Here is a 1,109,296-nt window from a genome sequence, read left to right as displayed (position 1 = left end):
TTTTCTCTTTTGCAGCTTGAAAGGATTAAAATAACTCGCTAGTTTTTTTTTTTTTTTTGAGAAGGAGTTTCGCACTTGTTGCCCAGGCTGGAGCGCAATGGTGGCGCTATCTCGGCTCACCGCAACCTCCGCCTCCCGGGTTCGAGCGATTCTCCTGCCTCAGCCTCTCGAGTAGCTGGGATTACAGGCATGCGCCACCACGCCCGGCTAATTTTGTATTTTTAGTAGAGACGGGGTTTCTCCATGTTGGTCAGGCTGGTCTCGAACTCCCGACCTCAGGTGATCCGCCCGCCTCGGCCTTCCGAGGTGCCTGGGATTACAGGCGTGAGCCACCGCGCCCGACTTTTATGATATTCAAATGCATGGTTGCTTTTCTCTGGGATTAACGGGGCACAAAGGAGAACAGTGACCGGATGCTCTACGGGACAGGCGCGGTAGTTTCTGGTTACTGTTGTGACGGTAGATCAAGTGTTACTACCCCTATGTTAGAAACGAGAGAACTGAGGCCTGGAGGAGCAGCAGCAGCAGCGTTCTGGTCGAGCTTAATAGTTTATGAAATCCATAACTTCTATTGTCTTCCCTTTGACTTGTCCAAATCCCACAGTCAGTAGAAAAGGCAGAGCAGGGTTTGAATGAATTCTACATTAAGCGGCTTTGGGGGCACCAAATGCCAGTGAAGGCACATTGGGGAAATTGGAACACACTGTCCAAAATGATCACCATTGCTACTGCTATTTGGTCTTAGATCATCTTCTTTTCGTCTTTTCCTTTAACACTCGCCTGGAAGACTTTTTGGCTGAGTCTGAAAGATAAACAGGCAATGAGAAAATGTTCTAAAAATAGACTCCCTGGCCCTTGGCCCAGGGTACTTTCATTTTCAAGTTTCTACTGCTGCTCAAATTCTTTCCTTACGTAAGAGGTTATGGCAGAGTTTTGGGGGCCAGTATGTGTGTTGGAGGTGGTGGGGGTGATCTGGGGAAACAGTCTTGAAAGAGCTGTGTATTTCCAAAATGTCTACAAGTTGGCCCGGTGGGTTACTCTCACCCTCCGCAAAGCAGGTGGGGGAAATTTCTGTGAAGTAAGAGCGCTGGGCTGAGCTTTGTAATCCTTGGGCTAAGAGTTCAGCGTTGTGCTGGAATGCCAAGGTTAGTGCTTGAATGCCCTCTGGGATTGTCATCCTGTCTGCAAAGTTGTTTCAGCAATTTCTAACCAGCCATGTATATTTATATAAGGAATATTTATTATATTTGTTTTGCTTTTAACCTGATGATTTCACCTTCTGTGTTCTGATTGGTTCCTGTCTGTTCTAAGGTCCACCATTCTACCTGGCATGTAAGTCGTTCATGAACTGGCCTCTACTTATCTCACCAGCCTCATATCTCACTCTGTGTCCCACACAAAACTCCTTGCAGTTCTTGGAACCTGTGCTTCTCAGAACGTGATATGCTCTTTGATATACTGTTTGCATGTATGCTTTTTCTCTCCCCTTGGATATTCATATGTACTCTACTTTCTGCCTGCCACAGCCACCCCACCTCCTCCTCCAAACTGTCACCCCAGTGCACATACATGTTATTTTGCCCGACTAATTGTATGCTCAGTCTTCCTGTCTCAGAACAGGCAGCTACTCCTTCAGGAAGTCTTCCTTGAACCCCTATGTCTGGATTGGACACCCCTCCTGTGTCATTTCTACAGAATACTGTGCTAACTCTAGAAATGTTTTTTAAAAGGTAGGAAACTACAAAGGTTCAACTTATGGGAACTTGAGGAGTCAAGAAGTCAGGGAACTCCTGCTTTGAACAGTGAAAGGCTGAATAAAATATATCAACGACGGAAGGGAAGAAAGGGGGTCTCCAGGTGTGAGATAGGTCAAGGGAACTCAAAAGCATGACATGAATATAAGCCCAAATGGCTAAGGACCAGGGGTGAGTACCCACTCAGGGATTGGGGTTAGTATCTAGTCAGGCCTTGAGTTCTATAAAGACAGGGATCTGGACTTGAGATCCCTGCCTAAGGCTGGAACCCTGGAAAGGCTGCCCTGTAGTAACAGGAGGATAGTAAAAAGCCCTCTTCCCATTGGCTCAGGGTCATGGGAAGGAAGCTTGTGTTTATCTGGGCCGTGGAAGAATTTTTAAATGTCTTCTATAGAAATGAAAACCCCTAGCCTGCCTATACTATGCATAGGTGTGAGCTCCCAATTTATACTACCCATGTGCTGAGGGAATCCTAATGTCAAGAAAAAACACAAAAAACCTGTTTCAAAGTGGTGAATCCCCTTGGCCCTGTCAGAAGCAAATGTAAAATTCGGTTGTTTATCCTGGTCCCTAGCAGAATAAACAACTCCCATTGAAGTTACAATAAGAAATTAAAATGTTTCGTGATAAGAAATTAAAATAGTCTTTATATTATTTTAATTATATTATTTTAATTTCTTAAAATTAAGAATTATTGATAATCATTAAGCTTATAATAAAAAATTAAAAATACTAGGAAATGAACCACATGAGGATGTGAACTGGTAAATGTAATAAACAGGAAAACTAGCCACTTAAGTATCTGAGAAAATAGAACAATTTGAAAAAGAGTATAAAATAGTTATGGTCAAAATACAGAGATAAAATGATAGGACATGGGACTATGAAAAAAGAACAGGTAAATTTGAAAAAGTACAGCTGTAATATATAGAAATAAAAAGTTTAGTCATTTACATTTAAAAAACTTCAATGACTGAAATTCTTTTTTATTAAGGCAGTTAGTAATATATCAATCAAAAATCTAATAAAAATAGCTCATTGAAAAGGGGAAAGAAAAGTAATATATTAATCTCCTTTATAAATATATAAATTATTTCAGAAATTTAAAATAATATATTAACAAATAGAATTCCAGCAGCACACCAAAGAATATTATATCATTAATAGATCAAAAGAGAAAAACGGAAAGATCATCACCATATATGCTGAAAAGCCATCAGATAAAATTTGGCATTGACATATAAACAAACCCTCTGTAACATGGTAAAAACAAAGGGTAAAGTTCAGCCCCCAAATCAGTGTTATGCTTAATGGGGAAATACTAGAAATCTTCTAAAGTCAGTGCAGGATATGAATGTCCTCCTTCACCCCTATTCTTTTTAAAAATTATCAATTAGGAATATGTTTGGCTGCAGGTAATGGAATACCAGACTAATTTTTATAGTGTCTAAGACTATAAAAGGCTTAAACAAATAAGGATTTGTTTTTCTCACATCAGAAGCTTGTATATAGGTGGCTATTTTGGGTCAGTGTCTTGATAGTTTCAGGGCTGATCAAAGGATATGTGCATTTACTATTTTGATATATATTACAAAATTGCCCTCCAAAGAGATCTCACCAATTGGAACTATTTCCCATAGTATGACGATTGCCTTTTTCTCTACATTGTTGTCAACATTGGCTATTTTCTATTATAACTTTAATTTAGTCTGCTTCTTTTTGTAGGTGAAGAAAAACCCTGATCTCAATGTTTTGATTTGCATTTTTTAAATTATGAGTGAGGCTGAACAGAACATCATTATTGGCCACCTTTATGTGTTTATGTGTGAAGACTCTGTTACAACATCCCCCAGTTTTCTATTGGCTTGTTTATGTGTATACATGTGTGTGTGAAAGTAGATGGAATTTTCTTCATGATCATTTAAGTGCTAGATGAGGCTTCACATTCCATAGTGAAAGGTGACTTGTCAGCTGGGTGTGGTGGCTCCTGTCTGTAATCCCAGCACTTTGGGAGGCCAAGGTGGGTGGATCACATGAGGTCAGTTTTAGACCAACCTGGCCAATATGGCGAAGCCCTGTCTATACAAAAAAAAAAATACAAAAATTAGCCAGGAATGGTGGTGTGTTCCTGTAATTCCAGCTACTCGGGAGGCTGAGGCACGAGAATCACTTGAACCTGGGAGGTGGAGGTTGCAGCGACCCGAGATCGTGCCACTGCACTCCAGCCTGGGTGAGGGAGTGAGACCCTGTCTCAAAAAAAAAAAAAAAGAAAGTCACTTGTGACAAAGTCTGAACCAACTGCAGGGCAGCTTCACACCACATCTCATGGTCAGGAGCACTGGAAATTTTTTAAAGATTAAATACACAGGGACAGATTTCCTGTTCACCCCTATCTGTGGTTATTCCAGTATATGGAATAAAATGCATGACAATGGGAGAGACAGGAAGCCTATGCTAGTCATTAACCATCTGATGGAGGGGAAAAAAGGGCACTTCCCTTGATTTGGTCAATTTCCCACTACCCTGAATTCAACTTCACATGGAATTTCACAAGATAATAGCAAGTTAATTTACAGGATGTTTCACAGAACAGGCTGCTTTGCTGAGACCTCAGAGGTGTCAGTTGAACAAGACGAATGATTTGCTTTTGGCTATTTCATTCCTCAAGGTCAGTGCTGGTCATGTCCCTCCTCTGGGAATGTCGGAGCCCACAGGGCCTTTAGAGATTATTTACTGACAAAGATTAAGTCCAGAGAAGTTAGGTCACATACTCAAGGTCACATTGGTGGTTAGTGAGAGAATAATAATAGTTAAAACTTGTGCCATGTGCTAGGTACTACTCAAGCATTTTATACCTACCAACTCATTTAATCCTCATATCAACTCATGTGGTAGGAATCATTAGATTCTAGAAAACCTATGTTTTTCAAAGATTTTTGAAAATACATTTTATTTCACAACCCAGTATACTCACACATACAAGTGCATTATAATTCAAAGACAGTTTCCTTAAAAACAATTGTTATGTTTAATGAATGTGATACACACTGTTAAGTTCCCTTTTCTTTTTACTCTTCCTATGTTACCCTCTTTTGAAAAAAATGCAGGCCACAACTTATTAAATGAGTCAAGATCCAAAGTTTGAAGAAAATGCTTATTTATTTATTTAATTTGAGCTGGAGTCTCACTTTGTTGCTCAGGCGGGAGTGACGGTCGGCTTCACTGCAGCCTCAACCTCCCAGGGTCAATCAATTCTCCTGTCTCAGCCTTCCAAGTAGCTGGGACTACAAGTGTGTGCCACCATACCTGGCTAATTTTTCTATATTTTGCAGAGATAGGGTCTCACTATGTTGCCCAGTCTGGTCTCAAACTCCTGGGCTCAAGTGATCCTCCTCCCTCGGCCTCCCAAAGTGCTGGGATTACAGGAGTGGGTCACTATGCTTGGCTAGAAAATATTTCTTTAAACTACTCCTCTAACTCACATCTCTGTTTTGAAAACTGTTATTGGTTTATGTATGTTAATTTTCCATCTACATACGCCACTTGGCTTGGGAAAGAACTGTCAGATGATTTCCATCCAACCTATTTCTGGTCAGTAGATATTCATTGCTCTCCTTGTAGTTAATGTCTAAAGATGGTACCCTTGCCTTTGACACAAATCATTATGCTGTAACCTTAGGAATACCTTAATTCACTTATTCATTCATCCATCCATTCATTCAACAAATATTTCAGCACCTAATCTATGCCAGGCATTGTCTAAATCAGGAGTTGGCAAACTATGGCTGTCAGGCCCAATCCAGAGTGCCACCTGCTTCTATAAATACAATTATATTGGCTCAGCCATGCCCATTCATTTATGTGTTGTCTGTGGCTGCTCTGGGGCTATAACAGCACAGTTGAGTAGCTGCCACAGAGACTACGTGGCCCGTGAAGCCCAAAATATTTCTTTTTTTCCTACCTGTCCTCAGGAAAGTTCTATTTTTTTTCTACCTCAAAATATTTCTTAATGTGGTCTTTTATAGAAAAACGTTGCAAACCTTGGTGCTAGATTCTAAAGTACAATGGTATCTTAGACTGGTCTCTACTGTCCTAGAGGTTTAAATTGTCCTGCTTAATTTAAAAAGGTTTGAGGCTTTTTGCCTCCCTTGCGTTGCCTCAAAAAGCACCTGTTCCCAGTGAATGCTCAGCAGGCATTTGCTTCTACTAAAATTATTCAGTAGGTCTTGCAGCAGGTATTGGCAAGAAAGCAACATACCTAACAGGTAGAAAAGAGGCATGGTGGCTCACGCCTGTAATCCCAGCACTTTGGGAGGCCAAGGTGGGTGGATCACCTGAGGTCAAGAGTTTAAGACCAACTTGGTTAACATAGTCAAACCCTGTCTCTACTAAAAATACAAAAATTAGCCGGGCATGGTGGCACATGCCCATAGTCCCAGCTACTTGGGAGGCTGAGGCAGGAGAATGCCTTGAACCCTCAAGGAGGAGGTTACAGTGATCCGAGATCACACCATTGCACTCCAGCCTGGGCGACAGAGTGAGACTCTGTCTCAAAAAAAAAAAAAAAAAAAAAAAGCTTATTCCTTTAACATAGCAGATTTCATTTTGTAGATGCCTATCCTTGTTGCCTATGAGAGTTCAGTAGTCAACTTTGAGTACTGATTGTGTGTCCTACCTTGTGGGTAAGAAAAAAAAGACATAGTTCTCTGGTATTTACATTGAGGATAAGAAAAAAATGAGATAAATGCATTTTATTGTAATCCTTACTACCTGTACTTCTGTTTGGGACCTTGGTGTGTACTTGGAAATAATTTTAACTACTATAGAATGTTAAATGTTCGTGTACTGATACCTTTCACCTTTCTTTAGTCACTAATCACTCCCAAGAGTAATTGCTGTGTGTGTGAGTTTATAAGTTAATTGTATTTTGCATTCATTCATCAAACTTTTTACTTCTAGTGTCTCCTATGGGGCAGCACCATAGATGTATTAAAGAAAAGACTGGTCCTCCCAGTCTGGTGGGGAGACATAGAAGTGAACACACAATGATAATGCAGTGAATTGACAGAAGATGCTTAGTCTTTCCAGCAGCACAGAGGAGAGGTACTTAACTGGATAAGATTTTTTGGATGAGGCAACACTGAGCTGACACTTGAAAGAGCTAACTGGACAAATAAGGAGTCATTGGATTTTCCAGAAAAGGGATCAGCATTTGTAAAGTCTAGAGGTGTTTGAAAATAGAGACTTTCAGGGGATAGTAGATATAAAAGCATTGGCCCATCATCAAAGGTATTTTGTGCTTTGGTTTTTAAAATTTTTTAAATGTATTCAATGTGTTCATCTGTTTGTATTGCTATAAAGGAATATCTGAGACTGGGTACTTTATAAAGGAGAGAGGTTGATTTTGGCTCACGGTTCTGCAGGCTGTGCAGGAAACATGGTTCTGGCAACTGCTTCTGGTGAGGGCCTCAGGAAGCTTGCAGCCATGGTGGGAGGTGAAGTGTGAGCTGGTGTGTCACATGGCAAGAGAGGAAGCAAGAGTGAGAGAAAGGATGTGCCTGACTCCTTTAAACAAACGGATCTCACGTGAACTGTTAGAGTGAGAACTCACTCATTACCTCTGCACCAAGCCATTCATGAGGGATCTGCCCCCCATGACCCGAACGCCTGAGGCAGAAACATTGGAAGTCACGTATCAACATGAGATTTGGAGGGGTCAAAGCATCCAGACCATATCATTCACTTATTTACTTTTGTTTGTTTGTTTGTTTTTGAGACAGGGTCTTGCTCTGTCACCTAGGCTGGAGCGCAGTGACATAATCATAGCTCACTGTAACCTCAAACTCCTGGGATCCAGTGATCCTCCCTCCTCAGCCTCCTGAGTAGCTAGGACTATAGGTGTGCAACACCATGCCCAGCTCATTAAAAAAATTTTTTTTTGTTTAGACACCAGGTCTTGTTATATTGTTCAGGCTACTTATTTACCCACTCATTTATTTATTTATTATTAATGGGAATAGGTTGTATGGAGCCATTTAGTCTTTTTTTTTTTTTTTTTTTTGAGACCAAGTCTCACTCTGTCGCCCAGGCTGGAGTGCAGTGGTGCGATCTTGGCTCACTGCAACCTCCGCCTCCTGGGTTCAAGTGATTCTCCTGCCTCAGCCTCCTGAGTAGCTAGGATTACAGGGGCCCGCCACCACATCTGGCTAATTTTTGTATTTCTAGTAGAGACAGGATTTCACCATGTTGGCCAGGCTGGTCTCGAACTCTTGACCTCAAGTGATCTGCTTGCCTCAGCCTCCCAAAGTGCTGGTGTTACAGGAGTGAGCCATCGCACTTGACCCACTTAAGCTTTTTAACCAATCTGGTCCACTGGTTGACTTGTGCACGTCCTTACCAGTCCTGAGTAGGACATCAAACTGCAACCTTGGTGTCTTGGGCAAGAAGCACCAACTGAATGATCTAGCCTAACCAGTCATACCCAAAAGTAATCGGTGTGGGAGAAGAGAGCAGCTGCTTTTAAGCCAATAAAATTCAAGGCAGGTAAGATGACTGGGTAGTTATGACACTGTTGTCTCCTTCTCCTGGTAAAAATGCTTACCCGCTGTGGCTGCTCCCTCAGTGCTTCTACCTGGCGCCTGACCTTTCAGTCTTCCTAATAAGTCTGCCTGAACTTCGTTGCCTCCTCAGGTGTCACGAGGGGAGTTTGTCTGGAGCCCCTTTGGGAGCTGATGTCAAATGCTCAACAAATGTTCTGTTAAGTTAGTGCTGCAGTAGGCTGGAAAAGGAGAAGATTAAAGGAATAAAATATGCCCCGAACAGTTTTGGAGAAGACTAGCCAGTGGTGACTCTGCTCTGTCATCTAAGGTGACCATATGGTTGGCTGATAAATGTTAACAATTTTCTGTAACACGTGGGCTTTTAATCTTCCTGACAGTCTGGAGGAAAAATGTTAGATATGATGACAGGCACAGTTTTTACCATGTCGTTAAGGGCCCCAAATGTAGTTTTTAGATTCCATAGATACTAAATCCAGCAATGCCACAAGAATGCCTGTGCAAACAGGATCTGTGTTGATGCAGGCTTTAAAATTTTTTTTTATTTTTGATATATACAAAGAAAACTCACTTCATCTAGCTTAAACAAATAAGGTTACTTTGTTAGGTGGATACAAAGTATCTAGCAGAATCCAAGAGAGCAGGTGTTGCTGGGTCTCTCAAGGGACCTGCCACCAGGTTCCCACAGGGCATCAGCCACCAAGGAAGAAGCTCCCTCCCTCATCTTTCGCTTCCTGTTTTTGGTCTGTGGATTCCCCTCATTTATTTGCTTTATTCTTCCCTCCATACAGCCTGCCTTTCTCTGCCTCTCCTGGGCTTCACATGCTCAGTTCCAGACCTGAGCAATGATTGACTTGCTCTTGATCCCTGTTATAAATTCCCAGGGAAAATAATAGAACTGGCTTCATGTGGGTCAGGTCTCCACCTTGACCCATCAGCTGTGGCCCTGGGGAGGTAGATAGGGTGGCCTAGAGCATCATGGCTTCAGAGAAGGATGTAATTCTGGGTGGGAGTTAATAATCTCAGAGGAGATTGTGAATGATACAGACACCCCCAAAATAGCCTCTGGGACCTCTCTGATCTATTACAGAGGTAGATTTCTGTTAGGGCACAATTGCTTTGCATTACAGGCTAGGAATTTACATGTAGGCCTGCAAGTCAGTGTTTCTGCTTTTTTGGAGGTTTACTTCATATCTTCACTGGGTACTATAGAAGAGGTGAACACTGGGTATATAATACTGTTCTTATTACTGTGTTACAGCACACAACTGAGAAGTTCTAAGAGGCAATTCTATCCAGGTTTAAATAAGGAGCTTTGCAGAGGTAGTATATCTTATGATCATGTATTTGAGATATCTGGCAGAACAAATGGGTGTGTTCTTGACTGTCCCTAGTCCTTGAGTTTGGAGGCACTCCTCTGCTATCCTTCCAAGGCTCTCTGCTATTCATCCATGCCCTCTTATCAACTTTAGTGTCCACAAGTACCTGATAGGGACCTCACCCCGCCTAAAGCAGGATTTTTGGATTCTTGCCTTGGTTTCTGCCCAGTGCTGTTCCCCAGACGTGAGATTCTTTTAACTTCCTTCCATGTCTCTAACTCATACATATCATTTAAGGTCAAGTTCAAGAGCCATGTCTACCATGTACCTTTCTTTAAGATGTCGTGGTTCACTGGGCTTCCTTACTTTAGAACTCATTCAATAGTGATTCACTGAACAGTTATTTATACAGCAGAGTGATGGCTGGTTATGTTAGTTCGCTAGGGCTGTTATAACAAAATACCACAGACTGGGTGGCTTAAAAAACAAAAATTGAGGCCAGGTGCGGTGGCTCACACCTGTAATCCCAGCACTTTGGGAGGCTATGGCGGAAGGATCACTTGAGGTCAGGAGTTTGAGACCAGCCTGGCTAATATGTTGAAACCCTGTCTCTACCAAAAATATAAAAAATTAGCTGGGTGTGGTGGTGTGCACCTGTAGTCCCAGCTACTCTGGAGGCTGAGGCAAGAGAATCGCTTGAACCCGGGAGGCAGAGGTTGCAGTGAGCTGAGATTGTGCCACTGCACTCCAGCCTGGGCAACAGAGTGAGATTCCGTCTCAAACCCCTCCCCACCGAAACAAAACAAAACAAACAAAAAAATTGATTTCCTCACAGTTATGGAGGTTAGAAGTCCAAGATCAAAGTGTCAGCAGGTTTGAATTCTTCTGAAGCCCGTCTCTTTGTTGTTTAGATAGCCTCCTTTTCACTGCCATTCCTCTGTGTGCACACATCACGTACCTCGTGTCTCTTTGTTTGACCAATTTTCCTCTTCTTGTGAGGATACCAGTCTGATTGGCTTTATTTTAACTTAATCACCTCTTTAAAGGCTCTATCTCCAAATACCATCACATTCCGAAGTAGGGGGCATCTGGACATTAACGTATGAATTTTGGAGGGACACAATTCAGCCCCTAACACCAGTGGAGACAGCGGTGAAGAAGACGTGCATCATCTTAGTGCTCCTGTAGTTTGATGGTGTGGTAGGGAACACAGGTATTAAGCAATCATTTACATGACTAGGCCATTAGTTACCATTGTGGGATGACGCAAGAAGTAGAATACACAATGCTGGAAAAGGTAGTCTGGGGAAGTGAGACTGAAGGTAATCTGAAGAAGTGAGATCTGAAAGAAGGTTGGATGGGAGCCAGCCAGCTGAAGAGAGAAAGAGAGAGAGTCAAGTATTCCAGACAGGAAGATCAGCATTTGTGAATTCCAGGCAATGGGAAAGAGCATGGCTACCCAGGGAATTGAAAGAACCAGTGTAACAAGGAGTGAGTGATGGGAGCTAGCACCAGAAAGTCGAAAGGGCGAGATTACACAGGACCTTATTTACTGACATCCTCATTTCAGTGCTTACTATATCCTGTCTTAGACTGTTGTCAGAAAATCTTTTAGGGGGAGTGTTGGTGTGCACGTTTTGCTTCTCCTTATGCTCCTCGAGGGAGAAGATCCTGTCTTCAACTCCTTTTGTATTCTCTCTCCACAGTGTGCAACATAGGGCTGGACATATAGTAGGTGCTCAAGAAATAAATTAAGTGGATATAATGAGAAATGAGATGAATAGAAGCACTCGTTTGTCTAAATTAGGGGCTGACGCGATCTTGTTGGGTGTGTTTCTCCTAGAGGCTCTGAAAGGTGAGGACTTTTGGTACTATAATGCCACCTAGTGATTCTTCTTATTACAACAACACAGGGGAGCAGGGTGGAGACTAGTCTTCTGTAATCCAGAAAATCGGAAATCAAACATTTTGTTTAATCAGCATAAATTGATTTGTCCAACCACCCATCCTTTCATCCATTCATCCATTCATCCATCTGCGTTGATGCCCCCTGCATCTCTTTCCTATGAGCTGAACATGTCACGCGCCTTTCTACCTCCTTGTGGTTCTTTGATTGCTCATATTTGAGTCTTTTTGTCCTCCTGTAAGTAAGGTCTCAGATATCAGTATCTAGATTCTCTGAGCTCCCGTTGTGCTTTCTGTTAAAATGGCATATACTAAATGATACCATCATATTGCGTTAGAATTAACTGTAGATGTTCCCTTCTGTCTTTCCCCAATACAGATTGTGAATGCAAAGGGCAGTGACTCTGCCTTAGTCACCTTGGTCCTTCCTGTGGGCAGCCTTGTGGCTACCATGCAGTAAGTTCTTTAAAAAATTTTTTACTGGATTGAACTGCTGTCACCTATGCAGGCCACCTACTTATGAAATCTCTTTTAGGAGATCCCTTGGACATGGGAAGACACACAGCCCTGCACTTGACATCAGTGCAACTTATGGGTGACCAGGGCCCTCTAGGTCTTTATTTTTGTTATATACTTTCAGAAATGTTATGGAGTTTCTCTGGATCATGGCAATCCCACAAACCGATGGTCCCAATGTGTAATCAGGTTTTCTGTGAACACACAAAGCAGCCTGAGCTGGGTTGCCTGTCCCATTTCAAGCTCATTTCTATTAGCTTGGCTTACAGTGTGGTTCAGCCTGCCTCTCCAGTTCATCTGCCACCTCTGCAGCAACCTCCATGCACATTATGACTCAGCCACGTTTCCCTCTTTTTGTCCATCAGATATGCAGTGTCAGGTCATGAATGAGATGTCACTGCACAGTTGTCAATTTTCCTTGAATTAATTCATCAATCCAACACAGTTCTCATAAACTTGACAAACTTACTCTAAAAATTATAAGGGAGGATAAAGGTCCACGGATAGACAAAGCAATCTTGACACAGAAGAATTTGGAATGGGGAACTTGCCCTTCAAGCGTGATGACTAACTGAAAAATCCACAGTGATAAAACCTTGTGGTACTGACACATGAACAAACCAGAGAGCTCAGAACATACTCATGTCTATTTGGAAACTTCCCCAAACCAATTTGGAAAGAATGGATTGTTTGACATGGGTTGTTGGAAAATTTGCTCACTCCATGGAGAAAAATATAGTTAGATCCCTATCTCACACCATATGGGAAGGATAACTCCAGATGGATTAGATAACTGAATGTAAAAAAGTAAAACTATGAAGCTAATAGATAGAAAAAAATGATGGGAGAATACCTTTATGACCTTGGGGTTAAGGAGGTCTAAATAATACCAAAAAACTATATAAAAAATATAGGGAAAAAAAGAGCTAAAGAGCCACAGTATCAAAATTAAGGACTATTGTTCCCTTAAGGACATAAAGGCAGAGTTTCTAGTTTTCTAAAGCAGATTGATGTCCAGGCTTCTCAAAGATATCTGTAAATCAAAAGAAGAAAAAGAAAAAAAGATCAATAGAAAAATAGGCAAAGATACTGAAAAGGCAGTTCACAGAAGGGAATCTCAAGTAGCCCATGAATGTATAAAGAAATGGTCAAAAAATTCACTAGTAGTTAGAGAAGTGAAAATGAAAGCAAAAAATGTGCTTACATTACTTTCATCATATGGACAGAAATTAGAAAATTAGCTAATTAGATGAGTCAATATTTGCAAAGCACTTACAATAGTATCTGGCATTTACTAAACACTTTATGAGTGTTTAATAAAAAAGACCTACCACGTTCTGGGAGGGGTGGATGGAAGTGTTGGATGGAAACCCCACACTGGAGTGCAGCTTAGGGCAGTAACTCTGGTACACAATCTTAAAGTGCTTGGTAAGTACCCAGGGCTTGTACTAGGCTATTGGGCATCGTTGTGCTTTTGGAAAACTGTTCATCTGGCCAGATGACTTTGAAAATATCACACCCTCTAGATAGTTACAGGCTTCTAGGTTCATGACTTGGCTGGGGTACAGAGATTTTGTGAGAATAAAAAGTGCACACCTTCCTCCAGTAGGGCACATGGCATGGGAAAGAGAGTAGAGACTGTTTTTCAGCCTCCATTGCCCCATGGCTGGATGTGTTTGTGCAGGACGCAGCTGCATAAGCAAATGTCCCTATGCATCCCTATAACTTTAACAATCTTACTCTTTGGCATATATTTCAGAGGAATTTGCACAGAGGTCCATTAGGGACCACGGACAAGGACGATCATGATTGTATTACTTGATGTATTGGAGAATTAGAGGCGGCCTTGTTACCTAACACCTGGGGAATGGAAGTGAAGTGTGGTAGATGCCCCTTATGAAACGCTGTGCAGTACTCAGAAGCAATGAACTAGGATATGCTTGCCAATCGCAACGAGGACAGATGCTTCAAAAGAATATTGAGTGAAAAAAGTAGAAAATAAGATAATCTCCGAAGTCCAGTAGCATTATTTAAACATTTTAAAAAAATATACTGATAAAAATTTTGTACGTGTCCCAAAAATACATATGGAAGCACAGTAGCATGAATGCCTATGGGGTTGAGGATAGGGGTTGGGAGTAGGGATGGGGATAAAGGAGGAAAATAAAACCAGAGAGGAGTCTTACACACTTCATGAACCAAGGAGTATAATTATTTCAACTATTTGTACCTGAAGTCCAGAAAGAGTGGAGGCAGAGGGGAGAGAAGAGGGCGAAGAAACGGTTTTGGGAGAGGGGTCCCAGAAGAGAGGTTTTCGCGATGTGGCGCTACATAAGTTTTTCCAGGATGCCTTAAGCTCTGCACCCTATTTTTCTCATCACTAATATTAGATTAAACCCTTTGAAGACAGCGTCTGTGGTTTCTCTACTTCAGCTTTCCCTCCGTGTCTTTCACACAGTAGCTGTTTTACAAGAGTTGAACTGACTGGAAGTGAGATTATTCCTCGTTGTCTCAGAAGGCAGAGGGTAGCCCCCTGTCCTTTCCTCATCCGGAATCTTCTGGTCCACATTTCCTTCCAAGCGTTAGTCCTCGGTTCTCCATGCTTGGCTCCCTAGTGTCACCCACCGTCCTTTCTGGGTGGCCTCTTCCAGTTCGCCCTCTTCTTTCTCCTGGGTGTCTCCATCTGCCCACACCGTGGGACTCCTCCCAGCCTCTCAGGGCACCGCCCCCTCATTTCCTTGGCTTCGCCCCATTGGGGAGATATTTGCATATTTCTCTGAGGAACCCTGCCCAGGTGCCAGCCTCAGAAGCTCCTCCCCTTTCGAATTCCCGCTAGCGCCCCTAGAGGGCGTGTCGGTTGCCAGGCGACGGGACGACGCGCCGAGCGCGGGTTTCCGCTCGGGGCGGGTGATAGAGACAGCGCGTCGCGCCTTTAGCTTCTTTCCCAGACTCCGGCCCAGCTCCTGCGATCTCCACAGCAGCCTCTGAGGCCGCCCCCAGAGAGCATCAGGATGGCTGAGGTCAGGAGTCAGCGCCCCTCTGTCGCCTTTCCCTTGACCCCTCCCCATTGTCCCTCTGCTACTGACGATTGTCACAAACGGTGATTCCAATATACCCCCCCATCAACATCTTATCCCCCTGCACCCTCACTCACTCCTCCGCCTTTCTCCGTTGGCTCTGGCCCCTTTACCTCCTGTTTCTCCTTCATTTGTGTGGACACCCCCCTATCCCCACTGTGGCATTGGCGCTATGCTAAGTGCGGTAGGAAATTAATGAATTCTGAAATCCACACGTGACATGCACCCAGCCCTAGATTTTTAGTCATGGAGTGATACCATAAGGGAGGCTCACACAGAAATATTGGAGGTGTCTTATCTCACAGGGGAAACCTGGAAGAAAGCTTCACAGATGACTGTTGTCATCCCAATCAACGGCCCTTGTCCACCTGTCACACCTTGATTTCCTAACATATGATCACCTGCTGTTACACATCTTCATTAAGGCTCTTCTGCCCATCACCACTGCCCTGTGTGTTCATTGACTCTTGTGTTAACATCTCGTATCACCCCACCACTCCCCCATATTACAATACACCCCATTTTCAGCCTCTCCAATGAGGGGTTGTTTCTGCAACCCTTCAGTGACTCCCTGCCTGCCCCTTAGCCCCCTCATTTATAACCTCAAGAGCCTCGGGTCCCTGTCATAACTTGCCATTCACAGTCCCCATCCACTATGGCCCTACCCAAATCCTTCACGGCCCCATCAGAGCCCTTCCCCCATCACCCATCCCACGGTCTGTTCCAGCCAGGACCAGCTGCATGATTTGCAAGGCCTGATGCAAAGTGAAAACACAAAGTCTCTTCAAAAATTGCAAAGAATTTTAAGACAGAACAGCAGAGCATTCACCCAAGAATGGGGCCTTTCTGAGCAAAGGGCCCTGTGCAAATGACACGTTTTCACTCCCATGAAGCCAGCCCAAGCCCCATCTTCTTTCAGCACCATCATGCTCCACATCCCCCCACCCCGTTCTAGTTACTTCCTTGCTTCCTCTGCACCATTCACATCACCTCATCATTGCTTTTCCTCCATCTCTAGTCTAGCTTTATAAATTCCGTCTTCCTGTGGTCAACACCCCCTTCCTTTCCTTTTGATACAATCTCTTTCATATCATCCATCTTCCTCACTCCTGGGCTCCATCACTCTCATGTCTCTCTGACATCCATGCTGCTGTGGCCACATCACTTCTCCCCATTACCCATAGTCATTTGTATCTCTTTCTTCCCATTTCCTTTCTTGTTCCTTCTAGTTCTTCATTGTCCCATTATTGCTTTTGAGTGTTTTCTCCTCTTTTCTCCCACTAGTCATCTTTGTTTATTTCATTCTTCATTCCCCATAGGGAAGCCCCAGCCTCCCAGAGGCACCACCCCCTCATTTCCTTGGCTCTGCCCTATTCAGGATATATTTGCATATTTCTCTGAGGAACCCTGCCCAGTTGCTGGCCTCAGAAGCTGCTTCACTATTACGAATTAGTTATTTCCATATCCCTCTTTCTGTTACTCCTCTCGTTTCTTCCTTTCTTCTACTTTTCTTCTTACTTGACCTCAGCCAACTTTCTCGATTCTGCTTTCACAATTCTCTATTTCCCCTCTGGCCTCATCTTATATTGCAGTTCTCTTTTCCTTTTTCCTTTTCCTTCTCCCCACTAATTGATATTCCCAGTACTTAGGACAGGACAGTACCTGGCACATAGCGAACAATCAGTGAATAGGTGAAGAATAAAGAAATGCCACAGTTCCTTTCTGATCAGTTCATGTTGATTTCATGCTTCTGAAACAGATACCATTATATGCTATAATAGTGGAAATATCAACTGTTTATTGGCCAAAGCTGAGATTATTTTTCCTTTGCTTTTAAAAGTAATATACTTTTTAATGACAATAGGAACAAATCTCTTTTGTTCCTAAAAGTTTCTTTAAAACTTTTCCTTCTTTGGTGTTTTTCCATTCCTGTGCTAAGTGCCAGGTAAACAGGTAAAACTTGGACAGCTAACAAATCATTAGGCTGTTGATCAAGTGTTGACGTTAATACCATTTACAGGGATGGAACCAAGAACATTGTAGTGATAAATTTTTGTGTGTGCTTATGTTTAGCATCAACAAGGGAGAAGAACAGAACAGCAGCAACACCATATTTCCTTAATATGGTTTTTCCTCCTTTGTGGAATTACTACATTGTGGTCTTTGCAATAATCTGCTTTTAGGCAGGAAGAAAAACCCATGTGAATTTAAAATTAGTACTAAAGTTGTTATACAAAATGCTGTAGATATGCTTGTGACTCTACATTTATTTTAATTTACAAAGACTATTTTGCTTGCATGTCATCGTTAGAGATTTAATTAATAATACAAGTGTTTTCAAAAACCAAGAATACATAGATTTTCTCCATATTGGGCAAGACAGGCTTGTCAAAACAGAAGGTAAACTAGACTCCTTAAAATCTTCAGGGTGAATTGAAATTTTACTTTATTATTGGGACTAGAGATTGTTTCAGTTGGTTTCTTTTAGCAAGATAGTGTTGATGCCAAGGCCTTTTGTAGAGTAGAATATTAAAACATAATATTGCAAACGTAAGTAAGGCCTTTCAAGCCTTATGAGTCCTTTGCTCAAAAGTCTTGAGTGGTTCCCTGTGGCCTGCAGAATAATGCAATCCATACTCCTTTGAATGTAATTCAGTGTTTTTACTGTGTGTCCCTCACTCCCTAGCTAGTGTTTTGCTTCCTTCTCCTTGTCATACCTCTTATCCTTTTCTAAAATGTGCACAGACTTTTTTAAACTTTTCTTTTAGGTTCGGGGATAAATGTGCAGGTTTGTTATATAGGTTAATTGAATGTCACAAGGGTTTGTTGTACAGATTATTTCATCACCCAAGTAATAAGCATAGTACCTGATAGGTAATTTTTCAGTTCTTTACCCCCTCCCACCTTCCACCCTCAAGTAGGCCCCAGTGTCTATTCCCTTCTTTGTGTCCTCAGTGTTTAGCTCCCAGTTATAAGTGAGAACATGTGATATTTGGTATTCTGTTCCTGCATTAGTTAGGATAATGGCCTCTAGCTCCATCCATGTTGCTACAAATAATGTGATCTCATTCTTTTTTATGGCTGAGTAGTATTCCATGGTGTATATGTACCACATTTTTCCTTTTTTGTTTTGAGATGGAGTCTTACTCTGTTGCCCAGGCTGGAGTGCAGTGGAACGATCTTGGCTCACTGCAACCTCTTCCTCCCTGGTTGAAGCAATTCTCATGCCTCAGCCTCCTAAGTAGCTGGGATTACAGGTGCCCACCACCACACCCAGGTAATTTTTGTATTTTTAGTAGAGACGGGGTTTCACCATGTTGGCCAGGCTGGTCTTGAACTCCTGACCTCAGGTGATCCACCCGCCTCGGCCTCCCAAAGTGCTGGGATTACAGGTGTGAGCCACTGCGCCAGGCCTATGTACCACATTTTCTTTATCCAGTCTACTGTAGATGACATTTAAGTTGATTCTATGTCTTTGCTATTGTGGATAGTGCTGTGATGAGCATATGCATGCATGTGTCTGTATGGTAGAGTGATTTATATTCATTTGGGTATATACCCAATAATGGAATTGCTGGGTCAAGTGGTAATTCTAAGTTCTTTGAGAAATTGCCACACTGCTTTCTACAATGGCTGAACTAATTTACATTCCCACCAGCAGAGTATGTTCCCTTTTCTCTACAATCTTGCCAGCATCTGTTATTTTTTTTTACTTTTTAATGAAGCCATTCTGACTTGTGTGAGATGGTATCTCATTGTGGTTTTGATTTGCATTTCTCTAATGATTAGCTATGTTGAGCATTTTTTTATATGCTTGTTGTCTGCGTGTATGTCTTCTTTTGAAAAGTGTCTGTTTATATCCTTTGTCCACTTTTTAATGGGGATGTTTGTTTTTTGCTTGTTATTTTATTTAAGTCCCTTATAGATTCAGAATATTAGACCTTTGTCGGATGCAGTTTGCAAATGTTTTCTCCCATTTTGTAGGTTGTCTATTTACTCTGTTGACAGTTTTTTTTTTTTTTTTTTTGCTGTGCAGAAGCTCTTTAGTTTAAATAAGTCCCATTTGCCAATTTTTGTTTTTGTTGCAATTGCTTTTAGCATCTTCGTCATGAATCCTTGTCAGGGCCTATGTCCAGAATGATATTTCCTAGGTCATCTTCCAGGGTTTTTATAGTTTTAGGTTTTACATTTAAGTCTTTAATACATTTTGAATTGATTTTTGTATATGGTGTAAGGAAGGAGTCCAGTTTCAATCCTCTGCATATGGCTAGCCTATTATCCCAGCACCATTTATTGAATAGAGAATCCTTTTCCTGTTGCTTTTTTGTTCACTTTGTCAAGGATCAGATGGTTGTAGCTGTGCCGCATTATTTCTGGACTCTATTCTGTTCTGTTCATCCCTCTTATTCTTTAGCCAACTTGGATACTTGCTTGGCCCTGAGCTTTGCTCAGGCTTTGCCATCTGCTGGGAATGCCCCTTTTCTCCATATTCCCCTATGAAAATTCCACTCTTCCTTCTGGGCCTGCTCAAATGCCAATTATTTTCTGAGATTTTTTTCTTATTCTTGCTGCTGGGAATAATTCTCTTTCTGTGGGTTCATAGAGAACTTTGAATACATTTTATGATAGGGATCAAATTCTATGCTTTCATTAACTGCATTCATACCCCACCAGCAATTAAGTATAAATTCCCTGTGGATAAGCTCTTTATTCCTCATCTTGTGGATAAGCTGTTTATTCCCAATCCATCACAGAATTTATGTATGGCAGATGTTCAATAAATACTTACTCAATGAATGAATAAATATATTAACCATACCCATTCTTCATTATTATGTTGTAGCTAGCAAGAAGTAGGTGGATTTGTTTGCTACAGCAGCCATAACAAAGCACCACAAACTGGGTGGCTTACTCCAGTCTGAGCTCATCTTAACTTATTAAATGACTCTGTTCCAAATAAGGTCAGATTAGCAGGGTTAGGACTTCAAAATACCTTTTTGGGGGATACAATTCAAGCCCTAAAAGTAGAGAAATAAGAATTCTGATATAACTCACTCTTAGGTTCTCATCTAAGTAATAGCCAGACTTGCTTGAATTATATCTGTATGTCTGGGCTTATATTTTGAAATAATTTGTTGCCCATCTAACCATGGAAAGCAAATGTGGAAAAGTCCCATGAGTATTGCACAGGGGCATTTTAGGACACTGTGGGGCATGACCTAGCCTACGTTTCTAAGGGATAAAAATGATGGAATCTCTTTTGGGAGACAATTGCATATTTCAGGTGAGTTTCACTGCATATGTGATTTCATGATATCTATGCCAAGATCTTCCTATGTCTGGCCTCAGCACACTGTGGCCACCCCCGCTGCCCTTTGCAGTCTTAGGGGCAATAAGAAGCAGGGCCCAGTGAAAAGAGACCAGGGTTTGGAATAATCATAATAGCTCTGAAAATTCATTGAATCCCTACTATTTGCAGGCATTTGGCTAAGTGTTTAACATCAGTGATCTCATTTAATCTAATCCTTAGTAACATCATGTGGTGGGAACTACTATTATCCTAATGCATATATATTCTGCATATATATCCCAATGCATATATATATATGTAATGTGTATAAATGTATAATGTGTATGTGTGTATATATGTGTGTGTGTGTGTATATATATATAATATACATATACATATACACTCACACATGTATATGTACATAAGCATCAGGGTCTGAACGAGGAACTTTCCTATCATATAATCTTAATTTTTCTGCTTATCAGTGGCTTTACTTTTGCTCGTATGGAGGTGTTTCATTCAGAGGTAATAGCAGTAATTCCTTGACAGTAATGATGTAAATGTTGCATTGCCCTTTCCCATCCCTGCTTTTTTTCTATAGGAAAAGGGTGGAAAGCAAGTCCTGGAAGAATCTGCATTTGAAGAAATGGAAAGAGATTTTCAGGGAGTTCTCCGTGAACTTTCAGGAGACAAAAGTCTGGAAAAATTTCGGATTGAATATGAGAGGCTTCATGCTGTCATGAAGAAGTCTTATGACAATGAAAAGCGTCTGATGGCCAAATGCAGAGAGCTAAATGCAGAGATTGTAGTGAATTCCGCGAAGGTCGCCACTGCCCTTAAGCTCTCTCAGGACGATCAGACCACCATTGCATCCCTAAAGAAGGTCAGTGATCTTCTAGAAATGGAATGAACCTGAATTTAAAACATCATTCTCTCATTATATTGGCACCTCTAGGCTGGTAGTAAATGAGTTATTAGGTAAAAATTTACATGATTTTATATTCATTAAGCCTAAGGAATAATGTTCATTTTCAAAGAAAACAATTTTTTTAGCCTGGGTGAATCACATCATGCAGAAAATAATGGAGCATCTTACTTGCTTGGTTTCTGGGAAATAATGGGTTAGGAAAAAGATTTAGAGATAAGTAAATGCAATATTTGGAATCTCAATATGTCTTATTTGATGCATGATAAGTAATTTAATACCTCATGATGGTAGTTTAACTGTTAAAGATATTTTCATATTTCTGCTTTTTCTCCTGTTGTAGTAAAGATTGCCCTGAGAATTCCCAGATAGTAATTTTCATGACCTTTCTTCCTAGCACTCCTTTTCTTTCCTCTGAATCCTCCCAGTTCCTCATAATAGGAGAACAGAGATTCAGTCTGGGGATACTAAGGATGTATTGCTTTGTTTTACACTAGATTTTTTTCATCCTTAAGTGTGTTGCATTATTTTGAAGGTAAAATATAAATGTTCCTTGCTGACTCATGGTGATAAGAGGTTGAAACATAATTAAAACCCTAAATATGAGAAACAATTTATAAAATTTTTAGACAGCTGCCTTGATATCATGCAATTAGATACCACCCAGTTCAAATGAATTTCCAAGACCAGTACTAAATATGGATTATCAATTCTCTTAGAAACTACTCACTTTTAAGTGCTGTTTTAAAGTTTATTGTCATGTTCTTCTTCTCCTTGCTGAAAAACCAATATAAGAAGGCTTAAAGTCATTTTATAATGGAAAAAAACATTTTTCATTGTAAATGTAAAAACTGATGAAGGGCCGGGGGTGGTGGCTCATGCCTGTAATCCCAGCACTCTGGGAGGCTGAGGTGGGTGGATCACCTGAGGTCAGGAGACCAGCCTGGCCAACATGGTGAAACCCCGTCTCTACCAAAAATATAAAAATTAGCTGGGCGTGGTGGCATATGCCTGTAATCCCAGCTACTTGGGAGGCTGAGGCAGGAGCATCACTTGAACCAGGAGGTGGAGGTTGCAGTGAGCCAAGATTGTGCCACTGCACTCCAGCCTTGGCAACAGAGCAAGACTGCATCTCAAAAAACAAAACAAAATAAAACAAAAAACCCAAAACAAACAAACAAACAAAATCTGGAAATGGAGGTCATGAATGGATTAAAAATCTAATTGGTGAAGTTGATTTGGATAAAACTTTTGTAATCATTTTTTAATGTAAATATCTTTCATTTGTTTTGCCAAATATAACACATGTGGTTGCTACATAAGAAATATTCCACAAACTGACATTTTGCTTTGAATCACTGAATTATGTGCTATAGTTACCCAAGAGTAGTCTGTCTAATGTAATAGTGACCACGAATTTGTTACATTAAATACTCTCTTCCACCCATTTTATTCCTTGTCAATAAACAAGTGGAATATTTTAACCTAAAGCTTATAGGTTCTTATCTGTACAAAGGACCCACATTCTACTCGACAGAATTTTGCAAGAAAGTTAAGTGGTGGCCTAAAACTCAAAGCTGTTGTGTATTAGTTGGTCATCACATTGCATTAAAGAAATACCTGAGACTGGGTAATTTAGAAAGAAAAGAGACTTAATTGGTTCATGGTTCTGCAGGCTGTCCGGGAAGCATAACACTGGCATCTGCTCAGCTTCTTGGGAGGCCTCAGGAAACTTACAGTCATGGCAGAAGGCAAAGTGGAGCAGACACTTCACGTGGGCCAGAGCAGGAGCAAGAGAGGGAGGGGGGGAGGTGTCACACACTTTTTAAAAAAAACTTTTAAGTGCAGGGGTACATGTGCAGGATATACAGTTTTGTTCCATAGGTAAACGTGTGTCGTGGGGGTTTGTTGTACAGATTATTTAATCACCAGGTATTAAGCCTAGTATCCATTAGTTATTGTTTCCTTATCCTCTCCCTCCTCCTACTCTTCACCCTCTGAAAGGCCCCAGTGTGTGTTATTCTCCTCTATGTGTCCATGTGTTCTCATCATTTAGCTCCCATTTATAAGTGAGAACATGTGGTATTTGGTTGTCATTTCCTGTGTTAGTTTGCTAAGGATAATGGACTCTAGCTCCATCCATGTCCTTGCAAAGGACATGATCTTGTACTTTTTTATGGCTGCATAGTATTTCATGGTGTATACGTACTCTTTATCTAGTCTATCATTGATAAGCATTTGGGTTGATTCCATGTCTTTGCTATTGTCAGTAGCACTATGATGAACATATGCGTGCATCACACACTTTTAAATGACCAGATCTCGTGAGAACTCACTCACTATCACAAGGACAGTACCAAGAGGATGGTGCTAAACCATTCATGAGAAATCCACCCCCATGATTCAGTCACCTCCCACCAGGCCCCACCTCCAACACTGGGGATTACATTTCAATATGAGATTTGGGCAGGGACATACATCCAAATTATGTCATGTTGCAAAATTTACTGTGCTTTGCTCCTTTACTGGAACTGCTGTAATTCACTTTTAAGTATTTATGTCAATATTACACATTGCATTTTATAACAGTAAGGAAGCCAAAGCTGCATGGGTCATTGCCTCCATTCCCTGTTATGGGTTTTTTCCCATATGTAAGCATTTGATGAGAAGGCTTGGGCTTGAGTTTCTGCAAAATGGGAATTACCAAGGTTGTAGGGTACAATTAGGTAACAGTAAAGAACAGCATTGTGTGGATTGTTCTAAAGCTCACATTGCCACTAGGAGATCACTTGGGACCAGATGATAAAATATATTTTTTATTTACAAATCTTTCGAGAGGTTTAATTCAGTCTATCTATTTTATTTTATTTTATTTTATTTATTTATTTATTTATTTTTTTGAGACGGAGTCTTGCTCTGTCGCCCAGGCTGGAGTGCAGTGGCGCGATCTCGGCTCACTGCAAGCTCCGCCTCCCGGGTTCACGCCATTCTCCTGCCTCAGCCTCTCCGAGTAGCTGGGACTACAGGCGCCTGCCACCACGCCTGGCTAATTTTTTGTATTTTTAGTAGAGACGGGGTTTCACTGTGGTCTCGATCTCCTGACCTCGTGATCCGCCCACCTCGGCCTCCCAAAGTGCTGGGATTACAAGCGTGAGCCACCGTGCCCGGCCCAGTCTATCAATTTAAGGCTTGGATCTATGATCATTTCTCATGTGATAAAACTTATTTTTTTTCCTTTTAATATCTGGACTTGAAAAGCACATAAACTTTTATTTCTAATTTTGCAAACCTTGCAGTAAGTGAGCCTTGCAGCCACACTCAGCTACACAAGAAAAAATACCCTCTAGTAGTCTCTACTTTATTTTATTTTTATTTTTAATTTTTTTCAGACAGGGTCTTGCCCTGTCATCCAGGCTAGAGTGCAGTGGCATGATTGCAGCTCACTGCAGCCTCAAATTCCTGGGCTCAAGAGGTCTTCTTGCCTCAGCTCCTCGAGTAGCTGAGACTATAGGCCTGTACCACCACGTCCAGTCCAGTCTTCCTCTTTCAATGTGCTATTCACTGTTGACTAGCTCGCATTAAACAATTTAGTCAATGCACATTTATACAGCTACACTGTGGTCATGGTATTATTCTGTTTGCTAGTTTATCTTGCATCTAGAACCCAGTTCGGTCTTTCTCACTGATATTCTATGACCCATCTAGGAAATTGAAAAGGCCTGGAAGATGGTGGACTCAGCCTACGACAAAGAGCAGAAGGCCAAGGAGACGATTCTTGCTCTGAAAGAGGAGATAGTGAACCTGACCAAACTAGTGGAGCAAGGGTCTGGACTGTCAATGGACCAGGATAGCAAGTAAGTCATAGCCTTGTTGATGTATGTTAAACTTGCTTTTGCAGAGGCCTCCTTCAATAGACAGCCTGGGGCTTGCCAGTGTCTTCTTGAACATTCTCTGTGATATAAGACTCTTCTTTATTGGGTTCTCAGAGATTGTTTTCTGTCTGTTGCATTTTAAGTAATGTTCTTTTCTCCACACCTAAGAACTTCTAATTCGTGGTTATCTTAAACTTCTGCCTCCATAGGAATCAGTAGTATAGTTTCAAAATGAGTAAGATGTTAAGTTTATTTCTCTGCAATTTGTGTAGAATATAACTGGCTAATTTTCTGCCCAGAGTCCCAGCTTCTCCCACCTACTCCCCATAATCAGTCTCATCACCATCCCTCCCACCCTTCAGATTCTAGGCCAGAAAACAGAGCTGCTCTTCCCTCCTCCTGCTCCCCCGTCTCTTAAAGCCACTGCCTTGTTGACTTGGTCTTCTAAGCGTGGCCTTTCACTCCTTCTGGTCACCAGTGCTACTGCCTTGGTTCAGGCCTCCTATTCTCTGCCAGATTTGGCAGTAGCCTCCTAACTAGTCTCCCTGCCTACAGAAGACATGTCCTTCTTTATTCCATCATTGCTACCAAATTTAGGCTCCTAAAACACATGTGCACCTATCCCCATCATAAACACTTTCAATAGCTACCCATACCCAAAGGATAAAGCCCAGACTCTTGACTGTGTCAAGAGCCCTTTGAGAACCTGCCCCAGTCAGCCTCTCTAGCCTCGTGCCAGCCCATCGAGTTGCTCACACCTCCATGCCTTTGTACATGCTGCTTTCCATGCTCAGAATGCCTTTTCTTCCATTCTCCCCATGGTCAACTTTTATGTCTCCTTTAAGACCCATCTCAAACACTGTCTTAACTTCATCACCATCAGCATCACTGTTCCAACATCCTCTCCACATCCAGACTCCAATGACCACACAGAAAGTCACTATGTTTTCTGTTTCCGTAAGACCCAACATTTACCTCTAGTATGGCACTGATCAGATTACATTGAAAATTATTTGTTGATGTGCTTCTCTACTCATTAGGCTATGAACTCTGTGAAGGAAGACACCTTTATATCCCCTCCAGGAGCCCAGCACTGTGTGAGGCATGCAAAACATGGCATCAACGAATGAATCAGGAATGAACATACACTTCCTTGGGCAGCCAAGGAAATTAACCAAATCTAATGTTGCTTTTTCAGTTTCTTATGCTTTTTTGATGCATTGATCCAACATTGACAGATAGTCCTAAGTACAATGGTTGGGAGAGGGAATAGGAAATAAAAACAGAAAATGTGATGCCTGTAGTGTGGGATTTATCTTCTTGTTAAGGAAGTCAAGCATATTCAGAGCAACTACTGAAGAGGAATGCGAGGGAACTGATTCAGATACAAGGCATTTTTAACAAGCATTGGAAGAGGGTGAGGAGGAGAACTGAAGAAACAATCCAGCCCATAATTTATCTTTAACAGTGTGCCCAGGTGTAACTGTCTGTCTTCATAGTAACCTTCAAATTTAAGGTTTTATTTCTGGAGTAGAATTTGAGTGCAGGTTTAAAGTTTCCTTATTAAACATTTGTTACATCAAAGGTGTTGGTAAATATACTTTGTCAAATTCCTGTGTTTTGAGCAGTCGTTTGATGACTGTCAGCTGCAAGAGTCTGCAGTGCAAGTTCTCCTCTGCCTTCTCAGCTCCAAGAGCTGCCTTGCTCTACATTCATTCTGCTGCAGAGGTCGTATCAGACACTGAGCTTCCACTTACAAAGTGCTAATTCTGCAGGAAGTCATGCCAAATCATATGGAATGGCTTTGGAAATTTGGAGGTAACTGGTTTACAATTCAAATCAATGAATATTATCACATAACCTCCAAAAATGGGCATCATGAATGATTTTCCCAATTTTGTTCTTTGTAACATTTTATCTGGGCTGCATTCATTTGGGAGAAACTAATCTTTTTGGGTAAATGGATAGAAAACTAGCAATGCATATTATTTGGTTCTGTTTATGCTTTATTCTAGAGTTTATAGCTGTGATCATAGCCCTCCAGTGGATATATTAAACAAATAATTTCCAAAATTGACATCTGCTTAGGATTAATTACCAGAGTTGATAATAGCAATATAGTCTTATTGTAACAAATTCAAGTAATACAGAGGTGTGGAAAGTATCAACCCCCACAACTTTCCACCTTAAATTTCTCAGAGATAATCAGTGATATGTTTTTCTGGGCTTCTGTAAAAATGTCTGTAAAACACACACACACACACACACACACGCATGAATAGACATTGTATTTTCTTAAAAATAAAAAAATAAATTATACTATGCATGTTATCATTAGTACTTCTTTCCAGTTAACGTCTCACAATCTGATCCCATATCATGGCATAAAGATCTTTCTCTTTAATGCCTGAATAGTGTTGATCATTGACCTGACATCTTTCCCATGAAAACGAACTCAGAGAATGATATGAAGGACCCCTGAGCAGATGGCCATTTAGTCTGACTCCTGTGTTCTTCGTTTTTAGCATCCGAGATTTACTGAGGTTCAAAGAAGAAGTGACAAAGGAGAGAGACCAGCTCTTATCAGAAGTGGTAAAATTACGAGAATCCCTAGCTCAGACCACTGAACAGCAGCAGGAAACAGAGCGATCAAAAGAGGACGCTGAACACACCATCAGTCAGGTCTGCCATGGAGGGCAAGAAGAAGGAATATTTCCTTCCAGAGGATGTTTGTCCTTCCACAGTCTCTATTCCCATCTTGCTCCTTTCTCAAATTTACCCCCTTGCACCCAGATGAAACATCCTCAGTTCTTCTTGTTTCTTTAGTTTGTTCTCTTGAGAGGAGCTTTACTTGAGTTGAATGACTTGAATTGTTCTTTCTCTGCATTCTCTGTCTGAGAAGTCACTGAGGCAGGCACTCCCTACTTACAATTCTGGCTCAAAAAGATGATCCCCATGAAGGCCAGGGGGCCCAGCATCTGGGGGTGGTAGAAGTAGTTTCTTTGGCCCTTCTTATTTATTTATTTATTAGAAAGTCATTTAGCAGACTCCTTCTGAACACTTTTATATAAAGCCCGAAGTCAAATAGATCATACACAATGTGCAGTCCCCAAGAAAAAAACGAGACTTCTTTGAACATGAGATAGGAAAAAGGCTTTTCCTAGCATTTGGACATCAAGATAAACCTATAGTGCTCTCTTTAGCAATATCCAGGGTCATGTAAAACACAATTTTATACTTAGGGTTGCTAGCCACATTTTATTTAGTCCCTATTGATAGAGAATGGGATGAATTCTTTCCATGTTTAATGCCCCTAGAACTCTGAGCTTCCATATGTATTTGATTTTATACCACACTTTGTGGATTTGCTGCCCACCATCAGGGTAGTCATTTGATTTCAAGGCCCCAAGAAACAGTATAGAATATTCCTCAAAAATTTGAACACTGGGGCTCAAGTATGTCTGCCCTATAGGGGAAATGCTACTGCAAAGTGACTGCCCTGACAATCACAGACCTGAGAGAGGAGAAGGCTTGGTTCGCTGAGACCTGCCATGGTCAGGGCTCATCTCTTTCTCTCTTGTCCTTTCCACACCGTCTAGTTCCAACAAGAAATCCAGCAATGTCAGAACGAAGCTTCCCGGGAGCTCCGGAAGAAGGAAAAACTAGAGAAAGAGCTCAAGCAGATTCAGACAGACATGGACAGCAGGCAGACAGAAATAAAAGCCCTGCAGCAGTATGTGCAGAAGAGCAAGGAGGAGCTTCAGAAGCTGGAGCAGCAGCTGAAGGAGCAGAAGGTGAGTTGGGTGTGGGCCTTTGCAAAAAAGCAAGAAAAACCCAGAATGGCACCTTTATTCACCTTTTTGTGCATTTTGAATTCTCTTGGAAAGCAGTAAATTCCCTTCACTACTCGTGCTGATGATGTAAAACTTAGCACTGCAATTTGGTCTCTGAATGGCTCTTATGAGGTAGTTATGCCCCCCCTTTTAAATTTCCCAGCTCTAACAGGTTAATAAGTTTCTTTTTAACCTTCTGTTGATCTATACTACACATATAGAAAAGTGTATATGTCACGGGAGGGCAGCTTGATTAATTTTCACCACTCAACCGCATCTTGGTCACCTGCTCCCAGCCGGAGAAACAACATTACCAGCATCCCCAGAAGCCCTTTTGTGCTCCCTCTTAGTCCTTCTCCCCCTAAAATACCATTTCTATCCTGAATTCTAAGCAGAGTTTGGTTTTGCCTGTCTTTATACTTTACAGAAATAAAATATTACAGGATATATTCTTTGTGTCTAACTTCTGCTATATTCTGTTTGTGAGATACATTCATGTTGTTGCCATGTCGTTATAGACTTGTGATGCCCAATATGGTAACCCTTAGCAACAAGTGGCTATTTAAATTCAACTTCATTAAAATGAAATTAAATTAAAAATTCATTTCCTTGGTTGTACCAGTATCATTTCAAGTACTCAGTAGCCACAGGTGGCTAGTTGTTGCCATATTAGCACAGACAGAGAACATTTATATCACTGCAGAAAGCTCTATTGGACAGAGCTCAGTAGACCATGAGCTCTCATTGCTGTGCAGTATTCCACTGGGTGAGTATAACAATTTATTTTTAACAGTTTTATTTTTATTTTTATTTATTTATTTTTGAGATGAAGTCTCTCTGTCGCCCAGGCTGGAGCACAGTGGCATGATCTCAGCTCACTGCAACCTCCACCTCCTGGGTTGAAGCGATTCTCCTGCCTCGGTCTCCCGAGTAGCTGGAGTCCGCCACCATGCCTGGCTAATTTTTATATTTTTAGTAGAGACAGGGTGTCACCGTGTTGGCCAGGCTGGTCTCGAGCTCCTGATCTCAAGTAATCCAACTGTCTTGGCCTCCCAAGGTGCTAGGATTACAGGCATGAGCCACTGCACCCAGCCAACAGGTTTATTTTTAAGATATTTTCAAGTTTAGCAAACTATGGTCAATCTTTATGTATTTTTAATATGGTACTGTTTTTAACACTTCCTCTGTTATAGCAGTTTAAGGTGATACAAGTATTAGTAATTGTATTATGTTTTCTCTCATTTCTTAAAAAAGCAATTCATATAATTGAAAAGTCTTTTCTTAAATATGTTTTTCCTCAGGAAGCTTGTTTCCAAAGTATTGTCAAGCCATATAGCAGTTTTATACTCAAAAATAGATATAAGTATACTTTTTTTTGTCCGTTGCTCTATTAATTTTATATAAAGCCAGAAGTCAAATAGATAATTCACAACGTGCAGCCTCCAGCAGAAAAACATGAGACTTCTTTGAGCATGAAACATAAGAGAGAGGCTTTTGGACATCAGGATAAAAACTATCCTCCTATGAAACACAATTTCATTTTTAGCATAGCTGGTTACATTTTATTTAGTCCCTGTTGATGGAGAATTGGTTGGATTCTTTTCATCCTTAATTTTTGTGTGCATGGAAGTTATATTTTGGAGACATTACCTAAACTGTCTTTCTATTTTTATCCTGCAATTCATTTGCTATCCCTCCACCTCCTCAATATTTCCCCAATAGAAATGAGCCCCTAAGATATAATCCTTTGTTTTTATAAAACCATATCTGCTTAGGATAGCCAAGGCAGGGAAGAGGAAAATCTGGCTGACACTGCACTCAAGCAGATATAAATCACTTTGCTGCTGTTCCACGGTTTCGACTTAAGTTAGATTAAAAGAAAATTGTCTCTGTGTTGGTGTTAGTGAACAGTTCTGTTGACGAAAATGTTGTAGGCATGTTAATGCAGGATTTGCTTCTGAAGATGTAGCTTCCGAGCCCCACAGCTTATAAAATCCGTTTGAATCTCTAGCTCATTTGCAATGATTATAGCAATTGTTGCGTATGCGAAGCCTGCCAAATGGCAAACAGGCATTAAAATATTTATCCACCACCTGTGAACAAGACTTCCCAAGGCTCTCAGAAAAAAAATTATGCTCACTGTGTTATTCATTAGAAGGCATCATTTTCTTCAACCGTTTAACATTCATTATATTTGAGTGCATTAGTGCTTTCATCGGGAATAAAGAACAATTTCTACAAAGACAAAAAACTCAGGGTTGCTGTTATCTTCCCAGGAGGTTTGTGGGGCCCCCTGTGTGTATATCCAAGTATTGTAATCAGATTAAAAAGCATTAACCAGCTCATTCCATCCCTTTCAGATACTGAATGAGAGAGCTGCAAAGGAACTCGAGCAATTTCAGATGAGAAATGCTAAACTTCAGCAAGAGAATGAACAGCACAGTTTGGTCTGTGAGCAGCTATCCCAGGAAAACCAACAGAAGGCGTTGGAGCTCAAAGTAAACACCAAGTCACATGTCTGTTCTCTAGCTCTTTCTTCCTAACACAGGTTTGCCTTGGCAATTGGAGCCCTTGGTTGGATAGCCTGTGTTGGCTCTACTGAGTACCTTGACACATCAGAGGCAGGTGCAAGCCTATAGTGATTGCTTTAGGCCCGGAAGCAGAGTTTGATGACTTCCATTCTTGTAAAATTGCAAACCTGATTATTGATCATATGGTTATGCAAATGGTTTCCAAAGTGAGCTCAGATGTCTATCTCTGTAACTAGCTTTGCAAGAAACAAGTTGCTCAAATCTAGAAATCCATTCATACGTGTGAACAGCAAAAAATTCAGATTATAGTTACTACTTGTTGGAGAAGGTGGGATGGAATGGCTGGGAGAGAGACTGATACTACCTAGGGTTTACTTACAGGATTGTGGAATCATGATCTGCACTTCTGTCCAAGGTATATTTTGAGACAGATTTCCTATTCGTCTCCTTGCTCTCATTGAAGAGTGCTTGCAAATTAAGTTTAGATAACAGTTTATACTCTGATATATATTGTATGCCTACCTGCTTAACAGAGCAGTTTTATGTTTCTCACTTTAATTCTGAAAAAAATCCATATTCCCTACTCTGGTTATGTTAGAATACTGGATGTAAAAAGAGTGGCCTAGCAAGAATAATACACAGATTTGGGCAGAGAACCGTAACATTTTTGTATCACAATCTCTTTTGAGAATCTGGTGGTAATATACACATGCACACACTTATTTGCATATCTTACATCTTGTGTTGCATGCATCCCAGAAATAGGAGAGGTTTCCAGGATTTTTCTGAAGTCTAACTGTGGGGTCTGGATTAATAACTACTGAATTAGAACATCTTAGAACTGGAGAGCCCTTAACATTGACTAATTTGAACCCTATAGGGTCTGAGGGTCTGACGCTGAAAAACTTTTAAAACAGCCCAGAATGGGTAGACTTGAAACCATTCTTTTTGAGAATGCAATAAGTTAAAGAAGAGATGAGATGACTACTTAAGTCAAAATAATGTATTAGCCCCTAAGGTAAAATTAAAGGAAAAAGACTCATGCCATTAATTCTTTCCCTTGATAACATGAATGGGGCATTTTGAAAGATGGACTATTTCTGTTATCAGATCATGAGCCTAATGGGACTCAGCCTCTAGCAATAATCTGAGTTTAACATGAACAGCTAATTTCAGTCTCTTCATTGTTATGAGCTGAGATAATTGCTAACCTTTGTTTGCAAAAGAATCCCAGCTGCTTTTCCAGTCACTTCTAATGGCAAAATTTAAAAAAAGTGAATTTAATTAAAATTTCCAAAATCTGGAAAGCTTGAAGTCTTTAGACAAAAATCGGGTGCTTTTCTTTGCTAGGATTATTTTTGGGGACTGTTTGCCATTTTATAGACTGCCTATTCATACTATGAAATATCTGGTCCACTTATCCACATGCATACCTACAGACTAACATACTTTGAGGAAGGAGGACCCCTTCTCTAGTGTATATAATTGACCTACAATGGCCCAGTGAGTCCAAAAGAGTGTTTGAATATTTTATAGTGTGTTAATAACCATCTGAGAGAGATCACTTCATAAGTTCATGAAAATTGCTAATCAAATACTGTATACAAAATTCACATATTTTTGATACATACAACTTAGCGTTCTTATTTGATTCTACAGTTAAATGGTTCATTTTCATGCTGCTGATAAAGACATACCCAAGACTGGGCAATTTACAAAAGAGATTTAAATGGACTTACAGTTCCACATGGCTGGGGAGGCCTCACAATCATGGTGGAAGGCAAGGAGGAACAAATCACATCTTATGTGGGTGGCAGCAGGCAAAGGGAGAGAACTTGTGTAGGGGAACTCCTCTTTTTAAAACCATTAGATCTCATGAGATTTAGTTTATATCATGAGAATAGCATGGGAAAGACCTGCCCCCATGATTCAATTACCTCCCATCAGGTTCCTCCCACAACACATGGGAATTCAAGATGAGATTTGGGTGGGAACACAGCAAAACCGTTTCAGATGGTAATTTGAAACAAAATTTTTCAGTCTTTTTATTTGTAGTTTATAAAAATATAAAACATAACCACATATTTTACTCAGTGGACAGTTTTTCAATTTCTCTCAAAACCAAATTGTGTGTGCTTGATTTAATCTCACAGAACAACTTTAAAATGCCATGGGAAGAATTTCCTTTTATTGGTTCTGAGTTTACCATCATCCAGTTCCCGGCTCTTCATTTACAAAGTGTCTCATTAATTCTTTCTCACTAATTACAGGCCAAAGAGGAAGAAGTCCATCAAATGCACCTTGACATCGGGAAGCTCAACAAAATCAGAGAACAAATCCATAAGAAATTGCACCACACTGAAGATCAAAAGGCGGAAGTCGAACAGCACAAAGAAACCCTAAAAAATCAGATTGTGGGATTAGAGAGAGGTAAACCATTTTGTGCTTTTATTCATTTAGAAACATTTTATTGGTGACTGATGTTATCTTGTAACCCAGGGCTCCATGTTTACAAACACAACCCATGCCAAATGAAATCAGTAAAACAACACTCACACTGGTAAACAGTCAATATGGCGTGAGGTGGGGGACATCATTTTGAACACCTTAAACTCTTACCTTAAACAATTCTTCCGCAGGTTCCATTGGCAAAAATGACAATCCAGCCTGAAGTATTGCTCAGTATTTGTCCATGGAGTAAATAGCATCTAAACTCTTATGTCTGAGGTTCACATGACCTGCTTTAGTTCTTCTTTTCCACAGAAGATAGTGGATATCATTAGAATGAATATCCTTCATTAGCAGTATCTGGGACAATATTGCACTAAGAATCAGTGGAACAAAATGAATGGCTTCTAACATCTTCTCTCTGTCAGTACTTTGCCATGTGATGAACCCCTGTCTTACTCAGTTATAACCGACCTGTGAAGGGAAAATTTAAGTGCCACAGGGAGGTACAGAGAAATCAGTAAGGACACAAACCCTGGAGTCAGAGCTGCCTGGGTTTAGATCCCATCTCCCCACATCTGGTGGTTGGGGGTGAAATAAGTGAACACAGAGCACTTGTGGGCACTGCCTGGCACACACAGTAAGTGCTAATTACATTCCATCCATCATCATCCATATATATTCTTGTTTTCTGAATAAAAAATATAATTAAAATACAGTATACTTGTCAAATTTGGTGCAGCAGAAACAGCTCTGAACTTGGAGACAAAGAACCTGGGTATGAATTCTGACTCCACTGAAGTATGTGAGACAGGAACATCTGTGTCCCGTTGACTTTACCCAGGTGGCTGTAATTTGTCAATCACTAAATGAGACAACATACATAAAAGCACAAAAGCATACATTCCTCACTAAAAGGTACAATCTAAATCTCTGGATAGAATTATTAGAAATATTTGTCACTAGTGAGACTCTTGTCTGAAAAAAAAAAATTAAGGCAGAGTGTGGTGTCTCATGCCTGTAATCTCAGCACTTTAGGAGGCTGAGGCAGGCAGATCACCTGAGGTCAGGAGTTCAAGATCAGCCTGGCCAACATGGTAAAACCCTGTCTCTACTAAAAATACAAAAATTAGCTGGGCATGGTAGCGGGTGCCTGTAATCCCAGCTACTTGGGAGGCTGAGGCAGGAGAATCGCTTGAACCTGGGAGGCGGAGGTTGCAGTGAGCTGAGATTGTGCCACTGCACTCCAGCCTGGGTGACAGAGTGAGACTCTGTTTCAAAAAATAAAAAAGAAAAAGAGAGAGAGAGAAAAAAGAAATATTTATCACTTAGGTCTTTGTAGATATTTTTCCTTCTAAGACGTCAAGAAAGAATGTTTTATTGAGATGCAGTTGCAGCTTATCTCAGCAGTTTCTCTGTTCATCCATTCAATAAATCAAACCCAGACTATGGGCAGGCATTATTCTAGGTGCTGGGTGCATGGAGGACTCTGCCCTCAGGATACCTACAGTCTAGTGTGAGTTTTCAATCTAATACTTTCTGTGACAGAAATGAAGAAAAATGGAACTTTAAGAGCATTTTTTGTAACTGGCTGATTATCAAAACACTTCCATATTTAAATTTCTATGTTTTTGTTTGCAATAGTTCTAAGCTTTGGAAAAAAAAGTTTTACCCATTTGGCGTTGAGCCCAACCCTTCATCCTTAAATCATGTATACAAAGTTATCATTCTCTCTCTTTTGACTACTTTATAGGTATCATCAATATCATTATTTCTTCTTAGGGATCACGTCCTTTTGATGTGTTCAACCAAAAAGTGGCACTGGGCATAACGGTTAGAAGCATGGGTCTCTCTCCTACATGTTATGATTTTCTACCACAGAAACCAAGAAATAAACTGAAAAACTACCAGAACTAACAAGAAAGGTTAATAGAGTTCAGTAGGGTGGCAGGTTATAAAATAAATATGTAGATATCAATAGCTTTTTTTCATACCAAAAAAATCAGAGTATATAATGGAAAAAATTCTCCTCACAATAGCAACTAAAGTAATAAAATATCTGTGAATAAAGTTACGAAGATATCTGCAAGATCTATATATTAAAAAAGCCACAAAATTCTATTGAGGGATATAAAGGAAGACTTGAAAGATGGAGAGATATATCAAGTTCCTGGATGAGGAAACTCAATAGGATAAAAATATAAATCTGTCCAAGTTAATTTATACATTTAATTTTTCCAAAAAAATTTCAGTGAGTTGGGACCTGGCATGGTGGCTTACACCTATAATCCCAGCACTTTGGGAGGCTGAGACAGAAGGATCACTTAAGGCTAGGGGTTCAAGGCCAGTCACTTAAGGCTAGGGGTTCAAGGCCAGTCTAGGCAATATATTGAGATAGTATCTCTTCAAAAAAAAAATTGCCAGGTGTGGTGGCATGCTCCTGCACACCTGTAGTGGCACATGCCTATAGTCCCAGCTACTTGGGAGGCTGAGGCAGGAGGATCACTTGAGTCCAGGAGGTCAAGGTTGCAGTGAGCTATGATTGCACATACTGCACTCCAGCCTGGGTGACAGAGCAAGTCTCTTTAAAATTCAGTAAGTTATGTTGTATGGGACTCAAAAATTGATTCTAGAGTTTCTCCAGAATAACAAACATATGAAAATAGAAATGAAATAGAATAGAAATGAAATAGAATTGAAAATTGAAATGAAATCTGGGAAATAAGGGAAGATTTGCCTTCCTAGATGTTTAAATGTATAAATCTTCAATAATCAAATTGTATAGTGATGATGTCCAGATAAACAGATCAATGAAAATGATTGGAAAGGCCAGAAAAGACTCTAGCTTATCATCTAAGGTAAGGTGTTGTTTCATACCAGTGTGCGGTATGGATTATTAAGAAAATAATGGCATGACAATAAGCTTCTGTTTTTGGGGAAAAAGTCAATACCAAATGTTGAAACCATAAAGCCAAGATTGAGAGATTAAATGAAATAAAAGTTAAAATTTTCTATATTCTGTATTCTCTATAAATGAAGGCAAATCGACTAAAAGAATGTCAGAGCTCTTTATTATATGTAAAGGGCTTCTTTTAAAAATCCACAAAATGGTCGGGAGTGGTGGCTCATGCCTATAATCCCAGCACTTTAGGAGGCTTTGGTGCGTGGATTGCTTGAGCCCAGGAGTCTGAGACCAGCCTGGGCAATATGGCAAAACCCCATCTCTACCAGAAGAAAAAAAGAAAGAAAGATAAAAATTAGCTGGGCATGGTGGCACACGCCTGTAGTCCCAATACTCAGGGGGCTGAGAGGCAGAGCTTGCAGTGAGCTGTAGTTGCACCACTGCACTCCAGCCTGGGTGACAGAGCAAGACCCTGTCTCAGAAAAAAAAAAAAAAAAATCCAGAAAGGATAAACATATTATGAGAGAAATTGGCAAACGGCAAATTGGGCAATTTGAAAAACAGAAATACAAATAAATCATCATTAAACATGAAGAAGTAGTAAACTTCACTACTAAGCAAAGAAATGCAAATTAAATACTGACATATTGGTTTTTAAACATCTATCAGACTGTCAAAGATCAAAGAGAATGATGATATCCAGCGGTGGTTTGGGTGTGGATTTAAATTGCTATTAATTTTCTAGAGAGAAATTTGGCAGTAGGAGAGAAATGTCTTTTAAAAATCCCCTTTGATCCAGGACTTCCTCTTCTACACGAAAAATATGAATAAGAACTTTCACAGGATTATTGCTTATAACTGCAAAAAAAAAAAAAAAAGAAAAAGAAGCAACTTAAATGTTAAAATGAGGGATTGGCTAAATAAATTATGTATTTTCACACAGCGAAAAACCATGGAGTTATTAAAAATTCGGATGCTGATGCACATTTATAGTATGGAAAGGCATTCTGTGCTTGTTAATTATAAAAGCAAGCTACAAAATAGTATACTATGTGTACAATGACCTTCTGTCTTGGGGGAAAAACTCAACACCAAATGTTGAAACCATAAAACCAAGATTGAGAGATTAAACATAAAAATTAAAAGTAAAAATTTTCTATATTCTGTATTCTCTATACAGAATATAGAGTGTACTATATACTTAGTGTACTATGATTCCCTTTTGGGGTGTATGTTTATTTACAAATATATATATAAATATATATATTTATAAATATATAAAAAATATATATTTATAAATATATATAAATATATTTATATACACACGTATATTTACATAAGAATAAGCTGGGAAAAAGACATATTAAAATACTAAGTAGATTCTGGTTGATTTAAATTTTTTCACTTCCGTTTATCTGAATTTCTAATTTCGTTCTGTATTTCTATTTACTTGTGTAATAAAAAACATGTAAAAACAGCAAGGGGCCAGGTGCAGTAGCTCATGCCTGTCTGTAATCCCAGCAGTTTGGGAGGTTGAGACAGGCAGATCACCTGAGATCGGGAGTTCGAGACCAGCCTGGCCAACATGGTGAAACCCAGTGTTGTCGAAATAATCAAACTCTGTAAAATATTTTAAGAGATTTATTCTGGGGCACATGTGACTGACAATGGCCCGTAACACAGACCTCAGGAGGTCCTGAGAACATGTGCCCAAAGTGGTCGGGGTACAGCTTGGTTTTATATATTTTAGAAAGGCACGAGACATCAATCAAATACATTTAAGAAATACATTGGTTTGGTTCAGAAAAGCAGGACAATTCAAACCGGGGGGTGGGCGGGGTGGGGGGGCTTCCATGCTATAGGTAAATTTAAACATTTTCTGATTGACAGTTGGTTGAGTTTATCTGAAGACCTGGGATCAATAGAAAGGAAATGCTCAGGTTTAGATAAACGATTGTGGAGACCAAGTTTTATTGTGCAGAGGAAGCTCTCAGATAGCAGACTTCAGAGACAGCAGGTTATAAAATGTTTCTTATTGGACCTAAAAGGGGACCTGGCTTTTTGTTGATTATCTCCTGGATCTGGAAAGGAAGGAAGGGAAAAGGGGATTCTCTATAGAATGTGGATTTTTCCCACAAGAGACTTTGCAGGGCAATTTCAAGGTATGGCAAGGAAATACATTTTGGGGTTAAATATTTCGATTTTCTTCCTTGTTATGCCAGAGTCAGATTGGAAAGTAAGTCACGATATACAGGGTTAAATAAAACCCATCAGATGAGAATTTATGTTTTGTAGGGCATGACTCCCCAGACCTCTTAGATAGGAATTTGGGCAAGATAAAAATAATCAGAGCTAGTCCTCACCTGTCTCTACTAAAAATACAAAAAATAATTAGCCGGGCATAGTGGTGCTGCACCTGTAGTCCCAGCTGCTCGAGAGGCTGAGGCAGGAAAATCCCTTGAACCTGGGAGGTGGAGGTTGCAGAGCTGAGATTGCACCACTGCACTCCAGCCTGGGCGACAGAGCAAAGCTCCGTCTCAAAAAAAAAAAAAAAAAGGAAAAAGAGCAAGGACATTTTGGCGTTATAGAAATCTTAGCCCTGTCACCTGTTGGCTTCAGACTTTTGGCAAATGGATTAATCTCTGCAAGCCTCAGTTTCCATCTCTTTAGTGAGAGAGGGAGACCTACCTCACTTGGTTATACCAAAGATCACATACACTCGGCTAATAGTAGTTTTATAGCTAGAGACAAACATGTAAAGCAGTTTTTGTATCACTTCGGCTTTTGTAGATTCTCTTAGGTCGACTCTACATTTATTATTATTTTTTCTCCCTGGGGACTTAGAGGTGGAGGCTTCAAAGAAACAAGCAGAACTTGATAGAAAGGCAATGGACGAGCTTCTGAGAGAAAGGGACATACTAAACAAGGTGAGTGTGTTACAGTCACACTGGTAAATAAATGTCTTTCTTCAGCACTGTAATATCTGGCTATAACCAGTTGGATGGGAAAAGAAAACTCCGAGGCAAACAAAAGTGGATTAGAATATATAATAGTGCTTAATTTTCCTCTAAGCAGCTGCCTACAGTCTACCATTCACTGGCCATGAATTGCAATTGCATTATCACCTGAGAACACAAAAAGACTTTGGAGAATTAGCATATAAGCCAGGAGGGGATTTCAGGGTGTTTTGTGGATTCTGTTTTCATTGCTGGTGTGCTATTTGGCATCCTAAGCAGTTGATCAACACCTCTGAATTTAATATCTATAATCGACAACTTGCTAATCCAAAAATTACAAGTGAGTGCTAATTGAATTTTAACTCTGAGGTGTTAGGTGTAGGAATGGCAGGGCTAAGCTTTCTTCCACCTTTTCAGGGTTGCTGTAGGTTTCGGTTTTTGTTTTCTGTCCTTATCTTGTCTGACCTTCCAGCTCAGTGTGGTCCAAAGCTAAGGGAGGGGTTATGGCAGCTTGAAGGCAGAGCTCTGAAGATTCTCCATTAAATGTAGGACCCCTCCTTTTTCCTATCCCACTTCCTGAAGAGTTTTTCCATTGAAAGTCACTTTTAGGAGATTAACTACAGGGATTTAGGGTAAATTTTCCTGCTCAAGGATTTCTTCCAGGAAGGAAGAAGCCACAGGCCAGGTGTGGATGGCTGGGGGTTTGTGGGGGATGGTGGCAGGGTGCTTCTACAACAGCCGCGGCCAAGACAGTTTCATCTCATTAAAGCAGAAACGGTCTACATTTGTTCATTCTGACTTTCATTATTTCTTTAGGTTTCCCAGAATTGAACGAATGTTGACAAAATACACTATACTTTAGCCTAAAATAGACTGTTCAGGGAATCTCAGGAACTGATAGATTAGATCTTCACATGTTAAGCACTTTTAAAGAAAATCATTGAAGTGTTTTTATTCCTTGGACAATCTTGGAAATTGCTTTTTTATCCTATACATTTGTACATATAAACAATAATGTTGAATTTAGATTTTTAAATTTATATTCAACACACATTTAATCTGTTTATATTTTATATGTACTAATAAACAACCAATAGGTTTTCTGCCATGATAAGACATGTAGTGCAATAGTAATTTTACATTTATTTGTTGATTTGATTAATGTCAATTCTTCCTTTAGGGCGGGGTCTACTTTTGTATTTTTTATTTCCTGGCCTTTGTATTCTTAGTGCCTAGCACAGCACCCGACTCTGCAGGTATGCAATGAACTTCAACTGATAATACATTCTTTCCTCATTAACTCAGTTGAAATGCCACCTTCATCCAAAGAATGAGTGACATGGTTTTGACAGGTAGCAACATGAATATATTTTGATTCTTTTAGTGTCATGTGGAAGTGGCTTTATCTTTTATAGAACAAATGTTTAACCCAATACTTGAAAAAAAAGTTGACCTTTTCTGTTTTCTACATTGTCACCCAACCAACATTTAATAGGCATTTTACCTGAGTATTGTCCAGCAGTTTTCAGACCTATCTGCAGTTCTGTGTTGGTTAGAGATTTGAGAAGGAACTCTAAAGTGCCTCATGGAACTCAAGGATACAGCTGGGCCTCAGGAACCCGTTGGAAACTGGCCTGGCATTCTTGGGATGAAAGCATCTCTCTCTGCCAGTTGACTTCCTGCTGAGTTTTTGCTCCATTCTTCTTTCAGTGAAGATTGTCACTGTCTCTTTCTGTTTTCCAGTCCATATGACAAAAAATGGCTGTCACCAATAGCTCCCAAGGTTATATCTTCTACTGAGTCGCAAAAATCTAAAGGCCCTATTTCAAAAGTCCTGGGGAAGTGTCATTTGATCCATTCAGTTGCGGTTAAAGAGGTGAACCCTTTTGCATGAGCATGGCTGCCAGATTGCACTGCTACTTACTCTGTGTTTCAGGGGAACTTGGGCAGCCAACCCAAGGTGTTTCCTTTTTCAGCATCAGAAATCTCCAGTGCAGCTTAAAAAAAAAAAAAAAAAAAAAAAAAAAAAGGAGGTGCCTGGGTCCTATCCCAGACCCACTGAATCAGAAACTTTGGAGTTGGAACACGAGCATCTGTATTTTTAAAAAAAACTGGGTTAATTGTTTTTGTTGTGGTTAAATACACACAACACAAAATTTACCATTAGTGACATTTAGTACATTCACAATGTTGGGCAACCGTCACCACAATCTAGTTTCACAATCTCGTCCCCCCAGAAGAAACCCTGTACCTATTCAGCAGCCACTCTCTATCCCCCCCTCCTCCCACCCCTGGCAACTACGAATCTGCTTTCAGTTTTTATGGATCTGACTGTCCTGGATATTTATATAAATGGGATCATACACTATGTGAACTTTAGTGTCTGGCATGTTTCATTCAGAACAGTGTTTTCAAAGTTCATCCATTGTTGTAGCATGCATCGGTACTTCATTCCTTTTTATGGCTGAAGGCTATTCCACTGTGTGGATATACTATATTTTGCTTATCTGTTTATCAGTTGATGAACATTTGGGTTGTGTCTATCTTTTGGCTTTTGTGAATTATTTTACTATAAATACTCATGTACAAGTTTTTGCTTTCATTTGTTTTGGGTATATATCCAGGAGTGAAATGATTGGGTCATATGTTAATTCTAGGTATCTGCGTTTTTATTAAGCTGCTTTTTATCTTCCTTTGTAATCAAAGCCCATGTTATATGATTAGGTTCAGTTCTAACCTCATGAGATAAAGGCTAGAACTAGACTAGAGGTTAAAGGCATGGACTCTGGGGTTAGCCAGCCATAGATACACATCTTTGCTCTGCCACTTCCCCGTTGTATGAACTTGTGGGCAAGTAGCTTAACTCTTCAGTCTCAGTTTCCTACCTCTAAAATGGGGCAATATGGTGCCCATTTCTTAGGGACATCGTGGTTGCTTAGTGTATTTATATGTGTGTTTAAAGTGCCTTGTGCAAAATTAGCATAACAAACTCTTAATAAGCTGTAGAGAACATGATCATTTTTATTCATCCAAAAGACAAGCTATGTAATTATGCTAGAGATGAGGCAGAGGGTAAACTTAACCCCAAATCCTCAAACATTATGAGTAATGGGACTGCTTTGTGCCTTTATTTTTAGAACATGCTTAAGGCGGTCAATGCGACCCAGAAGCAGACAGACTTGGTAAAGCTCCATGAACAAGCCAAGAGGAACCTGGAGGGAGAAATCCAGAACTACAAAGATGAGGCTCAGAAGCAGAGAAAGATCATCTTTCATCTGGAAAAGGAGCGTGACCGGTACATCAGCCAAGCCAGTGACCTTACGCAAAAGGTAGCTGCTCAGTGATGCTGTGGGTGGAGCAGAGGCACGTTCCTTCCTCCGCATTTCTGATGGTCACAAACTGTTGCAAAGAGAATTTATTCAGATTTCTGCTTGTAATTTGTGTGAAGATTTGGGAGGAATGATGTGGACGAAATATAAGCTGTTTCCGAGCTGATCCTGGGCCACATTGTGAAAAGGACAATGTTTATGCTCGGTGCTCTCTCATTTCTACTTTCCAGGGCCCTCTTCCAACTTCTGGGTTCTCCCTCTTCTCTGTTGCCCTGCTGTGCAGCATCCCTGGGCTGGCACCAGGGCTGCCAGCATCATCTCTCAACTCTCCAGTCTCTGCACCCACCCACCATCTGTCACTGAAACTTTTGTCTCCTCAGGGAAAGGACTCCAACTTGATGTTAGGAGAAAAGCATCTAATTAAATGACCACAAGTTAAGATGTGAGTGACTACTGCATCTGCTAGGTGTGTCAATATTCAAAGAACATTTTTTATTCTAAAACGATTGTGAACTCCTGCAATCTCAGCACTTGGGAAGCTGAGGCAGGATGATTGCTTGAGGCTGGGAGCTCACAAGCAGCCTGGGCAACATGTCGAGACCCTGTCTCTACCAACATAAAATAAAATACAATAAAAAGGAAAAAAACTATTGTGAGCTGGGCGCGATGGCTCACATCTGTAATCCCAGCACTCTGGGAGGCCAAAGGCGGGTGGATAGCTTGAGGCCAGGAGTTTGAGACTAGCCTGGACAGCATGGTGAAACCCTGTCTCTACAAAAAATACAAAAATTAGTCAGGCATGGTGGTGTGCTCCTATGGTCCCAACTACTTGGAGGGCTGAGGTGGGAGGAACGCTTGAGGCCGGGAGGTGGAGGCTACAGTGAGCTGTGGTTGCAGCACTGCACTCCAGCCTGGGCAACAGAGTGAGACCCTGTCTCAAAACAAACAAACAAACAAACAAACAAACAAACAAACACCAATGGAGGAAATCCACACATTGGGGAGCTGAGTTCTAGATCTCTGCTTCTTATAAACTGTTTAGGAGAGGGAAGGCTCGAGGATATATGTCTCCAAGAATGGCTTTGGAGATTTGGATTTCATTTTAGTCAGCTGTCTTAGTGCATTGCCTGCATTAAGCATGAGTGGTTAAAATAGTACTCTCTTTAATGCATTCATAGATGGCACAGAGCAGTGGTCTAGGAATGGGGTGAGAGGCTGGGAAATGGAGAAAAGTTTTAGTTATGAGGCTGATAAGAAAGTTTGGGAGAAAAGGCTTATTTAATCACCCTTTCTCCCCCTAGCAAGATGTGATCTATTATGCAAGGTAAGCCCTCTCTTCCATCTCCTCAATGAAATTCAGGTTACATTCTGTAGTGCTTACCAATGCTCCTGCATGCTTAAATTTTTTTTTTTTTTGGAGTGAAATGTCAAAGAAGGTGACAAGGGGACAGCCAATATTTGTATTACAGAAATAAAGTGGGAAACAAGCTTTACTAATAGGAAGTCAGCTTCTTCCCACTTAGACTAAATCAATGCCTTGCAGACGCTTTGGGAAGGGCCACTGGAGGAGCGCAGTGCCTTGGCTTTGTCTAACTCTGCAGGACAGTGATCCCCAATGGATTCTCACACCCCTAATTGGGAGCCATTGGAGCAGAGCATATTTCTCTTCTGACTTAACCATCTTAGAAGCTCCGGCGATTGATTTACTGACTCTGAGGACTCGTTGTCAGTTTAGGCCCTGGTATTATCGAGCTTGGACTTGCACGTTAGCTTCTGTATTCATCAGTTTACACTGCACAAATAACCTTCAAACCTTAGTGGTTCGCAGCAATAAAGATCTATGTTTTGCTCATATAACTGGCCTTTGCAGGTCAGCTGCATCCCTGCTTTTTGTCCTCTTCTTTCCAGGCTGACTCTGTCAGGATGCCCTGGCCTCTGGACAAAGGGAAATGGTGAAACAGTGGACCCTCAGGGTGCTTCCGAGCCTCTGCTGACAAGGGAAGGGCACAGATCCTACCCACTCATATTCCACTGGCCAAGCAAGTCACAGGGCTGTGCCGGACATCCTAGGCAGGAGTGTGGTCCTCCTTAGGGAAGGGCCCTGTAGGGTGAGGCAGCAAATACATTTGAACATAAAATGTCATCTGTTGCAGCCTCCAGTTTCTTCTTCCTGATAAGCAATTTCTCTCCATTCCGAGGTGCCATCACACCACCATCAGAGCTAACTCTTAAAAATTCCAGTGTGGTTTTATTATTACTCTGGATATAAACCTCTGTCACCTCTCCCTGGGGCAGGGCTTCCTAACACTTTTCACATCACAGCATATGTAAAAAATTACATGTTGATATGGTTTAGCTCTGTGTCTCCACCCAAATCTCGTCTTGAATTGTAATCCCCATATGTCGAGGGAGGGAGGTGATTGGATCATGGAGGAGTTTTCCCCAAGCTGTTCTCCTGATGGTGAGTGAGTTCTCATGTGAACTGTTGGTTTTATAAGTGTTTAGAAGTTCCTCCTTCATTCTTTTCTTTCCTGGTGACTTGTGAAGAAGATGCCTGCTTCCCCATCCACCATGATTGTAAGTTTCCTGAGGCTTCCCTAGCCAGTGGAACTGGGAGTCAATTAAACCTCTTTTCTTTATGAATTACCCAGTCACAGGGAAGTTTTTTGTAGCAGTATGAAAATGTACTAATACACATGTCAGTGGCACATGGGAATAAGGAGATGAGGCTGTTTAGGGCTGGAGGAACCAATCCAGGGATGCCAGCTGCCCAGGTCCCACCTGGCCATCCTGTGGGTATAGTAAAATCAATATTTTAGCACATATCTGAAACCCATGCAAGGCACAGCAGTTGGGATACTCTGCATTAATGGGATAGAGTCCAAGCTCTTTGTTCTCTGTGGAAAGTTCTGTACTTTCTCTGCATGGCATATTCCTATTCACCCTTCAAGACCTAACTCAAATGCTCAGTTCAAGCTTCCTCTGATTCCTTATGGGCAGAGCTTGTCACTTCGTACTTTTATGGATTTGTTAATGTCTCTGGAATGATGATTATCAACCTATAGTGTAATTATTTATTTGCATATTTGTTTTATCCACTTTATAGTGAGTTTTGGGGGCAAGGACTTTATTTCATTCATTTCTTTATTTCTAGCATCCTGGCACATGAGAGACACCAAAAAAGTATTTGTTAAACAAATGGATAGATGATAAGTGGTAAAAAGAATGCTGCCACTGATTTTAATATACAATTGTATATTTTTCTTGGCTTCCTTGTAAAAGAGAGATTCGGATACCAAGTTTTGTTGTTAATTGTTTTCACAAGTTCTGATATTTAACCGCGCATAATGTCTTACCTGAATAATTTAAACACAAGTTCTTAAAATATTGCCTATCACCCACAATTTTTCTGTGTCTTGCTTAACCCCTGTCAGCATATATCAGTTGCTATGCAACTTGTGCATCTCTGGACTTCTTAAGGAGATGTATGTCTCTTTGTCCCCTTCTCATATTTCTTTCTTTCTTTACTGTCCAACACACACACACACACACACACACACTCATTCTCACAAACAAAAAGCTCCCTTATGTGCGTTCTATTTGTATGGTATTGAGAAATAATATCAAAGGCTGGGGAAGATGTCATGAAACTGACATTTTCATCTACTTCTAAAGTGAGTATACATTGTTCCAAGTTTATCTTTTTGACCCAGAATTTTCCTTTTTAAGAAAAAACTGAATCTAATGAAAAATAAGAAATGGAGAGATTTATAGGAAAGAATATTTTTTCAAAACATAATTTATAATAATTAGAACTAGGAATCAGCCCCCCCCAAGGTTAAATAAATCATGTTACATTTATTTGACATAGTGTTATGTAGCTGTTAAAATCATGTGTTTGCAAATTATTTTTAAAGATGGGAATATGTTTCTAATATGAATCTGAGAAAGACAATGCAAAATTATTTGTAGAGTTTGTCTCCAGTTTTGTCTGTGTGCATACAAAAAGGACTGGAGACATACCTAATTTGGCTCCTCCAATGTCACTAAAGAATATTAGAAATTGGGAGGTGGACTGGGACTTGGCATGTCACTGTGTTTCTTGCTGTTGATTTGAAAGTAGATCTGCCACCACCCTAGGGTACTAAGAGTTGGGCAAAGGTAAACCCCTTCACCTTAATGGCATTGTTCTTAGGTTGTGGTAAATCCTGTCTTGCTCAAGAATGAATAAAGAAAAATGCAGCCTAATGGAGCCTATGGGAAAACATGCCTGAGAACCAAAGAAAGAGAATGGCTTCTAGAAGCCCCAAGGTAAAGGTCTGGCTCTGAAAATGCTTCTATGGCAAGAACTTTAGGTTGAACCCTTTGAAATTGCCTTTTTGTGGTAAATAAGAAACAATTGACTATCAGCAATTTCATAAGGTTCTTAACCTAATAGAAGAAAATGCAGAGAAAAGGTTTGGCTCCCTTCAAAGAGTGTAAGTATGTAAAACCTGGTGCCAAGTTTCCCCTTGTGGGAGGAACAGTCTTTGTTTAGCAAAATACCTTGATATTTGCCTTGGTTTGAAAGGTGAGGCTCCATGAACCAGAGTGAAACAGTCATGTGAGAAAAGTAACAGGAAGTGGGAAAGGAGGAGTGGGTGGTGAGCAGGAAATGGGGAGTAGATGGGGAAGAATGGGAGAGGAGGGCACACAACGTCAGCATCAAGGCAGTAGGCTGGGCGCTGCTGGAAGTGAGGAGTTCCCTGAGACAGGAATGATGGAGGAATTGCAGAAAACAGTGATGTCCAATATTTGATGTTAAGTTCCTCAAACCTCCGGTGGCAAATCTGCTACATCAACCCTGCATTGTGATTGCACTTTGGAGGCACAGGCGTGGGGTGGTGAGGATGTGAGGTGACACATCCCAGAAAAAGGACAGTATGTGCAAGAGACAAGATGCACCTGAGAATCTAGAATGCTATGGCAACAGCAAACCAGAGCCACAGCCAGTAGAAGAAATGCAATTCCTCCAAGAATTCATGGAGATATTAGAGGGTTCGGGGGCTTCGCAGCACACGGATGGAAAGTCTAGATTTGTTGTTGTTGTAAAGGACAAGGTGACCCCAGTAGAATACAGGACTATCACCTGAGTTATAAATCCAACATGGTGTTACGTCTAGGAAAAAGCAAAGATGAAATAAAAAGGAAGAGTTGGACAAAATAAGGATCAATTGTATAAAAACTAAAAAAAAAAAAAAAAAAAAGGCAGATTTAAAATCCACACCAAAGTTAGTAAAGAACAGAATTGATTGTTGTGGAAAATGGAATCAGGCCAGGTGTGGTGGCTCATGCCTGTAATCTTAGCACTTTGGGAGGCTGAGGCAGGAGGATCCCTTGAGGCCAGGAGTTCAAGACCACCCTGGGCAACATGGGAGACCTGGTCTCTACAAAAATGATCATAGAGAAGATAAGAGAGAAGAGGGCAGAGAATAGAAACCAGCCTGCAGATAGTTGGTTTCTGATTATGGAAATGAGCCGCTAGTCAAGGATGTAGTGGGAAAATATTTTCTGGAGATGAAGAAAGAACTGTACAGGCTGACCATGTTCCAGGCAAAATCAGTGACAGGAGACTCTCATAGACTTGCCCTAGGGGAAAGTGCTTTTGTGTATGTGTTTCATCTACAATAATGGAGAAAAATTCTCTGTGAGAATTTAGGCAAGAAGAAAAAGCAGATAGATGCCTAGTTACTTGTTTTTGTTTTAATAGGAAAATGAGTGGAAGGAACCATATTAACATATTAATAGTGGTTATCTTTGGGTGATAAGGATACAAATTGTTTTAATTTGTTCCTTTTTTGCTTTTGCTTTTTCTTTTTTTCTTTTCTTTTCTTTTCCTTTCTTTTTTTTTTTTTTTAGCTATTCTAAAATGGATGGGCTGGGCATGGTGGCTCATGCCTGTAATCCCAACACTTTGGGAGGCTGAGGTGGGTGGATCACCTGAGGTCAGGAGTTCAAGTCCAGCCTGGCCAACATGGTGAAACGTTGTTTCTACCAAAAATACAAAAATTAGCTGGGTGTGGTGGTGGGCACCTGTAATCCCAGCTACTTGGGAGGCTGAGGCAGGCGAATCGCTTGAACCTGGGAGGTGAGGTTGCAGTGAGCTGAGATCACGCCATTGCACTCCAGCTTGGGTGACAAGAGTGAAATACCATCTCAAAAATAAATAAATGAATAAATAAATAAATAAAAGAAAAAGTAAAATGGATATGTATTATTTTAGTATCCTGATTTAAAAAATAAACACTATTAATAACCTTGCCTTTCCTTCGGGGACCAAATAAAATTCCACCTTTCCCAAGAAGCTTTATTAAAAGTGATCTCTAATTCCTCTGTACTTGGCTCCCCTCTGGCAGTTGAGGAGGACTGTGTGCACGTAACTGTTATTTACATATGTCTGCCTCATTCTACACACTGGCTTCTTGGGGGTGACCCTTATTCAATTTTGAGTTCTTCATATTACTTATTTACTAAGTAAATACTCAAATATTTTTTGAACTAAGAATGAATGGAAAGCATAATTGGACATCTGAGTTAGCTAGTCAGAGGCTCACTTTTAAGTATCTGTGTCAAGTTATTTTCTAATAATATATTTACTTATGACAATCGGTCTGCCCTTCCTTTAAATTCATGTGAAACATGTTACCATGATGGACGATTTTATGTGAATTATCATTGGCATTTTTAGCTGTAAGTGACTTCCAGGTCTGGTCTCTTCCTTCTGAGCTGCAAAACAGAATCAACATTTGCCTTCTTGTTCTTTCTTGCTTAGAGAAAGAAAAGTGAACTCGAAGATGCTAAACTCCTACATTATATTGTATTCATTTAGCTTGGCATTTGCCAGTGAGAAAGAAGATCCGCTTTTGTGCCTGAACTGGATGGCTCAGAATCCCAAACCTTTTCCTATGTGTTTATCTCTGTCAACACTTGCAATAATAATAGTGCATGATAAATAGCCACAACATCTCAGTGGGATACAAAAACAAGCACTTATTTCTTATTCACACACCTGCAGTCGACAGAGGTTCAGCTGACCTAACCTGGGCTTGCCTGGACTTGGCTCTGGGATGTGGGTTGGGCTCAGTTCTGGACCACGTATTTCTTATCCTCCACGTGCATGTTCCTCTCATGGGGGAAGGAAGGAGAACAAGAGACAAAACCACGCATACAGGCACATTTCGTGTCTCTCTACTTGTCTAATATTCTGACCTCCCATTGGCTATAGCGAGTCACATGGCCAAGGCTAACATCAACAGCAAGGGAAATGCACTTCTCTCTTTAGGTTGTGGGACAAGGGGAGAGAGTGAACATTTGTTAAACCGTAAGATAATCTACCCCAGGATTACAGCAGTTTTTATCCTCATGATTTTCCTTTGCTGCCCTCTAAATTTCACTATTCAGATAAATTGAGAGGCATGAGAAATGGCATGGTAAGTTGTGGTCTACCATATTTCCTGCTTTCTGAACTTTTACATGTTCTAGGTAAAACCATTCCTAGTAAATTATTAAATCTGCTGAACATTTTTCACATGATGCACTTGCCTCATTTTAAGATCTCCCTCTTTTTTCATTTCAAATATTAAACTTCTGGCAGTCACCTCCCAGACATTTTATAAGCCCAAAAACATTCTTTTGCAACAAATCCCTAACAACAAATTTCCTAGCTCTTTGCTCATTTGCCTATAACAGTGTCAAGCAAAGCTCTTTGGGACAGAGGTTCCAGGAAATGAATAATAATGTGCTTTCAAGGACTTCATGCAAGCAAAGAAACCAAAAATTGATTAAAGAAATATTGTCCACTAGATAGATAGCTCCATAATGAAATAAAGCTCCTGTTTCGTTGATGTTAATTTGAATTTTATACAGAGCCTCTGTAATTGGGTAGAATCATGGAGAGAGGAATCAAGGGAACACAAATTATAAGCTTTTTCTATAATAATAAAAGAAGCATACTTCATATCATTACTTTTCCTGCAGAGTAGGATTTGATTCGGAGGAAAATCGAATTAACTTTTTAAAGTACTAGTATTATGTAATGTGACATAGTATAAACTATCATAATAATTTGTTAACATTTATTAAATGATTAAATTACTATATGCTAAGTACTTATATGCTGGCACAGACGTATATTCTCTCACTTAAATCCTCATAATAGCCCTGTGAGATAGATATTATTATATCCCCCATTCATAATATAATATGTTATACAAATGAATCAAAGCCATAGATATGCCTCTCTAAACTCAAGATAGAGGGTAACAATAACAAGGCAAGAAAAATAGGGAAGACTCAACATTTCACAGGCCGGGGCGCATAGTTGTTTTCTATTTTTGCAGAGTGAGTTTTTCAGTTTCATTATGAAGGTAAAAGCATTGTCAGCATTCAAACCATTGACATCAAGTCTGAAAAACTTATTTGAGAAGTTTATTGTACTGATAATTCATCAAATTTACGTTAAGGGGTTCCAAATGCAATGACCTACTTTCTAATCCCACCTTGGTCTATGTGATGTTTTGGCTTTGTTGCAGTTTTCCTGTATGCATTATTGATTTCTATCTCACTCTTATTTCTATTGGCAGGTTGTTTTAACAGCAAAAGAAAAGGTAGGAGTAGGTTATAAACTGAGGCTGTACTTTTGTCGCGCACTGTAAGCATTTTCTGGACTCCCCTGAAGCCTAGGAGTGCCAGGAGCAGCAATTCTCTGGCTGTAATAAAACTTTCTATATTTGGATGTGATTTATCTTATGAGTTGGTTTGAGGTATCTCAAAGTGTATATTAATTAAGCTCCAGCCCCACAGCTGGCAGCCTGTGTCTTTGATATACCACTTCTAAGGGGGGCAGCTTGCTGACAAGAGGTTTGGCTACTACTTAACACCCATATACTTTATGAATTTTCAGGATTTGAACTTCTGCATGACTTTGGCCTGAATGATTTCCATAAAAATAAACCGAGTCCCAACACTTAGAAATACATTGCTTGTAAATTGTCTTTTCCGTTCGTTTCAATATTTGTTAATTCCTTTTATCTTTTTGGTATCCTGATGGGTTCTTATTACTCCAGCTTCAAGAATCCAGAAGCAAGTTTGTGACTTTTGTGCATGTTGTCTGCAGAAAGACAGACCATGCTAGTTGGATGCTCAAGAAAGAAATGCCCCTGGCTACCTCCTTTCTCTGTGGCATTATTCTCCCTGTGCAAAGAATTATTCTTGTTCTAGCATCTCTGAAAGTGACTGAACAAACAATTTTTTTCCTTTCTCTAACGTGCTTCTTGATATTCTGAATGCTGATGATGCTGTTCAAAGTATTTTCAATCTATTAAGCATTAACTTTTCAGTCTTAGATTCTCCCATAACACTTGGTGCATATCTCAGTTTACTGGTTATATCCATTCCTTGATTATCCATTCTATGGTGAAGTCACTCCCTACAAGTGAACTTGAGGGTAGGGAACGTGTCTTATTCTTCTTTCTATCATGCGTGCTTTTACAGTGCCTGCCATAGATAGGTCTTCAGTACCTGTTCATGGAGAGAATGAATAAATGGGGAGTGAATGAATGAGTGAACAGAAATGTACTCTGTTCACGTTATGAAACCAACAGAAACCTTGAGATTAAAAAAGAACTAAAAAGAGATATAAGCCTAGCTCACTTGGGAAAATGCATGCAGAATCCTAAATGAAATTCCAGCAAACCAAATTCAACAGTACATTAAAAGAATCATCCAGTATGACCAAAGAGGGTTTATCCTGAAGCTGCAAGGATAGTTTTCTATTAAGAAAGCTATTGCTGGTGGTGTGGAAATGTAAAGTGTTACAGCCATTTTGGAAAGCAATCTAGCAATATCTATTAAAGTTGAAAATATATATGTCTTTTGAGCCAGCTATTCCACTCCTGGGAATGCATCCTACAGAAGTAAAAGCACAAGTGCATGAGAATACACATACAAAAATGTTTCCTGTAGCATGGTTCAGAGTGGCAAAAAAGTGGAAACAAAGTTAATGCCCATCAGTGGAGAAGAATTAAATTATGATGGCACACCCATGCTGTAGGATATTATGCAACCTTTAAAGAGAATGAATTAGAGTGATGATTTCTACAAGGTATTATTCGATGATAAAAAGGAAAGTGCGTAAGAGTAATTATAAGATCCCATTTGGCTAAAAAGTAAAAACAAACCCCAAAAAGCAAAACAGAAAACAAACAAATCTGTGTAGTTGTCTATTTACTCATTGAATAACTTTGTAAATATTACTTATTTTGATCTGTTTCCTTCTTTGTAAAATTGGGGGCATTAATAGTACATATCTTAGAGGATTTTTGAGAGATTAAAGGAGCGAATACATGTAAAATATCAGGTACATAGAAAGTAACTGATGAATATTAGCTATTATTATTAGGTTGTAGACCTGAATAGAATATGCAGAATCCAATGAAAAATATGGAAGAATACATAGTAGATTGTTAACCTAGTTTTGTTTCATGTAGAAGAGGGGCTGATGTTGAAGGGAGAAAGAAAGTTCAAGTAAATAAGGAAAATAAATGTATATTTCACAATTATGAATTTATTTTAAATTATGGCACATGGAACTATATATAAAGAAATTAAAATATTTTTAAAAGGAAAAATCTGTTACTAGGTTTATCAAATCAATTGACCCGATAAGAACGAATAGTACAAAATTATATACATTGAAAGACATTCACTAAAATGCAATCCCATCCCTCCTTAAGCACCTGTAAAAAATTTTTGAAAGGTGCTTATTTAAATATATAAAGGATAAATATTTAAAATAATAGCCATCGTTAACTCTGATAGGGAAAGAATAGAACCGGACTTCTCATTTATGTATTTTCTGGGATGGTAATTCTGCAAGTGGAAAAAACAGATTCTTGTAAGTGCAATAATTTGGGAACATGTTGCTCACAAGTAGCCCACACCTGAGTCATGGTGAATATCAGGATGGCAGAAGTCTAAGAGGTCCTTTTCCACCTTTCGTTCTAGGTAAACTGTCACTTCCTCAGAGATGTGGGCCCAGAGACATGGCCCTGTTTCCTCATATGTGTCCCCTTTTCCTCCATGCTCTGTTACATTGTTCTGTGTCCTCCCATTGCAACCATTAATTAAGGGAACACCAAGAAACACAGCGAAATTTTCTTAAGAATTTTCTCCTTATGTGCTCTAGCTGTTATTTACATGGTAGTTTCCTTGATTTAATCAAATTTCTTCGTGAAAATTTTTCTTCTTAAGGACTTTTTAAAGAAGTTTACCTTTAAAAAAGCAACTTCTGTGGACATTGCAGCAGAGAGTCATGATGACGTCATTGCTACTGTGTGCATGGCTTGTTGAGAGGTATTGACACATGGTGGAATTTCAGGTGCTGGTTTTTCATACTTGCAAAAATGAGGCAGTAGTTCTTGCATCCCATCTTTTCTGGAAGTATTTTGTGCACAATAGAATGCATTTTTACGGAGTGCTTTTCAGTTCCCCTGATGGAGTGAGTTTAACATTGGCAAGATAGCATTATGATTGCTATCAAAGTTCAAAGACCGTTTTTCTTTCTCGTGGTTAATTTTATAGGCAGCCAGTGTGGCCAAACAGCTGGGTTATCTCTTATCTTTCTTAGTGCTTTGTGTTAAGACCTGTTTAAGCCTTTTTTTGGGGGTAGGGTGGTCAGGAGAGGTTTTCAGAATTGAAAGAATTTCTTCTCTTTTTTTTTTCTTTCTTGTGATCACAAAATAACTGCGTAAAGCTTTATACTTGAGCAGAACTCTAGTATAGATAAAATGTATGTTTGCTCCTAGTCAGTTGGACTGAATTTCTGTGTTGTACAGCAGTGATTATAGCCACTGTCAGATTTTCTGATTACTGGCATCTCTACCAGCCACCCTTAGATAAAAAACTCCGTTTGTCCTGAACCAATAAGCACAGATGGGCTATTTAACCACATTCATATACTTCTTTCTCCTCCAGGTCCTTATGAACATGGAAGACATAAAAGTTCGTGAAATGCAGATTTTCGACTACAGGAAAAAAATAGCTGAATCAGAGATTAAATTAAAACAGCAACAGAACCTATATGAAGCTGTGAGATCAGACAGGAATCTGTATAGCAAAAATCTGGTTGAGGCTCAGGTAAATAATATATTTATGTCCTTACGTTTTGATTTATTTTCACCCTGCATTTAAAACAGTTTCTGTTATCCTAATGGCAGAATTTAGAATAGATTAAAAAAAAAACTCATGGAATTCACCTGAAAAGATCAATTTACGCAAAACTATCAGGTTATTTGAAATGGAAATGACACATCTTAATAGGATGTGGAGACCATGGTCCTACTTTTAATTATTATGTAGAATTACTATTCTCGTCTTTCTACTTTTTTTCTTTTTTGAGACGGAGTCTTGCTCTGTCATCCAGGTTGGTGTGCAGTGACGCGATCTTGGCTCACTGCAACCTCTGCCTCCCAGGTTCAAGTGATTCTCCTGCCTCGGTTTCTTGAATAGCTGGGATTACAGGTGCACGCCACCATGCCTGGCTAATTTTTGTATTTTTAGTAGAGACAGGGTTTTCACCATGTTGGCCAGGCTGGTCTCGAACTCCTGACCTCAAGCGATCCACCTGCCTTGGCCTCCCAAAGTGCTGAGATTACAGGCATGAGCCACTGTGCCCGGCTCTCTTTCTAATTTTTAAAACTGCTAATAGCTACCATGATTCAGAGGGCAGCAGCATACTCTTTTGAATTCCAGAGCTTCACTTCAAAATCTTTTAGTTATATGTTTGCTGTGCTTCCAATTCCTTTCGTAAAAGAAGGAATAAGGTGGTGTGTGTGTGTGTGATGTTCATTATGCATATTTTGTGTGTATCTCATGAGAATATTTTGAGAGTTAGTACTGTAAAGTATTTTGAGGTTGATGGGCACTAGAGACAAAGGAATAGCCTAGTTGTAATTGATCAAGAGACCATTGTTTTGAGAGAGCGTCCCTTAAAAGCTCTTAAATATATATTGAACTTCCATAGGGACGATGATGTCTAATTCACTTTCAAACATTTCCCCTTTCATTTTGTTAGGACGAAATAACAGAAATGAAGAGAAAGTTAAAGATTATGACCCATCAGGTAGATGAGCTGAAAGAAGAAATCTCTGCCAAAGAGTCCGCGCTTGTGAAGCTGCACCTGGAACAGCAGCGAATAGAAAAGGAAAAGGAAACATTGAAGGTACTGACCTCATAGTAAAAGCAAAGGTCCAACAGTTTATCAGCTCACTTAGGCAGCCTCCAGTCTCACTGAAGGCAGCAAGGGGCAGGGAGAACAACCACGCCTGCCTGTGGTCACAGTTGCTAGTTACCCAAACCAAGCACACAAGGCACCAGGAGGATGAGCTTTACCACCTCTAGGTCAGGGCTCCTTACAGGTAGTGCTGCTAGGTAGAATGGGGGAAGGGAGCAGTGGAGATGCACACACACCCCTTTCATTTATGCGAGCTATCATACATCAGTGGGAGAGAACCTAGCAGGTCGGCAGTGCCCAGAAGTCCTTGAACTTACAAGCTCGCTACAATCCCTCTGCATTCACAACCAAGTACAACTATTGTGCTCACACCCAACCCTCCCAAACTCCTCCCTGGGCCTTCTATAAGGTGATGCTTTGTACCTCTGTTTTTTACTTTGTGTGCATGTGACTTTTCTATCTGCAGTCTTATCAACTGGGTGTTAGAGCTCTGTTATCACTTGGTTTACCCTTGACCAGGTTTGTAGTTCACTTTACCTCTGTGGGTGTAAGAACTTTGCAGCTGCTCTTCCAGGGATCATCTCTGTCTTCATATATCTTACTAAGACATATCCTTTAAAATCTACTAATTTAGGATATTCTATGTCTACTAACATAAGGACCCTTTCCAAGAATACAAAGCAAATAATTATGCCATTTTAAATCCTCTAACCAAATATGTTTTACTATACACACCACTAAACCTAATGTATTTTTCTTTTTCCTATCCAATCCAATAGATTTCCCTTCCAATCCATTTGACCAAGGATTAAAAAAGGAACTTCTAAGGAAATAATGCCACTTTTGTTATGAAAATATATGTGCAGAATACTCATGGGTGCTTAAGAGCCACTTGCAGAAACGGTTTACAACAAATTAGAGACTGGGGACCTTGTTTCTGCACATATTAGCTTTCAAAGATAGTCACTGTCTTGAAAATTTTTATCCAGTGTTGGGCAGGTTCAATGCCATATTTTCTAGATTCTAAGATACCATAGTTTGAAATAGGCACTCTCAATTTAATAATGAGTTTTGTCAAGTTAATGATAGGTTTTCATGGAAATAGAATTACTACATTAAATTAACTTAAAGCTCATTTTATTTGAGAAAGATTAAACTGTAACGAAAGTGCATGTACAAAAAAGATATTGTAACTGATATATTTACCTGTCTGAGACATTCATCTCCCCCACTCTAGCTTATGATAGAAAAATAATAGAAGATTCTGCATTTTTTTATATATAGAGAAATATACATATATTTTCCAAAACTGGAAAATGTTCTGCATCTTTGCCTATATACTCCTTGTTTGAAACCAGAGTTTTATAGAAAACGGTTTGTTCCACTGTGGAGCTTGTAGTGGGATAGGGTTTATTTATTGCTGAATGAATCGGAAGAAACTTATTTTAAACATTGCTTCACCCATGAGCATTATGGACCATGTTAGCAATGCTCAATGTAATCCATTTGGTGCATCATCTCTTTCCCTTTAAAGGATGGTGTTGGGTCTCATCTCTTACTTTCCCTAGTAATGCTCTATTCAAAAGATTAATTATTACTCCATAATGGGGTCCAAGTTGGAACTAATGTCTTTCTACAAAATCCTGCTTTAGAACAAGTGTCCTATACAAAATATCAATTATTCCTAATTCCTCAGAGTTTGACTTTAGCTAATATTTGTTTCATTTATGGCCTCTGCCATCAGGTGTCTACATAAAGCTCCAAAGAAGCATCATAATACAATAAAATACAGGGCAATAAAGTCCTGTATCATTTGGACCTGGGCCAGCAGATTTGGCAGCTGGTGAACATGAAGGATGATTAAAAGGCTTCTGCTCCAGAGACTGCTCCAAATGGAGAATCCCAGGTCTGGATGGCTTTGGATCATCGATTATAGGAAGATGATTGCTTTGGACTTACTGTGGAACTGGGATGCCCTTTCTCCCAGCATTTCCAATTAAGGCAACAATGAGGAGCAGAGAGAGAGGCCTGCCTGATTTATTATTTGAGGCTATCCAAGGGTGACTTGCAATGGTGCTCCGACTGGATAATGTTGGCCTATCATTAAGCCTGTTTGACATTCTCCAGAAAAATATGACAGCTCAAATGTTGAGTTTTAGCCTTTTGACTTTTTTAGCCTAAGAATGAATCACATTTCACACAGGTCCCTGGATTTCATGCATCTGAAGTCTGCCAACCAAAACCCTGAGGGAAAGGGCAGATTTTCTAGTAACTTCGCTTCAAGAGACATTTATCTTATTATTGCGAGTTGTACGAAGCTACGCAGGTACATAATCCCTCCCGGAGGCGCAAGCCCTTGCCTGCTAGGTAGCCTGTGAGATACCCTTGGACAGGACAATCCAATTTACGACTTTTCCAAGCCGATAGGCAAACGACTGTCTTTAGTAGGTCATCCTCATCTTCATTCATCCCCTTCAGCAGACAAATCTTGTCCTTCCCTGTTTCTTTTACTATTTTTGTTGCTACCAGGCTCCACTGATGCCTGAGGATCCTGTACACTGTCAGCACATTATGGTTATGACAGGATGTCAATAGTTCTCTGTAGATGTTGCTGTGTCTGCATGCATCTGCCCATTGTGTCCTAGGCTTGTTTCATCAGCACTGAAGGAACCATCTCATTTGGAGTGTCTGCCTTCCAGTCCTAACAAGCCCCTGATTCTGTCTTGTCTCTTTCCAATCATCCTACATGTATCTGACAGCACTTTGATTCTTGGTCAATAACTCAGCAGCAAATTCTCTGTGTCCAGAGCTCAGCACCACATTAGGGCCTGGCTTCAGGGCACCATATTCTTTTACTTAGTGGACTCTGTAGCCTGCCATGGAAAGGGAGCTGTTATCCATGAGAGAGAGAGAGAGAGAGAGAGAGAAAGAAAGAGAGACACAGCCTAATTATTCTCATGGCTAGAAGACTTCAGGTGGTACTATTTGTTTTGCTAGATTTAAACAGATGATTTCTATGAAACTCGTGTTGAGATCATGTATGAATGGGAGAAATTCTACAAGTATGACTCTTGAGATATGATTTATGCCCATAGCCAAATCTGGTTACAGATAATCCATAATGCCTATTGCAAAATTGTATAATTGTGGAAGCAGTGAGTAAAGGCTGTGTCCTGCCATCTCATTACAACTTTATACCACCAGTAACACTTGGATAGGTGCAGAAACCTCAGGTCCCACCTAGGGCGTTGCATGATGAGCTTTTGAATGCATAGTGGTTGTTGCCATCCTTCCTGGGTGAGATGGCTCAGATTTATAACTGCTAAATGCATTAGACCCAAGGTATTTTGTTGATGTTAACATTTTCTGCCAACGTCTAATGCCACATTTTGTTTACAGCCCATAAATTTATGACATAAGGAGACCACTCAGAATTTTGATATATTATGAAAAAAGTACCCAGCAATGCCAAATGCACGAGTGGTTTTACATTTCAGACAGATACTTTTACACACTGTTGATTGCATTTTAATATAACAGGGGTTTCATTTTGTTCTGCTGATGGATTCTGATCAGCTCTTGGCACTTAAGAACAGGGAAGTGAATGTTGCACATCTGGGAAAATAAAAGTTTTATTAAAGAAAGCATGAGCCAAACAGGTATTTTATTGCTGTCTTTGCTGCCACCTTAAATGATTATAGAAACAGAAGGGCTGGTTCTTTGCTCTCTTTCCTAACAGACAATCCCCCCAAGTGGTATATACTAGATGAGATCTTTTCTCAGTAAGTATTTCCTTTTGCTTATCCCTAGACCAAAACATATTTCATGAATGAACAAACAAAATGTCATAAAAGAAACCCTTGGTTTTATAGTACCTGGTTGCATTCAGTTTGTGACATTACACATCTGTTACGAGGTACACAGTATCTTTTACTGTTTGGATAAGTCTGAGGTGTAGAATTAATGACTTTTGGTTTTCATGGGGCAGAGACAGACCGTAACTAAAGTTGGGTTGGTTCAAAGGCACTTAAAAGTATGGGGTTTCCATCATCTTGGTGTCATTTCTGGGTAGGCGGGGGTCCAAATACTGACTTGAAGGAAAAAATTATTACTCTTTTACTGACATTTGCCAATTTGCAAGCCATTGACAACATGAAACCTTAATATTATCTTGTCATCTCCATTGTGATTCCAGCATGGGGGAAAGCAGAGCTCTTCCTCCTCATTTGCTTCTTCTTGTTCTGACCTGGTCTGTGATATCTGTCATCCATCCCAGTGGGGCATGGAACCTCTCAAAGGCATATTCTTCTTTCCTGTAGCGTATGTAGCTTTGGTTCCCCCACTGCATGCCCTATATAGTGCATGGCACACAAGGCCTTTCCCTGTCTGGCTTAGCTGTTTGTGAGACTTACCTCCAGCTATTCCCTACCTAACTCTCTAATTCAGCCATATTGGCTGTTTCACTGCCTGGTGAACACACCAGTTACTTTTTAGTTTGCATGCCTTTATTCCCACAAGCCTGACTGTTGAATGCCCTGCTCTCACAACACATACCCCTCCATGTTGGCAATATCTGTCAACTGCCAGTGACATGACTGGTTCTTCCCTCTAAACCCCAGGCAGAAATATAAACTCCTTTATGTGTACACGCATGTCCTTTTCACATAGGTAGATAGCATTTTCACACTTGTTGGTTATTCATCATCTTCAATGGATGGAAAATCCCTCAAGTCTTGCTTATCTTCTATATTTAATTTGGAACTCTTGGGTGGTGACAGTAGAAGGAGCATAGGCTTTGGAATCAAAAGATCTGGGTTGGAATCTCAATCTGCTATTTAATAGCTCCATGACCTTGGGCAAGTTATTTGCTTTTGTCTCTATAACTGCATTAAATGGAGATAGGGGTAGCCACACAAATGCCTAGTATCATGTCTGGGATATGGTAGGTCACAAACAAACTTGTGGAATAGAAGTGAATGTGTGCTTTGATGAGACAAATTGTCCTGCTGAAACTTAACAGTCCATAGCACCCTTTCTCCATAATTCCTATGATTTTCGTATAAACTTAGGGGCCAGATTCAGGTCTGAGCTCTCTGAGAAAGCATCCCTGTTATCCCCAGTCTAATGATGACTTTTTGTTTGACCTCCCCTAATATCAATTCACTGTCTGTGTGATAATCAAGACGCTGAAAAATTATTGTCTGGACTTCTTAATATTTGCATAATATTTGTCTATCTTATCCTCTCATTGGGGTTGGAAGTGCCATAGAAGTAGGATCTACAGGGTGTTTTACAAGATAGACAGTTATTATCTTTGACTAGTTTAATTTTGCTTATGAAGGGCTTTACCTTTGCAGTTCATGTGCTGGTGGTGTTAGGGCCATTACAGGAGCTGGTACACACAGAGGCCTCCCCTGTCCTCACCCCCACATCCTGCTCTGCACTATTCTTATTCTCCTGGTGTTTAGCTCGTAAGAGATGAAGTGCTGCTGAATACCAATGAAGCCCTTGCTACACATATATAGAAAAATGATAGAAATCCCTCAAGGGCACAACTCAGAATAAACATGATGACTGTAATGTGCATTGCTATTTCTTTATGAGTGTGCGTGTGTGTGTGTGTGTGTTGTAAGCTTGTTTTGCTTGTGAGAGTGATCAAACTGTGTTAAATGAAACATCAGAGGAAAGAGTAAGAAGCACAACTGTACATCTGAATCCGGGCCCTGTCGTCCTGGTTTGTGCTGTAACGAATTGAAATTTGCCTGTATCTTCCACTCTTTGTCAGGCTGAGCTGCAGAAGCTGAGACAACAAGCCCTGGAGACCAAACACTTTATTGAAAAGCAAGAAGCTGAAGAGAGAAAACTCCTGCGAATAATTGCCGAGGCTGACGGGGAGAGGTTGAGACAGAAGAAGGAATTAGACCAGGTAGAGCACCTCCTTGTCAGACTTGCAGACCTTGTCAACAGACACGAGTATTTAATTCCACCCTTCGAAACTTCCTTCCTCTCCAAGCTTTGCCAACCAGCCCTATTGAAAGAACAGCAGCAGAGACCCATCTCGTGTTGATTAATTATGAAATATTCACTCCTTTATTTGACTTATGAGCACTTCCCATGTCTTAGTCACTCCTCTAGGCACTAGGGACACGTTGGCCACCAAGACAATAAGGTTCATCCTCAAGGAGCTTGCATTCTAGTATAATACAGTTGCTCACATATAATTGCAATTAATAATTACATGATTTGATCTTGACTGGGTGTTCATATGTATGTGTAAGATATGCCTCCCTCAAACCTTATCACAATGTCGGCACATTACCCATCCAACATGAAAAAAATGAAAAACAATTTGGGAGATAGAAACCCAAATGCATAATTTGGGGGTTAGAAATTTAACTACTCTGAGGGACCTGGCAGAGAGAAGTTGGCCAGTGCAAGACAGAAGGAAGTAGTGGAACTTGGCAAGAGCTAGCCCACCAGGAAGTCATTCAGATTTGAACATTTATAAATATAATGGATTTGGAAATAAACAAAACGATACACACATGGGCTACGGATTATTAAATAATTGGACTATTATTATTATTTTTGAGACAGAGTCTCTCTCTGTCACCCAGGCTGGAGTGTGGTGGCACCATCTTGGCTCACTACAACCTTCTCCTCCCAGGCTCCAGTGATCCTCCCACCTCAGCCTCCCGAGTAGCTGGGACTACAGACATGTGCCACTGCACCTGGCTAATTTTTATATTTTTAGTAGAGATGGGGTTTCACCATGTTGGCCAGGCTGGTCGCGAACTCCTGGCCTCAAGTGATCTGCCCGCCTTGGCCTCCCAAAGTGCTGGGATTACATGCATGAGCCACTGTACCCAGTCTTGGACTATTATTATTAATATTATTAAGGATTATCTGTTGTATGATGTTTTCAAAAACTCTAATGGGAGGGGTCCAGCTCTTTCCAGTGCCCAGCCCATGTGGTGCCCAGTACATGTGGGCATTCGATAGATACTCATTGAATGAATGGTGCTGCCACAACGAAAAGCTAAGTCTTCTCCTTCCCTGGTGACTATGCCCCTCCCTACCTTCCTAGGTCATCAGCGAGAGAGATATCCTGGGGTCTCAGCTTGTTCGGCGCAATGACGAGTTAGCTTTGCTCTATGAGAAGATCAAGATCCAACAGTCTGTGCTGAATAAAGGGGAGAGCCAGTACAACCAGAGGTTGGAGGACATGAGAATCCTCAGACTTGAGATCAAGAAGCTTCGCCGGGAAAAGGGGATTCTTGCCAGGAGTGTGGCTAATGTTGAAGAACTCAGGTAATAGATAATAGAACTCAGGGCTGAGGGCACAGCGCAACATGGGGAGCTCCTAAAATCACTTCGTAGTCATGCTAGTTGCTCATTGAAGATCTTTATTGAGTTGTACAAAATGAAGTTTACAGGATGAAATTATTAATGAATAATAAGAACAGCTTTTCCATAACATCTCCATTGTGCCCATGCTGTGTCAGAAAAATGAACCAGCTTCCTTTCAGGGGGGGTAGGGCGAGTGCAAAAAGGTTTTTAAAAAACTGTATTCTGGATTTTACAAAAGAATTTTCAAGGAAATTAGGTACAATTCAGAAATTTTTTCCCCCAATGAGCTTTCTTGAATTTCTTTAATAAGTCAGTATGCAAGAGAGGGAGCATCAATATTGAAATTTAATCTGGTAACATTTGCACATCTTTTTCTTGGAATTATATACAGGAAGAAAAGAGGTGGAAAATATAATTTTATCACTACTTGAAAACTTTGTTTCCTTAGAAGGCGGCCAAATTTTATATCTCACTTTTGATTTATCTCCTGCAGCTTTCACTTTAGCTTAGTGCACCTTCTTCTTTCTTTAAATCTTGCATTACACAAGATCTATTTTCCCTTTGGGAAAACGTCACCATGTTTTATATAGGCAATTGCAGGAAACCAAATAAGAGTTCTGGTATTTTCTCAGTAGCTATCCTTATTCCCCACAGACTTTTAGATGAACAGTATCCTTGACCATCTTGGAATAAGGACATGGTTTGGATCTGCTTCTCAAATCAATTGGGTTAGAAGATAGTTTGGATATTTAAATGCAATGAATATATTCAGGAATAGCGAGGTTGCCACTATCAAGGATAGATCAATACTTTTTCTTTTTTTTTTCTTTTGGAGTTGCTTGTATTTCAGATGATGAAAGTAGTACAAATTCATTGTAGAAAATGTGAGAAATGCAGAAAAAATATAAAGAAGGGATTAGAAAATCACTCATAACTTTACTACCCAGAGATACCACCATTGACATTTTGGAGACAAATGGGTTCATTCTAAGTAGCTATTGAATAGTCTCCAAACCATCACTAAACTTGTCAGCCATGAGTTATTTTTATTACATACACAAAGGACCAAATTTTATCCATTCCCATTCAGTATTGCTAGTTTGTTGATAATATATTTTATTTTTCTTTTCAATGGGAAGACAACTTAATAAAGGTTGGAGGCAAGCTAGTATGAATTCCAATCTGTCTTGCTACCTACAAGCTGTGTGACCTTGGGCAAGTCACTGAACTTCCCTGAGCTTTGGACTTGTAGTCACAATTAAACAGGAAAACAAATCAATGTGCCTAGGACAGAGTCAGTACAAAGCAGGCCGTCAAATACAGTAGCTAATATTTCTGCCCTCCCCTTCTGATGACATTCTAGAAAATTGAAGTCTTAAAAATATGCTTTTAATTCTAAGCAGCTTGCTCTGAGCGCCCTGTTGAGTGAACATCATGCAGTTAATTCTAATGGTTTGTCTTGCTAATGAGGGGAAGTTGTATTATTGGTTTAAATGAAGCGATTAAGTAAAAGAGATGGCTTAGTATTAGTAATCTGCACCCCTGCTGCAGGCGAGGACAGATAATAATATTCTTATTGCCCGTGTCGATGCAAGTGCTTGCTTCTTCTCTGCCTCCTAACATCTCATTCGATAGGGCGACAGCCAGCTCGCAACACTGAGGATGGCTGTCGCATATTACCTATCAACTAGAGATTTCTGAAGATTTCAGCGGTGTGTTTCAGCCAGAGCTAGTTATTCAGGACTTTTTCAGCCATCTGTGTAGTTGTGGAACTCAAGATAAAATCTCATCACAACTTCTAACTTGGATTTCTCAATCCGGGCTGCGTGTGACAATTGCCAAGACGTATGAAGCCGGGGACCCATGCTAGACCATTAAACAGAATCCCTCTAAGGTTTGGGTCCAGGAGAAGAGGTAGTTTTCAAAGCTCCCCAGGGGATTTCAATGTGTAGTGAGGGTAGAGATGTATGCCCTAACTAGTGTTAGGTTATCACCTGAGCCTCAATATATTGCTGTCAGGTGCTGAGTTTGTGGACTGTAGCCTGTTCACTTATTACCACTATAGAGACATTCAGAAACATTAAAGAGTGTATTGAAACTGTCATAATTCACTTCTGAAATGGTTTGACTCTGTGTCCCCACCCACATCTCACCTTGAATTGTAATAATCCCCACGTGTCATGGGTGGGATCCAGGTGGAGATAATTGAACCATAGGGGTAGTTTCCCCCCATACTGTTCTCGTTGTAGTGATGTAGTGAATAAGTCTCATGATATCTGATAGTTTTTATATATGGGAGTTCCCCTAGAGAAGCTCTCTTGCCTGCCACAATGTAAGATGTTCCTTTGCTCTCCCTTTGTCTTCCTCCATGATTGTGAGGCCTCCCCAGCCATGTGGAACTGTGAGTCCATTAAACCTTTTTCCTTTATAAATTACCCAGTCTTGGGTATGTCTTTATTAGCAGTGTGAGAAAAGACTAATACAATCCCCCTGCCCTTTGTTCTTTTTGTATATTATTGAGTATCCAGAATCATGACTCTGACTCTGAAGCCCTGGCACTTTTTTTTTTTTTTTTTTGAAATCTTCTTGCAGAGCTCAAGAATTGATATCATCTTGCCCAGATTTAGGAGGCTGGTCCCAGTGTTCACAATATTCTCCCTAATTCCAACTTTTTATATAAGACATAGTGTGTATGCAACCAATTAAAGATAGATAGGATATTCAAACGGGTGGATAATTCTTTGTAAATTCAAGTTTGTCTTATTCAGACAGGAGTTTTTTCACATGCAAAGAGAATTATTGAAGGAGAGGACACGCTGCCGAGCCCTGGAGGAGGAGCTGGAGAATCCCCTGAATGTGCACAGATGGAGGAAGCTCGAGGTAACATCTGGCAGCATGTTCTCCCCATCCCCAAATCTCTCCTCCTATCCCACGCGAAGCTTCTAACCTAAAGCACAACGCAAAGCGAGGTTTTATTTAATGCTATGCAAATTGTCACCTAAAATGTAAGGCTGGATCTGATGTAAATTGAGTTCTCTCAGAACCAGATGGTTCATTTGGGTTTTGTTTTAAAAGTCTTGCACAAAATCCTTTCTACCTAAAGAAAGCCCAGTGAAAGCTGTGAACCTGCCTCACCAATTGACATTTATTTTTCTGGCTTGGGTAGGTTTTGGTTAACCAGTTATCCTAAGGCTGCCTGTTAGTCTTGGATGTTCATGGCGTTTAATGATATTGGTCACCAGCACCTCCACCATCTTTCACTTGATCCTTGCATCCTTTTATTACTTACAGAAAATACAGTTTTGTGAACTGCCCTCTTTTTGAAAGCATTGCGTTAGCCAAGCCCTTTCTCTTAGAATCTGGGGACACAGCTAAAGTCCCATTGGTAGGGGATGGATAATCAACTTCATATTTAATTTTATTCTATGACTTTCTGATAGTCATTACCACCAGCACTGAAAATAATGGTTAAAGACAAACTCTGCTTATTCAAGAGAAAGCCATCTCTTCAGTTGTAGCTAGCAGTGTGGATGCCAAAAGGCCCTTCAACTAAATGAATGATCAGGGTATTGGGAGATGTAAGTATGTCATATAAGATAAAGCAGGGCAGGTATAAGAAAGAAAATCAGCCAGGGAGATTTTTGTTTTTCTTTTTTTTTTTTTTTTTTGAGATGGAGTCTCACTCTGTCGCCCAGGCTGGAGTGCAGTGGCACGATCTCGGCTCACTGCAAGCTCTGCCTCCCTGGTTCACGCCATTCTCCTGCGTCAGTCTCCCGAGTAGCTGGGACTACAGGCGTCCGCCACCGTGCCTGGCTAATTTCTTGTATTTTTAGTAGAGACGGGGTTTCACCGTGGTCTCGATCTCCTGACCCGGTGATCTGCCTGCCTCGGCCTCCCAAAGTGCTGGGATTACAAGCGTGAGCCACCGTGCCTGGCCTTTGTTTTTCATTTTAATTTTTTTTCTTTAAGAATGGAAAGGACAATATGTATTTTACATAGGGACCTTTAAAAGAGGAAAAAATAAAAATTCCTTTATTTTTGTTTTTAATTTATATTTTTTCCTTGTAAGAAAGAAAATCAGCCAGGTAGATTCTTGTTTTCCATTTTTATTTTTTCCTTATAATGAAGAAAGCATTAAGGATAATGCATTATAAATTGTTATGTAAACATGAGGCCTGAATTTTAACAGCATCCAACCCTGCCAGGTGAATGTGTGCCACATCTAGTCCCAATAGATGGATATCAGTTGGCACTGCTTAGTATTTCTTAAGCAAAGTCAGAGTCAATAGCATCTCTCTTTTTCTTTTCTCTTTTGGACCCTCATTCCTTCCTCTTCAAATGCCAAGAGTGGTGTAGTTTACTAACCCAATAGTAATATGGATATATCTGCAGAAGTGGAGATGAAGATTTTAAATTCATTTACTGTCACATTAGTTTATTCCATGTGTTTTCATGCAGATCTTTAAAGTTTCCAATTCCACATCAATTTTTATTAGAAAATAGAGACTCTGGGAGGCAGTTGAAAATATTTAGCTGTTAGATTAATTCAAAATGTCAGTACAGTTGAAAGTGAAGCCTTGGCTCAAAGTGTAGAGGACAAATTACCAATTTATAACTGTATATCTTGTTTGAATTGTACACAACTAGTGAAGGAACATCAAAGCTTTGTGGATTGATAATTCCATTTCAGAGCTAAATGCCATGGTAGTGTTCTGCTGCCAATAATTAGCAGAAGTCCACATCCTGGAAGCCGTCCCCATCATAGACTGCAATGAACCTTCCTGTTGACAATTACCGAAGGAGAATCCTAAGGCTGAGTGAATTAAGGAGCCCTGCCTCATTCCATTCAAGAATTCTAGGGGCTGGGCACAGTGGCTCACACCTGTAATCCCAGCACTTTGGGAGGCCAAGGTGGGAGGATTGCCTGAGCCCAGGAGTTGGATACCAGCCTGGGCAGCCTAGTGAGACCCTGTCTTTACAAAAAAATTAACCAGGTGTGGTGGCACGTGCCTGTGGTCCCAGCTACTTGGAGACTGAGGCGGGAGGATTGCTTGATCCCCCAGAGTTCGAGGCTGCAGTGAGCCATGATCGCATCACTGCACTCCAGCCTGGGCAACAGAGTGAGACCCTGTCTCAAGCAACAACAACAACAAAAAGAATTCTGGAAAATTAAGTAAACAGAGGAGATGGTAGGGTAAGCCTCAGAGCATAGGAATTGAGAACTGTGCCTTTGGAGCTTGGCATATTTGGGCTTGATTCCAGCTCTGAGCCTTGCCAGTCTGGGTAAATGACTTAGTTTCTCCCAGCCTCAGTTGTCCTGTCAGTATAAAAGGAAAAGACATACTGTCTCCTAGGGCTGTCCTGCAGCTAAAGTATAATGTTGTATAAAAAGCACTTAGCATAGTATCTGGATGGTGGCAAAGAATCATTTATTGAGCATAGTAGCTACCATTATTGTTATTCCCACTGGTGGAATAAACATATTTACTTTGTATTTATATAATAACTAATGCCATAGATAAAACATTAGGAAAACTGCAGCCTGCTTTTTTGGGGACAGGAATTTATGATTAGCTCATCTATTATACTTTATTTTTGGTTCTAATCCTCTCTGTATTAGGTCTGCAGGTTTGCAATAGATTTTAATAAGACGATGTGCATTTTACATAGAGACCTCAGTGCTTCGAAGCTGATGATAACTCAGCTGCTATTGTTGTTCCCCTTGGACAGGCCAGCGACCCCGATGCATATGAGCTGATACAGAAAATTCACATCCTGCAGAAGCGTCTCATCAGCAAGACTGAAGAGGTGGTTGAAAAAGAGCTGCTCCTACAGGTAGCATTTTTGTTTTCTGTACTCATTGTACAAGTGGATTGCCTTAGCACCACCATCTCCAGGACTACGTTCTTAGAATTAGTCAGTTATTTGGCAGCATTGCATGTCCTGTATTTAACTGTAGATGGCAACAGTGACTCACACATAAAGAACAAACACAGCCTGATTAATTGGTCTTTTATGTTGCGATCACTGATATTTCAAGAATTCTGGAAAATTAAGTTCAAGGCTAGACTTACCGCAGTGGGTAATGTAAGCAACCCCCACCCCACTTCTCTACAGTTTTATTTATCAGATTCTTTTAAACCTTTTTCTTCATATCTTCATATAATGCAAAATGCTGTGATTTTGATTTTGAAAATAAGCTTTCTCATAGAGCACAAATGATCTGTTCACATGAAGATTTGTGTGAGTGAAATGGAAGAAGAGATTTTTTTTTTTGAGGATTTTATGCAGTAAATTGTTCTGTAGCAATTAGGCCTGTATCTTTGCAAGGGCCAGCTGTCATCATCATCACCATCTTCCTCAACGCCATCATCATCATCGTCATCACTTACTGCATGCCAGATATGCTGGTGGCTTTACCTACTTGGTCCCATTTCCTCTTTGCAGTTCAGGAAGCGGGTGTAGTCATCCCCAGCTGATGGCTGAGGAAGTCAGGGCCCACGAGTTTAGTGTGGATAAGAATGTCAGCTCTTGAAGTTAGATGGCTTGGTTTGGAATACTGCCAGTTGCTATGTCAGTTTAACTTCATTGCACCTGATGTTCTTAGTCTGTATTATGGGACAATAACAGAACCTGTGAAAATGGATATTGTGAGGATTGAAAGAGTTTAGTATTATACATGATAACACGGTGTCTAATAAATATTAGCAATTATTCATGTTACTTTGGATTCCAAAACCCAAAATTAATTAATTAATTAATTTTTTGAGACAGTCTTGCTCTGTTGCCCAGGCTGGAGTGCAGTGACACCATCTCGGTTCACTGCAGCCTCTGCCTCCCAGGTTCAAGTGATTCTCCTGCCTCAGCCTCCCAAGTAGCTGGGATTACAGGTGTGTGCCATCATGCCTGGCTAATTTTTGTATTTTTAGTAGAGATGGGGTTTCACCACGTTGGCCAGGATGGTCTCAAACTCCTGACCCAAAGTATCTGCCTGCCTTGGCCTCCCAAAGTGCTGGGATTATAGGCGTGAGCCACTGTGCCCAGCCCCAAAGCCCATAATTTTAATCACTAGGTTAATATTAGTAGGAGTAGGAGCTTCTATATATGAGTAAGGGGCATTTGCTCCTTCTGTTTTACAGTCTACCTTAAGAAAGATATTTACCCTAAAGTTGGGTATACAGTAAATAGCCTTCCAGAATGTCATGACACTGAACGGCCAACAAGGATTTTCCTCTTCTCTTGTAGATTACTGTGTGGTTGAGGGAGTAGACTTTGGAGTCCAGAAAGATTTGGTCTTAAATCAGTTTCAATCTTTGATCATTTCATGACTTTAAGAGAATTACATACGTTGTACAAATCTCAGTTTTCCCATCTGTAAAATGAGGATAATAATACCTGTTTTTTGTAATGGGAGGAGGATACTCCAATCAGAGTACATAGTTTGGATGTCTTGTAAGGATAACCAATTAGTACGTGGCACTGGGTTTTGACAGTCCAGAGTTTGCTGTGGTTCCACTGATGCTGGCCACAAGTCATTTCCCAAGTCTGTGCAGCTGGTAAGTGCTAGGGTGGGACGTGGTCCAGGCAGTCACTCCAGAGCTCACGCTTTCTACTACTTCACTACCTTGTCTGTTCTGTTATCACCACTTTGTTAGTTTTAAAAAGAACCAAATCTTATGTTTGCCAAGCATCTGTATTATAAGTTTGTTTTATATTTCATGGACTGCTCTAACTTTATTATTTCCTTCCCTCTATATACTCTGGGTTTACTGGGTTCTTCTACCTTTTTAAGGTTAATGCTCAGCTAATTGATGTTCAGTCTTCTCTTCTAATATAATTATTTCAGTTATAAAATGTCTTTTGAATAATTTATTTAGGGTTGGGTGCAGTGGATCACGCCTATAATCCCAGCGTGTTGGGAGGCCAAGGGGGGTGGATTGCTTGAGCCCAGGAGTTCGAGACCAGCCTAGATAATATGGCAAAACCTTATCTCTACAAAGAATACAAATATTAGCCCGGCGTGGGGGCGTGCACGTTTAGTCCCAGCTACTCAGGAGGCTGAGGTGGGAGAATTGCTTGAGCCCATGAATTCGAGGCTGTAGTGAGCTGTGATTGTGCCACTGCACTTCAGCCTAGGTGACAGTGTGAGACCCCGTCTCATAAAAAAAAAATTATTTAGTTCCTTTCCACAGGTTTTGATATGGGGAATTTTCATTTAGTCCTAAATGTAGTATATTTTCAGAATTACCTCTCCTTTGACAGTAAGTCTTAAAAAATATTCACTATTTCTCCTAATAATAATTAGGGGATATTTTATGATATTTTAGGATAATTAAAAGTGTATTTTAAATTTTCCAAATATGTATGTATTTAAGTTATCTTTTACTTACTGATTCCTCACTTTTCTGCATTGTGGTCTGTATTATACAGATTCTTTGGAATTTGTTGAACTTGATTTGTGACCAACTAAGTGGTCAGTTTTTATACCTGACGCCTGCTGTTTGAAAAAGATTCATACTCTCTAAATGCTCTGGGTTCGGTGTTCTCTATTTGTTCATTAGATCAACCTTGTTAATTGTATTGTCCACATCTGTACTTTTCCTAATTTTCTGTCTGCCTAATCACTGAAAAAAGTTTGGAGATTTGTCTTATTTTTCCTTCTCTCTGACTTTTTTTGCTTTAAGAACATTTTAGATCATGATAAGGTGAGTATAAGATTACAATTTTTGGGGCTGGGCGCGGTGGCTCACGCCTGTAATCCCAGCACTTTGGGAGGCCGAGACGGGCGGATCACGAGGTCAGGAGATCAAGACCATCCTGGCTAACACGGTGAAACCCCCGTCTCTACTAAAAATACAAAAAAAAAAATTAGCCGGGCGCGGTGGCAGGCGCCTGTAGTCCCAGCTACTCGGGAGGCTGAGGCAGGAGAATGGCGTGAACCCAGGAGGCGGAGCTTGCAGTGAGCCGAGATTGCGCCACTGCACTCCAGCCTGGGCGACAGAGCACGACTCAGTCTCAAAAAAAAAAAAAAAAAAAATTACAATTTTTATTTCTTCTTGTTTGAATTGCTCCTTTTGTATTATGTAAGAACCCTCATAATAATATTTTTACTTACAAATTTGCCTAATATTAACATAGCTCAATCGGCTGGATTTTGAAAAGTAGTTTTCCTATATTTTTACTTTTAAACTTTTGATGTCTTTGTACTTTAGGAAAATTTCTTGTAATTGAAAAAATCTTATCTTTGTCTTTGTGTTTAGTTTATTTATTGATAATTTTAGGCTTATTTCTACCTTCTTATTTTCCCTGATTTTTTGTATTGCTCAAAAAAATTCTATCAGACTGAGTTTTCTTTATGTTCTGTTTTCCCGTTTACCAGTCTTCCCACTAACCATTGCTACCTATTCCCTTTTTACAGTTTTTCTTTCACTCAACAGTTACCACCACTCAGTGTAATATTCTCTCTCTGTCTCTGATTCCCTTAAGTACATTATCTTAATTCTTTGTTTTTCTCTTTCATAGATTCCCTTAAAAATTCACCATGCATAGTTGACATCAAATCTAAAGTCTAAAGTTGATCAATATCTTTCTCCTTCTTACAAACAGTGTAAGGGTTTGGAATGCTTTAACCGCAGCTACCCTGCTGTTTCCAAAATCAGCCATCACCACTTTTATGTTATAGAGTCAATTTATTAAGATTTACCAAGATGTTTACCAGTTCTTTTGTTTTCTATTTCTACATATCTCCAATTCCTTGCTTCTGGGTTCTGTCTCTTCTTTTTTGAAGTATATCCTTTCATAGTTCTTTAACCAATAGATTTTTCAATGGTTAATACTCTCTTTTGCTTGTCTAAAAATGTTTTTAATTTGGCCTTATTTGTAAATGATTAACTTGAAATCTTATTTCTATTAGCACTTTGAAGATGTTGGTCCTTTGTGTCCCCAGCTTCCAGTGATGTGACTGAGAAGTCTGCTGTACGTCTAATTGTTTCTGCTCCTTTTTAGGTGACCTGCCTTTTCTTCTGTTTGATAGTTAGATCTTCTCTTTGCCTTTGAGGTTTCAGAGTTTCAGCACAACACATTTGGGTATTAATTTAGTTTTGCTTACTATGTTCAGAACACACTCCATTTCCTGAATCTGAGGGTTCCTGTGTCTTCGAATAGTCTCTTCTTTAGTGTCTTTATTCACTCCTCCTGGAACTCTTATTAGAAGTACGTTAAGTTTTCTTATTCTTTTTTCCTATTTACTGACCTAGTTGATGTTTTTCTTCTCTTTAACTCTTTGTTACATTTTCTTAGCTTTATCTTTATTTATTTATTTATTCATTTATTTATTTTTTGAGATGGAGTCTCACTCTGTCACCCAGGCTGGAGTGCAGTGGTGCAATCTTGGCTCACTGCAACCTCCGCTTCCCAGGTTCAAGCGATTCTCCTGCCTCAGCCTCCTGAGTAGCTGGGATTACAGGCACCCACCACAAAGCCCAGCTAATTTTTGTATTTTTAGTAGAGACGGGGTTTCATCATGTTGGCCAGGCTGGTCTCGAACTCCTGACTTCAAGTGATCTACTGGCCTCAGCCTCCCAAAGTGTTAATCTTAATCTTGTTCACCAATTCTTTCAGTGTGCTTATCTGCTAATAGTCAATCCACTGAGATTTTATTTTCAATTATTTTATTTTTATTTTATAGAGATTCTTTTTCACATATGCCTAGTTTTTGTTGGTAGTTTTGTGATCTTTTCTCATGTTTTACATCCTCCCTTTATGTCCCCAATTAATTCAAAGATTTATTTTATAGTCAATCTCAGTGTTCTATTATTGAAGTTCTCGAGGGGTTTTCCTGTTTGTTGTGACTGCTGACTTTCACTCATGGTGGATTTTTCCTTTTGTGTTTTGTGATTCTGGATTGTGAACTCATTTTCAGAAAGCCTTTATTTGGGGACTCGGGAATGGTTCAGGTTAAGGGTATGTCCATTCATTTGTTTCTGCCAGGTGCCTTAGAAGATATCACTTGCTTAGAACAATTTTTTTAATGTTAAATTCTCACCTTGGGCTTCTTGGACTATTTGGCTAACATATACTAGAACCTCAAACTCTTGTGACAGAAGATCAATGGATACAAATTCTTAGGGAAGCAACTTTTTTTTTCCCCCCACCCAGAGCCCAGGAGAGATAGTTAGGTTTCCTTGTGGTCTTCCTGTCCCAGTGGGTAGGTTTGTATCTATTGTATCTTTTTGCCAAGGGTGAAACTTTTAAAAGTCACTAACTTTATGTTGAGGAATCTTAGTACTAACACCCACTTCACACAGGGCCAGCACCTTATCCTTTGCCTTCTTGTGGCCACTAAAATCCAGGCCCTTTGTTCAGCTATCCCTCAGGGGATAGCTGCAATATATATCTGTTCACTGTTCTAACATGCAGTTCACGCTTTGATTTTGACACTTGCACAAACTAATTGAAAACTCTGTTTCATGATTAAAACTCATGCTGAATTGTTTTACTTAGCATGTCTAATGCTTTGTGGACATTAGTTTTCATGTTATTTAGTCTGACATATTGCCATAAACAGAAATCTCTTATTTGCTTGACTCACTAGTTTCTTCATCCATAAGTTGGGGACAATAATAGTACCCATAGAATTGTGTTAGTACACATAAAAGTTTAATAGAATTCTTAGTTCTCATTAACAATGTTATTAATAATACTATTATTAATATCATTAATTACCAACACGGTTTTTGCAGGCCTCCAAAGTTTAATGTCCTGTCTCAATCCCTTTTAATCAATTCCTTATTTAGTGTTTGGAATGGTTGGGCTGCCCTGTGCCTGCTGTAATTTTTCTCAGCAGCTTGCATAACCCCAGACAACAAGCCTTGTTATCTTGCTGAAGCCCCAAGTGTTCCACAGGATTTGATAGTTTCTCAATTTCATCTTTTAAAATTAAAATATTAGAGAAGTTCTTTGTACTCACGATAGAACATTTTGCAATTAGGAAGACTTTGGGTTGAATTCTTCTGAGTATCACAGCAATTTTTAAATAACTGTTTAATCTGTTACATGGTGATAGAGAGACCCCATCATTTCCAAGCAGCACGTATGATGGGAGCCTATGTTCAAGCCCCACTCGCCTGTGAACTCTTTGAGGAGGGGCGCTTCCCAGTTCTCTCTAATCCCAGTGCCTGATACAGTACTGGGCACACGGATGCTCATTATAGATGGACTGGCTGTCTGCCTGGGCAACTCCTGCCCACCCTTTAGGTCTTAGCTTAAATATTTTTTCCTTAGGAAAGCCCCTTTTTCTAGGTTAGGTGTCTTGATACAAGTTCCCATAACTTGACTTCTTCCTTATACCACTCATCACACTTGTAATTAATGAAATAGTTGTAATTAATATGTAATGGCTCTTTCCTGTTAGACTATAAGCTTTGCAAAGGAGTTCTGGTGTCTGTCTTGTTGATCATCACCTCCCTAATTTCTCATCCACAAATATTTGTCTAGCAACTTATTAAAAGTTGGAAGAATTGTGGTCCTTCAGAAAGTGGTATGTTGCACAGTCATTTAAGTTCTGTCTTCGAGCTCTGAGAGGTGGCCTTTGCATTTTTTATTGACTTCTGACTTTGCAGGAGTCTGGAATTTACTGTGGGTTTATGGATCTATAAACTTGATACAACCTGTCAGTGTCCTTTTTGTTTGTGGAGGCAGGCTGATTCATGTGGGTCTGTCAAAGTTCTTCCCTTGCTTGGGATTAACATGAAAATGGTTCTTGAGACTAACTTTATAGCTTCAGTGGTACGATGGAGAAGTCTGTATTCTTACCAGAATTGGAATCTAAGGTATGGATGGGAAGGATTTCTTTTCTTCTGCTCACCAAGCTACTCTCCCCTTCAGAGAAGCAGGGGCAATGGAAACGTACCTGAAGCGTGCCTCCTGGTGGCCTCTCCTTGCTGTTGTTGCTTCATTTGTTCCTCATCTCATCTGAATCCTTCAGGATTAATGACTTCTTTTTTCTTTAAAGGCATCTGTGGGATGAGGCAGGCATATATGCCTTGAGTAACTGCTATCCATTACCTGGGTATCATTACATCATCATCATCATCATATCATCATCATCAAGATGGCATTTCTAATAATGGGCATAAGGCATGATAGCATTGGAGTAGGAAGCTCTAACCTCTTGCTAGAGGCACTTAAAACATGATGAACACTCAGAGCTACTCAAATTGTTTCTTCCAAATGCTTAAATATGGGGTAACAAGTTCATATGCACTTACCCTCAGAGCCAGGCATGTAACAAGAAAAGAGTGAGGTGGATTTTGCATGTCATGATCAGAAACAGCAACTGGTAGGTGCCTCATAGTCAGAGGCCAAAGGGAGTGGTGGGGATTGGAGCACATGGTGGGCTATGGGCCCCAGTCCTAGGAAGCATCCCTAGGAAGCAGCTAATCCCACCCCAGCTAATGGCAGGCTGATACTGTCAAATCTTTAATTTTTAAAGAGCTGGAAATGCAGATTTTTATGTTCAATACACTGAGTTTTAAACATTGACAGTCTTAAAAACACTGTATGGGACTCCCAGAAACAAGTTTGCCAACCACCCTTGGCCCACAAGTGGATAGTTTACAACCTCTAGCTTCAAGGCTTGGGGCAGAAGGAGATGTAAAGAAACAGCAGCCACACAATCGGCTTTACTAGTTTTGATTTCTTTAATCTTGTTCTTTGTTGTGATTCCTTGATAGACGTGCAGAGCCCAAGAATCAAAAGGGAAAGAGGGAGGGAGGAGAAGATTCAGGCTGTAGGTGCTATGCAGCAGCAATCAGAGGTGAGCAAGGCTGTGTTCTTCTAAGGATGTGAACAGAGAGGCAGAGAAGAAGGGGCTGTGTTCTGTGGGGCAGGGTGGGTGGGCTTCAAGGAATATGGGCTTTCTTAAGATGCCTTTTGTCTTGCCACTAATAACTCTTAATTTAATTTAATTTAATTTAATTTTAATTTTAATTTTTATTTTTTTTTGAGACGGAGTCTTGCTCTGTCACCCAGGCTGGAGTGCAGGGGCGCAATCTCAGCTCACTGCAAGCTCCGCCTCCTGGGTTCACGCCATTCTCCTGCCTCAGCCTCCCGAGTAGCTGGGACTACAGGCGCCTGCCACCGCGCCCGGCTAATCTTTTTGTATTTTTTAGTAGAGATGGGGTTTCACTGAATTTTATTTTATAAACTCTTCTAAAACAGAAAAGGTCTTCTCTGAATTGTTAAAAAGACTAAGGGTAGTCTCTGAACACTCCCCATCCCTGTGAATGGGCAGCAGGAATACCTTGTGTTGCCCGCCTGCCCACCGCAGTCACTGAGCGCCCGGAATTTCGGGGTCAATGACACAGACCTCGTCCCAGCCTTGAAGGACCTCTTAGCTCTGCAACCACAGAGCAGTGTGCCAAGGGCTGTGATACTGTGCAAGATGCTATGGGACTCTAAGCAAGGCTCTGGAGTGGGTAGGTGTCTCAGCGTGGGTCTCTTCAAATCAGACACTGAGACACAGATTTGGGGTCTGGGCATTTGGGATGCAGTTGCAGGAAGCTGGAGTCGGGGAGCAGGAAAGTGAGATGGGGAGGGAGGAAAAGCCAGTGGGTGGAGGGGGAGGGAGCAGGTCACCCCATGGGTGTTTGAGCTCTAGTCCCACTGGGATTCCTCTGAGGAACCACACAGGAAAGAGGGTAAAATTGTCCATCAGAGGAAAGAGGACTGGGCATTTGTTCAGTGACTGCCATTCCACACTGGTTGAGAGTTGCCCTGGGGATATTGAGCTGCTTCCAAAGGCAGACTGAGGGGGAGCCCTGGCCTGAGGCAGAAACGCTGACACCCATGCACCTGAGGTAGAAGCTGCTAGAGCATTCTGGTAACTATGGGCCCTCCCAGTGCACCAGGCATGTCAGCTCAAAATCACGAAATTTAGGATGGGCTGTGAGGAGGAGGCTCAGGGCACCAAAAATACCTGCTACATGAGATCAGGTCTCCTGGCAGGTCCTGGGGACTACCAACCAGGTAGATCCCTTTACTCACTCAGTGATTCACCTAAGGTATGCATTGCCAATCTGACTTTAGAAAAGGAGGGGCATTTTCCCAACCAAGTTCCCATTAGGCCTTCCTCTATTCTACCCATCTGCTGCCATTTCTGTTACCTGCCAGGAACCAGATGACATGATCATACTGTATGTAGTTCACACCCTGAGTGTGTTCTAATGACAGCTATCCTTTGAGTGCTTACTGTATGCCAGGCACCATGCTTTCCCTATGCACAGGCAGCAGTGCATGGTGGTAAGTACCCAGTGGCTGTTAGCTTGCCAGATGGTGGGGATGAAATGATGCGTGGTCTACCTGGGACTCATTTTGGGGAAAGGAAACAAACTTGACCTCCTAGACTGATAGAACTGGATCATCTTGCCCAGAAAATTTTATTAAAATGATGAGAATACTGAGGCATTTTCCCTTAATGTGTGGAAGTAGTGATGTATTACTAGAAGGGTTAATTACGTTAGGGGGGTTTTGATGAGTGGAAGCACACTACCTAATGAACAGTGACACTGAAATGGTTCAGGTGAAAAAACTACCTTGGTGGAGTTCAGGTTCGTGTTGCTTTAGGAAATTGTCACATGCATTCTTTTACATGCACCTAGAGGCCTAGGTAATGGGCATATCCCTCAGATAAAGAAATCATGAACTGAACTGGAAATCACTGCTTCTTTGCTGGCATCTGAGCCCTGCCCTTTCGAGGTGAACTTTCTCTATAATTTAATTTTATGACTGACTGGATGGAAGTCTGGTTTATTTAACTGTAAAATGGCTTGAATGATAGGAGGGTTTGAATGGATCTGCATGAGTTATTAGCTGTGCAGAGGGAACAAACCTCATATAGCTCATTTTTAGATAATTCTTTCATAAGGGCTTTCAATTTTCTTGATCTCCTCATTATCTTACGTTTGTTTAATGTTTACACCGTGTTAAACATTGCTCTAAATGCTTGTATAGGTATTATCTCATTTAATTGTCACAACAACCCCAGAAGAGCACACCAGTCCCCTTTACAGACAAGGGAACATGTAGGCCAGGAAGGCTGAGTCTTTCTACCAGCGCCACATAATGGGTACCTGGTGGAGCACTGAGTCTTATCTTAGAATTCTGCCTCCAAAGGCTCTTCCACAACATGTGGTGTAAGAACACTGTCGTCATTGAATTTATCATGTATAGATTGCCTTGGTCATTCATGGAGAATATTCACCTTTCTCACTGCATCTCGAGCCTTGCTACTCCAAGCATGGACTCCAGTGGCACTGGCATCTCTGAGAGCTCTTTAGAAATGCAGGATCCCTGGACCCCCTGAGGCTTAATGAATCAGAATCTGCATTTTAAGCAGATCCCCAGGGATTCAGGTTACTGGTTCAATCTGAGAAACACTCATGCGCTAGAAGTTGGTTTCTTTATGGTAGATCTTCATGCTTCAGAGCAACAGCTGTGGTGCTGGTGGGCCCATGATGGAACCCCACACCTCCTGGCGACCAGGCACGTGGCCTGGCCTTGTAGCTTAACCTTCCTATGCTTTGCTCTCCTCTGAAATATGGAGCTCATCATTTTATTAGCATCCTTTGGTTACTGTAAAGATTAAGGGAAAGAATGACATAAAGCACTTAGCACAATGCTTGAGATTTGGCCAGTGCTCAAGAAATACCATTATTTGTAGTTTGGAGGAGGATAACTTCACCCTCTGGCCCTGGCTCTTAAACTGCAGGGACTGATAATATCTCGGAGTAATCAGACAACTGAATGCATCCAGAATTTGAGGGATGTTTTAGCATCCCACAAACTCTTGAAGGCTATTGACGTTCGTATGAAAGTCTAGAGTGTTTCTTTGTTGACAAGAGACATGACAATCCTTGGTCCTGTTTGATGGTAGCACAGACAGATTTGGTGGAAGCTGCAGAGAATTTTGAAGAGTAGAGGGAAATGGCAGTCACAGCTCACATCGATTGAATGCTGAGTACATTCAATACTCAATGTACTCTGTGCTGCCCTGTGCTGAGCATTTGCTTTCACTGCAGCCACTGGAAGCCCAGATGAGGCTAATGCTGCTGTTGTTTCATTTCACAGAGAAGGGAACTGAACTTGTTCAAGAGTTCACAGAGGAAGGAAAACAAAGCTTGCCCAAGAGCTTGTGGTTAAGAAATATCAGAGCTGCAATGATAAACCAGGTTTGGGTAAACTATGGCCCACAGTGGGCTGTATCTGGCCTACCACCTGTTTTTGTATGGCCTGCACCAAGAATGGTGTTTATATACTTAAGTGATTAGAAAAAAATCACAAGAATAATATCTCAAGACATATAAAATTGTGATGAAGTTTGAATTTCAGTGTCCATAAATAAAGTTTTATTGGCACACAGCCAGGCTCATTCATTCATGGAACATCACAGTTGCTTCTGTGCTACAGCAGCACAGTTGAATTGTTGTGAAGGTACTGAATGGCTCACAAAGCTGGCATTGGTTACTGCCAGGCTCTTTACAGAAAGCATTTGCTGACCCCTCTTAGAAACCTTAGTCATTGGAGGCCGGGTGCGGTGGCTCATGCCTGTAATCCCAGCACTTTGGGAGGCCGAGGCAGGCGGATCACGAGATCGGGAGATCGAGACCATCCTGGCTAACATGGTGAAACCCCATCTCTACTAAAAATACAAAAAATTAGCCGGGCATGTTGGCAGGTGCCTGTAGTCCCAGCTACTCGGGAGGCTGAGGCAGGAGAATGGAGTGAACCCGGGAGGCGGAGCTTGCAGTGAGCCGAGATAGAGCCACTGCAGTCCGGCCTGGGCGAAAGAGTGAGACTCCGCATCAAAACAAAACAAAACAAAACAAACAAACAAAAAAACCTTAGTTATTGGAATCGAGAACAGAGCCCCTCACCACTATTCTTTAGTGCCTCCCAAAAGAGCCACTGAACATTCCATTACCATGACTTCTTTGTTCCCCCACTTCAGATTCCAAAGTAATTATTCAATTATTAAGGAACTGCTTTAAGATCTGGAAGGCAGAATTCTAATAGCGTGGCCCAGTTGCTGGTAGTGTAGCCTACACTAAACGTAATTCTAGCCTGCTTTATTAGTGGATAACTCAGTGGTCATCCTCCCCAAAGCTGGGCTGAAATAGTTGAAGATGCTCCCTTACTAGATGATGGTGTGGGACCGAGAGGTACAGTGTAAGATGAAACCATTGAACAGAAGCCTGTCTGTGGATTTTTGCTCTGTTCTAAAATCAAGGGGTAGAAGAATAAGATGCGAGGGGGAAAATAGCTTCTGCAGAGCCTTGATGCTCTCATTGAAGGACACTTAAAATGCTGGGAATGGTTGAGGAGGCTGTGTCCCCATCGTGCTCCTGGGGCCTGCTTCTCAGCTGCCACTTCTTTCTGGGGTTTCTGGGAATGCCTGCTTTCCTGCACATGCTTCTGTGTGCCAGGGAGGTTGGAAGGAGCAATTGGAGGCAGGCTGTTCAGAAAACAGAATGCCAATGCTAGCATAGATGTCCTCCCTGTAGCTGTCTGCGGGGCACCATATGCCTCTACCTACTTGGTTTGTCCAAGACAGCCTGAGTATGAACGTTCTCGGAGGGTGGGTTCAGGTCACACTGCTCATGATCCTGTAACACTCCAGCAACACTTAACCTCTGATGGGCACATTTTCAAAGTGCTTTCCAGGCATTGTATCTTAGTGGTTCCCAAATGCTGATCTGAGGGCCAGGAGAAACAATATGGTCCCAAATGCAATATTCATTGGTCTGTAACAAAATGAGCACAGTAAGAACTGTGTAGCATAAAGCTAATTTTACTTCTCTATTTTAGGGACTGTTCTTTTATCTGTGTCCTTTTTTTTTTTTTACTTCTGAAAATTCCTTTTTTGAGATGACATTCTCTTATTGTTTGTGTGTTCCTCTCCTTTATGAGATGATGGTAAGAGGCATGATGATTTTCTGTTAGTCAAGAGCATGGATCCTGTGTATGTGGTGACTTCGTTGCTTTGTTAGACAGCGATAATCATGCCTATCTCCTAGAGTTATTGGGGAGATTATATTAACATATATAAAACATTTAGAATAGTCCCTGGCACATAGGAAACACTACATTGTCACCTAAGATTCTTTCTTTTTGGTTTTCATGTTAAAAATTTAGCATAAGAAGAAGTTGGCAAGACTATGATGGTACCTCCAAGATTTTGGAGGAAATATATAGGTCCAAGAAATCAAAAATCTAGGAACTGGTACTTTCTGTCTTAATCTTTGCAATAACCCTGTTTTGCAGATCAGGAAACTAAAGCTCAGATAGGTTTATGGGCCCTCAGAAAGTGTAAGAAAAAGGAAAATAGTGCAGGATTGTCTAAGACTCTGGTCTCCCTTAAGGGAACAGACTTTTAATATGCAGATGTTTGGGGACTTTTTTTTTACGATTGTGTTCAGCTTCATTAAGGTGAACAAGTTTCTCAACGTGTGTCCTTTCAAACTTGCCTAGGTGTACTTAATGTACTCAATTATCAAATGCCTTCTCATATTCCCTCTCAGTAGTTCTCTCTAAATGTGCCAGGAATAACTTCCATAGCATTAGAGTACTGCAAGCATTAGGAGTTTCTTAAAAGAGATTGGCGCTAGTAAGCTCGATTAGGCAGATAGAGTTTAAAAACCGGTTTATACCTTAAACTGTAAGTACCTTAAACACTTGTAATTTCAGCCAACCTGAGGAGAGACACCGATGACTGCTGGAGTCCACATCTTCAATTTGGTTAGCAAAGGTCTTTTTCATGTTATGTATTTTGAAACAAGTGGTTTTTCTACCTATCAGATACTATGCTTATTACTTGGGAGATGAAATAATCTGTATATGAAACTTTGATGACATACAATCTACCTATATAACAAAGGTGCCCATGTACTCCTACAACTAAAATAAAAGTTAAAAAAAGAAAAAAAGAGTGGTTTTCAAAAGGGGTATCTTGATTGACTTCCTTCTGTACCCTTCCATTTTCTTTTTCTCTTTTTAAACATTTTTTTATATTTGATTTTTTTTTTTTTTTTTTTTTGAGGCAAGGTCTCACTCTGGTGTTCAGGCTGGAGTGCAGTGGCATGATCACAGCTCACTGCAGCCTCAAGTTCCTGGGCTCAGGTGATCCTCCCACCTCAGCCTCCTGAGTAGCTGGGACTATAGTCTTGTGCCCCCACACCTGGCTAATTTTTTTGTGTTTAGTAGAGATGGGTTTTTGCTGTGTTGCTCAGGCTGGTCTTGAACTCCTGGGCTCAAGTGATCCACTAATCTTGGCCTCCCAAAGTGCTGGGATCACACGCATGAGCCACCGCGCCTGGCTTCCTCCCTTCCATTTTCATCTCAATTTTAGGAATTAGGATTGAGACATTTTAAACTGTCAGAAGTCCATGAAATAGCAGATCTGACTGCAGAGGTTCAATTAATAAAGGGGTGATGAATATTAAGTGAGTAGTAGATATGGAACCTCAGCACTCATCATGTAGAAGCACACACCTTCTACACCTATGACAAGAAATGAATTTCTGTCCAACTTTCCACCTGTTTTACTAGCCCCCTCCTAAGACTCCTTTTCCCTTCCAGCTGCTCTCCGCTCTCCCATGAATGGAAAAGGAGGCATTGCTCATCTGGTTGGTCGCAGCCTGAGACTTGAGCCACAAAGTGCTGATGGCCCAGGCCATTATGTGCTATATATCCCCTGCCTATGTGCTGAAACTCTCTTGCTCTCCTAGCCTGGGCAAGACCCACTATGTCCATCGTCCATTCCAACTCCTCTAAATCTTCGACTGGGTGGGTAAACCTTATTGGGTCTGCTCTTTCTGGCCATCTAAGATTCAAGGAAGAGAGAATAGGTCTCCTGGTACAGAAAATTCCCAGCTCAGTAGACTAAAGAAGGCTTACACAGGGTGGTATCCATAGTGATTAGGGGATATGACTCTTGAGCAAATCAGGTTCATGAGTCCAAGCTCACTCATATTGCTGTGTGGCCCAGAGGAACTTACTTAATTTCTCTAAGCCTCAGGTTTTGATTAGGAAGGTATAGGTAATAGTACTGACTATCACATAAGGTTTTCATGTAAATTAAACAAGATCATCTTTATCAAGCACATAGCTCAAGGATTGCACTTAATAAATGTTAGCTGTTGTTACCATGGTATTGTACTTTAGACTTAAATTTTAGTCCGGGTGTGGTGGCTCACGCCCATAATCCCAGCACTTTGGGAGGCCGAGGTGGGTGGATCACCTGAGGTCAGGAGTTCAAGACCAGCCTGGCCAACATGATGAAACCCCATCTCTACTAAAAATACAAAAAATGAGCCAGGTGCGGTGGCACGCACCTGTAGTCCCAGCTACTGGGGAGGCTGAGGCACGAGAATTGCTTGAAGGTTGCAGTGAGTCGAGATCACTCCATTGCACTCCAGCCTGGGTGACAGAGTGAGACTCCATCTCAAAAAATAGGATAAAATAAAATAAAATAAAAATTCTAGAAGAGCCTCTAAAATACATAGTAGCTTATAAATGACATAGCTTAACTCGGCATTTCATATGTGAACTCACTTTCAGGAATCATTGCATAGACCCATCCATTCTTAGAGCAGTCTGTCACTTTCCTGCCGTGGTGTCTGACCCTTTAGTTACTGTGCCCATGAGTTAGGCCTCTGTGATAGCCTGAGTATCTATTAGCTTTTTTCTGTATAATAAAGCACTCCACAACTTCATGGCTTAGAACAATAATCATTTATTAGGTGGCGATTCTGTCAGTTGGCAATTTGGGCTGGGCTCAGCTGGCTTGTTTTTCTGTTGGGCTCGCCTGGGCTCACATGTGCTTTTTCAGCCAGCGGATGGATTGGCCCAAAGCTGGTTCATCTGGGTGGGATCATTCACATGTACAGTGGTTGGTGCTGGCAGTTGGCGAGAGGGAAGGAGTGACTGAACCACTGTCTCCACCAGCCTAGCCCAGGCTTATTCTCATGGTAATAGCCTTAGAGTTTCCAAGGCAGCAAGAAAGGGTAAGCCTCAATATGCAAGTACTTTTTGGGTCTCCATTTGTGTCATACTTACCAATGTCCCATTAGCCAAAGCAAGTCACATGGCCAAGCGCAGAGTAAATGTGGGAGAGGACTACCCAGGATCGTAGTTACAAGTGGCTCTTGTTCAACACCGTACCACAGTCTCCTTTCTTTGGGGAGATTGAGTGGAGATACTTTGCATTTAATCATCAAGTGGTACAAGATTTCTTAAGTTTTATTTTAATTGACACATAATAATTGTACTAAGATTTCTTTTTTTAATGCTTTGTTGGATATGGTACTTTAATATGCCGGCATCTGGTCGCTACCCTTGGATTTTATTGCTGACATGTTTTTCTTTCCTTTAATCTTTTATTCCCTTTATTTAGGAAATTATAGTTTGCTGTAGGACATAGTTCTTTTTATAGGAGAAACAGCTGTGATGTCATAACTGAGTACATTTCCTTAGCGATATGCATTTATTCCCATGCATTTGGAAACATGAACCACCATCCATTTGTTCATTTTTATTTTAGTCTCTGACTTCATATTGAATCAGAGCAAATATGTGAACCAAAAATATATTAGTTGATAAATTGTCTTTAAAAAATGTAACATTTACTATTTTCTTTTGATATTTATAGTTATTGAGCTGTAAGAGGTAAGGGAGTGTTTAAAAATATTTTCTTCTATTATAAAGGTCAGTTTGAATTAAGTTGCATAAAACCAAGCGAGATGCAGAATAATATGTTTCTAGTATCAGAAACAATTCAAGCTTTTTATAAGAGTGGTGCTTAAACAGGAGGTTTTTTTTTTTTTTTTTTTTAGAAACAAATAACAATAACATGGCCAGTAACTGAAAAAGGAAATAAGTAGATTACTTAGAGTCCAAATGAAACATTTTCAATAAAGAATTTCTCAGTGGAACATTTAGGTTGTTATTGAATCTGTATACAATTATATCTTACTCCCTAAACAAAACAGATTTTCAGTGATGAATGTTTTTGGACAGCAGCAAGATTCAATTCAGTTTATTTCAAGATGAGGATTTATTTGTGAAATTAGAAGAAAATAGTTGCCAACAAGGACCCGGGGGAGTCCTATCTATTTTTAGCTCCTCTGTTGGTGTTTTACCCAGAAATATCTTAGAAACGGAGGTGCTTCTTACAAGGATGAGAAAAATTGCAGGTGGAGGAGAAATTAATTTGTATTTATAGTCCAAACACCTACATGAATCCTTAATCTGCTTTTTTATGATTTTACGGGAATTTATAGAATCATTTAGATTGGAAGAAATCTCCAGTGGGTCATCAAGTTCCCTCTCCTTATAATGGCAGTGCTGATTTTATTATTTTAAAGCAGCTCTGATAGATGGGTGTCAAGTCTGGCTCATGTTTCATGCATTAAAATATGTATATTCCCTACTCTGCATGTATTTAATGTGTAGGAAACAGCCTGGGAGCTGCCTATATGCCTGGGAGTCCTTTTGTGAGTTCTTGACACACAGTCTTCTCTGGAGCTGGTGCCAAATCTGTAGCATATTAAGTGTGTTATGTTGATATCATCAGACTCAGTTTGCTTTTGGCTTCTGACAGTTTGGAACACTTTCCTCCAATGTGTGTAGCGGCCAGTGTACTGTCTGTTCTGAGATGATAATAGATCATTCCCTCTTACATCCTTTTGTCCTGCGCACCTCCAGAGAACTGCCTTCCCCTAAATTAAGACAGCCTGCTTGGAAGACTATGAACCAAAAAGCATTTTGGGGTATCTATGATATCTATAGAAGTTTGTAAGACACAAAGGAATAGGACATGGTCCTTACCTGCAAGAAATTTATGATCTATTTGAGAAGATTTCTGAGTATTTTGGGGAAGAAATGAGACTGATCTCCGTGAGCAGTGTATGAAAATCCAGACCATTACTTTACGGTTCCATTCAGTGAACAATACACAATGACACCTAAACACGTCATTCTGGATACTGACAATAAGAGTGCCTAATTATACAGTAGAGCCACTGTCTGGGGCGGTATATAATGAGATGTTGTTGTTTAAAACTGCTGTGCATACCAAAAGAATAAGAGCAGCGGTGATGTGTAAGAACTGGCTTCCTCAAGGACAAAGAGGACATGTTTGGACTGGGCCTTGAGGTGTTAAAATGACTCATCCAGTTATTGCCTAAAAACATACATTAAGGCAGGATGGCACAGTGGCTAAGAGCTGAGACCTATTTTGAGTCCTGGTCTTACCAATGACTACCTCTGACCTTGGGCAAATAACTAACCCTCTCAAAGCCCCAGTGACTCCAGCTGTAAGGCAGCGAGAGGAACAGCACCTGATTCATAGGGTTGCTGTGCTCATTAGATGAGCTAACTGATTTAAACTGCCTAGGATAGAGCTAGACACAGGGTAAGAAGAAGAGTAACTACATATGATGGTGGTGGTGTTGGTGTAGAAAAGGCCCATGGAAGCACATGGGCAGAATAATGGAATGCTTTTGAAGAGGGTACATTTGGAAACAAATGAAAAGGGCATTTCAGGCTGAGGAGATGAAGAGTCAATGTTCTGAGGCAGAGGTGAGCACATCTGGGGTGTGGGGATGTGGTTGAGGAGCAGGAAGATATAGCTGGCTATTTTGTTTTGGAGGGTACCTTTAGATATATTTGGTGGGACCAATTATATGTCTTAGAGACCAAGCATTGGCATTACACTAGCTCCAGGAGACAACTATGCACTCTAATAGTGACAATGACTGCAACTCCCATAGCCGCAGCTAACAGGTCTTGACTGCCTATTATTTTACTGTGTGTCCAATCCTTTATGTTATGGATGTTCAATCCTTTATATTATGTATGTTATCCTTATAAGAATTTTTAAGTATTAGACCAGTTTTACAAATGAGGAAGCTGATGCTCACAGTGATCAAGTAACACGGCTAAGGTCACACAGTATCGCGTGGCAGAGCGGGGGCCCAAACCTGTGCAGTCTGTGGTGAGAAGTGACTCCTGTGTCCTAGCTGAGGGTGGTTGGCTGTCCAGGCCTACAGTCTGCAGGACATTAGCTGTTCAAGAGTGTGACTCAGTAAAAGTGACAAGGAAGAAGACTGAGGCCAGAGACTGGGGCTAAAGGAGCAGATAAGGAGCAGCTGTGATTTGGGCCCGAGGTACTGAGGATGTTCATAAGGGACAGGCCCTGGGGAGGAGGAGAAAGCAGCAAATCTGTGAGATCTTAAAACGACCAACATAGGCTGGGCACTGGCTCATGCCTATAATCCCAGCACTTTGGGAGGCCGAGGTGGTGGATTGCTTGAGCTCAGGAGTTTGACACCAGCCTGGGCAACATGGCAAAACCCTGTTTCTATAAAAAATACAAAAATTGGCTGGATGTGGCGGTGCTCACCTGTAGTCCCAGCTACTTGGGAGGCTGAGATGGGAGGATCACCTGATCACCCTTGACCAGAGGTCGAAGCTGCAGTGAGCTGTGATGGTTTCAGTGCACTCCAGTCTGGGCAACAGAGTGAGACCTGTCTGAAAAATAAAACAAAACAAAAAAGACCAGCATAGGGGACTTAGAAATTGAATCCCTGTGAAGTCAAGGGAGGAGAGTCAAAGGTGGCTTTCGGTCTTTCCTCCTGGTCAGTGATAACTCCAAGGTTGACAAAACCAATTCGCTGCCTTGGGGACCATTCACCATACCACACCCGTCTTCCCACACATCCTTCCCCCTCCCCCCTTCCGTCATCCTCTCTCCCTCCCCACTCCCCCCAACTATCCAGGCTGAAGCTTGGACCTTAAGACTCCTTAAACTTTGATGAACCCAGGCTGAAAACAAAACAAAACAAAAAACAAAACAGGGAAAGAAAATCCATGTTACAAAAGGCTGCAAATTTTTTTTTTTTAAATCACAGGAACACTTGAGACTCCAGTAATCCTTTCGTTCCCTTTCACTCTTCCAGATTGTGCCTCTGATAGAGACTGGCAGTTATGAAGAAAGACATTTTCACCCCATTACATGTTACAGTTGGTTATTGCCGGCATGTTGAGAGCTATTGATTTTTTGCATACTTGTTTGTATCCAACCTATCATACTAAATAGCTTCTCAGTTAATTTTCTGGGGTTTCTAGGTATGTAATCATACCTTGTTTAAGAAGTGATTATTTTCCTCTTCCTTTCCAATGATCATTCAATTTGTTTTCATTTCCTCACTTATTGCTTTGTTTACAGTATCCGTTATTTTAAAAAATTAGTGGGAATAATGGAAATGATGTTGGGTTTTTAGAAACCTGAGAGGTTAACAGCAGAGTGAATGGCCACGAAGCCACTGCAGAGGAAGCTTGCTGTTACAATGCCCAAGGAGATTAAAATGAAGGAAATTAAAATAGTCACAAGAGAAAATTGACTGGCTTTGTTATTGTAGACAGGTACAAAAGATGACTTTCAGGCCTTAAGTCCAAAGTCGGTGGTCTAATTGACAGTCATTAGGAACTTGGCTGGGTTATTAATAGAATTTGAAGTTTATTTCAATCTATTCATCTGAAAAAAGGTGAGAGGATGGAAATTAATTAGAATTCTCAGTTTATAAAAGCAGTTCCAAGAATATGGATACAAAATAAATTAGCAGGTATATTAATTTTCTTCAATATTGCCATGGTCTGACTCTTAATCTAGCGAGAGGCAAAAATGTCACAGAATAATGACAATTTATAAATTTTTTTTTCTAGTTGACAAAGCAATTTTACATATATTGTCTCATTCGGTCTTCAACAACTCTGTGAGATGGATGTTGATGGAAGGATCTAACATTTGTCTGACAAGTTATATTTCACAAAGCACTTCTACCCACAGCACCTCATTTAGTGCTCACACTGATTAATCTCTAACACACACAACGTTTACCTGACTGTGGTTCTCTAATATAGATTTTCTTTTCTGTCTCTGAAAATGAAATTTCCCACAGAGAATGTGCACCCATGCCTTGTCTGTGCTCTAAACCTCTCTTCATTTTTCAAAATTCTGTTCAGCTAGAACATTATCTTTACCCCTTCCCCAGAAGCACAGAGGTGGAGTAGGGAGAGGCTGAGGAGGGAGGACCCAGCCAGGTGGCCCTTGGCTGGTGTATATAGATGTGGGGTGTGACGAAGCTCCCTCAGCAACATCGAGGGTTATGGAAACTTTGGCGTGACCTTATCATCTTCAGCTTTTTCCTGAAGTGGGGATCGTAGAGAAACTGGCTGTTGTGTGAGAGTGGGTAGTGTGCTGTTGAGGGGATGACATTTCCTATGTAAACACAGGTAAGCACATGGAGAGGCTCTGTATTCCTTGCTTAGACAAAACCACCTTTCTGGATTTTAGGAGAAGGAAGGGCAAAGCTCATTTGGTTGTTTGCAGGATCTGGCAGTGGACTGTGTCTGATTTTGCAGTGGAACTCAAAGGGCGGTATCACACAGGCCAAGGGAGGAGGGAACTTCCAGGAGGGAGCAGGTCATCACTGTCAGCATCTGCCAGGAGAAGTATAATCGAGGGAAGTATGTGCCTATAGGGAAGTCGCTCACCGGTGCCCTGTGAGAGTCCTGTTCTGGGAAGTTGTTGGGGATGGAAGTCTGGCAGCCAAGGGCCCCAAAGGGAAGAGATGTGAGACAATGGGGACAGCAGACTTGGGTTACTTGTAGGAGACATTTGACTATGAAACGTTGGAGGGAAAAAATGTAAAAACACACATGTAAAACACAAATACATTCTTGTAAAAGATTCAAACAATTTAGAAACACAGAATAAGCCATGCAAGACCTCTGTTCCTTTTTGTCTCAGCCCTACTCCCTGAGTCTAATGGAGTGATGCGTGCTCTTCTGGTCCTTGGTAAACATTTTAAAGAGAGGGATGGGATGACAGGCATGAGTGCAAGTTGCAAGCCCAGGAAAGAGAGACAAAGGTCAAGATAGGAATGCATGTTTGTGGATGTGCCTGGGGATAGTATGTGTGGTTTCATGTGCATGGGTTCGTGTCTGCATATGTTGATTCACATGCACACACCAGGCAAGAGGATGAAGGCTACCAGCTCTTCATGTGAGATGGACAGGAAGGCGGAGAGAGTTCAGGTAGCACTGATGTCTTACGATGGAGGTTGGGGTCACTTAAGGTATCTTCTGTCTGCTTAGATCAGGCCATCTGCTGAGCAGGTATGCTGGAGGTGAGACTGGGATCCCAAAGACAGGTCTGAAGAGGCTGCTGGAGGAGACACTGTCCAGGTGTTCACAAGAAATGGACATGAGAATTGCTGAGCAGAGAAAAGGAAAGGATCAAGGCATAGAGGATCCATTGATTTTGCTGAATTTGTAGCAGCTCCATTCTGTACAGTTCTGCATTGCCCTCCAGCAGCACTGTGTGGCCAGGGAGCTGAGTGATGGGCTCCACAGTAGGAGAGTGGTAGTGCTGGGAGTGTGCGTGGCAGTTGTTGCAGAGGCTGGGGATGAGGGGGTGGCAGGTGCTGTGGGCGGCACTCAGAAGCATTTGACTCTGCAGTTGAGGAAGAGGAGGGAGAGCAATGAAATCAAGCAGAGGCTAACGTGCTGGTGCAGTGGGAGTGTTGAGTGGGGTCCTGGTGGCGAGGGCAGAGAGTAAAGGAGTGAACGAGCCTGCATTCAGACGGGGAGACCATGGAGCTTGAGCATTTCAAAGCCAGCTCTTAAATTAGACATTCATATTCAACTAGCCGTGGAATTTCGGGGGTAATACGTCAGCCAGATAAAAGCAAAAAAGCATGCCAGTGTCTACTGTGGCATATCAGCTCCTGTCCCCCAAATTTGCTTATCGAAATTTCCTTGTTAAGGATCCCTTAGTAAGCGTCACTTCTGAAATTGATGTGTATTTGGAGAAGCCTCAATTCCTCTTTGATATTGAATATTACAGTGGCTCTCTGATTTGTGAATTCTTTCATTCTGCAAGGTCTCACCCAACTTCGCTTTCTCTTAAGTAAAAAACAACTCAAGGTACACGTTTATACCATCCGTCACTTTTATTTTTATAAAAACTGATCTTTTCATCTGTTGAGCTACTACCTATCCGGGTTGACTCTTGGGCTAGGCATAGAATCACTACACTTTTGCATTTGAGGCTCCAGGCCTTGGCTGGCTTGGACAGGACACAAATGTAAAATCTTTTTTTTTCCCACAGCCTTTCCTCTTTTGCCTGCTCTGAGGGTTCTGGCTCTCTCACTGACAGCCCCTCCTCCCACTCAGGGAGGGGTCTGCCCCTGCAGAGTCATTCCCTTGGCTTTTCAGGTACATAATCAGAATAGCAGTGAGGGGTGGATAGATGGGCAACACATGAAAGGAGCTATTCTAGAGCTTTTGAAGTCAAGAGTGTGAGGGTGGCTGCACGTGGTGAGGGAAGGGGGGTTTTAAGTACTGATGTGGATAATGTATCCCTTTCACAATAGTTGAAAGACACGAATGATGTACTTAAGTTAGCCTGAAGTTACTTGTTGGTCGCTTTCTTTGCCCATGATAGCTCTCTGTGACTGCACCACATGCGTCTTAGTGTCAATGGGGCTATACTAGAATCATCACTTTCCAGTCAAGAGTAGACAGCATTAAAAAGGGAGCAGCCCCAGGACCACTAAAATCACACAGGCTGATCCAGTGATAGTCCACGGGGCAACAGAAACACTAGAAGCCTGACAACAAAAGGTTGTTTTCTTATGGTTTTGCTTTTCACATTACCTTCTCACCTACAGTCTTCTTTTGGAAATGAATCTTCTTTCTAATACAGAACTTAATACACAATTTTCCACTTCCCTAAAATTTTATTAAGTGCTTTATGGAACAATTTGCATGAGGTCTAATTTTCCAAGTTGTCGGCTGTGCAGCGTAATGACCTCATACTTTTTCATCTAGTTTCATGCCATTATTTATATAAAGAGATGATTGGTTTGCATTCAAATTAGGCATATGTGAAACTGGACACATTTTTGCATCTAAAAAACACCATTGTTGCTCTATTTCAGTGCTGTCCACTAAAAAATAATGTGAGCCATATGTGTGATTTTAAATTTTCTAGTAGCCACAATAAGAAAATGTAAAAATAATCAGGTAAAATTAATTTTAATAACGTTGTTTAGCACAATTTATGCAAAATAATATCACTTCAACATGAAATGAATTTATTAATGTGATATTTTATGGTTTTTTATACTAAGTTTACACTATCTGCCATGTATTAACACTTGAAGCAAATATCAATTCAGACTACATTTCAAGTGTTTGATAGCCACGGGTGGCTAGTGGCTACCACACTGATGAGCACAGTTCTGTTTCATGGTCATGATTAGTTGGGTACCGGTTTGGCTACTAGGTTCTTTCTGATTTACTGAGTGTATTTGATATAATCTGAATGAGGGCACTACTGGGAGTGGCAGAGAGTTGTTTAGTCAGTTACATTAATCATTCATTCATTCTTCTTTTCATTCACACACTCATTCAACAAACACTGAGTACCAGGTCTTACGCTTATTCTAGGGATACAAAAAGACACAGGAACAGTTCTTATATTTGACAAAGGCAATGTCTAGTGGAAGAGAGAAGCATGTAAAGAAGTAACTATAACTACAGCACAGTATAATAAAGTACATACGAGAAACATGGACATAGTGTTATGGGATTTATATTTGGAAAAATTAGAGTTCTATTTCTTATCATACACTAAATTTTAAAAACTTCCTAAAAGTTCTAGAATAAACTATAAATAGATTTCTACATATTCTTGAGAGTGGGAAAAATTACCCCCGCTTTTTTTCCCAAGTTTTAGATAAAATGTTAATGCAGGAAAGTAGAGTAAAATAGAACACAACCAGTCTCTATTCACCCAAAATAGTAAATATTAATGTTTTGTCACATTTGTTTCAGATTTTTTAAAAAATGAAGTGAATAGATTTTCAGACTAGATGAAAACTTCGTGTCCCTTCAAAGTCCCATTTCTTTTCTGCCGTTTCCAGAGGCAACTACTGTCATTAATTTGATGTGTATTCCTTCAGTATATTTTTGTGCTTTTACTGCAAATAGATACATTTACAATGTGTAAAATTACTTGGTACATTTTACATTTATACACATGGTATAACACTGAATGCATTATTATTCATTTTCCTTCTTTTTTCCACAGTCAATGTTATATTTTTGAGACCTGTCCTTGATACACATCAAAGATAAAAGTAATTCCATTGTATATCTATTCTATAGCCATTTTTTAAAGATGATGAACATTTAGGTTTTTTTCTTTCAAATTTTCACTATTGCAAAAGCATTTCAGGGGCATTCCTGTACAAGTTTCCTGTACACATACATGAGCATCTCTCTAGGGTGTGTATCTACAAGTAGAGGAAGTATAATACCAAAGGCAGAAATCATAAAGGAAAAGAGTGATAACTTTGTCTACACAAGAAGTTTAAAACATCACCAGAATAGTAAAAAGCATTTCAAAGGTGGAAAGAAAAAACTAGGAATAACATTTGTAACAAATATGGCAGAGAAAGTTCACTATCCTTAATATATAAAGAGTTTTCACAAATCAATTTGAAAAAGATATCAGTGAATAAATTGGTAGAGATAATAAGCAAACAGTTTACAAAGGAAGAAATATGAATCAGTAGTGAACATGCAAAAATAAGGTAACCTTATTAGTAATCAAAAGAGTGAAAATTAAAATAATAATTATCTTTCCTTTTGGCCTATCAGACCAGCAAAGACAAGAAAAGAATGATGATACTCAGTGTTAAAATGTGGGTGTAATAGGCACTTTTTTTTTTTTTTTGAGATGGAGTCTCGCTCTTTCACCAGGCTAGAGTGCCATGGTGCGATCTTGGCTCACTACAATCTCCGCCTCATGGGTTCAAACAATTCTCCTGCCTCAGCCTCCTGAGTAGCTGGGACTACAGGCACATGACACCATGCCCAGCTAATTTTTGTATTTTTAGTAGAGATGGGGTTTTACCGTGTTGGCCAGGATGGTCTTGATCTCCTGACCTTGTGATCTGCCTGCCTTGGCCTCCAAAACTGTTGGGATTATAGGCGTGAGCCACTGCACCTGGCCAGTCGGCACTTTTATATACTGTGGGTAGAGTTTAAATGGATGTAAACTTTCTAGAGGAGAATATGGTAGTATGTATTAAAGGCTTTATAATATAAAAACTTTGACTCAGAAATTCTACTTGAAGGATTAATCCAGAGAAAATAAGTCAGAATTTTGTGTCAATATGTCTGTGATGAGGATGTTTCTTGTAGTGTTATTTATGCTATAAGGTTAAAGATGGCTTTGCCTAAACCAGTGAAGAATATGACTAAATCAACCCAAGTTTAAAAAAACCTAACTTTAACACTAAAGATGCAGTTAATTTTTTTTTTTGAGACAGGGACTCATTCCATCACCCAGGTTGGAGTGCATTGGTAAAATCATAGCTCACTGCAGCTCCAAACTTCTGGGCTCAAGCCATCCACCTGCCTCAGCCTCTTGAGTAGCTACAATTATAGGCATGTGCCACAGCATGTGCATAATTTTTGAATTTTTTGTAGAATCTTGCTGTGTTGTCCAGGTTGGTCTTGAATTCCTGGCCTTAAGAGATCCTCCCACCTTAGCCTCCCAGAGCACTGGCATCACCAGCAAGACGCAGTTAATTTGAAGAAATTAGAAAGGCCTCCCAGGAGAAGTTACTTTGATCATCAGGGTCTTGAAGGATGGGAATGTGTTTGCCAAGGGTTGGAGGTGGAAATAGGGGAAGGGCATTCTGCAAAAATAAGTGGCCAGTACCAAGGCAAGAAGCCTCAGGAGAACCTGCTCAGATCAGGGAGTGACAGTGATTTTGTGTGATGGCATATAGGGGACATGAAGAGGAGCAGAGTCAGGATGGAGTCCTCTCTGATCTGAGCCCATCCCATGATGTCATGATCCAGCCATTGCTTGGAGGCTTTTTAGGATTTCATCACAAATTTCAAATTACTTGGGGTTATTTCAACTTGAGTTTAATTCCATCAGAATATTTCTTGTTTTCAAATTTTAATTTAGCGTACTCTTCCAAAGAATGTTCCAAGTAAGTAAGATTTTGCTGAGTGGCCTTTCATTGCTACATTGCATGTTTTAACAAGTTACTTGCTTAAGATCCTTTCCTTATGCAGCTGTTATTGTCAATGTACAGTTACACGGCTGCTCTGTTCTCTCCAGAACCCTCACTCCCTTGGCTGTCCCTCTGGTTTGGCAGGTGACTTCAAATAGTTTGCTTTGCAAACTATTTGAAGAAGCCAAGAGTGTGTGGCTCTAGGCTTAGAGTCACACTGGCCTGGGTAGGAATCCTAATTCCGTAATTTTAAATGTGTGATCCTGGGCAAATTACTTAGCCTCACTCAGCCTCTGTTTCCTCATCTGTGAAATGGAGTTGATATGTGAGGACCACATGGATAATGTCTATAAAGTGGTTTTCAGAGCTTGTAGTATGTGCTAAATAAATGTTAGCTATTATTATAATTACTATTTTATGGATAACTGGATTCCTTCTGACTTCTCTTATTAATCCCCAGGGGATTATTTATAGTATAGGCCTAATTAGCTATTTATGGTTCTAGAACTTCTCTTGTGTTTCCTACCTAAGTGGTATGTTGTCGAGAGGAAGCTGAGAATTCACTGTCTAGGCTATCTCTTGATCCCAGGCTTCAATAAGCAAAGTGTAGGAGGCCTCAGGTCTCCTTCTAAGTTAGCCAGTTTATACAGGGTCTGAGGAATGAGCCCTTTTAGGACCACAGACTGTGGGTTCGAATGGCACATGCCATGAAGTTATCTATCTGTGGAATCCCAACATTCATGCAGCCTGGTTCATCCCACCCTTGAGCAAATCACCAAGAAGCAGGGATTCGAGAGAGAGAGAGAGTCAGGGAGGGAAACTCATGGATTCAGCCAGGTGACCTTTGGAGATGAAGCCTCCAAGCATTTGGAAAGTGATAGACCATTACTGGTGATGAAATCCCAGCGGGCCCTTCTTTTCAGAAGTGTCCCTTCTCTGATTCTTGTGATATCACTTGTAACTGTCAAGAATTGCTCTTATCACAATATCCTGTTGAGTCACTTGTCTGCCTCTCCCATTAGACTCTAAATTCCTTGAGAGCCGCACAGTCTCTAGGAAGGAGCATGGTCTTTTGGAATTGAGTCTTCTACATAGCTCTAGGACTTGTGACCTTGGTCACGTTACTTGTTTCCTCATCTGCAAAATGAAGATACTTACTGATTTATAGACTTATTATAAGGATCGGATATAATTTATGAAAAATGACTGGCATATAATAGTTGGTTAGTAAATGGTAACTGGTGACTATGAGAACAACCATGATACCAGCGATGATGATGCCAGAGTAGCATTGTGCCTGATGTGTCTGTCCATCAGCACGTGTTTTGTGGATAGATGGCTGGATGAATGAATGGTCAAATAAATTCATGTTTAAATAGATGAGTAAACAGGCCGGACGTGGTGGCTCATGCCTGTAATCTCAGCACTTTGGGAGGCCAAGGCGGGCAGATCATTTGAGGTCAGGAGTTCAAGACCAGCCCGGCCAGCATGGCAAAACCCCATCTCTACGAAAAACACAAAAATATTAGCCGAGCATGGTGGTGTGTGCCTGTAGTTCCAGCTACTTGGGAGGCTGAGGCGGGAGGATCTCTTGAACCCGGGAGGTGGAGGTTGTAGTGAGCCGAGATTGCACCACAGCACTCCAGCCTGGGTGACAGAGTGAGACCCTGTCTCTGAAATAAGTAAATAGATGAGTTAACAATTCCAACAGACTGCAACCCTTGTCCTTTTTAGCCTCAACCACATTTGATGGCATCAGACACACTCACATTTGCCTCCTCTCTCATCTTTTAGGGCTCAGAAGTTTGCTGATTCTCCTCCCTTGTTGACTCTTCTTTCTCTCTTCTTTCTTGGCCTTTTTTCATTTCTCCTATTCCCTAGATGTTAACCATTCTCCAGAGCATATTCTTGAACATTGCTTTTACTGCTTTCACCCTCAAGGATTTCATTCTTTATTAAGACTTCAATTATCACCGTTACGTAGATAAAGTCGAGATGTCTTATATAGACTCTTCTGCATTCTGGGCTTATATTTCTTAAAACTTGTTTGTCAAAAAGGATGCCCTGTTGACGCTTTAAAATTGAATTTACCATCTTCTGCCTGAAGCCTGCTCCTTCCCTGGCATGGGTATGCACATTAATGGTGTGGCAGCTTTTCCAGGCTCCCAGAGGCTTGACGTGCCAGAGTCATTTCCGACTCCTCCCACCCATGTTCCAGTCAGTCGCTGATCATGTAATTCCATCTCCATATGCTCTTGCATCTGCTTCCAACTTTCCCCCCAGGCACTATCCTGATTCAGGTCCTCTCTATGATCTTAAGCCAGTTCTCTGAAGTGGAACACTTAAACACTGAGTACTGTAAGAAATATTAGAATTTCCACACATATGTGCATTTTAATCTCAATCTTTGAAACGTTCTGTTTTATATATGTTTTATAATGTAAATTATTTATTAGAGTAGTGTATGTATATACGATACAATAGAATAACATTTTTATTACTAGAACAATAATCTATTATACACCAAGAAGCCCTCAGTAGCTTCTGTGTTAGGCTGTTCTTGCATTGCTATGAAGAAATACCCTAGACTGGGTAATTTATAAAGACAAGAGTTTTAAGTGGCTCATGGTTCTGCAGACTGTCCAGGAAGCACGGCGCTGGCATCTACTCAGCTTCTGGTGAGGCCTCAGTGAGTTTTTCTCATGGTGGAAGGTGAAGCGGGAGTAGGCACTGCACATAATGAAAGCAGGAACAGGAGAGAGTGGGAGGGAAGGTGCCACACACCTAAACAACCAGATCTCACTAGTACTCATTCTTGCAAGGACAGCACCAAGCCATGAGGGATCCACCACCAAGACCCAAGCACCTCCCACCAGGACCCACCTCCAGTACTGGGGATTACATTTCAATGTGAGATTGGGTCAGGGACAAATATCCAAACTATATCAGCTTCCAACTGCCTATCATATTGAAAACAAACTCACCTGCCTGTCATTCAAGGCATATATAGTACCTCCTTTCTAGGCTGGTAAGGCAGTCCCTGGTGTAGAGTCCCTTGCACATGCTGCAGGCTGTAGCCAAATTGAACTACTTACTGGATGCTTTTAAGCTCTCACTTCTTCACCTTTATGACTTTGATTGTATTGTTCTCTTCTCTTACTCTCCATCTGCTATAAGTAATATGCATAGTGGTTAAGAACAAGGAGATTATATATATCCATTTCTATCTCAGTCATTGAAATGTTCTGTTTCATATAAGTTCAAATCTTGGCTCTGACACTTTCTAGTTGTTTTATTTGGGCAAGTCACTGACACTTCTGAACCTCAGCTTCCTCATCTGGAAAATAGGGATAACAACAATCAGCTCACAGGTTTGTTGTGTGGAGTTATTAGGTAACACGTGTTGAGCTTAGCACCATGTCTGGCATATTCATAATATCTGACCTAAAAGTGAGAGCTGCTGCTACTGCTTCTATTACTCCTTTCCAGTATTTTTAGTCCAATTCTCTCAAATGTGAGATTGTGCAGGAAAGTAAAGGTTGTTGTAACATAAAAATATTAACAAATGAGCTTGCCATTTATGTGACTATTCCTTAGTCAGACATCCCTCCAGCATCATGTGACTAACCCCTGTCCATCCTGACATCATTGGTCTGATTTCAGTAGAATTGTTGAATATTTTTAATACCCAGCAGTACAATGCAAATACGATGCAAGACAACTGTAAAATAAAACTAAACTTTGCAAAAGATGTTAGATACCACGAAGTCAATGCAACTTCATGATATTAGAAAAGTGCTGGAATCATGTGCAAAGGCAATGATCTAAATTAGGATCCAGTGGAGAAAGAGAAAATTGAACAAGTATAAGTATAGGCACTTCAAAAAAGAATGTTTTAAATATCAAAGGATTAAGAGGGAATTTGGAAGAAATTAATGAAGCTTTTAAATATTACTGCTAACAGAAATATTTTAAAAATACTTGGTCAGAGTATTTAAATAAAATACAAAAAACATTAACCATAAAAGAAATATGTATAAATCTTGCTACATTAAAATTAAGAATATCTCTGCTCCCTAAGAGAAATCATAAAAGCACAAACTTTATATATCTTTCTATATCTAGAATATATAAATAATTACAAATCAGTAAAAAAAAATACTATATGTGAACAGGCATTTCTCAGAGGAGGAAACACAAATGGATAAACTTGGGGAGAAAATAACTCAACCTTATTTTATAAGGAGGGAAATGGAACATTTGATGGGACATATGATAACATTGAGATGCCATTTTACTGTTTCTAGAAGGACAAAAGTTAACATGTCTGTATTAGTTATCTATTGCTCCATTACAAATGACCATGAATTTCACAGCTTAAAACAACACACGTTATCTCGTAACTTCAGTGGGTCGGGAGTCTAGGTATGGTTTAACTGGGTCCTTTGCTTAGGAATGACTGACAACGCTCAGCAATGGCAAGTATGCAAATCAATGGGAATTTTTATAAAGCACTTTGGAAAATAATTTTCTATTACCTTATAAAATTGAGTGTTCATATAGCTTTAAGATGCAGCACTTCCACTCATAGGTCTATATCCTAGAAAGACTTGGACTTGTGAACTTGGGAACACACACAAGAATGTTCATAAAAACAAAACCCGGGAAATAACCCAAATACCCACTGACAGGTGAATGCAGAGATTGTGGAATTCTCACCCAGTGAAATATCAAATCAACTACATGAACAGAAACACACAATAACCATAAGATTTATGGTTCAATAAATCTTAGCACCATATTATTGAGGAAAACAAGCAAGCCAGAGAAAACTAGGTACACTCAGATATATTTTCATAAAGCTCGAAGCAAAACTAAGTAACAGATATGTGATAAAACTATATGGAAAAATCAAGGCAATTATGATAATAGGTTTCAGAATGGTGCTTACCTTGGATGATGGCTATAAGCACAGGGGTGGGTTGGGGAAGGGAGTACACAGTAGCTTCCTGGTAATGAGAATATTCTATTTCATAAGTTGGGTGATGGGTTTACCCTGAGCATCTATTACCATGCTTTATAGCTATATATGCTATGTATATTCTTTTGTATGATTGTTACATAATAAAAATTTAAGAAAATGTGCACTGTAGTAGTCAGATATATGAAATCAAATTATACTATAATATAATGTTGTCAGTTATGTCAAAAAACCCCAGTCATTTTAATTGGGGTTTACTGGTTATTTGTTAGTTCTAATGTAATGTGCTCATTATTACAATTAAAATGTAAAATTTGTTAATTATAAGACAAAAAACTTATGAGTATTAGATCAGTTTTTCAAAGAAAAAATCTCACTGAAACTTTTATTTTATTGTTTATTTTGAAAATTGGACACCATTTTATTTCATTTCATTTTGGGAGGCTGAAGTAGGAGGATTGCTTGAGCACAGGAGGTCAGGGCTGCAATGAGTTGTGATTGTGCGACTGCAATCCAGCCTGGATAACAGAGTGAGACTCTGTCTTAACAACAACAACATATTTTCAAAGAAAAATAGCAAAAGCCAATTGGAAACTTACTTATTCTTTAACTCCAATTTTCTTTAAACTTGGAAGTGACTTACTGATCTACTTTTATTTATATTTATTTGTTTTATTATATTATATTTTATCTTATTTTATTTTATTTTATTTTATTTTATTTTTTTTGAGTTGGAGTCTCACTCTGTCGCCCAGGCTGGAGTGCAGTGGCACGATCTCGGCTCACTGCAAGCTCCGCCTTCTGGGTTCATGCCATTCTCCTGCCTCAGCCTCCCGAGTAGCTGGGACTACAGGCACCTGCCACCACGCCTGGCTAATTTTTTGTATTTTTTTAGTAGAGACGGGGTTTCACCATGTTAGCCAGGATGGTCTCGATCTCCTGACCTCGTGATCTGCCCGCCTGGGCCTCTCAAAGTGCTGGGATTACAGGCATGAGCCACCGCGCCCGGCCACTGATTTACTATTTTAAACAACTCCTCTTCTTCCCCTTAAACATTTACCATCTACTCATGCTAACATCTCCAGAGGAGACTGCTCTAGCATGTATCTATAGGTCCTTGTTTAGCTCCTTTTACCAAAAAACACAAAACACCATTCTATTTTGCATCTGAGGGGCTCTATTCACCAAGAATAGGAAAAAAAAAAAATTCTTTGGAACAGCCAATTAAGTTGAATTTTAAAAAATATCCACATGAATGTGATTTGGTTGGGGCAAAAATCCATTCCTGTGTTCCCGGTAATCTGATACCCGTCCTTGAATCCTTGTAATTCATCCTCCCTATCCTAGCCAAGTTATGATTTGAATCCAATGATCTAGCTTCAAGGATTGAGCCCTCTCCAGTCCAAACATTTATAACCAGCAAAACCAAAGGAGAGGAGGCAACATGTAATTAGAAAAGGTTTCTAGGGAATGAGGAGTTATGTCTGTCATCTACTTAACAGATGTACATCAATAACTATCAAATTCCTCCAAATTTCTCCATGGTATTCAGACAAATTTTAGAAATTTAATCATCGTAGAGACAATGGATACTATTTAAGATGGATTAACTTCAAGTGGCTTTATCTATTCAATTTGTCCTTTGATAGTGAATACCTTTTCAGATCCACAAATAGTACTGCTACTTCTTCTCCCACCAAGATGCATCTGAAATATTTCCCTTTCCGTGGCCCACCAAACTGATATCATCTCCACTTTTGAACTTACCTACACATGCATAGTACTCCTAGCACCTCTTTGGGAACCTGGCATGACTGTTTTGTTTTATAATGACTTAGTTATTTGTTTTTCCATAACTGGATACTAAACTCTAGACCTTACTGATTATTTTTTGGTGGGGAGTGGACAGAGTTTCATTCTGTCACCCAGGCTGGAGTGCAGTGGAGCAATCTTGGCTCACTGCAACCTCCGCCTCCCGGGTTCAAGTGATTCTCCTGCCTCAGCCTCCCAAGTAGCTGGGATTACAGGCGCCTGCTACCATGCCCAGCTAATTTTTGTATTTTTTGTAGAGACGAGATTTCGCCATGTTGGCCAGGCTGGTCTCAAACTCCTGATCTCAAGTGATCTGCCTACCTCGGCCTCCCAAGGTGCTGGGATTACAGGCGTGAGCCACCACACCCGGCCGACCTTACTGATCTTTGTGTGAACCTAGAACAGTCATGAACATAGAGTTATTGCTAAATAAATACTTAGTTGACTTGAATTTCTCTGGACGTGTTTCATTACTGGCTTTAAGAAAGTCAACACTATCATGATTTTTAATATGTGCAAATTCTTCACATGCATTAAATTGCTAGGTAAGGTGCAAAGTTAAAGCAAGCAAACAGCCTTGGTAACAATGTTCAGGCTAGCCTAGAGAATTACATACTTTGTACCAGATTTTACATACATATATTTGCATTTTGGAAATAAAGTCCCTTGCAAAAAGATCTCTCAAGAAAGTTTGTATTGCTTACATCAGAAAGCACCAGAAGCATTTTTCCTATTGTTACAAAAATGGTGAAGGTTAGCGTATGCAAATTTCTCATATGCCTCATAAAACACTTACTCATCTACATCTAAAGCCAAGAACCACCGTGTAACCAACTAGTTCCCTGCTCATAAGGAACTCGGCTGTGTAATTCTGTTTCATCCCCAAATGCCAGCATTTCCTATCCTCTCCAGGGGGCTTTACTACTTCATGACATCATAAACAAGATGGGCCCGGAGTTCAGTTTAGCTGACATCTTCGTTATAAAGCCAATAAACAAGAAAGCCCCAAGGTATTAGGCATTATTTTTTCTTTTCTAAAGCTAGATAGAAATGTAATATGTTTACAGAGTTTCTAATTTATTTTTCTGCTAATGAAAACAGGCATTTCCGGATAAATTAGGCAGTGTTCTAGAGTTGCTTTTATATACAGAGGGAAGTAATTTTCCTTAGAATTTTAAATGTAGCTTTTGTCTTTTGTTAAGAATTATGGATGGTAGTGGGGGGATGGAAAAAGGACTGAAACCAAGCAAAGAGGCAAAAATGTATTGCCTTTTTTTTTCAATTCTGGTAAAGAGTTGTGTGTGCGATTAGGATTTCTGTGTTTAAGGAGGCTGCTTAAAAAGTCAGCACATTATTTAGTTGAGGAATGTAGTTTAAGAGTTATGCTTACGGCTGGGTGCAGTGGCTCATGCCTGTAATCCCAGCACTTTGGGAGGCTGAGGAGGGCAGTCATGAAGTCAGGAGTTCGAGACCAGTCTGACCAACATGGTGAAACCCTATCTGTACCGAAAATACAAAAATTAGCTGGGCGTGGTGGCACGCGCCTGTAATCCCAGCTACTCAGGAGGCTAAGGCAGGATAATCTCTTGAACCCGAGAGGCAGAGGTTGCAGTGAGCTGAGATCGGGCCATCGCACTCCAGAGTGAGACTCCATTTCAAAAAAAAAAGAAAAAAAAGTTATGCTTACATTTTTATATTTATGTGTATCAGTATGTACATGCACATACAGGTAGTCTTTTCAGAGCCAATTAATTTGAATACATTTGCAAGTCTTATGAATTAAAAAAAATGTTTGACACTACTTGAACTATCAGAAAACCTCTATAAAAATTTAAGAGATCAAGGCAAGGTGGTACCTCAAGTGATTTTCTGAGTTATACACAACATACATAATAAAAAAATATTGCTCAAAGTAATGGAACTCATAGCACCAGCTCAGTAAGGTGAATTATGCAAGCTCTGCTAACTGGAAGATGTTATTGAATGGTTTAATGAAGTAAAAGTTCTCAACACAAATATGTCTGTACCTGTATTGATGTATATTGGTAAAATACGATGGGCATAGTTTGCTGATCGTGTAATTGCAATCAATGAAATTATTAAGCTTCCTCAATAGAATGAGGAGAGCACAACAGTAGGTGCGAGTTATATAGAGAGAGATCCACCATGGTTCTGGCCTTAAAGGCTCAAAATTCAGTTGGAGAGAAATAATGGGTTTATAAAGATAAAACATTGTTGGTAGTAACGTGATGTCTGTTGACATTTTGAAAAAGAGATTTTCTGTATATTCTGCGAAGTAGCTTCTCTCAGAAGTAGTGGTTATTGAATAAAAAAAATCAACATTATCTTGAACCCATTGGGTAAGGCTGGAGTGAAGGCAAGACGTTATCTCTTTCCTTGGAGTTCTTGGCACTCAAGCATCTGAGTGGGTAGCTTTTGCCCTGGTAGGTGTAAATACGCATGTGTCTTTGGTCTGGAGGAAAGCTGCCTGTTTCGCTTGAGTCAGCTTGTTCACAGAGTGAGGCGATTCTTCCCAACTCTCACCGAAGCAAATTGATGACTCCAGGGTGAGCAGAATCAATGCACTGGCATTTGCCAAATACAGATTCAGATGAAAATGGAATAAATTAGTTCCTCTCAGTCAGTTATTGCTTCGTGTAGGCGAGCTGAGGAAGAAGGGATGCTGAGGTGCACATTGAATGTGAACTACCTTCTGTTTTCAGCTGAAGATATAAACAGATAGTGATTATAAAACTGTAGCTTGGTGGGGAAAGGAGTTCTGTGAGCAACTCAATTTCTCCCTCTGAATTGTACCTGGAGTAGCACTGACTCTTATTTGCATAGGCTGTTCAGAATATGTCTGGAATTTCCATTGTGAGGTTACAGACTGCCACCATGTAATAACAGCATTATTGGAAGCTAGTACTGTAATTAATTTCTTACTACTACACTCAGCTGATATTGACAATGAGATGTGCAATTACCCAGCATAACTTGACAGATTCTTCACAGCAAAGGAACTCATAATCACATCTGATGGCCTGTCCAATGGAGAGAACAGGATGTCTAGGAAGAGGCTATCATTTCAAGGATGGACATAGTATGGTTAGTGCTCTCAAGACATGCTTAGCCAAAGAGAAAGCTAGTCTTTTGGTATTAGTAGTTGAGCTTGATTCCAGTATAGCTGTTCATAAAATAAATAGTGAGGCATGCTACAAAGTGATATTGCTGTGCATCACCAGCAAACTCTGAATAAAAGAAATGCCAAACTGAAGAAGCAATCTTTTGTTGGTGGGGAAATAATATACTCTTTATGATTTTCTTAAGATGTTTCATTGACATATGATGCTTCTAACCAAGTGACAAATTAATTGACTAGATTTAAAGAGAAATGGATGTGGCTTAATGAAGAAGGACAGGATATGTATTATAAGGCAGCTGGTTCTGCCACTGCTGGCTTATGGAGACAATATACATTGGACAGCTAATGAGTCTCTGTTGCATAAGATAGTTCTCTTTATAATAGAATTGCATGCTTTGTCTCTAAATGAGGTTATTATATACACCATTGCACAATGTTTGAAGAGCTTGGTTGGCCCTTGTAGAGGGTTACGAGAGAAATAAATTGGAAGACAGTTGTACTGAAGACCTTCAATCCATCAAACATTTCATATTTGTCTAAATTACTAGCACGTTCTCCAAAAATATGAATCTGTATGCTACACAAGGCTAGAATGTTAATGCTGACCAGACTGCTTTATCAGACAGGTTTTCCACTGTAAGCATTGGCCAAAATTCACGCACAGTGAAGCCGGGCAATACACATTCCAACCACTGCCCCCATTCCCTTTGTCTCTGCTCTTCATGTATTCCACTCTCTTAGTCCCTGAAGTTTCATTTGTTATTTCTTCTACCCACCATGAACACACAGGGCTCACTTGCCCTGGGTTATTTAATTCTCAGAACTTTTTGACTTTGACTACCCAGACAGTTTTAGTGGTAATTCAGTTTCTTCACTTTTCTCCATACTTGTGGGCCCTCACAGTTCAGTTGCTCAGCTATTCTTTACAACAAATCCATTTCAATTAAGGTTTCAGCCTAGAAAGAAATACTAGGCTGGATGTGGTGGCTCAGGCCTGTAATCACAGCACTTTGGGAGGCTGAAGTGAGTGGATAAAATGAGCCCAGGAGTTGGAGACCAGCCTGGGCAACATAGTGAGACCCCACGTCTACAGAAAGTACAAAAATTAGCCAAGCATGGTGGTGCATACCTGTAGTCCCAGCTACTAGGGAGGCTGAGGTGAGAGGATTGCTAGAGTCCAGGAGGTCGAGGCTGCAGTGAGCTATGATTGCGCCACTGTACTCCAGCCTGGGTGACAGAATGAGACCCTGTCTCAAAAAAAAAAAAAAAAAAGAACAAAAAGGAAAGAAAAAAATATTGGAAGTGATGAAGAAGACAGGATAAATGACAACATCATTCACTCTGTGTCAGAAGACTGTGCTTTCTATGAGAGGACATGGCAGGACTTATTCAGATGGTGTAGATGGGGAGATGGAGGAGGTGAGTCATGCTCTTACCATCATTACTCTCTAATGTGGCTTTGAACCTGATTCCACTTTCTGGCTTGATTCTTCTATCCATGATATCATGTAGATGGAATTTTGTAGCTCAATTTTGCCCAAGTATTCTCAGGGTGATAACATGTCTTTGAGCTCCAGGGGAAGTTTTGCACAGGAAAGGTGATTCTTGGGGCATATCATCAGTAGGTGTTTGACTTACTAACGGACTATGGAGGCACCATTAATTCCTGCTGATGCTGAGATACTCACGTATGTGGTGAGGTGACAATATTTTGTTTCTTTCAAACTTTCTTCTCTGTGTCTCTCTCCTCTCAACCTACCAAGAGTAATTGAAGAGAATTACACCTGTGAAACATTTCAAGATGCTTGGAGTAAGATGGTCTTTTCAGTTTAAGACATTATTATATCCCAGATCAGATTGCTTTCTCTCTGTCATTGTGAGGTTCTTTCCTTTGCAAGTCTATCCGTACTCTGGTATAGAGGAAGGTGAGCTGAAAGAAATGGACAAAACTGTTTCATGGGCTTCTCCACATATTTATTACCCTCTCCAAATTGAATCTTGAAGCCTTGTCAGAAGTGTTATTTTCCCAACAGAGCAGGTGTTAAGTGTCTCTAGAAAATAAACTCACCTCCTGATATCTTTCTCATTGCTTGCTACATCCATTTACTGTGAAGATTATATTGTAAGGTGTGACAGGAGGTGTTGTACAGCAAGGGAAAATCATCACTTTGTAATTCGATTTGTTCAAGTTCTCTTTTTTTGCACGGGCTTTTGGATTTCCTTGTCATTTCTGGAATTATTTCTTAAATGGTGAGTATTGTTTTCATATGTTTTTCCCAGAGCTTATCCCATCCAAATACTTTTTAAGTTGCATACACTCTTCTATAAGTAGAGCTATGTTTTTGTAATGGAGTTTCAATAATTTGGCCAGGGAAAAGGAAAAACCAAAACAAATGGTAACAAAGACTAGTTAATGATTTTTCTTTCACCTGATTTTTTATGACTTTTATATTTTCTGCTAAAAATAGATTATTTGATAACAATACAAAGAATACTTAGCTGTAGGTAAAAATTAATATCCATTTGACTGAATGTTTCATTTAATGAGAGGGCTTGTGCTTACCACAATTATCTTAAGGAAATAAATGTGTACAGAGACTAATGAGTAGACACACTAGACTTTATCAATGTTTATTCAAATTATTGCAGTTTAGTGATATGGAAATCTAGAATTGAGATGCTTTAGAAATAAATCTTTGCTTGTATGTAATTTCTTTAGTTCAAGGGTCGGAAAACACTTTACTAGCAATTAAACTCCAGGATTCAAATGGGGATTTCACATTGTTTATTGTTTAAATAAAGTTACAGAATTATCATTTGCTTAGGGTTTCTAGAAAATCCTTTCTTTTAGGTCTACAAATGTGCATACGCAAGTTTCCCTGGATATTTACCTCTTCCCTCAAGACATTTTCAGATTTCTTTTCTTCCCATGCCATCATATTTCTTTTCTTTTTTTTTTCAGATGGGGCCTGGAGTGCAGTGGTGCATAGCCCATTGCTCCCTCCATCTCCTGGGCTCAAATGATCTTCTCACCTCAGCCTCCTAAGTAGCTGGGACTACAGGCATGTACCAAAATGTCTGGCTAATTTTTGTATTTTTCTTTTTTCTCTCTCTCTCTCTTTTTTTTTTAAATGGAACCAGGGTCTCACTGTGTTCTCCATGTTGGTCTTGAACTCCTGACCTCAAGCAACCCTCCTGCCTCGGCCTCCCAGTGTGCTGGGATCACAGGCATGAGCCACTGCACCAGGCTATTAGAGTTCTTGAAAAACTCTCTTTTTTACTTCTTCCTCCAACCAACTCCTCCAACCAGAGTCAGTCACTCCCTCTTTTTCCTAGCAAGATCTTCTATCCTGCCCTTGTCTCCCAGTCCTTGTGATCTTATGTTCAGGTAGAGAGGAACTTTCTCTTACTCATTGTCTTATTACTTGTATCCAAATGTTGCACATTCCCGGCCCTTCATAAGGATTGTTTCAATGCATGACTGAATGAATCTGTGAGTGAATGTGATCACTGTGGAGCTGTGAAGTAGCTTGGGCACCTCCCAAATTGTGCTGGCCATGCAGTGAAAGGCATTTTCCCTGTTTTGACGGGGCTGTTTATCTCTGCTCCTGGTTCTGCTCTCCACTAGGAAAAGGAGAAACACTACATGGAACTAAAGCACATTTTGGCCCGCCAGCCTGGACCTGAGGCTGCGGAACAGCTGAAGCTATACCGACGCACGCTGCATGACAAGAAGCAGCAGCTGAAAGTAAGTGGTAGCACCTGTTCCTTCCTGGTTCCAGGGCAGCCACACTCTGGGGAGCACACCTGGACAAGTCCACTGCCTCCACACAGTGAGCCAGTCTCTCAATGCCACAATCCTCTGAGGTCAGCTCTCTTAGAGCTCTAGTCTAGGATGAGCCAGCAGACCTCAGAGCTACCCTTCTCTTCCTGGACTATTAGACAGCACCATTCTCCATTTCCAGAAAGAGGCAGGTGAGCGAGAGAGGAAAAGATGATGACAACAAAATGGAAATGTGAGGACAGGGTTTGTATGGATGATCTTGAGATGATTTATTAGAGTACTTGAAGGGCAGGGAGGAGCAAAGGAAATATTTTAACACATTGACCAACTGAAGCAGACCACCGTGCCACGGTGGGTCCCTGGTATTCCATCCCATCTGAGATAAACATACACAGAAGAAGTCCAGCCACTGCCCAGCCCTGAGGGCCTTGCTTCCTGACCAGCTGTCAAATATGTAACCACGAAAGGGAAATAAAATCAGGCAAGATTTTTTGATAGTGTGATTCCCTTCTAAGTCACATAAGACCCTCAGTTGCAGAGATATGGAGTGTTTTGCTTTTACATGTGCCTTTTTAAAGTTTTCTCAAAAATTGTGCATGTTCACACTATATTTTGAGCTTCACCTTCTAAGCAAGTACTTAGATATTCTTGGCATATCGGGGAAGTTTTACACACACAGCCACAGGATGAAGCATGTGCCAGTTGAATTCTGGCACTTCCTGCCCAATGAGGGTAATAATCATTGACTTTCTGCCTGGGGTAAAATATATGCCACCCTACTAGTGTAGCTCTAACCCCTTCAAAAATAGGATATTGTAAAACTGTGTCCTTTTATTTTAAAAGGGCAAATGAAACAAGTCTAATTAGAGCATTAATTTGTAATTCGTCACTCTGAATGTTCATTTCACATGAGTATCTTGAGACATAATTTGAGTTTTGCATAGGACATAATCTTTCGATTATTTTGTTCCTTTAAACAATTGAATATTTTAAACAAAACAAATTATTTTCTTGTTTTCTCAGAGGTAGATATAGATTAGAAAAGCACAGAGCTGTCTTATTCACACAGAGCTCTGGGTGGCCTTCGAAGGTTCACAAGAGCCTTTTGTGAATTTAACCCTTTATCTCAGGAAATCCAGATTTTTTGCTCAAATGAAACGTGACCCCTCATGAAGAGGTTTAGAGGTGGTACTGAGCATGTCTGCCAGTTTGTCCTTGATACTTACCTACTCTTTTAGGAAAATCCACATTCATTGTTTAGAAGGAGGGTCTTTGTTTCTAAGAGTTTAACTATTGAGACGGGTTTTTTATTTTTCCAGCATGAAAATTACATTCTTTAGCCCATGATAACATAGTCAGAATCATTTTCACAGCAGTGAAGAAGAGTTCAGAAGCAGATGAACACTAAAAAGGCTAAGATCTCCCTTTTATGCAAATCTTTAAAGTAGCAAGCAAGAGGAAAAATAAGTCCAGCCTATTGCATGCCTGTTAGAACAATAGCCTTCCTTTTCTCTTTTTGGTTTTGGTGGGGAGCACACCCCAGCTTTGGCATGCACTGTGTCCTATGCAGATGAGTGAATTCCCGCTCTTCTTGTCCAGCCAAAGACCAGCAGCAGCTACTGAACACAGCAGTGGAAGGAGGCATATAGTCAGGCTTTGAAAAGTCCCAAAGAACACAGTAAAGAGGGATAGGCATTCAGCAGCATCACAAACCTGGAAAACACATAAATTGAATGCTTAGTTAGCAGTGATGGCAGGATGATTTCAGAATAATTTTTTGCATAATCCTCAGATGAATCACATGCTCTAGTGATGTTTTTCTTGAATACTTTCTTTTTTTTTAAAGGCTTTAAAAGCAATTTTAGACTGTGTGTCTGGGAGTTTTTCTGTCTCTGTTCATGATATTCCTTGAAGCACATTAGACCATTCATCTGTGAGCCTGTTCGAATGTTGTCTAATAGTTCTTCTTTTAAGTGGGGGAATGATATTTTATTTAAAGTTGCAACCTGATGATGCATCTTCAGCCCTCAGCCAGGTTTCTACTCAGATGTGGACCCTGAGCTGGTGGAAGCATGCAGATTAATTGTGAAACTTGGGCATTGTTTTGCACCTCTAGCTCCACTGTGGTAAATGGTAGCAGATTAAAAGATTTCTCAGAAAAGGATATTGTATCTTTTGTTAATGCTGCTTTATTTGCCATGTTAGGTTTTGTCTTCAGAACTGAGTATGTATGAAGTACAGAGCAAAGAATATAAATATGAGGTAGAGAAACTTACCGATGAGCTCCAGAATTTAAAGAAGAAATACCTCGCTCAGAAACGTAAAGAACAACTTCAAAAGTAAGAATTAGTCAAACGTCCTAATTTTGTTGTGCCTATTATCTGCACATAAGAAAATATTTGGTGAACAGTCACAGAGTTGCAAGTTTCACTGGGGTAAACTAAATCACAGGGTAAACAAATGACATTCTACAGGTCACTAACTAAGTTTGTATCAGAGCAAGATCAGTGTCTCATCTGATACTGAGTCCCCTCCTTGGGATTCTAACAGGGATCCATTAATATCTGCTCATTGGTGGACCTACCGTGGAGCAGAGGAAATGTAATACGACTTTCCCCCCACACTAGTCTATGGTTTGGAGATAACAATGTCATAACTATGTTTGCAAATGAGGTTCAAAATCAGCCTTGTACAGCATATTCACATTTAAAACCACAGGTGCTTTTGCTAAGGGACTGGGGCTTAGTAAAGCTGTTCTTTCTAATGATGCCCCTGTACCACTATAACTACTAGCAGTTCACCTGTGTTTTATTTATTTATCTATTTATTTATTTATTTTTGATTTTTTTTGTAGCAACAGGGTCTTGCTATGTTGCCCAGGCTGGTCTTGAACTCCTGGCCTCAAACAGTCCCCCTGCCTCAGCCTCCCAAAATGTTGAGATTACAGGGTGAGCCATAGTGTCCTGCCTGCCTAGGTTTTTAGATAGTTATTATCTCTGAACCATCTTCTGTGTCTAGTGACTGACTTCAGCATCTGCTGTGGAGAGTTGATGTGACCTATTCTTCTAGGAGATGATAATGAAGAGGTGAGGTTAACATTTTGGGTTTCAGGATGCTCCCATGTTGAAAAACAAAAGTTCTCTTCACATTGTTAGTATTATTTGCCTGATCCCAGGGTGAAAATGGGGGCCCAAATGAATCAGGTTTGAAACGAACTAGTTTTGAAACTTGGTTTGGCTGCGTGACATTGCCAAAATCATCCAGTTAATTTTGTAGTGACTCACATTATGGGCTGAAATTCATGCTTGGTACTTATCCACATGGACATTTCAGGGACATGGTGAAATATGGCTTGAGTGCATTTGCCTATGATTCGTTAGTAGCAAAGTTATATAAAGTAACTGGATGCAAATTCATTTGCCAGTAAAAGTCTGCCCTTCTTGTAAATCAGAACACTCCCCCGTTCCACATTTAGATGCCAGTTCCGTGGTAGAGTAAAATACTTCTATGATTTAGATAAGTCCATCTTAATGTGTAGGTCTACCAACTGTCTGTCTGGTTCAGAATCACTAGTGAGATTTATTAAACATGCAGGTTCCCAGGCCATATTTCCAGATACTTGGATTCAGCAGGCTCTGGAAACCTGCAATTTAATAAGCTTCTCAGGTGATTTTCATGCACAGTGAAGCTTCAGAACCACTAATATTAACAATGTAAATTAAATGAATGCTGGAGTGGAAACACTGTATTTTTCTTTTAGGATATCAAGGTTGTGCTCATAAAATGTCAACATGGTTAATTTGCACATGAAGCAGGTGTCTATTGTGCATCCTTATCAGTAAAACTCTTTTTTTTGAGACAGAGTCTTACTGTGTCACCCAGGCTGGAGAGCAGTGGCACCATCTTGCCTCACTCTGCCTCTGGGGTTCAAGCCATTCTCATGTCTCAGCCTCCCAAGTAGCTGGGATGACAAGCATGTGCCAACATGCCCAGCTAATTTTTTTTTTTTTTTTTGTATTTTTAGTAGAGACAGTGTTTTGTCATGTTGGCCAGGCTGGTCTCGAACTCCTGGCCCCAAGTGATCTGCTGGTTTTGGCCTCCCAAAGTGCTGGGATTACAAGCATGAGCCACTGTGCCCTGCCAGTAAAACATTTTTGAACTTGCAGATCCCCTCGTGTATATGCATATATCTTTTAAATAATTTTAAAATTTCAGAATAGTTTGATTTACCTGCAATGTATTTTAATTTATAAATTATATGCAGATACCATTGTCAGTTTGTAACTCTTAGTAAGGCATAATTTTTAAATTTTAAAGATAAAAGTATTAATAGATTTATTTATTAATAGATAAATAAAATAATAAGAAATAATAAATTAATAGAATAGAAATAAAAGAAAATAATCAATTAATAGAATTAATAGAATAATATCTTCTTTCTACCTACAATGGATCATCTCATTCATTTTCTAAAGTTCGTACACTCCATTTGGAGACCGATGGTCTAGTTTACACTGTTACAAACAGCTAGCTTGGCTGTTTATTATCTTTCTAGAGCTGATTAATTTTCTTGCCTTGACCCTGGGGTTTGGCCTAGTCTTCTTTGACATTACTGACTGCTAATCTTGCTCCCTCTCCTGCCCCAAAGTTTGATGGACACAGAGAGCATGAGCTGTCCAGATATTGGCTCAGCCCTTCTTGATGGGCCCATCCACTAGCACTGTGCTGCCCAGCCATGTGCCACTTGTGGCCAATTAGATTTAAACAAATTACTGTGAAATCAGTTCCTCAGTCTCACTAGTCACATTTCAAGTGCTTAATAGCCACATGTGGCTAGTGGCTGGTATAACAGAAAGTTCAATTGGGCAGTCTTAGAAAGTTCTAGAAAGCTCTAGAATCTTTGCCTTTACCTGTCCTCTTCTTGTCATTACACGCTTATTACTAGTAGCCACTCTGACTGAGTTAGGGTTCCATTGGTGGTTCCATCTACTTGGGGATCCATAAACTGGTAGAAGAGATTAGTTCATAGGAGAATAGCAAAAAAGATGCTGAAGAAAAAAATATGAAGAGGTAAGAACAAAAGTGCTGAGATGGTATAGACTGGAAGGAAGAAGGCTGAGGGAGTCATTATAATGGTCTATAAATACATTAAAAAGATAATATAAAGGAGACAGTATTCCCATTAGTCAGCTTAGACCAAGCCAGAAGCATTAAGCTTACGCTCCTTCAGAAAAAGAAAATTCAGGTTATTTAAGGCGAGAGAGGGCAGGGGGACGGGGAGTGCTGCTGCCTCTAACACCAGTCAAGAGCCAGACGAGTTGCCAAAGTACAGGAAAGAATTTGCTTTGCTAGATCCACTCAAGGCTAAAGCTTTTGTCCTATTTATGGAGAATAGTTTTTCACAATAATGAAATCAATTCTGCTGAGAGACAGATGGGTCGATTACCAATCCTCTACAGGTTCTCTCCCAATGGAATAATTTAGAATCTCTGTGGATGTTCTCTCCACATACGCCCTTTACAAAATAGCAACTCTTATCATTTTGTACCTTTTGCCTTCTTTTGTTTTTCTTAAACACCCCTCTGCTCACACTGTGATCCCAAACTGCACCTGCCCCTTCTCTTGACTACCCTACACCACATCCCCAGGCTGATCTACAGTCTGCAGTACCAGATTCTTTCCAAAAGACAGTTTGTTCCCCTAGGATGAGTCATTCATAATTGTCCAATCTAATTGGTTTTGGTCTTAGCAGTTTGCTTAATTTTTATCGTTTAACAGGGATTCCAAAGGTGTTTTCTTTAAGACCCCAACTATATGATAGATAACTTGTGTAGATCTAGGTTACTTCTGCAGGAAACATGAATATTAGTGTGTGTGTGTGTGTGTGTGTGTGTGTGTGTGTGTATTTAAAGGACATCTATATATAAGTTACATTGTTGATTTTAGGGCAGAATTCCCTCACCCATTGCCAAAAATACTATCTTATTTATCTTCCCCAGCTTTTCTTGTATCTTAAACTATTTCTAGTAATAATGGTTGCTTGTCTAGGGTTACAGGAAAATCTGTGTTTTATAAGTGTCCAAATTTGATGAAGATACCTTGTGTGTAGTAAATATTTATAAGTTTCTACCAGAACTTTGCAATATGAAAGTTGATAAATGATGAATTAGTCATTATAATTGAGCCAAGAAAAAGAGTCTTCTGACTGATCTTTGGAGCTAACAAATGTTTTATAAAACAGGAAGATGATTCCAAGTCAGAAGTCACCAAATACATAGTGTTTGAGTTATAAGGAGGTCTTCTGTTCATATTTAAATAAACATTAGGAGAGCATATTTTGCATTTAATTGTCTTGCCCTAATTTTATGTTTTATCGGTGAACACCTAATTAGATTTAAACAACTGCCTTGTCTAAAACCAGAAGCTGTAATCAAAGTAGTTTTCAATGGCTAACACACCCTAGGATCATCAAATGTCAAACTTAGACAAAAAGGATGTTAAGGAAGCTAACTTTCACCTCCTCTCTTACAGAAACAAGGACACAGCACCCATGGATAACACCTTCTTAATGGTCAAACCAAATGGCCCTGGTTTTACTGGGGGTGGATTTCCTCTCAGGTCAACCAAGATGAAGTTCTAACCTGAAGCTCCTGGCTGTTCCCAGTTGAACAACTCATGAAATCTGCTCTGGGACATTTTGGGGGAATCTCAAAGTCCTTGGATCATAGAATTGAGTGCTGAGAATCCAGGATGGAAAGAAATGCAAAACTATCATAGTCACATACATATAAGAGGGATGGTGTTTTGTCTGGTCCACGTTGATATTAACAAACCATAATTCTCTCTGTTGAGTTAGGCTGACCTATTGCATGAAGCAAATCTTTTTTGCTACCCCATTGATTGAAATGTACTAGACCTTAATTTCTTTATTACAGACATTGGTGTACTTGAAGGTTTTATATTTAAAAGTATTTTTGAAATGCAATGCATCCCCTCTCACCTTATTAACAAGAATCTATTTTAATTATTCCTTATTAACAAGTCATTGCATGAGATGAGAAAGAAGGACAAACTCTAAAGAATTTAAAAAGTGTTTTGAGAATGATTTCTATGTGGAATTTCTTTTCAGGCCTGGGGTAGGAAAATCTATTCCAAAGAGACACACTAATAAATACTTCATTATAAAAAATAAAAAAGAATCTTTGTAGAGATTTTGATCCTTGCTTTGGTAGAGTATGTAATTAAAGTTTAAAGCTACTGTGAGAAATGTTTAACAAGAGCATTTGATTCACAGGAACCGAAACCATGAAATGAGAGATTTGGGCTGGTCTTCTATCCTTTCTAGGCCTCTATCCTCCTCCTAGACTTGAGAACACTGTTATTTAGCACAGGCATCTGTTTGGCTCCCAGACTGCCAGTGTTTTGGGACATTGAATCCATTGTGATGTTTTGTGGTTGAAGCCACAATTATTGGGGCATCCATTCAAAGTTTTCTCATTAAGAGGTTTCATTCAGTTATATTGTATGAGGACACTCTGTCCATCTCTCTCACAATAACTTGACCTCTGTATTTAAAAAAAATTTTTTTTTAATTTTGAAATTTAATGTATTTTACTTATTTATTTATTTTTATTATTATACTTTAGGTTCTAGGGTACATGTGCACAATGTGCAGGTTTGTTACATATGTATCCATGTGCCATGTTGATTTCCTGCACCCATTAACTCGTCATTTAGCATTAGGTATATCTCCTAATGCTGTCCCTCCCCCCTCCCCCAACCCCACAACAGTCCCCGGAGTGTGATGTTCCCCTTCCTGTGTCCATGAGTTCTCATTGTTCAATTCCCACCTATGAGTGAGAACATGCGGTGTTTGATTTTTTGTCCTTGCGATAGTTTACTGAGAATGATGTTTTCCAGTTTCATCCATGTCCCTACAAAGGACGGGAACTCATCATTTTTTATGGCTGCATAGTATTCCATGGTGTATATGTGCCACATTTTCTTAATCCAGTCTATCATTGTTGGACATTTGGGTTGGTTCCAAGTCTTTGCTATTGTGAATAGTGCCACAATAAACATACGTGTGCATGTGTCTTTATAGCAGCATGATTTATAGTCCTTTGGGTATATACCCAGTAATGGGATGGCTGGGTCAGATGGTATTTCTAGTTCTAGATCCCTGAGGAATCGCCACACTGACTTCCACAATGGTTGAACTAGTTTACAGTCCCACCAACAGTGTAAAAGTGTTCCTATTTCTCCACATCCTCTCCAGCACCTGTTGTTTCCTGATTTTTTAATGATGGCCATTCCAACTGGTGTGAGATGGTATCTCACTGTGGTTTTGATTTGCATTTCTCTGATGGCCAGTGATGATGAGCATTTCTTCATGTGTTTTTTGGCTACATAAATGTCTTCTTTTGAGAAGTGTCTGTTCATGTCCTTTGCCCACTTTTTGATGGGGTTGTTTGTTTTTTTCTTGTAAATTTGTTTGAGTTCATTGTAGATTCTGGATATTAGCCTTTTGTCAGATGAGTAGGTTGCAAAAATTTTCTCCCATTCTGTAGGTTGCCTGTTCACTCTGATGGTAGTTTCTTTTGCTGTGCAGAAGCTCTTTAGTTTAATTAGATCCTATTTGTCAATTTTGGCTTTTGTTGCCATTGCTTTTGGTGTTTTAGACATGAAGTCCTTGCCCACGCTTAAAATTAAAAAATTTTTGAGGAGTAGCTCAGGGATGAACAAGCACAGTGTTAATGGATCATAACATTCCTTTTGTGCCAAGGGACCAAGATTTCCCTTGTGCAGAGCAGGAGTGTTAATGACCTGAGATGTTTGTTTAGAACACACACAGAAGTGGGACTTCAGAGGGACCTTCTGGATGTCCTGTGTCACCTTCAGTTCACTACGTGCCGGTCTCCACTCTTAAATGAGGTTCTCCAGAAGCAAAACAAAAACATTAATGTCAATGAAAGTGAAGTATTATGAAGTGATCTGAGGAAAACCAGTAAGAGGATGGTGAAGTAAGACAGGGAAGGGAAGGAGGCCGAGAAGGGTGCAATATTATGTCCAGTTCCATGATGGGAGACTTTGGCTCCATCTTGCAGGAGAGCTCTGGAGACAATGTAATCACATCTCAGAGTTGTCTCCAGGAGGAGTGAGGGGCTGGAATATATCTCCTATGCTGTCTGTCATTGGCCAAAGACTGCTCTGGGGTGAGCCCTCTGGTTCTCTGCCTGTAGGCAAAGCAGGCTTTGGCAGCTTGGTGGGAAGCCCTCAGACAGAGACCACAGGTGCTGACTCTTGGAGGTGAAAGTGGTTAAGGGCTCAGGGGGAAATGAGTTGGGCAGTGTCATCCTCTTCTTCTCCCAAATGGGCCCAGTGAGAGAACACTTACAGATGGAAAGCAACCTCCAGTGTAGCTGATAATGTTTTGAAAAGGGTGATCATCAGCTCTTTGGGCACCATACAGGGATATAGAGGATGGGACTGTACCCTAGAGAATTTACTAAGAGCATTTTAAACCTAAAAAAAGCACAATGGGGCCATTTCTGTTTTTGAAAATCACTGATGATATCTTTCCTCAGAGCCAACTATACTTTGGTTAGACAAAAGACTTTTGCAGGTAAGGTAAGGCAGTTATGACACATATACAACCCTGGAGATTTTCCCATCTATCCTGAGGCATTTCGAAGCATAGTCATAGCCCACTTTATTCTGAGTCCTTGGGTGGCTTCATGAGAGGTTCACTTCTATAGGGGAACGGAGTCTGATCTTTGATCTATCCCAGTACGGCAAAGACTCTGGAGACAGATTCTGGGTTCAAATCCTGGCGCATCATAACAACAGGTTGTTTTGAGGATTAAATGAGTTAATGCATGTAAGCTTAGGACAATGTCAGACACATAGTATTGTTCAGTAAACATCTGCCATTATTACTCTTACATAAGAGATACCAAATATTTTAGAATCAGAGAAGAAAAGTTGTTACATAATACTCGTCAACTGTAAAGGTGACTCTAATCCTCATTTAAAGGGTGAATGACACTAAAATGAAGCTGAATTTAGTAATGTGATATAAATAGAATATCTTGTAGAAATGCCACATTGCGTGCCTCATGAAAACTTCTGTATTTTTTTATAGTTGCCATCTGGGAACAAGTTGATCCTCCATCTTCAAAGTGAGAACTTTCAGCCTTCCTCTGTTCACAGGAGGGAAAGACCCTGGTGGTTTCTGGCTGCCTTCTCCTTCCTGTGTCTCTCCATGTAACAGAGCAGGGTGATCAGCAGCTGCTGATGACAGACGTCCCATGAGCCAAGGGGGAAGAGGGCCTTGGGAGCTGACATAGCAGCTCCATCAGACTCAGTATGCTTGTGTTCAGATGGAGGAGTAAATTAGGCTAGAAAAGGTGAAAGGTACTGTACTGCCTCTCATTTACTGCACGTCCTGACAGCCCAGGGTATTATAAGCAATAACTATTTAGGCACAGGTGTTACTACAGTAGCCGCAGCACAAAAATGAGCTGTTAAAAAACACTGAGATTTGCAAATCATTAAAGATAACTGTGAAGTCACAGTGGGCTGAGGTGCTTTTAAAATCACAAATTTGAGCTGCATTGTAAAGCAACATTAGTAGACGGTACAGTAGCATAATTTTACCCTGGGGTTTTCAGAGTTTCAGAAAGGAGTCCAGTTGCTAAACCATCCGTTGACTCCTGAAACCATCCGTTGACTCCCAGCTGGGCTGATGGGGAGCTGGTGCAGCTTCTCTGTTAATAGAGAGAGACATGATGAAGGGGACTCCCTGGTCATTATTTGCTGATCATAGCTTTTCAGTGACTATTCTTATACCTAGGTTTTTATTGTGCTTACCTCTAAAGAATTGCTCAGGGCAAAGGTTTGTTGCTGTGATGAGCCATACAGACGGTAGTAGTCTTGCTAGGAAGAGATAGCAACAACTCTGCTTGTCATGGGCTGTAATTTTGCTATAAAAATTTATCCAGGGCTGATAATTATCATTTGATTTCCTGACTTGCTCAGATAGATTCTGAAGTTTGACCTAGACCAAGACACCCATAGGAACATACTGTGTAATGCATTTTGAGCAGTATGGCATTTCAGAGCCTAGACAATTTGAGGAAATGATCTCTCTTTTAAAACATAATTATATGGACATCTTGTTGGGACAGGAGCAAAGGGAGGGCATTTTAAAATATTAAAATGGTAAAATAATTTAAAAATATGCCTCACTATTTTCTTTGTAGTAGACAGAAAATATTTTTATAGCATTATCCATTTTTACCTTCTAATTCAATGCTGTTTTAGTATACCATTTCTCATATCTATTATTTAAAAGTTCCATTAGGGTTTTTAGATTCATTAGAATTTTATAACAGTATAAAATGTGATTATCAACAGGGTACCATTTTTCTTCTTTATAATTAAAATAGATTTTTTCTTATTTTAAAATACGTGATTGTTACAGAATATTAACAAATACAGATAAGCAAAAGGAAGAAAAAGGACATCTATAATCCTACCATTCATTGATAACTATTGTTTTTCTGGGCTAACACTCATCTCATTCACATGAGTTGGCTGTGTCAATTGTTCAAACCTACCATTTATTCTGATTGGTCAATGCTTGTGCTTCCCATCATTAAATATTTTTAATATCACTTTGAAATATTACTGTTCTATACTTTTGAATGTATCTTTCTGGACCTTTAAGTGTATACTGCATAAATATATACGCATATATATATGTATATATATAGATAGATTTTCTTTTTAAAAATCAGCTTTATCAATATATAACCTACATATAAAAGTCACTTATTTTAAGTGTATAGTTTGGTAAGGTTTGACAAATGCATATATTCAAGTAATCACTGCCATAATCACCACCCCTCCAAAATGCCCTTATGCCACTTGGCAAGTCAATATCCCCAGCCATCAACTAGCCCAAGCAACCATGGGTCTGTTTTTTATTGTTATAGATTAGTTTTATCTTTCTTAGAATTTTATATAAATAGAATTATACTGTATGTACTCTTTTGTGCCTGGCTTTTATTTACATGTAGTACAATGTTTTTTGAGGTCCATCCATGTTGTTGTGTGATCAATAATTGCTTGATTTCTATTGTGGAGCAATATTCCATTGTATGCAAAAATACAATTGGTTTATTTTACCTGTTGATGGGAATTCAAGTTATTTCTAGTGTTTAGCTATTCTGAATAAAGTTGCTATGAACATTTACATACAGATCTCTATGTGGACATACATTATCATTTCTCTTGGGTAAATACCAAGGAATGGAATTGCTGGATCAAAGGATAATTGTATATTTAACTTGATAAGCAACTGCCAAACTGTTTGCCTGGTTGTACCATTTTTACATTCCTACTAACAATGAGTGTGGTCTCTAGTTGCTCCACATCCTTGTCAATATTGGTATTGCCAGTACTTTTTTAAGCCATTGTTTTGGATATATAGTGATACTTCATTATGGTTTATATTTGTATTTCCTGATGACTAACAATGTTGAGGATCTTTTCATGTAGCTTTGGCCATCAGTAAATCTTATTTTGTGAAGTGTCTTCAAATATTTAGCCCATTTTAAAATCATCTCATTAGGTTGTAAAAGTTATTTGTGTAGTCTGGATACAAAACCTTCGTCAGATACATGTATTGCAAATATTTTTGTTCAGTCTGTGGCTTACCTTTTCATTTTCTTTTAATTATTATTTTTAGTTCTGGGATACATGTGCAGGATGTGCAGGTTTGTTACATAGGTAAATGTGTGCCATGGTGGTTTGCTGTGCCTATCAACCCATCACCTAGGTATTAAGCTAAGCATGCATTAGCTATTTTTCCTAATGTTCTCCCTTCCCCCACCCCACCCCCGACAGGCTCCAGTGGTGGTGTTCTCTTTCCTATGTCCATGTGTTCTCATTGTTCAGCTCCCACTTGTAAGTGAGAACATGCGGTGTTTGGTTTTTTGGTTTTCTGTTCTGTGTTAGTTTGCTGAGGATAATGGCTTCCAGCTTCATCTATGTCCCTGCAAAGGACATGATCTCATTCCTTTTTATGGCTGCATAGTATTCCATGGTGTATATGTGGCATATTTTCTGGTCTATCATTGATGGGCATTTGGGTTGATTCCATGTCGTTGCTATTGTGAATAGTGCTGCAATGAACATATGCCTGCATGTATCTTTGTAATAGAATGATTTATATTCCTTTTGGTGTGTACTCAGTAATAGGATTGCTGGACCAAATGGCATTTCTGGTTCTAGATATTTGAGGAATCGCCACACTGGCTTACACAATGGTTGAACTAATTAATTTATGTTCCCACCAACAGTGTAAAACCTATTTCTCTGCAACCTCACCAGCAACTATTGTTTCTTGATGTTTTAATCTCCATCCTCACTGGCGTGAGATGGTATCTCATTGTGGTTCTGATTTCCATTTCTCTAATGATTAGTGATGTTGAGCTTTTTTTCATATGTTTGTTGGCTGCATGAATGTCTTATTTTGAGAAGTGTCTGGTCATGTCTTTTGCCTAATTTTAAATGGCGTTATTTGTTTTAGTTTCGTAAATTTGTTTGAGTTCCTTGTAGATTCTGGATATTAGACCTTTGTCGGATGGATACATTACAAAAATTTTCTCCTGCTCTGTAGATTGCCTGTTCATTCTGATAATAGTTTCTTTTGCTGTGCAGAAGCTCTTTAGTTTAATTAGATCCCATTTGTAAATTTTTGCTTTTGTTGCAATTGCTTTTGGCCATTTCATCATGAAATCTTTGCCCATGCCTATGTCCTAAATGGTATTGCCTAGATTTTCTTCTAGGGTTTTTATAGTTTGGGGTTTTACATTTAAGCCTTTAATCCATCTTGAGTGAATTTTTGTATAAGATGTGAGGAAGGGATCTAGTTTCAATTTTCTGCATATGGATAGCCAGTTTTCCCAGCACCATTTATTAAATAGGGAATTCTTTCCCCATTGCTTGTTTTTATTAGGATTGTTGAAGATCAGATGGTTGTAGATGTGTGGTCTTATTTCTGAGTTCTCTATTCTGTTCCATTGGTCTATGTGTCTGTTTTTGTATAAGTACCATGCTATTTTGGTTACTGTAGTCTTACAGTACAGTTTGAAGTCTGAGTAGCATGATGCCTCCAGCTTTGTTTTTTTGCTTAGGATTGTCTTAGCTATGTGAGTTCTTTTTTCCATATGAATTTCCATATGGTTCCATATGAATTTTAAATTTTTTTTTTCTAATTCTGTGATGAATGTCAATGTTAGTTTAATGGGAATAGCATTGAATCTATAAATTACTTTGGGCGGTATGGCCATTTTCACAATATTGATTTTTTCCTATCCATAAGCATGAAACATTTTTCCATTTGTTTGTGTCCTCTTTGGTTTCCTTGAGCAGTGGTTTGTAGTTCTCCTTGAAGAAGTCCTTAACTTCCCTTGCTAGCTGTATTCCTAGGTATTTTATTCTCTTCGTAGCAATTGTGAATGTGAGTTCACTCATGATTTGGCTTTCTGCTTGCCTATTGTTGGTGTATAGGAATGCTTGTGACTTCTGCACATTGATTTTGTATACTGAGACTTTGCTGAAGTTGCTTATCAGCTTAAGGAGTTTGGGGCTGAGATAATGGGGTTTTCTAGGTGTAGGATCATGTCATCTGCAAACAAAGACAATTTGACTTCCCCTCTTCCTATTTGAATGCACTTTATTTCTTTCTCTTGCCTGATTGCCCTGGCCAGAACTTCCAATACTCTGTTGAATAGGAGTGGTGAGAGAAAGCATCCTTGTCTTGTGCCAGTTTTCAAGAGGAACACTTCCAGCTTTTGCCCATTCAGTATGATATTGGCTGTAGGTTTGTCATAAATGACTCTTATTATTTTGAGGTATATTCCTTCAATACCTAGTTTATTAAGAGTTTTTAACACGAAGGCATGTTGAATTTTATCAAAGGCCTTTTATGCCATCTATTGAGATAATCATGTGGTTTTTGTCTTTAGATCTGTTTATGTGATGAATTATGTTTATTGATTTGCATATGTTGAAACAGCCTTGCATCCCGGGAATGAAGCCAGCTTGATCGTGGTGGATAAGCTTTTTGATGTGCTTCTGTATTTGGTTTGCCAGTATTTTATTGAGAATTGTTGCATTGATGTTCATCAGGGAAGTTTTCCTTTTTTGTTGTATCTCTGCCAGGTTTTGGTATCAGGATGATGCTGGCCTCATAGAATGAGTTAGAGAGGAGTCCCTACTTTTCAATTGTTTGGCATAATTTCAGAAGAAATGGTATCAGAAATGGTATCCTCTTTGTATTTCTGGTAGAATTCAGCTGTAAATCCATCTGGTCCTAGGCTTTTTTTGATTGTAGGCTATTTATTACTGCCTTAACTTCAGAACTTGTTATTGGTCTATTCAGGGATTCAACTTCTTCCTAGTTTAGTCTTGGGAGGGTGTGATGGTTAATAGCGAGTGTCAACTTGATTGGATTGAAGGATGCAAAGTATTGATCCTGGCTGTGTCTGTGAGGGTGCTGCCAAAGGAGATTAACATTTGAGTCAGTGAGCTGAAGGCAGACCCACCCTTAATCTGAGTGGGCACCATCTAATCAGCTGTCAACCCAACTAGAATATAAAGCAGGCAGAAAAACGTGAAAAGACTAGACCAGCCTAGCCTTCCAGCCTACATCTTTCTCCTATGCTGGATGCTTCCTGCCCTTGAACATCAGACTCCAAATTCTTCAGTTTTGGGACTTGGACTGGCTCTCCTTGCTCCTCAGCTTGCAGATGGCCTGTTGTGGGACCTTGGGATCATGTGAGTTAATACTTAATAAACTCCCCTTTATATATCTATCTGTCCTATTCTGTCTTTCTAGAGAACCCTGACTAATGCAGATTTTGATAATAGGAGTGGTTCTAGAGGAACAGAATATTAAGGATGGACTTCTTTTGTTCGTTTTGGGGTTTCTGGAGTTGGCTGCTTAATACAATTAGAACCCAAAATGCTAAGGACTCTACTTCTAATAGTATGGAGAACACTGATTGTCCTTGGCATGTACTGTTTAGAAAGTTATGCAAAATACATGCATTTGACACTCATGATTCACTACTTGTGAGAGGCAAGGTGTTTAGTGACTCTATACATAATACCTTTGACCATATGTGGAGAACCAAGGAACATAACGAAGCTGGTTGATTGCTCCTAAGTTCAGTGGACAAAGTGATAAAAGAAAATGATGAACTCAAGGATTCCAACTCCCTGAGTTAGAATAGGGAGTTAAAATAGGAATCAGATATTGAACCTCAACTCTGCTATGATTACCCTGAGTGAGACTCTTATCTCCTGTAGAGAAAGAGCTGAAATTGTGGAAAAATAAACACAAGCTCTTATCATGCAAGTGGCTGAACTGCAATGAAAAGTACATGTACAGCTTCACCAGATGTCTACTGCTAAAATGAGGGCATTGATTGGAAAAGAATGGGACCCTGAAACTTGGAATGGGGACATGTGGAAGGACGCTGATGAAGCTGGGGACACTGAGTTTGTAAAGTCTTCTGAACCTTTTTTGTCAGAAGGAACAGCTTCCCGCATACCCAGTAGTGGCCACTTCCCTTCCCTGACCCATGCTGCCATCAGCCTTTCCATCTTTGTCTGAGGAGATAAACCCTGTGCTGCTTGAGGCAACAGTGATGGCCTCCCCAGAGGCAGTTGCCGGGCAAAATAATATTGATTCTCCTCAGGAGCCACCCCCAACACCCCTGTTTGCTTCTAGACCTATAACTAGACTAAAGTTCCAGTGGGCCCCTGGAGGTGAGGTTGAGAATGTGACCCATGAGGAGGTGTGCTACACCTGAAAAGAACTGTTTCAGTTCTCTAATTTATATAAACAGCAATCTGGAGAGCAGGCGTGGGAATGGATGTTAAGGGTATGGGATAATGGTGGAAGGAACAGAGAGTTGGATCAGGCTGAATGTATTGATTTGGGCCCACCAAGTAGAGACTCTGCATTTAATGTTGCAGCTCGGGGAGTTAAAAAAGTTCTAATAGTTTATTTGCTTGGTTAGCTGAAATATGGATTAAAAGATTGCCCACTGTGAGTGAGCTGGAAATGCCTGATCTCCCTTGGTTTAATGTAGAGGAAGGGATCCAAAGGCTTAGGGAGATTGGGATGGTGGAGTGGATTAGTCATTTCAGATCTACTCATCCTAGCTGGGAGAGTCCAGAAGATTTACCCTTGACCAATGCCTTGTGAAATAGATTTGTGAGGGCAGCACCTGCATCTTTGAAGAGCCCTGTAATTGCTCTTCTGTGTATGTCAGAGCTAACAGTGGGAACAGCAGTCACTCAGCTACAAAATTTAAATACAATGAGAATGATTGGATCCTGAGGTGGCAGGGGCCAAGTGGCGGCACTCAACCATCAAAGGCAAGGTGGGCATAGTTACAGTAATGGACAGTAGAGGCAAAGCGGCAATCAGTATAGTCTGACTTATGTATAGCTCTGGCATTGGCTAATTAATTATGGTGTTCCTAGAAGTGAAATTGATAGGAAGCCTACTGCATTTCTACTTAATTTATATGAGCAGAAAACTTCTAGGTTGAATGGACAAAAGACTAATTTGAATTATAAAAACAGAGAATCATGGCCCTGCAATCAATTTCCAGACTTCAGCCAGTTTGCAGACCCAGAACCCCTTCAATGAAGGAAATGCCAGGTCCCTTTGAGGAATGACCCCAATACACTCATGACAATTTATGCTGTTAGTCTTTCTCCCATCCTTCCCCAAGGAGACCTCCGGCCTTTAACCAGGGTAACTGTGCACTGGGGAAAGGGAAATGATCAGACATTTTGAGGACTACTGGACACTGGCTCTGAGGTGATGCTGATTTCAAAACATCATTGTGGTCCCCCAGTTAAAATAGGGGCTTATGGAGGTCAGATAATTAATGGAGTTTTAGCTCAGGTTTGACTTACAGTAGGTCCAGTGGGACCCCGGACTCATCCTGTGGTCATTTCCCCAGTGCCAGAATGCATAATTTGCATAGGCATACTTAGCAGCTGGTAATACCCCCACATTGGTTCCCTGACTGGTAGGGTGAAGACTATTATGGTGGGAAAGGCCAAATGGAAGCCATTAGAGCTGCCTCTACCTAGAAAAAGAGTAAATCAAAAATAGTATCACATCCCTGGGGAGATTGCAGAGATTAGTGCCATCATCAAGGACTTGAAGGACACAGGGGTGGTGATTCTCACCACATCCACATTTAACTCTTCCATCTGGCCTGTGCAGAAGACAGATGGATCTTGGAGAATGACAGTGGATTGTCATAAGCTTAACCAAGTGGTGACTCCAATTGCAGCTGCTGTACCAGATGTAATTTCATTGCTTGAGAAAATTAACACATCTCCTGGTACCTGGTGTGCAGCTATTGACTTGGCAAATGCCTTTTTCTCCATTCCTGTCCATAAGGCCCACCAGAAGCAATTTGCCTTCAGCTGGCAAGGCCAGCAATATACCTTTACTGTCCTACCTCAGGGGTATATCAACTCTCTGGCTTTGTGTCATAATCTTATTTGGAGAGACCTTGATCACTGCGCTTCCTCAAGATATCACACTGGTCCATTACATTGATGACATTATGCTGATTGGATCCAGTGAGCAAGAAGAAGCAAACACACTGTGCTTATTGGTGAGACATTTGCATGCCAGAGGATGTGAAATAAATGAGACTAAAATTCAGGGACCTTGTACTTCAGCAAAATTTCTAGAGGTCCAGTGGTATGGGGTCTATTGAGATATTCCTTCTAAGGTGAGGGATAAGTTGCTGCATTTGGCCCCTCCTACAACCAAGAAAGAGGCACAATGCCTAGTGGGCCTATTTGGATTTTGGAGGCAACACATTCCTCATTTAGGGGTGTTACTCTGGCCCATTTATTGAGTGACCCAAAAGGCTGCCAGTTTTGAGTGGGGTCCAGAACAGGAGAAGGCTCTGCAACAGGTCCAGGCTGCTGTACAAGCTGCTCTGCCACTTGGGCCATGTGACCCAGAAGATCCAATGGTGCTTGAAGTGTCAATGGCAGATAGGGATGCTGTTTGGAGCCTTTGGCAGGCCCTCATAGATGAGTCATAGCACAAGCCTCTAGGATTTTGGAGCAAGGCTCTGCCATCTTCTGCAGATAACTACTCTCCTTTTGAGAGACAGCTCTTGGCCTGTTACTGGGCTTTGGTGGAAACTGAACATTTGACTATGGGTTACCAAGTCACCATGTGACCTGAACTGCCTATCATGAACTGGGTGCTTTCTGACCCATCTAGCCATAAAGTGGGTCATGCACAGCAACATTTTATTATCAAATCGAAGTGGTATATATGTGATCGGGTCCAAGCAGGTCTTGAAGGCACAAGTTACATGAGGAAGTGGCTCAAATGCCCATGGTTTCCACTCCTGCCACCCTGCCTTCTCTTCTCCAGCCTGCACCGATGGCCTCATGGGGAGTTCCCTATGATCAGTTGACAGAGGAAGAGAAGACTAAGGCCTGGTTCAGAGATGGCTTTGCATGATATGCAGGCACCACCCAAAAGTGGACAGCTGCAGCACTACAGCCCCTTGCTAGGACATACCTGAAGGACAGCAGTGAAGGGAAATCTTCCCAGTGGGCAGAACTTCGAGCAGTGCACCTGGTTGTGCCCTTTGCATGGAAGGAGAAATGGCCAGATGTGCGATTATATACTGATTCATGGGCTGTAGCCAATGGTTTGGCTGGATGGTCAGGGGCTCGGAAGAGGCATAATTGGAAAAGTGGTGACAAAGAAATTTGGGGAAGAGGTATGTGGATGGACCTCTCTGAGTGGTCAAATACTCTGAAAATATTTGTATCCCATGTGAGTGTTCACCAATAAGTGACCTTAGCAGAGGAGGATTTTAATAATCAAGTGGATAGGTTGACCCATTCTTTGGACACCACTCAGCCTCTTTCTCCAGCCACTCCTGTCGTTGCCCAGTGGGCCCATGAACAAAGTGGCCATGGTGGCAAGGATAGAGGCAACTCATGGGCTTAGCAACATGGGCTTCCACTCACCAAAGCTGACCTGGCTATGGCCACTGCTGAGTGCCCAGTTTGCCAGCAGCAGAGACCAACACTGAGCCCTCGATATGGCACCATTCTTCGGGGTGATCAGCCAGCTACCTGGTGACAGGTTAATTATATTAGACCTCTTCCATCATGGAAAGGGCAGAGGTTTGTCCTCACTGGAATAGACATTTACTCTGGATATGGGTTTGCCTATCCTGCATGCAGTACTTCTGCCAAGGCTACCATCTGTGGACTCACGGAATGCCTTATCCACCATCAAGGTGTTCCACACAGCATTGCCTCTGATGAAGGCACTCACTTTATGGCTAAGGAAGTGTGGCAGTGGGCTCATGCTCATGGAATTCACTGGTCTCATTGTGTTCCCCATCATCCTGAAGCAGCTGGATTGGTAGAACGGCAGAATGGCCTTTTGAAGTCACAATTACAATGCCAACTAGGTGACAATACTTTGCAGGGCTGGGGCAAAGTTCTCCAGAAGGCCATGTATGCTCTGAATCAGCATCCAATATATGGTACTGTTTCTCCCATAGCTAGGATTCAAGGGTCCAGGAATCAGGGGTGGAAGTGGAAGTGGCACCACTCACCATCACCCCTAGTGATCCACTAGCAAAATTTTTGTTTCCTGTTTCACGACATTATGTTCTGCTGGCCTAGAGGTCTTAGTTCCAGAGGGAAGAACACTGCCGCCAGAAGACCTAACAATGATTCCATTAAACTGGATGTTAAGATTGCCACCTGGACACTTTTGGCTTCTCCTACCTTTAAGTCAACAGGCTAAGATGAGAGTTACAGTGTTGGCTGGGGTGATTGACCCAGTCTACTACTCTGCAACAGAGGTAAAGAAGAGTATGCATGGAATACAGGAGATCCATTAGGGCGTCTCTTAGTATTTCCATGCCCTGTGATTAAGGTCAATGGGAAACTACAACAGCCCAATCCAGGCAGAACTACAAATGGCCCAGACCCTTTAGGATTGAAGGTTTGGGTACTCCAGCAGAAAAAAAACCCATGACCTGCTGAGGTGCTTGCTGAAGGCAAAGGGTAGTAGAGAGGGTAGTAGAATGGGTAGTAGAAGAAGGTAGTCATCAATACCAGCTAGGACCACATGACCATCTGCAAAAATGAGGACTGTAATTGTCTTGAGTATTTCCTCCTCCTTTTGTTAAAAACATGTTTGTGCATGTATACACTTGTACTAAGAAAACATCTTCATTTTATTTCCTTTTCATATCAGCATTTAAGTATTGTTAATTTTATGTAATAGTATTTGGGTTGGGGATTGGTGCATTTCTGGTTCATAACAGTTCCCACCAAGGACTATCAGTGTTCTCCATACTATTAGAAATAGATTCCTTAGCGTTTTGGGGTCTAATCATATTAAGCAGCCAACTCCAGAAACCCCAAAACCAATGAAAGAATTCCATCCTTAATATTCTGTTCTTCTAGAACCACTCCTAGTATCAAAATCTGTATTAAGGTTCTCTAGAGGGACAGAATTAATAAGGTGTGTGTGTGTGTGTGTGTGTGTGCGCGTGTATATATATATACCTATATCTATATATATATATTCCCCTTTATATACATATAAATATATATGGCGGGGTGCCGTGGCTCATGCCTGTAATCCCAGCACTTTGGAAGGCCAAGGTGGGTGGATCACAAGGTCAGGAGATTGAGACCATCCTGGCCAACATGGTGAAACCTCATCTCTACTAAAATACAAAAAAATTAGCCAGGCATGGTGGCATGCACCTGTAGTCCCAGAAACGTGGGAGGCTGAGACAGGGGAATCACTTGAACCTGGGAGGTGGAGATTGTAGTGAGCCAAGATCACACCACTGCACTCCAGCCTGGTGACAGAGCAAGACTTCAACTCAAAAAAAAAAAGTATATAAAGAGTAGTATGTATATAAAGGGGAGTGTGTGTGTCTGTGTGTGTGTGTGTGTGTATTCCCATATATATATGGGAGTTTATTAAGTATTGACTTGCACAATCACAAGGTCCCTCAATATGCCATCTGCAAGCTGAGGAGCAAGGAGAGCCAGTCCAAGTTCCAAAACTGAAGAACTTGGAGTCCGGTATTGAAGGGCAGGAAACATCCAGCATGGGAGAAAGATGTAGGCTAGGAAGCTAGGCCAGTCTCTCTCCTTTTCACGTTTTTCTGCCTGCTTTATATTTGCTGGCAGCTGATTAAGGGTGGATCTGTCTTCCCCAGCCCACTGACTCAAATGTTAATCTCCTTTGGCAACACCCTCACAGACACACCCAGGATCAACACTTTGTATCCTTCAACCCAATCAAGTTGACACTCAGTATTAACCATCACATTGCACTAGCCAGGATTTCCAGTACAATCCTAAATTAAAATGGTGAGAGCAACATCTCTGCCTTCTTAATGTTAGAAGGAAAAGTACTGCATGTTTCATCATGAATACAATGTTAGCTGCAGGATTTTTATAGATGCCTTTTATTAAGTTGAGGAAGTTCCCTTCTATTTCTTGGATGCTGAGTTTTAATCAGACATGGATATTGAGTTCCATCAGTACTTATTCTGCATGTGTTACGCTAATTTTTTTTTTCTTTTATTGACATGCTGAATTACTTTGATTTTTAAATGTTAAACCAACTTTGCACTCTTTGGGTAAACAACATTTGGTCATAATATCATTTTTACATAGTATTGGATTCAATTTAAATCAGATTAGATTTGATATGCTGTTAAGGACTTATACAACTATGTTCCTGAGGGATGTTGTCTGTACGTTTCTCATAATGATTGTGTCTGGTTTCAGTATTAAGGTTTAGCTGGCTTCATAAACTGAATTAAGAAATGCTCCTCCTCTACTATTTCGTGAGCTACTTTGTGTAAGATTGGTAGTATTTCTTCCTTAAATGTTTGATATAATTTGCCAGTAAAGCAATCTGAATTTACATTTTTCTTATAGAAAGATTTTAAATAGGTATAGGGCTCTTCAGATTTTCTATTTCCTCTTGTGTCACTTTTGATAGTTTGTGTCTTTCAATGAATTTATCTATTTTATATAAATTGTTGACTTCATTGACATAAAGTTTTAAAAAATACTTATTTTACTACCCTTAACATTAGTAGGATCTGAACAAGTGATTATTTTGTTCTGGATATTGGTAATTTGAATCTTCTCTGCTTTTTTTCTTGATGAATTTAGCTAGGAATTTTTCAATACAATTTTATTGGTATTTCTAAAGAACCAGCTTTTTCTTTCTTTGATTTTTCTTGTCAGTGTTTTTTTTTATTTCATTGATTTCTGCCCTAATACTTAGTGTTTTGTTTTGTTTTGTTTTGTTTTTTTACTTGAGTGTAATTTAATCTTCTTATGGCTTCTTGAGGCAAATGATTTTAGCCCTTTCTTTTTTTAAAAAAACTTTAGCCTTTAAAACTATATATTTCCCTCTAAGCTCTGCTTTAAATGCATCTCACACATTTAAAAATATTTTTGTTCAGTCTGTGGCTTACCTTTTCATTTTCTTAACAGTGTATTTTGAAGAGCAGACATTTTGAATTTTAATAAGGCCCAACTTGTTCTTCTTTTTCTGATGTGGTTTGTACTTTTCTTGTTTTGTCTAAGTAATTTTTGCCTACTCAGATAGTAAGGAATTTTGCCTGCATTTTTCTGTAGAAGTTTGATTATAGTTTTAGCTTTTATGTTCATATTTATGACCTATTTAGAGTTAATTTTATGTAGGATGTGAGGTTAGAGGTTCATTTTTAAAATTTTTATTTTAAATTTTGAAATATACAATACACTTTTATTGACTATAGTCACCATGTTGTAACTAATAGATTTCAAAAACTTATTCCTCCTGTCTAACTATAACTTTTTACTTTTTGATCAACATTTTCCCATACCCTTTCCCCATCCTCCAAGCCTCTGGTAACCACCATTCTACTCTCTACTTTTATAAGTTTAGCTTTTTTAGGTTCCACATATAAGTGAGATCATGTGGTATTTGTCTTTCTGTGCCAGGCTTATTTCACTTAGTGTAATGTCCTCCAGGTTCATCCATGTTGTTGCAAGTGACAGAATTTTCTTCTTATCAAGGCTGAGTAGTATTCCATTGTGTGTATATACCACATTTTCTCTATTCATTCATTCATTGCCTGATACTTTGGTTAGTTTCATATCTTGGCTATTGTGAATAATGCAGCACTGAACATGGGAGTGCAGATGTCTCTTAAATTTGAGTGCACACTTTTCCTCTTATAGCTGTTTGATCTCAGGCATATTAAGTAACCTCTCCAGCTTTTGGATATTCATTAGTAAAATGAGAGTAATAATAGCACCCATCTCACTGAATTCCTATGAGGATTATAGGAGATTACATGTGATACGTGCATAGTGTCTGGCACATAGTAAGTGCCAATAATTGTCAGCACTTACCTAAAATCATCTCTTTGCTCCTAATAGTAGCCTGGAAAGTTTTAAAATATTGTTCTAAGTGGTCAGTTGAAGGGTAATAAACATCATGGAAATTGCTTAACTGTTGTCTGAGTGGATATGGTCAAGGATCTTCAATGGATTATGAGGCCTTATATTATGCTCTTTAAATAGATATTAGGAAGTTGAATGGCCATTAAAGTATATTGTATCAATTCTGTCTCTTTCACATAAGTGATTAATCTTTTTTACACTTCATCTGAGACAGAATGCCAGGAACTCTTTCCTCGAGTTCCAAAATAACACTTTTCTTCTGTGACAGTTCCTTTTTCTCCTTCCCACTGTGACAGTGCAAGGGAATTTTTTGTTGTTGTTGTTGTTTTTGTTGTTGGAGACAGAGTCTCACACTGCTGCCTGGGCTGGAGTGCAGCGGTGCAATCTCAGCTCACTGCAACCTCTACCTCCCAGGTTCAAGCAGTTCTCCTGCCTCTGCCTGCCAAAGTGCTGGGATTATAGGCGTGAGCCACCATGCCCAGCCAGGAATTTAATAAGCATAACAAAAACAGGAATAGCCTCCGTCACAAAGGCTTTAAAAAACCCTGATGTCTGGCTTCACCGCAGAATCTTTGGAAGAGGACCCTGCATTCTCAAACCTGGTTGTACATGGGAATTACCTGGGGAACTTTTAGTAATATTGATGTCTGTGTCCCTCTCCAGAGATTCTGATTTCACTGTCCTTGGTGTGATATAAGCATCAGGATTTTCTAAAGCTCCCAGGTGATTTTGATGCTCAGCTGGGCTTGAGAATAGCTGCTTTATGTACAGTATCTCCTCCATGAGAGAAGTCCCCTTCATACACACACAGCTTCACCAGGGAGAGGAAGCAATCTCCTGGATTGTGGAACTTGATTTCTGGAGGCAAGACTTGAACTGATAAGCCCCTTTGATTAATCCTATCATGCCCCACATCATGGTTTACCTCAATCTCTAATCTAATTGGATTTACCCAATCCCCCATCCCTCCTCTACCTTATTGTGCCCTCTGAACTCTTACCTGTGGTTGGCAAATTTCCCTATGTCCTCAACCTTTTCTCTGAATGGAAGTTCCCCTTTCTTTTCTTGCCCTAAAGGAGAGCCAGCTTACCCCTGCTACCCTTGTAGCCCTTTTATGTGTAGACCTTTTTCTTGTTAAATCTCACATACACCATGCTCTTCAGGTTGAGAATATGGAGTAGGTGTCATCCTTGCTCTGCATTACTGCATTTATTCTTATTCTTTTTTTTCTTCTGAATGTCAATGTATTCGAATTTGGACCACCTGGCTCTACCATCCACCAATCCTTCCGATTGCATTCATCTACCTACCCACCTCCTGGCCATGTTCCTCACACCCCAAGGGCCTTAACCTTTGGCTTGGTGTTTGCTTTTCCATCCCTAAATCTCTTATTGCTTCTGGTGACTTCAGCGACTATGTGGATGACTCACGCAATGCCCCAGGGCTCTCAGTTACTTGAGTTCCTCAGTTCCAACAACTTTTTCTCCCTCCTACCTCATGTCACCATCCAATTATTTCTGACTTTTAACTCATGGCTTGCTTCATACTTTGAGAATTTTTATCTTGTGGTCGAATGGCCTTGATTTTCTTGAAATAAAAGGAAAGCCAAGTATAGTATAAACAGTGCACGACCTCATCTAAACACAGCCTAGTGAAGATGGTGTTTTAATCTTTTTGTTCTGGGGTTTTTGTAAACTGGTGATAGTATGGTTTTTAGTTTAGGTGGTTAAATACTTGAGCACTCTTTAGTTTGTTACTGGAGAGATTGTTCTAGCTTTGCCCTGAGTTGCAAAGTTTAGGCAGTCTTACTGTTGTGACCCATATTTATGTTTTTACGGAAAGTTAAGTGATTTGAAATCTTGGTTTTAAATATTGTGTTGTCTGACAGTGGCTTCCTAATCTTCCAGATAATATGGTCTAGAATAACCAATACAACTGTTCTCCAACTTTGTTGAGCCCTTCAAAACATCGGCTCCCCTACTTTGTTACTATTTATCTCGTTTTTCCCTTCCCTTCTCATACAGCTTAGATTTTGTGGCTCACAATTGTTATTGTTTCCATGAAAACACTTTCAACTCCCTTGACCCTCATCTCTGTTGGAATGGACTGGCAACTCTCCTAGTGTGAGTGTGCTTCCACTGCCTTCTTTCTACCACCCTGGGTACCTGCTTTCTCACTTTTAACTCATGGCTTGCTTCATACTTTGAGAATGCTGAAGTCATAATCTTCCCACTGATGCAGGATTTTTTTCCCTTAGCTCAGCTAGGTCCAGTTTCTTGTCTCACGACCAGGAAAAATTAGGCATGTGGACACTTGAAGAGTAAGTAGAGTAGAATTTATTAAGCAAAAGGAAAGCTCTCAGCAAAGAGAGGGGTCCTGAAAGCAGGTTCCCAGTTGCCTCCTTCACAGTGGAATACCAGGGCTTTTATATATAAGCTGATGGGTCTGGGTTCACTATTTGTATAAGGCACAAATTCTTAGTGGCTCCACACTATTCCTCTAGTGCATATACAGGCCCTTAGTCTGCTGTGGGCATATTTAGGCAAGCACCTTGTGCAAGTTCCCTTATCTGCACAAAACATCTGGTGCAAGCACCTGCAGGGTGGGTTGGAGGCTCTCCAGGGAACTTTCCTTGCCTTACTGTTTGCCTAAAGCAAGCTGGCTAACTCCTTTCACCACCAACAAACCTACAAATCTACTTTCAGTGGTGCCTGTCTTCTCTACTTCCCTATCATTAAGAAGTATGACATGCCCTTACTTCTTTTTTTTATTTTAAAAATTTTTTTTAAATTTTGTTTTTGAAACTTTTTTAGAGGCAGGTTCTCACTATATTGCCCAGGCCAGTCTCAAACTCCTGTGCTCAAGCGATCCTCCTGCCTCAGCCTCCCACAGGGCTAGGATTACAGGTGTAAGCCAATGTGCCTGGCCTATGCCCCTACTTCTATCAAAAGCCAAACTCTTCCTGTGCTCTGGAACTTATCTCCTCACTTTCTCAAGGGCTTGCTATTTTAGCAAGCTTTATCACCTGTCTCCTGCATTATCGGTTTTTCCTCTACAAGCTCATTACCACTATCTTGCAGATATTTGTACTAGCATGACCCATTAAGAAAACAACAGTCTTTCTTGATTTCATATCCTCTCAGCTCGCCCCAAGTCTTTCTCTTCTAGAAAATCTTCTTGAACCCATTGTCACTCCTTGTATCCTTCTCACTTTTTAATTCTCTAGAATTTAGCTTTGATCTCCAACATACTTCTGGAAACATTTAAATCCAGCAGAAATTTTCCTGTCCTAATCCTATACAATCTCTCAACTACATTTGCTCCAACTGACTACTTTCTCCTTCTTGAAACACTGTTCTTTAGAATATCCCCTGAAATAAAATTATTTGTTTTTTTTTTTAATGATTAGATTGGGTTATGGCCTTCTGGGAAGTATATCACAGAGGCAAAGTCCCTCATATCAGGAGGTATATGATAGCCACACAGCTTCACTGATGACGTTCACTTTCAGCATTTGGTTAAGGTAGTGTTGTCAGGTTTCCCACTGTAAAATCACTGTTTCTCTCTTTCTTGACTTTGTTCTTTGGGAGCAAGTCACTAACTCTGGAGCAACCTCAGCCCAGAAAGGATTGGTAGTGATTAAGTTCCACCAAGTAAGATATTTTTTTAAATTCTGTTTTAAGATGAGGAAATGAAGGTTCAGAGATGTTAAATAATCTCTCTGAACCCCAGTTCAGAGATGTTAGATGTTGGCTTATTACCTAAATAACTTATAACGATCTAACTTGTATTCATACAGGCAACCTTGCATGGGGCATAAGCTTGATTAAAATGCTTTAAAAAAGAAAACCTTCAGGTAAATGCAAATACATGCTCTCATCAAGACACTTAACCATTTCTGCAGGCCAGTGTATAGGAAAATAAAAATCGAAAGAGATCCCAAACATTTGCCATTGTTGTAGAAACCACCACACCTCTAGTTTGGAGAAAATATTTTATTTTTACTTTTAGAGACTGAGTCTTGCTGTGTTGCCCAGGCTAGCGTCGAACCCCAGGGCACAAGCAATTCTCCTACCTTGGCCTCCTGAGTAGCTGGGACTACAAGCGTGTGCCACCATGCCCGGTCAGAGACGAAAAGATTTTAGAGAAGTGGATTTCAACTTGTGATTGGAATTCTGTGATTTGGATCTGGCTTGGAGATGTGTTTCATTGGGCCTACATGGTGTTTAAAATTATTTTCTGATTTGCTTGTCAACTTTTAAAAACTGAGACATTTCACATACCAATTCAGGTTGAATGCTTCTCTTGGAGATTTGAAAGCTCTGGCAGTGTTGGATCTTCATTTATCTCTGACAACGCTCACATGGTGCCAAATCACAGCTGCTTCTTATGAATGAGCCACTCTCTGGTTCTCTTTAATCCCTCAACCTACCTGGGGTGATTTTTGGTTTTCATAGTTGTCTGAGCTCAACACTTCTGCTGAGAGGAATGAGATCACCGTCCTTTCTTGGTTGAGGGGTCACCAACTCAGAAGCGAGAGTTGGCATATTCTTAGAGCTCCTGAAAGTGAAACCAGTATCAAAGACTCAAGTTGTAGGAGACAGTCTCCAGCAATGTAAGGCAGAATGTTATATAGATTTTCGCAGTCAGGCAACCCAACAGGCTGCCTCAAATATGGTAACCTTCTTGTCACCTGGAGTGTTTAAGCAGAGAAGACATGAATCGGGGCTATCAAAGAGAGTATTTGTGTATTGCAGAAGCTTGGAGCAAAGACATTGGAAGAAGTGCTTCCAACTCAAATATTATGCAACGCCACTTTCCTGAAGAATTAATAAACTTAATGGAATGGTAATTCTACCCGTAAAGAGGTAATTATACCTAATAACTGATTATATTGAGACAACTGCCTTAAAGCATCCAATTTAAAAAAATATGCAAAGGCTACAGTGAACTGACTGAAGATGTAAAGCTACAGGCAATGGTGAGAAACGACCAGAGATGTGGGGAGAAAATTGGTCACAGGAGAAGGTAATGGGAAGACAAGCAGCTCGTGTTTTGTTTCAGATGGAGAGGGTGGAGAGGGGGTGAGGGAATGATGCAGTTAAAGGGGCAGCATGCTCACCATTAGGCAAACTGCATGCCTGGATTTTATCTTGTGGTCGAATGGCCTTGATTTTCTTGAAATAAAAGGAAAGCCAAGTATAGTATAAACAGTGCACGACCTCATCTAAACACAGCCTAGTGAAGATGGTGTTTTAATCTTTTTGTTCTGGGGTGTTATGTAAACTGGTGATAGTATGGTTTTTAGTTTAGGTGGTTAAATACTTGAGCACTCTTTAGTTTGTTACTGGAGAGATTGTTCTAGCTTTGCCCTGAGTTGCAAAGTTTAGGCAGTCTTACTGTTGTGACCCATATTTATGTTTTTACGGAAAGTTAAGTGATTTGGTATAAGGCTGTTTATGTTTACAGATGTGAAAATTTGACCGAGGAAGCATTTTGTCTCTGCCTCTGTTTTTATCTGTGAAAAGGATCTGGGAGATTATTCTGAAATTAGTTTGAGATGTTGTGTGACCAAATTAAGACAAGTAGAACACACCTATCCATCAGGTGGCTTATTACCCTAACAGCAACAGAGATGTTAACCTCCTTGGTGTCAGTGATGGTTGAGATGAGAAAGGAATGCTTGTAGCAGCTAATTATATCTCCCTGTATTAATTAACATATTAAGTGACAGTTTTGTTCACATCTTGTTTTCATTAAGGAAAAAAATGAACAGTTTTGTGCAGTTCTCTGAAGATCTGGAATAGGAATCTTGGCTGTTAACAGATTTCAGGTCAAAATAAGAAAAGGGGAGAATGATTCCACTTGTACTAGGTGGCTTAATAGAAAAAAAAATTAATGACTTTCATCTTATTTCGGTTCAGACGCCTACCTGAGATATGATTTGAAATGAGTTTCCTACTCTCGACTCCCCTTGTTGAAGACCTGGAGATTTATCAATATCTCACAACAACAAAGAACATTGCTCAGTACAATTTGACTCAGGTGCTGCTTTCCTCTCCAAAGAACCATCACGTCTTTTTAACTTCTATAGATTTAAGCAGGATTTATACTTTGTAAACCCAAGTGTGTATCCAAATCCTCTTGTTATTGTAAAGAACAACAACAAAAAGCCATACTCTCAATAAGCCAGTCTTGTTTTCTATAAACCTCTGAAGAAAGATTTGTACATTCCCCAGCCTGAGCATTAGAAGAAATAAACCCAGTTTGGCCGGCACCCCTCCTAGAAAGCGTTGTCTGAGAACAGACCCTGGGGCCCTGTAACTTTCCAAGCACTACTATGAAGGACTTGGCAAAGTGGCTGCAGGGAGTTTGTCACTACTTCTCCTTCTTTAAAGTAGGCAGCAGCTTCCATTTATGTTTGTCTTTCTGGAACATTGTTGTGTCACGCTGTTATCTAGTCAGAGACATTTTTACTATTTCATATGGGATTTATAACCACAGGGCTTGTTTCCCTGCTGATGTTTAGCATTATGTTTAGAATTATGCCCACCTGACACTTCAGGAAATTTCCTCCAATGAGGTTGTATTTAAGCCAGAAAGGGCCAAGCTGGTTCAGAGCCCACTGTTCAGCTGGTACTTTCTATGTAGTGTAAGATGGATTCTTTGAGTCAAATTGAATTAGCTCTTGCAGAGTTAACTCTACCTTCTGTTTTTTTCAATTGAGTTTTTTTTTTTTTTTAACTTGGCATCCCTTTCCATTGGCCCGATATTAATATGTGGAAGGTGCAGAAAATGTGGCCTGCAAATACTACATGAGTTAATCACATCTGAGATGTCTACAGATGGGCATACTATATGCAGGTATAGTTGGGGTGTTGCTGAGAAGGGTGTGTAGGCATCTTGGAAGGATGAGACAGAGTCAGACTTGGGTTAAATTCTGGTTCTTCCAATCACTAGTATTATTCATTAACTTCCTATCTTGAAAAATTCTTAGGGTTGTTGTAAGAGACCACTTAAAATAATAGGGATAAATCATAGGAGATGAATGGTAAACGTTAGTTTAGTTATGAATAACAGCTATTTTTCTTGGGAAAAATACCAGGTTTAGGGTCCATATGAATATTATAAATGTAGCTTGGTATTTAGTCACTTAGTTTCACATCTAAGATGCATCACCGGGCTTTAATAATTTTATTCCTTATTTGGTCAGTAATCCTCTCTCTTCCAAGATGAGCCTAGATATAAAAATTTAAAAATACTTTTGACTGAATACATGTGTATCTCCATACCTGTGTGACAAAGGAGTCCATAAAAAGTACTGTATTATGCCAAGGCGCTTTGATACTATTCAAATATTAAGATCTAAGTTTCAGCTATTTCAAAGGTCTGATAATTTCCACCTTTATTCCCAACACAGAAATGACTCTTTATGGAACTCCTGACCCTAGGTGGAACATTTCTGCTGCTGCTCCCAGGAATCGCACATCCCTTTCATACTCAGTGTGAACTGTCACTGATTATATCAAGAGACCACCCCTTCATGTAGATGATAGAAAATGCACTGGCTTTTACTCAGCTGCTAATGAGTAATTGCTCTGTGGTCAGCCACGAATGTGGCCAGCCACAGCAGGGCTATTGTGAGAAGGCACACACTTTTATCCTTCAGGACCTCATGATGCTGCCATCAGATTGGGCCAAGAAGAGGCTGGCTGTTGAGCTGGCACTTTGCGAGCAGGGGATACATATATCCAAGACTTGATACTCTAGCATGGTTGAGTATCATTATTAAAAGACATGGCCACTGAGTGTTCTGGATGGTCAGCCCATCTCTCTTTAGTAGCAAAGTTGACTTTGGAAACCAATTTAGGTCCTCAAAGGGCTGCTTGGTGCATATAGAATCAGAGTAATTAGATAAATAAGTTTTGAGCATTATTTTTTCCTTTTAAAAATTATACAAGCAGGCCGGGCGCAGTGGCTCACGTCTGTAATCCCAGCACTTTGGGAGGCTGAGGTGGGCAGATCATGAGGTCAGGAGATCAAGACTATCCTGGCTAACACGGTGAAATCCCATTTCCACTAAAAATACAAAAAATTAGCTGGGCGTGGTGGCGGGCACCTGCAGTCCCAGCTACTCGGGAGGCTGAGGCAGGAGAATGGCCTGAACCTGGGAGGTGGAGCTTGCAGTGAGCCCAGATAGCGCCACTGCACTCCAGCCTGGGCGACAGAGCGAGACTGTCTCAAAAAAAAAAAAAAAAAAAAAAAATTATACAAGCAATACATTTTCGTTGCAGAAAGATTAGAAAACATGATACACATTAAGGGTAAAAAGAAGTCACACCTAGCATGTAGGCATAAGCATTGTTAATATTTTGGCACATCCTTCCATACTTTTCCATGCATCTTTATTGAGACTTGCATACTCTAGGGCTTGAGAGTAATTCATTATTTTAGGAATTTAGGGCCTTGCAAGAGCAATTGTTATTCAGATTTTATTTTGAGCAGGAGAAAGCAGAAAACCCTGTTCCTGTAAAACCAGGAGTAGGTGGGCAGGGGTGGACATGTGACCCAGTCTCAGCAAATCAGATAATTACAACCCCTTGGATACAATGATTGGTCTGGAGTAGGCATGTGAACCACACAGGACTAGCAAGTTTTTTCCTGGAATTGATGAATAGTAGGAGAAAAAGTCCCTCTTTATGCTGAGATAGCTCAATGGGGAAGACAGGCAAGAAGCCTGATGTCTGCTTGACTGCCACGTGGCAGAGAGCTTGCCTGAGAGAAAGGCCCAGCAGGGCAGAGATAGACAGGGGGAAAGAGAGAGAGAGAGAGAGAGAGAGAGAGAGAGAGTGAACAGTTGGCATTGTTTGAGTCCTTGGATCCATCCATCCTTAAGATTCCCAGTTATGTTACCAACTAAACTTCACTTTTGCTTAATCTATTTTAAGTTGGTTTATGCCAAATATAACCAAGAGTCCTGGCTCAACCACTTCTCTAGCTCCTTGGGAATAGGGCCCTGTCTGGCCTGGTCTTTGAGCACACTGCCTGCCCCATGGCCTGCGTGACTCACTGAGTTATCTTCTTCTTGGTGCTCAGGATGTGCTTTTCTCCCCTTCATTCTGCCTTAACAATTTCAGCTTGGGCCAGTCTCTTCTTGGGAAAAGAAGAGCCCAAAACACCCTTTGGCAACCAGCTTGAGGGTGGGACCTGTGACTTCCCTCACAGCTGATGGGGTCAGATGGGTGGGCAGGCCCAGTTTTGATTAATATGCCTATAAAGTGGAATTCTGGGACTGACCTCCACTCAACTCAAGCAACACAAAGATAATTGACCTTTGGAAACTGCCTCTGGCAGTCTTTTTATTATTTTTATAGGAAAGTCCTGCAAACCAATTACATCTCACAATGGGCCTTTTATGGTGCTATTAGTTTAATGCAGCTTTCCGAGAAATTAGCCCTCAGGGAGCCTGAAATTCTAGAGGAAAAAAAAGCCGTCCATGGACTTATTTGACTTTTGGATTAGCAGGAAAGATGGATTGGTAGTGCAATATTCTCTATAGAGACTTTTGGCATTTTGAGCCATCTAACCAAGGTACCAAATTCCCATTTTGGGCCCCTGGTGTCTGCCCCAAGCAAAAGGAAAAAATAAATTTGAAAAAGAATAAGCTGTCTCTTTAAAGAATTCAGTCTACAAATCAGAGAGGGTTTATTCCCCTCTTAGTCTGAGGTTAAAGAATGGGAGTGAGAAAATTGAAATAGCACTTCTGTTTGAAGGTCTCGGTTTTTCCGAATGTGAAATTACAGGTGTCTGTCTCAGATCCTCACATTGGCTTCGGTACCTCTCACCCAGCCACAGTTATTTGCAGAGTGATGGCTCTGGGGCCCATTGTCACAGGGTCAGGCTGTGGGTCTGGGCTGGAGAGAGAGGAGATATCATCTTAGCAATGTCACGCTGCCCTCACCTAGGAAGGAAGTGCATGGGGTTTCAGGCAGGGCAGAATGGGGGAAGAGAGAGAAGCCAGAAGGTGACAGGAGGACTAAGGACCCTGCCATTTCCTGGAGTCTGATGCCCAGGTTGGTTGTCCAGCTCATCCCTAGGACAGGGAAGGGAACACAGAGCAGTTCTGTGAGGGGCACTGAGCCCAGGAAATGTGCCCATGGGAGCTGCTTCCTCTTTAGCCCAGCCCTGACCCTGGAAACGCCAGCCCCACCTCCTCTGTGTCATGTGGTCGTCAGCCAGGTACACTGGTGAGCTCACAGTCCTTCTGTCCCCTTTGTCACCTTGAGGATTTTAACCGTTTTCTTACACTCTTTCCCTCCCAGTTTCTGTTTGCTCTGTTCTGACCTCAGCAGTTCCTGGGCTCAGCCAACGAGGGGTTTTTCTGCAAGCACCCAAGACTGCCTGCCTGTGGGCTTCCTCTGGCTGCAGGGGGACCCAGTTTTGCCTGAGCTTGTGGGGCAGGCTGAAATGCCTGGAGTTACCACATGTGGAGCATCCCTCAGCTATTAATGGGAAGGAGGTAGGAGTAACTAGCCCAGCTCCCTGACTCCTCTGGTGGGACAACCCTGAAATATGTTCTACGTGGTCTCCCAGAGTTTCCCAGTGTGATGGAGTCTCAGTTGTCCCAAATGGTGAACTTCTTATCATACACCCTGTATTTGCCTCCTTCCTTTCCTTGTCTTAGTTTCCCATCTCCTACTGCTGCTTTGCAGAATCACCTCCCAAAGGAAGCACCCACCCCCAAACCTTATCTCAGAGCCTGCTTCTGGGGCCACAAGCTGAGCCAGACCTCACACCTTGTTTCCTGATTCTGCCCTGAGTGTCCCACCTGGAGTCTAGGCCCAATGTGGCTTGTCTTGCACTGTCATGGGCTCTTTTTGGCTCCCTTCTTTACCTTGGATTTGTATGACTTCTTGGGTCATGTCTGATTCAGGCTCCTCCAGGAAATGACCTGGTTGGACTCCCGGGACCCTCCCCTGGCCCATGTGGCTGGAATTCTTGCTGATTTGGGTCTGGCCCTTGCATGGAAGGAATGGAATCTCATTTTTAAGGGAGACATGAATAGAAAGAAAAAAAAAGTTTTCTTCTTGAGGCGAAGAGAATATGGAAAGGGCCACATCTTAGGCAGAATATATAGGGCTGTTTTTCTGGAGGATACTGGGACTGGTGAGCTAGGTTCTCCACTTGCTGGGGCTGCTGTGCATGCTTTTTCTCGATCTCTGATCCTGCTACTAGAAATGGCCAATGGACTGGATTTATTAGGAAGTGGGGCGGGGCTCCCTCTTCTTCATCTCATAACTGTTCCCTATGGATGCAGTGGTGTCTTCCTTATGGAGAGGAAAGCTCAGGCTGCAATGACAGCTTGTGCGATGTTGGGCAAGTTGTTTAATCTCACTATAGCTCAGTGCCCTCATCTGAAAAATGAGGCTCATCATGTAGCACCTCATAGCATAGTTACGAGGAACAAATAAGAAAATGTGATGAAGTGCTTAACAGAATGCCTGGCACGTGGTAATAGCACCACAAACGCTAGCTGTTATTAACCTGGCATGCACTACCTTGTTTTGTTCATTATCTTGCAATAGTTTATCTCCCTGCAGGCAGGAGGCACAAGGTAGCATCTTTCTTTCTCTCGGTGTCTACAGTATGTTCATATAGCAAGTGCATAAAAAAGATACATCAGTAGAGAAATATCAGGCAGGTTAACATCCCAGCTGTCTGGTCCTTGCTCCTCCCTCTTGACCTTTCAGGCATGCCAAAACTTGGTCCATTGCAGAATAATTTCAGTTTCAGAGAAGCCACGCTAGTACTAGAGAGTTGTTAAAATACCCACCTGTGGTGTGAGGCCACCTGGGGGGTCAGGAGGCACATGAAGTTCCAACTATGGCCAGGGAGTCAGTCTCATCCCTGCATTCCTAAGGGATGCAGCCCTGTTACGCACCAACCATTTTGCTGGCAGCTTCCCCCACCACCCCTGCCCCTCGATCATACTTAAACTCTAAGACAGCATAGGGTCTGGTCCTCCAGGGAAGACCAGGGCTGCAGTGGGGGGTATTTTATGCTCCAGAGCTGCAAAAGTATTTAAGCTGAACAAGTCACTTAAATGACAGCATTATCTGCTGCTTCCCCTTCAGTGTTGCAGACAGATAAAGATAAAATAGCCGAGGTAATTGTGGAGATGGAGTGTCGCTGGCAAATGATCTGAGCACAAAGACCATTTCCAGAGATAGATGGAGTGGAGGCTCCAGTAATTTTTCTTGAATCATGTTTAAAGTGGCACAGTCTGAAAACCAATTCAGCAGGAGTGCTGCTTGGAGGGTCCAGGCCCACCTGAACTTTGAAAATATTACAGTCTAGTGAAGCTTACAGGTGACAAAGAAAGGAAGCTATTCCTCAAATGATTGGCATAGCAGTGGTTTGGTGAGGGGAGCTTGAGGGTCACTCCCTGAGAAATTCCACCCACACAGCACTGGGTGCTCGAATCAGGCAAAACTGCCGTCTTGGCCTGACTTGATTCCAGGGCCTGGGGATGGCATTGCACAGATATAGGCGGGATCAGGTGAATTCCCTGGGAGACCTCTTTGGTTTCCTCACTGGCATCAAGGCAATGGATTCTGGGAACCTGGCACTTTGGAGTTTGAATATGCCGGCAGTGTCCTTGGGCCCAGTGCCAGCTTTGTGGTGGGAGAAAAAGTGGTTGGGGACTTCTCTTAAGTCACTCTCAACCTGCTAATGAAGGAAGTAATGGGCTCTGAAGGTAAAATGACAACATTTTACAGAACACTCTGTAGCTATTGAAAACCATGTTGTAGAAAAACTAATGACTTGGGAGAAGGTTCATGATATATTGCTAAGGGAAAAAAGTGGCTACAAAACAGCATGCAAGGATGCTCCCAGTTTTTGTTTAAAAAATTATTTATACACTCACGTATGTAAAGAAAAAAAATAACTGAAAAAAGAGAAATATATATTTTTAGATTTTCATCTTTGACACTTTCTACATTTTCCAAATTTTCTACAGTGGGCATGTATTTCTTTTGTAATGAGAAGAAAAGGATATTAAAATCATATGTTTCATTCATATGGTATTTATAATTTTCAAGATTTTTAATATATAGACTTTCATTTGATCCTCATAACAGTTCTGTGAATTGGGTAGGACAGTTATTCCGATTTTACAGATGAGGAAATTGAGGTTCAGAGCAAATTAGGGATTTGAATAATGTGTTGCCTGGCTTGTAAGATACCGAGCTGGGGCCAGAACCCAAATCTTGTGTATTCTAGGTTAGCGTTCTTTCCATTGCATATTAGGGGTATTGAGATAAACCAATCAACATAATCTACTATCTCAGAATTGAGGTCCTAACTGTGTCACTCCCCCCAGGAACACTTGCCCTGATCCCTTTCTTGAGACCAGCTTCCTTGTTATGTGCTCTCTGACACATAGTGGGTGCACAATAGACAATGGCTATTATTGTCAGGAACACCCAAGCAGTGAGTCTCAGGGTTGAGGGGGAGTAGATTTAAAATCTCAAAATAACTGGCTTTGAGAACTGAGTTCGTTTATTTCTGTGTTGTGCAATAAGGGTAGTTACTGGCTATTTAAATTAGAATTTAAGCTGAAAACATTAAGTAAACATTTGGTTCTTCCATCATCTTAAATCCATTCTAAGTGCCCGCCAGCCACGTGTGGCTATACCATGTTGGACAGCGCAGACATAGAATATTCCCATCACCACAGAAAGGTCCGAGCAGGGCTGTCTGGATTGTTCCTGTCTTTTTATGATTACAGATGTATTTGTTTCGCATTACTGGATTCACGATTACAGATGTATTTGTTTCGCATTACTGGATTCTACTGCACTAGAATATAAAGTTATGAGGGCAAGGATTGTGTCTGTTTTCCTTCCTATCCACAACACTCAGCCCAGTCTTAACACATAGCCATTGCTTTATAAATATCCATCTGATGTTTCCCACTGCTTTAGGATAAAGTCCCTATGCTTTAGCGTGGCTTCCTAGGCCCTGCGTAAAGTGGCCTGGCCCCCTCACTAAGTTCTCCCCAGACATTCTTCCTTTATCTCCAACAATTCTATTGCCCCACATTTTTTCAGTTCCTTGGCTACCCCATTCCCTCTTTCCACATAGCCTTCACACATGCTGTTCCATCTGCTTGTAGCACCCTTCCTCCACCAAAACTTCTGGCTGACTCTTTTTCATCCTTTATGTCTAAGTGGTAAATCGTAAACCTCCCTCCCTCCAGGCAGTCTTCCCTGGCTCCCCAAGTCTGGGTTAGGTGCTCCTCCTACATACTTTCATAGCACTCTGTACTTCTCTGCCCCAGTCCTCCGGGCCCGCACTTAGCATACTGTAATATAATGGCCTCTTAAGGAAGGTCTTTTTCTCTCCAGCTAGACTGTGAACTCCCTGGGGCAGAGGCTGTGTCTTTTTTACTCACCGTTGGATCTCCTTGTGCTAGATCAGTGCTTGGCATAAAGTGGTTAATGGGTCAAAAATGTTTATTGGGAACCCACTATGTGCCAAGACTATGCCTGGCACAGGGAGTAAATTAGTGGAGAAAAGAGACATGATCTCCGCAATTTGAGGGGTTTCCTTAATCTTCAGTGCCTCACAGAATGTTTGTTGAATGAATAAATGACAGAAGCTGTGTCTGATGTGATTGGCCTATTTCAGGAGGCGGTGATTTCTCTGACCCTGAAATGAAGTCAGGGAAGATATCAGAGGTGTCTCTGCATTGATAGACTCTAGCCACTAGGGTAGTGGTTTCCATGACAGTGTGTGAGGGACAATGGGGAGAGACATCTCCTAGGGAATGCATGTTTAAATGACTTAGGAATCACTTTGAGATTTTAAATCTACCCATTCCCCATTGGCCCAGAATCACTGCTAGTGTGTTCCTGATAAAATGGTACACATTGTTCATTGTACACCTAGTATGTGTCAGGCTCTGTTCTCATGCTTTACACACATGAAACTCATCTTACCCTCTTAACCACTCTATAAGGGTGATGTAATTATCATCCCCATTTTACAGATGAGGACACAGAGAGGTAAAGAAACTTGCCTAAAGCCTCCCAGCTAATGTGCAATGGAACCAGGATTTGAGCCCAAGCAGTCTGTCTTCCAATGTGTGTTCTTAGTCACTCAGCTAAAGTCTGCTGAGAGAGTGTGTGTCTCAGGTGGGTTGGGGCAGAAAAAAAATTGAGAACCACTTGAGTGGAGAGTTGGATGAACTTGGTGATTCCCTCCACCTCTGAGGCTCATGTTCTTGAGTTTAATTAGCTGGGGAGACATGACTGCTACCCATGAAATCATTCAAGAATGTCCCAAAGTAGGATACAGTCCAGTGCTACCTTTGGTGGCCCAGATTATATGTGACTCTGGGTAGGGAGAGACCAGGGTGGATGGAAGGACAGGGGGAGGGGTGAATGCCCTGGGGCAGGCAGGGGCAGCACGAGGACCAGATATAAGGTGGGTCCACAGCTCGTGGACTGGGCACAAATAAAGTTTCTCTTTGAGTTCTAGAAGAGGCTTGAGCCTGTCATCATTAATTTGTCATGGAGCGATCGATCACCCACTGTATTCCAGGCACTGAGCTGGTTGCTAAGTGTGTTAAAAGCAGAGCATAGCCAATCCCTCTTCTCATGGAGTTCACAGTCTTCTGAGGGAAACAGACAGCAGTCAGATCATTATACAAATGAGTAAGTAACCACAAAGGGCAATAAAGGATGGAATGGAAATAAACATAGTTCTTTGGGAACACATAACAAAGGAATCTTACCTGGGCTTGCTGTGGGTTGGGGAGAAGATGTCAGGGAAAGCCTCTCTTCCAAGTTAAGCTGAGATATGAGTGATGGGTTGGTGTTACCTGGTTAAAGATGGCCAAAGTGTTTCCAGGTTGGGGGACAAGCATGTGCAAAGGTCCTGTGGTAGGAAAGAGCACAAAGAATTCTGGGGAGTAAAAGAAGGTCAGGATGGCTAGAAAGTGGAGCGAAGCAGGAAAGCAGGCAGAGCTGGAGAGGGAGCCTGGGGCCAGACCATGCAGAGCCTGAATGGTGGGGGAGCATACATCTCAGTTTGCCAAGGACAGCCCTGGTTTACTCTTGTTTCCCTAGCAAACTAGGAATAGTGTCTTGGTTTGGATGACAGAATGTATGGCCACCTTCCTAGGTCTCATTAAGGATTTAGTTCTTCTGGAAAATGGGAAGTGGCTACAGGGTTTTTTAGCAGATGAGATTCTCCCCCGACAGAATCAGATTCAGGTTTCCCTGGCAACTCTGGCTGCAGTGAGGAGGGTGGATTGGAGGGGTCGAGCTTGCAGGTGATTGCTAATGATAAAAAAAAAGTCTTTCATTACCAGTAGAGAGAGTTATTCCCTTCCACTCCACCCTCCCAAGGAAAGTTCCAGAAGTCAGGGTTAGAAGAGGACCACTCTCCAGCCATGAGTTGGCTGGGTTTAGATCTCCTTGGTATCTCTTTGCCAGGGGACTATGTGACAGGGCATAGTCTCAGGGTGAGTGGAGCCCTGGCACGATTTCCCAGGAGACCAGGGCCTTTATACCAGTTCTGGAAAAAACACACATAGGTCTCACCAAAATGTCACCCATAGGCCAGCTAGCATATGGCTGTCCCTCAAAGGCACCAGCTGTAGGGATCTGATGCCATCCCAGGGCTGCCTTATTGATATTGCTGGTGGGCCAGGACATGGCAATGGGTACTCATTTTTCTAGAGACTTCTTAGATTTCAGTTAGGTTTGAGACGCTGTTCAAAAAACCTACCCTGAGAGGTTGTTCGTTCTCTTTCTCTCTCTCCCCCTCCCCCACCCTCCCTCCCTCTCCACCCTCCCCATCTCTCTCCCCTGCCTCTCTGTCTCTCTTTCTGGAGCTTTTACCTTGAGTCTATGTTAAAGCACTCTTATTACCCCACCCGCTAGCCTATTAAAAGTGCCTGGGCTTAGCTGCTTTTTCAAAGCATCTCAGTTCTTTTCTCTTGCTTGGTGAAATGAAAACAGAGTTATTCTAGTGGAACATTTTACATTAGATGCAATCTAAGAAAACGGCTTATAGCACCGAGGACTCCTTTGGAAGCAGCCAGGGCTTGGAGTGGGGAGAGACAAACGGCACAGAGGGAGCAAGTTGAGCAGAGTGCACTCTGACAGAGCACGGGGTAGGGAGGGTGAGGCCGAGCCTCTGAATGTCCCCAGGAGCTTGGGTGGCACCAGGATGAGTCACACAAATTGATGCCTCTTTTTAGTGCTTTTATTCCCCAAGATTTAATTTCTTTTTTTTAGTCCAAAATTTTGTAGCTCTTTAACAAGGAGCCTGTCTCTTTTCCCCTCCTTTTTCTGCCCCCACCCTTCCTGCTCTTAATGTTTTTATCTTTTCTTCATGTTTTTACTGCTTTCCTAACCCCAGCCTGAGATTCCCTTTTCTCTGACACCCGCCTACCATGCATCTTTGGGTTGTAAATGAACCATCTAGCAGCAAGAAACAAAGGTTTCTAGCTAATCTCTCTCTTAAGGCTGGGGCTCAGAGGCCTGGGAGTTTTCAGCTCGGCCTGTCTCTAATCGGAAATCAAGGGCATGACCAGCTCTGAACAACTGAGGCCCCTGGAGTTATCGTGCGGTTCTATTCCCAACAGAACCAGAGTTACTGACTCTGCCTTACGTAAGTTAGCACCAAACTGAGCCTCTGAGTCCCTCTCCTTAAATCTTCCCAATTCACAGGAGAGGCCAAAGTTCAGAGAAATGACATGGGGGAGATGAATTCACACACTCTGGGTGCCAGATTCCCAGTCCAGTGCTCCTTTTTTTTTTTTAGATCTCCCTGGTGTCTGATTGCCAGGGAATTATGCAATTTCCAGTCTCAGGGTGAGTGGAGCCCTAGCATGATTTCCAAAAAGACCAAGGCCTTCATAGCTGGAAAAAACACACATAAATCTCCCCACATGTCACTCATAGGCCAGCAAGAACACGGCTGAGAACTTCTCATCAGGGCCATTCATCTAAGGCACCAGCTGTGGGGATATGATGCCATCTCTCTTGATGAAGAAAGGAGCCCAGAGGGCATAATCATCTTGACCTCTTCTTGTGACGTCATTCTAAGGACTTCAGGGCACCCTATGGGTCCCTGCAGGACTCGTTCTGACTGTCTTCTTACAAAATAACGGACCCATGGAGAGAGTAAGCGTTTGGCTGGGAAAGTAGCTAAGTATGTGGCTCTAGGCAAAATGTTGCAGATGTCCATGGGGCCAGGCAAGCCATGTACATGAGGGATAGCAATGGGGAATGGTGGGCACTGTGGCAAACTGAACACTGCCTGCCTCAACTAAAAGAGGCATGCACTACTGAGCACCAGCCTATTTGTTGTTGACACAGAGGAAGGAGGGCCCAGGGTAGCCTGATTTCTGACTTTTCATGAGGGACCAGAAGTCTGGACTTCTTAAAATATAAAATCTGATTTAAAAAATATTGGCCCTATTAAAATATGAAACCTTGAGTTGGTCAGACCCAATTTCTTGTGTGACTTGCACTCAGGCTGTTCTAGAACTCAATGCAGTTTCTGCTCTGGACACCTGGACGAATCTGGACAGGGAGCAGGGGCGAAGGATACCAAGTGCTGACATGCACTCAGCTCATTCCCTGGTGCTTCCTCTTCTACCTCACCCCTTCAATAACTTTCCCGTAAAGGAAAAGAAAATTATACCGGAAGAATGCTGTGGGGTTTCTGTTTTCAGAGTAGAGGGGTACGTTTAATGCTGGTGGAATTAAATCCATCCTACTCAGCTAGCAAAGGGCTAGGAGGCATCATGATGTAGGACCAGACACAGGTCTCTATGTCCAGCTTAATTTAAAAAAGTTACTCATACAACCAGAAAAAACAAACAAGCAACCCCACTAAAAAGTGGGCAAAGGATTGAGAGACATTTTTCAAAAGAATACCTATAAGTGGCCAACAAACATGAAAAAAATGCTCAATATCACTAATCATCACAGAAATGCAAATCAACACCACAATGAGATACTATCTCACACCAGTCAGAAAGTCTATTATTAAAAAGTCAAAACAAACCCAAACAAACCAGGTGTTGGTAAGAATATGGAGAAAAGGGAACGCTTATACACTATTGGTGGGAAGGTAAATTAGTTCAACTCTTATGGAAAATAGTATGGAGATTTCTCAAAGAACTAACAATAGAACTGCCATGGGCCGGGCGCGGTGGCTCACGCTTGTAATCCCAGCACTTTGGGAGGCCGAGGCGGGCGGATCACGAGGTCAGGAGATCGAGACCACAGTGAAACCCCGTCTCTACTAAAAATACAAAAAATTAGCTGGGCGTGGTGGCAGGCGCCTGTAGTCCCAGCTGCTCGGAGAGGCTGAGGCAGGAGAATGGCGTGAACCCGGGAGGCGGAGCTTGCAGTGAGCCGAGACTGCGCCACTGCACTCCAGCCTGGGCGACAGATCAAGACTCCGTCTCAAAAAAAAAAAAAAAGAACTGCCATGAGATCCAGCAGTCCCACTACTGGGTATCTACCTAAGGGAAAAGAAATCATTATATCAAAAACATACCTGCATTCGTATGTTTAACACAGCACAATTCACAATAGCAAAGTCATGGAATCCACCTCTGTTCATCAATGGAGGACTGGATTTAAAATATGGTATATGTACACCATAGAATGCTGTACAGCCATAAGAAAGAATGAAATCATGTCTTTTGTAGCAACTTGAATGGAACTAGAGGCCATGATCCTAAGTGTTCTCATTTATCAGTGGGAGCTAAACAATAGGTACACATGGACATATAGAGTAGAATACTAGACACTAGAGACTCCAAAAGGTGGGAAGGTGGTGGGAATGGTGAGGGATGAAATGCTACCTATTGCGTACAATGTGCACTATTTGGGTGACAGGTACCCTGAAATCCCAGAGTTCACCACTATGCAATGTATCCACCTAATACAAGTGCACTTGTATCGCCTAAATCTATTTTTTAAAAATTAAAAACATAGAAAAAAGAAAAAGACAAAAGCAATATGAGAAAAGTAGTTACTGCTTATTGAGTGCTTACCATATGCCGGGCATTATATATTAGGTCATTTAACCCTGGCAATGACCATATGGTATAGATTTTTTTTTCTTTTTTGAGACAGGGTCTGATATGGTTAGGCTTTGTGTCCCCACCCAAATCTCATCTTGAATTATAATCCCCATGTATCAAGAGAGAGACCAGGTGAAGGTAATTGAATCATTGGGGCAGTTTCTCCCATGTGTTTTCATGATAGCGAGTTCTCATGAGATCTGATGGTTTTATAAGGGGCTCTTCTCCCTTTGCTGGGCACTTCTCCTTACTGCTGCCTTGTGAAGAAGGTGCCTTGCTTCCCCTTCACCTTCCACCGTGATTGTAAGTTTCCTGAGGCCTCCCCAGGCATGCTGAACTGTGAGTCAATTAAACCTCTTCCCTTTATAAATTACCCAATCTCAGGCAGTTCTTTATAAAGTATGAAAATGGACTAATACAGGGTCTCACTCTGTCACTCACTCTGGAGTACAGTGGCTCGATCATGGCTCACTGCAGCCTCAACTTCCCAGGCTCAAGTGATTCTCTTGTCTCAGCCTCCCAAGTAGCTGGGACTACAGGTGCATGACACCCGTATTTTTTTTTTTTTTTTTTGTAAAGACAGGGTTTCACCAGGTTGCCCAGGCAGTCTTGATCTTCTGAGCTCAAGCAATCCACCTGCCTTAGCCTCCCAAGGTGCCGGGATTACAGGTATGAGCCATGGTGCCGGCGTGGCATATATTTTATTATTCTTTTTTTTTTTTTTTTGAGATGGAGTCTCACTCTGTCACCCAGGCTGGAGTGCAGTGGCACTATCTTGGCTCACTACAAGCTCTGCCTCCTGGGTTCACGCCATTCTCCTGCCTCAGCCTCCCAAGTAGCTGAGACAACAGGTGCCCACCACCATGCCCAGCTGTTTTTTTATATTTTTAGTAGAGATGGGGTTTCACCATGTTAGCCAGTATGGTCTCGATCTCCTGACCTCGTGATCGGCCCACCTCGGCTTCCCAAAGTGTTGGGATTACAAGCATGAGGCACCACGCCCAGCCTTATTATTCTTTTTTTTAAAAAAATGGGTAGAGAAATTAAGGCTCAAAGAAGTTAAATAACTTGTTCAAGGACACACAGTAAGTGGCAGATGTGCAGGCACACACAAACCACACACACTCTACATACAGACACATAAAACTTTTAAAAGCTATGCTATTTTGGTTTCCAGGCCTCCTATAAAAAAGCTATTTTCATGTCTTGCACAATTTTTCATTAGTGATTACCGTCTTGGATGAGCTCACCTTTCCCATGAACTGCAATTTACTGGCTTGGCAAAGGTATCTGCCAGTTTGGTTGTGGCTTTATTCCTGTCTCAGCTCCCAGAGAAGAAGTGCTCAGACTGGGAAACAACCCAGCCTGTCTTTGTGGCAGCCAGAAAGCTGGCAGCAAGTGAGGAGTGAACAGGGAACAAAAGTACAAAAGTCTTGTCTTTTCTTTCTCTCTTTCTTTCTTTCTTTCTTTCTTTCTTTCTTTCTTTCTTTCTTTCTTTCTTTTTCCTTTCTTTCTCTTTCTTTCTTTCTTTCTTTTCGTTCTCTCTCTCTTTCTTTCTTCTTTCTTTCGTTTTCTTCTTTTTCTTTCTTTCTCTCTCTTTCTTTTTCTTTCTTTTCTTTCTCTTTCTTTCCTTCTTTCTTTCTTTTTCTTTCTCTTTCTTTGTTTCTTTTTCTTTCTTTCTTCTTTCTTTCATTCTTTCTTCTTTCTCTTTCCTTCCTTCCTTCCTTCCTTCCTTCCTTCCTTCCTTCCTTCCTTCCTTCCTTCCTTTCTTTCTTTCTTTCTCTTTATTTCCCCCTCTCTCTCTTTCTTTCTTTCCTTATTTCTTCCTTTCTTTCTTTTCTTTCTTGGGTTTTGCTCTGTCACCCAGGCTGGATTGCAGTGGTGCAATCTCAGGTTACTGCAGCCTCAACCTCCCTGGCTCAAGCAATCCTCCCACCTCACCCTTCCATGTAGCTGAGACCACAGCTGTGCACCATCATACCCAGCTAGTTTTTATTTATTTTTTTGGTACAGATGGGGTTCTCATTATGTTGCCCAGCATGGTGTTGAACTCATCTGATCAAGCAATTCTCCCATTTGAGCCTCTCAAAGTGCTGGGATTACAGGCATGAGCCACCGCACCCAGATAAGTCATCTCTTCATTTCTGCCCTTTCCTTTGGGCCTAGGCCAGGCCTTCTGCTCTTATTCCTTTCCCTTCCCCCACTGATAAAATGGGATAGGCCTGCTCTGTCCTTTCTTCAGCCTCAGCTGCAAGCCTCTGTGTATGATCTGGAGTTCAAGAGAGAATGTCTGTCATATTTTTGCAAAGGAGGTACTTTTTTTAAAGCAAAACCAATTTATCTTAGAAATCATGTATTTGCTGGGAACAGAAGTTGCCCAGAGTTAGCTTAGGTAAGGAAGAGTATTCTAAGGTTATGGACCTGCTGGAATCTAAATAAAATCTGGCCATTTAAGCTACAGTAACGATGGGGATCAGGCTACTCCTAGGATAGCAGTAGTAGCAGGGTTCCTGACCTTGGCATTGGAGCTTTGCCATTAACTCCACAGCTAAACTCTACATGTTAATGTTTTATCTGCTCTGCTCCCATCTGCAGCTGAATCTCAAAGATTCCATCTCAAATTCCTGGGAGAGGCACATCAAAGGCCATCACATTGGGCCAGATGGCCATCACTGATTGATTGAATTAGCTATGGACAGGGGCCCCCAAAATGTTTGGTGCTCCTCATCATTTTACTGCAATGTTATTCCTACAGCTAAGAGTAGATCAGAATGCCCAGAATGAGTGAAGGCACCCAGAAACATCAGGCATTTTTTTTTTCCTGATAAAACTTGAATATCTTTGAAGTTTCTTTTTCTAGTGCTTGGACCCAAATGTCTCTGCTCTAAATTTTTAAAAACTTTAAATTTTTTAAATTTAATTTTTTATCACAATATATACTTGCTTGTTCTGATGCCAAATGATACCCTCTCCTTGGGACAAAATAACAACAGAAAAGAACCTGGGAAGAAATCAGAGGGGAGAGTGTCACGTTTCTAACCTGTTAAGGATAGGAGACATCAGGGTCTAAATCTCAACTCAGACACTGGACTGTCCTAATTCAGTTTGGCAAAAATAATGACAGAGATATAGAATGCAAGACATCTTTGTAGCAAACCTCTAAATCTGGAATAGTAACACCCTGAAATGAAGTAGGTGAGAGCACCCAGGACAGTGACTGGCACGTAATAGAAGCTCAGTTAGTGATAATATTGATTGTGATGTTAATTCCTGAAGGCAGGGATCACCATATACCTAGACCTAAGTGCAAAATAAGGTTGTTAACTGAATGGCTGATGTTGCATCATGGCCCACTGAGAGCAGAAAATGCATTGCATGGGAGGGACTTGGTGAAAAAAAGAGAGGCAGCCTGGATGGAAAGAAAAAGAGCTGGAGAGAAATGAACTTGGCAGCTTTTAGAAGACACTAGGGATGTCATTGCAGACTAATTACTATTATTACACTGGGGGTGATGTGTAAGAGAAGGGGCCAACAGCCCCTTCTCTGCTGTGCTGCCCATTGCTTCCTTGCAATGCACTTTCCCTCTAATAAACTTGCTTTCTTTAATTCACTACTATTTTGGTAAATTCTGTTACCACCTGTTTTTTTTTTTAACTTAGTTTTTTACTGAGGTAAAATATACATATATGCCATCTTTACTATTTTTAAGAGTACAGTTAATGGTAATATGTACATTTATATTCTATTTGTTCCCTTCATCCCTCCTCCCCTCTACCCTTCTCGGCCTCTAGTACCTACCAATCTACATGCTATCTTCAAGAGATCCACTTTTTATTTTAATTAATTAATTAATTAATTAATTTAGATAAAGTCTTTCTCTGTCACCCAGGCTGGAGTGCAGAGGTGCAACCTCATCTCACTGCAGCCTCCGCCTCCTGGGTTCAAGTGATTCTCCTGCCTCAGCCTCCTGAGCAGCTGGGATTACAGGTACCCACCACCATGCCTGGCTAATTTTTATATTTTTAGTAGAGATGGGGTTTCACCATGTTGGCCAGGATGGTTTTGAACTCCTAACCTCAGGTGATCTGCTGGCCTCAGCCTCCCAAAGTGCTGGGATTACAGGGGTGAGTCACCATGCCCGGCAAGAGATCCCCTTTTTAAACTCCCACATATGAGTTAGAACATGCAATATTTGTCTCTCTGTGCTTAGTTTATTTCACTTAACATAACGACCTTCAGTTCTATCCATGTTATTGCAAATGACAGGATTTCATTCTTTTTTATGGCTGAATAATATTCCATTCTGTATATATACCTCTTTTTTTAATCCGTTCATCCATTGATAGGCACTTAAGTTGAATCCATATTTTGGCTATTGTGACTAGAACTGCAACAAACATGGGAGTGCAGATATCTCTTTGATGTGCTAATTTCCTGTCTTTTGGATACACAGCCAGTAGTGGAATTGCTGGATCTTATAGTAATTCTATTTTTAGCTTTTTGAGAAAATGCCATACTGTTCTCCACAGTGGTTGTACTAATTTACATTTCCATCAACAGTGTATGGGTTCCCCTCTTTCCACAACTTTGCCAGCATCTGTTATTGCCTCTTTTTGATATAAGCCATTTTAACTGGGGTGAGGTGATATCTCATTGTGGTTTTGATTTGCATTTCCCTGATGATTAGTGACGTTGAGCATTTTTTCATATGCTTTTTGGCCATTTGTGTATCTTCTTTGGAGAAATGTCTGTTCAGATCTTTTGCCCATTTTTAAATCAGATTATTTGGTTGTTTGCTATTGAGTTCTTTGAGTTCCTTATAAATTTTGGATACAGCCATGGATGAGAACCACTGGTTTTAAAAATCATTCTGAATCTGCTCTAATTATGTCCATGAACTTCTGGGGGTTTGTGGTTTTCCTGAACCTGGAGGTATTATGAGGAGACCACTTAAATATGGATTTACAAGTTGGCACCATGTAATCGGTCCATCATAATGATCAATGATCAGAAATGTTTTGGGGTGTTTGTGGAGTCCTGATAAGATAAGTAAGCAACAATGAGGAAGGGGACCCAGGTAGGGAGCAGTGGGGAACAATTATTCTGAGAGATGGCTAACCACAAACAACCCACTGGCACAACATCCTGTTCCCAAATACCTCCCTCCATATGTGGCCCCAGCAGCATGACCTCGTCTGCACATAGCCTCTCCAGTGTGACCCTATAAAACTTCCCTGAAGCTCTTGCCTCTTTGCCAACAGTCCCTTCTCTGCTGTGCTGCCCATTGCTTCCTTGCAATGCACTTTCCCTCTAATAAACTTGCTTTCTTTAACTCACTACTATTTTGGTAAATTCTGTTACCACCCTTGTCGCTAGCCCCAGCCAGTCACCACCCACAACAGTTCCTAGCTTCTGAGGGAGATGGGAGAAAGAGTGATGAATGATAGAAGAACATCACTTATTGAACATGTGCCATGGCCCCAGCTGTGCCAAGGATCCAGTGTCTGTGACTAGTCAGTCCTTGCAACAAGCCTTGAAGTGAGTCCTATTATACAGATGAGAATTATTTGTAGATGAGGAAATGGACGCTAATGTGGCTGAGTAGGACTTGCAACATTGGCTTAGATCACTCCACCAATCTGGCTCATGTGAGAAGAAGAGGGAGGTGGGGGGCTGTCTTGGGAGTCATTTTAAATGCAAAATAAATGATGATGGTGAGTTTGAAAAACCTCAATGTGTCTCTAAGTTCAGAGCTTAAGAAAAGCCCCAAAAAGTGCAGAATAGCCTTTTTACTGTAAGCCAAAAAGTATCTGAGACAGGTCTAAATCAATTGAGAAATTTATTTTGCCAACATTTAGGAGCATGACCCATGACACAGCCTCAGGAGGTCCTGAGAACATATGCCTGAGGTGGTTGGGTTACAGGTTGATTTTGTAAGTTTTAGGGAGACGTAAGACATCAACCAATATATGTGAAGTATACATTGGTTTGGTCCCAAAAGATGAGCTCTCTTGAAGGGGGATTGGGGGGAAGTTGAGGGTTGGTGCAGCTTCCCAGTCATAGGTGGATTAAAAGATTTTCTGACTGGCAATTTGTTAAAAGAGTTAGTTTATTATCTAAAGACCTAAAATCAATAGAAAGGAATGTCTGGGTTAAGATAAGGAGTTGTGGAGACCAAGGTTCTTATTACATAGATGAAGTCTCATAGGTGACTGTCACTTTACAGGCAATAGATAGCGAATGTTTCCTATTCAGATCTTTAAAAGGTGCTAGACTCTCAGCTAATCTCTTCAGGATCAGAAAAAGACCTGGAAAGGTAAGGGGATTCTCTACAGAATGTCTTAATTTCCACCCCCACAAGACAGTGTTGCAGGGCCATTTCAAAATACGTCCAGGAAATATATTTTAGGATATAATAATTTGATTTCTTTCAGGGCCTGATGTATTTAGATTTGAATATTTAGATTATTAGATTTAATTTATTTAGATTATTAGATCATTTAAATTTTTAGATATTATTTAGACTTTGATTTATTTAGATTTGAGAACACAAATTTAGTTTTTATTTTGAAACATAAATAGAGATGAGGTCTCCCTATGTTGCCCAGGCTGGTCTCGGACTCCTGGGCTCAAGTGATCATCCCACTTCTGCTCCCAAAGTGCTGGGATTACCGGCGTGAGCCACCATGCCCAGGCTTTTAAGAATACAAATCTATTGAAAAGATTTATTTCATCCAGAGTAGCTATGGGTTGTTAAGTGTTTTTCTTAATCAATGAACAAAGAAGTAGGAGGTTTGTGAAAATTGACTTAGAGGTTAGGAACTTCAGCATGTATAAAAATCTGCATATTAATGATAGTAATGGAAATACTAATTCGCTGGGTACCCCCACTTTGTGGCAGCACTTCATGAATCATCTTATAAGTATTATGTCACATAATTTTTATCATGATCCTATACATGACATAGGAAGTAAAAAATTTCCTCTTTTTACAAACAAGAGAAATGAGGCCCAGAGTGATTAAATGTTTTTCCTGGCTGGGCAAGGTGGCTCACACCTGTAATCCCAGCACTATGAGTGGCTGAGGTGGGAGGATCACTTGAGCCCAGGGGTTCAAGACCAGCCTGAACAACATAGCGAGACACTGCATTTGTAGATAATAATTTAAAAAAATTAGCCATGTCATGGCCCATGCCTGTAGTCCCAGCTACTTGGGAGGCTGAGGTGGGAGGATCACTTATGCCCATGATGTTGAGGCTGCAGCAAGCTATGATTGTACCACTGCACTCCAGCTTGGACAGAGTGAGACCCTAGAGTGAGACCCTATCTAAAAAAAAAAAAAAAAAATGAAAAGAAAAAAGGTCTCGTGTCTGGTCAGGATTGGGGTAGATGGGCTGTGAGGTTTTTGAATGGCTCTAAAATACTAGGCAAGGTGGATGGTTGGGGAACCATCACTTATACACCCAGTCCCCAATAGGCTTAGGCACTGTGCCAGGTGTTTTCTGTTACTTGAACTCCTTTAATATCCTACCAACACCATCCTGCCCTCCCCCTCTAAAGGACCACAGCCTGGCTGGCTTCTAAGGTGGCATTTGGGAAGAACAGGTCTTTCCTGGGAGCCTGCTTTCCTGTAGATCCTGCCCTTGCAGTCCTTCCTGGCTGTGGCTCAGAATCCCAGGAGAGAGGCATGGCTGCTAACCGGTTTCCTTCAGCTCAGACAGAGCTGGAGGGTGAGAAGGTACAGAGGCATCCCTGAGGGGCCCAGTGGGTATTTGCTCAGCCCCCATGATCCCATCCAGATGTGAGGAGCACTGTTGGCTAATTAAGCTGAAAGCAGCATTAAGAAGCCCAGGGAAGAAATCAAGACATCTGTTCCCCTCAGATCCTTGCTTGGCTCTTTTGTGTTGCTGCTTGGTAAGAATGGGGCCCCCTCCTCCCAGCTAAAGGCCAGTAGTTGGGTGGGGGTGAGAGAGATGAAGGGGAGCAGAAGGCAGTTAGGAGGAACTGCCCAAGAAGCAATGTTTTCCTCCTCCCTTCTGTGTGTGCGCCCCAGGGCTGCGCATTCTACTTAATACCTGCATTTAGTGGAACCAGCCCCATTTCTATTTGGGAATAGCTTGCAGACCTGATTTTCTTTTCATGTAATTGACAGAATTTGCAGCATTCCTACCCCACCCCCCTACACTGATTTTTTTTTTTAAGTCATGTCATGTGAGCTACCTCCACTGCCCCACCCACTAGAGAAATAAGGCTATGATCTGGATTATCAAGGTGGATAAATAAAATAGAATTTTAATGGAAGCCCTACATTTGACCTCATGTGCCTGGGTAACTCAGCCCAGAGTAATGCAGATGCAAGCACCACTCAGCTCTCCCCGGGTGCAAGTGAGGCAAAAACCGAGAGAAGCTCAAAATAATTTCTTTTTCTCTGGTTTAGAGTGAAACCAGAGATTGGATGCACATATTCACTACCACTCAGTATGCTCCCAACCTCCTCTGGCACCCAGGTGGGAACAGGGAAAAGATGTAAGAGGAAGGTAACAGAGGCTTATATATTGAATATTTATTAGATGCCATTTAGTGAATAGTGAGTTCTACATCTTCTTGTTTTTATTATTGTTTATAATAAAAGCTAATATTTATGGCGTGCTTACATTTGCCAGGCATTGTTTTAAGTACCTTTTTATTCTCACCTGTTCTTATATCATCTGCAATTCAAAGGATAACTAACTTGGAGGTCACATCCTCAAACTCAGGTCTCTGATCCCAAGTACATGTCGTTATCACAGTGCTATGCTGTGTTTCCTCCTTTACATATTTTAAGCTAGTTAGTCATCATAACCTTCATAATAATGGCTAATTACTCCCATCTTCATTTATAGGCTAGGAAAGTAAGTTAGGCTCAAGAAGGGGAAACAGAGTTAAGGTGAAGTAAATTAAGCAGCAGGGTAAGCTCCATCTACTGCCGCTGCTGGGGCTGCTACTGTTATTATTAGAGTCATATCAAGTTAGGCATCAGGCTGGGCGTGATGGCTCAGGCCTGTAATCCCAGCACTTGGGGAGGCCAAGGTGCGCGGATCACTTGAGGTGAGGAGTTCGAGACCAGCTGGCCGAGATGGCAAAACTCTGCCTCTACTAAAAATACAAAAATCAGCTGGGCGTGGTGGTGTGTGTCTGTAATCCCAGCTACTTGGGAGGCTGAGGCCCGAGAATTTCTTGGATCTGGGAGGTGGAGATTACAGTTAGCCGAGATCCAGCCACTGCACTCCAGGCTGGGTGACAGAGCAAGATCCTGTCTCAAAACAAAGCAAAACAAAACAAAACAAAAAACTGCATCAGTTCTCTGACTCTTTGAAGTGCAACCTTTTGACTGTTTTGTTCCCTGTTGAATGGGTGAATTCCAAAACAGTCTACTTTTTTGCTCTTCTGTGTGGATGTAACCTTCAGGCAGGGCTGCCTGGGCTAGAAGACTCTGGGTTCTCCAGGGAGGTCTATTGCCAGTGCCTGCCCCCATACCCCTGGGAGAGTCTCCTCACTGGGCGGCCTGAAGCCCTAACTTTCACTGCCTCCCATAGATCTTTCAATTTGGAAGATATGTAAGAAAATCAGTGAAATAAAGAGATGCTAATGAAATAAAAACTCACCCAAGCTTTATATATTTTAATCTTCAGAAATACTTGGAAACCACTATAATTCAATGTTTCCACCAAGGTCCAGAAAGTGTGCAAATGTATTTATTAAATTTAAATCAGTTTTTCACACCTGGTGGGCTTCTGTGATATCCTGAGTCACAAGACATCAAAGGGAAAGTGTATTACAAGAAATGAAAAATTAAGAAACATTTTATTCTCTGCATAACCCAGTGAAACCCATAACTACACCTGAGGGACAGGACGATTTTTGTTTATTTTTTCAGGGTTTCCTGATGAGCAGTTGGTGGGGTCAGCTTACACCCTTCCTGGTATGTGGCTCTCGGGACATTGAGGGTGACCAGATCCTCTCTGGGCCTGTCCAGGGTCTTTTTCTGGACAGTGATCCCTCTTCACCTGCGAGGGTACCCTCAGTGCTCTCAGAAAATCTGGGCAATAATTGAGAAGCCTGGATACCCTCCTTCTAGATTTTTAAAATTTGTTTTTTAAAGCTTGTTAATTAACAAAAATCATATATATTTATGGTGTACAGCATGAAGTATTGACATGTGTATGCATTATGGAATGGCTAAATCAAGCTAATTAAAATATGTATTACCTCCCATACTTCTCTCTTTTTGTGGTGAGAACACTAAAAATCTACTTTGTGATTTTCAAGTATAGGCTACATTGTTATTAACTGTAGTTACCATGCTATACAGTAGATCTCTTGAACTTATTCTTCCTATACAACTAAAATATTCGATCCCTTGGTCAACATCTCCCCTACTCCACCCTATGCCTCAGCCCCTAGTAACTATCATTACACTTTTTAAAATTTCACATGTGAGACTGTGTGGTTTGTCTTTCTGTGTCTGGCTTGTTTCATTTAACATGATATCTTCCATGTTCATACATGTTCTTGCAAATGACAGGATTTTTTTTTAGGGCTGAATATTATTCCATTGTGTACAGATACCACATTTTCTTTTTTCTCTTTATCCATTGGTGGATGCTTAGGTTGATTCCATATCTTGGCGAATAGTGCTCTGGTGCTCTGGTGAACATGGGAGCACAGACATCCCTTTGACATATTGATTTCGTTTCCCTTGGCTGTATGCCTAGCAGTGGGTGTCCTGGATCATATCAACAGGGATTTTAAGTTCTGCCAGCTGCCCTCTCAAATGGGGTGTTGGATTCAGACATACTTAGTTTATACTTCCTGCTCAGTCATGAGCTGGGTGAGCAAGTCATTAAGCTATCTTTTCTTTTCTTTTCTTTTCTGAGATTCTGAAATCTAATCCTTAGAGTTGCTAGATGAGAATGAAGAGTAAAGATGTATTTTGCTTTCCAAATGGCATATCCCAAACTCAAGACAACACTGACCATATGCCCAAAGCAGGTCTTGGAGCATAACCCTAACCCTAAAGCTTTCTGCTCTATTTTAAACATTCCTGCCATTTGCATTTTATTCTATAATATATGCCCATTCTTGTTTCCATGTAAATAGTGCTCTCTGCCTCTTACCTCTTTGGCTAGAGAACTGACATTCCAGGATGCTTGTGTATTGTGTGCACCCTGTGATGCCCTGGAGCCCTTGGCATCAGCTACCTGTCACCACCACCCAGTCCCTGAAGCATGGGTGTCTGAGAAAGTGTCAGCACAGTGCCTGGTGCTTGGTAAGACTCATTTAATCCTGATCCAAAATAATCTCTGGAATAAAGGCTGAAGACGTCACAGGACAAAGGCTTCTTTGGAGGACACCTGTTTGCCCTTCCCTGCCCCTGGACCTGCTGCTCTTCTGCCTTTATGTGGTTCCAGCTCCCCCTGAGGGACCAAGCACTTGTTGCTTATTGAGTTTGTCAGCATTTCCCCCATGGATCTCAGACTGACTGATTAGCCTTGCCTGCCGGATTGCTGAAGCCACAGGGCACTACCAGGTCAGCATTCTTCCACATGGCATCTGCTGAGACAAGCAGGGCTGGGTCTTTAACCCTATCCTTGTCAACTCTGTGGTCTGTGGGTGGGTCCCTGTTGTGCGGGTGTGTTTGGGTTCACATGTAGAGTACACACCTGTGTGAGCTTGTGGGATGTGGGCCGTGAGCTCTGTTCATGGAGTTAGCAGCTCTTTCCCCGGATGGTCAGAGCTGGTCAGGATACTTAGAAAGACTGAAGCCAAAGATTCTTATCAATATTGAATACAATTTAGGGGATGTGGCTGGGGAACTGAAACTATTGCCCTGATTCTCACGCAAAAAAATAAGTTTTAATGTCTAAGTTGGCCTTTTGGTTTGAAAGAATCAGGATAACTTTTTAAAAGGTCAGGCTGGGCAGAAGATTGTTCTTTCTGTCTCTGTCACATGCATTTAACATAAGTTTCTTCAAGCTGTGGCAGTGTGAGTTTAAAAACGGGTCATGCCATCAGTAATCTCCTATGTTTCCTTATCTCTCCACCCCTCCCGCTACTGCAGGGCTGCAATCCTTGCCCAAAGCCCATCAAGTGTTCTTGGACATACCCAGAGAGTATGCCGTGTGAGCTTACAAGCAAGCCTGGTTGGCTGCTGCAGGTTTCTGCCAGGCAGTGCTGCCCTGGCCTGCCACTGGGCCATCTGTGTATTTCTGCCTCTGCTGGATATCACATCTGCAGGGCACTGCTCCTTCCCCATACTCCACTGCCATCTCCCACAGAACACCAAGAACTCCCTCCAACAATGCCAGCCCTCCCACTGAGGCATCATGAATGCCCACAAACTTTCCAGGTGACAGGCATGGTGGTCTGGGGCAATGTTGGGGAGGAATGGCTGTCTCCAGTGTGTGCTTCCCCAAAGTAGTACTGGCTGCAGCTGCTGCCCAAAGTAGTATTCAGGCGTAGAGCTCTTTCAGCTTCCACTTTAGGTCCTCTCTCCCTGGGGGATCAGGGTAGTGTGAGGTTAGATCTGAGTAATGAGTTCAAACTGACTTGCATTTGAAGCCCGAATCTCCCAATCGGTAGCATCTGTGCTAGGGAAAGTTCTTCAAAACCTTGATTTGTGAAACAGTACTAAAACAGTAGTACCTAACTCAGGGTTTCATGGAGGCAAAATGAGCTGATGCATACGAAACTCGGTGTACTTGGTAAATAAATGCCCTGTAATGTTGGCTGATATTAATTAGCTAATAGAGTCCAATGATACAGTACAGAGGCTGGGGACAGACAGGGACAAGTGACAGATTCCACGCTCTCAGCAGAATTGCACCTCCCCTCTCACCCTGAGGACTTGATATTGGGTCAAGTTTTCCCTTATGTATCTCCTTCTTCTCTTAGGAATTTCACTGCCAGGAAGCCCTTCAGGCCTTATAATAATCTCCTAAAGGAGTCACCAATTCTTCAGACATATCTGAGTCCCAGAGCTGATACAGCTTAGGCTGAACATGGGAACTGCTCCCTCTTGTTCCCTATTCATTTGACTCTTATCTCTTTGTCCATCCATGCGTGTAAGCATAATAGCATTTTTTTGCACATGTGTGTGTGTCTGTGTCTTTGTGTGTGTATGTGTATAATGACAACTACTAAGTTCTTTGATATTTACTTAAAATGCCCCCCATGAGCAGCGACATATAATGGGCTCTATTAGAGGATGCAGATGAAGGATTTCATTTCCCACACTCAAAAAAATGTATCTGAATGGGGCATCAGGAAACTTGGACTTGCCTCTTGTCTTGGAAGGCCGAGTTGGATAACAAAGGGATGATGTTGCCCATGTTGGAGGAGAGAGGTTTTCCTGAGCAATTTGTGAAAGTCACTATGAATATACTGATGCTCCCTGAAACCAAGAATCCCCAAAGACTCATTATTGGCTCCAGTTTTGTTGGCAATGGACACACATTTCATTTCCTTCCATCCTTCAGCTCCTTGGAGTATGCAGAACTTTCTACCATTTAAATGACCCTGCTATGTTATTGGAGGAAGCTGGCTCAGGTTAACAGTGAACCCAGACATAATAGGACTTGGTTTCAGGTGTGGAATTTGGGTGTCTTCCGGGGATACCCGGAACGTTGAAGTGTTCAGTAGCACTAGAGTGTCAGGAGTATAAAATCTCTTTTGAGTATCTTCCTACATCTTATACTCACACCACCCTTGCCTGAAACTCTGGAGCTGTTCTACTTGCAGAGGCTGATAGTTTGCAGGGTGGTAGAATCTCCAGATAAGGGATCATTTCTTCTAAAATACAGTTCTAGCCACTTTTCCACACCCGAGCAATGACATATGGATGCTTGACACTCTCTCGTTGTATACGCAGTTCCTTTGATACCACCTGTAATTCTGTGTCTTATCTCCTACTGAAGGAAGCGTGTGGGTAGGCCCCGTGAAGGATCCTTGGGAAAAGCCTATAAAGGATTTGAAATCTCTGGAAATGGCCATGTGATGAATTTTTCCTTTGTAAAGGATCCAGAGGATACTAAGGAATTATGGCCATTGTTCTTAAACAAGGTAGGCCAAGGCTATTACTGCATCGTATAAGTTACATGCATATCTGCTTTGAGGGAGAATAGAGAACTTATGCACATCCCATATCCCATGCTTGGGGTCTCACTGTTCAGGCATATTTACACACACACACACACACACACACACACACATACACACACACACCCCTTTAAATAGGCTAAGAAAAAATAGTTTCTTTATGTTTTTTAAAACAAAGCAGAGGCCGGGCACAGTGGCTCACGCCTGTAATCCCAACATTTTGGGAGGCTGAGGCGGGCCGATCATGAGGTCAGGAGATTGAGACCATCCTAGCTAACACGGTGAAAGCCCGTCTCTACCAAAAATACAAAAAATTAGACGGGCGTAGTGGCAGGTGCCTGTAGTCCCAGCTACTCGGGAGGCTGAGGCAGGAGAATGGCGTGAACCCGGGAGGCGGAGCTTGCAGTGAGCCAAGATTGCGCCACTGCACTCCAGCCTGGGCAACAGAGCCAGACTCTGTCTCAAGAACAAACAAACAAACAAACAACAACAAAAAAAAGCAGAGAGAGTATTGTAATGTAACTTCACCATTTGTCAGAGAGAAATTGATTTTTGCTAGAGGCCCACAGTCTTTTCCCAGAGTCCCCAAATTGAATGATTACAGGAGTTGGGCAGATGACCCAGGTGTGTTTCAGACTGTGGTAAGACATTAGGGAATAGTACACATTCCACATCCAAAAACCCAGTCTAAACCAATCCTCAAAAAACTGCTGGCCAAGCATTTTTGGGTTTTTCTAAGCAGCAAACCACCAGGCTTTTAGACTCCCCTTTGCCCCATTGCAGGGTGCCCCTGGCCCCTTCTGCCCTGATCTCTCCCTCCTCTTCTCCCCTAGTGGTGGGTGTCTGCGGTATTCTCCTGCTTCTTTCACCATTTTATCCTGCATGGTTCCCTCATTGTTCAATTAAGCTTTGAATTCTTCAAATGGTGGGGTAGGCAGATGTGGACTTAAGTTTCAGCTCCACCGATTTCTGGCTGTAGGGACTGGCTGTTTAAATTCTTAGAATGTCAGTTTTCTGATTTGTAAAACTGGAATAATGATAACACCTTTTCCGAAGTTGTTTAAAGATACGATCATAAGTTAAGGTGCTTAACACAGCCCCTAGCATATGTTCAATACATGCTAGTTGTTGTTATTGTTGTTACTATTATTTATCATTCATTCATTCATTCATCAGATACATCGTCTCTGGCTGTACTTTCCTGCCCATTGACACAGAGCAGGAGCACAGCATGCATTAGCTGAATGAATCATGTCAAAGGGAACAAATTCCTCCTTAGGTCATGGGACATGCCAGGAGCACTCACTTTGTTTGGGTACAGGCAGGACCCTGGCTTGGGGAGTAGAAGAGGAAGCTGTGATTTGGGGTGAAAGCATCCGGTAGGGCTATCTGGGGACCAGGCTTACCTGGTCCTTGGCCTCATTCTGAGTTCTACCTTGGCTACTCTCCAGATCACAGAGTACCCCACAGATCCATGCACACAATAGAAGGAGTCAGGGAACCTCTGCAGATGTCTGTGCCTGCAGGGAGTGTTTCCATACAACCCCTGGGCTTGGGCATCGGAAGCAGAGGCTGTGGTCATTTAAATGCCTTAAGCATTTCCAACCCTTTGCCTTTTCCATATGGGAGCCCCAGGGTGGGTGTCGCTGCTGACCAGCTCCTCATCCTCCCTCGCATCTCTGGAACTCCTGCCCTGACCCACAATTCTCACTCCTGCTGCAGTCCCGACCTCCTCCAGAGCAGCCGTCCCTCACAGCTCAACAACTTTGCCTTCAGCCCTCCTTTTCCTTCTTTCCCCGATAATGATTTTTGTAGTTAATGAGGTTCCCCCTCCCAGTTCTCTAATTACATGACTCTGGGGTCAAATTTAGTAACCATCCAGCTATCTATTTATACACCACTGGGCTTCTCAGCTCTTCCTCCTGAGGTTCTTCCATGACCCTGTTATTTCTCACCGCTGCAGCAAACGAAGTATGTCTTGGAGAAGATGGTTATTTCCCCTAAAAGGACTCTCGGTATGTGAAGGCACGCTGCTGTTGTGAATAATTAGCAGAAACATTGTTGGGATGCTTGGCCTTAAGACCAAGTGTTTGAAAGCTCAGTTAATGCTCGTCTGGAATCGCCTAATGTTCTTATAGGTTTTCTCAGTATTAAAGTGGAACCTCATAATGATGCCCAAAAGGAATTGCCCTTCCTTGTCAATCATATTGATCATAGAACATCTCAATCAACTTATGAAATCCTTCTTGAACATTTGTTGAACCCAGTAATGTGCTGTGAGCTCTAGGGAAATGGCTGGGGGAGCTTTCAAGGAATAGATCCTCAAGCCTCATCCCAGGATCCCTGGGCATCAGAAGCTATCTGCCAGAGTCTAATATGCAGCCAGGGTGGAAAATAACTCCAGGGCAAGAGTTCCTCAGCCTCTGGAAATTTGGAAGTGTATGCAGAGAGTACCAGCTGTGGATGTGCACAGTGCTGGGCACTCTTGTGGCTGTTAGCTCAGCTTTCTAGTTCTATTACCTTGACCAAGTTTCTCACACTCCATAAGCACAGGTGCAGATCCACCTCAGAGTCAAAAGGTCACACAACCAAGGGGTGGCAGAGTCTAAATCTCTCTGGCTACAAAACCCATGCCTTTTCCACCCCATCAAGGTATTTATGCCGGGAAGAGACACCAGGCCATGCATAATTAAATGGCAAATCCTTGGTTCCGATTCTGTAGGCACTTAGCTGAGACAGTGGGGAGATCCGTGGAGTTTGGAGAATTCAGCCAAGATTTTGCTGAGGAGAAGAGATTAAAGTGGGACTTGACAGATCCCTGTGATGAGCTTGGAAAACAGAAGCAGATAATGTTTCTTCCATTGCTGGACAAAATGAGAGCATTTCGCAGGTTTGGCTGATGCTTTCATTGTAAACAGGTGTGTGTGTGGAGAATGGTGGTATAAGGAAGGGGGTGGTGGATGCAGTTGGCAGTTCACTTCCTAGGCTAGACTTTCTGGAATTTGTGCTCCCCTAGGGGGCCATTGCATCCTCAGCTTTGCAGGTTTAGAACTTCAGTTTTTTCAATTGGCCAGGCACTGTGGTTCTGGGGAATGGATTTGTTGTGGCCAAACAGGACTCTGCTCCCAGGGGAATGAGGTACGTAACTGGTGTGGACATTTACAACAGAAGGCTTCTCCAGCAGGAAGTTAGGGACCAGCCACATGCACCTGCAGAGGAGGGGCACTGCCTCCTGGGGGTGTGGTCAGGAAGGGTGCTTGAGAAGGGTCCCATCCTGAATCAGAATTTTGCCTGAGGAGCGCAGAATAGGAGCAAAAAAGTTTGGATATTCACAAGGAATATTGCCTCCTACTTACCCTGAAGATACCTTTATCTCATTCAGAAGTGTTTATTATTAGAATCAGACCAACCATTCAGCTGTACAGGAGATATTGTTTCTCCACGGCTTTTGTCTTTCTATACTCCACATAATATCCAATGTATTATGACAACTTTATCAAGATAACATACAGTCAATCAGATACAACTTATCTGGTCTATACACTTTTACCTGTTTAATGGGAATTCATTTTTTATTGCAGTTATATATATAATATATATTATATATTGCATTTATATACATGTCTATATATCATAAAATTTTACCATTTTAACCATTTCCATGTGGACAGTTCAGTGGCAATAAGTACATTCACATTGTTCTGCAACTATCACCACCACCCATCTCCAGAACTTATTAATCTTTCCAAGTGTAAACTGTGTACCCATTAAACATGAACTCCCCCTTTCCCCCTTCCCCAGCCCCTTGTGTCCCTAATGGGACACTCTAGGAAAAAACTCCTCATGCATGTATAAGTCTTACCTGGGGATCATGTTTAAAGAAGGATTCCTAGCTCTCCTCTTTAGATATTCTGATTCCACAGGTCTGGAGTGAGGTCTGGGAGCCTGTTTCTGTGATTCTGATGCAGGTGGTCCAGGAACCTTACAGGAAGAAGTTCACTCTATCCGAGTACACCAAACAGTCTGCCAGCCCCACAAGCCCATCTCTACCTAAAAGTCCTCCTTACTGATGAGTAGTGATTCGTGTTCCCTGGCCAAAGGATTCAGAAGATGTGTGATTCCTCTCCCTTCTCCCTCAACTCTCTGGCTCATTTCCAAACACATGAGGAACACCAATTTCTGAGCCTGTGAAATATTTATCCCCTCCTCTCTGCATCCTTTACAATCACTCTGCTGCAAGGCTGTTTTTCTTTGACAGCCCCTTGAGGGCTGTAGTAGAGGCTGTTTGAAATGATTTATATATTTCCATTGACTAAGAACTGGGATAATTCCAGAAAATTTGGGCTTTCTGTGTGCACGCGTGTCGGTCTATATAGATGTTCATATTTACATTTCTACTGTGTTACATCAGGGGTTCTCAAAGTGTGGTCCCTGGGCCAGCAGCATTAGTATCATCTGGAAACTTGTTAGAAATACAAATTCTTGTCCTCGTGCCTGGCCCATGGAAACTCTGAAGGTGGGACCCCGCAATCTATGGTTTACCAAGCACTTTGGGTGATTCTGATGCATGTTTGTGTTTGTGAACTGCCACTTTAAATACAGTGTCTAATTTAACCCTCACAAAAGCGCTGAGAAAACTCTCATTAAGGAGAAGATAAAGAAATCCAGAAAGGCTAAAGAGAAGGGTTGCCTAGGTCTTCTCTAAAGTCCCAACCTGGACCGATGTGGGGTCCCTGGGCCTGGCTGGCAGGTAGCACTCTCTCACATTTCCCCCTCTTTCTAGCAGCCAGTTGCCACCTATAAAGAAAGGCTCCTCCAGGCCTTTGCAAACACAGACAAGAAGAATAGGAGAAAGGAGAAAGAGGCCCCAGAAGAGCATGTAAATGGGTATGGCCCAGAGAGCATTAAAGAGAGCGTAACCCATGGTTTGGCATTAGGTGTTTGATGAAAAGGCAGCTGGGTGGCATATTTCTGCACTGCTTCCCTCTGTCCCACATACAGCCAGCTTGCCCACCCGCAGAGGGCCTCCTTCAGCATCAGCAGCTGGCTGTGCTCAGCAGGAGGTGGCAGCCAAGGCTCCTTTTGGGAAGTGTCATTAGTCAGGGTGGGAGTGCTTTGTGTGTGGTGGGGTGAACAGGAGCGCAGAAGGCCAGATGTTGGTTCTGGGACTGAGAAAGAACTGGCACCAATGCCATTTGGTCTCAGCTGTTGCATCCTGTGACCTCAGGGAAATGCAGCGTTTACTGCTTGTAAGCCAGCTGTTTATGATGCCTCTGAACAAGGATAAAATCCCTCACTAGCTGTTTTTTTGATCCTTTAAAGTTTGCTTTGATCAGTGTAAAGTTTGTTAATGGAAAATCACTGTGCCTTTATGACTCTAGTTCTGGCCAAGAAGCTTCTGGACATTCGATTATTGTCTTACATCTTTCTCCTGGTCCTGCCTGAGGTTTGGTACAGCTGGTGGTGAATCCATTCAACCAATATTAGGGAGCTCTTGCTCTGTGCCAGGCGAGGATCTAGGTGTAGGGGATACAGCAATGAGCAGACTGCCACTGCCTTCACGGAGCTTCCCTTCTAGAGGTAGAGGACAGATTTTTTCTTTTTTTCGGTTATTTATGATAGATGGTATGAAGAAAATGAAATAGAATGATATGGTATCAGGAATCTATTGCTGAATAATAAACCACTCTAAAACTCAGTGGCTTAAATAATAACTATTCAATTTGTCCACAATTCTACAATCAGGGCTGGGCTCAGCAGGGCTGTTCTTACTAGTCTTGCTGATGGTCACCCCTGTGGCTGCATTCTGCTGGCAGGTCAGCAGGTGTTGTCTGGGGTCATCTGAGATCAGCGGGGCCTCTCTCTCTCTCTCTCCATGTAGTGGCAAGTCTCTCTTCTATGGGGTGTGTTCACAAAGTCTCTTTAGGTGAGGACTCTTTAGCTGGACTTCCTGCACTGGGCCTCTAGGCTTCCATGAGCACAGACATGGAAGCTACTAGGCCTTCTTAATGTACAGCATCACCTCTGGTACATTTTATGGTTAACACAAGTCACCGAACCAGCTCAGATTTAAGGGGACAGGACTATGTATGGTATGAATACTGGAGACATCATGTATTGGAGGCCACCAATTAAAACACTATTCTAGATATGGTATTTAGGATAGTTAGACTAATGGGGTGGGCTGGTTGAGGAAGGTTTGCTGAGGCTTGACCGGCAGTGCAGAGCCAGATAGGTGATGATGAGGGGATGGGGAGGGGAGTGTGGGCAATCTAGGTTGGGACAGTGTGACATTCTCTACTACAATGCCCTCCTTACCTTCTGCTTCCTAGAGGAAGCTAGATGAAGACCCCCTATTTGACAGGAGTGAGAAAAACAGAAGGAGGAAAATGGAAGGAGGAAAACCAGAAGTAGTCAGTCATTAGTCAACAGAGGGACCAGGAGAACCAGGATTGAAAGAACGGCCTGGGACATTTCCCCAGACTGCTTCATGAGCACCTCTGAAAAACAGCAAGATGCCCAGCCACTGGCCCTTTGCAGGTAATGAGTGCAATTTGGGGCTTCAACTCTAAAGAAGATCTTCTGGGTGGCACCACTGTTGTTATTTTGCTGTTTTAAAAAAAAAATTTAAAAAAAATTTTTTAGAGACACAGTTTTACTCTGTGACCCAGGCTGGAGGCAGTGGGATGATCATAGCTCACTGCAGCCTCAACCTCCTGGGCTCAAGTGATCCTTCTGCCTCAGCCTCCCAAGTAGATGGGACTTCAGGAGCATGCCACCATGCCCAGTTAATTATTATTATTATTATCATCATTATTTGTAGAGATGGGGTGTAACTGTATTGCCCAGGCTAGTCTTGAACTCCTGGCCTGCTTTGCTTCTTGAGAGAGGTAACTATGCAGAAGGTTCTGAAATTGTTCTCAAATGTAAAGCTTCTGAAAGCAGCCCTTGGGGCTATGTGTTTGTTGGTAATAATACAGATAGAATCAAGAAGGCTTGAACCACTTCTTTCTTAGAATATGGCTCATTGACCAAACGTCTCAAAATCACCCAGAAGCGTGGTAAAATGCAGAATCCCAGGCCCAGTATCTGATAGATTAATCAGAGTCTGTAGGACACAAGCCCCAGGAATGAACACTGTAACTGTGGTCTTCAAATGATCCATGCGCTCCTGAAAGATCCTTAAACCTTCTGTGACCCCAGATGGAGTTATATTTGGAAATGAAGTTATGTTTAGAAATGAAGTGTGAAATCATCCATTGGGACCCAGTTCAAATGTCACCTCCTCCAAGAAGCCTTCCTGACTGTTCACATATGTACTGGAGGATTTAGCATACATTGTTACACATCTGTTGCTCAGCAATGAGAGCTGCTGACAATGGTAATACATTGTATTTGGGTTTCTGTCCCTGGTGCAAATGAATAAATTAATAGAAGGAACACCAAGGAACATCTTGTAGATCCCCTTGTTTAGGAATGTGGCAAAGTGACCAGCTCAAGGCCACACAGATGACAGTGCAGAGCTATGACTAGTATCTAGGCTACTTCTGGACTCCTTGTCCAGTGCCCATTTCTCTCGGTCAGGCCAGCATCCTCGTTCAGGTGACTGGAAGTCAGTTTCATTTAGAACTTAAATCCTGACAGTTTTCCTGCTCTTCTCCCAACCTCAATGTACAGTGTGAAAGGAAAGTCATATCCTATCCAGACCTCTGACATCCTCCTTTGCTACCCCGACTTGGGCCTGAGCTGGGGACAAGGCCAAGATTTTGCTAAGAGGTCTCTGAAGTGTCTTCAGGCCTGGCCTCAAGCTTCAGGTAGGGCATGTGTTTATTCTGTCCCTCTCTGCTTTCCTTCAGTTCACAGCCCGCCAAGCCCGTTTGGTGAGCGTCTACCCAGCTTCCTCTGAATTAATATAAATGGCTGCTGAGAGTGCCTCCCACTTCACTGTGAGCCACTAAGGGCTCAGGGTGCGATTTGCATATTGCTAATTACAGTTGATTCCAACTTTGGAGAAAATCATTGATCCGTTTATAACTTACAGTAATTTGCAAAGCAATTACCTTCTGGCATCTTCTTTCTTGCTGAAAATGTGTCATTATTTTTCTCTCTGTTTCTTTTGAAAGAAAAATGATCTGGGCATTATCACTATGAAGGACCAACTTCTCTGAAAGCCTGGAAGATGTAAATATGTAAAATCCTGGAGGGCTGGAACTATGACCTAAGACTCTTTAAATCATACTCATTGCCCGCACATAGTAGGTGTGCAATCTATCTTTGGCTGAAAGAATAAATTGGAAACATCTTACATGGAATGTGTGATTGATACAGACACTGTGGGCACCTTTCTTCTCTGGTGTGGTGTGGGGGTGGCCGGCGGGTAGAGCCTCTTGAAGCTGGCCATCCAGGCTGGAATCCTCAACCTTCCTCTTGCTGGCTTTGTGAATTTAAAGAAAATGCCCTTTTGTACCTCACATAAAAGTGGAAAGGCAAGCTGTGCCTGCTTCCCTAGGTTTGATATAAAGTTCAAACGAGATGATATAGGTAATACGTGGTAAATGTTAAGTTATTGTTAATGATTAGTTTGCACTGATTCCTGGCATTGTTTGTTATAATTCAATAGGCAGATTGTCAATTTCCAGCCAGACGCCTCTAAGCAGTGGAAAAGGGCTCTATGCTGTGGACTGAGAGGACGCTGATGGTTGAGCAGCCTCTGTCAACCTGCTGAAAGGAGTCCTATGAGCAGCAGGAAAACAGGCAGACCAGTCACAAATGGCCCAGAGGGCATTCATACGGGACACAGGGGTTTGGTGGAAAGTCCTTGACTTTCGAGAGCTAAAACTCCTGAGTTTGAGTCATGGCTGTGCATCTACTGTGATCTTGGGCAAGTCGCTCCACATCTCTGAGCCTCAGAGGGAAGAAAATAGGGATTATTAGGCCAATCTTGCAGCCAGGGCTGGAGTAGGTGAGGAGAGTGAGGCAATCACCTCGGGAGGCACCAAAATCAAAACCAGTGCATCTCATTCCCTCCTTCCTGCTCATTTAGACCCAGCCCTGAGTGGATGGACAGTAGTGAATACGACCCTCTCTTGGGCTGCCCCATATGGAGGTGCTCTTTTAGGAAGTGGTTCTCAGTGTGGCTCCTACCTGCAGCAGCATCACCTAAGAACTTACTAAAATGTCAATTTGTGGACCCTACCCTAGATCTACTAAGTCAGGAGGTGAAGCCCAGCAAACGACTAGTGAGAAACACTTCTAGGGGGATGAGGCCATCTCTCTCCAGTTCAGGACCACATCTCTGTATCCTTCTCATCTTTTTGGTGTGTAATAAAAGTGTCAACTTTTTAAAGGTTAGCAAATGACTTTCCCTATACCCTTCTGTCCCTTCCTCGCCACTCCCCTCCCCAACCCTGGACCCCCACATTAGTATGTAGATTTTGAATAACCTGGAAATAGAGCTTTTTCTTTCTAGCTAGGGGCTACAGAGGGAGAAGGTTTAATGCAAAGGGACCATCTCTGTTTCTACAAGTTTAATGCCCTGCTCCATTGTCTTTAATTTTCTTGTCATAGCAGACGGGTGAAATATCTCATTCGCCCACTGCTAGCACTGCCTTCAGAGTCCTGGCCTGCTAAGCTTGTGCTGTAGTTAAAGACACTTTAGCTGACACTCTTTTGATTCTTTTCTTTTAGAAAGCCAAGTGAGGAATAAACCTGTTGTTTTTTCTCTTTTCCATTTAAGTAAATCTCTTTCTTTCATTTTTAAAAAGCTCCTCGCTTCAGTGGGTTTTCATACGTACATTAATCCCATCAACTTTCTACTCGTGCATCTTTGGAAGAGACATTAGAAAATAATCTCTCTGCTTATTTCACTCTGCCTGAACTACCCCCCGCCCCCGACCCTGCCCCCAATCTGGTCAAGCTAAAAGCTATTTCTGCATAAAAACCAAATCATCCTTTGGTCACACGCATTGCAGGGAGAATGTTTGGTTGTTAAAATGTAATTGGTTAATCTGTATTTGCAGGTTTCATTTCTTTCTCTGTGGACAAAGACAGCTTTGTCCATGAACAGAGCTGCTCTGTAGGACTTTCTGTGATGACAGAAATGTTCTGTATCTGCCTATCCAACACGGCAGCCACTAGCCACAAGTTGGGTACTTGAAATATGGCTTGTCCAACTGAAGGACTGAATTTTAAATTTTATTTAATTTCAGTGCATTTAAATGTAAAATTTAAGAAGTCAAATGTGGCTGGCTAATGGCCGTAGTTGTGGACAATGAAAGTCTATGAACAGGATGACTCCCGGGTAGAAGGAAATGACTCCCAAATGCTGCTCTGCAGAATCCCTGGACACCTGGGAAGGGTTTCTGTGTCTCCATCGGGGAAGTGGGGAGGGCTGGTCGGCTTCTCTGAAGCTCCCCCAAGCTGCTCTATACCCCATTTCCAACCCCCCACCCCCACCCCACTCTCAGCCCATGTGGCCACTGGGTGCCCAGACACATCTGGAGGGAGGGGTAGGTCCCACAGAGGTGGAGAGCCTGAGTCATAGGCGGGAAGCTCTAGGGCTGGCAGCTCAAATCCCTGGGATGAAGAGATATTTGAGCCTTTTTCTTAGTTGCTTGGGGTCTGAGGATTACTAATCTGGAGCACAGGCCTTTTGAAGAGCTGCATGAAGAGTAATGGACCAAAGGTGATTTGCCTTCCAGGCATGAGATTCTGACATAACCAGGAGAGCTGGTATAAGAAGACAGGATCCAACCAGGAAAACATACAGCACTGTGAGTTTTGACAGTAGGGCATATTTAAAGCAATATGATGGAAAAGCTTCAAGCTGAAAGGGACAATGAGGCAACCCAGTGATTAGCAACAGCAGGAAGTAGTTGTCACCCCTGGCTAGGCTGGAGAGTCAAAGGGAAGAGATAGTGTTACCAGAGCACAGGGGTGGAGGGGCTGAGGTGTCACCTGGAACCATGGGGCAGGTGTTTCTGTTGGGAGCTGGAGCCAATTAGGAGAAGCATCTGTTGCCATAGACATTGCCTCAGACAGGGAAGGAGGAGGAGGACAAACACCCTTGGTTTCTCCTGCCTTCCAATCTCTTACTAATGCCTTGCATTGGTCCACTCTAGCCAGAAGTCAGCTGACATAGGAGCCTGGGAAAGGCTGCCTCCGAGGTCCTTTCCTGTGATAGAGCAGGGCAGAGGTGAGGACTGGCCGTGTGTGTGTATGTTTGTGTGTGTGTGTGTTTAAAATGTGGGCCTCTATTGTTTCCCTAGCACAAAGTTACAGAAGGCAAAAACCATATCTCATCTACCTATGCTTCCTAGTCTTCCCCCTCCTCCAACAGTTGCCTCCCCACCCCAACACCAAGTATGCCCAGTTCAGAGCTCTGCCCTTCTAGGAGGTGTCAGTGGTGTTGATGGAATAGACCTCTTAGAAAGGATGCTGTAGAGTGAAGGAAAGAGACAGTTCCATCTTCTCCATGGAGTGGACAGAAGGTTGTAGATGCCAGAGGAAGAAACTGATCAACAAAAGCTGAGAAATTAGGGAAGGCTTCCCAGAGGATGGGACTTGGGCTGGGTTGGCTTGAGGCTGTGGAAGTGGGAGGAAGCTCTAGTGAGACTGTCCTGGCATTTTCTCAAAGACAGAGCCTGTTTTCTCTTTTTCTTCTTGAGATGGAGTCTTGCTCTGTCACCCAGGCTAGAGTGCAGTGGCACGATCTTGGCTCACTGCATCCTCCGCCTCCTGTGTTCAGATGATTCTCCTGCCTCAGCCTCCCAAGTAGCTGGGACTACAGGTGCCCGCCACCAGACCTGGCTAATTTTTTTGTATTTTTAGTAGAGATGGGTTTCACCATGTTGGCCAGGCTGGTCTCAAACTCCTGACCTAAAGTGATCTTCCCGCCTCAGCCTCCCAAAGTGTTGGGATTACAGGCGTGAGCCACTGCACCTGACTCAGAGCCTGTTTTCTTACATGGGCCTGGTAATGTGTCCCTGGGAATGTGATGGTATTGAATTGCCTCTGACTGAACTTGTCTGAAATGTTTGTATCTCTGGGAGGAAGTCACTGGTTGGGGTTTGATGCAGGCTGCACCAGGCCTGGCATGACCTGCTGGGGGTTCGGAGGGAGCTCAGGCGGACAGGCTGCTGAGAGCCTCCCAGGCAGTGGCATTAATTAGGAGGCTGACAGCATTAGCTGAAATGTTTGAGACATGACACTGAGTTGTTTTTATATTATTTACTTACACCTCATAAGCAAGTGAGAAAACTAATCCGCCTGGCCCTGGAGTCCTTGGGTGCAGCCTGGCTGGAATCACTGGGCCTGTGGAGGAGAAAAGAAGGTAAAAATTCAGGGTAAATGTGTAGGAACTAAGGAGCCAGAGAAATCTCTTCAGGATAAGGTCATTCTATCCATCTATCTGTGCACCCATGCACCCATGCATCCATCCGTCCATCCATCCATCTATCCATCCATCCATCCATCCATCCATCCATCAGCTGTTTGCATAGGGCAATGGGCAGGCCACATCTTCAGTGCACAGTGAGCCAGTCCTTACCTGGCCTGTCAAGCAGACCAAGTTCTCTAGCCCTCAGGCCCCTTCTGCCTCCATGATCAGGTGAAGCACTCTTGCTTAAGTTCCCCCTGTTGTCCCCTCATGCCAGCCCTGTGCCAGACCTTAGAGGGGATCAACAATAAGTATAAAGACAGCCTGGTCCTCAAGAAACTGCACATTTAGTTGAGGAGACAGCACATCCACTCTGAAAGCAGTACGATACAGTATATGAAAATATTTGAAGGCACACTTAAATGTCTGTAGACACTAAGAAGTACTAGGAGGCCACAGCGGGTAGAGGGGTGGTCATCTAATACTTAAAGAGAGAGGTGAGCTTTCAAAGTGCTTCACAAAGTGAAGTGAAGGAGACATAAAAAGGGAGAGAAATTATCTGAGTTGAGTATCTGCTATGATGGTTAGGATTCCCATTTTGCAGATGAGGAGACAGAGGCACCCTAAGAGGTCCCATGACATGCCTAATGCCACACTGCAGGAGCAGAGCTGGCTTTCAGCCCATATACTCTCAGACTCCAAAACTCATGCTCTTTCTACTCCTCTGCCTCTCTGGCTGAGGGTGGCTGAGAGGGCATTGCCACTACCCTGTGCAAATCCCTTCTGATGCTCACTGGGAAGCCTGGCTGCCGTGCACCAGGTGCTGGATAAACGTTTGTTCCACTATGAAATGACTTTTCATTTCTGAGTTGTTTTTGATTCGACCAGCCTCGAATACCCATTGCCTAACACACATCCTTTTCCATTGGAGGAGAAAATGGGGGTAGGGTTATTTATCATTTTTATTGCTATCTGAGAATAAGCAAGATCTTTTAAAGTATAAGATTGTTTCTGATCACAGCTGAGTCCAATGTGGACTCCATGAAAGTTCTCCCGGGATGTCTGCTGGCATACCAGTTTCACAGGCAGTTAAACCAAACTTTCCAGAGGTTATTTTACCGGCTACTGCCATGAGCCCAGGTTTTCTTTTGGTCTGGCCTCTCCCGGCCAAATCTCAGGAGAACTGGGGGCTGTAAGGAGTTTCTCATGGTCTCTGGACCAAAATGGTATAAAACAACCTTGCCAAGCAATGCTTTCCTGGGGCCAGGGACCCCTGGGAACCTTTCCTTGCTTTCTCTGGCCCCCATGGCAAGCCCAGTCTGACCTCAGAAGGGAGCGCGTGCCACTGCTGTGTGCATGACTGAAAATAATGAGGCAGTTGTCTTAGCAAGAGGAGACAAATAAATCACTAGGAAGGGTTTTTTTCACAGGTCAGCAAGTTTGGGACTCAGATACATTAATATGAAAAATTACTTTTCCTTCCTCCACCACCACTTGAGGGTGGGTGGGGGCGCCAGGGCTACGCTTTCTGGTCTGAGATGTGTGGTTCAGTTTCCTTCTGTGGAACAAGCGGGGACTTCAGTGCCCGGTGTCTACAGCCCCTCTTGACCTTGAAGTCCGTCACATACCTGCCTCGGAGACCTCCTGCCCCTCCTCGCTGCTCTGGGAGGGCCTTCCTCTAATTTGTCACACAGCGGCCTCCCTCTCCCCGGACTCTCCCCTCTTCCCTCTGCACCTTCCAGACACGTCCCCATCTCTCTGCCTTTGCTGGGCTGGTCCCTCCTCTTCTCCTCTCCATCCCAGCAGCCACCAGGGCTATCTTCTCTGTAAGCTTCTCCCACTCCTGCTTTCTCCTCACCTGTGGACCCTCTCAGGTGCTGCTTCCTTGGTTTTTTCAGCTGCCCTATCTCCTCAGCTGGGTCTGACTTCCTTGAGGAGAGGGACTGATTCTAATGGCCAACATCAAGGGCTTGGGGGTGGGGGGATCAGAAAGACCTGCACTGGTGCTTTCATGACAGCTCTTCTCATGGTCTGCCTTGCGGAGGGATCCTGTGGAAACAGAGAAAGGGCCTTGGATTCCAGCTTTGGACATGTCCTGGATTTAAATCCTGACTCTGTCACTTCCTGCTTTGGGAACTTGAGGAGGGTGCAGACCTTTCCAAGGCTCCTTTTCCATCGATACGATGGGAGCAGCTAGTCTCCATCTCATGGCGGGCTGTGAGGATGAAGGGCCATGATGCTGGAAAGTACCTCACACAGCAGCTGGCCCAGAGTGGGAGGCTGGAGAAGAAATGTCAGCAAGTGCCTCCTGTCTGCCATCAGGCCTTGCGCCGTGCTGGTGAAACCAATTAGTTCAACCGACTCAATGCCCCCAGGCCTGTGCAAAGGAATCTCCCCTCTCAGAAGAGCTAAGGCTTGGTTCTTTCAAGACCACCTGCAGGTGAAGCGTCTCCATGTGGGGCAGGGCCAGTGGGCTTCACAGGCAGCTGCTTTTTGTTTCCAGATTCCCCTTCATGAAAGATACCTGCACTCCCATGTGTGTTGCAGCCCTGTTCACAGAAGCCAAGATTTGGAAGCAACCTCAGTGTCCATCAACAGATGAATGCATAAAGCAAATGTGGTACCTATACACAATGGAGTACTATTCAGTCATCAAAAAGAATGCCATCCTGTCATTTGCAACAACATGGATGGAACTGGGGCCCTTATATTAAGTAAAATAAGCCAGGCACAGAACGACCAACATTGCATGTTCTCACTTCACTTATTTGTGGGATCTAGAAGTCAAAACAATTGAACCCATGGAGGTAGAGTAGAAGGATGGTTACCAGAGGCTTGGAAGGGTAGTAGGGGGTTGGGGGGTAGGTGGGGTTGGTTAATGGGTATAAAAACAGATTGAATGAATAAAAGACCTACAATTTGATAGCATAACAGGGTGACTACAGTCTACAGTCAATAGTAACTTAATTGTACATTTAAAAATAAACGAAAGAGTATAATTGAATTGTTTGTAACACAAAGAATAAATGCTTGAGGAGATGGACACCCCACTTTCCATGATGGGATTATAGTGCATTGCATTCCTGTATCAAAACATCACATGTACCCCACAAATATATACACTCACTATGTAGTCACAAAAAATAAAAAAACAAAAATTATACAACAAAACAAAAAACAAAACCTGCAAATTCTCCTTTTGGTTTCTGTGCAGTCCAGGCAAGGGTGGATTTCCAAGGCCTTACTAAGTTCTCAGACACAGCAGTGAGACAACAGAGGATGGAGCAGTGATAAGAGCAGAGGGATTGGGGCTGGCCATCTGGGGCCAGGGCCCCCAGCACTTTGTACCATGACCACAGACTTTTTCCCAGTCAGCGTTGTGTTGTGTTTGGCAACTGGGCAGAGAGGCCCAAACTGTCCTGGGGTCAAGTTGGGCTGAGATGTGTGGATGCTGTATGGGCTCGGGCAAAAGGTGGCACTGTCATTTCTTCATGTGCAAAAATGGGAGAGTCATCGTGTGTGCCTCAGATGGCCAGCGAGGGATTGCAATGAGATGCGGTGGGCATGGTGCCTAGCGCTGCCTGGCACAGAGGGAGACTGCAGTGGTGGACTCATCCATGGCTACGAACACACGGGATCTGGCTCACCCACTTTCAGTGGGGGTTTTCCCCCAGACACCCCTCTCTTAGCTCCTGGTTCACCTCTCCAAGAAAGAACCCCAAAGGCATCTCTGCTTCTAGGCTCTTGAAGTGAAGCAACTGAGGCTTCCCGCTGGTGCGCAGTGATCCCTGATCCATGCGTTCATTGAGGGGGGCACTGGGGGAAGAAACAGGGTTCAAAATCCTTCTGTGATAATACCAACAACCTCTTCTGCCCTCTGGGAGCCAAAACCACACTCCTTATCAAAGAAAAGCATTAATTTCCAGACTTTCTTTTTCATTTTTGAGTTGGAGTCTCACTCTGTCACCCATGCTGGAGAGCAGTGGCACAATCTTGTCTTACTGCAACCTCCACCTCCAGGGTTCAAGCGATTCTCCTGCAACCTCTGCCTCCAGGGTTCAAACGATTCTCCTGCCTTAGCCTCCCAAATAGCTGAGATTATAGGCACCCACCACCACACATGGCTAATTTTTGCATTTCTAGAACAGATGGGGTTTCACCATGTTGTTGGCCAGGCTGGGCTCAAGCTCCTGATTTCAAGTGATCTGCCCACCTCAGCCTCACAAAGTGCTGGAATTATAGGTGTGAGCCACTGCGCCTGGCCAATTTCTGGGCTTTCTGAAAGAACAGAGACACTCATACCATGTTGTAGCCAAAGGATGACCACCCTCATTTACTGAGCATCTGCCAAGACCACGTCCACTTCTGAGTGACTGTCAGTATCCTCACTAGCAACTCCATGCTGTGAGTTCTGTCATCGTTCCTGTTTTTCAGGTGAGCAAACTGAGGCATGAAGAGGTGAAGCAACTTGCCCAGGGTTACACAGCTAGCAAACAGTAGAGTCACAATTTGAACCCAGGCAGCCTGACCCTAGTGACAGCATTCCACCTCTTTGCCTTCACGATGGTTACCTATGCCCTTGTTTTAAAGAAAAGGACATCACAGTTCAGAGAGGCAAAGAGACCTGCCTAAGGACACACAGCTAGTGAGGAGCAGGCTGGGTTAAGACCCTGGTCACCAGGTCCTAGCTGGGTCTGTTCTGTTTCAGAATCAGAATGGTCCCCCTGCTCCCCGCACTAGCCCATCAATCCCCAGGGACTGGAGCTGGAACAGGTCGAGCTTGTCAATTCAGGGCTTGGTCAAAAGCAGGATCTGCCATGAGACCAGGAGACTCTGATCGTGGCAGCCATCACTGCCACCACTGCTGCTGCTGAAGATTGAAGAGGACGGGATGTGAGGCCAGCTCTGAGCCTGGGCATCTTGCCAGAGCTGCCAACACGAAGTTGCATTTTGTCGTCTGCTCCCTTTGCCTGATTTAATACAATCTTAAATAATAATGGAGCAGGGAGAAGAGGGGTGAGGGAGAAACAACGAAGCCAAGAATCTGTGTCACAATCTCATCAAACCTGGGGTTTTCCCTTTGCTATTTGAGAAGCAACTTCTATGATGGAAACATTTTTTTTTTTTAAATGATGATTCTGGGCTGAGTGGCACGAGGAGCCGTCACTTGGTGCTTTTCTCCAGCTCCCTCTGGTCCTCAGATGGAGGCAGAACAGGGCCTGTAACCATGGCAATTCTCTAATGTTCTTTCATAAACCATAAATATAGGGGAAGGCTTCATTACAGCTCCTTCAAGGAGAAAACAAAGCTTTCCCTGAATGGGGCAAGGCAGGGTGGCGGGGGGAGAGGGGAGGAAAAGGGAAGAAGGAAGACTTTAGGCTTTTTTTTTTTTTTTTTTTTTTTTGCCATAAAGACAAACTGCGTCAGAATTGGCTCAGTCCAGAGTGTGGCTCCAGCACTTAAGCAAGATGTAGCCCAGGACCAGGCACAAAGCAGGTACTCCTTAAGTATTAGTTGAAAGCAGGAAGGGAGAAAAGCAGGGAGGGAGTGGTGTGGAGGGGAGAGGATTTGGAATCACACAGAGTAAATGTGAGTGGCCAGATGAGCCCACATTTTGAAAGGGTTTAATGTTCTACTGACCTGTCTAACAGGCCCCTTGGAAGAGCAAGATGATGTACAGATGGTCCTACCTGAAGACTGTGGAGGAGAGGGGAGTGTCTCATCTCCCCAGTCTCCAAATCGTCAGCATTAAGAAGTGTTTGTTGAATAAACTGAATAAACAAATGAAGAGATGAGTGGACCAAATTTTTAAATGTCTTGGGAGGGGGTCATAATCATATTGAGAATATAAATATAATGAAAACTATGACTTCTTATTCCAAAATTACACTTATGAAAACACATTTTCTGTGTCATTTCAGGATGTTTACAGACACTGATGACCATCCCTAGAATTCATATTGAGAATTTCCGTGCCACATTAACTTCTAGATGTCCTTGGGAAAAGTGTCTACTATGCTGCCATGGTTTCCCCAATGAGAGTGAGAACAAATGGATCTGAAGAGGTGATCTTGCCCCTAATTTCCAAGTTCTGGGAAGATAAACAGGGTTTTCTTTTGAATCCTTTGGAGCCTGGGAGCTTCAAGAGAAACTCAACTCCAGGCACTTGAACTGACAGAGAATTCAGATTCTCCTCCAGGGAAAGGGGCAGAGCATGGATCCTGGCTTTGAGCCACCTCTCAGCTTTTCTGTTGTCCTTGAGGCTGCTACGTTAACACTGTCTTTGCTTTGTGTGGTTTTGCTGTTACTACCTGTCCTGTGGATTTCTGACAATTACAAGCCATGTACCTCACCACACATGCAAGCATTTCTCATTTATTCTGAGTGCTTTAAGGACTGCCCAGTCTGAATGCAGAGAACTATGTCTCATTCATTTTTGTGTGTCCAGGCCCTCACAGGGTTTGGGGATCCTGATATAGGGTTGGATTAGGTGACCTCTCAAATCCTCTCCAGCACTTTCATGCACAGAAGCCATCCTCTGGACTGTTATTATCCAGTTTTATTAAAGCAGGTTACAATATAAAAGAACCCATCATCAGCCATCATCACTGATCTTGGATAGCTTGCTCTTGGCTGGTGGCCTAAGGATTCCTTTCTTTTTTTACCTATCAAAATCATTCTTGTACATAAGCTGTCCCTTCCCTGCAAAGTATTCCTTGACTATCATAGACAAAATATATCACTCCCTTCCCTCTTCCCACGATCTTTGCTTTACATTCAAATGTCACCATTTTATGGATCCATTTGTTTTCTTTATTGGATTGTAAATTCCTTGAGGGTGGAGACTGGATCTAATTCAACATGGTATCCCATGGTTCCTTGCATATAGTGAAAACACAGCAAGCGTGGGACTTGGTGAATAGGATAGTTCACTTGCTGCAGAGGATAGATTTTTCTTTCTCTACCTATGCCCTTTGACTTTGAGTTTGGCCATTGGACGTGCTTTGGCCAATGGTATGCTCACAGACACGATGCAAGTAGAGGCTTAGAACACGTGTGTGAACTTGACTTGCCCTCTGTGCTGTTAAGTCTCCTGACCTAAGGAGGAGGATGAGAAGCACATGGACCAGACCTGCCCCAGCCAATCCTCAAGCCTGTGAGTGACAAATAAATGCATATTACTAGATGTCACTGAGATTTGGAGGTTGTTTGTTTGTTAATGCAGCAACTGTTGCTTAATACAATTGTTAACCTAAAATGTAGGCTGAAAAACCTAGGAGACCTCGTGATGTTCATTGTCTTTAAGGGTTGAGGTGGACATTTTAGAAAGAATGAAACAATCAGTGACTTGAAGAAGTGGTTATTCCTCGAATGGAAGACTGAAGGAAAGAAAAACAAATTTTCCCCCAAATCTTTCCTATAAGCCAAGCTTGTTGCTGCTAAAACCTGAAGGATGATGACTTTTGTGAGGGAAAGAATGAAATGGGGTTTCTTTGAAAAGCAGTACTTTTCCCCCTATAGTTACAAATGGTGTTTTTGTTGTTGTTGTTGTTGTTTTCCCATTGCTGACTTCTGTGAGTAACTCTGCAGCCTAAAACAATGTCTGTGTGTGCATGCGAGGGTGTATGGATTTCAGACAAAGAGTCTGACTTAGATGCCTTTTGGAAAATTGGCCCTTGCCGTCATTCTGTCATGGGGTTCCCTGGCCAACTCACTGGATTACCACTGGCATAAGGGATGGGACACAAGAGGTGAGGGAGCCTAATTGGGCTTCCACCCTCGCCTGTGGCATGAGAGTTTTCACACAGTGCACTCTCTTCAAGACCTGGAGTTGCCAGAGCATGATAGTGGCCAGGCAAGAGGGTGCATGGTCCTTCTTCAAGCCAAACTTCTCACCCACTTCTAATCCGCAGCAGTTCCCAAGGAACTGGAGCCCAGTGCTGGGGCCTGAAAGTCATCCTGTGGGGCCTTGTGGTGGCCACAGCTGGGATGGCAGATTTACCTAGCATCTACTATGTGCCAGGCTCTGCCAGACACAAAAGCAGCCCCGTCGTCCTCTGCTCTCAAGGAGATTATGCCTCTGGGGGAAGATGGATATTGATAAGTAGTCACACAAATTAATGTAAATTTGTAACTGTGACAGGCGCTCCACAGGACTAAGAGCCAATAAGAGAGCCACTTGCTTTGGGACAGCAAGGCAGGAAGATGGTTTCTGATGCCTCATCTTGCCACTCAAAGCCTTTGTCTTACCAAGGTCATAGCTACTCCGTATGGAGTCTTTGTGTACCCATTCTGCCAGGCACCCAGTCTGCCAGGCCCTCTCATGCCCGCAGTGACCTGCAGGAGCATACCCAGTGGCCCTGTTCCTCAGCCCCATGTCACTTCGTTCCTCCTTGATTCTTAGCCATTTTCTCACAGCTTTGAGACAAGGGTCTGGACCTGCCTCCCTGAGTTGCGTGGCCAGTGTTGCTGAGCTGCACGTGTTAGGCACTGAAAGTAGAGTCCTATTCCAAGTTGCAGGAGATAAAAAATAATATACAAGGCTGGGCGTGGTGGCTCATGCATGTAATCCCAGCATTTTGGGAGGCTAAGGTGGGCGGATCACCTGAGGTCAGGAGTTTGAGACCAATCTGGCTAACATGGTGAAAACCTGTCTCTACTAAAAATACAAGAAAATTAGCTGGACATGGTGGCACATGCCTGTAGTCACAGCTAATTGGGAGGCTGAGGCAGGGGAATCGCTTGAACCCTGGAGGCGGAGGTTGCAGTGAGCCAAGATTGCGCCACTGGACTCCAGCCTGGGTGACAGTGAGACCCCTCTCAAGAAGAAAAAAATATATGAGCATTTTCTTCTCTTGTACAGAACATGTAAGTTTTGCCCTTTAAGTTATAATAGACCTGGTGCTCTGATGAGTGAAAGCATGTACTTTATGTGGTCTAATCTGGGCTATTGCTCAGTTTCTCTTATTTCTGCCCCACCCAAACTGTTGTCGGGAAGGGTGGGGGTCTCTTTTAAAGCATTAAGGTTCAGGAGTTCCCAGATCTGCATAGCTCCCAGTTAGATCATCTGCCCATCCAGTCTCTGCTCCTTTGCTGGCACTTGAAGAAGAGGGCAGAGGCGGAGCAGCTCCCAGACTGGAGTCCAGGAGAGATCCTGACTTGGCCTCCCTTAAGCTCTTCCTACCAAGGCATGCTGTGTTTCTACCACGCCCCTGTCTAGGCCTGGCCCAGCTGACCTATTCCCAGCCTTTGAGGTGGGGTCATTTCACCCCTGCCATGGTGCAGCCCTGCAGAAGGCCAACTGATACGTGACTTAGTGTCTATACCCCTTGTAAACTGAGAGAGGCTAGGGAAGGTGGCGTACGTTGGGCTCCTCCAGCTTTGACAGGATGAGCCCATGTTACAGAGCACCCTGCAGAGTGGTCTCCCATCAGATTCCCAAACACAGCCCCACTCTATCCTCAGCACTGGTTTTAAGGTACATAACATGGTGCATGTCAAAAGCACAGTGGCTCTTCAGCTTGTCTTCCTTCCTCTAATCTCTTCCCTTCGCATCCATCCTTTGCACTGTTGTCACTTTCATTATCTTAAAACAAAGCTCTGACTATGACATCCCCTGCTCAAAAGCTTTTGGTGCCTCCCCATTTCTGCCCCAATAAAGCTGAACTCATCAACATGGCAGCCAGCAAGGCCTGACCATGGATGAATGGATAAAAAACATGTGGTACATACGGACATGAAATATTAGTCATCTTTACAAAAGATCTGACACATGCTATGATGGATGGACCTCGAAGACATTATGCTAAGTGAAATAAGCTAGACACAGACTGTATGATTCCACTTATATGAGGTACCTAGAGTAGTCAGACTCATAGAGACAGAAAGAAGAATGGTGGCTGGCAGGAGTGAGGGAGGAGGGAATGGGGAGTGATTGTTTAATGGGTACAGAGTTTCAGTTTGGGATAATGAAAACATTCTGGAGATGAATAGTAATAATGGTTGCACAACAATGTGAGTATACTTAATGTCATGAACTGCACACTTAGTAATGGGTAAAACGGCAAAATTTGCGTTATATATATTTTACCTCAGTAAAAGTATTGAAGATGACAGTAACAACAGCAACCGCAAAAAAAAATCAATGAGTGCATATAATGATTTGTAGGCAAATTGGCTCCTAGGTCAAATGTCTTTGGTTGGGAGTGCTGAGGTGAGAGAGGGGAGGACCAGCAGAAATGTTATGAGCTATTTGGATTCTGCCTAAGGAGGAAGTGGTGAGGGGTCTTCTGGAGTCAAGCATGCCTTGGTTGGAGGTCCCCTATCTGAGCCCCCAGGCTCGGCGTCATTGCTGGAGCAGCATCTTCATTTTTTTAGCCATGGAGAAGGAGGACAGGAAGCATTGACATGCTATTTGTGCTGCAGGTCTGCATCAGGAATTGCCTTCACCTGTGAGTTTCAGATATTTATAAATTAGTGGCTATGCTGGTTATTCTCCACTTATCCCTCCATATCCATCCTCTTTCCTCTCTGCCCTGCTCTGAGCCCCCAGTGGCTAACCTCTGAGGACCACTCAGCGCCCTTGTCTTCTGTCTTCCAGGTGAGTATGTCCAATGGGAGGGGCTGGCAGGTACTAGGAGTGCAAGGGGCAAGTGAGGTCAGGGAGCATCTTCCTGCCGGCTCGGCAGGGGCTCTGGTCCTCTACTGTGGTCACGTCTGAACACCTGGCTGCAGATGGGAAGAAGGGAAGGAAAAGGAGAACCTCCTCCCCTCACCTTTTTAATAGAAGACTTAGTGGAAGTTCCTCTGCTTACATTTCCTGTGGTTGGAACCCAGTTTCCTAGGGAGGCCAGGAAACATCGTAGTCTTTATTCCTGGAGAGAGCACGTCAGAAGAAAGCTCAGGGTTTTCTTTCTTTCTTTCTCTCTTTTTCTTTCTTTCTTTCTTTCTCTCTTTTTCTTTCTTTCTTTCTTTCTTTCTTTCTTTCTTTCTTTCTTTCTTCTTTCTTTCTTTCTTCTTTCTTTCTTTCTTTCTTTCTTCTTTCTTTCTTCCTTCTTTCTTTCTTTCTCTTTCTCTCCTTTCTTTCTCTTTCTTTCTCTCTCTCTCCTTCCTTCCTTCATTCCTTCCTTCCTTCCCTTCCTTCCCTCCCTCTTTCTTTCTTTCCTTCCTTCCTTCCTTCCTTCCTTCCTTCCTTCCTTCCTTCCTTCCTTCCTTCCTTCCTTCCCTCCTTCCTTCCCTCTCTTTCTTTCTTCCTTCCTTCCTTTCCTTCCCTTCCCTTCCCTTCCCTTTCCTTCCTTCCTTCCTTCCTTCCTTCCTTCCTTCCTTCCTTCCTTCCCTTCCCTTCCCTTCCCTTCCCTCCCTCCCTCCCTCCCTCCCTCCCTTCCTTCCTTCCTTCCTTCCTTCTTTCGGAATTTCGGAATTTTGGAATTTCGGAATTATTTTGGAATTTCGCTGTTGTTGCCCAGGCTGGAGTGCAATGGCGTGATCTTGGCTCACTGCAACCTCTGCTTCCTGGATTCAAGCAATTGTCCTGCCTCAGCCTTCAGAGTAGCTGGGATTACAGGCACGCACCACCATGCCCAGCTAATTTTTGTATTTTTGGTGGAGATGGGGTTTCATCATGTTGGCCAGGATGGTCTCGAACTCCTGACCTCAGGTGATCTACCCGCCTTGGCTTCCCAAAGTGTTGAGATTATAGGCGTGAGCCATTGCGCTTGGCCTCAGGGTTCTATTTCTGAGGAAGAAGCAGGCGATGAATGCCAGGAGTCCACTGTCAGTCTCTGCCTTGGAGCTGATTAAAGCCTCTTCATGATTGGCAGAGACAGAGTCAATTGTGCCATCTTTCTTATCCCAGTTTGGTGTTCAGGCTTTGGTCCTTTACGGGGGGGCTTGGCTGAGTTGGGCCCCTTCCCTATGCTGAGTGTAGAGAAGGGCACCAAGGTACCTATCTCACATGCAAAAGGTGAAGAATCAGGGCAGACCCAACAACAACATCTTAGGTCAGGAAATGCAAAGTCCTTTTCTAAGGGCCTCCTCCCATCTCTCCTATAAGTTACCATGGGATGCAGGTTGTTTTGGAGATAGGAAAATGAAGGAGTGGATTGTGAGTGCTGAGGCTGCTTAAACCTACACACAAAACTTTGTAAAAGTTTCCTCTGAGGAGCTGGACTTGAGATGAAGCAAGGCTTGTGCCAGATACCAGAGAGCTTGAAAAACTCAAGAAGTTTTCCCAGGTTTCCATCCACCAACAGGTCTTGCAAGAGGCCAATGCTATAAACTGGGGGCAGTAACATCCCAGGAAGAGAAATGATTTTGTGCAAGCCCTAAAGTGCTGAGTGAACCAAAGGAGCTATCCTGTTTCACAGTTGTGAGTGGGGGCAAGAAGAGGGCTTATTGGCATTGCAGCCCAGGAAGTGACCCCCTCCCCTCTGTGTACATGGACGTTGGCTGGCATCTCTTGAGTTTGAATCCTTGCTCTGTCACTTCTAGGCATATGACCTTGGGCAAATTTCTTACTGTCTGTCAACCTCTGCATTTTCATCTGTAAAATGGGGATGACACCACGTCCTAGTTCACAAGAGTACAGTGGAATTAAGCAAGGGAATGCACACAGCCTGTTTAGCCCAGTTTTGGGCACACGGCATGGGTCTACAAACATTGGTGCTTATCTTAACTGACATTTCCAAGTGATAGAATTTATAGATGACTTAGTGCCAGGGAGTTACAGTCATTTCTGGGGAGTTAGGAAGCACCCCAGGAGCAAAGGAAAGAGTGAGATGGAGGGTTGTGGGGTGCTGTGACAAGCAGGTATGGAACTTCAGCTCTGTTGCTCCTGAATTATTCATAGAAACAATCTTTGAATAATTGGAGGCCATTTTTCATTACCATTATTTCCCGGAGAAATGACTCCATTGCTGAAATCTGAGGTGGGGGAAGTACATTCTATTTATGTTAGATTGCTTCTTAAAAACTTCCCAGGGATGGCCCAAAACCGGCGCCTCGTTTGGGAGGTGTGACTGCAAGGGCAGAATAATCCTGCCTTGCTAATTACTTCCCAAAGTGAAAGAGGAGAGGAGAGAGGGAGGGAGGGAGGATCCAGAACCAGGGAGAGAAAAGAGAATAGGTGGTGGGCAGGAGGGGGTCCGGGGAGGGCTCTAGAAGGAGCTGGGCTCTAGAGGGCTGACAGATGTGGGGTCAGTCCAGCTGTAGGAGCAGATGTGGGATGAGCCTGGCTGGAGGAGTAGGTTCTGAGTACTGTATCTGGAGAGTCTCCAAGGAGCATGTCTCCCCCTACTGTCCCAACCCTAACATTTCGTCCTCATTGAGGTATAGGGTAGTAAAAAAATGGCAGACCCTACTCCACCACTGGAGTGAGTTACCTTGGGCAAGCCCCAGGTTACCTTTGGTAAGGCCTATTCCTGTCTCCATGCCTCAGTTTCCTTTTCTGATAAATGAGGCTGGGAAACGTGTCTTTTGTAGAATTGTTACGAAGATTGACTGAGATAATGCATGTGATTTGCCCAGCACTGTGCATGACTTACAGGAGACTTTTAAAAGCTGTTAGAAAACCTGTCCTCGTACCCCCTCACTCTCCCTTGGAGACCGAGTCCTAGGGATTAAGTATTGCCCCTTTTCAAAATGCAGAGGCAAATGCTTCTGCTAAGGGGTCCTGCCTTTTATCATCAAAACTTGGCTATCTCTCTGTTTCCATGAATTTGACTTTTTTAGATCCTACACATAAGGAAGATCATGCAGTAAGGCTGGGATGGGAGGATTAGGGAGATAATGGTCAAAGGACACAAAATTTCAGTGAGACAGGAAGAAGAATATGTTCAAGAGACCTATTGTATATCGTGGTGACTGCAGCTTTAACAATGTAATGTACACTTGAAAACTACTAAAACAGTAGATTTTAAATATTCTCACCACAAAAAAATGATCAGTATGTGGAGTCATGCATATGTTTATTAACTTGATTTAGCCCTTCCACAGTGTGGGCCTATTTCAAAACATCATGTTGTACAGAATGCATAGATATGATTTTTGTCAGTTAAAAAAAGAACATAAATGAGCTGGCTCTCTCTAGGGCAGGAGGTGCCACAGGTTCTTATGTGTGTTGTGGGTGGGTAGCAGAGGAAGCGAGGTGAGGAGAAGGTAGTGCTGAGGAAAAGTGGGGAGAGGGCCCTCAAAAGGAAGCAGGGACAAATGTGCCACTTGGCACTTGCCAAAGGCCAGTCTACAGACATGCACACACCCTCACGCATGCACACACATATACGTGTGTGCCCAATCTAGGAGTTTTATGAAGACTTCTGGGATCGTTCTCACCCACTGCCTGCACTAGCCCAGCTGACCCAATCAAAGTGGATGCATTTATATCTGGAAGATGAGATGTAAGCAGAGGTTCATGTGTCAGTTTCTGGGAAACTTTCTTAAGACAACTGGCACATGCACTTGGCTGTAATTTGTCATCTGGGAGGTTCATGGGCATTAATTCTGTCTCTCCCATGAGGTAGAGGCTCTCTTAAGTCAAGAATACCTCTTCCATGTCATGCCCCTCCTTCTCACCCAGGGTCAGGCACAGGGCTCTGGATATCATCAGTCTGCAGTGATCCATAGGCCATGGCTTGATCAAGCGGTGTAAGCAGATGTCACCTCATAATGTTTTGAAATTGGCTAAGAATTCATTCTGGGCACTGTCTGAGTGAAGACAGCCCCAGTGTTGAGGAAATAATAAGGATCAAATTTGACAAAGGAAGAAACAAGGGGCCCACACTTACCCCACTCCCAGAAGGAGACTTACCTCTGGGTTCAGCTCCCATTTCTTGGCCAGTTTTCCCCATTCTATTCCATGTGATAACTTTATTTCTAGGTTCCCTGGACCTTCTTCCCCTTCCCCTCAACCCTTTCTAACCAGGAAGAAGGTGAAAAAGGTGCCCAGATATTAGTAACACTGGTGTAAGTGGTTACTTAATGTCTTTTCCTTCCAGAGGCCTGTGCAGGGCAACGCCTTAACCCAGAAGGATAGGCATGGGGGAGTCTTCAGCCCTGTCTAGATTCCGGGCTCTGGAAAGTCATGCAAGAGCTCTGTCTTCACAGCCCTATTAAATGCAATCCTCATGGCCTATATCGCTGTTTTAATTTTACGGTCAATTGAGTTAATAGTCATGAAAACCTGTCTTCTCTACAAGATTCAAGGTCTACAGGGGCAGAACTATGCCTACCTTGGCTTGTCACTTAGCCCAGGGCCTGGCACAGAATAATTGCTAAGCAAAGGTTTGTTGACTGAAAAATGAGTGAAATAAATGCATCGATGAGAAGAACCTGCTTTAGTGCTCTGTGCAGCGAGGGTACATGATACCTAGGAAAGCAGCCTTTCCCAGCCTCCAAGAAGGCTTATTCCTGCCCCCTCTCTGTAACTAATGTGTCTGATGTGCCCAGACTCTGTGTGTGTGTGTGTGTGTGTTTAAGAAGGGGTCAATAGGAAAAGCAATTAAAATATTAATTAATACAAGAGTACAGAACTTTGCAGTTTGTTCTTTTCCTTGATTGTTCATTCATTTATCAACTAACAAGCATGTGCCATATGCCACAATGTATTGGGCAATGAGAGGGATTCACATATGAACAAGACATTGTCCTGTCCTGAAGGAACTCACAGCATAGTAGGAGGAAAATGTAATTGCAGTAACAACCACCCTAACAGTTATAATACCAATGGTAATTTTTGAACAGCCCCTATTCGCCAGATCTTGCCACGCACGCTTTAAGATATTGGCCTGTTTATTTTCCTCAGCAACTCTTTGAGGAAGGAATATTATTCCTACTTTATGAATTAAGAAATCAAGGCACAGAGAGGTTAAGTCACTTCCCAGGGTCACACAGCAAAGCTCTCGACTCTATGCTTTGCTCTTGTAATACAAAATAGAACAGGTTGAGTGTTTACAAATGTACAAACAGTGCCCCAGGAGTTCAGAGAAATAACTCTTACGTGAGCTCAGGAGGGTGAGTGGTTTGATGGGAGTGTCAGAGGGGGCAAAGAAAGGGTAGGGGATATTTAAGGGAATAGGGGGCAGTTCAATTTGGCTGGATGCAAGGGTATGTGAAAAGATGGAAGGCAGAGAAGCCTGGAGAGGTGAATGGGACCAGCCTGGGTGAGATCTCAGATGCCATTTCAGCCTCATAGTTGACTATGAATAAGAGGCAGATAGAAAAACAATGACTACAGTGATGTGGAGCCCTGGTCTGCCCTGGTCTGTGCTGGTGGTTCGTCTGGCAAGGGGACAGGGATGCAGCTCTGACTCGGCCAGGGGAGTGCTCGGCCCTAGCATCGGTAAGCCGCAGGCCAGCAGTGAAGCTGCTTATTGAGGGAGATGGGGCAACACCAGCTTGACGGGATGCTCCTAGGCTACCCCAAAGAAGCCCTTGACAAGGCTCATCCGTGATGAGGGGCCCGACCGAGACAGGCAGACACGGTCACTCATCAAACCAAGCAGTTTCCTGGCCCATGGGGCCACTCCCCCAGAAGGTGGGCAAACCCTGATAAAAATCCTTGAAGATCCACACATTTCCCTTGTACAGAATTTACCCCAGTCAAGTGATTTCCTTACTAGCTTTGACCAGTAATTTCAGATATTTTCAGTTAAGCCTCAGTTTGAGATAGAGATAGAAAAAAGAGCAAGATGAAGGGGGTATGGAGTATGTGAACATATTTGTAGTGTGGAGTGACTGCAGGAGAGGTCTCGGAAAGGCATGGGAGGTTCTTGAGAGCAGCTGAGAGAACATACGAATTGTGTCATTGTCAGAGAAGATTAAACAGTAGAAAGAATGAGGCTTTGCTGGCAGCCACTGGATTAACAGCTTGTGGATTTCAATAATCAGTTTAAAGTTGAGTTTATATGCATGCTGAGAAACCTGGCTCCTTAAGATTAGCTATGCTGTTGTTGCTGGAAATGGCTGAAAGTCAGGGAGGGAGATTTACAGCCTGAAGATGTCACCCTTCACAGAGGAATCACCCACTCCTAGGACAACAGACTGGAAGGCAGCCTGTCGGAAGGAGAGACCTTGTTGATTTCTGAAAAATGTGAATTTGAATTGATATGCCCAAGAAAAAGTGAGCACTGTTTATAGGATAGTGACTGAGATGTACTGCTCAAGAAGAGACAGCAGGTGGGGCGCGGTGGCTCATGCCTGTAATCCCAGCACTTTGGGAGGCTGAGGTGGGCAGATGACTTGAGGTCAGGAGTTCGAGACCAGCCTGGCCAACATGGTGAAATCCTGTCTCTACCAAAAATACAAAAAATTAGCTGGGCATAGGGGCGAGCACCTGTAATCCTAGCTACTCAGGAGGCTAAGGTAGGAGAATTGCTTGAACCTGAGAGGCATAGGTTGCAGTGAGCCAAAAGTGTGCCACTGCACTCCAGCCTGGGCAACAGAGTGACACCCCATCTCAATAAATAAATAAATAAATAAATAAAAGAGACAGCAACACCCCACAGCCAACAGAATAAGGGTCTGAATCCTTGGCTCAGAAGCCTCAGCCTTCCTTTAGGAGGCTCGCGACCCCACTTGTACCCCTACTTCCTATGGCCCCCATTATGGGCCTGTCCTCCCTGGACCTCTATTTTCTGCCTGCCCCATCTCCTTGGGCACTCCTTCTGCTTAAAGAGTTCATCTTCCTTTTCACCTTTCCAAACTATTCCTGCCCACCAACTCCAAACAGATTCACCGACACCTCCAATAAAAGGCCTCTGACCCGCTACTCCCTTCCAGAGTGGGATGACATCCTCTCTGCTCCTCTAAGGCTCATCACGTTTTCTTTGTGACGTAACATTTACACGATTGTCCCATGACTCCTATTAACTCCAGAAGGCAGATAACCCATACCAGTGTCCTCTGCATGTCTCGTAGCTTGGCATCCTGGCAAAGTGCCTTGTAGCCTTCAAAGTGCCTTGCAGCCTTCAAAGTGCCTTGCCTGTGGCCACCAGGTCAGACACTGTATATTCTTTCTTGGCTTTCCAATCCCATTCTTTCACCCATGGTAGCCAACTCTCTGTCCCCAATGTGCTGTGAACTTTCACACCTCCAGGCCTTTCATTCATTCATTCAACATACATTTAGTGAGTTCCTTCTATGTGCCAGACTACTCTAGCTCCAAGACACAGGGATGAGCATATGACCCCAACCTGGCCAAGCAGAGCGTTTCATTCTCCTGGCCACAGAAATGCATTACAGATGGTGGCAAACACAAGGCATGCCATTGAAACTCAAATCTGAGACTTGGGTGGGGACTCTGGAAAGCTGCATGCACTTTCCTTTGGAGTTGTTTAATAGTAGGTGTCAGCAGAGGCCACTGGGGGCCACCCATGAATGGGAAGAATCAAGTCACCACCAAGGAAAGCAGATCTCAGAGGCAGAGGGCTGGAGATTCCTGGTGACATCACTGAGTAGCTAGATCCAGCCAAGGCTGAACTACCTCTGAAATTTTCAGTTAAATGAGCTCATCAGTTCCCTTCTCTGCTTAAGCCAGTTTAAGCTGGACTTCTGCAATATACAACCAGTGTTCTCACCAGTACGAAGGTAACACACATGCCTTCATGGAGGTGAAAACTGATCCTTTGCCCTCTGAGATGCTCTAAACCTGGGTCTATAGCACCCTCACTTTCTTGCTGCCTGGGGGATAGTGGGGTGATGATTAATTTGTCTGTTACCACCTATGTCTACGCTTCAGGCCCCACTTGGCTGGAGCCTCCTGCTGCTTCTAGGAGCAGGCCTGAGATGAGGCCCCTTTTCCACAACTCCAGGAGTTTATGGGATTAATGACATACATAGATTTAATGATGGGCTCTCGATGGTGGAAGGAAGCTGATTCTGAGGCCATAGTTCATTCTTGCTCAGGTTGATTAATAATTAGGTGTCAATATTCTCTAGGATTTGAGCATGAACGGTTGTTTTTTCTTATTGGATATGTATTTTTGTCATTATTGATGTTGTTTTTTATATTGAGTCTTACTTTAGTTGCCATTCCTCTTCTGCCCCTTGAGATCTTGAGGTCCCATCATTGCCCCAGGGACTGAGAATGTTCCTGCACATTAATGAAGTCTGCAACGGATGTATTTTTAGTTGGCTTGTTTGCATCTGTTCCTTCCCTGTTCCTTGTCTGATTGACACCTGCTGGGAGAGAGGCACCGGAGCAGAGCTTTGCTATGGGAGATATTTGGCTACAGTTGCTGGCTTCACAGCATCCCTCTGATTGTTTCTAGCCCATGAGGGGGCATGGAGATTTCCATCTCCTTCAGCTCACCTTGATTCCATTGTTCAAATGAACTGCAAGGGGGTAAGCTGGGCTTGTTTACCACCTCTCCATGGCTAGTGGATGAGAGATACAAGAAGCATTGCTGTGCCTGTTAAAAGTCTCCTTGGGTTAAAGCTGGAAAGCTTGCCAGAGAGAGGTGTTTCCAGGTATGCAGGTCTCTGGCAGGGAGAGGCTCCTGGCAGCAGAGGTAGTGTTAGAAGACAGCTCTTGCTCTCTGTTGGAGGGCCCAGGGCCCTTTGCTGGCTACAGAGAATGGGGAAGCTGCCCAGGGGCCAGGTAGGAAGCAGGTGGCACACTCAAAAGGGAGGAGAGTTTAATAAGAGAACAGTTCACCAGCATGTAGGGAAATATAAGGGAACAAGCAAGGGATGGTGAGGCACCTCTATATTAGTAACAGAAGGAAACTCTTATTTCATATGCTCTGCACCAAGACATGAAGCACTCACCACACCATATGAAAGCTCAAGCTCAGAAGGGCTTCCCAGCACCAGCTGTGCGTTGCAGTAGAGTAACACAGCTATTGCAACCTGTGGCTGGGCTGGGAGAAAACTAGGGGGAGGAAGACCCTGACCTTTCTCTCCTCCAAGCCTTTTATCTGTTGGATCCTCCTGTTGGCTGAACCTTACCCGGCTAGGGAGTCTTATTGATGCAGTCCATGGATGCCAGCCCTCTGAGCATATCAAGCAGGGTGGAAGAGGATGAAGAGTGGATTTAGAAGGAAAAACAGTTAATAACCAGCTCTCTAGTGCTATCTTGCTGTTTCAGAGAGGGCTGTCTGGGATGTAGGAAACAGAGAGTCACTTGTGGTTACTTCAAGGAAAAACAAGTGATGGGACTGGAACCTGAAAGGTAGGTGTATTAGTCCGTTCTTGCATTGTTATAAATAAATCCTGAGACTGAGTAATTTATGAAGAAAAGATGTTTAATTAGCTCATGGTTCTGCAGGCTGTGGAGGATCATGGTGGCTTCTGCTTCTGGGGAGACCTCAGGAAACTTACAATCATGATGGAAGGTGAAGAGGAAGCAGGCACATCTTACATGGCCAGAGCAGGAGGAAGAGAGAACGGGGAGGTGCCATACACTTTTAAACAAGCAGATCTCGTAAGCACTCACGTGCTATCATGAGAGCAGCATCAAAGGGGAAATCCTCCCCCATGATTTAATCACCTCCCACCAGGCCCCAACTCCGACACTAGTGATTACAATTCAGCAAGAGATTTGAATGTGGACACAGATCCAAACCATATCGGTGGGAATGTAGGTGGGTGTGGATTTATGCAGACCCCTTTCAACACTCCAGGGAGACTGTGTGGATGCTACTTGGGGTGGCAGGAGGAACAGATGAATGACAAGCCTCCTCTGTGCCAGTCTATTTCATGCTGCTATAGAGGAATGCCTGAAGCTGGGTAATTTATAAAGAAAAAAGGTTTATTTGGCTTATGATTCTGTAGGCTGTACAAGAAGCATGGCACCAGCATTTGCTCACATCTGGTGAGGCCTCAGGAAGCTTTTACTCATGGTGGAAGGCAAAGCTTTAACTCATGTGTCACATAGCAAGAGAGAGAGCAAGACAGGGAGGAAGGAGGTCCCAGACTCTAACAATCAGATCTCATGCAAACTACTAGAAACAGAACTCACTCATTACAGTAGGGAGAGCACCAAACCATTCATGAAGGATCTGCCCCCATTACCCAAACACCTCCCACCAGGTCCCACCATGGACACTGGGGATCACAATTCAACATGAGATTTGGAAGGGACACACATTCAAACCATATCACCCTCCCCACCCTAAGCTTGGCCTTTAGCCTCATGGGGAAGAGGCAATGCTTTTGGGTTACTGCAAAGGTTGACAGAACTTGACTTTGCACTATTTCTAAGGCTTACTGACTTCTCCTAAAAGTAAACAGTGATGCACTTTCATTTAACAAGCCAAACAGCAAACAGACATACAAAGGAAACACTAGCTCCTTTCTGCATCCCCAACCCCATTCCCCCAATCCAAGAAAACAAGCATGAACAGTTTGGTATATATATCCTTCTTCCCTTTTCTCTGCTTAGCCAAACATATTATTAAGTGTCTATAAAATATTCAGAAAGTATTTTTTCTTCAAAAGCAGAACCACGTAATGTGCATAACAATCAACTTTTTTTTTTCACTAAAAGTGAAATGGATCTCTTTCTAGGTCAATCAATCAATATATATATAGCTCCAGTTCACTCTTCTCAATGGCTTCCTGCAATTTCATAGTATTCATACGTAAAGAGTTTGCTAGAAAATCACATGTCTCTTTCATTGAGCCAACACAGAGTTCTTGGTGATGGAACAGGTATAAACTACCTTAAATAGGAGTCACTTTTGGTTTTCAAGTACAGTTAGGCCAGTTAGGGCTATAAGACGTGGGCATGGGACAAGAGGGCTCATTGTTCAAGGTAGCCCATAAGTGGCACATAAGTGGCCTACACAATGGATATCTTAGGGAATGTTATGTGGGCTGAGAAGTCCTAGACAGCCTTATGGAAGAAGTATGATTTCAGGTGGACCTTGAAAGAAAGGGAGAGTTACTACTGACATTTTAGGCATGTGCAGCAACACCAATTAGTGACTAATGAAGTGTTATGAGGCAGAGGGTCTCATGGACGTATGCCAAGCTTAGACAGCAATCAATTGTAAGTGACACAGTCTGTATTTAAATAGAGAGGAGCTAATGTCATTCAAAGTTCTTGAAGTCAGTTGGTTTTCCCCAAGTAGGTTAATTATGCCTCTTGCCCCTAATTCTTTCACACTTTTGATTTGTGTGACAAACTCTATTTTCAGTGAAAGCTCATATGTCAACTTGAGTCTTGTCTATGTCCAAATGATTACAAGTTTGAAATCAGGCATATTTCTGTTAACAAGCTTTGACACGATGCCCATTAGACAGTGAATATCATAGGGCCCCACGGGTCTGTAACAGATCACAAGGGCATCTCAGCACAGGCTGCAATAAGCCTCTGTGTAGGAGAAAGAGTCCTCAATATCTGGGTGTTTGGGATGGCAGGCTTCTCTCCTTCTGGTCCAACGGTGGGTTCATCTTCCTTTGTTCTGGCTTCCCACACACTGTCCCATTTCCTTGGCCTCCATCCTCTCCTTGTCCCTCACCAGCATCCGTGAGGGTATTCCCTCTGCTTCCAGGTGGTCAATCACTCCCTCTATGCCTCCTCAGTTGTACCTCCTTGCCTGTCACCCTGGGAGATTCTTCTGCATACTTTTTCTTCAGTTTCTGACCAGCTTTTGGGGACATGACCACTTGAAGTCCTTGTCTAAAGTGGCAGCACTATGATCCAGCCTCAACTTATTTCCCAAGATGTACAACTGGAAGACACACCTTTTCATCCTCTGGCCCCCAGCCCTGAACTCTAGTGTTCCAAAATTTGCTACCTCTTTGCTTCTCTGTTGCTGTAACTCTTGACTTTTCCAAGGTTTGGAGACATAAAAATTCACCACCCACCTCAATATAAAGTTAACTTTCTAAATGCTTTACATTTAGAAGACTCCAGGAATCATTAAAATCATGTTAAAGAATGAAAGGGACACACGATTTGATGCAGTCCTCTTTAAATGGGAAAAACTCCCAGTTATGAACTACGTGGGGGAGGCAGATTCTCACCTTAAAGAGGTGGTGCCAGAAATTGCGTTTCCTGTCACGGCACTATCTGAGCTGCTGAAATATCTCCTCTCATTATTGGGAACCTATATAAAAGCTGATAAACTTTTATTGCAGGCATATTATAGTTTTACTTTAAAACACCCCCCCACCCCACCGCCTTGGCAGTGCTGAGGAATGGATTTCATATGCAGTGTGCAGCTGCCATTCGAGCCCTCTTTGAGTCGAGCAGGGAAAGTGGGGGTAGAGGGGAATAACTCTGGGAGCCCTCAGGTCCTCACATAGCCTCCTCTGCACTAAGCTGACTGCCCTTAGAGATCTCACTTTTGCTGGGCCTTGCCTTGTTCAGTGCACTCTATGAGGGTCATGAGCCTCTTGCATGTAAGGAAGAGAAAGAGTCCTCAAGGTAGGAGAGTGGCTCCTAGTGGTTCCCAATCTGAGTAGCTGCAGGGAGAAGACACTAGAGAGAGTGGCCAGAGTAGCCTCAGTTGAAATGCAGACGTGTTGGAGGAGAGAGGTGCCTGAAGCTCTCTGGACTTGAGTCTCTTAGGAATAAGTGGCTCAGGACTGTGGGTCTGAAGACAATTGGAGAGTGTGGGTGAGAGGAGCCTGGGCTCTGATATTAAATTCTTTTCCATTTTATCTTGATTTCCCAGATCATTAGCTACATGATCCTGGGCAAGGGACTTTGTCCCTGTGGTCCTCAGCTCCCTCATGTTTGAATAGAAGTAATATTCCACTGGAGGGGAGTGGTGAGGATTAAATGCAAGAACATAGGCAAATCTCCCTGTTCTGGTCCTAGCAGGAAGTGCCTAATTGATGTGGAGGCTCTCCTTTTTGTATCTGATTTAAGTTGCCTCTGTAGCATCATGGTTTTTCTTTTTTATCCAGTTCTCAGTGGTCTACTCTTATTAATTATTATGAAAATGCTTCTACCAGTTGAAGCACTATGTCTTCTACAAAGCCAACTCTAAAAACCCCATGTGTCCATGATCCTCTTTCCCATTAAACTTTTATAACTGTTTAACATTTTTTTGGCCTTTTTTTGAATTTTTTCCACATTTGCCACTTGTTTGCTGGGACTACCTGAGATTTCCCAAAAGGATATCTCTAATGAAGGCCAAAATTTAGGTTCAGGAGGATTCTGAACCTCAAAATTGAGGTTCAGGCAAATTCCACATTTGCCACTTGTTTGCTGGGACTACCTGAGATTTCCCAAAAGGATATCTCTAATGAAGGCCAAAACTGAGGTTCAGGATGGTTCACACTTCTTAAACACCCCTTATTGTACAACAAAATTGGGTCATGTATTAGGTATTTAGCAGTTCTGCCTTAGATGATCTGCAATGGACCCTCTAGATGAGGGGTCAGTAAGCTACAGCCTGCAGGTCATATTCATCCCACCATTTGTTGTTGTTTTTTAAAAATACTTTATTGGACCACAGCAACACCTATTTTAAAGCATTGGCTATGGATGCTTCTGTGTTATAATGACAGAGTTGAGTATTTGCAACAGACACTGTATGACCTGCAAAGCCTAAAATACTTACTATCTGGCCTTTACAGAAATATTTTGCTGACCTCTTACTCTAGATCTTCTTCTGTTGATGTGTTTCAAGGTCCTTCCTCAGCTCCAAGAAGACACTGAGGAATTAACTCCCTGAATTCCACTAGGTAAGCTCCACAGTTGAGCTACTCATTTCCTGGGAAAACATTGTGCTGCCACATGACATACCTGTTGGGTATCCTTTACAGGCAATCTGGACCTACCCTGATGAATTAGGGTCCTTTAAATCCTAAGAGTTATTTTAGGGATAAGCCCTATCCTGGAAGACTCTTAAGAGCTTGAGATCTGGAAAACCATTAGCCCAGCTGGCAGCTGTCCTTGGTGCTGACCTCAGGCCTGGATTCTCTGATTCTAACACCTTAGTAAGTAGCGTCTTATGTTCATTAGGCATTTAATTGTTTCCAAGGGCATCTAAAATGTGTTTTCACTTGTGTTCTGCTCTCATTTATGAGAAAGTAGGAGCCAGAAGAAGTTCAGGACTCTTATACCCCATGCAGCCCTGCCTGCCTTGGCTGTATTTTCATAATTACAGCTTTGATTTCAATCTCTCATTAAGCCTCATTCTGCCCTTCCTTCAGATACTGCCAGATAGCTTTTGCTGGAATGACAAGATCTTTGGCTTCATTTGGGTAGTCATCTTGCCCAGATCTACACTTGACTCTTTGGACTCTGTAAGGCCTGCTTGGGCCTAGACCCCTTACCACCGTCTTGCCCCATTTGTTCACTTCCCCAAGAATTTGCCTTTGCAAGCCTCCTGCCCAAATTCCTGAAAGTCACTCAACATAAGACAACTTGTTCCTTAGACAATACCCTCTCTGGGCACTAACTAAAGCCCCAAAGTAATAGAAAAGTATTCATCTTCTTTCACAATAGATGGCCCTGAGATTAAGGGTATTCCCTTTTGAAGAGAAATAATGTGGTCTTATAAATCAAAAAACTCCAGCCTCTGACTTCCCATTTTCGGAGATATTTTAAGGTCTTAGATGAAGGTGGATATGTCACTTTTTGCTTCTTGCCCACCCGCTAAGACCAAAGCCATAGCCTCATTCCCAGAACCCGTGGCTTACTCTCAGTATGATGGTTGCATGTTATATTCTGGCACATGCAAATGCTCAGGTGTGGAATAAGGCAACATGTGATTATATTGCTTCACTTAATAGAGGTAGGTGTGCCCTAGTGATGGAGATATAGCTATCTCATAGAGTACCAATACATATTTATTCAGCATAGTAGTTTGCAGTAGGGATGGGTCAAGGACACTAAAACCATTAATCACACCCAGTAACCAGAGTATTCCTTGAGTTCTAAAAGTCAGAGCATCATTAGTGACCACATGCCCAAAACTTCATTTTAACAAGGAGAGAGCTGAGACTCAGGGAAGGGAAGGGTCTTGTCTCTGGGAGTTCATGGCATAACAGATATTAGAATCCATATCTTCAAATTTCCATGGAACTGGCTCATCTTCTACCAATAATTTCCTCTGGTACAGGGGCAGTGTCTCAGAGGACCCTTCAAGAGGAAAGAGGATGATGGGACCATAAAAGTTCCAATTTTATGTTTGGCTTATTTTGAAGAAAAGATTTGATTTTGCTCGTTAAAAAGATATGAAAGTCACTGCAGCAAAACATGCTAACTCTTGGTTTGGGGAAATTGAAAACCTTAAAAAAACCCTGGAAAGTCATTTTATAATTGGTTTCCATTTACTGCATGTCTACTGTATTCCAGGCACTTGACACTCGGTGGCTCATTTAATCTTAAGAACATTCCTATGAGTCACATGTTATGAATCTATTTTAAATGGAAAGACTAAGTACCATACAGTTAAAAAACCTACTCCAAGAATACACAGCAAGTAAGTGGAAGAACTAGAATCCAAACCTAGGTCTTTCTGATTTTAAAATTTCTTTCATCATTACTCTTAGCTTTTTCATGTCATTCTGTCTCCTTCCTTGATGGCCAACTACCACGTGAAATTCCAGCTTTCATAAATGATAGGTTATTATATCTTTTTTTTTTGGGACAGGGTCTCATTCTGCCACCCAGGCTGGAATGCAGTGGCATGATTTTGGATCTCTGCAGCCTCAGCCTCCCAGGTTCAAGTGATCCTCCTGCCTCAGCCTCCGGAGTAGCTGGGATCACAAGCATGTGCCACCAAGCCCAGCTAATTTTTGTATTTTTTGTAGAGACAGAGTTTTACCATGTTGCCAAGGGTGGTTCTTGAACTCCTAGGCTCAAGAAACCCACCCACCTCAGCCTTCCAGTGCTAGGATTACAGGTGTGAGCCATTGTGCCCAGCTTAGTTCTTATATCTCATATCCCTGAATTCTAAAAAGAATCTCTCATTTTGTTTCGTAGGTAGTGTTTAAAGATTGAATAGTAACAATTTCTTCTAGTTTATCCTCTTGGCCCCACCTGCCTGAGAATGAGACACTCCTGTTTGATAGAAAAGAAAATGAGCAGTACACAGAAGTGACACATTCATCAAGAATGGAGATGATACTGATAAAAGATATCAGTCAGACAATATTTTAATATGAGAATCCATTCTTTTTCTTTCTATATTTCTGATTTTTTCACTGATCAGTCTTGCATTTTTGTAGAACATGTAGAGGGATAAATGTTTAAGCTTGGGGAGACCTAGAGGCTTCCGGCTGCTATTGAGGATGTTTCTTGGCTGAGGGCCTAGAGATGTAGTTGCCCCTGTTATGTGCATCTCTACTTCTCTGCTGGTAGATACAACACTACATCAGTGAAGTTTGAACTGCCAGCCCTGTTCTGGCCAGAGGTTTCTAGTAGCATTATTGATATTGGGATAAAGGCTCCTCAACTGGGAGACAACATCTCTAAATGGCCAACAAGTCTTTGATTTTGGGGAGAAGATACAGCCAAGAGGGCCAGCCCCATTGTCAGAGGAGGGAGCAGAGGTTGCACTATAGCAGGAATCATATTGGTAGCAGTACCAAAGCAGGCTGGGATCCTGCACATAACCAAGACTTCATTGTTCCAGAGGCTCAGGATAAAGTCAAGATGGGAAGAACCCTCCAACTGTAGTCTTATCTCTATTTTGGATATCTGCTGTCAACTACCACCAGAAGTTACCTGTGTGAAGTCACCCAGTAGAGGGGAGCTCTTAGCAGAAGGTAGTAAAAAGGAATTGAGTTCTAGTCCTGACTCAGTTAACAGCCTGTCTCTCTGACCTAGGGCAAGAAATGCCTTTTTGCTAAAACTCAGTGTAGTTCTCTGCAAAAAGAGGGAGTTGGCCAGCTGGTCCTTTTTTGATCTTTTTTTTTTTTTTTTTTTTTTTTTTTTTAGGAGACAGGGTCTTGCTCTGTTGCTCAGGCTGGAGGGCAGTGGCATGATCATAGCTCACTGCAGCCTCGGACTCGTGGGCTCAAGTGATCCTTTTGCCTCAGCCTCCTGAGTAGCTGGGACTATAGGCATGCACCACCACACTCAACTTGCTCACACCTTTTTACTGCAAAGGTGAAATCTACACCATTCAGGGGCGAGAACTTCCGCTGCTGCCCCATGCTGTGCATTTGTTGTGTCTACTATGATTGTCTTGGTTGTGTGTGTTGCATGCATGTGAAGTTATACGACATGATGAAGGTAGGAAAGTTATACCAAAGCTTCTGGAAGCCAAGTGAGTAGGAAGAGCTAGAAAAAAAAGTTCCAGCTCTTCTCTCTGGATGCCTGAAATACCCTTGCATGGGGCCTGAGATGCTGCTTAGAGGTAGGGATAGACCTGCAACCATTCCTGTACCATTTTCTCTGGCCTCTTAGGTTTCCTGTACATACATGATCGAAGGAGGCACAACTCTGTTAAGCCTTCCTGCTGTTAGCACCACGTTTTGCTGCACCTGGTTGGAGGATGTTTTCCCTGGATAGAGGTGAGAAAATCGTGGAGATTTCTGCAGGTTTGTGCCTGAAGAGTGCTCAGGAAGGATGAGCTCGAGGTTCCTTAGTTCAATGGGGACCTTGATGTTCAGGGCAGAGGGAGCTCCTGCAGTCTTCAGTTGTAGGATGGGGATGACAGAGATACAGATGTACCTGTATACTCTTACCTTAGAAAGAATGACTCCAATTTCAGGAACAGTGAACCAACTAGATCATCCACTTACCTTGAAATTCTTTCTAGAATCTTCTTGCCTTCTTGTATTGAATTTGAAAGAGGATTGTCCATGGAGTTGGGCACTCAGGATTCTCTCCTCATTCAATTTAAAAACACCTAACTGCCTGATCTATAACTGTTCCTGAAATTCCATTGCTGGTGCCTTAATCTCTTTTTGTTGAGGCATTGCTAGCTTTAGGTTCCTTTTTAAAGACCAAATATTCTGTACCTCAAAAGGAATATAGACATTTATAAGTCTATAACACTTCCACATAAATTAGATCATCAAGTACTTTTTTCCGGTTTGCTGAGAATGTGCCCCAAGAGAATACTAATTGTAAAGAGTCAAATGTCAGAGGGCACCAATTTCTTTGCAGCATGAAATGCTGCTCTGTACCAGGCCTGGTGGTATTCATGGAGAATCTGGGCAACTAGTGGCAACATTAATTGTGTGGGCATGGGGGAGAGATGTGCAGTGAATGGGCCATGAAGGTAAGGTGAGTAATTGCTGACATTTATTGAATATGTAATGTGTCTAGGAACTAAACCACACACGCATATATACATGCACTTATTTAATTCCCAGAGCACTTCTGTGAAAGAAGTGGTACTACTATTGTCTCCGTTTTATTAATGAATGTCGTGAGGCATGGATAAATTAAATAACTTGCTTAAGGTCATACAACTAAAAAGTGCCAGGGTCAGGATTCAAACACAGGCACTGTCACCCCAGAGCCTGCACTTTTTCTGCAAAGTTCACAAATGCAAGACTGTGTGAATAAATGAATGTATGGAAAATACCTATGACTATAATACTCTATTTGAGGCTTTCCTTCATACAGTAATGATGATACTTTGCATTGCACATCTCTTTAAAGTATTTCCACATACACTGACTTTGTGGGATGGGCTGGGAGTGGGTAGAGTCTACAGAACTTGCTGGACGCTTTGAATCCTTTGGGCCTTTGAATTCTGTACTATCAGAAGGAACATCTTCACTAAAAGAGAGCTGACCCTCCAGAGGGAGTGTTACCCCTGTCCCATAGCATTTTAGGCGGCCTCCACACCCTTTTCCCAAGCCTCATCATCCATTTCTCTCCCTCTGGGGTTCAGCTATGCATGTGGGCCAGAGCCCAGAGAGTTTCTTTCCAGAATAAAGGGACCCCAGCTGATTAGCAGCCAAGCCAGAGCTGAGGGAGGTTTGGGATTTTAGGTTAAGTGTTCATTTTAAAAAAGTCATAGTCTGATCATTTTGGTACCAGCCTAAATTCCACTGGGTCAAGTTGGAGTGGCAACTTGATGGAGAGAGGTGGAATGGGAGCTGGCCTCTGTGTTCTTACCGCCCTAGCTTCAGTCATTCCTTGCTGAAATCATTCATCACATCAATCACTCATGTATTCAAAAATGTTTTGAGTGGTCCTTACAAGCCTCATCCTGTGTGGATAGGTACAGGAATCAGGACGGGGAGAAGATGCCATTTCTGGCCTCAAAGAGCTTACAGGCCTGTTGGGGAGAGAGGACTCACAGCAGAAGCAATGGATTGATGTCCAGAGCTGTGTCAGGGCAGAGAGTGAGAGACAGCAGGCTCTTGGGGTGAGAGAAAGCTGCTGGAGAGTGGCAGGTGCCTTTCTGCCCATTCTACCAGTCTGCTAGTATCTGACCCATAGGCCTCCTGATTTCCAAAGCCTTCTGTGCTTTTGCACGTATGTGGATCCTCTACTTTCTGGCAGCAGACGTTTCTGTCTCTTACATGCCTTAGCATTGTTCTTTGCTTGATTTCGCGCCATATATTCCTCATTTGGATTGTGGCAGAGCTTACTGCTATTCCCATCTTCTGTCTACTTTCTAGCAGCGCTTTTCAAAGTCATTGTAAAAATGAATCACCTGGGGAACTTGTTAAAATGCAGACTTGGATTCAATAAGTCTTGTGTGGAGTCTGAGGTTCTGAATTTCTAACAATATTCCAGCAGATGCTGACCCTGTTGGTCTGTGGACCTCACTTTGAGTGGCAAGGTTCTGTAGTATTAAACACAAATCAAATCTTCTAAGCTAACTTGTGGATTTATTGAACTTGTTAATGGGCATATCATGTCCTTTCTCTGGGTCTTTATTTCTCATAGTCCAGATGAGGAAATTTTTTTTTAGGATTGACAAATAATTGAGCATGGTATTTTTTCCCACTGAGCTTGGACATGACCTGTTGAGAAGGATTTCTCAATACAGTACCCTGAGGACCCACTTCTGGCCCAACAGAATTGGCTTGGAGGATGAATCCTATTTGTTACTCTGGACAAAATATACCTTAAGCTCTTTTCTAATGGAATAATTGGGGGGTTGGTGGGGAGCCATCCTTGGCACTGTATAGAGATGCCCCAAAACCTGGCACCTTCCCTGAGAGATGAAGGGTGCCTTCAGAACCTCTCATGCTAGAAAAGCCCCTTGGTCTAGGTATGGGAAATGAGAGGAGAGGCAGGAAGATTGAGAACAGGCGCTGGAAGGGAGTGATTAGCTCAGTGGTTCTCAACCATGTCTGTGCTTTAGAATTACTAGAAAGTTTTAATGAATAGTAATGCTTGAAGCCACCCCTAGATATTACATTCAATTGGGCTGGGGAATGACCAGGCATTAACATTTAAAAATCTCCCAGGTGAATCTAATGTGCAATTGGGGATGAGAACCAGTCATTAGGCCCATCCAGACACACTTAGCAAGTGGTGAGGCACTGAGGTGCTTGATTCATTTTTCAATTCACAAGGCTCAGAGAGAAGCAGAGCCCTGACTCCCTTCCCCTAACTGGCCACTTCCATGGCCGAGATAAGATAAGCACTTGGAAGTAGCTCCTGCTGAAAGTTTTCTGGCTAGAACTAATTCTATCTCTAGGGCCCAAGTTAAAGGTAGAAGGTTTGAGGAAGGACAGCAACCCCCAGCCATTTTTTGCTCGAAATGGCTTCACCTTCAAAAAAAAAAAAAAAAATCAGTAAGGCAACCTCTTTTCGAGCATGATAATTTCTTGGAGGGATGTTATTGGCTCTGTCAATCTAGACTGGTTTTTTCACTTGTCTAGATTTTGTGTTGGGGGGCGGGGATCTCCTCTCCTTCTTGGTTGAGGGCTTGGAGCAGGGCAGTAGCCCTGTTCACGTTTATGTTCCCTTGATTCTCAATCTTCAATATGGCCCTTCTCCTCTCATTGGCTTTTTTGAAATGCATACCCCCTGCCCTCCAGCTTCCAGTTCTGCAGAGCTCAGCTAGTTCAGACAAAAAGGTTGGATCAAACTGATTCCCATTAAGGTGTGGACAACTGACACCTGCCCCTACCCTAGTCCTCTTGGATTTAAAAAGAGGCTGCTTGTTGTCCAAGTATATCTTTAGTGTATAGAATTCCAGGTAATAGATGAAGAGAATTGAACCATTCTCTTGATCACAGCTGGGGGAGTTTGGTGGGGCTTTTTAAAGGGAGAAGTGGGGAAGGGATGGCTATTCCTATGCTCACTTGTAATGTCTCCTCAAACGGTGAGAATAGGGCATTGTTCAAGAACAAGCCAGATACCTGATGAAGAGCAGTCTATGTCTATTCCCTCCTAAAAAAAAAGACAAAGGGTAGGGAGAGGGGTCTGCTTTAGGCAGCTTCAGTATATTTCTAATTATAGTGCCCATTTGTAACCAAGACTTTGGCCTTCCAAGAAGGCTTGATTATGACATTCATAATTCATTGGCAGTCAGTCTATTACAGATTCAATAATTTCTCCAGCCAGAGAGAGAATCTTGATCCTTTAAAAACTGATTTTTCACATTAGAATAGCAAAAGCAATTAGCTTTATTTTTAGCTCAGTTAAGCAAGAGCTCTAATGAAGCCGAAAGGAAGGTTTTTCCCTTCTTTCTTTCTCCCACTCTTTTCCTTGAGAGAATTCGCCCTGGGTGTTTGTCCCTTGCTGCCACTGGGTCTTTGTAGGATGCCTCTGGCTGCTTTAGGAAACCTGCATGATGAGGACTTTGTGAAGGCTGAGGGTGGCTTTCAGAACTTTGTACTTAGCCTTGTATTTCCTGAGGCCTAGATCTTCACTCCAACTGCTGTTATGAAGGTGAGGGTGGAAGTGTGTGCAGGAATGAGCTTGACAACCTTAGTCCCTAAACCCCACATTACATCTGGAGTTTCTGGCATGAAAGCAGGGAACAATATTACCTGGCATTGAGGGCCCTTCTTCCTACAGTTTGAGCTCAACTTACCATTCTCAGCCTTGTCCCCACCAGTTCACCTGCACAAACTCCCACTCCAGCCAGAAAGGTTTACTCATGGGCCCACGGTAGGACTACACACATTTCTCACTCACTTCTTGAACAGCTTCCTTCCTAATGCCCTGGAGCTCTCTTTCCTCTGGATTCTTGGGTTCCATCTTGTGCCTATAACTGTAAATCTCATGGCAGTGTTGGGCACACACTGCCTTGGACCACTAGTTAACCTGGTCAGGTTTATTAACCAGCCATATGCCTACAGGCTTCAGAGAGGTGGCCTAAATGAGGAAAACTGGTTATGGTGGGAACTGTGGTGACCAGAGAGCACAGGCCCAGTCTAAAGGATGCAGCCAATCTTCAATGGCAAAGACTGTTTCCATGTTCAGCTTCTGATCCAGCATTGTCAGATTTTCTGATAGTTTTCAAAGGGAGCTGGACATCCAGATTTTAAAATGTATGTAGTATCCTAATTTTTTAAAGTTGGAATGAATTCAATTTTCTTTAGAACCCTATGTGGGCCAAAACCCATGTCTGGGGGCCACCATTTTGTTTCCTCGGTTGTAGGCTTTGAGAACTGAACCCACAGACCCCAGCTCAGAACCCTGATTTTAAAGCCTCATGGAGCTCTTGCTGCCTCGCAGGTCCTGATCTGTCAGGTAGAGGAGCCAGCTTTACATGGCACCAGGATCAGAGAGGCCCAGGGGCCTCACAATCACACAGCGACCTAGGAGAGAGCCAGCATGAACTTGTAGCCTCTGGCCCAGAATCCTTCTTGCTAGTTCCACACAATGAATGGTGATACTGACTAAGGGCATGGTGCCAATTTCTATTGATCTTTACTGTTGTCCAAGCTTAATGAAAAATGAGGAAAACACCTTTCCCTTCAGAATGGATTAGATAAGGGAAAATAAAAAAACTTCACTCCTGTTGGTTTCCACATTATTTTTGTATGAAAGATACTTCTGAAATTTAGCACTGAAAAGACAGTTCTTGAGAAGCTGTATACCAGCCACTGTGGAACCCATGATCTAGTTCCTATCCTTGGCAGGCTTATAGTCACAGGCTCAAGACTATGAGCTCCTAGAGAAGGAACTCAGCCATACTCTGCATTGAGTGTCTCCCAGCCCTCAGCAATCTGCCTAGCATGTAACCAGGACTTAACAAATTGAATATAAACATGGCAACACAGGTGACACAAAATGAAGGAGAGCAATACAGACCTTCCTACTAAACCATTCAAATAGTTTCATCTCGATGTGAGAATTTTATTCCTCATATGAATCTCATCTTGCATGTCATGGCATCATTTTCTCTTGGTGAGCATTTTCTCTTGTGACAGAGTTGTACCCTGAACTGATACTAAATAATATACCATTAATCAAGGTGATATTGCCTGGAAACCTGGCATGGGGCTGGGGGGAGTGATGGCATGAGCAAGAATGGTAGAAAATAGGTCAAAGACTGTAGTTAATGCATTCCTTCTAAATCCTCCTCTCCGTTTCCCTCTTCTTAGTTTATCCTGCCTCCAACCTCTAAGAAATTCCCAGGAAAAATGGAGCATTACAGTGTGTCTTCCCATTTCCAGGACCTGAAAGATTGCTTGCCATTCTCAGAGAGAGGGTATAAAAATGAGACCCTGGTGGAGGCCAGCTTCGGGTGTTGGATGAGCCTCTGACAGAGGATATGAATCTTGGCTGCAGGTGCTGGTGAAGGATGGTGGGGTTGACAAACCTACATCAAACACGCCTCTGTTCTAGGGGAGCCATCACTCACCTCTCTGCACTCTGGTGGCCCATGCTAATGAGATCCCAGCTCATATACAACCCCTGCCCAAAAGCTGGGGCCCAGCCTCTCAGCAGACAGAGACAGAGTAGTCCTTGGAGGAACTATGAAGGAGACCGTGCTCAGCTCTATCTCCTCCCTACTCTCCAGTCCTCATTTGGAGTGGCATTTCTGCTATCTTCCTCTGCCTCTGTGTCATCTTCTTAATTCCTTGCCTAGGGTATGGCCTCTCTCAAATAGCTAAATGAATGTGGTTGAGTATTGCATCATGTGTTCTTCATTCCTCCTGGTGGCTGTTATATTTACGAGGAAACCCCAGGCATAAGACAAATGCTTAACCTAAGGAATAAATGTTTGATTGTCACATTTCAAGCACCTACTAGGAAGTGGTTTGGAAGGGGTCTTGACAGCCCTTTTGAAAATGGAAGTTCCATCACCCATTTATTGATAGGTGGTCCTGACCATCAGCTGAAAGGAAACTGTGTATAGATGATGATGAGGATGACGATGATGATGAAGAAACAGTGACAGCAATGACGATGACGCGATGGTGATACAAGCTAACATCTTACAAGTGCTTGCCAAACACCAGGCACGACATTAAGAGTTTACATGGGCGCAGTGGCTCACGCCTGTAATCCCAGCACTTTGGGAGGCCAAGGCGGGTGGATCATGAGGTCAGAAGATTGAGACCATCCTGGCTAACACGGTGAAACCCCGTCTCAACTAAAAATACAAAAAATTAGCCGGGCGTGGTGGCGGGCGTCTGTAGTCCCAGCTACTCGGGAGGCTGAGGCAGGAGAATGGCGTGAATCCATGAGGTGGAGCTTGCTGTGAGCTGAGATCGCGCCACTGCACTCCAGCCTGGGCGACAGAGTGAGACTCCATCTCAGAAACAAACAAACAAAAAGAGTTTACATCTACAAGCTCATCTACTCCCATCAGCTCTGTTGGTGGGCACTCTTGTTATTCAGAAATGAAGACAACCGGCCTCAGAGAGGTTCAATAACTTACCTATATTGCTAAGAAATAAGCATTGATGGGAGCTGCCCTAGAAATCCTGCCTTTTCAGACTAATAAGAAAAAAACAGGGAGGCTTAGGCTGCCATTTCCTTTGTGACATATTTTCAAATCCCACCTAATCCTTCAATGACACGGAGTTAAGAGCAACAACTTAAGTCCCAGGTTTGAATCCTGTCTCTGCCACTTAGAAGCTGTGAGATTGAAGGCAGATTCTCTGAGACTGCTTCCCACTTTATAAAGTGGGATCAGCCCCACGGGTGGCTGTAATGATTCCATGGGGAACGCAGGCAGAGCCCTTTGCACATCCTCTGGCACATGCTGAACACATGGTATCATTACTCACTTCTGTTACACAGTGCATCACAGGCAGCTCCCACTTTCCTCTCCCCAATATTTTATGCATGTTTTCATCTTCCCCATAAGTCTGTATCTGGGGGAAATTTTCATGTTTTATTCCTCTTTGAAAATACTTCCCTAGGAAATTTAAGTATAGTCAATTAGTTGGCTAGAATTGGAATAATAATAACAACAAACATGTATTGAATGCATACAACATGCTATGCACAGTTCTAAGTCCTTCCAACAACTGTGTTGTGTAGGTACTATTATGCTTGCTTTGCAATTGAGAGTATCATGGCATAGACAGATTAAGTAACTCTCCTGCGTTCCTGCTACTGGCAAGCAGTGGATTCAGGAGTGGCTCCAGGAGGTCTGGATCCTGAGCCTGTGCCCATGATCTCTATTCCATAAATATCCTCTTTGCCAGTTCTCATTGCCATTTTAATGTTTCAAAGCAGTAGGAGCTTGAGGCTCCCAAAGGGTGGGCCACTTGCTCTATGTCACACAGTTAATTTAGTAGTGGAGCTGGGGCTGAAACTGAGCTCCCTGGACTGCCAGCCCGGTGCTCCTGATACGAGGTGTGCCCTGTCATATGGTATGGTGATTCACTGGGAGAGAAGCTGTAGGAGGCTGACATTTTCCCAGCCTCATCTGTGTTTGCTGCCCACACATCAAGCCCTGAATGTCAAAGTCCCCCACGCTGCTATGCTGGAGGGGAGGAGGGAAGCCCACTCACTATTATTAAGCAATTAAAAATATGAGCAGAGCAAATGTGGGACAGTCCCACTTCTCTGACGTGTTGGGCAACAAGGTAGCTGGCTGTGTCTCACTCACACAGAGAGACATTTAAGGGACTAAATGAAAAATAGCTCGTCTTGGCTCCCAGGGAAAGTGGTTTTGAGTGCTGTGGATCATCACTGTCCCACCTCTGCAGCCCAAATGGCCAAACGGTCTGGTGGACAGTGGAGGAGTGGGGATGAAGGAGTGGTCCATGGCCTCTGAAGCACCATGGTTATATCACAAAAGTGGGGTGAGATCTGACAGCTTTCTCTGGGTCCATGGGTCTGTTTCTAAGCTGATGTGTTCCTCATTCTTCTCCCTTACAGAAATAAAAAAAAGTTACATGTCAGGTTGGACCCAAATCATTGCTATTTTTAATCTCTACCTATGGACAGGTACAAGATTTAATCTATTACAGGAAGAAACAGGAACTGAGTTTGGTGATGAAAAGGCCTCCTTGGTGTCAAATCTGGAGTTCCTGCTGGAATCTGAACTCAGGTATTTAAAAGCAGGACCAGAGGATGGACTCCATGATTCTTCCCTATTCTCCTTCCAGACACCTTATCTGGAATATCCAATTAATAACCACATGTTGTTGTTCATTCCTTTAAAATCTCTCTGACATCGATCCTAACCTTTGCTCTCCATGTATCTGTGGGTGCACAGTAATCCTGTGGGTTGAGAGTAAAACTAGATGCCTTAATGGGTCATGGAATGGCATCAAAGAGGGTTCACTTACTCTGTGCCATAGAAGGCAGGATTGGAAATAAATCATTTGCATTGCTCCACATTGCCTGACACACAGAAGTTTTCAATACGTATTTATTGAATGAATGAGATGTGGGAGATAGGAGTTTGTTGGAAGTCCCTTGCTTTTTGCTACCCACAATTAACTTGATTTTAACTTAACAAATATCACCAAAACATTAGCTTGAATATGGCTTGTTGATATAAAAATTAAACAGTCTAAGTAGAAAATTACTTGTATTGGTGCATGCATGCACACACGTGTGCACACACACACATGTGGTACACAGAGTACACCACTGCCATCTGGGATGATGGCAGAAAATGTCAAGCTTAAGTTCAGCAGTGTTAGGGTTGGGACAGGAAGGAGGAATAAGTCTTCTGAAACACTAAGAATTGTGTGCCTAGTAGGGCCCCTGCATACAGACAGGATGAGTGATTGGCTATGCAGACAGGAGAGCAAGGGCTCCCCATGTGCATGGAAAGTTTGACCAATGAGACCAACCGTCCATGTTCCTATATCAGGATACAACTAAATCCATGGGAACATGAGTTTCAGCCAACTATTCAAGATGGAGCATCTTGGAATTCCAAGAAGAGCTCAGTCTCTGCTAGTCATCTGGCTCTGAGCCCCTAAAGCTACTTGGAGCTGTCCAGATCCACCTTGCTTAAGGGTTGGTTGCTTCTACCTTTGTAACTCTAAAGGAGCTAGACAGATTCTGTGTCTTTTCCTCTCTCCCTTTCCAGGTAAATAGAGGTGGTTCGCTTAGCATGATGACCTCTAGCTGCATCCATGTTCGTGCAAAAGACATAATTTCATGCTTTCTTATAGTTGTGTAGTATTCCATGGTATATATGTCCCACATTTTGTTTACCCAACCCACTGCTGGATAAAGGCACCTGGGTCAATTCCATGTCTTAGCTATTGTGAATAGTGCTGTGATGAAGATATGGGTGCAAGTGACTTTTTAGTAGGACTATTTATTTTCCTTTGGGTACATACCCAGTATTGACATTGCTGGGTCAAATGGCAGTCTTGCTCTTAGTTCTTTGAGAAATCTGCAAACTTCTCTTCATAGTGGCTGAACTAATTTACATTCCCACTAACAGTATTAATATTCTTTCTCGGTTCCAGCACCCTATCCAGGATCTCATATTATATTTAGTTGTTATTTCTCCATCTTCTGCAGTCTCTAACAATTCCTTAGTCTTTTCTTGTCTTTTATGACCATGATACTTTTAAAGATTATTGCACTGAGAATACAACTTCACAGCTGTGGTATTTTTTCCCCAAAAATGCATAACTTCAGTTCAGTCATGAGAAAACATCAGACAAACCCAAATAGAGGGACATTCAACAAAATGGCTGATCAACCAACATTTTTTGAAGAAAACTCGAGCCTCTGCTTTTGTATTCTATTGTTCCTAAAATAGCTTGGGGAAAACTGCCTGCTGAGGTAGAAAATTAGGGTTTTAAAATGCAACCTCATGAGGGAAAAATGGTGCTTCTCTCTGGCCATGGAGACAGTCTTGAGCAAGCAGCTGAAGATGTGAATTCTGATCTCAGCTACTTCATGTCACACAGAGGGCTCCCCAATGCCTTCCTGTAAAATGGAATGACCCTTTCTTATCTCTCCCAAAGGGTGGCCTAAGGACCCGGTGATGCTGTGTGGAGGGGCTTAGTGATTCTCAAGGGGTGATGCTCATGGAGGGTCTTATCTCTCAACTCTACCAGCCATTCAACAAGATGAGAAGCTGGGAGACCCAGGCAAGCCAAGCCTTGTTGGTCAATCAACTCCCCATCCCTCTTAATTAGCTGTCATCTTCATGAGAAACCAGGAAGGAGAGGAGAGAGAAAAAATGTTCCAGATTTCTACCCCAGCCTTTTCTAAAAGCCTAAAAGAAAAGATCTTGTAGAATTTCATGCAACAAGTATTTTTGACCACCCACTGTGTACCAGGCACATTCGAGGGTTGGGCACCTGTGAGTGAAGGAATAGACTAAAATCGATGGCCCTTAGAGGTAATATGTTAGTGAAGGAGGCAGACAGTAAACAAAATAAGTACATAAATTAAGTAAATATTTGAAGGTGATGAAATTCCATCTTTGAACTGGTAAAAGTTGAAATGCTTTCTGATAAAATCCCTGCTGGGAGGCAGATGGTCTCTGCTGATGAATGGGGATGGTTACAAAATAACACATAGCATACATTAGGGGTGGGAGTATGGGTGTTGCCAAATGTCTCACCCACTTAAGCTTTCTCATTTTAAGTTTCAAATCAAACTCCTACTCTTTGTAATTAGACAATGCATATAGCAGTTTAAATGTCATTCCTTTGACCTGGGAAAATGCCTCTTAATCATTCCCTCTGGCCCCCAGCATCTCAGGGGAGAATATGAAAGAGTAAAAACACATGGGAGTAATTCACCTTAGGAATACTAATTGTGGGATAGTAACCACAAGGTGGATTGCACACATCATTTGGAGGATATTTGAATAAGTATGAAGAAAAGAGGGAAAAGATACACACTAGACTGTTAATCTGTTAATATTGGAATCTCAGTCGTGAGAGTGCAGCGGTGTGGCGTTGGGAGTGGAATGGGCAGTTGGTGGGAATTCTTTGTCTACTTGTCTGCTACTGGCTTGTAGGAAGTAGTGAGTATTGCTTTTCTAGTTGGAAAAAGAAAATCTAAGGAAGCATTTAAAGAAACAATAGGGGTGAATGAAAGATGAGGAAGATCTTCTAGGATTTCTAAATCCCTGAAATTTATATGTAGCTTTTCTTTAGATGTATGAGTTTATTTCTGGATTCTCAATTCTATTCCACTGGCAAGTATGTCTTTCCTTATACAAGTTCCATACTATTTTGATGACTGTACTTTTGTAGCAAGTTTTGAAATTGGAAAATATGAGTACACCAACTTTGCTCTTGTTTTTCAATATCGTTTTGGCTATTCAAGGACCCTGGAAAATTTCATGAGTTTGAGGATTGGCTTTTTCTTCTCTTTGAGACAGAGTCTCACTCTGTCGCCCAGGCTGCTGGAGTGTGGTGTCATGATCTCAGCTCACTGCAACCTCTGCCTCCCAGTTTCAAGCAATTCTCATGCCTCAGCCTCCCGAGTAGCTGGGACTACGGGCGTGCCACCAGGCCCAGCTATTTTTTTTTTTTTTTTGTATTTTTAGTAGAGACAGGGTTTCGCCATGTTGCCCAGGCTGTTCTCAAATTCCTGAACTCAGGCAATCTGCTTGCCTTGGCCTCCCAAAGTGTTAGGATTACAGGCATGAGCCACCACACCCAGCTGACATTTTCATTTCTGTAAAAAAGGCTGTTAGAATTTTGATAAGGATTGCATTTGTAGATCACTTTGGGTAGGTTATTCATCCATCCAGGCAAACACTATTCATTTTCTGTCTTTATGTGTCATCCTGTGCTAAAGGTCATGGGAGCGAGGGTGTATGATTGAGATTTGATTTCTATTTCTAGGTAACTTCGTTTTTTAACAAACTTCTTTTCTTTTTTTAAGTGGCTTTTCTGGTTTATTCTTTCTTTTTAATTGAGATGAAATTCACACGACATAAAATTAACCATTTTAAAGTGAACAATTCACTGGCATTTAGTACATTCACAATGTTGTGTAAACACCGCCTACCTCTATCTAGTTCTAAAACATTTGCCTCATCCCCTATGAAAGTAAAGAAAGTAGTTACTCCCTATTCCTCCCTCCCCCAGCCCTTGGCAACCACCAGTGTGCTTTCTGTTTCTATGGATTTACCTATTCTAGATATTTCATATAAATGGAATCATACAATAAGCTACTGTGCCTGGCAAGCATTTTCATTTCCGTGAAAGCGCTGTTAGAATTTCGATAAGGATTGCATTTGTAGATCACTTCGAGTAGTATTGCCATCTTAACAATATTAAGTCTTCCAGCTCATGAACATGAGGTATCTTAACAGTGATTTAGGTCTTTCAACAATGTTTCGTGGTTTTCAGCATACAAGTTATTCGTCTTCCTGGTTAAACTTATTTGTAGGTATTTTATTCTTTTCATGCTATTGTAAATGAAATTGTTTCTTAATTCACTTTTCAGATTGTTTATTGCTGGTGTATCAAAGCACAACTGATTTTTGTGTCTTATACTTTGAAATTGTTGAATTGGTTTATTAGCTCTACTAGTTTATTTTGTGGATTCTCTGAGATTTCTTATATGTAAGATAATGTCACCTGTGAATAGAACTAGGTTTACTTCTTCTTTTCCAATTTGGATACTTTTTTTTAAAGATTCAAATTTATCTATTTATATTTGACAAATAAAAATTATATGTATTGTGTACAACATGACATGTAAAAATATGTATACATGGTGGAATGGCTCAATTGAGCTAATTAGTGTATGTAGTACTACACAAACTTATTTTTTGTGGTAAGAACACTTAAAATTTACTCTCTTGGGAAGTTTCAAGGGTACATTGTTATTCATTATGGTCACCATGTTGTACAATAAATCTCTTGAACTTATTTCTCCCATCTAACTGACATTTTGTATGTTTTGAGCAACATCTCCTCAATCCCGACCCCACAGCACCTGGCAGCTACCATTCTACTCTTTGCTTCTATGAGTTTAACTTTTTTAGATTCTACATGTAAATGAGATTATGCCGTATTTGTTTCTGTGCCTGGCTTATTTCACTTAACATGATATCCTCCAGATTCATTCATGTCATCACAAATGACAGGATTTTTTTCCTTTTAAAGGCTAAATATTATTCCATCATGTATATATATATACCACATTTTATTTACCCCTTGATGAACATGTAAGTTAATTCTGTATCTTGGCTTTTGTGAATAATGCTGCAATGAATATATAGGAGTACAGATATCTCTTCAACATACTGATTTTATTTCCTTTGGATATAAACCTGGCAGTGGAGTGGTTGGATTATAGAGTAATTCTATTTTTAATTTTTTGAGGAACCTCCATGCTATTTTCCATAATGTCTAACTAATGTACATTCTTACCAGTAGTATACGAGGTTTTCTTTTCTCTGAATCCTTGCCAGCACTTGTTATCTTTTATCTTTTTGACATAATCATTCTAACAGGTGTGAGGTGATACCTCATTGTGGTTTTAATTTGTATTTTGCTGATGCTGTGGTCTGAATGTTCATGTGTGCCCCAACCTTTATATGTTAGAATCTAAAACCCACTGTGATAGTATTAAGCAGTGGGGTTTTTGGGAAATGAGTAAGTCATGAGGGCTTCACCCTCATGAATTGGATTGGTGACCTCATAAAAGAGAATCAAAGGACCTCCCTTACCCCTTTCTTCATGTGAGCACATAGCAAGAAAAGGTGCCATCTTTGAAGCAGAGAACAAGTCTTCATCAGACACTGAATTTGCTGGCATCAGGATTTTGGACTTTCCAGTCTTATGACCTGTGAGCCATACATTTCTGTTGTTTATAAATTATTCAGTCTAAGGCATTCCGTTACAGCAGTAGGAACAGACTAAGACATCTAATGATTACTGATGTTGAACATTTTTTCATATACCTGTTGACCATTCATATGTCTTATTTTGAGAAATGTCTATTTAGGTCCTTTGACTCACTTTAAAATCAGTCATTGGTTCTCTTACTATAGAGTTGTTTGAGTTTTTTATATATTTGGGATATCAATTCCTTATCAGGTTATGGTTTGCAAATACATTCTTCCATTTCATGGGTTGTCTCATCACTCTGTTGATTGTTTCCTTAGCTGTGCAGAAACTTTTTAGTTTGATGTAATCCTGTCTATTTTTGCTTTAGTTGCCTGTGCTTTTAGGGTCATATGTAAAATATAATTGCCCATGCTGATGTCATGAAATCCTACCTCTATGTTTTCATCTAGTAGTCTTACAGTTTCAAGTCTTATGATTAAGTCTTAATCCATTTTGAGTTAGTTTTATACATGGTATAAGGTAGGATCTAATTTCATTCTTCTGCATGTGGCTATCCTCTTGTGACAACACCACTTATTGAAAGGCCATCGTTTCCCCACTGTGTGTTCTTGGCACCTTTGTCAAAAATTAATTGACCATACATATGTGGATTTATTTCTGGATTATCTAATTCTGCTTCAGTTATCTATTTGTCGGTTTTTACACTAGTACTATGCTGTTTTGACTACTATAGCTTTGTAGTATATTTTGAAGTCAGGTAGTGTGATGCCTCCAGCTTTGTTTATTGTGCTTAATATTACTTTGCTTATTCAGGCTCTTTTGTGGTTCCATATACATTTTAGGATTTTTTTTTCTATTCCCATGAAGAATGTTATTGGTATTTTGATAGGAACTGCACTGAATCTGTAGATTGCTTTGCGTATTACAGTATGAACATTTTAACAATATTAATTCTTCCAATCCATGGACATAGGATATCTTTCCATTTATTTGTGCCTTCTTCAATTTCTTTCAACAGTGTTTTATAGTTTTCAGTGAGTAATTCACTTCTTTGGTTGAATTTTTTCTTAGGTATTATATTTTATTTTGTAACTATTATAAAGGGGATTGCCCTCTTGATTTATTTCTTGGAAAGTTCATTGTTAGTGTATAGAAATGCTATTGATGGTTATGCTTTATTTCTTTTATAATTGCTTTGTATAGAACTTCCAGTACAATATTGAATGACAGTAGTAAAATAGGAAAATTAGGAGTCTTTGTATTAAAGATTTCAGTTTTTCATCTCTGAGTATGATGTTAGCTGTGGTTTTCTCATAAATGCCCTTTATTTTGTTGAGGAAGTTCTTTCTATTCCTACTTTTCTGTATTTTCTTGAAAAATCATAAAATGTTAGATTTTGTCAAATACTTTTTCTGCATCAGTTAGGATGACTAAGTGGTTCAGTTTTTTTGTTATTGTTCTATTAATGTGCATTACATTGATTGATTTTCTTATGTTGAATCACCTTTGCGTTCCTGGGATAAATCCCATTTGGTCATGGAATTTTTACAATTATTTAAATATGCTATTTGATTCAGTTTGATAGTATCTTAAAGATTTTTGCATCTATGTTCATAAGAGTTATTAGTCTATAATTTTCTTGTGGTGTCTTTCTGACTTTGGTATAAGGGTAATGCTAGCCTCATAGAATGAGTTAGAAAGTGGTCTCTCCTCTTGTATTTTGTATAGATGTTTGAGAAAGATTGCTGTTAATTCTTTTTTAAATGTTTGATTGAATTGATAAGCAAAGCCCGTCTGGTCCTGAATTTTTCTTCTTGGCAGTTTTGTTTTATTTATTCCTTTAAAATTACTGATTCAATTTTTACTTTTTATAGGTCTGATTAGATTCTATTTCTTCTGGAGTCAGGTTTGGGAATTTGTGTGTTTCTAAGAATTTGTCCTTTATGTCAAGTTTATCTAATTTGTTGGTATCAAATTGTTCATAGTATTTTTTTTATTTCCATAATGTCTGTGGTAATGTCTTTACTTTCCATTTTCAGTTATTTGGGTCTTCTCTTCTTTCTTTTTAGTTGGTCTAGCTGAAAGATTGTCAATTTTGTTGATCTTTTCAAAAACCAATTTTTGGTTTTGCTGATTCTCTCTTATTTTACTATTTTCTATGTTATTTATCTTAACTTTAATCTTTATTTACTTCTTTCTGGTTTGCGGTTTAGTGTGCTGTTCTTTTTCTAGTTACTTAAGATGTAAATTTAGGTTATTGATTTGAGATGTCTCTTTTTTTAATGTAAACACTTACAGCTACAAATTTCCTGTTGAGCACTGCTTAACTATATCCTATAAGTTTGGGTAAGTTGTCTTTCCATTTTAATTTAACTGTAAGTGTTTTCTAATTTCTCTTGTTATTTCTTCTTTGACTTATTGGCTGTTAAAGGGTATGTTGTTTTCCACGTATTTGTGAATTTTCCAGCTTTCTGTTATTAATTTCTAGCATCATTTCATTGTGGTTAGAAACAATATTTCATATGATTTCAATCCTTATAAATTTATTGAGACTTGTTTTGTGGCCTAACATGTGGTCTATACTTGAGAATTTTCTATGTGCACTTGAGAAGATGATACATTTTGCTGTTCTTGAGGGATGTGTTCTATCTGCATCTATTCAGTCGAGCTCTTTGTAGTTTTAGTTAAGCCCCCTATTTTCTTATTGATTTTATGTCTAGCTGTTCCATTCACTACTGAAATGGTATATTGATGTCTCCTACTATTATTGTAGGATTGTCTATTTCTTTTTCTCATTCTGTCAATGCCTGGTCATGTATTTTGGAGCTCTGTTATTTGGTGTGTATATGTTTATAATTGCTACGTATTCTTGATGCATTGACTCTTTTATGAATATATAACGTCCTTCTTTGTCTCTTGTAATAGTTTTTGACTTAAAGCCTATTTTGTCAGATATTAGTATAACCTCCTTAACTTTCTTTTGGTTACTATTTGCTTAAAATATTATTTTTCCATCCTTTCACTTTCAAGCTATTTGTGTCTTTGAATCTAAAGTGAGTCACTTGTAGACAGCATATAGTTGGATTTTTAAAAAAAATCTATTTGGTCAATCTCTGCCTTTTGATTATAGAATTTAAACCATTTATATTTAAACTAATTAATTACAAGGGAGGACCTACTTCTGCCAATTTGCTATTTTTCTGTATGTCTTATGTCTTTGTAGTTCCTCATTTTCTTTATTACTGTATTCTTTTGTGTTTAATTGATTCTTTACACTGTAACATTTTGATCCCCTTCACATTTCTTTTTGTGTATTTTTAAAAAGATATTTTCTTAGTGATTACCAGACAATTATGATTAACACTATACATTTATAAAAATGTAGTAACAGTATAGTTAAAATTGATATCAACTTAGCTTCAACAGAATACAAAATCTCTGCTTCTAAACATCTCTGTCCCCACCTTATGTTGTTGTTGTCACTAAATACATTTTTTATTCATTACATTCATTTGGTGTGTTCAATAATGTAGATTTATAATTATTATTTTATGCATTTATCTTTTAAATTATGTAGGAAATAAAAAGAGGAGTTATAAACCAAAATCCAGTATATTGGCTTTTTTATTTATTTTCTAGTTAACTTTTCTGGAGTTCCTTAGCTTTTCATATGGCTTTGAGTTACTGTCTAGTGCCCTTTCATTTAAGCCTCAAGATCTACCTTCATCATTTCTTAAAGGGCAACTCTGCTAGCAACAAACCCTCTCAGATTTTGGTTATCAGAGAATGCCTTAAATTTTCTTTGCTAGATATAGAATTCTTGGTTGATAGGGGATTTTCCTTTCAGCATTAAAAAAATGTTATTTCATTCCCTTCTGATTTCTCTAGCTTCTAATAAGAAATTACCTGTTAATTTTTGTACATGATGAGTCACTTTTCTATTTCTGCTTTTTTTTTTAAAATTAGAAAAAGTATTTATTTCTGCTCCATTCATACATCTTATTGTTCAGGAAACAGTTTTATGTACATATCTGAAATAATCTACCATCACACACTCTAGTTAAAGGCAAAGCACCATAGGTAAAGCTGATCAGCTGTCCAGAGTTCTCAGCTTATCAAATCTTGCTTCTGGATTTTATGTTAATTTCTGAAAATCAGAAATGTCATCTCCAAAAAATGTTAAGAGGGTTGTAAAAAATAATCACTTTATTTGATATTATAGTTGTAGATATGGAGTATATTTTAAGAAATGAAAAACTAAAAAGAAAATGCCACTCAACATCATTGGTATAGCAATAGGTCAGCAGGAAAAAAAAAACACTGTGATAAACTTGTCTCTTTTATACCAAGAAGAAATTCTAGTCCAAGCTTCAATATGCTTCCTGTTTTTTCACTAGATCTTTCTTTTACTGCTGCTCTTCATTCTTCTCCACATTTCATATTAGAGGATTGGTACAGCCTTTAAAACTTCATTGACAGGAGCAAATCCAGTATCCACTGATTTCTTCTCAAAGGCACTCTAACCCATCCGATAGCCCGGCAGTTTCATTCTCATGAATACTCTAGCCATGAAAAAACTCAATAGGACACAGATGAATCCAATGAACAGAAGAAGTCTATTGAGTTTTGGGATATTTGGTGCATTCGATCGGTCCAGGATTATGAAACCTAAACCTCCCATTGTAAATAGGAAGCTGGATGCAAGTCCTTCCATAATATACTGTCCATTTATTCTGTAGGCCAAGAAAGCTACTGGCCTCTGATGCCCATGTTCATCAGTCATAGAGCTGACACTTGGAGGTTCAACAATAACATCATAAATTATTCCTCTGGTGATGAGGAAGTAAGACACCACCAGCAGAGCATAAACAGTCATGGCCGATGGCATGTGTAACCAGGGCAGCTTCTTCAGCTTCAGGTTGGGACATTCGAGCACCAAGAACATGACATGGTACAAAAGTCTCCATGTTGGTGGCAGCAAGGCTCTCTTTCTGCTTTTAAGATTCTCTCTTTGTCTTTGTCTTTGGCAATTTGATTATAGTGTATCTTAGTGGGAATCTCTTTGCATTTATCCTTCTTAGATTCACTGAGCTTCTTAAACATGTAGATTTTTGTCTTTTTACCAATTTTGGAATGTTTTGGGATGTTATTTCCTTAAGTATACTTTCAGCTGCCTTTTTTTCTCTTTTCTCCTGGAATTTCTATTTTGTGTATATTGTTGCACTTGAATGTTCCTCTTAGGCTCTGTTAATTTTTTTTCCAATTTTTTTCTTGCCTTTTAAACTAGATAATTTCAAATGATCTATCTTCAAGCTTGCTAATTCTTCCTTTTGCTTGCTGAAACCTGCTATTGAAACCCTCTAGTATGTTTTTTGTTTTAATTATTGTACTTTTCAGCTCCAGAATTTCTTTTTGGTTCCTTTTTATAATTTCTGTCTCTATTGATTTCTCTTTCATGCATTGTTCTCCTAGTTTCCTTTAGCTCTTTGTCTATTAATTCCTTTAGCTCTTTGAGCATATTTAAAACAGTTGCTTTAAAGTCTTTGTCTAATAAGTTCAATGTCTTTGCCTCAGGGAAAGTTGCTGTTCATTTCTTTTGTAAGTGGGCCATACTTGTTTCCTTAAATGTCTCATAATTTTTAGTTAAAACTGGACAATTTGAATACTGTAATCTGGTAATTCTGGAAATCACAATCTTACTTCTCCTCAGAATTTGTTTTTATTGCTTGCTGTAGGCTTCAGCTATTTGTTCAGTGATTTTTCTAAACTATTTTTGTAAAGTTTGTATTCTTTGTCATGCATGGTCTCTGAAGTCTTTGTTCCTTGCCTGGGTTGAGCTAGTGTTTTGATAAAGATTTCCTTGAATGCCAGGAGCCAAAAGGCGTGAAGAGAGGGGCAAGAGAGAAGGGGAGAAAGGGCATGGGGGAGAGACAGGGAGCGGGAGAGAAGAGTAAAGCAAAGAAACAAAAAATAAAAAATATCTCTCCTATTCTTTGCAGATTGTTTCTGTACTAGGACATTCCTTCAATGCTTAGGCCATTTAAAATTTTACATTAGCCTTAAATACTTGCCTGTACTGATCTTAAGAGATTGGCCAGAAGTAAAAACTTAGAGTGTTCTCAGCTCTTTTCTGAGCATGAGTTTTACTCTGGGCATGTGTGTGGTTTTCTTAAATACCCAACATGCATGGAGCTTTTGAATGTCCTAATTTCCCAGAGAAATGCTCTCCCCAGCTTTTCTTTCCAGGATTTAGGAACTCTGTCGTATGCATCAACTGAAATCTTTTGCCCCAGGTGGCTGCAGTTTCTTCATTTGTCTTACAATATTTCCAATAAATGACCACTGTCTTTTCCACCCTGAGTGAGTTCCAAGTTAGGCTAAACAAAGACAAGCACCTTGCTTCAGTCCTTCATGTAGCTCTGAGACAGGATAGAAGAGACAAACACGGTTCTTTGTGAGTAAGGTCTGCTGTCCTCCCTCAGAACCAGGGACTAGGGCCCCATACCGGGAACACAGAACTAATGTCTTCAAGATCGCTGCCAAGCTGGGGAGAGGGTGGAGCAAGCACAAGTAAAAAATCACAAAGCCGGCTGGATGCGGTGGTTCATGCCTATAATCCTAGCACTTTGGGAGGCTGAGGCAGGCACATCACCTGAGGTCAGGAGCTTGAGACCAGTATGACCAACATGGCAAAACCCCGTCTCTACTAAAAATACAAAAATTAGCCAGGTGTGGTGGCACCTGCCTGTATTCCCACTACTCGGGAGGCTGAGGCAGGAGAATCACTTGAACCCTCCAGCCTGGGCAACAGAGTGAGGCTCCGTCCCAAAAAAAAAAATCACAAAGCCTTTCTGCCACTTTAAAATTGCCTTTCTCTTTATTCCACATTTACCTGGTTGCTATAAAGTTTGGATTGTTTTTCAACTTTCTAACAAATTAACTCTGATGGTTTTTCCTTGATTTTTTTTGATATTTCTGTAGAGGGATGAGCTCTTAGAGATACCTACTCCATCAGTTTTGCTTTTTAATAAATGTTTAAATTGAAATATAACATGCATTCATAAAGGTATGTAATTCTTAAGTGTGTAGCTGTATGAATTTCTGCATTTCATAAGGCATACACACCTTTGTGACCACTCTCTAAATATTTTTATTTTTTAAAACATTTGTATCTCATCTCATTTCAAAAATTACTTGTTGTGACTTACAAAAATGCATATCATGCCAATAAGAGAAAAAATATTTTAAGTGAGGAAAGTAGGGGTAGGAGGAGGGAAGTAATAAAAGTAGAAAGAAAAACCAGTTTTCTATTTTTGTTACATGGCAATTACATGGCAGAATGTCTTGCACACTTTGCTAGAAGTGGGATAGAAATTTATCCCTAAGTTTCCTAGCTGCTAATGCAAAAAGGAAAATCTCATCAGTTTTAGGTTTTTATAATTCTGAAGATAAAAAAGAAACTAATTGCTCAATAGACATGCAGCTATATTAGGTACTGAGGCTGGAAAGAATTTCTCCTGTTCTTACTATAAAGAAGGCCTTATTGAAGTTAGTGGGAGATGTGACTTTTAACTTCTCCTGTAGCAGATAAATTCCACAGCAGAGTCCAGGTCTTCCTGTCTGTGTATATCATGGGATGCCACTGCCACTGTGATCCAAATGAAGAGTAGTGACAGCAAGTCTATGAGTGGCTGAAGCACTGCTTTTTGAGTGGGTCAGGGATAGGGCTATGAAAATAAGGGTGGATGAATTAACTGCCCTAAACCTCAGTTTTTCTATCTGTAAAATAAGAATAAAAGCAATTACCTTACGATGCTACCAATAAAGGAGAGATTGTATATGTGTCTCATGTGTAATAAGTGCTTGCTAAATCTAGTGATTATTATAATTCCAAGGTTTGTATAAAGACTATTGATGGCCTCTAGTTCCTTAGTTGAGTAACCCTGTTTCTTTTTGCCTGTTCTATTTCTAACCCTGGGTCATACCATCAAGGCTTTCAAATGGTTAAAATGTACTCACCGCATTTTGATCCTGTGGCCCAAGGTGGAGTGGGAGGTATATGAAACTTGGGATATTCCTAGTTCTGGAGAACCCAGGCCTGTGATGGGTCACTCCCAGGACTCACAGGGGGCAATATGCATGCTTGATAGGGAAGAGGAGAAGGTGACTATGTCTGTCCTACTCCACCCTGCTACCCTAACACCAGGCCTAGCTGCTTGAGGTCTGCATCCCACCTAGTATACAAATTAGGCTTAAAACGAAACAGAATGACAATATATGTAGTGAGTGCTGCTACACTAAGAAAGCAGGTCTTTATTCAGCAGCACAGCCCATGGTTGCTTTCAGGTTTTGATAAATGCACATGGCATTGTACTTTTCCTTGGATACTGACCACTGTCCAGATGGTCATGACTTCTGTGGCCCTGATGTGGTATGGCCTGAAGGACAGCAAGGTGCCTTCTGACCTCTGGTAGGATGAGAATCCATCTACAATTACAGTGAAACCCTTGCTAGTGTCTCAGGAAGAAGCATCTCTTTATACCCAGTCATGAGTCCTTAATATATTACCCTTAAATCATTTAAAACTGGACTAGCCTGAGCAGCAGTGAATATGCCAATGCAGCTGGGAGCAATCTCAGGCAGGCCCAGTGAAATGGCCAAGATGATCTAATAGATCTTGCTTCATCTCTAGAAGTCTATCACCCTGCCTCTCTCCTCCTTATTAAACCAAAACTCCCCACTCCCAGGAAATAAAACTGCTACCTGATATTTATATATCTTCAGAGAGTAGTGTGATTCAGAAACCAGGAAGAATGGTTTAAAACTATTTATTGAAAAGGAGACTGTTTCTTGCATGAAATAATCTTATTGGAAAAGTTACCTTATTTCTTCTACTGCACTTGAAAAATCTAGATCGTTTGTAAAAAGCAAAGGGCAAAACAGAAATTGATTTTTGTCAGCATGAGGTTGTTTTTTTGTACTTTGATTAGTGGCTTGAAGCTGGTGGTGAGTCATGTGACAGTGCTGGTGTTTTGGGGCAGGGTATTCAGACTGAGATCATAATAGCTATTTCTGACCTTGACTTTGAGCAGAACATTGCGGGAAGTCTTATGTCACCCTGAAGTCTCCAGCTATTTGCAAGCTTCTGATATCTCTGATTGACTGCTTGTATTAAGCAGTCCCCTTCTCCTCCCTCACTGCGCCATCCCTAGACTGTAAAGTTCTGCATGTCTTTACAATATCTACATGGTGAAGCCCATGCTCCCTGCTCTAGCACTGGAGGCCTTCTAAGTACTGATCCAGTCCAACTTTGCCTCCAGCCAATCTGTCTCCTGCTTCCACTGTGTGAATGCTCTGCTGCTACCAGTAGCTCTAGCTTCTGAGCACACACACACCTGGGCACATCCCAGGCACTCAATAATTTCTGCTCCTCTATGCACTGTCCACTCTGGTAGGAGGTCTACAGCTTTCTCGTATGTGCCCTCAGAAGTCACACCTGCTGTTGTGCCTACCAGTCGGCCTTCTTGGCTGTCTGTATACTCACTGTCCTCTGAATGTGAGCCATTTACCATACCTGCCATCTAGTCGGCATGGGCCTTGTGCCTTGAAATAGCCCATATTTTTGGTGTGTGCGTTGATCTTTCAGCAATGCAATGCTACCTTCTGGAGAGAGAGAAGAGGAAGAGGGAAGGGGCAAGGGGGAGAGAGAGATTTTTGCCTATCTTCCCAAAATTTGTAAGTTGAAACCCTAACCTCAGTATCTTAGAATGTGACTCTATTTGGAGACAGGGTCTTTAAAGAGGCAATTCAGTTAAAATGAGGTCCTTAGGGTGAGCTCTAATCCATGCTGACAGTTGCCCTTATAAGAAGAGGATCTTTGGACACACAAAGAGATACCAGGGATGCATGTAGACAGATGAGATGCACATGCACATGGTGACAGACAAAAGACCAGGTGAGCACACACTGAGAGGGCAGCCATCTGCAAGCCAAGGAGAGAGGCCTCAGGAGAAACAAACCCTGCTAACACCTTTGTCTTAGGCTTCCAGAATGGTGAGAGAAGAGATTTCTGTTGTGTAAGCCACCCAGTCCTGGCATTTTGTGATGACAGCCCAAGCCGATTAATGCACTCACAGAGAATGTACCCTGCAGTGAATGTGAAATCAAAGGTGTGAATCTGCTGTTCCTTGCTCAGGCTTGGTTCCCACAGCCTTCCAGGCGGGGGATCATCTCTCCAAGCTGGATGAGAACCAAGTGTTCAACCATTAGCTAGCTAGCTTATCTAATCTATGTCTTACAACCTCGACCCCAAACACAGCTACCTTAATCGGGGGCTGCATCAAAGAATTGGTGATCGATTCCAATGCTGGCTGGGCTGGGCCTACTGGAGATGTCACTTTACTGATTTTTAACGGCTAAGGAATTTTTGAGGATAATGTTAATTACGTGTGATTTTCATCTTCAGTGATTACCTAGAAGGCCAGCTCCCAACTCCACTTAATGGTTACATAAATGGAACCTCTGTCCTGGCTGGCCCACATCTTTGTGGCCTCTTCCCATCCACTCTCCAAGCAGCAGAGTTATCTTTTCTAAAAACAGTTCTGATTAGGTTACCTCCAATCCCCACTTCGACACCTTTCCCCCAATAAAAACCTAATGTTATTCCCTTAGGAGAGAATCCCCAACTACTTTTACAAGACTTGTGAGGGCCTTCAGGGTCCCAGTGTCACCAGCTTTCCTTGCCTCACTGGCAGCCCCTCTGCATAGTGCCCCAAGCTCTGTTGTAGATGGTTCCCACTGCCTGGAACACCATCTCAACCCCTCTCACCACATTATCTCCATTTCATCCTTTAAACCTTTGTTCAAGTGTCCTTTGCCTGGGTTCTGCTGAGTGCCTGACCAGGCTCCATGTCCGTGTCATGGGCACCTCTCACTGGGCCCCATCTCTGTGTCATGGACACTTCTTAGCTGGCTCCATCTCCCTGTCATGGGCGCTTCTAACTGGGTACATCTCCCTTTTCACATTTGCCTCAGAAGCAGTTTCACAGTTGTCTGTGAGAGATGAGTGGATTCCTTTGTGTTTCCATAAATTCTAAATTTGATGTGGTAGAGACCGTGTCTGTTTTGTGCCTGGCACACAGCAGATATTCGGTAGGTGCTTTATTGAGCAAATAAACAAACACCCATCTTTTCCATCTCCACGTTAGTTCTTCCAAAGTAGAGACCACCTCTTGTTCATCTTTGTCTTCCTGTCTTTGAGATTTCTTCACTAAATCCCATTCTTTGGTAGAAGAAGGAAGTGGAAGAATTACCAGGATTTACACATAGGAGGCTTTCACTCACTGAACTGTTTAATCACAAGGGCGGTGCCAAGACTCCTGCTCCCCACTCTGGGGCCTCAGGGCCATTCAGCCATGTGCAGACAGTGCTTCAGCAACGCCTGTTTTCTTCACTCTTTAGGGAGTTTATGATTGTTTAAGAGTGAGTGCTTACAGTGAGTAAAAGCGTTCTGGACAAAAAATCTTCCCATAAAAGAAGAGAATGTATGCTGGATTTCTTTCTCTCTTGTTTTATGGGTTAGATGTCTTTTCTTTTTTTATTTTAAAACAGGGTCTCTGTCTCCCAGGCTGGAGTGCAGTAGCAGCATCACAGCTCACTGTGGCTTTGACCTCCTGGGCTCAAATGATCCTCCCACCTCAGTCTACTGAGTAGTCAGTGTGCACCACCACGCCTGGCTAATTTTTGTATTTTTTGAAGAGACAGAGTCTTGACATGTTGTCCAGGCTTGTCCTGAACTCCTGGTTTCAAGCAATCTGCCCTCCTTGGCCTCCCAAAGTGCTGGGATTACAGGTGTGAGCCACCACGCCCTGCCTGGGTTAGCTTTCTAATGGAGGGTTGCTTATTTGCGATTTGGGAACTTTCCTACAAATGTTTATTGAGTGTCCTCTATGTGGCAGGCACTTATGAAGGACAGAGGGGGAAGTAGGTGAGGATGCGGAGTTGAGGGTGAGACAAAGGGAAGTGATGCTTTTTGAAAGCTCAGGCTATTTTGCAGTAGATGACAGTGACAAGCTCTCAGAAAATCAGTGTTGGTGACTGTAACTTACTCTTCGCTATGGTCAAAAGTTCATCTGAAGGCCTTGCCCTGTGTAGCACACTCATGCTCAGAGCACTTGCTTGGATCTGGCTGATGCAATCACGAGAAACTCCAGTCAGCGTTCTCTCCCTTTGAGCCAGTGCCTCCACTTCCCTGAGCCTGTCTCCCTCATGTTTCCATCAGACACAAAGGACCGGTCTGTCGATACTCCTGTCTGTCAGTGACAAGCAATTGGTACCCGAGCCTGGGGTGGGACTTCTGATCTCAGCTTGGGGCTTGTTGATGAAGCGAGGACTGCTGTTCTTTCGGAGCACCACCAGGACGCCGCTCAGATCACTGTTTGAGCACAGTAAAGGGGTGAATCGTGCTCATGTTTTTTCTGCAATTTCAAAGGCTGCCATCTAATGTTTAAGAGCACAGAGACTTTAAATGAACAAACGGTTTGGTGGAAAATAAGAGATGGACATTGCCATTATTTGCTACCTGGTAGATGGACTTTATCTTATGTGATTCAGGTGCAGAGCTTAGAAGGCTCTTCAAGTACAGGTAAGATTTGGAAAGTCACCACTGGGCTCTAAATTTGGGGAGCAGTGCCTTATGCTAATGATGTTTTTGTAAAAAGATGGTCTCCTCTTCATCACCAGATTGTCCCTTAAATTAGCTAAATCCCCGAGGCCCTAAATTAAAAGCAAGAAATTACAATGTAGCAGATTGAATTTAGGTTTATGTGCCGTGTGTGAAATATATGAGTGGCTTTTGAAATCATAATTGTAAATGAACAGTGGGTTCCTTATGCACGGGCAGCATCCCCTGAATGTCTGGCTATTTGCATTGAAAGCCCAGTTTCCACCCAGTTAGTGCCCCCAAACCCACCCTCCCTTCCCCATTGCCATGACGCAAGCCAGACTGCACTGTCACGACCACACTGAAGCCTATGCCGACGCCATCACATCTGCTGGAACCTCCTCCCAAATTGCTGTCTCTGTTCAACCTGGTCAAGGCAGATCCAGCTTTTTGGGGTCCTCTCCCCTTCTTGGGCATTAACAAGCAAGATATCCAAGAAGGAGTGAACACCGAACTCTTTATCACTCCTGGGCTTGAGAATCTTCCTTTTTTTCTTTGCTTGGGCCTGAGGGTGCCTAGGAGGCAACATAAAACCTTGCTTTTGTTTCATTTATAATTGGTGAGTCTGTGCTCTCTGGGCAAAGGCCAGCGCATTCTTGGAAGGGGTTTTTAACCCTGGATGCACATTAGAATAAGCTAAGGAGATTTCAAAAATGCCGATGCCCAGGTCCTGAGCCATAGAGATTTTAATTTAATAGGTCTGGGATGGGGCCTGGCAGTTGGTGTGTGTGTGTGTGTGTGTATGTGTGTGTGTGTTTATGTGTGTACAAGCTTTCCAGCCCATTGTAATCGTCAGCCAGAGTTAAGAACTACTTATTTGGAATAAAAAGTTGTCCATTTTCACTGTTACTGTTAGGCAGATTTTCTTTAATCAGATTAAAACCATGTGATAGGCAGACAATGCAAAATTAGCTGTGCAGAGAGAGGGATTTAAAGGCTCCAGGCATTTATGACAAAATCAGCCATGATCTTTTTTTTACTGTACTCAAAATAAGACATGTAGAAAAAGCTGAGCCTTACAGGAGACAGACACAGTGTCCTTGGGCTTGGGTAGGGCTAGAAAGTAAGCAGCTTCAGGGCCAGGTGCAGTAGCTCACACCTGTAATCCCAGAACTTTGGGAGGCCAAGGCAGGCAGATCACTTCAGGTCAGGAGTTCGAGGCCACTGGCCAACATGGTGAAACCCAGTCTCTATTAAAAATACAAAAATTAGCCAGGTGTGGTGGCAAGTGCCTGTAATCCCAGCTTCTTGGGAGGTTGAGGCAGGAGAATTGCTTGAACCCTGGAGCCGGAAGTTGCGGTGAGCTGAGATCATGCCACTGCACTCCAGACTGGGTGACAGAGACTCCAAAAAAAAAAAAAAAAAAAAAAAAAGAAAGAAAGAAAGAAAAAGAAAAAGAAATAGAAAGCAAGCAAGCAAGCAGCTTCAGAGTGGGAGGCTGTAGACATCGCCAACCTTTCCTTGAAATCAGGTTTATGCACTCGTTCATTAACTCATTCATTCAAACATTGCTTCTTTATTAAGTACCTCTTTGGTACAAACACTTCGGTAGGCTTGGGTGCAAAGGTGAATGTCTTCCAGTTAGGAATTCTAAAAGAGTTGGAAACTCAGGAGATTAGGGTTAATTTTCGTAATCACAGATACTTGACTTTTCACCCGGTCTCCCATTCCTTTGTCAATGCCAGAAGCCAGTGTCTGCTGTCGAGCTTCCCGGCGCGGTGTGAGGGGGGAGGAGATGGCAGCACCCCCACTTTCTGCCTCACCACTTGCCGAGTCTTGCCGCTGACATTTTCTCCGGTACATTTTCGTATGACGCCGAGCAGCATATGGCACCTCTTTGTCAGAAACATTATCTCAAGCACGTCTTCACTCCCATCCTGCCTGACTCATTTGGGGATTACAGAAAGTTCGTAGGAACAGACAAGGGTGCAGAGGCAGGAGAAACATTGTAGAATTTGTGAAGATTGAGTACTGGAATACACTTTTTTTTTTTTTTTAAAGCAACAGAAAAAGTACAGATCTCATGGTATAGCTTCACAATACCCTTCCTCGGGTGGTTGGGCAGGAATCATTATACTTATGTTAACAATCAGGAATCTGAGACTTAGAGAAGTTGACTGTCAAGCATTTCTACCTGGATGCCTCTTCCTGGGGGTGGAGGATGTACATCTCTAAGATTGGCACCTGGAAGGACTTCTTTTTCCAGCTTCAGGCTCCGCTCTGCAGAGACCCCAGAGCAGCCTACAGTCCCGTCTCCGCCGGCTAACTAGACATGACCACAAGGGGGCACCAAAGAGTTTTCATTACTTCCGCAGGTCTTGCTTTGCCTGCTTTTTCTGCGGTGTGGTGGCACATAGGTGCACAATGAAAAGAAAACAGTGTGAACTTAGAAGAACGGACGATGTTGGAAGACAAAGCTTAAGCCCCAGGTAGAAAACTGTGACTAGCAGTGGTGACGATGACTCTAATTTTTCCATTGATCAGGGAGGTGGGGAAGTGTCGCAGGGTGGGGTAAACTTCAGATCCCTATCAGGACAACCCTGAGGTGCCATATGAATGTTTTCATTTTTCTTCGAGAAAGCAAAGGAAGATGGAGATTAATGCATATTACGCAGGCATTTGTTTAATCAGTCCTTCACGGAGTGTGTGGCAGGACATCAAGTCTGGAAGGTAGGCTGAGGCTTAGTAGGACCTCGGTAGGACTGTGGAGGTCACGGAAGGGGGTCTGGGTTTTATTCCAAGTGCCATATGAGGAGTCCAAGCCAGCGGGTAGTGTGACCTGTCTTACCTTGGGATGCTGTGTGAGGAACAGGCCATGGATCACAGGTGTGGGTGCAGTAGAGGGAGGGGCCATTGCAAAGTTCAGAGAGCCTGGAGTGGCCTTGGTGGAGATGGAAGGAAGCAAATGGACTTAGGACATCATTAGAGTTGGAACTGGCAGGGCTACTAGTGGACTGATACCGGCAATGTGGGTGAGAAAGGGGGGAATCAAGGGACCCTCAGGTTTGGGGTGTGGATGGCGGTGAGACTGAATGAGAGGAGAAGGTTTGTGGGAGGACCAGGCTCAGGAGGGAACTGGCATCTCTTTTGGCCATGGCAAGTGTGTGATGCTGCAGGCTCCCACCTGGGGAGGCCCAGCGGGCAGCTGGATTTACAAGTCAGAGCTCAGGGGAGAGGCCAGGGCTACAGGTAGGAATTTGGCACTTTCTTTTTTTTTTTCATTTAATACATCAGCCCTATGTTTCAGATATTGTTGCTCCCATTTCATAGACAGGGAAACTGAGACTTAGGAAAGAGGAGGTAACGTGGCTCGAAAGTAGTAGAGCTGAAATTTAAACTGGGTCTGTGTGATTCAGTCGCTGTTTCCAAGGTGTCTCCCACATTCTTAACTGATTACCATTAGGGAAAAATCTAGGTCTTATCCTGCCTCATACAGGCATTCATTAAGTATTGGTCATCCCTGGTTACCCCACTATACTTTAGCCTTCCTTCCATTAAGAAAAAAAAAAAAGCATTAGTCAACCCAAATGTCTAGTTCTTTAAAAAAATCATTTTAACCCAATAGATCTTGTTTTTTTTTTTTTCCAACTAAATAATAGATTCTCTGAGGGCAGAAAAAATTCATGCCTTCGTATGTGCACATCCCAGGCAGCATATGGTAGAGGACCTCACACCCAGGCAGGGAGGCCAGTGAGGTCACCCACTGAGTGCAGCCACCGTCATAGCTGCTGCTAGGAGTGCAGTGCAGGAAAGAATACTGAGCTAGGAGAATGTGCTGAGATCCATTAGTGATGTCTGCTTCAGGCACTGAAGGGGTGAGAGGCAGCCTCTGAATCCTATATTTGCCATTCCTGAGACAGATCCTTCAGTCAAAGGAGAAATCAGGGCTCCAATAAGAACCCGATCAATAAGACCCTCCCCATTCACAACTCACCAGCCAATGGAGACTCCACAGCAAGGGCTTGAGGTCTTCCTTTCATAATTACTCAGAACCCAATGAAACCAGGGGAGTGCAGAGGCTCAATTAGCGGGAGTTATGGGTGAGTCAGCCTCCCCTGCACCTGCTGTGAGGATGGGCCTTCAGGGCAGACCCGTCTTGAGCGATTGCAGGTGCTGGCTACAAACCACTCTCCAGGAGTTGCCGAGGCAGCTGCAGGAACAGACAGCAGCTCCTCAGAAGGGGAGACCCAAGAGGGAGGCAGAGGGCTATGAGTGAGCTGGTCCACGGCTGGCTGGAAGTGGAAGGCATGAGGAAGACTGGTAGGGCATGCTCAGATCACCCTGGGCTTTGTACCTAAGCTGTTCTGGAGGAGAGCTGAGATGATGAGAGGCTGAAGGAAAACTACTCACTGCTTGTCTCCTGGAATCTGGAACTGACCCCTCAGGGGTGTGTGACTGGAGAGCCTCCTCCAGCCTGCTGAGAACCCAGACAGGTACTCCTTGGTGGCACCTGGGTGATGGGGTAATGGGCACACTCTCAACAAGGGTAGGAGCTGTTTTGGACACCTGAACATCAGATGGGGCTGTCATCAGTTTGGAGAAAGCAGGTGATATGGTTTGACTGTGTCCCCACCCAAATCTCATCTTGAATTGTAGCTCCCATAATTCCCTTGTGTTGTGGGAGGGACCTAGTGAGAGATAATTGCATCATGGGGGCAGTTCCCCCATACTGTTCTCGTGGTAGTGAATAAATCTCACGAGATCTGATAGTTTTATGAGGGGAAACCCCTTTCACTTGGTTCTCATTCTCTGCTTGCCTCACACTGTGTAAAACATTCCTTTCCCTCTCTGCTATGATTGTCAGGCCTCCCTAGCCATGTGGAACTGTGAGTCCATTAAACCTGTTTTTCTTTATAAATACCCAGTCTCAGGCATGTCTTTATCAGCAGCATGAAAATGGACTGATACAGCAGGGGTGCAGGACTGGCCCCTGGGATTCCAGAGGTGGCTGCCATGCCTTCCAGTCAGAGGGTTCTGGGTAATGGGGATGCAGACATGGAGCTGGAGGTATCAACAAAGGCAGAAAAGACCTAGTTAGAGGGCACAGAGGCCAGAAACTCCTTAGACACTTAATCTCATTATGGGCTAACAATTAGGAGGAGAGGAGGTTTGTTGGGAAGAGAGCCCTGGCTGGAGGGAGAAGAGGATGATCAGACAGAGGTCTATAGGAGATAGGTGTCCATTCATCAAGAAGTCACACAGGGAAGGAAACTTTAGGCAGACAGAATCTGGGAGAGGTTTCTTAGGCTCTTTCTATTTGCAATGTTGGGTTGGTGATTTTCCTTTGCCTTGTGTTAAATTCGCTGATGGGGCCGTTAAAAAAACCCCAGCAAGAAACTACCTTGTTTATCCTGAGAACACTCAGTAGGACACAAGCAAGGGGCAAAGCTGTGGGAAGTGGGAGTTGGAGTCCAGGGTGCAATGTGAATGCAAGGGAGAGGACCTGTAGTGGGGTTCCAGAGTAGAGAGCAGAGCCATGGGCAGCTTCTAGAAAGGTGAGAAGGTTGGTGTGTCCTCTGCAAATACCTAGGAGGGCTGTCTTCTCTTTCCATTTATGGTCACCTTGATATAAGCTGGTTTGCGCCCACCTCAGTGGGTCAGTGATGGAGACTGAAGAGGGAGCAGAGACACTCTGCACCTGAAAGATGACTTGGGGATGTCAAAGAGCCATCTTGCAGCCACATCCAGATGTCTGCTGCTCTCAAAAGAATGGGAGCAGCAAACATCACAGCAAATGGCATTTTTTTCAAGAGAATGTCATCTCCATTACTGCTAACTGGGGCCCATTGTGCACCCAAAGAAGAAGCAAGATGGATAAATATTTGGGAGGAATGAGTGTGTGGGAGATAAGTGGGCAGCTCACACAAACATTGGGTAAAATGGACCTTGTGTTCCTCATGGTTCTCCTTCAACTCAGTAACAAGACCCAAGTCTGAGTTTCATGGAACTCCCCAGCTCATCCATGTCCACTGACTTCCTTCTCATCAATGTCACCTGGGGAGGGAAAGGTGAGCCAGAACAGGATAGCAGATTTCCTCTGTTGAGGGAGACGAGGTGGGTCTCCTGCTTTACGAGTCTCAATGGGCTGTCCCATCTAAGGGACACAGAGCAGAAGGGTTAAGGGAGATAAGCAGACATGTCAGGTGGCCTTTGTATAAAAGATATGGGCTGGGTGCGGTGGCTCACCCCTGTAATCCCAGCACTTTGGGAGCCGAGGTGGGTGGATCACGAGGTCAGGAGATCGAGACCATACTGGCTAACACCATGAAGCCCCGTCTCTACTGAAAAAAAAAAAAAAAAAAAAAAAAATTAGCCAGGGAAGTGGAGCTTGCAGTGAGCTGAGATTGTGCCACTGCATTCCAGCCTGGGCGACAGAGCGAGACTCCGTCTCCAAAAAAAAAAAAAAAAAAAAAAAGATATGAGAGGAGCAGTCAAGAATGGGGGATTTCAACCCATTTGTTAATTTTTATCAACTAATCTCTTCGAATCTTTGCAACTTTCCCTTTTCGGTTATTCTTTTATTTTTAGTGAGGTATACTTCACATACCCATAAAATTCCTCCACTATGCATGTATGATTCAGCGAGTTTTAGTAAAGGTATAGAATTATACAACCCATGACTCCAATCCTATTTCAGAACTGTTGTTATTATTGTTTCTCTTCTCCAAAGGATTAGCTCAAATTCTTCTTGGAAGGGCTTGCAAGGTTTGCAGGAGGGTGCATAGTTGATCTGGGGAGAGAAGTAAACACAAGCAATGAAGATAGTGGAGTGGCCTGGATGGGAAGCTTCTTTTACAAAGGAAGGATGACAAGAGCCTGCAGTTCTTATTGTGTAGGTAAAATGAGCCAGGGGCCATGCCAACCCCATCACATGGATTATCACCTTGGATTTTAACAGTAAGCCAAAGTGACAGGTAAACATCTTATTCCCATTTTACAGATGGAAAAGTGGAAGTTTACAGAGGCGCAGTAGCTTCTACAAGGTCTCACTGAACCCATACCTTTCCAACTGCAGAATTTGCATGCTCAAACCATTACACTAGGTTACATTTGACAACTTTGCTCCAGAGTCTAGACTGTACTGTAAGATGACTTACAATGCAACAGCTCCAGCATGCTCAAGACCTTGATTTCTGCAACTCTGAATCCATTTGAGTTTATAAAATGAAAAATGAGCCCCTACTCCCTATTGATCCTAATCCTCACTCATCCCTAGTTTCGCTCATTTTGGCTTAGGCTCCACCTGGAAAACAAAACATTAACCACTGGGCTTTGTTTGCTCTGATGATCCTGCTCTGACCCGCACATAGCACGAGGCACCAAATGTCTGGTGCCCTCCCTCGCGCAGAGGAATAAAGAAACCTGAAAACACGCTATCATTTCAAAAAGAGCCTGCCTGCCACGAAAGTAACGGTGTTCGATGATGCCATTGTATTTCTTCCTCCCTTTCAAAATCAATCTTTAGATTTTAGGCCTGAAAAGTAGGTGCCACTATCTTCTAATGATCTGCCAGGGGTTAGAAACGGAATGCTACACACCACTTAACATGTGAAATATGATTTATCTGTCAGGGCATATACGAAAAAAATGAAAAGAAATACAACAACCCTTCTGTTGAGTTTTGAAATGTAAATGTTTGCTAATGCTTTGCCAAAGACAGCTTCACTTGGGCTGAGTGCTATGTGTAAAGAAACATTAAAATGCATCATTTGCTCAGGGCTAAAAGTCATCAGCTTGTGATATTAATGCCCTTTAAAAAATAATTTGACGGCATGAAATCAGAGCATGCCTTGTGCAAAGGGTTGGCTCTTGTTAATTTTCTCATGGATCTACTGAGATATAATTGCATTTAGGTCTTGCCAAAAATGAGTGTTCTTTTTGTAAATTCTCTCCATCTTTTCATTTGCTGGAAGAAAGTTAAGGGGGTTAACTTTGATTTCATCTAGCATGAAAGACCCCTGCCCTATAGGCTGGAACATGCTGGTCAGCTAGAGGTCATGGGTTGTTATTGCTGTCTTTTCCTCCATCCTCAGCTCACAGGCTCCCAGCAGGGCTCATTTGGGTGAGTGCTGAGCTTAGGGGACCTGGGAGAGCCCAGTAACTAGATTAAGGCCACTTTGGCTGCAAGTGACAAAACTCTTCTCAAATTGGCTTAAGCAACAAATAGGAAATGTTTAAGGACACAAGGGGTATCTTACAGAGTCTGAGGATGGGAATGAGGTCGAGACTTAGCCCACCTGGAAGCAGGGGCTGCCATGGATGTGTGCCTCCTGGGTGTGTCTGGGGTGGGCTGTGGCTGCTAGTGGCTCCTGGGATGGGGCTGGGCCTAGTGGGGAGAGGGGGAAGATGAGGCAGAGGCAGATTCCATCCAGCTCTGGTCTTCCCTTCCTGCCTCATCTGGGGCAAGACCTCGCTTTCTCCTGCATTGGGTGGTGTAAGGGTTCCATTTGAAATAATGGTTTGTGGTGAAGAAAGAAATTGGAAATAACTAGATAATTTCTTGGCCTCTTCACAAATTCTATAGCTTTGAGGATTACAACCACTTGATAGTCACAAGTGACAGGAGCGGTGCTTGAAGAAGAAGCCATTTCTTCACTCTATGATCATTTACCCAACAAAGGGGAGCAGCTGAGGGGCAAAAGGGTAACAGATGAGCAAGGTACAGCGATGGCTGTGAAGGTGCCGCCTGTCTGGCTGCCATTCCGGAGACTGGGTGTTCCAGGATGTGGTTTTTCACTCAAGGTCTCTGTACTGCCCTTTTATCTTTCTATTAAAATTTTTTTGATATAATCTTTATATATTCATACATATATACACACACACACATATACATTCATGCATTTATTTCAACCATTTGTTCTACACATGCTTACTGAGTGCCCACCAGGGGTTCCAGGCTCTGCAGATAGAGCAGTGAACAAAACAGAATTGGTGCACTGTCCTCCTGGAACTAACTGGTGGGGATGGGGTGTGATTGCTTCTGCTTGATGCCGGTATTCCCACTTTCTCATCAGCAGTAAAGTGCCATGGCCATTTGACTCCTCAACAAGCTCAGCCCTGATCTTTAGCAGCCTTGTCAGGCCTTTAAATTAGTTTGGAAGGTTTCAAGTAGTGATTCTTAAAGTGTGTTCTGGAAACTCATATGGGTTATTTTTTATCATAACGCTAAAACACTTGTCTTTTTAAAATCTCTGTCATGAGTGAACAGTGGAGTTATCCAAAGGCTACACGATGTGTGAAATCAAAACAGATTGAATGGAGAGGCAGACATATGACTCCAATTGACTTCTATTTAGCCAGCCAATAAAGAGATTTGCAAATAACAAAACAATGCTACTCAATTCACTAGTTTTTTAAATTTTTGAAAATATAGTTATTTTTTTAAAAAACACCTAATTTATATTAACATGTTACACGTTTATGTTAAGGTACAATACGTTTATTGTTTTTAATGAATTAATGTCTTTTTAAAATGCTTCAGTTTTAATTTCAAATATGGTAAATATCAATAGATATAATCCACACAAAATTCTTTGAGGTTCTTAATTTTTAAGAGTGTAAAGGGGGCTGGGCACAGTAGCTCATGGCTGTGATCCCAGCACTTTGGGAAGCCAAGGCAGGTGGATCACCTGAGGTCAGGAGTTTGAGACTAGCCTGGCCAACATGGTGAAACACCGTCTCTACTAAAAAAACAAAAATTAGCCAGGCGTGGTGGTGGGTGCCTGTAATCCCAGCTACTCAGGAGGCTGAAGCAGGAGGATCGCTTGAAACCAGGAGGTGGAGGTTGCAGTGAGATTGCGCCACTGCCCTCCAGCCTGGGCGACAGAGCCAGATTATGTCTCAAAAAAACAAGAGTGTAAAGGGGTCTTGAGACCAAAAAGTTTGACAGCTGCTAATTTAGAGGCAATTTATTGCACGTGATGGGAGTCAGCATTCTCAGTAGCAATGAAATTGATTTAAAGCATGTTAGAGAAAGAATTGTAAGGAGGCTTTAGAATCAGCCTCAGAAAGCTACCAGGATCTAGGAAAACTAGGAGGTCAGTTGCTGCCAATGTCACAGAACCAGGCTGGTGAGGACACCACTGTGCACTGCTGAGCACAGGACACCACAGTTTCTCCTCGCTAACCCTGGAGGCACCGCCACCCTGGAAACTAGAGGCTGCTCCTGCTGCCAAACCCTCTGCCATTCCTGATTCTTTTTATTCCTAGCTCATGTGTGAGGTCTGGGATGGATAAATCTCACTGTGGGCCTAGGTCATGGTCCAACTCCTGGCAGCCACAGAGCCGAGGGAAGTCAGTGTGACTCTGTGGGCTCCTATAGAGGGAGGTGGGCCCAATCTCTCACCCAGAGCCAGGTGTAGAAAGTGATGAGCAGCCTGACAAAATTCCCTTGAACCTGGTGTGTTTCAGAGAATGTCCTGGGGCTCTGTTTGCCCTTTCTAACCACATCCCTTGAGAAATCAGGGGAGCTAGAGATGGAGGGCAGTCGGTGTTACTGCTTCTGGCTCAGTCTCCTGTGTACTTTTGTTTCTAAGCCTCGGAAGCTTAGGGATCTTATGTGGCTGTATGATGGCAAGGTGCATGGAGTATAGAAAGAGGCAAGGAGAGTCTGTTATACTCCCGGGTCTGCCTCCTTCCTCAGTGAGGGGGAGGATGGAACTTAAGAGTATAGTGCAGCGATTAAGAGCTCAGTTTCTGAAATCAGACAGTTTAGGGGTCCCAATCTTGGAGGTGCATTCTGCCTCCCTGGAGACAGCTGTTTCTGGACAAGGGCCAGTGGGCCTTGTCAGGGAGACATGAGAGAGGAAGGAGGGAGACAGGCGGCGGCAGGAGCAGAGCTGGCTGGACACGGCTTTGTCCACTTGATAAAGCACGCGTGTTCCTTGCAGCTGTCCCTGTGATGCTCGCTTATGTCTGGTTTTCTCATGACTCAGAGCCACAGGGCAGGCCCCTCCAGCGGTAGGGAGAATTTGGATTTGGACATGGTTTTAGATGAAATGAGGTAGAAGACTCTCTCCCTTTGCTGCCACCCAGCACAACTCCCCAGGCCAGTGCTGGATCCCTTCTGGTGATCAGTGAGCCTGGGGACAGCCTGCCAATTAGAGCTGGTCACCACTTTGGCTGGAGGTATGCAGGAGTGTACAGGACCCAAGAGCCAGAGAATCATTCCCTTCTCCTAGGAAGAGGTGATGAGAAGCCAGAGAGAAAAATCATGGACAACAGCATGGGCAATGGGATCCTGGGACCGGACGGCTCCTGACAAGAGTAAGCGAGGCTTTGAGCTCCTGGAGGGCAGGGACAATACTCATCTCTGACTCATTTCCCTGGCATCTGGTGGACTGCCTCTCAGGATGGGTAACCGCAGCTTGCAGGGAGCCCAATCAGGTTCTGGCTCCCCCTTCCTTTCCCAGTACTGTCTTCCTCACCCAGTGTGCTCCTGCTAACACCTGGCCCTCCGATCTGCAAGAAATTGCCTCCTAAACAAGTTCCTACGAAGGTGTCAGGCTGAATGTGCTCCTGTGTTAAGGATACTTGAATTTTAAAGGAAACAATGAAGAGGGCAATGCTTTATCCAAATTGGCAATTCTCTAATGCATGTTTTTACCTGTTTCCCCAAGATTGTAACAGGTGTTTTGTAAAATTCTTTATTAAATTCTTTGTCAAGTGAATTTGGGAAATCTTGGATGTTAGAGCTCCTCCTCAAAGATTTAAAATGCACAATGTTGGCCAAGCATGGTGGCTCACGTCCATAATCCCAGCACTTTGGGAGGCTGAAGCAGGCAGATCACTTGAAGTCAGGAGTTCGAGACAATCCTGGCCAACATGGAGAAACCCTGTCTCTACTAAAAATACAAAAATTAGCTGGACGTGGTAGGTGCCTGTAGTCCCACCTACTTGGGAGGCTGAAGCACGAGAATCGCTTGAACCTGGGAGGTGGAGGTTGCAGTGAGCCAATCTCATACCACTGCACTCCAGCCTGGGCAATAGAGTAAGACTGTGTCTCAAAATAAGTATAAATGAATAATTAAATAAATAAAATCCATAATGTCATATTAAAGGCTCTAGGAGGTCCTGTGAGTTTTAACCTGTTGGATTTAAAAAAAATAAGTCTTACTGAGGTATGGTTTACATACAATAGAACTTGCTCATTTTAATGGCGCAGTCTAATTAGTTTTGATGTACACCCTCAGGTAACTAACATGACAATTGAGGTCTAGGACATTTCTATCAGCTCAAAAACTCCCTCATGACCCTTCGTAGTCAATTCTCTTCCCCAGCTTGCAACCCCTGGCAGCCACTGATCTGTGTCCTATAACTAGAGTTGAGCCTTTTCTAGAATTTCACAATTGGAGTCATCCAGTAAGTTGTCTTTTGTGTCTCTGGTTTCTTTCCTTAGCATGATGTTTTCTGAGGTTGAGCTGTGTTGTGTTTATCAGTAGTTTCTTCCTTTTTATCGTCCAGTAGTATTTCACTGCACGGATGTGTCACTGTGAATCCACTCCCCAAGTTTGAGTGGTTTCCAGTTTTAGGTGATCAAGAATAAAACCACTATGAATATTTGTGTACAAGTGCTTGTGTGGCTGTGTATTTTCATTTCCCTTGGGTAAACAACTATGAGTGGAATTGTTTAATTTTATTTGATCAAGGGACACTTAAACTGAACATCTGTTAATGAATATTCTGAAAAACACAATTTGGAAAACATGGCTAAAATATTGGGCCTGTCAACACCATCCAGGCTGCCACCCTCACTGTCCTTGGGCAAATGCCAAGCTTATGGTGCCAGACCCCTTGCTCTGCAGACATTTGAAAGGGGGAATGGGGTGGCCATGGCCTTGTCAGACTGAGCTCAGCCGGAGAGGGGACTCAGGAGCTGGAGCCAGTGAGTGGAGTTGGCCTCAGAACTGTGGTATCTTTTCTTATCTAATAGTAAAACCCCAGATGCTAGTTAGCCCTGGTCCCCCATGGTGGAGAAGCAGAGAGTCTGGTCTGAAGCCCAGGTCCCACACCTACTTCTCATTGGTTTTAAGTAAAGAGGGATAAGAGGCTCTGTAGCTGCTTTTCACAAATGCCGTCATTCTCATCAGCAGATGGTAGAGGAGAGAGGCTAATTGAGAACTCCTGTGGCATATAAAACAAAAACCAGCCAAAGGAACCTGCAAGGTAAATGATATCATTATAAGGGAAGTAAAGGAAACAGCATCTGTCCCTGCTGTGGCAGGAACCAGAGCTAGGATGCTGGAGAGGTGCCTGCTCCCTGGGCCTTGCAGGGAAGTGGTTTTCACTCAGTGGCAAGGGGAGCTAACGGCTCAGCAAATGCTCTATTAATCCCACCTGAAGAGAAGAACAGTTCGGGAGGGCTGGGCTAGGTCCCGATTTTAAATGTTTAATGCACAACTTGATCTTCCTTTTATTTGTTGTTGGACTGTCTGGACAGACTCTTGTGATTTTCCAGGTTTGTCGATCAATTAAAGTCGGGGAAGACACATGGTTTCTCCCGCTGCATGCCTTCTGATAGGGCATAGTATGCTGAAATATCCAGGGATAAGCTTATCTGATTGTGGGCTTAGCTGATGTAGGGGCTGAGGGTGCGGAAGGTACCTGCCTTTTGCAGCAGCCTGAACAAAGAATTTAAAAACTCCATTCCTTGCCTTTAGCTCCACTGGGCTCTCAGGCCCCACTGGAGAAGAACAGGGAAGAGACAGCTCTTTTCTGCAGCCACCTTCCTAGGCATTCCGTGGTTTTGCTGAAAGAGCAAAGGCTTCTGGAAACAGACCCATGTTCCCGATCCTGGCTCTGTCACTGATGAGCTAAGGCCAGGGCCCTCTCTTATGTCTTGGTCTCCTTGTCTGTAAAATGAGGGCACGTACCTACTTCAGAGGTGTTAGGAGGAGTATATACACATGATGCCTTATGTGGGTACAATAGCGCCTAGCACAGTATTAGCTGTAGAATAAATGGGAATTCATAACCCCTCATTCCTGGATCAACCCCTGTAACTCCACCCAAGAACACTGTGTGCCTGAACAAAAGGCAGGTAGGAGGAAGGCAGGGAGGAGAGTGCTTGGGTAAAAAGACACTGTGGTGAAGCATTCTTCTACTGGAGCCCCTCTCTCAGAATCCTAGACTCCTAAAACACCAGGCTTGGAAGTTTCTTTGGAGGTCTTTTATTCAACTGTTCACTTCATGCAGGAGATGACTTTCCAAAGTGCTTGCCAAATGTCATCCAATTTTCCCTGGAACATCTTCAAAATAGTGTAGTGGGTGCAGAAATAATCTCCACCACTTCCTAACCCTAACCCTGGGCTAGTTCCTTAGCCTCTCCCTGTCTCAGTTCCCTCAACTGTAAAGTGAGAACAATGATAGTAGGATTGCTCTAAGGACGAGTTAATACCTGTGCCTAAAGTGGTCTTTGGAAAGCGCAACCTCTCAAAAAAATACGAACTTTAAACACGATTATGATTGCTATAACCTTTTCAGGGCTGAGGACAAAGCTATGGCTGGTTATACCCCATAACCTCCCTGGCACCTCAGGGCAGCTTTGGTCCAGAAAAGGAAGCTCTCTGTCTTCATGAAATTTCCACTTGGGCATCCATTGATTATCCTTCTGCTCAGATTTTAATTTTCATTTTTTTGGAGAGCCATCATCTCTTCCCTGGGTCTCTTCCTCTTTCATACTTAGTGCTTTATACCCAAGAGATTATTATTACATCGAATATGAAATTGTGGTTTTGGAGGTCAAAAACTGTCAGGTGTTTCATACGATTCAACCTGCACAGAAGCAATCTCATCTTTGGGTCCCTGGAGTCACAATCACCACAGTTACTTTGGGCACCTGATTCCAGGTCCCTAAGGAAGATCTGAGAGGAGTGCCTAGAAATCTGCATTTCTAACAAGGTCTCCACTGACACAGTAGAAAGAACACTGGCCTGGGAACAGGAAACCCAAGTTTGAGGACCAGTCCTATTTCTAGCTGGCCACATAATCTTGGGAAAGTCACTTCTGTCTCTAGGTCTCTGCTCTCTTTTATCACCACAATGGGAATTGTGAGAAAGTGATCTCTAAGATTACCCCCAAGCCTGAACTTGTGTGGCTTATAAAACACTTACTGGGTGCCTACTAGGAACTGAAGGTCACAAAAGATATAGTTCAAGCCTGCAAGGAGATTACTCTTGTTGGGAAGATTCAAACCAGATGAAGAGGCAGAGCAATACAACGTGGAAGATAATACAGTACAGTGGCATCAGTGATATCACCGTGAAGAAAAGGGTTAACTGCAAATGTATATTACTGCTATAGAAGCAGTGAAGTGAAGCCTCTGTGGATAGCGTAAGCTTCCTGAGGGAAAGGGCGAATTTGAGCAGCATCTTAGGTTGAGAGAAGGAAGAGTCAGCTTATCTTCTTTTCTCTTTGATAGTCCCAGCACTGGCTCCTAAAATTTCAGCAGTCTTTAAGGTACTATCTATGTTCATTTGCTCGTTCACTCATTCATTATCTATCTATTCATGAATATATATTGGGTGCTTACAAATGGTGAACAAGATCAAATTAGACCCTACTCTTAGAGAGCTTAACATTGTAATGAAGGATATGATGAATATTAAACAGATTTAAAAAAGTGATGTAATGCTATGAAGAGAATTAAAGCAGGATGAAATAGTAACTGTGGTTTCTTTGGTTTGGGGGTGATGGTCAGAAAAGATCTCTCAGAAGACTGAGAAGCTGTGACCTGAAAGTCAAGAAGAAGCCAAACAGGGCATGATCAGGGAAAGAATGCTTCAGGTAGAGGAAACTGCCAGTGGTGAGGATCTATGGTGGGAATTTACAGGAATGAAAGAAAGGCAGGAGAAGAGGGGAGAAAGGCGGGAGAGGGTACAAGATATATCTTGTACAGTAGGCAGGGGTAAGATTGTAAAACGTTTCATAAACCAGAATAAGGATTTTATATTTTATGCTTAATTCTACGTGCAATAGGGAACCGTTGAATGGCTTTAAGAAGAGGAATAACATGATTTGACTTAGGTTTTTGAGGGATCTCTCCAGCTACAGAATGAAGAATGATTGTAAAGAGGGTGAGTGGAAACAGGAGGCCTGGTGAGGATGTTATTGCAGAGTGGTCCAATGAGAGACTGTGATGGAGCAGACTAGTGAGGGAGCAGATAGGGAACAGGGCACAGGTGTTTAATCACTCAGGGTAGAGAGGGTGGGGAAGAGGCACACAAGGGGATAAGGGAAGGGCTCAATATTTAAAGAAAGTTTCTCAAACATTTTTTCCTGCTCTATTGGGAAGATCATGCACTCGCAAGAACAGTGTATCAATTCAATGGTGATTCTCAATTAGGGTTCCCCTGGAAGGTGTGACAGCATATTGTTGCTGGAGGAATGTGGGGGGCATTCCCTATGACTGCACCCCAGCAATTGCCACATGGTTTATGTCATGACTGTGACACAAATCCTAATTGTGAGAGAGGACCCAGGGTACTGCTCAAAATCATAGGAAACATTGACAAATCCCAGCCCAGTTTGACTTATTGAAAGCTTGTTCCTTGCTATTTTGACCCCCAAGTACATTTTGATTTCAGGTTTGTAAATAAAATTATTTGTATTAGAATAATAAAAACATTAATTTTTTTGTTAAGATGATTTTATAGAGCAAATTCTAATAAGTAAATTTAATTCTTTGATCATTTATTATCTGATGCACCTAAAAATTTCCAGCTGAAGCTGGACCTGGTGGCTCATGCCTGCAATCTCAGCAGTTTGGGGGGCTGAGTGGGAGAATCTCTTGAGGCCAGGAGTTTGAGACCAGTCTGGGCAACATAGTGAGACCCCATGACTACAAAATTTGTAAAAATTAGCTGGGTATAGTGGCATGAGCCTGTAGTCCCAGCTACTCAGAAGGCTGAGGCAGGAGGATTGCTTGAGCCCAGAAGTTGGAGGCTACAGTGAGCTATGATTGTGCTACTGCACTCCAGCTTGGGTGACAGAACAAGACCCTGTCTCTTAAAAAAAAAATTCAATCATTTTGGTTTTCATTTCCATTTTCATTATGAGAAATTCTATTCTGTATAGCCAGTTTTTTTTGGAAGAGTTTGAGAAGGATTAGTTCTTCAAATTTTTGGTATAATTCAGTCATCACTCAGGGTTTTTTTTTTTTTTTTTCCCATAATGACATTTTTAAGTTCAATTTCCTTAGGCTTGATTTCACAAATTTAAATTTTTTCAGACATATGATTCTTTAGTAAGTTTTAATGATAATGATAATGAATATGTTTGAGGTTCACCCTCTCAACTCTCTATTTGTGTCCAGTCAAAATTCACAATGCCAAACATACAATAGTTTCTAGTCCCATGATCCACTGAGAAAAACATGGATTCTTTAAAAGGTAAAATACATATTCAACATGATGCTGCACTCTCTTCCCCTCCCCCCTCAAAGGCTGACACTACTAATTCACCGCTGGCACTTCCCGTGGATTGGGAGACAGCTGTAGCTGATATTGAGCTTAGAATCAGATGGTTCCAACATCGAACCATTTCTGCATCAGTTGGTAAACAGCTGTGGCCTGGAGGGCTCCTTTTGGACCTCCCTACGCTGACCCAGCAACTAAAGAGTTAATACCGAAAACAGCAGGGCGCCTGGACGATCCCAGAAGGGTTGGGGTGAGGGTGATGGTTGGGCAGGGCAGGGTTGGCCAGCACTGCAACTGGCCATTTGTGCTGATTGGTGGATTGTTAACTGTTTTGAATATCACTCTGGGGAACAGTTTAAGAATCTTTCTCAGTACAAGGCTCCAGGCAGACATTACTGAATTGATCAAAGTTGGCACTTTAGATGAAACCTATTTATCACCCCCGGATTAAGGTCTTATCTCCTTTAGGGATATTCGGTTATAAACAGTGTGCTCTGAAGGTTAAAGAACTTCCAGGGCTCCAGGAACTGGACTTCTACTGCTGTAACTTCAAGTATCCTCTTTGGACAGAACCAGGGGCTGAGGCTTCAAATCACAGTTCCTGATCTGGATTGGCCCTGACCTTTGCACATGAGATAGGGCAATCAATGGTGACAGACACTAAAATGAACCCTAAGACCCTCCCCCCATTGCCAAGGCTTCTAGCACAACAGGGATGGGTTGTTCAGACCTGCATTCAGTCTTGACATTCTGCAGTGTAGAAGCCAGGGGCATCAGTGGTTTCTCTGCTACATGTTTTCATTTTTGTAGAAATCACATTGCCTTAGATGGCAAAACTAGCTTAGTATAAAAACAGCATGACTTGTGCCCTTAAAAATATTAAGTAAAAATAATTTGCCAGCCAGGTGCCATGGCTCCTCCTGTAATCCCAGTATTTTGGGAGGCTGAGGTGGGTGGATCACCTGAAGTCAGGAGTTTGAGACCAGCCTGGCCAATCACGGCGAAACCCCGTCTCTACTTAAAATACAAAAAAATTAGCCAAGTATGGTGGTGCATGCCTGTGATCCCAGCTACTTGGGAGGCTGAGGCAGGGGAATTGCTTGAACCTGGGAGGTGGGGGTTGCAGTGAGCTGAGATTGCACCATTGCACAACAGCCTGGGCAACAAGAGTGAAACTCTATCTAAAAAAAAAAAAAATTGTCATAGTAATATATATTTTTCCTTTTTAGTAAGTGGCAAAGTACCCCTGATTTTGAAACATGTATGGTCATGATATCAAGAGTGACAACCTGGGCAAACGAGAGCTATTGCAGAGAAGAAGGGCCTTTAGGGAAATGGAGCAGAAAGAGGAAGCAGTAAGATATTGTCTTCGGAGCAAACAACCATATATGGATTGGGTGGTCCAGAAGGAAGAATGTGGCAACCTCCCACAAGGGCTGTCGGCACTGCTGTGGTGGGATGGGCAGGAATGATTTCTCCCTCCAGGATCACTCTGTTTCCAATGAAAGACTTTTAGAGTTGTCACAGCTCTTATTTTTTCAGTGAGGTGATCGAAGTCCAGAGGAATTAACTGACTTGTGCAAGACCACACAGCTAGCCCAAGATCCATTCAGAGCCAAGAAAGAGAGTCCTGACAGCACATTCTAGTTACCTTAGACAACATGTCAGTGCAATTCATCAATTTCTTGATAATCCAGAAGTATCATTAGAAACACTAACCATATAACACTGTAATATGGGGCTGGGTGAGGATATAGATCTATTTGCTTCTACACTAAGTGGCCTCATTTAGTGCTATTTTGGGGTCTGCTCTTGGTACTTCCTAGGCTGTCTTTATCATCATCAGTCACCTACTGTGCCTGCTTCAAACAAATCTTCCAACATCTGCTTCCCCACACACTGTTGAAAGTACATTAGTATTTAATTTTATGTAACACTTCTTCCAACTCGCTAGAAATCTTGCCAATGCAGTCTTGCCCGCTCCCCCTGAGGAGCCACTTTCTCTTCTGCATTCTCTGGGCCTTCTGTATCCCTTGTGGACAATGCATTGTTCTAGGAGGAAGCCACCTACTGTTTTGCAAAGAGCAGGGCCCAAATCCTGTTACTAACAGTGTGTCTGTGGACAAAGTCCTTTGCCTCTCTGAGCCTGAGTTAACTCTCTGCGCTAACATGTGTCTTTCAGGGAGAGTGGGAGGCTTAAATGCCTGCATAGAGCTGTCTTTTAACAAATGCTAATTTCCTCTCTTTGTTTAGAGGCATGTTCCACCTTCTGCCTTACATAGTGTTTGGTTCCAGGCGTGTTTGTGCTCTTCAGTAGGATCCAGAATCCTTAGGTTGGTGACTATGTTTCCTAATTCGGGATCCCCCTGTGCCAGGCATAGGCTTGCTGCAGGCTCTCCATTAGTGTTTGTAGAGTAGATAATATTGTAAGTCATTAAGTTCTGGTCTGAGGCAGGTGTGTAATTGCCATGTACTCTCTTGCAGGCTCAAGGGTACAGGTCCTCAGAGGCCTTTTTTCTTCTGTGTCCTGGGAGGCATAGTGACTGTAGCTCTGACCTCCATACAGGTGGACATTTTTGTTTTTTGAGACAGAGTCTCACTTTGTCGCTCAGGCTGGAGTGCAGTGGCGTGATCTCTGCTCACTGCAACCTCTGCCTCCCAGGTTCAACCGATTCTCCTGCCTCAGCCTCCTGAGTAGCTGGGATTACAGGCACACACCAGCATGCCCGGCTAATTTGTGTATTTTTAGTAGAGACAGGGTTCTTCATGTTGGCCAGGCTGGTCTCAAATTCCTGACCTTGTGATCCACCTGCCTCAGCCTCCCAAAGTGCTGGGATTACAGGCATGAGCCACCGCACCTGGCCCGACATTTCTATAAATGATGATCCCTCTTTGGAAAGTCACCTCTTTGCAGAAGGCCCTTCTCCCAAGAGGGAATAAGATTCAGGGAACCAACTTCAAAGCCCACGCAAAATGAGCCAGTCTGCTCCATCCCTGTGGGCACAGTCATTGGGCAAGAGCCCCCAGTGCTGCATCTCCTTCCTTCCCAGGGAAGCCATGATTTTGAGTGACTTTCAGTGTTTCTTAGCATTTGGGCAGTCTCTTGATTCCTTTGTGGAAGGTTTTGTTGTCAGATCAAGAGCAGCTGCTCCCTTTATGCCCAACTGGTTGTATTGATGCAGAGGAGGCAGGTGGAGGGAGAAAGAAGTGGTGAGAGAAGCCTTGAGAATGGAGATGAGGGTGCTCCCAGAGAGAGGGAAAAGTGGATAAAAGCCTGGCTGTGCTCCCTGCACCTAAGTTCCTTAAGATTCTTCCCTTCCTGACAACAAATCTTCTTTCTCCTTGAATCAATTTGGGTGGGCCTTGGTGCCTGTCAATAAACAGGCTCCAACTAACTTCTGTTTTAAATCCACTGGGGTCACATGGTAAGTTTTCTGAGAGTAGAACCACATTTCTGTTCTTATCTTCCCCTGAACACACAAGTAATGCTGGAGGCATAGTATTTGTTGGTTTAATGAATAATGTGCCTGAGTAGCACTGCGCTGGGTGCAAGGAGAGTGTCTGCCCCCAGAAATTTCAAGAATTGCCAGAATATTGGAAGCAGGAAGGCTGGTCCTTTAAATATGTCATAAGCCACATTTGTGGTGTGTTCTGCAGCAATTTTGCAAACACAGGAAAATCCATTTGAATCCAATATTCTCAGATTGCCCTGTTCATTTGGTAGTTAGAATATATTATCCTCATAGATTATTTGAGCTCCTGGTTTTCAGCCCTCTCTGAACCTCCTCCAGATCACTGCTAGTGAGACATTTGGGTAAAGCTGTAAATGCATTTGCTGTATCTTTTTGCCTAAGTATTTCCAGCAGGCTTTATGGAGCTTGTAAATATGAACTGATTTTCTTTTACATATGTGAGTCAGCCTTATTTTTGTCTAAAGTGGACTTTATGAACCTGCATGAATTAGAATAAACACTGAACCCAGCAATCAGTTCTATATTTAGTTCTTAATAGCTAGGCCGTGTGTGTGTGTGCGCGTGCAAGTGCATGTGTGCGCATACAGAATATTAAGAAAAAAATTAAAGGTGAGTGCTTCTGTGATGTGTGAAGCTGGTTAACCCATATTTGTGGCCTGGAGAGAATTCTTGGTCAGGTAGAACTAGGGCCAATGGCTGAGGGATCTCTTTCTCTGCTGAAAGTCACTGTTTCTTTATTTGAATATAGGGGAAAATAATACTACATCTCAGGATAAATGTGCAGATCAAAGGAAGCAGGGAATGTGGAAGGACCCTGCATAGTTACCAGGGTCTAGCTGGTATTCAGTAGACACATAGCACTTACAGAATCTCAGCCCCGAATGGACTTTAAGATTCTAGAAGGCTAAGGTCTCCTGCTATGTCCCTGACAATTCCTAGGAAGCCATGGACCAAGTAAGTAATAGTATAATAAGAGTTTATTACATTGAATGAAAGACAATGTCTGCTTGAATGTTAATTTGATCAGAGTCCTGCCACAGAATTCCCAGCCAAACAATGTTGTCTTGGTTTATCATAAGTAACAGAGCAGCAAGGTTGAGAGACAGCAGAAGGGTGGCATAGGATGAGTCTCCAAACCCAACTGCTTGGGTTGGTGTCTCACTCAGGTATTTAAGAGCTGTGTGACCTTGGACACGTCATTTAGCCTCTCTGAGCTGTGGTCTCTTCACCTGTAAAGGGGGTAGAATGGTAACACTAATGCCCCAGGGACAATATAAGTCTGTAGAATATATATAAAATGCTTGGAACTGTGCCTGGTGCACAGTGTTTGTTGTTGTTGTTATTATTGTCATTACCATTTACTTATTATTGTTCTTAGTGATTAAAGTGTAGACTTTGGTTTGAGTCTTGGCGTTGCCACTTACCACTAACTTTGTGACCTTGGACAGTTTCTCAACTTTTTAAAGCCTCTATTTCCTCATCTGTTATTTGAGGATGTCTCTTACTTCCTGGGGTTACGGTGAGGATCAAATGAGACAATATGTGCAAAGCACTTAGCATGGTATCCATCACAGAGGAAGCACTTCACCGATGTTATCTATTTTATGATCTTGAGAACACTATTCATTCATCAAATATTTCTGAAGCCTGTGCCGAGTGTAGGCTCGATCCCGGAATAAAATTTCTTCCTTCTTTAATGAGGAAATGTGCACATCTTTTCTGTTTGGGAGGAACATTTACTTCCTCTATCATAGTCAAAAGCATTGTAATATTGTACAAAAATCTGGAGGAGGGTAAGGGGTGGGGGATCCCCTACAGGGATTTGGTTCCAGGAGTCACCACACTCATGAAGAAGCCCTAGCAACAAAGCATTTGCATACCCAGGACCTGGGACTGCAGCTGATGGACAAGTGACCACAAGCACCTCTGGGGTAGCCACCCATCCCAGTCTTTGAATGCCATCTGGAAATACTCTTAACTGTGCCCCCCTTTTACCTCAAAACTGTCCTGGACTAGATGTTAAATTATATGGTTCCTGATACTTGATTTCCTTAAGACAAACACTCCCCTCTAGCTCAAAGGAATGTGGCTGCATGTGCCATTTGGCTACGTCTGGCATTTGGGAAGGGTGCCTGGCACCTTGTGGATTGAGAGGGCAAGGGGGCCTCTCTGGTGTTGTCAGGGGGTGTCACACAGGGGACGCCAGGGAGAAAACATCTCCTTCCTTCTCCTGGAAACGTTATAGGTGTTTATTTCTTTCTGTCTTTTTCCATGTCATCACACTTTATAGAAACTTTGTCATCTTTGAAGAGTCTGAAAGTGAATGGCTATTTACTGAGAGAGAGCAGCACAGAGAGGCCAAATTAAAACAACAACAACCACCCCCCGCCACCTCACCCGCCGCCCCAGAAAACAACCAACCAACCAGTGCCACAGAAGAAACTCTCACCTTAATTTCAATTCTGTTCTCTGTTGGTTGTGTGTTGTTGTTGATGGAGAAGTGTGTAACTGTCCCTGTGTTCTAACTTGTACAACTTTATGACAGCCTGGTGGGAGAGAGTATGGTACTATTGAGAGGAGGCATTGGTTGAGTATTTTAGAGCTGTGTTCACTATAACTCATTAAAAAAACAATTAACTAAAAAGGGAAAGATAGAGATTTCCCAGGATTTCTACAATGCTGATGTGTTACTTTTATTAGCAGGTCAAAAAATATATTTTTAGAAATAATGACTGTCACAGTAAAACTTACACAGTGATTATCGCATGCCAGGTTTTTTTTTTAAAATTCTTTCTACATATTAGCTTCTTTAATCCTAACAACCAGCTTGTGGTTAAAAGATACTATCATTATCTCCAGTTTCCAGATATGGATACTGTGGCACAGAAATGTTGACTATTAATAACTTGCCCAAGATCAATGTCTGGCCAATGGTAGAGATTCTGCCCAAGAAGTCAGGTGCTAGAGTCTAATTCTTTTTAGCCAAATTCCGTATCACTTTCTAGAGTAAAAGCCTGGGATAGGGAGATTGAGACACAGAAAGGTTAGGTAACTTGCTGAAGTCACACAGCTAAGAAGCAAGAGAGCAGGGAATCAAACTCAGCTCTTTCTAGGTCCAATGACTGTACCCTTAGGAGTTATTCATGTTTTTTCTCTTTCCTCATTGAGTTTCCTAAAAGATTATCATGAAGGCTCAGTGAGACAAAGTATGTGGGTATGTTTAGCAAACTATAAAGCACCATACAAGCTGTCGTTTGTAAATTAGATTCAAGAACTAGAGGGGAAACAGGAAGAAACTCACCTTGCATTTGAGGTGCAGAAGACAGACCCACACCCTTGCAGTGAGGAGATAAAATAGTAGAGATGCAAAGGAAAATCAGGTGGGATCTTAAAACCAGACAGAGTAGAAGAAGGGAAGATTTCTCTTTTAATGCTAAATGTGCTAAGTGATAAAAGCAACAGACCCAGCGCTTTGTTCTCTGTGACCACGGCTCAGAACCCAATGCTGTTAAAACGTCTTCAGCAACAACAGTAGCAAGTTCATTTTAGCCAAAGACATTTTGCCTCCTTCCTGTCACTGAAATTTCCTTTCTTCAAACAATTTCCGAGCATTTCTCCAAGTGATTGGCTCTTTTCAGACACCTCTGCAGAAGGGTTTTAATTTGCATCACCATATGGAAATCTTCATCTTAAGCTACATGGATCCTCTGGGCTGTAATAAGCCCACAGAATCGCACTTACTGGTGATCTGCAAGTGGTACAAAGACTGACAGCTCTTCCCTCCCAATTTTAGCCCCCCTTTCCCAAAATACTGGCATCTGCCAAAGGCCCAGTTGTTTTCCATGGGGGCAAAATTGCCTGTCTCTCTCTTCAAGCTAACTTTAATTGTACATTCCTTTCATCTGTTCAAAATCTGATTTAAATATGAATTCCTAGAACAGAAATATCCAGCACTCAAAAGATTGTAACCTTGTTACAGTTTGTCCAACTACACAGTGGTCATATTGTTCTCCTCTATTTGGTGATGTCCCGTCAAAAGAGACTAAATGACAATGTTTGGTAAAATAGCAACATTAATCACAGTGAAAGTGATTTATTATTAATCTACCACACTGTGGCTGTCCCTTGGTTATTTGTGAATATGTATCAAGCCCAAACTTTGAAAATTTGATAATTGGTTTCTTGCAGTTTCATTATTTCTCCCTTCTCTCTGAGTTTGATGTGTGTGGAAAGTTTCTGAAATATGTGTCCAGTAAATGAATCTTGGACTCAAAAACAGGCAGAGCAAGAAAAAAAAGTCTGGTTATTAATTTAACAAATAGTTATTGAATGTCTTAACTGTCTTAGGTATAGCCCAATGTGCTGAGAATATAGCAGTGAACAAGGACATAGTCTTTGTCCTCACAAACTTACAGGCTAGTGGGGCGAAAGCCAATGAAAGAACAAGAAAAGATATATACATTTTATACATTGCAATAGATGCTTAGAATGAGAAAAGCAGGGGTATTGCAAAAGAAAATTATGGAGGAAAAACTTAGAGAATTCTTGATGATGACTCCACTCCAAAACTTAGTGTTGTAGATGAAAAAAAAGGTCAGGCATAACGCCCACGTGTTTGGCCAACCCACAGTTGAAACAGGTGCTGCTTCTTCAACAATATGCTAGTAGATATAGCAGTAAAATATACCATACTCTTGTGGTGAATTTTCTGAGAGAATTTGTCTTGAAGATATGTAATATGTATACAGTTAATGCATTCCTGGGAAAATGCTAAAAAACATTCTGGTATTCCTCTTTTTTGGATTGCTATGTCCAGGATGCTGTGGAAGCATGGAGTTCTTCTCCCTCCTCCTAGACACTAACTCCGAATTCTTGTAGTGAAACTCATTTTCATGCACTGGGTAGATAAGTCCCCTAAACTTGGGATCTGATGCCTCTTAGACTCAATATCCAGGAGAAGAAATATCAATAGAAGTAGAAAAGTAGGATAGCACGCTACTGACAAAGAAGGAAGAAGTGCTCCATCACTTTCCTCAGCGGGTACACTAGCCCAGTGACTAGTCTCAACTCGCTAGTGAAGACTCACCCACCATTTCCCTACGTTTCCTGTTTCTGCTCATGATTCTCTTTCCATGTGGGAATCCCTAAGCATGGAGCCAACTTCTATTATCTTTGTGGGTTGGTCTTATTTTGCAGGTGGTAGTTTCTAGCAGCTTGTTACAAAACTTTGAGATGTCATCCCTGAGCTGACTCAGGTGCCACAAACCCCTCATAAATCCCACGTTGTATTGTCAGAGTCCTTATCACACAAGATCAATGGTTATTCTCTTACATAAAACCCCATCAAGGGTCTCCTATAACTTGTTATACTAAGATCAAGCTAGATATAACAAGAGTTTCAATTTTCTACTGCTCTGTAACAAACTATCCTAAAACTCAGTAACTTAAAATAATGACATTATTATATCTCATGATTCTGGAATTGATGGGCTCAGCTGGGTGGTTCTTGTTTGTAATCTTTCATATGGGTCCACCCAGAAGGTGTCATCTGAAAGCTTCTTCACTCACATGCCTGGTGCCTGGACTAGGATGGCTGGATCATCTGGGTCTGGTCAGACATCAGTTACTTTATGCAGCACCTCTATGTGGCTAGCATAGGCATCTTCATAGCATGGTGGTCATAGTGTAGGCAGGCTTCTAATATGGCCACTGGCTGCATCAGAATTGGTGTTGCCAGTGAATATGGAATATGGAATGTGGAAGCTGCCAGTCTCTTAACGCCTGGGCCTGGAAACTGGCATAAGGTCACTTGTGTCACAGTCTGTTGATCAGAGACCATCTACATTCAAAGGGAGGGGATATACATTCTCACCTTTTAAGGGAGTGAGTGTCAAAGAGTTTGTGGCCATCATCAATCTATCACAAATCTATTGCCCCCTTTTATATGAGAGCCTTTAATGTATATGAAGAAAGCAAATGTAGACCATTGTATTTTTTCTTTACAGGCCATACTCCCCAGTTCCTTTAACCTTCAGATCCTTCACATCCTTGCCAGCTCCCATATGTGTTCCAAATTGTCAAATTCCCTTGTAAAACATGGTTTTCAGGTCTTGATTCATTATCCCTGATGTAGTTGTTCCAGTACAGAGGAATGAACTGATCAACGTCGCTTTTCTGGAAAATATAATTCTACATATGCAGCTTAAGTTTCCATTTCTTTTGTTTTTATTAGCCATGTTATACTTTTGATCCATATCAAGCTAAAATGACATTTTAATTATAAAAAGTAATTGCAGCAAACGTGTAAAATATGAAACAACACAAAGAAAAATAAGATCATCTGTATTCTCATGACTGAGAATTAACCACTGCTACCTTTCTGGCCTTTTTTCCTATTAATATCTGTGAATAAGTGTGTGTATTCTGTGCCCTGGTTGTTATCCACTTAACAAAAGAGTATGGGCATTTCCCCACATGAGTAAATCTACGTTGTCCTCTGTAGTGGCGGCATCATATCATATTTTGCGGTCAAGCGAAACACTTACATCTTTTTTGGTTGAAATGCAGTTAATCCAGATTGTCTTCATTCTGTACTTGTGTAGGTTTAAAAATTAACCTAAATGTATGACTTTACCTTTTTTTTGTTAAAAATTATATTGTTGCTTTCAAGGTAAATTATTACAGCTGGTTATAACCTTTTAAGTCCTGATTTTATCAACAACACTTTCCTAGATTTATGTAATTTAAAAATCAGTAAGTATTATAATCACTGCTATATAATTAAAAATAGGATAGAGCCTCCTAGCCTCCTAGCATTTCCCTGGAGACCGCCCTCCAAGTTTCATTACTCCATTGATCAAACACTCTTTGGCTCTGATCAATTAATCATCTGAGTAGTACTATCATGTGACTTGTTTCTCCATTTGAAAATGAGAATTTTCAACACTAGGAGAAAAGACTGCCAACCATTTTGCCATTTGAATACATTCTATCTGTCACATTCCCTTTTATGTCCATCTCATAATTTTATTAAAGAAAAGAGATTGGAGTGGTTTGGCCTCACTTCTTTTTGGATCCATGCTCTTGTCTTTTCTATTGTGTTTAAAAACCAACAGTTTAATTTTTCAACGATTAAATATATATCCTTGGACTATAGATAACAAAACCTATTTTTAAAAATCCAGATGCATTTCCAATTACCCACAATCCTTCAGAGTGTACCCCCTGTGGCTTGACATTCTCATCCTTAAGTCCTTTAAGTTCACTTCAATGTGGCTCAGTTGGGACAAGCGATTTGGACTCACTCAAAGCAGTGATGAGCTTTCTTCTATCTTATTTATCTCAGATTTCTGGACCCTGCAAAAACATTTGTCCTACACTCTTTGTATGAAGATTATTTTCCCTGAAAGGGTCAAGGCAAAATAGAAGTTGAAGTAGAGTAGTTGTGTTTCCTCTCTATCTCCTGTTCCCATTACACCCTCTGCTTCAAGTAATGGATCCATTTTTTTTCCTCTCTAAACTACCTGAGAGCTCACACATCTTGAGATTCTCCAGAGTGACTAACATCATGCCTTACTTGTTATAGGTGTATTAGAACTCTTTTCGTTGCAAGGGACAGAAATCCAACTGAAACTTGCTGAAACCAGAAAACCTTTTAGAAACAGAAGTATACAGCAACTTGATTCAATATCAGACAAGCTTTCAATCCAGCTAGCTGTAGGGATGCAAATAATACCATCAGGACTTGGATTCTCTCTCTCCATCTCTCTAAAGTGCATCTCCCTCTGATTTCACTTGGAGAAAGTCTCCCTCCACATAGGAGCTCCAGAATTATATCTTCACAGTGCCAAGCCCTGGGAAAAACAAAATTATTCTTACTTGGTTCCCCAAGCACAAGTCCCAGGGTCAGCTGTATTTAACTCCATTGGCTTGAATTATGTCATGTGGCCATTCCTGAGCCAATCACCATGACCCCAAGCTTATTACTCTCTGATTGGCCTGACCTTGGTCACTTGCCTACCATAGTGCTTGGGCTACAATGAACTCTACAATAAAGAACAGTGAGTGAGCTGGATGAACAACAAAGAGGAGCTGGATGGACAACAGAAACTGCCTACTGTGAACCAGGACCATGGAGGAGATGCCAATCAAAGCAGAAATAAGGGGAGAAATGCCCTGACTGCTCTCTCTTAGTCCTCCAATCTCCCAATATTGCCTCTCATTGGCTAGTCCAGAAGGCAGCTGGCAAGAAGTCTGGAAAATGTCATTTTCAGGACAAAAGAGAGGAATGTATCTGACACCAAGGAGGCAAATGAATGACACCCTCCTTGTAGCAAGAAATAAAGATTGAGATTGCTTTCCCTTGGAAAATTAACAGCTTCATCTTGATTCTTTTCTTTGCAATAGTAGAAGAATTTGAAGCATTTCTGCTATTGAGGAAATGGAGGCTCAGTTTTTCAGATTTTGGCCATAGGTCCTAGAGGCTACTGAGACAGCCAGGTGGGAGGGGTCCCCAGAGAAACTCCAGCCAGCTTGCACACTGGGGTGGAGCCTCAGGAAGTTCACAGTTTGCAGCAGGAAGGAGCCTGGCTGCTCCTCTTCCTGCGTGGAACCTGGGATTAGAACAGCTGGCAGGAAGTACTCTAGCAGGGACTCTGGCCTAGTGAGAGTCCTTGTTTCCCCCTTCCTTTTCACTCAATAAAGCCCTGTCTTACTCACCATTCAAATTGTCTGTGAGCCTGAATTTTCATGGCTGTGAGACAAAGAATCCTATTTTTAGCTGAACTAAGGAAAAGTCCTGCAACATTTTTGGCACCCAACGTGGGACTCGAGAAGCAGTGAGTGAAATGGGGACTCAAAACCTCTCACTGTTGCTTCTAAACCTTTTCATCCTTGGACTTCTGAATGTGGGGGAACCATGCCCCCACCTCCTGTCACTCCTGGGCCTTTTCATGGCCTTTTCCTTCCTTTTTCAGGAGCTAACTGGCAAGCAGCAGCTCCTCGCCACTTCCCACTCCCTGCCAGTGCAGGGACACGTGGCCCAAGGGTCCCACACAGTTGGCTGGCTGGTTCCCAGCCACAAGCTGCCAGAGCCTACCCCTTCCCCAGCCAACAGGTTTTACTCCATCAGACAGTAATTAAGCTTAAACTTTTCTCCCTGGTGGAGGACCATGTTGCATAAGTATAAGAGGTTCTTCCCCAGGCATTTTTAAAATGTTTCTTTTCTTTCCTCTTTTCCACCCTGTCGTCAGTTAACTTTTAGATTTTTTTTTTTTTTTTTTTTTTTTTTTTTTTTAGGAGATGTTTTGCTGGCCAGCCCTCATCAACTATCCCTGTGTGTAGTCTCTGCAAAGTTTTGGTTGTGAAATCAAGCCTCCATCTTGTTTTACATCCTGAGGGCATGGCTTGTAACTCCTGTGGTGAGGCTTTGTTTAGCAATTCTGCCTTAGGGAATAGGTTTCTTTCTGGTTCAATATCTGCCTGTGTTCCTAGCTCTGTCTCTTAAAGGACTCCACACAGTGACTGGGTTTTCTTCTGCCTGCCTGTGTATGTACTGTGTGTGATGTCTGTGAAAAGAGCTTTAATAATTTGGCCTAAAGGAAAACAAGTGCTTGGATCTAATATTTTTTAAAGGGAATATAAAATCTGTTGTACCTTTCAGTTCATGTGACTTTAAATTTTGAGAAATAAAAGTAGTGCTAAAGACTATTGGTGAAACGCAGGTCAGATGCAAGGTTTTGAGGTTACAAACTGCTTTTTGGGTTTTGAGAACTATTTGACTTGTGGGCTTCACAGTTGGTAAGGCCTGGGGACATATGGAATTAACCATGCCCTTAACTAAGAAGGCAAACCTTGGCTGCAGTTAGCACACAATTAAAGCAACTTACCAAGTTTTACCTTAAAGTTAAAAATTGCTAGGATTTAATTAAAACTACTAGAAATAGATTTACACGCAAGGTGTGTAAGAACAGTAAAATGTGTTTTTTAGTAAACAGTTATAAGAAGGATGGAAATGTAAACTATTGCCTAGGGTTAAAGGATTGTTTTGAGTTAAATTAGGAAAAAGCTGAAGGTTCAAAGAAGTGGTGGAAGAATTGTGGAAATTAATCTTACAGAAGAGGTTCTCTGTGTGAAGACGTTGACTAAATTCAAAAAGGGGTATTATATGGTATTTCTGTTAATTGAGCATTAAAATAAAAGCATAATAAGGTTTTCTTAAGGTGCTAACCTGCTCTTTGGCAAAATTTGTAAAGGGTTATAAAAGGTTTTTTCTTCTTTAAAATTTCTGAGTCATCATTTTGGCAAAATAAATAACTTATGGTAATCTGTAATTCTATTTCATAATATGAAGTGTTTTAAACTTCAAGGATATTTAACAGGCTTCCCCAAATCAAACTTCAGTTTCAAAATTGTCTTTCCTGATGTCTGGCTTTTTGGATGTTTCAGAGGGCCCCTGAAACATTCAGAAAAAAAGAGGCAAACAGGATTATTTGACATGTTTAGGTACATGGGATTGCCAAAATGATGCTCAATCTTCTTTAGGCTGTATTTTTGTGAGTAAGGTTAATATATGTTCCAAAATTTTATGGGATTTTAAAAAATTCTAATGTCCAAAGTATATGCTGTCAATCATAATTAAGGTTGTTAAGTTATTGTAAACCATGGAGATAACCAAACTTCTTTGTCAGTTGTGTTTCTAACTGTAACTACCCTGGACATTTTGCTATTCATATACAATTGTTGTCTTGTTTTAATCCTTTTTGAAGATGGTTTATAATGAGCTATAGAACTTTAACAGGTGCTGTCAAGTACAGGCTTCTGATAACTTTAGAGATGGTAACATTGGAATAAAGGAAAATGTACAGGACTCATAAAGAGCTGAAATTTTCACAAATATCAAGCAAAACAAGATTTAACTAAATGGACTGAACTCAGGAAGCTGAAGCAAATCTTTTTGACTTTTGCTTAGAATATTGCTGATCCTTGTTTTCTTTTTCAGAGTCAAAGAAACCTATTTTGAACTATTTACGGCCTTTAATAAGTAATGTATATACACTCCTGTAATTAAAATTTGGAGCATCTTTGTTTCTCTTTTCCTGGTTTCTCTAGAATTTGGAAACTATTTGTGAGTATTCTTATGGTAATGTAGTTGTTTGCCTCTGTGCAATAAGAATCCGTTTTTCTTTTGCAACAGAACACAGTTGGAGAAAGTAGTTATTTTGCCAAGGCTTTGACTGGAAGGGTATGCTTCCCTTTAAGGAGTCAAGCTCGACTTTCGGAGCTGATAAAAGCCCTGTGGGGAGACTGGCCTCATACCCTTGCCTACAGAGTCCCTGTACAGGGTTCCTGACCTGTGGTCTGTAAAGAATGTCACTTTCTAACAGGTCTAGGAGCTCCAATTTTATCTCGGGACCTTAAGAGAAGAGAAACACCCAACTCATAGGTGTTTGAGGATGCAAACCCATGGTTAGGATCAGCTTTAAAAGATCTTATCTGAGATTCCTTGTGGAACAAATTTCCATTAAAGCCAATCCAAAAGGCCTATGTAGAAATAATTGTTCTTGCTGCACTTTATTCAAATAATCAGGCCAAGTATAAGACTAATGTCTATTTTTCAAACCACTCAGTTCTATGATGATTTGTGTTTTTAACAAACATGAGGACTGTAGAGAGAGAAATTACGTTCCAAAACTTACCATACATTTGTCATTAAATCCTAAACTAATTAGTTGTTTGTAAGTTTTCACCTACATTTTAGACTAACACTGCTTGTCCTGTGAACCAACCAGCAATCCCTGGCTGCAGCTCAGAAATAACAAAAGGGATGGGTAATGCAAAAGTCTGGATCAATATTCTAGTTCTGAGCAATTATCATGCAAATCCTGCCAGGTGATGGAAATAAATAGGATACCCATCACTCGGAGGTTTCCTTTTTGGGAAAGTAAGACCAAGGGAGCTAATCAAAGCCAAGCACCATGCACCCAAATCTTAGCAAGCATAACTATAGCCACCAGTTATCTGGGTATACCACAAGGCATCCTTTCCTCTCCCTTGTTGGAGGAGGACTCACTTCCACAGTTTCACCTTAGCATTTGGCTTATGACAAGGAGTCCATGCAACCCCCTTAGAGGCACATTTTTGTCCCAAACTTAATTCCAAGCTTCGGGTCAAAACCCTAGGAAGGATAACTGATCTAAGGGATCCAGAGGCAGATGACAACAGAGGTTAAAAGGCATAGTGCAGGTGAGTGTGGCTGATTGCTGCTGATTAAGCCAAGCCCAAGCTTCCTGCTTCATGGCTAAAGGCCATGTTAATATCCATGGCATAAATGAGGTCTAGGGAACTCCAAGGCTACTGACAGTAGGCGGGATAGAGGCACAGGTGAGAGCCAATAATTCCTATTCTCAAGGCCCTCCCTGCTTCGTGAGTGCAAGCCACTTTAGCACTCATGATGGGACCAGCCATGGTCACCGGGACTCAGGGATGCAAGGATGGAAGAGTGAAAGAGGACGCTCTTTCCTCTCTCCCTCATGTACCCTGGGTATCTGCTAGGAAGAGAAGGAAACCAGGTACGCCTGCTCCCCTCTTTCTAGATAGGTAGCCATTCATCTTCAGTCTGTACCCCTTTAGAATGCATCCTGAACCCCTGGGGCTCCTTTGAAAAAACACCCTTTTTTCCCTCTCTCTTCCTCTGTCCTCTCTTCACAGATAGGTAATTGTGTCTCTATACTATGGGACACTCCCCTCAGATGCATCCTCCAAATTGGAAAGAGTTAATTTTCCAAACCTTAAACTGAGTGGCTTAGGATTTGGCTCAGAGGAAGGGAATCCAGAAGCCCAGCATTCCAGCAAAAGGGTAAAGTTTTTTTTGACAGTCGGGCTTTTGGCTGCCCACTCCCTGTGCAAACTGGTAAAAGGCCTCAGAATTTTTGAGCTGTCTTTACCCTGCTCCTTGTTTCATTTTGATACATGTGTTCTAATAACCTGGTTTGTCTGTCCTTGCCTTCAGGCCATCAAACTCTGAACAGTCATGCAACCGGAGCCTCTGACGATGGCCCCTTCTGCTGGGAACCCTTAGATAGGCCTCTAGGGAAGCTCTGACTGCCGTTTCCCCAAAACAGAGCCCCCTATCAGCAGGAAGCAGTTAAGATTGGACTTCATCCTTATCCTTAATCTAACAGCAGTTAGATGTACTTCTTTAGGGTGAGTAATGAGACAGCCAGGTGGGAGGGGGTCCCCAGAGAAACTCCAGCCAGCCTGAGCACTGGGGTGGAGCTTCACGAAGTTTGTGCTGTTTGCGGTGGGAAGGAGCATAGCCCCTCCTCTTCCTATGTGGAACCTGGGATTCAAAAGGCTGGTGGGAAGTGCTCTAGCAGAGTCTCTGGCCTAGTGAGAGTCCCTGTTTCCCCCTTTCTTCATTTTCACCCAGTAAAACCCTGTCTTACTCACCATTCAAATTGTCTGAGCCTGAATTTTCATGGCTGTGGGACAAAGAACTCAGTCTTTAGCTGAACTAAGGAAAATTCCTGCAACACTACCAGTGGTCCAGGAGTGACTGTTTTGTTTCTTAGAGCATGGAAGGGTCTGGGGGGTCCTGAAGGAAAGGCCAAGCCAGCTGTGGTGATGGAGGTCTACTTGGGGTGCTCAGGGAAGGGGCATTTTATCTTCCAAAACAGAAGTGCAAGTCTTGACTTGGTTCCTGAGTGTGAATAGTGTGAGTTATATAGTGGGTTCAGGTAATGAGGGGGAACAGAATTATCTTTTTGATTTTTGAGTGCGGGATAGCAAGAGTCTGAACAGTGAAAGAATCCTGTAATTCAACATTTCAACAGCTGGCATCACCAAACTGGTATGTTTTAATTGCGTGTCAGCTCTGCTCATAATCCTCCTTCTCCAGGAATTCTTCAGACATTTTGGCGACCCACAGACATTCTACCAGATCCAAGGCTGCTCTGTGAAATCACTTGTGTTGGGATTCTTTACTGAGAGTTCAATTTGTGCTTCATGTTGTAGTTATATCTTACCACAGAGCATCCAAAAACCTCTTTCAAGAACACATAGCCAACTCTTTGAGTTCCTTTGCCTCAGGAACTTTTGTGTTGCCAAAATAAAGCAGACTCTTGTATTGGAAAGCTCAGGCTCTCTGAAAGGGGAATGTTAGAGGTGCCTCACACAAGCAGCCCAGGGCTGAAAGCAGAAAAGAGATGTGTCTGGTTTGGTCTGAACAGTATTAATCAGTATAGAGTTTAAGTCTAAATGTTGCTAACATTTAAAAATGAAGACATTCTACAAATAAACCCAGATTTCAGGGTTTTACCAGAAAATTGAATGCTCAGTCAATACTGGTTCCACATTCCAGTGCCAGCAATGGTGTTGTCCCCTTTAGAAAGCATGCATTTGGCCAGGCATGGTGGCTCACGCCTGTAATTCCAACACTTTGGGAGGCTGAGACCGGCAGATCACGAGGTCAGGAATTCAAGACCAGCCTGACCAATATGGTGAAACCCCATCTCTACTAAAAATACAAAAATTAGCCGGGCATGGTGGTGTGCACCTGTAGTCCCAGCTACTTGGGAGGCTGAGGCAGGAGAACCACTTGAACCCAGGAGGCAGAGGTTGCAGTGAGCTGAGATTGCGCCATGCACTCAGCCTGGACAACAGAGCAAGACTCAAAAAAAAAAAAAAAAAAAAAAGCATGCCTTTCTGGTTAGCCACAGTCTTTACCACTCCCTCTTGTCTTCCTGACCCACACTTGAGAGTCAGTTGCCATTTAATCATGTTGTCCAGTGGGCAGGTGCCGCTCATTGGCACCACCTGCTGGGCCTCTTAGGTATTTAAGTTCCTGACTCAGGCTAGACGCAGCTAGGGAGAAAATAGTTCACATTCTCCAAGCCACTGATTTTTGTGGGCCCTGTGAGGGGAAGAGTCCAACTCCCCACTTTGGGACTTCTGTGAGGTGACTTGTGGATGACTGGGAGACCAGATACTGTGCTCTTGGTTGTTGTGATAGAAGATCTCTGGGCTCAAGCCTGGATCGTCTCCCTCAAAGGACCAGACTAGCTTAGACCAGGATCACTCAGCTGTAATAAATGAAGACAGAAGACACAGGGATTTCTCTCTAAAAATTTAGGGTGTGCAAGCACCCTAGTGCTTTTGAACACCATTAGAAGGCAGGCTTATAGGACTATAGAACTGAATATCCCTCCAGCAATGTAGGAGAGAGTTCAGAGAAAAGTATTAAGAGACATAATATTAATATATAGACAGAGTTATGTAAAGCTGTAAAGATGTTTGGCTGTGCCTTCAGGTATTAGTCACAGTTCTTCTGGGAAACAGAACCAACAGAATCAGTCAATCTATCTAGGTATCTATGTCTGTCTGTCTGTCTGTCTGTCTATCTATCTATTCATCCATCCAATCTTTCTGTCTAGAGAGATGCTGGAGACCTGGGAGAGCCAATGAATAACTACTGTCTGAGTCTGAGTTGGAGCTAGAGTCTACAGCCAAAAGCAGAAGACCCATGTCCTATCTCAAAGACCATCAGGCATAGAGAGCGAATTCTTTCTTACTAAGCCTTTTGTTATATTCAGGCCTTCAATAAATTGAATGAGGCCCACCTACTTTGGGGAGGAAAGTGCTTTACTCAGTCTACTGATTTAAATGTTAATCTCATCCAGGAACACTCTCGCAGACACACCCAGAATAATGCTTCACCACATATCTTGGGCTCCCTGTGGTCCAGTCAAGTTCACATATGAAATTAACCATCACTCCTCATGCCTACCTACAGCGAGAGCTGGGATTAATCCCATCCTCCTATCTGCAGGGGTGGCTGCATGTGTTTGCTTATGTGCTGTCACCAAGGAACAGTTTCTCTTTGTTTTGTCATTGTGTGAAGCTGCATGTCTGAAATGATCTGATGATGATTTTTCAAAAAGCCTTCAGTTCAGAGCTGCTTTTTGTTGTTGTTGTGGTTGTTTTGTTTGTTAAGAGCACATGCTCTAATAGCCTGTCTCTTATTGCATGGGAAAGTACAAAGCAAGTGATGGAGCCACCATATATTTCCAAATTTCTGCTGACCTTCCTGGGGAATGCTGCAGTAACTCCTAAGGCTGCCTTTATTTTATCTGGGTAGCCCAGCCCATGCACTACCTTCAGAGTTATTTTCCCAGATCCTGGGCCTAATCATGCTTCACTCATTTACAGTCTATCTCCGGGTCCCCATGCCTTCCCCTGGAGCCTGGCCTCTTTGACAGGACATTCTGGCATTCTAGACTCTTCCTGCATTGCCAGCTTCATCTCTCCATCACCATGTGCTCTGCCCAATTTCCCAAATATTCTGTTCCCTGCTTCTTTCCAGGTCTCTGTTTACCCTGCTCCTCCAGCCCGAGTTCCTTTTTTTTTCCATTCTGCTTGTTGAACTCCTGCCAAACTCCAATTTTGACATCAAAGCCCACCTTGAATGCTGCTTGTCTCTAAAGCCATCGCTGGCATTTCCAGTAGGTATTGCAGTACTTTGGATCTCTGTCCCAGCACCTTCCCCGAATTACTATGTGCATGCTCCACTTCCCCAGCTAGAACCAATACTTCTCAAGGGCCACAGAGCCATCCCCTTCAAGAGAATTTGGACAAGAGGAAAATGAGGTGAATCTTCTCAGTGTTAAATTATCAAATCAACTCAATAGGACAGAAAAGTCATATACAAAGACCACTTAAGTAGAATAATTTTTGGTTCAGAGTGCAACTTGATTGAAGCTGTTTTTAATGCAGCATTCATCACCCTGTAATCTAGATGTGAGGGAGTGTGTTTGTATGGAAGAGTTCATTATCCTATCATATCTTCCCTTTGGTGGTTTGCATGATGAGTTAGCATATTCAAGGCTCTGAGAAGTGCTGTAATAATGAGCCCTTTTCACTTTGTTGAATCTAATATTTCTTGAATTTATTACATTCTTTTATTTTTCATAGAACACTATGAAACTTTTATTTTTTTCATAGGACATTGTCAATATGTACTGGACTAAAGAAATTCTCTACTAATCAGAAAAGGAATTGGTCTGTATTGAAGCTGGAAAAAAGAAAATCAGAAGAGCCAATGCTGTTAGAGTCCGTCAAAGGGCCATTTAAAGATGTCCTGGCCGGAGGTCTGGGCTGTTAGGTCCTGCCAGCAGGTAGATTCCTTCCAGAGACATTCCTTGACCTGATACCATCAAATCACTTTAGTAGGATAAGTAACTTTCCTCATTCTCATTTCATGCTTGCTAGACAACCTGATTATACTTTAGTTTTGGAAGTAAATTTCTTACATGAAGGAAATGATCTGGTCTCAGGATGGGATGTTTAAACCCCTTGCAGTTCTAGTATGGTAATAAATTGGCATTCTGGCCTGTACATCAGTCCCCTGTGACCTTGATTAGTGAGACTCCATCCCTGAGATCCTTATTCATTCTTTTTTTTTTTTTTTTTTTTTTGAGATGGAGTCTCACTCTGTCACCCAGGTTGGAGTGCAGTGGCGCGATCTCGGCTCACTGCAAGCTCCGCCTCCTGGGTTCACGCCATTCTCCTGCCTCAGCCTCTCCGAGTAGCTAGGACTACAGGCACCCGCCACCACGCCCGGCTAATTTTTTGTATTTTTAGTAGAGACGAGGTTTCACCATGGTCTCGATCTCCTGACCTCGTGATCCACCCGCCTCGGCCTCCCAAAGTGCTGGGATTACAAGCGTGAGCCACCGCGCCTGGCCAGATCCTTATTCATTCTTAGTGGAATAAAACAAAATCATATTTCACAACCTGTGAGGCTGTGAATGATATCCTATTACTGTGGTGAATAATAATAATGGCAATAACTAGCATTCATAAAGCATTGCTTTGGTTATCTGTTGCTGGATCGCAAATTACCACTTAGTGGCCTAAATCAGAAACAATCATTTTATTATTTCCCACTGTTTCTGTGGATCGGGAGCTTTAGAAAGGCTTTGGCTGAGCGCTTCTGGCTTGGGTTGCAGTCAGACAATGACTGGAGCAACTGAGGGCTACTGGCATCTCTCTCTCCATTGTAGACTTGAGGCCTCCATATGTTCCCTCCATGTGAGCTGGTTAGGGCTTCCTCCAAATATGGTGGCCCTAAGACTCCAAAAGCAAGATTCCAAGTGAACCAGTTGTAAGATCTATCAACTCTTCTGGTTTATCCTCAGATTCAAAGGGAAGGGAAATAGACTTCACCTCTTGGCAAGAAAATGCCAAGGTTTTAAAGAACATATGGGATGGGAGATAATGTTTTGGAGTTTGGAAATACAACCTGCTGCAAGCACTGCTTATATGCAATGCCTTTACTAAATCTCTGTCTCTCTCTCTCTCTCTCTCTCTCTCTCTCTCACACACACACACACACACCTTATTAATTCCTCACAACAAATCAATGAGATAATTCTTCTCATTCCCCATTTTTACAGACAGTGAAACTGAGGCTCAGGGAGGTTAAGTCATTTGTCCAGGGACTTGCAGTCCTCTAGTTGTTAAGATTGGGTTTCAAAATCAATGTAGATTCTTAAACAGTACACTCCACTGCCTCCTGACACACCAAGGTAAATGCCACCCTGGGAAGTTACTGGAAGCCTGTCAGCCAGTCTTCCTAGTGACTCCCACATTACCATACATAGTAAGTGTGGTGGGAGAATATTTCAAGGTATTAACCAGCATGCCTTCCTCCTTAAACCATCATATTCCTTTCCTTGTGCCCTGAGGGTCTTTCCCTCATGGAAAACCTGCCTGCTTCCCGCCTCCTCTGGTCCAGATAATGAGACACGAGCCACCAATTTACAAAACCAGAAAGCAAAGGACAAAGCTACTTGTTTATTAAATGTCTAAACTGCTTTTTTGCTCCATAAAAGTGTCCTAGTGAGACTGACACTCGGACAGTCTGTTGATGCTTTGCCCAGGTGTCCCTGGATCCCTTGTCACCATTGTATGCCCCCACCTCTTCAGTGTTCATGAGCTTCTAAGAGGCAGCACCTGTGGCTCCTTTTTGCCTATGTTTGAGTCCACTCTGCCCAACCGCACAAGAAGATAAGGAGCCTGGGCACTTAGGCCTCCCTGGCTGGTCCTTAGCCAGTGCATGAGGGTGTGGGAGTGTGAGGGTTCAGCTGCCTGTCCTCTGGTTGGGACAACTCTGTGGGTGACACCCTCCAGAGCATTCCTGTGGAACTGGGTGAAGTTCACCTCCGTGGGACTTTTCATGAAACTGCACCTTTGATTGGCTTCCTCCCCCTCCTTCCCTGATTCCTTGCCTCCCTTATGGGTTTCTCTGGTTGCACCATCTTTGATAAGCCACTTAGAGCCTGCTTCTGAGGAGCCTGAGCTAAGACACCAAGGATGGGAAATGAGAGGAGGGAGGTGCTGGAGAAACTTATTCAGTACAGGCCAGGTCCTGTGCCAGATCAGGGGGCTACAGGGAAGTTGAGCCAGCCTGGCCATTCTCATTGTGCTTCAGAGAGTAGACTCGCTTCTGATAACAGCAGCTGGCCAGTCACCTGTCAGCCTCAGTTGAGGAGTCTCTCCTCAATTTTCAGTCTAACCTTCCTTCTATGGTTCCTTCTATGGATACACTTGCCTCCCACCCTGTTAATGGTACTGGCTCCCTGGAATGGAGATTGGACCCAAGCTACTTAAAGGAGGGCAGTGGTCTGAGGATAAGTCCCCCACAACTTACTCCTCCTAACACTCTCTCACTCATGCCTGACTAAAATGATACTTGATAGAACTCATTTAAAGGTCTCCCAGACCAGACGCAGAAGCTCACATCTGTAATCCTAGTGTTTTGGGAGACCAGTGCAGGAGGATCACTCCAGGCTAGGAGTTCAAAACTAGCCTGGGAAACATAGTGAGACCCTGTCTCTACCAAAAAATAAAAATAAAAATAAAAAGCCAGGCATGGTGGCCTGCATCTGTAGTCCTAACTACTTGAGAGGCTATGGCAAGAGGATTGCTCGAGCCCAGGAATTTGAGGCTGCAGTGAGCCAGGATTGCACCTCCAGACTGGGCAACAAAACAACACCCTATCTCTATAAAAATAAAAAAAACAAAATGAACAACAACAACAACAATTCCACAGACCTGGGGCAGGGTTGGAACCCACAATGAACTAAGAGTTAGAATTCTTGAGCACTAGTGCCAGCTTAGCCCCCTGACTAGCTGTGTAACCTGTTTTCTCACCTGCAGTATAGTCTCTGAGATCCCTCCAGCTCTAAATGCCTGTGCTTTCATATGACATGTTCAGTGCCTCCTGAGAGCTTATAATCTTGTTAGGGAGACACAACACAATTAGAAGGTTGTATATGACAGGCTGGAGCACAAAGCTGAAATCAGTCCAATTAAGAGAGAAAACACTTGGTACAGAAAACAAGTACTGTACAGTGGCTGATTAGGATGGGAGGATTTCTGTGGGACAGAGTCTTCAGGAAAGGATTCAAAGAATTATTTGAGAAGAGCTTTGGAGGATGACTATTGCTTTATGGGGAATGGGGAAAGCCACCACATAGTCTTGTGCATACAATTGTTACCTGGGTGTGAAATGAGGGCAGAGACAAGGGAGAGCAGAGAATGGAATCCTGGTTATCATTTAATTGCTGTTCTAACTCTAAGTGAATACAAGAGCACACACTGCTCCAGTTATAATATGCTAGTTATTTACAGGGCTGTATTTCTATTCTCCCAGGCTTCACACACATCACTGGAAATCTGACATTCAGAACTAACATTTCCAACCCCCTAAATTTTAATTAAAGTAATTACGTTACTAACAGAAGCTATAATTTATCTTCTCCTTGTGTTCACAAACAGGAAAAGGCAACTTTGGCCAAGCATATTTTCCCTGACTCTTATTCCTAGTTTGTTTCTTTTGGTGGTGGAGATGGGGCATCTTTCTTTGGTCTGGGTGGTCCAGAGATCACACTGCTTGTTGCACTGTGCTTTCTATAGTGCAGAGAGGCCTGTTCTGGCTATTTGGAATAACTGTGGTACTGAGACCCAAATGGGTTGAGTCTTTTCATTCAGGAGCAGCCATGAGCTAAGGGAAAGTCCTTCTGGCAAAGCTCTTATTGGCATAAGACATTTTGTGTGTGTGTATGTGTGTGTGTGTGTGTGTGTGTGTGTGTGTGTTTTCCTGGCATTGTTGGGGATAAGAAACTCAGTGATTTAGATGAAAACTTTCCATGCAATTAACTTCCTCCAGACTAAAGCAGGTGCTGAAGGGAACTACTGGGCCAGTCTGCTTAGTAAATATCTATCCCCAGATGTAGAGCAATTCAATGGAAATAATTACACCAGGTCAATTAAGCAGAACTCAGACCTCCTCCTGTTAGCCTTTTTGAATTTTTTATTTCCATGAGCCAGATTTCCTCAGGATTTAAACTGCTTTACCTCTAGAAAGAGGGTGTCTCTGGGGAAATCTTATTGATTTGTGTGGTAGTGGTTGTTGCTGAAGAAGGTGGCCCCACTCCCCAGGCAAAAGCCCTGGTCTGGGCCTCCAACAGGCCTTGGTTGGAATGCTGGTTCCAACACAGTGTAGCCTTATAACCTTAATCAAGTTATGGAATTCTCTAAACCTTAATTTTCTCATTAGAAAAATGGGAATAGTGAGAGGGCCTGTATGTCAGCTCTTCCATAAGGATTAATTGAGAAAATGCTGGTAAAGCTTTGAAAAAAGGGCCGATATATAATAAATGCTCCACAAACAGACACTTTTGTTATTATTATGATGATAATTATCAACAGAGAAAAGGGATATTATTATACCTGTGCCACCTACAATGATCCAATGGAAAGCTTGTATAAAATGTAGCATGTAGATGTAAGAGCTAATTATGCTCAATTCCAAACATGCAGAATTCAAGAAACAAATATGTGAGTTTATAAAATGGAACAATTAGGGGGTGATGTAAGTGCTGAACAAAACAAGGAACAGCAGAATTCAATGAATTCTAAAGACCCTTAGCTGCACCAACTGCCAGTCCATTTGTCGATTACTGATGGCTTGTCACAAAGGCCGTGAGGAAGGCTGAGAAACTAAACATTGGGGACCATGCTACGTTGAAAATGAGTCAGAAATGAAGTGACATCGCCTCTAGAATGATAAGGCAAGTCAGTAAGAAATGGAATCCAACTGACAAAAATTCAGCTTTTTGTACAATAATGGTATTTATTGAGAGCTTACAACTTGACAGAGGTATTTCTAAGTGCTTATGTGGATTCCTTATTTAATCCTTACCACAACCTATAATGTTGGTTCTATGATTACCTCAACTTGACAGATACACAAATCTTCAGGGATGCACCTGCTACAGAAAATGAAGGTCACTTAATTCTTAAAGGAGCCCCTTTATAGACTAGGGGAGAGCCTGGATCCACCAAAGAGCTTACATGTGGAAGAGGCTTACTTAAATCCTGGGAGAATTTGGATTTAGTTGTGTTCATCGATTCTAATGAATCTAACAACTATTTACACAGGGTCTTCTACTCTGCACCAGAAACTTGGTTTGCTGTTGAAGATATAATGGTAAAAATAGATATGATCAGTTCTGGGAAGATGGAATAGATGTACTTTACTCCTTCTGCTATGTACAATAAAACCCCTGGACATTGTCTATAAAACAAACATAAAAGGACTCTGAAAAATGGAAAGAAGGAAGATTTTCTAGGGACCTTAAGACCCAAGGAAATGACACAGTGGTGAGTTCCCTGGGTTTTCTTAGAGATGAAGAAACAAGTGACCAAGAAATGCCAGTGGGTGCAGACAATACAATTCCTGCTGTCTGTAGCCAAAGGACCAGGAAAGAGGCAGCCTAACAAGACAGGGGACTTTCAGACACTAATGGCTCTACTCTAGCCAAACACCACAGAAAAAACTGTGGCTACCCCCAACCCCCATACTTGCAATGGCTACGTGGGAGGCTAGACCTCCACCCTCTTGAGGCTGTAAGGAGGTGCTGCACTCCCCTGCAGAAATGATGTCAGAGAGGACCAGGTAGAAAGCTGAGACTTTCATCTGCTCCAGGTGGTGATGAGGCATCCCTGCCTGCAGTGTCAGTAGAAAGCACCTGTACTCCCACCCAGCAATAATGAAGCCACCCTGTGCATCCCTGCTGGGGTGGTGTCAGAGGAGGCCTGGTGGAGAGTCAGGACTTTCACACCTGCCCAGTGGTAATGAAACCAATGCCCCCCACCACTTTCTACCCGTTTGTGTCAGTGCCCCCCCAAGCCCCCGCTTTCTACCCATTTGTGTCAGTGGAGGCCAACTGGGAAGCAGTAATGAGCACCTTCCTACCCCTCCCAGCCAGAAAGGTATGAATGGAGGTTTGGTGGGGACAGAGGACTCTCACCTCCGTCCAGCCCCACCTATCTAGGTGCCAATGGAGGCCCAGGAGGCAATGTGGACATATACCCCCACCTGGTGGTAACAAGGTGACACCCTCCCCTTCCCCTGCCAGAGCTGAACAGAAGTCAGCTGAAACAGAAGGCTCAAATAAGATCCAGCATCTTACATACTAAATATATCCAGGTTTTAACCAGAACCCATTTGACATGCCAAGAGCCAGGAAGATACCTAACTGAATGCAAAAAGACAATTAATAGACACCAACCCCGAGAAGACAGAGATGTTAGAAATACCTAATGAAGAGTTTTAAGCAATTATTGTTAAAATACTTCAAAGAGTAATTACAAATGTGCTTGAAACAAATGAAAATATAGAAAGTTCAAGCAAGAAAATTGAAGATATAAAGAAGAGCCAAATGGAAGTTTAAGACATGAAAAACATAATCACTGAAAATAAAAATCTCAAAGGATATATTCAACAGCAAAACAGAGGGACAGAGGAAAGATTAATTGAACTTGCAGGTTGAAAAGTAGAAATTACCCAATTTGAACAACAGAGAGAAAGTAGACTGAAAACAATAAAGAGAACAGTCTCAGGTGCTTGTGGGATTGTAACAAATGATCTAGCATAAATGTTCTAGGAGTCCCAGAAGAGAAGAGAAAGGACAGGAATGGAAAAGTACTTGGAAAAATAATGGCTGAAACCTTCCCAAATTTGGCAAACCACATACCTACAAAAAAGAAAGACAGGGGTAACTATCTGAAGTGAAGAATATGTTAATTAGTTTAAGGTGAATTTATATATATACACACATATATGTTAAATCATCACATTATACACCTTAAATGTATACAGTCTTTGTCAAATATACTTCAATTTGAAAAATTAGTTTAAAAAAGACATACTTACATATTCAAGAAGTTGAGTGAATAATAGAAATCATCTCCCCCCCAAATCTATAAATCTCCAAAATAGAATAATCTCTCCAAAAATTATAGCAAGGCATGTTACAAGCAAACTTCTGAAAACTTAACACAGAAGATCTCCTTTTTCTTGTTTGTTTTTGTTTTGAAGAGACAGAGTCTCACTCTGTTGCCCAGATTGGACTACAGTGATGTGATCATAGCTCACCGTAATCTCAAACTCTTGGGCTCAAGCCATCCTCCTGCCCCAGCCTCCTGAGTAGCAAAGACCACAGGCACACACAACCACACCCAGCTGATTTTTTTCTTTCTTTTTTTTTTTTTTTTTTTTTTTTTGCAGAGACAGGATCTCACTGCTGGGCTTGAACTCCTGGATGCAAGCAGCCTTCCCAACTTGGCCTCCCAAAGTGCTGGGATTATAGCCGTGAGCCACTGCACCTGGCCAGAAATATCTTTAAAGCAGGAAGAAGGAAATGATGCATTACCTATAGGAAGAAAATGATTCAAATGACAACTGATTTCTCATTGTCTACGCATAAGAAACCAGCACAATGTATTTCAAGTACTGAATATAAAGAAATGCCAAGCTAGAATTCCGTCATCAATAAAAGTATCCTTCAAGAATGAAGGGGATAAGCCAGGCAAAGAAATACAACTACTGCATACTCTCACTTATATGTGGAATCTAAAACAATTAAGACAATAGGAATAGAGAGCAAAATGATAGTTACCAGAGTCTGGGGTTTGGGAATATGGGAAGATGTTGGTTAAAACATACAATGGTTCAGTTAGGAGGAATAAATAATAAGTATTTGAGGTGATGAATATATTAATTAGCTTAACTCAATCATTCCGTATTGTATACAAACATCATAGCATCACTTTGTACTTCATAAATATATACAATTATAATTTGTCAATATTCAATTAAAAACAGAATGAAGAGGACATGGAGGCATTTTCAGATGAAGAGAAATGGGATTTGTTAGCAGACTTACTCTAAATAAATGGCTACAGGAAATACTATAAAAGTAAAGGAAATGATAAAAGAAGAAACTTTGTAACATCAAGAAAGAAGGAAGAACACCAGTAAACAAAAATATGGGTAAATAAAATAAAATTTTCTTATCTTCTTTAGTTTTCTATATTATCTTTGATGGTTGAAACAAAAATTGTAACACTCTCTGATGTGGTTCTAAACGTATGTACAGGAAATACTCAAGATAATTATATCATAGGTGGGGGAGGGTAAAAGAACATAAAGGAAAATAAGGTTTCTGTACTTTACTCAAACTGGTAAATGAAAAACTGGCAGGCTGTGATAAATTACATGTATTTAATGCGATACCTAGAGCAATCACTAAAAAAAAAAAACTATGCAAAGAGATACACTCAAATGCTATGGAAAAATAAAAATGAAATTTAAAAAATGTTCAAGAAAGCCACAGGGAGGTATGAAAAACCAAACAGAAAAATGGAAAGCAAAGAGGATAAATAGAAAACAAAAAAGAAAATGGCAGAATTAAGCTCTAACACATGATTAATTACATTAAATATAAATGGTCTAGATATACAAAATAAAAGAGATCGGCAGGGTTGTTTAACAAACGTAACTGAACTATATTCTATCTGAAGGAAACTCACTTCAAATAGAATTATAAATGTATGATAAAGGATATATTATGCAAATATTAATCAAAGGAAAATAAGAGTAACTATATTAATGGTAGATAAAGTATACTTCAGAACAAAGACAATTACCAGAGATAGAGATATTACATAATGACAAAAGGGTCAGTCTATTAAGAATAGCAATTTTAAATGTGTATGCATCAAACAGAAAAGCTGCAAAGCATGTGAAGCAAAAACTGATGCAATTAAAGGGAGAAATTTTTAAAAGTCCACAAGTATAGTTAGATACATCAACCCCTCTCTTGACAAATAATAGAACAACTAGACAGAAAATTAGCAAGAATATAGAAGAACTCAACACCACCATCAACCAACAGGATCTAGTCAATACTTACAGAATATCCGAACCAACAATAGTAGAATATATTTTGTTTCCAAGTGCTCACAGAACATATGCAAGATAGACCATATCCTCAGCTACACAAAAAACCTCAACACATTAAAAAAATTGAAAGCATACAAAATGTATTCTCCTATAGCAATGGAATCACACTAGAAATCAATAACAGAAAGACAATAGGAAAATCTCTAAACACTTGGCAGCAAAAAAACATACTCCAAAATAATTCATGGTTCAAAGAGTGAGGCTCATGGGAAATTAAAAAAAAGTTTCAGCTGAATGAAAGTGAAAACAACGTATCAAAATTTGTGGGATATAGCTAAAGTAATGCTGAGAGGGCAATTTATAGCACAAAATGCATATATTACAAAAGAGGAAAGGTCTCAAGTCAATAATTTAAGCTCCTACCTTCAGAATCTAGAAAAAGAATAGCAAAATAAACCTAAAGCAAGCAGGAGGAAGGAAAAAAATGAAAACAGCTGAAATCAATGAAACTGAAAACAGAAAAACAAATGAGAAAATCATTGAAATGAAGAGCTGGTTCTTTGAAATGAGAAATAAGGTTGACAAACTTCTAGCATGACTGACAAAGTAAAAAGAAGATAGCAGTATTTGGAATGGAGGATATCACTGCATATCCTGCAGACATCAAAAGGATAATTAGGGCATTTTACACCACAGATTTGACAACATAGACAAGACAGACCAATTTTCTTTTAAAAAAACACCAGTGACTTCAACTTACCCAATATGAAATGGATAATTTGAATAGTAGTATAATTATAAAAAAAATTAAATTGATAACTGAAAAAACCAACAAAACAAATTTCCAGGCCCAAATGGTTTCACTGGAGAATTTTATAAAATACTTAATGAATTAAGACCAATTCTTTTGCGAGGCTGAGGTGGGCAGATCACAAGGTCAGGAGATCGAGACCATCCTGGCCAACATGGTGAAACCCTGTTTCTACTAAAAAAAAATACAAAAATTAGCTGAGCGTGGTGGCACGTGCCTGTAATCCCAGCTACTTGGGAGGCTGAGGCAGGAGAATCACTTGAACCCAGGAGTCAGAGGTTGCAGTGAGCCGGGATCACGCCACTGCACTCCAGCCTGGAGACAATCGCGCCACTGCACTCCAGCCTGGAGACAATTGTGCCACTGCACTCCAGCCTGGAGACAGAGTGAGACTCCGTCTCAAAACAAACAAACAAAAATTCTGTACAATCTCTTGCAGACAGAATAAGAGGAGGGAATATAATATAGCCCAATTAATTTTATGATGTTTGGATTATCATAATAGTAAAACTGGATAGATAGGAAAGAAAAGAAAAGAAAGAGAGAAAGAAGGAAAGCAAGGAAAGATGGCAGGCAGGCAGGAAGGAAACCACAGGCCAATATTATTCATGAATATAGACACAAAAATCTTTAACAAAATATTAGCAAATAGAATTCAGCAATATATGAAAAGGATTTTATATAGCATGACTAAGTGGGGTTTATTGCAGGAATTCAAGGCTGGTGTAATATTAGAAAGCCAATCCATATCAATAAGTTAAAGAATAACAATCAACTGATATGTCAATTGATACAGAAAAATAATTTGACAAAATTTAACACCAATTTATGGTAAAAAAAATCAGAAAAATAGGAATAGAGGAGACCTTTATTACTTAGTAAAGAGTACCTACAAAAAAGCAACAATTTACATGATACTTAATGGTGAAAAACTGAGTGCTTTCCCCCTAAGATCAGGAACAATGCAAAGATATCCACTCACTACTTTTATTCAACATATTTTGGAATTTTTTGCCAGTGCAATTTAGAAAGTAAGGTAAATAATATGGATACAGTTTGAAAGGGAAGAGATAAAACTGTCCCTATTTGCAAAGGGCATGACTGTTACATAGAAAATCCCAAAATGTTATACAAAAATAATCCTGGAATAAGTGAGTTCGGCAAGGGCACAGGATACAAGATATAAAAGATAAATATCTAAAACTCAATTGTATTTCTATACGCTAGTGATGAACTCATGGGCACAAAAATTTAAAACTATAATACCATTTACAATCACTCAAAAAATGAAATGCTTAGGTGTAAATCTAACAAAACATGTATAGTATTTGCATGTTAAAAATCACACCACACTGATAAAAAACACAACGGAGATATAAATATTTAAGAGACATATTTTGTTCATGGAATGGTAGATTCATCATAGTAAATAAGTCAGTTCTCTCCAAATTGATGTACAGGTTCAACACAACTCTTATCAAAACCACAAGATTTTCTTTATAGGTATCGACAAGTTTACTCTAAAATGTACATCAAAAGACAAAATATTTATTTCAAAAGAATTAAGATAGCCAAAACAATTTTGAAAAGAGAAACAAAGTGGAAGGAACTAGTCTACTCAATTTCAAGATTTAATATGTAGCTACTATAATGAAATCTGTGTTGTATTTGTAGAGGGGCAGAACTATAGATCAAGGCAACAGAAAGGGGAACTCAGGCATAAACTCGCACAAAATCACAAATATGTCCAACTGATTATTGATGAAGGTACAAATGCAATTCAACGGAGAAAAGATAGCTTGTTCAACAAATGGTACTGGAGTAATTGGAAATCTATAGGCCAAGAAAATAAACCTTGAACTGACTTACACCTAATATAAAAATTAAGTCAAAATGGTTCATGGGCTTAAATGTAAAATGTAAACTCTAAAACTTATAGAAAAAAATCATAGGTGAAAATTGTTGAGATTTAGAGCTAGGCAAAATGGTTTTTTTGTTTTGTTTGTTTTGTTTTGTTTTGTTTTGTTTTTGAGACGGAGTCTCGCTCTGTTGCCCAGGCTGGAGTGTAGTGGCATGATCTTGGCTCAGTGCAAGCTCCGCCTCCTGGGTTCATGCCATTCTCCCGCCTCAGCCTCCCTAGTAGCTGGGACTACAGGCGTCTGCCACTATGCCCAGCTAATTTTTTTATTTTTTATTTTTAGTAAAGATGGGGTTTCACTGTGTTAGCCAGGGTGGTCTTGATCTCCTGACCTCGTGATTTGCCGGCCTCAGCCTCCCAAAGTTCTGGGATTACAGGTGTGAGCCACTGTGCCAGGTCGCAAAATGTTCTTAATGACACCCAAACATTGATCTATAAAAGGTAAAATTTATAAATTGGACTTCATCACAATTAAAAAATTCTGCTCTGTGAGAAACCCCATTAAGAGGAAGAAGAAACAAGTTACTACCTGGAGAAAATATTTTCAAACCAAAAACCCAACAAGGACTATTATTTAGAATATATAAAGCACTCTCAAACTCAACAGAAAAAACAACCCAATCAGAACATGGGTCAAATATATGAAGAGGTATTTTACTCTAAGAGGATATATGGATGGCAAATAAGACATGAAAAGACATTCAACTTCATTAGCCAATAGGACAATGCAAATTAAAGCCACAATGAAATTTCACTACATATCTACCAGAATGGCTAAAATTGAAGAAAAGTAATAACACTAAATTCTGAAGAAGATTCAGAGAAACTTGACCACTCATACTTTGCTGATGGGAATACAAAATGGTACAGCCACTCTGAAAAAAATAGTTTGGCCATTTGTTAAAAAAACTAAACAGGGAACTACCATATCACCTAGCAATTACAGTCTTGGACATTTATGCTAGAGAAATAAAAACATATTCATGGAAACACCTGTCTGTAAATGTTAATGGCAACTTTGTTCATAACAGTTAAAAATTGGAAACATCTCAGTTGTCCCTCAACAGGTAAACATCCATACCATAAAATCCAACTCAGCAATAGCATAGAACAGATTAATGATACATGCAACCTAGATGAATCTCCAGAGAATTATGCTGAGTGAGAAAAGCCAACCCCAAAAGGTTATAAACTGTTTGATTCTCTTTATATAACATTCTTGAAATGGCAAAATTACAGAAATGGAGAACAGATTAGTGGTTGCCAGAGATTAAGGAGATGGGGACAGGTGGGATGTGGGCATGGCTATAAAAGGGTCATATGAGGGATTCTTGAAATGATGGGAGGGCTCTGTAGCTTTGTCAATATTCTGGTTGTGATATTGCACTGTATTTCTGCAAGATGTTACCACTGGAGGAAATGATAAATGGTACATCTGATCTCTTTGTTTCTTTTCTTTTTTCTTTTCTTTTCCTTTCCTTTCCTTTCCTTTCCTTTCCTTTCCTTTCCTTTCCTTTCCTTTCCTTTCCTTTCCTTTCCTTTCCGTTCTCCCTCCTTCCTTCCTTCCTTCCTTCCTTCCTTCCTTCCTTCCTTCCTTCCTCTTTCTTTCTTTCTTTCTTTCTTTCTTTCTTTCTTTCTTTCTTTCTTTCTTTCTTTTCTTTCTTTCTCTTTCTTTCTTTCTTTCTTTCTTTCTTTCTTTCTTTCTTTCTTTCTTTCTTTCTTCTTTCTTCTTTCTTTCTCTTTCTTTCTTCTTTCTTTCCCTTTAAGAGACATGGTCTTGCTCTGTTGCTGAGGCTGGAGTGCAGTGGCACCATCGTAGCTCATTGCAACCTTGAACTCCTGAGCTCAAGCCATACTCCCACCTAGTCTCCGAGTAGCTAGGACCTACAGGCATGCATCAGCACGTCTGGCTAATTTTTTAATTTTATTTTTTGTAGAGATGGGGACTTGCTAGATTGTCCAGGCTGATCTCCAACTCCTGGGCTCAAGCGATCCTCCTGTCTCGGACTCCCAAAGGGCAGAGATTACAGGTGTGAGCCACCATGCCTGGCCTTTTTGTATTTCTTATAACTGCATGTGAATCAACAATTATTTCAAAATAAGAAGTTTAATTAAAATAGGTATGACCTCTTTGCTGATGAAATTTATAATAGACTGGAAGAGAGAGGCATTAATTAAACCTCTAGGGAAACATATTTAGAAATTCAACTATAAGAATGCTTTTAAGAAGAGGTGTATAGTACCAGGAGGACATATAATAGATGGGGTAATCACATGATTTAGTGCTCAAAATGGGATACTGTCGAGAGTGAAAGGCGATGCCATTAGTAATTACACTGGGAAAATGAACCTAAACTGGGACATGCAGTCGCCTTAATAATAGGGGAGAGGGATGCGTCCTGACTCATTCAATGGGGCCAAGGGAGGCTCCCTGAAGGAGGTGAAGATAGACTGAGGACCAAAAGGAAGATAACAGTGAATTAGGCAAGGTGGTGGAGAAGAGCAGTAAGAGCAAAAGTCCCATGCCAGAGGGGCGCCCGGACCTGTGGAAAGAGGAGTTTGGAGTTGGAACTGCTGATGGATTCTGCCCGACTCCCAGGGCCGAGAAGCCGCTGTGTGGTTTCCAGCAGGAAAGCCCTCATCCGGGATCTGGCTGTGATTCCTGTGACCTGGCCGCACTCTCCCTTCTGCTGCCCTGACTGGGGGGTGTTCTGTCGTAGACCGCGTGTTTGTTTTGAGGCTATATTTAGTTTCCTCTTTGCTCTCTCTGCCACGCTTGAACAACTTGCCAAGGATGCCATCTCTCTTAGGTCCGCCGTGGTGCTCTGGATTCTGACTCCTTCGGGCAAACGGGTCCGGGTCGCGGAACCTGCGTGCGCGGGTGGTCACAGACGCGTCCACGGTGCATCTCCCTCTCCATCCTGCAGCTGCTGAAGTGGCCTCGGGCCATTCCTGAAGGTTTTTTCCTGTTCCTTTGCCCAGTCCCACGCTTCTTCTGAGCTGCAGCCCCATCTTTACTTGGCTGTTCCTGCTCCTTTGGGGAGCTCCTCCTTCCTCTTGGTTTCTCTACCCCCCGGGTCCTCTTTCTTGCTCTTAGGAACGGCCGCTGCCCCATCATTCACCCTGGACGGTGGGTTTAACTCTCTGAGCATCAGAGTCTCAGCCTGTAGAATAGAGATACTGGCCCGGGCGCTGGGCTTCTCCAGGACTCTGGGAAGATTAAATGGGGGAGATGGACACATATTCACCTCTTGTTCAGAGCCATAGCATTGAAGTCAGACATCAAGGCGATTTCTATGAAGTTATTTGCTCTTGAAGTCTAATCTCACCTGGGGAAATTAAAAGGTTTGCTCTCTCATGAAGGAAATCCCGCATCATTGGGCAGAGGAAGATACTTCTTTTGGGGGAGTGGTGGAGTTAGGGATGGACGGTAAAAGGGGGTCTAATAATTATTAAGTCCTTATTATGTACCAGACACTATTCAAACATTCTGTCATTGGATCCTCAAAAAACTCTTTGAGAGAGGGACAACCGATATCTTCATTTTACAGGTGGGGAAACTGATGCTCAGACGGGTTAGACACCAGGTGATATAGCTGGTAAGGCAGAACTAGGATTTGAATGCCAGTCTTTCTGAATCCAGAATCTTTGTGTTTGACCACTAGGCTCTGCAGTCTCCCTGGAGATCATGTCTCACTTCTACTCCCTGAAAACACATCTGTCTGCATTTTCTCTCTTCTCCCCAACACAACTATAACCACCACCTAGGCACCTCTACTCTTTCTCCTTCTCTCATCCCTCCCTCTTCTTCCTTTTGCTTTAACCACTTTCCCCTCCAGTTATATTTTCTTCTCTGTTATGCAGGCCTTAACCTGCCATTGGCACCTGGGGGGAAGAGGTCAATTCTGCTTGGATCTCACTGTCATTGCTTCCTGGAGTTGCCCATGGTTGTCTAATCTCTTTGTTAAACTTGGTGTAGCAAGTTGGTGATGCCTTTTTAAATGCAAATAGTATACTCCTGGGGAAGGGTACGTTAAGGCATCACCATTCAGGTATGAATTAGATGCTTCCTTGTCTATGAACTTTGATGGGGAAGCACAGAATAAAGAGTGTGAACAGGAAAGGGAGATTGTGTGCAACAGACTCACTTTCAGCATATACTGGCTTCTAGAAATCAGAACTGTAGCTTGCTTGGGTCAGGAAGATGCCAAATCGAAGGAGATGAAATGTGTAACTATATTGATGGCAACTAAAACAACACACCCATGCCTTCTTTTATGTAGCTCTTTAAAGTTTGCTTAGCGTTTCCTTGTAAACTGCCTCCTTTAATCCTCAAGCCCAGTTATAACCCTGTTGCAACAATAAGACTTGTTAGAACCTCTCCAGTAACACCGGTGAAGCAAGGACTAGACTTCCCTATCTTCATATTCACCTATTCTAGATAACCTCCGGCTTTTTATTAAGGATATTCTAACTAAATTGCCCAAATCTTCTTTCTGTCTTCTGTACAAGTTCATTCTTTCCATTACTCTTTCATTCAGTTGAAAAGCACTTATTGAGGATCTGTCATTAGGTTTAGCTTTTGCATATATTCTTTAATTTACTTCTCAAAAACCACATTATGGGGAAGATGTTAAAATACTTTCTTTTAGAATGGGAAAATGGAATAATGTATTTCTCTCTGCCTGACTGACCAATGTCTCCCACTGTGAACCTCTGAAGACCATCACCATTAGTATCAAGGCCATGCTTTCCATAGCTAGCAATGGAGTGTACCAGGGATACCAGGAAGGCCCATTCCTGGAGGACAGGTGACTTTTCCGATAGTGACTTTGACTCAGAAGGGACTCCTTGGATAGTAAATGACTTTGACTCGAGAACTTCCCATTAGCTCTGCCAAACTTTCTTAGAACTTCCTGGGAATCCATGATAATTTAAGAGCCATCCTGTAAAAGACAAACTTTTCTCTAAGAAATGCAGCTTTGCATTGTGAATCATTAGGGAGAAGAATAAAATGAAAACCTATTTTCCTGCAAAACTTCTTTTCCAACTACGTCCACCTCATTAGATTGATGCCTTCCTTTTCTTTTGGAGATGTGATGAGAGGGAAAATGTCCACTAAGTTGCTGATGACTTTCGGCAGCTTAATGAGTATGTTCTTTCCCAGAGCTTGTTAAGTTTCCATTGCTGACTTTACTTCTTTAGCCCAACCTTGCTACTTGAACACAGGCCTGGAATTCACCCACCATAATTTTATTTTCTTTAGGAGGTAAATGGCATCTAAAGAGAAGGATGTCACCAACTAAATCGCCAACCTCTTCCCAAATTGTAAGGCATGTTGTGGAAGCCATGTGCCCAGCGAGGACCAGCCATCAGTATTAGTCCTGGTGATATGTTCCTGGGTGGCAAGACAGAGGATGCAGCAGGAAGAACTCCGACTTCAGAGCCAAAATAGACCAAAATGTAAATATTACCTGGGGCATGCTGTGGGACGTAGGTCAGAAAGACAGTGTAGACCACTGTGTGAGAGCTGTTTGTCTGGATCAGACAGATCCTTTAGTTTGGTCACTCACAAGCTATGCAATCCAATCTCTCTCACTAAAAGTTTCCTCATCTGTAAAATGGGGACAAAGTAGTAGCCTCCACAGGACTGTTCAGGAGAATAAGAACATTTATAGCCAAATTTATCTAGCACTTAATCTTCGCTAGACCTTGTTCCAAGTGCTTTATGCCATTGATTCATTTAATCTTAATTGTGACCCCCTATATTATCACCATCTCAATTTACAGATGAGGAATTGAAGTATAGAGAGATTGAGTGATTTATCGAAGGTCACACAACTGGTAGTTGGTAGGGTTGGAATTGAAACATAGGTAATTTTCCTCTAAAGTATGGACTTTCAGTCACTCCAGTAGAATGCTGGTGGGTCCTTACCATATTTCTAGTCAAGAGTTAGTGCACTGCATAAATTATCATTCATCATTATCTTCTACATTATCTCCCCTAGCATCACTGATTCAACTGTATATATTTGTTTCTTAATCTACTGATTGAACCAAGAAATGACTTCGTCTGGATTAAATGAAGCAATGGCCATAGAAGACATATTGCCTGACTTAAAGGATGTCTTTATTAAATGCCAGTTTTCCAGGTAGCTATTTTCTGCTCTCTTCTTCTTTCTGCTGCCTTTTTTCTTCTACTTTTCCTTCATCATAAAGTATTTGGTGCCTTGTGGACAGGATTCTTAATGTTACTTCCTATACCTACAACCACTGGGCAGATGGTCACCCCTCCCCTATTCTCCCCTTCTCCATGGGAGAAGTGTTTCCCTGGTTAAGCATTCAATTCCACATAGGTGTTGTATGAAATGTTACCTCGTCAGGATTTTGTTTTAGTTTAGTTTACTACAACAAGTTCAAGATGAAGGCAAACAGGGTCCCTTTCTTTCTCAAAGAAATATTTTTTTTTGGTGATGGGTGCAATGGACATTTATCTTGCTTCATCCTGTGGCTGCCCAACATCTGAACTCCCTTCCGTGTGTGTGGGAGACTTTCCCATCTCAGGAGGCAGATCTGCCTCCTCATTGCATCTCTAGGGTAGGGGCTAGTGATCTAGGTTTGGCCAATCAATGCTAGTGATACAAAAAAGCAAGCAGAAGGCTAGCTGGTGACAATGGAGGTGGCAGCAACATTCAGCATTCAACTCTTATAGTGCTTGTTAAAGCTGTAGCATCTAGGCTTAGTGATGCTGGTAATAGGGTCCTTATAGGACCAATTCTGTGGTGTGATTTCAGGTGTCATTCTGCCTGCAGAACCCCTGAGCCTAGCATTCGAGCTCCCCCAGCAATTTTGGGAGTTACTCAATATCATTTTCATAAGATAATTTTCTTTTTTTCCTTTTCTTTTCCTTTTTTTTTGACACAGAGTCTCACTCTGTCACCCAGGCTGTAGTGCAGTAGTGTGATCTTGGCTCATTGCAGCCTCTGCCTCCTGGGTTCAAGCAATTCTCCTGCCGCAGCCTCCTGAGTAGCTGGGATTACAGGTGCTCAACACAACATCTGGCTAATTTTTTGTATTTTTAGTAGAGACTGGGTTTTGCCATGTTGGCCAGGCTGGTCTGGAACTCCTGACCTCAAGTGATCTGCCTGCCTTGACCTCCCAAAGTGCTGGGATTACAGGCAGGAGCCATCATGCCCGGCTGCTTTTCATAAGATAATTTTCTCCAAATTTGTGTTGGAGAATTGTTTTCTGTGGCTTACAACAGGAACATTGATACCATGCAATACGGTGTTGTGGAAAGCAGTATCAATCAAGTCCTAGAGCTTTTGCCTCTTTAGAAAGTTGACATGCTAAAAAGAACAGGTGGTTAGTAGCTGCAGCGGAGGTATTACTATTTAAATTCGTCTGTTTTGTTTTTTATTGCACATTTATTGAGGGTCATCGCTGTGCCAGGCATTGGGCCAGGTGCTAAGGATATAGGATTGAGCAAAACAGATACTTCATGGACACGCGGTGATAGGAAGTCCTAATTGCAGTGATCATCTGGCTGGTTTTGTCTGCATTTCAGGTTTTGTTTCATAATCATTTGCCTCCTTAGAAATTCAGAGAGTTACAATGTAGACTGTTGTTTGATGTTAATCAATTAATTAATTTCCTATTTAGTTCTAAAGAGAATGTGAAGTGGCTTATCAAAAATACACAGATATAGTAAGATCAAAGAGTATCAAACAATAAAAACAGCATTTAGTAAAAAGGGAGCAGAGGATAAAAATCTTGACTGAAGACCATTAGAACAAGTTAACTCAGTACTCAGTGTGACTATTTAGACAAGAGGAAGACAAAGTGAGAAGACAGAGACAGTTAAAAGAGCCTTTAAGAAAGGATGTCAGTTTCACAGGAGAAATCCAAGTTTTAAGAGAAATTTGCTTTTAGGTCCTCATGTAAGAGGTGCTGAACATTTTATATAATATGGAAATAGGGCTGGGCGTGGTGGCTCACGCCTGTAATCCCAACACTTTGGGAGGCCGAGGGGGGTCGGATCATCTGAGATCAGGAGTTTGAGACCAGCCTGGCCAACATGGGGAAATCCCACCTTTACTAAAAAAAAAAATACAAAAATTAGCTGGGCGTGGTGGCGTGCACCTGTAATCCCAGCTACTCAGGAGGCTGAGGCAGGAGAATCGATTGAACCTGGGAGGTGGAAGTTGCAGTCAGCCGAGATCGCACCACTGCACTCCAGCCTGGGCGACAGAGCTAGACTCCATCTCAAAAAAAAAAAAAAAAAAGGAAATAGGAATCATTTGAATGCCTCTCTATCTGTGCCTGCTGTGAGTGCTGATGGCAAAATATCTATTAGATTATTGAGGGTCTGGAAGGGTGTGTGTGTGTGTGTGTGTGTGTGTGTGTCTGTATGTGTCTGTGTGTATTTGTGATGTCAGGGAGAAGAAGCACAGTTTCCCAAAGTGTTATTTCACTGTGATGGTAAAAAAAAAGAAAAAAAAAACCTGAAAGAAGACTTATTTGGGTAACATTTAGTGTAATCTCATGGATAACTTACAGTATACAGTTTGCTTTCTCCAGTTGTTTTTAACAGGGACAGAAGCCCTGGTGAGAAAATGCATTCCCAGTGGGCATTTGTTGCCGACCCTATGGGGACTGTGTGAGGGCTAATCCTCACTCTCAACCTGCCTTTCCCAGCTGAAGTAGGTATTATGTCAGCAAGGGAAATGGAAGCCCCCTTTAACCTTTGTCCACTCTTTTAAATTCCAAATTTATATGGGACAGCTCCTATCTTATAGGAAGACAAAGAATTTGATGATGTCGACATGATGATGGTGATAATAATGATATAATAACAAGTACTATGAGGCTGTGGAGGCAAGCTCCATGGAAGAGGATTCTTCCCTGAAGAAAGGTTCTTCCCATGAAGCCCCTTCCATGTTGAAAACTGTGGCAGAGGACACATTCCAGGCTTAAGGGATACAGTAAGAAAGTTCATGGAGGTGGGGCAAGTACATGGAGCTTTGGATACCATTCTAAGAAGTTTGGATTTTATAAAAATGGTAGGTCGTTGAAAAATTTTGAGGAGGGCAATTCATGATATAATCTTCCTTATGTTTTAAGAGGCTATTTCTGTCAACAGTGTGGAGCTGTGTTGTTTAAAACAGTAGCCACTAGTCATATGTGGTTATGAAATGTGGTAGTGAAAAAATGTGGGTGGTCTGAACGGAAATGTGCTGTTAAGTATAAAATACACACTGGATTTTGAAGACTTGGTACAAAAATATGTAAAAATACATCAATAATTTTTATGTTGATTACAAATTGAAACTATTTTTGGTATCTTCAGTTCAATAAAAATTAAAGTTAATTTCATTGGTTCTTTTTTATTTCAATAAAGCTACTAGAAATTTAAAAATTTCCTATGTGGCTTACATTTCTATTTGAAGGTGCCAGTGTGGAGGCTGGCTAGGAGAAGGAAAGAACCGAAGACCAGGAGAAGAGAGGAAACTATTGCAAAACCTTAGGCAAGAGATGTTGAGGGTCAGATCTAAGGCAGTGACTCTAGGAATGAACGGGAGAGGAGTGGTAAAAAAAAAAAAACAAAAACAAAAACAAAAAACTTTTTAAAATAGGACTAGACAAGAGTTTTTATGGGTGTGGGGATCCAAAAGAGGGAGTCAAGCTTGCAAGTCAAGTGTCTAGTCTAGGTGACTAAGAAGATGAGGGGGTGATGGTTTTAGGTTTTGCTGCATATGGGTTTCAAGGTGAACACACACACGTATGAAGCAATGAGGAAGTCAGGTGTGAAGCTCAAGAGGGGATGTGGTGAAGTTGTAGATCCAGGAGTCAATACCAGGAGGTGGTAGTAGGACAGAAATGCACCTGATCACTGGGCTCATTCAGACAAGGAGAAAGGGAAAACGGAATGAGAGCCAAGCACGGAGAATTGGGGGAAATGATGGAGGTTGGGACTCAGAATTTAAGATGTGGATAAAGGAAGACAAGCTTGACTGAGGCTGGCCAGGGAGGACCCAGAAGATCCTGGTACATGTAGACCAAAGGAGACCTTTTCAGATGGGACAAGTTTACACATGCAGGAAGAAGATGTTGTTGAGTGAGGCTGTCAGGCGTGTTGGGGTAGGCCTTTGACTGAGTCGCCTAAAAGCAGATGTCAAATTGCAAAAAGTCTAGGAGTGAGGAAGAGGATACTGTGGGTACAGGTGAGAACTACTGGGAGAAGTTTGGGCACTAGAGAAGGCTAATGGGGACTCGGAAGCAGGGGGTTGGAGGCAGGGGTCTGGGGGTGGGGGCAGGGGCAGCTCAGGGCTGAGGGCAAGGATTTTCAGGCAAAGGGTGAAGGAGGGAGAGGGTGCAGGTGGAAGAAGACTATAATGGATGGGAGCAAGGCCAAGAAAACGAACTGGTGCAGGAGGCATGTGAAAATGTCACCGCTGCGGGAGTCTTTCCTTTTTTGTTTGTTTTCAAACAAAAGCTTTTAAACTACATCTCCTCAAGCCCATCCCAAGGATCCAACTCTGCCCGGGTTCCATCTGGGTAGGGCCTTCTTCAGACAGAAGAAAGAGAAGGAGGCCCCTCTCAGAGCGTCTGCCTCTTTTGCACCCGACTGCTCCTGCTCAGAGGCCGCGGGAAGCTGCGGGGACAGGATGGTGCACCTCCCCAGTGCGCATAGGACTTGGGAGACTACACTCCTCCGGGCTGTATGAGCCTCGGGTCCGCCCAGATCTCTTATACTGTGGCACCTCCGCCCAGAGCCTGAAGAGAAGAGCAGCACCGCGTCCCTCCCGAACCCCGAGCTTGGGCTCAGGCTGCAGCGCCGGGCCTCCTCCGGCAGGGGCGCTGGGAACTCGCGGATGGCCGGCTCTCGTCCAGCGCCCGGTCCCGCGCCCACCTGGGCCTGCGGCGCTGGAACTTTTCTTGGGACTACCCGCTACGCCCTGTCTTTGGAAACCCACAGATGCCAGGACCCGCCCCATTCTGGGCCGGACGTTGTCGCTGGCTTGGTTCTTCGGCCCAGCCTCCCCCGTTGCTAATTGCCATTTTGGCACCGGGTGGAAAAGCAAGTTCAAGAGGGCGGGGGCTCTCGGGAATCGCTGGATGTCTTCTTTCTTGGGCAGCTTAGATTCTCAGGCGCCTCTTCTGCCTCCTCCATCCCTCTTGGCTCTTACCTGGCGCCCTTTTGCCTCCTCTCTCTCTCTCTCTCTTCCTTTTGCACCATTCTCTCGCCTCTTTTCTCCTTCATCTTGTCTTTGCTCTCTTCTCCTTCTCCCCTTTTCCCTCTATTTTCTCCTTCATTCCTTCCTCACCTTTCTTCCCTCTCCGCGCATTCCCCTCCCTCTCGCTCCACTTTAACCATCTTCTAGAGAGGAGGAACTCTACTCCCGAAGGGGAAGAGCAGGGCTGGAGGCTGTCTCTCTCTCCCTAAGCCTCCTCCCTCCTGCCTGCTCCTTTCTTAATAGCTCCTCCTGTAGCTCCTCTAGTCTCAGACTTTTCAACCCCTAGAAATCCCAGGGGCTTCTCGGAGGCGGCGGGCTACACCACATGTCCTGGGGCCTGTAAACCGCAGCTGGAGGTCGTCTTTGGGTTTAGCTCACTTCCCTTCAGCCCACCTAAAGTCTCCGTCTTCCTACGGTCACGAAGGGTCTCAGCTGCACCAAGCGCGCAGCTACATTCCTGCAGTGGCGGATTGGGAACCAGATAAGCCCACGCGACTCCCGCCCGAGTACCCTCTTAACTGGCGGCCGACCCTTTGAAACAATTGAGTCCGTTCAGAAACGGACTGGGGAGAGTGAGGGCACGACCTCAAAATCCTAGGCAGCAAGATGAGGTCTGGATCCTCCCTGGAAGAGCAGACATCTCGACTACTCTCTCGCCCCACCTCTGGCCGGGAGGTCCGGGCAAGGAGAGTCCCTCAACCGAGAATATCTGGCAAGTCCTCGATCCCGCCGGGGCCTTCCGCCTCTCTTCCCTCATCCCCTAGGAGGCTTTATCAGGTTCTAACCGCTAGTAGTGGGGGCCGTGGGTGTTCGGGGCGCCAAGAGGAGGGGGCTGCCGAGAGCGGCCTGCCTAGTTCTCAGCATTGCCTCTTCGACCACTCGCAGGCTCCTGGAAATGCAAACACAGCCCGTGCGTGATCCGCGCGCGACCAAAAGCCAAGCGCACACCTCCCGCCCCCGTCCCACTTGCCATCGCTCACACTAACACGCACACATGCTCGTGCAAACTCGCACGCACGGAACCGCGCGCCCCCTCACACCCAACCGCGCTCCCGGCCCGGCTCAGCCAGGTGCCCCCACGCGGCAGCGCCGGGTCTGCCCGCCAGCCCCCTGCGAACCTCTCGCCTCACGCCTGCCTGCCTGCGCGCACGCACGCGCACGCACGCATTCCCCGCGCCCCCGCGCGGGGGCGCAGGCCTCGTGTGGCGGGGTTTGGCCGGGAGCCGGCCGGGCCAGGGAGCAGCGAGCAGAGTCCCGGGTGCATCCCGCGCTTGGCTTCCGTGCGCAGCCTCCCGGCGCGGAGGCACCTGGCTCCCCCTCGGCTCTAGAACGCGAACAGTTGGCGTTGAGCACACAACTCCTCCTCCCTCTCCCCCGAGACCCCAGTACCCTCCCCGCGCGCCATCTCCCGCCCCTCATAACAGGCCCGAAGAGTAAACCCCCAAACGCGTCCAGAAGCGACTCCCAACTCTTCGCCGGGAGCACGTTGGAGGCTGGATTTCGGAGAGACTCGGGATTGGGGTCTATTGTCGGCCCCTCCTGGATCCGGCTTGAGTTTCATATTTTAAGAAGATTTTCTTATTACCTTTTTTTACTCCTTTTTACCAAATTTCTGGAGGAGCTCAGTGGGGAAGATTGGGGGGAATCTGATTTTAAGAAAGAAAGCACCGAAGGGGCAATTATTATTTTTCCTCGGGTTTGGAATCACCCTCTGGACGAGAGAACGGGCGAGCGGGAGCTAGGAGGGAAGAGTGGAGAGGGCCGGTGAGGCGCGCCAGCCGGAGCCACCTCCTTCCCGGCCGCCCCCTCCCCATTCCCCCTACACACACTAGCTCGCTCGCTCGCTCGCCGGCGCGCGCACACCCCCCGCGCCGGACCCGCACCTCGGCGGGCGCCACACACTCGGCAGCCCGAGCCGCGGTTGCCGCAGCGGGATGGAGGCGGCGCGCACGGAGCGCCCAGCAGGCTGGCCGGGGGCGCCGCTTGTCCGGACGGGGCTCCTACTCTTGTCTACGTGGGTCCTGGCCGGCGCCGAGATCACTTGGGACGCGACAGGCGGTCCCGGACGCCCATCGGCCCCGGCTTCGCGGCCACCGGCGTTGTCTCCACTCTCGCCGCGGGCAGTGGCCAGCCAGTGGCCGGAGGAGCTGGAGACGGCGCGGAGAGCCGCCGTGCTGGGGCGCCGGGCCGGACCAGAGCTGCTGCCCCAGCAGGGCGGCGGCAGAGGCGGTGAGATGCAGGTGGAAGCCAGAGGGACGTCGCCCGCAGGCGAGCGGCGGGGCCGGGGCATCCCAGCTCCTGCCAAGCTTGGCGGCGCGAGGAGGAGTCGCCGGGCGCAGCCCCCAAGCACCCAGGAACGCGGGGACGCCTGGGCCACTGCTCCGGTCGATGGTTCCAGAGGAAGCCGTCCCCTGTCTAAGGGTTCTCGGGAGGAGGTGAAGGCGCCGCGGGCTGGGGGGTCGGCGGCTGAAGACCTCCGGCTGCCCAGCACCTCCTTCGCGCTGACCGGGGACTCGGCCCACAACCAAGCCATGGTGCACTGGTCGGGACACAACAGCAGCGTGAGTACCCACCCGGCGGCGGGTCCGCCTGTTTCCTGACACCGAAGGGGATTGGGGGGGGGACAGGAGCGAGGGACAGATAGTTCCTGGGGGGTCTAGGCGGGGGACGCCTCGACTTTTCGAGATAACAGGTTTGTCCGATTCCCCCCACGCCCCCAACAGGTTAATGGAGTTTGTTGTTAGACGCTGTGTGCGTTTGTTTACTGGAGACCCTAGGCTTCAGGCCGCGGGGAGGGGAGTGGAGGAAGGGGCTTCTTAAAGATGAGTGGGGGAGGGATCTGTGCTCACTTTCTCCCATACTTGGCTTGGAGGGTCAGTTTTCCTCTTTGCGGGGTGCTTGAATTCTTGGATGAGAAAAAGGGCTGACTTGGGGCGGGAGCCGCTGATCAGACCGATTCCTGCGACTGCCCGGGCTCCCCCTACCCCCACCCCCCCGCTCCCGTCACGCGAAAGGGAACCCGGGAGGCCATTCGGACTCCCAGCCTCCTGCTCGCCTCGGGGTCGCTGCTTTCCGCTCCAGGCGCGCAGTCCTCCAGCCCAGGAGGGAGGCTCGGCCAAGTCGGCCCCAAGCCTTGGCCTTCAGGTAACCCCGGTTCCTCCTTCAAAGTCCAGGGAGCGGCCCTGGAAAGCCGTAGCAGAGGCGGTAAAAAAAAGTTTAAAGCGTGAGGCGAAATTCCACACCCATCCAGCGCCCATGCCACACCGCTCGCCCTCACGCACGCACAGACACACGGAAGTCGCTGAGCAGAAAACTCTCGCCTTCACCATTGCGTCCTGCGCCACAAACGGCTCCCTGAGCGGAGTTGGGTCCCTGAGCTTCCTGCACACCTCTCTACCCGCTTTTCCCCGCCACCAGGTTCTCCTGGATAAGGATGTACCGAGAGGTGGCGTCGTTGAACCCGGTCTGGCCGACTCCGGCGTTCCGAACTGGGCGCCCGACTGAGCATCGCGCCTGCCCGGCAGCTGCAGCGGCCCGCAGCGCGTGCCCGGAGGGGCTCCCCCTACCTCGCCGGCACCCAGAGCTGTACAGCCAAGCAAAGAAAAGGCGGGGCACAGGTTCCCACCATCTCCCCCACTTCCCTCCCTCCCGCGGTCCCTACTTCAGCCAGATTTGGAAAATCCTTTTCCTCTTCTCTGGCTCCATGGTTCAGATCAGAACCTGGCGTTGGGGAGGGTGCACGCTCCAGGCAGAGGATGACGGGTGTCTGTACAAGCAGCCTGGGGGAATTGATTTGATAGGAACTCACCCCGCAACTCCCTGCCGTTTTGTATTTCTCTTCATGACCGGTGTTTGATAAGATTTCTCTGGGAAATTTTTGCCTTATTTTAACAGAGCCTAGGATGTCCAGGATTGGGTATCTAATAAGAGGAAAACGAGGGGTCCGCAGAAGGTAGCACATAAGCAGTACCAAAGTGCAGATTTCTTGGTTTCTAATGATGCACAGCGCGCGGGCAGCCCAGCCTGGGTAGCCCATGCTGGGCTTGAAGGACAAGTGGAGTCCAGCTTCGCAGCGGCGCGGTGGCGGGCTTCATCTGCCTTGGATGAAGACCCCCGTAGCCTCGGGCTGACAGCTCTGGCTAGAGGGGTGGACAATGTGTGCCTTTGCAGGGCTGGGTGATTGAAGACTTCCAAGTCCCTTCCAAGAGGACTCGGATATGTGTGTGCTGGGGGGAGATTCTCTGACCTCAGGGTTGATTCTCTGACAGCAGTGGTTGTGAATCCCAACTTCATTTTAGTTTGATAATTAGGGTGTGTGTGTGTGTCTGTGTGTTGGGGTTCTTACTTGGTGATGTTTGGATAGGATGTGTGGAAGTAAATATATCCTAGGAAAAGGAGGATGTAATGTCTTCACATCTGTGGCTTTACTACTGCCACATTAGGACAATATAAATTCACCCTCCCTGAAGAGTTTTTCTGTGTCTCTGCTTTTATTTTAAGGATTATTTTTGAGTATTTACAAAGCCTCTGAAGATGGAACTTTAGAGAAAATGCTTCCTGCAAATAGCAGTTAACTGTGCATGGCCTTCTTTGCTCATCTTCAAAGCAGTTGTGCAGCAGAAGAGGTGAGGGGCAGGTCTGGCCCGTGCTTCCTGGGGAAATGACTCTTCAGTCAAATGACAGCCAAAGGGGTTTGGGGACCGGAGCAGTTTGGCTTGGAGTCCTTGGTGACAGCAATGAGATTGGACAATGTATGAACAGCCCCCAGGACTTATTGGTTGTGCTCTTGGCCAGCCTTACAGCCCATGCAAGAGCACCACAGGTGGATGTAGGGCCATGCACTATCCTCTCTCTCCAATCTAGGGAAGAACTGCCTCTTTAGCCCCTAGGCTGGACCTGTCTCTTCTGACCACATTTTATAGGCAATACGAGAGAGACATCCTTGATTATGAGGTCTGTGAGCCTCTGTAAAGAAGATGGAGAAGCATACTCACATGGCCCTGTCTTTGAGACTTTAAGGAAATCTCCTGGAGAGTCACTGGGAAACCAGTTTCAGCAACATTTACCCAGTTGATTTTTCTCCTGTCGCCCTTTCCTGATGGCAGGAAAAGAAGGTGTTGTAAATAAAAGCCAGGGTGAAGAGTGATGGGGATGAGGACACTTTGGGAAAATTCCTTCATCATTGGTTTCAAAGGGGAGGGAGATGTCCATAAAACAGAGAACATGGGGCTTAGCTCCAGGCTCTTCTGACGTGGAAAGAGAATTTTATCTTTTCTCCTGGCTTCTGGAGTATTAGACATGTCCTTCTTCAGGAGGCCACCAGTTTAATTTTTAACACAACGAGGGTTTCCTTGCTCTTCTTCCAAGTGTCTCTGATGCACCTGATTACTTGATATGAGTTCCCTTTTTGGGAGCGTTTTCAGTAACCCTATGAAATTGAAAATTGAACTCCATTCTGACTGAGTTTACAGTCAGGGATGCAGGGTGGGACATGTAGGAGAAGGGCCTTCAGCCCACCCCATTGGTCCAGTGTGTGCCCCAGGTGGTTGAGGGTACAAGAGGAGACCTTTGACCAAGGCTTGGGGTGGGTATTTGCCTTGGTCCCAGGACTGAGAAGAGATGGCTTTGGGGGCAAAGGAGAAGGAGTGCAACGGGCTTTGGGCAAAGGAATCAGGAGGGCATGGGGTCTGGGCACCACCTCTGACCATGTTGCCTGCCAGGTGCTCTGGCTGGAAAGTGAGTGGACTTGGCCTTGGAGCCTTTACTCTAGAGGAGCGATTTGCTATTTTTTCTCTCCAGTTGCCTCCAGCTGGAATCCTGGTGATTAATGGGTTAGAGAGTGTTTCACAAACACCCAGAGGGAGCCCAGTCCCCGTGGCTTACAGGGAAACAGAAAAACACATTATTCTGTCCTTTTCCTTCAAATGAAAGAAGAAGCCTCCCTGCTTGCTCAGTGAGTTGGCAAATGGCTCTGGAGAGTGGAAAGTTGTGAAGGCACAGTCCACTTCTCCACGCCCCCTCCTCCTTGGATTAACCCTTCATGGGGCCCCCCATTCCTGGTGCCGAGGTGAAAACACTGCATCTGCCCTGACATTGGTCCTCATTTCCTTCCAGCAGCGCACTCGAAGTGGCAGCAATTTGCAGGTTGCTGCCCCTGCGGTGTATCTGCTTGGAATACTTGCCAGGTAGTTCTCAATTAATGTGCCCAACACTGCATCTTGGTGAAGAGAAATGGGGAGATGCTGATATTTCTAGGCCCTCCCAGATCGCCCTGCCCTGAGCATACTAGTAGGTGTAACACACAGATTTTCCCAGGCAGGATTTCCTACCCTTAACTAATTCAGCTGGACTGTGTTCTAAAATATTTACTCCTAATGTGCAAAATAGTGACAGATTTGATCAGATTAATTTTATTTCACTCACTGGATCATCTAATTGTGGCTCCCAAACAGATTTTTCAAATAGCTTTTGGCTGGATTGCCTTGTCTTCATCGTCCCTGCTCACAGTTCCTGTGTCACAATATCTTAATACATTCTGCCTTTTTGGAGGCTTAATAAAGAAGCCTGCCACAGAAGCCATTCTTCAGGGTTTTGCCAAAAAAAAATTGTTTTCAATTAGTATTACAAGGGGAAACCATCTCAGTTGAGATGTAGCTGGGAAATGCATGGGGACATAACGGCACTAATTGCTCCTGGTCATTGTTGGTCTGAGGGGCCGTGGGGAGAGGAGGAGCCGGGAACAGGCTATTTATCTGCTCTGTGATTTCTCTGATGGCTGGATTACAAGGTGTGATTTCCTTCTCAGATCCTTCAGTGATTTCCAAGGTGAGCAGAAGTTGCAGACTCCTTAATTGGGAGGCCTGATTTAATGATTACAGAAATGCAGTGGCTGGAACTTGCTTTGTAGCTGGCAAAGAAGGAATGCCGGGAAGTGGCTTCTCCAGTGGTGTTGGATTTAAGGGAAGGCGAGTTGGTGACTTCGGTGGCAGGAAGGCTCAGTGGACAGAAGGGAAAATTGCTTTTTCCTTGGGCTGTGTAAATCTATTGTCAGTGAAGGAATCCTGGAACTGGTCGATCTGTGGGCCCTGAATCATCTCATAAGGAGCAGAGAGGTGTGACAAAGCAGACACTCTGTGATAGAAAGATTTGGCTGGAGACTAGTGGTTTATCCAAGGCTAGGTACAGATTGGCTAAGTCACTTAAGGCCTGTGGCTTGACCTACCTGTTGATTTCCCGCTTTCTGCCTTCTTTTGGCCTCGGCTGGTTTGAGACACTTCCCTTATAGGGAGAAAATGTCAAAGGATGATTCTGCAGTAAGTCTGAAGGAGAAAAGAGGCCTTGTGGAGGAGGAGGTGGGAAATACAGAATGTGAGTGCCTAGTGGGTCACTAGGCAGTTCTGGTAAGCAAAACTGGCTCTGTGGGATGGATCGAATTTGGCTAACCAAGTTTATTCTCCTGGTGTTGTGGGTAAGTGAGAAAAGGCTCTGGATAGGGCTCTGACTTTGTCGGTAGTCAGTGGAGATGAGGGAGCTTTGCCTTACACATGGTTGGCACTTGATAATGTTTGACTGAGTGAATGAAAGACAGTCTCAAGTCTCATCAAGCAGAGGCTATAAAGGAATTAGAAATTGTTGTTGCTTGGGATAGCAATGATTTCAGAACTTGACAGCTACTATAGCCAGGAGTGTTTCATCCATTTTGTCTACATTCTGGCTTGAGGAACTTTGGTTTCTTAAATTCAAATCCAGAGTCCATTAGCCTGGCATTCAAGGCTATGTATGTCCCGGGTCTACTTCTCCAACTTTGGATTTGACTCTTCCCTGATTGACTCCTGCATTCTGGCGAGGGCAGCGTCTTCATTGTCCCAAGCACCTTGAGGTCTCTTCCACTTGGGGTACCCTTCTTTCTTGATGAAAGGGCACCTATTATTCATAGCTCAGTTCAACATTCAGACTCAGTGGTTCTATGAAACTTTCCTTAGAAGCATTTATTTCTCTTTTCCTCTACTTGTTTATAGAATTTGCAGAATGCACCACACATTTGGTCATATTTAGTTTAGTACTTACTTTAGTCTTATATTATTTGGTGAGTGTTTTGAGGGTAAGAGCTGAAATAATTAAAACAGCAACCCCTCCCTCCAATCACCATCAAGTGTGAGTTCTGTTCTTCTCATCCATGCCTGGCAGCATGTGCCGTAGGGCAGTACATAGCTCAGTAATACTGAACCCACCTGGGGAGTTGGACCGTACCTTAGCTGCAGGGTAAGAGGAGAGGAAAGATCATTTTGGCCTAAGATAATTAACAGGTTAACACTGTCTCTTAATAACACTGAGTGTAGAAAACTGGTGTGTTATTTCATATATGAATGTTAACATAAGATTCAGAGGGATCTCTATGCTACTTAGTAAGAGGATAGAAATAAGGACTAGTTAACAATCTTGGCTTCTCATGCACTTCAGAGATCAGATGGACACCCCCATAAGGCATTCATCCATTTTCTGAGTGTTTCCTGTGTATGTGGCATTGTCCTAGAAACTGTGGGGTTGGTAGAAGTGTGATAGAGAGGAGACAAAGAAGGATGAGACAGCATTTGCCTCATGGTCCTGCTGACATGCTTTGGATGTGAGACTGCTCTTCTGTAAAGTTAAATAACACATGACAACAAGACAGATGCCATGGGGTGATATGTGGTTAATTGTCAAGTGATCGTTTCAGGCTATGAGCTCGCAGAAGAGAGGATCCCTGTGGGACATACTACAGGAATTTGAGACTTGCAGAATGTCAAGGCTGGAAGTGTACTTGGGAATTGTCTTCATCAAATCACTCATGATAGAGATGAGGATATGAGGCTTAGACAGAAATATGGCAGCCGACCTTGGACCCTGCTTATTTTTTTTTTCTCTTGGAAAAGCCATCCCCTCTTCCCACCCATTTTTCTCCTTTCTTCTCAGGTTAACAGAGCATTTTCCTTCTAAGAGGATTTGTGTGTTTTCACTCTGGTAAGGTGCCCATTTTATAGGTAGGGTAGACTGAGGCCCCAGGATGGGTATCATATGAGGCTAGTCAGAGACATTTAGGAATAGATTCTTTCCTTCTGTTCTGGGCCATGCTCTATAGTCACCCTGCCCACCCACCACAGTGGCTGCAGACAATGAATAACAAGCTAGTTAATGTTGGACAAGCTGTATCTTACTAACCATTGTTAATGGGGGCCTCTTGTGAGTCACCTCGTTATTTGAGTTAGTGAGTGAATCAAGCCTAGTTACATCACAACCAGGAATATTTTGCTCATTTATTTTGATCAGTGTAGTTTGGATTTAATTATTTATGGAACTACTGTTGTTTATAGTACACTAATAAATGTTCTATAGTAAATTTGGAAAAAAATTATGGAGTCTAAGAACCTCAGGATTGCACAGGTTGTCTTCTGCTATTGAGTGCATGCAGGGAATCAGAGGAAGCCATCCCTGCTTGGTTGAGATGAGAGGGTCCTGCAGCAGAGTGGGGCCAGCAGGGTTCTTGGTCAGTAAAACTGTGCCCTTGGCTAAGTAGGGGACTGTTACTTGGCATGCATTGGAAAGAGAAGAAACCTTCTTTAGGGGAAAAACTGGAAATAAAGCTATATAGGATAATCAAGGATTCTATTGGGTTGTGGGATTATTTAGTATGGGTATATGGTACAACTTGTGTGAATTCATATTTGTGGAGAGATTTCATCATGAATGCAATCCTTTTCTGGATTTGTTGAGAACAGATAGACTGGGAACCTGAAACAGGCCACATACTAAATAAGATAATGGATTCTGCAGCCAGTGCCTGGGTTCAAGTCCTGTCTCTGTTTCTTAATAGCTGTGTGACATTGGGCAAGTTGTTACCCTCTCTGCTGTTTCTTCATCTGAAAAAAGGGGGTGATGATATAGTATCTCTACCTTGGGCTGTTGTAAGAATTAAGCGAGACTATACAGGGCAGAGTGCTTAAAAGTAGTGCCTGACCCATTTGTAGCAAGTACTCAAGATACTTTAGTTTAGTTGTTATTTTTATATCTGGAAGGGGCCTTCCCTTAATTTTCAGATGGAAATGTTGAAGCAGAGGGAGGAGGCACTTGCTCAAAGTTTCCCAGTGAGCTGATGGCAAGGCGTTGGCTAGAACCCAGTTCTCATCAAGATGCTCATTTCAACCACCTCCCATAGTTCATGCTTCCGGTCAATGAGTCTTTGCCATGTCTATCTTTTATGTCATGCTAAAGTAGACATTGAAAAGGATCTAGACGTGAATGAGTGGGGACCTGTATTCTTGAAATTCATACTCAGAATTTGTAATAGAAACAGAATCATATTCGTTAGATGATTACACTAATAAGCTATGAATAAGTGTAACATTATTACAGGGCTTTTATTGCATGGAGAGTTAAGGGATCCAGAAAGATGAAGAGTAACTTCTCTCAGATTGGGCATCCATGATACAACTCACAGCTAATCAAGGGAGACTTCTTGAGGGAAGTGAGTAAAGTGTGTAGCTTCTAGAACATTGGAGAACACTGGGTTGCTGGGGCTGGTTGGCAAGCAACCCAGTCTTGTGCCAAAGACTCATCTATGCCAAAGTCATGGGCTAGACCTCACTGTTACATTTTTCCTCTCCTCTTCTGTATTTGTGCTTGTTGTGAAATGGGCATATCACATGGATTGGAGCTATCTGTAGAATATCTGCAGCCTGTTCCCCAGAATTATCACACTGGTACAATCCATTACTTTGTGGTGATCTATACCCATAGAGTTGTAGGCTTGAGTTCCCTTTTTGCCTTCACCCTGTGTACCAAGAGTGGAACCTGAGAGCCCTGCATAGACACTAGAGGGAGTGTTGCCCTGGGAAAGAAGTGAAAATAAATAGGATGAAATAACAAGACAATGCTGCACCAGGAATTGTTCCGAAGGAGGGAAGATGAAAAGTAGCCTGTAAGTGAATTGTGTAGGGGTTGTATGATGATCCATAGATGAATAATCATTTGGCAGCAGGGCAGTTTTCAATACTGGAGGGCTGATCATTCAGCCTCTTCCTACAGAAAAAAGGGGAGTAGATGCAAACATGTTCATTCAGCAGTTAGATACTCAGACCATTAATGACTGAACTAACACTCTACAAATAGATTCCACTGGAAGTGATGCTTAGGCTGGATTCTCCCATCTCTTCTGTGTTTCCTTCCTTTTTGCTTCCTTGCTCTCTTGTATCTGGTGGTTAGTCAATAGGTGCTTATTGAGTTGAACAGAATAAATACTTGCTTAAATACTTAAAAGTGCCTGGGTAAAGAACAAGTGTCTTAGGGATGGAGTAGTGTCTGGCCTGCTGTTGCTGGCCTGGGGTCTGCACCCTGGGACATTGTGGCTGTCTCTCACAGGCTCTCAGGTCCCACATGCCTGACATCCTCCCAAAAGCCTTTTTGACATCTATGGTCAGGTAGGCAGTTTCTCATTCAGATGGTTAGAATCAGGTTAAAGATTACACTGCTGCATAAGAAATAAACTTTTTCTTTTAAAAATCTGTTCTCAGTGGGAGATGAAGAACAATTACTGAGTTGAACATTTTCAAGAATAGAAAAATAGCTCAAGCTGCCATATCTGAATGTGATTACACATAGTGGGGGAACTTGTCTACATTAAGAGTTCTGAGACAATGAAGCTGGTGACACAGAGAAACTTGTTTTCCAGAGTGGTAGTGGAAGAGGAGGGTATCCTTAGTGGTGAAAGAGTTGCTTATCTCACTGTGTTGCTTTCAGTGTTATTCATGCTTGAAAGCAAACTCTTGTTTGAAAGATTTCTCAAAACTCTAAAGCGTCTTTTCTATCATAAGAAGGTCCCTAAGCCACAGCAACCTTGAACAAGTCTCTAAGCTGTAGTTTCACTGGCTGTAAAATGATGATAATCCTGGACTTGCAGGATTGTTGTGAATCTTAGAGATGATTCCTATAAAGGGCCTAGCATAATAGGCTATTTTAACATAAGAATGTTAATTTTTGTAATTCCAGTACTTTGGGAGGCTGAGGTGGGCAGATCACTTGAGGTCAGGAGTTTGAGACTAGCCTGGCCAACATAGTGAAACCTCCGGGCTCTACTAAAAAAAAAAAAAAAAAAAAAAAAAATACAAAAATTAGCTGGGCATGGTGGCACATGCCTTTAATCCCAGATACATGGGAGGCTCAGGCTGGAGAATCTCTTGAACTCAGGAGGTAGGGGTTGCAGTGAGCCAAGATGGTGCCACTGCATTCCCCAGCCTGGGTGACAGAGTGAGACTCTGTCTCAAAAAAAAAAAAAGAATGTTAATTCTCATTTGGAGATCTGTTGGTACTCTACCTGTATTCCCAGGGTGTTCCTTTGCTCTGCATGCTGGCCTGATTTCCAACCACCAGCACCAGGGACCAGCTTTCCCTGGGCACTATAGCTTGCTTTGATCACACAAGGTACAGGCTGGAAGAGTCAAGGAATTAATGCCTGTGAGGGAGCAGGGAGCAGCCATTACCGATGACTGGTGGGAGTTGATGGATAAATATCCAGCCCCCTTGACCACTGGGGTTGGCTAACTCTGAGACATGTTTCTTTCATGGTCTCCCAGAGCTTCCCCTGGGATTAAACCCCAGTTTTAAATATGTTTTAAATGTGTGTGTGTGTGTGTTTTAAATGGGTGCATTATTAGTAAGGAGAGAGCCTGCAAGTGTGATTTTAAAAAATGGAAAATGCTTCTTTCAAGCATGCCTAGATTTGGTCTTACTTCAAGAAGATGTGTTTTCATTCATTCTTTCACTAATTCATTCAATAATTTGTTTGCTTAGTATGATGCCAGTTATTTGAATTTTCTGGGATTCAGTTTCCTCACCTATAAAATGAAAAAGTTGCAAAAATTGGTGCAGCTCATCTTACCACAAAGTAGATGTGACATTAGGTCAGTCATTTCTTGATTGGTGAAATGGGGACAATTCCTATTTGCTCCCTTTATGTCATAGTTAAAAAAATGAGATGGTGCACATGGAAGCATTTTGAAAAGAATAGGGGGTGATATGAACTCAAGTTGTTAGTTTACCTCACCTCTCCTTCATTCCTTAAGGAGCTAGAGTCCCTTTGACAACAGATTTGAGACCAGATGCAGCTCTTGCCTTCTTCTGCCTTCTCAGTACAAATGAACACTTCCATTAACACGCATACCATGGTAGTGAGAACCCCAAGATTCTTATTCCAGGCATGGAATAAGAATAAACTGATGTACAATTTATTTCAAGTCACATCTGGTATAATAACATTCTCAGATGGGAGTGTAATTTGGATGTTTTAACAAAACATTTGCCCCAGGTCGTGACCTGTATTGATTGCTCTGCCTTACTCTTTTCAGATCATGTGAAGTGTTTAGAGAGCACCTACTATATGCCTAGTGAGGCAGCATGTGCAAAAAATCTATGTGGTGCAGACTGGACACCGAAGAAAACTTACAATTTTGTGTGTGGTAAACATATGTTGGACAGATATTGCAGAGAACAGTGTGAGATAGCATAAGACATGTGCTAATTGGAGCATGCTTAGGAAATAACTTGAACATAATCAAGACCACAGTGAATGAAAGTTAATGAAATTGTTAAAAAATTCTGGTTGTTTTTATTATCTGCAACAAAATCTACTAGCACAATAAGAAATAGATGTCATACTCTATCACCAAACCTGGGTCACTTGACAAGGAGTGTCCTGAGCTTTGAGGTCAAATAGATTACCTGTTGTTCTGACAATTGTTCAGAATTCTGCCATGTCAGTGTGGTGTATAAATTTCTTATGGAGAACTCTGTTTTACCGTGTGTTTCTACTTGTTTTATTTTCTTTATAGGAAGATAAAGAATATGCTATTTCATCATAGTACTATGATATTCCAACTTTTTAGTTGTATTATTATTAGATATTCTAATTTGTACTGATTTCTTTCTTTCTAGGCCTGTTTCCCTTCTGTCATCTTGAGATTTCTATTTATTTTACTCTTGGATTAGTGCCTCTGTTTTTTGGATCCCATTCCTCTGTTGTGGGCTGCCTTTCATTTTTCTATGGCATATCCTCAAGTAGTCTTTTTTCAGAGAATGCATGGGAATGTCTTGGTTTGTACCTTTTGTCCTGATAGAATATGAATGGATGTATTTTGACTCTCAAAAGATCCAGGCTTAGATGATGAATCATATGGTCACCCAGTGCTTGGGAGATATTAATCCTTTAAAAATTTTTAATTTAAAAAATTTTTTGTGGGTACATAGTAGGCGTATATATTTATGGGGTACGTGAGATGTTTTGGTACAGATATGCATTGCATAATAATCACATCATGGAAGATAGGATATCTATCCATTCAGGCACTTATCATTTGTGTTACCAATAATCCAGATTATACTCTTTTAGTTATTTTAAAATGTACAATTAAATTATTATTGACTCTAGTCACCCTTTTGTGCTATCAAATACTAGGCCTTATTCATTCATTTTATTTTTTGTACCCATTGATAATCCCCACCTACCCCTCTCCCCAATACCCTTCCTGCCTCTGGTAATCATTCTTCTACTCTGTGTCCATGGGTTCAGTTGTTTTCATTTTTAGACCCCACAAAGAAGTGAGAACATGCCATGTGTGTCTTTTGGTGCCTGGCTTATTTCACTTAACATAATGACCTCTACTTCCATCCATGTTTTTGCAAATGACTGAATCTCATTCATTTGATGACTGAATAGTACTCCATTGTGTATATGTACCACATTTTCTTTATCCATTCGTCTGTTGATGGACAGGTTGCTTGCAAATCTTGGCTATTGTGAATAGTGCTGCAGCAAACATGGGAGTGCAGATATCTCTTTGATATATTGATTTCCTTTCTTTTGAGTATATACCCAGCAGTGAGATTGCTGGATTGTATGATAGCTCTAGTTTTAGTTTTTTGAGAAACCTCCAAACTGTTCTCCATAGTAGTTGCACTAATTTACATTCCCACCAACAGTGTACAAGGGTTCCCTTTTCTCCATGTCCTCACCAGCATTTGTTATTGCCTGTCTTTTGGCTATAAGCCATTTTAACTGGGGTGAGATGATATGTTATTGTAGTTTTGATTTGCATTTCTCTGATGATCAGGAGATCTACTTTTAAAAAAGATTCTTGGCATGTCTAAAATTTTGTTTTGCTCTCACATTGGCTTGGTGGTTCCTCTGGACATAGAAATCTAGGGTCAAAAAAAGTTTTTCTTGGATTTGGGAAGTACTTAGGTTACTTGATGATTTTATATCATGTGCTATTTGGCATTATATGTGTCTCTCCTTTTACTCATGGACTGATGATGGTGGGAAAAGGAGGTACATAACATAAGATACCTGGGACTTTGTTCAAATTAGTGATGTGCAACCCTTGAGGAAGCCTGATGCATTAAAACTGGATTTACACAAAATCGGTAGTATAAGGTGGGAGATTAAACACTCTGCAGAGCCATTTGCTATTGACACTTGTTATCCAAATACCTTCAGTGTAAAACTCAACCAAAAGAAGTAGTTTTAGGCAGGGTGCGGTGGCTCATGCCTGTAGTCCCAGCACTTTGGGAGACCGAGGCAGGCAGATTACCTGAGGTCGGGAGTTTGAGACCAGCCTGGCCAACATGGTGAAACCTTGTCTCTAGTAAAAATTCAAAAATTAGCCTGGTGTGGTGGCATACACCTGTAGTTCCAGCTACTTGGGAGGCTGAGGCAGGAGAATCACTTGAACCGGGGAGGCAGAGGTTGCAGTGAGCAGAGATCACATCACTGCACTCCAGCTTGGGTAACAGAGCTCTGTTGCAAAAAAAAAAAAAAAAAAAGAGTAGTTTTATTTATTTAATTTTAGCTTCGGGGGTACATGTGTAGGTTTGTTATGTAGGTACACTCATTTCATGGGGGCTTGTTGTACAGATTATTTTGTCATCCAGGTATTTAAGCCTAGTACTGAATAGTTATTTTTTCTGCTCCTGCCATCCTCCACTCTCAAATAGCCCCCAGTGTCTGTTCCTTCCTTTGTGTTCATGAGTTCTCATCATTTAGCTCCCACTTGTAAGTGAGGACATGTGGTATTTGGTTTCTTTTTATTTAAAAAAATTTAAAATCATTTTTAAAAACCACAGCAATAGCCAATTAATATGGTTTGGAACTGTGTTCTTGCCCAAATCTCATGTTAAATTGTAATCCTCATTGTTGGAGGTGGGGCATGGTGGGAGGTGATTGGATCATGGAGACAAATTTCTCATGAATGGTTTAGCACCATCCTCTTGGTACTGTCCTTGTGACAGTGACTGAGTTCTCATAAGATCTGGTTGGTTAAAAGTGTGCAGTGCCTCCCGCCTTGCTCCTGCTCCTGCCGTGTAAGACATCTGCCCCCCCTTTGCCTTCTGCCATGATTGGAAGTTTCTTGAGGTCTCCCCAGAAGCAGAAGCCAATGTGTTTCCTGTACAGCCTGCAGAACCATGAGCCAATTAAACTTCTTTTATTAAATATAAAATACACAGTCCTAGATATTTCTTTATAGCAATGTGAGAATGGACTAACACATCAATATTCAATACATATTTGTGGAGTCCCCTCTGTGTGCCAGGTGCTGCTGAATTCTGAGTCTGTAATGGTGAGCAGCGCTCTGATTGAGAGGTACATGACAGTACTAGGGACATTTAACTTAGGAAGGGCAGAGAGGGAGATGCAGATGAGTGGAGATTGCAAAGATGTGCGGGGTAGATTAGGTTCAGAGGAGAGGGCATAGTGTTCTGGGCATATGGCTTCTGTGGCAGGGAGGAGCAAGGTATTGGAAGGGGAAAGGAAGGACATTGTGGCTGGAGCAGAGGGGCTGGGGGATGGTGAGAGATGAGATGAAGCTAGACAGGCAGGCATGGGCAGGACTAAGCAAGGGTTTAGTTCTTTATCCCAACAGCAAAGGGATGGCCTGGCATGGTGGCTTATGCGTGCAATTCTAGCACTTTGGGAGGCTGAGGAAGGCAGATCCCCTGAGCTCAGGAGTTTGAGAGGCAACATGGAGAAACTCTGTCTCTACAAAAAATACACACACAAACAAAATTAGCTGGGCATGGTGGCATGCACCTGTGGTCCCAGCTACTCAGGTGGCTGAGGCTGAGGTGGGAGGATCACTTGAGCCCAGGAGGTTGAGGCTGCAGTGAGCTGCGATCATGCCACTGCACTCTAACCTGGATGACAGAGTGAGACCTTGTCAAAAAAAAAAAAAAAAAAAAAAGAAAAAGAAAAAAGTAAAGAGGTGAGCCATGAAAAGGTTTATAGTAGGAGAGTGATAGAATGATAAAATTAAACATACATTAAAAAATCACTCTGATCACCCTGTGGGTTAGAGGGAAAAAAGGATGAATGCTAAGAGGATGTAGCTGAAGAGGATGACGGCTTGGATGGTGGCAGTAGGGGTAGATAAGAAGGAGTCCACTGAAGAAATATTTGGCAGATGTAGTTGATTGTGTCGTTAGCTCCAATTCTTTGCTTCTCTTTATAACTCCCTTTGTGTGGGACCTTTGCAGTGCCCTCTCTCTGAGTGGGACCTTCTTCCCCATCTTCTAACTTTTTGTTTGGCCTTGTGACTTGCTTTGGCCAATAGAGAGTTCAAAGTGATAGTGTGCCAGTTCTAAGCTTAGTTATCAAGAAGAATGTGTGTTTCTACCTGTTTTCTTGTGCCTTTGGGGTGGCCATGAGGAAAACATGACCTATTGGTCTCAGGAGGAGGATGAGAGACAACTAGTACATAGCCATTTCCAGCCAAGCCCATGCTAGATCAGCCCAGCCCAGCTAGAACCACCTAGCTGAGCCCAGTTATGATCAGCCAACCCCGAGCTCCTCTGAATATTTCTGAGAATAAAGTGATTGATTGTTGTGAGAATAAGTGATTGAGATTTAGGTGGTTTATTTTGCAGCATTTTTGCAGCAGGCAAAATCAATAGAACTTGAGAGATTGGATGTAGCAAATTTGTGGGAACATAATTACAGTATAAAGTGAGGTTCACCTGTATTTCGAGATCATTAACCTGCTACATACATGCTCAGGGATGGACTTACGAGTGTTTTTTTTGGTGGTTACCTGCCCCTTGCCTCTCTTTACAATTCATGGTTTCTTTTTCTGGAGCTGAATGTGGTAGGCCAGATTTATAGTCCAAAAGAACTAATTGTCTACTCTTTTTCCTTCTCACTCTCCTTCTGGCAGGCTAATCAGATTCCAGCAGAGCCTGAGAGCTGAGTAATCCTCAGTTCCCTCAATAGGGGCCTTCAGACCCTAACATTTAGTGTATTCTTGTTGGAGTTGAAATCAGTTTTAGCTCTAACTGTGAAGATGGAATTTCACTTGAAGGGGTGAGAAATACAGGGCCAGGGATTTTCTTGGTTTTGACTGATTACTTAAAATATATTAGTTCTAATAAAATATTTAGCTTTTAAACAACAAATTTAATATAGGGAATTGTATTTTATTTGTTAATGGAAGTTGCAGGGAGATTGGTAGGAGTTGTGCTAAAGTGCACTGTTGTGATTTTGCAAAGTATAGTAATTACTGTAATATTTTGTTGAATTATTAATATCTACTATGCCTACAGGAACATAAGCTTCTGCAGTCAAATTCATTTTAAAATTGCCTTTCTCCCTTCTGGTTTTGTTTTGTGTTTTCTTTCTTGTGCACTTACTAATTTTTAAAGAAATGGGGTAGGGCAGTGTTAATTATATTGTATGAAACACTGTTGTCACATGCTAACTGAATATATGCTTCTTCCAAACCTGTTTGCAGTGGCAGATTGAGGGATGCTGAAAGAATCATGTCTGGGGAGAAAAGGCTGATCCGTGTGTTTTTTTCAGGAGCTGAGATGAGGAGAGAAAAATAGCAGAGAGGTCACATGTATGCAGATGAGTATTATGTCTGCATGCTTCTAAGCAGAGCTGGTCCAACCTGTAGATGAAATTGGTAGGCGTTTAGGCATATGTGATGAAACAGCACAAGTCTCCTTTTTTATTTTGAGATGGAGTTTGCTCTTGTTGCTCAGGCTGGAGTATGCAATGGCATGATCTTGGCTGACTTGGCTCTGTTTGTATTTGTATTTTTAGTATAGACAACATTTCATCATGTTGGCCGTGGTGGTCTCGAACTCCTGACTTCAGGTGATCCACCCACCTTGGCCTCCCAAAGTGATGGGATTACAGGTGTGAGCCACAGCGCCTGACCTCAAGTCCCCTTTCTTAATTGTCTTGACAGTGATTACTTAGTGTCTATTATGTGCTCAAATGAGATTATTGTGGATGATGATGATGATGATGATAGCTTACAGTTGTTACCTGAGTGGGCTCATGCTGCAATAGGACTCTGGATGGAGTGCAGGGTTATACATATGTTTTTTTTTTTGTTTGTTTGTTTGTTTGGTTGTGGCTAAACCGAAATTAGAGGACTAGCCTTCACATGAATATCTGCCAGCTTTATGAAATGGTGTAAGTCAATCAACATCTGAGACTCAAGTTTCCTCATCTGTTTAATAGTTGCAAGGATCAAAATGAAATCATGTATTTGAAAGGGCATTATAAACTATAAATGTACAGATATTTTTAAGGAAATATTGTAATTAAATTGTAGAAGGAGTTGCTCATACTCATGTTGTGATTTTGAAGGGGAGCAAGGAGGACTTTTTTGCTTGATTTTATTTTTTCCTTTCCAGAATCTTCACAATTAGAGGACCATTCTTCATGTTGAACATTGTTCCCTCTAAGGTCCTCTTAAAATATAAATAATTCAGAGACAATATTTAGAGCTGGAGAGAACACATAATGACCTAACTACATCTTTTTTCTGACATAGAAAATGTGGGCAAGAGAGATTGTATAGTGTCCAAATTCATCCAGATAGTAGAAACGCCTGCATTAATGTCCAGTTCTCTGACTTTTAGTCCAGTGCTCTTTCTGTAACACTCTGATGCCCATTAGTATTCCATTAAGTTTTTAGTCCAGAGAATTTCCCCCCAGAATGTAGCCTTGGGAAGAATAAATAAATAGATGACTAGTGGGAAGACATCAGGTTTGGGATCCCTTTAGGTAGAAGAGTAGTGCTTGGGTCGGAAGGACCTGATCTTGAATCTTAGCTCCACCCCTGACTAGGTAGCTGTGACCTGGGCAAATTACTTTTGTGAGACCTACTTCTCTCCTTTATAAAATCAGAATAGAATCCCATTTTGCCTGGTCTTTGTGAGGATTTAGTGAGTTTAAAGTGCTTGCCAAGGTGCCTGCCCTGTGGTAGAAGATACTCTAAAATGAGCAGGAAATGGTTATTGTTAGATAAGAGGTCCTGGAGATTAGCTTGATCTCCCTCACAGTTGGTCTGCCTTCTGCCAGCCATTCTTTCACCCCCCTGCGAGGGTGTGTGCTTTTTAAGAGGAGAGGAAGCTGCACCCTCCAACATTGCTGGTTCCCTTCCCCAGGATGGGGGAGGGAGGACTTTGTGAAAGGCCCCTGCAGAGATGCCTGCACAGTGGGGGACACTCCTGCACTGGCCAGAGGATGAGCTGGGACTTAGCAATAGCCCTTCCTATATCTTTTTTCTCAGACAGCAGCAGCTCCAGCCCGATTTAAATTTCCTTTAAAGGAGCTGAGGATGATAGGAGGGTGGAGATGTGCATCTTCAAAGAATGGCAGGTGACTCTAAAAATGAGACAAATCAAAGCACCTGCATCTATAGCTGCACATTGCTGTGTCTTAGGTGGCTCTGCTTCTTATTTTAAGTTACTAAGGTGGCTTCCTGAAAAGTGGGTTTCAGTTTTTTAACTGAGAGTTTATTATTCTGCTTCTAACTGTCCATCCTGCCTATCTGTGAGCTGGGTAGGACCTATTGTTTCTAGTGAACTTACAGCAAGTAAAGCATGGCCACCTATGGGTTAACATTTAGACAGAGGAGGAACTTCCAGGGACAGAAGAAAATAGGAAACACCCCAGAGTCTGAGTCCCTTCTCAGGTATGGGGGCTGGGTCAGCCTTTACCTGAAATAAAACAAGAGCAAGGGATGCAGGGAAGTGAGCTCCTGTGGCCCTCACCCTCCCTTCTACCCAGCACCCTCCACTTTCCTAGGTCTTTCTGACCTAGGGAAAATGGTCTAATACTGGTCCTTTATGTCTTCGCTTTGTTTTTCTGAGCCCTTCACATTTTAAATCTGATATCCTAATGGTGAATGAGTTGGGGATGGTATGGGAAGGTGTTTTAGGTATGATGACTCTTGAAATCAGAGCCTGTGCTATTTGCCTAATTTTTCCAATTTTTAGGGCTGGCATCAGGGAGAGGTAGGCCACTCCAGACATCTTTCTGGTCCAGAGACGCCTATTTCCTGTCTGACTCATGCCTGAGCCTCAAAAAGCTCCCATGAGAGGAGAGCCATGGGCTCTGGCCAAAGACTGGCTCTTCTCTCTGTGTTGGTCAAGTACTTACAATGATGGATTTTTCTTGGTTTAAGCAGAGGGGCAATTGGGGAGAGCTTTGCTCTGTACCTTTTTCTCCTCTTTAAATTTTATTTATTTATTTAAAATACATATGACATAAAATTTGCCATTTGAATCATTACTGCTACAACTCAGTGCATTAATTACATTCACATTGTTATGCAACTATCACCACTATAGTTCTAAAACCTTTTCATTGTCCAAACAGAAACTCTGGAACCACTTAAACAACAACTTCCTCTTGCTCTGTTCTTCACACAATTAAATTCTCTTCTTCAGCATCTGAGCAAATCTGGGGATTTCTAGTTTATTCCTCTCTTCTGCCTTCTCCTGTCCCGTCTCTAACCATTTTCTTTTCTTTCTTCCCAGAACAGGGGTCCCTGGAGTTGGGAATGAGGACGAGTCTTGTAATATTCAGGGATAAGAAATAGGGGAGTATTTTTCATCTCCCCCTTGACAGCTATGTTATTTATTTATAAAGATAATCGTACCTGCTCTCACCCAGAGAAAGATATGTGTCTTGCTCCACCACCCTAACTTGTTCTCCTGAAGCAGGGATGGGTAATGCCAAATTATCTGCTCTTTGACCATCATGGGCATCCTAGCAATCAGTGACATACCTCAACAGGCAAGCTGCCCTTGTCCAGTGCAGTCTTGACATTGTGACTTAGTCTTGGCTAAGCCTTTTTAAGAGGAGACTTGCTTGTTCATAGCTGAGATCAAACACACTTCATGGTTGAGTTGTTATTGCCTATATATTTATTAATATCATTGTTATTTAAGGTAGTATGATTTGGGAATATAGATAGTTAGATGGATAGATAGATAGATACATATCGTCCTGCAATAAATAGTTTTTAAAATATCTTGAACAAATTCCTAATTGCACTTAAGTACTGTGATTGATGATGAACAAGAAACAGTTCAGATTTGATCTCAGCCTTCTGGGAACTTAAAATCTAAGAGAAGTATGTGTAGGTGGAAAGATGGAAATCCAAATCAATATTGGAATCAAAAGTGAAGCCTCTGGGGGTGGGATCCAGCATTTACTGAAGGTCTGCTGTGTGCCGGGTGCCAGTCTTGGGTGGTTTATTTGTGTCATTTCATTTTCCCCTCATAACTTTATGAGTTGGAGGTTATTATTATCTCTCTTTAACAGAAAACTGTGATGAAGAGGTTGGATTATCAAGCTCACATGGCTAATAAGCTTCAGAGTGGGTAATGAAATAGAGGAAAATACAGATGTAAGGTAGTTGAGTCTGCTGTATTATTGATGTTGAAATCAAGATATTACAGAGTTTGTGAGTGCAGATAGGCTGAGAGAATCAGAGCAAAAGGGTGAGAGAAGGTGAAGACATCAGTTTTTATTTCATTTTAAAATGACGTAATTTTGCAAAAATAATAGACAACAATTAGGATACTCTTACTGTGTGCCAAACACTGAGCTGTAACCTTTGCATTGAGCATCTCATTTAATCTTCATGGTGACTCGATGAAGTTTCTACTATTATGAGCCACATTGTAAAGATGAGTAAATAAAAGCATGGTGGGGCTCAATACCTGACCCAGGTCACAAAGCTGGTGAGTGACAGAGCTGCAAGTCCCACGTGGACCATCTGACTTGAGAGCTCCTCACTTGATGAGTTACAGAGCCCACTTCTCCAATTCATACCAGCAAGGGAAGCAAGACCTCAGCAATACAAGGTTGAACTGCTGACCCCATGAGGGCTAAGATGGGTTTTCAACTCCTGGGCCTTTTTCAATTAGGCTGGCACATTCTTTTCTAGAACCCTTCATTGAATATTTCTACTTAAGCTCTGGTGTTTCCAGGCAAAGAGCAAGATGAGTAAAGGCTTGGAGCTGAGAAGTAATAGGGTGTTTTTGGGAACTAGGAGAGGCAGGAAGAGATGGGTCCAGATCACAAAGGCATTGCATAGCCCACTGGCAAACTTGCATGTTATTTTTATAGGCACTGGGAACCCTTAGTAATTTTGAGCAAGGGAAACATGTAATTAGCAATGGCATCAATTGTCCTCAAAACACCACAAAATCCATTCTCCCTACTTCACGGGAGGAAAAAGAAAGGCTCAGAGAGGCTGAGTTTTTGCCTGGAGTCACTCAGCAACTTGTTAGTGGAAGGAGCAGCAGAAGCCCACACTGTCTCTCCTTCCAGCTCTGGGAGCTGCCGGCTGCCTTCCTTTCACTCTGCCTGTTCCCTTCCCACCTCTTGCCCGCTCCCTCCTGGCACAGTGGAGTCCTCTCCATCATTAGAGCAGCCAGTGGGGTTCTGCTGTAATTAAAGGAAGCCAACAGGGAGAAGCAAAGCAGAGCAAGGGAAAAAAGCAGCCACCAACACCACACAAACTCCCTAACAACTGCTGTCTATCGCCTTTCATGGGCACTTGCTTGCTTTAAATACAGCAGAGGGAAACCCCATAGGATGGTGTGGGAAAGCAGGTTATTAAGTTGCCTTCAAGCTGGCAGAATGGGGATTTACTCCTTTTCTTGTCCTCCCTATCCTGCAGTGCAAAACTGATCAAATATTAAAAGTTGAAAGACACTTCGAAGGCCATTTAGTTCAACTTCTCCTCCAAGGCAGGGCTTCCTCCATTGCTTTCCTCTCTCCGCATAGCATCTCTGATATGTTGTTACGTGGTGGCTCCCTCGCTTCCCAGCTCCCCACATTTTCTGGATCAAAGCTCAGGTAGGGATGGGAAGACATTTTCACTAGCAAAATAGTGGCCACACAAGCCTGTTGTATTTACGGCAATGACTTCAGAAATGTCTAATTAATTCATTTATCCAATTAGCCTCTTGCTCTCTGAAATGCTTTTTCTGGGTTGCTGAGCAACTAGGACAGACTTTGAACACATGCATGCTGCTGCTGAATGAACCAGGAGCTTTTTCCTTCACCCTGGCAGCCCCCCACTCTTTCTTCTTTTATTTTTCTGATGCACAGTAAAGAAGAACATCTCCATCAACCCCCATCCTTCTCGCCTTCCCCCCTACCCCCGGCCTCTCTGAATGTGCATGCTGCCTGCCTTAACACATTTCCAAAGGTAACTTTTATGCCGACCATTTGTCATGGACAAGGAGAATGACAGGATATATGGGCACACAGAGATGCCTTTGTAAAATAATGAAATTATCTGGGCTCAGGCATGACTTGGGAAGAGCTTTGCTGGTTGTTGGGGGAGGCGGGGTGAGGGCTGGCTAAGGGTAGGCTCAGATGCATTGGGGAAGAGGGTGCAGTCTGTCTTGGGGTGACGTTGCATTAAGTGCAGCTTGACTAGGCAGCAGTTCCATCTGTCTTTACAGTGTGTCCTTCATGGGGGAATTGTCAGCCCTCCCCAGTCTGGAGTGCATTGTGAGCAATAAACAGGAGCAGGGCTTAAGGTGAAAATGAAAGGAAAAATATCAACCCAGGAGGGCAGCAAAGTGCCTTGAGGAATTATCCTTGAAGTGTAACACATTTCCCTTTAAGGATGTGAAAATGCCACAGGCTGCTTCACTGAGTTAGAATGTTAGAGATGGACTTTGAGCTCAAACTTCCACCATTCTTCGTTTTTACAGATGAGAAAATTGAAGCTCAGGGAGGATAAACTGTTTGCTCAGTGTCTCACAGCCCTGTCCTGCTTATGTCACCACATTCCTCCTCTTAGATTTCATTAAGGGGTCCTTGTCCATAAAATTAGTCACTTGAGTCATCAAAGCTTACTTTTAAAATTTTGACTTTATTTTGGAGTAGTTGAAGTTGGCAGTGAAGATTTGCAGCGCTCAAGGATCTTGGCATCTATCTCCCCATTCACCTTGACATCTGCATATTGCAGATGCTAGGGGCACGTGCTTGGGTCTAGTATTCAAATATGAATGAGGAAGGGTTCCTTGTCTTCAAAGAGCTCCCCAAACCCCTCATGTGGTGGAAGAGATGGACAGTAAAGGAGGAAGGAACTCCTTCTTAGAGACATTAAAGAAGCATTCAGAGAAGAGGAGCTGGGCAATTTGCTGGGCCCAGATCTTACAATGAAGGGGGCTATGGGGATGGGATGGGGGTGGAGGACATTCCTGGTTAAGGGGAGAGCATGGGCCCGGTAAGGAGGCATGGGAGATGGTGACATATTTGGGGACTGGAGAGTGGCCTGGGAATAGAGGCTTCCAGCTGTCTGGCTTTTCTCTCATACATGGTGGATGGTTTGGTGCTACCCACACCGACTTCTGGAAGACACTGCCTCTTGCTCTCTGGAATAATAAGAAAGCACAGTTATCTCTATGCATGTGTCAGTATGAAAAAGCATGTCAGGTTTCCTGGATGGAAATGACTTCCCTTTGAAGTTAGTTCATAAATAATGATGAAGGCCATTAAAGTACACATGCACTGCACACATTTAGCTACTGCTGTGGACTGTGCTCACTGGGAGCAGAACCTTCAGGAAAACCAGCTGCCCAGAGAAAAAATGAGGGACTATACAGTCGCTAAAGCACGGGCTCCCAGAGCCTCCTGTAGGACCAAGGGAGACCTTTTATGGAACAGGGTCTATTCCATGGCACTCACAATGGTAGCAATCACTTAGTCACTCTGAAATTCCAAGAGATAGTCAGAGAAAAAAAGTGGCCTGTGACAATGATTGCCCTGACCAAGCCTTTCCAAGGCAGCAGATGCTTTACTTCCAAGCATTGCCCATCATGATCAAGTTCTTCCTCCAGCAGTGCAGCCACATTTCCCTGGTGGTAGACATTCCTTTTCCAAGGTTGGGCTTGCTTTTAGAGGGCCCAGAGATGGCAAACAGCATTGTGCAGTGCTCCTTAGTATAAACTCTCCTCCAGGAATGTTCTTAACAAGGTGGTTTTAGTTTCTCTAGGACTTAAGCTGGGGCTGGCTGTTATTTTTCTGGTAAGACCTGTTACTCTAAAATGCATACAGGGCCGAAATCACAATAGCCTGTCTTTGGAGCAATCAGACGCACATGGCAATCTAAGGCTCTGGTAAGGAAGAGTCCATGGGTTCTTATTCAATAAATATTTGATACATTGGGGTTTGATGGATGTAGACACTGTCTGCTTGGGTTTTCCTAGACCAAAAGGTGAAGTCTCCGGTGGTCACTGCCTCTTGTTTGTTACTTTGAATTCCTTTGACCAAAAACAATTCTTGTCTTGGTGAGATCTATTAAATCTGTTCTTTTCCAAAATGGGGCTGGTAGTGCATGGTGGACAGAACTGGAACTTTCCCTCTGGTCATTCCTTGCCATCCCCTGGGTGATTTGGTTTCCCATTTTCTGGGATGTGCTGATAGGGCTTGTCTCCCGCCCCCTCTTATATAAGGAGGCTGGGTGCATCTAGTGCCAGATTTTATTCAGCCCTGTAACAATCCCCCCTTTATGACATCACTGCCCATCACCATGGAAACGTTTCCTCCGAGTCACAGAGACTGGATTGTGGCATCATAGCATCAGGCAGGAGGAGGAGAAGAGGAAAGGGGAGAGGATTGAAACTGCCTGGAGGGATGAAATGCCAATAAAATAGGATGCAGTCACAGAAATAGGATTTTTCTGTCTGGATCCTTGAATGGAGAATCTAACCATGGGCCGCAGGAATAAAACTCATCTAGCATAAGGAGGAAGAGCTTTTGTGGAATGTAGACCTGGGACCTTTTTTCCTGTGCAGTATTTCTTTAGGGAAATGGAATAATTTTAATGAGAGCTATCCTGTATTTTGTTTTATTTTAGAGAAAGGGTCTTGCTCTGTTGCCCAGACTGGAGTTCAGTGATGTGATCATAGCTCACTGTAACCTCAAACTCCTGGGCTCAAGTGATCCTCCTGCCTCAGTTTCCCAAGTAGCTGGGAGTATAGGTGCATGCCTCCATACCCAACTATTTTTTTTATTTTTTATAGAGATGGGGTCTCACTGTGTTTCTCAGGCTGGTCTATCCTGTATTTTATATGCATTTCTTATTTGATCCTCACAAAGTCTCTTTGGACTATTGGATCAGAGAGGTTAAATAACCTGCCTAAGGTAACATGGCTAGAAAATGGCAGAGCTGAAAATTATTAGGGGCATAAGATATAAACTGTGTTCTCATGCAGCTTAGCATTGGGAGAGAGAGAGAGAGAGAGAGAGAAGAGAGAAGAGAGAGACAGTATGTTGGAGACAATTATCAAGTTAATAACATATACATAGTTAAAATTGTGGTAGGTGTCATGAAGAGAACAGACGATGCTTTCAGTGAGGAGATACTGGAGTGTGCATAGGAGCTACTTATGTTTGTATGTTATTAAATTTGGGACAAGGCTCTGAACCTAGTTTATATGGACTTAGACATGCAAGGCACTGTGCTCACATATGTACTGACTTTCCTGAGCTCACCTGCTGGGCCCCACAACCAATACCCTTCTCCTCAGCTGCTTTTCTCTGCCTATGCCCCATCTTCCTCCTTCTCCATTTGTCTTCTCCCTTCTCCTGAGATCATCCTGCCTGCTCTCCTCTGTTGATCCTATTTCTTCCTACTGATCTCTGATCTTCTCTTTCTCTAGACTATAAACTCCTCAAGAGAGAGAAAATTGTTCCCCTGTTTTATATCTTGGTTTACCCAAGGATCAGGCTCCAGCCTGATCTAGGTCTGCTTCTATGGTCTGCAAGAAATAAATGAGCAATGTCCCTTTTTAAAGAAAAAAAAATGGCTACATTTTTCACAGTTAACAAATATTGTCTAGTAGACTTTTCTTAACAAACGCTGGCTGATAAATGAATGGACAAGTAACAAGTGAGCATTAAAAGGGAACAAAACCTCAGAGTAAATGGCCAATCCTGTGTTGTTCTACGGCTTGTTTGCCATTGTTGTTTGCATAGGTTCATTCTGATTGTGATTTCAAGTTGTATTCATGTGATTTAGCCACCTTTTCTCTTAATACAACTGGTCCGAGTCTGTAGGATGGTGTCAGCTTAGTGCTTCACAGGGTTCTAAGAGCTGGGGGCACTTTGCCGTGGACCTCCTCTGGGAGCTGCTGTCCTGGTGCCCCATCTGGCAATAGATGGACAAAAGGAAGCCTCATACTTTCCATTTGTGTCACCTTGCTGAGCTTTCCTTGATTCATCTGAGTTTCAGGAGTGTTTGTCACTTGAGTTCAAGGCGCCTTCATGGCACTCCTAGGATTTAAAGTGGGCAGGTTGGTCTCAATTTGGTCTCCAGTGTCTGGGCTGCCCGACTCAGATGAGCACCTTACTGGTTGGAGGTCTGCAATTAGACTTTATTGCAACAGCCACGCGCGCGCGCGTGTGTGTGTGTGTATGTGTGTGCGTGCGTGCACGTGTGTGCGTGTACGCACATTAGTAAACCATATTAAGTGCCTTTACTATCCAACCTTGTTCTTTCCAGGGCCTACAGTAACTTGATCTGACTTCTAAGGGGGCCCTTCTGGACCTGCTTTATTGATTCTATCAGAACCATTTATGACGGGCACATCTAGAACTACTAAGTGCCTTTTTTTCCTCTTTTTCTTTGTTAAGTGTTACATGGGAGGTGAATAGTGAATTAATTAAGATCACAGGGTTTGGAGTGAGGGAGACAAGAGTTTGATCCTGGTTTAGCCTCTTACTAGCTATATGGTCTTGAGCAAGTTACTTATATTCCCTACATTTAAATGTCTTCATTTACAAAATAGGCATGAATATATATTAGTACCTACTTCATAATGTTGATATTCAGATTCAGTGAGATACACTTGTATTGTCTTACCATGATGTCTGTCTCATCAAAGTTAACTATGATTAAGTGGGCCAAATGTACCATTTGCATATTTTCCCCCAAAATTATGCAAACACTTTTTGAACTCAGCATAAAACTTGAACTATAGTACAGATCATACCTAGACTTTCTCAAGTTTGAATTAGAAGGGTCAGAATAATTGGCATTTTAATTGTTCACCATTTACAGGCACCATAGGTGAAGGGAGTCTAGGAAGAACAACTCTTAGTTGGAACTAATTCCTGAGAGCTTTATCAGATATTAGAGATATTTTCCCCAAGTGTGATTCTGACATTAGGACGGTTAAAGCAAATTAAACAGGTGCAGTCCCCTCCCTCTGAGAGCAAAGAGTTATCTTCCAGCGGGGAAGTTCAGTTGGACATGTGTCTGTGTTGATGTGCACATACACTTCAGCAGAGAGAGGTGTTAAGAACGAGCACTGCCACTCAAAAGTGGCTCTGTGACTTTAGGAAGTCAGTTCATGTTTCTGGGCCTCCAAATCTTCGGTATAGAAGGGGAAAGGGTAGTAGCTACTATATGCTTTTTCCCTCCAGCATGTTTATTGATGTATAATATACATGTACTAGAGTGCACAGGTTTAAAACATTTATTATTTTTACTGTGGCAAAATACACATAACATAAAAGTTTACCATCTTAACCATTTTAAAGTGTATAATTCAGTAGCATTAAGTGAATGTTGTACCAGCGTCACTGCCATTCATCTCCAGAACACTTTTCATCTTGCAAAACAAACTCTATACCCATTAAATAATTACTCCCCATTCTACCCTACTTCCAGCTCTGATAACCATCATTCTACTTTGTGTCTCTATGAAGCTGCCTACTCTAGCTACCTTAATAAGTGGAATCATATAGCATTTGCCTTTGGAATATTTCACTTAGCATGATGTCCTCAAGGTTCATCCATGTTGTAATATGCGTAAGAATGTCCTCCCTTTTTAAAGCTGAATAATATTCCATTGTATGTATTTACCACGTTTTGTTTGTCCATTTGTCTGTTGATGAACACTTGGGTTGCTTTCATATTTCAGCTATTGGGAATAATGTTGCTATGAACATGGGTATACGGTATACCTGTATCTCTTTGAGATCCTGCTTTCACTTCTTTTGGGGAAATGCCCATAAGTGGAATTGCTATATTATGTTGTAATTCTACGTTTAGTTTTTCCAGGAACCATCACACTGTTTTCAATAGTAGCTGTACCAATAGAACACAAGTCTTCCAATTTCTCCACGTCCTCACCAACACTTTCTGTTTTTTTTTATAGTAGTCATCTGAATGGAAGAAGTAGTAGCTCATTGTAGTTTTTATTTCTCTAATGATTAGTGATATTGAACATATTTTCATGTGCTTATTAGTCATTTGTATATCTCCTTTGGAGAAATGTCTATTCAAGTCCTTTGCCCATTTTTGAAATTGAGTTGCTTGTTTTGTTGTTGAGTTTTTGGAGTTCTCTATATATTCTGCGTGCCAACCCCTTATCAGATGTATGATTTGCAAATATTTTCTTCCATTCTGCAGGTTGCCTTTTTACTCTGCTGATGGCATCTTTTGATATATAAAATTTTTTAATTTTAATGAACTCCAATTTTTCTCTTTTATTGGCTATGCCTTTGGTGTTGCATCTAAGAAATCCAATGTAGTGAAACTTTTCCCATAAATTTTCTTCTAAGAGCATTATGGTTTTAGGTCTTACATTTAGGTCTTTTATTCGTTTTGAGTTAATTTTTATATATGGTGTTAGGTATTTAATTGTTTTCTATCAAGTTTCCTCAGCACCATTTATTGAAAAGACTGTCCTTTCCTCATTGAATGGTCTTGGCACCTTTGTCAAAAATCATTTGACCATTTATATGAAGGTTTATTTCTGGGCTGTATTCTATTGGTTTATGTGTCTGTCTTTATGCTAGTGCCACACTGTTTTGATTACTGTAGCTTTGTAGTAAGATTTTATTCAGAAAGTATAAAGTCTTCTAGATTTGTTTTGCTTTTTCAGGACCATTTTAGCTATTCAGGCTCCCTTGAGATTCCATATGAATTTTAGGATGGGCCTTTCTATTTCTGCAAAAAACATCGTTGGGATTTTGATAGAGATCGCATTGAATCTGTAGATTGCTTTGGATAGTATTAACATTTTGACAATATTAAGTCTCTCGTTCATGAACGTAGGGTGTTTCCATTTATTTATGTCTTTAATTTCTTTCAGCAGTATTTTATAATTTTCATTGATGACTCTTTTCTGTCCTTTGATAACTCCTAAGTATTTTATTATTTTTACTGCTATTATAAATGAAATTGTTTTCATAATTTTCTTTTCTGATTGTTTTTTGTTAATGTAACGATATGCAACTGATTATTGTCTGTATCCTGCTACTTTGCTGAATTTATTAGTTCCAATCTTTTTTTAAACTTTAGAGTGTTCTACATACTACATCATATCATCTGTAAACAGAGATAATTTTACTTCTTTCTTTCCAATTTGTATGCTTTTTTTTATTCTTGCCTAATTGCTCTGGTTAGAACTTTCAGTACTGTGTTGAACAGTATTGGTAAAGGCCAGCTTCCTTGACTTGTTCCTGATCCTAGAGGAAAAGTTTTCAGTCTTTTATGATTGAGTATGATGTTAACTGTGGGTTTTTTTTAAATATGGTTCCTATTATGTTAAGGTAGTTTCATTCTTTTACTTTTACTTTATTTTATTTTATTTTTTTTTTGCGACACAGTCTCGTTGTGTTGCCCAGGCTGGAGTACAGTGGCACAATCTCAGCTCATTGCAACCTCCGCCTTCCAGGTTCAAGCAATCCTCCTACCTCAGCCTCCCAAGTATCAGGGACTACAGGTGTGTGCCACCATGCTTGGCTAACTTAAATATTTTGTGTGTGTGCATGTGTAGAGATGAGGTCTTACTATATTGCCCAGGATCTTGAACTCCTGGGCTCATTTTTTCTGCCTCAGGCTCTCAAAGTGCTGGGATCACAGGTGTGAGCCACCATGCCTGGCTAAGGTAGTTTCCTTCTATTCCTAGTTTGTTGAGTGTTTTTATCATGAAAGGGGTGGTGGATTTTGTCAAATCCTTTTTCTGCATCAACTAAGGTGATCATGTGTTTTTTTGCATTTCATTCTGTTAATGTGGTATACTGGTCAATTTTCATATGTTGAACCATCCTTGTAATCCAGGAATAAATACCACTTGTCATGGCATATAATCCTGCTAAGATGCTGCCAAATTTGGTTTACTAGTATTTTGTTGAGGATTTTTCCAGCTGTGTCAATAAGGGATACTGGTCTATAGTTTTCTTTTCTTATAGTGTCTTTGACTGGCTTTGGTATCAGGGAAATTAATGCTGGCTTCATAAAATGAGTTAAAGAGCTTCCCCTCCTCTTCAGTTTTTTTGGAAAAGTTTAAGAAGGATTGGTGATAGTTCTTTAAATATTTGGTAGAATTCACTGGTGAAACCATGAGGTCCAGAGTTTTTATTTTTTGGAAGATTTTCGGCTACTTAATTTCCTTACTGTTATAGGTCTATTCTGTTTATCTACTTCTTCATCATTTAGTGTTGGTAGGTTTTGTGTTTCTAGGAATTTGTCCACTTTATCTAAGTTTTCCAATTTGTTGGCATACAATTGTTCATAGTACTCATTTATAGTCCTTTTTATTTCTGTAGAATCAATAGTAATGTTTCCAGTTTCATATTTTATTTTAGTGCTTTGAGTCTTCTCTCTTTTTTTCTTAGTCTAGTGAGGTAAATGTTTGTCAGTCTCATTGATCTTTTCAAATAACCAACTTTTGATTTCATTGATTTTCTCTAGTGTTTTTCTATTCTCTGATCTCTGCTCTGACCTTTTTTTTTTCCTGTCTGCTAGCTTTGGGTTTAGTTTTCTTTTTCTATATTCTTAAGTTAGGTTATTGATTTGGGATCTTTCCTGTTTTTTAATTGTAAGTGTTTATAGCTATAAATTTCCTCCTTAGGACTGCTTTTGCTGCATCCCATAAGACTTGGTATTTTGTGTTTTTGTTTTCATTCCTCTCTAAGTATTTTCTAATTTCTGTTTTGATTTTTTCTTTGCTGCATTGTTTGTTTAAGAGTGTGTTGTTTAATTTTCATTGTTGCTGAATAGAATGTTCTGTATATGTTTATATCTAAGTGGCTTATTGTATTAATTCTTTCATTTCCTTATATTTGGTCTAGTTGTTTTATCCATTTTTTGAGGGTAAAGTATTAAAATCTTCAACTGTTATTATGAAGCTATTTCTCCCTTCAATTTTGTAATGTTTTTACTTTATATATTTTCATGGTCTGTTATTAAGTATTCATAACTGTTGCATTTTCCTGCTGTTTTGAACCTTTTATTAATGTATATTGTCCTTCTTTGCCTCTTGTTTACAACATTTTTTTGATTTAAAGTTGATTTTGTTAGATATTAGTATAGTCACCTTTGTTCTCTTTTGGTTAATGTTTGCATGGAATTTTTTTCTTATCTTTTCACTTTCAATATGTTTGCATGTTTGGATCTAAACTGAGTCTCTTATAGACAGCATATAATTGGATCATGTCTTTTAACAATCCATTCTTCCAACCTCTGCTTTTGATTGGAGAATTTAGTCCATTTACATTTATAGTTAATTATTGATAAGGAGGTACTTACTTCTGACATGGTGATATTTGTTTTCTATATATGCCTTACAGCTTTTTTGCCCCCCATTTCCTGCATTACTATTTTCTTTTGTGCGTGTTTAGTTGATATTTTTTGTAGTAAAAAAATGTAAGTTTATTTCTTATTTCCTTTTGTGTGTTTGTGTGTGTGTGTGTGTGTGTATTTTTTGATGTTGTTCTTTATTCATTTGTTTTTGAGGCAGAGTCTCACTCTGTTGCCCAGGCTGGAGTGCAGTGGTGTGATCATAGCTCACTGCAGCCTTGAATTCCTGGGGACAAGTGATCCTCATGCCTCAACCTCCTAGGTGCATGCCACCATGCCCAGCTAATTTTTAAATTTTTTTGGTAGAGACAGGGTCTTGCTATGTTGCCCAGGCTGATCTCAAATTCCTGGGCTCAAGCAGTCCTCCTGCCTTGGCCTCCTATAGTGTTGAGACTACTGGCATGAGCCACTGCACCCAGTCTCCTTTTGTACATATTCTATAGCTATTTTCTTTGTGGTTACCATAGGGATTATATTTAACATCTTAAAGTTATAACAACTAACTTAAATTTATACCAGTCTAACTTCAATAACATAAAAAACTCTGCTTCTTTAACAGCTCTATCTTCACCCCTTTTGGTTGGTGATGGCATAATTACATCTTTATACATTGTGTGCCCAAAAATGTACATTAATAATTATTTGAAATACATTAGAGACATCTTACGGGCCTTCAATTATTTTGGGTCTATTACTGGAGCTTTGTTGGTTTTTTTGATGGTATATTTCTCTCAGTTTTCACAATCCTTGTGTCTTTACATTGATGCCCGCGCATTTGAGGAGATGGTCACCTCTTCTAGCTTTTACAGGTATTCGTTGGTGGTGTTAGACCTTTAGTGCTTAATGTTGTAACTTAGTCACTGGTCTGCTATTGCTTCCTGGTCTGGGGAAGCCTTAAGAGAGTGCTAGAATTTAAAGGTTGTTCAAAAGGAAAAAACCTTGATTTCCGGCCAAGATGGCCGAATAGGAACAGCTCCGGTCTCCAGCTCCCAGCCCCAGCGACACAGAAGACGGGTGATTTCTGCATTTCTGCTTGAGGTACCGGTTTCATCTCACTAGGGAGTGCCTAACAGTGGGTTCAGGACAGTCGGTGAAGCGCACTGTGCGCGAGCCGAAGCAGGGCGAGGCATTGCCTCACTCGGGAAGCGCAAGGGGTCAGGGAGTTCCCTTTCCTAGTCAAAGAAAGGGAAAACAGACGGCACCTGGAATATCGGGTCAGTCCCGTCCTAATACTGCGCTTTTCCAACGGGCCTGGAAAACGGCACACTAGGAGATTGTGTCCTGCACCTGGCTCGGAGGGTCCTATGCCCACGGAGTCTCGCTGATTGCTAGCACAGCAGTCTGAGATCACGCTGCAAGGCGGCAACGAGGCTGGGGGAGGGGCGCCCGCCATTGCCCAGGCTTGCTTAGGTAAACAAAGCAGCCAGGAAGCTCGAACTGGGTGGAGCCCACCACAGCTCAAGGAGGCCCGCCTGCCTCTGTAGGCTCCACCTCTGGGGGCAGGGCACAGACAACCAAAAACTCAGCGAGAACCTCCACAGCCTTAAATGTCCCTGTCTGACGTGGTTCTCCCAGCACGCAGCTTGTGATCTGAGAACGGACAGACTGCCTCCTAAAGTGGGTCCCTCACCCCTGAGCAGCCTAACTGGGAGGCACCCCCCCAGTGGGACAGACTGACACCTCATTCAACCGGGTACTCTTCTGAGACAAAACTTTCAGAGGAACTATCAGACAGCTGAATTTGTGGTCTCACGAAAATCCGCTGTTCTGCAGCCACCGGTGCTGACACCCAGCCAAGCAGGGTCTGGAGTGGACCTCTAGTAAACTCCAACAGACCTGCAGCTGAGGGTCTTGTCTGGTAGAAGGAAAATTAACAAACAGAAAGGACATCCACACCAAAAACCCATCTGTACATCACCATCATCGAAGACAAAAAGTAGACAAAACCACAAAGATGGGGAAAAAACAGACCAAAAAAACTGGAAACTCTAAAAAACAGAGCACCTCTCCTCCTCCAAAGGAACGCAGTTCCTCACCAGCAACGGAACAAAGCTGGATGGAGGATGACTTTGATGAGTTGAGAGAAGAAGGCTTCAGACGATCAAACTACTCTGAGCTACGAGAGGAAATTCAAAACAATAGCAAAGAAGTTAAAAACTTTGAAAAAAAATTAGAAGAATGGATAACTAGAATAACCAATGGAGAGAAGGGCTTCAAGGAGATGATGGAGCTGAAAGCCAAGTTTCGAGAACTACGCGAAGAATGCAGAAGCCTGAGTAGCAGATGCGATCAACTGGAAGAAAGGGTATCGCTGATAGAAGATGAAATGAATGAAATGAAGAGAGAAGGGAAGTTTAGAGAAAAAAGAATAAAAAGAAATGAACAAAGCCTCCAAGAAATTTGGGACTATGTGAAAAGACCAAACCTACGTCTGATTGGTGTACCTGAAAATGATGGGGAGAATGGAACCAAGTTGGAAAACACTCTGCAAGATATTATCCAGGAGAACTTCCCCAATCTAGCAAGGCAGGCCAGCATTCAGATTCAGGAAATACAGAGAACGCCACAAAGATACTCCTCGAGAAGGGCAACTCCAAGACACATAATTGTCAGATTCACCAAAGTGGAAATGAAGGAAAAAATGTTAAGGGCAGCCAGAGAGAAAGGTCGGGTTACCCACAAAGGGAAGCCCATCAGACTAACAGCTGATCTCTCAGCAGAAACTCTACAAGCCAGAAGAGAGTGGGGGCCGATATTCAACATTCTTAAAGAAAAGAATTTTCAACCCAGAATTTCCTATCCCGCCAAACTAAGCTTCATAAGTGAAGGAGAAATAAAATACTTTACAGACAAGCAAACGCTGAGAGATTTTGTCACCACCAGGCCTGCCCTAAAAGAGCTCCTGAAGGAAGCACTAAACATGGAAAGGAACAACCGGTACCAGCCCCTGCAAAAACATGCCAAATTGTAAAGACCATCGAGGCTAGGAAGAAACTATAGCAACTAACGAGCAAAATAACCAACTAACATCATAATGACAGGATCAGATTCACACATAACAATATTCACGTTAAATGTAAATGGGCTAAATGCTCCAATCAAAAGACACAGACTGGCAAACTGGATAAGGAGTCAGGACCCATCAGTGTGCTGTATTCAGGAAACCCATCTCACGTGCAGAGACACACATAGACTCAAAATAAAGGGATGGAGGAAGATCTATCAAGCAACTGGAAAACAAAAAAAGGCAGGGGTTGCAATCCTAGTCTCTGATAAAATAGACTTTAAACCAACAAAGATCAAAAGAGACAAAGAAGGCCATTACATAATGGTAAAGGGATCAATTCAACAAGAAGAGCTAACTATCCTAAATATATATGCACCCAACACAGGAGCACCCAGATTCATAAAGCAAGTCCTCAGTGACCTACAAAGGGACTTAAACTCCCACACAATAATAATGGGAGATTTTAACACCCCACTGTCAGCATTAGACAGATCAACGAGACAGAAAGTTAACAAGGATATCCAGGAATTGAACTCAGCTCTACATAAAGTGGACCTAATAGACATCTACAGAACTCTCCACCCCAAATCAACAGAATATACATTTTTTTCAGCACCACACCACACCTATTCCAAAATTGACCACATAGTTGGAAGTAAAGCTCTTCTCAGCAAATGTAAAAGAACAGAGATTATAACAAACTGTCTCTCAGACCACAGTGCAATCAAACTAGAACTCAGGATTAAGAAACTCAGTCAAAACCGCTCAACTACATGGAAACTGAACAACCTGCTCCTGAATGACTATTGGGTACATAATGAAATGAAGGCAGAAATAAAGATGTTCTTTGAAACCAACGAGAACAAAGACACAACATACCAGAATCTCTGGGACACGTTCAAAGCAGTGTGTAGAGGGAAATTTATAGCACTAAATGCCCACAAGAGAAAGCAGGAAAGATCCAAAATTGACACCCTAACATCACAATTAAAAGAACTAGAAAAGCAAGAGCAAACACATTCAAAAGCTAGCAGAAGGCTAGAAATAACTAAAATCAGAGCAGAACTGAAGGAAATAGAGACACAAAAAACCCTTCAAAAAATTAATGAATCTAGGAGCTGGTTTTTTGAAAAGATCAACAAAATTGATGGACCGCTAGCAAGACTAATAAAGAAGAAAAGAGAGAAGAATCAAATAGATGCAATAAAAAACGAAAAAGGGGATATCACCACCGATCCCACAGAAATACAATCTACCATCAGAGAATACTACAAACACCTCTATGCAAATAAACTAGAAAATCTGGAAGAAATGGATAAATTCCTCGACAAATACACCCTCCCAAGACTAAACCAGGAAGAAGTTGAATCTCTGAATAGACCAATAACAGGTTCTGAAATTGTGGCAATAATCAATAGCTTACCAACCAAAAAGAGTCCAGGACCTGATGGATTCACAGCTGAATTCTACCAGAGGTACAAGGAGGAACTGGTACCATTCCTTCTGAAACTATTCCAATCGATAGAAAAAGAGGGAATCCTCCCTAACACATTTTACGAAGCCAGCATCGTCCTGATACCAAAACCTGGCAGAGACATAACCAAAAAAGAGAATTTCAGACCAATATCCTTGATGAACATTGATGCAAAAATCCTCAATAAAATACTGGCAAACCGAATCCAGCAGCACATCAAAAAGCTTATCCACCATGATCAAGTGGGCTTCATCCCTGGGATGCAAGGCTGGTTCAACATACGCAAATCAATAAATGTAATCCAGCATATAAACAGAACCAAAGACAAAAACCACATGATTATCTCAATAGATGCAGAAAAGGCCTTTGACAAAATTCAACAACCCTTCATGCTAAAAACTCTCAATAAATTAGGTATTGATGGGACGTATCTCAAAATAATAAGAGCTATCTACAACAAACCCACAGCCAATATCATACTGAATGGGCAAAAACTGGAAGCATTCCCTCTGAAAACTGGCACAAGACAGGGATGCCCTCTCTCACCGCTACTATTCAACATAGTGCTGGAAGTTCTGGCCAGAGCAATCAGGCAGGAGAAGGAAATAAAGGGTATTCAATTAGGAAAAGAGGAAGTCAAATTGTCCCTGTTTGCAGATGACATGATTGTATATCTAGAAAACCCCATTGTCTCAGCCCAAAATCTCCTTAAGCTGATTAGCAACTTCAGCAAAGTCTCAGGATACAAAATTAATGTACAAAAATCACAAGCATTCTTGTACACCAATAACAGACAAACAGAGAGCCAAATCATGAGTGAACTCCCATTCACAATTGCTTCAAAGAGAATAAAATACCTAGGAATCCAACTTACAAGGGATGTGAAGGACCTCTTCAAGGAGAACTACAAACCACTGCTCAATGAAATAAAAGAGGATACAAACAAATGGAAGAACATTCCATGCTCATGGGTTGGAAGAATCAATATCGTGAAAATGGCCATACTGCCCAAGGTAATTTATAGATTCAATGCCATCCCCATCAAGCTACCAATGACTTTCTTCACAGAATTGGAAAAAACTACTTTAAAGTTCATATGGAACCAAAAAAGAGCCCGCATCGCCAAGTCAATCCTAAGCCAAAAGAACAAAGCTGGAGGCATCACGCTACCTGACTTTAAACTATACTACAAGGCTACAGTAACCAAAACAGCATGGTACTGGTACCACAACAGAGACATAGATCAATGGAACAGAACAGAGCCCTCAGAAATGATGCCGCATAGCTACAACTATCTGATCCTTGACAAACCTGACAAAAACAAGAAATGGGGAAAGGATTCCCTATTTAATAAATGGTGCTGGGAAAACTGGCTAGCCATATGTAGAAAGCTGCAACTGGATCCCTTCCTTACACCTTATACAAAAATTAATTCAAGATGGATTAAAGACTTATATGTTAGACCTAAAACCATTAAAATCCTACAAGAAAACCTAGGCAATACCATTCAGGACATAGGCGTGGGCAAGGACTTCATGTCTAAAACACCAAAAGCAATGGCAACAAAAGCCAAAATCGACAAATGGGATCTCATTAAACTAAAGAGCTTCTGCACAGCAAAAGAAACTATCATCAGAGTGAACAGGCAACCTACACAATGGGAGAAAATTTTTGCAACCTACTCATCTGACAAAGGGCTAATATCCAGAATCTACAATGAACTCAAACAAATTTACAAGAAAAAAACAAACAACCCCATCAAAAAGTGGGCAGAGGACATGAACTGACACTTCTCAAAAGAAGACATTTATGCAGCCAAAAAACACATGAAGAAATGCTCCTCATCACTGGCCATCAGAGAAATGCAAATCAAAACCACAGTGAGATACCATCTCACACCAGTTAGAATGGCCATCATTAAAAAATCAGGAAACAACAGGTGCTGGAGAGGATGTGGAGAAATAGGAACACTTTTACACTGTTGGTGGGACTGTAAACTAGTTCAACCATTGTGGAAGTCAGTGTGGCGATTCCTCAGGGATCTCGAACTAGAAATACCATTTGACCCAGCCATCCCGTTACTGGGTATATACCCAAAGGACTATAAATCATGCTGCTATAAAGACACATGCACACGTATGTTTATTGCGGCACTATTCACAATAGCAAAGAGTTGGAACCAACCCAAATGTCCAACAACGATAGACTGGATTAAGAAAATGTGGCACATATACACCATGGAATACTATGCAGCCATAAAAAATGATGAGTTCGTGTCCTTTGTAGGGACATGGATGAAACTGGAAAACATCATTCTCAGTAAACTATCGCAAGGACAAAAAACCAAACACCGCATGTTCTCACTCATAGGTGGGAATTGAACAATGAGAACTCATGGACACAGGAAGGGGAACATCACACTCCGGGGACTGTTGTGGGGTGGGGGGAGGGGGGAGGGACAGCATTAGGAGATACACCTAATGCTAAATGACGAATTAATGGGTGCAGGAAATCAACATGGCACATGGATACATATGTAACAAACCTGCACATTGTGCACATGTACCCTAAAACCCTAAAGTATAATAAAAAAAAAAAAAAAAAAAAAAAAAAAAAAAAAAAAAGAAATACATTAGCTAGCTAGCACACAGTTTCAGTGTCCATTTCAGTGAAGTTTCAACGCATGATTACACAGATGTTACTCAGCAGCCAAACAAGATCAAGACATAGAACATTTATAGCACTCCAGAAGGCTCCTTTATGTTTGCTGTAGACCAGTAGTCTCTCCCCCGGGAATAATCAATGTTCTTACTTCTATTAAGTTTACCTGTTCTTGAAAATTATGTAAATGGAATAACATAGCATGGTAGATGGCCACTATATGTAGCTCTAATGTGGTTCTAACAGCCTTTGCCTTCTAATATTCATACCCTTGTATAGTCTCCTCCCCTGGGGTGTGGACTGGACTCAATAACTTGCTTGTAATGAACAGTATTCAGCAAAAGTGATGGGATATCACTTCTAAGATTAGGTTACAAAAGACTTTGGCTTTCATTTTGATTTTGTGGTCTCTGGCTCTCCTCATTTGCTCTGATGAAAAGCCTTTGTGTTTTTAGCTGCCTTATTGGCAACAACCAATGAAGAATTAAGGCCCTTGGCCCTACATCCATAGTGAGTGAGGGAAGCAAATCTTCCCTCAGTTGAGCCTTGAGATTACTGTAGCCTGGCTGACATCTTTCGTAATGCCTTGTGAAAAATTGTGAGCTGGAAGACCCAGGTAAGATGTACCTGCATTCCTGACCCACAAAAATTGTGAGACAATAAATATCTGTTGTTTTAAACTGTTCAGTTTTGGAATAACTTGTTACACAGCAATAGATAGCTAATATGTATAATCCTTGTATTCTCTTTTTTGTTAAGGTTTTTTTTTCAGTTAACATTATGTCTGTGAGATTTAACCCTGTGGATATATATAACTTTAGTTTGTTCTTTTTATTTCTCCATAGTATAGGAATATATCCAAGTTATCTATTCTGTAATTCATGGACATCTGACTTGTTTCCAATTTTTGGCTATATGAACATTCCTGTGCATTTTTTGGACATATGTACTCATTTCTTTGGCGTATGTACCCAAGGGTAGACTAGCTGGGTCATAAAGTAGATTTTAGTAGATACCACCAAGTAATTTTCCAGAGTGGTTGTACCGATTCTACTCCCTCCAGCAATGGATGAGATTTCTAATCATTTCACTTCCTTGCCAATGCCTAATTTTTTTAAATGTTTTTCATTTTAGTCATTCTGTTGGGTATGGTGATAAATCCCATTGTGGTTTTTAATTCAATTACTGAGATGTTGAGCATTTTTCGTATGCCTAATGGCCATTTGGATATATTCTTTAGTAGAATGCCTGTTCAAGTATTTTGTCCATTTTATATTGCATTGTCTATTTTTAAGTTAGATTTGTAAGTTCCTTATTTTCTGGACTTAACTTCTTTGTCAGATATATTTATTGTAGATATCTTCTTACAGTCTGTTCTTAATTTTAATGAAATACAATTGAGTATTTTTTTCTTTTAAGGTTATAAAATCTTTGCCTATTCCAAGGTCAGGGAGATAGTCTCCTATGTTTTATTCTAGAAGTTTTATTGTTTTAATGTTCACATTTAGGCCCGTGATTCTTCCAGAATTTGTTTCATGTGTTGAGTGTCTGATGTGATGAAGGGGGCCAATTTCATTTTCTTTCCTCATATAGAACTCCAAATGGCCCAGCACCATTTACTGGAAAGATGTCTTTGTTGCAAATCCGGCGTCTTACTTGTGTGTCCATTTGTGAACTTTCTATTTGGTTCCATTGGTCTATTTTCCTATCCTAATACCAACATCACACTGTATTAATACTGTAGCTTTATAATCAGTCTTATTATTTGGTAATCTAAGTTTGCCAATCTTATCTTTTTTTCCTTCATGATTGTCTTGGCTCTTTTGGACTGTTTGTGTTTTCATAAACATTTTAGAATCACTTGCCAATTTCCAAAAAAAAATCCTGCTAGGATTTTAGGGTAGGATTATATCAGTCAGTAAGCTTGGGGAAGATGAACCTTTTTAAATTTTCCTTAATTTCTCTCAGCAGTGTTTCATACTTTTCAGTTGAAAGGTCTTGTACATCTTTCAATAGATTTATTCCCAGGGATCTGATGCTTTGTGATACCTTAAGTGGGAATTTAAAATTTTTCATTTTCTAATTTTTGTTCCTAGCATAATCTTTAAATTGGATTTTCATTATGTCATCTGTGAACAAAGGTGTTTTTTGTCTTCATATCTTTTATTTAATACCTTTTATTTCATTTTCTTGCCTTATTGCACAGGTTATGACCTACCCACAGCATTGAATAGAAGTGGTGGTAGACATAATTCTCTTGTTCCTGAGTTCAGGGGAAAACATTCAATATTTCTCTATGAATCATCGTGTTTGCTATAGGCGGTTATGGATACTTTTTACTAGGCTATGGATAAAAGCCTCTTTTTCAAGTCTGACTTTTGATGACATCCTCTAATTGTATAGAAAAAAGGAAAAGCTAATATATAGAAGGAATAATGATGATAACATGGGTAAGAACAAGAGAAGCAAGAGAGAAAATGAGGTAAAGGAGTATGTAAAATAGAAGAATAAAAGATGAATTTCTTGGGTGCCTCCTATGTTCCAGGTGCTCTGAGAGCCAAGTTAACTTGTGATAGGGCACAGGGCTAGTGAGGACTGGAGGCTGGAGGAGAACCCAGATCTTCTGAGAATCAGGGCTTATTCTTTCTACTGCACTCAGAGGGAGAGTAAACAAAGGGGAAGATTTGTAAGGAAGAGAACAGTTACTCCCAAATCCTCCTATAAGCCTAGGGCATTGTGTCTTTTTTCTGTCTCTTTCATCTCTTTTTCTTCTGTTTCTTTCTCAGTCACGTGCATTTCTAGGTCTTGACCTTGATCTTGAATTTTAACTTGATTTCATTCTCTCTCCAGTGGCCAAATGGTAGTGTGTGCCTTCTCTCCACTTCCATCCAGATCGTATGAGGTTCTTGTGCTCTGAGATGTCTCTTATTTTAATTCAGCTTTTGAGACACCCATTACATAATGCCAGTTGACCCTGGTCACTCAGATCACAATGGCTGGGGCATGAGATTAATGGTCATGTCTGGATCCTCTTTGGTGTCATTGTCAGCACTCTGCAAATCATGGTTATCCAGTGGTCACTGGGACACACAGAATAAGCGGGTTGAGCAAGGTTCAGGCTGCAGTGAAGGCTGTAACTACCCCGAGAAGTCCAACCTTTTGTGGTGACAAGTCATGTTTATCTCCTGTGGCTGTGGACTCCATTTCGAACCCAATCTGGGCATGTTTGGGAGAGAGGCTGCTCCCCTGTTGCCTGAGCTTTTGGCAGCTGGGCAAGCTCCCCCGTCGGGTTTGCTTTCTCTTTTGCAAAGTCTATCCTGAGGCTATTATTTGGTTTTCTAGTCTTGACTGAATTAGGATGGTTCCATTTAAAGTGAAAACAATATAACACAACCTTAAAAAAGGACTGAAGAAGAAACAGAATAAAGAGAGGTTGAATGCAAGTGTGTTTTGCAGTGTTTTAATGTATTCGGGATGTTCCTTTAACATTAGCCAGCCTGTCGCAGCCTGCCCAGGAACCTGGTGCATTTGTTGTGTGGCAGAAAAGGTTGCTGGAGGTTGGGCTGAGGTTTGGGCTGAGAAGTTGCCTGAGGCCTCCTGAACCATCATCTTCATTATTGAAACATTAAACACCCTTTGGTCCCCAGGGCTTGCTATCAGAGCAGTTGGCTCAGAGGATGAAATGTGGCAGGAATAAGGCCATTATCTGCCATTATCCTGTTGTTCTGTAAGATATCCCTATATCCCACCCCAGTAGCCAGTTGTTTCTGAGTGTGACTTTCTGGAGAAAGTGTGGATAAATCAAGATCATCCATCTTCATTCCTGGATACATTAGGGAGTGGGGAGAGAGAGAGAGAGAGACTGACTGCATATGCCTAGCAAAGAGGACCAATCTCATTATTACATTTAAAATATTTGTTTCCTCTCTTTTGCAGTGTTTTAAAGTATGAAGGATGATGACCAGACATTTGTTTAAAGCAGGAGGCACACCCACTTCCCAGGAGCTTGCATTCTAGTAATGACAGAATCCATGTCAATGTTAGACATATGTGTGCATGGTCTGGCCTTCAAACAATTAAACAATTGTGAGGATGCCAAAATTAAATTTCTTACCTGGGCATAGACCCACTGAATCAACAATAAAGAGAGTGTACTTTAAGAATACACATGGAAGACATCTTTAGGCTTTAGTAATAACAAGCCCTCTTTAATCAAGGAGGTTCTCGTTATTTGGGATTGACTGGTTGGGTGAACTAGACCCAGTTCACACAAGTGACTTCTGGAGAGTTCAGAGCTGAGAAAGCAGCTATTAAGTATGTTCCTATGTGTAAGCACGTACACATCCCTGGCACATAGTAAGTGTTCTGTCAATATTAGTGAATATGAGTATTATTGATGAAAAAGAAGTAAAGATTAAAAACCATCTGAGTCTGGTAACCAAATCCCTAGGGTCAGAGTTTCTTTCATTTAGGATGAAAGACACTGGCCAGTGCTGGAAAGTGAGTTAGACTGGATGTGTCCATATGTTTGTAAATGTTTTACCTGCCTCTTTGATGATTCTTCTGGGCCTAACCTGATGGGGCATGTGCTCAGGACTTGCTGCCCCTACTGTTAGCCTCCTGAGGGCAGGGACCTCAGTAGTTCCTAGCCAGTAGAGTATGGTATGCTCAAAATATATTGTTGCAATAATTGAATGATATTATCAAAATGAGTCAGCAACATCTGTGGTATCCCTCAAAGTTGACACTATGGAGGCTTATAGACATAATAGGAACATGCCCATCACAAAGCCCTGCTCTGTTTCCTCCCCTCCCAGTGTTATGTTCAGGTCTTGGAACCCAAGCCAAACAAGAGAATCATTAACTGAGGGAGAGCAGGACAGAGAAGGATACTAGCACCCTATTATAAAATAAACCATTACAAATACAGGTTCGTTTACTCTGGAGGAGAGAAGACTTTGGGAATGAAAGTTCTAAACATTTGAAGGGCTTTTATACAGAAGAAGGATAAGAATTGTTCTCTGTAGCCTCAGAGGACAAAAGTTAGAATGTGGATGAGAAGTTGCAAGGAGGTAGACTTTCTTGCACCATAAAGAGGAACTATGTCATGGAGAGAAGTGGTTGGCAGAGTCCTGGGATCTGTTTGGGTACCTGCTGAGTGATTAATGCGTGTGCAGGACTTTGGAATCTACCTTCAGAATTTCTTATAAAGTAGAAATTAAATAAGATGAGAACTGGGGTCTCTTTCTTGTGGGGAGGGAAGTAAAAGCTGTTGTAGTGGCCCAGGTAGACCAATTAGGGCTTCTGAGAACGTTGTCCACCTTGAAAGAGAAATGAAGGGACCCACCAGTTACTATGAATCAGGAATATTACCAGATGCTTTCTTTAAATAGAGTTACTTGTTTCATAACACTGGGAGGTTAGTATTGAAGGAAACATACTCACAGAGGTAGAGTAACCAGTCCAGGGCTCACTTTTCCTGTCTTAATCCTCTCCTGGAACACTGTGTTGTCAATTGGATCCCCTTTACACCAAATCCACTTTTTATTCATCTAAATAAATGACTTGTGGGTAGAATATCCCTGCCTCAAACTGTTCTGGAACTTTCTTCAGGGACTTGGATGGCCTTCTAAGCACTGGATTTTGCCTTGTCAGTCAAGACCTTCTTCTCTTTCCTGCAGAATCCTTGCCGAGGGCTCTTGATTGCAGCATTCCATTTCTTTCCCTCTGCCTTGGTGGAGTGGGTTTCAGAGAGCCTTCTGTTGACCTTCTTTTAATTGCTAATAATTATTCAATTTTATATAGCCCACAGTGATAAATATTCATGAAAAGCACAGCGTATCAAGATCCAACACTTTAAGCTATTGTGTTTTTTAAATTAAACTGAAACATGGGATTAAATGCAATAAAACAAAAAAAAGAGAGAGCATATATTGTTATCTATTTCAGTCCTGCTGTGAGACTGCATGGGAGGCAGATAGGAAACCTTGACCTGGGTGCTGTAGTGTTCTGTCCTAAAGTATGTAAAGGAGACCTCTAAAACATCTGGACCAGTTGGATTCATTCATTCATTCACACATTTATTCGTTAATTCACTCAGCACACATTTACTGATTGCTACCATGAGCTTTCCTAGTGCCTCTCAGAGGGATACAAATAGACTAGAACAGGGACCCCAAGGAGCTCCCTGTTGAGTCCTAGATAAGACAGCTGCGTGAATCAGCCATGCCAGAATTGCATAGTAAATACAAGTAAGCACATAAAACAGCATTCACACGGGGGCAGTGAGCAGCTGCCTGGGGTGGTAGATGTGGTGTTGTAGAGGTGGTGGTCCCCATCAGTACTTAATACTTTATTAGTCCTGCCTTCAGTGCATCTTTTCTCAACCTAGAGAGTCTCATCTCTAGGGGTGTGCCAGAAGCAGGCCACCGACCTTCTCCTCTTCCGCTGGAGAGGCTGTCCCCCGTGGACCCTGAAGTCAGGCTGCATGGGTTCAAATCCCAGCTCTGCCACTTCCCAACTGCATAACCTTGGGTGAGTCATTTAACCTCCCCATGCCTTAGTTTCCTTATCTGTAAAATGGAGATAATTCATAGAACCTAGTGTACAGGATTGTTGTGAGGGCTAAACTAGTAACTGCACGTGAGGGGCACAGACCAGTGTCTGGCACACTCGAAGTGCCAAAATGCTGACACGCGTTATTATTATTTGTGCCGAGGCCTTGGCCCATGACTTCCAGGTTCTCTGGAGGGCTCTTGTGAGGTTTTGCTCTGTAGGAAGCAGACAAGCTGCAGGTGCGCCCTTGTGGAGAGTTCTGAATCGATCCTGAGAGCTTCTCTCAAGCACCAGCAAGAAGGAGGCAACGAAAAGCCTTAGCAAATACCTCCCAGACCACCAGCCGTCAGAAGGAGCAGGAGGCCAGGCAGACCCTGTGGGGAACAGAGAGCAGGAGGGACAGGCGCCAGGGCAGAGAGCAAACTCCCTACGACCCCACCTTCCGCAGAGCTCCGCCTGGGTTCCCTTCTCTCCCGGGAAGAAGACGAACTTGCGCATGCGCGTGGGCGTAACACATGCCGGTCTCCCTGCTTTCCCACTTTAAAACGGGAAATGTACGTTATTTATTTGCAGCGCAGGCATGGGGAGACGCTCATGAATCAGCATGGGGATTTTCTCCAAGTAAACAAACCCACTTTCTGGAGAGGCGGTTGCTTTTTCCAGCCTGAAGATGAGGGAGAGCCGGAGAGCGCAGCAGCACCGCAGGGTTCCTGGCACCCTGGAGTCCCTTCCCGGGCCGACTCCGTCATCCTCCCCCGCCCCTGCCTGCAGTATGGGGGCTGCTGAGCGAACCCAGGCCCCAGCCCTCCCACGGAACACCACCAGGCTCGTCTTTTTGCGTCAATTCATCCCGTAGCTGTTTGAAGTCCAAAATGGGCTGCCAGGGGCTGTGGGCTGAGGAGGCGGCTCTGGGGCACTGCTTGGTGAGATGAACAGTTCAGGTTGATTTTGCTTAGGGGCCTTGGTTTGCACTCTAGCCCTGTGTGGCTTTTAGGGAATCACCAGCCCTCTCCGAGCCTAGGTTCTTTCTCCATCACTAGGGGATTGATCAGAGTTGAAGCCAGAGTCCTTCCCATGGCCAGTTGCACCCTCACCCCATTCCTGTCTGCTCCTCTAGCTTCCTGGGTCCATCTACACTAGTCTCTCTGTTCTCTAATACCCCAGTAAAACTCCTGCCCCAGGGCCTTTGCATGGACGGCTCCCTTTCTCGGAATGCTCTGTCGCCTGATAGCTGCATGGTTCATTCTGTCCTCTTCTGGTCTTTACTTAAATGTGTCTTCTCTGTCCTGTCCTGGCCACCCAGTCTAATATTGTGTTCTCCTCCACATACTTCCCTTTTTTCCCTGCCTTAGTTTTCCTCCTGTAAATGTCCTGCATATTGTATATTTTAATGATTTATCTATTGATTGCCTGTCCTCTGGTGGGAATGCAGTCTCCATGAAGACAGATTTTGTGTGTTTTGTTTCCAGGCTGCCATGTGATACTGTGAAGGGGCTGGTGGGGGGAGTATTATAGAGGTGGGGAAACTTAGCAAGGCAAGGTGGTAGGAACATTTTGCGATTGCGTGCTTTCTGGCTCTCTTTTATTTCCAGAGCTGTGAAATTTAGTGGCCTCTCCAGAAAGCAGTTTGTTTACTTGGAAAAAATCTTCATGCTAGTTCATGAGCATCTCACCTGGCACACCTGGCTCAAAGTAGGTGTCTAATAGTTGGTGAATGAATGAATATGAGGCCAGGTCCTGGGGCTGCATGGCCTGGACTCTTGCACGTATCACCTTTGTGAAGCTGGGCCAGTTTCTTAGCCTCTCTGACTTTGGCTCCCTTTCCTGTAGAAAGGGGTTAATGATGTAACTACCTTGTAAGGTTGTTGGAGGTGTCTGTGTGAATCTGAATTAAGGCCTGAGCCTTATAAGTCCTCAGCAGATTAGCTTTTATTTTTAAAAGTACTTTCAGCTCTAACATTCTAATTCCAGGCAGAGGGGTGCCTCCTATGGAACTTGGGTCAAGTCCTTAAGGAATGACTTCTGTAGGCAATAGAATGGTTAATGCATCCTGCCTCCCAGGCTGCTCTGGAAGAGTTTGGGGGCTGCTGGTTAAATTGCAGGAGATGCAGCTTTCTCTAGCATATTTGTTTTGCTAAAATCATTGAAGAAACACATCTAGGCAGAAAAGTATTCCAAAATGACACCTGCGTTAGGAAACTTGGAGGCTGTGGGTCTGGTACCAGGAGGAAGGTTGGGATGGAGGGTTCTGGCCCTGGCTCCTGAAGCAAACCATGAACTGCTCTTGAGGGCAGATGCAGCAGCCCCTGTAGCTCTCTGCTTCCTGCTCCTGAGTCTTGCTCAGTCCTGGTCCAGGATTTTATCTAGTTGTTCAGCTCTTCCATGGCATCATGGCCATTGTGGGGGCCACTGGCTTTTAGCCAGTACTCTGGGACCTCTACCTACCCTTGACATCTAAGCATGCTTTGGCTCAGGGCCTCACAGACCTCAGAAGCAGGCCTTAAATGTCCTAGGAGTAGGGACACTTGTCCTCAACCTGGTGCATCCCCAGCCAACTTTACAGTGGACCATTCAAGTCAAGGTAACATTGGACCTGGGTCATGAAGAGTCCAGGGAATGAAAGAAGACTTTGAGAAGGAAAAAGCCTTTTTCAATTTGGGGCACAGTACTCAAATAGGAAGTTTGAGTACAAGTCTGTGTTTGCCCCTTGGTCTTAGAGACAGGATACACTTCTCAGGGCTAGAGCGCCCAAGACTCCGAGTACTTTGGATTCAGAGAAAGTAGATGCTTGGAAATGAATCCTCACTGCCTGCCCACTTCTGTTCCTCACAACTGCTCTTTATGGGGAAGATAAAAGAAGTGGCCAGCTAAGACCTATCTGGTGAGTCAGTGTATCTTCCAGGATGATTTTTGCCCTCAGCATGAAGCCTTGAGTAAGAGAAGAGTGAGCAGGAGAGAAAGGTATTTTTACCCTTTTGCCTTGATGCTATCATGATGGCTCATTGTATAGATGCTATGGGTAATTTTTAGTGCCAAGTGGTATTTGTCACCTGATTTTTGTCCCAGCCAAACAGCAGCTTGGAGAGGGGAAGCTAGGTGTGGGAGGGATTGGCCCTAGGACTTAGAAGTGACAGGCTCGCCAGTAGGCTCACTGGCAGCACCAGTGGCTGGCAAGGCCTGGAATGGGTCCCTCCACATCCATGAAAAGTCTTATTGTCCAGCCAGCCAAACAGTTTGCTTATTCCTGCTGCATGTGTTTGGTGAGCACCTTCTATATGCTGGGCTCAGGGCTCTATGCTGGGGATACAAGATAGTAAGACCAAGGCCCTCTTATTGAGTTGTTACCATCTCAGAGGAAAGCCTTAGAAAGCCCGCAAAGCTCTCTAATAGGGGTCTATAGAAAGTTCTATAGTAACAGAGAATGTTGTCTACATTTACGTGCTATCACCTCCACCAGGAGAGTTCACAGAAGTGACACAGGAACTGTATCTTGAAGGTTCCAGGAATCAAGGTGGTAATTCTGCTGTGGCTCAGGGATGGCTCTGGCACGAGGCACCTCTGGTCTTGACACTCTCCAGGGATGTGACCCTGGACTGGTAAAGGGCTGTGAGTCTCAGCTTCCTCAGCTGTAACCCAGGAAGCATGGTACCACCTTATAGGGTGGCTGCGAGGATTAAAGGAGGTGCCATTCATAAAGCATGCCTGGCATGTGGCAGGGAATGGAGCTGTTACCATTCTCTAAGCACTGTGGTGATTTGCTTCATTTCTTGTTCCTATCTTTAGTTGGTGATTTGGTTGCATTCTCTGGAATAGTGACACACAGAATAGGGGAAGCCCATTCATTCATTCAGTTAATTCCTGCAATTGTTCAACATATTTTGAGCCCCCACTGTGTGCCTGGCACGGGAGCCACCCCTGGGACACAGATGTATGTAAGGCTGACTCCTTGCCCTTGAACATTGGCAGGGGCTGTGGTGTGTTTGTGGCTCCTCACTGGACCCTGCTGCTGCTCAGGCCTGTTCCAGCACTGGCCACTCATGGGATCTGTGGGCAGTTTTTTTTTCACTGCTTCTGTTTTTCAGGTGTCTCAACTGAAGAATGAGGATAATGATAATATCAATTTTATGATATAGTTGAGGAGATTAAATGAGCTACTAAATATGAAGAGCACAATGTCAGGCATTGGTTGGAAAGTCCTCAGTTTTTTTTGTTTTTTTTTTGTTTTGTTTTTTTTTGTGAGACCGTCTCACTCTGTCACCCAGGCTGGAGTGCAGTGGCATGATCTCAGCTCACTGCAACCTCTGCCTCCCAGGTTTCAGCAATTCTCCTGCCTCAGCCTCCTGAGTAGCTGGAACTACAGGTGGCTATCACTACACCTGCCTAATTTTTGTATTTTTAGTAGAGACAGGGTTTTGTCATGTTGGCAAGGCTGGTCTCGAACTCCTGGCCTCAAGTGATCCACCTGCCTTGGCCTCCAAAAGTGCTGGGATTACAGGTGTATACCACCAAGCCTGGCTTGAAAGTACTCAATAGATATTGATGTTGATGAATAGTTGGAATATAGACAAATAAATAGATAGCAGACATGCAATGTAAAAAGCCCTGAAAGAAGACTGAACTAAGCATTGTAGGAGCACAGAGGAAGCACAGACCCTGCCTACAAGGCAGAGAGAAAGGATGCTGCTCTGTGTCCAAGGATGAGCTCATTGGTCACCCTGGATTGCTTCTAACACCCAGGCTGCTACTCCCTGGCTCCACTGGAATCCTACAGTGGGCAGAAGCTTCTAGGACCATCTACCAGTGTTTTTCTGGAGTGAGATCATGGGGCCATGAAGCTGGGATCAGCTCTCCCTGCCCACCCAGGAGGAAAAGGCAGCAGCTGCAAAGGTTGCCTGCATGAGGTGCCCTAGCATATCCTGACCCAGGTCACATCCCTCCTGTCTGTTTGAACAGTTGCTAAACCCCTCAGCCATGCAGTGCCTCTCCCAGTTTATTGAATTGCATTAGTTTTCTGGCCCAAGCCCTGGCCCACCTTCCCCATCTTTAAGCCCTTAAAAAAACTTACATATGCTTGGAAATAAGGCCCAGTTCTGTACAGTGATTTCCAGTAAGAACAACGATTAGTGTTTTGGGAAGGTAGAACGTTCTTTGTGGTGCAGGACTATCATGTGCATTGTAGGACTTAGCATCCCTAGTTCTACCCTTTACATGTCATTGGTTTCCTCTTCCTTTTGTCCCCAAAAATGTTTTCTAGGGAGTGGAACGTCCCCTAGTGAGACCCAGTAGAGCTGAGATAGGATAAGCTTTTGCTTCTCTTCTGAGTTTCTTTGCTGACATTCCTTCCACTTTGGGATTGCCCGGCTCCCTCTTGCCTGACCCATTTGTCTGCCCCTTACTGGCAGTGAGATCCTGCAGCCCTGCAGTAGGAGAGAGGGAGCTCCTGGGAGGAATGGTGTGGTGGGGGAAGTGAATGAAGTGGAATGAAAGTAGGTAGCAAAGGCATCTCTTTAGGGACATCTACTCTAATTTCTCTTACAGGCCACCATCAGTATCTCTGCGGTGGGAGAAGGTCAGGTTGGAGGGTATGGCCTGTTCTTTGGAAGTGAGGCTCTGAGCAGGGGCCTGGCTTTCCTTGAGGCAACCAGGGGCTCTATAGGTATGTTCTCTGGTCTTGGTTTTGGGAGGGTGGTAATTTTTGTGGGGGAATGGGACAACAGGAGCAGTGGTAACCAGCCGGGGCATGGGGGCGGGAGCACAGGGAGTGGTGGAAGGGAATCACCAACTGCTGCAGGCTCAGACTGGAGTGACTTCAGCCTCCTGACTCACCCCTGCACCAGCCTCCTGGATAAATAAAGTAACAAATAACCAATCGTCGTGAGCTCTCGACACCCATGGTTGGTAACTTGCAGAGATGAAAAGCCAGGGTCGCTTTGAGACCATTTCTACTCTGAGGTAATAGCCAGGAAGACCCAGGAACCCTGGGGGAGAGCCATTTGGATTCAGAAGGCCACACAACTCTTCCCTCTCCCCCATCTTTTCCTCCTTTGCTCTTTCTCCTTACCCATTCCTATCTGTCCGGTACCCATCCTTCCCTCTTCCCTCCTTCTCATCAAAACCTCTCACTGCACATGATGGAAAAGATCCAGGATCCTGGGAGGAGCCCTGTGTAGTTGGTGGTCCCTCTTAGAACCACAAACCCACCCCTTCTCAGGATCCTCATACATCTGTTTGTCCATGTATCCATTCATTCATCCATGTACTCATCCATGCATCCATCTGTCAGTCCACCCATGCATCCATCCATGCATCTGTCTTTCCATCTATCCATCCATCCATCCATCCATCCATCCATCCATCCATCCATCCATCCATCCATGTATCCATGCATTCATCTTTCCATTCATCTGTCCATCCACCCATGTACCCATCCTTCCATCTATTCATCCATCCATGCATCCATGCATGAATTCATCCATCCATCTATGCATCCATCCAGTCATCCATCCATGCATCCATGCATTTATCTTTTCATCCATTTATCCACCCGTCCATACATATGTGCATTAATCCATGCATCCATTCATTCCAGCCCTGCCTTACATCCTCTGTCCACCAAGGTGGCCCTGCCTTTCCAGCTGGACAGGAAGCTCCTTAGATCAGGGCTCTTGACTCAGATTTTTAAAAAATCATCCAACCAATCTGGCTTGGAGAATGGGGTGCTGCCTAATATACTTTGATGCTTTCTGAGCTCCTTACCTATTGCAGCTGCCTCCATGCAGAGGGTAACTGGATGAATGGAAAAACCCTTTCCTGATACCAAATACCAGTGGCTGAGCTTCCTTTAATGATGAGGAACGTCTTTATTCTCTAAAATGAGACAACCCACATTCAAATGCCTGGGAGAGGCCACCCCAAACATAAATACACACTAAGGTGTAAATGATCTATGTGAATTTCTTCCCTGAGTGTGTTTGTGCACTGGGGGTAGGGGATAGGAGAAAGCCTGAAGTGTGGGCTCTCTACCGTGCAGGGGCAGGGCAGAAGAGAAGAAGCCCTCAGGTTTCAAGCTGAAGGGCAGTAATTTGAGCATGAGAACTCTGTTGCACTGGTATGTCTGGATCCACTGCCTGTCTTGAGAGGGTGGTGGGGAACGGAGGGCTGGAAGGCACAGGCTCTGGAGTCTGCCTCTGGTGGTTCCAATCTCAGTCCCTGCTTCCTAGCTGTGTGCCCTAAGACAAGTTCTAAGCCTCAACTTCTTCATCTGTAAAGGGGGGACAATAATAGTACTGAAAACAGGGTTTTCATGAGGATTTGCTCAAATAAAGCCTGTGCTTTGCTTTCACAGTGCCTGGCACATCACAGCCCAAGAATTTAATGATCATCATCATCCACATCTCTAGCTTTGGGAGAAGGATTTGGAGCAAAACGAAGAGGGATTTTCATACTTTGACCATAAATCATAGCATTGTCAGATTTAGCAAATGAAAATACAAATACATTTATGTGTTGTTTATCTGAAATTCAAATTTAACTGGGTCTCCTGCACTTAGTATGGCAACCCTATCGAGTCTCCCAGAAGTGGATCTGGATTGCCTCCTCTGTCTTGGTCCCAAACTAGAACAGTTGCAGGGTCAGGGAGGTCTCCAAGGAAGCAGGGTTATGGGGGCAAGGAAGCCCTGCACCCTGGCTGGCCACTCGCCCAGCAGCCTGGAGGCTGAAAGCTCTGAAGGAAGGACGATTCGGGTGAAGGGAGCTGCCCAGGCAGAGGCTGCGTGTGTGTGGGGGCAGTTGGAGGTGGGGGTCCCAGCCGTGGCGCAGAAGCTTTGAGCTTGGTGGATGCAGAGGGCGTTGTGAATCAGAGCACGTTGACTCCAGCGCCTGCCAGCCAGCCGTGGGCAGAGAGAGTAGCAGCGTGTGTGGATACGTGCAGGAGCGTAGCGGTGGGGACCGCCTCTGTTTTCTTCTTGAAAGAAGCAGCCTGCGGAGCTCTGAGCATTCTCACCCCTAATGGGTGGATTGTTCAGCCTCAATTCCAGTTTTCTCCCTTTCTTGCTCTTTTTGTCTACTCTCTTTCCTCTTTTCTTCCTCCCCTATCATTTTCTTCTCTTCTCTTCTCTCTTTTCACCCTCCCTCTCAGATTTCCTCCACACCAGCCATTCAGGAAGTGCCTGTGTGGGTGGGATTCTGACGCATCCTTAGTTACCTGCTGTTCCATACCCACAGGCTCCATTCCCTCCACGTGCTGACAGGAACCTGCCCACTGTGGCCAGTTATTGGCAGCAAGTCCTTGAGTCCTCACTGACAAGGAGATGCCCAGGGCAGGTTCTGTGTGACCCGTGGGAGATGAGCCCTGGCCCCTTCAGATGGGCATGCATGCCAAGGAAGTGAGAATGTGCCACCCAGAAATGCCCGAGGTAGAGTATAGCTCAGAGTGGCCTCTTACTCAGTTAACACCCTGCTGCTCCACCTACTTAGGGCACTCACACTTTGGCCCCTGTTCTTCTTGTCTTGGCATATGAGGCCCTGCATGACTTGCCCTCTTTAGGCATTCTTGCTTCACTTTCCATCACTCCTGTCCTCCCACCTGGAGCTCCAGGTAAATAAAACTGCTTGTAGTTCCAAGAAAGCTCTGTGCCCTTCACACCTCCAGGACTGTGTACCTTCTGTGTCTGTCCTGACTCAGCAAGATCCACTCATCCTTCAGTGTTCAGCTCAGATACCTCTTCCTCCAGGAAGCCCTCCTGACAGCCACTGGCCAACTTGCCCTTCAGGACTCTTTCTCTTAAGTTCTGCTGACTTTGTCCATGTTGCCATCCACATTCCACAATGTGTGGACTTGTGGTTGTTTGTTTGCATTTCTGTCTCTTCATGTAGACTGGAAGTTCCATGAATTATATCTTTTAATCATTCATGCCTCAGGGCCTTTGCACAAGCTGTTGGTTCTACATGGGACACTTTCACCTTCTCACTGTTCACGAGATCTCAGCTTAAATGTCACCTTTTCAGAGTAGCCCTCCGTGACTCCCCTCACACTGGAAAACTACTTTATTTATATTAGCACCTGTTTTATCTCTCAGTGGTTTATTACAACTTGACATTTTTTTCATTTTGTCAGTCTTCACCACTGGATGATAACATCTTGCAGGGCAGGTGGCTTATCAGCTGCTTCACCATCATATACCCAATACCTGGCCCAGTGCCATTTGCTGATGGGCTGGACAGTGAGGCATGGAGAACAGAAACACCGAAGGCATGGAGAACAGAAACACCGAAGGCCTGGAGAAAAGGAATTCCAGCTCGGGATTTTCTGAACTAGCAGACTGATTTCTCTGTAAACTGTACCGTACCATCTTGTCTGTGTCTAACTGGTTAATTCCAGAGCAGGTACTTCCATTGTGTAGCATCATCAGCCTCTCTTTTGGCATGCTTTAATCTTGATGTATGTTTATATTTGAAATTCTTCAGTTTGGTTGCTGTCCAACCAACAGGAGGGGTCATTTTCTGGAAGCATGAGGGATGTTTAAGGGAGAGCGGCTGCAGTGCCTGGGTCGGCGCTGGGTCTGGCTCACCGAGGAATTGAAGTTTCCTTTATCCCTTGCCTGTAGCTGGGAAGCTGGGAGACTCCCTTATGCATAGATCTGGGCTGCATGGCAGTACCTGCAAAGGCATAATTCTTGGGGTTGAAGCACTTCTCTGGACCCTGGGACTCCTCAAGGTGGGGGAGTGGGATGTGGATCTGAGGGTTCAGTCCACAGTAACCCACATTCTGCTGCTGTGCTCCTCTCAGGAGTGATGACTCAGAAGTCCCCATCCCTGGAGTCTCCCACTGAGCGGTGAAGAATGTCAGTTTGGAAACAGCCTGGAGAGATGATCTTCTCAGAGCCCTATACTTTACAGATGAGGAAACCAAGGCTCATGGAGAAGAAATGCTTTGCCCAAAGTCACAGGGTTGAGGCAAGACTGGAACCCAGGTTTCCTACCACTTCACCTGGAGTGCTTCACCCTCAGGCATAGGCAGACCTTCATGTAATCCAGAATGTAGATTCAGAGGTGTGGGCTTTTGTGTTGCAGAAACCTTTATATTTATGTTCACTGTACAAACAGAAGCCCTCTTTTTTTCATTTCCTCCTTTTCCCTCCTTGTTCATCATCATGAGAACACTGAGTTGATGAGGACAAGGTCTGGGGTTTCAGGGTAGTGGACAACAGGCATTCTCCTATGGATTCATGATCCAAAGAAGGTCTGCTGACCCCTGACTGTGCATTGAGGGACCAGGCAAGACCCTGATAGCAATAACTCAATGCTTCCTTTATGGAAGAGAGCCCCCATGTGTATTCAGAGCACTTTGTGTTTGGATACAGATTTTACAAAGCTGTTTCTATGTGTTTGACCTTTTGAAGGGTCCACTGGAAAACTCTTCTGCAGCTTGGCTTAGTTCAGGTGTATGATTACAGCTGGCTCAGGCTCAGACCATTGCATACTTTAGGACAGTGTCCAGGGGGATGGGCTTTGCCAGCACCCGTGGGCAGCTTGTCCTGCAGTGCTGTTGCCCTCCTGACATGCAATAAAAGATGGGGAAGGAAGGATTCCATGGTAACAAGGCTGAAGAGCTCTAGCACCATGGTGTCATAGCAACCAAATGGAGGAATTCCATCCACATGGTGACAAGGAGACCCCTGGACCTATGAGACTCAGACCAGCCCACTGCATTAGCAACCAGGCTGGGCCCCCTATGATGGGGGTGAGGGTGGAAGGAAAATGAAAAACACTACAGTGGGAGGATTGGAAGAAGTTGTTTGTGTGGGTTTAGAAAACTAAAAAACAAAATCATTAAAAGAGACAGAAATAGAAAAATCTTTGCTGGATTAGCACCAACTAAAGAGAAAAAAAATCAGGCCAAGCTTTAAATCACCTCTTCTGGGAAGTGTTTTCATTCTCCCACTGTGGGCCATTTAGTTTTCATCTTCCCTGTCTGGTCAGGACCATTTGAGCCTGGCTCTGGGGACAACATTCACTTCCAGTTCTCCTCCTTTGTTTTTCTCTGTTCCTTTTGCTAACTCTAGACATGGAGCAGATGCTAAAATAATAATTGACTGCTCTGTCCCTCCCTCACCATCTATATTCTTATTGTGTGGCATGTAATTGTTTATGTGTTAATTTTGGTTAATTAAATGAACTATAGAATGTGTGTTTGATTTCCTTTTTTCTTTTTCTTTTTTGAGGCAGGGTCTTGCTCTGCCACCCAGGCTGGAGTGCAGTGGTGTGATCATAGCTCACCATAACTTCAAACTCCTGGGCTCAAGTGATCCTCCCACCTCAGCCTCCTGAGTAGCTAGGACTATAGGTGTGGACCACCACACCTGGCTAATTTTTTGTTATTGTTGAGATGAGATCTTGCTATGTTGTCCAAGCTTGATTTCCTTTTATACTTTACCTTCCACCCCAGACAAGGGTTTGTTTTTTTTATCCTGCAATGTGGACACATACAGATATTCATGAGCTGATCAGGACTTGATTTGGGGTTAGGTAATTGTCTATAGGCTCTTGTGGCTGGTGTCTGTCAGCAACCTGGCAGCCTTTCTGAGATGGGATCATCTCAACAAGGATCTGGGGAAGGGATTGAGCCTTTTTCCTCCTCCCTTCTCAGTTGGGGAAGGGGAGGGGGGATACAGAGTGTGGGAGGCCTTGGGGAGAAATAACAGAGGGAAGAATGGATGAGGGAGATCTGTGCCTGCAGCAACAGAGGAAAGAAACTGACTGTCAGCCTTCTCGTCATGTGTCTGTGCCACAGTGCCTCAGTGGTCAAGGGCAGCTTTAGATGCAGAATGTCTCTGAGGCTTTGGGGCACAAGATGGACTGAGTTTTCTGTATGTACACAATCAGTTCCTACAAAGTTGGACCATGGCTTATATTACTTTCAATGGCAAAAACTGCAATTACTCTTGCACCAACCTAATACTTCTCTGTCCTCCATGATGCCTGCACTGGAATGGGCATACAGTAGGTGCTCCATATTTGTTGAATGAGTCATCATTCTTGTCTTTGTCCAGCTTACACTCTAACTGGGAAAATGAAACGTTTCTCCATGGGTCACCAAACTTCAGAGACATTAATAGACTACACATTTTCAAGTGTTAAATAAGAATTTGTTGACCATTGAGTAAATATTTGGCAGTAGGACTTGGGGTTGGAGAAGTTCAGAAACGATTCATGATAGCCAAGGCTGGTGGTCTAGGTTATAAAGAAAAAGCATGTCTCTCTTCTCTAAGCAGGGCTGTCATTGCAGCCCAGTGAGAAAACTCTGTATCTGGGGGACTCAAACTTCAGTTGAATCAGAATCATCTGGAAATCTGTTTAAATCTGCAGTGGCTGAGGGCTGGCCCAAAGATCTGATTCAGCAGTCCTGGCAATCTGCATTTTTAACAAGCTACCCATATACTTTTGATGGGAGTCCCTTGGGGACTACACACTTAGAAACACTAGTCTACCCCAGGGGCATTCCTCATACAGTGAAGCCACTTTGAGCCACATAAACTTCAGGGATTGCAATTCTTAGGGGATTCACAAATAGTTTTAATAGCAGTAAGGTAGCCTCTGTGGGGCTGGCAGATCCAGGAACCTTGCTTTCCCCAGCAGAGGAGAAAGCATCAATCTAGTCTTTCGTTATCCTTCACTTGTGCAGCCAGGAGGCAGATTGGCTGAGCTCCAGTGTATGGAATGGAAAGTGAGGATGCCCTCACGGATGTGTGAGGTTTACACACAGGTGATGAGGGTGAGCTGGCATTTCAGCAAGCCACACCATGGGAGCTGTGAAATGCACCAGAGGATAGAGAGTATCCGAGAGATGACTTGCCATGTTAGGGGATGTCTTTAAAGACAGGAAAGCAAAACTATTTATAAGCCAACATACTTTGCAGAGAATTCAGAAAAACCCAACCAATATACTGCACTTTCTTTCACTCTGACTTTTCCTGCTGCATTTTGGCTTTTGGGTGGGTGTTGAGGATTATGACAGCAACCCTGACAGTAATAACCAAGAGCTGACTCCATACGGACACAGTGCTAAGCCCTGAATACTCCTTGTCTCATCTAATCTTCACAATGACCCTGTGACGTCTGTGTACCACCACTCTCCATTTAACAATTGAGGAAACTGAGGCTTCAAGAATAACATGTCCAGGGATCTATAGCTGGTAATTGATGGATCCAAGATTTGCTGTCAGTCCCTAGGTTGGAAATATTATCCAAGGAGGAGATTCTTTTATTTACCTCCCTTCTCTCTCTCTTGTTCTCTTCCCCCATGTGCCAAAATATGCATTCCTCTCTCATCCAATTTATCCTATATAGCTTCTATTTTTGGTAGTTTATTATAGGACATGGGGAGTGGACATGTAATAGAAAATAGATTTTTCTAAAGCATCCATTTGAAACCAAACCGATCTTCTGCAAGACACACAGGATGAGTACAGGTTTCTATGCAGGACACTTGATAGCTGAAATCATTACAGAACAACAGAGCCTTGATTTGTGTGGTTATTAGCAAATCTCCTCTCCTGTGATTGTGGCAGATGTCTTCTGCTTGATAGATTCCTTTTCACGTTAAATTCAAGAATTCTTTTCTCCCTTTCTTCTTGGTGGGCAGAGGGACATGCTTAACAACATAAAATTTAGCCCAAGTTTTAAAGGTGAGATGCAGAGCCAGAAACTGCCCTTCTCTGAGACAGGCCCCTGAGTGAGCTGTTGTTGGTTTGGAGAAGTGACAGCGTATTAGGGAAGGAGCTTTGGAAGCAGATGGTTCAAATCCTACCTCTCCAGCTTACCTTGGGCCAGTTACTTTATTTCTCTCAGTTGCTGTGTCCTAATTCCTAGAACATGGATATTAGGGTTTTGAAGGTAGCAGATGCTGAGGTACATCCCCAGGATCCCTTCCTCAGGACGAGCCTTCATTCCCCAGCTGCTTTAAGTATTGGCAGCTAAGCTTCTCCCTAGGAATTGCACTCAGATATAAAGGGTTGCATAGCCCAAAGTTATCCCACTCCCTGGGGGCAGCCTGTGTCCATGTCAAGGGTGAAAAGGCCTGGCCATCTTGTCTCAAGGCAGGACGGATGCAGAGCTCCCCATAGGTGGGCATGTGCTTCTGTTATGGCTACGTCATAGCTTAACTCCTTCTGCCTAGCCTCCATTCCCACACAGGAGTTTGTCCTTCAGATACTCCCACACTAATTTACCTCCTACATGCACATTTCTGTCTCAGAGTCCTGCATATGCAACTGAAGACACCTCACTTACAGGGTTTTGTGATGATTATATGAGATTATTGATATAAGTGCCTGCTGTAGGTCTTGGAAAACAATAGTTCCTCTGAAAATGTAGCTTGTATTTTATTAGTTTTAAAATTTCATAGAAATTCTTAGACCAAACAGCTTTTCTGTATTTTGGGAAAGTATTGAGTATGCAGTCATGATCAGGGCTCGATAAATTTCAGCGAAAATAAGAATCCTTTGGAGCTATGAAGGAAGGCCTCCTGTCGATTCATGTCAAACTTCGTTATCAAAAGTGGTTTGGGACATTCAGATCAGCTTTGTGTAATGGAATTTTATTGTGATGATTTTTGTCTATTTTACAAGAAATCATATACTCTCTGAAGGAGAATCTTTCCAGAGATATTTTCACTTATAGGGAGAGATTAAGCAAACTCAATCTTTTAGTGAGGAATTAATGGGAGAAGAAGTGTTGTAAATCCAGTAGCGGGGAGGGGTGTGTGTGTGTCCCTAAGGATGTATTGGTGGTTTGTTATTTGCTGGGGGGTTAGGAAACTTAGTCGATGGTTACCAGTGGGAGTGGTCAGGATATTGGAGGCTCCATGGAAGGAAGAGGATCTAGTATACATTTAAAAAGAACATTTCTTATAAGTGGTTATAAAAGAAGTAGAAAAGAAATGGGAAGAAATGCACATATTATGGAAATGGATAAGATAAAAAATGAAAGGCCATTCTTTATCCCTGCCTCCCAACATGAGTTCCATTCCTCAGAGGTAACCACTTTCACAAGTTTAGTGCTTATCTCCCTCAGCTTTCCTCTCTACATGTGTGATCATATGCATGTAATTTGTAATATGGGTATGTACATATATATCTTTTTGAAAATAAATGGGTTCCATCATGCATTCTACTGTGTAATTTGCTTTTTTTCACCCACTGTATTGGATATTTTTCTAGATCCGTATATATAGATCGACTTCGTCCTTTTTAATATTTGTGCATAATACTCCATTAAATAGCTGCACTAAAATTTATTCAAAATGACAACCATTGCATTAATTCACAATAGTCAAAATATTGAAACAGCTTAAGTGTCCAATGGTGGCTGAATGGATAAAGAAATTGTGATGTATATATTATATATATTATATATATATATATATAATATATATAATGGAATATTATTCAGCCATAAAATGGAAGGAAATCCTCCTATTTGTGACAACATGGATAACCTGGAGGACATTATGCCAAGTGAAATAAGCCAGACACAGAAAGACAAATACTGTATAATCTCACTTACATGTGGAATCTAAAAAAGTTGAACTGATAGAAGCAGGGAGTACCAGGGACTGGCAGGTGGAGGATATGGAGATACATTGCACAAAGTATACAAAATTTCAGTTATAAGCTGAACCAGTTCTGGGGATCTAATATCCAGCATGGGTGGTGATGGATGTATTAATTTGATTTTGGTAATCATCACATTGAACACCTTGAAAATATTCAATTTTTCTTTGACAAGTATTTTAAAATAAATAAATGAATAAATAAATAGACTATCCCTGATAGATATCCATGTTGTTTCCAGCTGTTTGATATAGTAAGCAATGCTGCAAGTGAATATTATTGTTCACACATCCATGATACCATTTAAACATATGACCGTGACTTGCATAGGGTTGGATGCACAGTAGGTGTGGAGTCAATAATTGTTAAATTGAATTGAAGGCTATGTGCACACAGCCTGCTGAGAAACCAAAGGGGCATAGCTCTGCTTAGCACACCACTAGAGGCTGATTTTTCAGGAGAGATTGACTATCATGTAGATTTGAACAAGGAAAGGGCCTGGTGCGCTGAAGTTCTCCTGGGTGAGAAATTGCTTAGGTCTGATGGTGTACTTACTGGGTCTTCTTTTCATTCTTCATGTCACAGAAAACCTTTTCTTTACATCAGAGTTAGCCTGTGCGCTGATGCTAGGAGAGTTGGTGTTTTCTTCCTTTGTAGTTTTGGGGCATGGGCTTTGATCTGAGTGCATTTATGGATGATCCCAGGGCTGTCACCCAAGCCTGTTAAAATGTTCACAGGTGCTTCTGGCTGTACATGACAAGGGGGCATATTCAAAGATAACAGTTGGCTGGTGCTGAGCCTCCAACATGTAAATAAGCATTGAATATGATCACTTATGAATAGTTAATTTTATGTTGCATCCAGAACATACTCTATGACATAGTAGTTTATCCACAGACCCATTAATGCCTCTAAGTGAGGGGTCTGGTTTAATGATGCTATTCAGCATATTCATGGTCCTGCCTCTGATTTAATTCTTCGCTTAGGAATCCAAGCAAGCCCAGCACCATGGATGCTGCCTGCACTTGTTGTGCTTTACCAAGAGTGACTTTTAAGTTTTTTGTACTATATTCAGAGAAGGAAGTTTTCATGAGGGCCATGAAATAATTGGAGTAACTCTTTCTAGGAAGTCATGGACCACGTGAGTTCATTTTGTAGCATTCTTATTTTTTTCAAAGCACTCTCTCATTTCTTTTGTATAACATTCTTGTGAAGTAAGGAAGGCAGGCATTCCCAGCCCCATTTTACAGATGTGGAACCTGAGAGTCAGAGTTTAGTGGCTTGTACGGAGTCACATGGGCCCTGAGACCCAAGGCCTGAGACCCAAGACCAGATTTCCTGTTTCGTGGTCATTGCACTCTTTTTTTGCAAATAACAACTCAATGGACATGTTGAAGTGGTGTACACACAGACTGAGTACACTTACATATAGCACACTGAGCACACAATGAGTTTAATATGTGCAAATTCATGAGTAAGAGCTGTTAGGATTTAGTTTTGATTTGATACTCAACAGCCCCTCTTTATTGCCACACCCATGTTTCCACCTGTTGCTGACCATTCTCTTTAACAGAGGCACACACACACACACAAATATGCATTTATGGATGATCACAGCGCTCCCACAAATTAAATAAAAGTTATTTTGGAAGAAAGAGGGGTGATGTCATTCATAATTAGACCCATTTTTGAATAAATGGCTATCTTGTGTAACTCTAGGCTGGACATAGAGAAGGACAGAACTTTGCAAAAGAATTGTCCCTACCCTGAGAAGCTGGCATTATAGTTGGGGAGATGAGAAGATGCAATTAGATAATACAGGGAAGTGTGTAATCAATTGTCCATCATGAGCTATGAAAACCTTTATTTCCCTAGGATTTTGGGGAAAGTAGGGTCACTGCGGGATGGCGGAGTCAAGGAAGCAGCATGGGTCCTTAAGTTCTCATAACAAAGGATCTTAGGTGCTAGGTGGAATTTGGATGAAGGGAATGGGAAAAGGAAGATGATTCTATTACACTATAAGCTCCAAAAATTTGGGGTTCAGAGAGGAAACATCAGATAGCTGTAAAGAGAAGAGATCCATCATCTTCTGATTATATTTGTTAGTTTCCAGAGGAACTTACAGAGTTCCCAAATCACTGATTCCTGGGACGTTTTGCAAGGGAAAGTCCCAAGGGTTTAGGTATAAAAGGATAAAAGCCTGGACCACCAAAATATCTTGCAGACTCAATACTTTGGACGTTAGCTGTGGGTGTCCCAGATTTCCTAGTTGTCATTGCTATGTCATCACCATCATCATTATCCCCATGTGGCATGTTTGCAGAGCTCTTGAAGGGGTAGGTTCTGGTGGTATTAGAAAACTTGTTTCCCTGGAGTCTCCTTAAGAATATAAAACTGATCCTAAATATGAATCAGTATTTTACCAAGTAATTGCCAAACAGCAAACAAGTATGAGTTCAGACGGAAGAGTTAACTTTGGGCTAAGATATCTAGGATGGTTTCAAAGATGAGATGGGACCCAACTGGCTCTTGACAAGTATGTGGGCTCAGCATGTTAGATGAATGAGTAGAAGATGAATGGCAAGACCATTGCAGATCTTTGAAAAGACCTTAGAAAATCACCTTTGGAGATGTGTGGAAGTAAGAATATGATGGCATGTTTGGGAAAGAGTAGACCAGCTTTTCTGAAGAGCTGGGTCCTTGTGTTATATTAGGTAAAAGGAGGAGAAAGGGGCGATGATATGGGGTCTTTAATGTCAGTTTGAAACCTCTAAGAATTTAGATACAAAGTATTAAAAAACCACAAAGGTAATCAGGAAATTCTAGATTATTGGAAAACCATAGGAGCTAATAGATTTTTTAAAATATGAATGATTTTAAAAGATGGATGATTTGCTGTTACCCGTTATGGTAACTGCATCTGGATGCAATATGAGCTTTATTCTAGTAGCAATTCATTATGAGATACTTACAGATTGTTTTCTCACCTAGTCTTGAATAAAAATGTAATAAATAGCCATCCAAGGGGCTGTTGACAAATTGCAAACATAATATGCCACAGACCAGAATTAAGTCAAAGCATTGCGTAAGGTTGGGCTTCAGAGTCACAAGTGGTTGCTTGGATGCTGAGCTGTGATTTTAGGAGTGAGTGGTTTGCCCTGAGCCATCAGCATGCTGCTTCCTGATCACTTTGTGCAGGAAAATAAGGTGGCCTGAGGTGTGCATTCCCTGTACTGGTCAGGAAGCTTTGAGTGACAAGTGAAAGAAATGAAACTCAAACCTTAACCAGATGAAAAACTTAACTAAAAATCCAGCATGGAAGTAGTTTCAGTCATGGCTGGAGCCAGAGGCTCAGTGTGGTTATGAGTCTGGCTTTTTCTCTCTCTGTTTCCAGTGCTGCTTTCCTCATTGTTAGATTCATGTTCCAGCAGACTCCATGTGATGGGAAACGTGTATTCTGGCAATTTAGAGCTTGCATTGACCAAAGGAGAGTAGATATCTCTTCTCTTTCTCTTCCTTTCTTCCTTTTATCCCTGAAATTGTTGACCCCACTTGTATCATGTGTCTATCCCACCTCTGGACCAATTACTGGTCAGCTTGAGGAGGCAGAACTCTCTAATTGACAGCCTCATCAGAATAAAATGGAGTCGGGAGAGCAGTTTCCGAAGGAAGAGACATGGGCCAGACTAAAGTGAGGGTGGGTAGGGAGGGAGAGATCAAAGTGATACCAACTGATGCTGACTGTCATGGGGTGGGGCTTTATGGTCTTTTGGCTTTAGGTGCTCTCCGGTCCACACAGCCAGCCTCATGCCTAGAATAAAAGGCAGGGGCTCAGCCTTAGCCTGGAGTACAAAAAAGGATGTGAATATCAGAGACAGAGACCTATTGGATCTCACAGCCAACCACAACCCAAGCTTTTCAAGTCTGTAGAAAGTGACTTACCTCTTTGAATTTTTATTCTGAATTCCAGTTGAAGTTATTCATACTGATAGAAGACTATTATTGCTTAGCCTTCAGAAGAAGAAGAGGTTGAAGTTCTTCCCTTAGAAGTTACCAGAATTTAATTCGTGGAAAGTTTTCCATCTTGCATTTGCTGTACTTGGACTAAGGCTCTTGTAGGAGATAAAATCCCTGGCTTTTGTTCCTATTTACTGTGAGTTCCACCTCTCTGGAAAACAATCTGGGCTTGGAGAAAATATACATAAGCCATGTTTAGCATTTACCTGTTAGGGTCTTATAAAAATCTCATAGCAAGTACGGTTAATACATCCTTTCCAAATCATGGAAAGAGGTTTGAAGAAAGAGGACAAGGGGTAGGAGAAGGATCCAATTTTCTCCATTTGGTCGATACAGGAAGTAGTACATAGGAGGGTTAAGAGATTTTGAAAGGAATATTAATGGCAAAACTGAAAGACAGAAAATGGCACTCTTAATTACAAATCAGTTTTCTTAACAATCGGTCTTTGTCTTTTCTGATTCCAGTATGTTATTTCCTTTCAAAAGGGTAGCACCTTGAACAGTCATTTTCACTGGAGAGCCCATTCAAATCCATTGGTGAGCCCAACGGATCGTAGCCAAGAAATCATTTAATGAGATCTAGACCATTTTACAAGGCATGCTGAGTTTCCATTTATTGTAGCACTGCATTCAATGTGCATTTCTCTGATTTTTCTTTCAAAATAGAGTGAAAAAACTTTGTTTTCTGTAGCTTTCTCACTGATTGCTAATCCTAAGTGCAGTGGTAATGAAGGGAATAGCTGTCTGGTTCAAGAGTTCAGGCAAGAGTAGATATTATTGACAAGAGGCTTCTAAGCAGGTATCAAGTATTGAATAAATTTGTTTTGTGATTTTTTTTCAATATTGGGTAGAAAAATTATCCTTTCCAGCTTTCTGAACATCAGTAATATTTTATTTAATTTCGGCTGCTATTGTTGATGCTCATGTTTTTATTATGTGAGTTTGTGCGAGGAGCTGGTAAATTTCTTTTGTAAAAGGGCATATTGTAAATATTTTGGTTTTGTGGGCCACCGGGTGAGCTACTGGACTCTGCTATTGTGTGAAAGCAACCATACACAATGCATACATGAATGGGTGGGCCTGTGTTCCAATAAAGCTTTCTTTACTGAAACAGATGGAGGGTCAGACTTGGCTCATGGGCAGTAGTGTGCAGACTGCTGGTGTATACAGTCTATTGGATTCTGTCTATACAGACTGCTCTGTTTGAGCACAATGGAAACACACTGTGTTTTCGTATGGTTTCTGCAGCTGCCATCCAGTTCCCTTCCTTTTCCCTTCAGAACTGTGTTACAGGATACAATTAATATCACTATTACTTTTTGAGACCTAGTCTCTCTGTCGCCCAGGCTGGAGTTCAGTGGCATGATTTCAGCTCACTGCAACCTCTGCCTCCCAAGTTAAAGTGATTCTGCTGCCTCAGCCTCCTGAGTAGCTGGGAATACAGGTACCTGCCCACTACCATGCCCGGCAAATTTTTATATTTTTAGTAGAGACGGGGTTTCGCCATGTTGGCCAGGCTGGTCATAAACTCCTGACCTCAAGTGATCTGCCTGCCTTGGCCTTCCAAAGTGTTGGAATTACAGGCGTGAGCCACTGTGCCTGGCAGGATACAGTTTTTAAGTGGTGTTTCCAAGAGCTCCATTTCCAATGTTTGCATTTTCATCTTAAGAGCTATGGACGTTGGACTGTACTAAGGGGCCTGGTTTTAATTCTTCAGAAGCAAAGACTGTAAAAATCTTCCTGTTCTGGTGCTGGGGTTCAGGTACATGGTCTAGTGAAATGGCACTAGACAAACGATAATAGAGTGCTAGACTGGGTGACCCTGAGCAAACCACTTAATCTCACTGAGTCTGGACTCAACTGTAAGAATATCTAGCTTGCTCATTCCACAGGGTTGTTGTGAGGATCATTCATTCATTCAGTTTCTCTTTAGTGAGCACCTACTTCCTGCCCTAGCTTTTGCTAGGCATTGGAGAAATAATGGCAAACAAAACAGGGAAAGGCCTACCCTTATAGAGCTTACTTTCAAGTGATCAAATTTATTGATGTAAGGGAGAGAACACTTCAAATCGATTGATTATACAAGAGGTTAGATTTTCCTGACCATTTTAAACAAATAGCATCCCAAAGTCCAAGGGAAATTTTGGTCATTTTATTAAGAAGTTGAATTCTCAAGAAAGCCATTTGGATGGCAGTTTAGATAAAATGGTTAGGGTTGAGGGCCAGGGCAGTGAAAGAATGAAAACCAAGTTTAAAAGTGGCCTGATAGGTCAATGGTATTTCTGGTTCCAGATCCTCGAGGAATCGCCATGCTGTCTTCCACAATGGTTGAACTAATTTACACTCCCAACAACAGTGTACAAGCATTCCTATTTCTACACAGCCTTGCCAGCATCTATTGTTTCCTGAATTTTTAATAATCGCCATTCTGACTGGTGTGAGATGGTATCTCATTGTGGTTTTGATTTGCATTTCTCTGATGATCAGTGCCATCATCCTCAGCAAACTAACACAGGAACAGAAAACCAAACACCGCATGTTCTCACTCATAAGTAGGAGTTGAACATTGAAAACATATGGACACAGAGAGGGGAACAATACACTGGGGCCTGCTGGAGGGTGGGTGGTGAGGGGAGAGAACTTAGAGGATGGGTAAATAGGTGCATCAAACCACCATGGCACACATATACCTATGTAACAAACCTGCACATTCTGCACATGTATCCTGTTTTTTTTTTTTTTTTAAGAAGAAATAAAGAAAAAAAAGTGGCCTTATAGAGCTGCTTTCTACTAAAGTTCACTTCTGAAAGAAATCAGAGAGGTTTTCGACTCCATCAGGGTTCCACACCTGAGGAGATTACCATTAAAGTCAGCTAGTCAAGGGTAAAAATTAGAGTGTAGGAGGATTCATTTTGAAACATTGTCAGCAACCAGCTGGAAAAAAATAGCAGCGACTGTGATTACTAGGAAATTTCTTGGAGGGTGTGGAAGTGTATCAGGTAATCTAATCTGTCACCTACTTCAGTGGCCTTTGGGTGGTTGGATAAGCATTTCAGTTTAGAAGTAAATATCACCGAACAGGAAGGAGAATAACGTGGTTATTTAAAACTCTGAGGCTTTTTGGCCAGTTTTGGATTTGTTGTCAGCCAGACCTGATAGCTCATCCCAGTTTCCTTCTATGACTTTGTTTTTTTTTGTTTTTTTTTTTTTTTTTTAGACAGGGTCTCTCACTGTCGCCCAGGCTAGAGTGCAGTGGTGCGATCATGGCTCAGTGCAGCCTTGACTTCCTAGACTCAAGTGATCCTCCCACCTCAGCTTACTGAGTTGCTGGGACCACAGGTATGCACCACCATGCCCAGCTATTTTTGTTTGTTTGTTTTAATTTTTGTAGGGACGATAGCTCCCTATGTTGCCCAGGCTAGTCTCAAACTCCTGGGCTCAAGCAATCCTCTGGCTTCAGCCTCCCAAAAAGCTGGGATTACAGGAATGAGTCACCATGCCCCAGCTGACTTCTACAGGTTCAACTACAGTATTTACAGAGGGAGATCTTTGGGTCCTGGGTGAGGAGGGAAACTGGGGATGGGGTGGGGATGGGTAAAGGGGTCAACAAATCAGAGGCAGGCCTGCTTACAGCCTTCTGAAGATAGACTTTCTGCAGAATGAATGTGAAAAGGTTTTGTAAAGCGTAATGGACCAATTTTTCCCTAGTGCTCTAGGGAATGTGTGTTCCAGCCATGCAGATCCTTTCATGGTGCCTGTAAAATAGCAAACATGCAAGTAACTGTGGAAAGGATCACCTTTGCCATCATATGTTCAGCGTTCCAGCCATACCAACTCATTTGCAGATCCCCAAATACACTATGTGCCTTTATAGATGCTGTTTTGGTGCTTGGCCTACTCTCCCCCTCTACTTTGCCTTGCTAGCTCTTGCATCCTCTTTAAGAGTGTACACAGGTGCCCTTTCCTTTCTGGAGGTTTTCTTCTCTCCTCCTCCTCCACCACAAGTCTGGTTCAAATGCTCTACCTTAACTCCCTCTTCCCTCATTTCCCAACCCCAGATATGTCTATTATAGCCCATGTCTCAATAAATTGTAGTCGTTTGTATTTTATGATGGAGACCAATTCTTGGTAATTGAAAAATTTGTCTGAACTTTAGGGGAATCATTAAAAAATACATAATGCCCTGGACATATTATTTTAACTTAAAGTTTAGAGATGTGTATTTATTTGCTCATCTTTTGATATGGGCAGGCCCTAGGTTGTTTTTTTGTTGTTGTTGTTTACTTTTTTTCATATTGGTCTGCTGATTAGAGTTCTGGATTATCTTTCTTGTTTAACTCACATCCATAATACATCATCTATGATTTCCAGTGCCCGATTTTTTTTTCATGGAGTAGAAACCAACTGGGAAAGCAATTTAAAGACTCTAGATTCTCCCTACTCCCGGTATTTTATACTCTTCCCACTCATACCGAATTAGGTTCAACTACATTTTTAAGTGACTTACCTTAATCAGGTCTTTGCAAAACATTTAACTAAACTTTGACAGAAACATTTTTTTGGTAGTCATCTTCTGTTGATTTACATATTACTTAAGTAAACAATGTAATTATAATGACATGTAATGACAATGATAAATGGTTTTGAGAATGGACACGGTTGGCTCCTGTAAACACATACCTCAGCTGTGGGAGAAGCACTGCTTGTGTATACAAGAATGGAATAACAGGTGACCGACTGGTAGGAGTAGCATGAAGTAGGCATCAGAAGCAATGGAGAATCCAAGTTAATCCAGCAGCTCAGTGGAGCACAAGTTAAGGGAGCAACATAGATTGAGCTAGCCCAATGCCTGTTAGAGTGGATGTTCAATAATTTGTTAAATAAATGTGAGAACGATCCAGGAAGTCGAGAACTTTTGGGGATATGAGCTTCAGGACCACTGGATTTGAACTCATAATTGGCCATCTCCTCTACCTAGAGGGGTACTGGGCCCGAGTCAAAAGACTAGAACTTAACCACCATCTGCAAAATGAGACTGTGAAGAGAAATCTCTCTCCAATAACAGGGTGCAGATTTCTTGCGGAGGCTGCCAGCTGTTGCTGACGAGTGAGTATGAAAGTCTCCCTCCTTTTTCCCTGGATGACCTCTTTGCCATTCCTTGTTTAAGCTCCTCTTCTTTGGCTCTGAAACCTGTGAAATGTTTGGAGACTAGAGTTTCTTTTGTTTCTTTTCTTCTTCTTCTTTTTTTTTTGAGAAGGAGTCTTGCTCTGTGGCCAGGCTGGAGTGCAGTGGCACCATCTCAGCTCACTGCAACCTCTGCCTCCCAGGTTCAAGCGATTCTCCTGTCTCAGCCTCCAGAGTAGCTGGGACTACAGGCGTGCACCACCACACCCAGGTAATTTTTGTATTTTTAGTAGAGACGGCCTTTCACCATGTTGGGCAGGATGGTCTCCATCTCTTGACCTCGTGATCTGCCCACCTCAGCCTCCCAAAGTGCTGGGATTACAGGTGTGAGCCACTGTGCCCGGGCCAGAGACTAGAGTTTCTTGAGAGATATACTACTGAAAGAAGCTATCTGTATTAAAATTCAGTATGTGTAAACTACTTTAATGAACCTGGTTCCATCGTAGCATATGGGAAGTCAGAGGGTAACGGGTGCAGTGTATGCATCAGTGTCCCTCTCCTGGTATAGTCCCACTTCCCTGTGGATAATTTTACCTTACCTATAGGGAGGCACTCATAAGAAGCTCATACACACACACATATACATATGTACATTTATGTGTTTTATTTATACCTACATAAACATGTATATGCACACATACATAATGTATACATGTACATCTATAAGCTATAGGTCTATAATGACTTTTTCTAAACGTGAGAAGAAAAATGATTTTTTCTTTTAAACGTGTGGGCATATGGAAGATTGCTGTGGTTGCAAGGTCAGCTCTTGCAATCTAGGGACTGTGGAGAGAGACAGACTAAAGTTTTTCGTGTGTGTGTGGTATTGGAGTGGGGGTTGCTTAAATTAATAAGTTAATGGAGAGAAGTATGAGCTATCTGAGGCATCGCATAGAGACAGGGCAGTCAGGATTATCCACAAGAAGGAGCAGTGTGAATTGAGTCCAAGAGTCAGAAAAACATACTGATGTAGTGGCTAAGAGCACATTTCCTAGTTTCAAATAGTTCTGGGTACAAAATCTGGCTCTGCTACTTACTAGCTGTATATTTAGGCACCTTACCTTAGTGCTTCATGCTTTAGTCCATAAGAAAGAGAATAATAGGACTTCCTTCAAAGAGCTGGTATGATAATTAGATTTTATATTTATTTATTTATTTATTTTTTTATTTTTTATTTTTTTTTATTATACTTTAGGGTTTTAGGGTACATGTGCACAATGTGCAGTTTTGTTACATATGTATCCATGTGCCATGTTGATTTCCTGCACCCATTAACTCGTCATTTAGCATTAGGTGTATCTCCTAATGCTGTCCCTCCCCCCTCCCCCCACCCCACAACAGTCCCCGGAGTGTGATGTTCCCCTTCCTGTGTCCATGAGTTCTCATTGTTCAATTCCCACCTATGAGTGAGAACATGCGGTGTTTGGTTTTTTGTCCTTGCGATAGTTTACTGAGAATGATGTTTTCCAGTTTCATCCATGTCCCTACAAAGGACACGAACTCATCATTTTTTATGGCTGCATAGTATTCCATGGTGTATATGTGCCACATTTTCTTAATCCAGTCTATCGTTGTTGGACATTTGGGTTGGTTCCAACTCTTTGCTATTGTGAATAGTGCCGCAATGAACATACGTGTGCATGTGTCTTTATAGCAGCATGATTTATAGTCCTTTGGGTATATACCCAGTAATGGGATGGCTGGGTCAAATGGTATTTCTAGTTCGAGATCCCTGAGGAATCGCCACACTGACTTCCACAATGGTTGAACTAGTTTACAGTCCCACCAACAGTGTAAAAGTGTTCCTATTTCTCCACATCCTCTCCAGCACCTGTTGTTTCCTGATTTTTTAATGATGGCCATTCTAACTGGTGTGAGATGGTATCTCACTGTGGTTTTGATTTGCATTTCTCTGATGGCCAGTGATGAGGAGCATTTCTTCATGTGTTTTTTGGCTGCATAAATGTCTTCTTTTGAGAAGTGTCTGTTCATGTCCTCTGCCCACTTTTTGATGGGGTTGTTTGTTTTTTTCTTGTAAATTTGTTTGAGTTCATTGTAGATTCTGGATATTAGCCCTTTGTCAGATGAGTAGGTTGCAAAAATTTTCTCCCATTGTGTAGGTTGCCTGTTCACTCTGATGATAGTTTCTTTTGCTGTGCAGAAGCTCTTTAGTTTAATGAGATCCCATTTGTCGATTCACAATTGCTTCAAAGAGAATAAAATACCTAGGAATCCAACTTACAAGGGATGTGAAGGACCTCTTCAAGGAGAACTACAAACCACTGCTCAATGAAATAAAAGAGGATACAAACAAATGGAAGAACATTCCATGCTCATGGGTTGGAAGAATCAATATCGTGAAAATGGCCATACTGCCCAAGGTAATTTATAGATTCAATGCCATCCCCATCAAGCTACCAATGACTTTCTTCACAGAATTGGAAAAAACTACTTTAAAGTTCATATGGAACCAAAAAAGAGCCCGCATCGCCAAGTCAATCCTAAGCCAAAAGAACAAAGCTGGAGGCATCACGCTACCTGACTTTAAACTATACTACAAGGCTACAGTAACCAAAACAGCATGGTACTGGTACCACAACAGAGACATAGATCAATGGAACAGAACAGAGCCCTCAGAAATGATGCCGCATATCTACAACTATCTGATCTTTGACAAACCTGACAAAAACAAGAAATGGGGAAAGGATTCCCTATTTAATAAATGGTGCTGGGAAAACTGGCTAGCCATATGTAGAAAGCTGCAACTGGATCCCTTCCTTACACCTTATACAAAAATTAATTCAAGATGGATTAAAGACTTATATGTTAGACCTAAAACCATTAAAATCCTACAAGAAAACCTAGGCAATACCATTCAGGTCATAGGCGTGGGCAAGGACTTCATGTCTAAAACACCAAAAGCAATGGCAACAAAAGCCAAAATCGACAAATGAGATTTTATATTTAAAGTAATATACACAGTGCCAGTCATTCAGTAAGACACTTAAAAATGTGATATTCTTATAAATATTAATAGTATCTGGGGACAGCACAGGAACCTGCTATCGGGGGACTTTTTGGCACTAATTGAGATCAAAAGACCTTCACTGAACCGGACTCTCTGATTAACACTGTGTAGTAAAGTGTATTTCTAGGTACTTTGGGGCAAGGGGGAATCAACGAAGTAGATTTCAGGACCACAACAATGCAGGTTTGCATATAATAGGAGAGAGGTGGCCAACATCCATGGAGGAGGACCTGAGTCACATTCGAGGAAAATGTATAAATGAATATCAACCATGAGATCCTATCCCATGCGGGGGTTGAGATACCCTGGGCAGTTTGTTTCACCTGCCTTTAATCCAAGATTAACACTCAAAGGCCGACAGCTAGTTAAAATGTATCTGCCTGCTGCCTATTTGGGAAATCAGAATAGAATGCCTGTTGCTTCCCTTCTCCCATCACCAGCCCACTCCAAGCCTGTTCTACTTTATCCCTTATATTAGGAAGGATTTGCTCATGACAGTCTTGAGACCTGATGTCAGATACACTTGGGATGCAGATCTTTTATTGCAGAGAAGGTTGGACTTGACACGTGAGAAGGGTTGAGATGAATGAGTTTCCACTGTATTTATAGAAACTCAGTGCAATATCTCTCAAGGTATAAATAGAACAATGGAGTGTTGACAAAGGGGCTGGTTTTCTGTAACTGTGGAAACCCTGCAATTATTCCTGGAACTACACTCATTGTTTATCTGCATCTGAATTTTAATAAACAGGGCTCTTGCTGTTTATTCATGAATTTTCAAATGGAAATATCTCTCCCATTATTATCCCCTTCTTGTGAGTCAGGCCCCATCTTGCAAATTTGCAGCTGAGTAAATATATGGAACATTAGCAGCAATTAGATAATTGGTGCCCCGGATCAGCCCACCCACAGCTGTGAATGAATATGGGCTGCATGAGTGTCACCTGGTGCAGCCTTCCTGATAGCACTGCATGCCACCACAGTCTTGCAATTAAGCGCAGAATTTTACCAGCCCTAGCCCTGGCCCTCCTTTCTCCCGAGACCCAGACTAGCAAGGTAAGTGAGGTTCCCTGTTCTTCCAGCTGTCATTGTACAATGAGAGATGTTAGGCCAAAGAAGTTGGTAAAGAAGAGAAAGTCCATGTATCTTCGCTTAGCTGATTGCTAAATTGCTTCTGATAACTTGTTTGGTGCATATAGCCAGCAAAAATTCATGTTTGGATCTGGGCTGGGGAGTTGGGTCATAAATCCTGTTTTTCTGTAAATCTCCCAAAACTTGCTAGCTCTGGGCTAGCCACATTTTTTCTCCCCATCATCAGTTTTTTGGCCTCTGGCATTAACTTGGGATTCCTTTTAGCAGCCATATTTTAATCTCTCTTTCCTTTGGATAATATTTCTTCCAAGCCTCAGGCTGCATTGGGTGCCTTTGCCAGCTCATGCTTTGCTCCTGTTCCTCAGGCAATCACAAAGCCCTTTTGAGGCATATAGGTTTTGTTTTTTAATTGCTAGAGACTTCAGGAAAACAGAGTACTATTGCAAAAGGGAAAGTGGCAAGAGGGCTGCGCCTGCTATTATGCCATTATGATGGAGGCTCATTAGCGTGCAGTGGAGCCACTTCTTTTCCTCCTCTGCCTTGGCCACCTGGCCCATCTCCTCGCTTTTGCTTTTGGTTAGAGAGCAATTCTGTGTAGCCCTCCAGTCTCTCACACTCATTCTCCAGCCTCACACTCCCTGGAAGCTTTCCCAGGTTACTTCTTTCCTTTTTTATTGCATCCACCTTCAGTGTGTTTGGGAGGAGGCGGGTAGAGAGGGAGTTGGAAATAGTGAGGTAGACGGGGAGATTTGGGTTGGGTGTTTGGATCTGGGAATGCGTCACATGGAATTCATTCATCTCCTGGAGATCTTTCCAGGCCACCTCACTGTGTCCCTGCATTGCAGGAATGTCATCTTGGGCATTGAACAGAGGTCTCCAAGGAAAGCTCCCGAAGAAGTTGAAGTCTGGGTGGGATTTTGTGCCAATTCTCCCCTGTTTTTTTGATATGTACCATCCCTTTATAGGCATGGGATACATTATCTTTTATGTTTATTATTAGTATTTTTTTACAGTGTTAATATTTAACATCATTCATGTAATAATAAAAGTACATTTCCTGTACTGAGCACCTACTCTGCTTTATGTACAATTATATATCTTTTCGGCAGCCCATGAGATTAATCTTATGATGTCCATTTGACAGCTGAGGAACTCAGATTCAGAGAAGTTTAGGAAACATTACAAGGTCACAACAGCTAGTATGTGGCAAAGTTGGAGTCCACACCTAGGCTTAACTAATTGCAAAGCCCATACTCTGAAACTCTGTGCTAAATTGCAGGACTCAAGTCATTTTGGGATACAATTAATGTCTGAATTGTTCTTTGCTTGAGAGTGAGATGTTATCTGTATAGCCTGCATTTTGGTTCCTTAAATAATGTGTCTAATTTGGTGAAGGCATTAAAAACACAAACTCAGGCAAGCAGTGTTGGTTGTTTTTTTTTTAATTAAAAAAAATTTTTTTAACCTGTGCTGAATTTCCCTTCTAGCTAGAAACTAGTTTTCCCAGTACTCTCTTGGTTCTTACTGCTGCCAACACATCAGATATATCAACCACCTGAAATTGGGCTGCAGGGGTAGAATTTATTTGCAAACATTTTAATTTCCCTGGTGATAAGCAAATTAATTTTGTTGCAACTCTTTAACATTCTAATTGAATGATGGAATGTCACTGAGTGTATTTTACAGATAAAAGACAGCCAACATCTTCCCATCTTTCAGAAAAAACAGAGCTGAGACCTGAGTCTGCATTTTCCTTTGCCCTATAGCCCAACCCAGCTCATCCTCCTGAGCTTGAGAAAGTCATTTGGCTGAGGCTGTCAAACTTGCAATCTAGCCAAAGTGCTGACAGTCACCTGTGCTGGGGAAGGACCTTTGCTTCGTTTATTCATGTATCACATATTTCTTAGGTGTCTACTATGTATGTACCAGGCACTGTTCTGGCTCAGTAGTGAAAAAAACGGGCAAGTCTCTTTGCTGTTCTCTCGGAGGAGACAGAGCATAAACTAATGAACAAATGCAATGTACAATCCTATGAAGAAGAGCAAAGCAACATAATACATACAGAATGTTGGGGTTGCTGTTTGAGAAGGCTTCTCTGGGGAGGTGATATTTGAGAAAAGCCAGAACGAAGTGAGGAAGAACATTTCAGCCAGAGGAAACAGCACATCCATGAGGTTTATGCTCATCTTCAGATCAAACCCCCACCCCGACCCCATCCAGAGCAATGAATTGTCCTGAACTGAATATTCTGTAATTGTCCATTCCTGTGGCTCATAGGAGCTTCCTCCAGACCAACTCCTTTGGCAAATGCTTATTGCATCTGCGTTCCTCTCTCATTAAGAAGTTTAGGGAAAAGTAGACAGCATCACCACAAAAAGGCAACATGTGAAGCATGAGGAGGAGGGGATAGTAACATGGATTTGCGATTTCTGCCTCTGTTGGCCAAGCAGCGGCATTTGTGTGTAGATGGAACAAAATGTTGGGAGATTAGATGGAAGTTTCCAGGATCATCCATTGCAAAATGTTTATCAATTTTTTATTATGTGCTAGAGCCTGTGAGATGGGGTGGAACCTCTTTGGTATGCAAGTCCCTTCATCAATAATTTACTATTGTTATTTATTTTTATTGAACAAATCTTAGCTATCATTATTCTTGAGCACTTATAACATGCCAGGTACTGTTCTAACCACTTTACATGAATTAACTAATTTAATCCTCACAACAAGCCTAGGGTTCTTTTATTGTCCATGTTTTGTGATTGAGAAAAAGGAAGCACAGAGAGGTTGATAATTGCCCAGGGCTGCACATTGACATCTGATCCAGGTTTTAAACTTGGATAGTCTGGGAATGAACATCTGTAATTTACTGTGGGCCATGCACTGTGGTGAGAGCCGTCAGCTTAGTGCTTTTAAGTGGTGAGAGCTGTCAGCTTAGTGCTCTTTATCTTTACATGAGAAAACTGAGGCTGGAAAGGTCAAGCGTCTTACTGGAGGCCACATAGTTGGGCAGCTGCAGAATCCAGAATCTAACATAAAATCTAATCTTTCTCGCCAGAAGGCTGTGTGTTAAGGGCTCTGTTAAGCTACCCTTCCTAGCAATCCAGCTCAGGCCACACTCACTTACTGGGAGTGCAGGGAGGACCAGAGCTAGCTCCTGCCTTGGTCAATTTCCCAGCACCAAGTTGTGGCCCCTCCTCTGCCTTGCATTTCTGTAGAGACAGATTCAAGGTGAGAACTGGCCTCTGGGGATGATGGTGAAGTTGTGCTGGAAGGACTTTTGGAAGCATCACAGGCTACTGAGTCCAGGGTATTGTGGCTCTGGGATACCTTGAGGAAAGTTCAGAGTTGGGGATATTTGAGCTAAGGGTGTTGTCCTGTGAGTTCTGTGCCTGGAGGACATGGGGAGGGAAGGGGAGTGAAGGAGGATGGAACTAGTTTAGGCCAAGTTAATTACCACTGCCTGCCCTGCTTTTCCATATCTCCCATGATGTTTCTATGGCACCCTTCCAATAACCAAGTTACCATTAGTTTTTAGGTTTCTGTTCTTATTGTACTGCATCCTCAACACATAAGTTTCTCCCCTTTCCTACTCTCGTGATTCTTCCAGATAATAACAACAATCAAAAGTAGCAACAAATAATTTGGCTCATTTTTCCCCCTTTACAAAGTACTTTATGTATGCATCATCTCCTTGAATCCAGTTAACAACCTTGTGAAATATCATTATTTCGGACCTGTACCAGTATGAGGAAATGGGGATTCAGAAAGGTTCCTTGACCTGTCTGTTGCCACACAGCTACTAAGTAACTGCCAGAGCCCAATTCTAGTTGCTTAACTCTTCCCCTCTCTGCCACACAGCCTCTCCAGATAATTTCCTAATTAGTCTATTTAACGATTCTCTGTCAAGCTGGCTTCAGTTGCCCTTGCAAAGACAAGCTTGAGTGAAATCAAATGATTTTACTGCTGAATGAAAACATTTGCATGATGCTATTTTCTAAGCCATCTTCACATATGGTTCTCTTGGCTCAGGAAGCCAATCCAGGTTGGGGGAGAGCTGTAGAGGCTGAGGAGGGATAGGATTCCTTTCTTGTCATAGGTGAGCTAGTTAGAATTCCCAGAGTCTGGCAGCATGTTCCTTGAAGAGCCAGTATGTCTAGGGAAGGAAGAGACAGAGGAGGCCTCCATCTTGTAATAGTAAGTGTCCCTCTTGCTGAGAAAATGCTCACAGCTGAAGGATAGCTGTGGACCTACTGCTTCCAACATAGGAACCTTCTTTCCAAGTGGTCTTGGCCCCTAAGTAACCCAGATGAGGACAAACTGGATAATTCAGTCAAGGAAAATTAACAAGCACCTACTGTGTGATGGGAATATAGCAATTTATAACCTATGGTCTTAAGGGGTTTACTTTCCAGTGGGTGATAGTAAACAAAATAAATTATTCAGTATGTTAGAAAATGTTATGGAGAAAAATAAAACAGGGTATGGGATGTGCTGTGGGTGGGATTTCAGATAAACAGGATTTAAAGTAACTGGGCAGGTTTTATTTATTTTCAAGATGTACATTCAGTTTATTAAAAAATCCCAAACACCAAAATTTGCACAGGGCCAGGCAGTGCAATATACCAGCCTTTCTCAAGTGTGTATGTGTGTGTGTGTGTGTGTGTGTGTGTAGTGTCTGTGCATGCAGGCATATAAAATGAAACTTCAAAGTGACAAGAAAGCTTTTACCCCAGGCAGGTGCTATGTCACCTTTCCTCATCTGTGCTCTTCCCAACACAAGGTTGTCATCTTTGTTGCATGTAGGTGGTGGTAACAGGAAGTCCCAACACTTCTCAGCCTCAGCAGCCTCCTGTAAACCTGAGGGAAAAGTTAGCTTTCACCTTGTCCTTTTCTGTGAGATGTTTCTCTTTTGCTTAGCTCATGTCATCATGCTAGCTGTACATTTTTTGGGCAGATATTCTTTACCAAACTGAGGAAGTTCCCCGCTGTTTCTAGTTTGCTGAGAGTTTTTATCATGGTAGATGTTGGATTTTGTCAAGTCCTTTTCCCACATTGATTAATGTGATCACGGGATTTTTCTTCTGTAGTCTGTTGATGTAGCGGCTTACATTGGTTGATTTTCATATTGAACCAACCTTGCATATCTGGGATAAATCCCATTTGGTTGCATTATATAATTCTTTTTATATATTGTTGGGTTTGATTTACTAATATTGGTTGAGGATTTTTACATGTGTGTTCATGAGAGATAATTCGTCTGTAGTTTTCCTGTCTTACAATGCTGTTATCTGGTTTGGGGGTATTACAGAATGCTTCTGTTTTCTAGAAGAGACTGTAGAAAATTGGAATCATTTCTTTCTTCAGTGATTGGTAGAATTCATAGGTGAAAGCATCAGGCCTGGTGATTTCTTTTTTGGAAGGTTTATTATTGACTCAATTTCTTTAACAGAAATAGGGATATTCAAGTTATTTATTTCTCCTTGTGTGAGTTATGTATGCTAGTTTGTGTCTTTCAATGAATTGGTCCATTTTATATGAAGTATCAAATTTATAAGCATAGTTATCTGTAGTAGTAATTTATTATCCTTTTAATGTCAGCAGAATCCATAATGATGACTAGTCTTTTATTTCTGATATTGGTAATTTGTGTCTTTTTTCTTTTTTTTCCTGGTAATCTTCATGAGATATTTGTCATTTTTATTGATCTTTTCAAAGAACCAGTGTTAGGTTTAATTAAGTTTCTCTATTGTTTTTCTGTTTTCAAGTTCACTGAATTTTGCTCAAATTTTTCTTCTTTCTTTTTTTCTCACCTGCTTTAAGCTTAAATTACTATTTTTCCTCTAGTTCCCTAAGGTGTAATCTTAGGTTTATTGATTTTATAGCTTTCTTATTTTCTAACATATGCATTTAATGCTATACTTTTCCTGTTAGGCACTACTTTTTCTGCATCTGACATATTTTGATAAGTTGTATTTTAATTTTAATTTTGTTAGAAATATTTAAAAACTTGTCTTCATTTTTGACCCAAAGTTATTTAGAAATGTGTTGTGTAATTTCCAAATATTTGGGAATTTTTACAACTATCTTTTTTTGGTTATTGGTTTCTAGTCTAATTCCATTGTGGTCTGAGGACATACTTTAGGATTTCTATTCTTTTAAACTTGTTAAGATGTATTTTATTGCTCAAAATGTGGTCTATCTTGGTAAACATTCCATGCCAGCTTGAGAAGAAACACATGTTCTGCTGTTGTTAGATGGTGGATTTTGGAGTTTCATGCCAGTTTTAGATTCAGATCAAGACCACAGACTTCCCTGCCTTTCTCTCTGAGCCCATACAATGCTGCCTTCCCAGTAGGGAAGCTCCCAACATGGCTGAAAGTTAAATGAGGGTAACTTTCAATCAGACAAGCAACCAAGTCACAGGCATTATTAGGAAGACCAGAGTCAAGAGGACAGGGAGGAGCTGGGTGATGGGTCATAGGCTAAATTATATGTGGGGTTGGGAGGAATGAGTATACTTTAAGCTCGTGTTGTATTACCACCTGTGCTTGGTACTCCACACCAATTATTTTGTGTAAGCTACCTTAGTACTCTCCAAAGTAGGTGGGATGGCTAATTTTGTGTGTCAACTTGACTGGGTTAAGGGATGCCCAGATAGCTGGGAAAACATTATTTCTGGGTGTGTCTGTGAGGGTGTTTCTGGAAGGAACCAGCATTGAATCAGTAGACTGAGTAAGGAAGATCCACCCTCACCATGGTGGGTAGGCATCATCTAATCTGTTGCAGGCCCAAATAGGACAAAAAGGAGGAGGAAGGGAGAATTCACTCTCTCTCTTCTTAAGCTGGGACATCCATCTTCTCTTGTCTTTGTACGTTGGAGTTTCTGGTTCTCGTGCCTTTGGATTCCAGGAGTTACACCATCAGCTCCCCTGGTTATCAGGCCATCAGACTTGGACTGAATTACCTATTGGCTTTCCTGGTTCTTCATCTTGCAGACGGCAGATCATGGGACTTCTCAGCCTCCATAATTGCGTGAGCCAATTCTCATAATAAATCTCTTCTTATATATCTCTGTATATCCTATTGTTTCTGTTTGTCTGGAGAACTCTAATACAGTACAGTACATCGAAGGGGTAGGTGAAATACTAGATCTTCTGTTTTCGTTTTTGAATCTCATCTTTTTACTATTTCTGTTTCTAGGTGTATTTTAAAATGTGTAGAACATAGTAGTAGAAAACTATAAAGCAGATAAGGACTAGTTCTTATCACCTCCACTGGTAAAACCCTGGTGTAGTCACCTTGATCTCTCACTAGGATTATTGCAGTAGCCTTAGATCTATTCTCCCTGATTTCAGCCTTCTTGCAGTGTGATCACACCAGGTGATTCTCTTACACACAGGTCAGGCCATGCCACCCTCTTCTCTGGCTTTCTGGTGTATGCCAAGTAGAGCCAAAGTTCTTACTGATTATCTTCTCCTGTGCTGCTCTCATCTCTCTCCTGATCACCCATTTACAGGAGTCTCCTTGCTGCTTCCACCTCAGAGCTCTTGCAGTGGAGTTCCCTCTGCCTGAATCCTCTTTCCCCAAATCTATTCAACTTGCTTCCTCAATTTCTTCAAGTCTTTTAAATTTGTACCCTGCTGCATTTCCCAGTCCCCCTTCCTGCATTATTTTTTTCTCATAACATTTTCACTGTTGGACATGTAATTTACTTATTTATTTTATGTATGGATTATCTTTCCCAAACTAGAATATAAGGTACACGAGGACAAGGTTTTTGTTTTGGTACTGCTGCATTTCTGGAGTCTGATATCTACACGGAAGGTCCTCAGTGAACATTTGCTGACTATATGAAAGAATAAATATTGCAGGAGATGTTAAACTTTGTTGAGTGATGGGGTGCATAATGAAAACATTAGGTAGCCTCAGAGAAGTAAGGCTGAGTTCATGCTGCTGCTAGAAAGAGGGAGAGCTGAGTTTCAAATTCAGGGCTTCCTGATGCCAAAGCTCACACTAGCCCAAGATGCCATGGGGGTGGGGGGGTGGCGAGAGAGAGAGAGAGAGACAGGGAGACAGGGAAAGGGGGAGAGAGAAGAATGAGGATGAGAATGTGAATGAGAATAAGAATTGAACTTAAAAGAAATCATTAGGACCAAGGAGACCAAACAGGACCCACATTTAGTCAGCAGGCAGTCCTTTTGGGACAAGAAATCATCTTAATTTCTCCAGGACTTTTAAGATCTGGTTGTCTGTGGAATGTTTTGGGGTTGGGGGAGAGTTTCTTTATCTCCCCCAAGTTCCCTGAAGTTGAGTCTCAGGTCAGTGGAGAGAGATCTCCCTCCATGGTGGACCATTGTCATCTCAATTTGTAGGGTTTCACTTAGTGAGTTAGATGTCAGCTGGCACTGCAGTTCTGACTGGAAGAGAGAAAGCACTTGAAGAGCTTCCCTACCACTGAGGAAGAAGTCATCTTTCTAATTGTCTTCTCCGCCAAAAAAGAAGTATCTTCTAGCCTTGAAAATGGCAGCATGGGCCAGGCACAGTGGCTCATGCCTATACTTCCCACCTTTGGAAGGCCAAGGCAGAAAAATTTCTTGAGACCAGGATTTCAGGACCAGCCCGGGCAGCATAGCAAGGTCTCTTCTGTATAAAAAACAAATTAGTCAGGCATGGTGGCTCACACTTGTAATCCCAGTTTCTTGGAAGGCTGAGATGGGAGTATCACTTGAGCCTAGGAGTCTGAGGCTGCAGTGAATTACGTTTGTACCACTGCCCTCCAGCCTGGGTGACAGAGGGGAGACTATCTCTAAGAAAAGAAAATGTAAAAAAAAAAAAAAAAAAAAGAAAGAAAAAGAAAATGTCAGCATGCAGTAAAACAAAAAGAAAGAGATGTTCTGTTTTGACCTCCTTCAGGTTTCCTTGTTCTCCAGTTCCTAGTCCTACTCAGAGCATTATTTCTTCCTTTCCAGTCCTGGACACCTAGAGCTCACCCACAAAGCACCCAGCATTGTTGCCTGCTGTCTGTGTGAGGTGGTCCTCTCCACTGGGCTCTTTGTGGGTCCTTCTCTTTTTCCCTTTCAGTTGCTACCTTTGTTTATGAGTGTCTTTTACCTGATGATCACATACAAAACCCTGGGGCAGTGACAAGTAGGAGACCTCTGAGGGCACCACCTGCATATTGTGCTTGTGAGATTGTCACACCGTCCAAGGAAAACAATTACAGCAGAAAACAGAAGGTCAGAGCTGGGCAGTTTGATGAAATTTAAGATTTAAAAAGCCTCAGGATATTGAATTGTGTTAATCATAAGTCTTAGTCCATTTGGGCTGCTATAACAGTATACCACAGACTGAGTAATTTATAAATAAGCAAAAAAAAGTGTACTTGGGCCGGGCATGGTGGCTCACGCCTGTAATCCCAGCGCTTTGGGAGGCCGAGGCAGGTGGATCATCTGAGGTCAGGAGTTCGAGACCAACCTGTCCAACATGGTGAAACCCCATCTCTACTAAAAATACAAAAATAAAATTAGCCAGGCATGGTGGCAGGTGCCTGTAATCCCAGCTACTCAGGAGACTGAGGCAGGAGAATTGCTTGAACCTGGGGGGGCGGAGGTTGTGGTGAGCTGAGATTGCACCACTGCATTCCAGCCTGGGCGACAGAGTGAGACTCCGTCCTCAAAAAAAAAAAAATAAATAAATAAAAATAAATAAATAAAAAATAAAAAATAAAAAAGAGAAAGAAGTGTATTTGGCTCAAGTTTTGGAGGCTGAAAAGCTCAAGATCAAAGGGCCCCCACCTGGTGTGGGCCTTTTTGCTATGTCATCCCATGGCCAAAGGTGGAAAGGCAAGATAGCATGAGAGAGTAAGAGAGGGTGAAAGTTGCCTTTATAACAAACTCACCCTTATAGTGATGAACCCGTTCCCTCCATAACAACATTCATCCATTCATGAGGGCTCTGACCTTCATGACATAATCACCTCTTAAAGACAACCACCTCTCAACACTGTTGCATTGGGGGTTAAGTTTCCAACACATGTGCTTTGGGAGACACGTTCGAACTGCAGCACTGTAGAAGAAAGGTTTGTGTAGGGGGGTGCCTCTGAAGTATAATTTGAGTCTGAGAAATCTGATCCTACCCTGACCCTTCCCTATGGCATCTACTGCAGGAAATAAATCTGGAGCCTATTCAAGGAGGAATAGACTTCAGTAATGGGCCCCTGCTTTGAGGAATTAGGTGTGTTGAGTGTGAGAATTTCAGTAAAGACCATAACAGAAGGAAACTCAGTTCTGAGGTCAATGTGATGAACAAAGTAGGCCCGAGGAACTGGGGGAAGTCCAGGAAAGTGGGAGAAATATCAGAAATATGCCATTATGGAAATGACTATTTATCTACAGTTATTAAGAATGTTGGAAAAAAGAAAAATTCTGGTTTTGTTTCATAAAAATAAAGAAGGAAACTGTCTAAGACAGTGCTGTACAATTGAAATATAACATGAACCACATCTGCAATTTAAATTTTCTCATAGCCAAGTTAAAAAAGGAAAAAGAAACAAGTGAAATTAATTTGAATGATATATTTTAATTTATTCAATATATCCAAATCTTATTTGAATGGGTAATGACTATAAAAATATTAATAATATATATATTTTCCATGCTAAGTATTTGAAATCCTGTATTTGACACCTAAGCCCATCTCAATTCTGACTAGCCATCTTCCAAGTGCTTCATAATTACACGTAGCTAATGGCTGCCGTATTGGACAGCATGGGTCTAGAAGGTCCTTTTTTCTTTTCTAAAATCCTGATTATTTTATTCCTTCCTCATTATAAGCATACCTTGGTTTTGCTTGTCCTTCACACTTCAGTGTCTAGCCTGTGCGTGCTGCACGTGGCTTTGGTTAATGGTTTTAGGGGTATAGGTTGGTCAATGTGATTGAATATAAGTAATTCGAGAATGGAGCTATGTCTTTTTACTTCCATATTCCTTGACTCTGAAATAATTCCTCAACTTCTGTATTCCTCTGAAAGAATGGAAAGATTGTGGAGAATGGATGGTGGATGCCCAGGGAAAGACATTATTCTGTATCTATATCTGATCTTAGACTAAATTGCTTTGCTTCTCTGCTCCTCTCCTTCTCCGTTAAATGGGAATGATGGGATCATTTATACCTGCCTCCAGGATTGTTTTGAGGCTAAAGGAACACTGAATATAAAAGACACTTGGAAAAACACCATGCATGTATATGAGGGTGTATTTATTACCTTAAGATCATTGAAATCAGCTGGTTTGTCTCTCGCTCTTCATGTGACAGTAATTTCTTTGCCAGCAGGAAACCATGAGAATTATGTGAATGAGAATTATGCTCTTGTTGAGATTGGAAGGGTGTGTTTATATATGTGTTGGGGTGAGGGAGAACAAATGGATATGGATCTGAAAGTTGTCTGATGAAAGATTTCCCCACTTTGTGTGTAAGTCCATGTTAGAAAGCTAATTAGAAAGCCAGGTGAACTTTCTGCTCATAGGTTTTTTTTTTATTATTATACTTTAAGTTTTAGGGTACATGTGCACAACGTGCAGGTTTGTTACATATGTATACATGTGCCATATTGGTGTGCTGCACCCATTAACTCGTCATTTAACATTAGGTATATCTCCTAATGCTATCCCTCCCCCTTTCCCCCACCACACAACAGGCCCTGGTGTGTGATGTTCCCCTTCCTGTGTCCATGTGTTCTCGTGTTCAATTCCCACCTATGATTGAGAACATGCAGTGTTTGGTTTTTTGTCCTTGCGATAGTTTGCCAAGAATGATGGTTTCCAGCTTCATCTATATCCCTACAAAGGACATGAACTCATCATTTTTTATGGCTGCATAGTATTCCATGGTGTATATGTGCCACATTTGCTTAATCCAGTCTATCAGTGATGGACATTTGGCTTGGTTCCAAGTCTGTGCTATCGTGAATAGTGCTTCAATAAACGTACTTGTGCATATGTCTTTATAGCAGCATGGTTTATATTCCTTTGAGTATATAGCCAGTAATGGGATGGCTGGGTCAAATGGTATTTCTAGTTCGAGATCCCTGAGGAATCGCCACACTGACTTCCACAATGGTTGAACTAGTTTACAGTCCCACCAACAGTGTAAAAGTGTTCCTATTTCTCCACATCCTCTCCAGCACCTGTTGTTTCCTGACTTTTTAATGATGGCCATTCTAACTGGTGTGAGATGGTATCTCACTGTGGTTTTGATTTGCATTTCTCTGATGGCCAGTGATGATGATCATTTTTTCATGTGTCTTTTGGCTGCATAAATGTCTTCTTTTGAGAAGTGTCTGTTCATATCCTTTGCCCACTTTTTGATGGGGTTGTTTGTTTTTTTCTTGTAAATTTATTTGAGTTTATGGTAGATTCTGGATATTAGCCCTTTGTCAGATGAGTAGATTGCAAAAATTTTCTCCCATTCTGTAGGTTGCCTGTTCACTCTGATGGTAGTTTCTTTTGCTGTGCAGAAGCTCTTTAGTTTAATGAGATCCCATTTGTCAATTTTGGCTTTTGTTGCCATTGCTTTTGGTGTTTTAGAAAATCCTTGCCCATGCTTATGTCCTGAATGGTATTGCCTAGGTTTTCTTCTAGGGTTTTGATGGTTTTAGGTCTACCATGTAAGTCTTTAATCCAGCTTGAATTAATTTTTGTATAAGGTGTAAGGAAGGGATCCAGTTTCAGCTTTCTACATATGGCTAGCCAGTTTTCCCAGCACCATTCATTAAATAGGCAATCATTTCCCCATTGCTTGTTTTTGTCAGGTTTGTCAAAGATCAGATAGTTGTAGATATGCGGCATTATTTCTGAGGGCTCTGTTCTGTTCCATTGGTCTATATCTCTGTTTTTGCAATAGTACCATGCTGTTTTGGTTACTGTAGCCTTATAGTATAGTTTGAAGTCAGGTAGCGTGATGCTTCCAGCTTTGTTCTTTTGGCTTAGGATTGACTTGGCGATGCGGGCTCTTTTTGATTCCATATGAACTTTAAAGTAGTTTTTTCCAATTCTGTGAAGAAAGTCATTGGCAGCTTGATGGGGATGGATTGAATCTATAAATTACCTTGGGCAGTATGGCCATTTTCACGATATTGATTCTTCCTACCCATGAGCATGGAATGTTCTTCCATTTGTTTGTATCCTCTTTTATTTTATTGAGCAGTAGTTTGTAGTTCTCCTTGAAGAGGTCCTTCACATCCCTTGTAAGTTGGATTCCTAGGTATTTTATTCTCTTTGAAGCAATTGTGAATGGGAGTTCACTCATGATTTGGCTCTCTGTTTGTCTGTGATTGGTGTACAAGAATGCTTGTGATTTTTTTACATTGATTTTGTATCCTGAGACTTTGCTGAAGTTGCCTATCAGCTTAAGGAGATTTTGGACTGAGACAATGGGGTTTTCTAGATATACAATCATGTCATCTGCAAACAGGAACAATTTGACTTCTTTTCCTAATTGAATACCCTTTATTTCCTTCTCCTGCCTGATTGCCCTGGCCAGAACTTCCAGCACTATGTTGAATAGGAGTGGTGAGAGAGGGCATCCTTGTCTTGTGCCAGTTTTCAAAGGGAATGCTTCCAGTTTTTGCCCATTCAGTATGATATTGGCTGTGGGTTTGTCATAGATAGCTCTTATTGTTTTGGGAATGTATCCCTTCAATACCTAATTTATTGAGAGTTTTTAGCATGAAGGGCTGTTGAATTTTGTCAAAGGCCTTTTCTGCATCTATTGAGATAATCATGTGGTTTTTGTCGTTGTTTCTGTTTATATGCTGGATTACATTTATTGATTTTCATATGTTGAACCAGCCTTGCATCCCAGGGATGGAGCCCACTTGATCATGGTGGATAAGCTTTTTGATGTGCTGCTGGATTCGGTTTGCCAGTATTTTATTGAGGATTTTTGCATTGATGTTCATCAGGGATATTGGTCTAAAATTCTCTTTTTTTGTTGTGTCTCTGCCAGGCTTTGGTATGAGGATGATGGTGGCCTCATAAAATGAGTTAGGGAGGATTCCCTCTTTTTCTATTGATTGGAATAGTTTCAGAAGGAATGGTACCAGTTCCTCCTTGTACCTCTGGTAGAATTCGGCTGTGACTCCATCTCGTCCTGGACTTTTTTTGGTTGGTAAGCTATTAGTTATTGCCTCAATTTCAGAGCCTGTTATTGGTCTATTCAGAGATTCAACTTCTTCCTGGTTTAGTCTTCGGAGGGTGTGTTTGTCCAGGAATTTATCCATTTCTTCTAGATTTTCTGGTTTATTTGCGTAGAGGTGTTTATAGTATTTTCTGATGGTAGTTTGTATTTCTGTGGGATTGGTGGTGATATCCCCTTTATCATATTTTATTGCGTCTCTTTGATTCTTCTCTCTTTTCTTCTGTATTAGTCCTGCTAGCAGTCTATCAATTTTGTTGATCTTTTCAAAAAACCAGCTCCTGGATTCATTGATTTTTTGAAGATTTTTTTGTGTCTCTATTTCCTTCAGCTCTGCTCTGATCTTAGTTATTTCTTACCTTCTGCTAGCTTTGAATGTGTTTGTTCTTGCTTCTCTAGTTCTTTTAATTGTGATGTTAAGGTGTCAATTTTAGATCTTTCCTGCTTTCTCTTGTGGGCATTTAGTGCTATAGATTTCCCTCTACACACTGCTTTGAATGTGTCCCAGAGATTCTGGTATGTCGTGTCTGTGTTCTCGTTGGTTTCAAAGAACATCTTTATTTCTGCCTTCGTATCGTTATGTACCCAGAAGTCATTCAGGAGCAGGTTGTTCAGTTTCCATGTAGTCGAGCTGTTTTGAGTGAGTTTCTTAATCCTGAGTTCTAGTTTGATTACATTGTGGTCTGAGAGACAGTTCGTTATAATTTCGGTTCTTCATTTGCTGAGGAGTGCTTTACTTCCCACTTTGTGGTCAATTTTGGAATAGGTGTGGTGTGGTGCTGAAAAGAATGTATATTCTGTTGATTTTGGTGGAGAGTTCTGTAGATGTCTATTAGGTCCGCTTGGTGCAGAGCTGAGTTCAATTCCTGGATATCCTTGTTAACTTTCTGTCTCATTGATCTGTCTAATGTTGATAATGGGGTGTTAAAGTCTCCCATAATTATTGTGTGGGAGTCTAAGTCTCTTTGTAGTTCTGTAAGGACTTGCTTTATGAATCTGGGTGCTCCTGTATTGGGTGCATATATATTTAGGATAGTTAGCTCTTCTTGTTGAATTGATCCCTTTACCATTATATAACGGCCTTCTTTGTCTCTTTTGATCTTTGTTAGTTTAAAGTCTGTTTTATCAGAGACTAGGATTGCAACCCCTGCCTTTTTTTGTTTTCCGTTTGCTTGGTAGATCTTCCTCCATCCCTTTATTTTAAGCCTATGTGTGTCTCTGCACATGAGATGGGTTTCCTGAATACAGCACACTGATGGGTCTTGACTCTTTATCCAATTTGCCAGTCTGTGTCTTTTAATTGGAGCATTTAGCCCATTTACATTTAAGGTTAATATTGTTATGTGTGAATTTGATCCTGTCATTATGATGTTAGCTGGTTATTTTGCTGGTTAGTTGATGCAGTTTCTTCCTAGCCTTGATGGTCTTTACAATTTGGCATGTTTTTGCAGTGGCTGTTACTGGTTTTTCCTTTCCATGTTTAGTGCTTCCTTCAGGAGCTCTTTTAGGGCAGGCCTGGTGTTGACAAAATCTCTCAGCATTTGCTTGTATGTAAAGGATTTTATTTCTCCTTCACTTATGAAGCTTAGTTTGGCTGGATATGAAATTCTGGGTTGAAAATTCTTTTCTTTAAGAATGTTGAATATCGGCCCCCACTGTCTTCTGGCTTGTAGAGTTTCTGCCGAGAGATCAGCTGTTAGTCTGATGGGCTTCCCTTTGTGGGTCACCTGACCTTTCTCTCTGGCTGCCCTTAACACTTTTTCCTTTGTTACAACTTTGGTGAATCTGACAATTATGTGTCTTGGAGTTGCTCTTCTCGAGGAGTATCTTTGTGGTGTTCTCTGTATTTCCTGAATTTGAATTTTGGCCTGCCTTGCTAGATTGGGGAAGTTCTCCAGGATAATATCCTGCAGAGTGTTTTCCAGCTTGGTTCCATTCTCCCCGTCACTTTGAGGTACACCAATCAGATGTAGATTTGGTCTTTTCACATAGTCCCATATTTCTTGGAGGCTTTGTTTGTTTCTTTTGATTCTTTTTTCTCTGAACTTCTCTTCTCGCTTCATTTCATTCATTTGATCTTCCATCACTGATACCCTTTCTTCCAGTTGATCGAATCGGCTACTGAGGCTTGTGCATTTGTCATGTAGTTCTTGTGCCTTGGTTTTCAGCTCCATCAGGTCCTTTAAGGACTTCTCTGCATTGCTTGCTCTAGTTAGCCATTCGCCTAATTTTTTTTCAAGGTTTTTAACTTATTTTCCATGGGTTCGAACTTCCTCCTTTAGCTAGGAGTAGTTTGATTGTCTGAAGCCTTCTTCTCTCAACTCATCAAAGTCATTCTCCATCCAGCTTTGCTCTGTTGCTGGTGAGGAGTTGTGTTCCTTTGGAGGAGGAAAGGCACTCTGATTTTGAGAGTTTCCAGTTTTTCTGCTCTGTTTTTTCCCCATCTTTGTGGTTTTATCTACCTTTGGTCTTTGATGATGGTGATGTACAGGTGGTGTTTTGGTGTGGATGTCCTTTCTGTTTGTTAGTTTTCCTTCTAAGAGTCAGGACCCTCAGCTGCAGGTCTGTTGGAGTTTGCTAGAGGTCCACTCCAGACCCTGTTTTCCTGGGTATCAGCAGCAGAGGCTGCAGAACAGCGGATATTGGTGAACAGCAAATGTTGCTGCCTGATCATTCCTCTGGAAGTTTTGTCTCGGAGGAGTATCCAGCCATATGAGGTGTCAGTCTGCCCCTACTGGGGGGTGCCTCCCAGTTAGGCTACTGGGGGGTTAGGGACCCACTTGAAGAGGCAGTCTGTCCGTTCTCAGATCTCCAGCTGCGTGCTGGGAGAACCACTACTCTCTTCAAAGCTGTCAGACAGGGACATTTAAGTCTGTGGAGGTTTCTGCTGGCTTTTGTTTGGCTATGCCCTGCCCCCAGAGGTGGAGTCTACAGAGGCAGGCAAGCCTCCTTGAGCTGCAGTGGGCTTCATCCAGTTCGAGCTTCCTTGCTGCTTTGTTTACCTACTCAAGCCTCAGCAATGGTGGGCATCCCTCCCCCAGCCTCGCTGCTGCCTTGCAGTTTGATCTCAGACTGCTGTGCTAGCAATGAGTGAGGCTCCATGGGCGTAGGACCCTCCAAGTCAGACCTGGGATATAATCTCCTGGTGTGCCGTTTGCTAAGACCGTTGGAAAAGCGCAGTATTAGGGTGGAAGTGACCCGGTTTTCCAGGTGCTGTCTGTCACCCCTCTCTTTGACTAGGAAAGGGAATTCCCTGACCCCTTGCGCTTCCCGGGTGAGGCGATGCCTCGCCCTGCTTTGGCTCACACTCAGTGTGCTGCACCCACTGTCCTGCACCCACTTTCCGACACTCCCCAGTGAGATGAACCCGGTACTCAGTTGGAAATGCAGAAATCACCCATCTTCTGCGTCGCTCATGCTGGGTGCTGTAGACTGGAGCTGTTCCTATTTGGCCATCTTGGCTCCACCCCCCTCTGCTCATAGGTCTTTAAAGTAAACAAGTCTGGCAGCTAGAGCCATCAGAGGCAAATTCCTCTTATCCAAGTTTTCAGTGGCTCTGAATTCCAAGAGCTCACGGCATTGTGTTACTAACGTGTACCCAGGAGAACGGACGCCTTCCCCTCTGGGAGCCTTAGAGGAACATCTGGTCTTGTCTTCTCCTGAGTGTTCATGCTTGGCCTTTCTTCCTGACTATGAGGCCACTTGTTTGTAAATGGCTTTACACTTTATTAAGCAATCAGTTTTTGCTTGGAACCAAACTCGTGCTAATTTACCTGGATTCATGCTGTAGGCCGACATGGTGGGTAATAAGGTTTGGGTAGAGCCTGTGTGTGCCGTGAGAGTGGGGAAGTATGACCTAAACCCCAGGACCAACCCAAGCTTCTGTCTCATGCATGTTCCATGTGGAAGGCATTTGTGCCATCCCACCATATCACGGCCCCCAGGGGGCTCTCCCTTGGACACCCCTTTATTCCTTTTCTCCCCATCTAGTTTGCTCAATTGCTGTTCCAAAGTTGCTCCTCCTCTGAAATCTTCAATAGCTCTCTGTTGTCACTGGGACTTCAGAGGCATCTGCAATCTGGATCCTATTTATACATCCTTTGGGTAAAAAACTGCCCTCTTCCCACTGAATGAGCCTTGCCTGCCCCATCTCCATTCCTCTGCCCATTTTCCTCCAGAGCTTCTCCCCCAGAACATGACCAGCAGTCCCAGTTGACCTGGGACTAGGGCTGCTTGGGTTGCAAGACTTCCATTGTTCAATCTGGTATGTTCCCTGCTCCAATACCATCTCTAGTTATTGACATTTGCCTGTTTTTAGGGTATTGCTGAATTCCCTGTTGGGCCTCTGAGCTTTAGCTCTGATTGTCTGTCCATCCATATGGTGCAGGCATTGCCTTTTGCCTTAAGTATTTGTGTTCACTTATTATCTCCCAATCTGAATTGTAATTAATTTGAGGATGAGGATCACGTCATATTCTGTGGATCCTTTTAAGCACCTAGCACAGGCCTTTCATGTGGTAGATGTTGAGGTATTATTTGCTGCATGAAGGAATGGTGAATAAATTACCATTGAATAAATTATGTAGTTGTAATGAGAGAATGTATTGTAACTATGTTGATGGATTTTTATTGTTTTATTGATTACAAAAGAATAAACATTCATTGTACTTTTGTGGAAAGTTTGGGAAAAATAGAAAAGCATACATATATCTTTTGTAAACCCACTATCCAGAAATACATAACTACTATTAATATCTTTGTGTGCATCCCTCCAACATCTTCCCTCCTTCCTATCCATCTGTCTGTCCAGTCATCATCTGCATATTTCCATGTCTTTAAAAAAGTACTTGGATCTTATAGTACGTATAGTTTTGTATATTCTTAGAAGGGATATATGTGTGTGTGTGTGTGTATATATATATATGATGCACACACACTTACCTATATATGCATATACTTATATATATATACATATACACATATATCCCTTCTAAGAATATACATGTGTGTGTGTATCTCCTTTTTAGGGGTCCCCAACCCCTGGGCTGTAGACCAGTATCAGTCCGTGGCCTGTTAGGAACTGGGCCAGATAGCAGGAGGTAGGTGAGCAGTGTGCAAGAGAACATTACTGCCTGAGCTCTGCCTCCAGTCAGATCAGCAGTGGCATTAGATTATTATAGGAGCATGAACCTTATTGTGAACTGTGCAGGCAAGGGATCTAGCTTGCATCCTTCTTATGAGAATCTAATGCCTAATGATCTGAGATGGAATAGTTTCATCCTGAAACTGTCCCCTACCCCACCTCCCCATCGATGGAAAAATTGTCTTCCACAAAACTGGTCCCTGGTGCCAAAAAGGTTGGGGACCACTGCTTTATATATATAACAGTTCTATCTGTCTGTCTGTCTGTCTATCTATCTATCTATCTACCATCTATCTAATCTATCTGTCATCTATTTTGTTCCATTTTTGTCCATACCATCAGGTTTTTTTCTTTTTTTTAACCAATCTTCCATTGTTGAACATTTAAGTTTGTTTCAGAAATTTTGCTCTTATGGCTCTTTGTTCCATCCCTCATTATTTCCTTAAGATAAATTCTTAGAAGTAGAATTTCTGCTTCTAAGATTAAAGGCTTCTGAGTGATTTTTAAGAGTCACGGTGCTGCTTGTAGTTTGCAGGTCAGCTTAACCTGTGATCTTGCAATTCTAGTGCTGTTCTAAGACTTTGGCAGTGGAGGTTTGAGGAGACTTAGTTCTACTGCAGGGCTGAGAAAACCTAGGCAAGACTGAGAATTAACTTGGTTTATGGTTGATCTGGATTCTGGGAGTTTGTGTGTGTCAGGGATGATAATAGGAAGTTGATTGAAGCCAAGAAAATGGTTGGGAACCAGGTTAGGGAAGTGAGAGTAGAAAGATTAGGTGATGTCAGGACAAAGACCTGGGGATATACTGCACTAAATATGAGGACCTTGAAGCTGGGATAAATCCTGCCTCGGGCTCAAGGCCTTTTACACTTGACCTACCAGAAATCAAAGGCTAATTTCTGTGATGGGGCTCTCCTAGGGCCTGCAGACCCAAAGAGCATCTCTATATAACCCCTGGAAAAATCCTAGTATCTGGCCGATCTTTTCTAGCTCTAGATTTTCTGATCTCAGCAAATGATGGTGGAAGTCCAGGCTCACTGAGAGACTAGTCCTATAAGTCACAAACCTGGGGTAGATTAGGAATAATAAGTACAAATGACCAGTTCTGGTGACCCAGTTATAAGAGGACTCCATCTGCCTTAAGTCTCTTAATCTCAACAATTACATCCCAGGCCAGATATTACACTATAATGTAATATAATATTGCTAGTAATATTTGAGGAAATCATTGCAGAATGGGAATGTTCTGGAAGCCTGGAGACAAGCAATTATTCCTATTTTCAAAATAGTTTTAAGAACTCAGATTCATGAGCTAGTTTAAAATCCTGGGCAAAAGATTCTATAATAGATTATTTAAAAAATGGTATGTGTAACTTTGGAAAAGCAAATAGTAGTCACTAGGAATCATCATGGGATAAACAAGAAGCACATGTTGTTCAGCTAACCTCATTTTCTGTTTTGTGGTACATGTGTGAATCCTACTTTCAGCAAGGCATTTGAAAAGTCTCTCTAGATTACCCCAGGCTCAAGACTGAGACCTTTGGGCTGGATCAGTTATTCATGGAATGATATGCCCAGAGTACATTTTTAATGAAGCATTCTTAAGCCAGATACAGGTTTCCAGAGTTGTAAAGTTCTATTCTTGATCCTGCATTGTTAACATTTCATTTAATCAACGACAAAGAAAGAAATATGTAGGTGACATGAAGATGGGAGAGACAATGGATATGTTGGATGAAAGACTTCAGATCCAAAATGATTAGTTCAGGCTTGAAGAAATGAACTTAATTTATCAAAATGATGGTTAATAGGGTCATATGCTAGGTTTTATCCTTGCATTAAAAAAGTAAAACAGCTGCACAAATGTGTGATAGGGAGGTTTGGCGTATCCATATTTCAGAAGGTATTAAGTGTCAAGTGCCGTATGTGTCAGGCTGCACGAGTGGAACTACAGAACCTGTCATGATAGAGAGTCCTGCCCTGGCACTGCTTCTACCACACCTGCCAGGAGGTGACTCGTTTTGGGCCCAGAACTTGGAGATAAAACAAAAGGCAGACAGTGTGCTATAGGGGAAAGCACATGACAACTTCCAAATCTGCCAACAGACTATGTGTAGCTTGCGGAGTGAGTGTACTTAATCTCTCTGAGCCTCAGTTTTCTTATCAGTCAAATGGGCCAAGAGAACTTGACCTTATCAAGTTTTCTGAGAATTATGTAATTTATGAGCATTGCTTAGAAAATCACCTTGCTCAGACTTGGTGCTCAGCAAATCTTGAATTTCTTTTGGTTGTCCCTGCTATTGGGAATGAACAAGATTCTAAGAAGAGTCAAAATTCATTTTAAGTGAAGATTTGCAGTCTGGAGAAGAGTGGATGTCAGAGCACGTGAGATGTATGCATATACTCTGCCAGACATTGTTCTGAACAGTTTATATGATTCTCTCATTTACCTTTCTGAATAGTCCAGTGAAGTATATACTGTTTGTATTGGCATTTTACAGATTAGGAAACTGAGGCTCAGGGAATATGTTTAGAAAAAGGCACCACAGCTAATCAGGGACACAGCTGGGACCAGAACCTGATCTTCTGCCTCCCCGTCTGTACTACTATGCTGCATCTCTTGCATTCTAGAAGAATATTGAAAATTGGCAAGTGTTAGAGGAGGTGTTTGTGGTGAATGGAGGGCTCCATCTGGGTTGGTTCCTAGGAGCTGTCAGTGTAAGTCCTATACCAGCCACTGACCAGATGGGATATCTCTTTTCATTCCCTGCTTCTACCTCCCAATTTTCTCTCCATGTTTTCCTCAGCTGGGCCCTTAGGGCATTTTCGTGAACAACTGCTATATTAGTCTTTTCTCGCGCTGCTATGAAGAAATACCCAAGACTGAGTAATTTATACAGAAAAGAGGTTTAATTGACTCACAGTTCCACATGGCTGGGGAGGCCTCAGGAAACTTATAATCATGGCAGAAGGCACCTCTTCACAGGGCAGGCAGGAGAGATAATGAGAGCCAAGCGAAGGGGGAATCCCCTTATAAAACCCTCAGATCTCTTGAGAACTCACTATCGCCAGAACAGTTTGGGGGAAACCAACCCCATGATTCCATTATCTCCACCTGGTCCTACCCTTGACACATGGGGATTATTACAATTCAAGGTGAGGTTTGGGTGGGGACACAGAGCCAAATGCTGAGTTTAGGCTTTCTGTTCTACCCTGTGGATCACCCTATAGTCTGGGGCCAGGGGGCCAAGGTTGAATTGGATGCAGAGTGTATTTATCATGGTTGGAAGGGCAGGGACTGAGTAGGGTTTAACTGTGTGAGTGAATGCATTCCCAAAGAGAGCCAGAATCTGTCTGGTTGTCTGGTGTCCCCGCTGAGCCCACATTCCCCTGCCTAGTTTCTGCTGACATGACCTTCTTGTGAGGACCCTGGAGGGAGCTTTTGAGAAACACTATCACCCTCCATTCATTCACATCTGCTCCAGGTGGCTACTTCTCTGGCATGGGGTAAAATAAATGATCTTTGGGGATATCATGGCTATCTTTTCAAAGGTTTTTCTTAGATCCCAGCCCGAGGCAGAGATGCAAATTGATGTATCTTCTTAATCTGCATCTTCATTTACTGAGTCATGTTCCTTCTGGGAGAAAGAGCAGGGCTTGTGATTTAACTCTAAATCATCTCTATCCCAGAAGTCACTGCCGGGGACACTTCCAAAAGAGGCTACCTAATCCCGGACTGTCCCCACTCTGACATTCCCCTTCAACTTGCTTGGGAGCCTCAGTTTCCCTGTCACCTTTAGTCCACCTTCCAGACTCTAGGCTTTGGATCACACTGCCTTGCCCACTGTGATGTGTCTCTATGTCCTCTGTACATCTGGAACTTACATGCTTTTCCAGTTTACAAATCAACCCTGCTCCATGGAGCTGCCCAGGTTAGTGAGCCTGTGTATATTTACCGAACTGTGAATAACTTAAGGACAGGAACACTCATCCCTGTATCTAGAATTTGCCTGATGCTCAGCAGACACTGTTCAAAGCATGAGTGAGGACAAATGAAGGGAGGAACATCAATTGGCACCATTTAGCCCTTCATTCATCTCTGGTTGTTTCATGGTGGTGACTTATTGATCCCACCTTCCAGCTATGGGCTCAGAAGTCAGTGGCCTGGTTTCAACTCTCAGCCCTTTCAGTAACTTGGGAACATTTGGTAAATTCTCTAAACCTTGGTTTCTTTAACACTGGGGAATATCTCATAGGGTTAGAAGGAATAAATGAGATTATGGACACAATACTCTTACTGATCACAACAAACATTCCAGAAATATGCGTTAGCTCTCATGTAAATATCTGGAGGACAGAACATCATCTTATATTACTGCTGCTGGTTTGGTGTTTAATTGGCCCTTAGTTAAGTCCATCTTGAGTGCTTATTGGATAAGAGCTCCAACATGTGCAAAGTAAGCAAGAAAGGGCTTAGGCAAGGCGGCTGTCACATTTATTATAAAACAGGATTGTGCTAGCTTGGAGGCTTAATAGCAGACATTTTGTGTACAAAATGAGAAACAGAAGCATGAGGTCAGGGCCATTGTTACATCAGTGTTCTCTGTTGTCTTTGAACACGATGTTCCTAAACCATGGTGCTTGCATTTGAAAGGCAGATCACTCTAGGACGACACTGCTTTTAAAGATTATAATAGATGCTGGCAAGAGAAGAACACTCAGAACTAGGCTCTGCTGCAGGAAGTTAAAAATGCCAAGTGCCAGTGCCTTTGCTGTGTCCCCAAGGGGGTGGGCGGGGGCAGTATGAAATTTACTAGAAAGATGAACTCCCATGTCAGTCTCCTTAAATGGGATGAGCTTCTGCTCCTGCATGTGTGCATGCTGCTGCTGTTGTTTAAAAGCCTTCATCTTGGGCTAAAATGTGCATATTGTGGGCAGAGATATCTCTCCACTTCACTGAAAAAAATCACCACGCTAACAGGCAGGGATGGGAAGGGGGTCTGCCACAGCAGTGCTTTAACATCTAGATGACCTATTTAGCTGGGAACCTTGTGTAGGTGTGCTGGATATAGCCTGGTGTATCTAGAATGAGGGTCAGCCTAGGGATGGGGATAGCTGGACCGATGTAGGCCCCGTCTTCAGGGGAGAAGGAAGGCCTCTTTCAGGCCCCATTCATGGGCTCTGGTATCTGAAGGTCAAGGGGCTGAGCAAACAGTGGAGGTGGGAGCCCAGAGGCAGAGTCGGGGCAATCAGCTTGCAGTACATAAGCTGATAAATCAGTGATGGATTTGATTTCCATGCAAGAACTGATGTAGATTGTCATGGGCATAAGCAAAAAAATAATAACAACCCTTGAACTTACAGAATGCTTTATGCTGCTGAAAATGCTCTGGGGCCCATGAGCTCCTCTGATGCCCCCAGGAGCCCCGAGAAGTGGGGAAGGCAGGTACTGCTCTCCCTTAGCAGAGGTGCAGAGGGTCAAGGGACCTGCACAAGGCCACCAAGCTAGTTCTCAAATAGCTGGACCTGATGTCCATAGTAATTTCTGTGATTTCTTCATTTGTGCATTCACTCATTCATCAAATCTTTGAGAAATTGTTTTATTTTTTAGAGACAGGGTCTTGTTCTTGCCCAGACTAGAGTACAGTGGCGAGATCAGAGCTCACTGCAGCCTTGAACTCCTAGGTTGAAGTGGTCTTCCTGCCACAGCATCCCAAGTAGCTGGGACTACAGATGCGCACCACCATGCCCTGATGATTAATTTTTTTTTTTTTTTGTGGAAATAAGGTCTCGCTATGTTGACCAAACGCTTTGAGCCATTATTTTTGGTGCCAAGCATTGAGTTAGGTTTAAGAAATACAGAGATCAGAGACTTGCCTTCAAAGTGATCCCTATAGTTTATGTGTTTAAATAAAGCAGCTTTGGAGTGTTTTTCCCTCAGCTTTCCTCTGGGAAGCTCCGGGTTTGGTGCTTTGCTGTGAAGCCCAAAGATTTCATTTTCTTTTTTCTCAATCCCCTGTTTTGTGGTGGGGGAGGAGGCCAGGAGCCCTCTTGTTGAGCAAACCTGCAAACCTAACCCAATTTATATAAGGCTGTTCTTTTTTCAGCATCCCCTTGGAACCAAAAGATTGGGGTTATGATGTTTCCCAGTGATGCCTTTAGATGCATGTTGGTGCCTGGACAGATCATAAGCTTCATAAGGGTCCTGATGTCCTGCTTGTTTTAGCAATCTGCCCTCATGCAATAGGAAGCATTCAGCAGACAATAATTGGATTGAGGTGGTTGAGATATTACTATTTTAAGTTATTTGTGTCTCTGTGTGTGTGAGGAGATGTGTGTTAGGTTGGCTTAATCTAAAATGTAAACAAAATTTGTCTACTTTTGTGGTTTGTTTTTAGGGATGCCAGGAAGATCTTATCCCTAGAAATATATCCCATTACCTAGCTCAGTGTGCTCTAATTTTTACCATTAGAAATGCACTTCTTTATTGTAAGGGTGAATATCTATAGTCCTGCACATGTTAGAATGAATTGGTCAGTGGTCTTTCCTTTTAGCTCTAGAAGAAATTACAGTAGTGAGAGGGCCTGGAGCCCTAGAAGAGAGCAAAGGGCAGAGAAAGCAACAGCAAAGCTCTGGCAGCAAAGGCAAACTGCTGCTTTTGTAATTTGGCTGAGAGAGGACCTTGGTCCTGTCTTCTCAAGTAGATTGAAAGAGCTTCAGAGACCAAGTATCTATTTCTCCCTGAGAACTAATTACCAAGTACCAAGAGCACAGACGACACTGTGCCTGTGCACAGGACTTTGCATGCTATTGTTACTCAGGCTGTGGGTCCTAGCCTCGTGCAGGCATGATGGCTTTATCAATCATCATAGTGAGAACGAGTCATGAGGGATCCACACTTGGACAGAAGGGCTTAGCCCTGAAATCCCTCTCCATAACTTGCACTGATAGTGTTCTCTTTTAACGGGAGAGACCATGTTTTGCAATGAAAATACATCTGCAGGCTCTGGGTGGAGCTAGCCAGACCTGGGTTTGATCCTAGCTAAGGAACTTTATAGCTTTGTGATCTTGACTGAAAGATTTAATCTCTCTGATCACCAGAGATAAAATTAACACTGACCTCCTACATGTGATGGGAGTATTAAATGAGATGAAGTATGTGCAGGGCCTGTTATTAACTTACTACTAATACATCTAACAAGTTAGGTATCTCCTTTTTAAAAAAACAATTTTTTTTGCAGTTAATTAAAAAAAATCTACCCTTTAATGTATTTGGTTTAGAAATTATTTCCCCAGAACAGAATGGGTAGAGTGTAAATTCAAGAGTCGGTAAAGCACATCAAGAAAGAGAAGGGCTCCCAGAGGGGGCTGTTCCCTGCCGCTTGCCTTTCACGTGGCTCTCCTGCCTGGTGACTGTCGGCTGGGCAGGGGGCCGGGCTGCTCCCAGGGAAGCTGTGCTGCTGCATTGTTCTTGGCACTTATGCCAGCCATTCAGGGCTCTCAAAAAATTGGCTTAGAAAATAGTTTGAAAGTTATTACTTGGGATTCAGGAAACTCCAGGTGGCTTTTGAGAGCTGCCCCTAAATGCAGCCGGAGATGCGTCCTCAGCTGTTCACTTTCAGGACTTTCATTATTTTTCATGTTTATTTCTGGCTGGAGCCAGAGCTGGGGTATTCATGAGCTCTCACCGTCTGTTTTTTTTTTTTTTTTTTTTATCAATCCCTTTGTTTCTTTAGGAGAGAAAGAAGCTTGCTCCCCAATCCCCTCTGCCTCACCATAGGGTTCAAGGAAACTGGCCCTTGTAATTGTAAATTACCTATGAAAAAGACAGAGCCCTTGGCGCCCTTCCTGGCAAAAGCTTCAAGATCAGCAGTGATAGCGGAAATTAATGAAAGCGGCTGCTGAGCCCCTGGCCTGTTGGTGGCTGCTGAGATGAAAAGGCAGCAATTGAAGTCAGCTTTGGGGATGAGCATTCCGATAAGGATTTTTGTTTGGGATACGGTTATTACCTGTAGCATGGGCTCCAGCCAGGACTCAGGTTTCTTGGAACAGGTTCTGATTTGCTTACTAACAACAGTCTGCTTTTCTTTCAAAATATAACCTCTTTCCCTCTAATCGGACCACCACCTCCCCCAAGAAAAGAAATGCAGCCCTCCAAACACAATACAGTAGTAGCCCAAGGTGACGCCAAACGTCTGAATCTCTCCCTCTTTTCTTTTTCTTCTTCTTTTTAGTAGCAGAATAAGGCTCAGTTGAACTCATTTTCTCTTTCATCTCGGCTCATCCCCCTTGGGCTGGTGTTAAACAGCTGTCATACAAGGGCTGCCCAGGAATCCAGTTATGAAACAAACCAGCCAGCCTTCTTAATTCTCCTCCTGTGACTGGACTAAATTTGTCATCCTAATTCTTGAGCACTTGAGTTCCTGGGCCTCAGGCTTGAGTGTCGTTCCTGAACTTGGCCAGTTGTTTGCCCTCTGTGAGACCCTCTTGTGAACTGATTAGATGGCACTCAGGAGGCCACGGTGGGGTGAGGGGGGCAGGACTGAGCTTGTTATAAACAGAGATTTCTTATTTAGGTGGAAGGCAAAGTTTTCTACTTAGTGTTCCATTGTCTTCCTGAGAGAAATTAACACTCAAGTGGAAAGGACACATTGCACATGGTACACGGACATATGTGTTTTGTTGCACATGAGGGCTGGGTTTTCGAGTGTAAGTGACACTTCATTCTGTCAAGATTTAGAAGTATATTTTAAATTGACAGCAATGAATTTAACAGTCATGGTTTTGGATATTATTGTCAGCATCCCCCAACATCTATGGCATTATAGTAATTTTTTTGCAGTATATTATACTGAATGGTTGTTCTGTTGTCTGTTTGGGAAGTGAGTCCTTCTGAAATCTGTTTCCTTTATATTCTCAGCAAGTGAACTTTTTCTTTTCTTTTCAAAATACTTCAATCTCAGAGTCTTTCTTTGACTTTTTCAATGGGAAATTTGATTTAGTTATTTGTCTTCTTTCTTACTTGATAGTTCAGATTTTAAATGTGATGATTTTTTCTTTGTTCACAACTCACCCACATATCCATGACATTTTATATTGATCCAGCCGAGGCACTTTCCAGAAACAGGTTCTTGATTCATCTTGAAGGAGCAGTTCATGGATGTAGCCTCTTAGAAATACCTGGTAATATTAGAAGATCCTGGAAGTAAATGAACCAGTGGTCTTCTCCCATTTGCCCTTTCTTTCTTTGTAGTTTGCATATCGTCTTTAGGGGACTGTGGCAGAATTGCAGTATCTGTAGCTGCTTTGGGACAGATCTTTATGGGTTCTGTGTTCTCTCCTGGGATCTCAAGGCAGAAGAACGGACACACGGGCTTTGAGGCAGACACGTGTGACTGTATATAGAAGGAAACCAACAGGCCTTGGGAAATGAAATGGCTTTCAGGTCACAGACAAAGTTGGGTTCACATGGAGAACAATTCATTGTTGAGAACTGATAGCAACTTAATATTTTCCCTTGAGATGCAAGGGCTTCCCAGTACCCAAGGTCTGAAGATATAGGAGAAGTTCCTTGACAATACACAAATTCCCTGCCAATACCCACAGGTGAGTCAGCTGACTCTCTTAATCCTACCTCCTCCCAATTGTGGCAGCTGGAAGGAAAGCCAGAGGAACCCAGGACATGAGCTGCAGAGATGAATGTTTCAAGGTTTTCTCTGGTGGTCTCTTTGAGGCATTCACGCATCTGATGCTCTGCAAGTCATTAGAAAACACAAGGAAGCCACTATGGCTGGATCCAGACTCAAGCATACACAAACCTCAGCCTCCAGCAGCGCCACAGGCATCATCACGTTAATCTCTGCTGCCAGCTGCCTCAGGGCCATGCTGATCTGGACTGTCTGTGTCTGAGTGATGTCAAGACACTGGAGACAAATGAAAAGACCATCTTGGTTCACTCTTTCCAAATGCCTGAGACAAGAGAAACAGAAGTTGTATTTGCAGAATAGTAAATAGGGATCTTCAAAATAGGTCAGGCAAATGGGTCAATTTCTTTCTGAGTTTTTTTCTGCTATGGTCACATAGAAGTTCACCACCTCGGGGCATATTCAGGCCTGTGTTCATGACTGCTCCAGCTCTGTGATAAGGCTGACCATATTGCCCAGTGCCGGGTTTTCCTGAATCTGTTTCTCCCAGGAGTACTGAAAGCGCTCGGGAGAGGTGATAACCTGTTATCCATTTTCATCCCAACGAGTCAAGGCACTTTAGACAGAGGCCATGTCTACATCTCATAGAGTAGGGCTCTTCAGAGTAGTCCCTGCAACAGGGGGAGGTCAACAGGGCTTTCTGGAGTTCAGTCTCAGATGCTCTTAAATTGAGATCCTCTCCTCAGGCTTCTGGCTCTGAAGATCCCCAGTGTGTCTGAAGGATCTGGAGTCACTGCTGTGCTTTTACTGGGGCAACTGAAATCACACATGTCCGCACACCCTCATACCCATTTCACCTACTCAGTCATTTGATTGGATTTCCATTAGAAAGCCAAGCAAAATAAGACAAGGAATTCACCCACCTTTGTAGGATGGGAGGATTTCTGGGTACTAATTTTTAGGTTCTGTGTGTATTCAACCACCAAACAAAATTGTACTTGGTACCTTTTTTGTGTAGTAAGTATGTAAGGCGATATGGTATGTTTAATGGTGAGCAGGAAAGACCTGGACCACAAAATAATTAGCTAGTCTTTCCTTTTACAAATGGGAAGAATTTTCTTTATTTTGTTGATAGAATGTATTTCTTGGCATGATTAAAACATGCAAAAACGTATGCATTTACAATTTTGCAGTGCGTACTAACAAAGGCAAACTCAGCGATATTTTTATTACATAAAACTGAAGCAGTCAAAATTAATTATTTATGACAAATTCCTTCAAAAAATCTGCCTGTACTGTGTAGTCCTAGAAATTTGTGGCTCCCTTTCTCCTCACTCATGTACTACTGAGTTAAAGAATTAATTTGCAGTTTTGTATCCCTTGATAAAATGAAGGCTTCTCAAAAGTAGGAAATTATCTGGATCAGATTGTGATAGAAATATGTAGAATACATGTGAGTCTCTGCTGTTGTCTCACTTACTCCTCCTTCTGTGTACTGTTTCGACACACCTCCTCTGGGAAGTCTTATCTGATCTTCCAGGTTAAGGATCCCCTTGTTTATGTTCTCATAGTCTGGCTTTGTCCTTCACAGCACATATTAAATTGGTGCTTTCTTAGTGCCTATCTTCCAGATAACTTCCATAATGGCATGAACTTCCTGTTTGCTTCTCAGGAAGGGATTACAGCTTCAGGGTGGTACCTAATGCATTGCTCAGTGAAAGGTTAATGGATTAACATTCATTGCACAGAGGTTTTATAAAAGACACTTATTATTATTTTTTTGTTTGTTTCCTTGCTTCTGTGTGGCAAGGCAAGGAAAGCGGTTTGTATGTATGTATGGAGAAATAATAATGTAGAAGGAGTGAGATTCTGGGGATTTGAGGGCTTAATTTTCTTCTAAGATCTTGTCGATTAGTTGGCCTTATTAGGTTAACATAAAGTTAATATTTCCATTAACAATAATTGTAGCTTCTCATCTTGGAAATCTCAGTTTCAAAGAGTAAATTAAGGCCTTTCCCCTCCTCATTATTATTATTATTATTATTTTGGAGACAGGGTCACCCTCTGTCACCCAGGCTAGAGTGCAATGGTGCGATCATAGCTCACTGTAACCTTGAACTCTTGGGCTCAAGGGATTCTCCCGCATCAGCCTCCCAAGTAGCTGGTACTACAGATGCATTCCACTACACCTGGATAATTTAATTTTTTTTTTTTTTTTAGAGATAGGGTCTTGCTATGTTGCCCAGGCTCTTCTCAAACTCTTGGCCTTAATCCTCCTGCCTCAGCCTCCCAGAGTACTGGGATTACAGGCACAAGCCACCAGGCACAATCAGACCTTTTGTTTTTAATCACCAGAAGGCAATGCTGACATTCAGTGCCCAACCATCATAACAGCACACTTGGCCATTGTGGTCCTGGCAGGTGTATCTGTCTCATTAGATATTCACAGTTACTCGGAGCAGAGGCCTCTAAGAACTGATGTGCATTTCTTGAGTTTATCCTGTATGGAGGTTTGTCAAGCTGCTTGAATCTTTAGGTTTGTGTCTTTTGTTAAATTTGGGGAAATATTAGTTATTGTTTCTTCGCTCTACTTTCTTTTTCTCCTGGAAATCCTACGACATAACTGTTAGAGCTTTGTGTAGTTCCCTGATGCTCTGTTTTTTTTCAGTCCATTTTCTCTTTGTTGCTCAGAAAAATAATTTCTATATTTCTGTCTTCAAGTTTATTGTTTCTTTCCTCTTTCCATTCTGTTTTTTTTTTTTTTTTTTTTTGCCTAGCCTTTGAGGTTTTAATTTTGGTTATTTTATTTTTCAGTTCTAAAATTGCCAGATGGTTCTTTTTTTATATCTCCCATTTCTTTGCTAAGACTTTCTATTTTTTCATGTGTTTCAAGCGTATGCATAATTGCTCATTGAGACATTTTTATGACGGCTACTTTAAACTCCTTATCAGAAAATTCCAACATCTGTGTCCTCTCAGTGTTGGCACATATTGTCTTTTCTCATTCAAGTTGGGATTTTCCTTGTTCTTGGTATCAGTGTTTTTTTAAAAAATTGTATCCTGGACATTTGGGTACTATATGACTCTGGATCTTATTTTGACCTTCTGTTTTAGCAGGCTTTCTCTTATATCATGATAGTGTTGGGGGACAGGGGAGGGGAGGTGCTACCTTGTTACTGCCAGGTGAGGGTGGAAGTTAGTTTAGATTGACACCCTAAGAGGTTCCTTGTTACTGCTGGACAGTGGCACATGCAGAAAGGCTGAAACCATCATCTCTTGAAGTTTCCCAGAAAACTGGTTTTGCTCGTCTCCTTAGCAGAAAAGATGTGCACATTTTTGCATTTGTAATCCATTTGGTGCTGGGTGACAAGTCATAACTTTAGTAGTGTGCTGCGTGGAAGCCAGAGGGGCAGCATAGAAGGGGGTCTCTGAGAAGTGTGATCAGCCTCCTGAATCACAGTGTTTAAGGATCTATGGAAAATTAAGGTCCTGTTTGTCCTGGCAATGACCTCTAAGGAGCTTGGGTAAAGGAGGATACCAGTAGGTAGTGGCCATACTCATTGTCCAGTGGGTAGTGGTAACATGACTCCAGGAATTTGACTCAGTTTGATGCATGCCCAAATTTGGGCCTCGGTCAACAACATTGGGCTGCAGACCTTGGACAGCAGGGCCTGGGGCCTCAAGAGGTATTAACATCAGAGCCAGGGCTGGGCCCCATCCAGCAGACATCTGGACACTAAAAATAAGGGCAAACATCTTGACAACTGAACCAGTCAAAGAGTAAGTGTAGTGCAGTAAGCGCAGGGAGACTCAGAGAGGTCGGTGCTACTAAATCTATTGGATGGAACAGGGCTCCATGTTCCATTGGATGGAACTGCACTGCCATGATTGACTTAGGGCTGAGACTCCATAAGACTGGCCACAAAGAGACCAGGAGCACTTATTATTATTATTGTTTATTACTTAGTTCACATTCTAGGAATGCCCTGTGTGTAAGAAGCTTAGATATAAATAAGCATTAATAATTCTTGAAATCAGAATGGAAAGCATTTTATATGCATTACTTTTAAAAAATTTCATAATAATCCTGTGGGGTGGATAGAACATGTATTGTTATTCCATTTCCTGAGGAAAAATCTGGAGCTCAAACAGATGAAAATGCACTGTACAATTGAGTTAGGGAACTTGGGTCTTCAGACTCTAAAGTCTAGGGCTGTAGAGGGATATGGTGAGTGTCAGTCTCTGCAGCTTCCAGTAAGTGCCAGGTGTTTGCATAACTCAGTCTTTGCATCTGTAGACTAGAGCAACCATGACCTAGAGGACTGTCTCTGACATAGCGGGGCGAAGTTGCACCTGGTTTTACATGTCTCAGAAAACTCACTGATGCTCCTACAAGCTGCTAACAATCATTCAGGAAACATTTATTAAGCATTCACTGTATGCTAATATCTGATGTTGGGAATGCAAAAGTCTTCTTTGTCCACATGGTTTCTCCGCTCAATGGTCTCATGGTCCAGTGCAGGGAGGCCGCGTTTAATGCATTCTTGATGTAGTAGAAGGCAGTGGGGGAGATGTGCCTTAGGAGGCATTCACCTTCTGCTAGGGTTCCTGGACCAGATGGATAATCTTGGGGGTAAAGGAGGTGAACTTCTGGGTCCCTTTTAACCATGCCCAAGAAGTTCCCTTTTATTAGTGGGTGTTACTGACTCACTCTCAGGACAGCCTGTGGACTGAGTTCTTGTCTCCATATTCTCCCCTAATCCCCCTGTGAAGCTGAACGTGCTGCTGTGAGATACTAGGCTGGAGTTGGAAACAAAGGAATCTGCCTTGTCTGTACAGATGTGGATATGAGGACTTGGAAGCGAGGTTAGGAACAGGAAATTAAAAGCATCCTTTTATTCAGGCATCCGCTTAAAGGCTAAAGCTACAATAAAAAGATTTCAGAATGGGCCTCCCTAAATCTTCATTCGTTAATAATGATTATGATCATTATTCTAACAACAATAATAATACTAAACTCTGATAATGGCCTTTTTGCATTTTCCCAGTTCATCACCTCATTTGATCTTCACAACACTGTGAGATGGACGTTATCATGTCCGTATTGCAGATGAAGAAATCAACCCTTAAAACCTTGGTGGGCTTGCCCATGGTGGCTGGCAGGAGAATGATGGAGCAGCCATCTCATTCTCTTTGCCTCTGTCGTCATCTTCTCTTTGAACCCAGTCCTCTAAAACAGCCGCTTAAAAAACAATAACGAAAAACAAAGAACTGAAAATGAATAGACTGTCAGAAGACACCTTTGTTCTGCCTTCCCTCCCCTATGGTGCTCTGAGAACTTTTGGCATGCTGGGCCTCCTTGATTTATACCAGTGAATCTGTTGAATGAGATTTCCAGGTTGTAATAGTAATTTTTCTATTATAATAATGGTGATTATTATTAATTATAATGCTATTTTTATTAAAGCACAGGCCATATGTCAGCAATAGAAAAGCATTTGATTTTTCTTGTATAATCCTCACAACAATCCTATGGAGAACCTGTTATTGTCTCCACTGTTACAATGAAGGATCTAAATGTTATAGACTTTTGAAACTTGCTTAAAACAAAATAGTTAATAAGGGGCAGAACCAGAGTTTGAAATTAGGTCTGTCTGTTTCGAAAGCCCATGCTTTTAACCCCAAAACCTAATTTCCTCTCACACTGTTGCTAGGTTTGCAGAATCTGGACTCCTCCTCCACACCCAGAATGTGTCACAAACACTAAGAAGTAAAGGACATGCTGAATCTTCTCCCTGCAGTTTCCCTCTTGCCTTTGCTTCTCTGCAGATTGCTGGTTGGGTGTTGCATGCCTGGGACCCATTTTAAGTCTGTGCTGTCTAAGATGTGAGTGGTGTATTAAAAGTGAAGACACGTTGTTCGCTTCACAGGCGTTAATCAATGGCAAATTAGAATGCAATTGATATATGCATAAGACATGCACATTAATTCTAAATGTGTTTATCGTAATTAGTGCTATTACAAAGAATACCAAAGGAATCAAGGAATGATTAGCTGCACTTATTATTTGTTACGGTTTGTTTAAAAAAGTTAAACATAAAATTAGTTGAGGTTTGAGGAGCGATGTTCCATTTGCATGGTGAACATGGCTACAAGCCTTGAGTCTTTGCAAGTTTGGAGGTTTGAAGGGGGTTTCCCACTCAAGATTTTACCAAAAAACCTGAGTTAATGAGGCTATCATCCTCAGTTAATGCTGTGGTTTTCCTTTCTTAATCATTTGTGTCTTACAGCTGTTCTCTACTGTCACATCTACATCAAAAAGCCTACCAACTGAGAAAGATGAACAGAGGGGATAGAAAAGTAGACCAAAACATCTAAAAGGATCTATTGGTATATACTTATATATAAGTATATTTTTGAAGAAACTAACAAGTTGTTGTTGACATACAAAAAGCTGTACATATTTTAAGTATGTGAAATATTTAATGACAAGTTAGGAAATAGTATACACTCTTGAAACCATCACCATAATCTATGCTATAAACCTATCCAGCACCTCCAAAAGTTTCCTCCTACCCTTTTTATTAATTATTAGTATTTTGTAACGAGAATTCTTAACACAAGATCTGCCCTCTTAGCAGATTTTTAAGTATATAATAGAGAATCATTGACCACAGGCACTATGCTGCGCTGTCCATCTCTAGGATTTATTCATCTTGTATCACTGAAACGTTGTATCCTTTGACTGATACCTCCCACTTGCCCCCTCATCCCAGCCCCCAGAAACCAGCATTTCACTGTCTGCTTTTATAAGTTTGACTATTTTAGGTTCATATATAAATGAGATCATGTAGTATTTGTCCTTCTGTGTCTTGCTTATTTCGCTCAGCATAATGTCCTCCAGGTTCTTGTATGTTGTCACAAATGGCAGAGTTTCCTCTTTTTTAGGGCTGAATAATACTCCATTGGATGCATATACCACATTTTCTTTATCCATTCAGCTACGGATGGACACTTAGATTGCATCCATATCAAAAAGATAAGTACATACTTATTTGGGGGAGGAAATTATGACCCAATTTATTTTGAAGGTGGTGTTTTAATTGACAAATAATAATTGTATATATTTATGGGGTATGCTGTGTTGTTTTGATAAATGTTTTCTTTTCTTTTTTTTTTTTTTTGAGATGGAGTCTTGCTCTGTTGCCCAGGCTGGAGTGCAGTGGCACGATCTCGGTTCACTGCAAGCTCTGCCTCCCGGGTTCACGCCATTCTCCTGCCTCGACCTCCCGAGTAGCTGGGATTACAGGCGCCCGCCACTACGCCCAACTAATTTTTTGTGTTTTTAGTAGAGATGGGGTTTCGCCGTGTTAGCCAGGATGGTCTCAATCTCCTGACCTCGTGATCCGCCTGCCTTGGCCTCCCAAAGTGCTGGGATTACAGGCGTGAGCCAGTGCGCCCGGCGATAAATGTTTTCAATGTGAAGTGATTAAATAAGGCTAATGAACAAATCCATCATCTCACATACTTACCATTTTTTGTGGTAAAAGCATTTGAAATCTATTTTATCAATTTTGAAATATACAATGCATTATTATTTATTCTAGTCACCATTCTGTATAAAAATCACTAAGGCTTATTCCTCCAGTCTAGCTGAAACTTTGTACCCTTTGATCACCATCTCTCCTTTCCTCATCCACCCGCTCCCCCAGGCTCTGAACCCTCATTCTACTCTCTGTTTCTATGAGCTCAATTTTTTTAGATTCCATGTAAAAGTGAGATAATGTGATATTTGTCTTTCTGTGCCTGGCTTATTTCACTTAACATAATGTCCTTCAGGCTCAAGGATCATATATACTTTTAAAAGACATATGCTGCATTAGCCAGGGGTAGGATATTCATATGTATTGACATTGACTATGTCCTGACATCTAATTTATGTGATCTTCATTTAATCTTCAGAATGACTATGAGAAGCAAGTATTAAAATGAGAAGACTGAGGCTCAGAGAAGTTTATTTGCTCAGTTACACAACTACTGGGTTGAGGGCAGGGATTCAACTCCAAGTCTGTGTGAATTCAAGTTCATGCTTGCTCTACTAAGGGTGGCTCACTTCCTTCAAGTGGCTGAATGCCCAAACTAATGATGCCAATTCCAGGGAAGGTCCATTGTTCTGTGGTCAGTCTGCACCTCCCCCATCTGGCTGGTCACCTCCAGGATGGATGGAAAATAACGTGGTTGGTTTAGCACAAACCCACCTCTGCTGATGAACCAGCTGCTCAAAGTGTTTGTCCTACCATGATTTCTGTTTTTAGAGGATGGGCTTCTAGGGAAGTAATCAGTCACATTAAGGAGTCCATTCAACAAACATTTGTTGAGCATGTTGGGAATGCTCAACAACATGGGTAGAATGAGGGTCTATACCCATATGAGGTGTACAGGTTGAATTTTGATTATCGAATGCCTGCTTGATACTGTGCTATGCTCTGTGCATTATCCTATAACTCTGGGGAGTCATGTTCTTTAAGAGAGACACTGCTCAGACCATTCTCAGCAGCTAGCACAGTTCCTGGCATGTAGGAGGCATCAGTAGAAAATACATAATAACTCCTGGAAGGCAGTCTCCTGCCTCTGCCTTAGCACTTCCACACTGAGCATGTCAGCTGGGACAGGAGACCAGCTGTGCACCTTGAACAGCACTGGGTTTAAAGCCTGGATCTGCCCCCTTGCTAGCCATGAAACCTTGGGAAGATTCTTCCCTTATTCCCTAAGTTTCTTCATCTTTAAGTGGGAATAATAGCAGCCCAACATGACATGGTTGTTGTGAGGATTAAATGAGTTAATGCACGTAAATGCCCTTAGAGCAGTAGCTAGCATGTAGTAAGCACATAACCAATATTGGCTCTTAAGTTTGTCATGAGGTCTCAATGAATCTTCTCAGAAAAGTCTCTGTTTTGGCAAATTCTGGCTTTCCTCTGATGTCATGTGGTCTGAATCTAAAATCCGTTCTCTTTTTATAGATCTGGATGAGATATTTTGATGGCATGATTCTATAATCTCTTAGAGAACTTTACTGAGTCCCGTTCAGTTTGTTCTAGCAAATAATAATACGATTAGATCCTATTTTAGTTATTTGTATCAGCCACAGCAGGTGTAGCAATGGACAGGGCCAGCCTGATAAAATCAGTATTATTTTTTTCCATTATTATCAGTATATTAATTCAGTTTATTTTCCTTTCTTTTAAAATTAAAAGCAATGGAAACCGTCTGGAATCCACTTAAGGAAGGAAAGAAAATTTAATGGAAAGATACTGTAGGTATTTCAGGAAAAAAACTGAGCCTCAAAATGTTAGGGAACAGGAAAAATCCAGGCTTCAGGGATAGGATTCTCTAGACTCCTGCTGGGTGCAGTGGCTCACGCCTGTAATCCCAGCACTTTGGGAGGCTGGGGAAGGTGGATCATTTGAGGTCAGGAGTTCGAGACCAGCCTGGCCAACTTGGTGAAACCCCATCTGTACTAAAAATACAAAAATTTGCTGGGTGTGGTGGCGGGTGCCTGTAATCCCAGCTACTTGGGAAGCTGAGGCAGGAGAATTGCTTGAACCCGTGAGGCAGAGGTTGCAGTGAGCCGAGATTGCGCCATTGCGCACCAGCCTGGGTAAGGGAGCAAGACTCTGTCTATAAAAAAAAAAAAAAGGATTCTTTAGACTCTCCTTCCAGGTCTCTACCAATAGTGTAACTAGGTTTCCAGCAGATTCCCAGAAGAGGGAATCCAGTTTTCCCAGCTGTGGTCAGGTGTCCACCATAAAGCCAATCTGCTGAGGCCAATGGGCAGAGTCCTGAAGCAGGAGCATGGTTGTGAGAAGGTCAACACTCCACAGGGGGGCAGGCAGTTCCCAGGGAAGTGGCTTTTGGGTAACCTGCTTCATATCTACTGCAGTTAATTTTTGTGTAGCCTGGAGAGTTGTGATTCTACTTCTTGTTTTCCAACTCTGAGGATTAATCAAGTGTGGTTATTGAGCAGTAACCATGTACCTTGTTCTGTGGAAGGTATAGGGTGTGTGTGTGTGTGTGTGTGTGTGTGTGTGTGTGTAATGGTTACAACGAAGCAATTTCAAGGATCTTGTCTTTAGAAGTGCAAGGCCAGAACCACACCAAGGAATGCTTTATCACTTTGAACATGATTGTGACTTCTGTATCAGCTGTTTTCCTAGTTCCTTTTCTCCTTAAATATTTACGTCTTCTTCATATTTCATGCTTCTTAAAAATTGGGGCATCTTTGGCTCAAGTGTTCAATATAAAGGGTGGATTTTAAATGGAAGCATGTAAAATACTATCAAGTTTAGTGTGTTCTTATTGTATGTCAATAACTGTACAATTTCATTATTTTCTCATTGAATATTCCCAGCCCCCTCAGCAGAGGTACTAGGATAATCCATATCTCACAAAGGAGGAAGATGGGCCTTGAAAAGAGGCGGTAACTTCCTCAAGGTTACACAACTAGTATGAACTGAACAAAAGCTTCTGAATTCAACTTTGCTGACTCCAAAGCCAGTGCAATGGACAGGGCCAGTCATGTCACTTTTCATGGTGTTTAGTAAATTATTTTTCATATTTTGCATACATTTAATATTTTTCATTTTATTTCTTTGATTTCCTCATGGAAAGATTTTTATTTTTTAAAGCCATGATCTCAATGGTGTTTCCTGAGTCTGTACTATTTAATTATATAATAGATTCCTTGCAAAAACAATGAAAATGAGCATTGTTCTTTGAAAATCAACAAATGATAAAAATTAAATTATTAAATGGCTATATAATTTTTTGATCAGCATCAGACACATTTTAAAAGCAATATGTTTGAAAACATGTGCAAAGACAAGGTGTGTGCAGTATCAGTTAGTGGGTAGTACTAACTTACATGACATACTATGATGTTTGCCATGATCCTGGAATGGTGGGCTTGAAAATCACCCAGGGAAAGATTATAGAAGGGGCTACTAAGATAATGAAGAGGAGGTGGTGATCACTGGGATGCAATGAGGGCTTGATGCAAGCAATTCATGGTATCATAAATCTTACTGCTTTTGTAAGGGTCACAGACCTTATTAGGTGAGAAAAAAAAATAAGCAGAATGGACCTCGGTAACATATCTGAACAACTTCCTTATGGTATCTTTGTGGCCAATATGGAATGTATTTGTATTTAAGGAAAACTGATGGATTAATAATTGGTCAAATGATTATACTCAAAGGATACTGACCAGCGGTTGAAAGTTAACCTGAGGATAGTGTTCCAAGTAGCCAACTTTAGGGCCCTGTCCTTGGTCCTGCCCTCCAGTCTACCTAAGAGATGCAGGCTTCGCTTTTCTCAGGTTGGCGAAGGTATTGATGGCAAATTCACCCAGTGTACAAATAATACGAAGACAGGATGGGACAGTGAATACTAAGACAAAAACAGGATATAAAATGATATTTATAGACTAGAGATCTGGGCCAAGTCTAACAGAACAAAATGTAGCAGGGATAAATGTAAAGTTCTACAAATCCCAAAATTAAACTGCACAAAATAGGATGAGGTAGATGTTTCAGAGAATTAGTAGCATGAGTAAAATATTAAATAGCTTGGGAACCAGTAAGCTCAAGGTTCACTGAGTCAATTCTGTGACACAATAAGCAAAAAAACTCACAAAGCCTTAATCTATTTTAATAGACCTGTATTCTAGAATGAGAATGGGGATAATTTCTTGGAACTATGTATTTCTTAGTTTGGAATATTGTGTCTGTAATATTTTAATTTAGAATAATTTTTCTGCCTTGGTGGGTACATAGTGAGATATGGACAAATTGGAAGACATACAAGAGAGGGAGAAGCCCACAGCAAGAAAGAGAGGGCAAAGAAGAGACATGATAGCAGCCTTTAGATGCGGGAAGGGGTGTCAAGTACAAGAGATATTAATATTGTTTAATGCAATATCAGATTATGTAATTGGTGCTAATCTGTAGCAGCCACAGAGAGATAGATTCGGGGTCAAAATAAGGAATATATTTCTAATAGGAATGCCTGCTTATAAGTTTTCCTGGGAGGTACTGGACTCTCTCTTATGGGAGATTAAAAATCCTAGGCTGGAATATCATGTAGGATTGGTCTCAAATGGCATTACTATAGATTATAGGTGTGTCCTGCAATGGGGATACTCTAAACATTTTGAGCAGATGAGTGACAGGATTCTGACCATCCTGCAAGAGATGGGCCAGCCTGAAGTCAGGGAGACTAGTTAGGAGGCAATTGCTCTCATCCAGATGAAACAAAACTTGATTGGAGGTAAGGGTTAAGTAGACACTGGAGAGTTTAGGATAGGTCCATTGCTCCAAAACCATTGCAAGGCACAGTGAGTGAATGAGAGATAGCTAAATCTTGCTGTGCATCTGGGGCAATCATTTAATGTCTGGGGTCTGTATTCCCTCAGCTGTGAAATGAGAGGCTAAAATCAGGATCCCTTTCATTCATGACATTCTGTGATGAAAACAAGCTATAATAATCCCATCACAGGGAAGGTGCATTTATAGCTCTGTGTCTGCTCACTTAAGTAGTCTGATATGAGGAGGGAAATGGAGGTCGCTCCTACCCAGAGATACTCTCCCACAATGACCTTGACCTTGTACTGCTGGGATTTTGTCACTGTGGTTTTTATTCAATTGAATTAAGTTCTTATATTCTCACTTAAAAAATGTAAATGCTAATGGGAAGGATATATATACATATATATATATATACACACACACACATATATATATACATATATATACATATATATATATAATAGTTTAGCAGCAGGAATGAGGTTTTCTGATTAGTTTCCTTTAAAAGCTCTAGTTAAGCACAGTCTTAAAACATTTTTTTTTTTTTGAGGCAGAGTCTTGCTTTGTCACCCAGGCTGGGGTGCAGTGGTGCGATCTCAGCTCACTGTAACCTCCGCTTCCCAGGTTTAAGTGATTCTCCTGCCTCAGCCTCCCCAGTAGCTGAGATTACAGGTGCCTGCCACCAAGCTTGGCTATTTTTTTTGTATTTTTAGTAGAGATGGGGTTTCACCACATTGGCTAGGCTGGTCTTGAACTCCTGGCCTCAAGTGATCCGTCTGCCTCAGCCTCCCAAAGTGCTAAGATTACAGGCATGAGCCACTGCACCTGGCTAAAACATTTTTTTTGTGTAATAAGGAAAAGAGAGAGATCATTTTGGAGCATGGGACACTGCTTGGATTGCAAAGCCAAGTAAGGTGCTACAGTTGACAAACTTGGCAAGGGAGGGGAATCACCACTGAGGGTAAGCTTTGCTTGCAAAAGAGTGGAAGGACTTCAAGGACAAATTTAAGTCACTTCACAGTTTTGCTGTGGGCTGGGCCAGCTCTGAGGCTGGACCACAGATATATTTAGCCTCCCTCTTCCATTTATTTGAGAAGAAGATCTTAGGGATGTTAGGTGTGTCCCATTGTGATTGTTGTTATATCTGTGCAGTGATTAAAATATAACTTCCTTTCATCAGCACTTGATTCCTTCAAAGGGGATTCATTACTCTCATCTGAACATTTTATGTTAAAAACAAAAGATCATAGAGCAGTCTGAAGAAGTATATAATAATGAAGTTACTGTTGAGGTTCTGATCGTTACTATGAACTTAAAATAGGGAGTTTAAGTATTTTCTATATATCCTAAATGCCTGTAGACAGATTTTTATCATTGGTTATTCAACAACCTTGGAAAGGGTTTGTTGGAATTCATGGGGCTTTTGAACAAAAACCAAACCAAACCAACCAACCAACCAAGCAAACAAATGAATGGATGAACAAACAAACTTTCATGGAAACTGGGACTTTGGCTTCAAAAGTAATTTGTTAAACTCTTCTAGTAATTTATCACTGAAGTAGGAGTATGTTCACTCTATTGACTGACCTTTTAATTAAATGTTGTACCTGGCTAGCTATACTTTAAGAATTTGGCATTGACTTTGGACAACCATGGGTAATCTATCCAAATGAGATTTACTTGGGTCTTCCCCACAGAAAAAGGTTTAGGGCACCTTCTAATTTGTTAAATTATGAGTGAGGAATCCATTTGATGGGTGGAACCAGGGCCACCTTCACTGTTTGAGAAAGGTTAAATGATATTTACCAGCACATTTTCTTAAATTTTCTTGTCAAGAAATATAAAAGGAAAAGTGATCTACATTTATGTAGAATGATTGGGCCAGGTTATGTCAAGAGGAGAATGAATGCACTGAAGACCTGAATGAAAGGTTCCCTTAAGGCTGGATTTTGAAAGATGCACTGAATATAAAATGTTTGAATAAAGGAAGAACAGGAAGAGTGTAAGTATTTGCTGCTAGCAACAATTAGCTTTTAATCGGGAGCTCATTTCCTAATACTATACGAATGATTAACTTTGATAATAGAAGTGTAAGGATCCTAATATGTGACTTTGTTGATGGTTTTTCCCTCCTCTCTAAACGTAGTTTTAAAATACACTAACTTTCATTACCTTATAGTAGGCTTTTTCAAAGGACTTCCTTATCCTCAATCTTATTTACTAGTGTGACATTGTCCTTGGGGTTTATGTTATGGCACCATGTTATGAATGAGGCAGCATTATTGTGACATTCTTCAGAGATCAATGACCAAAAAGTCCAAGGCTGACCTATAGCTACAGAATTTTCGGCTATCATTATGCTGACCATATTTTCAGAAGCCTCAAATGTACTATTATTTTCCTAGTTGAGAATGTATGTATCTGAAAGGTTTAAATCATAATTACATCCTGTGAAGAGTCTTAATTTAGTAGACCTAATATAATTTAGTGAAATTTGCCCTGGGCCAGGCAGTCTGAGAGGTAGAGTTCAGGGGCCGTATTTGGGCTGGTTCTACTTACTAAAATTCTGCTATGTGCTAGGCACTGCGCTACTAATTTTGTGAATGTTTGGTGCTTAAATCGAGGTTAAGCAGCTTACTCGTTTGTAGTAAGTGACAGGGCTGGGATTTCATCCCAGGCCTGCCTGTCTCGAAAGCACATGCTGTTTCCATCACGCTGAGTTTCTCTGCTCTCTACCAGTTTGTGGTATGGGTCTGCTACATCAAAATCATCCGGGGCCCCTGTTAAACATCAGATTGTCAGACCCCACGCAGGGCCTCCTGAATCAGAATCTCTCCAGCTGTAGCTAGCCAGCTCTCCAGGTGATTGGATTGTAGGGTCAGGTTTGGGAATCATGGGCACCTTTGTGCATCATTGCTTGCTCTTATACTGTAACCTTTAAAGGGCAAGACTTTTGCTGCATACCTATAGATATGGCAGATGTTAGAGGCAAAGTCCAGAATAGTGGGAGAAAAGCTTTACCCTCTTGGCATTTTTGGTTTTAGGTGCTATTAAGGGAGAAGTCGAGAGAGACATACATAGAAAGACAAATAAGCTTCCCTGAGACTTGGAGTTGAGAACAGTGTTTGGGCTTGGGGCCTTGCTTCCTGTTCTGGGACATGGAAATTTACTTAGGAAATGATTCTCATCAAGCTTGTTTGTAACTTGGGATATTCATCCATAAATGAAAGCTGATTATAGAAATCAGTCTCTGCTGGGGCCCTGCTAGGCTACGCCCTGACCTCTGTGCCCATATATTGACATCTTGTTTATTTGCATCGATAAAGATTTATTCCAGTCATTAGAGGATGGCAATTTGAACCCTAGAATTACACCCTATTCCTGCCAGCTCATTTATGTGTTTTCTCCTTTTCACCAAGCACAAAAATAATCCAGATGGAGTCAGGGTGGGTTGGAGGGGGATGCCAAAGAAGAAATTAAATTAAAATAGGTGCAATTGAAATAACCCAGCTAATCTTAGCAGAGCTCTGTGGCTAATGCATTACCGGTGAATTCCTTCTGGTTGACTGAAAATAGTATTAATAGTATATAAATATATGTGTGTTAGTTTGTAATAGGGAGGAGAGGAGGCAGGCAGAGGATAGATTTTGTCTGGAATTATTGACCAACAGTTGAAACCTGACCAATGATTTGGTACATTCATTCATTCATTCGCTGATTCATACAGCTGTTCTGCAAGGAGATATTCATTCGTTCAATCATTCATACATTCATTCCGCAAAAACATATTCAGTCACTCATTCATACATCCGTTTTGCAGGGAGATATAACTGAGCACTCACTATGTAGCTGGGACTTATCCATATGTGAATTTTCTTGAGAAGAGAACTTGGGACTTAACCAATAAGGAATTTACAATTTAGATCAATAATAACATTGCACGAGAGTTGAATAAGGACATAAGAATTGAACAGGAAATATCATAAGAGACAAATAAGTGTTGCAGAATGAAAGTGGCAGACTAGTTAAGGAAAACCTACATGAAAAGAATAATCATGAAGAATTTAGGATTCAATTTGATACTTGAGTTTCTAAGATGGGATAGATTTACATAGGAGTGAGGACGTTCCAGGTGGGGAGAATAGTGTGAGCAAAAACCTAGAAGCAGAGGTATGCTGGGGGCATCGACATTCAGGCCAGCCAAGTTTTGATCACAGGGAACATGTTTGTGAGGCAGGAGAGCAATATGAATTTCATTTAATGATGTAGAATAATACTATTTTTGCCTTTTCTCATCACAGTTGTCACACAGAATCATAATGATCAATGTTCCTCTCTGTTTTCCCCATTACACTGAAAGTCCTTAAGATCAAGGACTGAGTATTTTTTTTGTGGGGGCTTTTAAGTACCCTTACAACACAAAGCTGTGCACCCAGTTATTGAGTGGGGACTGACTAGGGACATGTCTGGAATGAGGCAGTCGGGAGCCAGTCCCTGCTTCCCTTTCTTGCTGCCTGTTACATGTTGAACATCAGCCAAAGTGGTTTTCTCTTTTATAAAATCATTAAGTTATTATGTGGCTCCCTGTCCATGTGGTTAGAGGAAGTCGAGGTCACTCTGAGCCTCGCAACACTATTATTAGAGTTAGGCCATCAGTGAACTATGAATAAGAGGACACATGGTGGTGAACTAATGGACAGCTGTTTACTAAGGATTTACTTCTCTCCACACCTATCTTAAATACTATGGGGGCATATAAAAAGTGCATATAGGATCACATAAGAGCACTGTCCTTCAGAAGCATACAGCATACTGGACTGATGAGGTTCCTCTACATGGAATAGAAATAAAAGAATGTCTGAATAGTCCATGGAACCTGCCTGGATCTTGGTTTATTTTTATCTGTAAAGTTGGACTGGATAATCTATAAGGATCTTTTGAGTTTGAAACTGACGGAGAGCTCAAAGAGTTCAGCAGGGGTAAATAACTAGGAAGGGCAGGCAATGCTTATTCAGCACCTTCTTCATAAACAGAGTTTGTAGGCAGGGTAAGGGTGGGTGAAAGGTGGAGCTGGGAATCTGTCAGCTGGGGTTTGAACGGGAGTGGAGAAAGCATCCCAAGAGTGGAGAAAGCCACAGCAAGGGGCAGAGCCTGGAAGAGCATGCAGAATGGAGGCTGCCTGTGGCATCCAGGCAGGCCTCAGATGGCACTGATCCTCAGACAGTGGTCAGGGTGACACTTTCAAGACAGCTCCCTTATGAGCTCAAGTACCTCTCTTTAGAAGTTGCTGGCAGTGCATTGGCTGGGATCCTGAATGTTCATGCTCTGTGCTAGTGTATGGGGAACATTCTGATATTTGGATTAGTGATTTCTGTGACTGAATATTAAGGACTTGACCTTCTATCAGTTCCACCTGTTTTCAGGACCCCCGGAGATAGTCCCTGGCTTCTACTGAAGCTGGAAGATCTATATCCATGTACAAGATCAACAACCATTATCCCCTTGGACCTCTAACTCACTCCAGCATTGAACAGCTGCTGTTGTCCAAGTTAAAGTTTTTTGTTTTTTTTTTTTTTTTTTTTAGCCAAAAAAGTTTGTGCTTGCTCTGTCCAGGTGGGTCTGCCAGAGGCCCCCTGACCCAAATGTTCTGTCCTCATATCATGTGGGAGCACAACCCAATTAGAGGTGACCAGGGCAGCCGTCCATTTAATTGTATGCAGTTAACATCTAACCCTTGGCTTTCTTGGCAAAGCAAAGGCATTGGCCTTTGGGCTTCTGCTGGTCCGGTCAGCAATTACCCAGTTATTAAAACTAAATAATTGCCATTAGCTCTTGTCCTCAGTGCATCCTGAGTCTCACTGCAGGTGGATTTTCATCTCATTTGCAAAGCTCTCCAATGCAGGGCAGGGGATACTTGTCCTTCAGACACTAGGCAGGTACAACAGCAGAGCAGGCTCCCTGTGTGCCACAGTTTCCAGCTGCTTTTGCGTTTCGAAGTGTTACTGTGAATTTTGCGCTTCTGCCACAGAGCCGATGCCTTGTGTGTCTGTGTGCCTGTGTATTTAGAGGGCTGCTGCTTTATTGTTGGGTTGGGGGGATTTTCCTTTGCTTTTTCTTAGCTGGATATTGCCTTGTGGTGGTGGCTTGAAATTCAGTTTGGGGGTGTGAACTTTCTCTTCATTTCTTTCTCCTTTTCTTTCTTTCGAGTTCTCATTTCTGAAGAGATTTCTGTTCTTAAATCCTAGCATTAAATGGAGGTGTTTTCATTTTCTCTGGGAGAAGTTTCACAGCACAGGTGTGTGCTTGATTCTCTACTTGCAGTTCCCCACTGCGGTCCCCTCTCCCCCCCACCTTGATGCTGATAGTGGCTGTCTAAAGTACAAAGGGAAAGTTAAGATTACAGGTTGTCCTTCTCTTTGATTGTATTCTTGGCTGTAGCTTCTCAGCCCTTTGCAGGAGGAACTCACATCAGGCTGGGACATAACAACAGGAGAATTTTCAGCCCTGGAAATAATTGCTTTTTGGAGTAGATCCTTTGGGAGCCTTCACACTGAGGAATGAAGTTTGACTAAGCCCCAGCAATGAATAGAACTTGGATGAGGAGAAAGGGTCTGAGATCTGTGTTTCGAGGCAAGGAAAATTCTGGCAGGACCCATTTGCATATATATTGAGGCCCAATTAGGCCCTCGGTGTGTTTGGACTGCTTTGTTGCGGTGAGTATGACATTATTCCATTTTAAGTACTTCCAGAGGGCAGTGATCTTTAACTCAGATTCATTCCTGGACTTTATTTTTGCAGGGGTGGGTGGAGTGTAACCATAATGAGGGTTACTGCATTTTGTCTTTATGGCTATAATCTCGCTCATTTATTCCTTTCTTCAACTATTTGATACATGTTTATCAAGTGGCCACCCAGTATAAACTATGGCACAGCCTTGAACCATAGATTAAGGTGGTAGGGAGAGTCTGCAGGGGCCATTGTCTAACTTCTCATTTTGCAGAGGAGGAAACTTTGTCTCCATTTTTCTCATCTGTTTAGTGTCTCTCCAAGATCCCGGGCCTTTGAACATTCTGGCTTTGGGATGTCTCCTCTCCTGGATGCCCTATACTTCGTCACTTTAAAATGACAGCTGAGACCTTGCAGGGTCATTGAGGTGATTAGATGATCTAGCTGGTACTTTAGGATATTGTGTCTCCTCACCGAGTAGGAATGGGCTCACATCTCTCTTTTAGTCCTTCTCCCAAGCAGCTTCTCCAGCCCCAGGGTTCATTCTTTCTGTGCTCCCTTTTTAGTGGCCAGACAGGGCTGATATGCCTCCACAGTTCTAAGTTGACCCAGACATGACTTCACTCTGAAGAAGTAGATCCTGTTAGGGAAACTGGTTTCAAACATGAGGTCTTGTATGGCTTGAATTGTGTCTCCCTAGAATTTACATGTTGAAATCCTAATCCCTGGCACCTGAGAATGTGATTGTATTTGGGAATAGGGTTGTTGCAGATGGGATTAGTTAAGAGAATGTCATGCTGGAGTAGGGTGGGCCCTGATCCAGTAGGACTGATGTCCTTATAAAAGGGGAAAATTTGGACACAGACACATATAGGGAGGATGCCATGTGAATAATAACGCAGAGATCAAGGTGATGCAGCTGGAATGCCAGAGATTGCCATCAAACAACCAGAAGCTGGCCAGAGGCTGGAAAAGATAATTCATTAAAGCCCTTAAAAGGAAGCAACTCTGTCCACGCTTTAATCTTGGACCTCATCCTCCAGAACTGTGATAAGATAAATATCTGTTGTTTAGGCCACCCAAATTGGGTGGTACTTTGTTACAGTAGTCTTAGCAAACTCATACGCGGAGGATTTGAGAGTGTTTTCTGGAATCTTCAGAGGGCCAAATAATCCCCTGGGGAGGGGAGATGACTGAAGAGGGACTTGTCTCTTTTCTCACTGCCATTCCAACAGAGCAGGGGATTCTTGGATAATATTCTGCTGAGATTGTGTGAAGGTTACTTTAGTATATAGTTTCAGCATATTGATTATATGTGATCTTTTATCTGGAATACCCTCTGACTTTTTTTGCCCAAGTTTTATTTTTCTCAAGTCACTGTTTCAGATCTGGCTCAGTCCTCACCTCTTTGAGATATCTTTTTCTACACCCAGGCTTGGGTGGGTGTTTTCTGCTCTCCTTTGCCGTAACTTACCTCGTTGTGTTCCATTTATGCTGATTTGCTGATTCACCAGGTGTTCTGTCCAGGATCTGTCATGGCCTCGTGATGTCCTGGGGGTTCTGGGTCAGTGGCTGACACAGAGGAGGTCCCTGTGCTTGGGGAGCTTGTACAGAACTGGGGTGAATGGATGGTAAACACGCTAGTGGACAGAATAATTTCAGATTCTGGAAGGTTCTAGAGAAAAAACAAAACAAAGTAATGTACTGGGGGGATGCAAGGGACAGCTAGAGATACAGGGCCCAGGGGGGCAATAGGTGAGCTGAGATCTGAAAGAACAGTAGTCGATCATGCAAAGATCTGCAGAAGAAAATCCCAGGTGGGGGAAGAGCAAAGTGCAAAGGCCCAGAGGAGGGACCTGTCCTGGTGTGTTCAGGATGGAGTGCTTGGAGAATGGCAGCTGAGCAGGAGAGTCAGTGGTGAGGTGGAAGAGATTAGCAGGAGTGGGGTCTTGTGTGCCTTGTCTCAGGGCTAGACTGTGAACTTAGCATGGAAAGGATTTTGTAACTTTTGTCACTACAGCACCTGGCACACAGTCAGTGCTTAATATACGTGTGAATAACCATAAACACTTGTATGTATACCTGTTAATCAAACATTATTAAACAGCACCTCATTTATCTAAGAATTGCTTCTTAGGCAACCTCTGCTAGCCAGGGTGCATCAAGAAGCAACAAAAAAACAAACACAATTCAGAGACACCAAGTCAAGATGTCAAGAGTTTTATGTGCTCCAAGTTGAACATTTTTCTCAGAGAATACTGACTTTGGTACTTGTTCAGAGCCCAGTAACTATTTCTTTATATATTATTATAGTACTTTCTTTACATATTATTGTAATAAAACTTTGAGTGTTAATTTTCTCAGTTCCTAGAAAATTTAGAGCAAGAAGTTGTCATTCGGAAGGAAGTTTGGATTGGAAAATTGACATGAGAGGCAGACACTGTGATGGGAGTATGACGTGACGACAGACAGACTGTAGATAGGAAGGAAACAGCTAGGACTTCAGAAAGCTCATCAGTATGAGGCTCTTGATTCAGAGACAAGCAGTCTTAAATATCACAGTAAGCCTGAGACATGTATGATAGCATGGTAAAAATACACGCTCTTTACAATGAGGATTCTGAAGTACTGCAGAACAGATTATGTTTTTTTTTTCTCCATTTGTTTTATCGAAGAAAACAGGGAAGTGGAGACCATTCTGGAATAATTTCCATTTGAAATGGTTAAAATTCAAAAACAAATCTGGTGCTTAAGGATAAGCTTCATTTATCTGGAAAATGTACTTCTATGGAAATCCTACCTCCTTGAATGATGCCAAATAAATGAAAATGTGATTGTTTAGCCCTTTGATCTTCAAAAGCCTTAGTATAAGTGGTAGATGATTTCCTGTGACCTCCCAATCAGACCAAGGAATTATTATTTCTGTTTTTTTTCCTTCCTAAGAGCAAGGTAGAAAATGACGAGCAAACAATGACATTATTACAGTGGCATTTTAATGGGTGTTCAGGGAACTAAAAAGTCAGCAGAGGCACTGCATGAAATATTCATGGGTATTTTTCTATTTTCTTGCCTCTTCTCGCTCCAGATATAGGAATGAAGTGTATCTGGAGAAAGAAGACACATACCATATCTGGAGAGAGAAGAGGCAAGAAAATAGATACAGGCCAAGTGTTCTGAGTACAGGAAGCATGCAGAAATGGCTCCTGCAGGCCTATCTTTGACCTTTCGTGGGAGGGGCTAGACAAGGCTCTTCCATCCGCCACCCCAAACCTTATTTTTTATTTTCCTGAAATCTTGTTTTTCCAGTAAGCTGAGATCCCTCTGCTTCTTACAGAGTATTCAGGATCCCGAATGGGTATTGACAGTCTAATCTCCCCTTGGGAATTAGAGGAGGATTTTGAAGATGCAAATTTCCCCACTAAAGGCTTCTGGGAGAGGGTGAATGGGATCGAACAGATTAGTGTCATTGAAGTGAGAAAATGGGGGCTGGATGGACTGGTCTGGGGTACCTCTTAGGTACTGCCTGCAAGGTGTTGACATGATACAAAGTCAGGAGATCCCTAGGAAGCACTTTTAGGGTTGGGGTGGTATCTTATCAGCAAGCTGCAGTTGCAGCATTGCCTGCTTTTGCCTGTTAATGATTCTTAAATATAAGCTTGGCCACTATATGGGCCTACATTGCTTGTGTGTGCTTTTCTATGGAGACTCATTATGTGAAATTCTAAACTTCTGAAACCAAATTTCATGGAAACACTCCTCTACCACAAGAATCCTTCTCTTAAGCATGTGCAGTCCCTTCACTGTTCCCACTTCTGACCATGAACTCATGTTTTCACTCAGGTGGATAGCTTTCATTCTCCACAGATCCTATTCATTCTTTTGGTCCATCTCTGGCCCCATCTCCTCCAGTAAGTCCTCCCTGTTCAGCCCAGTTTAGTGGGATTTCATGTCCTCATCTTTGTGGCACATGTTGCCTGACCATTTGTGGTGTGCCGGTCAATGTTCTCTAGGTGGAGGGGGAGAGTCCTGATTTGTAGCATTTACCAATTTCTGTAGTGTAAATACTTCTGCCATGGGTTATTTCAAGCTAACAATGTGGTGTTAGTGAATGCAGAGCTGGGAAGCAGGAAACACATTTGCTTTTCTCCAACAATGCCAGCTGGCTGCTGCATACTACTGCGTGGAGGGCCCTGGAACTGTCTTTGCATGTCTTTCTTATCTCTTCAACCAAAACTTAAGCCTCAGTGTTGCTTAACTCTGACTTTACATTAGAAACGCTTGGTGATATGGTTTGGCTCTGTGTCCCTGCCCAAATCTCATCTCAAATTGTAATCCTCATGTGTCGAGGGAAGGACCTGGTAGGAGGTGATCAGATTGTGGGGGCAGTTTCCCCCATGCTATTCTCATGATAGTGAGTTTTTGAGAGATGCGATAGTTTTAAAAGTGTGGCACTTCCCCTTCACTTGCTCTCTCTCTCGCCTGGTGCCATGTAAGACATCCTTGCTTCTCCTGTACCTTCCACCATGATCGTAAATTTCCTGAGGCTTCTCTAGCCATGCGGAACTATGAGTCAATGAAACCTACTTTCTTTATAAATTGCCCAGTCTCAGGTAGTATCTTCATAGCAATGTGAAAATAGACAAATGCACCTGGGAATCTGTGACAAATACTAGTGCTCAGACTCCATCCCCAGAGTTTCTGATTCATTGGTTGTGGTAGGGACCCAGGCATAAGTATTTTTAAGCAGCTTTCCAGTTGAGTGTGATATACAGCCAGAAGTGAGAACTGCTGCCTTAAATGCAGGGAGGATATTTTTTTCAGTGTTTCTCAAAGTGTGGTCCCTGGCACGTGGTAGAAATGCTAATTTTTGGCTCATACCCCAAACCTGCTGAATGAGAAACTCAGGGTGGGAGATTAGACCAGTATTCTGCGGTTTAATAAGCCCTCCAGGTGATTCTTATGCATGCTAGATTTGAGAACCACTGTCTTCTATCTTCTGAATACTTATGAAAACTAAAGACAGTTATAGGCACACAGCTGTGCCCAATCAACACTTGTTGATTAAAATCTATCAGGGAGTACATTTTCGTGAAGCAAGCTATTTTTTCCTCTTTGTGGGAAGATTTAGTACAGAGTACCTTAAAATAGAGATTTCTTTTTGCACATTGAATCATGTAGCTTACAAATATTCAAGGATCTAGGATTTACTGTTCATTCAGCTATGTGGAAACACACCTATTATATTAAACAAAGTAGAGTAAAATTTATTTATTCATTCAACAAATATGTATTGATAGCTGGGAATAATTTGTTATTAGTCCATTTTCCCTTATGATGGCCACTCTGCATCAGGGCAGAACAGGCGTGGACTTCTGTGCTCCACTTGTTACTTACAAGCCAGATGATCTTGTGGCCAACGCTTCTTTAGACCGTATTTTTTCAGAGTTATTAATTGATATTGTTTGGCTGTGTCTCCACCCAAAATCTCATTTTGAATTTTAATCCCCATAATCTTCACATGTCAAGGAAGGTAATTGAGTCATGGGGGTGGGTCCCCCCATGCTGTTCTCCTAATAGTGAGTTCTCATGAAATCTGATGGTTTTATAAGTGGTTGGTAGTTCCTCCTGCATTCATTCTCTCCCCTGCCACCTCGTGAGGAAGGTGCCTTCTACCATGATTGTAAGTTTCCTGAGGCCTCCCCAGCCATGCAGAACTATGAGTCAGTTAAACCTTTTTTTTTAATGAATTACCAGTGGAAGGTACTGGTAATTCATTAAAATGAAAATGGACTAATACATTAATTTTACATAGTTTTCTGTTTTGGCCTGATGCAGGATATCTAAAAAACTTATAATAAACTTCATAAATAATGATGAAAATAGTGATACATTCTTATTATATTCAGAGCAAAAAAACCTGATACCTTTACTACTGCTTTTCAACAGTAGCAGTGCTGTGTTTCTCAAACTTTAATGTGCATGTGAACCCCTGGGGATCCTGTTGAACTGTAGATTCTGATGAAGCGGTCTGAGGTGGGGCTTCAGATTATGTATTTCTAGCCAGCTTCCAGGTGATGCCAATACTGCTGGCTCATAGACCACATACTGAATAGTAAGGCTTTGAGATTCTAGCTGATGCAATAAAATAAGGAAAAGGAAGAAGGGGTATGAGAACTGCAAAGGAAATTATTTGCAAAAATGATTGCCTACAGAAAAGATTTACAAACCATTAAAACTAATAAGAATTTTATGCTTTACACATTCTGAGGTGCCCAGCTGCCTGGTGAGGTAGTTGTAGGGTCAAGTGATAGTAATTTGTAAATCATAAAGTATTCTAGATGTTTGAGCCAAAAAGGTAATGAAGTATTAGCTTCTCAAAGCATGGTTAATTGCACTGCATTGCCTGGTCCATAGTAGTGGGGTAATGTTTTTTCAGAATGCTTAATTATGATTCACCCAGCAGGCTCTAGGAATATATTTTTCACCTGTTTCCTGTGTCATATGAATCAGTTCCCTAAGTAGATTATTCCAGTTTTCAGAGACAGGGAGTTTCTTAAACTCCCTTTGGCAACGTGGTGAAGAAATGACAAATAGGTTTTATCTGGTAGTCAGCTCTGATGGATTGTCCAGGATTTATGGAGTCTAAATGCTGAGACTATTTGGGCCTGAAGGCATGAGTGCTGTGATGGATCAGTGATGTCTGCCACCACAGAGGTCAGGGAAGGTGGTGGGCTGGTCCCTAGAGCTGGACTAACTTAGGTTTGAATCTCTACCAACAGCCAGAGACTCCTATTATTAAGCTCTGAGACCTCTTTTTAGGTCTGTGGGAGCGCCCTGTATTTACCTTTCTTTCCTTCGGACCCCGTGGAACCTAGTCTTTTCTCTCTACCTTAACCATACTTCCTCTGTCCCCTGTAATTTCTCTCTCCTTGGGTGTGATGAGAGAGGAAGACAGTTTCCTCAACTCTCCTTTTCCTCATAAGCCCCTTGCCCTTACGGGCCTGACTCCCAATCTTTTGTAGAAACAAACAAATACCAACATGAAGAAATGAGGAGGTTTATGGAGCCTTACAAAGCTGTATGGTCATGGAGCTAGTCTCCAACTCCTAAGTAGGTTAGGGGAATTTCTGAGTCCCTTTCTCCTTATCTGTAAAACAGGAGGTAATTATTTTGACCTCTCAGGGTTGTTGAGAGATTAAGTGCTATATAATGTATATGAAAACACCCAGTGGCTGGTACACGGCAGGTATTCAGTCACTGTTGGTTCCTTCTTCCAGCCAGCCCCCTGTGCACTTTGTCAGCAGGGCTGAGGTAGAGTGGAGGTTGTGACTAGATAGCTTTCTTGGCATAGAATCTAGATGACCTTCCTACATGCCGTTGGATGGGGAGAAATAACAATTATTTTTATTTAATAAAAACTCCCAAAGCTCTTGCACTATGCCAGGAATAGTTCAAAGTGCATTGTACATATTAGTTCATTTAATTTTTGTAATAACTATAAATTGGGTGCTATTTCACAGATGAGGAAACTGAGCCAATGAGAAATTAAGCGCAGTTCCCAAGGTCACTCAGCTAATAAGTATCAGACCTGGGATTCCCACCCAGTGAGTCTGGCTCCAGAGTCTGTGTTTTTAGCCGCCTTACTATATTGCCACATCTAGGCCTGTGTGGGGAACATCTTGGTATCCACAGCTACTAACTTGCCCTTTGGGGCTAGAGAGGTTAGGGATTTGCTTTGTTTCTTGGAGGATTCCTTATCTTCTGGACTTTCTGGAAACAATACTTCTTCTTGACTCTGGCATTATTCTGCTGCATTCAGCAGGGTTCCCCAAATGATCCAGGGAAAATGTCAGCATGGGAGAGAGGGGAGTTGGGACTAAGTCTGGGACAGACCCAGTGAATCTGTTAAATCAGACCAGAATGAACTGCGAGTGTGAGGCCATGGTCTGACTGCTGTGGTATTCATGAGCAGAGCTGAGAAAGTGATTCAGGAGAGTTTTGGTGGAACGGAGGCAGTCACCACATCTGTATTTGTCTCTTTGGTCAGTACTGGAGACTTCACCCTCACTCCCATGTGTGGGGATGTGAGAGGAACCTTTGCATGGAGCAAATAGTGGCATCTGTACTTACCTCTGTCCAGGCACATTGCATTCACTGTGCTTGTTTGCTTGTCTGTGTCTCATGTGAGCTTTGTGGGAAGAGGAGGGGCTGTGTCTTTGGGTTTACTCTTGTATCCCAGGCACTGGCACAGTGCCTAGCACAGAGCAGCAAATAAATCATGAGTGAATGACTCATTCAAGAAAAGGCCCTCCATACTGCTGACTGTTGGAGGGTGCTGTCCTCCTTCACAGTGCCAGTCGAGCATTCACATTGACTTTCTCTTGCTGCCACTGTATGGGCCATGTTGGAGATAGGATTTGGAAAAGTGGTAGATGGAAGGAAAAGCAGAGAGCACACACTGGGTCCAAGAAGATGTGGGGCCACGGTACATCTGGATGTGCTGTGTACAGTGGAGTATAATTCTCCATTGTAACTTGAATTGGTTTTGAGAAAATGGCAACTTCCTTTCTGTGTCCACCCAAAGGGTGCATATTGGCCTTCTGTGACATATTCTCCCATTATTTTCTCCCCCCAACTATGTGGTTTGATTTAACATAAATATTATCTGCATTCCAGTATTATAGGCAAGGTTCATTAATCCCTGGGTAATGATCTTTCAGGTTTCTAATGTTTCAGGGGTTAGAGGAAGGATGGGAAAAGTGGTTGTTCTCAGATTCACATTCCTTCAATACTTCTGGTGACTAGCCTCACATCCCCAAGTCCTCGTTGCCCTCTGATTAAATGTGGTTCTGACTCTCAACATCTTGTCTTCCCAGCTTAAGTGTAAGCCCTCTGAGAGTTGATTCTGTGACTTGTGCTGACACAGCTCAGGATTTACATAGAGAAAATGATCAGTAAATACTTGACTAATGGGCAGTGTTTGTCCACTTAATCTGTGCTGCAGCAATGGAAAAAATGACCTTCTCAAGAGGGTGGCAAGGCCTGCTTTGCAAATCACTGAGTAAATGAAAAGCCCCGAGGAGCCTTGGGACTGCTAGCCTACCTGCTCAATAAAGTTCCACCTTAAGATACAGGCTAAGCTTTACCTCCCAGGCCTGCAGTAACAACATATTTTGTAATGCTGATTCCAGAGGACTTGACTATGGCAAGCTTGGGTAAGTTAGGTATCAATACATCTTTTTGGAAATTGTAGGCCTCTCCCCCTTCCCCCTTTCCCTTCCTCTCCCTTTCCTGCTTCTTGTTTTTATTCCTCCCCCTCCCTCTTCCCCTCCCCTTCTTCCCTCCCCCTCCCCCTTCCCCTCCCTCTTCCCCTTCCCCTTCTCCACCCCCTTCCCCTCCCACTTCCCTTCCCTTCCCCCTCCCCCTCCCCTCCCCTTTCCTCTCCTCCCTCCCTTTCCCCTTCCCCTTCCCTTTCCCCTTTCCCTTCCCTCCCTTTTCCCTTCTCCCTTACCCTCCCCCTCCTTCCCTTCTTCTCCCCTCTCCTCCCCCTCCTCCTACTCTTGGTTTTTGGTAAATTTATAAGTCTATTAGAGCTTGCCGGTAGTATAAAAGATGGCCAATAGGTGCCACTCTTTGAATAGTTTTACTATAGGCATTGCTCATTGTACTCCAGTACAGTGCATACTAAGGGATCTAGAACCCAGATGTTTAACAGAATAAGCAGAATTGGCACTTGAGTCAAACGTTTTCTGAAAATAAACCTCTAAATATATTCTTCTTGACCGGGGTCAGAACTGTAGAGCAGAGCTTCTAAAGGTGTGGTTCACAGGAGAACTGCCTTAGAATTACAATTACCTGTCTTACTTGTTTAAAGTACAACTTCCTGAGCTCCAAAGTAAATGCACAGAATCTAACTCCATAGGGAAGGCACCACAAATCTGCACTGTTCTGGGAGCTCCCCAGGTGACTCTTAAATGCACTAAAGTTTGAGAATCATTTAGAGCAGTCACTTTTCCTTCTTCAGAGGGAGATAAGTGAGCACATTGGATTGGAATTCAGTATTAAGGAGGTGAACAACAGATAGTTTTTGAGAAATCTGAGAGTTTGTTATAATTAAAAAACTATGTCCTACTTTTTTTTCTAAATTGTATTTTATAACACAAAGTATATTTAAGGAGAAGTTGTGGTTGAGACGGGGCCAGGGAGAAAGGAAACAAAAAATTAGATAAGCAAAAATATTTTTTTCTGTCTATTGTTTTCTTCAGTGGTGTGGTATCCATTACCATCAAACAGAGCACCTGTAATAAGTCACCAGGGCTCTTGAAGAAACTGGTGAAGCTTCATTCTCTTGCAGTGCTTATTAGTCATTCAGTGTTTGTTCAGCTTCTGCTGATGGAGAATTTTCTCTTCAGAAGCTTCACAAGTCAGAGGTCAGAAGCTTCACAAGTCAGTTGCTCCCTCCAACCCAATTTTCTATGCAAGAAGCATCTACTTTCTCTGCCTAATTAGAGACACTCCTCCCCCTGAATGACACTGGAGTGACCTGTCATGGAGGCAAAATGAGAGCACACAGAGAGTGTGGGTAAGTGTGTAAAGACCTGGGCCCAGAGGGAGGTACAGTGGGCAGGGGCGGAGTGTGGAGCTGGCTATGCAGACCGAATCCAAATGGCCTTAGAGAGTAGCTCCACTTTCCAGCACCCTCTCTGCAGAATATTGACACAGACTTCACTTTGTTTCTTCCTTGCTTCTGTGTCTCCCCTCTCCCACCACTCTATCTTCCAAACCTTCCACCCCTCCTGTTTTCATGAGTGGCAGAAGAGAGGGTCAAAGAACTGCCAACTTACTTGCATTTAAGAAAGTGGAGCCATCATGTAGTGTGAGAAATTGTCCCCACTAGGGCTGAGGGAGTCACCTGCCTGTGTGGGCTCTTCACAATTACATAGGGAAGAGCAGAGATTCAGGAGAAATGACACTCCCTCCAGGGGCTCTAGACTGCTGCATGTTAGGTCCCTACCAGCCCACAGCCAGAGGAAAAGCCATGGTGAGGCCAATTCACAGGGCTGGCTCTGGAGGCCATCCCAGGTGCTGTGCCCACGGGGGTGTTGTGGGCTGTTTCTGTTTCTGGAAACAGTTTCAGAACCTAAGTATCTGAGGAGATATCCGGAGGACCACAGTGAACATTCCTACTCCTTGAATGGAGACTAGCCATGGTCCTTGCTGTGGGGGAATGTGCCTAGGTTTGGGGAGATGCCTGCTGAGGAGCTTGGGACCCAGGTGTAAGATTCAGCATCTGATGGAAGAAGTTGGCAAGCATTACCTGCATCCTGTTCTGGTACCTAAAGGGAGGGGGGAGTTTTCAAATCTTGTTAGAGCCAGGGGAGATCCACCAAGAATTGATGCCCAGCCTCCAGGAAGTCTGAGACATCTGCTTGGAGCCAGGGACATTTAGCTGCTGGTGTCTAGGGTGATGCTGTCAGGAGTGAGCACTGACTCTGAGGCTTAAGTGTCCTCTCTCTGTGTGTGCGACCTGAATAGGACTTTCCCTCTATGTCTCAGCTCCTTATCTGCAAAATGAAGGGTTTAGGCATGCTGAGCCCTAAGTCTTGGCTTAGTCTTATAAATTATACACTTTTGTCAGATGACTTTTCTTTTGGGGGCCATTTGGGATAATGATAATGATGACTGTTATGGCAGTGTTGGCTGCCCGAGAGTGAAACAGGCTCCCTATGAGGTCATGAGCCCCTTGTCACTAGGGGTATTCATGCAGTCATCAAAGAACACTTATGAGTGATTTCAAGACAATTTCATCAGGAATATCCAACTATTAAAAAGTTAGATTCCTGGGCTGCAACCTACTCGCAAGGACTCCAATTTGGCAGGCTTGGGATGGGACCTGGGAATTTACGTGAGGAACAAATCTGTATCAATGTGCTGCTGTAGAGAGGACATGTAAGATTGGGAGCCCTGTCCACTGTACCCCTCAGTGCAGGTTCACAAAGTGCAGGAGCTGGATAAAGGTTTTGGGAAACCTCATAGAGATGGAATCTGTTTGCTTTTGATTAGCTCAGTGTTTCCAGAATTGAGTGTGGGACTTTTGTGTATAAGTGGAAAAGGGGACTCCTATTTCGAGGCCGCAGAAGCAGTACCATGGTATCTGTGGGGATGCCAGTTTTGTGGGTTTTACTGTATTTCATGGGAGGATCTGTGGCAGCACTGCTTGATAGAAGTACAGTGAGTCACATATGAAATGTAAAGCTTTCTAGTCATCACATTAAAAAAGTGAAAAGAACACTGGGCATAGGGGTTCACACCTGGAATCCCAGCACTTGGGAGGCCATAGTGGGCAGATTGCTTGAGCCCAGGAGTTCAAGACCAGCTTTGGCAACATAGCAAAACCCCATCTCTACAAAAAAAAAAAATATAAATATATAAAAAAAAATAAAAAATATAAAAAAAATAAAAAAAATATATAATATATATAAAATATATATAAATATATATAAAATATATATATATAATATATATAAAATATATATATAAAAATATATATAAATATATATATATATAAGCTGGGTGTGGTGGCACACACCTATAGTCCCAGCTACTCATGAAGTTGAGGCCGGTGGATGGTTTGAGCCCGGGAGGTTGAGGCTGCAGTGAGCTGTGATCCAGCCTCTGCACTCCAGTCTGGGTGACAGGAAGAAGCCCCATCTCAAAAAAACAAAACAAAGAAAAAACGAAAACAGTTGAAATTATTTTTAATAATTTACTTAACCTAGTATATCCAAAATACTATTTTAATGTATAATCAATATAAAATTATTGTCATCTTTAACGTTTTTTTCCCAGTATGCCTTCTAAACTGGTGCATATTTTGCACTTGCAGTTCATCTCAGTTCAGACTGGCCACAATCCAAATGCTTGATAGCCACGTGGGCTGATGGTTGCCATGTTGGACAGTGCAGGTCTATGACATGCTTTTTGCTCAATGTGTGGTCCAAAACCCAGCAGTGTCAGCATCACCTGGGAGCTTGTTAGAAAGGTAGACTCTCAGGCCCTACTCCTATCTACTGAGTCAGAATTTGCATTTAGCACCATTCCGGGGGATTCTGCACATGAAACTGAGAAGTGCTGTGTTAGATGCTCTGTTTTCCAGTATCAAGATTTTCTGTTCCTTGAATTCTGTGTGGATGTTGTTAGCTAATAAGTAGTGCTGATGTGAGAAAGATGGGCCCTTGTGTGCAAGAGTAGAGGTGGCTCATGGAATCTCTGCTTGGCCCCTGACCCTCTAAAAGGGCCCTGGGATCCCTGGGCAGAAGATGTGCACATCACAGTGTAAGGAATTCTAATTTGAATCTTGGCCAGGGTTCATCCCCGGGACCTCAGTGTGCTGACCTTTTGGGGTGGCAGGCTATCACTGAGACAGCCTAACCAAGCAGCAGGAGGACCTTGAGCATGAGATGATGTTTGCACGGGCATGGCCTCTCCTTGCTCACTATGCCGTGAAGGTAAAATATCCTGACTACTTCTCAGATAGAGGGGGCAGAGTTTGGTGCAAGTGCCAATGCACTGAAAGGATAAGGAGTAGTCCAGGACCACAACAGGGATTTTAGACAGTTTCTCATGCATGCCACTGGTGCTGGTTGACCCCTTCGAGCAACCTGCATCACACTAGATACAATGAGAAGGACGATGGGGGAGGGAAAGTGAGTTGACCAAGGCTGACTCTTTCTCCTCTGAGAGCCCTGGCCTTGGCTTCCTCTTGGGTCATGTGTTCCAACCGTTGTCTTTTTCCAATTGGCCTCCTTGAAAGGTTTTTTTGGGATGCTCAGATTCATTCTCTGAGTTAGGAATGTGTATCTGGGTGCAGGGAGGGGCCAATGCTTAGGCTAAGACTTGTGTTTCGATAGGTGGGGCTTGGGTGTGGGGATGACTCCAGGATGGGCATCTTGGGTGTTGCAACCTGGACAGGAGCACTCCCTGCCTGTCATCTCCACCTCCTTTCCAGAATCTTCTATCATTGTTTCTCAGAGAGCCTCTTAGAAACTCTGCTTCTAGGGGACTGGTGGGTTGGTGGCAGGGGATTGTGCAGCAGGGGTGGGTGGACAAGGATCTGCACCTGCAGATCTCCCTGGACCTCACCTGTCCACTGCCCTGGCCCTTCTCATACTCCCAGCTGCTTGCTCTCCCACAATGGGGACCCTGTGTCTCACAGTTTTGGCATTGATCCTAGGGGTCAGCTTCCTTGCTTCTCTGGTGTCTCTGATTAAGTTCAGGAAAGGAGCCTGAGCAATTCCACCAGGTTGGCTGAAGCCCAAATCTCTGTCATTTTCTTGCCACTCTTAACAATGTCTGCTGGGTACTTTGGGTGCTGTGAGGGTTCATTCATCAGCCCAGATCAAGCCTTTTTTCCCTCTTGGAATCATTTATTGTCTCACATGATATTATTCCCCCGCTTTCCCTTGCATTCACCATCTGTTCTTCTCTGATCCAGCCTCTCCTAGTCTTCAAAAGATGCCATGATCTTTGCCGTCACTGTGCCTTTGTTCTCTGCCAGGAAAGACCTCTTTCCTCCGTTTCTCCAAATCCTGCTTGTCCTTGAAGACTCAGGTTCTCACCTTTTCCTGGAAGCCTTTTCTGATCATTCCTGACTTTGCCAATCTCTTTTTATACCAGACTTCTGTTGCATGTATGGTCAGTCAATTCATCAAAAACCACATATTGGCACATGAGTCAAGGGAGATGCCAAGGACACAGAGATGAACTAGACCTGACCTCTGCCTTATGGTTTAGGGAGGAAGACATGTTCAGTAAACCATTACCAATGATTAGTAAATTAATTGCAAATGTGAATGGGCTGGAAGAAGGCATGCTGGGTACTGTGGGGGTATCTCATGGGGAGATATAGTATGAGGCAAGGCTTCCCTGAAGAAGCAGCATTTAACATGAGCATTGAAGGAGTGGGTATCTAAAGCAGGGGAGCAGCACACATGTGAGTCCTGAGGAGGTCATTGAGGCTGGAGAGGTGACAGTCATGCAGCAGGGACAGGTGCATGAGTATCTGACACCATAGAGGCATGGCCTTTCCTTGCAGCATGCTAGCATGTGTGTTAATCTTTCCTAGTCCTTCTAGTTAGGCTGTGAGTTCCTTGTAGGCAAGGGATGCACCAAGAGCCCTTGGAAACTCAGATTCATTCCCAGCTGCAGTGGTATGCTGTTGCCTAGTGACTTTTAGAGCTGATTGATAAATTGTCAGAAATTCTATGAGCTGTTTAATGCACATCAGTTGCTAGAAATTGGCCATGATGAGAATATTTACACTATGGAAATTGGTAAATGCTATAAATCTGGGCTCTTTTATTTTTCCTTTCAGTGAGCTGGTGTTTAAACATTTACCAGCACACCACTGCCAGCTGACGCAGGGCTGAGCATACAGAGCAGAAGGCAGCAGGGTGGAGGAGGAGGAACTCAGAAAAGGGAGGCAGACACTGCTGTGTGTTGTTGGGAAAGTTAGTCAACTTCTCTGAGCTTCAGTTTCCTCATTTACCAGCTGAGACATTGAGATATGTGTGAAAGGATGTATATGAGAAAGAAGTGACAAGAACTGCTCAAACTAGAAGCCCCAGCTTAGGTCAGCAGAATCGGTCCAGGCTGGTTTCCTCCACCTCTGTTAACTCAAGTGTCCTCAAGAACTGGACAGTGCAGGTCTCTGAGATGTTTGTTGCTCAATGTGTGGTCCAAAACCCAGCAGTGTCAGCATCACCTGGGAGCTTGTTAGAAAGGTAGACTCTCCCACTCTATTCCTATCTACTGAATCAGAATTTGCATTTAGCACCATTCCAGGGGATTCTGCACCTATCCTCTGTTCCTTCTGGATTGTTTTTGAGTATCGTTTTACATTTTTCCTTAAATAGTGTAATGTTCTCTGTTGTGTTTAATTTCACAAGCCATCTCCCATCCTTTCTGGATGAAGATGGGATATATGCCTTCCTATAAAGCATAAACTGTGAATATCCTGTTTACTTGCAGTCATCACCCCTGACTTCCTACCCCAAATCTCACAGCTGTCAGTGGGACATCAGTCTTTACTTTTGCCTGAATGTTCTATCCCAGCCCTTCCCTGGGACAGCAGGAAGAGGGCTTTCCTCCTTCTAGGGGCTCTCTGAGATTCATGACTTAACTTTGCAAGGCCATGTTGTTAACCCCCATGCCTCAGAGGTATCAGCTGTGCCACAGCCCCTTCTTTCTTTGCAACCTGTGTCATTGCTGCCATTTCCCCGGGGAAAGAGGAAGCAGTGTTGTCTCTTGCAGGGTGTCTGCCATGTGTTGATTACTTAAGGATAATATTTCTGGCAGTGGAGAAAACGAGGTGGGAAATGGCTTTCGCGGGTGATTAATTGTTGAAATGATGCGGCAGCTTCTGTCTGTGGCCATGAGTCTGAATTACCTGACAAGAAAGATAGATTTGACCAAGAGTCCCTCTTCGAGCCTTGTTTCTGAGAGCTGCAGGTAGTGAGAAATAACACCCAGGACATTTAGAACTGGAATCTGAAAACAAAAAGGGGTCGTGGAGTGATCAGTGTGGAATCTGGCCCTGTCATTGCTAAAACTCGACGTGCAAACTTGACCAAGTCATTTTCCATCTGCACCTTAGTTTACCTCTCTGTAAAAGGATGGGCTTGAACTAGATGATTTCCAGAGTCCCTCTCAGCACTGAGATTCTGTGATTTTATGAACTTCACCAATGAGCTGAGACATTCCTATTTAGGCTTGTTTTATGTTCTAATTCCCAAGGACATATTTCTCATGGACTGTACTCCAGAGACTCTAATTATTTCTTGTTAGTCAAGAATAATTTTAACAAGCATCTGTAAGCTATGAGGAGCCTGGGATGTGTGTGTGTTCAGTTTTGGAGTGTTCTGGGAATTCAGTTTAACTCAAGCATTTATTGAGTGTTCACTCTTGGGATGAAATATGGTATGCAACATGGGATTTGCAGTTGGAAACCTGAGTTTCAGTCTGAGATTTGCTGTTAGTTAGCTTTGGCCTTGGGCACACAGCGATTTAAGTTCTCTGAGTGTTAGTTTCTTCACCTGTATTTTATAGGTGAAGGCACAGAAAGAGCCTCTTCACTGAGGAATAAATGAGAGAATGTTTACAGAGCACACAGCACAGTGTTTGAAGCAAGTAAGTGCTCAGTAAGTGTTATTTCTTTTTCTATACTCCATGCCAAGTCTTTGTTAGGTGTTAGGGATGCAAAGATGTATGTAAGTCAGGGGCTTCCTGCTTGCAAGACATCTGTTGACTTTAGGCACACAGACACCCAGTGATGATGATCAGCACTGGCAGTAAGAAAATGATGATTTGGTGCATAAGAGATGAGATGTTCAGCTCACAGAGTACTGAACTAGAAAGCCAATGGCCAGTGTGCTCCTGCTGACAATCAGGACAGAAAAATACAGTGCAGCTGGGGACTTTCTGTAAAGACAGAGTGACAGACTCCAGCACGGCTTTGAGTTTGGGGATGGCATTTAGACAGTCCCTCTTGGCAGCACCATAGTTGAAATTCTGCAGACAGAACATCATTGGCATTTATGTCTCTAGAGCTGGACTCACACCATGGGGGTTGGATTCTAAAGCTTAGAAGAAACAGCCCTTGAAAGCCAGGGGTTTCTTGCTTTTCTGGAAGACAAAGCATGCTTACTTGAATAGCAAGAAGGTAGAAGCAGAGAGGCATATAGCTACATCTGAACCCTGGCAAGTGCTTGATGATGTGAACTTTTCCCTCCTACTGGTACTTCTTTCCTCTTCTTTATTAAAGAAGCAGAAATTGAACACTTGTTGGTGTGGAGCACTAAGGGTCTAGAAGTGAATGAACCTGGTACTTGCCTCTGGAAGATTCCAGTGTGACTGGGGAGAGAGACATGTAGGCAAGTATACTCAGCCAAGTATTATAGGTGCTAAGGACACTGGAAGAGCGTACACTGAGCAGGGGGAGGGAGGTGCAAGGTACTAAGATTCCACCTGGAGGTGAGGAACATGTGGTTGTATGAAGGTATCTACAGAAAGGGTTTCTGTGGGTCCATGGTGGTCTGGGGAGGTTTTCTGGAAGAAGCAAGCTCTGAGCTATTTACTGACATCTCCCTTCAGGTCACAGAGCTATTCCCTAACACTCCCCAAGGTTGGGGAATTCTCATGTATATTTTGAGTTCTTTCTGCTAGGCCAGCTCAAATGTTGCCAGATATTGCAAGGGTAGTTGGGGCTGGCGGGAAGCCCTCATCTAAAAGTCAGTTACATTTGCCTTTGGAAAATGGGACAAGACATTTATGCTTAATATTTGGGTATTTTTATTGTTGGCTTAAAAAAATTTCTTTTTCAGGTCACACTCTGCTAGTGAAATACCATTAATTTCAAATGGAATTAAATGTCTGTTCTGTGTAGAGCACCCTTGCCAAATAATTACATCAAATATATAGTTTGCAAGGAAGATTGTCTTTTTATCTTTTCTTAAAGGGCAGTCCAGAATCCCAACATACTGCATGGCCCCCTCCAAGAGCCACTCACAGCCTTTTCTTTAGTCTTTTACCCAAGATTGCTGTATCAGCTCATCCTTCTCCAAGAACCTGGGTCAGGAAAAATTGTAATACTGAGAGAACTTTTCTGTATTATCTTCACTAACGGTATCAGCTTTAATAAAAATAAAAGTACCCAAGCTTATTCAGCAGCAGGGGAAAAAATAAATAAAACCTCACAAAGCCCCGCATAGTTTTACTTTGTTATATGACGACAGGCAGACAGGCAGAGAGAACAAAAAAGGTACATAAGGGGGAGGTAGAGTTGCTTCTAGTGTGAGGGAGGTGGGGGTGGTGGGGGTGGAGGCTTTGGGGGCATCCTACATGCCCAGGTCACAGTGGTACCTCTTGCACTGCAGATATCTGTGGCTATTCCCTCCTTCTGGGACCCCAGAATTAAGCATCCCTTTGGCCTCACCTTCTCATAGTTGGGAGAGTTGGCTGGAAATGGTGAACTTGGAACTTGAGGTGACTCTGGATATATTCCTGTTTAATGTCATCATTTTACAAATAAGGAAACTGAGACCCAGACAAGGGAAATTCAGGCCCTGCTCACAGTTTACTGACAAGTGCATGAGTGAATGAGAACCTTGAGAACCTGGCTGTCCTCTGGGAGTAGCTGCCCAGTTACACACTGAGCTGCAGGCAAGGGGGATGAGACCCCAACATGCTTAATTCCCAGGCTGTGCACTTCCTGCTGCCCCATTCCAACCTGCTGTAGCTCAGTGAGGGGTGTGAGCAGAGCAAAGACTGGGACTGTAGCAGGCAATGCCTTTGCCCTTGCAACCTATTCTTTCCTACCTCCCATCTTGGTGGTTTTTCACCAGGGGCAATTTTGCCTTGCAGGGGATATTCAGAAATGTCTGAAGACATTTGTCACAACTAGGGGGAGAGTGCTAGTGGCATCTAGTGGTTAGAGGCCAGGGATGCTGCTGCACATTCTGCAATGCATAGGACAACCCCCACAACAAAGTTAGCAGCCCCTAAATGCCAGTAATGCTGCTATTGCAAAACTCTGCCTGATTTTGTGTGTGAGTGTGTCAGGGGGTAGTGTATTTGAAAGAGATTAAGGCTCAGTGTGACTGCAGTGAGGGTACTGATATCATTTTAAGGGTGATGGATTAGGTTCCTGTTTTACAAGCTTGCCCACACATTTGAGTTATACAGATAGCTTGTTAAAAAAAAATACCGATTTTTACTGGGGTGAGATTATATCTCATAGAGGTAGAGAGTGAAATGGTGGTTACCAGAGACTGGGAAGGGCTAGGGGAGGGAGGGATGAAGGTAAGCTCATTAGTGAGTATAAAAATACCATTAGATAGAAGGAATAAGATCTAGCATTTGATACTACAGCAGGGAAATTACAGTTAACAATAATATATGGTATATTTCAAAGTAGCTAGAAGAGAAGAATTGGAGTGTTCCCAACACAAAAGGACAAATGTCTTAGATGATAGATATCCCAATTACCCTGATTTGATCATTGTATACATGTATCAAGATGTCATGTGTACTCGCAAAGTTTGTACAACCAGTGTATACCAATTAACAAATTCTAGGCCTGGTTCCATATATGAATCTCCAGGGGTGGGCCTGGGAATTGGTATTGTTACTCTGCTTCAAAGGTGCTTCTGACATTGGGCCTATTTGGGGAAATAATGGATTCAGGCGCAGTGTTGGTTGAACATTTGTCATTTGCCTATTCAGATAAATCTGGATTTTAACGTCAGCTCTGTCATTTATCAACTGTGTGACCTTGGGCAAGTCACTTATTCTTCCAGCCTGCATTGTCTCATTCTCAAAGAGGAATGATCACATCCACTTCATGGTTTGCAGTGATCATACAATGAGATAACATGCATCAAAGCACCAGCTCAGTTCCTGGTTGGCGTAGGTGTTCATTACTGTCAGATGAGTCTGGTCAGGTGTTAAGTTATCAATAATAATGAGACCCAACGGTCATCAACCACTAATATCCCAGGCACTGTGTTAAATGCTTTTATAATATCTTTTCTCCTTAGCTTCATAGCAACCCTGTTTTATAGCTGGGGCATATTGTAGGTACTTGGCCTGTGGTAGGCTGAGTAATGCACATCTCCAGGCACCCCTGCGAGAGGTCCACATCTCCATTCCCGGAACCTGTGGATGTTACCCTATATGGCAAAAGGGACTTTGCATATACATGTTTAAGTCAAGGATCTTGAGACGGGCATCATTTTGGATTATCTGGGTGGGCCTGATCTAATCACAGGGGTCCTCATAAGAGGGAGGCAAGTGATGAGAGGAGGCAGAAGATTTAACAATGGAAGCCAGTCATTGGGTGACACAAGGAAGGAATCATGAGCCAAGGAATGTCACCAGCCTCCAGAATTGAGGGTAGACAAAGAAAGGGATGCTTCCCTGTAGCCTCCAGACAGAGCCAGCCTTGCTCACATCTCGATGTTAGTTCTCTGCAAGGCCCATTCTGGCCTTTTGACTTCCGGAACTGGAAGAAAATAAGGTTGCATTGTCTTTAAGCTCCATGCTGTGGTCTTTTGTTGTAGCAGCCATAGGAAATGAACATTCTTCCTCTGGCCTCATATCCAGAGATGCTGAGCTCTGTGCCAGGCATTGCAGAGTGGCATAAGGAAGTTGGACACCTACTGCCTGACTGATGAGAGGACACGTACACACAACTGAAAAAGGCCAAGGAATTTGCAGCAAGGAACAAATGAGAATATACGAGAGAAAATGTTGAGAGTAAGAAGATCTTCCACACTGGGACTTCCAGTGTGGACATCCAGGGGGACTCCATGGAGGAAGTGTGAAGGCTGCTGGCCCCTGAAATATGCAGATGATGCCTTGTAAAGACAGCTTGGCACCCTGGAAACAATGACTTCTCTCCTGCCCAGTGATCCATTGGCCCCTTAGATGTTGATCCTGCACCTGGTCTCCTGCCCTCTCCTTTCCCATGTGGTGCAGTGGCTTCTGCTGCTGATCAACATATTCCCAGAGCTGCCTGTACCTCCCGGTGACTATGAGGATGGCAGGTGAGGTCCTCTTCATTCCCCATCTCCACCAACCACACAAGTCTCTACTCTGCCCTGCCTCACCCCGCATGCTACCCCATGTCGATTGATGAGGGTGGTGTATGTCAGTGCTGAGTAACGTGATTATTAGAAGTATGAATTATTTAAGGAGATGTGCACATTATTAACCTGTCATTCATCTGAGGGAGGCTTGACGTGTGAATTAGCCATGCACATTGCTATTTTGCTTATGGGGAGGGGAAGGGAGGTGGAAGGTGGGGCAGCGGGGCAGGAGTAGGGGGTGATGGGTGGTACAAATAATCGAATTGGCTGCACTTGTGAAGGATTGGGAAGAATTGCCCTGAGAAAGGAGGCAGTTTTTTTTTAAGCCACAACAGAGCAATTTGATGGCAGAGTATTTTTGGCTTCAAGACACTGTGAATTGGAAATGCAGGAGAACTAGCATGCCACACGTTCGGCGGCATCTGTGAGCATACATACCAATATGATCACTGTAATTATAATAATAATAAATGTTCTCTTGTGATGTGACTTGTGGAGGTCACCCTGAGATGAGAAAGTGAAGAGGAAGGGAGGTGGAAAGAGAAGCTATTAATAAACCTTAGACACAGCCGTCAGCTTTCCCTTACCCCTCTCCTACACTGAACCATGCATACTCGGCCCCCTGGCCCAGACTTTGGTGACATATGAGCCCACCTGGTCTGGCATCATGACCCCTTGGTAGCTCTTCACTCTTCCAAATGGGCTGCTTTGTTAGATGAACAGGTCAGTTCCGGTTCTTGCCCCTGTTTGGCTCTGCAGGGGCCTCGGCTCCAAAAGCACATGCTCTCTTTGTGAGCTACTGAGGTGTGAAACCAGATCTCTGGGTGGGATGGGAGATAAGGACCATTTCTGCTAGAATATGCTGAATTATGGCTCTGAAACCAATTACCTTTAGAGGGAGAACAGCCCTAGAGTTGTTCACAACTGGGAATTGCCTGTGTCTTCTGACAATCATCAAACATTTGTTTAGTGTCTGCCAGATGATCCTCTTTTTTCAGGGGACATGGAAGTGTCAGAGAAGATCTCTCCTGAGGAGCTTACCATCTTCTTAGGGAAAGACTAATAACACACAGGTACTAGCTGTAGAATATTGTTATTATTACTATTTCCAGCACAGCTAGGAATAATATTCTGTAATATCAGAGAGTCATATTTTTATAAGATGCATTATATTGCTTTATTGGCTACTGGTAGTAATAGATGGAAAGTACTGTCATACCAGTATGGATGTGTTTTGCACAGAAAATGAGTATCACTGGTGATTAGATGATAGACAACTCTGTAGGCAGGTGTAGTAGTAATGCTGATATCTAACCTCTGCAGAACGCTTTATAGCTCAGATCTCACCTTTGCATCTCATTTGATCTTTACAACAGTTGACAGCAAGTCATCTGAAGCCAGAGAAGTTAAGGAGCTTGTTTATGTCATATAGCTGGTAGGTGGAAGGGCTGGGATTGGAACCCCTTGTGATGCCATGGCCAGGACTTGTCCCACCCCACCACAGCTGCCAGCATCACAGAATGTTATGTATTCGTATGTGGTATGTGTGTCACAGTGCTCTATGGTTTCAAAGTCTTTTCACATCAGTCACCTCCTTTGATTCTCACAGAGGTTGAGTGCATGAGTTAGGGTCAGGTTTATTCTGGGCATTTCAGGAGCAATGGATTTGTGGAGGATGTAGCCTTGAACCATCTGCTAGCTGATGTGTTAGGAGAGCGTGTTGACTCCTGGAGAAAACACACACAAATATGTGTACACACACACACTTTTCAAGAAACAAAACCACACAGAACAAACGAAAAATGATAATAGAAAGCTGCAAGTGTAAAGTATATTAAGTATATTTACTGTATCATTGTGCCTTGCTAATTACCAGATAACAGTTATCCTTTCCTGGATTCCATAATGTAACAGCATAAGATGGGCAGGTGCCCCCATATCCTGCTGCTGCTCATCAGGCCTGATTTGGGTATTTATGGTTGTCCTGGCCTTTTGGTATCAGGGTGAGTCTTCCTGCTCTTCTGCTCTGGACACCTCTTGGTCTGCCCTATTCTTCTGCCATCATTTGCTCACTGTGTTCTCCTTTAGATAAAAGAATGGAGATGGAATTAAGATAGAGTTACGGAGCTTTGCAGCTTTATACACTGCTGGTTTTTGTATCTACTTATAGAACAGGGTGCATGTGTGTGTGTTTTGGTGTGCATGTGTACCCATAGACACACTCACAAATGTGCTTGGGCTGAACTTGTCCTCCACACCTAATAACTTGGAGCAGGATCATGCCATTGTGTGCACGGATCATTTGTATTACCGGTTCTAAGGCAGCATTATTATTTTAAACCTCCCTTATGATATTTCCAGTGACTGACAGGCACTGTCATAAATCTACCTGATACTCCTGAGCCTGGAGTTGTTGACGTGGCTTAGGATGTATCTCCCGGTTGTCTAGCATTGCTCACCCATGCTGAGCCTGCTGTTCATTTCAGCTGACCTGCTTCCACCAAGAGAAGGCAGGGAGCTTGGGAACCAGGTGGAATGGACAGTGGTCTGCCCTTTGTTGAGGCTGTGTTGCTTCCTAGAGCAGGCTTCCCTGAGTATCCTGTCACTGGAACCTGGGAGGATGACACAGTAGTGCTAGCAAGATGTGCAATAAGAGATTGCAAAGATGTCTAGTTCATCTTTCTTATCAGTGCAGTAACTACACCTTACAAAGGTCATCAGCCTGTTCTTGGATACCTACAGAATGAGGAGATCACTCCTATTCCAAGGGAACTCATTCTGTTGTAGGGTTAGAACACTCTTCTTATGTTTGGCCAACATGTGCTGAGATAGGAAGTGCACTGGGCCAAGAGTCAGGCATGAGCTCATTCTTCTCCTGACTCCCTTACTGATAAACTATGGGATCTTGGGCAAATCACATTATCTTTCTGAGCCCCAGTTTCTTCTGACTGTGAAATGGATAAATTGGGTTTCAAATACAGCTCTGAGATGCTTGGGGTTTCTGGAAGATTCCTCAGGTTTTGCAAAGAAGATTAAGGTGATGGTCAAGTGTTGGGCATGAATCCAGCCATACTGAATGAGAATTATTATGACTTTGTGTTTTACATATGCAGTTTTGAGTCAATGATTTTCGTAGCTAAACAAGTTTAAAAAACAAGACTAGATCCTTCAAGATTCTTTCCAGGTCTCATATTTTTTGATCTTTGAAATCTGTAGAAATTACAACAATCTACTTAGTATTATAGAATAATACTATTTTAAATTCACTTTACATGGGATGATTCTAATTCCTCTTATAAGACAGCCTTCCTAATATCCTTGACCATCCTAATGTTCATATGTGCGGATTGTGATGTGAATATTAAGACAGGTCTGTTTTGGTGTCCTCTTTCCTTACTTCCTCTCCTGTATTACTCTCTTTTCTACTCCAAGTGTTTTTGTTGTTTCCTGTTCTCAATAGACTATTGGACCTGGCCAGCTCTCACAGGAGAAATTGTCTGATCACCTTACCCTGGAATAAGTGTTTGCTGGTGGTGATTTAGAGTTTTAATATCTTCCAAAATATTTGGGACTTCTGAAGCCTGAAAGTCTAAACCTCTTCTAAAAAAATGAATCTTGGGGCCGGGCATGGTGGCTTACACTTGTAATCCCAGCACGTTGGGAGGCCGAGGCGGGCGGATCACCTGAAGTCAGTAGTTCAGCCTGGCCAACATGATGAAGCCCCGTCTCTACAAAAATTCAAAAATTAGCCAGGCATGATGGCAGGTTCCTGTAATCCCAGCTACTCAGGAGGCTGAGGTAGACGAATTGCTTGAACCCAGGAGGTGGAGGTTGCAGTGAGCCAAGATTGCGTCATTGCACTCCATCCTGGGCAACAGTGTGAGACTCTGTCTCAAAAAAGAGAGAGAGAAAAAAAAAAAAGATCTACGATGATGAAGTTGGTGGCTCAAAGATGAGTTGTGTATGGGCTGTTCTCTTACACCCTTCAGCTGATTCTTCCTCATCCCTTCCTCAAGATGTGTTTGCCCTAGAGGTGTATTTGTAATTTTGCCTTACAGAAGTGTTTCCAAAAGTTAATCCTTTGGAATACTAATCCTAAATGCTCTGAGATAAAAGGATTCTGTGGCCAGATGCCTTTGGGAAAATACTGTGTATTATGTTTTCCTCTTGGAGATTCACAATGCACCTTGATCTGTTTCAGGATCTGAGAAATCCATCAGGGAAGAGTCCTGTTTATCTTTGTTTAATTCCAGGTTTCACAAACTATTTGACCACAGTATCTTGTTTTTCTCTAGGTAATAACTAGAAAAGACTCCCAGAACTGGTGTTCCCCAGAGCATAGTTGGGAAACTCTAGAGCAGTGGTTCTCACCTCGGGTGATTTTGTCCCCCAGGGGACTTTTGACAAAGTCTGGAGACATTTTTGGTGGTCACAACTTGGTGATGGGGTGGGGGGGTGCTCCTGGTATCTAGTGAGTAGAGGCCAGGAAGGCTGCTATTCACCCTGCAATACCCAGGGCAGTCACCTCCAACCAAGAATTATCTGGCCTCAAATGTCAATAATGCCAAGATTGAGAAACTGTTCTAGAAATAGGCAGGTACAAGGTGTGTTTTCAAACAGCCCTTGACCCGTTTGTAACAGCCCTTCAAAATCAAGCTTTGAAGCCAATTCTTTTGTGACCAGGAGTGTTTTCTGGACAATGATGAAGGAGATGCACCCAGACAGTAATTCCCTGAACATAACCATGACAAATTCAGAAATGAGTTCTCCTTCAAGTGCAGAGGCAGCAGTCAGCTCCCTGACTCTGCATGATGTGGGCTGGGATGAAAGGCTCCTTCTCATTGCAGAGCATCTGGAATCAAGGCTGACAGCTTATCACCTTGTTCTTGTCCTCCTTTCCTGGAATCAAGTGGTTTAGCACCATTATAGAAGGAACCTGTTTTCCTAGCTTGTAGATTGGGCCTTATTTCTTTCTTTAATCTTGCCTCAAGCCTCATTTTTTTTTTCTTGGGCTGACAGGGCTTTGCAGCTCATTCTGGAGATGATGTTGACTTGGTGAAAAAAAAATGTGCTTGCTGTCAAGCACAAGAATGTTTCTGGGATAGGGATTCTTTAAGTCTTGGTGATTTCTGTTTCCATAAAGCAGAGCAATGATGTTTGTTAGTCACCAGAACTCACACCTGCAGTCTTCTCCATTCAATCCCATTCCATCTCAGGGAGGGCAGTGGGGATTGTTCTAGTTCTCGGGTGTTCTGATTTTCTAAGTTAGTGAACGTGAAGTTCCTTGGGGGCATGGATCCCTTTGAGAATCTGGTAAAAGTGGTTAATCTTCTTGCAGAAAAATGCATACTGATGCATGCACACGATTTTACATAAGAGAGGTAGTGCATGGACCTGTGGTGTTAGTAATCTCAGAGTTTGACATGACGAGTTTACAGGACACTTCTTGGAGGCTGTAGTTGCTTTTGTGAATCTATACTGAATATCAACATTAGGGTGCATGAGGGGAGGATCCTCTTTAGTCCCTGATCTCTGAGCACTGCTATTCTTGGAGATTCACAACACAATGAATTACTACTTTCTTGGGTTTTGGCTCATTCATTCATTCATTATTTAGTGCTTATTTAGTTTCTATATGTCAAGTTCTGTTTTAACCACTGGGGAGTCAAAGGTAGACAGTCTTCCTTGATCTCGATGATAATCTATATAGGAATTGGAAGCCAAAAAAACAAAAAAGGTGCGGTGGCTCATGCCTGTAATCTTAGCACTTTGGGAGGCCAAGGTGGGCAGATCACCTGAGGTCAGGAGTTCGAGACCAGCCTGGCTAACAAAACCCTGTTTCTACTAAAAATACAAAAAATTAGCTGGATGTGGTGGCACGTGCCTGTAATCCCAACTACTCAGGATGCTGAGGGAGGAGAATCACTTGGACCTGGGAGGTGGAGGTTGCAGTGAGCCAAGATGGCACCATTGCACTCCAGCTTGGGCTACAAGTACGAAACTCCATCTAAAAAAAAAAAAACCCAAAAATAATAATAAAAGAAAAGAAGAAAGAAAAGAAAAAAAAAAAAGAAAATTGAATCCTGAAGGCAGAAGCTGAGAGGAATGGCTTCAGGTTCAGGTGCAGAGCATGTGCTGGGTGAGAACAAGCCATTCGAGACCATGTCCTTGACTCTGTGGGTACTGACTCCCTCAGTCTGTGACCCACCTCCTGGAATTGAAGAATTGTGCAGGATCAGGCAGAGTTTTCTTTGGTGCCTGGCACTTGGTTCTGGACTGAAGCTTGGCTTAAGAAGCATTTTAAGAACATTGTAGGAAACCATTCAGAACCTTCCACCACCCCAAGGCAGCACTGCCCACTCCTGCTTTTCAGTGCCCTCTGCAGAATGCTATGGAAATTCTACCTGCCCATCCTGCCCCACCAAAAGCATCAGATGGCTAAGCTAGACTTGTAGCTAGGCTCAAAGTACTCACCAGTGCAAACCGACAGAGCAGCACAGTCATGGACAGTCACCAAGAATGGTGGCCACTTTGGTGACATCCCATAGATGTTATATGCAAGGAGCAGGAGCACACAGAGTCCTCACCTTGGGATTTTAGGATTTGACTCATCAGTTGTGATCTGTTTCACCAAAGGAGGAGGATGTGAGACAGCTGGGGGTGGGATTGAGGAGGATAATCATGTTCTTGGCTCATGGCTATACCTGGTAGGGGGTAAGGCTGACTTTTCTGATCCCAGTATTCTTATTGATGGGTGCTCACTGATGCTGGAGTCTCTGTTGAGGGCATAATAATAATTTGGGAGAATGACAAAGACCTTTGCAATGAAACATGTTAATGCCACAGTTACCTCTGTTAGGTCTGCATTGTTGAGCTCCATAAGGAATCATTATGAATCCACTGAAACAACTAGATATCTCCTTTCTAGTTAGGACACATATTTTAGGCAACCTGGGGAGAGCATGAGCTGGTCTGTTAGTTTGTGCTGGTGAATACTTTGAACTTAGCTGCAAGTCCAGCCTAACCATCTGATGCTCTTGGTGGAGCAGGGTGGGCAAGTGGAATTTTTTTTTTTTCCAGAAAGAATTTTTGCCTGTACAACATCGTGATGTTCTCCCATGAAGAGGGACAATGACATCCATAGCAGTTGGATTCAAAAGAAGAAATCACTTTTCCATAATTGGTACCTTTTTCATTCCCTCTTAAAAAATACCCAGCCCGCTACTCTGGCCCTGAATCCCCAGTGAACTTCAGTGCAGGGAAAAAGAATGTACAGAAATTACAATTGTAACCAGGTAATGAGAGCCAGCTACAAGCAGACGGCTCTCTGCCTGTGAAAACAGGGCTTACAATTGCAGATTTATATGACTCCATTTTCTGCTTTCAACATAGCCTGTTGGCATCTCAAATTGAGAAGCCCATCACTGTGGCCTGGGCAGCCTCCTTCCAGCTCCTGTGTCAGGAGAGATTTATTATTCTTATAGACTCTACTTGGAGCCACTTCTTCCAGATTGGCCTAGAGAGGGAGGCTTTTATTTAATTTTATTTTGCTGAGAACTACAGCTCTGCAGAGATGCATGTTCTCTCTCCTGAGGTCGGTTTCTGAATCTAGGTGAGGAAGGTGGAGTAATTGAATCAGGCAGTGGTTGAGTTGAAAGAAAACTAAAATGGAGCCAAAAGGCCATTTATTGTTGCATTGTGGGTTCTGAGGGTAGAAAGATAACTGTAATGTCTGTCAGTGGGAAACTGGTTAAATCAGTTATGGTCCATTTATAGAATGGAATACTATGCAGCTGTGAAGAGGAATGCAAAAGATTTATTTCCCCTGATCAGGACTGATCTCCATTAGTCCTTAATGTAAAATAAGGAAAAAAAATACAGTGCAGTATATATAGTATGAATCCACTTGCATAAAAGTGATGTGTAAATACATACTTTGCATCTACAAGGGTGATCTCTGGGAGAGTTCGTAAGAAACCTGTAATCCTGTTTGCCACTAAGGAAGCTGTTGTTGAGGGAAAGGGGAGCCAGAAAAGCTTTTCGTAGAAAACCCTTTAGTGCTTCTGGATTTGTGTTTTGTTTTCTATTATGTGTTTGTATTACTTTCTCAAATCACTTAATGTTAAAAATGAATTTCAGATCTAATAGTGGCTAGCAAGGCTTGCTTTTGGAAAGATGAGCAAATTGTGGTTTGAATGTGAGTAACTGAAGCTACCCAGAAATGAAAAGTGTCTCCAGGAACTCTCATTATTATGTGGGATTTATCACTGCTAGTGATAAGTAAGAACTAGAACCTGTCGGCTGAGGTACGGTTTTACTTTCATTTATGGGGATGAATTGAGTACATTATGGGCCACATAAATTGCATTTACACCACACCGATTTGTTATGTGCCATCTGTTAGAAGCTGGAACTTCCCTCCTAATGACATCTTTGTCTTCCCCTACCTGGGCTCCCAGCTTCCTCTTCCGGTGGCTGGTTATTCTTCAGCAGGGTGAGGGGGGCAGGAGTCAAAGAGATAATCTCCGTGTGTGGAATGGCCAAGTGGGAGCAAGTGAGAAGTGGTGAGGCCTTTGATGACTAATGTGGTGTGTCCCTTTTGAAAACAGTCAAATTCAGCTTAAAAAAATACCTGCAGTTCATACCTTGTTCAAGGTCCAGGCTTCTAAATGCCTTTCTTGAACATTTCCAAGAGGTCATGTCCTCCTTCTGTAATGCCCAGCCTTGGGCATCTGGTAGGTGCCTTGTGAGTCAGAAAGCACTCTCCTGGGCATTGGTGCTGGGAGTCTATGGGAGGAAAATTGACCGGATAGCCAGAGGCAGCTCAGCTCTTTGCATCTGAGTGCATTTAGCCTCAAGGTCCTTAAAAGGCATCTTATCTCCTATTCTGGACATCAGATTCCTGGAGGGCAGGGATTTATTCATCTCTCCACTCAGGGCAGAGGTTAACACATTTTGCCCTGAGCTTTTCTTAGAAAACCCAAGTCAGGCAGGGTGTTACTGGGTTCTAACATTACAACTGGGAGATCCTCTTCTCAGGACATAGTTCTCTGACAGGAAATGTAAAAACTACAATTGCTAAGAAAAATAAATGAATGGATGCATTCAAAAATAAATGAATGGATGCAATGGATGCACAATGTCTAGTTAGAAAAAAAACTTGATATGCATTCAGTGAAAAATTGTTGTTCTTTGAAAGTGTAGCTGTATGTGGGGATCGGCTCTGTCTGTCCTACTTCCAAACCCTCTGCCACCACCCACCCGCACATAAAGAACCTCTGGCTGTGTGATCCTGGGGGCACTGTTTCCCCCGCCTGGTTTTTCTGGCTGGCTGGGATGTTGGCTGTCCCAAGGTGCAACTTTGTTGGATAATTCAGGACTTTCTCTTCCTCAGCCTGTCTTTTCTTAATGGTGTGGAATGACTCGGGATTCTGTGCCAATGCCTCCATAACTCTTCTCAATAACTAACCTGTACAGGGGTGTCTTCCCCAGGACAAGAGCAGGAGAGCCTGTCCAGGATCTATAACTGCTTCTCTCCCGCTGCAGAAGCACCAAGGTGCAGACCATATCTAAAAGCCACCACAGTACTGAATAACATGATGCAGCAGACCCTGGTTCCTATAAATTACTGAAAACATGCTGAAAGGATAATGTAAGGTGCATAAATTCAAGTATTTATCTAGAAGCGCATTAACTTAGGGCAGACAAAAAGAAAGGAAGAACATTAACAAACCACTTCCCGGTAGGAGTTTTTAGTAGATGGAGAATTAAGATAAGAGGGGAAACAAAAAGTTAGCTATATTGGAAAGGTGGTTAGAGAAAAGGAAGAAAAAGTGTAGAGATCCTTTTCCAGATGGTGGCAGAAAAGCTTCTGGTCCTGAGTTGGAACTCCGAGGTGGATTGATTACCATTGCGAGGTCACATCTCTGCAATTTAGCAGTTTTCTCATCTAGTGGCTCAAATACCACCTTTTCCCTGAAGCCTTCTCCAATGCTCCAGATGAAAACAAATCTCTCTCCAAGATTTATTCTGTTGCATTGTTTGTCTCTCTTGGTGCTGACTTTCTATTCTAACGATGATTATTTGTGTCCATGTTTTTTTTTCCCCTAAAAACGTATAAGCTCTCTGAAGGCAGAGATTGTGAGTTGGTGATTGACAATTCAGCAGGTATTCTGCTGCTTAGTATATGCCAAGCTCAGTGCTACAGGGACATAAATGAGCAAAACATGGTCTCAATGCTAATGACATTTACCTTTAGCAGAATTGAGTACAGTTCTTTGCATAGTATATGAGCAATCTCTATTGAATGAAGCTGGCTCAACCCTCTCTTCTTTGTTTTAAGGATGAAGAAATTGAGGTCCATGACTACTTGAACTTTATAAGATGATACTCCTACTTTGCATAAGGACTAAAACCGGCAACACTTTTTTTCCTCTCTCTATTTTATAGTGTACAAGCAGCATCATTCCCTTGGCCGGTTGTTTCACAGATGAGTAAGTGGGGCTGGGAGAACCTGGAGGTAGCCTTAATCCCATAGTTAGGAATACAACTTCCGGGGTTCACTGACAGCTAAAGAAAGAATGTGAAAGAATGATCAAAGCAAGGCCAGTGGGGGTGTGTATGTCTGAGAAAGGCTAGAAAAGGATTTCATGAGCCGAGGAGGGGGCCTGTGGTGGAATGGGAGACTAGATCTTGGGGCAGGCTGACCCTGGGCTCAGATGGCTGGAGAAGTCAATGTCACAGGCAGTTTCCTCTTTCACTGGTCATTTTGCAGGAGTTTATAGGCTCCTGGAGGTGTTATGGAGTCAGAGCCCTGTAAACAAACATGTCATTTGAAACTTAGCTTAAGTCAGTCCTTTGTCAAACTCCACAAACAGCCTTCCCTTTTCCTGGTTGCTATGCAGGTTGGTTAGAGCTGGAAGATAACTTAGGAAGCCATCTGGTTCAGCCTTTATGCAAGTAAGATATTGCCTCTGTTTAACAGATAAGTTAAAAGAGGCTCGGTGAGGTTCAAGGGTCTAAGACCACTCAGGAGAGCTCTCTAGTTGATGGCAGCCCAGTGGTGATTAGTGGAGTGTAAACTTATAAACCATTGTGAACATGCTTTCTGATTAAATTTCAGCAGAATCAGGCTATGTGTTCAAGTGAAACTCAGGCTCTGCAGGGATTAAGGATGCCTTTAGCCCTCAGTTTGGAGCGTGGGAGTGCTGGTATCTGACACCTTTTCACTTTGGCTGCAGTGTGGATGACTGAGGATGACTTAAGGTACCTGTGCTTCTCTGAGATGGTCTAGAGCTGGAGCAGCCACAGGCACACAGAATCACGGGGCCTGTCTCCTCAGTCCTTCTCCATTCATAAGCAGAATAGTTATGAATGAAGAGAGTTCATTCTCAACAGAAAAATTAGTTCTTCTGTTGACCCCTAAGGATCATCTAGGGTTCTCTGCAACTCTGGGAAAATGGGAGCTCATTTTAATTGGGAATCTTTAGATAGGGTGGTCAGAGCTGATATTTATGTTTTATGCACCTCTTTTTTTCCCCTAACAAAGTCAGTAGTTAAAAGATCAGAGTTGTTATATTTCTATTTTGGAAACAAATCAGAAAGAAAAGAAGGGGTTAGATTGGAGGCATAAGTATGGAGGGAAGCCTGGGCCAGTGTCTACCTTCTTTGCAAAGAGAAACTCATGTTTTTGGGGTGGTTCTGGTCTGAATTCAAAACTCAGGGCCTGGGAAAGACAGTTATCTGACAAACTCCTACAATGCCATGCATCTCTATCCTGGTAGATGTCTCTGGGCAGTAGGGCTTGGTGGGGAGATGTTAGAAAATCTGTGGTAGGGCTTCCACACTAACCTGGCTCACTGCTGCCTATTTGTCCAGTGCAGCTTTGAGGCCATTTACAGTCTCATCCTTCAGAACCACATTGTTGGTCCCTCTTTGAGGCTGTATCCCATTCTGCTTTGCTTCACTAGTTAAGCATGCTAATGACTTTATAAGACCATTCGGTCCTTCAAGGCAATGAGTGTTTTATTCCCCTTAAATTGCTCATAGCGCTTGCACTATTTCTGGCAGTTAGAAGAAATGCAATGAACATTTATCCTTATGGTCTTTGGAACATTTCCTGCTTTGGGAAGTAAAATTTTAAGTATTCTTGGTATCAAGATGGTTAAAATTCTTCTACTTTACTATCATTATTTTCTTTGAAAGATTTTTTGAAAGAAGCCTCTTTCATAAAACTTATGACTTGGATTTACATAGGTTTACCTTCTCTAACTTCCTATATTTTTGTAGGTTGTATATCAGACTTACTTTTTTTTTTCACATTCTTCCTCCCCAGGAAGACTGTGGGCTCCTTGAGTCTCACACAATGTCTGTGTTCTTACTTTTTTTTTTTTTTTTTTTTTAGTATCTCATTTTGGTTTTATTTATTTTTTTTATTATACTTTAGGGTTTTAGGGTACATGTGCACAATGTGCAGGTTTGTTACATATGTATCCATGTGCCATGTTGATTTCCTGCACCCATTAACTCGTCATTTAGCATTAGGTGTATCTCCTAATGCTGTCCCTCCCCCCTCCCCCCACCCCACAACAGTCCCCGGAGTGTGATGTTCCCCTTCCTGTGTCCATGAGTTCTCATTGTTCAATTCCCACCTATGAGTGAGAACATGCGGTGTTTGGTTTTTTGTCCTTGCGATAGTTTACTGAGAATGATGTTTTCCAGTTTCATCCATGTCCCTACAAAGGACACGAACTCATCATTTTTTATGGCTGCATAGTATTCCATGGTGTATATGTGCCACATTTTCTTAATCCAGTCTATCATTGTTGGACATTTGGGTTGGTTCCAACTCTTTGCTATTGTGAATAGTGCCGCAATAAACATAAGTGTGCATGTGTCTTTATAGCAGCATGATTTATAGTCCTTTGGGTATATACCCAGTAATGGGATGGCTGGGTCAAATGGTATCTCTAGTTCTAGATCCCTGAGGAATCGCCACACTGACTTCCACAATGATTGAACTAGTTTACAGTCCCACCAACAGTGTAAAAGTGTTCCTATTTCTCCACATCCTCTCCAGCACCTGTTGTTTCCTGATTTTTTAATGATGGCCATTCTAACTGGTGTGAGATGGTATCTCACTGTGGTTTTGATTTGCATTTCTCTGATGGCCAGTGATGATGAGCATTTTTTCATGTGTTTTTTGGCTGCATAAATGTCTTCTTTTGAGAAGTGTCTGTTCATGTCCTCTGCCCACTTTTTGATGGGGTTGTTTGTTTTTTTCTTGTAAATTTGTTTGAGTTCATTGTAGATTCTGGATATTAGCCCTTTGTCAGATGAGTAGGTTGCAAAAATTTTCTCCCATTCTGTAGGTTGCCTGTTCACTCTGATGATAGTTTCTTTTGCTGTGCAGAAGCTCTTTAGTTTAATGAGATCCCATTTGTCGATTTTGGCTTTTGTTGCCATTGCTTTTGGTGTTTTAGACATGAAGTCCTTGCCCACGCCTATGTCCTGAATGGTATTGCCTAGGTTTTCTTGTAGGATTTTAATGGTTTTAGGTCTAACATATAAGTCTTTAATCCATCTTGAATTAATTTTTGTATAAGGTGTAAGGAAGGGATCCAGTTTCAGCTTTCTACATATGGCTAGCCAGTTTTCCCAGCACCATTTATTAAATAGGGAATCCATTCCCCATTTCTTGTTTTTGTCAGGTTTGTCAAAGATCAGATAGTTGTAGCTATGCGGCATCATTTCTGAGGGCTCTGTTCTGTTCCATTGATCTATGTCTCTGTTGTGGTACCAGTACCATGCTGTTTTGGTTACTGTAGCCTTGTAGTATAGTTTAAAGTCAGGTAGCGTGATGCCTCCAGCTTTGTTCTTTTGGCTTAGGATTGACTTGGCGATGCGGGCTCTTTTTTGGTTCCATATGAACTTTAAAGTAGTTTTTTCCAATTCTGTGAAGAAAGTCATTGGTAGCTTGATGGGGATGGCATTGAATCTATAAATTACCTTGGGCAGTATGGCCATTTTCACGATATTGATTCTTCCAACCCATGAGCATGGAATGTTCTTCCATTTGTTTGTATCCTCTTTTATTTCATTGAGCAGTGGTTTGTAGTTCTCCTTGAAGAGGTCCTTCACATCCCTTGTAAGTTGGATTCCTAGGTATTTTATTCTCTTTGAAGCAATTGTGAATGGGAGTTCACTCATGATTTGGCTCTCTTTTTGTCTGTTATTGGTGTACAAGAATGCTTGTGATTTTTGTACATTAATTTTGTATCCTGAGACTTTGCTGAAGTTGCTAATCAGCTTAAGGAGATTTTGGGCTGAGAGGATGGGGTTTTCTAGATATACAATCATGTCATCTGCAAACAGGGACAATTTGACCTCCTCTTTTCCTAATTGAATACCCTTTATTTCCTTCTCCTGCCTGATTGCTCTGGCCAGAACTTCCAGCACTATGTTGAATAGGAGCGGTGAGAGAGGGCATCCCTGTCTTGTGCCAGTTTTCAGAGGAAATGCTTCCAGTTTTTGCCCATTCAGTATGATATTGGCTGTGGGTTTGTCATAGATAGCTCTTATTATTTTGAGATACGTCCCATCAATACCTAATTTATTGAGAGTTTTTAGCATGAAGGGTTGTTGAATTTTGTCAAAGGCCTTTTCTGCATCTATTGAGATAATCATGTGGTTTTTGTCTTTGGTTCTGTTTATATGCTGGATTACATTTATTGATTTGTGTATGTTGAACCAGCCTTGCATCCCAGGGATGAAGCCCACTTGATCATGGTGGATAAGCTTTTTGATGTGCTGCTGGATTCGGTTTGCCAGTATTTTATTGAGGATTTTTGCATCAATGTTCATCAAGGATATTGGTCTGAAATTCTCTTTTTTGGTTATGTCTCTGCCAGGCTTTGGTATCAGGACGATGCTGGCTTTGTAAAATGTGTTAGGGAGGATTCCCTCTTTTTCTATCGATTGGAATAGTTTCAGAAGGAATGGTACCAGTTCCTCCTTGTACCTCTGGTAGAATTCAGCTGTGAATCCGTCAGGTCCTGGACTCTTTTTGGTTGGTAAGCTATTGATTATTGCCACAATTTCAGAACCTGTTATTGGTCTATTCAGAGATTCAACTTCTTCCTGGTTTAGTCTTGGGAGGGTGTATTTGTCGAGGAATTTATCCATTTCTTCTAGATTTTCTAGTTTATTTGCATAGAGGTGTTTGTAGTATTCTCTGATGGTAGATTGTATTTCTGTGGGATCGGTGGTGATATCCCCTTTTTCGTTTTTTATTGCATCTATTTGATTCTTCTCTCTTTTCTTCTTTATTAGTCTTGCTAGTGGTCCATCAATTTTGTTGATCTTTTCAAAAAACCAGCTCCTGGATTCATTAATTTTTTGAAGGGCTTTTTGTGTCTCTATTTCCTTCAGTTCTGCTCTGATTTTAGTTATTTCTAGCCTTCTGCTAGCTTTTGAATGTGTTTGCTCTTGCTTTTCTAGTTCTTTTAATTGTGATGTTAAGGTGTCAATTTTGGATCTTTCCTGCTTTCTCTTGTGGGCATTTAGTGCTATAAATTTCCCTCTACACACTGCTTTGAATGTGTCCCAGAGATTCTGGTATGTTGTGTCTTTGTTCTCGTTGGTTTCAAAGAACATCTTTATTTCTGCCTTCATTTCATTATGTACCCAATAGTCATTCAGGAGCAGGTTGTTCAGTTTCCATGTAGTTGAGCAGTTTTGAGTGAGTTTCTTAATCCTGAGTTCTAGTTTGATTGCACTGTGGTCTGAGAGACAGTTTGTTATAATTTCTGTTCTTTTACATTTGCTGAGGAGAGCTTTACTTCCAACTATGTGGTCAATTTTGGAATAGGTGTGGTGTGGTGCTGAAAAAAATGTATATTCTGTTGACTTGGGGTGGAGAGTTCTGTAGATGTCTATTAGGTCCACTTTATGTAGAGCTGAGTTCAATTCCTGGATATCCTTGTTAACTTTCTGTCTCATTGATCTGTCTAATGTTGACAGTGGGGTGTTAAAATCTCCCATTATTATTGTGTGGGAGTTTAAGTCCCTTTGTAGGTCACTCAGGACTTGCTTTATGAATCTGGGTGCTCCTGTGTTGGGTGCATATATATTTAGGATAGTTAGCTCTTCTTGTTGAATTGATCCCTTTACCATTATGTAATGGCCTTCTTTGTCTCTTTTGATCTTTGTTGGTTTAAAGTCTATTTTATCAGAGACTAGGATTGCAACCCCTGCCTTTTTTTGTTTTCCATTTGCTTGATAGATCTTCCTCCATCCCTTTATTTTGAGTCTATGTGTGTCTCTGCACGTGAGATGGGTTTCCTGAATACAGCACACTGATGGGTCCTGACTCCTTATCCAGTTTGCCAGTCTGTGTCTTTTGATTGGAGCATTTAGCCCATTTACATTTAACGTGAATATTGTTATGTGTGAATCTGATCCTGTCATTATGATGTTAGTTGGCTGTTTTGCTCGTTAGTTGCTATAGTTTCTTCCTAGCCTCGATGGTCTTTACAATTTGGCATGTTTTTGCAGTGGCTGGTACCGGTTGTTCCTTTCCATGTTTAGTGCTTCCTTCAGGAGCTCTTTTAGGGCAGGCCTGGTGGTGACAAAATCACTCAGCATTTGCTTGTCTGTAAAGTATTTTATTTCTCCTTCACTTATGAAGCTTAGTTTGGCGGGATAGGAAATTCTGGGTTGAAAATTCTTTTCTTTAAGAATGTTGAATATCGGCCCCCACTCTCTTCTGGCTTGTAGAGTTTCTGCTGAGAGATCAGCTGTTAGTCTGATGGGCTTCCCTTTGTGGGTCACCTGACCTTTCTCTCTGGCTGCCCTTAACACTTTTTCCTTTGTTACAACTTTGGTGAATCTGACAATTATGTGTCTTGGAGTTGCTCTTCTCGAGGAGTATCTTTGTGGCGTTCTCTGTATTTCCTGAATTTGAATTTTGGCCTGCCTTGCTAGATTGGGGAAGTTCTCCTGGATAATATCTTGCAGAGTGTTTTCCAACTTGGTTCCATTCTCCCCATCATTTTCAGGTACACCAATCAGACGTAGGTTTGGTCTTTTCACGTAGTCCCAAATTTCTTGGAGGCTTTGTTCATTTCTTTTTATTCTTTTTTCTCTAAACTTCCCTTCTGTCTTCATTTCATCTTCCATCAGCGATACCCTTTCTTCCAGTTGATCGCATCTGCTACTGAGGCTTCTGCAATCTTCGCGTAGTTCTCGAAACTTGGCTTTCAGCTCCATCAGCTCCTTTAAGCCCTTCTCTCCATTGGTTATTCTAGTTATCCATTCTTCTAATTTTTTTTCAAAGTTTTTAACTTCTTTGCTATTGTTTTGAATTTCCTCTCGTAGCTCAGAGTAGTTTGATCGTCTGAAGCCTTCTTCTCTCAACTCAACAAAGTCATCCTCCATCCAGCTTTGTTCCGTTGCTGGTGAGGAACTGCGTTCCTTTGGAGGAGGAGAGGTGCTCTGCTTTTTGGAGTTTCCAGTTTTTTTGCTCTGTTTTTTCCCCATCTTTGTGGTTTTATCTACTTTTTGTCTTTGATGATGGTGCTGTACAGATGGGTTTTTGGTGTGGATGTCCTTTCTGTTTGTTAGTTTTCCTTCTACCAGACAGGACCCTCAGCTGCAGGTCTGTTGGAGTTTACTAGAGGTCCACTCCAGACCCTGTTTGGCTGGGTGTCAGCAGTGGTGGCTGCAGAACAGCGGATTTTCATGAGACCACAAATTCAGCTGTCTGATAGTTCCTCTGAAAGTTTTGTCTCAGAGGAGTACCCGGTTGAATGAGGTGTCAGTCTGTCCCTACTGGGGGGGTGCCTCCCAGTTAGGCTGCTCAGGGGTGAGGGACCCACTTTAGGAGGCAGTCTGTCCGTTCTCAGATCTCCAGCTGCGTGCTGGGAGAACCACTACTCTCTTCAAAGCTGTCAGTCAGACAGGGACATTTAAGTCTGTGGAGGTTCTTGCTGAGTTTTTGTTTGTCTGTGCTCTGCCCCCAGAGGTGGAGCCTACAGAGGCAGACAGGCCTCCTTGAGCTGTGGTGTGCTCCACCCAGTTCGAGCTTCCTGGCTGCTTTGTTTACCTAAGCAAGCCTGGGCAATGGCGGGCGCCCCTCCCCCAGCCTGCTGCCGCCTTGCAGCTTGATCTCAGACTGCTGTGCTAGCAATCAGCGAGACTCCGTGGACATAGGACCCTCCGAGCCAGGTGCGGGACACAATCTCCTAGTGTGCCGTTTTCCAGGCCCGTTGGAAAAGCACAGTATTAAGATGGGACTGACCGGATATTCCAGGTGCCATCTGTTTCCCCTTTCTTTGACTAGGAAAGGGAACTCCCTGACCCCTTGCGCTTCCCGAGTGAGGCAATGCCTCGCCCTGCTTGGGCTAGCCCACAGTGCGCTTCACCGACTGTCTTGCACCCACTGTTAGGCACTCCTTAGTGAGATGAAACCAGTACCTCAAGCAGAAATGCAGAAATCACCCGTCTTCTGTGTCGCTGGGGCTGGGAGCTGGAGACTGGAGCTGTTCCTATTCGGCCATCTTGGCTCCACCCTCCTGTGTTCTTACTTTAGGATTAAGTTATTTTGGGGTCATGGATTTCCCAAGTTTATCCCTTGATAAGTGGTCTCACTGCACCAATATTATGGTTGGGCAAAGAAGGAGCCTTGGAATGAGAATCAGGCAAGTATGATTCCCATTTTCATCATCACAACAAACCTGGGAGAAGTATTGTTATCTCAATTTTTGAGAAAAAGAGATTCTTGTCACTTCAAAATTGAGTCATTTTGAATGCCAGATAACATAACCCCATCTCACGGGTGATTATTTTTTTTCACCTAGAGTAGCAGAATAAGAAGTTGAACTCTGTACAATACACAGACTCTACAATTAGGGTAATTAAAATAATGAGTCTATATTCTTCCTTTTGCCCAAGGTCATACAGCTAGTAACCCGTGAACCTATAATTTAATCCCAGGTCTGCTGGATTAAAATACTTCTAGTTTTTTATGGTTGAAAGAAAATAATAGAATTTAGATTATGCATCACGGGTGACCATTGAAAGCTTGTTGGGGAGCTAAAATGAAATTTGACAATATGTGTCTTAATAGGGTGACATTGGTAGGATGTTGGGGAGGGTGGGAGCTGTGAGAAGGAAAGAATAAGTTGAGGTCCATGGCGTTACAATATTCCAGGAAGAAGATTAGGAAAATCTGGACTGAAGTTGTAGGAATACAGGGGATGGGATTGTTAGGACTTAGCAATGATTGAATGAGTTTGTGAACAATGAGGTCAGTAATATGGCTTTTAGTATTTTTCTCTACATGCTGGGAAGTGCAGTGACACCACGAACCAAGACAGTGACACAGACAGAGCAGCAAGTGTATTACTTAGCAAGCTAAAAGGAAGGAGAATGAGTATGATTTTGACATATGATTGAAGTATACCTGTAGTTCAAAAGGTTGGTGTCTTCCAGGAGGTGAATGGATTTATAGGTCTGAAGGTGAAGAAGGACATCTGGATGGCAGGTGGAAATTGTGGATCTACTAGCATTTAGGTGGCAATGAAACTGTCAGAGTCAACAAAATTTCTCAGGAATGGAATGGGGTGGGAGGCTAAAACAGAATTTCGAGAATGACCAAAATTTAAGGGGCAGAGTGTGGTAGGTCAGTGATGGCAAAGCTGAGAAGAGGCCAGCAGATTTTTAGGAGAATAAGAACTGGCCTTTCTCTCATCTCAGTTTTCGTGGCAGAGAAAAGTAGCAGGCGGCTGCTGTTGTCTTTGGTGGCTTCCTCTGAAGAGTTTCTAAGATTTCCCCAACAGGGTCATTCATCTTTGAATTTCTGGAGCAGTCATGATTCCAAATACTTTATACTATTGTCAGACTCTATACCCATATTTTTGTCAGGCCTCATGTCCAGGTTTTTGGTTTGGAAAATATGGCTTGTGTATCACTCTTCAGCTCTCTGGAATAAAGAATGAGATACTCCCCACTGAGCCTGTTTTCCTTCAAGAGTTGATGGCTGGGGCTTTTGCTATTATGAAGCCAAAGTGATGAAGAGCGAAGTGGCCACTGTGGATGGGAAAGACAAACAGCAATACAGGGAGTGCTGGGGCCCAGAGCAGATGCCTGTGGAATGGAGTAGAGAGTGTTTCAGGATCCCAGAGGAAGAAGAGCTACAGTAATCCAGGGGAAATGGACCAGAAGAGCCTCCATCAGAAAGATTTAAACAGACAATCAAGGAGGGATATCAAGGTAGATAGGGTGTGTGTGTGTGTGTGTGTGTGTGTGAGAGAGAGAGAGAGGGAGGGAGGGAGAGAGGAGAGAGAGAGAGAGAGAGAGAGAGAGATATTATCCAGCATAGTAGAAAAGGAAGAGATTTAGTAGGTTACTTCAGTGGAAACATATAGCATATGCCTTCTCACAGGTTTTGCTGCCACAGCAAAGAGACTTCTGTGGTAGCAAGAAGATTCAGGAGGAAGCACATCAGAAACAAATTCCTTGGCATAAACACCCTTTCCCTCAGGATACCATAGCCCAACACTCACTTAAAGCTTGGAGAGGAGGAGTAGCCTGCTTTCCTCTACCCTAAGAAAAGCCGTAGATGGTCTCAGTGTGGTAAATGGAGATGAGTAAGAACCAGCACAATGGGAGCTGGTCTCTTTAGCACTCTATTCTTAGGTATATCAGATCCAGTTTCCCGTTTTTATAACAAATATTTTGAAACACTCACTTGACAGTACTGAAATGACATTCGAAGACAATGTAACTTTCCTACACACACAATTAAAATCAGCATAATGCCGTAACTATAATATGAAGCAGAAATAAAAGGGGAGTAATTTATAACAAAATAGTATACATTTCAATAAATACTCGGGTATGACTACACTTGAAGATATAACGAAGTCATCAGATGGTTCCTCCTATATATAGAGTCACCATGAATAAGAGCTATAAAGGCAGACTGATCAGATGTGTGCTATTGGCAGTTCAAACACTATGAATGGCATTTACATTTATTATGTAATTATAAAAAATGGTGAATAGTTTTTTGTAAAGTTCTTCATAAGTCAATCTTCCTTCAATCTACATAGTATTTGTATTCCTAGAAAATTCAGTCCATTAACACTATACAAAAATATTTTTTTGCTTATATGTAAAATGAATTTAGGTCATAGGCTTGGTTCATGACAAACAGGTTCTTCCCTACAAGAATGTGTTGTGGGATATTTTCAAGCTGTGTGGAATGTCAGACAATTTTTCATGGTACAACATGGTGTAGAATGATTGGCATTCCTGCCTTGTCACTAAATCCGGTATTTCAACACCCCATCAAATTTTTCACATGCTTCCTAAGTGGCAGTAGCTTTCTTGTTGATAACCACTAAGTTGGAGTTGGTGGTGGCCAGAAGAGACCAGAGATGCTGGGAGGTGAAGAGCTGCAGTTATCCTCTATGATCAATTCTTGGTACCCTATCAGGGAGCTATCCTGGTGCTGGTTAGACTTTGGTACAATCTAATTTGATTCCTACTGACTTGACCAATTCCATGTTCCACATGCAACCAAGATTCTTTGATCTGGGCTTTCTGATCTAAGACTCTAGTTACCAACTTTAGCCTTCTCCATACTGTGAGTCATATGCCCCCCTAGCAGAGCGCTTTGCCCTGCTTTGGACCCAAGAACCTTCCTGAACTGTCATGTGGCTTTGGCTGCACCTTCTTGTTGGGATCAAAAGGAGAAAAGGATCATGACTTCTAAGTAATTTCATATGAAAGTCCTCAAAAAGGGATTGCGTGAGTTGTCTCCCAGACCAGTGGAGCACAGTTGTGTTTTCACATTTGGGTTTAATAGGTAGGGCCTGGGAGTTCCATAGTTTGTTCTGGATTTGTGAAAGCCTGTCCATGCTTTACCTTCTGTAGCCAAAGCTCTAAGTGGTATTTTCCAGAGTGTAAGAATTGTTCATCTAGAACACGGATATGATAATAAATAGCACTGGCTCATTTGATGAGCAAATTCATCTTTTTTCAGTTTGCTTTTAATCCCTTTAGGATATCAAGGAGAAAATTTGAGTTTAGGGTAGAGTGTCTTTAACACATTCCTAAGTTGATAATCTCCTTTTTTTTTTTTTTTTTTTTTCAGAAAGAAAAGAGCAGACTTCAGGCTCAGAGTCCATAGCAGGGAGCAGTATTGACTAGGCCTTAATGGCTTCATTTCCCTGCTTCACAATTATTTTTATGATTATTCTGCATTTATGGCAGGTGATACGGTTTTTCCATTTTGTTGGAAATATGCAGTTTTCTTTTAAAGTCAATTAATTATATTTTTAAAAGAATGGCCAATTTAAATAAGTACATCAAATTTAGTATACATGTTACATAAATGTAGCTTGTGAAGAAGGTGGTGCATGAATAATTTAAGTTTTGGAAGCATTGCCATTTTGTATCATTCAAGAGGCAGGTTCCTGTGTGTAAAACAAGTTCTGGGCAGAGGCAGACCACACTTTCAGGGTATTGGCTGGTTGTCAGTTCATTAAATTATTAGTTTTTTGCACAGACACACTCCAGACTATTTACTATTCTTGTTGAAGTCTTTGTCCCTGGATAGGAAAGCGGCATGTAAATGCCTCATATAATCGGTGATGGATGGCCCTTGCCTGTCACTCTGACACTTTGAGTGTTCAGTAATTTCATTATCTACCCATTTCTCTACTCTTTGCAGCCTAGCACTTACAACAAGGTGGCATTCATCCCTAATGACATGGGATCGGCCAGGATTCTCAAGAATCATTTTGCTTTTAAGAAGGGTGAAATTCCTTGAAAGGTGACATTTCCCATTTTTTTCCTCCTTAGTTTAGAACAATGCAAGACTCGGGGCTAAGAATATTTGCAGTTTTAAAAATTGACAGAAAAGAATAATTAGCCTAGGTAAAAGGTCTGTAAAATGAAACCTTTAGTGACTAATGATAGTACTTGAGGTAAATGTTTTCTGAATCAAAATGGAGTAAGTATTTTTTCCAAATATGGTTTTTACAACAAGTCTTGATATGGATTGGATGCCCACCAAATAAATAAATAGGAGCCGCATTTGCCATTGGTTTGATGAAGCCAAGCTGTTTGCTCAGCCAACCTCGGCCAGTTTTGCTGCTTGGAGAGTAGCAAATCCTTGAGTCTGAATCAAGGCTGATTTTTTTTTTTTAAAGAGACAGTTCATAAATGTGCTTGATACTTACAATGTTGTTTGTAATTGTTTGACTACTATGTGCCTCACACATTTATTTCATCTAATCTTTAGAGCAATATCTAAGGTAGCTTTGGAGAAGTTAAGTAAACTGCCTAAAGTCACACAGTAGGTAAGGTGGGACCAGGCTTTGAATTTCACATCTCAAGACTGATCTCTATATATCCAAAGTTCATGCTTAGCTACCTTTTTCTTGAAAAATCCATCTAGCCTGAGTTGAAATATTGTCCCCCTCCCTTTTAATTGCAAGACACTTCCAAAGATAAGAATCTTGGGAGATTGGAGAAAAAAAGTATCTTGGGTGCTGAAAACAAAACAAAATAAAGAAAAACACATACTCACATGCAGCTTTCTGGGTCCCAGCTCAGAGCTACTGAATTAGCATTTTTGAGAGTGAGGCCTCATCATAAGTCTAACAAGCCCAGAAGTGTTGATAGTCATCAGGAAAGGTTGGGAGATGGTGCATAATCCCATAAGGTAATTTCAGGGGTGATTTTCAATATATTCAATAACCAGTAAGGACTCAGGAACTCATCAATTAGAAAGGGCTCTGGCTGTAGCTGGAGCAGGTCCTGAGACTCTCTCAGTGCCAAGCCTTAGCTCTTTTGGTACAGGATATTAGGAAAGCTGGGAGCTCTAAGGTGCAGGTCTGGGGTGCCTGGGTTGTGGTAGGATACGTGCAGAACTTGGAGCAATGGCTTGTTACTAATGAGCCTTGGAGCATGTCAATATCTTAACTCACGTGGCTGTGTAAGTGAGTACCGGTTGACTATCAGTCCTGGTAACATTCATGTAAGAAACTGCAAGCTGGTGTGAAGGGTTTTTTTTCTTTTATAAACCCCATATTTCTCAAAGCCTCAAGTCGTCTGCATAACAATCACAGAGAAGCTCTTTTTAAAAATGCAAATTTGATAGCACACCATACTTATTAGAATTGTGACAATCCAAAAGAATGACAGCACTAAATGCTGATGAAGATATGGAGCAACAGGACCTCTTATTTGTTGCTGGTGGGAATGCGAAATGGCATAGCCACCTTGGAAAACAGTTTGATAGTTTCTTACAAAACTAAGTATACACTCACCATATAATCTAGCCCTCATGCTCCTTGGTATTTACCCAAACACATTGAAAACGGGATCTAATTAAACTAAAGAGCTTCTGCACAGCAAAAGAAACTATCATTAGAGTGAACAGGCAACCTACAGAATGGGAGAAAATTTTTGCAATCTATCCATCTGAAAAAGGGCTAATATCCAGAATCTACAAAGAACTTGAACAAATTTAGAAGAAAAAACAACTCCATTAAAAAATGGACAAAGGATATGAATAGACACTTCTCAAAAGAAGACATTTATGCAGCCAACAGACATATGAAAAAATGCTCATCATCACTGGTCATTAGAGAAATAAAAACCACAGTGAGATACCATCTCATGGTCAGTTAGAATGGCAATCATTAAAAAGTCAGGAAACAACAGATGCTAGAGAGGTTGTGGAGAAATAGGAACACTTTTACACTGTTGGTGGGAGTGTAAATTAGTTCAACCATTGTGGAAGACAGTGTGGCGATTCCTCAAGGATCTAGAACGAGAAATACCATTTGACCCAGCAATCCCATTACTGGGCATATACCCAAAGGATTATAAATCATTCTACAATAAAGACACATGCACACGTATGTTTATTGCGGCACTATTCACAATAGCAAAGACTGGGAACCAACCCAAATGTCCATCAATGATAGACTAGATTAAGAAAATATGGCATATATACACCATGGAATACTATGCAGCCATAAAAAAGGATGAGTTCATGTCCTTTGCAGGGACATGGATGAAGCTGGAAACCATCAGTCTCAGCAAGCTATCACAAGATCAGAAAAGCAAACACCACATGTTCTCACTCATAAGTGGGAGTTGAACAATAAAAACACATGGACACAGGGAGGGGAACATCACACACCAGAGCCGGTTGGGGGTTGGGGGGCTAGGGGAGGGATAACATCAGGAGAAATACCTAATGTAGGTGATGGGTTGATGGCTGCAACAAACCACCAGGGCACGTGTATACCTATGTAACAAAACTGCACGTTCTGCACATGTAACCCAGAACTTTTTTTTTTTTTTTGAGATGGAGTCTCGCTCTGTCGCCCTGGCTGGAGTGTAGTGGCGTGATCTCCGCTCACTGCAAGCTCTGCCTCCCGGGTTCACGCTGTTCTCCTGCCTCAGCCTCCCGAGTAGCTGGGACTACAGGTGCCTGCCACCACGCCCGCCTAATTTTTTTGTATTTTTAGGAGAGGCGGGGTTCCACCGTGTTAGCCAGGATGGTCTCGATCTCCTGACCTCGTGATCTGCCCGCCTCAGCCTCCCAAAGTGCTGGGATTACAGGCATGAGCCACCGTGCCTGGCCCAGAACTTAAAGTATAATAATAAAAAAAGAAAATGTATGTCTACACAAAAAAATGTACATGGATGTTAATAACAACTTTGTACATAATTGCTAAAACTTGGAAGCAACCGAGATTCCCGTCAGTAGGTGAATGGATAAACTGTGATACATCCAGACGATGGAAGCCTTAAGAAATGCACTATTAAGCCATGAAAATATATGTAGAAACTTAAATAGATATTACTAAATGAAAAAGCCAATCTGAGGAGGCTACATACCATATGATTTCATTCGTATATATATATATATATATATATATATATATGTAAAACATTCTGGAAAAGGCAAAACTTTGGAGACAGTAAAAAGATCTCTGATTAACAGTAGTTAGCGAGGAGAGGGGAATGAATGGGCAGAGCACAGAGTATTTTTAAGGCAATGAAACTATTCTGTACGATTCTACAATGATAAGTGTCATTATACTTTTGTCAAAACCAAAAGAATGCACACCTCTAAGGGTGACCCCTAATGTAAACTGTGGACTTTGGGTATAATGATGTGTCAGTGTAGGTTCATTGATTGTCACAAATGTGCCACCCTGGTGCTGCTGGGATACTGAAAGGGAGGGTGTGTGTGTGTTGGGGAGGCGGGTAGGGGGTAGATGGGATATCTCTGTACCGTCCTTTCAATTTTGCTGTGAACCTAAAACTGTGCTGAAAATACAATTTTTCTGAAAATAGTAATAAAAATTCAGCCTCCATAGTTTAGCCCTAGTCCTAGTGAATCCAAATAGGGGTGGAGTGAGAAAAGGGTGACAGGAGCCTGCATCTGAAACAATAGCTCCCCAGGATTCCTAAACACATGGATGGCTAAGAACTGTTGGGTTAGAACATTCAGTCACTGGCAGATCATTGAGGAAACACATTTCCTTCCCATCCCACCTTCTCCACTTCTGATTTCCCTGATGGTTGGGCTGATCCTCTCTTTATATCACTGGTTTTAAAAACTGCTGCTTCTGTGAAGTGTTTTATTATTTAGCTAGTCAGCACTGAGTCTTCCTTCTCCTAAATTTGTAGAAATCAGTCACTATTTTATTGCTCTTTTTCCATGCGTGTATGCTCACTTTTTCTAGTATAGACAGGCAGCTTTATTGTAAATGGTAAGGGGCACAGTCAGATGGCCTGGGATCAAATCCCATTTCTGCCACTCATTGTTGGTGTGACTTAGGGAATGTCACTTAATCTCTCTGTGCCCAGACTCCCTCATCTGTGAAAATGGGGGAATCAAGAGGGCCTATTTCATATGGAAGTTTGGGCTACTAAGTTAGGGCACAGTCGCTTCTATCAGTTTTCTGCTTTCTCTTTTCTCTTAGAGGAAGGCAGCGTAGGGGAGTGGGCAGGCTCTGCAGCCCAACAGATCTTTGATTACAACCTCGGAAAAATTATTTAACCTTTTCAAACTATAATTTCCTCATTTGTAAAGTGGGAGTAAGAATGCCTACTTATCAGTGTAATTTTGAGGAATGTAAAAATATCACCCCTGTTAAAGGGCCAGCTCCCCACCAGCCACAGATGAATGCTCAGTTGACGTGAATATCCCTTTTGTGCCTGTCACTCATGCTGCTGTGAACATAGTGAGGACTGAATGAGTGTGGGAATGAATGATGTATTGCGGTTCGGCGTAGATGGGATCTTTGAAAGTAGGATATGAATCTGTTGCTGACATGATTTTTACATCTTAGGACTTTCATCTAGGGATGTATGTTTTGAAGCAGGGCCTGAAAGAAGGAACTGAAGCACTGAGGGATGCATTTAATTCTTACACCAAAATCTTACATGAATTTACAGATATGTAAACACTTACAGTGTTATTGTAGTACACAGCAAGGGCAAGCTTCAGATCTGTTAAAAAATTGGAAATTTCTACCACTTTTGAAGGTCTTAAGTTTAAGCACTGATAAAATAGAACTTACAATGATTCTGAAAGATCCTGGCTTCTTTGATGTTAAAATGGGAATTGTATTCTCTGAGACCTACTTCCCATTGCCAGCTCACTAAGCAATTGCTCACATTTTCTCTTTTTACTTTATTATATTTTAAGACATTTAAAATATTTTGGTGAGTCATTCTTCTTGGTAATTAGTTGTAGTGATCAGAATAGCTTTTATATTCTAAGGCATTAAGTTTATTTTATACACCTCAACATTATTTTCGGTAATGACCTAGAATTTAACAATGGCTTTGCAAAGATTCTGGCTCTCTGAAGCCAAGAGATGGGGAGACTGTCAGGTGATAGGAAGGGAGGGCCTAAAATCTCCATATTCTGCTTTTATTAGGCAATCAAGATGAGAAAATAGCAAGAAAGAAAAGTTGAAAAACAGCCACAACAAAGATGAGATTTTATAGGGTTTATACAAAGTTGATTTTTCAAAATCTTGTAATAGTTTTTGGAATTGAGATAATACTTTTAAGCCTGAATTGATGGATCTCTTTGGAATTTACAGAAAGAGGTGCTAGGCTATGATTTCCCCCAAAAAGTCATTGACTTATCCTGGGAATAGCCAGGAAGCAGCAAAGCTGGGAAAGTGGGGAGTGTGTAGGACCATGAAATCTGGCTTCCTGATTGGATGGAGCAAAAACAAAGAGAGGAAAGATACTCAGTTTCACCACTGTGTGGTTCAAGAGTCCAGTTAAGACCTATTGAGCATCTACAGAATCTGGTTCCCTGAAAAATGAAGCATAAACAGAATTTGTTGCTATTAAATGCTATGGACAACTTGCAGACATCAAAGAGGTCACCATTCTGGTCGTGGGGCCATGGAGTCATGTGCTCAGAGATCTTGGAGAGAGAGGGTAGAGAGTAGGAGACACCAAATTGAGTTTTTTCACTCTTTCTCTTTCCCTCCTATGGCCCTGATTAGTTTGGAGCATAGGCGAGGCTTCTGCTATCATGAAACCCAGAATGCTGAAGCTTGAAGAATGTGGAGATTTCTTTCTCTCCAATGTCCAGGTGTAGATGGGTGATCCAGAGAGGGGAGGTAGTTCTGCTCCACAAGGTCATCCAGAGACCCAGGTTTCATCCACCTTGTGCTCTACCACCCTCTAAGTTTGTCCTTTTCACATGGTTGAAGCTACCCATTGTCACATCCATGCTGATAGAGTGACAGAAATTTCTTTTAATGAAGTGACTCAGAAATTGCATGTGTCGCTTTCACTCACATTTCACTGGATGAAAAGCAAAACAAACAAAAACTTAGACTCATGGTCACTTCTAGCTACAAGGAAAGTTGAGAAGTCTGTAGCTGTATGGAGACTGAAATTTGGTAGAAGTGGTTCTGTTTCTAAAAGAAAGAGAGGGGATGGGTGAGGGAGGAGAGTTGGTATTCTCTGTTACAGATCCCAAGACTCTGTTAAGTCAGTGGCTTTCTGATTCTCTGTGAGGTCCCTTAGGGTTCCTCAGATTTCTCTCAGGAGCTGCCTGTAGGGGAATGGAGAGGCTGTGGGCTGAGCACTGAGCATTGGGATTCCAAACCTCTCCTCAACCAGCTCACCTTGATTTTACCTGTATTATGCATTGGGTTTTCACATAACTTTCCCTTAAAGAAGGTTTTCCTGGGCTGAAATATTTTTGAAAACCACTTCTGTGAGCACTTTCTATAATCCTGTGTGTTGCCCATCACTGGCACTTTTTCCCTTCTCCCTTATTGCCACTCTCCCTTTCTGACTGTCTCTGGGTTGCTGTTTATAGGGAATGCGTTTAATGTTTCTATGTGAGTCCCCAGGCTCATTTACTCACTCAAGCTCTCACTGCAGATGAGTGACCCCATTTTTTACTTCTGGGTTCTCATGAAAGGCAGTATTATTTTTCTGATCATTTCCTCCTCCAGCTCTTCCCTGGAGAGTCCTCTGCCTCCTCCAGGGTCCAAGGTTTCCTTTCTTGACTAAACTTTCTGCTGTCACAGGGATTTCCAGCTCCCCACTAAAGGCTGTTTCAAGCTCCAGAGAAAGACCAGCCCCATCCTCTTTTACCACACGAGACTGAGACCGAAGTCGGCCCTGGAGAACTGTTTTGGGGTTTCTATTCACAAGTTTGTGGAGCTATACCATCCTTCGCCTCCTCTAATTACCTTGTTGGCATAAACGTTTCTATTATTTTAATAATACCTTGAAATTTCTTAGGGCTTTTCAGTTTCCACAGCTTTTTCACATGGATCGTCTCACTTGATTCTGACAAGTGTCCAGAAGATGAGCACCTCTAGAATGAGAATTTTGAAGATGAGGAGGCAGGTGCTTTGCAAAGATGAAGGAACTTGGCCCAAGTCCATATGACCACTAAGTGGCCGAATTAGGATTTGAATTTCGTTCTTCCAGCCTTACATTTCATGTTCAGAAACTCTTGACTATATGAATTGTAGAGGGCATGAAACAGGTTGTTGAAAGTTTCATGATTTTTGCTTCATAGGAGGGGCCCAAAGCAAATGTTAGTTTTCTTCCTTCCTTATTCTACCTGATACTTTGGTAAGGTGCCCTCACTTGCATGATTTCATATATTCTTCACAATAGTCCTGGGAGTAGACAGGGTGGCTGTGGTTATCTGCATTGTACAGGTAAAGATACAGAGGCCACGATAGAGGAAGTGACTCTACCACTGTCACACAGTTAGCAGTAAAACCCATCAACCAGGGCATAGTGCAGTCCTGTTCCATGAGCTGAGCTACATCATGGAAGTAGGATCTTAATGCATTTATTTTGAAAGTTGATATTCAATCTTCAGAAGTCAGCAAAACTCCTGGCAGAGATAGAATAAGATTTGGAGATTTGATACCATTTAGGAAACCAGAATAGATGCCAAATTATCTGGTATGAGTTGGGCAAACTTACTTGATTTCAACTGGAAAGACTAGTGATGGACTGGCTGGTTGGTGTGAGCCTCCTGTGTGCCTTAGGAAAGGGTGGACTCTAGATACTCTGAGGTTTCATTCATTCACTTGTGCATTGATGTTATCTAGTCACTCAAATAAGTGGAGTTTAGATAAGTAGATCCATGAGAGAACACAAACCATGAGTGTCACCCTTAGTTGATTCTCAGATATTGCATAGAACTGACTCAGCTTTCTAATACACCTCACTCACACCTAATGAACACCCATCTGTCACTCAGTGAGTCATCAAGGGGCCATAAGCCATGGACCCTGCACTTCAATTGCTTACCCTTGAGTAGAAGGAAGGAGACATGTACATAAATAACTAATACAATGAGAATGTTATTGGGGTTATAGGAGAGATGCAGATGCAAATTGTCCTGAGAACACAGAGGATGAGAGTAATTCCAGTTGAAGGGCCTGGGAAGCTTTCATGGAGGAGGAGCCACATGAAATAGCTTGACTAATTTTGAGAGGGTGACCGAAAGTCATCCAAGCCTTAAGAAGGAACATGAGCAAAGGCTCAGAAATGGAAAAATGCAAGGAATAGTCAGGAAATCTCAAATTTTCACATGTTGTTTGAAAGTGGTTTTGGCTAGAAAAGTGTGGAAGACATTTTTTTAAAAAGGTGGGTTGGAGTCAATTTCGTGAAATTGGAGGTGGGGCCAAAGAGTCACCCTGAGGAGTCAGGACTTAGACCATGGGAGGTAGTAGGGAGAAATGTCAGTTTCCAAGTGGTGGGTGATAGAATTTGACAAGGCTTGAGGATGGATACCCGTTGTAACTACTCTTCTTGATGGTGGGATCTGGGGACATCCAGAGTAGGGGAGGGACCTGATGCAAGTAAAAGCCACAGCACCCATTCTCACATTTCCCTGGCCTTCAATTCCTGTCATTTCCCAGCCTTCTCATGTTCTTCATGCTTCAGTTTGTGGTTCCAGGTTTCCTCTCTCCATACCTCACACTCTCTACCCTTGCACAAACTCTCTTCTTCCTGTTCTTACTTTCCCCTCTTTACTTACTCTTTTCTTTCTTTTTCTCTTTTTCTGTCTTGCATGTGTAAGTCTTAGTATTTTGTAAACCCCTATGTCAGATATCCGCTTCTCTTCCTATGGATCACCCTGGTCTGCATTATGAGGCCCATGGAATGGAGCAAGTGTTGGGAGATAAGTTTGGAATATTTGGGGGTTAATATTTTTGGCCAGTTTTTTACTTTTTGTAAAGTAAGCCAAGTTATCCTTAACTTCCAGATGAGAAAGCAGAAGCACAGAGAGGCCAAGTGTCCTTCCTGAGACCACATGGCTAGTAATTTAGAAAGCCAGGAATCTAAACAGGATATTCCTGACTAAACACCTATACTACATCTTTCCAACATTCTAGCTGTCTCCTCTGAGTGTCCTTCCTTTGTGCCCAGAGGGTAAGTTTAGGCATAGAGAAGTTTGAAGATCAGTTACAGGTGATACAATAGGATTATAGATAGTGGCTTCAAAAAACAGCAGCATAATGTCTCTGAATATGAATTATGATGCTGTAAGTTCTAGAACCCTCTTCAGTTGGGGTGACATGAGAGTAATCATGGTAATGGCATTGTAAATCAAAACAATTGCTTTGGAAGCCAACGTTGCAAGATGTACCCAAAGCCACAACATTGTTTATTACCTTTGACTAAGTAATATTACACCTTGGAATTTATCCTAGGGACTTGTTCAAAACTGAAAATATGCAAAATGCATAAAATGCTAAATCCATTGAAAGGGAAATAACAAGTTTTGTTTCATAATAACAATAATGACCATTTTGAAGGCTTTGTGGAAAAATGAGAATATATTAATAGGTTAGTTGTCAGCAAAAAAGTAGTTTAAAATGGTATATGTACTTGATCCTAACTCTGTACAAAGGTCTACATTTTGTCCAACTACAAAGCAATCATAAAGATAGGAACAGTTGTAAGAGGCTAGTGTGATTATGGGTGACCTTTTCTTTCTCCTACAAATTATCTTGGATGTTTTGTGGTTTTCATAATGAAACACATGGAAGAGAACTAAGGGGTGTTTGCCATTTTAGGGTTTACTCTGAGCTGTTGAGATCTCCCTTTCCATTTTGGATGATGACACGTTCTGGAAAACTTTCTGGACCTTGGGGAATTTTTGGGAAGAGCCAGATTCTTTAGAGTACATCCTAACGTAGCCCAAATGTTTTCTTCTTGCATTCAGAATGCCTCTGGGAAAATCTCCTAGGATGTGGATTCCCAGGAAGCATTTTCAGACCCTTGTGGACTGTTGCTTTTAAGAAATGGTCTGCTCTTTATAATCTCTTCACTAAGCTCTTTGCTCTGTGTATGTGTGTGTGCGCGTGTGCGTGTGTGTGTGCGTGTGTGTACGTGCATGCGTGTGCATGCATTTTGTACAAAAACATACTACTTTTTATTCCATTTTCAGCTGAGTGACAATATGGTACATTCTGTTTGGGGATTCCTTGGCCCATGGAGAGGTCTTGAGGAATTCATGAACACCCGGATATGAAGTCGAAATTTTAATGTGAATACCTTATATATTTCTTTGGGGAGAGTATCTGCCATTTAATCATTTCCTTTATGAGTTCTTAAAGCCTCTAAATTTAAGACAATTAAACATGAACTATCAGGGCAAGGTAAAAAATAGAGGTTACTAAACTGGAGGACACTGGAAGAAGAAAAGAGATGAGTGGCTTTCTAGAAGTCTAAGAATCCTACGTTTAGAGCATCTCAGGTTGTGGGGGAGGGTGGAGCAGCATCCATTCTCCAAGTGCTTTCTTCACCTCTTCTTTATTTTTTGAAACGTGAGGCTGATTTTTGTAGTTGAACTTCTTGAATATGAGGGTGACAGCTCAAAAGCTAAAAATCATTCTGTGGCTTCCAACACTTGCTGCTCTCCCAGCTTGTAACAGATGGATTTATAGCGATGATTCCATAGAATGTGATGCATGAGGGAGTTGTCCTCACACCAGAAAAAAAGGCTTCATAATTTACTTTCAAATCTGGGTTTGAGTGAGGGCTGGAAGACCTGCCTCTGCCATGATATGAAATGGATTCCCAGGAAGGGGTATGGCTCAGTTGTCTGACCTTTACAGCATATTTAAATGTATATTATGGTGTTCACAGTCGTAAATAATATAGCTAAGGTTATGCACAGGGGAGAGCTGAGGGAAACATTTGCAGTAAAGCTGTGGGCTGCCCTGGCGAGAAGACAGGCACTTGGCTTTGAACTGGAATTTGGAATCTGGGTGGGGGGAGTGAGAGCAAATATTTTCCAAATGGTTGCCAGTTACTTTGGCACCAACAGAACTAGGACTTCTGAAGCAGAAGAAGGAGGATATGTTCTGCTTTTGTGAGTTGGTGAAGGACATCAGAGTGGATCTTCATTTATCCATTTACCAAGGATTTATTTAGCAAGTACTATATTCTGGACACTAGGGGCTGAGGATGTAAAGACATGGCTTTTGCTTCAAATAGTAAACAAGAAAATAGTGGATAGAAATAAATAAATTAGGATAATGTGTAATACAGGAGAAGCATGCATAGAGCACAGAGATAGCATGAAAAGGAATGGCTGACTCTAAATGGGGGCAACAGGGAACAATGAAAATATGGAGGTAAATGTATGATTTGGGTTTTGAAGAATAGGCATTCACCTGTAATGGATGATGGGAAGGACATTCAGATGGAGGGAAAAACATGTGTGAAGGCCTGGAATCAAAAAAGAGAATGAGGCCTTGAGTAAAGGCAGTTTGCAGTTGTTTCCATGTAAATGAGATGGTGGAAACTGTCAGTAGATAAGGAGACTGGAGCCCATCATAAAGAAGCTCTATCAGCCATCTTATGAAGGTAGATTAACTAACATCTACTGTGTATTTACATCAGTTATTCTATTGAATACTTTGATGTACACAATCCTATGAAGCAGATACTAGAATTATCCCATTTTACAATTAAGGAAGTGGAGGCTCAGAGAACAGAGAATGAAGTAACCTGTCAAAAGTCACACAGCAGAAATGGACTGATGGTAACTTGAAGGCGTGCTGGTGATAGAGATAGAAGTAAATGGATTTGAGAAATATTTCGATGGCAAAATCAACCCATTGATTGCGTTGGCTATAGTAAAATGAGGGAGAAAGCAAGGAAAGATTTAAGAATGATTTTTCATTTTTTGTCATATACAATGGGAAGGATAGTCACGCCATTCACAGAACAGTAGAGGTTTTGGGAGGTAGAACATGGGTTCAGTTTCAAATGTCTTGAGTTTTAGATACCTTTAGGATATACAAATAGGATTTAGAAGCTGAAATAGTAGCCTATTTGTCATTCATCTCCCAAGACTTAGTGTCTTAATTAATTGCCTAAGAGTTCCGTGAGTTGGCAATTTTGGCTGGGCTCAGCTGGTCAGTTGTTCTGGTCTTGGTTGGGATTCCTCATACATTTGTAGTCATGCCCATGCCCTGCTCCTGGGGGTTGGCTGGCTGTCAGCTGGGGTGCTAGGGAAGCTGGACATGTGTCTCATCCTCCAACAGGCCAGCCCAGGCTTGTTCTTGTGACTAGGCATGGTTCTAAAAGAGCAAGTAGAAACATGCAATGTCTCTGGAGACCTGGGCTCAAAACTGTAATGCCATTGTTTCTGTCATATTGTTTTGGGCAAAACAAGTAAAACGCCAACCTATATTTAAAGCCTGGGATGATTGACTCTTGATGGAAGAAGCTCAAGTCACAACTGGAAGTGAGTGTAGTTGCAGGAATGTGTGACATCATGGCCACTGCTGCAGTTGGCCACACCTGTTCTCCAAGCAAGTGGGACTGCTTTATAGTTTAGAGCACATCTTGTACCACCTTCCAGCTCTTACTCATGACATCTCCATCCTCATTTAATGAGCATTATTTGGTTGTCTGTTGTGTGGGATAGCTACTCTACTAGTTGCTTGGGGATACAGAAATGAATAAAACGTACTTCCAGCATATGAGATTAAGGATGGTCATGTAGCCTGTTAGTGGTGAAAGTGAAGTTGCTCTTCGAGCCACAGACTGTACACAGTGTCCTTTATTTGACGTTCTCCTGATGTAACCATGTTGAAGCCTCAGCCCCCTGGGATAGGGGCTACTTCCTGGAGCTTTGCATGAAATGTGTCACCCACCAGTGAGATGGACTATTTCTGAACATGCTTCCGACAGAAAGCACGTTCTTGTTTAAGCAGAGCCATATGCCGCATCTTGAATGTTAAAATTTAGCCACCACTGAGTCATCTAGAGATGAAATAAAGGTTATGAGATTTTAAAAGCAGAAATAAAGGATTTTCACCTCTATTTTTATAATACTTTTTTTCTGAATATAAAAGAAATAGGAGTATCTGTTGTAAGAAATTAGAAAATCTGAAAACATATAGTGAAGGAAACAGAAATGGCCTGTCACGCACTGGTGATTATGTTAACATACGTGTACATTTATTTTGTAAAATTAGATGAACACTATATAAAGATTTATATTTAACATTGTCATTATATAGTGTGTATATATTTTTTTAAACACTTGTTAATGGTATATGTACTGTTTTATAGATTGCATTTTACACTTAACATTATACAAGTAGACATTTCAATATTGTAAAGTAAAATGTAGAAATATAATTTCAGTCTCATCATATTAAGTAGTACAGTTTAATTACCTGATTATTTGGCTATTTATGTTGTTTCTGATAATGTGCTATTATAAATAATGCTTTATGACCTTCCTGAAACCTAAATCATGTGGGCGTCTGATTATTTCTGCTGTACATAGTCTTGGAAGTGGAAATACTGGGCCAGAGGGTGTAAGTGTTTTTAAAAGATTTCTGATAGATATTGGGAATTTACTTTGCTGAAAGGTGGTATAGCAGTTACATACTTATCATCTGATTTTCTTTGCCTTGAGAACTATCTGGGTGGCTATTGTGGAAACTTTCCTAGCAAATATTTGTTTATTTATTGTTTCCTTCATTCAGTTATTCATTTATTCAGTAAACATTTATAGAGCGATAGTACCTAGGGAGAAATAAAAATGTCTAAGACAGATGGTTACACAATATTATGCATTTGTCAAAACTCGTAGAGATGTGCACCACAAAGAGTGAATTGTACTGTATGTAAATTTAAAAAATAAAATTCTAAAAATGATTAAGAAAAGCCCATAGCTTCAAGGAACTTAAAATCCAGGGAAAGGGATAAGACATGTACATAATAATTACAACACAAAACAACATACTAAAGGACTATATAGGAAGGGAAAATATTTACTGGTACATTTTGTGTGCCAGGAACTGGACCAGATGTTTTACGCATTCATTCATTTGTTCATTTCCTGGGAATACAAAGATGAAAAACCTGAGTGCCTGTTCTCAAAGAGGTCCCAGCTTCACGGGAGTGGGACCTTCAAACAATCAACCACCACCGTGATAATTACTTTAAGTTGCTCGTGCAAGAGAACAGAACCTGCCTGAGGGAGTTGAGGCTGGTTTCTGAGAAGAGAGGGAACTTGACAGGAGACATGAAGGAACACAGTGTTTTGCCTCATTTACTCCTTACAGTTGCCTGGTGAGGCAGAGCTTTCACACTTGTTTTACACAGGAGGAAATGGAAGCTATAGAGCTTAAGTGAAGTGTCTTGCCAAAGGTCACACAGCTGAAAAGTGGCAGAGCCACAAATTTTGCCTAGATATGTGCTTTCTGTCCTTGTCACTAGATCCCTAGAGAGGGACTGGAATTTAGGATAAGCATTGCAGGATGGGGAGGAAGTAGCTCTGGAGTAACCCAAGAGCAGCATCTCATGGGGAGAGGTTCATACGCAGGGAGTCAGGTCAGAGACCAGAGGCTCATTTAGCGGAGCGGTGCAGGGTAGATGATGGTGGCAGCCAGATAGCAGACAGCCTTACACTCTCAGCTGAAGGCTATGGACTTTTGCAGGCAGGGAAATGATTGATGTTTTGAGAACAAAGGAATGGCCTGCCAAGAGATGTGCATCAGAAAACATCAATCTGGTCTCAATATATGTTATTTGGATGATGGATACCCCGAAAGCCCTACTTGACTATTATGCAATCTATGCATCTAATGAAATTATACATGTGCCCCATACATTTATATAAACAAAAATAAAAGGAATTGACAACCTAGAAAAAACAAAGAGAAATGAATACATGGAAATGCCAAAGAGAAAAAAAGTAACTTGGTAGTAGCACCCTGAAAGGATCCAGATGAAGGGTAGACGGAGATTTCCATCTCTCTTGGAGAACTCTCCTGTTCAGTGGTAGCATACCTAGAATGTCAGAGTAAGGACACAGTGCATCTTAGTCCAGTGATCACTTCCCCACTAACTAGGCCCCATCCTTAGTTATTCCCAAGATTTTGTTTCCTTATTCCAGCAGTTGCATATCTAAAATGTCAGAGTAAGGATGCAGTACACCTTAGTCCAGTGATCACTTCCCCACTAATTAGTCCCCATCCTTAGTTATTCCCAAGATTTTGTTTCCTTATTCCAGCAGTTGTGTATCTAAAATGTCAGAGTAAGGATGCAGTACACCTTAGCTCAGTGATCACTTCCTCTCTAGTTAGGTCCATCCTTAGTTATTTCCAAGATTTTGTTTCCTTTATGAATCCTGTCAAAATAGTAGACAAACTCAGACCTAGCTTTTGTTGTATTATTTCAGTTAAAGCAAATAAACGAAACCTCTTCTACTCAAATATTATTTCCTTAGCCTTTTCTACCTCTACTTCCAGCTGGCGATTCCAAAAATAAAAAGCTTTGTTTCCTCAAATAATAACAATGCACAATGTTGGAATATTCCAGTGAGTCATACATTGGTAGTCACACACAGGGATGGGGGCGACTTTGGCTTGAAAACTCCAGCCCCTAACGGGCCTTTCCCATCGGAACCAGGTTTTGCTCTTAAGGGCCCCGGTGGAGCTTGGGCCCTAAGTGTGGGCTATAAGCAGGGGCTGGATGAGTAGACAGCAAGGCAGTGCTGTGGAGTCTAGCTTGGAAAGGTAAACATCCAGAGCCAGTAGAGCTCAAAAGCTCCCAAAGGGTAACCAGAGCAGTATTTGGAGGGAGTATGCACTGGTTTCATCCCCATGTCCTTCTTGATGGGGATGCTGTGGGTGGATCATGGGTATATGGATTTTAAGTCTTTAAGAATCAGAACGTAGAGCCTGCCTATTTCTTTTCTGTGGCACTGCAATTTGCCCCCAGCTCTAACTTCAAAACACAGGGCCTTGGTCTTTAGTTCCAAAATCATCTTAGGATGGTTTTCTTACTCCATGGCCTACTGGGCCCTGGCCTGCTTCACCATTTTTTCAACTTCATCTCAGATTTATCCAACACCTCTAGGCTCCCTGACTTTCCTTTGGTCTCTTAAATGTGCCAAAGTATTTTCAGCTTCAGGACCTTCACCGCTGCTATTCCCTGTGAGCACAGTGCCTTTCCTTCTGCTCTTCTTCAAGGGACCAGACAGTTCCCACGACCCGTTCACCATCTGCTAAGGGTGTTTGTGACTTCACATTGTGAAAGATATACTCACTGTATTATTCTCTAATTTAGGAAACTTCATTGCAATTAGAGATTGTATATTTATTTCTTTGTTTAGTTTATAAGACTCACTCACCCCTATGACTAGATTTTATGCTCCATGAATTTAGGGCTGGCCTACTTTATGTAGTAATATACTAATCTACATACTCAGTTCAGTGATGGGATCACAAAAGGGGCTTCAGTAACATTTGTGGAAGGATTGAACCTGGGTCATTTCCTTACTGTAGCCTTAGCAACTCATTTCCAGTGTGCTGGGTGTGTGTATAGGACAGTACAGGGTGGCTCTCTGCTCTACAGGGTTGGGTCTAATGGCCTATCCCACACCCCTCAGCCTCTCTTCACGGGTTGGTTGGAGCTGATGGCGCCAAACGAGAAGATCCCACTGAAGATGCTCCAGGGGCTGGCAAGAATCACTTTAAAGAAAAATAATCTATCTCTGCCATGAAATGAAAATAGTAATGAGGATGATAATGTTTTCATGGGTTTGAGAAAAAAAAAAATTTCTTCCACCATTGTCGTGATCATTTTGGAAATTCTAAAATCTGTTTCTCTGGGCAAAGAAAAAAATTTATCTAACTGATGAAGTATATTTAAGGGAGTTTTTTTTTTCTTTTTTTTTTTTTTTGCCAGGGGGTGTGGTCTTTAAGAATAGTTTAGAAGACTCATGTTTTTTTTCCCCTATTCCATAGTCACTTTGCAACTTAAGTAGAAATTTGTATATGTTCTCTCATCTCTTAATCATGCACAGACTCTTCTAGATTATCTCTTACCTGAATAGCTTCTAAGGGGCTAGTCACTCACAGCAGTGGAATGGGCAGTGTTTGGAGTCTCAAGGCACATGGGGGGAGTTAAATCAGCTTTCCTTTTTGTGGAAAATGGGGTTCAGTGACCTGCTTTCTGTTTCCTCCCTCTCTTCCTACCTGCAGTGAGTAGCATTACTAGCCTTTTCTATATTCTTTCCCTCCAATCTTCCTGCTCTTCTTTCCGACTCCAAAGGCACATGCCATGCAAAATATTTGAACTAGACCCTCCTCCAAAGCCCAGCTTTTATACTGACTCACCCTCAGCAACCCTGAACTAAGACTCCATGTTTCAATTGTCTCTGTCATTCCTGATCAGCATGCCTCTGTGCCTTCATAGACGTTGTCCCCTTTCCCTGGAATTTTGCTCCATTCCTATCTCCCGCCAATGCCTGTCTCTATGTGTCAGACCCCTATTCATCCTCTAGAACTCAACTTGGACATCACTTTCTCCTCCTGGAAGCCTGCCCTGATTGTCAAATTCTGTTCACTGACAGTACCTCAAGCTTTCCCAGTCTATCAGAGACACTCTCATTATATTGTCATAATACGTTTACACATCTAACTTGACTAAATGTGAAATACTCTGGGGGTTGGGCAGGACTGGGTCAAATTTATCATTTGCATCATTAGGACATAGTAGATACCACTTATTAATTAATGGATGTGGAGAGCATTTTATTTGCTTCAAGACCTATGCCAAAATAAAACACAGCAAGCTAGTTATTTGTCCTTCAGCTCCCATTTTTAAGTCTTCCCACATTATTATATATTACAAATATAATTGGTAGTTAGGATCCTTCCTTTCTGTTTATCTTTATTGTCAAGTCCTAACTGGGCCCCAGTGTGTGAATGAGAGCCTCAAGGATGCTCTTTGTGGTTAGAAGTGGAGGAAGAGGGAAGACACAATCGCTGTTCTCAAGAAGCTTGCAGTCTGAAGGAGAAAAGACAAACAGCACTGACAGAAGGAGGACACCTGTGCCTGATTACTGCTGTTCTGTCAGTGAAACCCCAGAGATTAACAGTCTGTTATTACCACTGTAAAGAACAATGTGAAAGTCAGGGCCAGGTGCGGTGGCTGATGCCTCTAATCCCAGTACTTCAGGAGACCAAGGCCAGTGGATCCCTTGAGCCCGGAAGTTTCAGACCAGCCTGGGCAACATGGTGAAACCCTGTCTCTACTGAAAATACAAAAGTGGTGGCACACGCCTGTAGTTCCAGCTACTAGGAAGGCTGAGGAGGTGGGATCACTTGAGCCCAGGAGACGAAGGTGGCAGTGAGCCGAGATCACGCCGCTGAACTCCAGGCTAGGTGACAGAGCCAGACCCTGTCTCAAAAAAAAAAAAAAAAAAAGAAAAAAGTCACCCATAGGGTATCTTGGAGCATAACATTATCAGGCATATTTAAATATAAATAAAGATTTGACATTGAGAATCAAATTCACCACACCCCTAATTATTCAAAAATACTATTCTATCTTGATTGTCACTTATATACTTGCATTTCCACAATGACATACTAAATGGACACACTTTTCTTTAAGGTAGGCTTCAGGCAAAATCAATACATAAAACAAAAACAATTTTTCATGATGCATTTAACTTTATAAGATATAATCTCATTAATACCAAGTGCCGGATTATCAGTGGACACATATGTATTATTTCTATATAGCTATAATAAGAATGAGCATACTTTTTGCTGTAATTAATAACTTATGTATATTCATACATTTTTCCCCATAATAATATAGACCATGTAGTTCTAGTTTTCAATTTGTAGTAATGATGTAGAAGCTATCATAGAATATGCTATTAATTGCTTGAATACATCCCTGCTATTGGGTATTTAGGTTGCTTAATTGCTTTTTCTCCCTGTGAGGGATAGCACTGTTAAAAATATTTCCATACAAATAGCTTTTTTTCTTTTTCGCTTTTGAATTACTTCCATGGAATATAAGAGTATATTACCTAAAGTGGAATTAGCAGGTTAATGGGCATAAATAGCTTTGTCATTCTACCAGAATGCTCCCTGGCAGGGCTGGGCCAGCATACACTATTCCCAGGAGGATATGGGAGTATCTGTTTCTTTATAATATCCTTAAATTTCATAACTTTGAAATGAATTTTCACTATTTCAAATGGCATTTTGGCATTTCAGAAATGAGTTAATTTGCTTTTCTTTAATCTGCTGAAAGCAAGATGCCAGGCCTTTTTTCAGCATTGGTTCACTCTCTACTTTTCTTCATGTGTAAACTATCTGTCCCTGTATTTCAGAGATCATCCTGCTTTGGTGGGTCTTACACTAACAAATGGTTATGCTTTGCAATATAAGGAAAAATAGAATGTGCCGTATCACTTTGCTAATTATTTTTCTTTGTCTTGCAGCATATTTTCACATTACACAAATTACACCTATCACAGGTACACCCAAGTGCAGGAAGTTTGTGGTTTTAGTGGGTTAGTAGCTATTCCCATGGAGCCAGTCAGGGGCTGGCGTCTGTTCAGCGCACCTTCCAGACTCATCAGGCTTTTAAAAACCACTTTGTGGTGAGGAAAGAGGGAGGGCTTGGAGGGCCCAGCTCTGCTGCTGTGTGACCTGGGGAGGTTCCTTAGCCTCTTTGAGCCTGAGCTTCCTCAGCTGAATCGCTGGAAACAAAACCTAGCTTGCAGAATCATTTGGAACATAAGTTGGTGATGCTTAAAGTGGTCTCTCCTTACTTTCACTTCCTTCTACTTGTTCCATCCTTTTCTCCTCTCTCTTTAAGACCCACAGGGAACACAGCTGCTAGAGTTTGGAGGGAGGCCAAGCCTTCAGCCCAGGCACCCAAGATTTCACCATACCCAGACCCTGTATCCACCTTCGTGGACCCAGCTTCCTGGCTTCCGGGGCAGCACAGTGTCTGTTCCCCTCAAGCCCAAAGGAAGTTTGTTATTTCCAACACCCAGACAGCCTCAGTACTTTCACTGACTTGGAAGTGGTGGATCTACAGTCATCTTGAAGGGGCCCACACTACTTATGAGCACACTTCATGAGAGACCTGGCCAAGGAGGAAGATACAGCCCATGGATTTCCTTTCCAGGAAATGAAGGGAAACTACCCTTTATTTAGTACCTAATAAGGGCTGCTGACACATTATCTCAATTTTCAATTGGCAATCATAGGAGTCATTGTTTTTTTCCTTTTCTCCTACCTTCCCTGCCTCCCTCCTTCCCCCTCTTCCCCCCTTCTCCCCCTCCTCCCCCCTCCTCCTCCCTCCTCCTCCCCCTTCCTCTTCCTCCTCCTCCCCCTTCCCCTTCCTCCTCCTCTTCTTCTTCCCCCTTCTCATTCTTCACCCTCTCCTTCTCTTTCTTCCTGCTCTCCCTTCTCCCTTCCCCTTCCCCTCCCTTCCCCCTCCCCCTCTTCTTTCCCTCTCCCCCCTCCTCTCCCTTCCCCCTCCCCCTCTTCTTTCCCCCTCCCCCCTCCCCCCCTCTCCTTTCCCCCTCCCCCCCTCCCCCCTTCCCCCTCCCCCTCTTCTTTCCCCCTCCCCCCGTTCTCTCCCTTCCCCTGTCCCCCTCCCCTCGCCCCCTCCTCTCCTTTCCCCCTCCTCCCTCCTCTCCCTTCCACCTTCACCCCCTCCCCCCTCCCCCTCTTCCTCCCCCTCCCCCCTCCTCTCCCTTCCCCTCTCCCCCTCCCCTCCCCCCCTTTCCCCCTCCTCCCTCCTCTCCCTTCCACCTTCACCCCCTCCCCCCTCCCCCTCCTCCTCTCCCCTTCCCCTCTTCCTCCTCTCCCTCCTTTTCTCCCCTCCCCCTCCTCCTTCTCTCCCCTCCACCCTCCTCCTCTTCCCCTTTCTTTTCCCTTTTGTCCCTCTTATTTTACCTCCCCTCCTCCTCCTCCCCTTTTTTGATGGCAGGCAAGTGAGTAAGGGGGTGGGCAGATGAAGAAATGAGTCAGGGGGCATCAGTGTTTTGCTCATGGTCACACAATAGGAAGTACAGAGCTAAGATTTGAACCAAAATCTGTCTGAACTCAAAGTCCACGTTCTTTCGGCCAAGCATGCTGGCCCTGAGATTATCCCTTACCACCTCTTAGAAGCTTTCCCTGAGCTTTCTACCACACATTACCTTCCTTTGCCTCCATCTCTCTTTGAGATTTACCAATCATGTCACCAACTGAACACTTCTCATTTAATGCCTTGAATGATTAAACATGTTTGGCCTGCAGGTTGCCCTATCTACATAGGTCTGTATACACACACACCTGTGCACACTTGGTTAGTCAGGACACTGCTGTGTGTTCTGCTCCAGGAAACTTTCCTACTGGCTCACCTCCCCTCACTTCTTTCTGTAATTCATGGCCGAGCTGGTGGCAGTTGTTTGTAAATGTGACCCAACCTCTTGACAAAAGTGAATGTCTCCAAGAGTGTGTGTCTGACCTAGGTTAAGCCAATTGGAATCCCTTCCTAGGAATCAGAGGTTAGGAAGAAGAGAGAGCACAATTTTTTTTCTCTTTCTTTCTTCGCCTGCCTGCCTTCCTTCCTTCCTTCCTTCCTTCCTTCCTTCCTTCCTTCCTTCCTTCCTTCCTTCCTTCCTTTCTTCCTTCCTTCTCTCTTTTTTTGGGGGGGGCTGGTCCTCTAGCATGTGAATCTTAAGAGGTGGGGTGGGCCCAAGGGATGCCAGGTAGACTCGGGGAGAGGTGGATGGAGCCTTCCTTCAAAAGAAGAGATATGAAGAGGGTCCTGTAGGCTCCCAGTCCTGCATTAGTCCTTTCCTGAGTCACAGCTGCAGCCCTGTTCTTGGCTGCTACAGGATCCCCTGCTTTTCTGTGCCTCTCTGTACTCTGAGCTTACCTCAGTTCCACAGGGCCCCTTACTTGTTTTCAGAAAGATTCTAACCCCTGATGCCCTGGGTTCTGCCAGCTGAATGTGGATTTTTCTGATTATTATCAACCTACCTGAAGAGTAATCATGGGTTCCAATTGGGAAGTTTGCAGAGGTGTGAACTTGAACCACGCCTGCTTCTAAGCTGGTGTGTAGGGATGAGTACACTTCTCAATGGGCCTAGCTAAGTACAGCATTCATGTCCTTGTGGGACTTTTTGTTTTTTTCTGATACTTTTTTACATGGTAGCTTTTTGCCATATGATAAAAACAAAATGAAATGAAACAAGACCAAATTAAACTTCATGTCTGTGTAGAAATATCCATCCAAGCTGGAGATAAAATGAGTGAAGATGGAAAAGGTTAATAACTAGGTCATGATTCTTGATGGAAATGTGTTTGGAGAAAAGGCCAGGGGGTGACAGACTTTTTTGTATTTGAGGTTTTGTGGATTTGCAGGAGTCTCACACAGTGTCACTTGAGAACTCTGAGGGGGTGCACGTCAGTGTGTACAAGATTCACCTGGATAGCCTGTAAAATGCAGATTTCCAGGCCCTGCTCCTAGAGTGTATGTAATACATGAAAGATAGGGACCAGGGTCTGTGTTTTTAAGTAAGTTTCTCAGATGAGTCTGGCTCAAGGGGTCTGTGAGTCACTCTTTGACAGATTCTTACCTGTTGCATATTACGTCGATCTGTATCTGTTTGTCTGTCTATAGGTTCCCATGTATCTTCATCTGTTTTTCTCTCTCTCACTCTCCCACCCACACACCTATCCACTCTTTCAGTAAGCTCCTCACATCTCCTCTCATATGCCCACAATACCCGATAAATCCTTGGCACATTTCAAGTGCCAGGTAAATGCTTGCTGGTTCTATTATTCCTCAGCTGTTATTCTAGGATGAACTTTTCCTTGGAGCAGGGCCACACCCAATACTATCCACTTGGACCCTTCCGTGTGCTGGGCAGTGGGAGGCAGGTGCGCCCTTTCCCTTTCCCCAGATCTACCTCCTACTCACATGCAACCTACTCATTTGAGTCAAAATTCTAATTTTAGAAGAAAACTAGGGCCTGACATCTAAGCCTTGCCAGGTGCATGGCCTGGAGGAAGAGAAGTTGAGGGCTGGAGAGTAGCTCAACAGCTGGGATGTGGAACTCAGGTTTTAGGAGGGTGGAGAGGCAGGAGGTAAATGCAGAAGGCAGTGACGTGGCCTTCACTTCCAGAGCCAAGATTACTCATGCAGCTGTGAAATCAGACCTGCAGTTTATTGTGTTTTCCTTAACTACTGGATTTAGAATGAAAAGTTGGCTTGAGGTTGAGTCTCTGATCCTATCTTGAGGATGTTGGGTTTACTTTAAACTTAGTCTTAAGGAGATTCTAGTGGAGGCTCTCATATGCACCAAGCTGTCGTGGTAACTTCAGGGGTGCCAAAATTGCTGCCTTAATTGACACTCTCTAATCAGTAAGGAGGTGGAATTTGAAACATTAGAAGGGAACAGATTTTTTAGAGTAAGAATATATTAGGTGCTGCCATTTACATGTCATGGGATTTTGCTTGGTTACCTAATCTAAGTCTCTATTTCATCCTTGAATAAAATGGGAATAATAGTAATCATAAGATTGTTGCAAGGGTTAAATGAGAAAATAGATGTAAATGTTGACTTCTGGTACTACTTCCATTACTGTCATTAACTGGAATTTATCAACTGGCTAACATCCTATAAATATTTACTTATTAACAGATGTTTATAAACATCTAATATGTATCAAGTAGGGTTATATTTGTTTATAGGTTTACCAATTCATAACAAAGATCAAGAGGCAAGAAAAAACAGTAGGTCATTCATTCTGAAGATACTTTTTGAACACCTACTGTGGATTAAGTGTTTGAAGCACCTACTGTGAACAAAATGCTCTGCTTTTCTGCAACCCTGTGTTCTGTTTGGTCATGCCTAATTACTCTTTTAATTGTAAAGGATTGAGTTTGTCAATATTTTATTTAGAATATTTGCATCAAAATTAAATGTGAACTATTTTTGACTACCCCTAAAATCAAGAGGCTCAACACTTGCTCTTAAATATCTCACAATGTAGTGAGAGAAGATAAAATATTAGTATTACAATAAGAAGTTGCTGTAATGTTAGGATGCATCAACAGTCATATAAAAGAAGGAGCAACAGAATCTGTCTCGAGAAGTCATGGTAGGCCTTGTAGAAGTGATTTTGATCTGAAGCTTAAATGGTGGGAGTATTTTAAGCACAACAGGAACACAGATGGGTTGAAACAGAAGAAAGATTGATTGACTGATTGAACAGAAAGGACTAGATGTTTATGGTTTCATGGCAGGCTTGATCCAACAGCTCAAATGATGATGTCATCAAATACTTAGATTTTCTTAGTATTTCTACTCCGGCTTGTGCATTCTTGGCTGCATCTTCGGGTTCCACACTGTGTACCTTCAGCAACTTCAGGCATTCTTTATACTCTGTTGGTTGAAGCAGTCACAACATTTTGAAGGGAGGAACATAGACCCCACTTCTCAATAGAGGGTGCGTCTGGGTCAAATTGTAAGGTAAGCATGTGGAATGAGAGATACCAGAAAATATAATGGGCCACAGATGGAGAGATGAGTGTGGACTGTCGTCATGAGGGATAACTCCCTGCTGGGGACAGGGCTTGAACTGATGCTTAAAGAGTGGATAGCTGGAAGCTGGCAGGCAGAGAAGGGCAGGAAGAGAGCATGTGCACATTCCTGGGGACACTGGTGAGGGTTTATGTTCCTTTTTGAGTCTTCTAGATGCCTCCTTACTGCCCAGAGCAACTAAATAGGCTAAAAATGGAGTCTGTTGCTACCATCTATCTGTAGAACACCAAAGCATTCAGCAATTTCAAAGCACATGGCTCCTTTTTGGTGTCCTCCCACATATTCAACCTCAGGTTTAAAGTCCCCTGTGCCCACTAAGTTGATCAGGCTTGATAAAATGCAAAGCCATTTGTCCTGACTTCTCCCTTTGTTTTCTGTTCTATTCTAGGGTAGGAGGAGCCTGTGTACCATGGTATTGGAAGATTCACCAATGTCCTTGAGTTGGCACAATAAGTGCCCTTCTTAGCACAGAAATCACATTAAATCAGTTATGTGCTTGCTTGCCTGTCTGTCCCCCATTATATTGAGAGTCTTGAGAGGGAAGAAATTGTGTCTAACACATTCCAGCATCTGAAGCAGAGCCAGGTACATAGTAGGTGCTGTGTACAAGGTTATTGGAATGAAATAACCTTGAATGAAACTTCAAGGTTGAATGACAGCAGCGTTCAACACACCTGGGCACTTTCATACCATTTCAGCCTACTGCAAGGTCCACATTTGCTTCCACCCCTTATTTTTTATTCCTTCTCTTAGTCCTGGAGTGTGACCAGCTCCTCTGTGATTCTTATTTCTCTAGATCAGGAATCTGATCTGTCCTCAGTTTCTGTATCTGTATCTGACAGTCAGGTCTCAGAACTGAGGCCTTAATTCCCAAGCACACGTTGTCTGTTTCTTACCATGGAGGGAGATTGTTTAGACCAGAGTCAACACACAAGAAGGACTGCTGTGTCCCTTTACCCTTTTCCTTGGCAAGTTTTCCTGGCATGAACTCTTGCTGTAACTAAGACATGTCAGGAACTTACTTTTACAGAGATATTTTGCCAAAGATAAATTTCTCAGGACTGTGGCCATGGATTCTTAGCAAAAGGAAGGACAAGGAGATATGATCAAATGTGTGCTGGTGAATCAATACAAATAAATTATGTGTTCTTTGTTATTATGTCCTAGGCTACACGAGAGAGGGCTCTTAATCATCCACCATCAGCCGCTGGAGGTTCTGCTCCTTTCTCAGGAGTTATGTGGAGACAAACCCAGGCGTATGTTATTTTAGGCAACCCAGATCACTTTCTGGTGGGAATATTGGTGAGGCTGCTAGAGGAATGCTACCCTCTGCAAAAGACTGGAGGAGAGCAATTCTTCTCAGAGTCTGGCATGGCCCTCAATACTCTCTAAGTTTTTCTACCTCTAATGTCCCTGGGATTTATCAGCACTTTCCTGCTTGAATGAATGGTCATTCTGCTGTGATATATGGGACCAACCTCTGGGGATTTTAATCAAGTATGTGACTAAGAGCTTGGACAGATTAAAATCTACACCTACCCCAACTTCCCACCATATAAATGAGGTGGCTCTTTATCTCTTATATCTTGGGATGTGGCTGCCATGGCCCTGTTATCTGCCGTTTTGGGCTAGGACCTAGAACAAGGCCAACTCAGGAAGTACATGTATTCTGGGCAAAGTGAGATCCAGGTAAGCAGCTTGTGAAAGGAGCTAAAGAGGTGACGAGACATGGGGGTGAGGCCAGGAGATAGTAATCTAGGAAAGGAGCCTCTCCGAAGGCACTGGACAGGCAGTAACAAACATGCCTACAGGACCAATAGGCAGATGAGTAAGGACAAAATAGGGCACAGGGAGAACCTAGGCCATGAGCAGGTTTCCAAGACAGGGAGGATGCACAAGTTTGGGGAAATGTTGGAAACCACTGCAACCAACCTGGAGCATGAAATGAGGTTTAGGCCATGGGAACACTTAGATGGTCCTCTCCTATGTGTTGGATTGGAACTGGATCTCAAACCCAGACTTGTGATTAAAATGAATTATGCTAACTTCTTGGATATCTCTGAGACACCTTTTTTTTTTTCCTATTCTGTTCTATTTGCAGTTTTTAGGGACAACTTTTTCATAAGGGATTCCCTCCCACCTCCCTTCTCTCCTTTCCCACTGCCATTGCCTCAGTTCAGATTTCCTGCCTCTTATGTTTGGACCATTGCAGTATCCTTCTCACTAGGCTTTCTGCTTTTCATCTTCACTGATCCACTCTTCATACTCCTGGCCATTTCATTTCCAAAGTGCAGGTCCTAAAAGGTCACTCACTTATTCAAGCTCATTAGACATCTTCATGGTATTTAATGAGTCAAGTCAAAACTCTTTAACTTGGCGTAGTTGGCAGAATAGTGGCCTCCCAAAGATACCCATGTCCTGATCTCTAGAACCTGTGGATGTGTTAGGTCACATGACAAAGGGAAATTAAGACAGTAGGTGGAAATAATGTAGCAGTCAGCTGAGTTTAAGATAAAGCGATTGTCTTGGATTATTTGGCTGGGTACAGTGTAATCATGAGGGTCCTTAAATGGGGAAGAGGGAGGAAGAAAAGTCAGTTTTCAGAGTGATGCCATATGAGAAAGACCTGACAAGCCATCGTTGGCTTTGAAGACTGAAGGGGACCATGAGTCAAGGAATGGGGGAAGCCTGTAGAAGCTGGGAAAAGAAAAACAACAGATTCTTCCCTAGAGCCCCCACAAGGAATGTAGAACACAACCCTACCAACACCTTGATTATAGCCAGTAAAACCCATTTTGGACTTCTGGCCCCCAGAACTGTGAAATGGTACATTTGTGTTATTTTAAATTCATGGTAATCTGTTACAACAGCAATAGAAAATTTACACACCTGGTACTTAAAACCACTGTTATTTGGCCCCAGTAGGTATCTCCATCTTCTTCTCTATGTATGTGAAGCTCTAGCCTCAGAAGACAATGGGTAGAGTGTCTCCAACCTAGTGTAAGTCAGACCAGTTTCAAATTTTTTTTGCAGGAAGTTGTATAAGCATGTATCTCCCCTCTTGCACTGAAAGTGCCTTAGGTCAGGAACTTTGTGTCTCTCATCCCTAAATCCCCTTAGTACCAAGCATGATGTGTTGCCTGTAAGAGAGACTCTGTTGTAATTTGTAGGATTGAGTAGGATGTGAGTTGTGATGAATGCCCAATCATGAATTAGTGATAGGATATTCACTTCACTATTTACAGCAGTGGTGCTGAACGCTGTCCCAGGTGCTGGAGATAGAACTGCAAATGAAACAGATGTATTGATACTGAAGCATCTTATAGTCTAGCCAAGCTCCTGCCTTTGCCCTCATCCGAAGCAGCTCAGGCTAGTGGCTGCTTCCAGTCTGGAGAGATGCTGATCCCCAGGAAATTCACTGGAGTCAGCAGCTGAAATTGTTTGGCTGGGAGCTCTTTTAGCTCCTGAGACCCAAGAGGGAAGACTGCCCCTGACAGAAGCTGCAAAAGAAAGGGAAGTGTGTGTGCCTCCAGGCAGGACCAGCAGAGACAGCCCCTGAAATGAAAAGAGACAAGTGGGTTGGATCACACACCAGGCAAAATGGACTTGGATGGACCTGTGATCGTCCCATCATGGAGGCTGTCAATGCGTGTCCACACAAAGTAAGCACTGGCATGCAGGGAATTCCAGGCTTTTATCTCTGCATCAGTGAGAGGACTGATGAGGTTGCTCTTTATTTTGTGAGCTTCAAGTTGTCACCACTAAAGTGACATGCCCCTTCTTGAGGACATGGCATTTCCCCACTCAAATGGCAAATGACCTGGTTTGCTCAAAGACAGGGAAAAAGGAAGGAACCTAATGCATGCTGACAGCTTACTGTGTGCCTGGCAGTACAATACCCTTTAGCTGATCCTCACAACAACCGAATGAAAGGAGTGATCTTGGCTCACTTTAGTATGAGGACACTGAGGCTCAATAGGGTAAGCCCCTTGCCTAAGGTCACACAAAATAAGTGGCAGAGCCAGGATTCTACACCAAAACTTTCTGGTTTAATGCTTTCACTTTTTCTCAAAGAAACAGATCACTTATATTAATATTTTCCTTTGTGTTAATGATCATCTCTGGAGGTTTCACATTAGTGGCATTGCAGCCAGTTTCCTCTCCCATCAGCTCACATCCGTTTCTGCCTTTGGCTGCCTTCTCAGGGTGGTTTTGGTGGTGGTTGGATGGATGGAGTAATGAACAGGCAGAAAGGTATGAGCTCAGATTCCTACCTAATGGTACACCTTTGGAGAGAATTAAGCCGTGTTCTGATGAGATGTTATTGTGGAATACAGAAATTGGCAAGGAATTGTGTGGTCATTTAGCCCCACCCCTGTTGCTGCGCTGCATGCTACCTAAATCATTTCCAAGAATGGCCATCTCATTTTCAAAGTCCCTTAGGGAATGAGAGTGAATGGATTTTTAATTCATTTTTAATGGCTCATTACACAAAACCAGAACAACCCCCCACTATTCAACAGCCATTTTTCACAGTCTCCTTGTTTCAACAACATTGCATTTTCGTTTCCTTGATTTGTCACTTGCCTTATTCAGTTACCAAATTCTGCAAAGTACTTTCTTAACAATGGCCCATTTTTAAGTCAGGATAACTAATGCTTGTTAATTTCTATATATCTTATCTCTCCCTTGGATCATGTTGGAATAGATAAACCTGTGTTTGGGTGCTGACTCCTGCCTCTTCCTACTTGCATGAGCTGGACAGTTTCCTTATCTAGGCAATGGGGATAATGCTATCTCCCTTTTGTCATGGTTATGCTCATTATCTGTGTAATACACATCAAGCATCAAGTACAGTGGTTGGCACTTAGTAGGTCCTCAGTAAATGTTAGCATACCCACCTTGGCCCTTCCTGTATTTATTCCTGTCTTGTATAAACTACTGTAGTTTAATTAAGTGGTGATTTTGTCTGGAAATTTAGTGTTTTCTTTCATCTACACCCCATTAGGTACAGGAGTATACGCACATATACCTCAGAGATATTGTGTGTTACAGTCCACCACAATAAGGTGAATATTACAATAAAGCAAGTCACACAAGTTTTTTGGTTGCCCCATGCACATAAATGTTATGACTACATTATACTGTCATCTATTAAGTGTTAAGCAGCATCATGTCTAAAAAAAATACATGCTTCAAGTAAAAATATTTTATTGCTAAAAATGCTAATGATTATCTGAGCCTTTAGTGAGAAATCATCTCTTTTGTTGGTAGAGGGTCTTGCCTCAATGTCAATGGCTGCTTACTGATCAGGATTGTGGTTGGTGAAGATTGGGATGGCTGTGGCAATTTCAGAAAATGAGACAACAATGAAGTTTGCTGCATTGATCAACTCTTCTTTCATGAAAGATTTCTCTGTAGAATATGATGCTGTCTGATAGCATTTTACCCACAGTAAACTTCTTTCAGAATTGAAGTCAATCTTCTCAAGCCCTGCCACTGCTTTATCCATTAAGTTTATGGAATAGTCTAAATCTGTCGTCATTTCAATAATGTTTGCAGCATTTTCACCAGGAATAGATTCCATCTCAAGAAACTACTTTCTTTCCCCATCCATTTAAGTTTTATCATGAAATTGCAGAAATTCAGACACATCTTCAGGGTCCACTTGTAATTCTAGTTCTCTTGCTATTTCGACGATATCTGCAGCCACTTTGTCCACTGAAGTCTTAAACCCTTCAAACTTATCTATGAAAGTTGAAATCAATCAATTCAGACTCCTATTCATGTTGATATTTTGATCTCCTCCCATGAATTATAAATGTTCTTCATGGCATCTAGAATGGTGAATCCTTTCCAGGTGGTTTTCAATTTACTTTGCTGAGATTCATCAGAGGAATCACTGTTTATGGCAACATAGTTTTATGAAATGCATTTTTTTAAGTGGAAATGTATTTTTTAAAAAAATAAGTCTTGAAAGTGAAATTACTCCTTGACTCATGGGTACCTGATGGATGTTGTGATAGCAGGCATAAAAACAACATTAATATCTTTGTATATCTCCATCATAGATCTTGGGAGACCAGGTGCATTGTCAGTAAGCAGTAATATTTTGAAAGAAATATTTTTATTGGGGCAGTAGGTCTCAACAGTGGGCTCAAAATTTTCGGTAAACTGTGCTGTAAAAAGATGTGCTGTCATCTAAGCTCTGTTATTCCATTTATAGAACACAAGCAGAGGAGATTGAGCATAACTCTTAGGGGCCCTAGGATTTTTTGAATGGTAAGTGAACACTGGTTTTAGCCTAGATGAGTTATCCTGTCTTTTGAAGCTTTGAAGCCAGGCATTGACTTCTCCTTTTTAACTATGAAAGTCCCAGATGCCATCTTCTTCCAATAGAAGGCTGCTGGTTTACATTGAAAATCGATTATATAGTGTAGCCACCTTCATTAATGATACAAGGTAGATCTTCTGATAACTTGCTGCAGCTTCTCCATCAGAACTTGCTGCTTCACTTTGTACTTGTATGTTATGGACATCCCTTCTTTTCTTAAACTTCATGAACTAACCTCTGCTAGCTTCAAACTTTTCTTCTGAAGCTTACCTCTTTTAGCCTTCGTGGAACTGAAGAGTGTTAGGGCCTTGCTCTGGATTAGGCTTTGGCTTAAATGAATGTTGTGGCTGGTTTGATCTTCTGTCACTAAACCTTTGTCCCTATCAGCAATAAGGCTGTTTTTCTTTTCACGTGTATGTTCACTGGAATAGCGTTTAAAATTTCCTTCAAGGACTTTCCCTTTGCATTCAGAGCTTGGCAAACTCTGGCACAACAGACCTAGCTTTCAGTCTATTTTGGCTTTTAATGGGCCTTCTTTGCTAAGCTTAACCATTTTTACTTTTGATTTAAAGTGTGAGATGTGTGACTTTTCCTTTTACTCAAACACTTAGAGGCCATTGTAGGGTTGATATTTGGCCTAAATTCAGTATTGTTGTGTCTCAGAGAATGGGGGTGTGTGGGCTGAGGAGAAGGAGAGAGATGGGGAACAACCGGTCAGTGGAGCAGTCAAAACTTGCACATTTGTCAATTAAGTTCACTGTTTTATATGGGCACGGTTCATGGTGCCCAAAAAACAATTACAAAGTAACATCAAAGATCACTCATCACAGGTCATCATAACAGACATAATAATAACAAAAAAGCTTGAAATGTTGTGAGAATTTCCAAAATGTGACGCAGAGACACAAGGTGGGCACATTCTGTTGGAAACATTGTACCAACAGGCTTGTTCGACATGGGGTTGCCACAAGCCTTCCATTTGGAAAAATTAAAAAGAAAACCACAGTATCTGTGAAGTACAATCAAATGAAACACAGTAAAACGAGGTACCTTTGTCTTCTCTAGTGGCCCTTAGAGAATGATAACTCTTTAAAACTTAATATGGTCTGATTTCGGGAGATTGCTTTCATTATCTTCCCACCCTGCTCCTGTGTCCCTTTCTCCTTACCCTCTTGTGGACATTCTCAAAGTTATTTCAAAGCCACCTTGAGCTCTCCCTTCTGGAGAGGCTTGGCAGACTAGCTTATCTAAGGGAAAGAAATCCTTGAAAAACATTGCTCCCAGAAAGGAGAGGGCTGAGAGTTTAAACTTTTCCATCTCTTATGATCTCATCAAAGCCTCTCATCCACTGTGAAGATGTCCTGACCACCTCAGCTCAGATTCATCTTCTCCTCCTTTGAACACCTCTGGTAATACTTTAAACTCAAGAAATGTGTTATATCTCTGTTGATTAATAGATGCCATATCAAAGAAACATTTAATAATACTTTCATAGTACAATGATGAGAAAATCAGGGTTCCTGTCCTGAGGGAACATATAACCTAGTGTCAGAGATGCATGTGCCAATAGAAAATTATAGTCTGGTGAGTAGCAAAATTGGAGGTATGTACAACAAGTTAGGGGAACACAGATTAAGAGAAAATCAGTTCTGTCTTTGAGAACAGCTGAGATATCACAGTGTTGATATTTGAGCTGGATCTGGAAGCATGAGAAGGAAGGAGAGCATCAGGTAGAGAACAGGAGAAGGGCTTTCAGAGGAGGGAGAAGAGCATATGGAAAGGTATGAGAAAATTGAATGGGAGAAGGGGTATTCTAGTGTGGCTAAAATTCAGCGGTCATTTGGGAAAGTGGCTCTAGAAGAGGTTTAAACTGCCATTTGGGGCCAGGTTGAGAAAGACCTTTTGTGCCATGAGGAATTTGGATTGATTCTAAAGGCAGTGAGAAGCCACCAGAGAATTTTTGTAAGAAATTAAGTAAATGAGTTAGTTCAAAGGCCTTTGAGGCCATCTAGTAGCCAAATCCAGTGGTCGATTTTTGATCTTTCTTGTAAATAAACTGTCAGCAGTATTTCACTTTACAGGGAGCTGGTCACCCTCTTCCTTGAAATGCTTTCCTCACTTGGTTTCCAGAACCCATGCTGTCCTTTATATCCTTGTGTCTCCCAGCCTGTTCTGTGTCAGCCAGGGCCTCTAACTTGAGATACCTTTTAGTTTTAATTTTATTTTAAGTTCTGGGTTACATGTGCAGAACATGAAGACTTGTTACATAGGTATACATGTGCCATGGTGGTTTGCTGCACCTGTCAACCCATCATCTAGGTTTTAAGCCCCACATGTATTAGGTATTGGTCCTAATGTTTTCCTTCCCCTAGCCCCCCAATCCCCGACAGGCCCTGGTGTGTTTTGTTCCTCTACTTGTGTCCATGTGTTCTTATTGTTCAACTCCCACTCATGAATGGGAACATGCAGTGTTTGGTTTTCTCTTCCTGTGTTATTTTGCTGAGGATGATGGCTTCCAGCTTCATCCATGTCCCTGCAAAGGACATGATCTCATTCTTTTTTATGGCTGCATAGTATTTCTAAAAGAAGAGATTGAATGCAGGAATTGATTACAAGAGTGCTGGAAAGGCTGGAAGAGCAAGAAAGAGGAAAGGCAAGGCTGCTCAAAGATCGGTCACTGCAGGAACCATCACATGACTGCCCAGGAGGAGGGGAAGCAGTACTAGAGGCCAAGGGTCTCTCCCACCTAGGTTCCTGCTGTGTGTGCTGAGGTGCATCAGAAAAACCCAGGAGCCTGTGCTGCTGGTTACTGAGACCCGTCCCCATTGCTTCCACCACCTCTGTTGCTGCTGATGTGTTGTCACATCAGAAGCCAGATACGTGGAGAGGGCTGCTTCTCCCTCCTCCGCCAGTCCCCACTCATGCCTTCTATTGGCTGAACTAATCTTGATGAGAGATCACAGGAGAGTTTTAGAAATGTAATTTGCAGGGCCCTGGTTACCTGCCATACATAGGCAGGATTGTGGGGTGAGAGTAAACAGCACAGCCTACTTCTTTGGCTGTTGTGAGTATTCTTTTCCACCCTCCTGTTTGTATTTAACCTTGCGATTCTGCCTAATATGATGCAATGACTTCTTTTTTTTTGTTTTGAGGCAAGGTCTTTCTCTGTCATCCAGGCTGGAGTGCAGTGGTGCGAATGCAGCTCACTACAGCCTTGACCTCTTGGGCTCAAGTGTTCCTCCTGCCTCAGCCTCCCGAGTAGCTGGGACCACAGGTGTGTGCCACCATGCCCAGCTAATTTTTTTTTAATTATTATTATTTTTTTTGGTAGAGGCGAGGTCTTGCCATGTTGCCCAGGCTGGTCTTGAACTCCTAGGCTCAAATGATACTCTCACTTCGGCCTCCTAAAGTGTTGGGATTATAGATTATAGGCATGAGCCACTGCACCAAGCCACAACAACTTATACCATGAGGATACTGTCAGTCTCTATCAAGAAAGAGATTCATCAAGTTCCATTAGTTGCTAAACCTTCTCTGGGTGATGTTAATTGTTTTGTAGACCTATTATAATCCTTTGTGGATATCTTATAACCCAAAGTAGTTGTGAAGCTAACCAACACTAACGTTCTTTGTATAAAAGAAAAGAAACAGAGACAGAGAGTAGGAGAAAAGAGAGTAACTTATGGGCACCATCTATTTATCTGTTTTGCTCTGCTGAACCTGTGGCTGGAATTACCCCAAAAGCAATGGAAGGGAAGTTCCCACAAGGGAGTGCCCCAAACAGTACCAAGATCAGGCCAGTTGGGATTCCAAAGAAAGAAGCACTAAACGCCAGGGTGATCAGTGCAAAGCATTTATTAGGGGAACTTAGTATAGTGCTGCAGCAATCCTCATGACAGACAGCAAGAGAAAAGGGGTGATTCTACCTAGATCTGTCCAAGCAACGTGGTCAGGAAAGGAGTTTATGAGATGATTTAAGGCATTTAGCTCAGGGCCAGGACCCCTTTCTTTCAGTGTTTTGGGCAACAACCTGGATACCTTTAACAGTTCCTGGGAATGTTCAAGAGACCAGTGTGGGTTCAAGCCTGCTGGGGAAAACCTGCAGCTGGCTGGGTCACAGAACAGTCAAGCACTCTGATTTTTCATTCAGAACACAGAAAGCAAGTAGGTGATGGGGGGTGGAATGGGGAATCCTGCATTCTCACTCTTCTCCGTGCACACGCAATCTGAGCCTTCTCTCATCTCTGTGCATGTGCACATAAAGCAGGCAAGGAGAAATATGCATAATTGCTATTATATTCATTTCTGTTACTAGTCCTGAGGCATAGTTGATAGGCCGTGTCTTTTTCAGCTACCCATTTTGTATTTCCTTGCCCTTAGCAAATACCTCAGAGGGTTAAGGATTTCTACCTCATAGTGTGATAGAATAATTCAAACCATCATTTCTGAAGAATCTTAGTCCTTAATAGTTCTGCCTTTACCACTGTAGTCTTCTCTTAACTTGTATTTCAGGACTTGAAGACAATAGGGGCACTTGAAATTAATAAGAAGCATAATAATAATAATAGGTTTCAGACATCATTCTCTTTGTCCTCATTATAAAACATCATCTCTGTTTCTCCTTGACAATAGGAACAAATCATCCCAGCTGGTAAGTAACCCCTTCATTACCTGTTTGTTCAGTGGTAGCATGAGAAGCTCAAAACAGATGGATATTCCTTTCAGCTTCCAGTTCAATAGAACAGGTGTGACCGGGCACAGTGGCTCACACCTGTAATCCCAGCACTTTGGGAGGCCAAGGTGAGCAGACCGCCTGTGGTTAGGAGTTTGAGATCAGCCTTGCCAACACGGTGAAACCCCGTCTCTACTAAAAATACAAAAATTAGCCAGGCATGATGACAAGTGCCTGTAATTCCAGCTACTCAGGAGGCTGAGGCAGGAGAATCGTTTGAACCCAGGAGGCAGAGGTTGCAGTGAGCCAAGACTGGGCCATTACCCTCCAGCCTGGGCAACAAGAGTGAAACTCCATCTCAAATAAATAAATAAATAAATAAATAAATAAATGAACGAACGAACAGGTGTTTTGCCTCTTGGTGACAATTCCCTCCTTGGGAAGCAATACTTCTCTACTAACAGAGCCCCAAGTTGTGGGGACATGATTTAAATATTCTGTGGTGTCCTCCTGGATATGATAAGGAGAGACATCACTCACACTTTGCATTGTTGATGTTCAGACCTTGGTATTTGGATCATATTTTGGTGGGTCCCACATCCTAGAGGATAAGCACCACAGCCTCACATGGGTGTCAGCTCCCAGATGGTGGTCATTGAGTTTTCAAAAGTCCACTCAAGCATTGTATCAGTCCAGGTGCTCTGGGTGATCATGTTTATGGTAAGACCAGTGAATTCCACGGACATGCCCATGACCGTATTTCATTTGCTGTGAAATGAGTTCTTTTGTTAAAAGTAATGTTGTATGGGACACCATGACAGTGAATAATGCAATCTGAAATTGAAATATTTGATTCTAGCATAATCACTACAGGCAGGGAAAGCAATTCCAGTGTGAAGAAATTGCCCTCTCTGAGATGAGAGGGGTGCTGTGCAATCAACCTGCTACCATGCACAATGTTGAGACTCAGCATTGGTTTCTTATGTTGGTAGATTGGGAACTCAGCAGTGATTATTTCCACATCAGCCTTGGTGAGGGAGATTCCATGGTGAGCCTAGGGAAAGCCTCAATCTCCGCCACAATGGCCACTCTATACAGGAGCCCACAGAGCAGACACAGGGGTAACTGAGGGAAGAGGCTCAGTGATCTCAACAGAAGACACCATCCTGTCCATCTGATGCTTGAAAGTCTCTGTAGTAAACACCATGTGGTGAGCATTCACACAGGACACAAATATCCCCTGTGCCAATTTCGAGAGGTCCAAACAGACTGATTTTTCTGCCTCATTTCATTGATCTCTAAATGCTGACATGCCCCAGCTGTCAATCCTTATAGCTTTAGTCAATCCACACTTGGTTTCTTAGTGACTGAACCTAGACTCATGTCTTACAAGTCCATCCAATCACTGACAGCTCCCAAATTGATATTTGTAGCCTAAACTCTCTTCTCTGAACCCCAGACTCATTTATCCAGCTCAATGTTTGACTTCTCCATTTGAATGTCTCTTAGGCATTTCGAAATTAATGTCTAAAGCTCAACTTTTAATCTTTCCTCCAAACCTTCTTCTCTCACGGTCCTCATCTCATGAGACAGCAATTTCATGCTTCCAGTCACTTAGGCTCAAATGCTGAGGGTCGTCCTTGACTATTCTCTTTTGTTCACACCTCATATCTAATTTGTCAGCAAATCTCCTTGGCTCTATCTTTAAAATATATTTAGATCCTGCCCCTCTTCACCTGTCTCCCCAGTCCACTGCTGTTAGTCTGGTCCAGTCCACACTGCATTTCCCCTGGATGATTACAGTAGGCTCCTCATCCACTCTCGTCCCCTCACTGCCTTTCTATACACAGCAACCACAGTGATCTTGTTAAAACCTAAGTCCTCCATGTAAATCCTCTGGTGGTTTCCTATCTCACTCGGAGTAAGAACCAAGATTCTTACAGTGCTTCTCAAGGCCCAGTGAGATCTCAGCCTCCCAATATCTCTCTCACCTCCCCTCCAGCTTCATTAACTTGTTGTTCCTTGGATACGCTGGGCACACTCCTGCCTTTGGATCTTTGCATCTGCTGCTGCTTCTGCTTGACATGTTTTTTACCAAGAGAACCATGTGACTTCTTCCTTCACCTCATTCAGGATTTTAAGTGTCAGTTTCTCGTAGAGGCCTCTTCTGAGCTCCTTATTTACTTCTGCAACCTTCATTCCCCACCTGCCACTCCCCACAGCCAACCCTGGAACCACCCCTGTGTGTTTGCACTTTTTAATGTATTTCTCTTATTTCTTATTTCCTGCTTATTTTTTCCCCATAGCACTCACTGCCATTTGACTACTGCATTGGTTACCTATTTTATTTTATTTATTTTTTTATTTTTTCCTCTGCTAGGATATAAACTTAGTGAGGGCAAAGAGGCTGGTTTGTTTTCTTTACTGCTGATTCAGCACTTGGCAAAAAGGAAGCATGCTATACATATTAGTTTGGTAAATGAATGGAAAAATTATGAGGAGCTTAATTACAAAGGCAGTGAGGGGACGAGGGTGGATGAGGAGCCTACATTTCAGGAGACTCGGTGTTTGCTTGCTATGGGCAAGATGAGAAAGGAATCATGCTGAGTCACAGAGTTGGTAATACTCCCTTAAAAAAAGAGAAAGGGGTTAACAGTTTTGTAAAATTTCTTGCATCAGACACTTGACAAGTTGGTATCTCTTGTACTATTAATAATTCCTTGTCTTCCCAACTAGGTTGTAAACTCATGGTGTGCAATGGGCACTGTTTATCTTATTCTGGACACCCAGTTGGTGTCCAGACATTCTCATACTGTGGGTCACTTGGGTTCTGGACTATAGATGTTTAATTTCTACTCCCTGCAGGGGAGGCTCCTCTAGGTGGGAGGAAGATGCCAAGACTCACAAGACTATGCTGAAACTTAAAATACACTCCTGCAGGCAATCCCTGAAGTGTATGTTTTAGCAACTTTCTTATGTTACCATTGTCTACCATTCCTGGTAAAGAAAGTCAATGAGGCCGGGCGCGGTGGCTCACGCTTGTAATCCCAGCACTTTGGGAGGCCGAGGCGAGCGGATCACGAGGTCAGGAGATCGAGACCACGGTGAAACCCCGTCTCTACTAAAAAATACAAAAAATTAGCCGGGCGCGGTGGCGGGCGCCTGTAGTCCCAGCTACTCGGAGGCTGAGGCAGGAGAATGGCGTGAACCCGGGAGGCGGAGCTTGCAGTGAGCCGAGATTGCGCCACTGCACTCCAGCCCGGGCGACAGAGCGAGACTCTGTCTCAAAAAAAAAAAAAAAAAAAGAAAGTCAATGAGTCCTATTCCACTTGGCTGAAAGCAAAGAATTATCAGGTCCAGGCAGGAGCGAGGTCATAAGAGTGAGGGGACCTAGAGGTGGATGTGTAGAGAGCCCCATGGATTTAAAGGCACCAAGATTTTAGGAAGGTTTAATGAACTAAAGTAATTTTCCTTCAGAGTAAAATTTTACAGGCATTAAAGGTCCTCACTGCACTGAATGTGCTCACGGGCCAGAGCGTCCTAGTAATTTATGAATTTGCAGATTATGCATTATCCTTTCGGAGGACAGGAATCCCCTGGGGCTTTCTGCCTGCCTTCCGAAGCTGAGTGGAGGTGCCAGGTGAGAGAACACTGGCTCTGATTTGCGGCCTCCTGTATTGCAGTTAGGGTCTAGAATGGATGGGCAGTTTTTTAGAAGGAGCTCAGCAACTCTAGAATCTGAAACCTTTCCACCAAATATGAGTAACTAGAAGCCCTTGTCTCCTGAAGAATAATTGTCACACTTATAACTCATGATTGCACAGTACAGCTTATAAAGCAAGCTGGCATCCCTTATTTGATTTGAATCAGCAACTCTGTGAGTGTGGCAGGGAAAGTGTACCATTACCCCATTTTAGTAAAACACAGCTAATTCTGAAAACATACATAAGTTGTTCGGGTGCCTGCAGGAGTGTGCGTCAAGGCTGGGTCTTGAGTTCAGCCCTCTGGTTTCAGGTGCTGCATTCTTTCCATGTGGCCTTGCAAGCTCCATCCAGGAGGCAGAGGGCTGGATCCAACTGGGTGAGTGAATCTAGACCAGGAGATATTTAGGATTCTTGGGTGGAATAGGGACTGAAACTTCAGAGTGTGGGCCCTTCCTCTCACATAGAAAATTGGATGTGTAGAATCACACCAAATATCACTCTCCCCAACCCTGTCAGGGACTTGGACTTGTTAGTTCAAATACAGATAATATTGGAAGACAGCAGGTTAAGTAGGGCTACACATTTAAGACCACAGCAACCATTAAAAAAATCACTTTACTACCAAGATTCTTATACTGTGCTTGGCATTGGGCGGGAATAGGTGAATGAAAGAAGTGAGGAATAAAGGCCTTAGTTGCTGGTGTTGCGTGTGTCTGAAGCTGGCTTGAGCATTTGGGGACAGCAGAAGATACTAGGTGCTTAGGGACAAGAAAATTGGAGGTGGATACTCAACAAAGACAGCACAACTGATTTTGTAAGAGGTCAGCTATGTCCCTTATTGTCACCTTATTTATGGTGACATAAATTATTAGAATATAATCTCCTATTATTGTCACCACCCTCTTCACTCTTTTTTTTTTTTTGAGAAGGAGTCTCGCTCTTTCACCGGCTGGAGTGCAGTGGCGCGATCTCAGCTCACTGCAGGCTCTGCCCCCCGGGGTTCACGCCATTCTCCTGCCTCAGCCTCCCGAGTAGCTGGGACTACAGGTGCCCGCTACCTCGCCCGGCTAATTTTTTGTATTTTTAGTAGAGACGGGGTTTCACCGTGTTAGCCAGGATGGTCTTGATCTCCTGACCTCGTGATCCGCCTGCCTCGGCCTCCCAAAGTGCTGGGATTACAGGCGTGAGCCACCACGCCCGGCCACCCTCTTTACTCTTGTGGAGCTTTTAATCAAATCATTACTGACTACACCAAGTGCAATTCCACTCTCCTTCTTGTGCCCTTCCCTTGTCCTTTGTGCCTTGTTTCCCATCTTGGCACAGCCTTGCCGTGTCTCTGAGGGGATCCTGCGTATATCATGGTGCACTCAACCCAGCCCATACTGCTCCATCTCCATGCTGCTTTTCTCATAACTTGAGTGCTGCCCCTACCCCCTGCTCTTTTCTATCTACCCCTGTCCAATTTAAAAAGAAAAAAAAAAGGAATAAAGCAGACAAGCTCCATTTCAGTATATAGAAATTCTTACCATGCTTTAAGACCCAGCTCATATAACCCCTCCTTCATGAAGACTTTGTTAATCACATTTTCTGGACTTAATTGCTTCCTCTTCTCAAATCTTATAGCACATTATCCATACCTCTCTCCTACATTTATCATCTCATCCCTTCTTTTACTGCCATATATTTATAATTCATCCAAAAGACCTTGTATAGTACCTGCCATGTGTCAGCCGTTGTGCTTGATGGTGGGAATACAGAGCTAAATGAGACCTGATTTCTGACCTCAAGGAGGTCACAGTCTAACAGGGAAGACAGACATACAGAGAAATCATATTATCCCAGTATGACAGAAGCTATAAGAGATGTATGAGCAGTGTTATTTCAAATAAGATGTGAGATGCCAATTTAAAATAGTTATATGTACTTCCATAAATGTAATTTTCCAGCTGTACACACACACATATAGAGACAGACTTCTCTGCTATTCTCTCTGTGTGTATGTCTGTATATAACTTGTAAGAAGAGAGAAGTGCTATTACTCATGAATTATTCCAATTTATTTTCATTTCTCCTGCTGTCTAAAATCCCCCCAGGATTATAGCCAGTTAGGTCAAAAAGGTACTTATTTGACAAAGCTTATTTGGTAAACCTGGGTCTCCCAACAATTTGCCTAGTTCTTCTCATTACACATCTCTGATTCCTATTTTTCTCTCCAAGAACAAAGAAAACAAGTTATCTTTACCCCTGGGCCTTGAGCTCTAGATCTCTCTCCCTGATTTGCAGAGTTTAGCAGGTGTCTTTCTAGTTCACATAAGAGGTACTCAGTAAATATTTGTGGAATTCATGAATGAATGATAAACTCCTTGAGGGCAAGGGTGCATTTTTCTCTTTTCTGCATTCCTGTTCATTGTCTTGCACAGAAGCCCACATAAACACTGAGTAGAGGAGCATCACGTTAGAGCAGAACAAGCATGGTTGAGTCAGACAGTCATGGGCAGAAATGCTGGTTCTGTATCTTGCTGGTTGAGTGCTGTGGGGGCAATTTGCTTAACCCTTGGGACTCTGTTTATCTGTAAAATGGGAGATATTATGTAATACCTGCTCAGTTTCAAAGGTTTTTTTGTGAGGATTGAGAATTGCCCAGTGTAGTACTTAGCACATAGTAGGAGTGCAGTTAATGTTAGCTCCTGCTTTTTCTTCCTTGAGTTTGAGTCCCATTCTCATGCTGGGGCCATCAGCTGGAGGGGATTCAAGTCAGGTTTTGCTGTAGATCCAGAACTACCCCCTCCACCATCCTGCCTGCCATATCCGCCGACTGGGTTTCTGGAGCCACACTCTCATCTCTTTCTGGTCCGAGTACTTGCCTAACAGCCCCAGGCTTGTTAGGTGGGTTTATTGCATCTACTTTCAATGTTCTTCCCTGGAAATTCACTCCTCCCCAGTGGCCTTTGGAAGGCTGTGAGTGGTGGGAGAGGTTGGGGTGGGCAGGCTTTCTCTTGCTCTTGGTTTTGTTTGCTTGGCATAGAATGTCTTAAGTCTGAAGGTTAGATTATCGTCTCTTCATGGCTCTATTAATATCCTTCTGCTCTGGACTCCAGGGGAAAAGGAGTTTCCATCCTATAATTCTCAGTGTTTTGACTTTTCCTCTGGGGAATGCTGGTGTAACCTCGCTGAGGTATCCTCCTCATACGTGTCCCACTCCCTGCTTTATTTGTAAGGTTAAATTCAATGTAAAGGAAGCAGTGTTTTGCTAGATTAGTATCTTACCATGGTGGAGTGGGTAGTGTCACTATAGCATAGAGGTGGGAAAGGAACCATGATGTGTTGGAGCCTTTCTGGAAATGTGGTCCTCTGGTTGCCACAGAAGATTTTTGAATCCTACTTAGGGTCCATCAAGTCAGACTTACTGGGGGTGGGCCATGGAATCAGCATTTAACAGGCTCCCCACTGGCTCTTAGGCTCTGGCTTTATTCATGGAATGGGAGGAGCACTACCTTGGGGGTACTTGGTTAAGGTCAGACATTGCTGAGGCTTGACCTTGAGTCATGTTCCCCTTTCTGGGGCTCCATTTTTTCATCTATAAAATGAGAGCAATAGACTGGCTTAATAGCATCTCTTGCTGAAGTCTGTGATTTACCAACACAATATCAATATCTTTCATTTACTCAAAAGCAATTATTGTATAAGAACCTTCAATATGCTGAGCCTGTGAAGGAGACAGAAGTACTAAACACAATCCCTACTTTAAGCTGTTTAGACTTTAGTTGAGAAGGCCACTCATGTAACATTCAGAAACTATCAAGATAGTGTTTGTGATAAATTGCATGACTCCATTTTAAGCAAAATAGGACTTCACAGGAGAGAACATTTTTGATGTCTGGGATAATCCTTTCGACTGTTTCTCCAACATCAGGCAGGCAAGTAGGCAATTACAGGGGATAATGAAAGGATGGGGCACAGGCAGTGATACAACGATAGAGCATGAAAGAAAGCAGAGATGTGAGGATGTGTTTGTCTTACCTGAGGTACCTTGAAAAACTTAGATTGTTTAAAACAGAGGACAGGTTTTTGCAAACTGGAAAAAATGGTTGGAAGAGTATGCATGGGCCAGACTGTGGAGTCTAAGTGTGCCAGTCTAAGGAGTATGGATTTCATCCGTTGGCAGAGGAAGCCAGTAAAAGTTTCTGATCAAGAAAGTGCATGAATTAAGAGGTAAAATTGAAACCATCTACCATGAAGGCAGAAGTAATATTCATAGAAGTGTGGAAGGATATATTAGTCTGGATTCTCCAAGAAGCAGACGTGAAGATGAAATGAGATGTCCGAGAAACTTATTAGGAAAAACGCCCGTGAGAGAAAATGGGAAAGGAGCCAGGGCAGATTGGGACAACTGCTGGGCGAAGATGGAGATCTGACCCCCCAGTGAAGGAGATGGTTAAGGAAGGAAGGCAGGCAGGTAGGCTGGCTGGGAGCATCTCAGACTGTAGTGAGGTTCTGTGGAAAGTTCAGCAAGGCTGTTAGGGGATCTTAGCATCAATGTCACCCATCAGAGGAGTCCTATCACCCAGGAATATGTCTACCTAGTATTACTGTTGCTTGTAACCATTGGCCAGGAGCAGCTCTTGTGGGGTGTGGGCTTGGCAAGAGGTAGCAATGGATTTCAGAGCACAACAGCTGGAGTGCTTAGTCAATTATCCTTCCTGCAGGTGGAGATCTGAGAGGCATGTTCTCATGGCAGCTACTGAGGGGAAGGAGAAACTAAGGAGAGTCGAATAATATTCTCTTGGTTGGTTGATCTACAGAACACCTGCGTCTTTGCTCTTGATGCTTCCTCCATGTAGAAACACTTCAGCATTCCCTTTAGCTAGTTAGTTTCTACTCTTTCTAGGTATTAGTTTGGGTTTCACCCTTAGGAATCCTTCCCTGACCTCTTTATCTAGTTTCCGTATTTGGTGCTTCAACATTCCCCAGTTTTCTCTGCATTCCTCACCACAGCACCTATCAGTCTGTATAGGAATTGCCTGCTCATTTCTTAGGTTTCTCCCCTGCTAGACTAGACTGTGAGCTACTAGAAGGAAGAATCTGGATCTTTTATTTCTGTATCCCCCGTGTATAGCCCAGTGGCCAGAATATCATAGTCATTTAATAGAGGAAGAAAGGAAATGACGGAAGGAGGGAGGGAAAAAGTGGGGTGGTCCAAGCTTTTGAGTAAGGAGAAGGGTTTTCCAGATCTAGTGGTTAGAAGCTCTGCTAATTAGGTGAAACTCTTACCCTCAGCATCTCTTTCTTCATTCTACGTAGATTTTGCACTTTTTAGAGGCATGTCCCCTGAAGGGACTTACTAACTAACTTACTAACATCCTGTTGTTAGTAAGTTAAGGCTTGATGTTGGGGAAAAAATGAAATGGTCTGACTTGCTCCTGCAGAGTCTGAGGTGGTCATTCTGACTCATTCCTAGTAGATCAGTTCTGAGCTTTTTAACTTTTTCCAGAATTTGGCATGGCCTGCACATAGCCTCCCATACTTTTACACCATGACTTTAAGAATGACTTGGTACATGAAATAAGGTCAAATGAAGAGCAGAAGAACTTTGGGGTGTGTGTGTGTGTGTGTGCGTGTCTGTGTGTGTGTATATCATATACACTGATTCAACAAATAGAAATTATCTGTCCAACTTGCTGGACACTTGGTGAGGCTATGGATAAGTTTATTTCTTTATTAGTCTCTGGCTTTAATAAATGAGGAAACTAGTTATGAATGCGAGGGGCGAAGACCTCTAAGTGACTGTAGAGAACAATTCTTTGCATGGATTCCTCACTCCTTGCTGTTGTGCTGTGGTAATAAGACAGGTAGCTTGGTAGAGTCTACTATTCTACAAATAGCCATGCCACTGGTGTGTGCTATTAATACATACTCTTTGATTTGTGCTGTGGTAATAGGACAGGTAGCTTGGTAAATTCTACTATTCTACAAATGGCCATGCCATTGATGATGTTTCTTGCCAACCTGCCATTCCTCATCACAGAGAAATCGAATGTCCCAGTCACCTTTGGCACATAATGGATCATATCCCTTGCCTTTAATTTTTTTCTTAGTTTGTATAGAGGAAATGGAAATGGGGTTGATTGACCCCGTAGAGTGCTGGATGAGAATAAATCTCAAAGTGAGCATTTTGTTGTTAGTTAAGTGACATAAAAATGTTCAATATAATGGCTGATTATTTTTCTTTAATCTTAAATGGATACCTAGAATGGTAAAGTCCCATCTCGGTAGCAGAAATTCATTATCTCAGAAAGAATTTAATGGTTGCTGTGAAAATGAACTGGAGGAAGTTAAATTGTGGAATGGGAAGGAGCTGAAAAAAGTGAAATGAGTTGTGCGTTAAATTTAGATAAACACAATTACGTGTAACTGGATTATCACGCGTGCAGGCAGGCAATGTGTACTATGCACCTGCGTTTTGATTAAAATCAATTCAGGTGCACGCGCTTAGCATCCTTTTAGATGTGGAACTGTGCATAAGCCACTGCCCAGATGCATGAGAGGCAGGTAGGGCAACATCTGATAGCCAAGAGCCCAGCTAGAGAAAGCGCATGGGAACAGACTGGTCAGCCCAAGATTGGTTAAGAAAACCACAAACTGGATTACTGGCAGCCTCAGCTCTCTGATACATCCAGCTTCCTTTTGGGTTACTTAACATCAACTGATATCAAGAAAGTGGTCGTGGAGTCCAGTGGGGTTCAATGATCTGCTTACTCCATAGTAGTGGGGGCAGGTGATACATGGTCGAAGGCAGATGGTATCAGGGGATGTTGGGGAAGTAGGCCTGTCTGCATCCAGGTATTTATGCCTGCCAAGGCCCTATTGATGGAAACACAAAATCTCTTTGAACCCCTTTTATAGACAGAATCAGGACCACTTCCCTTTTACCCTTTTAGGTCCAATTATGTAAATCAGAGTCATCTCTGGATCAAAAGCAAGCCTATCATCTGATCTCTGGGTGGCCTTGGTGGTGAACAAAGCCAGCTGGCCTGTGTCTGACCTTGAAGGAGAACAGATGTGGAGAAACAACTGTCAATAGCCAATTAATTCCTGTTGGCATGTTTTATTTCAAATGCAAAGCACTGTCAGGATTAGAATAAATGCTACCAGTTACAGGGATGCATTAAATTAATAACTTTTTCCCCCTTGCTTGATCCTATAATACCCTGCAACTCACTGGATAAATACTAAGCCCTCCTCTGGGTGATAGGAGATGCATTGTATATTGTTACACAAACTAAAGTAAGCTTCCTTTTTTCCCTCCCTTTGTTCCTCTCCTCTGCCCTTATCCCCATCCCCTTGCAGGTCATACTTATCCTGACGAAGCTATATGACTTCAACCTGGGCAGCGTGACTGAGAGTTCACTTTGGAGGTAAGCGGATTAGAGATTCTTAAGGAGCCACGCTGGCTTGGCTCACATGAGAAACGCAAGCTAAGCAGTTGGGAAGTGTGGACTGGGAGGAGCAGAAGATAGTCCTCTTCCTGGAAGCTGAGGTTAATGTTCCAGGTGGAAGTGATGGCCCCCACCTGTGAATTCCTTTCCTGCTCTGCTTATCTCTTTTGGGACCTGTTGCAAATACACCTTGGCCTGCTCATTGCTTCTGTGCTTTTGGAGTGTCTCATTCTACTTGAAGAAGGTGGGGCCTGGCTAGAGAGATCAGATAAACATGCACGAGTAGAGGTTCTTGATTAGGAAGCCTGCTGTAGGAGAGATTCTTGTCCTGGATGTGAGTCTTGGCCAAAAGACTGTCTCCAGCCCTTTGCATCTGTTAGATGCTGTGGTTCTTGAGAAGGCAGTATCATGGGGACAGATACACATGGGAAGAGATACAGATACAAGTCCGCATGATGATGTTCTGATCCCCAGGCACTTTTGCCTTCAGGGGCCCCTTGCCCCATAAAATAATATTAAAAGGTCTGTTTTACCACTGCATTGGTATAAAGACAACTACATTAATATCATGTGTTAAAACACTTGTTTCAGCCGAGTTTATTCTTTTGATTTTAAAATAAAACACTTTTGGGGCCTCTAAGACTATTGTGAGCCTAGCTGCTGTACCTCTTGTGCCTAGTGGAGAAGTTTGCCCTGTTAGCAATGATTGTGCCCACAGGATGAGGGAGAAGAGGGATGTGGGTGAGTGAAGTCAGAGAGAACCTTAATAAAGCCCTGAAACCAGGAGTTTCTTAGGACAGGGAATGCCCGTGTGTTACACACACGCCTGTACCTCCTCACGTGCATACGCACACCCATATGACCACACTGACATGCAGTCACACTGGTCGACAGCGGGTCTTATCAGTCACTGGGACTTGGTGCTTCACCCTCTCTGCTAGGTCCATGAGACTTGAGGTGTTGTGCGTTTTCTCCCGTTTACCTTGTGATGTGTCAATACTGGGCAGGAAGCTGTCACAAAAAGCCATGCATCTGGCTGCATCATCATCCCTACTAAGTCCTGCCCTGAGTGTTTCCTGGGGTTTTGGAGCAGAGGGGACCTGGGTGTGAAATGCTTCTTCATCTGACCTGTTTGTTTGCAGAGAACTAGGCAGCTTCTCTCCAGGGAAGAGGGAGCAGTCACAGCATCTATTAAATATTTAGGGATTAATTGCTCATATCGACTGAGGCCTGCCTCCATTTTCACAGGATGTCTAAAACCTAATTTTGCTGCTCAGTGAAAATTGGCAGAGGTATAAGTAACCAGCGTGCCTCTAACAAATGAAAGCATGACTATTTCCACTCACACGGTACTTTCCAGGGAATTAGAGCCTGAGAAACCTCCCTTCAAGCCCAAGCACAATGATGCTGTGTGATACTTTAAGCCTCATTCCTGTGGTGTCTGCTTGGTCAAATCATGAAACAAGCCAGAAAATTCTATCTTTATATGGAAAAACAGCTATTCCTGCTACTCCATGTTGCAGAAAAGGTTTGGCTATTTCTAGGAGCAGGCCAGGCAAGTATAGGAACCTAGGCCAGTTGCTTAATGCTAGAGGCCTTCAAGTTATGAAGGATGTTTCTCACAATTTCAAGAGCCAGTGTATTCATCAGCATGTACCAAGAGACACTATATAGCTTGGTGTCTGTAAGGGTACCCTGGTGTTCAATTGCCAGGATTGAAGTCCCAGTTTGTCCACCACCAAGCTGTGTTATTTTGGGCATTTTACTTAATCTCTCTCTATTAGTTCCCCAGGGCTGCCACAACAGTTACTACAAACTGAGTGGCTTAAAGCAACAGAAATGTCTTCTCTCACAGTTCTAGAGTCCAGAAGTCTGAAATCAAGGTGTCGTCGGGGCCATCTTCCTTCTGAAGGATCTAGGGTTCTCTTGGATAAACCAGGATGACCTCATCTTGAGATCCTTAACTTAATGACATCTGCAAAGACTCTTTTTTCAATAAGGTTCCATTATAGATTCTGGGGGTTAGGATGGGGACATATCTTTTAAGGGAGTTTATCATTCAATCCACTTCACTAAGTCTGTTTCCCTGAATATAAATTGGGGATAGCACAGAACGTGTCTTTGCTCTAGCCTCATTTTTCTTGTTATTCTTCCAACATACCAACCATGCTTTTCCTGAGATCCTTTTCACTCAGATTTTCCCTCTGCCTACTGCTCCCAGGTGACAGGGCAGACACCTTACTTCCTTCCCCTCTCTGGTCACAGGTCACCTAATCATGAGGTCCTTCGCCAGGATTCCAAATTCCATCACTTGGCTACATTTTTTTTTTCTTGGTCCTTATCACCAGTGGCGTATGCTAAGTGTTTACTTGTTGGTTTATTGTCTTCCCACACCCACTCACATCTAAGCTTGTAGAGAGAGGGAATTTTTTTCACTTTAATTCAGTGCTGTATTCTCAGCATCTAGAAGATTATTTGGCACACAAGAGGTGCTTAATAAATGTTTACTTAGTGAATAAATTATTGAATGGGCTGTTCTAAGGATTAAGCGAAACAAATATAAAAACATTTAGTCTAGTAACTCACATGTAGGAAGTGCTTACTTAATTGTAATTATTAATGATTGTCATAGCCCTGTGTTTGGATAGAGTTTTCATTCCGTTGTTGACTTTGTTTTTAAGGATTCCTTGCTGCAGAGGTGCATGTGAGGGAATTTAAAAGACACCAAGAGGGTGTAGTCTGTATTCTCTAGGAATTAGCAGAGATCTTTGAGGTTGAAGGTCAGGGGTTAGGGAGGGGAGAAGAGTGATTTAGAATGTTGTCCCTTGTGCTAGTTGGGAGGAATTGAAATACCAATTTCTATCTAGTCAAAGATATTCTTTTATAGAAAAGATTCTCCAAGCTGGGTGGTGGCATGAAGGGAGGGATGCAGTTTGGCAAGTGGAGAAATGTCCCTACCACAGGGCAAGGTCCAGGTGAGGCTGGTCTGTGGGAGAGAACGGAGCCAGACAGGAGGCACAGGGAGCAGCTGAGTGCTGGACCTGGTCTGGAGGGTGTGGAGATTGACCAGGTTCACAGAAGGGGCCCAAGCAAAGGGAGTTACTCAGAGCGAATTTACAGATCACAGATTCCATATGGTGTGACCTTATGGGGATTTGGAAAGCTGGTGAATATTATGGGCTTTCCATGTTGATCAATATCATATATGAGTATATTTTTGTGTTAGGTTTCAAGAGGTTCATGGACCTGATAAAGCCCCAGCTTAGGAACCCCTGGATAGAGTATGACTGAGGAAAGGGACTGCTCCTAAACTTTCTGGGGGTTTCCCGGTTTGCTGGGACCTCGTCGGGAGTCTTCTAACTTTTTACTGTCTTTCTCATGCATCTTCTAAAGATCTGTATCTCCCATTCTCTTTTCCTGTACTGATAATGATGTATTGTATAGTTAGAGCCTAGAGCAGTATGATCTCCCTTCCTAATACAGTGTGCAGACAAAAGAAACTAAATTAAACATGCACCCTTTCAGCTTTGTGATTCGGCCTAACATGCTTAACCAAGTTGAAATTGAATTCAGTGATTCTTCTTCAGTGTTCTGTACAATCAAGAAGCCTGGAACAGCAGCTGTCATGACAAGATGACACCCCCTGTCAGGTTGCAATGTGATATAATTATTTGCCTCACTGGATTAACAATTCAGAGGCCATCTACTTCTAAGTAGACAAAAGACTGTTTAAAAGCATTAATTTGTGTAGCAGTATCTTGTACCCTTGTGACATTCTTTTCCGGAATACCTTGGTGCTCTTCTACTGGTAGTGGCCAAGGTTCTTTCTTCACCACCACCAGAGTGGTTATGTAAATTTGTTGTTTAGCACAACCATCTGTTGGTATCCCTTAGTCAAAAAACACTTCACCTATAAGATATCATGTTTAGAGAATTAATGAGGTTGGGGACTGACTTGTTTAAAGGACCCAGGGCTTTCCCTGAGTTACCTGGGTCATAAGGCTGAGATTAGGAGCACTCCCTGGTTCTTGATCTGAGCCTCCTTCCACAGTGTCATATACCCATCTTCAAAAATGGAAACTCTGCAGCTGGACAGACATAACCCTCCTATTTATGTCTCTTCCATTCCTAACAAATGTAGGCCATTGTCATGTGGTAGGGTGGTGCTATGGACTCAAAGGGAGGACCACATCTTTCTCATTTCCATGAGAACTGCATATGGTGCATGCCTTGGTGCCATATTTATGCCCTCTGCACTCACAGATGCACGTGCATCTCTGCCTCACTTGGTGGCATTCATGGTCCTCAATTAGGGAGGAAGGATGTCACTTTTCTCTGGAAGTGGAAACTCTGATAGTGCCAATTAATCCACTGCTTGAGGTTATTAAATCTTTACTTTCGAACATATGTCCTGGTGAGGATTTATGTTTCTGATTGGCAGATCGCTTCTTGGACTCATTCCTGTATGTGTTGGACATAAGCACTTGGACTAATAAACAAAAACTTTAAAGAAGTTTAAGTTGCCCCATTCTGGAGGGAAATGAGTTAGCAAGCAATTCTCCAGCTTCTGCCTGTCCATCCTAAGCATGACTGTTCATCAAGGGTCCCTGACTGATCAGCTTCAGAACAAAATATACATGGTAAAGGAACTTCAGGTGTGAGGTTGCCACAGGTATGCGGTCCCCACAGGTGCAAGGTGTCCACAGGTGTGAGGTCTGCGCAGGAGCTCTCCTCTGGCTGCTGGACTAGGGTCTTCACAGAGCTAAATGAATTTGCAGTTGTCTAGGCATGAGAGGAAACAGGAATCATTTGCAAAGAATGATCCCTTCAATTGGTAGACCTTGGTTCTTCACCTCTCTCCTCTCTTGCTTTATTGCACCCACCCTTAGCCTTGCTTTATTGCACCCACCCTAGTAGTATGGGAGCCATTCTACTATTAGAAAAGCAACCAGACTGCACAGCCATTCTTCCTGTATGCCTGGCTTCAGGGTGCACCATAATTGATTATGATATATATGGAGAGTACAGATTCCCAGGCACTTCCTGCTGGAGACCTTCCATGACCCTCCTTTCTGGTTGGGAGGCTCCTCTTCTGCTTATGGGTAGCTTTATATCCTTACACCACACTGGTGATTTGTTCCTAGCCTGTGAACTTCTCAAGGGCAGAGACCCCGTGCCTTAGTTGTTTCTGGATCATTGACAATGCTTAGCATTTCAACTGTACTAAATAAGGATTTGGAGACCTGACGAAAGTTTTCAATAGCCCCAAACCAATCCTAGCACCAGCCCCGCCTTGCCGTGTCCCTTTCCATGTATTGAGTTGTCTCATACTCCTGCGGCTTGGGGATTCTGTGACTTTTCATCTGGTTCACAAGCTGTTGTCTGGACCACTTATTTCCTCCTTAATTGTTCTGTCAGTGACCTTTCTCGGGGATGCTGCTTTTTTAAAATAGAAAATGGAGACCTTTTGAATTTATTAATTTTTTGTTTGCCAAGAAAACCCTGATAATAATTGCTAAGACTTCCCAGAAGTTATTAGTTTACAAATTTTAATGACACTCATGATTTATTTATGCACTTCCCTCCCTCTACAGCTGCTCACCCCAATTCCTTGGTGGAATTCCTGCTGAATCTGAGTGAATTAGTGGAAACAAAACTGCAGATTGGAATGACATTTTTTGCTAGGCTGTTAATTAAAAGTCTTCCACCCCATTCGCTAGGCTCTTTATATGTGAGGTCCCGAAGGCTGGGCTGATATAAGCTGTGAAATCCTCTATCTAAAATTGGGACGGTCTTCTATTTGCTTGCTGTGGTAATCAATCTGGTGGAAACTCGTGAATGGGTCACAGAACTTTCAGTTGAACCTATATTAATTGAGCACCCATTATGTAAGCAGCCCTGTGCTCATTGCTGGGAGATACAAAGTATGTCATGATTGCTATCCTCAAGGAATGTTTCATTTGGTTGGAAGATAAGATGAATGTACATGGGAAACAACAGCAGGCATATGCAAGAATATATACATATCCACAAAATACAGTGCATTTTGCAATGACTGGCTGTGCTCTAGAAATACTTATATGTTTATTATTACCACCCCACTTCATTCCATAAAAAATACAGTTCTAGAAATGAATCGGAGAAGAGAGCAATATGGCAAATATATTTTGTTTTGCTATTTAATATATTATATCCTATTTTTCCATTGGGATGCGTGAGCTTCTTAAAAAGAAAGACAGCTGGGCCTGGTGGCTCATGCCTGAAATCCCAGCACTTTGGGAGGCTGAGGCCGGCAGATTACCTGAGGTCAGGGGTTCACGACCAGCCTGGGCAACATGGTGAAACCCTGTCTCTACTAAAAAATACAAAAATTAGCCAGGCGTAGTGGTGGGTGCCTGTAATTCCAGCTACTCGGGAGGCTGAGGCAGGAGAATCACTTGAACCCGGGAGGTGGAGGTTATAGTGAGCTGAGATGATGCCACTGCATGCCAGCCTAGGCAACAGAGCGAGACTCCATCTCAAAAAAAAAAAAAAAAGGAAAGACTATTTCAGGTATTGGTAGTTCCCATGGTTCCTAGAAACACCTGGTGACAGTGGGATGGCATATATAGTGTTTAAAGGGGGTGGATCTTGGATTCAAACAGCCTGGATGTGAACCCGAGCTCTATTGCTTACTAGCTATACCACCTTGAGCAATGTTTTCATCTCTTTGAGCCTCGGTTTATTTCTCCATAAAAATAGAATGATAATAAAGTCTCTCTCATATAGGTTTTGTGGAAATTCAGTGAAATAATGCATGGAATGCAAAAGTTGTCAATGTAGTCAGTATTTAATATAATAATTATGGTTTGTTCATACCCTGTTAGCTCAGCAGCCTCAGCCAGGCTCCTGATGACAACTGTGCTAATACCTTTAGGAGGATGGGGTACAGAACAAATCTAGACTTCTAGGCACATCATGCCTGGAAATTATGCATTTCTACTTGAGAGAGAATATTCCTGTCTTCCCCTTTATGTTCTCATCTGTGTTTGGCAAAAGGTGAAAGTTAACGTATTTCTTGGTTTTCATACACCAGATGCTGCTGCTGCTGCTGATTTGGGGTACAGGATGCAAAGTACAATCTGATTTTCAATTTCTTCAACACAGTGTTAACTCGGTCTTTATTGGTTTCCTTTTCATATAACTTTTGGAGGATCTAAGCCCATTGAAGAGCTTTGCTATCTCCCAAGTAATTAACATGGAAGGCAGGGTGGGGCCACGCATATTTCTCAAACTTGTTGCATCCTCAGAATTACTTGTAGAACGTGTTAAACATCTAAATTTATGGGCCCTACCCAAGAGATTTCAATTTAGTAAGGCTGGTCATTACTCAGGAATTTATTATTTCAAAAGCTTCAGCCAGGTGCGGTGACTCACACCTATAATCCTCGCATTTTGGGAGGCTGAGGCAGGCAGATGGCTTGAGCTCATGAGTTTGAGACCAGCTGGGGAAACATGGTGAAATCCTGTTTCTACAAAAAATGTTAAAAAATTAGCCAGGCATGGTGGCACATGCCTGTAGTCCCAGCTACTGAGGGACTGAGGCGGGAGGATCTCTTGAACCTCAGGAGGTCGAGGCTACAGTGAGCTGAGATCAGCCACTGCACTCCAGCCTGGGTGACAAAGTGAGACCCTGCCTCAAAAAGAAAATAAAAGCTCTTTGGTTGATTCTGATCCTAGGTAGGATTGGGAATCACTGAACTCATCCAAGGAAGCTGGGGTTCTAGGCCTACCTCTGTTACTAATTAATCGGATTACTCATGCCATCCTTCTGTTTCTTCACAAATAAAGGTATTAGACGAAATGATCTCTCGAAAATCTTTCAACCACTGAACTCACCCAAGGAAGCTTGGGTTCTAGGCCCACCTCTGTTACTAATTAATCAGATTACTCATGCCATCCTTCTGTTTCTTCACAAAGGTATTAGACGAAATGATCTCTCGAAACTCTTTCAACTCTGAGTCCACAGTCTCTGCCATACTGGGAAGTCAAACAGGAAGCACACACAGGATTTATGATATCCAAAAGATACGTTTCCTGAGCTAACAGCACTGCTTCTGAGCACAGCCACCTTCTTTTATAAAATCTGCTGGTGAAGTTGCAATCCAAGTGTCAATAAAATAACATACTCTGCTAACTTGCTGTTCACTGATTAATATTATCCAGTTGGCAGACATTAGCCAGAACACCTGTCTAAACTACTTAGTTTGAATTCATTAAACATAGGGAGCATCATACAATCTATGAAAGTCTTTCTTCTGAAAAAAAAAAAAATAGAATGAGAAATGAATTTGCCCTAAATATTGGGCCCTTAGACATCTTACTTTGCTGGAGAATTGAGAAATGAGAACACTGGAGAAGCAGGTCTGGATTACAGATTTAATGTTTTCCTATTTATTATGGGAAAGAGGGTTCTTTTTATGCCTCTTTTTTCTTCTACTAGGCAGGACCACAGCATGCATAAATCTTGATTTTTGTCCAGTGGCTGAGAGAATGTAACACTATTCTATGGATTGTGTCTGTGGATTGTTATTTTATGTTGTTTTCCCTTTCCTCCAAATGCCATACCACTTTATCACAATCATAAATAACCCTGCCGTTTGGATAAAGGGTGTGAAATTCTGCCCATCCCTATCCACAGCCTGAGCTCTCTCTCATTTTCTCAGCAGTCAATTCATTAGCCTTCTAATGAAGTTAATAAGTGAACAGGATCAGACAGTCCCTTCTAAAATAACATTTATAGGTGGATGCATTTCCTTGCTCTCTAAGGTAGGCCTTAATTTATTTCCCTGCCAGATGTCCATGTGTGTAAAACTATGATAGGTGGGCCCTTGGAATGTGGTTTGAAGCCAAAAAAAAAAGAAAAAAATTCAACTCACACAGAGCCTATCTATTTTAAAGTTTATAGGAGAGTGATTTGACATACCCCATTCCTGCTTATATATATAATGACTATAAAGATTAGGTAGTCCAACTTTCATAGTTACTTTCTCATCGTTTGGTGGCCAATTACTTTATTGGACATAGTCTATAAATGTCATTAGGAGGTTTCTGGCAAATTCCCTTCTAAGATCACTGCCCTAGACATTATTTGGGTGAAAATATGTAAACTGGTAAAACACCTCTCCTCCCTGTTACAGGTCTGTGAGATTTCTTTATGAGAATCACTGAACTTAGGAAGTTTTTTATATCTTAATGTTGCTTCCAAATGTTTTGTGCCCAAGTTAAAGCTAAAGCTGAGCTGTCTTCTAATACATAAGGTTTATCTTGTAAGAGATTCCCCCCCTTCACTGCTATTATTGTCTTCAACTTGTATACTATTTTTAGTCATTGTCCACATGAATACAGGACAGTTCTCATATTTCTGGGAGGAATGTAAAGCCTGTGTAATTGAACATCCCATTTTGCAGACAGATCTGGAGTCCCTAGTGGGTTGGTAGTCAGTGATTTCAGATCTGGGACCCCAATCTGGATCTTCCAGTTCTCAGCAGCCCCTTGTTCTTGCTGTCATGTTGGTAAGCATGCTTTCCTGGCCTTACAAATTTGGCAATCATTCATGTTTCATGTGAGATCTATGGCCGAGGGACTGGTAGTTTCCTTGGATATTTGCCTAAGTGATTTTCAATTCAGGTGGATTATGAGAATCACCTGGGAAATTTAAGAAAAGTCAGTTTCCTGGGCCTTATTCTAATCCCACTGAATCAATTTCTGGGGTCAGGATCTATGAACTTATAGTTTTAAAGAACTCCCCTCTTGATTCTGATGTGCCACTGATCCAAGGCACTTTATGGCCATCTTTGCTTCTAAAATGTCATTTGCTTCTAAAGTTGTTTTGGGTAACTCACCCACAGCATACCACCTTTCCCTCTACCCATCTTTCTTCCTTCTGGGTCAGAGTGATGAGCGTAATCATTCATGCAGAAATCCATAGTTGCTCCCTCCTCTTTATAATGACAACCATAAAGGTTAATAGTTGGAATGTGCTCTGGCACTTACTAATGAGCTTACAATCTGTCAGCATCAGGGCTGTTTAATTGGGCAATTAACATTGATCTTAGAGAGTGGTTCCACAAGAGAGTGGTCATGAGGTGCTGCTCCCCTGGAGTTGTGCTTGAGATAAGCCTTATGAGGGTCTGTTGGCCATCAGGAATCTAGGTTCTGGTGGGGATCAGAGGACACAAAAACTGGGGAATAGGCCAGGTGCGGTGGCTCACGCCTGTAATCCCAGCACTTTGGGAGGCCGAGGCGGGCGGATCACAAAGTCAGGAGTTCGAGACAGCCTGACCAACATGGTGAAACCTCGTCTCTACTAAAAATACAAAAAGTTAGGCGGGCGTGGTGGTGGGCACCTGTAGTCCCAGCTACTCGGGAGGCTGAGGCAGGAAAGTTGCTTGGACCTGGGAGGTGGAGGTTGCAGTGAGCCAAGATTGCACCACTGCACTCCAGCCTGGGTGACAGAACGAGACTGTGTCTCAAACAAAACAAAACAAAACAAAACAAAAACTGGGGAATAGTTTCCAGGTGCCTTTTGAAGGCTTTCTATTCATAAAGATTTTTGGTTGCAAGTAACAAACCATTGCTAACTTAAGCAAGATATAGGATTTGTTGGAAGGATACTGGAATTGCTCAACATTTGGAAGAAGAGATGAGCAAAAAAACCCCAGCAGTGACAAAATTCTAGGAATCTCCAGCAACCATAGCAGCTGGATGTCATGGATTTACACTCTGGTGAGCTGCTATCAGATGACAACTGCCTCCTTTGAGGTTTAAATTCCTGGAAGAGAAAATGGAAGAGACCCCTTGGGTCAAGAAGTCAAAACTTTAACTGTGTTCAGTAGGTAAGAGTTTCCTGGCCCAGCTTGCCCTGTTGTTCATCTCTATGCATAGAGAGACTGGGATGATCAGCAGCAGGGCGGGACAGGGTTCTGGGAATACCAGACATCACAGATACCATATACTTCCTGATGGATTCTAGTGTACAGATAAATATGTACAATTTTAAAGAACATCCCGCCAATTATAATATTTATTTAAGAGGCTATCAGTTATTATGTGTCAGATAATGTGCTAGGAGCTTTAACCATAAAAATACCACTTATAAAAACCTTGCAAGGGTTTTACCCCATATTGGTGGATGATGAACCCGAGATTCTTGCTGACAGTGGGCAAAAGAGATGAAGTTTGACCTCAGGTCTGTAAAATGCCAAAATCCATGCTTGTCTCACTTGCCCCTTGCTGTCTCCCCAAATAACTTTTAACTCCCAGTTTAGTTCGTGAACATTGTCTCAGCCCTGGACACTCATTTCCACATCTGTTCTCCTGAACATTAGACAATGTACCAAAGTTTTAACAGTAGGGTCTTCATAAATGAAGGTGATATGATTGGTCAGATTATATCTCTGCAATTTTTATTTCTTGTAATGCCTCCCTCCCAACCCATCCCCACACTAAGAGATGCAAGTAGAATGCTCTTAATCATTCACAAATTCTCCATTCTTCTTAGGAAAGGTGGTGGGTGATTATAGAAAATTGTCTAGGATGAGTGTGCCATTTGTGTTCACACATTTTTAATGCAAATTTTATTGATATAACTGAATATTCACAGGCAGTTCTAAGAAATAATACAGAGAGATATTGTGTACACTTTCCTCAGTCCCCCTCAATATTTTGCAAAACTACAATATAATATCACTCTAGGATATTGACATTGATATAATCCACCAACATTATACAGATACTCTAAGGTTTAGTTGTACCTATTTTTTTGTGTGAGTTTGTGTGGAGGTGTGGGGAAGGTAGATTTGTCTATCTGCCCTCATAGTTATGATGCTGAACTGTTCCATCACCACAGGAATCTCTCATCTTGCCATTTTATAATCACACCTGCCTCCCTCACCCAAAACCCCTAATCGCTAAACCCTGGCAACCACTAATCTGTTCTCCATTTCTAAAATTCTATTATTTCAGAAATGTTATAGGGTCACACAGTATATAACCTTTTGATGCTTTTCACACTTTTCTTCATTTAGCATAATTCCCTGGAGATTCATGCACTTTTTTGTGTATCAATACTTCCCTTTTATTGACAAGTAGTAGTCTAGGGTATGGACATACGTCAATTTGTTTAACTATTTACCTGTTGAAGGGCATTTGGGTTGTTTCTGGTTTTTGGCTATGGAAAATAATGCTGTTCTGAACATTTGAATACAGGTTTTCATGCAAACATGTTTTCATTTTTCTGGGATAAATACATATGAGTGCAGTTTATCCTACCCTCCTAGAATTGCTTTTGCCCCTTTGTCAAAAATCAGTTGTACATATTTATATGGTACTATTTTTTGCTTTCCTTTCTGTTGCATTGGGATGTGTCCATTCCTCTGCCAGTACCATCCTCTTCATATTGTAGTGATATGGTAAGCCTTAATGTCAGGCAGAATGATTACTCTCACTTTATTCTTCTTTGTTTTAGCTGTTCTAGGGCCTGTGCTTTTCTGTATCTATTTTGGAAGAAGCTTGTCTCTGTTTGCCAAAATCAAAACCCTGGTGGGGTTTTGATAGGAGTTTTGTTAAACCTACAGGTGAATTTGTGGACTACTGACATCTGTAGTATATTGAGCCTTTGAATCCATGAACATGGTGGTACATCTCTTAGGTCTATGATTTCTTTCATCAGCATTTTATAGTTTTCACCATATAAAATCTGTATATATTTTGTTAAGTGTACACTTATTTAAGTATTTCACTTTCTTTGGAGTGATTGTAAAGATATTGTTTAATTTCAGTTTTCACATATTTATTGCAATTGACTAGAAAATGAAATGGGATTGTCTTTTGTGTGTTGACCTTATTTCCCCAAGACCTTGCTCAACTTATTTGGTATTTGCTTTTGAGTGTGTGTGTGTGTGTGTGTGTGTGTGTGTGTTTTGAGACAGGGTATTACTCTGTCAGCTAAGCTGGAGTGCAGTGATGTGAACATGGCTCACTGCAGCCTTGAACTCCTAGGCTCAAGTGGTCCTCCTTCCTCAGCCTCCTGAGTAGCTAGGACCACAGGCATGTGCCACCGTGCCTGGCTGATTTCTAATTTTTTTGTAGAGATGGAGCCTTGCCATGTTGTCCAGGCTGGTCTCGTACTCCTAGGCTCAAGTGATCCTCCTGCCTTGGCCTCTTAAGAAGTGCTGGAATTATAGGCATGAGCCACCATGCCCAGCCATGCTTTTGAATGTTTACTGTGAACTCAGCACAGTGCTAGGCGTTTTCTGAATGCATCAGGAAACAGAGTGAAGTTCTCTAATGAGGTATGTAAGTCTATTTGGCTCTACTCAGACCCTGTATTAGTATAATTCATTTAATGAGACCTGCTGTGTACAATATCTTTGCTAGGCACTGTGGGCCGTATGAGAATGTAGAAAAGATTTTCCCTTCCAGGTGCCCGTAATTGGTTGGTCTCTCTCTCTCTCTCTCTTTACATATATATGATCATATGTATATATATATATATATATATATATGTATACGTATATATATATACACACACACATATATATACATATATAATATATACGTATATACATATATATACACACATACATATATATGATCATATATATAAAATCAATTAGAGGCATATATATAAATTAGAGGTATATATTTATATAAAGAGAGAGATAAAGGAAGAGAGACAGCTATAGAAAGGGAGAGAGAGCCCACTGTTATATGATATTATGATATTATGTTATATGATTATATGCTATTCTGTAATAACTAATATATATGCCTCTGATTGTATTTATATGTATATATAAATATATACATAGAAATGTATGTATTTATATGTATATATAAATATATACATAGAAATGTATGTATTTATATGTATATATAAATATATACATAGAAATGTATGTATTTATATGTATATATAAATATATACATAGAAATGTATGTATTTATATGTATATATAAATATATACATAGAAATGTATGTATTTATATGTATATATAAATATATACATAGAAATGTATGTATTTATATGTATATATAAATATATACATAGAAATGTATGTATTTATATGTATTCACATGTATATATAAATATATACATATAAATGTATTTATATGTAAATTTATAAATATAAACAATTAGAGGCATATATATAATTTCTTGCAGAATATCATATAATAGTGGTCTCTCCCTTTCTATTGCTTTCTCTTTTCCTTTATACATATATCTCTAATTAGATATATAATATATAATATACAAATATATATTAGGATATATAAATATTAATTATATAAATATATTATATATTTATATGTAAATAATATATATATTTATATATAAATAAATTAGAGGTATATATAGAGAGAAAGATAAAGGAAGAGAGTGATAGAAAGGGAGAGACCACTGTTATATGATATTCTGTAAGAAATAATAACAGAATTTTAAAACAAAGGCGTGAGAGAGAGAGAGATATTAATTCTAACTTTGGAGGATCAGAGGATGCTTATGCCAGGAGCAGAATATGAGCTAGGCTTTGGAGGGAGAGAAAAACTTTGATGAGTGGTGTGAGGGGATGGGCATGCTAGATAAGGAGTATAGTCAGATTAAATTCAGGAGGAGAGAATGTTCAGGGAAAATCTGGCAAATGGTTAGGAGGCAGTGGAGTGAAATTGTGAATGCAGTTCAGGGAAGATGACCCAAGGAGGAAGCTGACCAGACAGTGAAAGCCATATAGTGGAAGACTTTGGTGCCAGAGTGAGCAGTTTGGAATCTTTTCTGTGGAGTAGACAGAAAGCAGTAAAGGTTGTAAACAGATATTATAGAATAATTGCTGTGTTTTAGAAAGATGTGTTTAGCAAGGGTGATTTAGTATGGGGAGAAATTGTAAGCAGGGAGGAACATTTTGCACAATGTTATGACATTCTTACTGCTTTTTCCCATTCATTTATTCCTTAATTAATTTATGTGTTTATGTATGCATTTACTTGTGTGCTTATTCATCTGCCAGCCCCTGTAGAATGTCCAATGATCTGATGTTCAATGCATCCAAAATTAGGAAGGCAGGAAGTCTAAGTTCAGAGTTTCCTTGTTTGAGGGGAAACAAAAACTTTTCCCCCCAGAATCTCTGGCTTTCAATTATATAAACATGGATTCTACAACATTGGGGTTAGACGTGCTGACTGGTGTCGTTGAGTCTTACCTGGTGAGGGGCTATGAAGTACCAGGCTTTACTGGCTTACTGTACCCAGAGAAAGGTCAGACATTCTGAAAATGTAGAGTCTCCATAGGGAAACCGGGCCTCTTGTAATGGTGGGGCAGAGGATAAAAGAAGTGACCTGACTTCTTAAACTTATCCCATTTCATTCCTCAGTGAGGATCTGGGCGGTGGGTGGGGGAGGATTGTAACAATGCAAATGGAAGAATTTGGAACTGGACCTAATTCTGATTTACTTTGAAACTTTGATGCTTCATATTGGCATCCTCTTCAAACACGTCTGCCTGCGTGCTCTAAGCCATGAAAATTGAGATGCTTTAAAGAGTTCATCTGTGAAATGAGACAATGAGTTTCCAGAGCTCTAAATTTTTCTCTTTTGTGAATATTTAAATTCTTGTGTAATAATTTTACTAATAAAAAATATTTGTCCGAAGCTTGAAAAACAAGAGTACTGTTAAAATATACCAATCATCTAAATTCCGTTCAAAATCATTGTTATGTTTTGGCATATGCATACTTAATACATATATGTATTTTTACCTATATATCTTTACGTAATTCAGATCCTCTTGTATAAACATTTTCTTACTATTTTTATATAATGTTTGACTAAAAGTTTGTATGTTATCAAAATATTTGGCAAAAATAATTTTAATGTTTGCATGATAGTGTATTGTTCCATAATTTACTCAAGTATTCATCTGTTTTGGAGATTTAGATTGTTTTACAGTTTTTCACTACTTAAAAAATGTTCTAATATCTGGATACTTCAATCTTTGTTTTTACATGCATTTTAGAGTTTTTTCCTTAAGATAGACTTCCAGGGGATGAATTTTAAGACTCTTAGCGTACATTGTCAGATTTGTTATGAGAAGTGTACTTTTTTTTTTTTTTTTTTGAGATGGAGTCTCACTCTGTTGCCCAGGCTGGAGTGCAATGGTGTGATCTTGGCTCACTGCAAGCTCTGCCTCCCGGGTTCACGCCATTCTCCTGCCTCAGCCTCCCGAGTAGCTGGGACTACAGGTACCCGCCACCACGCCTGGCTAATTTTTTGTATTTTTAGTAGGGATGGGGTTTCTCCGTGTTAGCCAGGATGGTCTTGATCTCCTGACCTCGTGATCCACCCACCTTAGCCTCCCAAAGTGTTGGGATTACAGGCGTGAGCCACCACGCCTGGCCTGAGAAGTGTACATTTATATATTAAAACAACAACAACAACAACAACAACAACAACAAAAGTGTACATTTCTTAGACTCTTATGCTGGAAAAGCCAAACCTGAAATTAAACGAGAAATATTCACTTAGTTGCAGCCTGTATGTGTGTGTGTGTGTGTGGTGTATGTATGTTGCATACATGCATTTACATGCTTTAGGGTATTAGTATGCCTAAATTTATTGTAAAATTATGAGAATAAGACTTGGATAATGAAATCTCTGGAAATCATGCATCTCCAGACTCAAAGAAGCATGTGTCTCTCCTGCTGACTGAAAATATCCAGGCCCATCTGATCTGATAAAATGAAAATAACAACAGCAGCATCAATAATACTTGCTTACACTTACCAAGTACCATGTGCCAGACAATGATTGAAGTGCTTTACATATGTTTAACTCATTGCTATAATAAACCAGGTAAAAATAGGTAAGCACTGTTATCCCCATTTTACAGCTGAAAACCTGAGGGGCAGAGAGCTTCAGTAACTTTCCTGGCATGCTTACTAGGTGTTTGAGCTGTGATTTGGATCTAAGCCCTCTGATTTTAGAGCCTGTATGCTTGACCCTCTGCAAGATAGTCCCTGAATAAGACCTGGCCTCAGCTGGAGGTTGTCACTGGGGTTCCCAACAGTGTCAAATCTACAGTCCCCTTAGTGGAAGACCCAGGTGCAATGCCTTATGTGAAGGATGAAGAGTAGGATGCACTTCCTCCTGGGTGAGACCCAAGACTCTTCCAAATGCACTGCCTGTTATGGTTTCATCAAGGAGAGGTGTGTGGAAGGTTCCAGTCTCTTTCCTTCCTGTAAAGATTTGGAACAGGTCTCAACTCCCCCTCAGGTCAGTTCCCTTAATAACTACTGAGGGACTTGTCAAACAGAAGCTTACCTGTTACCTGTACCTGCTTAATGTGCACACCCTTGCGAGTCTCTGTACAGAGAGGTGAAAAGCATGCTCTCTGGCCCATACCACCTGGGTTTGAATCCCAGTTATACCACTTTCTAGCTGTGCACTTTAGGCAGTAACTCCTCTGGGCCTCACTTTCTCATGTCTAAAGTACAAGTGAAAACAGCTGGGCAGCTGAGTGGACGTCCTGAGTTAATAATGGTAAAGTGTTGGAACAGTGATGACTCCCTTAAGCACATGTTCTGCCTATGAGAGCTTGCTTCAGTTTCTGTCAGGATTGCTCTGCCTTTTGCCCTAATCCCTCAGGACTCCAGTAAGGTCTCATGACTTCGGGCACTCATTCTCGTGTTTTCCCACACCCTCAACACACGCCTCCCCTGAGCCTACTCCTTTGGTGCTTGCCCCGGTGTGGAGGCAGGCTCTGATCAAGTTCTCCCTGAAGTGTCAAAGGGAAAGCATGGAGAGTGAAATGGCAGGATGTCACCCAGTGGGAGGATCAGGGAGGATGTTCCCAGGGGTGTCAGCCTACTAGGGCCACCATAACACAGTAACACTGGGTGCTTCAACAACAGAAATGTCCCACCGTCCTGGAGGCTGAGTCCGAGATCGAGGTGTCGGCACAGTTGGTTCCCTCTGAGCATGCATCTCCCCTAGCTCCTGGTTGTTTGCTGGCAATGTTTGGAGCACCTTGGCTTATAGAATCATCACCTTACCTCTGCCTTTATCTCCTCATGTGTGCCTGTGTCCAAATTTCCACTTTATGAGAGTACAAATCCTGTTGGATGAGGAGCCCATCCTACTGCAGTATGCCCTCATCATAACTAATACATCTGCAACAACTTTCTTTCCAAATAAGGTCACATTCTGAGGTCCCAGGGTGAGTTCTTCAACAGGTGAATTTTGAGGGGGTGGACACAATTCAAGTCGTAACATTAGGGAAGTGCCCAGAGCTGAGGCTGAAGGATGAGGAAGAGTTAACCAAGAGCTCAAGATTTGGGGGAAAGAGAGTCCATAATGGTACATGGACCACAGGATCTTTGCACAGGTCTGACTGGAATCTCAATGGTCCACACTACCATTAGTGTGGCTTTTCAAGGAGCCAGAGTAAGTCAAGAGTGGTCCAGAGCGTGGGAGGTGGCAGAGGACAAGCCCTGTGGAGTCTTGTCAGCAATTTTTAGCAGTTTAGGTTTTACTTTGGGCACAATGGGAAAGCATTTTAAGCAGATAAGTGACATTTAATGAATGTTTCACAAGTTTATTATAAAATATTTACTTTATTCCTTATTTTTTTTGAGAATAAAACTTTTTTCCTCTAGTTTGTTCTCCACTTGTATTTCTTCATATGCACTTTTCATATATTTTGTAGTTTATCTGTTGGGGACTTGTTTTATCATTTGTATGTGTTTTTAAACATAATGCATAAACTGAATTGTATGTGTTTTTAAATATAATGCATTGTTGAATCAGATGCCAATATTCCCCTCGTTCTGTTTTTTCCGTGTTATCATAGTTTTGTTTTTCATAAAGTAAGGAATCAGGAAGTATTATTTATGTTTTGTAAATCAAATCTGCAAAAATCTTAATTTGTAAAAGTTACATTCCTTCTTAGATTTATTTTTTAAAATTTAAGAGTTCCCACCTTTTAAATCTACTCTTACACTGCAGCAAATTCGTCCTCGAGATGGGAAATGTGTGCTAAAAATTGTCGAGGAAGCTGTGACATTCATTTGGGGAAACATCTGCTTGTTTTGTGCTCAATTATCTCATCAAATCCTGCCCAAGTAGGTACTGTTATACTCTTCCTTTTTGCAGAGGGGGAATCTGAGGCTTTAATAAAATGGGTAAAATCTGCTGAGAGACATACAGGTGGATTGGATGATAAACACAAATGGGCAGGCCCTGTTCATAACCAAGGGGTTTCTCAGCTGGAAGCTTTGAGTGGTTTCTTGGGTGACTTCCACCCTCTCACTTCAGAGTTTGGAACCCAGTTCTCAGAGGGAAACTAGGGATATCCCTAGCAGAACACATACCTCTATGGAGCTGTTCTAGCCAGGCTACTGCCTCACTTTCAGACATCCCTGCCTTTATTGATGCCATGTCTTGTTCTGGAATTTCTTCTTCTCTCCTCTTACGCGTTTTTAGGACCTAGGATGTGTTCTATTTTCTCCCATAGCTGTTCTTGAGCATCCTAGCCCAGCACCCTCTCACTTCTTCCTTTTGGGTCCCTTAGAATCTGCTTTTCTACCCACTCATCTGCTACCTGGTCTTACTGCACATGGCTTCTTGAGGTTACCCATAGCACCTGGCTGTGTTGTATGTGCTCAGTAAGTGTCTGTTGGGTAGACGGAGGAGCAGGATCCATTTAAGTCTTCTTGATCTTGAGGTTAGGAGTCTGTTGAAGGCCTGCCTAGGTCTAGCAGCTATGGGTCTTCCAAGCATCAGGTAGCTTCATATGGACACTTGGTTGTTGGTACCCTATCTGCTCCTATCCCTAGCTTTGCAGTGGTGGTGTTTTCTGCTCTGTAGCATATCTTACATCACAGCTAGATGATATAGGATGGAGAGATGGATATTTTGGAGTGATGGCATGTGCTGGAGTCCAGCCAGCAGATGACTGAGAATGGCATACATAGAATGCCACAGTTGTCAAAACTCACTGGCTGTTTTGAGGCAGTTGCCAGATTGCCTATCGGGGTTGTCAAAAGGGACATTTCCAGGAGATCTGAGGACAAGTGAGGGCAATATGTGCTCAGGGGCAGTTATCATAACTGCTAGCATATATTGAATAGCTACTGTGTGCCAGGAATGGGTATTTTTTAATATTATCCTGATCTAAACCTCCTGATGGCAAGATGTTTAGAAAGTATGGGGTATGAAATGAGCTGAATATGATATTTTGAGTACATAGGGATGTAGTATGGTTTTCTGGCTTTGCTATCTTGCCCAGAGGTGTCAGAAATTGTTACATGTTTATAAAAGCCTTAAAATTTTTTTTAAAAAAGACTTTTCTCTGCTAGGAACCCATGGGAGTAGGGGAGAGCTTAGTGCTATTGCAACCACAGCCCTAGATCTCCAATGTGCATGACCTCCCTGGGGTGACTGGATGAATATGGTCTCGGGGGCCCCATCCAGCCTTAGGCATCTTAGGAAGCCTCAGTGACCTTCTTATGTGCACTGGCACCAAAACTACACTCAGTCCCTTCAGGGTTCAGCTCCCTGCCATTGCCAGTGTATACCTGAAGTGGTGCCTGGTTAACAAAGCTTGTCCATAGGGTCTCACTGGGTGATATTGTGCTGTGATGGGCAGTATTGGCCAGTGAGCGCTGGTCCAGTTGGGTGCTCCAAGGTCTTTTCATCAGAGACATGCTTGGATCTATTAAACACAATTTAACACTATTAAAGCTTGAGTGTTAAGGTGAATATACCAAGTTTATATAGACCCAGGAGAGCAAGTAGTGGGGTGATAATGTGAGCTACTGCAAGAGGACCCAAATCACCAAAGGCAAACTGGTGTTCTTTCAGTCTCTAGAACAAACCAAGCTTTTCCTGCCTGGGGGAGTCACACCTGTCTGAAATATTCTCATTCTTCTCCCTACCTTCTCCTGGTCCCCCCAGCCAATCACATTTTTCACAGGTCTGGTCTTTTTTATCTTTTATCTCTTCAATTTAAGTATCCCTTCCCCAGAGAGGTGTTATCTGGCCATCCTATCCAAGAGAGGTTTCCAGGCTGGTCAGTCTCTCAGTCCCTTGTTGAGCACTTGTTATAATAGTACCACTTGCAGCCATTTTATTTTACATCTTATGTAGGGGTTATTTATTTATTTCACTACTATTTCCCCTTCCCCATGAAACAGAGATTTATTGAGAGCAGGGATTGTGTTTTTCTCACACAGCATGGTTCCTCATTGCCTAGTGCTGTGTTTGGCACATAGGAGGATCTGTGTGAAAGAAGGAAAGAGGGAAAGATGGAAGACAGGAAAGCAGGAAGGCAGGCCGGAATCCACAGACAGAAGCCAGGGCAGACAGGAGGACACGAGATGTTCACTTCCCTTGGATGGCAAATCTTGACCTGACCCCTTGTCAATCTCTTCCTTTTTGAACTTTCTCAGCTAGATCACTGACATTTCATGCTATAAGTCATCAAGTCTCCTCTACAAATTTTAGGGATGAAGAAAGTGAGATTCCAAGAAGGGAAATGACTTGTTTAACAATCCTTTATTAGGGAAATAGGTTGGACCAGAACTAAAACCAGCCAACTTTCAGACAGGAAAGCAGACACCCTCAAAAGGTCTTGAAGAGTCCAGTATTTAGCGGTTGTGAGTAGATGCTTTGCTTTTATTGATGAAGCAACTAGAAGTAGGAAAGTTAAGACAGAAAGACAGTCAAATGCTGGGCTTTCACCCAGGAGAAACCCATGAGTCTGAAAAGTCATTCTCCAAGAGGGACCTTAAAGAAACATGGATTTTTTTCTTGACGTGAAGCTACAAGCTGAGCACAATGCATCTGACAGTAAAAAAAACAGGCTGTGCTTTAGAACAGGCTTGGGGGTGGGAGACTCAGACTTTTTTTGCGAGATAGTACTTTACTCACAGAGGCTGTTTGCAGTACTCTGTCCTTGGTGATGAGTCTTCATGGGTAGGAGGTATGTAGGGGTCAGAGAATAGTTCTCTGGCTGTTCCCCATATTTATCAGCTTGTGGTTGATGTATTATCCTTGAAATTTGAAAATAAAAGGAGAGAAGAAATGCATATAGAACAGAGCTGAAAAGTGAACCAAAGACGAAAAAGGTCTCAGAGAGAGAAGGGACATGATTGAGGTGGTTCTTTTGAGGAAGCGAAGTGACGTTCGACTTAGTTTTCATGTTCAAGTACTTGAGGGTTGGAAGTCTGAACAAGAAGAAATGGACAAAGATTAAGGCATGGGAGATGAGGTTGATGTAACAGAAGTTAATGACTATTATGTTGGAAAGCTAGCAGGATGGATATATAAAAGACATGTAAAAAGATATGCATTTCTGAAAAACAAATCGCCTATGTTGACTACCCTTAAAGAACAGAGTTATCAGATTTATGGGTCTAGGAATTTTTTTTTTAGAAAAGCCAGAGTTGGAAACTATTCATCAGGACCATCAGTAACTATTATGTTTATACTTTGAGTCCTTCAAGTTAAAAAAAACGTAGATACTTCCTTAGGCTGTGTGAAAGAGTAATTTTGGTGCTTGGAGAAATCTGATTTTGAAAACTAGATGCCTCAGTTATCAGCTATAATTCATATGCAAATTATGTAACCTCTTTCATCCTCACATTAATGTCCTCCATCTGGAAAGTGGGGACAAAGTTTACCACAGGGGGTTAATTTGGACATTCATTGAAATTTAAGTGTCTCTTATATGTAAAGCGTTCATTCATTGTTCATTTCCATTTTTTCTCTCAACAGTTTGGAAAATGTGGCCTTAATACTGGTGGAGTTCATATTTTATGGTTCACTTTTTACTAACTCAGGTACTTTTATTTTTTGCCCATAATCTCTTTTGGGGTATGTCAATTTTGAACAGTCACCCATCACGCTGGTTCTGTATACTTTTTAATAAGAGCAGGAAGAATTAGAGTTTAGGAAGATTTTCTTGGGTTGTTTAGAGTCACTGAATACCATTCTCATAAGATGCTCTCACATCCTTGTTTTATTCTCATTAAACAGATTCATTCCTAGAAGGCTACTGTGGCCTAGACACCACGTGAGGAACTAGGGATTCCTGGGGTGGGGACAAGATAGACCATGTCCCTGCTCTCATGGAGTGGACAGACTAATGGGGACAACAGACAGTAGATAAGTACACAATAAGCCAGGTAATAACTAAATGTGGCTAGTGCTGCCGGGTGGTGTGGAAGGAACTGGGTGGACTTGGGAGAGGAGAGGAGGGGGTGCTTTTTTAAAAGTGGTCGGGGAGAACTAACTGGAAACAGGCTGGGATTAGGGTGAGGAAAGTGAGATTCCCAGTATACAGTTTTTTTTTTTTTTTTTTTTTTTTTGAGATGAAGTCTCGCTCTGTTGCCCAGGCTGGAGTGCAGTGGCTCACACTGCAAGCTCCGCCTCCCAGGTTCACGCCATTCTCCTGCCTCAGCCTCCCGAGTAGCTGGGACTACAGGCGCCCGCCACCACGTCCGACAAATTTTTTGTATTTTTAGTAGAGACGGGGTTTCACCATCTTAGCCAGGATGATCTCAATCTCCTGACCTTGTGATCCACCTGCTTAGGCCTCCCAAAGTACTGAGATTATAGGCGTGAGCCACTGCACCTGGCCCAGTGTACAATATTTAAGGAAGCATTCACTCTTAGGGTCCTGCAAGTGCCTCTTTAAAATTTTGCACCCTACATGCCCTGCTTGCTTGCCTCATCCTAGTCCCAGGCCTGCCTAGGAGGTGACGTGAGTTGAGACCTCAAAGATAGTGAGGATATAGACCTTCAAAGGCATGCATGATCATCAGCTAAACAAGTGAGTGAAGATAGTGTTTGCTGTGGCTCATTTCAATGTGGTACAAAGATATCTGTGTAAATCCTGTAATTGCCAAAATTGACCCATCGATGTTAAAGACCCTTTTTAAGTGGATCATTTTCTTCCTTTTACACAGCCATCAAATGCAGCACTAATGAGGGGTGGTATTCATCTTGTTTTACAACCCTGAGCTTCTCTGTATTCATTAGCATGCAGGAATCTGACTCCCTGTGGTTCCTAGAAACAGGAGCCCCTATTCTTGCTTCATATTTTCATATACAGTTGTTTTTAATTGCTGAGGAGCCTCATGGCTCAGCCCAGGTGGTTCCATTTCCACCTTCAGTCTGACTTCAGAATGCTTCAGGGGTGTGCTCTCTGACTAAGGGAGAATGTCTTGGCTGCTGTCTTGGGAAATGTCTCTTTATAAATAACATGTGCAGCTATAGACTATTAATTAAAAACACATCAACAATATTAACACATCATTGAGAAGCACCACATGGCAAAGTTCCAAAACTATGAGCAAAGTTCTAACTCCTAAGCAATGCATGATATGTTGCTCTTTCTAATGTGACCTGTAAGACAGCTTCCCTGACAGAATCCCACACTATTGAAAAGCTGTGTTCTCATGGGACTACTCGCCTGCCACGCTTCATGCGGTTTTTCAGAGATGCTCACTTACATCTTCCACTTCAGATAGAGACCCCTTTAATCAAGCTAGTCCATACTCATGGCTTCCAGGCCAGACTTTGTCCAACTAGTCCAGTGATAATTCCCCTGGCTCTGTTTTCCTGATGGCATCTCAGCCAGTGGCAGGGTGAGATTCTATGTTTGGTATTCAGCAGGCTCAGCCCTGTGACTATAGGAGATAAGGGCTTCCTTCAGGGCACACATAGACACCTTCAAGTCATTTATATGGAGCTCGATGCTGGGAATTTGAGTCCCTGAGCTCAGCTTTTTATTTCACCATTTTGTCTAGCAACATTGGAGCAACTAGCCAATCTCATTATATTTGTTAGTTTTCTAAAAATGCTTGAAAGTATCATATACCCAGTCACCTATCTTTTTGCTTTGTATAAGTTGTTGATTAGGTATATCCAATGCAAATATTTTTCATGTTTCTATTACCAGTTCAGTTCATGCCATGGACTATATCAGTGCTGTCTTCACTACTGGAAAGCATCATTTGCACCTTTAAATCTAATCAGATTAGAGAGCCCATTCCAGAAACACCAGAACCAATTCAGAAAACTCATTCTCTAGAACCACTGCATTTCTGCTACTAAAATCTATATTAGGGTTCTCTAGAGAAATAGAACCAATAAGATGGATATGTGTGTATGTGTGAAATATAATATAGAAATATATATTTATATACATATATATTACATGTATATTTATATGTATTCAAAATTGGATTATGTGATTTTAGAGGCTGAAAAGTTTCACAACGTGTAAACTTCAGTCTGGGTCCAAAAGCCAGAGTGTCCAAACCAAGAGTGTCAGTGGGGTGAGTTCTAGTCCAAGGACAGGAGAAGACTAATGTTGAAGATCAAACAGTCAGGAAGAGACAGAATTCAACCTTCCTTTGTCTTTTTGTTGTATTCAGGCCTTCAATGGGTTGGATGATGCTCACTCACATTGAAGAGGGCCATGTGCCTGACTCAGTTTACCAATTCAAATGCTAATCCCTTCTGGGAATGCCCTTACAGACACTCTCAGAAATAATGTTTAACCAGATATCTGAGCATCATGTGGCCCAGTCAAATTAACACATAAAACTAAGCATCAGAGCATCTTTCGGTTGGACCCTCTAGGCACTATCACCAACCATTTCTTCTGAAACCATAAGCAGAACACACCATGAACCATGTTTAAATGTGCTAGGTTGAATGTTTGAAGTCAGGACTCTGTTGGAATATCAGGATGCATAATTACTACACATATTATGTAGTCCTGATTACCTGAGTGCTTCCTACCTGAGACATCCTTCTGGCTAGGTTGTCAACCATTCTTTTAAACATCTTTTATAGTAGAGGCCAAAAGACTGCAGGCTGCTAGCCCTGAAGAGCTTAGAGACTAGAGCATCATCATTATTAGCTACTGCAAGTAATTTTCCATCATTGTACCTTGGTTTCCTCATTGTCAGAATGGACATAATGATGGCATCTATCACGCAGAGTTGCTCTGAGGAGCAAATGATGAGTAGATATGTGGAAAGTTGTTGGAATAATGCATGGCATAGCATAAGAGCTCTAGAAATGCTCTCTATTGCTGTCATTATCATTATTTCTGTTCTCACAGAATTGATGCATGTTATAAGTGTCAACAATTATCTTAGGATGGTGCACATTTTACCTTATTTTTTATCATGCAGATGAAATATATGTAAATAAAAGCACACATTTAAATTAATATTTCTTTTTTTCATTAGTGGTTTTGTATATTGGTCCTGCACCTCTTGGCCAATCTTAATCTTTAGGAAAGAGAAACACTGATCCACCTTTAGTAAATGACAATGGGTGGAGAGTCATTCATTCATTCATGCATGCATTTATGCAACAGGTATTTATTGAGCCCTTTGTGCCAGAGTCTATGCTAGCCCTTTAATGAAAATGACAGATCATTATTTGTTTAATGTTTTTTTTCTCTTGTTAACAACTATTGTATTACTTCAAAAAAAGGTAACATCTAAAACTGCCATCCACCCCTGGTACCTCAGCATGAGGGAAGGTTTGGAGAGAGACTTTTGAGGGAGGACTGGATCAGGTTGCTTTAGGTCTGAGGACAGCAAAGAACAAAGCGCAGGTATCTGAGAGGGTAGACCACAGGGTAACCAGGGGAGTGGATGGAAGGAGAAATGGCTCACTTGGAGAGGGAGAGCCTGGCTGTGATACGGTCATTTTCCCATGTTGAGCGTGACCTCGCAGGGCTATGCCCAGCCTGATTTGAATGGGAGGAGGTATCCCACACTCTATTATTCTCTTATCCTACTACCTGACTTCAGTGTCCCTCTCGGAAGGAATTTTCCAATGGACCCACCTCTGAGGCATTCTTCTGACTAGGTTGTCAACCATTCTCTTGAACATCTTTTATAGTGGAGGTCAAAGGACTTAAGGTGACCAGCCCTCAGAAGTCTAGAGACTAGAGCCACACAAAGCACAGGAGTGAGCAGAAAGCACAGTGGGCAGAGCAGCCCTCCATACTCATGGGGGCAGGGATGACCCTCTGTGCTTCAGGATACCAGTAGTTGGAGAAGAACCAAACCCCTGCTGCCCAGAGGAACCACAGGATGAAGTCATATGAGAGATGACAGTGTGTCATACACTGTCTGAAAATTACACATGGGTTAACTTTTTAAATTCTCACAGTAATCCAAGAGGTGAATACTTGAACTATATCTGTGTGGTTTTTTTTTTTATTATTATACTTTAGGTTTTAGGGTACATGTGCACAATGTGCAGGTTTGTTACATATGTATCCATGTGCCATGTTGATTTCCTGCACCCATTAATTCATCATTTAGCATTAGGTATATCTGTTTTACAGACAAAGAAACCAATGTACAGGGAACAGAGGCCTCTGTTGTGACTTAGACCTTGAAGGATGGGTAGGACTTAGTTACACAAAGGGAAAAGAGGGAGCTTTCCAGAAAAGCAGAAAGGCCTCTCCTAAACTAAACTAGGAGTGCAAACCAATTTTAAGAGTCAGAATTCATCAGTGGTGCAGTGTCCTTTTAAGAACTCTGCTACTTTAGAAAATTTTGAGCCTCTGGCTTTCGGCCCCACTGTGTGCACCAGCTCTGGGCCTTTGGCAATGCAGGTGGACCATCAAATGCAAATTGCCAGAAAGATAAATGAGAATTGGTGGCCATATTTAATTATGCAGCCTTCTGCAATGTGTCTACAACAGACATTTTTTCTTATGGGGAGTAATTATTCTTAGTGTGCCCATCTGAGTGAGATTATGCTTTGGTAATTGGGTTTGAATCCTTGATCCATTTTTATTTGAGCCACCTTGCTAGAATCCTTTCTATCAATATTTGTGAATTGAACCTGAGGTACACGTGCCCCTGAGACACAACTTAAAGGTGATCTTGTTTTTGCCCTTCCCAGAAACCTGTCGAGGTGAGGGCAGGGAGTTCCTGGGGTGATGGGCAGATCCTGGATTGTGAGATGCACTTGCTTAGTACTCTCAATTCCTGCTGAGAGGACTCAGTTTTACCCCTTTGCATCTCATTTCTGGTGACAGTCTCAACTGATTGGAACGCAGTTATACTTTAGGCAAGGAGGTGACTTCTGCTCTCTCACACCCTGAGACTACTCTGCTCACACTGACCCATTGATTCACAAATGTAGCCCAATGCTCATCTACCTGACCGAACAAAGTACACAAAGTATACATACACTCTGTCAATCAAATCCTACTCCAAGTCTCTCTACCCACAACTGTAATATAAATATTATAATAACTGCCACATGAAACTTATAATGTACTGTGAGGGATGCATATAATCATAATTGGGAAAGTACTTCTCAATTATACATTAAATCATAAATGGCAGACATTGTCTTCAGCCTGGACTGAACTCCAGCAGGGACTCCCCTGTGACCTTGGCAAATCAGTTTTCCTTCCTGGACTTTTCACTGTTAGGAAAATGAGGGGTTTGTGTCTGATACTCCTGATTAAGTATTTTTGAGAATCTGTTTGCATGCTGAAGCCTGTGGCCCAGGGAAGAAAATAGAGGACTCAGTCTCAGTGTGAGTGTGCATCAGGATTACCTGTCTGCAGCAGGTTACAGTCCTGCTAACATGCCAGCTTCTGGGTCCCATCCTCCAGGACTTTCCATTCAGAAAGTTGGAGATGAGACTAGGGATCCTCATTTTGATTTTTTTTTTTTTTGCAAACATCCCAAGAATTCTGATGTAGTTAATTCATGAGCCAACTTAGGAATCTCTGAAATAGAGGGTGAATAACAAAGGCGAGTGAAGAAGGTTCTTGTATTGATATCTCCTCTGGGGATGTTTGGGTTTCCACTGAGATTCCTTTCTTTAGCTCTGTCTCCTCTATGTCTGGTGTGCTTGCCCAAATGTGCACGCTCATGTCCACTCCCACGCACCATTACAAACAATATGGGTTGAAAAGTTTGTTTTCTGAAAAGCACAATATGCTGAAGTCTTGGCAGAAGGAAAATTGTGTTATGTGCTGAAAGCATCATCATTTGCCATGCGTGAAAGCTTATGGCTGGAAGGACTGATATGCCATTTGCAGAGTATGATTTAGAGTCATGTACACACACATACACACAAGCACACAGACAAACATACACATTTGAATAAGCTCCCACACAGTAAATGTGTTAAGAAAAGAGCAAGGAAAGATAGGAAGAATCTTTGCCCTTTCTGCAGCAGAGAGCAGGTCACACGAATGTGTCAGTCATTTTCACAAGAAGAGCTTTTGTTTCTTGTTTTCAAAGCTGGCAGAAAAGAGAAACATGGCAAGGGTTTCTGATGCAGAAATGCAGTAAGGAATGCAGAATGCTGAATTTCTTCATCCAGGACCCATTTTTCCTCAGTGGGATAAAACCCTTGGTTTTCATTCTTCCTTAGTGGCTGACCAGATCATCCTTGCTGGAAATCCATTCATTCCTAAATGGGCTTGACAGCTTCCACTTAGACCAAAGTGCTCCTCTTGGAATGTGTACAGTTGTTGAGCAGTGGGAGCCAGTTCTGAGCACTGAACACAGGCAGTCAACAGCCCTATTTAGCTTTGAGCTGACTACCTTTAGAAGAAGGACTGTTATACCTGTTCAGAAGGAAAGTGTGCATGAAAAGTAATTTCCTTCTCCTTTTTTTATAGTGGAAACAATTGCCTTTTGGGGGCAGAGCACCAGCAGTCTCTTTTGGATGCGGTAATCATACAGTCACCATTTGGAGATATGCAATCTCTCATTTTTATTATAATTGTGGCATATCTTTAATTTGCTTGGCATAATGCACTTAATCCATAATTATAAAATATGCAGCTAGCCCTTGGCCTCATTCTGCTCTCCCACCACAGAGGCAGTTTGGTGTTTTTATTAATTCAACTTTGTACAAGCTAACAGATTGTCATAAAGGAAAACAGAATTTCTCAACCAGTTCGGCTAATAGCTGAGCTTCAGCAAAGGGCCCTGTGGTATGTGTTGAACAATAACTACCTCTCTCCAGCACTACTTGCAGTTTTTAATTGAATTTCTATCCCATGGATATCATGTTGGAACTATTCATCTGCTCCACGAAGTCTTCTGATATTAAACAAGTTCTTTCAGGTTATTATTGTAATACAAATACGGTTAGACAGTTGGTTTCCATTAAAAATTCACTGCCATGGTAAGGCTAACACAGTGAAGGGAGCTTATCCTGAACATGGCCAAGCAAAGAAATCACATTAATAAGGGTGAAAATGCCGTGTGCTTATCTTGTTTGCTTCCTTCTCACACCCTCTTCCTTGTTTAAGACGATTTGGTCATGCTGACAAATTTTGACAAATGACAAAATACTGGGCATTTTCAGATAGTTTCTAGTTTGGTTTTAGATATCTGCCATTTGGATCTGCCAATAAGAAGACATGTCCATTCCTCTGGGTTTCTCTTCTACCTCCATTTTTCCTTTGCTATCTTGTCTCTAGCACACATCGTCATTCCGGTTGACATTATGAATATCTGCTGCCAAGACCTATTCTTACTGTTATAATAAACATCTTATAGGCCTTACTGCCCTCTGAATTGTGTATACTGATGCCTTTCCAATGTGTACTACTTACACTTTCTGATGTTTGTATACTGACTAGTTCACCAAAATTTCAGAACATCAAAACTATAGGGGCCCTCTGGAAACCCTTAAATGGTAGGGTTTTATTAAAAATAACAAATGGAAGTAAACCTTATATGTAATTGGGATGGGTGGAATTAGGAATGGCTACTATATATTCCAGCTTTGTGAAGGTGTCATAATGGAGGAAGGTTATTGTCCTGCCTACTGTTACTCCTTTAACTTCCACACCTAACCTTGAGTATATCTCATCATATTCTTTACCATATCCCTGGCTTGCAGTTCTCTTCTGCATCATATTCTGGGAAATCCTTCTTGATGACTTCTCTAACAACATTAGGGAACATCTTTGGGTCTCTGACCTCATACCCTTCAGCTCTCTTCTGCAGCCACCTACCAGCACCACCAAATCTTGGTTTTCATCATCATTTGGAACTACCTTACTATAATAACTTGAATCCTTGAATTACACTATGTGATCACAGTCTCTTATTTGTCCAGTTTTCTTACATTCCTACATTCACTGAATTTGTGTTTTCATTTGAGTACATGATGTCTTCCATTTTCTCAACTCTCCCTTACTCTCAAGTCCTCAAGTCACATGTCTTATCTTCCTTAAAAGATTGTATGCTCTTCAAAGAAAGGAATCAAGCCTTCTACCTACTCATTACTTTGCATGGAATCATGTTTGTCAGTTGGTAGATGTTTCCAAGTCAAGAGTGTTGTTTGACCAATCAAGAAAACAATTATACCCTGACTTCTGAAGTGGGATATGCATTGCATCAAGGATGCCATCTTGGGACATATGCATTTATTTGCATTTTGGTTTTACAGTAGTGGGTTATATGAGCAATCTCTCTTGAATTCAAATCCTGACTGTGCCACTAAATAACTGTGTGACCATGGACAAGTTACTTGTCTTAGCTTCAGTTTTCTCATCTGCACAATGATAGGGTCTACTGTATGAAGTAACTGTGATAATTAAATTAGTTAATGTTTGTAAAGTGATGAGTGTATGTAGTCTCTGAACTTAGTAGACTATTAAAAGATAGTTGGTATTTCATTACTGGGAGCTTAAGATCAATGTTTACTTAAGATAAACCTTTGAAATGTCAACGTTGAAATGTTGAAGACTTTTGAGTCTATAAATTGTGAGTGAGACCCAGCTGCTCTAATGAAATTCCTAGTTAGTTATTGCCGCTGGCCTGCCCATGTCTACAAAAAGTAGATGGTCTCATGGGCTCAGTGGTGCATATTGGAAGTGTTTCTAAATTGTAAAACCTGCATGCCTGTCTGATTGAATAAGTGCTAGGCTGATGGCTAGTGCAAAGCTTTACAATGGGTATAATTATTTGTGGTTTTGAATCTCTAGACACTATAACATGAAGGTAAAGCCTTAGAATAGCTAAATAGACTCACACGGCAAAAGGAAAATGGCTGTTTTTAAAATAATACAGCCAAACATAAACCCACAGGCTCTTAAAGTTTATCTGAGAGTTTCTGAACCATGTCTTTTTTCCCTAGTTACTATTACTCCATACGTCAAGGTCAAATGCCAATAAAGTAGCAAATTGTATTTCTCACCTTGACATGGTTATCAGATCTGACATTCCTTGAGAAAAACAGTGAAGCCTGCTGACAAAAAGGACTGTGACTTCAACTGTTGTAAGTCACTAAGGGCAATAAACATTCCTGAAAGAGATTTATTCTAAGGATTGTAATCATTTCCTGTTATAGCCAGTTTGTGTTGGATAAACGTGTCATCAGATGCTAATTACTTGCCTTGATTTTTCTGGCTGATGGAGGATGGTACTTATTTTAATACCGTCACCCTGATCTTTGGGTTTCTGCCTTTTTATTTGGCTACTAACAAAGCAAGTCAGATTCCAAAATATTTTCTAGATATGCACTCTTCACATTAATCTGTAGAAGCACAGAGGTTGTATGGCACTTATAGATCTGTTTCCACAGGCACAATGTCAAAGACCCAAAAAAGCTTTCTGATCCTTCCAGAAAATAGTAATATCTCAGGATGCTATAAAAGAGAGAGCCTGGGTTGGAAGTTAGAAGCCTGGATAGGGTTTTTCATGGCTCTGACCCTTGTTGACTATAGAATTAGGAGTATTCCTCTTTCATATGCCCCCAAAACTCCACACCATGGTCAGATGCTGTCACATTGCACATGCAATGAACTGGTCTAGGTTTTCCTTTCTCTTTCTTTCTTTCTTTCTTTCTTCTCTTTCTTTCTTTCTTTCTTTCTTTCTTTCTTTCTTTCTTTCTTTCTTTCTTTCTTTCTTTCTTTCTTCTTTCTTTCTTTCTTTCTCTCTCTCTTTCTTTCTTTCTTCTTTCTCTGCTTTTCTTTTTTCTCTTTTCTTTCTTTCAACAGGATCTTGCTTTGTCACTCAGGGTGGAGTATAGCAAAGCAATCACAGCTCACTGCAGCCTCAGCCTCCCAGGCCCAAGCCTCCTAAGTAGCTGGGACCACAAGTACGTGTCACCATGCCTGGCTAAGATTTATATTTATTTTTTCCTTTTTTTTGGAGACAAGGTCTCCCTATATTGCCCAGGTTGGTCTTGAACTTCTGGGCTCAAGTAATCCTCCCGCTTTGGCCTCTCAAAGTGTTAGGATTACAACTGTGAGTCACAGCACCCAGCCAGGTCTTCCTCTTTTAATCACAACACCTACTGTTTCCTAGTAATTCTTAACCCCTATTTCACCTAGTCCAGTCACCATTATCCAGCATGCCTTCTGGTTATCCACATTATTGTTTCGTCTTAAATGTCTTTCTTTCCACCCTTTCTTTGCCTTTTCACTTTCTCCATCTTTCATTGCCCAGCCGCAGTTCCTTCCAATCCACAGTGATCAATGTTTCTTGTTTAAAAAATTTATTTACCCCTCAGAACCTGTATCCTCTTATGTAAAGTGGATACACTTACAGTGCCTCTCATGAAGATTAAGTGCACAGATATTTGACCCATAAAAGATTTTCAATAAATATAATCCCCACCCCAGTAATGTATCTTGCTGTCTGTTATTCCTTCAAGCCCTGTGTGTCTGGGCCTGAACTGGTCATAGGAGTAAAAAAATATATAGATGCTGGTCACATTCTCAATAGGCTCAAATTAAATAAGGAAAGATGTACACAAATCATTTCAATGCAAGGCCATTTAAGGGAGTACCATATAAGGACAGAAAACAGGCTAAGAGAAGACAGGAAGGGAAATTGTACCAGGTGATAAGAAAAAGATTTCCTGAGAAGGAGTCAGATACCACATAGAGTATTTCTTCTCTATGGTTTTCTGCATTTTCCTAAGTTTTGAAACATAGGAAACTGTATATTTAACATTATGATGGTTTTCAAAGTCTTCTCTATTCTCTAAATTATAAAACTAGTTTTTTTATGAGGTCTCTTTAGGAATAATACTTATATTTTGAAAATCTGTTTACTTATTTATAAATACATACCTCACCATTTTCCAGAAGCGATTTCAGATGGGCCTGTACTGAATATCTTGACCATCATCTCAGTGCGTATGTGGAATGCAACTTTTGGGAAATATACACAGATTCTTCAATTGCATTTTTTTATGAAATTCTTTTTTTTTTTTTTTTTTTTTTTTTTTTTTTTTTTTTTACCATTAGCTCAGGAACAAGAATGTAACCATAGAGATTTTCACAAAGAACTGTATTTGTTCAATCACTTGGCCAATATTTGTTGAGCCCATACTTCATTCCAGAGCAGTGCCATTTCCTTGGGATACAGATATGGACAAGACATTCATGGACCCTACCCTTGACAAGTTGACATGCTTGTAGGGAAGCAGAAAACAAGCAATGAGATAAATTAATAAAACAACATAATTAGAGCTGGTAATACATTCTGTGAGGGAAATAAAAGGTGCTATGATGAGCAAAGGAGGGTGATAGGGGTGGGGCTATGGAGAATTTCATTATATAAGCATTTTGGGCAAAGGGCTCAGTTTATTACAGAAGGTACTTGATGTTCAAGAAGATTTACTCAAAATCTGCAAAAAAAATTGAGCTATTGCCTTCTGTGTTTATTATCTTTAATTGTATGTGCACACAAGCTGTATGTATTATTTATGAAAAGATATATCCGTAAGATAAAAAGCAGAATTTCCCAATTAGAATAAGGGTTAGGTATTTTATATGATGAAATACGATGTGACCATTTAAAATATTTTATAGGGGCTTTAAAAATAACATAATCCAATATTAGCATGAAAAAATAATAAAATTATGTGGTTTGGAATGGAAGTACATAAAATTATGCCATTATCAGTCATGTTTCAGTCTGAACGCACTGTATGTATTCCAAGTATGGAGGGCTTAAATACAGAGAATTAGAGGGATTTGCACGATGTGTTGGATGTTCTAGGAAACATAGGCATAGATTCGACCATTGACCTCAGCCAGCAGTGCCACAGTGGATGTTTTCGAAGGGCTCACCCTGAAGGTATCACAAATCTCCAGGAACCTCTGGTAAGCCCCAGCCTACTCCATCAGCAAATTCAGTGGTTCTCAGGGTGAGATTTGTGTTAGAAAAGACTGTAACATGTCTTTCCTGAGACTTGCTACAAGTTAGGATTCAACTTTGAAGCACTTTAGGATGGACAGATTATGATGGATCAGCATATGTTAGTTTTCTATTAAAACTATTGTAACAAATTACCCACAGGTAGTGGCATAAAATAACAGAAGTTTATTATTTTGCAGTTTTGTAAGTTAGAAGTCCAGTACAAGTCTCACTGGGCTAAAATCAAGGTGAAGTAGACTGTGTTCCTTTCTGGAGAATCTAGGGGAGAATCTACTTCCTTGCTTTTTTCAGCTATTATAGGCTGCTTATATCCCTTGGCTCATGGGCCCTTTCTCCATCTTCAAAGGCAAAAATGACAGGCCAAGTTCTTCTCACCTCACTGCTCTCTGACCCACTGCAGCTGGGAAAAATTCTCCTCTTATATAGACTCATATGATTAGATTAGGCCCACCTGGATAACCCAGGCTAATCTCCTGATCTCAATATCTTTACTCTCAACTATATATGCTAAGTCCCTTTTGCAAGAACATATTGGCAGGCCCCAGAGATTAGGGCTTGGACATCTTCAGGGGCTATTATTCTGAGCACCAGCATGCTAATGAAAAAGATGGTGGGGCTAGACAATATGAGCCCATTGACTGCCTTTGTGCAAGCCAGACAAAGATGCCTCCCTTAGTTAGAGAGGAGGGCCACTTGATGAGCAAAAGAGGTTTCCGCTGAATTTAGAAAAGGCATCCTTTCTTCTAGACAGATGCTGCCCTGAGCCAGGGCTCACGGCTTGCATAACAGAGCACAGGCTGTGTTTCAGACCCACACTTCCCCTTGATGGGATGCCTTAAACTGCACAAAACTATACAGAGGCCCTGGGTAGAATCAATGGGTGGCGATAGCTAGAAGAGAGGTGATGAAGTCCGGCGAATTTAATCCCCCACCTCTTTCTCAGGATGGGATTGGGGTGGTGGAGGTGTTAAGCCTTGGAGCTGCTGGGGATTCCACAGCTCTAATCCTTTCTCTCAGGACCCAATCCACTTTGATTCACTTCCTCATCCTTTCATTTATATTTTAAATAACCATGTACCACCTGTCCAACCAGGCTATAACTTCCTGGAGGGTGGCAAGCCTATATTATCTTCCTCTTATATTCCTTATTATACTTCATTATTAGATATTTAACACATGTGGCATAAATGAACCAATGACTGAAATAAAATGTAATGAGAGTTGTAAAAGACCTTTAGGATTTAACAATAAAAGCCATTGTTATCATCTTTTTAAAAATAGAAATACAGAGAAAAAGTATTGGACAGCAAAGTTTCCCTTCCCTCCTCAGTCTTTCCATTCCTTGAACAATCCTTTGCCCCAATGGGACCTTTCTTTTGTCCATTGGCTGTTCTATGTTCCCTGCCTTTCCTTTTCTCTTTCAAAATCTGCTAGTTGGTATTGATGCTCAAGCATGATTGAGTTTATCACTGTGGTCTGCCCTTAAGGAATACATGTGTTTGATGCCTAATTATAGGATTAAAATCTGCTTTGTGTTAAAAGAATTGTCAGAGCAGGTGGGAGAAGCATTCTGGGGGCAGGGGATTCCTTGGTACCTCTAACATCTTATCCCATAGGTTGCTACTTCTTCTGCCAATGCCTCCAGCAGGCCCTCCCCCGTCTGCTGCAGAAAGGAAACATTCTTGCAGAACATTTCAAGTACATTATCCAGCCCTCTAGTAGAAACCCTGCTTTCCCTCAGCCTGACCCCCTGCCTTACTCTGTAATATGACAGTGCAGATAAGCACAGAAGTAGCACATGTTGGTTACTGAGCTGATCCTGCTTCACAAGCTATCCATTTTGCAGTGGGAATGTCACAACATGAGTCACAATGGGACTTCAAAACCGCGTGTTTGTCACTCTATATCCAGGGGAGAAAGACACTAATATTTCAAATTTCCTGAGATTTTTCTGCATATCTGACTTGTTAAAACATATAATCTCTGAAATCTGAGACATAATGCCTTGGAGTCAAAACTGTGATTATTTATTTGCTCCAACTTCAGCATCATTTATGCAGCAAAGTATGAAAAAGGAATTACATTCCCTGATAACATCAGGAAACCCATATTTAATGTAGATTTAAAAGGACAGATGCTAGCTTACTGGTTCCACTGATCATTACAAACACACAGAGGCTTAGCAGCTGTTTGATAGCTACGTGCACAATACAATGAGAGATACAAATATGGATGAGTGCATATAGATTGTAGTTTAATCTCCTGAAATATGTCTACTGATCAATAACTGTAGCTTCGTGGTGTGCAATTGTCCTTTTTAAATCAAAATGGCCTGTCTATTTATGAACTCTAGCTCAATGCTTTGCTGGAGGGAAAAAGTTGGGAAAGAAGCCTGTTAGTAATGCATAGAATTGATACTTTTTAATCAGAATATTAACATTTTGATTGAACTGATGGACCATTTAAATGGAAATATTCATTCGCAAAGACCAAACTTGTGAGGGAACCTACAACATGCACAGGGTCTGTGCCTTTTTCCTTGATTAAAGAGAATTCTTTTAATAGAGAAAAAAGTAACAGATTAAAGAATCTTATATTAAGAATGGAAGGGCGGGTATTGTTCCCTTTTCAATTGCTTCTATTTAAATATAGACAGGCACACACATGGGCAGCTATAAAGGCAGAGACTTTGATCTACGGATGATTGAAGAAGTGTGTAGTAACTTGCATCAAAAACCAAGCAAAGCAGAAAGACTATGAAATGAGTTGTAACATCAGACTGTGATGCTAGCACCAGCTCCATCCCTAACTGGCCATATGACTTTGGAGAAGCCACTTTACTCTCTGGGCTCAGTTTTTCACACTGGTCAAATGGAGAAAACAATACTTAAGGAATTCACACAGTTTTCATGTGGATTGAAAGGGATTTAAAAACTCTTTGCATCTTCAGCAGTTGGTAAGCATCCCTATTTCCCACTGGGAAAATGCAAATCCCCAAATAGGGTATGAAGCTAGAGGTGACGAGCTGCTCAGTGGATGCACAGTGAAATTTAGGAGGTAGAGTCTCCTTTAAAGGGTTTTGACCCTTTGACTGATCTGCCACTGATTAGTACCCCAGTTTTCTAGAGTAAAGTAAATATCTGGATTTTCTTTTCACAACAAATTGTGAGTAGAGATCCACCTGATTCACCTAATACCTCTGGTTTGTTCTTAATTCATCTTGGAATGAAACATCTGACTGCTTCTGAAATGCCCAGATTTATTGCAAAGGTGGTTCTCAAGTCACTTATTTTTTTTTTGTTTGGCTTTGATGCATGATCAAAAGTGTGACTATTTCTTTGGTCAAAAGAAATCTCCTGGCTTCAGATACTCTTAGAGCAGAGCTTAGTGTTTGGAATGAGAAAGGAAAAAATTACTGTCAGAGCATCAGCTTATGAAGCAAGTATCCTTACAATGCTTAAGGTTTTGAAGGGCAATTCTGATAAATATAGTCTCATTGTTTGTGCTGGGGAAGGAGCATGGCCTCCTAGAACTGTAGAATTCTACAGAATCATTTTACAGGTGAAGAACCTGAGGCCCACAGAGAGAGAAAGCATTGGGAAATATATTTATGGATTTGACCCAACACTCCTGTTTAGGGAAGATACATCCAGATGGCCACCCCTATGCCCATAACATACACTATGATTTTTTATTTCCTTGGTCAACCTTCCAATTTGATACAGCCCAGTCCTCTTGCTTATTCCCATCTCCCCACCCAGTGCCACTCCTGGCCACAGACTGGGATGATAGCATCTTTGCAGACATCAGAAAAGCTAGTGAACATTTGTACTGGAAAAAGGAATGCTAATTCATTATTTCATTGGCACATAATATTTCCTCTCTTGACTCCTGTCTTCCACTTCAAAGAGAATGCTGCTGATTTTTGGTGAAGTGTGGAAGAAATCATCCCGCTTTCCAGGAGACCAACATTATGGAATCACAGGGAGGAAGGACACATATTTTAAGGTTACAGGTGGCTGTACCACCTGCCAGTCAATTCTCAACAGATGGAGTAGGAGCTTCATTTTTTTTTATTCCAGAGCAGAGCAGTGGATGTGGGGAAGATTCCTGAACTTCACTGAAGCTGTTTGCCACAGGGTCTGGTAAGCCAAGGAGTCTCCACACTGGGGTGAGTGGATTTGACAGCAGAGGCGGAAGGAGTCTACAGGAAAGAGCTGCCTAATTAATCACAAGCTATCAGAGCCTTTCGGCAGTGAGAGTCTCTGAGGTCTTAACAACACCCCTCAGTAAAGTTAAAAACCATCTTGGTATGACTTCATTTTCTTAGAGATACATGATTGATCTGGCTATTGGTGAATGGAGACACTGTGGCTTCTTTCTGTAGACGGTGTCATTAGATGAGAAGATTAAGTGCCTTTGAGCAAAGGCTATGTGAAGACTGTGAGTGATTCACCGGGAATGGAAGAAAGATAAAGAAAACTCTGAAATATGTACTTTTAAAGGCAAAACCTTAGACTTTACCTCATTTATTAGCATCATAAAAAGCTTGGTGGAGAGTCTGAGCTAAGAAAAATGCCTCCTTTGGGTCAAGTCTTTAGGGATATCGCTCAAAGCAGCTAACTGGGGCTGGTATCTATGAGGAATATCTTATTTTTTATTGTTGGTCCTACTCTGTTCCCCTTTTAAGCTTTTGAGTGCTCTGAAAGGAGACGGGGGTCTTTTCATTTGGAGCCTCTTAAGTATTAGGAAGCCAGGCTGGGCCAATTCAACTTCTTTTCCTATAAGGAGGCTGGGAAGTAGGTTTGTCAGAGCTTATGATTAATTAGGAAGCTCTTTCCCATAGACTCCTTCTGCCTTTGCTGTCAAATCTGCTCACCCAAAGTGGAGACTCCTGGGTTTTCTTTTTCCTGTGGCAAACAGCTTCAGTGAGGTTCAGGAAACTTACCTACATCCACTGTTCTGCCGTGGAATGGGGGCGGGGGGGGAAGGTTCCTACCCTGTCTGTTGAGAACTGACCAAACAGATGGTACAGCCACCTGTAACAAACCAGGGTAGGCAATAGAGAAGGGTTATCAATGCCTATGGTCAACAGAAGCATTTGTTTACCCTTCTGAAATCATTCAAGTTTAAATTTCTAAATACTTCTTGGCGGCCAAGTCAAACATTTTTAGAATGACTTAGCCCGTGAGTTTCCAGTTTGCAACCCTGCAGGTGATATGTATCTTTAGAGGAGAGAGGAGACATTTAATATAAGTATGCTTTTGTCACTCAGTTCACTCATTCATTTATTCATTCCTCAACCATGTTGAGACTGCTCATTGCTGGCTTACCCTGGAGGAGACAGAAAAGTAAGATCTACCTACTGATATAAAGCAATCCAACATCTAGGATCTATGATATAAAAAAATTCGTATGTTATGTCAGAGACTTTTAGCGTTATATACAGTACTGTAAAGTTCAGAGAAAACACAGCATAGTGAGCTTTAGGTGCCAGGGAAAGGATGCAGTCAGCAGACCATGGGGAGCTATTGAAGGTTTTCAACTGGATGAGTATTTGAGATGGAATTTAGGAAGAATAATCATGTTGTACTGTATGAGAAGTGTGTGAAAGTTTGTTCTTAGAGAAGGGAGGATCAGGTTCCATTGGGTATAGATAGGAGGTGACCTTTTTGAGAGGTAATGTGGGTACAAAATTCAACACACTTAACAGAACATTTGGGTTCAAGGGAAAAAAAGACATTTCTAAAATAGTTTTGAATTCTCATAGATAGCTATTTGGGTAGAAAAGCAGGTACCCATCAGCAAAGCTCTCCATAATCTGATCCCATGTATTTTTCTAGCTTTTTTTTTTTTCCTCCTATGTCCCTCCAGGGGTGCTTGCTACCAATCCTAGTGGACCTAGACTAGTTATTCTGCCCAGAGCATCTCTTGCATTTTTTGCTTCTAGATTGTTTTTCTCACACTGTTTATTCTGCTTCTTTGAAGACGGTAGGAGGTCAGGAGAGTGTGACTGAACTAAACTTTAAATTCAGTATTTTAACAGAGTTCCTGAGACTCTATCAAGTAGCAGGCACCATGCCAGGAGCTGGGAATAAAGTAGACAGGCAGATCTTTGTCCAGAAGCTGGGCTGATCACAAGGAGACTGGGCTGCTGCTCACCCACACAGGGAGCACTGTCTCAGGTCCTCTTGTAGATTCTCATGGGCACAGCCTGGTGGAACACTGACGCCTCTGTCAAAAGTTTCTCTCTACTGGACATTTTGGAATCAAAAGCCATGCCCTTATCAGGATCTTATCAACAAAGATCTCAATGACAGCAGATTTTAGTTTGTGCTGCCAGGAAGACTTAGTAGATTTAAGAGAGCATACACACTTGTGTTTCAAGTGAGCAAGATGCACTTTTAAAATGCTCAAAATATTCCTTTCCTTCTCAGAGATCCTGCTGTGTAGGTGGCCCTTGTGGCAATACAGTATTAAGTACTCAGCAGGACTTTTAAAGTACATCTTTATGTACTTTAATTTTGTGAGGACCGGAACAGTGTTAATGGTCATCATCTTTTTAAATGCTTGCAGAGTATTAATGCTTAGGAGAAAAACTTTTTCCCTCAAATATAGAATGCATAACCATGAAACAATATTTTTCTTTCTGCGTCTTTCCCATTCTCATGCCATCCTACTTATGTGAATATGTGATGTCAAGCAGATGGCTGTATCAAACTAGCTGGAACATACATATGATGAATATCCCATTATTCTCGGCAAGGTCTGAGTGCACCTTAATACTACCAAGGATTTCTACATTTTTCCTTAATAGTTCTGAGAATTTCTCTTAGCTTTCATAATCTGAAGCTGAATAGTTAAAACAGTGATATGAGAATATTTTGAGGGGAGAGCAAGAAAGAAAAGAAGAATATAGTGATATCTGTTTTCTGTGACTGATGACTTAATAATCCTCAAAGTCAAGGAGGAACACTAGAGATGGAAAATACATTTTATCTATGCCTCCTATTTAACAGCTGAAAAACCTGAGGAACCATAAATATCAGGTGATAGTCTCAGACACCATGCTGTTAATAGACAGCAGCTACAAGAGGATTCGAATTTCTCTGTTGGCTCCATGCTCCATAGTCCTTAAATGCATCTTTAATACTTTTTTCTAGTAAGACTGACTTGATATGTGGTTTTATGCAATGAGATGGAGGTGGAGGCTTTTATTTTGGGGTACGTGATGCATAATGATTGATTAGCCCTGTATGTGGGCAGCCAAATCTATTTGCATTCCTTTACTCTTAGTAGCCATTCTAAATTTCTCTTATTTAAGTGGTGTTTCTCTCTTTACAGTATTCCTGGAAATTGCATTTGAACATCTTTATCACAGGGATGATGGTGAATTATTCCATTTACTTTATGAACTTAGTTTCATGTATGTTTATGTGTGTTCAGAATAGGCAGATACACAGAATATTTCCAGATACGACATATGTTATTTATATGTGTATATATAATACATTACATAAAATATATACAGTTGTGTATATAATATATAACTCTATCATCTATCTATCTATCTATCTATCTATCTATCTATCTATCTATCTATCTATCTACATTCCCCCCAAACCTAGATGTAGAATTAGAATATTTCTTTAGGTGGGAGCCCAAAACAGCAGCCATTAATGGGAAATGACTTGCAAGGCAGAATCTATTTGCCATCTTTTTATGTTTAATTTAACATTTGAAAGAAGGTGGGGAAAATATTTGTCCCTAGACTTCCTAAATAAAATGTTTTTTCCTTTATTGATGGGGACAATTTTGAGGTTTGCTTGAGAGTTTTCTTTCCACAATTTACCCACTACCTTCTTGGCCCAACTTTCTGATTAGAACATATGCAGGTTTGGTAATCCTAGTGATTCAAATTTTTTCATTCAGCAAGTAATTTAGTGAATATCTTGCTAAAGTATAGTAGGGAAAATAATTCATTGTAGAGTGTCTCTTTTACATGGATTTATTATTTAGTTGGGGAGACAAAAGATTCACATGCAGTGATTATATGAAAATTTAAAACCTTCTGTGAACACATGGCATAGACACTTTGTAGTTCATAAATGCTAAAGGACTTCAGGATAAAAAATGATAATTGTGGACTGCAGTGGTTGGGAAAGCTTTTTGGGTGGGAGTAGCTGAAGCTAAGGCTGAAAGGATGGATAGGAAAGAGCTGGGCAGAGAGGAGGCACAGAGGACATACTAGAAAGAGGAATGGCATGAGCAAAATCTTGGGATTGGAAACAAATATGAATCTGGGGGAGACCTGGAGTCATTCAGTATTGCTGGCATGGAGGGGGAGTGCATAAGAATAACTAAAGATATAGTTACTGATATGGAGGAAAGAAGAAAGAGATGTTAGAAGGCTGTAAAGGCTCCAATGAGGAGTTTAGGCTTCCTTCTGGTGGCTTGTTACTTAGAATGCAGCTTCTAGTCCGGTTATAGGAAGGGTGGAATTGTCACTCTGGGTCAGGTTGTTGGGTGCTCACTCTGTGATCTTGTCTGCCTCAAGATCCCCAAGTGGTGATGTTGGTGGTTGTAGTTCTCATCCATAATTTTATTTAGATTGCATGTGAACTGGATTGTTTTCAGCTGGTACCACTTCTGAGCATTGTGCTCACTTATTTCTCACCTCTATTACTTTGTTGTTCTACTTATGCTTCTGTGGATGTTTTAAGTTCTGTATCTGTCATACATGATCTACTGCACCTGTCAGATCTGGCAGTGGCTGGATCTGCAAGAGGTGTCTAAGTACAGATGCTTGTACATTTAGTATAAGACCAGTTATCTCTCTTATCTTCCATACCTTCCCAGCAACATGGGGAGGGGCAAGCCCATGAAGACAGCATGAAACCAATGAGAGTGCTTCTAAGAGTTTGGGTTTATGGTATGTTTTTTTGAAGGCGGTTGGGAAGCTGTGCTCTCCCCTAGGATCTCTTTTCCTTTTGCTTGCAGCATTGAGACATCATAGATTTCTTTTAGTGAGCATTGTAAAAATAATTCCCCTTACTTTTACTTTTTGGAGTCTCATACAATTGTAACAGTTAACCTCTTTTAAACGATTTTACTCTTTTATTCCCCTGCTTCTGAGAATAAAACTGAAAATTAAATGTTAAAATCAAATCCATAAATCCCTAGCTACCACCAGAGCAAAGTGTGACTGGCCAAGTAGTTGGACCAGGAGACTCAAATGCTGGCTGATCCAAGAAATTGGGCTTCATTCTATTTTCCTGTTAAGGATCAGATCTTATGTACTCAGTGGAAAATGTGAAGTGGCCCAGTAGAAGAGTCCATTGTTTTCCATGTTTTTACAAACATGTGATCTACATGTGCTACCAATGCAAAGTGAAGATGTTGTCCATTCTTATTTCACTACTTTTAACTACCTCTCCAGTACTCACCTTTTTTTCTGTGTTGACTCAACTTAAATAAAGGCAAGAATAAAACCTTGGAAATGGCGGGAAATTTGTAGATTACCTCCGTCTAAGCCCAGAGGTTGCATTTTAAATACTTAACAATTGGTATGACAGGACACAATCAATCACAGTAGAGAAAAACAAAATCAGAGTGGAGAAAGACAAATAGAGTCAGGAGGATCCATGTTATACAGGTGTTAGCTGGGAGGATCTATGTTATACAGGTGTTAGCCTTTCAGTTTCTGAGTTATGGGAAGATCCTTGGGGAGTGACTGAGTTGGCTGGAAGACATTTGGGGGCCTTGAGGGCAACAGCCATTTACCAAATCCAATTGTTTTAAAATTATTATAGTTGAATATTAGCCCTACCTATTCCCTACTTTACGTCATATATTTTGGAGTTGTTAGTGGATGCATAAACATTAGGATTGTTATGTCTTCTGGAAAGATTGATTATCATTATAAAATATTTCTCTTTGTGGTAATTTTTTTTTTGGCTCTGAAACCTACTTTTCTTGGTATTCATATAGCTACTTAAGCTTTTCTTTTTTTATTTGTATATAATTTTTACCCCATCTTTTTGCTTTTAACTTATTTGTGTCTTTATATTTAAAGTGCATTTCTTTTAGACACCATCTAGTTGAGACTTTAGAGGCTCCAGTGAGGAGTGTAGACATTTTATATTTGTGGTAGATTTCCTGGGCTTTTTTTTTTTTTTTTAAATCCAATCTGACAATCTTTGCTTTTTAATTAAAGTTCTAGATCATTTATATTTAATGTAATTATTGATGTTTTAGGTTTAAATCTGTTGCCTTACTCTTTATTTTCGATTTGTCCTATTGTTATTTGTTCCATTTTCCCTCCTTTTGGATGGTATTTTTTTTTTTTTTTTGCTATCCCATTTTATCTTCTTTTTGACTTGCTGTGTATAACTATTTATTGTGTCAGGTTAGGGGTTGCTTTTGGGTTTATAGTACACATCTTTAATTTATCACAGGCTACATTCAAGTGACATTTTACCATCTCACAAAAGGCACAAGAACCCTAAAACAGTATACTCTCCTTCCAGCCCTTGGACAATTAGAGGCATACATTTTATTTCTATGCATGTTATAAACCTCATAATACATTATTATTTTTTATTTAAATAGTTTATTCTTGAAAGATATTTGAATATTAAGAAAGAGTTATATTTATCCATGTAGTCACTATTTCTGGTGCTCTTTGTTTTGTGTAGATACATATTTCCATCTGGTATCATTCTAATAATTCTGCCTAAGGGACTTCCTTTACATTTTCTTGTAGTACCAGTATACAGATGATAATTCTTTCATCTATGTTTTAGAAAGCCTTTATTTTGCTTTTGTTTATCAAAGAAATATAATTTAATTGACTTATTTTTCCTTTCAGTATTTAAAAATGTACTTTCTTATCATTTACATTGTTTCTATAAAATAATCTTCTTTCATCCACAGCTTTGTTCCATTCCATATAACATATCTTTTTTTCTATATTCTTATGTTTCTGTCACTGATGTTAAGCAATTGATTATGACGTGCTTTGATGTTGTTTTATTCATGATTCTTGTGGTTGGAAGTTTTTGTGCTTCTCAGATATCGACTTATAGTTCTCACCAGGTTTTGAAAATATTCAGCCATTATTTCTTCAAATATTTTTCTGTGCCCCACCCCCACACCTCCTTCCCCTTTTAGAGACTCTGATTACAATTGATGTTGTCCTGCAGCACACTGATTTTCTGTTCATTTTTTCCTCAGTTTTTTTCTGTGTTTCATTTTGGTATGCAAATGAATAGAAAAAACTTATTTTTTCTATGTTTCATTCACTTTCTATTGCTGTGTTTTCAATTTCATTTACCTTTTCCTTGTAATGTCTAATCTGTCATTAATCCCTTTTAGTGTACTTTTCATCTCATTCATTGTAATTTTCATATCTGAAAGTTTGATTTGTGTCTTCTTATATCTTTCATGTCTCTACTTGCATGTACACTTTTTTCTCTTGCTTCTTGAACTTATGGAATAAAGTTAAAATAACTGGTTTAATGTCCTTATTTACTAATTCTGTCACCTGTGTCATTTCTGACTTGGTTTTCAGTAAGTTTTGTCAACATTGGTAATATTGACATTTTTGAGTAGCTAATAATTTTTGTAGGGGATTTCCTGTGCATCATAGGATATTTAGCAGAATTCCTGTCCTCCACCTACTAGATGCCAGTCCCATCTTCAGTCACGACAATTAAACATTTCTCCAGACATTGACTAATGCTCCCAGGATGCTGACAGTGAGAAATCACCCCCAGTTGACAACTACTGATTTAGATTAATAGATTTTTCTTCTTTTTGTGAGTTGTAGATATCTGCTTCTATGCATGCCAAATAATTTTTTGTCTGATACCAGATATTGTGATTTTTATTTTATTGGGTGCTGGATATTTTAAAATTTCTGTAAATTTTATTGAGCTTTGTTCTGGGACATGATTATGTGTTTGGAAACAGTTAAATTCTTACACGTGTTTTGTTTAGGGTTTACAAGTGGTTTGCCGCACTACTGAGGCGGGAAGTTTTCTGAGGTATTCTACCTGATACCCCACGACTTATGAGGGTTGCCACTCTGGCTTGTGGTAACACTAGCTGTTATTGGCCTTGTGTGAACTTCTGGAATTGTTCCTTCTAATTCTTTCAGGCGGTTCTTTTTCTGATATTGGGTATTTTTCACATACATGCACTGATCAATACTCAGCTGAAGACTTAGTAGGATAGGGAGTCTGCTCTGTATATCCAGAGTTCTCTCTACTTGTGCAGCTGTCCCTTTTTCAGTACTGCTTCTTGCAAACTCTAGCTACTTTGCCTTAGGCTTCCCTGTTCTGTCTGCTGAACTCAGGGAGATCACTGGGCTTCACCTAAGTTACTTCTCCCTAATGTAGCCTGAAAACTGTCCATGCAGTGGTAAGAGGCAATTGCAAGGCTTACTGAATTTGTTTACTGTCTCTTAGGGATGCTTCTCCTTCATTGTCTTGGTGTCCAGTGACATGAAAATCGTTGTTTTATATGTTTTATTAGTTTTTAAATTGTTTCATGTGAGAGGGTAAATTCACTCTCTGTTACTCCCTCTTGTCCAGAATCAGAAGTACCTATGCTTTATTTTATATCTGATAAAACTGAGGTCCAAAAAAGTGATTGTTGCCTAAGGTTTGCTGAACCAGATTAGTGGCAGAGCTAGCATTGGACCCAGATTTCTTTCTTCCAGGTTGGTGCTTTTTCAGTCATAACACACACTGTGACTGGCACCTCCGAAGGTAATGATTTGGCTCCTGGATCTTCAAAGACAAGATTTAAATCGCAAAGAGAATGAACTTCATGGAGTTGCTGCTCCTCTTTGATCCTTATTTGTTAAACACATTTTTCTCTAAACAGGTTTGTGACCCCTCAGTGAAGATGTAGACTGTCAGCATGAATATTTTGTGAAGATTCTCATTTTAAGTTTTACAACTTTATATTGTTGGAAGTTGTAAAAACATGTGGCCCTTAAAAATTCCAACTTGATGGTTAAAATGTCTATTCAGGGCCTGTTCATCTCTCTTGTTAGGACACCTAGATTGTAAGTGTACTAGTAACAATAATAATGGACTAGCTCAGTGCTGTGTTTAGGGAGATGCACTAAGCTAGTTGGGATTAGGTATTATTTTGGCTGAGGGTGGAAGTGAGATTTTTACCTTACCCACAGTTCTTACCACACCAAGACCAATAAAAACATCTGCCGCATGACTGACTATTCTGTTTCACATATGTTGCTTGTCTGTAAGTTTCTATAGGTAAAGGCAGAGGCCGTGATTAAATAGTATCTGGCTGGGCGCAGTGGATCACACCTGTAATCCCAGCACTTTGGGAGGCTGAGGCGGGGCGGGCAGATCACCTGAGATCAGGAGTTGAAAACCAGCCTGGCCAACATGGTGAAACCCCATCTCTACTAAAAATACAAAAAATTAGCAGGGCATGGTGGCATGCACCTGTAGTCCCAGCTGCTTGGGAGGGTGAGACACGAGAATCACTTGTACCCGGGAGGCGGAGGTTGCAGTAGCCGAGATCGTGCCACTGCACTCCAGCCTGGGCAACAGAGTGAGGTTCTGCCTCAAAAAAAATTTTTTTTTTTTCTTTTTCTCCTATTGCTTGAGACACAAGGTATTTAATACATGTGAGTTCTTTCTTCCCACTTTATGTCTTCCCAGTGTGAAACTAGGAGGCTGTACCACATAGTGTGTTCTCATTGCATGCTTCTCTCTCTCTTGCTCACTGTATTTCAGCCTTACTGCCTTTCTGTAATTCCTTAAAAAGATCAATCTCTTTCTTCCCCAGGATCCTCATACATGCCATTCTCACTGCAAAGCTCTTTATTTAACTCTTTGCTTGACTCAATTTTTCAGGTTTAGCCTAAATGGAATCTCCTTTTGGAAGGAGCTGCCCTCTCTCAGTCTCTGTCATGGTCCCTGTTGATTTCCATTGTGCGTCATAGTTTCAGGTTTTGAACTTACTTATTAGCACACTAGTTCATTGTCTACCTCCCACTCTAGATTGTGAGCTTACTGAGAGACAGGACTTTGTTTGCGTTATTACTTATAATTGACTTGGGTCCCAAGGAAAATGGGCAGGTATTTGGTTTACACTTGTTGGGATTTTTGTTTATAGAAGATTAACATAATGCAAGGCTAATGTAGATACTCAGTGGGGACTTGTGGAATTAAATCTCCAAGGGTAGTCGGTCTCCTGGGCATCGCCATGTGCAAAGCATAATCTCATTCTGAGTATAGAATGACCAAGAACAATGGCCTCTTCTGTCCACTCCCCACGCTGTCTGCCTTGTCAGCTTTGGTGATCAGAGCAAGGTAGGGTGCAGTTCACTCCAGTTTGATTTCACTTGTAGAGTGATTTTCTATCAGTGGCATGTACTGGCTGTTTTCAATGTTTCAATGACAAGCCTTTTGTCCCACTTCTCCCCCTTTATGCCTTGACTGACTTTGGCCACCCAGTCCCCTGGTGTGAGACCTTTAACTGGTCCTTCATAGAGTCTGTTTCTATGAATTAGGGCTCATTTCCTTCCAAATGCCCAAGATGCATTGCCGTATCTGCTCTGCATGTCGAAAAGAATCTAGCAGTCTCAACAGCAAAGTGAACAGCTCCTTGCTTTTCCAATTATTTCGTTCTCAGGCAAGCACTGCCATGCTTAGTAGTCTGGTCAGCTTTTGGCTCTTCCGAGACTCTCCTTCACCCATTCTGATAAGGACTTCGGGTTTTCTCCTGTGACAAATTTATGGCTCTCTCCAGCACCTGTTCCATCCTCCCTTTCTGCAACACTCCTAACTGACAAATTCATTTCATTGTTTAGCTATGTCTACTCCCTGTCAATAAATTACTTCTTCCTGGCTTGCCCAGGCCTTTCCATTTTTTTCCACAGACCTTTTGGGGGCTTGTTCTTAATTATTCCGGCTGTTCACTGACCAGGCTTCCTCTCTGTTATTTGTCATGAACTCTTGTGTAATCTCCTTTCTTCTCTCCACCCTTTGCTTTCTTATCATTGTTTTACACACATGTAACTGTCAAATGAGTTCAGTTTTATAAGCCCACAGGTCCTCTCAACTGCAGCGTTTCCCTCAAATAGCATTAGAGGAGGGAAAAAGGCATTGCTCTTTTCAGTATTCTTCATCTACCAACATTTAATCACCAAGCAATTGCTGAGATTCAACTGTGTTCAACACCCTGGATTGGAATGAGCAGTGGTGGTGATGGTGAATGGAGACAAGGTGTTGAATACCAGTTATATTTCACAGCAAATATTGAATCATGAAGGCTCTTGAGCTGGAAAATGACTTTGTGCTCCTTAGCTGTGCTTTAACAAGGCAGATTTGACACTACTCTGAAACCTGGACTGAGGAGGAGGAGGTTCAGAAGTGGAGCAATATAAGCTAGGGGAGTCTTAGAGCATCCCAGGCAGCCTGGCAGGCAGCTGATCATGTTGAATTTGGATTATACAGAAGGAGAGACCAAGAAGGACCCATGCACGAGGTATTTCTGAGCTAGCAAGACTTGGCAGCAATTAGAGGTGAGGGATGGAAGAACAGTCATGATGATTCGAATGTTTTGGACCAGGAAGAGTTGTAGGATTTGGTCCTATTACCAAATTGGGGAATGGAAAAGGAGAAGAAGGGAGGAAATGGGGGAGGAGAGGTAGGTGCAGGAGAATGATGATGGGAGAAGTGACGAGCTCAGTTTTAGCATCCTGGAATTGAAATGGCAATGGTTCATTGCACAGCATTTGGAAATGTGGGACAGGCACTCATGGGAGAGGCTAGAGCTGGATAAAATTTGGGAGTCATCCAAATAGAAGTGGGAAGTGAACCAGAAGAGCAGCCATATGCATATTAAAAAGCAGCTAACACTGCAGGCAGCAGGTGTGGGGCTCCAGTGTGGTATGAACAGGCCCTGTGGGCTATGGACACTCAGGGGATGGTGGAGTACCATGACAGGAGCTGTCAGAGAGGACTTCCTCAAAGAGGTGGGGCTGGAGCTGAGGCTTTCCTCTGCCTTCACCCAGCATGCCGTTTTTGTTTTTACCTATTTCAATCCCTTTCCACATCTGGGCATGATTTTCATTTGCACTTATAATCTTCAACCCCAAATATTTTCCTTCCTCTCCATTTGTGATTAATCTGAAAGTAGAGGGTAGAGAGCAGAGGAAAGATGCCCTCAGGTGCAAACTCGTGCCCCATCCCTTAAAGATAGTGAGTGATAGCCTCTCTTTGGAAAGCATGTTGGGCAGCAGAGACTGAATCAGAAACTTCTTATGTCCCACTAACAACAGGGAGAAAATAAAATGTTGTAGAGACTTGCATGCACTTTGCCTTCCTAAGAACTCTCGTGTACCGTATATCTTCTTTCTTTGTCCAGAAACTGGCTGCTCCAGCATCCCTTAGCCCACACTCTCCTTTCCTTTCCTTTTCATAGCATCTGTGTCTCAGGGATGTGCAAGAATATAATGATTCCTGCTTCCTCAGCTGGTCTCATCAGCTGTTCTCATCCACTACACTGAGTTCTGGCTTTGATGGCAAGGAAAGGGCTCCCTCTGCTCCCTGCATGTCTGTCTCCATGCCTGTACACGCTTACATGTATGATGGGGGAAGAATTTCGGATGCTCTCCCTGCCTGCTAGCTTTGCCAAAGCTATTGAATTAAGCAGGCAATTTCCTCTCACTTTGTTTCTCTGTAAATTTCCCAACCATATGGTATGAGGAGAGTTCTTGGATTACAAATAAACAACACTGCTCATAAATCTCAGGATTTTTGTTTTTTCCTCCAATGGGAATAAATAGAAAGCATAGATTTGTAACTTCAGAAAAATGTGTTGGAGGAGAAGATAATGTCTCTCTTTATATACATATATAAATATTTTTCTTCCATTTCTCCTTATGCAGAGTCCCTTTTTCCTGGGAGTTTTGTGGCCAGAGTCCATTTGTTTTTTATTACTGCCATTTTCCAACCTAGAGGTAAATTGTTGCTCTAAGGCAATGTGATAATAGCCACATAGGCCTGGCCAGATTGCACTGACCAAATGGGTTTGGTGCATCTTTTCTGCTGCTGGAGATGTCAGTTCCCCTCTTTGCAGGACACAAACCTCCTCACTGGTCTTATGGCAAAGGAATTAAGGGAATGGGAAGGATCCACAAGACCTTGGCCTTAATAAAGAATCACAATATTTGACAGCCATTTTACCTGATTTCCTGCCACTAAAGCTACAGCGAATCAAGTGGGCATGCTAGCCACCAAGGACAAATGCCAGGATAGGGGCCTGGGACTGGAATGGTTGAGGCCAGGGGCAACTCAAAGAAGGCATAATTTAAAATGTGAGTGCAGATTTTGGTCTGAGGGAAAAGCGGAGTGTTGGTGCTGCAAGGTCAGTGACAGCAGTTGTGTGATTCAAGAAGTAATGAGAGACCACAGTAGGGATGGGGCAAGTGGGCAGGGGTGAGCCAGTGGTGGCCCACAGGCCAAATGTAGCCTACTTCTTGTTTATGTACTGCTTATGAGCTAAGAACAGTTTTCACATTTTTAAATGGTTGAAAAAAAATCAAAAGAATACTACATTGTAATACCTTAGAAATAAGGTGAACTCAAAGTTTAGTGTCCAGAAATAACATTTGACTGGCATGCAACTGTACTCATTTACTTACATATTGTCTATAGCTGCTTTTGTGCTATAATGGCAGAGTTGAGTAGCTGTTACAGAGACCATATGCCTCAGAGAGTCTAAAATATTTGCTTTCTGGCCCTGTACAGAAAAAGTTTACTGTCCCCTGGTCTAGAGTACCAGGAATTATGATGGGAATTATGGAGAGCAAGCTTAGGGCAGGTGATGGGTTTAAAACTAGGTGCTGAACTCTAGCATGCTGGGCTCACTCTTTTGGGTGCTGCTCATACAGTGAAAGTCATTAGGGGCAGGTCAGTTCATTTAATGTGCAAAACTGAGGCAAACACTCATCCCTGAGAATGTCAAAGCAATAATACTTTCAGCTTTGTTAAGCTTTGGGAGACAGGGATTTACTCTCTCAGTCTGTCCAAAAGGTAACAGTTTGTGGGCCTATCATATTTTCACCCCATCCTAGGGCCCTGTCCTCACACAGAACAATTATCTGATAATATAATTCACACGAAGTCATTGACTATTTAATACCTTTCCCGGAATTTTGTCTTTTCCAACAATGATCTCAAACCCAAAGGAATGAATATTTAAAGACAGACTCTTGGGCACTGGACAGATTGTTGGGGAACATTTACAAGATGGGAGGCTTCTTGCATCACAGTATATACAGCCTCTAAGAGTAGTTCCATTAAAATGCATAAGATGCTTCAAAAGGCAATTTTATAGATAGTTGAAGTTATCAATGTACTTCTCTTTAAAAGCAGGATAGTTTTCACGTTGAAAAGCTGTACGTTCATCTTAGATTTTAATTTTGTTGGTACGATTCCCCTACATCCAACCCTGACTTTCCCATACATTTATAGTTTGGTAAACTATGGAATGGTAGAGGAATTTTAGAGATCAATGACAGAAACTGGAGAGAAAGTTTGATTTCATTTTTCCTTTGTGAGTGCAGAATACAGTCTTTCTTGCAAGTGAAGCAATTGTTGGGTGGTCCTGGGAATGGAATGCTTTGAGCAAGTCCTGCTCTGGTCACTATGAGTTGAATGGTTGCCTGGGGGTAGTCCCACGTATGCTTGCCAGGCAGCCTTTGAGGACTCACGTTCAGATATCTGCAGCCCATACTGACTTCTCACATTCACTTAGTCCAGCTCATTCATTCTAGTGGAGGTGGAAAATAGAGCGTTAAATCTCCATGATTGCACATCTGTTCCTTTGCACCCTTGACAGAATGGCTTAGTGTAGGTTTGTGGTGGCTTCTCTGTAAGGCATCCAGTTTCTTTATGGAGTGTTGTCTGAGAGCCAGTGTGGTATCTGAAGAACGTGAGTTCTAAAGTCAGGACGACCTGTTTTCAGACACCCACTTTGCCACTTACCACATCAGGGAATTTTAGAAAATCTATTGGTCTCTCTAAGCCTAGTTTCTTTATTTGAAATATTGGGATAAAAGTAAAAATATCTGTCTTATTATACAGTGCCTAACACAATAGTTTGTTTGTTTCCTCTCATTGTGATATTCTGAGCATCTAGAATAGTGTCAGGCAAGTTATAGGCACTGCATGAATATTTGGAAAATGAATGAAGAATAGGGACTCAGCAAATCGTATTTCTTTTTCTTTTGGTAGGTACGGTATGTTTCTGGGTATCTCAAGTTAGCTTAAACTTTCCTTGGGGGCCATAAGTAATTAACTGCTTTTTTATGTGTGAGATAAAATGCTAATTTCAAAACCCTGGAACCTCACTGTTATATTCCTGTGGCAGGGACTGATTAGATATTCACTAAACCTGTTTCCTCTTCATCCAGGGCAAGCAACTAGACTACATTTGTCAGCCTTTATTCATTGACTGAAATCTGGCCCCTGGAAAGAGGCTAGAAGTGATAGATGCCAGTTTCATACCTGGCAAAAACACTTCCCACATTTTTCTTCATGCTCATTCATTTTCGGACTCACCAATTCAATTGAGATTTCCAAGATCTAGAGGAGAGCAGAACCCTAATATGAAAGGAGCCTAGGTCTCGAAAGCACTGCATAGAACAGAGCCCCTATTTTCCCCTCATCACCCTGCTGGCTCATATTGGGCTATGATATGAGTGAGAAATACACTAACATAGTGTTAAGTCACTGAAATGTTGGTATTGTTTGCTGTTGCAGTTAGTTGCTTCAATGCATACAATCTCCAAGATGCATGTCCAGCCCTCCCATTCTCACACTCACTTTATTCTCTAGCCTGGATGCCTATTTACTATTCCCAATAATGCTGTGTTTTTCTAGCATCTAGCATAGCTCTCTTCACACCATAGGCACTCAGTAAACATCTGTTGATTGATTTCTGGGCCAAAGAATGAAACAGCAGCTTCCTATAAAATGTAAGCATGTTTTACATTAGACAGACCTGATATTTCAGAGGAAATATTCATTTAAGTGTTCTTCTCCACTATGGGACTTAGTATATAGTTTTTAAACAGAGAATTCAGCTTATCTGGCACATTAAAACTTACAGACTCACACACATCCTTTCAGGGAGATTCCTGCCATATAAAAGGAAAATTCAACTGTATGGAATTCTAGATGTGTTAGAATAACATCACAGGTAGGCTCCATCCAGGAGAGAGGGTTTCAGGCCAGGGATGTATGAGCTAGCAGTCAATGTCAGGAGCCTTGGAGAAATGGAGCATCCATGCCAAGTTTTCCCACCTACATCCAGTGCTTCATATGCAAACAGCCTAACTTTCCCCATTTGTAGAAAGCTGCACCTAACTTTTCTTTTATGCTTTCACACCTTGGATGAATTGCATGGCCAATGTTGATAACCCAGAAAATGACTACTTAGCTTTCTGTTGCTTCCACGAAGTAGGTCAGGAAATGGAGGGGAAGTGAATTACTCTCCCAGACAGGGGTTATACCAGGCAGATAACTGTACTTGCTCAAAATTGTTTTCTTTTATCCATCAGATATCTTGAACATCTTGCCATCATCCTAATGCTAAGATAATAATAATAGAAGGCATTTATTGAGCTGAATGTGCCAAGCATTAGGTCAACATTTCCTTTACCCATCCATCAGCTGCCATTGAGTGCTGTGACCATCTCCAGAGGTTACCATTTTCCTACATCTAGGATGGCCAATGCCTAGCTGATATGGGGTTCAAAAGCCCAGCCCTCTTGCCTTACAGTGGGACATGTATGTGGTGAGGTGTCTGCCCCAGAGCCTCCCTGGCGATTAAGCTTCACAGGAAACCACATCCTTGTTTGTCTTCTGCTTCTTTCCAGTCTTGCTTCCCTTTCTCCCATTAGGTTTTGCCTCAAAGCACTCCCACCATAGTTCTTGAGCAAATCCCAGACTTGGGCTCTGATTTTAGGGAACCCAGCTTAGGATGTTTTCCTTTTTCCTCAAAGTCAGTTTATAATGTGCTACAGAGATGCTGGCTCTGCTGCTTTCTGTCAATGATAACACAATTCTCTCAGGCACTCAGGTTTGGTATCTTTAAGATATCTTTACTGTTCCTTCTTCTTCACCTCTGACCATGTCCAGTAAACAGATTATGCTTCTTCTCGCTGTCTTTTATTTCTTGCAACCTACAGTCATCCAGGATAGTGAGATTGATTCCTGACAAGTCTTTCTACCTCCAGAGCATATGCTTCACCAAACCATCATATAAATCACTAACAGCTTAGTCCTTTCAGACAGGCTTTATGTTCCTATCTCATTTCTTGGAAGACAAGTTCAAGCTTCTTAGCAGATATGTAGGAGCCTCCACATAATTTTATTCTACTGATCTGAACTTCCCCCCTCTTATGCCCATGTAAGAACATTTTATGGCCCAGTGAGGATGCTCACGCCTGTAATCCCAGAACTTTGGGAGGCCGAGGTGGGCGGATCACAAGTTCAGGAGTTCAAGACCAGCCTGGCCAACATGGTGAAACCCTGTCTCTACTAAAAATGCAAAAATTAATTACCCAGGTGTGGTGGCACGCACCTGTAATCCCAGCTACTCGGGAGGCTGAGGCAGGAGAATTGCTTAAACCTTGGAGGTGGAGGTTGCAGTGGGCTGAGATGGTGCCACTGTACTCCAGAGTGGGTGACAGAGCAAGACTCTGTCTTGGGGTGGGGGGAGGGGGGCGGGGAAAGAACATTTTATTATCTACCCAGTCTCCTTAATTATCTTCTGAAAATACTTGCATTTTTCAGGTTCCAAGCCTTTGAGCATACTCTTTGTCTTCTGTTGACCTTCCAATACTCAACCCTCTTTCAAAGCCTACTTTTTTCATGAAGTCTTCCTTCCTTTACTTTGAGCTCCTCTATCACTAATAAATGTCATGGTCTTCTTCATTGACATTGTCACCATCATCATCATATTAATAATGGCCACCATTTATTAAGAGCCTATAATATGCATGACATTGTGATAAATGCTTCATGTGCATTGCCTGCTTGAGTTATCAAACAACCCTGGAAAAACTTTTTAGATAGTTTTGCCCATTTTATAGATGAGAAAACTGAAGTTCAAAGAGGTTAAGTGACCTGGTCAAGATCACACAGCTATCTAGTGGTGGAACCAGGCATTGAAACCATGTCTGTGACTTCAAAGTTTGTGTGCTTAACCACTCTGCAAATATATTCCATTTGGCTTAATTGCTTCCTACTCATTTATCCCTTATTTATTTATTTATTTATTTATTCATTCATTAAAGATACTTATCGAGTTCCTGCAATGTATCAGGGAGTGTGCACTGGAGACTTAGCAGGGTCTTTGTCCTCAGAGTTTTATCTAATAGCACTCTTGAGCCCCTTTCCTAACTACCATCTCCCTCCTCAAACCTTCCCCTCACCTACAATCTCTCCAGGAGAGGACTATCCTGAATTTCACCAATGTGCTATGTCATCTTGCCCAGCCTTTCCTGGTGGTCTTGTTATTAGATTTCAAATGATGTTTTTCAGCCCTTGGCCTTCAGGCCTTGCTCATGCCTTGCTTTCTAGTTGTCTAGTGAGAGATGGTCTTGTCTCCCTAAGACCATATTATTCTTTCTGACAGTGTTCCCATTGGTGCCTAGATTAGGTGATGCAGAGGCTGGCAAACCTTTGAACAGCTGAATGCTTACTCCAGAGACATTGCCCTCACTTAGGCAGTTTTTGCAGGACCTCAGTGGCCTCTCAGTGGTGACAGATCTGCATCTTTGGAGCATAGATCTGCATTTTGGAAGGAGCCAGAAGCCATTTGGAGCTTGATCAGATGCATAGAATGTTGGGGATGGCAGGGACTTTTGAGATCATTGATTCCAACCATCTCATTTTGCACAGAAAGAGAGTAATCAAACTGTGAAGCATTGTTTTGGTTGGAAACAAAGAGTGTCTGTAACAACAAGACTAGAAACCCAATCAACCATAACTCATGGGGGTTGCTGAATGCTTAAGTGTGAGCCACTGGAGATGGCTGATAGGACCATGTTGCTGCCAGTCCTGATGATTGTTAACTGGCTGAGATACATTCTGTTTCTGATTGGGACTCTGGCTCCTGTCAGCACCTTGACTTGCCCAGTTGAGCACTCCCTTTACCCAGGGGAGCACTCATCTCTGGAAAAGTTTTGAATTCCAGTGACTCTGAGAGGTCATGGGCTTGAGGAATGTCTGTATATGTTGAGGGCAGTGGGCTGTGAGGGACTGCGTCCTTGAGCCAAGGCCCTTGCAGGCTTTTGCATGGATTGACCATGAAAATGGCTGTCTTCTCTTTCCAGTTATACTTTTTTCCTTGGCTTCTGCAACCTTCTTGTTCCAAAGACTCCAGAACCAGTTATCTGAGATAAAATATGTTTTTCTGTTCAATAGTCAGATCGCTCAGATGATAGGAAGGGGCTGTCTTCATCTTGTGAAGTCATTGTTATTTTCCAGAGGAGAAATAGGGAATGGAATGGTGGTAAGACAGTTGTAGGAAGGAATGAAAGCCTGTCAAGAAACTAAGCTGATTCTTGCCCTGTGCTTTATGTAGGTTTTCTCACTGAATCCTCCTAATAACACTGCTTGATGGCAATTATCATGCCCATGTTAGATATGGGGAAACTGAGGCCTGGAAAGGTTAGGCAGTGTTTCTGGTGTCGTGTTGCTAGTAGGTAGGAGAGCAGGAATTCTAACCTAATTTTGACTCCAAGCATTCTCCTTTTTATACTTGTATAGCTTTCTAATAGGAAAAGCCCATGGAGACCACCTGAGCAGATGAATCAGTGAAACCCTTGCCATGTGATACTTTGTGAAGCAGATGCTCAATTACCATTGTTTAAATAAATGGTCGGGCATTGAAGTAGAGCACATAGAACTTGGAATCATATGACCTGGGTTCAAGTTCCAGGATTGTCATTTGGTCAGTCACTTAATGTCTCCGAGTCTGTTTCCTCATTTTTAAGACAGAGATAAAATACTTATGACAGAGGGTCATAGTGAGGATTCAGTGAACTGTTTTAAGAGAAAGTATCTTGTATAAAGCACTATGCAAATGTTAGTTACTTAATGCCACAGTGATTTAGGGTGACAGTCTTCCGAGAAATTAATTACAGAGTCTAAGTATCTGCCAGAGTCTTGATCCCTGACCTCAAGAAGCTTATAGTTGTGGTGAGGACAAGAAACTATGAAAATCAGAGGGGACAGGGCAAATTGTGCTGTAGATATATAAAAACAATAGAAAACCAGAGAAAGGAAAGATAACAGAAGAGCACGGTAGATGAGAGGGCTTTACACAGGAGCCTGGAGTTGAACTGTAAAGGTTTGAAGTGAGAGGAGATTTGCGAGTGGGCATAGATTTAATAATAATAATAAAAAAGGCATGTTGTAAGTTACAGTCCTTTCGGGACCCAGGAGTTGTTTGGCATAGAGCAGCAGTTCTCAAAGTATGAGCCAGTGACCCCTGGGAGCCTCCACGACTCTCTTCAGAGGATGGATAGAGTCAAAACTATTCTCTAATAATAATAAAATGTTACCTGCTTTTTAAACTTATTTTCTTATGAGTGTACAGTGGAGTTTACTAGAGGCTGCCTGACATATTTGATATTATCACAGATTGAATGTAGAAACAGATACAAGAATCCATGTATCTTCTATTAAACCAGATATTAAAGAGCTTTGAAAGAAAAATTTGAAAAGTAAAATAATGCTAGTTTTGTCATGAAATTGTTTTGTTTTGGAAACTATAGTTTTTAAAATAAAATTATGTTTTTTATGTTAACATGTAACAGGGTTATTGTTATTTTAAAATGAGTCAATATTGTACATTTTTCTCAGATGTGATTTCTGTTGTAATATGTATTGCTAGATATAACACACTTGAATTAAAGATCTTGGGGTCCTTAGTAACTTTTAAAAGTATACAGGAGTCCTGAGTCATAAAAGTTTGAGAACCAACCACTGTTAAAGACATTCTGGTATGGAGATACAGTAAAGGTCTCAGATTTTTATCACACTTTGGCATCAATGTGTATGTCCTTTGGTATCTTAGAACATCTATGTACAGGAATTTCAAAATGATAATGCCCAGTGTTGCAAGCATGCAGTGAAACTGGTACTTTTATACATTGTTAATAGAAGTCCAGATTGGCCAGAGTATGTCTGTAAGGCGCTTTATAGCAAGAGCTTTAATGATAATTTTTATCCTTTGAACTAGAAATGGCACTTACACGAGTCTATTCTAGGGAAACAAATAATGATACATACAAATATTTATGTCTGACAACACACATTCAAGTTATTTAATACAAGATTTTGGCTAGAAACACCAACTGGCCAGAGAAGATAGTTAAAGTAAATTATGATGCATTCACACACTGGAATGTTGTAAGGCTTTAAAATAAAATGATATTTTTGAAAAATATGTAACAATATGAAATGCTTACAATATTATGTTAAATGGAAAGTCAGGACCCAAACTCTATAAATAATGACCCCAAATTTTGTAAACACACAAGAGTTAAAGAAAAATACACCAAAATGTTAACTGAGTTTTTCTATATGATGTGGCTATCTTGTGCATTATTATTATTTTTTTTAATTTAAGGGTATTTCTACCATAAATTTTCAGTATTTTTTTAAAAAGACTCTAGGGTGTGACATTCCTTTTATCCAAGGCTACGGAAACCAATCTACTGAGCCAGCCCATGTCACGTGGGTTCAGGCGTGTGCTGCCTCAGATCTTGAAAGGGACACTTCTCTTAGAGTCACTGTGATAGTTTAAGGCATATTCTATGGCTTGACAATACATCCAACTTCTAGCTAGTTGCTTTTTCCTGCTTAGCCATTCAAAAGAAAGCTTAAAAAATACTGAGATTGTTTTTCATGCCCTACTACTCGGGTCTGTTGTCAAGAACAGTCAGTGTAGAATGTGGGACCCAATAGGCAATTGTTTTAAATGATGTGCATCTAACACAGCACAGAGAGCAAGCGATCACTCCATAATTTTTACAAAGGAAGAGATAAATGAAGTTTTAGGTTTCTGGACCCAAAAGGAGATGAAGTTACTATAGTATTAGAGGCTCAAAAAGGAGAGCTCTAATTCACTCCTTGGAAACTGGGAATTTCCTCTTCTTCTCGCCTGTGTTGGAAGACACCATGTGTTAGAAGACTTTAGCCCTCTTTCTATTCTGGATGGCCAGTAGGACAACTGGTAAAACTGGTCCAGCACAAAGGAGCATCTGCTTTGCTATTAGTTTCTCACAGCAGAACAGTTTCAGTCAGAAGGGAATCTGTCTGAATGTGACTATTTCAGTCCCTGGGACATATTTTCTCAGTTTGAGGATTTACCCTACATGGTATTATTCAGCATGATTTAGGGGTTAAAAGAGACGTCCAAGGTAGTTCCTTGACTTCAGAGACCTTATTCTGTCTGGAGAAAGAAGTGTCATGCACACAAAGTTAAATAATGGCATAAAACAACAGCAGAAAAGAGAAAAAGATGTGGTCCCAGAAAGCAGATACAATGCTGTCTGACAGTGACAAAGATGCTGAGCATTGGGAAAGCAGAGGCAGGTGAGATGAGAGGCTCCATCGGGGAGGATGGCGGCAGAAGGAGATACTCTCTTCTCTCCCAGGCTGAAGACTCTGGGAGGGGAGATATTTGCATTAATTGATAAAGTGATTAATGAAAGCGTTGAGTGCCTTCCATGTGCAGGCATTGTGCTTATTACGGAAAAGGAAAATATTTAAAGATGCGTGGGACACAGAATTTAGTTTCTTGAGGGTAGGAAGGTGGTCTGAAGGCTCTCTATTTATTCATGTTCCTTCATTAGGCGGCTGCACATTTCATCCTGGAGGTTTCTGGATGTGCCCAAACAGAGATAATTGTGCACACGTCACAGGGCCCCGACCAGCTCTATGTAATTTTAAAGAGAAATGATAAACATATTTATTTTTTAGACAGCGATGCCTTGCTAAAACTGTCCAGCACCTGCTAGTGTAGGCCTCATTATTTTTTTTCCCAGGAAAACTTAGTGGAAAAGTTGAGTTCGTTTTCCCTAGACTTTAATTTGTAAGTGTTGGCCACATGCTGGAGGCTATCTTTGATTACATGTAGCAGGTCCCCCATCCTCCCATGCGTCTTTTGGTAGCTTACTGCTGATATGGTGGGAATGAGATGGCGTTAGTCTGTCCACTGGGGGTTATGTAGCTATAACACAGCTGCTGTTTGCCCAGAAATGTATGAGGCAGTTTCTCCTCCTGTGATAATATTATTGGTCTACCGTGGTGTCGCCCAACAACAGACAGTGAAGTGAACCCTCTGATAGTAGGAATATAAGCTTCACAAAAGTCCTACGAAGACAACATTTATATTCCCATTGAGCAGATATGAAACATGAGTTTATATAATTAGCCTGAGGCTCCACAGACTGGATTTGAATCCAAATCTCCTTGACTCTGAAATGAATCCTCTTATGATTCTGTTGGTTGCCTTTTTGAATGCAGAAGCTTATCTGTAACTGGGTTCTCCTACAGATGTGTTAATTTGTTGACTAACATTGTGACTGTTTGGTAACAATCACTTTATTGCTATAATTTTTAACTACATGAGTCATACTTGGATACACTTTTGTTTGAAAACATCTCAACATTACAAGTAAATTCAAGTGCTTCTAGCTACCTGACTCCAGCCCACCCCGGTTCCCTACCCAGTGGTAACTTCTATTAGTAGTTTTATATATTTTCCACTAGATTTTGTATGTATTTGTTTACACACTTATAAACTTAATGGAAATATAGTGCCTTGTTGTGTCTGGATATACTGTGTGTGTGTAATATATTTAGTATTATGTCTCAGAGACTTTTCAGGTCAATAACTCTGATATCTGTCTTACTCTTGAATGCTGCTGTATAGTACTGTGTGTGTGTGTGTGTGTTTGTGTGTGTGTGTGTGTGTGTGTAATATGCTCTATTTAGCCTTTCCCTGATGCTTGTTATTCAGTTATGTTCATATCAACAGAGACCCAGTGAATTATGGGCTGTCATACCTTCTCATGGGCCTGTTTGTGCACTTTCTTTTCTCTGGAGGGCTTCTTTCCTTCCCTTACGTGCATGATACAAATAGGTCCTTTGCCTGATAGGTTAGAGTTTTTGGCATTTTAAAACCTAAATATAACAACTCACCACCCTATTATCTGAACTGAAGGTCTTCAGTGAGAACTAATGTGTTCACACCAAAGAAAGAAAGGAAAAGAAAGAAACTGAAGATCTGAATGTTGGCCCAACCCCATATACTTCAGCCTCTGTCCTAGCTGAGACGTGTGCTGGGAAGCTGCTGCTGGTGGGTCTACAACTTATCTGATCTGAACCATGAATTCTGCACGACTGGTCTCCAAAGACAGCGAACCTCCAATTTTCCGCATTTAGAACCTGTGATGGCTCTCATTCAAATAGTGGGGGCAGGAGGAAATAGAGATGAATTAATTATCCTGTATCATTGTGCCTTTCTTTGTGAGACTAAACAATGCAGCCAGGAGTCGGGTAAAAAGAGGTCAGGCAGAGCTGTGTAAGCTTCTGCATTGGCATCCGCCTTCCTGTGGAGTTTCTGAAGCAGAGGCTGGGGAAAAACCCACTTGGAGAATGAAGCTATTTAAATGACTTACTTTTGGCTTGAGGTCTGAAATTAGTTATCTGGATGGTTATTTGTGGTCAGGCTGGGCTTCTGCCATTGCAAAGATACAGATTAATGTGACTTTGGGCACTGGCCCTAAAATGAGGAGTGGAATAGGCCAGAGGGGAACATCAATGCTTTTCCATCACAACTCTCTGAGCAGCCTTTGATCTGGAGCTGTGCTGTGGGAACTCCTGACCCTGACCTTGGAATGGGCTGCGGTTCACCACACACCAGAGCACCTAATAGCCTATGGTCTTTGATTGTTGACAGTCCTCAGTGTATCTCAGTGGAGTACACCTGAAGGAGCTGCTGGTGGGTGCTCCCCAAGGCCTGGCACTTGGAAGCATAGTTCTATCTTTTGATTCTCCAGGCAACTGGGTCTTATCATACACTTATGATGACAATTGGAAACAGTGTCCACAGATCCTTTAGTGATTTATTGGGTATCTGTGTGCCTCACCCCTATTAAGTGTAAGGAGTATAAATCAAGAAAAAGAAAACAAGGTGATTTCCCTTGAGGACAATACAATCGGGGGCATTCATAAAAATGACAGCCGTAAGCATTTATGGAACAAGGGCTTTTAGCAGATGCTAAGCTAGGTATCTTATTACTCTTCATTGAATCTGAATAACAACAACCCTATTGTCTGAGCTGAGGTTCCGAGACATGAAAAGCTTGCACAGCTAGTTCTGGCTCTGAGTCCAGTTGTCTTTGTACTACTCCAGTCTTCTTGTTTTCTTTATGTAGAACTGTGCTCTGCACTTTCAGAAATTAAAAAAAAAATTCATTTGTGATTGTTCTTTTAAGGAGCTTTTAGCAATTGCTGAAAAGATTGAAAGCACGTATGTATATTCAGAGAATAAATAGGGAGCTCTTAGGTGCAATTGGTATAAATGCAGAGGAGGGTGTGGGTGGGAATTATAGGAAAGATCTTTGTAGTACAATGAGTACTGGAGCTGGGAGTCAAAAAGGAGACAATCTGGACATTGAAGGCAATGGTAAAGCAAAGCAGGTAAACTACGAAGGCTTTGAATGCCAGACAGAGGCAGATGTTTGACCTGATGTGGCAGCCAGGCAGGGAAGGATGCTTTAGGGTATCAGAGATCCAGGCAGGAATCTTGAGAAGTTGTCTTAGAGACAAAAGCAAGGTAAGAACATGACTCGGGGGTGGGATAGAGGTAGAGGCTGTTATTCTCTACCTCTAGCTGATACCAGCTAGAGCAGCACCACCAAATCATACCCCTCCTGCTTTTGCAAAAGCACCCTTTCATTTTGCTATTGTGCTTGGCTTGTTTGGAGCTGCAAAAGGGCAGAGTTGAGTAGTTGTGGCGGACGTCCACAAAACCCAAAATATTTACTATCTGGTTGTTTTACAGGAAAAAAAAGTTTGCCAACCTGAGCCAGAGCTACTTTAAATAGCCAGAAAGGGGAAGCAAAGCACAGTGTGCCTAGCCCATGTCAGATGCCATGGTTGATAAATGTATGCAAAGGAATGAGCCAACCATGGCAATACAGAAGTTGCCGAGAGGAAAAGAACAACCATAACTGTGGTTGTTTGCCAGTTTTAGATTGTATCCCTCAGAAGGCAGGCCACTGAGGAGATGACTTCTGACTGGCGAAAGACACCAGGGTTAATGATCTTTAATTTTGCAGAGCTCAGGGGCAAGAAGAGGAGAGGAAATGAGGAGAGGGCTGAGGACCAGGGTGGTAAACACCAGGAGAAAGTGGTGACTGGATAAGGAAAGCCATATGCTCACCCAGGTTGAGAACATCAGATGGCCCCATGAGAGCTGGCAGAGTGTCTATCTCTGGCCAGAATGGGGCATTAGGACAGGGAGGTTGAGCTGCAGTTCAGCTCTACTGAGAGGATGACTTGGCTGCATCGACTGGATGTCTTTTCTGTTTTTTTTTTTTTCTTTTAAAATAGCAGCCCATATTCTTATTGCCACCAGCCTCTCCCCCAGAAGATCACTAGAGGAGTAGTGAACTTGCTGGGTAGGTAAAAAGCATATGGTAACTCACACCTCCACTCCTGAAATTGTCAGTGGGAGAGTGGCCCTGTGGGAATGACCAAGTGTATGGCAGGTCAGACTGGGGGTTCCTCCCACAATGTACCAGTCCGCACTAAGTCCTTCTGAATGCCTCTGGATGAGACAAGAACTCAGTGAACAGTTTCAGGACTCAGACTAGGAGTTGATGCCATAGAATAGTCCCAAGCACCTCTAGAAAGTTGAAGAGGGAGGATGTCCAGTCTGCCAGTCAGCATCAGGTACCTGGAAAGTAGCGTGAATGACAGGTAGCTGGCAGGACCTGCCAGATGATGAGCAGGTGCCTTAGCAGGCGGTGAAACCAAGGAGCAGTGTCTCTTTGGAGGTACAGCCTCCTTGGAGAAGATGTTGTCAATAGCCAGTGAAGTAGAAGTTATGCCCCGAGGTGACCCACACAGAGACGTCACCCCAGAAAAACTTTTCCTCACAAATACACAAGAAGCCACACATAAGAATGTTTGTTGTAACATTGTTTATAATAGCAAATTTAAAAAAATGCTTCTCAGTGGTTTGAAAGGATAAACAGTGGTTTATTCATAAGCTGAAACACTAGATAGCAGTTAAAGTGAATGAATGACCACTAGGTTTGTAATACGGATACATCTCACAAGCTGAATATTGGGTGAAATAAGCAAGCTGCGGAACATATATCCTATGTGATAACACTTATGTACATGTAGAAACACTCAAAAAGGTTATGTGTTGTTTATGTACACAAACACTTGTTAAATCTAATAGCGGCGAAATGATAGGCATTGCATTGTGTTTTTCTGTATGCTGGAAATAATTCATATGAAAAAAATAACAAGGAATAGAGACACACATGTGTGTGCACACACACGTGACAGTGGAGTGGGGTTGGGGTAACTGGAGCCAGGGTACGGGAGCCAGAGCCCTGTGGCTACACTGACCTCCTGCACCACCTTCCAGGTTAGTTGAGTGCACTGAACAATTCGGAATGGTAACTGGCAGAGTGCCAGGCCCATGGCTGGCTCAGGGCACTGGTGTCATGGTTCCAGTGTTCTGAACATTTCAGTCTTATGAACCTAGTGTCAAGATTTGGGAGGCTAACTTTAAAATTGATGAGATGAGCCTGTTTTCCCTAAATGACCCCACTGGCTGATGCCTGGAATCACAAAGTGGAGAGGATGGTTTGCTTTCTTGTAAAAGCAAGATCTGCCAGCATAAATGTCTCTGGCAATGGGACTGAGACCTCTCTACCATTTGCCCCTCACCCCAGGCCAAGTGGGCCCACAGAATGCTGTGGTCAGAGCAGTGTGCAGTGGCCATCCTGGAAAGGACAGAGTCGAGGGCACTGTTGGTTCCATAAGCTCCCAGGCTCCCTGAGGTATCTTCATCAAATAGGACTTGTTCTTCTGAGACCAAATGAGCAGAACCTGCCAGAGGCATGGAGAAGGCTGAGACGTAGAGGGTGTCCTTTGTTGGGAAGTCCCTCTTTTCAGCAGCCACTTTTGGAAAATAGTAAAGTCAGTGTTAATCTGTCATGCAGCTTGTGAAAGTGAGACCATGTGTGATGATCAGCGTACTATCTTTTGTGAGAGTTATTTGGATTTGAGAAGGAAGTTTGTTGTGACTTCCATCAGTCCTGCAGGGAGCCCTGAGAATTTAGCTCTTCTAAGACTTTTGCTATAGATAGTGTGAGGAAAAGATGCTAGTTGGAAAACAACTTAGCATTGTGTTGGTGGTTTAATAAAATTTAAGATCCATAAGGGACCTTAGGATTATGTAAGTAAACCTCTTGTGTTAATGATGGAATGGAGCTTGACAAAGATGCTTTCCTTAACCAAACTTGATTTAGGATCCTCTGAGCTCTTTTTTAACTAGGCTTCCCTGCTTGGGCATGTTCTCAAGAGTCCAATTTTAACAAGAATCCTTCTAAGTCAGGTTAGCCAGAATCTCCCAGCCTCTGTTGCTAATCAAAGTCCTCATCCTCCACTATAATCTAGGTAATATCTGATCAACCTGGCCTGCATTCAGCAAGAATCTTGTTAGATTAGTAGCAAAGAATTACCTCCCCCCTGCTGTTAGCAATTTTTCATCCACTGACCTCTCCTCTGCCTCTGATCAAAAATTCCCACTTTTCCTTGTTCTGTTTGGAGTTGAGCCCTATGTCTTTCCCCTACTGCAAAATCCCATTGCAGTAGTCCCTGTACATATTGCAGTAGTCCTGAATAAAGTTTACTTAATCATTTTAACCAGTGTCAGAATAATTTTTTAACAGCCTTCGAAAAGTGGCCTGTCCAGGGTAACGCATTGAGTGCATTTGAAAATCAGCTCTACGGTCTCGAATTCTAGGCTCCAGCTTCAATGTTCTTTTTCCACACCATGCTGCCTTTATGTCTTAAAAAGTGTAGAATTAAGAAGTAATTAACTCTATAAAATATTTTACTTGGATTAATAAAAATGCAAATGTCAGCCTCTAGAGATCACGGTCTATCTCCACTCTTGCACTGCCTAGGATAGTTGCTCAGGGTGATTTTGTCATTTAACCTTAATTCTACTACAAGTGAATTACAGACCCTTCCCTAGGACAGACCTTGATAGACTGTACCTTCTACACTATTGTGCTAGCATCCAAAGCCTCAAGCGTGTTTTCTAGGCATTGTTTGCTGTGTGTTGAATTACCAGTAGACATCAGTAGTTGGTTAAAAACTTGTGAGTAGGTTTGGACAATCTCATTCATCCATTCATTCTTACAAGTAAAGACAAATTAAAACAATACAAAAACTATGACTTTCAGCACTTGCTTTGTACCAGGCATGGTGCAAGACACTGGAGCTGTTATAAAAAATGGTTCTTGTCTTCAAGGAGTTACAGCCAAGGAAGAGATCCCAGAATAAGGACAGTGTAGCCAAACCAATAGATTAAATGCTTAAATAGAAATGCGTACAAGATAGTACGGGACCACAAAGGAGATTGTGATTAAATCCCCCCCAGGAAAGCTGGAAGAGGGTGATGTTGCAGTTATATGTTGAGGGTTGGAGGAAAATTTGCCAAGTAGAGGAAACAGGGATGGATAGTTTGGACAAGGAGATGATGTGTACAGCAGCGGAGGGCAGTGAGAATGTAGGACATGCTCAGGAAAGTTTAGCGAGGCTGGAAAGAAAGGGCCAGAGGAGCAAGTGGCTGGGAGTGGGTCCAGAAAGGGATGTTGAAGCCAGATTTTACAAGACTTAAGCTTGGAAGATTCAGCTTGACTGTGTGCAGTGGACAATTACTACCAAGGAGTGAGGTGGACAGATCTGGGGTAGAAAAATAGCCTGGTAACAGCATGGAGGATGAGTGGGGGAGAGAGAAGACTGGAAGAAGAGCATCAAATTGGGGGATCGTTGCAAACATGATGATGTATGAGCCACAGCATTGGTGTGACGATGGAAAGGATGCCAGGAGTCTAAGTTTTTTAGGAAATAGCATCATTAAGACTTGAAGAGTGATCTGCATTGTAGAGAGAAAAGCAAGGAGAAAGATTGGGAGTGATTCCCAGAGCTTCTGTGCCTGCAGTAGACAAGAGTCAGAGAATAAGTCAGCTTTTGGGGGACTGATGATTAAAACTAGCATAACTGATGACCATGTGGAGCCAGTAGCCTAGGGAAGGGTTTGAAATATTGATATTTGTTTATTCAGTAAACGTGCTGAGTGTGCATAATGTGTAAAACTTTGTCCTGTACATTTTGGAGAAAGGAGAAATGAATGAATGGCTCTTCACTTTTGTTTATTTTTTAACATTTTAGTATACCTGCCTTCTGTTAAGAGGTTTCCCATGTCTTATATTTTTGTAACCTCACAAATGCCTCGTGAGACTAAATTATCCCCATTCTTTTTTTTTTTTTTTTTTTTTTGAGACAGAATCTCACTCTGTCACTCAGGCTGGAGTGCAGTGGCGTGATCTCGGCTCACTGCAACCTCCGCCTCCTGGGTTCAAGCAATTCTTCTGCCTTAGCCTCCCTGAGCTGGGACTACAGGTGTGTGCCACCACGCCCAACTAATTTTTATATTTTTAGTAGAGACGGGGTTTCACAATCTTGGCCAGGCTGGTCTCAAACTCCTGACCTCAGGTGATCCACCCACCTCAGCCTCCCAAAGTGCTGGGATTACAGGCATGAGTCACCACACCCGGAATCTTCATTCCTCAGATAAGGAACCTGAGGCTCCAGTGGTGCAAATAACTTGCACATGGTCATGCAACCAGAGAGCTATGGATGTAGGAATGAAACACAGATTTTGCTACACCCAAAATTCATGTTCTTTCCTCTTATGAAGGGAGTTTTGTGATGATCTTTAATTCTTTGAGGAGCTTACATTGTGGTTAGGGAAACACAGCATAAAGAAATCAATTGTGACACTATTGAAGAGTTAGAGAAGAGGCATGTACAGTGTGCCTTGGGTGCCTAAGGATGGGGAAATCTGTTCTGGTGCAGAAAAGAGATGAGCGGTGATTGGGAGGAGGGCTAGAGAAGCTTTTACAGAGGAGGTGCAGGTGGGTGTTTACACTGGGCCCAGGGACCAGGAATCTGCCAGCTTGGATGAGGGTGGGGGTGACTGTTAAGGGTCGTCACATTGAGAAGGAGGCTGAGGTGGGAGGATGGCTTAAGCCCAGGAATTTGAGGCACAAGCCATTGGGCTGATGTGATGCTATGATTGTGCCACTACACTCCATCCAGGCTAGGCAACAGAGTAAGAACCTGTCTCTTAAAAAAAAGACAAAGTTTATATAGTTTTAAGTACTAAGCTTCTGAAGCTAAGCTGTTGGCCAGGGAAGCACTGATTAGCATTAGAAGGTGGATAAAGGCTCAAAGCAAAGGCTGGGGGTGGTGGTTACTAGGGCATCAAATGCCAGTTCAAAGCAAGGCTCAGAGCCAGAGTTGGGAACTGAGATTGTGGCGGATTTCAGGCCCCTATAAGGTCAGTTGACTACAGAGAAAATGCATTGACCTCTGTGCCCTTCTAAAGCTTGAGTTGGAGAAGTTTTGTAAGTCTAGCCAAGGATAGTGATGACGGGAAGAGGAGGTGAGAACTGATGATACAGGTGGTGGAAAAAGGGAGGGAGGTCTCTGTGGGCCAGGGTTTGGGGACTGGTGAACAGTATGGCAGGGAGATCAACTACTTGAATCCCACTGTTTGGCACCCTCTCTCCCTCCTCCACCATGGAAGGCAGGTTGGAAAGAAAGGAGCCTCTACTTCTGGTTTTGGCATAGGTCAGTGTGCTGGAAAGGAGGAGCAGGTAGCCAGCAGGATCATTGGAATGATGAACCCCTCCCCTGTAAGCAGCCCAGTGCCACAGACTTTTCACCCTGGACACACCCACATCTTTGTCCCTGTGTAAAGCATCCAACCCTCTGCCTGGTGTGGTCTCATTTAGCCATTGGACCCCATAAGTTTTCTGGGCACTTCCTACCCCTCCAAGGGTCCCTTGCTTCAGGCTCGATGGAGTGGGTTGAAGTTGGTTGTACCCTGGTGACGACCTCAGGAGACAGCTGGCCATGCTCCCATGGCCTCCACACACAACTCCCATATAGAGGGTCTGCTGGCGGGAACTTGTGTGCTTCCACAGCTCCATACAGAGCTTGGGTGGGTGGGGGGCGTGGGGCTGAGCAGCATGGGAGTCAGGCAGTCTCCAGCAGCTCCTTTCACCAAACAACTTCACAAAGGGCAAAAAAGTAGGTCCTGAGAAAGGCTGGGAGCAAAGGGGAGCACGCTTAGGTAGTAGGCAGATGCATTAGTCTAATTGCTCTTCTAAAATTAATGGGGCTTTTTATCTCTGAAGAACAATTTTAAGCACTCATATGATTTGGGAAGAAAGGTGCTGGTCGGTCGAGGGAGAGCCTGGCTTCCCTTTAGACATAGCTGCCCATTGGTAAAATGATCTCTCCCTTTCTGTTTTCTCTTTTTCCTGCAGGTCGACAGATTATGGCACCACCTATGAAAAGCTGAATGACAAAGTGGGTTTGAAGACTGTCCTCAGTTACCTCTATGTCAATCCAACCAACAAAAGGAAGGTAAGAGGCTGGGTCAGTAGGTCTTGAGCACTCCTGCTGGATAGCTGTGCTGATTAGGGCTAGAGGTTAAGGAAAAAACTCCGTTGTCATGAAATCATTTACAGAGGCCTGGTTTATATGCTGGGAACTTCATAAATGCTGTTTGTAATTCTAACAACAGGCTTGATAGTAATAATAATAATAGTGACAGCAGCAGTGATAGTAATGCCACCAGTAAAACTATGTACCTATGTCTTATCTCAGTTATCCTCACAATGAATCTATGGGATAGAAACTATTATGGTCCCCATTTTGCAAGAGAAGCTCAGAGAGATGAAGTAACTTTCTACCCTGAATCAGATGGTGGTAAGTAACAGATCTAGAATGTAAGCATGGGTTTGCTCAATTTCAGAGTTGAGTCTTTCCACAGCCTTCCTCTTGCTGGTACATTTTTTGAGAACCCCTTACTCCCGGGGAGATTGTTTCTCCCACGTGAAGGAAAGAAAGGCAGCTCCTGGCTTCTTCAACTTGATCCTGAGCTGCTTCTAAGGCAGAGGGCAGACCAGGCTCCTCTGGCACCTCTGCTTCTCTGCTTTCCTCTTGATTTATCAGCCAGGATGAAATCATATAAGGTCAGACCTTGGCCATGGAAATCTACTGAGAGGAGGAGGACTGGATTCTATGGAACAATGGGCAGTTTTAGAAAACAAATACTGCACCGTGTATTGTCTTTGGGGAGACGTGCTCTTTCTCCAGCTAAGAAAGCACTGCTGTTTAGAAACTTAGGCAGACATGATTCAAATACATGCACCAAAATGACCACATTAAAGGTCATTTTAATATTTCTAAAAGGCTAAAAAAAAAATGGCACCACCAAGCTCTCCTGTTGCAATCTGATTTGCATTCCCCTGTGGTTTTGCCAGTGCTTTCTTCCTCAAGGTAAGCTCAGGAGCGAGCTTCAAACCATTGTGCGGATGTCTCTGATTTCTAACATGGTAGAGTCCAAACTGTGGCTGAGAATTATGACTGTTTATGCTGCTCAGAGCAGAGCAGCTTTTACCTGAGCCACTAGCAGAATAATGTGCATCCATAGACTTTCTCCTCACCTCCACCTCCAGTGCCCCTAAGTACACCCAGCAAAAAGAGGGAGCAGAATTGTTGACTTCTGGTTCAGCATTGGTGATAGATAGCCAAAGGATCCAGTTAGCTCTAGGGGCTCTCAGACCCTAGACTGTGCCCACTAGCCAAGTGCCAAAGCTTTGATCATCAGGCTGGCTGTTTAGGCACCTGTTACTGATTTTATTTGAGTAGTTTCTTTTTTCTCTGTCCCAAAGCATTGCCATTTTCACATCTTTCAGTATCATTATTTAAATTATTGGATTTTAGAGCTAGAAGAAAGCACAGATTTCACCTAGATGAGTGGTTATTAATAGTTTCTTTTAATTTGTCTATTTTTAAATTAACATATAACATTGTATGTACTTGTACAACATACTGTTTTGAAGTACATATGCATTGTGGAATGGTTAAATCTAGCTAATTAACAAATGCAGTAACTCACAGTTACTTTGTGGTGATAATACTTAATATCTACTCATCATTTTTCAAGAAAACAATATACTGCCATTAACTATAGTCATCATGCTCTACAATAGATATCTTGAACTTATTCCTCCTATATAACTGTAATTATGTATTTTTTGAACAATGTCTCCCAAACATGCCTCCCCTTTAACCATTCGACTCCTGTTAACCACCATTCTATTATCTAATTCTGAGATTAACTCTTTTAGATTCCACATATGCGTGAGATCAAATGGTATTTGTCTGTCTGTGTCTGGCTTATTTAACTTAGCATAATGTCTTCAGGTTCATCCATGTTGTCACAAAAGAAAAGATTTCCTTTTTTATGGCTGAATAGTATTTTATTGTGTCTATGTACCACATTTTCTTCATTCATCCATTGATAGACACTTAGGTTGATCTTATATCATGGCTGTTGTGAGTAGTGCTGCAATAAACATGAGAGTGCAGAAATCTCTTGGACATACTGGTTTCATTTTCTTTGGATATATACCCAGTAGTCAAATTGCTTGTTCATATGGTAGCTCTATTTTTAATTTTTGAGGAACTCCATACTGTTTTCTATAATAGCCGTACTAATTTACATTCCCACCAACAGTGTGCCTAACAGTTTTTGAACTGCAAGTCTTTTATACATGTGATTAAAGTTCTAGGCAGCCTCTCTAGAAATATGCCTATGCCACAAAAATTTTCATACATTTTGAGGGCTTTGTGGACACCTCAGATCCCACTCATGAACTCAAGATGTCCATGGAGTCTCGGTTAGAAATCATTTATCCATGCCAACAACCTCATTTTACAGATGAGAAAATTGAAGCCAAAAAAGCTCACATAGCCAGATAGAAAAAGGAGCCAGGATTAGAACCCAGGACTCTTGATTGTCAGGTCAGATGTATTTGCATCAGCTCATCTTTTGCACCTTTTCTTCTTATACAGTGATAGCGTAGGGGTTCAAAATTGCTTTATGGTCTTGAATTAAAGCTTGGTGCTGTGTCCTTGATGGGCACGTGATGAAAGTTGACTGAATCAAGCCAGCAGTGATGGTTTTCAGTTCTTCTCCTGCCCTTCTCCCTTCTTGAGAAGGAAACAGAGGCCCACAGTGGACAACTGCCCCACCCAGCCAACTCAGCAGGTTAGGGGCAGCATTGTCAGTTGGTCTGATGACTCCTAGTTTAGTGCTCCTCCCATCCCACACAAGTGCCTTGAGCATATTGGATCTCAGTGGGCATATGCACTTTGGGCGAAGCAAGAACTGGATATTTGGCACATGAAAAGTGCCCTACAGCACTGATCTCTGTCTTGTATCTGGGCCACAACAGAATTAATCGTATTTTCAGGTAGATGATAGATAGGCCATTTTTGTGAGGATTTTCCTAAGTGGCTCATGAAGGTTTGTACCTGTTTGTATCTGTTTTGGAATTCATCTGTCATGTATGTTTCCTCTTAGAAAATATCATAATGATGTTTCTTTTTGTCTTTTTCTGTTTTTTTCTACTCCTGACAGTCTGAACTCTCCTCAGTGCAACTAAGAAGTTCTTAGAAGTGATAGAGACAAGGGATGGATTAAGGCAGATTCCGTGGGTTGGAAGAAACGTAGAGTTGGGATTTGGCTACCACCGGCACGGGGATACCACTTCCATTTATCCTTCCTCGTGGTGATGTTCAGGCAGTGGGCTCTCAGGAGCCATTTCTCACAGAAACTATTGCTCAATAAATAGAAGTTAGGCCTATTTTGTTGTCTGGTCTGAGAAACATCACCAAAATGTAGTTAACTCCCATCTAGGAGGCACTGCCACCCAGAAAGTTAAACACACAGACATTTTCTTCACTCAGATTGGGGAAAAATAAGCAGCAGGCCAATGGCATGGATTTATTTTTTTAGAAAATAGCAATAGAAATTAACGTTCATAGCCAGGCACTGTGGCTCATGCCAGCACTTTGGGAGACTGAGGTGGGCGGATCACCTGAGGTCGGGAGTTCGAGACCAGCCTGACCAACATGGAGAAACCCCATCTCTACTAAAAATACAAAATTAGCCAGGCATGGTGGTACATGCCGTATTCCCAGCTACTCAGGAGGCTGAGGCAGGAGAATCGCTTGAACCCAGGAGGCGGAGGTTGCAGTGAGCAGAGGTCACGCCATTGCACTCCAGCCTGGGCAACAAGAGTGAAACTCCGTCTCAAGAAAAAAAAAAAAAAAAGAAATTAATGTTCATAAGTGTCCTACATCATCTGAAGTGCTTTCCTCATCATCCAAGAAAAAATGAAATTGGATTCATTTTCATTTTACTAAGTGGTATGTATTGTAATCTGAGCCTCTTGATGTTGACAGTGCACACATAGTCTACATTCTAACTTTCTCATAACCAGTATATTCAGCTTAGTAGAAATCCCCCTTCTCCAGCCACTTAGGCAAAATGAAAATTTGATATAAATAAAAATACTCTTATTTGTTTCTTTATTAGTCTAGAGCTCTGGAACCTTGTAATGCAGCTTCGTTTTTAAGTTTCCTTCTTTATGTCTTCAAGTTTAAACTTATGGTCATATGGATACTCATCTCACCTTGTGTTAGGCAAGATGGTTTGGATTTGGTTAGTATCTAAATTATCTGTAGCAACCCATTTCATCAGTCAGCCAATGGCAGTAGTCTCTGGCGGATTTTTGAGTTCATCTTGTAGAAGCACTTGCTTTTCACCTAATGAGTTATTTATTTAACAGATGGCTGCTGCTTTCCTTGGAGGCTATGAATACGTCAAATGAGATCTGTTGCCCCTGGCAAAACAGTAAATTGAGCTTGTATTTATATAGTTGCTCCCAAAGCTAATTGTTGATGTTTTAAACATTTTTGAACAACATAAAATTATCCAAATACAGATAGTTAATAAACCATTAAGTTGGAAGGAAGCAGAGGTATTAACCTGTGTATAGTTTCCTTCTACCAGTAATCATCCCAGGTAGCACTAACTGAGCAGCTACTATCCTAAACTCCCTTTTAAGTGTTTTATCCACATGATCTTTAATCCTCCCAGCCACTTTGAAAGTAGGCAGGGTAAGAAAATAGACTTTGATAAATTGCCCCAAGACTATATTGCTATAAATGGTAGATCTACAGCAGCTTTCCCAATGGGTTTATTTTGAGGACAAATTAGTCATTCAGCAATTCTGGGCTTCCTGGAGGTAGCTGAGATTTAGACTGGGAGTACTGTCTTTCTCACAGGCTGTGAGCAGGGTATAATCATTTCATCTAGTGGGTTTTATAATTCCCTGTCTAAATGAGAGTATTGATATGAAATGCATGAAGCTGCTTCAGTCGAAGTTGTCCTAGACTGCTGTTCTGTGACATGGTGGCATCAGCATTATTTTAATGACCTTGACCCACTGTGACTATTTGATGTGAATTTTGTATACCCGGTTGTTTGCCTTTCTCCAGCCATTGGCCAGTTAACTGATTGCCTGGGTTTGAGCCCAACTTCCTTATGGGAGCCCAGAATTGCTGAATGTATCTGGTACTTGAAGATGAGGAATAGTGTATTAGCTCTGGAAGCAGGAGAGTGTATGGTTTGCCTCCCAGAGGAGTGGCTCCATTATGGTGGGGCTAGTGAGCTCTAGCTCACGGCTTCTCTTTCCTCTTGCATGAGATAAACATCCCTGGGTTCCCAGAACTCATTACTGTCAGTTGATTCTTGTCCTCAGGCCCATGCAGAATGGCAAGTGCCAAGGTCAAGTCTGCTGTGCTTTGTAAAAATAGGCTGAAGGCTTTGTGCCTTAACTAGAGAGGAGCCTGACTCCCATGGGCGAGCTTATTTGAGAATGAATCTTTGAGTGGACAGAGAAATGCAGGCATATTATTGTCTAATTACTCTGGCTCCAAAGTGACTGCCACCTGCAACTTTGGAGACAGTGTATTGGAAATGGCAGAGAGCACACACTGGTCTAACAGTCAGAGAATGTGACCAAATTACTGTAGTTAGAGGTACATCTCTCTCTCTCTCTCTCTCTCTCTCTCTCTGTGTGTGTGTGTGTGTGTGGTGTATGTGTGATTATGTGTGATGAAAACTATAAGGTCTGACATCAGTATAGGCTAATGAGTTCTGTCTATTGAGCTTCTAATAAGTTCTAGGCACTGGGCTAAGTTCCTTACTGCACTTTATTCTAAGTTTTACTATTAATCTCCTGAGCTTGGTAGTTTTGTCCCCATTTGACAGACGAAGAAACTGAGGCTCAAGCAGATAGACACTTAATTTTGGAAAATAGCTAATAAGAGGGGGTCCAGGATTCCTGTTCACCTCTATCTTCCCACAGGGTTGGTGCCACTACCACAGGTGTAAAGACCAGGTGAGTTGTACTCATCACTCTATTAGTGGTAACCCTGTTGCCTGGGGTTTTCTGTTCATTAGTGTTAGAGGATTAGCAGTTTCTTGGAGGAGGAGGGGAGTATTACATCCTGCATTCCTAATTGATTTACCAGTGAGAAGGATAATTACTTTCAGGCTACCCTGCAGAAATATAGTGGGAATTACCAGTGAGATTCTTACAGTGAGCAAGCTGCTTTTGTCAAGCTGTTCAAGAGGCACCGCGTGTGTGGTCGGAGGCTGGTTATGCCAATGTCGCTCTCGGGATACAACACATAACCCTGAACTATCTTTAAAATGCTGGAAAACCTTTAACCAAAACATAGCACAGAATTTTAAAATACCAGACTCCCAAGATAGTTGGAGGGTCAGGGAAAGTAAGTGGCAGGGCAACACATTTTCAGTCCACAAATATTAAAGTCTCTTACACTAAAGTAAGGCCAAAAAGGTGGAAAGGTAATTTTAGGCTGTTGAACAATCTTTTAAAAATGTCTACCTCTGAGCAAAGTATGTTGTGAGGGAGGGAGTTTCCTGCTTTTAGAAATGTGCAATTTACCTGGGCAGACAAGATGCACCGAAGAAAATGACTGCCTACATAGACCTAGGTCTCAAATTCTGATGCATGCAGGGGCCAGAAGATAATGGCAAGGAAGATGTGGGCCAGGTAGACACTTGGAAGCCCCTCTGTAAAGGACCTTTTGCCATTAGGCTCCAAATGACTGTTGTCATGTGAAAATGAGGGCCCAGCATAGCCAGTTATTGTTAACATCCTTGCTATTATGTTCTGAGTTTTAAAGAGATTTTTCTATATAGATTTTAATATGAAACATCATGTTTTGAAATATTTAGGAGGTGGAGTTCAGGGTTTGGGGGCTAACAGGCTGGACTCAATCTACTGTTAGCCCTGTTTCCAATTGGCAGCATGTGGCATATTCAGAGTGGTAACTAAGTCTACAGGTGAAAAGTTAGTATTTGCAAAGTGGTCTTTAGAGTCACAGGAGAACACTTTGTAGAGTCTCTTGCTGGGGACCTGCACTGATACCCCTATTTGTGTGAGAGATAAACTAAGTCAAGTGTGGCTTACAAAGATTTCCCTTTGACTCAGAGGAAGCACATGGTTGATCCTTCAGGGCAAAGGGACTTTTTGTGTCATTGTAGGGTAAGACCACTAGAGTAGGGGTAGGAGGCAGATGTCTGCTCTCTGCTTCTGGTTTTGCCCCTGAGTAACTCAGTGTCTTTATATAGGCCACTTCCCTCCCAGGGCTTTCATTTCTCTATTTGTATAATGGCAAGTTTATGTTCTATGCTTTTTGAAGCCCCTTCCAGCTCAGGTTGTCTGGATGGCCACCGTTTAGACAGTGTTTTTCAGAGAGCTTTGCGGTACCATGTGATGATCCACATTTAATTTCTGTGGCTCATTGGAGAGCCTGTTGGGAAGTCCTTAGGAAGTGTAATCCTCATAGCTCTTAGTTATATGACTACATGCTGGCTGGCCAAGCCCTGTTACCTAGGCTGTCTTTTCTGAAGTTACAATTCCTTGGTCAAAAGGTGGGTCCCTGAAACACACTGGCTCTGCTGGTAGAAGTCAGAGCAGCAGCACTACTTGCTGGCACAATTGAGGGGTTCTATCAGCATGAGCCAATGAAACTTCATGGGAGCATCACAATCATTACCCAGGGATGCTTAGCCCTCCTCCCGCAGGCAAGGGAGTTAGAGACGCTGCCTGTTCTGGTAACCCAGAATAGAGGACACCAAGTGTTGCAATAGGGAGTGGGAGCTTAGCTCTGCTGTACCACACTGCCTCCTTCATGGCCATTGACTTAATGACACATCAACCAGACATCTCTCCTCTGTGAGCCTTTCTTTTTCTCTTCATAACATGTGCATAATAACCCGTCTGTTAAGGAGCAAAGAAGTCTCTGTTCTTTGAAATAGAAGTCTCTTTTCTATTCATAAAGGCAACAAGTGTCCATGATAATAATGACAATGACAGTAAAAATAATAATACAAGAAGGAGCTAGAGTTTTTTGAGAGTTTTCTATGTACTGAAAAATATCCTAAATGCTTCAAATGAATTAACTCATTTAATACTTCAACAGAAACTCTATGATGTTGGCACGATCATCATGCAATTTACAGATGATGGACATTTGGCACTGAGATGTTAGCAGTTTGCTCAGATTTGTTGCTGATGGTCATGTGCCTTGGTCTAATATGCTCAATTAACTCGTTTCCATTCATATTTAATTCTTAGACTCACTGCATATTGGAGTTTAAAGGGCTCTCAGAGACTGTGCAGACCCTCATTGAACAGAAGAGGCCACTCAGGGACTTGTCTGAGGTCATAGAGTCACTTGCCTTAGAGCTGGGGCTGGAGCAGTTTACTGACTCCTAGTCTAGTATTCTCTGCCAAGTCCATAAGGCTGGTGACAGCTGGAGAATTCTGATATGATAGAGAACCTCGACTGAGAATAAGGTGAGCACAAATATGAAGTGGTAGGAAAATAGCATTCCACATCGGTCCTGCTGAATGTCAGTGGTGTCTCTACGGCTTACAAAGATATCCACAGCCTCTCAGTACTCCACTCTCAAAGCCCAAAGGGCATTGCAGCTGGAATCTCATTTCAAATGAACCTGGGTGGGAAACCAAGGACTTGCATTCAAAACTGCCCAGAATGGTTGAGCAGCATGACAAAGGCCAAATGGCTTGATAAAGAAACAAGAGGCTGGGTCCCTGGGAGATGAGCTTTCTGGGAAAACAATCAGGATTTCTGTTTTAAGCCTCTCTGTTAACTAGCTGTATGGCACTGGGAAGTCATTTAAATTCTCTGATCCTCACCTTCTCAATTTGTAAAATGGGGATAAAAGATCACTTACCTGTCCCCTCCTTTTAGAAGCATAACTAGCATGTTAGATATATTTGGGTGGGAGGGTTGTTAGCATTTTTTTATGAATTATTCTTAATACTGTCCACTAGCTCCCATGCCTGGCCAGCAAAATGCTTTAATTTTTTTAAAAAGAATTTACTTTAAGTTCTGGGGTACATGTGCAGAACGTGCAGGTTTGTTACATAGGTATACATGTGCCATGGTGATTTGCTGTACCTATCAACCCGTCATATAGGTTTTAAGTCCTGGATGCATTAGATATTTGTCCTAATGCTCTCCCTCCCCTTTCCCCTGACAGGCCCCGGTGTGTGATGTTCCCCTCCCTGTGTCCATGTGTTCTCATTGTTTAACTCCCATGAGTGAGAACATGCGATGTTTGATTTTCTGTTCCTGTGTTAGTTTGCTGAGAATGATGGTTTCCAGCTTCATCCATGTCCTTGCAAAGAACATGAACTCAAAATGCTTTAATTTTTAACTGTAGAACACATGACTCAGTTGAGTCTTTTTTTCTTTTTTAAGAAAAGTAAATGCCGAATTAGGGGAATTAACATAGGCATGTTGCCTTATGTTAGAATGACCAGGTTAAACCACTTAATTTTTATTTGTCCAAGGCAAACATGATATAAGGAATATGCACTAGCAGAATAACTCCCCCTGGTGGCAGAAACCACGCTCCAAGCCCATCTGAGGTGCTGACTGCTTTTTGCCGCTTTTCAATGGGCATTGCCCTGGTAGTGTGAATCCCATCAATTCAGCAGATAAGTGGGGAAATCAATATTTTCCCTCAAACCTTTAGGGAAAAGTAGGTGTTTGTTTGTTTGGGGCTTTTGGGTTTCTTTTTCCTCTTTTGTTTTTCACTTTTAAATCTTCAATGTTATTATTGAAGGCTGCAGGTATGGCAGGCAATGAGCAGGTGAAGAACCAATGGAAAAGTGTCCCAGAACTGACATATTAGCTAATAGGCTTCTGAATGAATTGCTGTGGTCCACAGAGAAGGCTGGAGAAGGTAGCAAAGAGATGCTGTATCAGTTACTACAGCCTTAAAACAAAGTTGGTGTCTCTTTGGTCTTTCAAATTGCTCCTATGCAGCTTATTTTATTTTTGTTTAATCAAATAAGAGAGCTTTTCCATGGCAAAAAATAAAGAACATATCTAGGAAAAAATGAGAGTTGTAATTTTGTTTGAAAGAAATAAGCTATAGAAACGGAAAAATTGTTACTACTGGGATGGAGCTGGCATCAAGATTGCAGACTGGAATCCAGGGTCTGGCTGCCTGGCTGTGCCTCTAGTGCTGACTGCAGTGGCTGCTGGGCTTCCCCTCCTGAGCTGTGAGCTGCCTGCTTTCAGGCTTCCTTGAAGAGGATGCAGCTCCCAGAGGCTTGGATTTTTAAAGAGCCTCATGTCCTGCCTTATCCAGGAGGCATGCTGCCACTTTCTCTTTCCCCATCTTCTTCCTTGTCTCTTAAAACCAGACTTGCTGACTGCCTGAGAAAGACTGATTGTTCTGCTGATGGAGAGAAATGGTCTCACTTTTGTTAATTCACAGCCATCTCATTTTTTCCTGCTTCATAAATTAACATAGTTACCAAGCGGCTAGAGCAGTGTTTTGGAGATGGGTTTAGGGGAAAATGTATGAAAGGAAGAAGTAAAAAAAAGGAAAAGAACAAAACATGAACCAAACCTCCCTCATTTACTGATTCCACGTCCAAATGTGTTTCTTCTTGGTGTATCCAGAAAAAGAACCAGAAAAGACCCCTTGTACCCCAAAAGGGAAAGTATCAGACCCCATTAGGGCTAAGAAAGCAGAAAGGAGAATCAATGAGGGGACAGACACTGGTCTAGGAGTTTCCGTCTGCCTTCGCAAGTGTGACCCAGCAATGGAATGGCTGTGAATGTGCTTCCATTCAAACTCATCACTTAAAGGAAAAAGAATCTAGAGTAGTTCTTGGAAATTCAGTCTTAAGTCACAAAGTCCGTTTCTCAGCAAATATATGTATATGGTTCTTTGTGTAAATTACTGCAGTGTGCTCTGGCCAAGAATTTATTTAAAGGCTCATTAAAATGATTACTAGTTTTTTCTTTTACATTTTATTTGAAAATGGGAAGAATATAAACCTATAGCCTGGCTCTTCTCCAAAGTGCCCTTTAGGGTTTGCATTGAGTATATCATAATTTTTTTTAAAAATAAAGATAATAATGATTTGCAGTAAGATTATCCAGACATTTTAGAGGAATAATAAAAATTAGTCACTTACTGTACTTTTTAGATGCTTATGTTTGCTCAATATCTTTTTAAATTTTTATTTCTATTGTTGAAGTTTTTATGTGTCCGTATGTGTGTATATGTGCATCTAGGTGTGTATAAAACATTTTTTCACAAAGCATTATGAAAACTTGAGTTAAGAAATATGAAAAAATGTCTGTTCCTCTTCCGTGTGAACTCTGATTTGGGTTGAACCAAGGATTTAAGGAAGCTTGTATTACTGGATGGCCACATACAATACTGGTTCCATTTCACTGCCTGGCTCATTTAACCATCACAGTTGCTCAATAAAGCCTCTGAGAAGGGATTCCATTCGAGGTTAAATGGCAGCCGAGGACACACAGTAATTGTTTACGCAGAGCCAGTGATAGGAGCAGGAAAATCAAGGGTGCAAACCAAAGGAGAGGTCATTGATCTGTATCTTGAGAGAGTCAGGCTGGATAAGAGAAAATAAGAACACAGTGAACATTGATGGGGGCTTCTAAGCCAGTCCTGAAGGACCAGTGGAGATCGTGGGAGTTTTACACTTTGAAAGCCTTTAAAAAGAAGACAGCGAGCTGGGTACGGTGGCTCACACCTGTAATCCCAGCACTTTGGGAGGCCGAGGCAGGTGGATCACCTGAGGTCAGGAGTTCAAGACTAGCCTGGCCAACATGGTGAAACCAAGTCTCTACTAAAAGTACAAAAATTAGCCAGGCGTGGTGGCGGGTGTCTGTAATCCTAGCTACTTGGGAGGCTGAGGCAGGAGAATCGCTTGAACCCGGGAGGTGGAGGTTGTGGTGAGCCGAGATCATACCATTGCACTCCAGCCTGGGCAACAGAGCAAGACTCTGTCTGAAAAAAAAATAAAATAAATAAAGAAGACAGTGTGTATCCAAGTCTAGAAGAGTGAACGAAGCACCAGGCTTGAAGAAAGATGTCATGCTGTGGCATAATCAAAGCTGGTAAAAGGTAGAGGTAAAAATCAGGCAGAATTTGGAAGAAGTTTTGGGATTTGGAAAAGGAGGGAAAGGAAAGGGCAGTCTGATAAGGTAATGACGGTATAGAGGTTTTAAGCATGTGGGTTTTAGCAGTTTCAAGTTGGGAGAGAGAATAGGGTACGACTAGATATTATAGACTCCCAAAAGCCCAGGGATGGAGTTAGGACTCAGGGCAGAAGGACCTGGGGAGCCATAGCAGACTTCTGAGCAGGGGCTTGAAAGCATGAGACCTGTGTCTCAGGAAGGCTGGCGACCAGCCTCTCAGACTGATGAGATGCCTGTGGTAAGCATCCCACTCTGTCCTCTCTTCTCGCATGCACTGCCCTCACTAGACCTTCTGGGTGTGTTTTCTGAACATCACAAGCAAGAGCAATTTTAATAAAGTGCTTGGGAAGGCAGGGTGATGTGTTCTTCCTAATGTTCCAATGCACAGCCATATAGCAAATGGATCTCACTGCCCCTGAGGTAGAGATATCTGTAACAAATACAATCACCACCACTGGTGAAAGAAATGACTCAATTTTTTTTCTTCAACCAAGCAGAGAGATTGCTACTGGCACACATGGCTCCTCGCCCCCAGTTCATGCCCCCATTACCAGCCCAAGGTCAGAATGACAGACCACAGCACTTGGTACACACTCTGCTGGTGAGCGTGTCTGGGCAATGAGGGGCAAGTGTCCTGGGATCCTCGGGTCTGCTAGATGGCTCAGGGGTGGGTTTGAAGCCAGCAAGTCTCTGTCCCCACATGTTGGGGTCTGAGCTGGCAGGGAAGTCTGAGACATTGGCCTCAGTGACAAATGAAGGCCTCGGTCAGTGCTGCAGCCCTATGTCGAGGGCCTCCTGAGAGCAGATGCAGACAGTCAGCCCTGTCATCCCGCAGCATGAATCTAACCCTGAGAAATGGCTTGGGCTGTCTTATGATGACCAAACAGAGGAAAGAAATGAACCAGAGAGGACAGAAGTGTGAGAAATGCATGTGATTATCTCCTTGGCAGGGCAGCCAGAGGTAGGAAAAGTGGTGGTCACTTTAGAGCTCCTTAATTATTCCTGGTTCCCCCTAGGGCCCAACGAGGTAGTATGATGTGCAGGAAAGAGCGTGCAGCTCATGCTTGAGTTGCTGTGTGGCCTTGAATGTATTATTTAACTTCTCTAAGCCTCAGTTGTTTAATCTGTAAGTGGGGCTCACAATAGTATTTTATGAAACAAAACAGCTTTAATAATTAAATAGCATAATGTATATAGAGTACTTGGCAGAGAGTAGGTATGACTTTCTTTTCCCCAGTTAAATGAGCCTCCCTTCGGCTTTTACCCCTGCTCAGTGACACCTCCCAGTTCCCAGGCACTCCATATCGATGTAGCTGGCTTTTCTATTCTGGGAGAAGGAATCTATACTTCTTTATATCAGCAAATATATAGACAAAATTCTTTCAACTTCCAAAATGAAAACAATAACAAGCCTTTCCTGCATCCCTCATGTTTCTTCCTTTATTTACCCATCTGCCTGTGTGCTCTGTAGCAGGCGGGCCCAGTGGCCCTGGGCTTTAGGCGCATCCCAGCACTGAGTTAGTCCCAAAGGTTTCAAGCCCTAGGAAGCCCTCAGCAACAGGCCAGCCCCATTGTCTCTGGGCTTCAAGCTGGCCCCTGGGGACACAGGCTCTAAGCCTATCCCAGCAAACTCAATCAACAGGTCCATCCATGTGGATCCAGGCTGCAGGCCTGCCAGCCTAAGGACTCCAATAGCAAGCCCACCCATGGACCATGCTAACCAGTCTGCCCAGAATCTCTGGATGGCATGACTACTAAGGGAATTTCCCAGACAAAGCCAGCGTGTGTAAACTGGAATAAGTACCTATTTTTTTCAGTTACACAGACACCAAAACATAGCCACAAGGATCAAGAACAAACAGGGAAACATGAAATCACCTCATTAAAGGGACAAAATAAAGGACAGTGACTGATCCTGAAGAAATGGACATGTATGAATTGCCTGACAAGGAATTAAAAATAGCTGCTTTAAGGAAGTTCCATGAATGTCCAGAAAATGGCAGAGAAATAATTTAATGAAATGAAGAAAACGATAAACGATCAGAACGGGAAATTTAACAGAGAGATTGAAATAATAAAAAAAATCAACCAGAAAAAATAGTAATTGCTAACATTGTGCATTGTTCTAATAAAAAAAAGGTATAAGGTAAATACTGTTATTCTTAATTTGAGAGAGGACACACTGAGGCAAAAAGACGAAAGCTTTCCAGTTGGGCAGTGGCCAAGTCAGGTTTTGAAACCAGATTGTCAACTTTTAAACATATGCTTCATAGTAATAATAAAAATAAAAGAAAAATTAATACTGTGTGTTATTGGTCTCTCCTGGCTTAGATGGGTACCATGACCCTCTAGAACATCTCTTTATAAATCCATGAAAAGGAATATAGATGTGGAAAGGGATGTGTTTCCTTCTAGTCCAGCAAAGCCATGGCTCCATGCTGAGAAGTTCTGAAAAATATTCCCTGCTGAGAGAAGAAGTCACGGGAGTTGCTGAGTTTTCTGAAACATAGGACAAACAATACACTGGGGTTGATGGGGGCAGTAAATAGCCTTTGGAAAATGCCTTAGTGTTCAATAATTTATAAGAGTAAGCATCAGTGCCAAGCACTGGCATTCCCACTTGGAAGCCCCCATAGGGCAGGGGCTGGCTGGGTTGCTGAGGGCCTCTTTTCACTTGGCCAAGAAGCTACTTTGTTGATATCCTCACTCTACCTCTTAGCAGCTGGGGGCTTAGGCACATCATTAAATACTTATAAGCTTCTCTTTCCTCGTCTATGTAATCGGGATGATACTAGTACCCATCTCCTTAGCTGATAGAAGGATTAAATGAGAAATCTTTGCAAATACTTAGTGAGTGACCGACCCATGGTACCCTGTAAATAAATACTATTTATTATTACTCTTGTCGTCATTGTAATCTCAGGACAATGGGCCCTTGAAAACAGGGGATAATTCCATGTTTGATCTACCCATTTATGATGGACACTCAGCCTGGGCAATTATTGCCTTTATTCAGGCATCTGGTGAGCCTTTGGAGAAGTGTGGAGCTGGCAAGTGACTGAAAGTTTGTCTGGTTTAAGCCTTTCATTAAATCGATGAAGAAACTGAGTCTCAGTTGGGGGAGTCCCTTATTCAAGGTTACACAGCCACTTGATGGCAGAACTATGGTTTTGGAGATCAGGTTTCTGGCTTCAACCCAGTATCTTCCTATTAGATTACACAGAAAGACACTGCACAGTACAGGCAGAGCTGGGCAGCTAGGTAGCTACAGAAGACCCTGACATTAGGGCGTTTTGAGGTGCTCTTATCTTTGTTCAGTAAACCTAGAGTTTCCAGGGCACTGGCAGCAGAAGCAGCCAGGTCAAGCTTTCAAATCATGTGACTCTGGTGGGGAAACTGCCCAAAGGCATAAATAAGGTCTTAAATAAGACCTTTAAGGCTAAGTTGTACACAGAGCAACCAAAGGCAGCAACATCAAAGGAGAGTCTGAGTCAGGGTTGAATAAAAAGAGAACAAATCCAAACTGGAGAATGTCTGTTGACACGCAAAGGCTGGGAAAAGACTCCAAACAGAAATCTCTACTTCTAGAAAGGCTCCAGAAAGACTGGAACCAACTTAGGTGATAGACTGTAAGACAGGCCTGAGAATAGTGTTCAGGACTGAGACTAGGAGGCTATTGACAGCCTGTTTTTATAGGGCAACTTTTGCCTATGCAGGGACAATAGCAGGAGAGGCACTTGACTGATTAAAGCAGTTAGGCCAGGCTGGACAAGAAGGACAGTCACAAAAGAAGAGTAGCACAAAGATAGGAAGCAATTATCCAAAGTGGTCTTTGGCCTGAACCTCAAGTCTTAAATCACTGCCGGGGAGGCAGTGGCAGCATAGATAGCATGAAAGATTTCCTGACTCCACTCTGGACCTTTGGAGAGGAGTGAGCTGATGTCAGAGCAGAAACTTAGGTGCAGGTTAGCTCTGGAAACAGCTTGAAATAATGAACTGCTGGCTTCCTGGTCTCAGCTGCCCTGCCTTGATCCCAAATCACAGAACATCAGCATTCTGTAGCTCAAAGGAGATCAGCCTTGCAGACCCAAGGTTGTAAAAAGTTATATTTCTTGGAAGACTGCATTAATAGCTTCTAGAGAACCCGCCTTGCCTCAGCTGGACCCTAAGCAAATTGTAAATGATTTGGAGCATTCCCTACCACTCTCTTCTCTGAAGTAGCTATAAAATTGTTTCTCTTTAGTCTCACAGCTGCTTGCATGTGAATGTATGCATGCTGAGTGTACCCTGAAGTCAGGGCTGGCACATGGGCCTGCACTATCAACCCCTGGAAGTGAGGGAGAAAGAAGTGGTGAGGAAGCAGGCTGTACCCCAGTTATCCCCTCAAAAAGTGACACTTCTATATATCTTCAGGAATCACCACTTTGATCTTGCCAATCCTTACTCAGAAACTTTCAGCAGCTTCCAGGTGTTCACAGGAGAACATCTACATCATTAGTCTGGTGTTAATGTGGTTCTGTCTATATTGTGTGGTTCTCAGCTTATGTGTTCAGCCTTTTCTTTGTCCTGATCTATAGTGTTAGTTCTATGCTTTGAACAAGTTTCATTTTAATTTTTAATTTTTATTTTTTAGAAATGAGGTCTGTCTTTGTTGTCAAGCCTAGAGTGCAGTAGAGCAATCATAGCTCACTGCAGCCTTGAACTCCTGGGTTCAAGCAATCCCCCTACCTCAGAGTCGAGAGTAGCTAGGACTACAGGTGGACCACCACTCCCAGCTATTCTTTTTAATTTTCTTTTTCTTTTGTTCTTTTCTTTCTTTCTTTCTTTTTTAAATAGAGACAGGATCTTGCTTTGTTCCCCAGGCTGGTCTTGAACTCCTGGCTTCAAGTAATCCTCCTGTGTTGGCCTCACAAAGTGATAGGATTACAGACATGAGCCACTGTGCTGGCCCCCTTGGACAAATTTTAATTGCACCATACCTCAGGCTACTTTCCATAAAATAAGAATCATAATACTTCCCTAGATCAGCAGTGATGCTTTGGCTCTACAAGATACAGAAAACTCTGCCTTAAATGGAAGCATAGGAAACATATGAGTTCATGTGATAGAGTCTCAGGGCAGGTGGCTCCAGGTTGTTAATTCTTTGGTTCAGTGACATCATGGAGGACAAAGTCCTTTCTGTCTTTCTGCTCTGCCTTCTAGAGCATTGGTCTTTGTCCTCTGGCTATTTTTTTTTTTTTTTATGATGGATGACAAGATGGTTACAGAGGTTCTGGCCTCACACCCAGACAGAAATTAAAATGTACAGAAGACGAATAGGAGACAACACATTTTCAGATGGAGGGAACTGCTTCCAGAAGCTCAGAACTCCCAGCAGAGTACCATGTGTGCATCATGTCAGGACAGGGTAAACCAGGGGAGACAGAGTGGAGCCTAGCCTCCTCTAAGCACAGACCCACACCGAGAGGGATATTGTAATAAAATACAAGTTCTGTTAGGAAGGTAGAAAGAGGTGCATTGATGGAAGTTATATAGGCAACCACCAATGCCTGCTGCACTGCCTTATAAGGTTCATTTGAGAATTAAGTGGCATGAGCCATGTAAATCATGTAAATGTTAACATCTCTGCTATTTATTATCATTCCCATCTTTATGCTGGGTCTCCCACTGATGTGTGTCCACTCCACCTATCAAAATCTTATTCCTCTTTCAGTGTTCAGCTTAAATCTTCCCTCCTTTTTTGTCTTACTCTGTCGCCCAGGCTGGAGTGCAATGGTGCAATCTTGGCTCACTGAAACCTCCACCTCCCGTTTTCAAGAGATTCTCTTGCCTCATCCTCTCGAGTAGCTGGGACTACAGGCATGCACTACCATGCCTGGCTAATTTTTGTACTTTTAGTAGAGATGGGGTTTCACCATGTTGGCTAGGCTGGTCTCAAACTGACCTCAGGTGATCTGCCTGCCTCAGCCTCCCAAAGTGCTGGGATTATAAGCGTGAGCCACTGTGCCCGGCCTTCCCTCCTTTTTGAAATTTTCCCAGACACCCCACTATTTCACTCCTAGTTTTAACACCAGATGAAACTTCTCTCCCTAATTCCCAAAGCTCTATGGCAGCCAATGGATTGATTGCATCAGAGAACATAAAGGAACTTGAGTAATATTGAATCCCAGACCTCATCTACCACGGAGATTCTGATTCTACAGGTCTGGGAAGGGTTAAGGCTATGTATGAGACAATAGATCTAGGCATTAATGATGTATAATCAGGTTTGGAATAATTTTTGAATTTAGTATCTGGGCTTTATGGACTGCAAAGATAGCAGATAACTTTTCAAGTTTGGTGTTTTAAGAGGAGGGACAGTATCTCGTATGTTTTTGTGTCCCTGAGTGTTGCTTAACACACAGCTTGGGCATATTTGTACAGTATCAATATTTTAAAAGTTGTGTTTTTACTGAACCTTTCGAGTGAGAGGATTTAAAATTTTTTTCAAACTCTTTCTGAATGTGCACATAAGTGCACTCATTTTATCCATACCTCTTGTATTCTAAGACTTACAACCAAAAAATATTTGCTGGTTTACTCTTTTACCACTTCTTGCCAAAGAGGTAGACCAGCCTGCCTCCTTATGCTCAGATTCGCTCTTTTTGTCAAGAGTTTCCATCCTCCTTTTGGAATTATAACCAAGTTAAAAGGTCTGACTGTGATTTCCTTTAAGATTGCAGAGGTGGGCCGGGCGCGGTGGCTCACGCTTGTAATCCCAGCACTTTGGGAGGCCGAGGCGGGCGGATCACGAGGTCAGGAGATCGAGACCAGGTGAAACCCCGTCTCTACTAAAAATACAAAAAAAAAAAAAATTAGCCGGGCGTGGTGGCGGGCGCCTGTAGTCCCAGCTACTCAGAGAGGCTGAGGCAGGAGAATGGCGTGAACCCGGGAGGCGGAGCTTGCAGTGAGCCGAGATTGCGCCACTGCACTCCAGCCTGGGCGACAGAGCGAGACTCCGTCTGAAAAAAAAAAAAAAAAAAAAAAAAAAGATTGCAGAGGTGGACGAAGTCAAAATCGACTTAATACTATCTGTGAAAACAGTCAAGGCTGGGAAGGGGCATTTTTTTGCACTGCTTTCCTTTAGCAGTGATGATTTTAACAGTGAGTTATAGTACATGCAGTTGGAGTTGAAGGACGCTGAGAGAGATTCTGAGCAGCGGAACATTCAGTTGGTCCATGAGTATTTTCTAAATGTCTGTGGGGAATGTTGGCTTGTTTGGGTACTGAGGAGGACTATTAACCAACAGTAAATAATAGCCTGTGACATTCTTACTGTGTGCCAGAGACAGGGCCAATCATTGTATGATTAATTCTCAGAGCAGTCCTTTGACTCTTGTGAGTTAGATATTATAATTATCCCCATTTTGCACCTGTTCAACTGAGGCTAAGAGGTTAAAACCTTACCTCACTAGGAAGCTGATGACCTAGGTTATGAACTCAGATTTGATTGACTCAGGATTTCAGGCTCTGACCCACTGAACTCTTTTGAGTTCTAGAAAGCATGTATCACTGCTTTCAGCAGATTTGGAGTCTATTTTATTGGATCTCAACTCTGGCTGCTCTTTAGGATTACCTGGAGGAGCTTTAAAACATACCCATGCTCAGGCCTCAGCCAAGGAGATGTTTAAATACATCTAGGGTGGGGTCCAGGGTTGGGAATTTATAAAGCTTTTGAGGTAATTCTATTGTGCTTCCAGCATCAAGAACCATGGGTCTAGTTGGAGTGAAAAAAATTCATTCATCCATCAAATTTTATTTAGTGTCTTTTGTGTCCCGGGTCTTTGCTTTTCTGGAGGCATTCCCAGGAGAGTGATAAGCGTTGCAAGCCACAAGAGGAAAGAGGCACTGATTCTGCCCGGCAGGTCTAGGAAACTCAGAAGGAAGCTATACTGAAGCAGAGTCAGCACATCAGTAGAGGTTTGCTGAGGACTAATGGTGGGGTGGGTTGGGGAGGGTTTTCTGGGCAGAGGAAATAGCACATGCTGTAGCATAGAGTTGTGAGCAGGTAAGGTGTGTTCAGGAAGCTGCAACAGGCTTGGTTTGGGTGGAGTGAAAGCACCTTTGATGTGGTGTTAGAGGAGGAGGGAAAGTGGTTAGGGACCATGTGAGCAAAGGTCTTGGGCTCAGTACAGGGCTCAGGAGTTGAGATTTTGTTTCTTGAGAGGAGTCATTGCATCAGGTCTGTGTCCTAGAAAGTCCGTTGGGAAACAGGGCGAAGGCTGGATTTCAGGAAAAGGTAAGACTGATAGAGTCCAGTATGACATTGCTTTGCAAAAGCAAAAATATTTTTTGCCACCTGAAGGCCTAATCATGACAGTTTTACCAGTAAATTAATCTATTATACATTCATATGATGGAACATGATAGAATGATTAAAGATTATGTGTATTGATATGGAAAGCTCTTTATTATATGTATGTTTAAAAAGACAGGTTATAGAACTGTATGTCTGAAATGGAACAAGAAAAAAAAATGGCTAACATGGTGTTATAGAGAAGAGATGACAAGGATCTGGACTCCTGCAGTATAGAAGGAAGGTATGAAGGGGCCAGCTGTGAAAATGCTAGAAAAGTGGGATCAACCCAAATTAGTGTTTGGATGTTGGGATAAGAAAAGAAAATTTTAAGGTGGGGTTCCGAGGATTTCAACTTGAGTGGCTGGGTAAATGAATGAGAGCTGGAGAACTGGACATATTAGCAAAATATAGATGGACTACAGAGAGACAGGTGGGTGAATGATAATCAGTTTGATTGGGGTATGCTGAGTTTGATACTATGGGACATCCAGGGGAAAAGGCTGTTAAGCTGTTAGATTTATGTGTCAGGATCTTAGGAAACAGTCTTGAGCTTAAGAGCACACATAAGTCTCTTTGGCAAACAGAGATGAATTTAACAATAAAAGCTGTTTGGGATTCTTGTTGTTGAACATAGGATCAGGTGCAAGTAAACCCAGACTGCTATCAATGCAGCAAACAGTTTTTGAAAACTTTCTTAGTGATCAACATGGTGCCAGGTACAGGGATCACCAAATGAACAGACTTGGTCTCTGTCCGAGGAAACATAATCTATCAAGTGCTTTGGTAACACAAAGGAGGGACTGATGAATTTACCATGAATCTTTAGAGGAAGATGTGGCAGAGGTCACATTTGACTAGGCTTCAAAACAGTGGTCCCCAACCTTTTTGGTACCAGGGACCAGTTTTGTGAAAGACAATTTTTTCACAGATGGGGGCACAGGGGGATGGTTTCCAGATGAAACTGTTCTATCTCAGATCATCAGGCATTAGTTAGATTCTCATAAGTGTGCAACCTAGATCCCTTGTATGTGCAGTTCACAGGAGGGTTCATGCTCCTATGAGAACCTAATGCCTGATGATCTGACAGGAGGCGGAGCTCAGGCAGTAATGTTGGCCTGCCCTCCACTCACCTCCTGCTGTGCAGCCCAGTTCCTAACAGGCCACAGGCCAGTATAGGGGTTGAGGACCCTTGCTTCAAAAGGTAAGTTAGAGTTTGCCACGTGGATCAATGGTTTTTATGCATTCCCATTGCAATTGGACTTCACTTTAGAAATTAAGCAGATTCTAGAAAATGTAGGTGTTAATTTGAATGCCAGGAAGCTGAATATATAAATTCATTATGAGAGTTCACTGTAAAATCTAAGTTTTATTTTAAAAGATAACTAACATAGAATAAGTGTTTTAAAGTCAGTTTAAGTTCTCTTTCATCATGGCCGAAAGCTCACATTACTTTTGCTTACCATGAGGCAAAACAACATTAAATATCTGAGTCAAGAGGGATGGTGCATATGATACGTTTTCCTTCAGTCTAGAGCAAAGTAAGTTCGGGTCTTGGAAGGGCAACCCTTCCCCAGTCCAGCCAGATGCCTCATTCCCCATGGCTGAGTCAATACAAAAAGAATGAGTGAGTCAATTCTTGCTCACCTCAAGGGAGCTTGTTGAAGGTCACTCAGCAAAGTGATGGCAGAATCCCATTGCTTTATGGACCTTGCCACACTAATGGGCACTTCCAAATGATGCTTCCCCACATGTTTGGCCTCTCTCCTCTGGCAGTGCATGTGTGTGCTTTTACCTTTAATTACAAGGCACAGCAGTGCACAGTGGTTTGGATGCAGGTGCCAGTGGAGATGGAAGCCAGCCAAGTAGTAGATGCTTGACCTGGTGAAGGATGACAGATTGACAGAGTTTAGACTCTGGTATTACCCTTTGATTTTGCTGCAGTTTAATGTGTTTTTGGCACTTCCAGGACTCCCTATGCATCACGAGCCCATTCAGCCTCAGCTTGCTTCTTTCTTTACTGTCGTTAGTGCCTTAAATTTTTGACTGGGAAATAAATACATCAGAGAGACCCAAACTTTCTCAAGCTGATGTGGTTCTCAGTAGTTAGCAGGTAAATTTATAACCTGGAATGAGGCTGGGCTTTGACATCTTCCAAGTGAATCGCCTTCATTGGTCAGGGAGGGATGTTTTTCAGGGAGAAGTGTTATGTGACAGAATTTGTTTTTATTCAGTCCCTACTCTGATCAAAATCTGCCAGTGACTCCTTATTGCCTGTAGGATTCAGGCCAAACTCCACAGCATGGGGTTAATGCTCCTTCATAATGTACACCCAATACTTTTGCTTGCCTTATCTTACTTGTACTCTTCGACCTTTTTTGAATTTAGATTCCCCATGTTTCCTTTACACTCCCCCAGTAGCACCAGTGCTTATGCCCATAGTATCCTCTTAAAACGATCCTCCCTAACTTTTTACCACTTACTTGAATTCTAACCATCTTCAGGGCCCTGTGTAGAAGTCATTTCCAAGGGGGCCCTTCCTGATCACCTTGGCCCAGTGTTTCCTCCCACATTTCCACCAACATATTATCTTTTAATGTTTCTATCTATATAAATATGGCTAGTTCTGTTATGGCAGGCACTGAGTTTTCCCCATTCTTGTACGCATCATAGTGCCTGGCATAATGTCTTGCAGGCTGTCAGAGTGCAACATTTTTCTTGCTGCCTTGCGGGGGAAGCCGTGATGCAGGTGTTGAAGGCAGTTCCAGGGTAGCTGGATTGCAGCCACTTTTCAATGGTTCTCAATCTTTCCCTGGACAAGGCCTGTGGAGAGCTAACTAACGAAGAGGCCTTTTGCTTCAGGTTTTATCCCAGCTTCCCAGATCTGCTTTCCTGGTCCAGATGGCACCTGAACTTGGCTACGGCATTCTGGACCCACCTTCTGTGTTCAGCATTCCGCTGGCCTCTCCTGTCACTGCTATAGGATTAATGGCTTCCAGCTGTGATAGTTATACTCTTCCTCTAGCCCCCTCTGCCAGACTCCAGAGTCTAGTACCTCTGGCTGGAGGAGATGAGGAGGGAGGAGTAAAGGAGACATTTATGGTGGAATTGATTACTCCCTTTTTGATGCTTTCATTGCACTCTTGTTTACCTCCCTAGCATGTATCTTCCTGTAGCTCAGCCATTTATGTCTTTGTGTCTCCTGCTAAGTCATAAATGCCCCAAGGCCAGAACCATGTATTATCTGTCCCTGCTTACTGGCACCTAACACAGTACCTGGCACTGGGTTGACATTCATTTCAACTAAGTTGAAATCAGTAAGGGATTACGAAGTCAGAATAACCCACAAAATGTCCAATCAAAGCAGGTGTACTCTGTGCACTCCATAGTGTATTCCCATGGCTCCTCTTATGACAGTCCTTTTAAGAGAACGTCCAGTGGGTCTGAAGCTCCTGAACACTGGAGCTTGGAGAGACATTTTTTATCCTTTGGGTGGAGTTACCACTGGGGAAGAGGGAGGTCAAGGCCAGCCAAACTGTCCCTGAGACTGTGAAGCAACTCCCCTCACCAAAAACCTACTCAGAAAATGAATTTCTTGATGGGTCTCCAAACTGACTCTGGTCCAAATAGCCCAAGGGCAAGACTAGAAGGGATTTGGGCATGGATTTGTCTTGCTCCACAACACTCAGGTGGGTAAAAGATAAGCCATATTAAACAATTTTTCTATTGAAAAATGAAATCAGGAGCTCGAGCCCTTAATCACTAGACTTACTGATTTATTTCATCTCTGATTCTTTTTGGCTCTCTCCCCCATGCCTTTGTTACCGGAAAGGGGTCTGGATCCAGACACCAAGGGAGGGTTCTTGGATGTCATGCAAGAAATAATTTTGGGCTGAGTTCACAGAGTAAAGTGAAAGCAAGTTTAAGGAAGTAAAAAATACAAAAGAATGGCTACTCCATAGGCAGAGCAGCAGTGAGGGCTGCTGGTTGGCTATTTTTATGGTTATCTCTTGATCATATGCTAAACAAGGAGTGGATTATTTATGACTTTTCCAGGAAAGGGGCAGGGAATTTCCAGAACTGAGAGTTCCTCTTCCTTTTCATATATATCTATACGTGTATATGTATATACATATATATGTATATATGTATATACATATATATGTGAATATGTGTATATATGTATATATATACACATATATGTGTATATATATATTTTATTATACTTTAAGTTCTAGGGTACATGTGCACAACATGCAGGTTTGTTACATATGTATACGTGTGCCATGTTGGTGTGCTGCACCCATTAACTCGTCATTTACATTAGTTATATCTCCTAATGCTCTCTCTCTCCCGTCCCCCCACCCTACAACAGGCCCCAGTGTGTGATGTTCCCCTTCCTGTGTCCAAGTGTTCTCATTGTTCAATTCCCACCTATGAGTGAGAACATGCGGTGGTTGCTTTTTTGTCCTTGTGATAGTTTGCTGAGAATGATGGTTTCCAGCTTCATCCATGTCCCTACAAAGGACATGAATTCATCATTTTTTATGGCTGCATAGTATTCCATGGTATATATGTGCCACATTTTCTTAATCCAGCCTATCATTGATGGACATTTGGATTGGTTCCAAGTTTTTGCTGTTGTGAATAGTGCCGCAGTAAACATATGTGTGCGTGTGTCTTTTCAATGAAATAAAAGAGGACACAAACAAATGGAAGAACATTCCATGCTCATGGATAAGAAGAATCAATATCATGAAAATGGCCATACTGCCCAAGGTAATTTATAGATTCAATGCCATCCCCATCAAGCTACCAATGACTTTCTTCACGGAATTGGAAAAAACTACTTTAAAGTTCATAGGGAACCAAAAAAGAGCCCGCATTGCCAAGTCAATCCTAAGCCAAAAGAACAAAGCTGGAGGCATCACGCTACCTGACTTCAAACTATCCTCTTCCTTTTCGATCATATAGGGTAACTTCCGGGTGCTGCCATGGCATTTGTAAACTGCCATGGCACTGGTGAGAATGTCTCTTAGCATGCTAATGCATTATAATTAGCAAATATTGAGCAGTGAGTACACCAGAGGTCACTTTTGAGCAGTGAGTAGTGAGTACTCAAATACTGAGCAGTGAGTACACCAGAGGTCACAAAACCAAGGTCATCTTGGTTTTGGCAGGTTTTGACCAGCTTCTTTATTGCATCTTGCTTTATCAGTGGGACTTTGTGACCTGTATCTTTGTGACCTCCTGTCTCATTTTGTGACTAAGAATGCCTAACCTCTTGGGATGCAGCTCAACAGATCTTGGCCTCATTTTACTCAGCCCCTATTCAAAATGGAGCTGCTGTGATTTGCACACCTCTGATACCCTTGGGCCATGTAAACATGCTTGATTTTATAATATAAGGAAGAATAGAAAATGTCTTTCACTTCATTTGGGAATGGTCTTCACTACACCTGGCCCTTGTTTGTGTGGTCTCTTCAGAGGAGGCTAACTCTGAAGGTGTTTTTACTGTCTCTGTGTTGAGTTAGGCTGTGCACATCTTCTTTAGGGTTCTCAAGGCCACCAGCTTTGTTCCCAGTTTATACAGGCACTCCCATTTGAGTTTCTGCCACTCAGCTATTGCTTATCAGGCTGAGAACTACCACCCTCTTTACTACTATCAAATTAAAACTTTCAGGATTTAGACTCTTCTCTTTTCAACAAGAACACCAAAACTCGGACAACCTGGCTTAATTCCCTGGGTCGGTCTAGATTATAGAGAAGCAAAAATGATTGTAGCATTGGCTTCCAGGAATAAGCCTGTTTCTCTTCTTGCTCTGGCTCCAAAGCAAAGTAAAAAAAAAAGCTGTCAACTCCCCACTAGGGGAAAGACTCCAGGCCTTGGAAACAAAGGCCTGTCTGGATGTCTGGAAGGGTTTATGTGGGGAATTGAGACTTTGCTTTTGTTTTAGCCTGATGAGTCTGGAGTATTGAGAAAAAAAAGACACAATTTAATATCTTAATAGATTATCCTGTGTGTTAAATTCTCAATAAATCTCCATGCTATAAGGACAGGGATTATATTTATTCTCTCTTTTTAAATGATACCAAATATCTTGTATTCACTGGAGAGGTAGTGCCTAGACAGTATGAGGATCAAAGGGATCTTACTTTAAAAGGCCAGTGCTCTGGAAGGAGAATCATAGATAGAATCTGACCAGTGAAACATTTCACACATTTTCCCAGGACTTCTAGGAGTCAAACATTACCGTTTCCTAGAGCAACTGCTGAAATATTTTGAAATATTGAAAATTTGAAGAGTTCAGTATTTATCAGATGAAAGGAATCTGTAATTAAATGTCTTCCCACCAAGAAGTCACCAGGCCCAGATGGCCTCACCAGTGAATTATTTCAAATGTTAAGGAAAACTAGATCTTACAGAAATTCTGTTAGACAATAGGAAAAGAAAGAAGACTTTCCAGCTCATTGTGAGGGCAGCATCACTTTGACACAAAACTTGAGAATGACATTATAAGAAATAAGAATTACAGATTAATCCTTTTTATGAACACAGACGCAAAAGTCCCTAAGACATTAGCTAATTAAATCCAACAAAATATAAAGATAACATATTACAACCAAACTGTGTTTATTTTAGGAATGCAAGGTCACTTTAACATTCAAAAATCAAATGTAATTTGCCACAATTACATAATAAAGGAGAAAATCGTGATAATCTTAATCCATGCAGAGTAAGTATTTGATAACACTCAATATCCATTCGTGATAATAACTCTTATCCAACTAGCGGAGAACTTCCTTAATGAGATAAAGTATAGTTTTTAAGAAGCCAAAAACCTACAGCAAACTTCAAACTAAATGGTGAAATCTTGAAAGTTTTCCTCCTCAGATTAGCAATCTAAGATTAGATAAGTATGCCCACTAACACCTCTTTTATTCAGCATTATAATGGAGGTTCTAGTCAGTGCAAAATGCAAGAAAGAAGATGTATAAGGATTGGAGGGAAAGAAATAACATAACTGTGGAAAATTCAAAAGAATCTGTAAATAAACCCTTAGAATTAATAAGTGAATATGGCAAGGTCACTGGATATAATGTCAATATATAAAAGTATTATTTTTAGACAATGCAACAGAAAATAAATATAAAATACTTTTTTTTTTTTTTTTTAAGAGATGGAGTTTTGCTCTGTTGCCCAGGCTGGAGTGCAGTGGTGCATTCTCGGCTCACTGCAACATCCGCCTCTTGAGTTCAAGCAATTCTCCTGCCTCAGCCTCCTGAGTAGCTGGGAGTACAGGTGAACGCTGCCATGCCCAGCTAGTGTTTTGTATTTTAGTGGAGACGGGGTTCCACCATGTTATCCAGGTCTCGAACTCCTGAGCTAAGGCAATCCACCTGCCTCGGCCTCCCAAAGTGCTATGATTACAGGCATAAGCCACTGTGCCTGGCCATATGTAAAAGAGTTCTATGTATAATAGCATCAAGTAATATGTGATATATATGTTAATAATATAGTAATACAATGAATCAAGTCATGAATGCTGAGTGGAGCCTCAATATAGAAGACTAAAAAATATTCTTGAAAACATTTCAAGGTGGCCTAAGTAAAGAGAAAACCATGTTTATGGTTTATAGAATTAATTTTATAAACATCCTTATTTTCCCCCACTCTCATCTATTGATTCAAAGCAATCTCAACGGAAATTCTAATGGACTTTTTCTGTGGAATTTGACAAGTTGATTCTAAAATTTATAAACAAATTTAAAGGGTGAAGAATAGGTAAGAAAATCTTGGACAAAAAAGTTGGAGATATTACTAGACATAAGCCTTATTTAAAGCTGCAGTAATTAAGAAAGTTTGGTATTAGCGCAAAGATTGAAAAATTGACCAATAGGACAGAATAAAAGTCCAGGAGTAGATATATATATATATATATATATATATATATAGTTGCTTGATTTTTTTGCTTTTCTTTTGAGATGGGGTCTTGCTCTGTTGCCTAGGCTGGAGTGAAGTGGCATGGTCATAGCTCACTGCAACTTCAACCTCACAGGATCAAGCAGTCCTCCCACCTCAGCCTCCCAAGTGCATGCCACCACACCCAGCTACTTTTGGTTGCTTGATTTATAACAAAGGGTAACACTGAAATGCAGTGATGAAAATGTGATCTTTTAAAAAATATAACTAGGTCTATTAAATATCCTAATATTAAAAAATAATAATCTTGACTCCTCTTACTCCCACAAAAAACATTTCTTCTGGATTGCAGATATGACTATTAAACTTAAAACCATAAAACTTTTCAAGAAAAGCATAAGATATTATCTTCATGACTTCTTTATGGGCAAAGATTTCTTATATAGGCTTCTAAAAATTTTGACTATAGAAGAAAAGATTGATATGTTGGACTTAAATGAAATAAAGAATTATTTAAGAAAAGCATTATATAAGAGTGAAAAGTCATAGCGTTTAATAAGAGAAGACGGTTACAGTGTGTGTATCTGGCAGAGTACTCATATCTAGATTACATAAATAATGCCTATAAATCATTAAGAGAAAGACTGACAACTTAAAAAAATGGGCAGAAGACTTGAACAGACATTTCACCACAGAAGGTATCTTAATGAGCAATAAACATTTGAAAACTAGCTCAATTTCCTTTGTCATCAGGAAATACAAAATTATACTACTTGAGATATCTTTTTATAACAACATATTAGCTAAAATGAAAAGATAATATCAAGTGTTGGCAAGAAGGTGAGGCAACTGGAACTTTCATACAGTACTGAGAAGGATGTAACTTGTTATAACCGCTTTAGAAAACCGGTAGCGTCTCCTAAAGCTGAATATATACACACCCTGTGACCCAGCAATTGTACTCTTAGATATAATATCACACAGAACTACATACGTATGTGAGCCAAAAGACATGTACAAGAAAGGTCATAGCAATAAAAGCCACAATCTGGAACCAACTCACATATTTGTCAACAGCAAAATGGACCAATAATTGTGGAATAATTCATCCAATGTAATACCATACAGTAATGAGATTGAATGAATTACTGCTATAAGCAAGCAACAACATGGATTAATCTCACAGAGTATTGAGCCATAAAACATCATAGAGTGTTGAGATAAAAAAGAATACATATTGTATGACCCTGTTTATATAACATTTAAAAATAGAACTAATCAATGTTAAATAGAAGAGCATTGTGGTTACTTTTGGGAGAGAGGACATACAAGGAGGGTTTCTGAGGTGTTGCTAATTTTCTGTTTTTTTTTTTTTTTTTTTTTTTTTTTTTTTTTGAGATGGAGACTTGCTCTGTCAGGCTGGAGTGCAGTTGCATGATCTTGGCTCAGGCTCACTGCAACCTCCACCTCCCGTGTTTAAGTGATTCTCCTGCCTCAGCCTCCTCAGTAGCTGGGATTATAGGAGTGCGCCACCACCCCTGGCTATTTTTTTGTATTTTCAGTAGAGATGAGGTTTCACCATGTTGGCCAGGCTGGTCTCGAACTCCTGACCTCCAGTGATCCACCTGCCTCAGCCTCCCAAAGTGCTGGAATTACAGATGTGAACCACTCTGCCCAGCCTAATGTTCTTTTTTTTTTTAATCATGGAAGTGAATACATAGGCACACTCACTCATCTTTGAAAGTTTATCAAGCTGTACCATTATGATTTTTGAACCTTATGTATGTTGACTTTAATGCAAGGTTTACTTTAAACTATTTTGTAATGTTAAGGAGGAGGCACCTCAATTCACCAGGATACACTTTTTCACAAAATTGAGCATGCACACACATACACAATACCAACTTTTTTTTTTTTTTTTAACTGTGTTTGCTCCATCACATACTTTGCCTTGAGTCACACTGGAGAAGCTGAGATGGCTTAGTTAATACTTCCAGGTGCTGTGGGAATGGGCTTGGACTCAGGCGGCTGTTATTTTCAAGACATTTGATATGATTTTAAGAGCTGCCATCCTGGCTTCAGGAAGACCTGAGTTCTAGTCCTGGCTCCACCTCTTATTAATGGTGTTATTTTGGTTGAGTTCTGGAAATGTCAGTTTCCATATCTGTAAAATGGGGATAATATTAATTCTGACTCTGGTAGGGTACTGTTGAGTATCAAACGAGATAATCAATGAAAGTGCTTAGTGCAGTGTCTGGCACATCGAGTATGCACAATAAATGACAGGTGGTGGTGATGACAGCTATGACTACTAGATAAGGAGGGGATGTAAAGCTGTTTAAGACACCCGTAGGGGGTTGAGAATAAAGAGTTGCAAATGCAGCACGGCTGTTCTTGTTTCTGCTTTGGTGCTTAGTCTCCTGTCATTTCCTTTGGGACCCCTCTGCACCCTCCTCCTCTGCTGTTGTCCCAGTTGGGTCAGTGAGTCCCAGCAGATTGCCTTCTGCCTGGCTCATGTCCTCTCTCTCTTTCTCTCTGCATGCTGTGTGTGGGTATACTGGAGCTAGCCTATTTTCCTGTTATCAGCAGAAGACAAAATTGTTCGATAAGCACTTTGTCGTAGTCAGACCATCACAGGAGCTTTCATGTGGAGACAGGGCACACAAAACTCTTTGTAAACAATACAACCCATCTCCTGCTTTGACATGAAGTTGCCTGTAGGTTGGTAGTCTTGCTGATTCCATGGTTTCAAACAAAACCAGAAGCTGCTTCCACTGGCAGAGGGTATTTCCATGTCTCAGAGTCTCATTTCTGTGCCTCTCCCCACCTCCCTGTGGGTATGAAATTAACTGAATATTATCTTTCTCCTCTTCTTCTGCCTAAGAACCCATCACATGTGGCCCAAGGGAGCAAAGGCATCAGAGCATGCTTCTTTTTATATAGAATTAATAGGTTTATGTTTCTTTAGTGGAATTTCTAAGTCCTAGAGGAATAGAAGGCCTTACTCCCTCTGAGCGCTGAGGTTATTTAGTGTGGTGATATGGGAGGGCAAATGTAGCAGGAATGGGGACAGCAGGATAGATGAAACTGTGCAGAGGTTCAACTTACCTCTGGGAGGTGGTAGCTTGAGATTGTTTGTGGTCCCTGGCGTGGAAGACTGAGAGAGTAGATGGCAGCTCACGTTCTAGGAAAAGCAGGGAATGACTTGTACAAATCCGCACCGATATGTGGTCTAATGTGCTACCCTTATCCTCACTGCCCCATCACTTTTTCTTTGACTCACATATAAAGAGCTCTTCCGTTTCTCCTTCCAGGAGGGAATGTGATTGGCCAAGGAAGGGCTTTGTTGGTAGACATTCACATTTTTTAAAAAAAGCTTCTATGGCAGTGAAAGGCAGCAGGGTCCATGCATTCTGTAGTTTATGTGGATTGAGGGGAAATTTCGCCTCTCTCTGGGTATCAGAAAGAAGGGCTGATAGCACTAGGAACCTATCCTCCAACTGTGGCAGAGGGAGGCTCAGGAAATGTTGGGATTTAGAAGAGCTTCATTCTCTTTCCTCTTGTGGGAGGCACAATAAATTCAAAAGCACAAAGGCTCTCTGAACACGGAGGCCGGGTCCTTTCACGGGCTGCCAGGCTGACCGGCGCTGCAGTGATACATCATCCGCACAGGCTCAGAGAATGGCAGTACTTACAAGGGCCTGCTTCATGACCTAGCACTGGATGTTGTATTTTTTGTTTGTTTGTTTTGTTGTTGTTGTTTTGAGACGGAGTCTTTCTGTGTCACTGAGGCTGGAGTGCAGTGGTGCAATCTTGGCTCAGTGCAACCTCTGCCTCCCAGGTTCAAGCTATTCTCCTGCCTCAGCCTCCCGAGTAGCTGGGACTGCAGGCACGTGGCACCATGCCAGGCTAATTTTTGTATTTTTAATAGAGTCAGGGTTTCACCATGTTGGCTGGACTGGTCTTGACCTCGAGTGATCCTCCCGCCTCAGCCTCCCAAAATGCTGGGATTATAGGTGTGAGCCACTGTGCCCAGCCTAGATGTTACGGTTTTTAAAGACCTTGGACATAGGTACTCAAAAAACAAAACTCCTTTTGTCTGGACACCAGCACTATTTTTGTCATTGTAAAAATTAACGAGAATGTACTCCTTATAGGTTGACTGGCAACAGGCTAAGAGTTGTTTTGGGATTGAGGAGCAAATAACACATAGATAACTATCATGCTTTTTCCAACTGCATGTTGTCCACCTCTTCTGCCTGACTCAGGTTCCCTGGACACCAGTCCCTGCCTGGTCCTGTCTTAAGTGCCCCTGAGTCCTGCTTATTTCCTAGGGAGCATTACCTATGCTTGACCTCACCTGTATAAGTCTGTCCACGGGGTTATGCTGTGCCAGACAGAAGTTGCAAAGGGTAGTGTGCAAAGCATGGAAATGAGGGCTTTGCCAAATTAGTGGGTCATTACCAGTAAAATCAGATGTTGATGCATCATGGAAAAACAACATAAAGGGGCTTAGAAGCCAGATTTTAGAAAAATGGGCAAGGACTCTCAGTGTGGAGGTAAGTGGAATAGAATGAGGAATTTATCAAGACAGAGATGGTTCAGCTGGGAACTGAGTTTGCAAATGAATTAATTTGATTCACAGCATTTTATGGATGCCAGACCCTGGAAAGATAGTAGCTAAACCTCAATATAGCTCTTCCCTCATGGCATTAACTTTCTGGTTCGATGTCTGCCCATGTCTTCTTTTACTTTGACCCTAACATGCCTCATGGGTTGAACAGAAGTGACTTAAAGGGAAGGAATATCTGCAAGAGGAAGATTACTGTGGATCTGAAGGAGTGAAGATTTGATTTGCCTTTTCTCAGGGGTTATCAAACAGGTCAGATTACTCCATACCCAGGATGCCCTTTTTTATTCCAGTATTGATTATTCCTGGTGAGGTCTCCATGGGAAGTATTTTATTGTAGGTCACTGTTCTCCCAGTTCCTTTTGCCATTACCCTCATTCCGCCCAGCTACCCACTAAATGTTACTTATTTTGTCAAGGAATACAAATTAATGCTACAGTAGCCCAAGCAAATTCAAGCCAATTTGTTGCAGAAAAGTCCACCATCCAGAATATGTAGAAAACATGCTTTGATTAGTCATCATTTGGGATCTCACATCCATCTAGGTCTTCTCCATTGTATGAATGACCAAGGTTTGACAATAACCACAAAATTTCTTTTTTCATGCTTAAAAAAATCAATAGGTCCCATCAGCACACATAATCACCACCCTACTCCAGAGGCAGAAAATTGAGAGTTAGTTTTATTTAAAATTGCTATGTTTGCTTTGTCTTTAAATTGCTATGTTTCCCACAGATACTATGTTTGTGTTTGAGCATCAGTGAGGAGACATGAGTGGTGGAAGGAACTTTTGCCTATATGCCATGGGGAAAGAGAAATAGTTTTGAATGTAGCTTGAGTCTGGGCAGTCAGGCTTTCAGTTTAAATTGGCTGTTCAAGAGAATGATAGATGAACTGAATTATTTTTCCCAGTAAGAGAGTGAAACACTTTAACAGAGAAGGCATTCTCTTAGGGGTTCAAAGTGTGTAGTATTAAGAAAAGAAGTTAAATGTAACTTCCCTCTTCTACTTCTTAAGAAATTTCATGCCCTCTTTGGAATCCCTTGTAGCATTTCATAAATACATTCTATTTTTCTTAAGACAAGATAGGTAATAAGGAGAATCTTACAGCAGCAGTCTGGCTTAGACTAGGTTTTGCATCTTTGTTCATTGTGGCTGTTTGAGTAGAACCAAGTGCATGCTTAAGTTAGTGTTCCTTTTAAGAAAACCCGCTACATAAACATTTTGATGTATAAAATATGTATGCTTTGAGTTTCTGTGTGTGAAAAGGAAGAAAGGTGGGGAAAATGGTGAATTTATTTCCTTAGTGTATTTTACTATTCAGTTGCAGATTATTAGCCACTTGGCAGATGACTGAGAGAAGGGAAACTTTAGGTTGCACATTGAATATCCATTTAAAGTGAAATGGTAATGAGTTAAGAGAGTAATAAGATTCGATTTACAAAAAGTTTAATTTGTAATCAGTTTTGGCTTAAGCTGCATAAGTCTACCTGTAAGGTGTCAGGTGAATCATGGGAAGCATTGATCTGAGATGCAGAGGTAGAAGTCAGGACAATAAGAGATAAGATGAGGTTGTGCAAGAAGAAAGTACAGCAGCAAGCAGAGCAAGCAGGCCTCTTCTGAGCTTCCTCATCTTTATGCCTCTGCTTTCCTCTTAATCCTTTACTTCACTCAAGATCCTTTTCAAAATGTTACCCTCAGAAGTACAGCCATGTGTGATCACTACCCACAACCAATGAGATACTGCCTATTGCCTGTTTGGACAAAAAATAGCTAAGTTTAGGTCAGTAAGTTTGGGGGGTAGAAAGCTTGGATGCTAGTTCCTGCAACATTACTTACTATTATATAATGTGACCGTATAATCTAGGGCATGTTGCTTAACCTCACTGGACTTTTCTCTGAAAATTGTGGTTAATAAAAAGTCCTAATTCATAGGGTCCATGGGAAAGTTAAAGGATGCATTGCGTGTAAATAAGATTTCTTAGTTTACAGCTTGGTACATAGCAAGTGCAAGGAGTATTAGTATGATTGCGATTATAATTTTAAGGCTGTTTTTATAGAACTGGTTTAGTTACAAAAATATTTTATAAGTTGGTTTTGGAGAAAATCTACTGGAAAATTTCATTTGAATAGAAGGGCTAGCCCAGGTGGCTTGGGGAAAAGCCACATTTTCACCTTTCTCAGACCCAGGGAAATTCTGTCTTAAAAAGGACGGGAGGAGTAGGTTTCTAGTCTAATCTCAGAACTTCAGAATCAGCATCTCTGGAGCATGTGGCCAAGATTTTGAATGTTCAACGAAGATTCCGGTTGATTCCTATATACAAGAAAATTGAAACACACAAGCTTATGTACAAATGGCTATTTCCTCAGTACTCTCTAGCTAAAAGGCTGGCTTCTAAATATAAATTATTTCAGCAAAGTGATTTTATTAGCAGGAGCATATTTAATCGATTGTTGTTTTGAAGTAAGGCTACTTTTTTGACCTGCACATCTATAGAGGAATAATTATTCCTATACAGACCCTTTTAGACATCTATAGGAGGCACTGGCAATATTTTTAATTTTCTGTTTATTTTTACTATTTATGGATAATTTCCTTCTTAGTCTTCACTAGTGCTTCTTACCATATTTTCTATCTTATATGTTCCCTGTAAGTTTCTAGCACGTAACAGGCCCTTTAATACATGTTCTTGTGGACTGAATTTCCTCTTCTCTATTAGACTGTAAATTTCTTGAGGACAGAAATCATCTTGCTTAATATCCAGTTCCAGTCACACCTTCAACACTGCCTTACTTGGTATGAGACTTGATTTTTTTAAATTTATTTTTATTTTTTTCTTTGGGTCAGTGTCTTGCTCTGTTGCCCAGGCTGGAGTACAGTGCTGTGATTATAGCTCAGTATAACCTCTAGCTCCTGGGCCCAAGTGATCCTTAAGAAAGGATCAGTAGCTAGGACTACAGGCACATGCCACCATGCCCAGTAAATTTTTAATTTTTCTTTTCTTTCTTTTTTTTTTTTTTTTTAGAGATGAGGGTCTCTCTATGTTGCCCAGGCTGGTCTCAAACTCCTGACCTCAAGCAGTCCTCTCACCTCAACCTCCCAAAATACCAGGATTACAGTTGTGAGCCACCATGGTTAAATACAAACCAACCTATTAGGATTACATAACAGTCTGTGTGTCAGAGGTAGATCAGAGGTGGCAAGACCAAGAGGCCCAATGCAGGTTCATGATTATTTTGAACCCTGGACAAAACTGGCTTTTGATGTGAAGCCTTTTATAGAGAAGTCACATCCCAGGATATTCTTATAATTCAGCCATTCTCCATCTGGCTAATCTTAACCATAGGAAGGGAGTTCAATAGTGCCCACTTTTGTGGGCTTAGCAAATTGTGCTATGTATGTCATATACATTATCTCATTTGACTCTTACCAAAACCAGTGAACCCACCAATATATACCATTATCCCCATTTATGTCTAGTGATATGAAGTGGCTTGCCAAAGTCACTAAGCAAGTTAGCACCAGCATGGCAATTTGAATCGTTCCCCCTGATTCCAAATCTAGTGTCCGTCTCCTACATCAGTGGTTTTCAAGTGTGGTTCTTGGACCAGTAGCATTGACATCACCTGAGAGCTTATTAGAAATGCACATGCTTAGGCTCCTTCTAGATTTCCTAAATTGGACACTCTGTGTGGGACCCAAATCTGTGGTTAAGCAGACTCTCCAGGTGATTCTGGTGCACATGAATGTTTGGGGAAAAAAAAAAAAAAAAAAAAAAAAAAAAAATCACAGCATGACATCAGCTGTTCCCAATAGTCCTTACTTACCCTGAGCCCTTGCTGCTCAAAGTCTGGTCCACAGACCAGCAGCATTGGCTTAACTTCTAAGTGTGTTAGAAGTGTAGAATCTCACACTCTTCTACATACCTACTGAATCAGAATTTGTATTTTAGTAAGATATTTGGTGATTCGTGAGCATATTGAAGTTTGAAAAGCACTACTCGAAATTATGTATTTTCTTTCCTTAGTCTTATATTGGCTTTTCTTAGTCTCAGTGTCTAAGATTCTTGGGGTTTTTTGTTCACCCATGTACAGGAACAAATGAAAGTTCTTCCATTTTCTGCCTTGTGACCAAGTTGAGAGCTGTGCTTACTCTTTTCTGATAAGCCTACTTTTCCTTTCTATATCCCTGCTCCTCCAGCCTAAATGCATGCACACACAGACAACAAATGCTTTCGTTTCCCTTTGATGTCACCTTAAGCTAGGCACAACAGCAAGGAAGTAGCTAGAGTTGTGTTAATGTGTTTTAAATTAACAGGAATGGGAATTGTTGCCCATTAATTAGGAAAGAGATGGCTAATTTCTTGCTATTTTCTATTTCAGAAACTATATGTAGAACCTGAAAGCAGCAGCTCATTGCTCCACAATTGATGCTAATTATTTCCCAACCATGTTATGAGCAAACAGGTAGTGTTTAGAAAGCCTAAAACATAGGCTCTTCAGAGGAAAAGACACGCACCTTCTGGGGCTTATTGTGTAGTGAAGTTACAATAAGAATAATTGGAAACCCTACTCTCTGACAGAGCAGTGGGGAATCAAAGATTATTCAGAGGAGGATAGTTAACCAAATAATGTCCCAATTCCCAAATGATTAGTTCTGCCTCAATGCCACATAGTTTTCTTCTGCAGTGTTTAACTTCTCATTGGGTCTAAGGAACTGACCCATCATGATGAAGGCTCCGCTGAATTACATATTCCTTTTGTGTACTGTGAGTCTTCCAAGCTCTCTGTGGCCATACCCTTGATGGGGGACTACCAGGCACTAGCAGTTTCCTCCATTCTGCAAGGAACTGGGAGCAAGAATCATGATGTCCTTGCTATAGGTATTCTAAAACAGTGATGCTCAACCTCATGTATATATTAGAATAATTGGTGTGCTTGTTAAAAGGTAGATTCAGGACTTTGCTCTCAGAGTTAGAAATTCCTATTTAAGATGTCTAAGGTAGGATCCAGGAAAATGCAATGTTTCACAAGCACTTCAGACAGTGCTGATGTCATTTTCCAAGGTGCCACCATTGGCTAACAATTATACCATTGGTATCTATGAGATTTTAGAAAGGGGACTGCATTTGTTATATGTCCTCCACTGTGTGTTGGGATAGTTGAGAAAGATGATCTTAGACTTCCCTTTCTGCTCTGTAATAGTTTTCCCAGAGTTGGTTAACTATTATTGCTTTTAGACATATCTATTAACATCTACAATGTACCAGACATTGTGCTGGATTCCAGAGATAAGAAAGATAAATCAGGCAAATTACTGTTCTCAGAGATATCATAGTCTGATGCGGTCACAGACATACAGAGCAATAAATGGCACAAAAGCATATTAGCTGTTAAAATAGCAACCTAACACAGGACCCAGTGGGGACTCAGCATTGGAAATAGTGACATGGAGTAAATTCCCAGTGTGTGCTGATAGCTGTCTGTATTGGGCAAGGCCAGGAAAATTGGGGGACTCTTGGTCACATGGGAAGTTCAAGGTTGTCCTAAAAAGTTTCAGTTGAATGGAGGAGGCAGATATGTATATATGTATTTAACCAACTGACTTTCCTTCAACTGATAGGGAGTTTGGTTACAAATAAGTAAAATTTTTAAGAAAATTTATGCGTCCAAGAGGGAATCTCAAAAGGGACACTGGAGATCTGTGTAATTTCTAGGAAGAAAATGGTGGTCCTATTATTAAAAGCTTAGAAAAGATATTGTTCACTCCGTTGCCTGGAGTTCTGAAGGCTCTCTGTTCCGTTTTTCATTATCCAATGATAAATATCATAGTGAAAGTCACCTTTAGCACTTAAATATTGCTGGGATTTTATGGGGTTGAATTGAAGGGTATTAAAAAGCTGGATGGGTGAGATACTTTTATAACACATGCTTCATAAAGCTGTGTATAGTAAGTGCCTGTACACCATCTTTTTAAATGAGAGCATTCGGGCATAGCATTTGAGCGTGAGGGGGCCTCTGCTTGTTAATTAAACTTGTTGATAATATTAATTTTTAAGAAATAGGAAGAAGCAGCTTGTGGCAAGTAGAATAGGATTTTTTTTTTTTTTTTGAGACAGAGTCTCGCTGTTACCCAGGCTGGAGTGCAGTGGCGCGATCTCGGCTCACTGCAGGCTCTGCTCCCCGGGGTTCACGCCATTCTCCTGCCTCAGCCTCCCAAGTAGCTGGGGCTACAGGCGCCCGCCACCTCACCCGGCTAATTTTTTGTATTTTTAGTAGAGACAGGGTTTCACTGTGTTAGCCAGGATGGTCTCGATCTCCTGACCTTGTGATCCGCCCCCCTTGGCCTCCCAAAGTGCTGGGATTACAGGCGTGAGCCACTGCGCCCGGCCAATAGGATTTGTTTCTGAGAAGAGTAGTCCACTTGGAACTGTCACATACATCAGCAGGACCCAGCCTGAGCTGGAACTGGGCATCGCGGAAAGGAAGCAGACCTGCAACAAGTTTCACTAGCCAGTTGCTGGCTGTGGGGTCAGTGTAGCTGTTCACCTGGTGGTGGTGGTCTGTGCTACCTGTTTAGATTGACTGTTATTATTATTTTCCATTAAGCAGAGGGATTTCATTAGGAGACTTAACAAGCTAGGTGGGAGTTAGTTTTGTACTTACTGCTATTTTTTACTTAACATAATCATCCTAGTTTTTCTGGGTAGGTGAGATAGGCTGAAACCAATGAGTCCTGGATCCAGTTCTTTTATTTATATAGATTTTTTTGAAGTGAAATTCACATAACATAAAATTAACTATTTTTAAAGTGAACAATTTAGTGGCACTTAGTACATACATGATGTGGTGTAATCACTACTATCGAGTTCCAGAGCATTTTATCACGCCCAAAAGAAGCCCTGTGACCATTAAGTAGTCACTTCCCATTCCCCCGTATCGCTAGTCTCTGGCAATCACCTGTCGGCATTTTCTCCCTGCAGATTTCCCTATTCTGGATATTTCATATAAATGGAGATACACAATATGTGACCTTTTGTTTCTGCTGCTTCTTACCTGCCATAGTGTTTTTGAAGTTTTTTCATATTGTAGCATGTATCACTACTTCCTTTCTTTATATGGCTGAAAATATTAATTGTTTACCAAAATCAGTTTATCCATTCATTCATTAATGAACATTTAGATTGTTTCCACATGTTTTGGCCACATTTTGTGAATAGAGCTGCTATGAACAGGCATGCACGTGTATTTGTTTATCTGTTTTTCATTCCTTTGGGTATATACTTAGGAGTTAAATTTGTATTATTTGTACAAAATATTCCCTGCTACCGGGTTTCTCCCTTTGGGAGGATTAGATACCTCACCCTCAATGAGAACAGGCTTGGCTCCATAACTTACTTTGGCCCATGAATGCAGTGAGAGTGGAGATGAGTACTGCAGAATGGAATAAGAAGCATCTCAAGATTCTGCCTTCACTCCTTTCCTTCATCCAAGACTCCTGCAGGGATGACCTGGGGGCTTCTTCTGGCTGGGTTCATAAATGCAGGCACCATGGAGCAGAGCAGTCGATCTTTTGAGCCCTCCCTGAAAGACAATAAATTGGGCTCTGAGAAGGATAAAAAGATGAGAAAAAGTTCTTCTTGCTACAGTTTTACTGTAACTTAAGCAGGTAATTTTAAGGTCTACAAAGTACTACAGAGGGCTGAGGAAGAATCCACAGAGCTTTCTTAGAGGTGGTGGCATTTGGATATGGCCTTGAGGGAGTGATAGGACTTACGGGTATGGAGTGTAAAAAAGAGCCTTCCAGGACAAAGAATAACTGCAGCAATGACATCACGATGGTAAAGTGGGATATTTGGGGAACTGTGATTTAGGTGATTCCTTTCAGGAATATAAGCACTCTGGGGACATGGGGCTGGAACATTCTATTGGAACCAGTGAGTGAACTATGTGACTTCCAGGCTAAAGAGTTGGCTGTCTATAATCTGACATTGCAAATGACAAGTTTGTCTCAGTAATGGATGACTGTCCCACTCTTCCTTTCTTGTTCTTCAGGATGTCACATCCTTCTGCAAACGTGTTTATCAGCCTTTACATTGTTGTTTTGACTGCATACATCTCAGCTGTGCAACCCGAGGGACTCTTGTCCTTACACAAACTGATTCTCTATGTTTGCCCTCATCTCAGTTGAAAATAACTGTTCGGAAACACCATGGGACATGGAAGGGAAAGAAAGCCCCAACATTCGTGAATGTATTATGTGACAAGAGTTTTCCAAATGTTATTTCTCCTTCTCATCATCTCCTCTCAACCCACCATGGTGGTGGTGGTGGAAGTGATTTTTTTTTAATTTTACAGTTGAGTAGAACTGAAGCCTTGAAGTCAACGAGTTAATAGATGATGGAGGTGGGGTTTGACTGTGTCTTTCTCATCTGTGTGTTCCCTGTTTACTGTAGAATCTAGCCCATAGTTACAGCCTCAATAAATGATGTGAGGGAATGATTGACCACATAACTGAATGACCAAATGAAAAAGCAAGGTCTGTTTGATTCTAAACCCAAAGGTGATGAGATTCCATTAAGACCACTGACTTATTCTGTGTAATTTTGTTACCCCCACAGACACCAAAATGAATACCCTGGAGTTATAGTGAGTGTGGCTGGGATCCGATGACATGGCTGTGGTTGAAGAGTGTAGGGTGCCCTGAGCGGTTCCTAGATAATTTGGCTCTGCTAAGAGAATATTCTCACTTATCTCTTGTCCATCTTCTCTGGACAGAATGCTGGGTGCATGGACATTCATTGGGTGATCCTTCTCAGGTACATCATTCAGGACATTTTCTGGCCCTTTGCTTTGGGATTAGAGCATTTCTAAAACCCTAGCTCAAAATGGGCTGAGTGCGGGAAGTGAAGAAAGCAAGGTGAAATGTAATTTCCTCTTTAATATAGACTGTCATTTAATCTAATATTATAGAAAATGATTCGATCTTAAAAACCTATAAATCACACTTGACAACTCTCTGGTGTTCCTCTGCTTTCCCTTTCGGCAATTATACATGGCAACAGTGGGCTGTGGCAGAAAGGAGTGTTCTGAATGCGGTTTGTTTATTGGCTCTTAATGAGAAGCGATTAATCTAAATCACCATAGGGGTGGATCCTTTGTGGAGCTTTGAAATCAGAAGTGGCAGTTGGACCTTTTGACAAATGTGCTGTTCTGTCCTTAACAACAACAAAAAGTTTGTGAGGGTTTGTGTGGTATTGTTTTCTTTCTTTCTGCAATAAGGAAAGAAAACACACACACACTCACACACACACACGCGCGCGCACACACACACACACACACACCCCCTCTCTCTCTCTCAGACCAGTCACTGGGACAAAATACAAAACCATCACATTTGGGCTTCTCCATTTCTTACCTCTTCAGTCCTTCCTCTCCTACCTCTTCCCACCCTCTCTGGCTGAGGCAGCTGGGGCTCCTCATTATGTAGTTACCTGGAAGACCCTTTTCTCTGTTTATTACTGTTATTGTGTTTTTCTCTTCCCTGCCTGTCTGGGGACCACCTGGCACGGGATGATGGATCATTACAGAGACTACCTGCCTGGCAAAATTGCTACCTTGGTCCCCTCCTCTTCTGCTTCACATTGAGAAAGGAAGCAAAAGCAAACAACCAAAACACCCTAAAAAACCCAAATGCCTATGATCACAAGCTCTTTTGTTTTGGGATAATGGGGTCAAATTTGCAGCCGAAGGGATGACCCCATAAAAGTAGGATGATAGTGGGTAGGGCAGGATGAGAGAACACCCATGGAGAAGATCTGTTAGGTTAAAAAAAGAAAAAAATCTCATTTTTCCTTCTGCTTTCTATTTGGTTCTTTTCTGCCTTTGTTTGCACTAATTCTTTGTCATTACCTTGCTGTGCCCTCTGTCTCCTTTGCTATGTCACCAGTACAGAGTACAGCAAGAAGGATAAAACACTCAACTTGGGTGGGAAAATTCTGAATTTGAATCTGTCTTAATACTTAGTAATCAATTGTCACTGAGTAGCCAATTGTCAATAAGTAGCCACTTGTCACTGAGTAGCATGTCACTGAGCCCTGGCATTACTTTTCCTGTAGAATGGGTGTGATAGGCAGAATAACCACCTCCCCAAAATGCCCCACCCCCCCAGAATTTGTAAATATGTTCAGTTATATGGCAAGAGGGAATTAAAGTTCTAGATTGAATTAAAAATGCTAATCAGCTGATCTTAAAATAAGGAGAGTACCCTGGATTATCAGGTGGGCCATTGTAATCTAGAGAATGGGAAAGAGGGAGGAAGAAGAACCAGAGTGATGTGCTATGACAAAGGCTGGACTAGCTGCTCTGGCTTTGAAGATGGAAGGGGCCAGGAGCCAAGGAAAGTTAGCAGCCTTTGGAAGCTGCAAAAGGCAAAGAAAACAGATTCTCCCAATATTAGTCTGTTTTCACACGGCTATAAAAAACTACCAGTAATTTATAAATTACTGAGTAATTTATAAAGCAAAAATGTTTAACTGACTCACAGTTCCACATGGCTGAGGAGGCTTTGGGAAACTTACAATGATGGTGGAAGGTGAAGGGGAAGAAAGGCACATCTTACATGGTGGCTGGAGAGAGAGAGAGGGAGGAAGTGCCACACTTTTAAAACCATCAGATCTTGTGAGAACGAAGAACAGCAGGGAGAAACTGCTTCCATGATCCAATCACCTCCCACCAAGTTCCTCCATGGACATGTGGGGATTACAATTTGAGATAAGATTTGGATGGGGCATGGAGACAAACCATATCGCTCCCCTAGAGCCTCCAGAAAGGAAAACAGCCCTGTAAACACCTGGATTTTAGCCAGTGAGACTCATTTTGGGCTTCTGACTTGCAGATAGGTAGGATAATAAAATTATATTGTTTAAGTCACCGCGTCTGGGATGATTTGTAAGAGCAGCAACAGGAAATTAATAGAGAGGATACTATGGAACTGAATGCTGTTCACCCCTACACATACCAAATTCATAAGAATTGTAGGATTCATAGGAAATTTTAACCACCCCCAGTGTGAGGGTATTTGGATGTTGGGCATTCAGGAGGTGGTTATGTCATGGGAAGAGCCCTCATGAATGGGATTAGTATCCTTATAAAAGGGACCTCAGAGAACTCTCTCTCCTCATTACATCACATGAGGACACAGTGAGAAAGCACTAATTATGAACAAGGAAGCAGGCTTTCATCAGATGCTGAATCTGCCAGTGCCTTAATCTTGGACTTCCCAGCCTCCAGAGCTGTAAGAAAGAATGTTGGGTATGCGTAAGCCACCCAGGGTATGATATTCTTTTATAGGAGCCCCAGTGGACTAAAACAGGGGTAACAATACCTGCTTTGCATTCCTTGCAGGGTAGAGCGAGGATCAAGGAGACAAGAGCTGTGGAAGAACTTGGCAAGCTGTAAAATGCAATGCAATCCAAAGACTTTGGTAGGAATTAACTCTGACTGTTGGTGAAGGCATGCAGCACAGGTGTCTTGAGCTGGGGGTAAAAGCACAGACCAACCAAGTGCTTTGAAAATCTGCCAACTCCTTGCACAGCCTGACTGCTTATTGTTTCCATTTTTTTTCTGGGAGCTAAATGTCTCTCCTCTGGGAGAATGGGATCAGTCCCCCTTGTTCTTTCCTCAGGACAGTTCCTGCGTGGGTGAACGGACTCTAAGGCACTACTGGTTATTACAGCCTGGTCTCTTATGTGGTCCATTGTCTCAAAGGGTTGTTGCAGCAGCAAGTTGCCTTTGTTCTGTGTTGATCACATCTAGCATTTAGATGTTTGGGGGCCCACCCCAGCCCCTCACATGTGTAGGCAGTCACTGGAGATGGGCAGTTGAGTTCTAAGGAATGCTCATGTGATACGATACTTACTGAGCAATGCAATGTTCCCAGATGTCCTGACGTTACCAATAATGATGAAGCTCTTGGCTGCATAGGCTCTTTCAACCAGACCAGGATATAGGATATTTCTAAGTATATTTACTCCCAAGATTGTTTTTCTCACGGTAACTTGAAGCTTATCTTCCTTCTCCTAAATATAATAATCCTCCCCAGATGTCTAGGTTTACGTTCCTGTTTTAGTTCATTATCTGTTGCTTGTAACAGAATATATGAAACTGGGTTATTTATAAGAAATATGATTTATTTCTCATAGTTCTGGAAGCTGGGAAGTCCAAGGTCAAGGGAGTACATCTGGTGAGTGTCTTCCTGCTGGCGGAGACCCTAAGCAGAGTCTCAAAGTGACACAGGATATCACATGGCAAGGGGGACTGAGCACGCCAATGTGCTACGCTCAGATCCCTCTTCCTCTTCTTATAAAGGTGCCAGTTCTACGTCCATAATAATCCATTAATCCATTAACCATTTAATCCATGAATCCATGAGTGGATTTGATACATTAGTAAGGACAGAAAACCCTTATGATCCAATCACCTCTTAAAGGCTTCACCTCTCAAAACTGCCACGTAGGGGATTAAGTTTCAACATGAGTTTTGGAGGGGACAAATATCTAAACCATAGCAATCCCCGAAAATATCCTAAGTTTGAGGCTTCCTATAGGAAGAATTTAAGGTCCAATGGAAAAAATAGGGTTAGCAGGTGAACATATGAAAGCCCCCCCTTTTTTATGTTCACTGGAAGAAATAAGATAATACAATAAATAATAAGTATTAGTGACAATCTGCAATTCTTAAATTAGCCATAATGGATGCTGTGCAATTAATTTCCATTTACCATCTCTTGTGCACTTGAATTTTTTCAGGCTTTTCCTCCTACGCAGCTTCAACAAGATGCTTATAAATTAGGTTTGTTTTGTGGTAGATAATAGGCATGCTGGTGGGCATTTTTTGCTTTATCTTTTCATATAGTCATTGCCTTCGTGATTTTAGGGTTTGGAACAGTGATTCTTAATTCTGGGGTCCCACTGTGGTCTCAGATGTGCACAGTAGCAACTTGGAGGCTTGAAGCAACAAACGCCTTGGATGATCTTGATTTAATTCATTAGATATTTCTGAAAACCAAACACACCTGGTTATGTATCTATGCCTGTGACAACATTGTGCCAATTCACATGTCTTCATTTAACCTATTTAACCTGCGCCTTAGTCCGTCTGATCTTAGAAATACATGTCTGGGTTTACATCTTGCTTTAGTGCTCCTAATGTGGAGAAAAAAAACAAAGAAAAGCCCCAAATCAAAACATCAAAAATAAGCAAAATGACTTCAAGACCAATTCTGTATCCTGCATTTTTCTGAATTATGAAACTTCTTTATACTTCTCTCCTGGTGTTAGATTTGCTTTTTAAAATTATTGGAAATAAATATCTGGTTGAAAAATAATGTGGCCACCAATTTGTTAAATTGTCTATATCCAACTTCTACAAAAGAATAATATGAAGTAGCAGAGGAACACTGACCTGAATGCCAATTACGGCATATGCAACTGGTAATGCCTTGGCTGGCAGAGGGACAGTGCCTCAGGCAAAGGTTTTGCTGACTGCCCTTATTGAGATGAAGCTAGCTTCTCTGTCTAGTAGGGCACTGATGAGCCCCAAATACAATGCCCTGAATATTTGGTCAAGGAAACTGGGAAACCTTTGAGTGACCTTCACTCAATCATGCATTACATGATTTATTGAGCACGTGCTTCACGCAGTGCAGCAAAGAAGGCCTGAGAATGTTGTTTAACCAAAACTCCCTGCCTTTAAGGAACATAATATCAAGGTGGCAAAGTGAGGTAGATACAAGTAAAACATAAAATAACCAATATTTTAAAATATATTAATATATTTATAAATTTCAAATATATTTAAACATAAAACCGCAGTTCAATGTGATTATGAATTTGCTGATGGAGTTCTTGGAAGACAGATCATTCAGCTGGAGCACTCAGGAGGCTTCATGGAAGGGATTGAGTTAAAATGGGACTTGAAGGAAGGCAGGGAGGATGCTGGGCTTTCTAGGTAGGGGAGTAGCATGGGCAAAGATAGGAATGTTGCAGTAAGCACAGTGATTTGAAAAAACTCTGAGGCACAGCTTGGCTTCAGCAAGTGGTTATGTTGAAGAGGTCAAGCCTGAATATAGCATGGGAGCCCACTAAATGCCTGAGATGCTGGGTATGTTTTTAAAGACATGTAGAGAGTATTGGTGTTTCTTGTGGAGGGGAGATTCCATGATCAGAGCTGGGTTGGGGGAAATCCATTCGGTGTATAGTGCGTGGGATAGTTTGGGGCAGGAGATTCTTACTCCAGAGGGGAGGTCAGTAACACCACTCCCTGAATTGGGAGATGCTGTTTTTCCTGTCCACACTGTCTTCTTCACTACCCCACCCTCATGACACACGGATCCTGCACCACGAGTTGTGCTCACCATGTGGATAGTTACTAGCTTTTCAAATTTTCCAAGAGCAGGCAATGTGTAGCATGTTTTATCAAGAAGGTATATGCATGTGTATATGTGTGTGTGTAGATAGATAGTGTTTTATGATTTTAAAGGAAATGTGTGCTCACTGCAGAAAATTTGGGGAAAATAGAAATGTATAGAGAAGAAAATAAAAAATACTCATAATCTTGCCACTCAGGAATAACCACTGTTAACTTGTGAATGTTTGTTTCAAGTCATCTACTATGGATAAGTACAGACAAGAAATATAAGCAATGTTTAACAAAATTGAGATGATGCTTCATGTGTGTCCAGCCTACATTTTATGCACTGTTTAAATATATGGTTGTTTTTCATGTGTCATAAAAGTATTTGAATTCATTTTAATGGCTGTATAATATTCCGTTGAATGGCTTTAGCTCACTTTAGTCATTGTCCTATCAAATATAGTCGTTATTTCTAATTTTGTATTATTATAAAAACATTGCATTGAACCTACAGGTGCATAAACCTTTTATTGGGTTTCTGATGGTTTCCTTAGATAGTTTCCTAGAAGAGAATTTACAGGGTTAAAGTTATGAATATTTATGAGAGTCTTGTTCCATATTGCCACATTGGTTTTCAGAGTGGTCATGGCAATTTATGCTTGCATCAACACTGACAGTCTGACTAGCTCATTCCACTGGCTTTGCCATGTTCACCAATACCCTCCCTCTTGCTACATTCAGTAGCCAATTCTCGGTACTCTTTATAACTGACCATCAATTGCATTTGACAGAGCTGGACACTCTTCCCTAATATACTTTCTTTGCTTGATTTTAAGAGTATCTCACTCTCTGAGTTTTCCTTCTCCCTCTCAGGCTCCTTTCCTGGTCTGTCCCTATCTTTTTGACCCTAAACATACTATAGAACTCAGTTCTCCAGACTCTCTTTTATCTGTATTTGCTGTCATGGTTATCTCCGGATTCATGTCTTTAAGTGTTATTCAGACTCTGATGTCTCCTAGATTCTTATCTGCAGTCCAGCCTTCTCCCCAAGTATAAACCTTGTACATCCCTCTTCTACTTAACATCTCTGTTTGGATGTGTATTAAGCATTTCAAAACCAAGTTCTTTATTTTTAAAGCCCTGAACCTGTTTTTCTATCTCATAAATGCGAATTCCACTTTCCCAGTTGTTCAGGCCCCAAATCTATCAGATAATTTGAGTTAGTTCCAATTAGTAATTATTAGAAACATTGAGACAAATGTACAGTTTAAAAATCTTTTAAGGGGTCACCTCACTTTCTCTGACACTCTACATCTAATCTGTAAGCAGACCTTTTTAACCTTTCTTCCAAAAATACACCCAGAAACTGACCACCTCTCAGCACCTCAGTGCTCCAGCTTGGTGCAGGCCATTCATCTGTCCCTTCTGGTCATTACAGAACCTCTCCCTGGTCTCTTTGATTTTTTCACCACATACTCCAATGCTCTATTTGACATGGTAGCCAGAGTGAGAGGATTAAAAAACAAGCCCTAGCCTATCACAGCCCTGCTCATTGTATGTGTATCATATACTTTCTACGTCACTTGCGATAAAGCCGCAGTCCTTATATCAACGCCTGGGTCTGCGTTTCCTTGCTGACCTTATTTCCAACACTCTACCTTGTTCATTCTGTTCCAGCCTACTGGGCTCCTACATCCTTTTGCAAATGCTACCTTCCCAATGAGGCCTTTCCTGACCACATGATTTAAAATTACACAGCCTCTCTTTCAGCACCTCCCCTTACCTTTTCTGCTTTCTTTCACTCCAAAGGCCTTATCACCCTCTGATATGCCACATGTTTTACTTATTTGTCTGTCTGTTGTTTATTCTTCCTTCAACAGAATGTAAGCTCTATGAGGGAAAGTATTTTCATTCTGGTTTGATTACTGCTCTGATCTAGGTCCTTAGAATAGATCCTGGCATGGAGTAAAGCCTCAGTCAATAGGTTGGATGAATAAATGGTGTGTATGTGTTTGTTTGATTAAAGTGTTCATTAGCCTGTTACTTTATCTCTAGTCTTGTGTCTTATTTTTATATTTATTTTTTACTTTAAAAAATTGTAGGGATATACAAATAATATGCAATTTGCCATCTTCCCCATTTTTAAGTGTACAGTTTAGTAGTGTTAAGTATGCATTGTTTTACAACCAATCTGCCAATTTCTTTTCATCTTGCAAAACTAAAACTCTATACCAACTAAACAATAACTACCAATTTCTCTCTCCCCCTCGCCTTAGTATCTACCATTCTACTTTTTGTCATTATGATTTTGACTACCTTAAGTACCCCATGTAAGTGCAATCATATAGTATTTTTTTCTTTATGACTGGCATATTTCACTTTGCCTAATGTCTTCAGGGTTCATCCATGTAGCATGTGTCAGAATTTCCTTCCTTCCTAAGGGTGAATAATATTCCATTGTAGTATATACCATATTTTGTTTATCCACTCATTCATTGATAGACACTTGGGTTGCTTTCACCTTTTGGCTATTGTAAATAATGCTGCTATGAGCACTGGGTGAACATATCTCTCTTTGAGACCTTGCTTTCAATTGCAAGAGGCTTGTTTCATGTTGCCACATTGCATTTTAGAGTAGTCACACCAATTTATACTTGCATCAACACTGACTGTCTGCCTACTTCACTCCACTGTCTTGGCCATGGTCACCAATACCCTCCACAATGCTACATTCAATGGTCAGTTCTTGGTACTCATCTTTCTTGACCATCAATTGCAATTGACACAGCTGGACACTTTCACTTTTGGGTATTACCCAGACGTGGAATAGCTGGATCATATGATAATTCTATTTTTAATTATTTGATGAACCACCATACTGTTTTCTGTAGTGGCTGCACCATTTTTTGTTCCCACCAACAGTTCGCAAGGGTTCCAACTTTTCACATCCCTGCCAACACTTGTTATTTTCTGATTTTTTATTTTATTTTATTTTATTTTGGTTTTTTTGTTGTTGTTGTTTTTTTTTTTTTTTTTTTTTTTTTGAGACGGAGTCTCGCTCTGTCGCCCATGCTGGAGTGCAGTGGCGCAATCTCGGCTCACTGCAAGCTCCGCCTCCCTGGTTCACGCCATTCTCCTACCTCAGCCTCTCCGAGTAGCTGGGACTACAGGCACCTGCCACCACGCCCGGCCAATTTTTTTTTGTATTTTTAGTAGAGACGGGGTTTCACCATGGTCTCGATCTCCTGACCTCGTGATCCACCCGCCTCGGCCTCCCAAAGTGCTGGGATTACAAGCGTGAGCCACCACGCCCGGCCTATTTTTTATTTTTAAACAGTAGCCATGAGTGTGAGGTTGTATCTCATTGTGGTTTTGATTTGCATTTCTTTAATGATTAGTGATTTTGAACACCTTTTTATTTGCTCACTGTTCATTTGTATAGCTTTGGAGAAATGTCTATTCAAGTCCTTTGCCCATTTTTTTAATAGGATTGTTTTCTTGTTATTTTTGTACTTTAATTTTTTTTCTTGAATAGCCTCAATGACTGCAGTTTTGTTGGTATGCTTATGTTAAATCCTGAGGAACAAGCGTAAATAAGCTTAATATAATGGATCAGGGTGGAAAGATGGGGAGTCTAATCTTGGCAAAGAGAATGGCATGTATTGTGGCTATAGGTGAGACAGGATGTGTATAAGCATACATGCATATTGGTGTTCCGTGACATTTATATGTAGTTTACATATTTTACATGTAATAATCCCAACCGCAGCATCATTGACATTTTGTGTTGGATAATTCTTTGTTGTGAGTCGCTGTCCTGTGCTTTGTCACATGTTTTACAGCATCCCTCGCCTCTGCCCACTAGATACCGGAACTCTCTCCCCTGCCCCCAGCTGTGATAATTAACATATCTCCATGCATTGCAGAATGTCCCCTTGGCATGACCCCTTCTTTCCCCTCAGTTGAGAACCATTGTTCAAAGAATGAATGCTGGTATATTGTGAGTAAAAGCCATATCTACAGTAGGCTCTGTTTGTATGGAAGTCAATATTCAACAACTTATCAATTACATCAGTGGGTTTAGGGGATAGCTATGCTGTCATTGTTTTATACTGTAAGAGCTCATATTGATATTATTGTTATTTCTTATTGAACACTAACTCCTCTAAAAGTCTACCATTAGGACTCAATTATATGGTAAATTATAGCCTTTCTTTTTTTATATTTAGAGAAAAGTCTATTTGCTCCTATTCTGAGAACATGCCCAAAGCATTGAACTAGAATGTTTTCCTTGACTTTCTGGGTCTCTGGCAGAGTGAGAGACTGAGAAACGTTTAGCTTTCACTTGATTTTAATAGATTGCACAAAGGAAATAGAATAGGCAACTGAATAAAGTGACATATTCATCAATGATATTGTAAGACTCACTCAGCAGCAGGAAAGGGTGTATTGAGGAAAGATTTCTGGGGAGGATTTTGACATCTCCAATACTAATGTTGACTGGTTTAGACATAGATAAGCTGACAGGCTTTTGAGAATATAAGCTGAGTAAGCATAGCCCCTGCCTGACTCCTGACTTCCCTGAGTGTCCTTTGCGATTTGCAATATACCATTAAAATTAGGACCACTATTATTCAACATTCTCAGGAATTTCCTTCAGAAAGCATTAAAAGTTTTTTTTTTTTTTCAAAAGCTATTGCACCAGTTGTATGTTGGTAATCTCTAAAGCTTGTCCATCTCTAATCTTGGACACAGACAATTCATTTACAGTGAATGGCTAAATCATAGGAACTTGATTGTATGCAGTTCTCACCCTAAGGCAGTAGCATGTTTAGTTTCCTCATGGGGTATAGTCATCCAATGAAGAGATGAGAGTGTTCATTCAAAGCAGCAATTGTGTTTAGCAAATTGACAATTATCTACCAATTGGTGTTTACTTTGGCAGTATTCATGATTGTTAATAGGGTGTGTTTTCTTAAAATATTACCAGAAATGCAAAATGCATGTAAAGTGAATGTAAAATATAAAACACTGAAATATGATGTTTTTCCCCCTGACACTTTTCTGTCTTTTAAATTATGGCAAACACACACATACAGACAACATGAGATTTACCCTCTTAACCCACTTCTACATGTATAATAGAGTGTTGACTATATGCACATTGTACAGCATATCTCTAGAATTATTTCATCTTGTGTAACTGAAATTTTATAACCATTGAACAGCAACTCCCCTGTCCCCTTTATGCCCACCTCTTGCAATTTTCTCCACAAAGTTCAGGAATGATGGGAGTCAAGAGGGAGGCAAATAATCCCCAAATCACCTCTATTTGTCTCCAATCTGCTTGGCATCACTTCTGACTTCAGTTGTGCTCTTATCCTAGGTAATTTTTTTTTTTTGGTGGGGGGTATGGGGTCTGGCTCTGTTGCCCAGGCTGGAGTGTAGTGGTATGATCTCAACTGCCCGGGCTCAAGCCATCCTCCCACCTCAGCCTCCTGAGTAGCTGGGGCCATAAGTGCACGCCACCACACCAGACTAATTTTTTTTTTTTTATAGAGTTGAGGTTTCACCAAGTTGTCTAGGCTGGTTCTGAACTCCTGAACTCAAACAATCTGCCCACCTCAGGCTCCCAAAGTGCTGGGATTACAGGTGTGAGCCACCATACCTGGCCTTATCCTGGGTAATTTAAAGATAAAGGTTAACAATTATTTAGTACTTAATGTGCCTGGTAGTGTGCTAAGCCCCTTTAGTCATTATCTCATTTAATCCTTTCAATAGTACTAAGAGGTAGGTATAATTACTATCTCCTTTTTTCTCTAGATGAGATAACAGACTTGGGATAATTGAGACGGAGTTTCACTCTTGTTGCCCAAGCTGGAGTGCAGTGGCGCAATCTTGGCTCACTGCAACCTCTACCTCCCAGGTTCAAGCAATTCTCCTGTCTCAGCTTCCCCAATAGCTAGGATTACAGGCATGTGCCACCACACCCGGCTAATTTTTGTATTTTTAGTAGAGACAGGGTTTCATCATATTGGTCAGGCTGGTCTCGAACCCCTGACCTCAGGTGATCTACCCACCTGGGCCTCCCAAAGTGCTGGGATTACAGGCATGAGCCACCGTGCCCGGCCTTGAGTAACTTTCTGTTTACACATGAAGTATCAGTCTGAGGAGCCTGATCTAAAGTCATCTGCATTGAGAGCCTATAACCTTAACAATCTGCGAAACCATATTTGAAAAACCCCTCCTTCCCTTCTAGCACACGTATACCCACTGCAGCTCTCATGTCAGGACAAACCTCTGCTTTATAACGAATCAAAGCAGAATGATGAACAAAACAAAATTAAAATCTCTAGTGGGATCTCTGTCCTGTTCGTACTGGCAAAATCACATAAATGCAGAACTCATGATATCTAAACAGCCGTTGCCATAAATTATACACTAGATACCTGTAATTATACATTGAAAGGTAAGCTTGTGAATGTCTCTGTTTTTGTAGAAACATGCTATCACAGCTTTAGCAAGAGTCACATGTCTCATCCATAAATTCAGTCCACAGATATATTTAATTTGGGCACAATGTTTTTTAAAAACCCAATTTTAAATATTTTGAGGGAATGACGTGCACTTTCCGATTTGACACAGTCCTCACCAGTCCTTGTCTTGCCTTGTCTGCTTCACTTGCTCACTTTACCTGCTTTGCCCTCACAGGCCTTGGGATTTGAAATCCATGTGTAACAAGAAAAATTTGAGTGGACATGGGATGATTTTCTTTATAGATTTAGTACGTGAATGTACAATCCACATATTTTACCTTGAGGCTTAACTTCTGACAAAATATTTGCTCTCTGATTATATTTATATAAATAATATGGCCTCCTCCTTTTTTATTTTTGAGCACCTACAACTAACTTATATCTTCCTCTTAGATTCCTACTCTTTTAATGCTTGATGCTCCTGTGGTCAGAGATTGAGATGAGTGAAGCTGCATTTTTGGCGGGTTTCTCAGAGATGCTTTCAAGAAGGATTGTGTGTGTGTGTGTACAGAGCATGGAAGGTGTGGGTTTTGAGGCAATTAGAGGAGTAATAGGCAAGTTGCTTTTCTCCTGAGCCTCAGTTTCCTTACCTGTAAAATATAACTCATGATACCTACTTCATATGATTTGTATGAGATTTTAATAAAAAACCAGGTAAAATGCCCAGCATAGGTTAGAAATCCAGAATATGTCGGTGTCTATTTCCCTTCCTTTCATTCTTCTCAAAAAGTTGAATTGAATAGAGACACTACCAGTGATATCAAAGTATATCAAATAATTTCTGATGAGAATGTCAGAGAAAGGTAGTAATAAAAATGTACTATCACCAACAAAAGCTCCATAAAACTGCCACTCAATGTCAATATGCTTTATTATATAAATTTCTGTATGTGTGTGTGCACATAAATGCAGCATCTGTGTATATGTTAGTGTATGTGTGCTCACACCTATGTGTTGCGTGTGGATTAATGCGCATTTGGGTATGCAAGTGGGCTTGTGTGTGTCTCTGTGTGCATGTGTGCACAGAAAGAAACAGAGCTAGGGGAAGAAAATACATTGCACAAGATATTCACTGGTAACCCTCATTTAGTATATTGTAACTCACGGTATATAAAATAAAGTTCATTTATGATGTTGGCCTTATCTTCTAATTAAAATCATAGGCATGAAGCTTTTTTATACCTACATAAAATAAGCAGTTTAATTTTTCTGCACCAGGGGAAAAATAATTTCATTGCCTGTTATGTAGATATGTAGACCATTGGTACATGATATGGAGCAAGTGAGGCTGGTTATGAAAGCTTTTTTTTTTTTTTTTTTTTTCTTTCTGAGACAGCATCTCAATCTGCCACCCAGGCTGGAGTGCAGTGGCATGATCTTGGCTCACTGCAACCTCCACCTCTAGGGTTCAAGTGATTCTCGTGCCTCAGCCTCCTGAGTAGTGGGGATTACAGGTGTGTACCACCACACACAGCTAATTTTTGCATTTTTAGTAGAGACGGGGTTTCACAATGTTGGCCAAGCTGGTCTTGAACTCCTGACCTCAAGTGATTCACCTGCCTCGGCCTCCCAAAGAGCTGGGATTACAGGCATAAGCCAAAAATCCTCCTTACACATTATATTCGTCCTCTCAAACTCTGCGAGCACCACAGATGCTTCCTCAGAGGTTTTCTCAAGGGCAGTTTGAGTGCTTTGACCCGTTACCCCTACCCCTTCATAGTGCCATGGGAAGAGGAAGTTATTTGGTCTATGATTACTCTAAGAGTATTTCCCTGCATTATTGACACATGAGTGAAAAAAAGTTATTATACTGCTCCATTTCTTAAAAATTTGCTGATAACTAGTGATGACTTATTTCAATGAAGCCAAAGCAAATATTTGAGAAAAGAAAGTAAGCTTGTCTTAGAAGCTGTAAAGGAATAAAAGAGGGAAAGGACTATGAATCTTAGCACTTAAAAGACCTAAATTTGTTTTAAATCTTATTTTATAATACTAATATATGCTCTGGGTAACATTTTAAAAATCCTGCTAGTTAACACTTTCATTTTATAAGGTATGGAAATTTGGGGGGCTATATTTTATACTCTGGGCCTTATGGTTTAGACTACATGATAGAAAATTGGTGACAACATATGCAAAGATAGGAAAAACTCTAAGAGGAAATAAATTCACTTGCTTATTTAGGAACTCAGAGAAGTTGAGTTGAGCTGGATAATAAATTCCAAAAGTGTTGTGCTGCTGATGAAGCCAAAGACATAAACAGGGGTGCAGATTTTGCTAGGGTGTTTTAAGGATTTTGGAATATGGGAAGATCCAATAAGCCATTGAATGGTTTTAAGTGAGAGAATGTCAGAATCAGATTTGTATTACAGGTTGATTGTTCTGGCCACAGTGTGAAACATGGATTGGAAGGGACAAGGCTAACATGGTAAGACTGGCTAGAGTTGTCTTACAGTAATCTAGGAGAGAGATTCACATGTTTTGGACTAAGACCATCACAATAGGTAGGGAGATAATGGATTTGGTGTTAAAAGTTAATTGAAAAGTAAAATACACTGGCCTCACAGACTTATTCTTTCAGAAGGTGAGAAAGCAGAGTCAAGGATGCATCTTGGGCTTTTTGCTAAACATGGATAGTTGGTGGAAACACTCATGGAGCTAGGGTATACTGCAGAAGCAGTAGGGCTGGAATCACATGCCACTGTGGGGCATCTGGAGCTCAAGGTGCTTGTGGGGCATCTAAATAGAAACATCTTCCAGGCAGCTGAGCTTCCAAATCTGTGACTGAGACTCAGAGATTTAGGAGTTTTCCCCAGGAGATGATGATTTTCAAAAGGAAAAGGAAAAGAATCAGGAATGGAAAGTGTCACTGAGTAATAGTATATTGAGTGAAAAAGAAGAAAGTCAGAATGGAGGGTTAAGGAGTGGTCACAGTTAAAGGATAATAAGAGAAAATTGGGTATCCAAATGAAATGAAAAGGACAAATAGATGAACATGGTGTTAGGGAAGCCCCTGGAAGGGAATGCTTCAAAAAAGATGGAATTGTTGTGGTATCAAAGGCTGGTATGAGTTTACATAATGGAAAAGTCTGTCTAAGCGTTTATTGGTTTAAATACTAAAAAGTTAGTCATATCTTTTGTGAGATCAGTGTAATGGTGGTACTACAGGTAGAAGCCAGATTGCACTGGCTGGAGGGGCAGTTTACTAGTAATCATAGCTATCACTGTTAAGAATATACATTATGTTGGGAAGCAGAGGCAGGCAGATCACTTGAGGCCAGGAGTTCGAGACCAGCCTGACCAACATGGCAAAACCCCATCTCTACTAAAAAACAACCAAAAAAGAATATACATTATGCCATATACTCAAAGCCAGTTTGGATATTATCAGAGTCAGGTTGTTATTGAGGAAACTGAGGTTAGGTAACTTTCTCAAGGTGATACAATATTAACAGAGAACTGTTAAGATTTGAACCTGGTCTCTCTGATGCCAAAGACTTTTCATTACAATATTTCTGTCCACTTGACTGCAAGAAGATAAACCTTCTGTTGGAGCAATATTTGCCCAAGGACCTTTGGGGCTATATGCTTTGGAAAATATCTCTAACAAATGAATCATAAAAGCACTTAATTAAATGCATAAAACAATTCAGAAAGAACAAAACAAACAATGGGATCATGGCAGCATGGCAGTGGGGGGAGCTTCTCATGACTAAAGAACAATATAGGAAAAATGCTGTGATTAGCAATGACATGGAGAATGGGATGGGGGAGAGAGAGAGAAAGAGAGAGACAGAGAGAGAGAGAGATGACTGTCCCAACGTCAGGAGACAGAAGACCACAAAAAATGTTCCCAGCACTTAAAAGATGGACATAAAAAATGAAACCTCCTTCTATATGCAGACCTAGCCTTGCCCCCTATTTTCACCTCAATTCAACAACGAGAGACTAAATCAGGAGAAAAGATAATACAAGTATTTTATACAGAGGCCCAGACGCCCGTTTGTATGCTATGGTGTGCAAATACAGATGACTTATTTATGATTAAAGTTATTATATTTATTCTTTCCTACTAACTCTGTCTGTATTTGTCCCTCTGTCCTTTAGATTATGCTTCTCAGTGATCCTGAGATGGAGAGCAGCATATTGATCAGCTCAGACGAAGGGGCGACCTATCAGAAGTATCGGCTCACCTTCTATATCCAGAGCCTGCTCTTTCATCCCAAGCAAGAGGACTGGGTGCTGGCCTACAGTTTGGATCAAAAGGTGAATAAATACTATTTTCATTCACATCTTGTCATCCAGGTACCACCATGTGGAAATCACTTGCTTGCTTAATCCAAATTTTGGAGGGAATTCAGTGACATTTCATCATTCCAACCCAAATCGTTTCATCATTGATTTTGTCTGCAGCAACTAACTTTCCTTTCTGCTCTTAAGTATCAAAATATGTAGACCGGTATATTTCACTTATTGACAATGCTATTATTTCCTTTCCTTTTTTTTTTTTTTTTTTTTTTTTTTTTTTTTTGAGACAGAGTCTCATTCTGTCACCAGGCTGGAGTGCAGTGGCGTGATCTCGGCTCACTGCAACCTCCGCCTCCTGGGTTCAAGCGATTCTCTTGCATCAGCCTCCTGAGTGGCTCAGATTGCAGGTGCCCACCACCACACCCAGCTAATTTTTGTATTTTTAGTAGAGACGAGGTTTCACCAAGTTGGCCAGGATGGTCTCGATCTCTTGACCTCGTGATCCACCTGCCTCGGCCTCCCAAAGTGCTGGGATTACAGGCGTGAGTCACTGTATTTCACATTTTTAAAATGACTTTCTTTATCATTTTACTCATTTGGCCTTATTCAAAACAACCCTGTGAAAGAAGTAGGACATACATAATATTTTATAGTGACATAGTAAACAAAGGTACAGAAAGGCTAAGGTGCTTATTTAAACCCTCCAAGCTAGAAGCTGAGGAGCCAGGGCTTAAGTGCATGTTATCAGATAGATTCCATGTCTAGGCATATTCCATCACACTATGCCACCTTGATTTGGTGATGTTGGAATATACCATTGCTCTTGGTTGAGTTATAGAAGGGAAGCTTCAAACGAAGTCCATTTTGTTATTTTCTAAAAATACATTAAAGATCTAGTGACCCCAATAAGACCTCCTTCTTGAGCTCCAAATACGTATATTCAACTGCATACATAGCATTGTCTGTCTCTTGTATGCCTCAAAACCTCTCAACTCAATGTATTCTAGAAATGAACTGGAGATCTCTCCCCAGCATAGCTGGCTCTCTTCCAGTATTCCCTATCTCTAGCCATTTAATTGCAAAATTAGAAACCTAGGGAGTATCTTTAATATTTCCTTGTTCTAAACCCACCATCTGTGATCAATCATGGGATCTAATACCTTTTTATTCCATCCACTTCTTTCTGTTACCACTTTCAAATATCTTTTGATTCCATCCTCTTCTTTCTGTTACCACCACCACTCAAATATAAGTTTCGTTTGTCATCTGAACAATTGCTAGAGTCTCTTCCAGTATGTTAATACTACAACCTGAAAAAATATTTCCCAAATATAATGATTGTATGCCTTCGCTTAAACCCCTCTCACATTTCCTCTTTGTTCACAAACTAAAGACCACAGTCCCCAATAGATATTACCAGCCCCTGCCTGGTCTGGTCCCTCCTTCGCTCTCCTGGCTCACTGTTATCACTTCCGCTTGAATCTTTCAGTTGCTTGCCCTACCTGTCCCCCTTGCTCCCTTCCCTGTGCCTGGAATTCTCTTCTTTAATGTAAGCCTCATCATCGTCAGATCTCAGATTCAGCATCACTTCCTCAGGACACCTTCCCTAAACTCCCTGACAAAATCAAATCCCTTTTGATGTTCTTTTACATAGCACTATGTACTCCCTCATTCAGAACACTTGTCACAGATGAGATTTTGTGTTGATTTTTGGGGTCATCTGCATTCCTCACTAGATTACAAGCTCTATCTTGTAATCAGTCCTCAGTGTCTATCCGTTAGATGAATGAATTAGTGGATGAATGCTTAAATTCTGTAACTCTCTATATTTGATCAACTTATACTTAAGAAAAGAGATTTTAGATGATTTCCTCTTTGTATTTCCTGACATCTCCAGAATCTTACTACAGTGCTTGATGCCAAACTATTATGTAATAATGTTGTGGAATCAATCAGTGAAAGGAAACAGATAATTCTGAGCATTGTCTTACATAGAGATATCCACAGAACAACCTTGGTTGAAATAGCTTCTTCACTCTGCTCTCTTAAATACTGAAACAGTTGCTCCTCAGTGTATATTTGAATATATGATTGTGAATTTGTGTGTGTGTGTGTGCATGCGTTCATGTGATGTCAGCACCTTTAAACAATAATCTCAACATAACCTTTCTATGTCTCGTTAACCAAGCCTCATGGTGGGTGCCAGGTGCTTAATGCAATCCCCTAAGGACACCCACATGACATTTGCCCAGGAAAAGCCACTGCAAATACATTTCTTTCATGGCATCAAGTGGATATTGTATGAAAGACTTAGCCAAATGTCAGATAGTCTGTGACTTTAGAGGCTTAGTATAGCCAGAAATTTTGAAACAGTATTGAAAAAAGTAAATTATTCAGATGTCATTAAATGGTTGGATGGTAATTTATTTATAAGAAGCTCAGACCTCTTAAAGCTTATTTTTATTTGTACAGAGGCAAGCTAGGTTAGAGGCAACAGACTTCTCATACCAAGAAGTTGATAAACCAAATGCAGTATGTCTCCTGTGTATCTAAGAGTATCCTTTTCCTCCATCTCCACAGCACTGAGAACATCTGGGGCGTTGCTCATGAAGTACCCTTATGGATATAATGCATTCAAAATACTTTCAGACCTGGTGGCTGCTCTTTCACTTATTAAAAATATTTGAAAATGTGGCAGTGGGTGTTGATGGATTTTTCTAATCACACTGCACATTTCTAGATATATTATTCCTTAGGTACTCTTTCTTGTTGACATCTTTTGCGTAAAGTGGCTGAATGTTCTTCAGGCCCATAAAGTTTCTAACCAGTGCTTGGCCATTCTTCTTTTAAATAAATGATGTGTGAAAGCAGATGATGCCCCTGGCAACACTTGCAGAGATGGCATAAAACACCTAGCCCCAGTCATCCAGGTTGCAGAAGAGTTTTTCTTTATTTTGGGGGTAATTTAGTAGTTTAGAGTCAAGGAGAGTGATGCTGTGCAGCAGCAAATGAAAATGCAAGTGTAGTTGAGATTGATATACAAATGTGTTGTTTCAGACTAGAGCCTTCTCTGATGTGCATGCATGAAGGCAGCTGTTTCCTTCTAGAGAAAATGAAAAGTGCTAGTATTAAGGTAACTGCAGCATCAAAGGGAGATGTTTGTGGTGAGGAGTGAATCGATGTTTCCATTATTGTGCCTTTGATGAAATGCACTAGCAATTTCTTTAGAGTTGGTAAGGCTATCTCGTTATGTTGTATGTATTACAAAAGACCTAATGGAATGATATTTTAAAGGGACAGTATCCAATTGCTTTACTTTCCCAAATGCTACCCCAAAGCTACAGGAGACTTGCCAGTAGATCTCACTCAGTAAAGGCACTGCTGGAGAATTAAGGAAATACCTTCTGGATAAAACAAAATTGCATCTAGAAATCGAGAGATGCACATCACACTCTGCTATTGATATGTGGGTGTTGGGTTGTGAGTTAACTGGGAAACATGTCTACCTGATACTGGCCAAGGCCTGGGTGTGGGGAAGATCTTCTGAGTCCTCCAAAGCTGCAAAGGGGTGGGGGGCAAATGTACCTTCCATTTGACCTTGCTGGAGGGTCATACCTCTGCAATCCTGATGCACCCCAGTCTACTAAAATCCTTTCTGCTTTCTGATCAGCTTAATTTGGGCATTTGATCAATTCCTTCTATTCTGACCATCTTATGAGCTTCCCCACTCCTTCTACCTCCCATGCCAGCTCCTTCTCTGTCCTGTAGATTCTCCTGCCATCTTGCATCTTAATTTAAAAGGACTGAATAAATACAAGAGATTCATTCTTGGGTATCTTTGAAGATATTTTATAAGAATTTTTGAAGTTTAAAAAAGCAGTGGAAGTAATAGGTTATGGTTGACCAAATTGGAAATGACAAAAGAAAAGCTACTCCCCTCCCTCCATCTTAGAACCAAAGCTCTATAACTTCTTTTGAGGGCTGTGTGTCTTTGTCAGTTATTTAAGCGGTAGGATTCTCTTTTGTTTCCATCAGGCTATTTCCTCACTGATTACTGAAACAGCTTACATTGTGATGTGTTTAGATTAGCTGGAGGGCTCAATAATCTTATTAAAACTGAGACTTTTGGAAAGATTTTGAGATAGGTTTTGAAGACAGTGCAATCCTAGAAATATAGCTGCTGTTCTCATTGCTGTACAGAGCTGAATGTTTAAACATTCCTCATTTTGACAAGAGACTGCAGTTTTTAAAAAAATGGGCACATGCTCATGTATTCACAGATGCATACATCCTGGCACAGGGGGCCTTCCGTAGGAGATGGAGAGCTGAAAATAGCTATTTTTTTTTTCTGCGTGAGAGGTAGGATTGCAAAGCTCTCTAATACCGTTTATATTCTTGGCAAAATGAAACTTTAACAAATACAGCTGGGTTTGGAGATCAGAGATGAACTCAATGGAATTTCAGACTCCATTGTTTTCAGACACTTATGGGCCACAGTGGTCTAGAATTGCCCGTAATTTTGATGTAAAAAGCGCTTTCTGAAACACTAGCACACATAATGAAGGGTTCCTGTTATAGTATTAATAGTTGGGGAGTGGGCATGCAGCTAAGGATTTTTGTTGATCACCTCCTACCCGACAAGTTCAATAGTAGCTGACAGATTGACAGACTGGTTAAGCAGCTGATGCAGTGTTAGGCGTGGTAGCTGGCAACACAGGACCCAGTATAGAGGAGGTGCTTGTCCCACGCAGGCTTTGCCAATTGGACTGTAACTGGGGCAGGTGCTGGAGTGTATCTGGATTGTGGAGGGCCTGAAAATTCAAAAGGAAATGTAAACTTGACTTCTGGAATGCTGGATCCAAAGAAACTGTGCCTTTCATTTATATTCTTATTTAAAACCCTCAGATTAAAAATGTAATTGTGTTTGAGATCCTCCAGGATTAGTAGGCAATGATAACTTTCTCAGTAGCTATTGGCAGAAACAGGCTTCCTGTCTCCTCACCTGGTGGAGATAAAGCTGCCGGGGATTAACTAGGGATGACCATGGCTTTGAAGCTTTTCCTCTGAGGAATAGGAGTGGGACTAAAGGGCACTTTTCACTTACAGAAAAATATTGCATTTTTATTAGGTCCTTTTCCATTCTTACAAAAACGATTTATATATAATTTAAGAGAAATCTCTCTAGCTCTGCTCACCTACAGCAAGTGGCCACTGCTCTTACAGGTGTCTCATTAGTACAGTGGAGGTGTGCTATCTCCATCACCATAGAAACACCAGGAGGTGGAGCAACCACCTAATGGGTGTGGCCCATAATCAGAGATACCCTGTGATACTTGAATGTTACCACTGATCTATTTGAGCAGATTTCTGAATGACAAAACTGGTTTAATGTTAGCTATGAACTTGTATTCAGTGAGAGAAGGGCAGCAAGGATCTCCATTCATGTCAGTGTTGCTTAAAGAACATTCGTTCGAATGAACAACCTTTAGCAAAACTATGGCTCTGGTGGCCTATGTCACCCCAAGCATGCTTTTTCTTTTCTTTTTTAATTTTTCGAAACTGAGTCTTGCTCTGTTACCCATGCTGGAGTAAAGTGATGCAATCTCGGCTCACTGCAACCTCCATCTCCTGGATTCAAGCAATTCTTGGGTTCAAGCCTCCTGAGTAGCTGGGATTACAGGCACCCGCCACCAGACCTGGCTAATTTTTGTGTTTTTATGTAGAGATGAGGTTTTGCCACGTTAGCCAGGCTGGTCTCAAGCTCTTGACCTCAGGTGATCTGCCCTCCTTGGCCTCCCAAAATATTCGAATTTACAGGTGTGAACCATGCACCGTGCCCAGCCCCAAGCATGCTTTTTCTATACGATGTCCTAGACTTTCTGATCTCTTCTTCACCTTCTTGTTGTCCATTTTAGTAACCTGATACATTTCTTAGAGGGAAAATCACATTTGCTGAAATAATGAATGGAAGATACGGCATGTATATCCTTTAAGAAGGGTACTCAGGCAGGCAACAGTACCTTTCCCAAAGCAATTATGTTGCGGTGGTAGAAATTCAGCCATGCCAGTGTTTTAGTTAAGATAGGTGGCTCCAGCCACAGGTGCTCCAGGAGGTAGAGCAATGCAGCCTTAGGTTTCCCTGCGTTCTTTCATCTGCTTCCTTTATGGGCTGACCTTGTCTTTATGTACGTGCTGATTTTTTGTGTTAATAACACTGCCCTAGTGCTGACTACTTTGCTTGAATCCAGATCCTAGATTTCTGGTTTTCCAGTTGGACTCCGGAATTCATCTGCTTGTCCCTTCCTTTGCAAGTCCTTATGACCTTAAGCTCTTGTCTGCCCGACCAGGCCAGGCCACTTATGCTCCCTCCATTCTCTGCCTCTATCTTGACCACTCACCCTGGTATGAAGGCACCTGGCCTTTTAAACTCAGCGTCATTCTTTCAATTTTAAAAATGGGATTGTAACATACATACCGAAAAGTGTACATCTCATGAGTCTGATGAATTTTCATTAACTGAATACACTCATGAAACCAGCAACCTGATCAAGAAACACCACTGGCATCTGAGAATTACTTGTGTGCTTTTTCAGCCACTACCTTCCACCCTCAGTGGAGCCACTCTCCATTTAGGTCATTTTTTATTTCATGCAGACAGCTAAACTAGGAAAGCAACAGATAGAAAATAAGTTTTCTCAAAAGAAATGTGAGAAGGTAGCAAGGGAGGTAAACAATAGAGAAGAAGAAATACTTTAAATGTTAATATTAGAGAACTAGACTAAACCAAATACAAGAATTTATTGACATTCAGTAATCCCAGTTAATCTAGAAAATTCATAAAAACAATTTGAAAAATTTTCATTTAAAATTAACAGGTTTCAGTTTTTAAAATGTATTACTTTCTGTACAATAATCATAATACCCAGTGTTGGGTATTATATTTTGAAATAGTATTGATGGGTGTGCAAATGAATTTTCCTTCTTGGAAAATATCTTGGCAATGTATATCAGAAAACATACACATATTCATAACTTTAACCCAATGGTTCAGTTCAGAAGCTCTAGGCGTAACAATGCTTATCAAAGTCATTTATAATGGGAAAAACTAGGAAGAAACTTACTGCCAACATTAAGGGACTTTAAATTATGGTATATACATTTACTGGGGTGTTATGCAACCATTAAAATAGTGACCATAATATCCATGTAGCGACATAGGTATATATTAATACCTGTTAAATACATATAGGCATATCTTGGAGATATTGTGGGTTCAGTTCCAGGCCACTAAAATGAAGCAAATATCACAATAAAGCAAGTCACATGAACTTTTTGGTTTCCCAATGCATATAAAAGTCATTTTTATACTATACTGTAGTCTATTAAGTGTATAATCACATTATGTCTAAAAAATGTACATATCTCAACTTAAAAATACCTTATTGCTAAAAAATGGTAATGATCATCTGAGCCTTAAGCAAATTATAATTTTTTTGCTGCTGGAGGATCTTACCTTGATATAGATGACTGCTAAGGGTGGTGGTTGCTGAAGACTGGGGTGGCTGTGGCGATTTCTTAAAATGAGATAACAGTGACGTTTGCTGCATTGACGGGTCTTCGTTTCAGGAAAGATTTTTCTGTAACATGCAATGCTGTTTGACAGTTTTTTACCCACAGTATAACTTCTTTCAAAATTTGAGTCAATCCTCTCCAGCCCTGCAACCCTGATAAATCCTGCTTTATCAACTACGTTTATGGAATATTTAAAATTCTTTCTTGTCATTTCAACAATGTTTACAGCATCTTTACTTAGAGTAGATTCCATCTCAAGAAACCGCTTTCTTGGCTCATCTGTAAGTAGCAACTCCTTATCTGTTCAAGTTTTATCATGAGATTGCAGCAATTTAGTCACTTCTTCGGTCTCCACTTATAATTCTACTATTCTTGCTATTTCTACTGTGTCTGCAGTTACTTCCCCCACTGAGTCTTGAACCTCTCAAAGTCATCTATAAGAGTTGGAATCAACTTCTTTCAAACTTCTGTTCATGTTGATATTTTGATCTCCTCCCATGAAAGTTCTTAAAGGCATCTAAAATGATGAATGCTTTCCAGGAGGTTTTCAATTTACTTTGCCCAGATCCATCAGAGAAATCACTGTCTATGGCAGCTATAGTCTTATGAAATGTATTTCTTAAAATAATAAGACTTGAAAGTTGAAATTTCTATTTGATCCACGGTCTGCACAGTGGATATTGTGTTAATAGGCATGAAAATAACAATCTATTTGTAAATCTCCATCAGAGCTCTTGAGTGACCAGGTGCATTGTTAATAAGCAGTAATAGTTTGGGAGGGATCTTTTTTTCTTAGTAGTAGGTCTCAACAGTGGGCTTAAAATATTCAGTAAACCATACTGTAAACAGATGTGCTGTCATGCAGGCTTTGCTGATCCATTTATAGAGCACAGGCAGAGGAGATTTAGCATAATTTTTAAGGGCCCTAGGATTTTTCAAATCATAAGTGAGCATTGACTTCAACTTAAAGTCATCAGCAGCGTTAGCCTGGGTGAGTCTTCCTGTCCTTTGAAGCTTTGAAGCCAGGCATTGACTTCTCCTCTCTAGCTGTGAAAGTCCTAGATGACACTGTCTTCCAATAGAAGGCTGCTCATTGAAAATCTTGTTTAATGTATCCACCATCATCCATGATCTTAGCTAGATCTTCTGGATAACTTGCTGCAACTTCTTCATCAGCACTTGCTGCTTCACCTTTCACTTGTATGTTATGGAGATGGCTTATTTCCTTCAACCTCGTGAACCAGCTTCTGCTACTTCAAACTTCTCTTCTGTAGCTTCTTCACCTCTCTCAGCCTTCATAGAATTGAAGAGAGGGTTTTGTTCCAGATTAGGCTTTAGCTTAATGGAATGTTGTGGGTGGTTTGATCTTGTATCTAGACCACTAAAACTTTCTTTATATCAGCAATAAGGCTATTTAGTTTTCTTATCATTTGTGTGTTCACTGGAGTAGGACTTGTAATTTCCTTCAAAAACTTTTCCTTTGCATTCACAGTGTGGCTGTTTGGCGCAAGAGACTTCACTCTCAGCCTCCTGGCTTTCAACATGCCTTCCTTACTGAGCTTAATCATTCCTAGCTTTTGATTTAAAGTGAGAAACATGCAACTCTTTCACATGAACACTTAGAAGCCATTGTCGGGCTATAAATTGTCCTGATTTGAATGTTGTTGTGTCTTAGGGAGTAGGGGTGCCTGAAGACAGGGAGAGAGATAGGAGAATTGTCAGTAGATGGAGCAGTCAGGACACACACATTTATGGATTAAGTGAACCATTTTCTATAGGTGTAATTTCTGGTGCACCAAAACAATTACAGTGATAACATCAAAGAATACTGATCACAGATCATCATAACAGATATAATAATAATGAAAAAGTTTGCAATATTGTGAGAATTCCAAAAATGTGATGTAGAAACACGAAGTAGGCACATACTCTTGGAAAAATGGTGCTGATAGACTTGCTTGATGTAGTTGCCACAAACATTAAATGTGTAAAAAACCCAATATCTGTGAAGCACAATGAAATGAAGTATGCCTGTATGCATTACATATTACATATATAAATATATACAACTGCATACATAATATATATTAAGACATAATTTTAAATACAAGTATGCAAAAAATAAGGTAAAGTGAAGAAAGGAAGGAATGAAGGATGGAACGAAAGAAGGAAGGAATGAATGTAGGAAGGAAGAAAAAAAGGAATGAAGGAGAAAAATTATTTTAAAGAATGCAAGGAAATATTTCCAAATACTAGCTAGGTCTGTTAAGATGATGGAACTATGTTTGTGGGGCTTTTTTTTGCATACCATTTCTTTTCCAAATTTTTTATTTCATTACATTGCTCTCATAATTAAAAATTCTTTAAAGTAACATGCCATGAATAGTTTATGTTTATCCTAGTTATAAGGCAGTGCTCTTAAAAAATGCTTTAGATGTGAATTGAGCTGATTTAGTAAAACCCTTTCAAATCATTATTTAATCCCTTTTCAAGAAGGAGTATGTCGTAGAAGAAAATTTCCCTAAACTAAAATATGCAGCCTGAGATTTCTCTTTTCTTCAGCGTTATTTTCACTGTCGTCCCTTTAGAACTCTGAAATTCTAGGAATGTTTTTTTTTTCTCCTAACAAAAAGTGTACTCTTGTTGGATGTAACCTCAGTCTATATTATTTACAACTCAGCAACAAATATAGGATTTATTATTTAGAAGGCACCCACCATAGATAGATGTTAAGGAAGTGATTTATTCTGGTAGTTTTTCAGATGAATTTTCCGGCTCCATCCCAAAATTGAATTAGTATTTGCTTATTTGCTTTGACAGCTGTAATGGAAACAAATGCTTCTGGAGCCAAGGGGTGTTGACAATTCTAATGCATTGAGCTTTGAGCCTAGGAACTCTTACATGCCCCATGTTACTTTACTCAGAGTTGGATGTATAGCTGCTCCTTGGAAATAGAGATACATGTCCTGAAGTACCACCCTCCCATGTGTGGCACTGACAAATTCTCTCATATACGTAATTATGTTGAAGTTTCATAAGTAGCTGCCAGGTAGATATTATTTCCAAGATACAGAGGAGCATATGACTCTTGAAGGGCATTCTCACTTGCTCAAGGTCACACAGCCAGTGAGGGGACTGGCCTGCTCTCTATCCTAGGCCTGGCTGAGGTACAGCCACCACACCCCACTCTTCCTGGTTGATAGGTGGGCTTTCCCTTGCCGTAAGATAGAACTGCGTATGGGCCACTTTTACGCTGAACCCCAGCTCCAGAGAGCACAATAGAGTAAGACCACAAAATCAGCCATGTGGAAACCAAACCTTCAAATGAATCCAGTGGTTCTTATGGCATATTTCTCAGCTGATCGCAGTTTCTGGAGTGGGACTTTGAGGGTAGAAGCCATCAGACTGCTTGCTCATGATAAGACATAGGACTAATTAATTCTGCCTCAAGCAAAAAATAAACAACAAGGCAGTTGTGTTTTAAGGGGATTTTGTCCAGTTTTGCTTGCTTTACCCATTAATTTATTCAAATCTTTGAGTTAATATATAGATTAAACCAAGGTGTTTGTCATTTAAATAGGTAATACTATGATCTGAAATTTTTAAAGGAAGCTTATGGAGACAACATCTTTAATATGGTAATGAAGAGAGAAGTTGAAATCATGTAACTTCATTTACAAATCATGAATATGTATTATGCTTTAAATGAAAAGAAGGACTAAAACAGATATAGTGTTTGTTCAATTTGCTAAAGAGAAGACAATTTGTCAAGATTTTTTCCCCAAAACTCAAGCAATATGCAAATGTAGGAAAATCAGACCCCCGTGTTAATTCCACGGCGTGATGAATATTTTTATAATCCTAATTAGTACCAGTCATTTAGTCTAGCAATTTCCCCCAATCTAGCCAATTTGAAATTAAAATAGATGCCTTGATTACAAAACTCATTAGCAAAGAAGCACCCTTCTCACTAACCAGTTCATTTAAAATGCACAAACTGAATGAAGTGTGGAACACTTGTGTTGTCAATTGGCATAAGTGAAGTGAGTCTTAATTGGAAGCATTGTGAAGTATTTGTATTGCTGCATGTTTCATTGCAGTATAATATATCACTCATTAAATGTAACAAAAGCAACTTTTAAATGGTTTAATTAAACGGAGTTTGTGCACTTGGTAATTTTTATAAAGTCGAATGTCACAATTGTTTGCATTTGAAGTACTGACGGGTATTAATGTCAGAAAGATGAAGTCTGACTCTGCATTTATCACTCAGATTATGCAAAGAATGGCAGGTTTAATGTGAGAGGAGAAAATTAATTATAGAACATTGACTTCTTACTTAAAAGTACCCACGTGCATATTGTCCTTGTGAATTTGGGCGTAGGAATTTCAGAACTACCTGATTTATGGCTAGGAATGGAGTGGAAGGGCCTGGCAGAGGACTAGGAGTGGAATATAAGGAGAAAATAACACTCTGGAATTTTTCTTTTGTAATTTCATTTTTAATCAAGGGAGGAAGTAGTAGGTGGAGAGAAATGCTATCCTGTGTATTTTCATCTACTCAAAAGAGCAATAGAGATGTGTAGCAATGCAGATTGATGTTCTGTCTAAGCAGAATGTGATGCGGGTGGGATGGGGGAGGAAATTGGCTTCGGACCAGGGAAATGCTGCAGATGGGGACTCCACAGAAGTCCCGAACTGAGGCCAGAGAGCAAGGAGTTCAAGGATGATTTTCCAGTGGAAGAGGAGGCAGAATGGGCTTGTAATACTGGCAGTTCTGTAGGCATAACGTATAAGGCAAATATAGAAGCTGAGGTTCCCCTGATGTTTCTTCTCTGTGTAATGCAGATGTCAGCTGTTGCCTCATATTTATGTTATTTCAACCCACTTTAACAAGGAGGCAAAACTCAGCCATGTTACTGATTTCTGCGAGAAATCCCATGTTAGCAGACACTGTTGATGTCCTGCCTATACCCACTAGATATTTCTATTCTAGTGTGCTCCTGCTGATTTCTGACTGCCAATATTTGCATTTCTTTGCCTGAGGGCTTTCTCTGAAGCCTCTGGAGGCTACTCCACCCCTCTATGCAGAAAGCTATAGAAGTACCTGGGAATTAGGAGCAGCCTTAGCCAAAGATAGCAGAATTTGGTGTATAGATACCTTAGCTCTCTCACTGTCATGTGTGGTAACTCTGAGACATGTGTCTTATACTTTTTATCTAGAATTTCCCAATGGAATGAAACTCTAGTTGCCCACAAAGTTAGCTGGCTTCGTAGCACCACATATTGACTGCGTTCTCTTACTTGGGTAATTCTCTACTTTAATACCAATGGGTTTTATTTTTTCATCTCCCAAATAAACTACTTACACTCTAGTCCTTGGCTTAGGGGCTGCTCCTGGGGAGACTCTAACCAGGTGTGCCAAATATTATGTGATCTTGGTGGTGGTAGCGGAAGATTTGTGAGGTCAAGGATGGGGATCACAAAACCTAGGTTTCCACCCAAGAATACCCTTTGACATTCTATGTTCCTAATCTCTCCTGAACACCTCCAACTCCCCAGGCTGTCCACCTGGGACACCTGTGAATATGTTACTCTAGGGAAAAAGGGACTTTATAGATGTGATTAAGTTAAAGATCTTGAGATGGAGAGATTATCCCAGATTATCTTGAGGGACCCAATATAGTCATAAGGGTCCTTTTAAGAGGGAGGCAGGAGAGTTAGAGTCACAGAAAGATGTTACTCAGAAGCAGAGGTTGCTCCGAGCTCTTTGAAGATGAGGACTGGCTGGAAAAGGCAAGGAAATGGTTTTTCCTCTGGAGCCTCCAGAAGGAATGCAGTCTGGCTACCTTGATTTTAACCTCATAAACCTCATTTCGGACTTCTCCCTTCCAGAGCTGTTCTAGAATAAATCTGTGTTGTCTTAACCACTAAGTTAGTGGAAATTTATTACAGTAGCAATAGGAAATTAATACACTTACCAGCCTTTCCCTTGACTTCACTGGACCTCCTGTCCCAGAGCAAGCAAAATCAACTGCTTGTCTCCACCAGCTTCTTGAAAGCCCAGGCATCTACAGACCCAGGTATGGTGCATCCAGGACATACTTTTGACTCCTGTTTCCATTGATCCTGGTGGTCCTGAAATAAGAAGAGTTTCTCCTTGGAGGTGGAAAAGAAATGTTCTCTATATTGTTTACATATTGTAGCAGTTTGTTTGGGGTGCTATAGCAAAGTACCACAGACTGAGTGGCTTAAACAATAGAAATGTATGGCCTCATGGTTCTGGAGGCCATACATTTCTGAGATCAAGGTGTTGGCAGGGTTGATTTCTTCCGAAGCCTCTGTCTTTGCCTTGAGCATGGCCAGCTTCTCCCTGCATCTTCATAAGATCTTTCCTCTATGTTTGTCTTTCCTCTACTTGATATTTCCTCTATGTCTTTCTATGTCTTGATTTCCTCTTCTGTTTTTTTGTTTTGTTTTGTTTTGTTTTTTTTGAGACAGAGTCTTGCTCTGTTGCCCAGGCTGGAGTGCAGTGGTGTGATCTTGGCTCACTGCAACCTCTGCCTTCTGGGTTCAAGCAATTATTCTGCCTCAGCCTCCCGAGTGGCTGGGACTACAGGTGCATGCCACCATACCCGGCTAATTTTGTATTTTTAGTAGAGACAAGGTTTCACTATATTGGCCAGGCTGGTCTCGAACTCCTGACCTTGTGATCTGCCCACCTTGGCCTCCCAAAGTGCTGGGATTATAGGCGTGAGCCACTGCACCTGGCCGATTTCTTCTTCTTACGTGAACATCGCTTATATTGGATTAGGGCCTGCTCTAATAACCTCATTTGAACTTATTTACCTCTTTAACGACCCAGTCTCCAAATACAGTAACATTCTGAGGTACTGGGGGTTAGGACTTCAACCTGTGGATTTGTGGGGATGCATTTCAGCCCATAGGACATATGCATATCAAGGTTGCTGAATAATGAAAGTCTTATTGCCCTTTGTGTCCCTGCTGCCCTGTGTGAAGGGGACAGTAGAAGTCTCTTCCTGCTGTGTAGCATGAGATGTTCCTGAGACATATGGAATGGAACCAACCACCAGGAAAACTGGCAGTAGAGTGTGGGGAAGGAAGCAGGGGGTAGGGCTTATTCCTGAGATGGAAACCAGATCCATGTGAGAGGCCCTGAGCCTGGTCAGGAAGGTTCCAAGCTGGTCTTTGGCCTTGACCCTGGGCAAGGTTAGGAAATCATGGAAGACACAAGAAAAAAGATGGTGCCCAGACCATGAAGACCACTTGGAAGAACATCAAGGGATCAGAGTCTAAAAGAAGTCTCAGATGGAAACTCGTATTTTAGAACCATGGCTATTTGCTTATATAAGCTAGACGTGTTTTGTTTCAGTTTTGGCATTTTGTTTTTGTTCTCCCTTTGTATTTGAAAATGTCAACAGATCTCAGATGTGCCAGAAGTTACAGAAAGTTTGGTTGACCCGAATGTGTTGCAAATCTTCCTAAAGTTCATCATTGGCTTCCCCTTAGCTTGGAGGATAAAGTGAAAGCCTTTAGCTCAGCACATGAAGCCTTTATTTTTTTTTTTTGAGACCACATAAAGCCTTTTAACGTGGATCCTAACTTTTGTTAGCTCAGCACATGAAGCCTTTTAACATGGATCCTAACTTTCTACCTCCTCTTTTTAAGCACTCCATTCACTCATGCAACAGGAAATGTGTCTTGCTATTTCACACCAAAGTGCCCTGGCACTCGTGCTTTCTTCTAGGAGTCCTTTACTTCTCCCCTTCATCTAGCTAGTCCTGAGTCCTGCTCATCTTTCAAAACTCAAAGAAAACAAAACTTTCTGGAGAAAGCTTTGCCTAGACAGACTTTACCTATGAAACCCTAACTAATCTAGGTTTTTAAGAAAAGTCTAGAAAGAAACCTTTTTTATTTAATGGTTTTACATTTATTAGGTATGTTTTTTTTTTTTCTCAGTGTTTAGGACATTTAAAGACCTGAGTGAGAGTTAAAGAGGACGTGTATAAAGGTTATAATTGTGGGGCTGGAAAGAAAGGGAAAAATTATCGAGTGATTTGAAAATAGAATCAAAATATGTGACTGCCTAGAAGTCACAGGGGAGAGGGTGCCTGATAACACTGACCATGACAAGAATCAAAGGACATCATAGATCTGATGGTCTGATTGCCTACAAAAATATCTAAGGCCAAGGGCTGTGCCTGCTCATGTCACACTTCTTTCCTGACAAAGGAGATGCTTGTTTCCCAAATGCACTTAGTGGAAGAGGGGAGCGTCTGGTCGGCGCTGTTGCCAAGGTGCACTGTAGAGGGGATAATGACCTTCCTTTGTGGTTGCTCTTCCCTGTAGTTGCTTATCTGACATTTTGCCTCATGCCTCCCTTGGCTGCTCTCAGTGCCGGAGGCAGGATCTACCAGTAGCTGTCTGAGTAAGTTGTTGAAACAGGCTTTTTAAAATGGAGACTTTAATTTGAAGTGTATGGTAGAGATACCAGGGTTGTAATCTAGAAGCTTTCTAATAGGCAGCTAGGGAATGAATGAGGGAAAAAACGATATGTTAACTTTTATTTCTTCAAATATGATCATGTCAATATTGGGCATAAATGTTTTCATAATTGAAATGCTGAAAGGTGGCTGGGAAATCCACTCTCCCTTGAGTCTATCTCAGGCATAGACGGTCTCTTGAACTTTCTAGCCCAGAGGCTTCAGTCCCTGAAGGGAGCTTTAAGAGTTCATTAGTAGATCATTACTCTTGATATAATCTACCTACCCTTAGGTTTGCACAATGTCTTTCCCTTTTTTTGATGCTGAAAATGCCAGTTTAATAATCAGGGAAAAAGCTCATTTAATCTCCATTATAGGTATCATGACTTAATCATTAGAGATACTGAAAAGTATGCCCCAACATTTGCCTTTTTTCCTCCAAAGTAGCTTACTACTCAATAGCAGAGTCTAACAAATTCTAACAAATATCCGTTTTTAAATCTCAAAGAAATTTTCTTATAGTGAATACTGGTAAAAAGGAAAATGAAGAAAAGAAGCAGAGACAGCAAAAACCATCTGTTCCCTTCCGGCACACGTCATTGAGAGTATCAATACCCTACTGTATATTACCCAGATACCAGGTGAAGTACATGATACTCAGCAAATACTTATTGAGCACTTACCATGTACCAAGACCTAGAGATGCAATAATGGATTTTGTTACCATCTTTGCTATCACACAGAGAGAACTGCTGATCAAATAAGTAACTGATGGCAATTGCAATAAGTGCTGTAAAATAGAAGCATGGATGGTTAGAGTATATATTAGGGAGGAGGTATGACCTATCTAAAAAATGTTTGATATGATTTCTGTATTGAAGAGTTAAGGTATTCACTAAGGGTGAAATCTTTTTAGATGCTCATAAACATTATTTAACATAAAACTAGGGTCACTCTATGAGTTGCCTTCAGATTTTTTAAACAACTTTATTGAGATATAGTTGATACTCAGTAATTACACAAATTAAAATATATAAACTTGATAAAATTTTGATATGAATACACCCATGCAGTCATCACTACAGTCAAGAATATGAGCAAATCCATCACCTTCAAAAGTTTCCTTGTGTTCCTTTGTAATTCTTTTCTTCCATCCTTTTTCATCCCCTCACCATATTCACAATTGGTGATACTCTTTATATCACTAGAGATTAGTTTGCATTCTCTAGAATTTCATACAAATGGAATCATAAAGTATGAACCCTTTTTTACATGGCCTGTTTCTCTTATAATTATTTTGTGATTGATCTATGTTGTATGTTTCAACAGTTTCCTCTTTCATTGTTTCACTGATAATATTTTATTATGTGGACATAGCACAATTAGTTTATCCATCCACATGTTAACAGGCGTTTGGATTGAACCTAGGAGAATAAAGTTGCAATGAGAATTCATGTATAAGTGTGTTTACGAACAATTCTCTTGGGCAAATAGTAGTGGAATGGCTGGATCGTATGATAGAAGTAGTTTCAAATTTTTAAGAAAATGTCAAACTATTTCCTAAAGTGTTTGTGCTATTTTTCATTTCTACTAATAATTCATGAGATTTACAGTTGCTTTATATTCTTACTAACACTTGGAGTAGCCAGCCTTTTTAATTTTGGCTTTTCTTTTTTCTTCTTCCTTTCTTTTTTTTTTTTTTTTTTTTGAGACAGAGTCTTGCTCTGTCGTTCAGGCTGGAGTACAGTGGCATGATCTTGGCTTACTGCAAACTTTGCCTCCCGGGTTCAAGCAATTCTCCTGCCTCAGCCTCCTGAGTAGCTGGGATTATACGTGCGCGCCACTGCGCCCAGCTAATTTTTGTATTTTTAATAGAGACAGAGTTTCACCATGTTGGTCAGGCTGGTCTCGAACTCCTGACTTCGTGATCTGCACGCCTCTGTCTCCCAAAGTACTAGGATTACAGGCATGAGTCACCACACCCAGCCAATTTTAGCTTTTCTGGTAGATGTGTATTGGTATCTCATTGTGGTTGTAATTTCCATTCTTTTGGTGACTAAGGATGTTGAACATCTTTTCATGCACTTATTTTCTATCTATATGTTTTCTATGGTTTTTGCCCATTTTAAAATGGGCAACTTGTGTTCTTATTATTGAGTATTGAGAGTGTTTCTGTATTCTGGATAAAAGTCCTTTTTCAAATGCGTGATTTATGGTACTTTCTCCCATGTCATAGCTTATCTTTTAATTCTCTTGACAGTGTCTCTCAATGAAGAGAGGTTCATAGATTTGATGAAGTACAATTTATCAATTTTTTGGATCATATTTTTTGAGTCATAGCTAAGAAATATTTGCCTAAGTCAGTGTTACAATTATCTTTTTATTTTGCCTTTTACTAGATGCTATTATAATTTTAAGTTTTATGTTTAGGCCAATAATCAATTTTGAGTTAAATTTTTATGTGGTGCAAGGTATAGATCAAAGTTTATGATTATTGCATATGGATACCAAATTATTCTAACACAGTTTATGGAAAAGACTATTCTTTCTCCATTGAATAGCCTCTACAGTTTTGCCAAAAATTACTTGGCCATATATGTGTGGACTCTATTCTATGTCTGGACTCTATTCTGTTCCATTGATCTATTTGCTTATCTTGACACCAGTACTACATTATCTGGATTTCTTGGTCACTGTGGTACTTCACATTTTCATATGAATTTGAGAATCAATTTGTTTATTTCTACCCTCTACCTCCAAAAAAATGGCTTTTGAAATTTTGATTGGGATTGCATAAAGTCCAGTAGACTAATTTGAGGAGAATTGGCCTTTTAAACATATTGAGTCTTCTGATTTGTGAACACAGCCATCTCTTTATTTGTTTTGGTTTCCTTTTAATTTGACTCAGTGATGTTTTATACTTCTTAGCTTATAGATCTTGCACCTCTTTTTTTATCAGATTTATTCCTAAACATTGCATAAACTTGACTTTTTAAATGGCATTTAAAAAAATTTCTGATGTTTTTGTTGCCAGTATATAGAACAAATAGAAAAATCAGTAAGAACATAAAAGAATTGAACAATTCAACCAACTAACTTACCTTTATTGACATCTCTAGAGCACTTCATCTAACACAAGTAGAGCACACACTCAAGTGCCCATGGAACATTTATCAAGATGGGCCATATTCTGGTCATTTGTGACTGAGTACAAATATTGTAACTTTAATCTGGAAAATGGTACTATTTTACTAGTTTCTGAGAAATATGAAAATTACTTAATGTGTGAGAAAGCATTTTGAAACAATTAGAGGGATTTTCAGAGCTAAGAATTAATAATATAAAAAAAAATCTTTACTACCAAAATGTGACTTCAAATGTCAAGCAAGTACAAACTTCTGCCCTCACATGTCACTGAAGAGGCAAAGTTAGCATCTCAAGAGTTCAGTGGAGGGAGATCCAGTGAGGATGTGTGGATGATAAGAGTGGCATTTATTTTTTCGATGATCCCTGGAAGAGGTGTGAGATTTGCACATGGAGAGGATATTCTAGATAGTGCAAACGGCCCAAATGAACTTGTGAAGGTGGAGAAAGGGGGCTATAGCTAAGATTAGCAAGGGGAATGTGGTGGAGAATAATAGGAAATGTGATCAGAAAGCTACTCTGAGGTCAGAGAGTGAGGTATTTGGGTGCTAATCTGGGAAACTTGTGCTTTATTATGTAGACAGGAAACTATTTCTTTTAACACAGTTCACATGGAAGTTGGGAACTGTCTATATTAAAGTAACAAAGGCTATTTCAGTAGGTAATTTCTTTCATATGAACTAACCATTGAAAACCTAAAGGAAATCTTCAGTTTTGCCTTTCATCAATTTCATATGAACCCCTAATTTGTGTCATAACTTTAGACATGAACATTTCTGATTGTGTTTCTTTTGTTTTGAGACTTAACATTTCCATCAATAATATGATCCCATCCAGGAAATCAAGTCTAGATCAGGCAATACTGTGACTCTAAACCTCTGCTGTTATAATCATAGGAAAAAACCCACTGTAGATACTTCCAGTCTTGGGAGAAGAAGAGGATACATCAGGGATTGAGGGTGAGGAAGATGCATATGTGTGCTTTTTGTTTTCTTGGGGTCTATCCCTTGGGGATTATCTCTACAGTCTTTAGAATCTGGGATTCACAGTCGAGCACTTACAGATCTCCTCTTCTTCAATGTCTTTGTCATGTGTATATCTTAGCTCTGTAACATGGCTAATTTTCTCATGCCAGAGCCTCCTTTTTCATTCAGCAAATCTTTACTGAGGACTTGATGGATTTAAATAATCGTACACATTGCTTGTGTGGATATAATGATGAATCAATGAAGTGTCTTAATCTGGTAGAATGGAAAAAGTAATGAACTGTTAATCACATATGGTGCTATTGGAACCTTAGGGATCCAGTAAAGTTCTGAGATGATCAGCAGGAAATGGCCTTTGTAGACAGTACAGAATGGGAAAGGCAGAGGGCTGAATGTTGGAGGATGAGGGGGATTTTACCAGTGAAAGGAACTCAATATTAGGTGCTCAATACATACCTGATGACAGGTCAGTTATGGAAAAAGAAGTTCAGTTGGGAAGAACATATAATTTGGTGGAAATCTCATAGTTTATTCCCAGTTGAAAGTAGACTTCCTTGAAAGAGACAGTGCAAGGCTCTGGAAAGAGAATTGGACTTGGATTCAAAAGGCCTGGATTTAATTCCCTGATTCTCTTTTTCCCAGATGTGTTATGTGGGGTGGATGGCTTAACCTCTCTGAACCTGCCTCATTTTCTGTACATTGAAAATAATGATGGAAAGATGACAGGTGTGCTGTGAGAATCAAGCAGGAGAAATTATACAGATGTGCTAAGCACTGTTTGGTTTAGAGATCTCTGCTTGTCATAAACCAACTCTGCAGAATTCTCCTCCAGGCCTCACAGCTGAGCAGAGGACATCAATTTTCATATGATTTGACTTCTGAATTGGTTAACCCAACTCAGAATTCCTTCTCCTTCAGGGCAGTTTTTTTTTGTATCTCCTCTTCTTTGCCACTTTGAATTTTAACCTTTCTAAGACTTCAGGGGTTGCTTTCTCTGGACTGAAGTCATCTGCTAATATTCTTTGAACCTTCAGTCTCCTTAATGCCTAGTTTTTCAGATTCAGAACTAGAAAGACCAGAGGTCTCAGGCAGAGGAGGCCGGCTGGGTAATAGTTGGCTAATGGGACTGTATATCACTGAGGACAGTTTCCCAGTGGAAAGTCATCGGCTCTTGATTAATATGAAGTGTGGATATCTGTGACTGGCTTATCTTTACTTGTTAAGTCACAAGCTGGGGTTCTGACTCCATTTGCAATTCATCAAGGCTCATGTTCTCTAATTAAAGACAGAAATACTCAGATGATCCAGGTCTTTGTCTTTATCGTGGAAGTATACACAAAGGGGGAAGTTATGATGATGTGTGAACGATGACATTTTCAGCATCTCAGCAGTGCCAATGTCACTTGGTGGCAAACCTTCGTATTGCTGGTGTAGATGCATGCCCTCATGCTCTGTTGTAAAAGTGGAAAAGAAGAGAGAAAAAAATACATCATTTGTTTTAAAACCGTCCCTTTTTTGTTTTTACTAATACTTCTAGGTATAAAATTTATTTTATATACTCTCATTGGTAAATTATTTTTAGTCATTTTTGCTGCTGCTTTTAACCTCTACTTTTTCTTAACTGGTTCATACAGAATCTTTGAGCTAGACAGGTCCAACCCTGAAAACCGTTGTATATTGGCTCTGACCAGCTGCCACGTAGTTTTGATTTACATACTTCCAGTTTGCGGGAGTTCAATCCTCAGAAAGCAGAAAATTCCAGTTTTAGAAAACTCTAGTTATTAGCTAAGGGTTTATGACATTAAAATAAAATCTGCTTCATCTAAATTTCTGCCTGTTGGAAATAGTTTCCCCTTATTCACTACCTTGTTCAGATATTGTCCTGTGCTCTGAAATCCATAAGCAAGTCCTCCCCACTCCCTGCACAACTTCAAATAGATGTCCTTAATACCTGTTCCTTTACCCTTGTCTTATGTAGGATGAGCATCGCTTGCTCCACAGGATCACTTCTGAAAACTCTGATCTACACCCCATTATATAAGGGTGAGGCAGAAGGGTTTATTCCCCAGGAGGCCACCCTTGGCCATTCAGGCACATACAAAGAGTTTGGAAGAATGCTTTATGATCTTTTACTCTGGGATCATCGTGGTCCAGCCCATTAGTCCGCAAATGGGACTCAGATTCCAAAGTGGTTTTTCTGCCCCATCCCACTAGCTCCTTCTCCTGTGATTATTTTATCCCAGGGGTTTTCATATGGCCACCCTCTTGTGATGGGCAGATGAATTTCCTTTCTCTGTGACTACCTGCCTTTTACTTGGCCTCTGGTCCTCCAAAAACTTTTTTTTTTTTTTTTCAATGATGAACAATTCAGTGTGGTGGTAGCATAAAGTACAGTCTTCCTAAAGCTCAGCTCTGGTCATGCATTCACCTGCTGAATGAATGAATGAATGAATAAAATACAACAAAATTAAAAATAAATGTCCCAAGCCAACAAAAAGACAAGGATAGAATCCTAGAAACAATATTTAGGGTATAGAAGAAAACAGAGTGGGAATAGAAACTATTAAGTACCTAATCTATATCAAGCACTGTGCTAAGTGTATTACTCTGCTATCTAATTGTAATATTCTAGCCTCTATTTGTTCATTAATCCCAAGCCTCATGGTACTTATTTTTGTGTGGGTGTACGTGTGTGTGTGTGTGTGTGTGTGTGGCTATGTGTGTTTTAAATATTAGCCCATATTCACATGGACTTGTCTATGCTGCTTTATTATAAGGTGCCCTGGATTGTAAAATATCCCCCACAGGTGGTGGTGGTGGTGTTTGTTTTTTTGTTTGTTTTGTTTTGATTTTTGCTTCTGTGTGAGCTGTAGAAGTACCAATGGACATAGACAGTTTTATGTGTATTTATCTACTAGGAATTCCCGCATCTATTGTGCAGATTTTGTGAGTTCAAACTCATATTCATAGCTACAGCTAGCTTGGGGTTTTATTTTCTTTTGTGTGTCAATTCCTATGCTACCCCCAACCCCTGCACCCTAGTCCAAGGCACTGATCAGAAGACAGTTTGCTGCTGCATGCTCAGATAGTGGCCAACATATTGCAAGGCACCATATCATGTATCAGATAACACTTCAAACTTTGTATATTGGGCTCATTTCCCATTGTTTACCACATAAGGCATAAAGATAAGTGTCTTCTCCTTATATAGGTATTATCACTCACCCATCAGTTCCCAGAACATAGGTGTCTTTCCCAAAACACCATGGGTCATTATTGAGTCAGATACTGCTTTATTTTTGAGGTCTTAGTTTGATTTTGACACTCAGGAATTTAATTCGAGGCTCAGAAATTATTTAAGATTTTTGAATTGTACTTTATCTATTAGACCAAAATGTTTGTTGGGAGATGGGGTTCCATCCAGTTGGAAATGTGGCTTTTCTATTTCTCCTAAATAATTTTCAGACTAACCATGTAAGGCAGATATCATTAACTCAACTTTACAGATAATGCTGTGAAGGTTCAGGATAGTTAAGTAAGTTTTCACGGGTCACATAGCCAGTAAGTGACAGAGCAGAGACATTCAGGAGCCAGCAATGGAGAGAGAAGAGGAATGTTTCTGGAAGCAGGAAGAAAACCAGGCGTGATCAGTGCCTTTGAATTCACGGAAGGAGAATGGTGTAAAGTTTGGAGAAGAATCAAATACTGTAGAGGGGCAAGGACTGAGAAAATTATTCATCTGGCAATTTTCTAGAGAGAACAGTTTGTGTCTAAATGGTTCTTTGAAGTGTGCCTGGAGGGCAGGGATTGTGTTGTCCTGTATGCGTCCTTCAGCACCACTTGAAAACGTGAACTTAAATGTTTTTTGATGGTGATGTTGATTGTCCAAAACATTTCCTTGAAATAGCACTTTCCATTGCAAAACTTATGCAAGGATGTGGGGTCAAGTTCAGCTTCATGCTTACCCTTTGAATATACTTGTTCTCTGGGAGGATGCCTATAGAGCCCCTTTAAGGGAAAAACACTGAAAGGAAGGATCAGTTAGTGACAGGTCAATTAAAAGAAGCAGTTTTGCTAACTCTAGCCTTGAAAGCAGAGGTGGAACATTCTTTCATGAACACAGACAAGTTATTTTGTAGTATGCTAAGCTCTTCAGGCACAATATGTCTTTCAATCCTTTGGAAAAGGACACAACTGTTCCCATTTTAGAGATGAGGAAACTAGGGTTTTAGAGCATCCAAGTGACTCAAATTATCAGAGTTAGAAATAACAGAACTGAGATTCACAGACATGTCTGACTTCATAGCAAAGCATCTTAATTCTTCAGGTCCCACAGTGGGATCTGTTTTAAGTGGTTCTTGAAATTTGCCTGGACACGTGGGGAATGTGACTGCCAAAATCGAAATGAGAGATCAATAGGTTTCAAATTGTCTTTCAGACACTAAGATGTATGTCCAGGTAGGCCCCAGGTGATGGATGATTAAGGACCTTCGTAGCCTCTGATTTTGGCCCACTGTTCTCTCCTGAAGAACAGATAAAAGAGAGTTGCAGGCTGGAGAAGGGGTGCCTGCATCATGACAAAGGAGGGGAGACCAAGAGATTCACCCTGCTTCATATGAAGCCATTTCTCAACCTAGCTGTAGGTGACAGGTTCATGCATTTAATTATTCATTCTTCCTACAAACATTTATGGGTTCATTTTCGCAGAATAACCTTTTATTGAAGACTGACTTGTGATGGCAGTAACCTCAGTTAGGTAGGAATAAGGATTTATATCCTAGAGAGTAACATGAAATGCCTACCCTGCATCAGGCACTGAGCCGGGGTTTAAGGGCCACAGAATGAATAAGGTAGTGAAGAGGTAAGCTGTCCAATACAGAAACCTGTAGACACATGTGGCTGTAAATTAAATTGAATTAATTATGAATAAATAAAACAATTCTATTTCTCAACGGCACTAACCACATTTCAAGTATTCAGTAGCCCCATGTGACTGGTACCTACCCTCTTGGGTAACGCAGATGTAGAACTTTTGCATCATTGCAGAAAGTTCTACTGGACGGTGTCAGTGAGAGCGAGTGTTGGCTCTGGAGTCAGAAGGCCTGGATTGGGACCTGGCTCTGTTCCTTACCATCTGTGTATTTGTATGTACTTGAGTACGTTCCTTAATATCTCTGCTTTTCTTACTTTACCTACAAAATAGGGAGCACAATTGGAACAGCAAAATAAGGAATATCATATAGAGTACTCGCTGTGTTCCAGGCACCATTGCAATGGCTTTATTTGTATTAATTAATGTAATACTGACAACTACCCTACTAAGTAAGTGCTGTTACTATCCCTGTTTCATAGATATAAATGCAGGCACAGAAAAGTTCATGCAGCTCATGCATGGTGGCACTGGGAAGTAAACCCTGACAGCTGGGATCTGGAATTGGGGCTTTCCATCTTTGTTATAATTCCTAACAATGGCATCGCTCTTGTAGTGATGGTGGGAGAATTAAATCATTTACTCCACTAAGATTGCAGTATCTGCCTGGCATGGAGGGAAAGCTGAGGAAATGTTAGTTATTATAATATTATTCTGGCCTTCAAGGAATTTAGAGAAACTCTACTTTTTATTCTGTTCAGGAGTCTAGGAGGGGTGGACAGCCTGTTCCTCTTGTTAGCAGAAAATAGCAAAACATGGCAGATAAAGGAGCTTAGTGGGAGACACAGCCCTTAGCCTTGCTCTTGCCTACCCTTGATGTGTCACTGCCCTTCTCTGCCTCAGTTTCCTCATCTGTAATATGGGGATTGAACTAGAATGTCCCTGAACTCTGCTTGCTTTTTCCAAAATCTCTGATTCCATGATAAATGGAGCCTAATTTGTGTTGTGCAATTCAAAGTTATGTATAAATATTAGCTTATGCAACTGGTTAATCACTTAGTGTCAGATAAATGTGCAGAGTTTACATAAACGGTACAAACCACTTTTCATTAATCGTGCTTTCCCAGCATCCTAGCAGGAGCGTGTTGATGCAGGGAACTTGACGTGGGCGCCTGTCCCCCTAACTTTTCATCTGGACCTCGCTTTGATTTATTCCATGGGCTCCCTCCTGTGCACTTGGGAACTGGGGCTTTGAAAATGTTTATGCGAACAGTTCAGCCGTTAGAACTGGCAGTACACAAGGTGTTATCTCTGTCTTCAGACAGGCTATGCTCCTTGTGGGCACTTCATTTTTCATCCAGTCAGGGAAAAGATGGGAATTACCACTAGTTTACACCTGGATGCCAAACCTCCTTGTTTCCTCTTATCCCTTTCCCCCTCCTTTCTCTCTCTCTCTCTCTTTTTTTTTTTTTTTTTTTTTTTTTTTTTTTTTTTTTTTTTTTTTACCAGAGAAGATCCAGGATAATTTCAGGGCAGTTATGGGAAATTTCTCAGGTGTGATAAAAGTTCTCTGAGTTTTTGTTCCATTGATTTTTATGGGACTGTGGATGGCTATAAAGTCAGAGTGGGCACAGTGCAGCTGTCTGCCTGACAGCATGGACTATGTAGGAAGCCTGGCGGGGTTGGGGCTAGAGCAGGATGGACAGAGAAGGGATGGGCTTTGATGCTGTACCAGCCAGGCTCTGCCTGGGAGCAGAAGGTTGACCTTGGCTGGAATTCCAGTGAGAACTGAGTGAAGGGACTCTCTACGAAGGGATGTGCAGGGTTTAAGGAAGCAACACGGCATGGCAAGGCACCCAGGAACTAGCAGCAGTAGGAGGCTTTTGAACCTGTGCCTGAAGGGGCAAGGACAGGGAACCATGTTACTGAATTTCTGGACAGAGCTGGAATTAAGGGGTAGAGGGGTACCGAACAGCTGAAGTCAAAGGGATTGGAGCCTCTGCCAGAAACTTGGGGACTAGGCAGGATAGGAAGTGGGGCAGATGAACTCTAACTCTCCTCTCCTCTTCTTAACTACCAGATCCCTGCTGTTTGTTTTTGTTTTTGGCTGAATGCAACAGGATGGCAAAACGCAAGGAAGCCAGGTGGGCTAATGCAGCCATGTGGGTGAGCCCTGTGGGGCTATAGAATAGAGTAGAAGAGGTCAGAAAATGACTTTGGGATGAGGGCAAATGGAGAATAATCAGCACAGATAGATGTGGAGAGCTGTGTGTGAATGTGAGGTAATAGAGTGAGGTGGGGGGAAGTGGGGGGGCGAGGGGAGTGCGTCAAGAATGCAACGTTCAGTCGTATCAAGTTTTCCCTTCCCTTCCACCATTCATAATCAGCTCCTCTCTAAACAGGCCAGCATGAAATACTTACTGAACTATAACCATGGAGAGGCAACCGTGAATATGGAAAGGGCATTCAATGTGAATCAGATAGATCTGAGTTTTCTTTGTAATCGTGATATAGTTCCTTATTAACTAAGCAGCCTTTGACCAGTTACTCAAACTTTCTCATTCTCAGTTTTTATGTCTGTAAATTATATGAATATCACAGGATTGCTAATTATATGAATACCACAGGATTGCTATTAAGTTGAAATTGGATAATGAATATAATACACCTAGCCCAGGACCTGGTGTTTAGTCTCACATTCATTCAACAAATGCACCCTTGGGTGAGTAGAATTAGCCAGGGCTCTTGCATTCAGGTAGCCAACAGGTTGGTTAAAGGTGGATATTAACTGTATATACATAGAAACAAACATGGAATTACACAAATTTTTGTGTAAAATTATATTCATTACAGACATATATGCATAGATTCATACCCAAAGTGTTAAGAAGGCAAAGACCAAGGTGATATAAGATAAAGGGAAGAAAGCTTATATTGGGGATTAGGGAATTCCTCCCTGAGGAAGAAATACAAAGGCTGAGACTTGGAGGATGAGTAGATGCTAGCCAGTGAAGTGTTCAGTGTAGTAGGGGGAGGAGGAATAGTAGCAGGGGTAGAATTATATGCAAGATGGAACACCGTTCTCCTTTATATCTTCTCCCTCATTGGCTGTTCCTTCCAGAAGACTTTCATGGTTCTGCCTCATCTTTCTAACGTCTCTAAGGAAGAGCCCTTGGGCACAGTTCTCAGACCTCCTTCATCTCTGCCCTCACTCACTCCCTTCATGATCTCATCCAGCTTTCAGTTATACATACCACTTATTTGTCCTAATTATCAGCCCAGATCTCTCCCCTAAATGCCAGACTTGTTCATTTAACTAGCTACTTGATATCTCAACATGGATATCTTATAAATATGCCAAATGGTCCACTCCTCTAAAATTTAGCACTGGGTTTCTATTCATTTGCTTTCACTAAATTTCCTCCTCTCGCAGTTTAATTCTTCAATTTCTTTTCTTTTTTTTTTAAGATGGAGTCTTGCTCTGTCATCCAGGCTTGAGTGCAGTGGCGCCATCTCAGCTCACTACAACCTCTGTCCCTTGGGTTCAAGCGATTCTCCTGCCTCAGCCTCCCGAACAGCTGGGATTACAGGCACGTGACATCACGCCCAGCTAATTTTTGTATTTTTAGTAGAGACAGGGTTTCACCATGTTGGCAAGGCTGGTCTTGAACTCCTGACCTCAGGTGATCCACCCGCCTCGGCCTCTCAAAGTGCTGGGATTACAAGCGTGAGCTACCATGCCCGGCCAATTCTTCTAATTTCTCAGGGCAAATACTTTGGAGTCTTGGCTCTTTTCTTCATTTCATACCCTGCAATCAGTCCCTAAGCAAATTGTCTTGACCTACTTTTAAAATACAAACAGAATCACAACACTCTTTACTTCCTCCTCCACTACTCACTTCTGGTCCATGTCACCTTCATCCCTCTCACATGGATTATTGTAACAACCTCTTCCTCCCTAATCCACATACCATCTACTCTCCATAAAGCAGCCAGACTGATCCACTAAAATATAAGTGGTATCATGTCATCCTTGCTCAAAAATCTCCAGTGGCTCTCATCTCACTCAGTATACTTTAGTTCTTCCATGGTTCATAAGATTATACATAATTTCCACTTCTCTCTGCCCTTGCCACTTCTCTGACCTTATCTCTCTGTGCCCCAACTACTTAATTTTCTTTGCTCTTCTTCCAGTTGACAAACACAGTCCTGTCTTGCACTGTTTGGGATATGATTATCCACTTGGTTCAAGTTCTCACTAACTCCAGGTCTCTGCTGAAATCACATCTTTTTGGAAATGCCTTCCCCAACCATCCTATGTAAAATCTAACTTCTTCTCAACTTACAACAGGCACCCCTTATCCTGCTTTATTTTTCTTCATAATAGTTTGGCATCATTCAGCATGGTAATTCTTATCTGTGGCATGGCTATTACTCCTGGTAGAATTAGAGCTCTAGGAAGGAAAAGACTTGGTCTCCTTTGACCCAGGCTGCATAGGATGGCTGATCTAGACTTACCTGTTGACCAACTGGGTAAGTGAGTGTGAGAAAGTCCCAGCACAAGATTTTCACTCTGGTGACGGCTCACATTCTAGTGAAAACTCCTTCCCCAAAGAAGAAAAGGAAGTTACTCTAATCTAGTGTTAGTGACTTCCTTTCATCCTGAAGTTCTACCTGGTGGTTGGGCATTTTAACCAGTTGGTTAATTAATATTTATGAGGAATCTACTTATTGTGCAGCCGTGTGTTCAGTGTTATGAGAGATACAGAAACATATGTGATATAATTTCTGCTCTCAAGGATCTTTACAGTTTAGTTGAGGTGAAAATACAACAACAACAACAACAACAACAATTAATACCGGGCAGTGGTATTAATATGAATAGCTATATTCCAGGCAGTGCACCAAACCCTTACATTCAGAATCTCATTTAATTCTTATAACAAGATACCATTGTTATACCTATCACTCATCCTCCTCCCAGAGAAACAAACAAACATAAGAAAACAGAATCCTAGAAAGCAGAAGTAACTTTTCCAAGATGAATGTGTGAGTGTGAGTTTGTGAGAGGAAAGAAAGTGAGGGAAACAGCAGAAGCTGGGTTCAGATCCACCTGCCTGACTTTCAGAGCCATAATTACAGACCTTGTTTTCTGAATCCCCTCCCCCAACCCCCCAGAAAATCTGGCCACAAGGTCAGTTCATGAAATGAACATTTATTGGTTAGTTATTTATAGGAGTGCTTACTAGGTACCAAGCAGGGTTGTTTGTGCTGGACATAAAATGATGAGTAACTCCTGGCCTGGTCCTGCCTTCAAAGAGCTCAGAAGGTAGGAGAGAAATTTGGAATCAGGGCATAAGCTAAAAATCCAGAAATATGGGGACCTCTTCCTGGGAAGAAGTCCCTCTGGGCTGTATAACTGGACTTACCACAATAAAGAAGGGACTTAAGGTTGACCTAAAAGATGGGGTGGGGTGGGGATGTGTAGCCGGAGAGGAATGGAGAAGCAAGAACAAAGAAATCGCTGGCCTGGCATGATTCTGATTGCATGGCGTGATTTCTGTTTAGCATTTCTGATTCAGCTTGAGTAACTCTAGAAAGCTTTTTTGATCTCTACCAAGCTGCCTTAGGTCCTTTACAGTTGCTGCAGACATATCTCCATCTTAGCATTAACCACTTCATATAACCACTCCATTTTGCACAAGACTGTGAGCAATAGTGAACAAGACACCTGTCTTTTCTTCTGGGAATCCCTAGTAGTCATCCTGTAGTAAATACTTAATAATCTGTTCTTGGATGAAGGTGTGCATTTCACTGATATCTCATGAAAACTCCCTATGAAGAGATCTCCTTCTTCACTTTAACAGCCTCTGACCAAGGAAATATATTCAAACCTGCCTGAAATTGAAGGCTGTGACACCATTCTGGATGCATCTATCATTCTGATGTGGCTTTAAGCTATCGTTTGGTACCTGCTATGGTTTTTGTTGGATTGACTCATGAGAAGTCCATGGTGAGGTGCTTCACAGGCACAATGTTGTTAGAGGATGCTCTCCACTCTACTGAATATTACTGAAAGTATAATGAAAGGTAGTTTTGAGAAGGTAAGATCAAGCTGAGGTTTTTTGTTTTTGTTTTTGTTTTTTCTTTTTCTGAGACAGAGTCTCATTCTGTTACCCAGGCTAGAGTGCAATGGCACCATCTCAACTCACTGCAACCTCCACCTCCGGGGTTCAAGTGATTCTCCTGCCTCAGCCTCCTGAGTAGCTGGGATTACAGGCACAGGCCATTACTGCTGGCTAATTTTTGTATTTTTAGTAGAGACAGGGTTTCATCATGTTTCCCAGGCTGGTCTCGAACTCATGAGCTCAAGCCATCTGCCTGCCTTGGCCTCTCAAAGTGCTGGGATTACAGGCATGAGCCACTGCGACCGGCCTGAGCTGAGTTTTGGCTGCATGTTTTCTTTTTCTCTTTTCCCCTTTAGCCTAAGGAGAACTATGAATACAGACAAATACTGTTTTAGATTCTCAGATCTAATGCATAGTTATTGAGCAGTTACTATATGTCAGTCATGTGCTAAGTGCTTCCATGTGCATTATCCTTTTTTATATCATAATAACCTGGCAAATTTGGTTCTTATTTTCTTATTTCCAAGTTGAAGAATTTAAAACAGGGCATAGAGAAGTCAGTGATTTAACGCTAATAGGAGGAGCTAGTGCATGTCAGAGCCAAAGGAGAAACTAATTTTTTAGGAGAATCTGGAAAAGTGCAGAGCTTAAATTGTGGAAGGAAGAATTCAAGAAACAGAGGAAACATACTTTCAATGTAATTGTATCCTAGGTGTAAATGCTAAATGCTGAGGCACATCCAAAGGGGTATTATGTAGGGTTTCTGCCCTCAAGAAGCTTATAATTTAGTTGGGGAGAAAAGGTATTCAGGAGATACAATTTTTGCTGCAGAGAAGAATAAAAGGATAGATCGATAGATCTTCTTTCCTGTAAAAAACAAACAAACGAAAAAACAACAACAAAAAAAGCCCCAAAAACTGTAGTGAGAGGATATGATTTTGTGTTGGCAAAGCCAGACAGAAACTGTAGGGAAAGGAAAACAGTTAATCTGTTAGAGTTATTGATTAATGTTTGACTGTGTTTTGAGTGTTTTTTATGACTTTTTCAATAATTTTCATATAATTCAAATTTTTCAATAATTTTTTTCACTTTTTCACCTTTTTTTCATTTTTTTTTTCAATAATTTTCAAAAACTGAAGGAAAACCTAGCTTTTCTTTGTAGTACAACAAGGCCCTGGCTGGGAAGAAAATTTGCCATTCTTTTAGAAGATCATGGGACAAAACTCCCTTTCTCCCTGACTTCCCATTTCTCAGTTTGTGGAAACATAGAGAGACTTAGAATTTAATAATTGAAAGGCTATTGAAATATTCCCTCTTTATACAGATGAGGAGATAAAAACCCAAACATAATCTAAGATTTGTCCCAAAGTCAATCAAACCCTGAGGCACAATCAGAACAGAAATCTGACTCCCAGCTCTGGGGTGGCAGAAAGAGCACAGGACCCAGATTCAGGGGTGTGGCTCAAGTGCACCTTTGCTCTTTCCCATGCAACTTGACTATCTCACTATGCTGTGAGTCTCAGTTCCCAAATCAGTATGGGAGGTAATGATATATACTCCACAAGATCCTTAAGAGGAGCTCATGAAGAAACATGAAAGTACTTTGTAAACTGTAAGGTAACATATGAATGGCAGGGATTGTTGATAATTCTACTTCCCTATACTACTTTTGCAAACCCTCTAGTAACTGGGTGTTCTTCCGGTTCTTTGCTTCTGCTAGAGATGAAGGATGGAATCTCAGTTAGACAAAAAGACAAAGTCAAACAAGGTCTTTGAGAAATAATTGTTTTTCTTAGACAAGACCGACTCAAATTGACAGAAGGCATCTTATCACACTGGCCATTAACCAAGATCATTCTGAAGATTATATACCTTTTAGAAGCTTAGAAGATCAGGGAACTATAGCTTTAAGTTGTGCTCTAGCTAATACGTGAGTTTCCACTGCATTGCCCCAGCTACTCTTGCATTCAATAAACATGAGAGATTGCACTGTAATAGCAACCAGTGCACCCAGACACACACTTTAATTAAAGGAATACATCACACAATGAAGTGCATTTAAATGAAAAATCTTTCCATTGGAAACAGTTTCTTTTTTTTCTCTCTCTTTCAGTGGTACTTTTCTGATGTTTAAACACTTCTGAGAGTATGGAGGGGCAGGCTAGGGTCAAGGTGAGATTCTCCAGGGAGACGCTCAGGGTTATGCCTGCCTTGGCCTTGACAGAGTGTTAGCTAAACCTCATATAGTGGTATACTGACAGGTGATATAAATGGTATCTGTTGTGATTATACAGTGAGGCTGGTGAAGGGAGCTGGTGCATATATGAGTTACTGTTAGAGGATTTCTTAGTCTCAGGAGGAGGAGTGATGGCTGAAGGAAGGGGAAGGGCAGAGAAAATCATCATACTTCCCGGCTGATGTTACACTTTGTGGATGTCCAGCCTGATGACTTTGTATGAAAAGCCGGACTGCTGGTGTTCTTTAGATAGGAAACCAGGCTAAAAAGCCCATCTGCTCTTCTCTGTGCCTGTTACAATATTTTATCCCTTACAACTTTATTGAAAAATAATTTATGTCTAATAAACTACATTAACTCAAAGTATCTAGTTCAATGAGTTTTGAGAGTCATAAGCATTAGTGAAACCACCATCATGATATGGAACATGTCTATCACCCTCACCAAAGATTCTTGATGCCTTTGTAGTCCTTCTCTCCTTCCTCCTCTGACCCCAGAGAAACAGTAATATGCTTTTTGTCTATTTGCATTGTATGCAAATGGAGCATACAATATGCATTTCTTTCGTGTATCTGACTTCTTTCACTGAGCAGTGATTCTCAGATTCCTCCATGTTGGTGTGTTTATCAGCAGTTCATTCCTTTTTATTGCTGAGTAGTTTATGATGTTTTAAGGTAAACGCAGTTATTTATCTTAATTACATGGCTCCTATTGCTGATTCCAGTACCAAAGAAACTCCCTATGTGTATCTGAGGTGAGGTAGTGTGTCACCACATTTTGAGGGCATGGGGCCTACTCTAGTGGCCAACAGTGGTGAGAAGTATTTCCCAGTCTAGGTTGCGTAGTGAGAGATGGCCTCCCCTCTTTCCAACCGTCCTTTCAGATTTACATTCCTCTTTCCACCAGTGTTTACTGAACACTGACTATGTCCCAAGCACTGCTCTTGGCACTTGGGTACATCATGAAACATAACCAGAAACCCTTCCCATTGTGAAGCTTTTTACGTCTGTAAAATTTTAAAAAGTTACTGCATTTATTGTTATAGTTGGCCTAACAACATATATTGTTAGTTGGTCATAAATGTTATAAGGAAAATAAAGCAAGAAAGGAGCATAGAGGAAGTTAAGATAAAAGAGCTGCAGCTTACATAGGGTGTTCAGGGAAGGTCTCATCAAGGCAGTGACATTAGAGAGAGCATAAGTTTCAGAGCATTCTTCAGCCAGTTCTCTGGGTTTCCAGCATAACATTGACATCTAGAGCATGATCTCCTGAATGTGGGCAGATTTTTAAGCACATAGAAGGGATGAAGCATCATGGCACCCATACTTGTGTTTCCAAAAGCTTCTGTCTCCCTAGTGCTAGGTATTCTTGCTGGTTCATCTGAGTTCTTTATGATGTTTGATTCTGGCTACTATTCTTAGAAAAGAATGTGAGGAAACTGGAGCAGGTCAAGAAAAAAATGCATGTTCAAAGTGAAGGAAAATCATGATAAGGAGGAAATATGATTGGATTCTTTTGACATTGGATGGTTTGTCAAGGTCTTGCCATTTTTTTTTCCTGGTGAATGTTCTTTTGTCCTGAAGTTCAGTATGATTGATAATGTTGAGGGTTCTGACAAGAAAGTCTGGATGGAAAAGAGTTAAGGAGGCTTTCTTAACTATTAAGATAGTAACTTGAGACTCTTCTAGTCATTCCCCCTAATAACATGCCTAAAGTCTTGATTCACACTCCACCCTCTGGTTTTTAAACATTTTAATGCCAGGAGTTCCACCTTTCCTTTTCTCCCTCCACACACATATCTATGAGGTTGACTTCTAAGGTCCACCATTCAAGCGTAAGTAAATTATCATCTCAAGAACGAAAGAAATGGACTAGATAGATGCCTAGTGGACACTATGAAAATGTATGTTGAAGCATTCTCGTGAGCTGTTAACTTCAAAGCATCCAGAGAAGTATGGAAGATGATTAAAATCTTGGGCTTTAAAGTCAGACAGACCTGAGGACAAGTTTTGCCTTGATTCATGGTCATATCATTACTAAATCACAAGCTATAAAAAAAAAAAAAAGATTGTAAAGCACCTACCTCATAATGTGAAGGTTGAATGAGATAACAAACTGAACCCAGCAGTGTATACAAAAGGGAATGCATTATGATTGAGGGTGGTTTATTTCTAGAATGTAAGATGTTAATGTTAGAAAAATCTAAAAGTAGAATTTAGTATACTAAAGGTTTAAGGAGAAAAACTACATCAATCTCTCAACTGACTCATGAAAATTATTGAATAAAATGGAACACTCATTAATGATTTACAAAAGAAAAACAAGGAAGCAAAACAAAGGAGTAAACAAAAAATTATTAGCAAACTAGGAGATGAGTACTTCTTTAACCTAATAAAGATTATCCACCAAAAACATATAGCATATTATTTTTAATAGTAAAACATTACAATCTCTTTTAAAATCAGGACTAAGACATGGATACTCAGAACCATAGCTTGAAATCAACAATGTACTGGGAGGCTTATTCATCACAATAAAATAAGAAAAAGGAAAAAGGTCATTATTTATACATAATATGATTCTCTACATTTAAGACTCAAAAGAAACTGTAGGAAAATTATTAAACTTAATAATTTTAAGTTATTTTAAGCAAAATCAAATGTATTTTTATTCCCCAGCAATAATGAGTTAGAAAACACAATTAAAATATAATTTACACAGTATATCTTGTTTCAATATCCAACAAGAATAGATAAAACAAAAGTTGGGCAAGGTGTTTATTGAAAAAATCTTAAAACTCTTAAAAGATACTAAGGAAAAACAATTTGAATGAATTAAATACACCATATACATTTACTGGAATCCTCAATAGCATGAAAACATAAAGTCTCTGCAAGTTTCTCTGTTTCAATACAAATTAATCAAAATTGCAACAGGTGCTTATAGGAACTTATCAAACTGATTTTCTAATGCACAGAAAATAGCAAAGGTCCAAGAGCAAACCAGACTCACCTGAAGAGGAATAAAGGGTGTGTGGTTGGAGTGGGTTGCTAACTTAAGAGATATCAGAAGTTATTGTTTTATTCTGTACTGCTATTTAGTTTGTGTAGAGACACACACATACACACACACACAGGCGTGGGAAAATTGCCAAATGGTACAGAATAGAGACCCCAGCACAGATCTAAATATATATATAACAAAGTAATATAACAAAATTGGCATAGCAAAAAAAAAATGGTTGTAGAGTAGGCTGTTTAATTATTATTCTGGGACAATTGGGTATTCATAGGAAAGAAATAAATTTGGATTGGAACCTGTTAACAGATGTAAAAAGCAAAATTTCAGATGGACTTAAGACTTAACCGTGTAAGACAAATGTCAACATTTAAGAAGAAAATTTTGGAAACTGTCTTTTATACCTTTTGACAGGTAGAGGTTTCTGAATTAAGATGCAAAAATGCTAGCCATAAGATGAATGTATATAATGCTCTTAATTAAAGTTTATTATAATAGAAGAATAGTAGCTCATTAAAAGATTCCAAAAATGGTATGTGAAAAGATAAGCCATAAGCTTGGAAAAGATTCTTGCTGCACATAATCCTATCAAAGGATAAGTATCTATTTTGTATAAAGAAATATTATAAGTTTTTAAGCAAAAGATAGACAAGCCAACAAAATGATTGCCAAAGGAGTGAAAAGCCATACCATTTATAGGAAACACTAATAAAAAATGCTGTGGTTTGAATGTTTGCATTCCCCCAAAATTTATATGTTGAAACTTAATCTCCAAGGTGATGATATTTAGGAAGTGGGACCTTTGGAAAGTGACTAGGTCATGAATGTGATTAACACACCTATAAGGGGCTGAAGAGATCAAAGTTCTCCTCTTTTACCATCTGAGAACAGAGCTAGAAGATGCCATCTATGAACCATCAAATGGGCCCTCACTAGACACCGTATCTGCTGGTATCTTGATCTGGGACTACTCAGCCTCTATAACTGTGAGAAGTGAATTTCTGTTGTTTATAAGCTACCCAGTTTATGGTATTTTGCTACAGCAGTCTAAATGGACTACGACAGAAAATTAACATGAAAAAATGCATAACCTCATTAGTAATCAATGCAATGCAAATTAAGACTATAGTAAGGGACCATTTATTACCCACAAGACTTGCAAAATTAAGAACATTGTAATTTCAGTATGGGTGAGGTTGAGGTTCAGTGGGAACCCTAGTATGTCCTGGGTAGCAGTGTAAATTTGAACAACTACTTTGGAAAACAAGCTGGCAGTACATTTAAAGCCAAATAAGTGTAAATTCTGCAATTGAACAACCTACTCCTGGATATAAACCCTGGAGAAACACTTGCCGGGAGACACATACATGAAGGTTTACACATAATTTCTTGTTATAGCAAAAAGGCTGGAAGTAACTCAAATGCCCATAGATCGAAGAATGGATAAATTATATTGACAAAGTGGAATATTATTTGGCCATAAAAATTGATGAACTAAGTCTACATTTAACCACATGGATGGATCTTAGAAAAACAATCCTGAATGGAAAAAAAATCACATCAGAGTAGGCTTTATACAGGATGATGCCATTTTCATAAATTTCAGAAACAAGCAATGCCTGACAATATCATGTTTCAAGATACATACCTATGGGGTAGAATTATTTTTAAAAGCAAAGAGACGATGGGGACAATAAAGCCCAGATTCTGGCAAATACTTACCTTTTGGGTTCAGAAAGAATCATGGGGATAGCTTCAATGGAAGAAGTAAGGTTCTACTTCTTTTTTTCTTTTTTCTTTTTGAGACACAGTCTTACTCTGTCGCCCAGGCTGGCACGCAGTGGTGTGATCTCAGCTCACTACAACCTCCACCTCCCGGGTTTAAGCGATTCTCCTGCCTCAGGCTCCTGAGTAGCTGGGATTACAGGCACCCACCACCATGCCTTGCTAATTTTGTGTTTTTAGTAGAGATGGGGTTTCGCCATGTTGGTCAGGCTGGCCTCAAACTCCTGACTTCGTGATCTGCCCCCCTCAGCCTCCCAAAGTGCTGGGATTATAGGAGTGAGCCACTGCACCCAGCTGTAAGGTTCTACTTCTTAACTTTTGGTGTCAGGATCACAAGTGTTAGTATTGTTTGTTTCATAACTTAAATTTATGTTATGTATTACATATTATAAATGTTATATAAATACATATTTTGTTTTATTTTATTTTATTTTTTTGAGATGGAGTCTCGCTCTGTTGCCAGGCTGGAATGCAGTGGCGCGATCTGGGCTTACTGCAACCTCTGCCTTCCGGGTTAAAGCAATTCTCCTGCCTCACCATCCTGAGTAGCTGGACTACAGGCGCACACCACCATGCTCAGCTAATCTTTGTATTTTTAGTAAAGACAAGGTTTCACCATGTTGGCCAGGATGGTCTGGATCTCTTGTCCTCATGATCCACCCACCTCGGCCTCCCAAAGTGCTGGGATTACAGGTGTAAGCCACCGTGCCTGGCCCTATAAATATATATGTTTTATAAACCTAAAATATTACATGATTTTTAGTGAGCAGACACATAACACTGAAGAAATTGTAGAGCTGAAAGGGCTCAGCACCGTGTCTGTAGTCTAATAGCAGTAACAACAACAACAACAACAACAACAAATAGCTGTCAATTTTATACCGGTATCTATTTCTTTCAAGTGGTGATGACTTTTTTTGTGTTCCCTCTTATATGAATTATTATCATAGAAGATGAAGATTGCTGAAGGCTCTATCATGCTGGCTGGAAGGTGGACCCTACAGCCAGTGTAGACAGTGTTATTTCTGTCTGCCACTACAATCTCTTGTCCTGGCAGAGGTTGCATTATCTCTCTACTCATTGTGTCTAGAGCCATCTCTCTAGAATGGAGGACTGGCCTACTCAAAACTCACAAAATAAATGTTATTCTGAGCTGCAGTTTAAAAAACAGTTTCCTAAAACAACATATGCAATATTATTAATCTTGAAAACTGCCTTGGGGGAAAGATGTGTTTAAACTGGTTTGACTCTTGGAATCAAGAGAGCAGTGTACTGATTTGGAGGATAGCATTTTTAACACTGACTTTGATGCAGTAAAAGAAACTCCATTACATCTCACTTAAAGATTAAGTTTTACTTATTCTCCCATGCTAGTAATATTTCCTTCTGCCACTTTGGGTAATTATCAAAGTTATTTGTTATAATGAAGGGGATTTTTTTTTTGAGGGAACCATCTGCTTCTGCTGGTCTCTGCATGAAATGATCATACAATTGGGGTTTGTAGCTGAGGTGGAGATGGAGGTCCCCACAGAGGAAGTGGTGGTGGTACCAGTAGAAAGGCCCTGCCTTAGAGGGGCAGTTGTGTTTAAGTGACTCACAGGACTCTAAGATGCAGTGAAAGAATAGGAAGGTGGTTTCCCACTTCCAGCTGGTGCTGACAATAAAGAGTCTTCTCTGCTGATTCAGAGATGAGAAACAGGATCAATTAGCCACAAAGTCTGGTTGGATTAGCCAGTCTGCAAGAGTTTGCTAGCAGCATAGGATATGGTTAAAGCATGGACTTTTAGATGGCACAGTCCAGTCTAAAAAAATGGGGAGGCATTCATGGGCTTTATGGCTTCTATTATTATTATTATTATTGGAAATATAATATGGAGATAGGTGATGTGAGAAGTCCTAGCACATAAAATGTTGCTCAATAAATGCTGCATTCTAAAGTGCCATGCTCTTCCTTAGGTTTCATTTGTTTCACAAGGGTGGATCCTTGTCTGTTATGATCCACTCTTTATCCCTTAAACTTTGCTAACATTTTTGTTGGTCTAAACTTGCAATTGTTTACCACTTGAAATCATGAGGTCCTTGATTAGGAGGAGCTCACTGAGATCACTTTTTATATTCCCTGTAGTGGAATAAGAATTGTATTAGCCAAAGCACAATGGACCAGCCTCTAAGACTTGGCCTCTTTCATGGGTGTTTTCTGGCTGATGTAACCTATGGAATGTATTTCTTTCTCTGGACCTAGTTTCTAAGTTTTACATGTGGTTGTATGCTGTGTAGAGTAAGGAATGGTAGTTGAAAGTGACAGGACACCTCAACTGAATTAGCCAAAGATGAATTTATGGGCTATGTTAGCTGTGATGTTCAAGAGAAGAACTGGCTTCAAGTTTAGCCAGGTCTAAGAGCAAATATTGCGCCGGTGTTGCTGTCTTGTTTTGATCTTTCAGTGCTTTGCTTCTCTTTTCTGGTGGTGTTTTTGTTCTCAGGCATCGTTCCCCTCAGAGGGGCAAGATGGTTGCCATCAACTCCATGCTTCTGTCCTAGTCTCTCAGTAACTCTGGTGGAAAGAGGGCTCCTTCCTCTAGCACAAAGTCTTGGGATTGCCTCTGACTGCCTCTCATTGTGTGGCATGCCCACCCTAAACTAATGGCCAAGGCCACTACAGTTGGATTGGACCTGGATCATATGCTAATCCAGATCTCAAGGTCTGGGAGAGTTTTATGCAAATCTCATGAACTAATTGGAGGAGAAGTGATCCCAGGGCAATTAGGGGTTGCTGGTAGATGCAGAAATTGGCATAGGGCAGGAAAACAACAAATATAAAACAGATATCTTATGTTACTCCATGTAGAAATGTGGATTTGACATTTTTCTCAATTAAATTGTAAGGTTGTTACATATGAGCTTATGTTTTTCTTCTCCCCTAACTTTTGAAAACAATATATAGCAATAATTCAATAGGCTCAACAAGATTGAATTGAATTTTCTCCCTCAGGAGAGGCTAGAAGAGGCCATAGATATAGTTGCTCCTTCAAATTCTCCCTTGACTAATTATAGTTATATACTCTAAGTGAATCTCTCTCTCGCTTTCTATTACCTCTCTCTCTCAAACTTATATTACTGGTTACACTTATTAAATATTTTAAAAATCATCCACATCATCTGCCAAACTCCAATCTGATTTTTTTTTCTCATCTCCCCTAGTCGTATCAATGCTCCATCCATTCTTCCTGTCACTATCTTGGGACTTCCCCCTCTTCCTTGTCCTCCATGTTGAAATTATTATATCTGGCTGTCCTATCACTGTCTTCACTTCCTTTTTGTTTTCGTTGTTATCACCTCATTTTTTATCTTTATTTGACAACACCTGTAGTGGCTTACTAATTCTTCAAATGTCCCTCTTTGCCTCTTCCATTTAAGCTTCTTTATGTACTGACACCAGATTAAAATTTCTACAAAACTACATATGTGACCCTTCTTCAGAAGACATTTCTACTCTTTGTTCATTTTACAGATGAAAAAACTGAAGGGAGAATATGACGATTACTTAATGTCATTAAATCAGTTTGTGCTACTCTATATTGTATAGTATGTCATTCCACATAGGAGAATGGCCAGTTGTTCTCCATTGCCCACACTTTGGGTTGGCATTAGAGTCTTTCAGTCTAGATCCCACCTAGCATTTCTACTTCTCTTCATATACTTCATGTTTTAGACATGTTTGAGTTGCATTATTTTCTGTAAACATTTGCTAGCCTTCCTCTTTCCATCTCTTCTCTTACCTCTGCAACTCACTTACTAATATATTTCCATGATCAAATGCCACTTTTCTATGAGGCTTCCTTCAGTCACCAGTGAAATTGATCACACCCCTCTGAAGCTGAACATTCCTCTCTTCCTTTCATCTAATCAATGTTAAGCGTGGCTATTTATCAAGTGTCTCTTATGTGTCACAAATATTTTGGTAGGCAATTATTCTACCCTGTTCCATGATGCACATTTTGTATTTTCACATAAGAATCATGTTGGAGAGAATTTGTCTTATCATCATTGTGAGTCTTCCATCATAATACCTTGCACATAGAAGACCATCAATAGGCATTTGTTAAATGAGTGAATAAGTAAAGAAAATGTAATTATTGCTGAATTAAAGATCAGCTTGTTGCAGGGGCTCATTTTTCTGGACTAGGTTGTAGATGATTCTCTTCTGTATTAAAAGGGCATTGATTACCATAGAAATCCATTCACTTCTCTTTCCTTCCATTCCATGAATTTTGCAGCAGTAGCAGCTACTTACAATTGAATTTTAAGGCCTTAGAACTCCAATGCTTTGTGGCTTTACTTAAACCAAGTGACTAAACCAGAGCCTAAGTTTTCACTCTCTAGGAAATCCACTGTCTCATTTCCAAGCCCTAGTGGCCATGGTCTTGTTGCAGCATCAGGAAGCTTTTTGGCTCTGTTACTGGTATCCACAGGGCTGTCCATATACCTGTCACTGGACATCCAAGACATGGGACTCATTCTTTATGGAAAGAAAGTCTTTTAAATTAAGGGCCTCATAAATACTGACCACATAAAATAGTTTCTTCCAAATGAAGTTACCAAGTCTTCTCTGGCTCTCCTTTGCTGTCAGGATGAACTATAAGCTTATAAACTTACAATTTCATCTATTCACAGTTTGCATCATAGAAGTGTCACTCTATGTGACATAGGTGTGTCATCTTATTCTCTGTGCAAACCCTGTACCCCAGGTTTATGTCAAATGAACATTGGGGACAGTAAGATCATATAGGTAGGAATAGTTTCACACTATGGTAAATTAGAGAGCATATCTTCTTCCTAAAGATATTCAAACTCATTAAAATACTACTTCAGCAAAATAAAAATAAACCAAAACAACTCTCCTTTCTCCAAAAAAATTATCACAGACAAATAATAAAAACTATATTTGGCCCATGGATCACAGTATTGAGAATTCTGTACCAATTAATCAATAAACAAATAAGGTACCTGATTCTCACTGTCACCGCCATTTACCTTATGCTGTGCTGTTACTGTGCCATTATTTATGAAGGACTTTCTGCCGTTAGTGGAGGGATACCACATCACATGTCACCCAGCCAGAAAGATTTCCCTTCCTTGTCTGAGTTCGTATGATACTCATCATCTATATCCTTGGCCACAGTACATGATGTCTAACTTTGTAGTAATTATTGCAAGCATCACCCTCTTCTTGGAGATCATATACTGCAATGTTCAGAGTGTGTGTCTTAGGCATCCCCATGCCCAAATGCATTGCACAAAGCCTAGCCATTGCTAGATTCTCAGATGGCACCCATTGACTGGCACTTGAGCCATCAGCATGTATTTACACTTTCTTAGTTTGTTTTGTGCTGCTATGACAGCATACCTGAGGCTGGGTATTTTATTATAAACAAATTTATTGTCTCGTGGTTCTAGCTGCTGGAAAGTCCAAGATTGAGGGGCCAGCATCGGGAGAGGGTCTTCTTGTGGTGTCATCCCATGGTGGAAGGGCAAAGAGAGGGCAAGAGAGGGCAAGAAATCAAACTCTCAGCCTCAAGCCCTTGTATGATCTATATGGATCCATTCATGAGAGTGGAACCCTTATGAACCCAAAACTTCCCATTAGGCCCCACCTCCCAATAATGTTGCACTGGGGATTAAGTTTCCAAGACATGTTTTCTGGGGGACACATTCAAACCATAGCATAAACTAAAATGTTATTAACCAGTCAATGGAATGTATATCTTTTCTTTGCTGTTTTAGAATTCAAGCACTCTTTTCCTCTACCTGAACTCTGACACATTCCAATTTTAATAATGAATAATTCGAATAACTAGTAATAATGTTCCCTGAGATGGGATAATTTTGGGTGACTCACATGACCCATTTATAAATACACACTGCATAATATAACATCCATCTCTGTGGTTTTGCCCTTACAAGTACCAGGAAGCCGCCAGCTTTCATCTGTTTTCTCATGGTGTCTCCATTCTGCTTTAGAGCTTGCAGTTAAGAGAGGAGAAAGTTGAGAGAGAAATTTCGTAATTTTAAAAGCTGCTACTTCCAGCCCTGTGCTTACAAGCTTCCTATTCTAGCAACCAGCCAAACAAAAAGCAGTTCTTCCATGGAAAGACCCAAAGGAAACTTAAAATGGGTATGGCTAAGTGAAAGAAGTCAATCTGAAACTGCTACATAATGTATGATTCCAACTATGACATTTTGGAAAAGGTGAACCTATGGATACAGTAAGAAGATCAGGGATTGTGGGGAAAGAGGGATAAATAGGCAGAGCACAGAAGATTTTGGGGGCAGTGAAACAATTCCACATCATAGTACAGTGGCGGCTACATGTCATCCCTTTATCAAAACCTGTATGAATGCACAAGACAAAAAGTAAACCCTAATGCAAACTATAGACTTTTAGTTAGTAATGTATCAATGTTGGCTCATCAATTTTACAAATGTGTGGGGTGACAGGGCATATGGGAACTGTTTACTTTCCATTCATTTTTCTTTTCTTTTTTTTTTTTTTGAGACGGAATTTCGTTCTTGTTGCCCAGGCTGGTGTGCAATGGGGCAATCTCGGCTCATTGCAACCTCTGCTTCCTAGGTTGAAGCGATTCTCCTGTCTCAGCTCCCCAAGTAGCTGGGATTACAGGTGCCCACCACCATGCCCGGCTAATTTTTTGTATTTTTTTTTTTTTTAGTAGAGACAGGGTTTCACTATGATGGCCAGGCTGGTCTCGAACTCCTGACCTCAGGTACTTTCCACTCATTTTTCTATAAACCTAAAATGTCTCCAAAAATATTAATTTTTAAAAAAGCAATTCTCAATTTAAGTCATTAAGACAATAAAAATGTATCCCAATTGTCAAGAGATGACTTCTTAGAAATTTTATCCAGAATGTCATTGTGGGACACACTGGGAGTGTGGGGAAAGGACACTGTTATTGTGACCGTGGTCACCTTGATTTGGAAGTACACCCAGTAGGCCCAAAATTAGTTACATCCTCTGAGCACCTCTTCCAAACGTGGAGTTTTAAAACAGAACTTTCTAAGGTGCCTTGATGATCACTGAGGCTGTGATATAATAAAAAGGACTTGAGAAGAAATAGGATTTAAAAAAAAATAAGAGTGGGAGGTCTGCAGAGGGTACTTCAAGGGTGGGCTGGTTTTAATATGCTCCCCCCTCTACCAGCTAATGACCCACTTTAAGGTACCTTTCCCACTACCTGCCTCTTCTCAGGCTCACCTTCTGATAGGAGAATGTGGCTATATGCCACTAGTGTAAGCTGTTCCCACAGACTCTCCTATTTGGTGAGATGGCACAATTTTGGAGTTCTCACCATTCTCAAATCAACAGAATTAAGTGAAACCAAAGCCCACACATATATGGGTCTATTTATTTTCATTCAGTTACGGGCTTCATTTTTTTATTACTATGTATAAACAAGGTCTGGAAATAGAAGCACATATGCAGATTTATTTTTTAATCCCCCAATTCCTGTCTGCTGGCTGCTGCTCCTGAAATTGCTTGGCCCATGACAATGACCGCCTCTAAGCTCCCAGCCAGAAGAAAGAGAGCAGAGAGTTCCCAATGGTTGGAGGGTGGAGAACTGTGGGGGAAGCCTCCTTTCTGAGTTAGGAAAACATCTCCTGGTCTTCCCGTCTTTGGCACTGATGGATTGAGTGATCTTGGCAGAGCAGTGTTTTTTTTTTTTTTTTTTTTTTTGCTTGGGGCTATCGGCAGTAAGCTGTTTGAGTCGCAGGCTGTGTACCGTGCCATCTTGGCAATTCTGTATTTTCAGCATTTTAGTCAATGCAGAGAGTAAGAGAAATTGTAATTGAGGCTGCCTTTCTATAAATCATGCTGCAGAGAGTGAGCACATCCAAATGATGGGTCCAATAGAAACTTGTGTTCCTCGCCTGGGGACAATGGTGGGGGGTGTTGCAAAATCAGTCCAAGGCATCTCTGTGGTTGCTGAGCGATGCAGTGAGGAAGAAATGGAAAATAAATTCTAAGTTTCCTGGCAAATTATGAACTTTGGATGGGGATAGGATGGTGGGGAGACAAATAGTATGAAATTATCAAACCATAAAATCCAGCTGGAAACAGGAGGGCAAACTCACATGCAGAGTAGTTCCAATTCACTTACTCATGCAGGCAAGGAGATGGGAAGGCACTGGCCCAAGGAGAAGCCAGCCTCTCCTGTCCCAGCCAAATTATGTTTATCTTTGTAATTTGACTTTGTCATGGAAACACTGTCAGTGTTCAGTGTTCTTTGTGCAATAATGTTTATGTCAAATAAGAAAGCAAAGTGATGGGGGGAGGCATCTGTAGCTATGTGTGCTTCACACTGTATTGTTTGTGATATTCAATAACACAAAAGTAAACTGTGGGTGAGAGTAAATTCCATGGACCCTACTGTGATTTTGTGGGTGTCCTTACTGGTTTTCCTCAAAAGGTGGCACACTCTTTTTTGTTGTTGTTGTTCTCATGTCCATTAAAATAGCTGCCTTTGACTTTTGTCTCTCACTGTTCTTTGAGGTGTCATGTTGCCAACATTGGAGAGGTGTGGGGTCACTGTGCAGTCAGACAAGGATGTAGGCCCATCTATCAGGGTTATTAGCTTTAGAAAAGGACTCCAGCATTGATTTCATGGGAACCCACAGCCCTGAAATAGGAAGAGAATGGGGCAGGGGAAATGGAGAAGAGGAGATCAGATCTTTGCCTCACCTGTGTCATTACTGTTACATGTTTGAAGGCATATGAGTTTTGCATTTTTGTTTGACAAGGGAGGCTTCAACAGCCCCAATCCCCAATCCCCCTCATTACCCTGCAAATAGCCACTGGATTGGAGTTTCCACTTCAAGCATCATCCAAAATGGAGACAACAAAGCAAGCCTCATTATTTTATATATATAAATGTACGCATGTGCACCAACTGCCTGCCTAAGAATTAAACAAAGGTGTTTTCTGGGTTTGAAGCTTTCAGACCGAACGTGTAACAAAACAGGCCTGTGTGCCTGGTAAGTAACATTTCTTAGCTATTGTAAGGTCAGGAATTTCTGCTTTGTAAGTGCAATGATTTTACAGATTTTATACTTTCTTTGTTTATTTCCCTCTTGAATTTCTATAGTGAGTTCTTTTTGAAAATGCTGGCCTCTAGCTGCTGTACCAAGGGAACTAAGGGAAAGGATTTTGTCTCATTTTTCAGTTTCATCTCTGCCGGTGCTGGGACCAGAGAGAAAGGTAGAAACAAACTCAGAGGAAAAAGTACCCTTCCTTCAACAGAGATATTCCTCAAGAGAGCTGTTTTCCCCTTGCTCAAACCTTGGAGAAATTTGTGTTTTGTTTGTGGAGGCAATTCCCTTGCATAAGGGCTTTTAGCTCTGTTGGTGTCTCTCCCTGAGAGTGGCCCTTGGTTACACTTTAAAAGCAACAAGCACATCTGGAGGCAAGATCAGCTGGTAGAATGAATGAATATGGGGAGGAAAGCCAGGTCCTGATAGCTGTGGGCTGTCCTTTGAGCAACAAGGCATGTATATGGCACTACATTTACGGTGGCTATGGGCCTGCCTGGTTAGGTTTCTCATAACCCTTTCTTCCCAAGGAGATTCTAGAAGCAATTTAATCATCAGCTGAACCACCTGAGCTGAAAATTTTTGACTGTGTGTTTGAGGCCAGCAAAATTATACTTTCTCATGTCTTTCTTCAGAGAAATTGGAGTTTCTATAAACTGGGATTTTTGAATCTCTCTCCAGTGCTCTTTCTGTGCAGCCTCGAGCATTGCCTGGCATTTTCTAGCTTCGGAACTTGTATTGAGAGCTTTTTCTTTTTAATAGTCACCTGTTTGGTTGTTTCCCCAAATAGACTTCAGGTTCCTCCAGGGTGGTTGTATTTTGTTTCTGCCTTATCCCCAGCCCTCAGCAGAGCACACACAATAGACAATTTATAAGTATTGGATGAATATCCAATGCCTGTACTGCTTTATAATTATGTCTTCTCAAACACACACACACACACACACACACGAAGAACAAGTTAATGCATGCAAATCTTGACACCCTCACAACTCATTACTTTTCCATATTTAAGTTACAGTAAGTGACACCCCTTTCTGCGGGCTCAAAATCTGGAAGTCATCTTTCACTCTTTCTCTCAAACCCAACTTCAGTACAGCAGCAGATTGTCACTTCTGCCTTCAAAAAATATCCCGGATGTGATCAGTTCTCCTCTTCTCCACTACTTAGTCAATGGGGCCCACTGTCTCAGAGCTATCTGTGACTCCTCTTTTTTCCTCAGACCTCACAGTCATTCTGTTACACATCTTATTGGTGTTACCTCTAGAATATTTTGCAAGTCCCTCCACATCCCTACCTCCATGCCTAACACACTAGTCCAAGCCACTAGCCCTCTCCCTTGGACAGCCACAGTCTTCTCTAGACTCGCCGCTCCACTCTGTGGGTTCCCCACTTTCTGCTCCACAGAGTTGCCTGTGACCTTTACAGGTCACTAAATCAGATTGTGGGCAGTCTTCTCTTTAAATGCATCAGTAGACTTCCCTGATGCATGAAAGGAAGCAAAATAGAATCATCATTCAATCAGCAATCCCATTATTAGGTAAGTACCCCAAGGAAAATAAATTGTTCTACCAAAAGGACACATGCACTTGTATGTTCATGACAGCACAATTCACAATATCACAGACATGGAATCAACCTAGATGCCCATCAGCTGTGGACTGGATAAAGAAAATGTGGTATGTATACACCATGGACTATGACACAGCTGTAAAAAAGAAGTTAATAATGTCCTTTGCAGCAACATGGAATACAGCTGGAGACCATTATCCTAAGTGAATTAAGGCAGAAGCACAAAACCAAATACCATGTGTTCTCACTTATAAATGGGAGCTAAACATTGGGTACACATGGACACAAAGTTGGGAATAATATATACTGGGACTACAAGAGGTGGGAGGGGAAAAAGGAGACCAAGGGGTGAAAAACTACCTATTGGGTGCTATGCTCACTGCTTGGGTGATGCCTTCAATTGTACCCAAACCTCAGCATCACACAGTGTACCCCTTTAAATCTGCACGTGTACCTCCTGAATCTAAAAGGAAAGTTGAAATTAAGCAAACAGAAACCCGAAGACCCTGTCCAAGTAAAACCTGTCTTTGACGTGATCTTGTCCCCAGCGTTCTCTCTAACCTGACCTCTGGTATGTCCCTCCTGCTTACTCTGCTCCAGCCACACTGGCCCATACTGTTCCTCAAGATGCTGTGGGTCTGTATCCTTCCCGTCCTTCCATCCTAGGTGACTTCTTCAGATGTCCACATCACCTGCCCTTTCATTCCCTTCACGTTTCTGCTCAAATGGTAGCTCCTCAGAGAGGTCTCCTCTGGCTTGTTTAAAAACGATGCCACTGGACTGTATGAAAATTAGCTTGATTTAATTCTTCCACATTGTATTCACGGATCGTAATATCACTTTGTACCCCATAAACTTTTGCAAGTACAAACTGTCAATGTACAATAAAAAAAGTACCACCGACATGCTCTATCCGCTTTCTCTGCTTTAATTTTCTTCATAGCAGCTACTGCTGCATGACATTATACAATAATGAGTGGATCCTCATTATTTGCAATTCCCTATTTCCGACTTTGCCTACCTGCTGCAGTTTACTTGTAAGCCTAAAAATCTATACTCACCATGTTTTCATGGTCATTCACAGACATGCCGAGAGTGGCAAAAAATGTGAGCCACACGATGGGCACATACTCAGCTGAGGTTCAACAAGCAACACTCTGCCTTCCGGTTCCAGCTCTGATGCTCTCCACAAGTGTCCTTTCTGTGGTCTATTTTGTGCCACATGTTTTGCACTTTTGTGCTTTGTGTTGCTAATCTCCCTGTTTAAAATGGCCTAGGACATGGTGTTGAAGGGCTTCCTAGTGCTCCTGAGCGCAAGGAGACTGTGATGTCCCTTGTGGAGAAACACATGTGGTAGAGCAGCTTCCTTGCTGTTGGCCGTGAGTTCAATGTTAATGAATCACTATATATATATTTAAACAGAAAACATCTAAAACGATGTCACATATTGATTGCTTTTATAAAAACGTTGTGATCAGAGACTCATAGATACTTAACCTTGTATTTCCCCTGGGAACAATAGTCAGTATTCACTAAATCAGCTTTTGCAGTGGCTTTATAGATCATAACTACTACAAATAATGAGACTCAATTGTGTGTGTGTATTTGCTTACTTATGTATATATAAGTAGGTTTTCTTATTGCCCATTTCTCTCATTACCATGTAAACTCCATGAGTCAGGGGTCAGTACCCTGTGTTTTCCCAGATTCTTATTCTCTGCTGTTTTCTCAGCACCTAGAACCATGCCTGGCTCATGGAAGATGCTCACTCAATTACTGAATGATTAAGTGGTTGAACAAATGAATGAAATATAGTCAAGAATGTGTCAGGGAAGGAAACTCTGACAAAATAACAGTTTCCCGGGACTTTATTAGGCATCATGCTGATCTCCAGTCTTGCCATGTCCTTGCAAAGTAAGTATTATTAGCAGCTTCTCCACTCCCTCCCCTTGAAGTGGCCCACCCAGATCACAGGAAAGTCTGGCTCAGGCCCTCCATATATCCACCTTGTGAATCTTGGTGGGTGTGGCATTTGAGCACATGGGCCATGAAATCAAACAGCCTGGTTTGAATCCAACTTCCACGCTTAGTCTGTGTATTTGGACTTGATCCTCTCCAAAGCTTTATTTTTTTGTACCATAAAATGAGGATAATCAAATGTCCTCCACAGGGTCGTTGTGGGGATTAACTGGGATGATGTAACCACTTAACCTAGCACCTGACACATAATAAGTATTTCTTAGACATTTTCTTGTTGTTGTTATGTGCTTTGGGCCCCTGGTGTTAGAGGTCAAAGAGATGCAAAACCAAGCCAGGAGGCACTCAGGATAAAGTTCCACTGTCAGCAGCCCTTAACAAGATCAGTACCTAAGAGCAGGGGTCAGCAAACTTTTTCTGTAAAGGACTGGATAAGTGAATATTTTAGGCTTTATTGGCCATCAGATCTCTGCCACAACAACTCAACTGTAATGAAAGTGTGGCTGTGTTCCAATCAAATTATCTTTACAAAAACAGGTGGATCATAGTTGGCCAACCTCTGCTTTAGATCAAGGCTATTCAACCCTACCTCTGCATTAGAATCACCTGGGGAACTTTAAAACTACCTCAGGTATTCTATTCCCAGAGATTCTGATTTAATTTTTCTGGGATGGGGCCCAGGTATCAATATGATTTACAACTCCCGGGTAACTCTAATGCAGAGTTGAGAACCACTGATTTGGATCATTAAAGCCACGGGTACAAGAGTCTCAAAGCAGACGCTGTCTTCCTTCCCCCACCCAAGTTTCTTTCTCACCCCGTTTTAAATTCCAAGGACAAGCATGGTTTGAGGGCTTTGGGTAGGAATTGGCCAGTCTCAGTAAATCTTCTTTGCTTAATGCACAGACCATATCCCCTTTGTATCTAGAGGGAAACCTAATTATCTCTCTAATAAATGAATTGTACTTTCAGGGAATACAGTCCAGCTGTTACTCGGCATTTTAGCTGAGGCTGTGCTTTTTGCTGTCTGTCTTCCAGCATTGGCAGTTAGAATGGTTTTGAGTGGAAACAGTCTTCCAATCTCCTTGGTCAAAGCTGTGGCTTCTCTGATGGAGCTGGGAGTGGGTTCCCAGAAGTCAAAAGATCTCTGTCTTAAGGCCAAGGTACTCTTCTTTAATGAGTCCTAGAAGAAGCTTATGACATTCCCTTCTTTAAGAAGCTTCAAATACTCAGCTAGTTGTCATCCCCCATTTGATATAGGGGTAGAGGTTAGCTGAAGACAGGGGGATGAACTTAGTCATAAATATCCAAGCTTCCTCAAGAATTACCTGAACAGAGTTTCTCCCTTCTTCCCCATTTGCATTAAAATCATCTGGGAGCTTGTTAAAACGCAGACATCTGGGTTCTATTCCTGACCTACTGAATTGGATTTTCTGGAGGAGATACTGGAATGTACATTTTTAACAAGGTATCTGGATAACTTTGAAATTTGAGAGCTGCTATTCTGGAGTGAGCCCTTCACCCTACTTACATAAGACTGAGATTGAGGAATTTAAAGTCTTCTTCAAAACAGCCCAGTTAGTTCATTGCTGAAGCTAGGAGTTGGATCTGACTCTGTGTATCAGCTAGTTAATGCTATGTAACCAACTCCCCCAAAACTTAATAATTTTAAAACAGTAAACATTCATTATTGCTCACATATATATGGGTGATGTTTCTGGTCTCAGCTAGATTCACTTCTGTACTTATTGTTAACTGTGGTTCAGTAGGCAGTTCTGCTGATCTTGGCTGGGCTCTCTTTTACATTTGGGTAGGTTGGCTGCATGCTGGTCTGAGATGGTCTCAGCTGGGATGTCTGGATTCTCTTCCATATGGTCTGTTACCTCCAGCAGGTTAGCATGGCTGTGCTCACCTAATGGTCACAACATTCTGAGAGACTGGAAGTGTCCAAGGCTCCTGCACAAAACTGGGAAACTGTCATTTACATTGAATTCTGATGCCAAAACAAGGAACAAGGACAATCTAGACTTAGGAGGTGAGGAAAGAAATCCTAGCTCTCCAAAGAAGATGCTGAAGATCCTTTTTTTTTTTTTTTGAAACAGAGCTTTGCTCTTGTTGCCCAGGCTGGAGTGCAATGGTGGGATCTTGGCTCACTTTAACCTCCGCCTCCTGGGTTCAAGCGATTCTCCTGCCTTAGCCTCCCAAGTAGCTGGGATTACAGGCATGTGACACTATGCCCAGCTAATTTTTGTATTTTTAGTAGAGATGAGGTTTCACCATGTTGGTCAGGCTGGTCTTGAACTCCTGACCTCAGGTGATCTGCCCACTTCAGCCTCCCAAAGTGTTGGGATTATAGGTGTGAGCCACTGCACCCGACCTGAGGATCCTTTTTACAAAGGTCTTAGATACAGGGAGGCTGAATGAATCTACCAGAGACTGTTACACAGAGTCCTGGGCCTTTTCCACAACATTCAAGTACCTTTAAAACATGAATGTTTGGCCATGTGTAGTGGCTCATGCCTGTAATCCCAGCTCTTTGGGAGGCCAAGGTGGGCAGATCACCTGAGGTCAGGAGTTTGAGACCAGCCTGGCCAATATGGTAAACCCCTGTCTCTAGTAAAAACACATGAAAAAATTAGCAGGGGTTGGTGGCGGGTGCCTGTAATCCCAGCTACTCTGGAGGCTGAGGCAGGAGAATTGCTTGAACCCAGGAGTTGGAGGTTGTAGTGAGCCGAGATCATGCCATTGCCTTCCCGTCTGGGCGACAAGAGTGAGACTTAGTCTCAAAAAAACAAACAAACAACACACACACACATACACACACACGCACCATATATGTTTGTTTTACAAATGTTTAGGGAGCATCAGTAGTGAACATTCCCTTGGGTTCTATTTCTAGAATTATTGCTTTTGGATGAAGAATCAAAAATTATATATCTAAAGGAACCTAAGAATTCATTGTTTTAAACCCTAGCTGATATTTTAATTTCCTGATAATGTCCCCTTAATCAAAGTGTTCATCCATCTTCTGCTGAAACACATCACATTACTCCCTGGAGAACTTGCTGCTGTGTGAGGCAGCTCCTTCCAGCCTCAGGGAATCCTTACCAAGAGGATATTGTTTCTTACATCAAGCCAACATTTGCTTCTGCCTAGATTTCACCTTTTGTTTCTACTTCTGCCCTCCAATGCTACATGGAAGAATGTCTCATTGTCCTTCCAACCTTTGCCTGCACCTGAAAACAGTTATAAACATCTTTCTTCATTGTTCAGTCTTCTCTACCAACTAATCCAAGTTTCTACGGTTTTTCCCTGGCATATAATTTTGAGCTTTCTCAATAATTCAGGTTGTTTCCTTGAAAATGTTTCTCAGGGCCAGGTGCAGTGGCTCATACCTGTAATCCCAGCACTTTGGGAGGCGGAGGTGGGCGGATCACTTGAGGTCAGGAGTTCAAGACCAGCCTGACCAACATGGAGAAACCCCGTCTCTACTAAAAATACAAAATGAGCCAGGTGTGGTGGCAGGCTCCTGTAATCCCAGCTACTCAGGAGGCTGAGGCAGGAGAATCGCTTGAAACTGGAAGGCAGAGGTTGCAGTGAGCCAAGATTGCACCACTGCACTCCAGCCTGGGCAACAAGAGCAAAACTCCATTTCAAAAAAAGAAAGAAAGAAAGCATTTCTCAGTGGCAGCCAAGGATTTTGGGATGAGCATTGGTTTTAGAATCAGATACCCTGAAATTTACTTTGAGATTTTGAGCAAGTTCCTAACACCCTTGGAACCTCAGTGTCCTCCTTCAGGAAGTGTGGACAGAAATCACCATCAGTATGTATTTTGTGTCAGTTAACCATTACAACATACATAGAAATGCCTGTCAGGGAAAACCTTCCATATATATGAGTTTCTTTCCTTTTTAACTCCTCTGAAAGAATAGCCTTTGAAGTACAAGTTTTCTTCCTATAATATTTTGAATTTGAATGAACTCAGATTTTCTGAGCTGCTACTAATACTAAAATTATGAGGATATTTAAATGTCCCCCTGGAATTATGTTTCAAATGGCATTTCATGTGGTAGGAATAGCAAGGTTTTCATTTCTTCCAAGTTGAAGGTAGCTATTATTATTTTGATACTTAGAGATAGTAATTTAAATTAAATAAATGAGCTAAAACTAAGAGATTTAAGTTCTTCTCACTTCTTTTAGATTCAGGCCTTTGGGAAGGAAAAACAAATCTGAACCTGGAAAATAATTAAGGACAAATTGAACACAGTGAGGAGGCCAGGAAAGCAGGCAATAAAGTGGATGTTAACAATAGGATGTGAGTGAAACTAAAACCCTTAGAGAAAGAGAAAACATAGGTAGAGGGTGGGGTGGGAATGTGGGCCCATCATCTCATAGAGGAATATCAGTTTTTGTTCAAAGGGTATGGCTTAATATGGGACATTTCTGAATTTCAACATATAAAATGAATAAAATCTGATTGCAGAGGAAAATCATTGAGGGAATTGGACTGTGGAGACAAAAGAACGGACTTCAGTAAATACTGTGTAAATTGTGAGGTTGTGACTATTAGCTCAGAAAATACTCTTCAGTATAAAGAGGATAAAAGGAATTGTGGAAATGATTTGTAAATAAAGGTGCTAGATAAATTCAAGGTACACTACCATCATGCACAGCATACTCAAATGAGACATTTTTCCTGTGAGGTCATATTAATTTGTTTTTCTTTCAACAGCAAGTAGGTAACATAAAAGATAGTATGGTACAGTAAAAAGAGCATTGAGTGAAGTCTGGGCCCCTGTGTTCGAATTCCAGCTCTACAGCTGACTAGCTGTGTGACCCTAGGCAAGTCTCTTAGGTTCTCTGAGTTTTAGAGTCTCCATGTGTGAAAAGAACTGTCCAGGTTATCTCTAAGGCCGTGTTTGTGATTCTCTGATCCTATGTTGTTAAGCAGCCCATTGGCAGTTTCTGTGGGGAGATTAAGATTTCAGATGGGATTCCTCTCATCTAGGAACTTCGAATCTACTTGAAGAGACAGCCCGGAGTTTTGATGCATAAATGAATGAATGAGTAGGTTGATGTTTGGATGAGTTACATAGAAACAATTAGAGAGCTATAAGAGAAGCCTGTTATTAGAACCTAGTTGGACACTGGCATTAAATATGAAAAAGAGAGATGGTGTTTATAGGATACTGTTTCTTCCTCACGGACTTCCTATGAGTTTTATAATTTTTTTTGAACTAGTTCATAATTTTTGGTATTGTACTCCTACCTGTCTTGGCCAAAGATGGCTTCATGGAAAACAGAGAATTAGAACTAATTTTGAGAGAAGGATAAAATTTATACAAATTTGGAAAAGGAAGGAGGATTTTTTTCAGGTAGAAAGAATAGACCTTTAAAAGATCTGAAAACGGATATTCATGTGTTCATTCAGCAAATAGTCATTGAACATCTGCTCTCCCCATACCTGGCATGGTGTTAAGCACTTGGGGTTATTAAAGAAGGAATTCCCACTATCTAGAAAGGAAGATATACATTGATCATGAAATTATACAAATATATATTTTCATGCTTTGATGAATGTTGTGGAATAAGAGAATGGAGAGCCATGAGAGCAGATGACAGTGGATCTGGTGCTGTCTGGGGTGGGAAGTGACCAAAGAGGACTTCCCTTAGGAAGTGTTATTTCTGATGGTGCCTGACATGTGAGTAGGAGTTCAGTACACAAATGGAAATAGGAAGTCCAAGTGGAAGAAGAATGTTCTAGATAGAGGGAGTAGCATGTGCAAAAGCCGTGAGACTAGAGATTTCCTGGCATGTTTGAGAAACTAAATGGGAACCAATGTGGCTGGAACTTGGAAGATAAGTCAGGGAGGGGAAAATACTGGAGGAAAAGGCAGGTGGGAGATGAGCATGGTGTCACCCATTTGACAGAGGGTAAACATCAGTGTCAGTATAAGCCAGTTTCTGCATGCTTGACTGGAGGAAATCACTCTATTTCATAGGGTAGGCACTGGGGTATATGGGGCAAGCCTCATCTATGATCTCAAATGGATTTTGAGGTGCATAAGCACATCTTCCAGAGAGGAGGACACTGACTTGGGAAACAGAAGGTTTGATCATCCAAAGATACAAATGTCCTATGAAATTGGAGGCAAAGTCAGAAGGATAAGCCTGAAGAATCATACAAAGCCATGGCAAAAATAAGGCTGCCATATTAACTGACAGAGTCTGCTAGAATTGCTTTCTTGCAAGGATGACACTGCCCAAGACTCCATGTTTCTTTCCCTCCCCCTTGTTCATATAATTAAGGAGACTTAAATGGAAACCCTGCCCATACAGTATCTCTTCATATTCAAGTCTAGGATTCTAATTGCCATAGGCCATAAGGAATGACCCTAGTCCCCTCTTGTAGTCACCCTGCACAAAACACACTTGAGACAATTAAATGAGTCAACCCAAGCATTAGCACCTGCTCCCTATCGTGAGGATACCACTGCTTCATAATCATGTGTCAGCAATCTTGTTGTCACTGGCCCTATCCTCCTCAAACTGGAGCTCAAAAACATACCCCTGGGGGACAGTGGTAAAAAGGGAGTATGATAGACACAGTGTTTTTCTGGAGGGTCTGCTTTAACTGAAGATTTATGAAGAAATGTATTCTGAGCATGGGCACAGTATAGAACAGATTACAAAATACCCATGGAATTTTAAGGTGAGAATTATTAGAGAACTAAACATCTTTGCTCTTGTGTTTAAGATCAAGTCTCCAGATTCTCTGGGGGATGCTGTATTCGTTTGGCTTTTGGAGATGCTTTGATGAAAAACTTTGGGAAGCTGTGAGTCTTAAACTATCTTTTTAAATTTAGTTTTGTTTTGATACTGTTTATAAAATGCCCTGCCCTTCTCACCAAATATTTTTTTTTTTCCTTTTTGAGATGGAGTCTGGCTCTGTTGCCCAGGCTGGAGTGCAGTGGTGCGATCTTGGCTCACTGCAATCTCTGCCTCCCGGGTTCAAGTGATTCTCCTGCCTCAGCCTCCCGAGTAGCTGGGACTACACCAGCTGGTGCCCGCCACCAGGCCTGGCTAATTTTTGTATTTTTAGTAGAGATGGGGTTTCACCATGTTGGCCAGGCTGGTCTCGAACTCCTGACCTTGTGATCCACCCGCCTCGGTCTCCCAAAGTGCTGGGATTACCGGTGTGAGCTACTGCATGCGGCCATCAAGTTCTTATAGTAATTTTTGTGAATTTGCTTGAAAAGTACTTTTTCATTTTTGGTGTTACAATATTGCCTCTTTCAGGCTTAAAGGGGAGATGTGTTGAAATTTGAAAACCAAGTGTGCATCTACCTACGTTGTTCCACTTTTATAGCCTTTGCTGTCACAGCTCATTTTAAAGTCCTCATTTTGTACTTAACATCCACATTCTTATGGAGTTGTCTCTTTCCTTTCTACTTGAATCCTTTAGATGACCTTGTTTGGATCCTTTTCTACTTCTGCTCTGTTTCTCTTTAAGATGTGGCAGTTAGACCAATGCGCACTGATCCAGGGCCAAGTGAATGGTACTTTTGTAGGAAGATGAGATAATGTTTCTGTTAGGTTTCCAAACTCTTTCCTAATGACCAGAATTTTAGCCACAATTTTTGGGGAAGGACATATCCTTCAGGCCAGCTCTGGCTCATCCATCATGACTCAGCTTATGGACCTGTGTCCAAACCAGCAGAACTGATCACTCCTTCCTTTGAGTTCTCAGTGGTCTTCTACCTCTGTTGGCACCGGCCTCACTGTGCTGCACTTACCTGTTGATGTGTGTGTCTTCCCACCTAAGTTTTAAGTTTCTGGAGATCAGGGAACCTTGTGCTATTCACCTTTGTATCACCACACTTTGGCACTGAGCCTTGCACATGCTGGGTGCTTAATTAATATGAAACTGGCTGGGAGCAGTGGCTCACACCTGTAAACCCAGCACTTTGGGAGGCCAAGGCTGGTGGATCACCTGAGGTCAGGTGGCAGCTGGAGATGGAAGCTCTTGTCTGTGTACCCAGAGCTTAGAAATGTTCCCACCAGTTATCAAGACCGTTGAAGACTTTCTGAGGAAGGAACTGAAGATGCAGGTTGGAAAGGACTCCCTGCTGCTGTGAGACTCTGGTTTCCTTCCTGTCTATTACAAATGCCACCACAAACTAAGGGATTCTCCCTGCGGCTCCGTATAGCCCAGCCAAGCTTTCCTACTCTACACTTGTGCCTCCAGGGAAAGAGAGGCAGAGACCTCATTTCTAAGAGAACCAGCCTCATTTTGTTTGAAAGACAAAAGACCATCACAAGCACAATACAGCAGAATGCTACCTAAACTCCACAAGGTTTGAGTAAAGAATCAGCACAGTTATACATTAAGTTTAACTTTCCTATGAGGAGTTTATTTCAGCCCATCCTTTCACTTCTACCTGGGACATACCCTGGCTTAAGAGAAACTGACCTGAACACTGAAAGATCCCGTGAAGTCACATTTTGTTGCCTCTTCTGACTAAGTCTAGTCCACCCTCATGTGATCATTATAAATTCACATTTCTTAGAAAGTATCCTGGGGGTAGAGGCATGATGAAAATGCACAGTACAAAGAAATGTAGGCAAATGAGGGTTCAACTTCCAGCCACAGATGTAAAAATCTGGCCTTACAACTAAATGCCTAGGTGGTGACAGGGAAGCCACAGAGAAATGTAGCATCTCTGTCATTGCTGTCTCTCTCCAGACTGCCTAGTCCTGGCAGGGGTTGTGAGATGCCCATGTTAGTTTCCTAGAGCTGCTGTGACAAAGCCCCATGAACTTGGTGACTTGAAGCAACAGAAATATATTATCTCACAGTTCTGGAGGCTAGAATTCCAAAATCAAGATGTTGGCAGCTAGGGTCTATGCTCCCTCTGAAACATTTAGGGGAAATGTTCCTTGCCTTTTTCTAGCTTCTGGTGGTTGCTGGTTTAGAAAACATGTCTTAAGCCATCCTTGGCTTGTAGATGTGTCACTCTAATCCTCCATCTTCCCATGGAGTTCTCCTTGTGTGTCTTTACATAGGATTCCCTGCCTGCCTGTCTGCTTGTGAGCCTACATTTCTCTTTATGAGGACACCAGTCATATTGGTTTAGGGCCCACCCTAACACCCTCATTTTAACTTGATTACATCTGCAAAGAAGTTATTTCCGTGTAAGCTCGCATTCTGAGATGGTGGGGGCTGGGACTTTTATATATCTTTCTTGAGGGACACAAATTCAACCCATAACAATGCCTATGATTCTCCTATGATCTCATATTATTCTTTGAACAGGCTTTCCGGGTACAGTCTTTTGTTCTTCCTGTGGAATATTCTATTGATTAAATTGCCTCTTTAGTTCTTCAGCTATCAGATGCTTTTCTCTGTCAGTCCAATGTAATTAGGGAACTAATAACGGAATCAATAAGGAAAAGACTACGTTCTTTCATATTTTCCAGCTGTTCGAGTGATTCATTTAGTCCTCGCTCTGTGTTTGTTGCTGCTGAATTTGTGCTTGTTAAGAGATATGTGGCCATGACATACAGTGGAAAGAAGGGAAAGGAGAGGATCTCGATTGGTCTCTGGTAATGTCCAGGAGGGACATCTTTGCTGAGAGAGGGTATCATGTGGCAGGATATGGAGGAGAACATGGCCTCATTTATGTAACTGTATAGACAAGGAAAGTTTTTAAAGATGTTTATTGTTTGGAAAACACACTTTATTTTAATGTTGCTTGAAACGTGTTGAGTTGAAGCCATGCAGGACTGTATAAACATCCTGTGAGCTGATGCATTGCCTGTCTAAGGAAGGATTCAACAGTAACCATGATAATTTCTGGGACATTTTCCTATTTTTGGAAAATTCAATATTGCTTTGTCTAATTCCATTTCCTCATGAAAAAAATAGAACTTTAATTCATGGCCTTTTAAAAGGTAGTTTGAGAGATAAATATACACATGGTAATTAGAAATTTACTGTAACAAAAATATAAATAGAATAAAATGTAGGCTTAAGTTACTATTGAAATATAATGCATATTTATTGTTCAAACATGATGGAAACTTCAAAAATATATAAATTACCCATAATCTCACAATTCAGAGGTGACCACTGCTAAAATTTTGGCATTTTCCTTCTAATATGTTTCAAGTTTTTGTAATACTTTAACATCGATATCAATAAATGCATGTTTTATAACATATTTTTAAATTAATAATGTCATGAGAATTTTAATATCCTTAATCTTCTAATACTTACTATTACATGTTGACATATGTGTTTTATTTCTATTTTAATGTTAGACCTATAATTTTGTAATTACAAAAGTAATATTTATTTATAATAATTTAAAGAAATCTAGAGGACGAAAAGAAGAGCATACTAATTGCCCACAGCCTTGCCATTGCAGAGATAACTAGTATCAATAGCAAGGCATACTTTGCATGGCAGTATAATTGCATGCATTTCTGTTTCCACTGATCGTGGCATTTTTGACCTTTGTAACCGCAGCTCTTAGTTCAGTTCCTAGAGCATAGTAGTTGTTTGATACACTTTTAGTGACTGAATGAATAAGTGATTAAATGAAGAAGTAGATGTGTAAGTGGAGAGGTTTTTGAGATCCAACTCGTGGTAGAATAAAATATGTTTCAGACTCAGCAACTTACTGCAGATTGAGAGACAAGGTAGCTAACTCAAAGCCCTTAATGAATAGGAGCCTGCTCTTTCTGTTCATCTCAATCAGCCTCCAGGCAGATAATTCAATTTAATTTTTTTTCCATCAGTCAAACTGAAGAGTTGAAAAAGCAAAACCAGAGATAGGCGAGGCAGGAGGTGAAACAGGCCTGAGTGAGGAGATCAGCAGTGGCTCTCTCGCTCTCTTCTTTTTTTTTTTTTTTTTTTTTTTTTTTTTTGAGATGGAGTCTTGCTCTGTCACCCAGGCTGGAGTGCAGTGGTGTGATCTTGGCTCACTGCAGCCTCCGCCTCCCAGGTTCAAGCAACTCTCCTGCCCCAGCCTCCCCTACAAGCACCTGCTGCCACGCCCAGCTAATGTTTGTATTTTTAGTAGAGATGAGGTTTCACCACGTTGGCCAGGATGGTCTTGATCTCCTGACCTTGGGATCCACCTGCCTCAGACTCCCAAAGTGATGGGATTGCAGGCGTGAGCCACTGCGCCCAGGTTCTCGCTCTCTTTATGTTAGAAAGAGCGTGAGAGGACAGGAGCCATGCTGCTCTCAAGGGTGACCCAGCAAGAGCTCTGCCACTACCAGGTCATCCATGATGGAACTGATGATTTCCCTGCAGATGGAGACTCTAACAGTGTCAGTGTGACCCTCATGGTTTTTACCTGGCCTGTTTCAAGTGTTTGCAGCAGAGGAAGACACAATCATGTTGGGTTTTGTTGAAAGAATTTGGTACTTTGCTATGTTTGGAATCAGGGCTGGCAGATTTTGAACTTTGGATTATAGAAGGTTCCATCCAAAGTCTCTTTTATATTTAATTGGAAAACATGTCTTAAGTCTAAGCATCTGTCCCTCAGGTACCTGCCATAGGAAGGAGAGTGATCCATTTTTTAAAACCCTACGTGAAAAACTTAGTCTTTGCAATAAAATATATGGATATATTCTTCCCAATGGGATGGTCTGGTCCTTAAAAACCTGCTGCTTTTCCCCACCTCTCAATATAAATATACATACAGATAGATATAGAAATATCCACAAATAGATGGGCAGAGGGATAGAAAGAGAGACAGGGAGATGGAAGGACAGACAGACAAACAGTCTCCACCACTTTTGGCCAACAACAGTCATCATATCCCTTCTTTTTCTTAAAGGTGCTCGTAGAGCTAACCTTGAACACTAGGCCATATTGGCACCTTTGCTCCTGTTGTCTCAAGGCCTGGCTCAAAACATATTTTTCCAGGAGGTCTCATTGTTTAATTTCTACCCCGGTTAATCTTTCCCATCTGTCAACCTCTAGAGCTTTAGCCCTTGCCCCAATTTTCCCTTTGATGTGGTGTGTCTGTAAGTGTATGTGAAGATCAGGGAGAAGCTACTCTGCTTCCTAAACAATTGAATGGGATTTTGTGTACTATGTAATTTAGTGGTTGTAGAGCTTTGTAGTGTTTTATTCACCAAGTTGGTGAATAAAGAAAGTGACTAGAAGGGTAGTGAGATATTTCTTGCATGCATAATTGAACATATATTGTAGTTAGTATTTACTCATGTACTGAGAGCCCAGTTTAGATAAATACTGTGAGTTAGTGTAAAGTCAGTATGGTATAGTAGAAACTTGTGATCAGCCAAATCATGTATATATTTTCTGTATAGTTGATGTAGTCACTTTGCAGCACCAAGCATCAGTACCTTCATCTATAAAATGAATATGCTAAATATCTATATTTAGCATATATATATTTGTGTATATATTTAGCATATATAAATATATGTTTAGCATATTCATTATATATATATTTTTAGCATATATATAAGAAATATATAAATATATATGTGTGTATATATGTATGTATATATATTTTTATATATATATAAAATGGGTTCAAGATCTTTTATTTTCAGAGCTTGCAACAGTTGGTTAGCAATGCTAGCTAAGCTGATATAATCTGTAGGCCATCCAACCTTTCTCTTTAGGCACTCTACCAACAGAATCTCTTTCTTGCAAACAGGATCATAGACCAATTGGGATCTGTCTCAATGTGTGTGTGGGAAGAGGTCCTCTCCCCCACACTTTTCCCAACAAATTGTTTTATAACCAAATGCAACTCAAACCTACATACATACATATTTAATTATATGTGTGTATATATACATATGTAAAACTGTCTCTACTAGACAAAAATAGTTTTATGGCTCCATTGTTCAATAAATGTTTGCTGAATTAAATTGAAATGAGTCAAAACTTTTCTGAGCCCCACAAAACTTTTTTGAGATTACCGGAAGTTTGTACAAAAAATTATTTCTATATGAGTTGTAAGATTATCGATTTAGAACTTTCCAGATGGCGAAGTTATCCAAGTGTGGTGTGCTGGAAAGAACAGCCCTATAGAAGAGCAGATATTGGGGATGTGATCACAAGAATATACTTCATGTGGTCTAATTTCTATAAACTTGAGAGCCACTCTGGCTTCCTCAATGTTCCCATCTGTAAAAGTTTTGGGGAAAAACATAAGGATGGTGGAATTCTCATGATAAACTTGGGTCATGATTCCATGGAAGGAGACTTGAGCCAGGCATCAGAAAACTTAAATCCTACTTTCTTTGACCAAGACTTATCTTCTCCAAGATTAAGTTTTGTTAATTGTGAAATAGGAGGTTTATGTTCTCACCTGTTAGAGGTGTTTATGTTCTCACATGGCATTGTAAAACTACTGATACACAAAGGTGACTAAGGCATGATCCCTGCCCCCTTATGACTCATAGTCTAGCAGGGGAGAGACATGCCAACCAGCAATGGATTACTATGAACAACTTCTTAGAGGCAGGCAGTAAATACAGTGGTGGCACTGTGGAAGCTTGGTAACTAACTCCGCCTGGGCAGATTGCAAAATGCTGAAGAGCAGGGATTTAAGTTAGTAATAACTGCCCTACCTTCCTTTCAGGATTGTTGTAAGGCTCAAATGTATATGAAAGAACAACACGGTAGAATTATTATTATTATCATTATTATTATTATTCCATTGGCAGTTGGAATCAGATATTTTACTTCTAGACATTCAATTGAAAATATACCCAATACTGCTAGTTAGTTACTTCTAGGGATGCTGGCTTATCCCTAAGGTGTTATAAAGGGGTCGTCAGACCCTACATTCAAAAAATATGCGAACATGGAATAATAAGAAGAGTGGCCTAGCCTTGCCATCTTGCAAAAACGTAGGAGTGTGAATGAGCCTGGTCTTTTTGGTGACATTGAAGAGCTCCATTTCATTTAGATGATCTATACAGCAATAAGAAATGAAAGTAAAAGCACAATATTTTGCATGTAATATTGGCTCATATATCAGCTGATGAGCATTTTTATATGTAGTCTCATTTTTCCTGGGAGCACAGAATCTGCCTCTTCTTGTCTACATGACTCTCAGAGTGTCCTACGTGTAAGAAATGTATAATAAATAGTTTTTAAATAAGTGTTGCTGAAATATTTTAATTGGAGCCAGAGTCTACATGGAATTTGAAGAAAAAAGAAGACATCATTTTATTTACTCCTAATGGAGACAGTGATGGCCATCAGAAGTGTATTTATACTCTGCTCAAAAGTGTCAGTTGATTGGATGTATATTGAGAACCTACGTAATGCTAGAAGATACCATGATAAGCATGGCACAGTCGTATTTCTACCTTTTTATCTGGATAAAATAAATGCCTACTTGGGTGTGTTGGGCACTCTGGTGTTGGGATGGTGCAGGGAAAAAATCTGTATTCATGCCCAGCAGTGGTTGCTTGAGACTTACATTCTCACTTCATTGTTTTGCAGCTCTACAGCTCCATGGACTTTGGAAGACGGTGGCAACTCATGCATGAACGCATCACACCCAACAGGTTTTATTGGTAAGCCCTATCTACACACTCATTACTTCTTAGATAAAGAATTATCAGACAGTGTAGCACTCTAGACAGCTCTGGACAGTTGCAGGTCTTGCAGACAAATGTGTTCCAGTCCTTTGCTACACAGAGTGGTTTGTAGAATAGCAGCATCAGCATCACCTGGGGACTTGTTAGAAATGCAGAATCTCAGGCCCTATTAAGACTTACGAAACTGGGATTTGCATTTAACATGATCCTTTGCTGATTCATGTGCACATGAAAGTTTGAGAGGCACTGGGCTTAAAGAGCTCTGTGAGAAGGGTCATGATTAGGTGCTCTTTGCTATGTACTAACCCCCTCTTTTTGGAAAAGTGCATATATTTTATGTATATATTCTAAAAAGCAGTATTTTCCCAAAATGTACTCTGGAGAACAGCAGTTCCACAAAATGCTTCTTCTTTCATAAGAGTTTCTGTGGTCAAATAAATTCAGGTTATGATAATTCAATTTTATACTCCTGGAAACTCAGGATTTATGTTAGGATATTAAAGACTCTGGAGAAGCGCTGAATGAAGAATTCTGCCAAACTTGAAGTCACTGATTCCCAAACTTATTTCACTACAGAATCCTTTTCTCACATCACATGTGATAAATCCTTGAGAACTACCTCTGTGGGGCATATTTTGAAAAACCTTTTATGGGAATGAATACATGTTTCAAATGGAAAATAAGTCCTTCCTCCTAATCAGGAAGTGTTTTATTAATTAGTATTCCTTTATGCATGCATACTATTTTTACCTTGGTTGTAACAAGTTTTGTACAAATTTGCCTTTTACACTTGCCTGCTATAACATGAAAATGCTTCTTACTTTTATCTTGCTTTCATTTTAGCAGAAGTGATGGCTAAAGGAAGGGAGATTAAGAGGCATACACCAAAGTATATAGAATGCTTAATTATATGCTTAATGAAAAAAAAAAGGGTTTGGTTAGGCACAGTGGCTCATGTCTGTAATCTCAGTACTTTGAGAGGCTGAGGTGGGAGGATTGCTTGAGGCCAGGAGTTCAAGACCAGCCTGGTCATTATAGTGATACCCTGTCTCTACGAATAAATAAAAAATGACCTGGCCACCATGGCATGCCCTTGTAGTCCCAGCTACTCAGGAGGCTGAGATGCAGGGATCACTTGAGCTCAGGAGTTCAAGGCTGCAGTGTACTGTAGCTTGGGTGACAGAGATTAGGCCACTGCCATCATAGAGAGTAGGCCACTGTACTCTAGCTTGGGTGACAGAGCGAGACTCTGTCCCAAAAAAAATTTTTGTTGGAAGTTGTACTCATTCCATATCTCTTTTAAATATCTTATGAACACTCCCTTAAAAACTCATGTGATAGCCATTTATGCCTTACACAACTTAGGGATGTGGTATGTGTGTGTTGAGGATGGTGGTGACAAATACCTTGTACATACACACATTCATACCAACATCTGTGGAAGCAATGGCTTCAACCCATTCCCTCTGCATCCACAAAACTATGTTTAGATTTTAAAATGAAGATTGCCTAAGCATTCTATGAAAAATCAACTGTTTTTTTTTGTTTCGTTGTTTTGTGTTGTTTTGTTCTTTGTACATGGTTCAGAGTAGTTGGGAGAGAAAAGGGAGTTGTCAGTATTGCTCTTGACTCAACACCTGGACTATCTCCAGCATGTTTGCCCCTTACAGGCCTACTATTATTTCATCTGTAGCTGTTATTGCAACTATTATTTTGCCTGTATTTGGAACTATGGAGGTTTTTTAATAGACTAAGGCAGAAAAAGGAAATATTTGTTTTTCTGCTATTTCACTTATAGAACTACAGCCTTTGCTGAGCTGAGATAGTCCAGTTTCTCAGTATGCCACCACTCAGAAGTCCAGCATTTAAAAAAGAAAGAAAGAAAGAAAGAAAGAAAGAAAGAAAGAAAGAAAGAAAGAAAGAAAGAAAGAAAGAAAACGAAAGAAAGAGCCCTCTGCTGTTTCTGGAACAAACTCTTGAGATGATAAGGCAGTTGGCCAACTAGAAAGTCAGGTTAGTAGAGGAGGAAAGCACACTGGGATAGATGAGCTGTGCCATTGTGTCTGAATGAAATTAAGTGCATAAGAAACAACATTTTCCTATATTTTGCAAAGAGAAAGAGGAGAAGGTTCCAGCTGCTCTCATCCACCCTCTTCCTTTATGCATTAAAAAGGAACAAGCCCCTAGGTCCTGATAATTGTGTTTTGTCTCTTCTCCACTCTGTGCTTCTTTCATATATGCCCCCAAAAGGAAATATAAAAGTTTATGCCTGTGCTGGCTAGCCAAGTGGTAGTTTTGAATATTCCATTTTTGTAATGATCACTTCTCCATATCTGATATAAAATTACCGTGATTATTCTTTTAGGTGTCGTATGAGTCATGGCAAAAGAGCTTATTTTACATAGACTTTTTTTTTAATCCAAAGACAGAATTCAAGGTTTTCTAAAGCTCTAAACCACTTATATTGAAGAGATATGGTTTGTACAGGTTAGAGATGTAAATATTAACTTGTTATCTCCTTGAGAAAAGACAAAATATGCGTTTCTCCAGGTATTGAACAAACCTTGGCTTAAGTGGGACCTCTTTAAACTATGGTTCCTTCATCCATCTAATGGGAACAGTATTTTTCTTGTCAATTTCATAAGGTTATTGAAAGGAGCAGATGTATCAAGTGGACACTGGGCAATTTCACTTCTCCATTGATTTAAGTACTATGTTTATTACCAGTCCTAAAGAACATGTCACATAAGTGAATTGTCATTTTGCTGGGCACAAATGTGAATCTCATGTACGGTAAGGCTGATGCCCATGGGCATGTGATAACAACTGAATGGGTCTGATTTATTGCCAAGAATCCACATCTCAGCCGAACATTATTGTTCTCTACTTTTTGTTGGGTCATAATTCTTATAATTCTTATGAAGTGATCAACTAAAACAAAACAATAACATGCATGAAAATGATTTCTTTGGGAGAGAGGGTGTAGAGGGAAGAGGTATTGAGGATGGTTGGGAAACATTGAGCAGAAAGCAGGCATGGTAAAAACAAGACATTGAAATGAGAGATGATGTTAAAAAGACTTAACTTGTGGTATGTAGACAAATAGAGCGAACATGGGATTCAGAAGAAATATTACAAATAACAATATTTGATTGTTGTGATTCACAGCTTTGGTCCTGTGGCCATGCAGAAATATTGTTATTTATAAGCTGGACATTTGCAAGTGTCTAAAGGATAGATCCTTCATGAGTGTCCGGTTTCTTCTCCCATGCTACTCTCAGTTATTGGCAAGTAGCAGATTAGAGGGGGATTTGTGCAGAACACTGTGCTCCAGAAGTGATTTCTGACGAGGACACAACAGAAAGAATGAACCGCATGCATGTCTCTCATCTGTTCTGTCATCTACAGTGATGATTGTTGTAGTGGTCGTGAAAGTACATTGGAAATTGTAGTAAGGAGTTACCATTATTATCAGCTTCTTCATTAGTGCCCCACCCTGCTTGTGGGTTAGGCAGAGCATGGAATATAATATTCACTAGCATCAATACTAAGAGCTTCATCTGGAAATATTTTTATGAATTCTGGATGTTCTAATCCAATCAAGATAGGTCATCTAGGAATCTTACACCATGGAGTGACTCAGCCATCAATCTCATGCCACAAGAAGAAAGACAACTGACTTGAACATTCCTTGTTTCTATGGGACCCTTCCACTCACTTGATACCTGGTCACCAAGTAATCACCAGGGCTGTCTAATGCTCCCCCCACTTTTTTAACCTCAGCTGCTTCAGAAATTATAATTTGCATGGAGAGCACATAAATGGAGTAAGTGTCCTTAACATATTCCCTTCATTCTTCCTAGGCTCTGCTGTGGCAGAGTTGTTGTCATGGGGGAAAAGCTTTTCTGTTGTTTTTTTTTTTTAATATTTAAAAAAATATATCCTACTGAGCTACAAATGAATAGTATTCCACTCTTCCCTTGGGAGATATTTAACAGGCAGGCATATTCTGCAGTGGGAAGATTTTTTTTTCCTTTGCACATCCAATGTGAATACTTGTTGTGATTCACAGCTTTGCTGCTGTGGCTCTGCACTCTCCCAACATGCTCAGCCTCTTTGGGCATCTTTTCCAATGAAGTCATAGGTGTTCTAGGCCTTCCAGAATTCTCTGTGTAACTGGAATGACCTCAAAGTGCCTCTGGTCTCTGATGACATTCACTTGTATGGTATCCTAAAATAGGGAGGGAATGTCTCCAATGCATCCTCTTTACTGATTTCCCTCCTCCCCTCCTTAATTATTCTCTCTCTTGAAAGAATTAAGTCCCTTTTATGTCCCTCTTCTTTATCATTGCTGCAGGAAATTGTACTGATAAAGTAATGTACTCTAAGGTATCAGGAACTTCAATTCTTACCCCTTTTCTGAGATATTTGGATTGCAACATGGACTGGCTTGAGCATTAGGAAACCGTTAAGGAGACAACAGACATACTAGAAGTTCTATATCAGGCCATGTTAGGCAATGCAGGGAATGTGTATCTTGAAGACTGCTGTATCTGCTATGATGCCTGGTTTAGGATGAAAAGTGGCTGGTGTGTAAAGGTAGGTATGTTGGGCTCTAGGTCTGTATTGTACTTTGCTTAAGGCCAGCTTACACACTATGGGTTTCTAGTGATGTTTGTGCCAGCAGCTTCTCATCTGCTTTTTCAGAAAGGCCATGAGGGAAGGGAGGAAGAATGGAAAAACAAAGTGTGTCCCTCCTGGTGTGTGTAGACATGAGGTCCTAGGGAAGTGCCCTTTAAAAGAGACACATGAAAAAATGCTCATCACTGGCCATCAGAGAAATGCAAATCAAAACCACAATGAGATACCATCTCACACCAGTTAGAATGGCCATCATTAAAAAGTCAGGAAACAACAGGTGCTGGAGAGGATGTGGAGAAATAGGAACACTTTTACACTGTTGGTGGGACTGTAAACTAGTTCAACCATTGTGGAAGTCAGTGTGGCGATTCCTCAGGGACCTAGAACTAGAAATACTGTTTGACCCAGCCATCCCACTACTGGGTATATACCCAAAGGATTATAAATCATGGTGCTATAAAGACACATGCACATGTATGTTTATCGTGGCACTATTCACAATAGCAAAGACTTGGAACCAACCCAAATGTCCAACAATGATAGACTAGATTAAGAAAATGTGGCACATATACACCATGGAATACTATGCAGCCATAAAAAGTGATGAGTTCATGTCCTTTGTAGGGACATGGATGAAGCTGGAAACCATCATTCTCAGTAAACTATTGCAAGGACAAAAAACCAAACACCGCATGTTCTCACTCATAGGTGGGAACTGAACAATGAGAACACATGGACACAGGAAGGGGAACATCACATACCGGGGCCTGTTGTGGGGTGGGGGGAGTGGGGAGAGATAGTTTAGGAGATATACCTAATGTTAAATGACAAGTTAATGGGTGCAGCACACCAACATAGCACATGTATACATATGTAACTAAGCTGCATGTTGTGCACATGTACCCTAAAACTTAAAGTATAATAAAAAAAAGAGAAAGTGGTGATAACGAAAAAGAAGACAGACTAAAAACCCTCTCATGACAGTCTTTCCTTTCCAATCTTTCATGTTCTTAGTTTTCCAAGCCTCTTTTTGTATGCATATGTTCTTTTATATGTAGCCTAAATATATACATGTGAGTGTGTATAATCTGCCTTTCTCTTCTTAATGTTCTATCCTTACAATTTTTGTGTCATTATAAAGTCTTTATAACCATTTTCAATTTGTGCAATATTTTATTACACAAAGATACATGCTTTATTGCTGTTTTATTTTTATCATACATTGAAAATTTTCACATTTTTGATGATCATAAGTAATGGTTTTATTGACATTTGTATACATAGGTCTTTAATATCAATAATTATTTTCTTGGACCAGTGTTTTAGGTATCCCAAATAAAGACTTGACTGCATTATTTTGCAGTCTCAACAGTGTCACATTTCAATAATAAGACCCCAATTCAACACTAAAAGTATTTCAGCAAAGTAGCTTTTTACTGAGCCTTTTCTTGAAGAGGGTTACAAAGAAGCATTACATCAACCAACACACGAGTCTTCCTAAAACTCCTCTGTTCGTATCTGTCCTGACCAGCATGGGAGTTACTTTCTCATCCTCTCCTTCCCTTTCGTGGACTCTGAAACTATTCTGTCACAGTGATTTATTGTCCACAGTCCATCCTCTTCCAGAACTCCCCTTACACCCACACACTTTTCCCCAAGTATCATAGCTTTTCTTATGTAAAACAATCTACCCTCTCTCCTTAACCCTCCATCTATCACCCTCACCCACCCCAGAAATTAAGTGTAATATTCCTTAGGTGCACATTCCTTACAACATGGAGGAGGGAGAATTGGTAATAGTTAGGGTTTAATATTAGTTAAGGTTTAGTATTTTTGGTTTAATCACTACTATAAGAAGAAGCTTATCATATCAAAATATACACGTTTTGAAGAATGAAATCATGTCCTTTGCAGCAAAATGGATGGAGCTAGAGGCCATAATTCTAAGTGAATTAACATAGGAACAGAAGACCAAATACCACATGTTCTCACTTATAAGCAGGAGCTAAACCTTGGATATGGACATAAGGGTGGGAACAATAGACACTGGAGACTACCAGAAGGGTGCGAGGGGGGCAAGGGCTGAATAACTACCTATTGGGTACTATGCTTACTACCTGGGTGACAGGTTCAGTCATATCTCAAATTTCAGCATCACACAATATACCTTTGTAGGAAACCTGCACATGTGCTCATTGATTCTAAAATAAAAGTTGACATTAAAAATAAATAGAACACTAGAAAAACTATATATATGTATATATGTGTATATGTGTATGTATGTACACATACACACACACACATTTTGAACATCTTAAAACCTGTCATTCAAAATATCACCCAAACTGTGTTCTGTTGTATATTCCCACCTGTAACATATGGCAGCATCAGTCTATTTAGTTAATATTTACTTCTTCCTTGTGGGAGACAGCCTCCAAGTAGGCTCCACTGATCTCTGCCTATTGGAAATCCTGCCAGTCTATAGTCTTCTCCTCTTGAGTATAGACTGGGTTAGTGACTTGCTTCTAGTGAATGGAATATGGCAGAGGTAATGAGTTTTTTGGGGAGTAGGTTACCAAAAGACAATGTTTTCATCTTGGGTGCATTCTCATGCTTACTTGCTCAAAGCAAGCTACCATGTTGTTAGCTGCCTTATTGAGACTCCCATGTGGCAAGGAATGGAGGGACATCTCCAACCAAAAGCCAGTGAGAAACTAATGGCCTGACAGCTTAGTTCTAATGCAGAAATGAATCCTAACCACAGTAGTATGAGTGAGTTCAAAGGCAGATCCTTCTCCAGTCAAGCCTTCATATGAAACTTCAGCCCTGGCAAACACTTTAATAGAAGCCTTGTAAGAGACCTCCTCAGGCAGAGGCACCCAGCTAAGTTGTGCCGGAATTCCTGACCAACAGAAACAGTGAGACAATACATATTTGTTGTGTTTAGCTCCTAAGTTTTGTAGTAATCTGTTATACAGAATTATTAAGAGATAACCAATACGCTTTTCTCTGATCCTTATTGTTTGCTTGTTTATTTTAGAACATAAGGTTCTACTTCTGTCTACACATAGCCTCCTGTCTACATACAACTACTTCTGTCTTGGACTACTTCCTCTGTTTCCTCTTCATTGGTATCAACCTTAGATATTTCATTTTGCCCATTGTTTGGGTGTGTCCTTGAAATAGAAAAATATCACTATGTTCTGGTATTCCTGACACCTATGCCCAGACTCTATGGGATTTGACAGTTGATCAACAAACCTCAGAGCCCTATCCTCAACCTGAGTGAGGCTTACTTAATATCAGGAGATTGCCTGACTTTGTCATACTTTATTATTTTATATTTTGATGGAAGGATTGCTTTTACTAAGAATATTGTTTATTGTAAATATCTGTGTGTGTAAGTCATGTATGTACATGCTCATTTAGAGAAGTGTTAATTTCATTAGTACTAATGCTTCACTAGAAGTACTAATATAAATCACATCGCCTGGATTTTAGGCACCCATGTCAGCCTAATAGCAGCTGTGGGTGGAGGATGACGGGCAGAGAAGCAGGAAGTGAAAATTGGGGATGGTTACCTTGAGATAATGTGGTTGGAGTGAATACTCTTGCACCTCTTGCCTGAATTTGAGCTCTGTAGATCTCACCTGTTCTGGAATATATCCTATAATTTGCTTCAAAAGTGGGCTCCTTCTATTCATTTAGGAACTTCTTTTAACCCTGGACCATGTTTCTTGAAGAGTCAGCTGCCAAGTCATTCTTAGGCTATTAATATATTATCCATGACAGAGCCAGAGTTAAGGAACAGACATAATGGCTTGAGATGGCTTCCTGGAAAATCAAGATCTTTTCAAACAAAGTTAACGTTATGGGCTGAATTTTTGAAGCTGCCTCTAAATGTGCATCTACAATTTTGCAAACACAGTCATTAGCAATCTCAAGTAATGGGATTTAGGCATTGACCTGATATAAGGGATCAGATTTTAAGGCCATTGCAAACCAGGGTATGCCACAAATAATATTTAATTCAGCTCTCCTTTACATTTTTAAAATGGTGCAGCAATTTAAAAATACATTACATTCAAAATAATACATGCAAGGTCAGGAGGGGAAATGTGAAAGCTCAGCTTGCAAGCAGAAATTAGTTTCTACTTTGCTGATGGGGGCTACCCATGCTGTATGTGTGGTTGCATCTTGGCTGTAGAAGAGCTGTCTTAATGCTTAGACCAAAATACAGTGTTCATAAGGTGCACGTGGTAGTTAGCCATGGCACTGAGCAAGACAGAATGGTCAACTCTTTGGAAGAAGTCAAGACGTGCCAGACTCTTTATGATTATGCTGAGTACGTGTGAGTTATGTGAAGTAGGAGGCATATGTAGCTAATGACTTCTTTGCTATGAAAAGTGGGAGTCATGTTTGGTCCTGCCTTGGGAGATCTGAAAAGATTTGTATGCATTAAACATGGAATTCAAAGACAGCCACATCCACTCACCTAATCCAGTGTGGCAAAAATTCCATAGTGCACATGGAAACACCGGAAACACCATTGTTTTCTCTTTCTCTGGCTTTGTGGCCAGTGATTCCTTAGTTAGAGGCACATGGCTTCCAAATACTTATTCCACCCAGATGATTACACAAAGGGCATGAGAAATACTCATTTTGCTCAGAACAGTGAAATCTAACTTTATTTTCACTCACTGATAATAAACTTGCAGAGGGGAGCAAACTTTACTTTTGTCACAGTGGGTGAGATTTCAGGGCCTTACTGTCCTATGAGGGTGGTGGGTCAGAAAGCCCCCACATAAACGGACTTGGACTACTGCCATCTTCCTGGAACTCAGATTGCCTTCAGTACTTGCATGTTACATTAAAAAATGGGGAGAGTTGAATAGGTTGGTGGTGATGAGTTGTTCACTTCCATGAGCAGGAGTAGGAGAATTGGAGGGCTATGGAGAGGCCTAGAGAGAGAAGAGGTCAATGTTGAGCTCAGCACCCAAGGAGAAGGTACCAAATTGAAGGCTTGGAGGCTGTTTAAAATGCAGGTTGGATTGGTTGCATGCAGGAGAAACCATCCTTTCTTCCCTGTTGAGGAAATCTGTTATTATTCTGTTCCAGTTTGGTCTGGGGCTGCGCATTAGTCAGTGCTGGCTGCCGAAACAAAATACCGCAGACTGGTTCCAGGCTTAAGCAACAGAAATTTGCAGTTCTGGAATCTGGAAGTGTGCGATCAGGGTGCCAGCATGGTTGGTTTCTGGGGAGGGCCCTCTTCCAGGTTGCAGAGGGCCACCTTCTGGGTGTATCATCCCATGGTAGAGAGAGCAAGGGCAAGCTCTCTGGTGCACTTTCTTGTAAGGACACTCATCACATTATGAGAGCCCCAACCTCATCCAAACCTAATCACTTCCCAAAGGCCTTATCTTCAGATACCATCAGTTTGGAGGTTACAGCTTCAACATATTTTTTTTTTGGAAAGATATAATTCAGTCCATAGCAGGATGTAAAACAGGGAACAACTTGGGAAGGAATGCAAAATTTCTAGAGACACTTCCACCAAGAGGTGTCCTGGAGCAAAAGTGGCTAAGGCTTGTCGGGGAAGTGGAGAGGCAATGCCAGAAATACAAATGTATTGTTTAAAAGACACAGACACACACTAGCCATTTTTTTTTTCTGGTTGGAAACACAATATATCTCGTAATCATTCAAGGGAAGGCAAGAAAATAAAAAGAAAATAATTACCTATAATTTTACTGCCTGGAAAATACCTCTTAAAAAATCAACTATGTCTTCATAGCCTTTTTTGCCTATTATAATATAGTATAATTTTAAACATATATTTAAATTTTTATCATTCAGATCATATTGTTGATAAAATTTTATATCTTTTAAAAATAAAATTGAACATTCTCCTGTGCCATCCTCTACTCTTTCTAAACATTTTAAAGCTTGTATTGAATTGTATTCTAATCTATGGATATATAATACATGTAATCATTCTTTTGTTATTTGATATTGATCTTCTGAAATTTTACTATTAAAGTAAGTATTATAATGTTGTTTTAGAAACATTTAAGTAATTATTTGTTCAAGGTCTGATTATTATTATTATTTTTTAGAATAGACTACCAAACTATATATATCAAAATATTGTCTTGCCAAATCCAAAGAGTTTACACCTGTTTCCACTACAACTAAAATACCATTTCACTATACCACATAAACATTTAATTTAAAGAAGTAATCCATTTTAATATGCAAAAAATGGGTTTTCCTTGTTTTAATTTGCATTTCTTATCAGACCAGTGAGTTTAGACATGCTTTCGTGTATTTATTAACCATTGTATTTTCTTTTATGTGACCATCGGTTTTTGTTTCTTCTTTATTATGGGTTCTTTATATTGTCTCTCATTTTGTTTCAATGTTATACCGTTTATTCTTTGGCTTTTAATTGCATTATGCTTCTTAGCATACTTTATACTTACAAAAATTTATGTTATCGAATCTTTCATTTTCCCTTTATAATGTTTTTTATTACTTTATGTTTATCAAACACCTATAGCCTGTGATCATGTAAATACAATTTTTTTATTTGAAATGCTGCCTTATTCAATCATATATATTAGATATTAGATATATATAAAAGATATAAAAATATTTAGCATTTTCGAACAATATATTTTAGAAATCTCATATTAATAGTTATCTATTTCATCTAGTGACTATATAACAATTTAATCATTTTAATAATTTAATAATTTTCCATACCAATGGATATTTTTAAGATTTATAGGATTTCTGTTTTTTTTTTAAAGTGAAATGAAATGCAGTGAACATCTTTTCACTTAATTCTGTGCCCATATTTTGGACTGGTTTCCTCTGATGGTTTTTTACATAAGGTAAACTCTGGTCAGCGGTTAGGAGCCCTCGAGGTCTCAAGGTCGGTGGCATTTTGCAGCTTTCGTTTTACTGGACTGGTCAGTCTTCTGTGCCCTGTGGCCGGAACACATTGTGTTTAATTGTTGTTTATAACACAATAGAGTGTCTGGCTGGGTAAGTCTCCTCTCTGCAAAATACAACAAAATAAAACAAAAATAGAGCTCTTCTTTTTCAAAATATTCTTGGCTTATTTTACTTATAGATTCATCCAAATGAATTTAGAATCACCTTGTCATGTTTCAAAATATCTTCCTCCCCATAAAGCAACTAATTAGACTATTGATTAGAATTGCAGCAAAGCTATACATTCATTTGAAAATAATGGAATTTTTTTCAATATCCAGTTTTGATTATTGGCCACATAGTTTGTCTTTTTATTCCATTCTGTGCATTCCTTAGTAAAGTTTTCTTCATATTAGCCCTACATGTTTTTAATTAATGTTATTCCTATGAATGTTCAGTTTTGGTGCTATTGTAAGTAAAGACATGTTGCACACAGCATCTCTCTTCAGATTGGCATGACTGAACAGGGTAACCTTGAGATACATATGTAATTTGCCTAAGGACACATATAGTTGCTAGTTGGTACCCTTAAATTCTTCAGACTACAAAGAAAATATGCTTTATAAACTTCAAGTTATTAGAAGAGTGTGATGTGAGTAAGGATAAACACCTGTGGGGATATTTGGGCTCTAAATAAAAAGCTCTGCCCTTAATAGTTATGTGGCTTTTGGCAGTTGCATTTAACCTTTGTGACCAGTGTTTCACCAGTCAGAAAGGATACCAGATGCTACATCCTGCCTTTCCCTTCTGGCTGAATGTCATTCTTCTTAGAAGCCTGGAGCACAGTAAGTGCTTAATAAATACCAGCTATAAAATTAATAATAAAACAGCTTATAATAAGAGGAGATAATTGGAATAAATGACTATCCTTGTTAATTTGGTAGCAAATGGCACATAGCATCACTTTGAAACTAAGCAAGTTAGAAAGCATCTGCACTTTTTTTCAACATTCAAATCCCATTGCCTCATAGTCAGAGTTCATATTTCTGACCTGTTTTTCCAGCAATCAGCATATGGCTTATTATGATACTTGCTAAAACTACTATCTTTAGAGGAAAAATATTTCTGGCTTGATGTTAGCAAAATTAAATAAAATTCAAAAGTCCTCAAACTAAAGATTGTGTTGTGTCAGATCATATGTACTTTAGCAGATGTGATGCAAATGTTGAGACAAATTCTTGCACGTCTCAGAGGGATCATGGCCAGAAATGGAAAGCACCAAAAGAGTATTGAAGGAAGTATTAGGACTGCTTAGAAGGTAAAGGTCTCACATCATCCTGGTGTTCCCAGAAAAGGGTTCCTGGAGGAGATAGGATGGAAGAATCTTGAAGAATGGTTTGAATTGGCAAGTAAGAAAGCGAAATAGATCCTTCTGGAAGGAAGAACAATTGGATCAAAGCTGAGGTCATATGTCTGGAGAGTAGTTAGCAGATCCGCTAGAATAGAGTTTCTCAACCTCTATGTTTTTGACATTTTGGGCTGGATAATTGTCATTTGCATTCTAAGTTGTTGACCAGATCTCTGGTTTCTACTCAGTGAGTGACTTCTGCACCCCTCTAGTTGTGCAGAATGTTCTCTGAGGCACAAAATATTTTGCCCTTCACTCCCAGCAACTGTGTTAGGAAAAAAAAGTTTGCGTTGAGGAGCAATGAGAAATAAAGCAGGGATATAGACCAGATTCAGATTGTGAAGCACCTCACATGCCAGATAAGTGGTTTGGACTTGTCTATCTTGGTAATAGAGGACATTCATCTTTTGTGCAAGAGAATGGCATGATATTCATGTTTTATGAAGATTTATTAACATTTGGCACTTTCTTGTGATGCTTAAGTGCATTTATATGCAACTATCTGTCAATAGGTGGGCTACTGACTTATGACAGATGCAAATCTTCTAAAGCATCCTGATCTCAAGTTCTGTTCTCCGGTGAAAAATTATACAGTTGTACATTTTAAATGCATGTACCAAATGTACATTTTTTGAAACCATACATTTTTGTTTAATTGAAAACAGCATTAAACATTTTTAAAAACTAAACTGAAGATAATCATTTTAACACAATACTTTCTTCCTTTCTTACCCTCTTTTAAGTTTTGTACACATGAAAATAATTTCTCACAAAATTTCAGTTAGATTGTATGACTATTTTACATCTTTTAAAAAAACTTACACCTAACATTAACAGTTTGCTGCGTATGTACATAGTATTCAAAAGGATCATTTTGGTAGTGGCAGAATATTCCACTGAATTGATATACTCTCATTTATACTAAAGAGTTATAGAAAAGTTAGAGTGGGAAGAACCATGAGAGATTATCTGGTCTAGTGATTTCTCCAACAGTGCTCTTGGAAGCCTTATGGGTAGTCTGATGCACTGCCTATGGTACTACATTAGGTATAGTGAAGGCTTGGGATGCTTAGTGATCAAGTTCTTACACTCTTCATTTTTGCTCCAGCCAGAAGTACTCAGATTCTTAATTAGTTTTATATATTGGACTTCTGTATAAGTTTTTTTTTAATGACAGAAGACCATTCATTAAAGAAGCAAATGAAAATATTTAGAAAATCATTGATCTAGAATGGTCTTTTCATTTCACACAAGCTACATATGGGTATAACAGTCTCCAGGTTATCTTTCCTTAGTGCCCACACCACCCTGAAGTGTCTAATTCCATAGTGTAGACACTGCTTGAATGGTTAAGGTCTTTGCTAAACTACCCAAACCATTGTTTTAGGAGGATGCCACCTGGTGACCCATTGCTCTGTCAGTGGGCTCACCCTGATTTGGTGAGAAGATAACTGGCCACACTCACATGGTCATGATTTTGGCAAGTTTGGTGCTAATGCATTGGATTGGAAGAAATAGACCCCTTCATTTACTTGGTGGCGAATGGCATTAAGGATCATCCACTCCCACCCTAGCCTGTTTTGTTCTCAAAGAGATGCCTAAAATAGATTCTTCAAGCAATTAGGCTTTTTCAGCTGTCAGTGTATTGCTTGTCAAAGGCGCTGGCCTTCTTCCTCTATACATGTCTGTATTTCTGAATGTAGCATATTCTACCATTTCAATCCTCATTGCTTACAAATACAATGAGGGACAAAATTCTCATTTAGGAATCCTGAAATCTTTCCAAATCAGGACACATTCTCCCCTTTTAGGCATCTCACCTGCTTCTGCTGTTTGAAAAGACAATCTGGATGATGGATTAGGGGCTTGTCCCACCTCCTCTCATCTCTGCGCTGGACAGCCATGTCATATTCAGACATTCTCCAACCTTTTCCCCTAACAGTGTGTTGAAGAGAGCTGTCAAGTAATTTGGGCAGAACTGTGCACAATGGAGGCAGAGAGAGATGGAACCCCTGGGGGATCCCAGCTCTGCAGACTTAGCATTTTGGATGGATGCAAGGAGACTGAAGTATTGAAAAGGTCGGACCCTGGAGACAGTCTGATCTATAAAAGGCACCACAGTGTGCAATAATTGCCAAGGAGTGGGCTAAAAGCACTGGGGGATTTAAAATGGGATGGCCTTGCGCTTCTCCAAGTGACACTGGGAATGAGAGGTCTGAGATCCCATCCTGCTTCCTAACATTTCTTAACATTGCTATCTTCATTTAATGAGTGTCATGGAAAGATGTGACAGTGAAATAGAACAAATGGAGTTGGGTTATATGACTGTTTTCCGCTTTTGAAGAAAGGGAGATTTAGAACATGAATTACATTATTGAGGGAAACATACCTTCATCCATTTTTTTAAATGAGATTTGTTCGGATTTTTCCAGAGCTGAAAGAAACTCAACAAGTTAGGGAGAAGAAAACAGTTCATGGACTCTGAAGTGTAATGGAAAGAGCATTGGAGTAGGAGACAGGACTTCTGGTTGCTAATTCTACTCCTGCCACTGGGCAGCCGGGCCTTGGGGCACTAGTAGGATTTCTCTGGCTTTCTTCATCCTCATCTGTAAAATGCAGACTCTAGATAGAAGGAATAAATGCAATATTCAATAGAATAGAGTAGAATAACTATACTTAAAAAATATATTGTACTTGGGTGAGGGATGCCCTAAATATCCTCAGTCACTATGCATCATATACATGTAAAAAATTATGTACCCCACAACTTTGCACAAATAAAAAGAAATTTTAAAAATGTAAATAGATTCTTGGGCCCTACCTGGAAATCCCTGATCTGGACATGGGCCTCAGGAATCTCCTTCTGAACAAGCTCTCCTGGCAACGCCTTTGTACACAAGATTTTGAGAACCAGATGAGGTAGTTAAGAGGTCGTTTTGAAAACCAGGGAGACAAATTAGTGGAGTCCCAGGTGTTCCCCTTTGAGTAGTACAAACTGGTTTCCCCTTATCAAAAACCCCCACCTTTCTCCACCATGCTTGAAATACACAGTGGAAAGGGTTGTTCCAACCAATGAAGACATTGCCACCTCCAGGCATCTTTTCAAAATACATACATTCCCTGCTAAATGAGATAATATACTTCAGTGTGCTTTGCAGGCTGCAAAGAATCTTTAAAATGCTTTGTAACTGTAAAATGCTATATTGTTCTTAGTCTTTATTAAAATAATGCCTGTAGTTTTTATTAACATTATGGCTTGAATGAGGTTACTGATTTTATCTATGCCTGTTTAGATGTACTTAGGAATTCCATTGAAAAGACACTTTTGAGTCCCCACTCTTTGAACAGTGTATACGTACAAAGGGATGTGAAGGACAGTAGGTAGGGGTTGTTCCAATTTCCGACTTTCTCTAAGGTAATAAATTATGCATGCAAGCCCATTGCCATGTGACTCTCAGTGTTTTTCCACTGTATGCAGTGTGCACTTCCTCAATCCCTTGACTTGGGCTCATCCATGTGACTTGCTTTGGCTGAGTTTAGCAAATGTGACACAAGCGGAAGCTCTGTCATTGCACTGTAGCTGTGGCCCCTCACCCCAGGCCCCATCATGAACCCACAGGGCAACCTGAGCCTTTCCCTCTATGGGATGCCAAGCTCTGCTGGATTCATAGCATGAAGCAGAGCCTCCCATTGAGCCCAGCCTAGAAAAGCTGATCCTATCTGGCCTTAGATGTACCGGCAAAATACGTAACTGTTGGTTTAAGCTGCTGAATGTTGAGGTAGTTTATTATGCAGCAAAAGCTAAAGTGATACAGTAGGACAAAGACAAGTTGAGACAAACAGACAAATGGCTGATACAAAGAATTGTTAGGTACCAGGTGACAGGTACAGCCTGTGATAGAGATGTCAGAGGAGTGGCATCAGTAACGTGTTCATGGAGGAGTTGGCATTTGAAGGGGTTTGAAAGATGGTTTCAATTTCAACAGGCAAGCTTATGTGCATGCTTGTGGATCCTCTGGCATGGTGGGTAATGGCAGACATTTCAGCCACAGGAAGGAGAATGAAGAGAGTTCCCAAAACAGAAAAGCATGAGGTGTGTTTAGGAAATTGTTAGTAGGTCAGTCTGTCAAGAAGTTCGGATTCTATGCTTGGAGAGAGAGAGAGAGAGGCCGATAAGCCTAGAAAAGAAGATTAAAATGATAACTTAGAGGCTTTAAATGCCAGGCTAAAGATCTTGCAGTTAATACAGTGCACCTTTAAAGGGTTCCACTCAGGGGCAGAGCATGCTCAGGACTGGTCTTCAGGAAGCTCGTTTTTACAGCAGGGTGAAGGGCAAATTACACAAGGAAGAGCTGGAGACGAGGTGGCCAATTAAAAGGCTATTCATTACTGGGGGCAGTGAGTCCCGGAAAGGAGAATATGGAAATCTAGGGAATTCTAGAAGATGTGGTTTGCAATTTTAAAAAGTTAAAAAGGCTGGGCGCAGTGGCTCACACCTGTAATCCCAGCACTTTCAGATGCCGAGGCGGGTGGATCACCTAGGTCAGGAGTTCAAGACCAGCTTGACCAACATGGAGAAATACCATCTCTATTAAAAATACAAAATTAGCTGGGCATGGTGGCGCATGCCTATAATCCCAGCTACTCGGGAGCCTGAGACAGGAGAATTGCTTGAACCGGGGAGGCGGAGGTTGTGGTGAACTGAGATCACGCCATTGCACTCCAGCCTGGGCAACAAGAGTGAAACTCCATCTCAAAACAAAAAACAAACAAAAAAGTTAAAAGCAATTTAAGTATAGAAAATAAATTCAAATTCGTTTGCAATCTTAAAATGTTTCCTGTAATGTGTAACATCTAGAAACTAGAGTTCTACTTGGAAACAAATTCACAAGTTATGGTGGCCACCGATTTATAGACTTTACAAATAAGTTTTTTAACAAGGGCTCAAATTCAGCATAATATTTACACATTTGTTGGAAAGCTGTGCTCTGGACTTAGGTATCATTTCTCCCAGGGTAAGAAAGCACTGAAGAAAGTTCTCTGAGTAGTTTTTTGTTTGTTTTGTGGGGGTGAGGTGGGGTGGGAGAGATGTTGTAAGTGGTGTTCCTTTTTTTTTTTTTTGAGGTAGAGTCTTGCTCTGTCACCCAGGCTGGAGTGCAGTGGTGTGATCTTGGCTCACTACAAGCTCTGCCTCCCAGGTTCATGCCATTCTCCTGCCTCAGCCTCCCGAATAGCTGAGACTACAGGCGCCTGCTACCACACCTGGCTAATTTTTTGTATTTCTTAGTAGAGACAGGGTTTCACCATGTTAGCCAGGATGGTCTCGATCTCCTGACCTCGTGATCCACCTGCCTCGGCCTCCCAAAGTGCTTGGATTACAGGCATGAGCCACCGCACCTGACCCCCTTTTTAAAATAGACCTCCAAATAGAGAGTGGGTGACAGAGCGAAACCCTATCTCAAAAAAAAAAAAAAAAAGTTGTGTGCAGGAGGCTTAGGAGCTCTCAGGAACAACACCACCTTTGAGGAATGAGGGCTACGGCATGGGTGGAGAAAGAGGCTGCCTGTGATACAGGTGCAGCAGCTGATCCTATAGCACTTGTGTAGCTGGGATGGACCTTCAGAAATGTCCAGCCTTGAACCAAAGGATTGGGTCTTTATATCTCCACAGTGACTGGCCATGAGATGTGGGCTGCCACCAGGGGAGGGGTGTGACCCTATGAGGTGGCGGTCATTAGCTGTGGAAAATTTCCAGAGAGTGACTCAGCTGAGAGCCATGAGCCACCCACACCTCAACACTTAGGATAAATTTCTGGGACGGAGGGGGATTCAGGTGGTATCCATCTTTGGAGAGAGTTATTTATTCCAAATTCTTGTCATTTTCCTAAGAGGCAAAATTAATTTTGATAATAATGGTGGTAAATAACAATGAAACAATAGATGAATGGCAATAACAATAAGACATTATTGTTTATTGAGGGCTTATGTGATGTCAAGCAATGTGCTAAGTCCACTGCATGCATTACTGCACTTATGTTTTTAAGAAGCATGCAGGTGGAATAATGTAGTGGCCCAGTGTATGGGGTTGGCCGCAGACTGTAGGTTTGTACTGCTTATTAGCTGTGTGTCTTGGGCACCCAGGGCCTCAGTTTCTTCATTCAAAAAATGGTGTTCTCAGTGAAACCCCGTCTCCACTAAAAATACAAAAAATTAGCCGGGTGTGGTGGCGGGCACCTGTAGTCCCAGCTACTCGGAGAGGCTGAGGCAGGAGAATGGCGTGAACCAGGGAGGCGGAGCTTGCAGTGAGCCGAGATTGCGCCACTGCACTCCAGCCTGGCGACAGAGCGAGACTCCGTCTCAAAAAAAAAAAAAAAAAAAAATGGTGTTCTAATAACAACAGCAATCTGTCTCCTAGGGTTGTGATGTTATACGAATTAGAAAATAGTGGAGCTGGTTTGTGAGCTAGAAAGTGGGAGAATTGTTCTTTCTGGGTTCAAAGCCTATGTTGTCAAATTTAACTTTTGGTGTTTGTGGGAAGGTAGACCAGAGCTGGGTGCCACGACAGGGACCCTGTGTAGTGGGAGGGTGTCGAGTATTTCAGCGGTTGGAAAGGTCAAGGTTAAAAGTGCAGTGAAGGACAGAAGGGTAAGAGGCAGAAGGGTGTGGAAGACCGTCAAGCTCACGGTGTTTACCTGTCCTCCCCAGCAAGGGCTAGCCCCATTATAAAAAGAGCAAAACCTAGAGACTCAAAACTTCATTCCTTTTTGTACTGAACCCCACCCTTGATTGTTTGTCCAAGGAAGTGCCTAGTTTCTTGACTGTCCTCCATGGCCTGGATCATGCTTGTGAGGCACTTTCATTTAGCCCCACCACAGTGCCAGGCTCCATCAGACACCTTTTGGTGGAGGTGATGGTCTAATTAGGCTCAGAAATCTACTCTGGTTATATAAGGAGGCTTGTCACCTCACGTATGATTGCTGAACTGGGAAGTGGGTGGAACGAAAGAAATAGCAGCTGGGGGAAGTGACCATGAAGAAGTTACTGTTGTATGTCATTAATCACTAATTGCTGAATGATTTTATTATATGGCAGCCATAAAATATCACTTGAGGTTTTACAGCCTGTGCTAGCTTTAAGAAAACAATTCCTTATGTCAAAATGACTATTAAATTAACTGATTCCATATTAAACATCCTATGGACTCCCGATGATTTATGAGGCTGTGTAATGACTAAGAATCCTTCCTTCCTGCTGTTCGCAGGAAACCAGCAGCCATTTTTGGAACAGCTACCGACCTTGGGAACCTGAGAGATGTGCTGGTTTCTAAGACACCTGGACAATTGGAGTTAAAAACACTCTCATTTTACAGATAAGGAAACTGAGACCCAGGGAGGTAAAGTGACTTACACAGAATCACTGTGTAGACAAAGTGGCCACACTGTATCTGTTGTGCTGATGTTACTAATAGTTATTTATTTGTCCTGTTATTCCCAGCCATCCCTACTGTCTCTCTTTAATAAAAGGCAAATTGAATCTTGGAAAACTCTTTTGTATGTAACTTCAAATATAACCACTTGTGAGATAAGGTGTGATGCCTTTCGGTCACACCTATTTGCATTTGTTGCCCTGAATTTGCTTTTACATGTTTTTGGTGGAGTTAGAACCAGTAAGTTGACTGACAATAATTGTTTGGGCCTTCCAAGGTATTTCCACCAGAGCATTTGCACCTTCACACTTGGAGCACTGTGGGGATGCTGAATAGACATCAGCCATGTCCCTTCCTTCAGAGAGCTCAGAATCCAGCCAGGAGACCTGATCCTCATGTGTCACATGCTGTATTGATAAACGGCTATTGAAAGAATCCTGGAGAAGTAGTTAGCCTAAAGTTACTGAGATCGAGAAAGCTGAGCAAGTCAGCCAGTAGCCTATGCAGCCAGGCTCAGCTCTGCGGTGTTCCTGTAGTCCTCTCTATGGTAGCAGCTCTGAGCATGCTGTTAGTTCCCCATAGTGCCTGCAGATGGCCCCAGAGTGCTGCCAGAGCATGACTTCACCACTCATTAATTGATTAGTTCAAGGAACATTTGTTGAACATCTACTAGGAGCCAGGCACTGAACTAGGCATTTGGAAACAATGGTGGGTGAAATAGACATGGTCTCTGCCCTCTTAGCACTTATGGTGTAGCAAGGAAACAGGAAGAAATCAATCAGAGCAATTTAAGATGATTAAAGGTTGCCATGGTGAGTGTAAAACCAAGGGATCTAGTGTAGACTGGAACTCTGAAAGGCCTTCCTTAATCGTCTATGAATTAGTCAGGGCTCTCCAGAGAGAGAGAACCAATAGGAGATAGATAGATAGATAGATACAAAGCTGGATGGATGATTGATAGATAGATATAGATGGATGAGAGGGGATTTATTAGGGGAATTGGCTCATGCAATTATAGAGGTTGAAAGGTACCCCAACAGGTCTTCTGTAAGCTGGAGACCCAGGGAAGCTGCTGGCATGGCTCAGTCCGTCTCTGAATCAGTGAAGCTGAGGGTATGAATCTCAGTCTGAGGCCGAAGGCTTGAGAATCTGGGGGGTTGCTGGTTGAAGTCCAGGAGTCCAAACTCCAGATTCTGGAGTTCTGATTTTCAAGGGTGGGAGAAGAAGGGTATCTCAGCTTTGGGGAAGGGAGGGAGATAGCTACAGAGAAGGAGGTAGGGAAGGAGATAAAAAGGGAAAGAGAAAGAATTCACTTTCCTCTTTTTGTTCTCTCCAGGCCCCCAGCCCATTGAGTGATGCCTGCCCACAGTGAGGGCAGATCTTCCCCACCCAGTCCACTGGCTCACATGCCAATCTCCTTTGGAAACACCCTCACAGATATACTCAGAAATAATAGTTTACTAGTTCTCTAGGTATTCCTTAGTTCAATCAAGTTGACGTGTAAAATTAAACATCATAGTGTATATATGACAGGGAACCAGAACTGAACCTAGTCAGATACATAAATATACTTAACAAAACTAAATCATGTAGTTGCAGGTAATGAGTCTTTGTTGGGGATGGGCATCCATCTCTCTTGATCTGTGTGAGTGAATATGAGGTGATTCAGTCATTGTGGCTGACATCAGTAGCCCTGGTTAGCAGCCTAACTGACCTATTAGGAAATGATGTGCTTGTGGTTAATTGCCTCCTCCTTGTGCACTTCAGCTTCCTTACCTAAAGGCTGAGAAGTTTGCACCAGAATCATACCTACTCAGTGTGTGGTCAGGAAACTGGGTGCTGGTTCACAAACTGCTACTAGTCTATGATGAGATAAGTACATAGATAAGTATATCTATTGAGAGTGTGGAAACTCATATAGCAATTTGAAATTCTTTAATATTTTATTGCATTTACAAAAAAAAATGTCTGGGAAAATGAATTCATCCCAGGTAACTTGAAAACCAGCTGCACGTGACGACCTCTGAGAACCTTCCAGTGCTAAAAGCCTTATACTCTAATTGGATGGGGGTAGAAACTTCTAGATCAGCATTGTAAAATACTCAGTGTAAGTTCTAGAGGCTGGAGTTGAGTGGTTATGAGTGAGACGATGTGATTTTAGAAAGAACGTGTTCTTAGCCTGGGTCTAGAACACGGAAGTTATAATACCAGCAGAGTCAGAAGTTGGTCATTCTAAGAAGACAGCCACACCATGTCGTTTACTGGCAATACACCTAATCTCCAGGCTAAAGCTTAAAAGACCAGACCTAACTTGGAGTATTTGTAAAAGAGGAAGAAGAAAAAAGAAAGAAAAATCCAATAAACTCAAATAACCAAATATATATGTTTGATGTTTGTTCTTTCCTAATCCATTTAAGTCCCATCAAATTGCTCAAAAGCTCCTTTGATTTATAAATGGAATTTAGGTAGTGAGTGGTCTAAAATATAAACAATTTAAACTTTGAAAAGTAGCTCCCATGAAGCAGAATAAAGGTACTTAAAGGATTTCTATTTCCCAAGACCCTAGAAATACCATGAATTGGAGTATCTCTGTTTAACTGCTGTTATGGATGGTCCCTTGGGTAAACACTGTGCTTTATAAAAAGCTAATACTCAGAAAGAGTTTTTAAAAATTCATATTCATGCATGGGCTCATCTGGTGGAAAAATGCATGGTTGACATTTTGTGACCATGTTGCACAAACGGCCTGCATTAACAGTAAGAAGCATGCCTACCCCTGTCCCATCCCTACTGAAATATTTCCCTGTGAACCTTAATTTCTTAGCTCTCTCTTTTTCAACAATCAGGGCAGGAGCATCTATTCTAGACCTGTGATCTTACTGGGAAACAGTAGACTTGAGGAGGCAGAGGTGAACGGGGTGAGAAAGATCTGGGTTTAGAGGTTGAGAGTTGGTTTTGGAAAAGGTGAACATGAATCAGGAACAGGCTGGGGCACCCCCTTCACTGGCCACAAAAGGCTGCTTTTTCCTTGCCAGGAGCAGAGCTGGTGTGGGGTCTTGGATTTGCTGCCTCACATTTGGATTGTTACATCTAGAGACCTTATTGTATTTGACACTATTGCCTGCTGTGTTAGGCACCCACAGCATGTCATGTCATTCTGGAAGAAAGAGAATCATAATAGCCCAGCACCAGTCGAGACTGCTCCCTTCCACTCTTCTTATTTGGTTAGCCAAGCAGCCTTTGCTCTAGCTACCTGGTGGTGGTCTCTAACTGGCTTGCCCTCTTATTCCTCCTATTTGGAGGAGTCAGGCTCCTCCAAATCATGACCATTCCTTTACTACTCACCTTGGCCTTCAGTCCTTCGCTTCATCTTCCTTCCAGGAATCATTGAGCCTTCTCTCTCACCAAAAAAGTAGAGCCTACAAGATGTAAATGTACCAGCTTTCCTTTGCCCCTGAACTGCCCTCCAGAGTTCTTGCTCTTTCCCCCTATTTCTCTGAGGTGTTGGAAGAATAGCTGTACCTTCTTTATGAACTTAAATTTTCAGGTACCCTTTTAATTCTGTCTCTTCCCAGCTGTTAGGGGTTTCGCTTCATCAGTTAACTCTCTTGGTTCACTATCTTCAAATTTCTTATTCTCTTCCACTGAAAACCTCATTATTTCTCTTCCATCTTGAAAAAGAGACAAAAAGAAGCCATTCCATAGTGCATCTACATTTCAAAACATCATATTATGTATGATAAATATGTTCAACGTTATCTGTCAATTTAAAAGAATAAAAAAGGCCAGGCACGGTGGCTCACGCCTGTAATCCCAACACTTTGGGAGGCCAAGGCAGGCAGATCACCTGAAGTCAGGAGTTCAAGACCAGCCTGACCAATATGGTGAAACCCCGTGTCTACTAAAAATACAAAAATTAGCCAGACGTGGTGGCAGGCGCCGGTATTCCCAGGTACTCAGGAGGTTGAGACAGGAGAATTGCTTGAAGTCGGGAGGCAGAGGTTGCAGTGAGTTGAGAGTGTGCCACTGCACTCCTGCCTGGGCGACAGAGTGAGACTCCATCTCAAATAAATAAATAAACCACAATTTTTTCCTTTTCCACTCAGGTGACTTTCCTGTCTGCCTCCTTTTCTTCATTGCTAAATTGTATGAAATTAGTTATAGTGAATGTGCTTCCTTACCTTCAAATCACCTTTAAACCCACTCCCATCTGGTTTCTCCACCACTACTTCCTTTACTGCAACCATCAGGCACCTCCTAATGGCCAAATCCCATGCTCTCCTTTAATTTCTCATCCTACTTGACTTCAGCAGATGTTAACACGGTTGTCTGCTTCCTTTAGGAGTCTTTGTCCTTCCTTGATCATGATTTTCTTGTTTTTCTTTTTACCTTCCTGACCATCCTCTGCTGCATCTTTGCTGGCTTCTCTTGGGTTGGAGATCTTATACATGTCAGTGTTTCCAGGATGCTCTCTTCATTGTTTCATTTGCTTGCAAAGAGACACATTTCCCCACTCTCATCAATGCTTCCAGTCCCTCTAAATATTACCAAACCCTATCTCACACACTACTGTCTCCAGAATTTCAGACACACACTTCTCATGCCCCTCACAACATCTCTACCCTGATATGGCTCTAATACTGCCAGATAGCTCTACTATATACCTCAAAACCCAACTGTCCATAACAGAACATATTGCCATTCCCCAAATGTGTAAGAACTGCCTCTCCTCTTTTCCCCAACTTGGTTAAATGAGTTCTCCTGATTTCTCAGATTATCTTAGTTAACAATATCGCTATCCATCTAATTGTCTGACCTAGAAATCTCAAATAACTCCAGACTGCCTTTATTCACTGCATCAGTCCCTCTGAACAGCAGGGTCCAGCCGCCCACACCCTCTTGGCCACCTTGTTGAATTTATTACGCCCTCAAACCCCTTCCCTAGATGCATCTTCTTTGTCCCTGTTGGCACTTCCTTCAGCCAGGTCCTCCTCTTCTTTTGCCTGGACCAGCTTCCTCTCTGTTTCTCTGCCTTTAGTTTTACTGCCAAAACTTGAGTCAGTCCTTTATGGTGTCTTGTTGTTTCCTAAAACACCGGCTAAATGAGGTTATCATTTGGTTAAAAACTTCTGCTGCTGAAGTCAAGAGAGAATTATTTAAAAAAAATTAAAGCATAATGACACATTAGTGAGTCATGATTCCTTGTGAAGCGTGTCACAAAAATTTTGTGGCCAGTAATAAAGAACTGATGTTGATGAGTTATCACCCTCATTTTCTTTTTGAAAATTTGAGGCAATTCAAGGTTACCAGTAAAATGACGTCATTCTTACATACTTGCATTCCTAAATGAATAAAAATCAATGGAATGACAACTAATGTGTCAGCTTCTTTAATATTTCTTACTGACCATAGTAAGATGCCTTTATAGATCATAAAGAGATATATTGAATGTAAATCATTGTTTTTGCTATGCAGGATTTCATTAAAGATTATTTAAGATTTGCTCAAAATCAGAATATGCTCACCTGATTTTCTTACATGTGAACAGCATCTACCATAGATCGTTTTGGAAATCAAGATACATAAAACTAGTCTCAATATTAAAGTACAAATCCTTTAGTATGACACAGAATGCCTTCTCATAACAAATTTCTGGAACATCTTTCCAAACTCATAGTCATGTACTATCCTAATCTCTCCACCCATACCCCACACCAATCACTGTTACGCTTACATGCCATAAGATTGTATGTCTTCAGGTCTTTTGTCAAGCCTGCCCTTTGCCAGGCCAATGAAGGCAGGGAATGCAATTCTAGGCAAATCCAGGAAATCCACTTATCTTGTAAAGTTCTGCTCAAAACTTTTGAAACTCCCTGAACCCTGTCTAACACCTTTTCACTGTGGCCAAGAGTATGTTTCTGGGACAAACCTCTTGGCTTCTCTATTGGAAGCTCTAATATTTGGGTCATATTTTCTAAGCTTCAGTTTCCTCATCAGCCTAATGTCGATAATAATGCCATCTACCTCATAGAGTTGCTGTAAAGATTTCATAAGATTAGTAAGCATGCCTAGGGAGTTCTTCTGCAGCTCTTTCTGAGTTTAGATCTGTTAATATCCGCAACTCCTTCAGACAGTGCTTGGCTCTGCCACGCTCAGCTGGAGTCAACTTCACTTTGCATCTTTCTGAAGCATCTAATACTGTGAAGTAAATTAATTTTCAGTGACTTCGATGTTGTCCCAAGGTAATTCTCTGCGATACTTTCCAGCAGGGAGCCTTTGAAATGTCGTCCCTCTTATAATTAATACATTGTACTGTGCTGCACCTATCAACAGATGGATTTATCATTACACTTTCAGACTTGACAGAGGTCAGCCATCATCTCTCTCCATGTGTCCTTGCGTACTCCTGGCAAGTTGGTCTCTTTCCCTTCTTTCTTTCCAAGTCCTCCCCGCCCCGATCCCAACCTATCCCCCAGTCTAGCCAGATCCATAGCTTTCTGGCTGAAAATAATTATTATATCAGGCTGAAGTTTTGAGGTTTGGAAGGGCTCTACTCTATTCACATTTCACTTCTGACTGGAGTTAGTGAGCTACCACATTATCAAACATGTACATATACTCCTTCTAAATAATGGAGGACATAGGAACTGGGCTTTTCCCAATGTCTCTTTCTCCACTCCTGAGATTCATTCCTGAGTTCTGCTCCATTTAAATTCCCTCAAATGTAATTAGGAAAAAAGATATGGACATTTATCAATATCATCAGCATCTTTACCTTTCATGTCTTACTAGACCTATATCATAGTTGAGGAAACTAAGGTTGAGAGTGGTTATCAGTCCAAGTTAATTAGTAGGTGGTACAGCCAGGATCCAATGCAGGCTTACTCTAAAGCTGAGATTTTAATTCTGATTTTATACCACCTCGGTGTCTCCAATGAGTGTCTCCTTCAAGGCTATTTTCAGATTCAGCACCAGGGAGGTTTCTGGATCAAGTAGATCTGAATCAGAAATATGTGACGTCTTCAGAGAAAGGGAGAAATCCTTGGTTCTTTCTTTGAGAGCAGCTTCCCAGCCTGTGATGAAGGAACCTCACATCATCTCTTTCAATGGAACCAATGTCCCAGCCCTTTTAAGAACTCCACATGGGAGAGAGGTAGTTCGTATTTTCTCTACAAATCGCAGGACCCTCTCTTGATAGTTAAATAGGATGATCTAAGCAAAGCTGACAAGATGTTTCCATGTTTGTTAAACAAGAACCATTTGTTTAGCTCAGGAGCATCTGTTGAATAAACAAGATATCTGACGTGCCATTTGCTCATTGGAAATTAACAAACCCTTTAAAAATGGCAATTTGTCAGGAGTTATATGAGGCAGAATTCATTCTCAGCAAGTGAACAAATTGAAACTTCCTTCCCAGGCTTTCTAGAATCCCCTGAGCCAGTTGTACAGAAAAAGTTCAGTTTAATTTGCCATCATTAAGGAAAATATGCAGACAGTGATGGGAGAAGAGAAGCAAGTATCCTGCTAGGGAAATTGAAGGGTCCTGGGAGAGGTATTGTCCAGTCCAGTTGGGATGAGCTATTCCCCTTTTGGGCTGTGTTTCCATTTGGAGAGTGTAGGACTCCTGGAAGGGGTCAACTTTTTCTTCTTTCACGCTGTTTCTAGGAATCATGTGGTATAATGAAACTGTCATCAGTCAGCATCGTTCCTGTCTGTGCCTCCCCATGGGGAGGGAATCAAGTGGAGGGTTAATTTACTCCGGGAGTAAAGGCAACAAGGAAAAGCATAAAATGAATGAAAGGCTGTCACTACTCTCATGTGATGGAACAGCTATTAGAATCCTGGCTAAAATGAAGTCTGTGTATAGTTCTGTTTTCCTCATGAAACACACTAGCTTCCTGGTATTGGTCCATCTTGACCTGCTCCTTGGAGGAGTACAGTGTGCTGGCACCAGGTGGACTAAGCATATTGGGCAGTGAATGTTAGCTAGCATTTAGTAAGTCCAGATACCATGCTAAGCACATTGCTGACATCAATTAAATGCTCACAAAGCTCTTGTTTGTTAAATTATTTTTATTTTTTTTGTGGGCTTATAGTAAGTGTATATATTTATGGGGCACATGAGATGTTTTGATACAGGCATGCAATGTGAAATAAGCACATTATGGAGAAAAGGGTATCCATCCCCTCAAGCATTTATCCTTTGAGTTATATACAATCCAGTTATACTCTTTATTTTAAAATTTGCAATTGGTTATTATTGACCATAGTCACCCTGTTGTGCTATCAAATAGTAGGTCTTATTTATTCTTTCTAACTATTTTTTGTACCCACAAAGTTCTCTTGTATCCCCATCTATAGATGAGGAAACCAAGGCTTAAGTTTGTGTAATTTTTCCAAAGTCACACAGGTAGAAAGACATAGAAATGAGAATTTAAACTAATGCAGCTTGAAAGCTCATTGGCTTTATTTTCATGTTGCATCACTTCAGATAGCTCTTGAAGATGCAAGGTTCCTGGGTCTCTTGGTGTAAAGACTGAGAAGAGCAGCCTCTGAATTCATTAGCCCTACTTTGGGCAGAGGTATCAGCATTTTAAGCAGGATATTACTGAGATTCCTGGGAAGTGCTGGCTGGCTGGAGGTTGATATGCTATTCTTGCTGGGTTGCAATTCAAATTCTTTATTTAGAGAGAGTTTGGGATGGGAGGCGGTGAGCTCTCAGGCTTTATATAAGTGGGTCCCTGTGGGCTCTAGTTAGAAGCTAAGGAGTTAGCTGACTCTGGGCCCTGAGCAACTTGCTGCCTCATCTTCTCACATTAGCCCTTTTAGCAATTGATCTTGTAAACTTTCTGAATCAGAGAAATTAAAGATGAAAAAGGGCCTATTAAGTGATCTTGCCCCAGCCCCAGACTAGGCAGAATGACTCCAAAGAGAGAATTCCAGAGTGTCAGGTTCATTTTAATTTTAATTGTCCCAGAGGGTGTGACTTCTTGATCTTCTCCTGAGCAGCCCTTCCCAGGCTGATGGATATGAGCGTGAGCAGTATCTCACAGGATGTTAACTGCTCTGTGCCAGGGCTATGCATGTGCTATGCATGCTCATTTTGCCCTGTTTTCCAGGACTTTTTCACATATTGCCACTGGAATGTGCTGGGGCTTAGGAGGAAATCTTTTCTTTCCTTCACTCTCTCACTTTTTTTTTTTTTTTTTTTTTTTTGGTGGTGAGGAGGTAGATTAAATAGCCTTGTATGTAAACAGGATCTGGCAATATTTGCCTGTTTCTCCCCATGGCCAGATGATGTGTCTACAGCAGGGTTTATGCAGGCAAAATGGGGTTGAGGATACGTGACAATAATTGGGATCAAGGACTGATGATCCCTTGGGAAGACCACAAACACTGATGGCAGGCACATAGTGAGTACTCCTAAGCCTATGCTAAGCGTGTCACAGTATTATCTGGTTTAACTTTCACCATAATCCTGTGAGGTAAATATTGCTGTTATTCCCTCTTCAGAGACAAGGATTCTGAGGCCCAGAGATGTTGGAAGCATGTCAAGGTCATATAGCTATAGGGTAGTGGGGCCAGGATTTAAACCCAATTCTTTCTGTGTAGACTTTTTTTTTTTGGTGGTGAGGTGGTAGATTAAATAGCCTTGTGTGTAAGCCTATATTTAAAGTATAGGCTATTACCCTATACTTTACCCTACTATATGGTGTTACTACCTCATAATAAAATGCACTGAACAAGGTGACACTGAGGAAGAAACAGGAAAGGACCAGTGATGATTAACTGGAGCTGGCTGTTGTTCAGATCAGCCAGGTTTAGCTTTCTAAACCAGGAAGACTGGACTTGTGGCATGAGCTCTATGTGCAGGTTCCAGGTGCGGAGATCTTGGGGGGATTTGGATACCTATGTTCACTTAGATTGTGACCCCTTCCAGGCCTAGGCAAAGGGGTTATTTCACCTATGTTTCTCCTGCTTAGAGAATGACGCTGGCCACAGGGTGTTCAGTCTGGTATACACGTAGAGGGTCTAACTGGTTAATGCTGGTGTGCTCTGCAGCCCCACCCAAGATGCCCTTGCTTGTTGCGGAAGATCTTTTCATTTATTCCATTTCTTTCCTTGGGCTGTTTTTGGCTGTGGGCTTGGGCCTTTCCATGAGGCTACTGGTAGTTGATTTTAGAGCACAGAATGTTAGGCAGCAAGGGCAGGCCTAAGTGGGGAACTATCTTCAGTTCTGGGGCAGGGAGCGGAGGCATGAGCATGGGAGGCATGGGGGTGAGAAGCATGGAGCCACTGGATGTAGAGATCAGAGGGAAGAGTTCTGCCAGGGGAGCTGGTACCTCGGACTGGGTGAGGGTGTGGCATCAGAAAAGAATTACTCGTGTCACAGTTTGTTCCCAGGTGGTCCCTAAAGGATTTGTTTGAAAATAAAGGTCCCTAGACGTTTATTTTCTTTCCCTCAGTGTTTTGTGATTTCAGGATGCAGTTTGATCTGTGTGTGTGTGTAACTCTCCGAGAAGCCATGAAGTAAAGGGAAGTATCCTGAAGTTAGGTTGTGGAATCATTTCAATCCTCCCACTTTTTCTCTGCTGCCAGAGGAATCTTGGGAAAATTACTTAAACTCTCCTTCAGTAAGGACCTCATTTTTCACATTTTCAACTTGTGGGAAATACATACTTTATAGGTTACTTCTTAACATTAAATGATATAAAGAAATAAGGTGCCTGCCACAGAGTAGCTCATTCATACGTGCCAGGCATTTTCTTTCCTCTCTTTTTGTCTTGTCCAGACAAGTCTGCACGGTGCATCACCAGATGTGCTGTGGAGCCAAGTCCGTGTGAGCTGTGTTTGAATTGGGAGCTGTCATTTATCAGCTGCGGTGACTTAGACAAGTCCCTTAGCTCATCTGAGTCTCTAGTCTCTCATTGATAAAATGCAGACAAACATAGTACATTCCTTGTCGGAGTTTCGATAATTTGTTCAACAATATAATTGAGTGCCAGTTTTGTGCTAGGAGGTGAAGTTATCATGGTAGGCACAACAGCCAAGATTCCTCCCTTCAAGAAACGTGTAGTCTAGAGGGGAGGCAGGCACTATTCAAATCATGAATTCAGTGAGATAACACATACAGAGCATTATGTTATCGCAGGAACATGTCTCTCATAAGATAGTGCGCAAATCTCTAGCTATCATTACATTACCCTTGGGGCTACTATGATTATTGTCTTCTTCCTGGGGGTCCCTATATGGTTACAACCTCTTCCCTGTTGTCTTCCCACTTATACTATGAACCCGTAAAGCAGATGCCCATTTTCTACCATTGATTCCAACCTCAGTGTGAGTCTGGGATAGCTGTAAGGAAGGCTTTCCCAGGAAGTGGGCTGTCAGTGTAGACTCTGGTCAGGTCTGTCTACGCCGATATCATGTACCAAAATGCATGCCCCTAGCAGTCCCGAGGCGAAGACTAGGAAATTCTGATTTTATTCTCTTCAGAGCTGAGATACAATTAAAAATGTTACCACAGTAATTGGCAACATCCATTAACTTGATGAAAATTGCCCGAGGCAGCCCATTTTTCCCCTTTCTGCACATTATTAGCCTATAAATACACCTGGTTCCTTTTTCTTTCTTCTCTAGAACTTCCACAAAACATCCTCCCATCCTCCCAAGCTGTCTCCTTAATGCCCTTTGCCTTTTTATAATTAACTCCCTGAATTCCTCCAGCACTTCCAGTCAGTACCACATAATCTTGCATCTAATTACATGTGGCATGGTGGCTCATCTGAGAGGTAGCATGGAAAGCCGGCATTACTGAAAGGAGAGCACTGACTCAGTCAGCAGAGCCCAGGGTGAGTCCCAGCTCTGCCTTCACCTGGCTTAGGATCTTAAGTGACGCAGCTTTCTGAGTTTGCTCATCTATGGAATGGGAGCAATGATGTCTACCTCCTAAGATGAAGGCTATTAACATTAGATAATGTGAACATGCTCTGTGAAATACCAAGTACTGGGAGCTCCCATGCATTGATCCCAGCAGCTCCTTCATCTGCCCGTGCCCTCCCTGTTCCATCCTCTGGTCCCTGCTTAGGGGTAGGTGCGGGGGGGTTCTGGCAGCACAGGGATGTTCACAGAAGCCCTCTCCTAATGGGTGTGGTCCTTGCTGATGGGGAGTGACACCTTGGGGACCTCATCAGCAGGAAGTTCCTTTTCCTTTTAATACACTCGCTTCATTAGTTTCCCTATAAAGAAGCGGACGAGAACGGGTGGAGCAGAACAGGAGGCTTTCTAACAATCAAAAGTGTAACAGCTGTCAGTGCAGAGGGGAAAATCATAATGCCCCCTTCCTCCTGAGCTGTGGAGGCACTGAACACCAGAGACCACAGAGGGAAGGGATCCCTAGTCTCCTTAAAGCTCCCAGCCCCAACAACCTCTTCAATTTGCAGAGGAAGAGACTGTACCCAAAGAGATCAATAACTTAGTCAAAACTACACAGCTGGTCAGTGTGACCGTGGTCAGAATCAAGGTGTTTATCCCAGTCCAGTGCTTTTTCTATTACGTTCCAACACAAGTTTTTATTAGTCACTTTCTACATAATCAGGAAGTGTGGAAATGAGTGTGTGTGCACATGTGTGCCTGTGTGTCTCTGTATGTTCCATAAAGTGCTTGGAACCTGGTGTACATGTTCATTAATGTGTGCATGCATCATTTCATTTCATCATTTCCAAGACCAAATCAGGAAGATTTTTGATTGTTATATCAATTTGAAGGTTCAGAGAGGTTAAACTATAACTTGCCCAAGGTAACACAATTAATAAATGTAGAGTTGAGATTAGAATCTAGGACCTATGATACCAAAGCCCCTCTCTGAACCACTGGACTATAGAAGAGACAAACTTCTGTCTAAAAATACATGTGAGTTAGAAATGATGCCCAGTGTGTAAGTGAAATCTCCACAAGTACTCTGTTATCCTAAGCTTGAGATTGAGAATTGCAGGGCGGTGAGATTTTTGTTCATTCCTAATTGTTTTCCTTTAAGTCGTCTCTATGCCTTTGTAAACCTGTTTCTCTCTCAAATTGCATACTCTCCACTTTACCAACCCCACCATCCACCCTGGCCTCCTGACCTTCACATCATCACTGGACTCCATGCTAGGTGCAGGCAGCCCTCGGGAAGTACTTGCTTTAGGAGACACAGGGCCAACTGGTGGGCCAGCAAGATGATTTGTGCCTCATGTAGATGTTCCTCTCTTTTATACCCACTTTTGAAGCCCCAACCCTTTGTGGAACTGTTCATTGGAGCTATGCTAGGCTGTAACTCACCTATATGCTGTAAACAAATGGGCCATATGGTAGGCTGTGTAACAGTTCCCAGAGTGCTTCCACACAGTACGTATTCAGTAAGTATTTGCCAAGGGACTGTTTGTCCTATTCCTAGTAGAGCAGTTGTTTGGCTGTCTTTAGGTAAATTTTCGTGGATTTTCACTACTTTAACACAGTCATAAAATCCCAGGGACCAAATCTCCATTTAAAATGGCTACTGCCAGCATATGACATGGTGATGGCTACAGTTCACTGAGATTCTTTAGTCAAGTTGAATTTCTCTACCCATGGGGATTGGCCTCTTGACATGCATATGCTGTGCTCTGAAAATATTTCATGTGGCTGCTGCATTTGGTTCCAGCCATATAGAATGTATAAAGATATCAGATTAAATTAGACCATATAGTTTTCCTCCCTTCCTTCTTTCCTAGTAGAAATTGTGTCATATTTGTGACCCAATATAAACTTATGTGTTTTTATAACTTAAGCAAAAGTTACATGAAAAGTACTTAGTCTACCAGATGAGATGCACTCTAATATTTTCTATTCCAGTCTCTTCTATTTTATGAAACATTATTTGTGTTGTGATTCACTAAGTGTATTTCATGACCCGCTAAGTCCCAACCCTATGGTTTGAAGAACACTAATCTAGTCAGGGAACTTTTTAATTTGCTGGGGAAACCAGAAGGATGAAGGGGCAATTGCTATCCAGGTTTCATTAAGGTTGTGCATATTCTGAGCAACTTCCTAGGGGGTGTATCGGTAATGACTCTCTGGTTGCACGAAACTGACTTAATTAAACACACACACACACACACACACACACGCACAAACACACACACACAGGGGTGGTATTAGGATCCAAGTAATAAATACATATAGTTAGACTTTAGGAAGAACCCTATCCTAGGACCTCATAGAGTGTTCTCTTTTTGTCTCTTGTCTCTGCTTCTCTCTTCTATCTGGAAGACCAGCTTAAGATATCCAAGACTAATTGCTCCAAGTCTCATGTTATGGCCTCATAAACCAATCCCAACGTCTGGGAAAAGAATTTCTTTGATGCAGCTTGGTGTGTGGGTGTAGCCTGATCTACTCAGCTGTTGACAAGAGGCAGGACCTCATAGTACAGACGTGGGTGTCAGTGTCTGCACCTAAAAATCTGTGAATCTGGGGCTAGGGAGCAGTTGACAGAGGCAGGGGGAATATTTATAATTTGGGAGGAAAGCTTCCAAAGTGCCCACGAGAGGAGCCGTGTTCATTTGAGCTGGATGAGATCCCTGAGTTCTTGCTGCCCCAGCGTTTTCACAGGATGATCATATTTGTCAAGCAAATCACAGATGACTGTGTTTGACAGCTCCAATACTGCTTTGAGGATAAATGGTGAAAATAGCAGCATAATAATATAAAATGAAGACTTTATTCAGTTAATTGCCTGGAGATTAATTAAATGAATGAAATCTGTTTCACCATATTATGGGACTCTTTTCAACATTTATCCTAAACATACCGCTGGGGTTATTGTTCCCATTCATGTATTTATTCATCTACTTAACAGATATTTAAGAAATGCACAGGGAGGCACGGTGCTAGGCACTAGAAGAAAATGCAATTTAGTCAGATCTAGAGCCTGTCTTTAAGAAGAATGAAATCAAGAAGGAGATAAAAATCAGTTGTACAAATCACTGAAGGTGGAGTGAGATAAGACTGTGCTTGAATCCAGATTCCATCTCTCTTTCTCACTCTGTGTCAATAGTTACGCAACTGGAAATTTCAAAATCTCCATTTCCTCATCTGAAAAAAAAGAAAAAAAAAGATTATATTACTATCTCAAAGTTTGTTTAAAGATTGAGATAATATATCTAAATTAATAGGAAAATTCTTGGTACGTTAAAGGTGTTCTATAAATATTAGTTGCACTTACGATATTTTGAGCACTATCATACTAAGTGTTACATACTGCTAAGTGTTAACATGTGCCTTTCTTCCAAATGTTTTACATACATTTAATCAATTAGTTCTCATAAAAACAATGACAAGGGTGCCATTATTACCTCCCCATTGTGCCGATGAAAAAAATTTGAGGCCTAGAAAAGTTAAGCAAATTGCCTAGAATCCCCCAGTGAGTGAGTGATGGAGCCAAGACTCTAACCCTGGGTCTGGCTCTGGAATTTATGCTCTGAGCTGCATTAGTGATCTGTGGAAAGGAGCACCTGTTACAGTCTGAGATTTTATATTGGGCTCTAATAAATGATTCTCAGCTCTGACTTCACATTCCTATCACCCAAGAGCATCTAAAAGCTATTGATTCTTGGACTTGACTCATGGTTAGTGATTCTCCAAGTGTGAATCTTGACCATCATCATCATGTCATCTATGTATTTCTTAAAATTCTTGGGCCCCACCCAGACCTCCAGAATCAGAAACTCTGAGGGGGGAGCCCAGCATCCGTGTTCCAACAAGCCCACCAGAAGATTCTGATGCTAGCTGCTACAATCAGAATCAGAATGAGAGGACTATTGCTTCAGACCAATTACTCCAGAATTTCTATGCATTGGTATTTAATATTTTTGGAAAGTTCCTCAAGTGATTCTAATATTCAGCCCGGGTCATGAGCTTTCATAGAAGCTAAATATTGAGCTGGGCCATAAGCAGGGAATATGTAGAGTGGACTAGAATGAGTATTTCAGGTGGAAAGGCAGCTTGAACAAAGACATAAAGAAGGAGAAAGTTCGTGATGTGAATTGGAGAAATAGCTTGAGATACAGCAGGGTGATGATAGTCAATAGTAATGTATATTTCTTTTTTAATTGGTCTCAGTGTGCCTTTATTTTTTTAAACTTTTATGTTTGGTTCAGGGGTACACGTGCAGGGTTGTTTTATAGGTAAACTCATGTCATGGGGGTTTAATGTACAGATTAATTTGTCACTCAGATACTAAGCCTAGTACCCTATAGTTATATTTTCTGCTCCTCTCCTTCCTCCCACTCTCCACCCTCTGGTAGGCCCCAGTATTTGTTGTTCCTCTCTTTGTGTCATTTAGCTCCCACTTAGAAGTGAGAACGTGTGGCATTTGTTTTTCTGTTCTTGCATTAGTTTGCTAAGAAGAATGGCCTCTAGCTCCATCTATGTTCTTGCAAAGACCTGATCTTATTCTTTTTTATGGCTGCATGGTGTACCATGGTGTATATGTACCATATTTTCTTTATCCAGTATTCCATTGATGAGCATTTAGGTTGATTCCATATCTTTGCTATTGTGAATAGTGCTGCAATGAGCATTCACGTGCATGTGTCTTTATGAGAGAATGATTTATATTCCTTTGGGTATATACTCACAAATTGGATTACTGGGTCAAAAGGTAGTTCTGTTTCTAGCTCTTTGAGGAATCACCGCACTACTTCCCGCAACAGTTGAACTAATTTACACTCATACCAACAGTGCATAGGTATTCTCTTTTCACCTCAATCTCACCAGCATCTGTTATTTTTTGACTTTTTAATAATCATCATTCTGACTGGCATGAGATGGTATCTCACAGTGGTTCTGATTTGCATTTCTCTAATGATCAATGATGTTGAGCTGTTTTTCATATGCTTGGTGGCCACATATGTATCTTCTTTTGAAAAGTATGTTCATGTCTTTTGCCCACTTTTTAATGTTTTTTTTTTTCTTGTAAATTTAAGTTCCTTATAGATGTTGGACTTTTGTCAGATGCATAGTTTGCAAATATTTTCTCCATTCTGTAGGTTGTCTGTTTATTCTATTGATAGATCTTTTGCTCTGCAGAAGCTCTTTAGTTTAATTATATTCCATTTGTCATTTTCTGCTTTTGTTGCAATTGCTTTTGGCATCTTCATTGTGAAATCTTCCAGTTCCTATGTCCAGAATTATATTTCCTAGGTTGTCTTCCAGGATTTTTTTTTTTTATAGTTTTGGGTTTTACATTTAAGTCTTTAATCCATCTTGAGTTGATTTTTGTATATGGTATAAGGAAGGGTTCCAGTTTCAATCTTCTGCATTTGGCTAGCCAGTTATCCCAGCACCAAAACAGCATGGTACTGGTACAAAAACAGACATAGACCAATGAAACAGAATAGAGAGCATGGAAATGAGGCCACACATCTACAACTATCTGATCTTCAACAAAGCTGACAAAAACAAGCAATGGGAAAAGGACTCCCTAGTCAATAAATGGTGTATTGTATATTTCAAAATTATAAAGTATATTTCAAATTTATTTACCACAAAAAATGATAAATAAATGAGGTAATGGATATGTTAATTAACTTGACTTAATCATTCTACATCATATACATACAGTATATCAAAACTTCACATTGTACCCCATAAATGTATACAACTATGATCTGTCAGTTAAAATAATATTAATAAAATTATCATTTTTAAATTTAAAATCTAGCTAATCAGTTTATAAAGCATTCATACTTTGACCTTATCAGTATTTTACCCTCAATGTTTCCCTGATGCATACCCCAATATTCAGTGTTTTTAATTCCTGGGAAAGTTTTTGCCCTGGAAATAATACTCACAAAGAAGAAAAACACAAAGGATCTTGGTCCTGCCACTCCCTTCCAAGACCGAGAGCTAAGTGTGTTATGAAGAGGCTGGTACTAATGTTCCAAGTTGGATTCTAGGGCCACTGACACAAGCTCTAGCTGTGTCTTTGCAAAGACTTGGTTTCTGGTCTATGGCATGAATGGGGTTGGACAGGATTGTGATGTTTCTAAGGTTGTAGCATCCAGCTTTCTTGAGGACTGTCATGGCTGGGTGAGCGGTTGTGGTTCCCAAGAAGTTCCTGTCTGACCTATTTTATATGGTAGGATTTGGAGACTGTTTGCACAAAGGGTTAAGTTGCTAAAAATAAGTTTGAAGCCACTTGACCTTTTCTGGCATTTCTATTAGTAGCACCTGTGAGTGTGTGGTTCTAGGAGCTGATTGCATTTCTTCCCTGGAGTTTTGGCTGTGGCTTCCTATTTCCTTTTGTTCCCTGCGTCCTTTCTTGGTCTTTGGTCAGAATTTAGAAGGGCTCCCAATTATGGAGATTTTCAGATGATTCTTATGCTGTTATTGAGCTCATTAATTGTTATCCAATTAATGACAATACCCTCAGGAAGGCGAACAATCTACAAGATAAACATGACATGGGACACAGGCAGGAAAGTGAGATCTCTTTTTGCCGTAAGATGGTTTGTCTTTGAGATGCAAACACCATGCTTATGAAGTTTATCTAACAGAATGAAAGTGTTATAACCATTCATTCAACAAATATTTACTGATGATCTACCATGTGCCAAGTGCTGTAATAGGATCAATTGATACACTATCCAGTAAAAGCCTGTGAGGTCAAGCATTGTGTCTAATAGGGGGGAATAAAGGTAATTGCAACCCAGTACAAAGATTTCTCCACTGGGGAGGAGACCAGATTGTTACAGTAGCCTTGTGAAGAGTTGGCTCCAAGGATTTGTGATGTACACTCAATCTAGAGAGGGAGAAGGTGCCTAAACTGAACTTCTTAGTAGCGGGGACTTCTTATATCTAGTGCGTTGAAAAACACTACCATTACTAGTTATTTAACAAATGTAGAAGTATCAGTGGGGGGTTGGGGAAAGAAGACAGGCAGGAAAGTATATTAGTTTATTCTGTCCTTCAAATAGAAAATAATATTGTCATAGCTAAAATGTAAAGACTGCATTCTATGTGTCAGACACTGTTCTCAGGGATTACTACTTAGCTCATTTTAATTATTCTAACTCTATGAAGTAGGTATTATGAACTTCCATTTTATAGATGTGGAAACTAAAAATCATTATTTGCATACATGTGATGAAGAGTTTACACAGAGGGCCTGATCCTAGTTCCCTTCTTGAAGAAGACTGGAAAAATCTACTGGAAAACATTAGTTTTTCCCCAGTCATGAATGTTAGTCTTCAGAAAATCCCTATGGTAGAATTCATGATTGAGTAATTTTTTAAAATTATTTATTTATTTTTAGACAGAGTCTCACCCTGTCACCCAGGCTGGAGTGCAATGGTGTGATCTTGGCTCACTGCAACCCCTGCCTCCCAGGTTCAAGTGATTCTCCTGCCTCAGCCTCCCGAGTAGCTGGGATTACATGTGCACGCCACCACGCCCAGCTAATTTTGTATTTTTAGTAGAGGCAGGGTTTCACCGTGTTGGTCAGGCTGGTCTCAAACTCCTGACCTCATGATCCGCCCACCTCCCAAAGTGCTCCCAAAGTGCTGGGATTACAGGTGTGAGCCACCACACCCAGCCTGTGAACTTTTTAAATGTTCATAGGATTTTCATAAATTCATACCTGATCTTCACATCTTTATTTTGTCCTATAAAATTTATAGTCATTTAATTAAAAGTAGGAATACAGCATACTGAAATAAAGGCATTATTGATTATTTGTTTACATTAGCAATAATAATATATACTGAAACAATTTATCTTTACTATCTGATGCTTTCTAGAAACTTTCTAGGAGTTTTTTTTTTTTTTTTTTCGGGCAGTTTTAATAGGATGCTTGAAAATTCATCTTTACTCTTTTGCAGACATTAAGCACAGGGAGCTTTATGTGTCCTGAGGCTAGTTCTGCACTGAATACTGCTCATGGCCTTCTGGTCTATCCTGGCCTAAATTTGGTCCTAGGAATGTGAAGGAACTTGGATGCTTGAGAGGGAAGAGGTGCCAGGGGCAATTATTAACCTGCTTGGCATATCTGAGCAGGCATGACTCTCCTACCCTCCCTAATACCTGTGGCAATGTCACGGCCCCTCTTACACATGCCTCACCTCATTCTATCATCACAGACCTCAAAAAAGTGAAGCCCAAGCCCCAAGTTTTCTTTTCTTCAGCCATGTTTAATCCTTCTTAAGGTTTCTTTGCAAAAATCTTCAGTCACTACTCCTCTACCATTGGCTCAATCTCCTTTTTCTATTCTCAACTTTTCCTTCTTACCAATTATCTTCAATATGAGTGACTCCCAGTTCATGTAGTCTAGAACCAAAATTTTCTGCAATATTGAAAATGTATACAGAATGCATTTGTATTTCCTAAATGCTGCTTTAAAGGGACTTACATGTTGGAGAAAGGGAGGCAATGAGGCATGATGTTTATGATTCTTACTCTAGGAGAGATGGATGGGCGCAAATCCCATTCTTCTCACCAGCTAGGAGAGGCAGCTTACAGAAGTTAAGCTTATGGCTCAAAGCCACCTGCCTGGTTTGAGTCTGAGTTTTGTTGCCTCGTGGCTACATGTCTTTGGGCAAGTTGTTTAAGCTCTTAATGACTAATTGTGCCTTTTTAAGTAGAGAAAAAATCATTCCTAACTCACAGAGTTGATGCGAGGATTAAATGAAATCAACATTTATATTTTAAATATGGCTAACACATAGTATACTCTCAATATCAATGAATTGTTATTATGTGATATTCTCAGTTTACTGAAGAGGGAAATTAGATAAATGATACCTTCCTTAAAAGTTCATTTTGAGGATTAATGAATATAATGCTTGTAAATACCGAACACAATGCCTGACACAGGAATGGTCTCAATACCCATTAGCATTTATCACCATTATTATATATACTTTCCCAAACATTTCCGCAAGTTTATCCCTTATGATTTCCACTTTTCCTTAAAGAAGAAAACTCTGAATGTTTGCATCATGTATTTCTTTGCTTGGTGTATTTGTGTGTACTTTCCTTGCACTGAGTTTCTAGAAGTGGAGACTTGGGACTTTAAGATGAGGGATCTGATTGCTTACACCCAATGAATGTCAGATAGTTTCCTGATGAGTTGTTATGGCTCTAAATAACAATAAGTTCATGGGCTTCTCAGCAGTTTGTGTTAGGTGAGGAAGTGCGGTTCTTGAATGCCTATTTGTGCTGCCTTGTTACCAGGGGAGGCGCCGAGTGCAAGCAGCAATTAAGCGTGTCCAGCTAAGGCAGTGCTTCTTCTTTTTTTTTTTGAGACGGAGTCTCACTCTGTTGCCCAGGCTGAAGTGCAGTGGCGCCATCTTGGCTCACTACAAGCTCCGCCTCCCGGGTTCATGCCATTCTCCTGCCTCAGCCTCCCGAGTAGCTGGGACTACAGGCACCCGCCACCATGCCTGGCTGTTTTTGTATTTTTTTAATGGAGACAGGGTTTCACCATGTTAGCCAGGATGGTCTCGATCTCCTGACCTCGTGATCCGCCTGCCTTGGCCTCCCAAAGGGCTGGGATTACAGGCATGAGCCACCGCGCCCGGCCAAGGCAGTGCTTCTTAACTGGGTGTGATTCTGCCACCCATCCCCACCAGGTGATATTTAGCAGTCCCTAGAGACATTTTTGGTTGCCACAACTGTGCGGGAGTGTTACTGCATCTGGTAGAGGCCAGGGATGCTGCTAAATATTCTGCAATGAGTAGGACATCTTCCACAACAGAGAATTATCCAGCTCAAAATATCAACAGTGCCAACGTTGAAAAGCCCTAGGCTAACGCCATCAACATGGCAGAAGGTGGGTGGTGGCTTCCCTCTGTGGGCTGGAGGAGGGCCTCAGGCCACAGCTCAGATTGTGGTGAAGAATGTTCTTCTTACCCTCAGCATCCAAGTTATTTTACTATACCTCTGGCCAGCTGAGCAGCTTAATTTCCTCCCCTGTGGACCTAGGGACAGAGCAGTTTTGAAGTACAAATCTCTTACCCGTATCATTTCATCCAAAGGGGAGCCTAATCCTGAGCAGTGCTGGAGCTCAGGAGAAATATTGAAGAAAGATAATTAGGGTCTCTGGCCTTAGGAAGTTTACTGTCTGGTGAGTTGCATATATTTATAAAAATCATTCTATTTGTAATTGATAGCTTAAGCAAATAAATATACACACACCTTCACAAACAAAGGCACCCTATGGGCTTGTATGTATCAAGAAACTGCAAACCTGAGATGGAACTAAGAAATGGATTCAGATTTAAGGACCTTTAGCTGTGTCTAGTGGTCTGTCTCTTAGTGCATTTCCCTGTTTGTGTGAACCTCTGACTCTCTGATTCTCTAGATATATGTGTGTGGGGGTGGGGGGGGAGGGTGGTGAATGTATGTGAAGCTGCACACATGTGCATGAACTGTCCCTGTCTCTCTCTGTTTCTTTCTCTATCTCTGTTTGTTTCTGTTTCTCTCTGTCTTTTGGCTATTGTCTTCATATTACCACCTCTCTCTCTATTTCTCTGTCACATTGTCAATTTTTTTATCTGTCTGTATATGTACATCATTTTTATAGACTTGATACTCCTATCAGGCAAGGAATATTTCTCCTGGTGACAAAATTTGAGAGACAATTCTTTCCTAACAGCTTCAGTAAGAGAAATCTTGAGGATGTCTTCTAAGTTATGATCACCTGATCACCATAGCCAAGATGTCTCATGACCCTACTGGATCATGTGACATTCCAGGTCTTCAGAGGGATGGGCTGCTGTGATTGACCAGCCTGGCCAAAAGCACATAGCTGGGGTCAGGTAGACAGCTCCATAAAGGATGACAGGAAAGGGTACTGAGCAGACCCAAACCACAGGTGTCCACTCTAATGAGCCAAGAGCAACTCAAGAGAACAACTTAATAATGCAAGTGCTGGAGGATGTGTGATCTACATTCTGGGTTCTCTAGAAGTGTGAAGGAGAGAGATCAGTGTGAGCTGGCATGACCAGGGAAGGCTTCCAGGAGGACTTGATTCTTGCTTTCAACCTTGAAAGATGTGTGAGATTTTAACTAGATGGAAGGAAGTAAGCCTTCCTGATAAGGGAAGAGTTTCTTTGCATGTTTTATTGGTTTGGTTGCCTTATTTTAAGCTCCCAGGAGGCAGAGACTTTTCTTTCTTTGTTAATAGAGCATAGCATTTATTGACCACAATCAGGCTTCGTCAGTATGGTGCCAATTCTCTGAATGCTACTCTGCCAGTGACCATAGGGAGAGAATGGAAGAATAACAACTGAGAAACTTCTAATCCTGAGAATACCAGCATGACATAAAGAAACGGAGTTGCTTGTAGATTCTTGACATTAGACCTTTGTCAGATGGATAGATTGCAGAATTTCTCTCCTGTAGGTTGCCTGTTCACTCTGATGATAGTTTCTTTTGCTGCGTAGAAGCTCTTTAGGTTAATTAGATCCCATTTGTCAATTTGGGCTTTTGTTGCAATTGCTTTTGGTGTTTTAGTCATGAAGCCTTTGCCCATGCCTATGTCCTGAATAGTATTGCCTAGACTTTCTTCTAGGGTTTTTATGGTTTTAGGTTTTATGTTTAAGTCTTTAATCCATCTTGAGTTAATTTTTGTATAAGGTGTAAGGAAGGGGTTCAGTTTCTGTTTTCTGCATGTTACAGGCTAGCCTGTTTTCCCAGCACCATTTATTAAATAGGGAATTCTTTCCCCATTGCTTGTTTTTGTCAGGTTTGTTGAAGATCAGATGGTTGTAGATGTGTGGTGTTATTTCTGAGGCCTCTTTTCTGTTCCTTTGGTCTATATATCTGTTTTGGTACCAGTAGCATGTTGTTTGGTTACTATAGCCTTGTAGTATAGTTTGAAGTCAGGTATACCTACGTAACAAACCTGCACATTCTGCACATGTATCTCAGAACTTGAAGTAAAAATTTAAAAAATATTACAGTGCTCAGATACGTTTGGGATACATTGGGTTAATAAAATGAGACATTTCTCTTCTGAAAAAAAAAAAAAAGAAAGAAACAGGGTGGCTTCAGACCAAATAAAGTATCCATATAGTCCCTTGTGGTGCCCTCAGTCCTCTGCGTGTCTGTCCTCAAGTGTTTTACATTGAAATTTTGGCATTATCACAGGTAGATCAGGTTGTTTATTAATTCAGTAAACACTTCAGTATCACCTAATATGTACTACACACATAGGTCCCAATGGTTCAAAAATAAATAAGACAGGATCCTACTTTAAAATTTATATCCAAATAGAGAAGACACAGAAATGAATTAGCAATTGCATACATGATTTGATTGTGCCGTGCAAAGCAGTGGTCCTCAAACATGGCTGCACATGGAAATCACCTGCGACCTTTAAAAAATACTGATGCCTTTGTCCCATCTGTAAAAGTTTTTATTTCATTGGTCTGGTGAAGAAGACACAGGCATCTGTATATTTCAGAGTTACCTCCCAGGGCTGTCATTAGCAGTAAAGTCTGAGAACCACTGGGATAAGGATGCTTTGGGAGCAGGGAAAGGGCTCTGCAGTGATACTAGGGAAGGAAGGACTGCTGGAGGGGCAAGGCCCAGTGAGCTTGGAAAGAGGAATGAGAGTTCACCAGGGAAGGAGAGGGGCAGGGAGATGAGTGGATAAGGACGTTGGAGCTCTTCCTGCTGGAAGTCAGGAAGTCTTTCTAATTTTGGCCTAGTCCCTGTGTGGCCTTAGGCAGACATCCATTTTTTTCTGTGCCTGAATTTCTCCTTCAGTCAAATATGACTAATGATGCCTGCTTTCCTTACCTTAGGGGTTTGCTGTTAGGATCAAATGAGGTAAAGAAAAAGGAAACGATAGAATGTCAATGATCATTGGGAAAAATAACCCATTAGAGTAAAGCCTCATTTATTCAACCTCTTTGGGGAAAGAAGTATTTTACATAAATGAACTTTCAGATAACTAAATTTCGACCTTTCAAGAAGTAATAATTTTATTTTAACCAATAAAAATCATTTTAGTTTTTCTAAAACATACCACTTGCAGCCGAAGTAATAATTTTATTTTAAACAATAAAAATCATTTTAGTTTTTCTAAAACATACCACTTGTAGCCTTAATTTCTTAAACAGAGTATCCTGGATGCCATCAGCCCCTGTTTCTTTTCTTCTGTGCCTTCAGCCCTGCAACATAGATGTCAGCACTGAACTGTGCTGTGTTACAGTAATGCCCCCAGGGCTATTGAGAAGTGTAGGGATTTGTGGCATGGAAGATTGGGTTTTGAGTTCTTAGGTCTGTTTTTCATAAGTTTTCCATTTCTCTTGCTATCCAAGTATCAGCTCTTGGTTCTCACCATTTTCAATTCTACTTTCCTTTTCTAACTTGCTGCTGCTTCCCTACTGAAGACTGGAAAACCAGAATACAAATCTTAGAATAGCGTATAAACTCTGAGTCATTAGACTATAAGTAAGAGCTTGCCAGAGAGAGTGGATTGTGTGATCTTTAGCAAATGAGTTTTTAACGTGTGTGTCAGCTCTTTTCAGTGGACTTTCTGGGCCTTACTCTGGCCTAGGTCTCTAATTTAGGAGACAGCTGACTGGGCTTTATGTGTGGAAGGTTGGAGGTCCACGAGGATTATTTGTAGGGATTCTCAGGCCTCCATCTTCTAGGTGTTGGCCAGAGAGACCTTTAAGGTTTTCCACCTTGCTCATCAGGAGAATTTTGTCTTTGTCAGTCCAGATTTTGAATGTCTATTGCCAAACTTCCGTTATTTTCAAAGCAGGAATAAGGAAGGATACCTAGGATTAAACTCAGGAAGGAAGGAGTATCTTGAAGCAAACAGCCCAAACTGAGGCAATACTGTCTTCCCCATCCGGTAGAACAGGCAGGTAAAGTGGGAGGGCAGAGGAGGAGGAAGTGGTGGAAGGAGTCAAGAAAGTTAAGACAGAGGAGATAGATGGAAGACACTGGGGAAGGGAGAACTTCTGGGAAGGTGAAAGATGGAGAAGGCCAGGAGCAAGGTGTAGACCAGCGTGACTATGCACTCTGTATTCTTCTCCGTCTTCTTTGAATCATTGACTCCTTGACCATTCAGTACTCACGTCTTGTGACCCTCACAGGTGACAGTTCCTAGGAGCAGCCACATTGTGGGGACTGCCAGTGGCCACATTCTGCTGGTTTCCATACTGCAGGATGGTCCTCTTTGAGAAAGTGGATTTCTGAGTAGCAGTTGGCCCTGAGTGCGTCCCACTTTGCCGTCTGCTATTGGTGTTGTCACTGAGCTTCTGTCTCTCCCTTCCTTTCTCAGGTCGGTGTCCGGATTGGATAAGGAGGCGGACCTGGTGCACATGGAGGTGCGGACCACGGATGGATGTGAGTTCTGCTACAGCCGGGCTAGGCCCAGGGAGATCTGCCTGCAGGTCTCTGTTCTCCCCCAGTTTGCATTTTAATATCTTGGGAAGATGAAAAGCTCTGAGCTGCATTACAGCCATATCCATCCTTACTTCCCAGAGTAAGGGTGAGAAGTCCTTTCCTAAGGGAGACTTTTCATTGAAACAAACTCTTGGGAATGAATTTTCTGGGGATATGAATTAATGCGATGAATTTTGAGGCTCCTGTTTGTAATTTCTTTGGCATCTTCAGAGTAATCTGAAGAGGAATGTCCATAACTCGTCGTGGTATTTTACATTCACATGGCGAATTGCAGGGGCTGCCTGCTTCAAAGTATGAACCCTTTATATAGGCAATCTTACCAAAAAATGTAATGGGGCATTATTTGCAAAAGTGTTTATTCATCCATTCGAGATATTTAGGGATGGACTGCTAAGTGTCAGACATAATTTTAAGCCCTAGAGAGAGAGAAAGTGACGAGCAAGTTCTATACTGTCCCTACAAACAAGGGACTCTTCTATCAGTGAAATTGCAAGATTTTAAACACATGACCCACTATGTACCTTGTGCAGCTGTGTACTTCTTACACAAAATTGGACTGAAAAAACATCATTTTGTAACAATTTAAGCATTTTATTCTTCTCAGAGTTGTTTATACTTATAGGGCTCTTCTCCATCCAGGAAAAATAAAATCAGCTTAAACAAAAATATATAAAAATATAATTAGCATATCTTAGATTGAGAGAGAACAGAGCCAAATAATCTAATAGTGGTGAGGCAGAAGTGCAGCAGAACAAGCACCTGCCTGTGAGTTGGGGTCCTCGGCTCTGTTACCCTCTAGCCTTGAGACCAGGAAAAACTCCTTAACCTCTCTGGGCTGTAACTTCCTCTGTGACCTGAGAATACTCATCCTTGCCCGGAGCACCTCCCAGGATTATAGGTTAATCAAATAGAAGATGAATATTAGAGAAACTCAAAAATGTTGTATAAATGGAAGGCGATTCTGTTTTGACCTGGCTGTTGGCATTGTGGTATCGTTCAGAGTTTGTTAAGTAAAACTGCATGTGCTTTCTGCAGGAGAAATCTACTGTTGGAAGCCAACCATAGATGCATACCAGAAACATGCATTTGGGGGAATATGTTTTATATGATTTATTTTTATTTTTAAAAGAGTTAGAAGGTAATCAGAATTTGTTACTATATTTCTGCCACTCTGTACTCCTCCCTCCCTCCTGCCCTCCCTCCCTGTTTCTCTCCCTCCCTCCTTCCCTCCTTCCTTTCCTTACCCCTTCCCCTCCCTTCCCTTCCCTTCCTCCTTCCTTCATCCCTCCTTCCTTCCTTCCCTCCTTCCTTCCCTCCCTCCCTCTCTCCTTCCTTCCTTCCTTGCTTCCTTCCTTCCTTCATTCCTCCCTCCCTCCCTCCTTCCTTCCCTTCCTCCCTCCTTTCCTCCTTCCTTCCTTTTCATCTCATTTGATCCTTAAATAGATGTAAATCGGTGAGACAGCCAGGGATGACCTACACTCTTTTTAATGTATTTTTTAACTGAAGAGCTATTGGGAATTTAAGAAGATACTGTCACACACTTAAATTACTGATCATAAGGGTGGTAGAGCCTGGATTCAAAATTATATTATCCGATTCTTATGGCTGAGAAAGAAACTGGGAGAAGAATGAGATGTAGGGGTTTCAGGGAGCATAGAAGGACAGGAGGAGGACAGCAAATAGCTAGTCTCAGAAAATGACCCACAGGCCAGTTTTCAGGACAACTCTTGCGTGGGCTTTGCCTCCTAAGTCAACCTGTTTAAGCCATACTTGTGATCTGTCATGGTCATAGTATTTCAGAGTTGGAGGATGGTCTGAGTTCTGACCTGGTGTAGGAATCCCTTCTCCCAAACCTCTGACAGTACATTCTCAGGCTTTGTGAGCTCAGGCTTAAGACACATTATTTTCTGATGCTGGACAGCTTCTTTAAAAAAAATGTAGTTTCTTACATTAAGCTAAAATTTATTTTATGAAAGTTCAAGAATTCTGGTCCAAATTGGGATGAGGCCTATGGTGCAGGACTTCCGTGAAATTTTATGAGATTACAAATGCAAAACACATAGAACAGCTTCTGGCCTATTGCCAGAATTCAATAATTGAATAAAGGCAGGCAGAAATATAACAGGGATAAATGTCATGTGCTGTACTTAGGTTAAAGTATAGAATATATTAGTTCTGTTCCATCTTCTAGGTTTTTTATTTTATTTTATTTTTTCATTATAAATCCTCCACTGGAATTCTAGGGTTTTTAAAATCAATTTTTAATAGCTAAAGTAATGTTTTTTCAATCTAGTAAATTGTCCTAACTCAACTTTATTTAGAAAGTGCACATAGCAAAACTGCCTTAATCTGGGCATGTTTTATTTACATACCCTAACAAAATGCATAATGCCTTTTGTGGTATGTAGTGAGTGCTGCCTCACACTTGTGCATTCACACACTCACACATCTCTACCATCATTTGAGCATCATCAACAATACAAAAATGTTTTATTTACTGTTTTTCCTGACATGGTAGTTTAACTCAAATTTGCCCAGATTCACATAGCTAATTGGTGATAGGAAAAAACAAACAAATAAACAAACAAACAAAAAAGCAAGTTAGAACAAAAACCTCCCAATGGACTAGTGGGCAGGAAACTTCTGATAAAGGACATCTACAAAAGACCTAAAATTAATGTCATCTTGATGATGAGATACTGAATGCTTTCTCCCCGAAGAGCAGTAAAATGGCAGGAATATTTACTCTTAACGCTTTTATTCAACATTATGCTGAAAGTCCTAGGCAGTGCAATAAAGCAAGAAAAATGAAATACAATCATATAGATTGCAAAGAAGAAAATAAAACTTGTTATTTACATTGACATGATTGCCTATGTAGAAAATCCCAAGGTATCCATGAGAAAATCTCCTAGAACTAATATGTGAGTTGAGCAAGGTTGCAGGATATAACACCTTCGGTGTAGAAAGGATATTATTTTCAATCAATGGTGTTGGATCAATTGGGCAGTCATCTGGGGGAAAATTAACTTCAACCTATGATTCACAACTTATACAATGATTCACAACTTATAAAAATTTAACTCCAAATAGATCATAGATCTAAATATAAAACATAGAATTATAAAACTTTTAGAAGAAAACATAAGGGAAAATTTTTATGACCTTGGGATGGACAGAGTTTTTTAAAATTACACTAACAGCAAAATTGATAAAATAAATAATTGATAAATTAAGCTTCATCAAAATTTACAACTTTTGCTATTCAAAAGATACTGTTAAAACACTGGGAGAAAATACATGCAAATCAATATCCAACAAAGGACTTGTAGCCAGAACATATAAAGAATGCTTAAAACATAGCAATAAAAAACAGCTCATTAAAAAAAAGTTTGAACAGATCATTTAGCAAAGAAAATATAAAGATTACAAATAAACACATGAAACAGTGCTCAACATTATTAGACATTAGGGAAATGCAAATTAAAACCATAGTGATATATCACTATATATCTATTGTTATCACCAAAATAAACAAAAATGACAATATCAAGTGCTGGCACACAAGTAAAGCAATAGAACTCTCATACATTGCTGGTGGGAATGCAAAATGGTACAGCTACTCTGAAAACATATTTTGGTAGTTTGTTATAAAGTTATACACATCTTATAACCCAGCAATCCCACTTCTGCTATATATTTAGCCTAGAAAAATGAAAAGTTTATATTCACATTAAAACCTGTACACAAATGTCTGTAGAGATTTATTAATAATCACCAAAAACTGGAAACAAATATCTTTGAATGAGTGAATGTATTAAGCTGTGGCACATCTACAAAATAGGATACTACTCAGTATTACTCACATTTGAAACAACACATGAATTTTAAAGGTGTTATGTTGAGTGAAATAAGCTAATCTCAAAAGGTTACATGCTGTATTATTCCATTTATGTGATCTTATGGGAAAGACAAACTATATAGATAGAGAATTTACTGGTGGTTTCCAGAGTGGGGAAAGTATTTGACATGAAAAGCTGCATGAAATATTTTTTAGGATGATGTCATTGTTCTGTAACCTGATTGTGGTGGTGGTTACATAAGTCTATATATCTATTCAAACTTACAGAACTCTATGCCAAAAACTCACTGTGTGTACGTTGAAAAATATGTTCATATTAAAAATACTAAAATTAATATTTTTGGTTAATAAAAGCTAGGAGGCATAGTTCCTGACTTCTAGTTCTATAGCAATTCCTGCTTTTCTCATTCATTCATTTATTCATTCGCTTACTTATACTTTTACCCAATCAACATTTACTTAAAATCTATATATACTGGGCAATGAGGAAACGCAGGTGAATGTGATATCATCCTTACCATCAAGGAGCTTCTAGACTTGTATTTGAATGATGGACAATTCAAATGATGGACAAGTATTAGCATGTTGCTAGCACACTTTGACAAGGACTTTAATGGAGTTGAGAATATATTGTGTTGAATCATAAATGAGATTGTGACTAATGACCTAAGCAAGTTAGGGGAACCATCTCAGAAACAGAATGTTTGATTTGGTACTAGGGATTAGTAGGAAATTATCTGAGCATTCTGGATAGAGAGAAGAAACTTACAAGTTCCTAGAATCATGAGAAGTGGTATGTGCAAGGCTGTAAGTTATAATCTGGAAAAGAATGAATGGAGATAGGTTGGTGGAGGTGGGTTGAAGAGGACCTATGAGGGAACAGGTAAGTAGCTTCCTGAGCCACAGTTCATGCTGCACACCAAGCCATCTATGGCCATCCTTGCCTGTTTACAATGATAAAGCTTTATGAAGCAATTATATTTCCCCCAGCTGCAGTCTCACATATGGATGGTACCAGTCAATCTCTGGTCACTTCACCTTCCTTTCTACCTGCCTCTTTTATCTGCTTGTTTCACATTTAAGATACAGGAAGAGATACATGAAAAGCTAGGACTCATTTCAGCTCATTCAGACCCCAGCCTCCATCTCTTGAGCACAGGCAGCTTTTGCTCTGTTTCCCTGGTCCCTCATCCAGACTAACTTGGCTCATAATTTAGGAATGATTCTGAGAAATGGAGAAGTCAAGTGGCTTGTCTAGTGGCCCCAGACAAGTGGTGGTAGAGCAGACCAGAGACTAGCATTAGTGATGAGGTCAGGTAACATCCTGTACCCTGCTTCTCAGGGACTGTACTCTGAGCAGACAGACTTACCCAGTACCCTCAGCTCTGCGTCGAGGTCTTTTCTTGCTTGATGACACTGGACTTGCCAAGCCTGCCTGCACTATCTGCCCAGGCAGACAGGTGGGCCTGGGAAGGGTGTTGAAATGAATGACTCTCCAAGCCCTGGTAGAGGGTTACACTGCCCTGGCTGAAGTGTGGGCACCAGCAGCCATTAGGTACCACTCTGTCTGCTCAATCTCCATGGGAGCCACGTTTGCAATTTGTGTTTATCTTTTTGAGCAATAAAGAGATATGGTCTTTTAGCTATTCACAGACAGGCAGACGTGGAGAGCAGACACCTAAATTCTAATTCCAGTTTTTCCACTGAGGGGCCGTGTGATCCAGGGAAACAAGTAAACCTCTCTAGGTTCCTTTTTCCTAATTATAAAGTGAAGCAGAATTAATGATTTATTTATTCATTCAGGGAACTGAAGCAAGATCTGCTCATGAAACATCAATTAAATATTGCTCTATGTAGTTCCCAGAGTAAGACGGGGATACTGGCATCTATGCAAATATTAATATAGAAATTTGTGCTTTTCTTATGTTTGTTAGTTGGTTCACAATCCACTCCTCTGTAATGGAACACTCTTCAAGTATAGAAGACAAGTGGTCCTCAAACCAAGCATTATAATCACCTCACGAATAAACACACACACACACGCACACATACACACACACACACAAACAAGCATGCACACACACATCCTTACCTGGGCGCCACCACAAATCAATGAATGAAGTATCTCCTGGGAAAGGTCCTGGGCAATGGCCTTTTATAAAGTTGTCCTGCTGATTTTAGGACATGTAGGATTGAGAACCAATGCACTAGATCTGAGCTGGTTGAACTTTAACATGCATGTGCACCATCTGGAGAGCTTGTTAAAATATATACTCCCCATTTCTGACAAGCTCTCAGCTGCCGCTTCTGGTCTGGGGACTGCACTTTGATTAACACTGCACTGCACTGAGCTGCGGGATATATACAGATAAAAAGGACCAATCAGCACCAAGTAGCTCACAGGCTAATGGGAGAGGCAGATATGTACACAGATCATTGTTTCAACACATTATGCTAAAGGCCACGGAGATTCTGCTGTAAGTATCATGGAAAAAGTGCTGTGGGGACCAAAAGGAAGGGTTGCGCAATGGCTGAGGAGTGACTGAAGGCTGCACAGAAGAGGCCATAGCTAAGCCTCATCTTGTGGGATGAGTTGGATGAGTTTCTACCATCCAAAGGGATGATAGAATTGGGATGTGGGAAAGTTATGCTAGAGCTGTGCTGTCCAATATGGTAGTCATTTAGTCACAGTGGTTATTGAGTCCTTGAAATGTGCTGTCCAAATCAAGGTGTGCTTTAAGTATAAAATACGTACCAGGTTTCAAGTATTTATTATACTATGAATGAAAAATTGTTCCTTGATAATTTTTATATTGATGACATGATGAAATGATAATATTTTGGACTAAATAAAACATATAAATGAACTTCACTTTTCTATTTACTTTTAAAATATGATTACTGAGAAACTTAAAAGATCATTTGTGGCTTTTCTTTTTTAATATATACTGCATGGTGCTGCTCTAGACTGAAGGAGCCCCAGAGAAGCAGCACAGAGCATGGCCTTTTCAGTTGTGTGGTGTGGCATTGACAATTTTGACTCTGAAGCTGACTCCAACACTCTGGATCTAACCCAACATAAGCTGGTCTCTTTTCTTGTTTATATATCGGAATCTCTCCTCTGGCCTAGTCCTAGTCTCCCTCTATAGGAGTCAGACTTCCTGAATTAAGCTGAAAGCATTAAATTATTTTTGTTGCCCTGGCAAGGTTTAAACAGGGCAAAGCCAACCAGTTTGGTTAACAACTGTGTGAATAATCCTATTTCTGTCATGAGATTCAGGATTCAGATGGCTTTTCCTCCCATTTGCTTCTGGAATTCATCTTTCTCTGAATGTCCCTGCACATGCTTTCTCTCTGACACAGTTACTCAGTCACAGACCGACAGACAGAAGGATGCACACACCCTCCATTTAAGAGGCAATTGAGTGTCAATAGAGAGAGTATTAACTTGATGACATAAAAGTTGGAGAACTAACTGTCATTTAGACCTTGGACAAATTTCTTAGCCTTCCTGTGATCCCTCATCTGGTGTTTTACCTATTTGAAAATACTAACAAATGTAAGAAGTATTTTTATAATGTATTTTTTTTTATCAGTTTACTAATGATGATCTTATTATAGAGTAAAATTGACAAGGGAGATTTCAGTTAAATGAACAAAGCAGTAACAACAGAGAGTACCCAAAGATGACCTGACCTGGGCTGCTTTGTGAAGTAGTGAGCTCCTCTGCATGAAATTCCCAAGTACAGTGTCCCATGGGGCACTGTGATAAGTGAACCTGAACATGGGCAAAACATTCAAAGCATCTAGACATTCTAGAAATGTGCAGAATCAAAACCCATAGAACATATGCCACCATCCTTTGTTTTCTTCTCATCATCATCCCTCATTAAGCAATCACTGCACTTCTTCTAAGACAAGATAAAACCTAATACTTCTTAACGGAAATTCCAGGCGTACATAAGTAATCAAAAGAGCTTGGCACACAAGTGAAACTATTAGCTTTGAAGACTAAATTCTAGGTTCTAGATACATATATTATTGGCTCTTTAAAAATATTGATTAATTCAATAACTTTGGAATTGTGTGAACTCAGAGCTCTAGCAGCTCTTTAAGACTTCAGAGGCCAAAATGAGGACAAAGTGGGGGCTAAGGCAATGGGACTGCAGACTGCTTGCCTTCTGTTCAACCACAGAAGGCAGAGTAAAACTCACTTTATGGATTGAGATATAGGATTGTCTTTGATAGAAGGATTCCATAATCTAAAAGTCAGAACATATAAGAGATTCCCACATTATATTACATTCCAAAAGGCATCAAATTGTGTAACAACTTGCCCAAGGTCACATAGATGGCCAGTGACGGGGAGTGACCCAGTGTGTAGATTCTAGTCAAATACCTAGCCCAGTTTTCTTTCCATGTTTAAAATACATAAAGGTTAGGATCACAGGTACTGGTGTAAAATCAGCTGGGTTCAAATTCTAGCTCTTGTTATTTCCTAGAGCTGTGGAACTTAGGCAAATTACTTAATCATCCGTGCCTCAGTTTCTTCTGCTATAACAGGGAAATGATAATAATTGTAACTCCCTGGGTTGTTGCAAGAATGAAATTAGTTAATGCATATAGTTCCCAGAACACTAAACAACACAGAGTGAGCAGTCAAAAACGCTACTGTTGTCATCATCATTGTCATCGTCATCATGATCTTCATATAATCATTCTATTCAGGGTCAGTTTATTTAGCAGGTACAGTGGAAAGAGCCCTGAATGGGATGGTAGGACTGCTGAGATATTCACTGTCACTATGGTTTCTAAATATCTGTAACTGCCAGATTGCCTCCTGTGCCATCAAGAAGGCAGATAATGCCAGGATTCTCCTATGGGAGATGAGAAGTTTCACCAAAGCTCAAAATCCATGAACTCAGTAGAAGGAATGGAAGCTTCCTTTTATTGTTTGTTGCCTTTGTTTGTTTTTAGAACTGATTATGCTTCAAGCTCTGTATTAGATATTTGCAGCAATATTACTTCCTTCCTTGTCTTTACAGATAGGTTAGTTGCACTCCCCAGTCAAGAAAAAGGATGCGGATGGAAGCTAAATAACCTTTTAGCGTTACCTTGAATCTGCTTCTTTTCACTTATTTTCATTTGAGAGTTAATGTTACATAAAATGAACAGCTCATGGGTATTTCTCTAAGAGAAGGCCTGAAGAGCTGAATTTGCTTTTTGTTCACAATTTTAATTCACTTTTTCAATTTGTGACAATAGTATATTATTACCCAAAGGAATGGAAGTTGAGTAAATCACAGAAAGTTTTTTCTCTGAGATGACAAGAGGCTTGATGTCTAGGAAGTTTGAATGCTTAGTAATTCTCAAAGGCAAAACATAATCATGGGACACCATGTAATTAAACATAACAAAATGTATAGGCTTCTAATGTCATTCAGTTCAGTTTTACCAGCATTCACTGAAGCTTTATAAAGTCAGCCCAGGAAGAGAAAAGTGGCTAAGATTTTATTTCTGCTGGTAAAGAGGTGATGCTTTTGGAAAGGTATGGCAGAACCAGAACTGGACTTTACAGTAAAATTTGTTGATGTAGATGAGGGGCTTTTCTTGCTGAATAGAGAAAGGCTGTGGCTGCCTGCCTGAGTCCTGTGAAACTGAGCAGAAATACAGCCTCTTAGGAAGAAAAGAATGCTAAGGGCATCAGATTGTCTCCATCTCTCCTCCCACATTCACCAGTTCTTTAAGCATCCTAAGGCATATTCATTTGTGAATGTCTTGTCTCCATCACTGGCATAGGAATCTTCTGAGGGCAAGAACCCGTCTTATGTTCTCTGCTTCCTGGAACCTCAGGATGTGTCTGACACCTGCAGCTTCTCTATGCACCTTGAGCTAGTACAAAAGTAATGAATCAGTCAGTGTGAGGCAGCCCTTCTCACCATATGAGATCCTTGGTCCCACGTCTGTATGGTGAGAAGACATGGATGCTGGCTCCATTTAAGTGATGTTACAATGCTCCCTAAAGGGCCTGCTATCTGTAGAACTAGTTTGAAATAGGGGTGCATATTTCCAAATAGCAGAATAATCTTCTATTCCTGGTGCAGGGAACAAAGCCTTTGACTTTTCATTTTTGTAAGTGGAGCAGTGACCACACCAGCTCTTAGAAATATATTAGGAAGACATTTTACATTTAGAAATATATTAAGCATGAAGATTAACTATTAGGAAATCACTCTCTGGTTTTTACTTAGGGATATCCAAATGAGGTCTTTCTACTCTCTGTTCTTTCTAGTTTTTCATTTGAGGATATTTCAAAGGAGAGGATAGAAAATAGAAGTTCAAGAATAAGAATTAATCAAAGTCAATTCATTAACATGCAAGTATGTCACATATTTCATGAGCTTTGCTTACGTAAAAGTCCATGTGCATTTTTAACTCCCTCATTCAAGAATTTCCTTTCACATAGCACAATTTCACATCCAGGTTAAACTCAAGGGCTGCCTCCTCTTTGAAGTTCTCCTGATTTGTCCAGCCCATATAGTTTTTTTCTTGTCCAAACATCCATTGCACTTAAGGTAAACAATGATTTAAATTCAGAATATGACTTCACTGTAGAACCTGTGATATCATGGTCTTTCAATTCTCCACAACAAAATAGGACATTTATTATAAATTGAATCTATAAAAGATACTGAGAGTTGGATTCCTTTCCCTTTCTCTTCATAATAAAAAATAACATTTATTGATCTTTCAAAATGTATCCACAATGTGCTAAGCATTTTTCATGCATAATCTTGTTTAATCCTGATGACAGTCCTCAGAGGCACATACTAAATTGTCTGCACCTCACAGCTGAAAAGCCATGCTGCTACTTGGCCAAGGCCAGTTTGCACATAGTTAAGTCCCAGATTTGATCTCAGCACTTTCTAGCTTCAGAGTCCTTGCTTTCAGAACCACTGGAGTATGCTCAAGAGATCTGGACCACTTTCATTTTATCTGGTATCTGGTGTTATTAAAAAACAAATAAGAAGGCCACACTTGTTGGAAGCCTATTTGGGGATTTTAAGTTATGTCATAATACCTTTGTGAATTTCATCATAGAATCTCTATAACTGTATTTAGCCTCATTTGGAAGTAATGTCTAGAATTCTAATTTGAGACATTTTGCATATGTGAGGTTTGAACCAAATGATATTCCCTGCTCACCCTTGACAGCCACAGTTCCTCCATGACCCTCAGTCACTTCTGTTTGACCACAAGGCCTGCCTGACAATTTAGTTTCCCCATGCCCCTAATTTGGTTCTTGCCTGGCAGAGGGCACTGCGGCACTTATCCAGTCTCCATGTTTTGAAAAATAAAAGCATTGAGACTTCCAATATTTGAGTCCAGCTAAGACGGCAAGGCCACCAAATTTTAAGTGATTTTCAAAAACTCATTTCAGTGCTGTCTTCCTGTTAAATTGGACCTTTCATTCCATGCTGAGCAGTGGCAAGTAGAGAGCGAGCCAAGAAGTAGGACGAGCTTGGCACAACATTATACCTGCTATGGGCCAAGGTTTAGGTAGGTTTTGATTTTGTTTCTGGTGGCCTCGAATACACTTGCTTATTTTTTCAAAGTGTCCAAATGAGAGAGTGAATAGTAAATAGCCAGAGGGAAATGAGCCAGTGTGTGGGAATAAGGTGTCCCCCTGTGTGTATCTTTGATTACCAGTGAGTGCAAATGGCTTTCTGAGACACTGGCTGGTAAGAAGGAAGCAGGTTGCCATGTCAACACCTGTGGTTTCTTTACATGTTTTTACTGCAGCTTTTCATTGTTTTAGTGCTTTATTCTAGGAGTAAATTACTAAGACTATATGGTTCCAAGAATATTCCTGGTGGGCTAGCAACAATGTGCTCCAAAGCACAGCCTGGGCTCCCTGCCTTCCCCCCTCCTCTCAGCCAGAAGTGGAAATCCAGGCCACTCTTGGCTTTCTCTGTGAACCAAGACAAAAAGGAAGGGACATACAGGCTGTCTTTAAAGAACGTCCTTAAAGCTGTTGCTACAGGGTCAGGGAATGAGGGTAAGAAAGCCTGTCTCTTTCCTTATAAGGAAGGTCATGACCAAATTGCAGAGCAGAAAAGAATATAAATCATTGAACATGCACACGTGTGTTCATTGCAGCACTATTCACAATAGCAAAGACATGCAATCGACCTAAATGCCCATCCACAGTGGAGTGGATAAAGAAAATGTAGTACATATACGCCATGGAATATCATGCAACCATAAAAAAGAATGAGATCATGTCCTTTGCAGCAACATGGATGGAGCTGGAGGCCATTATCCTAAGCAAACTAACACTGGAACAGAAAAACAAATACCACATATTCTCATTTATAAGTCGGAGCTAAACATTGAGTACATACGGACACAAAAAGGGGAGCAACAGACACCAGGGCCTACTTTTGAGGGAAGAGGTTGGGAGGAGGATGAAAATAGAAAAACTATCGTGTGCTATGCTTATTACCTGGGTGATGAAATAATCTGTACACCAAATCCCCACAACATGCAATTTGCCTATGCACATGTGCATCCTGGATCTAAAATAAAAGTTGGAAAGGAAAAAAAAAAAAACAGTGGCTCCTGGGTTTCATTTGGAGTGTTGGCCTCAAGGTGTTTGGCCTGTACCATCTTTTATATTTAAATTACCTCTCAACCTTTTTTTTTTTTTTTTTTTTGTGAGACGGAGTTTTGCTCTGTCACCAGGCTGGAGTACTGTGGCGCGATCTCGGCTTAGCGCAACCTCTGACTCCCTGGTTCAAGCAATTCTCCTGCCTCAGCCTCCCGAGTAGCTGGGATTACAGGCACACGCTACCACACCCAGCTAGTTTTTTGCATTTGTAGTAGAGATGGGATTTCACCATGTTAGCCAGGATGGTCTGATCTCCTGACCTCGTGATCCACCCACCTCGGCCTCCCAATAGCTCTCAATTGTAAAAATAAGGAAATTTAACATTTAAAAAATAGAGGCATTTAGCTTTTCTTAGAAACTCAGAATGTCTTATTTTTGCATATGAATTCTGTGTGGAGGAGCAGTTCCCCCTTAAAAACAGGCGAATGTTTGCCATTTGAGTGTAGTCTCTGCCACTCCTCAGAGATCCCTGACACTGAGACCTTGTGCCAGCCACCATTTATCATCTACCCCCGCTAATTTTACTCTCATACATAATTTGCATGGCCCCTTAAGCATTTGAGTTTATTAGGATAGTTGTAAAGGCCTGCCATGTCATACAAAGTTACTCAGGCCCTATCTTAAGGCACTCAGCAATAGTGGTGGTTTTGATGCTGGGAGGTATTAGCCCAGGCTTAGGTTTTAGAGATGCCTTTGGCTACTTGTTTGAACTCCATCCAGTTTCCAATTCATCATCCACGTGGACCCTAGATGTGAAATGAGTGCAGAAGGAACACAGATGACAAGAAAGTGTCCCAGGCAAATGGCACAGGTAATGGAGGGAAGAGAAGAAACTCTGGAAACACTTCAGAGGCAGAATTGTCAAGGATTGGGAACCAAATGGGATGCAGAAGAAAGAAAAGTTTAGAGGCTAGAGCTACTGTGCAGATGATGACTGCTGATGGGGTGAATGGAATCAATACTAGACCTAGTCAGATTATAGTTACCAAAGCAAACAGACATTGCTCAAATTTGAACATTCAAGTAGTTATGTACAGCATGTAATGAACATATTTCCCATTAAAATATTTCTTAAAGTAGCATCATGTTTCTAAATTAATATGTGTAATAACTAGCTACATATATGAGTAAACCCCTTCCTAGACAGAAGGTTCTTTTAGAAAGGAAAATCTCTAATTCACTGCCTTATTCCTAGTACCCAAACAATACCCAATATGTAGTGTGTGCATAAGAAATATTTGCTGAATCCATCAGTTACTTAAACAGAGATCATTTAAAGTACCCATAGTTTAATCTCAATTGTTATACATTTTTGCTTATGTAAGCCTTTTGCTTTTATTTGTCTGCTGCCTAGCACTTCCTTCGCTGTAGCCCCTGACACCTCTGCACACATACGTGCACATACAAGGAAACAATTGCATTAGATAGGCATATGTAATAATGCATGTGGTTTTAGATAATAAGATTTCTCCACTTTTAATCTTAAAACGATTTCTACTTTCCATTTTGATCATTTATTTTTAAATTTCATTAAATGAATAATAATCTTTTTAAAGCAAATTTTTGTGGTGGATTCTTCACAGAGACTCACCTGTAGTTTTTCCTTAATTAAAGAGCAAAAAACCGAATGGATTGCCTTTCCTTGGATAACCTTCTAGTCATAATCAAAATGCCTTTTGGAGCCAAAGATTTCCCATTCAGCTACAGCTGGTACCGTGCCTTTTTTGGGTTGCTTGAGGCGAGGGAGGAGGGTTCAGCTGTTGAGATCTCTAGAAGATTTTTACAAGTAATTATGTAAGTTTCGTAAATGTTATGTAAGAAGTGAATGCATTCTTGTTGTAAAAATAATAAAAATGTATCTAATGTAAAAAGCAAAGGTCCCACTTGAATTCTGTCTACTTCCTTGAGTCCATTTCTTTGCCTAAAAGTAATCATAGCTAATTTTCATGTGTATCCTTTAAACATTGTTCTATGCAGTATGGCACAAGCCTAATTGGATCATACTACACATGATGCTAACTAATTTTTAAACGATTGCAGAACAGTGTGTTTTGGAGAAATTACCACGTTGAAGCATATGTATCCACCAAATTCTTCTAATTGCAGCATATACTCTGTCGTATGCATATATCTTAGTTTATTTAAATGATCATTAATTCATAGGCATTGAGCCTCTTTCTAATTTTTCACTACTATGAACAATGCCACTGTGAATATCGTTGCCCTTGTCTCTTTGTGAAAATATGAGTCTTTCTCTAGAAAACGTCTAGAGAATTAGAATTCTCTAATTAGAAAATTAGAGAGAACAGAATCTCCTTGAATTAGAATTACTGATATAAGATATGTACCTTTAAAATTCTGATACATATTTCAGATTTGTTCTTCCAAAAAGCTATACCAAATTACTCTTTCAGCAGTCTGATATGAGATGAACGATTTTTCCACTTCTCTGCCCAAACTAGATATTACGATTTTTTGGGAATTATTATAAATTCTGTGGACAAAAGCATGAAATCTCACTGTTATTTTAAATTACCTTGTTGATTCCCCCATGAAGTAGAGTTTTGTGTGCTCCATGGGGCTCCCACATGATTTTCACTTGTATCTAAGCATCACTCTGCCCTCCTATTTCAGATGCTCACTACCTCACCTGCAGGATCCAGGAATGCGCCGAGACAACTAGAAGTGGGCCTTTTGCCCGCTCCATTGACATCAGTTCCCTGGTTGTCCAGGATGAATATATCTTTATTCAGGTGAGTACAGAAAGTACAGAGGATGCATCATTGAAGTTGGCTGCCTGCTAGGAAAAGGAGGGTGGCTTTCCCAAGGTTGTGAAGATGTGGAGCTGAGACACTCATCCTCCTTTGCTTCAGGGGCCCAGTCCTCTGGGGAGAGCCCAGACTTCTACTGGTTTTAGTGATGCGCTGAATCCTTCCATTGGATTTCCATTTTATAGCACAGGAGCTGTCTGAATTGACTAGTCTTGGGCTGGGTTTGAAGTAACTTAAAGTCAAATTTCTAATGGGATTTGACTTTAAGTAATTTATCAAAGCCGCATTCTATTTCTACCCAAAGTGACTTGTTTAACTTGGCAATGAAAATCCCCTATAAATTAAGCATCTTTAGGATTCTTTTTCTGGAAATATCTACTACTCACTAAACTTTCCCCTTCTTTCCAGTGCTGACTACCTCTTCAATGTCCACGTCCCAAAGCGTTTACTCTCAGAACTGAGTCTTAGGAAAAATTAGATGGGACTCATATTTAGGCAGACCAGGGAAGCCTTCTTTTACATTTTGGGTCTTGTTATCTCTACTCTGTACTACAAGGAGGTACGAAACAGGGCAAAAGTAAGGGGAACAAAAGGTAGTGCTCCACCAGATGACTGACAGAGGATGCATGTGATAAATCAAACATGGCATTTGACGGCAACCTTGATTTCCTGCACTCTGCCTTTCCTTCCTTCTATTCTCAGTTGTTTTGCAAACTATTCCCACAGGAAAGTTGAACTTTGAAAACTCCCTGAGTTGGCTCAGACCTAAGCAACTGAATGACCTTCTCTACCTGACCCCTGGTATTTCAGTCCAGATCAATCCCATCTCTTCTAGGAGACTTTCTATGAACTTCCAAGCTCAGTGTGACTCGCCATCCTCTGAACCCTTGCAGCTCTATGGTCTGTACCATTCCTCTAGCACACAGGCTATCAATGGATTTGTCTTCTCTCCAAATTGCATTTTACACTCTCTGAGAATGGGGACAATATTTTATACACACAGTTGACCCCTCTCATTTAGCCCTAACAAGATGTCTTTGCATATCAGGGGTGCTCAGTCAATATTTGCTATATTGAACTGATTGTAGGCATCACAGTTACTTCTCTCTATAATTTAGTTACAAAGATTTTTGAGGCCTAGTAAAATACAGGAAAAGTAGCTAGCCACTCAAAAACCATCTTGGTTGAAGGAGTGAAACAGGAAGGTTCTGTGGCTTCAAAAATCCCTGTTTTTTAGCTTGACGAAAATCCAGAATCTCAGGATTGTATTTCTAAGTTTTGGGAGGCCAACGGCACTCTCATTCTCTTATTCATAAGTGTTTGTTTATTGAACACATACATTGCAAAATACATAGCACCAGTCACTACTCTAGGGTTCCTCAAGTTTCTGCCCTTGACCTGCTTCTCTACCTAGTACTCACTGCCTGAGCAATCCCTGTTTTTAAGGACTGTTTCCAAGGTTTGATGACTTTCAAGTCAGTGAGCTGCGACCTCTACCATGTACTGCAGCCTTCCATATCAAATAACCAACTCAAGATCCCAGCATAGACATTCCACAAGTAAAACAGAACCAACAGGTCACCCTTGACCTTAACCCTTACACAGTTTGTGGCACAACCCCTACCAGGTCAGTCAAAGTCAGTCTGTGTTGCCAAATTAAATGAACCCACAGCCTTTGTTAATATCACTCTTTGTGATTTCTCTAGTGTTTCCTTTTATTCCATTCTCATTGTTATGGTCCCCATTTAAGGCCTTCATCTCTTTCTATTTAGGTTTTTTTTTTTTTTTTTTTTTTTTTTTTTTTTTTTTTTTTACAGTGGAAGCACAGGAGTGAGTTATGAATTTACCAATCGGATTTCCCTTCCCTTAATGCTAAATATGCCAGAATTGTTTCTCGGAAACATGACTTAGAATGTAAAATGTTCAGACTTTTTTCATTTTTCCTTGTATTCCATAAAGTTTGCTGTAACTCTGCAGACAGATACACATATTTTTTTAAAAATTATTCTGAAACATCCCTTTTTTATTATACTGGAAGTAGACAGAAGTTTTGTCTTTAATTAGCATCAATTTTTATTTTCCTTGAAAAGATATGTGGTTTCATTATTCGATAAAGTTTCATTCATTGCCAAGTATATGTGAGGTCCCCTGTTCTAGGTGCTAGGTGCTGGGGTTAGGATAGTGGACACAACAAAGTTTCTGCCTTAGTGGTATTTAATTCTAGTGGAAGATAGGAAAAAATATGTGTATGATGTAAACGTCCATATATACATAGATATGAAAAGTTATGAAGAGTAATGTTTAAGAACATATAATTTAGAGCCCAACACCTGGCATTTGTTGAAACTGTGGCATTCCACACTTAGCTGTGTGACCTTGAGCTGTGCGTCATTTGACTTATCTATAAAAGGAAGATAATTGTAGTACCTACGTCATGGATTGCTGGGTGGATTATATTTATTAACGCTATCTGTAAAGCAGCAAAACGAAGCCCTAGAAACAGTATTATATGAATATTTGCTTTCTATCTTTCTATTTATCTTTTACTATTATCTGTCTACAAAATGTATCAGATAATGATAAGTGCTATGAATAAAAATAAATCACGGACTGTGAATGTTGAAGCTATAAAGGTATTGCTGTTTTATTTAGGGAGACTTAGGAAGGCCTCATTGAGTGGTGAACTAGGAACAGGGTGGCAGAAGATAGTGCAGTCAGAGAGGAGAATGGAGCCAGGTTGTCAGGCCTTGGCTTCCTTGAGCCCACATGAAGATGGGGAATGGGCAGTTAGAGATTTGAGGCTGGGTTCAGGAGTGGGGGTGGATCATGGAGCAGTTGCAGCTGAGTGTATCCATTGTAAAGTCTACAGTATATTGATGGCATTTTTAGACCACAGAATTGCCAGTTGCAGCTGAGTTGATCTATTGTGAAGTTGCCAGCATATTGATGGCATTTCTTAGACCACTAAGAAATAAGTATTGATAGAAAAGAGAAACCATCCAAAGACTGAGCCTCAGCCTACTCCAATATTCAGAGTTCAGTGAGACGAGCAGGAACCTGCAATGAGACCTAGATAGACAATTTAGAGATAAGGCCGGAAAGGTGGAGGTGCTGGATCCCATTGGGCCTTGAAGGCTTTATTTTTACTATCAGTGAGGTGGGAACCAATGGATTAACAATGCCCCAAATAATGTGAAAGGCCAATAAACTTGAGAAAAACATTGGATTTCACTAATCATCAACTAAACACAGATTACATGGTATCATTTGCAACTATCAATTAGCTAAGATTGAAATATGGTAAAAGAATGCCAATGAGTTGCAGGTAAACAACTACATATAGTGTAGGTACAAATACAAATCAGTGGATCATCAGCATTTAATCCACCTTTTTCTTCTCACAGGTGAGTTTGGCCATTTGCATTGACAGATATGACATATATGTCTTAGTTCTGACAGTATATGCTTTGTGTTTAATTATGATTACTTTAAAACTCCCATTGTATGGTCTGTTTGCTTTCCTGTGTGTCTGATAATTTTGAGTATTTGTATTTTTGTTCTAAGTGCTTAGCTTTATGAATAGAAATTTATATAACATACTGAATCTTCTATTTCTGGACAATATCTATTGATTTCCTGTTGGCAGCAATTACAAAATCAGTGTATTTCCTTGAATTTCTAATTTTCTCCCTCTCTTTAATTCTTCCACTACCTAATTTTGAATAATTATTTCCTAGTGTTTGTCTTACTGCTGTAAAATATAATTCTGTTAGACTTAAATATTTTATGAAGCACTACAGAAGAAGAAAGGAGAAAAAAAAGTGTGTGTTTATGACCTCTTGTCAGATTCCTCTTTCCAACCCCAGTCTGTTGACGTCATCATTTTAGAGCATGAACATTCTACTCTGCACTGTAATTCCTGCATTTATTTTGATTTTAGCCTTATAGGTAAAAGTATTCAATTGTCCCCAGAAGTCTTTTTCCTATAGTTTTTCCCATTTATCTCTTGTTTGTCTGAAATTTGTCTTCCAAGAAAGGCTACTTGAATGCTGAAAATATGTTTGTCTGTATCTTTTTATGTTTTAATATCATTTCTCAGGGTATAAAATGTATGTGTCATCCTCTTTCCATGAGAATTTTTACTCCAATAATTTGTTACTATTCAGACCAGTCTCAGATTTTTCTTTAAGGCATCTTGTTGTTGTTTTATTTTTGTTTTTTAACTTCAATACTTAAAGCCTTTAAAAAATATTTTGATACCAATTGCTTATTAGTTAGTGTATGCATTGTGGTTGGCCATAATGTGCTGATTCTTTCTTCTGGAATATTAATGTTTTTGTTAAATAGATGAAATTTTTTCTTTATTTTTTAATTTCTTGAGAGTTTCTGTGGCATATCTTGAAATATATTTTCTATTTCAGTTTTATAGTTTTGGTTCCTTTCTTCCAGGATATCTAGGATGTGTACACTAGACAGGAAAGACAAAAGAGAGCCATAATTTCCCCCATCCTTTTTTACTCCCTGAGCAAACTGAGGAAAATGAGATTAAAAACAATCTTACATTATTCTCTAGGCTCTTTTTGCTTTATTTTATTTTTTCTTTTTCCTGTTTTTGTTTAACTTCTTTTCTGAGCTTTGCCAGTTTATATTGTGTCTCTTTCTCTCATCTCAACATACCTTCCCTGAGCGCTTGTATTTCTGCTTCAAACTCTTCTCTTATAGAGGTGATCTCTTCATCATACAGGTTATTTTAAATTATAGCAGTGTGTTTGCAATTTTTATTTGCTCTATGGAAGCATATTTTATTCCATATCTGTTATTTGTTTTTCCTGTCCCTTTCTGTCTTTATTTTCCTATATTATTTTAGCATTCTTATGCTATTTTCTTTTATCTTTATGTGTTTAACTATTGCTTATTTTTTAATGCTGTGAGTTCTTCCTGGAAAAACTATTTGAGGAGGTTCATTTTAGCAATAGATTAGGGCTCTGTTTCAGCTTAACAAGAATCCTTCTTGGTTCTCACTGAGGTTCCATATGACTCAAGATTGTTTTCTCTGTGAGTGGATTCTTCTCATAAGACCCACTCCAGGTGGAACACAATATATATGACTCCTTTTCCACATATATTATGTTTCAGAGTTAGATTTTCATTACGGATGGAGTTTGCATTTCCCTTTCTTATTTTTCTTATTGCTCTAGGGTGATTTATAATAGGAAAGGGGAGAAGCATCATTATGATTTGGCTATTTAAAACCATTTATAAATCCTTATTATATATTTTATGAAATGTTATAAGAGCTTACTAATTGATTTCCTTCTCCCAGATCAACACTAGCCTTCCCCACCAGCCAGTCACAGGGCTAAATCAATATTTCTACATTCAGTGGCAGCTCATCACCTGTAGGGTGAAATCCAATTTCCTTACCATTGTCTACAAAGACCTCTGTGACCTGGATCCTACCTACTCCATCAGTCGCATATGAATTCCTTACCCACCACTGCTCTTCACATTCCTTCCTTGTTTCATTTTAACCTTCAATAAACATAAAACTCTTGAGTCTCCATGCACAAACTATGTCATTTCTTACTTTATATGCCTTTCTTATATATTTTTTTCCTGCCTGGGATGTCCCTTTACCAGACAAATTTATTATTTAAATTTAGGACAGACAGCACCTCCTGTAGGAAGTCTTCCCTGACATCCTCAATTGGGATTGGACTAAGCTCCAATGCAGTGCTTACCCATTTGCATTATGTTTCCCCAGCCAGGTCTCCAAAAGGAATAGGACTGTGTGTTATTCATCATTGCTTCTCTTGCTTCTCCTGCTCTTAGCATAATTATTGGTACTCAATAAATGTTTGCTGAACTGAACTGAACAGAGAAGATAAGACACCATCCTATTCTCAGGAAGTGTAGTTAGTTATCTTTTTCAAGCAAGGGAATCTTGTTTCTGCAGCTAACAATACAGGACAACTTAGCCTAATTGACGATTGCTCACTGCATAAGAAATGACCATGCAATGTACAATGTCTCTGCGTTTTTATAAAACTGCTGTCCAGGAGTTACCCAATATATTATTCATTGTCCTTTTTATATTCATTCATTTAAATGTATTAAAATACATTCAGCCCAGTGGGAAATGCACATAACTAAGCAAATATAATGTAATATGATGAGAGCTGTATTAGTGGAAAGCACATGTTGCTCTTGGAGAAAGAGCCTTTCACCTGACCCTAGAAGAGGGTCAGTACAAGCTTTCTCAAAAGAAGGCTATGTGTACGAGTTAAGGAGGTGAAGGAGAAAGAGCATTCTGCCCAGAGGAGAAGGCCTGGGTAAAATTAAGGAAATAAAAGAACAGAATGTACCAGAACCTCTTATGTAAGGGGCAGTTGTAATTGTGGGAGGGAGTGGAGTGGTAGAAAAAGAAGTTGGAAAATTGAACTGAACATTTTCTATTTTCTTTAATTAAATCTAGATAATGTTGTGTTCCCCTCTTTATAGTTGCTAGAAAGCACAGAACTAATTTTTTTATGAATTTTAGCAGCTTCCCCACATAAAGCTTATGGTATTGTTGTTCTTCATATCCTTTTATGCTTTGCCATTGGCCATTTTTTATTCCTTGGCTGCTTTCTTATATTCTTTTTGTTTGTTTGTTTGTTTTTGTGTGTGTATTATTTTTAAAAAATTATTAGAAACCATCTCAAATGATTTTCTGAAATCAGTGTCATTTAAAAATCTTTTTTGGGGTGGGTGTATAAGTTTTGAAAATTGAAATGAGGATCAGGATGGGCTTTATGGATAAGGTAATATTTGTATTGATTGTAGTCAGTATCTCTCTGTGGCCTAGAAAAGGGCAAGCTTTTTCATTCTGTTCATTGAAGTAAAGTTGCCTCAGCAGGCTTTGTCAAAGCAGAAAACCCACAGACCAGCAGAGTAGCTTTTCCTACTCTATTGGAGAAGCTACACAGATGCTATATGAGCACAGTATCAGGGCATCAGAGGAGGTGGTGTTCTACCTGTTCCTGCCTACCAGTCTGTCAAAGAAAGGCCTTGGTAGAAGTCACAGAGCAGCGAGGCTTGAGTCCCTTCAAGGTGGCATTCCCAGGGAGTAGCGCCAAGGCAGAACCGGACACTGAGGATTGTGCGTTCCACTGACAGATGCTTACTGGTTTGGCTTTTAAAGGGGATCTGTGTAGAGGCAGATTATTTTTTATTCCTACAATTTAAGCAGTTAAATAACAGCAAGATGAGGATGAGACTTTGGTGGGTTTGTTTTTTCATGACTATGGAAATTTGTCTACTAAAATTTCGAACTTTTAAAAGTATTGATGTCTTATATTTGGTTTTAATGCTAACAGAGACATATAACTGAGAAAGAAGAAACAAACTCACAAACAAAGGAGACCAGCCTCTCCCTTCATCCTTTCCCACCCTTATGTGCCAAGTGGAGGAGGATGCCTGGAAAGGCTGGGCTTTGGGCTTCCCAGCACCTCCTCAAACAGAGCAACTCTGCTTTTGTTTGCTCTGTATGTTAGGTTTCCTAATACTCTTTCATTTGACAAAAGGATCCTGTTGCTAAAAAATATTTGAAAACCACTGACTTTTTGCAGCCCTGTTGGCTGCATTGGTCAAAGGTGAGGCTTTTCCATGTGTGGACAGCTGAACCGTGTGGAATGCAGGTGAGATCCAGGCCCAAGTCTTTTCTCTGCATATTAATAAATGTGATGCACATATTTAATGTGCAATTATTTACACGAGTGAGAGATTATATACAAATGTACAGTATATGCATTTGAGAGTACAGTTTAAATAATGAAAAATCTTGGTAACCTCTTTATAATGATATTCATTCATTAAATTAAGCCTCTTCCCATGATAGTAAAAATTTTACCCTCTCCTGTTTGCCCCTATAAAGGAATGTGCCTCATGCCCAATCATAATTTTATTTCTCTTGACATATTATTTTTAATTCTGTGTCTTATGTGCAGTAGAAGGGTCCGTAAACCACCCACGCAGCTCCTACTATTTAGAGAGACCTCGAAGGTCTCTACTTCACCTTTTATTTTCCTATTGACTAGGAGGTAAAGGTAGCCATCTTGATGGTTTTGCTTGGGGGAACCCAGTGTTTGATCTCCTGCTGTTGGACAAGCTGAGCTGGAGATATACAGAAAGCTGTGTAATTTGTTAATCTGTCAGTTTCTTTTCTGTGTAGGGGACCTGGGGTTTTGTAGCAAAATCAAAAGATGCTAATCTTTCCCAGAAGAGCCCTTGTTTTAATAGGGAAGAGTCTGCCTGAAATGCCTCCGTTCCACTTGGATAAAAGAGAAATCGGCTTTCCTCTGTAGGGGCAGGGGAAAGCAATAAGTTGATTTCTGTGTTCTGAGCCAAGATGGTTGAAAATCCTGTCTTTTCTCCTTATGGAGTAGCGTTTCTAGTGATTATCCTGGAGAATCTGTACTTTAGCAGCAGTTGCAATAAAATTCCTTTAGTAATAAGATTCATATGCTGGCTACTCTTGCTACTAGGGAATGTGATGAAGAAACAAGAACGGTCCCTTAGTAACCTATCACCAGCAATGTGTATATTATGTCTGCAGTGGATTGTGTGAAACCCTGCCCTATACTCTCTTCATGGCATAGAGGGTGGCCTTTAATGTGGTAAGAGTTCATTTATTCATGGAATAAACTTTCATTGAGCATGCAATTGTATTCATAAAAGGGGTATAATACTGACAAGTCTTCGAAAATTTAAAACGCAAGAGGAAAAAAAAGTCCATAATTAAGATACAAATAAAGTACTCTAGAGGTAAGAAGAAAGCAGAAAATTTGAAAGAGGGACGGTCATCTTGCCTCTGCCAGGTCTTTCTCCACATCCCTAATGTCTTTGTTGCCTTAGCACAGAATGAAACTTTTCCCTCGCTGTTTTAAGTGAGCCTGTAGTGCCCTGTGAGATGACGTGCTGCAACTTGAACATTCTGGAAAAGGGCATGATTTTTAGGAACTGAGCACAGGGAAAGGGTAGGAACCCTAAAGATACAGTTGGCCACTTGAGCCTGGGAGGGTTTGTGCAGATGCAGGCCAGGAGAAGAGAGTGGCTTCCTGCACCTGTGGCACCCACAACCAGTCATGCAAACCCAGAACAGCTAGCTACTCCCTGAACCTTTGTAAAGATGCCAACCAGACAGGTAACACTGTAGATCCATCTATTACCCAGTGGTATTTTCAACTCTCAGTAATGTTCTATATATGTGGTGAAGAAAAAAGAAACCATATGTAACAAGGAATTCTGAGGTTGGAGCAATAACATGTATCAGACTGTTTCTAGGATGATACCAGTACTACAATGAAGCCAGTTGGTAGCTTGGATACATGTTGCTGTTAGTTTTAAGAGTTCTATGTATAAACATAGAAAAATAGTACTGTTATAAAGTGTTGGGAGATGTTCCAGAAGTACTAGCAATTAATAAGTATTGGTAGCCAATTAACAGATACTTGTTGAGCCCTAGAAGTATGCCAGGTGCAATGGAGCATTGCCCCTGGTCTCCATCAGTTTATGATTCAAATAGCTAGTGGTCTGATGTGGAGAAAAGAGCCCTGACTTTAAAGACCTGGGTTGTAATCAGGAGTGTGCCACCTACCAGCCAGGAAATATGACACAAGTCACTTAAACTCTCAGAGTACTAATTTCCTCATCTCTGTAGAATGGAATCATGCTACTTGCCCTTTCTAAATTGGAAGGTTGTTGTGAAGATCAGGGGAGATAATAATGGCTTTGAAATGCTTTGAATGCTACAAAGCCCTACAAAATGCAAGAATTGAGAGGCTAATCCACATGCAAAAATCAGCCTCACTGTTTAGTGTATGCACATCCTCTTTTAAGGATTTTTATAAGCCGATCACATAAAAGATTACTAGATCTTTTCTCCAAATTCGTTTTTAAATTATTCATAGATTCAATTCATATATCAACATACGTGCATGATAAAACCTTCCCACATAGATTCCATGGTGTTGGTTTCTTTGATAACCAACTTTTAATGATATATATGAGATGTAACTATTCTGGGATTTAATTAACTTTCAAGACTGTTTTTGCATCTTGGTCTCAGCTCACCTGGATTTTGATACTTCATCTAAGATCCTGGTTTATATACCCATCATGGAAGGTAGACAAGCCTCCATGATGTGGCTACTGTATCCCCAGTAAATTATTATCTTTCTGAAAAAAACCCTGAGGCAGAAATTAATAGAGTGTAATTATTCAAAGAAAAGCTATTTGGAGATGTTTTAAATGATGTTAATTTGGTCTTAATGGGAGAGATTTTGAATGTTAAATAAATAGCAATTACATCATTAGGGACACATTTACAACACAGGAGTTTAAAGCAAAATGAAAGAGTTACAGAGACAATCTTCAAAAGAAATCCAATAAAGACATCTTCAGGTGAATATTCTTGAAGTGCTTTCAGAATCTTAAGTAAAAGTGTTTTCAACAGCCAGCCCAAATGGAGGTTCTTTAAATAGCTTGGATGCATCTCCTATACGTATAATGATTATAGTGGTTTGCTGTTAGTATTTGAAATACTTCCATGAATAAACACAAATTAGTGATCTGATTGCAAAGTAATGATATTTAGTTGGCCTTTGTATGGAGCATACTCCATCTCACATCCTTCCAGCTACATTTGCCTCAGCTACTAGCTTTGCGCAGAGGTGACCTGCTATCACCTTGCCTCACCTGCACTGTGGATCCCCTGTTCCAGGGCTGATTTCTTCCCAAGTAGGATGCTTGCAAGAGACTCGTTAGCTATTCTGGTGCAGATGCAAGTCTTGAAGGTGCCAAGACTCTGGGACAACTTTAGCACCAGGAATCCAGAGCTGGTGGATCAGTGCTGGTGGGAATGTAAATTAGTTCAGTCATTGTGAAAAGCAGTTTGGCGATTTCTCAAAGAACTTAAAACAGGATTACCATTTGACCCAGCAATCCCATTATTGGGTATATGCCCAAAGGAAAATAAATTGTTCTGTTATAAAGACACATGCACACATGTGTTCATCACAGCTTTGTTCACAATAGTAAAGACATGGAATCAACCTAAATGCCCATCAATGGTAGACTAGATTAAAAAAAATGGCACATATACACAGTAGAATACTATGCAGCCATAAAAAAGAACAAGATCATGTCCTTTGCAGCAACACTGGTGGAGCTGGAGGCCATCCTAAGCAAACTAACACGGAAATAGAAAACCACATACTTCACGTTCTCACTTATAAGTGGGAGTTAAACTTTGGGTACATATGGACACAAAGAAGGGAATGGCAGACCCCGAGGCCTACTTAAAGGTGGAGGGTGGGAGGAGGAAGAGGAGCAGAAAACTATCTATTAGGTACTATACTTGTTACCTGGGTGACAAAATAATCTGTACACCAAATACCTATGACATACAATATGCCTATATAACAAACCTGTGCATGTACCCTGAACCTAAAATAAAAGTTAAAAAAAAAAAAAAAAACTAGTGGATCAGTACTCTTCTCTTATGTCAGGCAGGCAAGTCTGAGCCTCATTCTACATGAGTTTTCATAGGCTGTCTAGTGGGATTGAGCCCTAATTGCTGACAATAATAACCCGTTTAGTAATGCACCCTGGAATGGCCTTCTCTCCCTCCCTGTTTCCTGCTTCCTAGTTTCACCACTCCTGTCCCCAGATCATTCCTCAACAAACAAAAACGATAAACTACATAAAAGTCCTTGACTCAGGCTGTACTTTTGGGAGTAACTTAATGCAAGGCAATCTTGAAAGACTCTCAAATATTTCTTGAATTCCTACTATGTATCCAGTTATTGTAGGTAGAGTGAACTATTTAAGTGAAGTAGAAGGCATTGTTCTTATCCCCATATAAATGAGATTTCTCAGTCTAAACATCCATTTCCATCCCTCTTCTCAGGGACCTGGCACTACTGATCACTCTTGTTTCCCCTGTCTTTAGCTCACTCATCCCAATGTTAGACTTTCCATCAATATTTAAATATTTTTTAAATATCCACCATCCTGACATAACAAAACAAAGTAGGGTAAAACTTTCTTTGAACCTACACCCCTCTGTAAGTCTCCCATGTTTCATTCACAATCAAATTTCTTGAGCACTAGCTGTATTCATAATCCCATCTTCTCATTTCCCTGTCTCTGTAACTCACTTGAGACTGACTTCTGCCTCTGCCACTACATTGAAATTGCTTTTGCCAAGTTCATCAAAGGTATCTTTGAAGTATATCTAGACTATGCCTCTCAATAATTAACATAGTTGAACTGTCTAGAGCATTTGAACCTCTTGACTGCTCCTTCTTTCTTGAAGCACTCTCATTGCTTCCTTGATAAGGTACAGTTCAGGGTCCCCTCTCATCTCTCCATCTTTCCAATATCATCTTACTTTCCAACACAGGTTCCTCTTCCTCTGCCCACTCTTTAAAAATGCGTTTTTCCTCAGTGTTCTTTCTAGGTTCCTTTCCTTTGTTTACTTCCTACCCTCTCTGATATGGTTTGGCTGTGTCCCCAGCCAAATCTCATCTTGAATTATAGTTCTCATAATCCCCAATGTGTCATGGGAGGGACCCAGTGGGAGGTAATTGAATTATGGGGGCGGTTATCCCCATGCTGTTCTCGTAAAAGTGAGTGAGCTCTCACGAGATCTGATGGTTTTATAAGGTGCTTCTTTCCCCTTTGCTCAGCACTTCTTCCTGCCCCCACTGTGAAGAAGGTGCCTTTCTTCCCCTTCTCCTTCAGTCATGATTGTAAGTTTCCTGAGGCCTTCCCAGCCCTTCCAATGTGGAATTGTGAGTCAATTAAACCTCTTTTCTTTATAAATTATCCAGTCATGGGCAGTTCTTTATAGCAGTGTGAGAACAGACTAATATAGTAAATTGGTACTACAGAGAGTGGGGTGCTGCTATAAAGATACCCCAAAATGTGGAAGCTATTTTGGAACTGGGTAACAGGCAGAGGTTGGAACAGTTTGGCGGGCTCAGAAGAAGACAAGAAGACATGGGAAAGTTTTGAGCTTCCTAGAGACTTGTTGAATGGCTTTGACCAAATTGCTGATAGTGATATGGACAATGAAGTCCAGGCTGAGGTGGTGTCAGATGAAGATGAGAAGCTTCTTGGGAACTGGAGTAAAGGTCACTCTTGTTATGCTTTAGCAAAGAGACTTGTGGCTTTTTGCCTTTGCCCTGGAGATCTGTGGAACTTTGAATTTGAGAGAGATGATTTAGGGTATCTGGTGGAAGGAACTTCTAAGAGGCAAAACGTTCAAGAGAAAGCAGATCAGAAAAATTTGGAAAATATGCAGTCTGATGATGTGAGAGAAAAGAAAAATTCATTTTCTGGGGAGAAATTCAAGCCAGCTGCATAAATTTGCATAGGTAATGAGCCAAATGTAAATCATTAAGACAATGGGGAAAATGTCTCCAGGGCACATCAGAGGTCATCACAGAAGCCCCTCTCATCACAGTCTCGAGGCCTAGGAGGAAAAATTGTTTTTGTGGGCTGGGCCCAGGGTCCCCCTGCTGTGTGCAGCCTGGAAACTTTGTACCCCGCATCCCAGCCTCTCCAGCCATGGCTAAAAGGGACCAAAGTCAGCTCAGGCTGTTGCTTCAGAGGGTGCAAGTCTCAAGCCTTGGTGGCTTACATGAGATGTTGGCTTTGCAGGTGCGCAGAAGTCAAGAATTGAGGTTTGGGGATTTTCACTTAGATTTCAGAGGATGTAGGGAAATGCCTGGATGTCCAGGCAGAGTTTACTGCAGGAGTGAAGCCCTCATAGAGAACCTCTGCTAGGGCAGTGAGGAAGGGAAATGTGGGGTGCGAGCCTCCACATAGAGTCCCTACTGGGGCAATGCCTAGTGGAGCACTGAGAAGAGGGCCACCATCCTCCAGACCTCAGAATGATAGATCTACCAACAACTTGCACTGTGTGCCTGGAAAAGCCACAGACACTCAATGCCTGCCTATGAAAACAGTTGGAAGGGGGCCATACCCTGCAAAGCCACAGGGGCAGAGCTACCCAAGGCCATGGGAGCCCACCTCCTGCATCAACATGATCTGCATGTGAGACATGGAGTCAAACGAGATCATTTTGTAACTTTAAGGTTTAATGGCTGCCCTATTGGATTTCGGACTTGCATGGGGCCTGTGGTGCCTTTGTTTTGGCCAATTTCTCCCATTTGGAATGGGTGTATTTACCCAATGCCTGTACCCCCATTGTATCTAGGAAGTAACTAACTTGTTTTTGATTTTACAGGCTCATAGGCAGAAGGGACTTGCCTTCTCTCAGATGAGACTTTGGACTGGGACTTCTAGGTTAATTCTGGAATGAGCTAAGACTTTGGGGAACTTTTGGAAAGGTATCATTGTGTTTTGAAATGTGAGGACATGAGATTTGGGAGGGGCCAGGGGCAGAATGATGTGGTTTGACTGTGTCTTTATCCAAATCTCATCTTGAATTATAGTTTCCATAATCCCCATGTGTTATGGAGGAGACCTGGTGGGAGGTAATTGAGTCATGGGGGCGGTTGCCCTCATACTGTTCTTGTGAGAGTGAGTTTTCACAAGATCTGATGGTTTTATAAGGGGCTTTTCCTCCTTTGCTCAGCACTTCTACTTCCAGCCACCATGTGAAGAAGGTGCTATTCCTCCCCTTCACCTTCTGCTGTGATTGTAAGTTTCCTGAGGCCTTTCCAGCCATGTAGAACTGTGAGTCAATTAAACCCCTTTTCTCCTTTCTTAAGAGGTTTAATTACCCAGTCTTTGGTATTTCCTCATAGCAGCGTGAGGACAGACTAATACACTTTCTCTTTGAGTAAGTCCATCCCATCCACTTTTACAGTGTCAGTTACTATCCAAATGCCAATGACCCCATTGTTCCCTGCTCCTCTCAGCATAATGGAGAGACTGGGAGGCTCTAGCAATGGGTCTTTCTTTATAGGATGCCCACCAATCCCTTAAGCATGGCAATATCCTTGCTCCATTCAGAACTCTACTGTGCATGCCCCTTATAAATTACTAAGACTTGTTTCTTCCCAAGAGATCTAATGAGGCCCCATGGAAGTTACAATACCTGTTGCTTGCTAGGTCAATTTGGCAAAGAATGTTTTCCTTTAATCTCATAGAATGGTTCTGTAATTTGCTACATAAGGTAACTATTTGCCTTTATAATCAAATATGAATGGGCCATGTCTAGCACAGGAGTATTAAATTGTTTTCATTTTGTGTATCACCCCTGAGTTATTGGTAGTAGCTCCATAGAAGGCTGTGTTATTGTGGTTTGGTAGAAAAGCTTCTATTGCTATTAGTGTTTCCATGGGCATGAGAAATAAGGGTGGTGGTAAGCATGCTGTGCAGTTCATTTTGCAAGAAGGGTGGCACTCATGGTGTTTAATTATTCAGGAAGCTTATATGGTGGGAGACAGCCTGTGAGTTCTGGTCAGGAAGGCAGATGTGTTATCCAGGAGACTACAAGAGTTTCTATCATCAGCTCAAAGGAGTGAGATCAGCTATACACTCTCAATCACTTTCACTATTTGGAAATCAATTTCCTACCTCCAAAGCAATGGTTATTTAGAGTGTTCTTTCTACCTAACTTCACCACCAATTTTACTCACCAATCCACAAACAGAAAGAATTGTTATAGTGGAAAATGGACCTTGCAATTATTTCACATCAAATTTATGTCTGGCATGTGTGCATTTTATTTTATTTAATAAAACTTTAATCTTCACAGGATCTCAATATGACAGATATTATCTTTATTTTTCTATGGAGGAAACCAAGTTTCAGTGAAATTTAGGTAATCACCCATGGTTGTATAGCTCAGGAAATGGCAACGTCAAGGATATGACCTCAGGGCTGTCTGGGTTTATAAAGGATGACACAAGAGGACAATGATTGATTTCTCATTTCATTTTTCTCTGCATTAGCACCTAATAATTGGTATTCCCAGATACTTTTCTAGATGACTGTAAAAGTGAAATAGGCAGATGTTGCCCCTATCTTGGTAGATGTTAGTGGCTGGAAAGACTTGCTCCATTCCCTATTCAGTGGACTCTTTCTCAGGATCTGTTTCAATTTTGTTTCATTTCAGAAACTTTCTGCATCATTAACCAAAGAAAGGCTTAATGGGATTCAGTACAATATAATCATGCCTGAGCCTCTGAGAGCTGTCCCTCAGATATACTTGGGGGATTTACTCAAACACCCATCCCTGGGGCTCCCCGTGGGGACTGGTGGCAGTGTGGAGAATCATCATGACATCTGCAGCTCTGCTCTTCTCCAGCCCTTTTCTCCTCCCCATGTACCTCTTGCCATGCATTATACATTCGGAGTGGGAGGAGGGGCTGCCTTTGGGTTCCATTCCAGGACTCAGAGGAGCTGTTGAGTCATGACCTCACTGAGTCTCCCCATTGTCCTTCCCTTCCACATGCCAGCAAGTCTTCCACATCCCCTCTGCTAAGCCCAGCTCCCTGGAGAATTCCTTTTCTGGGTCCTTCTCCTATTAAAGATAATTACACTGCTGTAAAAACAGCAGTGCTGATAATGAAGGCAGTTGGGCTGTTGACTGAAAAGTAGACTATTTAGTCCAGTTCTCTTCCCATTACCATTCTAACTAGAGTATATCTCTACGATTTCAGAGTTTCAGCTTTAAAAAATTTTAATCACTTTGCCTATAACTCTATGACCAGCTAATGGAGTAAATAATCATTTTGAATTTCTGCAAGCAGCATTTAATAATCTGAATCAGAATCCTTTAAGAATTCTGAAACCCCTCATAGTCAGCCAGAATAAGGACTTCTTGGAGTTTCAGAGCAGCAGAGTCAGATGTTAACCAATCAGCTTGATGTGATTGAGGATCTACTATGTACCCATTACTGTGACTGGTTCTGTCTGTGACAGAGATATTGATTGATTGATTGATTCATTCATTCATTCATTCATCCATCCATTCATTTAATAATCTAGTATTGAGCACTTAATATGCTCCTGATACTGTTCTAAATGAAGGGCATGTGATAGTCACAGGACTGAGAAGGTGTCAGTCCTCATTTTGCATTGTCTTGATGAGGAGATAAAGCTGTTTGGCGAGACATTGTTCATAAACAATGCTCAAAAGCATTTAAGAAATTGCTAGACTCTCCAGGACAGTGCTTCCCAGCGTGAGGGAGATCTACAATTAAAGAAGATATCCTGGAGGAGGCAAGGATCATGGTAGTTCTCATAGCAGCTAATTTACTTGAGGGGATCAACTTGAGGACCAGTCAGTGCCCCAAGGGGAAGTGACTCTTGGAAGGAGACAGTGCAGTTGGATGGATGCGCAGGTGAAGGGAGTTGGCGTTCCTGGGTTTAAGTCTGGCCTCATCATTAACTCACTGGGTGATCTTGGGCCATCACCTTCCCTCCCTGAAGCTCAGTTTCCTTGTGGCAAAATGAAAAGATTACATTAAAGAAGGGCTTCCAAATCTTCTGTTATTGTTCTTGGAGAACTGCCTTCCAGGCAAAATTGTTGAAGACATTCCAGTATATAAAACAGATACAGTTAGAAGAGATATACATTAAAGAGGGTGAGGGGCTGTATGAGCTTCACCACCCACCCAGACTCTTCATCCCTTTGGGGACACCCCAAGGCATCTTTGCAGAACTTAGAACAGCACAGAAAGTTTCGAAAGCAGCGGACTGTATGACACCAGAAGTTCTCTTCTAACCCTAAAACTCCACAAGTTGTCTTGCTCTACAGGTCTCTCCATTTAGTCAGACATAGGAAAGGGATTGCTGTTCAGAGGTATTGCCTCAATTCATTTTTCCAATGTCAGTATCAAACAAAAAAGATATTTGGGATGTAGTTAATTCCTCAAGCAAGTTGCTGAATCTTTCCTTCCTTTCTTCATTCCGTTTACATCTACTTGGGGTATAATATGGAGATAATGCAGTAAAAAAGAAATAAAAATCCAAAAAGTAAATAAGAAAGTTATGATCCCTGGAGATTATGCTATAGATAAGAAATAAATATGTAAATAAGAAAACCACAGTTCCTGCCATAACAGGGTTTATAGTCGAGAGAGGGAGAGATACTACATAAGCAAACCAATAAATAAGAATGGTAATTACCCACTATGATAAATCTATGAAGAAATAAACATAATTGTGAGAGACAATAATAGGAGGGAGGGCACTTCATTTATTCACTTATTCTGTCAGTCTCCCAACAAATATTTCTGGAGTTACTGCTATCCACAAAGCAAGGGGCCTCATTTTGCAGATTTTGGAGATCAAGGCAAACACTAGTATTTTTCTCCTGGGAGCTTGCAATTTAGATGGATTTTCATCTTTTATAGTTACTAGGAAACAAAAATAAAATAATATAAAAACATAAAAGACAATTATGTGTGTGAGTATATAAAATATCCCTAGATTTTGCTTTTGAGACTGGGTCCTATTAAGCGATCTCATGACTGGCGGATCCATGCATACTCTTCCTTCCCCCTTTCTAAACTGGGAGTCAGAAGGTCTGGATAGAAATCAATCCCTGCAATTTATTTTTAACTTCTTTCTCCTTAGCCAGGATTGATTTTTGTCTTTGTGATCAACGGCACAGAGAATAGCTCCACAGCCCAAGCTGCTGTTCAAGCACTTGGTCTGGTCGGCTCCGTGTCTATTGAACAGAACATTATAAGCTGATTATGAAAGTAATACAATGAAGATGTTTAAAGGACGGGCCTGATTACCCCTACGTTCCTGGGGAGGAATGCTTACAAACAGGGGGCTGCTGTGAACAAGAACCTAGAACTGTCAGGAAGGCAGTGTGGCAGGGCATATGGCCTGCACCCAACAGACAGAGCCTAGTGAAGCAGGGAAGAAGGAAAGGCACTGGAATTAGCTTCTTGTTTGCCAGCCTGACTCCCTTTCACTCTTTTTAGCTTTTCTTTTTCTTCCTTCTACTATTTCATCTTTACTATACCAACTGCTATTAGATTTGGAACTGCAAGCAAACATCTGTTACAAAAAAATACATTAAAAAGATCAGCATTTCCCTCTCTGCATTTCTTGGACTTTAAAATTGTCTGATTCTTTAATCTCCATGCTTTCCTCCTTCTCTTCTCTTGTTTTCTTATAATCCAGCTTGTGTTTAATGGGAACATGAAATTAGCCACTTTCCACCTCTCCCTCTAGCCTTGTAACCTCTCGAGGCCAGGCAAGATTGCTTCCTGTTTCTTCTGAGAAAAATGTTCTCAGAGGAGACACACCTTGTAATAATGTGCAGGGGTAATTCCACGGAATGCAATTAGAACAGAAAGTCGGCTGTACCCAAGGCCTTCTGTCTGATTCTCTGGAATAAACGCTTTCAGTTTTACTGCCTGCCCAGGTAGCAACTGTTTCCAGATTTCATCAGGAAGAAATGATCAAAGTGCTCTTAATATGATTGTATTCATTATTTCATTGTGCTACATAGTTTCTTCTTAGGTGTTCTTTGTGTAGGGGGTCAGGAAGGGGTGGAAGAGCTGGCTTCCTTACTTCCTCTGAGATATCTGCCACAAGTACTTGAGAAGTTGATTGAATGTAACTATCCTATACAAGAAACACTCTCATTCTCACTAGTTATTTTTAAAGATTTGTCATAAACCTTCTTCCCTGGTTTTTACCTCCTGGCTAATTTTCTTTATTATTGAATAACCTGTAATTCTTAGAGATTCAATTACATTAGTAGTAACAACTGACACGAATTAAGTGGTCAGCATGAGCTAGGCTTATGAATTAGTGAATTTAATTGTTATGACAGCTTATGTGGTAAGTACAACTCTTCTGTTTCACAGAAGAGGCACTGAAAGGTTAAGCCATTTTCCCAAGACGACACAGCCAGTAAACAATGGAGTGGAGATTTTGATGTAACCATTTTGGTGCCAGAGCCTTCTTTCTCTATCACTGCATGATTATCCTCCTTAAAGAAGAAAGATTCAGAACAACCTACACTTTCTTATTTGCTGGAGGCAAGTTGGGTCAGGAACTGTGTAAGGGACAATGAGTAAGTTGGCTCACGCTTGTAATCCCAGCACTTTGGGAGGCCGAGGTGGGCGGATCACGAGGTCAAGAGATCGAGACCACGTTGAAACCCCGTCTCTACTAAAAATACAAAAAAAAAAATTAGCCGGGCGTGGTGGCGGGCGCCTGTAGTCCCAGCTACTCGGAGAGGCTGAGGCAGGAGAATGGCGTGAATCCGGGAGGCGGAGCTTGCAGTGAGCCGAGATTGCACCACTGCACTCCAGCCTGGGCAACAGAGCGAGACTCCGTCTCAAAAAAAAAAAAAAAAAAAAGTACATAGAGCTTTAACACAAAGTAGCTTCTTAAAACATGCATGTTGCATCATTGAATATCCACACACACACACACACACACACACACACGCACACACACACACAAAACTGGCAGCTTGGAATCTTAAGATATTGCTTGAAGAAGACCTTTGGCTTAGGAAACCAGGACCAAGGAAGTGAGTGGTTGTGGACCTCAAGCGATGTCACGTTTCTGAGTCCCTACTTTGTGTCAGCACATGTTGGACCTCACATCGTGAGTGTGGCTGTCTTTTTCAAGGTCCAGAAGCACTTAAATGATTGTCCCAAAGACACATCATAACCAATAGGTGAGGGTGGGGGTTGGAATCCAAGTCTAGGCTTGGTTCCTGGGTTCCTTGTTAGTTTTCACAACGAAGGACAAAATAAATAACTTAAAAGATGCATAAAGATAAAATTTCTAGTAACTCAGCTATAACTCTTGGACATTTTCTTCAAGCAAAACTTCATTCCTGCTATGAACTGCCTCTGCAAAGATAAACCAATAAATAAAATTATAATAATAAGAGTATTGAGCAGTGTCATATACTTTTTGTTAAATATGTCAAATAGAAATGAAGTAGAGTGTTTATGTCATGTAACGTACAGCAAACAAACAAAAGTCTACACACACTCACTATTTCTTTCCATTTCCCCAAAACTACCTCTGCTGGTACCAACAACTCACCTTGGCACTTCTACCCTGCAACCTCTCCAGTTTGACTGGTAATCTTTTCTTCCTTCAAGTTCCCTCCCTACCTTTTCTCTCTGTCTCTCCATTTGTTATGTAGAACAATTCACCCAGGTCCTGGTTTCTCAAATCTTCCAAACTCAAATCCATCATCACATCCAGCAAATAAAATGTCCTTCAGTGTTGAGAACCTACTCTATTCTTAAGGCAGTGGGAGTATAAGTCACACTTATTTATAGATTACATATAACACTGTGAGTACGTGCACACATATGTGCATGTGTGTATGAATGTCACACTGTGGAGGGTGATCTAAGAGAATCCTTATTCCTACAGTATCTGGAATCTGACAAACATGAGTTTAAATTTCAGTTCAGCCCTCTGCTAGCTGTGTGACTTTGCTGTCTTGTGTCTTAGTTGTCCATCTACAAAATGGAGATAGGATGAGGGTGGATTTTACTGTAATTGTAGAAGGAGCATGAGCACACATTGAGTAAACTGTTGTGCTTCTGAGGAAAGGATTTTTGTAGCATCTGATCTTCACTCTGCTGAATACCGTGGCATTATTACTGGCCTTATATTGTCATTTGTACATCTTGTATGTTAAGTTTGCTTTCCCAAAGAGATGGTGAACTCCATGAGGTGACAGCTCCATGACCCATGGTACTTAATACAGTCTGGTCACAAAAGTGCTGAACAAGTACTCGCTGATTGACAAATGTAAGACATAGTGGAATGGTGGCCGGTATCCATAATGAGATTTTAAAACATGATTAACGTTCAAGGAATGATCTAAATTTGGCCAGACCCTTAATTATTACATGGATTCAGCAGTGGGTGGGGAAGAACATCTTGTACTCTGCTTCCCTGTTTCCTGCAGGAAAGCAAGCTCTTTTATAGCCCCTGATTTTCCAAGGCATGGCGTTGTCAACCACACAAAGGAGTATTTGATGTAAAATTACTACCCATTTGTAAAAGTCCATGCAATTGTCTTTTCTTTGTATTTTACTTATTCTGACTCTGGAAACACAGATTTTAGAAGCCTAGCAAAGTGAAAAGAGCCTGTGCTTGCAAGTCAGAAGCTTTGAGCTTGGCTTAAAGTCTTACCTTTTAGTACCAAGATGACCTAAAGCAGCTTGCCTAGGTCTCAGGCTCCTTAATTTTAAAATGAAGGTGTAATTAGACCTCACCTGCAGGATTGTGCTCGGATCAAATGAGATTCAGTACAATAATGAAAACTAATAGCACAGAGTACTCAACAAATATTAGTTGTTATGACCTGAGTACTAGGTACTAAGAGACTATTATAGGTGAGTAAGAACATTATCTACCCTCAAAGATATTACAGTACAGCAAGAGACCCCAAAAGGACCCGCTTCCTTCTAATTTGGAACAACAGCTGGTAACTGCAACAAGAAAGCCACAAACAAAGAGCCCTGGGAATCAGAGGAAGAAAAGATGAACTCCAACTGGGAAATTGGGGTTAGGGGAGCTTAATTAAGGAGAAAGCTTTTGACACAAGCCACTGTGAAATTCATTGATGCTGAACTGATCTGGGTCAGGCTGAGTCCCTCAAATAACTTCTCCTATACTAGCCATTCTTTGGAAAGGCTCTGGTGTAGACACTTCAGGCTCATTCGGGGCTGCACCATGTAGTGGTCATTGTCAGGGTTTAGAGACACAAGTTCAAATCCAGGCTCTGCCACCTTGGGGCTGAATACCCGATGCATGTCAGTTAAATTATCAGTAAAGCCGGCTTCTTGGTATTTCCTTCATGGGGTCATTGTGTGCAAGAGCAGACAGTGCATATTACATGGTAAGCATAGAGCCTGGCCCTCCAACAATGTTGCTTGTGCTGGCAGAGGACAGGAGAGGCATGACACAGAGAGCATGATGGGGAAGCTCCAAGAAGTAGCAGTTGGCATTTCACAGATATTCGTGGCTCTCTTGGGGAGGCAGCAGTGTTTTCTGAGAAACAGCTTGACAGATGGCTTAACTCCATCTACTGCTGTCCCGAAATTCACTCATGAGACATGCAAATCCCATGTTGGTGAAACTTTGCTGTTGTATCTAGCAGCTCACGTGTATCTCCAAGCCTTCCAGAAATCCCATGCCCCAGAGAAGCATCCCTAATTCTCTAGAAAATGAATGATTTTGTTTGCTTTGCCCTTTCAGGATATTTAAAGTATTTTGAACATATCAGTAAAATTAATTATTCTCTAAACAGCTATATGCACCTGTCATTCATCCCATGTGGCTGAAGATGTTTCTGTTCTATAGCTGTGCCCATCATTTTCTGCTTCTCCTTCTCACATTATGTATTGCCTCTAGCCCTTCCTTCTGTGCATAGGTGAAGCTACATCAGCAAATTTCAGTGCCCCACGCAATCATTAGGATGGGAATTTATAGATCAACAGCATAATGTGTCAGTGAATACACTTCTAAAACCTTGGGTTCCTGGGAACATACCTAATAGGTCTATTATAACAATCTAATCATTGTGTTTGTAGAGCATTTTCTGGTTACATGAAAGCATTTTATTACGTTGTTTACTCACAAGAATCTTGTGAGAGAAAGATAACTACAACTAGTTCCTTTTTTATCTGAAAATAACCCCCAAACTCCAAGATATGGGTTACAATGCCTAAAATTGCATGTCTAATAAATGATAGAGCTGAAAATAAAATCACAGATGTTACAATGTGAAGGAACAGGACCTTCCACCTTTTCCCTTCTCCTCTCTCACCATTTTGATTTTATTTTCTGAAGTACTGGGATACTATAGAAAAGAAAGAGGCTAGTATCTAGTTTGAGTATATTTCATTTAAATAATTGACCTCATAATGTCCACCCATAAAAAGGAATTAGGCTATTTGATGTATCAAGTTGAATGAAAAACTTATACAAGTATTGGACAACCATATAAGGTAGAGCTCTTGCAATATCTTCTTTAACCTCCTCTCAGTTCCATTTTCTTTCTCCTTTCTTTCTTTCTTTCTTTCTTTCTTTCTTTCTTTCTTTCTTTCTTTCTTTCTCTCTCTCTCTCTCTCTCTTTCTTTCTTTCTCTCTTTTCTTTTCTTTTTTTCTTTTTTTTTAACAAAACCCTACCAATCCACAGTCCACAAGGAACAGAACCATTTTTGAGCACAGAGAGGGGGCAATGTTTTGATAGCAAGTTTGAAGATTTCTCTTTAGAGGTTTCATGGACAGTGCCTTCCTTTTCTTTCCCCCGAAGCTCTGGTGTTCTTATCTATAACACTGAAAGTATTAGTTCTTATTACGTTATTTGGGAGTCTTCAGATGCTCCTGAATTTTGGACACTAGGATGATAATGATAATTCAAGTTCGTATCTGTCCTTTTGTGTTTCTGCCCTTATTTTGCTTTTTTACCCACTCAAATACACACACAAAATAGGAAAGAGAAAGTGCAAAGAACTTGTATTTTGAAGGCTCAGGTGAGCATCCTGAGAACTTCTTCCCCTCCATCTAAATCATGAAAGCTAGGACACAAAGATAAGTCTCGAAGCCATTAATGGTCAAGTCTCTTGGAGATCTCTATCTGTGGTTTCCTCTAGGAATTAATCTTGGCTGAGGGCAAGGAGAATTTCTATCCTTTATTCCTGATCAACTGGGATCAGGTGGCACACATGGCTACCCCAGCACCTCTTGAAGCCTCCAGGTTGCATACATAAACTGCCACCATAGTCAGTCTCCAGAAGGCCTCTAAGATGTTAGACTGGTGCAGGCATTTTTGCCTCCAGTTCTGCTGGCTCAGATAATATGCATTGAGTACGTGCTATGTGCCAGCTGCAAGGCTAAAGCTCTTTCTATATTGCATTATATTTGATCCTCGTGATAACTTGTCAGTTGATAGTACTAATATCTGTGTTTTCCACGAGAGAAAATTAGGAAGGTTAAATTACTTGTACAAGTTCACCAAACCAGAAAGTGGTATGAGCGGGATTTAAACATAGGTCTGAGATCCCAACTAATGTGCTGTTACTTACTATGCAATTGAAAACTGATTGAGTCCAGACCCTTTATTGTATTTGAAGGAATAGTGTCAGAGGGTCAGGCATTGCTAATTCTTCTTCCAGTCTTGTGTGTGGTCTAGACCCAAACTCTTTGTCCCATGCTTTCCTAACCCACCACCATTTCTCTGCCATACTAGCATTAACAAAAGGCAGTGAAGGGTCCAAGAAGTTGCTCAGCAGGGCTGCTGAAAGTGGCAGTTGTGCTGTCAGTATTTATTGACCAGTGAGTGTGCTGACAACCTCAGCATGCATCTTCCTTTCAGCATCTCCCACACACACACACACACACACACCCAGAGCAATATTGGCTTCAGTGTCAACTATCTTATTATCTCATGCCTATTCTTGGTGAAACTATTTGGGGGCTATTATGTTAAAGGCACCAATAAAAGATTTTATGTGCAGATCTGTTTCAAAGGAGGCTCAGCCATAGTGTGATGTTGGGTAATAGACCCACTCTTTCTAGGCAGATAAAACTGCATCAATATTGCAGAGCCTCAAGGACATAAAATGAGCAAACACTGGTTAGACAAACACTAAATTCAAAGTCAAACAGTCTAACAGAGGGGATGACATGCTGATAGGATGCCATGTTGTTCCAAATGCTGTACCACACTTTTGATTCTGACTCATAGTGTGGTCCCTAGGAAAGCAGTGTTGGAAAATCAGCTGAAGATGGCAGAAGCAACTAATTCATCCACGCATAAGACTCTAGGGCTAGACTGACATGTATAGCAACTTCCTGATGAAACTTGTGGCTGTTTATAGATTCCTATGGTCCAATATTTGGAAGCCTGTTTTGTTTTATTTTGTTCTTAAGATAAATATGATCTTTGAAGGAATTATGTAAGTGGAGAGAGAAAAGCCCCAAAAAGTCAAGTTTTATTATAAATAATATGAACTGAATTAATGAGCAAAGAAATTAGAAAAGTCAATTGTGCATCATAACATCTTGGCTGTTCCTTTTGTTTCTTTAAAGAGGAGGAAACACTGCAGAGGCAGTGTGAGAAGTAACTAAGGTGTACCCTTAGAGGCGGTCATTTCTCTTGGCTTAGACAGATTATTCACATAATATTCGATGCAGCACAATCCTCTAACTGGAAAAGCTTCCACATGTCATTTCTTATTAATACAACAGCTCTCGTCTAAGCCCAATTATGGTTCTTGTTCACAAATTCCCATAGCAATACTAAGCACTTATGTGCAACAATGTAGCATTGATTTCTCAGAACTTGGAAATTGATAGGAACCCTCACATAGAAAGATCTGCCTTGGCCGTGGGTGCATTAGTCTGTTCTTGCATTGTTATAAATACCTGAGACTGGGGAATTTATAAAGAAAAGAGGTTTAATTCGTTCATGGTTTTGCAGGCTGTATGGGAAGCATGATGCTGTCATCTGCTCAGCTTCTAGGGAGACCTCAGGAAACTTACAATTATGGCAGAAGGTAAAGGAGGAGCAGACACATAATATGGCCAGAGGAGAAGCAAGAGAAGAGAGGGGAGGTGCTACATACTTTTAAACAACCAGATATCATGAGAACTCACTATCACGTGGACAGTACCAAGGGAAATGTTGCTAAACCATTCATGAGACATCTGCCCCCATGATCTAATCACCTCCCACCAGGCCCCACCTCCAACATTGGGGATTATACTTCAATCTGATATCTGGGTGTGGACACACATCCAAACTATATCAGTGAACATATTTTCTGGGAATTGGAAATTAAGTGACATGGGACCCATTCCCCTCCACATAGAGGTTTGGAAATTTCACATAGCCTGAGGGACCAGCAAAATCTTTAGAAGTCAGATAAACTTGGGTTCAAATTCCAGCTCCACCATTTACTTGTTGTGTGTCTTTGAGCATGTTATATAATTTTCCTACACCTGTTCCCCCACCTGTACATAAAATGGAAGGCTAGTGTGTACACAGGAATGGTTGGCATATAATAAATGCTCAAAAATATTATTAATATCTTTACCATGTATGGTACTGGTAATGCTATTAACAATAATGATAGTAATAATAATTATTGTTGTGGATATTAAATAATATCATGAAAGTAAAGCACCCAATATAGAATAGATATGCAAAAATATTTGCTTCTGACTCTCTTCTAAGATTACCTATGTCTTCTTATAAATTCTAGAAACAGTTAAGTTTTCTCCTGTGACAGAAATAGGCTCAACTTCTAAATCCCCAAAGGGAGCTAGGAAATGATTCAAGGCCCTTTGGTTCTAATTTTTGGGGACAGATTTCTGTCTTTCCTCCAGGGCAAGCCATCATCCAGAAACAAGGATAAATGAACAAATAAAGGATCTGTCAGGTTAGGCTTGGTCACAGCAAGAGCGGGAACAAGTCAGAAGAGATAGATGTGTTTAATGGCCAATGCATTTGTCCAAAGGAATCATTTTCACTGGCCAGGAGCCCAATTAAACCTGTAAAATGGAAATCCAGAAAATCAGATTAACAAGCCAGTCATTAGTAAGGAAAAGACCCAGCTAATTCTGTGTTTAGCATGACGGATGGGCCCAGAGCAAATAATTGGATGACATTCATCAAATATAAAATAAAAGGTGTCACCGAAAGGAAAAGTGGTAATAATCTTTGGGATTTACAATGCCTGCAAATTTGCTTGTAAGGAAGAGAAAAGTTCATCAAAACAGATTAATAGTCACTAAACTTTATTTCTTTCTTGTGTGCCAGAGAGCCACAGGATCACAGAGAAGCAGCAAATGCATGCATCAGCCTGCTTTTACCCTAACATTGTGAAGCAGCAAATGCATCATCCTGCTTTTGTGAGGACTCTGCCCCTGAAGGGGTGTGAGATCTTTTGAAAATAAATTCTTGCTTTTGTGAGGACTCTGCCCCTGAAGGGGTGTGCAATGTATTTGAAAATAAATTCCTTTGACCATCCAGGAACCAGGCAGGAGTTGAGAGTTCTTCACTACATCTGTGTTTTAGTCAGTATCCAATGGAGGAGACCAAACTCAAAGTCTTTCTGCTTAAGCAGATTAATTCCAACAATCTGTTATTCAGTAAGTGAATAAATACCAACCCCCTGCTGTGTACCTGCCTCTATGAGGTGTGCTCACTCCTGGTTAAGGGTTCAGGTGCAGACTAGAGTTGGAGAGCCCAGGTTTATAAGGGGTTCAGATGTAGGCAAGGGTTAGAAAGCGCAGGTTTATATTCTGGCTGTAACAATGAAAGGCTATATGATGTTGGGCAAATTAGTTGCTCTCTCTCAGCTTCAGTTTTCTGACCTGTATGAAATATTCTTTGCATGATAGTTATTATTACTCTTGGTTTTATTACCTTACTTCTGCTCTCCTAAGAAGATATTATTTTAAAAATATAGCACCAGACTAGACGCAGTGGCTCATATCTGTAATTCCAGCACTTTGGGAGGCTGAGGCAGGAGGCTGCTTGAGCCCAGTAGTGGCTTTGGTCACTTTGAGACCAGCCTGGGCAATAGAGGGAGACCCAGTCTCTACAAAACATAAAAAAATAAAATTAGTCAGGTATGGTGGTTTGTGCCTGTAGTCCCAGCTACTTGGGAGGCTGAGGTGGGAGGATTGCTTGAGCTGGGGAGGTCAAGGCTTCAGTAAACCATGATTGTACCACTGCACTCTAGCCTGCGTGACAGAGTGAGACCCTGTCTCACAAAATAAAATTTAAAAATACAGCCCCAGTGTCAAAACAGATTTTCCGGGAATGCAAGGAAACAAAACCATATACATGCATGTCAATTACAGAGATTTTTTTTAAGTTTTTCACAAAAGATGTTGGAATCAAGATAATCTTTTGTGTTATTGCAGTGAAATAAGAAAGATGGACAGAGGATTCTTCTTAGTCACAGAAGGAGGAGCACAGGCTTAGAGCCAAACTTTCTGAGGTTCAGATCTGTCTTATATTGGACAAGTCACTCAAAACCTCTGTAGGGTTGTTATGAGGATTAAATTAGGTAATTTTCATAAAGGCTATGTGCAGTTCTGGAGTGTGGCAGATGTGCTCAATTAATGACTGTCTTATTATTTTTATTATTATGTATCCACTGGTCATCTGCCAGAAGACCAGCTCTCTCAGTTCCTTTCTGCTTATAAACAATGGAAATTTATTTTTCACGGTTCTAAAGACTGGAAAGCCCAAGATTAAGGCACCAGCATGTTAGGTATCTAGTGAAGGCCCGGTGTCTGCTTCCAAGATAATGCCTTGAATACTGAGTCCTTACATGGCAGAAGGGTAGAAGGGACAAAAAGGAACAAAAAAAAGAAGCCTAGCTAGTTTTCTCCAGCCGTTTTATAAGGCACTTTTCCCTTCCTGAGGAAGAAGCCCTCATGGCCTAATCACCTCTTGGATGGCCCCAACTCTTAATACTGTTGCATTGGGGATTAAGTTTCAACAGGAATTTAGGAGAGGACAGAAACAATCAGCCCATAGCATTCCACCCATGGCCCCACAAATTTATGTCCTTCTCACATACAAAATACATTCATTTCATCCCAATAGCTTCAAATGTGTTAATTTGTTCCAGCATCAACTTTAAAATCTAGGTCCAAAGTCTCATCTGCGTATCATCTTAATAAGATGCAGGTGAGACTCAAGGTGATTCATCCTGAGGCAGATTCCCCTCCAGCTGAGAGGCTGTGAAATCAAACAAGTTGTGTGCCTCTGAAATACAATGGTGGGACAGGTATGGGACAGTCATTCCAATTTCAAAAGCAAGCAAAAGGAAGGAAGGAAGGAATGAGTAACAAGTCTCAGTGAAGTCCAAAACCCAACAGGGTAAACAACCTTAAATTTTGAGGCTTAAGAATAATTTTCTTTCATTCCATGTCCCACCTTCCAGACCGTGGGGTGAGGATTGGGTCTCCAAGGCTCTAGGAGACCCTGCACCCATGGTTTTGGGTAGGTATAGCACATGTAGTAGCTGTGACAGATTAGAGTCCATGCCTGCAGCTCTCCCAGTCTGGTGTTGCACCTACAGGTCTGGGGTCTGGTGAGGGCTTCCCCTCCACAGCGGCTCCCACTAAGCATTGCCCTAGTGAGGACTCTTTGCAGTGGCCCTGCCCTGATGGCTCCACTGGGCATCACTCTAGTGAAGACTCTGCTATGACCCTACCCTTATGTTGGTCCTTTGCCTGGGCTCCAAGGCTCTCTTGGGCATCCTTTGAAATGTAAGTGGAGGTAGCCCTGCTTCCATAGCTGTGGTACTCTGTGTGCCTGCAAAGTTACCACTGTGCGGATGCTGCCAAAGTTTATTGCTTGTGTCTTCTGGAGCAGCAACTTGAGCTGAACTTGGGTTTGCTTGAGCCACAGCTGCTCAAGGAGAGCTGCACCAGAATGTGGCGATCAGAGACTTGAGGTGGTACTGGACAGACAGCCCCAACCTCCCATGGGAGCCTGGCTCCTCCCTTCATATTGTTCTCCCCTCAAGGCCCTGACACTCTAGGCCTGTGATGAGCATGGCAGCCTCGAAGATCTCTGGTATGCCTTCTGGGCCATTCTTTCATTGCTCTGATGAATAGCATCTGGCTGCCTTCTATCTGTACTAATTTTATCAATGGTCCCTTGGCCACATCCTTGGTGTTCTCTCTCAAACTTGCCTTTTTAAACTTTACATGGCCAGGCTGAGAATTTTCCAAATCTTTAAGTTCTGTTTCCCTTTCAGTTGTAAGCTCTGTCTTTAATTCATGTCTCTCTTCTTGCGTTTTACTATAAATGGTCAAAAAAAGCCAGGCAGCACTCTCCACATTTGCTTTGATAGTTCTTCCAGATATCCTTGTACATCGCTTACAATTTCTGCCTTCTACAAATCTTTAGACACAGGCACAATTAAGCCAAGTTTTTTGCCACTTTATAGCAAGGATGACCTTTTCTCTAATTTCCAATACCTTACTCCTCATTTCCATCTAAGACCTCAACAGCATTACCTTTACCATCTATATTTCTACAAGTATTCTGTTCATGACCAGGTAAGTAATTTCTAAGGATACTTAAGTTCTTTCTACAGCTCCCCGCTTCTTCTGAAGAAGGGTCCTCACCAGAATTGCCCTTAATGCTCTGTTTAATGTAATATAGGGTTTTTTCTAGTATTCACTTCAAAACTGTTCATACGCCTATTCATTACCTGGTTCCAAAACCACTGTCATATTTTTAGGTTTTTGTTATAGCAATGCCAATACCAATTCAGTACCAATGTCTGTCTCAGACCATTTCTGCTACTATAACAAAATTATTTAGACTACATAGTTTATTTGTCACATCTGTGGAGGCTGGGAAGTCCATGACAAAGACACCTGCAGGTTTGATGTCTGATGAGGGCTTGGTCTTTGTTTCTAAGATGGTGCCTTGAACACTGTGTCCTCACATGACAGAAGTGATGAAAGGGAAAAAAGAGGGTTAGTTAATTTTCTCTAGCCCTCTTATAAAGCACTAATCCCTTCATGATGGCATCGTCCTCATGTCCCAGTCATGTCCTCAAGGCCCCACCTCTTAATACTGTTGCATTGAGGAGTAATTTTCAACATTCATTTTGGAAGGGACACAAACATTCAAACCACAGAACCAGCATTGTCTAGGAATGAAGTAGGTCACAACCTTGTAATAAGCTATAGAAGAATAATTATAGGAATGTGTGTGCCATGAGAGTGAATGTTGAAAGTGCTATAGAAATGAAAAGAACAAAGTTCAGTAATTGAGAGATAGGAGAAATTAGAATGAATTGGTAGCATTCAAAAACCCTTCCATGAACTCATAGGATTTACACTGAGGTTTAATGCATCAGTTGGATTTTGGCAAGTACAGAGAAGGACACAGTCAGGACAAAGGAAGCTTGGTATCTCTGGGAGATACTACAGTATCAGAGGTACTTGGAGACCCCAGGGCTCTGTGGCCTTCATATAGCCCCTTTATGTTTTGGACCATTTGACAATGCATTTAAACATTTAAAGTATAATTTATATCTTCATTATTTACTCAAGCACAAACTTTCCTGGGTTGTGTATGAGCTTGTAAGAGAGTCTGTGCTTGTGCAGGGCTATAATAGACATGGGAGAATGAGTTCTTAAGGCTGTGGGGCTGATCATGCTGTCAAAGGGACCACTCTATTCTCTTTTGGCCGTTGGTGACTTGGAAACCCCAATGCTCCCAGCCTTGCCCTGGACTTCTGATAAGAGGTAGAGTGTCCTATCATTTTGTTCCCTGTTGAGGCAGCTGGATCTTCCAAGGAGAAGCCCCTTTTAATTGATGATCTCTGGCCAGCATTCAGGAGTGGGACTTGCCTTCTTGGATGCTGGTCTGCTTTCCCAAGAACATGTTTGGTGAGGTTCAGGGTGACCTGTAGAGAGATGGTTATTAAGCATATGATAGGTGACCAGATGATATATTTTTGGAGTATAAAAGCTTTGTCATCAGGTATAAGGACTCCTTTGGGGGTGATGAAAATGTTTTAGAACTAAATAGAGGGTCTGGCTGGATCATACACTGTGAATGTACTAACAGACACCGAATTGTACACTTTAAAATTATTAGAGTATGTGAATTTCACCTCAAATTAAAAAAGAAACCCACTTTTCTCATCATTGTAAACACAGAATTCAGGAACATATCTACATCTGAGAGGTAGGGGGTCAGGGCAGGTGAGGAGCACAGAGGTCTATGCAAATTGTTAAAAGTCTAGTTCTGAGGTGTTCAAAGTGTGGTTCCCAGACCAGCAGCATTGGCATCACCTGGAAATTTATTAGAAAATTCTTGATCCCCAACTCAGATCTATTGAATCAGAGACTCTGCAGATGGGCCTCAGTAGTCTGAGTTTTCACAAGCTTTCCAGGTGATTCTGATGCATGCTGAAGTTTAAAAACTATTGATCTAGTTTCTGGGTTAGCAGGTATGTTTACATGTGTTGGTTTTCTAATTAAATGTAAAACCAAATTAAACAAATATATACAATCACGTGAGAACTAATGGTGACTGTTCAGATCTAAGGATGATATTTTATGCACTTGAGACTTATTTGGAAAAGGAAAAAGACTTCAGAGCAACCTATTGATCTTAATATAGTAACACCCACCTCTAAGCCAATACAGAACAATATAGATTCAGAACAGATGTTGTATCAAAATAAAAAAAGTTTTAAAGTGCTGAAATACAAGGCAAGAATGATGGTAGTTAGATGTGGATGTTTCTCCCTGAACATCAGGGTGAAAACCAGTCCCTCTTCTTGGTTCACAGCATAAGCCTTTGCACCAAGTTTTTCCAAGTCTCTGCCTTCATGCTGACTCTGACATATGCTCTACCTGGCAGCATGTGGTGCCTGCTTTGTGGGCTTCCGATCTGTGCAGAGCAAGGGGTAGCGTGGGAGATGTCATCTCCCTCCCTGAGTGAGGAGAGATGGGTGGCTTCAGTAGAGATGTTACAGCTCTTCTGCTCCCAGTAGGGCCTGTGGATGGCTGTCAGGTTTGGATCAGACTGGGAGGACTGGCTTGTCTCCAGCCTGTGCTTGGACCTTAGTTGAGAATGAAGCATGTGCCTCGAGTAATTGCCTCCTCAGCGCAGCAGCCTGGTTGCTATTGTTGTCCTGCTATTTTCTCTGAACAAGCCATGTTATCTTCTCCTGTGAATATTAATTTCCCCTGAGTTAGGATAATTGGGCCGAGAGCAGCCATCTGCAGAGCTGTGCCACGTTGGCAGGGCTTTTCAGTAGGCCCTGGCCAGAGGACCATTTCTTGGCGTGGTTTCCACTTTCCTCCCACTAAGAATCTATCCTTTCACAAGTGAGGTTACAGGGCTTGTCCCTGAGCCTTCTAGCCAGAGATAACAGAGTTGAGACTCAAACCCAGGATTTCTGAATTTCAAATTTGGAGTTCTTCCTCTAACTTTTGATGTTTTTAAGTATCTTGTACGTGGAAAGAGTCAATAAATATCTGCTCAATACATGGATTTGTAAATATGAAGGAAAGAAATCTGTGCTTAGATCAGAAGTGAGATTACATTTCAAAATAATGAGAGCTTTGAACAATAGTAATTATTCAGATCCAGGAAAAATACATTTGACAATTATGTTATGGTTGGAATGAATTAATAAACAATTCAAAAAGAATAAATAGATCATGGGTGTAGCCCACATTGTTAGCTTCTCTGTTTTTAGTTGAAAATACTTACTAGGTATGTACCACGTGCAGAGCACAGTGACCAAATAGAGTCAGTCTCTGTTCTGAGGGAGAATCGCCAGTGGGAAGGATTGTTGTCATTGCCCACCTGTGATCTAAGCACCATACAATGGGAGCAACTCAGAGTGCCATGGGATTAGAGACCCAAAGCCAGCAAGGAATATTCTCTAAAAGGTAATTACAAACCCACTGTGGTTGTTGATCGAAGAGCTAATACTTTCCAACTTGTGCATGATCTGTGGCCTCATCTGATCTCTTTGTGTTTCCCCCACAATCTAGGTAACAACTGGTGGAAGAGCCAGCTACTACGTGTCTTATCGAAGAGAGACCTTTGCTCAGATAAAGCTGCCTAAGTACTCGTTGCCAAAGGTACTGCATGCACCACCAGCAGTCCTGGGTCCCTCTAGGCAAAGGGAGGGTTGGAGAGGCTGCCTTGTTGGGCTACTGGGAAGTTTTATCTGTTTGGAAGGACTGTTGGCATTTAGACTCACTCACCACCAAGTCGTTTGGCCTCCCTTAATAGTGCACAACCTGGATTCTGTATTCCTGTCTCAGCTGGGAACCAGCCAAGAGCTTTGATTTCCTGTAACTCAAAGGTCTGGTATAACCTTGGGTCATTTCCCAGGGGCAGTAATGAAAGGAACACTAGCTTTGGAATCTCCTCTGAGGGGCTTTCCCTTTTGCAAAGGGCTTTATCACCAAATAGAAGGCCAAACTCAGCAGGAGGACAGATGCTATATGAGTGTGCATAAAAGTGCACAGATAAGTCTGGTGGTTTTCTTTCTTCTTTCTATATTTTAAGGCTAAATAGAAATGTATTGCCTATGTTTCTACTCCCCCCTCCGCCATGAGTAATTAAAAAGGGGTAAATTAATAGAATGTTAATATCAAATGTTGGCATTTTAACTCTTCTGTTGAAAAATCATAAAACTTACTTTGGGGACCCCATTCCTTGTGAACATTGGCTTCTGGAGGGAGATGGACCTTAGAACCTCAGTGTGAAAATGGACAAGTTATAATTGCATCACTTAATGAGGCTGCAAAGATGTAAAATCTCAGGTTGGACACATCAAGTGTAATATTGCAAAGACTTGGGTCTCTAAGCTGGTAATAAGGAACATATTATGAAAGACTAAATGAGTACGGAGGTGGAGGAATTATGGCATGAGAAAGTGGATAATTTCCTACCCCCAGTTGTTATTATTCATTCATTAATTTATGCATGCATGTATTCATTCATTTACTCTTTTATGCATCCGTTCAACTATTCTTTCTCCATTTAACTTTTACTCTGTGAACTAAACTCAATGAATAGAGTAGTGAATAAGGCACAAATGGTCCCCACCTTCATGGATGTTATGTTCTGGAAAAAAAAGATACTGAATAAGCAACGATAGGTATGAGAGTGTTATAGAAGTTCAAGGGCTATCTTGGCATGAAAGGTGGTTTTAGTCAACTGTAGGTAGTGAGGGCAGTTTCCTAGAAAAAGTGATGTTTAAATTTATACAAGAAAAATAAAGGAGTTAATTCTGCAAACAAAGATGGGGAGAAGCTGATAGAAAATATATGCATAGGCCCAATTTTAAGAGACAGTACCGTTCATTCAACAAACTAAGAAGCCATCTTGAGAGACTGGGTTGCAGAGAGGCTGATAAGGTCAGTAGAGACCACTTTAAGTAGCTTCAAGGGCCATGGGAACCAATTTCTCATTTTCTCTACCCTTTCTCCGATTAGCTTTATGGGACCATTGTATAGTATTGTGTTTGCAGGATGTACCCATCAGATATTCTAAACCCAAACAGGAAAGAGGTATTCCAGCTTGGAGAAGGTTAGAAAGGGGAAATTCACAGTTAGGCTCTTTCTAAAGGAGAATGCCCCATTACAGTAACCAGAAGGTCTCGCATGTTTCTAAGCCTAGGAAATGAGTTTAGGGAACTTTCCAAGCCATCTCCCTGAGGTAGGGATTATTTTGTCTCTGTATTTGTGCATCTTTTATGTATTTTTAACCTTCTCGGGAAAACAAACCATTCACTCCCCTGGACAGTGTGGCTGCAGGTGGGGACAAATGAGGCTCTGAATTGATCACAACCCTAGAATACTCCGTTAATTATTAGCAACCCCGAGGCAATTTATTGTGGTGGAATGCCATCCGCTTAGTCCCTTTTATAGAGCCTCATCCAGAGCAGCTTCTCATTAATATGAGGGCTGCTGTGAAAATAGCTGGATGGTTATCGATCCCCTTTATTAGCCAGTGCTGGCCCAAGTTTTCCTAGTCAAAGCTGAAGAGGTGGGGACAGAGAGGGTGGAGGGAGATTGGTTGTTTCCATTGTTTAAAAATGAAAATGGCTTTTAAGCAAGTGTTGCTGTTCCATGCAATGCCGTGGATGCTTTTAGGTGGCTTGCTTAGAAACAAAGGCATGAAAAGCTCCCTATCATCATTGCCCTCGCACTTCTGCTCCCAGCTTACATGTTCAGAATATGCTCTCCTGGGGTACTCCATAGCTTTGGAGTGTTTGGCAGAGGACGAAATGAGTGCCATTAACAATGAGGAGCATTACTAGGAGCCGCAGCCTTGTGCTGAGCCCTCCATAACTCAGTCCCTGGGCATCAGGTTGGTGCTGTCAGTCCAATAGGCATGAAAAGCACACAGCAGCAGAGGGCATGGGGCAGGTGATAGGGAGCAGGTAACCTAGGGAAAAGACAGGTGAGCTTATGAGCAGAAACCCTGAGCTTTCATTCCAGCTCTACCACTTACTTATCCATGAGCCCAGGTTTTCACGTCTGTGAAATGGGGGTAATATTGTTTGACAGAGTTGTGAGGATTTAATGAATGGCTCATTGTTAGTCAAGTGTAAAGCATTTGACAAATCTAAGGAATGGTTTTGGTCTGGGGGGAAATAATACTGAGGCTCTTAACCTGTCCTACATGGAGATCAGTGTTCATAATGGGATCACATCCCAGACTGACCTTGGACTCAATATTGCCTTAAACTCTCGCTTTACCACTCTGATCCTGATATACTCTCTTTTGTCTCTTAAATTCTGGACTTATTCTTAACTTACTACTCTAATAAATTGTTTCTACAAGAGAAAATATTTTTGTTTCTTTCTGTATGGGATTCAGGTTGGAAGTAAAAATGTTGATCTTTGCCTGAGCCCTGTGCTCCTGGAAAACAGCCAAGGTTAAGAAATTCTGCACCCTTTCGTGTTTGGGAAATGGCTTATTGCAGACCCCCTCTCTCCATATGACTTGATAAGACTCAGACGTCTGCCTTGTTTGCCTATAATAAGACCAGATTCCCATTCTTTTTCTCATAAATGATTTGCTAAAATGTTGTCCTACTGGCCAATCTGGACAAAATGCCTGCTAATTTGACTTGCTCAAACTTAAAACCAGCTTTTCTCTTTCCTCAAGCCCCTGAACTTTGACCCACTCTTGAGCTTGTGTAAGCAATGGGAGCTGAAGCAAGCATGGCAATGAGGAAGAGCCCCCCTTAACAGCCCTTCTGAGAATCAACTGACCCCAAAGAAAATTTCCTGTTCAATTGCTCAATCATGCCACCTGCACACCCTACTTTTCACACCCAGTTATTTCTAGTCTTCTTTTACTTTTCCCCATAATAGTCATTCTTTTCTGCCTTCACTTCAAGGTGCTTGCAGGTATTGCAAGTCTTTTCAAATAAAATCTCTTCTTACCTAAGTCTGGGTTCATTTTTTGTTTGACAGTAGAATATGGTTAATTCCGTTTTGAATAATAAAAGAGAGGAAAGGGAAATATGTCTTAGAAAATTCATTATAATGATAATGACAATGATATTAACCTTTTGTTTCCTTAGTTTTTACATTTCCCCAAATACTGATTTATCCTTCACTGCTGTGTCACGGCCACACATCTTAAAGAGTTATCTGTAATTCTAATCTCTTTTCTCACTTCCTGTTTGCTCTTCAACCTACTGCTGTATATTCTTTGCCTTTACATCCATCTATCCACTATTTCACTAAGAATCCCTAGCCATTGCTACAGTGGCCACCTGCATGCCAAATCAAATAGATGCCTCTACATCTTTATTGCTTTTCACCATTCTGGAGCATTTGATACTGATGAAAATAATCCATAGTTGATACTCTTCCCTTTGGTAGTATTTTTTTATGATTTGTTTTAGTGGATCCCCTTCTTACCACTCTCTAAATGTTGATGTTCCTAAGTTCTTCTTGTATTCTGCATGGCTCCTGGGTGACTTCATCCTTCCCTTTTTTTCCATATTGGTAACTATATCTGTATCTACAACCCCAGCCTGTATCTCTCCATTGAACTCTAGACCACATATCCAACTGCCTATTTGATGTAGATCCTGTTAAAGATATCCCATTTAACCAAGGTTGGAAACTAAGCTAGTCTGCACTTTATAGTCCTTATATCCCATCTTTCTCCTATGTTTACTTATATACTCCATTTATTTCTTCAATAGTCTTTTGCTGGATGTCTATCATGTGCCAGATACTCTGGTGAGTATTAGAGATAAAGTGATACATCAGAGAACATAGTTTATGCTCTTTGGGATCTTATAATCTAATGAAAGAGACAGACATCAAACAAATAATTATGTAAGAGACTATTTAATTATAATTGTAATGAGTGCTATAAAGGAAAAGAGGAGTTTCATAAGTCATGTATCTGAGGCATTATATATTTGTCCTACTCCCTTCTCCCCCTGTAGATTTTACTTCCTTACTATCTCACCAGTCTGTCTCCTGGGGACCTCATGGAGAACCGGCTTCCTTGGTTCAGGCCCTCCTGAGTTATTATCTGGACTGTTGCTGTGACCTTTTAAGCCTTTCTCCCTGCCTCTAGCATTGCCCCTCTTAAGTCTCCTCTTCACGATGCTTCCGCAATTAATTTGATCATGCAAGGATCCCTATCCTCTCTAACTAAATCTCTGTATATATCAATTCTAATCATGCCTTTCTCTTGCTTAAAATCTTATGATAATTTTGTACTATTCTTTGGGCAAAAGTTAGGTGTGCCATAGCACCCCTTATGATGTACCCACTGTCTGCCTCACCTCCTTCAGAGGAAAACTGCTTTTATGCGATACAGATTCCCACACATTTCCTTGACTGTTCCATCCTCATTGTCACCTGTAAGCATTTGTACTCCAGTCACCATTTTTAGCACCTCTATCATAGCACTTAGTCAAATTTGAGAAAGGCCACTAGAGTATGTGATGTCTCCACCATCAGAAGACGACTTCTTTAGGGCAGGTTTTACTTTTCCTCTATTTCTGTTGTCTGACACATGGCAGATGCTTAATAACATGGGTATTTATATAATGAATAAAGTTACATTAGGCCTAGATTATAAGAAAATGTTTCAGTATCAGTGAAGTATTTTCACCATTGTTCACCTAGGAAGTCACAGGTTTTATTTTCAAAAGCAATCATAACTCTCCCAAATTATTGTCTTGGCAGGGCAGACATGGAATGTTATTTATAATTGCTTTCCAAATATAAATATGTATGTGATTATGTCTGATGCTTTTCAATTTCCAAGTTTAGTAAAGTCCCAGTCTAAATTTACTCTTATTGCATTTTCCCTCCTTGGATTTCTCTCTTTATCACCAAATTTTTCCCTGCATGTTCTCAGGACCAACAAGTAAGGCAATGATATATGCTATGGAGCTAAACTGAGGTAACTCAGTTCAAGAAATAAGCTTCATTATTGTTCAGGTCTCTATTGGACCAATTTTAGCTAATTATGCTTTTCTTTTTCTTGAAGACTCAATGTTCTAGTTATTATTGGTTGACCCCATTCAACCATAAAGACCTATTTAGACAAAGGTTATATATTTCAGAGTGTTTCAAAGAGTGATTCCCTGGACTTAGATGCACCAGAATCATCTGGAGGGCTTGTTCAGATGGAAGAATCTAAGGGTCTACTCTAGACTTACTGAATTATAATTTCAGGCAGTGGTCAGGATTAGAGGCAGCCAGGTTTGCTGTATGTGCATTTTAGGTTAATGTTCTTAGCACAAGTCTGCATGCTATTAAGATTGCTAGGTCATTTTGATGCACACCAAAGTTATATCCCCACTGATACAGTGTTTAAAAGTTAGCTTCTTGATTAAGATTAGGTTTAAATTAAGATAAAATTGTAGGTTTATATCTTAGTAATGTCATTTATTAGCTTTGGCAAATTAAGGAATTATCAAACAGATATCTCAGAATTCTGGATACCAGAGAGCAGTCTTACTCCAGAGCCTGGAGCACTTGTTCACCAGGTGACACAGCCCCAGGACAGCATTAACCTAATATGCACTCACAGCGAACCTGGCTGCCTCTAATCCTGACCATGCCCTGGTGTTTTAAGTTGTTCTTTTCCCATTTCTTTTACATTAGTTTAGTCTAAAATAACTTAGCTCATTCATTTTTATGACCAAAACATCTGGGAAAAACCAGGCATTTCTATTGCATTTTTAACAGGGTAAGTGAATTTAATTCGTATTTCCTGCAGCTGTGATTTCCCCTCCTACTGGGTTCTTGGGCATTCATTCCACACCAGCACAACATGATTTCATCACACGGTTTTTAAGAGTAAGCTTTTTTTCCCATTTTCAAGCAGCTCAGCAGGAACCTGTAATTCTACAAGGTGTGTAAGCACAAATGAGCAAGGGAGGTCCTAGTCAAGGTGACCCAGAGAGTTCAAGGCCAGAGGCTGAGATTTGACAAAGAATCTTCAATAAGAAGATCCAGAACTTGCTTTTCTACTTCTCTCACCTCCAGGTTGTCCAAATCAAATGGGTTTACTCCTTTATAAATCATCTTGGAGGAGCTCTCTGTGGTGCTGACATTACAGACATTGCTGTTTCTTTTTACTTGAAATGGTTTCTGGGCAAGGTTGGTCAAACACAGTAAAGGCTAGACCCTGCCTGATTATTAAGTTACAGTCAACTCCACTCCTCCATCATCCTTTTACCAGTGCTTTCCATCACAGCAACAAAGTTGCCTTTCCTTCTGCTATCTGTTACTCTTTGGCATATACACCAGTATGTTTATGCAGTTTTTAACTACTTCCATTTTTGGCAAATGATTATCCATGTCCTCCTGACTGTGTAAGTTCTCTAGGTAAGGGCTTAAATTTGTGATAATCTTTGTAGAGTGCCTACTTACACAGGCAAACGGGCTTCTATAAATTACTTGGCATTGTAAACTACTATGGATCATTTAGAAATGATCCAGACAGAGCAAGACCCTGTCTTTAAATTTTTTTTAATTAAAAAAATAAAAATGATCCAGTCCGAGATTAAAACTAAAGTGGTGTCAGGGACCAGGAAGTTAACATAAGTATGTAAGTGGCAGACCATAAGAACATATGGATATAGAAGGCTGAGACCCTAACTTGGGGTCCTGACTCCATCTGAAAGACCAGAGACTCTGGTTTTCGGTACAGAATGTGGCCAAGCTAAACATTTGTGATTCATATTTACTTCAGGAATCATCAGTTTGAAATCTCTAATCTAGAGGTGATATATCCAGTGACTAGAAACCATCCATTAGGTTGGAGTCAGACCACAGAGGTTTAAAACCTGGTTCTGCCATTCGATAGCCATATAATCTGAAACAGATTGGTAAACTTCTGTGTGTCTGAGTTTGCTCTTCAGTAAAATGGAAATAGTCATACCACCTCCGTCACAAAATTATTTTCATTTTTAATTGAAAAAATACATTTAGATGGCTTAGAATAGTCCCCAAAGAGATGTTTTTCTTGGTAGTCCAACCTCTTCACTAGGTGAGAAAATAGAAGTTCAGAGAGACTGACACATTCAGCATCATGCAGCTTACTTACAGCAGTGCTTATATTTTGACCCACAACATTAAATTCCAGGTTGAGTATCCTTTTCTCTATATCAGTGATCTTCAGCATAATTTCATTGGCAGCAGAACCTCCCTTACCTTTTGCTCCTAAAATATTACACAGAATTCCACTGTATACAACAGATGCAAGTGGTTCTGCTCTGATTGAAACAGGATTGCAGGTCTAGAGCCCCACTCATTGGTTATACCTCCATGCTACATTTCTGGCAATCCTCATGACTGAAGATTTTAAAGAAAAGTGTGCAAACCACCATACTACAGAATTTAAAAACATAAATGAATATCTAATTACAAGATAGGCTCTCTCTTCATTGCATGCGTGAGCTTCCTTTAGCAAGGGTGTCTGTCTCTGTTGGCACTAACTCTTAAATTTTAGGTATAAAAATAAAAAAAGAAAGTAGATGAACCCTTGAAAGCCATGGGAAATGATATCAACCAAAGCCCCTAACACCCATTTTTCTGTCACTTATCAAGGAACAGAAATCATGAAAGTCATAATTTATAGCCTTGGTTCAACATGGAATTGTTTAACATTGCCTATAACTCAAGATTTTTCTTAGCAATTTCATAAGTCATAGTAATTACTTGGCATCCCAATGGGCAGAGAGATATGGAGATCTGCTGCCTTACAAGCCTTCCATCTTCTTTCAGGACATGCACATTATCAGTACAGATGAGAACCAAGTATTTGCAGCGGTCCAAGAATGGAACCAGAATGACACGTACAACCTCTACATCTCAGACACGCGTGGGATTTACTTCACTCTGGCCATGGAGAACATCAAGAGCAGCAGAGGTCTAATGGGGAACATCATTATTGAATTGTATGAGGTATGTAGCCAAAATTGTCCTTCCCTTGGGTCTATCTCTCTTTTTCATGTGTTTTAAGGGTATAAACACAAGCACTGGAGTTCTGGGTTCAGATTCCAACTGTACCACTTAGCAATTGTATGACTTTGGCAAGGGACTTAACTTCTATATGCCTCAATTCTAGTAAAATAGAGATAAAATATTTACCAAGGAGATTATTGTGAGATGAGAGATGATGGATACACTGCATCTAGTGTAGTGGCTGACTCAACAAAGTTAGTATTCTTGTATGTATAAACAATTGATTACTAGACAGAAATTAAGGTACTTGGCCTAGGTGATTTTTTAAGTAGCCTTTTAAACTCTGTGTTGCTTCTGTGGACCCTGAATGGAGGGAGTAGTGCTATTTGTATGCCTTAAATTATTTGGAAAGTCCTGTTTTATGAACAAATTTTATAGGAAAATAAAAAGCAAATATCAGTGGTGGGAATGAGAGTTTTTCTAAGATTCCACCAGATGCCAACATCTATGCAAGGTAAAAAAACTGGCCTTGACATAAGTGTGTCACTTATATTGAGCTTGTTAAAAAAGTGTGATAACTAAAGAATAATTTAGTTAGGAAGCCAAGTGACTCCATGTAGTAACTGTAGAGAGAAAGAGAGAAAAAAAGAAACTACTTTCAGTGACCTAAAAGATGTGGTACCTTTTATAGTGACAGTATGTGACCTTTGACAGTCCTGGACCCAATGAAGGAACTTGACTGACCACTTGGATATGAAGGATTGAGTTGAGCAATGAAGGTGTGTCTCATTATCCAATATTCACCAGTAACCAGTGGCCACACCCATACAGACTGTGATGGTTGAGATCATTCACAGAAAGACATACGTTGTCTATTCTGGGTGGTGGCCTCAGAGCTGGGTGAGCTGTTCCCTTGTGGGTTTTCCTATTGAGGAGTGGGAGTGGCTACATGCATGGGTTTCTGCTTTACAGTGGTCTCCTCTGAGCAGTGCTTGTCAAAGTCCCAGCAGCCCTAAATTGGTATCTAAGTTGGCTACTCAGTTACTGAGTGATAAGGTTTGGTTCTGTGTCCTTACCCAAATCCCATCTCGAATTGTAGTCCTCACGTGTTGAAGGAGGGACCTAGTGGGAGGTGATTGGATCATAGGGGTGGTTTTCACATGCTGTTCTCATGACAGTGAGTGAGTTCTCAAAAGAGCTGATGGTTTTAAAGTGTGGAACTTCCTCGCTTCCTGTCTCTCTCCTGCCACTATATGAGACATACCTTGCTTCCCACTTGCCTTCCACTGTGATTGTAAGTTTCCTGAGACTTTCCCAGCCATGCGGAACTTTGAGTCAATTAAACCTCTTTTCTTCATAAATTACCCAGTCTCATAGTATCTTTATAGCAGTGTGAGAATGGACTAATACACTGAGAGTGGTAGAAATATTTAAGATTGCACCTGTTCTGTTAGGCGGAGAGATGATAACATAAAGGCATGGGGCAAATTAATGTACCTTTTAAAACAAGGAGTGAATGTCATTGGGTAGAAAACAAAATCAATAGAAATACCCTGATTTCTTAGAGAGTAACTGACAAGTATTGAAATAATTCCCTTAAACAACAAGGTCCCAGTTTGGGAAATGTTCCAGATTGTTTTACAGAGGTGTGGAGACTAGTAGAGATGACTAAGGGGAGTAAATACCTTTGGGAAGCTTACATTTCTACGCCTCTAATCATACCAGGAGGCAGAAATACAACTTTGTTATTGGACAATAAGTCGCATCTTGTGGGAGTGTTTGGATTAATGTTCCCAGGACTGAGGCCATTCCAAGTTCCTGTTTGTACAAGTAAAGCCATAGAGATAAGACTATGATTCATGTCCCTGTGATCAGACCCAAATAGCGGAGAGTGGGCATTGCTGCAGATGACCTTGCAGTCAAGAAATTCTGGTGTCTCTGATCCTCTTGGTACAGTGGGTGAGTTTGCCACTATGGTGCTCTTATTCTAAGAAGGGGTGCCTGAAACTCCTTGGTCATTTACAACAGTGTGACACTGTGATATGGAATGAGGCATGAATCAAAATGAAGAATGTGCCCAGATACATGCAATTTTTTTTCTTTCCACTGAAGTTGGTCTTGTGTTTTCAGTCTTATTGAAGAAAAAAATGCATGGTGTCACTGCATCTATAGAGAAGACGTAACAGACAGGGCAACTTAAAAAAAAAAAAACAGCTTTCTTGATCTTGTTTTCCATTCAATTTTAGCAGGATTGATCACACCCCTACTTTGTGTTCAAGCCCATGAGGAAGGCAGGAGAGATATGACTTAGTTTTTACCTTCAGAGAGTTTGCAATCAAGTTTGTTGGGTTTTGAGGGGGTCAGTAAACAAAGTTCCTTATTTACCTGGCCAATGCTAGAACCGATTAGGACAGCAACAAAGGGCAAGACAAATGGATATCAAACACAGCTTTATTGCTTTTAAAAATTATGCATAAGGAACTGGGATTGATAATGCTGTACCCCAGAATTGAATTCATCCATTCAGTCCCAGGCAGAAATGATAAATCAAAGACTGTCTTAGAGAAGCCTGTTACTATGACAGCACAGCATTGATGTAAAAAGGATGTGATCTTTGCAGGCAGATCCTTAAAAGAGGGGCAGGGGTATGGGCATGAGCTGTACACGCGCAGTTCTTTTTCTCAACGTTACCACTCTATCAGTCCTTTTGCTCTGGGGAGGAAATAGTGAAGAAGAGGGAGGCATTCCAAACATAGGAATGGAATGAGCCAAGGACTGAATGGATGGTGCTGATTTGTGAGAAAGTAAGCTAGCCAGGCTAATTGTGTGGAATAGATGCTTATCAGGGACAAGAATGGGGGCTGGATAAGTAGCTGAATTTCAGATTCTAGAAAACATGTAATACCAAGTTAATAAATTGGAACCTGACATTATCTAGACTGTGACCATACAGAAGATTTTTAGAGGGTAATGCTGTTTTGCACCTGGAGATATATTCTGTGGTTTGGAGATAAAGCTCAATTTAATTGGTCTCTAGGGGTCATTAGAATTTAACCTTCTTTACTGGAAATTCTCACAGAAACTGTGGTTATGTACCATATGGCCAGTTAGCAAAGAGACTACAACTTTTCTGGACTCTAAGTGCCCTTGAGTAATGCAACTGAGAAAACCAGTTAAGTTTTCACATTCAATTCAGCTAAATTAGCACACTTCTATGGAGTGTATTTTGTTTGATGATATTAGGACTGGTGCATGAGATTCATAATTACTGGAATGATACAAGTGACTCTATTAGGGTAATTATCACAGTCTAACTTGTATTAGAGGTGTGATTCCACCAGGTTGTGGAGTCACTAAAGGATAATTCTAACTTGAGGAATTTGGAGAGACTTAGAGATGAGTTTGGCTTAATTATAGACAAATTGTTGGAAATAAGAAGAGAACCAGAGTCGAATGTGGAGGGACTCTATTTTATGAAATGTTGAGTGGCCTTGTGGAGCAGTGGGGATGAAGATTGTAAATATGCTGGTAAAAAGCTTGACTGAAGATTCAGGCATTTATGCTATGGGCTAGTATTTCTTTATCTTTTTTCCCCTCATATTTACATACCCAGAAAATATTTGCACGTGTGATGTAGGCCCCTGTGCCAGGTTAATTTGTAACTTTATATTAGAATAGGACATTACCCCTGTTTCTCCTTGACTCAAAGGTTCAGAGATGTCTTTAGGTAATTTTCAGATATCAGGTGGCTTGGGGCTGACCTTGACCACTTAAGTCACAGTTATATCACTCTATCTTCTGCATGGACCTCTGAAGCCTCTTCTTGGTAATGGAGAGGAGACAAAGAAAGCAAGAGCTTATTTGGGAATTGGTCTTGCAAGCCTTGGCACTGAAAAATCCTTGGACCAATGGAGATCAACCCCACTGAACTCCCCAAAATCTAACAAGGCTGAGATAATTTCCATTTCAAATCTGTTGGACTTGTCTCCTGCTGTAGAGAGATTCTCCTGCTTGTTCTTTCTCAAATTCCTGCTTCAAAGTACAATATTGTCATGGCTATAATTACATAATTATGGGAGAAAATAACACATGAAGGCCAAATAATAGTCGATCTCTTCTTTGAGGTGTCAAGCTGACTCCTTCAAAACAAGGCTGGTATCGACAGTGAATGTAGCCTATTGTGTGTGCTTACCATTATTCTCATAACATTCTTTTCGTATAGAGCTCTATTGCAGTGTCTTCACATCCCCAGGTATAAACTACATTTATCTTTAATTACTCTCCCTAATAAATCAAGAAACAAATATTCTTTCCAACATACGCAGTTATACTATGGCAACATTCTCTGAGCTGCCGGTGTGATACATTTTCTTCAATGCTCTCCTGGATATTTTGCATCTAACCTATAACTCCTTACAGTAATAACCACAGCATACCTGGCAATACCTTAGACAAGCACTGTCAAATAAATACATAAGGTGAGCTACATACACACTTCCACATTTCTGCTTCCCACATTTTAAAAAGTAAAAAACAGACAAAATTCATTCTAATAATATTTTTATTTAAACAAAGTATCTAAAATGTCATTTCAGTATACGTTCAATGTAACAATTATTTAGTTATTTTATATTTTTCCATACTAATTTTCATAAGTCTGCAACATCCTGGATGTATTTTACATGTCCCATGAATCTCAATTTATATGCTAAATTTTCACCAGAAATACTTGATCGGTATTTAACATTTCATAAATTTACAGTAAAAAAAGAAGATCCACATACCCAAGTTATTCTCAACAAACTTGAAAGTTTGCCAGTAACTGAATTGGGTATCAGTTCTTCAATTCAAATTTCTATTGGTTAAAATGAAATAAAATTAAAAATTAGTTTCTTCATTCCCGTAGCCACTTTTCAAGCCATATGTGGCCAGTGGCTACTGTTTTGGATTGCACAGTCATAAACAACTTATATATATTTTTTCTTATTTATCTCTCACAATATCACATTCTTCACTGTGCCTATGAGATTACAGAGATGCAGAGAATTTAGTGGCTTGGCTCTGATCATACAGCTAGTGGTGCTGCATTTCAAGAAATCCATGTCTGCTTGACAAACCACTTAGGCTTTTCTCACTATTCTTTTTTTTTGCATTTTTATGGAGGTATAATTTATGTATAGTAAAATTTACCCTTTTAGTATACAGTTCTGTGAGTTTTGATTTGTGCATTCTGGTGTGTAAATGTGTGCACAAATCACAATCAAGACATAGAACAGTTCCATTACTCCCAAATATTCCCTTATTGACCGTTTGTAGTCCACCCTTCTCTACCCCAAAGTCACTGACAAACACACACCTGACCTCTCTTTGTCTTTAGTTTTGCCTTTTCTAGAGGGTGAGTAAATGGAATTATACAGTAGGTAACCTTTTCAGTCTGACTTTTTTTTCCCTTAGAATAATGCATTTGAGATTCACTCACATTGTTGAATACATCAGTTCCTTCTGTTTCTGAGCAGCATTCTGTTGTGTGGATATGACAGAGGTTGTTTTTCAGTCACCAGCTGAAGACCATTTAGGTTATTTTTTAAAATTTTGTGTGATTATGAATAAAATTTCTATAAACATTCTCTTGACCATAAATTTTTATTTCTCATGGGTAAATACTTAGGAGTAGGATTGCTGAGTTGAGTGTAAGTATATGTTTATAAGAAGCCACCAAATTATTCCAAAAGTGGCTGTGGGATTTTGCATTTCCACCAGCAAGGTATGAGAGTAGCAGCTGCTTCACATCTTCAGCAACACTTGCTTGGTTTGACAGAGAGAGAGAGAGAGAGAGTGTGTATGTGTGTGTGTGTGTGTGTGTAGCTGTTCTGATGGGGATTTAGTGGTAACTCATCGCGGGTGTGATTTGCTTTTCTTCAGTGACTAAATAACTGGACCCAGTATACCTGGATGGATAAAATGAAACTTCCAGGCCAGGCACGGTGCCTTACGCCTGTAATCCCAGCACTTTGGGAGGCCGAGGCGGGCGAATCATGAGGTCAGGATTTTGAGACCAGCCTGGCCAACATGGTGAAACCCCATCTCTACTAAAAATACAAAAAAATAACTGGGCGTAGTGACGGTCACCTGTAATCCTGGTTACTCAGGAAACTGAGGCAGGAGAATTGCCTGAACCCAGGAGGCAGAGGTTGCAATGAGCTGAGATGGTGCCACTGCACTCTAGCCCAGGTGACTGAGTGAGACTCCATCTGAAAAAAAAAAAAAAAAAACTTCCCAGCCAGCCTCAGTATTCTGGTCTCTTTGCCCATCTTATTGATGTTTCCTTGCCTTTCCTCTCCCTAGAGCCTGTCATCTTCCCTCTGCTTTATCATGACCTTCAGAGACCCTTATCGGGCCAGAAGGACAGCTGCTTAGAGACTCCACAGGGACTTTTTTCCCTGAACCAAACTTCCTCAGCCCCTCACCACAGGTGGGACTCTAGGGACAGCCCAAGGCAGAACATGGTAATTGCATTTCTCAGCAGAGCCCTGGCTTCTTTGTCCTGAGGTCTCTGGGAGGTGACCAACAGATGACCGTGCCACCTGGACTCAGCATTCCGCCAAGGGGCCTGCTGTCAGTTTCCCTTTGCACTCAAATTGATTCCCAGAGGGAAAGTGGGCCACACAGGCTAGACACCCTGTATTGTCCTCGTCTGTGGGCACCATCACAAGCTGGTACCCTTCTCCCTGGACTGCTGAAATAATCAGCAGCAGCCAAACATCTGATTTCAAACAACAGTGGGAGGAAGTATGTTTAAAGTTAATTCAATGCTATGTACCTCCTTGGATGAGGACGAGTAAAAATGCATGTCTCATTCTCCAGTTCCTTTACATTGCATTTAGTGAGGGTGCGTAGTCTTTCATAATACTTTTGTCTTAGAAATACATGTGTACATACGTGTGTACACATACATGCATATATGAGTATGGGTCTACTGGGTTGCAACATAAATGTGTTTCTTACTTGAGTTGCAGTCAAAAAGTGTGAAAGCTGTTGGCTTAGGACACACAAAAGCCAAGTACCCTCCAAACTCGCAGTCCATTTATACAAGACATGAAGCCAAAAAGCGATTCAGTAATAATGTAAGGGCTTTGAACTATCCAAACACAAGTGGGAAATGTTCCGTTTCTTTCAGACGGGAAGGAGATTGCTGCGGCATTATGTACAACTGCAGGAGAAACACCCTCACAGCTGCAAGTGGGTTCCCTGGGAGTCTGTCCTTTCTACATCTTTTTAGTCCCCATTCCTCTGGTTTTGTTCTCAGAATATGTGGGACACACAGAAAATGCCTGTCCAAGTGGTGAAGTGCTCAGTGGGAAAACATGGTAATGGTAATGGTAATGATTGTTTAATTTGTTAACCTGCTCACCCGGAAGATCACAAGAGGTTGCTGAGTGGCTGGAATTCTTTCTGTGATGCATTGAGCTGGGGGCATCAGAGAGGGCCACAGCCGCTCCCCAGGAAAAACTGAACCGGGGCCAAGGTGTCTGAGTCTGATCCAAATATTTTCATCCAAGAAGTGGATAGCAAGGCCCTGGGTACATGTGGGAGAGGGTAACTGGTTTAGGGGAGTGAGTTTTCTGGAATCATTAGCTGGTGGTCTAGCAGAAAAGGCACCAGCTCTGTGGCTAAACAGAACACTGAAAGGCCTCATCAGGTAGAAGTTTCTAGAGAATCTCAGATTCCATTCTCCGTGAGGTGAGGAATGATTAGTAGTCAGGTTTGGGAGATGCACCATTGCAGTTAGTTTTAAAGACTGAGGTGATCTGAGGGGCTCATAGCCCCTAGATGAGCATTTGAGATGCTGTACTTCCTGAAATGGCCCTGACTTTAAGCCATTAGGGCAGGGAGGAGGTCTCTAGGGAGGGCATGGCTCAGACATCATGCCCCTCCCCTACCTTAGTTGCTCTGCTTACCTACCCACTGTTCCAGGTAGGAATCTAATCAATTCCATTGTTGGCCCTTTGTCAAATTCCCCTGGTGGCGTCCTTCCAGATAATTCTATTCTCCTCCTGAGATTCTCTGTCCATTTGTTTGTTTGTTTGTTTATTCTTATTTGGGCTGGCATTCTCTTTCAGGGCCAATCAGGTTACTTAAAAAAAGAAAAGAAGATTTTTTATTTCGTCAATTAAATTATGTCATTTGAAAACAAAAAAATAAGCTCACTTCTGTGAAACTCTTACCCTTTTCTCCCACTGGCATTCTCTCCAAAGTGAGTAAACCTCAGTTAACCATGATACTGGAAGAATGGGGGATAAATACAATTAAAACTTTAAGGTATCTGAGTATCACCCACAAAACCTGCCATTGAACGTATTGTTTATATATATTTAAACTAACTGAATTGCCTTTGGCAATGTGCTATTTGCTATTTGCCTTTGAAACATGCTATAACTTCTATGGAAAAAGAGTTAAGGGAATCTTTCTTTGATGCAGGACGTTGTCATTCTAAATATCTGCTTTCCTTGCCCAGCATGTAGAATATAAGGAATAAAAGTTTGGGTAGAATTTGTACTTACCCTAGAACCCTTCTGGGTGATAAATCTCCTTTAATCCTCTAGCTGCTTGTTTTGTGGTAATGCTCGTTTCCCAGCAAAATATCAAAGGCATGCAAATCTCAAAACAGGGGAACACTGGTGAGTGCTTTGCATAGTCTCACGGATCCTTTGCCAGCCAACTGGGAAAAAGAAGAGGAACAGGGCTTATTCCACCAATTTCAAAGCGACCATTGGCTGAGTCCCACAGCTGATATGGGAGTTATCCAAAGTCACATAGTGAGCTAGTGGCCTGGAAAGAGACAGATGCCAGGCAGATGCTGAATCATCTGCCCCAGGATATCTTCATTACTACTAATCACAGTGCCTCAACTTCCATTGTTATGATATACCCATCTACAGGCCTCTCCTGAGCAGAAACGCATGTTTGCTGGGAGGGGTAACTCCTTCAGTTCTTGTCAGCCACTCCCACCTTAGAGGGAATGTTAATAGTTAATTAAAGATAAAGTCCTATGGAACAAAGTACAGAGACGAGCAAAGTGGGAAAAAACAGATGGGTAAGCATAGACAGGGACATCCAGGGGTGACATAAGGTTCAGAGATGAACTTCTTTAACATTTTTCAGAGACCACATGGCATTCACTGTCTCCTATCATGTTCCTTCTTTTCTTGCTTGGAACCCCAACATGCCGTGGGAAATTCTGGGGCTTCTCTAAGGGCTTCTCCAAGACCAAAGTCATGTTGGCCCAGCATCGTTCTCCATCTCTCACCTTTTTTTCCTAGGTAGCAGGTATCAAAGGGATATTTCTGGCAAACAAGAAGGTGGACGACCAGGTGAAGACATACATCACTTACAACAAAGGCAGGGATTGGCGCCTGCTGCAAGCTCCGGATGTGGACCTGAGAGGAAGCCCAGTGCACTGCCTGCTGGTCAGTCACTCAGCCTCATGGGAAGTTCACAGGGCAGGCTGGGGAAGCTGTGTCAAGGGCTTTGTTTCATCAAAGGGTCTTAGGAACTCAGGTGGTGCAGAGCAGTAATTTTCTAAAACTTGCAGGGCATTGGTCTGTGGACTCAGACTGCAGCACCAATTGGGTGAAAGGCCCAGTTGAATTATGCAGGCATTTACTGAGGTTCTACTATGTGCTCCATCTCATAGTAAGGCAAAGAAATATATAAGAGAAGGAGCCTGTGCTCAAGGGTCCCAGGCACAGCTCAGTGGTAGTAATGCATCTATTAACTGATACTAACATGATGCATTGTGTTTTGGTAAATGCTTGCTAGATGTTGAGGCAAGCAAAAGTTGCTTTGAGAATCCAGGGGGACTTAGGCTGGAACGTCCATATGGGACAGTTAATCTATCAGCATTTCTAGGATTCCTGTTGTATGGAATACTGAGGTAGGCACCATGGAAGACATGATGTGTGAGATGGTATCTCTGGCTCCAGGTGCTTCTGCTCTGTGTGAGGAGGCAAGACGGTTCATTAACAATAAAATCCACAATCCTCAGTGCCCTCTGAATAAGGACTGCTGTAAGAAACAATTCTAAGGTCCCAGAAATGGTTATGTTTCTTCTGAGCAAAAAGTTTCCTCTTGCCACTTATTCAAAAAGATTTATTAACCACTTATCATATTCTAGACCCTATGTTAAAAATTGGGACTACAATGGTAAATACGGCAAATGGAGCCCTTTCGCTTTGTAATTTTCAGCCTTATTCCATATAATTTTGCTTTGGGTACTAGGAGGGTCAGAGATAAATGCCTGCTTACCTCTAGGAATTGGTCACAGCATGAATTTTTTTTTCCTCAAACCTTACCCATGGCTTCATCTTATTTTAATCTGATTTTCTTTTTCTTTCTATTTCTTCATCTTCTTATTTGTATTTATTGTACAGAATATGTCTCTGTAAATCCCCAATCTCTTTTAAGAACACTCAAATGGGGATAGATGAATAAATAAATGAATAAATAGAGAACAAAGACTTATATAGGTTTTAGATGATGGCTTCAAATATTTTAAGTAAAATTATAAATAAGAACAAAATACATAAAACAGAGACAGAGACAATCTGGCTGAAGAAGGTGGAGGGCCTGGCCTAGTTCACATAGCTTCCCCTCTTCACCCCTCCCAGAGGGCCCTTACAACTGCAAGAAGCAGAATTGATGGTCAAGATCAGAAATGCGAGAATGTTAGTGTCATCCTGTTAGAAGGAATGGTCAAGGAGGCTTCATAAAGCCAGCCATGAACTGGACCTTGGATAGGTTGGGTGAGGAAGAGAGGGAAAGGCACGAGACTGTGGTTGGGGGGCAGAGGCAAGAGGGGGCTTATGGAAGGTACTCAGTGGAGCTTCTAATGTGAGCATACCAGCTATCTCAGGTGCGGGTATCTCCTGCCCAAAACTGTGTGACTCACCATCCAATGCCTTGCTATTTCTGGGAGCTGAACATCGGGAAGCCCATCTCTAGTGGGGTAGGGGTACAGGTGTCTGGAATTTTCTAGAATGAAACTATTTCCTTCTCCATTTTAGCCCTTCTGTTCCTTACATCTGCACCTGCAGCTCTCTGAAAATCCATATTCCTCAGGAAGAATCTCTAGCAAGGAGACAGCCCCAGGACTTGTGGTGGCTACAGGTAAGAAAAACATTCCTTGGGCGTCTTCCTTACTGACAGTGTTTAGAATAAATTTGTCACCTATTTTTGGATCATGGACTCACTTGAGCATCGGATGAAAGCTGTGAGCACTCTCCCCAGAAAATATGCAGGGTTCCCCGATACCCATCTAAGAACCTAAGATGCAAAGAGCTCCAGACATTTGTAATTCCTAGGTTCATGCATCTTCCTCCTAGACACAGAGCAGTCCCCTGTGCTTAGCAAGAGGCCAGAGTTTCTCTCAAAGTAAACTGACCATTCAGAATGGTTGTTTGTAGTAGGGAATACACACTTTAAGAAAACATGATATATGAACTTCCTAGCTCACCAAATATAAGTTGGGGTAGTTTTCTCTTTACACAGATGATTCTTTACAAAGGGTTCCATCCCAGAGCTGTTTTTAATCAGGAGGTCTCTGGTGCATGTAAAGGCTTGTTTACACATGATTAACCCCTTGGCTGAGAGCCTGAGGGCAAGGGGCAGAAAAACTTAAGCTTGCATTCTTGGAATCACTGTCCACTGAGCATCAATCAGAAATGAAGATAAAGCAACTTTGAGATGAAAGCTAAAGTCTCCAGGGAGTGTGCTCTGATTAGCATGCACTGCATTTCCATACACCTTCTCAGGAATGCATTGATGGCATAAAGGAAGGCAGCCTGCTAATCTTAGAAGTTAGAGCTCTGGTGTTGGTCAGCTTATTTTTCTAATGAAAGCAGATAAATTCACAGTGACTTTCGGCACTGGTACATTCTGTGTTCTCTCATCAATCCAAAGCTCTCGTCCCTGGAGTTCCTACTCTCTAGGCATGGCTTCCTTCTCCAAACCTCCAACTGTGTGAGCTTTTAGATACCACCAGTGACGAACCACTCTCATCAGATTGACAGCTGGCATAGCCTTCTGGCATGTCAGTCAACTCCTGTCAACCCCAGATGGTTGGGAGCAACTATGGTTAATACCACTGGCTTCGGGGAGCCCAGGCTGAGGAGAGATGAAAGCAGGCTCTGTTGCTGTTCCCCTAGCTGGAGGAGTGATCCTCACACTCTGCAATCCATGTGGACTGGTTTTTCCAACTCAAGGGCTGCTGGACCCTATGCCTCTCCTCAAGACCTGCAGGAGGCCCAGGGCTGAACTGGAAGCTACATCAAAAAGTAGGGATGAATAATAAAAGTTAATATTATCTGAATATTTAGTGTGTAGCCAGGCATTGTTCTTTGTGGCTTGACCACTCTGAACTTCGGTGTTTTCATTGGCAAAGTGGGCATAATAGTACCAAAATAATAGAATTGCAGGATATAATGAAACAATGAATTTAAAATGCTTAGAACAACGGCCAGGTGCAGTGGCTCATGCCTGTAATTCCAGCACGTTGGGAGGCCAAGGCAGGTGGCTCACCTGAGGTCAGGAGTTTGAGACCAGGCTGGCCAACATGGTGAAACCCCGTCTCTACTAAAAATACAAAAATTAGCCAGGTGTGGTGGTGCATGCCTGTAGTCCCACCTACTAGGGAGGCTGAGGCAGTAGTATTGCTTGAACCCAGGAGGCAGAGGCTGCAGTAAGCCAAGATGGTGCCACTGCACTCCAGCCTGGGTGACACAGTGAGACTCTTGCTCAATAAATAATACATAAATAAATAAATAAATAAATAAATAAATAAATAAATAAGTAAAATGCTTAGAACAGTGCCTGGGGCATATTGAATACTCAGTACATGTTACTTATCATCATTAATGTTATAGAAGTTAAAACTCTTCTTACATCAGAAGAATATAATGTGCTCATCTCCTTCAATAAATCCATAAATCGTATGCATGCACTATGCACACAGAGAAACTCAGGAACCTTGTCCTCCTGCTTTCCAGGCTGAGCCCTGACACTTATTAGGTTTGTGCATTTGGCTTAGTTTTTAAACTCTGAGCTTCATTTTTCTCATCTGTAAAACTGGGGGGGTGTTTTAAAAATTAGAGATGGAAGTGTGTGTCTATAAGACCCAGCAGAGTGCACAGAGTATCATAAGGTAGGATTAATGGTAGTTGTTATTACCTGTGACCAGCATATTGCTTCTAAATTAGTACTTTGTAAATTAGCAAACACACAGGCATTAAGGATTTACTTTTGAATTTTTTTGTCCATGTGTATCAGAATCGCTAATTTCTTTTTATCTCCCCTTGTAATTCTTGAGGCTTTTTGCCATGCCCTGGATCTTTGGGAGGGATATAACTCAGCTGATGAGATCCTGATGAAAAGCCAGGGCTAAGTCACTGGCACGTGCCTCTTCATACCCAGCTTCTCCTTACCCTGCTTGCCCTGGACACCTTGGGAGGTCATTTGCTGTCAGGAAGATAACTATGACGTCAGCCAATTATGCCTTCAGTGGCCTGCATGGAGCCTGCCCCTGCAGAGTCCTTTCCCATATCCGTGCCTTCCACCTGCCTTCAGGTGTCAGCCACCCTGGGCTCTCTCCACTCCCACTGCTGACTCCCTTTTCCCACTTGGCACTGAGATGTGGTCTCAGGGAAGCTGCGTGGATAAAAGCATACCCTGGGATTCATCTCTTAACTCCTGGCTGAGGACATCTCCGAAGGCAGATGGAATTCCAGTATGGAGTTTGGCAATTGCCTTTTGCAAGCAGAAACACTAGGGTTCCTAATATCCTTAACGCTGTGGTTTCAAGCTAGTAATAAAGACCTCACATCCTCGCATTGCCTTACAGCATCCAAAGCTTGCTTTTCTTGACTTGATTGCATAACTGCACGATGATGTAGAAATGGCAATTACTATACTCCTCAATTTAGAGATGAAGAGACTGTGGGCAGGTGGAAACAGGCGTCATGTCCCAGCCCACACTCTCGCTGATTCCACCTCTAGTGCTCTGTTCTGTAGCCATTCAGCCAGACCCATCTCTGAGCCCCTTTCCATGCCAGCTCCACAGCTAACCAGACCCCCTGCCAGGCTTCCTATAAACTCTGAATGTTCACACCCTCCTGTTGTTCTTTCTGTGGAGGCCCTCCTCCCACCCCTGCCCCTGCAGGGGCAAGTTCATTGTATACTGTCAGTTTCCTCCCCACTGAGCCTGTAGCCACCCTGTCTGGGCAGCAACTCCCTCTGGCATGAGTGGTGGTGAGAGAAGCGTCGCTAGCCCTCAGAGGACTTCAAAATTCTCTCCCTTTTATTTTTTTTTTTCAAAAATATTTAAGGAGCAGAGAAAGATAGCACTGGGAGGAAATGAGGGTAAAAGCAAGTTGTTTAAAACTTCCAAAAAGGCAATGGGCTCTCCATCATTTACCAGCCAAGCTGTTGGTGAGAAAAGATCCCAGTTCTTCTTCTTCTCCATCTCACTCCCCCTCCTCTCTCATCCTGCCACTCAAGTGGTCAACAGCTGCATCCCCTTCTTCTAACATGGTTGGCAGCCACTCTAGCTGAGCTCCAATTCCACTTCAGCCAGCAAGGCTTATTTTTCAACTCCTCCTCCTCTGACACCATAACTCCAGCTCTTCCTATCAGAAATCACCCACAGAGCCACCTAAGGACTGTACATGTTCAAAGATCAACTCCTCCTGGGTACATCTTTGCTGTCCCTTCATCTGGGAACCAACTTTCTGGTCTCTGTGATCAGTAGCATTTTCATTCAGGGGTCTTTTCAATTGACAGAAGATATTTCCACAAATAGAGTTCACTGTGAGCCTTGGGTTCTTACCACCATAAGGCTCCCAAAATCCATCTAGTCGAGCTTTGAAAGAGGCTAAAGATGTTGACAGAACCAGCTTCTAAGGAAGGTGAGGAGTGTTAAGCTAGATCCTTAGAAGCCATGCCAGGGATGGAAGATTCACAGCTCTGGAGCAACAGTGCTCCTGCCTCCCTCTCTCTCTGTCGCTGTTGGTAGACATCTGTTGATCACCACCACATTCTATTCTGTCGAAACCAAAGAATCCTTCTTAACACAATGCTCCAGGTTAGCACAACCACTAAGCGACTAGAGTTGATATTCTCCTCCCCGTTTCCCATTACTTTCCTTACCTGTGTCTTCTAAAACCTGTATCTGGGGAGTTGAATTCCAAATTCCAGACAGAACTCCATGGATCTACTCACCAAGCCTCTCCCTACTCTTCCCACACCTACTGCCTGAACCCTGAGCCCTGAGCCCTGAGCCCAGGGGTTATTTTTGGAAACTTGAGTCTCAAAACAAGTTGGCTATTTGTGTGCTCCCTGATGCTGATGGGAGCTTGACAAGCTGTAGCCTGGCTTTAATTTCTCATCTTGAAGCACTAAATGTCAGGAGCTCAATTAACATTTTCATTATTGCATTTTTGTTGTGCTCCTATTTAGGCTACAGATGTGTGGGAGCTAACGTTCTCTTCCTGCTATTTTTATTTTTTTATTTTTTTATTTTTTTCTCATAAATTTAGTTTTATTATTAATTTTTTTGCACACAAAACAATAAACATTTTCTAAAAATACATACAAACAAAAAGATGCATATCAAACATATTAGGAAGGTTGCACATGGGAAGACGGGGAATAGAAATGGGGAGTGGGAATTAAAGAAAATAAATGAGAGAGGGGCTTTATATGGATCAATGATAATAACTCAATCCTCTATTTGACAAAGAAGAAGGAGAAGGAAGAGGAAGAAAAAGAAAGTAGGATAAAGGATCAGAAAGGGAGGAAAATAGAAAAAATTAGAGTATGACTCCAGGGTAGACCTGTTTTGTTGTCACTGGGTTGGTTGGTTGGTTTATCTGTTGTATTTTTCATATGTTTTGCCATGTTGGCCAGGCTGGTCCCGAACTCCTAGCCTGAAGTGATCAACCCGCCTTGGCCTCCCAGAGTGCTGGGACTACAGGCGTGAGCCACCACGTCCAGCCCCCACATTGCTTCTGGCCTCGTGGTAGACCTCCCAGACGGGGCGGTCGGGCAGAGGCGCTCCCCACATCCCAGACGGGGTGGCCGGGCAGAGGCGCTCCTCACTTCTTCCCAGACAGGGCAGACGGGCAGAGGCGCTCCTCACTTCCCAGACGGGGCGGCCAGGCAGAGACGCTCCTCACTTCTTCCCAGACGGGGCGGCAGGGCAGAGGCGCTCCTCACTTCCCAGACGATGGGTGGCCGGGCAGAGGCGCTCCTCACTTCCCAGACGATGGGTGGCCGGGCAGAGGCGCTCCTCACTTCCCAGACGATGGGTGGCCGGGCAGAGGCGCTCCTCACTTCCCAGACGGGGCGGCGGCTGGTCAGGGACTGCAATCCCAGCACCCTGGGAGGCCAAGGCAGGCGGCTGGGAGGCGGAGGCTGCAGCGAGCCAAGACCACGCCACCGCACTCCAGCCCGGGCAACACCGAGCACCGAGTGAGCTGAGCGAGACTCCGTCTGCAGTCGCAGCACCTCGGGAGGCCGAGGCGGACAGAGCACTCGGGGTCAGGAGCTGGAGACCAGCCTGGCCTACACGGCGAAACCGCGCCTCCAGCCAAAGGAGAAAAAGCAGGCAGCGGTGGTGGCGCGCGCCGGCAATCCCAGGCGGCCCGCAGGGGGCAGGAGAATCACGGGAGCCGGAGGCAGGGAGTCTGTAGCGAGCCGACTAGATTCCAGCCTGGGCCACAGTGGGAAAAAAAGAAGAAAGAAAGAAAGAGAGAGAGAGAGAGAGGGGAGAGAGAGAGAGAGACTTCCTGCTATTTTTAAAGAAAAAATATCATCCAGTAAGATAAACTCTTACATGTTTAGGATTCCTTCCTGGTTGTCAGAACTTCCTCAAGTGCACATCAACATTGGAACATGATACAATCATTTGTTTTCCCATTCATTCATTCCACAATTATTTATTGAGCACTATTAGGTTGGGGGCCTTTTTTTAGGCTCTGAGAAGAGGGCTGCCCATTGGGAAAACTAAATCAATATAGATGGACTAGAAAAGCTTGACCACTTTCTTTTTAATAAGCGTAGCCACAAGGTGATGGAGTGCCAGGGGAAGAAAAAGAAGGGCAGAGAGTAGAGTGTGAAGGGATGGAAGCAGCAAGTATGGTTGGTCTAGGCATAAGCCAGGTGACTTCTTTTCCTGCCATGCTTGATAGCCATGGTATGCTGAGTGTGGTCATCTTCTTCTGGGCACTGTATAATTTAGGTTACGTAGTCTGTACCATTGGGTCACTCAACTGCCTGGCACTCAAAGGACATGCTGACAAGTTTCAAACACACACACAGACACACAGTTATGCACATACACACACACACACACACACACACCAGTTTTTTTCTCAGGCTCCTATGCCCAGTTTCTCCATATGTGTCTACTCTTCCACTCTTTGCTTCCTTCAGGGGACACCTGTCAGGAGCAATGTTAGAGATTATTGGTATACAGAGTGAATAATTCAAGAGACCTGAACTAATCGATATTCAGTCTTTGACTCATGTCATTGAATGATGCATTTCTGTCATACTATTTAGATTTTTTCCCATATTGGGTTTTTCGTCCTGCTGGGCTTTTGATATGACACCAGAAAAGAAACTGCACAAATTAGCTATAAATATCACTTAGAAAACCTTTACTCTCTGCTCTCCCATCCCTCAGCCCTAAGCACACTTAATTGGTAAACTCCTAACAATCTCAAATGATCTGCTTATGTTTCAGGCAACATTGGCCCGGAGCTCTCATATACTGATATTGGTGTGTTCATCTCCTCCGATGGGGGCAACACATGGAGACAGGTAACTGGGTGAATTGAGAAAAAGGGAGGAGGCATTTAGAGTAAGTGCTACCAATCTCTCTCTCCATCCTATAGATTCTCAGCCTCATTATGACTTTGTAGTCTCAAAACATTTGAAGCAGCTGTTCAGTTTGGTCAATTGGCTGGCAGGTTAGAGGGATAATGGGGTAAAATGAGAAGGGCATTGGGCAGGGAATAGGAGGAACTGGAATTTTCCCAGTTCACTTATTCTTTCCTTCAGCCATATGTATGTAACAGGTCCAGATGCTAAGTACTGTGCTGGTTGCTGGGGATACAACTGATAAAACTGTTTTTATCATTAGTGTGCCAAGAGTTCTTGGCAAGCTGGTCTCTTCACCTTTGGGGATGTGTTTCTGTATCTACAAAATGCAAGGATTAGAATTAAAACTGACAAAGCCATGGAAGTCAGTGGTTGTTTAAGTATTGTGTAGACTGTCTTGAGTAAGTATGGAACAGCTTATATGCTTATATATGAGTAAGTATGAAACAGATATATGACTGCATGAAATGTTAATTCAGTTTTACAAACACTTGCAGCAATGCTGTCCAATAGAATGTTCAGCGATGATGGAAAAGTTCTGTATCTGTGCTTGTCCGTGCAGCTATGGACCACTTGAAATATGACTACTGTGTCAGAGGAACTTAATTTTTAATTTTATTTATTTTAATTAATTTAAATTTAAATACTCTCTTATGGCTACTATATTGGACAAATAGACTTATACAATGTCAACTAGGTATCAGGCTCCAGGAGGTAATTGAATACTTTGGAGTCCCTTTCCTTAAAAAGCTCAAAATTAACTAGAAGAAATGGGTTCGTAGCTAGCTAACTATAGTTCAGGGTGATAATAATATTTTAGTGGCATTGTTAGCATACAAAGAAAAGAGACGAATTGATCCTGCTGGAGAAACCAGGAAAGACATCACAAGGAGGGGTGGCATTTTACTAAGTCTTAAAAGTGAGACAGTTTCTCCGTGGAGAAGACAAGAGAAAGACAATGAATATCTTGATGGTAAAGGTAGAGTCACCATATGAACTCTTGTTAGACAAGTTCCTGTTTGGATCCATTAGTGAAGATTGTCGTCACCACCATCACCATCATCCCCATTGCCACCAGTGTCAGCACTACCAGCATTGTAAAAATTAACAAGTACCTATGAGACAAAAGCATCTCTGTCAAGTACTGCATGGCACACAGTCAATAATAAGTTAAGGTTCCTACCCACAAGACCATAATCAGGTGGCTGGGGAACAGATACATAAATAAGATCATACCCTTCAAAATGTAAAATAACCTATTATGAGAGCCAAAGGAGGGTGGAAGCTGGAATAGAAACTCATCTGGTACAAAATCTCCTCATAGACAAACCATTTCGGGAGGTCTCTCTACCTCAAGAAGTAGCTCACCTGACCAATGTTGTCACTGCTTTTTCTTTCCTTCTTTCATAAACAGCTGAGGAATCTACTTTTTCACTCCAGTACTAAATAGGGCAAAAATGAGCAGTGGCCAGATGGTAAAATCAAGAGGAAAGGATAAGGATAACTTCTCCCTCCTCCCCAGTGCCTCTTCCTGTGTTCCTCATTCTTAGGGTTCAACCCAGCATCTCCGTTATGTGGCTTATCACAGAGCCACCCTTTAAGCTCTGGAGAGAAAAGCCTAGCATTGCAGACTCAGTCTATGTTTATATCTGGAATATAAGTGAATCACCCTTAGGTCCTTTGTGCATTGGGGCTCATCATTAATAGGGACATTTTTCTTTTCTTTGAAGATAAATATGTAAAAAAAGAGGTTTAGGACTGAGAAACTACTGTGCTCTCTAAGGTTCCCTGGGGCATATATATAGGAGGCCCCATTCCTCTTACACATTCACCCTTTAAATCTGACTGTATCATCTCCTCATCCTCTTCTAGCCCTCTTCACTTAACTCACCATCCCAACTTCTCCATCTAGGCTGCATGAACCACCATCAGTGGTTAAGTGCTGTAGGAATTCTCCAAGCATACTTTCCCCTAGAAGATCTACAGTTGAGATTAGTTCTCTGCTGGAGAAATAGTTTTCCTGTTTAAGGTTGGAGATATAAAAGTCATATCTGGTATAAGCATTGATATATGTGGGCTTAGGTCTGAAATTCTCTTAACTTGGAACCTTGTATTGAAGTCAGTGCTTAGAAAATGCCTATGGGTAGATGGAGGGATGGACGGTTGGATGTAACACTGAATACGAGAATGAATGAGTGAATGGATGGGTAAGTAACAGACAAATAGATGAAATAAAGAATGAATAATGTTAGGTCCCTGGAAGTACTGTGTTTCAATGACCACTTAGAGTAGGGATTCATATACACCCAACTTGGGTCTTCATCCAACTTGCAGGGAGATGGTAGCTATATCAGTTATTAGTTTTACCATAGTGGGTAGGAAATTGTCTTTTAAGTTCCTAGATAATGTATAAACAACACTATAAAACACAGACCATTGACAAATTAGCAAACATCTGAATAGATCAGGAAGAAGAGAAGGCTGAGTAGTAACTTAGCTAGAAAAATAGGGAAGTTTCTTCAAAGTCATACTTCCATTGGGTTACCTAGTTGAGCATGCACCTTGTTGCTTCACCTTCATGTAGCATGCTGGTTCACAGTACTAGTAGTGGAAAGAGCCCTGGAAATGCAACTTGAGTGGCCTAGGGAGAGTTATTTGTTTTCTGTGAGCCCATTTCCTCATCAATCAAATGGAGATAATACTTGCAAAACTATCTGGTAGTGCTATTGGAAGGCTCAGAACCTAGATGAAACAATATATATGAAAGACTGTAAACTGTTAAGCACTATGCAAATGTAAGGTGTTGCTATGATTGTTGTTGTTGTTGTTGTTGTTCCAGATCTTTGATGAAGAGTACAATGTCTGGTTCCTAGACTGGGGTGGCGCCCTCGTGGCCATGAAACACACACCTCTGCCAGTCAGGCATTTGTGGTAAGGAGAGCGCCCTACCCTATTAATGAGCTAATGAGCAGCTTTTTAGTGGAGAGGATTGTGATGAGTTATTCTGCATGGTTTTGTACCCATTTGTACATTTCCTCATCCATTTATGTATCCATCCATGCATTTAATAGCCTTTACATCATCTAACTCATAAGCAGCAATAGTAGGCCAAATAATTCAGATGGGGAGGTGTAATGAATGGGGTGGGTGGTAATGAGTGGTCAGATAAGGCAGAAGACAGCAGGAAGGACCTGCAGTTCAAGTAGCCAAGATCAGTAATCCAAAATAGGAGAGATGGTAATTGGAAGAGGAAGGTTAGGTACATGTGACAGATACTGAGTTCAGTTCTAGAGAAGTTGAGTTAGTGGTTTCTATGAATATTTCAGCAGAAATGGCCATGAGTTGTCAAATATATTCATCTGAAGTTCAGGAATGGTCTAGGCTGACACTTCAGCTTTGAAGACATTAAACACTAGGTGGTAGTTAAAGCTATGGTAGTGGGCTCAATGCCTCAAGAGAGTGGGTACAAGGAGAAACCAGGGACTCCTATGGACTCTGCTGAAAACCAATATTCAGAGAGCAGGAAGAAATTATGGGACAGACTAAAGAGAAATGGCCAAAATATAGAAACTAAGGGGAAATATTTTCATGAATGCTGAAGGGGTGATTAATAGCATCAAATTCTACAATCAGATCAAGTCAGTTATGGAATAAAAAACAACCTAGGATTAAGCAATAAAGGAGATTTTTCATGATTTTTGTCAGAGTAGAATTGAAACAGGTGGGGATGAAAGTGAGACTACAATAGATTTATAAATGAATGAGCGACTGAATGGATGATAAACAATGAAATGAAATAGAGACAGTATAGATTATTCCTTTCAAAGAGTAAGATTATGAAATGGAGCTGACGGTGTATATGCAAGACCTTCCACAAGGACAGAGTTGAGTGAGAATAGATGATGATGATGATGATGATGACGACGACGACGACAACGATGATGACAACTTGTTGCTGTTGTTGTTTTGTGTTTTTGGCAGGGAATGGATGAGTCTCATGTGTATTTCTGCCCTGAAGGGAAAGAATTTCAGGCTTCAGATTCAGCAAAGTGAATATTTGGAAGAGTGAATATTTGTGGGTGGAGAATATCCTATCTAAAGTACAGTTGGTCGAATTCACATGGGCAGGAAGGTAGACCCTAGCCTAACTACCAAGTCTTAGATATTGGGGGATAAACAAGTTTAGAGTAAGAATTTTACTGGAAAGCATCAGACTGTAATCATGAAAGGCTTAGAATTCCCTAATGCCAAATCCAAGCTTCAGTCCTTTTGGCAAGGACTTAAGAAGGATTCTCTCAATTTGACCATTTTAAGTGAAACCTTATGAAATCGCCATTTTTAGATCAAAAATGATCAAATATTACCAGTTTCTTAAAGCTCAACCTAGCTTATAGTGAAATAGTTCTACCATTATGATATGGAGAGATTGTGCATATAAATGTTGAAAAGATGCATGGAGCCATTTGTAAGAGGAGCGCTCTCCCACCTCAAGGATGAGCTTGTAAAAGTTCCCAATGTAATTGCTTCTTATCCTTTTACTACTGATTTATATAGTTTTTTGGTAGTATACAAGGACTAGAATTGCTTGATATTAATGATAGTATTTATTAAGGGATTATTACTTTCCAGGCACTGTTCTAAACCATTTACATGAATTATCTCATTTAATGCTTGCCCAACCTATGTATGTAGGTACCTTTTTATTACCCACTTATAATGGCATCAAAAAGCAAACATGTTAAATACCTTTCTCAAGGCTAGACATGTATACCTGGCAGCACCAAGTTAGATTTCTGTCATGGATGCTCTTCTGTTCCAGCTGCTAATTTTCTTTTTTTTTTTGAGATGGAGTCTTGCTGTGTTGCCCAGGCCGGACTGTAGTGGTGCTATCTTGGCTCACTGCAAGCTCTGCCTCCCAGGTTCACGCCATTCTCCTGCCTCAGCCTCCCGAGTAGCTGGGACTACAGGCACCCGCTACCGCGCCCGGCTAATTTTTTTTGTATTTTTAGTAGAGACGGGGTTTCACCGTGTTAGCCAGGATGGTCTCAATCTCCTGACCTCGTGATCCGCCCACCTCGGCCTCCCAAAGTGCTGGGATTACAGGCGTGAGCCACCGTGCCCGGCCTAATTTTCTGTATACTATAACAAGCACACCTAGGCTTATGACATAGTCCCTGCTCTCCAGAAGATTGTACTCAAGATAAGGTGTTTAGGCAGTACATGCATGACTAGAAGTGAAAGCAATGTCTGCTAAAGGATGCCAGCTGTGTGTATTGCTGGAATACTGAAGCCTGGTATGTAAGGAGCCTGGCATCCTTTTCTCAAAGGTCAGCCCTCATGTCACCTCCTGCAGCAGGTAACATGAGGGCTGACCTTTGAGAGAAGGATACCAGGAGTTACAGGAGAGGTGAGAGGCAAGCCAGGGAAAGAAGAAACTTTGACTGAAGTCCAGAATTCAAGTAATGTAGGGAGTGTTCTGGGGACTATTTGATTGAGATAAAAAATGTAAATAGAGGTGGATAGGACTCAGACGAACTTACATGCCAGTTTAAGGTATTAAAGTTGGTCTGGTAGGTAATTTTTTCTGCTATCAAAACCCATTTGCCTCTATAGGGGAAAGAGCTATCTCTATTGTGGACTGAGTAGGACTTGCACTCTCAGAGAAGACAGCTTGGGTCTTAAAACAAGCTTGTTTTTAAACCAAGCAAGGCAATGTTTCTTAGCTCCCATCATGTTAAAAACTTCCATCTAAATCTTCGTAAGAGAGCTGATAAATGTCCTACAGACAGATTTAGCTGGCCTGGTTTCTTCCCTATAAGTCCTGGAGAAGGGGCTAGCAACCAGCCCTTAAACTTGGCCATCACTCTCCTTGATTATGGTAGGGACCTAGCACGCACTTAATCATTGATTCTTAAAAGCATTCTGCAGAAGTTTCCTTGTGCTGAGGAAAGAAAGAGTTTATTTTTGTCATTTCCTTTTGGTGGTAGAAGAGAAGAGCATATTTGACATGGCAAGAGTACATGGAAGAGAGTTTTGGTTTTGTCAAATATTAGCATCCTTACATCTAACCGTTCAGTCTGATCCACAAAAGTTTATCTCCAAAGACTGCCTCACTTCCAAACGGAGTACTTGTCTGATTATGCCTGGAAGGAAACCATCCAAGTTGGGAAAATTACTCAATATTCATTTAGGGATATTTATGTAGGACCAAATCATGGCTCTCAAAGTCATCACTACTAAGTTTGAGTTTTCCCTTGTTCAATGTAATATCTCTTTTCATGGTAAAAATGTTTATAGAGCTCAGAAAAAAAAAGAACTGCACTGCCACTGAATTTCCTCTTATAATAACAATGATAATATCACCCTCCATTTGTTTGACTATTCTAACTTATAAAGTATTAAGAATGATTTTTCAAACTAAGCTTTTGAAATGGCATTATCTCCATTTATAGGATATTGATACTGCCATTTGTCATAAATGCTACAAATGTTTTCTTGAATGTTTGCTTACTTGCCTTTCTATGAATGCCATTCTCTGAAGCAACCCCTCGAAGGGGCTAAATGCCAGCTATTGAGTATATGTGTTAGAAAACAGCAGCAACAACAACAAACTCATTTGGGAATTATCCTTTGCACTCCTCTTTCAAAGGCTAAGTGAGTGTTTTGTAAGGGCTTGACACTGTTATTATCATCAATGTTTTCTTATGAAATTGTTGACTTTGTCTCCTGCTTGTGAGATACAAACTTCTGAAACTTAAGCCAGCTTTTTCTTCACTAGGAGCTTCTAATTAAGTGGCAACCCTTAAGGTAAACAAATAGCTCATTTTAAGAGGAAGATAGGTTAGGTAATCAGTTCATTGCCATTTTCTGTCATGGATCTCAGACTGACATTGTTTTATATACAGATGTATATATATTAATATTTGAATAGGAAAAAGACACCAGATTACCCGCTGGGATGTAGTGGCTCTCAGATTTAAATAATAGCTACATCGCCTTTAAGAGAAAATAAGAGTAATAATTGAAAAGCTGGGGAAACTTTAGCTAGGCTAACAAGGCATGTTGTTTCCTACAAATTGAAATGATAGGTAGCCAGATAGGCATGAACGCAAAACAGCATACAAATGAATCCATCTGTTTGTGACCATGTACATTTGGATGCATGGAGATTAGAACTAAGTGCTATTGCAGGGAAACCCTCCATCTCCTTTGTACCTGAGAAGCATTAGAGTGAGATAAACAATGGGCCCCCACTGAATACAGAGATCTGATGAAAACTCACAATCGGCAGAGCACCTAATGGGCAGGTAGACAGGGGTATGACTGTTTGCTTAGCCCTGACAAGCTGTCAGTGTCTGTCAATGGGATGTTCTTGGAAACAGAAAGGAAAACATCACCTGGCCTTTTGTGTTTCTTTGGTTGTATGTGCTAGCATTTTGTTCAGAGAAACTTTCAAATGAAAACAATAGTTCCAAACAATACATGCCTCTGAAAAGCAAAAGTGCATGTGCTGTTCTGAAGAACTTCCAGGTGGCTAAAATGCTACCACCTCGTGTACTGGGGATAAAATGAAATGGAGCAATACACCTTACCAGAGGGAGGAACATTGATTCTCAATGACCACTGTAGCTCTCTATTTCTGTGCTAGAGACTTCTGAGGAGGATTCTGATTGTTATTGGCAGATACTATTCCTTTTAGTTTATGTCATGTTAGTATCATAGTCATAGACACCTGAAATAGGAAAAGGTCTTATAGAAGTCATTTAAACTAGTATTATACCTGGTATAGCTGATACTTTTGTGACACCCCCAAAAAGTTACCTCACTTTACCAGAATATCACAGTGCTAATTGACCTGCAAATACCCATCTTACATAGTTCCCATCTTGTATAATGGCTTTAGTTGTTAGAAAGATTGTTTTTCATGCTGAGAAATAATAAATCTACTTGTAATCTCTGCGCATTGACCTGTAATCTGCCACTCAGATCTATGCAGAATAAGCCTGCTACAGAATTACATATGATTTTTAGAAAAGTACAGCTGGGAAGGACCTCAATGTATTTCTTAGAAATATCTTAGGCTAGAAAAGTGTTTTTAAGTTCTGGGAAATGACATGATATGCAACTCAAGACAGATTTTATTCATTTGTTCATTTATTGCATACATATTTGTTGAGCATATATTATTTATCTAGCATTAGAATAGGGGCTGGGATACACTGTTGAATGGTACTGTGTACTTGGGAACTTATATTCTTTTTTTTTTTTTTTGAGGATTAAAGATATGTATGAAGTTTGGAATTTTTATTACAAATATATTCTTTTTTTATTAATTTTTTTTGCATACAAAAACAATAAACATTTTCTAAAAATACATACAAACAAAAAGATGCGTATCAAACATATTAGGAAGGTTGCACATGGGAAGTCGGGGAATAGAAATGGGGGTGGGAGTTAAAATAAATGAGAGAGGGACTTTATATGGATCAGTGATAATAACTCAATCCTCTATTTGACAAAGAAGAGGGAGAAGGAAGAGGAAGAAAAAGAGAGTGGGATAAAGGATCAGAAAGGGAGGAAAATAGAAAAAATTAGAGTATGACTCCAGGGTAGACCTGTTTTGTTGTCATTGAGTTGGTTGGTTGGTTTGTCTGTTGTATTCTTCATGTTTCGCCAAGTTGGCCAGACTGGTCTCGAACTCCTAGCCCGAAGTGATCAACCCGCCTCGCCCCCCAGAGTGCCGGGACCACAGGCGTGAGCCACCACATCCAGCCCCCACATTGCTTCTGGCCTCCGTGGTAGACCTCCCAGACGGAGCGGCCAGGCAGAGGAGCTCCTCACTTCTACCCGACACGGGGCGGCCGGGCAGAGGGGCTCCTCACTTCCCAGACGGGGCGGCCAGGCAGAGACGCTCCTCACTTCTTCCCAGACGATAGGTGGCCGGGCAGAGGCGCTCCTCACTTCCCAGACGATGGGTGGCCGGGCAGAGGCGCTCCTCACCTCCCAGACGATGGGTGGCCGGGCAGAGGCGCTCCTCACCTCCCAGACGATGGGTGGCCGGGCAGAGGCGCTCCTCACCTCCCAGACGGGGCGGCCGGGCAGAGGCGCTCCTCACTTCTTCCCGGACGGGGCGGCCGGGCAGAGGCGCTCCTCACTTCTTCCCGACGGGGCGGCCGGGCAGAGGCGCTCCTCACTTCTTCCCGGACGGAGCGGCCGGGCAGAGGCGCTCCTCACTTCTTCCCGGACGGGGCGGCTGGGCAGAAGCGCTCCTCACTTATTCCCGGACGGGGCGGCCGGGCAGAGGCGCTCCTCACTTCCCAGACGGTGGGTGGCGGGGCAGAGGCGCTCCTCACTTCCTCCCGGATGGGGCGGCCGGGCAGAGGCGCTCCTCACTTCTTCCTGGATGGGGCGGCCGGGCAGAGGCGCTCCTCACTTCTTCCCGGACGGGGCGGCCGGGCAGAGGCGCTCCTCACTTCCCAGACGGGGCGGCCGGGCAGAGGAGCTCCTCACTTCTTCCCGGACGGGGCGGCTGGGCAGAGGCGCTGCTCACTTCTTCCCGGACGGGGGGGCCGGGCAGAGGCGCTCCTTACTTCCTCCCGTACGGGGCGGCCGGGCAGAGGCGCTCCTCACCTCCCAGACGATGGGAGGCCAGGCAGAGGCGCTCCTCACATCCCAGACGATGGGTGGCCGGGCAGAGGCGCTCCTCACTTCCCAGACGGTGGGTGGCCGGGCAGAGGTGCTCCTCACTTCCCAGACGGTGGGTGGCCGGGCAGAGGCGCTCCTCACTTCCCAGACGGGGCGGCCGGGCAGAGGCGCTCCTCACTTCCCAGACGGTGGGTGGCCGGGCAGAGGCGCTCCTCACTTCCCAGACGATGGGTGGCCGGGCAGAGGCACTCCTCACTTCTTCCCGGATGGGGCGGCCGGGCAGAGGCACTCCTCACTTCTTCCCGGATGGGGCGCCCGGGCAGAGGCGCTCCTCATTTCTTCCCAGACGGGGCGGCCGGGCAGAGGCGCTCCCCACTTCCCAGACGGGGCGGCTGGGCAGAGGCGCTCCCCACTTCTTCCCGGACGGGGCGGCCGGGCAGAGGCGCTCCTCACTTCTTCCCAGACGGGGCGGCCGGGCAGAGGCGCTCCTCACTTCCCAGACGGGGTGGCCGGGCAGAGGCGCTCCTCACTTCTTCCCGGACGGGGCGGCCGGGCAGAGGCGCTCCTCACTTTTTCCCGGACGGGGCGGCCGGGCAGAGGCGCTCCTCACTTCTTCCCGGATGGGGCGGCCGGGCAGAGGCGCTCCTCACTTCTTCCCGGACGGGGTGGCTGGGCAGAGGCGCTGCTCACTTCCCAGACGGGGCGGCCGGGCAGAGGCGCTCCTCACTTCCCAGACGGTGGGTGGCCGGGCAGAGGCGCTCCTCACTTCTTCCCGGACGGGGCGCCCGGGCAGAGGCGCTCCTCATTTCTTCCCGGACGGGGCGGCCGGGCAGAGGCGCTGCTCACTTCCCAGACGGGGCGGCCGGGCAGAGGCGCTCCTCACTTCCCAGACGATGGGTGGCCAGGCAGAGGTGCTCCTCACTTCTTCCCGGACGGGGCACCCGGGCAGAGGCGCTCCTCATTTCTTCCCGGACGGGGCGGCCGGGCAGAGGCGCTCCTCACTTCCCAGACGGGGCGGCCGGGCAGAGGCGCTCCTCACTTCTTCCCGGACGGGGCGGCCAGGCAGAGGCGCTCCTCACTTCTTCCCGGACGGGGCGGCCAGGCAGAGGCGCTCCTCACATCTTCCCGGACGGGGCGGCCGGGCAGAGGCGCTCCTCACTTCCCAGACGGTGGGTGGCCGGGCAGAGGCGCTCCTCACTTCCCAGACGGTGGGTGGCCGGGCAGAGGCGCTCCTCACTTCCCAGACGGGGCGGCCGGGCAGAGGCGCTCCTCACTTCCCAGACGGTGGGTGGCCGGGCAGAGGCGCTCCTCACTTCCCAGACGGTGGGTGGCCGGGCAGAGGCGCTCCTCACTTCCCAGACGGTGGGTGGCCGGGCAGAGGCGCTCCTCACTTCCCAGACGGTGGGTGGCCGGGCAGAGGCGCTCCTCACTTCCCAGACGGTGGGTGGCCGGGCAGAGGCGCTCCTCACTTCCCAGACGGTGGGTGGCCGGGCAGAGGCGCTCCTCACTTCCCAGACGGTGGGTGGCCGGGCAGAGGCGCTCCTCACTTCCCAGACGGTGGGTGGCCGGGCAGAGGCGCTCCTCACTTCCCAGACGGTGGGTGGCCGGGCAGAGGCGCTCCTCACTTCCCAGACGGTGGGTGGCCGGGCAGAGGCGCTCCTCACTTCCCAGACGGTGGGTGGCCGGGCAGAGGCGCTCCTCACTTCCCAGACGGTGGGTGGCCGGGCAGAGGCGCTCCTCACTTCCCAGACGGTGGGTGGCCGGGCAGAGGCGCTCCTCACTTCCCAGACGGTGGGTGGCCGGGCAGAGGCGCTCCTCACTTCCCAGACGGGGCGGCCGGGCAGAGGCGCTCCTCACTACCCAGACGGTGGGTGGCCGGGCAGAGGCGCTCCTCACTTCCCAGACGGTGGGTGGCCGGGCAGAGGCGCTCCTCACTTCCCAGATGGGGCGGTCGGGCAGAGGCGCTCCTCACTTCCCATACGGGGCAGCCAGGCAGAGGTGCTCCTCACCTCCCAGCCGGGGCGGCCGGGCACAGGCGCTCCCCACCTTCCAGATGTGGCGGCGGCCGGGCAGGGGCTGCAATCCCAGCACCCTGGCAGGCGAAGGCAGGCGGCCGGGGGGTAGAGGCTGCCGCGAGGCCAGACCACGCCACCGCACTCCAGCCCGGGCAACACCGAGCACTGGGTGAGCGAGACTCCGTCTGTAGTCCCAGTACCTCGGGAGGCTGAGGCGGGCAGAGCGGTTGGCGTCAGGAGCTGGCGACCAGCGTGGCCAAGATGGCGAACGCGTGCCTGCATCCAAAGGAGAAAAGGCAGGCAGCGGTGGCGCGCCCCGGCAGTCCCAGGCAGTCGGTGGCGTGGGCAGCAGCAAGCCGAGTAGATTGTAGCCTGTGCCAGAGAGGGAAAGAAAAGAAAAGAAAGAAAGAAACAGAAAGAAAGAAAGAAAGAAAGAAAGAAAGAAAGAAAGAAAGAAAGAAAGAAAGAAAGAAAGAAAGAAAGAAAGAAAGAAAGAAAGAAAGAGAAAAGAAAGAAAGAGAAAGAGAGGGAGGGAGGGAGGGAGGGAGGGAGGGAGGGCGGAACTTATATTCTTATCCACAAATATTTGGCTGTTCTCTTTAGAAGGTCACATGGAAATCTTTTTTCCCTTATTCTATCTGTATGTTAAATAATTAATAGTTCCACCTATCTAACTACATTCTGTCTAATCCTTCACTGACATTATCCCTTTTTGGTAGTCGATAAATAGCCCTCTAAAATATTTGGAAACTTTCTCATTTACAAAAATTAAGATGCAATGGTAATTAATTCAGTTTTTCTTCTTCTTTTTCCCTAAGCTGCCTAAAATTCATATAACCTATTTCTAGAACCATTTGCTTTTTACCTTTAATTACTCTTATTGTTAGTTTCTCTACAATTATTAAAATTGAACATAGTATTTAGGATTGGGTTGAAGGATGATTTCTTTTCTTATGCTTGTAATATATCTGTGAGCACATCCTACACTCACAGTGGCCTGATTACCTCTCATGATAGTGGCATTGCCAGAAAATATTTAACTTGTAGTTGACCAATGACTCCAGTTTCTTTTCAGCTTTATATATTTTATTAGCTAATTTCATTTCTCTAGTTGTAGGTCTTGGTGTTTTTGTTTTTTTGTATTAAGTATTCTGCTTTAAGTTGTTTCTGTCTTATAAATGACTTCCAAATTTACATCCCTAATTATGATGAGAAATCTAGATCTATCCATCCAAAGGTCTTCTCAACAATATTACAGTATGGAAGTCCAAAAAGCATCAATCCTGACATGGACCAAAACAGAAACAAACAGATGATAAACAAAAATTAGCTGGGCATGGTGGTGAGCGCCTGTAGTCCCAGCTTCTCAGGAGGCTGAGGCAGGAGAATCGCTTGAACCCCAGAGGCGGAGATTGCAGTGAGCCGAGATCGAGTCACTGTACTCCAGCCTGGCAACAGAGCGAGACTCTGTCTCAAAAACAAAAACAAAAACAAACAAAAACAAAAAAAACTGCTTCTCCTGTTCTTCTAATTTCCCTCTCAATTGTTTAACACTCCCCCAAATCAATATTTTCCATGATTTCTTTCTTTTGCTCACGCAACCTCTATATATTTTATTACCAAATTCATTGACTTCATCTCTAAAAATAACCTAAATATTTCCATTTTTTTCCACTATAATAATCTTCATCCAAGCCCCATCTTGGTGTGGTCTCTTAAATTACCACACCTCCCCAACTCATTTCCTTGAATCCACTTTGGGTCTTGACAATCCATTTATCACAGAGAAGTGAAACTTGTCTTTTAAAGCTTAAATCAAATTATATTATTCCAACTGAAAATAAGGTCCTTCATGATTTGACTTCTGCCTTATTTTCTTCTACTAATTCTTTCAACTAATCCCTGTTCACACTAAGCTACAGCCACTGACCATCTTTCTGTTCTTCTCACAGGGCAGCTTTTTCGTATTAGACCTTTCCTCTGTAATGGTTTTCTCCTGAATCTTTACGTGGATGCTTCCACTTATCATTTAGATTTCAGTTTAAATGTCACCTACATAGAAAGAGCTTTCCTAAATTTTTAGTACAAAGTAGCTGTTTGGTGACTATCAAATCACATTATTTTAGTTGTTTCCATGATATTTATTTCTAACTCATAGTTTTGCATTGATTTATTTCCATATTGTTCATCTCCTCACACTAGAAAGTAAGTTCCATGGAAGCTAGGACCTTTCCTTTTCTGTTCATTTCTGTATCCCTAGAACTGAGGTCACTGCCAGATCAGGCACATAGTAGTAGGCATCAGTAACATTTTGATAAATTCATTTTATTTGACTTTGATTCTGTAGTCCTATGTTGCCACTATTTGAAGATCAATTGGAATTTTACTTCTGTCTGCCTGAGTATTGGCAATCCTACTGATTGCAATTTCACCTGTGGAGCTATTAAGGAATTCACAGTTCCTTTGTCTTGGCCATTAATGAGCTATTGACCTGAGGAGGAGAAGGTACATCCCTTGGGGATACCATTGAATATGGAATTCAATATACAATATGCCACCTCAGGATATTTGAAAACTTCTAGTCATCAAAATAATAATAATAATAATAATAATAAGTTTCACAAATGGCAGCCTATCCAGACCCAAATATTTGATAACTAAGAGATTAAGTTTTCTAATGTTTTTTTTTTTGGAGTTTCTTTAGGGAGTTTTGTTCTTCATAACTGCCTCAGTGTGAGAATAAAGTGTTAGAAATCACTGATCTCAGATCGCCCTAGCTCTAGAGTCCTGCCCACTTGCTTGTGCTTACTTATGTCATCTTTGGGCTTCAGTTATTGTCTATGCTACCTTTTCTACCTGGACTTTGTCATTTATCATCCTTCCTTTAGGTATCTGCCAATCCACTCTTTCCTCTAGCAAGGATTTTGCTCCTTCCGTGTGAACTCATTTCATGTAGCAGGCCCTTGATCATCTACAATTTCTCTCCTTATCTGGACTTAGCTTTGCTTTGGAGGTCCTATCTCAATACTGGAAGGCTGTGATGGTCTCTCCGTGTCACTCTCTGTGGGTCTTCTCTTCACTGTACAAACTAAAGATGGCTGTCCTGTGCCCTGCTCATTATGGCAGTGATGTGAAGACGACTCCTTCCCTGCAATGCTCATGGCACTCACTGCAATTTGCTCTGCTAATGCTGACCTTTTTTATTTATTTATTTATTTTGAGATGGAGTTTCATTCTTGTTGCCCAGGCTGGAGTGCAATGGCACAATCTCGGCTCGCTGCAACCTCTGCCTCCCAGACTCAAGCAATTCTCCTGCCTCAGCCTCCCAAGTAGCTGGGATTACAGGCATGCACCATCACGGTTGGCTAATTTTTATATTTAGTAGAGACAGGGCTTCACCGTGTTAGTCAGGCTGGTCTGGAACTCCTGACTTCGGTGATCCACCTGCCTCAGCCTCCCAAAGTGCTGGGATTACAGGCATGTGCCACTGCACCTGGCTTATGCTAGCCTTTTATTGATAAGGAAATCCTGAGAATGAGACAGAGAGAGGCCTTAAATTCACTTTGGCTTTCATCTGCCAAGACAATAACCAATTTGCCCAAAGTCGCCAAAACAAACCAAACAAAAAACCCAACTAATACTTTCTTACTTTCCGGACTTATTGGCCAGAGTTGACTTATTAGTGGACATGACACACTCTGAAACAACTATGATTATTTTAGGAACTGATGGAATACATGGTAAGAAAAGTAAAGTTCATTCCCAATTATACATGTTTTCGCTTTTGAAATGAGAAACCTGTTTCTATGAAAAGCCATTTAGATATGCCCAGCTTTCTTGGGGCTAGTTTAAATGATTATTTAGACTTCAATATATTTTTTTAAAAGGCTGAAATAATCAAGTCCTTAAAATTCAAGACAGATGATGACAATTTAGGAACTCATAAAGATGTTTATGGCAGACTATCTGCATTTCATTCGTGAGCATGGATCAAGGTATACCATGAATGCAAAAATTGTTCTGAGAGACTGGTTACTCTAGCTGGGTTAAGAGATTGACTTTATTATTGTTTTTAATCTGTACATTGGGACAGAGAGGATAAAACAGAGTAAAACAGAGAGACAGAGAGATAGAAGGACAAAAAAGTAAGTGAGTAGAGAGTGAACCATGTAGGCTGGCTACTAATGGGGTGGTAATTCACACCCAACTTATGAGTGCCGGTATTAGTCATGCTTGAGAAATGATTGGATAGATTTAAAGAGGATCCGTCATTATTCCTTATTATTTCATTCGTGTATTCATTTAACATGTATATAGTATCAACTATATGCCAGGTTTTCTGTTAAGTACTAAGAATAGAAGAATTAATGGTACAGCGTTTGACCTAAAAAAAAATACTCACAGGTTAGGCTGGGCATGGTGGCTCACACCTGTAATCCCAGCACTTTGGGAGGCCGAGTGGGAGGATTGCTTGCAGCCAGGAGGTTGAGACCAGCCTGGGCAATAAAGCAAGACCCTGCCTCTACAAAAATGAATTTTTTTAAAAAAAATTAGCCAGGTCCAGTGGTACACACCTGTAGTTCTAGCTATTTGGGAGGCTGAGGCAGGATAATCACTTGAGCTGAAGAGTTCAAGGCCACAGTGAGCTATGATCATGCCGATGCACTCCAGCCTGAGCAACAGAGTGAGACCCTTGTCTCTTTAAAAAAACAAAAATCATGGCCGGGCACGGTGGCTCATGCCTGTAATCCCAGCATTTTGGGAGGCCAAGGTGGGTGGATTATGAGTTCAGGAGATCGAGACCATCCTGGCTAACACAGTGAAACCCTTTCTCTACAAAAAATACAAAAAAATAGCCATGCTTGGTGGCATGTGCCTGTAGTCCCAGCTACTCAGGAGGCTGAGGCAGGAGAATCACTTGAACCCGGGAGGCAGAGGTTGCAGTAAGCCGAGATCGTGCCACTGCACTCTAGCCTGGCAACGGAGCGAGACTCCGTCTCGAAAAAACAAACAAACAAAAAACCTTCACAGTGTAGTGGGAGAATCAGACACATTATTTACCATTATATATATCATATATATAAATATTATATGTATATATTAGAATTTGCGTGTGTGTCTGTGTGTGTGTGTGTGTGTGTATACACACACACAGACTGTGAGGAACACTGTAAGAGAGATCTATTTGTGTTACATTTGTTATTAAGGGGTTATTCAGTGATAAGACACACCTGATCTCTGAACTCCCAGAGTTTATAATCTTGAGTTGAGATATTCAAGATCAGTTAAGGAGTCAGTAGTCAGCACTATGATAGGAGAAGGCCTGGGTATTATAGGAACATACAGAAGGGAATTTTAATCCTAAATTATGGAAATAGAGTAGAATTAAGAATCAGCCAGAACCTATGATAGAGGATCCTATGGTAGAGGATGAAGAAACTAAGGCTGTCTTGGTGAAGAAGGGATGCTGAGAAAAGCTTCTCAGAGGAGATGGTCCTTGGGCTATGCCCCCTGGTTAAATCAAGGGGCAGACAGGTCCTTGATAATATCAAGAAAGGAAAGGAAACAAGCACTCAGAATTGCTCAAGTCTCTTCCACTAGTTACATCTCTTTAAAGCATTGCAGGTTCTGTTTCCACAAGGTGCCAGACCTTCCTCTTAACCTTTGGATGAAAGAAGGGGCAGTGTTGCTCAGAACATCTCAGATGCTCAGTGGTCACCCCTAAAAGCCCTTAAAGTGGCACTGGGGAGGGAAAATGATCGTAACATCTGTTTTGAACAGATAGAAAATTGCTGTTTGTAAGGTTTGATCTGAAAGACAAACCCCCTCCCTTTCCATCGGGTCTACCAGCCTTACTCAATTTGTGTCAGAACCTCCAAGGGCTGAATGGATTGTGCTGTAAATTGAACCTCAGGTTCCATTCTGAGTACTTGAGACGTGACACTCCATCCACTAAGCCCCCTGCTTGGGCTGTTTGTCGATTCCAATGTGTTGAAATATATCTGCAGCTCTAGGTGCTGTCTCCGCCCAAGTCTGGAAATAAAGTTTTGATCAAATCTCATAATAATATGGGGAGATGTTGAAGATTAAAACCTATTGATAATCCACACTGCCAGAAAGCAAGATACAGAGGAAAATTTAATAACCTGAAAAATGGTTACAGAAGAGTGTGGCTTTATTTTCAGCTATCTTTTTCGTGTACTTGTTTCCAACACAGGGTGAGTTTTGATGAGGGCCACTCTTGGGACAAGTATGGTTTCACTTCGGTTCCTCTCTTTGTTGACGGGGCTCTGGTGGAGGCAGGAATGGAGACCCACATCATGACGTGAGTACTTCTTTTGCTGTGACAGGAAGAATACCAGAGATACTGGTTCTACTTTCATTGAGGCCTTGGATTTTTCCCAGGGAACGCTACACCAAAGTGGTGCAATCTCTGGGCCAAAATTTCCTCATCTATAAAATGGAAATACTTATTTTTGTACCTACAAACTCAAAAAGCTACTGCCAGGATTAGAGAGGGTAGGGTCCTAGTTGAACAGTCAAGGTTTCTAATAGAATTTAAATAATTATAGCAAATTCCCATTTATTTGAAACCCAAGCAAACAGAAAACTTATGTCGTTAGATGGTTTTTTTCTCTTTCCAAAACAGTCTAGTGGGAGATAAGGGGCAGGGGCAGGGATGGAGGGAGTAAAACAGTCAACTTATTGAAATCAGAAAAATATTGTAAGAGATGTCTCTCTCTCTCTCTCTCTCTCTCTCACACACACACACACACACACACACAGACACACAAACAAACACAGACACACACTCCACAGTTATTTCGCTTCAGATTATTTCACTGTAAATTTTTTTTCTATACTCTTTTATAATGAGATTTAATCTTAGAAGTTGATCACCTGTGTTTATGTGTGCACATGTGTACATGGTGAGTGGGTAACCTGGGTAACCGTAATCCTCCACCAACCAATACTGTCCCCCACCTCCCCCACTCCCAATTGGCTGGAGAACCTTACACCTCAGCTCTTCACTGGACAGAGTGGAGTCTTGTTGGGCAAAATTAAGGGATATTTGCTATAGTGTGGGGTTGGCACAGAAGGGCTCATAGCGTGCATCTGTGCTGGTTTGGTGGAAGGGTGTATGATCTTCCTACTCTTAGGGACACTGCTCTTGATTTAACTTTTGTGCACATAGATTTCTTTATAGTTTGAATTAGTCTTTTTCCAATGGTGATGGACTTGGAAGAAAGGCCAATCTAGGAGCCAATAAGTGATCAGTTATGAAAAAATTCTTTGTAATTGTATTTATGCAATTTTGATCAAATCTTATAGTTTGGCCCCATTCTCGTCTATGAGGCCTATTTGAACTCGTTGCATCTTCTTTTGGGCATTACTTTGAACAACATCACGTGTATGTCAATCTCTACATGACCTGGTATTCCCTAGCAAGTTTAAGGCCACAGCTTAAGTTCTGTGTTCATCTAATCTTAAATGGTAATAATTTTTTTCTCAGCTTCAGATGGAGTTTAGCTGGTCACATGGTTATGAGGGAGATTGACCTCAGAGCCAAACCATTTACTGAAAAGATGAGATAGCACTTCTGTTTTCCTTTCCTCCTGGCCAAGACTCCCTAAGAGCTTGACAGAGCTTCTGTGCCTGTTTTATTTTCTTATCAACATACTTAGAGAATAGAGCATAATTATTTTCTTATAGGAGATCTTTTTATGAAATTAAGATAAATCTTGGAAGTATTCATCAAAACGAGTATAAACAATTCAAGTTACCTGTTTTAACATTTTGTTAAATTCAGAGTTTCTTTTTTATGAAAACAACACAGATTTTGTCAGGACTCTTCAGATAGCTGGACAAGCCCTGAAAGGGTTGCCAAGAGGTGATTTCTGTCTCTATTCTAAATTTGAAAACGGTTTTGAAACCAGCTGGCCTACTAGGGTTGCCCAGTTGTGGAATGGCAATGGCAAAGATTGAAACAGGAATTTTAAAATATTACATATTTCTGTAGGAACTGTGAAGACAGGGAGTCCATTTAGGGATAAGAATGCTTAACTTTGCCGTTGAATTGAAAACTTATTAATAAAGTAGGTCATTCAAATACTGTATCCTTCCCCTTACTATTAACCCTGATTCTCTCTTTAGCTCCACGTGGTCAGGGAGAAAAAACAGCCACTCTAAGGTTCTGTTGCTTTCTCTTATCCATTGATTTTGAGAATTTATATATTTAACAGTTAGAGAGCTTCTAATATATATCAGACCTTGTTAGAACTTAGGAGATTTTACAAAGGCAAATGAAATTCTTTGTCTGCAAGGAGCTCTCAGACTAAAGTGGTGAGAGTAAGTGGGGATAAAGTAATCAACATGGTACCCTAGTTATACAGCCAGGAGATAGCAGAGGAAAACGAAGACTTCACACACACAGTAGGTGACAATTGAGTTGGTCTGGAAGTTTTCATAGCAGTTCACAAGTGGAAAACCATATAATAGAGAATGAAATGTAAGTTCCAAGAAAGCACAGATTTTTAACAGTTTTATTCACTAATATAAACTCAGTGCTGAAAGCAGGGATTGGCACGTTGTAGGAAGTCAGTAATCGTTGAATGAATGAATGATTCCAAGGCAAAGGAAAGAACACAAACAAAGGTAAGAACCATGAAAGAGGGTGGCTGGGTGTTAAGGAATTAAGACTATGAAAGATTTTAGGTCACATTTAGGAATTTGACCTGTATCCAGAGTGATATTTTTGAAATTAAAAAATCTGATCAAATCACCAGTTTTCTTAAAACCCGTGGAGGCCTTTCCATTGCCTTTAGGATAGAGTCTAAACTCATAGAATGGCCTACAAGTATCTATATTGACCACCTGGTTGGGGCTTTTTCTCCAACCTCCCTGACCTGACCACCCTTTTCTGATGCACTGGTGCCTTCCTGCCCCCAGGTTCTTTGTATCTGCCAGAATGGGCCTGCCCTCCCTACTTAAACACCTAAATTTCTAAGTATCTTTCTGATCTCAGTTTAAGTATCAGTTCTCATAGCCTGCCAGATCAGGATGGGTTCCCACGCTATATGTTATCTGGCCTTATTTATTTTTTCCTTCACAGCGCATTAGATAATAAATATTAATACAAAGGGTATTAGTTGTTGAATATCTTTCCCCTCCATCTTCATCTACCCTTAAGACAGACATGTGGATGCACACACATGTGCACAGACATCCCTGCATGTGACTTTAAGTTCCCATGAGGGAGGATCTTTGTGTATCTTGTTCTTTCAGTGCCATATATTTACCAGGCTTGTGCTAACATGGAGGATTTAACAGTATATAGGTGCTGGATAAATGAATTATTAAATGGAAGAATCAAGTGACTTCTAAAAATCTTACCTTTGTTGTGATTGTTGTGATTTTTCTGGCCCATGGCTCTAGCATGTTAGGAAATTGATTATAGATCTCTAGAGATTCTGAAATGCTATGATCAGAATGCATTAGGTGCAAATCATGGGGGCTGGGGTTGGATAGGAATCAGAGCAGACTGCATGTGTGTGTAGAGGTGTCTATATGGAGGTTATGATGCTTTGGGGTGGAATGGGATGTGGGCACAAAAGGGAAGCTAGAGAATGAGGAGCTTACTGGGAATGATTCTGATTTCCTCCACCTTTCACAAGAATCTGCCCAATTTCCACTTTTCCTGGAGGCCAGTGCTCCAGGAACATGGACACTTCTAACACTGTAGCTTTGCAGGAGGATTTACATGGGAGACAGTCCCCAGAGTGGAGGCCTGGGACTTGGCTACCTTTATTGCTCTTTTTACTACTGTCTTTTCAGATGTTATTATTTAAACATCCCCCGGTAACTGTGATGGGAACCATCTAGTCTAGCCTAATTCAAAATGAAATGTGACCGTTCTTATTACTTAAGGCTGAGGACAGGCTGATTGACAAGCTGGAGGGCCTATTGCAGTCTCAGGCAGTGGCTCTCCAGATGATGAGATGCCTGTGGCTGTTGCAGCACTTGGGCTTTTTTGGTCCACTATTTCATGAAAGGCTGTTTGCCCTTTGATTAGCACTTAAAAGAGAGCTTTTCTTTAGCTTGACTGAGATGTGGAATCAGATAGAAAAATACTGCTTTCCTGCATCCTCAAAGCTATGTTTGAAATTCTTTCCTGATAAGAAATGTTTGAACCAATTGGCTATGATTTAGCTATACTTTTACAGGGGCCAAAGAGAACCTAGCAGCTTCCTAGAAAAAAAAAATCTTAGAAGGGAGAAGCAAAGCTTCCCTGAAAGAGATGAGACACTTCTTACCATGAGTGAATGTCTAAAAAGCTTAAGGAGAATTTAGTCTGATTTGGAGGAACCCAGTGAAGACCCTGCAGCCAACTTGTGACTATTCAGCATCTTTTTTTGCGTGTGTGTGTGCCAGGTATCACATTGAGCACTTTTTCAAACTTGATTTTATGGAAATCTCCCAACAACTCTGGAAGGTAGATAGGATTGGCATCATTGGGCAGATGAGGACACTGAGGCTCAGCTCACATGTTCATAAAGAGGCAAAATAAGAGCAAGGAATGTGAATTTCAAGCTCCAGGCTTGGAGGTAAAATTTAAAGGAAGGTACTATAATTCTCTATAATCAAGGAGTACCAAGGTGTGTGGGGAAAGAGTGGCAGTATACCAGTTGTTTACTTAGTATGATGAGTGCCTGCTATGCTGCCAGACACCAAGTCACAGCAGACCTAGTTCTTGATGTTAATTCACAATCCATTTGAAGAAGTACGATAAATACATGAAATAATTAGGTAATGATTAAATGGTAAGGTATGGTATAAATGCGGTTTTTGTTGTTGTTGTTGTTGTTTGTTTGTTTGTTTGAGGCAGGGTCTCACTCTGTTGCCCAGGTTGGAGTGCAGTGATGTGGTCATGGTTTGCTGCGACCTTGACTTCCCAGGCTCAGGGGTCAAATGATCCTTCTACCTCAGCCTCCCAAGTAGCTGGGACTACAGGTGCATGCTACCATTCCTGGCTAATTTTTGTATTTTTTATAGAGGTCGGGTTTTGCCACGTTGCCCAGGCTGGTCTTGAACTCCTAAACTCAAGTGATCTGCCCACCTCAGCCTCCCAAATTGCTGCAATTATAGGCACATGCGCCAGTGCGCCTGGCCAGTATGGGAAACATTTTAGTTGCCATTAGATATCAAAGATGTGATTGAAGACAGAGTGGCTATAAAGGGGTTCATGGCTATACAGAGAAGAGAGAGCAAGGACATTCCTGTTGGGTGGAACAGTGTGAGCAGACATGGAGTGGTAGGAATGTGCCTGGACAGTAGAGGAAAGTGAGAGGTGAAAAGGGCTACAGATACCTTTGGCTGGGGCCAATTGCCTTGTTGACTCCTCTTACAAATCCAATTGTAATTGGCATAAATCTCTGATTAATTGTTCCACCAGCAGAACTAACAGCCAAACTGAAGGGGAGAAAGATCATTTTGCTTAGAAAATTATGCAAACCCCAAAGCTGCAGAGGTTTTTTTTCTTTTTTTTAAATGAAGCCTTTTCCACTTAAAAAACTGTGACCACATGCCTAGCAGGGATCATTCTTTTAAATACAGCCTTAGCACAACGCAGAGGCTCAGCACTGAGCTTAAATGCATTGTTTAGCCTCTAGTAACTGCATCCGATAAAGTCATTGAAAATGAACCAGAGCTGCTTCCATTGATCTGTTTTTCAATTCTCTGTTGTTTGCTGGAAGAGCCTGATTTTACTTTGCCCAAAGTAAGTCATTCGAGTAATCGGCAAATCCGGTGGAACTACCAAGTCATCACCTCTCAGGCTGGCTGCTTGATTCATAACCTTCAGATTGTCGCCAGGCTTGCCAGCAACTCGGAGGCACACTCTTGTTTGTGCCAAGGAACACAAAAGCAGAATCCATGCCTGCAGAGGGGGTATTGGATGATGGTAGGGTATACTGGGGACTGGCAACAGCCTGGAAGGAAAAAGCTTATTTTTATCAGTGGATTGCTGTGTGGGCTTAGGAGGAAGGATGGTGTGGTGACTGAGAGCATGGGCTTTGGAGATTCACTTTCCAGGGAAAATGCTCAGCTCGCTGTTTACCACCTATGTGACTTTAGTGCCTTGCTTCACTCCGCTCTGAGCTCCCATTTCCTTATGTGGATGTGAGGATTAAGTGAAATAATAACCTCTATTGAAGAACATTGGAGATGTTAGTAATCTCTGTGATCTAATGATCAAGAAACAGGCCACTTGCAGGGAAAAACTTTGGCCAACTAGAGCAGGGGTCAGCAGACTTCTGTAAAGGGCCACACAGTAAAGATTTTAGGCTTTGCTGGCCACAGGGCTTTTGTTGCAACTACTCAATCCTTCTAGCCTAGTGGGTGAAAGCAGCCATAGACATTATGGAGATAAATGGGCATCTGTGTGTTCCAATAAAACTTTATGAACACTGAATCTTGAATTTCATATAATTTTCACATGCATGTCATAAAATACAATTCTTCACTTGCTATCCCCCCTCCAACCATTTAAAATGTAAAAATAACTCTCAGCTTGTGGGCCGTCCAAAACATAGAGCTGGCCAGACATGGCCCATGGGTTGTAATTTGACCCTGAACAAGAATGCCCATGGGGTTTTATCTATTGTAAATATATTAAAAAATCATTTGAATTTTTGACACATTTTTTACATACTCCCCCATCTATAAATTGCTTCTCCAATTGCATTGCCTAATGAAGTATTGAAAATATGCTTTTTATGAAATGGTTTAGAAGTTTCCTTATTTCTTTAAAAAAGTTTTGTTGAGGTATAATTGATATATACAAAATTGCACATATTTAATGTATACATTTTGATGAGTTTGGATGTATATGTACACCCATGACCATCACCACAATCGCAGTTACTAAATATATCCCATCACCTCCAAAAATTACATTTTGTTCTTTTGTGAGTTTTTTTGGGTAAGAACATTAACATGAGTTCTGTCCTCTTGATGTATTTTAAAGTGTACAATAATGTATTGCTAAATACAGGCACTATGTTGTACATCAGATTTCTAGAACTTACTCATCTTCCATAATTGGAACTTTATGCGCATTGAAGAATTCTTCATTTTCCCCTCCTCCAGCCCCTGGCAACTATCATTCTATTCTCTGCTTCTATGAGTTTGACTATTTTAGATACCTTATGTAAGTAGAATCATAAAGTATTTGTCCTTTGATGATTGGCTTTTTTCACCTAGCATAATGTCCTCTTGGTTCACCAGTGTTGTCACAAATGGTACATTCAGCTTTTGTTAAAAAAAAATAAAAACAAAAAAAACCACTCCTCATTTCTTATGAAAACCCGACGTATAAGTCTCACCTCTTTAGGAAGCCCAAGTTCTTTCTCATTTCCTTATATTGAATTCCTTTCATGGGGCTCACAGTGACTCACAGATGTATCTTGCTTGGTGTATACTTTTTCCAATGGAGCCCACATTTGCAAAATCAGAAACATCTGGCAGCACTAAGTCCAACACCCTGTAGTCCAATATTCTCTTGAAGCTGCATGGCAACTGCCCACTTTGGACATGGTATGCTGTTCCTGCCCCACCCCTCACCTGGTGTACACATGTCCTCTCCGGCTGCCCCATTTCACTCCTTGTTCATGGAAGTTGCCCTCCTGCTCTGGTAAGATTTTCAATTTGTGATTCACAATTTGGATTCTATATCTGCAATTTCATAACTATATTTTTGTCTTACAGGTTTTTGTTGACATTTAAGAAATACAGAATAATGCAAAGAATAATATTACAAAGCTTGTATACCCACCACCTGAAATTAATAAATATTAATCTGTTATCACTTTGATTCAGATTTTTAAATAAAATATACAGGAAATCCCAGATAGAGTTGATATTTTCATTATTGTCCATCTCAGACTTATTATCCTTACTCCTTCCACAAACCCTTCTAGAACATATGTTGACACTTTTAGCACTTATGTATTCATAGAAATATATGTGGTATCATTTTATATGTTTTTTAAATGTATAATTTATAAAAATAATATTCTTCTACATGATTTTTTCCCTCAATATTATCTATCTGGGGTCATATCCATCTGGTCCAGGCACTTTTCATGCTATATGGCATGTTGTCATGATATAAATATGCACAATTTATTTATCTATTTTCTTATCAATGGAAATTTAGGTTATTTCTAGCTATGTGCTCTTACAAACAGTATTACCACATCTTTATGTATGCCTCCAGGTACATACATGGAAGAAGTTCTCTGAGTTGCAAGCCAGAAGTGGAATTGGTGGGTCATGGTGAATTGGCATTATCACAAATAATGCACTCTTACTATGCACCAATAATGCAGTAATAATTCTTGCACTATTTTCTGATTATTTTACATGTGGATTGTCTTTGCAGATAGAATGCCAGGGCTTTTTATTTGTTCTGTAAGATTGAGGAGGCTTGCAACTGTGTCTTATTTATTATCTCCCATAGCACTGAACATAATTGTCCTCGTGCATAGGTGATGCTCAGCAAATATATGGTGAGTAATTCTGTTGGACTCGATGGCAAACTATTTAAGAGCAGGTACTGAACTTTATACTTTTTCTGATTCTTTTTATTTTTTGGTTCAGGAATTGACACAAAGTAGGAAACTGAGAAATGTCATGACATTTTAATGACATAAGAAAACAGTGTCCCTCTTTCCCTTCCTCTCTTATAGCTCTTTAAATTTCCCGGTCTTAGCTGGGCGCGGTGGCTCACGCCTGTAATCCCAGCACTTTGGGAGGCTGAGGTGGGCAGATCACCTTAGGTCAGGAGTTTGAGACCAGCCTGACCAACATGGTGAAACCCCGTCTCTACTAAAAAATACAAAAATTAGCCAGGCGTAGTGGTGGGCGCTTGTAATCTCAGCTACTTGGGAGGCTGAGGTGGGAGAATCGCTTGAAACCAGGAGGCAGAGATTGCAGTGAGCTGAGATCGTGCCACTGCACTCCAGCCTGGGCAACAAGAGTGAGACTCCGTCTCAAAAAAACAAACAAACAAAAAAAATCCCTCTTTCCCCCTGTCTAAATCCCACCTCAAATATCCATCTTCTCCCTTGTTTCCATCTCTTAGAGTCTCTGTCATTGCTCAACTCCAGACTCATCTTCTACAGGTTCGCAGACCACATTTTCTCACCTACAGTTATGGACCTTAAACTTTCAAGCCCATTACAGGGATTTAGTTAGTTTTGAGAAAAGAATCAAAATTGTTTGGACTAGGATGATTTATTTTTATTCATTTTAGAAATCATCTTTCTTCCTTTTGCTTCTTCTCTTCCAATGCTTTTTAGTCTCTTTCTCGGTCTTCCTTCCATCCACCTCCTCCCCCCATATTTATTTTCAAGTCTTTTAACCTTTGCCACTTTTCACCACCTTGCCAATCATTGTATTGTGTAACTAACACAGGCTCCACTTGCAGGATTCTTGCTGTTGATCCCCCGCCTATTTCTATTAAGGTCTAGTTCATGTCTGGCCTTCGCTCAGTGCAATTCGCCCTGTAGCCACTGACCTCCTTTACCACTAATCCCATCTACACCCTAATGGGAAAACAATCAGGTGGCATGGACACACACCAATAGCCAAGAATGTGGCCTGAATTTCTGGAGACCAGCAGCTGTTGTCTGCTGATGTCTGGCCTTGCCATAACTATGCTCTTTCTGCTTTGATTTGAAATCTGTCCTCAGCAGCTTCCTTCATGGAGGGAGGGAAAGGAGGAGGGCTTTTGGAGGCAGAGGCAAGAGGAGGCATAGGGAGCCAGACCTTTCAGAGAGAACTGAACTCTTACAGGAACGTTTAAAAGAGGATTCAGGAGTCCACATGAATCAAGTGTTGCTATTACAAGAACATTTATTATTTCTTTACTCAACAATACGTATTGATAGCTTACTACAAGGCAGGCACTGTTTTAAGAGTTCTAGAAGCTGGGCTAGGGCATAAACAAAATAGTCAAGGTCACTGTTGAGAAGTTTATATTTAAAAGCCACTTCCATCCCCAGTAGAGGAAAGATCAATTTTGAATGAGGTTTATTTCAGCTCTGGCATTCATGGAATAAGTTCTATAATCCAATTCTGAGCTTTTTAAATGGTGGTGGTACTGCTGCTGCTGCTGGTGGTGGTGGTGGTGTGTAAAAAAAAAGTAAAAAAAAAGAGAGAAAAAAAATTGGGGGAGATAGATAGTGCTAAGGCCTAAGGGCTTCAGGGTACCTCTAACTTCCAAAGATTCTAACCCTGGCTTGATTTTTGCTTTTTGCCAAGCCTGAGAAAGAATAACATGCCAATGAATCAAAGGAACATCACAGAATATTAAAAGTATTACCTCCAGTGAGGCTTTTATTTTCTTATCTACAGATTTTTTTAGTTTTCAAATTTTTCATGATGAGAGTGCATTATTTTTATAATGAGAAAAAGGGAAATCATTTATCAAAATGATAAATTTGAAATGACATTTAAAAAAATCATCTCTTAGATAATGAAAGGGAGGGGCTGCATTTGAGTTTATCCTGATGATGATGTGGGTCACTCTTATTCTCCCTTTGAAGTTGTGATCTGGAGGAAGAAAGAGCCTCAACTGTGTACCATCACTTCCCAGTGTTAACCAATGCCCTGATGAAATTAATACTAAATCATTTCAAATAAACATACTACTAGAACCCAATAAGAGGTAAGAATGGGAAATAGACAAATTCTACTTGTAAAATAAAATTTCAGGAAATTGCTGAATAGTGGCTTCTGCTGAAACAGTTCTCTAAATAATTTCTTCAAGGTCATCTGGTTAATTTATGCTGCATTTGTAAGTTATTGTGTATTTTAAAAATTAATGAAAGATTTAATTATAGCAGGGTTGCCTGTGACCTTTTGTGAAATGACTTCATCATAAATCTGCAGGCATTTTAGAACTGTTTTCCAGGTTTGTAATAATTTGCTCTCAAATTAATGACATCCAGCCAGTAAAAGGAGTTGAAGCTGGGTGAAAGGATTGAGTCGGAATTTGTGGTTACCTAGCAATGGCTAATTCTGAGTCCTGGATGGAGGTGGTAGAGGAGATGGTGTATGACTCACCGGAATCCACAGCACGTTCAACTATTTGCTTAGAGGAATGAAAAATAAATCCATTGTGTCAATAGGGAGAAGTTGTATGTAGCCAGAGTGGGTCACTGGAGAGCAGTTGATTATGGTTCATTTATCTACATATGAATGTAGGGAAACCTCTGGAGCAATGTGAGAATTTCTCTTCTTCCCTCACTTCTAGCAGGGGTTCTTTATTTGAAAATTAAGGGTCTTTGCCTGCCCTCAGCTTGCTGGCTACCCATGAAACCCATTTTCGACTCTATCACCCTAGTATTTCTGACTTTCACCCACGCAAGTGGCTCAATGAGCAGCATAGTTAAGCTGTCTCTGGATGGGAGTAGGCTCATTTCATCTTTATCCCTGTCATTCTGATGATTCATTTTATCCAATAAAGTGTGGGGAAAGGCTGTCCAGGGGAATGCCACGTCTTAGCACATCAAAGAAGATCCTCTGTCTTAGAAGAAACTGGTAGCACACATCTGTAGTTACAAAGTGGCAGGATGGAGTTTGGAAAATGTAGAGTGCCCTTTAGATGCAGGAGCCTGGGAGAAAAGCCAGTGAAATCTGGAAAGTAAGTCTTGGCTGAAGCCTTTCCTAGTTAACTGCAGCCCTGGATGTGAATCACTTCTCTACTCTGCATTCCTCAAGTTTTCATGGTGCTGTGGTCACATATGGCACACCATGACTCTGCCTGCAAGCTGAAAGTTTCCCATGAAGAGCAGTCAGCTTGCAAGAAAGAGCTGGCTGTCAGGAGACTTGGGTTTCAGTTCTTTGTGTCCTTGAGCAGGCCTTAGTTTCCCCAGCTAGCATGTGAAGAGGGTTGGTCAGAAGCTCATCCCTAAAGACCCCTCCAGCACTGAAACTTTATAATTCCATTTGTTCTTTTGTATGCCTCAGGGATTCCCAACTGGAGGCCAAGCCAATAAAGACTCATATCTCAGAGTCAAGTACATAATTCCTCATGCAGTAGATGCTTTAGATGTTGAGACAAATAGGGTCATAATTGGAACTTTCTAGATAACCCCGTCTCTGCAGATTTCTCCTTTTTTCCTCCAACTGTACTTTCAGTTTTATATATTTCAAGGCATTTCTGCCTTTATGCAAACAGGCTATTAGGAGCTGGAGGTAAGATGATCCCATTGCCCATACCTCAGTGCCAAACTGTGCAGTTAAATGATTGCTAATGAGTCACGAAGGACTTAAAAAGGAGTAACAGCCTTGCTGAAAACACACATTGCTGAGAATTGTTTTAGAATGGTTGCTGAAAATGCCTAAGTTTGACCCCTGGCTGTAAAGTACACATCATTTACTTGCTGTGTAACCTTGTCTGATGAGTTATTTAACTTTTTTGAACCTCAGTTTCCTCATCTGTTAAGTGGGAATAATAAATAAAATGAGATGATCCATGCATAGTGGTTAGCATACCCTCAGTGTTCAATAATTTCTCACTAATATTAGTAATATTAATTGTTACTATTATTTTTGAGACAGAGTCTCACTCTGTCGCCTAGGCTGGAGTGCAGATCTCAGCTCACTGCAACCTCTGCCTCCTGGGTTCAAGCAATTCTCCTGCCTCAGCCTCCTGAGTGGCTGGGATTACAGGTGCGTGCCACCACACCAAGCTAATTTTTGTATTTTTGGTAGAGACGGGGTTTCACCATATTGGTCAGGATAGTCTTGAACTCCTGACCTCATGATCTGCCCACCTTGGCCTCCCAAAGTGCTGGGATTTCAGGCGTGAGCTACCATGCCTGGCCTAGTAATATTAATTATTATTGTTATTTGACTGAGAGCTGCTGATCTACTGTTTGCAAAGTCTTATGGGTATGGATCATGGGATATAAAAGCATAAGGCACACTGTCTGCCCACAAAATTCTTAGATATCCATCAAAGACAAAGTAAATAATCATAATATATAACTATACTAATAATTTTTTAAAATTATTAATTTGTTAATTTTTAGCAATCACTATAAAATACAACTCAAAATTGTGTTAGATACTGCTATTATCCTCATTGTGCACATGAGGAAAGTTAAGTTTAAAGTGTATAAGGAACCCTCCGTAGTTCCAGGATTGGGGCTCTCATCTGGGCCATCTAATATGAACACTTTTGTGCTTAAGCACTTTATTCTACAGCCGCTCAGACAATTAAATATATGACAAGCACCTGTGATGCATAAGGCACAACTTATGTCAGTTGCAAAGTTTTAAGAAGTTAAAGTCTAGCAAAGAGAATAAGACACTTACATACCTATGCTATGATTTTTGATACCTTTTGGAAGTGCTGTGGGTCATACCCAAAATACAGATAAAATGCTACAGAAATTCAGAGGAGAGTGATTTTATTTTCTTCTGAGGAAGGAAAAGAAGCAAGGAGGGAAGATCAGAGAGGACATAATAGGAAAGTAGTATTTGAATTACAGCTAAAAGGAATGACCTACCAAGAAAATAGAATAATCTCAAAACCTGTAAAGTTTTGTGGTTATATAATATAAAGACTATAAAACATGCAAGGAGAAATGAAAGGTTCGCAATCATAGGAAAACATTTTGATAAACCTCACTTAGAAACCAATAGACCAAGTAGTCCAAAGATTAGTATGATTTTGAATATTGAATAACATTATTAGAAAGCTTGTTTAAAGCAGCAGTCCCCAACCTTTTTGGCACCAGGGACTGGTTTCATGGAAGACAATTTTCCATGGATGAGAGTGTAGGTGGCAGGTGTTGATTTTGGGAAGAAACTGTTCCACCTTAGATCATCAGGCATTAGTTAGATTTTCATAAGGAATGCACAACCTAGATCCTTTGCATGTGCAGTTCATAGTAGGGTTCACGCTCCTATGAGAATCCAATACCACAGCTGACCTGACAGGAGACGGGGTTCAGGCAGTAATGCTCGCTCCCTGGCCACTCACCTCCTGCTGTACGGCCCTGTTCCTAAACATTTAATATATTTCAACATATTAACCATACACTGAGCCAAATACAATGTCTAGACTACTTTCAAAGAGCTGATTATCATTGAAACCACATTCTCTTTAAATATTTGCAATTAAATTAGAGATTTTAAATACAATGGTGGTGATGAAAACAAAGAATAAAAAACTTCAGAGTTTTTTATATTCTATATGACTTCCATGCCCATACTCACATTAACAAATTTGTATGCCTTTGAAAAGAAAAAGGAAGAGACCTCATACATATGGAAACAAAACCGTGAGTTCTTTATGAATCATTTTGTTTCTTAAAGAGGAAATAAGGATGGTCTCTAGAAAATATTTAGATTTGAAAACTTTTCTCCTGCCCCTTTTATCCTCCAATCAAAACCTACTATCTATATTTTGACCTAAGGCTTACAGAATGAGTAGGAGTTGGACAAGACAAGGTGTGGGGTAAGCCATCCCAAGCAGAGGAAAAGCAGGTTGAAGACTGCATCTCTTGATGCAGAGGCTTCTAGCCTGAAGACTGACAGTCCAGTCAAGGCAGTAACAGAAAGAAGAAACTCACGAAGGGGCTGGCAGAGTCGGCTTTGCCCTGCTCTGTTTCTGAAGATGTTATTCCAGCAGATGGAAATGGGACAGTTGGTGGTTAGAAGAACTCGAGTTGCAGGCACTGGAGTCTCTGAGGACAGAAAAGAAGGACGTCCCAGTTGTGAGTCAATGGCAAATAAAACTCAACAATATTATCTTAGTTGAGTTTGATCACAGACGCACTCAATAGTCAGCCTGCAGTGAAGTCCACTAATATAACTCCCAAAGCACTGTTTGTTCTTCCTTTTTGACGTTTTTTAGTGGCTTCCTAGGAACAAATTCTGATTCTTTCTTGAAGGATTGTGGTCAACCATTCTCTTCTTGAAACTTCTCTCAGCTTTCATAACTATGCATAAAAGTTGGCATAATTGGGAGGCTACAAAAGAATCAAATGACTAGGCAGGCGAGAGTCAGGTAACCCAGGACTGCTCTCCTATAAAGAGGAAAACATCTTTACAGAGCCTAGTCCTCTAATTATGTTTATTGTGGCATTCTTTCCACCTAAATTATAGCAATTATATACAGAGATCCCCTTTGAAATCATTTAATTAATGAGTAGCTAACCCTCTCTGTGTATAGAATTCTAATGAAGTCTTTTATTTTTGTGAACCGCCTCCTTCCCTCAAATTAATTACTCCCCTTCATGAAAGGCTTACTCAGGTCTGAATGGTGGATTAAAGGAGGTGGGTTATTTAGGGTCCCAGCAAATCATATTTGTTTGTGGAAATCCTAGCACAGTCCAGGGTGACAAGGGACAGAGCATTTGCTGCAATTACTTGCCTGAGATTGTTTCTGTCCTTCTATATTCCAAATGATACACAACTCAGCCACATTCTTTGACCCAGAAATAAGGGCAGATGAAGCTGTTACCTCAATTTTGGAAGAAGTGAATGATTTTGTTAGATTAATTCTATCATTAATCAACCCAGAACTATTTATTAAGCATCTGTTATATGAAAGAAGTGCCAGTGCAGACAAAGATGAATGACTGTAATAGATAAATCCTTTGTGTATAGGGTTACCAGGAGATGGATAGCTTTGACGTAGACATTGAGGTATACTTTGAGGTAGACATGGAGATTGAAAGAAAATAAACTCTTAGAAATGGTCTTGAAAGGGCCACATTCCCTGTAGGCTATTTCTGCAACTCATTCTTTGAACACGTGTCACTGATTTCAAATAATCTTTTATTAAAAAGATGAATCCTTGAGAGACGAAGTGATTTGCTCAAGGTCACCTACTTAATTTTATGGCAGACCATGTCTAGGAAAAGCCAAGTCTTCTATTTCCCTGCCCAGTACTCTTGCAACCATGCCCAGACCACCCATATGTTAACAACAATTCAAGAGCACAGGAAGACCATCTGTAACCAGAGTCATGTTAGCAGTGCAGGCATTTAGAATCAGAGCTTTAGAAAAAGGCAGAGATGACCTCTTAAATTTGTAGAGTCCAAGAAGAAGGTGAATCTTGAGTGGTTGTCAAATACTCTCATGAAAAATCCAAGTGGCAAGGTAAAAGGAAAGAGAAAAATGGGAGTTATAAATTTTAATTGATTTTTTTTCTGAAAATCTATATAGTGAGAAATAGCATACAGAATTCATTTATTTTGTTCCTGTGGTTGGGAGCAACTTCCTCAGGAAACCAAAGGGTAGGATACCTGTTTTCAGGTGGTCATCTATATTTATATATGAGGTGTTCACTTTCTCCAAGGCTCACTAGGAAGATGTCAAATAAAAAAAGAAAGTCCCAGCATATGAAGTTAGTACGTACCTTGAAAAAAGGATTTTGAGCCAAGCCTATTGAAAGTTCTTGATGAGAAAGTCCTTGGGTGAGTCTATGAGGATTCCAACAGTAAAAATGATGATGATGGTAATAAACATTTGTTGTCTACTGTGATTTTCAAAATTTTCACCCACATTATCTCACATGATGGGGGTTTGATTATGTTGGTGAAAATATGCTTTGAGTTCAAAAGGGGGCTAGCAATGGGTTTCTGAAAAAGGATGTCAAAATAGTTTATCTTGGTAATTGCAAGGAAGTGGGATTTAATAACAGTGGGTTTGGCCACACTAAGAATTAGTTTGTTTTTGCCAAAGACCTGAGAATAAAATTTCATGCTCTAGAATTGCCCTCTTTTTTTTCTGTTGGCATTCAATGATCAATTAGCCATTCTTTTTCAAGCAACTACTGTTGATAGGTTCCGTAGGATACAAAGAAGTACTAAGAGTATCCCCAGGCTTAAGAAGTTTTTTAATTAGTTGACAAAAGTTATTTCACCAAAGATACGGAAATTTCTGAAATTCTAGATTGATGGTCTAGGTAAATTGTTCTCAAAATACACTCCTGGGGCCAGCAACATCAGCATCGCCTGGGACTTAATTAGAAATTCAAATACTTAGGTACCTCAAATGTACTAATAAGAAACTCTGGGAGTGAGACATTCTACGTTTAACAAGCCCTGTAGGTGATTCTGATGTAGGTGTTGGAGAACCTCTGGTCTAGAGATAGCAGGACCATTTGAGCTTCTGAACAAAGAGCTCAGTGTTGCCAGAGGAATCACAGAGGACATTTTGAAATAAGTATTGCCCGATTTGAGAATTATAGTATCCTTTTAAAGATGCTCCATGCCTTTGGTTCTTTAATCCTAGCTGTCTCTTGGGCTTTAATATTCTATTGATACATGAACCACTTTGTTCCCCCCGTAAAAGTACTACACATATGAGGAGTGTGCTGTACCTATTTTGCTGGTAACAGGCTTTCCTTAACTTAAGAGGAGTATTTCTGGCAGATGAGAAACTTTTACTGGAACTTGATTATTTTCAAAATTATTATTATCAATTAGAAGTGGTCTGGGCTTTCTCTTTTCCTAATTCAAGATCAAGAGGACCTTCTCAGTGCTTATCACTCCAAAGTGATGGACATGGCTTACGATGATGCCCACTTCAATTTCTCTGTTGGTTTCTTACTTCCACAGATCTTGTTGTAAATTTTAACATCTGTTCCTTGGGTATTCATGAAAAAATAAGAAAAATATTTGAATTTGAATTAGTTCTTAATTTCATCCCCTGCTTATTTTGCTATGTTTCTGTCATTTCTTCAGCTTCCATAAGCTTTAATCAGAAGAGCAATGAATTAATGTGATATTGAACAGAATTAGGGAAGCTGGGTCTATACAAAAGAGACCATGTGTCTGAGTCATGTATGCCCCATAGGAAAGGGCCCACAATGAACTTTGCTCTTCCCAAAGCTGACAATGGGTGGATTGATGCAGAATACATTAATGTCTGAAAGTTGCTAGGGGATTTTACCCCACTAATCTTATTTGGGGCCCATTGAGAAAATGAGCAAAGCTTATAATCCTACGAGTGTTTAAGTGATTAAAATTTTGCATCTGATGCACAAAAGTGACCTCTTGGGAGAGGAGACTAGCACACTCCTAAGTGAACATATTAGTGTATCAGTTTACAGTATGGGAAAAGACCTGGGAAACACAATATAAGGAAATCTGGCAAAGAAGCCAAAGAAATTACATGAAAGGAATGTACCTGTGAGGATTGCAAAACAGAACACTCTGAACAAGTCTGTAAGTCCTGACTGAGCACCTATTCTTGTGTTCTGTCCTGAAATGAGCACTCTGAAATCAGTAATGGATATCTCAAAAAGTTGGAAAGACCAACAACGTGGACATTCTTAGAGACTCGGGGTCAGTTAGGCTGTACACATGGTTGATGCTTGCGTGCTGCTCCGTATCTACCCTGGGAAATCATCAAGGCTGAGCTTGAAGTTCTATGCTTACTAACTTTTGAGCATATCTTGCTCCTGCTGTTAGAACCTTTGTTAGAAATTTCCCTCACAGGCTGGGTGTTGTGGCTCACGCCTGTAATCCCAGCACTTTGGGAGGCCGAGGCAGGCAGATCACCTGAGGTCAGGAGTTCGAGACCAGCCTGACCAACGTGGAGAAACATTGTCTCTACTAAAAAAGTACAAAATTAGCCGGGTGTGGTGGCATATGCCTGTAATCCCAGCTACTCGGGAGGCTGAGGCAGGAGAATTGCTTGGACCAGGGAGGTGGAGGTTGCGGTGAGCCGAGATTGTGCCGTTGCACTCCAGCCTGGGCAAAAAGAATGAAACTCCATTTCAACAACAAAAAAAAAAAAAAAAAAAAGAAAGAAAGAAAATTCTCTCACATTTTATAACCTTCCACACTTTTATTGTTGGTTATTTTTTACATGCAAGAGAGCTCCCTAGAATATCCACCTGCTGCTCTTCCCTCACTGCACTTTCCTAAGTCATGTCCAGGTTAACCAGCCTTAGTTCTTACACCGCATTTTGGGTAGATGAAAGTGGTTTTGGATCATATGGCCACCTGTATTAGTTTCCTGTGGCTGTTGTAACAAATTTAGTGTCTTAAAAGAACAGACATTTATTCTCTTGTAGTTCTGGAGTTTAGAGTCCACAATCAAAAGGTCAACAGGCCTCTACTCCCCTGGGGCGCTAGGGGAGAATTCATTCTTTGCTTCTTCCATCTTCCTGAAGTTCTAGGTATTCTTTGGCTTGGGCTGCATAACTCCAATTTTGGCTTCTGTCTTCACATGGCCTTCTCCTCACTGCATGCTACTCATCTTTGTGTCTTTTATAATGATACTTGTCATTGGATTTAGAGCCCACCCTGATAATCCAAAATGATCTCAACTCAAGACCCTTGATTTACAAGTGCAAAGATGCTTTTCCTACATAAGGTCACATTCACAGTTCCAGGGAATAGGAAGTAGTCGTATATTATTGCAGGTCACCATTCAGTGCAGTGTGCCATCTTAGTCACTGTCTTCTTCAGTGGTCCTTAAACTTTAGGAACTATGAACCTCTTTGAATAATCTGATAAAATATATGTGATTTTTATTTATAGATGAGTACATATGTGCCAATAAGCACATTTTTGTTTGTTTAAAATTTAAGCAGATTCATACTTCACCACCACTACCAAAGCCCAAATATGTACTGTAGATTGAGACACTCAGTCTATGTCCTTCTTGAATGGTAGCAACCAAAAGCAACCACAATTTTCCTGGTGATCTGGTTAATGTAGAAAAAACCAGGTTATTGCCTCTTTGGTTCTAGATAATACACATAACTCTGTTAATGCATTTCAAGATCACGTTAAATATTTTATGTCTCCCTGAAGTGTTCACATTGTGTGTGGAAACTCTTAAGCTGCTATTATTATTACTATTAAACCTGAAAACTACCAAGCCCCATTTCTTTTATCTGGTACTTATGTAATTACCATGGAGAGGATCTAGCTAGCATTTCTCCAGGTTACATCACACCTTATTAAATTAAGCCTATCTCTTTAGTCTGTCACGACCTTGTTGAGTCTTGCTCCTGCCATCGAGCATATTGAGGACTTCCTCCAGCTTTATGTCATCAAAAAATTCAATTTCCAGTGATGGCCATTATTTTCATGTCTTCAAGTCATTAATAAAAATGATGAACAAGAAAGAGCAGACGACAGAACCTTGCAGCGGGCTACTCTCACTTCCCTCTTGGTTGATTTTAATGTCTTCATTAGGTACTGTTCAGCCACATGATTTTACCAAGCTCCTGGCTCATATTTTCTCAATCTTTTTGTCAAGATTCCTATGACAGACCCTGTTCAAATGCCATGTCTGGTATCCAGGTAAATCATGTGCTTCCCATTTTCCTCTTCTGTCTGCCCAGTAACCTTTTAATAAAAAGGAATGTGATTAATCTGACATGACATCTTTTGTGATCTAGGAAGTACATTTAAACTATTTGGAGTCAGCAGGAATATTTGGTTTAGCATCATTAACATCCTGCACTAGGAGTATTCCAGTCAGAGAAGACTTAACTGCTGGAAGTGGTATCTGAATGCAAGAGTTTTGAAGGCTGGATAGAGAAAAAAAAGAGATATCTGTCAAGGTCTCCTCCCACTGTTTGTTTGTTTGTTTCATTTTCCCTTGATGAGCTTATCAGTTTAACTGTCCTCTCTTCAAACAAGCAAAAATGTTTGATAAGAAAGAGCTGTTTTGTTAAAGATTTAAAATGGATTGACTGACCTCTATGTAAAATGAATTCAGAGCTAAGAAATGGAAATACCTTAGTGGATGACCTGGCATCGATGAATTGGATTTGGAAAGCACTGGATTTAGCAAGAATGCAAGAGAACAGAGAGAACCCAGGGAGAGGGAGTTAGGTTTGCTTTGCTCCACAGTGTCAGCTGCATATGTTGGGTATTCTAGGCTCAGAGCTTCTCCTATCTCATGCTGAGCCTAGATCCATATAAAACCCATGTAGTTTTACTAAAGGAGAGATCCTGTCTCTCTTTCAAAATCTGCTTAATTTTCTTTTAGATAAGGCTCTAAAAGGTTTGATTTAACTTTTATCTGAAGCACATTCAAAATTGATCCTGAGATGTATTGTAAATTGGATGATCTACAAAAACAACTCTATATTCTTCCTCATTTCACAAGTTTTGTCAGTCTCTACCTTTCCCATAAGCATCCTCATCTTTTAGAGAGCATAAGAAAATGACCCAGGAAGAGAGTTAATCTTGTAGTTTTCACCATAACAGTATCTGAACTTGGGCAGAGGAGAATCCAGGGCTGGTAGTGTGATTAAGTCTTGCTGAAATGGAAGCCATCCAACTCCTTGAAAGACTTCAGTTGTTTTAAGTTAGCAGCATGATCAGTCTCCCGTTTACATCACTATGATAGATGTCTTGCATTGTAATTGCAAGACATGCCACCCGAGTAGAGTATGGATGATCAGTCTTATTTTTTTTCTATTTTTCTAGAAACGATTGATCATTCATATTTATAGGGCAATCAACTGCTGGGCTTTGAAAAGGTCAGTATTGATTATCTAAGTCACAGATGGTGTGCTTCTTTACTATACATAAATATGAGTTCCTTTTATGAGTCTGCTGTGATTTTTTTTTCTTTTTAAGGAAGGAGGAGGGAGGGTAGGTATTCACGTGCGTTAAACAGTGGGAATTTCAACTAACACACTTAAATTCACCTAGGACTTTGCAGCTGGCAAAGTTGTACTTTAAATTAGCAAATTCACTCCTTCTACCCCAACATATATATGTACAATCCACTTTACAGATGAGGAAACTGAGTCCCTGTCAATGGACATGGGCAGGCAAAATGCCAGTGCTTGCATTAAGGAGAAATGGGAAGGCTGTGTATCTAAAGCTGAACAGGGGTTTTATATGGGTGGTGAGTTTGGGACTACCGGTCCCAATTTTTTTTTCTTTACTGGGCTTTCTATATTTTAAATGCTTCCTGTAATAGACATATATTACTTTTGCAATTTAAAAAATGGTTGATTTAAAACCCACTGTGAATGACATGCCAGTTGGTTGAATTGTATGGATAGTGGGCTTTCTCCTCAATGGCCCTCAAGGAACTCACTTTGGAAGAACAACTAAAGTCCAGGCTGCAGTGAATCTCTATCTCCTTCCCAGTTTCTATGCATTAGTGACTGACTATGGGACCTTCTCCACTTGTGTCTCCCACTCCTCCCCTAAACACTTAGAGTTTTTGGCCACTTCAGCCTCCGCTCCGAATGGCAATTGGTGAAAGTGGACTACAAATCTATCTTCAGCCGGCATTGCACCAAGGAGGACTATCAGACCTGGCACCTGCTCAATCAGGTACACCCCAGGGAGGTGGAGTGCTGGCTTTGAGGAGGAGGAGCTAGTGCAAGCCCTGTTGGGTCTTATCTGAGCCTTCCTATTTCGGGGAGGAAGATAGTGGGTCATCTGAGGATGTGGGTGTGGATTTGGAGAAAAGGGTGAAACACACTCAGGTCCAGTAGGGCCAGATGATATTTAGGAAGCATCTCCCATCCTGGGATCCTATCTACTAATTGAGGTCACTGAGCTGCCTGGGGGAAAGGTGATGATGATAACCTGGGGGTTTAGCTCTATCCATGGAGAAATGAGCTTTTTACAGCTAAAAGAAGGCCTCCAAGAGTTGCTCATTTTATCTGCCAGTGTAGAGGGCGAGAGCATTTCTCAGACTTTCCTGAAATAAGGGACCCATAGCACTGGAAACAGGTCCACTGAGAAAGGGTGTCAGGGTGGGTAGGTCTAGCAATGGTAGATATTTTCCGCTGTGAGAAATAGGCAGGCTTCTGCATTCTTCAGAACCACTGGGTCCTTATAATTTGTATCAACTTCTCATTTCTTTGTTCTTGACTGGGAATTAAGATTTGGGCATGGTCATTTATCATAGAGAGGGAACATTTTGGGTCAACTTCAATTTCCCTCTGAAGATGATGTGAGAAATGTGCCAGAAATGGGCTCCTTTCCACTAGAATTGCTACTGAAGCCGTTTGGGCAAATGCCTGGTGGTCTGCAAAGATGCCTGGAGCCCTTACATTCTCTATGGAGGTGGAGCAGAAACAGGATGATGTAGACATCACTGGCTTGGGTGGGTGGAGGGTAGAAGTGGGCCCACCTTCCATAATGTTCCTTTTATGTGGTAGTAAAAGATTAGCACTTTTATTCTTGAAACTCCTGGATCATTACTGAGAATGAGACTGCTGCATAAAGTACCTAAATGAGAATGAACAGGCTAATTCTTCTTGTTGACAACTGGTTTATTTCACCACTTCTATGTTTTTCTGTCTCTCACACTATGGAATTTCTCTCTAAGGGAGAGCCTTGTGTCATGGGAGAAAGGAAAATATTCAAGAAACGTAAGCCAGGAGCTCAGTGTGCCCTGGGCCGAGACCACTCAGGATCAGTGGTCTCAGAACCATGTGTCTGTGCCAATTGGGACTTCGAGTGGTGAGTTGTTTGGCATTTCATTGCCAATTCCAACCAGGTCTTCACCTGTCTGTGGGGTGGGGTGGGGTGAAGATGAAGTTAGGAGAGGAAGCATGACCCAGAGATAGGAGGTGTATCTGCTGGCCTGTGGGCCCAACCATCCCAGTTACTGGGCCAGATGGGAAGTCTGCATCCCTGGAAGGAGGACAGGCTGAGGCATTTTCACAGAGAGGGTCACTGCTCTATCACAGCAGCATCTCTCGGGGGGCTTCTTCTCATCTGCAATGAGCAGCTGTATTGGAAACTACTGGAGAAGTTGGGCTGGGCATTGACAGAGGTTAGAGATCTACTGCCTTGCTGTTGCCTCCAGCCACATGCACTCTCATTGTGCTCTTCCACGTGACCTCTCTCTTATTTCCTTTTTCTCCCCCTAATAACGGCAATCAAGAACAACCTTAAATCTCACTTAATGAAATTCAAATCTCACCTATAGACAATTACTCCCAAATTTCCAAATATTTACCTCTAGCTCTGGCCTCCCCCTTCTCTCGGTTAGACACATATGTGTCTGGCTATCTACTCAGCATTCATCTCCTCTTGATTCATTACCAGGGATATCAAACTTAAGGCAGCCAAAGCAAAGCTTTTCTTGAATCCCCCTCATTGGAAGGAGTCCCTTGCCCAGTTTTTCCAGTTTCAATAAAACACACAGCTATCCACTCAGTTGCCAGAAGGGCTTGGTTTCTCCTTTTCTTTCACTGTCAGATCCAGGCCATCTGCAAGTCCTTGCAGTTTCTACCCCCAAAACACATTCTAACTCAAAGCACTTCTTTCCATCTCGCAGCTGTCTGTATCACTCCAGGAATCAAACTTTCTCCACGTCCACCCTTGTCACTTAAAATTCATTCTCCTCACAGCAACCGAGATGGTATTTTAAAAACTGAAACCATATCTTATCACTACTACACTTAAAATACTCCAATATCTTCCCCCTCACTTAAAATCTAATCTTCTTTCCTTAGTTTCCTCCATTGTAGGTGATTTGGCCCTGCAATTACCTTTATGTCTAAATTCCTTACTGTTCTTACCTCATACACTGTATTGCAACCACATTCCCACCTCCTGCACCTTTATTAATCCCGGCTCATTCCTAGCAGAGGGAGCAGAAAATGCAAGAATTTCTTCCAAATCTTAGTATGGCCGGCACCTTTGAGTCACTCATGTCTCAGCAAAAATGCCAGCTTCTCAGAAATGCCTCCTGAGACCACCTAATCTCACCTATACCCTGGCATAGTCTAGCATATCGCTGTTTTATTATCTCCTTAGTATTAATTGCCGTACAAAATGAACATGTTTTTGGTTGTTCTACTATCACCTATCTTTCTCCAGTAGAATGTAAGTGCTGGGAATGCAGGAGTTTTAGACTTTCCTTGTTTCTGCATCCACAGTGCTTGGCCTGCAGTAAACATTCAATAAAGAGTTGTAGCATGTTTCTGAACATTGTTCCTTTTAGGAGGGTCAAAAAACTCCCCAATTCTGGGAATGGGTACATAGCACTCCGATCCCAGCTGGATGAATTCTTCCTCTGCATCACAATAAAAAGCTAAAGTTCAATTTGATTATTTTGGTAGCCCATCTCAGCTTTGTCTTTGTTAAAAGACAAAACTAAGGGCTTGGGCATTGGCCTCTAAACTTGGGAGGGGCAGGGCAATGATAGAGCTGCATTTGGGCTTCTCTGGCATCAAATAGCCAAAATAAGTCCAAGTGGGCACAGAGCAGCTGCCCCTGAATGGCAGCCTCACTCCTTCCAGCCTTATTCCATCCAGCTGGTTTTTTAGCTTGATTTGTACTAGAAACTATCCTTTGTTTCTCACTTTCTGCTAGGAATATAACTGGAAGCCAGAGGAGTGACTCTGACTGCTCTCCACCTGTTCTTTATCCTTAAACTCATACCTGGGAAAGCATGGCTTCAGTGAAATTCATGAAAATGAGATATACTAAATGTAATTTAAATTTGACTGGCAGAGTCCTTTCTGTGACCATTTTGAGCCCTTGGCAACAAAGCATATTTTCACATTGTGAAAAATATTTTCAATTATTAATCACAATTAAGCAAAAACAGTCACAGCAATGAGTGCAGTAGGCCACTCAAAATTCTGGCTTGTGACATATTGATGTCAACCTGAATATTCAGAATATTAATTTCAGGCTTCCTTACATCCTTCTGCAGACTAACTCCACTGAGGCACAGTGTCTTTGAATTTGTCATGATACATGTTCTCCTGTGTCTCTGTGTGCCATAATAGACCCTCACCCATTGTTGGGTAGCATCACAAGTGAGAAGAATTAAGAACTGTAAAATATTTTGTCATCAGTAATTCCATTAACATTTACTGGTCTGGGCAAAAATTCTAGCACTGATAGTCACAGTTTTTGACCTTGGCAAGTTTTCTTAATCTTTGTGACTTCATCTCTACAGCTGCAAAATAAAAATGCATAACATCTACCTCATTGGGTCCTAAGGAAGAATAAATGAATTAATATATTAATATACATCATTAATATAGATAAGGCATTTATCCTACTGATGTATAACAGAAATACAACATAGGCTGCCTATTGCTGCTGCTGTTGCTGCTGTTGTTATTCTTACACCCTAGGGGTAAGTGGTCCCTATGGTATTTTTGCAAGTAAACCAAAGCTTATACATCCAAATAAGCACTGTTTTCAGAGTAGTATCTTGGGGTCTTATCCATTTACTTCAATACTGGTGGCATTGTTCAAAGTATTTCTGAACCCTTCTTTAGGGAGTGCTGTCGGAATCCATCTATAAGTAAAGCATGGTGGGAGAGGTGAGGGGGAGCCTTTACAAGGCCTTCTGTGGTTCTCTTACTTGCACTGGTAGAGGTACCATGTGGACCAAAGACGCTGTAATGTCAGGATCTTTATTATTGCCATTTTAATGAGAAGAAACGTCTTGGATATAGGTTACTTGATCAAGGTTACATCCCTGGGAGAGAATGAGCTGGGGTTCAAGTGCAGATCTAGTTAAATTCCACATTCTCTCCTCCACACCCTGCCATTTCTCAATAAATCAAACAAGTCTTTATTATTTTAGATTCATTTTGCTTCAGAAAAAAATAGAGTTTCCAAGTTTAGTTACTCTAAAATTAAAACTCATCCCCAAAGGACTTGGGTTTACTGCTGTTGATGAAATATAAGGTAGAATGTTTCCTTAACACTAAAACAATTTTCAGTGAAGTAGTTTTGACCATTGGTACTAGAATCATAATAGGTGTATGGTCTCCAAAAATATTTTATGGAATTTTTTTGATATATAAGGTGGTGTATGTTTGCATTTCTGTAGCCAATCACACCTCATGTTAAAAAGAATATAGGAGAGCCACTTGAGTAGAGTAGAGAAGTAGACAAGGCTTGATGCTGGGTTTGTGGTCATAATCTCAGAACACAAACAAACAAAAAAATCACATGGCCTATAAAGTTTTTTTTTACTACTACTGAGTAGGGGAGAAGTTGTTTTTGATTACCGAAATTTCTGAATTATTTACAGTGATTTTTGGGGGGACAATGAGACTGAATATTTGAAATTGTCTTCTTGTTTTTAAGTTAACTTCAATAAACATAGTGATTGGTTAAAAGATACAGTTTTTCCATCAAATACAGTTTGTCTGTTTGCTGGCCTTTAATGCTAATGCTAGGAATCAGCATATGGCATATAGCCTTGTCCCTTTCTCAGTGGTCCTCTCTAGCAGGAATTATTATTAGCTAAGGCATCTGAAATGCCCAGTGCAGTTAGTACCAGTGATTATCATGCACAGTCCATTTAGATGTTTCCCTAGGCCAAATCAGGGCAGGTTCATTTGATTGATCTAGGAAAAGTTCAAGCCTCAGAGACAGCAGAGAGAGGGTATCACCTACTTCAGTCAGTTTGGGAGGGAAGAGTAAAGGCTGGGAAGGATGAATTAAATGTCTTCACTTTGGTGGAAGAATTGAGGAGTGCAACCTGGATTCACAGAGGGAAGATATTTTCTACCTGTGTCCCTCTTCTGCAAGAAGAGAGGAGGTTTTCTAGATTCTCAGAAGCATTTATTTGCAGCAAAACATTCACTTCCACAACTTTCTCCAGAGCGAGTATCAGTAATAAGTATGAATTCTGCATAAAGATCGATGTTTCAACATAAGAGCCTCATAAATCCGCCAGCCTCAAGCATACCCTAGAGAGCCACTTTGCAGCAACCTCCATCATGGCACTGGAGAAGGACCAAGAACAAATCCTTATTGAGAGTAAAGGTTGTTAGAGACCAGCAGGCCGTCAGAAAAGGTGCAAGAGGGGGCTCCTCTAAAGTCACACAAGGGCTCGTGAGAGGGAGTAGCCCTCCAGGAGACCTGAATTCACTTGTTCAGTGAGAAACCAGGTTGAACCAGAGATTATTATGCCCAGGAGTTCTTTTCTTTCACTCATTCACCTAACTTCTCACTCAACAAAAACTTTTACTGAGCCCCTACTATGTAAGCAGATGTTTTACCGTATCTTTGAGATGAATTATCTTAATCTTCTCAATGAACTCCCAGAAGGAGAGTCTGCTATTACAGACATTTTACAGATAAAGGAATGGAACACAGAGATGTTAAGTAATTCATTCAGGATAATATTATTCTGACTTCAGGGTCCTGAGTCTTAGTATGTATTACTGGCTACCTCCATGTCCCATATGGCACTGCATCCACAAAGCAAGTTTATTGAGTGGTGATGTAGAAGACAGGGGAGGAGATTTGGGGCTGTCACAGCACATACATTCAGATGTATCCAAAGTACATAAATATAGTGATTCCCCAGAGTAAGCTTGAGTACTCTGCCTATGGAGCACAAGCAAGGATGTGTTTCCACAGTGGACAAATCAGAGGATAAACAAGACAATAAACAACATTGTTATTTACAAAATATACAAAATATACAAAATTTATAAAATATACAAAAGAGGTATTGCACTAAAAGAAGCATAGCAGAAAATAATGAGTATAATTAAATGCTGAATTTTATGGTCCAAAGCTATCATAGTCACATGTGGTTATTTGCATTAAAATGAAATAAAAAATGTTATTCCTTCATTGCACTAGTTAGGGGCTACCATATTAGCTTAATATAAAATATTTCTCTTATCATAGAAAGTTCTATTGAACAGCACTGGTTCTGACTGTATGTACTATAGATACACAAAACAAAGAGAACAAAAAGATCACTGTGAACTGAAGTAATCATGGAAGGCTTCCTGCAGGAGGTGGTGGTGGAACTATGTAGACTTCCTGCTGAGGAAGAAAAGGAAAATAGGCAGTACTTCAAGGAAATAAATAAGAGACTAAGAAAACATAAACCTAAAGAAAACATTAGATTAGGAGAAATATTTGAGGAATGATTGTTGGATTTTCCAAGCATTTTCTGAAATAGTTGGCATATAATTGTAATTTTTCTTTGCGGCTGTATTTGGGCTTATGTCTTAGCTAAATGATGAGGTTAATGATTAATCCATTGTTTTTGTTGCTGTTGGGCCTGCTTGTGTTTGTTGAGTGCTCACTCCATGCCTACCAAGAACCTCTATCTGCCTAATCCCAAACCTACCATGCTATCCTGCCTGCTAAAGTGGAACAGGGTGACTGTAGATCACTAGTACTGGACTCTCAACTGGCAGTTGGGAGGAGATGGAGAAATGGGAATCAGGGAGGCTGTGATATGGCTGTGAGTGGTCTGAGAGCCCCTGCAGCTTGTCTGGAAGAGACCATGACTTCTTGGTTGGCTCCAAGAGTCTCAGAATGTCATTCCTGGGGACTAGGGGCCTCCTTAATGAGCCAGTGGGTGCCCTATGGGCTTGGACTCATGCTGAACAGGGATCAGGAGTCTCCATTATCACCTCTGCCACTGTCAGCTGTGTACAATCTTTGGCAAAGTCATTTCTCCTCTTTTTGCTTTTCTTTTCCAATCTACCAACTTAGGAGATTGGATCCAAGAATAAAAGCATCCCTTCCTATTTTGGCATGCAGGGTTTATTATTATTATTATTTCTATACTGTCCTGGCTATCCCTCCTTTAGAATCTAAGCCTTTTCCCTGGATGGCATTTGGAAGACATACAGGTTCCCGGAAATGAAAAAGTTGTCCCTAAACTTTTAGAACTTCTAAAGCTGTTATAGTCGAGAAAGACATAGAGGTGACTTTTTTCTTGAAGGAAAATGTGTGTGTGTTTGCAGAATCTGCAGCAGCAGACTTCCCCGAGGCAAATCAAACTTTCTGGTGCATTCTGTCCAAACCTCACAATTCAACAGAAAAATGCCTTTCCCCAGGAAGCTGGAGCAACAGCTGGAGCTGCTTGTTTGTCTAAATCATGCAGACTTCGGAGCTGGGAAGGAGGTTGGGCTGTATGAGATATTTTAATATACATTTAGGAGAAATTAATGAAGAAGTCCACAGCTTGGAGGCAGCCAGCTTCCGCTAGTGTTGTTAAATATTAATGAGATTCTTTTACTCTTTGGGGCAAAGCAACATGCCTGGTGCACCTTTTAAAATTACTGCATTGCTGACAGGTAGCAGAGCTGAACAGAACTGCTAAACACGGTTATATTTAGCAAAGACCATTAAGATGTTTCTTTCATTCTTAAAATTGCTTGAGAGAGAGCACTCTTCCTTCATAGATTACCAGTAATCCCTAGGGTTAGTAGGACATTCAATAGATTTACCTCAGAAAACAACTGGAGAATTTTTGATAAGTAGTAAGGATACACCACAGCCCGATAGTTCCACAGATAAAAAATGGTTAGAAATAAGTAATTCAGGCCAGGAACATGGGCTCACGCCTATAATCCCAGTACTTCGGGAGGCTGAGGTGGGCAGATCACTTGAGGTCAGGAGTTTGAGACCAGCCTGGCCAACGCGGCAAAACCCTGTCTCTACTAAAAATACAAAAATTAACCCAGCGTGGTGGTGGGTGCCTGTAATCCCAGCTACTCGGGAGGCTGAGGCAGGAGAATCACTTGAACCTGGGAGGCGGAGGTTTCGGTGAGCTGAGATCACATCACTGCACTCCAGCCTGGGTGACAGAGTGAGACTCTGTCTGAGAGAGAGAGAAAAAAAGAGAGAAATAAGAGATCCAGCGGTGTGCTTGTAAATATTCAACTGCTGGCTCTCTGGGAACAAACAAATTAGTACTCCCTGATTAATGGTATCTGCTGATCATTATACATATTCCCATCATGGCAGATTTCAAACTACCAACCTGACATGAGTGAACGCAGAATTGGGGAGAGATAGCTAGTACCACAACATTATATAATATTCCCACCATACAGATACATGGATGTAAAAGCACCTCAATAGCATGGACAATAGAATGATAGAATATTTTTATGTAATATAGTATATATTATATATAATAATAAAATATAGTAATCAAGAATGTATGCTTTAAGTATTACCTTTGTAATATAATTTATATAATTGAAATTTCATACAATTTCATTTTAAATAGTGGCTTTGTTTAACCATTAATTAGCTTGCAAAATTTCTGAGATGTTAACTGCGAGCTCTCATGGGCTGTTACAAGCTGGCACAACACTGAGTCCATATGAACTGTCAGGCTGAGAGATCTCCAGTAGTTAATCAGGAGGCTTGTCCAAAACATTTACTTGGCAGAAATGTCTTTCTTCTTCCTTCCTTCCAGCTTCATTTAAACATGCCAATATCAAGACTGATCTCAAGTTCCACCTTTCTATGTAGAAATCCATGATTCTTGTCACATTAACTCCACAGGAATCTGTTGGGCATTGGGGGCTACTCTCTGCAGTCCACACTGTACCTTCAGTTATGGGCTCACAGTCTTCCTGCAGAGATAGATGTAATGCAATCATGTAATCCAATGGGATAATTTTTTTTTTCTTTTGAAACGGAGTTTCGCTCTTGTTGCCCAGGCTGGAGTGCAGTGGTGCAGTCTTGGTTCACTGCAACCTCCACCTCCTGGGTTCGAGCGTTTCTCCTGCCTCAGCCTCCCAAGTAGCTGGGATTACAGGCTCCTGCCACCATGCCTGGCTAATTTTTGTGTATTTTTAGTAGAGACGGGGTTTCACCATGTTGGCCAGGCTGGTCTCAAACTCCTGACCTCAGATGATCCACCCATCTCAGCCTCCCAAAGTGCTGGGATTACAGGTGTGAATCACTGTGCCCAGCTGCAATTGCTTTCTAATGTAATTGGAATTCATTTACCCAATAAATATTTAATGCCTGAAATGTCCTAGGTACTGTTCTAAATTCATATTGGCCAAAAACAAACAAACAAAACAAAAACTGAAAATTATCCCTGCTCTTTTGTAGCTTCCATTTATAGTTACCAACAGGTTATGACCTCAAAGATTTTGTCTGGGGAACCAGCGCTGGCCTTCTATGACCTAGATATTAAAGAAGGATAAGTAGGAAACTACCAAACATAGAAAAAAGTGGAATGCTTCAAGCCTGAGGGATTACATATAAAAAGATAAAGAGGGTTGAAAAGGCTGGCTAGAAGTGTTCAGTTAAGAGTTTGATGGGAAGATGGGTAAGAAGGTGGGGTGGGGTCAGACTCCGAAGCTATTGTGTATGATCTCATTAATCAATTGGTTCTTCTTAGCTCTACTGTTTAGTGCTGTGCTGCATACGGTTTTATTCTGCTCTTTGGTCATGTTTGGGATATGCTATATCTCTCTTCCCCAAAGACTGAAAACCCTTTGAGGACAGGGATTGTCACACCTTTTTAAGTTTATTATTATTATTATTATTATTTTACAAGGCAGGGCACATAGTGAGTTATAAGTAGATGTGGAATTAAATTTAAATTTTTAGTCCCCTCTCCCCTTCATTCCTATTGTAGATATACACAAAGAAAATTTGCCTCTATTTTCATTGGACTTCCACAAAATCTTGGCTCAAAGAATATGCAGGAAGCAGAAAAAGAAAGGAGTTGTGGGTTCTGAGAAAGCAACTTATTTTCTGCTGCTTTATGTTTTATTAACACTTAATGGATTAATATTTATATGTCCAGTTTATTTTGCCCCATCAGTGAGTTTCAGAAAACCCTAGGATGCTTAACTTAGAAACATGAATTCTGCCAAGTGACGCTACCCTCAATGATCTCTGGTTGGCTACAAGAGCAATAATACCTTCTCCCTACTTTATTGTTCTTCTACTTTGACATTTACATAACCAGGAGTCTTCTGAAACTCCAAGAAGTAGGGAAACACCGTTTGGACTTCAGAGAGGGGACCTCCTTTTCTACACTGCTTTGTTACTTTCCCATTTTGCATCAGGGAGAAGAGGGGAAAGAAATAGTAGCAGACTTTCTTTCTTCATTTTATTATGGCTCGGATTTTAAAGAAACACACAAAAAGAGCTACAGTGTAGTTTAATTTTATTTTTGGGGAAATAGGGGCCTTTGTTTTATCTAGTCAGGAAAAGTTTGAATGGCTGTATGTGTCCATGTGAATGGACATGTATATACTTGTTTCAGAGAGGGTGAGTCATTGTCTTTGTTGTAATGTACTTATTTCAATAATTCTACCGTGACTTAAAATGTACTTTTAACAGCATCCTCTACATTTACTCCCCAGCCAATGTACCTGCCACATTATTTATATCAATACCTTTTTAAACCTAGAATTTCTATTTGCTAAGTTGCTATTTTGTTCTGTCGACTGGACTCCAAATGATATGGAATTATTTATAAAGCTAAAAGTTCATTTTCAAAATATGAATATTTGCCATCACTGGGGATATTTAAAACAATGTGTTATGACTTTCTGGATGGCAATAGGGACGTGTATATGTTTGTGTGTGCCTGCGGTTATTTTAGCATTTGTACATATATACTAGCATGCAATATTCATTTTCCTGACAGCGACTATGGGTATGAGAGACATGGGGAGAGCCAGTGTGTCCCAGCTTTCTGGTACAATCCAGCATCCCCATCAAAGGACTGCAGCCTTGGTCAAAGCTACCTTAACAGCACTGGGTAAGTAAAACACCTACAGGAAGTCAGCTCATTGTTTTCCTGTTTCTCTAAACTAGGACCAAAGGAAATGCATTGCTATTGAATACAATGGAGTGAAGATAGAATCTGTTTATAACAAATGGCGTTTGAGGGGAAATGAGGAGTTCTTTAGCTGAGAGTATCTATTTGGGGAGCATCCGAAGAGATTTCTGATCTACCAGATTTCAATACCTTTCGATATTTACTTATGATAGACCATAGTTACCGTTTTGGTTAATCCTTCTCTTCTGGAAGGTCATGTAGTCTTATTCCTTGACACTCAAGTGAATTAAATTCATACAAGTGATGTGCAGATATTACACTACTCTCAAGTGAAAGATGAACTGAAACTCTGACACTGACACTGAAAACTTAAAATGAAAACTCAAAAGTTCCATTCTAGGAATTCCTGGAATAAAAATGTCAAGGACCCCTTTCAGGAATTCTCAAATTACATGCGTGTTTATCTCTTTGTTCATGTATTAGTTACTCTTTCGGATGCTTGAAAAACATTTTCTTGAAGATTTGTTGTCTTGCCCTTTCCTTTGCTGCCTCTATAACCAAGAACAGATTTGGCAAGTGGATGGGTGGTCTAAGATAGCACCTCTCAAATGTTAATGTGCCTATCAATCATCTGGGGATCTTTTTAAAATGCAGCTTCTGATTTGGGAGATCTGGGGTCATGGTGAAATTCTTCCTTTCTGTGAGCTCCCATGCGATGTTGATATTGCTGGTCCCTGGACCACTCTTTGAGTAGCAAGGGACTGAGTTGTTCTGGATGCCAGTCTTAACTCTCCCAATGGATCTTCTGTCACCTCAGTCAAGTTATTCATCTTCTCGATGCTTTTGTCATAGCTAGTTGTAACATAATGTTGGGTACTATCTACCTAACTGATGTCAACAAAGGAAAAAATATGATGAAAAAGAAGTGCTGACTGGTCTGAGATACTCTGAAATGCATGCCAACTGTTTAGTTCTGGGAGGGCTATTCCTGGAGCCTGAGCTAAGGCTCAAGGATCTTTGCTGTTATTTAATTGTAGGAGTCTAGTTTAGGGACTTAAGGCACTCAAATTGCAGATCCAACAGCATGAACTTAAAGAGATTGTGGTGTCAGAGAACAAAGTGCAGGAAGTTTGAGGAAAGGGAGTATTATGCACACAAGTTATTAGCTGGGCCACCAAATTCCCAGCCAGGGCCTAAGCTGAATGTGATTGCAGGTTAAAACGGAATTATAAAAGAATTGAATTAAAGCATTTCATAGGATCATGTGACATGTGTAGGTAGACCACATTTTAAGCAACTTAGGTATGCCAAAATCCCAAATAGCTAACAAAATAATTCAGGAGAATGAAAGGGAATGGCAATTTTAAAAAAAAAGAAAACAAATATGCTACAGATGTCTACCAATACCTCCAGATTGTGTAAATGTTGGCTTATGTTTACAAATCATCAGCCAGCTTGAGTTAATGGCCAATTGAGGTTGAAAAAGAAGAGTAGATGATATCAAGTTTGTGTTAGGACATGGTACCCACTGAAATACCTATCATCAGTGAAAACTGAGTGTCTTGTAACTATACATCCTGAGAAAGTATAAATTGATTACAAATCTTGACTGTCTAGACCAGTGATGACCAAATTAACTATAATATGAGGCATATATGTAATTTCAGATTTTCTAGTAGCCACATTAAAAATGTAAAAAATAAGGTGATATTAATTTTAACAATGTTTTCTTTAACCCAAAATTTCCAAAATATTATCATTTCAACTGTCACACTAATGACATTTCAAGTGCTCAGTAGCCACAAAGAGAGCTACCATATTGGCTACCATATGGGCAAGTGGTGCTATGTTAACCAGAATAACCTTAGACCCATTATAAGCTCAGTTGACAAAAAAGATGTATATATGCAATAAAATATATCATAATTTGATCTGAGACAATAATGACATATAACATTAGCTTAACATCTCCTGGGATCTCTGAATGGAGGTATAGTTTAGCAGTGGGGTGGCAGGGGGGACCCAGGGAAAATGTCAGGTATGATGGAAGACTAATATCATTCAAAAAGAATTATAAATTTCTCTGTTTTTGAAACCACCATAGGAAGGCAACATAGATGGATTTGTTAATTATTCTTGACATAGTGAGTGAAAGAAAACAAAATGTAGTGGGCATGTAATGGTGATGATGATGGTGATAATAATGCTGCTGGTGATGATGGTGGTGATGGTCATAGTGGTGGTGTGTTTCTTGCATGTGGTTTTTTACCAGAACATTTGTTTTTTCAGTGCAGCCTTATAGATGGTCATGTGCCTGGAAATATGCCCATCATGCAGATCAGGGTTGTAGGAAAGCTCTTGGCTTGACTTCATATGCTGGGGTTGGTGGGCAAGGAAGATGACATGGTGTCATTGTACATAATGATGTCCTTGTCACAGAAGGTCACAGTGCTTTGTCAGGTGATTTTCCTATGCTGACCTCCTGTATAAGATAATTTTACATAGTGGGATAGTGAGATTGAATAGGAGTTTCAAATTTGTGCTTCTAATCTGGCATTTATGCTCAGTGGGAAATGAAATATTAGCAAGGAGAAAAAAAATGTTCTCTGAAATAGCCCAGTGGCTCCACAGAAAGGGCTATTAGGCATTGGTGGAAGGAATGATGCCCTGGAGGAATAGGGAAGATAGGAAGCAGCCTCGTGATTAATCAGAGTTAGGAAAAGTCTGATGTTCTACCTGCTTTCTGGTACAAAGAAAGCTGGAGATGGCCTCTGGGAAATAGAAACAGGTCTGTCCCTCACAAGTAGAAGCACCTGCTTTTCCCATTTCCCTAGTCCAATGAGTCTGCCTCCTCTTTTGTTGTGTGAGTCAGACATTGATTTTTCTTGTCTGGTTTAGACACTGATCCAATCTGTGGCTCACCAGGTAGGATCAATAATAATGTTTAAAGAGCTACTCTTCCCAAGATGGAGGGATAGCAGGTCCTCAGCATTTGTTCAGCTCCGTAAATGACTGTCTTTTTGAGACTTGGTTTCTAGGGGCCGCTGTGTGAAGCACCTGTTTTGCTCTTGCTTTCTTACATTCCCTTTATAACACACACACACACGCACACACACACAACAGCAACAACAACACAATCGACACAAACCACTATCAATTGTCAATTCTCCTTAGGTATCGGCGGATTGTGTCCAACAACTGCACAGATGGGCTAAGGGAGAAGTACACCGCCAAGGCCCAGATGTGCCCTGGAAAAGCCCCTCGGGGCCTCCATGTGGTGACAACCGATGGGCGGCTGGTGGCGGAGCAGGGGCACAATGCAACTTTCATCATCCTCATGGAGGAGGTAGGTGCTCAACTGGGTCTCTGAGGTCAGAACTCCAAACTAGACCATTCCCAGAAGGGAAAAAGAAGATCTTACATTCCCACAGACCCTGCACCAAAGTCAATGGTGAGAAGCTGAAATTTCTGGAAAGAAGACAGACAAGGGTGAAAGAGGGCTTGGAGTATTTACTGACCCTCCTCCCTTTATCCCACAATAAAGACCCAGTCTGCAGTGGGAGCCCACTTGCCTCTGGAGCATGCAGATCTGGATATATTCTTCAGGGTCTCCATTAAAGTCTGCTTTGCTGAGAGAATATTTATTACCATAAGACCGTAAACTGTAAACTTGGCCAGAGGAAGGAAATTTGAATTTTATCTGTTGCTTTTAGGAGCCTCTTTTGCTTTATTCTGACCCTTAATCCCACTGATTAGAAAAGCCCACAAAGCTTTCACAAGGTCTTGAAAGTATGAGCATGAGGATGGGGAAGATTATTGAAATCCTTTAAAGTTATCTTTATAAAGAATGTTGTATTAGTTGCTTTTCTGTCAGCTAGATGCTGTATTCTTTCACTTTTTTAGTGTCTTCTGAAATCTGGGCAGTAAAATCAGACTACATACATTGATTCCAGTATGGGAATATCTCTGTTGTCTGCTTCTTTTATAAGCTGTTGAATTGCTTCCTATACTAGGGCATTTTAGGCACTCTTTGCTGAGTGGTAGAGCAGGAAGGCTTGCTTGATTGACATAGCCCTTTAAAATTATATGCAAATTGCTCTGTGCTCTTGAGATCTTGGAAAGAAGGCAAAACAGGCCAGGAGTCTTTTTTTCACAAGTACGAGCACTTCAGAAACCTTTAAAGTCAGGAGCACACTGGACAGGGTGGTGAAGGTTCCTTATCCTGGGTTGACAGATTTCTCAGCCTTCACTCACAGCAGGTGCTTGAATTAAAGGACTTTAAGATTCAGAGGAGGTCATTATCACATTTCCACTAGGGAGTTTCCAGGACCACAGCTATAAAAACCTTCTCTTGAATGGGTGTGAAGAGCCATGATCTTATCCATTTGAATTGCCTCCAGTTCATTTCCACTTTAATTTATATTCATAAACTCAAGGATAGTTGACATTGTGTGGGGGGCAAGAGAGCACCTATCAATATTTCATTCACATCTGGGCTGCCATGGGGGAAGAGATGGAAAGTGAAACTGTGATCAGTGCACATTCACTGGGCAGAAGGATTGGCTCATAATTCTAAAATGATGTATTTCTCTCTTTATTCTATCACTCATCTTCCTATATGAACAGAGCAATGCTATTCTTCATATAGGATCTTTGTTTTGTGGTCAAGTGCATTGTGTTGATCCAAAGTGTTGGCCCAATATAATGGTGGGGTGGGGGTATGGGGAGCAAGAAGAATGAGATTCAGCATAGGCCCTTAAGAAGCTAAATGTTGGCTTGGGGTGGTGAGATGCATTCACCTGAATCATTGGCATCATGTTACCAGGTAGTACACAGAGAGCTCTTGGCTTTCCAAGAGACAGAGATATCTGTGAGCTGGGACAATCTGAAAAGGCTTCAGGGAAGAGGAGGCTTAAGTAGATTTAGGGAAGTTCAAGGATAAGAGAACAAGGGTATAATTTTGGGTGGTATGCAGTATTCATCTGTAGAGTGGGAATTGCCATCCTATCCCTGCTGCTATTTTGCAGATGGCGTTATATAATGTGTATTAAGTGAGTAGCATAATTCTGGTAACATAGCAAATACTCAAAATAGGAGCAATTACAACTATAGCATGGCAACTGAGGGCATTATTATTGAAACCAGACTGGGTCTGGAACCTGGTCTTCCCGTACTCACTATGAAACTTTGGTCTAACTACTTATTTTTGTCCCCAGACAAATGGGGACAAAAATACTTTCTATAATATAGAATTATGAGGAGACTACTTGCTTGGCACTAATAAAGAAACCTCGGTAACTATTAGCTGCTACTATGATTGCAGTTATTATGACACAGAAGGAGAATTAGACTATGTGTGTGAGGGAGTCAGTGAAACACTTGGCTTCCCTTCAGAACTTTACAGAGGGTCTACCTTGCCCACTATTGCCAGTGTCATACCAACTTAGGTTGCCCCGAGCTTGGGCAATGAGGACGATAGGTCCATAGTGCCTGCCCATAGTACCCTGTGGATCAGATAGGAGTGTGATCATTGTGTTGCAGGTGTTTCAGCCCTTTGGGAAAGACTATGGGTCATCAGAGGTTGATGCTGAAGCAACAGGAGGAAGCATCAGAAAGGAGTCTGGCTGGACCAAGTAAATTGACCCATCTGCTATGCCATCTTGCAGGGTGATCTCCAAAGGACAAACATCCAGCTTGACTTTGGGGATGGGATTGCTGTGTCCTACGCAAACTTCAGCCCCATTGAGGACGGCATCAAGCACGTGTATAAGAGTGCGGGGATCTTCCAGGTGACAGCCTATGCAGAGAACAACCTTGGCTCAGACACAGCTGTCCTCTTCCTGCATGTAGTTTGTAAGTAGCAGGCACCAGCCCCGTTTTCCCTTTCTTCCCAGTTGGCAACTTGGTCTGTGCAGACTTCCTAAAATTCAGAGCTGAGACCAGGTTCAGTGTGACTACTGCAATTACCCAAACCAAATGGTGTAGATATGTACTCATCTGTGTTTCTGAGTTTTATGGTACTGAAATAGATTGATTATTTTGAAGTTCGGGTAACATATTACCAACTGGGCCCTCCTTTTCAGCACCACTGTGCTCTGATATAAATGCGTGCATGCACACACGTTCAGGTAAAAGTCTCCTCTCTTCCTTTTGGAGAATCCTCAAAGTGAAAAAGATAGAAATAAGCCATCTGGTTGATAGTCTTAGGCTCATTCTCAATCTATTATGAATGAAGACTGCACAAATCAAAGTCAACTGTTATTTGTGTTGTAAGAGCCAGAGAAGGATTAAAGAAACACGTTTAGATATTTTTAATGTAGAACTAAACACACACACAAAATTAATTTTTACATATAAGGTTACTGCAAGTTCATTCTGTTTTGACAATTCTAAGAACTCTCCAAAAATATTTTGTTGTGCTAGATTTATTTCATTGCTATTGGCTGTTGCTTGGCACAAACCAAAAGAACAGTTGGTGTTCCAAAATATTTCATTTGTGCTGGATGCATTTTGTGTATTTTCTATTCTAGAATTTGATGCATGTTAACTGAAACTTTAATGTTGTGATTTTAGGATGTCGGGTCAAGGAAATGTTGTCATGGGGCTGGGATTGGTTTCCCACATGTGTATCAGTGATATTCGCGGGTCTAAGGACTTCCTTGGTTCTTACTTACATATGCTACATATGGTGAAAATCATAAGTTCTGAAAGAGTCTAAGTGAAAACAAGGAGCACCCTCCTATTAACAACTCAGTGATGGCATCAACTCTATCGTATAAACAACCTACACCTAAGAGGTCCCTGGCAAACAGTAAGCTAGCTAGTCTCCTGGCTCTCCAGTCACAATGCCAGTAAAGGGACCAAAAGTGATAAGAGATGTGTGTGAGAGGAGACCTGGATTATGGAGCTCAATCATGTCCCTAAAAATGCTAGGCTACATGGCCATGAGATAAATAATTTCATTTCTGGATCTCCTGAACTCCAATTTTAAAATGGCTTAATTCTGACTGCTACCTTGCCTCATGGGGCTTTTGTAATAGTAAACACACACAAAACACCCAATCATTCACTAATTAATTTAACAAAAATTTGTTGAAGTCTTAAAATATGCAAGGCACTCTGCTAGGCACTAGGAGGTAACAATGCAGATATGGCCCTCCTCTTACAGAGTTTCCATTCTGGTGGGGAAGTGGAGTGCTGCTACAAATGAGCCATAAATAGGCAAAGTGGTGAGAACCACACCACATCAACTACAACCATTCTGTGTCAGAAGCACCGGGTCAGAAACCCGGTGGGTGATGTGCACGGTGTTCATGAGCCCAGGCTTTAGAACAAGGGAGATCTGTGCTTGAATTATGATCACATTCCTTTGTTAAATGTCTACTATTGGTCAATGTTCTTAGCCTTTATAAACCTCCAATTTCTTATCTTCAATGCTGGCCGGGCACGGTGGCTCATGCCTATAATCCCAGCACTTCGGGAGGCCGAGGCATGCAGATCATGGGCTCAGGAGATGAAGACCATCCTGGCTAACACGGTGAAACCCGTCTCTACTAAAAATACACAAAATTAGCTGGGCGTTTTGGCACAAGCCTGTAGTCCCAGCTACTAGGGAGGCTGAGGCAGGAGAAATCGCTTGAACCTGGGAGGTGGAGGTTGCAGTGAGTCAAAATCACACCACTGCACTCCAGCCTGGGAGACAGAGCAAGACTCTGTCTCAAAATATATATATATATATATATATATATATATATATATATATATATATATATATATATATTTTTTTTTTTTTTTTAACCAAGCATGCTTGTCCTGAAGCTGAATAAATGCAACTGTGAGTGATGGTCTTCCAAGTCGTGAATGCCACATCCTTTTTGTGTTTGGCATAAGTTTATGGAGAAGGGGTTCTCCTTTTATCTTCTTGGGTATCACTGTCACTGACACTGTCAGCTCTCACTGATCCAAGGCCCCCAAGTGACAGAAAGCCGAGAAGAAATTCAAGGCCATGAACCATAGCTGTATCATTGCTTATATATATATATATATATATATATATATGTCTTATCTTCAATGCTTAGCTAAAAGGGAGGCTGTGAGAATCAAACTGGTGTGCATGTGTTGGGTATCCCCAAGACCACCACCAGGTTTGGTGATTCACTAGGCAGACCCACAGGGCTCAGCTAAAGTTTCACTCATGACTATGATTCATTACAGCGAAAGGGTACCAAACAAAATCAGCAAAGGGAAAAGGCTCAGGGGGCAAAGTCTAGAGGAAACGAGGCAGAAGCTTCCATGAGTTTTCTCCCTACAAAGTCACACAGGACACTCCTTTATCCAGCAATGAGTTGTAATGTGTATAAAAAGGCTGCCAAAAACAGAAACTCATTAGAGCCTCAGTGCTCATAGTTTTCAATGGGGGCCAGTCATGTAGGTATCCTCTGCCTGGCATATACCGAAACTCCAGATTCCCAATGGAAAGCATTGGGAATAAACCATACTGTTTGCAAGAGCAGTTTAGGCAGAGCGAACCACTCTTAACAGTTAACAGTTGACTGGAAACACTCCCAGAGCCATGTTCCCAGATACCAGCCTGGGGCCAACTTGCATGCAGACCTTCCTAAGGACAGCAATTTCAGGTCCATTCTACATACTGTCCAGGCAGTATGTAGAATGCTGCCTACCACCCAGCTTGGTGCATGGTAAATTAGAGTATTTACTAAGTACTTCCTATTAACTCCGTACCTGACATTTTTGCTGCATTTAAAAATGAAGACAAAGAAGGAAAATGAACTTCACATTCCTCTATTCCAAGGACTTGCCCACCCACATTTCTGATTCTGCCAAGAGTGGGCCTTGCCTTCAGGGTGTGACAACCAATGTATCTTACTGGCAAAAAACACAACAGCAAGGAACAGGTTTACACTGGCTTATGTGCATGAGCGAGGAAATGTTCCTTGAAACTTTTATCGTGCTCATAATTCCCTCCAAATCAATCATGGCTGCATTTTCCAGACAGTTTTATTGTGGAGACTGCTCTTGCCCTTACCTTGGGCCATTAGCTAACAAAAGTAGTTGTTAGCTGCCCATAATAACCAATCTCGCACAGATTATTAGATTTTTATCAAAAGAGGCACTATTTGACAGTGAGGAATTTAGGAGTTTTCTCTGTTCCTTCCTGAATCTGCTCAGCTCTTATCTCTTCTCATTGATCCTTGGTTTGTCTCCACATCAAAGCCCAGGGGTCCTGGCTCAGAATTTTGCTCTAAAAAAACTGCTATATGGTAGTGTTCCTTAGGATTATTTTTAACCAAACATGCTTGTCCTGAAGCTGAATAAATGCAACCATGAGTGATGGTCTTCCAAGTCATGAGTGCCACATCCTTTTGGTGTTTGGCATAAGTTTATGGAGAAGGGGGTCTCTTTTTATCTTCTTGGGTATCACTGTCACTAACACTGTCAGCTCTCACAGAGCCAAGGCCCCCAAGTGACAGAAAGCCAAGAAGAAACTCAAGGCCATGAACCATAGTTGCATCATTGCTTAACTGTGGAAGATCCCAGGGTTCCCTTGAGGTGTGTTGGGGAATGGGCTTCATGCTTTCTGGAGGATAGCAGTGAGAACAGAAGCAGTGACTTCGAAGGTAAAAGCATCCCCCAAAGGGGCCCCTTTCCTATCAGGAGAAAAATGAGAGATTTGAATCTGGGCATGGAGAAAGAAGTTTTTCGTCTCCCTCCTTGGATGTGGACTAGCCAGGAGCCCCTCCCCACAGCCTCTTTCTCTTCCCCATTGATCAATAAAACACAAACTATAAAGAGACATAAATTAGGTAAACTCCTAAAAATGAGTAAACAAAGCAATGAGAGTATCCATTATTTTCTCACATCTTGTGCCTTTTTTACTCTCATGAACAGACAAATCATACAAAAATAATAACAAAAAATTCCTTATTTAAAATAAGTCAACCTTCAACCAAACGTGTATCTGAATTGACAAAGTTGAAAGTGTTTGCTAAGAGAAATCTTGAGCTGCCATATGTCTGGGGTCAAGGCAGAGAACTTTAGGCAGAAAGCATTCTCAGGGTGTAGATACTCTTCCTTTTAAGTATTCGGCTTTATTTTATTTTTAATTTTTGTGGGTACATTGTCGGTATATATATTTATGGGGTACATGAGATGTTTTGATACAGGTATGCAATGTGAAATAAGTATGTCATAGAAACTAGGGCATCCATCCCCCTCAAGCATTTATCCTTTGCACATACACTGGCCTGGCTTTTCTCCCCACCCAAATAGCAGTCACTGTCCAAACACTTTCCCCTTCAATATAAAATTACCTATGACACAGAATATGTCCAGTTAGACTCAGGAGAATGCTCACTGAAGTCCTTAGAGGGACTTCTACCCAATGACAGACAGAAACAGTGATGGCAGTGGTGGTGGTGGGCAGTAGTGGTAGAAATCATGACGTTCTTTCATTAATTATATGGTACTTTAAACAACCACATAACACTTTCATATGTTCTTATTAATATAAGGAAGGCAGAGCAAATGTTGTCCCTGATTTTTAGAACAAGGTAATAGTCTGCATAGGATTAAGACTTGTAAGATAAAGGAAAAAATCCTATGGATACATTTGTGCAAGAGTTGAGATGAGAAACATTCATCTGTTTTCTTCCCTTTGAACTGACTTGCCTCCAGAATTTCCAGGGAAGCAAATAAGGACGGCTAGATGGCCTGAAACATGCTCCACCAATAAGAATTCAAGGCCTCCAGGCTGAAGAGGTGTCTTTGCTACAGTTGTAGCTTAAGAACTTCATATAGAAATCTCTTCAATTACTTGTTCTCATCAAATTGATGATGGTGAAAACAAGAAAATGTGCTCTGACGTAATAGGAAGAGATTTACATATTTTAGTTGGATTTGGTTATGTAGGAAGGATTAAAGAAGAGAAGGAGGGAGGAAGACAGAAAGATAGAAAGGAAAGTAAGGGAAGGGGTTAGGAAAGGAGGGAAAAAGGAAGAAAAAATCTTGCAGTGTTAAAAAACTATTTACCTCTCGGATGCAACACTGATACCTTAACACCTTTTTTTTAAAATTAACATAAAGTTTTGCTCTTGTCCCCCAGGCTGGAGTGCAATGGTGTGATTTTGGCTCACTGCATCCTCCACCCCCTGGGTTCAAGTGATTCTCCTGCCTCAGCCTCCCGAGTAGCTGGGATTACAAGCGCCTGCCACCATGCCCAGCTAATTTTTGTATTTTTAGTAAAGACAGGGTTTCACCATATTGGCCAAGCTGATCTTGAACTCCTACCTCAGGTGATCCACCCACCTCGGACTCCCAAAGTGCTGGGATTACAGGTGTGAGCCACAGCGCCCAGCCACATTAACACTTTTTCATCAGCTTTGTCCTCTTCTCATTTTAGTTTGGAAAGTAAAATCCTCACTTATTGCCTAGGGTGTGTTCATGTATATTCTTCTACTTGCTAGTTTAGAATATCATGCTGCTTATACCAGTTTTCTGAGGGAAAAAATGAGAAGCTTGGTTACCTTTCTGCAAGCAGATTTCTTATTATTTGGGAACCTGGCATTTGTTTCTACTTTGATTTAGGGAGATATACTTTTCCCTGTTTGGAAAACAGCCTTGCTAGTTTCTGAATGACACCCACTGTATACTGCAGATGATGAGGCACAATGGCCAATTGTTGAAGGAGATGGAAACCCATTAACAATCAAGAATAATGAAAGAGCCCTCCACACAATACACTGACCCTAAATCACAATACAGGCTAATCATCAATAACAAAATAGACTGCTGTTTATCTTCCCATTTATTGGCTAAGTGTCTAGCAAATCAGCTTTGTCCTTGTATTAGAGGTTCATAAGCATCTGTGGTTAGACTTATCAGATGTAAATTTAGTTCAGATGCCACTCAAAAAATCTGAGACTTGATTTGAGTTCCCTGTTATATCCAGTGCTTCATTTCCAGTGCTTCATTTCAAGTGCGTATACACACCTCCCAACATGTGTGGTTTTGTGACCCTTCCTTTATTTCAGGGGATGCTAATAGAAATTAAGATTAAGAAGCTAGGGGTGGCCGGGCACAGTGGCTCACGCCTGTAATCCCAGCACTTTGGGAGGCCGAGGCAGGCGGATCACGAGGTCAGGAGATCGAGACCATCCTGGCTAACACAGTGAAACCCCGTCTCTACTAAAAATACAAAAAATTAGCTGGGCGAGGTAGCGGGCGCCTGTAGTCTCAGCTACTCGGAGAGGCTGAGGCAAGAGAATGGCGTGAACCCCGGGGGGCAGAGCCTGCAGTGAGCCGAGATGGCGCCATTGCACTCCAGCCCGGGCAACAGCGAGACTCTGTCTCAAAAAAAAAAAAAAAAAGATTCTAGGGGTGTGATAGTTTGACCACATCCAGAATATAAACGCTGGCATTTTTTTTTTCTGTTTCCTTAGGTCCTGTGGAGCATGTTCATCTCCGAGTTCCATTTGTTGCCATAAGAAATAAGGAGGTCAACATCAGTGCAGTCGTGTGGCCCAGTCAGCTGGGGACCCTTACCTATTTCTGGTGGTTCGGCAATAGCACAAAGGTTTGGCCCTTTCTGATTGGTGTCAAATTAGATCTGTACTGAATGCTCCTATGTTCCAGCTTTTATGTGTCTATTAGGGGGCACTGAGAATGCAGGCAATAAGAGGTGCTTAATAAACCTATGAGTCCACAAAATTGAATAAAACATACCTCTTCACACCAAGTTCATTACTTTATTAGGGAAGGTTCAAATAATCCTAAGGAAGAAAGAGTACTTTGAGAAACTCTACAAACCTGCATGTTCTTGCTTCTCTAATCAATATTTCTAAAATTTCATTTGTTCCATTTTGCTTTAATCTTGGCCTTGGCCTGGTTATATAATGTCAAAGAAGTTACTTAGCATCTCTGAGATTAAGTAGCCCTATCTGTCTAGATATCTAAATGTAGGGTTGTCAAAATTAAACAAGATAACACAGGTAAAGAATCCTTATCAATACTTACTAACTGTTCTAGAAATGCTAGCATTCTTTTTAGGCAAGGTACTGAGGTTGCCACATCTCAAAGAAAGGAACAAAAGAGACTGAACTCTGGACTTGCTATATACTCCCTACTTCAGCCATGGTGATGGCAACACCTGTGTCAAGCATGACCACAATCGTATGACAGAAGCTGGGAGAAATTTGGCTGAGAATTCCTCAGAGATAATGTTCTTCTCTATTCCTCTTTTATAAAGAACACTTCATTTTTGAGGAGTTGTAAGTTCACAGCAAAATCAACAGGTGGTACAGAGATTTTCCATATATCCCCTGCTTCAACACATGTATGGCCTCCTCCATTATCAACATCCTCCACCAGAGTATTACATTTGTTGTAATAGATGAACTTACATTAATACATCATTATCACTCAGAGTCCATAGTTTACTTTAGGATTCATTTCTGGTTTTGTACATTCTATAGGTTTGGATTAATGTATAATGACATGAATCTACCACTACAGTATCAAAAAGAAGGTTTTCACTACCCTAAAAATGCTCTGTGCTCCACTTATTGGTACCTGCCTCCTCCTTAATCCTTGGCAACCACTGATATTTTTACTGTCTCTGTAGTTTTGCCTTTTCCAGAATGTCATATAGTTGGAATCATATAGTATGTTCTGTTTTCATATTGGCTTCCTTCACTAAATAATATGCATTTAAGTTTCCTCCATGTCTTTTCATGTTTTGATAGCTCATTTCTTTTCAGTGGTGAATAATATCCCATTGTCTGAATATATCACAGTTTATCCGTTCACTCATTGAAGAGCATATTGGTTGCTTCTAAGTTTTGGCAATAATGAATAAAATTGCTATAAACATTCATGGGCAAGTTTTGTGGGGACATAAGTTTTCAACTACTTTGGATAAATACTAAGAGCATGATCTCTTAATCTTATGGTAGCAATATGTTTGGTTTTGAAATAAACCACCAAGCTGTCTTCCAAACTGGTTGGACCATTTTGGATTTCCACCAGCAATGAATGGGAGTTCTTGTTACTCCACATCCTCACTAGCATTTGGTGGTGTCATGTTTTGGATTTTGGTCATTCTAATAGCCATGTAATGGTATCACATTTTTGTTTAAATTTGGATTTCCCAGATGACATATTATTTAGAGAAATTTTTCATATGCTTATTTGCCAACTATATAACATCTTTGGTGAGTTGTCTGTTAAGGTCTGTGGCCTATTTTTAAATCAGATTGTTCCATTACTTATTGAGTTTTAATAATTCTTTGTATATTCTTGGATAATCTTTTATCAGATATGTCTTCTGCAAATATTTTCTTCCACTCTGTGGCTTATCTTTTCAACTTCTTGATAGTGTCTTTTTGTAGACAAAAGTTTTTAATTTTAAGGAAGTCCAGCTTATCAGTTCTTTTTTTCATGAATCATGCCTTTGGTGTTGTATCTCAAATGACTTCGCCATACCCAACATCATCAATGTTTTCTCCTATGTTATCTTCTAGGAGTTTTATAGTTTTGAGTTTTACATTTAGATCTATGATCCATTTTGAGATCATTTTTTAAAGGCATAAGGTTTATGCCTAGATTCATTTTTTTTTTGCATGTGGATGTCCAGTTGTTCAAGTACTATTTGTTGAAAATACCAATTTTGCTCCATTGTATTAACTTTACTCCTTTGCCAAAAATCAGTTGATTACACTTATGTGGGCCTATTTCTGGGCTATTTATTTGGTTCCATTGGTCTGTTTTCCTGTTTTTTTTTTTTTTCCACCAATACAACCTGTTTTGATTACTGTAGATTTATAATAGATCTTGAAGTTGAGTAGAGTCAGTTCTTCAACTTTGTTCTCCTTCAATTTTATGTTGACTATTTTGAGTCATTTGCCTTGCCATATATACTTTAAAATCACTTTGTCAACATCTACAAACTAACCTGCTAGGATTTTGACTGGCATATTCATGATATTAAGTATTCCTATCCATGAACGTGGAATATCTATTTATTTAGTTATTTGATTTCTTTCAACAGAGTTTTGTAGTTTTTCCTACATGGATCTCGTATACATTTTGTTAACTTTATACAGAAGTATTTCATTTTTGATGGTGCTAAAGTACATGGTATTGGGTATCTTATGTTTTTTTTAATTGATATGTAACACTACTGTTTTTTATATGTTGATTTTGTATTCTGCAACTTTACTGAATTTATTGATCAGATTTAAGAGTTTTTTCATGGAGTCTCTAGGTTTTTCTAAATATACATCAGCAAAGAGGGAAAATTTGACTCTTTCTTTTTTAATTTAGATTGCCTTTTATTTTTTTTCTCTTGCCTGATTACTCTGGTTAGGACTTCCGGTCCTATATTGAATAGGAGTGGTGAAAATGGGCATCCTTATCTTGTTCTAGGCTTTAAAGGAAAGGCTTTCAACTTTTCCTGATTCAGTATGATATTAACTATGGATTTGTCATGTAGCCTTTACTACATTAAGGTACATTCCTTCTATGCTGGTTTGTTGAGACTTTTTATCATTAGCGACATTAAATTTCATCGAATGCTTTTTCTGAATCTGTTAACATGATCGTATGTTTTTTGTCATTAACTCTACTGATGCAATGTATCACATTTATTGGCTTGTGTATGTTAAATTATACTTGCATCCCTGGGATAAATTCAACTTGATGTATATTTTTTTCTGACTTGCTGTTGGATTCAGTTTGTTAGTATTTCATTGAGAATTTTCAACGCTATATTCATCGAGGCTATTGGCCCACAGTTTTCTTTTTTTGTTGAGTTCTTGCCTGGTTTGAGTATCAGGGTAATGCTAGTCTTGTAGAATGAGTTAGGGAGCATTCCCTCCTCTTAAATTTTTTGGAATAGTTTGTGAAGAGTTGACATTAGTTCATCTTTGAAAGTTTGATAGAATTCAGCAGTGAAGCCATCTGATCATAGACTTTTCTTTTTTGGGAGACTTTTTATTACTAATGAAATCTCATTATTGGTTATTGGCGTGTAATCAGGCTTTCTATTTCTTCCTGATTCAATCTTGGTAGGTTGTATGTGTCTAGGAATTTATCCACTTTCTCTAGGTTTTTCAGTTTGTTAGTGAATATAGTTGTTCATAATTGTCTCTAATAATCTTTTGTGTTTCTGTGGTATCAGTTGCAATGCCTCCTTTTCCATTTCTGATTTTGTTTATATGAGTCTTTACTCTTTCTTGGTTAGTCCAGCAAGTAGTTTATTGATTTTGTTTATGTTTTCAAAAAAACCAACTTTTTGGTTTATTGATCTTTTGTATTATTTTTTAGTCTCTATTTTGTTTAGTTCTCCTCTGATCTTTATTATTTCTTTTTTTTAATTTAATTTTTTATTATTGTACTTTAGGTTTTAGGGTACATGTGCACAATGTGCAGGTTTGTTACATATGTATCCATGTGCCGTGTTGGTTTGCTGCACCCATTAACTCATCATTTAGCATTAGGTATATCTCCTAATGCTGACCCTCCCCCCTCCCCACAACCCACAACAGTCCCCGGAGTGTGATGTTCCCCTTCCTGTGTCCATGAGTTCTCATTGTTCAATTCCCACCTATGAGTGAGAACATGCGGTGTTTGGTTTTTTGTCCTTGCGATAGTTTACTGAGAATGATGTTTTCCAGTTTCATCCATGTCCCCACAAAGGACATGAACTCATCATTTTTTATGGCTGCATAGTATTCCATGGTGTATATGTGCCACATTTTTTTAATCCAGTCTATTGTTGTTGGACATTTGGGTTGGTTCCAAGTCTTTGCTATTGTGAATAGTGCTGCAACAAACATACGTGTGCATGTGTCTTTATAGCAGCATGATTTATAGTCCTTTGGGTATATACCCAGTAATGGAATGGCTGGGTCAAATGGTATTTCTAGTTCTAGATCCCTGAGGAATTGCCACACTGTCTTCCACAATGGTTGAACTAGTTTACAGTCCTACCAACAGTGTAAAAGTGTTCCTATTTCTCCACATCCTCTCCAGCACCTGTTGTTTCCTGACTTTTTAATGATCGCTTATCTTCTACTAATTTGGGGTTTTATTTGTTCTTGCTTTTCTAGTTCCTTGAGTTGCAGGTTGTATTATTTGAAATCCTTCTGCTTTTCTGATGTAGGTAATTATTGCTATAAGCTTACCTCTCAGTACTGCTTTTGCTATACCTCATAGGTGGTAAGTTGTGTTTCTGGGTTTGTTTGTTTGTTTCAAAAATTTTTAAATTTACTGTGTGATTTCTTTCTTGACCCAACATTCAGAAGCATATCATTTAATTTCTATGTATTTGTACAGTTTCTAAAGTTCCTCTTGTTATTGATTTCTAGATTTATTCCATTGTGGTCTGAGAAGATACTTGATATGATTTCAACTTCACAGAATTTGTTTTGTGTCCTAACATATGGTTGATCTTGGAGAATGTTCCATGTGCTAATGAGAAGAATGTGTATTCTCTAGCTCTTGGATAAAATGTTCTGTAAATATCTGTTAGGTCCATTTGTTCTAATGTGCAGTTTAAGTGAAATGTTTCTTTGTTTTATGTCTAGATGATCTGTCTAATCCTGAGAGTGGAGTGTGGAAGTTCCCAACTATTATTGTGTTGGATTCTATCTCTCCCTTTAGATCTACTAATATTTGCTTTGTATATCTGGGTGCTGGGGTATTGGGTGCCTATATGTTCAGAATTATGATATCTTCTTGCAGATTTGATCCCTTTATCATTATATAATGATCTTTTTTTGTTTGTTTTTTATTGTTTTTTACTTAAAGTTTGTTTCTTTGATATAAATATAGCTACTCCTGTTAACTTCCAGTTTTCATTTGCATGGAATATATTTTCCCATCCTTTTACTTTCAGTCTATATATGTCATGACAGGTGGGATGAGTTCCTTGTAGGCAGCATATTGTGGTCATTGTGTGTGTGTGTGTGTGTGTGTGTGTGTGTGTGTGTGTTTTAAATCCATTTCATTAGCTTTACTGAGGAAAGTTAATTTGTTTACGTTCAAGGTTATTGATATGTGAGGGCCTATTTCTATCATTTTATTAATTAATTTCTGGTTGTTTTTTATACCTTTGTCCCTTTTCTTTCTCTCTTACTGTTTATCATAGTGGTTTTGTTTTCTTTTTCATAGTGATAACATTTGAATCTTTTATCTTCCTTTTTTGTTTGTTCTACCAGTGGTTTTTATATTTTCATGTGTCTCCCTCCCTGCCCTCCCTCCCTCCCTCCCTCCTTTCTTTTTCTTTCTCTCTTTCTCTCTTTCTCTTTCTTTCTTTCTTTCTTTCTTCTTTTCTTTCTGTCTTTCTTTCTCTTTTCTTCTCTTTTCTTTTTTCTCTCTCTCTTTCTCTCTTTCCTTCTTTTTCTTTCTCTCCTTCTCTCTTGCTCTTTCTTTCTTGCTCTTTCTCTCTCTCATTCTCTCTTTCCCTCTTGCTTTCTTGATTTCTTTCCTTATTTTTCTTTCACAGGATTTTCTTAAGAATTTCTAATATGGCAAATCTAGGTGGTGATGAATGCCCTCAGCTTTGCTTGTCTGGGAAATATTTCATTTCTTCTTCATTTATGAAGAATATCTTTGCTAGGTATAATATTCTTGGTTGACAGTATTTTCCTTTCAGCTGTTTGAATATGTCATCCTATTCTCTCCTGGTTTGTGAGATTTCTGATGGTAAATTCACTCTTGGTTGAATGGAGGTTCATTTATAAGTCACTAGACATTTTCCTTTGCCTATTTTTTGAATTCTGTATTTGTCTTTGACTTTTAAGAGTTTGACTATAATGTGGGATAAAGAAGATCTTTTTACTTTACATCTTTTTGGAACTATCAGAGCCTCCTGAATCTGGATATCTAAATCTCTTGCTAGACTTGGGAAAAGTTTCAGCAATTATTTTGTTAAATAGATTTTGTAATTCTTTCATTTTCTTTTTATCTTCTGGCATACCGGCAATTTGAATATTTGCTCATTTTATGGTGTTCATATAGCACATAAGCTTTGCTCATTTTTAAAAATTATTTCTTTAAAATTTTTGTCTGAGTGGATTATTTCAAAAAACCTGTTTTCGGGATCTGAGGTTCTTTCTTCTGCTTGATCTAGTCTATTAAAGTTTTCTAATGTATTTTGTCATTCATTTGGTGGGTTCTTCTGTTCAGAATTTGTTTGCATTTTTTTAATAGTGTCTCTTTGGTAAATTTCTCATTCATATCCTGAATTGTTCTGATTTCTTTTCCTTGTGTTTTTGAATTCTCTTTTTATCTCACAGAGCTTCTTTCAAATCAATATTTTGAATTCCTTTTCTTGGATTTTATAATTGTTTTGTTTGATTGGGATCTATTACTGGAGAATTATTGTGTTCCTTCAGAGTTGTCACTTTTTCTTGCTTTTAAAAATGTTTTCTGTGTCCTTACATTGATATCTGTGCAGCTGGTGTAATGGTCACTTCTAATTTTTTGAATTTGCTTTTGTAGGGAGGGACTTTTTCCTGAAGATGTTTTTATAGTGTTGGTTGAGTAGGGCACTTTGGCTTTGATTCTGGGTGCATGCATTAGTATAGTGTCTGTATGATTTATTTTTCCTTAAATAGAATCAGTGGCAGCTGTGATTCCCTTGCTGAATTGGGGGTAGTTATTAGTGGAGGCTGTGGAAATTTTTTGCTGGGGACTGGGATGCCAGGTGGGCCAGGGTTTGGGGTCCTAGGATAGCAGCAGTGGGCTGATTATGCCTATTTAGGGGCCTCAGGGTGGTGTATGTTGGCCTTGGTGTTAGAAGGCCCAACTGGACTGATTCCTGGGCCTCCAAGTGTCTTGCTGGTAGTCATAGTTGTGCACCAGGTGGGTGAGTGGGTTCTGTGCCCCTTGGGCAGGAGGTGTGGTGTAGGTGATAATAGTAGCAGTGGCAGGATAACCCTCTGTGCCTTGAGCAGTTCCCACTGATGTTAGTGGTGGCTACAATGGGCTTAGTGGTTTAGTCTTCATATCTACAATTAGTGAATACAGATGCGTACCAGCTCTGGTGGTAGTGGCAGGATGGTGGGCCCAACCTGGTGGTAGTGGCAGGGTGGCGGGCCCAACCTCAGGTGTCTGGGAGGAGTGCTGAGGTACTGGTTGTGGTATACTAGGCAGTGTGATTCCGAGACCCTTGGACTCTTAGATTGAGTCCTCTGGATTCAGGGGAGGCAGAGCCAGGCTAAGAAGTCCTACCCTCAGGCCCCCTGGTGTTTTGTGCAGGTACTGGCTGTGGTAGACAGTGGTGGGGTGATCTCCAAACCCCAGGTGGGATGCTTAGGTTGGGGAGTGGGAGTGGTTATGCTGCAGCCCTGCTACTGAGGAGGGCAGGGTTGCTTTTAGTGGTGGGCAGGGTTGCTTTTAGTGGCAGGCATAGTCAGGTGGGTGGGAAATACATATTTTGCTTGTGTCTTAGCCTAGGTGGCAGAAGTTTATATTTCACTTGCACTTCAGCCACCTCATTGGCAATTGGTTCTTCACTCATATCTTAGCCATGACTGTAGCAGCCCACACTTCACTCACCTCCCAGCCCATGGCAGCAGCCCACAGTAATGGCAGCTATGGGTGGGGAGTGGGGTTCTGTCTGGGTGCCAGAAAATGCACAGTGGCTCTGCTGCTGGTGGCAAGTGTGATCATTGCCAGTGGCCTGTGCCTTAGCCCACATAGCAGCAGCTAGGTGCAGTGGTGACTGCCTGTGGGGGATGTCAATAGGGCTCTAGGAATAAGGAGAAGTAGTCACTGTTGGGCCCCAGAGCAGGGTGAAGCCTGTTGGGAGCTGGGTTCTCAAAATGGCACCTTGCTGCAGCTGCTTTGGACTTGGGATGTGTGGAACCCAGTGTGAGCTCCTCTCTGGAGCACTGATATTGCAGTCTCTAGGGAGCTGCTTATGTCAGTTTCAGGGCCCACAATGGTCAAGGGGCTCTCCAGTGGCTAGGGTTGTAGGAGTCCATGGTGAGGATGTGGACTTCTGGAGGTCTCTCACTTACCCTTTTCTCATATTGGGGAGTCCCTTTCCACATTGGGGAATCTCTCCAAACTCCCAGCCGATCCTGGCCAAGCAGGCTGCCTTGCTTCCATGTCCTTCACTGCTTTACGTGCTTCCTGTTACTTCTCTATTGAACTCCAGGATTCTTTCTGAGATGACCTATTCAAAGTGTGATTGCCTAGTCACTATTTTTGGTTCTTCTTTGTGGAGAAGAACAGTATGAGCTGCCTTTGATCAGCCATCTTGAAACTCCTTGGTATCGTGTTTTTAATTCAAATCACACTTGTTCCTTGCTGGTATATAGGAAAGTGATCAACTTTTATATATGAACCTTGTATCCTGTAACCTTGCTATAATTATGTATTAGTCCCAGGAGATTTTTGCTACTTGTTATTGATTCTCTTAGATGCCTACATAAGCAGTCATATCATCTGTGAACAAATAGTTTTCTTTCTTCTTTCCCAATATAACTTTTGTTTATTTTCTTGTCTTATTGTGTTAGCCAGGACTTCCAGTACAATGTTGAAAAGAAGTGGTGAGAGGGAACGTCCTTGCTTTGTTTCTGATCTTAGTGGGAAAGCTTCTAATTTCACACCATTAACTATGATGTTTGCTATAGGTTTTTTGTAGATATTCTTTATCATCTTGGGGAAGTTCCCCTCTATTCTAAGTTTACTGAGAGTTGTTATAAATGTGTGTTGGATTGTGTTAAATGCTTTTTCTGCATAGATTAATATGATCATGTTCTTTTTTCTTTAGTCTGCTGATGAGATGGATTACATTAATTGATTTTTAAATGTTGAACCAGCCATGGGATAAATTCTGATAGTGGTCATGTAGTATAATTTTTTTATACGTGATTGGATTCAATTTGCTAATGTTTTATTGAGGATTTTTGCATCTTTGTTCCTGAGAATTATTGATCTTTAGTTTTCCTTTCTTGTAACATATTTACCTGATTTTGATATTTGGTTATATTTGGTATTTGGTATTCGGTTGATGGTTGATTTTGGTATTTGGTTGATTAAATGAGTTAGAAAATATTTTATCCTCTTCTATTTTCTGAAAAATAATGTGGAAAATTCGCATAATTTCTCCCTTAAATGTTTAGTAGAATTCGCCAGTAAAACCATCTGGGCCTAGTGTTTTCTCTTTAGCAAAGTTATTAATTACTGATTCAATTTATTTAATAGATATAGTTCTATTCAAATAAGCTTTCTCATCCCGTGTGAGTTTTGACAGATTGTGTCTTTCAAGAAATTGATCTATTTCATCTGGGTTATCAAAGTTGTGGCCATAGAAGTGTTTATCATACCCCTTTGTCATCATTTTAATATCTGTAAGATTTGTAGTGATGTTCCCTCTTTCATTTCGGACATTAGTAATTTGTGTCCCCTCTCTTTTTTCTTAATTAGCCTGGCCAGAGGCTTATCAACTTTATTGATATTTTCAAAGAAACAGATTTTTTAAATTGATTTTCTCTATTGATTTCCTATTTTCAGTTTCATTGATTTCTGTTCTAGTTTTTATTATTTCTTTTTTTCTGCTTATCTTGGAGTTTTTTTTTTTTTCTTGTTTCCTGAGATGGGACATTAGATGACTGATTCTAGATACTTCTTTTTAATACATACACTCAATGCTATAAAGTTCCTTCTAAGTACTACTTTTGCTGCATCCCACAAATGTTAGATTTTTTAAATTTTCATTCAGTTGAACATACTTTTTAGTTTCTCTTGACATTTATTTTTTGACTAATGTGTTATTTAGATGTGTCTTTTTTAATCTCCATGTATTTTGGGACTTCGTAGTTATCTTTCTGTTAATTATTTATTGCTCAATTTAATTGTGTTCTGAGAGCAGACATTGTATGATTTTTGTTCTTTCATATTTGTTAAAATGTGTTTTATGGCCCAGGATATGGTCTAGTTCAGTGGATGTTCTATTTGGGCTTTAGAAGAATGTGTATTCTGCTGTCATCTGATAAAGTAATCTATAGATGTTAGTTATGTCCAGTTGATTGATGGCATTATTAAAATCAGCTATGTCCTTATTGATTTTATTTCTTTTTTTGTATATCACTCATACTTTTAAAAAAACTTTTTAAAGTGATTGCCCTAGAATTTGCTATATACATTTACAATGAATCCAAGCCCATTTTATTTTATTTTTTATTTTTATTTTTTTTTGAGACAGAGTCTCGCTCTGTCGCCCAGGCTGGAGTGCAGTGGCACAATCTTGGCTCACTGTAAGCTCTGCCTCCTGGGTTCACGCCATTCTCTTGCCTCAGTCTCTCCGAGTAGCTGGGACTACAGGCGCCTGCCACCACGCCCGGCTAATTTTTCGTATTTTTAGTAGAGATGGGGTTTCACCGTGGTCTCGATCTCCTGACCTTGTGATTCGCCCGCCTCAGCCTCCCAAAGTGCTGGGATTACAAGCGTGAGCCACAGCGCCTGGCCCCAAGCCCATTTTAAATAACACTATACCACTTCAATAGTAGTGAGAGTGGTTTTTAGTAAAAATAATTATAAATTCTTATCTCTTCCCTCTTCTCTCACTGTTGTCACTCATTTCACTTGTATGTAAACATACATAAGATGTATACATAAGTATACATAATCAAATACCTTGTTGTTATTATTATGTTGAACAAATTTTTTTCTGTTAAGTCAATTGAGAATAATAGTTTTCTTTCTTTTTATAATTATACTTTAAGTTCTGGGATACATGTGAAGAACATGCAGGTTTGTTACATAGGTATACACATGCCATGGTGGTTTGCTGCACCCATCAACCTGTCATCTACATTAGGTATTTCTCCTAATGCTATTGCTCCCTTAGCCCCCTACCCCTCCTTGACAGGCCTTGGTGTGTGATGTTCCCCTCCCTGTGTCCATGTGTTCTCGTTGTTCAACTCCCACTTATGAGTGAGAATATGCAGTGTTTGGTTTTCTGTTCTTGTTTTAGTTTGCTGAGAATGATGGTTTCTAGCTTCATCCATGTTCCTGCAAAGGACATGAACTCATCCTTTTATATGGCTGCATAGTATTCCATGGTGTATATGTGCCACATCTTCTTTATCCAGTCTACCATTGATGGGCATTTGGGTTGGTTTCAACTCTTTGCTATTGTGAACAGTGCCACAATAAACATACATGTGCAAGTGTCTACATAGTAGAATGATTTATAATCCTTTGGGTATATACCCAGTAATGGGATTGCTGGGTCAAAAAATTTTGCCTTCATTTATTCTTCTTCAGTGTTCTTCCTTTCTTCATGTAGTTCAAGTTTCTGACCTATATTTCTTTCTGTCTGAAGAAACTTTAATGATTTTTGTAAAACAGATGTACTGACAAGTTTCTTAATTTTTTCTTTGTTTGAGAAAACATTCTTTTCTTCTTCACTTTTGATGGATAATTTTGCAGGGTACAGAATTCTAGATTGGTGGGGTTTTTTTCCCTCAACCCTTTAAATATGCCTCTCTACTTTCTTCTTGCTTACATGGTTTCTGGGGAGAAGTTGGATATAATTCTTATCTCTTCTCCTTTATAGGTAAGGTGTTTATTTCCTCTAGCTTCTCTCATGGTTTTTTTTTCTCAATCTTTGATTTTTTTGTGGTTTGAAAATGATGCATCTAGGTATAGATTTTTCAGCAATTATCTGTCTCAGTGTTCTCTGAGTTTTGTGTGTCTGTGGTTTGGTGTCTGACATTACTTTGCTGTGATTCTCAGTTATTATTATTTCTGATTTTTTTCTGTTTCTTTTTCTGTTATTCACGTTACATGCATTTATACCATTTTTAGTTGTTCCTCATTCGTGGATATTCTTTTCTTTTTTTTTTTTTTACTTTTTGTTCTTTTTGTTATTCAGTTTTGGCATTTTCTATTGAGATGTTCTCAAGCGCAGAGATTCTTCCTCAGCTGTGTTCAGTCTACTAATAAACACATCAAAGGCATTTTTAAATTTCAAGTACAGTGTTTTTGATCTCTAGCACTTCTTTTTTTCTCTTAGAATTTTCAACTTTCTGTTTACATTGCTCATCTGTTTTGGCACGCTGTCTACCTTATCCATTAAGTCTTTTAGCACATTAATTAAATTTGTTTGAAATTTCTTCTCTGTTCATTGCAACATCCCTGTTATATCACACTCTGATACTTTCTCTGTGTCTTCTGTGTTTTTTCCCTTTAGTATGCCTTGTAATTTTTTCTTCATCACTGGACATGATATACTGGGTGAAAGGAATGTCTGTAAATAAGTCTTTAGTAATGTGGTGGTAAGATATGGAAGGAGGGGAGGCTATCAACCTATGATTAGGTCTCAGGCATTTACAGGTGTTTTTGTTTGTTCTCCCTCTCCTGACCCCTCAGGTTGGTTAGATTAGCTATAATGGGCTGTAGGTAGGTATCTATGCTCTCCCACATGGAAGGATAAAGTGGGCTGGTGTTGTGTATTTTACTTCCCATAGCTTAGTTGGACTATAAAACCCCTGCAGTTTAGGCTCTGATTTATAAGTTTCTTCTGAGAGCAGACCTTGTTAAAAAGAATGTAGTGCTCTGATGTATATTTCAAAATAATTATTTTCCCTCTCCCCTGATATAACCATATGGGCAATTTCCTTTAACATTTGTTGGGAGTATGTGGTAAAATTCACAAAGTCAAGGGGCTTCCTATGAATCCTCCTGGAGTTTTGAACTCTCAGACGTGTGTGTGTGTGTGTGTGTGTGTGTGTTTTGAAAACTCTGGGTTTTTTTTTTTTGAAAACTCATAATGTGATTGGCATTGCTTATCCTAAAGAAAGCTTTAACTTAAAACCATAGTTTAAGTAAGGTACGACATCAGACTTGGAAATGCTGGATATCTAAAGAGAAGGGAAATAAATATTCAGTTTCCAGTCGATAACAACTGAAGAGAACTTCACCCCATCCTTACTCCTGCATAAGTGGGAGATAACTTATCCCCGATCTTTTTTAGGGAGGCAGCACGATATAGTGGAGAGAACATTGACCTTGGGTTTAGGGTTTCATGGGTTAAGTTTCCAGAACTGCTACTTCTTAGTTGTGTGAGAGCTTGATAAAGTTATTTGTCCTAAGATGTAATTGACTCACCATGAAGTGGAAAGAATAATGCCTATCTCAACTTTATTGTTGTGAAAACTATGCCATTGTATAGCATAAATATACAGTAAAACTATACTATTTACTCGGCACACACTATGTACTCAATAAATGGATGCTTTTTATGATGTTATTAGAACTTATATTTAGCATGGGTTGGTAAAATATAGAGCAAGATTCATGGACCAAGGAACCCTTTTCTGTTTGCATTATTTGTGCCTCATATTTTCAAATTAGTTTCTCAGTATAAATGACTAATGCACTTGCATTTCTGGGATTATTCTTCACCAGGAAAATAGAAGCGTAGGTCATTTAATAAAAGCTGTATTTGGTACATTTGAGAAGTTAAGTTCCCTGTCTGAGATGAACACCCCAAATTCAAGCACTTGGTTAGTTGCAGAGCCAGACCTCAAACCTGGGTCTGCTAATTCCCATTTATCGTGCACTCTCCCCAGCCCCAGATGCTTTAGCTGCCCCACTAGAGGTGTTTATCTCCTGGAGGTTACATAATCTAAAATTTTGCTTCAAAGACCAGCAGATATACATAGTGAAAGAAAAAGAGAAAATTGTTTAGGGAGAAGTTAGAAAGAGGAGGATTTTAAGTTCATTTCTCCTGTGCAGATGTGAGAGTTTGGCTGTCAAGTCAGAGAATTCTGTCTTGTTCTAACTCATTTACCTGATGATTTTTTCTAAGAAACTTCTGTGTGCAAGAAGGGCAGTTCTTGACTGTTACCAACACAGTGATTTACTTAGTGGCCTGTGAGGAACGGAAGACAAAATGTTTCTCTACAGCTCTATTTTTTTCTTTGAGTGCTGTTTCTAAGACCTGAAATGCCATGCAGTGTCTAATAGGTAGTTGATTAAAAACGGATAAATGAACAAAGCAATTTGGGATTCTAGTTTATACTTCTATAATAATTATCTGTGTTAAATTGAATGAGTCACTTGAGTTTGTATCAATTTCTCTAAAGCAAGGATACTATTATATGTAATATATGAACATGACTTAGTTATTATTTGAAATCTACTGTGTATCTCTCTGTCTCTCCACTTTTCTATCAATCAGTCAATGTATCTATCTATCTATCTACTACCTACCTCATATATATTATGCCATATTATGAGAGGGCATTTTTAAATTACATATTGGCATTATAGTTTTATGTTTTTTAATTAATGGTGACAAGAGGTATTTCCTTGGTTAGGAATTTTTAATCCAAAAGCTTGAGCATGAAATACTGCACAAATACCCAGGTCCCAGAGGTCTTACTAAGTGGTTTTGTTCCCAAAGAACCAAGAGAATGACAATACATGAGAGGCAGTAGAATAGAGTGGTTGCAGAACAAGACAAACCTAGGCTGGAGTCCAGACTGAATCTTCTTTGCTGTATGCCTTTAGTGAAGTCAAACCATTTAATTTCTTTGAGTCTCAGTTTTATTGTTTGTAATGTCTGAGTAATAACAGTAGTATCTATGATCAAGTATTGCTGCAAGGATTAAGTAAAGAAAGGCATAGAAAGTGTTTAGAACGCATCGGAGCATTTGGAAGTATTAGTCACTGTTGTGCCCATCATTTGCATCAATAGCATTTGTATTTAGGTTAAAAACCTGACTTGGTTCCACAGATTACACTCCAATTTCTAAAAATGTTTACTTGGTCCATTTGAAAGAGGTGCATTTTCAGTGCAGTGCTATTTGCTAACACCATGCCAGAAACACATCAAGATGGCCATGGTCCCCAGTAGTTGATCCAGTGAGCACTATACTTGGCTGGCAAATGAATGAAATGTCTCTGCGTATATGGGGAGTGCCGTGATTTTAGAGCTGTTTGGTTCCCTTTGACTAGCAAACTGACCTGTAAAAGGAACTAATACTAATTTTGAGCATACATTTCTGGTACTCATTGTGTGCTGGTCTCTTCATACACATTATTTTATTGTTATCAGAACATCACTGATGAAATAGAAATTATCCTATTTTACAGAGAATACAATTAAGGAAATAACCTTGGAAGGTGATGATTTATGGCTGTTTTATGTGTTTGTGTTTCTGTGACTAGGTTACTATGTGAGTAGTTAAATTAAATCATCCTACTGATAAGAGTGAATTGGCATCCTGCCTTTATAATCAGACTTTTGCTTGTTGATATTAGGGATAGAAAAACACATATGACATTCTCCATACCTTCAAGGAGATTATATCCCCAATAAGAAAGCACAATGAGCACATATGCAATAATTGACAAGCAAATATGTTGTATAAGCAAACAGAAAAGAGCAAGAATTTCTGAAATCCAACTGTAGGCTCATGTGCCTACAAATCTATCAGTGGGCAATGTGAAATTCCATCAGCACTTTTGTGGATCTTTTTTAAGAGCCTGTAGTTTGTGCTACATGTTGTGTGGAATGCAAAGCAGTGTAAATTCCATTTGTTGCTTTCAAGAAACATGTAATCTATTTGAGAATATGAGGCTAAAATTCAAGAATAGATAAAAGCAGGTATGCAATAGGAATGTAAAATTACTGGCTAAGTCAAGCAGCCTAGGGAGTGATGGATATGCAGACATTGTTGGTCATGGAGTGAGTCATATACAAAGTTGAGCCTAAGCTGACATGGAAGGAGCAGTAGAATTGAGGCAGAGAGGAAAGAGGGATTTTTGTGTAGAGGTTAGGCTTTGGGGATGATAGACTAATTCAGCCAAAGTTAAAGGATTCATTTGGGCAGAAGTTGGAGAAAACACTGAAAGGTGAGAAGATAGATGACAGATGGCTTTGAATGATAAAAATTGATGCTTTTGCTTTTGTCACAAAAATTCTGATTTAGGGCAGCGTGATATAAGATAGAACCAGATTCATGGACAGTGATACTTTAGACAGATACTGTCAAAGAGTTTTTGGATGTATTTAAGTGTGTATGTTTGTGTATCTGTATTTAAGGGAAAGTGCTTTTTTAACCTGCGACTTTTCACGTTAGTCCCATAGGCATAAAAGTATGGGAGTTTTGATTTACTACCTTCAACTATTTATCATCTTTTCCCACCTATTACCACCAGTCATTTTTCTCCATTAAAAACACACAAAGACAGGCCGGGCCCGGTGGCTCAAGCCTGTAATCCCAGCACTTTGGGAGGCCGAGGCGGGCGGATCACGAGGTCAGGAGATCGAGACCACGGTGAAACCCCGTCTCTACTAAAATACAAAAAAAGTTAGCCGGGCGTGGTGGCGGGCGCCTGTAGTCCCCAGCTACTCGGAGAGGCTGAGGCAGGAGAATGGCGTGAACCCGGGAGGCGGAGCTTGCAGTGAGCCGAGATTGCGCCACTGCACTCCAGCCTGGGCGACAGAGCAAGACTCCGTCTCAAAAAAAAAAAAACACACAAAGACAAAGGAATAAAGCCAAATAGTATCTATAACTATCACTTTAGCTTTAAACTCTAGTTTACTATATTATTTGGCTTTATTTCTTTGCTTTATTTCTTTAATAGCGTCCATAGCTACTAGTTTAGTTTTAAACTAAACTAGTGAATAGAACCATGAATTTGGTTCTTATATCACTAGTTTAGTTTAGTTTAGTTTTAGTTTAAAACTGGTACCTATAGATAGTATTTTGCTTTATTTCTTTGTATGTTAAGATTTTGTAGTTAAGATTTTATGTAGTTCTAAACATGGTAGATCCACAATTATATATCCAGTCTTTGTACTTCATATGATGAGCACTTTGCACACATTACTATATAATCTGCTGAAGGTTATAAATAAGGCAAGCATAGTGACTGCATAGTCTGTCTAATTTGGGACTGGCAGCTGTTATCAAGGTATGCATTTTAAATTGCGGAGATTTTAGAGTGTACGATATTAACTTGACTTACTGTGTCTGGGAAACTGATGTAGGCTGCATCCAAAGATTTCCCTGCAGCCTGCTTAGTTCCATTAGTCAAGTGGAAATCTCATAACTAAATAGTCACACAGAGCTTTGTCGATTTCTTGCCAGGCTCAGTGGGATAATATGTGACCTGTCGCACATGAGGGATTCTCTGTGGGGAGGAATGTAGCTCACAGCCTAGGCAGGACATGAGGTATTTTTCCAAGGGGCCTCATTGTGGGCTGGCTCTGTAGATTGGATGAAGCACAGAGACAGAGAAGTCAATCAGCTGCCTGTTGGATTTGTGGGGCTCTGAAAGGCCAATTTGCTGGGATTAACAGAGGTCTGGCTTAATAAATGTGTCTGCTTGCCTAATATATTTGAGTAAATGAACCTTAAAATACTTGATTTAATTTAGCATTGGGCACCAGATATCAGTGGCTGATGAAGAACTCAAGAATCCTGTTGAGTGTTCCAGCTTTGCAAGGAAGGTGAAATCAGCCATGCTGCCGTAACAGCTGACGAGAAACAAAAGCAATTTTGAAAACAAAATTAGCTCCTGCCATTTCCCCAGCACAAGAGTGTGTGGCTTGCCACCTGGGGACCAAGTGTTCCCATTCAGCACAGTTTGTTTGCTGTGGCTCAGTGCCCTGACTGGCTGGCAGGAGGGCACATACTCTCTTACTTCACATGGCATTCCCTTTGCCCTGCATCCCTGCACCCTTGCCGGGCCCTGGATCTCCTAGGGAAACAGCCAGATGGAGACAAGATCAAATCTGCTAGGACAGGAGGAATTCCATTCCTCTCAAAAGAGATTCCATTGCCCAGGATGGCACCAACCAGCTGAATCTTAAGAAGAGACGGCAGAAAATGAGAGAGGGCCATGTATACTACTGAGAGCTGAAGAAGATGAGCTGGAAGTAGTGAAGATTCTCTAAAGAGAAAACTATTATTAACAGAGAAAAATGCCTGGTGGTGATAGGTGGGAAAAGATGAGAAATAGCTGAAGGCAGTAAAACAAAATGGAAAGCTGAAAGAACCGTGCAGTGAACATCCACATACATACCACCTGTAGTATATCATTAATATTTGCTATGCTTCTTCTATCACATGTCTATCTGTCCATCCTTCTGTATACATCCATTAGTCTATCTTGTTGCTTTATTCATTTCAAAGTAAATTTAAGACACCTATATTCTTTGTCCTAAATGATTGAGCTTGCAAATCATTAACTATAGTTGAATATTTCTTTACACTTTTACCCCTGTGGGGGTATAAATCCTATCAACAATGGAATGCAAAATTCAACAGCGTGTACTTACTGAGTTTTGGAAAAGACATTAAACTGTGTAATCCAAACTTCCTGAAAGTCCTTTCATGCCCCGTCTAAGTCAATTTCCAGCCCAGTCCCCCTTCTCAGTCAATCTCCATCCCAATCTCCAGAACCAACCACTATTCTACTTTTTCATCATAAATTAGATTTGCTGGTTTGGGGATTTATCCATACTGATTATACACAGACATATATACACATACAAACACTGATTTTATATATATATATATATATATATCTCAGTATGTATTTATTTCCTACTAAATTTCCTACAATTCCTGGGCCGTTTCCTGTTTTGGGCTGCTATGAATAAGCCACTATGAACATTTATTTTGTTGTTTGTATACTTGTGTCTTCTTTTCTCTTGACTAAATTCTTAGGGTTGCAGTTGTCAAATCATAAAATATACATATGGTACAACTGATGGAGGATTTTTCTTGGCCCCTTCACTGAACTTGCAGCAGGGGCGCTCCCTCTACCCGGCCCACCTGTCCACCATTCTCAACCCCTTGTGGGAGGGAGCATGTGAGCGAGTGTGTGCGGGATCTGGCCAGACACTCCGGGTACTGACACAGGAGCAAGCTCCATGGAGGGCCCATGGCCAGACCAGGTGTGTCACCTCAGGGGGAACACAGCAGCCCCAGGTGGGGGTGCTTGCAACCCTGAAGCCCCAGAGAGGGTGTTACAGTGCTCCTTTAGCTCCACCATCTGCGGACAGTGGCATGTTAGCAGCTCAGTTGGCCCCTTGCCTTGTCATGTGGGGCAGCTGCCCTCTGCCACTGTGAGTAAAGGGCCAGTGTGACAGTCTTTCTGAGTATCCACATTTGGTGGGTCCTGAACTCTTGTCTGGCATCCAAGAAGAATGAGATCACATGGATGGTTGAAGGATGGTGAAGGCAGAGAGTTTTACTGAGCAATGAAAACAGCTTTCAGCAGAGAGGGGAGCTGGAGAGGGGACAGGAAGGTCAGGTCATCTCCTCCCTGACTTCAAGTCAGCCTGTCTCCTCCCAGAAGTTAGGCCATCTTCTTCTCTACCAACTGAGTCTGGGGTCTTTATAGGCACAGGATGGGGATTGTGTGCTGATTGGTTTGTGAATATGCAAAAAAGGATCAAGTGAAGACACCACTCGAAGGTGGGCATGACAGTGTAGAAAACCAACTAGGAAAGGGTAGGTATGTGTAAAATAGGGGAAGGATAGGGATCAATCAGAGAAAGTGTGCCAAACAGGAAGACAAGTTTTCAATCCAATCCAAAGATTTAACTTCTAACTTGGCTTTTGGGCTTTAAACTGTCTTTGGCTTGGAGGTGGGGTTTCACTTGGTACCTGCCCCTGTCTGCCTAGGCATTTGGCTGCCTCCTGTCACTGTCACACCACTTTGGAAAAATTTCTTGCAATTTCTTGTAAAACTAAACATTCTCCTAAATGGTTCTACCATTTTACATTTCCACCAAAATTCTATGAGTCCTAATTGTTTTGCATCTTCAATATTACTTGATATTATAATTTATATATATATAGCCATTCTGTTGGGTGTTTAGAGATATCTCATTTTCTTTTTAAAGAATGTAGCAAAGGTAATGAAGCAATTGAAGGTTTTCTGTTAGATAAGACCTGATGGGCTGACCAGTAGAAACTAGAAATTTTGCCTAAATCCATTTGTCAATGCAACAGATTCTGATTGCTGAGTCCTCACAGATCCTCTAACCCAAACCACTCATTTCACAGATAAAGAAGTAAGGGCCAGAATGGGGACAAACTTTGCCTAAGGATATTGATTCAAACAGTAACAGAGTGAGTTTCAAGTCACTGTTCTAATTATACTAGAAATGGTGACTCTGTGCCACACATATTGTTATTCCCTGATTCCATGGCCCCGATTGACATTTGCCATGCTCAGCCCGGCTTGACTTCAGTTCCCTTCTCCAAACAGGACCATAAACAGCCACTGTTGACCCTTTGGATTTTATATGCATGTCAGAACCTACTTAACACCTCATTTATCAACTAATTCAGAAGATCACACCCAGTCATAAATATGGGAAAGAATGCCTGAACTCTGAGGTTTGCCCTTAGTTAAGGGAAAGAGTATATCTCTTTGCACACTCCCTTTCTTCTTTCATTTACCAAGTAGAAAAGAAAATATGTCAGGTGCTTAGGACAGTATCTGTAATCCTGCCCAGCTCCAGCCATCAACCTGATCATAAAACAGAGCTATAGAATTTTAAAGCAGAAGAAATTAAATTATTGTTTCAAAGGCCAGTTGAAAATTCTGAGCTAGAAAGGAATTTCAGTATTACAGTAGGGACACCATCTGAAAGCTGCAGCTGGGAGCCTCTGCAGGGTTTTGTACACATGCATCCAGGCCATACATGGGTATGTTGTGAAGGACTGTCCTGCCCCTCTTAAAAGGCAGCTCTGTGCATCCACAGCTGGCTACATTGCTACTCTCCATCCTGCTGTTGTCCTGACACAAAGAGAGGAGAGGGAGTCTGCTCATCTGCCCCTGTGACATCTCTTTATCAGCTGCCCTAGATCAGCCTCCAACTGTTATGTCTTACTTTCCAAACAATAGAGATTTTGAGAGGGCACTGACTTTAAGATGCCCACTGAATAATGACTCATCAATCTGAAGATCTGTACTCTCTTCTCTCCAATAAGCATCTGCTTTTTAATCAAGATTCTTCTTTCCAGGAAAAAATATATATAATTAGAGCTGACCCTTGAACAACAAGGGTTTGAAATGTACAGGTCCACTTATATGTGGGTTTTTTTTTTTTTTTCAAGAAATACAGTCAGCCCTCCATATCATCAGGATCCACATCTGCAACCAAACTTAGATTGAAAATACAGCATTTGCAGAATGCAAGACCTGCAGATATGGAGGGCCTACAATGGGATTGGAGTATGCATGGATTTTTGTATACACAGGGGTCCTGGAATCAATCCTCTGTGAATTCTGAGGTATATCTGCATTCAATTTCTCTCTTCATCCTTGAGAAGTTCCTATCTGTTATGATTATTGGGGGAAAAAACAGAAAGAGAAAAAGATTAATAAATGATCACAAATATGTATGTGTGTATTTTCTAACCTATTAAAAATGATAAAAATGTCTTGTAATGGAAAACACAGATATAATAATATAAAAAGTCAGTAATCTGGAGGTGCATCTAATTTACATATATTTTCTGCTCTATGAAAGGCAATGTGCGACCAGGTGTAGTGGCTCACACTTGTAATCCTAGCACTTTGGGAGGCTGAGGTGGGTGGATTGCCTGAGCTCAGGAGTTCGAGATCAGCCTGGGCAACACGGTGAAACCCCATCTCTACTAAAATACAAAAAAATTAGCTGAGTGTGGTGGCATACACCTGTAGTCCCAGCTACTAGGGAGGCTGAGGCAGGACAATTGCTAGAACCCAGGAGGTAGAGGTTGCAGTGAGCCAAGATCGCATCACTGCACTCCAGCCTGGGCGACAGAGCGAGACTCTGTCAAAAAAAAAAAAAAAAGAAAAAAAAAGTGTGCTTAGTGTGGGCAATACAGAAGTAAATAACTCTGTGATCACTTCTCAGAAAGGTCTCATAATCCAGTGAAATATAGAATGAAAATATAAGTGACACCAGATATTGGAGGAGAAGGGAAATGATCTCCTATTCCCAAAGCCAACAGGGACAGGTTACAAAAGCTGTTTCTACTTTGCCCCAGGAGAAGGAGCAGAATGACATGCAAAATCCAGATGCCCAGTCTTCTCCTTATTTCTAGAATTTAACATTTTATAATGTGTTTCAAATATACTAATACTCTTCCTAGATACTGGAAGAATTATCACAGTTTTAAGAAACTGTATAAAGTTTTTTTTTTCTTTTCCAAGTTAGGATGACAGTCTGAGAATTTCAGGAAAGGAAGCAAGTTGATATTCCACACAAGACTGAATTGAGTATCGTTACTTCTTCTCGTAGCCTCTCATCACTTTGGACAGCAGCATTTCCTTCACATTCCTTGCAGAAGGAACCAACACCATCACAGTCCAGGTGGCTGCTGGGAATGCCCTCATCCAGGACACAAAAGAGATTGCAGTTCATGGTAAGCCCTGAAAATTGTTCTGTGATGCTCCTTCCTGCTCAGTTAATCTCCTCTGCCCACTCTCTCTACAATCATTGAGTGTGGTGGAAATTCCTCAGGCCCTGGGAAAATTACATAGGTCAACAGGAAGCTTCCAAACCTACCTCCGACCTAGAGATTGAGGTTATAAGAGACGTATACCACAAACAGGTATTCGTTGTCCCCTGTGTTATGTCTGCCTCACAACTTGTTTGGGGTTCTCATTAGACAAAGACACGTATCACAAATTGAAGGAAATGCAAGCTGGGAGGTATCTACAACATATATGCAGGACACACTCTTTGTGAGATGAGGACCAGCAATTTCCAAAAGTCAGGAGTCATGATCGCTGCCATGTAGGACTCATTGCTCAGTTGATGAGATGATCTCTATTCACAACAGATGGCTTTCTTGATTGTTGGAGATTTGAATATCATTGGCTGCAAAACTAGATAATAAGGCTAAGAATATAAGTTAGGACTAGGGCAGAAGGGTGGTGAATAGGACTACTATCCTGTTCTCAACCCTGGAGAACCACTCTTAAGTTTATTATAAATGAAAGTGCCTCTACTGCCATTTCACACAACCTCTCCCAGATCCCTAGACACAACCAGTATCACTGTGGTTTTTGTTTTTTTGTTGTTGTTTTTTTTTAGATTTATCATTACTAGTTTGATTTATTTAATGGTAATTGGTTTTCTGGTTTTACATTTCTTCATTTCATTTCTTCATTTCTTTTTTTTATTTATTATACTTTAAGTTTTAGGGTATATGTGCACAACGTGCAGGTTGGTTACATATGTAATGTAAATATCACTGTGGTTTTCTACAAAGTTGAGTGAAGGCTTAGGATCCTCTGATCAGATTATGTTCCTCCAGCCTCACACCAGGTAAATTCCTTTTCCTACCTCTCTGCAAACTTGCTTCTCAGGCTCTTCAAGGGGCACATGGAGGGTTTGTGTGTTTCTTTCAAAGTAAACATTTTAATTGTATTGTAAATTTTATACAGAAGCGTGCAGGGCACAAGTTTAGTTTTATGCATTACCACAAAGTGAATGCACTTGTATACTCACCAACCAGGTCAAGATACAAAGTTTCAACCTATTTTCTAATCCTCAGAGGCAGTTTCTAGCACAATGGGCAAAGGGATTAAGGAAGGAGAAGTGAAAAGACTCCATTCCAACCAAGCCCAAATTGTTAATGCTTTGTGTTGGCTCTGCATGGTACCACCTACAGTAGCAGACGTCTCCTTCTGGAGTTTCATATTTGTCTTTCATTTCAGATAATATACAGGAAGAAAGGCTTAAGATCTTAGACACTAACAAAACTGGTAGGAGCACAAATCTACTTCTAATCACCAAATTCTACTTCATTTCAGAAGTCAGGAAACAAGCTGAGAACGAGGAATTCAAGCAGAAGCCTGGTGAAAGAGTAGACCTTTTACCAAAAGCACAGTGGTGGTGGAGCTCCACACTTATCACACCCTCTCTCTTCTTACTCTCCCAGCCTCACTTGAACACTCTCTCTCCCTGCAGAATATTTCCAGTCCCAGCTTTTATCATTCTCTCCTAATCTGGATTACCACAATCCTGACATTCCTGAGTGGAGACAAGATATTGGCAATGTCATCAAGCGAGCTCTGGTTAAAGTAAGTTGGTTTTATCTTTGTTTAAGTTCTTGCAAATAAAGAAAAGAACTAGACGGTGTGGTCCACGATACATTGGCATGGATTGAAACTGCATTCCACAGTTAGATAGAGATTATTTCTCTGTAAAAAGAGAGAAAAGAGGCTGGGCGCAGTCGCTCACACCTGTCATCCCAGCACTTTGGGAGGCCAAGGCAGGCAGATCACTTGAGACCAGGAGCTTGAGACCAGCCTGGCCAACATAGCAAAACTCTCTCCACTAAAAATACAAAAATTAGCTGCGTGTGGTGGCGCACACCTGTAATCCCAGCTACTCAGGTGGCTGAGGCATGAGAATTGCTTAAACCGGGGAGGTAGAGATTGCAGTGTGCTGAGATTGCACCATTACACTCCAGCCTGAGTGACAGAGCAAGACTCTGTCAAAAAAAAAAAAAAAAAAAAAGAAGAAGAAGAAAGAATTATAGGATTAAAGAAGGAGGAAGAGAAGTATAAAAGAGAGTCTAGTTCAATATTTGAAGAAGGAAACTGGCCCAATGTTTATTATGAATTTGTTTGAGATAGACTTGATCCCTTTAATGCACTAATGGATGGACCACTCACTGAGTTGTTGCTAATATTATGCACTTGTCTGGCTCTTTGTTCACCAAGAGGGTCTTCTTAACCAAACATTTATTCTCACAAGACTACCATTGGCCACAGATTGCACTCAGAAGGCTACAGGCCAGGAAACAGTGCATTCCAGCAGGGTAATAGAATTACAGAGTTAATCGAAGGTCAAATTTGCCTTAGAGAAAGTAAAAGGGTTTTGTTAAACATTTTCTCAGAGGTAGGCACTAGAATATGTTGATGAATAAAACATGGTCAATTGAAATGTAGAAATAAGTCTAATGTGTAAGCAGCTCTAAGCTAGAGGCATGGCCAGCATCTCTATGGGGCAGAGAGAACAGCATGATTCACGCTATCCAGGGACATGAAGACTTGGCACAGATTTGCAACTCAATAGATACTTGTTGAACTCTTGGAACGTCTTTGGAGAGAATACTTGAACTGTGTTTGCAAGGATAAATGTCAGTTAACAGGGGCAGGATGGTGTTTGAATGAGCAGCATGTACAAAGTCATGGACTATAAAGAGTACAGCACACTTTGGGAGGCCGACACGGGTGGATCACCTGAGGTCAAGAGATCGAGACCATCCTGGCCAACATGGTGAAACCCTGTCTCTACTAAAAGTACAAAAACTAGCTGGGTGTGGTGGCATGTGCCCATAGTCCCAGCTACTCAGGAGGCTGAGGCAGGAGAATCACCTGAACCCAAAAGGCAGAGGTTGCATGAGCCGAGATATTGCACCACTGCACTCCAGCCTGGTGACAGAGTGAGACTCCATCTCAAAAAACAAACAAACAAAAAAAAGAGTACAACATATTTGGGAAATGGCAAAGAGTTTGGTGTAGCCAGTCTGTAGGTTATAAGGGCAGGTGCAGCTAAAATTGAGCTAGGATGGTTATGTCATACTGTGTAGGGTTTGAGAGACCAACAGAAGCTTTCATCTATTCTGTAGGCACTGGGAAGTATGAAAAGTATTCTTTTTTTATTTCAGTAAGAGAATAGGTTTATATGTCAGTAACCCATTCTGGTAGCAATGCAGAGGATAAGCTGAGGTAGGAAGGGAACATCGCTGGGGAGACATTTCACAAAAGGTGACCAGCTAAAAGACCACTGCAGTTATCTAGGCCAGAAATATAAGGTGCTCCAGAAAAAGAGGCAAAGGCTACTTAAAAAGTTGAACAATAGAATTGGTGACTAAGGAAATGTAGTGTGGGTGAGAGGGAGAGAGAAATTCTCTGATGACAAGAGCCAGTAGGAGATGGCCTTACATTAATCAAGATGGGGACTATGTAGGAGAAACACACTTGGGAAACAATAATGATTTGACTTTTAATATAAGTCTGGAGCACGTGAGAAACACCTGGGTGAAGATGACCAGGAAGGTTGAAAATATGGATCTGAAGATGAAGCAGAGGTTCATGCTGGAGGGAGAGATGTAAGAGAAGAGGCTGTGGAGGTTGTTAGGCTCTCCAAAGAGGAGCTGGGGGACAAGGCAGACACACTGCTGGTGGTTCCCCAAGGCAGAGGAGAAAGATCCAGGAAGGACATGGAGAAGGAGCTGACAGATAGGAAGAAGAATAAATAGAAGAGAATGACATAGGAGCATTCCTGTATGGAGTGGTCTGTAAGAGTAACTACACTTCAAATCTTTTTACAAAGAGATTGTTCATAGAAAGAGATGAGAATGAGGGCTGGGCGTGGTGGCTCATGCCTGTAATCCTAGCACTTTGGGAGCCGAGGCAGGTGGATTGCCTGAGCTCAGGAGTTTGAGACCACCATGGGCAACACAGTGAAACTCCATCTCTATAAAAATAAATAAAAAAAATTTATCCTGGCATGGTGGCACATGCCGGTAGTCCCAGCCACTCAGGAGGCTGAGGCAGGATAATTGCTTGAACCCAGGAGGTGGCAGTTGCAGTGAACTGAGATTGCTCCAGTACACTCCAGGCGACAGAGTGAGACTCCATCTCAAAAAACAAACAAACAAAAAAAACAAAGAAAAAATGAGATGAGAATGAGACTGTTATGTATGCCGTGTTAGTCTGTTTGGGCTGCTATAACAAGGTTCCATAAACTGGGTGGCTTATAAACAACAGAAGTGTATTTCTCACAATTCTGGAGGTGGAGAAGTTCAAGATGAAGATGCTGGCAGATTTGATGTCTAGTGAAAGCCTCTTTGCTTATTCATAGGCAGAACCTTCTTGCTGTGTCTTCACATGGTGGAAAGGGCAAGGTGGCTCTCTGGGGTCTCTCTTTTTTTTTTTTTTTGAGACACAGTCTTGCTGTCGCCCAGGCTGGAGTGCAGTGATGCGATCTTGGCTCACTGCAGGCTCCGCCCCCCGGGGTTCACGCCATTTTCCTGCCTCAGCCTCCTGAGTAGCTGGGACTACAGGTGCCCGCCACCACGCCCAGCTAATTTTTTGTATTTTTAGTAGAGACGGGATTTCACTGTGTTAGCCAGGATGGTCTCGATCTCCAGACCTCGTGATCCGCCTGCCTCGGCCTCCCAAAGTGCTGGGATTACAGGCGTGAGCCACCACGCCCAGCCTGGGGTCTCTTTTATAAAGGCACTATTCCCATTCATGAGGGCTCCACCCTTATGACCTAATCACCTCTCAAGGCCCCACCCTGATACCATCACACTGGATATTAAGTTTTGACAGATGAATGGGGGTGGGGGGTGCAACAACATTCAGATCATAGCATATGTTTTTGGTTGCAAGGCATCCAGAATTGGGTTGTATTATGTATGGTTACGTTCATTAAAAACATACTAGCTTTTTAGGAAATAACTTGGTAATTGCAATAATAATAATCAGTCCTGTCAGTTGATTCTCAGGCCTCAAATCTCACAAGGACCAATCACTCGTATGTCCCTTTGGAGGGTTAAATGAATCTGTATACACCGCTCCAAGGTCGCTCTAAGGGCCTTGATGGACTGACACTCCCTGACATTGTTCTTTCCTGAGACAGAGGGTCACACCAGTCAAGGCACTAATAAACTCACCACCCTGCCCCTTCACTGCCCTGGGTGATTCTCTGCATTTCGCCCCTTAGTCTGGCCTCCTGAGACTGGCTTTAAGGTTAGGCAAAGGCACCCAGCCTTATGGACTTGTGCATTAGGACTTGATGCTACTCAGGATCATGCTTTGAAAGGATGCTGAGGCATCTAGCTAACCACCTCAGGGTGTTAAGAGGATGCCTCCCTGGTTGGTGGACTCATTAGGCTTCTGACTGCTACTTCTTACTTCCCTGCAGGCTGGCTCTTTCACTTTTCTTTATCACATCCCTGAGAGTTAACTCCAATCCATAAGCCTAATTCCAAATAGGAATCAGAGCTGAGCAAATGGAAAACAACCAACCCCTCTGCTTCTGTTCAGTCTAGCAACTATTTATTGAATTTTTACTCTGTGTCAAGCATTCTTTGGAACAGTGAGACCCCAGACAGAAATATCTGGGCAATCACACCGTAAGAACCTGTATTAGTCCATTCTCAAACTGCTATACCCGAAACTGGATAATCTATAAAGAAAAAAGATTTAACTGACTCACAGTTCTGCATGGCTGGAGAGGCCTCAGGAGACTTAACAATCATGGCGGAAGGCATCTCTTCACAGGGTGACAGGAGAGAGAAGAGTGGCAGCACGAAGGGGGAAAAGCCCCTTATAAAACCATTAGCTCTCATGAGAACTCACTATCATGAGAACAGGATGGGGGAACCACCCCCAGGATTCGATCACCTCCACCTGGTTCCTCCTTCAACCGCTGGGAATTCTGGGGATTACTATTCAAGGTGAGATTTAGGTGGGGACACAAAGCCTAACCATATCAGGATCTATCTGAGAAAAGACTGCACCAGACAGATGTAATCATGTGTCACGGTGGACATGAGCTGTATCTCTGAAATGCAGTGGACATGGTCATTTGGAGGTGTTTGGGGCAGGAGGCTAACGTGGAGGAGATCAGTGCAGGCAGAGATAGTCGGGGGCACTTTGGAGGATGGGGGTATTTCACCTGATTCACAAATTATATATTTGGATTGGCAGAATGATGTTCTGGATAAAAGATCTTCAGGAGACGCATAGGAAAGAACAAGCTTACCCTTCACGGGGAGAACTCAGCATCCTGTTTTCTTTAAAAATTTGCCTTCAGACAGAAGCTTACTTTTAAGTTTTTATCACAAAAGCGATATCATTCTTTTACTAAACACTCAGGAATAGAAAAATTCACTCGTATTCTCAGCCTCTTAACAACGTTTAGTATTTTGTAATTTTTTTCTTTAATACATTTGTATTTTTATAGAGTTGTAACCAAAGAAATATAAGGAAATAGATTGGAATGCAGCTATCATAAGTATTTTTCTGTGTTGTCTCATAGTACTCATTATCATCTTAATGGTGGCATAATATTCTATCAGGTGATTATACCAGTATTTACTTATTTTTTTGAATACTGGAGGTTTTCCCATTTATTTACTATTATAAGTAATGTTATATTTTTTCCGGCATATGGCTTTTCCTATATTTTGGATCATGTCTTTAGAACAAACTCACCAAGTTACAGTTACTGACTGAAGGGTATGAATATTTTTATGGCCTTTAAATTAAGTCTTTCAGAAAACAAATTGGCAATATGTATCAATTTCTAGCACTGCCAGTGCCAAATGAGGGAACTTCCTTCACTGCAGTCTTACCAATATTAGCTATTACACTTTAAAAAAATCCTGCTTTAATAAGTGAAAGCAAGTATTGCTCAGCTTTCTTTAAATTTGCATTTTCCCATGTTTGTTTATGACTTCTTTTTCCTCATTTGCACCCAACCTGTGTTTCAGCCAGAAGCTCTAGCCCTCATAGAAAAATGGAAAATATGAGAGGAACTTTTGCAAATGTTCCCAGCAAATAAAGTTTTAAAAATCATTTGTAATACAATTCTAGTTTCAGTAAAAATGTATGTAAGAGCAGAGGAGGTAGTGAAACTAATAATATTTTACCTAGCAGGTGTAAGGGAAAAACTGAAAGAAAGCCTGAATGTATATTGGAGCCTGTGCCTAAAAAGGGCATTCGAAAAACTCATATGAGCCGTCTGGCTGTGCACACTCCGCTCTTGTCATTGATTTGGGGAGGGCTGGCTCCTCCACAGCCTCTCTTTGTCTGAACATCTTTGCAGGTAACCAGTGTCCCAGAGGACCAGATCCTCATTGCCGTGTTTCCTGGCCTTCCCACTTCAGCAGAGCTTTTCATTCTCCCACCCAAGAACCTGACAGAGAGGAGGAAAGGCAATGAAGGGGACCTGGAACAAGTAAGTGAAAGTAAATCTGGCTGGGACCCTTGCCTGCACCCTACACCCTGAGAGGGCACAAAGCTGTTTTCAGCCAGAAAGGGAGACAGGCTGTCTTCCATTGCCCCAACAGCCAAGGTTTTGAAGAGCAGTCACCCTTACCCAGAGTAAATACAGGTGCAAATAGACTGGAGCATTCAGCTCCTCAGGAAGGAATGGCACCCCTAGCATTATTCCTTCCAATGTCTGACATCCCTGTGCCAGCTCATGTCTCCCTCCCAATGACTCTTCCTGGGATACAGGGGAAGGGGAGCAGGAGAGAGAGAGAGAGAGAGAAACAGAGAGAGAAAGAAAGGGGGGAATTTGAATTTCCTTGTTTATTTCTGGGACTGTGTGCCTCTTGTCTTTAAACTTCACTGGCCCCTAAAGATCCTGGCCAATTTTAGGCTCTCCTTCTGGGGAGAAAATGAACTGCTTTCAAACACGATTTTTTGGAGAGGGATGTATTGCCTCTCTTTGCTTTAACTAAGGAAGCAACATTTCCAAAAGGGATTGTGATTTACTGTTCTTATCAAATGGGCATATAGAACTATACTGTGATCTGCACACTGTCCTGGAAGTAAAGGGGATGGCAGGACTGGCGTTTCTCCTTTTCATCCTCTAATCCCCCTGGGGTCTTAATGCCTGCACTGTTTCACCATTCCTTTCTTTCTCATGATGCTAAGTCAGGTGAAATAGAAATAAGTGAGCATGAGGCTGCAGAAAATCGGCATGAATCACACACATTTCCTCTCATGTGAGGTAATCGTTGTACAGACATATTTTGTGTCCCTGTGATACTCACTGGCCGTCACCTCATCCTTACTTACAGCCATCCACAGACCTTGAGCAGTACAGATGTGATTGCAGTTTCTCTGAGAAATAATTTCTTGCATTGCAGGGTTGCATATTGAAGTTGGCCAGAAATAAATTTAGCTTTTTAATGCATACATCACTTTAACAAGACCTCTTTATTCTGAAATAGCAAGTGGCATGTGTGAACTATATTTGGAAGCTACAATATCCATCCATTTAGATAAATAGGTAATTACAGTGATGAATAGCAGCTGTGATATTAAGGCGCATACAATGAGATAAGAGTTAGGGACAACAGCCTAAGTCGGCCTCAGCTTTCATGTGGGAATTACAGAGTGATTAAATCGATGTTATGTGTTCTGAGACTTGCTAGGGAAAAGTAAAGAACAAAAATTATCCTATAAAAAGGAGGCAGCTTCTGCTTTGATATTTGCTTCCCATTGTCTCTAAGATAGAAAACACAGAGGAGTGGGCTGGGAGTATATGTACCTGCTTTAATCCTGGCAGGGGCCTACATCCCCTGTGTGTATGACTTGATCAGATTACGGAGCTAATGACGGGTTGAACTTCTTTCATCAGAACCCATAACAGGTCTTTTTAGAGTGTTATAAAGCCATGGATAAAAGAGCAGTGAACTAGGAGTTGAATGAAACTCCTATGTCTATTATAGCTCTAATTCACCAGTGACTGTAGGCATGCCTCTTTCTGTCTCTCACTCTCCTCTCCAGAATAAGCAAATATTACCATCTATAGTTGTCCCTCAGTATACACAGGAGTATGGTTCTAGGACTTCTGATATACCAAGTCTGTGCATCTTCAAGTCCTGCAGTTGGCCCTGCAGAACCTGCATGTAAGAAGTTGGGCCTCTGCAACATGGTGAAACCCCGTCTCTACCAAAAATACAAAAATTAGCTTGGTGTGGTGGCACGCGCCTGTAATCCCAGCTACTCAGGAGGCTGAGGCAGGAGAATCGCTTGAACCCAGGAGGGAGAGGTTGCAGCGAGTCAAGATCATGCCACTGCACTTGAGCCTGGCGATAGAGTGAGATTCCATCTAAAAACAAAAAAAAGAAGAAGAAGAAGAAGTAGTTGGGCCTCCGTATATGCAGGTTTCACATCCTGTGAATACTGTATTTTCCATCCACATTTTGTTGAAAAAATCCACATAGAAGTGGATCTGCTTAATTCAAAACTGTATAGTTTAAGGGTCAACTGTACTTCCTTGGTTTCACAAGGCTCCAAGGGCTGCGAGAACCAAATTGATAAATATATTCCACTATCTTATCCCTAATTGAACCATGGTGATTTTTTACCTATTGACCTTCTCCTTGGTTTCCTACCCCATGAGGGAGCATCATTGCATGTCACGTCACCCCATGCATCCTGTCTTTTTTTTTTTTTCAGATTGTAGAAACACTGTTTAATGCTCTCAACCAAAATTTGGTCCAGTTTGAGCTGAAGCCGGGGGTACAAGTCATTGTGTATGTCACACAGCTGACGTTAGGTGAGTGCCACTGGGAACTGGGAAAATGGGAAAGATGATCTGTTATCCCAGAGAGAAAAGGAGGAGAGACTCGTGAAACCCTGCTGCATAATGCCTGAAAGTGGCTTTGTAGAAGGGTCCTTTTTGTAGTTATGGTTCAGAAGGATTGGTCACATCAGTCACATTGTTCTGAAGGCATCTTGCAAGACTTTCTTAGGAGTAGCTTTGCCGTTGAATCCCTAGATGGTCTTGGAGAAAACCTACAATTTCCATGGGTCTTAGCCTTAGTCATTTGTTTGTTTGTATATTTCTTTATTTTGTCTGTGACAGTTGGGATTATATTGGATAGTCCTCTAGCTCTCTTCATTCATACGATTATCTGATTTTATGAATCTTGGATGGTAGGCCACAGAACTTTAAAACTCCCTTCTAATTTACACTGTGTGAGTCAAAGTAGAAAGAGGAACAAACTCTAGTTGGCTTATTTATGAAAAAATCTAAAAATCCATGTCCCATTGGGCATCTACTTTGGGCTCTCTGGGAGAGCCTGTTTACTAAATGGTTCTTAATAATGTAAGACTTTTCAAATGTGTAGGTCACGAATGTGCCCATCCAGTGGGTTTTTATCAGAACAGTGTAAAGGAAGAGAATGAAACACTGTATTAGTACTTAACCCAAAATTTCAAATGGGCTCCTTGTAATTATGGTGATAGGCATGCAGCCTATCTAAGAGAAAGAGCATTGGAGCCCTTATTCCACTCCCCTGAGCTGGACATACATTGTTCAATTTATACCAAGAACTAGCAAGTTTCCCCAGGCTGAACAGAGAAGTTTACTTTCCCTAAGAAGCTGTACTCAGGTACCATTGTCATCATTGAAGCCAGACTTTCTGCACCCAGATATCAGGCAGGGGAATTGGAGACTAGACATAAGGATGGAGATCAGTGGCCTCCTTCCTGCAATGAATACTCCCTCCAGCTAACAGCTTCCAAGTGAGCATATCTGTTCTTTTCCTTATCTGTTCTTCTTTCCAGCTCCATTGGTGGACTCCAGTGCTGGGCACAGCAGCTCAGCCATGCTTATGCTATTATCAGTGGTATTTGTTGGCCTGGCTGTGTTTTTGATCTACAAGTTTAAAAGGTATGTGCTATTATCACTCAATTTAGTAGTGGGGTTGGGGTCATTGCAAATGATTCTTCCTATAACTAACTTTACTAAACTCATCGCAAGAATGTGATTTTAAATTAACCTTGAACTTCTGTTTGACAATGGGTAAAAGCAAGAATGGTTGAGGGTCATAGATTAAATGGATTTGAGACTCTGAACTCTATCTATTATGATTTATAGGTATAATGAGTTAGGTAAATAAAGACTGGCCAATGAAATCAATTTATTATCTTCAAGAGAAGTGTAAGGGGTTTTCAAACCTCAAACTTCTAAAGTAAGGTCTTATATATTCAGAAGATCTTTTTATATGGATCAACATCCATTCAGGTGGTTAAATAGAGAAAATGCAGCTAAAATTTGATACACACATGTACAGACATCGATGCATTTTTTTATCTCCTGTTGCAGCTATTCAGCGTCTCTCTTTAAATTTGCATGCTAAACATATTCAACTATCATCCCTCTCCCTCTTTTTCCTATTCTAAAGGGAAATTGATTAGGAGAACAAAACTCCACATGTCTTGAGAAATTATTTTTGAAAGCCACAGAAGGGGTGGTATAACAAGATACTTATTAGAAACATAAAATTGAAATCAATAATTTTGTACTAACATTCAAGTTATAACTTCTACTAGGATGTATACTAATTAAGAGTATAAACTCTGAAATAAGACCCAGTTTTAACTTTTAGCATTTGTAACCTTGGGCAATTGCATTTGCCTCTCCAAGTCTTAATTTCTTCATTGGTAAAATGAGAATAGCAATAATATTTTATAGGTTTGCTGTATGATTTAAATGTCAAATGTGTGTAGGTGCCACATACTAAGTAATCAACAAAGCTATGCTATTATAAATAACAAAGCACATGTCTGCCAAAGATGCCCTCTGTGCCATAAACTGTCACATAATAGGCCCTCAGAAATTTTATCAGTGGCCTAGAAATGTGCTCCCTGGGAAGCCTGGGTAAAGTAAAAATGTCATTAATTAATGTCAGATGAGTTTGAAAGCCTCTTTTAGTCCTGGAGTCTTTCCAGGAACTAAAGATAATGCTTTTAGGTTTTGGTAGAGATCAGTGGTAAAGGTGCCTGACTCTTCCTGCCCCCCTTCTTCCTGCTTATCTCTCCTTTAGTGGCTATTTCATTTTCTTAAAAACACCAGTTTAATTCAATATACCTCTCAGCATTAGCTGCAGCAGCAGGAATTCTATCAACACCCTCCATGCTCTCTAGAAGGACAGAGTGAGATTCACCTTCCTACTCAATTTATAGACCAGTATGTGAGTTCATGTCCTCTTGGATCAAGATGTGTTAATGCACATACCCTTGTTCCCTTTGAAGGGTGGATAAAACCTTTATGTCACAAAGTGAGAAAAGGTTCAATATAGAAACAGCCTGGTTAAGGCAACACCCATTTATTTATAGATGTACTTCAATTATATGCAAAGAACATTTCACTTTTCACTCAGCCAAGAATTTGACTGTGAGGAAGCCTGGTGGTTGCTGGGCGTGACAATCAACTAAACCAAATGTCTCATCTCTGACTCCCAGAGCAGCATAGAAGTCCTGTAAAGAGTCTTTTGTGGCTTTTGTGTCAGGTCGATTCAAAGTAAGGATACTTAAATATCACTTATACTGTGACTTGAAAAACTTCTGCTTTGTTTTGTTTTGTTTTTATAAATGCTGTTAAACTCCTTAGACGGTCAACTTCTTAATGTAGGCATCTCAAAATGTGTACACTTTAATAACGAATCCATGCCAGGTAATGACATCTCTAAAAAATTCTACGTTTGTAGTTCCCAGGTATCAGCCCACCTTTTCTATGTCCCTGACAGTGAATCATGCAGCTGAGGCCACAGGAAATAAACTCCACTCAAACTGGACAATAGCAGCATCAGTTAAGAGTAACTAGTCATCAGTTAACCTTTACTTTTCTGGCTCCTTTTCCTGGAAGTTTCACTCCCAATGCTCAAGCCCTTTGGTTGAAATTCTGTTTTGGATTGTCTTTTATTTTTTTGGTCTCCTTTCCCCCACTCATCACATGGAACCCCAGTAATGGCAACATGAAGTGTGCCTGGCTTGCAACAAGTACAGAGGTCAGATTCCTAGCCCTGGATTCCCAGAGTCTCCTTTGCTTCTTTCATTACTAGCCAATAGAACTTTGGCAATGTTTAAAATGCTCTATCATCTGTACTGTCTAATACAGTAGCCAGTAGTCTGACTGAGGAACTGAATTTTAATTATATTTAACTTTAATTAATTTAAGTGTAAATAGCAACACCTGGCCATTAAACGCTCTGTTGAGCAGCACAGTTTAGTGTAAAGACATTTCTGTTTCTGTGTCCCGATCATTGGCCATACTGATTTTCCAGATCCAAAGCTTCCTCTCTGTAATTGCCAGTATTAACACATTAGGACATTCATTCATCCTACAAACATTTATTGAGTACTTCCTGTGTGCCAGGCACTGGAAATGATCTCAGTATCCCAAGTGGTCACTTGACATGGAAAAAGAGAATAGAATTACTATGAGTCCCAAGCTTCCTTTAAATGAATATCACCTGGCCTCTTGTAGTCTATCTTGCTCTTGGATAGTGACTGCTATTTTCTGATATCTCAAGTAATATAATTAAAAATCATCATGAGATGGCTTTTCTTTCTGAAGACTGTCTAACAAGAATTTCTTTCCATAACTGAAGATCTGCTTTTTCTCTATCCAGGAAAACATTTGAGCTTCTATATTCCTTCCAATCTTTTTTTAGTAGGGCTTTCCTTATAGTCCAAAGCCCACTTTGCTTTCTCTAAATTTCTTCCTACAGGCTTCTAACACTCATAATAGATGGATAAATAGATACAAACTGCAGTTGGGTTTTGTTTTTTGTTTTTAGAGGGAGACTTGAGCCTATCCATATTATTCCTCTTATTTAAACCTGTATGAATGTTGGTCCAAGACATGTCTCTTGATCTCTTCATTTCCCACATTCCTTGTATGCAGAAGTGGAGTTCAGACTTATTTTCTCAACAGTCCTACAAGCGGATGTGTTAAGAAATGAAAAGCAACTTGACGAATTTTTAAAATTCTGCAAATTGAGATACAAAATTTATTCTCTTCCAACCATCGATTGCAAAAAGATGAAAACTATGCCAGTTTTTAGATGTGCTATTTGGAAATTGAAATAAAGCGAATAATCTCTATAAGGGCAAGTTTATCCAAATCCTCATAGGTATTGTGAGCAAAGCAGGAAAGGGAAGGCAGTTGACTCTGGTTACAACTGTGAAGTACACAGACTTATGTGATCAGGAATGGTTTAACCACCCCCAGACCTAATAAATATTACAGTTGATCCCAACCTTCATGAGCAATATGTACTTTTATGATTGGGAGGAATCTAAGTTATTAGACTGTATTTTCATTTATATAAAAAAGAATATAAAGGCCAGCATTAATTTTTAATTATACCATATTTAGAGAGCCCAGTGTGCTGCCTCACATGGATGCTGTTCACTTTGGGTTCTTGTAAATTATATTAAACTGGCTTAGACCAGTAGGGGTCATGGGGACACCTCCTTTAATGTATGGAAAGCAAACATTAAAGACACGAAAACTGAATGTAAAAAATAATTAGAAGCAACTATGTGTTTTAAACCTATTTTCAGATTTTTTCTTCTGAATTAGCTGCAGGAAACCCGTATTAAGTGCTTCCACATTTTGCATCATTTGGAATTGGAGCAGATAGGGGAATGTAGAAGCTTGAGAATACCACTACTTGGCACAAGGACAACAAAGTGATTTTCCTTTAGAGTTGCATGGGATGTCCTGGATTAGGGTGGGTGTCCGATGTCGCAAGTTTCAGTGATATCTATGCTAGTAATTGGCTTTGTGAAATGTCTAAATGTTAGTCTAATTTCCCCATCCTTTGATGAGGTAAGAGGGGTCTCTTCTAGAAGTGATATTCTAAGATAAAAATACAATCTTTTTATTGATGAATATAGTATAGTAAAGTAGAAAGAGCACAGGATTTAAGGTAATTTATTCATTGATTCAAAAAATGCTTAATAAATGTTAACCATGTGCCAAACACTGTGCTAAGTCATGTGGATAGCAGAGAGGATAGAAAACATAGACCTTGCCTACATGGGGCTGTTAGTTTAGTGGGACAGAAAGACAGAAAACAAGTCAATAAACATTGCCTATTACATCACCCTAAACCAACACCATATTTATTTCTTACATAGGCAGTGTCCCATCATTACATGGTCAGGGGAAGCCTCTCAGAGATGACATGTAAGCCAAGCTCTGAGAAGAGCAGAGGGCAGTGCGTTACAGGCAGAGGGAACAGTTGGTTCTAAGTCCCCAAGATGTTGAAGGGCTGCTTCTATTAGAGTCTCATAACTCAAAATTTGGGTCTCCAAATGATTAGCAGCATCAGCATCACCTGGGAGCTTGGCAGAATTGCAGAATCTTAACCCATCCGGTCCAGACTTACCGAGCCACAATTCACATTTTAAGGAAGACTCTGGGTGATGCTTAAGCTTGTTAATGTTGGAGAAGCCCTGGATTAAAGGAATGCAAAGGAGTCTCCCGAGGCTGGAGCACACAGTGTGTGAGGAGATAATGAAGATGGGTCAGAAGATGAATGCCTCAAGAAGATTTCAGTGTGAAGCCGCTCACTTCTCCAACCCCAAGCTAGTCTGTCTTGTGTTTCCAAACCCCACCTACTACTTGTGTGTCTTTGAATGGAACTATTTAGCTTCTCTTAATCCTTAATCATCTCCAAAATCCAAAAAGAAGCTATTGTCATCCCCTTTGAACAGATGAGGAAACGATCCAAGTATTTAAGGTACTTATCCCGTAAGTGATGCTCTGAAAATTGTAGCAAAGGCTATGAATCTATTATTTCTTGACTATAAAAAAAAAGCCAATGTGGATTGATTAAATTAATGCAACCTTAGAAATAGGTGTCTTTTCACTCTGTACACACTTAGAGTCTCAAAGTCTAGCTCCTTTAAAAACTTAATACCAGGTAAATATTTATAGGGTTTTATTATCTAACTGCCTTTTTGTTTATACCTTCTTGTTTTTTACCCACAGGAAAAGGTGTATTCCTCAGGGAGTTCTATGGGCATCTGGGTTCTGGGCATCTGGGTTCCTGGCTTGCTTTGTATTCCTTGACCTCGTAGCCTCATTGTCTCTGGGGTTACCAATATCTTTCCCTGACATGGACCCTTCCTATTAATACTTCTTCCTCCCCTTATCCCCCAGGATTTCCAGCTGCCCAAGTTTGGCACACCTGTGATCTTAACCTGATTTTGCTCCTGTCCCATGTAGGAAAATCCCTTGGATTAACATCTACGCTCAAGTCCAACACGACAAGGAGCAGGAGATGATTGGGTCAGTGAGCCAAAGTGAAAACGCCCCCAAAATCACACTCAGTGACTTTACGGAGCCTGAGGAGCTGCTGGACAAAGAGCTGGACACGCGAGTCATAGGTACATGCTCCTGCTCCACTAAGCTCGTCTGTCCTGTGTCCTCTAAACACTCGCCTGCTTCATCTGTACTCCATACACTACTGGACTGGAGGGTGGGGACAAACAACTACCTACAGTGACAGAATCATGTTTTAAATTTGTCTGCCACCTCTGGCCACGTGAAATTGGTAGATTTTTTTTCCCTTAGAAGTCGATCAGGATTGGAAATACTGGAGTCTGAGTGAGTTAGGGATGAAGCCAACTATCCATTACTGTCGGGCTTTTTCTTCTTTTTCTATAAAGTAAAAGTATTATATGTCCTTACTAATAATTACATGAATGTGGAATCTGGCATCAGATAGCCCTGGGTCCATTTTTCTTGCTCTGCTAATCTACTACGTCTGTGACCTCTCTGTGCCTCAGCCTCAAATTCCTGATCTGTGAAATGGGAGTAGTAGTACTTAAGATTCATTTCTATTTCTGTGTAGTACCTAAAAAAACCAATTCTAAGACTGTTGTGATAATGACATGCTGTTATGTCATTAGCCCAGTGCCTGCCACGTAGTAAGTTTCAATACACATTGGCTGGTACTGTTGTTATCAATAGAATAGAAGATGGCAGTCAATGTCTTGATCCCACCTGTGTGCTACTGTGGGAGGTAGCATATGTTAAACATGGATGACATAAGCCAGTGAGCTGATAGGTAACAATATCCAGGTGCCTTTTAAAGAAATTCCTATTAAGCACCTGTTCTGGGTGGCTTGGTATTTAGCAGTGAATAAAACTAAGATCCCTGCCCTTGTGGAACTCACATCCATTTCTCCCTGTGTCTTCTCTTCTCTGCAGGAGGCATTGCCACCATTGCAAACAGCGAAAGCACAAAGGAGATCCCCAACTGCACTAGTGTTTAATACCAGCAAGCCACGTGGTCAACCACCTTTCTGACTTTTTATTTTTGATGATTACTATTACTATTATTATGAAAAAATAAAAATGTCTTTTTTACCTTTTGTTTACCAAGGGCCCCTTCATAAATAGCAGGCAAATGCCTAGCTTTGGGAGAAAAGGGCATTCTTAGCTGATTGAAACGAGACAAAGGGAATAAATGGCTGTATTTGTGCTAAGAGCAAAGGATGCATCTTCCCACAGCCTCCTCACTTTACTCTGCCATTGGTAGCTTAAAGACTTTCTTTTTCCCTGTGGTCTCCCTTTCTTCAAAATTTAAGTTGGGTTGGCTTTTTGTGAACCTCTTATCCCCACAGCAGAATCACCAACACTCTCCCCTTCTCCGGACACACACACATACAACACAGATCACTTCCCAGTTAGATCCGCAGGAAGTAGGTTGGTGGGGGTGGATGTAGCTGCAGAAAGCGTGCACAACTTTGTGAAAGAGGCCCTGCCTTGTGCATGTCCATAGTGAGGCTACAGATGGCTTATTGTATATAATTACAATGTAAATAGCTTTTTATTTCCTAAGAAATAATTTAATGTTTAGTAAAAAGGAAAACAGAAAAAAGAAAGATGCGTGTGTTGGCTTACGCACTGGCCCTCAGAGCTGACCAACCCGCCAGGCCTGCTGATGCATTGGGTTTGGATGCTCTCCTATTGTCTGTCACACTTAACTCTTGCATCTCCTTGTCCATGCCATAGCTGGTTTCTACTTATGTATATAAAGGGGGGTGGGGGGAGGGGCTTCTCTGGGGCAGTTGATAAAGGAAGGACTCTAGTGACATCATAGAACATGGCAGTCATTTTTGTTCCAAGAATGACATGAAAGGTGAAGAAGAAACCCACTAGAGGCTTCATACTGAGACCCAGATGGGGGAAAACAGCTTCCTCTCTAAAAGGAAAAACTTGATATTTATCAGTCTGAGAAAATATTTTTTTCTAAAGAAGGCAGTCAGTGGATCTTAAAATGACAATCTGTTTTTAAATTGGATTCTATGAAAATGCATAATGCTTATGGTGAATTCTCAGGCTATTCTGAGCTCAGAAAAGTCCCCTGGGCACTAGGTAAAGCCCAGTGAATGTCTCTTGGCATGGGAGGAGTTAAAGAGGTTGGAAGGGAGGAGGCATTTGTGGAATTATGAGTTCATGCAAAACTCTCCAGGCCAAGTAGGGGTCTAGCCTTTAGTGATATTAGTCAAAGGCAATTTTAGCAAAGCTGTGCTATTTGCTTGTCAGATGTACACAACTTCCTTAAAGTCAAATGTCTGCCTTCAGTTCCCTTAAGATAGTTCTTGCCTCTGGGGTGAGTGTCTTTCAAAGCCTGTTAGCTTTTCCAGCATCTCAGCCCCTTCACACATTTACACATACCAATTTTTTTCAATAGGGTCACGTTAAGCCATGCTGTAAGCATTGTTTTTATTTTCAGGCTTAGCCTGAGCACACTTATTTTTGAAAACGATACAATGTATATATATGGGAGGAAAGGCCACATTTTGTACCTGTTAATTTTTGTGGGATGTTGTTCCCATTCTTCTTTGTGAGACAGAGGGAATGTGATATAGAGAAATCTGGCTGGCTACAGCATAGATCGGTATTAGGAATATTTCTAAAGATCCTGCTTTTTTGTTTCAAGGGTTAAATGGGGCAGACAATTGCAATACTTGTACTAAACACTGGAATACAAATGCATGACTCATATCTATATATACAGTATATGTACATATACTGTTCCTGGTTTTATTGTTCCACTTGAATATTTCTACTGTAAAAAAAAAGACAGTGGTTTTGAAATTGTTGAAAATAAATGTATTTTTGTACATGAAAGCTACATACGTGGCTGAGTTTTCTCTTTGGGGAGTTTTCTTTATCCACTGTGTCTGTAAACTATTGCTACAGTGATGCTATGTGGAAAACAATGAATGGCTTATAACAACAGATACTTGGTTTTTGCTCATGAATCTTTAGGTTGGCTCTGGTTTGGCTGAACATATCAGGACTGACCAGGCTTTGCTGGTCTGATCTGGAAGGAGGCTTCAGGTAGTTTGAGTCTGCTCCATGAATTATCATCATCCTGGGACCAGCAGCTAGCCAGGGCATGTTTTTTCATGGTGGACTGTAGAATTCCAAGTGAGGCCAGTAGAACAACCCTATGTCTCTAAGGCCTTGGTTCAAAATGGTCACTTTATTTATCTTCATCCACATTCTGTTGACTAAAGAAAATCACATGGCCAAGTCCAACCTCCATAGCTAGAGAAATAGATTCTTTCTACTCTGGTACTAAGTACTATAATTGGAAACAATAATCTGATTTACTCTGCCTATTCATTTTCCACTGCCCCATGGAGCGCTTTCACTAAATGACCTATTTGAACCCATGTGAAACTTTTTCATTCACATATATATGGCTGGGACCTCTAAGCAAAAGTCTTGGTAGTTGCGAGGTCTTAGAGTTTGATATCAGTTCCCAATGAGTGGTAGAGATGATGGAATGCCAAGTCAGGTATGAAGACTTAAGCAAGAGAAATGAAAAGGAGAAAAACAACATGTGTCTGTTTTTTTTCCTTCTTCCAGCTGTTCGATGCATGAAACCAACAGCAAATGTCGTTTTTTCGTTCTTTGCTTATTGGTGGCTCTTCTTCACCAGGTAAATAAGGAAATGTAAACTGGGCACCCAGAATAAGGGCTGTAAGTTGGATGTTTCTTCTTATGTCTTTAATGTTTCAAATATGTGATAAAGTTCCATGGATCTAAGAAACCAGAAATCATTTGTTGATAATTTAGTTGCATATTTTGGAAACTGGCTCAATCTTCTGGAATCATATTTTCTGCACTTAAATTGAAGATAAAGAACTAAACAAAGGTGGTTTTCTTTTGATTTCGGAATTTATTTTAAAATCATGTATAATTCTTACTATAACTTTTCTTGAGTTATACTGACCTTTTGAAAAATTTATGTAAGTTCCTGCCTCACATATTGAGAATATTACTTAAGTATCTCAAAAAGAAGCAGGGGGTTTTCTTGGTCTAAGTGCCTATACTTCTTTTAGGGATTTTTACAGTTTGGAGCTTTCAAATAATGTAAAATGTCTATTATTTCTATCCTAAGCCAAAGATGAATTTTCTAAATGCATTAGTTTTTGCTTCTTAATGGGATCTGAGTTTTTCTTGTTAATTTTATGCCCAGGTTGGTGAAGTTTCTTCCCTGGATTAAGAGAGATGAAAGAGAAATAAAGCAGTAAGAAAGTCTGAGTCAGTTCGGTCATTTGGGTAAGCCATGGCTAAGAATATAGCCACTGTATTCACCATCAGCATGAGTTTGTTAGATTTCTCAGTAGTAGACTGAGGCAGAGGCAGATGGCAGAGAGTGTGGTTGGCTTTGCAGCTATTTCCATGCAGGGTTTCTCACCAGTGGTGAGGACACTCTTTGCATCAGAATTGTCTTTAAGGGAATTCTAAACCTAATAACTAGGCCCGTGGAAGCACTCCAGGGTTGTATTCTTCCAGGATTCTCATGTGCATGAAAATTTGAGAGTAACTGCCTTATCTGCCACTAAAATAGTTCAGGAATAAGTATTGGGTAAAAGTCACCTCCTTTGACTCCTGTTATCATAATACAAGGTACCTTAATCTACAGAAGTGAGAACACCTTCCAAATTTGCTCATTTCTTCCTGGGCAACAGCTGCAACTTTGAGAGTCACTCAACGAGCTATCTGGGACAAAAGTACACTGTGAGTTAAGGTGGTGACGGATTGTGCCTTGGAAAGAATACTGTGCTGGAAATTAGTAGATCTCTAACTTTCAGCAAGTAATTCTGGACCCAAGTACCTTATTCGTAAAAGGAAAACACTTCATGGCCTGCCTTCCTGGCTTGTTTTAATTTCCAGAGGTGTGAAAAGCACATTGCCAATTCCAGAAGTATGGCAGTATTAGGAGAACTCCCATCTGCAGAGCAATAAACAGAGAGGAAAGTGACTCCAAAAGTCACAAAGCAAGGTAATACAGAGATGAAGATGGATTCCAATGTTTATTATAATAAGGCGGGATCCTTACTACCACACATCTCCCTCAAAATGCAAAACAGATTGAACTGCATATCACTGGGCAACAGCAGAGAGCCTGACGGTAATGCCAGTCATATGGCTCCCATATTTTGTAATGTCCAGAACAGTTTAGAATCTCACATCCCAAGTACACTCATCCTTCAGTGGCTCACAGCCCTCCTCATGCCACTGCCCTCTGGACCCGCCTGTTTAGCAGCCCATGGCCTGACGCCCTTGCTTTTCCCACTGGACTGAAATGAAACTGCTCAGCAGACAGCTGCTCATCCCAGTTCCACCTGCTGGGCTGCTCATCTTTTAAAGTGATGAGCCTTATTCAGAGGCAGAAAGGCCAGAGAACAACCTAAGCTATAAGGATGCCTCATCTGGATTACACCACATCCTGCCAAAATTCTCTCGTCTGCTCCAACAGTACTGCCAAAGGGGACCAGACGTAACCCAACCATTAATTCCCAAGGCACTATGCATCTTGATGTTCCTTAAACTTTAATCACCATGTTCTTCACAGTAGCAGAGTGTCCTTCAACAGGCTCTTTGCATTTCTGACCATGTATCATGATGAGACATAGGTTCATTCAGAGATGAACCAATGGAACATTGTATACAAAAAATGGAGAACCTCAGTTAAGAGTTCAATTTACTGGAGACTAAAACTTGGATCCATCACTTTTCAATTATCTGAGACTCAGAGGGGTAAAATGACATAATCAAGGTACAATTTCCTTACCTATAAATTACAAATAACGACATCTACTTTCCAAGGTTGGAACCTAGATTAAATGAGATAATTTGGGTAAATACACAAATAATAAATTGATTCTGAGAAGTGCTAGTTTTATTGCACTGGATCTTTGCCCACATAACACTCTCTGGCCTCGAGTTGTAAAAATTATCCAAGCAGTCTCACTTAGGGCTGTACCTGCAGAGAAAAAAATTCAGATTTACCTAAAAAGACATGCTTTCTCCATCAGTTCCCCTTCAGGAGAAATATAATTTTGTTTAAAATTTACTACTTACACATTGATCCCAAAAGTCATTGCTTCTTTTATTGCTTTTTTAAAAATATGACTGATCTAATGTTGCTTGGACTGTGTGGAAGGGGCGAGAGGTGGACTCTTCTAATCAGGGTTGCCAAGAATGCCTCATAAAGTCAATGACTGAAAGCGCTCAGTTTCTAAAACATGTTCACTCTAACCATGTGTCGGTGCCCCGGACGTAGCCATGCTAATGGGACAAAAACACTTTGGCCTTGCTTGTTTACGTTTTTCAGCTCAGGTATTAATAACAAAATTTGCTTCTCCCTCACTGTCCCTTACCATATAGTGCTTTTGTTTCGTGAGGACGTGTGCAGTCCCAGGTCCTGGGGTCACTGACTTGGGTTCCTTTGTCCACACACATTGAAAAAAATATCCGATAAACAATTACTTGTAAAAATATGCCTCTTAGATAGCCAGAGATGCTAAGGGCACGGTTTCCCAGTGCCTTCCTTGAGCTGTGGTTCAAGGAGAGCTGTTCCAGAGTACATGCAAGATCCAGATTCTTTAGAAAATGCCAGGGAAGACAGGAAAATAGATCATGACAGGCACACATGCCATCTGTCATTACAGCTTAGTCTCTGGGGAACAATACTGTTTGCAGCTATTAAAAATGAACCGGATAATGTGGAGCCCTCAGTGATTTGCTCCTGAGGAAATGTGTGGTCTGTTCCCCAAAGAATAGAGACTTCTTCAGCAGAAATGTCTGTGCCCAGTGTCCTACATGCAGATGGCTTCTGGGCTCCAGGGATACTCTTACCACCAAAAAGGCCCCATTTCTCCTCCCTGGGGCCTCTCCCAGAAGATTCTTCCTACTGTGCAAGGTTTTTCGTTGCTTACTTTCATTTACAAAGGGTTATTACTGTCAGTATCCCAGGAACTGGCTTCAATTAGCAGTCTGTCCAACCACAGTGCATGGGGAGAGAAAGGAGGATGCTGTGGTAGCAAACAGAGAGCAAACAGGATGGTTTTTCTTGTCACCATTCTGTCTTTCTTGGTTTCGAGGTAGACTCACCTGGGAAGCACATAATTGTCTCCATAAACAACACATCTGGTCCTTGGAGTGCCAGAATGGTTTTCTTGCACGGTCCTTCCAAAATCGTATGGTTCAGTTGGAGAATTGCTGGGTTTCTTTCATTGGCAACTGGGACTTGTCAAGGGAGGAGGTATCAAAGGAAGAAGAAGGGAGAGATGGGTCTAGAGAAATAAAGTTAATCTTTGTCAATTATGAAGCTCTGCTTGACACATTTGCATTTCAACTTGTCAATTTCAGCATCTCCTCTGTGAGGGGAAATGCAGATGCTCCCCAGATTTCTAATCTATTTATAATAGTAACAAGGCAACTCTAGGCAGCGTGTGCTCATTATGAGCTAATCATCCTCTACTATGCCTTGTGCCTTCTAATTAGTGGCATGTTGGTTGCCTATTGATCAAGTTGGAGCCTCATCCAGGCAATATGCGTGGGGAGGGCAGGTATGGGGAGAAGGAATACTGAACCCAGTGGAGCTCAGATCTTGGCAGGCTTTTTAATAACAGATGGGCTTCACACCTTGTCTTGAAATCCATCCTTTCTAAAGAGGCAGCCACCGTGTCCATGGGTGCTAACAGGAATATGGCAAGTCTCCAAACACATGTCTCCTTTGTGTCTAGGAGCTCTCCATAAGGAGACGCTGTCCTTCCAAAACCTCTTGGCTCGATGATATAGACCAGCGGGAGGCATCAAGTAGAAGAAAAAATAAATATTTAAATGTGCATCTGTAGCTGATAATGGGGCAAGGCCCCTTTCATTGATTTGTCCATTCTTTCCTTAATAGAATATTTATTTAACACCTACTTTCTACCAGGCTCTGTTCTGGATAGTGGGGATACATCAGTGGCCATGACACACTTAAAATAGGGTGGCCATATAATTTATCATACACACATTGGAATACATTTGGGGATGGATGAGACACTATCAATAATTACTCTGGGAAAAGTATCATGAAACAGGGCTGTCTCAAGCAAACCAGGAAATGTGGTCAGTCTGACTTAAAATCCAGAGGAACCATTTATCCAAAGTCAGAGATTGTGTCCATGTTCCATTTACCCTTGAACTGGCATTTTTCCCCTTTCAAATCCTGACCTATAAGTGAAAATTCAACTCTCTAAGCCCCAAAACTACATTTATGGAGATCTCCCATCAGCTTTGGTGTCTTCTGAGGACCTCTCATGGGGGTGGTGAACCCCAACATACTCAGAGGTCAGTGAGCACAAATCGAGATGGTTTTTGAAAAAGTCTTTAAAATACTGTATCCAATAGGGTTCTTAGTTGCAGAAAATAGACACTGATCCTGGCTAGTTCAAACAAAAGGAACTTATTACAAGGCTGTCAGGAACTCACAGAATCAGGTTTGAAATACTTAGCTTGGAAAGAGGCAGAAGCCAAGATAGCTTTGGAGGGATGAGAATCAGGAAGATTGGGAATATTTTTCTAGCAGACAACATCTTATCAGACCTCTCCTCTGGGATGAATGAACTGCAGTCATCAATTCTACCTTTATGTTACTGAAGATTAAAAATTCCAGGTAGGTTCCCACAACTGATAAAGTTTAGCTCTCATGCTCACTGTTTGTGCAATGAATGTTACAGGCTGCATTGTGTTCCTCCAAAATTCATGTGTCAGAACCCTTAACTCCCAGTGCCTCAGAATGGGATTGTATTTGGAGAATATTTCTTTAATAAAGTGATTATGCTAAAATGCGGTCATATGGGTGGGACCTAATCCAATGACTGGTGTCTTTGTAAGAAGAAGAAACTAGGACACAGACAAGTACAGAAGAAGGTCATAAAAAGATACAGGGAGAAGACGGCCATCTTATAAGCCAAGGAGTGGATTTAAAACTTCTAACTTCCAGAATTGTGATGAAATAAATTTCTGTTATTTAAGCCAGCGGTCCCCAACCTTTCTGGCACCAGGGGTGGTTTTTTTGGAAGACAGTTTTTCCACAGACAGGGGGCAGTGGTGGGGGAGATGGTCTCGGGATTGAAACTGTTCCACCCCAGATCATGAGGCATTAATTAGATTACCATAATAAGCGCGCAACCTAAATCCCTTGCATGCGCAGTTCACAGTAGGGTTCATACTCCTATGAGACTCTAATGCCACCACTGACCTGACAGGAGGTGGAGCTCAGGTGGTAATGATTATTTGGCTGCATTAGAGTCTCATAGGAGTGTGGACCCTATTGTGAACCGTGCATGCTAGGGATCTAGGTTCCTAACAGGCCAGGGACTGGTAAGGGTCCGCCGCCCCGGAGGTGGGGGATCGCTGGTCTATAGCACTGTTATGACAGCCCTAGCACACTAAACAGTGAAGAAAACGATTAGGGAAGAAATCCCTAACTATTGTTCTGGCTTTTGAAGTAGGAGTAGAAGCATTTGGAGTTACTGTTCCTCTAATACAACATATACTATAGGAAAAGTTATCTCCCTTATTCCCACCTAAGGAAATAAGTGAGTGGTTATGAAGGCAGAGTGGATGCTGGACAGAGAATGAATGTCCGCTACAATAACTCCTCAAGTGATTTTTAAAATCACCATTCTTTGAGTATTTGTTGAGCATAAACTAAGAAACCAAGTGGCTGGTACTATGTTAAATGTTGGAATTTCAGATATGAATACAAAACTTCATTCCTGGTCTGGTGGAACTTCTTACTATTTAAGGAACATTCCTGTAAGTTGTTTTCAATCTTCTATCACACACTGTTTTGGGAGACAAAGTGCTTTAATAATTTAGGGAAAGGTAACAAAGAGAGGAAAGGAATAATTCTTTTATTCCCCAGAGGAAAAGTTGTGGTGAAAGTTAAGGAAGAATTCTCAAAGGAACTTTCATCTACACTAGCTATTTTTAAATGTAATTTTGTCACACTTTTTTATTCCATCTAGAATAGTCCTTTCCTCTTCTCTCAGGAAAAATAATGGAATGCTGAAAGTTGGAGAAGAGACAGAACTGGAGGTTGAATGGGGTTGGGGGAATAGTCAGAAATGAGCTAGAAAGATGCTAGTCTGCAATGACAAGGTATTTATTTTCTATGTCATTTCAAGTTTTTTTAAATAAGCACATATTCATTTCATAGTTATTTTTTAAAAAAGAAAAGTCACATCAGATGTTCATAATGGTTCTCCAGGTCTTGTGGATTTCAAGGTATTGCCTTAGAGTCCTGTTAATAAACTTTTTAAGAAACGTAATGAGATTGTTCTGCAATACTGATTATTAAGCATAGTTAAAACAGGAACATTCATAGGTCAAAGACAGACAATAATTTCAAGGGAACTTATAGTAGTATAATATCTGCTAGAGGATGGTTTATTGGTCTTTATAAGTGGAAAAAGAAACTGTAATTTGTTCGGTCCTTCACAATAAGTATTAAAGATACACGAAATCATTACTCAAGATTCTTGGCAAAGAAAATGGCTCTAATGTTGCTCTATGCTTCTCTTTTATCTTTTTCCTTTCACAAAAGCAGAGAAACTTTTTTGGTTTAGTAATTTTGCTGGCAATGTACCATCCATAAGTAATTGCCATTGTTAACAAATGTTGGAACAAAACAACACCAATTAAGGTTTTAAGTGGTTATCAAACAAGGCAAGAGATTCTGCATAAACTGCAAGGTGAAGAACTTAGCTTGGGGAAAGCATCCCTGGTGCTGAGAAAATATTTTAAACAGAAGGGAAATTTTCCAATAAAATTTCTTCCTTCGACTTTAGTACCTACTTGACGCTCTGGTACAAGGTGATGGCTTGGGATTCAGGTTTGGAATTCTGGAAGCCTCGGACTTGGAGGACATAGAATGGAAGGTGAGCAGGCTCAAACTAGCCCCATCCACTTTGGAAAATGATCTACTCTTAAATTTTTTCCATTTCCAGTATGTGCTTTTTGTGAGTGTTTATTGACATGTGGTGTAACTTTTCTTCCTTCAGATGAATTGTCTCTAAGCTCTCAGAATTAATGTCATCACTCCCCACCTTACGCTCATCAAGGGCTTTTCATCTCCCTTTGGCGACAGGAGCATGATGTATGATAAGAATTTCTCCTTTGAAGGGCTAGAGATCTGCGTTCAATTCCAGTTTCTGCATTTATTAGCTGTATGGTCTTGGGTAAGTCTCTGACCTCCCTAAGCCTCAATTTTCTCTTTTGTCCTTGTGAAGAAAATAAAATAATAAATATAAAGCTGGCCAGGCATGGTGGTTCATGCCCTTAATCCCAGCACTTTGGGAGGCCAAGTTGGGAGGGTCTCTTGAGGCCAGGAGTTCAAGACCAGCCTGGGGAACATAGCAAGACCCTATCTCTACAAAAAAATTTTAAAATTAGCCAGGCATGGTGGTAAGCACCTGTAGTCCCAGCTACTCCTGAGGCTGAGGTAGGAAGGGTCACATGAGCCCAAAAGATCAAGGATTCAGTCAGCTGTGACCACACCACTACACTCTAGCTGAATGACAGAGACCCTATCTCTAAAATACATTAATAAATATAAATAAAAACATAAAGCATTTGAAGTATAGCATATTCTGCATCAGTAAGCATTTTCTCCACCCCCACCCTCCTTCCACACTTTTCTAGGCAACTCTTTGCTTGGGCCGAAGCAAAGCAAGGTTCAGACCCCAAGGCGTCCTGTTTGTCCCTCAGGAGGGCTCTACTCCAACCCATCCAACAACCCAGTGGTGCCTCTTCTCCCTCCTATAGGAAACAATGAAACAAATTTTGAAAAGATAATCCCTAAACCAACCCCATCACCCCCACTAATATTTACACCTGTTCTTTTGTCGCGCATCAGAGAAAAGCCACAATACCAACAATTTTGTAGAAGCAAAATTAGAGCCGGGACAGTGTAGGAGACAAGTGGCTGGCCCATGACGTGGCTGGTGGGCTGCTGGAGGATGAATGCCAAATTGCTAAATGCAGCCATCCCTGCCAACTGAACGTCTCCTTTTCTTTATAACAAATATGACACCATGCAAGGTCCTCTCTCTCCAAAAGCCTATCATTAGCTTTGTTATTATGGTTATTATCAACAATGTGGCAATTTCCTTGCATCTTTTAGGATCTTTCAATTATTCCATGCTTCTTTCTCTTCCCCTTTTTTTAAGTCTCCCTGACACCCTCAAATTCCTCCCTCTTTCTACCCCAAGTGCCACCGTTTCATTTCTTTCCTCCTCCCAAATTGTTTTCTGCGTAAAAGGATAGCAGTGACAGGAATTGAAACTAGCAGAATCTAGAATCTCTCTGATTGAGGGGAAAGAAATATTTGTATATTATTCAACGTTCTCCACGTTAATCATCTGAAGTTTCATTTTTGACTGAAGTCTTTTCTTTACCTTAAAGTCACTGACATACATATGTATCATGAAGTTAAAACGATTGAATTACATCCTGTCAGCTGCCTGCTAAAATGTGTGGAGCCTCAAAGCCCCAGCTCATCTCTGGATGTACCAACTGTGGTATTTTACCTTTGGGTTTTTTTTTCTTTTCTCAGTGAACACACGCTAACAGGGTTTGTCTTCATTGTGATGTGGGAATGATTGAAAACATTCTCTGTATTGTTTGATAAAAGACCTTTGCCAAAAAAGGGAGCAGATGTTATGTGAGCACATTTCCTAGCGGTGTTGAGATGTGCTTGAGTCAGGTTTAATGCGATGTGTTTGAGCAGCGATGTTGCCTGATGAGCCCAGGGCAGGAGCTTCTGTGTAAGATCACGGGCCCCAATGGACTGTGGAAGCTCCCAAGTTTCAGTGCAGATTAGATTCATGGCTGGCCTTGTTTCCTGATAGCTGAGGTACCTGGGCTGGGGACATCCTGGGGGTTCATCCACCCACCCTGTTGTTACTACCTGAGAGTGAACAGCAACTAAAAGCCTGCATTAGTTTCCTGTGGTGCTGTGACAAATGACCACAAACTGGGTAACTTACAACAACAGAAATTTATTTTCTCACAATTCTAGAGGCCAGAAGTCCAAAGTTAGGGAGTTGGCAGGGTTGGCTCCTTGCAGAGTCTCTGAGGGATAATCTCTTTCATTTCTCTCTCGTGGATTCTGGTGGCTGCTCGAGCTTCTCTGCATTCCTTAGCTTGTAAATGCATCACTCTAGTCTCCACCTGCATGTTCACCTCACCTTCTCAGTGAATTTTCCCTTCCTTCTTATAAACATATGTGTCAGTGGACTTAGGGTCCATCCCATTAATCCAAGATGATCTCATCTCAAGTTCCTTAATTATATATGCAAAGATCCATTTTTTTTCTCAAGAAGACTGTCATACTCATGTTCTGTATGGTCATATCTCGTGTAGGGTCACCATTTAACCCACTACACAGGCCTATCCCAGAAAAAAAGTTAAAGAAAGATACAGGCAAAAGGATAACAGTTGAGATAAGCAGCATGTCTGTGTGGATTCTGTAGCAGCTCTCCCAACACTTAGCTGTTAACACGCAATGCAAGGCTCCATGCTCCATGTGTTTTCCTTAGCTCATTCTTTCCCATGGAAACTTACCAGGCCAGGGTCCAGTCCTGTGGGTTAGAGTGAATCTGGGCTGTCTGTTACGGGATTGTTTTTGTGGTCTGTGTTTTGTAAATTACTATTGATAGGTACCTTCAGTTATATAAGCCCTTTAATCACACAAGCCTAGGGACTGATTATTAATAAATTTCCCACTGATGGCCCTGCCCCCACTTCTACCTGAAGGAGAAAAGAGAGTGGTCTGATTTCTAGTTTCTAGGACCCAGGTGGGGCTCCCTTTGCTAGTTATAGGATCCACCCTGCTGCCATGCTGTGGTCATCTCTCAAGAAAGAAGGGAGTTTTCTTTCATATGCACTCTTGCAGTTTTCTGTGTTTTCATGAAACAGGCTGAGCCATTAGATCCCATGATTTTCAGTGGAGCTTACAGGAGAGGAGAGGCTGGCGAAGAGGCCTTATAAATATCCAGGCTGGGTCACACCCTTCACTCAGGTTTCTCAAAACATTCTGCATTAGGGTTAGTGGTCCAGGTCTTAGGAACAGGAATGCGGCAATTTGTTTTCCTTTGTCTTTCCTCTTGGGACTCTTGGGAACCTCATGAATAGGTGTGTTTGAGACAAGAGTGGAGCAGTTTTGAGTACCTTGGCCTCTCCTAAACCATCTTCATTCTCTAAAACCCTACTGTTGCTTCATAGGAAATGCATATTGAATTTAAATGGCTTTATTTATGTTCATCTAATGGAGGAAAGCAATTTCATGCAACTCTCCACTGCTCAGGACCAGTTATTTGGGAGTTAACAAAACGAGAAAAGATAGGCAAATTTAAAAGCTAGAGAAGGGTGTGTGTTGGGTAGATGGAGAGAAAACCATGTGGAAGACAAGTGAGAGGAGAGGCAGGCTGAAGTGGCTGACAGCCCTCCCCCCAGCATGACACACAGTTTACCATTGCTTATCCTGCTCTAGTCCCTTTCCAGAATGGGCCACATGCTCTGCCTAGATGGACCCTAGGTCATTCTGGTCTCTGGACTACCTGAGCCTGGAAAGCTCTCATCTTTCTATCCAGCTAAATCTCAACCACCATAGAATACACCTAGCATAGATGTGGTTCCCCAGCATGCCTTTTTTTGTTGAGTTCAGCTCAATTCTTATCACCCTTATTTACTTTTTCCAGTATTTGTTTGCTATACTACCTGTATGCCTGCTATCACCATTTAAGCTTTCCTGTCTTTTATCATGTGAGATACAGAGCAATATAGCAGAAAGGACACAGATCTTGAAGCTGGATGTCCTAAGTTCTAGTTGCAACTCTTCTCATATAATCTGGCTTACTTAGGCCAGTAATGCAGTCAACCTGGGCACATTTCCTTTTTTGTAAAATAGCAGTCAGTACTGAAAAGAATCGACATCTGCCCTGCCCACTTTATAAGGTCATTATATGTATCAAATGAGATAAACTATTCTGTAATGACTTTAATTACAAGCTCAAGCTGCCGCAATGAGTTAAATATGAAGGCAATTCCCTGGTTTCTCTCTTTACTTGTAGTTACATTCCTTTAATGACAGTGGTGCACCCAACACCAGCATCTGTGAGTGTTGGGTGCTAATGTTTCACAGCTCCTGCCCCAGAATAGTCCCCATCTCTCCTGGAAGTAACCCCAACTCCTTGACAGGGCAAGTCTGCAGCATAATTCATGCTCCAGAGTTCCTTGCCAGACAAGTCAAAACTGAACTTAACCTGTGACTACATCCTTGTTCCACTCTTTTTCCCCTTCATCCTTCTTCTCTCTTTCCCATACACCACTCTCTTAATAAGTGCCCTGGCCAGGCGCGGTGGCTCATGCCTGTAATCCCAGTGTTTTGGGAGGCCGAGGTGGGTGGATTGGCTGGGGTCAGGAGTTCGAGACCAGCCTGGCCAACATGGCAAAACCCCGTCTCTACTAAAATACAAAAATTAGCTGGGCGTGGTGGTGGATGCCTGTAATCCCAGCTACTCAGGAGGCTGAGACAGGAGAATCATCGCTTGAACCCGGGAGGTGAAGGTTGCAGTAAACCAAGATCACGCCATTGCACCCCAGCCTGGGTGACAAGAGTGAAACTCCATCTCAAAATAAAATAAGTGCCCTACATGCTCCAAATCACTGTGTCAGGGTCTGCTTCTAGGAAGCTTGACCTAAGGCACCATCCTGCAGTGATCAGACCACAAAACAAGGATCCCTTCTTCATCCCTGTGATTCAGTGTCTTTATAGACTGAAGAGATATAGGACAATGTAAGACAGCTTCCCCTTCTTCACTGTAATAATCTGAAGAAGCAAGAAAGGCAGCTCCCCCAACCACCCACAAACATGAACAGCTGGGTTTCACAGTGCACATCTCCAGCAACGAGTCAGAGCAGAGGACTCTGCAAGCCTAGGGATAGGCAGGGGTTCTTGCAGCTCATGAGATACACAGACATGGATACCCCTGCCAAGGCCAGAACACCATGGCATGCCACAGCAATGGGCAGCTCTCTCCCCTCCAGGAATTTTCTTCCATGGCTGCTGAGCTCCCAAACTCAACAATGATCATCATCTGCGCAAGCTTAGCTTTCTTGAAAGTGGTTGTTTAGTGGGAACATCTGGTGTGTGAATGGAAGGCCTATTTTTTTTTCTCTTTCTTCCCTTCAGTCAACACTAAAGTGAATACTTTCGAAAGCTGTCCTGCTTCCCTCCCAGAGATGGGAGAGCTGCTTCATTATTTAACTCTGTGTTTCCATCACTGCACAAACTATTTTTGTGCAGCCCTTGGCAGCCTGGAGGGGAGATAAGCCACAGCTTGTGAGACTTTCTGGATAATTAAAAGTTTCCAACATCTTTGTTTACCAAAGAAAACACTGACATATTACCTTCCTTCCTTCCTCCCTCCCTCCCTCCCTGCCTCCCTTCCTCCTTTCTTTTTCTTTCTTTCTTTCTTTCTTTCTTTCTTTCTTTCTTTCTTTCTTTCTTTCTTTCTTTCTTTCTTTTTCTTTCTTTCTTTCCTTTCTTTCTTCTTTCTTCTTTCTCTTTTTCTTTCTTTTTCCTTTCTTTCTCTTTCCTTCCTTCCTCCCTCCCTCCCTCTCTCTTTCTTTTTCTCTTCCTTTCTCTCCTTCCTTCCTTCCATCCTTTTTTTCTCTGTCTCCCTTTCTCTTTCTCCCTTTCTCTCTTTCTCTTTCTTTCTTTCTTCTTTCTTTCTCTCTCCTTCCTTCCTTCTTTCCTTCATTCCTTCCCTCCTTCCCTTCCTTCCTCCTTCTTTCTTCATTTTTTGCTTTAATAGGCCTGAATATTAATATTTACACACACACATTTTTATTTTTATGTGTGATGAGATAATGACATTGAATATCTACTCATGCATTATCCTTTATTTGATTAAATTCCACATTTTCTAGGTTGTTCTATGCAACTGTTCTTCCCAAAGAGAACAGCTACTCTGAGGGTGATGAGGGAAAGTGTAACTTACACTGTTGATTATCTTGCTATTGCCAATGATATGAGTTAGTTTGGATAAGAATACGTAAGCATGATGTTTCCTGGATAGTGTCATAATGAAGACCATGGAAATACAACTGGACCTAATCCATTACCTCTGACTGGTGACCTTGGCAAGTTGACTTAACCTCAGTAACCTTTAGGTTTTTTTTTTGTTTTTTAATCACAAAATGTAAATAATGGGCCAGGCACGGTGGCTCACACCTATAATCCCAGCACTTTGGGAGGCTGAAGTAGGAGGGTCACTTGAGCCCAGGAGGTTGAGGCTGCAATGAGCCATGATTGAAACACTGCACTCCAGCCTGGGCCACAGAGTGAGACCCTGTCTCAAAAAAAAAGGAAATAATAATAGTAGGTACTTTATGGTACTATTTAAGGATTATGTGAGATAATTCTTGCATCCTACTTAGCTCCCATTTGCCAAATCCTAATCTAGGTGCCCCAAGTCTGTGCATTATTCTTGCTTATTGGTTTTGGGCCTCTTAATAGGGAACAAAATATGTATTTTTTAAGAATTAGCCATGCCACCTCAAGATGTTCCTCTTGAGAAAACTAAGAGATAGCATTCAGACTGTGGCCTTGTAGCAGAGAGAAACCAACCAGACTGTCAAATGGGCTAGTAGATCTAGGCTGTCTGAAGTGGCGAACCAATGATTCTAAACACAGATAAGCTGCAGATACTCTGTGGCCAGCTATTTGAGACTGAGCTTCCTCGATTTGCTGATAGAAAATCAGGCTGCCCTTCAACTATTGCAGAAACACTCTACCCCCAAATTGTGATGTTAGATGCTGTTTCTAATTTTCCCTTTTTCCCTTTTTCAAGGACACCTTACTTAGCAAACAGAGATTTTTCTTTTTTCTATTTTCCACTCAGAGAACTGAGGACAGGGAAGATAGGGCCGTATTCTCTATGCATCTGGCAGAGTAAGTGTTTAGTAAATGCAAATGTAATGTCTGGGATAAAATCCACGTCAATGTTAAGGAGGGCTCTTTTGTTGTAATAAACTGAAACCTTGAGTAAATTATCTTTATATTTGACATTGTCCTTAGTTTCCAATTTTCCAGTTCCAAAGTTCCAGTTCTTGTAAGTCTCAGTTGTAGCCTTAAACACTCTGTATCTCTCAGGAATCATGTGGTCATCTCTCTACTCTGATTTTTTCTTTCTGCCTATCCATATGCTCTCTATTTTTATTTGCCCTTCCAGCCTATGCTGGAAGGAGTCAAGCTAAAAGTCCCAGAGTGAAGTTTAAGAGAGAGGTAATCTGATTATTCCAGCTTGTCTTTGTAAGGCAGCAAGTCCCTCTCCAGATTTTGAGATGACCATCTGTTGAATAGTTGTCCATCCTCAGCTCAGCTGGCTGAGACCTGGGTAGTAGAACATCATGGTACAGAGCTTGACCACACCCTCTCCATATGCATGCAGAGGAGGCCACCCCTCTTGGTTGGGATGGGATGGTTACTGTCAAGTAGGCAATGTAATGTCTTTTTCCTCCTCTTCCACAAACTTGCTGCATATTTTATGAATTAGAAATGAGCAGAGAAAACATTCTCTCTCGGAGCTTATGTTCATGGGGTAAGAGCAGGGCACTCCCTCAGCATGAAATTTAGATTCCCCTCTGAGCAGAAAGCTAGAAAGAAATTCAGCATGTGGGAAATGAAATTAGCCATCTGTAGAAAAACCTATCCTAAACGATAAGCAGATGAAGTTCCAGGTTCAATGATTTGGGAGCCATCAGTCTCAGGGGAGCATGGTTGCTCAGCAGAGCTAAAGCTGTTGCCTTCTTCATCCTCCATGTGAAAAAGGAATATGCTAACCGAAGGGCATATGCTGCATGAAGAAAAAAAATAGGAATCTAAGGGGTGAGGCCTGGAAAAGGAAGATTCAACTTTTTTAAGAAAGGGGTTCCCGGTAAACAGACATGCACTCTCTGGTCTTGTATCCTTGTAATCTCCAATACATATCCTATTTACTTCTCACCTTTCTGCATCTGACTTCATTCCCTATCACTCTTGGAAAATGCTTTGTTCAAGTTTATCAACGATTCATCCCACACCAGCCACCGAAATTCCTGGACACCTTTTAAACTTCGTTTTTTAAAGATTCACATAGCAAAGTGGAACACTTTCTTCTAGAAATTTATTACACATTTCTTGTGAAATTTCTTCCTTATACTTCAAACCTGAGTCATTTAAATCTCTTCCAGGGCTTTTTTCCTCCGTTTTTTCTCCTCCACTAACCATTGGAGTTTGTTTGTTTGTTTGTTTGTTTCTTTCTTTCTTCCTCTCTCTCTCTTCTTTCTTTCTTTCTTTCTCTCTCTCTTCTTTCTTTCTTTCTTTCTTTCTTCTTTCTTTCTTTCTTCTTTCTTTCTTTCTTTCTTTCTTTCTTCTTTCTTTCTTTCTTTCTTTCTTTCTTTCTTTCTTTCTTTCTTTCTTCTTTCTTTCTTTCTTTCTTTCTTTCTTTCTTTCTTTCTCTCTTTTCTCAATCCTCTGCTTTTATCACTCTCTCCAAAGCTAGTTTCTCTATCCCAAGACTTTGTTCCCTGTTTTTCTAACAATCCCTAAACTTAAATACAAAATTTAGAAACCAAGGATGCTAAAATCTTTCTCCTGGTCCACATATCCAGCCCTCTCTGCCTCTACCCGGTGATGTGCTGGTAAATCTTGAACAACCAGCTGTCATGGGAAGAGGAAAGAAAAGCCCTAGTTTGAAGTTTGCCAATTGCTGTGGTGTAAAAATACTGACTATGGCTGATACATCAACCAGCTCACAAAATTCTCGAAAATTTAACAATTGGCTCCTCATAGCTGGTGTGAGCCAGCTCTGGCACACTACTGCCTCTCCTAGAAATGTCCTCTTAGCCAACCCACAGATACCTCAAACTACATAGTCAAGGCTGGATTTCCATGACTTGTGTGTCTATTTTCCTCCCATTTACCAATCTGAATCATAGCACTAACAGCGTAATCACCATTACAGCAGGGACCTTGCTGATCTCATTCACTATCTTATAGCAGGGACCTTGCTGATCTCATTCGCTATGGGGTTTTTTTTTTTTTTTTTTATTGAGATGGAGTCTCACTTTATCACCCAGGCTGGTGTGCAGTGGTGCAATCTTGGCTCATTGCAACCTCTGCCTCCCGGTCAAAGCAATTCTCCTGTCTCCCTTCCCGAGTAGCTGGGACTTCAGGCGCCTGCCACCACACCCAGCTAATTTTTGTATTTTTAGTAGAGACAGGGTTTCACCTTATTGGTCAGGCTGATCTCCAACTCCTGACCTCAGGTGATCCACCTGCTTTGGCCTCCCAAAGTGCTGGGATTACACGCGTGAGCTACGGCACCCAGCCTCTCATTCACTATCTTATCCCTAGCACCTGTAATGATGCTAGCACCTGGTACACTATAACACTATACACATTTATGCAGTGGATGAAACATTATGCCCAATATTCCACTATTCCACTTTGTTTTCTGAGCATATTTTGTCTTTTAAGTAATAAATTAAACTTATTTATTTATCAGGTTCCTGTGCATTTAGCAAATTCACTCTTGATGATAGACTAAATTGATTTCTTTTTTCTTTTTTCTTTTTTTTTTTTTTTTTTTTTTTTGAGGCAGAGTCTCACTCTGTTGCCCAGGCTGGAGTGCAGTGGTGCGATCTTGGCTCACTGCAAAGTCCACCTCCTGGGTACAAGCGTTTCTCATCCCTCAGCCTCCGGAGTAGCTGGGACAACAGGCTCGTGCCACTACACCCAGCTAATTTTTTTGTATTTTTATAGACATGAGGTTTTGCCTTGTTGGCCAGGCTGGTCTCAAACTCTTAACTTCAAGTGATCCACCTGCGTTGGCCTCCCAAAGTGCTGGGATTACATGCATGAGCTACCGTGCCTGGCCCAACAAAATTTATTTCTGAACTTAAAAACTGAGAACCACAACTGCACCATAGGAATTTACCAAGTGCTTATGCAGCCAGACAACTCCTACTATTGTAATGCCCAATAAAATGTTCCAAGGATAATAGAGGTGAACATGTTTGCTGAAGTGCTAAAATATAGGAAAGCATCACCATATTCAAACCACTAAAAGAGGCTGGGTAATCTACTGAGGTGCCTGACAGTGTGGAAAGTGTGTGGGTTTGAGATATTTCTAAATTTCTGTTCAAATTCTAGTTTGGGCAATTATAAAGCTTGCAGCTTTGGGTGAATTGTTTAACCATTGTTTGGTTAACTACCAAATGCTTATTATAATACTTAACTTGCATGGTGAGGAAAGGAATAATGTATGAAAAACAGCTGCTGCATAATAATGGCTCAAAAAGATAGTTTATATTATTAATGATAGAAGGAAAAGTGAATTGTGTTGGTTTCTAGTAGATATAGATTTTAATCTTAATTCCTACCAAAAGTCCATAGTGACCTGTACATAGTAGGTAGTTATATATTAACTACTCATTGAATAAATGAATGCATGAATAACTGGAAAATAGGGTGCTGAGAAGTTAAATAATCTGTCCTACTCAAGATGCAATGAAATGCTTTTCTGGAGAATAAAGATTGTTAGGAAGATGTCATGAGGCTACCACAAACGATGTCATATGAGGACCCTCATATCTGAGTTACCTGTTGATCTGGCTGCCAGTGACAGAAAAGAGACTAAATCCTCTTTGTTCCCCAAACTGGCATAGATTCTGTAAGTAGAGAAAGTGTTGAATCCTCTGCAGCTGACTTTTCTCTAAGCCAGTGCAGAAGCACACTGCAGGAGGGGTGGAGGCCAGTGTGCATTGCTGTGCTTTGGGTGCCTCTATCTGGAGGAGACAAATTCTCTTCTGCATTGCCAGTTCGTACATTTCTGCCCAGCCATCAGATATGGCTTCATGAGAGCTCCAAGCTGGGAAGCCAGCCCTGCAAGGCAGAAACACCAGATAGAAAGAACTCTAAGTGGACCCTGGAATAAAAAATTCAAAGAATGTAATTAGAATATTTTTTCTCCTGTTCCAGATGTGATAAACTCATCTTGCTAACTGAGGCTGGCTAGAACATTCCTCAGGGGATTTACTTTATCTTTTAAACCAAAGGAGTTCTTGAGATTTGACTATAGCCAATCCTATTGGCCACTACTAACACACTGAAATGCAGCAGTTGGTAACAGCAGGGATCCAGATATAAAGTCATCTAGAATCTTTAGGAGCTGTGTGTTGAACTGTAGAAGTCCCCCTGGCTTTGCAGAGCCTGGCACTAGCAAACTAATTATGGCTCAACAACTTATGACAAGGTGGGGTAAGGCAGTCAGCCACAGCGAAACAGTTCTTTGGAAGGCTGGTTTTCTTCAAATCTTACAACACAGAGAAGGAAAGTTTCTCTTTCCCCATCAGCATGTCATAGATACACGAACTTGGATCATTCTGTGGCAGAATTCTATTTATTTCAGGGTGTCCTTCTGGCTTTTGTGATATTCCTGACACATGAGAATTCAAGCTGTTGGGCCACAGCCAGGCCACTCTGGCTGGAAGATGTGCTTTGTGGGCCGTATAATTGTTTAAAACACTTTAGGGAAGCATAATTGAAGTACAATAAACTGCACATATTTAAAGTGTACAATTTGATAGGTTTCAACATATGTATACACCTGTGAGACCATCATTACAATTAAGATAATAAGTATTTTCCTCATGAGTTTTCTCATACCCATTTGGAATCCATCTCTCTCTGTCCACCCTGTCGCTAAGCAACCACTTACCTGCTTCTGTCACTTGTATATTCATTTGCATTTTATAGAACAATACGTAAGTGTAATCTTACAATATATACTGCGTTTTTGTATGACTTATTTTACTTAGCATCATAATTTTGAGATTACATAATTTTGTTGTATGTATCAGTAGTCCATTCCTTTTTATTACTGAGAAGAATTCCTTTATATAGATATACCATACATATCATGTGGTATACAAATAAAATATATATTAGCCCACTCAACTGTCAATGGCCATTTGGCTTTTATTTTCTGCTTTGAGCTATCACACAAAAAAATCTTCCATGGACATTGGTGTACAAGTCTTTTATGAATATATGTTTTTGATTGTCTTGGGTAAATATCTAGGAAGAAAAGAGCAGGGTAACAAACTATTTATATATTTACATTTTTAATAAACTGACAAATCAGTCCAAAGTATACTTTTTTGCTTCCCTGCCAGTAGTGTATGAGAGTTTCCCTTGTCCATGATCTCCAGCTCTTGATATGGCTGGTCTTTTACATTGGAGCCTTTCCAATGCGTGTTCAAAAAGATCTCACTGTGTTTTAATTTGAATCCTAAAGACAAATGATGTTGAACATCCTTTCATCTTTTTATTAGCCATTTGCATGTCTTCTTTTTTGAACTACCTGTTCAAATCTTTTGCCCAAGTTTAAAGCTGGGTTGTTTCTCTTTTAACCATTTATTTGCAAGATTTCTTTATGTAGTCTTGATACAAGCCATGTGCGTGATATGTAAGTTGCAAACATTTTCTCCTGGTCTGTGGCTTGCTTTTTCATTTTATTAATTGCGTATGTGTCAGTTTTGTGTCTCAGCTAAGAAATCTTTGTCTAACCTAAGAAATAGGCTCTGTTTCTTTTCTTTTTTGTTTTTATATGTGGATATCAAATTGTTTCACTACCTTTATTGTTGAAAATGTTCTTTCTTCCTTTTTTTTTTTTTTTGATAGAGTCTTGCTCTGTCGCCCAGGTTGGAGTGCAGTGGCGCAATCTCGGCTCACTGCAACCTCCATCTCTCAGGTTCAAACGATTCTCCTGCCTCAGCCTCCTAAGTAGCTGGGACCATATGCATGTGCCACCACATCCAGCTAATTTTTGTATTTTTAGTAGAAACAGCGTTTCACCATGTTGACCAGGCTGGTCTCGAATGCCTGACCTCGGGGGATTCACCCACTGGGCCTCCCAAAGTGCTAGGATTACAGTCATGAGCCACCAAACCCAGTGAAAATATTATCATTTCTTAATTGAAATTGTCTTAGCTTCTTTGTTAAAAATCAGTTGACCACATATGTATGGTCTGTTTCTGGACTATATTCTGTTCCTTTTGTCTATGTCTTGATTACTGTAGCTTTATTATAATCTTGAAATCTGATAGTGTGAGACTTCCAACATTGTCTTTCTTTTTTTTTTTTTTTTTTTTTTTTTTTTTTTTGAGACGGAGTCTCGCTCTGTCACCCAGGCTGGAGTGCAGTGGCGCAATCTCGGCTCACTGCAAGCTCCGCCTCCCGGGTTCACGCCATTCTCCTGCCTCAGCCTCTCCGAGTAGCTGGGACTACAGGCGCCCGCCACCACGCCCGGCTAATTTTTTGTATTTTTAGTAGAGACGGGGTTTCACCGTGGTCTCGATCTCCTGACCTCGTGATCCGCCCGCCTCGGCCTCCCAAAGTGCTGGGATTACAAGCGTGAGCCACCACGCCCGGCTCATTGTCTTTCTTTATCAAAATTGTTTGTGCTGTTTTAGTTCCTTTGCTCTTTCATATCAATTTTAGCATTTTCATGTCTACATGATGAGTTGTGCATTAAATATATGTACCAATTATAGAAGAATTAACATCTTAACAATATTAAACTTCCAATCCATTAATGTGATATACTTTTTTGTTTTTTAAGTGTTCTATGATTTGTTTCAACATTTTTTGTAGTTTTAGCATAAAATATTGTACATATCTAGTATTTTATCCCAATGTATTTTATATTATTTGGTGCTTTTCTAAATGATACTATATTTTATTTCGATTTCCAAATGTTCTTTAATAGTGAAGTTTCATATGTAGCTTCTGTGTAGATTCACGGAGGCCCCCTCTGAATATAATTCGCCTTTTGTCTTTGATATTCGATGCAGTAGATTCCAGCCACTTCAGCTGCCCCAAATTCCAATTTCTGCTTCTTCACCTTGGCATGTCTGCCATGGCCCCCTTCATTTCAGCTCTTCGTACCACGGTCAGGAGATTATCCCCACGTAGAAGGCTGGGCAATTGTGGGTCTCATATTTTTAGTTTTTCCACTCTCAGGGATCACATTCTTATGCTGTCTGTTGTTCAATGCTGAAAATACTGTCTCATATATTTTATCCAGTCATATAGGTATTTATGATTGGACAGCTAGTTCATGTCAGTTACTCCATCATGGCTGGAAGTGGATATTCTTCCCATAGTTGATTTAACCAGGTATCTATTAATATTAATACTATTTTCTATCTTATTTTTTACTTGAAGTGTGGCAATGAAGGTCTTATAAGTATGCCATTTGGCACATATATAAATGTGTCTGTAAGATAAATACATAGAAATGGAATTGTTAAGAACGAGCACTTTAAAATTTTTAGCAGATTATTGACAAATTACTATACAGTTTTTAATCCTATAGTCATCAGAAGTGGATATGTGTTTCCTGGCTCACTACAGATTTTTTTTGGTCTTTGCCTAATGGAATGAACAGACAATTCATGGAAAAGGAGAAAAAAAATTCTCACCAGTGTTTGAAAAGATGATCTATCTCATCCATAACGCTCACAATACTCTAAAGATACCATTTCTCACATTTATCAGATTAGGAATATCATGTGAAGCTTTCTTATAAAAGTGAATCTGCAATCTGCATATCGATGCATAAAGAGTAAGTGAAAAACGAAAAAAAAGAAAGCAAAGTCTGGGCAGACTGAGGGAATAGAAGTTCCATTTTCCTCTGTCACTTGCTGCTAATGGTTATCTGAGAGGAACAGTAAGCACAGCCAAAGGGTCCTTAAAACTTCTATAGGTTGCTGCCAAAGTTGGACTACTCACTTGGTACCATTGTTCCTTACTGCATTCCAAGAACTGACTTGTGTCACTGGCATCGCCATGCACAAATGATGGATTGCCTGAACTGCTTCCACCAACATAAAATCTGCAGAGCAAAAGCAGAACCAAGTCCTGGGCCAAACTCTCGGCACACTTTTAAATTACCCCATTAAATCTTGTGCAGGACTGTGGTGAATTCACTCCATTCTTGGCAGCCAGCTGCTAGGAGGAAGAAAACCTGTAGGGATTTAAAAATTGAGTCTTATTTTGGACTGAGGATTTTGGATTTTTTCCACCTCCTGGTTTTCAAGTTCCCTCCCAGCCATTCTACATGTTAAGTCCAAGAGAATGCAATCAAGTTTAAAGTCATGATTTGCAATGTAGACAGTCATTTAATTAGATCCTAAATGTAGATGTGCTTTGACAAATATCCCTATGTAGATTAGCATGCCCAAATTAAAAAATATATCTTTTTAAATTTTATTTTAGATTCAGAGGTATATGTGCAGGTTTGTTATATAAATAAGCTTCTGTCATGGGGTTTGTTGTACAGATTATTTAATCACCCAAGTATTAAGCCTAGTGCCCATTAGTTATTTTTCCTGATCCTCTCCCTCCTCCTCCCCTCCACTTTCTGATAGACCCTGGTGTGTGTTGTTCCCCTGTATGTCCATGTGCTCTCACATATGTCTCATGTCTTTATATATCAACTGAAATAATAATAGTATCATATTATAATACATATCTTATATGATTGTGTTTTAAATTATTTAAGTCATTAAATTATTAGTTCATCAAATTATTTAATTCATATAGAATATTAATGCTGATGTATTTGTTGGAAAGTATTGTCATTACATTTGTGATCATTAGTTTGCTTTTATAGCCATGAGTAGATGCACCTCAGAGAATGGCTGCAAGAACAGAGAGAAGATGCCAGTTTATAGATTAATTAGTAAATTAATCAAATATTTTGATTAGAAACTATATCCTCACTACTTTGTTAGCCTAAGATTCTGAGACTTGTGGAATCTGTGGTCTATTTAAAATTCAATGGATAATGTATGTGAAAGTCCAATAAAAGAGCGAAAGTGTCGGAAGAATGTTGGTTACTGTTATTATTAATAGTTGACAGTTCCTTTTTTATGCTACACATGACATTTGAAATATAAATGTCACCATACAATTATCTGGATGATTCTGTCTAGACTAAACACACATACATATACATGAAAGCGCATATATATAATACAATTATTCAAAGACACTATAGCCTAATGGCCAAGTGCTTTGTTTTTGAAGTTACACAGTTCTGGGCTTAACTCCTTTTTCTGCCACTCACGAGTAATGTGAGCTTGGACAAGTGACTTGACCTTGCAGAACTCCAGATGCACCATCTATAAAGCCCTCTAGGATTGTTGTGAGATGTCAATGAGATAAACTATGTCAAGTCCCAGTATGTGAAGTCCACAGTGCCTAGTGTGTAGTGATTTCTCAGTGAATTTCACCTGAAATGCTGTTAGCTCTGTGGAGCAGGATCACTATGTGATTGGTTTTCTATCAGTGCGGTGATTTATAACCTAGAAATATACACAGGGGTGGTGCTTAAAATATCTTGCTGGGTAGAAGAATGAAAATGATTGATTTCTGATGATGCATACTCCAGACTGTAAAATTCTGTGAGTTCATGGGTAAGAGTAAAATGCAAACTAAGGTAGTGAGTGAAGTCTTTCAGAGAAGTTGGGAGAACTAAGGTGAGACTTCAAGACTGAGAAGGATATGAAGAATTAGAGAAAAGGAGCAAGAATAACGCAGACAATGCATTTTGCTTTAGGAAGAGAAAATCCAGAAGACTTGAACAACTTTGTATCTGTGGCTGTGACATGTCTAAACAGCACAAACCAGACATTGTTCGATAATGCCATACTCTCCTACTCCATGCCCACGGAAAAATAAAGTAGGAACAGCAACAGCAAGCCCTACTTAGACATCGTTCCATGAAAATCTAGCTTCAGAGCTGCTTTGCCCTCCTGCAAAAATATCTCCATTGTAATCAAGCCAGAAGCTTGAACCTCATCAAAAATGTTTAGATTGTGAATGAAATATTGGTGGGCAGAAAGCATATGACGTAAAGTGGATAAAATCCTGAATGGAATGGCCATCAATGAGTGACTCATCACTCATTGCTTGGAGACCTAGTAAATCTCCCACCTCTCTCTATTTCAGCTTCATCAACAGCAAAATGGAAAAAATTAATATCTGATTTACCTCCACTGAAAGTCATTTTAAGTATTCAGGTGTAAAATCACTTTGGAGAATTGAAACTGTTTGCAATTTTACTTAAAATATTAGTTCAGAGAAGTAGCATTGTATTATTTAGGGAAGAGAAATAAGAATTGTTGTGGTTAGCACATTTTACAGGTGATAATGCTGAAGAATTAGCTGCTTTTGCTCTGTTTCAATGATATTTTAGATCAATGTGAAGTCCAAAAGTTTGGTACTGACTCTGTCTCTATTTCTGGATATTTAATTGTGGAGGGGTCCCTTGTGGAAAGCTCAGGTCTCTTTGAAACAACCATGAATAATAACATTAGTAATGTGGTCAATATGTGGATTAAAGATGCCCATAATTCTCTGATATTTCTCTCATAAGAGATGAACCTATCTGTTCTCTCTCCTTGAATCCGGGCTGGCCTGTGACTACTTTAATCAAGCAAATAGAATTATGGTGACATGTGCCTTTTCTAGCTCTAGTATTCAAGAGAACTGGAAGCTTCCGTCTTAGGCTTTTGAAGCCCTGAGTCTCCAGGTAATAGTTTGACTATGTTGCTGGAGAGACCATCTGCAGAGGCTCAGACACTAGATGAAGAGGGACTTGGCTGAGTCTACCTTTCCATCTAACTCTGCCAAGGGACTGAGCACGTAAATAAAGCTAGCAGACCCTTCAGTCCGATGCAGCCACCCCAACTGAACACAACAAGATGACACCAGTCAATATCAGGTGGAGCAGAAGAATTTCCCAGCTATTTTCATATTCCTTACAAATGTAAGGAATCATAAAATGTAATAGAAGGATGATTGTTTTAAGACGTTAAATTTTGGGATAGCTTTAAAAAAAACCTGCATATTTCCATGAGTAAGGTGCATGCATAGAAAGTCATATGGCAGAATTAGGGGAAATGGTAGACAAAAAAGGTCAACATACTCACAATTAGTAACGTCGAGCCATCAATGAAAAGTTTATTAATGAAACTCTAAGTGGGAGGTTGATTCATTAGTACTGAATAACATTTACAATGACAAAAGAGATAACATGTTGTATAATTCTAAATTCAACCAATATCCATTTCCAAAAATATTTTACTAAAATTAAACTTGATGTATCATAGTGTAAGGAATATCTCATGTCTAGATTCCACTTTCAGAGAATGCCAGGTGCAGCTCTTTAAAAATGCTTAATACTTAATGTCTGCTATCTTTACCACAACTTGCACCTTGGAAGCTGTACACATTTTAATTAATTAAGCCTCACAATGCTTCTGTGACGGCAAAAAGAAATAACAAGGAATCATTTTACCCACTACTGAAATGTAGTCACCTCTTGGGTTGAACACAGCAGCTGTTTAGCAGCTGTAAGGGAATCCTGAACTATCATTTTGGGCAGCCATGCTAAGGAGGATAACATATCTGATTGAAATTGCAAAGGAAATTTGAGCAGACAGGATGCAATTACCTGAACTGGAGCCCAGCCAGCTCACCAGGGCTAAGTGGCAAGGAACTCAAGCTGGAGAGCTTACCTTCTGCATATTTCACAGATTACTGGGGACGTTCAGTGCCCTGTGTGGACAATAATCAGAGGCTATGGAAGGCTGTCATCCTGAACCTGCTTTACATCTTCCCTGAACACATCTCTTTCTAGGACAATACAGTCATTTGGTTAAAGATATTTGAGAACATAGGCTCATATGGACCTAAACCATGAGCATGGACATTAAACCTTAAAACCACTCATCCTGACATACTTCAAGGCACAAATATTTTACTGTCTAAAAAAATTGTAAGAAAAATGTCATGAAGAGGTGCATAAAACTCGTGTGTTCTACACTGACAATATACTTATAAATATGAGGATATTTTTGTAATGGATGAATATAAACTTGACTTTTATTTTCCGTTTTGTTGATGACATTTCTCCACATTTTATTCTGGGGGAAACATGGCACTTGATGAAATGTCTCTAATGTCCTTGGAGTGTTTGTATTGAATTCTAGTAGATATGCTTAAGAGTTTCTAAGTAACAGGTTAGAAATTAAACTATTACCAATTTGTCCTTAAGAAACTAAGAAATATTGCCAACAAAAACATCCCTAGTCAAAATAATCCAATTAAAACACCATCAGCACACACTATGCCCAAGGCCTGTGCTGTGAACAGTGACCAATGAAAAGAGGAATGAGATGTGGCTCCTGTCACTGGTGATTGTGGTGTAGCTGGAGATGGGGACTTGTACAGATACCTGATGCTCACTTAGTGGTCCTCACAGATGCTTACAGTTCCAGCCATCTTTGAAGATGCAATTGAGTGACCACCTCCAGAAGGTCTTTCCAGATCTTCAACTTTGGATTTGATCTATTTTTCTTCTGTTTCTCTTTACACTTTGTTCCACTTTTCACAGTCTGTCTTGATTTAGAGTTAATTGGTCACATACATATTTGTTTATCCCCACTATCATTGAAATTCATTTAAAAATGTTTATTATATATTGACAAATTATAGTTGTAGATATTTGTGGGGTACAAACTGTTGTTAGGATTTTTTAATATAATGTGGAATGATTAAGCTAATTAAAATATTTATCACTTCAAATATTTAACTATTTTGGTGGTGAGAACATTAGAAATATATTCTCTTAGCAATATTGAAATGTACAGTACTCAATTATTATTATTCAGCATGCTGCACTATGCATTTCAAAAAAAAATCAGACTTCAAGATGGCTGAATACAGGTATCTGGTATTCACTTCCTCCACAAAGAAGAATCAAAATAGTGAGTAAATAATCACACTTCAAATAGATAACCCAAGAAAGAACACTGGAATTCAACAGAAGTGACAGGAGACACCTAAGACAAGGAAAGAGAGAGAAGCGAGGCAGCCTGGTTGGCTGAGATTACCTAAGAACCTGAAGAGGCTTCCCAATGTGGAGAAAGGGTAAGTAAGTGACCCCCAGCAGTCCATATTCCCACCATGGACTCCTGCAATCGTAGCCATAGTACAGCCCCCTCTACCCATGTGGCCCCTCATTTTGAGAGCCCAGCTCTCAAGATGATGCTTTGCTGTAACTGCTTAGATTCCAGGTATTTTGGGAACCCAGTATGAGCTTCCTCTCTGGAGCAGTGCCATCACGTGGTCTCCAGGTAGCTCCCTATGTTAATTTCAGGGTCCCAATAACACCTGGGGCCCAACAGCACCTGCATCTCTACATCCCTGGATCCCTATTGACATCCCCTTCCTGGAGCCAGACACCACTGCAGGCTGTTACCACCAGCGCAGAAGCACGAGTCATTGGCAACAACCCTGCTGCCGTCAGTAGCAAGGTCACCATGCATTTAAAAGCACCTAAGGAAGGGCCACTCTGGTTATAGCCACCACCTGAGGCTGAAGCATAAGCTCCCCAGCTACCTGCTTACAGCTACTACCAATGAAAACAACCCCACCCTCCCCAGCAGCAAGGCCACAGCACAGCCACTGCCACCCACACCCGAGCGTTACACCAGGGATTCGGAGATCAACCCACCCCTGCCTACCATATCCAGCTTCTTCATGCACCACTAGAGGGTCTGAAGATAGGCTCACCTCACCTGGCTCCACTCTGACCCACCAGTGACCAAACATGCCATCTGGAGGTCTGGGGAGTATAATGCCCTACTTATTGTTGGCACCTGAGCACTCCTTTAGGAGGCCAGAGTATGGGCACACACAACCTGCTGCTACCATAAAAGCTGGTACCCACCCCCACATGCCACTTGTGGGCCTGGGGACTGACCTACCCAGCCTATCACAGCCATCATCAACACCAGTGTGGACCACCTGAGAGAGAATTGTCCCACCACTCCTACTGCCATCACTTATGCCACACTTGTTGCCCAGGAACTGAGGACTCACTCATGTGCCCAGCCCAACACTGCCACTGCTATCACCCAGGCAAGATATCATGAAGGCTCAAGAATCCCCCTGCCTGTACCCACTAATACCAATGCCAGCATATGCTATGCTTGGGTCCAGACAAGCATGCTTGGCCTGCAGCTGCCACCAATGGGGCCTGAGGACTGGTTCACCTGATGTCTTTGTCCCTAGCAAAACATCATCACAGCCTCCACAAACAACCACACCCTCAGCCACTGAGGAAATTACAAATATTACTGATACTGTTTAGACCGAAATAGATCATATGAAGACTATACTACTGCATGTGCTCAGAATCAAAACCAAAATTCCTTATGTAACTAGGACTACAGATATGTCCTCGGGAAAAACTCCTCTCCCATGAAAGCAAATCCAAAAAATTGGAAGAAGTTATTATTACACCAGATGTGTACATATAAACATGGGGACACAAAAAACATAAAAAAGCAAGGAAATATGACACCTCCAAAGGAATACAATAGTTCTCCAGCCACAGATAACAATGGAGAAATATATGAAATCCTGGAAAAAGAATCAAAATAATGATATTAAAGAAGCTTAGAAAGATACAAGAGAGCTCAGAAAAAACAATACAAAAAATCAAAAAACAATTTAGAATGTGATGAGAAATTTAGCAAAGAGATAACTATCATAAAAAAGAATCAAACAGAAATTCTGAAACTGAATAATTTATTGAATGATAGACAAAATACATTTGGAAGCTTCAACAACAGACTAGTTCAAGAGGAAGAAATAATTTGAGAACAGCTCTTTTGAAATAATTCAGTCAGAAAAAATTTTTAAAATCTTTTTCTTTTTGCTTTTTGAAAAATTTTATTTTTCCATAAGTTATTGGGGTACAGGTGGTATTTGGTTACATGAATAAGCTCTTCAGTGGAGATTTGTGACAACCTGGTGCACCCATCACCCGAGCAGTGTATGCTGCATCATATTTGTTGTCTTTTATCCCTTGCCCCCTCCCACTCTTCCCCCCAAGTCCCTAAAGTCTATTTTGTCATTCTTATGCCTTTGTGTCCTCATAGTTTAGCTCCCACATATCAGTGAGAACATATGATGTTTGGATTTCTATTCCTGAGTTACTCCACTTAGAATAATCGTCTCTAATCTCATCCAGGTCATTGCAAATGCTGTTAATATGCTTTTAAAAACATAGCTTGATTAAATGAACATTCTCTTGCACTGATATTTAAAAATTAAGTATTGCAGCAGGTAGCAGAACTCAAGTCTCTTGAGAAAGGAGTATGATTGAAGATTGTTGACTGGAATAACATACTTTTTCTCTCCCAGATGGTTTATTTTTATTTATTTATTTTATTTTTTATTTTCATTTATTTTTATTTTTTTATTATACTTTAAGTTCTAGGGTACATGTGCACAACATGCAGGTTTGTTACATATGTATACATGTGCCATGTTGGTGTGCTGTACGCATTAACTTGTCATTTACATTACGTATAGCTCCTAATGCTTTCCCTTCCCCACCCCACCCCAATGTGTGTGTGATGTTCCCCTTCCTGTGTCCAAGTGTTCTCATTGTTCAATTCCCACCTATGAGTGAGAACATGTGATGTTCGGTTTTTTGTCCTTGTGATAGTTTGCCGAGAATCATGGTTTGCAGCTTCATCCATGTACCTACAAAGGACATGAACTCATCCTTTTTTATGGCTGCATAGTATTCCATGGTGTATATGTGCCACATTTTCTTAATCCAGCCTATCATTCATGGACATTTGGGTTGGTTCCAAGTCTTTGCTATTGTGAATAGTGCCACAATAAACATATGTGTGCATGTGCCTTTATAGCAGCATGATTTATAATCCTTTGGGTGTATACCCAGTAATGAGATGGCTGGGTCAAATGCTATTTCTAGTTCTAGATCCTTGAGGAATCACCACACTGTCTTCCACAATGGTTGAACTAGTTTACAGTCCCACCAACAGTGTAAAAGTGTTCCCATTTCTCCACATCCTCTCCAGCACCTGTTGTTTCCTGGCTTTTTAATGATGGCCATTCTAACTGGTGTGAGATGGTATCTCATTGTGGTTTTGATTTGCATTTCTCTGATGGCCAGTGATGATGAGCATTTTTCATGTGTCCGTTGGCTGCATAAATGTCTTCTTTTGAGAAGTATCTGTTCATATCCTTCGCCCACTTGTTGATGGGGTTGTTTGTTTTTTTCTTGTAAATTTCTTTGAGTTCTTTGTAGATTCTGGATATTAGCCCTTTGTCAGATGAGTAGATTGCAAAAATTTTCTCCCATTTTGTAGGTTGCCTGTTCACTCTGATGGTAGTTTCTTTTGCTGTGCAGAAATTCTTTAGTTTAGTTAGATCCCATTTGTCAATTTTGGCTTTTGTTGCCATTGCTTTTGGTGTTTTAGACATGAAGTCCTTGCCCATGCCTATGTCTTGAATGGTATTGCCTAGGTTTTCTTCTAGGGTTTTTATGGTTTTAGGTCTAACATGTAAGTCTTTAATCCATCTTGAATTAATTTTTGTATAAGGTGTAAGGAAGGGATCCAGTTTCAGCTTTCTACATATGGCTAGCCAGTTTTCCCAGCGCCATTTATTAAATAGGGAATCCTTTCCCCATTTCTTGTTTTTGTCAGGTTTGTCAAAGATCACATGGTTGTAGATGTGTGGTACTATTTCTGAGGGCTCTGTTCTGTTCCATTGGTCTATATGTCTGTTTTGGTACCAGTACCATGCTGTTTTGGTTACTGTAGCCTTGTGGTACAGTTTGAAGTCAGGTAGCATGATGCCTCCAGCTGTGTTCTTTTGACTTAGGATTGTCTTGGCAATGCAGGCTCTTTTTTGGTTCCATATGAACTTTAAAGTAGTTTTTTCCAATTCTGTGAAGAAAGTCATTGGTAGCTTGATGGGGATGACATTTAATCTGTAAATTACCTTGGACAGTATGGCCATTTTCACGATATTGATTCTTCCTATCTATGAGCATGGAATGTTCTTCCATTTGTTTGTGTCTTCTTTTATTTCGTTGAGCAGTGGTTTGTAGTTTTAAAGCCTGTGTAAGAAATGTGACACCATAAAATGACCAAATATTCAAATTTTGATGTCCCAGATGGTGAAGAGAAAAAGAATGTATTAGAGAAGACTATTTAACAAAATAATAGCTGAAAACTTCCCAAGTCTACCAAGAGATTAGATATCCAGACACAGGAAACTCAGAGATCTCAAAACAGATCCAATACAAAAAGGTTTTCTACACAGCATGTTATAATCAAACTGTAAAAAGTCAAAACAAATAGAGAGTTCTAAAAACAGCAACAGAGAAGCAGGTAGTCACTTATAAGGAATCCCCTATCAGACTAAACAGTAAATTTTTCAACAGAAATCTTGCAAGCCAGGAGATAGTGGGATGATATATTCAAAGAGCTGAAAAAAAAAAGCTGCTAGTCAACGATACTATACTTAGCCAAAATATCCTTCACATATGAAGGAGAAATACTTTTCTAAACAAGTAAAAGCAGAGGGAATTCATCAACACTAGACCAGCCCTAAAAGAAATACTTAAAGGAGTCCTACACCTGGAAGCAAAAGAGCAATATCTACCATCATGAAAACACAGGGAAGTATAAAACTCCCTGGTAGAGCAAATACACATGTAAGGAAGAAAGGAACTCAAATATCACCACTACAGAAAACCACCAAGCCACTGTGATAAACAATAAAAGAAAGGAAGAAAGAAGAAAGAAAGAGAAAGAAAGAAGAAAGAAAAAGGAAAAAGAAAGAAGGAGAGAGACAAAAGAAAGAAAGAAGAAAGAAAGAGAAAGGGAGGAAGGAAGGAAGGAAAGGAGAAAAGAATAAGGTAAGGAAGAAATGAAGAGAAAAAGGATATACAGAACAACCAGAAATCAATTAATAAAATGACAGGAACAAGCCCTCACATATCAATAATAATCTTTAGTTGTAATAAACTTTCCAATTAAAAGATAAAAACTAGGTGAATGGATAAGAAAACATGACCCAACTCTATGCTGCCTATAAGAAACTCATCTCACCTGTAAAGACATATATAGAGTGAAAGTGAAGGGATGAAGAAAAATATTATATACAAATGGAAACAAAAAATAAGCAGAGTTACATTAGATAAAAGAGACTTTAAGTCAAAAACATGAAGAAGAGACAGAGAAGGCCATTAAATATAAATAAAGGGATCAATTAAGTCAGTATATATACCAATTTTAAGCATGTATGTACCTAACACTGGAGCACCAGCATATACAAAGCAAACCTTATTAGATCTAAAGGAAGAGATAGAATCCAATACAGTAATATTTGGAAACTTCAACATTCCACTATCATCAGTAGACAGTTAATCTAGACAGAAAATTAACAAAGAAACATTGGATTTAAATTGCACTTTACCCCAAATGGATCTAATAGACATTTACTAAACATTTTATCCAACAGATACAGAATACACATTCTTTCCTTCAGCACATGGAACATTTTCCAGTAGAGATCATATGGTAGGACACAAAACAAGTATCAACAATATTTTAAAAAATGGAAATCTATCCAGTGTCTTCTCAGACCACAATGGAATAAAATTAGAAAGCAATAACAAGAAGAACTTTGGAAACTGTACAAATACATGGAAATTAAATAACATGGTCCTTAATGATCATTGAGTCAAGAAGAAAATTTAAAAACTATTGAAGCAAATAAATATAGAAACACAACATACCAAAATCAATGAGATACAGCCAAAGCAGTGGTGTAAGGGAAGTTTACAGTAATACATGCCTACATCAAAAATTAGAGATATTAAAAGAAAACCTAACTGTACACCTCAAGGAACTAGAAAAGCAGGGATAAACCATACCCAAAATTAGGAGAAGGAAAGAAAAAATAATGGTCAGACTAGAACTTAATAAAATAGAAACTAAAAAATAATACAAAGATTTAATGAAACAAAGTTGGTTTTTTGAAAAGATAAAATTGATAACCCTCTTGCTAGAGTAATCAGGAAGAAAAGAGAGAGGACACAAATCAATAGAATCAGAAAGGAAAGAGGAAAACTGATAGCACAGAAAAACATCATCAGAAGGTATTATGAATAAACTATATGTTAATATGGAAAGCCAAGAGGAAGTGGATAAATTCCTGAACACGTATAAACTGCCAAGTTTGAATCAGGAAGAAATAGAAAACCTGAACAGACCAATAGTAAGTAATGGGACTGAAACAGTAATAAAAATGTATCTAACAAAGGTAAAAAGTTATTCAACAAAGGTAAGTCCAGGACCCGATGGTTTCACTGCTGAATTCTACAAAATACACAAAGAACTAACAACAATTCTCCTCAAACTATTCCAAAAAAATTGAAGACCTGGGATATATTAGTCAGTTTTCATGCTGCTGGTAAAGACATACCTGAGACTGCGCAATTTACAAAAGAAAGAGGTTTATTGGACTTACAGTTCCACATGGCTGGGGAGGCCTCACAATCATGGAGGAAGGCAAGGAGGAGCGAGTCACATCTTATTTGGATGGCAGCAGGTAAAGAGAGAGCTTGAACAGAGAAGCTCCTGTTTTTAAAACCATCAGATCTCATGAGACCTACTCACTATCACAAGAACAGCACCGGAAAGACCTACCCCCATGAGTCAATCATCTCCCACCAGGTCCCTCCCATAACATGTGGGAATTATGGGAGCTACAAGATGAGATATGGGTGGGGACTGACAGCCAAATCATATCATGGGGTCCTTAACTCATTCTATGAAGCTAGAATTATCCTGACTTCAAAAGCAGACAAGGACACAAGAAAAACAACAACAAAAAATAATATAGAACAATATTCTTGATCAAAATAGATGCAAAAATCCTTAACCAAATATTAGCAAACTGAATCCAACTATACATGAAAAAGATAATACACCATGATCAAGTGGAATTTATCCTAGGAATGCAAAAATGGTTCAATATAAACAATATGCAAATTAATAAGCATGATATGAGACATCAACAAATAAAGGAGAAAAAGCATATGATTATCTAAACAGATGTAACAAAAGCATTTGACACAATTCAACATCCCTTCATGATAAGAAACTCTCAACAAACTAAGAATGGAAGGAACTTACCTTACCATAATAAAAGCCATATATGACAAACTCACAGCTAATATCATACTGAATGGGGAAAAGCTGAAAGCCTTTCCTCTGCAACTGGAAGAAGATAAAAATGCCCACATTCACCACTCCTATTCAACATAGTACTGGCAGTCTTATCCAAAGCAACTTAATAAGAAAAAGAAATAAGAGGTATCCAAAGTGGAAAAGAGGAAGTCAATTTTACCTCTTTGCAGATGACATGATTTTATATCTAGAAAAAAGCTAAAGACTCCATCTAAAACTGTTAGATCAGATGAATAAATTAAGTAAAGTTGCAGAATACAAAATCAACATACAAAAATCAGTAGCATTTATATATAGCAATAATGAACTAGCTGAGAAAAAAATTAAGACAGCAATTTCATTTACAATAGCTACCAAAAAAATAACTAGAAATAAATTTAACCTAGGAAGTGAAAGACCTCTACAAGGAAAATTACAAAACACTGATGAAAGAAATTGAAGATGACATGCAAAAAATAAAAAGTCATCCCCTGCTCATGGATTAGAAAAATTAGCATCAATAAAATGACCATTCTACACAAAGTAATCTATGGATTCAATGCAATTCCTATCAAGATACCAATGTCATTTTTCACAGAAATAGAAACAAAAATCCTAAAATTATATGGAAACAAAAAAGAGCCTAAATAACCAAAACAATCCTCAGCAAAAAGAACAAAGCTGGATGCATCACATGATGTGATTTCAAAATGTATTACAAGGCTATAGTGGTATATTTTGAATAATTTTTATTTATGTTTTGTGCACCTATTACAGATTTTTGCTGTTTGGTTACCATAATGCTTACAAAGAATATCTTAACTTATAACACTTAGTTTCAAGCTAATAAAGCTTCACTTCGGTGCATACAACTCTGTATTTTTACTCCCCCACCACAGAATTTTGTTTTTTCATGCCTGAATTTACATTTTTTATGTGGACCCCTTGACAGTTTATTTTAGCTGTGGTTGTTATTAATAATTTTATCCTTTAACCCTTATACTAGGGATAAAATTACATTGCATACCATCACTACAAGTACTAGAGTATGCTGAATATTGCTCAATATTACTTACACAACTGGGTTTTGTTCTTTTGTGTGTTTTATGTTATTAATTAGAAGACCTTTTCTTCAGTTTAAAGAACTCCCTATAGAATTTCTTGTAGGACAGCCCTAATGATATAGTGATAGTAAAGTCCCTCAGCTTTTATTTGTCTGGGAAAGTTATTATTTTTCCCTCATTTCTAAAAGACTGCTTTCCTGGGTAGAATATTTTTGGTTGATCTTTTTTAATGTATTTCCTTTCAACTGAAGAAAAAAATCTGCTAATGAAGAATATTATGGGGATTTTAATTCGTTGAAATTTCATAAGATAAGCAATATTTGAGTTTAAGGTAAAGAGGCATTGAGGCCCGTATTTTCCTTTAAAAGTTCAAAGAAAAACTGAAGATATGGATACTAATTCTTGCTCTACATTCCTGTGTGATGCTGGGCACATGACATCACTGAGATCTCTATATTCTTATCTGAGAAATGAGAATTTTAGATGACACACACTTTAATAATCTGCTAAATGTAAACTTTTATGAGTATATGATTCTAAAGAGGAATTACTGACTTTACTCTTTAATGAATCAACTCATTTTTGTGAAAGTATGTTTAGGCGAGTAAAATATCTTTTACTAACCAAAAGATATTGGTGAACTAAAATAAATTCACCCGAAAAGAACACTTTTTTAATGTAAAAAGAGCCAATTGCAGGAGCCAATGTCAACATCAGGGTATTTGGGTTATGAAATACTTTAGTTAATTTGTCTACATAATTTGCTTAATACATTAAAACAAAATGCCCCTTATTTAGTGCTTAGTGGAGGTGTGGATGAGAAAACAAACAATGGGCTGACATTAGGGAATCATCCTACTCAGTAAAGGTAAGTCATATGCACAAATTTCATAATATAATAGTCTTAAAATTTTCCTCCATCTTCCCACAAAAATATGCAATATCAGAACTGCTGCACTATGTCTATTCAACTTTCTCACATAAAGTCTGCATGCACTTTAGCACTTTTTCACTCAAAGCATGGCCCCAGACCCACAGCATTTGCATCACATGAAAAATGTAAAAATCACAGGTCTCATCCCAGACCTGTGGAATCAGAAGCTGCATTTTAGCAGAATCCCCAGGTGATTCATAATCACATTAAAGATTGATCTGCTCTGCTTTAGATTATTAAAATTTTTAGGACTCCTGCACCCACATAAATTATCTGTTCTTACTTAATTCAGCATCTGTCAATTTTTCTTTAAGTCACTGTCTTAGACTATCCTCAAAGACGCATACCCAAATATACGATTCTTTTTCATTAGCATTCATTGGCATTAAAATATGTGTATGTTTTACTTTTGTCTTTTCCAACCTTTATTTTAGATTCTGGGGGTACATGTGCAGATTTGTTATAAAGGTATATTGAGTGATGCTGGAGTTTGGAGTAGGATTGAACCCGTCACGTAGAAGGTGAGCATAGTACCCTACAGGTAGTTTTAGCACCCTTTCCCCTCTCCCTTGCCCCCTTATATTATCTGTTGTCTATTGTTCACATCTTATGTCCATGTGTACCCAATGCTTGGCTTCCACTTGTAAGTGAGCACATATGGTATTTGGTTTTCCATTACTGCATTAGTTTGCTTAGGATGATGGCCTCCAGCTGTATCCATGTTGTTGCAAAGGCCATGATTAACGGTCTTTATTACCTCCAACCTTATTCGCTTCGGATTTTCAATAATTTCGTACTCTTTGTTTTCCAAGTAAATATTGTAATAATTTCTTTGCCTTTGATTCTTCATGGTCTTATGTTGAAGGGAGACTTTAAACTACAGGTAGTGTCTTTGAAAACCAAGGACTCAATAAATTTTGCTCAGCCTTCAATTTCTCAACCACGGCAATTATTTCTCTTCTGTTAAAGGATTAACTGTTTGTGATACATCACCATGTTATATAGGCCTATTGTGAGTTTTAATTTTATATAAAGTTATTCCATTTAGCTTAATAATATCCATTTATAGCTCAGTTTATAATATATTTTCTACTTGAGAGCAATAAAATTGCATTTTGTTAACAAAACGTCTGTAATTTGGTTTTGTTACTAAATCATATTAGTCTCATTATTCAAAATTAGTGAGGCTTTACCACATATGTCATCGATGCAGACAGTAGCTGGAACAGTGTGAATAATATCAACACTGAATATAAGATACAAGATTTGGAAAATGTTTAGAGATCAGACTGTCTAGGAGTGTATAAAGCATGCTTCTCCAATCCCCCCGAGTCTTGGAGTTGAGGGATAAAAGTGGGTGTGGTTTGTACTGTTTTGTGTTTGTCCTTTATGTCAACTTTTATTTGAATAAAGTGTTCCAAGCTAAATATTTGAAACCCACTCATTATTTTCCAGTGTCTCCTTCACCATGGACATGTCTCATTAAAGATAAACAGTGACCAGTGCCACATGTGCTGCCACAACTGCGAGGACTTCAGAGCTATGATGATCATCAGCACCAGATCCTGCTTCCATCTCTATGCTGCCTGCCATATTGTGTGCTCTCTGGGATGTGATAGCTGTCTCAGAGAGCAACCCTGAATTGTCCTTGGGTCATTCTTTGCTTTCCATGTCCTCTGAGCATCCAGAAAGATGTCCAGCTTATCCTGGTTACCATCTCCCTAGGGGAGATTCCTAAAGCTAATCCAATCATGCCCCCTATCCCTGTTCTCTTCTGTCCTCACCACACTTAAAAAATTAATTGCAAGGACTCCTTCATCCTACACTCTACAATTACTAATTACACCTGATTTCCCACATAACTTTTTCACTGTGCTCCCTGGAATCATGATCTCTTAGCTGTGAACTACCCTATATCCATGGTCCTTTCTCTAAACTTTTCTATCACCTTCTTGCCATAACAGAAATCTAGATGTTCCCTTACACATCATCTCCTTAAAGAGAGCTGCATGAGACACATTATTTCTTTTATCTCAAGAACTTCAGAGCATGAAGATAACCAATTATAAACCACCCTCTCCCCCTCCTTCAAAACCATAGTTTCTGTGAAAATCATGCTGTAAGATCTTGCCAGATATCCTGCTACAGTCATATTATTCCTTCATTCACTGATAACTTTTTAATGCCTGGTTCATTGTCTTCTTTTCCACCTCTATTCCTGAGACAATTTTCAATTATCTCAATGTACATTTAGCAGATTTTGTCTCATCCCCTTGACCGCCAATAATCTTTCTTTCATCCCACTTCAGCCACCTATTTTTATATCTTGCTTTTACCAATAATTGGAATTTAACTGGAGTTATCCTGTTTTTTCTCCTGCATCTTCAATGTCACTCTCCAGTCAAACATTCCTAACACAGAACACACTTGTTCTAGCATCTTTCATCCTAGATGTTGGGGGTGGGCTTTCCTTTGAATCCACTTTCATTCTAGCTAAAGCCCGGTCTGTGCTCCTATTCAAAGCAAGTCCTCTAGGGTGAGTTATGTTGTATTTGCTGTTTCAGTCTTCTCCGCTTGTATTTTGTCCTGCCATACCAATCAGACTGTAGCTCCTACCATGCAGAGATGGCTTTCGTTAGAGTTGTCTGGATGTGAACACAGGTAGTGAGCTTTCTCCACTTTTATTTGACCTCTGCGGTATTCAACTTAATTTCTTCCTTCTGGAAGCACTTTCTTTTCTTGACTTCCATGATTTATGCCTTTGTTTCTACCACATGGGCTGTGTCATCTCAGGCTTGTTGCTAGTTCTCCTTATCTGCTTGACTTTTAAACATTAGAGGCTTTCCTGGCTATCATCTGAGCTCCCTTCTTTTTTCTAATTATACACCTTCCCAAGTGGATTATTTCAAAGTCATTTCAGTTTTAAATGTCACACTTGTTCACAAATCTCACGAATTTGAATATCTACTTCCTTCTTTTCCCTAGAAACCTCAATGTGCCAAGGTAGACTTGGCATGTCTACCTTGGATGTCTCATGGGCTTTTCAAGTTCACTGTTTTCAAAAGAGAACCCTCATCCTGCATCTGCCCATGTGTTCCCATCTTAGGAAATTGCACCACAATACCCTTAGATCAATGTTTCTATTTTTTTATTATTACCACTATCCCCAGTTTTTAAAGTATTTTTTTCCATATTGATCTCCCCCATGAAGTTTTAACATCAGAGATATACTGTATACCTGTTACTGTATTATGAATATCTATGCTTTATACATACAAAAGAGTGAGATATTCTTGTCCCTCCACCCCCCACAAATATTTCACCTTCTTGAAGGCAATATCACCTCATTGGTAATGCATGCCCTTGATGTTCAAATCATCCATCTCTTACCTTGATTCCTCCTGTTTCTTGCCCTCCAAATGGAACCCACTTCTAATTCCCACAGTGTCTCCTTGCACTCCATTATCTAAATCTTGTCATGTGTTCCCATCTCCTAGACAACTAACCTGGGCTAAGCCACTATCGTCTCCCAAATAGATGAATGCAGCAGCAGTTTAGGACCTACCTTCAATACTTGCCATCCAGATACATTTTTAAAAGAAGTCATTTATGCTATTCCCATGTTTGAAATCCTTCCATGACATTTTATTTTATTTAGAGTAAAGGAAAATACTCACAACCCAGGAATGAAAAGGTCTCTGGACTTATAAATCTCTGTACAATCTGGACTTCATCTAACTCTCTCCCTCGTTTTCCATTCTGCCCACTGCTCTTACTACACTGGCCTGTTTTCTGTTTCTCTGATATGTCAAGCTTGTTTCTGTCTTTCAGATCTGAAAAGTTCTTTATTCAGAGCATCACAGGCATGGTCTCTTTTGTCAATATCTCAGGTTAAATATGTGTCTTCCCCACAATCCCACCTACTCACAATTTAAAAGAGCCACACAATCACTCTCATCGACGTGTTTTAAATTTTTGCACAGTTAATATTACTATTTATTTGTGGGTTTATTTGTTATTTGTCTGCCTTTCCTCATTTGTTATTTATTTCTTTTATTTATTTATTTACTCAAACAGAGTTTTGCTCTTTTTGCCCAGGCTGGAGTGCAATGGGGCGATCTCAGCTCACTGCAACCTACGCCTCCTGGGTTCAAGCGATTATCCCTCCTCAGCCTTCCAAGTAGCTAGGATTCCAGGCGCCTGCCACCACGCCTGGCTAATTTTTGTATTTTTAGTAGAGATGGGGTTTTACCATGATGGCCAGGCTGGTCTCGAACCCCTGACCTCAGGTGATCTGCCTGCCTTGGCCTCCCAGAGTGCTGAGATTATAGGCATGAGCCACCACAGCAGGCCTGCCTTTCCTCATTTGAACACCAACTCTATATCTTGTCTTTTATTTCTCATTTCTGTTCTCCCATTGCTCAGAACAGGGGCCAGCACATAGCAGGTGCTCAATAAGCATTCACTGAAAAAATTCGTAAATGGCATTCTTCTGCAGCAATATCACACCAAAGCTAAGCTGTGCCAGTCCTTGCCCTGTTTTCTCTCTCATCTATTCAATCTATTGAACATTTTATCTTGGTTATGATACAGACAGTTTCTTCTTTGGGTTGTTAACTTTAGAATTGAACTTATTTGGTTTTGTTGATTATTTCTTCTTGCTGTGATTTTCTGTTTCATTGATTACTGTTTTTTTCTTTATTGCCACCCTATACATTCTTTTGGTTTACTCTGTTCATTTTCTAGTTTCTTTCCTGTCCATGTCTTGACTGCTATTGGATCCCTTTATCCCCTTGCACTTCTCTGTAGTTGCATTTTGTAGACTTCTGAGTCAACTGTCTCCCAACTTTGTTCAGCCAATGGAAGGCATTGTGGGGAAGCTAGACGGCAAGGGGAAAGGAGAAGTCACAGTGTTTCCCCCAGTCTCTCTGTCTCAGTGAGTATCTCTGGCAGTGACTGTATCTCCTCCCTCTTCCTATTGTTTTAAAGGTTTGTCACACTTTCTGTTTTCACTGGGTAACACCAGCCCTGGCATCGAATAGCTCTGGCTCTCTACTTTTTTCCTTGTACCCTTGGAATGGTAATGGCTTTTTTCTGTGGCTAAAATCAGGTTGGCCCCACTTTTCCATATGGCTTTTTAGATGTTTCATAACTTTTGTCATGAACTGCCTCTATTCAATTAAAACTCTAAATACATATAGTGACTGCTGCTTTCTTGGAAGGACCCTCTCTGATACAGAGAGATAATAAAACATTACAAATTAAAGACATTACATCCAGAAATGTCTTTCATTTTAAGTAACTGGCAGAGCTTTCACATTCGATTATTGAATCACTGTAGGTAAAATTTTACTTTAGTGCAGTTACAAGTATAATGAATTTTTGAGCTCCTAAAGGGTATCACAGATAACTGAGGTGATTTAACACTGATCAGTACCTTCAATAAAACCTACGATGGTCAAATTGTGGAGGAAAGGAGGGGTGCCAGAGCACCAAGGCAAGGCAAATGTTTCACTCCTTAAAGAAAAAATGAAATAAAGTGTTAAGGGAAGGGAAAAGATTTCCTCAGAAACAAAGTTGTGCAGCAATTTTCAAAGTGCAGTCTGCAGGCCTCTGGGGTACAGCCTGTGAGGCTGAAATTCTAACCAGTGCCCAGGTGATGTTGAAGCTACTGGTACGTGGAACACACTTGAGGGCTTGCAGGTAATTAGAAAAGATTGAAATAAACAGGATTTCTCAATTTTGTTTGGTTTATAATTATCACCTGGGATTTTCTTTTCTTTTTGCTTTTTTTTTTTTTTTTTTTTTTTTAAAGATGGCGTCTGGTCCTATCGCCCAGGCTGGAGTGCAGTGGCATTATCTCAGCTCACTGTAACCTCCGTCTCCCAAGTTCAAGCGATTCTCCTGCCTCAGCCTTCTGAGTAGCTGGGATTACAGACATGCACCACCATGCTGGGCTAATTTTTGTATTTTTAGTAGAGACGGGGTTTCTCCATTCAGCCAACCTGCTCTCAAACTCCTGACTGCCGGTGATCTGCTCTCCCTGACCTCCCACAGTGCTGGAATCACTTGGTATGCTTAATACAGCTCTCTATGTTCCTCCCTGGAGATTGGGTCTTAGTTCATCTGGTGTGGAAGTCTAACTCTTGCGTGTTTAACAAAGACATTCTTATGATTCGGTAAATTTGGGAAACACTAGCTAGATCATCATGATCTTTTCATGATGCTATTTTTCTGTATTTCCCATATGGCTGGCTATTAATTACATATATCTTTCCCCTAAAATCATTTTGTCTACTTTCTTCTGTTTTCTTTTGTCTTTTTATTGTCCCTGTGACAGTAAGATTGCTATCAGAAGGAATAACGAAATATCCTCCCTTTTATTTCTTAATTACAGAGATTAGTGCTGAATACGTAAACCTGCTGATATGGTTTGGCTGTGTCCCCACCTAAATCTCATGTTGAATTGTAATCCCCAGTGTCGGAGGAGGGACCTGGTGGAAGGTGATTGGATCATGGGTGCGAGTTTTCCTCTCACTGTTCTCATGACAGTGAGTAAGTTCTCACGAAATCTGGTTCTTTGACTGTGTAGCACTTCCACCTTTGCTCTCTCTCTCTCCTGCTCTGGTCATGTGAAAACCGTGCCTGTTTCCCCTTTGCCTTCTGCCATCATTGTAAGTTTCCTGAGGCCTTCCTAGAAGCAGAAGCCTTTGCAGTCCGCAGTGAGCCAATTAAACCTCTTTTCTTAATAAATTACCTGGTCTCAGGTATGTCTTTATAGCAGCAGTGGGAGAACGAACTAATACACCTTCTATTATCACTTGGTAGCTAAATTATTTCGTGAAGTGATGTAATCTTATCTGTATAACAACTCTGTGAAGTTTATATTAGATCCTTCATTGTGTGGACTAGAAAGCTGAGGTCCATAGAAGCCAAATGCGTTGCTCAAGGTAACACAGGATGGAAGAGGTTGTGGAGTTGAGGGTGACTCTCATCTCAGTCCAATACCTGGTCCTTTAGACAGTGGACACTCTTCACCTGTGGTACCACCTTCTCCTATGTGCTGGTGAGGCACAGTGTCTGCACACTGTTGGCATCTTCTGCTCTTCTCTCCTTATTGTAGTTCTCCGTTTACCATGGCTTTATATCTCCTGCTTAGGACTTTACAATCTGAGGTTTGTGCCTGCTCTCCCCAGACACAAAAAGATCAGCCCTGATTCTGACCAGCATCAGGTTCTGAGTTGCTCTGTACAATATCTCTGGTCTTCCATATCTGTCTCAGTCTGCAGAGAAAGCCAAACTATGATTCAGTGAGATTCTTGATTTTAGTCTCTTCAGCACAACATTAAAATGTATTTCCTTAAATATTCTTTAATCAGACCAGCTGATCTGTTCAGAGCCATGTGGTGTGGTTGGTAGGGTAGGGAAATAAGTTTTACTTAATCGTTTAATGGTGCTTTTCATTGACCATTCTTGTGTCTGAGGTATTATCAATACAAATTTAACAGAGATCATTTATGTATTTATTTACCAGTATGCACTGAGTACCTGTCCAGCACTGTGCAAGATACTGGAGAGGCAGTGCTGAGCAAAAGTTGACATGGATGCTGTCCTCATGGAGCTTCTGATTAAGTGAAGGAGATAATTTTAAATAAGTAATCATGAGTGAATATATGATTACCAACAGAGGTCAGAGCTATGAAGGAGCACAGATGTTAGAAAAAAGCAACAAATTTGTGGCAGAAGTCAGCAAAGATATGGCCAGGGTAACCTGATTTTTCCTTTTATCCTTTTTGGTCAAGTTACATTGTTTATGGATTGAAAAATAATGAATATTTATCAAGTCACTATTGCATACAAGTGGTTGCTTGTAAGCATTTGATATGCTTTATCATATTACATCTGCACAGAAACAATATTACCTTGATAAAGTAGCTACTCTCATGAAACCTCAGCTTCTTCATTTGTGACTGTGGACAGACGGCCTATGTAACCTGTTCGTGGTCACAACAGCTAGCCAGGGGTGGGTACTGAATTGAACACTAGTCTAACTCCAGTGCTCAAGTTTATAACAACTGTGGATTACTGCCTTAGGGAAACATGGTAGTTGTTGCATCTGGGAAGCCAAAAGGGTTTTATGTCATAGTTGGGCCATGATGGAGAAATAGTGGTAATACATAAAAACAATTGGGTAGACTTGAAACTGGTTGAACCAAAAAAACCCGAAGGGAGTTGTTTGATGGATGAAAATTGGGAGAAAGTTTTTAAATAGCATGATCCAGGGCTCCGTCCTTCGTCCTGACTAAAATGTTTTGTCAGTGGACCTGGAGAAAAATATGGAAAGAACGGGTTTATCACATTTGTGGCCAAAAAAAAAAAAATTGCTGAGAGGAGGAGCTAATATGTTGAGAGGAGTTACTATGTTTGATTGAAAACAATCAGTATTCACAACAACATTCACCAACTGAAATGAAGGTCTGAATCTAATTATATGAAACCTAATACAAATGCAAAACCCCACTTTTTGAGTTCAGGGTATTAATTGCATAAATAGAGAAATGGGAAGATGAAACTGAACGTTTTCACTTAGGGATTTTTGTAGTAAAAAAATCTCCAGATAGGCAACATATAAAATGACATGTGAAAACCTTAATGATATCTGTGCTTCACTATAAGATGTATAGAATCTGAGGAAAACTTTAGAAAGCAAAGGAGGTAAGAGGTGGTATTGTTTTATTTGAGCTGGTCATTTATGGGAGGAAGTGTTTTCCATGGTCTGAATGTTTTTGATCCCTCGAAATTTATATGTTGAAACCTATCTCTAATGCAATCGTATTAAGAGGTAGGGGCTTTAGGAGGTGACAAAGTCATGAGGGCTTTGATCTCATGAATAAGATTGGTGCATTTAGAAAAGGGACTTGAGAGAGACTGTTTGCCCCTTCCACCATGTAAGGGCACATGGAAGGCACTATTTGTGACTAACGGGCCCTCAACAGACACTGAATCTTCTAGTACCCTGATTTTGGAATTTGTACCCTCTGGAGCTGTGAACAATACATTTATATTTTTAATACATTATTCAGTTGAAAGTATTTTGTTATAGCCACCTGGAATGGACTAAGAGAGTATTGTACATAATTTTAGCACCTTATAGAAAGGTTGTACATAGAGCAGTCAAGTCATCTAGAGGAGAGAAGTAGGATGGGGAAAAGCTTAGAAATAATTTCATCTGGGGAACGGATAAAAATAAAATGAATAAATAAAACTATGTTGTTTGGTCTAGAAAAGTTAAGACTCCACGTATTTGACAAGCTGTCTTTTGCATTTTGACTCTCCTGGGAGAGAAGATACGAGATCAAGGCAAAGGTTGTGGTGCAGAGTTTTGGAAGACCACTGAGCACAGGAGCAGAAGCTATGAGAGAATAACTGTTATTATTCCCCATTCTACAGATGAGAGAGTAGAGATCTAGAAAGTTTAAGTAATTTAATCTGGGTTAAGAGCTTATTGGATAAATCAGAGAGAAGGAGAGCAGAGAAGGTGACATATTTTAGGGAAGGCTTCAAAATGCAAACCAGAAGCCAGTCCAAATAGGCATCCAGTAACAAAAATAATTATAGGAAGAAATGCATTGATATTATTTTATACAAAGAACTCTGTTACATGTTTTGCATAGCTGGTCTTATTTAATATTTGTAGCAATACTTTTCCTTATTTTAACAATGGGAAGACTAACGCTGGGGAAAATTAAGTAGCTTGCTTGTACATAGCAGAACTGGGACTCATTCATATCAGGGTTGATTCCAGAGCCTGTGCTAATAACCAGCTCTGTTGCTTCTAATAGTATAGAGCAGGTGGAAACCAAAATATTAGAGTGGGAGAGCAAAGGATTCTGGGGCTAGGAAAAAAAAAGTGGCATTTGCTCAAGGAGAAAGGTTGACAGTATCTAGTAATGCATTGAACTGGAGACCCAAGTGGTCTAGAGGGGCTGGATGAAGTCGATGAAATAATCAAGATTGTGCTGGAAAGCAATGGCTGTACCAAGCCCACTGACATCAACTTTCCCTGGGGTTGGGTATTTCCCCACAACATATTAAAATTAGAAAAATGCATCTAGGACGTCCTGAGGAGACATTCATGTCTCTTCAGGACAATACCACTCTGCTTGAGTGCTGTTTTCACCTTCTTTTGCCTAGACAGGTTGTCTGCTCTATTTTTAATGAAAAAAAAAAATCATGAAGATGAATAAGGCGCATACAAAGTGCTTTGAACAGCAAGGCTGTCACATTGACATTGTAATTTGTATTGAGGTAGTGCCTCCCTGCCCAAGCTTTACATATTTTCTCTCTTGTAGACTTCACACATATAGCACAAGAGATATTATCTTTCTCTCCAGATGTCGGGGAAAGAAAAGTCATCGTGCATTCCAACATTAGACTTACTTCAGGGGACACTGAGGCTGACAGGACACAATCTGGGTCTCATCAAAAAAGACCAAACCATAACAGAAAAGCCTAGGTGGACTCTGCTTCTTGGAGCCTTTATTTCCCACAGCTTGCTGCCTCCCTGCTTAAGTCAGAGGAATCACTTTGTTTTCAAAATTCTTCATCCAGAATGTAATATACCCACTTCCCCTTATGTAATATACCCATATCCCCTTATGCCCTGCGTGTACCCCTCCCCAGTTTAGGGGTCTCTGGGGCAGTGGCCATGTTCTCCCCCTGGGGGGGCTCTGTACCCCCAGTCCTGGGGACTCCGTGCCTGGAACCCTGCCTCATCTGTTCCTGCCAGACCCTGAGGGTCACCCTCCCACCCTGGTGTCACGCCAGGGGCCTATTGGTGGAAAAAGTATCTCAAGGCTACCCTGTTGAGTTCTTGGAGCTGGTGGTCTCTCTTCCCTGCTAAGCAACAACTGCTTCATGAGTTAATTTTCCTTCCTCAGCATCTTGCTGTGCACTGCTTTATTAAGAGGAATTTACTCTTCAATTTCCTGTAGTGATTTCAAATTCCCAAGGTTATTGCAGTGCCTTACTTTATAGCAACAATTATACACCACTCCCTAAGGTTGTAAACGATTTGAAAATACATCCTCAGAGGAATCTTTGGATGTCAGATGACACCGGCTTGGAACAACATTAACTCTCTTAGGAAACTCTCTTGTGAGATGCTAGGAAGTGGGAGAGAAGAAGGAACTCAAACAAGGATAGGGTCTTCTACATGTCCTGGCCAGGTCTCAGCACTCAGAGAGTGCCTTAAGAGAGGGGATCATGGAGATAGTATAGGCTTTCTCTTGGAGTAGTTTCATGCTTGCAGGGGGTCAAATTTATTTCCTCAAGTCTATAGTCATCTAGTCACATAACTCTCCTCACAAGAGTAGTTATTTTAAATGTGCAACATTTTCAAGGAAAATTACCACTGAGGCTCCTTTAATCTTTAGAGCCAGTTGGTAGGTGGGTCTGTATTGTGCCTATTTTATGGTACTCTAACAATTCCTTCAGGGCAGCATCTGGGAGAATCATAAATTCTTCAGATGGGAGGTGGGGAAGATGCTATAGACCTTCAAATACAACTCCTGCATTTTATAAGGAGGGAAACTGAGGCTCTGAGAGGGTAATTCAGTTAACATACTAACACATTGTAAGGAAACTAGAAGATATTTTTCTTATTGCTTTTAGTTATCCATAAATCCTACATTCACTATAGAGAGAAGAATAATGCACTGAGGATTCACAGATTATTTTTTCATTTGTATTCAATTTGATATCTTCTTTACTTCAATTTTCCTTTATAACAACCCAAATTTTTGAGACTTATTTAAAAAATAAGAAGTGAGCAACCTATGGGTCTTGAATTAATTTAATCTTAGAGGAAAACAAAATGTTTAATCCTCACTTATGACAATAGTTAATTAAAGGACCCATCCAGAGGATATCATGGCATAACTTTCCCATCTCATCTTTGCTGGAGATTAGAAGCATCTTCAGCAAAGATGAGATGGGAAAGTTATGCCATGAAATGGTAATTTTCTACAGGCCTTTCCTAGTCAGGAGGATTGAGAGGAAGATTTCAATCACCCTAGAAGATGTGAATCAAAATATCTGTATCTGTTTTGTTCTTTATTATCAATCCCTAGCCTCAGGTTGGTAATGAAATCGTGATTTGTAGAAATATCTATTAGTAGTTGAGTAAGTTTGTATTTCACATGACTATTTTGTAAAGAAAAAACTGTAATGTTTTATGTTTCTCTCTCTGGCTGTGTCAGTAGTGGGAATGTCCAAAGGAGAGAAGTAAGTTGAGGAGTATATATCAGTGACCTTGTTTGAAAAAGGTTCTTTCTGGAATAGGGGAAGACTTAGGAAACTAGATCCTGATCAGAAACCTTGCCAAAAATTTACTTTATTCATTCAGCAAGTTGTGTCTGAGAACTACTGGGTGCATAGTACATGTGTCAACCTTTGTTTTCCAGTGGGAAATAGAAATCACATTTGAGAAGGGTAGAGAGAACACAAATTGGACAAAATTATGACTAGTGACCTACAAAGAAATTCAAGAAGTTCAGGAGAAGTGAAGAAAGATTAACATCTGCTGAACCTCTACTCTGTCTCAGGGACTATGTGAAATGCTTTGTTAACACAATATTTTCATTTGTGAAATTAATTTAAACTGGATGACTTTTGATGTGGAAAAGCTTAATCATAGTAATTTTCCCATGCTGTCACTGCTAGTAAGTTGGGTTGGGTCTGGGTTGAAACCCAAAACTTTCCATTATTCTAAAGGATAAAGGAGGGAGAATGTTGGAACCCACAGAAAAATGGGGAGCTGCATGGAGAGTGATGGCTGGCAGAAGCTGCAGGATTTCAGGCTTTGATTAAGACTCGCATCCATCCAAAGGGGAACTCACAACAAGGGAGCTGGAGAATAAGTACTCAAACCTCACTCTCATCCTTTCTTCCAGTTTCCTGCTCCTCACTGTCAGAACTAAAACAGAATCCAGAAAGAAGAAATATCTTTTCCATAGGTTATCCTCCCCAGTATCCTAGCAGAATGGGGAATAATGGAAATTGGGTCTAGAAAAGCAAACGCTCATCTACCTCTGAGAGTTATTGCAAGGATTGCATGGCATAAAACATGTGAAATACTGAGATTTATACCAGTCACTTGATAAGCTCTCATAAAACTCCAGAGTTGAAATGGCTGAGAATTATCTACTTCAACAGCTTCATTTGACAAATGAGTACACGGATATGCTTAGAGAGAAGTGATTTACCCCAAGTCATACCTATAGAGACAAAGTCAAGAATAAAACTCAGTTCTGCTGTATAGTTGCTAGAGACCTAAATCTATAACCCATTTACCTAAGGGAGTGCACAGAGCCAGTCCCATGTCCAAATAGGACTCTGATCTTTTGACTTCACATCTCACTGGACCTCCAGCAAAGGCCTAGTACTTCAGCAAATGCTCTGTAACAATCTGTATTTCACAGAGTGAACCATGCTTTTCTAGGCTGGTTGGCACTCTGGCTAGCCTGTATCTTTCTCTCTTATAAGTTTCTCTGTGAGAATGAGAATATATCTTATAAATTTCAAGAAAGAAGAAGCAAAAAGTGAGGACCCCGTATTACACACCCAGCAGTTTTGAAAATGGATTTTTTTTTTTTTTTTTTTTTTTTTTTTTTTTTTTTTTTGGTCAACAGTAACCATGCCAGGGTAGGAAGCAGAGCCGGAAAATTTTAAAAAGCAGCACCCTCTTCCCAGGAACATGAATGCTGTGCAGGGGCGGTAAAGAGGACAGGGTCCTTCATAAAAACTTCAACCAGTTATGTGGTGACCAGCCACACAAGTTTGCCTAGGATTGTCTTGGTTTTATCATGGAAAGTTTCTCACCCCAGACAACCTCCTCTCTTCGGAATCCAGGGCAAACCAGGATGACCAGTCACCCTAGACAATTTAGAGTTCTGTCTAGGCATGAACCCTGTGTTCAGGTTCTTGCCTGATGCTTATTTGGGTTCTTTTAGAATCCAAACAGTTGCATTTCCAAGTAATAATCAGCATTTGCCTCTGGGAATACTAATGAGCATAAGATAATAAAAAAGTGGTCACAGGGATAGAAACAAAAATTAAGAAGCAGCTTAAAAACAAAACAGGGAGCAGATGATATAATTATTTCTCATTCAAAATGCGCTACATTTCTTCAAGAGAAGGCTCAAAGTGCCATTGTGTCTAGTGAACAAAGACTGGGCTAGTGGCCAGTAGAAGACTGGGTGTGAAATACAAAGAATCTCAGGATAAGGAAAATAAAAAGTTGTCTCAAAAGCTACATTTTGAGAAGGGTTTCAATGTCATTATTTCTATATGATTCTGAACTTGCATGTGAATGGATTTCCTTGGCTAAACTGCTTGTGTCCAATTTCCATCGGGAAGCTTGTCCAACATATTGATTCATTGTCAGTGTACCTAGTAAGTCTGTGTGTACTATTAGCCTTGAATAATATCCAACATGTGCTCACTGAAACTCTCATACTTGTGATGGGGGAAAGTAAAATATAATCTATGATAATCGTAGCCTCCCTACTTTTCTGAATAGCCTGGTCGGCTTTGTCTTTATTTTTTGAATTTGACAATCTGAGGGAAAACTTTGTGGTGCCAGATCAATTCTTGAAATTTCTGTGGTGGTAAACTAGGTGAAAAGGCAGGTGGTTTGGTTTTTTGAAGAATGATGCAGTAGACAAGAGAGAGCAATGGAAAGTTTTCAAAGACATCCAAGCGACCATGATTCACCCTTGTAATCGCCTAGAATGTAAGTTGGAAAATTAAATGATGATTAATTTTCTTGCATGAACTGTGTTCTTTTAAAGATGGCACAATTATGGGATGGAAGCACATGGATCATAAACTTATAAGTTTAAGATAATATTCTATATACATGATTTTATACTACTGATAGAATATGGCAGAAAAAAAGCTATTCTGTTATTTCAAAATTGATGCATATCAACTACTTCATATCAGTGAACATGGTCTGCTTTGTCATATATTAAAATCTATGTAACAGCAAACAATATTTTGTTGGCATTCTTTTTTCTTTTCTTTTCTTTTCTTTTTTTTTTTTTTTTTTTTGAGACAAGATCTGGTTCTGTCATCCAGGCTGGAGTGCAGTGGCCCAATCTGTGCTCACAGCAATCTCTGCCTCATGGGCTCAAGTGATTCTCCCACCTTCGCCTTCCAAGTAGCTGGGACTGTAGGCATGTGCCACCAGGCCCAGCTAATTTTTTTGTGTTTTTTTAGAGAAGAGGTCTCACCATGTTGCCCAGGCTGGTCCCAAACTCCTGGGTTCAAGTGATCTGCCTGCCTTGGCCTCCCTAAGTGCTAGGATTTCAGGCATGAGCCACCAAGCCCAGCCTGTTGACATTCTTTAATGTAAAATTTTACATACAATTATTACATTTTCAAGTATGTCTATGCTATAAGCTAGTCTGGATGTTAAAATAGTCTCATTAATTTAAATTGTGGCAATTTTTTTTTTATTATACTTTAAGTTTTAGGGTACATGTGCACAACGTGCAGGTTTGTTATATATGTATACATGTGCCATGTTGGTGTGCTGCACCCATTAACTCGTCATTTACATTAGGTATATCTCCTAATGCTATACCTCCTCCCTTCCCCCACCCCACAACAGGCCCCAGTGTGTGATGTTCCCCTTCCTGTGTCTAAGTGTTCTCATTGTTCAATTCCCACCTATGAGTGAGAACATGCGATGTTCGGTTTTTGGTCCTTGCAATAGTTTGCTGAGAATGATGGTTTCCAGCTTCATCCATGTCCCTACAAAGGACGGGAACTCATCATTTTTTATGGCTGCATAGTATTCCATGGTATATATGTGCCACATTTTCTTAATCCAGTCTATCATTGTTGGACATTTGGGTTGGCTCCAAGTCTTTGCTATTGTGAATAGTGCTGCAATAAACATACTTATGCATGTGTCTTTATAGCAGCATGATTTATAATCCTTTGGGTATATACCCAGTAATGGGATGGCTGGGTCAAATGGTATTTCTAGTTCTAGATCCCTGAGGAATCGCCACACTGTCTTCCACAATGGTTGAACTAGTTTACAGTCCCACCAACAGTGTAAAAGTGTTCCTATTTCTCCACATCCTCTCCAGCACCTGTTGTTTCCTGACTTTTTAATGATGGCCATTCTAACTGGTGTGAGATGGTATCTCATTGTGGTTTTGATTTGCATTTCTCTGATGGCCAGTGATGATGAGCATTTTTTCATGTGTTTTTTGGCTGCATAAATGTCTTCTTTTGAGAAGTGTCTGTTCATATCCTTTGCCCACTTGATAGGGTTATTTGTTTTTTTCTTGTAAATTTGTTTGAGTTCATTGTAGATTCTGGATATTAGACCTTTGTCAGATGAGTATAGGTTGCAAAAATTTTCTCCCATTCTGTAGGTTGCCTGTTCACTCTGATGGTAGTTTCTTTTGCTGTGCAGAAGCTCTTTAGTTTAATTAGATCCCATTTGTCAATTTTGGCTTTTGTTGCCATTGCTTTTGGTGTTTTAGACATGAAGTCCTTGCCCACACCTATGTCCTGAATGGTATTGCTTAGGTTTTCTTCTAGGGTTTTTATGGTTTTAGGTCTAACATTTAAGTCTTTTTTTTTTTTTTTTTTTTTTGAGACAGAGTCTCGCTCTGTCGCCCAGGCTGGAGTGCAGTGGCGCAATCTCGGCTCACTGCAACTTCCGCCTCCTGGGTTCACGCCATTCTCCTGCCTCAGCCTCTCCGAGTAGCTGGGACTACAGGTGCCCGCCACCATGCCCGGCTAATTTTTTTTTTTTTTTTGTATTTTTAGTAGAGACGGGGTTTCACCATGGTCTCGATCTCCTGACCTCGTGATCTGCCCACCTCGGCCTCCCAAAGTGCTGGGATTACAAGCGTGAGCCACCGCGCCTGGCCACATTTAAGTCTTTAATCCATCTTGAATTAATTTTTGTATAAGGTGTAAGGAAGGGATCCAGTTTTAGCTTTCTCCATATGGCTAGCCAGTTTTCCCAGCACCGTTTATTAAATAGGGAATCCTTTCCCCATTTCTTGTTTTTTGTCAGGTTTGTCAAAGATCAGGTAGTTGTAGATATGTGGCATTATTTCTGAGGGCTCTGTTCTGTTCCATTGGTCTATATGTCTGTTTTGGTAACAGTACCATGCTGTTTTGGTTACTGCAGGCTTGCAGTATAGTTTGAAGTCAGGTAGCATGATGCCTCCAGCTTTGTTCTTTTGGCTTAGGATTGACTTGGCAATGTGGGCTCTTTTTTGGTTTCATATGAACTTTAAAGTAGTTTTTTCCAATTCTGTGAAGAAAGTCATTGGTAGCTTGATGGGGATGGCATTGAATCTATAAATTACCTTGGGCAGTATGGCCATTTTCACGATATTGATTCTTCCAACCCATGAGCATGGAACGTTCTTCCATTTGTTTGTATCCTCTTTTATTTCATTGAGCAGTGATTTGTAGTACTCCTTGAAGAGGTCCTTGACATCCCTTGTAAGTTGGATTCCTAGGTATTTTATTCTCTTTGAAGCAATTGTGAATGGGAATTCACTCATGATTTGGCTCTCTGTTTGTCTGTTATTGGTATATAAGAACGCTTGTGATTTTTGTACATTGATTTTGTATCCTGAGACTTTGCTGAAGTTGCTTATCAGCTTAAGGAGATTTTGGGCTGAGACGATGGGGTTTTCTAGATATACAGTCATGTCATCTGTAAACAGGGACAATTTGGCTTCCTCTTTTCTTAATTGAGTACGCTTTATTTCCTTCTCCTGCCTGATTGCCCTGGCCAGAACTTCCAAACTATGTTGAATAGGAGTGGTGAGAGAGGGCATCCCTGTCTTGTGCCAGTTTTCAAAGGGAATGCTTCCAGTTTTTGCTCATTCAGTATGATATTGGCTGTGGGTTTGTCATAAATAGCTCTTATTATTTTGAGATACGTCCCATCAATACCTAATTTATTGAGAGTTTTTAGCATGAAGGGCTGTTGAATTTTGTCAAAGGCCTTTTCCGCATCTATTGAGATAATCGTGTGGTTTTTGTCTTTGGTTCTGTTTATATGCTGGATTATGTTTATTGATTTGTGTACGTTGAACCAGACTTGCATCCCAGGGACGAAGCCCACTTGATCATGGTGGATACACTTTTTGATATGTTGCTGGATTCCGTTTGCCAGTATTTTATTGAGGATTTTTGCATCGATATTCATCAGGGATATTGGTCTAAAATTCTCTTTTTTTGTTGTGTCTCTGCCAGGCTTTGGTATGAGGATGACGCTGGCCTCATAAAATGAGTTAGGGAGGATTCCCTCTTTTTCAGTTGGTTAGAATAGTTTCAGAAGGAATGGTACCAGCTCCTCATTGTACCTCTGGTAGAATTTGGCTGTGAATCCATCTGGTCCTGGACTTTTTTTGGTTGGTAAGCTATTAATTATTGCCTCAATTTCAGAACCTGTTATTGGTCTACTCAGAGATTCAACTTCTTCCTGGTTTAGTCCTGGGAAGGTGTATGTGTCCAGGAATTTATCCATTTCTTCTAGATTTTCTAGTTTATTTGTGTAGAGGTGTTTATAGTATTCTCTGATGGTAGTTTGTATTTCTGTGGGATTGGTGGTGATATCCCCTTTATCATTTTTTTATTGCATCTATTTTACTCTTCTCTCTTTTCTTCTTTATTAGTCTTGCTAGCGGTCTATCAATTTTGTTGATCTCTTCAAAAATCCAGCCTGGTTTCATTGATTTTTTGAAGGGTTTTTTGTGTCTTTATCTCCTTCAGTTCTGCTCTGATCTTAGTTATTTCTTGCCTTCTGCTAGCTTTTGAATGTGTTTGCTCTTGCTTCTGTAGTTCTTGTAATTGTGATGTTAGTGTGTCAATTTTAGATCTTTCCTGCTTTCTCTTGTGGGCATTTAGTGCTATAAATTTCTCTCTGCACACTGCTTTAAATGTGTCCCAGAGATTCTGGTGTGTTGTGTCTTTGTTCTCGTTGGTTTCAAAGAACATCTTTATTTCTGCCTTCATTTCATTATGTAGCCAGTAGTCATTCAGGAGCAGGTTGTTCAGTTTCCATGTAGTTGAGCAGTTTTGAGTGAGTTTCTTAATCCTGAGTTCTAGTTTGATTGCACTGTGGTCTGAGAGACAGTTTGTTATAATTTCTGTTCTTTTACATTTGCTGAGGAGTGCTTTACTTCCAACTATGTGGTCAATTTTGGAATAGGTGTGGTGTGGTGCTGAGAAGAATGTATATTCTGTTGATTTGGGGTGGAGAGTTCTGTAGATGTCTATTAGGTCCGCTTGGTGCAGAGCTGAGTTCAATTCCTGGATATCCTTGTTAACTTTCTGTCATGTTGATCTTTCTAATGTTGACAGTGAGGTGTTAAAGACTCCCAATATTATTGTATAGGAGTCTAAGTCTCTTTGTAGGTCTCTAAGGACTTGCTTTATGAATCTGGGTGCTCCTGTATTGGGTGCATATATATTTAGGATAGTTAGCTCTTCTTGTTGAATTGATCCCTTTATCATGATGTAATGGCCTTCTTTGTCTCTTTTGATCTTTGTTGGTTTAAAGTCTATTTTATCAGAGACTAGGATTGCAACCCCTGCCTTTTTTTGTTTTCCGTTTGCTTGATAGATCTTCCTCCATCCCTTTATTTTGAGTCTATGTGTGTCTCTGCACGTGAGATGGGTTTCTGGAATACAGCACACTGATGAGTCTTGACTCTTCATCCAATTTGCCAGTCTGTGTCTTTTAATTGGAGCATTTAGCCCATTTACATTTAAGGTTAATATTGTTATGTGTGAATTTGATCCTGTCATTATGATGTTAGCTGGTTGTTTTGCTTGTTAGTTGATGCAGTTTCTTCCTAGCCTCGATGGTCTTTATAATTTGGCATGTTTTTGCAGTGGCTGGTACCAGTTGTTCCTTTCCATGTTTAGTGCTTCCTTCAGGACCTCTTGTAGGGCAGGCCTGGTGATGACAGAATCTCTCAGCATTTGCTTGTCTGTAAAGGATTTTATTTCTCCTTCACTTACAAAGCTTAGTTTGGCTAGATATGAGATTCTGGGTTGAAAATTCTTTTCTTTAAGAATGTTGAATATCGGCCCCCACTCTCTTCTGGCTTGTAGAGTTTCTGCCAAGAGATCAGCTGTTAGTCTGATGGGCTTCCCTTTGTGGGTAACCCGACCTTTCTCTCTGGCTGCCCTTAACATTTTTTCCTTCATTTCAACTTTGGTGAATCTGACAACTATGTGTCTTAGAATTGCTCTTTTCCAGGAGTATCTTTGTGGCGTTCTCTGTATTTCCTGAATTTGAATGTTGGCCTGCCTTGCTAGATTGGGTAAGTTCTCCTATCCTGCAGAGTGTTTTCCGAGTTGATTCCCTTCTCCCCATCACTTTCAGCTACACCAATCAGATGTAGATTTGGTCTTTTCCCATAGTCCCATATTTCCTGGAGGCTTTGTTCATTTCTTTTTATTCTTTTTTCTCTAAACTTCTCTTCTTGCTTCATTTCATTCATTTGATCTTCTATCACTCATACGCTTTCTTCCAGTTGATCAAATCGACTACTGAAGCTTGTGCATTCTTCACGTAGTTCTTGTGCCATGGTTTTCAGCTCCATCAGGTTCTTTAAGGACTTCTCTGCATTGGCTATTCTAGTTAGCCAGTCGTCTAATCTTTTTTCAAGGTTTTTAACTTCTTTGCCATGGGTTTGAACTTCATTCTTTAGCTCAGAGAAGTTTGATCATCTGAAGCCTTCCCTCAACTGGTGGAAGTCATTCTCCATCCAGCTTTGTTCTGTTGCTGGTGAGGAGCTGTGTTCCTTTGGAGGAGGAGAGGCTCTCTGATTTTTAGAATTTTCATTTTTTTTGCTCTGTTTTTTCCCCATCTTTGTGGTTTTATCTACCTTTGGTCTTTGATGATGGTGACGTACAGATGGGGTTTTGGTATGGATGTCCTTTCTGTTTGTTAGTTTTCCTTCTAACAGTCAGGACCCTCAGCTGCAGGTCTGTTGGAATTGTGGCAATTTTGTAAACAAAACTTTGAAGTACATAGGATCAAAAATAGAAAAGCTTGAATGGTAACCCAAACTGGACGACTAATTTGCTCTGTGAATTTAGGAACTTGGCTCTACTTCTTTAGGTTTTAGCCACTGAAGAGTTATACAAGATTTTGGGGGATCAAACTTGACCCAAGTAAACCCATTGAGAAAAATCTTAAAGTTCTATGCAAATGCAAAATTACTATTATATGAATTGCATGAATATTAATTTTTTAAAGGGTTAAGAAGGTATAAAGTGTACTTATCATTAAATGGATTCTACTTTTAATCTTCCTGTGATAATTTAGAAAGAACAAAGGCAAAGCTGCCCCTGTAAAACAGAGTGGTAAAATTTGGTTCAGTGGTAGTGCTTCTATTTCAGATTTGCCCATCAGGCTGTTAAACATTTGTGATAATTTACATTTGAATTTATTTTATGTTTGCCCTGTACTGAGTTAAAGGCCATTTCCCATTGCCTTTCCCAGCCCCTCTATATATACAGGTTCACACTTAACTAGTCTAAATCTCCTACAGTAAACACTACACATATCTCAAGCCAGGTAAGGTATAGGTACCTTAATTTTACCTTTTGTCTCAAGGTTAATCAGCATTTTGGAACCCTGGCAGGAAATTCAAACTGGTGGCAGAATGGAGCAGTCTCTTCTGCATTAAAACCCTAACTGCAAGACTGGTCTCTACCACACAAGATGTAGTAAGTGGTCAGCATGAAGTGTTGATGGTTGGTAGAAGCACATTCTGTGATTGGGTATTAGCTTTTTTGAGCCTCAGTTTTCTCACCTATAAAATGAAGTCACTATTGCATGGCTTTTTTGAGGACATTTGGGAACACTCATGTTCAGAATTCAGCACAATACGGGATACATAGCAAAGCACAAGGTCCATATGTATTGACTATTATTATTATCTGACCCTCCACGTAAGTCAGATTCCATTATTATATAACGCTCAAAGAACTGGATTCATTTCCGTCATGATCCTAATAATGGTTTGTACTTTTACCTTCATTATTGTGGCTATTTGCTTAAAACCCATCACCCGCTGCATAAATGTCTTCTTTTGAGAAGTGTCTGTTCATGTCCTTTGCCCACTTTCTGATGGGGTTGTTTGTTTTTTTCTTGTAAATATGTTTGAGTTCATTGTAGATTCTGGATATTAGCCCTTTGTCAGATGAGTAGGTTGCAAAAATTTTCTCCCATTCTGTAGGTTGCCTGTTCACTCTGATGGTAGTTTCTTTTGCTGTGCAGAAGCTCTTTAGTTTAATTAGATCCCATTTGTCAATTTTGGCTTTTGTTGCCATTGCTTTTGGTATTTTAGACATGAAGTCCTTGCCCATGCCTATGTCCTGAATGGTATTGCCTAGGCTTTCTTCTAGCGCTTTTATGGTTTTAGGTCTAACATGTAAGTCTTTAATCCATCTTGAATTAATTTCTTTTTACATTATTGTTGAAAGAATTAAATTATTCCATGTTGGTATAATAGTCATTTCCAAGATGGTAAATGAGGTTTTTCCATTTATTGTTATTATTCTTAGCTAATGAGTTTTATTTAATAAATATGTTACAAATAATTATGGCCACTTTTTTGCTTCACATAGCTTCTGAAATATCATTTAATATGTTTATTTTGACAAATAAAATTTGTTTACGTAAGTTGTAAATGAAGTAATGGGTCTTGTACTAATGGACCTTTAATAGAAGGGACAGTGTGCATTTTATGTTATTTAGCAACCTCAGTATTCTGGGCTTTGGTTTTGCAGGCCCTCTCCAAATGAAGGTTGACTTCTAGCAGATTCCAATATGAATCTGGCCTTTTTGCATTTGTTAATTCAAATCTTAGTTTTTGAGAACCTTTGAGTAATTCCTATGAGATCACCTAGAGCCAATAGATCAGTATTTCTTTAAACAAGTATTTCTTGCAGCAAAGACACTCCCATACAGTTTCATAAGGTGTTATGACTCCATTTTAAAACACACAGCATTGGTAACTGGCTTCTTAGCACTAAACTTTCTGGTGTTTTCTTCTCTTGCGAGAGCCTCATTCTGAGCTTTAGTTCTGACCTGAGTGGGAATGTTGGCTCTATGTTTTCTGTAAACTTTTCCTTGGACTTCTTGAAATACAGGCCCCTGAAAATGCACTCTTCTCTGTTTTCTATGAAATTGATGAACTAGGAATCCTTGTGAATCCTACCCAAGTAACTTCTTCAGGCAGGAAAAGGCAGAAGCTCTGGACTTCCCTGGAAAGTACACAATTTGGCATTTGCTTGAGGAATAGAAAACACCATGAATCATTAATGGTCAAAATGCAATAGGCAATTTTGCATCAAACACAATTAGTATGTGTCTTGAGAACCAAGCCTACCCTATTGGTAAACCAAGAAAATGTTCACAGTCTCAGGGACAGTAGAAACTCAACACACTAAGAGCCCAGAAGCGAGATGGCTGTTCCAAAGGGATTTGGGAAGTGCTTATAGAAGAAAGAAAAATATATACTATCATTGCAAAATGCATAGTCATTGAGAAAATGGAAAAGAAGGTTCCTGTGAAGTTCAAGAGATTTGTACTTTTTTTTTTTTTAGTGAAAAGAGGCTTAGAAACCCAAACAGCTCAGTAATGCTTCTACTGTTGACTACTGCATCTAAGACAGGGTAAGTAGGAATAGTCCTGGGCTGTGACCTGGGGGATCTGAATTCCAGCTTTGAGTTCCTAACCCTAGTTTTGTGTTCATCTCTTTAAAGAATACTGTTATTTTTTTTCTTCCACCATTTATTTTCATCACTACATGGAAATTATTTTGCTACATTTATCAAAATGGTGAATCAAACACTTAGAATTTTCTGTAGAATAACTGAGTATTAGAACTAGAGGAGGTCTAATAAATCTATGAGTCAAGGACCTAGTTCCCGTGGGTGTTTAATAGAAAATGGTTGAAGCAGCCTGGGTTTATTTTATAGTGGGGACTTAAATTATATTACTTCCCTGCCTACATATACACATGGAAGAGTGTCCTTTATTTCCAGAAAGACATATGTTCTCTCTCACTTTTCCTGAAACATATGGTCACTCAGTCTTTCTTTGGTTTACTTTCTTTGAATAGAGTGCTGGGACAAGAGCCAAAACACTTTCCACTTAACAGTGTCATAAGAGAAACAAAAGAAAGAATGCTGTATTAAATGATCACTGGCACGCATCTTCAGGGTCCAAAGACAATAGAGGCATGGGACTATGATAAACAGAACATAGGAAAATTAAAAGGGGGCAACCTCTTCTAAACTCAGCAAGTTGTTGCATAGAATTGTAAATCTCTTAAGATAAAGCTAGAACTCCAAAAATTAATGTGAAAATGCCAGATTTTTAAATGTTGGCCATTAATTTTAATTTTTAAAGACAATAGCTACTACTGTGCAAACTGGATCCCATCCAAGTCCAATGTTATTCAGACTGGATCCTATCCAAGGGCAACTAGCTAGCAATTTGATTTTGTTTACAGATCATTTTCCCATTTCTGAAATTTAAATGTGCTAAATCTAGTTAACTATAAAACCTAGAACAGAGTTTTCTTTTCCAAACCCTCAGATTAGGGAAACATATACAAGAAATTCTTCCTCAAAAGAGACAATGTAAAATGTGTTCCCCATGAAGTCTAAATCTTGTTATATGACTTGTTCTTCTATTTCTTTTTTCTGAGAGATAATCTGGTTGATCATGGAGCAAAGCTTTTATTCCATTTTTGAACTTTAAGGCTGGTTAAAAAATAATAATTCATCTTTAAGGCATGGATTATGGTGGTGAATATTTAAAGTCTTATAAATCCACCGTGAGACAGAGATTCCAAAGTCAACGAAAATGGATAGCAAAACTGAAATGTTTACAATTTCCCTTTGGAAAAATGATCAAAGAGGACAGTTCTCTCCCCAGTCCTTCTTTCCCTTTTGCCTTAGTTCAGAATTCCTCATTTTCTAAATAGAAGCAATCATGGATATTTATAAGGGGCTGTCAGTCTTCTTAAAATTCTCCCCAATCTAAGGATTTTTCGTGATGAAGCATACTAGGTGAGAGGTCTGACATACGGTCCATAGGAAAGACTGATCATCATTGACTGTTTCCCCTCACATTTCTCATCTAGCTCAAAGGACACATCAACTTTTCTGCTTCCTTCCAACATACTAATCAGTAAACGATTCATAGCTTACTTTCATTCAGGTCTTGGCTTAAATTTTTTTATATATATACATACACAATATAAACATACATTTATATAAATATATATAATACTTAATATTATATATAGCTATTTTTCTAATATATAGACCATGTCAGTGTGTCTATTTAATATGCTCGGTTTTTAATAAACCAGTAAATATTTCTCAAGTACCACTGTGTGTTTTGGTGGGTGTGGGGAACACATAAGCACGGAATATTTCTTATTTAGTTTAACATGGCGCCATACAAACTTGTAGTCTCTCTGGGAACTGAAATAATTAGAAAATACAACAGAAGAGAATGTAATTATATAAGGTGACTTTTGAGGCATTTATGTAACTTCTGTAAACCATCTTTTTAGAAGAGCTGTCCCACCACACCCCATGATTACTCTGTCTACCAAAAGGGATGAACAGAGGCAGCTATGTACATGGGCCATGAGTGAATAACTGGCCCAAGATGAGCCAGTTATATTTTCTCTCCTTGAAATTTGGAAGAGTTCTTGCTTCAACAGTGGTTATATATATTTGGGAGTCATAGAGCATTATCCTTCAGCATGGGCATGAAGAAGAGAGGAGAATGAAGCAGATGAGAAAACAGAAGTGGAGTGCTTTTGGAATTGTTTCTGAAATCTTTTCCATTCTAGTTTTAGTTTTTTGCCAAGCCCTGCAGAGTTCCTTGTCCTTGGTCTTTGTGAGACAGCCACTTTATCTTAAACACATAAACACAAATACGTACCTCTTTATTTGCTTAAACTTCTTTGAAATCAGTTCTTTGCTTGCCACTAAAAAGAAGTGAGGTAGGAATTACATGATACACTTTATTTTTCAGACCATGAAGACTATGGCATGTGGTTGTAGGTGTTCATAAATAAACACTGGATTTGAGAGTCTTCAGGACATGGGCCTTCAAAAAAAATGAGTCTGTTAAAAAGAAGTGAAAATAAGCCAGGAAAGAAAATGGCATCAATCCAACATTTGTATAGTGATTTGTGGCTTACACAAAAACTAATTCTATCCTCAATGGCTCAAAATAATTATTCCCATTCTATGGAGTAGAAAACTGTGGCTCAAGGATGTTAAGAGACTCTCCTTGCATCATAGCTGCCTCTTTGCAGGGTCCAGCACAAAGAGAAAAGTCAACATACAGTAAGCAAATGTATAGTTTAATGTAGAATCATGGACTTTATATTTCTTTGCAGGGGATTAGATGATCATGCTCAAGGATTTATTAGCTGGAGTCAGGTGGATGCAAGCAATGTACAAAATGGCAAAGGAAGATTTGTTTTAATCCTGTAATACAGATCTATTTGTAAACTAATCAAATAACCAAGTAGTTGAAGTGGCAAATGTAGAGAATTGTGTTTTCAATTATTTGATGCAAGATCTTAGGTGTAGAAATCAAGTTTTATACTTATTTTCTTATTTTATATAAAAAAAGAAAATGTATTATTACAAGGAAGCATAGTTTAAGAGCTAAACAATGAAGCTGAAGACAACAGTTAAAAAAAAAAGATACCTTACTTCAGACAAAGATAGATCTTTCAGTACACACGACTATAAGGGTAAATTTGTTTTTGCCCAGAAAACGTTTTCAAAATGGCATAAGCCTGCCCATTTCACATGATTAACTCTCTCCTTATGACCATCTGTAATGCAGACTTAGCGAGCAAGTGTTTGCACCCGTGCTGGGAACCCAAATGTTCACTTACTCACCTTGTTTTCTATAAGGAACAAATAAACATCTGTGTGCATGACAGAATGCAGGGCCTTTTCTGGCTATGCAGCTTTGGCTCTGGGCACCCACATGAGCTTTGTGGGAGCTTGTTTTTTGATGCCTGGACTCCCATGTGTTTCAACCAGACATTTAACCATTTATTTGAAACACAGGAGAAGAATATAGAATGTGTCTGGTTATGTTTGAACAATGCAGAGCATAAAGCGGGTACTTAAGTATTCAGTGAGAAAGAGTTTAATCCAAAAAGAGAAGGAAAAACAGAAGAGAGGAGAAAAGACAAAAATAAAAACAAAAACACAAAAGACACAAGAAGGAATCAGTGAGGAAATATTATGAGATTTATATTGTCTTGCAAATAGTAAACATAAACTGAGAGCCCAGGAGTTTAGTGATTATTATTCTCAAAATAAAATAATGAAAAACCTAACTCCTTATTAGAAACTCAGTTTCTCTCTCTCTGTCTGTGTATGTGTGTGTGTGTGTGTGTGTGCATGTGTGTATGTGTGTTTGAAACAAGGCTAAGGCCATGGAGTTGCAGGCTTTGATTGTGGGAGATACATGGTAACATTAAGTAATAATGCTCAAAGATCTCATCATCCTGGCTAGATGTGGCTGAGAAATGATATAAGGCCAAGAATGATAGAGAATCCAGAGTGAGGAAATCTCTACTTACTGGACAAAGATAAGATTCCTGGACATGATAGAGTCTGAATTGGAAACATTTTTCTATGAGGATATTTTTCTAAAACCAAACTCTACATATTTGAAATTAAGAGATTAATGAACATTAGAATACAAAATTAAATGAGAGTAAAAGAAAGTATGAAATTAAGGGTCACATAGGACATATGATACAGTCTTACTATGAAATATCGCTCGGTCAAAATTATTTTGTTTTCTATAGACTTGTGGTGCCTTGCACTTATGCCACAAATATCACAATCTGTAGTATATTTAGACAGAAAAGAAACTGATATTTGTTGAAAGACCACGGTATGCCATGTACATTCCTATATTGTCTTTTTTAAGATACTCATAAAACAGGATATCTGGAATATTAGGCTTATTATTCCTGCTTTACAGAGAAGGCAATTGAGGTACAAGAAGTTAAGTAACTTTTTCATTAGTAAGTTATGGTGCCAAGATTTGAATTCACATTCATCCATTTACATTTCTCTGCATGGTTCTGCCTATGCATAAACATCTGGAAGGAGGCATTAGTATCTTTCTCGACTTAAATGACCTACTCTACTGAGTAAATGCTCTCTAAGTCTGATTAAATTGACTATGGTCAACACATAGCAATTAGGTGTTTCGTTTTATAAGGTGAAGATGCAAATGATAACCTTTAGAAGCTTTATTCGAATTGTAATACAGCAATGAACTTCAGACTATCCTCAGCTCATTTTATGGGCGGTCCCTAAAAGTTCACAAGAGAAGCAATTATTCAGAACTTCTTAATCTTTGTGTCAAGAATAGACTTGCCTTACAGATAGTAGAATGGGCAGCCTTGCCTCTTTCTTAGTCACTTTGATGAGTTCTGAAATGTCTACGTGTCTCAAATTCTATCCCTTCCTATTTGGCCCTAACACCAATAGCATGCTTAAAATTTCTACTAGTGGAGCTAATGTCTAGTGTAAAATTATAGTCATTCAAAGACTTCAGTTAAATCATTCATCTGCACTAGGGATAAATAAGACATAAGCCTCCATTTTATAGTAACACACACACATCAAAAAATTAATTTACCCTAAAGAAAATCAAGGGAATTCCACACACAGATTTGGAAGGGAGATGAGTTAAAGGGTTAGACACCACAGGGTTAGGTAACCTTATAATCTTGCCCAAGGGTGGGTATGAATTAGAAGCACATTTACCATGTGTGAATGATGTAACTAAGAATGTAAATCAATGTGACTTTAATATAAATGATGTTCTTTGCCTTCTATGTAATGCTGTCAAGAGTGCTAGACATGGCAACTCTCCAGGGCCTGCAGAACTCTCCAGAAGACCTGCAGTGTTTCTAAGTTATCTTTGGCATGGGAGTCCCTGGGGAAATAAAACATTTGGTGATAAATAAGGACAGAGCCCCTGAATGTTTCAGTGTTCAGCAAGTCTTAGTGACTGATGTTCCAGCAAAAGTCCTAAGCAAAACAAACAAACAAAAAACCAACACCACCACCACCAACAACAAAAACACAGTGTGGAAGTTGTGGGAGAGAATAAAGGAAGAGATAGGAGGTCCCTGGACTTTGAGAATGACACAATCTAATTATGGAGAGGGTGTGTATGACAGAGAGAGAGGAAAAGGGGAAGAGAGAATAATATGAATGAATGAATGAAAAACATTGGGACATTGTTTTAAGGTTACAAAGTTCTTTTATGGTTTTTCATCAAATTTTCATAAAGACTGTAAGAGAGAAATATTATTAAAGCAGGAAACCAGGCCCATAGAAGGTAAATTTCCCCAAGAGAAACTAGAAAGGAATAGCCTGAAATAAACTTTCCCCTTCTAGGCTCCCCATCTCATGTCCTCAGGTAGATTATGCTGTCTTCTGCAAAGAATACAGAATACAGGACATTCTACAGTTTAGGTGCTACGTTATGTCACATGAGATATAGAAAAGTACTGGAGCAGTCAAGCCTGGCTTCCTAGAAAAAGCTGGGTTTGAGGTAACCTATGCAGAAAAAGTGGGGAGGGGAAGTGGTTGAGAGTGGGGTTTTGAGATCTGACTTCCTGAGTTTGAACTTCATTACTGCTACTTTTCAGTGGCAGTGATGTGATCTTGGCAAGTTAAGTCACTTGTAACATTTTACTACCTCAGGTGTCTCACCTGCAAAATGTGGATGACTCTTGTGAGCATAAATGGATTAAGATTTGTAAAGTGTTTTGAATGGTCCCTGCAAATTGCAAACTCTCAGGACTCTAAAGGGTGCATCAACTCTAGGAGGGAGGTGTTTGTTTATCCAGCTACCCAGTTTTTTAGAATTGATTGAAAATCTCCTTGAAGGCGGAAAGGCACTGTCCATGATACTTCAATGAATGACTCAATCTCTCAATCTAGGCTTTGCATGCAAATCACAGAGAAATGCAGAGCTATGTTGTCACCACCTGAACTCACTGAGATCAATCTTAGCATCACTAAAAGTGAGACGGACACTACGTGCTGCCTGGTGGGATGCAATCTGAATGGCACCACCTGTGAAACATTCTTACCAAAATTACATAGCCTGAATCTAATTTACAGTCTACAGTCCATGTAGAAACCACAAGAGATGGGGGACAAGTAAATGATACACAAGTAAATAATTAGTCAAGTTCAGAATGGGGAACTTTCTACAAGACAACTAACCCAGTTTATACAACAAATAACAAATGTGAAAAAAGAGAAGTGAGGGTGTGCTTTAGATTAAAAGTGGCTAAAAAAGACTTAGAACAACCAAAGGTAATGATGGGCCTTTTCCTTATACATCAATTAAATAAATCACTTGTAAAAGACATTTTATAGACAATCATGGACAACCATAGATATTAGACAATTTAAAAAAATACTGTTATTGCTATTAGATTTGAAAACGGCCTTGTAGTTATGTAATACCTTTCTTTTTGAAAACAGAAAGCTTTGAATGAAGGATGTTTATTTTCTTTTTTACTTTTTACTCAAGAAACTAATTTGACAAAAGTGAAACTGAATGATATAGAATTTCAGAGGATTTCGAAGTAGTTGGGTCTGTTTTAGAATTAAGCTTTCCCTGTCCTTTCCTCAAGATCCCAGCAAATGCCCACTAAGTATCCTGGGCCTTTATAGGAGCCAGCATCTAATCTGTGACCTCATTTTATTTCAGAATCTTAAATGCTTTACCTGTACGTATGAGCTTATCTCAATGTAGGAGCCAGAAGAAAAATAAAGAAAAGTAAGAGAAAGACCAGTAGGTAACAGGAGGAATGAGAAGAATGAGTGGAGAAGTGGGGAGACAAAAAATAAATCAAGATAAATAGCATAAATGAATGTGGACAAAGATCGAAGGAAAGAGAAATATAAGAAGACAAGATGAGGAGAAATTGAGGTTAAAATAAAGGTGAGGGCACAGAATCTGAGAGCTTCAGAATACTTCAGATTACAACGTTCTAACATTTACTCTTTGCTAGGGAAAGTAAGCAGAGTTTATCAAGAAGGGGCAAATAACATACAGAGGAGCATAAAAGCAGATTATGGACAAGTGGCATGCACCACTATAGCTATTGTATTTATTTAACACTCGTAACAATACTATGAATATACTATCAAGTGCATATTATTGTTTTCTGTTATTTAATTTTTAGTTAATTAAAACAGTTTATGTTGATGTAAAAGTAACACATGCACAAGGTAGAAAACGCAAACACGACAAAAGGTTTTCTTTGAAAAGCATGCTGCTCTCCCATCCCATCCCCATCCTCTAGTCTCCCAGTTTCACCATCCAGAGGTCACTGCTATTGCCAATTTCTTGCCATCAATATGCATGATTTTTTTTTACAGAAATGGTAATATGGCATACAGATTGTTCCAAATTTTGCCTTAAAACACCACCACTAAGAATAACCCATAAACATGTACAACTAGTATATATCTATAATAAATTAAAAATTTAAACACATCCACACCATTTGACCCCTCAATTCCTACTCTAGGTTTCTATTCCTAAGTAATATTCTCAGAAAATAAATACAAATACACATACAAATAACTGAATTTTTTTATAGTCAATCACTGAAAATAATCTAAATGTCTTTCAATAAGACACTGAATCAATCAACTATGTTACATCCATCCAATGGAATGCTTCATAACTGTTAGAAAGAATAAGGCATACCTCATTCTGATCTAACAGATCGGAAATGTTTTATTCTTGCAATCAGAAAACTAAAGAATAGGGCATTTAAATAACTTGCCTAAGGTCATACAGCTAGTTAGTGGAGGTTTAGGATTCAAACCCAGGTAGTCTGCCTCCAGAAGCTGCACTCTGATCTATTGCACCACCACTGCCATAGGGTCTCTAGGACAAAGTACTAGCCTATATAATTAGACTATGTAATATGCTGTGATTTAAATGTTGCATGTTTACATTTGCATTTATAACTAGACTTCTCGCTATCCTTGCTTTCATGAGCAATCAAATTGTATGCTATTTCAACCTACCTAGGACAAGGCAGAATGTGGCTATATAATATGATCATAATGGATAACCCAAGTCCCGTTCCTTCAGCAGTCCAAGAGGAGACACAACTACCACATGCATAGAACTGTGGAATGCTACTGCTAAAATGGATTCAGATAATACTTAGTCCAACATACTATTTTGTCAAATGAGGAAACTAAGTATGAGGTACTAAAGTGATTTACTCAAGTCTGCGTGGCAAGTAATCATACAAATTGGATGATAGTCATTATTTTCTGACTTTGAATGCAAAGACTTTTCCCCACAGAGCAGAGTTGGGTATTGTGTTAGTCTCTTTTCACACTGCTATAAAGAACAATCTGAGACTGGATAATTTATAAAGGAAAGAGTTTTAACTTACAGTTCCACATGGCTGGGGAGGTCTCAGGAAACTTACAGTCATGGCAAAAGGTGAAGTAGAAGCAAGGCACGTCTTACATGGTGGCAGGAGAAAGAAAGTGTAGGGCAAACCACCTCTTTTAAACCATCAGATCTCAGGAGGACTCACTCACTATCATAGAACAGCATGGGGGAAACTGCTCCCATGATTCAATAGCTTCCCCCCAGGTCCCTCCCTCAACACATGGGGATTATAATTTGAGATGAATTTTGGGTGGGGAAACAACTCTAAATCATATCAGGTATCTTAGCTATATCCTAAGCATTACTCTTAACAAGCGCCATACAATCCAGTCATTCCACTTCTGGGTATGTACCCAAAAGAATTGAAAGAAGGGCCTTGAGGAAATATTTGTACACCTATGTTCATAGCAGCCTTATTCACAATAGCCAAAAGGTAGAATCAACCCATGTATTCATCAGTGGATAAATGAATAAACAAAATGTTTTATGTCCATACAATGAAATATCATCAAGCCTTAAAAAGTAGAGAAACTCTGACACAGGTTACAACCTGAATGAACCTTGAGGACAGTAAGCTAAGTAAAAGAAGCCCATCATAAAAGGGAAAATATTGTGATTCCACCTTCATAAGGTACCTAGAATAGTCAAATTTATAGAGACAGAAAGTGGAATAGTGATTGCCAGGGATGTGGGGAAATGGTACATGGGGAGTGCTTGTTTAATGGGTATAGCATTTCAGTTTTAAAGATGGAAAGAGTTCTGTGGATGGATGGTTGTGATGGTAACACAGCATTGTGAATATACTTAATGCCAATGAACAGTACATTAAAAAATGGCTAATGTGGCAAATTTTATGTTATGTATATTTTGCCACAATCAAAAAATAGATAAATAAATACAGCCTAGGAACAACAATAAAAAAGAAGTAAAGGCACTTTGGTACATTTCAGAAGTCAAGGCAGATTCAACCACAAGAATTTCAGCTTTGTCCGGATATCTTACCTTGATTGCATTCGGTTGTATTACAGAAACAAATATTCTGTGTTGACAGAACTATAAAGCATAATTCAATATCTGTACACTGCATCTGCCATTGGTCATTTCTATTGTGAGAGGTACAATATTACTTTTAAAAATATCTACAGGCCTTTGCAAGCATTGTTTCTTCTAGCCAGAAATCACCTCCTCCTCTTCTGAAGTGTGCCCCTGGGCATATGAAGGGCACACACAAGCATACACACAATACCATATTGCTTCCTTTCAAAGCTCATATTTATCTCTCAAAACTCTGCTCAGAATCTTCCAAATATTTTCAGGGAAGCCAGAAACCTTCGTGGTTACTCACCTCAGATAAAAACAATCTCAACTTTCTCTGTGTCTATTAATATTGCTCTTATCTCAGTGTATTTTCATTTATTTATTGGGATACTTGTTTCAATAATTACACTGTGAACTTTTTCCAGACTAGGTGCCCTCTTTCGTCTATATATTTCTAACATTTAGAACATTATACCTCATAGAAAATTCCTTAGCAAATTAAGTGAATAATTGAAAGAAAAATTTCTGAGGCTGTGTATTGCATGTCTCTTTCGTGTCTGGCTCTCATACCCCTTAAAAGGCTTTTGCCCCCTGAATCAACCCATCAGTGTCAGTTAAAATTGTCTGTGACATCTAATAAACCAAATGTCTTGTTCTGTGTTCACACAGTGCTGCTTTCAAATATGTAAAAATGTCACGAAAGACAGCCCGCCCTTCTGGAAGAGGATGATTAAATGCATAATTAAAAATTGATGCAATTTTCTCCAATGCAACATTATTTTGCTGTTTATCTTCCTGTAGCATATAAATGGAGATGAACACAGAAAATGAATTGGGTTCCCAGTTCTTGGCACCCTCTTCCCTCTTCTCTATTCTGGAAGGAGCAAAAACCTTGGTATCATTCTCCCCATGTTTGGAAAGAACCATGCAGTTACTGACTTTTAGAATCTCACCTCAAATAAAACCATTATTCTGTACACATTTCATGGGGTATGAGGTTTCTAGACATATATTGTGCTATTTGCAAGCTGTACAGAGATGGACAAACTTCATGATAGATAAGGCAGAAAGAACACAAGTTTTTTATTCTGGTGCCTCTAATTTTTTGCCACATGTGTGTTTTTATACCTCGAAATTTATAAATCAAATGTAGAGAAACCTAATCTTATAAAATAGAGTAAAGGAAGAATTGTTTAGACATAAATTTTGTTTTTGTTTCGCTAAGTGACACTCCTTCTATAAGCACCCATGATTTCTTCTTCAATTTCAACCTTTTACCTGTCAGTTTCTTTTAAAGGAGATAATATATAATTTTTGCTCTTGGAAAACTATAAGCTGGGTAATAGGGAGGCAGAGGTATTGAAACAAGAATTATAACAAAATAAATTTTTATAAAGGAAAAATAATATTGGTATTAATTAGTAAAGATTTGATCCTTATCCATAGTCTTCTGCCAGTGAGTGATTTATTCATTGTCATGATGGGGCTTCTTTCTTTTCCTCCCTTCCTCCCTTCCTCCCTTCCTCCCTTCTTCCCTTCCTCCCTTCCTCCTTTCCCCCTTCCTCCTTCCCTCCCTTCTTTCCCTCCCTCCCCTCTCCCTCCCCCCTTCTCCTCCCCCCTCCCTCTCTCCCTCCTTCTCCCCTCCCTCCCTCCCTTCCTTCCTTCTTTCCTTCCTTCCTTCCTTGTTAAGATACAAGCTATCAACTAATTAATCTTGTGCTGCTTTTAAAAGAAATTAAATTAAGCACATAAAATGATAGAAAATAAAGTAGAAGTTACATCTCAAGATTAACTTCTAACTCCAAAACTTGTGACATTTTGTCTGGCCACAGGAAATGCATATAATGCCTTCAAGCCTTACTTTCCTCCTCTGTCAACTATATTAATAATACCTGCCTTGCACACATTTTGAGTTTTGGTGAGAATTTTAGTCTGTGAGAGACAGATCCAAGGAAGCTATGATAGAATGGCTGTGATTAGAGAAAGGGATTCCTCTTGTGTAGGCTGGGGCCTCAAGACATGCTTCATGGGGAGGCCAGCAGGGGAATTAGGCTTTCTTGGTGGGTTAAGTTTAACAGAAGGTGAGGAGGAGATGGAGCATATTTCACAGGCCAGGAGAGTAACTTAGAATACAACTGAAAATAGACAACCTGTGAGTATATTTGGGAAAGAGTGAGTTTTTAAAAATTAAGAAAGGAATACTGTATCTATTTACATTTAAGTTTTTCTTCTCGTGCAGTAAAAAGAACAAGAAATAACTCACCATAGCTGAAATGAAAGACTATTGGGCAGCCCTGTTATTGGTTCAACATATAAGGGCTGGGAGGGAGGAGGCTGGAGGGTGGAATAAATGCAATTAAACTGTCAACAGAGCTCTGCTTACATCTGGCCTTTCAATACATCCTTCCCTGTGCCGCCTCTCTCTGCAGCATTGATTGGGTATTGTTAACCTTTATCTATCTCTTGTTTACGTTTCTCTATTAGGGGCAAACATCAATACCAAGCTTTTAGAAAGGACAGAGGCAACCAACAAAGAGACATTGGGAAAAGGTCAAAAATTTCTGAGTTGAGGTGTGCTGCTGTTGGCTAGGCCTGGGGAAACACTCTGGCTGAAACAGCAAGGTCAAACCTCAGAGGCTGGCATCCCTGGCTCCTGACTTTGGGGAAGAAGAAATATAGGCAGTAATTAGCAGCACCTCTTCTGTCAGGGAAGCCAGAAGCAACACCCAGCCTAAAGGAGAGGGAAGCGAAGAGGCTTCCTTGGGGTGTATGGGTGGGTGTGGAGGCAGGGAGAGGCACAAAACACATCACCAGATGGGCAATCTGCGCTGGGAGGAGGAAGGGAACAGTGACTCCACTGTCTGCCATGTTATCTGGGATGTTCTTTCTCCTCACCTCTGCTCTGCTCTGCAAGGCCAGAGTACAAGTTTTCATTTCAGATGGGAGGAAACTGAAGTCATGAGAGGTTAAGCCACTTGCGCAAGGCCCCACAGTGGCAAAGCTACTTTTGGGTTCCTTAGTTTTGCGAGTCCATGTCTGCATCTGAGAAACGTAAGAAATGCTTTTCCTTTGCAAAATCTGATATGTGCCATGAATCCCCAGAGGTCATAAGAATTTGGCAGAATTTGTAGTAAGAATTTTTTTTTCTATTGTATATTACAAAAATAAAATGTGTATTTTAAGTACTAAATTATAACATCGTAATAATTATTATATTGAATGTGCTGCCTCCCTTCCCTCCTCCCATTACTCCTGTATTTGGGTTCAGTATTCTGTAGTCCTATTACACAAAGCAGATATGCCCTGGCCATATCTTAGCTGTGAGGTGCAGTTAACCTCCCCAGGTTTCAGTTTCTGATTACTAATACTAATACTGCTCTAATACTAGTATTTAGAAGGTCATTCTCTTAGATTTTAGTGAATCATGGACTCATTCCCATTTCTATCTCACTTTAGACCCCACAGCCTTAATTATTTTGCTAAAGCACCTGCAAGTTTGGGCTATAATATTTGTGCTGCCTTCTTGAAAGGATGCTTTCCAGCATAAGATGCAAAAATAAATAAGCATTGGGAGATCAGGTTTGTAATGGTGGCCAACTTTTATCTCCTCCACTGAGACCAGAAAAGAAGAAACAGGTCTCACAACAACTAAAGGACTATGGACAGACCCATGTATGACTCTGCTGCCTGAGCATTGCCTGGCACAAAGTAGGAACAAAACTTGTGACAGTTCTTTAAAGGAGATGGAAAGCATCTTAGAGACCATGTAGCACCTTGTACTCACCCCATGACCCCCATGTTGAAGGTGGAGAGCCTGAAGCCCAGAGCCATGACCTGGAATGCCAAAGTCAGCTAGCTGAATACTGCCAGAGGAGGGAAGCTTCTGATGCCTCTGCTCATGACTCTTGCTAATGCACTACTTCTTTCAAACAGAGGATATAATATGTTTTGTGTGGCATTATACTTTAAAACTAAAACATAACCTACCAAACAAAGGAAATACAAAAGACACAGAAAGCCCACCCAATTGTGAGCTGGGATAACAGTTCTTGTCCTGGGTTCATCAGTCGGTTTGGTATAAGAAAGCCACTCTGATCCTCATTTTCCTTATTTATGTAATGGAAGTATGACTCTCCCCTCCCTGACACATTATTTTGTTTTTAAATAATCAAATGTAACGAAAACACATTTTAAAAAGAAAATGCTATACGCAAATTTTAAAGGCATTAACACATGGCTGCTCTGTCCCTGATAGAGGGATGACCTTAGACAAATCACTTTACTGGCTGCCACACTAGAAGATTTTAAAATTCTCTTCTTCTCATTCAACATGGTTGGAAGAATGTGCCTTTGTTACATCACCTTATGAGATGGTGCCTTTGCATGCTCAGCCTCTCCATAGCACTGGTCACACATGGCTAAGTCAGATGAGTCTCTCTAGGGGCTATTCTGCTAGGACTAAGGCAGCCTCTTTACATACACACAGGTGTGGGAGAATACCACATTCAGCCTTTTCCAGGAAAGTCTGGATTTAATCAAGTCTTTCCCTATGTCCCATAAGTCTTCTACTGTCAGAGCATAAGGCCTGATCTTGGGTCGGGTCATGTTCACGGTTGTAGTGATAGTAGTGCTTGTGTGCTGGCCCTAGTCAACGGAGGACCAGGTGTTTGGCTGCAGGAATAAACCAGGAATAGCCTTCCCTCCAGCCTTCACCTTAGATAAGCAAAAATCCAAGTATGCCTCATAATTGTATATTTCAAGTTGATGGGGGTGTGGTACAGCTTGATGACAGGTTTCTTCTTGATCAAAGGAGGAATAAAGGAGACTTCTTATGGGTATTCTTATTCACAATTAACTTTATACTTAAATGTCTTAGGGATAGATGGGTAACGGGGTGGTTGTGACTGCTGGATACCATAGAAAGGTCCAGTTTCTAAATGCTCCCTGAGCCCTGAAAAGCCATTTTTATATACCCATCCTCAGTTAAGGCACTGTCATTGATGAAAACACAAATATCTCTAAATGTGTTCGTCATTAGCTATTTTGTGCTAATGTGGCAATGAGATTGCCTTTTTCCCCCTACCTAGACAGCTAGCTGTCATTAGCTTCATATTAAGAATAAGAAACATAGTAGATCTGATGACTATGAGAAAGGGTAAGAGAGAAGAACAGAAATGGAGCTCTGACTGAGAACTCTGGCACAGGCATATCAATGGAGTGTCCTGGAGCAACATTAGAAGAAACGATGTCAATATTTTTATTCAGATTATATTAAGGGCCAAAAACCCAACTCGTTCTTCTTCCATCTATCTGTCCATCCATGCACCCATCCATCTAATCTATGCATCCATCCATCCACCCATCCATCCATCCATCCACCCATCCACCTACCCATTCCATAGTTCTGAGTACTTATCAATTCCTATACTGGTCTCTGAGAGTCTAATCTAGAAAGAGACAATTTCCCTTCCCTCAAGGAACTTAGACTCCTGGTTGAGATCATAAGTATGCAGATAACAATATAAAACCTGGAAATAGCCACCGATGGGGTACACGGTGCATGAGGGTACATGAGGAGTATGTCTTGCCATGTAGCTGTTGGGAAGTCATGGAAAGTCAAAGTCAAAATGCATTATTTTGCTTAACCTTCGTATGAGTCCTGCCTGGTAATTTTTTTTTTTTTTTTGAGGTGGAGTTTCGCTGTTGTTGCCCACGCTGGAGTGCAATCTCAGCTCACTGCCACCTCTGCCTCCTGGGTTCAAGCGATTCTCCTGCCTCAGCCTCCAGAGTAGCGGGATTACAGGTGCCCACCACCATGCCTGGCTAATTTTTGTATTTTTAGTACAGATGGGGTTTCACCATGTTTGTCAGGCTGATCTTGAACTCTTGACCTCAGGTGACCCATCCCCCTCGGCCTCCCCAAAGCGCTGGGATTACAATCATGAGCCACCACACCCCACCTGCCTGGTAAATTTTTTACCTAATTTTTATAAAGGAGGAAACCAAGGCTCAGAGAATGTAACATCTATAATTATAGCGGCAAAATCAACCAGCCACCATGCGTTGATCACTAAACCCCTTCCTTGCACCTGTCAATGAAATGTCTAAAGTCACAAAGCCAAAAAGGCAGAAAGTCTAGATTTGAATTCATGGTGTACCACAGTCTAAATATATACTTGATCCTCTCATCCACTACTGTGAGGAGAAGCGTGAAAGGGAACAGGTATGTGTGTAACTCATGGTAGGGAAGGTGAGGGTGGAGGCTGAACCAGAATAGGGAGTATCCACCATTACTCTTTAGCCTTAATGACAGTTGTAATGGAAAATATGTACATGGAGGACTAACCATCAGGCAGCTTTTGTGTAGTGTCTTTTAAATATAGAGCACAGCAAGCCCACATTTTCAAAAATGTCACAGATTCCCCAACCACCCTCATTCTGGCAAAAGGCTTGCTATTTTCCTTCATTTACAATGTTGATTGACTGGCTGGGGCTGGTTCCCTGCTCCTGCATCTTCTCAGTTAAAGAGGCCATGGCAACTGTCCTTTAAAAATCCTTGAGACAAGGATTAGAAGGAGTTGCAATTTCTATCCTTTACACAGAAGACACTGACTCAATAAAGAGTTAAATAATGTTCACCTGTTCCATGTACTACCCTGGACTAGGTACAAAAGGCTCTATATTAATAAGGTTTTGCTGAGTTTAAGAGATTTTCCCCAGACATTTTAGGAATTGAATTTCTCTCTTGGCTATCAACAATCAAGTAGGAGGACAAAGAACACAGAATTGCTCTAAGAGGATTAGTGAGTCTTAAGAGAAGGAAACCTGACCTCACTCCTCTCAGGGCTCAGAGGAAGTCCCATCTTTGTAAATATCCCTGCCCTGATTGGTGGAAGGAAGTGGGGTCATTAAGTCAGTTCCTGCGGATAGTAGCTGTTGATTGCCATACTGGCATTTAGGTGGCTTACTGACTGGTTTCAACTGTGTACTTTCTCCCCAAAGCCTGCAGTTGGCCAAGGGTGCAGTTTTATAAATAGCAAATAAATAAACAAGAATTTAATCCAGGAGAATGAACAAGCAGAACTCAAGCTTCGATGCAGGTTGCAGGAAGCCATAGAAGTGGCTGCAGGTTTTCAGTGCTCTGACCCACCCTCATCATTACAGGCATACATAATGCTCAAGGCAGGGAAATGGGAGAAGCTCCGTTCCATCCCTCCCTCACACCCCCTTCTAACTTCTCTGTGATTTTATCTTGCTCAGCATTGCGAATACTGCAAACAGCAAAGAAACAAGAATATGAGGCTTGTTTTGGCACTCCTTCAGCCTGACAAAATCCCTTTATCTTGAGTACATCTAATAATTGTTTTAAATCATGGGAGATAGATCTGAGGACTGGGGAATCAATTAAAGGTCAGGGCTGAGGTGTCTTCGTGAAATTATGGGAGACAAGCTTCTGCTACCTCTGCTTGCCTAACATGGTTAGGTAGAATGTTACCCTCAGCCCATACTTTCATCAAAAGTAATGTGATGGACAACATCAAATACAATACAGAAACCTATGATAAGGGGTCAGTGTACAAATTCATGAGGCAAAGGGCAGAAAAGGTATCATTCTGACCTTTATAGCATTCATCTCTCTGAATTCACAAAGTCAGCGTCTAATCAACAGATGCAAGCTAGCTCATGAGAGGGAAAAATGCAATCAGTAAGTCACAGTCATTTTGTGAAGCCATTTAGAGGTAGAGTTGTGCCTGTTTGAGATGAAAGAAAGAAGCAAAGTTTGACAATTTGGTAAAAGAGAAAGGAACTGGCTGTTGAAAAGATAAACAATGAACGAAGGCTTCCTGCCTCCTGTTTCTCCTGATCGAACAAAAACATTGTGCCATGGGGTTAATACTGGATTCCTCCATGAATGCAGAATTAGAAAACAAAAAGCTTCTGGGGCTAAGTTGATGTTTGCAAAAATCATGAATATAGACACAATCACATTCATAATGCATTGACTATACATAGTGCTTTTATTTTGAGAAGCTGCATAAAGTCACCCAGGGTATCTTCTTAATCCTTACTTTTCTCTCTCTCTCTCTGTTTTTTTAATAAGGTGAATAGCAGAAATGGGGCACAGTATTGAAGACCAAGCCAGTGGAAGTGTCTAGGGAACCAACACTGTCCCCACTTTTATAACAAAAATAACTTGACGGAATTTCAGTAAAGTGACCATTCTGAGTCTTCCAACTTTACCTATAACAGAGGAGACTCCTGTATTCATGCCTCAAAAAAAAAAAAAAATTCATTTGTAGACTTCCTTCTGTCCCGTCATATTTTCTTTGAATTATAACAAAACAAATGGAATAAAAATATTGTTCTATAGACAATAAAATTCCAGCACTTTTTTAATAGATTATTACATATATGAAGCATTTCGACAATAACCAATTGAATATATTCCACAAGTGCCCTTTGCCTAATAGGGAAATAACAAATATACATTCACCTTTTAAAGCTTTGGGGCTTTCCTTCCACCAACTCCCTAAAATAAATTTTGTAACAACAATTTAAATAATTTGAACTGGTATATCCTAAGAGTTAAGATAAAAGGAAATAGGATTATTTAGCCTGAGGAAAGGAAAAGCCAGGGGAAGCTTTATACTGTAAGTAATATGTGGAGAAAGATCTTACAGCATTAATGGGAATCTGCAATCCTTCATCCTCACTGAGCAAGGGATGAGAAGATTCTCTAGCTGCTATATAAGGGATTCAAATGGCCATAAGCTTTGCCACTGCAGTTATTAATAGTAAGATTCCCATTTCTCTCTATTGTCTCTGTCACTTCATAAGTCCAAGCCCACATCATCTCTCTCCTGGATTGCATTCATCTTCTAACAAGCCTCCAGTTAGCCCTTCCCCTTTTCCAATTTATTCTCTAAACAGCAGTTGGAGTTGCCTTTTGAAAAGGCAAATATAGTCATTTCATTTCTTTCTCAAAAGCCTTCCAGCATCTGATTGTTTTCAGTGTTTGGGCCAAAATGTTGACTTGTAAATGGCCTGCAAGATCCGACTATGCGAACACCCTCTCCACCCATACCTAGTCCCCTTCTTCACCTTTTTCTCAGTGTTCTAACCATATTGGCATTCTTCCAGTTCCTCAAGGATGTTACCTGCCTTCCTTTTTCACGTTCTTCGTATCTGCTGTACTCTCTTGATATAATGCTCTTCCATCTACTTCTCAGCTAACCTGCTATGACTCATCCTTCATATTTCAGATAGATGTAATATACCCATTATATGCTCCCAGGTCATTCTGCCTTTATCTTGCATGACATTTATCATACTTGGAACTACTGATTGAATACCTCTTGTTTCATTACATGGATGCTCCCTGAGGGCATGTTTGCCTTATTTAGTTCTATGTTGCCTTAGAATCTGGTTAGTTCCCTGTCTTATGGTAAGATTCCAATAATTATTTATTGAATCAAGAGGTGATTCTAGTAGGTGTTTATTAAATATTTGTGGAATAAGTGAATGGATTACAGGGGGATTGGCAGAGAATCACAAAAAAAGATCAGTTCAGTTGGATAGCCTACAAATATGTGAACTTGAGGTTGTTCCAGTCTGATTTGCAGAGCCATTTATTTCTATACAAAATTCTGTGTATGGGTTTAGAATTAGACTGGTTAATGTACAGGATTAATAATTAGCAAGTAAATGTATAGTAAAACTAGATATTTTCAGATTTGCTTGTTCAAAATGTATGATTATCCCAAACTTTTCACTATTTGTAAAAGGAAGCTTTTCTGAAGGATGTGATTAATTGAGCTTTTTAATATACTGCTGTTGGGAGTATAGATTGGTACTACCTTCTTGCAAAGTAGGTTGGAAATATCAGTAGCCTTAAAGAAGTGGAAACACGTATTGCTATTTTGAGGAAACTTTTTTTCTTTTTTTTTTTTGAGATGGAGTCTCACTCTGTCACCCAGGCTAGAGTGCAGTGGCATGATCTCAGCTCACTGCAAGCTCTGCCTCCTGGGTTCACTCCATTCTCCTGCCTCAGCCTCCTGAGTAGCTGGGACTACAGGCGCCAGCCATCACGCCCAGCTAATTTTTTACATTTTTAGTTGAGACGGGTTTCACCGTGTTAGCCAGGATGGTCTCGAGCTCCTGACTTTGTGATCCGCCCGCCTCGGCCTCCCAAAGTGCTGGGATTACAGGCGTGAGCTACCGTGCCCGGCCCGTTGAGGAAATCTTTTTAGAGAAATATTATAATCAGAAATGATAAAGATGAAGATTTACACATTAACATTTTGAATGCAGCCATTTTTACAATGAGTAAAAATTCAAAATTACAGAAATGTCAAACAGTAGTAGGCTGAATAAATTGTCACATGTACACTGTTAATAAAATTATGTGTTTAAATAATTTTCAAAAATAGAGACAGCTTATGATACCAATATTAAGTGAAAAATAAAGGCAACATTATCGATCAAAAAGAACTTTCACAGAAAATATTTGGAAGGAAATATATCAACATGCCTATATCTGTGTGTGGAGAGTTTTATGAATGGTTTTGACTTCCTTCCTTTAGATTTTTCATAATCTCATTTATCAACTCCCACACTAGTCATGGCCTCACAACAAAAGCAAAAACAACAAAACTAAGAAAACTTTAAGTGTGGATTCTTTTGAGCAAATAAAAAACATACAAATGACAATTTTGGAAAGCAAATGAAGGAAAAAGTGGGACACTTAACTTCCTGCTTTTAAAACTTCAAGTACATTTATTTATTGAGCAGCTCCCATTGGAGAATGTTATGACCACCCTGCCCTGCATGTCTACACTGATGTCCCTCTGTGATGTTAGATAAGTAAACTGAGTGATGTCTATATCTGTTCCATCCATCAATCCACACCTGTTATTGGCTCATTCAGTAAGAAGGCACTCATGTGTAAGACATGCTCGTAATTTACATTCTAACCTGAAATAGTGACTTGACTCCAAATAATAAATTCTCCATGGTGGATGCTAAAGTCTTTAGAGCAGTCCTCACATGTTGAGGTGGCACAGATTTATGATACACAGAGTTCTTTCTAGTGCTTCTCAAAGTCAGCAATTATTCGTGTGCAACAATTCTCGCCATTGCAAAGGGCACTTCCATGTCTGTTGTTTCTTCAGAGCAGTACATAGTAACTGCTATTAACCCATTTTACAGCCAAGTTAAAAAGAGCTAATGTGACTTTACAATAGTCACAGAATAGGAAGAGGCACAGTAAGATTCCAGCTCAAGGCTTTCAATTGCAAATCTTGCTCAGTTACCAAGATGAGAAGCATCTACTCTACCCATATTTAAAACTATGGCTGTATTTAAGGATTAAAAATACAAAGGCATTTGCTTTGGATCAACAGTCTGCTGTGCTCTGATTCCCACAAAGACCAGTGTATGGATGATAACACATGCTGTATGCCTGGCACTATTAGAAAACCCATGATATCGAGGTCAGGAGATTGAGACCATCCTGGCTAACACGGTGAAACCCCGTCTCTACTAAAAATACAAAAAATTAGCCAGGTGCAGTGGCAGCCACCTGTAGTTCCAGCTACTCTGGAGGCTGAGGCAGGAGAATGGCGTGAACCCAGGAGGCAGAGCTTGCAGTGAGCTGAGATTGCGCCACTGCACTCCGGCCTGCACTCTAGCGACAGAGTGAGACTTGGTCTCAAAAAAAAAAAGAAAACCCGTGATAGGTTTTAACTCACCTCATTTTGCCCACGTCCACCTGACAAATAAGTGCTCAAAACATGGGTATTGAACAACACTTTAAAGTAGATTTTGACACTATCTTTCATTTAAAAATGAGGAAACTGAGGCGCAGATCAGATTAAATTACTTTGTCAATGATGTACATCAAATATACATATTAATTTGAGGTTCACACGGAAGCAGTCCAGTCTGAGCATCTATGCTTGTAAAATGTGTAGGATGAAGCAGTTTCACTAGATTTCCAGACAGGGCCACATGTCAGTATTGTTTGAAGAGATTGTTCTTTCTATAAATATTGGGGTCTGGTACAGAGGTTCTGATTAAATGAGTTTGGAGTGGAGTGTGATCATCTGTATGTTAACCAACACCTTCAAGTGGTTGGGAAGCAGTCTGTAAGTAGAATATTTGAAAACACAGTTTAAAAGTATGGCTTGGGACTCAGTTGCAGATCTGAGCCCCAGCCACTTACTTTGTGATGGAGAAAATTGCATAAACTTTCTAACTTTAAGTTACTCATCTGCAAAATCGTGATATTAACAAAAGCTCTCACAGTGAAGGTATGAGGAGTCAATGAAAAACCAATTGCTTAGTACAGTGCCTTGTAAGTAGTAGTTACTCACTAAATAAATTTTAATAAAAACAGTTACCTTTATTAAAATTATTTTATTGATGACTATTAATACGTTATTAATTCAAGCTAAAATTAGTACTAAAATGACTGTTAATTTATCATATTAACTAATTATCCTTATTATCGTTGTTGTTTTTATCATTATAAAAGCCAGTTGTGTTCTGCAAGCTGAGCAGGATTTGTACAATAGTGAGCTGACCCAGCTTAGCTCTGGGAAAGCAGCCCCGAAAACTCAGGCTGCAGCAGAAATAACAGAGAAGGCTCTCACTTGTTTACTTAAGCCCATGCAGCAGGTGGCCCACACAGCCTCAGCATTATCAATATGGATTTTGAAATCACCCACGGCTAATAGCCCACATTAAGAGCCTTGGGGTGACTCCAGAGCAACTGAGAAAGAAAATCCATAACTTCACTATGGATGCCAGGGGCTGTTCAAGGAGAGAGGTCTATATTAATTAACAGCTGTGAATACTGTAAAAGCTGGTGCATTCGGGAGAGAGAGAGAGGCAGTTAAAATTAACCAAACACAAGAATCTCATAGGGCTCCCCAAGTTAGGAAGCAGAGACAGCTGCCCCTGGAAAGGGTGGGCTGGAGACTGCCCTGCCTCACAGGGGCATGGAGTCCGGTGCATGCTCCTACCCATCTAGTACCCCACTGCCCACAGCAGCCTCTAGGGCATGCCTGTCCTTCTGGCATTAGCTATCAACTTTAGGAACATTGAGGTTTAGGGTGTGCATAAAATCCTGTGATCCTTTTGTTCTGCAGCAAAATCACTCAACTGCAGTGACCTCCTTTCTCAGAGTCCCTCCTGGATACTTTGCAAGGCAGGAGACTCAATGTAAAGACGATTCCACTAATAAAGAGGGCTGAGGATGTGAAAACAACGGTCATTATCCTGTAGCAGCCTCCCCCAGGTGCTTTGCACATAGGAGGGCTGATTCCTAAGAACATTTACAATCTCTGGGGAGAAAATAACAAACGCTGAGGAAAAACTGTGTGTCCAGAGCACACAGTATTCAAGGCAGTAATATTAAATAGCATGTTTTGAAGCCAGGTGCCTTGGGTTTGAGACCTGATCGTCATTTCCTACCTAAATTTAGGTAAGTCACTTATCATTCCTCTATTTCCTATCTGTGATATGAGACTAAAGAGTCCTTAAAGTATCTTCCATATATTGCATGCTATTCACATTTTATTCATATGTTCTTTCTCTATACACTTCCTCTTAGGTGATCTCATCCAGTAGTGTGGCTTTAAGTACCATCAATATGCTAAAGACTACACATTTTAATCTCCAGCCAGGACCACTGTCCTGAAACCTAGACTATGTGAAAACCCATTGACTCACTGCCTTTTCAATATCTATTAGGCATCTAAAACCTAACATGCCCAAAAATGAATTCCTCTGAGGTAAATGCACCTGACAGCAATAACTTCAGCATACTCTTAGAATGACCCTATGTGGCAGGTGCACCTGAATGTGTGTTCCTAGCTAGGGAATCTGGGAGTGGCCAACTTGGAGATTCGTTCCTTATCTATCATAAGCATCTCAGCCCCATGTCTGTCCCATGGAACATGGGCCATAGAAGGGATGGAGGCCCTGAGTTTTGGGTTAAATGAAGGTTGCCAGGTGGAGGTTGTTAGTGGGAGGGTGTTAAGTGAAAGTGCTGTATAAACTGCGTGCTATTTGCAGGTGGCTGTGGTTTCCTGCTCAGCCTGTTGCCACTGGGCCGAGTGGTTATGTTACCCATCCCACTGCCACTGGACTGCATGTAAGATGCCTCTCTTGTCCAGCCCACCACCGCTGGACTCTCTGTCTTGTATGTAAGTCCTAGTAAAATGCTTTGCCTTCTTTGCTGGCTCTGGGTCTCTTCTTCAGCCTCTTGAACCTGGTGCCTTCCCTATTGTGGTTAATAGGGATTTGGCACCATAGTTCCTGGCATTGCATTTCCAAACCTACTGGTCCGATAACCATCCGGGTCCCAGGTGATGGCTCAGGCCAAAAATCTTGGAGTCATCTTTGTTCTTGTACTTCTCATGACCCGTCTGTCAGCAAATCCTATTGGCTCCATCTTCAAAGTATATCTAGAGCTGACCTCTTTTCAGCATGTCCAACGCCACCATTCTGGACCAAGCCAGTGTCATTTCTTACATAGATCCTATCCCGCATTTCTTAACAGGATACCCAAAATTTGCCTGTCCTCCTTCCCAGCTCAGTTTGGTCTATTTCCAGCACAGCAGACAGAGTGAGTCTGTTAAGATGTAAGTCAAATCACATGACTCCTCTTCTCAAAACCTTTCATGGTTTCCCTTCTCACTCACAGTACAAGACAGTCCTTACTTTGACCTACAAAGCCCTAGTTGATTTTCCTGTTGCCCCTGCCATCACCTCTCTGGCCACATTTCTCTTCTTGTCCCACCTGTTCACTCTGATCCAGCCACGTCGGCTGCCTTGCTGTTCCCTGCACCTGACAAGCAAGCTTCTGTCTCGGGGTCTTTGCATTGCTGAACTGCTTCCTTGAATTTTTTTTCCTCGTGAAGCTCACCCTTTTTACTATTTTCGGGGGTTTCTGCTCATGTATACCATGTTTTCCCCGACCCCTCTGTTACACTGGCAACTTGCCTTGCTCCTTTGCACTGACCTGCTTGCTTTTCTCCATTAGCTATGTTATGTATTTATTATGTCACCTTTCAACTAGGATATGAAATCCATAAGAGCATTAACCCATCTGTTTTGTTCTCTACTATATTCCTCCAACACTTAGAACAGGATCTGGTACCTAGAAAGAAGGTAATTTATATTTCTTAATGAATGTATGAATGAATGATTATCATCAGAACATGTGACTTGGCTCCCAAAATTTCCTCATGAGACAAAATTTAGATTTATAATTTCTTCTAATGCCCTCTTTTGAAATCCTGACCCATAGATAGATAGACAAGTAGATAGATAGGTAGAATTACAAAGCTAAATTTCATATAGAAAGAAATAATTTAAAAAAACATATATACACACATATACATGCATCTATCTAATCTATATATTTCCACTTAGATGCCTCAATAGCACCTTAATAAATATAACCAAAATTGTATCCTTTCTAGAAAGGGAGTTGTACATGGTGGTTAAGAGCCTGACTCTGAGCACTTAAATAAGTTGCCTAATGTTGCACAGCCAGCCACACAAAATAGGTTCCATATCTGTAAAATGAGGTAGCAGTAGCATGCAGGGTAGACTACATAATTTGCAGAGCCTACTACGAAAGCAAATGCAAGGCCTCTTGTTCAAAAGAGTAGGATAAACTACTATGAAAGGTACTAAGATATAGAACTTTTTCAGTGTTTTTTGGTTTTCATTTTTGCTATTTAACATCATACTCCCTCAGGTAAGGAAGTACACAGGCAGACTCTCACAAGTGTGCAGGAGCCCCACCCTGCCACAGAAGGTAGCAGCAGGTCATCCAGCTGCCAGACCAAGGCACCATGCCCCAGCCTCATCAGGGAAATCAATTTCTAGTGCCAGGAATCCACTTCCCCACCCCATGGCTGACAGGTGATCCTCCAAGCTTTCAACCTCTGTGCCAGGATATGCTCAGTACCTGGATTGAGAGGCTTGTCCCTGGCAAGTCACCCACCAAACACACTATCGTGCTGCCAGCCCAGGGCAGGAATGGCTGCCACCATGTGCCTGACCTCCATCTTACACACTGCTGCAGAGGCCCCTGCTGGGAACAAAGGATGAATATGGGATGCAGCCCTTTCCCAGCCCCAACACACAACACAGTTGGTCACTGCAGGAGAGGGAGTAGTGGCGAACCTGGCAGTGGTCATGAGGAAGTGATGGAGAGAGGGACTCCTGGTGGGGCCCCAGTACCAAGGAGCTGGGAGCAGGCAGCCAAGAACCCATCCGGAGAGGGTAGGGGAGGTGAAATGTGTGTGGGCTGAGGCCGCAAGCCCTCTAGCACTCACTCTTTTCCCATGCAGCTTGGCTTATGAAAGATAGTCAACGATAAAAACTATTAGGAATTTCAAGACAGAGACCACAGAGCCTTAGAGCGCACGTCTGGGGCCCTCTGAGCACCAGCACTTTTCCACTGAGCTGTAGCATGCCCACCCATGAGTCCTGCCCTGAATAGGTCACATAGTGATGAAGCCAAGGTTAAGTGAGTTAATATACTTACAGGGCATGGGCTGCCGCCTAACAGACTCTCAATTTGAGCTAGTTGCTGAGGTTACCTTCAAATTGCCCCTACACTTGCTCTTCTACCAGTATTGGAGTCTCAAAAGAAGGCATCATTTTAAAATGTAAATCCAATCATGTTTTTCCTCTGCTTCGAATATTTAAGTTGCTTTACTTTGCACTAAAAATGAAGTTCCAACTCTTCACGTGATCTGTAAGTCTCAGTGGCAACCTTTCCCTGGTCCCCCCACCCCCCACTCTCACCCCATTCCCCTCTTGTCACTCATGCCCTATAAGCATGGCCACTCTGAACATCGGCTTCTTCCCAATAGAGGTCCTTGGCCAGATTAAGGGAAAGGATGAGCTCCGGGCAGAGGGAACAGCCTGTGTGAAGCCTGAGTCATTTTTAGGTTTGAAAATGTTACTGTTTCATAGAGGTTTATTTTGAGCTTTCTGACCAGTTAACTCCTATCCTGTGATGCACTCATAATACTCTGTAACATTCTTTCTTTAGAGAACTTATAATAATTCTAAATATAATAAGCTATTTTCAGGTTATTTAATGCGTCTTTCTCTAACTTAACTATAAGCATCAAGCAGGCAGATTCCCTATCTGTCTTGTTCACTGTTAAATTCCTGTGCCTCATTGAGGGCCTGACACATAGTAGAGTCTCAATAAGGATTTATTGAATTAATTACATTCAGTGCCTAATTTGCATTAGCATATATTTGTCCATAATTAGTTGAGGTTAAGTGTTTGGGAAAGATTACTATTTAATACAGGCAAATCCTGCTTAAGTTTCAGAAGATGACTTGTCTTAGGTTTCTCTCTCTTCTTGCTTGTTTTCTGGACATTTCAAATTGTACCTGTTTTGTGTTGAAAGCCATTTCTTCAGCCATCATTTCCCAATATCCTTTTCCTCTATTCTTGTGTTATCACTCTTCAGCAGAAGATATGTACATATTCCCACTTGCCCAACTCAGCATTTGTTTTTGATTTCTTTCCCTGTCAGTGTCCAGCCACTGAGTCTCCTTATTTATTCAGTCCGTAGTGTCTTTACATCACCATTCTCTGCACTTTTCCTATAGACTGTCTCATATTATTTAAAGGTGTAAAGGGTTCAGTGATGCGGCTTGCAGAAGAATCTCTGCAGAGGAAAATGGTCTTTTGAGTAAAGAAAGATACTGGTTTGTTTAAACAACCTTGTCACATAAGCAGTGCCGTGCTTACCTGTAAGTTTCAGTTGTTTGTATTACACAGTTGACAATCACAAAATGAATGCGTAAAACAGAGCCAGTGCACACAGCCACTGAGTTTTGGGAGCATTTTGAGATGTTCCCTAATTTATTTGTCATTGTCTACAGCCTAATAAGATCATGCTTCCTTTTCACCTTTCATTTTATCACTGTCTCTAATAAAGGAATACATTAACTTAATCCATAAATACAGATATGATGGTTTTATCCTGTGGCTATGAATAGTGTTTTAAAAGAATCAAAAATGATAAACCAGTGTAGTAATTTACCATAATTCCAAAAATGAAATATTACTTTGAATTAGTCATGGCAGTAATACGTGGATAGGGAACTTTCAGTGAAACCTAAGTGGAAGAGAACAAAGGCAGAGAGGAAACCCAATCTGAGGATGTGCAAGGTTTCTGACTACTAATCCAGACAGTTGGGAAGAATAAATGCAAGCTGGAGGGCTCGGGAAAAATCTGCCCTGGGAGAAGATGCCCTTGTTTTTTTCTGGAAATTCCACCAAGTTTAGGAGACTGGCCACAGTTTAATTAAAGTCTGCAGTTGATGTGAAAGCAAAGGAGCAAAAGAAATTAGGGCAGCAGAAAAACTAATGAAAGTCTAGAATCTCATTTTAAACTTTTCTCTCTATTATGAAAGAAATATAACTTGTCAGATGTGTCTGTATTCACCATGAGAAAGCCCTCAGGGAAGGAACATTCTAGACTGGGAGGAGAAAAGACCTGTAGTCAGGTCTCTTTTGACTGGACTGTTACTGCTTTTTCAGTGAAAACTTGTGTTTGTTTTTAAACCAATTAGTAAAAGAGGGCAGCACAGATGGAACAGCTTCCAGCTGAACTACATGAAAGTTGACTGAAACTTTGAGGCCATAGACTAGAAAGGAAAGAACAGACCTTGGCAATCAGTTGGATTCACATTTAGGCTTTACCACCTGTATTAATCAGTCTCCAGGGAAACAGAACCAATAGGCTGTATCCAATTTGGACGCTGCTGAGTCCAAAATCCATAGGGCAAGCCAGCAGGCTGAAAATTCGGGTCAGAGTCGCCTGTGGTAGTTTTGAGTCTGAATTCCACAGGGCAGGGCAGGGCAGGCAGGCTGGAATCTCAGGCACGCTTTTTATATTGCAGTCTACAGGCTGGATTTGTTCTTCAGAAAACTTCATTCTTTGTTCTTGAGGCCTTCAACTGATTGGATGAGGCCTACCCACATTTCGGAGGATAACCTGCTTTGCTCAAAGTCTACTAATTTAAATGTTAATCATAGGCCAGGCATGGTGGCTCACACCTGTAATCCCAGCATTTTGGGAGGCCAAGGCGGTCGGATTACTTGAGGTCAGGAGTTCGAGACCAGCCTAACCAACATGGTGAAACCCTGTTGGTACTAAAAATACAAAAGTTAGCCAGGTGTAGTGGTGGGTGCTTGTAATCCCAGCTACTCAGGAGGCTGAGGCAGGCGAATCACTTGAACCCGGGGGTTGAGGTTGCAGTGAGCCAAGATCACAACACTGTACTCTAGCCCGGGTAGCAGAGTGAGACTCCGTTTCTAAATAAATGAATAAACATTAATCACAACTAAAACGAATACCTTCACAGCAATATCTAGTCTGGTGTTTGACCAAACAACTGGGCACCATCATCTAGCCAAGTTGACACATAAAATTATCTATTAAGAATGATATAATAGTTAATATTTATGTAGCACTCTGTATTTGCCAGGCACAAAGAGCTCATTTAATTCTCCCAACAACTCCATGAAGTTGGTATTATTCTCATTTCATGGATGAGAAAACTAAGATACGGGAAATTTAAGTAACTTCCCAAGATTACAGATAATAAGATGGAGATCTGGGATCTGTATCCACCTAGCCTAACTCCAGAATTTGGGTTCTTACATATCACGATATGACAAATTTAGGCAATTAACTTATCTGAGCCATCGTTCTTTTATGGGAAAACATATATAACAGCAAATAATGTATGTTGAGAGGAGGATTAAGTTAGAAAATGTATAAAAGCATCCTAGCACACTACCTAATATAGAGCAGGGGCTGAATAAATTTAGCTGTCTTCCCTTCCCTTAAAATTGTTAGCATTTTATATCTTACATCTGGAAGCCCTTTCACTTTATAAAGCCTCATTAAAACCTTTAGCTGTTAATGATATTAAATATTATTATTTTTGTAATTATTTGTTTAATATTAATTTCTCCAGATTGTCTCTAAAATTCATTTGGGCTAGAACCTGTATTATTACATGCTATTCCTCAGCACTAAGCTTGGCATGTAGTAAGGTATTTAATTCATTAAATGAATCAGTGACTAGAGTTAGAAATTGATGATTTTTATTCTCAGTTGGCAGGTAAGAAACTGAGGCACAGAATAATTAAATGACTTTTTAATTTAATTTTATTTATTTTTTATACAATTTATGGTCAAGTGTGGAGCAATGTATTAAGGCCTCCAGAGTTTCCCAATTTAATTTTTTTAATTCAAGAAAGCAGTGTCAGATACCAGCAGAGGCATACACAACCTTAAGGTTCTATTGGTCTCCTTGCCCAGTTGAAGTCTGAGACACCTTAAATAAAATTCTAGTGTTGAGCAATACAAACCTCTGTGCTTAGGTTCTATGGATGGGTCTTGATCAGTTTCTGAGAGCTGTTGACCCCAAGAACCTTCATTTGGAGTGGGCTTTCTCAGATCAGGCAGATGAATAGCTCTGGAGATCAGTAATTAAGAGGTCAGTGATTCACACAAAGCAATTCCACATTTAGACACACATTTAGACTTTCTTCAAAAGGAAAAGAAAAAAACCCACTTCTTTTTCCAACTTTCATTCCTCCTTCTTTCTTACTTTCCTGGAAACTGATGAGAAGTACTTCTGTAATTTAAGCCTAATGACAAAGTGCAAAGTCATTACCCACTTTTATTGAATTGTCTTCTGTTTTATAGACTAATTGAAGGAATGACACATTACCACAGAAATTTGTGTGCTCATCCCCAGCCAGCCCTTCCTCCTCCTGCCTTGGGTTTGCTGTCTTGGCTATAGAAGACTGATCTTGGACTCAAAAATACAGTACAAGGGACCACTTCTAGCCTGGACACTTACGTGCTGAGTGACCTTGGACAAATGACTAAACTTCTCTGTCTCACATTCTCACATATAAAAAGTAGGCAATAATTTCTACCCTGACTCCTTCATAGAGAAATCAGATATTAATGAGGTGATTTATGTGAGAGTCATTTGACCAAGACAAACATAGATAAAACAAGATAGTGTACCAAAATAAACTGCCATTATTATTGCTACAGAATTTTTTAAAGGGAAATACATCTTGCTTGGTGTTGAGTTTCCTATATGCATTAAATAAAAAGTCTAGATTTTAAGTACGAACAAATAGATAAGTAACTCACAATCTCAGAAATTACAGTAGTCCCCCTTTATCTGCAGCAGATACATTTCAAGATCCCCCAGTGAATGCCTAAAACTGCAGACAGTACCACATGCTATATGTGCTGTTTTTTACCATACATACATACCTGTGATAAAGTCTAATTAATAAATTAGGCATAGTAAGAAATTAACAATAATAACTGCTAATAAAGTGGAACAACTATAACAATATGCCAGCACCACTATTCTTGTGCTTTGAGGCCATTATTAGGTAAAATAAGGGTTACTTGAACACAAGCACTGTGATCCTGTGACTGCCAATCTGATAACCAAGAGGGCTACTAAGCAACTAACGAGCAGTAGTTACAGCATGTATATGCTGGACAAAGGGATGATTCACTTCTTGGGCAGGACAAAGAGGAATGGCTCAAAATTTCCTCATGCTACTTAGAACAGCAGGCAATTTAAAACTTATGAACTGTCTCTTTGGAATTTTCCTTTTGATGTTTTCAACCTTGGTTGACCGGAAGCAACTGAAGCTGTGTAAAGTAGAACCTCAGATAATGGATAACCAGGGACTACTGCACCTTCTTCTGGTCATTCTAACTTATCTTAGAACACTGTGATAGTTAATACTGAGTGTCAACTTGATTGGGTTGAAGGATGCAAAGTGTGGTTCCTAGGTGTGTCTGTGATGGTACTGCCAAAGGAGATTAACATTTGGGTCAGTGGGCTGGGAAAGGCAGACCCACCTTTAATCTGGGTAGGCACCATATAGTCAGCTGTCAGCAAATATAAATCAGGCAAAAACAAAACAAAATAAAACAAAACACACACACACACACACACACACACACACACACACACGACGTGAAAAGGCTATACTGGCTTAGCCTCCCAGCCTACATCTTTCTCCCATGCTGTATGCTTCCTGCCCTTGAACATCAGACTTCAAGTTCTTCAGCTTTGGGACTTGGACTGGCTCCCTTGCTCCTCAGCTTGCAGGTGGCCTATTGTGGGACCCTGTGATCATGTGAATTTAATACTCCTTAATTAACTGTTTCTCTCTATACATTTATATATATATATTTAATATATACATATACATGTATATATATATGTGTGTATATATATATTAGGATGAATATATATCCTATTAGTTCTGTCCCTCTAGAGAACCCTGACTAATACAAACACCAAAGTTCCAATCAGTCACTTCTTAACTCCACTTCTTGGTCCTTATAACGTATACCTGCATTACCATTTTCACTGCCACTACCTCATTTCAAAACAGTTGTTTTCCAAGAGGCCTTTCTGTTTCCTCACTGTCTTAGACTGATCTTTATAAGGGCTTTCCATTGCCTAGGGAAAATTTCAAATCCCTTAGCCCCCTACAATTTGGACTTATCAAGACATTATTGCCTTATATTTCAGTTTCTATAAAGAAACCTTCTGCCCTAGAAAATTTGATAGTTTCACTATTCCTAGAAAATAACTTGTTCTGTTTTCAGCTAGCTCATGTTAGTTCTATGGAATGCTGTGCCTTGCCATTTCCCATATAAAACCTCTCCTCTTTCTTTCAGAACTTTTCTTCATCACCCTTCTGCAGATTGACTTCTTATTGACTGAATTGTATTAACTATAAGCCACCATATTCATTCATGTGTTTTATATATCAGGCATCGTGTTTCACACATCATTATATCTACTATGCTAGCAAAGTGACTGGCATATAATAAATATTTAAGTAATAGCCATTGATAACATAACTTTTCTCTATCTGTTCTAGAATCTCTTCATTTTAGACAATGAAACTAAGAAAATAGTTTGCTTTAAAGCACAGAAAATGCAACCTAACCAATGTATGTTCATTTTTAAAAAAATGTAGTAATAAAATTCACCCATTTTAAGAGTACAGTGCTTTGACAAATGTATATAATTTATATTGGTATATGAATGTATATAATGTCAAAATTATATACATTTAACAAATGTATATAACAGTCTTTCTAATTGAGACAGAATATTTTCATTCTTCCTCCATTAACATCCCCTGGAAATAACTGATTTTTATTTTTCTGAGTAGTGTTACATTGTATAGATTTGACATTTGAGTTCTTTCTATTTTTGGCTACTATAAATATAGCTGAAATGAATATTCCTGTACAGGTTTTTGTATATAAATATGTTTTTATCAGTCTTGGATAAATACCTAGGAATGTAATTGCTAAGTCATATAGTATTTGTTTAACTTACAAACAAAGTAATTTACAAATACAAAATGGGGCAGGCATTTTCGTTAAAAAAAATTGGCAATATATGAGAGTTCCAGTTGCTCCACTGCCTTGTCAACACTTCATGTTGTCAGTCTTTGTAACTTTAATCATTCCAGTGGGCATGAAGTAGAATCTCATAATTTTAATTTGTGCTTTTCTAATAATAAAGATGTTTAGTCTCTTTCTATGGGCTTATTTGTCCTCTGTATATCTTATTTAATTAAGCCTCTATTAACATCACTTGCTCATTTTTATGTGACTTTTGTCTTTTTATTATTGAATTTTAAGAATTCTTCATAAATTTTATGTCATTTTGTAATATTCAAAGGGTTTTTTTTCTAGTATGTTATTCCTGGTCTGTGCCTACCATTTTATTTTCTTAACATTTTCTTTTAATGAGAAAAATATAATGTTGATAAAGTATAATTTATCATTTGTTTTCTTTATGGTTGAGCTATCTAAGAAGTTTTTATGAAAGCCAAAGTTTCAAAGATTTCCTTCTATGATTTCTTCTAGATGTTTTACAGTTTTATCTATTACATATTATGCTACATTAAGGGTCAAAGTTTATTTGTTTGCATCTATTCCAGCACAACTTGTTTTAAGCATTATTCTTTACCATTGTATTATCTTGGTTTCTTTCTTTTTCTTTTTTTGAGACAGAGTTTCACTCTGTCACCCAGGCTGGAGTACAGTGGCACGATCTCAGCTCACTGCAACCTCTGCCTCCTGGGTTCAAGCAATTCTCCTGCCTCACCCTCCTGAGTATCTGGGAGTACAGGCATGCACCACCACTCCCGGCTAATTTTTGTATTTTTAGTGGAGATGGGGTTTCACCATGTTGGCTTGGCTGGTCTCGAACTCCTGACCTCAGGTGATCTGCCTGCCTTGGCCTCCCAAAGTGCTGGGATTACAGGCATGAGCCACTGCGCCCAGCCTATCTTGGTTTCTTTTTCAAAATTCAACTGACTATATGTGTGTGTATTTGTGTTTATTTATGTATTCTTTGTTCTATTTCATTTATTTGTCTACCCTTACTCTCATACCTGACTGTCTTGATTACTGTAAACATATATTAAACTTTGAAATCAGGTATTCAAATCCTTCAACGTTTTTTTTTCAAAAAAACCTTTTCTTTGCATTTTTATATACAATGTAGAAGCAGTTCGTTAATTTTTTTTTTTTTTTTTTTTTTTTTTTTTTACAAAAGTCCAGTGGATTTTCTTTCTTTCTTTTTTTTTTTTTTTTTGAGATGGAGTCTTGGTCTGTCACCAGGCTGGAGTGCAGTGGCACGATCTTGGCTCACTGCAACCTCAGCCTCCCTGGTTTAAGTGATTCTCTTGACTCAGCCTCCTGAGCAGCTGGGACTACAGGTGCACGGCACCACACTCAGCTAATTTTTGTATTTTTAGTAGAGACAGGGTTTCAACATACTGGCCAGGATGGTCTCGATCCCTTGACCTTGTGATCCTCCTGCCTCAGCCTCCCAAAGTGCTGGGATTATAGGCATGAGCCACTGCGCCAGGCCTCCACTGGATTTTTTATTGGACTTCTAAAATGTTATATATTTTCAAATATATTTATTGTTAAATTGTCATATACAATGTATTTACATTGTACAACGTGATGCTTTGAAGAACATTGTGGGATGGTTAAACCTAGCTAATTAACAAATGCATTACCTCACATAGCTATCATTTTTGTGGTGAGAACACTTAACCTTCACTCTGTTAGCATTTCTCAAGAATACAATATATTATTATTAACTGTAGTCACCGTACTGTACAATATCTCTTAAACTTATTGAATATCTCTAACTATAAATATGTTTCCTTTAATCAACATTTTCTCATTCATCCCTATCCTGCTAACTGCCTCAGCCTCTGATAACCACTATTCTATTCTCTACTTCTATCTGATCAACTTTTTTAGATTCCCCACATAAATGGAATCATGCAGTATTTTGTTTCTATGCCTGGCTTACTTACCATAATGTTCTCCACGTTCATCCAAGTTGTCCCAAATGATACAATTTCCTTATTTTTTATGGCTGAACAGTACTATATTGTATATATATATTTTTTCTTTATCCATTCATTTGTTAATGAACACTAAGTTGATTCCATGTTTTTTTATTTTTATTTTTTGGCTATTGGGAATAGTGCTGCAATTAACCTGGGAGTACAGATATCTCTTCAATGTACTGATTTCATTTCCTTTGGCTCTATATTCAGCAGTGGGTTTTTTGAGTCATATGGTAGTTCTATTTTGAATTTTTTGAGGAACCTCCATACTGTTATCTATAGTAGCTGTGTTAATTTACATTCCCACCAAGAGTATGCAAGGGCTCCCTTTTTTTCACATCCTTGCCAACACTTGTTATCTTTTGTCTTTTTGGTTGTAGCCATTCTAATAGGCATGAGGTGGTAGTTCATTATGATTTTGATTTGCATTTGCCTGAATAATCAGTGATGTTGAACATTTTTTCATATACTTGTTGGCCATTTTTATATTTTCTTTTGAAAAATGTCTATTCAGGTCTTTTGCTCATTTTTAATTGGGTTATTTGTTTTCTTGTTATTGAGTTGTTTGAGTTCCTTATATTTTAGATACTAACACCTTAACAGATGTATAGTTTGCAAATGTTTTGTCCCATTCTGCAGCTTGTCTCTTTACTTTGTTAATTGTTTCCTTTGCTGTGCAGAAGCTTTTTAGTTTGATGTAGCCCCGTTTGTCTATTTTTGCTTTTGTTGCCTGTGCTTTTAAAGGCATATCCAGAAAATCATTGCTCAAAACAATGTCATGGAGCTTTCTCCTTATGTTTTCTTTTAGTACAGAAACAATTTGGGGATAGCTGATTTTAACGTTTAACAGCATTGAATCTTTTCATTTTTTTCTTTTTAAACATTGAGTCTTTGGATACACTCATTTAGGTATCTTAAAAATTTATCTCAGATGTTTTGTAGTTTCCATTGCACAGGTTTAACACATATTTTTTAAGTTTGTCCCTATGTATTTCTTGGTTTGCGACGCTATTTTAGGTGGTATTATTTTTCTTTTCTTTCAATTTGCTTTTGCACATTGTTTATATATTGAAATGCAGTTGGTTTTTTTGTAATGCCTTATGTTCTTTGATGTTTCTTAACCATGTATTAGTTCTAGTATCTTTTTAATAGATTCCTTGACAATTTTAATATAAACAATTAGGTTTAAACACAGGTTTATGACTTTCTTTTAAATCTATATGTTTTTATATCTTTTTCTTGCCTTATTGTGATGGTTTTGACTTCTAGTACAATATTGAACAAAATGGTGAAAGTGGATATCTTTGTCTTATTTTAATCTTAAGGGGAAAGCATTGAGCATTACATGTAATGTACCTCTAGGTTTTTGTAGGTGTCCCGTATTAGATGTTACTTTTATTCCCATTTTGCAGAAATATTTTTGCAGTCTGCATGGATATTACATTTTTAGTTGCTTTTCCTATATTGAATGAAAAGACCATTTAGCTTTTCTATTTTAGTTTGTGTGTATATATATATATATATAGAGAGAGAGAGATTGTTTAATTTTAAATGTTGAAGCAGTCTTATATTCCTACAATAAACCCCACTTGGCCATGATATGTTAATTCTTTCTATGCGTTGGTAGGTTCAACTTGCTGAAAGTTTTTCAGAGGTCATTTACATCTATATTCTGACACTGGTCTATAGGGGTATGTGTGCGATGTTTTCATCTGGTTTTGCTATTGGGTTTTGCTGGCCCCATAAAACAAATTGGGTAGTTTTTCCTTCTTTTCAATTTCTTGAAATGATTTTAGTATAATTGGTGTAATTTCTTCCGTAAGTATTTATCTTTTCTCTAGTGAAGCCATTTTGGCTTAAAATTTTCATTATTGTAGAAATTTTCACAATAAATCTCATTTATTTAAATATGTCTTAGACATATTCATATTATCATATTTGTATTAGACATATTTGTAGACTATTTGTATTATCTGTTTCTTCTAGAGTTAGCTTTGTTGTTTTGTGTGTTTGAAGAAATATATCTATTTTTTCCCTAAATTGTTGAATTTATTGGCATAGAGATTGTAATTTTTATTTTTAGAATTTGAATTGAACCCTTTTTAAAATATATGGTTTTCATTTCTCTGGTAAATTTCCTTTTGTGTTCATTCATGTTGTCTATCTCTTTCACTAGATCCTGCAATCGTATTTATCATAATTTTAATCATAACAATTTTAAAGTCCCTTCCTAATAGTTTCAAGTGCTATATTATTTTTGGTTCGTGTTCTCTGTCAATTGTTTTATTTATTGCAATGTGACTTTTTTATTGGTGTGTGTATCTGTGTGTGTGTATATGTGTGTGTATTTGTAACATTTTATTGAAGGCCAAACATTATTTCTAAAAGGACAGAAAAGGCTGAGATAAATTTTATTTACATTCAGAATGTTTTTTCTTTTCTTAGCCTATTAGTATGGTGGTTGAGTCAACTCAGTTGGTGACTAAATTGTTTCGGGTTTTGCTGTTGCTATAGTTGTTGTCAGCGCTCTGCAAGTTTCCAATTCTGCCAGTTGTGGACTGATATTACCTTGTTCTTATTTTGAGGCCCAAAGTGCTAGATTTTTCTTAGTGTTCTTTCTTTACTCTCTGCTCTCAGAGACGCTGTGTTGAGTCTCTGTTTCTGAGCTCTCGCCAATCCCCCAGTGGTAAACTGCAGCTCATCATTACTCAGTGAAAAGCTCCTAATTGGGCAGGGAGTTTTCTTGGTTCCTTCCTTGGTTCTTCAACCTCTGTATTAGGCAGGCAGGTCTATGTGCCTAGATCTCAGGCTATTTCAATGTTATTACCCCTTCCCTGATGGCAGGAAACCTCCAATTTCTCCTGATTTCGGGGCTTAACGCACAGGTTGGGCTCTTTACGTTTTCCTGGATGGCAACTAAACTCTCCCATGTATTGTTGGAAAGATGAGTGGGAAGGACAAGATTCTCGGCCTTCCCCGACAGTAGCAGATTCTGCTTTGTCTTAGTGCATGATCCTGGGTATGAGTGAGTTTTCTTCCCCTCTACAGCAGCTGAGAATTTATGCCTAGTGTCTATGTAGGGTGTTGGGGGCAGGTTTTTTATGCCTTCCCTAGTAGTGGCCAAATTTGCTTAGACTGAGAACACAAGGATTTCCTACCCTGCTCATTAGTTAATGGCTTTTTCCTTGTTTTAAAGTAGACTTACACAGCAGGGGTAGGTCTTTCTTCACCCCCAGTACCCATTGGGTTTTGCTTCTTATCTGTGTATCTGTGAAGGTCAGGACTAGATCATGTTTTGTTTCTGCCCCAGCAGCAACCCATCATCACCTTGTACTCATATAAGTCCCAGCATGCAATGGGTTTCTCAAAATACTGCTTATACCCACAAATCTTGTAAGAACCTACACAGTTATCCTACCAAGAGAGACTCCCTCAGGTCTCCCATGTCCTCAGTCTTTCACATGAACACGTGGCAGAGGTCTGTGTAAAACAAATGGTGAGTGAGTATAGACTCTTCTTGGGTGTGAGGTTCCAAGATTGTAACCTGTCATACTAACCTATAGGAGGCATACTTGTTTCCTATTGCTGCTGCAACAAATTACCATAACACAGTGCTTTAAAATAACACGAATTTAATGTTGTACAGCTCTAAAGATCAGAAGTCTCAAATAGGTCTCATTCCCTTAAACCAAAATGTCATCAGGGCTGCATTCCTTCTGGAGACTCTAGAGGAGAATTTATTGTCTTGCCTTTTCTAGCTTCTAGGGACTACCCACATTCCTTGGCTCATGTCTGCTTCCTCCCTCTTCACGTCCAGGAGGGTAGCATCTTTAACTGTAACTCTTCTGCCTCCATCTTCCAATTATGACCCTTGTGACTATACTGGGTCTACCAGATAATCCAAGATAATCTCCTCACCTCCAGGTAAAATGATTAACAACCTTAACTGCATCTGCAACCATAATTCTTTGCCATGTAATCTAACATATTCACAGGCTATGGGGATTAAGACGTAGACATACTCAGCGGAGGAAGTGAAGGTATTATTCAACCACCCACATTAGGTCTTTCAGATATCAATACAGTTTCTTTTTTTACTTACTTTTATGACTTCCACATCTTTTTCTCCTGCTTTACCAAAGGTGAAATAGCTCTTCTGTCCTAAATCTTAGATTTTGCCATCCTTTGGAATTCAACTCTGATGGGCTCAAAAATTATGCTTGCATATATCTACATTTTTCTTAGTTTTAGGGTGAGAGCAATGTTCCATGCAGCTTACATAACCTAAGCAAATGCAGAACTCCTCTCAAAGCCTTTCCTATTAAAAAATATTCAAGTTGTAAACCACGAAATTCTGAAATGTTCCTATTATATAAACTCATGCTGAACCATATAATTTAAGGATAATTGGTCAAAAGAGAAGAAGAGTTTGTAAACACATAATATAAATTCACAACAAATTCTTCTGACACAAAGTGAACTCTATTTTAGGGATGCCTCTCTGCTTTTACATACTTCAGTCTAATCAAATCAAGTGTGGCGATACTTACGGGAATGCAGATATCCAAAAGTTTCTAAGACTCGCGAAATCTTTAAACAATCTACAAACCCACTATTTAGTTCTTACTATGTGAAATCTTTTCCAGAAATTTCTCTCTTTTTGTTTCAAATGTCCATTTACATGTGCCCTTTGAATTTGTGACACAGCATTATAAATATAAATTTAGAAGTAATTTTATATCATCTTTACTTCTTTTGTCAGAAATATTTTTAGTAAAGCCTCCAGGTTTCTGCTCTACATGACAGATCCTAATGCAGTTAAACTGAGCTTGAATTTCTCCAACTATCTATCCTCTTCTCTGTTTCTGGTTCTGTTGATTCTTGTTCCTCACCTGCTTTTTAATGTTCATACTGCAGGTGTCCAATTGTATATCTTCAAGTGCTCATTTCATATTTTCTGTTGCTGCCCTTGCTCCACACTCAACATCCCAAGACTTAATGATGTCCATATCTCAAGCTTTCCATAGGAAGATTTATGTTTGGTAAAGCAGAATTGATCACTTAATTTTTACTCATGTGGCTTAACTCTGTTTCCCAAAATTCATATGTTGAAGTCCTAATCCCCAGTTCCTCAGAATGTGACTGGATTTGGAGAAAGTGTGTTTAGAGAGGTAATTAAGTTAAAATGAGGTTATTAGGATGAGCCCTAATTCAACATGACTGATGTCCTTAATTATAAGAAGAGAAGGAAGAGAAGGACAAAGGCATGCCCAAAGGGAAGACCATATGAAGACACAGAGAGCAGAAAATGACCGTCTAGAAGCCAAGGAGAGCAGCCTCAGGAGAAATCTACCCTGCCAACATCTTGATCTCAGATTTCTAACCTCAATAATTGTGAGAAAATAAGTTTCTGTTAGGAAAACCAGTCTGGTACCTTGTTATAAAAACCCTAGCAAACTAATATATCATCCTTTAAAACTATGCACAGGTTTAGCTCTTCTTGGAAGCCTTCACTGATCTTCTGTCTGGGTCAGATGGCTCTTTTTTCTGTGCATCCATAAATGCTGCAATATATATATATATGATTATTTCTCACATTTCATTGCCATTGTGTGCTTCTTTGTCCCATAAACTCTATCTTTGAATTTCCAGCATCTAATGGAGTATTTGATATGTAAAAAGCAGCTAAGTATATGCATTGAATTAATGAACATCCTATCTTCTACAATAGACTGTGACCCTTTGAACATATGATAAAAATCTTATTCACCTTTTTGTTTGAGTGTACCTTAGACTCTAAGTGGTACTAATTAGTTACATTCCTCAATCCATGACAGAGTATCATTAATTGTCTGCACACGTGCTCTCTTATTTAATAATCTGTTCCCCATTAGTGCCCATTTTCCCTTCTATTTTACACTTTACCTCTGTAAATAATAACTCTGACATACTTAATGTGTACATTCATCTGTGTTTATTCTTGCAAAACGTATACTTAAAAAATTTACATGCACTTTAATATAAATGTGATATTGTGTTATAAATCACAAATGTATCTTACTTTTTTTCTTTAACAGTGCTTTTAAGGTCCATTCATATTGTTATCTGTACCTCTAACCAACTGTTTCTAACAGCTCCATCCTTGTGTTGTATGTCTGTGTGTGTCTGTGTGTGTTTATCCTCAGCACATAGACCAGTGCCTAAGGCAATGTAGGGTACTCAACTGTTAAAAAAAAAATGTATAAAAGGTATCATATTCACCCAATATTGCTGGTGATGTTGTCCTTGCAATTTCTACATTGAAATCTCCTTCATATCCATCCTTTTCTTTTCTGTCCTATTTCCACTATCTTAGATTAGACCCTCTCATCTTCAAATGTGGTTGGTTAGAATATGTCACAAACCCCTTTCTTTCCTGCACTACAAGCCATTCATCACATTGGAGTCTCCTTCATTTTATGAAAATTCCGTGGTCATCATTTCTCTTCCTCCACTAAAAACTTCCACGAGACCACACCGACCTTAGACTAATATCCCTGAGACTGATATTGAAGGTCTTTCATATCCAGGCTTAGCTCATTTATTTTCCCCTTACTCCTCCCCCAAACAAGCTATTTTTATCCACCTTAAATACCCCATGCTTCCTGACTCTGCTCTCTTTTTTGTTCCTTCTCTACTTGTCTAAATCCCTACAGTCTTTACAGAAACAGCTCATGTAAAATGTCCCCATGAAGCTTTCTCTGTGGCTGCATGTTTTCTTCACTGACTTACAAGAATACTGAGGAGACTGTGTGGTGTAAGAGAGTCAGTAAGGCATTGCAGAAATCGTATTGCATTTGGAGACCTAGACTTAGAATACCAGTTTGGCATTTAATATCAGTGAGTCTGTGGGAAAATCACAAAGCTCCTTAAGCTTCCTCTTCCTTATCTGTAAAATAGGAATATTAATTATAACTTTATATAGAGTGTAGTGATTGAATGAGGCACTTTGCGTAAAACATCTGCCGCATAATAAGCATTCAATATGTAGCAGCTGCTATCATCATGAGTGCTGCCTCTATCGTTCATTTGGCATCTAGCATATGCCACCGTGTGTTACTATTTAACTGCTTTATGGTTTTATATCTGTCTCCTGTAAAAGTGGCTTTTAGAGACGTGCTGTTTCTTACACTTATTTTATATGTCCCAGAGTAGTAATCACAGCGACGGTGTCTTCCCATGTATTAAAAAAATTAAGAACCTCATCCCTTGAAAAATTCATTTCAATAGTATATCTTGTTACTTTAAGTATATAGAGTTAACTGTATATTACCAACATTAATAAAGTGTTGCTACATAGAGATCCTCCTGGATTAATTTGGCACATTCCATTGAGGAACATTTTACACTACTATCCTGTTGCCTGGATGTCATCATTTGAAACTTAAGAAGGGACTCAGACCATCTCTTGGGGTGATAATGGGTTCTTGGGTCCCCTCACTTCAACCACACTGAATAAGATTTTATAATTTGTGGCATAAGCATAAATTATAAGCACATCAGTTGATTCCTAATAACCACAGAGCCTGAGATCCCTTGATATAGTAGAGGAAACATTTGTTATGGAAACACAGGCCTAAATGCTCAGCTTTGAGCCATATCCTTCACCTCTATGAACCTGTTTATTTTTTAAATATAAATTACCATAGTTCTTCCTCATAGAGCTTGTAGAGAAAGCTCTATAAGCTAATCTTATCTTAGCTGATCATCTCATCATCTTTGCTCATCATCTGGTAGGTAGCCATTGCCTAAAACTGTAGTTACTTTTATCCTTGTTTAATTGGAGGATGTGATGACTGTGTCTTTCCCATAACCCTCCTGTCCCCCTGTTCTGAAGAAGATGATTCCTCCTACAGTAGCTAATTCCTTGTTATTCAAAACATAGTCTTTGGACTAGCAGCTTGGGTAGCCCCTGGGAGCTTGTTAAAAATGCAGTCTCAGGCCCCATGGCTAGAAAACTGACTCTGAATTTGCATTATAACAAGAATATTTAGGTCATTGGAAGGCACATTAAAGTTTGGAAAGCACGGGTCTAGATAAGCTTCTAAATCAGTAGGTTGGGGTCTAGGAAGGAACCTAGGACTCTGATTTTTCATGAGCTCCCAGATAGTGCTGTTAACCCATTAATTGCTCTTAGAGTAGTCTGTTTGGATCGCTGGTTTCATACTTGACTATGCATTGGAATCAGCTTGGCAGGAAGCTTCAGAAAACAGAAATTACTGGTTTTGGCCAGGTGCAGAGGCTCACAGGCAGGTGGACCACTTGAGGTCAGGCGTTTGAGACTAGCCCAGCCAATATGGTGAAACCCAGTCTCTACTAAAAAGCAAAAAATAGCCAGGTGTGGTGGCATGTGCCTGTAGTCCTAGCTCCTCTGGAGGCTGAGGCAGGAGAATCACTTGAACCTGGGAGGTGGAGGTTGCAAGGAGCTGAGATGACACCACTGCCCTCCAGCCTGGGTGACAAAGTGAGACTCCATCTCAAAATAAATAAATAAATAAATAAATAAATGAAATTACTGGTTTCTACTCTCAGGTATTTAATTGGAATGGAGTGCAGTCTCAGCATCAAAACTTCTAAACTCAGGTTTATGTGTGTGTTCTCAGATGTGTGTTCATTTGAACACAGAAAAGTTTGAGGGTCACTGCTGTAGATTAATTTGGTTGAATTTTTTCACACATAAATCAAAAGTAGTATTTCAAGCAAGGCACTGTGTAAATTATATTTTAAAAATCCACATTGGTGAGATTTTACTAGAGATATTTTGACAGAAAAACATGTAAACATGTATATGTACAAACACAGACATATAGATCAGTTTAAATCCTTTTAACTCCCGACTGTCTTGTGTAACAAGAGTAAAACAAAGTTGAAAGCCCGTGAAAGATATTATTCCAAGATGGAGTTAGGGCACAGAGGGAAATGGAAATACCTTAGAAGGAAGCTTCACTGAGTGTTTGAAGCATTAGGGAATCTGCATACTGTCTTCTGCATCACCAAATTATCAATTATTAGCATATCAGAATTCAGGTTGAGCCAGATAGATTAACTATGTCATATTTGATTGTTGCAATATGTTCCAAATCATGGCTGCCAGAGGGTGTATCTTGCTGACTTTGGCATCTTCCTTCCCAAATCTCAAAAGAATGATAGAGGGATATATTTTTTCAAACTGTAAGCAAAGAATTTATTTAGAAACAAGTGACATTTTAGTGGGTGAACATGTGTAAAAATAGTCCACCTATTGATAAGACTTGTAGAAATTCTTATTGGAAGTTTCACCATTAAAAGAGATTGTAGCATCACATTAGGGTAGACAAATATTTTCCAGTTTTCAGCAAAAGCAATATATTTTCAGTAAAAGACATCAGATGACACATAATTACTCTAAAAATTCAGTAGCTGACAATACCATAGATACACCCCTCATGTGACAGTAACCCCAAGTTTAAAAATATGTCCCTAAATTTTGTTTATTCACATTAGCTATTATTATACTAGAAGACAACTTTGAATGTGCCCTGTATGTTTTCACTTTTTAAAAACAGAATTGATACTTAACTCCATGGGAAAAGCAATTACAAAATAAGTTTTATCCATTCATTCAAAAATATGTATGGAATGCCTACTATGTGCTAGGTACTTTCAAAAGACATGAAATAAACTTCTCTTCTACACACTTAATTTTAAACTTCCTTCATTCAAAGTGCTGTTGTGGGCAATGGATGAGGTTAATAGTAATAAACATTTGTTGAGAACTGAAATGCACCAAGCACTGTGCTAGATCCTTCATGATCATCACCTCTTTTTTTATATTATCATTATTATACTTTAAGTTCTGGGATATATGTGCAGAAAGTGCAGGTTGGTTACAGTGGTATACACGTGCCATGGTGGTTTGCTGCACCCATCAACTCACCATCTATATCAGGCATTTCTCCTAATGCTCTCCCTCCCTTAGCCCCTCACCCCCAGACAGGCTCTGGTGTGTGATGTTCCCCTCTCTGTGTCCATGTGTTCTCATTGTTCAACTCCCTCTTATGAGTGAGAACATTCAGTGTTTGGTTTTCTGTTCCTGTGTTAGTTTGCTGAGAATGATGGTTTCCAGATTCATCCATGTCCCTGCAAAGGACATGAACTCAACCATTTTTATGGCTGCGTAGTATCCCATGGTGTATATGTGCCACATTTTCTTTATCCAGTCTACCATTGATGAGCATTTGGATTGGTTCCAAGTCTTTGCTATTGTGAACAGTGCTGCAATAAATATTCATGTGCATGTGCCTTTATGGTAGAATGATTTATAATCCTTTGGGTATATACCCAGTAATGGGATTGCTGCGTCAAATGGTATTTCTGGTTCTAGATCCAAGACATTTATGTGGCCAAGAAACATGAAAAAAAGCTCATCATCATTGGTCATTACAGAAATGCAAATCAAAACCACAATGAGATACCATCTCACACCAGTTAGAATGACGATCATTAAAAAGTCAGGAAACAACAGATGCTGGAGAGGATGTGGAGAAATGGGAACTCTTTTACACTGTTGGTGAGAAGTGTAAATTAGTTCAACCGTTGTGGAAGACAGTGTGGCAATTCCTCAAGGATCTAGAACCAGAAATACCATTTGACCCATGATCATCATCTCTTTTTTAAGTGACATGGCAACCTTGTGGGGCTGGGACTAAGATAATCCAAGCTTTAGGATGAGGCAACTAAGATGTAGGGAGATTGGGTAACTAGAGAAACAATAGGCAGTGGGGTGGGCATTTGATATCTGACAATCTGAATCCAGAACCCAAGTTCCTAAACATGATGGAAGAAGCAAGCGTGTTGCTTGGGCTGAAGCACTCCTCATCCCAGTCGGACTGTATTTATTGTCAGAGAAAAGTGACTCTTGTTCACATGGAAACTTTTCTGTACTCAGCCTAGGAAATTTCCATGCACAAAAGAAATCGATAGTGTCAATGAGCTCCACCCAAAGCTCACCTGGAGCACACCAGTGATTGAACAAGTATTGATTATTACTACTTGCAGAGAGAAAGGACAGGCACCATGGGGAAATCATGCACTGTCTTAGTAAGATGGTATTTAAAAGAACCTATTAAAGGATCTGGGCTTTGGTTGTGTGATAAATAATGATTTAGCAGGCTTATACTCTGACTCTCTGAACACCTCTTTTCTTCACTCCATTTACACAATATTATTGCAATCCAATTTTGGTTAAATTAAAAATATATTTACTGTATTTATATGATACATGGTATTGTTCAATTGTAGAGTACTGTGATTACATATTCTGACTGGTATTACTTTTTTATATTGCAGTTAATAATTGCCTTTATATAAAATTTTGCTTAGTTTTCAATATACTGGTATCACCATTTTTCTGCAAACTCCACAAAAGACGTATAGAACCCTTTAGAATACTTTTATCTGTAGTAGCTAAGCAAGTATTTCTTTTTCCCTTTGAAACAGTCCTCCATCCTGTGCCTTCCAACCTCCACCTCTACTCTAGACTGGTGGCATTCTGAACAGTATATTTAAACTTTTGGGATTTTTCTACAGTTCTCCTGTGATTGATCCAGTATTTCCTGGACAAAGTGCCTTTGCCCTTCTTGCTCTATGCCCTAATTTAGGAGAGGCACACTTTCAAGTGATTTCCTGAGAATAAGGCATCAGAGGGAATCTTGAGACCTGAAACATTTCTGAAAGCGTTATTTGCTATCTTCATGCTTGACTGAGAATTTTGCCGGGTATGGCATCATAGGTCAAAACTAAATTTTTCCTCAGAATTTTGAGAGCATTGCTTCATTTTCATTCAGCTTCTAGTGTTGCTACTGAAAAATCCTATATTATTCTAATATCTGTTCTTTTGTCTTTGACCTTGTTTTTATAGAATATAAAAAAAATCCTGACAGATTAGAAGGTGCTTTGTAACAAGGGGAAAATCAAATCAAATGCTTGTCACAGGGAATTCCAAGCTGTGTTGGAAGGCAGAACGGGCAGGAGAGAAAAGAAATAGCTAGGAGAAAGTGAAAATGCTTTCTAATAAATAAGATGCAAACACCTGAAATATTTTATAAACTTATTTTTATCCCTGGTGTTTGAAAACTTCTATTAGAGACCGGGCATTACTATTAGAGACTGGGCATTACATAGCTGATTAGAACATGGGTAGAAATTGTTGAGTGATTTGTGGGAAACCTGGGAATTGCTCTTACGGAAATACCAATTAGCCATATCTCTGAGTCTTTTTCTCTCATGTATTCTTGTTCTGTAGGGATGAAACAAAAGGCTTTACTTATCTTCAGCCAAGGTCAGGCCCAGGGTTTGGATGGGGAGTAATTGTTAGGTATGAGGTCAGTCCCAGAATTCTTGGAAAAACTTTGTGGATGGTGGCTGGAGTAACTTCATCTTAACCTCTTTGTTTCTACCACACTGTCTCTCTCCCACTGTGTGCTGCACCTAGTGTTCTCTAGAATGAAACCTCTATGACTTAAAATCTCTACAGATAAACCCCATGCTGCAGTGGAGAAAGTGAGGTTGCCCAGCCAGGTGGAAGAGAGAACGGATCAGGGTACTGACTTTTCTACCAGTGTTCCCACTTTTTTTTCTGGTGCTTCACTATTATCTTCTGTGGTATTGGTGCCTCCGAACTCTGGAGGTCTCATTGACTTTGTCCTAATTATCTTCCACTTGTGCAAGCATTTGGGATTCAGGTTTCTTAGAAAAACTAATCCCTTCCTCCACTTCCAGTATTCTAAAAACTTGAAATACTCTCTCTGGTCTGTTCCTTTGTACATTTATAATTTATTTGTATTTACTTTCTCACAATTTAGTGAAGTTTCATGAGGGTACAAGGATTAATTCATATATGTAATTGGAATTTCATGATTTAAAAAGTCTTTACATTGCTCTTAGATCTAAATTGTCTATTGTGGCATAATTAGAGGGCAACATACACATTGACCTTATGGAATGTATGTTAAGTATATAACACATAACAATATATTTTAAGCTGGTAGAGGGAACACTGTGGTGACTACCAATAAAATTCATCTCATCACAGTGCAAACAATTTCACTACTGATAAGCTGGGGTTTTTTTTTCATTCTGTTGAAAACAACCTAGTAATCTTTTCTAATGACATTCTAGCAACTGCCTCAAATCCTTTGTGAAATCCATAGTAGTGTATGTACAAATGAATGAATAAGTGAACAATAAATGAATGTCTATTATTTATTAAAATAACACAGCAACAAGAAAAAAATTCTGGTCAAATACAGCGTGGTCTTTGGACATCTGTTTGAACAGTAAAATGTTTTCATTCTGAGGGCTTTAGGGAGCCTGTATCCCCAGCATGTCATGTCAGCTTCAAAAGCTGATGAGAGTGCATAATCCGCTGGTGCTCTTCACATTTGCTTCAAGGAAATTATCATCCAATTATTGCAAGCATGAGGTTGGATTTCTCAGGCTTCTGGGCATTGCCAAGTTTGATGGTGGCATGCAGGAAAATGAGGAACAGCATGAAAAATACCCATCCCCTTGGCAAGCATTCATCCTGCTCTAATCTGCCACAGCACCCCTGGACTTTTCCAATATTGATAGTCCTCTTTATACAAGTGAATTCTGAAAGCTGTCTCATTAATGCACTGAATGGATAGTGGTGTTTAACCAGTGCCATTTTCCAGATCTCCTTATCCACGTGTAACAATCCATCATGGGAGTCAATTTTATTCCCAGGCATTTCTCACTGCAGAATGTTTCTTCTAGAAACCAAAGCTGCCCTTTGACTTTTTAAAATCATCACTCTTTTCCTCTCTCACAGAGGAGTGTGCCTATATTCTCTGTCTCCCTTCTCCACTCTCCCTCTCCCTTACTCTGAATGTGTAGGCCCTCTGGGCCCATCTTTACAGGGCTTATGATGTGTTTGACAATCATTGATGCCTGCTAGGCTTCAGTTCATGGGGTAAGCAATGTCAGGCATGAGCTTTCCTGACAGATTAGAAGGTGCTTTGTAACAAGGGGAAAATCAAATCAAATGCTTGTCACAGGGAATTCCAAGCTGTGTTGGAAGGCAGAACGGGCAGGAGAGAAAAGAAATAGCTAGGAGAAAGTGAAAATGCTTTCTAATAAATAAGATGCAAACACCTGAAAAACAGCGTCAACCCAGGAGACAATGGAGACACTGCTTTGAGAGTCTTTAAGGATGCCTTCTGCTTTTATGGTAAACAAGTGAATTTTAACAAGACTGACACACAGATTTAGAAAACACAGAATGTGGAGATGGTTAACAAAACCATTATGTCACCAACCAACGAAAGATTAGCCGTTAAAAATGTTGGTTATGAAAAAATTGTAATAATATGGAAAATGCTTTTTAGGTCAGGCCAAGTGGGAAAGTGATATAAAATTAATTTCAGCATGATTACAGCTATGTACATATCATACATAAAGAAAAGGATCACTTTATGCCAACAAATTAAATCTAGGTGTAGTTCAGGGGTGGAGCTCCATAAATTCCCCATATTTTTCACATTTTTTAAAGAGTAAGTCACCCTAATTCTATTGAAAAAATAAAATAAAAAGAAGAAACAGCCATGCTTATTTTTCAAAAGGAAGAAGTCCAAGAAACTTCAGGCCCTAAAGGAAAAGATTCAAACTAAAAAAGTGTGAGGAAATACAATCAATGTATTAGCTAGTCCAGGTCTGCAGTCTAATGAAAATGGAACCAAGGAAGAGCCAAGATTAATGAGAAGGGCAAAGACACAGTAGAGATTTTTAGTAGTAAAGCTAAAAAAAGTGAACAAAGTAAGTTAGACACACTTCATAGAAATTATTATTTTTTAATTAGAGAGAAAAATCTCTTTGAATGTCAGGAATATTTTAAAAGTAATTTTAAAGGATAATTTTTCTTTAATTTTCGTTTTTATTTAAAAAGGTCACAGGTGATCTAGAAACATGGAAGAATAATAAAGTATATTGAGAAGGACCTAGGAACTCATTTAGACTAGGAAAATGCATGGATTTTATGTATGTTTCTCAACTAAAAATTAATTTAACTATTAAACACATGCCTCTTAGACGTATACAGCTGTAAAAGTGATGACTGTCAAAACTACAGAAGCATGAAAAAGACCTACAAGAGTTGTTAATTTTTAAAATGCCACACAACTATATTTGAACACTGATTACAACTATGTAAAATTATATGTGTATAGAGATATAAATGGTTATGCTATGGGGCATGAATCTTTATAAATATTTTTCTGTAAAACTGTTTAATATTTAACACAGTTGTATTCTGTAAGAAAGATGACTGATATATAGGCCAATTGCATGCAAGCTTTTGGCTCAAATTATTTGCAAGCTAGAATAGCAAAATGATGCAAAGATGGCATTCTGGGGTCTTTGGGATTATGTTGAGGACTCTCTAGTTGAAGGGCAGTAGAGGGCTGAAGTAGCCAGCACAGGCCCCAGACGAGGATGTCCTGCAAACAATTTAAAGAGATCTGCCTCGTTAGAAGGGGAGGGAAAGGCCGAAAAGAGCTTGTATATACCAAGCACCTTCTAAGCACTGGACTGTGTCCTAGGCACCTGGCATATATAATCTAACTGGATTCATTGGCCATAACTAGCTCCTCCTAACTATGTCAAACACTTCTTTTGAATATTCTTTCAATCCTGGGTGTTTTCCTACCAAGTTGAGAAACACTCATCTAATTTTCACTTAATATGAAAGTGGTCCTTGTTGACTTTCTGGCTCATCTGACACCCCCTCCCCTATGTTCAATCTTTCAAAGCCTTTTCCACTTCAGAGCCTTGCTGTTTCTCCTGCAGGTTTTGATTTACTTTGCTCTTCAATGCTGGCTCTTTATCCTACAATGCTTTGTTGATATATCACCTCTTCAGAGAGGATTTTCCTGTTACCCTCTCTAAAGTGTGACTGCACCCCTATCCATCCACCCACACAACTCCCGCAACCACAAGTGCCCGTGGTATATTCCCTTTACAGCCCTTATCACAAACAGTGTTGATTTCATTTATGTCGTTATCCATTTATTTATTTACATTTAGTTTCTATTTCACAAGACTAACTTTTTACAGGGTTGAGATATTAGCTGTTGTTGTTAAGCACAGTATGCACAATGTCTAGCATAGCACCTGTCAAATTGTCAGTGTTTGATACGTATTTGTGGACTTAATAACTTGTGGACTGATGGATACATTAAAAGAACAAAACATGTTGCCTTTTCTTTTCCTCCTCATAAAGGTGTTCCTTAGAGACTATTATACCAGGAGATATCATAAGCTCTCTGAAGCCTTAGAAATGGCATCTCTTTTGCTTGCAAGTATTTAAATTTGCCTGGATATCTGAAGGCCAGACTAAGACAGGACAACAGCTTTAGGTCACAATTTTGTTCTAGCTCTGTGATTTTGAGTTAGTTACTAAAACTTCGTCTTGTTTTGTTTATCAGTATGTGTTGAATGATGAGTAAGTACAAGATATTCAAATAATTTTATTATATGATCAATATTTTTGTTATTACAGCTTCTATTTTAAAATGATTTCAGGTGATGGTGGAAATAATTAGTCGGTGTCAGGTCATTTTTATTTATGTAGCAATGTGGACTACATTTAAATTTTATTAGAATAAAGATATTAAATCCACTATAAATGTATCAAACTTTAAACTCCATTTAAGGGGATTTTTTTATAGTGAATACTCAGCCTCTTAAATTGTTCAGATGACACAATACCCAGTAACAACATTGCAGAACAGTAGAAAATGGAAAACCCTGAAAAACAAATCAAGACAACCTACTCTGGATTAAACTTCAGTGTTTGTATCTCAGGAAACAAGAAATCCCATGACCTTCATGATAACACAGTATCAGATGCAATTGGCCACTAGCACGTAACTTCTGCACAGCTCATTCCCAAGCAGAAAACATCAAAAGTTCTTCTCTTATGAAGTGAAGGAAGGGGAACGTGAAAGGTAGGCAGAGGCCAGATAATTATAGGTAGTAAATATAGGTAATAAAGGTAGGCAGAGGCCAGATAACCCTTGCAAGAATACAATACCACATCTTACAACTTTGAATTTTTTGGACACCACTCATTTATGTATGGCAGGATATCACTGTATTTTTATTATTATTTTTTTTTTTGAGACGGAGTCTCGCTCTGTCACCCAGGCTGGAGTGCAGTAGCGCAATCTCAGCTCACTGCAAGGTCTGCCTCCCGGGTTCACGCCATTCTCCTGCCTCAGCCTCTCCGAGTAGCTGGGACTACAGGCGCCTGCCACCACGCCCGGCTAATTTTTTGTATTTTTCGTAGAGACGGGGTTTCACCGTGGTCTCGATCTCCTGACCTCGTGATCCGCCCGCCTCTGCCTCCCAAAGTGCCGGGATTACAAGCGTGAGCTACCGTGCCCGGCCATCACTGTATTAATGAAAATGAAGCACTTTTAAATTTCTAGAATGTATGTGCTATAGACTGAATGTTTTAGTTCTTCCTAAATTTGTGTTAAAACCCTAATCCACAATGGGATTTGGAGATGGGATCTTTGGAAGGTAATCAGGTTTCAGTGAGGCAATGAGTATGGAGCCTTCGTGATGAGAGGCTGAGAAGAGTTGCTTCCTCTCTCTACTTTTTACCATGTGAGGATACAATGAGAAGGTGGCCAACTGCAAAGCAGGAAGAGGGGCCTCACCAGATCTGCTGGCACCTTGACCTTGGACTTTCTAGCCTCAGAACCATGAGAAATAAATGGCTGTGGTTTAAACCATGTGGTCTATGGAAATTTGTTTTAGCATCTCAAGCTAAGCAAAACGTTATGTCACAGGAGAAGCAAAACCTAAGATCTTACCTTCAACTCATGGCCTTTTATGGGAACCACCCTCAGGTCACCTCATTAGCTGATCATCATTTTTAGCATAGCTCTTTTTGGCTCTCTAGTATGACCTTCTTAAGTGACAGCTCCTTTAGCTTTGGCATGGCCATTTTGAGTTGATTGTAACCGGTTTATGTTAAGGTGGTGTGACAGTAAGTGCCAGCTAGGTAATGCTGATAACAAACAATCCCCAAATCTCAGTGATTTTAAACAACAAAGGTTTATTTCTTGCTCACCATACATGTCCACAGAGGGCTGGCTGGGTGCTCTGCTACTGCACCGTCATTGTCATCATTTTAAAGCTTAGGCTGACAAGAGCAGTTGTCATGGAGAGGAAAAAAGAGAACATGGTGAATCATGCACCGGCTCTTAACATTTTCATATGTAAGTATCTCACATCAGTTTCCTCATATTTCACTGACCAAGGCAAGTGACACAGCCAAGCCTGACTTCAAGGTGGTAGGAAAATAAAATATTCCTCCAGGGAAAGGGGCCATATTTGGGGAAATAGTAATACAAGTCTACCAGGTACTTGAGTGGAAGTGTGGAATCCTCACTCCTGGGATTGATTTGTAAAGCTAACATTCACACATATATACACACAAACATGTATGCATACATACATTCATACAGTGTGTATGTGTGTGTGTACATATTCAAGTCTGGAAATAATTCACCCAGGTTACCATGGCCCAGAAGACTGCTTTGGTGCTGTATGTCTTCTTTTTGGTGTTTATCTGTATTTTAAATATCGGTCGAATATTTGTACCCTAAATCTGATCTTCAGTTTGGTTATTCTGATAACTAGAACAGATGACCACGAGGTCATGTGCTATCCTGCTGCCCAGGTGAACCAGATTAGCTTCTGACATGAGCAACCATCTTTGAAATGCGGGCCTTTCCTTACGCAGGGCAAATAATGCTTGTTTGAGCTTGGTTTGAGCCAGGGCTCTTAACACAGTGTAAGCAGTGTGCTCTGGGGAGCTGCTACTAACGTTTGCTCGGGTTTCAATGCTCTCCTAACACATTGGTGCAACCAAACGAGTGTAACGAGGAGGAGTAAATAGGACAGCTGCAAAGTGCTCTCTGGAGAAAGATGCTCATAAAAATGGAAAGTGCCACCATGTCACTCACTCATTGCTATGTTTAGATTGCAGTCTCAAGGTCCTTCCTGAGCCGTGCTAAGTGAAATGAATTTTGGAAATGTGATTTACATTAAGTACTTCTACTTATCTGTCAATGACAAACTGAGCACTTGACAAATTTTCTCCCATGTGATACACTGTATGCTAATTGACTAGAGGTAAAGCTCTCTAGTAAAGAAAGTATGTTTATTACTAGAACTCAATTCCAGCTCATTTTCCTGATGATATTTTATGATGATGCAGCTGGAGAGAAAAAGTCTATGACGGTGAAGGGATGTGTAGAAAGTGTAAGAGATGCACCATGCTCCTATTACCTTGCCACATTATATTTGTATAGCATGACAATCAAAAGAATTAAAGCTGATGAGAAATACATGAGGCAAAATGAGGCAAAGGAAAATATGAGTAAAAATGTCAGACAGAGCCTTTGTAAGGTTAGTCCATCACAGAGATGTCTTGAGCTCCTGTACATCCGCTAGACCACACTTTGGGCTGCAGGTGTTTGGGCACCAATGGGAAGAGAGAAGCACACCCATTTTACAACACACAGTGAACAAAATGTTAAAAATAAAAACAAACAATAGAAAAGTGTTTACAAGTCAAACCACTTCTGGTAGAGAATTGTCCTTCATGGATTATCTTAGATGCAGAGCTTAAATGATGGTTAAGTCATTTGCCCAGGAACTTAGGTTTGACTCCAAGCTCTGTAATGTATTCACTCTGTTATTTTGAGTGAGGTTATTTGAACTCCTTCAGGCCCTTTTTCTCATACTAATTAGGAACAACAGGTCTCACTTTATAGGATTTTTTGAGGATTATCTTCGAAAAAATCTATGAAAGATATTCATCGTTGTGCCTATTTATAGTACTAGCTAAAATTTAAAATTTTTCCCCATTGACGCCGGGCACGGTGGCTCACGCCTGTAATCCCAGCACTTTGGGAGGCCAAGGCGGGCGGATCACGAGGTCAGGAGATCGAGACCATCCTGGCTAACATGGTGAAACCCTGTCTCTACTAAAAATGCATAAAAATTAGTGGGGCGTGGTGGCTGGTACCTGTAGTCCCAGCTACTGGGGAGGCTGAGGCAGGAGAATGGCGTGAACCCAGGAGGCAGAGCTTGCAATGAGCCGAGATCACGCCACTGCACTCCAGCCTGGGCGACTGAGCAACACTCTGTCTCAAAAAATCAAAAACAACAACAAAAAAATTCCCCATTGATCAAAATAACAAGTTTCAAAGTTCATAGATATAAAGAGGTAGAAAGCATCAGGAAGAATTTCAGTTTAGTAATTGCAGTTCTTTAGAGTAGCAGGTAGAATAGGCAAAGCAACAGGATTGAGTTAGATGTTTTGGGGATTACAAACTAGAAGTACATTGGGAATAGCTGGAAGAGTGTGTCTCAAGTATGTTTCACAAGATTTTACATAAATATCGCTCTTTATCAAATAGGTTTGGAAAATTATAAGTTAATAAATTAAAAGCTTTTTCTTTCCTTTATAAGTTATCAGAGGTTTTTGTACATCATGTGTGTTCAGAATCTCCAGGAGTGGGAAGGAAGAAATATAATATGTAGCATTTGTCAAACTTGAGTGACCAAATACTTCTTTCTTCATTGGACATGTTGTGAAATTTATGTCCCAAAAACATGCTTAGAGAATGCTAATTGAAGGAAGTGGTAGAATTGTCATTCCTTCAGGCAACAGGTCATAAATATCGTTTCTATCAACTGAGTTTTTGAGTTTGAATTTAAGAGTTGGAGTGTCTCTCTGTTCTGACTCCAGTTAAACATGTCATTACTCAAGCTGGTTGGAATAAAGGATAAACCTCCTCCTGTAAGTATTGAAAAAGACTGAGGAGGACGTGTCATTGACTAGTCTATTTCTTTTCAACAAACTGGTTCAGGTTGGATATGTAAATCACTTTTCCCTTGAGTTATGGTTCTCTGGGATTTTGGTGGAGGCTTGTGAATTTGGCGGGGGTCTTATGAACATTATGTTGGGTCCATTTTTACTCTTATTTTTCCTTTGACTCATTTTGTCTCCTTTTGTTTCTTATAGCTTTATTTAGCTAGTACTATGAACAAACAAATGCTGCGTTCTTTATGGTCTTCCGAGGTACCATTACAGATCCTGAGTTCTTGTTAGTAAAATACATCTATATATGTTTACATAATCAATACATGCATATACATGCTAATTGTAAATGTTCTAAATTCAGAAGTATACAAAAGAAAAAGCTTAAGGTTCCTCCTCATTGGGCTTTAACATATTCCATTAACATAATGAGTATATAAATATATAGTCTTTAAAAAAAACAGGGTTGTGTAATATATATTTTTCTTCACCTGGCTTTTCTTTACCTTAAAATATCTCCTGGGGAATCTTTCTTTGTCTTTCTAATATACATTTATTCTGTTTAAAACTGCATAAAATTTTGTAGTAGGTGTCACATTATAAATAAGAAGAGGACCAGTATAACTACAAGATGTAATTTCATAAGGAGAAGTTTGCATAGGGAGGCATGAATTGAAAATAATTTGGGGTTGAGGACTCTTGGGATCTTAAGGAAATGGGAGATCCCATTAGTTTCTAGGCTGGGAGAGAGCATGGAATAGCAGGGTTTTAGTTCAGCTCTGGCAATGAGAGGCATGATAAAATAGTGTTTGTTATGATGCATGTTCCTGCTTTTATGCACTGGGGTTCATGATTTCAAACAAATACACACATTTATAAATTGTAAAATGGTGGTCATGAAAGTCACTCTTAGGTTTTTGTTTGTTGCTTCTTTATGAGAATGCTCTCAATTTTTGAAAGCTTTTGAAGGCTATAAACTTACATGTTCTCTGGAAGTCAGTTAATGTGTCAATCTTCTCTGCACAAGAAAGACTTCAGCCCAGGGAATCATCCGGGAAGCGTTGTACCTCTTCCTACATCAATGAGTCCCCTGAGATGTAGAGGATGTTTACAGGCACCTTGCGAGTTCACGCTTTGGGCAGTAATACACTTACATTTTGCCTGGTTATTTTATCTAGTCCAAACATCGAGAGGTTTTATTATCCCTGATTCTGTGTTTGTGGCCAATCATATTTTCCGCTTTTCAAGCATCTTCCTGTAAATCACCACCTGTCAGACTTGATGTGCATTAAGGAAGGCAATGAGTTGTATTTCACTTGTCATGTTTGAAGAGGTGCATGACACTCTACGGTTACTGCTAACTAAAGAAAGAGACGACTTTTGTGCACACCAGCTAATTGGTGTCAACTCACATCACCTTGCAATGAGGTGACAGGCACAAATCAGAGCAGCAAAGGGTTGTACCAATCTTGGTCCTATCAGGGTCCAGCTGGTATTTCAAAGTTGCCACAATTCAGTATTCAGGACTCCCACACCCTCACCCCAGAACAAAAACAAATTGTGCTTTAAATTGCCTTAATCCTCAGGTCAAACAAATTTCAAGGACTCGAATAACTGAGCCCGTATTATCACTGCAGATGACAAGATTGCCTCCCTCTTTCTGGCAGTCAACCCTAGGAGGGATTGTGCTGAGTATAGGACTTAGAAGGGTAATTATGGCAAGGGAACAGCTTTGCTGCCACCGATTTCTTCTACTGGTGTTTTTGAAGGAGTCTTGATCCTTACCCACTCCAGTTACTCATGTCTTAAACGTTCAAGAAAAAAGGATGAAAGCAATCTCTTCATTCCAGAGATTTCTTTACACATCCCTGTGAAATTTCCACTTAGAACGCTTAGAAAATGTAATTTTTTTTTTTGAAAAGGAATGAAAAAGAATAGAAGTGGATTGTTTTCAAGAGACTAACAAGTTCCACACAAATCCTGGAAGCATAATGCCAGGAGCCTCCACTCACACTCCCTACTGCCAGGAACCCTCTTCCACAAGCTTTCTTGGCTCCTTGTCATGCTACATGTCTGAGTTCAAAAGTACTCCTCGCCATCTCCACCCTAAGGCCCCCTCTCTTATCCTTCACCAGGACATTCTGTTTTGTTACTTTGTAACATGTGTCCCAGTCTATAATTGCTTTGCTCGTTAATTGTTTTACTTGTATATCATCTGTTTTCTCCACTAGAATGCAAGCTCTCTAAGGGGGTGGGATTTTTGCCTAAACAGTTCACTTTGCCTAAACAGTTCAGTTGCCTAAATAGCACATGATAGGTGTTTAATTAATATTGAAGTAAGAAAGAAAGGAAGGAAGGAAGGGTGAGAGGAAGCATAGAGAAAAGGAGGGAGCAAGGAAAAGAGATTAATTTTAGCACAACGGTCTTTGCTCTAGTGCCTGGAGTTGATGGAATCTCAGCACCTGTGATTCTTGCCGCTATGGCCAGGCTCTCTGCTGTCATTGGCCTGAACACTCTGCCTCGGTCTGGCTTTTGATTGTAAGATCAACTGCAACTGTGCATGCAGTTAACCTTGTGAGTGGAAATGGCTGAGCTTCCTTTTTATTATTTATGCATTTGTCGCACCTTACTTACCTATAACAGAAAAAAACAAAAAGTCAGCTCTGGGACTCAGGGATGAAGCATTCAATAAGGGAGATCTTGGCAGCCAGTTGTGGGCATGCTGAGGGATGAGGAAGGGGAGAAGAAAAAAAGCAGCCTGCTTTTCCCAAGCAGCAGATTCTAACTTTTGTCCTAATTTCACCTTCGACACCCAGCTTGCCGCATGGTCTCCTGTGTCAGGGTGGCTGCCAGTTTTAAACACCCACTTAATTAATTTTGTCAGAGATTTACAAGCAGAAAAATGAAAGAGAACTAAGCCAAGTGCTTAACTTTAATTCAAAACGAATTACCTGATTTCGTTTTAGCGAAAAGCTTCTTAGGCTTCACAGCAGCATTGGCAGCTTTTCTCAAAGATACATCTTAATATGTGGTTACTTCCATGTAAATTTCAGAGGCTGCTGTTCTTTTATCATGAGCCTAGAAAGTTTGCAGAAAAGCATTTTGTTTTGTTTTGTTTTTAACTGCTATGGGGATAGCAACTACCTGCTATGTGGAGATACTATTCCGGTGACAATATTATGACACAAAGACTTTAAGGATGATGCGGAAGTTATGAATTCTGGCTTGTATGCTGGAAAGCATTCAGATTAGAGCCCATTGTGTTCACCTAAAGGGCTGGTTTGAAAGGTACCAACCCAGTTCACTCTGCAATGCTCTAGAGACACATTGTGGTACATGAGACTCATTTAAGGAAATTGTGAAAATAGCAAGATCAATGGGACCCACCCCAGGGATTCTGATATGTAAGAAATGAAGCCCAGGAATTTTTATTTTCCAACATCCCGGGGCATCGTGATATGATATAGTTTAGAAACACTGCTTTGGGGGATTAAAAAAGTAGCAGTAAGATGTAATATTTATCATGTATAAATGTAGCAAATGGATCGCTGAAATTGCCTTCCAAATAGTGTTCAGTCTGGGTCCCCTCTATGTCAACTTCTGTTCAACACATGGATCTTGTCTTTCTCCTACATAGAACCCTTCAATGGCTCCTCAAATCTTTCAGAATCCTTTTCTAAAGTCTTTGCCTTAGCATTCAATACTTTTCAAGATCCAGAACAATGCTTCATAAAGTCAGCTTATTAAAAATGTGGATACTGAGCCCCACGGAACCAAGTTTCCTGGACCTGGCCAGGAATCTATTGCTTAGTAAACTCCCTAGGTGATGTATTTCAAAATTTTGATGTGTTTAAAAATTAGAGCCCTTCTATTGGATTCTCTTGGGCCTATTTTTCACCACTGACTACGTGCATTTTCTGCTGCAACCATGCCAAACTGCTCAAATTTCCCTCAATATCTTGTCTTGCCTCAAGTCTTCTGGAGTGCCTCACTTTTACCTCCCAGAAGCTAACACTTCTTGTCCATTTTAAACTTATCTGAGGCATCATATGTTCCAGGAAGCCTCTTTTGACTCTCCTGTCTGAAATTCACACACATCTTCTGAGCTCTCATAGTATCTTGTATGTATTTCCAGTTAGAATGTATCTCCCTGGATGAATGTTGTTAGTTTACTTAGTGCATCCCCACTAAGCTATGAATTCCTTGAGATGTAGGAGCATATCTCATTTAATACACACTGTATCACCAGTGATTAGCACAGAGCTTGCACTCATATACAAGTGTCTCGTCTCATAGCTGCCAAATGAATGAGCTAGAATAATAATGCAGAACAGTAGACAAACAGTTACACATAGAAAGGTGTAGTTTTACACATACGACCTCAAAGTATTCTTAATTGGAAAAGATGTTATTAAGGTAAAGATAATTTGGGGAGATTGTTTGGAGGAAGTACATTTTGAACTGGCCTTGACCAAAGGATATGGGCAAGAAGATCAGTTGATATATTCAAAAGGGAGAAGGCTGAGAGGGGCCTAGTATGTGGACACCTTGAGAAGAGCTAAGGACTAATGAAATGAAGAGGCCAGAGATGGATCCAAATAGTCAAGGAGCTGGAAGGAGGTTTTTTTTTTTTTTTTAATGGGTGGTGGGATACCACTGGGGCTTCAGAAACTGGTTTTCCTTAGGTTTCTTAGCTGTAGCTCGGAGAATATCAGCTGAAGATTTGGCTGATTTCATGCTTGCTTCTTTGCAATGGTATTTCATGTGAACGGTATGGCCCTCTGTCCCCATAGGCGGGAATCAGTGACAATGATCTATCATCCTATAAATGCTTCCTTATTCTCTTGCTCATCTTTGAGGAGTAGTTCAGGTGACTCTACGTCATGATTAATGGCCTGCCTTTTCTGTGGAATGTCAAGGCAAGCAGTCAGTCTATGAGGACTTTAGTTGTTTATTCTGTAAAGAAAGCAAATATCTTGACCAAGAAGAGTGAAAGGGAAATTGGGAGAGAGCAGGAGAGGAGAGACAGGAGTAAAAACAAAGAGAAAGACTAAGAGAAAGAAAAGTTCAATAACTCTTGGTTTTGTTTATTTTAACCACTTCTATTTATTAAAGAGAACTGAATTAGTGTCGGCTGTCTCATGCTTAATCTTTCTTCCAAAACCTGAAGCTTTGAGATGAGAAGCTTTAAAATAGAAAGAAGTGCTTTTGAGGATAAAGAATGAAATGCATATAAAAGAAAGACAGGTGGACATGCAAATCCACAATTTAAAGCTGACCGGCTTCACATTTTTCTAATTGCGTTTGTAAATCATCAGTGCATTCTGCATCTTTGGCTATAACTAACTTAAAGTGCATGGTCTCTTCTGCCAGATGCTCAGTTCTTTTGTGTCCTTGTTTCTTTGCCAGGATTTCTCTGTTAGAGCTCTCCATCAGATCCAGGATTACATCCGCCTACACATCATACCATTTTGAGTGGCACTGATTTTTGGACCTAGCCATGGCCTTAGTTTTAGACTAAATCATGTAAAATTCAGTTTTTGTTTTTCTGGGCTAAAAGATGTTGAATTTCAGTAAATTCAAGGAAGAAAAAATGGAATATCAAATGATATTTGCTTAAGGTAGTTGCTTAAGGTAGTTTAAAGGGCAGCAGGCTTGTTGAGCAGACTTACAGTAAGTAATTAGTCAATATTATTCCTTATGCAGCCTTTTTCATCTTGATTTCATTCTATCATCCCTCCCCTATTCTATCATCCTTCCAAACCTAGACACCAGTGTAGGTACTGTCCTAACCTACCCAATATGTCACCCAGTTTTGTCTTCAAGTCCCCTCCTGACAGCTACTCCTTTTCCCTGTAAATTCTCATAGAGATCAGTACAGCTGCCCTTTGAAAGCTCTCTCTGCCCTCCTTTTACCTACACACAGTTTCATTCTTTCTACCATTCCTAGACTTATTTTTATGAACACATAAATATGATTATGTTATAGGTTTTAATGATTCCCTGTAGCATGCTGTTTTTAGGGCTGTGAATTTTAGTCTTGAAGATCTAGCTTTTGTCTACCTCTCCAATTTCAGCCTTCTCTCTCTGTCTTCCCTCTTCTGCTCCCTCCCCTTTAACCAGAACTGCTTGCTGATCTTAGACCACATCAGGATCTCTTGTCTGCAATATTTTTCTCATGTTCTTACAAATATTTGCAATTCCCACATCAACTTTCTTTGCTTGGCAAACCCCTAAGCGTTCTGCAAGACTTAGTTCCCCCAGGAATCCTTTTGTGATCCCTCCTCTGGTTTGCAGTCATCTGCACTCCCAGAACACTCTGAGCATAAGGATATTAAGTAATTATCACAGAAAATTAGAATTGTTTTTGTCTGCTTCCTCCACAGATACACGTTCCTTAACAGATATGTCTTTTACCTCTGTATGCCAGGGTCTAATATTATAAGCCCATTTGTAATGTGTTTTCTAAAATTATTTCTTTTAGGAGCCACATAGGACTCATTTTATGTGATTCTGTTGTGTCTGTTCTTGGACCCTTTAAACCTAGTGATGGGTATAAGACTAAGCCCTATTTTTTAGAGAGCTTGGAGAAAGGTGTTCTTTTATTCTAGAGTCAAAGCTCTAAGGACACCCAAGATCAACATCTTACGGCTATTTTCTCCCCATTGCATGGAAAAATAAAACATTTTAAATAAGACACTGGGGCTAATACTCCCAAAGAAGCAGGGCCTGTAATCACAGGAAATGATAGAAAGAGAGAGACAGACAGAGAGAGATGAAGCTAGAGAAAGGAGATAAGATCATTGTAAAGCTCTCTCCCTTACCCTAGGTACACCCACACATGAGGCTATTCTTGGTACTTTTCAGTTATGTGAGCAAAAGGTAATTATTAAATAACAACAACAACAACTTGAAGTACTCTACTTGAAAAACAAAAGAAATGAGATAACCAGTTAATATGTATTGAATAGATGAATTTTTAAAAGACATATTTCATAAGGTGAAGGAAGGGGAAAGACAGAGAAGGTTTACACAAGGGCGATGGCAGTCAATTAAGATGGAATACTTTTCTTAAATAGATTCTAATACAGGAAGAGAGATGGTGATACACAGAAGAAAAAAGGCATATTGACATTAGCAGTGTATGGACTGAGAATTTAATTGTCGAAGAGACCCAGAGCAATCTGAGAGGCATGATACACTGCTTATAGACTGACAAGTCAGTGATTCATCTGAAAGGGGAAAAATTAGAATTTAACACCCTAAAATGCAGTTAATTTATTTTTAAAGTTCCATTTCTAGCGTCTACCTAACTTAGGATTAAATTTTCAGCATTTCTGCAGGAGTATCCTGACAGATATATATTCAGGAATGTACTTTTGGTCAAAGAATTAAATGATGAAACCCACCAGGAATGGCTTCAGAATACAGTGAGGTTGACCAAGTCCCATTTGTTATGGTGAGTGAAATGTCGTAAACAGAGCACAGACATTACACTCAGAAGCTGACTTTAGTTTCTGACCCTCTGTGATGGCAAACCGCCAAAAGAAGGCCACAGCCAGGATGAAAGGGGATGGCAGCAGACGTGGGAACGGAGTCCTCTGTCTGCCCTCCACTTGGCAGTTCTGGGAATACAGATCTATTTCCTGACTCTGTCAGATGATACTTAGCACACACAGAAGATGGGAAAACCCTTTGTCCTTTTTAATAAGGATGATGATAGATAATAAAAACCTGGTTCTAGGCAGTTATCTACTCTATGTATGGAAGTTAGTTTCTGTCTTAAAATTAGGATGTGAAGCTTGCTTACAAAGTACATGGGGGTGTGTTTGTAACCATGTTTCTTTTGGATAAAGTGCTATTTACAAGAAAAGGAGAAATAAATATCTTTTCTACTATTAATGTCTAAAGAGGGGATGTCTTTTTTGGAGCAAAACAAATGAGTAGTTTCACAGGTAAGTAGCTAGTGAATTCATTTTTTAGATTATAAAAATAATAATCACTCAACCATTAGTTTTAAAAACATAGCAAGAGGTATAAACATTCATTTATTTAAAAGGAAAAATAATATATGTATTCTAACATATAAGTTAAAGAGGAAGATACAAAATGGGGGTGGGTTGAGGAAGGAGAGGGTCTCAAAACAAACAATGTGGAAGTTTGTCAGTTTTAAGTCACAGAGGTAGGACGGAATCTAATATATAAAACGGGACTAATATTGCTTTTTTCCTGGGGGGAAGAAAAGCAGCAGAGAACATAACTGCTACTACAGCTAAGTAAAGTTAAATGAAATTTGACATCAAGTTCCTGATTCCATATGTATAAAGGTTGCACTACTCAATCCTAGCAACAAGTTGAAAAGTGAATAGACTGAAAAATGAACGATTCTAGATCCATTATAGAGTAAGGACACAGGGCAAACTGCTGTCCCCAAGACTGGAGAGACAGACAGGCAAATGCAAGGAGCAGAGACTCAGGAGGGAAAGTGGCCAAGGGAAGCATTGTAGGGGTAGGAAAACCTGAACTGTAATTGATGAATTGCTGAAAGCTCAGTGTGGACAGACAAATCTGAGTTAAAATTTCCAGGGGGACCCAGTCATAGGGGGAAGCCTTCCTTTTGTGAATGATACCACCAGGAGCTCAGGCAGGTTTTCACAGTAAATATTGGCAAAAAATCCTATTTTTTTCCATTAAGGAAAAGGAACCATTGTGAAATGTGCCACAGTATGCTGCTCTTCCTAACAAGGTTCTTCCTCAGAAGAAACTAGTTAAGTGGAGCCTAATTTGTCAGGTATTATCAGTGTCCAACGAGCCTGGGGGAAGAGAAATGCCCAACACTCCAGCCTGCTTTAGCCATTCTGTCCCACTTAAGGGGAAAAAAATGAGAAACTATTCTGAATTTCACAGACCAGAGTTCTAGGCCTGGTAAAGACTGAGACCTAATTATAGGACTACAGAACATTTCCCTTCCCCTCACAACTTAACCACCACATTACTCAAGGCCTATTTATGGCAGTTCCTTTTACATGGTATGATATGCCCATCTATCAAAACAAACAAACAACAAACAAAACAAAACACAGAAATTACAGAATATACAAAAAGGCAAAAAAGACAATTTGAAGAGGCAGTGCAAGCATCAGAACCAGACATGGCATGTATATTGAAATGATCAAATTTGGAATTTGAACAAAACTGTAATTAATGTGTTAAGAAATTTAATAAAGTAGACAGCATACAAGAAGAGATGGACATTTAAACAGAGAGATGAAAATCCTAAGAAGGAATCAAGTAGAAATGCTAGAAGTAAAAACACTGTAATAGAAATCATGACTTTGATAGGCTTATTAGGGGACTAGCCAGCTGAGAAAATAATCTCTGAGTTTCAGGATATATCAATTGAAACATCAAAAATTGAAAAACAAAGAGAATGAATACCAAAACAACAGTAACAACAACAACAACAACAGAACAGAACAGCTAACTACAAAAGTTATAATGTTTATATAACGTGAATCCCAGAAGGACAATAAAGAGAGAAAGAAACAGAAAAAATAATTGAAACAATAATGAATGAGTTTCTCCAAATTAATCACAGATTCAGGAAGTTCACAGAACACTAAGCAAAATAAATGTCAAAAAATAAAACAACAACAACAACAAAAAACTGCCTAGGCATATCATCTTTATACTACAGACAATTGCAGATACAGATAAAATTTTGAAGGAACTCAGGGGAGAAGAGAAACTACCATATCTACGGAGAAATAAAGGTAAGAATTACATCTAATGTTTCCTCAGAAACCATGCAAGCAAGAAGACAGTGGAGTGAACATAGTGTTGAGAGAACAAAGCTATCAACTTAGAATTTTGTACCCTGTAAATTTATTCTTCAAAGGAGAAGGATAAATAAAGACTGTCTCAAAAAAGATATTGAGAAACTTTGTTGTCAGTAAACCTGCCTTGCAAGAATTGTTAACTAAAACTGTAAAGCTATTTGAAGAAAACACACAGGAAATACTTAACAATATTGGTCTGGCCAAAGATTTCTTAGATATGAACCCAAAAGCCGAAGCAACAAAATAAAAAACAAACAAACAAACAAAAAACAAAACAAATGGAAATGCATCAAACTAAAAAGCAGAAGAAACAACTAATAGAGTGCAGAGACAATTTGCAGATTTGAAGAAAATATTTGCAAACCATCAACCTGATAAGAGGCTAGTATCTAACACATATAAGAAACTCAAATAACTCAACAACAAGAAAACAAACAAAAAAATAAGAGAAGGGCAAAGGACCTAAATAGACACTTCTCTAAAGAAGGCATACAAACGGCCAATAGATACATAAAAAATATTTATTATCACTGATCATCAGGGAAATGCAAATTAAATCCACAATTAAATATCACTTCATGCCTGATAGGCTGTTACACTTTTTTAAAAAAATGATGAGAGATAGCAACTGTTGGCATGAGCATGGAGAAAAGGAAACACATGTACACAGTTGGTAGGAATGTAAATTAATAAAGCCATTATGGAAAATAGTATGGAGGTTCCTTAGAAAAGCAAAGATAGAATTTTCCTATGATCCTGTAATCTAACTTCTGAGTATATATCCCCAAAAACTGAAATCTGTATGCTGAAGAGATACCTGCACTCCCATGTTTCTTGCAGCATTATTCACAATAGCTAAAATATGGAAGCAACCTAGATGTCTATTATTAGACAAACAAAAAATGCAATATATATATTATTTTATATATATAATAATATATATAAAATAATATATATTATATATAAAATATATTATATGTATTATATATTATATATTATATATATTATATATTATATAATACATATTATATATAATATATTATATAATATATTATATAATATATAATATATAATATATTATATATCTTATATATATCATATATATTATATGTATTATATATAATATATATCTATAAAATTTTGTTTGGCTCTGTGTCCCCACCCAAATCTCATGTCTAATTGTAATCCTTAATGTTGGAGAAGGGGCCTGGTATGAGGTGATTGGATCATGGGAACAGGCTTCCCCTTGCTGTTCTCACAATAGCAAATCCTCATGACATCTGGTTGTTTAAAAGTGTATAACACTTACCCATTCTCTCTCTCTCTCCTGCTGTGCCATGTGAAGATATGCCTGCTTCCCGTTTGCCTTCCACCACAATTATAAGTTTCCTGAGACCTTCCCAGCCATGCTTCTGTACAGCCTACGGAACTGTGAGTCAATTAAACCTCTTTTCCTTATATATTATCCAGTTTCAGGTAGTTCTTTACAGCAATGCAATAATGGACTAATACAACATATATGTAATGTATATATATTATATACACACATACATGTACACACATATAATGGAATAACATTCAGCTTTTAAAAAGGTGGATAATCCTATTATTTTGAGACAACATGGATGAATCTGGAGGGCATTACGCTAAGTGAAGTAAACCAGGCCCAAGAAAAATACCATCTGATCTCATTTATATGTGGAATATGGAAAGCTGGCTTCATAGAAGTAGAGAGTAGAATCATGGTCACTAGAGCCTGAGGGAGGGAGTGGAAGGAAAAGGGGAGATGGTCAAAGGGTATAAAGTTTCAGTTGGACAAAAGGAATAAGCTTTAGTGATAGATTGCACAGAATGGTGACTATAATAAATAATAATGCACCATATATTTCAAAATTGCTAAAAGAGTATGATATGATTTGGTGTGTCCCCACCCAAATCTCATCTTGAATTGTAACTCCCACAATTCCCATGTGTTGTGGAAGGGACCCAGTGGGAGGTGATTGAATCATGGGGGCACGTCTTTCCCGTGCTGTTCTCATGATAGTGAATAAGTCTCATGAGATCTGATGGTTTTAAAAGGGGGAGTTCCACTGCACAAGTTATCTCTTTTTGCCTGCTACCATCCGTGTAAGACGTGACTTGCTCTTCCTTGCCTTCCACCATGATTGAGGCCTCCCCAGCCACATGGAACTGTAAGTCCATTAAACCTGTTTTTCTTCCCAGTCTCAGGAATGTCTTTACCAGCAGCATGAAAACAGACTAATATAGAGTAGATTTTAAATATTTTCACCACAAATATAAGTCTATGCAGTGATGGATTTGTTAATTTGCTTGATTTACTCATTCCACATTATAAGCGTATATAAAAACATCAGATTGCATATATATGTATAAAATTATTTTTCAATTAAAAATAAAATTTAAGAATCAGTTGGTTAGAGAAAAAATAATATAGGTCAGCAATTCAGATCTAAGGAAAAGAAGAGCATTGAGGAAGTGAAAGTAAAATAGAAACTTATTCTTCTTATTCTTAATAGATCTAACAGATAACAGTTTGCTCAAAATAATGATAGCAATGACATATTTGATTATACATATTTGTTATATATACATGACTGTATATATATATGTACAGTCATGCATCACTTACTAATGGTAATATATTCAGAGAAATGCATCATTCAGTGATTTTGTTATTGTGCAAACATCCTAGAGTATACTTAAAACTAGATGGTACAGGCTACTACACACATAGACTATATGGTATAGCCTGTTACTCCCAGGCCGCAAACCTGTACAGCATGTTACTGTACTGAATACTATATGCAATACACAATGGTAAGTATTTGTGTCTCTAAACACAGAAATGTCGTAGCATAAGAAAAGATGGATGACATATGTCATCAGGAAAATAAATACAAATTAAAACAATAAGATGCTACTGAACACCTATTAGAATGTCCAAAATTCAGAACATTAACAACACCAAATGCTGGTAAGGATGCCTGACAACAGAAACTCATCATTGCTGGTTGACGCAAAATGGTACAGCCACTTTGGAAAATAGTTTGGCAGATTCTTATGAAGCTAAATATACTCTTACCACACAATCCAGCAATTATACTCCTTGATATTTACCCTAACGATTTTAAAACTATGTCCACAAGAAAACTTCCATACAAATGTTTAGAGCAGCTTTATTTATAATTGCCCAAACATAGAAACAACTAACATATCCTTCAGTAGGTGAACAAATAAACAAACTGTACTACATCAAGACAATGGAACATTTAGCACCCAAAACAAATAAATTTTCAAACTATATAAAGGCATGAAGAATCTGAAATGTATATTACTAAGTGAAGAAGCAAATCTGAAGAGGCTACATGCTTTATGATTCAAACTATATCACATTCCAGAAAAGGAAAAACTATGAACACAGTAGAAAGATCACAGTTTGCCAGGAGTTGGGTTTGGGAATGGGAAAATGAATAGATAGACCACAGATTTTTAGGGTGGTGAAAATACTCTGTATGATGCTATAATAATAGATAGATGTCATTATGCATTTGTCCAAACCGACAGAAAGTACAACAGCAAGAGTGAACTGACGGACTTTAGGTGATTGTGATGTGTCAATGCAGGTTCATCAAATGCAACAAATGTGCCACTCTGGCAGGAGATGTTAATATGGGGTTAGGGGATATATTGGAAATGTTTGTAAGTTCCTCTCAATTTTTCTGTGAATCTAAAACTGCTCTAAAAATAATAATTTTAAAAATAAATGAAAATGTAGCATATAAAATTAGCACGTTATATAAAAATTTACATATTATAGTTATATTTTGTTTATTAAAGCTATATTTTAACTTTTTCTAAACTTGAGCAGTCCACAAATATTTAAATATTTTTTCATAATTTTAAAGTAGACACTAAAATCTTCCCAAATTCTTTATGTGTTCTAAAGTATATGAAGCTGTGGATATAAAATTCTCTTTTTATAGGGCTGCCATCTCATCTTTTAGTATTTTTAGGATCTTTTTACTAAATAAAGACTTGTTTCATTGTTAGCATCCATAAGCATAAAAAAATTTATAAAGTTGATCATTCTCCAAATTATAGAATTTTGAGAACTCTGATGTTTCAATTTGGCTTTTAAAGTGATGGCAATAGTGGTGGTGTGGTGTGATGGTGGAAGTCCTCTACCATTATTCGAGTCACACCAACCAAGATATTTTCAAATTCTTTCTAAACAAATCATATTGGTCCCAATTCCCTGGGGCCATTGTATCCCTTCAACAATATTTTTGGAAAAATGTCTTTATTTTGCAGAAATTTGGAGCACTCTATGCCATTCTTCTTCAGGGAAATCAGGTTTGGAAATTCAACCCTAAGCTGTGGATGAAAACTCTTGGAGACTTCGCTTTAGCAAATCCCAAAGCCTAAGTCTATCTTGACAATGACTTACTTTTAAAAAGCTTCACTTTGAGGCAGCAGCTATGCTTTTGAATTAGAACCCGTCTTTTAAGAATATCACAGGGTGACTGTTATTCCTCATGTATTGGTTTCCTCCTATCTGCCACCAAGATAACTCATAGCCTGTACCCTATCCATCTGATATTATATTACTTCTCCATATGAGAATTTGTTTCTAGTCACTGTCTCATAAGCATGTCAAAATCACCTCCAATCCTCCTATCATTTCCTGTTCTGGAACATTCTTCCATCCCTCTGCCTATCCATTTTCTGCACCTACAATTTACTCCTTCATTGACGACTTCCCAAACTGTCCAAGTCAAGGTTGACTGTCATCTCACATCATGGAAGTGCTTAGCATAAAATTCTTTTCTTTTTAGCTTATAATTCCAACTGCTATTTTAGATTCAGGGGGTACGTGTGTGGGTTTGTTACATGGGGTTACTGTGTGACACTAAGGTTTGGAGGACAAATGGTCCCTACCCCAAGTAGTGAGCATAGCACCCAAAGGGTAGTTTTTCAGCACCTGCCCAACTCCTTACCTCTCCCTTCTAGTCCAGTGTTTATTGTTTGCATCTTTATGTCCATGTGTACTCAATGTTCAGCCCCCACTTGAAAGTAAGAACACACAGTATTTGGTTTTCTGTTCATGTATTAATTCCCTTAGGACAATGGTCTCCAGCTGTATCCATGTTGCTGCAAAGGACATGATTTCATGCTTTTTATGAATATATAGTATTCCATGGTGTATATGTGCCACATTTTCTTTATCCAACCCACTATTGATGGGCACCTAGATTGATTCCATGTCTTTGCTATTATGAATAGTGCTGTGATGAATATACAAGGGCATGTATCCTTTTTGTAGAATAGCTTATCTTCTTCGGGGTATATATTCAGTGTTCAGTAATGGGATTTCTGGGTTAAATGGTAAGTCCATTTTTAGTCCTTTGAGAAATCTCCAAAATGTTTTCCTCAGTGGCTGAACTAATTTACATTCCCACCAATGGTGTATAAGTGTCCCTTTCCTTTTCTCTGAAGCCTCGCTAGAATCTGTTATCTTTCTGACATTTTGATAAAAGTCTCCTGAAACTGATAAACGACCTCAGTAAAGTTTCAGGATATAATATCAATGTACAAAAATCAGTAGCATTTCTACACACCAATAACATTCAAGCTGAGAGCCAAAACAACACCACAGTCCCATTTACAATAGCCACAAAAAAAATAAAGTATAATACCTAGGAATACAGTTAACCAAGGAGATTAAAAGTCTCTACAAGGAGAACTACAAAACACTGGTATTGAAAGAAATCATAAATGACAAAAACAAATGAAAACAACATTTCATGCTCATGGATTGGAAGATCCAATATTACCAAAATGGACATACTGCCCAAAGCAATCTACAGATTCAGTGCTATTCCTATTACCCCTATAATTTTGCACAGAATTAGAAAAAAACTATTCTAAAATTCATATGGAACCAAAAAAGAGCCCAAATAGCCAAAGCAATCCTAAGCAAAAAGAACAAAGCTGGAGGCATCACATGACTTCAAACTATGATATAAGGCTACAGTAACCAATACAGCATGGCACTGGTACAACAACAGACATATAGACCAATGGAAAAGGACAGAGAACCCAGAAATGAAAGAACACACCTACAACCAGCTGATCTTCAACAAAGGTGACAAAAATAAGCAATGGGGAAAGGACTCCCTATTCAATAAATGGTACGGGGACAACTGGCTAGCCATATCCAGAAGAATGAAACTGGACCCCTACCTTTCACCATATGCAAAAATTAACTCAAGAAGGATTAAAGATTAACTGCAAACTGTAAGAATCCTAGAAGAAAACCTAGGGAATACCATTCTGGACAATACCATTCTGGATATTGGCCTTCGCAAAGAATTTATGGCCAAGTCCTCAAAAGCAATTGCAACAAAAACAAAAATTGACAAGTGGAACCTAATTAAATGAAAGCACTTCTGCACAGGAAAAGAAACTATCAACCGAGTAAACTGACAACCTCCAGAATGAGAGGAAATATTGGCAAACAATGCATTTAACAAAGATCTTATATCCAGAATCTGTAAGAAAGTTACACAATTGAGCAAATAAAAAACAACTCCAAAAGTGAGCAGAGGACATGAACAGACACTTCTCAAAAGAAGAAGCACAAGCAGCAAACAAATATATTTTTAAAAAGTTCAACATCACTAATCATCAGAGAAATGCAAATTATGTTCTTTTTCTTTTTCTTTTTTTTTTTTTTTTGAGATGAAATTTCGCTCTTTTTGCCCAGGCTGGAGTGCATTGGCATGATCTCTGCTCACCGCAACCTCTGCCTCCTCGGTTCAAGCGATTGCCCTGCCTCAGCCTCTCGAGTAGCTGGGAGTATAGGCGTGCACCACCACACCTGGCTAATTTTGTATTTTTTTTTTAGTAGAGATGGGGTTTCTCCATGTTGGTCAGGCTGGTCTCAAACTCCTGACCTCAGGTGATCCCTCTACCTTATTTTCTTATAATAATGTGTTTGAGTCCCTGAACATATCATTAAAAATTCAAGAAAATGGGCTAAGTCATGGAATTTTCCCTCATTTCCCAAAATGTTAGGCATGTGTTCAGCAAATACTAAGTAATCAAGACATATTTAAAGGTTTCGTCTGTATAGTGGGTGCGTCTCTGCCATTTAAGTCACTGCTGTCTTTGAATGACAGCTAGTAGTATCACAGAGGACATTTGACAGGAGTAAGGACTGAATTATAGTTCTTTTTTGGATGTGGTTCTAAGGCACAGGAAAATCATTAGAAATCACTGCAATGTGTAATTTTTATGTGGCATATACACAAATATATATTATTTAGCTCTGCAGTTTGCATTGTGCCTCTGTTTTATTGGCATGTATATTTTGCTCCCTAGGAACTCCAGAGGACAAAATGTTACCACTAATTTGCTAACATTGTTTGGACTTATATTGCAACACATAGAGTGAACACAACATTCCCATTGCTGAAAAACTTCATCACATATACAACAGGTGTTTTACTAAGAAAAGGTGCCCAATTTAAAAATGCCTAGAGACATAATATACCTGAAGGCAAAGCCTTACCAACAGGATGTCTCTGCTAAGGACAACTTCACCACGTAAATGGTAACTTATCTTATCCAAGGCTTCTTTTCAACTTATCATCACTGCAACTCAATGAGAGGCTAAGTGGCTGAATTACCCTTCAAAAGTCCCTCTTTTGTCATTTTAAGATGTTATAGCCTGTGTGCATAATAACAATAAATATGCTTTAATAATTATTTTGCATCTGTTCAACATGAATTATGCCATTAAAAGTAAATTAAATATCTAGCCAAAGATCTTAATTGAACTTATTACCCCCAAAATGCAAAATCTCGTTTCAATTAAAACTCCTTGCAGCAATAATTGTAATAATTGCTTCAACTCACTTACATTTCTCTCTTATCATCCTGGACATGTCTCTTATCTTGGCACTGTGGGAAATTTTTGTGTTGGCAGGATATTAGTGAAGCTGTTGTAGTTAACACTAATTAATTCGTGTTGATCTCTTCACAATCTAATGAAACAAAATTAAACCTGTGCTTTGCTCATTTGGTTCATATTTTTCAAATGAGACACCTAATGAGACTTTATAAAGGGCATGTCAACTCTATATAGTTAGTTTCTTTGAGATTTCTTTAAGCTTTCCAAAGGGAAAAACCTGAATATGCCAATAATAATGATTAGGATTGTATAACAAAAAAGGAATGAATTGCCATAAAGTAGTTTATGATTTTTCAAAACCAATTTCTAGTTATGAATGTATAATCATGCAGCAGTTTCTTCTTAAAACTGACATTGAAGGAAGGAAATTAAATAGCTAATTTTGTCAATACATCCTAAATTATATAACCTAGGAAGCTTAGATCTACACTGCCAAAATACTTCTGAAAAAGCAATAATTATCTAGGTAATTAAAAACAACTTTGGCCTTTGTTTTTAGAATCTACCTTAAATGTCTATTTAGAAATAATGAAGCTCAGATGTTGCTGTTTTATTGGCTTAATTTTTTATTTCCATTCTTTTTGCTTGATTTTTCATTTTTATTTGCTTAAGAAAGAACTTCCTTGAAAATAGCAATAGCTCAATAGATTGTAATTGTAGGGATTAATATATTATTATGTCCTCCAAAAGACAGTCAAAAGACAATGATTTTTTTTTCTGCTTTATATTTACTAAGCATAATTGTATATATTTTGGAAACTACTCTGGGATATTGGTCAAGTCACTTTCTGGCTTCGATTTTCTGATTTTTTCCTCTTACAGATGAGGATCCTGATCCATATGATCTCTTAGAACTAAAATTTTAAAAATAGGTGATTCAAAATACAACATAAGCAGCCAAAATCTTATTCAGAGGAAAATTCATAGTCTTATAATTTTGGCACTTATCACTAAAAAGAGGACCATATATAATTCAAAACAAAAACTGAGATAAAACTAAGTCATAAAATTAACTGAAGAAAGGCCAACGTAGACCTGAGTTTCTCCAAGAAATTTTGATGCTTAAAATTGTTTTCATCACTTTCTGTCATTTATTTGGTATTCCTGCTTTACTGGTACTCTTAAACATAATCTTTCTATCAAGTAACCTGTTAATCATAACATTATATTTACATTCTCTCTTTTGGACTTGCAGAAGAAGTGATTTTAGTTTTATATATGTATATTATATGTGATGATATATGCAATTATATATTATTATATATTATATATATATATATGTATCTATTCCACTTACTTTTTGTGTCTCATTTCTCTGTCTCTCTCATACACGCACACACACACACACACACACACACACACAAGCATCATGTAATTTATCTGGTATGTTTTATCAAATTTTCGCATGGCATTTTCAAAGACAAAGAGTTACTCAATCACCATTTATCCTATATGCCAAGGGTCCTAAATCCCTAAGGTGAGAAGCCTTACACAGCTGGGCTTTCTTAAACAGAAAAGCTCTCTGCAGGTTTGGTCTAATTCAATTTTTATATAGTGTACCCTAGAAGGCCTTTATTTCCTTTAAAGATAGGGAAGAGTTGGAGATTCCAGTCTCAGTTGCTTCAAAACTAGTTGCTGTTAACGTCCAAGAAGAAGGTAGTAACTAGATTCCCAAGTGCAGCAGTTCTTCACTGAATACTTTGGGCATCCAGCACTAAGATAGCATTTTGACAGAGGAATGAGACAGGCAAAGTATCCTTTACTTACTGAAAGGAAGTATAGTCCAGTCTCACAAATTAGATTTTAACAAAATGAAAAACAACAGTAGACTGCAATAAGACATTTTTAAAAATGGTGTTCAAACATCTAATTTTAATTTTTTTAATATTTTATTTTATTTTATTTTATTTTTGTTTTTTTCGAGACAGAGTCTCCCTCTGTCCCCCAGTCTGGAGTGCAGTGGCACAATCTTGGCTCACCGCAACCTCTGCCTCCCAGGTTCACGCAATTCTCCTGGCTCAGCCTCCTGAGTAGCTGGGACTATAGGCACGTGGCACCACACCCAGCTAATTTTTATACTTTTAGTAGGGACAGGGTTTCACCATGTTGGCCCGGCTGGTCTTGAACTCCTGACCTCAGGTGATCCATCCACCTCAGCCTCCCAAAGTACTGGAATTACAGGTGTGAGCCACAACACCCAGCCCCAAATTTTAATTATTTAGACTATTTTAGTAGTGTGATTTCAGAGAAAGAAGACACTGGGCATTACAATCATCAAAAGAGCCTTCCTGAAGGGCTTTTGCATAGGCAGTCACACTCACTTGTGTTCCTGTATGTATAACCAATCATTTTTGAGTATTTGTGCAATATCTTTTGCCCACCATGTATGATTACCATCCTTACATAATCAGTATTGCCTAGTTCCATAAAGGAAATACTAAAAGTGGGAAAACTATGTAGCTACTCACAAGCCATCAAATAGGAATCTGTAAAAATGTGGACCCACGTTCTGGTGATACTCCTTGATCCCTCAGATTGGTGATTGGGTGTTTTTCATAACCCACAAAGAACTTCATGTACAACCAAAAGAGGTGCCTGCTTTTCTGGTAGAGAACCAGCTTCTCAGCCACTGCTCAGAAGTCCATCTATTTACTGGACCGGAAGAAATGGGGAAAACCCACTTGACTACAGTTTACAAAGTAGACTCAGTTTCTCTCCCCCAGGGTCTCTGGCCACCTGATGAAATGAGTAGACACTGGAACAGGAGTCTGGGAAACTCACCACACAGAGAAACTGATTTGAGATTTTATTCTTCCAGTGACACTGACTTTACCTGTCTACAGGAGCAAAACGAAGGAGCAGCATGGGCATTCCTGCCATCTTCAAATAGAGTGTAAAGCTTACTCCATGGAACCAAAGCAGAAGGAAGTAGGAGTGTGGTGCTGGCCAAATCCTCCAGGATTTGCATTCCTAGCTGTCAGGTGGCTTTGATTTTTACTGTGTTGTTAATCTAACTAAATGGACAGTTCACTGCCTTGGAGCTTATTAGACATACAGAAACTTAGTCCAACCCAACTCTATTGAGATAGACTTTGTCTTTAACAAGATCCTGAGAGGGTTTGTATGTATGGACTGAAAGGGAGTATGTGGGTTATGACGGTTTGAGAAGCCCTATAATAATAAACACCAAAGCCCATGTCTTCATGGAACTTACTTTCTAGTGGGGAATACAAACAAGAATACAAACTACAAAAATTGGTCATAACCATGGCCAAAATCCATTGAGGAGTGACTATTATCAGATACTTTCCTAAGTATTGAGTAGTATTAAACTTGTTTTCATGTGTTAACTCATTAGTCCTCACAATGAACTAATTGGATAGTACCATTAACGTTATTTTACAGGTAAAAAAAAAATGGAGGCACGGCAATTTTATTTTAGCCAAAAATCACAGTCAGTGATAATGCTGAGACTTGAACTGAGGATTGTTGGGGTCCAGAGTCACATCCTTAAGTATTGCATTCTACTGATAATTTCTAAGACTGAAAGTCAGGTTTCGATATGAGAACACTGGAGGAACAAGTAACTCAAGCTTTCCAGAAAAACGATGACTAACTAAGTGGAGGCACAAGAATGAGGGAGAATGAGCCAAGGCAGTGGTGTCTATTCAGCAGGACCTGGACCTTCCCTTTGCACTACCAACTCAGCATAACCAGCTCTGGAGCATGTCCCTTAGCTACACAAATGTCATTTCTTTTGCAGGTTCTCTTTGATCTGCCTTGCTTACACTATGCTAGCAGGACTGTCTTTCTCTAGATCTGTCCCTCTGTTTTCTTCTGTCTCCTCAGAGATCCTTGCTCCCACCATTAGGAGAATGATTTAATAGCCCCTACACATGTTTCATCCTCATCATTCCTGCAATATTTTATGCCTTTGAATAGGGGAACTCATCCAATTTAAATGGTTCTCAAACTAGGTACATTCCTTACTATGATCAATGGAATATAACCTCCATCCTCTCAGGTTGGCATGTTTTCCTTTAAAAATCTGCCTTTACTGGAGTAATGAATAGCATGTTAAAAAGGAATAAGCAAGTTTAGTGATAGTAATCTCAGAAAAGGGACCTTGGAATGAAGGAACAGAAAGACACAGCTGTTTGCCTGGCTAAGGGCATGGCTCAGCCTGACTCGAACTCCATCCTTTATGCAGTGGCTTTCCCTTTGACAAGCCCAACTTGCCTAGTTTTAGCAACTGATGTTGATCTTGCCTTAGAAATGAGTGATTCCTGAAGGCATGTGAGAATCACCCTTGAGATGATTCAGCTAAAATGGAAAGGCTTTGTTGCTCTCAGTTTACCTTATCTACCTAGACCAGGGGAACTCTAGGCCATGCTCTGTCAATCCCCATCTCTCTCTTTCATTTGGTTAAATTTGGTTTAAGGTCCTTCAGAACTCAGGAAAAGTATACAGAACATATGATATGCTCAATTCCATGTCAGGCACCTAATAAATGTTCAGTGAGTGAGTGAAAGCTAAGATTGTATTCACTGTTACACAGTTCAGTAAAATAGAGTCAACTTTGTTTATTGGTGCTAGCATCTGAAAGAACAAACTGTCTTCAAATAATTTCTCTTTGGATTCGTGTTGCAATATATTATTATTATTTCTCAGCCATTGTTACTGGTTCACATTCTGAATAAAAATTGCATTCTCAGAGCATAGACCTATATCCAGTGTATAAAACATAATACTATTACTTAAAAATAAAGAAATATCTGCAACATATATTACCAGTTTATTTTTTAATGAATGAAATATAAAAATATTTGTAGTAAGGTAGTGAAATTACAGGTTACTTATCAATATAACTGCTTTATGCTTTTTATTTCGTGTGCTTTACACATTTTTATACTTTCCAAATTTTAATCTTTATATATTCTTTTTAAACAAAGTATGATTTAAAATTATAGAATAAATATTTTTACATCAGAGAAGTTTCATGCAGATAAGAAAGAAATGTTTATGAATAACCTCACAGTAAGAGAACCTTTATCTCAAATGAAATTTAGTGATATTGACCTTGTCTAACACAAATATTCTGTTTGAAGCATGCTTCTGTCATAGGTTATACATTTTTAAGGGAGAATGGGTTGTAAAATCTCCAGTTCTTGCAGATCAACAATGTTTCTTTTCCCTCACTTTGTGGGAACCTCTTAGCCACAGGAAGGATTAGAGAATCACATAAACTTGGAGTTGGAAGGTGTTTGAGATCAGCTTTCTTATGATCAGTTTTATTGTCAGAAATTCATTTTTTAGGGCTTCTCATTCTTTATCTGAAATTGTCGCAGTACCTAGCACAGTGGGTACATAAAAGCCACTCAGTAAATACGGCTGGATGAGACAAGGGGTCTTTTTCCTTTAATAGCCCGTATCTATAGGGTACTATTATAATGTTCTCTGAATATGTTGAAATCTGCTTTTCCCAAATATAGAGCACAAGTCTGTCTCCTTCTTTTGTTTCTTTCCTGCCCTTTTATGGCGCTTTCTCAGAATATCGTACTCACCTCTGAATCACCAGTTGGTGCTTCCTTGTTAGTCAAAATTATGAAGGAAGTGCCAGTTACTTCATTTATTTTATCAGATAATTTATTCAGCAAATGCCCCACTATGTCTGGCAATTTTTAATGGATAAGAGATAAGGCTAAGTAATAAGACTGAGATACGGGCTAAAGATATATAAGTGTGTGTGTGCACATATATGTATGTGTGTGTATGTGTAGATATATGTATGTATATGTGTAGACATATATAAATCATTAGCATATAGGTGGTAATTGAATCTACATTGTTTTAAAAATTTTATTTTTGTTTTAATATGGCAAGAACACTTAACATGGGATCTACCTTTTCACTTAATATTAAGTTAGAGTATAATATTGTTAACTATAGGAACAATGCTATATAGCACCCCTCTAGATCTTATTTATTTTGGATTACTGAAATTTTAGACCCAATGATTAGCAACTCCTCCTTGCTCTCTCCCCACAGTCCCTGGCAACCACTATTCTGTTCTCTGTTTCAGTGAGTTTGAGTATTTCACATACATCATTTCAATAGAAACATGCAGCAAATTTGTTACGATTAGAAAGAAACAATAACCAAGAAAACACAACACTAGAAAAATTAAAATATCAGAAACATGCATTTTCTATAACACTTGTTTGTTTGTAACTGTGGAGATAAGAATTAAGAGGAACGTGTCACCTTTTCTAATTTTCTACTTTAAACAAGCAATGTAGTCTTGCTGCTGTTTGTTTTTTTTTTTTTTTTTTAACTTTTAAAATGTTTGAATTTTTTTCTGTATGTTATCATAGGTCCCTCCAGGACAAAGTCTTGTGATTTATTGTAATTTGTACAATTTTCAATATATCATCATACCTACAACAGGCACCTAGCAACAGTTGCTGGTTGAATAAATAGGTAAATTCTATATGATATTTCAAGATTCCTAGCAAATCTGGAACACTATCCCTAACCAAATTTGTCCTTACCTGTATCTTATGTCTGTATGAGATGTTTGGGTAAACAGGTATTTTTCTTTTTTTTTTTTTTTGAGACGGAGTCTCGCTCTGTCACCCAGGCTGGAGTGCAGTGGCGCGATCTCGGCTCACTGCAAGCTCCGCCTCCCCGGTTCACGCCATTCTCCTGCCTCAGCCTCTCCGAGTAGCTGGGACTACAGGCGCCCGCCACCAGGCCCGGCTAATTTTTTTTTGTATTTTTAGTAGAGACGGGGTTTCACCGTGGTCTTGATCTCCTGACCTCGTGATCCGCCCACCTCGGCCTCCCAAAGTGCTGGGATTACAAGCGTGAGCCACCGCGCCCGGCCGTGAACAGGTATTTTTCTTACATATTTTTAAAATCAAAACTCTAAAAGTGAGTTATCTACCTAAACGGCTGCCAATGGCTCCACCTCCAAGGTGATGCCATGGGAGTGGTTGAATATTATTACTGAAGGTAAATAAAAACATTACAAGGATTTTATGTAGTTGAAGAAACTTAGCAGTATATAATTTAGTCCATTATTAGTGGGTTGGAAATTCAAAGATGAAAACATCATTATTGTAAAAGTCCAAATAGTCAATAAACAAAGGACACTTAGAAAAGATGGATCCAATGGTTCTAAGTGAAATAGAGCATTGGAAGAAATAAATGGATCTTCAAAAAATAAGCAAGTTTAAAAGACAGAATAAATTGTATTTATCTTAGACTAACAACCATTTATACGTTTGCCAAAACATGCAAACAAACAAATTTCTTTAGGCATATTTTGGAGTGTGATACCATTTAGTTTTGCCTGTAGGTGATTAGTGCTCTTTTGTCTCTCCAGATGTAGAGAAAATGTTTTAATATTTTCACTTTCATGTAAAGAGAGTAGCACTTAGTGCTATTAAATACTTTAAAAATAAAGGGTAAACATATATCTAAATGAAGTGGGTTTGAACTAGCCCTATCAAAGGAGCTATGGTATTTAGAAATGTTTCATCTCTTTCCTCACTTTTATTATTAATAACGTCTTCTGTATACATTATTTTTCTAAACCCCATCAAATGTTTTCAAAGTACAAAATTTCTAGCTCCAAAGTCTTTTGAGAGTTACTATTATATTCATTTTTATCAGCCAACTTGTAGCTGCTGGAAATGAAGGGAATAAACATCTATCATTTCAGAATGTCACGGAATAGGACTGGATGCCAAGTGGCTGAAGTCCCCACCACTGCTGCAGGGTGTGACACCACCTTATTCATGCTCTTTCAAAAGTAACAAAGAAGCCCCACACTAAGGTTTAAGCTTAATTTAGACATGGGGATATGTCTGGGTAGAGAGATTCATCTTCAAAATCAACGCTTTAATCTTCTAATTCAACCAATGCTTGCTGAATGTTACACTTATTCATGAGTTTCTACCGTGCTAACTTCCTGTTTGGTGTAGTGACAGAAGGTAAATGACAAATACAGATTTCATCTACTCAACGAATATGAACAAATAAGAATGTAGTACAGAGATGAACCACTTATGATGTTTCATGTATATTTTAAAATAAGATTAAGTGCATTTAAATCTAAATACTCAAAGAATAGTCTTGCCCCTCTCTAAGGAGAGGACAATGTAGAATCTGTGCCCTAAAAAGTACATTATTGTCTAATGAATGATGCTGTATGTTCACCAGTATCTTTGCCCATGTAAGTGTAACAAAACCATCAAATGATTAGATAAAGGGGGAAAAAATAGAGACATTAATTTCCTCCCGGATGATAAACTGTACCATAAAGAAGAACCTACAGAAAGAAGAAAGAGGAGGAGGAGGAGAAGGAAGAGGAGGAGGAGGGGAAGGAAGAAGAGGAGGAGGAGGAGGAGGAGGAGGGGGAGGAGGAGGAGAACGAAGAGGACGAGGAGGAAAAGGAGGAAGAGAAGAAGAAGGAGAGCTGCTTCTATGTTAGCATTGCCTAAATTTTACAATCACTTCTCTCTGACTCTTCTTCCTCCTATGTCAGGGTTTATTTCATTCTTCTCCAAATTCAGTAAATACTCATTGCCCACTGTGGGTTAATCAACATTTCTAAAGTGTGCTTTGAAGGCCCTGGGGTCTTCTTTCAGGGATTCCATAAGGTCCTCTCCTCCTAAAATACTTGTCTATATGAGGACCTATTTTCTTTGTATACTTCAGATAAAACAACATATATCAGATTGAATGTAAAAGCAAATTTAAGAGTCCAGGTGTCTTCTATTAAGCCTGGCATAAAAGAAACTTATAAAAATATAAAGCAATGCCAGTCTTTCCACCAAAACAGTTTTTGTCTTGAAAAATACTTATTTTTCATAAAAAAATAGATTAGCACAAAAAAATTAAGAAATGATAAGACCAAGTGTGCATTGCAGACTCAAGCACACATTTATTTAAAAAATTTATAGGCATTCTGTTTTCTTCAATATATATATCTGGGTGAGGATTTCTCTTAAATCTACATGCTGTAAATGTTCAATCTGGAAATATTGAAATCCAAATTGGGCAATAAATATCATGAGGTAAAGGTGGCTTAGAGTCAATTCTAGAGAAAAATTTTACTGGAATTCAGCATCAGCACCAGCAGAGCATAGAACCCAATACAGTTGCATAGGCTTACTCTGAGCTAATTTGGGACAGTGATTCCTGATATGATAACATAATTCTTGTATCTATCAGGAAGGTCTTCAGAGATAGCAGAAGAGCCCTGAGGCAGGCAATAGTCCAGGGTTGCTGGATCATTTTATCAAAGACAGCTAAAAGTAGCTGTGAACCTCTGGGAATAAGTATGTGTAGTTTCACAGAGTTCTGTCCTTCTCATATGAGATCAATAGGATTGGAAGATGTCTTGAAATAAGGGTTTTCCTTGATCCATGTGCTTGAAGCAAACTCAGGCACCAAGGAATTGTTGGTGTCTGATATGGTTTGGCTGTGTCCCCACCCAAATCTTACCTTGAATTATAATAATCCCCATGTGCCAGGGGTGGGGCCAGGTGGAGATAATTGAATAATGGAGGCAGTTTTCGCTATAGTGTTCTCATGGTAATGAATAAGTCTCATGAGATCTGATGGTTTTATAAATGGGAGTTCCCCTGCACAAGCTCTCTTTGCCTGCCACCATGTAAGATGTGACTTTGCTCCTCACTCGACTTCTGCCATGATTGTGAGGCCTCCCCAGCCATGTGGAACTGTGAGTCAATTAAACCTCTTTTCTTTGTAAATTACCCAGTCTCAGATATGTCTTTATTAACAGCGTGAGAACAGACTAATACAGTGGCCAGTACATTTGTGCATACCTCCAGCAGTAATATCTCAAGTGTACGTTGGCTCAGACACGTTGGAGAATCAAGAAGCTCAATCATATAGATTATCTAAAATAAGTGCCACTTATCCCTGAGCCTGAATTTTGTGAATGTTGGCTCTTTTGTCCCATGATACTCTTCTATATAAAACAACCCAAGTATCTGTCCAAAATTTGTTTGAAATTTTCTTGACTTCTCATTTGGCCAGTAGTAGTCAATCATTTCAAGGGTATTCACTTGTCTTTCCTGAGAGGGCTGCTATCAGTATTCTGGCCTACAATGAACTTCTCTGATTTCCTCATAATTATAAAGAATAAGAAAGTAAAATTGCCTTCTACCTGCTGCATCCGTATTTCCATTTGGTGTAGGTCTTGAGGTGACCTCAGGCTCTCTGGAGCTACACTACATAAGAGGAAGTCTTCATCCTCAGGCTGATGACCATCTTCTTGACACCCTCAATTGCTGTTCCTTCTATCTGAAAAATTCTCTCACTTATTCAGTTGGCAAATTCCTGTATATCTTCTAGTTCTCCACTCAGACAAAATCTCACTTTTGATCCTCTCTAGAATAGGCAATTTACTCCTGTTCTTTTTTTTATATGAAGCCCCTGTCATGGCATTATCATATTTTACTATGACTGATAATTTAATCAATTTATTTCCCTTCTAGCCTTTCAGCTCTTGAAGGTAAACACGTGTCTATGTTACCAATCTCTAGGCCCCTAGTGCTTACTCTTTAAAGCTTAGTAGATAATCAACCAATGCTTACTCAGCAAATGATTGTATGGTTAGATGGATGGATGAACAGTTGTTGACCCAAGCTACATTCACTATGCAAAGAGTATGAACAAAGAAGAAAGTAATGCCTCAGTCTGTGACCCATATTTTACAATGTATACTAATGAAATTGCTATTAGTATACAATGTTTACTAACTCTTTGACTTTCTGGATACTGGAAACTTTTGGACTCTTGACTTTATTTGTCTTGGCTATTTATCTTGGACTCAACATTCTGTGTCTACCAGATCCTATTGATCAGTGGAAATCTCCATTATGATCACTCTTAGATTTTCCTAGTCCTATTGCCCCATATGTCTTAGTGGGATAATACAGTCATTTTAAAGTAAAACCTAAGAATTATTCTCAAAAATATAAACTCTGTGCTCTTCTGTTTTCACAAATTAAAACATCTCTGCTTTTAACTGTTCTGTAGGTTTTATTCAGCATATTTTTGTTAATTATCTGTAAGGTACTGTCAAAATATTAAGAACATATGGTCCTGACCCCAACAAGACGGATGTAATGCTCAAGAAATAGCAAACATAGATAATATAAATGCTTACTAGTTGTTTCTAGGGGTTTTATAAAAAAATCTTGTTTCTAAAGTTGTATATAATGAAATTCTGAAACTACTTGACTTAACATGTACAAAACTAAACAGTAGGGACAAATCCTTTATTCCATGTAGGTGAGAAATAAGTAAATGGTTTTGTTTGTTTGTTTGTTTTAAGACTGGGTCTTGCTCTGTAGCCCAGGCTAAAGTGCAGCAGTGTAATCTTGACTCACTCAACCTCTGCCTCCCGGGTTCAAGCGATTCTCCTGCCTCTGCCTACCAAGTAGCTGGGACTACAGGTGCCCGCCACCATGCCTGGCTAATTTTTGTATTTTTAGTGGAGACGGGGGTTTCACCATATTGCCCAGGATGGTTTCGAACTCCTGATCTTGTGATCTGCCTTCTTCAGCCTCCCAAAGTGCTGGGATTACAGGCGTGAGCCACTGCACCTGGCCAAATGTTTTTAATGTAATGTGTAGAAATCTTAATTCTATATCATAAAACAAACTAAGTAAAACCAGAGACTAATATTATTTAAAGTAACCCTGGAGTTATATGCTGTTTCATATCCTCTTTTTTTGGAGTCTCTCAAACATTTTAAACTTTTCTGGTACAGATTTTGGTGAGGTTACTTTCTCCCTTAGTATAAACTTTAACTTAATCCAGCCATCTATCTATCTTTATACTCTTTTGTCTGTCACTGACACATTCCATAAAAGGTTTTAGGAGCAAATATGTTTTTGGTATTGAAAACAGATTTATTTATTAATTCATAAATTTTTATGCAGCTTCTATGTTTCTGGCACTGCACTAAACACTAGACATATAGTAATAAACAAACCAGAAATAACATTATGGAATGGATAGAAAAAATCTAAACAGTTATCCTTACAATTGAAAAACTCACTTTTCCTGGGAAAACAAATCTGTAAATGAATCTTAGAATATGTTTTAGCTATCAGTATTAGAACAAAGTTCAATGGCAGTGTGAAATCAGGTTTAGCTAACTTTACCTGGAAGTTCAGGGAATATGGGATGGCTAGGGATGAGGCTATAAATAAAAAAGTTTGGAGACCAGGGTTAGAAAATATTTTAACTGCTAAACTACTTAGAAGATAAAAGTATAATTCTTTGTTGGTGCAAATGAAGTGCTTCAGAATTCTCCCAACTTTTATTTTCAGTATCTTCTTTCATACTTCACTTTCCTGGTTGTACCTAACAAATTATACAAATTATTTTAAATTATGATGATTAATATTTTAATAACATAAAATCTAGTATTTAATCAAAATTTACCATTGTTTAGAAACTGTTATGAGCTGTTGGCTTGTATTGACATAGTACACTCATTCTAGGAGGGAATTAAATTTAACTAATTTCCATTTGACATATGTACAAATTGAGTAGAACAGGAGTTTTCTTACATATTTAGGGTCAGTTAATAAGTAACTATTGAATACAGAACTTGCATATAGAAAATTTATTTCTGAAGCTCATACCAGCATACTTTCCACTGAGAACTAATCATTTTCAGTGTTGATGTTTCAAATAATTGGACTTTCATCTTCAATTAGAAGATAGGTAACAAGTAATTTACTACTAACAGTAAATTCTGAAGTTTGTTTATAATTTTTTATTAGAGTAAATTTAATATTGTCCATTTAATATCACCCAGATCTGATTAGCTTTCTTAAATCATCTTTAGAGGCAGAGTTCTACCAAATGCTAGGGGACATATATGTGAACATTATCATCCTGGGTATTTCAGTGGAAATATAATTAACTTCTTATGCTCAATGTGCTACTGAAAGCTCATGGAAATTATTGGATTCAAAAGTGAAATTTTAAAAGAATGTACATCCAATGGAAATGTAGCATCCATTGGAAATTACTGTTGTGGTTTTGTAGTTTTGTAGTGAGACTGAGTTTGAAAACTACATGGAGAGCAGATACTATTGTTTCCTATATGGTATATGTATTAGTCAGGGTTCCATAGAGAGACAGAACTAATAGGATATATATATATATATATATATATATATATATATATATATATATGTAACCTATTAGTTCACTAAGTAATAATATTAAGGGAAGTTTACTAAGTATTAACTTACACAATCACAAGGTCCCACAATAGGCTTTCTGCAAGTTGAGGAGCAAGGAGAGCCAGTCTGAGTCTTAAAACTGAAAAACTTGGAGTCTGATGTTTGAGGGCAAGAAGCATCCAGCATGGGAGAAAGATGTAGGCTGGAAGACTGGGCCAATCGTGTCTTTTTTATGTTTTTCTGCCTGCTTTATATTCACTGGCAGCTGATAGATTGTGCCCACTAGATTAAATGTGGGTCTGCCTTCCCCAGCCCACTGACTCAAATGTTAATCTCCTTTGGCAACACCCTCACAGAAACACCCAGGATCAATACTTTGCATCTTTCAATCCAATCAAGTTGACACTCAGTATTAACAATCAGAAGTCCAGCCCTTGTCAACTTGAACCCATACACATATCCTGAGATAATACATAATCTTCAAATAAAGACAATAATAAGGTCATTATTACGCCTAACAAAATACAACTATACAACTGGAAATGCACCAATCCCCAACCAAATGCTATTACATAAAGTTAACAATGCTTAAATGCTGATATAAAGTCAATAAATCTTATGTCTCATGATAAAGGAAAAGGAAATAAAATGAAGATATTTTCTTAGTACAAGTGTATACATTCACAAACAAGTTTTTAACAAATGGAGGAGGAAACACTCATGACAGTTACAGCCCTCATTTCTGCAGCTGGTCACGTGGTCGTAGGTGGTATTGATGACTACCTTTTTCTACTACCCATTCTGTATTGCTTTTGCCTTCAGCGAGCACCTCAGCAGGTCCTGTTTTTTGTTTTTTGTTTTTTTTTCCGTGGTGGAGTGACCCAAACCTTCATTCCTGAGGGGTCTGGACCATTTGTAGTCCTGCCTGGATGTAGTTTCTCATTGACCCTAATCACAGGACATGGTAATACTAAGAGACATCCAATGGATCTCCTGTATTCCATGCATACTCTTCCTTACCTCCCTTATGGGGTAGTAGACGGATTTCATCTTGATAGTCCAGGTCAATCGCCCCAGCCAACACTGTAATTCCCTTCTTAGCCTGTTGACTTAAAGGTAGGAGGAGCCCAAAGTGTGCAGGTGGCAATCTTAACTTCCAGTTTAAAGGAATCGTTGTTGTGTCTCCTGGTGGCAGCATTCCTTCCTCTGGAACTAAGACCTCCAGGCCAGCAGAACAGAATGTCGTGGGTACAGGAAGCAAAAATTTTGCTAGTGAATCACTAGGGGTAATGGTGAGTGGTGCCACTTCCACTTCCACCCCGATTCCTGGACCCATGAATCCTGCCTATGGGAGAAACAGTACCATATATTGGACGCTGATTCAGAGCATACATGGCCTTCTGGGGAACTTTGCCCCAGCCTTGCAAAGTATTGTCACCTAGTTGGCGTTGTAATTATGAACTCAAAAGGTCATTCCACCATTCTATCAATCCAGCTACTTCAGGATGATGGAGAACATGGTAAAACCAGTTAATTCCATGAGCATGAGCCCACTGCCACATTTCTTTAGCCATAAAATGAGTGTCTTGGTCAAAGGCAATGCTGTGTGGAATACCATGACGGTGGATAAGGCATTCTGTGAGTCCATGGATGATAGTCTTGGCAGAAGCATTGTGTGCAGAATAGGCAAACCCATATCCAGAGTAAGTGTCTATTCCAGTGAGGACAAACTTCTGCCCTTTCCATGATGGAAGAGGTCCAATATGATCAACTTGCCACCAAGTAGCTGGCTGATCACTCTGAGGAATAGTGCCATATCGAGGGCTCAGTGTTGGTCTCTGCTGCTGGCAAGTTGGGCACTCAGCAGTGGTCGTAGCATGGTCTGCCTTGGTGAGTGGAAGTCCATGTTGCTGAGCCCATGGATAACCTCCATCCCTGCCACCATGGCCACTTTGTTCATTGGCCCATTGGGCAATGACTGGGGTGGCTGGGGAAAGAGGCTGAGTGGTGTCCACAGAACGGGTCATCCTATCCAATTGATTATTAAAATCCTCCTGTGCTGAGGTCACCCACTGATGAGCACTCACATGGGATACAAGTATCTTAACAGTTTTTGACCACTCAGAGAGGTCCATCCACATACCTGTTCCCCAAATTTCTTTGTCACCAATTTTCCAATCATGCTTCTTCCAAGTCCCTGAACATCCAGACAAACCATTGGCTACAGCCCATGAATCAGTACATAATCACATATCTGGCCATTTCTCCTTCCATGCAAAGTGCACAGCCAGGTGCACTGCTCAAAGTTCTGTCCAGTGGGAAGATCTCCTTTCACCGCTGTCCTTCAGGGATGTCCTAGAAGGGGCTGTAGTGCTATAGCTGTCCACTTTTGGGTGGTGCCTGCATATCTTAAAGAACCATCTGTGAGCCAGGCTCTTGTCTTGTCTTCCTCTGTCAACTGATCATAGGGAACTCCCCATAAGGCCATAGGTGCAGGATGGGGAAGAGAAGGCAGGGCGGCAAAAATGGAGACATGGGCATTTGAACTGCTTTCTCATGTAACTTACTTGTGTCTTCAGAACTTGCTGAAGCCTGACCACATATATACCACTTCCGTTTGATGATGGAATGCTGCTGGGCATGACCCACTTTATGGCTAGATGGGTCAGAAAGTACCCAGTTCATGATAGGCAGTTCGGGTCAGATGGTAACTTGATGACCCATAGTCAAACTTTCAGTTTCCACCAAAGCCCAGTAACAGGCCAAGAGCTGTATCTCAAAAGAGAGTAGTTATCTGCAGAAGATGTCAGGGCCTTGCTCCAAAATCCCAAAGGCCTCCACTGTGATTCACCTGTAGCGGCCTGCCAAAGGCTCCAATCAGCATTCCCATCTGCCAGCAACACCTCAAGCACCGTTGGACCTGCTGGGTCATGTGACCTAAGCAGCAGAGCAGCTTGCACATCTGGACCTGTTGCAGAGCGTTCTCCTGTTCTGGACCCCACTCAAAACTGGCAGCCTTTTGGGTCACTTGATAAATGGGCCAGAGTAGCACACCCAAATGTGGAATGTGTTGCCTCCAAAATCCAAATAGGCTACTAGGCATTGTGCCTCTTTCTTGATATCTTGTGGAAGCAAAAAACAATCAAGGTCTCTCTGAATAAGATTATGACACAAAGCCAGAGAGTTGATATTTTTCTGAGGTAGGACAGTAAAGACACATTGCTGGTCTTGCCAGCTGAAGGCAAATTGCTTCTGGTGGGCCTTATGGACAGGAATGGAGAAAAAGGCATTTGCCAAGTCAACGGCTACATACCAGGTACCAAGAAATGTGTTAATTTGCTCAAGCCATTAAACCACATCTGGTATAGCAGCTATAATTGGAGTCACCACTTGGTTGAGTTTATGATAATCCACTGTCATTCTTCAAGATCCATCTGTCTTCTGAACAGGCCAAATGTGAGGGTTGAATGGGGATGTGGTAGGAATCATCACCCCTGCTTCTTTTATGTCCTTGATGGTGGCACTAATCTCCATAATCCCACCAGGGATGCGATAATGTTTTTGATTTACTATTTTTCTAGGTAGAGGCAGCTCTGATGGCTTCCATTTGGCCTTTTCCACCATAATAGCCCTCAGTCTACCAGTCAGGGAGCCAGTGTGGGGGTTCTGCCAGATACTATGTATGTCTATGCCAATTATACATTCTAGTGCTGGGGAGATGACCATAGCAAGAGTCCAGGTACCCACTGGACCCACTTTTAGTCAGGCCTGAGCTAAAACTTCATTAACTACCTGACCTTCATAAGTCCCCACTTTAACTGGAAAACCACAATGATGTTTTGGGTCCCCTGGAATCAACATCAACTCAGAGCCAGGATACAGTAGTCCCTGAAATGTCTGATCATTTCCCTTTCTCCAATGCACGGTTACCCTGGTAAAAGGCCAGGAGTCTCCTTTGGGAAGGATGGGAGAAAGATCCACTATGTAAATTATTAGTAATGTAGTGGGGTCCTTCCTCAAAAGGACCTGGCCTCCCCTTCATTCGGGGGTTCTGGGTCTGTAAGCTGGCTCAAGCCTGGAAATTGATTGAGAGGGCTGTGATTCTCTGTTTTTATAATTCAAGTTAGTCTTTTGTCCATTCAACCTAGAAGTTTCCTCCTTATATAAATTAAGTAGGAATGCAGTAGGCTTCCTATCAATTTCATTTCTAGGAACACTGTGATTAATTAGCCAATGCCAGAGCTCTACATGTGTCAGACTATTCTGATTGCTGCTTTATCTCTGCTGTTCATTACAGTAGCTACATCCACCTTGCCTTTGTCAGTTGAGTGCTGCCACTTGGCCCCTGCCACCTGGGGATCAAATTATTCCCATTGTATTTAATTTTGTAGTTGAGTGACTACTGTTCCCACTGTTAGATCTGACATACAGAGAAGAGCAATTACAGGGCTCTTCAGAGATGCGGGTGCTGCCCTCACAAATCTATTTCACAAGCCATTGGTCAAGGGTGTATCTTCTGAACTTTCCCAGCTGAGATGAGCAGGTCTAAAGTGACTCATCCACTCTACCATCCCAATCTCATTAAGCCTTTGGATCCCTTCCTCTACATTAAACCAAGGGAGATCAGGCATTTCCAGCTCACTCATGGTGGGCCATCTTTTAATCCATATTTCAGCTAACTAAGCAAATAAACTATTAGAACCTTTTTTAACTCCCCAAGCTGCAACATTATCTGCAAAGTTCCTACTTAGTGGGCCCAAATCAATAAATTCAGCCTGATTCAACTCTGTGTTCCTTCCACCATTATCCCATACTCTTAACATCCATTCCCATGCCTGTTCTCCAGATTGCTGTTTATATAAATTAGAGAACTCAAGCAGTTCTTTTTGAGTGTAGCACACCTCCTCATGGGTCACACTCCCAACCTCACCTCTAGGGGCCCACCGGGACTTTAGTCTAGTTATAGGTCTAGAAGGAAACAGGGGTGTTGGGGGTGGCTCCTGAGGAGAATCAACACTATTTTGCCTGGAAACTGCCTTGGGGGGGGGCCATCACTGTTGCCTCAGGCAGCACAGAGTTTATCTCCTCATACAAAGGTGGAAACGCTGATGACAGCATGGGTCAGGGAGGGGATGTTGCCACTACTGGGGATGGGGAAGCTGTTTCTTCTGGCAAAAAAGTTATCAGAGTTTGCAAACTCCGTGTCTCCAGCTTCTTCAGAATCATCCCACATCCCCATTCCCAGTTGCTGGGTGCCTTTCTTTTTCTTTTTTTTTTTTTTTTGAGATGGAGTTTTGTTCTTGTTGCCCAGTCTGGAGTGCAATGGCACAAACTTGGCTCACTGCAACCTCTGCCTCCTGGATTCACGCGATTCTCCTGTCTCAGCCTCTTCAGTAGCTGGGATTAGAGGCATGAGTCACCAAGCCCAGCTAATTTTGTATTTTTAATAGAGCTGGAGTTCTCCATGTTGGTCAGGCTGGTCTCGAACTCCTGACCTCAGGTCCGCCCACTTCGGCCTCCCAAAGTGCTGGGATTACTGGCATGAGCCACCATGCCCGGCCCCATTCTTTTCCAGTCAATGCCCTCATTTTAACAGGAGACACCTGGCGAGGCTGTGCAAGCACCTTTTGTTGCAGGTCAGCCACTTGCATGATCAAAGCTTGTGTTTGTTTTTCCACAATTTCAGCTCTTTCTCTACTGGAGATAAAACTCTCACTCAGGGCAATCTTGCAGATTTGAGGCTCAGTGTCTGCTTCTGAAGCTATGAGACAGAATCCCTGAGTTCATCATTTTCTTTCATCAATTTGTCCAATAACTTAGGAGCAACCAACCAGCTTCATTATGTTTGTTGGTTCTCTACATATGGTTAAAGGTATTATGTATAGAGTCACTAAACTCCTTGCTTCTCATGAGCAGTGTATCAGGAGTGTCAAATGGATTTATTTTGCATAACTCTCTAAACAGTTTATGCCAAGGACTATCAGTGTTCTCCATACTATTAAAAGTAGAGTCTTTAGCATTTTGGGGTCTTATATTAAGCAGCCAACTCCAGAAAGCCCAAAACCAATGAAAGAACTCCATCCTTAATATTGTGTTCCTCTAGAACCGCTCCTGGTACCAAAATCTGTATTAGTCAGGGTTCCCTAGAGGGACAGAACTAATAGGATGTGTATATTTCTCATTGGTCTTTTTGGATTTGTGTATCATTGCACCAATAACTTGCTATCTATTTCAGAGTTTAAAGTCTAAGATTTTGTTGTTTCTCTTCAAGATTTTCTTGGCTATTATGAATTCTTGTGATTTCCATATAAAAGTGAGAATTAGGTTTTAAATTTCTACAAAGAAATTCTCTTGGAATTTTGATCCAATTTTGTATTTAATCTATAGATCAATTTGGAAATAAACAACAATTTGCTGGTAGTGTGTCTTCTTATTCATAAACATAGCCACCAGGATTTTAGGTTTTTAATTTCTCTCAATAATACTTCATAGATTTCTGTTTAGAGGTCTTCATTTCCTTATGTTAGATTTATTCTAAGTAATTAGATGATTTATGCCATTGTGTGTAGTATCAGTTTTTAAAGATTTCATATTCTAATATCATATTGCTATTACATAGAAATGCAATTGATACTTGTAAAATAATCTTGATTCCAACAAAAGTATTGGCAAATTATTTTATTATTTCTAGTAGTTTATCTTTGGATTCATTTGAATTTTAACATACACAATTATATCTATGAATAATGAGAAATGTATATCTTCATTTCTAGTCTCTATATAATTTATTTCTTTTATATATGTGAATTACCATTTATATGTATATATATATTTCACATATAGAAATCTCTAATTCCTTATTACCATATTTTAAATATTATACATTTTTAGGTTGAGGAAATATCCTTGTATTCCTACTTTGCTGAGAGTTTTTTTTTTATCATCAGTGGGGGTTAAATTTTGTCAAATATTTTATTCTGCATATATTGAAGTGTTCATATGATTTTTCTCCTTTAATATCTTATTGTGATGAATTACATTGGTAGATTATTGAATGTTGACATAAATTTGCATTCCTTGGGTAAGACCCACCGTTTTATGATTTAGTATATTTTTTGTTATTATGAGATTTGATCTGCTAATATTTTATTAAGGGTTTTGTTTCTTGTAAGATTTTCCCTATCAGAGTTATGCTTGCTTTATTAAAGAAGTTGGAAAATATCACCTCCTTAAACCAGAAAAATTCCCTTGTAAGATAATTGTTAGGCAGAAAGAATTGTTTTTACATCTGGGAATCTTTCAGATTCAAATTCTCCAGGCTAATACACGTCCTTCAAAAGTTGGTTATACACTTGCTTTTCTCCTGTTTCTCCCCCACCCTGTCCTAGGAAGGGTTCGTCATGAAAAAGCCTAGCTTTTTAGATTCCTTTTGTCCTCAGATCTTTAATGTCTTTAAAGAAAATAGTGCATTATTTGTTTTATTTAATTGATTTCTCAACAGTTTGATGGATATGAGTGTTTTTATGTCTTTCTGTTATTAATTATGATTAATATCACTTCTTAATCAGAAGTTGAACTTTCCTTGAATTCTTAGTTTCAGTTATACTTTTTGGGTTCCTTTTGAGGGGCTCTTGTAGTTGCCAGTTCTTCACCAAAATTCTTTCCATCTTGTCATTTTATTTATTGAATGTATTAATCACAGTTATTTGAAAATAATTAGACAACTCCAATACCTGGATCTCCTCCAACTCTATTCTACTGTCTGGTTTTTCACTTGCACTTGGTAAATTGTGTTCATTTACATGCTTGCTGTGGCAATTATTTTTTTTTTATTATTTTTTTATTTTTTTATTTTTTTTATTTTTATTATACTTTAGGGTTTTAGGGTACATGTGCACAATGTGCAGGTTTGTTACATATGTATCCATGTGCCATGTTTATTTCCTGCACCCATTAACTCGTCATTTAGCATTAGGTGTATCTCCTAATGCTGTCCCACCCCCCTCCCCCACCCCACAACAGTCCCCGGAGCGTGATGTTCCCCTTCCTGTGTCCATGAGTTCTCATTGTTCAATTCCCACCTATGAGTGAGAACATGCGGTGTTTGGTTTTTTGTCCTTGCGATAGTTTACTGAGAATGATGTTTTCCAGTTTCATCCATGTCCCTACAAAGGACACGAACTCATCATTTTTTATGGCTGCATAGTATTCCATGGTGTATATGTGCCACATTTTCTTAATCCAGTCTATCGTTGTTGGACATTTGGGTTGGTTCCAACTCTTTGCTATTGTGAATAGTGCCGCAATAAACATACGTGTGCATGTGTCTTTATAGCAGCATGATTTATAGTCCTTTGGGTATATACCCAGTAATGGGATGGCTGGGTCAAATGGTATTTCTAGTTCGAGATCCCTGAGGAATCGCCACACTGACTTCCACAATGGTTGAACTAGTTTACAGTCCCACCAACAGTGTAAAAGTGTTCCTATTTCTCCACATCCTCTCCAGCACCTGTTGTTTCCTGATTTTTTAATGATGGCCATTCTAACTGGTGTGAGATGGTATCTCACTGTGGTTTTGATTTGCATTTCTCTGATGGCCAGTGATGAGGAGCATTTCTTCATGTGTTTTTTGGCTGCATAAATGTCTTCTTTTGAGAAGTGTCTGTTCATGTCCTCTGCCCACTTTTTGATGGGGTTGTTTGTTTTTTCCTTGTAAATTTGTTTGAGTTCATTGTAGATTCTGGATATTAGCCCTTTGTCAGATGAGTAGGTTGCAAAAATTTTCTCCCATTGTGTAGGTTGCCTGTTCACTCTGATGATAGTTTCTTTTGCTGTGCAGAAGCTCTTTAGTTTAATGAGATCCCATTTGTCGATTTTGGCTTTTGTTGCCATTGCTTTTGGTGTTTTAGACATGAAGTCCTTGCCCATGCCTATGTCCTGAATGGTATTGCCTAGGTTTTCTTGTAGGATTTTAATGGTTTTAGGTCTAACATATAAGTCTTTAATCCATCTTGAATTAATTTTTGTATAAGGTGTAAGGAAGGGATCCAGTTGCAGCTTTCTACATATGGCTAGCCAGTTTTCCCAGCACCATTTATTAAATAGGGAATCCTTTCCCCATTTCTTGTTTTTGTCAGGTTTGTCAAAGATCAGATAGTTGTAGCTATGCGGCATCATTTCTGAGGGCTCTGTTCTGTTCCATTGATCTATGTCTCTGTTGTGGTACCAGTACCATGCTGTTTTGGTTACTGTAGCCTTGTAGTATAGTTTAAAGTCAGGTAGCGTGATGCCTCCAGCTTTGTTCTTTTGGCTTAGGATTGACTTGGTGATGCGGGCTCTTTTTTAGTTCCATATGAACTTTAAAGTAGTTCTTTCCAATTCTGTGAAGAAAGTCATTGGTAGCTTGATGGGGATGGCATTGAATCTATAAATTACCTTGGGCAGTATGGCCATTTTCACGATATTGATTCTTCCAACCCATGAGCATGGAATGTTCTTCCATTTGTTTGTATCCTCTTTTATTTCATTGAGCAGTGGTTTGTAGTTCTCCTTGAAGAGGTCCTTCACATCCCTTGTAAGTTGGATTCCTAGGTATTTTATTCTCTTTGAAGCAATTGTGAATGGGAGTTCACTCATGATTTGGCTCTCTGTTTGTCTATTATTGGTGTACAAGAATGCTTGTGATTTTTGTACATTAATTTTGTATCCTGAGACTTTGCTGAAGTTGCTAATCAGCTTAAGGAGATTTTGGGCTGAGACAATGGGGTTTTCTAGATATACAATCATGTCATCTGCAAACAGGGACAATTTGACTTCCTCTTTTCCTAATTGAATATCCTTTATTTCCTTCTCCTGCCTGATTGCTCTGGCCAGAACTTCCAGCACTATGTTGAATAGGAGTGGTGAGAGAGGGCATCCCTGTCTTGTGCCAGTTTTCAGAGGGAATGCTTCCAGTTTTTGCCCATTCAGTATGATATTGGCTGTGGGTTTGTTGTAGATAGCTCTTATTATTTTGAGATACGTCCCATCAATACCTAATTTATTGAGAGTTTTTAGCATGAAGGGTTGTTGAATTTTGTCAAAGGCCTTTTCTGCATCTATTGAGATAATCATGTGGTTTTTGTCTTTGGTTCTGTTTATATGCTGGATTACATTTATTGATTTGCATATGTTGAACCAGCCTTGCATCCCAGGGATGAAGCCCACTTGATCATGGTGGATAAGCTTTTTGATGTGCTGCTGGATTCGGTTTGCCAGTATTTTATTGAGGATTTTTGCATCAATGTTCATCAAGGATATTGGTCTGAAATTCTCTTTTTTGGTTATGTCTCTGCCAGGTTTTGGTATCAGGACGATGCTGGCTTCGTAAAATGTGTTAGGGAGGATTCCCTCTTTTTCTATCGATTGGAATAGTTTCAGAAGGAATGGTACCAGTTCCTCCTTGTACCTCTGGTAGAATTCAGCTGTGAATCCATCAGGTCCTGGACTCTTTTTGGTTGGTAAGCTATTGATTATTGCCACAATTTCAGAACCTGTTATTGGTCTATTCAGAGATTCAACTTCTTCCTGGTTTAGTCTAGGGAGGGTGTATTTGTCGAGGAATTTATCCATTTCTTCTAGATTTTCTAGTTTATTTGCATAGAGGTGTTTGTAGTATTCTCTGATGGTAGATTGTATTTCTGTGGGATTGGTGGTGATATCCCCTTTTTCGTTTTTTATTGTATCTATTTGATTCTTCTCTCTTTTCTTCTTTATTAGTCTTGCTAGCAGTCCATCAATTTTGCTGATCTTTTCAAAAAACCAGCTCCTGGATTCATTAATTTTTTGAAGGGTTTTTTGTGTCTCTATTTCCTTCAGTTCTGCTCTCATTTTAGTTATTTCTAGCCTTCTGCTAGCTTTTGAATGTGTTTGCTCTTGCTTTTCTAGTTCTTTTAATTGCGATGTTAGGGTGTCAATTTTGGATCTTTCCTGCTTTCTCTTGTGGGCATTTAGTGCTATAAATTTCCCTCTACACACTGCTTTGAACGTGTCCCAGAGATTCTGGTATGTTGTGTCTTTGTTCTCGTTGGTTTCAAAGAACATCTTTATTTCTGCCTTCATTTCATTATGTACCCAATAGTCATTGAGGAGCAGGTTGTTCAGTTTCCATGTAGTTGAGCGGTTTTGACTGAGTTTCTTAATCCTGAGTTCTAGTTTGATTGCACTGTGGTCTGAGAGACAGTTTGTTATAATTTCTGTTCTTTTACATTTGCTGAGAAGAGCTTTACTTCCAACTATGTGGTCAATTTTGGAATAGGTGTGGTGTGGTGCTGAAAAAAATGTATATTCTGTTGATTTGTGGTGGAGAGTTCTGTAGATGTCTATTAGGTCCACTTTATGTAGAGCTGAGTTCAATTCCTGGATATCCTTGTTAACTTTCTGTCTCGTTGATCTGTCTAATGCTGACAGTGGGGTGTTAAAATCTCCCATTATTATTGTGTGGGAGTTTAAGTCCCTTTGTAGGTCACTGAGGACTTGCTTTATGAATCTGGGTGCTCCTGTGTTGGGTGCATATATATTTAGGATAGTTAACTCTTCTTGTTGAATTGATCCCTTTACCATTATGTAATGGCCTTCTTTGTCTCTTTTGATCTTTGTTGGTTTAAAGTCTATTTTATCAGAGACTAGGATTGCAACCCCTGCCTTTTTTTGTTTTCCAGTTGCTTGATAGATCTTCCTCCATCCCTTTATTTTGAGTCTATGTGTGTCTCTGCACGTGAGATGGGTTTCCTGAATACAGCACACTGATGGGTCCTGACTCCTTATCCAGTTTGCCAGTCTGTGTCTTTTGATTGGAGCATTTAGCCCATTTACATTTAACGTGAATATTGTTATGTGTGAATCTGATCCTGTCATTATGATGTTAGTTGGTTATTTTGCTCGTTAGTTGCTATAGTTTCTTCCTAGCCTCGATGGTCTTTACAATTTGGCATGTTTTTGCAGGGGCTGGTACCGGTTGTTCCTTTCCATGTTTAGTGCTTCCTTCAGGAGCTCTTTTAGGGCAGGCCTGGTGGTGACAAAATCACTCAGCGTTTGCTTGTCTGTAAAGTATTTTATTTCTCCTTCACTTATGAAGCTTAGTTTGGCGGGATAGGAAATTCTGGGTTGAAAATTCTTTTCTTTAAGAATGTTGAATATCGGCCCCCACTCTCTTCTGGCTTGTAGAGTTTCTGCTGAGAGATCAGCTGTTAGTCTGATGGGCTTCCCTTTGTGGGTAACCCGACCTTTCTCTCTGGCTGCCCTTAACATTTTTTCCTTCATTTCAACTTTGGTGAATCTGACAATTATGTGTCTTGGAGTTGCCCTTCTCGAGGAGTATCTTTGTGTCGTTCTCTGTATTTCCTGAATCTGAATGCTGGCCTGCCTTGCTAGATTGGGGAAGTTCTCCTGGATAATATCTTGCAGAGTGTTTTCCAACTTGGTTCCATTCTCCCCATCATTTTCAGGTACACCAATCAGACGTAGGTTTGGTCTTTTCACATAGTCCCAAATTTCTTGGAGGCTTTGTTCATTTCTTTTTATTCTTTTTTCTCTAAACTTCCCTTCTCTCTTCATTTCATTCATTTCATCTTCTATCAGCGATACCCTTTCTTCCAGTTGATCACATCTGCTACTGAGGCTTCTGCATTCTTCGCGTAGTTCTCTAAACTTGGCTTTCAGCTCCATCATCTCCTTTAAGCCCTTCTCTCCATTGGTTATTCTAGTTATCCATTCTTCTAATTTTTTTTCAAAGTTTTTAACTTCTTTGCTATTGTTTTGAATTTCCTCTCATAGCTCAGAGTAGTTTGATCGTCTGAAGCCTTCTTCTCTCAACTCATCAAAGTCATCCTCCATCCAGCTTTGTTCCGCTGCTGGTGAGGAACTGCGTTCCTTTGGAGGAGGAGAGGTGCTCTGCTTTTTAGAGTTTCCAGTTTTTTTGGTCTGTTTTTTCCCTATCTTTGTGGTTTTGTCTACTTTTTGTCTTCGATGATGGTGATGTACAGATGGGTTTTTGGTGTGGATGTCCTTTCTGTTTGTTAATTTTCCTTCTACCAGACAAGACCCTCAGCTGCAGGTCTGTTGGAGTTTACTAGAGGTCCACTCCAGACCCTGTTTGGCTGGGTGTCAGCACCGGTGGCTGCAGAACAGCGGATTTTCGTGAGACCACAAATTCAGCTGTCTGATAGTTCCTCTGAAAGTTTTGTCTCAGAGGAGTACCCGGTTGAATGAGGTGTCAGTCTGTCCCTACTGGGGGGGTGCCTCCCAGTTAGGCTGCTCAGGGGTGAGGGACCCACTTTAGGAGGCAGTCTGTCCGTTCTCAGATCTCCAGCTGCGTGCTGGGAGAACCACTACTCTCTTCAAAGCTGTCAGTCAGACAGGGACATTTAAGGCTGTGGAGGTTCTCGCTGAGTTTTTGGTTGTCTGTGCCCTGCCCCCAGAGGTGGAGCCTACAGAGGCAGGCAGGCCTCCTTGAGCTGTGGTGGGCTCCACCCAGTTCGAGCTTCCTGGCTGCTTTGTTTACCTAAGCAAGCCTGGGCGATGGCGGGCGCCCCTCCCCCAGCCTCATTGCCACCTTGCAGTGTGATCTCAGACTGCTGTGCTAGCAATCAGCAAGACTCTGTGGGCATAGGACCCTCCGAGCCAGGTGCGGGACACAATCTCCTAGTGTGCCGTTTTCCAGGCCCGTTGGAAAAGCGCAGTATTAGGATGGGACTGACCCGATATTCCAGGTGCCGTCTGTTTCCCCTTTCTTTGACTAGGAAAGGGAACTCCCTGACCCCTTGCGCTTCCCGAGTGAGGCAATGCCTCGCCCTGCTTCGGCTCGCGCACAGTGCGCTTCACCGACTGTCCTGAACCCACTGTTAGGCACTCCCTAGTGAGATGAAACCGGTACCTCAAGCAGAAATGCAGAAATCACCCGTCTTCTGTGTCGCTGGGGCTGGGAGCTGGAGACAGGAGCTGTTCCTATTCCGCCATCTTGGCTCCACCGCTGTGGCAATTATTGATCTATAATTTCTCAGTCACAATCCCATAATTCTATACTTTGCCCTGAGGGTGAGAATCTGCAAAATCATTTCTAATTTGCCACTGGCTTCGTGTTAGGATCTGCTAATAAAGAACACGTGAGGGAGACTGGAAGGTTGGAGAAGGCAGAAAGGATGTTCTCTTTGTTTTCTTCATGTTCCTATCAGTATTATCTTAACAATGTTATTTTCACTCCAGGTCAGGTGTTCATTTAAGTAGCAGCAACGGATTCCAGTTTTCAGTTTTTCAGACAGACACAGAATCATCCCTATTGAGGCTGCTCAGCATTATTTCCTGGAGAAATCTGGGTTTCAACCCCTCAAGAATCCTCTTTCAAGCTCAGCGATACCAGCAGCGAAGCAGCAAACACCTCTTAATGTCTCCATTTTTATCTCTGAGGGTCCTCTCTTCCAGTCTCTGCTTTAATATTTCTAACCTCTTTCCCTTCCTCCACCAGTTGTAAGTGAAGAAGTTGCTTCTGCATTTGCTAACTTTGTGATGCTTCAGTGTTCTTTTCTTTTTTGCCCTTTCTTCTATTTTCTTTTGCTTCTTTTTTTCTTTTATCTTTTCTTCTTTTTTCTTTCTTTTTTTTTTTTTTTTGAGACCGAGTCTCACTCTGTCACTGAGGCTGGAGTGCAGTGGTGCAATCTCGGCTCTCTGCAACCTCCGCCTCCTGGGTTCAAGCGATTCTCCTGCCTCAGCCTCTTAAGTAGCTGGGACTACAGGCACCCACTACCATGCCCGGCTAATTTTTGTATTTTTAGTAGAGACAGGGTTTCACCGTATTGGCCAGGCTGTTCTCAAACTCCTGACCTCGTGATCTGCCCACCTCGGCCTCCCAAAGTGCTGGGATTACAGGTGTGAGTCACTGCGCCTGGCCGTTTCTTCAATTTTCATTGAAATATTATTTATATTAAATTATTTCTACTGAAATACATTGCTTGGTTTTGTTTCCTAACCAGACCCTGACTGATACACTTTGTTACTTTTTTAATGAATGCTAGACATTCTGCATTGCATAATTTAGAGATAAAAGTGCAAGCAGGACTTTTGGAATGGGTAGTACTTTAATCCCATCGTGATTTGAGCTGTTTCAAAGCTAAATTTGACTCCTTGTAGAACCTACTTTGTATTCGGATAATACTTATTTTTACAACGCAATCCTTCTGGGCCCCAATTAAATCTTATTTGTAAGCAAAGACTCCTCCTTTTTGACAGCTCCTGAACTCCATTTTCACCCCCAGACCTGTAAGAATGCCAATACTCTCGGCTTCCACTTTAGGCTTAGATTTGTAGCCTCTCAGCTGCTGTTTTAAAATCAGCAACTGCCTCAAAGAGAAATGCAGTGCCAACTGTTAGGCTCATCATTTTAGGCTTCCCTGCTTTCTGGAGTGTTGGCCCTAAAAATTCTCACGTCCTTGTTAGCTCTCCTGTGACTTCAGAAAGATTTTTTAGGGAATTTTGTCCAAGTCGTTCAGTTTTTCTCAGTGGGAAGTTTAGACAAGCTGACAACCCTGTCTGCTTTCTAATGCCAAGGGGAAATTTAACAAGTCCTATGTTTTTTCAACTGTTCCCTCCCACCTCCTTTAATGGCATGATTCCCTAACCATGCTATCAGGTGAAATCAGGAGACTCATCCTCAGACTCCATCATGACTTCCTGCTCCGTCATTTTCAATTATATTCTCTTTAAAGAATGTGAATGAAAACTTTCATCTAGATATCAAACTTTCTTAAAGTTGGACTGTTAGAAAGCAAGTTGATTAAGAACTCACGTTGCCACTACTCTTGCATCAAGGGAGAGATCAAGCAGTGACATCGGAGGCAAAAGTCTTCTTTGTTTGTTATTACATGGAGTGTCATAAATTACAGATTTGCAGGGATTTATCATCATCACCATAACTTCTAATTATAAGTTCAAAAATAACATGGAGATTTAAGTTGGCGTTATCCATACAATGTAACAAATGAAGTAGCATTTTAAAATGATGTTGGAGGAAAAGCTTTAAATGATACAGAATCAAATATGAAACATATTTTGGGTAAAGTACAGAAAATATATGATGTCATGAAATCTCAAGAATATATTGTAAAATCATAGAACAGAATAATCGCTTATTTTATTTATTTATTTATTTATTTAGAGACAGAGTCTTGCTCTGTCACCCAGGCTGGAGTGCAGTGGCGCGATCTTGGCTCACTGCAGCCTCCACTTTCTGGGTTCAAGCAATTCTCCTGCCTCAGTCTCCTGAGTAGCTGGGACTACAGGCACATGCCACCACGCCTGGCTAATTTTTGTATTTTTAGTAGAGATGGGGTTTCAACATATTGGCCAGGCTGGTCTCAAACTCCTGACCTCATGATCTGCCAGCTTGGGCCTCCCAAAGTGCTGGGATTATAGATGTGAGCCACCGTGCCCGGCCTACTTGCTTCTTAATAAGAAACATGGTACAAATTTTTCTTTTTCTTTTCTTTTTTTTTTCTCTCTTTTTGAGACAGCGTCTTGCTCTGTTGCCCAGGCTGGAGTACAGTGGTGTAATCTCGGCCCACTGCAGCCTCAACCTCCTGGGCGCTAGTAATTCTCCCACCCCAGCCTCCAGAGTACCATGACTGGCTAACTGTTTTCTTTTGTTTGCTTGTTTTTGTAGAGATGGGGTCTCACTGTATTGCCTGTTTGGTCTTGAACTAATGGGCTCAAGCAATCCTCCTGCCTCAGTCTCCCAAAATGCTGGGATTATAGGCTGGAGCCACTGCACCTGGAATAAAACCATTATTTTTTATTGTCCTACTTTTCTTTAGTTTCTCAATATCTGGAATAAGCATGTGCAACTGTGATAATCAGAATATGATTTTGAAAGACAGTAAGAGATCAGTACTCATTCCATAACATTGTGTTCTTTACGTTAAATGTACACAATAAAATTTTTTAATTAAAAAAAAGAAAGTAATACAACTAGTTTCTTTTCATATTATTAACTCACCATCTATTTAGCCTATTCAATTGGTATCAGCCTCATTAACAATATTCGTATCCCCTTTACATCTATCTACACACCTTACAGCTGTCTTCATCACAACTTCTTCTCAGGGATCTCTGAGAATATACATATCCATTTGCATTAATTAGACTTAGTCTCCTGAAAGCCCCCTTAAGACAGACACAGCAAGCTAATTGTAAAGGTGATATTTGTTGGCAAAAGTGGAAAGTCCATAATTCTTTGGGGTGAGGGTGTAGAACATTGTGGGCATTCTGGAGAGCAACATGGTGGTACTTAGTCACAATCAGTATGCACATATCCTATGACACAGCTGTCCAAGCTTTACACAGGTTCACAAAGAGACATAGATCAGTATGTGCAGAGTTGGAGGCAATACACTATTAAAATAAAGAATAACCATAATGTGATAAATGCAAACTATGAAATATTCTGTTGCAGGTAGAAGTAAAGATAATACACACACATACACATAGTCATGCACACACAATAAAAGTGAATTATCTTAATAACAGTGCTGAAAATGCAAAACTGATGAATAGAAAGAATTCTATAATATTATATATAAATATTTTAAAACTTTATATAAAATATAAAAATATAGATATAAAATAATTTTAACATAATTAAAATTAAACATGTAAAATATTTCCTCAATATATGCATTTTCCAAAGATATGTAAACATTCACAGATATATTTTAAACTCATTAAAATATTGGCCTGTTGCTGGGAGAAGAATAAATCTGGAATGAAGAAACATGAGAATAATTAACAAGTAAATCATGGAGGAACTGATGATTATTTTGTCTTGAACTAAAGAATATGAGTAACTTTTCATCTGCATTGTTTAAAAAGAAAAATAAAAAATAAATTTTTCTAAATCAACAAACCAAAAACATCAAAAAAATCAAGGAGATTTGGCTATATACAATTCTCAGTAGGCTAAAGGCAAGCTATTGTGTGTGTGTGTGTGACTTTTTTAGTGCATTCTATATTTGGTTCCAGAATTTGGTTCTCTTAATTAAAATATGTTCCTGCTATTTTGAGTGTGTTAGGTAAAGATAGTGTGACTTATTCTCAAAATATAGTTTTGTTTTTTTAAGCGCCAGGTTCCTCTAAATTATTATAAGCAATAGCTTCTCTTTGCAAATTAACCTTGGATATTATTTTAAAAACTTTTTTTTTCCAAGCAGCAACACAAATCACTGAACACAATGTTCCATTGTAAGTAATTATGTTTATTCAGAAGGAAGTTGTGTGAAAATTTTCCTTTGGCTTCTCACTTGAATGACACAGAACACAGCAACTATAGTTGAGGCCAGACCCTCTTCTTTCATATTTATTAAGCAGTAGCCAAACCTGCCCCAGTATCTCTGATTATCACTGCAGTATCAGGACCACAGCCCATAGTTATTTTGTGCAGGTTGCTTATTGTCCAAATGTGCAAAGCCAAGAGGGTAATAAGGACTGAAATGCAGCCTGAACTCTGTTAACCTAGCCACGTACACATGGGCTATCTTATTCCAGAGCAGAAATACTGCTCTTTAATTCATTAATAGAGTCCTTATGGACTAGCAGTGCCTTTATTAGTCCCTTGCTTCACCCTCATCTCTTTTTACTCCCTGTTCCTTCTGATTTCCTTATAGTCCATACCTGCTACCAGACTGGGCAGAGGAGAGGAGAATCTATAGTACCTTTCCTCCTTCCCTTGGAGGGTGTAGGTACTTCCCTTCATCCAAAGCCAAGTGAGTGGGGAGTCCAAACTCTACAAATGAGTGGAAACTTGGGTGTCTACAAAAAGGACATGCTGACATCTCACCCCCTTTCTGCTAGATTACTCAGCTATGGAATCTGCAGGCATAGAAAGGAGAGAGAATGAATCTTAATTTCTTGGCAGAGCCTGGCATTTATTTACTGGAGTTTGAGGAGAGTTTCCAAAGAGACAAAAGACTGCTTCTCACCCTGGAGAAATTTGGAGACAGAATTTCCCAGATCAACAGAACAATTTGGAGTCATTGGATTGCAAACATAGGAAGGAGAAGACTGGAACTCATAACCCAACTTTGTTTCCATGGCAAAGAGTTAAATTAATGTGGATTGCTTTTGAATAATCAAAGCCCAGCTCTAGAACCAAAGTAGAGTAAATCCAAACCAAAGTCAAACCACAGAGGTGCTGCACAATAATGTGGTGGCAGAAACAAGAGCCATTCTGCAAAGAAAACCTGGATGATGTTAGCAAACAGATGTGTGAGGAAATGGATGCTAGAGAGAATGCCTGAATTCTACCCTTGGAAGATACAGAACAGCATCTCAGCAGGCCCCTGGGCCTTCAAGTGAAGTGAAAAACTCTTGAATAGAACAAGAAGAAGGGCTGTGAGGTTGCCCACTGGGCTCCTGAAAGAGATGGAAACCCCAGAGAGAGAGAGAGAGAGAGAGAGAGAGAGAAGTGGGTTTGTGGAAATCTCAGTGTTGAAAGAAGATACAGTAGTTTTTCTTTGTGTGCTTACCAATGGCGGGAGCCAGAGTGAAACTTAATTCCTACCTCAAGACAACTATTCACATACTTGCAGCAATTACCACAATGGTAAATAACATCAGCAACAGATGGAATTAACCTGAGTCAGAGTAAGACAGGATACCTCCCAGACCCATACCTTTCCTCCTTTTCTACTCCCTCCTATCCCCTGCTTACACAGATGGCTAGACATAGAAGTGGGAGGGGAGAGGATATATTCCAGAACCAAATATTTCTCTAAGGTGTTGGAGTGTGAGAATCTAAAATCAAACCCCACATCCCATTCACACTCCAAGTTCTCCAAAATGAGGCCTTTCCTGGGGGTAGGTGATATGAGACTGAAGTCTTAAGTCATTCTGGGCTCAGTGACTTTTCTAATAACTAAAACTAGAGAAATTACCTAATATATTGTTAAGGAATCCGAAAAGAGGTTTGACAGAATATGACTGTACACAGGGATCGAAGACAGAATAATTAGACTATTTTGTTGTTACACTTTAAGTAAAAAAGGTGCAACAACATGGGAAATATCTAGTTATTAGAGGGTAACCTATAAATACTTCCCCTTAAACCTTAAGAAGAGACATAGTAAATTTAAAGGCTATGTATTACATTGGAGGGGTTTTCTGGCCTTTAAAAGCTTTCCTATCAGCTGTTTCTCTTGAGAAGGCCCTTTAAAGATTGATGTGTAGGAAGCATGAACCACTTTTCAATCCTTCTGCCATTTGTGTATCCAACAAGGATTTTTCATCACCCTTTGTGCAGGCCTTTGCAGTAGATGTCATGTGGGTTAGTTGAAGTGGAGAAGAAGAGATTCAGTATAACAGATAAAGGTTCTCATAGACTGCAGTGCAAAGATTCAAAAAAGCCAATGCTCTATCAGTGACAGAGAAACAAGTTCCAAATAACAAGAATGAATTGTAACACTTGTATTAAAGCCTGTCAATAGTATATGAAAGCTTTTAGAATAAATGCAAGTTATTCCCGTTTGCATGATCTGGCCCTTCTATCTAATTATCTTCTTTTTTCAGGGTCAGAAAATACAAATTTTGATATTTTGATAATCATGGATTTTGTTGCATTCATTTTAGTTCTTAAAAATATTACATGAAAATATTATTTATCTCAATTTTTTTTGGCACCCCTTAAAATTTGCCTGATGTGTTGATTACCCTGGTTCCTGCCCTGCTAAGGAGAAACATTTAATAAATTTAAAAAAATCAATAGTCCATATTTGATATTCTGTTACATTCTGAATACAACTTGGGAAGTAAAACAATGTTCTCTAGTTCCAGAGGACCCCAACCTCTGTCTCCTATGGTTTACCAAGGCTATGGTGTGTGGAATTGAACATTTCACAATCTAAGGAAGACAGCACAACTTTATAGTTTTTTTCCTCTGGCTGCTTTGAAGAGTTTCTCTTTATTTTAAGCCATTTAGTTACATTATACCTTAATAAAATTTTCTTCTTGCTTCTGATACTTGGGGCTGGTTGAGCTTCTTGAATCTACAGGTTTATAGCTTTCATCAAACCTAGAAAAATTAAAGCCATTATTTGTTTAAAACATTTTTCTGAACCCCTACTTCTCATCAGGAACTCCAGTACTTCAATTACACATATGTTGGCCTGCTTGAAGTTCCCCGATGCTCTGTTTATTTGTGTTTCAGTCTTTTTTCTCTAGAGGTTTTATTATAGATG

The 1,109,296-nt window shown here is 41.0% G+C and overlaps 2 protein-coding genes, 4 long non-coding RNA genes and 1 pseudogene across 6 annotated transcripts; 5 read left to right on the top strand and 2 right to left on the bottom strand.

Annotated features, from left to right (window-relative positions):
- The first annotated feature begins 14,931 nt into the window (after positions 1 to 14,931).
- CFAP58 (cilia and flagella associated protein 58) lies at positions 14,932 to 117,924 on the top strand. The gene is made up of 18 exons (XM_055249910.2): positions 14,932 to 15,071; positions 21,020 to 21,301; positions 25,049 to 25,197; positions 27,741 to 27,897; positions 28,815 to 29,009; positions 31,409 to 31,546; positions 33,850 to 34,009; positions 39,774 to 39,856; positions 43,024 to 43,215; positions 55,228 to 55,389; positions 56,327 to 56,473; positions 62,271 to 62,411; positions 63,573 to 63,796; positions 66,604 to 66,715; positions 69,566 to 69,670; positions 110,560 to 110,679; positions 112,921 to 113,054; positions 117,247 to 117,924. The coding sequence occupies exons 1-18, from the start codon at positions 15,063 to 15,065 to the stop codon at positions 117,353 to 117,355; spliced, it is 2,619 nt and encodes an 872-aa protein (XP_055105885.2). The 5' UTR covers positions 14,932 to 15,062; the 3' UTR covers positions 117,356 to 117,924.
- LOC129478198 (uncharacterized) lies at positions 62,701 to 62,814 on the top strand (annotated as a pseudogene).
- A 21,371-nt stretch (positions 117,925 to 139,295) lies between the features above and the next one.
- Positions 139,296 to 144,506, bottom strand: LOC129466424 (uncharacterized). The gene is made up of 3 exons (XR_008652151.2): positions 144,386 to 144,506; positions 141,248 to 141,403; positions 139,296 to 140,008 (listed from the first exon to the last, which is right to left on the bottom strand). It is a non-coding gene; the product is annotated as an uncharacterized lncRNA (long non-coding RNA).
- Positions 139,845 to 296,948, top strand: LOC134732497 (uncharacterized). Its single transcript, XR_010115736.1, has 6 exons — positions 139,845 to 140,343; positions 283,176 to 283,940; positions 292,848 to 293,044; positions 293,590 to 293,733; positions 296,175 to 296,283; positions 296,366 to 296,948. It is a non-coding gene; the product is annotated as an uncharacterized lncRNA (long non-coding RNA).
- A 3,211-nt stretch (positions 296,949 to 300,159) lies between these two features.
- On the top strand, positions 300,160 to 939,448 carry SORCS3 (sortilin related VPS10 domain containing receptor 3). The gene is made up of 27 exons (XM_055249892.2): positions 300,160 to 301,379; positions 514,619 to 514,686; positions 586,682 to 586,781; positions 644,819 to 644,977; positions 710,367 to 710,440; positions 757,198 to 757,262; positions 772,490 to 772,608; positions 807,175 to 807,264; positions 815,419 to 815,598; positions 824,919 to 825,065; positions 826,662 to 826,764; positions 833,396 to 833,472; positions 836,372 to 836,463; positions 851,410 to 851,517; positions 873,424 to 873,541; positions 874,548 to 874,681; positions 884,592 to 884,705; positions 887,901 to 888,072; positions 890,393 to 890,579; positions 897,185 to 897,318; positions 920,029 to 920,152; positions 921,706 to 921,818; positions 927,589 to 927,720; positions 929,958 to 930,057; positions 931,071 to 931,176; positions 936,529 to 936,689; positions 937,516 to 939,448. Exons 1-27 carry the CDS (start codon positions 300,753 to 300,755, stop codon positions 937,578 to 937,580), a joined length of 3,669 nt encoding a protein of 1,222 aa, XP_055105867.2. The 5' UTR covers positions 300,160 to 300,752; the 3' UTR covers positions 937,581 to 939,448.
- Positions 324,019 to 325,786, bottom strand: LOC129466411 (uncharacterized). The gene is made up of 2 exons (XR_008652145.2): positions 324,857 to 325,786; positions 324,019 to 324,543 (listed from the first exon to the last, which is right to left on the bottom strand). It is a non-coding gene; the product is annotated as an uncharacterized lncRNA (long non-coding RNA).
- A 7,754-nt stretch (positions 939,449 to 947,202) lies between the features above and the next one.
- LOC134735796 (uncharacterized) lies at positions 947,203 to 961,775 on the top strand. The gene is made up of 3 exons (XR_010119298.1): positions 947,203 to 947,552; positions 947,676 to 947,852; positions 961,582 to 961,775. It is a non-coding gene; the product is annotated as an uncharacterized lncRNA (long non-coding RNA).
- The last annotated feature ends 147,521 nt before the right edge of the window (positions 961,776 to 1,109,296 follow it).

The sequence above is a fragment of the Symphalangus syndactylus genome, chromosome 2, assembly GCF_028878055.3.
Source record: "Symphalangus syndactylus isolate Jambi chromosome 2, NHGRI_mSymSyn1-v2.1_pri, whole genome shotgun sequence".
NCBI classification, from domain to species: domain Eukaryota; kingdom Metazoa; phylum Chordata; class Mammalia; order Primates; family Hylobatidae; genus Symphalangus; species Symphalangus syndactylus.
Note: the sequence above shows the minus strand (reverse complement) of the source record. Positions and strands in the feature narration are given on the sequence as shown.

Coding starts and splice junctions, on each gene's coding strand:
- CFAP58 (XM_055249910.2), top strand. Junction 27,898..28,814: donor CTGAACACACCATCAGTCAG/GTCTGCCATGGA, acceptor CACACCGTCTAG/TTCCAACAAGAAATCCAGCA. Junction 110,680..112,920: donor ACAAGAAGCAGCAGCTGAAA/GTAAGTGGTAGC, acceptor TTGCCATGTTAG/GTTTTGTCTTCAGAACTGAG.
- SORCS3 (XM_055249892.2), top strand. CDS start 300,753: ATGGAGGCGGCGCGCACGGAGCGCCCAGCAGGCTGGCCGGGGGCGCCG. Junction 836,464..851,409: donor CTGCCAGTCAGGCATTTGTG/GTAAGGAGAGCG, acceptor TTTCCAACACAG/GGTGAGTTTTGATGAGGGCC. Junction 851,518..873,423: donor ATGGAGACCCACATCATGAC/GTGAGTACTTCT, acceptor CTAAACACTTAG/AGTTTTTGGCCACTTCAGCC.